General features: G+C 44.0%; 1 protein-coding gene, 1 long non-coding RNA gene and 1 pseudogene across 2 annotated transcripts; all 3 read right to left on the reverse strand.

Annotated features, from left to right (window-relative positions):
* Nucleotides 1-117,637: 117,637 nt before the first annotated feature.
* LOC126252148 (ataxin-1) lies at nucleotides 117,638-154,258 on the reverse strand. Its single transcript, XM_049953016.1, has 6 exons — nucleotides 154,250-154,258; nucleotides 153,915-154,202; nucleotides 153,651-153,830; nucleotides 148,553-148,648; nucleotides 148,166-148,402; nucleotides 117,638-122,466 (listed from the first exon to the last, which is right to left on the reverse strand). The coding sequence occupies exons 1-6, from the start codon at nucleotides 154,256-154,258 to the stop codon at nucleotides 122,002-122,004; spliced, it is 1,275 nt and encodes a 424-aa protein (XP_049808973.1). The 3' UTR covers nucleotides 117,638-122,001.
* A 48-nt stretch (nucleotides 154,259-154,306) lies between these two features.
* On the reverse strand, nucleotides 154,307-935,852 carry LOC126251809 (uncharacterized). Its single transcript, XR_007545788.1, has 6 exons — nucleotides 935,278-935,852; nucleotides 772,458-772,492; nucleotides 646,750-646,839; nucleotides 575,470-575,546; nucleotides 280,705-280,806; nucleotides 154,307-154,371 (listed from the first exon to the last, which is right to left on the reverse strand). It is a non-coding gene; the product is annotated as an uncharacterized LOC126251809 (long non-coding RNA).
* On the reverse strand, nucleotides 581,961-582,078 carry LOC126254296 (5S ribosomal RNA; annotated as a pseudogene).
* Nucleotides 935,853-1,153,433: the final 217,581 nt, after the last annotated feature.

Here is a 1,153,433-nt window from a genome sequence, read left to right on the forward strand (position 1 = left end):
TGGAGCAACTGAATCACGTTCTCTCTATGGTTTCAGCTACCTCTTGTCGTACCCCGAGAGAGAAATATTCTCCTGCCTATCCTCCCTATCTTTCCCTCTGTAGTATTCCATTGCCCACCCAATCTTTGTAGTATCCTTGTCTAGCCCTGCTCCCAGTCACTTGCCCCATGACTCATTCTCCTGTAATATACTTAACCTACAGAACATTTTTGTACTTTGTAAGTTATCCTCTTGTCTGTTACTTAAAAGTAAACACCATTTATAGCAAAATTGAAATTGTTAATATTTAATTCAGATTTTATTAAAAAATTGTTGATGTGTAATGTTAAGCAGAGGTAAACATTGCTTCCCTATGGTACTTTGTCAAACTTATACAAAACATTTCTGTTATTCATAAACAACTTTCACATTTATCAATAACAACAGGAAACTCTTTCCTTTGATCATGATGAAGAAGATTTTATTGAGTAAAAAATAACAACAGTAATTATACATACTTTTTAAGTTTGTGTATTTAAACTGTATTTACATCAAAAATAATTGCTTTGGTTACACAATTACTTGTAAAATGCAATTTATATTCCGTAAGGCTATAAGGTCACAATGGACAAACACAGAATGATGTGCAGTTCTAATTATCTTTGGCTCCCAGTATCTCACTTAAACATTCATTTATGTTTTTTTGTATCCTTATCAATACTACTAGTAATCCTACAATTTACTATGTCATTCATGTAATTTACCAAAACTACAGAAAAGTAGTTTTGGTAGAGCTCAGCTCTAGTCCTGTCACAGCCATTTCCTGCCACATCAATGGCTGGGCCACCTGTGAAAACAGCCAAGTTGTCTACCATCAAAGCTGCAAGTACTGTAGAGCACTTTATGGTGTGACCACCAACCAGCTGTCAGGTGAATGACCACTGCCAGATTATGGTCAAGTGACAGCTGGTTCATCCAGTTGCCGAGCATGCTGTGCAACATGGTGTGCTTGCCTACAATGCCTGCTTTGTGCACATATGCACACAAGTGTGTGCACATGCATGGGACAAAGAAAATATTTCAAGTCCATAAATGCGCTCCAACATCAGCATGCATGGTGGTTGGAAATCAATGTACACATGTTAGATCTACAATGGAACTACAAAGAGAAACATGAGTAGAGCTATGACGACGATGGAGGCAGTCATCAAAAGCTTGGAATGTTGTCCATATTTGATGTGGCAAGTAAACTGAGAACTTTTTATGCAGAAACATGAATAAATATCTGCTGAAAGAAAACAAAGGACTTTGTTGAAGGGGGGGGGGTCTTTTGCAGAGCATGCTCTTCAGTCAGGAAATTATGAATTGAAGGTGTCCTAAACAAAATTTCATATACAGTGACAAAGTATTAGTCACAGCTACATTAAAAAACCGTTGTAATATATAAACATAGGGACTGTTTTAAAAGAAAAGAAGTAGTCATGAAACTTACTAATATATGGACAGTAGCTGTACAGAGTTGATAGATAAGTTTTATCTTTGACTGATGACAATTCGGTAGTTAGATTTCATCTTTGAGAAGAATTATCTGTGCTGATCATGTGTAAACTTTCACCACACCCCCTTTTTCTCAGTACTTACGTCATTTTTTGATATCTGATCTGTCAGTTGGCAAGACTCAGTGGATTCAGCAGGACCTGTTAATACGTCCAACATAGCTCTGGATGAAACATCAGGAAAAAATGATTCATGGACCCAGCCTAGAAGATTCACCAGCAGCTAAGACAACCAGTTATGAAAGCCTCCATTCTACTAATACTATACTGTGATCTTCTTGTTTTTCAGCATCAGCTACAGGAATATTTCTGAAACTCTATTGTTCCTTGAAATGCAAGCAGCAAGTCGATTCCAAACAGAAAAACAACATTTAGTCCAACCCTCTACCTCTTAATGCTGTGTGCTGTAGTTGTAGATAATGAGGCCTCCTCCTCTTTAGGTATAGTTAGCTTGCCTGGCTCATACCACAGACAAGTCCGAAACTGCAATCTGTCGTGCTGCTTTCCAATTTGGGAAAGAACCCAAATTGACTTTTAACACAGCACTGTCCTCATTTACACTGCCTAACAGAGAATGCACTTCAGTACATGATATTAAACACACACCCAACTCTCCTTCAGGTTAGTTGAGAACTTTAGTATTGAGGGGAGGGGGTTCAAAAATGGTTCAAATGGCTCTGAGCACTATGGGACTTAACATCTGAGGTCATCAGTCCCCTAGAACTTAGAACTACTTAAACCTAACAAACCTAAGGACATCACACACATCCATGCCCGAGGCAGTATTCGAACCTGCAACCATAGCAGTCACATGGCTCTGGACTGAAGGGGAGGGGGTTGGCGTCGTTAAGAACTTGAGTATTTTGTGTGTGCGTGTGTGTGTGTGTGGGGGGGGGGGTGCATACTCTAAAACTGCCATTTGTTATAAGTGAATTGGTTAGTTTTGATACATGTCATTGAGACAGAACTAAATCTTATAGGTGGCACAAAAAAAATTATTCTATCCTGGATAACTGATGGTTATCCACTCATTTCTAGAAGTGTATAAGAATAGAGATGCTCGGGGGAACAGACTGGTAAGCACCAAAATGATAGTTTGCAGATAAAGAGGATTCACAAATCTAAATAATCTTATTCTAACATCCATTATGTTCTGTATGGCCTTTAACATTTACATTCTTCTGTACATATATAAAGAAAACAAGAAACACAAAGCAACATATGAAATATGCAAAAATAAGCACATTTCTGTTGTGAAGGTGCCATTATGTTAATACACGCTAACAGCAGATCATAATTACAAATATTCATATGAGAACATTTACAAAGAGTTACTGGAAGACTTAACTCTATAACTCACTGTTTGAAAGTACTTAATCAAGTCACCACTCTCACCCCAGATGTGTCCATTGTCCAAATGAATTGGTTTTAATGACAAGAAAAATTCATAATTAACAGGAGTGATGCAATCTATGAAGGACAGAATGTCAGCAGCTTTCATATTTTCGATGAGTCTAGGTTCATCACATTTTATTTGAAGAATAGAAAGTGGATTTTGCCTCCCATTTTTCATGAAAATAACTTCTTGCCATATGTCAAGACATAATGTCTCGCTGATGAAAATAGATGATGGATATTCAGAGGTCACCTTCCACCTGGATATATTTGTTAGGTTAACAGAGAGATGCATTTGGAACATCAAAGTCACCAATTTCCCATAATGTTTTGAGCATTTACCTCACATTGGTTTCACTAAATTTGCCACAACATTTAAGAGTACAGTGGCAATTATGCCCTGTGTCCTTTTTATCTGCAGTTTTTCCAGAACAAGATACATATTCTTCACCTGTATCACACATCTGCCTAAACTTCTCTTGTAAAGTGAATCTCATCCTTTTCCGAGAAGACCTCTTCATCCGTTCTTCCTCCCATTGATGACAAGTATCTGAGACAGGGAAAGATTGCTTGGTATCAAGGCCAGACAGAAATCTTCCGCAGATTACCCGAATAGCAACAAAGATTATTACTATTACTGTTGTTATATTACATATTATTATTATTATTATTATTATTATTATTATTACAAATACATACCATCAAGTATTCAACATCAATCATTCGATAATAACCTCATATTTCAAGGAACATAATGTATGTACATGCATTACCATAATGTTTATGAAACATATTATGTCTACAACAGATTTGCAAATTCACATACCTCTGAGGCACTGGGAATGAACACTGGATCCTGGTCAGAGATATCAGCATCACTAAGGACATCTTCATTTTCTTGTAACTCTTCAAATGTTGCTATAATCTCAGAAATTGTACATGGGTCCCTCTTAACACCAGCCATTTTACCTGTCACTTGCTGTTGCGTTTCTGTGGCAGGCAGCCATTGTTGTTTACCATGAAGCATCACCCTGACATTTGTTGAGTGAAATTAGAACTTTTTGTTGGGGTATTACATGCTGCTCCTCATAGGAATCGCTGATTGCCCTATGACTCAAAGTGTATGGCATTGCACTTATCACTGTGTTCACCTGAGCTGCATAATTGTTCTATAATAAATAAAAACACTGTAATCTAGATTCTGGAGGGGTGGGAGATGGGATGCAGCAGGAGGTGTGGACCACATACAAAGTGCTTGTTGGTTTTTACATTGCAGAGATCTTGCAATTGTCAAGCACTTGCCTGATATAGCATTCAATCTTTCTTGTTATTTAACTCTAGTGTCTATCAACTCCCTGTAATTTTTCCTTAAAAGGAAATCACTTGCTTTCTCCTCAGTGTAAAGCTTATCATCCTGTCTATGAAACTGAACTGAACTGTAGGAATTTTTCTAAATGTCAAAATTTTGTTTTACAATTTACATGAGATCCTTCAAAAGTTCCTATGCCTAGTGTTATAGGCCTGAAAGACTTCAAACTCAGTACAGCTTCCTCATCTGAACTGATTGTGTAAATCACATTTATGATTTTGACCCTCAACCAAAATTGATACTAGATTATCTACAATGGCAACAATCAGAAATGGAAATAAATACAGATAACTCAAAAATGACAATTCTGGGCTATAGGACAGCTTCAAAATGGCATCTGTAGATTATGTATGTTACAAGCAACATGCTGTCATTGAATTTCTCGCTACAGAGAAAGAAACTGTGGGGAAGGACAGATAGTCGTTGGACATGGAGGGTGAGGTCATAAGAAGGCAGTTCCGCAGAGCTCCCATTCATGGGAGACTTTGAGGACGATGAGGAGGTGATTCACACAGTGAAGCACAGGCTCCGCCACCAGGACAAGGATTGGTACCAGCAGGGCATACACACCCTTGTTTCATGCCAGAGGAATACCATAGAACAGGATGGAGATTACATGGAAAAATAGGGTGTGTGGATAAAACACCATTCTTTCGTGTGTAATTCTCATCAAGTTCAATAAAGAATTGTTGAAGAAAAAAATGTGGTGCATTACTTTCTGGGCAACCCTTGTAGTTTTAATCCAGAGGTGATGTCAGTTACAATCAAGTTTTGATAAATTACTAATTACTGCTCACAAGAACATGAGATGCTGGTTCCTTGTATGTTAGACAACCTGAACACAACCTCATAATCAAAATGATACATCATCCCAAAATGCAATTTCAATAATCAAAAAATATTTTAACAGAAGGCTTTTAAGGAATGGCTCGCTGCCTTGATGTGGTGGCCATGAAAGCTCAGTACGGAGAGACAAAAAGACATTATATCCCCACATTATCTCATACTGTCTCTCAGTGAGTAGATGCTCTCACCTTTGCGTAATAATTTATTATGCCACAATCACTTAGATATGTAAATGACTCCCATGAGTCAAACAAACCTGTGACAATTTGTGCTGCTCTTCTTTGAATGCATTCAGTGTCCACTGTTGGTCCTATGTGGTATGGGTAGCACACACTTGAGTAGTATTCTAAGACTGCTCGCGTAATAGTTTTGTAAGTTGTCTTCTTTGTAATCTGGCTGTATTTCCCTGGTATTCTGCCAATGAACTGACATCTGCCACCTCCTTCGCCTATGACTGAAACTATGCAGTCATTCCATTTCAGACCCATACATATTGTTTCTCTGAGGGAGAACAGTAGTCAAACTCCATTTAAAATCAAACATGAGCCATCATACCATCATAGTCATATGCAGTAGCAAGAGACAAGACTCATTACATCCTCTTTTCCCGGATGTTGGTGTGAAGCCACTGTCATATCCATACATAAGCCCAGTAAGGACAAAAACCTTCCTTCTAGCTACCGCCACATTTCTGTCACCAGCTGCATCTTGCAAGGTGATGGAACGTATGATTCAGGCCCGGCCGGTATGGTGGCTTGAGTCTCACAAGTTACTAACGACTGCAGAGTGAGGATTTCGAGTGGGTCGTTCTACAGTTGACCATCTTGTTACTTTGTCCACCCATGTCATCCCACTAGCCATGTTTTTCAATTTGGAGAAGGCCTACAACACCTGCTGGAGAACCAGTATCCGCAGTGGCTGCCTGCGCTGTTTCCTTCAGGAATTTTTAAAAGACCGAGTTTTCAATGTGCTTGTGGGTTCTGCCTTGCCGGACACCTTTATCCAGGAAAACAGTGTGCCTCAGTGTTCCGTCCTGAGTGTCATCCTCTTTGCTATCGCCGTTAACCCTATAATGGCCTGTCTCCTGCCAGGCATCTCCGGCTCCCTTTTTGTTGATAATTTTGCCATCTGTTGCAGTTCTCCACAGGTCTGTCTTACTGAGCGGTGTCTTCAGTGATGTCTTGATCATCTTTACTCCTGGAGCATTGACAATAGCCTTCGTTTTTCCACTGACAAAACTATCTGTTTGAATATATGGCAGCCCAGATTGTTTTTCCCACCTTCTTTACATCTTGGGCCTGTTGCTCTTCCGTTCATTGAAACTATGAAATTCCTAGGGCTCATGCTCAATAGGATACTCTCCTCCCATGTGTCTTACCTGGCAGCCCACTGTACACAGTCCCTCAGTGTCCTACGTGTCCTCTGTGGTACTTCCTGGGGTGCCGATCGAACCACTCTCCTCCATTTGTACCAGTCCCTTGTCCATTCAAAACTTAACTATGGGTTCTTTGTTTACGCATCTGCATGTCCATCCCTCTTAAGCCATCTCAATACTATCCATCATTGTGGCATCCGTTTGGCCTCTGGTGCCTTTTACGGTAGCCCAATTGAAAGTCTGTATGCTGAAGCTGCTGAGCTATCACCGTCCTACCACAGTGACTTTCTGCTCAGCAGGTATGCCTGCTGTTTGTCTACTATGCATGGCCACCCATCCTGTGTCTCCTTCTTCAATGATTCCTTTGATCGCCAGTATGGGGCATATCTCTCTTCTCTGTTACATCCCGGAGTCTGCTTTTGGTGCTTGCTTCAGCAGCTTAACTTCACACTACCTGCAACTTTTCCAGAGGGTGTGAATCTTTCACCACCTTGGCTTTGTGAAATGGCCCGTGTTAACCTTGGCTTCTTTTGTTCCTAAGGACACTATTCCAGCCTCGTCCTACCGCCTTCAGTTTCATGATCTTCGCATGGCACTTCGCGATAGTACCTTTGTGTACACTGATGGCTCTCAGACTGACTATGGTGTCGGGTGTGCCTTCGTCATTGGCGCCTACATCTGTACATATTGACTTTCGGCACACTGTTCAGTATTTACAGCCGAGCTCTTTGCCCTGAATCAGGCCACAGAGTACATCCAGCAACACAGATTTTCAATCGTGTCCTCTGCTTAGACTTTCTCAGCGCCCTTCAAAGTCTATGTGCACTGTACACTGCCCATCCCTTAATGCAACAGGTTCAGGAAATCTGCACTTGCTCTGTGAGTTCTAGCTCGTGTCAGTCAGCCAGGAAATGAAGCTGCTGCCAAGGCTGCAGTCCTCGTACCTCAGCCCACTAGTTCCTATATTTCCTCCAATGATCTCTGTGTTGCTGTCTGTCAGGAGGTGGTGTCCCTTTGGCATTGCCATTGGTCTTCCCTTGGTGGGAATAAGCTCAGGATTATTAAGCCTCTCCCAGCAGCTTGGACGACCTCCTCTCGGCCCTCCCGCCGGGAGGAGGTCATTTTAACTAGGTTGTGTATTGGGCTCTGCCTTTTTAGCCTTCATCATTTGATAAGTGGTGCTCCCCCACCACTTTGTACATTTTGTACCCAAGTTTCAACTATCTGCCACTTCCTGAAGGAATGTCCATTTTTCAGCCGTTTATGTTGCCGCTTGGGTTTGCTGTCTGAGTTAACAGCTGATTTAGCAAAAGATGTGCAGGCTGTCGACCGCATTTTACTTTTTATTCATCAAAGAAATGTGGCAAAGGCCATTTAATTTTTAGTTTTGGACCTCCATTTCTGTATGGTGTCTTTTGTAGCCCTTTCTCCATGTCTTTGTTTTAGGTGTCTTCTCTTACGTCAATTGGGATTGACATTTAGTCATTTTTAACTCCTCTCTGTCTTCATGTTCTATAGTTTTGATGTGGGCGTTGATGACTCCAGTTGTTTTTGCGCCCTAAGACAAAACAAAACAATAATTATCTATCATTCCACTCTCGAGCAGCACAAGGAAAAAGTGAACACCTATATCTTTCCATGCGAGCTCTGATTTCCCTTATTTTATTATGATGTTTGTTTCTCCCTTTGTAGGTTGGTGTCAACAAAATATTCTCGCATTCGGAGGAGAAAATTGGTGATTGAAATTTTGTGAGAAGATTCTGCCGCATCAAAAAATGCCTTTGTTTTAATGATGTCCACTCCAAATCCTGTATCATTTCAATGACACACTCTCCCTCATTTCACGATAATACAAAATGTGCTGCCCTACTTTGAACTTTCTCAATGTACTCTGTCAATCCCATCTCATAAGGATCCCACACTGCATAGCAGTATTCAAAAAGAGGACTGACAAGTGTAGCGTAGGCAGTCTCTTTAGTAAATCTGTTACATTTTGTAGGTGTCCTGCCGATAAAATGCAGTTTTTGGTTAGACTTCCACACAACATTTTCTATGTGTTCCTTCCAGTTTTAAGTTTTTCATAATTGTAATTCCTAGGTATTTAGTTGAATTTACAGCCTTTAGATTTGACTGATTTATCGTGTCACCAAAGTTTAATGTATTCCTTTTAGCACTCACATGGATGACCTCACACTTTTCATTATTTAGGGTCAATTGCCAATTTTTGCACCACACAGATATCTTTTCTAAATCATTTTACAATTTGTTTTGATCTTCTTATGACTTTACTAGTCAGTAAATAACAGCATCATCTGCAAACAACCTAAGACAGCTGCTCAGATACTTTCCTAAATCGTTTATATAACTAAGGAAGAGCAGAGGGCCTATAACACTACCGTGGGTAACACCAGAAATCACACCTGTTTTATCTAGTGGCTAGCATTACTGCCTCTGGATCAGACAGTCCCGGGTTCGATTCCCAGCCAGGTTGGAGATTTTCTCTGCCCGAGGGCTGGGTGTTTGTGTTTTCCTCATCATTTCATCATCATCATCATGTGTGAGAGTGGCTTGATTAAACTGTGTAAAAAATTGGACTGTGAAAAATAAAATTGGGACTTTGTACAGGCCCTGATGACCGTGCAGTTGAGTGCCCAACAAACCAAACATCATCATCATCAAACATCTGCTTTACTCAATGACTTTCTGTCAATTACTGCAAACTGTGACCTCTCTAACATGAAAATATGAATCCAGTCATGTAACTGAGACAGTATTCCATAAGCACACAATTTCACTACAAGCCACTTGTGTGGTACAGTGTCAAAAGCCTGCTGGAAATCTAGAAATATGGAATCCATTTGAAATCCCTTGTCAATAGTACTCAACACTTCATGTGAGTAAATAGCTAGCTGTGTTTCACAAGAACTATGTATTCTAATCTGTGGTGACTGTGTGTCAATAGACCGTTCTCTTTAAGGTAATTCGTGATGTTTGAACACAATATTTGTTCCAAAATCCTGCTGCATATCGGTATTAATGCGATGGGCCTGTAATTTAGTGGATTACTCCTACTACCTTTTTTGAATGTTGGTGTGGCGTGTGCAACTTTCCAGTCTTTGGGAATGAATCTGTCATCAAGTGAATGGTTGTACATGATTGTTAAATATGGAGCTATTGTGTCAGCATACTCTGAAAGGAACCTAACTGGTATACTGTCTGGACCAGAAGACTTGCGTTTGTTAAGTGATTTAAGTTGCTACACTACTCCGAACATATCTATTCTACATTACTCATGTTGGAAGCTGTTCTTGATTTGAATTCTGGAATATTTACTTCGTCTTCTTTGGTGGAGGAATTTCGGAATGCTGTATTTAGTAACTCTCATTTGGCAGCACTGTCGTCAATAATATTTCCATTGCTATTGCACAGAGAAGGCATTGATTGTGTCTTGCTGCTAGCATTCTTTACGTACAACCAGAATCTCTTTGGATTTTCTGCCAGGTTTTGAGACAAAGCTTTGTTGTGGAAATTATTATAAGCATCTCACATTGAAGTCCACGCTGAACTTTGAGCTTCTGGAAAATATTGCCAGTCTTGTTGGAGATTTTGTGTCCATTTAAATTTGGCATGTTTTTTTGTTGTTTATGCAACAGTGTTCTGACCCATTTTGTGTACTAAGGAGAATCAGCTCAGTCGTTTGTTGATTTATTTAGCACAAATCTCTCAGTTGCTGCTGATACTATTTCTTTGAATTCAAGCCACATCTGGTCTACACTTACATTGTTAACTTGGAGGAGTGGAAGGCGTCAAGTGAGTATTTATCTGCTTTTTTGAATAGGTTATTTTTAGTTTATTTTTGGAGGATTTGGGGGTTACAATATTCAATCTCGCTACAACAACCTGGTGTCCACTACTCCCTGTATCTATTTTGATGCTTGTTATTAGCTCAGTATTATTTGTTGCTAAGAGGTCAAGTGTGTTTTGACAACAGTTTACTATTCATGTGGGCTCATGAACTAACTGCTCAAAATAATTTTCAGAGAATGCATTTAGCACAATTATGGATGATGTTTTATGGTCCTCCAGCTTTAAACATGTATTTTCATCAACATACTGAGTGTAAATTGAAGTCGCCCCAACTATAATTGTATGAGTCGTATACATGTTAGAAATTAAACTCAAGTTTTCTTTGAACCTTTCAGCAATTGTGTCATCCAAATTGGGAGGTTGGTAAAGGAATCCAATTATTATTTTATTCCAGTTGCTGAAAATGGCCTCTACCCATACGAACTCACAGGAACTACCGACTTCAATTTCATTACAAGATAAACTACTTCTGACAGCAACAAACATGCCACTGCCAACTGTGTTTAGTCCATCCTTTTGGAACACTGGTAGAGTTTTCGCAAACATTTTGGCTGAACTTTTCTCCGGCTTTATTCAGCTTTAAGTGCCTATAACGATTTGAGCATCAGTGCTTTCTATTAGAGCTTGGAGCTCTGGTACTTTCCCAACACCGCTACCACAGTTTACAACTGTTATACAGTTTACAACTGTTATACCAGTGGTCCTTGTATCTACATTCTTCCTATGTCCGGCCTGCACCATTTGAGACTGAAGCTCTTTCTGTGTTTTCACGAGACCCTCTAACCTAAACAACTGCCCAGTCCATGCCACACAGCTCCTGCTACCTGTGTAGCTGACTTCTGCATGTAGTGGACTCCTGACATATTCAGCGAAACACAAAACCTAGCCACTCTATGGCACAAGTCGAGGAACGTGCAGCCTACACAGTCGCAGAACCGTCTGAGCCTTTGATTCAGACCCTCCACTCGGCTCTGTACCAGAGGTCCACAATCAGTCCTGTAGACTATGCTGCAAATATGAGCTCTGCTTCATCTCACAAACAAGACTGGCAGCCTTTACCATGTCTGTTAGCCGCTCGAAACCAGAGAGAATCTCTTCCGATCCAAAGCAACATACATCATTGGTACCGACATGAGTTACCACCAGCAGTTGGCTGCGCCCTGTGCTCTTCATGGCACCCGGAAGGACCAGTTCCATGTCTGGAATGACTCCACCCAGTTTGCGCACAGAGTGCACATTGGCTTTCTTCCTCTTCCTGACAGCCATGTCCCTAAGGGGCCCCATAACATGCCTACCATTGGAGCTTCCAAAATTCTCTCACCCAATATGCTGAATGTCTCACAAAACCTTTCACACACACACACTATCCCCCAAACCCAGTCTGCAAACAGATTTCCCAAGCCATATCTTCACATAACCCTAATCTTCCCACTATCTCCCAAGAACCAGCAGCATAGGAGCACCTCCCCCCCTTTTCATCATGCAATGCCAACATGAGAGCAACTCAACTGTGTCCTTCGCCAGGGCTTCAACTACATATCATAATAAGCAGAAATGAGGGACATACTACCCAAGATCCTTTTCACCCCTCCTAAAGCGGTATTCTTCCATCCACCCAATCTAAACAACATCACTTTGACACTTCCACTCCCAACCTCTTGCCACAGATGTCATATCCCTGAGGAAGGGCAAGGTGCAAGACCTGCCTAATTCACCCACCCGGCACAACCCACTCAAGCCCTGCAGCAGGCTTAACTTATCATTTTTTATGGACTATAATATGCACCTTAATTTGTAAGCAATTTTTTAAATAACATTTGTACCATTTTTAATATTAGACTGCAAAACCAGACTAAAATAATTTTAGTTTATAAAACTGAACTGACCTTTAAAATCTCTGAAAATTGTTATCTGAACTGTCTTCATCATCATTATCATCATTGTCCTTGTCATATATCAGATGGTCTAAACTGCCACCAAGAGCATTGCTTATGCCGCAGTTCTTGAAAGGTTTAACAATAATGTCTTTGCTCATTCTTGACCATGACCGTTTTATCCACTGACACATTTGTTTGATTGAAGATCATTTTAAACCTCCCTTTGGCATGAATTCATGTTGGGTTTCATCCATCATCCATTTGTTCCATTCCTCTCTCATACACACTGTAAATGGTTTATTTATCGAGACATCAAGAGGTTGCTGTTGTGAAGTAAGTCCTTCTGCAATAACAGCAAGCTCTGTATTTCCCTGTCTCATATTCTCTTTCACAAAAATTTTCAAATAAATATGAAACTGATCTAGCACAAGAAGAGAATTCTTCTTCAATAAATCACCTTTCCCGCTCTCCCACATTCTGTTAATCTAGAATTTCATACCAGCCTTATCCACCAAACCCTTGTCATGTATGTGAACACCACCACTTGGCAGTATTTCAGAAGGTTTTGGCATGGTTTTGAACTTGAAAATGATCATTGAAATAAGTTTAGTACTGAAACTTCCTGGCAGATTAAAACTGTGTGCCCGACCGAGACTCGAACTCGGGACCTTTGCCTTTCGCGGGCAAGTGCTCTACCAACTGAGCTACCGAAGCACGACTTACGCCCGGTCTCACAGCTTTACTTCTGCCAGTATCTCGTCTCCTACCTTCCAAACTTTACACAAGCTCTCCTGCGAACCATGCAGAACTAGTACTCCTGAAAGAAAGGATACTGCGGAGACATGGCTTAGCCACAGCCTGGGGGATGTTTCCAGAATGAGATTTTCACTCTGCAGCGGAGTGTGCGCTGATATGAAACTTCCTGGCAGATTAAAACTGTGTGCCCGACCGAGACTCGAACTCGGGACCTTTGCCTTTCGCGGGCAAGTGCTCTACCATCTGAGCTACCGAAGCACGACTTACGCCCGGTCTCACAGCTTTACTTCTGCCAGTATCTCGTCTCCTACCTTCCAAACTTTACACAAGCTCTCCTGCGAACCATGCAGAACTAGTACTCCTGAAAGAAAGGATACTGCGGAGACATGGCTTAGCCACAGCCTGGGGGATGTTTCCAGAATGAGATTTTCACTCTGCAGCGGAGTGTGCGCTGATATGAAACTTTCTGGCAGATTAAAACTGTGTGCCCGACCGAGACTCGAAGGTCCCGAGTTCGAGTCTCGGTCGGGCACACAGTTTATCACAGCGAGTCAATTTGCAAGCTCAGGTACCGATAAGGATTAATTCTACTTCTTTCATGTGTGTATTTCTAGTAGTTAAGAATTTGTCAGTGTCATGCTTATTAGGAATGGAGTTCCTGAGGAAGAATAAGGCAGTGATTGATATAGAAAAGGGTATCTGTACAATCCGAGTAGGTGAACAGGAGGTAACGCTGCAATTGTTGCGCGGCAAGGTCAAAAGAGTCAACACTGAGCACAAAGTTAAGGTACGCAGACTGGTACAGCGAATGTTTTTGAACCAAGCACACATGACAAGACAGGGTAACAGTTGGACGGATTTTGATACTGATGACGGACTTCCGACTAGAGAAGAGATTTTGAATAAAGTAAGCGAATCAAGTGAACTTGATTACATACAAAGGCAAGATTTACTGCACTTACTTATGAGGTATCTTCATGTCTTTTCTTCGAAACCTGGAGTAATACGTGACTACGAATATGACATGAAGGTCACTCCCCATTTTACTTTTTGCAAGACAACGTACTCTGTCCCGTATGCAAGGCGCGAGGCTGTGAAAAATGAAATACGTAAAATGCTTAAGTGGGAGATCATTGAACCGTCAGACTCACCTTACAGTAGTCCTTTATTGCCAGTTTTGAAGCAGGATGGTAGTGTACGTATAGTTTTGGATGCAAGAAACATAAATAAAATAATTATTCCAGTAAGAACTCGACCTGAGGCTATGGATGAACAATTACAAAGGTTTCATGGAGTAATATTCCTCACATCGGTAGACTTGAGATCGAGCTACTGGCAGGTAAAGATGACATCACAGTCTCGAAAATATACAGCCTTTATATTTGCAGGTAGATCATACCAATTCAAAGTAGTTCCATTTGGTTTGAATGTGAGTTCAGGCGTATTCATAGCTGCACTCGATCATGTATTAGGACCTGAACTGTTGGATCGAGTAACAGTGTATGTTGATGACTTACTGATTGCTACGAAATCTTGGGAAGAACATTTAGACATAATAAGCAAAGTTTTCCAGAGGTTTGTTGACTATGGAGTCACAGCTAATCTACATAAGTCTAAATTTGGTAAAAGCGAGATTAAATTTTTAGGACATCTTGTATCATCACAGGGAATTACCCCAGATCCAGACAAACTAGCAGCTATTAAAAACTTTCCTGTGCCCTCTTCTAAACGCCAGTTGAAAGGCTTCCTCGGAATGACTTCCTTTTTCAGAAAGTTTATTTCGGACCAGTCGATGAACAGTCAAGCATTGCATGATCTTCTAAAGAAGAATACTCACTGGCATTGGACGCCAGAGTGTCAGGCAGATTTTGATCGCATTAAACAAGCACTTCTTAACAGCAATATTTTGTTCCATCCAGACATGGATAAAGAATTCTGTATTTCGTCAGATGCTTCATTTCAGGGGCTTGGTTCTTGTTTGTTTCAAATAGAAGTAATTGATGGAAAAGAAGAGATAAGAGTTATCAGCTTTGCAAGTAGGGTTCTCACAGAATGTGAGAGGTCATACTCGGTGACAGAGTTGGAGGCTCTGGCCATTGTATGGTCCTTTAAAAGGTTCAATTACTACATCCATGGTCGGAAAATTAAGGACTTTTCTGATCACCAAGCTCTTAGTTTCTTGCTCTCGTGTAAACTTCTTCATCCTCGTCTTACACGATGGAGTCTCTTCTTGCAAGAGTTTGATTTCGAAATAATATACATCAAGGGTAAAAACAACATTATCGCGGATGCTTTATCACGCATGCCGCAAGGACTTCCCGAGTCCAGTGAACTTATCAAGCAGATGTCTAACTACCGAATTCTTCTAATGAAAGACCCACTACATAGAAAGTATTTCCTTCAGCTCTGTAAGCAGATGCGTATACTCCAAGAAACAGATCCCAAATGGCGTAAGGTCAAACAACTTCTTCTAACAAAACCCGATCACCACTTGTCCAAATTTTATAAACTACACAACGATGTTTTATTCCATCGAACTTCTCTCCTCTCTGGTAGATGGTGTGTGTGTATACCACACGCATACGTTGAACACCTTATCTGGTACACACATCTTTCCTGGGGTCATTATGGACCTGAAAAATGCAAACGAAAGATTTCTGCGTATTGCTATGTACCAAACTTGCACCATCGAATCCACAAGTTGTTAAGTACATGTCTTATCTGCCAGAAGGCAAAACCCTTGAACCATTCGAACCTAATTCCTCTGAATCCAATTATTACTGAGAGACCAAATCAAGTTCTGGCCCTTGATCTCGCCGGCCCCCTGCCGCAAGGGAGGGGAGGGGTGAAATACCTAGTCGCATTGATGGATCTTTTCACAAAACATGTGAGACTTTATGCAGTGAAATCATCCAGTGCACTTCCGATCATCCGTCGAATCGAACAAGACTATTTTCCTCGATTTGGCAAGCCGGAGGCCATTCTATCAGATAATGCATCGAATTTCACTGGCAGACAATGATTAACAACGACATTCTAAAAGAATCTAATGAAACGGATAAAAAACATTACGAGACCAAACAGGTCACAGACAATTTTAGAGGACTGTTTAAGTAATTATTTCAATGTATCTGTGTATGTTTGTCTACTGACATGTTTTGTTTTCTATATAGAGTATTATTCATTTATCTTTGTGTGTGTTAGACTTAAGATTGTTTTTTGTCATATTTTGTTTCACAGTAACAGCAATTAAGATAACAGTGCAAGGACACCTTACAATGAACTGAGAGAAGTGCCAAAGTGCACAAAAGACACTGAAAGACTATTTGTTTTCATAACTGTACTGGAAGCATAAAATAACTAGATGACAAACTCATTCCAATTTTATGTTAGAACGAAAGTAAACAGATGATAAAACACAGTAATGTCTGGAAACTACATGTGAGTCCTGATGATCCTTCCGGAATCATCATGCCTCACATGGGAGGCATTGTGACATTACAGCCTTTATCACTGCGATTTTTAACATGTAAAAGTTTTTTTTTCTGTATTCGCGTCAGTATGTGCGAGCTTTTAACATATACCAATGAATGTTGTAACCAGATATCTTTGCCGCGCTCCTGAAAAGCGCAGAATATCACGATAGCTATAAACTGTTATAAAAAAAAAAAAAAAAAAAATGATGCACATATGTTTCAAAATAACAATTGCCAATTTTTACTTCTGCAGGGAGCCGCATCGCTCTCTAGCTGTTCTGTGTAGAGATGGGCGATCCGCTCCTGAACTGATTCATAGAGTTGAATCTTTCAAAGGAGTGAACAATCAGTGATTCAGAAAAAAAGAACGGTAGCTCCAAACGTTTCCCACAGCAGAGAGAGAGAGAGAGAGACGGAGCATATCAGCGGGGCCTCTGCTGGTCAGAGCACACTGCACGCCACACAACACAGTCAGCGCCGGCCTCTGCCCTGCTTCTGCCTTGGCTGCCTGCATTGTGCAGTGCCCCATTGGATTTTGTGTTTCACATATGCCGTGCCGTCTCTGTGCTTCCTCTGCCGCGTGCAGTGTCTGGAGCAGCTTAACTTAGCATCGCACTCCGTCGGCGATCGTTTCAGTCGCACGTCCTGCCCTCTGGGCGGTTGATGCGAGCAACAGGACAGCCACCTAGCGGAGAACATAAGAACTACTTGCAAAAAACTGCTCGCAAGAGAACGGACGATTTGTCTCGGAGCGGGTGACCGCTGGCCGTTCACCGCTCCCCCCACCCTCGGAACTCGCCCGCTCAACGCTCACCCCACCGTTCTCGACTCTAGCCAGAGCGTTGAGCAAAGCAACTCAGGTGTCACTCTGGTCTCTGCAGTCTTAGCTCACGCAGTAATATAGCTCGCCGCTCGACCTGCTTGACTCAGCGCCTCTGCATCGGAGTTCGTCTCTACTGGATATTGTTCTTCGTAGTAATACCACTATGTATATTACATTATTATGTTATGTATACATCATTTGTTTTTATTTTATTTTTATTTGTTTAAACTGATCAGATTAGGTTCCTGACGACTCCTCTTACTATAGGATTTTTATTACGGACACTCGAATTTACGCTTTAATTACGAGCGAACCGATAAATGTGTCACAAAATGTGATACACCAATATTTTCCTTGTTTTATTCTGCGTAAGGCTATATGCAGCACTTTAGTCTTACAGTCAAATTTATATATATTTTTTTCTTATTCTGGTACGGATTTTGCGATTTTAGGCATCTTCAGAAGGAAACGTTCACTTTAAAAATATATGGCTTGCGATGTATTTGAATGAGGTTAATGAAATTTTAATACATTATAGCCAAATATATTGTTAATTTAAATCTCAAGTTACAACATTTTCAGATAACCCAAAAAACCACGATAGTGCAAAATAAATCAATAATCAAAAACTTTGTCATATCATGGAAATGTCAATAAACAATATAAAATTCGTACTCATTATCTGTGTTACTTCAAAATAGGATCAAATAAGATCAAAATACAGGTATAGTACTGGAATAAACGAAGTTTAAAGGGCAATGTGCCTTCCATTTATTTTCTATTGTGAATGAGTGGTGAGTCATGAAAAAGAGCTAGTTCATTTCAGGGAGTGAACAGTTCTGATCCGATCTCTGAAAAGAACAGTTTTGCCCAACTCTAGTTCTGTGAATGTGTTGCGAGTCGGACGCAAAAGTATTGTACTCCATACTGATATAATCATTTTATTGTAACTTTAAGAGTTTAAGTGATTAAAAAATATATGTAGCCACAAACAAGCGAGAATGTATATCATGAAAATTCACTCCACCGCCACAATGGGTGGCCATGTTAATGTAAGTTTTCATTTCATAATATAATACTTGAAGCCTTGAAGTTTATTTAATTTCAAAGAAAATCTCTCAACCTTATTTTCATTAATTATACTTGTGATAATCTTTCCTGTTTAAAAGATTTATGCAGCTTATGATCCAGAGTGTGTTCTGTCGGAACAGGAGGCTGTCGTGACGACATCGTTATAGTATTTATTCCAAGTTCTTTCAGTTCCGTTTACATGTTCGTACAAATCCAATTAGTTGGTCCCTTAGGTTTCTTTCATGTAACTTCCGTCTGTTTTCTCCGCGCGATCTTCCTCCGAAAAAAATTTCTGTTCATTTTTTTTTTTTTTTTAGTAATTTTTGATATCGCGAATGAGAAAAGACAGCCGCCTCCTGCTCCGAACGGAACACCACGACTTTTCTAACGTCGGAGAGTACCGCACGAATTTTCCGCTAAAAGGTAATAGAATTTCTTAAAGCTGGATCAGTTACACATGTTGCTGCTGTTCTCCGACAAATCTGGTGTGATTAATAGTAATTTATTCTGTCACGACAAAAAGAACCAATTTTATTTTTACCGGAGCAACAAAGCTTTCAATTAAATTACTAAAAAAAAATCATACCAGAAAGCAGACATGTCATATACCAGCTGTGGTGCAATTTCTGTGCAGCATTTTATAGGGATGTGACCACCAACCAGCTGTCCACCAGAATGAATGATTACTGCTAAACTGTGGCCAACAGCAGGGTTGACTGCCCAGTGGCACAACACACTGCTGAGCCCATCATGCTAGGGTTCAGTGGCTGCTTCACACCCTTTGCCGTTTGGGATGCTTCCTCCCAGCACCAGCTTTTCTGAACCATTCAGGTGGGAGTTATCCTTGCAACACATCCTTCACTTCTCATACTCTGTCAAACCACTGGACCCACACCCTCTACCCGACAACCTCATCTTCACCTGTCCTGTCAACCCCTCCCAATCCATGCCTCCATATCATAGTCATGGGGTGCTCCCCAGACTAGTGCCCATGTGTCACCACAGTCCCACCCCGTGCACCTCTCCTCTCCCTCCCACATTCCTATCCCACACAACTGCTGTCTCTCTATGAGCTACCAGTTACCCCTCTCCTTCTCGACCCCTCATGATGGCCTAATGCTTCCTGCATCTTTCTCCCTATACCCACCCCATTTCTACCTGCTGAACTACAGTTCTGGCATTGTATGTTCAGTGGCATGAGAGAGGGAGCAGTGCTGAGAAAAGGTGTAGTATTATACGGATAAAATTATGTTATATTGACAAAAGATAAGGTTTCTCATGATTGTAAAAAGTGATAGAGTAAAGCTGGGAGGAAAACGTATGAAGTATGGGTTTATCACAGTTATTTTGTGGTAACTCTAGAGGATCTGTAATTAAGGAAAACATACAACTGTAAATGAATATAAATATATATAAATCTAGTGCTTAGAGGTCATGAAAACATGAAGTAAGTTCCACTCTATTTAGGAAGTAACAAGGGGTGGTCTTCCACTAATAAGCAGTATAATATTAAATAGGAAAAATGATTAATATAAGTAAGTCGTAAAGCAGGTTGTGACAGATAGGAAGTTTCAAAAGTAATAGAAAAATTTCAAGTCCACATAAGATATTGTGCAAAGTGACCTCCATGATATATGTACCATCTAAATTTTACTTTCATAGTGTGTAAAAATCTATTAACCAGAGGCTTATGTAGCAATTACTGTACAGTTACGTCAGATGCTGTGTGAACTGAATTCATAAAGGATTAATCCCTGTACAACGTATGTTAGGACTTCCATGTCCATGAGTATGTGATTGGAAAGCCAGTATCTACATTAGTAACTGACTATCCTTGAACCTGGTAGTAGTTGGTAGTCTAATAGCTCCTAGGGACAACAGACATTTGATTTTCAGTATTTCGTGTGGTTGTTGACCAAAATAAAAATTTTAAGTGCTGTCCATAATTTGCTCGTTACAAGTTTTAACACAGTAAGACAAGGTTTGGTATGTAGGATATCTGCAACTGAGAGGCTTGATAATTAATTTAAAGAGATCCACTTCAGATGTAGTAATTATTTATTCAAACCTTGACCGGTTTCAAGATTTTAAAATCCCGTCTTGAAGTGTATGAAACTGTAACATACAAAGGGAATGAGGGATGAAATATAATGCAACATATGTGTAAAAGCCAAAAGAGTGGACCGCTGAAACAAGGTGACTCACTTATTGCATTTGATAACACACTACATGCGGTCGAACCAGTCAGTGCAAGAGCTCCAGTCACTGCACGTTGGCGGAACTAGAAAATAGGGGCGGGCGGGGGTGGGCAGGCCCAATAACCAAATTGACCCAAGAATGTAATCTCCAGGCGGGGGACAAAGTAAACAGAAGCCAAGAACAAACAAGATACACTGTCTGCCACTGAACAGATGCGCGGTAGGAACACTAACCATGACTGAGTGGAGGGCCATGCCGGATACCTATAGGCATGATGTGGTGCAACTGAGAGTATCAGCGATGGTATAGATAATCTGGATTGACTGAGCCAAACACTTGCATTACTTCATTTAAGGAGATAACAGAATATGAACGTGCTGTGGTGTGCTGATAGGCTAAATAACTCTCAAGCATGAGTCAATATGTGACAGTTTTAGGAAACAAGGTGATGGTACATAGGTAAAATGAATGAACAAAGGATAAAAACAGTGACTGTAGTGATAAAAATTAATGATTATATAGACCATGGTATGTAAATCGTCAGATGTATGATCCATTGTGGGCTCGAGTGGCAAAAATAAAGTATGTAAAAACCATCATAAATCTGAAATGTTGTAGTAATGTAAGGATCAAAATAACACACAAAAATGATCAGGCTGGGCTGGGCATTATACAAAGCAATAATGGCATGAAAAGATGGCAAAGACGGGAAGCGAATGAACACATTGGAGAAAATAAGCCTGAACCTCACATACTAGTAAAAATGTTAAACTTTCATAACCTGAAGATGGGATTTTACAGTTCTGAAACTAGTCATGGTTTGAATAAATAATTAGTACAACTGAGAAGAATCTCTAAATTAATTAACAGTGAGACAAGTATTATAATCAGAAACGGTGTGTTTACCATGAGGCAACAAGATCGATGGTGTGCAAATACTCAGATTTTAGTCACCCAGTATTTGAGAATGAGAGTATTTAGTGACTTTCAACAGACCTTAATTTCCAACCTTTACAAAACTTTTTCTCACTGGCACCCCACAAAAAGATGAAAGGAAAAATGTGTATTTATTATTTCATTAGAACTAACATTATTTGCAAGATACTTTGCACACAGTATAAACACTTGCCACTGAATGTACCGGCAAAATTATATCATTTTATGACAGTTCAGGATATATGACATCATAAACACTGAGATGTGTGAAAAACTTGATTTTGCTTAAAATGGTGTGCATGTTACCCAGACTTCACTTATCCATTGTTTCATAATGAAAGCACTTGGTAACTTCCAATGAACTTTAAGCATAATTTTAAACCCTTCCTGAGCTTTTTCTCTCTTACACACTTAACATAAAATATTTAATACATTAACTCATTTAGAAAGTAATCAGACATTTGAAGCTATTTTATTCATGGGAGTTTATTTCTGTAAAGGATCAGGGGTTTGTTAGTTGACATTAATAGCAGATGTATTCTGTTGTAGGTCACTTGAAAAACAGCAAAATGGAAAAAAAGGGAGGAGAGAGATGGATCAACAGAGAAAGAAAAAAAAAGAAGAAATCATAAACACCTGATTTCATTATCTTTTATTTTTGTATAATGTTTGATAAAGTTACTTTCTAACACAGACAGATATTCTGTACATGGGTTTCTGTAACACATGAAAACTCATGATGATTCTGTTTGATCAGTGCTTTCACTAACACTTCAAGAATGTTACATATTGACTGTGTTGCACTGACATCTAGTTGCCAGCATAATCCTATGCATAATTGTTTATGGGGGGGGGGGGGGGGGAGGAGGAGTAAGGGTACAGAGATGTAACTGACATGATAGGGAATTCTTGAATTGCACGATTAAGACCTATTATCACCTGTGTCATACCCCTTGCATATATGATGTTTTTCAGACTTCTGTTGTAATAATATAATCTTAATTTTATATTTGTATGTAGTAAACTTGAAGATCAATTAATGATGGACTGTTGTTAGTTAAAATTAACATAAAATATGAATCAAAATGATACTAACGACATTCAAATAAAAATAGGTTGTATTTAAAATTGGAATGCTTTTCATTCTGTGTGGTACAGGCTTAAATTATGAAATTCAAATGTAATCGTTGACAAAATCAAACAAATGTCGTATACAGGGTGTCCAGAAAAGGACTCCCTGATTTCAAATTTAAATATCTCGAAAACAAAGATCGATAGAGGAATGTAGTAAACGGTACGTTTATTGTGAAAGCTGTAAGAAGTTTATACAGCAGTTTGAAATAATAGTTACAAAAGCTGCTAACAGATGGCACTGTAATTGCCATACGTAATGCCTAGTATAAATAGTGATACGAAGCCCAGAGCGATCAGTTCCACTACTGAAACGTGAAAGGAGGTTAGCGTACCGATGGAAGAGATTAAAACCATGTACTCCATTGAACAACGTGTTTTTCTGGTGCTAGAGTACCACAGGTTAGAAGAGAGTCCTACAGCAACAAGGCGAAGTTTTCAAGCACGATTTAATGTTCCAAAAGGACCCAATGCGAAAACCATTCCTGCGCTTTTCGCAAAATTTCAACGAACGGGCAGCGTAACTGATGATCTAGTGGGGCACGTTGGCTGCAAGAAAACTACAGTTACGCCTGAAAATATCGCCACAGTTTCTGGAATTATTCAGCGAAATCCAATGTCATCCGTCCGTAGAATTGCATCTGAGACTGGTTTGAAGCGTTCCAGCATGCAGAAAATACTGAGAAAGAGCCTACACGTGTATCCATTCAAAATTCAAATGCACCAGGCCATACCCGTACCAGCTGTGCAACAAAGGGTTGCCTTTGCTAATCAGATGCTCACTATGATTGATAGTGAAGGATTTGATGTTGGCCGCATCTGGTTTACAGATGAAGCACACTTCCACCTGAATGGATACGTGAATAAGCAGAACTGGCGATTTTGGGGTTCCGAAAAGCCATATTGGTGTGAAGCGAAACCCCTGTATTCTCCTAAAGTTACTGTGTGGGCTGCAGTATGCAGCAGAGGCATTATTGGCCCTTTTTTCATTCGAGAAACGGTCACTGGTGCATGTTACGTTGCAATTTTGGAACAATTTGTTGCCACACAGCAAGCGTTATAGGATCAACCAGGTACTGAATGGTTTATGCAAGATGGAGCCCGACCACATCGGACCGAACAAGTGTTTCGCTTTCTTGAGGAATACTTCGGGAATAGAGTCATTGCTTTGGAACATCCCAAATTTACTAGTGCAGGCATGGATTGGCCTCCATATTCGCCAGATTTGATTCCCTGTGACTTTTTTTTTGTGGGGCACAGTGAAAGACATGGTCTACCCGAAGCATCCTGCCACGCTGGACGAGCTTGAATCGGCGATCTCTGTGGCATGTGAATCCATTTCGGTTGAGACACTACGAAATGTGATGGCGAATTTCATTCTTCGTTTGCGCCACCTCTGTAGTGCCAATGGTGAACATTTTGAAAACATTGTGATGTGATTGTTTGCAAAGATTGTTTTCATACGATTATTTCACTTATGTATGTTGATATGAGCTGTACAGCGTACAGCGCCATCTGTTAGCAGCTTTTGTAACTATTATTTCAAACTGCTGTATAAACTTCTTAGAGCTTTTACAATAAACATACCGTTTACCGCATTCCTCTATCGATCTTTGTTTTCGAGATATTTAATTTTGAAATCAGGGAGCCCTTTTCTAGACGCCCTGTAAATATGGACAAATACCGGGCTTCAATAGCAATGAAGAAACCCTTTTATGAAAACATTGTTTGTAGATAATATCAATTTATCACAACAAATTTGTAATTCTAGAAAATTTTATGTTGCTGTCAAATGTAAAAAATAAACTGAAAATTGTCAAAACATGAAATTGTTTATAAAGGCAATGGACAGCATTAAATCTGATTGTGAAATGAATTTGTAACAATATTCATTTATTTATTTAATCCCTTGCAGGATTGGCAGGCTTCAGGGCCTCTCTTAGATCTACGCATTCATCCTGCATATTTTACATTCCATTAAGTATGACAAGCATGTTATACATTACACCTAACATAGAATCCTGCATTGTGGCAGAAATAGTATGGAGAAAAAAAGCCTAAGTAGGTATATGGAATGGTTACATTTTGAAAATTAAAAGAAATGTAACAAGAAAAAAAATGCATTACACGTTTAAGTGTAAAAAAATGATGCTGTAAAAGAAAAAGCTGCTAATAAGAAACAGATTAAGTAGCTAACTATAATATCACTGAATTGGTCTTCAAAATACTTCTGAAGTTTCTGATTACTCAGTGCAACAAGTACTGAATCTTTTTAAAGAACAGTGTTTCTTAGCAGGAACTAGCCAAAAAATAGGGACAAAACTGAAACATAAAGTAAGGATACAGTAATGATCTGCACCATTCATCATAATATAGTTTTAATAGAGTGAGTTTTTCCCTCTTCAGTGAGCATGCACTGATATGAAACTTCCTGACATTGAGTGTGCTAGATTGAGATGTGAACTCAGGACCTCTGCCTTTTGCGGGCAAGTATTCTACTAACTGAATTTATCCAAGCACAACTCATGACCTGCCCTCACAGCTTTACTTCTGCCAGTACCTCATCTCCTAACTTCTAAACTTAACAGAAGTTCTCCTCTGAAATGTGCAGGACTATCACTCGTGGAAGAAAGTATATTGTAGAGACGTGGGTTAGCCACAGCCTGGGTCAAGTTTCCAGAATGAATTTGCCACTCTGTAATGGAATGTCTGCTGTTATGAAACTTCCTGGCAGATTAAAACTGTGTGTAGGATTGAGACCCGAACTTGGGACTTTTGCCTTACAGGGGCAAGTGTTCCACTAACTGAGCTACCCAAGAATGACTCATAAGCTATCCCACAGCTTTACTTCCAGCAGTATCTCATCTCTTACCTTTCACACTTCACAGAAGTTCTCCTGTACTTGCCCACAAAAGGCAAGAGTCCCAAGTTTGAGTCTCTGTTCAGCATACAGTTTTAATCTCCTGGGAAGTTCATATCAGTGCACACTCCACTGTAAAGTGAAAAATTCATTCTGAAATATTCCCTGGACTGTGGCTAATCCATGGTTCCACAATATTCTTTCTTCCAGGGGTACTAGTCTTACAAGTTTCACAGAAGAACTTCTCTGAAGTCTGCAAAGTATGAGATGAGGTGCTGGTGGAAGTAAAGCTGTGAGGATAGGTCGTGAGTCATGCATGGGTAGCCCACTCAGTAGAGCTCTTGCCCACAAAAGGCAAAAATCCTTAATTCGAGTCTTGATTTGGTACACAGTTTTAATCTGGGAGAAAGTTATATAACTTTAGTAATTAAGACAGTACTATGTGATGAAAACTGTAATGATCTTTAAAATGCTGCTATTTGAAAACTGAGCTGTGTTTATGTGCTGTGGCTTTGTAATGAATGCCCTCCAAAAAATTACAAATAAGTTAACTATAAATAAATATTGAAAACTGTGATGAAAATGAAAGCTTTGAGTTTAATCAGATGTTCTGCAAAAATTGCCAATTTTATAAAGGACCTTTCGTCTAAATTTGAAAAACTTGCTCATAACACTTACATTTCAAGTCTCAACCAAATTGTTCTATTATACTTAAAGGTGCGCCTAATGTAAATATTAACACAGAATTTAGAGTTAACGTAGATCTTAGAGAAAATTACTGTCTTACTGCCCAGAACAAGGCCCAAGGCCATCTGACACTTACATGTACAAGCTGTTCCAGTTAACTTAAAAAAATACTGAGGGCAGAAATTTATTTAAGTGTCTTTGTGTCATATCTGCAATGTAAAATATGATACTTGTGTGGTCTACAATAAACAAAAACTGTATCAGTTTTCTTCAAAGAAAAATATGTAAATGTTACAAAATTCCACTATTTTACAATGGGTGTGCAAGATAATACAAAAATAAATCAAATTTTATAAATCAGTGTCCAAACCAAAATGATTTTAAGAGCAGTGCTGGTTGAGTAATTGTTCTTTGCTATTAACCATGAAAAAACTGAGCATGGTGTGACAACTTGAAAGTAAAGTTGACAAAGATCTCTGAAAGTCAAATGTTATCTGCATCAAACTTGTTTTGTTTCGGAATGTTAACGTCACCAAAGTTAATTTTTATCTTATTATGGGCCGTCAAATAAAACCAAACACCCTCCACAATGATTCCATGGAATGATTCCATTCAAAAGTAATCTTCACACACATTAAGATATTTATCCCACTGGTAGACAAGACAAGACAATTCCTGTTTCATATAATACTGTTGGCCACTGACAGATACACAAACACACCCACTCTTCCACTTCCTTGTCCAGCTGAAACTGAGGTCCTCGTATTTCTTTCTTCAGATTACCAAAGATGTAACAATCATACAGCGAAAGGTCTGGGCTGTATAGAAAATGTTGCAGTATTTACCAACCAAATAGCTGAACCTTAGCCTTGGCAGGGTGGGGGCCTGCATTATCGTGCAGTAGGCTGTTTTCTCTGCTCATTGAGTTCCTCGAGCATGGACCCACAACCAACACTATGAAGACACTTTACAGAAAGTGTGACACACAATAAAGTCAAAATGACCAGGAATGCTGTCATATGGAATCATCCTGTTGCACAATAATGCCCACCACCAGTGCCATTCAGGCTAAGGCTACACTTCTGCAATTTTGTTGGAAAGGGCTGTGACGTCATCTGTACAGTCTGGATCTTTCACTGTGTTATTTTCATATATTTGGTGACCTGAAGAAAGAAATTCATGGATGTCAGTTTCAGTCAAACAAGGAAGTACAAGTGCGAATGCAGTTGTGGAGCCTGGAGAAGCTGACTACCTTCTGCGAAACAGAAATTGATCATCTCATCTCTCAGTGGGATAAATGTCTTAATGCTTGTGGTGACAACTTTTGAATGGAACTATCCCATGGCCCCATTGTGGCAGGTGTATGGTTTTGATTTGACTCTCCCTCGCATTTCAGAAGAGTCTGTATATTAGATCTTGTGAAATAACACACAGTGCTTCAAACATTTTGAGGAACCAGAAGTTTCCATAACTTTACACCATTGGATGGCTTAGGAAAGTAGGAAACAATTAGATTAGTAATGATATTTAACTTGATGGGAAATATAATTCAAGAACTAAACTGAAATCCTTTTTGAGCTAAGAAAATTTGATCCAGTCTAGATTTGTAGCAAGTGAAGATTACAATCTGTAATACTTTTGGATCATCACAGAAGTAGACAGTGCTGAAATTATAAGTCCTTCAGGATCATCAATGTCATTCCATTGACCCAAATGACTCTTGTGCTAAACCGTCATGTGCTTCTTATTGTTGAACCTCCTAAAACATTAACCATCTGGTCCACAATCTATAACATTGCCTGTTGTCATTTGCTCAGTTATGATGCATGCATGTCGCAATTTGTTCTATCTGGTCCACAATCTATGACATTGCCTGTTGTCATTTGCTCAGTTATGATGCATGCATGTCGCAATTTGTTCTATCTGGTCCACAATCTATGACATTACCTGTTGTTATTTGCTCGGTGATGATCCCTGCATGTCGCAATTTGTTCCTTGGTTTTTAAACAAAGTTTTATTTATTAAAAAGATAATAACACTGCAAATATAAAAAAAATATTTGAACAATAACAGGTTTTGTAAGATGATCAAATGAAAAGTGACATGAAATTTTCACTATAGCAATAAGAATGCTGTAAATGAAAAAAAAAAAAAACTAATTTTGCTTTATCACGTGATAACTCATCCTTTTGAAGACAATTATGGAAAAAAGATTTTGAGCTCATTCCTTTGTATTTGTGTGATAGAGCAATAATTAACCATGGTTTTTTTTTTACAAAATGAAGCACTAAAATGGAAGTATACTCTTTTTGCTGCGTTGGTGAGTTTGGTTAAAGTTACTAGGTAATTTTTTTTGTAATCAGTATACTTTACATTATACAATGACCAAATTTTACATTTCTTGGATAAAACAAATGTTAAATTATTTTCAAAATATTAGCAGCTGTCATTTTGTGCCATCACAAGGTTAAAAATGTGAAAGCTTCCAAACCCTGAAGTGCAAAGAAATGAAAACAGAAAAGATAAAGTGCTAAAATTTGAAATGATTTCTTACCTCTGTATCGAAAACAAACAAGTTTCATTGAAATCTGAGATGGTTTTGTTGGTTTGGCATGCTATTGCTTCAGAAGAGATTCTCAATGTTGCTTATTCGTGCTGTCTTTATTACACTGTGCGGTGTATTTTTCCCTATTCTCCTGCTGATGTATATTTTGTACGGTTTGTGGTGGGTCTTATATCAGCACTAGCGGGAAGTTGTGTCCCTGGCCAATATAACTGGGCAGTATTTTGCCAACCCTAATACAACACCAGATGATAGTAGTATTACCTTTATCCTCTTCTCATAGTTGTTTGGTGGTCTGGATCCTTCCATGCCACCTCCCTGATGATCCAACTGCGGTGAAGATTCCTGGAATGCTTCCACAACTTCTCTCTACTGCACTACTAAATAAATAGCCACACTTCTCACAAACAGGGGTATATTTTGCCCAACATTTTCACTATTTCTTTTAACAACACAACAAGCAATTGCTACGGTAATACCACTCTCTTGAGTACATTGAAAAACGTCGATACATGCATTCTTTAGGACCTGAGAGAGCAAACAAACCACAGATAAAAAAACTACTGCTGTTCCAATGTTCATTATGCCCTTGCTGGTGCATTGTTTACTCCATTGCTCTCATATACAGGCACTTGCTGCACCATGGCCCAAATCACTCCCGGACGACCAGTGGCTGCAATACCATTTTCACTGGTTCCCTTCTCACCGGCTGCACCACTGCTCCACTTCACTGCATACAAGAAAGGAAAACACAAAGTTTCCATTTCCCACTACATTTATCCTTATTCAACTTACTCACAACTATCTCTTATCAAGAGCTTCCCAATAGTGCCTTTTAGATAGAAAGTGTCAGTGTTAGTCCGGGGGATCAAAAAATAACTAAGATCTGAAAACAGTTTCTGATTTTGCTTTTTGATAGCCAAGCTACTGATATTCTTCTGTAGAGTCATGGGTACTGGTAGCATATTGAAGCACACAACATAATGAATGTGCCCAGTTTAATTTTGCAGCTTTTTGTATTCTTTGTAGCATTCTGATTTCAGATTTTATTAGAAATGTCTGTGACAAGCATCCTTTTTTCCTTTGTTTCATATAAACCATTCATCAGTCAAGGAGCACTAGTTTTTTCTTAGACAGATTTTACATGTAGAAGCATATTTGATGTAGATAACCAAGAGCTTATCAATATGTTCATGAATTTTTACATCAGTTGTTGTTTGTTAGATACCATTGGGTTTCTGAGCAGTCTGCTCTTGGAGCTTCTTGCTGTACATGTTTAATGTTCCTCCAAGTTATGTGATGCAGTTTGATCTTTGACGGCTGTGCAAAGTTGTTACTGTTGTGGTCTTCTGCCTGAAACCTGGTTCCACACTACTCTATCCTGTGCAAGCCTCTTCATCTCCTAATAACCATTGCAACCTACATCCATTTAAATCTGCTTCCTGTATTCATCATTTTGTTTTCCTAAACAGTCCCCCCCGCCCCCCTCCTCTACCAAAATTATTTTACCAAACTGACAATTCCTTGAAACTTGAAGGCATATCCTATCAGTCAATCAAGACCTTCTTTTATTCAAGTTGTGCCATAAATTTCTTTTCTCCTCAATTCAGTGGAAATAGCCTGTGAGAGGAAGGACACAAAAGTCATATCCCAATAGACACAATTGTACCCGAGAATCAAGAAAACCAAGAGACGGAAGCAAGTACATTACTGGCCATTAGAATTGCTACAACAAGAAGAAATGCAGATGATAAATGGGTATTAATTGGACAAATATATTATACTAGAACTGACATGTGATTACATTTTCACGCAATTTGTGTGCACAGATCCTGAGAAATCAGTACCCACAACAACCACCTCTGGCAGTAATAACAGCCTTGATACGCCTGGACATTGAGTCAAACAGAGCTTGGATGGTGTGTATAGGTACAGCTGCCCATGCAGCTTCAACATGATGCCACAGTTCATCAACAGTAGTGACTGGGATATTGTGACGAGCCAGTTGCTGGCCAGGGCAGGAGTCAAACATTTTCTGTATCCAGAAAGGCCCATACAGGACCTACAACATACGGTCGTGCATTATCTTGCTGAAATGTAGGGTTCCGCAGGGATCGAATGAAGGGTAGAGCCATGGGTCGTAACACATCTGAAATGTAATGTATACTGTTCAAAGTGCCTTCAATGCGAACAAGAGGTGAGCGAGACGTGTAACCAATGGCACCCCATACCATCAAGCCGGGTGATACGCCAGTATGGCGATGATGAATACACGCTTCCAATGTGCGTTCACCCCGATGTCGCCAAACATGGATGTGACCATCACGATGATATAAACAGAACCTGGATCCATCTGAAAAAATAACATTTTGCCATTCGTGCACCCAGGTTCATCATTGAGTACACCATCACAGGCGCTCCTGTCTGTGATGCAGCGTCAAGGGTAACCGCAGCCATGGTCTCCTAGCTGATAGTCCCTGCTGCTGCATATGTCGTCGAACTGTTTGTGCAGATGGTTGTTGCCTTGCAAACGTCCCCATCTGTTGACTCAGGGATCGAGACATGGCTGCACAGTCTGTTGCAGCCATGTGGATAAGATGCCTGTCATCTCGACTGCTAGTGATACGAGGCCGTTGGGATCCAGCATGGCATTCCGTATTACCCTCCTGAACCCACCGATTCCTTATTCTGCTAACAGTCATTGGATCTCGACCAATGCGAGCAGCAATGTCGCCATACGTTAAACCACAATCACGATAGGCTACAATCTGACCTTTATCAAAGTCGAAAACATGATGTTACGTTTCTATCCTCCTTACACGGGGCATCACAACAACGTTTCACCAGGCAACGCCGATCAACTGCTGTTTGTGTATGAGAAATCGGTTGGAAACTTTCCTCATGTCAGCACGTTGTAGGTGTCGCCACCAGTGCCAACCTTGTGTGAATGCTCTGAAAAGCTAATCATTTGCATATCACAGCATCTTCTTCCTGTCAGTTACATTTCGCATCTGTAGCACGTCATCTTTGTGGTGTAGCAATTTTAATAGCCAGTAGTGTAGAAGTACGAGAGGGGTGAAAGAGTAAAGGTGGGAGAGTTGCCCTGCCCTGAAAGCATCTGGAGGCCTCCAGAACATGTTATCCAATCAGACACACACCCTCTACATCCAACCAGTGCTTCCACACCCTCTGTTACCACAAGAAAACTAGCTACACAGACAAGATAAAATCTCAGAAAAGAGAACAGTGATGAATCTGTCAACCAATGACAGGTGTAAAAAAAATAAGAAGAATAAAAAGGTGGGAAAGGCAGGAGCCAGGCCAGACCACCAAGCAAGGGCAGCCACATGCCCTTTGGGTTGGAGCAGGTAACTTTCCCCAATTTGTGTCTCATCATCAGTTATTTCATCTAACCATCTAATCTTCACTCTTCTGTAGGACTACATTCTTCTGCACACCATAGTCTTCTATTCTCTTCTTGTCATCCAGATTTCAAACAATGGAAAATCCAGGATGGAATGTAACAATACCAGAGAAGGAAAGTTGCCACTCACCATATGGCGGAGATGCTGAGTCGCATTAGGCACAACAAAAAGATTCACACAATTAAAGCTTTCGGCCATTAAGGCCTTTGTCAGCAGTCCACCCACCCACCCACACACACACACACACACACACACACACACACACACACACACACACACACACACACACACACGTGCAACTTGCACACTTGTCTGCAGTCTCAGAGAGCTGAAACCACAGCTCTCTGAGGCTGAAGATGTGTGTGCAAGTTGCATTTGCATGAGTGTGTGTGTGCGTGCGTGGGTGTATGTGTGTTGACTGCTGACAAAGGCCTTAATGGCCGAAAGCTTTAATTGTGTGAATATTTTCGTTGTGCCTATTGTGACTCAGCATCTCCTCTATATGGTGAGTGGCAACTTTCCTTCTGTGATATTGTTACATATCATCCAGATTTCACATCCATACAAGCAACACTCCAGACAAATACCTTCAGAAGACACTTCTTACCACCTACATTTATATTAGATGTTAACTTGTTCCTCTTTTTAGAAATTCTTTCCTTTCTGCTGTCATTCTGCAGTTTATGACCTCTCTAGTTTGACTATCATCAGTTATTTTCATCTACACATACATGACTACTCTGCAATTCATACTTACTGCTTGGCAGAGTGTTCGTCAAACCAGTTTCAGACTATTTTTTTACCATTCCACTCTCAAATACCATGTAGGAAAACAAACACCGATATCTTTCTATGTGAGCTCTGATTACTCTTATTTTATTACAATGGTTGTTTCTCCATATATTATAAGTTTTTGCAAATAGCAAACCTCGTGTACTATTTTTAGTGTCTCGTTTCCTAATCTAATTACCTCGGCATCACCAGATTTAATTCAATTGCATTCCATTACCTTTGTTTCACTTTTGTTTATGGTCATTTTATAACCTCCTTTTCAAGACACCATTCATTACATTCAAGTGCTCATCAAAGTTCTTTCTGGCTCTGACAGAATTGAATTACATCATCACTGGAAAAACTCAAAGCTTTTATTTCTCTTCTTGAATTTTGGTTCTCTCTCCAAATTTCTCCTTGGTTTCCTTTACTAATTGCTCAATGTGTGGATTGAATAACATCAGGGACAGGGTACTACCATGTCTCTCTCACTTATTAAACAGAGCTTCCCTTTCATGTGCTTCGACTCCTATAACTGTAGTCTGGTTTCTGTATGAGTTGTAAGTAACCTTTTGCTTTCTGTATTTTATCCTTGCTAGATCAACATCAAGTTGTAAAACTGGAATGTTACAGCTCAGATGTATGTTTGACCGTTACCAAGGAGAACCATTGTGATGCAGATGTGCATTCATGTTTTAAGTCAGGAGATCTGCTTCAGATAGGTATTGCTGCCAGCTTTGACGCCCCTTTAACTCCACCCAGCTGCCTGTGCTACAGTGCTTGCAAGTGCTATACCATGCCAAACCAAAATTAGGCTTATAAACAAGATGTTTTGTGAAAAATACTTCCAAGTGGTCCTCAGCAATTGATTAAGCAGGCAAAAGGTTCATTTTTGGCACCAATCCTGTTCAACTTATACATCTATCTATCTGTAACAGTTGAGGAAGTTTGTTTATGAGGACAATCAGGCTTTGGCCACTCAGCGGAGAAATCTTGAATTTGGTGAAGAGAGACTCTCCACAGATTTAAGTACAATGCATGAATATTTCAAAAAAAGGAAGTGAATACCAAATCCAATGAAGACCAAAGTTAGTTGTTTTCATCTTAACAATAGAATGGCCAATGAAAAGCTCAGTGTCACCTTTAATGTTTGAGTCCTTCACCACCAAATTAAAGAAACAAGTAGGAAACACCACAGCAAAACTGAGATCACACAGAACATCATACAAAGCTGAGTAGTACCTCATGAGTAGGCTTACTATACACCCAGGATTGGCTCAGTTAGTCCCAGTTTTAAATGATGTCCAGGATGTAAAAATGTTCAGGACTTGAGAATTTTATGACTGGTGAGGAATTTTTTTAAATTTTAGGACTGTATGTTCCACAACACATTTTGAAGCATTCTCTTACAGTGATGCCTCTCTCTGCCTACCTTAGAGCAAGCACTGACATCAGTGGGGAGGTTTGGATATCAGGTTCCCCACAGTTTTTCATTTAGTCATTTGGCAACACAACAGGGGCAGTGTATTTATGCTGTTTTTGCATTTGAAATAATTCATCTACACTTTTTTGTCTTTTTTCTCTATTCATTTTTTGTCTCATCATTTAACAATGGGCAAAAGAAAGTGCATGTTTAATATTAACCTGCAACAGAAATACATATAATTGAAATTGTATAATGATGATAATAATGAAGATGTTCACTGCACAATATGTGCTGGAAAATTTTCTGTTGCATGCAAAGGAAAGGGTGATATTAAAGACCACAAGGAAACAGTTTAACATAAGAATGCTCTTAATACTACTACTACTTCATCAAACAGAAGATTTTCTTTAAATCCAAAGACTGGAATAACTGTAATCTGGAGTGTACTGCTTAACTGCTTAAAGAGGCTAGATTTTTCATATCACACTACTAAACATGATCTCAGTTTCGAAACATCAGACTGAAAATCAAAATGGTGAAAAAGATATCACCCAAAATTTGCAACTGCTACATCCAAAAGTGAGACAGTTATTACTGCTAACATTATTATAAAAGATTCCATGAACACTGGTGACATCTTCAATGGACATACATTGTTGAACCAGGTAATATGAAACCAAAGGGTAGGTTGTGGTTAAAGTTCTGAAAAGTACCAAATACTATCACAGAGAAGTGAAGCAGTTTTAAGGTGTTCCCAAAGACTGATATTTCTTGTTACTACGTTTCTAAAATGGTTGAGTTTGTGTTGTCTTCACTTGGAATATCTGCACCATTTGAGAAGGTTTTTGTTAGTAATGTTGAAGATTTGGTTTGCAGAAAGAAGCAGACTTTCAGTTCTAATGTTAAACATTTGCTAAATGTTAAAATTAATTCAAAACTTCCTTATTGTGAATTTTTATGATGTAATTAAAACAAACAAAACATTTGTGAAAAAAGTTATGTCTAGTGAAAACTACTACTGAAGAAATTGTTAAGATTTTTTTAAGTAAAAATATGTTCTGTGTTGCACCCAAAGAAATATGTTAATATATCCAGGGTTGGACCCCAAACAATACGGTAAGTGTACTGATGATTCCAAAGAGCTACAAAACCACCATTTTCTTCCTTACGGCTCATATACTCCGCTACCGAATACTGCGCTAGCTTTGTAGTCCTTGTGTAAGAAAAATCAATGTTTAGCTAAATGCACCAATGAGGACAATAACAGGATGCATGAGGTCTACTCCTCTTCACTGGTAACAATATCTAAGCAGCACTGCATCAACAGATCTGCAAAGACAGAATACTTTTCTCAAGCAATATGAAACATTAATTCAAATTCTCCAGATCCCAATTCACTCTGATGTGTCTGCACTTAGACTAAATTAGTTCAAATTGAAGCATCATATTCACAAAATTACTGCAAGCAACAGATTTCAACATCAACAGGAAGTGGTCAGAAATGGGAAATAGCATTGTCAATGACAAATACCAGACCGCCATAGAACTATCGTGACATGCTTGAAAGACAGCTAATGGGATTCATACAGGCCACGGCATCTGTACAGAAAGCCTCCACCGTTGAGAAAAGGCATCATCTTCTCAATGCGACTGTGGCAATGAACATCAAATATAGTGTAACAAGCACTAGCAGATCAGCTTATCTCAGAAGTCTAGAAGATTTCTTTGTAGTGACAGAGGCAGCCCTTGAAAGGGCTGAAAATTTAGATGTAAATTTGTAGATTTAGTGTTTTAGTTCTGTTTATTTGTAAAATTGTGTAATTCATGTATGTTAGTTGCATTTAATATGCTGAATAAACAAATAATCACTGCTAGCTCTATAATGTCAAAGTGTTGATTCGAGCTGACATTCTCAAAAACTTTCTCCAATTGCTAAAACTGTAGGTTTGCCTTTCTTTAAACTATATTCTATGAAATCTAATAGGATCAGCATTGCTTTGTTTGTTCCTAAATTTCTCCAAAACCCAAACTAGTTTTACCAAAAGTCTGTTTCTGCTGTTTTTCCTTTCTTCTGTAAATAATTCATGTATGTATTTTTAATCAAGACTTATTAAATTGATAGTTCGTCAGCATCTTCCTTCTTTGAAATAGGAATTATTACTATCTTCTTGGAGTTTGAGGATATTTTATAAATCTTGCATACCAAGTGGAATTATTTTGCATGTCTTGTATCTTGTGTACCAGGTGGAATAGTTTTATCGCAGCTGTCTCTCATGATAATCTAGTTAATTCTGTCAAAATGTCATCTACTCCATGAGTTTGGTTGGGACTTTCAGAGCTCTGTCAAATTCTTCTTGCAGTATTATATCTCCCATCTCATCTTCACCTACTTCTTCTTCGCTTTCTATAATATTGCTTTCAAGTTCATTTCTATTTATTCCTTCCACATTTCACCTATTCCTTCATTGCTTAGTACTGGCTTGTCATCTGAGTTCTTGGTATTGAAACAGCTGTTTCCTTTTCCCCAAAGATCTGTTTAATTCTTCTGTATGTGGCATATATCTTTCCCTTGTTATGCATTCTTCTGCATTGTGTATTTGTCCTGTTGTCATTCATTTGTATTTTCTGTTGATCTCATTTTTTAGTCTAATGTATTCAATTTCAGTGGCAAGGTGGCTTAGTGGCACATTGCCATACTTCAAATCCAAATGTCATGGGTTGAATCCCTGGTCAATTCTAGCATTTTTATCTGTCACTACTTCTTTCACCTCGGGCAATGTTTGTCAACGACAAAAATGTTGAGCTGCACCACGGTTCAGAATCCACATAAACTGTAGGTTCCCTGTAGCTGGCTTGGTAAGTCAGTTCAAAGGTCAGAAGAAGGCAAGGACATAACATCCCCTACAAAACCATGGCTGGTAAAGCACTGTGGTGTTCAGAACATAACATCCCCTACAAGACCATGGCTGGTAAAGCACTGTGGTTTTCAAAACAATCTCTCGATTGATGACTGCTTTACTTTACTTTTTTATTCCCTTTCACATGTTTCATTTGCTGCATTTTTATATTTTCCCCTTCTGTCATTTAAATTCAGAATCTCCTATGTTACCCATGGATTTCTACCCGGCCTTGTCTATTTTAGCTATTTGATCCTCTGCTACTATCACTATTTCATATCTCAAAGCTACCCATTTCTCTTCTATAGAATTCCTTTCTCCTGTTTCAATTAATCATATGTTCCCTCTCAGAATCCTGACAACCTCTGTTTATTTCACTTTATCCATGTTCTGGTATCCGGCTTGTAATACCACAACCCTTTTTGGGATCCTGTACCCTATTCCAATCTCATCTCCACTCTCCCAAAGAGGGCACATATGCAACATTAGAAATTTACACCAATTTAAACCGTTGCTTTGATATTGTCTACATTGTGTCCTACCAGTATATAGAATGAACATATTTCTGGTTATCTGGATTCGAATACTGTGATACATCAAAGATTCTTCATGCAGAAACTTAGTAATTTACACTAATTTAAACTGTTATTTTGACATGGTTTACATTGGGCCTCATTAGTATATACAAACATCAAAAAAAGTTTTACATCACCTCGGTTCCGAGAGTTCCGGAACCTGTACAGAAAATTGGAATAAACATCATTTCCATCCTTATTATTGCTCATGAGAACCACACATTGTATGTTGTACCACCATACAGCGAGACCTTCAGAGATGGTGGCCCAGACTGCTGTACACACCTGCACCCCTAATACCCAGTAGCACATCCTCTTGCACCGATGCATGCCTGTATTCATCGTGGCATACCATCCACGAGTACATCAAGGCACTGTTGATCCAGATTGTCCCCCCCTTCAATGGCGATTCAGCGTAGATCCCTTACAGTGGTTGGTGGGACACGTCATCCATAAACAGCCCTTTTCAATCTATCCCAGGCATGTTCAATAGGGTTCATGTCTGGAGAACATGCTGGGCACTCTAGTTGAGCAATGTCGTTATCCTGAAGGAAGTCATTCACAAGATGTACATGATGGGGACACGAATTGTCATCCATGAAGACGAATGCATCACCATTATGTGGCTCATATGGTTGCACTATCGGTTTGAGGATGGCATTCATGTATTGTACAGCCTTTACAGCACCTTCCATGACCACCAGCAGCATACGTCGGCCCCACATAATGCCACCCCAAATCATCACGGAACTTACACCTTGCTGTACTTGCTGGACAGTGTGTCTAAGGTGTTCAGCCTGACCGGGTTGGCTCCAAACATGTCTCTGTCTGGTTGAAGGCATATGTGACACTTATCAGTGAAGAGAACGTGATGCCAGTCCTGAGCGATCCATTTGCCATGTTGTTGGGCCCATCTGTACCATGCTGCATGGTGATGTGGTTGCAAAGAAGGATCTCATCATGGACGTCAGGAGTGAAGTTGCGCATCATGCAGCCTATTGTGCACAGTTTGAGTCGTAACATGACATCCTGTGGCTGCACGAAAAGCATTTTTCAACATAGTGGCATTGCTGTCAGGGTTCCTCTGAGCCAAAATCCGTAGGTAGCAGTCATCCACTGCAGTAGTAGCCCTTGGGCGGCCTGAGCGAGGCATATCATCGACAGTTCCTCTCTCTTTGTATCTCCTCCATGTCCGAACAACATTGCTTTGGTTCACTCCGAGACGCCTGGACACTTCCCTTGTTAGGAAACCTTTCTGGCACAAAGTAACAATGCAGACGCATAACCACATGGGAATCATGTAAAGAAGTGTTTTAGCAGGTGATAAGAGATGTTGGGGTCTGGGTTTGAAGACAGACCAAATGACTTTCAATGAATTAATCAGCAGTTTCTTAATAATAACTGTTCAGAACAAAAACAGGATTGGTTATTGTGAGAAATTATTATGACCAAAATTTACAACAGAGGCAAAAGCTCCATGAAAGATTTGATTCAGGAGATGAGTGCATATTAGGAGTAGGTGCTAAGGATCTGAAATTGTCTGAAAACTTCAGAAGAAACTCCCAAAAGATTCTAAAAGATAGCTATGTAGCAATCATTACAATTTGGTACATTTCTACAATACTTGGAGGAAAGGGATACCAGGATTCCACCAGTTTAATACAAGGAATGATCAGAGCAATAATGGAAGAAATGGTAATGAAGGATACTGGAGCAATATGATGCACAGAGAATGCAGACACTGAAGATTAACCTCAGCAAGAGGTGACAGAGAATTCCAACCACATGACAGCAAGGAAAACAGTGAGGACACTAAAGGCCATGTCTGTTATGGGTTGAACATATGCAGAGTGTCTTTGGTAGCCCAGAAGTAGTAGATGTGAGTGTAAGTGAAGTAAGAAATACTGCATATGAAATAATAACAGAGAAGTGTCAAGTATTACGAGAGAGTAGACGATAAAAAGAGTGTTGGCACTGAGACTGAGCTCTCGCAGATCACATATGTAGTGGGCCAATCAGCTATTTGTGTTAACACAGTAACTACAGCAGCAAGATAGAGAGATGACATCATTTCAGAGAGTGTTGAACATGCTCTGCAGAATACAACTACTGTAGCAGTTGAGAATGAAAATACCTTTGCGAATAAAGAAAGAAATCATACCAACAGTCTGTCTAAAATCAAAACCAAAGAGCTTTGCAAAAATAAGTCATCAGGACTAACTAACTAATTGGTTAACACAGATTTATAATATACACAAGGGTTTGAAGCATTGCAATCAAGACAATACTTCAAACAGACATAAAGGAAAAGGAGAGGGCATCCATAATACAATGTCAGTTGAGAAGTAGGTGGAAAGGTGAGCAGTAATAAAAAGCAGCACACATAGTTCACATGGTGCTAATTGCAAACATGTGATGTTTAGGGATATAATAAGCATCGTGCAAGGTATAGAAGCTTCTGATAAAAGATGAAATTGTTAATAATGAAGCAAGGAACATTTCAAATATAGGGGAAGGGGAGGAGGATGGTGAAACTATTAGCATTGCAGACTAAGCATTCCTGCTTAATGAGGAAAATGTAAAAGAAGCTATCACAGAGAAGAGAAATAATGTACATCTGGGCAACCATATACAGGGTGTTTCAAAAATGACCGGTATATTTGAAACGGCAATAAAAACTAAACGAGCAGCGATAGAAATACACCGTTTGTTGCAATATGCTTGGGACAACAGTACATTTTCAGGCAGACAAACTTTCGAAATTACAGTAGTTACAATTTTCAACAACAGATGGCGCTGCAGTCTGGGAAACTCTATAGTACAAAATAACAAAGTGTACCACTGCACAAAAGTTAGAATTACACAATATTTTAGAAAGTAACTGTGAAGTATTTTCCAATAAGCGTGGACTCATAAAGAGTTTCAAGTATCTTATGGAAGTAATACTGATAAAGCATTTTTATACATTGTTTGTCAGTTTCATTGACTCAGAAAGATGCAATTTAACAGGAAATTGATAAAATGTAGAATCATGAGGACTGAAAGAGCAACAGTGAGTATAAAAAGATGGAGAGGCCAGAGTCATAATTAATTCTTGGATGTTAAACCAAATAGTAAAGAGAGAAACTGATTGAACTGAATTTCAAAAAAAGAGAACATTTGCCACTGTAGGTTTGTAAAATTTATCGTTTGTTTGTAGCATTAATATTTTTGAGTGTGAAGCCATTTTCAAGCATATACATAGTGTTACTGAGCAGTATGCCACATGAGGCATGACATGTCAAGCAATTTATCAGTTGACATATGGAACCACATATTAATGTTGGTAAGTTCTGCATCACATATGAACAGAGAGGCTGTGAAATATGTTGAAGTACCATTTACAGTACAACTTGATGACAACCTTAACAAATATTTTGTGAGAAGTCCCATCTTCTACTCTCATTACACCACCATATCTGAAACATCACAATTGGAAATGTCATGACGCTAAAAAAATTAACAGCACCTCCTACAAACAATAAACAATGCAAAGCATATTTTAGTCATCACAGAATTTATGACAAATTCCCAAAGGGGCATGATTTCAGTAATGTGCATTTAAACAACTTATGAAGAAAAAATAATGTTTTTTATGTCAGCCGAAGAATGTCAGTCAGGTTTTGAATATTTTAAAAAGCAGTTAAGAAGGAACAATGTGTTACTTCATGCAGTCTTGTCTCAATCTTTCCACATGAGCACTGACATCAGCTATTATGGAATAGGCATAGAAATATTTCAAGAAATAGATGACCCAAAAAGAAAATTTCATAAAATTGTTGCATTCACAAGATGATCATTGACCAAATATGAGACTATCATATCAGAGTATTATGGAAAGATCTCTCACAAAACCAAAAGAAATCATCATCATATATAAAGTTAATGTCTAGACACTAATGGATGGCATGTGACCTCAAATTGCAGATAGCAAAACTAAAGCACAAGTGCTAACCTCCAGTTTCAAGTGCTCCTTTACTAACTTCATGTTACATAAATGAGGGGAGTTCAATAAGTAATGCAACACTTTTTTTTTCTCGGCCAGTTTCCATTGAAAAAATGCGGAATTTGTTGCGGGACATCATGGAATATTCCTACTTCAGCCCCTATAGTTCCACGAAGTTCTAATAGCTGGTGACACTGTACATAGCCTTCATAATGGCACCTGTAAAGGAGGTGCATTTCAAGCAGAGAGCTGTCATTGAGTCTCTTTGGATGGAAAACATTATCATCACAAATATTTGTAGTTACTTGCTGAATGTCTATGGAGAGTTGGTAGTGAACAAAAGCCCCAAGAGCCATTGGGTGAGACGTCTGTCATCAGCGCAAAAAGTTCGTGAAAACATGTCCAATCACTCACGTTCCTGCCGGGCACACAGCTTTGACTCTTGCAATGTTGGAACATCCAGACATTCCCATCTGAGGTGATCACACTCAGACACCTTGCTGCTTTACTGGATGTCTCTGTCTGTAGTGCTGACACACTCATCCAGCAGCTGGGGTACTCAGAGGTGAGTGCCCACTGGCTTCCTCATCACCTAACAGAAGACCACAAAGTGCAAGAAAGGTCTATATGCGAGGAATTGCTTGCATGTTGCGATAGACATTATTGATGTAGCAAGACACTGGCTCCAATGTCAGCCAGTAAAGTGGTACCAAGCCCTCCCAGGTAGGTAGCATAAGGCCATCACATTGAATGAAGATTACGTTCAAATATAGGATTTTGGAGATAAAAGAGTGGGGTGTTATGTGATATACTGGAATCCTGAATAAAACAAACCTGCTTTCAGAAGAAAAGTGTTGCATTACTTATTGAACACCCCTTGTAAGTAAAAGTAGTATGGTAAGGAGAGAATAGCCATGATTTTCTGGCCTACTGACATCACCATGGCCTACTGACATCACCAATGACGCCATCTACAAGCCACCCTCCATCCCTCTCCCTCTGACAAAGGCCAGTTGCCCTATGTATAAAATGGTGGGAACTTCAAATTGACAAGAAATTCAAAATATTGGTGGGAAATTCAAAAAATAGCCCAAGTGTGCTATCGTGTTTCCTATGGGAGTAGGACTGTTATCCTAAATATAAATTGGTAGGTAATTCAGAATGGAGCATTGTCATGTTGGCTGACGTGGAATACCGGTCCTGTTTCTATGCTGTCGCAATCTGAGATTTGGACCACGAGCACCAGCCAAACTACGATGTCAGAATCCAAGATGACAGACCTGGAATACTAGATGGCCATAGAACTTGGCGAGTGGGGCATGATTTTGCAGCTCGATGACGTCGTAATCCAATTCAGACACGTCGGGCACTGTGCTGTACTGCACTGCCACTCTACACATACACTCGCTGGACTCCTACTGGCAGGCTGGAGCCGCTTCATGCTGCCCAGGCTGCAGCCGCACACTGCCCCCTCAACAGTGTTGCCAACTCGAAAAAACCTGAGTCGCTAGATTCAATATAGAAAGTCGCTAAAGCTGATTTTACTAGGGGTGTACTGAAAATTTCGTGCTGTGAATGGTGCAAGTGTGGGTTGGGGGGTGGGCGTAATAAAATGTTAATAAAAATTGTCTCATACGTAATTGCTATATTGTCTTAATTAAATGACGTATCGCTTGCAACAACATACATATAAAATACGCTAACGTTTAATTAAACATGTTATTATAATTGACGCAACTCATAAATTGCTGTTTCAATCACAGTAGTCAAATATACTAGAAATATACAACTATATTTGTAACAAAAGAAAGCAAGTACTCAAATCAGGTTACAAAATATATACATACCGGTATGTGAGCTATTCATCGTCGTCACTCAGAAGATCGAATAACTCTTGTGTTTCATGCTGTGACAGAACTGTAGATGATGTAGAGGGTTGAACGTCGCTCAAAAGATGATGTTTCAGTTCGACTGGTTTTGTCGTTCCAATAAGCTCCAATACGTCTGACGGTATGTCAAAAGATGCACAATCTTTATTTTGTTTCTTCAGCTGGTCTCTCAATATGATCAAAGCATTAATTGTCTTTAACGATAATCTGTTACGTTGTTTAGTTTTTATAATGTTCATAGAACTGAATATTCTTTCCACTTCTGCATTTGAATGCGGTAGGCATAGAACAGTCATTGCTAGCTGTGAAATCAAAGAAAAAGGATTCTCCCCTGTCGCATTTTTATACTGCAAAACCTCTCTCCAAAATCGAACAGTGTTAGTAGTGTTATTCCACCTAATGAAGTTGATATTATGCCATTCTTGCAGCATACCGTCTATGAAATCGCCACTAAAACCCAATTCTTTGGCTACATCCGCTACAGCATTATTTTTATTTACTTTTAGTGTTTCTTCAACATTCAGCATTGACATTTTTTTTTTAGGATCGTAACGTTACTTGGCAGTCTTTGTTGAATTTCTTTTATGAGTTTCAGACTAAACTGAATGCATCTCTTCTACAAATAAACTTTATTTTCTTCAGACAAACTTGACTCAGACAATTTCTGTTCGAACATAAAACCAAGGTTAGGATTTGCGTACGTACATTCGCTTGGGACTGGTGTTGTCAACAAATCAACAGTTGGAAAAACTGTGTTTTGTCCTAGTGGCTGCACGAGAAATGCAAGTGTATCTAGTAATTTAGTGGGGTCATTGTCTTCTCCTTCAAAAGCTTTTATTGCTATTTGTACGTCTTTTAAAGCGTGTTTAGGGTAAAACATGTAAAGATGATTTGAGTCGTCACAATACATATTGTACAAAAGATCGGCAGTGTAACAATTGTCTTGAACCATGGCAAGTGACAAATGTAGCTTTAGTGCTCAGAGCCATTTTGTGCAACACGTTGGCTTTCAATTGAACACTGAAAGCCAACGTGTTGCACAAAATGGCTCTGAGCACTATGGGACTTAACATCTGTGGTCATCAGTCCCCTAGAACTTAGAACTACTTAAACCTAACTAACCTAAGAACATCACACACATCCATGCCCGAGGCAGGATTCGAACCTGCGACCGTAGCGGTCACGCTGTTCCAGACTGAAGCGCCTAGAACCTCACGGCCACACCGGCCGGCAACGTGTTGCACAGACCTTCAAAAATTTTAGTAGCTGTTTTCCACAATTTATTGTCTCATAAACCTTTTTATATTCCTCTTGTCTTTTGGGTGAAATGGAGAACCAATTGTAAGTTTCCCGTACAAGAAACTCCATGTTTCTAGGTATGGTATTCACTGAGGCGTGCGAAACTGCAAGCTGAAGAGATTGACAAATGCAACGGATCAATACCAAATGCTTCAAACCATATTCTCTCTTGAGTTGTTCGAAAAGCCCATTGTTTATTCCAACAATTGCAGAAGCATTATCTGTGCCAATTCCTACCATATTAGCGATCGGAAGTTTGAGATCTTTCAAGGAATTCACAAGAACAGCAGCCAGATTTCTTGCATCTGCTGTTTCTACTACAGCGAGTTTGAGAAATGCTGATCAAGGTGACGACACTACAGCGCGACACGCACGTGCCGCACGGGTCACGCGGGTCCAGCGCATATTGCGACGCGTACACCATACTTCGCACGCGCCGACTGGCGACGCTCTGTGCTGACTGAACCGAAGCGCGCGCAGCCTCTTATCTTTCTCGAACGATTATACAGAAACTATTCTCTGAAAATATATGATTTTTGCCTTACTTGTAGCGTTATATGGCAGCTTCGTGACGAAGTGCCCATCACCTCGCTAATGACCATTCTTATTGTGATGTACACATTTTAGTAAGACAATACGCCAAACTCAAAAAGTTTGCAACGAAAATTAGGGGTCGCTATGATTTTGCGTTTGGTGCGTATTACACCATATGTTGCTGCGTATGAAATTTAGCTAACATGCTGAATTTTTGTTCAGACTTGGGAGGAGATCTCTATCTGTCTCCGATCTCGAGAAAATGGATCCCATGTAGCGCGCTAACTTCCGATCTCACGCCCGTGAGAATGAAATACTCGCAACATCTCTCGTATCTCCTAAACCGCTCGAGACATCTAAACGAAAGTTTGGCGAATGATAGCACACAAGGAGTAGAGTGTTTTGCCAATTATTAAACACACGGAACTTTCTTATCTATGGCGATATATCACTACTTATACTTCTTTTTTTTATTTATTTCACTCCAGTGATTGTAATTTTTTAAGAGTTATCGACAGCAAGCGAAACACGAGCTTCCTAGTATGAAAATAAACATGAAATTTCTTCTGTGTTACTGCAAACCGATACTATGAGGTTTTTCGTACGCTATTGAGCTCTGTGATTGTCAATTACTTGTTTAATGAGGCCATACGTTTCGGAATTCTGTCTCAACAGCTGCTGTGAGATGAGTTTGGCAAATTACATTGTGACAAAGGAAGTACAATTAAACCAGTCACCAAGAGAAATGTGGCCTTTACTCATAAATGGTGATGCTTCTTCGAATGATAAAAGGTTAACAACTCACACAAAAACAGATTGGCAATTCTGTTGGAATTTTGGTGGAATCCCCGTAACCCATCGTATTTTCAACACTGAGCGACGGGAATGGAAACATACCAACGGATTTTATTCCTTCTCTTGATCTGAGCAGTATTAAAATAATGACGAGCGTTCCTTCAGGCGGAATGATAGGCACATGCCAGATACTCTTTACTCACCTAGGGCTTGGCAAACTGACAATGCGTGATCGCGAATAAAATAGTTGTTATTGAGAAAAATAAACAATTGATCTGTCGCACAACGCTATGGTCAGTGTGTTGTCAGCAGCGAAGGATAATGCGCGCGACAGGAATGCACAAGTTAGCCATGTGTGCCTTGTGAGCTGGAATTCGAAAGATATTGTCATGAAAGTAGATCTCCCTTTGTCATCTGTACATTTCAACAAATGAAATATATCTAATCATAACACTCTTTTAGGATATTCCTACTTTCGTAATAATACCGATCATTTTCTTCATTTGTGTATCCTATTGTATAATTAGTTTATTAATGCTGATAATGTGCATGCAAGAATTGAAATGCTTTTTCTCATCACGGCGAACCAATCAAAACATTCTTATTTGTGACTGCTTTTCGACTGTTTCTAGCTTGCAGTGGAAATATGTTGTTCACATGCATGTAGTACAGTGTGTCGTATTACATTATTACATACATATCAGAGTAATCCCAGTGAAACTTCTATACTTTAGATCTTGGACACTTTTTACCACAAGAACAAAGGGATCACACCTGTGGAGATTATCCCTTTCTAAATTTTTGTAACAGATCGTACAGATACGCTAGCTTACTAGGCAGCGAGAATATAACCTTGCTTTCCTTTCCTGCCTTGATTCTTAATCACATGATTTTATACTATTCCTTGCTTCCTTATTCACTACCCTCTGTCCCTTCTTGCGATCTGAAAACATCACGGAGGCATATGGTGCAATTCCAGCGGCCAATGGCTCATCAGTTACTGAAGTATACATTTTTCTTGACAGAAGAAAAACAAAACAAAACTATGCAGATATAAATAACAGAAAAGTATAACGTGCTAACGAAGAGAGCTGGAGCGTTTAAATGGCGAAAAATGAAACACTACCCAAAGGCAATAAAATTCAGTACACAGTAAAGCAAAATTTATCTTATTGACAATACTACCACTGCTGATATGCGCCGTTCCGATGTGATCATATGGCCGGGCTACTTTTCGACTCCCCGCCTCAAATTTCCCACGGTGCTAGCGAGGCAAGCGCGACGCGCGGCGCGAGAAAATGTGCCTCAACCACAACGCCGCGCGACCTGGCGCAGGCGTGTGTCGCGTCCCAGCCGCGTCGCGTCGCAATTTGCGCGGTCCCATTTGAACCTGTGATGTTACAAAAACGCGCGCTGCGCTGCGTCGCGCCACACGCGCAATACGCGTCTCAATTTGCGCGTAGCCTAGGCTAGGCGCAAACTGAGAAGCGTATAGCACGTGTGACGTGACACGACACTACAGCGGGACACGCACGGGTCGCGCGGGTCCAGCGCATATTGGAACGGGTACACCATACTTCGCACGCGCCGATTGGCGACGCTCTGCGCTGACAGAACCGAAGCGCGCGCAACCTCTTATCTTTCTCAAACTATTTTACAGAAACTATTCTCTGAAAATATATGATTTTTGCCTTCCTTGTACCGTTAGATATCAGCTTCGTGCCCATCACCTCGCTAATGACCATTCTTATTGTAATGTACATATTTTAGTAAGACACTACGCAAAAGTCAAAAAGTTTGCAACGAAAATTAGGGGTCGCTATGATTTTGCGTTTGGTTCATATTACACCATATGTTGCTGCCAATGAAATTTAGCTAACATGCTGAATTTTTGTTTAGACTTGGGAGGAGGTCTATATCTGCCTCCGATCTCGAGAAAATGGATCCCATGTAGCGCGCTCACTTCCGATCTCACGCCCGCGAGAATGAAATACTCGCAACATCTCTCGTATCTCCTAAACCTCTTGAGACATCGAAACGAAAGTTTGGCGAATGATAGCACACAAGGAGGAGAGTGTTCTGCCAATTATTAAACACACGGAACTTTCTTATCTATGGCGATATATCACTACTTCTTTTTTTATTTATTTCACTCCAGTGACTGTAATTTTTTAACAGTTATCGACAGCAAGCGAAACAAGAGCTTCCTAGTATGAAAATAAACATGAAATTTCTTCTTTTATAATACTGCAAAACCGATACTATGAGGTTTTTCGTAACTATTGAGCTCTGTAATTGCCAATTACTTGTTTAATGAGGCCATACGTTTCGGAATTCTGTCTCAACAGCTGCTGTGAGATGAGTTTGGCAAATTACATTGTGACAAAGGAAGTACAATTAAACCAGTCACCAAGAGAAATGTGGCCTTTACTCATAAATGGTGATGCTTCTTCGAATGATAAAAGGTTAACAACTCACACAAAAACAGATTGGCAATTCTGTTGGAATTTTGGTGGCATCCCCGTAACCCATCGTATTTTCAACACTGAGCGACGGGAATGGAAACATACCAACGGATTTTATTCCTTCTCTTGATCTGAGCAGTATTAAAATAATGACGAGCGTTCCTTCAGGCGGAATGATAGGCACATGCCAGATACTCTTTACTCACCTAGGGCTTGGCAAACTGACAATGCGTGATCGCGAATAAAATAGTTGTTATTGAGAAAAATAAACAATTGATCTGTCGCACAACGCTATGGTCAGTGTGTTGTCAGCAGCGAAGGATAATGCGCGCGACAGGAATGCACAAGTTAGCCATGTGTGCCTTGTGAGCTGGAATTCGAAAGATATTGTCATGAAAGTAGATCTCCCTTTGTCATCTGTACATTTCAACAAATGAAATATATCTAATCATAACACTCTTTTAGGATATTCCTACTTTCGTAATAATACCGATCATTTTCTTCATTTGTGTATCCTATTGTATAATTAGTTTATTAATGCTGATAATGTGCATGCAAGAATTGAAATGCTTTTTCTCATCACGGCGAACCAATCAAAACATTCTTATTTGTGACTGCTTTTCGACTGTTTCTAGCTTGCAGTGGAAATATGTTGTTCACATGCATGTAGTACAGTGTGTCGTATTACATTATTACATACATATCAGAGTAATCCCAGTGAAACTTCTATACTTTAGATCTTGGACACTTTTTACCACAAGAACAAAGGGATCACACCTGTGGAGATTATCCCTTTCTAAATTTTTGTAACAGATCGTACAGATACGCTAGCTTACTAGGCAGCGAGAATATAACCTTGCTTTCCTTTCCTGCCTTGATTCTTAATCACATGATTTTATACTATTCCTTGCTTCCTTATTCACTACCCTCTGTCCCTTCTTGCGATCTGAAAACATCACGGAGGCATATGGTGCAATTCCAGCGGCCAATGGCTCATCAGTTACTGAAGTATACATTTTTCTTGACAGAAGAAAAACAAAACAAAACTATGCAGATATAAATAACAGAAAAGTATAACGTGCTAACGAAGAGAGCTGGAGCGTTTAAATGGCGAAAAATGAAACACTACCCAAAGGCAATAAAATTCAGTACACAGTAAAGCAAAATTTATCTTATTGACAATACTACCACTGCTGATATGCGCCGTTCCGATGTGATCATATGGCCGGGCTACTTTTCGACTCCCCGCCTCAAATTTCCCACGGTGCTAGCGAGGCAAGCGCGACGCGCGGCGCGAGAAAATGTGCCTCAACCACAACGCCGCGCGACCTGGCGCAGGCGTGTGTCGCGTCCCAGCCGCGTCGCGTCGCAATTTGCGCGGTCCCATTTGAACCTGTGATGTTACAAAAACGCGCGCTGCGCTGCGTCGCGCCACACGCGCAATACGCGTCTCAATTTGCGCGTAGCCTAGGCTAGGCGCAAACTGAGAAGCGTATAGCACGTGTGACGTGACACGACACTACAGCGGGACACGCACGGGTCGCGCGGGTCCAGCGCATATTGGAACGGGTACACCATACTTCGCACGCGCCGATTGGCGACGCTCTGCGCTGACAGAACCGAAGCGCGCGCAACCTCTTATCTTTCTCAAACTATTTTACAGAAACTATTCTCTGAAAATATATGATTTTTGCCTTCCTTGTACCGTTAGATATCAGCTTCGTGCCCATCACCTCGCTAATGACCATTCTTATTGTAATGTACATATTTTAGTAAGACACTACGCAAAAGTCAAAAAGTTTGCAACGAAAATTAGGGGTCGCTATGATTTTGCGTTTGGTTCATATTACACCATATGTTGCTGCCAATGAAATTTAGCTAACATGCTGAATTTTTGTTTAGACTTGGGAGGAGGTCTATATCTGCCTCCGATCTCGAGAAAATGGATCCCATGTAGCGCGCTCACTTCCGATCTCACGCCCGCGAGAATGAAATACTCGCAACATCTCTCGTATCTCCTAAACCTCTTGAGACATCGAAACGAAAGTTTGGCGAATGATAGCACACAAGGAGGAGAGTGTTCTGCCAATTATTAAACACACGGAACTTTCTTATCTATGGCGATATATCACTACTTCTTTTTTTATTTATTTCACTCCAGTGACTGTAATTTTTTAACAGTTATCGACAGCAAGCGAAACAAGAGCTTCCTAGTATGAAAATAAACATGAAATTTCTTCTTTTATAATACTGCAAAACCGATACTATGAGGTTTTTCGTAACTATTGAGCTCTGTAATTGCCAATTACTTGTTTAATGAGGCCCTACGTTTCGGAATTCTGTCTCAACAGCTGCTGTGAGATGAGTTTGGCAAATTACATTGTGACAAAGGAAGTACAATTAAACCAGTCACCAAGAGAAATGTGGCCTTTACTCATAAATGGTGATGCTTCTTCGAATGATAAAAGGTTAACAACTCACACAAAAACAGATTGGCAATTCTGTTGGAATTTTGGTGGCATCCCCGTAACCCATCGTATTTTTAACACGAGCGACGGGAATGGAAAATTACCAAAGGATTTTATTCCTTCCCTTGATCTGAGCAGTATTAAAATAATGACGAGCGTTCCTTCAGGCGGAATGATAGGTACATGCCAGATACTGTTTACTCACCTAGGGCTTGCCAAACTGACAATGCGTGATCGCGAATAAAATAGTTGTTATTGAGAAAAATAAACAATTGATCTGTCGCACAACGCAATGGTCAGTGTATTGTCAGCAGCGAAGGATAATGCGCGCGACAGGAATACACAAGTTAGCCATGTGTGCCTTCTGAGATGAGTTCGAAAAACATTGTCATGAAAGTAGATCTGCCTTTGTCATCTGCACATTTCAACAAATTAAATATATCTAATCATAACACTCTTTTAGGATATTCCTACTTTCGTAATAATACCGATCATTTTCTTCATTGGTGTAGCCTGTTGTTGTATAATTAGTTTATTAATGCTAATAATGTCCATGCAACAATTGAAATGCTTTTTCTCATCACGTCGAACCAATTAAAGCATTGTTATTTGTGACTGCTTTTCGACTGTTTCTAGCTTGCAGTGGAAATATGTTGTTCACATGCATGTAGTACAGTGTGTGGTATTACATTAATGCATACATATCAGAGTAATCACAGTGAAACTTCTATACTTCAGATCTTGGACGCTTTTTACCACAAGAACAAAGGGATCACACCTGTGGAGATTATCCCTTTCTAAATTTTTGTAACAGATCGTACAGATACGCTAGCTTACTAGGCAGCGAGAAGATAACCTTGCTTTACTTTCCTGCCTTGATTCTTAATCACATGATTTTATAATATTCCTTGCTTCCTTATTCACTACCCTCTGTCCCTTCTTGCGATCTGAAAACATCACGAAGGCATATGGTGCAATTCCAGCGGCCAATGGCTCATCAGTTACTGAAGTATACATTTTTTTTGACAGAAGAAAAACAGAACTATGCAGATATAAATAACAGAAAAGTATAACGTGCTAACAAAGAAAGCTGGAGCGTTTAAATGGCGAAAAACGAAACACTACTCTAGTTTTCGGAACAATTTTCACAGGTATGGTGGTTTGTGTTTTTTTTAATCAGTTTTTTGTTTATGCTGAATAGTTTTCGAATGCTTTCTAATATCACACAATTTAGCATAAAACTCTGTTGCACATACTTGACATCTTGCCTTGGATAAGTCTCCAATGACTGGTTACAGCCACCCATTGAATTCAGGTTCTTATTCCCACGCATCCCGATATTTAGAGCGTACTGCTTCTTCTGCAGTAAATCCATTATGTAAGCCACCACAACATACGTTTCACTAGTTTATAATCACTGAAAATACATTAAAACTCAGGCGAACTAGAGGTCATTAAACAATCTACTCACTCGGTAACTCCATATCAGTCCTATTGTTCATTGATTAAAACGTAATAATGTCTGAGATACCCCCACCGAATTGTTCTTGCGTTACCACTGTGCATGTGGCAATAATTTGACTGCGAGTTAATATTTCGAAAAATTAGAGGTTGCTGGAGAGCAATGTATTTTATTATACTTAATATTATGTATGTTTTTTGTCAATTCGAAAAATAAAGGGAGTTCAAAAGTTGAAGAATTATAGATTGATACGCAATCGACGATAACAGGCTAGTGGGTAATGAATAATGAATTGTTCTATAGTCAAGGTTTTCTTACTCTGTAGGCAATTCCCACATTCAGGTTTACTAAATGCTGAACAGTACTACATGATCTGCTAAGAACTTAATTTAACTTAGTAAATATAGAACAAAGTCAGTGTAGTACCCATTTTATAGTTAAAATATTACTTTTGTTAATGAAAATACTGGCCCAAAATAGTTTTGATTTGTACTTCAAAAGTCGTCAGTACTCCAAAAGTCGCCAGGTAAGTCGCTAAATAATTTTTGTCGCTAAAAAGTTTTTTTTGTCGCTAAGACGAAGGTAAAAGTCGCCATTTCTAGCGACAAAGTCGCTAAATTGGCAACACTGCCCCTCAACTTGCCGTGTCGAGTGCTTCACGTGTTTTACAGATGCAACTGCATAGTACCGACCATGCCTATTGTCCACTAAGTAGATCAGACTTTTCAGGCTATTTAAGACAAGGGGCAATTCTGACATACTGGACCAGAGCTGAAGTATTGGCCCTGGCTCTGTGACTTCAGAATCTACCAAAGACCTGTTGAGCTATTTACGTGTGGAATTATGGCGTACTGGCTCAGATATGAGACGCTGATGCAGCTTTACAACGAAGTCAAAATCCAAGATGGATGACCTGGAATCCAAGACTGCAATTGAGCCTGGTGACCAGGGAATACTGGGATAGACTATATGTCATCAGAATCTGAGTTCTGGAATATGTGCCCTGGCTCTATGGCATTAGAAACAGAGGTTTATGCAGGTCCAAGCCTGTCTACTAGACAATGGATGTCCTACTTAATATATTTTCCCTAACAATTATTCACTGAGAGGTATATGGTCACTGCATACTGCTTATCCTAATTCTAAGTTTAGATATCTCTGCTCTATATCTTAAACAAACAGTGGGGATGGGAAAGGTCCCTCCCTATATTGCCGGCTCACTTGTGCTATACTGCAACAACCCTCAATTCCCCCTCTGTGACATTACAGTTTAAACAATTTACCCCTCCACACCAGCTACCAGAAGTCCACATAGTGAGAAAACCGACTTACCCTGAGTTTGAAAATAGTGGGAAGTCTGTTAGCTATCAAACTACAGAGCACTCGTAAAACTTGTAGCTGTCATATGTAGTTGGGCGAAAGGAACAGGAGAGATATTCACCCGCATCTTTATTTAAACACCGCTACATCCGTACCGCGCCGAACACCAACTGCGTCATGGCGCCAACCGTGTCTCATACGCCACACGCCGATGCATGTGCCACGTTGGGTGCCAGCAGTTTGATATGTCTTTATGCAAAGCGTAGTGACATGAAGATGTTAGACACTCACTGTACTAGGAGGATGCGTGACACCATCGGTCAGTGTGTTGTAGGACAGAATAGGGCAGGAATGTTTATTTATCTAAACAAACTTTGCGTGTTGAAATCATCCCACAGCACGTCTTGTATTTAACACCAACCAGAAGTCAGGAACGCTAACATTATGCTCCAACAAATACTGGACAACATAATCGAAGAGTAGTCTAAGATATGTCGACCTTAAATTGTCTCTTACCATACTGCGTAGACCTTAGATTGTCTCTTAGCATATTGCAGAGTACAAGTTACACAGATTCGCCACTCTTGAATGCTTAAGGTTACTTGACAGGGACACATATTCGTTCTCCCATAGCTCCATAAGCAAGTGGAATAGCAAAAGACACCGACTAGCAGTGATATTAGATATGTTGTACAATGTGTTGTATTCAGGCTGAGGCCTACTACACATCAAGAATATACCGGAGCAAGGCAACATCAAAACACACAATCACAGATGAAACTCCGTGTCATGCCTCTCATTTCTGATGAATTGGAATGGTACTTGTACAGAAAAATGTGAATATAATAGGTGAACAACAGCAGAAAACTGCTTCTAGATGCACAAAGTACTACAACCGTATGCACACATCGGTGAATACTGTTACACAGTCTATGTCACACAAAAGTATATGGCATAATGTGAAAAAATACCTAACAGTGCAGTGGGGCTGCAAGTAACAGCTTAATAACACACATCTTCAGTCATGGAACATTACGAATTCATCTACAAACTGCAACCACCTTTGCTGAAGTCAGGTCACAATACAGCTGCAGAAATAGATAGCAATCCTCTATGCTGGCAGGAATATGATGGAATTGTTGTGAGACTCGTTTCCAGCAATACACCTCTTACTATCGCTGTTTATAGTGCACAAATCCGCCAGTGCCTTAACCGTCTAACCTACTTCACGTTTGGTGTTTGATGACAATGATGTTATGTGGAGGGTGTCACAATATTAGGAATATTCTAAGGAACAGCAGAAAACCAAGGATAAAATGTGTGATAAAGATTAATGCACGACTGCGCAGGAAAGGATGAGAGACATCCTCCAGGAACTTAAATGCAATTCCATGGAGGAATTCTCGCAAAACAATTTTGGATAAGGGATGTGAGTATCAGGAGAAAGGTAGAAAGACACTACCAGGAGGAGTGACTTAAACAATCCAAAATTAAATGCTCATATGCAGTATAGTACAGACAGTGAATTTTGCTACAAATTTGCGCAATTTTACTGCGTTTCCTCTGTAGTTATGGTATTACTGTACAGCATTACGTAGAGAATTCGCTAAACTATTATGCATGGTCATGAAATGAAATGTGTACGAGAGAAATATTTAACTGATAGAATACAATGTGATATAACAACCGACTGTAGTCAAAATCTTCAATGGAGTGTAATTTCAGATCGACAGTTAGGGACACTCCTGATCCTGGAGCTGTCAGTGTGTCTGCTGCCGTTAATAATCTGTGTTATCAGAACAAACAAACCTGCACAAGAGCAAAATGGAAACTAAACGTCACAATCTACCAGAAGCGCATAGAGGTACCGTATCTAGTGTTAAGGGACCATACATAGCTCCACGATACATTGGAGCAGGACACACAGAATTGTCTCCAGACTTTGCTTTGATGAAGCAGGGTACCAGTACTCCTATGATTAGATTAGATTAGTTTTTCGTTCCATAGATCCTGAGGAGATCCTCGTGGATGTGGAACGTGGCAATTTTTTTTTTAAGCTGAAATAACAATACTAATGCTATGAATATGTACAATACATCATTTGCTTCTATTAAAAAATTCGTTAATGGAGTAGAAGGAGTTGGCCACTAGTAAGTCTTTCAGTCTCCTTTTAAACAGATCTTTATTTGTAACTAAATTTTTTATGTTTGCTGGCAAATGATTGAAGATGAGTGTTCCTGAGTAGTGGACCCCTTTTTGAACTAAAGTAAGTGCTTTTAAGTCCTTGTGCAGATCATTTTTGTTCCTGGTATTGTATGTATGAACTGAGCTGTTTGTTGGAAAAAGATATATATTATTTAGGACAAATTTCATTAAGGAGTAAATATGCTGAGAGGCAGTAGTTAGTATACCCAGTTCTTTGAAGAGGTTTCTACAGAACGTCCGTGAATTTACTCTACAAATAATACGTATTACACACTTTTGGACTCTGAAAACTTTTGTTTGACGTGAAGAGTTACCCCAAAATATTGTACCATATGACATTATGGAATGAAAGTAGGCAAAGTATGCAAGCTTTTTCATTTTTATGTCGCCTATGTCTGCTAACACTCGAATTGCAAATACAGATTTGTTAAGGCGTTTCTGCAGTTCTGTGGTGTGCTCCTCCCAACTGAATTTATTATCAGGTTGTAATCCCAGGAATTTAAGACTGTCAACCTCTTCTATCTGCTCTTCTTCATACTTTATGCATATGCTGGGTGGAAACCTCTTACAGGTTCTGAATTCCATATAGTGAGTCTTTTCGAAGTTTAATGTCAGTGAGTTGGCTTTAAACCATTTATTAATATCCATGAAAATATCATTAGCAGAGCTTTCTAGAACTACACTCGACATACTATTTATTGCAATACTTGTGTCATCTGCAAACAAAACGAACTCTGCTTTTGGCAGTGTAACTGATGAGAGATCATTAATGTACACAAGAAAAAGCAATGGCCCTAAGATGGATCCTTGTGGGACACCACATGTAATTTCTTCCCATTCTGATGACTTAATTCACTAGTCCCTTGCACTGACATCCTTTGTTTCCTCTTAGGAGGTGTGACTTGAACCATTTTGCAGCACTGTCCGTGACACCATAGAATTCTAATTTATTTAAAAGGATGTTGTGGTTCACACAATCGAATGCCTTTGACAAATCACAGAAGATACCTGCTGCTTGTAACTTGTTATTTAATGAATTAAGTACATTTTCACTGTAGGTGTAAATAGCTTTCTCGATATCAGAACCCTTCAGAAATCCAAACTGTGTTCTTGATAATATGTTATTTGTGGTCAGATGGTTGAGAAGCTGCTTGTACGTTACTTTTTCTAACATTTTTGAGAATTCTGGAAAAAGTGAAATCGGTCTGTAGTTTGATGGTATCTCTTTATCCCCTTTCTTGAATAGAGGCTTAACATCTGAATATTTTAGCCAGTCAGGAAATGTCCCAGTTATAATTGACTGGTTACACAAGTAACTTAGAATTGTACTAAACTTTGTTGATATTTCATCATAACCACTAGAATGCTTTGTTTTTAAAGATTTTATTTTGGTGAAGTGAGAGACATATTCATGTACCTGAAGCTATTTGTAAAGGCTAGTTTCAGATATTCAAGGGCATTATTTACTGATCCTGACAATCCCATTCTATCCGTAACGGATATAAAGTACTTGTTAAATAGATTTGCCACACTATGCCCCACGGTTACTAATGTGTCATCTACCCTTAGTGCTATTTGCTCCTGTTCCTTTCTGGTTCTACCAGTCTCCTCTTTCACTATATCCCATATTGTTTTTATTTTGTTCCCTGACATTGCTATCTTCTTCTCGTAGTGCATTTGTTTAGATGTCTGAATTACTTTTTTTAAATATTTTACAGTATTCCTTGTATTTAGCTAAATCATCAGCATTGGAGCTATTCTTGGTCGACAGGTACATTTTCCTTTTTGTCTTACAGGAAATCTTTATTCCTTTTGTAATCCATTGTTTTATTATAGACTTCTGTTTAATTTGAGTAACTTTTAGAGGAAAACAGTTTTCAAACATGGTACTGACATTGTTCATGAATGTGTTATATTTTTCATTCATGTCATGAGCACTATAAACATCTTTCCAATTCATATCTTTGAGCAGTTTTCTAAAACACTCAATTTTTGATTAATTGACTACTCTCAGTTGCAACAATTATGCATATAATAAGTTGTTGAAAGTCGTTTGTCGTTGTCGTTGAAAAACTGGCGACTTCGAACATCATTATGTTTTCCGTAAACAAAGTTGTATTTCACGAATGTTCTTAATTGTCTTCATAATGTTAACCACGTATAGTTAACGGAAGACATAGAAACGATATTCCGAAACGAATACGTATAGCGTAAGTCAAACGTTCGAATTAGAATAGAGACCCCACGAACGCAAATTTGCTGTGGCAGGTATGAAATATAAACTCCGTTACTCGCTTGTTACACTTGAAGAACAGATGTTGAATGGGCCGAAACGAGCCGCCGCATAACTAGCGTAGTTGCCTGCTAACTTCGAAAGAAGGTAGATGCGGTCCCTAGCGCAACTTATAATATCGTCGAAAATCAGTGCGGACGGGAGAGCTTTGGTACACCCTGTTAAACAAACGGAAAATGGAGGCGGTAAAATTGGAGAGCGATCCGCCTTCACCAACATGCATAAGCAATTCATTAATAGTATACGGATCGAATCTCGCGCCATGCAACTTTTTTTTAATTATTAGTTTTTTGTAATTCATATATCCGGCGACCTTAGGATTACGAACCCGAGCGCTTTCCGCTGCGCCACGACGCTGTAGAAAATTGTTAATCGTAGAGAGCATTTCACCGCAATGGTTTCTTTTAACTGTCGATTTTCTCGACAGCGGCTGAGAAGTGCATCTTGGTGCTTTGCCACATTACAACTCTGGCCATGAGCTTTTATTATGCGCAGTATGAATCGAATCTGAATTTCACAATTGGCGGCCTCCCCTTGTAAGTATTCCGACCAGTCCTCATGCTGTCTGTTGAAACTGTAGAATGGTGGAATGGCCGAAGGACGCTGCGGCTGAACTTGTGTTAGGTGCGCCACGTGTTGCAGCAACTGCTGCTTCGCTCGCCCACTAACTGAATTCCACGCATTAGAGAATCGTATTGTGATACAAAAGCAATGCCTGTAAGGAATCTGGATCAGACGCCGCACACAAAACAACACATTCTTCTCAGTACTAGTGTCAGTACCGAGTCAAAAATCCACACAATAATGTACTACACATATAAGAAGAAATGGCAAGAAATAAATAACATGTAACAAGGGTGGCTGGGTGGGCAAAAACAAAAATTAATCATGTAACTTGCACAGACCCTTTCCCTCCTCGGCGCCGGCTACAACTACAGAAGAAGATTTTACCCATCACCACACTCAACTATTTGCAATGCACTGAGGGAAACACTATTTGAGGAGAACGAGAAGAATAATGAAAGACTGACGCAGAACAGGGAATCAGCGATCATAAAGCGGTTACTGCATCGATGATTTCACCGTAAATAGAAATATTAAAAAAAGTAGGAAGATTTTTCTGTTTAGCAAAAGTGACAAAAAGCAGATTTCAGAGTACTTGACAGTTCAACACAAAAGTTTTATCTCAAGTACATATGGTGTTGAGGACCAGTGGACAAAGTTCAAAACCATCGTACAATATGCATTAGATGAGTACGTGCCAAGCAAGGTCGTAAGAGATGGAAAAGAGCCACCGTGGTACAACAACCGAGTTAGAAGACTGCTACGCAAGCAAAGGGAATTCCACAGCAAACATAAACATAGCCAAAGCGTTGCAGACAAACAAAAATTACACGAAGCGAAATGTAGTGTGGCGAGGGCTATGCGAGAGGCGTTCAATGAATTCGAAAGTAAAATTCTATGTACTGACTTGGCAGAAAGTGCTAAGAAATTTTGGTCTTATGCCAAAGCGGTAGGTGGATCAAAACAAAATGTCCAGACACTCTGTGACCAAAATGGTACTGAAACAGAGGATGACAGACTAAAGGCCGAAATACTAAATGTCTTTTTCCAAAGCTATTTCACAGAGGAAGACCGCACTGTAACTCCTTCTCTAGATTGTCGCACAGATGACAAAATGGTAGATATCGAAATATAAGACAGAGGGATAGAAAAACAATTAAAATCGCTCAAAAGAGGAAAGGCCGCTGGACCTGATGGGATACCAGTTTGATTTTACACAGAGTACACGAAGGAACTTGCCCCACTTCTTACAGCGGTGTACCGTAGGTCTCTAGAAGAGCGTAGCGTTCCAAAAGATTGGAAGAGGGCACAGGTCATCCCCGTTTTCAAGAAGGGACGTCGAACAGATGTGCAGAACTATAGACCTATATTTCTAACGTCGATCAATTGTAGAATTTTGGAACACGTATTATGTCCGAATATAATGACTTTTCTGGAGACTAGAAATCTACTCTGTAGGAATCAGCATGGGTTTCGAAAAAGACGATCGTGTGAAACCCAGTTCGCGATACTCGTCCACGAGACTTAGAGGGCCATAGACATGGATTCCCAGGTAGATGCCGTGTTTCTTGACTTCCGCAAGGCGTTCGATACAGTTCCCCACAGTTGTTTAATGAACAAAGTAAGTGCATATGTACTATCAGACCAATTGTGTGATTAGATTGAAGAGTTCCTAGTAACAGAACGCAGCATGTCATTCTCAATCGAGAGAGGTCTTCCGAAGTAAGAGTGATTTCAGGTGTGCCGCAGGGGAGTGTCGTAGAACCGTTGCTATTCACAATATATATAAATGACCTTGTGGATAACATCGGAAGTTCACTGAGGTTTTTTGCGGATGATGCTGTAGTATATCGAGAGGTTGTAACAATGGAAAATTGTACTGAAATGCAGGAGGATCTGCAACGAATTGACGCATGGTGCAGGGATTGGCAATTGAATCTCAATGTAGAGAAGTGTAATGTGCTGCGAATACATAGAAAGAAAGATCCTTTATCATTCAGCTACAATATAGCAGGTCAGCAACTGGACGCTGTTAATACCATAAATTATCTGGGAGTAGGCATTAGGAGTGATTTAAAATGGAATTACCATATAAAATTAATCGTCGGTAAAGCAGATACCAGACCGAGATTCATTGGAAGAATTCTAAGGAAATGCAGTCCGAAAACAAAGGAAGTAAGTTACAGTACACTTGTTCGCCCACTGCTTGAATACTGCTCACCGGTGTGGGATCCGTACCAGATAGGGTTGATAGAAGAGATAGAGAAGATCCAACAGAGAGCAGCGCGCTTCGTCACAGGATCATTTAGTAATCGCGAAAGCGTTACGGAGATGATAGTTAAACTCCAGTGGAAGACTCTGCAAGAGAGACGCTCAGTAGCTCGGTACGGGCTTTTGTTGAAGTTTCGAGAATATATCCTCACCGAGGAGTCAAGCAGCATATTGCTCCCTCCTATGTATATCACGCGAAAAGACCATGAGGATAAAATCAGAGAGATTAGAGCCCACACAGAGGCATACCGACAATCTTTCTTTCGACGAACAATACGAGACTAGAATAGAAGGGAGAACCGATAGAGGTACTCAAGGTACCCTCCGCCATACACCGTCAGGTGGCTTGCGGGGTATGGATGTAGATAGTAATTAGTGACGAAAACACACACATTTGTTGATGAATGCTTAACTTCCTACAAATCGGCTCAGGCAGCAGACTGAAGTTTAGCTGCTATTCCAGAAGCTAAGGCTGGATAGTACACAGTTCATGTCCCGCTAGAATGCTCACTGAAGACTTGATGGTGTGGACTCGCTAGAAGCACGTGATGCGGTGCGTAGTACACAAGTAGAAGGCGGTCTTCTGGGTAGTCGTGGCTGCCTTGGAACTGTCCGGTCTGCTGTGGCGCCAGCGAGTATCACTTCTGTGACGGCGCCACCCCTGCGACTTCTTGGTGCGACAATCGCTGGTTATACGCCGTCTCTAGAGTGTGTTCTTGACCCTGTGGTGTTGCCTGCTGGTGTTTGCTGTGCTTATGACACCACAGGCGAAATCTAAGAAAGTGGACTGTTGGATATAGAAACACTCAGAGGACGACAACTTGACCATGGATTTCGAAGTCTGCTGGATCGTTGAGTACTCTCAGTTCACCCCCTTCTAAAGTTGGTTCTCCTACAAGCAGAAGAACACGAGGAAAGCATAAACCTTCCAAGTAAATGGGTCCAGTACTTCAATTAAACACGAACGTGTACAGAACACATGTGGGGGAGCTGAAACTGCTGGCACAGGCCCCTGTGTCTGTGTCTACAGGAAACGCGTTTTAAACTTAGGGACACACCTGTGCTAATAGGATGCAGCCTCCATGGAAAAGATGAAAAGATTACCTCCGTGGTAACAAGGCTAAAGGTTGAGTGGCTGTCGCTGTGAATGACATCTGCCACTCCACTTACGTCCCTCTCTGAACAGCAATTCAAGCACCTGCTGTTGCAGTGCACATTCCATTAACCATTACAATTTCTAATGTGTACCTGTCACCCAACGATATTTTGGATAGAGTGGCTCTTTCTAACCAGATTTCACAAGTTCCCCACTATTCTCTACTCGTAGGAGATTTTAATGCACTTAAAGTGCTATGAGGATCTACAGTACCCTGCCCAAGAGGTCAAGTTGTCAAAAGGCTCATTGTGTCACAAGATTTAGGCCTTCATGATTCTCATTTTAGCACACAATACAGCAGAGCCATGGGGTCATCCTTGGTCACAGACTTTGCCTTCAGTTGTCCTGCCTTCATACACGCTACTCAGAGGGAAGTGGTCAATGACCTGCATTCAAATGACCACTTCTCTATGTGGATCCACCTCTCAGACAGAGGTGTCTCTGAAAGGAAGCCACCACGGCAGATCCTTAACAGAGCTGTAAAGCCATTTAACTATTTTTGGACATTGAGACAGTACCCAGAACTGAGTGGACGACATTGCTAGCGTGGTCTACCGTGTTGCTGGTGCCACTGTCTCAAAGTCCTCAGGCCGACTTCAGAGGCGATAGGTCCCATGGTGGGACGTCGAACTTCACTCCGCAGTTGAGGTTAGATGCATGGCCTTGCAACGGTTAAAATGCGCACTATCAGATATGTACCTCGCAAAGTATCTGGTCTGAGAGCAAAGGCACGAACAACAACCAACAAGAGCAAGAAAAGGTCTTGGCATATCTTTCTGGACTCGATAAGTCTTGAGAGTCCCAACGACACTACTTGGAAGCATCACATCGTGGGACAGCTGCAAAGTGGGGCTTCTAAGGTTCAAATGGTTCAAATGCTCTGAGCACTATGGGACTTAACATCTGAAGTCATCAGTCCCCTAGAACCTAGAACTACTTAAACCTAACTAACCTAAGGACATCACACACATCCATGCCCGAGGCAGGATTCGAACCTGCGACCGTAGCGGTCGCGCGATTCCAAACTGAAGCGCCTAGAACACCTCGGCCACACCGGCTGGCGGCTACTAAGGATAACTACCAATATTCATGCAGTTCTTCCTTTTTAGGCGATTGTTTTCAATAAGGGGTCAGTGGTGCTCTTTCCAAGCAATTCAAGTAAGAGGTACCTGTTTTAAGTGTGACTCTGTTTGCTATTACCATCAATGGTGTTACATCAATGATCATCAATGATTAAGTCTTGTGTTCGATGTTCATAGCTTGTGGACGTCTTTGTCATATTTTGCTCCTCCTCCAACTTTTCTAAGACCGTTCATTAGTTGCAGTTAATGAAACGACAGTTAGAGAAATGGGCTGATCGCACTAGTTTTAAATTTTCCTCAGAGAAACGTGTTTGTATTAATTTTAATCGTTCTTGACGCCCTATCCTTAAAATGTGGGAGATTGTTCTCAATTTTAAAAATTCCGTTACGTTATTGGGTCCCACATTTTATGAGCGGCTCACATCTTAAAAATATTAACGCAAATATTTAAAAACAATAAGAAATATTTTAAAATGCCTCAGACACAGGTCATGAGGAGCAGACTGATCATGTCTGCTCCAGTTTACAAGGCGTTTGAGTGATTCTGCCTTGACTATGGATACATGGTTTATGGATCAGTTAGGCCATCGCATCTTAAGGTTATCGATGCTGTTCACAATGAGGAGATTTGCTTAGCAACAGGGGCATATAGGACAAGTCCAATCCTCAGCCTCTGTTTTGAGGCTGGTGAACCACCGCTCATCATCCGGTGGCAAATTCTTGTGACGATCATGTATACAGCCTGCTGTCCGCCCCATGATCCCTGCCATTCCGTACTGTTGCTTGACCTCCAACGAAATGACTATTTAGAAATAGGCCAAAAGCAACAAATCTATTCGGGCTTCGGATGGAGGAAGACATAATAGCTCTTAATGTGGACCATTTTCCTGTACTTCATCAAAGGTGGAGTCGTTCAGTGTACAAAAAGAATTTTACTCCAGGCTACGTTTTTAAATCAATATTTAACAGAATTTTATCCAAGCACTGTGACTGTGAATGCGTTTAAACTGATGGATCTGAGCAGGGTATATCCATCAGCTGCGCTGTGTGATTTCCAGAGTGTGTTCTCAAGACTCGCTTACCTGGTTTGTTCACAGTTCCTTTACAACAGACAAAAAGATTGGACAGAAGTTACCCCACAACATCGGCACACGAAACCCATTTCATCACACAGGTGTGTACAAAATTGAATGTTTGGACTGTGACTGCTTCTACATAGGCCAGACAGGCAGATCGTTTGAGATTAGATTCAAGGAACACATGGCAGAACTAAAAAACAAATAATACCACACATCAGCAATAGCCACCCACCTGCATGAAACAAAACACCATGTTAACAACACAAGTATCACCATCCTACACATCCAATCAAAAGGCAGAAAACTGGACATCCTTGAAACATTCCAAATATACAAACACCAAACAAAACAATCTGAATCCATCTTATATGACAAAAATGACAATATTTACAATAGTTTCATCTCTGTTTTCAGCAACTGCCTACATCATTAAAAATGCACACACACACACACACACACACACACACACACACACATACGCGCACACACCTTAAAATTTACCATAAATATTGACAGCCGCCAAGAATACAAGAGATTGACCTCATTTACATATAATTCATCACACCATCAGCTTGTACCCCTTGTCAGCTTGAAACTACATGTACATCAACTACTGGCAGAAATTGTATATCTATCTGCATATTTTAAAGCATTAACCAATGAATTACCCCAAACTGACCGCCCCCGGTAACTGAGTGGTCAGCGCAACAAACTGTCAAAACACAAGGGCCAGTCCGCCTTTAACCAACGCCACCTAGAGAGAAGGCCTGAGTTCTCCCTTCGAATAGAATGACGGGTAGCCAAGAGTAGTCATAACAAAAGGAAGCGAGAAGTGTGTTATAACGTTGTGCTGTGCATGGGAGTATGTGAATGCAGCACGACGTAACTGTTTTAGAACGTTTTTAACGTTATTTATGTGATGCACAGTCCGATTCTGTGTTAGTGACAGACAAAATGCCGTACAGATGTTGTGTGACCGGGTGTAAAGGCAATTACCCGACGGGACCGAAAGTGCAAGTTTTTTCATTTCCAAAGGAAGAAAAATTATTAGAAAAGTGGAAACGGGCTATCCCAAGGGAAAATTTAACAATCAGCAAAACAACAAAGGTAACTAATTTAAGTTCATTTACGATTATACTGTAATATAAAGTAAACAATGTGAGCCATAACCTTAAATTTACACATCCATTGGCACTTACTGTGTTAATCTTTTGAGAGTATTGTATTATTATTGTTATTACCGCCACTAATGTACCTTAAATTCTGTAAGGGGAAATTAAAGCTAAAAGCGTGTCCATTGCAATTTTGATTTTCTACGTTCTCGCTGAATTCTCAGAAGTTAAAGGACACTAAACGCCAATTTCTGTTGAGTTATGAGCGTATCACTAATATTTACTTACTTGTTTTTATTTCCTGTCCGATTTTAGTTGTTTGCTTTCCATGAAAGTGAAGCCTAATATATAATAAGAGCGAATCATTATGTGGTTCGGCGTTCTCCACGTAATGTGTTTAAAGAGATTGTTTTGTTATTGATTTAGAGAACTACATTTGAGGAGTTACATTACTATGTCAGCAGACCTGCTCTTCTAAATCTAACAAGGCGTTGTGTTTAGCAGGTTTAGATGTTTAGGCCTGTTAGCTTTTCACCATGTTTATCATAGCTTCATCAATTGAAGTTATACATGTATGCAGCTCTCTGTGATTTTAAATAGGCTATTATAGGGAGAACTGATATTGGTCTATAGTTACCTTGTATGTCTCTGTCACCATTTTTGTGTATTGAAAGTGTAACTATAATTTTAAGGCATTCAGGGAAAGGATTATTATCAATAATTTTATTTACAAAATGGGGCATTGGCTTTCTAATTTCCATAAGTATTCATTTTAGAACCGAGTTGCTGTGCCCATGGTAGTCCTCTGTTCTGGAGCTGTTCAGCTTGTTTTCTGAGTTGGGAAGATCTGTAGCAGTAGTTTTTCTCCAAGTGATTCTTTTATTTGTTTTACTCTGTAATTGCAAAAGGAAGGCCCCCACATAAGATGCACCATCACTTTGTGATACAAGGAAACTTTCAGAATTCACAAAATATTCATTCAAGTTAATTGGGACAGTGATTTCTTCCCTTCCTATGTTTGTTTCACTTTTTATCACATTCCAGGATGGTTTACATTTCTTTTTAGAATTTAAAATGTACTCATTAGCTTTGATTTTTGCTGCTTTAATTTCAAATATGTACATTCTCTCAAGCTTATAGAGTTGTTCTTGTTCTTACAACTGTCAGCAGTTATGTTCTTCACCAGCAGTACAATATCCTCATTTTACTGAGTTGTGGGTAAATTTTTTAGTGTGTGGTTAGTGATTATGGTATTGCCAGTGTGTCATCTTTAGATACAAGAGAGCTGTTACTGCCTAGTGTGTGCTTCATGATGGAAATGAATATGTAGAAGCTGGTCAGTATAATGGACCATTCAATTAGTTTGAAGTCATTTCTCATTCTTTCAGTGTTCTCTTCGTTGAGAATTCTGTATTTAGTTAACATCTTGAAATTATCAGTAGACAGTTTTCCATCTTCGAGCCATATGCCATCATGTCATATATTCCTAATTTGATGGTATCACATTCTGCTTATTTCTGCTCATTGCCATGCCATGCTTCCATCCTGATTGGTTTTTTATTTAAGCAACATAAATACACTAAGCTTACCACATTCAGCAAATACCATTTTTTCTCTTTACTTTTTATTTCTGGGTTAATATCCCCAGCGACAAAAATTTTGTAATGATGATATTTTGGAGTCATTAGACTTATTAAAGTGGAGAACCTTCTTGTGACTGTTTCTTCATCAGTAGCTGCCATTTGGTAAATAGATGCAATAAGAAGTTTGTGAGTGTGAAATGCCACAGCAGATGCTTCAAAAACATAACTTGTTGTCACTGAATAAGCAAATTGTACAAACAAGTTTTTGTCTGTATTTTTAATCCAATGTTCAGTCAAATAGAGATTGCTTCACTTATATTCATCCAGCCAGTACTGGAATTAAGTAACTATACTACTTAAGGATTGAACATTTACATGTAACAAAATTAACTCATTTTTGGTACAACAAGGAAGTGGGCCTATTTTTTTTATTATTATTAAATTTTAGTGTGTCTTTTGTACTATGTTCTGATGTTCTTTGTCATTGCCAAGACCAATATATCTCTGGCTTTGTCAGGCTTATACATTTCTCTGATCAAGTTCTGATGGTTGAGACATGTGGTACTACTTGCTAGGGCAGGCCAATTTATTATTTCCCATGTTAAATACTTTTTGGTTTAGTTTTAATGAATGAACTGCTCTAGAAAGAGAATGTAGCACTCACAGTGCTCAAGATATTTGCAAAAAGTAATTATCTCAACCAGCTTTTTTAATAACGTGACTCGGGAAAGAACAGGTAGCCTTATATGCATGGTCAGACAGTGAGGTCAAAGATAACTCAACTAATAGTTCCTAAATATCTGCCAGAAATAGTTAAAAAAATGTAATATTCAGTATTTACATATGTGAAAGTTTCTTTTTAATTTAGTCCCTCAGTAATATTAGTTCATTTACTAAGATCATTGTGATTGGTCCTGCATTGTCGTGTGGATTATTGGTTGTAGGTGTGTGAACAGCATTTTCACCCTCATGAAATTATAACAACATCTCAAGATATCAGAAGAAATGGAGACGTTCCTCGCAAAATTGCAAGACCAAGTTTGCTTTCAACAGCAGTTCCTTCTGTTTTTCCAAACTGCCCTCACTATTTGAGCAAACCTTCAAGCTACAGAATTGGCCCTGAGGTAAAGAGACAGAAACTTGCAAAATATTCAGGTAGCTGTTCAGGATAGTCTGGAGGAAAGCTCAGTCCATTGCATCACTGTGTGAGTTAAAGGCAAAACTGTCAATGTTAAAGCTATCTGATTTCTGGAATATCATTACAAAACCTACATCTGTATTGTTTGCAAACAAAATAGGACTAAATGGGGACAAGGTTTTAACAAGGGTTTCAAGCATTGTTGAATTACGTAATCTGTTAGACTGTGTGGAAAAAGCTGACAAGCAGATTAATGTTCCAAATAATATTGAACAAATTTTGAGTTATGTATGTGACATTCTGCAGACACTTAATTTATCTGAGTATGAAAAGAGCAAAAACATACACTTTATCATTGAACAGTTGAAATTACTATCATCAAAGAAAATTTCATACACTCCATCATTCATGATATTTTCTTCTTTATCTTACAGTATTTCCCCATGTGCTTATAGGAATAATAGAGATTATGGTTTCTTTTGTAGGCCCTCATCCATCAACAATTCAGAGAGTATGTTCTAGTATTAACATAGGCCCCCAGAAAGAGCAACGTGAAAATAATTTTTTATCATATACAAGAGGTAAATTTAAATTTATTGAACCACATGAATATCATATCAACCTTTTAATAGATGAGATACATCTAATAGAATATTTTGACTATAAAGGAGGAAGTGTTGTTGGTATGGTTAATGGTGAATGTTTGACAGCAAATTCCGCATATGTTTTCATGATCAGCAGTATACTGAGTAACTTTAGAGATGTTGTCCATATTTTACCAGTCAAGAAATTAACAGGTGATATTTTGCATCAGTGGATCAAAAGAATAATATTGGGTCTTGAAGGTACAGGATTCAAAGTACTGTCTGTAATTTCAGATAATAATTCCATTAATAGAAGGGCAATGTCATCATTCTCAAATCCATCTTCAGTCTCTTATGTATATAACCTCCTAAAGATTCAATGAGACCATTGTTTTTTGTAATTGACTCTGTACACATTATGAAGTGCATTTGGCATAATTGGTTAAAGCAAAAAAATAATTCCTGTATGATTTATCCAACATTTCAAAAAAATGATTCTTGCATACATTATGCCTGTTTTGATACCTTACTGAGGCTATATGACCTTGAACATGAAAAACTGGCAAAATATTGTTATGGTCTGACTTTGAAAGCTATGAGACCAAATAACTTTGAAAAACAAAATGCTAAACTAGCTCTGCAAATTTTCTGTGATGTCACAGCTAATGCACTTCAAACACTGGGTCCAAAACACTCCTTAGTTCACTGTATGGAAACAGCAAATTACATTAGTTTGTTTACCAAATGGTGGAAAATAGCGAATGTGAAAACACCATTTAAGGGTAATAGGTTAAACGATGAATTCATGATCCCTTTAAAACAATGTACAATAGATGACCCCAAGTATGCATATCTTACAGGAATGTTAGAATGGCTAAGCAGATGGGAAAAAATAAACATCCGATATCCCGAGGGCTCACTAACAAAAGAAACATGTTCAGCATTAATTCAAACAACACAGGCCTTTATAAAATTGTCTGAATATTGTATTAATGAGTTGCAGTTTTCCTACTTTTTACCTGGAAAGTTTCAAACTGATTTGCTCGAAGAGAGATTTGGAAAGTATAGGCAGTTATGTGGAGGCCAGTACAACGTTAGTATCAGGCAGGTGTATGAGGTAGAAAAGAAGCTTCGCTTGCAGTCTGTAATTAGGCTAAATTTAAAATCAACTGCTTTTGGCGAAATAAGTATACAGTCCATACAGGATGTTTTCTCAGATGACCCAAATACTGACATTGAGATTCCTTCCATATATGATGAAATAGTAGTCAATCCATCAGAACTTACTGAAAATTCCAGTGAATATTTGCCTGTTCTTACATATATAGCAGGGTATTGTTGCTACTCTGTTTTGAAAAATACTAAATGTGAGTTTTGTAAAGATATTCTGGTGTTAGATAACATTTTAGATGATCAAGAAATGTATTCCCTAATACAGAATGTAAGTAGAGGAAAACTACTCATTCCTTGCTCTCAGATTATCAGTGTGGTTGTCACTACTTACCTGACTGTTATGAAATTGTGTCATAAATTTGAAGCTGAGTTCCTTAAAGTACCAAACCAAAGAGAACTGGTTTTTCACCTGGCTTGGAATTCAGTTTTAATGAATGAACTGCTCTGGGAAAGAGAATGTGGTAGTCACAGTGCTCAAGATACTTGCAAAAAAGTAATATGGATATCAACCAATGTATTTCTTAATAATTTTACCAAAAAGAAAAATCAAAGCATTGTGAAAGATGCTGTCCCTAGAAAGAAAAACGTATTCAACAGAAGTAAGTGAAGCCTGAATTGAACATTAATTGTAAACAGCATGCTGAATTTATGCAGTTTGAATACATACTGTACACACACACTGTAAGAATATTTTTATTCATTACTACCCTGTATTTCTCTGAAATATTGTGATTAATAAAGCTATTACTTAAAAAAGAATACTGATTAATTGGTCAGTAAATGTGAAATCAACCATTGGTCTGGTTCTTGAAACCTCAGATTTTCATACGTTTTTTGTAAATTTTATTCAAATTTGCTCCAGCTATCATTAATTTCCATTTTGATGATTTGAAACAAATGCAAACAGTAAGTATCCCACTAGCTGCAGCTATAATACAATTTTTTGGTCTTAATACAGCATTTTTTGAGAATGCAATTTTATCTGAAAAGTTTGTACACTTCTCTTACATGTCCTAAAATTAATTTGTTTTCAACATACATTGGCTTCCTATCACCATCTTTTCCCATAGAAATGTAACCATGGTAGTCAGGTGTTCACCTGCTAGTATTATCATTACAGTGAAATTTTTCACTAACAGAACAGTTTTAGCAGACAAAGACTGTCAAGGTCTAGGGTCAGAAGTAAAGAGCAGGCCCCGTTTTTCCACTACTTTTGTTTCACACCCTGCAGTTGCTTACTCCAGACTCTTTTTCTATATGAGTTGGGTAGGTAAGTCAACACTGAAAATTTTTCATTTTTACTAATTGTGTTTAAACTTAGCAATCATTTCTGTTTCTGTATCATCACAGCCAAGTATTTCCTGATTTTCACCAGTTTCTTGCTGAAAGAAGGTTTCACTTAATTTCAATGTTATTTTGTCAGCTTTATCTTTACAATATTTTTTGAGACGAAACATTTCTTTATTACTGAGGATTTCTGTAATGAAGGCAGATGCTTTCAACAAATACAAGCCTTTTTCAGAATCCACAAACTCAGGGCCATTAGACATACTTCAACTCAGTTGTACCTTTCCATAAGATTTTTTGCTTTTAATTATCAGTAGTTCAGGTTTTCTTTCATTAGATGATTTCACTCTACATGAAATCTTTCTTAAATACGCAAGCTCAGATTGATCGTCCATGAGTTGCATTTCCACAACATTTACTCATGCAGTGTAAGTTTCTTTTGAATGGATTACAACAAAATTTTGACCACTTTTTATCCACAGTTTGTCTTCTTAAGAAATCATAGAAGGATAAATCACAATTATCAAAAAGATGAAACAGACAAGAGATATAAAAATTGAAAATTCATTAGTTTAAAGCAACACATTTTTGAGATACCATTATTCAAACACAGTAATGCCTGACAGTGAAGTTTAGTGCTAGAGTTTTCAGAATGTACTCAATCTTATTGCATTCTGTTTAAAATGCCACTACTACTATTTTAAAAGGCTGCTGTATGTATACTTGACTCGTGCAGTAGAAGTGTTGCATTGCTGCAACCTGCTCCCCTTTCTCCCTCTAGTGCTTTGCTAGTTTTCTTTCAACAATTGATATCTCTTGAAGCTCATTATTGTGTCAATAAAACTGAATGGTTTTGTTTTATTATTATTTATTCCATAGTATTTATTTTCTGTTGTGTTAGTTACAATTCTTAAGCCAAACAGCTTTAAGACGCTGATCTGACACCCACTGAAGACACCTTGTAAATAAGGCAAAATGGGTCTGTGTGCACAAGTTAAATAAAAAACACTTAATGTGCAGGTTGCAAAAGGCCTTTTTCTTTTAAACTACTGTAATTTATATACATCATCTGCAAAAACTGCTACCACAAGTAACTTGTTTATTTCATTTTAACTTAACTGTCATGAACCAGTCTGCAAAAGTTGTGATACAGTTGGCAAAGGAAATTGCAGTTAAATAAAATTTATTTCAAGAAACTCTAATTTCGAAATTTTAAGGATTAAAAAATTGGGTTTGGAAGAATTCAGCGTTTTTGTGAATCTAGTAAAGTAGCACACATCTTTAAACCGTAGAAGAAACTGAATAATGTGGTACAAATTTCAGGTCTGTAAGTTAAATGGTTTTGGGGTTGTGACCTTTTTCAGGTTACAAAGCATGTCAAAAGTGGCAGAATTTTGGTCATTTTAAAAATTAAGAACTCTAAAATAAAAAGCACAACAAAATATTCAATTTTGGATTTTTCATCATTTTGATAGAATAAAATCATCAATGTTAAATTAAATTTTGTATTGATGGATTTCACATGGAGAGATCTTGATGTTTTCATTATTAAAAATGCTAATTTGTGTGTAGTTAAGAACATGTGTATAGGCCTAATGAAGCCATCAATCCCGTTACAAGTTTTGGATTTGCAGTGTAAAAACAGGTAAGTTTTAATGTATTAGTATATCAGATAATTGATATAAGAGAAATTTGTTGAAATAGCGATGTACGACACTAGAAACAAAACATGCAGCCAGAGAAAAGCGTTTCTAGAAGCTCCTGCCAGTAGAAGCCGCTCTTGGACGGACAGAACTTGTATGACTACTCTTGGCAGGCGAGCTGCTCAGCGCACAGGCCTTCTCTCTAGGTGGCGTTGCTTTAACGCGGAGCAGCTCGGACTTGTTTACGTCCCGGCTGCGAACGTTCGCGGAAGAAGCGGTGTTTACACCGTCGTCACTCGCGTGTGTTACTGTTTGAATCGAACGCAATGGCACACAATTTCCGAAAAACCACGATACAGTTCACGTTCTGTAACGAGTATGCAGGACCGAAGGCTTTCGAAATCGAACGTTTCTTGAGTGACGAAGTGCATCTTAATTACGCGGAGATTATTGGAATTCATTTATCAATCGTGAGCAGCACTCTTTACGTAAAGATGATTGACGACGCAGCATGCGATAGGATCATTGAAGCCGCCAAACGGGGATTCCAGTTCCGACACTCCGATGGTCATATTGGCGAAGTTTTAGTCGCTCATTCTGGCCTAGGAGTGCGTACGATTCGTGTCTTCGAGCTGCCTTTCGAGGTACCCTGTAATATCCCCACGGAAAATTACCCTCTACCACGCACTAATTAATAATGATTAATCAAATCATCCATATTTATTTACGTTTGAAAAGTATCTGATCAGATTTTCTAGTAAGATATACGCCGACAGCTCGTCGACGCCAAGGTATTTTTCTAGTACGTTTATTCTCTGGAACAACAGAGGTAGAGATATGTATGCTCCATGATTATTATAGTTGGGATAGAGAGAGAGAGAGAACGGAACTTTTTCCAAAATCGGATTGTTAAAGAAGTTTTTGGGTACTCTTCTTCGCATTAAAGCGAACAAGGGAAATTTGTGCCGCTAGTGGGAGACATAAAGAAATAATAAACCTGTGAAAATAAATCTCTTGAGATTTAAAATACCCGGAAACGGAATCTGTACAACAAAAGGATTTAATATAAACCGTTCATCTGAAATCAGGTTTGTGATCATTTTATTACAGAGTGAATGAAGAATGAGTTCTCTGTATGAATCATTGATGATTGTCTGGGCCTGTAATTAATTGGGAAGTTTCAGCTGTGACGAAGAGAACCTGCAATCTATGAGTTTTACAAATCGTCCAAAAAGGCTTCGTCCACATCTGAAATATTAGATCTGTCGTAAATTGAACGGATTGTTCAAACGATCGATTTTCCCAACTGAATGCAGCGCTTAATAATAATAACAAACGTAAAGATCTTTTCTAGCAAAACTGCCGCTGAATATTAAGACGAGGGGCTCTACCAGATATTCGACGAGGCTGATCTCAAGTAATATATTTTCATTGTACACAGATAAATTATAGAGAGAGAGAGAGAGAGAGAGTGAATGTAATTCTAGAGATTACTTACAATCCTCCAGTAGTATAATTGTTTGTCTGTCCTTTTACGGATCAGCCAATCATAATACACGAAGCCCTGACTTTACTGTACTGATTCAAGTGTGAGAGTGAAGGAACGATAAAGACGACAGATACACTTCTGTACAGACAAACATTACACCAAGTTAGCGGCAAGCTGCATTCAACACACAAAGACTTTCATCACGATTCAAAACATCACAAAACAATAATAAGAAAGAGTTTTAATTAGAATGGCCAATCCGTGACAGGACACGTTTTTGGACGTTGTTAAAATAATTTTGTTCTTTGTTTCATGTGAACGACGACGAGACAACCTAACTTGGAAAAAAGAGAAGAAATACTCGCAGCTGAATTAGTGGGGTCTACGAATAAACAGCATGCAGGGCGCAGAAAATTAAGGCCAGATCTATAATTTTTTTTTACTAAAGCTTGCTTGTATGCTGGAAGTAGACGTAGATTTGAACATTGACTAATTGTGTTCATACCAGACGTAGTTTGACCTGCCCTAGTTGCATAATTTTTTTTTACTAAAGCTTGCTTGTATGCTGGAAGTAGACGTAGATTTGAACATTGACTAATTGTGTTCATACCAGACGTAGTTTGACCTGCCCTAGTTGCATTTAATTATATAAGTAATATATGAAACTGTTATTGTGTGGAGGGAGATATATATAAATCTTGACTGTAGAACATTTATATGGTTTTAACTAGGGCAATGTTTAAGATGAGTCAAGCAGAGCAGAGCAACACGCAACAGCCTTCAGCTGTGAGCACCGACGATAATGAGGTAGTAAGAAGTGTTGTAGAACCGATCGCTACAGATAGCGCAATAGAACGCCCGGTAGACACGGCTTCAGCTGTGAGCACCGACGATAATGAGGTAGTAAGAAGTGTTGTAGAACCGATCGCTACAGATAGCGCAATAGAACGCCCGGTAGACACGGCTGGAGATGTAACAGCAGGGATCCAACATGGATTAGATCCATTAGTAATTATAATGAGACACATGCAAATGATAACCGAGAGTATGAATAATATGAAAACCGATATTAACGCAAAATTAGCCTCAGTTACTGAAGGGCAGGAAAATTTGCAAACCGACATTAATGCGAGATTAGCCTCAGTTACTGAAGGGCAAAACCAATTGAATACAAAATTAGCCTCAGTTACTGAAGGGCAGGGAAATTTGCAAACCGACATTAATGCGAAGTTAGCCTCAGTTACTGAAGGGCAAAACCATTTGAATACAAAATTAGCTTCAGTCACTGAAGGGCAGGAAAATTTGAAAGCTGAGATTAAGCAGCACTTACAGGCCAGTTTTTCCGAATTAGAGCAGCGGATAGAGGAAAAGACAAAGGAACTAAAAGATCAGGCCGAAGAGACGGAACGAAAATTAACTGCACAAATAGAATTGGTTAAAGCTCAATGTGAGGAATCTACTCAACGTGTACGTGTAGAAATGAAGGAGTATGTGGCCATTAAGATAGATACCGTACGCGAACAGGTGGAAATGGTTCCGCAGTTAGTACAAAAGCAAGATGCCATGTCATGTGCAATTGCGCAACTTCCTGAATTGGCACGTACGCAGACGAACCTAAAGGAAAGTGTGGAACATCTGACAGAACGTCAAGACGTTATTGACCACCAGATTAATGTATTAACGGGTAAATTATCCGAAATCACATTAGAAAACAAAAGGCTAATGTGTGAAAACGTTGAGCAAAATGCTAAAGCAGCATTCCAGAGTCTACGCGCCAAACACGAAGAGAATTTGTTTGCGAAAGGACTTGAGGAAGTGCGACAGCAATTAGGTGATGATCTCGAGCATTGGAAACAAACGATCGAAGAATCGATACGCGTTTCACAACAAGGCTCAGAACAAATGAATACAGGTCGACAGCAGAAGTTGTCAGCGACTATAGACCCAGTTACTGCACATTCGCACACAATACCGACATGTGTAAGTAACTCGAATATCAAATTGCCACGAGCTAGTTGTTCGCGTGATGTCCTAGCGGATGGAGATTACGAAAGCCTTTGTCATGCCGAAGAAAAAATGATAAAGCATCGGCAATTTCAGATTTTTAACACTGACAAAAGGGGGGTCCATCCGATTGTTTTTATTCGAAGTTTTAGAGGAGTGCTACCCAGAAATTGGTCGGAGTGGCAGAAGATCAGTTTCGTTACTGGGTATATACAAGGTTCGGGGGCGATCTGGGCCTCGGACATGACTTCTGTTTGCTCGACGTATGAAGATTTTGAAAAAGCGTTTTTAGCGAAAGGAGTACAGGAACGCCTAAGGCAGGAGGTGCTCTACCCCGAGCCTTTCTCTTTTTCGAAGGGAAGCCTTAGGAAATATTTTGAAAAATATATAAATAAAACAAGATATTGGGACAGACCTATGCCTTTGCCAGACATAATAAACATACTTAAGGCAAGATTACCAACTAGCATCCGGAATCAATTAATTTACGGCAACGATAAAGACCTGGAGTCGTTCCTCACGACGTTAGATCATATAGACATTATAGAAGAGAACAGCCAGAAAGCACGTAATAGCAGATTCCAATATAGGGAGATAGAACCTCCGGCTAATGGTAGGCAAGGGAACGCACAGAGATCGATAAATAATGGAGAAACTCATCAAAATCTCAACAATAATACCGGTAATTGTCTTGCGAGGGGCTATCCAAGGAATAACAGGAATGGGAAAAGATACAATCCCGTATGGGGAAACGAAAGGAATTTTAGACCGCAAGCTTGGAACAATAACGGTAATAGAAAGTGGAATCAACCGGGGGGAATAAACTCAAACAACCAACATCAGTGGGGACAGACATCTACGAATCAACCGGTAATTACCGAAGTAACGGACGATGTCAACCACCAGGCGAATCAAAATCCAACAAACTTGTAAGGACCCACTCGTGCCCCGGAGGAGCGGTCAACAATAGGTTGAGGGGCAACAGGATATGTGTACCCATGCTGACGTATAATGATGGAAGATTACTGGCAGATGAATTGACCGAAGACTTAGAACCCCAAGATGAGGATAAGGAACAGGTGGCAGTAGCCGAAGTGCAAGTGATTTTGGAGACTGTACCTATAGTGGCGGTTTTAGACACAGCTGCAACCACAAATGTTATTTCAGAGGCTCTATTCAACAAGATCAGAAATATAAGGAGAGTACCAATTTTTCCAGTTCAAAATTGCAAAATAATAGGCGCCGTTGGGGCTCGATCGGCGAATGTAAAAGTGCAGTCACTACTTAGTGTAGAAGTAGGAAATGTAGCAATATTAAGCACATTCCTTATTGTGAAAAATTTGGTGGTAGACTGCATTATCGGAGTCGACAGCCTACGTCAATACGGATGCAGAATAGATTTTAAAACAGGAAAAATTTGGTTAAATATAAATAAACAAGAAATTGAGTTGGACTTGTTGAAAAAGGAAAGCCTTACCAGAAAATATAATAGTGGGATCAGTGTGCAAGTAATCAGGACTGCACAGAATTCTAAACGGCACGTAAATAATGAGTTCCAAGCCAAAGGAGATTTCGGTCAATTAGTGTATGAGAAGTTAAATGAATCTGACTGCATCACTGAAGATCAGAAGAAGCAGCTCAAAGAATTATTATTAGTGTATGAAAACGTGTTTGATGAGAGGCCAGGAGTGATTAAAGGATACATATGCTATCTCTACGTTAAGCCGCACGAAACATATTGTCGAACATTCTATCCAGTTCCCTGGAGGTTAAAGGCTCAAGTTCAAAAAGAAATAGATCGCATGTTGAAATGGGGTTTGATCGAACCCTCCACAACCCCTACTGCTCACTATTGTTGGTCGTGCCAAAAGCATACACGGGATCGAACAAAATAAAAGGGTTATTTCCTCATAACGACTTAAAAAGATATAATGAGGATTAGAAGATAGGGAGGAATAGTGTTCCGAGTGCCAGAGATGAACACTCGTAAAAAATATAACCATAAACTGTGTGTGTGTAGTGTTAAAAACATTTAAAATGAAATAGTTAATCAATGACATAGAATATAGAAATAGTGACTAATTATTATTATTGGATGTTGTAAAAAGGATAGTGGAGATAGGCTTCACCTGTGGTTTGAGTGAACATAGGACTTTAGCTTTGCTAATGTGATCAAGATGTATAAAGTATCTGACTGACCTGCGAGAAAAATGAAATGTTTCCCGCAAAAGGACGCTGAATAATCAAAAAAAGGTTCAAAGTGAATATTCAGATATAATCTCATGTGAACGCTTAGATGTATAAACGTGAGAAGGGATGTGTTGTGGTAGTGAATCGTGAGTGACAGTTAACGCCGCAAAGACAATTTCCCGCGCAAAACAGTTGACGTCGGCGCGAGAATTAAAATCGATAGAGACGACACAGATATGCTTTATAAGAGACTCGCACCAAGCGCGAGAATAAACTCATTCAGGTTGAACTTTAAAAGGAATAAGTGTCACAATTAGGAGTTAAGAGTTTTTAAAATTACGAATATTTATAGAATTAATAGTTGTTAAATGGTTTGTGTTCGTTTGGGAATTCTGTTTGAAAAATCCAGTTCCATAGATGCGCATGGATGAACGCAGTATGAATCAGAGAGAAAATGAAAGAAGCGAATCCGCATTCCTCAATGATAATAAATTTTACAATTCAGCACTAAACCGAAGAAATATATGTGTTTAGAATAAAAAGTTTTGAGGATAGCTAAATTATATGACTTATTAAGGGAATATGGATGATGTCTGGTATAAAATGAACTACACTTTCCATTATTCGATGATTTGAATCCAAAATCTATAGTAAGTTACATGAATCCTTTAAATTACGAAGGACAAATCAGTCATAGAAAATCTGTTAAAGCGTTTGGACTTATAAGTACCAGTGGGGAGGCAAAGTCAAAAGGAGAATTCAAACGAAAGTAAATCGTATGATGCTTTTGGCAACATCATTAATTAAGAGTTAAATTCATTGAAGTACGTCGTAACAAAAAGGATCCATGAAGCCATAAGGATTTTGCTTTCAAAAAGGAGAATCTTGGACGGTGCAACCTAATCAGTTCTCTTACAGGAAGAGTTTCCTTTTTGTTCACTGCTAATTCTTTTGGGAATGAATGTTGCATGTCAATTCGAGTATCCCGGTTCCTTCTACTCTTCCCATTGTGGGCCGCGTAGAAGATCTACTACAAAGGGGGCCGCGTAGAAGACCGACTACAAATGTGGACGTCGGGGACATGCAAGACCCGGGGGAGTTTAGCACCGCAAGATATTGTACTAGGAGCAAGATTGTAAAACGCAAATTCACGTTATTTATTGTAAAAAGTTTTTTGCTAGAGGCACAAACTACCTTTTTCCAAATCGTGATACAAATTGATCCCTATCTTTTCTTTAGAGATAAATTCCAAAATTATTTTTGTTCTTCTATAGGCTTTCCTATCTCCTATGTATCGTAGGCTGGGGGTCTAAGCTTAAGAGGTTTTCCAAGGTTTCCCTGCTTAAGAAAGTTCCCGAATGGGTAGACCCTGACAACAGTCTATGAAAGATCATCTTCCTTGGTTGTGCACAGCAAACATAACACCGAGATGCACGTAAAAGCAATACAGCCGCGATACCTGTCTCTTCATTTCTTATGTTTTCCACATTTCTTTTCTTCGTCTGTCTCAAACATAATATTCTTTTTCAGTCGGAGGACTGACAATCATCACTTCCGGGTTATCCACATTAATAGATAGCTCGCGAAGTGTGTTCGGTGAATCAAAATTGAGCTCACAAACTTCGCTCGCTGCGAGGGGCATTGTAATATCCCCACGGAAAATTACCCTCTACCACGCACTAATTAATAATGATTAATCAAATCATCCATATTTATTTACGTTTGAAAAGTATCTGATCAGATTTTCTAGTAAGATATGCGCCGACAGCTCGTCGACGCCAAGGTATTTTTCTAGTACGTTTATTCTCTGGAACAACAGAGGTAGAGATATGTATGCTCCATGATTATTATAGTTGGGATAGAGAGAGAGAGAGAACGGAACTTTTTCCAAAATCGGATTGTTAAAGAAGTTTTTGGGTACTCTTCTTCGCATTAAAGCGAACAAGGGAAATTTGTGCCGCTAGTGGGAGACATAAAGAAATAATAAACCTGTGAAAATAAATCTCTTGAGATTTAAAATACCCGGAAACGGAATCTGTACAACAAAAGGATTTAATATAAACCGTTCATCTGAAATCAGGTTTGTGATCATTTTATTACAGAGTGAATGAAGAATGAGTTCTCTGTATGAATCATTGATGATTGTCTGGGCCTGTAATTAATTGGGAAGTTTCAGCTGTGACGAAGAGAACCTGCAATCTATGAGTTTTACAAATCGTCCAAAAAGGCTTCGTCCACATCTGAAATATTAGATCTGTCGTAAATTGAACGGATTGTTCAAACGATCGATTTTCCCAACTGAATGCAGCGCTTAATAATAATAACAAACGTAAAGATCTTTTCTAGCAAAACTGCCGCTGAATATTAAGACGAGGGGCTCTACCAGAGATTCGACGAGGCTGATCTCAAGTAATATATTTTCATTGTACACAGATAAATTATAGAGAGAGAGAGAGAGAGAGTGAATGTAATTCTAGAGATTACTTACAATCCTCCAGTAGTATAATTGTTTGTCTGTCCTTTTACGGATCAGCCAATCATAATACACGAAGCCCTGACTTTACTGTACTGATTCAAGTGTGAGAGTGAAGGAACGATAAAGACGACAGATACACTTCTGTACAGACAAACATTACACCAAGTTAGCGGCAAGCTGCATTCAACACACAAAGACTTTCATCACGATTCAAAACATCACAAAACAATAATAAGAAAGAGTTTTAATTAGAACCCGAATCATTGGTCACTGAATCACTCCAGCCAAATGGCAGAGTTATTAGTCATACGGCCGAACGTTGGGCAAGTTTTACCACGTATCCAGTGCTCAATGGTGTCCGACAGGTGCGAATTGCCCTTGCGAAACATGTGCCATCGTACATAAACATCGGCGGCTGTAGAGCTATTGTCATCTATGATGGACAGCCCCGGACATGCTCCGGGTGTGGTGGTGAAGGACATCTGCGATCTGCGTGTTGCAGAGGAGACTCGTGCAACTCCCCAGCGGAGACTTCCAGAATCCGACTACACCAACGTCACTGCCGATGACTTACGTGACGGCGCTTTGCAGGGAGGTGACGCCGAGGTCGGAACGCCCTATCGAACCGACGCTGCAGTTGATTGAGGCGCCTTCGGACCCCACTGAAGAAGGAATGGCTCCGACCAACCTCCAATCTCAGACACTATAGGTAGTGCAGAAAGAGAATGACAGCATCACAGTAGGCATGGAAGCTGAAGTGGAACGGCCCCAGGGCGCTGTGGCAGTGGCGAGACAGCAGGAGATACAAGATTCGCCAACACCAGAGGCCGAGGTTAGGGCCCGCAAACAACGCTCGCCAAAGCGCCGCAAAAAGCGCTGACTAAACTCTGCGGAGACGCTCCCTTCTGTTCTTTGGAGCCCAGATGAGTCTAACTCTATGGACCTGTCTGACTTGGAACCACAAGCTTCGGATGTCGCAGACCATATGACTTCGGACGGTGAAAAGATGTCATGTCGTTCAGACGACGCATCCGCTCAGGGGCCTGATACCCCTTCTGCGGCGGAGTCTCATGCTGCGAAAGAACAACAGATGTCACACATCAATGCCGCACTGGAAAATTTGGAGCACCCCAATAATATCAGCTGATATGAGCAGGACGACGAAATCACCGATGCGGACCATTCTATTGGTGGGGACTTGCATCCGTCCGCATCTCAAGACACCTAATGCCGAAGGGACACGTCCGTCGGGCGACCCTCTGCGGATGTGCAAAGGGACTATCGATACGGTGAAACTATGCCATTTTAACATCATGTGGAGATGACAGCTACACGACCCCAGGCATACAGAATAGGGACAGTGAATGTAAATACCTTTAGATCGCCTGTGAAACAGCAGTTGTTTAGGGACATGATATACGCGTCGGATGTGGATATACTGATGGTGCAGGAAATTTACATTCCTGAGTTCCAGGAAGTACATGGATACATCTCCTACACCTCGCCGCACTCGAACAACGACAGTGGAACGGCGATATTGGTCCGGGACGGGATTCCGGTTCACGACCTGGCTTATCTACTTTCGGCACGAGGACTGGCGATAACTGTTAATGGAATTCGCATTCTCAATGTTTCTGCCCCTTCCGGCACAGACAACAGACGGGCGCGTGCGAGATATTATTCGGAACAGATTGTGCCCTTATTTACCGGCAGATTCGATGATTTCATTATAGGTGGTGACTTCAATTGTTTTAGCCCAAAAAGACCAGACTCCACATTACAATACCTGTCGTGAATTGCATGTGCTATGCCGGGATCTGGAGTTAAGCGACACCTGGGACTTGATGCATAGGAACCGTGAGGGATATACTTTTTTTACCAGTCACTCGGCGAGCAGACTCGATCGAATATATGTTTCGGTTGGCCTACAGGATAAGGTGGTAGACGCGGAACGATGGCCTGCGGCATTTACTGATCATCTGGCTTACATTTGTACCATATCACTCCCTAGGCAAAGTGTGTGGAGAAGCCGCGGGACATGGAAGCTCAATTCGTCACTTTTGGCGGACCCTGAATGTCGTCAGAGAGTCGATTCGGTATGGACCACATGTCAACGCCATCTACCAACATATACCTCCGTGCTTCAATGGTGGCTCGAGTGTACTAAGCCGGCAATAAGAAGAGCTCTAATACGGTGTGGTCGGAATAGACGAGATGGCAAAGAGACACTCTTGATTATTATTACACCATACTTCTTGAGCTGTCATTCCAGGTGCCATCTGCAGAACATCATGCGGAAGTTCATCGTGTCAAGGGACAAATCCTATCGATCACGCGATGACGACTGGGTGGCGTCCCAATACGGGCAAGACACCATCACTGGGGAACGTACCTCGATGCATTATGTGTCGCGGGAACGTAAACGTTACCGCCGGGCATTGGTAACAGTGCTCCACAGTTTAGATGGCCGTCAACTGACAACGCAACAGGACATTGCAAAAGAATTTGTAGAGCATTTCCGCCACCTCTATGCCGGTACACCGACGGACCGTCGGGTGGGGGAAGAGATACTGCACATCTGCAAACGACTGACAGAGACGGATAAAGCAGCGCTTATGGAGCCACTCACAGAAGACGATATAAAGGTGGCACTCACAAAAGGAGCGGCCCATAAATCACCAGGGCCAGATGGGATTACGCTAGAGTTTTATCGAGAATTGGTGGACATGATGATGCCACAGTTGGTGTCGATGTACAATGAGGCGATGCGTCCGGACTTGCACCTACCGTCGGATTTTGTGACGAGCTTTCTTCTTCCCATCCCGAAGATGGCGGGGAGTCGCAATGTTAATCAATATCGGCCTCTCACTATGCTTAACACCGACTATAAAATCTTTGCACGACTACTAGCGTCTCAAGCTGGCGATATCCAGGACAATATCCCCTGATCAGGCTTGCCTAGGGGTGCGAAGCAACATCTCCTCGGCGTTAAGTGCGGAAACGTGTAAAATGCGAGCAGCGATGATATCTGTGGACTTCGATTGTGCATTCAACAGGATAAACCATGACTTCTTGCCGTCAGTCATGAGCCGAACGGCGATTCCACCTGTTTTCATCCCATCGTTATGAGGCTAATACGAGGGGCTACATCGAAGGTGATTGTAAATGGTCGGGAAGTGGGCTCGATTCCTATTAACAGCTCAGTCCGACAAGGGTGCCCACTCTCCATGAAGCTGTTTGCGATAGCACTTGAGCCGCTGATGTGTGTTATGAGGCGCTCACTTACTGGGATAGTGCTTAATGAGAACTCTTTCGTTCGTCGCGCATATGCGGACGACCTGATCCTTCTCGTCAGATCAGGACATGAAGTGCGTCAGGCTGTTGAACATCTACACTCTTACGGGATGGCGGCAGGCAGTGTCGTTAACATGACGAAATCCAAAATTATGAACATTGGACGGGGTCTGGAAGACATACCGGGACCATTTCAGACGGTGGAATCGCTGAGATGTCTGGGGATCACATTTACCCGTTCACTACGGCGGTCAGCGGCGGCTAGTTATCGGCGGCTTCTGCAGAATGTTTGTCTGACGATACGCAACAACTCACTCAGAGCCTTTGACATGATCCAACGTGTGGCATACACTAACGTGCACATAGCGTCACGACTGCCCCATTTAGCGCAGATCCTACCAATACCGAAGGGTATTGTAGACAGCCTCATGGCTGCCTTTGGTTACGAGGTGCATTCAAGTTCTAAGGCCTCCGATTTTTTTTCTAATTAACTACTCATCCGAAATCGATGAAACTGGCGTTACTTCTCGACGTAATCGCCCTGCGCTGTCGCCATGATTCCATGGCAGCGGCGAAGGCTTCCTCAGGAGTCTGTTTTGACCACTGGAAAATCGCTGAGGCAATAGCAGCATGGCTGGTGAATGTGCGGCCACGGAGAGTGTTTTTCATTGTTGGAAAAAGCCAAAAGTCACTAGGAGACAGGTCAGGTGAGTAGGGAGCATGAGGAATCACTTCAAAGTTGTTATCACGAAGAAACTGTTGCGTAACGTTAGCTCGATGTGCGGGTGCGTTGTCTTGGTGAAACAGCACACGCGCAGCCCTTCCCGGACGTTTTTGTTGCAGTACAGGAAGGAATTTGTTCTTCAAAACATTTTCGTAGGATTCACCTGTTACTGTAGTGCCCTTTGGAACGCAATGGGTAAGGATTACGCCCTCGCTGTCCCAGAACATGGACACCATCATTTTTTCAACACTGGCGGTTACCCGAAATTTTTTTGGTGGCGGTGAATCTGTGTGCTTCCACTGAGCTGACTGGCGCTTTGTTTCTGGATTGAAAAATGGCGTCCACGTCTCATCCATTGTCACAACCGACGAAAAGAAAGTCCCATTCATGCTGTCGTTGCGCGTCAACATTTCTTGGCAACATGCCACACGGGCAGCCATGTGGTCATCAGTCAGCATTCGTGGCACCCACCTAGATGACACTTTTCGCATTTTCAGGCCGTCATGCAGGACTGTGTGCACGGAACCCACAGAAATGCCAACTCTGGAGGCGATCTGTTCAACAGTCATTCGGCGATCCCCCAAAACAATTCTCTCCTCTTTCTCGATCATGTCGTCAGACCGGCTTGTGTGAGCCCGAGGTTGTTTCGGTTTGTTGTCACACGATGTTCTGCCTTCATTAAACTGTCACACCCATGAACGCACTTTCGACACATCCATAATTCCATCACCACATGTCTTCTTCAACTGTCGATGAATTTCAATTGGTTTCACACCACGCAAATTCAGAAAACGAATTATTGCACGCTCTTCAAGTAAGGAAAACGTCGCCATTTTAAGTATTTAAAACAGTTCTCATTCTCGCCGCTGGTGGTAAAATTCCATCTGCCGTACGGTGCTGCCATCTCTGGGTCGTATTGACAATGAACGCGGCCTAATTTTAAAACAATGCGCATGTTTCTATCTCTTTCCAGTCTGGAGAAAAAAAATCAGAGGCCTTACAACCTGAATGCACCTACTATGTTAGTACTGGGATGTTATTTAAGATCAAATATGACACGTTAACGCTCCAGTTCCGGAACGGTGGCCTCAACCTCACAAATGTGCGAAACAAAGCACTGGCGCTTTACATGCGAGCGATGATACGAAATTGGCAACAACGTAAGCATACCATAACGTCAGCTCTGATAGAAGTACTTGTTCCGCCTTCGTTTTTTTTTGGTCATCAGTCTACTGACTGGTTTGATGCGGCCCGCCACGAATTCCTTTCCTGTGCTAACCTCTTCATCTCAGAGTAGCACTTCCAACCTACATCCTCAATTATTTGCTTGACATATTCCAATCTCTGTCTTCCTCTACAGTTTTTGCCCTCTACAGCTCCCTCTAGTACCATGGAAGTCATTCCCTCATGTCTTAGCAGATGTCCTATCATCCTGTCCCTTCTCCTTATCAGTGTTTTCCACATATTCCTTTCCTCTCCGATTCTGCGTAGAACCTCCTCATTCCTTACCTTATCAGTCCACCTAATTTTCAACATTCGTCTATAGCACCACATCTCAAATGCTTCGATTCTCTTCTGTTCTGGTTTTCCCACAGTCCATGTTTCACTACCATACAATGCTGTACTCCAGACGTACATCATCAGAAATTTCTTCCTCAAATTAAAGCCGGTATTTGATATTAGTAGACTTCTCTTGGCCAGAAATGCCTTTTTTGCCATAGCGAGTCTGCTTTTGATGTCCTCCTTGCTCCGTCCGTCATTGGTTATTTTACTGCCTAGGTAGCAGAATTCCTTAACTTCATTGACTTCGTGACCATCAATCCTGATGTTAAGTTTTTCGCTCTTCTCATTTCTACTACTTCTCATTACCTTCGTATTTCTCCGATTTACTCTCAAACCATACTGTTTACTCATTAGACTGTTCATTCCATTCAGCAGATCATTTAATTCTTCTTCACTTTCACTCAGGATAGCAATGTCATCAGCGAATCGTATCATTGATATCCTTTCACCTTGTATTTTAATTCCACTCCTGAACCTTTCTTTTATTTCCATCATTGCTTCCTTGATGTACAGATTGAAGAGTAGGGGCGAAAGGCTACACAGCCTTGTCTTACACCCTTCTTAATACGAGCACTTCGTTCTTGATCGTCCACTCTTATAATTCCCTCTTGGTTGTTGTACATATTGTATATGACCCGTCTCTCCCTATAGCTTCCCCTACTTTTTTCAGAATCTCGAACAGCTTCCACCATTTTATATTGTTGAACGCTTTTTCCAGGTCGACAGATCCTATGAAAGTGTTTTGATTTTTCTTTAGCCTTGCTTCCATTATTAGCCGTAACGTCAGAATTGCCTCTCTCGTCCCTTTACTTTTTCTAAAGCCAAACTGATCGTCACCTAGCGCATTCTCAATTTTCTTTTCCATTCTTCTGTATATTATTCTTGTAAGCAGCTTCGATGCATGAGCTGTTAAGCTGATTGTGCGATAATTCTCGCACTTGTCAGCTCTTGCCGTCTTCGGAATTGTGTGAATGATGCTTTTCCGAAAGTCAGATGGTATCCCCTATTGCGGTAGGCAATATTTCGCCTTCTCTTCCACACATTGCCTCATTTCTTGTTGATTACAGTTATGTTCGTCTGAAAGTACCTTCGACGAGAATACCCACGACTCGGGAGATCTATAGGTGCTTGATGGATCAACATGGCCGCAACATAATGGAATTCAAATATCCGTAGATAACGTGGAACCACATTGGGTGTGCAGTGCATACTCCATTACTGTCAACAGCAGCGAGATCGGTGTGGTATATTCTTATAAACCGTAAACATGTGACCAGGAGTCGATTACATACAATTCATATGGTCGATTCTCCTCTTTGCACAAACTGTGGACTGTTAGCAACGGAAGAACATGGTTTAGTGAGTGGCGCAGCGAGGGACGTCTGGACGCCGACGCGTCGAATACTGGCCTTCCTTCTGCGCACTACCTACATAGACAAGACCGGACAAGACCTTTTTTCCCAAAGAAAAGACGTATGCGGTCAATTGGATCGCTGGACATGCGACGAAATATTTGTATTCGTACGATATTCAGTCCGTGATGGATTATTGGATATATTTACAAGAACAACACGAGCTCATACGGAGTCATACGAAATACAGGACTTACTTTTCCAATTTTTTAGGAAGTTTTTTTAACAATCCGCCCGACAGCTGGGGTGTCCCAGAAGTGAGAAGACTCCTGCAGCAGAACGACTAGAGACAGTACTGTGCGGTTCAATTAAATTGGCACATGGCACACTGAGAAGAAAACTAGCCCTTACCTGTTGGCGCCAGTTATGACTAGATTATGTTCACTTTGAAAAAAAAAAAAAAAGAAAAAGAAAAAAAACACACACAACGATGGTAAACACCGAAACCGCCTCAGATAATGGACCTTCGAATGGTCGACGCAGGAGAACTACATGCGGCCCACATTGGCAGAAGTGGTCAAGATTATATGGCTTTCTGCCAGATTTATGATGCGACACCGCGTGCTGCAGGGATTGTGATGCAGATGATAACTTCATTTTCACTCCCGCCCATGACTAGGATTATCATTTACTTTATTCATGTTACAAAAAAAAAAAAAAAAAAAGGCCAGCCTTTACTTTGATTTTATATTTTATGGTTTCCAAATCGTTTTTGCTGTCTCGATACTTTGCCCTAGGACAGCACAATTGTACGAATAAAGATTGTTTACCCTGACACCCTGTTACAAAAAAAAAAAAGTGGTCGCGTTGTTGGACCATAAAGCGGAGGAGAAAATTTAAAAGAAAGAAAAAATTAAAAAAATAAAGAAAGAAAAAAAGGGGCCCGGGTTCGATTCCCGGCTGGATCGGAGATTTTCTCCGCTCAGGGACTGGGTGTTCTGTTGTCCTAATCATCATCATTTCATCCCCACCGACGCGCAAGTCGCTGAAGTGACGTCAAATCGAAAGACTTGCACCCGGCGAACGGTCTACTCGACGGGAGGCCCTATTCACACGACATTACATTACCCCAACCTTTAGGCAGCTAATATATGTAACATGTAATCTTAAGACCCCTTGCCATGTAAAGTTTGCTCTCATACAATCACTCTTTCCACCCTCTCTCTCTCTCTCTCTCTCTCTCTCTCACACACACACACACACACACACACACACACACACTTTCTCTCTCATCCTCTCCTTCTGCCTCCAGCCTCTCATATCTGTCTATTAATCCCAATCAAATAATGTCATTTATGTATAATTTTACTGCTGTAGCCAACATGATTATGCTACTTAAAGTCTGTAACATTTCACCTGATTGTTATTAACAAGTATGAAGTTTAAGCCATTTTAACATTTCGCCTGATTGTATATCGGATTTATATGCCACCTGAAGTACACACACTTGTATTCGACACCTCGAAACAAACACCTACAAATCCTTTAAATAATTATTCTGTAATAATGTTGTTACGATGTATATTCTTTGTACTTTGAGATTATGTCTCCTCTTCTGCTATACGAACCTTGCACCTAGCAGATTCCAGGCTCCATATTTGTTTACAAATATGACTGTATACATGTGATGTGTTACGACAGCGAAAAGAACCTAAGGAACCTGTGACCACTGGAGGTTCTCTATTTTACGTGTTTTATGTTTACCGTTGGATATCAGTTTAATTAATTTTTTGTCAGAAGAAACCCAAAACCATGTTCTGAAATAGTGTCTTGTTTCTCCACTAGACAGTGCCACAAGTTCCTCCAAAAAATCGTAACACAACACACACACAAATGTCATACCTTTGAAGGCCGTCGTGGAAATAAATAAAACGGTGACTGGTAACAGTAAACTTGTTGTTTCATTTAATGTCAATAACAGTCACGATAAAGCATAACCTAAAACATTCGCATTTAAAGTTGTTCACAGTGTATGACGCTGAACTGTATGCGATCTTTAGGGCACTACAGGAGATGCGGTCTCGTCTGCTACCAAATGCCTCATCTGCATCGACTACCTAAGTGCCCTTAAGGCTATTCTTCACATGCAACCAGATGAAAAATATCTTCAGATGATCCGCACCGCCCTTTTCCATTTACGGAGGCAGAGCAAGCAGGTGCCATTCTGATGGGTACCAGTGCGTGCGAGCATTCAGGATAATGAAGCAGCAGCTAAGAAAACCTGCTTCATAAATACGATTTCTGAATGTTCTGCCCCTGCACACGTACACTGAGATGACAAAATTCGTAGTATAGCGGTATGCACATATACAGATAGAGGTAGTATCTCGTACACAAGATATTAAAGGACAGTGCATTAGCGGAGCTGTCATTTGTACAACGGTGATTCATGTGAAAAGGTGTCCTACGTGATTGTGGTCGCACGATGGGGATTACCAGACTCTGAACGCCGAATGGTAGTTGGAGCTAGGCGCATGGGGCATTCCATTTCGTAAATCGTTAAGGAATTCAACATTCCGAGATCCACAGTGTCAAGAGTGTGCCGAGAATACCAGATTTCAAGCATTACCTCTCACCACGGACAGGGCAGTGGCTGATGGCCTTCACTTAACGACCGAGAGCAACGGCGTTTGCATAGAGTTGTCAGTGCTAAAAGACAAGTACACTATGTGATTAAAATATATCCACACACCCCCAGAAACATATGTTTTTCATATTACGTGCATTGTGCTGCCACCTGCTGCCAGGTACTCCATATCAGCGACCTCAGTAGTCATTAGACACTGTGAGAGAACAGAAAGGGACGCTTCGCGGAACTCACGGACTTCGAACGTGGTCAGATGATTGGGTGTCACTTGTGTCACACGTCTGTACGTGAGATTTCGACACTCCTAAACATCCCTAGGTCCACTGTTTCCGATGTGATAGTGAAGTGGAAACGTGAAGGGACACGTACAGCATAAAAGTGTACAGGCCGACGTCGTCTGTTGAATGACAGAGACCGCTGACAGTTTAAGAGGGTCGTAATGTGTAATAGGCAGACATCTATTCGCATCATTACACAGGAATCCCAAACTGCATCAGGGTCCACTGCAAGTACTATGACAGTTAGGCGGGAGGTGAGAAAACGTGAATTTCATGGTCGAGCGGCTGCTCGTAAGCCACACATCACGCCGGTAAATGCCAAACGACGCCTCGCTTGGTGTAAGGAGCCTAAACGTTGGACGACTGAACAGTGGAAAAACGTTGTGTGGAGTGACGAATCACAGTATACAATGTGGCGATCCGATGGCAGGGTGTGGGTATGGCGAGTGCCTGGTGAACCTCATCTGCCAGCGTGTGTAGTGCCAACAGTAAAATTCGGAGGTGGTGGTGTTATGGTGTGGTCGTGTTTTTCATGGAGGGGGCTTGCACCCCTTGTTGTTTTGTGTGGCACTATCACAGCACAGGCCTATATTGATGTTTTAAGCACCCACTGTTGAAGAACAATTCGGGGATGGCGACTGCATCTTTCAACACGATCGAGCATCGGTTCATAATGCACAGCCTGTGGTGAAGTGGTTACACGACAATAACATCCCTGTAATGAACTGGCCTTCACAGAGCCCTGACCTGAATCCTATAGAACACCTCTGGGATGTTTTGGAACGCCGACTTCGTGCCAGGCCTCATCGACCGACATCGATAGCTCTCCTCAGTGCAGCCCACCATGAAGAATAATGGGTTGCCATTGCCCAAGAAACCTTCCAGCACCTGATGTCTGTGAGAGTGGAAGCTGTCATCAAGGCTAAGAGTGGGCCAACACCATACTGAATTCCAGCATTACCGATGGAGGGCGCCACGAACTTGTAAGTCATTTTCAGCCAGGTGTCCGGATACTTTTGATCACATAGTGTAACACTGCGTGAAATAACGCTGAAATCAATGTGGGACGTACGACGAACGAAACCATTACGACAGTGCGGCGAAATTTGGCGTTGATGGACTATGACAGCAGTCGACTGTTATCGCCTGCAGCGCTTCTGCTGGGCTCATAACCATATCGGTTGCACCCTCGACGACTAAAAAAACTGTGACCTGCTCAGATGAGTACCGATTTCAGCCGGTAAGAGCTGCTGATAGGGTTCCAATGTGATGGAGTCCACGAAACCTTTGTCATCAACGAGGCACTGCGCAAGTTGGTGGTGGCTGCATAATGGTGTGGGCTGTCTTTACATGGAATGGACTGGGTCCTATGGTCCAACTGAACAGATCATTGACTGGCTATGGTTATATTCAGCTACTTGGAGACCACTTGCAGCTATTCGTGGACTTCATGTACCCAAACAACGATGGAACTTTTGTAGATGGCAATGCATCATGTCAATGGTTCACAATTGTTCGCCACTGGTTTGAAGAACGTTCCGAACATTTCGGGCGAATAATTAAGCCACCCATCGAACGTTTATGGGACGCAATCTCGAGGTCAGTTCGTGCACAAAATTCTGCCCCGGCGATACTTTCGCAATTATGCGCGCCTATGGAGGCAACATGGCTGAATATTTCTGCAGGGGACTTCCAACAAATTTTCGAGTCCACGTCACGTCGAGTTTTTGCCATTCGCCGGACAAATGGAGGTCCGACACGATATTAAGAGATTTCCCGTGACTACTGTCACCTCGGTGTTGAGGCAGAGGGTCATGCGTCTGTGGGGGGAGGAGTGATTATGATTGAGGAACAACAAGCTGCATCTGGTGAAACCATCGGGAGAAAGTACTGTTAACGGTCCTCTGGATAGGCCACTGTCCTCTGACTTATGGATTCCTTCTCCAGCAAGAGGATCCACCAGTATGCAGTGTTTGTCGCGTACAGTTATCTGTGTACCACATGTTAACGGAATGTGTCTTATATCAAGCCATGAAGGCTGCAACCAACTTAGCATCTGATATGCTCTCTATTTTAGGAGGTCTGGTCTTCTCAACACTATCTCAGATAGAAGATTTTCAGGCGTTTCCCAAGTGGCTGCTTCATCTTTTATTCTATTCTCCAATCGTTCAACCAGGCACAGCTACCTGTTACACTATTTTAGATATTGCGTAATTCCAGTTTGTGAATTTTAATCACAATCTGCCTTGAGGCCTATTTTTTTGTGTTCTGTGTGAAAGTGTGGGTGTGAGTGAGGGAGAGCGTTCCAGAGTGGCTGAGGATTGCATTTTATATTTTACCATCTGTTGCACACTTTTCGACAAATAAAACCACGTTCGTCTCCCATCAGTTGAGTACGGGCGCTGATGACCTCAGTGTTGAGTCACCACCACCAGCATCGTCACCATGCTTTTCACACACCCTTGAAGCCGTGCATCAAGGCAGTCTGGCAGATTTAGTACCTATTCGTCTTCTTCTTCTTCCTTTCTTCCTAGGCTAAAGTCTCTTTCCTTCAGTACCCCTCACTCCATCCCAGATGGCAATATTTCTTATACTAGCTGGTGATCTATTTCTTAGGATTTTCACAATCTTCCATTCATTAAACCTATCCATGTTTTCGTTCCATTCATGCTTTTTCTTATGTACCCACTCATTTATGGAGTCCACTTTCAATCCTTTTCTAATGCTTTCACTTCTCTCTCTATCTCGCAGCATCTTCACTGTAATCCTTCGTAGAATTTTCATTTCCTTGTTTTCCAAAATTCTTTGCGTTTTTATGTTTCTGGTCTTGTCTCAGCTGTGTATGTTATAATTCAAATGGTTCAAACGGCACTGAGCACTGTGGGACTTAACTTCTGAGGTCATCAGTCCCCTAGAACTTAGAACTACTTAAACCTAACTGACCTAAGGACATCACAGACATCTATGCCCGAGGCAGGATTCGAACCTGCGACCGTAGCGAACGCGCGGTACCAGACTGAGGCGCCTAGAACCGCTCGGTCACAGCGGCCGGCCTATGTCATAATTGGTCTCACTATTTTTTGTACATTCTCGCCTTTGCGTCTTTATCTATATGCTTGTTTTTGCAAAAAATTATCATTTAAACACCCTGCCACTTTATTTGCTTTTGCTACTTGTTCTCTAACTTTCCTCGCTTTCCAAAAAGTACTTGACTCTGTATCTCACCTGCACTTATTGTCTAAGTATCACTGTATGAAATATCAAGCGAAATTTGTCACTGGATTCAGAATTTTTTTTGTAGGGAGGACACAGCATGTTTTCTTGGATAGGGAGTCATAGACAGATATACAAATGTAACTTTATGTTACTAACATTGGAGACAAAATTAATACTACCCTCAGAAAGCTTTTCGCAAATGATGCACTTATCTGTAATGAAGTACAGGGAGAGGGCTGCGCTTCAGAACACTTTTCAGACTTTAGCCTCTAGCCAGCCCTGTAATACAAGTTCAACATATTTACTTATTCCATTTCGAAATGACGGCATTCATTTTAGATGTGCTGGTGAGATGTAGTCTTTTTTCTGAATCTACGAATATTACTCTGGAAATGAAAGGTTTTATGCCAATGAGAAAGACTGTTCCAAGTTACAGCACGGTCTCAGTCTGGAACCGCGCGACCGCTACGGTCGCAGGTTCGAATCCTGCCTCGGGCATGGATGTATGTGATGTCCTTAGGTTAGTTAGGTTTAAGTAGTTCTAAGTTCTAGGGGACTGATGACCTCAGATATTAAGTCCCATAGTGCTCAGAGCCATTTGAACCATTTGAACAGCACGATCATGTACCTACGAAGAAATATTGTATTCAAATTTATAAGTGTTACTACATTTAATAGTTTATGTGTTACATTATTACTCTACTACATATCAGTAAGTCAAATCAAATGTAAGAAGTATTATAAAACAGTGACAAGTTAAACACATTTTAACATATAAACTATCAGAAATTAACACAGATGTCAATTTTCAAGACAGAGAAAATTGTTAAGAATTAAAGAAACTCATTTCATTTGCAAATATCACATGTTCCGTGGTAAAAGGACTTTCCGTTTCAAGGTGCAAGATGGTGCACGGCTGACGAAGTATGACTTCACCATCCACATGTTATGCAACGACTTTTAAAGATAAAGTGGTTGTCCCAGAAGTCTTTCCCTGCTTACAAACATTCATAAGGCGTGGAGTATGGCACATAGACAAATGCTATTTATCTTGTATTGTATGTGACGTACTCAAGTACTTACCGTTACTTTGTTTGTTACAAGGCCCAGTGATGTAACAACAGCGGAATAGGACACCATTTGCAAACAACGCGTACACAAACCTGGAGAAAGCCCAGGTGTCCTCTGCCATCACGAGACACGGTGACCAAAAAAAAAAAGTCCACATAAAACGTAGCCTCATCTGAGAAAAAGACATGTTTGAGATAATCATGTTCCTCGCTCGCAGCCAATATGGCAACAGGAGATTCATAACGAGCACTGTAATTGGTTGGTTTGGGGGGTGGGGGACTGGACGATCTGTACGCACGGAGAAAGAAATTCTGTATGTAGGACGCGATGCACTGATGTCTTCAGAATCTGCAGCTCACGTGAGGCTCTGCAGGATGACTACTTGGGACTTCTCACGAAGGCATCTTTCACTGTCTGAACTTTCTGCATACTTGGTGCAGGCCCGCCTATTCTAGGGACATCATAGACGCTCCCTGTTTCCTTAAACTTCGCATACCTCATCTTGATGCTTTTAACATCAGGGGACTGTCTATGCTATGGCCTCTGGAAGATTCTCTGGACTGTTTTAGGTGACTGCGTCTCGTTAAACCACAGGACATGTGGGCTTTCTCCTGGTTTGAGTACACGCTGTTTGCAAATGGTATCTGATTCTGCTGTTGTTACCCTGTAACATTAAGTGTGTTTGTACACAAAAACTTGAATATGCCACATGCAGTTCAAGATAAAATGTATTTGTCTATGTATCATACACTCCTGGAAATGGAAAAAAGAACACATTGACACCGGTGTGTCAGACCCACCATACTTGCTCCGGACACTGCGAGAGGGCTGTACAAGCAATGATCACACGCACGGCACAGCGGACACACCAGGAACCGCGGTGTTGGCCGTCGAATGGCGCTAGCTGCGCAGCATTTGTGCACCGCCGCCGTCAGTGTCAGCCAGTTTGCCGTGGCATACGGAGCTCCATCGCAGTCTTTAACACTGGTAGCATGCCGCGACAGCGTGGACGTGAACCGTATGTGCAGTTGACGGACTTTGAGCGAGGGCGTATAGTGGGCATGCGGGAGGCCGGGTGGACGTACCGCCGAATTGCTCAACACGTGGGGCGTGAGGTCTCCACAGTACATCGATGTTGTCGCCAGTGGTCGGCGGAAGGTGCACGTGCCCGTCGACCTGGGACCGGACCGCAGCGACGCACGGATGCACGCCAAGACCGTAGGATCCTACGCAGTGCCGTAGGGGACCGCACCGCCACTTCCCAGCAAATTAGGGACACTGTTGCTCCTGGGGTATCGGCGAGGACCATTCGCAACCGTCTCCATGAAGCTGGGCTACGGTCCCGCACACCGTTAGGCCGTCTTCCGCTCACGCCCCAACATCGTGCAGCCCGCCTCCAGTGGTGTCGCGACAGGCGTGACTGGAGGAACGAATGGAGACGTGTCGTCTTCAGCGATGAGAGTCGCGTCTGCCTTGGTGCCAATGATGGTCGTATGCGTGTTTGGCGCCGTGCAGGTGAGCGCCACAATCAGGACTGCATACGACCGAGGCACACAGGGCCAACACCCGGCATCATGGTGTGGGGAGCGATCTCCTACACTGGCCGTACACCACTGGTGATCGTCGAGGGGACACTGAATAGTGCACGGTACATCCAAACCGCCATCGAACCCATCGTTCTACCATTCCTAGACCGGCAAGGGAACTTGCTGTTCCAACAGGACAATGCACGTCCGCATGTATCCCGTGCCACCCAACGTGCTCTAGAAGGTGTAAGTCAACTACCCTGGCCAGCAAGATCTCCGGATCTGTCCCCCATTGAGCATGTTTGGGACTGGATGAAGCGTCGTCTCACGCGGTCTGCACGTCCAGCACGAACGCTGGTCCAACTGAGGCGCCAGGTGGAAATGGCATGGCAAGCCGTTCCACAGGACTACATCCAGCATCTCTACGATCGTCTCCATGGGAGAATAGCAGCCTGCATTGCTGCGAAAGGTGGATATACACTGTACTAGTGCCGACATTGTGCATGCTCTGTTGCCTGTGTCTATGTGCCTGTGGTTCTGTCAGTGTGATCATGTGATGTATCTGACCCCAGGAATGTGTCAATAAAGTTTCCCCTTCCTGGGACAATGAATTCACGGTGTTCTTATTTCAATTTCCAGGAGTGTATTTCATTTCTTATGAATGTTTGTAATCAAGAAGAGACTTCTGGAACACCCGGTACAGAAGTTTACTCATCATAAAACTTAGTAACTGAAAAATTAACAATATCTTTAGTATACGACACAGCTCTTAAATATGTAGGACCCACCATATTTATAGACCCTACACAAAAAGCAACCTAATCTCTGACAACAACAAAAACAGTCGAAAATGACGGAAACTGCTTATAGCAGCCTCTGGTGCGCCCTCCTTCCTTCACTAGATAGAAATAGCGACCAGGAAATATCATTTGTTCCCAGGCACACTATTCGCCATCTACACCACTCTTCCCTACTGTCTGAGAAAAAGATTCACAATATTCACTCGGACCTTGATGAGATTTCAGAGACATGGAAAGTTGGCAAGTTTCTTTAAATCTCCATTAATGTCAAAATGTGCACTTCAAGAAACGAAAACTCATAGTATCCTATAGTCACAAAAGAAGCTGAGTAGCACCATGGTGTAGTGGTTATGATACTTACCTCTTGCATGCGAGGTTGTGGGTCCAAAACTAACCTGAAGTGTAAAATTTTAATTTTTATATTCGGTTCGAGTACATTCTAGAAGTATCCACAAATGTCAAGAATCATTGTACTTTAATGTCTGTAGCCGTATATAGACTGTATGTGTTCTGAGCGGAGGCAATTTGGCTCAGCGCTCTTGTATGTGCAAGTGCTGAATAAACCTCCGTTAAGAGAAGTTAGTGTTCGTCGTTCATCAAATTACACCTTCTTCTACGTGATATTATTCTGGTGTAGACGCTGGGTATTGGAACTTGTGATAACGCACATTATCGACGACACAGTGGCTCCCATCAGGCCACGACAGAGCCGCCGTTTACGTGGCCAGAAACCCGAGTTCGAGCCGTATTCAACAGATCGCAATGTATCGGAGATAGAAGAAGAAGAGGACGTGTCGATGACAGCAACTGAACAGATCGCAATCTATCGGAGACAGAAGAAGAAGAGGACGTTACGATGACAGAAGTGCGAGGCTGAAGATAAATTAAAGTGCAGGGCACAGCGTCCAGGACAAACTACAGCCTCCTACATTCAAGAGGAGCTGTGTAAAATAGTGGATGCTAGAATGAAGGAGGGAGATAAGGCTGTACATCTCATGAAGGGTGTTGCTGAGGACATGTATCAAGCCCTACTCCTGAAGGAGGTTTAGACAGCAGACGACTTCATAAAATGGTGCCAGTATATCGAAGCAATGCATCAAAAAAGAATTACACGCTAGAAGTTTGAACGGCTTCCAAATGTCGTATCGATGTCTGTGATGGAGGAAGTAACTGATTTTACAAGTGTTCTTCGTCAGATAGTGAGAGAGGAAGTTCAGAAGGCACTTTGATTGCACGACGAGCAAAAAACCGAGACGCTTCAAGAGGTCATAAGGGAGGAAGTGGAGCAGACATTGAACCCAATCTCTCGTCATTCATTTCCCTTTAAAACGGTGAAAAAGTCGAGACTCAGGCGGAGTTACGTTCCTACAATGCCGCATGAGGAACCTGTTTGGGCAACAAGGAAGACTGAAATCTGGATGACCAAATATAACCAACCAGTATGTTTCCACCGCGAACGATCGGGACATGTGGTGCGCTATTGTCGAGAAAGGTGGCGGATATTTTATGACGCCCGCGCCAGAAGAGAGCAGACCGATCTTAGCCGACGCCAACTCCAGGACGACGAAGATGGAGGTGAGGCCGCCGAAGAGAAAAATCCTCCACCGTCGATCACTATAGGAAACTACGTCGATATCCTCATGGATGGCCGACCAACCCAAGCTCTTGTGGACTCCGGAGCATCATATTCAATCATTTCAAAGAAATACCGTCGCCAGTTGCAGAAAATCGTATTCGTCGACAGCAAAACATCTCTGGTGAAGGTGGCTAATGAGAAATATGTAAAACCTACAGGAAGATGTACCATTCGTGTGGCTGTAAGTGGCCATACACAGCCCTTAGAATTCATCGTCTTACAAGAGTGTAGCCATGACGTCATTCTCGGATGGGACTTTTTGAAAGCTTCTCAGGCAATTATAGACTGTGGTCGCTCGAAGATTATGCTAGACGAGATGAGATATTGTGGACAGGAAGATGCGCATCCGAGTGTGTGGAGACTATGTGTGCTGGATGAAGTGATCATTCCTGCATTCAGCACTAGAAAGGAAACTGTCACGTGTCATGCCATGCATCAGCCCATGGATCTTGTAGTGGAATGTAAGAGAAGCATACCACTGAAAAATAACTTGGTCTTCCCAGCCTCTGTCGTCTCATTTTAAGAACGGATTCGGTGAATTTTGGACAGTTAACTGTCGCCGAGGACCGCAGATCCTTCCAAGGCGCATGTGCGTAGCACACGCTGAGCCGTTAATTCAAGAACAGCTGAGCGTCCTAGACATGTCCCATGCCGAATCTGTGGTCGAAATTAGCGCTACCACTACAAGATCCTCCAGCTCGACTATCACCAAATCTCACTAAGGAACAACAGAAGAAGCTACTTGCCATTCTTGAAGAGTTCTCTGAATGCTTCAATCCACAGGTGAAGAACTAATTAAACAAATCGACGGTGAAGCACCGGATTAGCACTGGAGACCATCAACCAATAAGCCAGAGAGTATACCGTGGTCAGCAACGGAATGTCGAATAATTCGCGACGAGACGAAGAATGACATCATTTAGCCTTCGCAGAGCCCATGGTCGTCACCAGTGGTCCTCGTCAGGAAGAAGGATGGCAGTTGACGCTTTTGTGTTGATTACAGGAAGCTTAATAAGATAACTAAAAAGGACGTTTACCCTCTTCCACGAATTAGTGATACACTAGATTGTCTGAAGGGAGCTAAGTTTTTCTCAACCATGGACATGTACTCGGGATACTGGCAAATCTAAGTAGATGAGGCTGATCGTCAGAAAACTGCATTCATCATCCCTGTATGAGTTTAAAGTAATGTCGTTTGGTTTGTGTAATGCACCAGCAAGTTTTGAACGGATGATGGGTAATCTTCTAAGGCACTTGAAGTGGACGATGTGTCTTTGTTATTTGGATGACATTATAGTGTTCTCAGAGACATTTGATGTACATATAAAAAGACTGAAGGCCGTCCTTAAGTGTCCCCAACAAGGCAGACTGAAACTTAATCCAAGAAAGTGTCTCTTCGGAGCAAAAGAAATAAAAATACTTGGACATCTTGTGTCAAACGAAGGTGTGCAGCCAGACCCAGAAAAGGTGAGATCTATAATGGAATTTCCTATTCCTAAAAGTACTAGAGATATGAGAAGCTTCATCGGATTATGTTCTTATTACCGTCGTTTTATCAAAGACTTTTGTATCAAAGCCAGGCCACTCCAAGAGTTGTTAAAAGCTGAAGCTAAATTTATCTGGTGTGGTGCTCAGCAAGGTTCTTTCGATGTGTTGCGAAAAGCTCTGACGAATGACCCTGTACTTGGTCCGTATGATGAGAGAGCACCTACAGAACTACACACAGATGCCAGTGGGTATGGGATCGGTGCTGTTCTCGTGCAAATTTCGGATGGAAAAGAGAAGGTTACAGCCTACGCTTCTAGGACACTTACAAAAGCCGAGAGGAACTATTCAACTACAGAAAGAGAATGGCTTGCTGTGATCTGGGCTATGCGCAAATTACGACAGTATCTCTATGGAAGACCATTCACAGTTGTTACAGATCATCATTCACTTTGTTGGCGGACAGGTCATAAGGATCCAACAGGACGACTCGTCAGGTGGGCACTACGTCTTCAAGAGTGTGACATTACCATAGTGCACAAAAGTGGAAGAAAACACCAAGACGCCAACTGTCTCTCAAGAACCCCTGTGCAAGACCATCAAGACTTTGATGAAGATAGTGTCTGTCTCGCTGCACTCCAGGATCTCTCTGCTGAGCAAAAGAAGGACTCCAAGATATCTCAAATTATGCTTGCCTTAAATCGGTCAGTTGATGTGAAAGGACAATTTAAGGTAGTTAATGATTACTTTGCAAGAAAAGCTTTGATCCGTTTGGAAAGAGGTGGCTACCAGTGATTCCTAAACACATGCCCTTAGATGTTCTACAGAAATTCGATGACACACCTGAGGCCGGACATTTAGGATTTATTAATACATACGATAGAATCCGCAAAAGATTTTTCTGGCCAGGTTTATTTAGGAGTGTCTGTCACTATGTGTCGCACTGTCGAGAACGCCAGAGGAGAAACGCAGTTCCTCAGAAGCCACCTGGCCAACTCATACCTATTCCACCAGCCAAAACGCCTTTCCAGAGTGTTGGGATTGGCCTCCTCGGACGATTTCCAACGTCTGCTAGTGGCAATAGATGGATTATTGTTTGCACTGATTATCTGACACGCTGTGCCATTACAAAAGCCGTGAAAACAGCCGAAGCATCCGAGATAGCCAAATTCATCGTGGAAGACATTGTACTAAAACATGGTGCCCAAAGGTCGTTAATTACGAATCTAGGGAAAGTTTTTCAATCGAATCTTGTGACAGAGATAAACCGTCGGTGCAACATTACTCATCACATGACGACTGCCTACCATCCGCAAACTAACGGGTTTACTGAACGCCTTAATAAGCCCTTGGCCGACGTGTTATCAATGTTCGTCGATGTTGAGCAGAGCAACAGGGATGAGGAGCTACCTTTCATGACGTTTGCCTACAACACCACCAAACAATACACCACAGGATTTATGTCATTTTTCCTGGTGCATGGGCGTAAGGCGACTACGACGATGGACACTGTGTTTCCGTACATCCTGATGACGTGGACGACGACGACGTCGGCCACGTGTTAACCAGAGCCGAGGAAGCTCGGCACTTAGCTCGACTCCGCACGCTGCAGGCTCAAGAAAACGATCGCCGAAGGTATGACGCGAGCCACCGCCCTATTGTCTACCAGCCTGGTGACCTCGTCTGGATCCACTCCTGTTCGAAAGGTTGGTCTCTCTGAGAAGCTTCTCAGGCGCTACTTTGGACCTTATAAGGTCGTAAGACAGTTGTCTGATGTTACTTATGAAGTTGAAGATTTCGACCCCGACACAAGACGACGAAAGATCAGAGATACGGTCCATGTCCTTCGAATGAAGCCCTATAAGGATCCTGGAACCCAGGATAAATTCGAAACTCCAGCGACAGGCAACAAGCGGAAAGGTGACGAAGAGCGTAGCGACAAAAGAAGTCCTAAGAAGATCACCGCCAGGACGAGAATCAGTCATCAGGAGTCGGAGAATACAGGACCGATGACTCGTTTGCCGACTAGGACGACGTAACACCGAGACGCTGTTCGTTTAAAGAGGGAGCAATGTCGCAGAAGAAGCTGAGTAGCACCGTAGTGTAGTGGTTATGAGACTAAGCTATTGGACGGAGGGTCGTCAGTTCAAAACGCACGTGGATTGTACAATTTTAATTTTTATATTCGATTCGAGTATATTCTAGAAGTGTCCACAAATGTCAAGAATCATTGTACTGGAATGTTCTGTAGCCATATATACACTCCTGGAAATTGAAATAAGAACACCGTGAATTCATTGTCCCAGGAAGGGGAAACTTTATTGACATATTCCTGGGGTCAGATACATCACATGATCACACTGACAGAACCACAGGCACATAGACACAGGCAACAGAGCATGCACAATGTCGGCACTAGTACAGTGTATATCCACCTTTCGCAGCAATGCAGGCTGCTATTCTCCCATGGAGACGATCGTAGAGATGCTGGATGTAGTCCTGTGGAACGGCTTGCCATGCCATTTCCACCTGGCGCCTCAGTTGGACCAGCGTTCGTGCTGGACGTGCAGACCGCGCGAGACGACACTTCATCCAGTCCCAAACATGCTCAATGGGGGACAGATCCGGAGATCTTGCTGGCCAGGGTAGTTGACTTACACCTTCTAGAGCACGTTGGGTGGCACGGGATACATGCGGACGTGCATTGTCCTGTTGGAACAGCAAGTTCCCTTGCCGGTCTAGGAATGGTAGAACGATGGGTTCGATGACGGTTTGGATGTACCGTGCACTATTCAGTGTCCCCTCGACGATCACCAGTGGTGTACGGCCAGTGTAGGAGATCGCTCCCCACACCATGATGCCGGGTGTTGGCCCTGTGTGCCTCGGTCGTATGCAGTCCTGATTGTGGCGCTCACCTGCACGGCGCCAAACACGCATACGACCATCATTGGCACCAAGGCAGAAGCGACTCTCATCGCTGAAGACGACACGTCTCCATTCGTCCCTCCATTCACGCCTGTCGCGACACCACTGGAGGCGGGCTGCACGATGTTGGGGCGTGAGCGGAAGACGGCCTAACGGTGTGCGGGACCGTAGCCCAGCTTCATGGAGACGGTTGCGAATGGTCCTCGCCGATACCCCAGGAGCAACAGTGTCCCTAATTTGCTGGGAAGTGGCGGTGCGGTCCCCTACGGCACTGCGTAGGATCCTACGGTCTTGGCGTGCATCCGTGCGTCGCTGCGGTCCGGTCCCAGGTCGACGGGCACGTGCACCTTCCGCCGACCACTGGCGACAACATCGATGTACTATGGAGACCTCACGCCCCACGTGTTGAGCAATTCGGCGGTACGTCCACCCGGCCTCCCGCATGCCCACTATACGCCCTCGCTCAAAGTCCGTCAACTGCACATACGGTTCACGTCCACGCTGTCGCGGCATGCTACCAGTGTTAAAGACTGCGATGGAGCTCCGTATGCCACGGCAAACTGGCTGACACTGACGGCGGTGGTGCACAAATGCTGCGCAGCTAGCGCCATTCGACGGCCAACACCGCGGTTCCTGGTGTGTCCGCTGTGCCGTGCGTGTGATCATTGCTTGTACAGCCCTCTCGCAGTGTCCGGAGCAAGTATGGTGGGTCTGACACACCGGTGTCAATGTGTTCTTTTTTCCATTTCCAGGAGTGTATACTGCATGCGTTCTGGCCGGAGGCAGTTCGCTCCGCACTCTTGTATGTGCAAGTGCTGAATAAACCTTCGTTAAGCGAAGTTAGTGTTCGTCATTCATCTAATTACACCTTCTTCTACGTGACACTATGACTACAGTATCAACGAGTCACAACCGCAATCGGTCATCTGAAGAAAGTACCTGAATGTAACAATTAGTAGGGATATAAATTTAGCGATCACATAGGCTCTGTCGTAGATAAAGTAGGTGATAGACTTCAGTTCGTTGGTAGGATTCTAGTAAAATGTAATCTGTCTACAGAGGAGATTCCTTAAAAAACACTCATGTGACCCATCCCTGAATACTGCTCATATGTGTGGGACCCATACCATATAGCACTGACAGGGGGTATTGAATGCTAACAGGTTTGTTGCATCCGTTGTAAAATGTCATCGAGATGCTGAAAAAACAGAACTGGCAGTCTTTGGACTGAAGACCACAACAACAAGAAGAATTTTATCTCTTCATCTAACTAGGCCTATAGAATTCGTCATAAGCCTTCCAGAGTCACAACAACCCACTAAAAATCGGTATGAAACGTTATCCTTCTTAATCTTCGACGGGAATTCAGTGGACGAATGCTTTAAATTGAATTTCCTCGAAGTTCGACACGTAATCCAACCTTAAACTGCGTCAGTACAATATGCACAGAAAGATCTTGTTACGCTCTCTAAAAGCACGCTCACCCGGGGACTTATCTGGAAATTAGTGCCTGGCGGACTGAGAAACCTTTTCGTTTCACTCTTGTTAATGAGTTAAACACATTAGAAGCCTGAAAGCTTTTTGAGAATGAATAGCATCAAATGTACTCGAAATATTTGTTTGTTTTTAAGCTATGTCAAAATAAATTTACAGCAGGCGTTCAGACACTATGCCCTGAACCCGTTCACGATTCAATCTTTCGCAACAATGACCTCCCAACACGGCCGAGCATGGCAGCATTCTGTTTCGTGTCCTGAAATGAATCATCGATTCGGCAATCAGTTTAACTCTTATGAAGTTGAGTTATGTACACAAAGCCTTCGACATGACCCAAAGACGAAGTCAAGGAGCAATTAAATCAGGCACTCGCACTAGACAAACAAAATCACTTCCGACCAATGCAACGTTCCACAAAGTCGACAATTAGTTGATTTCACACAACAACAATGAAATGTGATGGTGTTCCATAATGAGAGGAACAGAGGTTGTTCCACACAGCAGGCAGTACTGGTGTGATGGCAGAAGTAAAATTTGTGGACCATAATTACTGACTATGACATGTACACTAATACTCTACAAACCACTGCGAAATGCGTGGCACAGGGTACTTACAATTGCACAATATACGAGGGCATTTCGAAAAGTAAAGATACAATGGCTCGCAATCCTTAAATAGAACATTTATTGAGAAAACGTCAGTTACATCTTATTAACTGGATTATTTGTTATTTTTCGACATAATAACCCCCGGTATCCAAACATTTGTTAAGTCGGAGCACAAGCTTTTGTATCCCACAGTCATAGAAGGTTGCCGCCTATTGTCGGAACCACATTTCAACTTCATCCCTGATCTCTTCATCGTCGTCGAATGATTTTCCACGAAGATGTGACTTCAGGTAACAGAAGACATGGAAGTCGGTGGGTGCAAGGTCCAGGCTGTATGGCGGATGGTCCAATACGTCCCATTTGAATTGTTTGAGTAGTGCTTTGGTTACGAGCGCTGTGTGAGGCCGAGTGTTGTCGTGAAGCAAGCGGACTCCACTTGTCAGCATTCCCCTGTGTTTGTTTTGAATTGCCCTTCGAAGACATTTCAAAGTCTGGCAATATGCAGCAGCATTAATTGTCGTCCCACGAGGCATAAATTCCAACAGAAGAATGCCTTGTCTGTCCCAAAAAACAGAAGCCATGATTTTCTTCGCTGAAATCGAAGTTTTGCATTTCTTGGCTTTTGATGAATTCAAATGGCGCCATTGCATTGATTGTTGCTGGGATTTAGGTGTATGGTGATAAACCCACGTCTGGTCACCTGTCACAATGTGATCAAGGAGCTCATCACCTGCTTCAGCATAGTGTGTGAGGAAGTCGAGTGCAAAGCCCATCCTTTTCTTTTTGTGTTCTTCCGTTAACAGTTTTGGACCCCAGCATGCACACAATTTCCTGTACCCTAACTTGACAGTCACAACCTCATAAAGAGTTGTCATTGACACGTCCGATATGATCTGATGCAATTCTTTCAATGTGAGACGTCTATTAGGACGAATTGCTTCCTCCGTTCTCCGAAGAAGGACATCAGAGATCACAGATGGCCGACCTGTTCTTTGTTCGTCATGAATATCGGTCCTACCTTCAGAGAAATGACTACACCATTTCATTACATTTTGTGTATTCATAATGGTCCCATAAACAGAAACAATTTCTTTGTGAATATCCGCTGGTCGCTGACCTTTTGCATGAAGAAAACGTATGACGGAGCGCACTTCGCATTTGGCGGGATTCTGAATCGGCACAGCCATTTTAAACACGACCTGCTCCAACCAGAAGCAACGTTCAACTGCCGAACGAACGCGAGGAGAAAGCTAATCGTTTAAGGTTAACCCCAGTGCTGCCAACTTGCTCGCCAAGACTCTTCTGTTCCTCTGGCTTACGGTGTATCTTTTACTTTCCGAAACACCTTCGTATTAGGATTTCCTCCCGTACCATTCGCTTATGCAGCGCAGCAAGAATGACTGCTTACACGTCACAGTGGGCGCTTGATTAGGACAGTTAATGCCTACTTTCCAAGGTTTGCCCATCCATGTTTTTCAGAATGTTCATGTTGCTGTCCCGTGAGTCAAACAAAACTTTCACATTTAGCGCTGCCCTTCTCTGCACACGTACTGCATCCCCTGATAGCGCTGTTTACTTCAGCATTATTCTAGGAGTAGTAAAACAAGCGTCTTGTAAACAATCTTCTTTGTATACTGATTGCATTTCCTCAGTATTCAACCAATGCCCGAACTCTGAGCCTTGCTTTACCTGCAAGTGGGCTAGTGTTTTCAGTTCATATCGCAACCAATTTTTACAACCAGCTATTTGTGTGAGTTGACTGGTTCTAATGGTAGCTTATTAATATTTTTTTTCAGGTGTACAATTTAAATTTTTGATCATTTAAAGCAGGATGCTAATCTTCAGCAGTTTGAATCTTATTGAGGTCTTGAATGAATGTTTTGTGCAGCTTTTTTTCAGGTAGTTCAGTACAGTTATCTGCATCATCAGGAAAACGACTGAGTCTACGTCAATATTTTCCGCCAGCTTATATTACACAATACGAACAGCTAGAATCCCCCAAAGCACTTGGCTGGGGCACGCCTGAAGTTACTGAAAAAATCATGGAGTAAATAAGGAGTAGGAATTCAAATTCCGTCTGTACCACTTAATTCGTGTCTGGGAGTTCCCCTGTGTTTTGTAGTTCGTTGGTGGAATTATCGTGCACAGATTTTCTGTACTGGACACACATAATATTTCGCTGCGTCACGGTTTATGGTCTCTAGGGCGTGCGTCATATGCAACATGAACAGATAAGATACAGATAAGAGTAGGTACAATGGCCAGCTTATGGACCTGGAGCAATGAACTTACGGCAGCTGTACTTTTAGAAGAGTTTTGTTATGTCGTTAGCGTGATTTACATCGCCCTGGTGAAATATGGTGTCCATACATAAAGCCATTCCACGTCCGTTTCCATGACAGACACACTACGGCGTTACTGCTTTCGTTAACTGTAGAAATGTAGTCTTTGTAGGCGAACATAAATCGTGAGCAGTTCACTTAATTTGGTGTGTCTCGACACGAACACACGTCAATTCATGGTTAGATGGAGTTTTAATGATTAAGCAGAAAAGTATGATACGCACGGAAGTCATTTGAAGACTTACAATGAGACACTGAATCAAAAATAGCTACTTTATTTCGGTCACATGTTGTCCTGCCTTCTTATTCTGAAAATTCATGTAATTTACATGGAATTTGACTGTCATCGGTCAAAAGCAGTGTTGAAGAATTATTGAACGCCTTCGATATGTTAAGTTCTTAGTTATTGTCGTGATGTCCAACGCTGGTATTATTTGTTATTATTTGTGTCTGGTGACCCTATAAGCTAACTGCGAACTTATCACTTACGAAAAATAACTTCTAATGACTTAAAAATGTAAATCAACCAACTAATTGGCAGTTAGTATTATATGTTGTTGTGTTTGTCTGGTGAATAGTAAGAGCTAACTGAGAGGTCATCAGTTATGAAAAGCAATTGTTGCTGACATGAGAGTGTAAATCAACCAGCTAATGAGCAGCCTGAACGCGGCTGAACTCATTCATGTATGTCAGCATTCCATTGTCGTCGCACGACTTATATCATTTTAGCGCGAAACAATGAAAGCGCCTAGAGTAGATTCTGCATCAGTCCTGAAAGACTTTCTTGTCACCAGCTGTCGTGCATTAAGAGTTCATTCATTCAGATGAAGTACTGTATTTCATAACTTGGATTTATTTAATCTTCCTTTTATGCATCAATACTTCATACGTGGCTGGCTTACCTAGCGGCGAATGCGTATCGCACTGAGGTTCTGTAAGAATAGTATACTGACTTTTTAAACTTCAGCGACGATCCCTGTAAATGCTTCTGCTCAAAGGTAAATGTTTTGACTTATGACACGACTGTGACAGAGCATGTAAATCTTTCTATTTGTTTTAGTTTGCATTTTATTAATCCTCAGAGAGGTCAGGTGCATTTACTGCCTTTAGATTTAATACATTCCCATCCCGGGTAGGCTGCCGAGCTATTTGTTGCAAGTAATTTTCAGAGAAGGCATGTAGTATTCTTTCGCAGGATATCGTGTCTCGCTCACCACTTACAAAACTGTAATTTTCCCAATCCATTGTTGTATGCTTACAGCCTCTTCCAGTAACGACAGTTTGATTGTGGAATGTTTGTATTAGCGAATTAACGGTTTCTCTACAGTTTTCACTTACGTCCACACACTCAATGCTGACTCTTGTGCAAACATAAATGTGAGAGCTGATCGCTGGTTTGCCGTTTCTCTGAAGGACATGTTATCTACAAATGGCTTAAGATTAAACTTACTAGAATAACAGCATCTTCTGCAATATGTATAGATAATATAGTGAGCAGTATCAACTGTGGTGCTACAGGAAAGTTCATCTTCGTATTAGGGATATCTGACCATCCAGCTTTTTTATCTCATTGCCACATCTGGATAAAACTGTAACAGTGAAAAGAGTAAGGAACTTAAGCCAACAAAATGTGAATACATTTGTCTCAAGAGTAAATGAAACTTCCCGGTCGTTCAATAAGCGGTAATCAGTAAACACAAGCTACAATGTTTTCGTATCAGAATTCATGATTTTTTTTCAATGAATGTTTCCCCTTCATAACAGCACGTGACAAAAACTGTAAAAAAAACTCGTGGATAACTGAAAGCATCTAAGATCTCTAGTATTAGAAACAGGAAACTGCATATGGAAGCAAAGAACAACCATGGTGCAGCGTTTGTCGGCTACGTAAACAAATAAAAAATAATATTTGACAGAATAGTTGAACATGCAAAGCAAATGGCAAACAGTAAATACCGTACATATCAGTTGCCACAAATAAATCAATAGCTATATGACAGATTGCCAAGAGTGAAATAGGCGCTGAAAAAACAAAAAGTTTTAACCGTGAATTAGAAGTAGATTCCAAACTCCAGACACATACGCAAAGAATTCAACAGGTATTTTGTAAATTCTAACCAAATCGATGATCTCCTACCTCCACACCTAAGTCCCAATATAATACGACAGAGATCAGGAGATTTCAATTTTACTCATGTACCCTATGAAGTGTCTAACATAAATAAAATCATTCTGAATAAATAAAATCCATAAAAAATCTCAAATCTGTGGACTGGGATGAAATTCCGACAAAAATAATAAAGGCAGAATCTGATAATATTGCACCCCAACTCTGTCACATAAACCAATCGTTCGATGAGGTCTACTTTCCGGACAGGCTGAAGTATGCGGAAATTCGACCCATCTACAAAAAGGGCAGATAGGAGAAAATAGGATATTTTCGCCCAGTATCAATAAACTAAATTCCGCTTGAACAGGGCATGAAGGCCGAACTGTACTGACCGGCCGTCATGTCATCCTTTGCCCACAGGCGTCACTGGATGCAGTTATGGAGGGGCATGTAGTCAGCACACCGCTCTCCCGGCCATATGTCAGTTTACGAGACCGGAGCCGCTACCTCTCAGTCATGTAACTCTTCACTTTGCCTCACAATGTCCCAAACTCTGACCCTTGCTTTACCTGCACGTGAGCCTATATGATCTTTCCAGTTCATACCGCAACCAATTTTTACACCCAGCTGTTTGTGTGATTTAACTACTTCTGGTGCACCCTGCTTGCCAACAACGATCGGCGGATCGGATGGTCACCCATACAAGTACTTGTTCAACCCTTCATTTCAGTGATCTGATGGTGTTTCCACTGTGGCGCTCCCAGTTTCAATACTACCAATTATTTCTAAATTATTTGAGCGGCTAGTATGTAACCAATTAGATAAATACAACAAGAAAGTAATATTATTAACAATCAGTATGGATATAGGAAGGGCTGAAGCACAGTGCACGCTGTTAATGAACTAATCTCTAAAATAAGTGACCTCAGCAAGGCATTTGATAACCATAAGTACCTGCTCTTCAGATTAGCTTCTTATGTCTTCCATCGAAAATCTTTAAGATGATTCACACCTTACCTCAAAGATAGGAAACAGAGGGTAGTTATACAACATAAGGGCGAAACAGCTTACTCTATTTGGAAGGAAATACAAGCAGACATACCCCAGTGGTTCATACTAGGCCCATTACTGTTTCTATATAATATAAATGACATACCAGGTAAAGTAACTTCAGATATGATTCTGTATGCAGATGATTCAACAGCAGTAGTCTGCTGTAAAAACACTGAAGAATTAGCACAGAAAACGAAGCATACTCTTCAAGAACTAGAAAAATGGATAAACAATAATACTATGAAACTAAGCCTAACAAAAACACAAACTATATGAAGTAGTATCTTTTCTTTCGTACATGTCCAAAAGAACAGATACCATCGGTGACCATGCAGCTCTCTTAGAATGAAATGATAATTAAATCAAGAACCTAAGCTGTCGACAGGCATTGATATACATCAACGGGGACAGTTGGAAATGTATGCCCCGACCGGGACTCGAACCCGGGATCTCCTCCTTACATGGCAGACACTCTATTCATCTGAGCCACTGAGGGCACAGAGGATAGTGCGACTGCAGGGATTTATCCCTTGCACTCTCCCCGTGGGACCCACATTCCCAACTTAATGTCCACACACTACATTCATAGTGTCCCTGCCCATTACACTCATTACTCACAGTAGACAATCTTACGGAGTCCTGTAAGAGTTCAGGCAATGCGTGTGCATTCAGCACAGAAGAATAAGGTCAACAGCCAGTTAGCCTTAACAATATGAAGATGGTTTCTGTTCTTTCAGACATGTCCGGCCATTGACCTTCTTCTTCTGTACTCGATGCACACGCGTTGCACGAACTCTTGCGGGACTCAGGAAGATTGTCTGCTGTGAGTAATGAGTGTATTGGGCAGGGGCACTACAAATGTAGTGTGTGGACATTAAGTTGGGAATGTGGGTCTCACAGGGAATGTGCAAGAGATAAATCCCTGCAGTTGTACTATCCTCTGTGCCCTCAGTGGCTCAGATGAATAGAGTGCCTGCGATGTAAGCAGGAGATCTCGGGTTCGAGTCCTGGTCGGGGCACACATTTTCAACTGTTCCCATTGATGTATATCAACACCTGTCGATACCTTATGAGCTTGATTTAATTATCATTTCAAATCACAAACTGTACACTTCATGACCAAACAAACTGTTGAATATATTACACAGTTAAGTTATGAAAGCAGAGAAGTGATAACGGCAGAAAGTGTTAAATTTCTTGGAGTGACCATAAACTGATCATCTGGATTGCTTACTGAAGCGGTTAAGTAGTTTTGGTTACACAATGAGGGTTCTAAATGAAGTAGGTGACTCACCTGTTAGGAAAATTGTGTATCATGCATATTTTATATCAACTGTAGGATATGGCATAATTTTTTGGGCTGTTGAAAAGAAGCCTCATCAGTGTGTTCAAGCTATAGAAAAAAATTATCAGAGCTATGACTGGAACAAATAATAGACAATCATACAAACCTTCATTTGCAAGCCTTGCCTTATTGATAATTCCTTCTGTGTTTACATACCAAACACTTCTCTTTGAGTTAAAAAACCCACTTCTTTTTTCAGCAAGTCACAAAGAAGATTACATGTTAGCTTGCCACAGGCTAACTTTATTTGAAAATACTCCATATTATATGCTTTGAAACTTAGCAATAAAATGCGTTCAAACTTCAAGGAGTGTTAGCTGGAACCCACAGGTGCAAACGTTGAAAAATATTTCAAAAGCAAATGGTACTACAGTGTGGATGATTTTATAAATGAGGAAGACAAGTAGCAGATATTTCATTTGTTTTGTTTTTCAGTTTTTTCTACATTATGTTCTATGTGTATGCTTATGTTCTCTTTTAATGGAGGTATATGTTCTTTTTACATGTGTCCATACTTATAAACCATATATTGTCTTAACTGTGTATCTAAATATGAAGATGTATATATTTATATACTCCTTTTATGCAAGTATTTGATCTTATTATGTCCATATTTATAAATTAGAGAAACAAACATGAAAAATACTTGAAAAGAAAGATTTTGAATCACTATGGAAAATTGGGAACATCCATATGCTTTCTTTTAATGTATCTTGTTTCAAGGTATGCTTAGGTAGGCATAGAATTGATATGTGTTTACAAAATATGACAGTATACATGTGATGTGTTATGAAAGAACCTGTGACCACTGGAGACAGTGCCACAAGTTCCTCCGAAAAATTATAACACAACACACACACAAATGTCATACTAACAAATGTAAATGCACCTGATGATAGAGGTTTAAACCTTTGAAACGCATCGTGGAGATAAATAAACAGTGAATGGTAACAGTAAACTTGTTGTTTCATTTAACAGAATTTTTCATTGAGCAGCCACCAATGTTTCAGTCAAATGATTGTATATAACATGTTATGTGACAATAAAGATTCTATACTATAACAATTTCATATGCAACTTCTGTTTCTACTTCGGTGGATTTGAGTGACTTGTCACTGTGACAAATACACATCTGCCTTTCCTGTTAGCCCATCCATTCAATATACACTTAGATTTGACCCTGATAATGTCACTGCCAGCAATTTTGGGGTTTATCCAGCTTTACATGTAGTATTATATGAGCTTCAAAGCTTTTTAGGACTACTTCAAACTGTGAGACTCATTTGTGAATGCTTCAGAAGTTGATTACAAAGCTTTGAATTGATTCATATGTCATGGCATTTCTTCTTTTACTAATACTTCAGGGTCTCCTCTTCACTGATTATAAAAATTATGGGCATTAAGCACCAGTACCTTATAGACTGCTGTCACTCCAGAAGTGTCAGACAGGATTTTCATCTATTGTGCCAGTATTCCCTGAAAGAAGTATAATGCAAGGTAATGAATAGAATATGCATTTAAAAAATACAATCACTCAAGAAACTTATGTGCACTTTGAATTTCGGAATGACCATCACAAGGAAATGTCCCAATTACAGTTTCGTATTCGACAGCAACTTTTCTTTGTCATGCACTGTTGAAACAGTAAAATAAGATTTAATGTCAGAATCATATGTCTTTGAAACAAGTACAGTCTGGTGCAGGACCACCTAACCTTCAAAACTTCAGAGAGACTAATAAAACTTCTGCAGTGACAGTTTATTAGCATCTTGGTGTGGCTTTTGAGACGGAGTCTAGTAGTTTTCAACAGCAAACACAATTTTCATGGGGGCATATCTGACAATTGAGTCAGCTTGGAGACACTGGGAAGCATGCAAACCAAAATGTCAGATTGAGGCATTGTGCTGTCAGAGCAGATGACATCATAACAAGGGTTACTTCTACATAATTTCCAATCCTCTTCCATTTTTTATCCAGAAAACACTGGTTGCTCAGCTGTGCAGCAAATAGTTATGTTACTTTCCAAAGTACCTCCGAAACTAATTATTATTTTGGGGTAACATCAGCACTCATACATCAGAGTTGCCTACCTTTGAGATCTTAACATGCTACCATGATTTTTTACCTCTCCTGGTCTTTCAAAGATGTTTAAGATCAGATAAACTAAGCCTCATCTCCTTGGAGATGTATCAAGTTCGACCTACTTTTCCTATTTTCATTCACTAATATAGTATGGCATTGCATTTTGGGGTACCTTGTCATTGGGGAACAGTGTTCATTGCACAGACGTGTATAGTGGAGATATTATGGGGTATTTACTACATAAATATTTATACACTTATAACATCTATTCCCTTATGAAGTCTGTTGTCAATAATCAGTCACAATTCAAAGACAACAGTAACATTCATTATTATAATACTAGGAGGTATGACTTATGTTACCCATTCTACACCCTCAGTGGGGCACATGGAAGGAGTAAGGTTTCAGCCATAAAATCTTTGATCCCTATCCCAGAGAGGTGAGGAGTTCAACAGACAATAAAATTAACTTCAAACACTAACTTAAATATTATCTGCTTGAAAACTACTTCTACTCGTTGTATCATAAATGCAAAAATGACTTGTTCCATAGCAGAACAACATGATCCATGGAACATGCAAATAGTTTAAGTTTCTCTATGCTTGCAGAGTGATCTACATATCACAGCTGGCACCGTAACACTGTCATAACCACAAAGTTTTAATTTTCAAGTTCTCTGCAATAAATTATTAAAGGTCTGGTGTAACAAGTTCTGTCTCAAACCACACAAATGCTTTATAAATGACAGAAAGATTAAAATTTTTTCCATTGACACTGTTTATTTGTTGTTATCATAGCCAAAAATGTATTATGTTGGTGCATACGTTCATAGCATTTTTGTTTGGTATGTTTGTATTCCAGTCGTTTATTTATTTATTGTCATTTTTATTTCACAATTGCTGTTTGAGTTTATATATTATATTTGGAGATAGTGAGTGGAGCTGCAAACACTAGAAAATGGACTACCAAATCAAGAAATCAGAACATTTCTGATTTAGTCTTCTGTCTGAGTACAATAATGGGGTGATACTAGAGGCGGCACCCAGAAAGATTTGCGCCGTGTATGAGATAAGCACTGCAGGAAAACAGTTTTCTTGTTTTAAGGAAGATAGTTTTGACATTAGTGGCTCTGCATGTTCAGGAAGACCTTCAAAGTTAGATGAAGATTGTTCAAATACATTAATCCACAATGATCCACATCAATGTACTCGAGAACTGGCAAATGTGATGAACTGTGATCATTCCGCCATCGTCCAACACTTGCACGCAATGGAGAAGGTTCAAGAATAGGGTGTATGGGTACTGTATGCTCTAAGTCAAAATCACAAAAATCAGCAGGTTGTCATATGTCAACCTCTGCTTGCTCAACATCAACTGGCTTGTGAACAACACCAACCATTCCCACCCTGTATCATTACTGGTGAAGAGAAATGGTGTTTTTATGATAATATAAGGAAAAGAAAGGAATGGTTGAGCACAAAAAAAGACCTACACACATCCACAAAAGATAATGTTATGCATTGGATGGAACATCGGCAGTGTGGTGTACTACAAATTGATTCCCCGAGGTGCAATCATCACTTTTGACATTTATTGCCAACAACTGAGACATCTTACAGACACAATATAAGAACAATGACCAGGAGGACTGCATGAAGTGAAGCTACTCCATGATAATGCCCTCCTGCATTCTACTGGACAACACAGTAGAGGAGCTTGGAAGTCAATGTGCACCCACGTTATTCATCTCATCTTGGCCTATCAGATTTTCATCTTTCCGTTCTATATTGAACAGCCTCCAAGGAACTTCCTTTCTGGGTGAAAATGCACTCTGAAAGTGGCTCAATGTGTTCTTTGCATCAAAATCACATGATTTCCAGAGTCACAGAAGTGGGAAGTTACTCCACAGTTGGCAGACTACTATGAACAATGAAGGAGAATGGACTATTGATGACTAAAGCCTCTGTTGTGTGTATCTGTTATATTTATTATTTATGGGAAAACTCGACAGACTTAAGCAACAACCCAATAGTAATGAAAAACAATTGCTGAGCAACTGTGGCTCTTGAAATGCAGTTTTGATTAATAAATATGTTTCATAGCAACTGCTAACAGACACAATTTGTTCATATTGTGCTTAGATTGTTATTGATGCAACTTGTTTAAAGATGAAATAATATGGCAGTAAAATTGCCTAAACAGTTTGTTCTTCTATAATCTAACAATGAGGATGGCTTGCAATGGTTAAGACATGTATTCAGAACATGCGGCTTTTAATCACTGTCAGCTACACTGATACAGATTTTCCATTGCGTACCTACTTCCTTCTCCCCTTGTACTCTAACTGATGTAGTGGTATGTCTAAAATCTATTCAACACTGGTTTTCTTTTCTCATATCTATTTTCCCTTAGCTAATAACATGCTAGAACTTCAAAGTGGGAAATGTGGACTTGTTTCAGAAGTTTGTCATTCCAACCTCATATGCATGTAATTTCTTTGACTATAATTTAATATTTTACAAGTACTAAGGTAGTATTTTGATAGGTTGGTGTGGTTGTGGACAGAAGATATATACACAGGTTTAACATTTAGGTCTTATTTTATTAACAGCAGCTTGATGGAAAATAAAATTAACATATAACTGACAAGGTATAGAAAAGAAAAACATGGCACTATAAAATTTAAATGTTGCTGCTATATTCTCAGTATACAGACATTTGTGTATACAAATAAGTATATTCATGCATGTCCAGTAACACATTCAAGCAACTAACACAGATATTCATATAAAAGCATGAAAGCAAAAATATCTATAACCGCATCTCACCACACACATTCACACACACACACACACACACACATACACACACAGGGTAAGAGAGGAACACAAAATAAAGAGGGTCCAGGGCCATATACCCTCCTCTCGATTCACACTCACACAAGAATATACAAACCCATGCTGGCTTGAACATACACACATGAATATTTACATGTCTAAATCCATTCAACAATACATAATTACACTGGAAACACTGGGCATGAAGTATATACAAGGCACTTTCATTCTCTGTATAAAAATTCAACTTTCACACATAACACATTATCAAACTATAAAGATTAACAGATTCCACGATTGTCAGCTTTAACATATTTGACAACAGAGATCTTTGCTTAAAGTATAATTAACATCTCTTTTAACATTAACATTTTCATTAAACAATACCATGATTACAGAATGAATATTTTAATTATGGTACGATACTCTAGTTATTCACTTCATTTAACAAAATACAGGTTTTAAAATATGCATTATACTTTTATTTGTAACATGGTTTAGATCTGGATTCATATATTTTTGCAAGTTTTTATATAGGTAAAACTATGCACTCTTAGCAACAAAATCCAATGGCCTCTTTCTGTTACAGAAGTCTGTACTTAGGAACACGAATGTGCAATTGTGAGGTAATCTGAAATTTTTGTATGTGAACCATGTCTCGACAGAAAGAACTAAATCGGGAAATAGGCATCTGGCACACAAGCTATAAATTCAATCTTTCAGAAACATATTTACCTGGCACAAAGTATGGCACAATTCAGGTTACTTGATTTGATAATAAGGTGGACAAGTTTACAATATCATATCTGATGCTTTGTTGTCATAGGTGTCAGAATAATGAAGCAAATGGAGACATATTTTTACAGATTCTTGATGTTATTCTTTCATAATCATGCATATGATTATTAATATTTAAGAAGAGTGTGTATTTGATGCAATTCATAGTCCTTAGTTCTTTAATTCGTATGTAAATCAAATATTTACTTTTGCATATTACACCACTTTCAATGTTGGTCAAACTATGTGATTATGGATGGTGAAAGAAAACGAAAAAACAAGGAAGAAAAGAAAATGAACACCGTATTGTAAGTACGGAATATAAAATAATAACAGGAGGCTCATTTTGATTGAAATACTTATTTTTATACAATAAACTACAACATACAAGAGAGGACCAGTTGTATAGAATTTCTACACATTTCTTTGGACTACATTTACTAACAGTGGCAGGTACCAGATTCTAATATTCTTACACCAGATAAATTTTGCATACAAGTTTTTAAATCAAACTGCATCTCCTCAATATTACCACATTAATGTAAAAATACCTTCCTTCTCACAGACTTCACACAGCTTCTGTAAATCCATTATAAACGGTAATGGCCATTACCAGCTCCATGTGAGGTCATAATATACTACAATAAAGCTCTTCCTTGAATATTGGAAGTCAAAAATTTCTTCAAACATTACGACCACATAATGGGACAAAATTACATCATGTTTGTTTTTAGGAACATTTTGACAATGCTAACGGACTGTATCTCATCTCTCATCTCTCTTGACTAGTAAATATGAAAGTTATGCAGTTTTTTTCAGAAAAACTATGGAAATAGAGCAATGCAAAATTATTGACAATTCAATTAGACAATGCCAATTTCCAACACGCTTCACATATTTCAAAATACTATTTTATGGCAACTTTCTGACCAGTTGACGATGACGAAACAACTTTTCTAGATATAATGTACATTTACTTGTTTTCCATAGCATGTAACATTATTTTCACTGTGCTGTCAGCCCTGCCTGTATTTAGATTATCACTGAGTAAAATAATATAGTTGTTCACATTAAGAGACAGTTCCACATTAACAGACAGTTCAGGTGAATGGTGCAGGATGGCACAAAACATTCTGAACCAAAAGGTTTCAATTTTCTGGTCTCTATAATGGAAACAGTTTGTTTACATTACTCTGATACTACAATTCGTGTCTGGAAAGTCATCCTAAATGGTGGCACAGAACTTTTCATACAGGTGGCTGTAAATGATATCTTGTAGTTGAAATGTAGTAAAAGTAAGTACCTCAGTTTCTAGCTAATTCACTTTCACTGTAAACATGGCACACTTTTCAACAGAAATGAGGAAAAAGTGTTAAAGTGGAAGTATGTTTCTCATTTATTGAAATGGAAACAGTGATATTATACAACAAGACAGGTCTGACAAGTTTACTTGAAGGGTCTGCATTGAAATTTGAATGTTCCATCACTTTACTCATCAAACATTTTGTACTACTGTTAATTTATGCAAATATACAAGAGTATGGCAAAATCTCTCACATATTGACAGAAATTGATATTTTGTTCCCGAATTACACCATAAAGAAAATATTGTTGATAAAGTTTCCTGACAAGGTCTGTTTCCACCATAATAATGAGGAGAATGACAGGTGGAAAATGCAGAAAAAACAACTTAACAAATGGTTATGATTGCAAGATAAAAAGCATAGTTTTTGGATTATTTTTATCCAAACTGGACAAAATTGGGACAAAACAATGTCCAAAATGAATGTGGTCTTCGTAAACACCAAAACTGCCATGTTTCTGTGTGTAAAAGTTTGTGGAATTTGTACGTTTATGCAATATGTAACTTGATACTCATGACAACAGTTAAAGCTAAACACACAGAAATGGTTCATCATTTCATGTGTCACCCTGTGAGGTACAACGGGACATCTCAGTTGCATACATTGTCTTTGTTATGTGGCAGCCACATGATTGTCGTTGTACAAATGAAGGTAAATGAGCAATTCCCACATAATAAGGCCATAAATGGAGTTATGTGCATGTACTTGTATGAATAACATTCAGCGACTTTCTGTCCTACTTTGTGGTAGACATTGGAATTATGATTTGTATTTATCCTTTTCATTAGAAATTAACCATGGAGCATAATGACAAACTGTTGACAAATACGTCCACATCCAGCATAAAATTGCAAATCTGTCTAGTGACTGCACACAATTCCTTTTTTAAAATAAATAATATGTTTTAGACAATGCAGAAGATTTGCTGCTACTGAAATGAGAAGATCTTAAGAGCTGCAAGACTCCACTCAGAAAATTTCCACTTAAATAAGTGAGAAAGACAAAGTCACTACAAATATCGTCAGATACACCAGCTGGACCCATATCTCATAAAATTTATAGCTGAAAACGTGTCACAGGAAAAATATAATCTTTCTTTCAGCACTGTAGATGTCTGTGGTAAAATTCACGGAATGGTTTAAAACTCATGTCTGAATCAATCTGGTACATTTCCTAACAAATTCCCTGTGTGTTTACTGAGGCACTTCCACAACAGATAACTTCACATCATTCCACAATTAACTAATGATGTAAGGAAATTTAGTTAATCAGTTAATTTGTATGTTCTCATATAAAAATCTGTAGCACCATTCTCACCCCCAGAATATATGAAGTATGAAGAATGAGACAAAAGAATACGCTTTGTTTTCAAATGAGATAATGAGCACATCCCTCTGTCAAAATTTGAGACATTATCACAGCAGTCTTAAAGGACAGGCAAGCTACAGCTAATTGAAAAATACACATATGGAGAAGCACATTCTCAAAACGTGAAATGGCTACAAGACACACACTGCACAACACCTTTTCTGGTGTCCTCAATGGATTGTCAATCACTTTTAGTGACTTCTTCTACAAATGTAAACAAACAAGTCAACACTTTCAAATTATTTTAGTTCAGTTGTGCAGTGTTCTATTATCAGTTTGTTTTATCTCTTAAATGTACAATATTTCTTAATATAGAGTAATCTTGTATCACAGCACCTGGTACACACATGCAGTTCAGAAGCTCTGCAGTAAACTTTGTGCACAAATGCCAGTTGAAAACACTATGCTGACACAGCCAACACATAAAAGCTGTCATTTTCTGGTTCAGCAACATGTCTTTTACAAATGTGAACCACAACGTAAAATATCTCATTTGAAATCTTCATTTCCTTCAATCCTTCTTGTTTTAACACAAGTATTGCAAATCAGTGATACCACGACACCACTACAATATGGTAAAGTACGTTTCACGTCAAGCACCATGAATGCTGTTTGGCTTTTATTATCACTTCAAGTCTGCATATCCACTTCAAAGTAGTGTGACAGATACAAACAGACAGTTATGCTGGATAAATCATTCCTTTGTCCGTAGTTGAAACTTTGGAGGATTGTCTTCATGAAACTGATCTGGTGCTGACCACCGTCTTTTCCTAGGATGTGATTGTTGTTGATGCAGTTGCTGAATGTGTTGTTGCTGATGTTGCTGGTGCTGGTGCTGCTGCTGTTGTTGTTGTTGTTGTTGTTGCTGCTGCTGCTGCTGCTGCTGCTGCTGCTGTTGCTGTTGCTGTCTCTGCTGCAACTGCTGCTGTTGCAGTTGCATTTGTTGTTGATGGTGTTGCTGTTGCTGCTGCTGTTGCTGCTTCTTATGTTGCTGGGAATGGTGTGGCGGGCTTCGTGGTGTTAGAGATATGCAAACATCTCCAACTTGAAGGCGATGACATTTGAGCCCGTAACGCTGCATGGTTCTCTCTGGAGAACACGATGCCCAACCTTGTCCATATACAAAGAACGGTTGCTCCGCTGGGCATTCGTACTCGACCTGCAGATAAAAGATGCAATACGTCAGCATACACATACAGTGGAAGTTGTAGGTGGTATGTTACCTACACAAACTCTGAAATCAACATGGTGGCTGCTTGGTTTACTTCTGTCAACCAGTCACAGCACAGGATGCATAGCATAGTCAGCTAATCACAGTACATGACACACGACTCAGGTTGTGATTAGATTTGGACCTAATATCACAACTTAAATTGGTGAGAATTAAATTAATATGCTCAGTCATGTGTCCTGCACTCTGATTGCCAACAGGAGCAAACCGAGCAGCCGCCATGCCAGTATCAGTGTTGGTAAAGGTAATACACCATATCTGCTGGTTTACATATTAATTCTTGTGTATTACAAAATATGCTGTTTCAGTGATATATGGCACTACAGATCTCGTCAAAATGCATCCTTTTTTTGTATGCTTTGTTGTGCTAAAGTGGAAGGAACTGCTATGCTGGCATTTAAAACTGGTAACTTCAATTAACATATCGTATAAGAAAACTTTTGTTAGACAGATGCAACATAATAAAAAGAAATACAACAACCAAGTAAATTTATTTATATTTAATTCAAATACAATACTTTCCCAAACAATTGGAATTAAAATGGATGTTTCAAATAATCTTAGTGTCTAATTGGTTTTCATCTGCACTTCGTACTAATGACGCAACTTTTAATGCAGTTTCGAACCAGCAGAATCCCACTGACTATTCTTCTAAATGTTTTAATGATCTCACCAACCAAAGTGCCACACTGGGGATTTGATGTGAGGGGGGGGGGGGGGGGTTGAGAGATGAATGTCGATTCAATTCATATCAGCTGTTCACCGAAAAATTCATCTCAATAAGCCCATACAAAATAATTACATCTACGTTCTCTACTACTGTATGAAACACTGTATCACAATTTTCCTATTTTACATTTTTCTGGTACAGGCTCCTGGGCAGTGTGTAAAGATCTTACAGAATCAGCCTTCTGATCGAAATCGACTACTCACTGTGGGTGCATGTCACGTGCTTGAATGTAAACCAGCCACGAACCACTTCATACGTGGGACTGTGATGTCGGTGATCAGCCGACCAAGCCAAGAGTGGACGCACACACAGAAACAGTACAGTGTGGCATCCACTGCTAACATTGTAAGTTAACCTTTTCTCACCTACCACAGTAATGGGCTTCATGTAATTTTAATATTTATTTTGTTGGTCACTTCGTTTTCGTGACTGCAAAGACTGTGTGAGGACCTGGTATTTTTCCTACTAGCGGTCTCCCACATAAAAGACGAAATATCTGAAAGCAAAATTGTATTTACGTTTTACAACTTCTGGACAAAAAAAAGCTTCACTGTGCATAAATACGAGCGTAAATAAATAAACGTTTCTAATACAAATTGTTTCAACTGTGAAAATTCACATCTGTCTAACGAGAAAAATAATTTTCACGTACGAGGTGCGGCTAGAAAAAAACCGGACTGATGCTGGAAAAAACATTTATTTACAATTATTTACAATTTCATGTTATCTCCTTCAATGTACTCTCCTCCTCGGTCTCTACACCGCTCCATACGAATTTTCCACTGTTCATAGCAATGCTGCAGATCATTTTCGGTAAGTCCATACATTACTTCCGTCGCTTTTTCTTTTACTGCTTCAACAGTCTCAAATCTAGTTCCTTTCAAAGCTGACTTGACTTTAGGGAAAAGAAAAAAGTCACAGGGGGCCAAATCAGGTGAGTAGGGTGGATGATCTAAGATGGGAATGTTGTGTTTTGCCAATAACGTCTTCACTGACAACGCACTGTGAGCTGGGGCATTGTCTTGGTGAAGTATCCATGACTTTTTTCTCCACAAATCGTTCCGTTTTCTCCGTACTCGCACACGTAGGGTAGCCAGGACGCTAATGTAGTAATGCTGATTCACTGTTTGTCCCTCTGGTACCCAATCAATGTGCACAATCCCTTTGATGTCAAAAAAACAATCATCATTTCCTTGAATTTCGATTTTGACATTCGTGCTTTTTTTTGTCGTGGAGAACCAGGAGTTTTCAATGCATCGATTGGCGTTTAGTTTCGGGATCGTAAGTAAAAAACCACGATTCATCGCAAGTAATAACATTTTGTAAGAAGGTGGGATCACTTTCAATGTTTTCCAGGATGTCAGAACAAATCATTCTTCGGCGTTCCTTCTGTTCAATTGTGAGACACTTCGTTCATGTTGAAACTTACATGAAGAATCTGTCTAAGACTTTCCTTGTCAACTCCTGTTAACTCAGACACTGCTCTGATCGTTAAACGGCGATCATGTCGAACAAGTTTACCGATTTTTTCAATGTTTGCATCAGTTTTTGCTGACAATGGTCTGCCAGTGCGAGTGTCATCACTGGTGTCTTCGCGGCCATCTTTAAATCGTTTAAACCACTCAAACACTTGTGTTCGCGATAAACAATCATCGCCGTACACTTGTTGTAACATTACAAACGTTTCACTTGCAGATTTTCCTAGTTTGAAACAAAATTTGATGTTAACACGCTGTTCTTTCTGTACACTCAACATTTTCCGACGCACAGACAAAACGTCAACTACTTAAAACAGACGCCACGGGCAGACTGAGTGCAGGAGGCAGATGAAACTCGAGCAGTAGGCGGAGCGAGAGTCACGTGACAGGCCACGCGACTTTCAGCCTTATTGCATTCGTTTTATTGTTTCACCAGTACTAGTCCGGTTTTTTTCTAGCCACACCTCGTATTTGTTAGACGTGTTTGAAAGTATGTGTCTTCTCAAGCGGATAATAGTGTTGATGTTTCCTATTCTTTCAGTTCTCAGGATTGTGAAGAGTTTACCACATGACCTTCGTCAAGACCATCCACTATGAACTTTGCTCCGGTCATTAATAAACTCTACTGCCATTGCTCGTTCCTACATTCTGTTACTGTATTTCGATTATCTCGTAAAAGGGATGGTTCCTCGTAACCTAATTTGCACCGTTCGGGTGGCGAACTGTACAACAGTCAACACTCACAGTACACGCAACTATGACACCGATGCGACGTGCAGGTCGAGACTCACTCCAGGAGTAAAATGGCAGGGGTGCTACGGTAAACTCGCTTGTCACGAGTGGTTGACTGAGAGAAGAAAATCGCTACTGTAAAAGGGTCTTAAATGCAGCCCTGGTACCTATTCGAAGAAAAAGAATATAGTTGCGTGCTCCATTGATCAATAGCACGGAAAAACCGTTATGATGTGGAATGTGTCAAATGCACAAGAACAGCGCACAGGAAACAAGTTTTCTTTTTTTTTTGTTTTTTTTTTGTTTACATTATAGTGTTATACCTAAATATTTCTATTATCTATCCCATTCCCTTAAATGGCACAAAATGCATATATTATATCTCCAGATTTATTTACTCATATTCAAGAATTCATCTATGGTATAGAAGGAGATGTCAAGGAGGTATGATTTCAATTTGTTTTTGAAACTATTACTGCTGTCTGTCAGACATTTTATTTCGTCTAGTAATTCATCAAAAAGTTTTATAGCAGCATATTTTGCCCCTTTCTGTGCCACAGGTAAGTTAAGTAAAGGATAGTTAGATCTTTCTTTTTTCTGGTATAGTAATCATGAATGTCGCTGTTGATTTTGAACTGGTCCATGTTGTTGAGAAAAAATTTCATTACTGAGTAAATGTACTGTGAAGTAGTTGTCAGAATTCCTAACCTTTTAGTCAGATGCCAACAAGGTGTGCGTCTATGAACCCCACACATTATTCTAACTACTTTCTTTTGAGCAGTGAATATCTTTTGCCTAAGTGTTGAGTTGCCCCAAAATATTTCCCTGTATGACATCTGAGAGTAGAAGTTTGCAAAGTATGTTAGCTTACTAATTTCTACATCCTCAAAATTGGCAATTATTCTGAGAGCAAAAGTTGCTGAACCTAGTCGCTTTAGGAGATCCAAAATATGATTTTTCCAACTAAGATTCTCATCTATATGTACACCCAAGCCGGCCGGAGTGGCCGTGCGGATCTAGGCGCTACAGTCTGGAACCGCGCGGCGGCTACGGTCGCAGGTTCGAATCCTGCCTCCGGCAGGGATGTGTGTGCTGTCCTTAGGTTAGTTAGGTTTAATTAGTTCTAAGTTCTAGGCGAGTGATGACCTCAGAAGTTAAGTCGCATAGTGCTCAGAGCCATTTTTTTGGTACACCCAAAAACTTAGTATGCTCTACCCTGGCTACTGACTTCTTTTGATGTGTTATGTTTTTTGAAGGAATTATACTTTTTGCAGCAGAAAATTGGATGTAACGTGTTTTTTCAAAGTTCAGAGCACGCCCATTCGGAGAAAACCAATTAATAACTTTTCCAAAGACCTTATTTGTATCATTTTCTATCGGACTTTCTTTTACTGGATTAATAATTATGCTTGTATCATCAGCAAACAGTGTCAGTTCAGCATCTTGTATCACATAAGTAGGGAGGTCATTCACATATATCAAGACCAGGAGGGGACCCATGATCGAACCTTGTGGAATACCTAATGTAATTTCACCCCAGTTAGATGAAGTGGCAAACTCCTCTAAATGGCTCAAATGGCTCTGAGCACTATGGGACTTAACATCTGTGGTCATCAGTCCCCTAGAACTTAAACCTAACTAACCTAAGGACATCACACACATCCATGCCCGAGGCAGGATTCGAACCTGCGACCGTAGCAGTCGCGCGGTTCCGGACTGTGCGCCTAGACAGGGCCTGCACCTCAACAGGTATGGGAAGGGGAGGTTAGCAAAGCTTATAGGTGACAGCATAGGTGGGGTTGGTGGGATCACTCATGGGAAAATTTCTGCAGTAGTGTGTGTTAGAGCTGCACCTTTTTTAGATTGAAGTCAGCTGATAGGTATTCCTGCTTAAGGGAAGTCTCTCTAACAAAGGAACTACTTTTGACAAAGCTTAGGTATCCGAGTAATGAGGGAATTAGTATATTTCATCAAAATATACAAGGTATTAGAGATAAAGTTAGTGAATTGCTTATAGATGTTGACTCTGAAATTATTGGTATATCTGAACACTTCTTAAATAAGGAGATAATTCAGAGGCTTCCTTTACCAGGATACAGGTTGGCCGGCAGCTTGTCGAGGAGCTCTTTGCGGTGTGGGGGAGTAGCCATGTACGTGAAAAACGGTATCCCATTTGAGTCAATTGATGTTTCAAAGTACTGCACTGAAAAGATGTTTGAATGTTGTGCAGGTGTGGTTAAATTTAGTGGAGCTAAACTTCTTACTGTTGTTATTTATAGATCCCCAGACTCCGATTTCACAACATTTTTGCTAAAGCTACAGGAGGTTCTTGGTTCACTTTATAGGAAATACAAAAAGTTAGTTATATGTGGTGACTTCAATATTAATTGTATAAGTGATTGTGCAAGGAAGAGGATGCTGGTAGACCTCCTTAATTCATATAATCTTATGCAAACCGTATTCTTTCCGACGAATGTGCAAGGGAACAGTAGAACAACCATAGACAACATTTTTGTTCATTCCTCATTACTAGAAGGGCATTCTGTTAGCAAAAAGATGAATGGCCTTTCAGATCATGATGCACAAATTTTAACTCTAAAAGATTTTTGTGCTGTAATACGTGTTAAATATAGTCATCAGCTATTTAGGAAAGCTGATCCAGTTGCTGTAGAGACCTTTGTAAACCTTATCAAGGAACAAGAGTGGCAAGATGTTTATAGCGCTGATACAGTAGACGATAAATATAATGCTTTTCTCAAGACTTTTCTCGTGCTCTTTGAAAGTTGCTTTCCGTTAGAACGTTCAAAACAGCGTACTAGCACAAACAGGCAGCCTGGGTGGCTGACAAGAGGGATAAGAATATCTTGTAGAACAAAGTGGCAATTATATCAAAACGTTAGAAACAGTCAGAATCTAAATGCAGCAGCCCATTACAAACAGTATTGTAAGGTGCTTAAAAAAGTTATTAGGAAGGCAAAAAGTATGTGGTATGCAGATAGAATAGCTAAGTCTCAGGATAAAATTAAAACCATATGGTCAGTCGTAAAGGAAGTGGCTGGTCTGCAGAGACAGGTCGAGGATATAGAATCAGTGCGTAGTGGGAATGTCCGTGTTACTGATAAGTCGCATATATGTACAATATTTAATAATCACTTTCTGAATATAGCAGGTGAACTAAATAGAAACCTAGTCCCAACAGGGAATCATATAGCGCTCTTAGAAAAAAGTGTTTCGAGACTGTTACCTGAAATGTTCCTCCATGATACTGACAAGAGGGAGATTGAGTTAATAATTAAATCACTAAAGACCAAGAACTCTCATGGATATGACGGGGTATCTAGCAGAATGCTGAAGTATTGTTCTGTGTATGTAAGCCTAGTACTTAGCCACATCTGTAACTTTTCCTTTAGGAGTGGTCGGTTTCCTGACCGATTAAAGTACTCGGTAGTGAAGCCACTTTATAAAAAGGGAGACAGGGATAATATTGACAATTATAGACCTATTTCTATGCCATCGGTGTTTGCTAAAGTTATCGAGAAGGTTGTATCTACAAGGTTACTGGAGCACTTAAATTCACACAATTTGCTGTCAAATGTTCAGTTTGGTTTTAGAAATGGTTTAACAACTGAAAATGCTATGTTCTCTTTTCTCAGTGAGGTTTTCGACGGATTAAATAAAAGATTGCGAACGCTAGGTGTTTTCTTTGATTTAACGAAGGCTTTTGACTGCGTTGACCACAAAATATTACTGCAGAAGTTGGACCATTATGGAGTAAGGGGAATAGCTTACAATTGGTTCGCCTCTTACTTTAACAACAGAAAGCAGAAGGTAATTATCCGCAATATTGAGAGTGGTAGTGATGTTCAGTCCCAATGGGGCACCGTTAAGTGGGGCGTTCCCCAAGGGTCGGTGCTGGGGCCACTGCTGTTTCTTATTTATATAAATGATATGCCTTCTAGTATTACAGGTGACTCAAAAATATTTCTGTTTGCTGATGACACCAGCCTGGTAGTGAAGGATCTTGTGTGTAATATTGAAACAGTATCAAATAATGTAGTTCATGAAATAAGTTCGTGGCTTGTGGAAAAAAATTTGATGCTAAATCACAGTAAGACTCAGTTTTTACAGTTTCTAACTCACAATTCAACAAGAACCGATATTTTGATCAGACAGAATGGGCATATTATGAGCGAGACGGAACAGTTCAAGTTCCTAGGCGTTCGGATAGATAGTAAGCTGTTGTGGAAAGCCCATGTCCAGGATCTTGTTCAGAAACTAAATGCTGCTTTATTTACCATTAGAACAGTATCTGAAATAAGTGACACTTCAACACGAAAAGTAGTGTATTTCGCATATTTTCATACGCTTATGTCGTATGGTATTATTTTTTGGGGTAATTCTTCTGATTCAAAAAGGGTATTTTTGGCTCGAGCTATATTAGGTGTAAGTTCGAGAACCTCTTGTCGACCCCTATTCAATAGTCTGGGAATTCTGACATTGCCCTCACAGTATATATTTTCTTTAATGTCGTTTGTTGTTTGCAATATTAGCCTATTCCCAAGAGTTAGCAGCTTTCACTCAGTTAATACTAGGCAGAAATCCAATCTGCATGTGGAATGCACTTCCTTGACTCTTGTGCAGAAAGGAGTGCAGTATTCTGCTGCATCCATTTTCAATAAGCTACCACAAGAACTCAAAAATCTTAGCAGTAGCCCAAACTCTTTTAAGTCTAAACTGAAGAGTTTCCTCATGGCTCACTCCTTCAATTCTGTCGAGGAGCTCCTGGAAGAGCTAAAAAATTAAGCAAATTCCAGTGTTACATTGTTGATTTTCTTTATTTAAACTTACGACTTGTCACCTGAATATGTTTTTTTTATATTTCATTTTATCTGTTTCTAATATCGTGTTATAATTTCATGTATTGACTCGTTCCATGTCCATGGAGACTTCTCCTTAATTTGGTCCCACGGAACAATATATAAATCAAAAAATGGTTCAAATGGCTCTGAGCAGTATGGGACTTAAAATCTGTGGTCATCAGTCCCCTAGAACTTAGAAAAATGGCTCAAATGGCTCTGAGCACTATGGGACTTAACTTCTAAGGTCATCAGTCCCCTAGAACTTAAAACTACTTAAATCTAACTAACCTAAGGACATCACACACATCCATGCCCGAGGCAGGATTCGAACCTGCGACCGTAGCGGCCGCGCGGTTCCAGACTATAGCGCCTTTAACCGCTTGGCCACCACGGCGGCATAGAACTTAGAACTACTTAAACCTAACTAACCTAAGGACATCACACACATCCATGCCAGAGGCAAGATTCGAACCTGCGACCGTAGCAGCCGCGCGGTTCCGGACTGCGCGCCTAGAACCGGTAGACCACCGCGGCCGGCAATGAAAAAGAACCGCTAGACCACTGCGGCCGGCAAACTCCTCTAAATCACTTGAAGCATATAGATAGACTTTTTACTTCCTGTTCAGTAGATAACTCGAGGGAAACTAGCTGGCTTCATGAGTACATGCGATGGAAGTAGGAGTGAGGTCAGCTGAATTCTCTGGCGCTAGTTTTTACGCTGCCGGCGCGGCGTATTGGCTGCACGCGAAATAGCGATGACGCGGCGAGCGGTGGGCCAGGAAACCCACGGGTCAGCTTGCGCCGCGTGACCTTGAGAGGCGCGCCGCAGCCAGCGGAGGTCGGCGCAAGGCCGCCTTACCTTACTGGCGTGCACCCGCGCCAACGTGGCTATTGGCGTAACGGGGAAAAAAAGGTGTCGCTTTCCTGTCTTCGCTTCCACTATTTCGAATATACACGTCGTCATATTCTCCCCTTCTTACACTTTGAGGCACGGGAGCGCAGTAAGCGGTGCGCAGAAACAAAAACATCTCTGCTGATGTGCTCCCAACGTATCTGTGTTCTGAGTGTTAGCGGCACCAAGTTGCGCCGTTGTTGACTATAAAGCCTATTCTACACCACGACAGTGGGTTGCGCCACTCGTTGCGTGGATTGAGTTGCACGCGAATGGTTTCATATTTGACTGTAGACACGGCGAAACCAGTGTATACTTCAGTTTCGTCGTTTTCTGGGTTCCTGAGTCGTGTCTGAAATGAAAGTTTTGGCAGCTGCACGTCGCACGAGATGTGATGGAGTTAAATTTGTTGCGTGGAATCGCTGCATAAGCAAAAAATGACAAACGTGTTTCGATTCGTGACTGGATGAAGTAAAGACGTCAGTTCGGTTGTTCAGCATCCTCGATGAAATACTTTATAACGGAAGATCCCAGAAGTTCTTTTAATTATCTGGGGATGTCACCAGAACTGTTCACGTTTCTTCTAAATAGGGTTAATTATGCGATAAGGAATAAAGGTACTGTAATGCATAAAGCACTGTCGCCAGAACTGAAATTATACATCATATTGTGTGCAATACAATCGAGAACACTCGGCATGCCATAAGATACGGTTTCAGTTGGTGATGACGCTATTTGATTAACACCAATAATTACTAACATTAACAGTAATAATTATTAACATTAGCAACAATAATTATTCAGCCGGCCGCGGTGGTCTTGCGGTTCTAGGCGCTGCAGTCCGGAACCGTGGGACTGCTACGGTCGCAGGTTCGAATCCTGCCTCGGGCATGGATGTGTGTGATGTCCTTAGGTTAGTTAGGTTTAAGTAGTTCTAAGTTCTGGGGGACTGATGACCTAAGATGTTAAGTCCCATAGTGCTCAGAGCCATTTGAACCATTTTTGAACAATAATTATTCGAAGCAGGCCGCATTAAGAAGAGAATGGTTTGCAAACTACTCTCTTGAAGACAGATCTGTACAGTGGCAATATTTCAAAATTCTAACGTATGTGAATGGGGAGCACTGCAGAGACGTTTTAAATAGATGAATGCTGAATAAAGAATGCAGCTTCTAGAATTTGTATAGCCTTCCCTCCTGTCGACAATATTCCTTAACAAAGAGTTGGCCAACTCGAACGATGGGTTTTTAATCTTGTAGATGAGAGCAGCATTGCCACAGCTAGAATTACACTTGTTTGTATTTTTTTTAATTCTGTTGTATATGTGCTCCCAACTCAATAAATTTTGCCCTGCAGCTCAGATATTGTCAAACAATCTATATTGTGATCGCACATGACGGTCTCAGCGGCAGCAATATGTTGCTGATTTTTGTAATCAGCATCACTGAAATCCCACAAACACCTACGCAAAGCATACATATCCAAAAAGCGAACATGATTCTCCGTTCCCCACTTCATATTTCAGTTTGTCTACACTTCACAAACACACATAGCCTCAAAACTCATGCAACTAGTGGCGCCAAAGTTGGACACGCTGAAAGTTTTTATAGTTTCACTAACGAGTTGCGCAAACATGCGGCGCGCATGCGCAGTGGTCGGTAGCGCAGTTGCGTGTAACCTAGTGTCGTCGTGTAAACTAGGCTTTAAAGCTCACAATCGTGACACAAAATGAGACTGAAGTAGAGCTTCATGCTTTCACCCACGATGCAAATTTGCAAAGCACCTGTCGAAATGCTGTAGGAAAGACGCTGTGCATGCCGCAAACGCTAGAATATGTACTCGTCATTTCGAAGAAACAGACTAGATAAAGGCACTTGCATCCAGAACTAGTAACAGTCATCAAATTCGAATTACTTTCCGCTCAGTCCTCGTATACAATAATTTTCCCAACGCACCGAACGCATCCCGACTGCTGATCTAAGAATAATTGCAATTTACGTCACTAGGCGAACATGTCTACGTCGGCGGTCATCAAAGGATAGGTAAATACAGCCGATGCAGTTCACCACCACGAAACAAGAAAACGGCTTTTATCATTATATCAGGTTACCTTCCATTCAGAAGGCTGTTGCACGCAACGACTGTTATATTGACTTGCAAATAATAGATTTCAGCTATCAGCCGCCCTATTTTAAATTTTATTGGCAGATCTAGATTTCAGCTATAAACTGGCCATTCTCATTGCACTATCATTTTTGATCAATGCATGTAATGCCTGTTGGTCGGGCTTCATCCACAGTTCACCGCAATGAACAAGGACGACTGGTAGCTCAAATCTATTATTTACAAGTCATTATACTATATTAACCGCAGAAGTGAAGCTCTTCTAAGAGCGTTTGTTCGACAACACAAACTCCCTACCAAGATTCATGGTGCTAAGGTATGGCTTTTGCCACGCCACATCTCAGCTTTGCTGAGCTGAAATCACGATAAATGAACTCGCTCACGTTTCCTGTAAATCGTATTTTGTAGCACTTTTCTCATGCTTATGTCCTTTTACATACGGTATGAATTTTACGAAGCCTGGTCGAAAATCCAAATGGTAGTGCTGTGACTAAAAGAACAGAATGGTACGTGGCAGCCACATTAGCTCATTTCAGTGCTATCTAGATTTAAGGGTTTAAGGTAATCACTTTACCGAAAACGTTGGTGTCCAACGATCCCTCGAATTTTTTAAAAACTGTTGATACGTTATCTACATCTTGTTTTCTCATTGTAACTTTTTTGAGAGCCAACTTAGAAAAAGTGGACTGATTTCCAAGATCCACTTTGGCAGAAACAGCAAAAACAGATTATATTTGCGCTTATCCACCTCTGAGGATGACACGGCGGTCGGACGGTCCCGGTAGGCCACTCGTGGCCTGAAGACGGAGTGCTGTCTGGGCTGGGTACGTGTTTCGATGTTAAAGTTGCTTGAATTTTATTGAAGTCGCCAGTGTCTGTTTAAACGATGGGCAAGCCGCAGTACGTATCAGTAATGTACTAGCATTGGGAGAATAGCGATTTACATTTCATTATTTCAGTACAAATTCACGAACGCATCGCCTAGGCGCCCGGCTGACGTATCACTGCGCTGTGTGTGAACTTCAGGCTGCTCTTCAGTGAAGACTCATCGTCCGCCAGTAGCAATGCAAATGCTTACTGACCAATAGCATTTCTTCTACCGACGGTTCTAATCGCTTGTCGGAACTGGCGAGGTAGCACGCAAGCACGTTTTTCACAGCAAAAAGCTGACCTCTTTAACACTACTGGCCATTAAAATTGCTACACCACGAAGATGACGTGCTACAGACGCGAAATTTAACCGACAGGAAGAAGATGCTGTGATATGCAAATGATTAGCTTTTCAGAGCATTCACACAAGGCTAGCGGCGGTGGCGACACCTACAACGTGCTGTCATGTGGAAAGTTTCCAACGATTTCTCATACAAACAGCAGTTGACCGGCGTTGCCTGGTGAAACGTTGTTGTGACGCCTCCTGTAAGGAGGACAAATGCGTACCATCACGTTTCCGACTTTGATAAAGGTCGGATTGTAGCCTATCGCGATTGCTGTTTATCGTATCACGACATTGCTGCTCGCGTTGGTCGAGATCCAATGACTTTTAGCAGAATATGGAATCGGTGGGTTCAGGAGGGTAATATGGAACGCCGTGCTGGATCCCAACGGCCTTGTATAACTAGCAGTCGAGATGACAGGCATCTTAGCCGAATGGATGTAACGGATCGTGCAGCCACGTCTCGATCCCTGAGTCAACAGATTGGGACGTTTGCAAGACAACAGCCGTCTGCACTAACAGTTCGACGACGTTTGCAGTAACATGGACTATCAGCTCGGAAACCACGGATGCGGTTACCCTTGACGCTGCATCACAGACAGGAGCGCCTGCGATGGTGTACTCAACGACGAACCTGGATGCACGAATGGCAGAACGTTATTTTTTCGGATGAATCCAGGTTCTGTTTACAACATCAGGATGGTCGCATCCGTGTTTGGCGACATCGCGGTGAACGCACATTGGAAACGTGTATTCGTCATCGTCATACTGGCGTATCACCCGGCGTGATGGTGAAGGGTGCCATTGGTTACACATCTCGGTCACCTCTTGTTCGCATTGACGGCACTTTGAACAGTGGACGTTACATTTCAGATGTGTTACGACCCGTGGTTCTACCCTTCATTCGATCCCTACATTTCAGCAAGATAATGCCCGACCGCATGTTGCAGGCCCTGTACGGGCCTTTTTGGATACAGAAAATGTTCGACCGCTACCCTGGCCAGCACATTCTCCAGATCTCTCTCCAATTGAAAACGTCTGGTCAATGGTGGCCGAGCAACTGGCTCGTCACAATACGCCAGTCACTACTGTTGATGAACTGTGGTATCGTGTTGAAGCTGCATGGGCAGCTGTACCTGTACACGCCATCCAAGCTCTGTTTGACTCAATGCCCGGGCATATCAAGGCCATTTTAACGGCCAGAGGTGGTTGTTCTGGGTACTGATTTCTCAGGATCTATGCATCCAAATTGCGTGAAAATGTAATCACATGTCAGTTATAGTATAATATATTTGTCGAATGAATACCCGTTTATCATCTGCATTTCTTGTTGGTGTGGCTATTTTAATGGCCAGTAGTGTATTTGCAGCACTAGAAAAGTGATATTTCAGCTGTAAATAGTATCTGATTCATAAGATGTGTGACACAAATTGTAAGTGTACGTTTCATTTTCTTTGTCGTTTATTTGCTTTTTCTGTGTTAAACGCTGTAATATTACCAAAATCCTAATGTCTTTTATATGACCCATTTGTAGTCAACTCTAAGATTCTTCCGTAAATAACTCGTCAGTATTCTCCAACGGTGACTCACTAAACTGACTATAATATTCTTTGTGTACTGCAATTTGCTCTGTGTGTTGTACATTGCTTGTTTTCTTTTTCTTATTTAGAAATGAGACTAATCCTGGCACTAAGGCATTCGAATGCGACTCTCAACACAACAAAAGGAATGAATGATCCCTGTGGCCGTTATCTCAGCTCTGCTTTCCTGGAAGCACAGAATGCGGGCGTAGGATGGCAGCCGTTCGGCATAGAGGCACAGGGCTTATTCCCTCGCACCGCTCCTCACACTACATTCTCGTTGTTTACAATTGCGGTCAACTGCCGCGAAACACTGTCCGCACAGTATCAGTGAATGCAAAGATAATTTAATTATCATGGAAAATAAACAGTTAAGCCAACTTGTTGGCTCTGACAAGGGAACCTCCCCATCGCACCCCCCTCAGATTTAGTTATAATTTGGCACAGTGGTTAGGCCTTGAAAAACTGAACACAGGTCAATCGAGAAAACAGGAAGAAGTTATGTGGAACTATGAAAAAAATTAGTAAAATATACAAACTGAGTAGTCAATGCAAAGACAGGCAACATCAAGGACACTGGGAGTCAAGGAGCGCGGTGGTCCCGTGGTTAGCGAGAGCAGCTGAGGAAGGGGAGGTCCTAGGTTCAAGTCTAACCCTTACTGAAAATTTTAATTTTTTATTTTCAGTTTATGTGACAAACTCTTATGTTTTCATCACTTTTTTGGGAGTGTTTATCACATCCACAAGAAAACCTAAATCGGGCAAAGTAGAAGAATCTTTTCACCCGTTCGCGAAGTGTACAAGTTAGGTGGGTCGACAACATATTCCTGTCATGTGACGCACATGCCGTGACCAGTGTCGTATAGAATATATCAGATGTGTTTTCCTGTGGAGGAATCGGTTGACCAATGACCATGCGATCAAATGTTTTCGGTTCCCATTGGAGAGGCACGTCCTTTCGTCTACTAATCGCACGGTTTTGCGGTGCGGTCGCAAAACACAGACACTAAACTTGTTACAGTGAACAGAGACGTCAATGAAAGAACGGACATATCATATCTTTGCGAAAATAAAGAAAGTAAAATTTTCAGTCGAGCGAAGACTTGAACCAAGGTCCTCTTGTCCCGCAGTCACTTATTCTAACCACGGGCCCACGGCGCTTCTGCGCTCACAGTCTCCTTGATGTTGCTTATGTTACGCATGGAACACTCAGTTTGTATATTTTACTATTTTTTTTCATAGTTCCACACAACTTCTTCCTGTTTTCTCGATTGATCTGTATTCAGTTTTTCAAGGCCTATCCACTGTGCCAACGTATAACTAAATCTGAGGGGGGTGCGATGGGGAGGTTCCCTTGTGAGCACTATGGGACTCAACTGCTGTGGTCATCAGTCCCCCAGAACTTAGAACAACTTAACCCTAACTAACCTAAGGACATCACACACATTCATGCCCGAGGCAGGATTCGAACCTGCGACCGTAGCAGTCGCACGGTTCCGGACTGCGCGCCTAGAACCGCGAGACCACCGCGGCCGGCAAGCCAACTTGTTCCCTAACACAGCACATACTGGATTGTCCAGACTGTGATATCTCTCAGGCGATCTTCTGAAGATCGTTTCATCTATGTCCATGTCAGGTGTTCACACACAGTAGTATGCCGCATATCTGTTTATTGATTAACAGTTTCATGTAACAGCTGTGCTATACGGTCCGGAAATTGTTTTGTGATTTATACTACTATTGTTTATTCCGGTTTCTGTACTTGAAAATGGCCTAAGACCAGAATCTGGACCGTACAACAATAAAATAAAAATTATTAAAGCCAAATGAAGGCAGTATACAAAAAAGGGAGGTCTTGCTGCTGCTTCGCTGCGGTTTTGCAGATTTTCAGATGTCGGAGAGCGTGTGCGGAATTAAATATCTACTTGGCCGAAAACTTCCATTTTTGCGACGGCAAAGGAAGCGGGCAAAAAACGTGGAGGGATGTGTAGCTTACCTGCCCTCGAGCCAGTGATTTTCGTGCCAATAAGTTTCGGCTGCCTGTAACTGCAGCGCTTCGAAAACGCAGTTCCAGTCAATTAAAGACTGATAAAAAACTACTTAAGGTCGAGTGTGGGTGAAACCAGCCTCTCTATCTTGTCGATTACGATACAGCAGCTAAACTTTATTTCAATGACTTAATTGATAAGTTTGCTTCGCTAAAAGAAGGGAATCCAAAGAAAAATTGTAAAAAAACACCCCAATTCCTGGAAAAGCACATTTACCCAGCTCTCAATCATAGCCCGTTTTATTTCTAATTAACAATCCATGCACTACTAAAAATTTATCAGGAGCAAACAAAAGCTGTTGTTTATTATACTCCATACCAAAACAAAAGCACAGTAGGTACCATAACCAATAAGATATCGATTTTTCGATTTTGTTTTACTTACACACTTAATTTATTGTGTGTAGTATTTTTCATCAACATGGTTTTGCTAGATTTACTAAATCTCTGTAGAAAAATTGCAGAAACATCGTTTTATTGGGGGGTGGAGGGGGGTGGCAGAAGCGATGGAGCTTTGGCAGTCCAGCCGGGGGAGCACGGTTTTCAGTGTTTTCTCAGTATACCTTCGGATGAATATCTAACCGAGATGGTAAGACGGCAGACGCATTTGAAAAATGTAACAGGCCAAGGATATGATAACGGTTCGAACGTGAAAAGGAAAAATATAGTTCAAGACGAATTAAAGACCTTAACTCTTGAGGAATTTTTGTGCCACGTGGAGCTAATTCGTTAGACTATGTGAACGATGGAGCACTACCATGTCCTGGAGCCTAGACACTAGACTGAACACGTGTATGATGCTGTTTATGAGACCTGAAAATTCTAAAGTAAAACGGAACAAATGGTATAGCAAGAAAGCTATAAGAATTACAGAAATTACCATCAATATACTGAATGTTGTAGATGTAGCTAAAAATGATGGCAGTTTTTTGAAAGTATGAGATCAGACTAGAGATTTAACAGTGTGGCAATGGACGCAAAAGTGCTTGCTGACAAACTTGCATCTCATTCAGACTTTGAAAAAGAAAGTAAAACTCGTCCCAAAGGGTGAAGAAACAATTTACCTATGAGTCTAACAATGAACCTACTGACGAAAGCGGAACGTTCCTTCCGTAAGGAGCTTCCCGGCCAATGACGCCAAACGCTCACTTCCATTTACCTTACCGCCGGTACTGCTATAGGGTCAGTAAAAGATACATTTTAACTTACAGATAATCATACTAAAAGCATCACCTTTCTAAATGACATTCATGATCTGAATATGAAGTTTTGATCTTAGTGCCTATTCTTTCTGCCAGAAATTCTGACTAAATCATATACTGCAAAAAACAATCTTATTTACATTTTTCCAATACCTTCATACGCTTATGACTCCCCCTGACTGTACCTGTAAATGCAGTTAGTGGTGAAAGCCGGTTTTCAATCCTAAGCTGATGAAGACATGCATTATGTCGACACTTTTTGAAAGCTTTTGCTACGTTGAAGGCTAGAAATATTTCGATATTATGTTTTTGTCGAAGGGAAAAATTGCCAGTACAAATACTGAACAACTGTAGAAATTATATACGACGTGATTAATACAGGATTTTGTCTTTCCTATCACACACCAATTTGTGTTTTCCTATTTAGTTGTATACATAAAAATGTTGATCATTTTTAACAATTTTCAGCTACTCTCATGACAAATTTAACTACTTAATGTTGAGTTTTCTTCATATTTAACACAGAACTTACGGAGTAAAGCGTGATATTTTTTGTATTTTCTCCCACTTTTTCCGATGGGAAATGAAATAATTTTTGAATTATAGAATTTAAATGTTCCACTGTTAAACTACAAAAATAACAGATATTTTATTATTATTCTTCCTGTTGTTCTTGTTGTTGTTGTGGTCTTCAGTCCAGAGACTGGTTTGATGCAGCTCTCCATGCTACTCTATCCTGTGCAAGCTTCTTCATCTCCCAGTACCTACTGCAACCTACATCCTTCTGAATCTGCTTAGTGTATTCATCTCTTGGTCTCCCTCTACCATTGTTACCCTCCACGCTGCCCTCCAATACTAAATTGGTGATCCCTCGGTGCCTCAGAACATGTCCTACCAACTGATCCCTTCTTCTAGTCAAGTTGTGCCACAACCGTCTCTTCTCCCGAATCCTATTCAATACCTCCTCATTAGTTATATGATCTACCCATCTAATCTTCATCATTCTTCTGTAGCACCACATTTCGAAAGCTTCTATTCTCTTCTTGTCCAAACTATTTATCGTCCATGTTTCACTTCCATACATGGCTACACTCCATACAAATACTTTCAGAAACGACTTTCTGATACTTAAATCTATACTCGATGTTAACAAATTTCTCTTCTTCAGAAACGCTTTCCTTGCCATTGCCAGTCCACATTTTATATCCTCTCTACTTCGACCATCATCAGTTATTTTGCTCCCCAAATAGCGAAACTCCTTTACTACTTTGTGTCACATTTCCTAATTCCCTCAGTATCACCCGACTTAGTTCGACTACATTCTAGTATCCTCGTTTTGCTTTTGTTAATGTCCATCTTATATCCTCCTTTCAAACACTGTCTGTTCCGTTCAACTGCTCTTCCAAGTCCTTTGCTGTCTCTGACAGAATTACAATGTCATCGGCGAACCTCAAAGTTTTTATTTCTTCCCTATGGATTTTAATACCTACTCGGAATTTTTCTTTTGTTTCCTTTACTCCGTTTTAATTTTAGCTAGAACAATATATCTTTCTGCTTTCAGTAAAAGCTTTTAAAGACCTCAGGAATTACCTTAAACAGTTTCTTATTTTAATATTTTTACCGTAAGGAAATTCAGAAATGTATTTCCGCTACAGAGGAATGTCTGTGTCATACAACTTTAAAAGAAAAAAAAAAAAACATTTCGACGTTCATAAAATTAGGAAGTATTTTTAAAAGGTTTGCCAACAGCAGGAAAGGCAAGTATTGGCTGTGGGAATGGGGACGAAGCAAAAAAAAGGTAGCTTGTGTTAAAAAGTGTTCTCGGAGCGGCTCTGATTTTATGTATGTGTACGGAATTTAGCCGCATCATAACACTTCTTGTAGGTGCTTCACTTTTTCGTCAGTCAGTGTAGTTACTGTAGCGTATCTTCCAGATACTCCTGTTTTGTAACAAGGCTTTAATGGAAGTTCAGAGCGCGACAATGCAAGTGTAGCCTCTGGCGACGGTTTCTGAGTTTTTTTTTCTTTTTTCCTTTATTGTATTTCAATTCCCCATCGGGGCGGGCTGGCAGCAGCATAGGCGCTGCTCTTCAGCCGAAAGACATAGAACAAAACAATAGAAGACATTTAAAAACAGCAAAGGAGAGAATAAGGTGAACATAGATATAAAAAAGGGGAACATCATGGAAGACAATAGACAAAAAACGGGGTGACTGTAAAATGGAGATAAAAAAAAAACTGTTTAAAAGTAGCACACACAAAAAGCCACACACTGCGACGGTTAAAAGAACACAAGGCACAGTATGACTGAAGCATAAAGGTAGCGACGGATGGCATAGCACATCGGTTTCTGAATATCGTGAAGAGAAGAGGTAGAGAGAGAGAGAGAGAGAGAGAGAGAGAGAGAGAGAGCAGTGTTGGCGGCAGCAGCTGGCCGCAGTGGCGGGACTATTTCAGTGGGCAGATCCGCTATTATGTTTATTTTATGCACGGCGCGTGATTTCTTTTGTTTTCAGCCCGGCCGCGGACGGAATTAGACGCAGCCGTCTGTGGCGGCGGAGGCGGCGGCGCACCCGCCATGACACAAACGCTGGCCTGCCTGCCTGCCTACCCAGGGCCACCAGGTGGCGCGCGAGAGCTCGTCTTTGATCACACGGAACTCGAACGCGAACTTGCAGCTGCTCGGGCTCTAAGACGTCACGTTGAATTTCACGTTGCGCATCATTCCCAACCGAGAACGGCAATATCAGACGCAACAAAGAGGAATGTCATCAATGAGATGCCAGATTGCCTTCTACGCCACAAATACACTACTCGCCATTAAAATTGCTACACCGAGAAGAAATGCAGACGATAAACGGGTATTCATTGGACAAATATATTATACTATAACTGACATGTGATTACACTTTCGCGCAATTTCGGTGCATAGATCCTGAGAAATCAGTACCAAGAACCACCAACAACCTCTGGCCATAATAACGGCCTTGATACGCCTGGGCATTGAGTCAAAGAAGCTTGGATGGCGTGTACACGTACAGCTGCCAATGCAGCTTCAACACGATACCACAGTTCATCAACAGTAGTGATTGGCGTATTGTGACGAGCCAGTTGATCGGCCACCATTGACCAGACGTTTTCAATTGGTGAGAGATGTGGAGAATATGCTGGCCAGGGCAGCAAAATGGTTCAAATGGCTCTGAGCACTATGGGACTCAACTGCTGTGGTCATTAGTCCCCTAGAACTTAGAACTACTTAAACCTAACTATCCTAAGGACATCACACACAACCATGCCCGAGGCAGGATTCGAACCTGCGCCCGTAGCAGTCGCGCGGTTCCGGACTGTGCGCCTAGAACCGCGAGACCACCGCGGCCGGCGTCAGGGCAGCAGTCGAACATTTTCTGTATCCAGAAAGGCCCGTACAGGACCTGCAACATTCGGTCGTGCATTATCCTGCTGAAATGCAGGGTTTCGCAGGGATCGAATGAAGGATAGAGCCACGGGTCGTAACACATCTGAAATGTAACGTCCACTGTTCAAAGTGCCGTCAATGCGAACAAGAGGTGACCGAGGCTTGTAACCAATGGCACCCTTTACCATCACGCCGGGTGATACGCCAGTATGGCGATGACGAATACACGCTTCCAATGTGCGTTCAACGCGATGTCGCCAAACACGGATGCGACCATCATGATGTTGTAAACAGAACCTGGATTCATCCGAAAAAATGACGTTTTGCCAATCGTGCACCCAGGTTCGTCGTTGAGTACACCATCACAGGCGCTCCTGTCTGTGATGCAGCGCCAAGGGTAACCGCAGCCACGGTCTCCGAGCTGATAGTCCATGCTGCTGCAAACGTCGTCGAACTGTTCGTGCAGTTGGTTGTTGTCTTGCAAACGTCCCCATCTGTTGACTCAGGGATCGAGACGTGGCTGCACGGTCCGTTACAGCCATGCGGATAAGATACCTGTCATCTCGACTGCTAGTGATACAAGGCCGATGGGATCCAGCACGGCGTTCCGTATTACCCTCCTAAACCCACCGATTCCATATTCTGTTAACAGTCATTGGATCTCGACCAACGCGAGCAGCAATGTCGCGATACGATAAACCGCATTTGCGATAGGCTACAATCCGACCTTTATCAAAGTCGGAAACGTGATGGTACGCATTTCTCTTCCTTACACGAGGCATCACGACAACGTTTCACCTGGAAACGCCGGTCAACTGGTGTTTGTGTATGAGAAATCGGTTGGATACTTTCCTCATGTCAGCACGTTGTAGGTGTCGCCACCGGCGCCAACCTTGTGTGAATGCTCTGAAAAGCTAATCATTTACATATCACAGCATCTTCTTCCTGTCGGTTAAATTTCGCGTTTGTAGCACGTCATATTCGTGGTTTAGCAATTTTAATGGCCAGTAGTGTAGAACTTCGGAGACGCCTTATGTGATTACGCCGTTCGCAGCCAACCAACCGCTCTGGTCCTGAAAGACAGTCCTGACTATCTCCTTTGTGCACGTTAAGTTTTCGGAAAACTGTTCCTGCTTTTCCTTAAACTGTGGTCGTTTATCCCTAAAGCCTGCCTCACACGGGATAATGATCTCCGCAAGTTTGCTAGATGATGCGCATGCCTGCTGGCTAGCAAGCGAGGGTGACGGCTACCTCGTATCGTGAAACGGTGTATGAATCAGCGCAGAAGCTAGCTGGCTGGCTTGACTTCGTAAACGGCAGGAAGCAGGAGGCGGCATAACTGCAATTTTTCTCAACCGACTGTAAAGAAACTATTTGGTAAAAAAATGTTATTCCTGGACATCTTCTAGCTTCACGATGAACAGCCTACCATTTCGTTAATGATCGTATTTATTGTGATATTTTAGGATTAAGTAAACTACTGCAAGAATTTCGGAAAGTTCGCAGTGAAAAATAGAGGTCCCTATGAATTCGTGTTTGGTGCACGCTGGATCATAAACGATGACAATCACGGAACTACACTCCTGGAAATGGAAAAAAGAACACATTGACACCGGTGTGTCAGACCCACCATACTTGCTCCGGACACTGCGAGAGGGCTGTACAAGCAATGATCACACGCACGGCACAGCGGACACACCAGGAACCGCGGTGTTGGCCGTCGAATGGCGCTAGCTGCGCAGCATTTGTGCACCGCCGCCGTCAGTGTCAGCCAGTTTGCCGTGGCATACGGAGCTCCATCGCAGTCTTTAACACTGGTAGCATGCCGCGACAGCGTGGACGTGAACCGTATGTGCAGTTGACGGACTTTGAGCGAGGGCGTATAGTGGGCATGCGGGAGGCCGGGTGGACGTACCGCCGAATTGCTCAACACGTGGGGCGTGAGGTCTCCACAGTACATCGATGATGTCGCCAGTGGTCGGCGGAAATGCACGTGCCCGTCGACCTGGGACCGGACCGCAGCGACGCACGGATGCACGCCAAGACCGTAGGATCCTACGCAGTGCCGTAGGGGACCGCACCGCCACTTCCCAGCAAATTAGGGACACTGTTGCTCCTGGGGTATCGGCGAGGACCATTCGCAACCGTCTCCATGAAGCTGGGCTACGGTCCCGCACACCGTTAGGCCGTCTTCCGCTCACGCCCCAACATCGTGCAGCCCGCCTCCAGTGGTGTCGCGACAGGCGTGAATGGAGGGACGAATGGAGACGTGTCGTCTTCAGCGATGAGGGTCGCTTCTGCCTTGGTGCCAATGATGGTCGTATGCGTGTTTGGCGCCGTGCAGGTGAGCGCCACAATCAGGACTGCATACGACCGAGGCACACAGGGCCAACACCCGGAATCATGGTGTGGGGAGCGATCTCCTACACTGGCCGTACACCACTGGTGATCGTCGAGGGGACACTGAATAGGGCACGGTACATCCAAACCGTCATCGAACCCATCGTTCTACCATTCCTAGACCGGCAAGGGAACTTGCTGTTCCAACAGGACAATGCACGTCCGCATGTATCCCGTGCCACCCAACGTGCTCTAGAAGGTGTAAGTCAACTACCCTGGCCAGCAAGATCTCCGGATCTGTCCCCCATTGAGCATGTTTGGGACTGGATGAAGCGTCGTCTCACGCGGTCTGCACGTCCAGCACGAACGCTGGTCCAACTGAGGCGCCAGGTGGAAATGGCATGGCAAGCCGTTCCACAGGACTACATCCAGCATCTCTACGATCGTCTCCATGGGAGAATAGCAGCCTGCATTGCTGCGAAAGGTGGATATACACTGTACTAGTGCCGACATTGTGCATGCTCTGTTGCCTGTGTCTATGTGCCTGTGGTTCTGTCAGTGTGATCATGTGATGTATCTGACCCCAGGAATGTGTCAATAAAGTTTCCCCTTCCTGGAACAATGAATTCACGGTGTTCTTATTTCAATTTCCAGGAGTGTATATGAAATAAAATCGTCATAACTCCTGAACGGGTTGCATTAGAACGTTCAAAGTGCACGGTTGTCCGCGAGGCACGATGGGAATTAGTATGCACATGCGCGCATGCTTTAGCGAAGAAGTCCACTTTCATTTGGATGAGTTCGTCAGCGAGCAAAACTGGCGCATTTTGGGGATTGAGAATCCACATTTCGTGATCGAGAAGTCTCTTCGCCTTCAATGGGTGACTGTGTGGTGTGCAGTGTCCATTCACGGAATAATCGGTGCGATGTTCCTTGACGGCACGGTAACTACCGGTCGGTACGTGAAAGTTTTGGAAGATGATTTCACCCCCATTATTCAAAGTGAGCCTGATTTCGACAAGAAGTGGTTCGTGCAAGACGGAGCTCGACCCCATCGATGCAGGAGACTGTTCATTGTCCTGGAGGAGCACTTTGGGGACCGCATTCTGGCTCTGGGGTACCTAGAGGCCAGTGGTATGGGCCTCGAGTGGCCGCCATATTCTCAAGATGTGAACATATGCGACTCGTTTTTGCTGGGCATGTTCACAAGCTTTCAATGTCCTGCTGATCTCTTCATCTGTCAAAGATGAATGTAATAATTCCGCTTCAGAATAAGGAAATGCACGAAGATGAGCTATTTTATAGATGAATGGAAGAACAGGTAGATAGTCCGCAGCTCGTGGTCGTGCGGTAGCGTTCTCGCTTCCCACACCCGGGTTCCCGGGTTCGATTCCCGGCGGGGTCAGGGATTTTCTCTGCCTCGTGATGACTGGGTGTTGTGTGATGTCCTTAGGTTAGTTAGGTTTAATTAGTTCTAAGTTCTAGGGGACTGATGACCATAGATGTTAAGTCCCATAGTGCTCAGAGCCATCCGAACCATTTTTTGAACAGGTAGATAACAGATAACAAATTGGGTACATGATGGCCAGACAAAAAGAAAAGAAAAGAAAAGGGAAAAAATGAAGGAATACTGAAAAATAGGAAACAACAAGGAAGGGAGAAGAATTCAAGTTATTATGCGATGATCTGACTTGGTCAGTAGTGTGTAAAGCGGAGTGTATGTATGTATGTATGTATCCCTGGAATCTCACCCCAAATCCCCGGATCCATTCCACCAAATCTAGCATACAAAGAGCAAACTTCACGAGTATCAGGACAGTGGTGTTTATGACCTCCTAGCTCCAGGAGTGGAGACACAGATAAGAAAGGTGTCTTTTGAGCTCCTGAAGTATAAGTGTTTCCTGCAAAACAAGCATGTTGTGGGAGTAATATTGGCCAGCTTTATTGTTCTGTTTTGCAGGGTCTAAAAATGTGGGTGGGTACAGTTGGGCGAGGGTTGCGATGGACAGAGGAGAGGATGGACAGAAAGAAAGGGTTGGAGGGAAAGTTCAGAAAGGGTAGGGTAGGAGGGAATGAACAGAGAGAGGGAGAAATGAGGGGAAGGAGGGAAAGAGAGAGGGGAGAGTGAGAGAGAGAGATAAAGAAGGGGAGGAGGGAGTAAACAGAGAGATAGGAGGAGGGAATGAACGGGCAGAGAGAGGGGAGGAGGCGTGTTTTGCAGGTGGTATTTGCATGCCTTGTTGGAGCAACAAGTGTGGATGGGCAGGGCTGAGCAGATAGACGGGGGAGGGGGGGGGGAGCAGATCGATAGTGGCAGAGAGTGGAGGATGAGGTGGACAGAAATGGGAGGAGATGATGGAGAGTGAGGCTGGAGGCGACTGACAGAGGGGACAGACAGATGGCGGAGGGGGGGGGGGATGTGCAAGTAGAGGGAGAAGCTAGACACGGCGAGGTGATGGCCAGAGAGGGGGAAGGAGGCAGGTGTGGGGCGAAGGAGATTGGCAGAGAGAAAGACAGGGAGAGGCAAGGGGAGGAGGTGAAAAGACAGAGAAAGTAGCAAAAAGAGAAATAGGCAGATAATGGTGAGAGGCTGCGGTAGACAGAGATTGAGGTAGACAGAGAGAGGTGGACACAGAGAGGGGTGAGGTGGAGGGGGAAGTGATGGACAGAGAGGGGGGAAGAGGCAGGTGTAAGTCTTAGAGAAGCAGTGGGCAGGCTGGAAACGGATGTGAGGAGGGAGAGATGGACTAGGAGAGGGAGAGTGGGGAGGAAATGTTCGGAGAGAGGGGGCGAATGAGATGGGCTGACAGAGAGACACAAGACGAGGAGGTGAAAAGACAGAGAAAGTGGGGACGAGGGAAAAGGACAGACAGTGGTGAGAGATTGAGGTAGACAGAGAGACAGGTGAACACTGAGAGGGGCGAGGAGAAGATCTGTGCAATAAGTGTCGAGCGAAAGCGCGGGGAAAAGACTAGTCGCCCCCCCCCCCCATGCAGCCAGCAGTGAGAGACGCACCTGTGTGCGGACCTCGCCGTAGCTGAGTGTGAGCGTGGCGCGGCCCGGCGCGGCGGGCGGCGCGTCTGCGATCCGCACCACGGTGCTGGGGTCGAGCCGCAGCTCGGCGTGCCGGTCGGCGCACGCCACGAAGTCCTCGGTGCGCATGTCCTCGACGCGCCGCAGCTCGCCCGTCGCCAGCTGGATCAGCGAGCCGCGCGTGAAGTTGCAGCGCGCCGACGGCGGCGACGCCGCGGGCCGGGGGGCGGCGGGGGCGGCGCCGGCCGGCGAGCGCGGCGGCGCGGGGGCGGCGGCGGCCGCCGAGGGGGCGGGCGCCAGCTGCGGCTTGTGCGCCGGCGGCGGGGGCGGCAGCGGGGGCGCCGGCGCGGGGGCCGGGGGCGAGGCGGCCGACGCGGAGGCGGAGGCGCTCGTCACCGTCGACGACGGAGGGCTGGGCCGCGTCAGGATGCGGTGCTTCAGCGAGCCCTCCTTGCCGCTAGGAACCTGCCGCACACGCCGGCGCTCGCTTACGTGCTGCTCACAGTTATACCCTCTTGTACAGCAAGCGGATTGGAGTTGTAAGGGTAAGAGACCAAGATAGGGAAGTGATGATTGAGGAGGAGGAAGCGAGAGTCAAGTACAAACCGTTTGGACAACTTGTACAGTTAGTAATTACAACAGAAAAAGAAAATACACCACACACGCACAATTCGACGAAAAACGTAATTAAAAGACATACACAACGACCAATCACAAAAATAAGCAAATAGGCAAATTCTTAACTGCTGCTTTGCCGATGACATGCTGTCAACCGATAAAACACATAAAAACAAGGCGACCTCTAGAAAACGATTTTCACAGTAATTTTGTTTCAGGACATAAGATACAAAAGCAACCATGCATATCTTATCATATTTGACAAAAATAAATCAATACCCTCAGAAGAGAGCACTAGTTGTCTTTAGGGCTTTTTTTCTAGAAAAGAGTTTGAGGGTACTCTGACATTGGATATAATGCAGCGAAAATTAATTATAACTGAAGCATGGGATACCACCCGTCTGCTTTTAGCCATGACGTCATCAACATGTCGAACTCTTCAGCTGACTTACAGCTCAAATGCAGCAGGCGATACCAAGAAACACCCAAGCACACAAGAGAATGTGGCATCGAACACTTCAGTTTACATCACCTCAAATAAAGCATACGATTCCCATGAACCCCTGAATAATAAAAGAAAATGGTATCGTACACTTCAATTGACCTATAGTATACCTCATATGAAATAGGTGAGTCCAATCAACCCTCCGGCATACAAAACAATACATGGAAATATTACCGAATACATATTTTAACCTTTTCCCACCAAAAACTGCACTGGTATCGTTCGTATTGCAATTACCAACACGAAAAAATGAAATAAAAAATTTACGTCCGTGAAATAAATCTTCGGAACTCTTTCAAGCTCTCAACATCGTAAAAAAATTTACTTTGTCGACGAAAAAGTTTAGGGGTACGCATCCCCCAGCGTTCCCCCAGAAAAACAGCACTGGTTGTCGAAACAGGTTTGCTGATGTTTGGTTTGTTGGGCGATCAACTGCGCGGTCATCAGCGGCCGTACAATTTTTTTCACCCAATCCAATCTATCCACTGCCACGAATGATGATAGTGAAATGATCAGGACAACACAAACACCCAGTCGTGGGGCAGAGATAATCCCCAACCCGCTCGGCAATCGAACCCGGGACCCCGTGATCCAGAGGCAGCGACGCTAGCCACTAAACCACGAGCTCCGGGCCAACATGTTTGGGTAAAACTAAAAAGAAATAAATTTTGTTTTGTAGAAGGCGCAGTTTAAAAACCCAAAATCTGCTCCCATGTTTTAAATCTGCAGATTGAGAGAGGTAAGAAATGAGGAGGTTCGCCATAGAATCTGCAAAGAAAGGAACATATGGCAAGCGGTCACAAGAAGGAGGGAGAGGACGGTAGGACAAGTGTTAAGACATCTGGGAATAACTTCTGTGGTACTAGAGGGAGCTGTAGAGGGTATAAACTGAAGGGGAAGCCAAGAGTTTGGAATACATGGACTATCCGGAGAGAAAGGCCCGACACGTAAAATGTAAACGACAGTGTAAATCCGATGAAGTTTTGCACAGACATTTTGGGCAGTGTCTCCAGTATGTCTGCTGCTCGCGTCATGTTGCACTTTGCGCATAGTGAGCATGTAAAGATGCCTGGAACAATAATGTCTCTCGCAAAGTATGGGCGCCTGTTGCGAAGTTCTACCTAACCTCACATGACGTACCAGTCACGCGTGTTCTTCTTCATGAAAATTCTCGGCCGCACGCTGCAGCGGCAATGGGGACGTCCTTGCATTGTTTTCGATTGGAAGTGCTTCATCGCCCTCTGATGTTCATCTCTGCTACATGAACCGCTGTCTACGAAGACAACATTTTGGCATAAACAGCGTATAGAAGTGGCGGAAAACACAGGTGCTTGCCTTCTATGACGAGGGTACTGAAATGAAATGACGTGTGACTAGGGCCTCCCGTCGGGTAGACCGTGCGCCTGGTGCAAGTCTTTCGAGTTGACACCACTTCTGCGACTTGCGTGTCGATGCTGATGAAATGATGATGATAATGTCAACACAACAGAAAATTTCCGGCCCAGCCGAGAATCGAACCCGGGCCTTTAGGTATGACATTCCGTCGCGCTGACCACTCAGCTGCCAGGGGCGGACACGAGGGTATTGCAAAGTAGGTACAACGCTACAGCAAATATCAGAGTCGCAGGGCAACACAAACACCCAGGCCCCGGGCAGAGAAAATCCCAAACCCGCCGGGGAATCGAAATAGAGAAGTAGCTGCAAGGTGGAGTAAGGTGTTGCAAATAAAACATGTATGATTTTCACTGTGGTTTCCATTACGGGACCGGTTGGGCCTTACTTTCCGAACAGCCGTCTTACATCCAACGACGTAGGATGTAAGTGCTACTCTGTGATGAAGAGGTTGGCACAGGAGAGGAAGCATCAAACCAGTCAGAGGACTGATGATCCTAAAGAAAGCAAGTGCATATAACCGCACTTATGTGATTGGAGATTACTGTGTAGTTTTTACAAAAAGTTTCTTCATACTTTTTTATTTTTGAACGACTTTTGTAATATTTTAGTGATAAGAATAGAGCAATTAATTGACCAAAAATGACATTATTCAAAGCAACCGAATATGGAGTATAATACTCTTTGGAGGACTATGTTAGCGTACTGTTCGTTACTAACGTCATTACATTGTTGTTACGACTACTGTTCTATTATGATTACTGGTACGATTACTGGTACTGCTCCTTGTCAAATATACGTACTCGTGTGAGCCATTTTTGTCAAGCGAAATGAATTTTGTGGAAATATATTGCACAAAAGTATTTCATGGTGTTTTCAGGAGCAGTGGCAAGGGGGCGGCTATAGCCCCCACCCCCAATGGAGTGTCGTATTACGCTGGATAAAATGACTTCAGAAATCAGCGAATATATTACTTCAACAGATTCAATCATTTTTTAATATTTATATAGAAATGTAGGTTGCAATGTATTTCAAACACATTTTACCAAAAGAATAAGAGCGGCAAATAGCTTCTTATCTAAACCAATAAATATTATTTAACTTAATATGAGCGTCTTATTATTTATTAATATACACTGGATGTATATTAATGTACAAGTACCACTTACAATAATCAAGAAAGCTAAATATGCCTACCAACACTTAAATTGCTGACCCCAGATAAAAACTTCGAAATCGCCGGACATCTGGGTCAAATCGTATTATTTTCCTGGGCACACACATTCTGTATACACGTTTTTACCCTGAACTCCACCGAGCGAGGTGGCGCAGTGGTTAGCACACTGGACTCGCATTCGGAAGGACGACGGTTCAATCCCGCGTCCGGCCATCCTGATTTAGGTTTTCCGCGATTTCCCTAAATCTCTCCAGGCAAATGCCGGGATGGTTCCTTTGAAAAGGGCAGGGCCGACTTCCTTTCCTAATCCGATGAGACCGATGACCTCGTAGTTTGGTCTCCTCCCCCGACACAACCCAACCCAACCCTGAACTCCAAAACAGTTACCAAAAACTACTTTAAGCAACACCAAATTTTACCAATTTGTCGGTGGAGGACCCCAACTCTCCTTTTTTAAAGCGATATACTATCCCCCCCCCCACCCTCGACCGACTTCTAGAACCGTCCCTGGGTGTTTTCGTGTCTGAATAATTGGAAAACTTAATCTCTGAAGACAGCACATCTGCCAAATCAAGCGCTTAATTACAAAAAAGTTATTAACTCCATACAACCCCAAGCTAAAGAACTAAAGCAAACGATAAAGACAGTTTAAAAAAAAGGAATGTTTTTCTCTGAATAATAATTCTGAACAAAAAGTCAGACATGTAGTAAGCATTCTTGAGAGATGACTCACAGCGACTGCAAGGGAATAATATCTCTGACGTTGCCCTAAACATTTCTAAATAATTACGAAACAAGCCCATTCAAGTTATCTAGTGAGAAATGTAGGAACTTTCCTAGACTATACTTTAAATAGAATGTGACTTACTGCAGAATTGTGTCTTTAACTAACTAGTTAGCGAAACAACACTTGCTCTACCAGTGCCAGCTTTACTGGCATATGTAAAATTGTGCAGTAAACAGGAAGGCAAACGACATAGTTTCCTCACTCAGATTATAAACTGAGATGCAATTTTGTCATATGATGACATGATGGAGACCGTGGCTGTTGTTTAAAGACAAATGTTGATGGTGTTGATGGTGTTTTATGTATCAAAACATGTGGTGTGTGGTAGAAATCTTCTCAGTGACAAATCTAAAGTGTTCAGTGAGAAAAATTTACGTTTACTACAGTAAGAATCCAGTGGAAATGTATTCACATCTGTTGGACGAATGTTATGAAAACAAACACTCCAAACGGACATTTCACGACAATTAATCTGTAAAAAACAGACCACATGTCATAAAGAAAGCGTGTAAACCGTCTCAGGATGAATCACAGCAATTCGAAACCGGTAACTGTACCCTTTGAATAAAGGATCTGAAAGTACATTTGTGGCTAGTTGCTGTCCCAACACCATCAACATTTGTCTGTAGACTGAGATACTGAAGAAGGCTTTAAGAAAGTGAGCCCCTTCCTCCTATAATAATTGATCTAAATTGCATCCCTGAGACCCCACTGAAGTCAGGTGGAAGGAACAAACATTAAGTTAATTCAGCCAAGAAGGGAGCGGTTTTAGCAGGAAGCAGGTGCAGGAGAGGTTAGCGTCAAATGGGGCAGAACGCCGGGGCAGCGGGGTGCTCTGGTCGCGCTACTAGCTGACGGCTGTCAGAAGGGCAAGGGAGGCGGCAAGTGGAAAGTGGCATGCGGGCTTACACTGCACGAGCAGCGAAGTTCTCATAGCAAGTACCACACGTGTCACTGTTAAGTTGGCAGATCCTCTGACAAGGCCTACCAGCTGCTGCGTCGGCTTCGCTCGGCGCGCGGACAGTACCTTGAAGGGGGGCCTCCTCTGCTGGTGGTGGGGCGGCTGCAGCAGAAGCGACTGGCCGGGCTTGACCGGCGGGCTGTAGGACGCAAGGTAGGTGGGCGGCACGTGGTAGGCCTCCGGCTGCGGCGGCGGGGGCGGCTGGTACTGCGCCAGCACCACCGGCTGCTCGCGGTCCCTCTCCCTGTCGCGCTCCCTGTCCCGCTCCCTCTCCCTCTCCCGCTCCCTGGCGTCCCTCTCGCGCTCGCGGTCTCGCTGCGCCAGCTGCGGGGCGGCGCTGGGCGGCGGCTGCGCGTGCCGGCTCAGCAGGTAGTGGGCCGCGGGGCCCGCCGAGTAGAGCGCGCCGTACGGGTAGTGGTGGTAGGCGGCGGCGGCCGGAGCGGGGGCGGCGAAGGCGCGCGCGTACTCCTCCTCGGACACGACGACGCCGGAGGCCGCGCTGGCGGACACCTTCACGGAGCGCGGCGGCGGCGGGGGCGGCGGAGCGCCGGAGGCGGCCGACGAGGGCGGCGGGTGCGGCTGCGCGCCGGAGGTGGGCGGCGGGGGCGGCGCCAGCACGCGGTGACAGCCCGCATTGTAGCGCGCCAGCAGCGGCGCCGGCCGCGGCAGCGGGCGCACGAACTCGCCGCCCAGCCCGTGCGCGCCGCCGTCCACCACCAGGTGGCTCGCCGAGATCATCGGGCGCTACCTGCCGAAACAGACGACGTCACTGCCACCACTCTCATTCTGTCGCCTACTGAGCCTACTATGTTACGGTGCTAGCTGCACCTGGCCACGCTTAGCTGTGGCTCAGTCTGTTTAAACAGAAAAGAAGAAAAAGAGAAAGCACAAGTTTCTAATATGTATGTGAATTTGATATACGTCCTAATCTCCTCCTCTTCCCTGTTTCTGTCCACCTACCCCTCCCCCTTCCCTTGTGCACCTGCTTTTCGTTCCCCCTATCTCTGTCCATCTTCTCCTCCCCCTCTCCATCTCCTCCTGCCTCCCCTCTCTCCCCCTTTTCTCTGTCCATCTCCCCCCTCTCCATCTCCTCAAATGGTTCAAATGGCTCTGAGCACTATGGGACTTAACATCTGAGGTCATCAGTCCTCTAGAACTTAGAACTACTTAAACCTAACTAACCTAAGGACATCACACACACCGAACCTGCGACCGTAGAACCGCTCGGCCACACTGGCCGGCTCCATCTCCTCCTGCCGCCCCTCTCTCCCCCTCTCTCTCTGTCCATGTTCTCCTCCCCCCTCTCCATCTCCTCCTGCCCCTCTGTCCGTCCATCTCCTCTTTCCCTTTTTCTATGCCCACTTCCTCCCATTCCTCTCTCCATTTCGTCTTCCTTCCTCTCGCTGTCCTCGAGCCTAGTTACAGATTATAGCGTCCCCAGCGAAATAATAATACTAAAAGACTTAAAAAAACGGTATTTATAAAGAAGAGACATTTAAAACTTGAATAATATAGATTTTTTATCATGTACACGTATTACAATAATTTCTCTGTGTAAGTTTCGAGTGCAAAGAAATATAACAAAATGATCTAGAGAGACGACAAGATACGCTCTTTTGTTAATTTTTTAGTCGTCTTCACTTCTCAGTTGCGTGTAGACGGACATCTTGCGAGTGCTGGCAAATATTGCATATTTGCACTAAGTAAGCAGATAATATATTGATTTAATATTATTGTGCACTTTTAATTTGTAAGATGTGATCCCGATTTCATGTCCGCCTTCCTTGAATTAACCTGCATTCGAGTAATTTACAGTTCAACAATCGCAGCAGCCGATGCAGCCAACGACGCCATTACGTGTCGATATTAACTTATAAAATTTAGCGTAAGCGAAATACTCGCCCGCTATCAACATAATATACATTTTTCTCCACAGCCTCCCGACGTTGCAGAAAATACGTAGCTTTTAAGATTCTTTTTTTCAGTACCACAGCCGAGAGCCAGAGCCAGGACTCCGACTACAATGCAATGGTTAACGGAGGTAAGAAGAAATACTCTCGCGCGTGTGTGGGCCGCAATTGTAATTTATAACTAAAGATTTTTTGCTTTAAAATGAACTGACTAGCCGAGGAAATTAATATGAAAAGTTTATGCCATTGTTCAACTTATATGCTCAAATCTTAAGATTCAGCGAGTCTAACATTCATTAACGTAACAAATAATTTAAGATTAATAATGTTAAAAGGGAGAACTTCACAAAAGCATTTAATCGTAAATCAAAATTGAATGAAATATCATTTTTATTAAGGCCCACCACGTAAGTCGGCAACAATCAAAAATAAAAATAATAATATATTAAATTACGACGGCCGACGGACGCGAGAAGCTCTCCTACCAACTTTTCACTATTCACTTCCTTGTTCTTCACAAGTTGACGACAGTAACCCGCGCACCGTCAGGCTTCACTCGCTAGAGCTGCACATGAAACCGAAATACCCTCTGTAGGGCATAACTTCAAACTATATTGTCATGTAGTTTCAACATACCGATTGCAATACGAGAGGAGAAAAAATTATCCTCTCTCGCAATTATTACTAGCTGTGCTTATAAAGTTTTAAAGCATAATGACTTTTCGTTGACTTACGGCCACTCGACTCGGAACATAAGCTCGTATTGGTCACTGACAGAGGAGGAAAGCAGCACTGTCCTTTCCAAAGGAACTGTCGCGGCATTCGGACTGTTTGGTTAGCATGAAAAATCTAAATCTCAATGTGTGGACAGGTATCTAAATCAGTTTCCTCGAAATAGCGACACATGACAACTGGTGGTTGCAGAGAGTGAAGAGATTCGCTCCACATCGCACCTAACGCGGCCCGTCCCACTAGAGACGCACAGCTTCTGTCTGGCTCGCTGCAGGGCATTCCCGCTTCTCGTTTTACACAGAGCCGCGTGGCAGGCGCCGTACCGTCTGCTATGTAAGCAGGAGATCCCGGGTTCGAGTCCCAGTCGGAGCACACATTTTCAGCTGTCCCCATCTAGGATATCAACAACACCTGTTGGCAGCTGAGGGTTTCAATTAATATCATTTATTCTGGGAAATAGAAGATGGCTGAAGAGAATCCTTGACATATAAAGAAAAAGTAGTAATGTTTTAAAGTTGGGAGGAAGATACGATTTCAGGATGGTTATCGTGGTCAGTTAGCATGAGGTGGTTGAAATATCGTTGGGACTGGATGTATGTGTAAAGTTTAAAAGCGCGCCAGAGTACGAGGCTTGCTAATTAGCTATGAAACGACTGCATGGTTGGCAAACAAATCTGGGACAACTGTAAGAAACCCGAATGGGTTCAACGTGAGTGAGGATAGGGGAGGAATCAATTACATGCGGGCATCGAGTGGGAAGAACATACGGATGCGGGGAGCGAGGGAGACTGCATGGGATTCGAAGAAAAGGAACAATCCAGCCATTGGCGTTAACCGATTAAGGGATGGGAAACTGGATTCCAGTCCTCTCAAATGTGAGTCTAGTGTCTTAAGCAAGTGAAACCCCATGTCATTTATTAGAGCGCTATAATCCAGTATTCAATGTCTTGAAGCGTTCCAGCCGTCACCACATGGACGGAAGTGTTTTGCTGGCTATTCAAACAACTATAACGAAAATTTGTCATTTTGGATAAGAGCTTATGCCATCCGCATTTATTTCTGAGCTGTATATTAGTCGTAACTAGTGACGATAAAGGTGACCCGAATACAGGCGCATGTTCGCTTCGTAAATGAATAACATCTGCCGCCATATTTGTGATGTTTGCTCTGAAGCTCCGTAGCAAAGTAAGTGCCTTCTGTTCGAGACATGAGAATACTGACAATGAAGAACTAGGCAAACAACAAATTCTATGAAAACGTATTAATTTTTCGTCGTGTTTCCATGACGCAACGGCCTTGCCGCGGGGTATACACCGCTTCCCCGTCAGATCACCGAAGTTAAGCGCTATCGGGCGTGGCCGGCACGTGGATGGGTAACCATCAGGGCCGCCATGTGCTGTTGCCATTTTTCGGGGTGCTCTCAGCCTCGTAATGGCAATTGAGGAGCTACTCGACCGAACAGTAGCGGCTCCCGTTAAAGAAAACCATCATAACGAGCGGGACAGCCGTGTGCTGACCACACGACCCTCCTATCCGCATCCTCAGTGAGGACGACACGGCGGTCGGATGGTCCCAATGGACCACTTGTGGCCTGAAGACAGAGTGCTTGCCTTTGTTTCCACTATTTAATACAACCTCATAACCGTCCCTCTGGTGCCTATTACCTTCCCTAAGGTCAAACTGACCTTCAGTTAACGAAACTCGTTTCTTCCATTCTTTGTTATATTGGACACATGAACTAAGGTGATTATACGATAGTTCTCAAAATTACTTACCCTGGCTATCTTTAAAATTGTGTGGAAAGCACCCATTTGCTTCTATAATCGTCACCATTATAGCTGAAACTTGTGGAAGGCCTCCTTTGACTTATCTGTATTACCGACGTAAATCACAACTTGTATTCCACTTCGCAATACTCACGTTTGCCACTGGACACTCTTTGTTTGCAGATCCACCAGTTAACAAATCATGGAAGCTGAGCTTAATTTACGATGCGTTATCACTGTCTCTGCATCGAGTGGCTACTACCGCTTCGATCGATGAAATATGCCTACGCTAAGGTGAAAGCGAATAATCATCTAAAATAATATTTAGAAAAGCTGTCTAACTTGAATATGATAGACTCGAATCACGTTTTCGGCCTGGCATTACGTAAGGCTTCAGGCTTCTGCTTAACTTGCGCTCTCAAGTGCCTTTCTCATATCTTCTCACACTAACAAGTTATATTTATTTCAAGAAAATTCCACTTCTCGAAGAGTGGTATTCCATAAAACAGATGCTATACTGTGCCTTATACGATGAAACGATTCTGTCTGGATTTTCCGCCGTTCTACAGTTCACGTACTGTTAAGACGGAGTCAGAGATAAACGTTTGTGCCACACACTCATTCACATGCTTATCACCCTAGTGTCTGAAGTGTTTTCTATCAGCACACACAGCAGCAAAGTCGTACGGCACATCAAATCGGATTACGGCCAGCGATAAGTAAGATTAAAGATAACAGTCGTCACGCATGAAGAAACAACAATGTCTCATTACGCGTTTTCTCGATGTCCATGTCTTGATGCCTCGACAAATAAAGAAGATATAGATAAGTGTTTTGAAAGAAAAAAAAGGAAGTTTAAAGTTTAAGCTTCCATCGTAATCAAGATCGTTAGCGTGAGTTGGTAGGCTGGACAAAAAAAAATCAGTCTGGAAGTTGCTGGAGCCATCCTCACACACCGTGAAGCGCGGCAAACCTTGTATGCATTGTGGCTGACGCACGCCCAGAAACAAGCTAGTACATCACACTGAATGTAGTTTGTGACCGTGGCACCCTCCGGTGGCAGGTGCTGGCTATAATCTGTCTCACCGGCCACAAAGTTTGTTTACAAACCTGCGCGTAAAATATCTTCCAAGATATTGAGGGTTGGGGGCGTCCACTTAGATGAACATCTCGCCACCGCTGAGAAAGAAGGTGTCTTGGTAGGACGGATGCGTGGGTTCTAGGGCAGGACACACACAATCAGAGTAACACAGAATAGTGAATAGTAAAATATATTACTCAACTTTGATAACACTGGTTACAGCAGTTGTAGAATGCAGGTTTACCCTATCTGTCCTGCGTTGATTACAGTTCCATAAACAGTAACTAGTTCGTCCCCACCCACGTGTCGTGAAATCTCCAATCCATTTCGCCGTTCGACTTTATTCTCCTTACTTGCAACTGGTTTTACAAGCTCAAGTACCGGTACCATATCTTTAATTGCGATGTTGCTTTTTTCTCCTCGTGTTACCAGTGAATAACTACAAAAAATTTGAATGTGGAAGGAAATCACATGTACCTGAACATTAACAAGCTGACACCAAAGTAATAGGTACAAATTACACTCTCAGTTTAGTATATTGTACGTAATAGATACCTGTTAGAAAGACGTAACATTAGAATGTTCGACTATTAAAAAAAATAACTATAGTTTTGAGTCTTACTTTGCAACAAATTGTTCTTCGATTCCTTCATTCCTTAACCTTACACGAAACTAATATCTATGAGTTGCCTCCCCCTCTCCTTCCCCAACCCAGGTTCTGAGTACGCTCTCGAATGAAGGGTAGTATATTGAAGAGAATACAGTAAGCAGGTTCAACTGGATGTGCGAGGGTTGCCTAAAAGTAATGCACGGCATTTTTTTTTCTCGGCCGAAAACAACGCTACGAATGCGAAACGTTACGTATGTATTATCTGAAGTCTCCCGAGTGAGCGCACCAAGTTTCCTGCACTTGCAACAGACAACGTAGCTGCAGGACAGTTTCAAAAAAGCGTCTGTAGGTGGTGTACGTTACAAGCAACATGCCGTCAATGAATTTCTGTATAGAATATTCACAAACGCTTGTCCAAAGTCTATGGAGCATCTGCTGTCCACAGAAGTACAGTTAATCGCTGGGCACGGAGGGTGACGTCATCAAAAGGCAGCTCGGCGGAGCTCCACCATTTGCAGCGGTCGGGGAGACCAACCACGGCTGTCGCACCTGACGTGTTGCAGAGAGCTGATGATAGTCATTCGCGCTGCATCTGTCAGTCAGCAAAGGAAGTTCACACAGTGAAGCACTGCCTCCGCCACCAGGACAAGGATTGGTACCGACAGGGCATGCACAGCCCTTGTTTCGCGCTGGACGAAGGCCATAGAACGGGATGGAGATTACGTGGAAAAATAGGGTGTGTAGATAAAACACCATTCTTTCGTGTGTGTAATTCTCGTTATGTTCAATGAAGAATTGTTGAAGAACAAAATGCGGTGCGTTACTTTCTGGACAACCCTCGTAGTTTGCAGTAGTGATACGGAGATAAAAGACTTGCACAGGAAAGGCTCGAGGGCAGATGCGTCCAATAAATCTTCGTCCTGCAAGACTACAACAACGAATTTAATGAGGAAATACTGCAAAACTATTCTACCGAGCTAAGTTTACGAGGGGCGTTCAATAAGTATCGCAAAACTTTGTTATCATCGTCCAGTTTCGGTTGAAAAAACGCGGAATTTGTTGTGGGTCATCGTAGAATATTCCCGCTATTCACTGCTCAAAAGAAAGTGGTTAGGATAAAGTGTGGCGTTCATAGTCGCACATCTTGTAGGCAATATTTTAAAAGATTGGGAATTCTTACAACAGCCTCACAGTACATTTACTCACTAATGAAATTTGTTCTCAACAACATGGACCAGTTTAAAAACAACAGTGACATTCATGATTATAATGCCAGAAAAAAGAAAGACTTACACTATCCTTTACTCAACCTATCTTTGGCACAGAAAGGGGTAAAATATGCTGCTATAAAAATTTTAGACAAATTACCGGATGAAATAAAATGTCTGACAGGCAGCAGTAATAGCTTCAAAAATAAACTGAAATCATATCTCCTTGACAACTCCTTCTACACCATGGATGATCTCTTGAAAAGGTATTTTTTTTCTTTATTGTTATTTTTAAACCTGTTTACAGGCAAGCCTGCAGCAGCATACTACGCCGCTCTTTGGCCTCAGAGAAACACAAAAGACACAAATGAAGACAATTAGAGAAAGAAAGATGGTGGACATATAAACGGAGACAAACACTTTTTAAAATACATGGTGCCGTTCACGGGCGTAGAGTCCAAAATAAAATTGTTCAGACACTTGGACACATACAGAGACGAAAATTGTCACACGTGAACGTAGGTGCACAGAACGAATAACACTGAACCACTTAAGCACAAAACGACGGCACACACAGAAACACGAGGCGTTCATCTCCAGCGCGTGAATGTTCACTAACCGTGTACGAGTCCGGGGACCTGCCAAGAGAGGAGGAGGGGAGGTGGGAGAGGGAGAGGGGAGAGCAGATGCCATGGGCCAGGGAGATAGGGGGAGGGGGGAAGGGGGAGGGGAAGCCCGGGGGAAGAGGGGCGGAGGAAGGGGGATGGGGGAAAAGGAAAGAGAAGGGGGGTAGGGTGCCTAAAGGAAAGAACACAGGAAGTGGGGAGGGGAGGATCAAAGTTGATAGGAGGGGTAGATGGAGGGGAGGAGTACATCATCAGGGAGGGGGAGCTGGCGGAAGCCACCTTGGGAGAGGGTAAGGAGGGTGGAGAGATGGAGACCGGGTGGAGTGTGGGAATACAGGCGCGGCAGCGGGCGGGCGTGGGAGAGGAGAGGTGAGACAAGCGAATGAGGAGGATCGAGTTTGCGGGAGGTGTACAGGATCCGTATCCTTTCAAGGAAAAGGAGGAGGTGGGGGAAGGGGATGAGATCATACAGGATCCGCGTGGGGGAGGGGAGACGGATGTGATACGCGAGGCGGAGAGCATGGCATTCAAGGATTTGGAGGATTTATAAAAGGTAGGGGGGGGGGGGCGGAGATCCAGGCCGGATGGGCGTAACAAAGGATAGGGCGGATGAGGGATTTATAGGTGTGGAGGATGGTGGAGGGGTCCAGACCCCATGTACGGCCGGAAAGGAGCTTGAGGAGATGGAGTCGGGAGCGTGCCTTGGCTTGGATTGTCCGGAGATGGGGAGTCCAGGAGAGGCGACGGTCGAGGGTGACGCCAAGGTAAGGGTGGGAGTGAGGGCGATATGACGGCCATAGATGGTGAGATAGAAATCAAGGAGGCGGAAGGAAGGGGTGGTTTTGCCTACAATGATCGCCTGTTGAAAAGGTATAAATAAACCTATAAATATAGTAGTGCATTTTGTGCCATTTAAGGGAATGAGGTAAATAATACAAATATTAATCCTTAACTCTGTATTGTAATATATATATATATATATATATATATATATATATATATTAAAAAATCGTGTTTCATATGCGCATTTCTTGTGCACGTTCCACATCATAACGGTTACCGTATCGTGCGATTGATCAGTGGAACACGCAACCAACTAACTACTGACCCGCTTCATCCCGTATAGTTTTATGAAGTTCCGACAGATAGCTGGGCTATACACAGCCTTCAAAATGGCGCCTTTAACGGAGGTGGGCTCTAAGCAGAGAACTGTCACCGAGTTTCTTTTGGCAGATAAACAGAGCATCACAAATATTTATAGACGCTTGCAGAATGTCTACGGAGGCCTGGCACAGAACAAAAGCACGGCGAGTCGTTGGGCGAGGCTTCTGTCATCACCGTAACAAGATCACAACCTGTCCGAAATCGCCGACCGGTCTCAGGCGCTGCAGTCACGGACTGTGCGGCTGGTCCCGGCGGAGGTTCGAGTCCTCCCTCGGGCATGGGTGTGTGTGTTTGTCCTTAGGATAATTTAGATTAAGTAGTGTGTAAGCTTAGGGACTGATGACATAAGAAGTTAAATCCCATAAGATTTCACACACATTTGAACTTTTTTTTTGTCCGAACTCTCATGAAACAGCCCGCCGTACATAGCTGTATCTTCTTTAACGTTGGAACGTGCGGACACTCTCATTCGAGCTGATTGACGGATCACAGTCACACACCTCTCTGCAAAATTTAACGTCTCTGTTGACAGTGCAGACACACTCGTCCACCAGTTGGGGTACTCAAGAGGCGTGTATCCGTTGGGTTCCTTGCTGCCTAACAGAAGATCGTAAAGAGCAAAGATGGACCGTTTGTGCGGAGTTGCTTGCACGTTAAGAGGCTGATCGTGACAACCTTTTATCGAATGTCGTAACGGGCCATGAAATATGGGTTCATCACTTCGAACAGGAAACAAAACGGTATACCTCTCCGAAGAAAAAATGTTCAAATCCGCTCCCTCAACCGGTAAAGTCGTGGCAACGTTCTCCTGGGAATCTGAAGGGGTTATTCCGTTCGATGTCCTCCCTCATAGTGGAACGATCAATTCTGTGCTACCCTCAGGAAATTGGAGGCTCGACTTCAGTGTGTTCGTCGCCACAAAAATGCAAACCAAGTACTCCTTCTCCGTGACAACTCAAGGCCTCACACACGTCTGTGCACCCGAGAAGCGCTCACAAAACAGCCCGGATCTCGCACCTTCCGACTTTCATCTGTTTGGCCCAATGAAGGATGCAGTGCGTGGATGATTCGGAGATTTTTGATGTCGCGAGGCGCTGACTCCAACATCGGCCAGTAGAGAGGTACCATGAGGACATACAGGTCCTCAGGTGGCGTAAGTATGCCGCTCTAAACGGAGATTATGTCGAAAAAATAGGGTTTTCTAGTCCAAAGAGTAGGGAATAAACTACTGGCCATTAAAATTGCTACGCCAAGAAGAAATGCAGATCATAAACGGGTATTCAGTGGACAAATATATTATACTAGAACTGACATGTGATGACATTTTCACGCAGTTTGGGTGCATTGATCCTGATAAATCAGTACCCAGAACAACCACCTCTGGCCGTAATAACGGCCTTGATACGCCTGGGCATTGTCAAAGAGAGCTTGCATGGCGTGTACAGGTACAGCTGCCCATGCAGCTACAACACGATACCACAGTTCATCAAGAGTAGTGACTGGCGTATTGTGACGAGCCAGTAGCTCGGCCACCATTGACCAGACGTTTTCAATTGGTGAGAGATCTGGAGAATGTGCTGGCCAGGGCAGCAGTCGAACATTTTCTGTATCCAGAAAGGCCAGTAAAGGACCTGCAACATGCGGGCGTGCATTATCCTGCTGAAATGTAGGGTTTCGCAGGGATCGAATGAAGGGTAGAGCCACGGGTCGTAACACATCTGAAATGTAACGTCCACTGTTCAGAGTGCCGTCAATGCGAACGAGAGGTGACCGAAACGTGTAACCAATGGCACCCCATACCATCACGCCGGGTGATACGCCAGTATGGCGATGACGAATACACGCTTCCAATGCGCGTTCACCGCGATGTCGCCAAACACGGATGCGACCATCACAATGCTGTAAACAGAACCTGGATTCATCCGAAAAAAAATTACGATTTGCCATTCGTGCACCCAGGTTCGTCGTTGAGAACACCATCGCAGGCGCTCCTGTCTGTGATGCAGCGTCAAGGGTAACCGCAGCCATGGTCTCCGAGCTGATAGTCCATGCTGCTGCAAACGTCGTCGAGCTGTTCGTGCAGATGGTTGTTGTCTTGCAAACGTCCCCATCTGTTGACTCAGGGATCGAGACGTGGCTGCACGGTCCGTTACAGCCATGCGGATAAGATGCCTGTCATCTCGACTGCTAGTGATACGAGGCCGTTGGAATCCAGCACGGCGTTCCATATTACCCTCCTGAACCCACCGATTCCATATTCTGCTAACAGTCATTGGATCTCGACCAACGCGAGCAGCAATGTCGCGATACGATAAACCGAAATCGCGATAGGCGACAATCCGACCTTTATCAAAGTCGGAAACGTGATGGTACGCATTTATCCTCCGTACACGAGGCATCACAACAACGTTTCACCAGGCAACGCCGGTCAACTGCTGTTTGTGTATGAGAAATCTGTTGGAAACTTTCCTCATGTCAGCACGTTGTAGGTGTCGCCACCGGCTCCAATCTCGTGTGCATGCTCTGAAAAGCTAATCATTTGCATGTCACAGCATCTTCTTCCTGTCGATTAAATTTCGCGTCTGTAGCACATCTTCGTGGTGTAGCAATTTTAATGGCCAGTAGTGTAACATGGTGTATTGGAATCTTGAATAAATCCAACCTGCTTTCAGAAAAAATGTGTTACATTACTTAATGCACGTCTCTTACGTATCAGGGACGTGGATGGAGAAAATTTGGAAAAACACGATTTTCTGCACCCATCGATCCATTCATGAGCACGTCGACACGGTTATAGCTGAGTGCGTCTCTCCACAATTCTCTCGCAACTGCGGAGTAATCTATCTGTGTTGTAGCTCGGCGATGACATTTTTATCTACGAGTGTTTACAATGAAATGTACTGCGACATGCTCTCACTTAACCGAGAAGGTCGACCATCGCTCGGCTTATCGCGTGCTCATTCACCGCCCTTATCAGCAGCGATAATAAAAGTTTCCGATAAGACAGACAGGCACCAAATGAGAGTTTCGTAACTGCCAGCTGCAAAAAAACCATGAAGGCAACACCGCCGGACGTGACGGGAGAGAGATAACCCATTATCAGCGACAATCCTGTAGTTACCTTCCATTTAATCAATGTATCGGTGACTTTACTCGTAGAAATTTTTTAAGCACACGCTACAGTTTTCTTATTACTATTCCGCGAAATGTAGTTTGCGAGAATCCGCGCCTGATATAGCTGAGAGTACCCGCCCAGCTTTTGACAGCGTTACGGTGATCATTGGCATCGCAAGAATCTGTGATACCGGTACGGTAGTTCAATTTCCTTGCTTCTGAAATCTTGTGTAATTTTGCTTCCTACCTTAAACAATATTTGGACTTCCTCCACTACTGTGACGTTTCCATCTTTGATTTTAAGTATATACTTATTCACTTTTCTACTACTCTTCCATCGCTTTCGTCTTTGGTTTGTTTACCCTTAAGCCATATTGTGTTTTAGGTAGAGTGCCTATTCCTTCCAACGTTGGTTCCAAGTCTTCCTTAAATCCGGCTACTTGCTATGCCGCTGTGAGTCTCAGCATTGGTATCTTTACCCTTGCATTCTTGCAATTCTTTTCTGCTTCTTTGACGTACAAGTTAAATAGCGCGAGATGTTAACCAGTGGTGACTATTGTTATTTTAATTTAAGACAGATGAACACAATGACTGGGTGAAGACAAAGAAATAAACAGATGAGTAAAAATGCACTTTAGCGCTTTTAGTAAACTAAACAGGATTTCGAAAGTACAACGAAAAACTAGCAAAAGTAGCTAATTTCATTTTTTTATTTATTCTATGACTACTTTCGGACCGGGACCCTTTTTCAGAATCATCGCAACAGATAATCAAAATGGTATTTCCGAAAATTCAAAAACTGAAATTTGAAAATGGGTCCCGGCCCGAAACTAATCATGGAATAAATAAAAAAAAGTGGAATTTAGAACATTGGCTAATTTTTCGTTGTACTGATTAACAGAAGTTGCTGACCTGCAATTATTCCAGCATGCTGTAAGTTCGTAAAAAGGATATCCAAAGCTAAGCTTTCGAAAGTATGAGGCAGATTCTCAGATGACGGCAGACGCTGCAAGAAAGGTGTTGAACATCACGGTGGGCTTTACTGTTAATTTCAGAGAGCGTACGTGCGTAGAGCAGTCAACCAAATTATTGCCCCCTCCAACGTAATCTCGAGAAAAGACCATGGAGGTAAATGAAATTAGAGAGATTGGAGCCCAAACGAAGGCTTGCCAACAATCGTACTTTTCGCGAACCATTCGCGACTGGAACAGGAAAGGGCCGAAGTGACAGTGTTACGTAAAGTACCTTCCGCTGTACAACATAAGGTGGCTTGCGAAGTGCAGATGTACATGTAGACCCTTAGTGAAACGCATAATTATCGATATGCGACAGTATCATCTGCGACGAATCGCGTCTCAAAAAGGTTTTACAAATATTCAGTCGGATCTTGACAATACTCGTACTTCACAGTGATACAAAGATTGGCAACTTGTTTCAAATGTTCAAAAATGGAAAAAGAGTATTGTAAAATGCCTAAAGTATCAATGAGTGACAACTGAAACTGGTTAACTCATACAAATACCCGTGTGTAACAATTTCTAGGAATATGAAATGTAACGATCACATAGATTCAGTGTTACGTAAAACAAGTGGGGCCCACCCACATGTTACGCACCCTCCATACAGTTCCGGTCTCCCCTCGTGCGATTTCCATATTTTGGGAGATCTGAAGAAAGACATTCCTGGCCGACGATTTGCTTCGGACGAAGAGGTGATTCCGTGGGCAACCGCAACCTTTGTTCCTGAAGGCACCGACTGTCTTGTCTCACAGTGAGCTAAATATATTAATAGTCATGGCGATTACGTTTGAAATTATAAACAATTTACTTACTTTTTCCCATCTCTCTCGCTTTCATTTCACTTCCCCTCAAATGAGATGCTGCCTTTTGGTCCCAATAATATACAAAAATTAATTTTAAAGTTTTCCAAAAAATTGACCATCATCATTGTAAGCAACGAATGGCAAAAAGTAAACAATCAACTGTTTTAAGGAACTGGTTTCCCTTTGGAAGGAATGGGACATGCAGTTTTCAGTGAAACCTTCATTTCCCCTGAGACCTTCATTTCCCACGAGATATATCTGAAAGCAATTCCGCATTTATCTAAGACAAAGTCCCACATCTAGGATCTTCAATGAACTCATAACGCCTAAAACAAATTACAGTCTTAAATAAAAAGCAAAAATGGGCCTAAAATAGAACACATTTATATGAACAGTACATGCTGCCCCAGTGCTTTCACTTGGAAACCACTCATAAAGGCAGTAGTACAACCTCAAATTCACTTTACAATAAGTTTAGATATAATTACTTTCAACGTCAATGATCTCCTCAATATAACCACTATAAAAAAAGATACACGCCACAATCTTCCACATCACGTAGCACAACGTCCTACAATCACGTAGCACTATCTCCGCACCGACTGTTGCTTTTAATGCTGCTGCAATGTACTACATTTGTAGAAGTACCTCTTTGTCTATGTTTTGCAAGGGCATCTGTTGTTTTAAGCGAAAGACAATGGTACTTCAAAAATAATAATAAAAATAGTGGTTTCAGGCAGAAACGACTGGTACTCAAAAGAATTATGAACTTTTTCTGCAACGGATGTTGGAAACGACTGCAGTCAAGAAGAAATTGCTCGCCCCGTAAGTCAATCACGTAAACTCCGACTCAAGACATTTAGGAAAATTAGGAAAAGACGAGCCCCTCAGCTCCAGGTTTAAGAAAGCCTCCTTCTCCGAGAACCCGACCCAACCGTAGACAATAGCTACAGGAAGAGCACACAGACACGGCCAAGAAATGAGATGTTACACTGTTAAGAATAACGCACTGTGTTCTATGCCGGGTAAGTCCCAAAGTGCGTCACAGCTCTGACCACGAAGACGCCTTAATGGAAAGGAAATCAGAAAACGCCAAAGTTGCCGTGTATATGTGAAAGTTTGGAGACTGTAATGCATAGAATAGTCCACTAGTGTGCACGTCAAATGGCTCTCGATTACGATGTTAAGAACTGGGGGTGAATGAACTACTGAAAAGGCTAACGCAAGAAAGGTTTCGTCTGTAAAGAAAATTCACGTATTTCATCTTTCATGATGATTTCTAAGGCCTCCTGAACCTCGGTACGATTTTCCACTCACTCTGTAAGTCTCATGTTGTCATTAGTCACATTAAAACTTGAAATAAGCAGTTGTAGAACGTACCTTGCACTGAATACTTACCCGTCGCAATTGGGTAATTAACTGGAAGAACCGCGAGATAATTATCGTCATATCCCGGTAAGTTACAGCTGAAACTAAATGCCGCTGCACTCTTAAGAAACACAGCACGCTTGGGAAAGCCGTACAAAGGAAGTTACGGTTCTAGAGAGAAAAACGATTGCTCATGCAAAAGGACGATTTCATAGCGCCGAGCTAATTGAGCAAGCTCGCGGCTGACAGTGAGTGAAACTACATTCCTCTGTCGAGATTCCACATTATTACGGAGTTATTGTACTTACTGCTGTCTTCAACCTGACTCTTACTTCTCGGCCGACGAGTGCGCTCAGCTGACACGTCGCAGCGCTAAGTACGGGCAGGTGAAGGTGAAAGCCAACAGCTGAGGCCCAGGTGCGCTCTAGATAGGCTCCTGGCCACGCCAATTGCGCCCCATTGTCCCCTGTTGACGGGCCACGCCCAGCTCCCAGCCGGACGTGACCTTCGTGTCAGACGCTGGCAGTCAGAAAAGTCTGTCGTGGCTGCAGCCTCCGAATAACTGACCACACACGGCTGCTTTATAGTCGCACTGCTGAGCTGGACGAAAATGTCACAGTGCCACATGAAAACCAGTGGGAACAAAGATGTGATATATGGATTCTCCAAACACTTCCATTCTTTATTGTTCCTACATACTACATGTTTCGATATCTATGTTTCATCTCCTGTGATTCTTACAATTGCTCAAATCAGTTTTCTGAACTGAGAGTCGCGTGAGAAAGGAAGCGGCGGAGATTGGATTAGCTACAACCTTTTTCAAGAGAAAGCTTCTACCACAAGGAAACGTCCACAGATCCAACCCTGGCATGGCGTACAAACTCTTCTTTACTTTCTTGTATCCATCAAGGAGTTTCATTCCACCACACAGTCTCTGCAAGGGAAGTTTCATTCTGACGCTCTATCGTGCACAACTACAATACTGGCCATTAAAATTGTTACCCCAAGAAGATATCCAGATGATAAACAGGTATTCATTGGACAAATATATTATACTAGAACTGACATGTGATTACATTTACACGCAATTTGGGTGCACAGATCCTGAGAAATCAGTACCCAGAACAACCACCTCTGGCCGTAATAACGGCCTTGATACGCCTGGGCGTTGAGTCGAACAGAGCTTGGATGGCGTGTACAGGTACAGCTGCCCATGCAGCTTCAACACGATACCACAGTTCATTAAGAGTAGTGACTGGCGTATTGTGACGAGCCAGTTGCTAGACCACCATTGACCAGACGTTTTCAGTTGGTGAGAGATCTGGAGAATGTGCTGGCCAGGGCAGCAGTCGAACATTTTCTGTATCCAGAAAGGCCCGTACAGGACCTGCAACATGCGGTCGTGCATTATCCTGCTCAAATGTAGGGTTTCGCAGGGATCGAAAGAAGGGTAAACCACGGGCCGTACTGGGTGTTGTGTGATGTCCTTAGGTTAGTTAGGTTTAAATAGTTCTAAGTTCTAGGGGACTGATGACCATCGATGTTAAGTCCCATAGTGCTCAGAGCCATTCAACCACGGGTCGTAACACATCTGAAATGTAACGTGCACAGTTCAAAGTGCCGTCAGAACGAACAAGAGGTGACCGAGACGTGTAACCAATGGCACCCCATACCATCACGCCGGGTGATACGCCAGTATGGCGATGACGAATACACGCTACCAATGTGCGTTCATCGCGATGTCGCCAAACACGGATGCGACCATCACAATGCTGTAAACAGAACCTGGATTCATCCGTAAAAATTACGATTTGCCATTCGTGCACCCAGGTTTGTGGTTGAGTACACCATCGCAGGCGCTCCTCTCTGTGATGCAGTGTCAAGGGTAACCGCAGCCGTGGTCCATGCTGCTGCAAACGTTGTCGAACTGTTCGTGCAGATGGTTGTTGTCTTGCAAACGTCCCCATCTGTTGGCTCAGGGATCGAGACGTGGCTGCACGGTCCGTTACAGCCATGCGGATAAGATGCCTGTCATCTCGACTGCTAGTGATACGAGGCCGTTGGGATCCAGCACGGCGTTCCGTATTACCCTCCTGAAACCACCGATTCCATATTCTGTTAACAGTGATTGGATCTCGACCAATGCGAGCAGCAATGTCACGATAAACCGCAATCGCGATAGGCGACAATCCGACCTTTATCAAAGTCGGAAACGTGATGGTACGCATTTCTCCTCCTTACACGAGGCGTCACAACAACGTTTCACCAGGCAACGCCGGTCAACTGCTGTTTGTGTATGAGAAATCGGTCCGAAACTTTCTTCATGTCAGCACGTTGTAGGTGTCGCCACCGGCGCCAACCTTGTGTGAATGCTCTAAAAAGCTAATCATTTGCATATCACAGCATCTTCTTCCTGTCGGTTAAATTTCACGTCTGTAGCACGTCATCTTCGTGGTGTAGCAATTTTAATAGCCAGTAGTGTATGTTTCATCTCGTGTGGGTCTTACGCCACAATGGCTCAAGTCAGTTTTCTGAACTGACAGTCTCTTGAGAAAGGATATGGCGGAAATTGGATTAGCTACAACCTTTTTCAAGAAAAAGCTTCTGGCACAAGGAAACGTCCACAGAACCAATCCTGGTATGGCGTACAGTGTCTCTTCTCTCCCTCCTTTTGTCCATCAAGGAGTTTCATTCCACCACACTGTCTCTGCAAGGGAAGTTTCATTCTGACGCTCTATCGTCCACAACTATAATCAGACCTCCTACTCACCTCTAACTGAACGGATAGGATTTTTCCACAGGCAGATGAAGACGGAATCATGCCATATCTCCCACAGGACAACGTCACACCTGCTTATAAAACACACGTAATCATAAACGATCTGTCGAATAGTGCGAGCAGCAGTATGCGACTGTCTGCTGATGACGATGCAGTGTACGGGAAATGTCGTTGAGTGACTATAGGAGTATACACGATCACAGACGGAATTTCTATTTGTTGTGATGAATGGCAGTTTGCTTTAAATGTGGATATGTGTAACACAATACAGATGAGTTGCGAAAAGGATCCTGTAGTGTTCGAATACAGTAGTAGTGGTGTACACACTGACACAGTCTCACCGATTAAACAGCAAGACGAAAGGTTGGATGCGGGCCGCGCGGGAGTAGCCGAGCGGTCAGTCTGCGTTCGCCAGGGCAGCAGTGCGCACCGCGCTCGGCCGTCCACGCCGCTGCGCGCGCGGAGTGTTTTGTTTACTTCCTCGTCAAAGCGCTTCTCAGTCGAACAAGCTCTAATGGCCAACTCTTACAGGAAGAACACTCTTAAGTTCACCTTCTCAAATGAATACGCACGACCCAAAGCACTGGCCGTCGAACGCTTCCTACGCGAAGACGTGAAGATCCCCCGTGACGAACTCATCGGCATACACCTATCGATCATTAGCAGCGTCGTTTATGTTAAGATGACTTTCGACGCTGCCTGCAACGAGATTATTCAAAGGACGCGACATGGACCAAAATTTCGGCACTCCGACGGAAACGTCGGGCCTGTGGATGTCGACCATGCAAGACTTGGCCTTCGGACGATCCGTGTATTCGAACTGCCTTTCGACGTCATCGCGGCGCTAAGCCCGTTCGGAAAAGTCCAGAGCCACGTAGCCGAGACATGGGCACAGTTTACGACGTATCCGGTGCTTAATCGATCTCAAACGGCACGTTCCATCGTACGTTTCTATCGGCGGCTGCCGTGCCGTGGTCATTTACGACGGACAACCTCGAACATGTTCCGGTTGTGGCAAAGAAGGCCACGTCCGTAATGAATGCCTGCAACGCCGCATCACACAACTAAGGCCCGACGATACGAACACCGACAGAACCACGACCACCCTTCCAGTCACCTATGCGGCGACACTGCACGTCCAGCCCACACAAGACGCCGTTCATGAGCGTCTCTCTGGTCCGATACACCCGGAGGCGTCCCAGCACCTTGACACCGGCGATGCCGCCCGTGAACATGTCTAACAGCCGGACACACCCACGCTAGAAGATCACAAGGATACCAATGAGAGTGTTCTGGAGAATGACGACCGCATCATAGCACCGGCGGCTTTTGTACCGGAACGACGTGAATCTCTTCCTTCCTCAGACACCGAAGCTCATTGCCGAAAGCAGAAGTCGCCCAAACGACGAAAAAAACGCCGCAAGACATCAGAATCGACCATTGAGCCCCCTCCGCAGGACGAAGAGATGGCAAATCACACGATAACACTTTCTCCTCTGCCACGGAGACGCGTCATCCACAAGACGGTGAACCGTCCAACAGAGATCGTGCGCAAGCCCCGCGCCCAGAAGCCATGGAACACAGCACGCCTGTTGTCACCGACGCCAATTGAGCCGACTCGCCCAGCGCTGCCACCTCTCGCCGATGTCGAACCTGTCGAACACTTTTCATGGGCGGATGACACGGATTTCCCACATCCATCTGATGCGGACATGAGATCTGTTTCTCCGTTAGACCAACACTAAAATGGGGGAAGTTTCTACGGCGACTCCTGCGACTTCTATGGACTTCCAACATCCACCACAACAATCTTCACCAGCTACGAACCTATCGGCAGCACGGATCTCCCATCAGGCGTACCGAATAGCTACTATCAATACTAATAATATCGGCTCCCACGCTAAACTTCAACTGCTCCGTGACACGCTAAGAGCAGCGGACATCGACATCGCCCTGTTACAAGAACTGAGGACAGCGACTTGGACTGGGTGTTATGGATATGAGACGTACGCCGCCCCTGCAGCTATGGAACACACAGGCGCAGCCATCCTCCTCCGAGAAGGGATTGCAGTTTCCGATGTCACATACCTCCCAACAGCGCGAGGGGTGGCCATAACAGTTGAAGGACTCAAAATCATAAATCTCTACGCCCCATCGGGCACTGATAAACGGAGGGATCGCTCCCAGTTCTACGCAGAAGATATCACGCCTTTATTCCTCGGCCGATACGATCATCTCATCGTAGGTGGAGATTTCAACTGTGTTCTCGAGCGCACAGACCAATAACCCCATTTCACCACATGTCCGGAACTTCGCTTCCTCGTCCGCCGCCATCGTCTCCTCGACACTTGGCGAGTGTTACACGGCGACCGCCCGGGGTATACACACATCACGAGCCACTCCGCCAGCCGACTTGATAGAGTATACATCTCTGACGCTCTAAAATCAGTTCTCCTCGACGCGGAACGTTGGCCGCCTGCCTTTTCGGATCATGACATCTACATCTGTACCGTGAACCTATGTCGACAATCTATATGGCGCAGAGCAGGACCTTGGAAACTCAATGTCGCGCTACTGCGGGACCCTGAATGTCGACAACAGGTCACCGACACGTGGCACACCTGTGTTCAACGCATTATGCGTTACGAGACCACACTGCAGTGGTGGTTGCTGTGCGCCAAACCGGCCATCCGACGCACGTTGACACACTATGGCAGAGCCAAAGCCAGGTGGAATCACCATACAACTGATTTCTACTATAGCGCTCTACGTGAACTCATGGATCAACCTCCATCCCCGGATCGTCTAAAAGAAGCTCAACGCATCGAGGCAAAGATTTTAACCTTGACCAGATGCCGTCTAGAGGGAGCCACCGTACGAGCACGCAGCCAAGATAGGATTAACGTTGAAGAACCTTCTATGCATCATATTATTCAAAATGTTCGTCGACGCCGACAGGCTTTAATGACAACTTTAGACTTACCTGATGGCCGACGGCTGCCTTCGCAAGCTACCATTGCGGATGCATTCACAACGCACTATAGACTTTTCTATCAAGAAGTACCTGCCGGTGCAGAGGCCGTTGCTGAGGTTGCCCTGGAGACACTTGGTACTCTAAACTCAGCAGCTGCAACCCTCCTGACTTCTGAAGTGACCACCGACGACGTCCAAGGCGCTATGGCCAAAGGGTCTCTGAATCGATCTCCCGGCCCGGATGGTTTACCTCTCGAAGTTTACAGAACCTTCCAAGATTTGATGATGCCACGATGGAGGGACATGTACTGGGAACTTTTGTCCGGCGCGGCGAACCCGCCACCAATGTTCATGGAAGGCTTAGTTGTACCAGTCCCGAAACCCGCAGGAGGAACACGACTCGACAGTTATCGGCCGATCACGTTACTCAATTGCGACTCAAACATGTCTTACGAGACATTGTTTCCCACGAACAAACATCTTCAGGCGGCGATCGTAATATACAGACAGCCCTCAGTGAATATCGAGATGTGATCGCTGTGGCAACACACTCGCGACTGCCAGGCGCTTTAATCTCCATCGACTTCAAACAAGCGTTTGACCGCGTCAATCATGCATTCCTCAACGCAGTGATGGACCGAATGGCAATTCCCCCGACGTTCACGCAAGTGATTATGCGGCTCCTTCGTGGAGCAGAGCAACGTCCAGACTTCTCGTCAACGGCAGACTTACAGAACCTATACGGATTGAACGCTCAGTACGGCAGGGTTGCCCTTTGTCGACGGTGCTTTATGCCATTGCGATGGAACCACTAATTTGCGGATTACGGCGACCTTTGACAGGTATTCCACTCCGGGATCATATGTTCCGCTGCCGAGCTTACGCGGACGACTTGGCCCTCGTCGTACGTTCAGCGGCTGACGTACGAGCTGCGATGCAGTGGATTACCCGTTACAGTGCAGGGGCAGGGAGCGCTATGAACGTGGCAAAATCATGCGCCATGAAGATCGGCCGCGGCCTTCCCGCAGACAGCGTAGTCCCATTTCAACTGGTGGACACACTTCGCTGTCTCGGGTTGGTGTACACGCGAGACATTCGCCGCACCTCGGCGATCAATTTTCGGGCGCTGCTGCAACGCATCCGGGCCAACATACAAAATCACATACTACGCCCGCTGAATATGTGCCAGAGAGTCACCTTCGTCAATACCCATCTGGCAGCCCGGTTCCCCATATAGCGCAGATTCTGCCCATCACTGCGACAATGGCGGCCAGATTACAGACGGCTTTCGGCTATTTCATTTGTTCTGGACACATCTTCAAAGTCCAGTATGAAGCTCTCAACTTACCGAAGAGGGATGGTGGCCTCGATCTGGTTAATGTGAGAGCCAGGACTACGGCACTTTATACCAATACTATGCTCCGGTTATGGAAAAGCCAAAATGCTAGTTTTACTGGAATGTTGACCACCGAGCTCGCACCTGTTTCGAGACGCCCACCGACGTCTTTGGCACACATCCCACCTCCGATGTCACATATCGGCCGTTTCTTTTTGGAGTACAGCTACATATGCACCGAGCTTCCCAGGACCAGGAAGACGACCACCCGCGACATCTACCGCCTTCTCCGAAAGTCTCCACCCCGCAACCCCGTCGAAACACATCACCCCCAGGTTTCATGGCCTACAGTTTGGAAAACGATCCACCAACCATATCACACAACTGACACCACCTCTATGTGGTACCTTCCCGTCAAAGGCAAGTATACTACAAGACAGAAACTGCATCGCATCGCACTGGTGGACTCACCCCTGTGCCTCAAGTGCAATGTCGAAGATACAGATTTACATCGTTTTGAGTATGGGCCAGCAGCAGCTGTCTGGACCCTCGTACAGAAGATTGTGTTTTCTACCTCCGAGTACCACCACATCACATTTCTCCTTCCATGATGATATATCCCGACACGACCTACTTTTCATCGGCTAAGTAGCACGCCATCACATGGATCTGTGGCATGGCTGTCAACTACCTCTTCCGGGACGACATCGTCGATCCGGCGGACTTTTGGACACGCCTCCAAGTACATCACCACACCCTTCGCCGACACCGACACTATCGGGCCACTTTCGCGAACTATTTACGGAGTAATTTCACCAACCCGCCTCAAAGCTGGAAGCTCAACGAACCGTGCCAGCCAAGACTGGACGATCCCACGTTCCCCTTCAATAGTCAATGATAGAATGCATTTTGTTCTGATGGCGCGCCAAAGTGGAGCATGGCGCATAAAGTATTCCTATTTTATTTCACTTCTCTTTTCTCCTCCTCTTCTAAGTTTTTTTTTCTCCTTACACATGTTTATTCTCTCTATCTGCAGCCTATTTGTTTTCTTTCTCCTGTGCTCCCAAACAAAAAAACAAAAAAAAAAGGCTGCTGCTGATGGTGAAATTGTATACTCATTTATGTTAACAAAAAAAAAAAAAAAAAGCGGTCTAGGGCGCTGTAGTCATGGACTGTGCAGCTGGTCCCGGCAGAGTCCTCTCTCGGGCATGGGTGTGTGTGTGTGTCGGTCCTTAGGATAATTTAGGTTAAATAGTGTGTAAGCTTAGGGACTGATGACCTTAGCAGTTAAGTCCCATAAAATTTCACACACGTGTGTGTGTGTCGGTCCTTAGGATAATTTAGGTTAAGTAGTGTGTAAGCTTAGGGACTGATGACCTTAGCAGGTCATTTCACACACATCTGAACAATTTTTTGCATGCGGCTTGAAACGGAGGAAGGTCGGTGGCAGGAAAGGCGAGTGCTCGACTTCGGTTTATTGGGAGAATTCTGGGCAATTGTAGGACTTCTATAAAAGAGAGCTCGTACAGAAAACTTGCGAGATCCATTCTTGATTACTGCTCGAGTCTTTGGGATTCCCAGTAGTTCGAATTAAAGGAAGACATCGAAGCAATTCAAAGGCGTGCTCTTAGATTTGTTACCGGTACGTTCGATCAACACGCGAGTATTATGGAGATGAGAATCCTTGGAGGAAAGAGGGCGTTGTTTTTGCGAACGTCCTTACAAAATCGGCATTTGCGACAGACTTCAGAACGATTCTATAGCCACCAACGTACATCTCGCGTAAGAACCGCGAAGTCAAGATAAATCAGGGCTCGTACGGAAGCCTGTAGAAAGTCGTTTTTCCTCGCTTTATTTGCGAAAGGCCACTCACCATGGCTTGCACAGTATGTTTTGTAGTTGTCGGATAGGGAGAGAGAGAGAGAGAGAGAGAGAGAGAGAGAGAGAGAGCATTTACGCGAAAGCTATCAAATTCACTCAAAGATGGAGAGTACAACCTACAAACAAATTTACTCAAGGACAGAGTGAACAACTCCGACGAGATAAAAAATCCTTATCGCTGTGACAGCTCATAAAGAAAGAGCGGATGTCATTTTACGATTACACGAGATTGCAACACACACTTGCGAAATTACTTTATCCCGCTGATTTTAAGGTTCGAAATTACATGCGTGGGAAACGCTAACCCACTTGTAACGGTACAGAATGCCGGCATAATTGCGACACCTGTTCTAGGAATACCGCTAACAGTGAGCGCCAGGAAATTGTTCACTTTATGCTGTTTACTACCTGCTTCCGGAGAAGGGCGCTCGTCAAAAGGCTCTCGTGCGTTCCAAAAGTTTTTTGTAGTTTTGTTTGTATGCCGGCATGTTGAATGTTAATACCCACTCAGATGTATTCCCAGGGGAGAATGTACATACTGCTTCAAAATGTTTACGTATTATTGCCAAGGCGTGGCTTTTATTGATAAAACTGCACAACTGAAAGAAAAACAGCCCTCGGTCACTATTTTTAACGAATTAACCGGGTTGCAACACTGCTAGGAGTGTCTTCCTCGGGATTTAAATCAAAGAATGGTCTATATTCTACAACATGGTCACAGAATTATGACTAAAAACGTATGATAGAGTATAAGTACGGAATCATCGTGAAAGACGGGCAGTACTTATATGTCATGTACTGCCAATCTTTCACGATGATTCCGTACTTATACTCTATCATACGTTTTTAGTCATAATTCTGTGAGCATGTTATAGATATATAGACCATTCTTTTATTTAAATTCTGAGGAAGACACTCCTAGTAGTGTTGAAACCCAGTTAATCCGTTAAAATTAGTGACCGAGGGATGTTTTTCTTTCAATTGTAACTATTCACGCTCTCTGAACGTGCAGCCATGTACAACATTTTGTAAAATTACACAAGTAAAGTTTCGGTCAAATACAGTTCTATTATTGTTTAAGAACAAGGTACGTTGCGAGAACACTCAGGAGTTACAGCACCACAGTCTTTGACTTGATATGTTACCTGTCCGTACTCCATTAGCTCCAGCAGCCGCCAGACCACTCATTTGTTAGGTTCTTTTTCAATACATCCCAACTCGCCTCTGCATTTTCAGACTGTTATTCTTCAAACCTTTTTTATTCATCTGTTTAATATGTGAAGGTCCATGTTTCCTCTAAACAACCATCACATAAAATGGTATTGTGCGCTTTCTTCGCAGTTACATCTTGTGCTTGGCACGCAACCTCGCTGTCTCTCCGGCGTACATACCACGGTGATGTCTGGGACGTCAATTGGTTTTGTCAGACACCATGGCTCCGCCATGCTAAAACCTCTCGCCTTGAGTCACACACAGGCAGTGGGGGGCTCGTCATTTACCCTTATGTTTTTCTCCTACTTTATTGTTGTTTAATCACCCACGCACCGTAACAGCGAAAGGGAGGAAGGGGAAATTATGTCAGCGGTCCATACATTTCATTTCTGAACGAAATCGTTTTAAAGTTCATAAATCGATATAATATAATGAAAAGCATTTTTGTTGACGGTATTTAAAAATATCTCAGCTGACTTTATTTTGAATTTTAAAAAAATATAAATATAGCTCAGAAATGGGAAAAGATCTTAAAAGAAGCACTACACATTATCTGAAACTGGAAATACCTGCTCTTTGGGACGGATAAACAGAAGGAAAGGACAGTATGAGTGAGGGGGCCATTTGGGTTGTAATTTGCAGATAAAAGCGAATAGAGGACGGGTAAATGGTAAGAAACAGAAACGGATTATAGGACAGGGGTGTGCACCAGCCTCGATGTAAAGAAGAAAGGAATAGACTGGGAGACAGGGAGTACTACTGTGGGGCAGTGTACGGAAGGAAGACTTAAAGCTGACAGGACAGACAAACATCTTGTAAGGTGTCAGGCAAATCCAACACCTTCCATGAAAACCCTGACATGATAACAATTCAGGCAGTATTTCACATAGCTCCGAATAAATCCTGACATTAAATTAACCAAAGTAGTACGATCAATGAGTGAGCAAATGGAATACCACAGACTAACACAAGAATGCCTATATGCATGTCATACCTTCCCACCGTGAAACAGGCGCAATTCCGAGGGGAGAAACGAGAACAGAAGCCGAGAGCAGAACCGAGTACGCTAGAAGGCCCTACGATAAGGGATGGACACCCACATCTCCGTCTGACCGCCAGGACCACCCCCCAGCCAATGTTAAAAGATAGAGCCCTCCAGAAGAATAGTATAGATCTTACGATAACACTAAAAGGGCCACACCAGCTGCAAGTTTTAGCGTGAGACTATACGCATCTCTGTTACGTAGCAAACATTAAAAACATTGCCCCACCACGAAAAGTATAACGTTTCTCATTGGATGGACAGAATTTTTGTAGGCGGAGCTTAAGGTGAACATTGAGAGCCTGATTGGTCAGTTGAAAACACAGCCAGATACCTTTTTCTTAAACGCACTTCAGTAAATTGTAGTAAAGAAAAGTTAGAGAGCTGCTTCCGAGACAGTGAGGTGTGTGGAGCTGCACCGCCTGCCGCCCCCTGACGCTTCCTAACCACCGACAAGGTAATGAACGCACGTGATGCCGCATAAGAGCGCATAAGGCTTCACTCAGACCTGCAGAAGTCTCATCTCTTACATCCCCTTTTGCGTAATACTAGTGTCGATCGTCAATTAAACTTTGTGGTATTCACTTTTGCTATTTGTAGTTAAAATCTGAAAAGCGATGATTTTTCTGTTACATAATTATTGAGAAGCCACATCAGCCACTGTAAGTTACGACAAGTTAAATAAATAATTATAGATAATTGAGGGTCACTGTAGACCATTTTTGATAGTTTTCTCTTTAATGAAACTTAATTTAAACCTATATTATAGATGTGATATGGCATAGGTCATCCTCCGATCCAGTATAGAACTTGGAAAACCCATTCAGGGAATATTCGTTCACATTTTTGTTGAACGCAGTTGGTTTTTATCATCCTGTATTAAAATATTTCCTTTTATCAATAGTGCAATTTATAAACAATGTTTTGTGAGTAGAATAAAAATTCCAATGGTAAACTTAACTGCTTTGTCGACTTTATTTTACCAGCTAACTAAAAATAGTAAAGCCTTGAACCCCTTCCACTAAATTTAGTTATTATTAAGATTCTTTTACAGGGAGTGCAGTGGAGCTGACGCTGAAATCATTAAGTATTTGATTATATCAGCGCTAGTCTCACTGAACTCTTCTGAACTCTACATGTCATGTCTGGTCTGGCATCTCCTTACCAGCAGCAGGTCCCACGTTCAAACTAGTCAATTCCCTAAAAAACACGCTCAGAGCGTCGTTGCGCGAAAGTGGTAGGGAGACACGACTTAGAACAAACAGACACCACGCAGAATGTTAGAATCTGGACGCATTTCACTGTGTGCGTGATGGATTCGGTTGAGGCTTCGTTCGAAAACTATATGGAGAGTGTTCACATAATCAGGACCACACATCATTCAGTGTTAGTCCATTCTGTATTTTATTTTTATATCTTTGCAGAATATAAACTGCATTTTATAACTAATACGAATTATTTGACCGCATAACTTCCGTGCTTTTATGTAACCAAAGCAGTTACTTTTGATCCGATACAGTATATGTACAAACATAAAAATTATGTAATTATTGTTGTTATTTTCTATTCAATATAACATCCCTCATGATGATCAAAGGCAAGAGTACTCTGTTCTTAATGATAAGTGAGAAACTAGTTTATGAATGACAGAGGGGTGAGGGGGTGGGGGGGGGGAGTCCAACAATCGTGTTGAGTTTGTCCATCCCGATAAGATTCAGAATCTCACTGACTAAAATGTCTACCTGTCTGGTGTGAGCAGATGCACTCCTCACACGTGAGGCGTACTCAGCACACACACACAGTCAGGGCAAGAGGGAACGTTCTCAGGATGTCAGGACTAGCTCCCCAGGTATTGGCTGTGAGTTTCCTTAAAATATTAATCCTTTCCCTAAACTTCAGCCTGGTTTTGTCGGAGGACAGTGTACAGTGAAGAGTGACACCCAGAGATACAGCTGTTGTATAATGTTCAAGTCAACCAACTTTGATTCCATACGGAATCGTTGTGCACAGCGGCCGTACATTAAGGAAGGACGGGAACACACCAATCAGTCTCAATCCCATTGTTTTTTATTATTCTTGCGTATCCATATTTGAGCTACACTACTGGCCATTAAAAATTGCTACACCACGAAGATGACGTGCTACAGACGCGAAATTTAACCGACAGGAAGAACATGCTGTGATATGCAAATGATAGCTTTTCAGAGCATCCACACAAGGTTGGCGCCGGTGGCGACACCTACAACGTGCTGACATAAAGGAAAGTTTCCAACCGATTTCTCATACACAAACAACAGTTGACCGGCGTTGCCTGGTGAAACGTTGTTGTGCTGCCTCGTGTAAGGAGGAGAAATGCGTACCATCACCTATCCGGCTTTCATAAAGGTCGGATTGTAGCCTACCGCGATTGCGGTTTATCGTATCGCGACATTCCTGCTCGCGTTGGTCGAGATCCAATCACTGTTAGCAGAATATGGAATCGGTGGGTTCAGGAGGGTAATACGGAACGCCGCGCTGGATCCCAACGGCCTCGTATCACTACTAGTCGAGATGACAGGCATCTTATCCGCATGGCTGTAACGGATCGTGCAGCCACGTCTCGATCCCTGAGTCAACAGATGGGGACGTCTGTAAGACAACAACCATCTGCACGAACAGTTCGACGACGTTTGCATCAGCATGGACTAGCAGCTCGGAGACCATGGCTGCGGTTACCCTGGGCGCTGCATCACAGACAGGAGCACCTGCGACGGTGTACTCAACGACGAACCTGGGTGCACGAAAGACAAAACGTCATTTTTTCAGATGAATCCAGGTTCTGTTTACAGCTTCAAGATGGTCGCATCCGTGTTTGGCGACATCGCAGTGAACGCACATTGGAAGAGTGTATTCGTCATCGCCGTACTGGCGTATCACCCGGCATGATGGTTTGGGGTGCCATTGGTTACACGTCTCAGTCACCTCTTGTTCGCGTTGACGGCACTTTGAACAGTGGACGTTACATTTCATATCCCTGCGAAACCCTGTATTTCAGCAGGATAATGCACGACCGCATGTTGCAGGTGCTGTACGGGCCTTTCTGGACACAGAAAATGTTCGACTGATGCCCTGGCCAGCACATTGTCCAGATCTCTCACCAATCGAAAATGTCTGGTCAATTTGGCCGAACAACTGGCTCGTCACAGTACACCAGTCACTACTCTTGAAGAACCGTGGTATCGTGTTGAAGCTGCATGGGCAGCTGTATCTGTACACGCCATCCAAGCTCTGTTTGACTCAATGCCCCGGCTATCAAGTCCGTTATTACGGCCAGAGGTGGTTGTTCTGGGTACTGATTTCTCAGGATCTATGCACCCAAACTGCGTGAAAATGTAATCACATGTCAGTTCTAGTATAATATATTTGTCCAATGAATATCCGTTTATCATCTGCATTTCTTCTTGGTGTAGCAATTTTAACGGCCAGCAGTGTACAAATACACATCACAAGTGCTAAAACAGAAGGAAATTACAGAATCAGAAGTGGCTGGCATAAAAAATAAGTAAAAGACCCCGTTAGCCAACAGCAACGATCCATTCTAGTCAACATAGCTTTTGGGTGAGTTACCATCTAACAAACTCGCAACAGTATATGTCACCATATGACTTTACCGGCGAATTGGCAGAAGGAATCTGAGGTTATTGTTTACAAAAAGCAAGAATTTTTCCATATGACCTTTAAAATACGCCAAGAAATGTCGATTTATCATGTGTTTTTTCATATACGGGGACTGTTCGGAAAGTAGCATCCGATCGGCCGCGAAATGAAAACCACAGTGAAAATAAAATTTTTTATTCATGACCGTTAGCGACATCTTCCAGCTACCTCTCTAAATATTCGCCGCTCCGACTTACGACATCTGTCGTGGCGTTGTGCAAACTTTCCAGTACCCTCGTCACAGAAAGGAGCCGCCCGTGCTTTCCGCCAATTATCTACGTTGGTCTGCTCAAAAATGGTTCAAATGGCTCTGAGCACTATGGAACTTAACATCTGAGGTCATCAGTCCCCTAGACTTAGAACTACTTAAACCTAACTAACCTAAGGACATCACACACATCCGTGCCCGAGGCAAGATTGGAACCTGTGACCGTAGCGGTCGCGCGGCTCCAGACTGAAGTGCCTAGAACCGCTCGGCCATCTCGGCCGGCCGTTGGTCTGCCTCTCGTTGTTTGCGCCAAAATGTTGTCTTCCTAGCCAGCGTTCATGTAAGCAGAAACGAGCAACGGAGAGAGCCAATTAAGGGCTGTATTGTGGGTGATCAAATACTTCCATCGAAAACGCTGCAGGAGCGTCTTCATTGCCTCTGTAGAATGCGGCTGAGAATTGTCTCGAAGACACAAACGCATGGCATTTATGTTTTATGGGCTGCTTAGCTTCAGGCGAAATCTCACCAGATCCACATTCTTGGCGGGAGACACTGTTGTTTTAGGTGTTTCTACGTGATCACTTTGCGCTCTGAACTGAAAAAAAAGAGAAAAAAGCGACGGGAAGCGATCAGCAGGCTCACTAAGGTCACTGCCCAACACATCTGTGCAAAGTTTCTTAGGATTTTCGTAGTAGTTTCCATTTTGCGCCTAACTGGGCCTTACTTTCCAAATAGGCCTCGTGTTAGTGGCAATGCGATCCCCCAAATCTTCCAGAATTGTTACATCACATTATAAATAAAAAACTACAATTTTTTAACGCCAGCTTAATAAGATATTAGCAAGGGTTTTATACTACCATATTGGAATGAAACTGGGTTAGTTACTTTCGTAATATACGGGGCGTTACATGTGCTGCATGACTTGCGTCCTATGACAACCGCAGTTTCCTTCTGGCTACTCACGAATAATATGCAGCGACTTTTTTAGATGGTAACTCACTCAAATGCTATAAAACTAAAAACTAAACTCCTCCCGAACACGCCATGAAAGCCCAACGGTACCGACCGGCCGCCGTGTCATCCTCAGCTCATAGGCGTCACTGGATGCGGATAAGGAGGGGCATGTGGTCAGCACACCGCTCTCCCGGCCGTATGTCAGTTTCCGAGACCGGAGCCGCTACTTCTCAGTCAAGTAGCTCCTCAGTTTTCCTCACAAGGGCTGAGTGCACCCCGCTTGCCAACAGCGCTCGGCAGACCGGATGGTCATGCATCCAAGTTTTAGCCCAACCCTACAGCGCGTAACTTCGGTGATCTGACGGGAACCGGTGTTACCACTGCGGCAAGTCCGCTGGCAACTCAAATGCCATGTTGACAACAATAGATCACTGATACTGGGTAACATGGTGTTTCACTTATTTTTTAAGTCAGTCAATTCTGAGTCTGTAATTTCCTTGTATTTTAGCACTGAAAATGGCTATTTATAGCTGACGTCTGGATAGGCAAGAATAATAAAACACGAATGGGGCTGCGACTGACTGCTGAGCTCCTATCATTCCTTGAAATTTTGAAGTCATTTGCTTGCTATGCGACGTCCAATTCGCGCCGAGCTTCTCTATTCTGCAAATGAAATGCGCACACCTGGGTCTTGTCGAGGTTTGGCCTTATATGACTGACCTCACAGTAAAGCCAAGCGCACCCAGTGAGGTTACCTTTTGTTCCACCTCTTCTTCATGGTTAGTAGAGCACTGTGATGTACAGATCAACATTTACACTTGTAATGGTTCTTTATTTACGAGACCATTACGGCAGTCCAACCCCAGTTCTCGATACCAGTAATATTGTATTACTTTTCTGCGAAGCAACAGAAATATTTTTGTGACAATACTCACATTGGTTTTATTAATGTATAGGTACTCCGATGTATCGATACATTACAATGATGTGGTTCTTGTGTGTATTCATTTCTGTGAGACTGTCATAATCTTTGATTTACTTGTAACCGTCTTGGCGCGAATGCGCACAGAGCAGTCTTTGTTTCACTTTGCAGAAGTTGTTATTTCGCTTTGTAAAAGAACAGTCACGTCTTGTGTTTGGTTCAAGTGGAAATTAAATGTATGAAGACATACAAAACTGTTTTCTTGATGATGTGACAATTAAGAAGATGTGTATGTGAATTTACAATAAGTTTAATAAAAATGTGGATCGTGAACACCAAGTCAAAAATTATTTCTACCACACCATTGTTCTGATCTGGGATTGTTTGATCATTATGAATTTCCTGAAAAACCCATTTGTTAGGTCTTCAAATATTGCTAAAATACAGATCTCGTCCTTCTAGCAGTCAAAGTGGAATCACCCTAGAGTCAACAAGATGAGCCATAACAACTTCGACGAAATCTACGTGGGAATCTACACTCCTGGAAATGGAAAAAAGAACACATTGACACCGGTGTGTCAGACCCACCATACTTGCTCCGGACACTGCGAGAGGGCTGTACAAGCAATGATCACACGCACGGCACAGCGGACACACCAGGAACCGCGGTGTTGGCCGTCGAATGGCGCTAGCTGCGCAGCATTTGTGCACCGCCGCCGTCAGTGTCAGCCAGTTTGCCGTGGCATACGGAGCTCCATCGCAGTCTTTAACACTGGTAGCATGCCGCGACAGCGTGGACGGGAACCGTATGTGCAGTTGACGGACTTTGAGCGAGGGCGTATAGTGGGCATGCGGGAGGCCGGGTGGACGTACCGCCGAATTGCTCAACACGTGGGGCGTGAGGTCTCCACAGTACATCGATGTTGTCGCCAGTGGTCGGCGGAAGGTGCACGTGCCCGTCGACCTGGGACCGGACCGCAGCGACGCACGGATGCACGCCAAGACCGTAGGATCCTACGCAGTGCCGTAGGGGACCGCACCGCCACTTCCCAGCAAATTAGGGACACTGTTGCTCTTGGGGTATCGGCGAGGACCATTCGCAACCGTCTCCATGAAGCTGGGCTACGGTCCCGCACACCGTTAGGCCGTCTTCCGCTCACGCCCCAACATCGTGCAGCCCGCCTCCAGTGGTGTCGCGACAGGCGTGAATGGAGGGACGAATGGAGACGTGTCGTCTTCAGCGATGAGAGTCGCTTCTGCCTTGGTGCCAATGATGGTCGTATGCGTGTTTGGCGCCGTGCAGGTGAGCGCCACAATCAGGACTGCATACGACCGAGGCACACAGGGCCAACACCCGGCATCATGGTGTGGGGAGCGATCTCCTACACTGGCCGTACACCACTGGTGATCGTCGAGGGGACACTCAATAGTGCACGGTACATCCAAACCGTCATCGAACCCATCGTTCTACCATTCCTAGACCGGCAAGGGCACCTGTTGTTCCAACAGGACAATGCACGTCCGCATGTATCCCGTGCCACCCAACGTGCTCTAGAAGGTGTAAGTCAACTACCCTGGCCAGCAAGATCTCCGGATCTGTCCCCCATTGAGCATGTTTGGGACTGGATGAAGCGTCGTCTCACGCGGTCTGCACGTCCAGCACGAACGCTGGTCCAACTGAGGCGCCAGGTGGAAATGGCATGGCAAGCCGTTCCACAGGACTACATCCAGCATCTCTACGATCGTCTCCATGGGAGAATAGCAGCCTGCATTGCTGCGAAAGGTGGATATACACTGTACTAGTGCCGACATTGTGCATGCTCTGTTGTCTGTGTCTATGTGCCTGTGGTTCTGTCAGTGTGATCATGTGATGTATCTGACCCCAGGAATGTGTCAATAAAGTTTCCCCTTCCTGGGACAATGAATTCACGGTGTTCTTATTTCAATTTCCAGGAGTGTATTCAAGATAAGTGCCAAAATTAACGACTTTTCTACAGTGACTTCATTATTTCCATTCTGACGATACCATCCACTGTCAATAACTTTGTTGTTGTCCGATAAAGCGAACATATGCTGCGTGAGCAACATTATTAATCTGATTTCTTACCTAACTTGCAAGTGGTGGTATTGTTAGACACTGATGACCTTTAATCAGAAACAGGAGCACTGTGCTGCCCCGTTGCGCCCTGCCTTGCCGTAGAGTTCACGTTCTGGCTACTTGTGCCAGCAATTTGACTCTCCCTGAGCGCACTTCGCCGTCACGGCCAGTCAAGGAGTCTTTTTCCGCATTAACCATTACAGCGCCCAGTGCAGAGGAGAGGGCTGTATGTGTCGCAGCCGAACGGCGGCGTTTTACTGCCGCCAGTTTACGAGCCGGCATAAATTATTTACGCCGCAGCCTGTAGCAACATTTCTGAATTATTCAATTTACCGCCCGGCGCGGCGGTGATCGCTCCGGTGCACGGCGGCGACTACGCGCTGCACGGACCCACATTTCCAGAGTGCCGTCGCGAGGTGCCGCAGCGCGTAACACAGCGGAATCCCCGCTAATCAGCGGTAACCGCCGACGACGAGGCGTGCTGAGGGGTCGACGGGAGTCACTCGTCACTTACGGGCGGGCAGCGACCTACGGCGTGCATCGCAAGCCAAGTGTGCAGGAGCAATCTAGAGCTTCGAATGTACACGAATGAAGGCAGCGCGGCGCAGAGGATGGACAAAGTAGCATAATTATCCAGTACGATAAATACAGTATGAGAACAGCCCTCAACCTCATCGCCTGCTACTGGCAACGACGTCGGTACATTCGAAATGTCGAGCGACTCATCTACTTTGCTCTGTTATATACGAGGGTCGTTCAACAAGTGATGTCCCACATATTTCTTTCTCAGAACATATTTTCTGTTAACAGAATTTGGTGACAATATACATCAACATGTCTTGCCCATGAAACTTCCTGGCAGATTAAAATTGTGTGCCCGACCGAGACTCGAACTCGGGACCTTTGCCTTTCGCGGGCAAGTGCTCTACCATCTGAGCTACCGAAGCACGACTCACGCCCGGTTCTCACAGCTTAACTTCTGCCAGTATCTCGTCTCCTACCTTCCAAACTTTACAGAAGCTCTCCTGCGAAACTTGCAGAACTAGCACTCCTGACAGAAAGGATACTGCGGAGACATGGCTTAGCCACAGCCTGGGGGATGTTTCCAGAATGAGATTTTCACTCTGCAGCGGAGTGTGCGCTGATATGAAACTTCCTGGCAGATTAAAACTGTGTGCCCGACCGAGACTCTCATTCTGGAAACATCCCCCAGGCTGTGGCTAAGCCATGTCTCCGCAGTATCCTTTCTTTCAGGAGTGCTAGTTCTGCAAGTTTCGCAGGAGACCTTCTGTAAAGTTTGGAAGGTAGGACACGAGATACTGGCAGAAGTAAAGCTGTGAGAACCGGGCGTGAGTCGTGCTTCGGTAGCTCAGATGGTAGAGCACTTGCCCGCGAAAGGCAAAGGTCCCGAGTTCGAGTCTCGGTCGGGCACACAGTTTTAATCTGCCAGGAAGTTTCATATCAGCGCACACTCCGCTGCAGAGTGAAAATCTCATTCTAGAACATCCCCCAGGCTGTGGCTAAGCCATGTCTCCGCAGTATCCTTTCTTTCAGGAGTGCTAGTTCTGCAAGTTTCGCAGGAGAGCTTCTGTAAAGTTTGGAAGGTAGGAGACGAGATACTGGCAGAAGTAAAGCTGTGAGAACCGGGCGTGAGTCGTGCTTCGGTAGCTCAGATGGTAGAGCACTTGCCCGCGAAAGGCAAAGGTCCCGAGTTCGAGTCTCGGTCGGGCACACAGTTTTAATCTGCCAGGAAGTTTCATATCAGCGCACACTCCGCTGCAGAGTGAAAATCTCATTCTGTCTTGCCCATGTCCTACCTTTCTACGCAGCAGTGTATTAACTCGACTTTAATTACTTTTTGGTGCTGCTGTTTTCTCTTCCGTCAGTGTTTAATAGAGAATCTTGTATGTTTGACATTATTTGTTTTACGGCGTAATATATTTTAAAATCTGGTAGTGATACCATGTCTTCCAGAACAATATTGTATTTATAAATTTAAAAAAAAATAGCCCATTTGGACAGCCGTTGCGTCATTATCTCCCTACTCAAATCTGAAATTCGTTGTGTGAACCCTCTGCCAAACACGTGCGTGTGGATCGCAGAGTAATGGTGCTGGAGCAATTACTTCACGGTCTGAAAGTCACTCCGCACTCGGCGCTGGTCGCGTAAGCGCGGCGGTGCGCCTGCGCCGCTCGCTTTCACCGGCCTGGGCTCTCGCTACTGGCTACGGGGCGCCTCAGGTAGTAATTGTTGTGGACGCTGCAAGTCGGCGGACGGGCGGAATGTGGGCCGCGCCGGTCACGGATCGCCGCCCACCACCCCTCCCGTGGCGAAACAGCCGCCCCGCCTCCCTGCACCGGTCGGCGGTGCGCGCTATCGGGCAGAATTCATCGCTCATATTTGCTTACACACGCCGCCGAGCGCGTCCAGCCTGGAATTATTCCACGCGGTGTTCTAGAACAGGTACGAAGTGAAATAGCGGTACACGGTCAAATGAAGCTTGGCCGTCGAATCGTCGTGAAAGATCGAAACTACCGGGTGATCAAAAAGTCAGTATAAATTTGAAAACTGAATAAATCGCGGAATAATGTAGATAGAGAGGTACAAATTGACACACATGCTTGGAATGACATGGTATTTTATTAGAGAAAAAAAAATACTAAAGTTCAAAAAATGTCCGACAGATGGCGCTTCATCTGATCAGAATAGCAATAATTAGCATAACAAAGTAAGACAAAGCAAAGATGATGCTCTTTACAGGAAATGCTCAATATGTCCACCATCAATCCTCAACAATAGCTGTAGTCGAGGAATAATGTTGTGAACAGCACTGTTCAAATGGTTCAAATGGCTCTGAGCACTATGGGACTCAACTGCTGAGGTCATTAGTCCCCTAGAACTTAGAACTAGTTAAACCTAACTAACCTAAGGACATCACAAACAACCATGCCCGAGGCAGGATTCGAACCTGCGACCGTAGCGGTCTTGCGGTTCCAGACTGCAGCGCCTTTAACCGCACGGCCACTTCGGCCGGCGAACAGCACTGTAAAGCATGTCCGGAGTTCTGGTGAGGCATTGGCGTCGGATGTTGTCTTTCAGCATCCCTAGAGATGTCGGTCGAACACGATACACTTGCGACTTCAGGTAACCCCAAAGCCAACAATCGCACGGACTGAGGTCTGGGGACCTGGGGGGGCCAAGCATGACGAAAGTGGCGGCTGAGCACACGATCATAATCAAACGACGCGCGCAAGAGATCTTTCACGCGCCATCTGTCGGACATTTTGTGAACTTTTTTTTTCTAATAAAACTCCATGTCATTCCAAGCATTTGTGTCAAATTTTTACCTCTCTATCTACATTATTCAGTGGTTTATTAAGTTTTCAAATTTATACTGACTTTTTGACCACCCTGTATATTTTGACGTAACAGCACACAAGCAAATCTCTCAGTATGCTGTACAGAGTAGGCCGATAAACGTCCGCCGGCCAGTGTGGCCGAGCGGTTCTAGGCGCTTCAGTTTGGAACTACACGACTGCTACGGTGGCAGGTTCGAATCCTGCCTCGGGCATGGATGTGTGTGATGTCCTTAGGTTAGTTAGGTTTAACTAGTTCTAAGTTCCAGGGCACTGATGACCTTAGATGTTAAGTCCCATAGTGCTCAGAGCCATTTGAACCATTTTTGATAAACTTCCAAACGTTGCTCTGGAATGTTTACCATTGTGCAGAGTTGAAATTATCAGGTGGTACTGGATCCTATACGGACTGTTTTGAGATCAGATGATAGGAAATGATTATTTCAGGTGGTAGAAAGGCTTGCGTTTCATAACAACCATCTCTCGGCCACACCCGCCTTCTTAGTCGGGATCGCTAGCTTCCGCCTGTCGGGTGGAGCTCGACTCGGAGGTGGTCTTTTCGATTCGTGGCCGTGGAAGAATTTTTCACAACCAGTATTATGCAGGCATTGGGAGGATAGGTGCTGGCTTAGGGTTCCTGATCACCAGTCTTTGCTCCCATGTCTGGATTAAATTCTAAATACCTCCGCAGTGTGTCATGAAGTGAAAGCATGCGACACTGTTGTGGTGATCTCCGTCGGATGGGGATGTTGATCTCGGCAGCTACCACGGGGCTATTCGAGAGGAGCAGGCTATGTCCCGGCACCGGGTTTCGCCTTGTCCCATCTCTAATTATTGTACAACGCAATCATGACGCCACACTTCACACAGACACACATACACACACGTACACACACAAAATGTCAAAACACTCTGTTTCTTTGCTGTCGAAGATGGAATATTACTTGTTGCAAAAACTTGCTGATATAGATAACAGATTTAACGCATGCTGCAGCAAGATTTAGTACCTAGAAAATTGAACTAAGTTTTGCAAAATGTGTTATTCCAATGGGAACATACATCATCATCATCAGTGTTCTGCCAAAAGGCAGGTTTTCACATGGTAGTTCTCCAGGCTGTCCAGTCTTCTGCCATCCTCTTCAGGCCTGCATAATTTCCTCTTCCCTTTATGTCGTCTATCATATTGTATCTCCTTCTTCCTCTCAGTCTTCTCCCACAAACCAATCCTTCCAAAGCATCTGCTGGCAAGCACTCCCTTCTCAATGAATGTCCCAATCAGTTCTTTTTCCTTTCTCTTACAACCTTCAGCAGACATCTTCTCTCACCAACCCTTTCCAATACTCTTTCATTACTCACTCTTTCCATCCAGCTTATTCTCTCCATTCTCTTCCACATCCACATCACAAATGCTTCTAGCCTTTTTTCACCCTCTTGTCTCAGTGTCCATGTTTCTGCCCCATATAGTGCCACACACCAGACAAAACATTTGTCAAGCCTTTTCCTTAGACCTTTATCTAATTTGCCACATAAGAGTCTCCTTCCCTATGGCAATTCGAGTTTTCACCTCCTGGTGACATCTCAAGTCTTCAGTTATTGTGCTTCCAAGATATTTAAATGCACTTACTTGGCTAATGGTAGATTGCCCTATTTTAATACTGGACAGTCTGCATCTTGTAATGATGCCCATACTCTTTGTTATTGCTGTATGTATTTGCATCCCATATTCCACACAAGCTTCATTCAGATCTTTCAGCATGTTATTCACTGTCCGCTCACTTTCTGCCACTAATACCATGTCATCAGCAAATCTTATACATTCTATTCTCTTTCCACCAATACATATTCCTCTTTTCCCATCTAAGCCTTTCGCAGTAATCTCTTCAAGATATGCGTTTAACAACAGCGGGGAAAGGCAACAACCTCGTCTAACATCTCGTCCAATGCTGCTTCCTTCTGACAATTCATTTCCAATCCTTATCCTTACTTTCTGGTGTAAATATAGATTCTGTATCAGTCGTCTCTCTTTCCAATCTCCTCTTCAAAATATCCATCAGCTTGTACCACTGAACTCTGTCAAAAGCCTTTTCTAAATCTATAGAAGCAGCAAAGATTTCTCTACCTTCTATACAGGGTTCTTCTAAATGATGGACCCATTTTCCAAACTTGGTATGTATTCAACTACAAATCCAAAATAAACAAGCTTTATATCAATGAAAAGAGGAAGTTTCAAAGTTTTTGGCGGGCGTTGACGGTTTCAGAAGCGGCCGGTAGAGTTCCCGCGGCGATAGGGCCGTCATTCCGTTTCACTGACAGTTGTGAGTGAGATGGCGACTGCAGAGTACGAGGTTTTCTGCGTTCCTGAGTTCGCGAAACGTGAGTCAAAATTGCAGTGCAGCGGGCATTTCGTACCAAATTCGGTATTCAACCACCAACTAGCAAAAGCATTAGCCATTAGTTTAAGCAATTTAAACAGACTGGGAGTGTGTGCAGAAGAAAAAGCCCACAGGCCAACCGCACAGGTTGATGTTGTAATATTTCTGTATTAGTCAGCCAACATATGAGGCTCCAGGAAGCTATTCCCAGGGCAGTGCAGATGCAAGAAGCATAGAGATGACGCAATGTGGGATGAGGTACCGGTGACAGATGTTAGATTCGGTACCATTCCCGTGAGAAAGACCGCCTGCATGATGCTGCTGCTCTGTGATTGGCTGCTGTGTTCGGCGGTAGGGCGCCAAAACGTTAAACTTTAGTTGCTATTATTAATTGAACCTGTCATCCAAATTACTTCATTTTTTTTAAATAAACATCTCTCAACAGCCAGCTATCAATCAGTCATTTCAAAATTATTAATATCAAATTATTACTAAAACACAAAGACTGACGATATTACTGGCGATGCACTTCGGTGGCGTTCGGGTCACGCCTTGCGGCTTGGCGCGCGAAGTGTCTCGGGCAGTCCGGCTCTCCAGTTCTGACCGTTCCAGTAGACAGACGTGTTGTCTGTTATAGCAGTATTTGTTTCATGCAATTTTATTTACTACAGTTCTGACGGTTCCAGTAGACAGACATGTTGTCTGTGGCAGGATATATTTCATGTTATTTTAGCCAGATATAGTGACTGTGGAGAGATATGTTCAATACGTTGTGATCAAGAATAGTTTCTCGTGCCTATATCAATAAAAACGCGAGTGGCATCCCACATGAGTTATAGTTTATTCGTAGCAGCAGCTCCTTGCGAAGTTAATTTCAGCCTCAAGCAAAAGAATCCACGACCTGCGTGCGGTTTTCTGCGCTGGGGACATCATCATCACGAAGACAGCAGGTCAGTGAAGTGTACAAGAACTTATGTATTCCACACAGGGCAGTGGAAACAACTAGGCACCTCACGAGTACTGCATGGACAGTACAAATGTGCTCAGTGACACGTCATCTGCAGTAATGCAGAGGAGGTAAAGAAGGATGAAAGTATTAACACTATCTCACTTTTATTCCTTTTTTCTTGCCGTAATGTCTGACGGATTCAAGGGATTCAAGAAACTTTCGTGCGCACTCCCAGTAAGTCTACCAATAGACCCAGTCGAGAACTTGGAATACTCCAACCAACTGTATGGAAAGTTCTGAGACGGCGTTTGCTGTACAAGCCCTACCGATTGCAACTTGTGGATGCTCTCAACCCCATTGACAAAGAGAAGCGTCCCGCATTTTGTGTTTATGTGCTAGCAGTGATAGAGAATGACACATTTCGCCGGCCGAAGTGGCCGAGCGGTTCTAGGCGCTACGGTCTGGAACCCCGCGACCGCTACGGTCGCAGATTCGAATCCTGCCTCGGGCATGGATGTGTGTGATGTCCTTAGGTTACGTAGTTCTAAGTTCTAGGGGACTGATGACAGCAGATGTCCCATAGTGCTCAGAGCCATTTGAACCATTTGATTCATTTCTACAGCGTGTAATTTTTAGCGATGAAGCGACGTTCAAACTTGGTGGAAATGTCAAGAAACAATCTTCGTATATGAGGTTTGAAAAATCCCCATCCAGTGTTGCAACACAAAAGAGACTCACAGAAGATCAAAAATGTTCAAATGTCTGTGAATTCCTAAGGGACCAAACTGCTGAGGTCATTGGTCCCTAGACTTCACACACCCCTGTCCGAGGGAGGACTCGAACCTCCGGCGGGAGGGTCCGCACAGTCCGTGACATAGCGCCTCAAACCGCACGGCCCACCGTCGGGCACACCGAAGATCAACACGTTGTGTGCCGTGTCCCGTACAAAGGCTTATGGACCATTTTTCTTTGCAGAAAGAATTGTAACGGGAATCACGTACCTGGACATGCTGGAACAATGGCCGTTCCTTCAAGTTATGAAAATTCCCTGGATTTCATTTTCCAACAGGATGCACCGAGATGTACAGGGCTTTTTGAAAGACTCCCTTCCTTTCCTCAGCGGTGGATCGGTCGCAGGGGACTTGACGGCCTAGCTCTGGACTTCTGGCCACCGAGATCTCCTGACCTCACACCCTGCGACTATTTCTTACGGGGTTACGTGCAGGAAGCTATTTACGTCCTGCCTCTACTACCCACTCTGAACGATCTGCGAAACCGGATCACAACTGCCGTGCACTCAGTAACACCAGATAGGCTATCGCGTGTGTGGGAAGAGGTTGGCTACGGCGTCGATGTTTGACGAGCAGCCAACGGTGGCCATATTAAACATTCATAACATTTATCACATTTCTAACTATTGAATAATAGTTCAAAACGGATTAGTTACTAATTATTAAATTTATTAAACTCATATCAAACATTATGAAAAAAAACTTTGAAACTTCCTCTTCTCATTGGTATAAAGCTTGTTCACTTTGGATTTGTACAGGGTTATTACAAATGATTGAAGCGATTTTACAGCTCTACAATAACTTTATTATTTGAGATATTTTCACAATGCTTTGCAATCACATACAAAAACTAAAAAAGTTTTTTTAGGCATTCACAAATGTTCGATATGTGCCCCTTTAGTGATTCGGCAGACATCAAGCCGATAATCAAGTTCCTCCCACACTCGGCGCAGCAAGTCCCCATCGTTGATGCGAGCTCGCAGTTCTGGTACGTTTCTTGGTAGAGGAGGTTTAAACACTGAATCTTTCACATAACCCCACAGAAAGAAATCGCATGGGGTTAAGTCGGGAGAGCGTGGAGGCCATGACATGAATTGCTGATCATGATCTCCACCACGACCGATCCATCGGTTTTCCAATCTCCTGTTTAAGAAATGCCGAACATCATGATGGAAGTGCGGTGGAGCACCATCCTGTTGAAAGATGAAGTTGGCGCTGTCGGTCTCCAGTTGTGGCATGAGCCAATTTTCCAGCATGTCCAGATACACGTGTCCTGTAATGTTTTTTTCGCAGAAGAAAAGGGGGCCGTAAACTTTAAACCGTGAGATTGCACAAAACACGTTAACTTTTGGTGAATTGCGAATTTGCTGCACGAATGCGTGAGGATTCTCTACCGCCCAGATTCGCACATTGTGTCTGTTCACTTCACCATTAAGAAAAAATGTTGCTTCATCACTGAAAACAAGTTTCGCACTGAACGCATCCTCTTCCATGAGCTGTTGCGACCGCGCCGAAAATTCAAAGCGTTTGATTTTGTCATTGGGTGTCAGGGCTTGTAGCAATTGTAAACGGTAAGGCTTCTGCTTTAGCCTTTTCCGTAAGATTTTCCAAACCGTCGGCTGTGGTACGTTTAGCTCCCTGCTTGCTTTATTCGTCGACTTCCGCGGGCTACGCGTGAAACTTGCCCGCACGCGTTCAACCGTTTCTTCGCTCAGTACAGGCCGATCCGTTGATTTCCCCTTACAGAGGCATCCAGAAGCTTTAAACTGCGCATACCATCGCCGAATGGAGTTAGCAGTTAGTGGATCTTTGTTGAACTTCGTCCTGAAGTGTCGTTGCACTGTTATGACTGACTGATGTGAGTGCATTTCAAGCACGACATACGCTTTCTCGGCTCCTGTCGCCATTTTGTCTCACTGCGCTCTCGAGCGCTCTGGCGGCAGAAACCTGAAGTGCGGCTTCAGCCGAACAAAACTTTATGAGTTTTTCTACGTATCTGTAGTGTGTCGTGACCATATGTCAATGAATGGAGCTACAGTGAATTTATGAAATCGCTTCAATCATTTGTAACAGCCCTGTACTTGAATAAATACAAAGTTTTGAAAATGGGTCCATCATTTAGAATAACCCTGTATTTACCAAATTGCGTAGAAACACACGAGAAACTGAGTTGTTAAACCCACAGATCGCTGCACAAGGTTCTCAACAAGGAAATGGTCACACCTTAGAATTATAAGAGTCTGTTTTGTATCGTGTGCGGAATGTGCACTTCGAATAACACAGAGTGGACATTATTGCTGAAGCAGCAATTACATTTCTGTTATTAACGACATGTGTAAGCAATGGGGGCAGATGGTTTTCGACCACTGTCAGACGATCATCCAGCCGATTACTTCTTGGAGTTTGTATAGTTCATAGGTGACGCCTCAACTGTGATGGAGTTTTCAAATACTGCAACAGCATTGTCTGAAAAACCATACGTCACGCGCTATTAAAGATCTTGTGGGCTGGAATTCTGCAAGATCCACTAGATCTTACGTGATGCTACCCTTTTTGAGCGATGCTTGTTACCCGATGTGCATTCCACATGTACTGTCTCGCTTGTTGGAGACTGCATCTCTTGTTGCTGGCGATGCTGTGTGGCTTCTACAGAACGATACACCACCCTTTTCTGGTACAGCGTTAATGAGCAGCTGAACAATCGAACCCCTTATTGCATTCGGTGTCCTGTTCCATGGCTACAACAATAGCCAGATCATACTCCCTATCTATGCCTTTTGCTGTGCGGTTATCTCAGGTCTTTGGTGTTTGAAGAGAACCCAGTAGAAACTGATGAGGAAATGGTTACTATTCTATTCCAATAATTGCATGACCAACCTATCTCAAGAGAGACAATTTTTTTGCAACGAAACGGAAAAGTAGCAAACACTATTTTCAAAAATTGTCGCTGGTGATCGACCATGGTTATGCATTTACGGGAATTCATCATACCACGCCTGATTATGGAATATATGGCGAATAGCTTAACTAAGAGGCAGAATTTCCAGCAGAGCTTGGCAAACGATACTCGCGTTCGAAAGGGCTCGAGATTTCCCGATAAGCTGTAGAGCTCGATAACGGTATCATGCGGTCCTGTGACATTTTACTCTCTGCGGCGCGGGTGCACGCCACGCGAGAAACTACGAAGTAGAGCAACTTCACTATACAGTTCTTTTTTCTTTCCTTCAGCGTGAGTGCGCCATCTGGCCAGCAACAAACACACTAGGTAGCTTCAACATTTCTCCTACTTAGCCATCAACAATTCCAAAAGATCTGAATTTTTTTTCACACAGAAGTGAACACAGGGCTTTAAAATAATATCTCTTAACTCAAAAAAAAAAAGAAACCCTTTCTAATTTATAAAGGCACATAATCACTTTTTTTCTTTATACAAGATGTTGACGAACATGTCTGTACAATTACTACTCTTTAAGTCAGAAACAATTACAAAACAATTAAAATAATTAACCACTAAAAATAATGTTTGCGCCTTCTCTATAGATATTAAATATTGGCAACTAAAATAAATCTCGATGTGTGTCTTTATGTTTTCGCAGCGTAATATCTCATTTATTAAATTTCCGAAATGCAGAAGCTTAAACTTCATTTCTTATTTTCGTAATATTTCGGCCGCATATCTTCCGGCCATCTTCAGAGCGAACCAATTGAAGCTGCAGTTTGGTACAATACTTCTTCTGTCGTTTGAAACCACGGAAAACAAAAGTGCCAGATATGTTGATCGGCCGCAAAGAGTATGCATAAATTGAATCTGTGACTACGCGGTGGATCTAAGCTGGGATGTTGATGTGTCATTATTAGCTGCACTTAGCGACGTCTTTGTCAGTTTATTAAAGAAAGCGTTGGATTACATGATTTGTCTATGTTGAATGCGCTATGTTTGTTAATTAAGTTCTTCGCCAAACGGATTTCAACTGCTTCTTTCACCCCCGAATCCCTAAACGACGAACACGTACTGCAGCGTATTGTCGCTTCAAATGGTTTACTCTGAAGATGCCCGGAAGGTATAGGGCCGACATGTTAGAAAAATAAGGAATAAAGCTTATGCAGCTGCATTACCGAAATTTAATGGATGAAAATCAGACATCTAAGGACTTCCTTTCCAATCTTTATCATGAAGATCAGTGATGCTTGTAGGGAATAGTACCGTAAGCTTTCGCATTTCTACGAGGAAATATTCTCTATCTCATTCTTCTATAGCTCTTCTACAAATCTGACAATTTCGTGAAGCACAGAAGGAAATAAAATTAAACCACACCATCATGGAAACTCATGTTGCATTTTAACAAGTCGTACTTCTTATCCAGTATGTATGGATACATAAACATTTATAATGACTTTTAAGTAAAACTAACAGTCAACGACGCAAATGCTGTCCTTCAAAAACTGTTACTTGGCGCCGGCCGCGGTGACCGAGCGGTTCTAGGCGCTTCAGTCCGGAACCGCGCGACTGTTACGCTCGCAGGTTCGAATCCTGCCTCGGGCATGGATGTGTGTGATGTCCTTAGGTTAGTTGGTTTAAGTAGTTCTAAGTTCTAGGGGACTGATGACGTTAGATGTTTAAGTCCCACAGTGCTCAGAGCCATTTGAGCCATTTTTTTGTTGCTTGGCTTTGCACCCAACACAGTATTTTATTAGTGGAGACTCCAATGTTTTACCAAGTAGGCTCCGTATGATCATTCCAACCCACATACGAGAATAACACGTAAAAAGTTTAGCTGATTTTAATCCGCTTGAAAACAGTATGGTAACGTTGGGAGGAAAACAGGAAGAAAAGTAATCAGAAATTAAATACATAATAAACAAAATGAATGAAATTAAACAGATACTGAGTGTAACTGTGAACGAGAGAATTACCACGGCAAGACGTGTTGCAGCAATAGTACCACAACACACGTCATTAACGGCGGGATGAGGGAAAGTTCGAGAACTGGACTTACTCGTCGAGTGCGATCTCTTATTTATACTGTTTTCACATATGAATCTCTCGACGCCCCCCCCCCCCCTACCCTGCCCCCAAAAGAAGACAGTGAAGTTGGTGTCTCACTTATTTTACACCGAAGAGCCAAAGAACCTGGTATACCTGTCTAATATCGTGTACGGACCTCGCGAGCACGCAGAAGTGCAACACGACCTGGCATAGATTCGACTAATGTCTGAAGTAGTGCTGGAGGGAATGGACACCATGAATCCTGCAGGGCAAGAGTAAGAGAGGGTGGAGATCTCTTCTGAACTGCACGTTGCAAGGCATCCCAGATACGCTCAGTAATGTCCACGTCTGAGGAGTTTGGTGGCCAGCGGAAATGCTTAAACTCAGAAGAGTGTTCCTGGAGCCACTCTGTAGCAATTCTGGACCTGTGGGGTGTCGCACTGTCCTGCCAGAATTGCCCGATTCCATCGGAATGCAGAATGGACATGAATGGATGCAGGTGATCAGACAGGGTGCTTACGTAGGTATCACCTGTCAGAGTCGTATCTAGCCGTATCAGGGGTCCCATGTTACTCCTACTGCACATGCCCCACACCACTACAGAACCTCCACCAACTTGAACAGTCCCCTGCTGACATGCAGGGTCCACGGATTCACGAGGTTGTATCCACAGCCGTACACGTCCATCCGCTGGATACAATTGAAAACGAGACTCGTCCGACCAGGCAACATGCTTCCAGTCATCAACAGTCCAACGTCGGCGTTGAGGAGCCCAGCAGGGCGCAAAGCTTTGTGTCGTGCAGTCATCAAGCGTACTCAAGTGGGCCTTCGGCTCCGATAGCCCGTACCGATGATGTTTCATTGAACGGTTCACACGGTGACACTTGCTGATGGCCCAGCAACGAAATCTGCAGCAATTTCCGGAAGGGCTGCACTTCTATCACGCTGAACGGTTCCCTTCAGTAGTCGTTGGTGTCGTTCTTGTAATATCTTTTTCTGGCCGCAGCGATGACGGACATTTGATGTTTTACCGGATTCCTGATATTCACGGTACACTCGTGAAATGTTCGTACGGGAAAATCCCCACTTCATCGCTACCTCGGAGATGCTGTGTCCCATCGCTCGTTCGCCGACTATAACACCACGTTCAAAGTCACTTAAATCTTGATAACCTGCCATTGTAGCAGCAGTAACCGATATGACAATTGCGTCAGACTCTTGTCTTACATAGGCGTTACCGACCGAAGCGCCGTATTCGGCTTGTTTAGATACCTCTGTATTTAAATACGCATGCCTATACCAGTTTCTTCGGCGCTTCAGTGTAGTTACCGGTATTAAAATCCGCTGTATAGAACGTACCAACAGAAGACCCTAGATTGTGGGACTGAAGTGAACTCGTCGGGCTGTCCGCGTCTTGCTCAAGCAGAGCAGCAGGTTGGACTAGAGAGCCATAGGTGGACTAGAGAGCCATAGGTGAAGTTGCCCGTGATTGGTTGATTAGCTTTGGCGCCATTTTTCTGCCAAACGTCTCTCGCGCTTCCTATGTTCGCCGTGCTTTTGAGTTGAAGTTCAGAGGACTTTTGGAAACGATTAAAAGGTATTTGAATTATTGAGAGATTTGTTATGCGTTGTGCATGCATGTTCGATTTAGTTCTATATCGTTTATAGTACGTAATTAGCGTTTGCGATCTTAAGTACGAGTTGGAATAATGAAGCGTTTCGTGATGAAGTCGGTGGGCCTACATGTTTGAAGTAAACACGTTAGTAATTGAACAGTATTGTTTTTCACATGTGTAATTCGTTCTTCGTATTCAGTATATATGAAGGAAAGTCGTAAGAAAGTCGTAAGCAGTTCGTTACTTGTGACATGCAAAAAGTTTGAAGACGTGACAAGAAGTACTAATACGTCTCACACTTTTTGCATGTCACAAGTAAACAACTGCTTACGACTTTCATTCATCTGACGTAATACATATACATTAAATCTTTAGCGTTATGCGCCCAATACAAAACAAATGCTATACACTATTTTTTTTTATTTACGTTACTTTCATTGCAATATGTCTAGTAAACGAACTTTAAAGGAGATAAATGCTAGTAACGAAGAATTTTTACAGCCACTGTATCAAATTTTCCTGTGCTGTACGTAGTAGTATATTATAGATTTAAAGAAAGGCATTTAACGAATGATTTCGCCATATTGCCTTGTGCTTTTGATTCGGTGAGTGTGTACTGCACTACGCCATTCAAAAGTCCCGCCCGCAGTTTGGCAGAAAAATGGCCGCCGTATCGTCCGGTTGGCCACTCTCTCCCTATACAGGCTCTCTAGGTTGGACGTTCCGTTCTGTCCACTTGTGGCAGTCCGCGAGGCCAGGAAGGAGCAGCCGTGCTCCAGGATTAACTGCGGCGCGCGGCGGAGCTGCAGGGCGCGGAATGCCGGCAGAGTGCGTGCAAATTGCTTCCGGCGTGTTGCGTGCGGCGCTGAACAATGCCAGACGTCCTCAGCACGAACGCCTCGCCGGGACAAAAGGCGCTCGCATGCGCGCCGGCTGACGTCACCGCGCGTTTCCCCGCCAGGCGGGCCGGCGTGTTCTCATCTCCACAGACCGGAACAGCCCCACACGTGTGGCGCCGGCATTGCGTAACGCACACCGGCCAGGCGCATGCGTAGCTTACGCGTTTCTCCAGATGCTTCTGTTACCACAATAGCGATCATCCAGAAAAGGGCTATCGAGGAGGCATCACGTTCCCACATCTGTAAGCCTTGTGCGGTAGTTGGATTGGCTTTGCACTGCTGTGAGGGAAAATTCTGATTTATGAAAGCTAATCTTGCGCCCAATAAGCTTGGAAACTATATGCTGGCCGGCCGATGTGGCCGAGCGGTTCTAGGCGCTACAGTCTGGAACCGCGCGACCACTGCGGTCGCAGGTTCGAATGCTGCCTCGGGCATGGGTGTGTGTGATGTCCTTAGGTTAGTTAGGTTTAAGTAGTTCTAAGTTCTAGGGGACTGATGACCTCAGATGTTAAGTGCCATAGTGCTCAGAGCCATTTGAACCATTTTTGAAACTGTATGGTCATTACGTCACTGCCTATCTGCAACCCGAGAGTCTTCGTGAACTGGAAATGCTGCCTACGAATGTGCCTCGCACACCGGAAGACATCGTCCACTCCAGTCGAGGACCGCTTGAACAATCATCCGGAGAACCGCTTGAACAATCACCAGTAGTACGACTGTTAACTTTGTTAGTGCTCAGTGCCTACGTCTTGTGGTTTGTGTGCTTATAGGTTCTACAAAGGAGGATCAAAGATCATCGGCGGGTAGCCAAGTGAGGTTCAAATGGTTCTGAGCACTATGGGACTTCACATCTGAGGTCATCAGTCCCCTAGACTTAGAACTACTAGAACCTAACTAACCTAAAGACAGCACACACATCCATGACCGAGGCAGGATTCGAACCTGCCACCGTAGCAGCAGCGCGGTTCCGGACTGAAGCGCCTAGAACCGCTCGGCCACAACGGCCGGCTGCCAAGTGAGCATTAAGAATGTCACTCCTAAATCGTAAAGACACCCAAAGTGGATCGAACTGTGCTGTACAAAAGGGAAATGTTGTGAAATGGTCAAGACCAAAGGCCGGTAATACACTATCATATTTCTGTGTCAAAGTTGATATGTCAAATATTCATATCAAAGAAATTTGATAGTGCAATAGGAAACTTTGTCAAATCGCGCCTTTCGTCAAACAAATACGAGGGTAATCCCAAAAGTAAGGTCTCCTATTTTTGTATAAGTACATAGACCTGTTTATTTCCAGAATGGTTTACATCACTTTACAGCTTGAACAGTTAGCTGCTTTTCGACATAATCACCATTTCTGCCGATGCTTTTTTGTAGACGCTGTGGCAATTTTTGTATGCCCATCTCATACCAGCTCGCCGCCATGCTGCTCAGAAAGTTATGAACCTCTTCTTTCACCTCGTCGTCGGAGCTGAACTGCTGGGACAACAATTAACGCTGACAGGTACTGTGATACTCCGAAAACACTCAAATGCGCAATTCAGAACCGGAGAAGAGGAATGTTGAGCAAGGGCGTACACATTCTCCATGACGACGCTCGCCCACACATCGCTCGGCAAACCGTTGTTCTCCTGCAACAGTTTCAGTGGAACATAATTACCCACCACCCCATAGTCCTGAATTGGCGCCCAATGACTATCACCTGTTCCCTAGGTTAAAAGAACATTTGGCCGGAAAGCGATTCAGCTCCGACGAGGTGACAGAAAACTTCCTGAACAGCATGGAGGGGAGCTGGTATTACATGGGCATACAAAAACTGCCACAGCGTCTACAAAAATGCATCGACAGAAATGGTGATTATGTCGAAAAATAGTTAAATGTTCAAGCTGTAAACTGATGTAAACCATTGTAGAAATAAACAGGTCTATGCACTTTTATCATGAAAGCAACGGCGAGGCCCTAGATTTGATCATACGAGTGTAATCCCAAAAGGAAGGTCTCCTATTTTTTTTTATATAAGTCGTTCGTCTTCTGTACCGTGCAGTGTGAAATGTAATCACTTGGAGCTATCTGACGTCTGTAACGTGGCTGTAAACATGTCTGCAAAGTTTGTTTAGGGTGTTCCTTCGACTGTTTATAATAACCTTGCTTCGACAGGGGAGGGGGAGTGAGCAAGAGGCTCAGTGGGTTATGCTTCAGCTGACTTCAAATCCACAGTCAAAGCTACAGCCATTAACTTCTACATCGGGAAACACCAAGACAGCTTTTCAGCAAGTCAGAGTATATGAAGGGACACTCTAAAATAAAACAAAGTAAGTTCTTAGCTCTCCATTTTAGTTTGTCTATTTTTTAACTCTGGATGTCACAAGTTAAAAATTGCTTATCGCCTTCGTACTTTTCATTAATTTTGTAGCAGTTGGAACACTAATTCCCTTAATTAAATTATTCAAAAATAGAAATAGTTCTTAATGTCCATATAGCGCACTAAACATTATTTATCTTCAGATGTTCCTCCTTCAGTGCTTTATTAATCACTTCACACCTTCACACGTTTCTAAAATTATTTTGGTTAATGTGCAATGTGGTATTCAAGTGTTGTAAAGTTATAGTTGCTCTCTCCTGAAGCAAGAAATCGCAGTGTTATGGTAAACCTGTCTTCTGCACATATAGCATACTCAAGTGATTATTCTGCTTTGTAATATTAGAAGCCATTTTACTGAGGTAATACTGAAATGCACTTTCATCCATTCTCGCCCACTTGCAGCTCTCCTAACGAATTTTGATGAAAACTTTTACTATTTCGACGTAAGACCTACGGCTTCACCTAAGTATGTTTCCTTTTCTTCCGCTGCTTCTCTTCCAAATGCATACACAATGGGATTGTGGCATACGCAACTGCAGCGCATTATAACCAGTTATTGCTGTCCGCCATCTTGAACTTTGATGAAAAATATGACGACAGTCTGATACCTCTTCTTATCGCCATGTCAAAGCTCTTCGTCATAGAAATTTGGGGAATATTTGATCATATTTCTTTGTCAAAGAAATTTAATACCGGCCTTACTTGAGATCAGAAACGGAGTCCGATTCTAGTGTTGCGGGTTGCATACTTCACAAATCTAGGCACCTCTGTTATACCAGTGCTGATGTGCTTGCTTCGTTTCCGCTGTGGTTCCGCGAATATGACAAGGGAACCTCCGCATCGCACCCCCCTCAGATTTAGTTATAAGCTGGCACAGTGGATAGGCCTTGAAAAACTGAACACAGATTAAACGAGAAAACAGGAAGAAATTGTGTGGAACTATGAAAAAAATAAGCAAAATATACAAACTGAGTAGTCCATGTGCAACATAAATGTGAATATTGACTCAGGAACGCCGTGGTCCCGTGGTTAGCGTGAGCAGCTGCAGACCGAGAGGTCCTTGGTTCAAGTCTTCCCGGCAGCGAAAATTTTAATTTTTTATTTTCAGACAATTATCAATGTTCAAGCACTTACACAAAATCAACTTCGCTCTCCAAAATTCCAGGACATGTTCAGATTTGCTTGGACATATGCAGGATTTGACGGTCTACACGCGGAAAATATAGCAAACGTTAAAAACATATGTTTTGACAGAGCACACGGAAAACTGTGCGACTGCGAAACTGTTGCATTCATTTGTTGCAGTTTATGTGACAAACTCTTATGTTTTCATCACGTTTTTGGGAGTGATTATCACATCCACAAGAAAACCTAAATCGGGCAAGGTAGAAGAATTTTTTTCCCATTCGCCAAGTGTACAAGTTAGGTGGGTCGACAACATTTTCCTGTCATGTGACGCACATGCCGTCACCAGTCTCGTATAGAATATATCAGACGTGTTTTCCTGTCGAGGAATCGGTTGACCTATGACCTTGCGATCAAAAGTTCTCGGTTCCCATTGGAGAGCCACGTCCTTTCGTCTACTCATCGCACGGTTTTGCGGTGCGGTCGCAAAACACAGACATTAAACTTATTACAGTGAACAGAGACGTCAATGAACGAACGGACAGATCACAACTTTGCGAAAATAAAGAATAAAATTATTTCACCCGAGGGAAGACTTGAACCAAGAACCTCTTACTCCGCAGCTGCTCACGCTACCTACGGGACCACGGCGCTCCTGAGCTCACCATATCCTTGATGTTGCCTATCATGCACATGGACTACTAAGTATGTATATTTTGCTTATTTTTTTCATAGTTCCGCACAACTTCTTCCTGTTTTCTCGATTGATCAGTTTTTCAAGGCCTATCCACTGTGCCAGCTTATAACTAAATCTGAGGGGGGTGCGATGGGGAGGTTGCCTTGTGAAAACTGTGGCGTTGCGGTCGCTTCGTAGTCTTCGACTCGCCTCTTACTGAAGCGTGCAGGAGTGATGATGATGACGAGTCCCATACTCCTTTACAGAGCGTAGGGGAGCGACGCGGGAGACCCGCGCCGCCTTACTAGGCAAGGTCATAGTGCAGGTGGTTTGCCATTGCCTTCCTCCGACCGTAGTCGGGATGAATGATGATGATGAAGATGACACAACAACACCCAGTCATCTCGAGGCAGGAAAAATCCCTGACCCCGCCGGGAATCGAACCCGGGAGCCCGTGCGCGGGAAGCGAGAACGCTACCGCGAGACCACGAGCTGTGAAAGGCTAGCGGTGAGTTGTCTTAGTACGGAAGATGAGTACACAATCTTGCTGCTGTAAAGTAGCACTGACAAGGCGAAATGATCAATTGTCGGGATCGGATGAGCTTCAACGACGCTGTTTTATTACACTGTGGAAAATAACTAATGAACATACGAGGTGTGGCTAGAAAAAAACCGGACTAGTACTGGTGAAACATTAAAACGAATGCAATAAGGCTGAAAGTCGCGTGGCCTGTCACGTGACTCTCGCTCCGCCTACTGCTCGAGTTTCATCTGCCTCCTGCACTCAGTCTGCCCGTGGCGTCTGTTTTAAGTAGTTGACGTTTTGTCTGTGCGTCGGAAAATGTTGAGTGTACAGAAAGAACAGCGTGTTAACATCAAATTTTGTTTCAAACTAGGAAAATCTGCAAGTGAAACGTTTGTAACGTTACAACAAGTGTACGGCGATGATTGTTTATCGCGAACACAAGTGTTTGAGTGGTTTAAACGATTTAAAGATGGCCGAGAAGACACCAGTGATGACACTCGCACTGGCAGACCATTGTCAGCAAAAACTGATGCAAACATTGAAAAAATCGGTAAACTTGTTCGACACTTTCCTTGTCAACTACTGTTAACTCAGACACTGCTCTGATTGTTAAACGGCGATCTTGTCGAACAAGTTTACCGATTTTTGCAATGTTTGCATCAGTTTTTGCTGACAATGGTCTGCCAGTGCGAGTGTCATCACTGGTGTCTTCGCGGCCATCTTTAAATCGTTTAAACCACTCAAACACTTGTGTTCGCGATAAACAATCATCGCCGTACACTTGTTGTAACATTACAAACGTTTCACTTGCAGATTTTCCTAGTCTGAAACAAAATTTGATGTTAACACGCTGTTCTTTCTGTACACTCAACATTTTCCGACGCACAGACAAAACGTCAACTACTTAAAACAGACGCCACGGGCAGACTGAGTGCAGGAGGCAGATGAAAGTCGAGCAGTAGGCGGAGCGAGAGTCACGTGACAGGCCACGCGACTTTCAGCCTTATTGCATTCGTTTTATTGTTTCACCTGTACTAGTCCGGTTTTTTTCTAGCCACACCTCGTACATCAAACTGCAACCGGTCACTTTTTTTTAAGAGTTATTCATTCCATGAACCGGTTTTCGAACCTTTTCAGATGATTTTCCAGAAGTAGTATAGCTATTTCAAGCATAATGCTGGGTGCTCGCTCTGGATACGCGTTAGTGCGTCGCCATGAGCATTGTTTATCTTTTAGCTACACCACGCAATTTTGACAGTACGACTGGTAGGTTGCTGGCGTTTGCAGAAATAAAAAATCACGGAAGTTTACATGAAGTGTTCCGGACAAATCTGATACGTGACGAGACTGAACGACGGACGCATCGGATATCTTTTATTGTGCCACTAACATGCAGTTACCATTGTTAGGAAAGTGGTTATTGCCAAGCGTGAACGTCCATCGTCATCTTTTCAGTTCTTGCTCTAAGGGGGATAAGCAGGCTGCTAGCTTGTTCGTGTACAGAATATCTAACAATAAATCAGTGCCGGCCGGAGTGGCCGAGCGGTTCTACGCGCTACAGTCTGGAACCGCGCTATCGCTACGGTCGCAGGTTCGAATCCTGCCTCGGGCATGGATGTGTGTGTTGTCCTTAGGTTAGTTATGTTTAAGTAGTTCTAAGTTCTAGGGGACTGATGACATCAGATGTTAAGTCTCATAGTGCTCAGAGCCATTTGAACCATTTGAATAAATCAGTACTTAAATATACAGCTCTGAAATAGACAGTATATTTACAGTGTGCAGCTTATATGTTTATAGGCCAGTCAGTCGACGTTTCTTTCGTCGCTACATCGCTACATTTTCCTGATATATTGAGTGCCTATAGTGATATTCATTTAAATATCGATGTCTCGGACTCCCGACGTTATTCCATTTCGCGATCGATCGTACCTTACTTTCTGGTTAGCCCTCGTAAGGAAAATAATAAAGACAATTTTTTACATGTTTTGAAGTCAGGTACAGAGGAGATGCACGTCTAGACCCAGGAATAATTGTGTACTTACGGGTGTTCTACGAATTGTTTCCATTTCCTGCACAATATTTCGACGACCCCACAGCAGGAGTGATAATCAATCGCTCTGAGAAAACCTGAGAGATCACAGCGCTAGGACTGGTTGGCGCAGGTATGTGGAGTTTTAAGTCGCATATCATACGTCCATATTCCTAGTCATTTGCCGGCCGCGGTGGTCTCGCGGTTCTAGGCGCGCAGTCCGGAACCGCGCGACTGCTACGGTCGCAGGTTCGAATCCTGCCTCGGGCATGGGTGTGTGTGATGTCCTTAGGTTAGTTAGGTTTAAGTAGTTCTAAGTTCTAGGGGACTTATGACCTAAGATGTTGAGTCCCATAGTGCTCAGAGCCATTTGAACCAACCTAGTCATTTAGTTAGTACGACAACGCATTTCACGTACATTATATATACCATTGCCCGACCCATGGGCATGCACCATATTTTATTTTTATTTTAAAGCATACTTTGACAAATGGAAGATGTAAGATTTTCTAATTTCGTATTTCTAAGTTGGCTTTTACGTTTTTTGCTGTAGTTTCTCAAGATATGGTGATGAATGAAAATTTTGTGATTGTCTGAGACAGAAATTTAAATTATGACCACTTTCCACAATAAGTCCGCAGCTCGTGGTCTCGCGGTAGCGTTCTCGCTTCCAGAGCACGGGATCCCGGGTTCGATTCCAGGCTGGGTCAGGGATTTTCCCTGCCTCGAGATGAGTGTTGTTGTGTCGTGTTCATCATCATCATTCAACCGCATTACGGTCGGAGGAAGGCAACGGCAAACCACCTCCACTAGTACGGCGGTGCGGGTCTCCCGCATCGTTCCCCTACGCTCTGTGACGGAGTATGGGACTTCATCATCGTCATCATCATCATTTCCACTGTAACAATTTTACCATTCTAGGTCTTGTTCGAGCATCTCCAGTGCTCTTCATTAAGAGTTACAGCAAAGTAGAACGTCAGGTAAGAGCTCTCGGCATCTCTACCTGCAAGACAAGTTGCGGATCTCGAGCAAGGAGCAATTTAGCAGTCCTGTCCTCGACCTTTTACGGGTCCAAATTTCGCTGGGCGCAAACTAGAACTTTGGTGAAACCAGCACAAAGCGGTAGCACGATATTCGTTTAGGCTGCTAGCGCTTGCTGCTTACCCGAGGTCCTGCATACCGCACGGCACTTACCCGCGCGTAGGCTACAGATTATCACACAGGTAACGGGCCTTCGACCATAGACACTAGTAGACTGGCCTTGCTGTGCGGAAGCTACAGGGCTGGTGTCGCTCCAACATAAACCACGTGACTGTTGGCAAAAAGTGGCGGGATTTCAAATCAGCAGTCTGCCATCCTATGTTTATATCGTATTTTCCCCACATTTCTCAATTGACTGCCAAACGCTTCCAACAAAAATTACTTTTTTATTTGCGAAAAATTATGTCAGAACTACACTTGACCTGGATTTGTTCACAGTACCATTTGTATAACCTAACAAATACATCGAACGCCACTCTGATGGGCAGCGGGACGAAATTACTATAAACTATCAATTAAAGTAAAATGTCGTTAAAATTCTTTTAAACAGTAAGAGTGGGCTTGTGTCAAAACTTTAAACACTGGATTCGCCGCGTTTTGAGCTCTAGTCACTCGTAAAAGAATGGGATATGGGAATTATGTCAACTATAGGTGCCAAAATTGTCGACTTTAGGATCAGGTCAAATTTAGAGTATCAATTTTAGGTGCACTTCAAAGATTCAGTTCCCACTATTTTTACAAAAGCTTGAACTATCAGTTTAAAATAAAACGTAACGTGCTACAGTTCTATTCTAATACAATATTTTACTAACTCGCAGTTATCACACACATTCTAACAACATTAAGACTTACAGGCATTGGAAGCACAGATTTCAGAAGACGAGGCGTCATCTAACGAACGCCTTCTAGTGTGTGATTTATGGAGCTTAGGCCTCTTCGATTTCATATGCCCCGGAAAATCAAAGTGTCGGGATAGCATCACTACTTAGCCAATTCCCTCCAGTCTTAGTCCTATAAAAACATCAGGATTAAAATTGACAGACACTGTAAATATAAATTATAAATATACAGGGTGATTCAAAAAGAATACCACAACTTTAAAAATGTGTATTTAATGAAAGAAACATAATATAACCTTCTGTTATACATCATTACAAAGAGTATTTAAAAAGGTTTTTTTTTTTTTTTTACTCAAAAACAAGTTCAGAGATGTTCAATATGGCCCCCTCCAGACACTCGAGCAATAACCCGATACTCCAACTCGTTCCACACTCTCTGTAGCATATCAGGCGTAACAGTTTGGATAGCTGCTGTTATTTCTCGTTTCAAATCATCAGTGGTGGCTGGGAGAGGTGGCCGAAACACCATATCCTTAACATACCCCCATAAGAAAAAATCGCAGGGGGTAAGATCAGGGCTTCTTGGAGGCCAGTGATGAAGTGCTCTGTCACGGGCTGCCTAGCGGCCGATCCATCGCCTCGGGTAGTTGACGCTCAGGTAGTTACGGACAGATAAGTGCCAATGTGGTGGCGCTCCATCCTGCTGAAATATGAATTGTTGTGCTTCTTGTTCGAGCTGAGGGAACAGCCAATTCTCTAACATCTCCAGATACTGTAGTCCAGTTACAGTAGCACCTTCGAAGAAAAAGGGACCAAAAACTTTATTGGCTGAAATGGCACAGAAAACTGTAAACTGTTTATACCAACATTTAATACACCACCTATCGGGAGGTTTAACACCATACTTCGTTCGAAATGCACGCTGAACAACTGTCGTCGATTCACTTCTGCCGTACTCAATAACACAAAAAGTTTTCTGTTGAGCGGTCGCCATCTTAGCATCAACTGACGTTGACGCCTAGTCAACAGCGCCTCAAGCGAACAAATGTACAACTAAATGAAACTTTATAACTCCCTTAATTCGCCGACAGATAGTGCTTAGCTCTGCCTTTTGTCGTTGCAGAGTTTTAAATTCCTAAAGTTGTGGTATTCTTTTTGAATCACTCTGTACATTGTAAATAATAACTAACATATCAAAACACTTCCCCTCGAAGTGCTTCGAGCAAAGGCGCGTATGTGCAGATGGCTTAAAGTTGTTCCGTTTCAGAGCCTGTATCCAAAGCTGCCTCCGGTTTTCATCCTTAGGGAAACTATGAGTAGGAATGAGAAACAGTTATACTTACTTCTGTAACCGAATTATCACAGATACTTTTCAAAATGTAATATGAGTCTGACTTTACAGGCATCACTTTCAACACTTTAATGTCGGCCGCGGTGGTCTAGCGGTTCGAGGCGCGCAGTCCGGAACCGCGCGTCTGCTACGGTCGCAGGTTCGAATCCTGCCTCGGGCATGGATGTTTGTGATGTCCTTAGGTTAGTTAGGTTTAAGTAGTTCTAAGTTCTAGGGGACTGATGACCACAGATGTTAAGTCCCATAGTGCTCAGAGCCATTTTTGAACCAACACTTTAATTTACGTGATACTCTATTTCAAGTGTAAAAAACATATAAAGGCACTTCAGCAGATTTCAATAAACGCATATGCACTATCATAGGAACACTTACACGTGAAATGTAATGCCATTTCTCCAGACAAAACGCTGAGTACAGCCATAAGCGCAACACGAAACAACCATGTTTTGCCAACATTCACGTGACTTCAGCCCAGAGATGTTGCAGCCACGAAAATGACGTCAGGGCCAGTCTGTTATATTTATGGTCGAAGTAACGGGCGCACAAACGCAGCAGAAATGGTCGTTGGAGATAACACGTGCTTCTGCGGTGACTCCTCAAAAGCAGGACAAGAAATTTCGCCAACACGAGCAGCGAACATTTCCGTAGAATTAAACCGTGAACAAAGGCTATATTGGACTCGACACAGAACTGGCCTGACTCACTTGGAATTTAGCATGAACAGAAATTTACTGAGGAGCAGGTACACGAGGAAACAACAAATAACCCACAAATTGAGAGAAGTTGGTAAGCAGAAGTAGGACAAATTACACTGGAAGAAACAGAAATAGCTGTGAAGAAGATGAATGGGGGGAAAGCCCCAGGACCGGATGAAGTATCAGTGGACATGATATGAGCAGCAGGTCCAGTGGGAATGCAGTGGCTGTGTAGGGTACTTTCAAGTGTGTGGAGAAACAGTACAATACCCGACGATTGGAGAAGAGGAGACATTGTTCCCATCATCAAAAAAGGCATTAAAAGACTTTGTAAAACCTACAGAGGAATAACCCTTATGAGTCATACAGCCAAGATTTTTGAGAAAATTTTACTAAATCGAATAAGTGAAAAGACAGGAAAACAGCTGAGTGAAGAACAGCATGGGTTTAGGAAAGGAAGAAGCACGATCGACCTGTTATTTTCTATCCGTCAACTGATGGAAAAAAGTTGGGAGTATAACAAATGGGTGATAATGTTTTTTATAGACATAGAAAAGGCAAATGACTCAGTTAACAGGGAAAGGCTCTGGGAAGAAATGAAGAAGATAGATATAGAAGATGGATACATTAATGTAATAAAGACAATGTACAGAGGACACAATTGTAGAATTAGAACACCATTGGGAAACTCTTAATACTTCGAAATAAAACAAGGACTTAAGCAAGGAACTATTCTATCTCCTGCACGTTTTAATGTTGTGATGGAGGGAATGAACAGAGCAGTTAAAGATATAGTAAAATAAAAAGACAAAAAGATGATTTTTGCAGATGATATGGTAATATGGGGTGATAAAGAGGTAGATGTACATTTACAACTTGATGCGTGGAAGGAAATAATGAAAAGGTATGGATTAAAATAAGTAGAGATAAGAGTGAAGTAATGGTATTTGGAAGAGAGAAAGGGACCAATGGAAATATTACCTTGAATGGAGAACCCCTCAAAGTGGTAGGAAGTTTCACTTATTTAGGGAGTGAAATATCAAGGGATGGAAGAATAACTAACGAAATTAATAGGAGGTTACAGAAGGGAGGCAATTTCTACCAAACAATAAAACACCTGATTTGGAATAAGGAAGTTTCAGAAAAACTCCTTATGTATAAGAATTATTACTTGCCTATTGTCACCTATGGTGGAAGAACATGGATGACAGAAAGGGACTGGAGCAGACTGCAAGCAGCGGAAATGAAATTTCTCAGAGCAGTTAAGGGAAAAACAAGAATGGACAGAGTAAGGAATGTAGAGATTAGAAAGGACTTTAACAAGAAAGTAAGAGAGAAGAAATTGAAAAAAAAGAGATTAAGATGGTATGGGCATGTTAAGAGGATGCATGGGCAGACTCCCCAAGATTATGGAAGAACTAAAGATGGATGGGAAAAGACCCAGAGGGCGCCCAAGAACACGGTGGAAAATGGGAACGAGAATATGTGTGGAAAGGAGAGGTGTGACCTGGCAGCAAGTGGAGGAAGAAAAGTGGTGGGAGGACCGAGCCAAATGGAGAGGACTCGTCAGCACCCAGACCCGGCTGTAGATGGAGCGGGATCCGGGTATAGATAGATAGAACTTTACTTTGACATACCACGACTGTTCATCATCAGGTATTTGAAAATAATTACCAGTTTTTTATTTAATTTTTTAAAACTGTGGTATAACATCGTAAGTAACGGAAGTACACGTTAATCTAGTACGAACTCTATGGTAGCTACAATCGTTTTGCAGTATTTACGAAATCGAGAGGAGCTTGCAAAAAAACTGACTAATTTTCACACCTTTAACATGTGAATCGATCGCCGGTATTGCCCCTTCGTCCTGAACGATGACTTTCTACGTCGAATGATAGACGGCACCGTTGGATACAGTGATGTAACATGTATGTTACAGTATGGCGACGCTCGAAATCAGAGCCTTCAGCTACCGTAAAGTTGGTACGCGTGCAGTGAGCGTAGTACGGTGTGGTACGAGGAAGGAATCCGTGACTATATACGCACTTCCGCACCGACTCAGTGCGGCTTATCTCGGAGCGGCTGGGGCTACCCGTGGGATTACCGCGGCTTTGCACACGGAAGAACCGCCTCAGCCATAAGCCAGCTGGGAGTGAATCAAACAAAGGCGAAAGTGCTGAGGAACCGCAGAAGAGAGACCGAAGGAATCTCGGAATCGAAATATCACATGAAGGAGGGCGTGAGAAGCGGACCACCAAAAGCAAAGCGTGTTCTTCGCCAAAAGAAAGTCTGCGGAATCTCGGAAGCGAAATAATACATGAGGGAGGGCGTAACAAGCAGACCATCAAAAGCCAAGAGTATTTTCGACAAGAGAAAGTCTGGCTGTGTCACACATAGGCTGAACTTCTGAAAGAAATTTCTGAGAATGTGCGTTCGGAGGACATCATTGTACGTAAGTAAATCAGAAATTTCTTAGAATGTGCTTTCGGAGTACACCATTGCACGTAAGTATATCGTGGATTGCGGGAAAACCGAAAATGAAGTGTCCGACGTGTGGTGTTACATCAGATACTGAATATTAAAAAAGATTAAGAACATAACAGAAGAAGTAGTTTTCCGCGGGGTGGGTGAGGAAAGAAATACTTGGAAAGCACTGATTTTCAGGGTACTGGATGGAGCCGTGGAGGGCAAAAACTACAGAGTAAGGCAGAAACTGGAATATGTAGGGTGGACCGGGGCGGAATGGACTGCCGGGGCAGAACGCTCTCTGTCGCCTACAGGCGGTAGAGTGCGCTCAGGCTGACAAGTGTTTAGGAAACCAATGTCTGCAACTCTGTCATATATAGAAGTGGTTGGAGACCGTGGCTGCTGCATGAAATAAATAGTTTATGATGTACAGGAAATCCCACGTGCACATGCTTATCGTTTCAGTCTGCAATTAATGCCCTAGATTTAATGTAAAACACTATTTCAGTCTAACGTAGCTATTATATACGTTTCTTCCCCCCGCGGCAGAACGCCGTATCTTTGTATCATTGCATTGAAGCATCTTTGACACTCATGTACTTTGCAAACTGCGCATTTGTTTTCGTAACCTATAAATCAAGAAAGTGTTGCACATTGAAAATTCTTTTTCTGACCGAACAAATGCAGGGCAACGTTAGTGACTGTAAAAATACAAACATCCTTGACGATGTATTTCATCGCAAGAAAACTAAAACTGCTAATACAAATGTACCAGATGCACGTTTCACGGCAACTCACAGGAAACCAATGCATAATTTGTATTGATGAAAGCATGAAAAAACCGTCTGATGATGAATCGTAAAAAGATTCGAAACTCGTAACGTTTGAATAAGGTAACCTAAAACCATTTTGTGGCTGGTTGCTGTACACCATCAACAATTTAAACCAATGTCTATTGTGGTTTAGTAACGTTAAAAGTGTTGTCGCGCGCGAGTTATTTGGTCTATCTATAAAGGTGTGCCAATTCGCTAGTCTACTAGAACATTCCCGACCACTTCCAACTAAGGTAAGTCTGTCAAATTTCTTTTCTTCACAATCAGCTTTTAGTTCACCTAAATCAGCATGGCATTTGTATACAGCGTAATTCACGAAGATAGGCAAATACACTATTGGCCATTAAAATTGCTACACCATGAAGAAATGCAGATGATAAACCGGTATTCATTGAACAAATATATTATACTAGAACTGACATGTGATTACATTTTCACGCAGTTTGGGTGCATAGATCCTGAGAAATCAGTACCCAGAACAACCACCTTTGCCCGTAATAAAGGCCTTGAGTCAAACAGAGCTTGGATGGCGTGTACAGGTACAGCTGCCCATGCAGCTTCAACACGATACCACAGTTCATCACGAGTAGTGACTGCCGTATTGTGACGAGTCAGTTGCTAGGACACCATCGAGCAGACGTTTTCAATTGGTGGCCAGGGCAGCAGTCGAACATTTTCTGTATCCGGAAATGCCCGTACAGGACCTGCAACTTGCGGTCGTGCATTATCCTCCTGAAATGTAGGGTTTCGCAGGGATCGAATGAAGGGTAGAGCCACGTGTCGTAACACATCTGAAATGTAACGTCCACTGTTCAAAGTGCCGTCAATGCGAACAAGTTACAGAGACTGCCGTTTACCACACTCTGCACCATGCTACCACACTTACAGTATATGTTGAAAATGGTTTTCATGTGTCTCAACTTATGTGTGCCCGCGCCGGTGAACGAGTGGGCCATTTAACTGGACCAGTGAAGACGCTATCGAGATGCGTACGGACGCTAACGGCGAAGTGGGCTGGGGCACCATGTAACACTTCGAATCGTGACTGTCACTTCTTCCAGCAGGGGAGGCAAAGTCACCCGCAAGAAACGCCCATAGTTGCGGCCTGTTAGGCGACGTGGGAGGAAGATTGGTCCCAAAATACGGTTCCAATCATCCCGGCCCACACAATCCGGCTGTACCGATGTGGGTGTTCTGAACACTATCCCACGGATGACACTCCACGTAAAGGTGGCCTGCCTCAACTGTGAATACGATGGATGACACATATCCCGAAATCGTGGTTGCCAGGCGAAGAAACCAGGGACAAGACTGCTCCCGATGCGGAAAGTCTGTCGCTAGTAAGCCCTGCACACGCTGTAAGTTATAAGGGTCGTAACAATTGTAATGGAGAATGTTCCACACGGTCGTTTGGCTTACCCTGTACTTGCGGGCCAGCTGCACGGCACAGACACGGCGGTCGCCTTTACAGTAACACATTTTCCTCCAAGTCCGCAGTCCGAACATTTCGGGTACGTCCTACGTCATTTCCTGCTTCCTGAAAAGACCCTGTCTCAGAATAAACGGGGAAACACTGTTGCAAATACAGGGTGATTCAAAAAGAATACCACAACTTTAGGAATTTAAAACTCTGCAACGACAAAAGGCAGAGCTAAGCACTATCTGTCGGCGAATTAAGGGAGCTATAAAGTTTCATTTAGTTGTACATTTGTTCGCTAGAGGCGCTGTTGACTAGGCGTCAGCGTCAGTTGATGCTAAAATGGCGACCGCTCAACAGAAAGCTTTTTGTGTTATTGAGTACGGCAGAAGTGAATCGACGACAGTTGTTCAGCGTGCATGCGTCACAATGTCTGTATATGGGGCACTGAGAATCCGCGGGAAACAACTCAGTATGAACGTGACTCGCCTAAGGCGAACGTTTTCTGTGCCATTTCAGCCAATAAAGTTTTTGGTCCCTTTTTCTTCGAAGGTGCTACTGTAACTGGACTACAGTATCTGGAGATGTTAGAGAATTGGCTGTTCCCTCAGCTCGAACAAGAAGCACAACAATTCATATTTCAGCAGGATGGAGCGCCACCACATTGGCACTTATCTGTCCGTAACTACCTGAACGTCAACTACCCGAGGCGATGGATCGGCCGCCAGGCAGCCCGTGACAGAGCACTTCATCACTGGCCTCCAAGAAGCCCTGATATTACCCCCTGCGATTTTTTCTTATGGGGGTATGTTATGGTGTTTCGGCCACCTCTCCCAGCCACCATTGATGATTTGAAACGAGAAATAACAGCAGCTATCCAAACTGTTACGCCTGATATGCTACAGAGAGTGTGGAACGAGTTGGAGTATCGGGTTGATATTGCTCGAGTGTCTGGAGGGAGCCATATTGAACATCTCTGAACTTGTTTTTGAGTGAAAAAAAAACCTTTTTAAATACTCTTTGTAATGATGTGTAACAGAAGGTTATATTATGTTTCTTTCATTAAATACACATTTTTAAAGTTGTGGTATTCTTTTTGAATCACCCTGTATAGAATGCTGTGGTTGTTGTCGGCGGGGATAGGTCTCACGATACAACCTTGCTGCCCGCCGCCCGACGCCATTTGCCTTTCCGTAAGTAAACACCACGCCGGCAAGCTCTCGATTCGAATACGAAACCATGGTGTACAACGCTGCATGAAATCCACTACAAGGTGAGTCAGCAAGGGAAGTGAATTGGACACAACATTACCAATTACTATGGCAGCAGAGGGCGCTAGGGCACGAACTTTCAGGAACAGTACCACCCTCTAGCAGGAAACCACGCACACTGTACCTGTGGCTGCATGGTACAGCGCGTATCAGACCGTAGTCTCTGCGGCAAAGTATAATTGAATAAGTGGTCTCTAGCATCGAAACTACGCATTTCCGGACGTAAGTTCATTAAACCTTTTTTGTTCCGCATCTTGTCATCCGCATCCTGTCATCAATCAACTGCTAGAGTTTGTACACGATGGAAAAAATCACCCTCTATAATCTGGAAGCCACTGTACGGTTCTTGACGGAGGGTAACACGTACCACTGCTAGTTAATTCCATTCCTGTTCCATTTGCAGACTGAGCGAGGAAAAAACAGCTGTCTATAAGTCTCCGTACGAACCCTAATTTCATTTTTCTTCGTAGTCGTTACGCGAAGGCCGGTATTACACTATCAAATTTCTTTGTCAAAGTTGATATGTCAAATATTTGTGCAATTTTGTCATATGATGACATGTTGGAGACCGTGGCTGTTGTTTGAAGACAAATGTTGATGGTGTTAGGACAGCAACCAGCCACAAATTTACTTTGAGTTCCTTTATTCACAGGAAACCGTTACCGGTTTCGAATCGTTGTGATTCATCATCAGACGGTTTACACGCTTCCTTTCTGACATTTGGTGTGTTTTTATAGATTAATTGTCGTGAAACATCGGTTTCGAGTGTTTGTTTTCATAACGTTCGTCCAATCGATGCAAATGCATTCCCATTGCATCCTCGTTGTTGCACACGTAATAGTTCTCACTGTACACTTTAGATCTGTCGCTGAGATCATTTCAACCACGCAACATTTGTCTTCAAATATTTGTGTCAAAGAAATTTGATAGTGTAATAGGGCACTTTGTCAAATCTCGTCTGTCGTCAAATAAATATGATCAAATTTAGGGCCTCGCTGTAGATTTGATCAAAAAAAGTCGTTTGTCTTCTGTTCACTGCAATGTGACATGTTACCACATGGAGCGCTAGCATCGCTGCAGCGTTCTGTCATCAGTAGTGTGTTCATAAACACTGCCGGTAAATACAATTGGTGTGTACCGACAATTACAAAATTAATACAGATGTATGAAGCTGATGAGGAGCTCTACAACGTGAGGCACCTGAATACAAAGACAGATTAAGAAGATTGGAGACCTAACCTAACCTGACCAAACCTAACCCAACTCTCTCCTGTAACAAGGACTCTTGAGTGTTATACACTGAGCCTGTCTTCTGTAGATACAGCAGTTCTTAAACGGGTATTGTGCTTTACGATATGAGGATACACTTCACTGAGCAAATACTGAAATGTATGCTCATCCATTATTAAGTAATTTATGTACGACGTGACGTCCTCCGGGCAACGGCCTTGCCGCAGTGGATACACCGGTTCCCGTCAGATAATCGAAGTTAAGCGTTGTCGGGCGTGGTCGCCACTTGGATGGGTGACCATCCAGGCCGCCATGCTCTGTTGCCATTTTTCGGGGTGCACTCAGCGTCGTGATGCCAATTGAGGGGCTAGTCGACCGAATAGTAGCGGCTTCGGTCAAGAATACCATCATAACGACACGGCGGTCGGATGGATCGGGGAGTCCACTCGTGGCCTGAAGGCGGAGTGCTTTTTTGACATCCTCCACTACAAGCTCACGTAAAAAGTTTTGTTGAATGCTTTTATCGTCTCGTCGTAAAACCCACGGTTTCGCCCAGGTACGTTTCCTTTTTTTTCCCCGCTTCTCTTCCACATGCGCACACAGTGCAATTGTGGTACATGCAAGTGCTGCAGTTAATAACAAGTTGTTCTTGTCACCCTTCTTGGACGAAAATTATGATGCCATTGTAATACCCCTTTTTAGCGCCACATCAAAGATCTTTGTCAAATAAATTTGACGAATGTGTCATAATATCTTTGATCAAAACATTGACAAAGCAATTTGATGGTGTAATACCAGCCGAAGCAGAATCGTCCTGCAGTCGGTCTCAAACGCCGATTCTCCAAATTTCCGCAATAGTTCCTCGCGAAAAGAGCGTCGTCTTGCCTACAGGGATACCCATTTGAGTTCACTTTCGCGGGGCGTCGGTGGTACGGTTTTCTAACAGCTACCCGCCCCCGTGACAGCGCAGTCATGCGAGCGGTGAGCGGTTGCAGAGCCGCCCGCCCAAGGCCCATCAACAAGCCCCCAGGTAGAGGTAGCGACATGGCGTCACCCGCTCAGCCGTAGCGGCAGTTATTATTAGAACCGTCACACCTGTGGCGGGCCGCGCAAGGAGAGCTGTGGCTGCAGCTACGGCGGCGGGCGGGGTGGTGAGGGAATAATCCGCGTGTCGCAAGGCGGGCGCAGGTGTGGGCTTCCAGCGCAGCCGCTGGCCGGGCGTTGGGAAACTGCAGCCGCCTGCCGCTGCCCAAGATGGAGCGCGCGCCGCGCCGCGGCCTAACGTAAATGCACGCCGCGCTGCGGCCATCTCGACAAGTTCGCGGCCGCCGTACTTCAAACGAGCGCCTTCAGAAATAGCGCCGTGTGTGTCCGTTGTCTGCCACGCGGCGCCGCCGGTTTCCCGTTTTAGAAACTGCGCTATCGGCCACCTCGACAGTAGAGACAGGCTGCAAGTGTTCCGGCGTTGTACACTCTAATGGCCTCATAGGTCATACGTCCCTTAAAGGAGCACGCTGCCGTAGGAAAGTTGATCTGCCGAGGAATAGGAGTCTGCGATTGGAAATGCGGACCTTACTGAAGCTGGAACACGTATTCCTGGCTTCAGACCGCACGTTTCTACCAATTACGGATGCCTCGGCTTGTCCACTGGCCGCAACGGACGTTCGCAGCCTCTCTACGCTCTTAATCCTACCCGCACGGAGCTACCAATGAAAACTTTTTTCAGCTTCATTCGAGGTTACTAACCCCGGAAATGTATGCAGTTAACACGGAGGTCAAATCCGCACAACGCAACCCAGAACTGGCACCAAACGCCGCTGGGATCTGACTACAATACGACACTAAAGAAAAGAAAATTACTTCTCAATTAAAACATAAGGTAACAAAGAAGCTCGAATGTTCTCGATGCCCCGTATGAGGACACAAAAAAGCGCACATTTCCAGAAAGCATAATGCTAGCTAGCAATACAACAATTCCCAAAATGAAATTTTCGCTCTGTAGCGGAGTGTGCGCTGTTATGAAACTTCCTGGCAGATTAAAACAGTGTGCCGGACCGAGACTCGAACTCGGGACCTTTGCCTTTCGCGGGCAAGTGGTCTACTAACTGAGCTACCCAAGCACGACTCACGGCCCGTCCTCACAGCCTTAATTCCGCCAGTACCTCGTCTCCTACCTCCCAAACTTCACAGAAGCTGTTCTACGTACCTGCATACCATCCATGTTTGGCAACATCGCGGTGAACGCACATTGGAAGCGTGTATTCGTCATCGCCATACTGGCGTATCACCCGGCGTGATGGTATGGGATGCCATTGGTTACACGTCTCGGTCACCTCTTGTTCGTACTGACGGCACTTTGAACAGTGGACGTTACATTTCAGATGTGTTACGACCCGTGGCTCTACCCTTCATTCGATCCCTGCGAAACCCTACATTTCAGCAGGATAATGCACGACCGCATGTTGCAGGTCCTGTACGGGCCTTACTGGATACAGAAAATGTTCGACTGCTGCCCTGGCCAGCACATTCTCCAGATCTCTCACCAATTGAAAACGTCTGGCCAATGGTGGCCGAGCAACTGGCTCGTCACAATACGCCAGTCACTACTCTTGATGAACTGTGGTATCGTGTTGAAGCTGCATGGCAGCTGTACCTGTACACGCCATCCAAGCTCTGTTTGACTCAATGCCCAGGCGTATCAAGGCCGTTATTACGGCCGGAGGTGTTTGTTCTGGGTACTGATTTCTCAGGGTCTATGCACCCAAATTGCGTGAAAATGTAATCACAGGTCAGTTCATTATATATTTGTCCAATGAATACCCATTTATCATCTGCATTTCTTCTTGATGTAGAAATTTTAATGGCCAGTAGTGTTATGTCACGGTCGCCGTAATCATTGGGGCACCGTAATCATTTGGCGCTCAGAGGTTTCCCTGTACACGCTCTGGTTCGACACTGCAGGCAGTAGCTGTGTTGAGTTTCGAGGTGAACAGTGTGTGCAACATTCATTTTAGTAGAGTAAAATATCCCGACGAGCACGAGTACGTACTCCTGTCGAACAGCTTCAGCCGTTTGAACGGGTTCGCTCAGGGGGCCTACGGGAAGCTGGATGAACGTATCGACAGACTGCTGCACATGTTGGCCACTATCGGTGGTGTGTTGTTGCTTTCGACTGTGGTCTGAGGAAAATTCCCACACCTGTAGACCCGGTTCTGTATGTGCGTGAAGTGCAGACGCATGTCAAGGTTGTCGCTTTATGCGAGCAGCAGTGATCGATAGAACACCACCGAGGGACGAGTTTCGGCAACATGTTGTATTTGCCCTGTTATCAGGTACCATTGGGAACCACCTGGTTCCAGCAGGATTAAGCCTAGCAAACAAATGATGTACAAACAGCAAGCCTAAGTGTAGTGCACACATTTTACTTTCGTTTATTTTAAATGAGAGCGCAGAGAAACTGTCTAGCAGGTGTCGCCAAAAAGAGGAGTGGTGCAGGGGAAGCATGAGATGTAACACTCGTGATGCACTAAACATTGTTACATCATTCTTCAAAAAATGTTCTTAGAAATATACAGCAACAATTGTCTCACTGAATCATTAACTCTTGGTTTAATGAAGCACCAATAAAAAGTAAGTATAATTTATTTGTATAGTAAATAGTAGATTTCCGCTATTGGTCGTCCTTTTTAAATTTTATTGGCATATCTAGATTTCAACTAGAAACTAGCCATTCTCAATGCACTATTATTTTTGATCAATGCACGTAATGCCTGTTGGTCGGCAATGAATGAATTCTGGATGAAGCCCGACCAACAGGCATTACATGCATTGATCAAAAATGATAGTGCATTGAGAATGACTAGTTTCTAGCTGAAATCTAGATCTGCCAGTAAAATATAAAAAGGACGACCGATAGGTGAAATCTATTATTTACAAATCAATATAAAAGTGGCTGCGTGCAACAGCCTTCTTAATGAAAGGCAACCTGATGAAATATATCTTCTATCATTTTAAAAATGAAAGTGTTCCAAGGAAATGCTTTTTCATTCTAAAGTTAGGCGGTAATGTCGATAATGGTGGGAGGAGTAGGGGGAGGGGGCTACTGGCTAATTCTGCTTGCACTCAGGGGTAATGGTCTGAAAAGGGTTCGGACCACTGCTTTACTGCGACATGTGTGTTTCATTCGGCCTGAATTGGTTACCATATAGTCCTACAATGATGAACTACATGTCACTTCAATTATCAAAAAAGACCTTGTCCTTGATGGTGTGCCTTTTTTCCCGGCAGTGTACATAATTACAACAGTTTAGTTTGTTTACGAGTTGTAGACAACCTTTCGCTTACTGTATTTTGTTCCTGATGACTCCAGGATTTCAAAAAGTGCACTGTATTAAATGTCGAAGGTCTTTTCTAAATCCACAAAAACTATAAACGTGAGCTTGTCTTTCATCAAGCAGCCTCAGAAGGTAAGTCGTTTGGTTAGTACTGCTTCACTTGTTGCTACAGACGAAAACTGGAGAGACTTCTATATATTAGCGCGCCTCCTGGGAGTGTGCGTGCATCCATGATGACGTGAGATACTCGCGTTACGTCGGACTTGCTGTCCCCACAGCCGGTGTTCCGCTAAGGCCGAGCGCTCCCCGCGCAACACAGAGCTGGTGAAGCTGTGCGTGGGTGCACGTGCGCCAGCAGCGCCTTCCTGTGTTCCGGGAAGTGCAATCAGACGACCGACTGAGTACGGCTGGGGACACCGTCCCCCCCCCTCCCTCCCCCGCCTCCTTCTGTGATTATTTTGGCTGAGGCACAGCTTAACGAGCGAGGCGGGCCGTGCCAGTGGCCAGCGGCCGAGAGCAAAGAAACGCGTGGGAGAGCCTGCCCACCCTCTCTCCTTCACTGTCTCCTCTCTGGGGCCTTCTCCCCCCCCCCCCTCTCTCTCTCGCATTCCTGCTTGCTGGTTTGATGAGTTATCCGATCTTCTGTTGCGTGTCGCCATCTCTATACATACCAGGCACATCTGCATTTATTTCCTCAGAATCACTGTAAACTGTGACCTAGAACTTTTTGGAAACATTTCTTTGATAAGCTAGACTGTACCAAAACTACAAGACACACAGACAAGTAACACACCGTCGATGGATAGAACGTCTCCCAAAGTTTAGATAGCTGCAGAGCGCACAACCAGAGTGCAGGAGTGTCGTAATATGTAAACGAAGAGTCCGCTCCGCACTGCCGCATCCAATTAGCTCGCCCCTCCAGGTAGGCAACCCAGTGAACAGATATCCAAAGCAAGCTGCGTCGCGCCATATCGCAACGAGCTACACATACGTGCTGCAGCGTCACAAACGGTACAAATGTTGAGCACCTGTAACGCGAATTAAAAATTTGAAGAGACGCTCTGTGCACTGATTTTTGGTGTATTTTCTGTATCTCTTGTAGTTTTTGTGCAGACGTCTTGTGAAACCCCAGAGGTACTTACGAATAACGCTCTATATCGTCCTCGCTCACCAATGTCCTTTGTGTTAGGTTTCGCGTTCCATGGGACAATTAACCGTAATGATGTGGAACGAGTCATTTTTACATTCATATTATACAGCCATACGTACACATGACTACAATTCAACCCTTTGCAAACAATTTTCGACATGTAAATTAGTGATTCCGACCCACTTCTTTTTACATATTACATTTTTGGAGTAAAATCGACTTTAACGTCGAATAATGAATGTAACTTTTTTCTTCTGGTATTGCAATCATGTACATCATTATTACTTTTGAAGTGTTATTTTCAACATACTTCGTGCGGGAACATGTTTACTGTGACGAAGTAGTGAAAATTCTTAACTTCTTAAACAGGTGTCTACAAGACGATCTAGGGTGAGTAACCTATTATTACTCTCACAGAATGTTTTCGATCACTTAATACTTCCCTTCTTAAAAATGAGTTACCCCCAGAACATTACTCTTACGAAAATCACTGAATGAAAATAGGCATTAAATCACTGATTTACCTATCCTCAAGATTTGCAATGCTTCGAAGAGCAAATATGGATGACTCAGTTCTTCAGCAGTTCAACAATGTGTTTTTTCCATTTTAAATTCTCATCAATACGGACACGTAAATATTTTGAAGTTTCCACCCTAGTTATTACTTCCTCGGCACATGTTACATCTATTACTGACATAGTGCCTCTCCTAGATGTGCAAGAAATCAGTTTGGGAACAGAAAATAACTCATTTCCCTCGGCATACTTTATTAACAGCAAAGTATTCCAACAGTGCTAAAAAAGTTATGCAGATAACTATACATTTGTAACTTACATGTTTCTTCTGTCGAATTAAATGATATCCTAGTTCGGACCGTCTTCTTACTCTTGTTACAGATTCTAGAAAGACTAATAATTCGATACCAGTGATTCAGAATTTCAGATATTTAATCTTCTTCATTAAGGATCAATCCCGGCCACGGCAAAAAATAATGGCGTCCCATGGGAAAGAGATGTCCAGTCAAAAATATTCAGGTTTCCAAGCAGTATGTATAGAACGTACGTTATACTCGTATTAAAATTTTTATTCTTACCAGTGCTTCTATCGGAAAATAACATTAAATATATTGTAAATGTTATTTGTTTTCAAGTAGTGGCTCAAAATGGCTCTGAGTACTATGGGACTTAACGTCTGAGGTCATCAGGTCCCTAGACTTAGAACTACTTAAACCTAACTAACCTAAGGACATCACACACATCCATGCCTGAGGCAGGATTCGAACCTGCGACCGTAGCAGCAGCGCGGTTCCGGACTGAAGCACCTAGAACCGCTCGGCCACAGTGGCCGGCTTCAAGTAGTGGAACTATAAATAAGTCACTGGGTCATGGTAGGAGAACATGATGGTTTCATCAGTGAAAATATCGCTAAGTTTCTCACAACAATAACCCCTATCAAATGACAGAGCCTGTTTTTGTGAGGCACTATTCGGACATGCCTCTTTTGCAGACTTACTTTATTTTGAAGCTACAAAAGATCAAGGGAAGTGTTATATTGCCTGTATTTGATTAATGGTAGTAGTGGGTTTCGGCCAGAGCTATCAGGAAGAGCCGGCCGGTGTGGCCGAGCGGTTCTAGGCGCTTCAGTCTGGAACCGCACGACCGCTACGGTCGCAGGTTCGAATCCTGCCTCGGGCATGGATGTGTGTGATGTCTTTAGGTTATTTCGGTTTAAGTAGTTCTAAGTGTAGCGGACTGATGACCTCAGATGTTAAGTCCCATAGCGCTCAGAGCTATTTGAACCAATTTATCAGGAAGATTCAAAATCACGAAAACAAAAAATGTTACAATTTTTTAAAATAAGTACTTCAACTGTTTCTATAGAGTAAACGACGAGTACTACAAAGAAAAAACACTTTGTTCCACATTATAGAACCTTTATTCTTACTACCGAATAAAGCAGGAAGGTAGTAATCCAGTTGGGTAGTGTTACAGAGTGATACCGTCTTCTCGTGACAAACAACAGGACTCACGTGGTTACGGGGCTTAGAAATGACCCTCCTACGCCAAGATGCCCAAGCAGCTGCTGTCATCAGCTGCGGACGGCGATAAGGAACGCGGGCTGCACAGGTGCAGCTAGCTGGCTGCCCACCTGCCCGCGTACGGAAAGAGCAGACCGTCTGGCACGTTGCAAGGAAAACAAGTGTGTGATGTAATGGAATAAATGTATGGAGGAAGACCAACTCCTGTCTGCTGGAACTTCAAAGACACTCGTCGTACTTACGTATCGAGGAAAAGTCGAAACTTCTCGAGAAAGAGAAGTTGAAGTCTCATGAAGAGGGAAAGTGAGCAGATAAGTCTACATGAGTAGAGAGACAGGTAAGCCGCGCGGGATTAGCCGAGCGGTCTTGGGCGCTGCAGTCAAGGACTGTGCGGCTGATCCTGGCGGAGGTCCGAGTCCTCCCTCGGGCTTGGGTGTGTGTGTTTGTCCTTAGGATAATTTAGGTTAAGTAGTGTGTAAGCTTAGAGACTGATGACCTTAGCAGTTAAGTCCCATAAGATTTCACACACATTTGAACATTTTGAACAGAGCCAGGTAATTAAGACGCGTTAAAACATACGATTTTATTAAATGATGTGCCAGAGAATCTTCAATAATTTAGCTATTTAAGATGCGTGGTAGTATATTGTGGGTAGGAGTAAGAGAAAAGTGTAAGTAGAAATCAGCAAGCGCGAAGGTATTCAACGATTAGAGGAAACTATTTTACATAATACGAGCTGAAAGTCTTCTGAAGACATTTTTGTGGAGTAAGAGATGAACAATGCGAATACCGAAAGGGAGAACTGAACCATTCTCAATGTTGTGCTGCCGCCGGATCTTGCGACGAAAGGGTAATAAATGGAGAAGTACTGTAACGAACTGAAATGAAACAACATGTGTAAGATGTAATAGAAAGTCGATAAAAAGTTTCTATAGGCCACACCTTAAGGCGTCGGAATGTGATGAAAGTAATAGTGGAAAGTACAGCAGAAGGAAAGAAAATACGAGATCGAGGCACAAACGTATGGACAACTGACAAACAGCTCCATCATCTGAAAATACTGATTACAAACAGAAAATAATGTAAAAGGGTTACTGAATGTCAGTCCATCGATTGAAAACATGACAAGAAGGAAAGAACATAAAAAGTAACCAAACCGTTAGTAGATGAAGCTGACTTATTTTCTTTATATTCAAATGAAACGTTCAATAAATGGATAATTCTGAACGCAATGGAACCAATATTCTTCGCCAAACAGCAAGCCGTTATCGCCCAATAAACTCGTCGTAACGTAGCAAAGTGGTGTCACTGTGAAATTTCAAAACATAGAATTACGACTTACTCAAAGTACCCTCCGCCACACACCGTCAGGTGGCTTGCGGAGTATGGATGTAGATGTAGGTACAGTCACTAAAACTCTCCGGACAGCAGTAGCTCCGTCACTCTGCGATGGCCACAGTCGAGTCTACCAAACATGAGTACAAGTGTTCCAGACTTACAAGGGGAGGCCGCCAATTGTAAAATTCAGACTCGATTCATATTGCGCATAATAAAAGCTCATAACCAGAGGTGTAATGTGGCAAAGCACCAAGATGCACTTTTCAGCCGTTGTCGAGAAAATCGACAGTTAAAAGAAACCGTTCAGGTGAAATACTCTCTACGATTTGTAACTTCCTACAGCGTCGTGGCGCAGCGGTAAGCGCTCGGGTTCGTAATCCGAAGGTCGCCGGATCGAATCTCGCGCCATGCAACATTTTTTTTAGTATTTGTTATTATATATATATATATATATATATATATATATATATATATATATATATATAATTCCCGGCAATCAGTTGCAACAATTATGCATATAATAAGTTGTTGAAAGTCGTTTGTCGTGGAAAAACTGGCGACTTCGAACATGATTATGTTTTCTGCAAACAAAGTTGTATTTCACAAATGTTATTAATTGTCTTCATAATGTTTACACGTGCAGTTAACGGAAGACGTAGAAACGATATTCCGAAACGAATACGTATAGTGTAAGTCAAACGTTCGAATTAGAGACCCCATGATATATATATATATATATATATATATATATATATATATATATATATATATATATATATATATTTGAATTACAAAAAACAAATACTAAAAAAAATTGCATGGCGCGAAATTCGATCCGGCGACCTTTGACTTGCGAACCCAAGCACTTACCGCTGCGCCACGACGCTATAGGAAGTTATACCTCGTAGAGAGTATTTCACCGCAACGGTTTCTATTAACTGTCGATTTTCTCGACAACGGCTGAGAAGTGCATCTTGGTGCTTTGCCACATTACACCTCTGGCCATGAGCTTTTATTATGCGCAGTATGAATCGAATCTGAATTTCACAATTGGCGGCCTCCCCTTGTTAGTGACGACTCCGTCGAGCTACTACGCAATGTCTGAAGGCAAGTACCCAACGTTGGGGCAGAGCACGGTGAATAGCGCGGATGCCACAGCGGAGCTGCCTCACCACTTACAGAAAACCGCGGACCGCCAAACGACTTTCGCAAGTTAACGAGTCGACCAACGTCTGCGTAAAGAGAGTTCGCTTCGCAATATGACGACAGCCGCCAGCACCTGGTGAAACACTAAACGCATCCAGCTTGCAGGTACTGCTGCGCGCCGGTGAAAAGCAAGTCATCCGTAACACTAGAGCCTCACCTATAAAGCTGACGATTGAAGTCAGCAGGATTGGATCTCGCGGAACGGCGTAAACTGTTCCTCGGCGTCACAGTGACGGCAGAAAAGTTGTGTCGGTGACAGGGGGCAACCTTAGCTGACTGCTTGGTTTTTGGTAACTGTCGGCCGCTGTGGCCGAGCGGTTCTGGGCGCTTCAGTCCTGAACCGGGCTGCTGCTACGGTCGCAGGTAAGAATCCTGCCTCGGCCATGGATGTGTGTGATGTCCTCAGGTTAGTTAGGTTTAAGTAGTTCTAAGTTCTAGGGGACTGATGACCTCATATGTTGAGTCCCATAGTGCTCAGAGCCATTTGAACCATTTATGGGAAAATAGTGACAGGTGCGCAGACATTTGGTGCCGTACTCCTCCGGAAACCTACCAACGACTTGTAGAATCCGTGACGCGCCGAATCACTATTATATTCGTTGTAGAGCTGCACCAACACGATGTTCAAGAGGTGGGCCTGTTTCGGTTCACCAGCGTATTGAGCGTCTACTGTACCGCCGGAGACGCCGCTGTGGGGGAGAAGACTAGCTTACGGTGCAGCTTAGCGCAACGTGCCGTATAGAGCATCGTGAGGCGTTAATTACGACGGACTGTTGCCCTAGTAGTACATGGAGCGCCCCGCTGCTCTGAGAAACAGCCGGTGTGTGTGTGTGTGTGTGTGTGTGTGTGTGCGTGGGCAGGCAGCCAAGTGCCAGGTGCGCGGGTCGGGCAGAGCCGCAACTTCCATCTACGGAATCCGGCCTGGCAGAGAGCTGGTTGCCGTAGGCCGTGTTTACCTCACCTGCTGGCTGGGTTGACCTGGGAAATCCCCGACCAGCTGGTCTGGGCTGCCGCGCAGGCGGCGGTGGTCGACGCCATTGTTCCCATAGTAGGAGAGGCTGATGTGCATGCAACCCTCCAACTGAGCAATCTCCTACTTGAGTAATTTCTTCTAGTTGTTACGATACTAGGCACGAAGGTTTGTGACGTTATCCTCCTGAGGAGTGCCCGCCTTCAGATTCGCATGGGGAGCTACTTTACCTCCACAGATTTCTACCGAAGACGCCGCTACATTATTTCACACAAAACCGCTGCATGTCGTCGGGAAATAAAAAACTGCTACTGTTTCCCTTTGCTTACAGTCGCTCGTAGTACCAACAAGTCCCTGCTGGCTAATGTAATAAGGCCAGGTCAGTCAGTAATACACTACTGGCCATTAAAATTGCTACACCACCAAGATGACATGCTACAGACGCGAAATTTAACCGACAGAAAGAAGATGCTGTCATATGCAAATGATTAGCTTTTCAGATCATTCACACAAGGTTGGCGACGGTGGCGACACCTACAACGTGCTGACATGAGGAAAGTTTCCAACCGATTTCTCATACACAAACAGCAGTTCACCGGCGTTGCCTGGTGAAACTTTGTTGTGGTGCCTCTTGTAAGGCTGGCCGGAGTGGCCGTGCGCTTCTAGGCGCTACAGTCTGGAGCCGAGCGACCGCTACGGTCACAGGTTCGAATCCTGCCTCGGGCATGGATGCGTGTGATGTCCTCAGGTTAGTTATGTTAAATTAGTTCTAAGTTCTAGGCGACTGATGACCTCAGAAGTTAAGCCGCATAGTGCTCAGAGCCATTTGAACCATTTCTGAACCTCGTGTAAGGAGGAGAAATGCGACTGTAGCCTATCGCGATTGCGGTTTACCGTATCGCGACATTGCTGCTCGCGTTCGTCGAGGTCCAATAACTGTTACCAGAATATGGAATCGGTGGGTTCAGGAGGGTAATAAGGAACGCCGTGCTGGATTCCAAAGACCTCGTATCACTAGCAGCCGAGATGACAAGCATCTTATGCGCATGGCTGTAACGGATCGTGTAGCCACGTCTCGATCCCTGAGTCAACAGATGGGGACGTTCGGAAGACAACAATCATGTGCACGAACAGTACGACGACGTTTGCAGCAGCACGGACTATCAGCTCGGAGACCAGTGCTGCGGTTACCCTTGACGCTTCATCACAGACAGGAGCGCCTGCGATGGTGTACTCAACCACGAACCTGGGTGCGCGAATGGCAAAACGTCACTTTTTCGGATGAATCCAGATTCTGTTTACAGCATCATAATGTCGCATCCGTGTTTGGAGACATCGCGGTGAACGCACATTGGAAGCATGTATTCGTTATCGCCATACTGGAGTATCACCCGGCGTGATGGTTATGGGGTGCCATTGGTTACACGTCTCGGTTACCTCTTGTTCACAATGACGGCACTTTGAAGAGTGGACGTTACATTTCGGATGTGTTACGACCCGTGGCTCTACCCTTCATTCGATCCCTGCGAAGATAAGATAATGCACGACAGCATGTTGCAGGTCCTGTGCAGGCCTTTCTGGATACAGAAAATGTTCGACTGCTGCCTGGCCAGCACATTCTCCAGATCTCTCACCAATTGAAAGTTTGGTCAAAGGTGGCCGAGCAACTGGCTCGTCACAATACGCCAGTCACTACTCTTGATGAACTGTGGTATCGTGTTGAAGATGCATGGGCAGCTGTACCTGTACGCCATGGAAGCTCTGTTTGACTCAATGCCCAGGCGTATCAAGGCCGTTATTACGGCCACAGGTGGTTGTTCTGGGTACTGATTTCTCAGGATCTATGCACCGAAATTGAGCGAAAATGTAATCACATGTCAGTTCTAGTATAATACATTTGTCCAATGAATACCCGTTTATCATCTGCATTTCTTCTTGATGTAGCACTTTTAATGGCCAGTAGGGTATACACTGTTGCCCCTGCAATTACTGAAGAGGCAGCTTCGTCTTTTCAACAACAACGTGTTCGTTTGCTCTTCGAAGATACACGCCTTCTACGTGTTTCCAGCAATGGTGTAGCTATCATTATTGTTCGAGGAACGCAATCCAGCCCAACACTGCGTTACTTCACCGAATCTTTTGGTGCCACCTCCTCTAACTCTGGAGCTCACTCCAGTGATTGGTGGATCCGGATTACACTTTTATTTGCTTTTTATCCTGATCGCTTCAGAATCTTCAGGCCTTCTCTTATGTCTGTCCACGGGTTCGGGCATACAATACTTTTTGCATCACCGTTACTTGAATAATGATAATGATTGTTGTTGTTGTGGTCTTCAGTCCTGAGACTGGTTTGATGCAGCTCGCCATGCTACTCTATCCTGTGCAAGCTTCTTCATCTCCCAGTACCTACTGCAACCTACATCCTTCTGAATCTGCTTAGTGTATTCATCTCTTGGTCTCCCTCTACGATTTTTACCCTCCACGCTGCCCTCCAATGCTAAATTTGTGATCCCTCGATGCCTCAAAACATGTCCTACCAACCGATCCCTTCTTCTAGTCAAGTTGTGCCACAAACTTCTCTTCTTCCCAATCCTATTCAATACCTCCTCATTAGTTACGTGATCTACCCATCTAATCTTCAGCATTCTTCTGTAGCAACACATTTCGAAAGCTTCTATTCTCTTCTTGGCCAAACTAGTTATCGTCCATGTTTCACTTCCATACATGGCTACACTCCATACAAATACTTTCAGAAACGACTTCCTGACACTTAAATCTATACTCGATGTTAACAACTTCCTCTTCTTCAGAAACGATTTCCTTGCCATTGCCAGTCTACATTTTATATCCTCTCTACTTCGACCATCATCAGTTATTTTACTCCCTAAATAGCAAAACTCCTTTACTGCTTTAAGTTTCTCATTTCCTAATCCAATTCCCTCAGCATCACCAGACTTAATTCGACTACATTCCATTATCCTCGTTTTGCTTTTATTGATGTTCATCTTATATCCTCCTTTCAAGACACTGTCCATTCCGTTCAACTGCTCTTCCAAGTCCTTTACTGTCTCTGACAGAATTACAATGTCATTGGCGAACCACAAAGTTTTTACTTCCTCTCCATGAATTTTAATACCCACTCCGAATTTTTCTTTTGTTTCCTTTACTGCTAGCTCAATATACAGATTGAATAACATCGGGGAGAGGCTACAACCCTGCCTCACTCCTTTCCCAACCACTGGTTCCCTTTCATGGCACTCGACTCTTATAACTGCCATCTGGTTTCTATACAGATTGTAAATAGCCTTTCGCTCCCTGTATTTTACCCCTGCAACCTTCAGAATTTGAAAGAAAGTATTCCATTTAACATTGTCAAAAGTATTCTCTAAGTCTACAAATGCTAGAAACGTAGGTTTGCCTTTTCTTAATCTTTCTTCTAAGATAAGTCGTAAGGTTAGTATTGCCTCACGTGTTCCAACATTTCTACGGAATCCAAACTGATCTTCCCCGAGGTCGGCTTCTACCAGTTTTTCCATTCGTCTGTAAAGAATTCGTGTTAGTATTTTGCAGCTGTGACTTATTAAACTGATAGTTCGGTAATTTTCACATCTGTCAACACCTGCTTTCTTTGGGATTGGAATTATTATATTCTTCTTGAAGTCTGAGGGTATTTCGCCTTCTCATACATCTTGCTCACCAGATGGTAGAGTTTTGTCATGACTGGCTCTCCCAAGGCCATCAGTAGTTCTAATGGAATGTTGTCTACTCCCGGGGCCTTGTTTCGACTCAGGTCTTTCAGTGCTCTGTCAAACTCTTCACGCAGTATCTTATCTCCCATTTCGTCTTCATCTACATCCTCTTCCATTTCCATAATACTGTCCTCAAGTACATCGCCCTTGTATAAACCCTCTATAAACTCCTTCCACCTTTCTGCCTTCCCTTCTTTGCTTAGAACTGGGTTTCCATCTGAGCTCTTGATATTCATACAAGTCGTTCTCTTATCTCCAAAGGTCTCTTTAATTTTCCTGTAGGCAGTATCTATCTTACCCCTAGTGAGAGAAGCCTCTACATCCTTACATTTGTCCTCTAGCCATCCCTGCTTAGCCATTTTGCACATCCTGTCGATCTCATTTTTGAGACGTTTGTATTCCTTTTTGCCTGCTTCATTTACTGCATTTTATATTTTCTCCTTTCATCAATTAAATTCAATATTTCTTCTGTTACCCAAGAATTTCTACTAGCCCTCGTCTTTTTACCTACTTGATCCTCTGCTGCCTTCACTACATCATCCCTCAGAGCTACCCATTCTTCTTCTACTGTATTTCTTTCCCCCATTCCTGTCAACTGTTCCCTTATGCTCTCCCTGAAACTCTCTACAACCTCTGGTTCTTTCAGTTTATCGAGGTCCCATCTCCTTAAATTCCCACCTTTTTGCAGTTTCTTCAGTTTCAATCTGTAGTTCATAACCAATAGATTGTGGTCAGAATCCACATCTGCCCATGGAAATGTCTTACAATTTAAACCCTGGTTCCTAAATCTCTGTCTTACCATTATATAATCTATCTGATACCTTTTAGTATCTCCAGGATTCTTCAAGGTATACAATCTTCTTTTATGATTCTTGAACCAAGTGTTAGCTATGATTAAGTTATGCTCTGTGCAAAATTCTACAAGGCGGCTTCCTCTTTCATTTCTTTCCCCCAATCCATATTCACCTACTATGTTTCCTTCTCTCCCTTTTCCTACTGACGAATTCCAGTCACCCATGACTATTAAATTTTCGTCTCCCTTCACTACCTGAATAATTTTTTTTATCTCGTCATACATTTCATCAATTTCTTCATCATCTGCAGAGCTAGTTGGCATATAAACTTGTACTACTGTAGTAGGCATGGGCTTTGTGTCTATCTTGGCCACAATAATGCGTTCACTATGCTGTTTGTAGTAGCTAACCCGCACTCCTATTTTTTTATTCATTATTAAACCTACTCCTGCATTACCCCTATTTGATTTTGTATTTATAACCCTGTAATCACCTGACCAAAAGTCTTATCCCTCCTGCCACCGAACTTCACTAATTCCCACTATATCTAAATTTAACCTATCCATTTCCCCTTTTAAATTTTCTAACCTACCTGTCCGATTAAGGGATCTGACATTCCACGCTCCGATCCGAAGAACGCCAGTTTTCTTTCTCCTGATAACGACGTCCTCTTGAGTAGTCCCCGCCCGGAGATCCGAATGGGGGACTATTTTATCTCCGGAATATTTTACCCAAGAGGACGCCATCATCATTTAATCATACAGTAAAGCTGCATGCCCTCGGGAAAAATTACGGCTGTAGTTTCCCCTTGCTTTCAGCCGTTCGTAGTACCAGCACAGCACGGCCGTTTTGGTTAATGTTACAAGGCCAGATCAGTCAATCATCCACACTGTTACCCCTGCAACTACTGAAAAGGCTGCTGCCCCTCTTCAGGAACCACATGTTTGTCTGGCCTCTCAACTAATACCCCTCCGTTGTGGTTGCACCTACGGTACGGCCATCTGTATCGCTGAGGCACGCAAGCCTCCCCACCAACGGCAAGGTCCATGTTTCATGGGGGGTGATAATGATTATAATGTTGTAAATAGTAATAAAGTGTTACTGCCGGCCGTGGTGGCCGAGCGGTTCTAGGCGCTACAGTATGGAATCGCGCGACCGCTACGGTCGCAGGTTCGAATCCTGCCTCGGGCATGGATGTGTTTGATGTCCTTAGGTTAGTTAGGTTTAAGTAGTTCTACGTTCTAGGGGACTGATGACCTTAGAAATTAAGTCCCATAGTGCTCAGAGCCATTTTTAAAGGGATACTATCAGGAGTGCAAGGAAGATTTTTAAACAACATCTGGATGTATCTAAGGCTATTTGAAGTAACAGTAATAAGAACTAATATCAATAACACTCGAATGCTATTAATACTGATAATAATAAGAATAGTGGCTGCAGCAGATACAAAATGTGACTAAGGAAGTAGAAAATTCACATTTTATAACAGCGATTTATTTAAGAGAGAAATTCAGATAGAATGCGCCAGTTACGGGTTTAAAGGAAAAGAAGGATAGTGGACGGTGATAGATAAACGGGTAATGAGATAAGAGTTGCATAAAGAAAGAAAAGTAGACACTATTCTTTCTTTGGTAGGTAGGCCATTAGCTGTCTTTTGAAGCTGGACATGTTATACAGTTCTCTGATACAACAATGGATAATATTCTAATATTCCTGCTACTGGAAAGGATTGCGGTTTCATTGGGAGAGTGATAAAAAGATTACACTTCGTACCTAAATGTGTACCTGGAAAACCACTTACGGTGTGTGGTTGAGGTTACTCTGGATACCGCTACCGCATCGCCCCTTTCTGTGCCACATGCGAATCGTGCGCTTGCAGAATCTAGAATCTGGGTAACCGCCTTCAGAGCTGACTGTGGAACTTAAAGGGCATCCGTATCCTCGTGTCCAACCGTAAATCACGGTCTTCCGAGTGAGTTTCGTATCAGTGTACTACTGGCACCGTACGTATTCCAACCACTGTCTTTTCCTGCTATTTTTCCCCTCTAACAATGATGAGTGACAAAAAGAGTATAGAAAATGTAAATTACTGCCTGATATCTTCGCACATGTTCTTTGATCCTGTCTCTTCTTTTAGTGTGTCTTCTTGCATATTAATCTACCCACAGACACTGCGGAGAGCTTTCTCATTTCTCATTATCAGTCCACTCCGGTGGTACCGCTTCCAGAAGATGTTCATCAAAGTTCCGTACTTCTACACTTCAATCACCTTCTGCATTCCGTTCATAAGATGAACTTAGCTGTCCTTCTGTATTGCGGGTAAAGGGGGAGGGAGTCTTTAGATCTGATAGTACACTTAACCTCTAACGTCATTCTCCTCGAGGAGAAATCCAGAATTTAAACCACTTCTAATGCGCGCTGTATCGCGGCGATATGAATTCTTCCTGAGTGTCGTGCCACGTCAAGTGGTAAAATTCCCACAATCATTCGGCCGATCACTCCTCGCCGATCGTCAGGTGGTAATCCTTATGTCTTCTTAATTGTTATATGATTCCCGTTTGAGACAGTGGGTCTTTTTGCACTTCTGTCACCCGTATACATTTGGATACCGAGATAAACAGTTCGGACAATAAGAGAACAGGAAGAAGCCTATTGAAATGTGGTGCTTCAGGGGAATGCTGAAGATTACATGAGTAGATCAGTTAACTAACGAGTAGGTATGGAATCGAACTGGAGAGAAAATAAATGGCACGACTTGACAAAAAGAAGTGCTCGGTTGTAAGCACAGAATGATTAATCAGTTTGGTAATGGAGGGTAGTGTTGAAAGGGTGACCATGGCTTGACTAAATTAAACAGGTTAACGTAGCTGTAGGTTGCAGTAGCTATGGACAGACGATAACGTGGAGAGTTACTTTCTACTGAGGGCCACAACACCATAAATACACTGAAGAGCCAAAGAAACTGGTACACCTGGATAATATCGTGTAGGGCCTCCGCGAACACGCTGAAGTGCCGCAACACGATGTGGCGTGGACTCGGCTAATGTCTGAAGTAGTGCTGGAGGGAATCGACACCATGAATCCTGCATGGCAAGAGTACGAGGGGATGGTTGGTTGGTTGGTTGTTTGGGGAAGGAGACCAGACAGCGTGGTCATCGGTCTCATCGGATTAGGGAAGGATGGGGAAGGAAGTCGGCCGTGCCCTTTCAGAGGAACCATCCCGGCATTTGCCTGGAGTGATTTAGGGAAATCACGGAAAACCTAAATCAAGATGGCCGGACGCGGGATTGAACCGTCGTCCTCCCGAATGCGAGTCCAGTGTCTAACCACTGCGCCACCTCGCTCGGTACGAGGGGATGGATGTCCCTTCTGAACAGCAGATATGTTCAATAATGTTCATGTCTGTGGAGTCGGGTAGCCAGCGGAAGTGTTCAAACTCGGAAGAGTGTTCATGGAGCCACTCTGTAGCAATTCTGGGCGTGTGGGGTGTCGCATTCTCCTGCTAGTATTGCCCAAGTCCGACGGAATACACAATGGATAAAAATGGATGCAGGTGATCAGACAGTACGCTTGCATACGTGTCACCTGTCAGAGTCGTATCTAGATGTATCAGGGATCCTATATCACTCCAACTGCACACGCCCCACACCATTACAGAGCCTCCAACGGCTTGAACAGTCCCCTGCTGACATGCAGGATTCATGGATTCATGAGGTTGTCTCGTACCTGTACACATCCATCCGCTCGACACACTTTGAAACGAGACTTGTCCGACCAGGCAACATGTTTCCAGTAATCAACTGTTCAGTGTAGGTGTTGACGGGCTCAGGCGAGACGTAAAGCTTTGTGTCGTCCAGTCATCAAGGGGACACGAGTGGGCCTTCAGCTCGGAGAGTCCGTATCGATGATGTTTAGTTCAATGATTCACACGCTGACACTTGTTGATGGCCCAGAATTGAAATCTGCAGCAAATTGTGAATGGGTTGCGCTCGTGTCACGTTGAATGATTCTCTTCTATCGTCGTTGATCCCGCTCTTGCAGGATCTTTTTCTGGCCGCAGCGATGTCGGAGATTTGATGTTTTACCGGATTGCAGATATTCACGGTATGGTCGTACGGGAAAATCACAACTTCATCGCCATCTCGGAGACACTATGTCTCATCTCTCGTGCGCCAACACCAAGTTCAAACTCACTTAAATCTTGATAGCCTGTCATTGTAGCAGTAGTAACCGATCTAAGAACTGCGCCAGACACTTGTTGTCTTATATAGGCGTTGCTGACCGCAGCACCGTATTCTGCCTGTTTACATATCTCTGCATTTGTATCTGCACGCCTACATCAGTTTCTTTGGCGTTTCAGTGTGTTTCTGATATGCTGTACCCAATGATCCACAAGCAAAATAAGAAGTCCGGTTAGATGTTTCGTCCACAAGGCGACCCAAGGCTCGACAAGACCTCACTCAAGCAGCTAATTAGTGCACAATCTCCTCCTCGTCCACCATCGGGATTCGATCCTATTACAAGCGAACCAAGGGCCACCACACAGTCGGGATTTAGGAACCCGCTGTACTCAGACTGGTAGTTTCTCCAGTCACGCGCTGAATTGTCGTCGCGTGGTACCGGTACTTACTGCACGCTACCCATGGGGCACAATACGCCGCGATTACCAACTCACTTGCGTGCACTTCAAACAGAACGATTTCTCCGAGCCTGCAACAGCCGCAGCAGTCAACAGCAAATCTCTGCTGCACTACGCCAAGCTCATGAACTGCAGTCGAACCACCAACATGCAAAATAGCAGTCACGAAGGCTTACTCCTGGTCTGAATTGTTTGGAATTATTTAATTATGTAATTTTTAAAATAAAGGCCCTGAAGTACGTACGTTTTTAAACTTAGTATACACAGGGTAACAGTTATTGAATTGAACTATATGAAATAAAATCGTCGTAACTTCCGAAGAGTTTGCGTTAGGAGATTCAAACTGCACGGTCGGCCGTAGGGCATGATGGGAATCAGTATGCGCATGCATGATTTGGTTTAGCGACGAAGCCCACTTTCAATTTGGATGGGTTCGTCAATAAGGAAAATTGGCACATTTGGGGGGGACTGAGAATCCGCATTTCGCCATCGAAAAGTCTCTTAATCGTCAACGAGTGACTGCGGGGTGTGCAATGTCCAGTCACGGAATAATCGGCGCGATATTCCTCGATGGCACGGTGACTACCGAACGGTACGTGAAGGTTTTGGAAGACGATTTCATCCCCATTATCCAAACTGACGCTGATTTCGACAACATGTGGTTCATGCAAGACTGAGCTCGACCCCATTGAAGCAGGAGAGAGTTTGATGTCCTGGAGGAGCATTTTGTGGACCGCATTCTGGCTCTGGGGTACCCAGAGGCCACTAGGATTGGCCGAGAGAAGGTGTACAGCACGAACCCCAAAGTCATTGCTCAGCTGAAAACAAACATTCAGGAGGTCATTGACAGCATCGATGTTCCGACACTTGAGAGGGTCATGCAAAATTTCGCTATTCATCAGGTTACCTCTCATTCAGAAGGATGTTGCACGCAGCGACTTGTAAATAATAGATTTCAGCTAGAAATTAGCCATTCTCAATGGACTATCATTTTTGATAAATGCATGTAATGCCTGCTTGTCGGGCTTCATCCACAGTTCATTGAATACTACTCAATAGTCGTTGAAAAATAAAAAACTAAAATTGCAACCAAGATTGTTTTTAACCAATACTGTTAAGCACTGGTTTGCTGTATGCCACATATGGATATGTATTGGAAGAACTGAAAGCAAGCGCTCTGCAACAAGTGGAAGGCGGAGGAGGGACCGTCACGGTCTGGGGAATGTTTGCCACTACAAGAGTTTTTTCCCCCACTCGATCATTTTTGGTCCTCGTTGATGTGCTTAGTAGCTCCTTAGTAATGTGTGCAAATTTATTTGGACCACTACTCGTGTTACGGAATATCCATCACACACTGAATGAAGTTCTCTAATCGGGACACAGATACGAAACTTCATCATCTGTTTTATTAAAAGCCGGCCGCGGTGGCCGTGCGGTTCTAGCGCTGCAGTCCGGAACCGCGGGGCTGCTACGGTCGCAGGTTCGAATCCTGCCTCGGGCATGGATGTGTGTGGTGTCCTTAGGTTAGTTAGGTTTAAGTAGTTCTAAGTTCTAGGGGACTGATGACCTAAGATGTTAAGTCCCATAGTGCTCAGAGCCATTTGAACCATTTTTATTAAAATGTATGAAATAATGCAAATATTCTCATCGAACTAGGTAATTTATTATCAGTATTTTAATCAAGACGTGTTTCATCTCTGGCCGGCCGGTGTGGTCGAGCGATTCTAGGCGCTTCAGTTTGGAACCGCGCGACCGCTACGATCGCAGGTTCGAATCCTGCCTCGGGCATGGATGTGTGTGATGTCCTTAGGTTAGTTAGGTTTAAGTAGTTCTAAGTTCTAGGGGACTTATGACCTCAGATGTTAAGTCCCATAGTGCTCAGAGCCAATTCTTTCATCTCTATCGATGTACTGAAAGTCAACGAAAGCGCATTTCTCATTACATAAATATACGTTTCTTTCCGAATTAAATAAAATCTGAAATGAACAAAGTGAAAATAGTATATGATTAAAATGTTACACATGCTAGTAACACTACAACCGATATACCTGGCAACGGTTAATTTCCATCTCGTATCTTTTATTTTTAATAGCAATAAAAACTCAAATGAATACGGAAATAACGAAACATTTTACAGCTGGTTCTGATTCCCCAGTTCGCGTCTGACTCGCGACATTAAATGCATAACAGTTCTTGTTTATAATACTACGCTCTGTGTTATTATTATTTTATTTAATAAAATTGCAGTCAAATAGCCATATACAGTTACTTTGCTTAACATTTGCATTTACATTTTACATTTTTGCATATTCATTTATCTATTTCACTCTTTTACTGCACAGTTCTATGTGATATCGTTCACTTGCTTCGTTACACTGTTCACATACACATGTTGTGGTTGGGTCGTGGTAAGTTTTGTTTTTTGCAAATTATATGATGAAAGCCCTGAATAGAAAATCTAGTTATGACATGTCGCAGTTCGAAGTTTGGTGCTGTCCATGAGCAGTTCGTCACTGCTTCGGTGCCATAGAACTCAGGCCATACTTTTTCTCGTTTGTCCTCCATGATCATCAGTTGATTTCTGGAAGCCCTGGTGTGTGGCATCATATATCGAAGTTTGATGTCTTCGATTAGGAGTGTCTCTCTCGCTAGCAGGTACACTAGTCTAGATCTTGTCTTTGAGAGTCCTAGTGCTCTTTTTAGATAAGTCGATTTTACCTTTTCTAGTGTTTCTAGATTTTTCTCTGTCAGGTGGTCCTTTATAACCTCCATCCCATAGGCCAAGATTGGCAAGATTTTTGCGTTGAATAATTTCATGGACGTTTCTAGACTGAGTAGGCGGATGTTTTGATGTCCTGTATTGCTATTATTGCTTGGGCTGCACGTTCTGTTGTATGTTTTGTGAAGCATTTGGCTGTTGGTTGCAATGTCACCTCTAGGTATTTAAAGTCTGATGAGATTTTTATTTTTTGTACTCTGATGTTGATTTCCGAATTCTTGGGTGTTTTGCCTCCTTTCCTGAAAATCACCATTTCTGTCATTGTTATGTTTATGTGTAGTTTGATTTCACTGCACCATTTGTCTATTTTCTCAATGATTTTCTGCAGCTTCTGTATATCTGTTGAACCTACGGCTATGTCGTCAGCGTATGCATATACGTGTACATCTTCTTCATTTTCTCCAATTCGCAGTACTTCTTCAGTGGCAAGAATGTACAGCAAATGGTTCATTGGGTCACCCTGTAAGACTCCATTCGATTGCAGAATGAGGTTCGAAAAAGAGAGGTTGTCTGATATTGTGATTAAGTTGTATTCGAGGACTGACTTGTACGCAAGACACTACTATTTTACGTTATAAACTGATAATGTCGTTCTTAAGAAGAGAGAAAAAAACGGATTCATGTTTCGCGTTGATTTCATCACGATAGGTTCTGCATCGTTTTCGTGTGAAAACTTGTGGATTAGAATTAAAAGAACTTGTATATTAGGCAAGCAAGAGATGATACACCCGGCTTCATTATGTCCTATATGAGTCGAAGCCGCTGAAGCCATGGCGACGTCCTGGCTCAACTACTTCGCTAAATTTATAATCTCGTTCAAGTCTCCTGGCATCTCAAGTAGACCCGACAGCCTTGGGTAGGCTTCGCGCAAAGTCTCCTAACTCGCCAAAAACGAGGGAAACTTGCGAACGTCCTTGCGTAGTTTTTGTTCCTCATAAACACTAAAACGACGAAGATCCACATGACGTTAGGAAATGTACACACATATGTGAACTACTACAGTTTGACCGCAGTACGGGAAAACAGGTATAACGGAACAGGGGGTGGTGCGTAAAAAACAGGATAAAAATTGGTAGAAACCAAAGTGTGCCAATTTGCGTGAGCATCCTGATCGTCCCATTGTGCATTTCCATAACTGTTGTGGCCGCACGCGACAAGACCCGACTTCCGGAGCTGACACAGTGCTAACAGCTAATGCTTCAATAACAGCTGCCCCAAAACGGTCACGCAAGCGCCGCTACTATCGATCACATATAAATACTTAACACGCACTCTCATTCCCCTTTCGTGACGCGTACTAAAGATCGCATGATGCTCCATTACACATGTTTTTTTCTCGAAGGACAGCACCACACACAGTAACAATCATTGGAATTCAAATACCCTAGTATTCCATAATGACACTAAATCGCCTGAGACGAATTCCGAATTTGCTCAGTGGACATTAGCACGAATGAATCTTTCACTGGGCACATGAACTGATGACCTATCCTCTATGTGTTTATTAGATACCATCACGGTCTCTCTAAGACCCACGTCACCTTTTTTTTTTTTTTTTTTTTTCCACCAGTCTTCTGATTGGTCTGATGCGGCCCGCCATGAATGACTCGCCTGTGCCAACCACTTCATGTAGTACTTGCATCCAGTTATTTGTTGGATATTTTCCAATCTCTGCCCCCCTCTGTCCCTTCTTGTTGTAAATGTTTCCATATTTTCCTCTCCTCGCCTCCTTTGTGTAGAATAATATTTAATTTAATATTTTGATTCCATGTTTCTTGAAACTGAATCAAAATTTTTCAGACACAGGAAATAATAGGAATACAAAACCGAAAATCGGTCACATCTCAACGTACTGATTCTAAAATCTAAGCCATACCTCTCCACCTGAACCCAGAAGGTAGGAGGCATTGTTACACGAGTCTAACAAGATACTGGAGAAACCCGAGCTTCTTACTCTTGGTTATAATGCAAGTCCTATATCTGACAGGCTAAAATACAGACAACCACCAATAAAAACGGATGTAGAACTTCTGGATGAAGGATTTGATACACGCCATACGCTTACGTGGATCCAGCATGGGCCACCAGGAGAATAGACTCACCGTCTAGGCGTACGTGTAATACGGCTAACAGAATCCACACAAACCACACAGTAGTTTCTTTTCAAATGGAATCTTCAGATCATCCAACACATCGTAAAGGAGTGCAAAGGACATCCTGATACGAACCCTGGATGCTACTGACTGGACAGAGAAAATAAATTTAATATTACAAACTATTGTAACATACATGTAAGATATTTACGCTCTGTGTTTTACCATGTCTTCATTAGTGCCATTTTTAATATCTGTAATATAATATGGGCTACAGGGTGAACCAAAATTCACGCAGAATGGACACCACAATTCGATTCTTTGCATACTAACACTACAGACTTTTGTTCCGAGCATATTTTCAGTGGACAATGGAGGTAGAAGAAAGGCATTCCAGAGGTGGTGGTTCTATGCTTGTAATTTTTGATTGGCAGTAGCAAGGTCGTCGAGGAATTTCCGGTCGCATTATTACGCGTTCCACTGTCTAATCTCTTACTTTTTGCAAAAAATATACACCTGTAAGTTGTAGCTATCGTCTTCTAACTTGCAGAATTCGATGTTCCTGCAGTTCTTCGTGTGTTTCACTGTAAGGAACAAGCAGACTGACCTAATTAAACTAGAAATGTGTAAAAAACAGATCGTGGCTATTACAAAGTAATAGATACAGACTTCTCGTACACTGGTTTTCATTGTAGAAAGTTAATGCAGTGGATTCCACATTACTTATCTTCGGAAAAACGGATGTAAACATTTAACTCGTCGAAATCCACAGTTGTCCCTAACATACATTAAACCTCTTGCAGGTTAGAAAGAAATCAGCGTTGCAGGTTGTTTTAGTGGTGTTCTTGCATACGGAGTTATGGAGATCAACTTTAGTTTTTTAAACTAAACTTTAAAATAGGAGGGCGTTCCTTCATAAAGTCAAGGGTCAACTGTCTACCTCCTGTTAATTTGTCCGTTTCAGGGGGTATAAGCAGATTTTTTTGAAGTATTTATCAACTTACCACTTCTCCAGAAAAGCAGTGAACGGTGGATGAACTAAGTTTTCTTTCATTTGCGTATTTAATTTAATATTTTGATTCCATGTTTCTTGAAACTGAATCAAAATTTTTCAGACACAGGAAATAATAGGAATACAAAACCGAAAATCGGTCATTTCATAAACCAGTTATTTTGAGCGGCTATAACGATCAGGTTAAATTGGCGTGGAAAAAAAACTATATAAGCGAAAACCCGTTGTTTCAACGATAACTACCATCCCTACTTTCGACATGCGTACAAATTTGCAGACTCAATAATTCTCGAAATAGCTGTACAGCAAGGTGTGTGAAACTCGCAGGACTAGTTCTTTTTCCCATCCAGTATCTAGCAGCTAGCAATTATTATTACCTTAGTGGTGACTGCTGAGTTGTCTAGTGTTGTATTGACACGTAATCGCTTCACTTGCTCACAATCCTCGAGCGAAATCAATTGACAGCTTTCCGACAGCAACAGTGCAGGTAATCCGCCGTATCGCTGGCTGTTCCCGCTAGAAGAAATGCCATTCAGGCTGCAAACGCTTGCCAGAAAGCGGCGACTAACCGGTTAGTCTTGCTGAGTCAGCTGCAGATGTATATCTCTAATATCGCAACCTTGCACTGCTGCCGTAATTCATTCTCTAATGACGGCTGCAGACTTTCTTTTTTGCCAGATGAAGTATAATAAGATTACAGATTGTATCATAAATTGTATCTACAGACAAGGCGCTCACTATGTAAGCGCTAAACTGCGCATTTCTTCCTTGATTTCAGAGGGAAAAGTGTATGAAGTGGAAACGTGGGGTGACTATCAGTGTGTCGCCAAAAGAGTTGGCCGGCCGCGGTGGTCTCGCGGTTCTAGGCGCGCAGTCCGGAACCGTGGGACTGCTACGGTCGCAGGTTCGAATCCTGCCTCGGGCATGGATGTGTGTGATGTCCTTAGGTTAGTTAGGTTTAAGTAGTTCTAAGTTCTAGGGGACTGATGACCACAGCAGTTGAGTCCCATAGTGCTCAGAGCCATTTGAACCATTTGAAACAAAAGAGTTGGCACAGTTCTTGCGAAACTGGAGCCGTATTCGGCTGAGGCGGTGTGGAAACCCGTACCACTGTCGTGATTTTGGCTTTCTGTGGGTTCGTTTGTACTGAACGCAGAGACAGTTCCTTTGGAAGGGATACACCGTACTTCCCTCCCCATTCTTGTTCATTGTCAGTATATGTGCAGTTCCTATTGACCTCGTCGTTGACCACACATTGAACCATCATTTTTGTTCTGTACAGTGTCCGCCTACTGTAACTGAGTGGTCAGCGTGACAGACTGTCAATCCTAAGGGCCCGGGTTCGATTCCCGGCTGGGTCGGAGATTTTCTCCGCTCAGGGACTGCGTGTTGTGTTGTCCTAATCATCATCATTTCATCCCCACCGACGCGCAGGTCGCCGAAGTGGCGTCAACTCGAAAGACCTGCACCAGGCGAGCGGTCTACCCGACGGGAGGCCGTAGCCACACGACATTATTTCTGTACAGTCACTTCATCGGTCTCCAAACAACATTCGGCAAATTCTTCAGTGAAAAAGGAGCCCTCACTAACGTACCGATAACACCTCTGTACCAAGCCCTTTCCTCCTCTGTCTTCTTTGCTCCCCTGCCTGTCTCTGCATCTGTGTTTCTCCATCCCGTATGCTTTTTATCTCAGTAATCAGTGCATACTGTATTGTGTTATTCTATTTTTGACAACTACAAGGGTGGTTCGATAAGCCTGGTAAAAAAGCAACAAAATACAGGGCTATTACAAATGATTGAAGCGATTTCATAAATTCTCTGTAGCTCCAATCATTGACATATGGTCACGACACACTACAGATACGTAGAGAAACTCATAAAGTTTTGTGTGGCTGAAGCCGCACTTCAGGTTTCTGCCGCCAGAGCGCTCGAGAGCGCAGTGAGACAAAATGGCGACAGGAGCCGAGAAAGCGTATGTCGTGCTTGAAATGCACTCACATCAGTCAGTCATAACAGTGCAACGACACTTCAGGACGACGTTCAACGAAGATCCACCGTATGTCGTGCTTGAAATGCACTCACATCAGTCAGTCATAACAGTGCAACGACACTTCAGGACGAAGTTCAACAAAGATCCACCAACTGCTAACTCCATTCGGCGATGCTATGCGCAGTTTAAAGCTTCTGGATGCCTCTGTAAGGGGAAATCAACGGGTCGGCCTGCAGTGAGCGAAGAAACAGTTGAACGCGTGCGGGAAAGTTTCACGCGTAGCCCGCGGAAGTCGACGAATAAAGCAAGCAGGGAGCTAAACGTACCACAGCCGACGGTTTGGAAAATCTTACGGAAAAGGCTAAAGCAGAAGCCTTACCGTTTACAATTGCTACAAGCCCTGACACCCGATGACAAAGTCAAATGCTTTGAATTTTCGGCGCGGTTGCAACAGCTCATGGAAGAGGATGTGTTCAGTGCGAAACTTGTTTTCAGTGATGAAGCAACATTTTTTCTTAATGGTGAAGTGAACAGACACAATGTGCGAATCTGGGCGGTAGAGAATCCTCACGCATTCGTGCAACAAATTCGCAATTCACCAAAAGTTAACGTGTTTTGTGCAATCTCGCGGTTTAAAGTTTACGGCCCCTTTTTCTTCTGCGCAAAAAACTTTACAGGACACGTGTATCTGGACATGCTGGAAAATTGGCTCATGCCACAACTGGAGACCGACAGCGCCGACTTCATGTTTCAACAGGATGGTGCTCCACCGCACTTCCATCATGATGTTCGGCATTTCTTAAACAGGAGATTGGAAAACCGATGGATCGGTCGTGGTGGAGATGATGATCAGCAATTCATGTCATGGCCTCCACGCTCTCCCGACTTAAGCCCATGCGATTTCTTTCTGTGGGGTTATGTGAAAGATTCAGTGTTTAAACCTCCTCTACCAAGAAACGTGCCAGAACTGCGAGCTCGCATCAACGATGCTTTCGAACTCATTGATGGGGACATGCTGCGCCGAGTGTGGGAGGAACTTGATTATCGGCTTGATGTCTGCCGAATCACTAAAGGGGCACATATCGAACATTTGTGAATGCCTAAAAAAACTTTTTGAGTTTTTGTATGTGTGTGCAAATCATTGTGAAAATATCTCAAATAATAAAGTTATTGTAGAGCTGTGAAATCGCTTCAATCATTTGTAATAACCCTGTATTGTGTTGTCAGAAGAGCCAACATCGTGTTACTAGTGGAGGCCGAAAAGCACGCGTTAGCTGACGCAGGCTGGCGTGAGGAGGGAAGAACTATATTGACGTGAGGTCTGGAACATGACAAGTGTGGTGTCACCGCCAGAGACCACACTTGCTAGGTGGTAGCTTAAATCGGCCGCGGTCCATTAGTACATGTCGGACCCGCGTGTCGCCACTGTGTGATCGTAGACCGAGCGCCACCACACGGCAGGTCTCGAGAGACTTACGAGCACTCGCCCCAGTTGTACGACGACATTGCTAGCGACTACACTGATCGAAGCCTTTCTCTCATTTGCCGAGAGACAGAAAAGCCTTCAGCTAAGTTAATGGCTACGACCTAGCAAGGCGCCATTTGTACCATTGCATGTATCTCAAGATAGTCTCACTTGTATCATCAAGAATGCTGTATACCAAAGGACGATATAAAAGTTAAGTGTTCTAGTAGCTACGTTCTTTTCTTTATCATATTCATTACGAATCCTGTTCCAGACTTCGCGCCAGTCGGCGTGTGTGTACGTGTGCCCTCTCGGCTACCCGTCACTGTGGACTGGCTGCCTTAACAGTCCACTACAACAAGGAATTAGAATTCAGAAAGCGGACGTAATTAGTTTGATACTTAACTTTAATCCATTAATGATGAACGTCGCTCTTGACGGTACATGATTCACAATATTATCAGTTCAGAATACATTCTTGAAGAATATGGCGCCTTGCTAGGTCGTAGCAAATGACGTAGCTGAAGGCTATGCTAAACTGTCGTCTGCAAATGAGAGCGTATGTAGACAGTGAACCATCGCTAGCAAAGTCGGCTGTACAACTGGGGCGAGTGCTAGAGAGTAGACTTGGCCACTGTTTCTATGTTTCGATACAGTGTATCGATACGTGGAACGTAGTGTTTCGGAACGGCTGTGGTTCACTGTTTCGAAACAGTCGTGTTTCATTCCGCCCCTGTCTCGAATAACCGCACCAGATTCGATCTCGAGTCAGACACAGAAATTGTATCGTTGTTTCAAAATAAGGCTGTTTCAGTCCACCTGTGCTTGGAACGGACTAATTGTATCGAAACAGTGATGTTTCATTCCGCTCTCTGTCGTACGAGATTCGGGCTCGGCACAGGTACTGAAACACAACATAACACTTCATGAAACACTTTCAAGAATGTCGAAATCTTTTTGACAAGCAATAGCGTGAAGCTTAAGATATCCGAAAATAAAGCTCCGTTTCTAGCTGACTGTCCTATTACGAAATGGCGTAACATCTGTTTTATAAACACCAACCAAACAACAAAACAACGCATACTATTCACATTCAAAATAATAAATATGTGAAAATCATTCGATTAAATTACACTTTTTTTATAACATACGCTTCTCTTTTCATGTACAGTAATCATATTAAGAAACGCAAGTAAGCCTACAACATTTTGAATATAAAAAGGCGCAGAATGACAGTTATTAGACATATATATAAATTTGATGTAGGTATAATTACAAGTAATCTATTTGACATATCACTGATAGTGTAATGGTGAACGGGAAGGGCTGGGAAGCATGGTGAATTTATAGTAACGGTTCGAAACACCTTGAAAGACAAAATTTTTTCTGTTATATTTTGTGCTCCGGTCGCAGGTTCGAATCCTGCCTCGGGCATGGATGTGTGTGATGTCCTTGGGTTAGTTAGGTTTAAGTAGTTCTAAGTTCTAGGGGACTGATGACCACAGCAGTTGAGTCCCATAGTGCTCAGAGCCATTTGAACCATTTTTTGTTATATTTTGTTATTTATTCGAATTATTTGGCGTTATTTGTGAGTCTATAGTCACTGTGCCTATTATCCACAATGATTCCCTTTGTGTGCATGTAAATTAGCAGGATGGGTATATTACCCATACTAACGGAATGTGGGAATCCCAGTAGCATATCCGTTGTTTATGCAGTTTGCTCCCACCTTCAGTTCCGTTCGTGGTGGTTGTTCTGTCTTCAGCTATGGCTGTCCTCAGCCAATTGAAAAGTATGAAAGTCACACAACACGGAAGCAGCGCATTTGCTGCAGGAAATACGAAACTGCCAAGACGCCCAAGTGTAGCGCTCTCGCACCTCGTTTGTGTTTATATGGACATACTTATACAGTAGAAGTTCAAGATGATAAACCCCCTTCTCCATAACGACCGCCCCCTTTCCTGACAACCTCAGGAAGGCCAACCACTTCGCTTCCCACCTTTCCGAGGTCTTCTCCATCCCCGATGATCCCCACTTTGATTATTCTCTTTTCCCCACCGTCATGGAACGTGCCGATACCTCGGTCGCTCCACTTGCTCCTAGTCTCCAGTACTTGGGGCAGTTGCCCCCCTCCGACGTCAACACTCCCATCACAGCACAAGACATTAAACTTATCCTCCAGTCCAAACGCAACACGGCCCCTGGTCACGACTGTGTCACCTACCGTCACTTTCGAGAAAGCCCCTATTCCTTCCTGACTGTCCTCGCCCATCTCTATAATGTCGTCCTCTCTACTGGCTTCTACCCTGACCTGTGGAAGACCTCCCGCGTCCTCTTATTCCTCAAACGCAACAAACCCCCTTCTGCCGCCTCTTCCTATCGTCCCATCTGCCTCACCTCCATCTTCAGTAAAGTCTTTGAATCCATCCTCTCCCACCGTATCCATCAGCACCTTGCTCAACACCACCTCCTCCCCCTTACCCAGTGTGGCTTCCGACCCTCCGTCTCTGCTGAAGACCAACTCCTCAACCTTGTTCACCTTCTGTCCCTCCAGCTCAACTCCCGTCGCTCCGCCATTTTTGTTTCCCTTGACCTCCAAAATGCCTATGACCGTGTATGGCATCCCGGTCTCCTCTTTAAACTCCAAACCTACGCCCTGCCTATCAATTTTGTCCGTCTGGTCGCTTCCTTCCTCTCGCACCGTCCTTCCTATGTCACCCTCCACAACACCAACTCCCGTATCTTTTATCCCACGGCTGGTGTCCCCCAGGGTTCTGTCCTCTCCCCTCTCCTTTATCTCTTGTATACAGCTGATATGCCCAAGCCACCCCCACCAGTCCACCTTCTCCAGTATGCTGATGACGCCGCCTTCCTGGCTCTCTATCCTACCCTTCAACGGTCTCAACGTACCCTCCAAACCCACCTTAACCAGTTCACCACTTGGTGTAACCAGTAGTTCCTCTGTCTCAACCCCTCCAAAACCCAGGCAATCATCATAGGCCGCACCACTCGCTCCTTTCGCCTCCATGATTTCTACCTCACCCTTTATGGTCGTCCTATCCAGCTCACCCCCACCCTGAAATACCTTGGCCTCAGCCTCGACCGACACCTCACCTGGACCCCTCATCACCAGACCGTCCAGCAGAAAGCCCATTCCCGCCTCCGCCTTCTGAAACTCCTGTCTGGCCGGACATGGGGATTGCATCCTTCTACCATCCTCCACACCTACAAATCCCTCATCCGTCCTATCCTCTGTTATGCCAGCGTTGCCTGGATCTCCGCCCCCACCCGCTTTTACAAGGCCCTCCAAATCCTTGAATGCCATGCGCTTTGCCTTGCCTTCCGTATCCGCCTTCCTTCCCCCACACGGCTCCTGTATGAACTGATCCCCTTCCCCCGCCTCCTCCTGTTCCTCCAACATTTCCGCATCCTTTACATTGTTCGCAGGCTTGATCCCCCCCACCCTCTGGTTTCCTCCTTCCTCTCCACCCCCCGCCCGTTGCCGCGACTCTATCGCTGTATCCCTCCAATGCCTCCCCCTCCCGGATGACGAACTTCGCCGTGACATCTACCCTTCCTTCCAACTGTAACCTGGCCTTGTTCCCCCCCCCCCCCCCCAGGCCCCCTTTTTCCTCTTCCCTCCTTCTCCCAGAGCGGATTTTCCTCCATCCCCCCCTCCCCTGAGACCCTGCACCCCATACTTGCCTCTTTCCTTCCCACATCCCTCCGTACCTGGCCCTCTTCAGCGCGCCCCCCGCTCATCTCCCCCATCTCTTCCCCTCCCTCCCTTCTTCAGGTCTCCCTCATCTCCTAGCGCCTGGCAGATCCTCTGTATTGATCATCATCAGTGTGCCACATCAGTGTTGTGCTTAGTGCTGTTTCTCCTGTGCGTCAAGAGGTGTGATTTTAATTGTGTACTGCCTTGAGGTTCGCCGTCAGTGTTACGTTATGTGCTACGCCATCCGTCGATACCTTTATACTCCAGTCATACTGTGCCTTGTGTTCTTTTAATCGTCGCAGTGTGTGGCTTTTTGTGTGTGCTACTTTTAAACAGTTTTTTATCTCCATTTTACAGTCACCCTGTTTTTTGTCTATTGCCTTCCATGATGTTCCCCTTTTTTATATCTATGTTCACCGTATTCTCTCCTTTGATGTTTTTAAATGTCTTCTATTGTTTTGTTCTGTCTTTCGGCTGAAGAGCAGCGCATATGCTGCTGACAGCCCGCCCCGATGGGGAATTGAAATACAATAAAGAAAGAAAAAAAAAAGATGATAAAATGTGTAGGTTTATTAGATTACAAAACACAAACTGTTTCACTGTTTCGAAACAGCGTATCGAAACATTACATCGTACTGTTTCATTTGTTTCGAAACAGTTATGTGCTTCAGTTTGCACATCCCTACTAGGGAGTCTCTCTAGACTAGACCTGCCGTGTGGCGGCGCTCGGTCTACAATCACTGATAGTGGCGACACGCGGGTCAGACGTATACTAACGGACCGCGACCGATTTAAAGGCTACCATCTAGCAAGTGTGGTGTCTGGCGGTGACACCACAGAAAACATGTTTGTTTCGTGAACAATCTGCCTTACTTCTCCACATATTCGTCTTTAAGGGATATACATTTTGTCCAGGGATCCTCCAGCTTTTGCATTCCATCGGAAAAATAGGTTCCGACAAACTCTACTAAATACTCACTGACTACGACTATCACTCCATTTGATGAAAATATTTTCCGTGCAAGACAAGTCGGGGAAGAAATCACTTGCGGCTAAGTCTGGTGAATAGGATCGATGAGGAACCAAGTCAAAGCCCAACGCATGCACTTCCGCCTTTGTTATCGCTGATGTGTGGGATGTGCATTATCCTGGTGAAAGAACACTTTTTTGCGTGCCAGCATGATACGATGCAGTTATGGTTCTGCCTTTTATCAAGAATTATTACTCGGGAATTCCAAAAAACTGGTCATAACCTAGCAGCTGACAAAATGGTCTTTGCCTCCTTCGGTGCACTGTCACCAGCCTTTGCCCATTGTTTTGAACGTCGTTTTGGCTCTGGTGTGTAATGGCGAATCGAGGATTCATCAGCAGTCACAAATCGGCGCAAAAATTTTGCAGACTGCGATTAAACTCGCTAGACGTTGTCTTGAAATGTAGTACCGGATCCACTTTTGGTCGACTGTAAGCAAGCGCGGCACCAATCTCCAACATAGCTTCTTTGTGGCCAATTCTTCGTGCACGATATTATGCACCCGCTCAGTTGAGATGCTTACAGGCTCAGCAATCTCACGAATTTTTATTCGACGTTCTTGCACTGCCATATCATGGATTTTGTCGACAGTTTCCTTTGTGGTGACCTCAATTGGACAGCCGGAGTGCACTTCGTTTAAATTCGTTTACTGAAGAGTAAATGGTTTTCCATAACGGCGCAGAGTTCGCGTGACCTTTATCCAGTTCTGTTTTGATACGTGCGGCAGTCCAACCATTCAAATGAAAATGTTTAAACAGCACGAAACTTGCCGTGTTAATGCACGGTACGGTCACTGAAAATTTGCTAACAGCAGGTGCTCTGCACACACGGGCAAAAATGTTAATTTCGTGACAGTGAACGTATCGGTTGGTGTAAGTCATCAGGGAAAACAATTCGTACCCATCGCTAATGAATGTAAAGGCTCAGAGCGGCAATTTTCTGTTCGCGCGTTTTTGATGCGGAATAACATTAAATGTCTCTTTCGCCAACAAACTCAAAAATTGCCGGCCGGTGTGGCCGTGCGGTTCTAGGCGCGTCAGTCTGGAACCGCGTGACCGCTACGGTCGCAGGTTCGAATCCTGCCTCGGGCATGGATGTGTGTGATGTCCTTAGGTTAGTTAGGTTTGTGGTTCTAAGTTCTAGGGGACTGATGACCACAGATGTTAAGTCCCATAGTGCTCAGAGCCATTTTTTGAACTCAAAAATTCATCGTCTTCAGAACGGTACACGCGCCCGAGACCGCTGTTGTGCTGGAGACATGTAGACGGTTCAAATCCCGGAATTTTAATGGTTATTATTTGGACGACAGGGGGAAGAGAGGTAGTTAGCTTAAAGTTCCTGACCGCCAGACTATGTGGTCGTTTCCGATGTCGATCTGTTCGTGGAATGGGAGGCGCGAAGCGGTGTGGCCCCCTTTGACGCTCTTGGCGAGTAATAGCCCTACGTGTCCCATCACGTTTTTTCCACCTCTTAGTCATCACTTATCAAGAACGCGAGGGCAACCGTTCAATGTACGGGGCGTTAAGGGCAGAGGGCCATGTAGTTACAAGAGACAGTACCGGACAAAACCACGAAAAAAAGTTTTCTGCTTACGTCGTTCGACGGTACATGACGGTTACCGCTGCTGAGTTGCTCTTCTGAACAGCATCCCAAACGATCAAACCAGATGCATCTGTATCTCTGGTTTCTCGTACTTCAGGTACTTGGTCTATGCACGGCTCTGTTTATCGCTCACAAACAGTTCTGTAGTGATCGTTTTTCCAAGTTACTGCTATGTTAGTGACAATTTGTGAACAGTGACCAGGAGAGGCACGGAAAGGAAGGCACCCCAGCGCATCACTATGAGACTGCCACGCCAGAAGAAAAAGATGACCACAACATTTACGAAAAGTCTATGTAACATCAGTATGGCCTTATTTTAAAATTGATTTTGTAATGCCATTTAGCCGGATGATGAGGTGTACCTCTAAAAAAATGTCGCTAAATAAATAAGTAATACAATAGTTTCCAATTGTGTGACTGGTAGCGGTAATTAAAAAAAACCTTTACACATTACTTGAGACAGTCACGGTCGAAATATAGTCAAAATGGCTTTAAATTCGTTTCACGATTGTACCGTGAATATCAGGAATCCGGTAAAACATCAAATCTCCGACATCGCTGCGACCGGAAAAAGGTCCTGCAAGAACGGGATCAACGACGACTGAAGAGAATCGTTCAACGTGACAGAAGAGCAACCCTTCCTCAAATTGATGTAGATTTCAATGCTGGGCCATCAAGTGTCAGCCTCCGTACCATTCAACGAAACATCATCGATATGGGCTTTCGGAGCCGAAGGCCCACTCGTGTACCCTTGATGACTGCACAACACAAAGCTTTAGGCGTCGCTTCGGCCCGTCAACACCGACATTGGACTGTTGATGACTGGAAACATGTTGCCTGGTCGGACGAGTCTCATTTGAAATTGTATTGAGCGGATAGATGTGAATCCATGGATCCAGCATGTCAGCTGGGGTCTGTTGAAGCTGTTGGAGGCTCTTTAATGGTGCGGGGCGTGTGCAGTTGGAATGATATGGGATCCCTGATACGTCTAGATATGGCTCTCTCTGATCACCTGCATCTATTCTTGTCCATTCTGCATTTTGACGGACTTAGGCAATTCCAGCAGTACTATGCGACAAGCCACGCGTGCACGATTGCTACAGAGTGACTCCAGGAACACTCTTCTGAGTTAGCATTTCCGCTGATCACCAAACTCCCCAGACATGAACATTATTGAGCATATCTGGGATGCCCTGCGACGTGCTGTTCAGAAGGGGTCTCCAGCCCCTCGTACTCTTACGGATTTACGGACAGCCCTGCAAGATTCATGCTGTCAGTTCCCTCCAGCACTACTTCAAACATTAGGCGAGTGCATGCTACGTCGTGTTGCAGTTTCTTTGTCTCTTCAGTGTATAGTGATGTAGGTACAAACCCGCACGCATGTACGTACACAAACACACACACACACACACACACACACACACACACACAAAGAGGGAGAGAGAGAGAGAGAGAGAGAGAGAGAGAGAGAGAGAGAGAATTTAACAGTAATATTGCAGTAAACAGATGAGAATTTTTTTGCTTCACCCATAAAAGAGGCTGTACGGTTTTACACTTCTCTGATTAAAGTCTTGTTTTCTATACGTTTGAAAAATTCTGTTGCTGAACAGAAGCGTTGATGTAGTAACAATAATCTTAGGTTTCCACTAAAAACTGAGAATGATGGAACAATATTTATCTTATGTGGAACACTACTGTAAATTTGTATCACACTGTTTGTAGTGGAAGTTTTAAAAGCTTATGTTCTAAGTGATTTTAAATCGAACTTTCCTTCTGCCTCATACCATGACATAGACATTGAAATTTTTATTTGCGTATCCTACAGGCAGAACAACTTGGCTAGCATATTGAGAAGGGAGCAAATGTACGTTTTAATAGCACTAACGCAGTAATTTTACACGTGTCCATTTACGCAAACAAAGAGTGTGATTTACGAGACAGATACAGCCGACAACTGCCGTTGGGGGATGCTGCGGTCGCAAATCACGATGAGAGGAGCACGTTCCGTGTGATGCAGCGGCTCATTTGCTAGCGTGCTCCAAACATAATGGAAACCACGTCTGGCGTGTTTACCGATGAAAAACACGTCCCGTGTGAGCGTGGATTTGGGGAATCATGGAAAACGTGAGTTCGGATCGGTCGCTGGGGAACTGAACTTCCGTCCTCCCGAATGCGAGCCTGTTATACCACTGCCTAAGCCACATTGCTCGGTAATGTGGATGTCGGTGAGACATTAATCTAAATTTCTTGAACTTCTAGACTGGTTAAGGACAAGAAGAAGAGCAGAACAGCCTCAGACCAGACGGAAGAATGATGAGACTATAAGAGAGGAAACAATACCGTTCTTTATGGCCACTCAGTGGGTAATCACTAATGTAGAACTCAGCAGTGGAAATTGCAAGCCAGTACATCTATGCCAACGCAACTTCCAGTCTGCTTTCGAGAGAAAGGTAACACCTACACTTAGGAATAGGTTTCTTTATCTAGCGGCTAATTATGTACTAGTTGCTATTCCATTCGCGTCGGTACGACTACGCTGGGAAAAGACAGTAACGCCAACCCTAGAGCACAATAATCTCGCAGCTGCCGCTGGCGCAATCACAGAGCGTGGGTTAATAATACAGTATCGCAAGTTGTTTTTATAGTCGGGAAACGTGAGAGCGAACACGATCTCGATCGAGATTGCTTACGTGTAGCGCGCACACTCCAGTACCGTGATAGCAACAGCTACGTAATTCGCTACTGCATTTGAGGGCATTACCTCACAGAGTCCCCTGTCCACCTCATCGTAGGCCTATATCTATGATAATTAACTTTTTAACAGAAGTTACTGGGTGAAACTGTTTGTTTTACCGGACTAGTTTCGGGAGTTGTCCATCCCCAATGGTACCTTCGGTCTTTCTTGTTATCTCTGATGGTGTATTTTGGTATGAGAGAACATTTTATCCCGTCTGAGAGTAATAAGAAGTTGGTTAGATGCCGCTGATGATGAGCAACACCCAAAACTAATCCGCTAAAAACTACTGTCAACAAGCCGTCCGTATCAAACAATTACTTATTAATACACTCCTGGAAATTGAAATAAGAACACCGTGAATTCATTGTCCCAGGAAGGGGAAACTTTATTGACACATTCCTGGGGTCAGATACATCACATGATCACACTGACAGAACCACAGGCACATAGACACAGGCAACAGAGCATGCACAATGTCGGCACTAGTACAGTGTATATCCACCTTTCGCAGCAATGCAGGCTGCTATTCTCCCATGGAGACGATCGTAGAGATGCTGGATGTAGTCCTGTGGAACGGCTTGCCATGCCATTTCCACCTGGCGCCTCAGTTGGACCAGCGTTCGTGCTGGACGTGCAGACCGCGTGAGACGACGCTTCATCCAGTCCCAAACATGCTCAATGGGGGACAGATCCGGAGATCTTGCTGGCCAGGGTAGTTGACTTACACCTTCTAGAGCACGTTGGGTGGCACGGGATACATGCGGACGTGCATTGTCCTGTTGGAACAGCAAGTTCCCTTGCCGGTCCAGGAATGGTAGAACGATGGGTTCGATGACGGTTTGGATGTACCGTGCACTATTCAGTGTCCCCTCGACGATCACCAGTGGTGTACGGCCAGTGTAGGAGATCGCTCCCCACACCATGATGCCGGGTGTTGGCCCTGCGTGCCTCGGTCGTATGCAGTCCTGATTGTGGCGCTCACCTGCACGGCGCCAAACACGCATACGACCATCATTGGCACCAAGGCAGAAGCGACTCTCATCGCTCAAGACGACACGTCTCCATTCGTCCCTCCATTCACGCCTGTCGCGACACCACTGGAGGCGGGCTGCACGATGTTGGGGCGTGAGCGGAAGACGGCCTAACGGTGTGCGGGACCGTAGCCCAGCTTCATGGAGACGGTTGCGAATGGTCCTCGCCGATACCCCAGGAGCAACAGTGTCCCTAATTTTCTGGGAAGTGGCGGTGCGGTCCCCTACGGCACTGCGTAGGATCCTACGGTCTTGGCGTGCATCCGTGCGTCGCTGCGGTCCGGTCCCAGGTCGACGGGCACGTGCACCTTCCGCCGACCACTGGCGACAACATCGATGTACTGTGGAGACCTCACGCCCCACGTGTTGAGCAATTCGGCGGTACGTCCACCCGGCCTCCCGCATGCCCACTATACGCCCTCGCTCAAAGTCCGTCAACTGCACATACGGTTCACGTCCACGCTGTCGCGGCATGCTACCAGTGTTAAAGACTGCGATGGAGCTCCGTATGCCACGGCAAACTGGCTGACACTGACGGCGGCGGTGCACAAATGCTGCGCAGCTAGCGCCATTCGACGGCCAACACCGCGGTTCCTGGTGTGTCCGCTGTGCCGTGCGTGTGATCATTGCTTGTACAGCCCTCTCGCAGTGTCCGGAGCAAGTATGGTGGGTCTGACACACTGGTGTCAATGTGTTCTTTTTTCCATTTCCGGGAGTGTATTTACAATTTCTACAAGCTGCAGAAGACATCATATATAGGGTGTTTCCGTACGAGCGTCCAACAATGTAACAGGACATAGAGAATGCTCCATTAAACAATTTGATTGGGGAACATTGGATCAGAGAAGCCAGCTTAAGCAGATATGGAAGTAAACTTGTCTGCCGCTTTGTCTGAGATTACTGTTTTCCAGCTTATTTACAGGTAACAAATGAACACGTTTATAAAAAAAATGGTTCAAATGGATCGGAGCACTATGGGACTAAACATCTGTGGTCGTCCGTAGCTCGTGGTCGTGCGGTAGCGTTCTCGCTTCCCGCGCCCGAGTTCCCGGGTTCGATTCCCGGCGGGGTAGGGGATTTTCTCTGCCTCGTGATGACTGGGTGTTGTGTGATGTCCTTAGGTTAGTTAGGTTTAAGTAGTTCTAAGTTCTAGGGGACTGATGACCATAGATGTTAAGTCCCATAGTGCTCAGAGCCATCTGTGGTCATCAGTCCCCTAGAACGTAGAACTAATTAAACCTAACTAACCTAAGGACATCACACACATCCATGCCCGAGGCAGGATTCGAACCTGCGACCGTAGCAGTCGCGCGGTTCCAGACTGAGCGCCTAGAACCGCTAGACCACCGCGGCCGGCACAGGTTTATACGTACTGTGCTGTTTATACAGGGTGTTACAAAAAGGTACGGCCAAACTTTCAGGAAACATTCCTCACACACAAATAAAGAAAAGATGTTAAGTGTACATGTGTCCGGAAACGCTTAATTTCGATGTTAGAGCTCATTTTAGTTTCGTCAGTATGTACTGTACATCCTGGATTCACCGCCAGTTGGCCCAATTGAAGGAAGGTAATGTTGACTTCGGTGCTTGTGTTGACATGCGACTCATTGCTCTACAGTACTAGCATCAAGCACATCAGTACGTAGCATCAACAGGTTTTGTAGTCAGTGCAATGTTTACAAATGCGGAGTTGGCAGATGCCCATTTGATGTATGGATTAGCACGGGGCAATAGCCGTGGCGCGGTACGTTTGTATCGAGAAAGATTTCTAGAACGAAGGTGTCCCGACAGGAAGACGTTCGAAGCAATTGATCGGCGTCGTAGGGAGCACGGAACATTCCAGCCTATGACTCGCCACTGGGGAAGACCTACAATGACGAGGACACCTGCAATGGACGAGGCAATTCTTCGTGCAGTTGACGATAGCCTTAATGTCAGCGTCAGAGAAGTTGCTGCTGCACAAGGTAACGTTGACCACGTCACTGTATGGACAGTGTTACGGGAGAACCAGTTGTTTCCGTACCATTTACAGCGTGTGCAGGCACTATCAGCAGCTGATTGGCCTCCACGGGTACACTTCTGCGAATGGTTCATCCAACAATGTGTCAATCCTCATTTCAGTGCAAATGTTCTCTTTACGGATGCGACTTCATTCCAACGTGATCAAATTGTAAATTTTCACAATCAACATGCGTGGGCTGACGAGAATCCGCACGCAATTGTGCAATCACGTCATCGACACAGATTTTCTGTGAACGTTTGGGCAGGCATTGTTGGTGGTGTCTTGATTGGGCCCCATGTTCTTCCACCTACGTTCAATGGAGCACGTTATCATGATTTCATACGGGATACTCTACCTGAGCTGCTAGAACATGTGCCTTTACAAGTACGACACAACATGTGGTTCATGCACGATGGAGCTCCTGCACATTTCAGTCGAAGTGTTCGTACGCTTCTCAACAACAGATTCGGTGACCGATGGATTGGTAGAGGCGGACCAATTCCATGGCCTCCACGCTCTCCTGACCTCAACCCTCTTGACTTTCAGTTAAGGGGGCATTTTAAAGCTCTTTTTTACGCAACCCCGGTACCAAATGTAGAGACTCTTCGTGCTTGTATTGTGGAAGGCTGTGATACAATACGCCATTCTCGAGGGCTGCATCAGCGCATCAGGGATTTCATGCGACGGAGGGTGGATGCATGTATCCTCGCTAACGAAGGACATTTTGAACATTTCCTGTAACAAAGTGTTTGATGTCACGCTGGTACGTTCTGTTGCTGTGGGTTTCCATTCCATGATTAATGTGATTTGAAGAGAAGTAGTAAAATGAGCTCTAACATGGAAAGTAAGCGTTTCCGGACACATGTCCACATAACATATTTTCTTTCTTTGTGTCTGAGGAATGTTTCCTGAAAGTTTGGCCGTACCTTTTTGTAACACCCTGTATAGGGTATTTCCGTAAGAGCGTCCAAAAATGTAACAAGACAAAGAGAATGCTCCATTGAACAATTTGAGTGGGGAACATTGGATCGGAGAAGCCAGCATAAGGAGATAGGGAAGTAAACTTGTCTGCCGCTTTGTCTGACATTACTGTTTTCCAGCTTATTTACAGCTAACATGTGTACAGGTTTATACGTACTATGCTGTTTATATACATGTAGACACTATTTCCTGCAAGGGAACAAAGAGGACGTGCCTGATTACTAGGAAGTCATGGTTATTAGGAAGTCATTTACTTATCCATACGCCCGCATCTCGTGGTCGTGCGGTAGCGTTCTCGCTTCCCACGCCCGGGTTCCCGGGTTCGATTCCCGGCGGGTAATGTAACAGGACATAGAGAATGCTCCATTAAACAATTTGATTGGGGAACATTGGATCAGAGAAGCCAGCTTAAGCAGATATGGAAGTAAACTTGTCTGCCGCTTTGTCTGAGATTACTGTTTTCCAGCTTATTTACAGGTAACAAATGAACACGTTTATAAAAAAAATGGTTCAAATGGATCTGAGCACTATGGGACTAAACATCTGTGGTCGTCCGCAGCTCGTGGTCGTGCGGTAGCGTTCTCGCTTCCCGCGCCCGAGTTCCCGGGTTCGATTCCCGGCGGGGTAGGGGATTTTCTCTGCCTCGTGATGACTGGGTGTTGTGTGATGTCCTTAGGTTAGTTAGGTTTAAGTAGTTCTAAGTTCTAGGGGACTGATGACCATAGATGTTAAGTCCCATAGTGCTCAGAGCCATTTGAACCATTTGAACTTATCCATACGGCGGCTCTGTCGTATCGTATTTACATCGCCCCATGACAGAACGTGCTATGGTTCAGTACAGTACAATGATGGAGCAGTACCGGTACAGTTTCTCAGAATTCACTCATATGCACCTTGTGTATGCGGAAGAACGTTCCAGTGTTCTCGCTGCTGAAAGGTGTAGTGGACTGTTAAGGCAGCCAGTCCACAGTGAAGTAGCCGAAAGGGCACGCGTCAACTCACGCCGTCTGGCGTTAAGTCTGGAACAGGATTCGTAATGAATGTGATAAAGAAAAGAACGTAGCTACTAGAACACTTAACTTTTATATTGTCCTTTGGTATACAGCATTCTGGATGATACAAGTGAGACACTATCTTGAGGTACATGCAACGTTACAAATGGTTAATGGCGCCTTGCTAGGTCGTAGCCATTAACTTAGCTGAAAGCTATTCTAACTGTCTCTCGGCAAATGAGAGAAAGGCTTCGTCAGTGTAGTCGCTAGCAACGTCGTCGTACAACTGGGGCGAGTGCTCGTACGTCTCTCGAGACCTGCCGTGTGGTGGCGCTCGGTCTGCGATCCTGACTGTGGCGACACGCGGGTCCGACATGTACTAATGGACCGCGGCCGATTTAAGCTACCACCTAGAAAGTGTGGTGTCCGGCGGTGACACCACAAAAGGCTGTACAGGAAACGATTTCCTATCAGGCATTATCGGTCATGACGAGTGTTTATTTCTCTCGATCGGGGAATGCGAGAGCCTGTGTAATGTCCCCACAGCAAATACCCTCTACCACGCACCAATTAATCATTTTCAATCAAATCATCCACATTCATTCACTTTGGTAAAGATTATCTGATCCGATTTTCTTGTAATATATGCGGCGACAGCTCGTCGACGCCAAAGTATTTTCTAGTGCATTTATTCTTTGAAATAACAGAGATGCATATATGCATTCCCCATGGTTGTTGGAGTGGTAACTAGGACAGCTTCTGGAGTAGCTGTTGAAGGATTGACGTGTTTCTGAGAGATACCTATTCTGCTTATCTTCTCGCTAAAGCGAGCTAATTAACATTTGTGCCGCTAGCGGTTTGTTTTGAAAAGAAAGAGATTGTAAAAGGAAAATAATTAAGGCGTGGAATCACCGGAGATCTGGACATGTAATGGATTTAATACACGATTTCCTCCATACATAAGGTTTGTGACTTTTTTGTTTTGGAGTGAATGAACGAATGAGTTTTTTTTTCTGAATCATTTGTTGATCACGTTGGCCCTGTAATTAGTGCGGAAGTTTCAGCTGTGTCGAAGAGAGCCTGCAATCACTGAGTCTGTGTTAAATCGTCCAAAAAGGCTTCGTACACATCTGGAATTCGCAATCTTTCGTAAAAGGAACAAATTGTCCAAACGATTGATTCTCACGACTGACTGCAGTGTTTAACAGTAATAATAAATGTAAAGATCTCTTACAGCAAGCCAGCCGCTGATTACCAAGACGAAGGACTCCACCAAAGATTCTATTTGGCTGATTCTTTTTATCACTATATCACGTAATGAAATCTTATATTAAAAACTATATATAGATAAAGGAGAGAGAGAGAGAGAGAGCGAATGAAAATAGAGATAATACTAATAATCCTCCATTAGTCTAATTTTTCGCCTGTCTCATCACGGATCAGCCAAGATCTGGGAGGGCTTACTTTACTGTATAGACTTATGTGTGAAGGTGAAGGGATATTAAAGACAACAGATACACGTCTATACAGACAAGACATTACACAGAGATAGCGGCTAGCAGCATTGATCATCTATTCTTAGATTAAAGAGACGGAAACTTATTATCCGAACATTAAAATGTTAAACCTGGCTCACTGGAAATAATGAGGGACCTGACAACATCACTCGCACACCAGATTTTGGGAGGTGGTGCTGTAACGCGTTGCAGCGGTGCCCACTACTACTACTCGTCGTGTTGCACTAGAAATAGGCGCTGCACGTACTAGCGTGTGGCGAGTTCTCCACGAACAACTATTACGCCCGTATCATCCACAACGACCCCATGCAATGCTTGTGAATGACTTTGCGCCAAGGATCGCATTGTGTCAGCGCTTGCTCCAACAATTGAAACGTCCCCTTAGAAAAATTATACAAGACTATGCTTAAACTGACACACAATATTTTTAGCGCAACGCAATCTGACTTTCAAAAATCCCTACAAAAGAATGGCCCTGACTAACATTAACCTATACATTTCACAAATCACTTACCTCACCAAAAATCTTCGTTACTCGAACTACTGCAATACAGCGAGCGCCACTACTGCCAGTTAAATAAAAGATTCGAACTACTGAAGGCACTAACTACTGATAGGCATAGTTAGCAAACGAAAGATTTTAATAGAGAACAAACAATGTATTTACCTTAATAGTGTTCAAAAGTCATAATGTATATAGCAGTTCATGATATCCAGTATTACAAATTTCAAAACTCCGCCATCTCTCTCCTCACATCCACCACTGCTGGCGGCTCACCTCCAACTGCCCAATGCTACGCGCTGTTAACAGCCAACAGCCCAACACTACAATGGCGAGTATTACAACAATGCAAAGCAGCCACACACTGCACACAGCACAGCCAGTGATTTTCATACAGAGCGCTACGTGGCGTTACCAATAAAAAAAACCTAAACAGCCTACTTACACAATGAATTGATCGACCAGATTTCCTCCAAATCGTGTTGTTTACTGACGAGGCCTCATTTGATCGTGAAGGTCTTTCGAACAGCAGGAATGTGTGGGATTAGAAAAACCCTCTCGCCCTAGTAGAGTGACACCATCAAGTGCGTTTTGCTGTGAATATCTGGGCCGGCATTGTAGGGGAGCCGGCCAGGGTGGCCGAGCGGTTCTAGGCGCTACAGTCTGGAACCGCGCGACCGCTACGGTCGCAGGTTCGAATCCTGCCTCGGGCATGGGTGTTGTGTGATGTCCTTAGGTTAGTTAGGTTTAAGTAGTTCTAAGTTCTAGGGGACTGATGACCTCAGAAGTTAAGTCCCATCGTGCTCAGAGCCATTATTGGAGACAATTACATTGGGCCATATCGATTACACGGCGGTCTGAACGGCCACATGTACTTGAGGTTCGTGCAAAGAGTTCTACCTGAGTTCATCAATAAACACTTCCTCCGTAGTTGAGAACGAAACGTTAGGTAGAAGAAGTTTTACAGATCGACCACGGCAACTTAGCCCGGAAGTGTTTATTGATGAAGACGCCGGCCGTGAAAGCCTACATGGAATGATTCTACCTGAGTTGTTGGAGAACTTACCCTTGACTGTTCGTGGGAGAATGTGGATATAACATGACGGTGCACCGCCTCACTTCAGTGTGAATGTCCGCAACCATCTCAGTGCTGTATTCTCTGGTCTCTGGATTGGAAGGGGAGGTCTTATTCGATGACCTGCGAGGTCACCTGACCTGAATCCCCTCCATTATTTCCTATAGGGATATACAAAGCCACTTAAAATGACACCCCTGTGGTTACAGAGATGGAATTAGTTGCCAGAATTGTGGCTGCCTGTTATTTATTTCGAAACACACCAGGGATATTTGTCAGGGTGCGTCAGAATCTTGTTCGCTGATGACATGCTTGGATTGAGGCTGATTTTGTTAAGATACAGTACAGACGGTACGTTCATGTTTTAATTATAGTATTTGCAGTTAACTGTGACTAATGTAAATAAAATGTATACAGTAATGTGATCTCCATAAGCTGGCTTCTCCGACCCCAAATTGTTCAGTGAAGCATCCTCTACATCCTGTTAAATTTTTGCACGCTCTTACGGAAACACTGTGGGCAGTAACGGCCCTAAGGCACACCCTTGTGCTACTCCTGAAATTACTTGTCTATCTGACGACATGCTACAGTCTGGAGCCGAGCGATCGCTACGGTCGCAGGTTCGAATCCTGCCTCGGGCATGGATGTGTGTGATGTCCTTAGGTTAGTTGGGTTTAATTAGTTCTAAGTTCTAGGCGACTGATGACCTCAGCAGTTAAGTCGCATAGTGCTCAGAGCCATTTGAACCAAGCCATTTTACTAACGATAAGTGATAAACACGCGAGGGAATACTGACCCCACGATAATCTTACATTGACGAAAGGCAACCGGTGTTTATAGCGTCGTAGAATTAGATAAAAGCGTTTGGTAATGTTGACAGCAACAACACTTTTGAAATCCTGAAGTTATGAGGGATAAAATACCGAGAGCGAAAGTTCATCTGTTAGTCGTTCATAAGCCAGACTGTATTTATTAAAAGTCAAAGGAAAAGAATGGGAGGCACTGACAGGGCAGGATGTGGGACGAGTTTGTGACTTATCCTACGCCTTAATCAATCGTTAGAGACAGCAAACATTAATGGAGGCTAAAGAGAAATCTGGAAAGGAAATTAAAATTCAGGGAATATAAATTAAAAGGAGTTTAAAGTCAGCCGATGTAATTCTAATTCTCACAGAAATGGCAGAGGACTATCAATTTCAACTGAACGCAATTGACAGAGTCTTGAAAACAAGTTATAAGATGAATATTAACAAAACTAAAGCAAAAGTAATGGAGAGTAGTCGAATTCAGGTATCCAAGGGAAAAAAACGCACTACAAGTAATACAAGAGTTTTTCTATTTGAATAGCAACGTGACAACGTCAGAAGTATTCAGGATATAACTGCAAATTAGCAACAGAAAGGATAATGTTTTATAAAAACACATATTTGTAACATCGCACGTAAATTTCTTAGACATTCTGTTATCAAAATGCCTGGAGTGAACGCTATATGGAAGATACACAGTACAGACGAGATGAGAATAGAAGCTTTTCAAATGTAGTGCCACATAAGAACCCCGAAGTTTAGATGGGTAGGTTAGGCAACTAATGGAGAGGTGCTGAGTAGATGGTTCAAATGGCTCTGAGCACTATGGGACTTTTTTCCCTCTAGTGTTGTGGGTAGGTATATTAATGTTCTTCTCAAATTGTGATGGTCTGTTTATGATGAAGATATGTTGCGACGGGGCAGTTAAAATGCCTACCACCTTGAAGAGGTACCTACATGACGTCCGTGGGTGAACACCACATATTATTCTTACTGCTCGCTTTTGTGCAATCAATACTTTCTATGTGAAGAATTATCTTAGACAATTATTCCATACATTATTCAGTGGAAATGTGCGAAATATGTCAGGACGTTGATACGTTTGTTTCCAAGAATAGCAATTATTCAATGAACAAAAGCAGCTGCTGACTCCTGCTCATGTGCTACGTCAGTTGTTGGAATGACTACTTATTGTAAAGAACTGAAGGTAGTGTGATTTTTCAATATTTAGGGACGGTCCATTTTCAAAGAAGCACGTAATTATTCTTTGGAAAATATCGTACACTAACTCTCCTGTTGCTTTCTCTCTAGTGGGATTTATAATAACACTAGTATCGGCAGCAAAAAGTATGAGTTTTGCTTGTTGAATGCTAAGTGGATGGTCATTTACCTGTAAAAGGAATAGGAGTGGACCCAAAATTGAACCCTGTGGGGCTCCCTTTGCGATTTTAACGTAGTCATTAAAAATTTCTACCTTTCCGACAGTATCTGAATTCTTGAGCACAACCTTTGTTGTCATTTTTCGTGATCGGAGTCGCAACATTTCAGTGAACTACCTCCTCAATTTGCCTCACAAGGACTGAGTACTCCTAGCTTGCCAACAACGCTCGGCATACCCGGGCGGTCACTTATCCAAGTGCTAGCCAAGCACGGCAGCGATTAACTTTGGTGACCTGATGGGTACCGGCGTTACCACTTTGGCATTAAAGCTTCAACAAACAATTTTTAATGGGGGAGGGAGGGGAGGGGGAGTGTGAGCGAGTAACGCTCGAATACGGTTGATGCAGTCTGCAGTAATACAAGAGAGACTTATACAGGATAGGTTTGCGTGGAGAGCTGCATCAAACCAGACTGTACACTACAACAACACAGCCGGTGGTAAACAGTCCTGTAACTGCGCAGTTGAAGTCGTTTACGTTTTAATGCACAAGCGACCGGTTTTAGAGTGCGGCACCGCTGCCCGATAACGGGCGTACAAATCCCGAAGAATGCAGATACACTTGAGAGCGGTCCAAAGCACAGCCGGATTAAGAGGTCAGCTCGCCGCCGGCCGGCCCTGCGTGCCGATAATCTCCCATTTGGCGCAGTCACGGCAGAGCGCCGCCCAAGTCAGTATTGTAAATGTAAACGCGCGGCTCAGCAGCACATGTTTCGCACTTTGTCTCTTCCTCGCTTAATAGGAGGAGCAAATGTTTGTCGCAAACGATCTGTTACGCCCGACCAAGTACGCCAAGATACTAAACGACACATAACGAATTATTGGAGACGCTGGGTGTTTGGGCTGTTCTGAGATGTAGACACAGAGGAGAAAATCATGGCGGGTGGCGTCGAACCAGCAACAACAAAGTAATAAACTGAGCACTTCGTGGCAGACTGAACTGTATTCTCGGCCACGACTCGAAACCAGAACCTTAGCTTCCAAGGACAATGCTCTTACTGAGTGTGCTACATTTTGTTTTTACTGAAAGTCTTTCATTCTGATGAAATAAAAAGAAACTACAATGTTATACTAATTCTGATGGATAAACGTAAACGAAAACTTAGTCCAAGCGTCCTGGCGGAGCTACCAGTACCGACCGACCGCCATGTCATCCTCCGACAAAGGCGTTATGGGACGCGACATGGGACTGCCACTGGCAGTTGTGATCTGGAACAGCTATTATTCGCTCAAGCATCATCAGTTCATATCACGAGGCTAAGTGCATCCTGTTCCACTCTTCCCAGCAATAAAAAATCCCTGGTAACACCGGGAATCGAACCGGGGTCCTCCGAATAGCAGTCAGCTGTGCTATGGGCATGGACATGGACACGGACGACGTCGATGGACAGCTTAACCATTATCATCATACCTTTCAAAAAATGGTTCAAATGGCTCTAAGCACTATGGGACTTAACATCTGAGGTCATCAGTCCCGTACTTAAACCTAACTAACCTAAGGACATCACACACATCCATGCCCGAGGCAGGATTCGAACCTGCGACCGTAGCGGTCGCGCGGTTCCAGACTGTAGCGCCTAGAACCGCTCGGCCACCCTGGCCGGCCTGAGCTAACAGACGACCAAAACTGTGAGAAATAACCGTAGAAATCAATGTGAGACGTACGGCGAACGTATCCATTAGGAGAAGTGTGCGGTGACATTTGGCATTAACGGGCCATAGCAACACACGACCGACGCCAGTGCCTTTGCTATCATCACGTTGTCGCGTGCAGCGCCTCTCCTGGGCTAGTGACCATATGGGTTGGACCAGCCGGAAAACCGTGGCCTGGTCAGACGAGTCTCGAGTTCAGACGGGAGGGCAAGAGATGATGGTAGGGTTCGAGTGTAGCGCAGACCCGACGAAGCCAAGGACCTACGTTGTCAACAGAGTACTGTGCAAGCTGCTGGTGGCTCCATATTAGAGTGAGCTGTGATTACATGGAATTGACTGGTTCCTCCGGTTCAAATGAACCGATCACTGACTGGAAGTACGAGGTGCATTCTGCTGTGCTGGCAGAAGAGCCAACACCGTGTTGCTAGAGGAGGCCGAAATGCACGCGTTTTAACTCACGCAGGCTGGCGTGAGGTCTGGAAAATGACAAGGAAATTAGAACTTAGAAAAACGGACGCAGATGGTGTAATACTTAACTTCATAATTGGAGAACATCGCTCTTGATGATACATAATTACAATCTCAATATAAACTGGTAATGGCGCCTTGCTAGGTCGTAGCAAATGACGTAGCTGAAGGCTATGCTAACTATCGTCTCGGCAAATGAGAGCCTATTTGTCATTGATCGATCTCTGGCAAAGTCTGCTGTACAACTGGGGCGAGTGCTAGGACGTCTCTCTAGACCTGCCGTGTGGCAGCGCTCGGTCTGCAATCACTGACAGTGGCGACACGCGGGTCCGACGTATACTAACGGATCGCGGCCGATTTAAAGGCTACCACCTAGCAAGTGTGGTGTCTGGCGGTGACACCACACATTCAAGTTCTAAGGCCTCCGATTTTTTTTTCTCCGGACTGGACAATAAATAGAAACATGCGCATTGTTTTAAAATGAGGCCGCGTTCATTGTCAATATGTCCCAGAGATGGCAGCACCATACGGCAGATGGAATTTTACCGCCAGCGGCGAGAATGAGAACTGTTTTAAATACTTAAAATGGCGACGTTTTCCTTACTTGAACAGCGTGCAATCATTCGTTTTCTGAATTTGCATGGTGAGAAACCAATTGAAATTCATCGAGAGTTGAAGGAGACATGTGGTGGTGGAATTATGGATGTGTCAAAAGTGCGTTCGTGGGTGCGACAGTTTAATGAAGGCAGAACATCGTGTGACAACAAACTGAAACAACCTCGGGCTCGCACAAGCCGGTCTGACGACATGATCGAGAAAGTGGAGAGAATTGTTTTGGGGGATCGCCGAATGACTGTTGAACAGATCGCCTCCAGAGTTGGCGTTTCTCTGGGTTCTGTGCACACAATCCTGCATGACGACCTGAAAATGCGAAAAGTGTCATCCAGGTGGGTGCACGAATGCTGACGAACGACCACACGGCTGCCCGTGTGGCATGTTGCCAAGAAATGTTGACGCGCAACGACAGCATGAATGGAACTTTCTTTTCGTCGGTTGTGACAATGGATGAGACGTGGATGCCACTTTTCAATCCAGAAACAGAGCGCCAGTCAGCTCAATGGAAGCACACAGATTCACCGCCACGAAAAAAATTTCGGGTAACCGCCAGTGCTGGAAAAATGATGGTGTCCATGTTCTGGGACAGCGAGGGCGTAATCCTTACCCATTCCGTTCCAAAGGGCACTACGGTAACAGGTGCATCCTAAGAAAATGTTTTGAAGAACAAATTCCTTCCGGGAAGGGCTGCGCGTGCGCTGTTTCACCAAGACAACGCACCCGCACATCGAGCTAACGTTACGCAACAGTTTCTTCGTGATAACAACTTTGAAGTGATTCCTCATGCTCCCTACTCACCTGACCTGGCTCCTAGTGACTTTTGGCTTTTTCCAACAATGAAAGACACTCACCGTGGCCGCACATTCACCAGCTGTGCTGCTATTGCCTCAGCGATTTTCCAGTGGTCAAAACAGACTCCTAAAGAAGCCTTCGCCGCTGCCATGGAATCATGGTGTCAGCGTTGTGAAAAATGTGTACGTCTGCAGGGCGATTACGTCGAGAAGTAACGCCAGTTTCATCGATTTCGGGTGAGTAGTTAATTAGAAAAAAATCGGAGGCCTTAGAACTTGAATGCACCTCGTAGTTACGTTCGGCTACTTGGACACAATTTCCAGCCATTCATACACTTCAAGTTCCCAAAAAACACTGTAATTTTTGTGGATGACAACTCGCCGTGTCATGGAGCCACAGTTGTCCTTGATTGCCTTGAAGAACATTGTGGCTATTCAAGCGGATGATTTGGCCACGTGGATCACCCGATATGAATCCCATCGAACATTTCTGGGACATAATCGAGAGATTCAGGCTGTGCACCATTTCCTGCATGGGCAACACATTAGCATTTATGGTCCGCTATAGAGGGAGCATCGGTCAATATTTTTGCAGGAGACTTGCAACAACTTGATGAGTCCATGCCACGACGAGTTGCTGAACGACGCTGGGCAGGAAATTAGGGAGTATTTCATGACTTTTGACATCTCAGTGTGTATTACACTCTCATACGTAACTTTCAATTTTCTTTGTACCTATATAAGATTTTATCATCCTTCGTGTTTCAGCGAGAGAGCGTGCTGGTGGTCATCATTATTTTAGTCCGTATCCTGTCAAAGCAGTAGCTGAGAAGGGAGCGAAACCGGGCTGTAACCTATACCCGATGTTACTCAATCTGCACAGTGAACAAGCAGCGAAAAAAACCAAGGACACATTTGGAGAGAGGATTAAACTTCAACGAGAAGAAATAAAAACTCTAAGGTTTGCCAATGACATTGTAATTCCGTCAGGGAAAGCAAAGAACGCTGAAGAACCGTCGAACGGAATGGATAGCGTCTTGGTTCAAAAATGGTTCAAATGGCTCTGAGCACTATGGGACTCAACTGCTGTGGTCATCAGTCCCCTAGAACTTAGAACTACTTAAACCTAACTAACCTAAGGACATCACACACATCCATGCCCGAGGCAGGATTCGAACCTGCGACCGCAGCAGTCGCACGGTTCCGGACTGCGCGCCTCGAACCGCGAGACCACCGCGGCCGGCGATAGCGTCTTGAAAAGATGTTATGAGCACCAATAAAAGTGAAACAACTGTAATGAAATGTAATTCAATTAACTCATGCGACGGTGCTGTATTTAGATTTGGAAACTAGACACTAAAGGTACTAATGAGTTCTGCTGTTTTGGCAGCACAGTAACTGACAACGGCGTAAGTAGATACGATATAAAATTTAAATTATCTGTAACGCGAACAGCATTTTTGGAAAAGAGGAGTGTGCTAACACCGAATGTAAATTTAGGCGCTAGGAAGTCTTTTTCTGAAGGCGCCTGGAGTGTAGGCTTGTATGAAAGTGAAATATGGACGATAGAAAAATGGTCAAACTTAGATGGGTAGACTGAATAACTAATAAAGAGGTACTGAATTGGGTAAAAAATAATTTTATGACACAATTCGTCACCCTGAGTCGCATCCTGGAACATCATGGAATAGCGAGTTTGGTAACCGAGGGAAGCCTGGGGAGTAAGAACTGTAGAGGGAGACCAAGGCTTGAATACGGTAATCAGGTTCAGAAAGATGTAGCCTGCTGGAGTTAAGAAGCCGGCACAGTCTGGAAAGGTTCATCGAACTGTCTTCCGACTGAAGAACACAACAACAAACTCCCGAAAGCCATAAGCACACAATTGTGTACTGGCAGTTCATAGTTAGCTCCTAGATAAGATTTTTGACTTTAGTGTTGCAATGCCATTAATTCGATAAATTCCTATAAGTACGCTTGGTTTTGGCGAGAAAAATGTGAAATGACCGAGAAGCCAGACATAGTCATTGTAGTTCCAAACAGCCCCAAAACACTGTCGAAGTTTATCGTCTTTACGGCGGTTCCCACGGAGAAAGAGTTTTACAAATGCTTACAACTTACTTCCTGAGGTAGGTGTGTGCCATATACGCTTCAACACCTGAGGGGGTCAGTTTACTTTAAATTTCTTAGCTATCCAAGCACGACTAACGGCTCGTCCTCACGGCTTTCGTTCTGCCAGTACGTCTTATCTGTCCCCCACTTTCCAAACTTCACAGCTGCTGTTCCCCTTGCAAGAGAACTAGCGCCGCAAGGGATACAGGAGAACTTATGTGAAGTTTCGAAAACAGGAGAAATATGAGCGAGGTATTAGCAAAGGTGAAGGTGTGAGGGCGGGCAGTGAGTCGTGCATGGACAGCTCACTGGGTAAGAGCACTGCTTGGGAGAGGTTCCAGGTTCGAGCAGCACTCCGGTCCCCAGTTTTACTGTCAGGAAGTTTCACAGAGCGCGCACTCCACTGCCGTGTGAAACAATTATTCTGGATGAACAGAGCACTTTTAGCTAAGGAGCCAACGCACAAGTGTTAATGAATGGCAGCTCTCTTTAAATGTAGTGAAATGAAAAATAATGTCTAAAATAAAGAAAAGATCGCAATAGTATATGATAAAAAGAAAAGTAGTTGTAATATTTCTGGCTTAGTCAGATATCATATTAGGCTCCAAGAAGCTGTTCCCAGAGCATTGGAGATGCAAGAAGTATATAGATGACGAAATGTGATGTGAGGTACCTGTGACAGATGTTAGATTCGGTACCATTCCCGTGAGAAAGACCGCCTGCATAATGCTACTGCTCTGTGATTGGCTGCTGTGTTCGGAGCAAGGGCGCCAAAACGTTAAAGTACAGCTATTATTATAAATTCAACTATTCATTGGAATGACTTCACTTTTTAATATAAATCTCTCTCAACAGCTGACTACCAATCAGTCATTTTAGAATTATTAAAAACAATTTAAATCAAAAACAAAAGACTGACGAAATTGCAGACGAAGCACTTCGGAAGCGTTCGGGTCACGCCTTTTCTGGCTATTCGTCACTGTGGATTAGGCAGTCGAGAAGAAGAGACATGTTGACTGTCGTAGGATGTGTTTCCAGTTTTTATTTAAGTTCCTGTTCGTCACTCTGGAGTAGGCAGTCGAGATGTACAGTCATGTTGTCTGTGGCAGGGTGTGTTTGCCAGTATTCAGTATTAAAAGATTCACTCCGGTAGTCATGAGGCACAGACACGTGCCACAAATAGTGTAAAGATACATTTTCGTAAACATTGTGTTTGATCATGTACTTTGCTGTATCAGAAGGTGTTGCATTAAGATCATGTAGTCTTCTCGTGTGGCTACATTAAAATACGCGAGTGGCATCCCAAAGAAGTGATACATTATTTCAGAACAGAACCTCGCTAAAAGTCAGTTCAGCCTCAAGATACAGAACCTACGACCTGCGTGCTGTTTTCTGCGCTGGGGACGTCAACTTGGAGACAGCAGGTTAGTGAACTATAAGAGAACGTTCGTATTCCGCACAGTGCAGTGGAAACAACTAGGCGCCTCACGTGTACTGCATGCACAGAACAAATGTGCTCAGTGAGACGTCATTTGCAGTAATGCGGAGGAGGTAACGGAGGATGAGCGTTATTAACACCAACAATCAAGTCATTCTTCCTTTCTTGTCGTACAGTGCATATCTTGAACGCTTCACATCGTGTACGTATTTAGGAGCACTACTAAGTAAACATTAATAATTCAATCAATTATCAAGAAATAACAATATCTTTACAAAAACTAAATGATCCAACATTTATTGTTCAAATGTGTGTGAAATCTTATGGGGCTTAACTGTTAAGGTCATCAGTCCCTAAGCTTACACACTACTTAACCTAAATTATCCTAAGGACAAACACACATACCCATGCCCGAGGGCGGACTCGAACATCCGCCGGGACCAGCCGCACAGTCCATGACTGCAGCGCCTAAGACAGCTCGGCTAATCCCGCGCGGCCCAACATTTATTATTAGAATAATAATAATAATAATAATTTATCTATTTCTAGCATGTGGTTCAATTAAGAGTTATTAGTAGGAAACTGCAGCTGATATTATCTACGAATGAGTACTAATGCCATTGGCTGACAACATACTACCGATTTAACGTTATCAGTTTGCTGGTTGTGATGCTTGTTTGCCTAAGGTCCGAATATGATTCGATTTACGAGGAATTATTTATTAGAAAAGTTTCGCTGTTTCCGAGTATAATATGAGCTACGGTTATTCGGGAAGTAAATATTATTTTCGAGACTCATGGGAGCCATTATCAACAGTAGCAGAGTCTGGAAAAGTAGATGAGACTGTAAGTGTATTTCTAGTTTACTTTTTGTGTGATAGTTCTGAGTCTTTCATTTAGTAGCATGTTTTTTTCCAGTATTTTGAGATAATTATTTTGTATTTTTTATTTTGGTGGTTTCTGGCGTTTCTAGCAGATACCTGTAGCTACAATACTAGGTTATGATTCGATTTAGTGTCCAACAGTTCATCTATAGTGTTTGTAAATTCGTAATGAAATGATGGAATCTACGGGTACTAGGCACTATCAAAGACTCCTCTTTATCCGGCGCGGTGACTACGTTTAGCGGTTATGAAATGAGACGATCAACGTACGGTCCGCGACAGTGAGTCAGAAGCTGGTGGTCTAGCCTGCACGGTAGATCAGCGTGTTCTGTCAGGTCAACCCTCGGTTGTCAGTCTGAAAGATGTTATGCGACATTCGCAAATAACTATTGACGAGACAACGGCGAAGAAATAGATCGGGGAAAAAAAAACGGTTAGCGTCGCTGTCTCAGGATCGTGGGGTCTCTCGTTCGATTCCCGGCAGGGTCGGAGACTCCCTTCGCTCGGGTACAGCGTGTTCGTGTTCTCCTAGTGATTTCTTCTCATGTTCATCACAAATACGAGGAAGTTGCCGAAATGGCGTCACGCACAAACATTCGCATTATGCAGCCGAAATATCCTAAACGGTGTCACCGCGCCAATACTACCACACTATCATTTAAGCATTAGCGAAGGGGAAAGATAGACCTAGATTTATTGGGTTCTGGGAAAGTCCATTTAATATATAACGGAAAGTGCAAACAAGAAGCTCGTGCAACCAATTCCAGCGTTCGGGTCCTTCTCAAGTAAACATATCATTCGACTTCGAACAAATTGAGAAACGCGCTGCTACGATCGTAACAGCTGGATAAGACCACACGAAAGTAATAAAGAATGTTTAGGGATCTTAAATGGGAATTCTTGAAAGAAAGGTGAGATTTGAACAACCTGCTTACGACGGAGTGTGTCGAACCTCTGCTGTCTATGAGTACCCACGTCTGCCGATAAATGTTTGTGTAATTTGGAGTGCACACAAAACAGAGAAGCCGGCCGGTGTGGCCGTGCGGTTCTAACCGCTTCAGTTTGGAACCGCGTGACCGCTACGGTCGCAGGTTCGAATCCTGCCTCGGGCATGGATGTGTGTGATGTCCTTAGGTTAGTTAGGTTTAAGTAGTTCTAAGTTCTAGGGGACTGATGACCTCAGTAGTTAAGTCCCATAGTGCTCAGAGCCATTTGAACCATTTGAGCCAAAACAGAGAACTGACTGTTGTGTGTATCGGATTCACGCACAGGTATCCATACAAGCAAATGTATTACGGACATCACGATGTCGTCAGAACTATATGTTGTGTGCAGCTGAAAATTAACTAACATTGTGTAAACAGAGGTTAGGAGTCAAAGACATTCCAGTCTGCAGTTATCGACCTTGTACAAGAAATCGATCTTTTATGCACGAAAGTCAACAGGTTACAGAAACTGTATCACAGCTACAACGATAAATACATCGTTTACAAGGATTATAAAAATGGCTCTGAGCACTATGGGACTCAACTTCTGAGGTCATTAGTCCCCTAGAACTTAGAACTAGTTAAACCTAACTAACCTAAGGACATCACAAACATCCATGCCCGAGGCAGGATTCGAACCTGCGACCGTAGCGGTCTTGCGGTTCCAGACTGCAGCGCCTTTAACCGCACGGCCACTTCGGCCGGCACAAGGATTATACATAGACTTAAGTGAAAAAAAATGCCTCTTCAAATATTTTATTTCCCGCTTATGTTTCATAAAGTTCGATGTGGGTATGAAACAGAAATCCAATTTTTGCCGTTCCTGACCTAGCGAAACCTCTTGATTTGTATTCTCCAGTTCTGCAGCGTAACGCGGAATATTTTATAGGGACTCCGGGAATTTTGTGTTTCTTCAAGCAAAGGGAATTAAGCAGCGTGACAGGTTACATTGAAAAGGCCACTTCGTGAAACAGCATTCACTCTTTCGCAGCATGTCTGTCTTCGATTTACTTCCATGTTCTGAGAATCACAAGTTCATTATACAACGGTGTGACATTCTGTAAGAACAATTTGTCGGAATTCTCTTTGAGGGATGAGATTTTGTCGCATCACTTGAGAGTGGAGCTACCCAGTCCAAGTGACCGCGCAGAGAAACAGTGGCGCGTGAAGTTTCCAACATCACAACGAGTAGGGGAGTTTCGCGTTTGTGGAAAGGACATCATATTATACGAGTTTCTGCGACTTCCCGCTGCTTCACTGCTTGCTTTCCATAGTATGTAGCTAATGAATCATAAAATAATTTAATTTCTTACTAGCTCGCGCTCTCTCTCTCTCTCTCTCTCTCTCTTTTCCCCTTTGTTTCCAATTGCATATTCTTCACTCATAGCGTCCTGTCCTACCTCGACACTTTCTATCCCGAACACTAGTTCGCCTATCAGTCACACATTCTAGTCCGTTTGATCCATGTGACAATACTGAATACCTTTATCTAGGCGATATTACTTCTTTCATGGAAATACGCGTGCAAAATCATATCGTAATGTTATAAGGGAAAGAACTTCCCATACAGTTTCCACTCAGGGTTCACATATAGTCCGAAAGCAAATGTTTCACTTGTTTTTTCGCATTTGAACGCAGTCGTCAACTTGATACACTTCAAGTTTCCCCACGGAAATGCGCTCCCTCCCAAAAGGCGATGCAACACACGGAAAAAATATAGTCGTAAAGAGGCTTTGATTGTAGCTGAAGAAAACTAAAGCAGAAATGTCTTGATACAGCATATTTTAAGGACTCGAAGAGAGTATCTGTGCTTACCGTATTATTTCTTATCTTGCTGAAGGCGCATTACGTGGCACGGCAATGTCAGCTGTGTGATCTACGTTACGACTGATAACTGCTTCTCGCGACGATCTGCAACTGGAAAACAAAAAACAGCTGTCTAAATAACAAGAAAAGATGAGGTTTTCTACCATGTAACCTGCAAACATCCCAACTCCAATTCTTATAAGTATCGAACTCAACGCATGAAACACCTTCAAATATCTTATTGCTTTACAAATGAGTTAATCTGTTAAATATACGGCGTTAAGCACGTAAAAGCTTTATGGTCGAATACGCAAAACTCTATTATGTCGGCTTTTTCAGTTTCAGACTATTCAACCATAGCCTAATGAAAAAGTCAAAACCACAATTGGTAAACCAAAAAACTGATACTTCTTTATTTATTTATGTAATATCAAAAAAAAAAAAAAGGTTCAAATGGCTCTAAGCACTATGGGACTTAATATCTGAAGTCATCAGTCCCCTAGAACTTAGAACTACTTAAACCTAACTAACCTAAGGACATCACACACATCCATGCCCGAGGCAGGATTCGAACCTGCGACCGAGCAGTCGCGCGGTTCCGGACTGAAGCGCCTAGAACCGCTCGTCCACCGCGGCCGGCTATGTAATATCTTTTCGCCAAATAGTGTATAGCGTCAAACTGTCTATTTTTAGGTTTGATCACAGCAAAAGTCAGTAATAAGGGCAATTTATAATTTCTTGCAAATACTATGGTATCAACTGCGTAATTTACAAGACGGGCAAGTTACGAAATACAGTTGGGTTTTATTGTACTTTTAATACAAATAATTAAACTAGCAATGGTTAAAAAAAGAACAAAGTGTACTTTACAAAACTAAACACGTCTTTAATATATTTCACGTAAAGTTTTTGTGCGACTCTAAGTAAGAAAAAATTGAGAAAGGTAGTACATTACATTTCTAGTTTGTTGGAACTCGTAAAATCCTCTCATCACTAAGCACTGGACGAATATAGCCTGGGTAATTTGAGCTCCGTTTTAAGAAAAGCTCATTTTTCACGCGTCTCATTGTTTATGACATCATATCTGCTGAACTATATCGCGTACAATGACATAGTTTTGCAGGTACATTCAGCACTGTATGTGGATGCTGTCTGCAAATTGTGTTGCGAATGGAGTTAATTGTAAAGTAGAAATAAATTAAAACGTCACGCTGGATGCTAAAGCCCTACTGCATAAACAGCGAAAATGTAATAAGCCATATAAGGTTTTCCTTTCATTATTTTCTGGGGTGTGTCAGAGGGAAAAAGTTTCGAAATGTCTCTCTGTGTGTCCATCTTCTCAGAGATGGTTGTGGGACTCAGCTGTTCGCCGCAGTATGTCAAATCAAAGACCTTTCAGTCGTCTAATTTCAAAACTTATTTTATTGTGCCACCTCTTTCGGCGATCATGCCCCTGACCGACGTGTAGGAAGATTCTAACCTCGGTTCCGGTCAAAACAGGGGCCAGTATTCAAATACTGAGATCTGTAGATTACTGCTTGCTACAGCGATCACTTCCACAATCATCTGCCGACTGGTTGAATACTGGCCCCTATTTTGAACGGAAACGATGTTGGAATCTTCCTACACGTCGGCCAGGAGCCTGAAGATAGCGTAGTAAATCGCTGAAATTGGTGGTCAAATAAAATAAGTTTGGAAATTAGACGGCTAAAGGTTCTTTGATTTGAGATCCAGTCTCGAAAAGGGTTGAAATTTTGTCTAAGGTGTTATACCGAATAGACCAGTAAGCTGGTATCAATCGATATCGCAGGACCTTTACCCACTGCTTGCAGAGGTATAGAGTATACCTTGGCGATATATGACTTGTTCACAAAGTATGTGAAATTATATGCTATAAAACGTGCCATATCTATCCCTATTATTGAGGCAATCTGTCGTAAACCTGATATCTTTATTAAGTAGATATGGGCCTTAACAAAGAATTTTCTTTGTTAGGCGCCGTCTTAGAAAAATCTTTAACATTTTTCTTTTAGCTCATCTACGAGACGTGCCGTCGGTTAGGACAATTAACTTTATTTCAGATCCCACGAGACCGGAGGCAGCTGCCAATAATTTATCAATTTTACTTACAGATTTTCTTTATATCACGAGATAACATCCCAGGCAGAAAAGGTCTGGTCACAGGATTTCAGTTCAAAATGGTTCAAATGGCTCTGAGCACTATGGGACTCAACTGCTGAGGTCATTAGTCCCCTAGAACTTAGAACTAGTTAAACCTAACTAACCTAAGGACATCACAAACATCCATGCCCGAGGCAGGATTCGAACCTGCGACCGTAGCGGTCCTGCGGTTCCAGACTGCAGCGCCTTTAACCGCACGGCCACTTCGGCCGGCTGATTCCAGTTCCATTACAGGATTTCATTTGTAGATGCTACTCTTGTTATCTTATATTGGGGAATCGAGACGAAACCACGATATTAAGTTACGTACTACAGTAGTGTACACCGAACAGACTTGGCAAATATTCTCTGGTGCAATAAGCACACGACTTCTCACGAGCCTAGTGTTGGATAAATGAGAAAAGGACAATTAATTATCGACGATTACGTAACTACCCTGAGAACTGAGCTAGTTTACTTAGTGCTTATACACGTCGGGCTAAATTAAACAACATATTAGACTGTTAATAATATTCCTACATTAGTTATTTCTCTTTTATGCTGAACCATTGCATTAATGTGTGTTTCTTTTTTATACAAGTTGCGGCTCCTATTTTATTTTATTGCATTACAGTGTATTGGAAGTTGCTACGTGCTGACTCAAGAGACACATACAGTCTCTAACGATAATAGTTGACGTATTATGTTAAACCTTGAACGTAAGATTATACTTCTTAATGAGTAAATTATGACAGCACTTTAAACTCGGTTAGCAACTGTATGAAATACTGAAAATCAGATTTCCGTTGCTCCTGGGAGCCGTTTAACAGAAATCATGCCCACTGTGATCGGGTGACCTGTTTAGTAATATACGAGTAGAAGAGCGGTGGACGTTGTCTTGAACAAGATACCTCCTCTGAAGCGAATCCTATCAGACTACGCTGCAAGTGCTGTCATAAACGTTAGCAGCAAAGAGTGACTGGTTTTATCGAAGATGGACTCTTCCCGAGCCACTAACGCAACTAGCGAGCGCGAGGCTTTGTCAGCGGAAGCGCGGCGACGTGGCAGCCTCTATTAATGGCACCACTTCCACGACCTCGAGCGTCAGAAAGATAGCTCTACAGATCGAGGAGGAAGGAAACGACACACTGCTCAAGTTGCGACATAAAGGAGAAAAAATGGTTCAAATGGCTCTGAGCACTATGGGACTCAACTGCTGTGGTCATAAGTCCCCTAGAACTTAGAACTACTTAAACCTAACTAACCTAAGGACAGCACACAACACCCAGCCATCACGAGGCAGAGAAAATCCCTGACCCCGCCGGGAATCGAACCCGGGAACCCGGGCGTGGGAAGCGAGAACGCTACCGCACGACCACGAGATGCGGGCCATAAAGGAGACTGCGACCGATATGTTAACTCTGAGAGCGTCTTATATAACTGCTTTTATACTGTCCTATGAGAGACAGACTTCTCACACTGCTAATGGACTATTTGTCGTAGCGATGAATTACAGCGCGACTGTCGTTCGACCTAGAACTATGTCCTTACGCTATGACAAGTTTCATCTAAATCGATCAACACAGTGGCCGTGGCAGAGCAATTTACGAAAGACCTGTCCTTGGACTCCATCGGAATGACTGATAAAGAAGACCAATTTAACATCATGGTATGCGGAGTGCAGCGACCTAGTGCTATATTTAGGTTAAAATCAACGTTGTTTTACTTTTCGAATATCTTATATTTTGGAAGTACGTGAATCTGAAGCATTCTTTTGTATCATAGGTTAATATCAACAGTCCAGATCGCAATAATATTATTTACCGGTTTCGGCTTATGTTAAAGCCATCTTCAGAATTTTTGGCACTCTATTGCTCGTGCTGGCGTCTTCTCTTTTTTCTCGTGATACCACGATCGTACACTGTGGTATCACGAGAAAACCACAAATTCTGAAGATGGCTTTAACATAAGCCGAAACCGGTAAATAAACTAATATTATTGCGGTCTCGATACAAAAGAAACGAGACTGATGCTTTACATTCGTGAACTTCCAAAATACAGGGTGTTCGAAAAGTAAAGCAACCGTCTGGGAAAATCGGTAAGTTACAAGCTCTGCTCAACCTGGCCTCGAATATGACCAACGCTAATTGATAATGATACTTCACGTTTTTCAGACACATACTGTAATTTCTGTTGAGGAGTTTCTTCAACACATTGTTCAGTTTCATTGCACATTTCGGTAACAGTGAGAAGTTTGTAAGCAGCATCCTTATGATATTCCCACAAGAAAACAGTGAGGTCAGGATAAATCAGGAGAGTGGGTCACAGTGCCTTTGAAATCACTTATCCATGTAAACAGTGATCCAAGCAAGTGACGCCGTTGTTGGTTGTACCGCAGCACTGTCCTCCTGAAACCATGCGTACAGTTGCTGGTCCTCAGGTATAGCGCTTGCAAATTGTACAGCTTCTGTGTGTTCACTGTGCCGAAAAAAAAATACGATGGACATTCACCCATGCACAACAAATATGCGCTTTCAGTGTTCGTGGCGAGGACTCGTGCAGCTGATGTGGAATCTTGCATCACTTTTTGAATAGCCTGTAAGTTCAGTTAGTGACGGTCACTCTCAAAATAGCGTCATCTGAGTTCACACGCCTGCGTTCGCTCCTTTAACTGCTATCAACACATTATTTTCACGGCATTTTCCACGAGGCTTCGCAATAGCTCCGCCGTTTTTGCCTTCCGCAGGCACAGACAGAGTCGTCCGCAGAAAACTGGTCATTCATTGGCAATGATTTGATCTATTTGATGATACAGTTCAAGATCGAAACAACTTGCGACATAGGCGCAGCAAAATCCACAGTGATCCAGGAGGGTATTTATTATTTACTCCAGGTACAGATAACAAAACGTACTTCGACTGTATCAATTTTTTACCTATGTTGCCTCGGCACAACTAGAAAATCGTGTGTACTCGCTGAAGTGAATGTGTTCTTTGTACGTAAATTGGTTTCTGATGCCCAGATTCGCATATCTGGTTACTTTGTACGACAAAATACCTCTTTGTTTTATAGGTATGAAGACGGATATTACTGGCTGAAATTAACAACGTGGTATAAAAAAATTGTGATCTGGGACTGGAATAAATACATGAATCAAGTTCGAAAATTCTTGCGCACTAACACGCCACAATGCGAGCAGTATCATTCCTTTCGCGTCACATCGACTCCAGACGATGTTCCATGCCTCACGTACATCTGCCTCGAAATCGACAGCGGCAACATTCCATTCGTACTACTCACGGATGCGTCCGTCGGCAAGATGCAGGCAGCTCGTCGGGAGAAGGCCAAAGCGCAACCTGTGTGCCCCACCACATGACCAGGAATGCTGACGTCATCAGGTACGTCACGGAACCGCAACAGCCACGTCATGCCCGAGACACCTGTGTGGCAGTGGCTGTCCCCCACCCCTCACCAGCGTCCCAATCGCTTTTGGGATAGCTTTATTAACAACAACCTTCTGTAATAACACATCAGTGTTTTTTATGGACTACAGTAGGACAGGTGAACAGAAAAGCTATACCTATCGGACATCGCTGTAGGCGTACATTCAACTCCGAATGTTCTTTCCATACCACTAAGAGACTGAGACTAGTCAATACTGCATCCCGCACCTGGAAGACCACGTTATCTAATCACGAAAATATTGTTTGCGCTGTTACCAGGATGTCACGAAGATAAGAACGTTAACCTCCAGCGTGACGCAGTCGTTTGACGTACACAGGCGCCCATCTAGCATCCATCACGTCATACACACGTTCAGAAGGCAATCTCCACGCTCTCCTCTATAACTGTACTGGCAGATGACTATGTACAACTGGAATCGCAGATAACTAACATTTTCTTGGTTCCTCACACACGTTCAGAACAAACGTCATTCTCGTGAGCTATTGTAATATTACTGTCCACTTTGAACTGTTATGATCTCACTATGCTAAGTCTGCCGTGATGGTTTTCTGCCCGATTCGTTCCTGGAAACAACGAATAGCTCTCTTTTTTGCTGTTTGCATTTTTATGGGAAAAAACTGCTTAGCAGACGGGACTGCTGAGCTTGTGAGAAGCAAACAAGAACATATTATTGTCGTATTAGCCAAATTTGTGTTTACTTCTTCACACAATCGGATGGGACTACATATCACCTACAACTGAAGCATTACATTAGAGTAAAACTGACCTCAAACTGAAGGTTGGTTTGCACGCCGTATTGCTGGAGGTGTTATGCTTTCGCCTTCCTCCGACTTTTGTAGTTACTTATCCGCCAAATTATAGGGGAACCGACAATTTCATGTTAACTCCGAAGCACGATGTGATGCAGTGTTTTTCACTTAACAAACATAGCCATAAGTGGAAGGCGCGGTAAGCGACAGAATAAAATCGCAGCACTGGCTGCGGATCAAATCTTCGACTTTAGGATCAGTAGTCTGGTAGAGGACATTGAAGTTCTGTTAGATAACGACGAGTTTGACTTTCGGAAAGGTAACGACGCCAGAATAGCTCCTCCGACGTTTTGTTCGAAAACAGAAGAAAGATTTAAGCAAAATCAAGGCATGTTCATGGAATTTGTCGACCAGGAAGAAGCGTTCGACATTGTAAAATGGTGCAAGAGGTTTCAAATTCTGGGAAAAATATGAGTAAGCTGTAAGGAGTGACGGATAATACATAATATGTACAAGATGAGATTGCTATTATCACTGAATAAGGATTACGGGACATGATGAATAGAATGAATAGTGAAATGAGTTCAGGGTATGGATTCAGGGTAAACAGTAAATGACGAAGGTAATGAGGATTAGCAATAAACTATACATCACAGCTCGGGGAACACGAAATAGACGAAGTTAAGGAATCTGCTACATTGGTAGGAAAATACATGACGCAAGAAGCAAGGAGGACATAAAAAACAGGTTATCACAGGCAGACAGGGCATTCCCGGCTAAGAGAAACCGGCTAGTATGAAACATCGGCCTTAACCAAGGAAGAAATACCTGAGAATATACTTTTGGAGCACAGCACTGCATGGTAGTGAAACATAGACTGTGGGAATAGCGGAACAAAAGATAATCGAAGCATTTGAGAGGTGGTGCTGAAGAAACATTTTGCAAATTACGTGGGCTGATCAGATGAGGAATGGAGAGGTTTTTCGGAGAATCGGCAAATAAAGGAACATACAGAAAAGACTGACAAGAAGAAGGATAGAATGATAGGGCATGTGTTAACACTTCAGGGAACAACTTCTATGGTACTAGGGGGAGCTATAGCGGGGAAAAACTGAGCAGAAGACAGAGATTGAATTTCATCCAACAGCCGGCCAGGGTGGCCGAGCGGTTCTAGGCGCTACAGTGTGGAACCGCGCGACCGCTACGGTCGCAGGTTCGAATCCTGCCTCGGGCATGGATGTGTGTGATGTCCTTAGGTTAGTTAGGTTTAAGTAGTTCTAAGTTCTAGGGGACTGGTGACCACAGAAGTTAAGTCCCGTAGTGCTCAGAGCCATTTGAACCATCATCCAACAAGTAATTGAGGACGTAGGACGCAATTGCTACTTTGAGATAAACAGGCTGCTATCAAATTCGTTGAGAGTCGCATCGAGCCGGTCAGAAGACGATGACTCGTAAACAAAGTCTGTCAGGTAATCGTTAAGCCACCAGCCTTACCTCACGACAAAAATGTTATGAGCATTCCAACCTTTAAGCTTTTAAGCTAGTAGGACAGTGTCATTTCGTTTCACCAAAGTAACGAACTTTTAAAAATCGCTAGATCCAGTACTAGTTTAGTACCATCTTTCACTGATTCTCGCTGAATGACGGATGCAATTGCAACCGGCGTAGTGACTGCCTAGCTGGAAGAAGGTGCGCTGCGGAGCAATATAACCCAATATACTATTCTTAACAGCAGCCTTTGTAATCGCATACGATACGTCATATTTTGAAATTTATGAATGCTTCTTTGGTTTACGTGACTTATGCGGATTCGATTAATCTAAATACGGGAATCTGATGACCGGATTGTATAATCCAGAAAACGATCATGTGATGTGAATATGTAGCATAAAAGGCAACTGAGCGCAAAATTAGCAAATGTACGATTAAAAATCACAATGTTCTCGGCAAGAGGCAGCAACGTCGGAGTCAGGCGTTTAATAAGCTCGCCATTTCGGTCCCGTCATCAAAAACGGCTCTGAGCACTATGGTACTTAACATATATGGTCATCAGTCCCCTAACTTAAGGACATCACACAACACCCAGTCATCACGAGGCAGAGAAAATCCCTGACCCCGCCGGGAATCGAACCCGGGAACCCGAGCGTGGGAAGCGAGAACGCTACCGCACGACCACGAGCTGCGGACCCCCGTCATCACACGACTGTTTTTTAAGCATATTCATTAACAGTCGTGAAGTAGAAAACCGAGTTACGCGCTGCTGGTCATTAGATAATAGGTATACCACTCCCACGGCGTGGGACCATCTCTTGACACAAGGAGTATGGAGAAGTGAGTAACAACGCTTGCGCTGCAAACAGGTTTACTAGGAGCGATCACTTGGGTGAGGCGGCACCTCCGTGCGCCGGGCGACTCACTCACCAGCGTGCACCTTCTGTGACGTTGCTCCGAGTGGTTGAGTCAGCTGCTCCCTGTTCAGCGGACAGTCGCGACTGAAGCCGGCACGGCTGATGGCACGCCGCACTGATGAATACTATCGCGCGACCAGATAGTGGGCCGTGTCTAAAAGTCAGCCGGCGATAGCGCTCTCCCTCTCTGTCTCTCTCTCGCACACACACGCACACTCACACACACACGACACAGAGCAGATTGGCGAGATAGCACTCCGTGCTGGACGTGCGGTAGTACGCGCCGATCACGTTCCCGCCACGCGCCACAAATCGCCCTCCCCCTCCTCCGCCGCCCCTCCCCGCCATCTACCGGTGCAACCTCCCCTCCCCCTCCTCCACCCGACATCCCACACCCCACCCACGACAGCCGAGCGGCGCCGTAATCAGATCCGCGCTTGCTTATCGACTCCCCCGGCCAGCCAACAGACGCTAATGCCTCCGCCATTTTTAAGCGGGTCTGCCAGTTAGCGGTGTCATAAATTTCATCGCCGCAGCTGATAGGGATTAAACGCAGCTCTGAAAGACCGGGCCAGTGGTCGCTAGTTTCACGTACACTGACGAGCGAGTATCGGCTCACGCTTCATTTGCCTTTCGGCTCCCTGGTCCTGTAAGACCGAAAGCACTTGTAACATCAGCTCCGAAAGACTTATCACATTCATACCGAATGTTCCAAAATCACCTACACGGTAAATAATCCACAAAACTAAGCATTATGGTGTAAGAAACCAATGATCGGGATGTTGTGGGCTGTTCACACTGTGTTTATTTTTGATCACGCTTCGTATCAATATTGTCCTGACCAGTGCCTCTTTTACCATGATTCCAGAATGGTCCCGAGTTCGAGTCTCGGTCCGGCACACATTTTTAATCTCCCGCGAAGTTTCATGTCAGCGCAACTCTCCGCTGCAGAGTGAATATCTCATTCTGGAAACATGCACCAGGCTGTGGCTACGCCATGTCTCCGCAATATCCTTTCTTCCGGGAGTGCTCGATCTGCAAGTTTCGTAGGAGAGCTTCTGTGAAGTTTGAGAAGTACGAGACGAGATACTGGCGGAAGTAAAGCTTTGAGGAGGGGTCGTGAGTCTGCTTGGATAGCTGTGATGGTGGAGCATTTGTCCGCGAAAGGCAACGGTCCCGAGTTCGAGTCTCGCTCCGCCGCAAAGTTTTAATCTGCAAGTAAGTTTCAGGCGTATGCTAATTGCGAGATGAGATTACCAACCTAATGTAGTCTTGACGCTTATTCACGTAGTGCTAGCTGATTGCGCGGCGTTGATAGTTCCGTAATTAACTTTTTAGAGGAACAAAATCCACATTTTGACCATAGCAATTTAGATTCTGTTATCAGCCCAGCTATGGCTTACTTTCCTACAGCTGGACCTATTCTGCACTATTGCATCATACGGATGTTTTCCGCTTACTCCAATCCCCCATGACGTCTATCATCCAGCTCTTCCCTATTAAGCATGTAGCGTTCCATATCTTCTTGATCAAAGTGTTGTTCTCCATCCTCATGATATGGCCGACAAATGTCGGTATTCTCTACCGTACCACTTGGCTCAAAGCTCTCATACGGCCTGTAATGTTATGTGTGCCTCACTGCTTTTTTTTTTAACTACTTTGGGCCTGATTTTATTGTGACAAGCTCAGTAATGTGTGTAAATACCGTAAATGTAAATGTGATTCAAAAAGTACTTGAAGTGAAGTGAAGCGCAGCTGGACAGCAAGAAACTCTTTAGCGCGCAATCCCCGCGCGTGAATCTTTGAGTATGGACTCTAAAAAAAAAAAAAAAAAAAAAAAAAAAAAAAAAAAAAAAAAAAAGAAGAAGAAGAAGAAGAAGAAGAAGAAGAAGAGAGAGAGAGAGAGAGAGAGGAGACTGTTAATCTGTATCTTGTGGAAAGAGGGTGTGTTGCTAGGCCGTCGCTCAGAACGTATTGTTACATTTAATGAAAATTAATATTTTAGTGATAAAAACCGAGTAAAGTATGTGTAAGAGTTGCCAAACATTTATGTATACAAATTTTCAGGAAGTGAAGAATAGAAATATCTTCTTTCTGGAAAAGGAGGTGAACTTCATTGTCGTCGCCGTCTATCACTCGACAGAATTGTAAGCGTACAAAGTTCACTAAAATACAGGAAAAGAAATGCATTCTCTATAGTTTTCATTCAATAGGAACAACCTATCATAATTTCTTAATTACAGGATTGGATTATGTTCTTGAACAATAGTATGGTGCTGAACTCCACTAACCAATTTTGATGCAGCAGGACGTGTAGTTTGAAGGAAGTTTGTGTGACAAGCGATCTCCTTTTCTCATGAAAAGCAGATTGCTGTTTGATCTTATTTACTTACAACAGTGGTCCCTTAGGTACGAAAAGCTATGAAAACTTGGACTCAAAGCTATCCGCAATACGGCCAAGTAACTAACAGAGTCGTATTTTAAACCTTACAGAACAATAACCTCCTCCAAATTATAATACACGTCACCAACTGGTGCAGAAGCTGGTCATTCAAGGAGGCAGCAACCAAAATTCAGGTAGCAGTTAGGACTTAAAGTAAAAATCTCAATCAAAAATCAGTCTCTCTCTCTCTGTCCTAACATATATATAAATATTCATATTATTAAGATAAAAGTCATTTTATAAGGTCCTGCTTTGATCTATGCATCTACACTGCACCTTACCTTTTTTTGAGTCCTAGATGTCTCTCAAGGTCTTTCGTTCCTCCTCCTCCACTAGATACAGGCTCTCTTGCCTAAGGTGGTCGTCTCTGTTGGGTAAAATGCGATATTTCTGATTGCTAAAAATAATGCCTCGGTCTGGCGTTGTTGGACAGGCTTTTCTTTCCATAGACTGTGTTTCCAACATATCGTAGTTTCTCCAGCATTTTAGAACTGTCTAGTACGCTCTTCTTGGTCTGAAACTAGCCTACTATGTTTTTCCAGTTGAACTTGAGCCTTCGAATTGGCCTCTTAATTCAGGAACTTGTTCTTATTGTATGCTGTCTTCAGGTTAGTTTTGCCGCTACTAGAGCAAGATTTTCCATTGCCGTTTTTGCATCCTCTTGGTTCTCATTTAGCAGTGCCATCTCATCTTCAAAGTCCATGCAGACTACTGTGCTGTTATGTCTTTTTTTCCCCTCCTCAATTTGTAGACCTTCAACAGCTATGGTTTTGTTCACCTGTCTCCACTGTTGAACCACTTCAACCAGCAAAACGTCGAACAGAATTGTTGACAACACATTTCCTTGAGGATTCCTGTTTATATTTCAAAGTTTTACAACACTGACTTGCGGTATCTGACCTTAGACAGCTTCTTTTACCTTTGAAAGTATCTCTTACTACGTGTGTTACTGTGTCCAGTATTCTATCACGACGGACATTCAACATCACGTTTCTGTCTACAGAATAACACGCGTTGGTAAACTCCACGGAGGACACCGCAGTGTTTTTACTTTCCCGCGACGGTGTTCTAATATCCTTTTGAGTCCAAAAATGTGCTTGGTTTCGGAAACCAGTCTGATAAGTCTCCAGTACTTGACTCGAACTGCACATCCACCTACATATATATGGTGTTTGGAAATTCCCGTTATGAACTTCTAGCGCTTAAAGGGGACTGAGTATATAATATTCTGAATTGGATGTCCGGAAAAGTATCGTTTCCGCGTTACAACCATTTGAAAACATGTTGGCAACGCGACCACTTCTGCAAGTAACTTATTAGACGCGACGCAGTACATCACTTGTTTTACAATTCTACTCATTAACAACCAAAGGAACAAAAAGGAAACGTGATGCAGTACGGACTCTTCCAATCCGGGTGTGTGGCGTGTGCTGGGAGCACCAAAGTCACGTCTGCTGTCAGTGAAGGCACCTCTTCCTTGAAGCCACTGCATAACTGTGTGCGATGCAGTCGTACGTTGTGGATAATGATCTTAATAAAGGCGACGAACTTCTCTTCCATTACCTTGAGCTTCGCCACATAGAAGGATCATGTCTGTGTACTCCGCAAACGTGAAGTCAACTGTGTTGCTGTAAGGCACTCAAGAGACACGTGAATGAAGCTCGAACCACGTCACAGAGGAAGGATAGCCGGCCGAAGTGGCCGTGCGGTTAAAGGCGCTGCAGTCTGGAACCGCAAGACCGCTACGGTCGCAGGTTCGAATCCTGCCTCGGGCATGGATGTTTGTGATGTCCTTAGGTTAGTTAGGTTTAACTAGTTCTAAGTTCTAGGGGACTAATGACCTCAGCAGTTGAGTCCCATAGTGCTCAGAGCCATTTGAACCATAGAGGAAGGATACACGTCAAATGACATCAGTCGATTCGACGTAAGCAACCCCCCCCCCCCTCGCCAAGACTACCCTGCTGCATACCTACGTAACAAACACGTTGTTAAGCTGTAGCACGGAAACGGTATTTTTCTGGACAAGGGTTCCTATTCAAAATATTATATTCCCTTACAGGTATTATCCTGGACCATAAAACAAATGTGTTGCATGCAGCCAATGTTAGAATAACCGATTAGACCATCGTGTAGCATGCTGTAGGAAAAATAAGAAAAAAACGTTACAAAATAATCGCGTCATTTGTTCGAACATAGGCTACTATGACAGAGAGCAAATTTCGTTTACGTTTTGCAGAGTTATTACTAGAGATTTTTACATATGTGTGAAGAGAACTTTAACACCTTGTATAGACCACTGTTAATGGAGCTACAAAGATTTGAAACTGGAAATTTCATGAAAATTGCTGGTCTTGGTCCATTTCTATCCTCTGCAAAACTTATTGCGCGTCTCATACTTGTATTGTACCACGACAATTGTTGACACTGGGCTTTTGTCGAAACATTTGCAGCGTGGGAAACAAAAGTTTACAACGGAGTTATAGGTGTGTGAAGGTGGTGTCCTTTAAAAAAATTTCGTTCTTCATCACGTTCCCTGCAGGTAAGCTAAATTTTCTCATTCTTACGGTAGAGATGATATTCCAAATATCTGACTCAGTACTGAACGCTTAAAATTTTGTTATCGGTTCCACAAACTTTTCGTACAGACCTATAAGACAAAAACTTTCAGTAAACGAGTGCATGAAGGGCGATTGGGTACTATCGGAAACGAATGATTCGGAGTGACAGCTAGGCTGGATGGATATCACTGCAGCGATAAGAGACGACGAATACTTTGCAAAGCAGATTCTGAGTCTGGGAGCTAGAGAGAAGAAGTAGCCAAAGGCTCAGGAACAGAAGAAACAGACGGATTCTGGCAAAAGTAGCAGAAATATATGGATCGCTGGAGCATGAAAGATCAAGTGGGTGATGGAAAAGACTGGCGGTCGAACGAGTTCAGAAAAATGTTTACTGTTAATTATCCTGTTGTCAGCTTCGTCTTGGGGAAGTGACTTGAAGCTGAGGCACTGCATACCAGCTGGTTCGGCGCTTGTTGAGAGCCACCAGCTAATCGAAGGCAGAGCAAACCAGCTCCATTAGTGTCTCATTCAGCGCCACAGTGCGGACATTCCAGCCGCGGTCGGTAGCAACTAGCGCCTGTCTGGTTATCCACCCGAGTTATCTGCAGACGAGCCATTTAGCTTCCTACTGCTGCGCTCTGGTGAATTTACTACGAGCAGCATATTTTTAAACGTGTGCTGGCATTCGCGTAAATTTGCTGCTTAACTAGGTAGACGTGCAAGCTGCGGTGTTGTGGTGCTGGCGATACGTAGTATCGAATCGAAGCAGTAACCGAGAGAGACGGCTATTTGGTCACAACAGTGGGTTCCTTTTCTCGAGAAGTGCGATTCAAATCCCTGTCCGCCCGTCCAGTTTACGCCCTCCGTGATTAATTTAAATCGATTAAAGTACAGTCCGGGGTGGTTACTTTGAAAAGGACACGGCCGATTTGATTCCCTCATCCTTGTGAAATCTGTGTACACAGCATATAACGACACCGCCATCGGTGGGAGGCTAAAACCGCGTAAGTGCAAAATTTCCTAAAAGATGATGCTGTCGTCTATTGTCTTGTAAACTCGTGAGAAGATCGATACTAATTTAAAAACGTTTTACACACGGTATCTGCATGGTGAGAAAAATGGCAGTTGACCTTAAAGTGTGAAGTCGTCTACGTAAGCACTAAAAACATTTCGAACGTGTTTAAAGGTTGTCGATTCAATTAAATATCTGGGGATTACAGTTACGAAGACGTTAAATTGGAATCTCATTGAAAATGTTGTGGGGAAGGTCAACCAAAAACTGCAATTTTTTGGCAAGACGAATAGATGATGCCTACACTACGCTTTTCCGTCCTCTTCCGAAATACTGCTGCGCAGTTTGGGATCCTTACGATATGGGACGGACAGTGGACACTTAAAAAATTCAAAGAAGGGAAGCTCGTTTTCCATTATAGCAAAATAAAGGAGAGAGTTTCACTGACATGTAAGGTAAGTGGGACGGCAATAATTATGACAAAGGCATTTTTCATTGCGGCGAAATCTTATCAAATTTCCACCATTTTTCTCCTCCGAATGTGAAAATATTTTGTTGAATCCTATCTACATAGGAAGAAACGAGCATCTAATAAATAAGAGAAATCAGAGCTCGTACAGAAAGATTTACGTTACGGCGTAAAGTCAAGCGCCGGCACGCCAGTCGGGAATGACAGAGAAGAGATGACTGTGAGAAGACGTCAGCCAATCACACACTGACCGACCCCTCTGCAGGACGACAACGCGACAGTAGCGGCCTCTATGCGAAGAGGACACAAAGCGTCTCCCCCGTCTGGCCATGACCCAGTTGCACAGATATTTCACGACTAGCGACCTGAATAGACGCGTCAACTGTATGTTGTGTACATAGTTCCGCGTAGTCACCGCGTACACAACTTTCCCACTAGAGCGCGCCCCGCTAAGCACAACAGCGCAGGCGCAGCGCTCGTCCGTCTCCGCACTACGAGGTGGCGCTGCCATAGAGACGGACCAAATTCTGCTTCCGCCGATCCACGTATTAATAGGTCTCGCAGCCAATGAGATTGCTGCTAACGTAGAACCTTTTCTCCTCGTGGATCACAGTCGCGCAGTGATACCTGAACGCTCGAGGTATTATAACGAGTGTACAGACCGCCGATTAGTTAGTCTGCATTAGTCTGCATTTGTCTGTACCAGTCTATAGTCAAGTTTCAGTCTGCGCCTAATAAGATTATAATATTCCTGTACATAGCCATGAAGATAAATGTACAGACACTTTTGTCAAGCATCAGAGATATGTGAGAATAAGATTAACGTACCAAGACCAAAGGAACTTCAGATTGTCAATTGTAAATAGCATCCAGAACCAAGTTAAGTAATTTTATGCTTGTTACTATTTCAATAAATGTGTGTGAAAATTAGTCAAGTTCTGTTTAAAGTTGGTCACTGTCAATCTGTTACTCTAAGCGTGCAAGTGGCATTTCTATCGTCTGACCTAACGGCAGAAGATAAACACGCCACGATAAGACCACGAGACATATTGCTGACACTCGCCTACTTCGTTAGAGCGACAAGTCAAATAATGTGATCGTGTGTGTACCAAAGGTCTTACAGTACGCACACCACACTGTATTACTCCACTTGTATTAGGAATTGTATATACTGAAGAGATCTCTTATTTGCATGTCGCCCTTTGCTTGCAACACTTCTGTGTTATTGCCAAAGTTAAGTATTGTCATTATTCATTTCGTAATAAAACTCATTAATACGATTTGTTTTGTTGTTGTCTAGCGATCCGAGAAGGCAGGCTTCCTAGACCCCACATGTTTGACGTCAATGGAGAATTCAACAATTTAGGAGTTAATTTTTCCCACGTGCTGTTGTATCAAAATCTGTGCCGGACCAGTACTGGAACCTGCTTTTTGCGACCATACGCTTTTATCATTACGGTGCGCCAAGCCCCTCTACCGAAATGATTCCTCCAGTGGCGCCACACCAGGACGTTTGGTCGAAATATTTTCAAAAACTAGAACTAAATTTATGTGATAATGAGAGAAGGGCCTCGAGGCGTCCTGAGACAGTCTAGCAATTAAAGCAGCTTTCGCGAAACACAGAAGACCTGAGATGGAATCTACGTCAGGTACAACCTTTCATTTGTTACAACAGGTCGGTAGGCGTGCGGCAGCGTGCGCTGTCTAGTATGTTCCTGGATAGCTCGCTCTTGGGCTAGGGACCATTTGTGTACCCAACAGAAGGACCGTTTTAGTGTCACTGCCCTACAAGACAGGATCGAAGTATGAGTATTACACACTTCCTCGAGCTTAGGCAATCGATCGGTTCTTTTCTGTTTGATGTGGGCTTCGGTTGCCCTCAAGGGGCATACGGAGGCACCATTAGTTCACGGGCGCTTCTACAGAAAACATAAAAAAAGGTTTTCAACTATTTTTCGTACCATAACGGAGCCGCGAATTCCAAGGCGGCTATGTACAGCAAATGGCTTAAATTTTTACGTTATATCCCTAAGATCCCGATATCGAACAACCTTCAAAATTTTATTAATATCTTTATGCGTTTCTGGGGTACAGAGGTTCAAACTTATCTTACATATACACGCAAAATACGCAAGTAAATTCCGGTGTCAGGCGAAATCGAAATAATAAACAACCGCACCAATGTGCTCAAATTTTCACGGGGTAGTCTCTATCTGTACGCATTCATCTAGATGCGCCAATCTTCCCGTTTTCAAAAACATTTATCCATTATCGAGATAAACACTCCAAAAGCCTGGTTTCTTTGGTACCAAAATCGAACCGCAAATTCCACGACGACTATACAGAGTATATTCCTAAGATCCTGATGTCGAACAACCTTGAAAATTTTCTTGATATCTTCATCCATTTCCGAGATACAGAGGTTAATATTGACCCCAATTGTACATGCAAAATACGCACGTAAAATCCAGTGTGAGGCGAAAACAGTTTATTAAGCGACGTAGCACGGAGAAATATGATGTAAAGTGTCTTCGTTATCATCAGAAGGGTTCGGGGGAACCCCATGTTGCAGCACTAGAGCACACGCAAATTTTCTTCGCCCGTAAAATTCGGTATGGAGTGTAAAATTAGTTATGCGTTATTTCGATTTCACATCAGTAAACTATCGAAATTTTACTGACCCGTAGAGTTATTTTTATATGAGTAACATCCCATGCTGAGGCAGGGAAAAGAAGGGAACCAGCGAACAAACACTCCTGTCGGAGCACAAAAAAGGACAATGTGCTATTGTCCGAAAGACTGACTGAAAAGAGTGTACCAGCTTGCTCATTTTACCTTCCTCAGTACCTTTGAAAGCTGTCCCAAAAATTTTGGCATCCAAACATATTCGCGTCTTTTTATGCTTTGAGAGAAGGAGACAGTGGTAGTAGGCAAGAAACAGAAAAGAGTAAACACTGGTAGATGGTAGACAGTAATTATGGTATAAAAAGAGCGAAGGAGACAATGGATGTGGAATATACACGGAAAAGTTGAAAATACTGGAAGATAGTAGACACTGGTTGTGGTACAGAAAGACCGAAGGCGACAGTGTTATATAAAGAGAGGGACACTGTGGCAGCGGAACATAGTTGAATGACATAGTGGCAGTACAGAGAGAACTAGATGTAGACAGTGACAGTGAGAAGAGAAAGTTGTAGTAGGACAGGACAAAGGCTGAGGTAGGAGACATACAGAGATAATGACAATGAGATAGGCTGAATGAGTGAGTGACAATGGGCAAATGGGAGTGGCTGGGTATGAGCAACTCGCGGAGATAGGCGTACAGTGAGATACAGTTAGAGGAGCTTGGGGAAGTGGAAGGCGAGATGCATGTTAAAAGGTTCCCGGATATGTTCACATGCAAAAGTTATGAGAACTTTTCTGAAGGCGCTGAGCTAGCCAGAATGAGGCATCTGGTACCCGCCTTTTCTGTCAGAGTTTTTTAAACAGGAGCATATTCGACTTTTTTGTGCTGTGATAGGAGCATTTTTATCCGCTGGTGTACTAATGTTACTATGCCAGGCGAAAAAAATGGATGTACAAGAGGCAAGTCTTACGCTTCGCTCACGAAGTCGGCTGTACAAATGAAGTTCTTCGACGAGCAATTGATTCTTATTTGTGTTCCAGAACAGAAGGTTAATCTCCATGTAGATCACAAGTAAAGTACTGTATCGTAAGACAGTCGATGGAATTTATCATTTAATATTCCATTCATTTTACTGCGTCGGTTATCCGTGGAAAGGCGCCACGGTTATGACAAAACTCCGAACTGTCTAAAATCATGTATTCTTTTCCAGTGGAATTTTCTTTAAATACCTGTCGTTCAAGTACGGAACCAAAAGACAACGTTGTTCACACAAACACGCAAACACCTCCCCTAGTCACGCGCGGTCTGTGAATGGACGATAAAGAAGCCAGCGCTGTGCCCTGTCATTTGCTCGGCGCTGACGCAGCTGCAGTTAGGAACTGGCCGAGAATCAGAGGGATAACACGGCCCACGTCACAGAAGCCAATGTCAATATTTTGAGTGCAACGCCTGACCGCCTATTTATGTACAAGCGGACTCAGTAATACTACATCACGCGTTGTCACACCGCTGCTAAATACTGTAGCCATTTAGTGAAGCATTACAACGAGAGTCGTAAAACTAGATTATCACAAGAGTAGATTACGGTAGTTTTCCTAGTAGCTTTGGTCAATTAAGATCGTAGCCGCTTTACCAATACGCTGCAAAATACTAACGCGAATTCTTTACAGACGAATGGAAAAACTAGTAGAAGCCGACCTCGGGGAAGATCAGTTTGGATTCCGTAGAAATATTGGAACACGTGAGGCACTACTGACCCTACGATTTATCTTAGAAGCTAGATTAAGGAAAGGCAATCCTCCGTTTCTAGCATTTGTAGACTTAGAGAAAGCTTTTGACAACGTTGACTGGAATACTCTCTTTCAAATTCTGAAGGTGTCAGGGGTGAAATACAGCGCGCGAAAGGCTATTTACAATTTGTACAGAAACCAGATGGCAGTTATAAGAGTCGAGGGATATGAAAGGGAAGCAGTGGTTGGGAAGGGAGTGAGACAGGGTTGTAGCCTCTCCCCGATGCTATTCAATCTTTATATTGAGCAAGCAGTACAGGAAACAAAAGAAAAATTCGGAGTGGGAATTAAAATCCATGGAGAACAAATAAAACTTTGAGGTTAGCCGATGACATTGTAATTCTGTCACAGACAGCAAAGGACTTGGAAGAGCAGTTGAACGGAATGGACAGTGTCTTGAAAGGAGGATGTAAGATGAAATCAACAAAAGCAAACGAGAATAATGGAATGTAGTCGAATTAAGTCCGGTGATGCTGCGGGAATTAGACTAGGAAATGAGACACTTAAAGTAGTAAAGGAGTTTTGCTATTTGGGGGGCAAAATAACTGATGATGGTCGAAGTAGGGAGGATACAAAATGTAGACTGGCAATGGCAAGGAAAGCGTTTCTGAAGAAGAGAAATTTGTTAACATCGAGTATAGATTTAAGTGTGACAAAGTCCTTTCTGAAAGTATTTGTATGGAGTGTAGCCATGTATAGAAGTGAAACATTGACGATAAATAGTTTGGACAAGAAGAGAATAGAAGCTTTCGAAATGTGGTGCTACATAAGAATGCTGAAGATTAGATGGGTAGATCTTATAACTAATGAGGAGGTATTGAATATGATTGGGGAGAAGAGAAGTTTGTTGCACAACTTGACTAGAAGAAGGGATCGGTTGGTAGGACATGTTCTGAGGCATCAAGAGCTCACCAATTTAGTATTGGGGAGGCAGCGTGGAGGGTAAAAATCGTAGAGGGAGACCAAGAGAAGAATACACTAAGCAGATTCAGGAGGATGTAGGTTGCAGTAGGTACTGGGAGATGCAGAAGCTTGCACAGGATAGAGTAGCATGGAGAGCTGCATCAAACCAGTCTCAGGTCTGAAGACCACAACAACAATACCAGTACGTTAGGTGTGATGCATACCTATCGGGCGCTATATCATTTCGATCGCTTTCTTCGTGTATGCGATCAGTGTCTTACAGGGTCTCCTAGAAACCGGAAGCGGCGTGCCGGCTACAAAGTGAATGAGGATATATAAAGAACTTCCGAAACTTCGGATCATTTCTTTCTACTTAGTTATACCTACCGTCTATTACTTAAAAATAAACAGTACTTATGTCAGAACTGAAATTGTCAATTACGGTTTTAGTCGAAAACTGTTGATTTGTAACATGAAACAGTGGGATGTTGTAAAAATTATTAAAAAAAATACAGATGTGTCATCTAATAAAACCATATCAAACATCACTTCAACACTTCCTCGACCTTATCTAACACATGTTTCTGTTATTGATAAACAACTTTCACATTTATCAATAGTAAGAGGAAGCTCTTGCAATTGAGTATGATAAAAAACGTTCTATTGAGTAGAAAAAACAACAGCAATAAAACAGATGTTTTCATGTTTGTGCATGTGAACTGTACTTGCCACAAAAGTAGTGGCTTTGGTTACATAAAAGCGCAAAAGTTACGCGACCAACAAACTTTTATTACTTATAAAACGCAATTAATAGCAATGGTTATTTGCTTTCTTTACAGTTGGGGGTAGAGTGCATAAACAATTTGTTCCTCTAGGACAAGCCGTCAACCAAGTGTTTCACAAAGATGTCTTGGAAAGGATCGGGAAAAGGGAGAATAGCGTGAGACTGGACATTGCAGACAAGTGGGTGCTGCACCATGAGAGCGCCCCGTGTCAAGCGGCCACTCCCAACAAGGCATTTTTGACCTCAAAAGGCATTCTTGTTGTTCCACAGTCCTCCCCCTCTCTCCCCCCCCCCCCTATTCACGTGATCTGAGTCCTTGTGACTTTTTTCTTTACCCGAAATTGAAATCAATTTTAAAAGGACGTCATTTTGGGACTCTGGAGAACATGTAAAAGAATGTTGATGATGATGTTTGGTTTATGGGGCGCTCAACTGCGCGGTCATCAGCGCCCGTATAAAGTCCTAATTTTTACACACTCCATTTTTTTTCATAGACCAATCTAGTCACTGTCACGAACGATGATGATAATGAAATGGTGAGGACAACATAAACACCCAGTCTCCGAGCAAAGAAAATCCCCAATCTGGCCGGAAATCGAATACGAGACCCCGTGATCCAGATAAAATAACGCTAGCCGCTAGACCACGCGCTGCGTACTCAACAGGATGTGGCCAACATGTTAAAGGTCCCACCACTTGTAAGCCTTCAGCGCTGCTACCAACACTGGGAACAACGACTCCGCCGGTGTTTAGCTCCCTAACGGAACTGCTCTGAAGAGGACAGTGTTGTTGTTTGAAAAAAATAAAACTTTGGTAGATGCAATATCGTTAAGTTTCTCACACACCTATTGTAACAATCATTACTTACCAAATACTTCATGGTAAAACATCATGGAAACCTAACGAAAATGTGGGAGACGCCTGGAGACACTGCACGGTTTCAGGTAGACTATATAATGGTAAGACAGAGACTTAGGATCCAGGTTTTAATTGTAATACATTTCCAGGGGCAGATGTAGTCTCTAACGACAATCTATTGGTTATGAACTGTAGATTAAAACTGAAGAAACTGTGAAAAGGCGGGAATTTGAGGTGATGGGATCTGGAACTGAAACAACCAGACGTTGTAAAGAGATTTCAAAGAGAGCATTAGGGAACGATTGACAAAAACGGGGGAAAGAAATACAGTACAAAAAGAATGGGCAGCTTTAAAAAAAAAGAATGTGTGTGAAATCTTATGGGACTTAACTGCTAAGGTCAACAGTCCCTAAGATTAGACACTACTTAAACTAATTTATCCTAAGGACAAACACAGACACCCATGCCCGAGGGAGGACTCTAACCTCCGCCGGGACCAGCCGTACAGTCTATGACTGCAGCGGCCTAGACCGCTCGGCTAACCCCGCGCGGCGTAGCTTTAAGAGATGAAATAGGAAAGGCAGCAGAGTATCAAGCAGGTAAAAAGACGAGGGCTTGTGGAAATCCTTGGGTAACAGAAGAGATATTGAACTTAATTGATGAAAGGAGAAAATATAAAAATGCAGTAAATGAAGTGGCAAAAAGGAATACAAAAGTCTCAAAAATGAGACCGACAGGAGGTGCAAAATGGCTAACAGGGATGGCTAGAGGACAAATGTAAGGATGTAGAGGCACATATCACCAGGGGTAAGATATATTCTGCCTACAGAAAAATCAAAGAGGCCTATGGAGAAAAAGAGACCCACTTGCAGGAATATCAAGATGGAGAACCAGTTCTAAGCAAAGAAGGGAAAGCAGGAAAGTGGATCGTCTATACAATGGCCATGTACTTGAGGGTGATATTACAGAAATGGAAGAGGACGTAAATGTAGATGAAATGGAAGATATGATACCGCGTGAAGAATTTGACAGAGTACTGAAAGACCTAAGTCGAAACAAGACCCCGAGAGTAGACAACATTCCATTACAACTACCGATAACCTTGGGAGAGGCAGCCATGACAAAACTCTACAGTCTGGTGAGCAATACGTATGAGACAGGGGAAAAACCTCAGACTTCAAGAAGAATATAATAATTACAATCCCAAAGAAAGCAGGTGTTGACAGTTGTGCAGATTACCGAACTATCAGTTTAATTAGTCAGGGCTGCTAAATACTAACGCGAATTCTATACAAACGAATGGAAAAACTGGTAGAAGCCGACTTCAGGGAAGGTCAGTTTGGATTTCGTAGAAATGGTGGAACACGTGAGCCAATACTGACCCTACAACCTATCTTACAAGATCAATTAAGGAAAGGCAAACCTACGTTTCTAGCATTTGAGGACTTAGAGAAGGCTTCTGACAATGTTGACTGGAATACACTCTTTCAAATTCTGAAGGTCGCAGGGGTAAAATACAGGGAGCGAACGGCTATTTACAATTTGCACAAAAACCAGAGGGCAGTTATAAGAGTCGAGTGGCATGAAAGGGAAGCAGTGGTTGGGAAGGGAGTAAGACAGGGTTGTAGCCTATCCCCGATGTTATTCAATCTGTATATTGAACAAGCAGCAAAGGAAACAAAAGACAAATTTGGAGTAGGAATTAAAATCCATGGACAAGAAATAAAAACTTTGAGGTTCGCCGATGACATTGTAATTTGTCAGAGACAGCAAAGGACCTGGAAGAGCAGTTGAACGGAATGGACAGTGTCTTGAAAGGAGGATATAAAATGAACATCAACAAAAGCAAAACGAGGATAATGGAATATAATCTAATTAAATCAGGTGATGCTGAGGGAATTAAATTAGGAAATGAAACGCTTAAAGTAGTAGATGACTTTTGCTATTTGGGGAGCAAAATAACTGACGATTGTCGAAGTAGAGAGGATATAAAATGTAGAATGGCAATGGCAAGGAAAGCGTTTCTGAAGAAGAGAAATTTGTTAACATTAAGTATAGAGTTAAGTGTCAGGAAGTCCTTTCTGAAAGTATTTCTATGGAGCGTAGCCATGTATGGAAGTGAAACATGGACGATAACTACTTTAGACAAGAAGAGAATAAGCTTTCGAAATGTGGTGATACAGAGAAGGCTGAAGATTAGATGGATAAATCACGTAACTAATGAGGAGGTACTGAACAGAATTAGCGAGAAGAGGAATTTGTGGCACAACTTGACTAGAAGAAGGGATCGGTTGGTAGGACATGTTATGATTCATCAAGGGATCACCAGTTAATATTGGAGGGAAGTGTGGGGGGTTAAAATTGTAGAGGGAGACCAAGAGATGAATACACTAAGCAGACTCAGAAGGATGTAGGTTGCTGTAAGTACTGGGAGACGAAGATGCTTGCTCAGGATATAGTAGCACGGAGGGCTGCATCAAACCAGTCTCTGGATTGAAGACCACAATAACAACAGTGACAATGTTTTTAATCACCCAACCGGTTACCGCCCTCCGTGAAAGCAGCGCTAGCCGCCGGGGGGGGGGGGGGGAGGGAGGAGGGGGGGGGGACCAGTTTGACACTACCGCTTCAAATGGTTCTGCGTCTGTCGTAATTAGTCTGATACTGTCCACGCGATCCTTACAGGATCGACACATGGGTGTTTTAAGTACACATTTAGATACCTCCCTCAATATATCATTCATGTAAGACGTAACTTGCTCAGTCCGCCATACACAAAGAGGGCGGCACACAACAGGGCCAGCCTCCACACTGGCGCAACATAGTTACGGTCATACGTCATAGAGGGAGACGTCGCACAAATAGTTCCCAAGTGAACATCCATTCACTAAACGCGGATATAAGCAAACATCCGGCATTCAGACGACTAACAATTAATGCCCACCACATCCGTTCGCAACTCTTCTACAGTTGTAGTTATGACTGGAGAAATGGCAAGACGGGCTTGGCCACCGCCCACACCTCCAGGTTCAGTAATTCCAATAATGTTAGTCGGCAGCACTCAGAGTTTATCAATAGTCAGTCGAGAGTGGCAACACCGTGCTTCAGGTAACATCACGACTATTCTACACTTGCCCGGAAGACGCAAATGGTCATTGTATTAGTTACATTAGAAATCGTTCACTGGAACAAGACTAGACTAGTGTTCAAATAACAGTAACAGTGAACTCTGAACTACACTCCTGGAAATGGAAAAAAGAACACATTGACACCGGTGTGTCAGACCCACCATACTTGCTCCGGACACTGCGAGAGGGCTGTACAAGCAATGATCACACGCACGGCACAGCGGACACACCAGGAACCGCAGTGTTGGCCGTCGAATGGCGCTAGCTGCGCAGCATTTGTGCACCGCCGCCGTCAGTGTCAGCTAGTTTGCCGTGGCATACGGAGCTCCATCGCAGTCTTTAACACTGGTAGCATGCCGCGACAGCGTGGACGTGAACCGTATGTGCAGTTGACGGACTTTGAGCGAGGGCATATAGTGGGCATGCGGGAGGCCGGGTGGACGTACCGCCGAATTGCTCAACACGTGGGGCGTGAGGTCTCCACAGTACATCGATGTTGTCGCCAGTGGTCGGCGGAAGGTGCACGTGCCCGTCGACCTGGGACCGGACCGCAGCGACGCACGGATGCACGCCAAGACCGTAGGATCCTACGCAGTGCCGTAGGGGACCGCACCGCCACTTCCCAGCAAATTAGGGACACTGTTGCTCCTGGGGTATCGGCGAGGACCATTCGCAACCGTCTCCATGAAGCTGGGCTACGGTCCCGCACACCGTTAGGCCGTCTTCCGCTCACGCCCCAACATCGTGCAGCCCGCCTCCAGTGGTGTCGCGACAGGCGTGAATGGAGGGACGAATGGAGACGTGTCGTCTTCAGCGATGAGAGTCGCTTCTGCCTTGGTGCTAATGATGGTCGTATGCGTGTTTGGCGCCGTGCAGGTGAGCGCCACAATCAGGACTGCATACGACCGAGGCACACAGGGCCAACACCCGGCATCATGGTGTGGGGAGCGATCTCCTACACTGGCCGTACACCACTGGTGATCGTCGAGGGGACACTGAATAGTGCACGGTACATCCAAACCGTCATCGAACCCATCGTTCTACCATTCCTAGACCGGCAAGGGAACTTGCTGTTCCAACAGGACAATGCACGTCCGCATGTATCCCGTGCCACCCAACGTGCTCTAGAAGGTGTAAGTCAACTACCCTGGCCAGCAAGATCTCCGGATCTGTCCCCCATTGAGCATGTTTGGGACTGGATGAAGCGTCGTCTCACGCGGTCTGCACGTCCAGCACGAACGCTGGTCCAACTGAGGCGCCAGGTGGAAATGGCATGGCAAGCCGTTCCACAGGACTACATCCAGCATCTCTACGATCGTCTCCATGGGAGAATAGCAGCCTGCATTGCTGCGAAAGGTGGATATACACTGTACTAGTGCCGACATTGTGCATGCTCTGTTGCCTATGTGCCTGTGGTTCTGTCAGTGTGATCATGTATCTGACCCCAGGAATGTGTCAATAAAGTTTCCCCTTCCTGGGACAATGAATTCACGGTGTTCTTATTTCAATTTCCAGGAGTGTATATTGCCATGCACCATCTTCATACTTCAGTTAACTTTTACGAACCTTCAATTAACATATTATTCTTAATTGCCACCAATCAGTGTTGCGATAATTCCTGCCATAGTTTGCCTAACCCTATTAGGCCCTGCGATACGGCTGAATAGTTTCTACATGCAAGCAAGCCACCAAACTAACAGAAACTACTTTCAGTGGTAAGGGGTTCTCTTCCTGCCGCATTTATAATGGGTGCCAAGAGTATTTGCTGAAAGCAACATAATAGTGCCAAGAGCTCACCTCTCATTATCACTTGTCATTTGTTGAGAAACCACTGAGAAACAAATGTGAAGAGCTCTTGTCGTACAGAAACATATCCTCTACATAGATCTTTATGTACAGTAATTGGTTTTAATGCATTTTTTCTTAATAGTTTCACAAAAAGTGATCGACCCGACTCGAGAGCGAAGACGACACTGCTTTCTTGCTTTAGTGAGTATTTTTTCTACGTAAGGCGTGCCATGAAAAAAGCGACCGTTGTGAATAATATACAGCTGGAACAATCTCAAGTCCCACACGAAGTGAGAGAACATAATTTTACTCGACGTTACACAGAGTGTTTCAGTTGCCCCTTGCAGATGGGAAGAGCCAAAAACCTACATAATGTTCCAGAGATCGCTTTAATAAACGGTTATCAAGCACGTGATACAAGCAAATTATATAGAAGTGTCAAGAAAAATGTTAAATGAACAAAACACAGTCACACAAGACATCGCACCGTAAGCGAACAGTGAGTTACGCTTGCGTATAAAGGTTCCAAGTGATCACATGCCGTGGTGGAAGGTTAAAGTTATATTTCGGACAAAATCAGTTACCAAGATTGCGAAAGGGCAAATATCGGCCGGAGAAGGAAGACGTTTCATGTGCCCCACAGAAAACATTGTGTAACTCGAGTTCTAACCGTACGGCATTATGTGAGAATTTGAAGAAAAAAAAAAAAAGCCAAGCATGCCAGAGGAGAAACTTAGGACAGTATTAGCGCAATATGCACATCGAGTAACGCTCGTTGTTAAAGGTGCTAGAATTTGAGACATTTACGGAAAAGAAAAGAATCCTGCAAAAGTTTTGAAATGAACAGAGTGAGTTAAGGTTGAAGAGATTTTTAGGCTTATTTAATGGGGCGTTGTAGAATATTATGCTACAACGTGGTTTGTACGACTCTTAAATACCAATCAAATGTGATAGCTTCCACAGTTGTACTCTGATCATACACGCGATCAGTGAGCATACAGTAGATAACGCACACCACTTGGTGTTTCATTGTCGTATCGAGCGGTGCTTTTAACCCACTAACGCATTGTCACCACAACAACGGTTGTTAAGTTACAGCGGCGTAAGCTGACTTCTACTCAGTGATGTTATCTAATGTTGTTGCTAAATACTGTAATTATTACAAGTGTTACGATGCCAGCGTTCCGCAGACGACGCCGGTGCTAAAATCCAACTGTGGGAGACTTATCGTTTTTTTATCTGTACATTACTTTTTCTAAGACTGACACGATGAATGTATTATTTAACAAGAACACAAATGGAAACATAACCTTTCGTTACTGGAAGGAAAGTTTTTCCAGTTTTTGTGTTATGAGTTGTTGTTGAATCAGTAACGTTGACATTCATTACTTTTCACGCAGATAGTAAGCCTAACTGTCGAACCTTTTGTCTGCAACATTTCATAACCCTGAAAAGTGAACTGTTACTGCAGCAGTTACCGCGAAACAGCGACTTGCATGCAGCTGTCTTCTAATTTATCTCTCTCAGTCTCCAGGTTTCGAAGTTCTACAGCACTCTACACTGGCCATAAAAGACGTGTTAACCTGGTACAACTAGATGATGCGTGGCTGTACACGTAACTGCGACGTAAATCATACCTTTTATTTTCTCAATCTCAGTAATGGAAACCCACGAAAGCCGTCACGAAACACGTGGTAGGAAATTTCCCTCCCCCCTCTCTCTTTTTTTTTCAGCTGCTGACTCTAATCTAGAATCGTCTAAAGAGACTCGACTAACAGTCTTTCAGCATTTGCCAACCGCCACCACCAAACAAACAGCAGCCGATATGGTGTTACTATACTGTGTACTAGCAGACAAACCTGGCGTTGCCCGAGTATTCATTTTGCCAATTTTCTATATGAAACGAAACCTTACACGTAGTCCTGCAGTTGGCTCGGTGTGAGATGATCCTGAACACTTTCTGTAGGGGGGCAGCTGCTTCGCGTGTCTACAACGCGGTTTTGTAAACGTCTCAACGGTAACGCCTCTTCGTATCTCTACAGAGGCTGACGGTTTCGCCTACAGCCGACTACGCTTCTCAACTGAAAGCTGTCAAAAGTGCTGCCAGGTGCCAGCAGTTTCCTTAACTTGAATCGACTATAGGAGTCTCTTACTAGAAAAGAATAAATGTATTAAAACGATGTGACATTTTTTCATGCATCTCAGCGTTTATGATGTGGTATCTCATGGCCGTGTCATACAATGATATAATTTTGCAGGCACATTCAGCGGCATATGCAGGTACTGTCTGCAAAATTCGTTGCGAACAGATTTAGCAGCAAAGTAGTAATAAATTTAAACGTCATGCACAGTGTTGTAGTTTTCCATGAACTTCAGTGCTAATGACACAACAGCACGATATAATTTTGTATGTGGATTTAGCCACATAGGTGGACACAGCCTGCGAAATTTATTGCGAACAGAGTTAGCACCAAAGACATAATACACTACTGGCCATTAAAACTGCTACACAACGAAGATGACGTGCTACAGACGCGAAATTTAACCGACAGGAAGAAGATGTTGTGATATGAAAATGATTAGCTTTTCAGAGCATTCACACAAGGTTGGCGCCCGGAGGCGACACCTAACGTGCTGACATGAGGAAAGTTTCCAACCGATTTCTCATACACAAACAGCAGTTGACCGGCGTTGCCTGGCGAAACATTGTTGTGATGCCTCGTGTAAGGAGGAGAAATGCGTACCATCACGTTTCCGACTTTGATAAAGGTCGGATTATAGCCTATCACGATTGCGGTTTATCGTATCGCGACATTGCTGCTCGCGGTGGTCGAGATCCAATGACTGTTAGCACAATATGGAATCGATGAGTTCAGGAGGGTAATACGGAACACCGTGCTGTATCCCAACGACCTCGTATCACTAGCAGTCGAGATGATAGGCATCTTATCCGCATGGCTGTAACGGATCGTGAAGCCACATCCCTGATTCAACAAATGGGGACGTTTGCAAGACAACAACCATCTGCACGAACAGTTCGACGACGTTTGCAGCAGCACGGACTATCAGCTCGGAGACCACGGCTGCGGTTACCCTTGACGCTGCACCACAGACAGGAATGCCTGTGATGGTGTACTCAACGACGAACCTGGGTGCACGAAAGGCAAAACGACATTTTTTCGGATGAATCCAGGTTCTGTTTACAGCATCATGATGGTCGCATCCGTGTTTGGCGACATCACGGTGAACGCACATTGGAAGCGTGTATTCGTCATCGCCATACTGGCGTATCACCCGGCGTGATGGAATGGGGTGCCATTGGTTACACGTCTCGGTCACCTCTTGTTCGCATTGACGGCACTTTGAACAGTGGACGTTACATTTCAGATGTGTTACGACCCGTGGCTCTACCCTTCATTCGAGCCCTAAGAAAACCTACATTTCAGCAGGATAATGCACGACCATGTTGCAGGTCCTATACGGGCCTTACTGGATACAGAAAATGTTCGACTGCTGCCCTGGCCAGCACATTCTCTCACCAATTGAAAACGTCTGGTCAATGGTGGCCGAGCACATGGCTCGTCACAGTACGCCAGTCACTTCTCTTGATGAACTGTGGTATCGTTTTCAAGCTGCATGGGCAGCTGTACCTGTACACGCCATCCAAGCTCTGTTTGACTCAGTGCCCAGGAGTATCAAGGTCGTTATTACGGCCAGAGGTGGTTGTTCTGGGTACTGATTTCTCAGGATCTATGCACCCAAATTGCGTGAATATGTAACCACATGTCAGTTCTAGTATAATATATTTGTCCAATGAATACCCGTTTATCACCTGCATTTCTTTTTGGTGTAGCAATTTCAGTGGCCAGTAGTGTAAATGTAAACGTGATGCATGGCGCGGCAGCTCATTGCTTATGATGTCATATCTCCTAAACTAGGTGGTTCTCAGCCCCACAGCGATTGTTGTATGACATTAAGTAATCCGTATACCAAGTTGGTTGAAATCGTTCCAATGTTTTAGGACGAAACCTGGAAAACACACACAGTCACGGATTCCGTTCTGTGTCAGCGTTTCGTAGTTCGCTGCGATGTCAAGATCTATATGCAGCGTGGCGAATGACTGCTCAACATTCACATAAGTGCTTAGCAGTCGATTGCAATCCAGTATTTTTCATGCGCTGCTGGAAGCCCATATATACGCAACTTGCAACGGGAACTGTGCACCGTTCCCGTTGTAGCCGATAAGAAATATACAGGGTGTGAGAGAGGCATTTTAAAACTCTGGGGACAGCTTCCTTGCACCAAAACAAGAAGAAAAAGTCCAGTAAACGTGAGCTTTAAAACGTATACCTTGATAGCTACGACCACTTGTTCATCCTCGATAATGTGAACCATACCTCTTCTACGGCAAGCTCTTTGCTTTCCACATTTTGACAGGAGGTAGTAAGGACCAAAAAGGAAAAAATGTCCAGTAAACATGAACTCTAATATGCATACCTCAAGAGTTATGAAGTTTTGTTCATCTTCGCTACAGTAAAACACATTTGTTCTACTGAACAGGCGAAATAACAGGTGTGACTTTCATCGACCTCGCGGCGGCTTATAATACTGTTAGCCACAAAAAGCTGCTTAGAAAAGTATACTTAGCTACATAGGATTACCGACTAACTCAGATCCTTCAGTATATGCTGAAAACAGGAGATGCTTCGCAAAACAGTACTTCGTCTCTCTCTCCAAGACAAAAAGAGTCGATGGAGAATGCAGAAAAATGGTCTCCCTCAGGGAAGTGTGCTGTCTCCGCTGTTATATAATATCTACACAAATGACCAGCCAGTTAACTCTTCAACTAAGGCATTCATATACGCTGATGATAGAGCACTCGTTGCCAAAAGTGAGACCTCTGAGGAAGTAGAGGTGAAACTGACAACAGCTCTTGAAAATTTGGCCAAGTATTAAGAAGAAAACCAACTGAAACCGAATCCTGGAAAGACCCAAGTCTGTGCATTCCATCTTAGAAATAGGGAAGCCAAAAGCAAACTGAACATCACTTGGAGAGGAGAACAACTACTCCACTGCGAAACTCCTAAATACCTTGGGGTGAAGATGGACCGTTACCTCACATTCAAAGCTCACTGTGAAGAAACGAGCCTTAAAGTAAAAGCGCACAACAACATCATCCGCAAACTTACAGGAACCACCTGGGGTGCCCAGCAAAAAGTGCTTAAAACATCTGCCTTGGCACTACGTTTCTCCGCCGCAGAATACGCAGCATCCGTCTGACAAAACTCTGCACATGCTAAACATGTAGATACAGCCCTGAACGAGACAGTACGCATTGTTACAGGCTGCTTACGACCTACTCCTGTTAATAAGCTGTTCCAAATCATGGATATAGCACTACCACGCATTCGAAGGCTAGCTGCAACAGAAGTGGAGAAGAAAAAACAAGAAATCGACCCTAGACATCCTTTGTTCGGACATGACCCTCAACAGCCGAGACTGAGGTCAAGAAAAAGCTTCCAACCCCACGACATGTGGGCGTGGTTTCACCTTGGTTTCTCCACGTGTTCAAAACACCCCAAATAGCACACCCCGAACAGCCGTGCAGTTTGCTAAATTCTCGTACCGAGCCTCCGGGCCATCAGAGTCACAGCACACTCACTGATACAACATGGACCGCGCGTGTGTCTGACTAGCAGTCATTCCTCGCCAGGTGACGCTGCTGTCGCTTAGGCTTGTTTATATTGATAGTAGGTCGGAGGCCATACTTTCCTGGTTAATCAGTGTATGCAAAGCAAAGAGCTTGCAGTAGAAGAGATGTGGTTCGCAGTACCGAGAATGAACAAGTGCTAACAGTTCTTAAGGTATGCATTTTAGAATCCATCGTTATTGCACTTTTTTTCTTATTTTGGTGTAAGGAACATGTCCCCAAATTTTTTAAAGGTCATTTTGAAACACTCTGTAGATTGTTCCTGCGCACAATTAGTAAAATTCCCTCGAAGGCATGACGTCGGCAACTGGATATAGTTCAAATGGCTATGAGCACTATGGGACTTAACTTCTGAGGTCATCAATCCCCTAGAACTTAGAACTACTTAAACCTAACTAACCTAAGGACAGCACACACACCATGCTCGAGGCAGGATTCGAACCTGCGACCGCAGCGGTCGCGCGGTTCCAGACTGTAGTGCCTAGAACCGCTCAGCCACCCTGGCCGGCGGCAACTGGATAGTTTACCAAATTATGAAATAGCTTGCAGAGAGCCATCCAAGTTGCAATATTAAGTTTCTTTATTAGTTGATGACTCGTTTCGAGCCTAATGTCATTATAAAATTATCCACTAAGCTGTTTAATAACATTCATTACGGCCCCCACATGACTATTCAGTCCAGTTAAACACATCTTGTAAATTAGTGCAGAGCTTACGTAGGTGAATGAAGTTCAGCCCTGCACTAATTTACAAGATGTGTTTAACTGAATTTAATAGTCATGTGGGTGTGGTGATGGGTTTTACTGCATAGCTTAGTGGATGATTTTAGATTTGTTAGATTCAGTTTTCGTTGCTTAGACCTAAAAAGTGCAGATGATTCTCGTGGGAGTGGAACAAGTCAGAAAGCACGAGGGATATACGGAAAGTAAATTCCGATCGGTCAAGAAATGGAAACCACTGTGAAAATCTAATAAAGCTTTGCACATATGTTTTCGACAGTGTCTCTAGTATCCCTGTCGGTTGCATCACTTCGCTCTTTTCAGTTCCAAGTGCATGGTCAGCACATACGGATGTGTAGAAAATGAAAATGCTCCTGCAGCGTTTTCGATGGGAAGTGTCTGATCATCCGCACTACAGCCGGTAATTGGCTCCCTCTGTGTTTCGTCTCTGCTCACATTAACTACTGGCTATGAAGACAGCATTTTCGCACAGACAACGAGCTATAGATGAGCCTAGAGAATTGGTGGGAGGCACAGGCGGCTACCTTCCATGACGAGGGTATTGGAAAGTTGGTATAACGGTCCGACAGATGTCCTAGCTGGAGCGGCGAATACGTAGAGAAGTAGCTGGAAGGTGGAGCCAACTGTCGCAAATAAAACATGTCTGATTTTCAATGTAGTTTCCATTTCGCGACTGATCGGAACTTACTTTCTAGACAAGCCTTGTATAACATAAAAAACATAAAACTACCCTGATCATTTGTCAGGAGATTGTCAAAATAGGTGTGTAAATTACAGTAATCTGGAACTGCTAATATTTACAGAATTAATACAATGTCAGAAGGAAACACAGTTATGTACTTTTAATAAATTTATCATACACAAAACAGCTGATCTTAACTGTTGTGACCTAGCGCTGTCAAAATTGAAATCTAACAGACATATTCATTATTGAAAAAATATTGAGCAGCCAAAACAAAAAATCTGTTATCATACGAAATATATTTAAAATAATTTTTATTCTAATAGCATGTTGCGGACCCCTCTGGCATAGCTCGCGGACTCCTGGGGGTCCGCGGACCACCTCTTGGGAACCACTGGTATACAATATGATGCCTTATAATAGAATAAAAGTAAGCAAAGAAGGCAAGTTTCCTTATATTTACATCTCCTGCTTCTGACATCATTCTCACTGCAAATACAGACTTGTTTAGGCGCTTCAGCAATTCTATGGTACGCCCTCATTTGACACTGAGCTTAGACTCGAAACCAGTCATCACGTAATAATGAAAATTAATGCTGCAACTTGGACTGCTCTCTGCAGTTTAGTGCTTAATTTGGTAGTGTAAAACTTCGTTATGGGATACGTTCTTGACGTTGCAATTTTTATGGCCAGCAGTGCAGATCTGCTTTTCTCGTTTCTCTCAAGACCTGCCAGATACAGTGGTGGAAATATTTATTGCATCACCTCTTACAATTAACAATTTTTGTTACAATCTTTGACTAACTGAGCTAAATTTTCCTGATTTCTCTTGATTTCTATCAGAAAGGAATATACACAATAATTTTTATCAATGTTTTTATTCTTAATTTTTGTTTCTATAAAACTGTTTGTTTTTAATAATTTAACACTTACTAGAAAAATGAGTGTATGTCAGCTATTCTGAAATATGAATACTAATGTTGAAAGAAACACTGCACATTAATGTTGTAACATAACACTGATGGATTTTAGTGTTATTCCTTCATATGAACACACTGTTGCATTTAATACTTTGTTGCTCCACCACGCGCCTTATCACCGCTTGGCACCGTGAACGCATTGAAAGAAATAACTTTTTAATGTACTCCTCACTCAGTTCATGAAACCACACACACACACAAGGGTCTCCAACAGCTCCCCTTTATTTCGTGGCTTCTTTTTGGTGATAGCATTTCCCATAACCTTCCAACAGTTCTCAATAGGATTGAGATCAGGGCTGTTTCCAGGCCACTCTAATACTCGAACTCCATTTCATCGAAAGAAAGATTTTACCTGACTTGTAGAAGTTGGTTCAAATGGCTCTGAGCACTATGGGACTTAACATCTATCGTCATCAGTCCCCTAGAACTCAGAACTACTTAAACCTAACTAACCTAAGGACATTACATAACACCCAGTCACCACGAGGCAGAGAAAATCCCTGACCCCGCCGGGAATCGAACCCGGGAACCCGCGCGCTACTTGTAGAAGTACGTGATAATTAACCAAGAAAGTAATCTGCTTCGCGTTTGGCACAAATATTAGTCATAGGACTCACCTTCAAAGCTCTATGGCAAGGAGCGGAGTCATCCTGAAAAATGCAATTGGAAACATCTCCAAGCTGGTCTCTAATGATTGGCATAAGCTTCCTTACAATAATGCTTATGTAGGTATCTGCGTTGACAGTGAAATTGATGAAGTCCAGACGACCTACTCCGTGACTGGGAATGCACCCCAGACCAACTGTCCTTGTGGGTGTTTGACTGTATGTGTTATGCATGATGGCAAAAATTCTTCACTTTTTCTTCGACGCACTAACCCTTTTCCATGTGAGGCATGCAGATTAAATTAGGACTCGTCTGAAAAGATTACTTTGTTCCACATCTCTGGTGTCAATGTGGCATGTGCCTTTGCCCATTTCAGTCACTGTTGTCACATTATCTTGCTCAATAAAGGCTTCCTTCTAGGACGACGGGCTGAGAGTCCAGCCTCCAGCAGTCTATTTCTTACAAAATGGCTCTGAGCACTATGCGACTTAACTTCTGAGGTCATCAGTCGCCTAGAACTTAGAACTAATTAAACCTAACTAACCTAAGGACATCACACACATCCATGCCCGAGGCAGGATTCGAACCTGCGACCGTAGCGGTCGCTCGGCTCCAGACTGTAGCGCCTAGAACCGCTCGGCCATATTTCTTACAGTTCTACTGGTTACTGAGATGCCGCACATTTCTTCCCAGTCTCGCTTTAGTTCAGCTGATGACAGGCGACGATCACTGAGCGAAATCCTTTTCAATACCCTGTCCTGTTTGGCAGTAGACGCCCTTTTCCCCGACATCTTCCTTTCTCAAGATCAACATTTCATTTTTCCCTGCATTTTTTCAGTAACCTCGAAATCGTACAGTGATTAAATCCTGTCTTAGAGGCTATCTCTCTGGTGCTGAGACGACGAATAAGCAAGTATAGCAGCTTTCTTTTCTGGCGTTAATTCAACTGACCTGCCCATCTTCTCACTGCAAAGCCTCAAAATGGCAGTATAAACACTGCTTTCATTGTAAAACCAAACGACAACAACAAAGAGTTGTGTATTGTTGGAAAACATGCGTGAAGAAGACAGATTATTAAGGCAAGAATATGTCAAAGTTTAGCAACAATGGAACTGGTATACCCTGAAGCAAACTGCTGCATAAGACAAAAAGACGAAGTAATGCATGGTGATGCAATAAATATTTCCACCGCTGTACATATTCTGCCGACCATTTTACCTCCCACACTAAACCCAGGCGACGCCCCCTTTCCCTAATCTGGTAGAATGAAGAGAGTCTTCCCCGGTGCTGCCGCCTTGTCGCGAGAACGCAGCCGCCAGAGCGCGCATGCAACTGGTCGGGCTGGAGCCGCGTGTCGTGTCAAGGCCGTTGGCGGCGCCCGCCCCCACAGTTGCGGAAACCCGCCCTGTGACCGGCAGCGATCGATAACAGCTGGCAGCCCTACAGCGGCAACCCGTAAATTATGCACTCTCCGCTCCTCCCCCGCTCTCGCATTCACACCGCGCGTTTATTACGCCATTCAGCCCCTGACGTCGAGGTTTCAACAAAAAAAAAAAGCGGCCTCTGAAACTCGTCCGTACCCGTATCATCAGACTCTTCATTTGTATGACTATATTTTCTGCATTTGCTTAACATGTAGTATTGAAAATGAACATCATACGAATCAGTGGAGACAGATACCTCCTTGCTTTCCGAGAAAATTTCCACATACACAAAGCATTAATACAAAATAAACAGTTCCTCTATGACCAATTTAGTATTGGGAACCAGACATTATACAGGGTGTTACAAAAAGGTACGGCCAAACTTTCAGGAAACATTCCTCACACACAAAGAAAGAAAATATGTTACGTGGACATGTGTCCGGAAAAGCTTATTTTCCATGTTAGAGCTCATTTTACTACTTCTCTTCAAATCACATTAATCATGGAATGGAGACACACAGCAACAGAACGTACCAGCGTGACTTCAAACACTTTGTTACAGGAAATGTTCAAAATGTCCTCCGTTAGCGAGGATACGTGCATCCACCCTCCGTCGCATGAAATCCCTGATGCGCTGATGCAGCCCTCGAGAATGGCGTATTGTATCACAGCCGTCCACAATACGAGCACGAAGAGTCTCTACATTTGGTACCGGGGTTGCGTAGACAACAGCTTTCAAATGCCCCCATAAATGAAAGTCAAGAGGGTTGAGGTCAGGAGAGCGTGGAGGCCATGGAATTGGTCCACCTCTACCAATCCATCGGTCACTGAATCTGTTGTTGAGAAGCGTACGAACACTTCGACTCAAACGTGCAGGAGCTCCATCGTGCATGAACCACATGTTGTGTCGTACTTGTAAAGGCACATGTTCTAGCAGCACAGGTACAGTATCCCGTACGAAATCGTGGTAACGTGCTCCATTGAGCTTAGGTGGAAGAACATGGGGCCTAATCAAGACATCACCAACAATGCCTGCCCAAACGTTCACAGAAAATCTGTGTTGATGACGTGATTGCACAATTGCGTGCGGATTCTCGTCAGCCCACACATGTTGATTGTGAAAATTTACAATTTAATCACGTTGGAATGAAGCCTCATCCGTAAAGAGAACATTTGCACTGAAATGAGGATTGACACATTGTTGGATGAACAATTCGCAGAAGTGTACCCGTGGAGGCCAATCAGCTGCTGATACTGCCTGCACACGCTGTACATGGTACGGAAACAACTGGTTCTCCCGTAGCGCTCTCCATACAGTGACGTGGTCAACGTTACCTTGTACAGCAGCAACTTCTCTGACGCTGACATTAGGGTTATCGTCAACTGCACGAAGAACTGCCTCGTCCATTGCAGGTGTCCTCGTCGTTGTAGGTCTTCCCCAGTGGCGAGTCATAGGCTGGAATGTTCCGTCCTCCCTACGACGCCCATCAATTGCTTCGAACGTCTTCCTGTCGGGACACCTTCGTTCTGGAAATCTGTCTCGATACAAACGTACCGCGCCACGGCTATTGCCCCGTGCTAATCCATACATCAAATGGGCATCTGCCAACTCCGCATTTGTAAACATTGCACTGACTAGAAAACCTGTTGATGCTACGTACTGATGTGCTTGATGCTAGTACTGTAGAGCAATGAGTCGCATGTCAACACAAGCACCGAAGTCAACATTACCTTCCTTTAATTGGGCCAACTGGCGGTGAATCGAGGAAGTTACAGTACATACTGACGAAAGTAAAATGAGCTCTAACATGGAAATTAAGCGTTTCCGGACACATGTCCACAGAACATCTTTTCTTTATTTGTGTGTGAGGAATGTTTCCTGAACTTTTGGCCGTACCTTTTTGTAACACCCTGTATAAAATAACTCAAGAAATTACATGAAAAAGAAAAGAGTCTTTTCCATCCTTCACCCTCTCCACCCAACCGTCCACCCACCCCTCCCAATTTCATTTCACTTGTTGCTCCTCACCAACTCTCCTGCAACCAACACTCCATCACACTACCTTACACTTACGTGCACTCAACATGGCGTCTCCTTCCGCCCCCCCCCCCCCAAAAAAAAAAATTACTACTCCTTCACAGTATATACAATGAACCGCCAAAGAAATTGGTATACACATGCGTATTCACATACAAAGATATGTAAACAGGCAGAATACGCCGCTGCGGTCGGCAGAGCCTATATAAGACAACAATTGTCTGGCGCAGTTGTTAGATCGATTATTGCCGCTACAATGCCAGGTTGTCAAGATTTAAGTGAGTTTGAACGAGGTGTTATAGTCGGCGCAGGAACGATGGGACACGGCATCTCCGGGATAGCGATGAAGAGAAGTTTTCCTGTACGACCATTTCACGAGTGTCCCATGAATACTAGGAATCCGGTAAAACATCAAATCTCCGACATTGCCGCGGCCGGAAAAAGACCCTGAAAAAACGGGACCAACGACGACTGAAGAGAATCGTTCAACGTGACAGAAGTCCAACCCTTCCGTAAATTGCTGTAGATTTCAGTGCCGGGCCATCAACAAGTGTCAGTATGCGAAACATTCAACGAAACATCACCGATATGGGCTTTCGCAGCCGAAGGCCAACTGGTCTATCCTTGGTGACTGCAAGACACAAAGCCTTATGCCTCGCCTGGGCGCGTCAACACCGACATTGGACTGTTCGTGGCTGGAAACATCGGACGAGTCTCGTTTCAAATTGTATTGAGCGGATGGACGTGTACGGATATGACGACAATCTCATGAATCCACGGACCCTGCATGTCAGCAGGGGACTGTTCAAGCTCTGTAATGGTGATGGTGTGTGCAGTTGGTGTGATATGGGATTCCTGACACTTCTAGGTGACACGTACGTCAGCATCCTTTCTGGTCACCTATATCCATTCATGCCCATTGTGTATTCCGAAGGACTTGGGCAATTCCAGCAGAACAATGCGACATCCCACACCTCCAGAATTGCTACAGAGTGACTCCAGGAACCGTCTTCTGGATTTAAACACTTCCGCTGTCCACCAAACTCCCCAGACATTAACATTATTGAGCATATCTGGGATGTTTTGCAACGTGCCGTTCAGAAGAAATCTCCACCCCTTCGCACTCTTACGGATTTATGGGCGGCCCTGAAGAATTAATGATGTCAGTCCCTCCAGCACTACTTCAGACATTAGTTGACTCCATGCCACGTCGCCGTGCAGGGTAGCCGTGCGGTCTCAAGCGCCTTGTCACTGTTCGCGTGGCTCCCCCAGTTGGAGGTTCGAGTCCTCCCTCGGGAAGGGGTGTGTATGTTGTCCTTAGCATAGGTTAGTTTAAGTAAGATTAAGTAGTGCGTAAGCCTAGGGACCGATGACCTCAGCAGTTTGAATCCACAGTCCTAACCACAAATTTCCATGGCACTTCTGCGTGCTCGCGGGTGCCCTATACGATATTAGGCTATCAGTTTCTTTGGCTCTTCAGTGTAAACACACAGGAATATAAATAGAATTACGCACATACAATTACATAAAATACAAGAAAAGAGTATAGGTCAACGACAAACTAGTAGCTATGTTATGTTGGCAACACTACAAAACACAAACCGCAATAAATGCATTGAAGTATCAAAATAAACAAAAAGAAAAACAGTGATGTGCGAAAAAGGATGCTCTGTAAAACGTGAGAGATGCATAGTTCTGCAGAGCAACTAAAAATTATACCACAAGATGAGCTAGCAGACGGCATTTCCCAATGAAGGCGAGAAACCAAACAGAAATAACCGTAAGTCAAAAGTAACATACTGTTAACGATCTGTTTTTCGATCTTAAAGGCAATTCAAATTATATCTTAAATTACAGACCACTGACGATGCTTTACCTCAATAAAGCGAAACGTGTATGGTGAAAAAAAACGCATTTTCTTGCAGTTGCAACGACAGAACGAAAATACAATTTCTTCAGACTCACCAAAGTAAATCATCGCATGTGAGATTTTTTTTCCTTTATCACCTAGATGGCGAAACAGATGGCCGAGCCCACGTTAAACAAAGAACCATAAATGAACATGCACTGCGGTGTTCCGTTTGACCACTGAGCAGTAGCTATGCTCCTAACACGATCTGTCAGAGAGGTATTCAGAGAGATTTTCTGCCCCAGAGCTTGACCAGTATACGATGCTGAGGCTGCAGAAACAGGCCTGTTATCGTACAGTGCAATATGGTTTTTTATGCTTAACTGTCGACAAACAAAGGCCGCAAATCAGAAAATACGTATCGAAACTTTAGTCTCGGGATTTATACCAACGGAAACGCGTAATTTTCACTTTTGTACTGTTGAACATTTTGAAAGAAAGAAGTTCTCTTATGCATGGCAGTTAAACCATGTTTGTAACCACAGCCTAACTGCACTACAGACAGAAAATAATAGTAGAAAACTAGAGCTGTGAGAGCAATTATAGATGGTACCATCACACAGAGAAAAATTTTCTGAAAACTCGATAAGTGAGCAAACTGACTTTTTTCAACAATTTTAAAACTTTATCGTTTCCTAAAGAAATAAAAATTCAATGGTTGTTAGTCATATAAGGCCACGTCTTATATCTGTAGAAATAACTGGTTTTCAAATGGCACCTGCGTATAAGCAATCATGTAACATCTTTGAATCGTCTGGGCAATAGCAACAGCTGTGTAGATGAGAAAATGTAACATCATTACAGTTGCATATTTCATCACTTGTTTGAATTTTGTTTAAAAATGTACTGTGAGGCGAAAAGTATGTATATGTACGTAAACATGTCTACACATACAGAGACTAACATCCGTGTAACAACTGTATGAAACAGTAAGTAGTTTTTCGTTTTCTGTCTTACGTTGCTTTTTTAAAAAGAGTAGTCACAATATGCCACCTTTTAATATAGCTATGTACTCTTCACAGGACCTGTTTTCAAAAACTGCTGTAGACTGATCAAACACCAGAATATGAGCCTCTAGGGTTCTTAATGTATCATCTACTGAAACAAAAATCATACTGTTAAAGGGAGCCGGCCGCGGTGGTCTAGCGGTTCTAGGCGCTCAGTCCGGAACCGCGCGACTGCTACGGTCGCAGGTTCGAATCCTGCCTCGGGCATGGATGTGTGTGATGTCCTTAGGTTAGTTAGGTTTAAGTAGTTCTAAGTTCTAGGGGACTGATGACCAGAGAAGTTAAGTCCCATAGTGCTCAGAGCCATTTTTTTTGTTAAAGGGAACAAGAAACAATGTCACTCAAAAAAATGGTTCAAATGGCTCTGAGCACTATGGGACTTAACATCTGTGGTCATCAGTCCCCTAGAACTTAGAACCACTTAAACCTAGCTAACCTAAGGACATCACAAACATCCATGCCCGAGGCAGGATTCGAACCTGCGACCGTAGCAGTCGCGCGTTTCCGGACTGAGCGCCTAGAACCGCTAGACCACCGCGGCCGGCAATGTCACTCAAAGAATGTCGCGTTGCACAGATAGACGGACTCATTGGAAACGGATGCACTGGATTAACGAGATAAGAGATAAAATGCAGCGCTCATTAACAGCGGCGAATAAATTCAAATAACACGCGTCGTCAAGATTGTGAACGACAGACTCGGGAAATACATCAATTCAAGAAACAGGTCGTCCCTGTGTCTACAGCAGAAACAAAACTATACCAAATTATGCCTTGTGCGTAATGTCAGGTTAACCTTTGCAGACAGGGAAAATTGTTTTAGCAAGTACCAGAGAAGTGCTTTCCCAACATCATGCTACGCTGCAGAATTTTATTCCAGTTTTTAACAAATCTTAACTAAGACTAAACCTTAAATTCTGCGGCGAACCTTTAGTGATGTCGCACTTTCTTGGCCTTTTGCCGATGTCTTCGTTGGATGAACTGTCGAGACTGCACCCACATCGCCGAGCGGGATTAGCCGAGCGGTCAAAGGCGCTGCAGTCATGGACTGTGCGGCTGGTCCCGGCGGAGGTTCGAGGCCTCCCTCGGGCATGGGTATGTGTGTTTGTCCTTAGGATAGTTTAGGTTAATTAGTGTGTAAGCTTAGGGACTGGTGACCTTAGCAGTTAAGTCCCATAAGATTTCACACACATTTGAACATTTTTTTGCACCCATATCGTGAGGATGGTTGCCTGAGACGACCGTAACGTTAAGTAATGCAAGTACTCAGCCACGCGGGAACGCCAGAAGAACCCTGAACAAGCTTCCAGCGGGGAGGTCGAAGCTTCGAGTGCTCCAAAGAAGTTTGGGGAAGGACATGAGGCGGTCTAAAGACTGGAGATTTTAGCTTCAGTCTCAAATTTACTTTGTTGTGGTTCATATTCTGGCGATTAGGAACGGAATGCCACCACCTGTCATCACTCTGTTGAATGCGGGAAGGCTTACAAGTTACAACAAATTCAACAGCGCAAGGGTAAAGGGACAGCGAAAGACAGAGAGGGAAGAAGTGAACGGAGAAAGAAGGTTTGGACAAAGCTTGAAGACTGTTTAACTGGTTAAGCTGATCATTTGTTTGCCTGTGCCCGAAGGAAAGGACCACATTATAATAATGCGTTGGGAGTCATGAAAGGGTGTAAGTCACGCACTAGTGTAAACAGTTGTAAGAAAATAACGGTGCGCTAGAGATTCACGCTATGGGAGGCTAGCGAAATGAAAGCATGGACGGTTAGGGTTTCAGAAGCAGAGCTGAAAAAGTAATGACTAAAATGTGCGACCCATGTATTTGCTACGGCCGAGACACAAACTCATCACTCGTTAATTTCGTTATTTAATGTCATTACGTATAAATGTTTCTTTTTACATTTGTTCTGCATGTGCATATGTATAAATACACTCTAAGACAAGAAAAAACGACGCAGCAAGTAAGAATTATCTCAATGGTACAGAAGTCGGTACATATGATGCAGATGTACAAAGAAACAAATGTTTAAAATTTCAGAAAAATTCGATGATTTATTGACGAGAAAGGGATTCACAAATTGAGCAAATGAATAACGCGTTGCTCCACCTCTGGCCCTAATGCAAGCAGTTATTCGGATGGGCATCGATTGATTGAGTTGTTGGATGTCCACCTAAGCTATAACATGTAGTACTGTCGAGCACACGCGTCTGAAATCTCAAGGACTGGAGTAGAACTGTCTTCAGTGGTGAGTTCCAATAGAGCCCTGATGACCACCGAAGACATATCGGGAGACATTGCGGAAAGTGGTGGGATACACCAACCCGACTGTCGCCCGTCATATCGTAAGTGATGGTCTGGGGTACCACTTCATTTCCCAGCAGGACGCCTCTGGTTGTCATCTGCTCCATCCTCACTGCACTGCGGTGCGTCGACGATATTCTACGTCAAGTTTTGTTGACCTTCACGGCAAGCCATCCTGGGCTTACATTTCAGCAAGATAATGTCCGTCCGCACACGGGAGAGTTTCTGCTGATCGTCTACGTGCTTGCCAAACCCTACTTTGGCCAGCAAGGTCGGCCATTTCTCCTCAATTGAGAAGATTAGCTGGAGCATTATGCGCAGGGTCCTCCCGCCAGCTCGGGATTTTGACGATGTAACGCGCCAATTGGGACAAATTCGGCACTATATCCCTCAGGATACTGGAACACGTGAGGCAAAATTGACTCTATGACTTATCTTAGAACAAAGATTAAGAAAAGGCAAACCTACTTTCCTAGCATTTGTAGAATTCGAGAAAGCTTTTGACAATGTTGACTGGAATACTCTTTTTCAATTTCTCAAGGTGGCAGGGGTCAAATACAGGGAGCGAAAGGCTATTTACAATTTGTACAGAAACCAGACTGCAGTTATAAGAGTCGAGGGGCATGAAACGGAAGCAGTGGTTGGGAAGGGAGTGAGACAGGGTTGTAGCCTATCCCCGATGTTATTCAATCTGTATATTGAGCAAGAAGTAAAGGAAACAAAAGACAAATTTGGAGTAGGAATTAAAATCCATGGAGAACAAATAAAAACTTTGAGGTTTGCCGACGGCATTGTAATTCTGTCAGAGACAGCAAACGACTTGGAAGAGCAGTTGAACGGAATGGACAGTGTCTTGACAGGAGGGTATAAGATGAAATCAACAAAAGCAAAACGAGGATAATGGAATGTAGTCGAATTAAGTCGGGTTATGCCGAGGGGATTAGATTAGAAAATGAGACACTTAAAGTAGTAAAGAAACTTTGCTATTTGGGAAGTAAAATAACTGATCATGGTCGAAGTAGAGGGGATATAAAATGTAGACTGGCAATGGCAACGAAAACGTTTCTGAACAAGAGAAATTTGTTAACATCGAGTATAGATTTAAGTGTCAGGAAGTCGTTTCTGAAAGTATTTGTATGGAGTGTAGGCATGTATGGAAGTGAAACGTGGACGATAAAAAGTTTAGACAAGAAGAGAATAGAAGCTTTCGAAATGTGGTGCTACAGAAGAATGCTGAAGATTAGATGGGTAGATCACATAACTAATGAGGTGGTATTGAACAGAATTGGGGAGAAGAGGAGTTTGTGGCACAACTTGACTAGAAGAAAGGATCGGTTGGCAGGACACATTCTGAGGCATCAAGGGATCACCAATTTAGTATTGGAGGGCAGTGTGGAGGGTAAAAATCGTAGAGGGAGACCAAGAGATGAATACAGTAAGCAGATTCAGAAGGGTGTAGGTTGCAGTAGGTACTGGGAGATGCAGAAGCTTGCACAGGATAGAGTAGCATGGAGAGCTGCATCAAACCAGTCTCAGGACTGAAGACCGCAACAACAACATCCCTCAGGAGGACAGGCAACAATTGTATCAATGCCAAGCCGAATAACTGCTTACGTAACGGGCACAGGTCGATCAGCGCGTCACTGAGGAAGGCAAACGTTTTTCAGTTCCTTAAAACATTTTTTAATTTCTTTCTCAGCTTCAGTGTACAGAGCTTTCAACTCAGCACAGCACGATGGTGAGTTCCGTACAAGGCTCAGCGGAGGAGCGCCTCTGAAGATGTCCAGCGCAGTCCTGGACGAAACGTCAGGAACAGAAGAGTTTTTTGGACCACGACCTCGCATCCAGAAAGGTTTACCAGAAGTTCCGTAAAAAGTTTATTAAACCTTTCATTATTCCAATAAACTTGCTTCCAAGTGAAAAATTTTTCAGTTTCATCATGTTCGACGAGATTATGAGCATCACAATCCACAACGCTAGAGGTTATTGCGCAAATGAGACTGAATCTTTACCTTTCCAGAAATTCGGTGACTGGAAGTAGTAGATAGACAAACGCGTTGACACTTTACAACGATTATCAATGTCGCCACAAATCACACATTTCGCTATATTTCCTCACTTTTCTCTGAAAGATAAATATAGACCGTTTGCTTCTTTTCTACTGGATGAAGACTGCACTACACAATAAGACAAGCTACTAATCTGCAGTTTATGCGAACTCACACGAGCAGCAGGAATTAAAGAGTCGTTGTAAAATAGAATTAATCTCATCACTCACCTCAGATCACAATTTAATTTTCAATCGAACTTGACACGACATAAAAAAACGCAGGCAAATTGAACTCACTGATGTCTCCGATGTACAGTCTGAGCTGTGCTCTCTCCCAGCTATGCGTTTTCGTGAACTTCGCTGTCTATCTGTGTTTGGTTTCCCGCCCTTGTCACGGTTACGTCATGGTTCTTCTTCCTCCTACGTGTGGCAGCAGTGATGTGTATCGATATTTGCGCCGCGTACCATCTTTGGTTTGATGCTTATAGTTTCCGCCAAGGGGGTCTGGAGTCAGTCGGTCGGTTGTTGCGGACGAGGGAAGTTATCTCCGCGCGGTCCAGTCGGCTGGGGCCGCTGGCAGCCCCTGCGCAGTGTCGGAGCGTGTGTGGAGCTGTCCGATCGCTACGAGCTTCGTGGTTCACCGACCCAGGACGTCAAAGTTGGGTTGTGGTTTCAACTACCCAAGCCGCGTCTATTCATGTTGTGGTAGTTCGCTTCGGTGGTTTGCTGTAGGGGAGGTTTTCCGGTGAGCAACACCAAGTGGTTCTGCTGCTGAGAATTAGCCGCTATGCGGTGCAATTAACTATTTTGGTCGACTACGATTTGAGTGCACCACTGGAATTTTCTGTCTTGTGGCCGCTAGTGTTCTTGTTACCTGCCATCGGCACTGACGTAAGTCAGGCAGTGTTCTTTTGAGCGAAGTTAACTATTACCGTGTTTCAAATTCAAGTGTACCAGCGGAATTTTCTGCCTAGTCGCCATTATAATGTTCCGGTTACCTGCCCTGGCCACTAACGTAATTTCAGGCAGCGTCCTTTGCTCACCTGTTGTCGCTGTCCAACATGGTGTGTAATTTTGTCAGCTAATACGCACTCCATTGTGGATTATCACCTTTGTAACATTTCCGGTTTGAGTTCTCATGTACTGATTGACGGGAAGCAAGTAGTTGTGTCGGCCGGTCCGTGGCGTTGGGCTCACCAGCTGTCTCACCTGAGTGAACGAGGGCACACCGACCTCCCTGGAGGCCTTCTGATTGCCACCGGTGCTTAATTATCTGTTGTCAGCTATTTTAAATTTTAGGCTTATGGTTATTTGTTTGTTTTCTTAAAATTTTGCAAAATTAATTCTTAAATTTATCTTTCAAGCTTAAACACCGAGGCTGTCTACCTTTAAAGATTATGGTAATATATTTTAAATTCTGAAGTTTAGTTGTGGCCCTCAGCCATTGGTATTGCACCTTGCATATGTTGCTTCTTTAAATTATTTTATTGCTGTCTTAATTTGATTTTTATCTTGTTGATTTTTAAGATTTCTTGTTGTTAAACATGCTGGCCTTCTGCCTTTAAAGGTCTATGGTAATATATTCTAAAATTTTGGAATTTAATTGTGGCCTTCAGCCATTTGCATTGCACTTTGCGTATGTTGTTTTCGAATTATTTTATTACTATCTTAATTGGAATTTTATCTTGTTAAGATTTCTTGTTGGAGGCCTTCAGCCGTGAAAGAGCTGCATTCGGTAAAGATCCGGCTATGTGCCGCTTTAGTTGTAAAGGTTATTAAATTTCAATAAATGACAATTAGAATAAGAAACTGACCTCAAGCCTTGGCCCTTTCTACAATATTACCTGTTCTGCCCAGTGGGTTTAGCGGGCGTCTCACAGTCCTAGAACAAGTCACTCACGCTACGTATTGCTCGTACACGGGGTTTGAATTTACAGGAGTAAGGCACACGGCCCGAGCCGAATACGAATTGCGTGCAGGTAAGAAAACATGGGGTGTGACAAAATGTGTTCGGCACTTCGAGTCACTGTCGACTAATATGGTAATGAATTGGTGGAATACGGAACTGTCTACTAGGCCCGAGTTCAACACGAAATTCGAACGAAAAAAAAAAAAGGTTGTGTTTGTTGTAATTCTAACGAATCATCGCGGTATTCGCTTTAATCGATTTGAGAAAACCACGGAGTACGTTACACTGGATTGCCCCTCAGGTACCTGAATCTCGCACATCGCGAAAGCGAGTCCTGTGTCTTAACCACTGAGCCACTTCGCTCACTGGGCTATCTGTGAGGACGTACTTCAGACCTGAATTGTTTACACGAGACGGTAACGTTTGCCTGACCTGAACGGTGACGTCGTAAGCACCCGACGAGATACTTAACAGGATTAGCTTTTCTAGACCTGCCACGCTAAATCTCGTGTTCTTGATTTGTAGGTTTAAGTTACGGATATAACCTCCAGTGGTGCTATAACCAGGGCGCCTGCTGGTTCCTCTCGGACGAAATCATAAAACTGTCCTCGGGCTGGTATTTCTGTAGGGCATTAAAATCGCCCGCGCACGGCTGCATGGCCAGAGTTTGTTCACGCTGGTAGCTCGCTGCACGCTGACAAGTAACACTCGCAGGTCGGTGTTAACGCATCTCATTTCGTGTGGTATTCAACAAGACACACGTGAACTGTCGGGCGAAAGAATGGCGTATTATACAAACGGTTCCGGCCACGTAGTGCGCTTTCTCATAAGTGATTTACTTTCGCTGTTTGCTCTCGAAAAGCACGTACCTACGCAGAAATTCTGGGAAAGACAGGGGTACAGAATGTACGGGAAAACTTACCACACATTCGTAGGCCTTTCCTCCGGAATAATTTTCACCAGAGCTTGTTAAGATGTGTGCGCACCCTTGTCAATATTCGCAGAAGAGCGCTGAGAACAGACCTCGCTTCCTGTGTTCGCGGAAGGTTGCGTCAACAGGCCGCGGCGCCGTCCAGCGGCGAGCAGTCGTGTTCTTCCCCTGATCTGCTGCCGCCTTACTGGTGGCCGTTGGGTAGGCCCTTGACAGGAATACACGACAGAGGGCACGTGGTTTTAACCTTTCAAGTCCCAGATGCGGTCTCACAGACCGCTTGCGTTTACTGTTGCTCCGTTGCGAATGTATAGGAGTGGGTAGGAGGTTACAGCATTATCTATTGTTCTTTTCCCAAGGGGCAATGTTTTCGTTCGTCGCTAACCACTTGAATATGACGTGAACCCATACTACAATGAAGAGCCAAAGAAACTGATACACCTCTCAAATATCGCGTAGGGCCCCAGCGAGCACGCAGAAGTGCTTAAACACGACGTGGCATGGACCCATAGTTGTAGTCTTGGATGCTACATTTACAGTTCACGTCGTAACCCTTAGCTTTCCAGGGAATTTTTTTTTTTTCACGTTCTGTCCCAGGTGCGGTATAACAGACCGCTTGAAATAAATTTCGGTTCTTACGAAAAGGACCCATTTAAACATAAAGCTGCACAAAATGAACAAAATATTACATGATAATGTTAATGCTGTGAAAACTCAAATATCATGCACTCTTATTTTACTTTTTGCCATATTTTTGTTGTTTATTATGTGTGTAGTAATAAAAACTATAACGAAACTCCCATAAAACAATCAAAAAATTGCACTAGTAATTTTCAGGTTTTTAGTTTCCTTCTCAAAGTTTTTCGTTGCATTCAATGGAGAAATCAAGCTAGGATTGCTTCTTGCAGGAATGACACATTTAAGACTTTTTTCTCTCCTTTTTTTCGGTCACAGGTGGAGCATTTCTGCGTTTTTCCAATCGTTCTACAACGACTTCTGCTCTTGGCTCTACTACACCCGAAACACGGTGTATGGATACACGGAAGTTCAGGGGCTATGTGACAGTTGTTGACTCGTTTTTTATCTGTGGTGTCACCAGCGAGATTGCATTTTTCTTCAAAAAATTAAAGTGACTCTCCTGAGTATCGTGTTTGTAAGAATTGTGAAGAATAAACGCGTTCACCCCAGGTATGTACAAAAAGCGAAAAAATAATGCTATTGGCCATCCCTGGAAGAGGCGCCGACGACCAGCGATATTTGTTTCAACTGAATATACTTCTAGCAGAAACTTTAGCTAAAGAATCAGTCTCAACAGTTCTGTCTTTATCAATTTGATCACTTGTTGCATTCAATGATTTTACAGATGGCAAAACAAAACCGTCTTTACTTTCGCATTGTTACTATTCTGAATTATGTTCACTTTGGGAATTCACAGTTTGAGTCCTGCAGGACTGTCCATAAATCCGTAAGAGTACGAGGGGGTGGAGATCTTTTCTAACATCACGTTGCAAGGCATCCCAGATATGCTCAATAATGTTCATGTCTGGCGAGTTTGGTGGCCAGCGGAAGTGTTTAAACTCAGAAGACGGTTCCTGGATCCACACTGTAGCAATTCTGGACGTGCGGGGTGTCGCATTGTGCTGATGGAATTAGCCGCGTGGTCTAGAGCGCCTTGTCACGGTCCGGGCGGCTCCCCCCGACGGAGGTTCGAGTCCTACCTCGGGCATGGGTGTGTGTGTGTTGTCCATAGCATGTTAGTTTAAGTAATGTGTTGGCTTAGGGACCGATGGCCTCCGCAGTCTGGTTCCATAAGATCGTACCACCAATTTCCAATTTCCTGATGGAGTTTCCCGAGGCCGTCGGAATGTAAATGGACTTTCATGGATGCAGAAAATCAGACAGCATGCTTACGTAGGTATCACCTGTCAGAGTCATAATGGGGTTCTATGTCCGCCCCCGGTAGCTGAACCTTTGTTTTATTACTTTTAAATGTCAATTGAAAAATATGTACTACTGTGGAATGTTATGACTAATAAATCCAGCTGAAAAAAAAAAAGTTGTCAGCGCGACAGAATGTTAGTCCTAAGGGCCCGGGTTCGATTCCCGGCTGGGTCGGCGATTTTTTTCCGCTCTACGACTGGGAGTCGTGTTGTCCTAATCATCATCATTTCATCCCCATCGACGCGCAAGTCGCCGAAGTGACGTCAAATCGAAAGACTTGCACCCGGCGAACTGTCTACCCGACGGGAGGCCCTAGTCACACGACATTTGCAATGGGGTTCCATATCACTCCAACTGCACACGCCCCACACCAGTACAAAGCCTCCACCAACTTAAACAGTCTCCTAGCGACATGCAGGATCCATGCATTCATGAGGTTGTCTCCATACCCGTTCACGTCCATCAGCTCAATACAATTTGAAACGAGACTCGTCCGATAAAGCAACATGTTTCCAGTCACCAACAGTCCAATGTCGGTGTTGACGCGACCAGGCGAGGCGTAAGGCTTTGTGTCGTGCAGTCATCAAGGGTACACGAGTGGGCCTTCGGCTCCGACAGCCCATATCGGTGATGTTTCGTTGAATGGTTGGCACGCTGACACTTGTTGATGGCCCAGCCCTGAAGTCTGCAGCAATTTGAGGACGGGTTGGACTTCTGTCACGTTGAACGATTCTCTTCAGTCGTCGCTGGTCCCGTTCTTGGAGGATCTTTTTCCGGCCGCAGTGATGTCGGAGATCTGATGTTTTACCGGATTCGTGATATTCACGATACACTCGTGAAATGGTCGAACGGGAAAATCTCTACTTCATCGCTACCTCGGAGACGCTGTGTCCCATCGCTCGTGCGTCGACTACAACACCACGTTCAAACTCACTGACATTGTAGCAGCAGTAATCGATCTAACAACTGCGCCACACACTTGTCTTATACAGGCGTTGTCGACCGCAGCGCCGTATTCTGCCTGTTTACATATCTCTGTATGTGAATACGCATGCCCATACCAGTTTCTTTGGCGCTTCCGTGTATTACAGCTTCTTTCTTGCTAGCGGTCTCTGAGACCGCACCAGGCACTTTGCGTTATGGATTCAGTAGCCAGGTCTCCATCCGTTGATCATGTTACGGATCCTGACTTTGAGGATACTGCTTTAAAATGGTTTGAGGACAGTTTAGGAAGTACTCTTGGATTAGATGGTGACAACGAAATTGAAAGTGAACATTGTGGTGTCACCGCCAGACACCACATTTGCTAGATGGTAGCTTTTAAATCGGCCGCGGTCCGGTAGTGTACGTCGGACCCGCGTGTCGCCACTGTCAGTGATAACAGACCGAGCGCCACCACACGGCAGGTCTAGAGAGACGTCCTGGCACTCGCCCCAGTTGTACAGCCGACGTTCATAGCAATGGTTCACTGACAAATACGCTCTCATTTGCCGAGACGATAGTTAGCATAGCCTTCAGCTACATTTGCTACGACCTAGCAAGGCGCCGTATTCAATTGATATTGAGGTTCTATTAATGTATCAAGAGCGATGTTCTACAAATGTGGATTAAAGTTAAGTATTCCAGAAGCTACGTACTTTTCTTTATAGCATTCATTACGTATCCTGTTTCAGACCTCACGCCAGCCTGCGTGAGTTTAGGCGCGTGCCTTTCGGCTTCCTCTCATTGTGTCTAGGCTGTCTTGTCTAGACACAACAAACATAATTCAGAATAGTAACAGCGTGAAAGTGAAGACTATTTTGTTTTGCCACCTGTGAAATTATTGAATGAAACAAGTGATCAAAGTGATAAAGACAGAACTGTTGAGACTGATTCTTTAGCTAAAGTTTCTGCTAGAAATATGTTCAGTTGAAACAAATATCACTGGTCGTCGACGACTCTTCCAACGGTGGCCAATGGCATTATTTTTCCGCTCGTTGTACATACCTGGGGTGAACGCGTTTATTCTTCGCAATTCTTACAAACACGATACTCAGGCGAGCCGCTTTAATTTTTTGAAGAAAAATGCAATCTCGCTGGTGACACCACAGATAAAAAACGAGTCAACAACTGTCACATAGCCCCTGAACTTCCGTGTATCCATACACCGTGTTTCGGGTGTAGTAGAACCAAGAGCAGAAGTCGTTTTAGAACGATTGGAAAAACTCAGAAATTCTCCACCTGTGACCCAAAAAAGGAGAGAAAAAAGTCTTAAATGTGTCATTGCTACAAGAAGCAATCCTAGCTTGATTTCTCCATCGAGTGCAACGAAAACCTTTGAGAAGATAACTAAAAACCTGAAAATTACTAGCGCAATTTTTCGAATGTTTTATGGGAGTTTCTTTAAAGTTTTTATTACTACACACATAATAAACAACAAAAATATGGCAAAAAGTAAAATAAGAGTGCATGATATTTGAGTTTTCACAGCGTTAACATTATCATGTCATATTTTGTTCATTTTGTGCAGCTTTTTGTTTAAATGCATTCTTTTCGTAAGAAACAAAATTTATTTCAATATATTTTTCTGTGGATTAATGTAACCTTTTGCGTAAAAAACTAAACAGTTTCACTGAAACTGTTGAACGCAATTTTTATGGCTATTCAAACATAGCGGTCTGTTAGACCGCACCTGGGACAGTGTGGGAAAAAAATAAAAAATAAAAAAAAAATAAACCTGGAAAGCTAAGGGTTACGACGTGAACTGTAAATGTAGGATCCAAGACTACAACTACGGGTACATCTACATGGATACTTTGCAAATCACACTTAAGTGCCTGGCAGAGATTGCAGTAGCTGCACTACTTAACGGTTCATAATTTTTCTTGTCCTTACTACTTACTGGATTGGTACCGGAGTTCGTAGTGTTTCTCCGTAAGTTTAATAAACACAACAGATGCACATAAAAGAGATCTTTACCATTAATGACATATTCTCTTTCATTATTCACAGGAGTCTGCCAACGCTGGCGTAACTTTTCGATTCCGCTACTGTAGAAATCACATGGTTTTGAGGCGAATAACTCGTCGAGCCTTGTTCGGAGCGAATTTTCATCTGGAAAGGAAGTTCCTTGCAGGTTGTCGGACAGAGAGAGGAAAAGCTGACGGCGCAAGAACAGGTGAATAAGGTGGGCGCAGAATGACTTCCCAACTCAATTCCTGTATAATAATAATTATTATTATCATTTTAAAATCACATTCACCCTGTAATGGCCCTTGTTACATACGTATAATATCGGGAATTTTTTACATTATTTCCACAATAAATTAATATTTACCGCGAATGCTTGATTTACATTTATGTAACAACATTAGGAATACATTTGATTTCGCTACAATGGAAACTTAATCTGCTGGCCTCTTTGAGTTCTAAAAGTTCTAACAACAAGGGAAGATTACAGCGTGGTCAAGCCTTTGGCTTTTCAATAATAGCCTACTTCTTCTTTCCTTGTGGCAAATGCAGTAAGCTGTCAGATGTGAATCAGAATCGTTTCTGTTCGCATTAAAATAGATAACTTGTTGAAAAGTGGAAGTCGGAAAGGGAAACAGGGTTTAACAAAATCGCAAGTTGCGTCAACAGGCCACTCAGCTTCTAGCCATAACTCATTGGAATTGTTTCTCCAAGACCAGTTCTGGAGGAATGGTTCTACATTCGCACCAATCTTCCTTTAAGTACTAACTCTACAATATTTTGTTGTGAACTGCACTGTTGTCTTCTTTGTCGTTTACACGTTGATGTTGTGGTCTCCTAGATGTACGTTTTCTCTTCTGTATAGTGCAAGATGTGCTCGCAGGAACCTGTGAGTTTTAACGATCAAAAGTTTGATGAAATTGTCTGTCAGTGGATGGAGGAAGATGTCAGTGATGAAGACCAAGAATGAGCCGGGTTTTACAGGAGCCAGTGATCGCGGTTCTGCTAACAGAGGGTCATTCAGGGGAAGAACTTCAGGACAACAGTGGTGTGGTCCTCTGTTTCTTCAATAAAATCCTTAATCTGTTAGTTAAAATCAAATATGTTCTCTGTGGTGATAAAGAAAACTGTGAATCCCAACACTTAATGTCACTTTCTCAGACTTTCGTTTGTACCTACGGATGGCAATTTTTATGTGCAAGTTGAAATCCTAGCATTTAGTTTATGTGAAAATTTACTTGCTACAGAGGTACTGTAATTTTTGAGAATCTGAAAGTCAGTTCTCTCACAGTTGGTTTATGTGTACTATTTACAAATCCGCACAAAATGTGTGATAAAAAGTTAACTCCTGCACGCTTACTTTATCACAGTAAGGTCAATAAGGATTATTTAAACAACACTTGAGTAATTCTAAAATAAAATGCATTTAACTTAAATTAAAAATTTAAAGTTATTTGCGCCTTAAATCTCAGATTAAACGCAGGGGTCCCTCGTAGTATACCATATGTTACAAAAAAGTCACCTCGCGATTTAAGGGCTAGTAACGTGTGTCAATCCGACAAAAGTGAACCGTGTGTAAAGAAAAGGAACTAAGATTATAATTACGTTTGGATTTTCACATACAGGTAACAAGGACTGTCGAAGACCACAGTGTGTTGTCTGTGGCGACATTCTTGGTAACAGTAGCCTGAAACTTCTCTACTTAAATGCGATTTAGAAACTAAGCATCTCATCCGCGTATACAAATCCGCTGCAACAGTGAATTACAAAAAAATACTGATAATCGATAAATAAACCCATAGCAACCGGAATACCAACATGTAAAACAAAACCGCTACGAATTTATGCACCAACCTAATACTATTTAAACTTATTGCTCACCCAACAGTGTGTCTGATTTCAAGGCACTACCACACAAAATAAATCAATGTGCTCCCTTCTGTCAATCGCAAAGTGCAACTGTGTTGAATTAAAATGCTGCATTAGAAAAAAAGGAAAAAAATGTATGGCCGAAGCAGAATTGCATAACATCGCTCCAGACAAAAGTTCTCAAGTGGCAATGATTTCACTAAAATGCTAAATACGCATTCTTAAGGTGTTGATGGAGGCACCATTTAGTTCATGGGCGGTTCCTGAGAAAAACCGAAAAAATAGTTTTTCACCATTTTTCCCTGTCAGCAGTGGATATCTAAATACCTAACCGCACTATATTGCTCAAATTTTAACAGTATATTCTCTACGCAATCATTTAGAAGTGCCATCTTCCCATTTTCAAAAAAAAAAAAAAATATCCGTTATCGAGAAACACATCAAAAGCAAGGTTTTTGGGTACCAAAACCGAGCCACAGATTCCATGACAGCTATTCACAGCAAACTATCTGATATTATATGTTCCTAACACCCCGATGTCGAACAACTTGGAAAACTTTCCTGATATCTTTATCCGTTTCCGAGATAATGGGGTTCAAAGATACCCTACTTGTACACGTGAAATCCGGAGTGAGGCGAAGACGTAGTTTATAAAGTGAAGTAGTTCACAGAACTAAGCTGTAAAGTATCTCCGTTATCATCAGAATGGTTCTGGGAACGCCAAGTTGTAGTACTGATGCACACGGAAAACGTCTTTTACACGTAAAATCCGGTCTGAGGTGTAAAATTAGTTTTGCGTTATTTCAATCACACGTAAGCGAACTTTCAAAAATTTACTGAACCATGACTTTCTTACCATAAGTGACTGCCCTGTTGGAGCGGAATAATGCTCCTATAGGGAAACAAAAAAGGCGAAATGTTCATCTTTATTAAAAGACTCTGACTGAAATGTAGGGTACCACCTACTTCACCCTATCTTCCTTAGCACGAAGGAGACTGTGGCTGTAAGATAGGAGACATTGACAGTCAGAGAGAAACAGAGAGACAATGAGTTTGTATGAATGAGTGAGTGAGAATGGGCAAGTGGGAGTGAACGGTTATGAGCGACTTACAGCGAGGGACTAATGGGTATGAGCGAGTTACAGTTATGGGAGCTTGTGGCAGTCAGAGGTGAGTTGCATTTAAAAAGAGCGCGGGTACATTCACATGCCAAAATATCGGGAAAATTTTTTTAAGCTGCTGAGGCTGGTAGAATAAGGCACCTGGTATTCCACTTTTCAGTGAGAGTCTTTTAAACAGGAGCGTATTCGTGTTTTCTGTGCTCCGATACTAGCATTTGTTCCGCTGGAATGTGATTATATGTATAGTAGTAAAGAATATACGTTATGTACTTTCTGTATTTGTTTTTTGTATCTAGGGAAAAAAATTAAATGTAAGGTTGTCGCGAAATTTTGAAAAGAACGAGGGCTCTCCAGAGAGTAACAGACGTTTTGGTCCATCGTGGTTAGTGCGCTACAGCCGCCATCTTAATGCCTCAACATCCCTACACTCAGTTCGTATCTAGCGTTGGTAACGTGTGGTCTGTCTCTGGTGTTGAAACGTGCGCTACAATAGCAGTTGTAAGGTGCGTTCGTTCTGTGATTAGCCTTTTGTTGGCAAAACGCTGCTACCAATTGAAATTTATCGTTACTTTTGTGATGTGTACGGGACATGGATAAAGAGTGAAAGCCGAGTGAGGCAATGGTGCATTGATTTTAAAAATAGTCGGGCTAGTGTTCACGATGAGATGAGGTAGGCCTAGCGTGTGACTCATGAACTGGTAACGAAAATCAACGACAAAATTAGTGAAAATCGCTGTTTTACGATTACGGATCTTTAGCAACATTTTGCCCAAATTTCACGGAGTTTGGTGCTTGAAATTTTAGTGGAGAAGGTCGGTTACCACAAATATTGTGCTTGGTGGATTCCAAAAATCCTAACGGGAGGCCACAGAAAACAGAGACTGGTTGTAGCACTGACCTTTCTCGTACATACCGAGCGAAGTGGCGCAGTGGTTAGCACACTGGACTCGCTTTCGGGATGACGACGGTTCAAACCCACGCCCGGCCATCCTGATTTAGGTTTTCCATGATTTCCCTAAATCGCTTCAGGCAAATGACGGGATGGTTCCTTTGAAAGGGCGCGGCCGGCTCTCTTCCCCATCCTCCCCTAATCTGATGGGACCGATGACCTTGCTGTTAGGTCCCTTCCCCTAAGTAAGCCAATCTACCTTCCTCGAAGATTACGAGAAAAACACTAATAGTGTTATCGATAGCATCGTAAATGTCAACGAGACTTGCTTGAAGCATATTGACTGAAAACAAAAAGTCAGTCGACGGAATGGGGGCACACAAATTCACCCAAGAAACCTAGAAAGTGTATGCACACGCTGACAGCACGAAAGGTCATGGTGTGCTGGTGTAAGCTGTCACCAGCACATCGGTCGGCAAATAGGTTGCAACAAGATCGATAACAGGCGTTGAATCGAGTGTGCCTATCAAGAGGGGCCAAAGACAGACTTGCAATCAACGTGCTGCCAACGCCCTCTTGACCACCAGTATTAACATCGCTATGACAGACTGGAGGACCGCAGATCCTATACGACTTGATTCCCTTTTCCCTTCCCGCACCTTCTCCTTTTCCTCAAACGGATACAGATCCTTTACACCTCCCGCAAGCTCGATCGCCCACACCCGCTTGTCTCTCCCATCCTTGCCCATCGCAGCCCGCTGCCGCGCCTGTATTCTTGCATCCCACCTGCTCTCCATCTTCACACCCTCCATACCTTTTCCCAAGGGGGCTTCTGCCAACTCCATCGCTGTCCATCTACCCCTCCTTCCAGCTCTGACTCTCCCCTCCCACTCCCCCCTTTTCCCCAAGGGCTCCCTCTCTCCCTCCTCACCTTCCTTTTTCCCCCTCCTCTCTCCCACTTCCAACCCCCTCCCCGGGCTTCGAACTCCTCCCCTCTCTACTCCCCTCTTCTCTCCCTTCTCTCTCCCACTGGCTCCACCACCATCCTTCCTGCCCTCCTACCTCTCCCTTTGACTTGGAGGCAGCCCCCCCCCCCCCCTCGTCAGTGTGAGTGCTTCGCCGATGATCATCATCAGTGTTTCCCTGAGTCAGTGTCTCTCTGTTTGTGTACAGAATTTTCATCAGTGTTCCACTACGATCGCGTCTCCACCTGGATGTCTTCGTCTGTTCAACTAGTGCCGCCCTTCATGTACAGCGCCTTCCGTCGAACGACTTCTAATTTATTGTGCAGTGTCAATCATGTTTAACATGCTTTTTATGTTTTCTCTGTCTTCCGTGTCTATATGTTGTGCCTCTTGGCCGAAGAGTGGCGTATGTAGGCCGCTGCCGGCCCGCCTCAGCTGAGGCATGAAGTCACAATAAAGGGAAAAAAAAAAAACTGGAGGGCCCAGTCAGTCACTGACAGCCCTGTCGGCGAGTCAGTCGCAGTGACAGCCAGCTCAGTTACTACTCTAGCTGGTGTCTGTCAGTTCACGTCATCGGTTATAAGAGAGTAGTGTACATAGTGGGACTTGTACTCCACCAGCAGTGGACTATTACCGAAGAGCTTGCACCACAACTTGCTGAGAGATACGTAGTTTTCTTGTTCTTACGAATAAAGAACCTTGTTAATACATGTGTGCAGTTGTGTTGCAGAGATAGGATACCGTCCGCTTCCCATGGTACAAGAATCTGCAGTGGCAACGACGACACAAAACATGGCTATGTGTTTTTGGACAGTAAGGGAGTGAGTGATTCTCGTTGGTTTCCATGAACATGGGCGATTAACTCGGACAGGTAATGTAAAACGCTGAGAAAGTTACGGTGGGCGATACGAAATAAGCGTCAGGGAAAAGCGTAGCGCGAAAGTTTCGTTTTTTCACGACAACGCACGTCGACACACAGCCAATCGTACCCGAGAGCTCCTGCGGGGTCTGGGACGGCAGGTGTTTGGTCAGCCATCATACACCATGGATTTGACTTCGAGGGACGTCCCACCACGGATCGCTACACAACGCTTTCATACTGACGCCGAACTTCACGCCCTTATGAACCAGTGGTTGCAATCGGAGAGGCGGTGTTGAAAAACTTGTGAAATGTGTACAGGGTGAAAAGTCTTTAAACCGACTAACTCTGGGAGGCTGTAGGGGACATCAAAACAAATATTTTTCCCTAAAGTCATTTTTTCCTATGAGGAGTATTTAAACTGGTAGAGGAAGATTTCTCTGGCGGCAAATTAATTAAACCAACAAACACATTTCCATTTTTTTACGACCAAGAGACAACAACTAGGTAGCATACACGGCCCAATTAGTCGCCAACAACACCGACCCACACATTAACGTAGAACCGCACTTGATGAGCGCTAGTAACTGTGGCATGTGGGTTATCCTCACTCCAAACACGCGAATTGTGCATGTTGAAGACTCCATCACGCCCGAAAGTTGCTCCATCGGTAAACAACACGGAGGATGGAAATGTAGGATGCATTTCACACTGTTCCAGGTACCACTGCGAAAACTATGCTCTGGGTGGATAATCAACTGGTTCCAGGTTGAGGACATGCTGTAAGTGAAATGAGCGTAACAATTGCTCTCGAAGGACTGTTCTTACATTCGTCCCCTATTTACGTGCAATTGCACGAGTGCTGATTGAAGGATCCCGCTCCACATGCTGCAAGACAGCTTCCTCAACTTGCAGTGTTCTTACCGTGCGACGGCGTCCCTGTCCAGTAATCTGCTAAATGACCCGGTCTCACGCAGACGTTGGTACACAGCAGCAAAGGTCGTATGATGCGGGATACGGCGATTAGGATATTGTTTCCAGAATGAGATTTTCACTCTGCAGGGGAGTGTGCGCTGATATGAAACTTCCTGGCAGATTAAAACTGTGTGCCCGACCGAGACTCGAACTCGGGACCTTTGCCTTTCGCGGGCAAATGCTCTACCATCTGAGCTACGAAGCACGACTCACACCCGGTCCTAACAGCTTTACTTCTGCCAGTATCTCGTCTCCTACCTTACAAACTTTACAGGATATTGTTGTTGTTAAACCCGCTGTGCAGCTCGTCCGTTGTGGTCCGCTACGTAGTACGCACTAACCAGATCAGTGTACTCACTCCAGGTGTATCGCTCCATTACTAAACAGAGACAATGCACTACTGCACTGGTGGACAGCAGTTGCCTAAAACTGAAGAGCGTAATACGGCCTCCACCGGTTTAAATAAACGTCAGAGGAAAAAATGACATTAGGGAAAAATATTTGTTTTGATGTCCCCTACAACCTCCCAGAGTTTGTCGGTTAAAATGCTTTTCACCCTGTACACATTTCACAAGTTTTTCAACACCGTCTCTGTAGAAATCTGCCCTCTGCGATTGCAACCACTGGTTCATAAGGGCGTGCAGTTTGGCGTCAGTATGAAAGAGATGTATAATAATATTCAGATTTTCGATATTGTTAATTTTTTATTTCAAAACATGTTACCTTCTGGATAGCCTTCGTACTCTGACGGTGTCCAAAAGAAAAACAAGTAGGTTGAGATGTGGGTTTAGGGTGGTGGGAAACATTGTTCGCCAGGTGTTCTCCCGAGTTTAGGCGGTGCGTGTGGGCGCCGGCAGGCAGTGCGGGGGCGGCCGCCCGGCAACACGTGACGCCGGCCTCCGGCGTTGGCGGGGTCAGCGCGCTCCCGCTGCCTCTGTCGCTGTCTGCCTATCGATTGGCCAGAGTGGAGTGCTGGGCTGGTCGCTGCCTGCATATTGCAGCGCGCGCCTCGTCCGCCGCTTATCCGTCCGTGTCCGCCTCTGTCTCCGCGGCTGTGTAGCCGGGGGTCAGCCCGGCCGCGTGTGTCCGGAAAATAGCCACGCCCTCCGGGACCGGCTCCCCTGCGGTCAGTTCGCGCTGCATCTGGAAGGCACGTCATCCACTGAGATGGAAACCAGCTGACATAGGCTGCAGGTGAAGCCGCCCTCACATGCGGCATAAACGTGCACGTGAGCGTGGTTGCCACCGTGACTGGTGAGCACTGAGAAACGATCACTCGGGTCGTAATAATAAGCTCCACAAAGACATTTGAGGGCTGCGTCTCACGTACCAACCACACAGGTTCCGAGACCGGTTACGAGATAAATACATTACCGGCCACTAAATTGCTACACCAAGAAGAAATGCAGATGATAAACGGGTATTGATTGGACAAATACATTATACTAGAACTGACATGTGATTACATTATCACGCAATTTGGGTGCATTGATCCTGAGAAATCAGTACCCACAATAACCACCTCTGGCCGTAATAACGGCCTTGATACGCCTGGGCATTGAGTCAAACAGCGCTTTGATGGCGTGTACAGGTACAGCTGCCCATGCAGCTTCAACACAATACCACAGTTCATCAAGAGTGGTGACTGGCGCATTGTGACGAGCCAGTTGCTCGGCCACCATTGACCAGACGTTTTCAATTGGTGAGAGATCTGGAGAATGTGCTGACGAGGGCAGCAGTCGGACATTTTCTATATCCAGAAAGGCCCGTACACGACCTGAAACATACGGTCGTGCATTATCCTGCTGAAACGTAGGCTTTCGCAGGGATCGAATGAAGGGTAGAGCCACGGGTCGTAACACATCTGAAATGTAACGTCCACTGTTCAAAGTGCCGTCAATGCGAACAAGAGGTGACCGAGACGTGTAACCAATGGCACCCCATACCATCACGCCGGGTGATACGCCAGTATGGCGATGACGAATACAAGCTTCCAGTGTGCGTTCACCGCGTTGTCGCCAAACACGGATGCGACAATCATGATGCTGTAAACAGAACCTGGATTCATCCGAAAAAATGACGTTTTTCCATTACTGGCCGGCTGAAGTGGCCGAGCGGTTCTAGGCGCTACAGTCTGGAGCCACGCGACCGCTACGGTCGCAGGTTCGAATCCTGCCTCGGCCATGGATGTTAGTGATGTCCATAGGTTAATTAGGTTTAAGTAGTTCTAATTTCTAGGGGACTCATGACCTCAGAAGTTAAGTCCCATAGTGCTCAGAGCCATTTGAGCCATCCATTCGTGCATCCAGGTTCGTCGTCGAGTACACCATCGCAGGCGCTCCTGTCTGTGATGCAGCGTCAAGGGCAACCGCAGCCACGGTCTCCAAGCTGATAGTCCGTGCTGCTGCAAACGTCGTCGAACTGTTCGTGCAGATGGTTGTTGTCTTGCAAACGTCTCCGTCTGTTGGCTCGGGGATCGAGACGTGGCTGCACGATCCGTTACAGCCATGCGGATAAGATGCCTGTCATCTCGACTGCTAGTGATACGAGGCCGTTGGGATCCAGCACGGCGTTCCTTTATTACCCTCCTGAACCCACCGATTCCATATTCTGCTAACAGTCATGGATCTCGACCAACTCGACCATTTTGCAATAGGCAGTGATCACCGTTCTGATCATTCATATCAACATGGTCACAACTCCGATGGGGCCCTTTCCGTTTGTCCAAAAAAATACTTAAAGTGATAGTCAACATTAAACGTGTTCTGAGTCAATTTTGTAAACTTCCTTTTTGTACGTACTGGATAGAGTAATTGTTGTGTGTAAGTCTGAACACAGGAATTTAATTTTATATGAACATTTAGTTGCTATAGAGATAGAATTTTTCAGACAGTAATTCAGTTCTTTAACAGTTCATATGTGAGTACTACTTAAAAAAATAACACAAACTTATGTGATTTTGTTTGATAAAAATTAAAATACTGCAAGTTTATTTAGTGCAACAAAATCAACAACGAGTATCTACAGAATACTTAAATTGTTATATGAATACACATGCGCCTTAAACCTCTGTTTATACATAACGGTCCCACACGCCCCACCTCCTGATATACATTACAGAAGAGCTAACACGCTAGTTTAGGGTTAACATGTTGAAAGCAGAGCTTTGAAAATATTATATTTCCCGCTTGAGAAAATTCACTGATACTGGAACAGATCTGAATAACCAAAGTTTCATACACTTTAAAATATTACATCGACGGGAAATGGAATGGAGATTCCCAAATTACGAAAGCAGTAACTCCCGATCTACAGTTCGTTCTTTATTTATTACTGTTTACAATTTCGACATCCACCACCTGGAATCAAATGAGGGTAGTATTTTCACACAGCCACAGAAAGCAGTATACAGCGTAATTAACATTCGCTTCGAGATTGTAATTTACTTTAAGCATTCTCAAGTAATTGCTGACATTAAGTGTAATGGAAGTAGGAAGTATAACAAATATTAAATAATACGGAAAAACATCCAAAGCCCTTATACCATGATTTTACACTGTACACTGAGTACAAGCAAATAACGCAGTCAGGACCCGCCTCCATAGCCCAGGTCGCTAACACAAGCGTCTGCCCAATTCGGAGTACGCCGGTTCGATTCCTCAGGATGGATACAACTTTCACTGGCAGGATATGGCCAACAAGGGTAGGAGAGCTGGAGAAGTAAAGTACCTGATCACCAGACTTCGCGCCAATGTCCTCATGAAGTGATGGCATGTGAGTCGGATGGAAAAGTTACTCTGCGGCCCACTCGCTGCTATTCGAGAGGAGAAGGCTATATGATAGAACCGGGTTTCACCCTCCCCCTTCTCTCAATACCATCAATGTCATCGCGTCACACAACACAAACATGCCAGTATACTATACGCACATCAGCCGGCCGAAGTGGCCGTGCGGTTAAAGGCGCTGCAGTCTGGAACCGCAAGACCGCTACGGTCGCAGGTTCGAATCCTGCCTCGGGCATGGATGTTTGTGATGTCCTTAGGTTAGTTAGGTTTAACTAGTTCTAAGTTCTAGGGGACTGATGACCACAGCAGTTGAGTCCCATAGTGCTCAGAGCCATTTGAACTATACGGACATCCATTACCCCTACCTACACTCCACAAATACACAGACGACACAACTCTGATACCCGCAAGGGAAGGGGCCAATGTGCACGGTGGAAGAACATCTTTTCCAACAGGCGGCTGATCCCACCCCGTGGAATATCTCAAAATCTGTATTTTTATTTGCCTCCATAGCTCACAAATTTATCTCAAACCGAGTCTCCACTTTTAGATAATATTACACACACTTGCCGTACAGAACGTCCAGAGAGCTATAGTTCCCACGTACATACATGTCCTTGAAGGTGCGGTAGCATAGTTAACCACCAACATAGCGCTCACAGACATTTTATTGTAGCAAATCGCAATCAAAATGACGGTTTCTGCTATAGCTTTAGAGCTCTGATGCCTTCAAACAGAACATTTTCACAGTATGTGAGTTATCACTCTAGCAATAGAAAGCTGTATTTCAATATGACGTGTGCTACGTCCAACGTGTGACGTAGAATGCGATCCTTCATCGCATTTGTTCACGATATGATATTGAATCGCCGTTTTTCATGGCTTTCGTGGAACATACTGACAGAAAATAACCACTCTACCAGAATAACACAATAGTGGGGCCGGGCTTAACGTCCCCATCTATCGCAAGGACCACTATCGACATTTCATGATATACGACAGTATGACTATAGTGCCTTCGGAAAGCGGTGGGCGAAGATATACGTATGGCTCCGAAAGTGGATGTGCTTTTTAAACGTATTGTGCTCTATCCTTGCCAGATACGAACTTTAGTATGACGATTGTAAACGTAATAACAAAGAAAATACTCTGGAAGAACTAAGTTTGTTGTGTGTGAGGTTCCTTCTTCTACAGTTATATTTTTCTTTCCTTAGGTAGTTAATCCTCGGTATTGTAATCTAGGAAAGTAAGCCATCACGTATCATCCACTTTATGGCCAAATACTTCATAATCAAAAATATGCACTGTTCTCTGTAGTCCCTCTTGACGTGTGTCAGAGTATCTCAAGGGACATCTTTCATTGCTTTGTACAAAATTCGTGGGTCTTTCTGTAGCAGCATACGGAAATTAAGTGATAATATGCATGCGTGTATTCAAACTTCACAGAAGTTAGTCCTGATTCCAAAATACTTCACCACTGATTGACTGATTTTCTTTCCGGAAGAGTCGTTGTCTTACAGAGTTTTCATTTACTTTCCCCAATTCTTTCCCCAGTTCTAATCCCATTCCAGCCGTCCACGTAATATCACAGCTTTCCGGACCGTTTTAAAGACCGCTACGCTTTCAGTAACCATCTGCCCAGATTCACACGCATCCTCTCCAGTCGTGAAAAATGTCCCCCTCCTTTCAAATACCTTCACGACTAAAACACATTCCTAAACCCTGAGCAAATTCTTTCCTCTCCAATGCCGGACTGCTGCCGTGACTATACCAATACATTCCCTCCCCCTCCGCATACTCTCACATGCTTCACATCGTGTAACAAGAAGATTTCACCTGGTTCCCACTTCTTAACTCTACCTGACATCTAGTCATCCTCCCGGCCATTATTTCCAGCCCCTACACCAGGGCCGGCCAAACGCTGCATAGTGTGCAGACGTGCGGATGTGCTGCACATGTGCGCACGTGTGCGACAGCGAGCGACAGCGACATCTGTTATTAGACATGTGTCCTAAATGAACTGCGCTGTATCCTCCACTTCCCTTTTTATGTGGTACAAGCAAGAGCGCAACATACCCACTCTCGTTTACCTCTGGTCACCGTAACCTTAACAGAGAAGTACTGAGAAATGGCAGGTACTGTGAAAAAGCAAAGGACGGGAGATCTATGTTCTCAGTCGTTTAAAAATGACTGGGAACTGCAATTCTTTATTGTATCCGTTGGTGAAAACTCAGTGTTTGCTGTGCCGCCGAATAATAGGGGGCCAGCGTAAGTTTTCAACTGAAAGACACTACAATACATATCACAAAGACGAGTGTAGTGTACTCTCCAGTGAAGAACGACAAGCAAAATTAAATGTCCTTAAGAAAATGGATGAGACACATCAACTACATTTTACTGTACGTCAAAGTAGCTGATACTTTCTGAACTCTTAGTTTCTTGTGTTACATATATGTCTATTTTACTGTACGCTGTACAATGTACTGCTTTCAGTTTTCCAGAATGACAGCCACACTAAATCTTCACTGCGAGCAAGTTTTAAATTCGCATTAAGAATTGCACAATCTGGGAAACCTTTTTCCGAGGGAGTTTGTGAAAGGGTGTCTGATTGAAGCTGCAGAACTTGTGTGTCCCACGAACGTTAGCAGGTTTCAAGGAATCAGTATATCCAAACAAACAATGACAAGTATCAGTGCTATGGCCGGCGATGTGCACAGGCAGCTAATAAAATAAGGCTAAAGACTTTGTTGCCTTTTTCTGTTGAGCTCGATGAAGCAACAGATCTTGCAGATACAGCCCAGGTTGTGATATATATACGAGGTGTCGATAACGCACTTTGTGTAACACAGGACGTTTGGATTTAGTACCTTTGAAAGGGACTACTACAGGTGCGGACTTACTCCAAGCTGTCGAGCAAGCGATTGATGGTGTCGGTATGGGCTGTAATCGGTTAGTCTCAGTGACCACAGATGGAGCACCATCAATGCAAGGCCATCAGAGAGGACTCATAGCAAGAATGCGCAAAAAGCTGGGGCGCACAGACACGTTGTATGGAATTCACTACATTCTGCATCGAGAGGCGCTTTGTGCAAAATCAGTAACGTTAGCAAACGTCATGCAAATTGTTGTGCGTACTGTAAACTATCTGAAGACACATGGGCTTTCTATTGCTAGAGTGATAACTCACATACAGTTTCGGCGGTTCTTGGAGGAATTAGGAACGGAGTACGGCGACATACCTTACTATACCGAAGTACGCTGGCTCAGTCGAGGTAAAATGCTGAAAATAATTTTTTTATTTACGTTTGGTCATAGTAACATTCTTACATGAGAAGGTAAAAAGTGAACCTATGTTGGAAGACCCTTGTTGGACATCAGACCTTGCATTTCTCGTGGACATTACATCTTACATAAACAACCTGAACGTCAGATTGCAAGGTGAAAATAATTTAATTTCTGAAATGTTGGAAAAATTAAATGCCTTTGAAAGGAAGCTTGAGCTTTGGGAGAGCCAGCTGTTGACAGAAAACACTGCACATTTCCCGAATCTTGGACTGGTCCATGAAAGTGCTAGGTTTCAAGAATACGTGTCAATAATTGTAAAAATTAAGGAACAATTTCGAACATGATTTGCCGATGTTACGAGTTTGTCTCCTTTCATTCGCCTCTTTGCTCGACAGTTGAAGATGCTCCGAATGATCTACAGATGGAACTGACCGACCTACAGTGCAATACAAGACTGAAGGACAAGTTCTTTGCAGTGCGAAGTGCAAAAGCATTCTACTAATTTTTTCACAACAAGAATTTGCACGCCTGCACCGAGAAGCAGCGAGAGTTTTGTCCATGTTCGGGTCGACAGATGTCTGTGAAAGATTTTTCTCGGTGATGAAAATGAATAAATGAATAAATCAAGGTTTCGATCAAGCATAAGTGATGAAAATCTTCGCAACTTCTTGCGTTTGTCTATGAGCCGTGCTTTTGTGCCCCATATTAACTATATCATTTCTCATGTCCAGTGATAAACGTGTTTGGATTCATTCCTTTCATAACTAAAAATTATTGTTTACTAACTGTGCATTATTGCCTCATTCTACTCCATGTTACACTATTATCACGAAAATTGGTCATTAAACAGATTGTTCCAATGTATACTTACATTTAGGGTATTTTTTTTAATGTGTGTAGGGCTACGCTCAGTCGATAAAACATAACATTCATCTAATTGTCGGTTATTATGCAGATTTCAGACGGAACTGATGAAAGATATAGCAATAATGGTATTGAAATAACAGGTGATCATCGAGAGGTCTGCTGTTTCATTCTGTTCAGTGAGACAGAAGTTATGTGGGTGTAACTGAGGGCACCGAGAATTAGTTATAGGAAACCTTGCATTAGTTTAATGTTATTTGAAATCATGAATAAGGTTCGTTGGAAGTCGCTAAGTGCTCTCTTTCTTAAATACTAGATCAAAAACATTACGCGTATTTACGTGCCGTCAGTCAAGCTGCCTTAATAAAAACCCACGGTTGTTAACTGTATTACTTGTCTGGGCTACTGGGTTAACTTACTGGGTTAAACTGTTAACATAAAAGTAGACGTCTCAATGAGTAGACTGTGACAGTATTTTAAATGTTTACCACGCGAAATACCTTCCCATGGTTGAGTTGCAAGCTGCGGAAAGAGCACTAGAATGCGCCGGCACAGAGTATCCCAGCAGGTGGATAAAGCGACATCTGTGCGTAGAAACATGCACTACATGAACGCCGACGGCTGCGACGTGCACGCTGTGACGCGGAAGTTGCACATGTGCAGGAGCACCGCACGCGTGCAGAATTTCTGGCAGGCCCTGCCCTACACCCTCTCCTTACATCAAGGCGCCAATACCTGTCCCGGCGCCTTGATCACCCCACTCTCGTTAATTTGTTCCAGCTCGCCCCCCCCCCCCGCCCCTCCCCTTCCGTAGCGACCACATTTTCCAACGCACCATCATCACCCGTAACCGCGACATAGCGATCATCCATCCTTGCTCCACGTCATCTACCTACATCTACATTATAATTCCGCAAGCCACCTAATGCTATATGGTGGAGGGTACTTCTGGTACTACTAATTGTTCCCCCCCCCCCCCCCCCCCCTACACGGTTCCATTCGCGAATGGCTCGTGGGAAGAATGACAGTCGATAAGCCTCTGTACTGGCTCCTACAGGGTGTTTCGAAAATGACCGGTATATTTGAAACGGCAATAAAAACTAAACGAGCAGCGATAGAAATACACCGTTTGTTGCAATATGCTTGGGACAACAGTACATGTTCAGGCGGACAAACTTTCGAAATTACAGTAGTTACAATTTTCAACAACCGATGGCGCTGCAAGTGATGTGAAAGATATAGAAGACAACGCAGTCTGTGGGTGCGCCATTCTGTACGTCGTCTTTCTGCTGTAAGCGTGTGCTGTTCACAACGTGCAAGTGTGCTGTAGACAACATGGTTTATTCCTTAGAACAGAGGATTTTTCTGGTGTTGGAATTCCACCGCCTAGAACACAGTGTTGTTGCAACAAGACGAAGTTTTCAACGGAGGTTTAATGTAACCAAAGGACCGAAAAGCGATACAATAAAGGATCTGTTTGAAACATTTCAACGGACCGGGAACGTGACGGATGAACGTGCTGGAAAGGTAGGGCGACCGCGTACGGCAACCACAGAGGGCAACGCGCAACTAGTGCAGCAGGTGATCCAACAGCGGCCTCGGGTTTCCGTTCGCCGTGTTGCAGCTGCGGTCCAAATGACGCCAACGTCCACGTATCGTCTCATGCGCCACAGTTTACACCTCTATCCATACAAACTTCAAACGCGGTAACCCCTCAGCGCCGCTACCATTGCTGCACGAGAGACATTCGCTAACTATATAGTGCACAGGATTGATGACGGCGATATGCATGTGGGCAGCATTTGGTTTACTGACGAAGCTTATTTTTACCTGGACGGCTTCGTCAATAAACAGAACTGGCGCATATGGGGAACCGAAAAGCCCCATGTTGCAGTCCCATCGTCCCTGCATCCTCAAAAAGTACTGGTCTGGGCCGCCATTTCTTCCAAAGGAATCATTGGCCCATTTTTCAGATCCGAAACGATTACTGCATCACGCTATCTGGACATTCTTCGTGAATTTGTGGCGGTACAAACTGCCTTAGACGACACTGCGAACACCTCGTGGTTTATGCAAGATGGTGCCCGGCCACATCGCACGGCCGACGTCTTTAATTTCCTGAATGAATATTTCGATGATCGTGTGATTGCTTTGGGCTATCCGAAACATACAGGAGGCGGCGTGGATTGGCCTCCCTATTCGCCAGATATGAACCCCTGTGACTTCTTTCTGTGGGGACACTTGAAAGACCAGGTGTACCGCCAGAATCCAGAAACAATTGAACAGCTGAAGCAGTACATCTCATCTGCATGTGAAGCCATTCCGCCAGACACGTTGTCAAAGGTTTCGGGTAATTTCATTCAGAGACTACGCCATATTATTGCTACGCATGGTGGATATGTGGAAAATATCGTACTATAGAGTTTCCCAGACCGCAGCGCCATCTGTTGTTGACAATTGTAACTACTGTAATTTCGAAAGTTTGTCTGCCTGAAAATGTACTGTTGTCCCAAGCATATTGCAACAAACGGTGTATTTCTATCGCTGCTCGTTTAGTTTTTATTGCCGTTTCAAATATACCGGTCATTTTTGAAACACCCTGTATTTTCCCACCTGGTAAGGATCCCATTTCAGGCCACTTTCTCACTTCGTATATTCTCGGGCAGAAGCCTGGCTTCCAAAGTGGGCAAACCTGCATACAAGTAGCCCTTTCCGTATTACTGGGAAACAGAACCATCTAATTATAATACAACCCAAACATAATAAATAATACCAAAGGAGTCCAAACGAATTACCTTGGCCAAAGCGCTACGGCGAAGGCGTGCGGTAGTGGTCTCATCTGCAGGCGTGGGTTCGGTCAGCGCAACGTCACCCGTTAAATCGACCAGTGCCGCTGCCCACCTGAGCGACGTCAGCGCTGGGGAAATGACAAACGTACGGCCACTTTCATTACGCAATTACCTTAATGGCCGCCCATCAAAAAGGCATCCGCGCAAATTCTGAGTTCGTTAGCCGTGACGTACCTCCTGCGTGTCGCCATCAACCTACCAGAGATTCCGGCACCACGTGTGGTGGTTATCTGCAAACCACTGTCGCTGAACGACGAGGTTAGCTTACCTTTACATCCCACGTGGTGTAATATAACTGCCAAATAATAAGAAAATACTTCGATTCGCATACCGAGCAAAGTGCCACAGTGGTTGCAGCACTCGATTCGCATCTGCGACGACTGCGGTTCAAATCCCCGTCGTACATAGCAGTTTTGGATTTACTGTAGTTTTACGAAATCGATTGCGGCAACGGCCGGGATCTTTTGTACAGAAATGACTCACACCATTTTTTCCACCTATCCTTGTACCAGCTGACGTCTTTAATGGCTTCATCGCCTTCGGGAAGTAAAACTCTACTTTTCCTTCTTCTACATCTACATCTACGTGATTACTCTGCTATTCACAATAAAGTGCCTGTCAAAGGGTTGCATGAACCACCTTCATGCTGTTTCTCTACTGTTCCACTCTTGAACGGCACGCGGGAAAAACGAGTACTTAAATTTTTCCGTGCGAGCCCTGATTTCTCTTATTTTATCGTGATGATCATTTCTCCCTATGTAGGTGGGTGCCAACAGAATGTTTTCGCAATCGGAGGAGAAAACTGGTGACTGAAATTTCATGAGAAGATCCCGTCGCAACGAAAAACGCCTTTGTTTTAATGATTGCCACTTCAATTCATGTATCATGTCTGTGACACTCTCTCCCCTATTTCACGATAATACAAAACGAGCTGCCCTTCTTTGTACTTTTTCGATGTCATCCGTCAGTCCCACCTGATGCGGATACCACACCGCACAGCAGTACTCCTGAATAGGGCGGACAAGCGTAGTGTAAGCAGTCTCTTTGGTAGACCTGTTGCACCTTCTAAATGTTCAGCCAATGAATCGCAGTCTTTGGTTTGCTCTACCCACAATATTATCTATGTGATCGTTCCGATTTAGGTTATTTGTAATTGTAATCCCTAAATATTTAGTTGAATTTACAGCCCTCAGATTTGTGTGTCTTATAGCGTAATCGAAATTAAGCTGATTTCTTTTAGTACTCATGTGAATAACTTCTCACTTTTCTTTATTCAGGGTCAATTGCCACTTTTCGCACCATACAGATATCTTATCTAAATCATTTTGCAAGTCGTTTTGATCATCTCATGACTTTACAAGACGGTAAATGACAGGATCATCTGCAAACAATCTAAGACGGCTACTCAGATTGTCTCCTATGTCGTTAATATACATCAGGAACAATAGAGGGCCTATAACACTTCCTTGCGGAACGCCGGATATTACTTCTGTTTTACTCGATGACTTTCCGTCTATTACTACGAACTGTGACTTTTCTGACAGGAAATCACGAATCCAGTAGCACAACTGAGGCGATACTCCGTAGGCACGCAGTTTGATTGGAATACGCTTGTGAGGAACGGTGTCGAAAGCCTTCTGGAAATCTAAAAATATGGAATCAATTTGACATCCCCTGTCGATAGCACTTATTACTTCATGAGTATAAAGAGCTCGTTGTGTTTCGCAAGAACGATATTTTCTGAATCTGTGCTGACTATACGTCAATAAGTCGTTTCCTTCAAGGTACTTCATAATGTTCGAATACAGTATATGTTCTAAAACCCTACTGCAAATCGCCGTTAGTGATATAGGCCTGCAATTCAGCGGATTACTCCTACTTCCCTTTTTGGGTATTGGTGTGACGAGCAATTTCCCTTCCGTTTCCCGGTCTGACCTAACAATGCCGCATTAATTTCTGCGGTGGATGTTTTTCGGTGGAGGTGTTTTTTTATTACTTCCTTTCAGTGAGTGTGTGGTAATTTGGAGCAGGCTAAGAACAGACTACCAATCCAAACATCCAGGTCAACTTCAAATCGACAGAGCACCTTTTTCTGTGACTTACTACTTCTTTCCACTCTGGCAACGATGTGACATAGTGAAGATGAAACTGTGGTTTAGTTCGCAATAGACACTAAGCTGTGGGCTGCACTGTAACTGGTCAAGCAAGGGAGAAACACCAATTCCAATACGACAAAACCTGTAACCAAACTTCAGGTCGGTGACAGAGTTACCTTGTAACAATTGTATGAAAATATACTTCATACCATACCTTATAGCACGAAAGGCAGCACTGAAATGAATTAGGCATGTACAAACTAAAGTACAAATATACCGTAACTAGCTGAGTACTTGGTGCAGCCCGAGTACTCACCTAATTCCATGAGCACATCTCCACCTTCCCCCACCTCTGTCTGACCATCTGTTTCACCTCCACTGTTTATCTCCTCCTCCCACTATCCTCCATCTGCTCCTCCCCACCCTCTCTGTCCACCTGCTCCTGCCCCCTATCCCCTCCATCCCCCCCTCCCCTGCCACTGGGTCCATCTCCTTGTGCTCGTCTCCTCCCCGCTCCCTTTATCTCCTTCCCTTTCTTCGTCTACCTCCTCCTCCTCTCTGTCTTGTCTTCCAACCTCTCTCTATCCACCTCCTCCCCACCTCCATATCCTATTCCCTTTCTCAGTTTATTTTCTCCTTCACCCTCTCTCCATCCATCTCCTCCTCCATCCTTTCTCGCTCCATCCTCCTCCACCTCCTTCCTCTGTCCATCTGCTCCTCCCCCTCTCTGTCTGTCTCCTCCTCTTCCCTTTATCTGTACGTTTTCCCCCTTCCCCTCGCTGTGACCATTTGCTCCTCCCTCATATGCGTGTCCATGTCCTGCTTCCCCCTGCCCATCTGTTCATCCCTTCCTCCTCCCTTTCCTCGCCATAAAATGGTTCAAATGGCTCTGAGCACTATGTGACTTAACTTCTGAGGTCATCAGTCGCCTAGAACGTAGAACTAATTAAACCTAACTAACCTAAGGACATCACACACATCCACGCCCGAGGCAGGATTCGAACCTGGGACACTCCGGTCTTCTCACCATATCATGACGCCCACCCCCCATAGGAGGTTGCTCGTTCTTACCAGGTGGGAAAAAAGGAGAAATTAAGAGTGTGAGTGTGGGCAGATGGTTACTGAAAGCGTTGCGAAGTCTTTAAAACGGTCCGGAAAGCTGTGATATTAAGTGGAAGGCTGGAATGGGATAAGAATTGGGGAAAGTAAATGAAAACTCTGTAAGACAACGACTCTTCCGGAAAGAAAATCAGCACAATCAGTGGTGGAGTATTTTGGAATCAGGACTAACTTCTGTGAAATTTGAATACACGCATGCATATTATCACTTAATTTCCGTATGCTGCTACAGAAAGACCCACGAATTTAGTACAAAGCAATGAAAGATGTCCCTTGAGATACTCTGACACACGTCAAGAGGGAGTATAGAGAACATTGCATATTTTTGATTATGAAGTATTTGGCCATAAAGTGGATGATACGTGATGGCTTACTTTCCTAGATTGCAATACCGAGGATTAACTACCTAAGGAAAGAAAAATATAACTGTAGAAGAAGGAACCTCACACACAACAAACTTAGTTCTTCCAGAGTATTTTCTTTGTTATTACGTTTACAATCGTCATACTAAAGTTCGTATCTGGCAAGGATAGAGCACAATACGTTTAAAAAGCACATCCACTTTCGGAGCCATACATATATCTTCTCCCACCGCTTTCCGAAGGCACTATAGCCAGGAAATAAAATGTATACTACGTTTGGCAGAAATTGATCCAGGTCTTTAGGAGGAGCTTTTTAGCCGCATTTCTGGCAGAGAATGCACGTGTCACATATATTCCACATTCCACATATATTTTTACATATTTCACACATTTTTTGTACACATTTCACGCAACTCAATCTCTATGACGTCGTATCTCCTAAAGAACGTGTCGTACAATGACATAATTTTCCAGGTACAATCAATAACATATACGAATATTGTCTGAAAAATGTATCGTGAATGCAGTTGCTAGTAAAGAAATAATAAATACAGACGTCAAGCCCCATCCGGCAGTTTATAGCAAGAACAGCTAAAGTGTAATAAGTGACAAAGTTTTCTTTATGCTTCATGATTTTGTGGGGGTCGTCGTCGAAAAAAATCTCTTAAAGGTTTGAAATTTCGTGTAAAGTTTGTTGCATGTCACTATGTGCTCTCATTCTCAAATACTCAATGAATAAAATATGCGAATTCGCGCGGAGTGACCTACACTACTTTTTCATCCCCATCCTCGCTCTTTTCATAGGTATGTGGTTCTTACGCCGCCCCCCCCCCCCCCCCCACACACACGAGTCTCTCGAGTCTCTCTGGACGGTAGGTGATATGTGTACCCGAGTTTGCTTGAAACTGGTCCAGTGGCTTAGGGACAGGTACGGTTACATACATACATAAATATATACAAACATAGACATGTACACCGAAGAGCCAAAGAAACTGGTACACCTGCCTAATATCGTCTAAGAGCCACGGGAGCATGCAGAAGTACCGCACGGTGGACAGCGGAAGCGTTTAAACTTAGAAGAGCCTTCCTGGGACCACTCTGTAGCAATTCTGGACGTGTGGGGTGTCGCATTGTCCTGCTGAAATTGTCCAAGTCCGTCGGAATGCACAATGGACACGAATGGATGCAGGTGATCAGACAGGATACTTACGTACGTGTCACCTGTCAAGAGTGGTACCTAGACGTATCAGGGGTCTCACATCACTCCAACTGCGCACGCCCCACACCAGTACAGGGCTTGCACAGACCCCTACTGATATACAGGGTCAACGGATTCGGGGGGTTGCTCCATACTCGTACACGTCCATCCGCTCGATGCAATTTGAAACGAGACTCGTCCGACCAGGCAACATGTTTACAGTCATCAACAGTCCATCGTCGGTGTTGATGCGCCCAGGCGAGGCGTAAAGGTTCGTGTCACGCAGTCATCAAGGGTGCACGAGTAGGCCTTCGGTTCTGAAAGCCCATATCGATTATGTTTCGTTGAATGGTTCGCCTGTTGTCATTTGTCGTGACCCAGCATTGAAATCTGCAGCAATTTGTGGAAGGATTGCACTTCTGTCACGTTGAACGATTCTCTACAGCCGTCGTTGGTCCCGTTCTTGCAGGATCTTCTTTCCGGCCAGAGCGATGTCGGATATTTGATGTTTTACCGGATTCCTGATAGTCACGGTACACTCGTGAAACGGTCGTACTGGAAAATCCCCACTTGATCGCTACCTCGGAGATGCTGTGTCCCGTCGCTCGTGCGCCGACTGTAACACCACGTTCAGACTCATTTAAATATTGATAACCTGCCATTGTAGCAGCAGTAACCAATCTAACAACTACGCCATACATTTGTCTTATGCAGGCGTTGTTGAACGCAGCGCCGTATTCTGCCTGTTTACATTCGCTGAATGTAGCAGCACGAATATATCATTGTACGACACATAGTTCAAGAGATATGACGTCATAAATACCGAGATAATCAACAAATGACGCATGACGCATTAAGTTTTACTAAATTTATTCTTTACTACTAATTCATTCCTACAGTCGAGGCAACCTAACGAAATCCCTTACACCAGGAAGCGCTTTTGACAGCTTTCAATTGCCTATTTTGACCCCTCTTCCGACGAGCAAAGTTTCTGGAAAAACGATTATGGCACTTGCCGTGTTCGCCCTGTAAGCTCGGAGTATCTACAGAAGTTTTCAAATTCAGAAAAGGAATCTTCATTAATCTTAGACATCTTGTTATTTCTTACAGAATGTAGTCAGGACATTAATTCCGACAGCGTGAACTTCCTGACGTTCATATCACGAAAAACTGTCTCAAATGCAGCAAAGTATCGCAGTTTCCTATTGGGTTTTCATTAACGTCAGATGAGCACGTCTAGATGTTGAAGTTTCAAAAAAAAAAAAAATCTACTATTTTATCAGTTCCCCCCACTCCACGTGGCATTTACTGAAACGTCACCTAACCTCAAAACACACGCAACTGATGGTTTCGCGGCGTGAAAGTTGGAATCCACCAAGCTGAATACTCTGCTGGCCATTAAAACTGCTACACCAAGAAGAAATGCAAATGATAAATGGGTATTCAAAAAAATTGTTTAAATGGCTCTGAGCACTATAGGACTTAACATCTCTGTTAATCACTCCCCTAGAACAGAACTACTTAAACCTAACTAACTAAGGACATCACACAACACCCAGTCATCACGACGCACAGAAAATCCCTGACCCCGCCGGGAATCGAACCCGGGAACCCGGGCGCGTGAAGCGAGAACGCTACCGCACGACTACCAGCGCAGGATTGTCGGCGAGTACACCATCGCAGGCGCTCCTGTCTGTGATGCAGCGTCAAGGGTAACCGCAGCCACGGTCTCAGAGCTGATAGTCCACGCTGATGCAAACGTCGTCGAACTGTTCGTGCAGATGGTTATCGTCTTGCAAACGTCCCCATCTGTTGACTCAAGGACTGAGACGTGGCTGCACGATCGTTTACAGCCATGCCGATAAGATGCCTGTCATCTCGACTGGTAGTGATACGAGGCCGTTGCGATCCAGCACGGCGTTCCGTATTACCCTCCTGAACCCACCGATTCCATATTCTAACAGCCATTGAATCTCGACCAACGGGAGCAGCAATGTCGCGATACGATAAACCGCAAACGCGATAGGCGACAATCCAACCTTTATCAAAGTCGGAAACGTGATGGTACGCATTTCTCCTCCTTACACAACAACGTCTCACCAGGCAACGCCGGTCAACTGCTGTTTGTGTATGAGAAATCGTTTGGAAACTTTCCTCATGTCAGCACGTTGTAGGTGTCGCCACCGGCGCCTTGTGTGAATGCTCTGGAAAGCTAATCATTTGCATATCACAGCATCTTCCTACTGTCAGCTAAATTTCGCGTCTGTAACACGTCATCTTCGTGGTGTAGCAATTTTAATGGCCAGTAGAGTAGTTCCGCCAACAACTTTCGCGACTGCAGTCCGCGCACGGGTAGCGACTGGTACTACAGTTTTGAAACTCGGTTACGAAACGGAGTGTCTCGGTGTGAACTAGGAGACATTAGAGGGGCCTCCCCGGCAGCCGGCACGTTATCAATGGCGGCGTCGTATGAATGGCGGCGTGGCGCGGCGCGGCGCGGCCCGGCGCGCAGCGGCACGCACGCACCCCGCCTGCTCCCTAGCCGGCGGGCCCGGCCCGCAGCTAGCAGCTGGCGGCTGCGCCCGCAGCGGTGCGGCCGGCCGGGGGCCGCGCGGCAGCTGCCGGCGTTCATTGAGGCCGCCCTGCCCGGCGCCATTGAGCGCCGCCGCCGGCAGATCGATGCCCAAGTGGGTCAGTGGCCCGGCGGCGTATCGACCCGCGGGAGGCCCGGCCGGCCGCGCTGGCGCCGGCAGCCTGCTCAGCGCGTACGCCGCCCAGTGTAAACACGGCCAGCCGCGGTCGGCGGCAGACAACACGCCGCACCACACCTATCTCTACATTCCTTACCTCGATGGCTGCGTCAGGTTCGAGAATTGCCCAGTAGCCCGGATCGGTTCTTTTACATCACAGGCATACCGCACACATTATCATCGCCCTTATAGCAATATGGCGGCGAGCACAAAGGACGTGTAAAAATCTGTTTATTTACTGATAAAACAGTCGTAAGAAATAGGAATAAACTGATATAACTACGTTACCTTTAGAGTTTTGACAAAATGATTATTACGTACGTCGTGTTTGGTTGTAATTTCTCGTATAGCAGACGAAAGATACGAGAAAACGAAAATTTCACAATGCAAGAATAACTAGGAACATCTTAAGTACACTACTGGCCATTAAAATTGCTCCACCAAGAAGAAATGCAGGTGATAAACGGCTATTCATTGGACAAATATATTATACTAGAGCTGACATGGGATTACATTTTCACGCAATTTGGGTGCATAGATCCTGAGAAACCAGTACCCATAACAACCACCTCTGGCCGTAATAACGGCCTTGATACGCCTGGGCATTGAGTCAAACACAGTTTGGATGGAGTGTACAGGTACAACTGCCTTCAGTAAAAGATGCATTTTTGCCAGTCTACTAACCTATGTCTGCGTTTTACACGTACCCAAGCAACGTCGCCAAAATCCGGACACATCGAACCGTTCTTAAAATAAAATCTTACTAGTGAAATCATTACAACGCAAAAGTTCTTGGTGCTCAGTTTCTATTTGATTGAGGAACATGGGATGAGAAGTTTTCGGTTTACCGCACACCAGCGGCCATTTGTATAATTATTCGAACATCTGTCTTACTGTACCTATGGATTTGTTTATAAGTAAGTTTCTGCTACCCGTTAAGATTTTCTTTTACTTATGCTCTGCACGATGCGTTTCCGGGATTGATTCCCATTTTCAAATGACTGTTTCTTTGTATTATGTCATTTCTTCGTAATGTTTTCAATGTGCGAGGGTCTGCTCTTTTTGTTGACCTTCCTGCAATATATAAAGAACGCTCAATTTTAGTTAGTTATCGATTTTTACACTGAAGCGCCAAAGAAACTGTTACAGGCATGCGTATTCAAATACGGAGATACACTATGTGATCAAAAGTATACGTACAGGAATTCAGTATAGTGTTGGCCCACCCTTAGCCCCGATGACAGATTCCACTCTCGCAGGCATACGTTCAAACGGGTGGTGGAAGGTTTCTTGGGGAATGGTAGCGCATTATCCTCAGGGAGAGGTATCGATGTCGGTCGGTGAGGCATGGCACGACACAAAGCTTTACGCCTCGCCTGGACCCGTCAACACCGACGTTGGACTGTTGATGACTGGAAACATGTTGCCTGGTCGGACGAGTCTCGTTTCAAAATGTATCCTGTGGATGGACGTGTACGGATATGGAGGCAACCTCATGAATCCATGGACACTGCATTTCAGCAGGATACTGTTCAAGCTGTTGGAGGCTCTGTAATGGTGTGGGGCGTGTGCAGTTGGAGTGATATAGGACCCCTTATACATTTAAATACGTCTCTGACAGGTAACACGTAAGTAAGCATCCTGTCTGATCACCTGCATCCATTCATGTCCATTGTGCATTACGGCGGACTTGGGCAATTCCATCCGGACAATGCGACACTCCACACGTCCAGAATTGCTACAGAGTAGCTCCAGGAACCGTCTTCTGAATTTAAACACTTCTCTGCCCACCAGTCTGCTGCAAGGTGCTGTTCAGAAGAGATCTGCATCCCCTCGTAAGGTATTTATGGACAGTCCTGAAGGATTCATGATGTCAGTTCCCCGCAGCACTACTTCAAACATTAGTCGAGTCCATGCAACGTCGTGTTGCGGCACTTCTGCGTGCTTGCGAGGGCCGTACGCGATATTAGGCAGGTGTGCCAGTTTCTTTGGTTCTGCAGTGTATAATATAAATGTCCACAAAAGCAACAGTTACGATATGTTTTTCCCGTGATCGGATTTTGATGAAATAAAGCCTATAAGGTGCCCCACGATATGCTCAAGATGTAACACAACAACGGTGTGGATTACTAATTTTTCCTTTCAGATCTGTTGTTACGAAGTGCTTTTTCTGTGAAACAAAGGTTGTAAATAAATTACTAACATTTTTCTTATGAAATGTTGAATTGTTATACTGTGTTTCTATTGTAAAACTGAATGAATATTAAATATAAGGTAGTTGAATGTAGTCAGGCTGGCTTAGCCAGGGTTATATATGTTGTTGTCAAAGACTATAGCGAAGTTACAATAGCACTGTCGCTTTTCGGGCGAGTGCGCCGGCAGTGTAGTGTAGCACGGTGTTGATGTGTGGACCGTCCAGTGTGGTCGCGTTCGGGGAAAGATAGAGACAGCAGCGACGCAGTGTGTGTGTGTGTGTGTGTGTGTGTGTGTGTGCGCGTGTGTGTGTGTGTGTGTGTGTGTGTGTGTGTCGAGACAAGGTTGTTAGGGCAAAACAAAGACCGTCCCAACAAGCCTTGAAGGTCCAGCAGCACTGACCGGCCGCTGTCATCATCAACTCTTAGGCACCACCGGATGCGGGTACTGAGAGGCATGTGGTCAGCACACCGCTGCTAAAATGTGCAATGGCTCGGGGGAAGCTTGGAGTGGCCAGTCACTGTATAAACCATAATGCGGGCTCAGTACAGTCGCTACTCTCAGTATACCAATTAACACGAAGAGTACTGTAGATCCAATTTCATTTCTTGTGAAGCTGCAAGAAGAAGAGCCTGTGCGTATACTGTCAATTAACAATGCCTTACATACACTATCGACGACTCGACATGGAGAAACATCTAACCACTTATTTGATTAGATTTGTATACGTAGCATCGTAGTTAATTTTGTGACGGAATAACAGCAAGATATTTCAAAATGGTTCAAATGGCTCTGAGCACTATGGGACTTAACTTCTGAGGTCATCAGTACCCTAGAACTTCGAAGGACTTAAACCTAACTAACCTAAGGACATCACACACATCCATGCCCGAAGCAGGATTCGAACCTGCGACCGTAGCGGTCGCGCGGTTCCAGACTGTAGCGCCTAGAACCGCTCGGTCACTATGGCCGGCGAAATTTCAAAGGATTGATTATCGGTTCCACCTACGACAATTTACCGAGGTATATTCCAACCTATCCATTATTACTAATGCGAAAAAAATTCTAATGAATGAGAAGCAACTCCAATGATTTCTATAAAAAAAAACCTTAAGTCAAGGTATCTAAGTAGTAAATAACTTTTTGGTATGATGAAAGGAGTAACAGTTATTAAAGTTTCAATTGTTTGCAGAATAGTGATTAACCATAGTGCTTACACTTAGCAATTTCATCAGTAATTTCAAAAGCAGTGCTATGTTGCTGTTGTGGTCTTCAGTCCTGAGACTGGTTTGATGCAGCTCTCCATGCTACTCTATCCTGTGCAAGCTTCTTCATCTCCCAGTACCTACTGCAGCCTACGTCCTTCTGAATCTGCTTAATGTATTCATCTCTTGGTCTCCCTCGACGATTTTTACCCTCCACGCTGCCCTCCAATACTAAATTGGTGATCCCTCCATGTCTCAGAATATGTCCTACTAACCGATCCCTTCTTCTGGTCAAGTTGTGCCACAAACTCCTCTTCGCCCCAATTCTATTCAATACCTCCTCGTTAGTTATGTGATCTACCCATCTAATCTTCAGCATTCTTCTGTAGCACCACATTTCGAAAGCTTCTGTTCTCTTCTAGTCCAAACTATTTATCTTCCATGTTTCACTTCCATACATGGCTACACTCCATACAAATACTTTCAGAAACGACTTCCCGACACTTAAATCTATACTCGATGTTAACAAATTTATCTTCTTCAGAAACGCTTTCCTTGCCATTGCCAGTCTACATTTTATATCTTCTCTACTTCGACCATCATCAGTTATTTTGCTCCCCAAGTAGCAAAACTCTTTTACTACTTTGTGTCACATTTCCTAATCTAATTCCCTCAGTATCACCCGACTTAATTCGACTACATTCCATTATCCTCGTTTTGCTTTTGTTGATGTTCATCTTATATCCTCCTTTCAAGACACTGTCCATTCTGTTCACCTGCTCTTCCAGGTCCTTTGCTCTCTCTGACAGAATTACAATGTCATCGGCGAACCTCAAAGTTTTTATTTCTTCTTCATGGATTTTAATACCTCCTCCGAACTTTTCTTTTGTTTCCTTCATTGCCTGCTCAATATACAGATTGAATAACATCGGGGATAGGCTACAACCCTGTATCACTCCCTTCCCAACCACTGCTTCCCTTTCGTGTCCCTCGACTCTTGTAACCGCCATCTGCTTTCTGTACAAATTGTAAATAGCCTTTCGCTCTCTGTATTTTACCCCTGCCACCTTCAGAATTTGAAAGAGAGTATTCCAATCACCATTGTCAAAAGCTTTCTCTAAGTCTAAAAATGCTAGAAACGTAGGTTTGCCTTTCCTTAATCTTTCTTCTAAGATAAGGCGTAGGGTCAGTATTGCCTCAAGTGTTCCAACATTTCTACGGAATCCAAACTGATCTTCCCCGAGGTCGGCTTCTATCAGTTTTTCCATTCGTCTGTAAAGAATTCGTGTTAGTATTTTGCAGCTGTGACTTATTAAACTGATAGTTCGGTAATTTTCACATCTGTCAACACCGGCTTTCTTTGGGATTGGGATTATTATAATCTTCTTGAAGTCTGAGGGTATTTCGCCTGTCTCGTACATCTTGCTCACCAGATGGTAGAATTTTGTCAGGACTGGCTCTCCCAAGGCTGTCAGTAGTTCTAATGGAATGTTGTCTACTCCCGGGGCCTTGTTTCGACTCAGGTCTTTCAGTGCTGTGTCAAACTCTTCACGCAATATCATATCTCCCATTTCATCTTCATCTACATCCTCTTCCATTTCCATAATATTGTACTCAAGTACAGACCCTCTATATACTCCTTCCACCTTTCTGCTTTCCCTTCTTTGCTTAGAACTGGGTTTCCATCTGAGCTCTTGATATTCATACAAGTGGTTCTCTTTTCTCCAAAGATCTCTTTAATTTTCCTGTAGGCAGTATCTATCTTGCGCCTGGTGAGATAAGCCTCTACATCCTTACATTTGCCCTCTAGCCATCCCCGCTTCGCCATTTTGCACTTCCTGTCGATTTCATTTTTGAGACGTTTGTATTCCTTTTTGCCTGCTTCATTTACTGCACTTTTATATTTTCTCCTTTCATCAATTAAATGCAATATTTCTTCTGTTACCCAAGGGTTTCTACTAGCCCTCGTCTTTTTACCTATTTGATCCTCTGCTGCCTTCACTATTTCATCCCTCAAAGCTACCCATTCTTCTTCTACTGTATTTCTTTACCCCATTCCTGTCAGATTCCTGATCTCCCTGAAACTCTGTACAACCTCTGGTTCTTTCAGTTTATCCAGATCCCATCTCCTTAAATTCCCACCTTTTTGCAGTTTCTTCAGTTTTAATCTACAGTTCATAACCAACAGATTATGGTCAGAGTCCACATCTGCCCCTGGAAATGCCTTACAATTTAAATCCTGGTTCCTAAATCTCTCTTACCATTATATAATCTATCTGATACCTACTAGCATCTACAGAGTTCTTCCATGTATACAACCTTCTTTCATGATTCTTAAACCAAGTGTTAGCTATGATTAAGTTATGCTTTGCGCAGAATTCTACCAGGCGGCTTCCTCTTTCATTTCTTAGCCCCAAGCCATACTCACCTACTATGTTTCCTTCTCTCCCTTTTCCTACTCTCGAATTCCAGTCACCCATGACTATTAAATTTTCGTCTCCCTTCACTACCTGAATAATTGCTTCTATCTGATCATACATTTCTTCAATTTTTTCGTCATCTGCAGAGCTAGTTGGCATATAAACTTGTACTACTGCAGTAGGCGAGGGCTTCGTGTCTATCTTGGCCACAATAATGCGTTCACTATGCTGTTTGTAGTAGCTAACCCGCACTCCTATTTTTTTTATTCATTATTAAACCTACTCCTGCATTACCCCTATTTGATTTTGTATTTATAACCCTGTATTCACCTGAGCAAAAGTCTTGTTCCTCCTGCCACCGAACTTCACTAATTCCCACTACATCTAACTTTAACCTATCCATTTCCCTTTTTAAATTTTCTAACCAACCTGCCTGATTAAGGGATCTGACATTCCACGCTCCGATCCGTAGAACGCCAGTTTTCTTTCTCCTGATAACAACGTCCTCTTAAGTAGTCCCCGCCCGGATTTCCGAATGAAGGACTATTTTACCTCCGGAATATTTTACCCAAGAGGACGCCATCATCATTTGATCATACAGTAAAGCTGCATGCCCTCGGGAAAAATTACGGCTGTAGTTTCCCTTGCTTTCAGCCGTTCGCAGTACCAGAACAGCAAGGCCATTTTGGTTAGTGTCACAAGGCCAGATCAGTCAGTCATCCAGACTGTTGCCCCTGCAACTACTGAAAAGGCTGCTGCCCCTCTTCAGGAACCACACGTTTGTCTGGCCTCTCAACAGATACCCCTCCGTTGTGGTTGCACCTACGGTACGGCCATCTGTATCGTTGAGGCACGCAAGCCTCCCCACCACCGGCAAGGTCCATGGTTCATGGGGGGAAGCAGTACTAACAAAGTAAAATTCCATAAAAATATTTTTTGCTTTTTTTTTTTCAACGAAATGTTATCGTTTTAAGCTACTGGTATCAGTCATAAATGTTTAAGTCTTGAGCAAATAACGGTAGTAACTGTACAAAGTGGTTTTCAGTAACTGCTAACGAATAATAATGAAAGTTGAAGTTGTTTGCGATCAGCAAGTCAGTAAAATCGTTTCTCGAATTTTGACACGCTTTCGCATTTGGAACTTAACTTTGCTGATTACGTAATTGTGAATTCCATACGTGAAAGTGATTACTGAACAAAGCTCTTAGCATTCTGATATTTTGCGTTTTAAATGATAGTATTTGGTAAGCAATAAGTATTACTGCATTCTGCACAAAACTGTGAGTGACGTCATGATTTTTGCATTTTACGTAACCAAACACAGCTAATGAATTTTTTTGCTATCTGTTCATTACTAAATTGTTTCCACACTTCACGATTTAATTGAGAAATATTTGATTACGGTGACATATCCATTTGCAGCTGGCTAACATAATATTTCGCAAATACTTAATATTTTCGCCTAATAGAAAACAAAGTATTCTTACGTAAATGTAACCGAGTGAGGTGGCGCAGTGGTTAGCACACTGGACTCGCATTCGGGAGGACGACGGTTCAATCCCGCGTACGGCCATCCTGAATCGCTCCAGGCAAATGCAGGGACGGTCCTTTTGAAAGGGCTCGGCCGACTTCCTTCCCTAATCCGATGAGACCGATGACCTCGCTGTCTGGTCTCCTCCCTCAAACAACCCAATCTTACGTACATGCACCAGTAATGCAAATCAGTAATTTTGCTCGCGTAGTAAGCTGGCGACCGGTAATTTTCTTTATTGATTAACTAAATTTATAATATTTTTCAAAATTTTGGTAACTACTGCGATTCCACTTCATTCTTTCTTTTTAATCGAAATTCTTTTTCTTATCGCCATTGCTAAAAGCGCTGAGCACTGACAATTCAGTTATAGCAGCACATATTTCACGGATTTCATTTATTCTTCAGTGTAGATGCCTTTCCTGCACGACAAGGAACTTCAGCTTAAATCCTACTTAACTGGAAACGCAAAGAGTTGTTATAAAGGTGCCTGTTAAAACTCCACGAAAATTCGTGTTGTAGTTTTGCATTTTGGAGAATCTTGTTCAAACAGACAGCTTCATAGACTGGTTCACAGTCGGAAGGCTGACACAGCTCCACACTAGTGCGTCCTGTGCCATTGGCAGCGCTGTGGCGCGTCCTTCCTAGAACACAGGATCTCTAAATTTACCCAGCAGGATCTCGTCACAACGGCGTAGCCTTTCTTTCAAAGATTTCCACCAAGTTCCCCGAGCATCTACGTTACACTTTCATGTGGGATTACGAACCTAGCAGTTAGGGCTGTTGACAGTATATCGATATTTCTTCCTACAAATATCGATATGTTACCAATACTTGTCCCCGATATATCGATAGAAAAACGGTAATATCGAGTGCCGATATTTTTATTTTATACTTTTCTCTCAATTTTCGTAAAATATTTGAAGTTGTTCTTCTGAAATTGTTGTAGGACATAATTTTAGTTTAATGAAGAAGTCTTACTGCTTTTTGAACTTTCTTCACGTCCAGTCTTTGTCTTTGACTGTGTGAAGTAATTATATGTGGCACAAAAGAACTCTGACTGCACTGGACGGGGGTAGGGGAAGGGGGGGGGGGAGCGAGGTAGCGGTGGGAATGGAGTGACAAAATTTCCGCTGTGAAGAAACGCACCTAGAGTGCTATTTCTTCACATCGACGTTATTCAGAAACAGTTGCTGAAAATAATAATCAAAAATCTAAATGGCAAGATTGGTCGCTGCGATGGGCGGAGATATGTAAGAGAAAATGGTGACGAAATCTAAGCTAGGTGCTACCAACAGGAACCGTAACGTTTAGCTTCACTACTCAATTTTGACACTACAACTGCTGGGTGGCTGACGATTGCAGCAACGAAAATACAGGTATGTCAACATGAAGTGTTCCGGACAAAAACGATATGTGACGAAACCGAATGATGGACCCATCCCGATATTTTTAAAACTAACAACATTCCTACTAGCACCGCGCTTGCTGTGATGCCTGCTCGATAACATCGATTCCAGTTTTCTCGAAGTGGCCACACGATGCAGTTTCCTTTACAGCTGTACTGCGTTCTCGCAGAACCCTTTCAACGAATGGAAGTCTTCCATTTGCATTCCGTATTACTTATTATGTGCGTTTCCCGCGTCATATATCTACCCAGTACTACTCAAACATTTGCACAACGTGAAGACTCCAGATACAGTAACTAGACACTATCGTGTCCTTTCTCTTCGTAACGGGCATTCATTTGCATTATTGGAGAGAAGGAGAGATTTCATTAATTTAGTGACTTTTTAAAGAGAATTTCATAGACTGTTGGGCGAATTCATTTGTGATCAGAGACTGGAATAAAACAGCATTTTACAGTATTGGATCACTGTTTCTACACGCGATTATGTCGCAGTTGGTAAAAATAGTTTAGGTATATTGAGAACGACAGAGGTTTTATTACACATTCTTGTACCTCGCCTGATGTTACTTTCGTTTCTGTTGAGCGTTTTGCCGGCCGCAGTGGTCTCGCGGTTCTAGGCGCGACTGCTACGGTCGCAGGTTCGAATCCTGCCTCGGGCATGGATGTGTGTGATGTCCTTAGGTTAGTTAGGTTTAAGTAGTTCTAAGTTCTAGGGGACTGATGACCACAGATGTTAAGTCCCATAGTGCTCAGAGCCATTTGAACCATTTGTTGAGCGTTTTCCGTCCAGTCTACGAAATTCTCTTTGTACCAGCAAACGCTGATTTTTTAAAAAAATACTTTATTCCGCAGAAACTAATTTGAGACAGCGCCATCATCTGGCAGATTTTACAGTTCAGAGGGGTATACGCTACAGAGCATCTCAGTGTTACGACAGCAATGTGGATGTAAGTGCGCCTGGAATATGGCACCAATCCTCCTGCTGCCAAGTTTGCTGACAACGCTAAATTTAAAATTACATTATTCATTCACATTTCATTACTAGTCATTGATTTCACTAAACATACAATCTCCCCCCCCCTCCCTGCCCCCCCCCTCTCTCTCTCTCTCTCTCTCTCACACACACACACACACACACACACACACACACACACACACACGACTGTGTGACACACCTGCCTTTCCATTAATCACTCGTCTACTCTCAGCTACCTCTCCAAAAAAATTACAGTGTACATAACCATTTGAAAGGGTTGTACCTGTTTTTGTACTCTGTGTGCCGATAGGGATATATTTGCACTATATTGGCAACGTTACTTCGGAGCACTGCTGTACTGACACACACAGCAAAATTCTTTTGCACTTCACAGGAATGTGTACTGTTACAACTGATGCATATATAACAGTTAAGCACCTGATATTGGAGGCTGCTGCTGAATAGCGTCTTGCCAATAAATATCCTTACACTGAATATATAAAATAAGGTGTTGTATGTATGTTCAGCATTTCCTCCTAAACCAAATTTGGTACACATTCTGTTTGCTATATGAGAATCAGCACTGTAAGAGTCAGAACCTCCTGGCTCCGCCAGGAGCGAAAATACGGTTCAAAAGAATTTTCTGTCCCCTGACATGTTGGCTACCCTGCAGGACAGATGTGGTGTGAGAGTAGTAACAGCATGCCTTGCAGGGGATACACGTGTGGCTATGCACAGTTCAGCAGGGAGAGGGAGGAGGAGATGGATAGTGAAATAGGGGAAAGGATAAAGTGAACAGAGAAAGGGAGACAGATGGGCGAGGAGTTGATGGACAGGGAGAGAGATGGAGGAGGGGATGCAAAAGGAGACAGGGGAAGGATGAGATGGACAGAGAGAGCAGAGAGGAGGAGATGGACATGTATGTTCTGCGAGTAGTATTACAGGGACTACATGTGCAGATAGGCACGACTGAGCAATGGAATGGGTGAGGAGATGGAGAGTGGGAGACTGGGGTAGATGAGGAGGGTAGAGAAAGTGGGGAGGATGAGATGGACTAACAGAGAGGGGGAGGAGGGGATGCATGCTCACTCTCGCTACCAGGTTGACACACAGATTAGCACGAGTAAGGGACAAGCACTTTATACTTTTAAAACTTTTTCAAGTCAACGAAATATGTAAAATAACTATCAGAATTTCGTTTTCGAACATTTTTACGTAACCCCTTTTCATCCATACCTCCAGCCCTAGTGTTAGTGGAAACGCTTACTCCCGCAGTTTTTTTATACAGATAATAAGTCACGTACCTAACAAATTTGGCTGAAACTGCACCACGTGTTCCACAGTTGTGGGTCACTGTCATTCCCATTTCGTTCCCATCCCTATGGAACATAGGTGGTTCTTAATCCCCTGTATAAAACAGCATCAAAACGTCTGATTATTTTGGGAATGAGGTGTTTAATATTTGATGTTAAACATTCAAGCGAGAAAAAGTTCCGAAAGGGGTTGAAATCATGTTTAAAATTTGTTGGAAGTCGCTAAGTGGTCTCATTGTCAAACACAAGCCAATTTGCATTCAGTTTTAAGAAAATCTATTTTTTTTCGAATTTGTGTTTATGACGTCACATTTCATGTTGTACAATAACATAAAATTGGAGGTACATTCAGTTGTATATGTGGAACTGTCCACGAAATGTGTTGCGAATGCATGGACAAGAAAAGTATAGTAAATTTGTCATATCGGCCGCCGCACAGCAGCCGTCAACTCGGCGCGGCGTGCTACAACACGCGCGGCACACAGCGAGTACCGCTGGCGCCACACACGATGTCAGCAACTGGCGCCAGTGAACGCGTCGTCGCGGGTTAGCGGCAGCCTACACACCACTATCGATACGGATTACCCTGGCGGCCCTGCCCTTGCCACCAGAGTGAGCAACCGTATAAGGGCGCCATCTACCGACACTCTGATTGGCCGGACATGCGGATTTAAGCGAGCTCCCTGAGCCCATTTAACCAGTTCTATCTTCGCCGATGACTGTGTTACTACACGGCTGTTGGATTCACGACGACCGAACCGTACTGTGGCCTCCCTGGCTGAAACTTGCGTCGCGTCGCTATCGACTGGTTGGCAGTGGTTTGGACTTGTATTCTCTACTAGTGACTGATTTCTCCTTGGCGCTACAGCCAGCGAAGTGTTGTGTAGTTGAACTTAAGTTTTGTTTTGAGTGACAGAAGGTCAAATAAATTTGGTTATCACGGATATTTGTTGTGTTATAGTGCGATAACAAAATTTTTTCCAATTATCATTTTGTGGGGGGTGTCAGCTAGAAAATGTTTCGTAAAGATTTCAAATTATGTGTAAATTTTGTTTCAAGTCCCTAAGCGCTCGCATTCTTAAATACTGTGTGAATGCAGTCTGAGTATTTGGGCGCCATTTGTTATGCTTCTTTTGCACTCTGCCCACCACCCCTTTCATAGGTAATTGACTCCTACTCCCACAGTGCTTCTTTCAGGATGACAAGTAATGCGTGTTCCAAGTTTGGTTGAAATGGGTTCAGTGGTTTAGGAGACATACATATATACATTTTTATCAGACACTATTTTCCGCCGTTTTGCTCGCATACGTTCCGACACTTACGTCGCGTACATCTTCTCCCTCGTACCTCTGTCCGCATCCTCCTGCATAGCAGCGAGCCAATAATTTCGTCAACGTGTTGAAAGGTGGCTACACAGAGCCACAGCGCCAGAGATCGCGCTAGAGAGCATTGTTCCGCCGCCTCCACTGGCAGTGATTATTGAGATGTCGTAGTGGTCAGTGCTTGTTAAGAACTCGTAGCAGAGAGTGTTTGTTGAGATGTGCTAGTAGAGAGTGCTTGCTGAGATGTGATACTGAAAAGTTCTTGTTGAGATGTGGTAATAGCGAGTCGGTGTGGAGATAAATTGTAATGATTAGAGTGATTTTGGTCAATATATGAAGGTAACGAAACTTGATTTATTTTTCATTATTTAATGTCGTAAATAATGCTTCATTACAGGTTCAGTCAACAAAGCATCTGGCTTGTGTTCTTGGATTAGAGTGTAATTATGGTTTTCTTGAGTAATTATCGTATTTCTATTTCCTTTAATTAATTCAGTATAAATGATATTTAAAATTTCTTGTGTTGTTGAAGAAGAACCGTGCCAGATGCGTACGTTGAGTCATACTTCCACACACAGAACAGATACACTTGTGCTTTGGTTTCGTAGGTTTTATAGTTGCTGGGGACTTAATTAATTAATTGTGTTAATGAAAATTTCCATTTCATTCTTTGTTGTTGTTCTATGCAGTCAGATAGCGTAATAATACTAGTCAGGGCCAACCGTTTACGAGACTTCGTAATCGGACAGACAGCTGCTGAAGCAAAAAATTAAAATTATTTGCATTCTATTTTAATTAAGCCCCCATGCAGTGTTTCGGAACCTAAGATCAAGCCTCACGGTTGAATACCACAGATAAATTTAACATCCTCTCTGGAGTCGTATGATTTCAAACAGAAAAGAATCAGACAGATACGTACGCAATATATTTCACATACGAAAATGTTCAACAGCTACTCCTAAGCCCCCTACATAGTTTTCAGCCAAATTTGGTACACATATTACTTACTAGCTGGAAAAAATTGTTGTTGGCATAAAAAACCTCAACCCATTGCGGTGGAGGGGTGGTGGTGAGCAGAGAACGGAGAGAGGGAGGTGATGGACAGAGACAGGGGGTGGATAGAAAGAGGGGGAAGAAGGAAGTGGGTAGAGAGAGGGGAGAGGAGGAGATGCATAGAGATGGAGGAGAAAGAGGCGAAGAGGAAGAGTGGGGGAGGCGCTGATGGTCTAACAGAAGGCTGCAATAAATAAATACCCGGACAACGCAGTGTTTCTCAGTAGCATTGTAATAAAATCCTGATTTCAGTTGAAAGGGTCTTATTTGGTAACACACCGGAGACTTTAACTACACTACTGGCCATTAAAATTGCTACACCAAGAAGAAATGCAGATGATACACGGGTATTCATTGGACAAATATATTATACTAGAAATGACATGTGATTACATTTTCACGCAATTTGGGTGCATAGATCCTGAGAAATAAGTAACCAGAACAACCACCTCTGCCCGTAATAACGGCCTTGATACGCCTGGGCATTGAGTCAAACAGAGCTTGGATGGCTTGTACAGGTACAGCTGCCAATGCAGCTTCAACACGGTACCACAGTTCATCAAGAGTAGTGACTGGCGTATTCTGACGAGCCAGTTGCTCGGCCACCATTGACCAGACTTTTCAATTGGTAAGACATCTGGAGAATGCGCTGACCAGGGCAGCAGTCGAACATTTTCTGTATCCAGAAAGGCCCGCACAGGACATGCAACATACGGTCGTGCATTATCCTGCTGAAATGTAGGGTTTCGCTGGGATCGAATGAAGGGTAGAGCCACGGGTCGTAACACATCTGAAATGTAACGTCCACTGTTCAAACTGCCGTCCATGCTAACAAGAGGTGACCGAGACGTGTAACCAGTGGCACCCTATACCGTCACAGCGGGTGATACGCCAGTATGGCGTTGACGAACACACGCTTCCAATGTGCGTTCACAGCGATGTCGCCAAACACGGATGGGACCATCATGATGCGTTAAACAGAACGTGGATTCATCCGAAAAAGTGCCATTCGTGCACCCAAGTTCGTCGTTGAGTACACCATCGCAGGTGCTCCTATCTGTTCAAAATGGCTCTGAGCACTATGGGACTTCTGAGGTCATCAGTCCCCTAGAACTTAGAACTACTCAAACCTAACGACATCACACACTTACATGCCCGAGGTAGGATTCGAACCTGCGACCGTAGCGGTCGCGCGGTTCCAGACTATAGCGCCCCGAAGCGTTCGGTCACTCCCGCCGGCGCTCCTACCTTTGATGCCGCGTCAAGGGTAACCGCAGACATGGTCTCCCAGCTGATAGTCCATGTTGCTGCAAACGTCGTCGAACTGTTCGTGCAGTTGGTTGTTGTGTTGCAAACGTCCCTATCTGTTGACTCAGAGATCGAGACGTGGCTGCACGATCCGTTACAGCCATGCGGATAAGATGCCTGTCATCTCGACTGCTAGTGATACGAGGCCGTTGGATCTAGCACGACGTTCGTGTTACCCTCTTGAACCCACCTATTCCATATTCTGCTAACAGTTATTGGATCTCGACCAACGCGAGCAGCAATGTGGCGATACGATAATCCGCAACCTCGATAGTCAACAATCCGACATTATCAAAGTCGGAAACGTGATGGTACGCATTTCTCCTCCTTACACGAGGCATCACAACAACGTTTCACCAGGCAACGCCGGTCAACTGCTGTTTGTGTATGAGAAATCGGTTGTAAACTTTCCTCGTTTCAGCATGTTGTAGGTGTCGCCAGCGGCGCCAACCTCGTGTATGCTCTGAAAAGGTAATCATTTGGATATCACAGCATCTTCTTCCTGTGGATTAAATTTCGCGTCTGTAGCAAGTCATCTTCGTGGTGTAGCAATTTTAATGGCCAGTAGTGTAATTCCGTCCAACTTGGACAAATTTAAGTAAAGCGTTACGTACGGGCAGTAATTACAAACCAGTTCAACAGTCTTCATCGACAATGTGTCGCGGTTATTTTCTGTTCAAGATGAACCAGTCGCTTTATATAACACGCTACGCAGAGTTCCTATGTGAATACTGTTATCAGAGTCCAATACACGCTGGAAAGGGATACCGATTGGTAGTACTGCAATAACGCGACCGATAAATTTTACTCCAGATACCGAGTAAGCTGCAGTGGGAAGAAACGCTAGCGTTCCACAAACTGGGAATTACTCTGAAATGCCAGAAGTCGTGAGATAGCAGAACGCAAATACTGGAGTGGCGTTATCGTCGCGTGAAAGGCGTATTATTAGGCAAAGCGTTATCAGCTCTTTCTCTTGGGCTCTTGTGTGCCTTTCGAAACAATCTCTAACGTGACTACGTGTGAGTAGGCAAGCGACGGACTCGGACGCTTGTTGGCTATTCTGCTCCGGACGTTGTCTGGACATTCATCCCCAGGTCTGCATCGGAGGTATCTGTAGAAATGAGTCGGGTAAACGCCCCAAGTGAACGAATGTTCATCTGCATAATACGTGAAAGTACTCATATTTGTTGATTTGTTTAGTGCATGGTTGGAATTCCATAGCTTCACAGTTCGACACCTAGCGGTTTGTTGGATGCTAACTTATTCATTTGATGGAACTCAGTTATCAATATGTTATTACATGTGTATTTTTTTTATAGAAACAAACATCGCTCTTGTTTACAAGCCAACAGTGCTAACTTGCTGCCAACCTAAAATTACTAAGAAAAATAATGTAGCAGGATGTGGCAGCAGATATATGTAAGGCTTCCACTTCCGTTCAATGCAGTAATTATCTACGTCATTATCAGTCAAAAGGAATTTTGACTACATTTGTCGCTGGTCAGAGGGCCTTGCTTCAAACATACGAGGGTCACCCCAAAAGAAATGCACACAAGTTTTTTTAAAAATCCATCTTTTATTCTACATGTTTGAAAGTTTTACAGTGTGTAGATACATCCTTTAGGAACAATATTTTCATTTCTCCACATAATTTCCATCCCTCTCAATTGCCTTACTCCACTTGGAACTAGGGCCTGTATACCTGCACGGTAAATTTCTGGACCAACCTGTTGGAGCCACTGTTTGGCAGCGTGCACAAGGGAGTCATCATCTTCAAACCTTGTTCCACGAAGAGAGCCTTTCAGTTTCCCAAAGAGATGATAGTAACAGGGAGCCAGGTCAGGACTGTAAGGCGGGTGTTTCAGTGTTGCCCATCCGAGTTTTGTGATCGCTTCCATGGTTTTTTGACTGACATGTGGCCGTGCATTGTCGTGCAACAGCAAAACATCCTGCTTTTGCCGATGTGGTCGAACACGACTCAGTCGAGCTTGAAGTTTCTTCAGTGTCGTCACATATGCATCAGAATTTATGGTGGCTCCACTTGGCATGATGTCCACAAGCAAGAGTCCTTCGGAATCGAAAAACACCGTAGCCATAACTTTTCCGGCAGAAGATGTAGACGGTGTCTGTCCCAGAATATCAATTATTTTGGTTTGGAATCACTACTTACAATAATTTGATTGAACTGAATTGTAAACTGTAAAAATAATTAGCTGACGCATGACATTCACTTGCATTTTGTGTACAAGGATTGTTTCTGACCTCAAAATCTGTAATGAATGTTCGCGAAATAATTAGTGTTTTAATGTGGCTGCATTAATTAACACAGAATTAATTGAAACGAAGCATTTTGCTGACATTCGGCTGCCTGTACCAAAGTAGACATCCTCCGTCGCTTGCAATACCACAATCACTCTAATCACAGTGATGTTGTACGACCTGGGCAGATCACCACACACCAGGAATGATACGGCAACTGAATGAATCACTGCCCTACAAAGCGTGTCATGTCGCTACGTAGTACGCCTGCTTCTATCTTCAAATAGTATATCGAACACAGCGTAAGACGCTGGACTCGAATTCGAGTGGGCGGTCGTTCAAATTCCGTCAGGCCATCCAGATTCAGCGTTTCCATGTTTCCTCCAAATCATTTAACACGAATGCCTGGACGGTTCCTCAGAAAGGGCATAGCCGCATTCCTTTTACAATCTGGGTTCTTGCTCCATCTTTAATGGACACCTTGTCGACAGGGCTTTGAACCCTGCTATCCTCCTTTCTCTTGCAATAAATACAAGTATGATTCGACGTGTATACAGAACTGAAAAATGGGTATGTAGCTTATATCACATTCACTTATAGATATCCACACGATTAACTGTGTTTAGTGCATCTTGTTTCAAACAAAGCAAAAGTAAAGTAATGTTTTATTGCATTCCTTAGTCTCAGGACACAGAATTTGTGACCCGAGGCTAAAATATACAGAGCGATCGAAGTAAAACTGGCCCGAAAAATACGGGATGTTTCAAAAGGAATGACCTGATTTTGGACAGTAATAATTGCAAAACATGGAACGTGCCGCAAGGAAATGCGTGTTGTTTGAATGGACGTGGCCTATAGATTCGCAAAATCGACGTTAGATGTCATTCAGTGCGTCTTCTCAGTTTGAAGCCAGTCAGAAGTAAGATGGCGTCCATTCATCAGACGGCGTTTTGTGTCCTGCAGTTTGCGAGGACTGAGTCAGCAATTTTGGTCCAACGTGCTTCTCGTCGGCGTTTTGGCATTGATCCAAAAACATATGTCGTTGGTATCGATAATTTTAAGAAACAGGATACTTGTGCAAAGTTAAGAGGCCACGTCGACCTCGCACTTCTGATGACGTGGTGGAAAGAATTCGGCAAACGTTCGAGCGCAGTCCGCGAAAGACTACTCACTGCGCAGGCAGAGACGTGGCAATGCCTCATTCGACTGTCTAGCTAATGTTAAGGCGTCGTTTGGTCTACAAACCATACGGACTGCAATTAGTGCAAGTTCTTCAGGTTGGTGTTAATAAGAAACGGGTTGACTTCAGCAGTGTTCTGCTAAAGGACATGGAAGACGATACATTTTTACCACGGTTAATTTTCAGTGATGAAGCAGCATTTCTTGTTAGCTGTAAAGTAAGTCAACACAATGTGCATGTATGGGGAATTAAGGACCCTCATGACATTATTGAGCACAAAAGGGACTCACCTAAAGTGAACGTTTTTTGTGCCATTTCTCGTGAAAAATTGTACGGTCCCTTCGTTTTTGAGGCAAACACAGTGACTGAACTATTTTCAAATGCTGCAGAACTGGCTTTTTTTCACAACTCCAGGACTCCGATGATTTCATTTTCCAACAGCATGGAGCTCTACTACACTGGCACAACGCCAGTTTCTCAGTGTCACTGCCAGGCGCTTGATAGGGCGTACCGGACCCCGAGACACTGCCCTGCATTCTCAACCTCCAAGGTCGCCAGACATGACCCCATGCAATTTTTCTTCTTGGGGATATGTGAAGAAAAGTGTGTTCGTATCCCCTTTACCTCGTGACACAGAAATGAAGAACAGAATAACTCCACCATAACTTCCGTAAAGCCGGCCGGAGTGGCCGAGCGGTTCTAGGCGCTTCAGTCTGGAACCGCGCGACCGCTACGGTCGCAGGTTCGAATCCTGCCTCGGGCATGGATGTGTGTGATGTCCTTAGGTTAGTTAGGTTTAAGTAGTTCTAAGTTCTAGGGGACTGATGACCTCATATGTTAAGTCCCATAGTGCTCACAAGGGAACCTCCCCATCGCACCCCCCTCAGATTTAGTTATAAGTTGGCACAGTGGATAGGCCTTGAAAAACTGAACACACATCAATTGAGAAAACAGGAAGAAGTTGTGTGGGACTGTGAAAAAATAAGCAAAATATACAAACTGAGTAGTTCATGGGAAGATAAGCAACGTCAAGGAGACTGCGGACGCAGGAGCACCGTGGTCTCGTAGTAACGTGAGCAGCTGCGGAACGAAAGGTCCTTGGTTCAAATCTTCCATCGAGTGAAAAGTTTAATTTTTTATTTTCAGTTTATGTGACAAACTCTTATGTTTTCATCACTTTTTTGGGAGTGATTATCACATCCACAAGAGAACCTAAATCAGGCAAGGTAGAAGAATCTTTTTACCCATTCGCCAAGTGTACAAGTTAGGTGGGTCGACAACATATTCCTGTCATGTGACGCACATGCCGTCACCAGTGTCGTATAGAATATATCAGATGTGTTTTCCTGTGGAGGAATCGGTTGACCTATGACCTTGCGATCAAATGTTTTCGGTTCCCATTGGAGAGGCACGTCCTTTCGTCTACTAATCGCACGGTTTTGCGATGCGGTCGCAAAACACAGACACTAAACTTATTACAGTGAACAGAGACGTCAATGAACGTACGGACAGATAATAACTATGCAAAAATAAAGAAAGTAAAATTTTCACTTGAGGGAAGACTTGAACCAAGCACCTCTCCTTCTGCAGCTGCTCACGCTACCACGGGACCACGGCGCTCTTGAGCTCGTGATGTCCATGATGTTGCCTATGTAGCCCATGGACTACTCAGTTTGTATATTTTTGCTTATTTTTTCACAGTTCCACACAACTTCTTCCTGTTTTCTCAATTGATCTGTGTTCAGTTTATCAAGGCCTATCCACTGTGCCAACTTATAACTAAATCTGAGGGGGGTGCGATGGGGAGGTTCCCTTGTCAGAGCCATTTGAACCGTAACTTCCGTAAAAGAACATACAATGTGTAAAGTTTCACGAATTTAGTTAGCGTCTGGGTGTTATGCGTGCTGCTGGTGGTGGACACGCAGAGCATTTGTAATAGCACAGCTAAGGCTTTAACATTTTGTGAGCATTTTGCAATCCATCCCATGTTTGTAGTATGTTTTTATCAATAAATGAGTTTTGAAATCAGGCCATTCTTAAAAAAAAATCTGTATTTGATACACCTTACGACAGGTAATCCAACTTATATCATCCGCCTCAAGTTGCAATGTAATCCTGATATACATTCTGAAACATTCGATACCAATGTATATCGGTCATTATTTCTTTGAGAACGATGTAAATCATCTATATATCTTCGTGTGAAAGTAATCTTTGTCGTCTTGCATGTCCACACTTGACGGGAAGTTGTTATGTAATGACACCAAAAGTCATATTTGGTGTTGCTGTAGAAAGGAGGCATGTTTAGTTCGTATTGGTGACACGAGGGAGTAAATGGATATTAAATGTTTAATGTTGCTAATTCGATATCTGAACAGTTGAAAATACAAAAACTAAAACTTTAGACTTTTTTCATTTCCTAGTTAGTTTTCATTCGAACATTCACAACTCTGGAACGCGTATGTGTTCTTCAAAGACAATCAGTTAAGTAAAACGTTATATTTTAGTAAAGTGAACATTCTCTTCAGTGACGTTTTCTTCAGAATAATGGTGGAAGTTTGTTCAGATGACACGTGAATATATACGCGCTACTGACAAGGTGTAGATGACGAAGTTGTGTTGCCTGTCTTAAGGTGCATGAAATATTTTCCGGGCCAGTTTTAAAATCGCCCACCCTTGCCTAGTCTGTGCTAAATTGTCGTCACAATTACTATCAGCGTGCAATCGAAATTTAATTGACATATTTCGCAATTTCAGCTTATTAGTCAAATAAACTGCAGTCAGCATAAGTTGGTTATCGACTTTATCCATGCAGTCTATATTTCATTAATGAAACTCGGCAGATAATTGGAATTATATCACACCGTTCAATATCTTGGTCCAGAAAACACGTTCTCATTTCTTGACCATGCTTAACGTTACCAGCGAACTTCGTTGGTAGTATTTTACACGTGGCGAAGACGCCAGGGTGTTACGCGGCCTGGTCGATCTAATGAAACTGAACCAAGAAATTGAAAATTGCTGTGTTCAGTCGCTGGTTTATACACGCTGACCTCGTTCCCCGTAGGCCTGTCTTTGAGATGATCTCGCTATCGGGGACAAGCCAGATCACCGAGCGAGGTGCCTTACAGACAAGAAGCGGGACTCGTGCTACCGAGGACGGTGGTTCGAATCCCCGTTCAGTCAGCCGGTTTTAAGTTTTACCTGATTTCCCTAAATCGTCCAAGACGAATCCCCGAATGGTCCGTTTGTAATAGAGCCGCCGCAGGAATTTAAACCTTTACATTCTTCCCCTCCTCTTTTTTCAAAGTTAAATCGAGACAAAAAAAAAACTCGATTTACGATGGGCTCAGACTTCCTAAACCTACACGCTTTTAAGGATTATGGATGAATTGTTGTTTACGATGCATCTCCCAAACAAACGACGTACAGTTTCTACGAACCGCACAGCAAGTGTATTAGACTACGCGGCTTTTCTTTGAGGCGTCTGCAGAAGCAAACACTAAATATTCTGCTGACATACAAATTACGAACAACGCTGAGGTCAGTCGCCAGATACAATCTGACAGCCATTATCTCGCCCGGCCAGTATGCGTTAATGATCACCCTGAAACCTTAATTACTGAGCACTGTCTCAGACTGCTGCATCAAGAGGCTCTCTCAGAACGTAACTGGACAAAGGTCGCCGCTATCTCAAATTTGCGGAGACCTTGGCGTTAATTACTTTATCACGACTAGTAATATATTTTAAAAACATTCGCCTGTTGTTAATTTGAGTTTCCTACTGAGGGCCCGTGCACTCAGAGATCTTGGTGCGGATGTGGAGTAATTACGAGGCGGTTTGTGGCAGTTAGCCGCTGTTCCTCTTGTCTTACATATATGAGAATCACAACAACAAGACTTAAACGGTTCCGTCATACATACTAGCATGGATAACACTCTTCTTATCAGTTCCCCCAAAGCAGTTTGTAGGAACCTACCTTCATAAATACAACCTTCCCGCGTCGTTATTTATTTTGCCTCGAATAAAGTTCTCAGATCGGTGAAGATATCGCAGGAGAACTTCTGTAACGTTTGGAAGGCAGGAGACGAGGTACTGGCAGAAATAAAGCTGTGAGGACGGGGCGTGAGTCGTGCTTGGGGTAGCTATGATGGTAGAGCACTTACCCGCGAAAGGCAAAGGTCCCGAGTTCGAGGATTGGATTGTTTAAGGGAAGAGACCAAACAGCGAGGTCATCGGTCCCATCGGATTAGGGAAGGAAGTCGGCCGTGCCCTTTCAAAGGAACCATCCCGGCATTTGCCTGGAGCGATTTAGGGAAATCACGGAAAACCTAAATCAGGATGGCCGGACGCGGGATTGAACCGTCGTCCTCCCGAATGCGAGTCCAGTGTGCTACCCACTGCGCCACCTCGCTCGGTCCGAGTTCGAGTCTCGGTCCGGCACACAGTTTTAATCTGCCAGGAAAGTTTCATATCAGCGCACACTCCGCTGCGGAGTGAAAATCTCATTCATTCTCGACATAATCCAACCGCGAACAACTGCGGTCACGAAATAGGGTTATTTGACTGCTTCCAAAATACTGAAATGCGTCCTAATAAAATGTCACAATCTGTAAAGTTACACCGAACTATCAACAAAAGACGAATACGACACTACGCATAACCATATGGATACACAGTGGGATCCGTCTCGGTTGGACGCCCTGTCCATTCTTATGATGAACTGGTAAATAATCTTATTTATGATACTCTTTTTAAGTGCTCGATATTACTCTTATTTAATATGCGTGTTTTATTTGCAGTGTATCGAACCGGGGTATCTTCATATATTAACAAAACAACACTTAATAAAAGAATAACGGAATTAACCATGAATGAGAAAGGAAAACAATGCTGAAATTGTGCCAGGCAAAGTTACTGACAATCCAAAGCAACGCTCATGGCTACAATTTTCAGTAAATGTTGTTTCTAAAAAGAAATTTTTTTTTCGAAGAACTTGCCAGTTGACAACGTTTTGATGTAAACATCCGTCTTTATTTGACGGATGACTGCAAACAGGATGATTGTTAGTGTCTCGTCAGGACTCGCACCTTTAATGATATGACGAAGTTACTTACTAAAAAAACAAAAAAAATCCGCACAACATTTAGATACAGATGATGTCACCTTTTCTTACTCTTCTGTAATGCTTTACATTTCGTCTACAAGTAGCTCTACTTCACGGCGTATCGCAGATATCATTAATGAGGCATATTTTTATCTACTATCTCATATGCATGCTATCTTACGAGGCGATAATAAAAGCAGTGATAATGATTTCACAAATAATAAAGTATTTTCTATAAAGAGATTTTGGTGAAGCTTTATTCCTTTTTTTATTTCTTTGTCGCTGTTTGGACTGCAATAATACATGCGCATTTGGAACTCGTTATTTTTCAAGAAACGACTGCGTGCTGCGTGCTGTGAATAATCAGAATTAATGAGCCACCTTCTTACGCTGATGTTCGTGAATTTTGTGGACCAGTTTAATACTCTAGTTTTCGGTCTTTAACTTTCTGTACAACCGTACAGGTAAAGGAAACAACACAATATTTGGCGAATAGTTCTCGTGCTTTGTGCAGCAGTAGTGTTGTTAATGAAGCACCACATTCTGAAGAGTGTCCACCGGAGAAACAGTCCCGGTACAACTACTTGGATGTCCTGTGCCAACCTAACCCATCCCCACACATGTAGTCTGGGCGCTAATGACCTTTGACGTTGTGCGCCCTAAAACCACAAAAAAAAAAAAAAAAAACCATCCCCACACGAGACGTGGACGTGAACGAGGGCGTAGTTTCCAACGTGACGTCTGACAGCAGTGCGTTCCGACATCTGTAGTCGGCTACATGTAACACACCGAACACACGTACTTTTTTACGAAGACTTGTGTTCATTTTCAAACTATTACCTGCGTCTCTAACGTTTAAGTGTAACATAATTCCAATGGAACATTCGAAATACTTGTTCATACATCGGTTTCTATTAACTGCATTTTATATGTGACATAATGTATGAACATGCCTTTCGAATGTGTTACTGGAATTAAGTTATTATCAAAACCACATTTACGCTGACTTGGTCTATGAACAAGTCTGTTGAATGTTCCACATTAGAGATCCAGGAAATCGTTTCTAATCAAAGCAAGTATTCGAAACTAGTTACCATTAAAATTTATATGTCACTGTGACGGAAACCTGAAGAAATGACAGAGAGACTGGTTCTTCATACCAACGTAATGTTGAAATTGCGTACACACAAGCACACACATACGCAGTAAATACTCTGAATGTCAATAACGCTGAAATTTGCGCGGAAACTACGGGAAACGATGTTATAGAATCAATCAATGTAAACACGCTAAATGACAAGAATTTCGGTCTAAAATGGATAAATAACAGAGCAAAAAAATAAAAAAAGTAAAGAAAGAAAGAGAGAACAGTTTTGTTGTTCACAAATGACAAGTGACAAACTGTAAAAATGTGAGGTGGCCAGAAAACTACAAGCACAAAATTGTTTGTCAGCTAAGGCATGTACAAAACTATATCAATATTTGTTTTCGAAACTGCTGTTCTACGCCTAATTTTCGCCGTAACATAACAGACAATTTCGTATCTCATGTATGTAACATGTGCCATTGATTACATACATGTAAACCAACGCAAAAAATCCGGCACCTAAAAATGGTTCAAACGGCTCTGAGCACTATGGGACTTAACTTCTGAGGTCATCAGTCCCCTAGACTTAGAACTACTTAAACCTAACCAACATATGGACATCACAAACATCCATGCCCGAGGCAGGATTCGAACCTGCGACCGTAGCAGCAGCGCGGTTCCAGACTGAAGCGCCTAGAGCCGCTCGACCACAACGGCCGGCCTGGCACCTACTTCTCACTCCTTTACACAGTGACGGAAAAATATCGCAACACCAAGAAGGAGTTGCGCGACATAAACGAAAGCTGGTAGGCGTGTTTCGACATCTGAAAGATGATTATTAAAATTTCGCGCCAGTCGCATAAGGCTGGCACTAGTAGCGCCACTATCAGGACGCAAAACCAGGTTTTCTTTAAATACAGGCAGTAATGGTCGTGAGGGTTAGTTACCTTCGATATTGTACTTGGTGACTTGGCAAAGACACAATTACCAGTACCTCACTGAATTGAACCATCGTGTTTGGCGTATGGTTCAAATGGCTCTGAGCACTACGGGACTTAACTTCTGAGGTTATCAGTCCCCTAGACTTAGAACTACTTAAACCTAACTAACCTATGAACATCACAAACATCCACGCCCGAGGCAGGATTCGAACCTGCGACCGTAGCAGCAGCGCGGTTCCAGACTGAAACGCCTAGAACCGCGCGGCCACCCCGGCCGGCTTGACTTATGGCTCTGGTGCATCGTACTGCATCTGCAGCAACAATCTGAGCAGTAGTTGGCACCACAGTGACACAGCAAACAGTTAAAATCTGGTTACTTCACAGAAAGCTCCAAGCCAGACGTCCTATAGCCTGCATTCCACTGACCCCAAACCATCGCCATTTGCGACACTACTGGTGTCAAGCGAGAGCTCATTGGAGGGCAGGGCTGTTGTGTTTTCAGATGAAAGTTGGTTCTGGCTCGGTGCCAGTGTTGCCGTGTGTTGTTTGGGAGGCGAGCCGAGGAGCTGCAACCGAAATGACTGCGAGCTGACAAACTGGTCCCATACCTGGAGTTACGGTCTGAGGTGGTATTTCGTATGATAGCAGGAGCACTCTCGTGGTTACGGCAAATTTCTATATTAGTCTAGTGACTGGACCTGTTGTGCTGCCACTCATTAACAGCATTCCGGGGGGTATTTTCCAACAGGATAACGCTCGTCCATATACTGCTGTAGTAATGCAACATGCTGTCCAGAGTGTCGACGTATTGCCCTGCCCTACTCGATCACCAGTTCCGTCTCCAGTCGAGCACAAATGGGGCATCATCAGACATCTCCAGCATCACACTCAAGCAACAGTAACCGTTCCTGTATTGACCAACCACGTGCAACAGGCATGGAACACCATCCCACAAACTGACAATCGGCACCTGTACACCAAAATGCATGCACGTTTGCATGCTTGCATTCAATATTCTGGCGATTACAACTGTTATTAATGTACCAACATTTCACATTTCCAACAGCTTATTACGCGGTTACATAAACCTGAGATCTTGCAACGTTAATCACTTAAATATGTTACCTGGGCAAATGTATTGCTGTTGTTGTTGTTGTTGTTGCTGTGGGCTTCAGTCCTGAGACTGGTTTGATGCAGCTCTCCATGCCATTCTATCCTGTGCAAGCTGCTTCATCTCCCAGTACGTACTGCAAGCGACATCCTTCTGAATCTGCTTCGTGTATTCATCTCTGGGTTTCCCTCTACGATTTTTATCCTCCACGCTGCCCTCCAATAGTAAACTGGTGATCCCTTGATGCCTCAGAACATGTCCTACTAACCGATCCCTTCTTCTAGTCAAGTTGTGCCACAAACTCCTCCCCAATTCTATTCAATACCTCCTCAGTAGTTACGTGATCTATCCATCTCATCTTCAGCATTCTTCTGTAGCATCACATTTCGAAAGCTTCTATTCTCTTCTTGTCCAAACTATTTATTGTCCATGTTTCACTTCCATACATGGCAACACTCCATACAAATACTTTCAGAAACGACTTCCTGACACTTAAATCTATACTCGATGTTAACAAATTTCTCTTCATCAGAAACGCTTTCCTTGCCATTGTCAGTCTACATTTTATATCCTCCCTACTTCGACCATCATCAGTTATTTTGCTCCCCAAATAGCAAAACTCATTTACTACTTTAAGTGTCTCATTTCCTAATCTAATTCCCTCAGCATCACCCGACTTAATTCGACTACATTCCATTATCATCGTTTTGCTTTTGTTGATGTTCATCTTATATCCTCCTTTCAAGACACTGTCCATTCCGTTCAACTGCTCTTCCATGTCCTTTGCTGTCTCAGATAGAATTACAATGTCATCAGTGAACCTTAAAAGTTTTTATTTCTTCTCCATGGATTTTAATACCTACACCGAATGTATCTTTTGTTTCCTTTGCTGCTTGCTCAATATACAGATTGAATAACATCGGGGACAGGCTATAACCCTGTCTCACTCCCTTCCCAACCACTGCTTCCCTTTCATGATGTCCCTCGCCTCTTATAACTGCCATCTGGTTTCTGTACAAATTGTAAATAGCCTTTCGCTCCCTGTATTTTACCCCTGCCACCTTCAGAATTTGAAAGAGAAATGTATTACCAAAATTTTATTGCTCTATATGAATTATTTTTTGGTGTCGCGAGCTTTTTTCCGTCAGTGTATAAATTTCAGCTGACATTAAAGTGTTTCCATATCACAATAATTTTCAGGCTAAAAAATAAAAAACTCTCGGCGAAATTAGCAGCACAATAGGTGTTGCACATGTTTGTAAAGAAAGCCATTGTCTTGCATAATGTGGACTATGTCTCCAAGTTTAGGCAACATGTTACGAAAATCAGACAGGATTTATTGTGCAGTTTTCAGTCTTAATTGGTCCTGAAAGTGAAATCCCACGTCATCACGTCACAGATATAGTCACGCTCCATGTCTGAATTTTCGTCCACGTCCCGTGTGATGGCGGCTTAACGCTGGAAAGATGTAAGATTCGCACGAGACGTTTTCTTCTTGGTGACTGAATGTGGGGTGATTATTTGGAACTGGCAGCGTAGTAAATTCGTCCGCTTACCTGTAGACTGGAGACGCGGCTGCCCGCTGATGCTGGATAGCAGTGCCGCAGGAATGCGGGTGGGCAGGCGCTGATGGCTGCGTGTGGTGGTGTGGCCTTGACGCAGCGATCGGCCGACCGAGCATTGCGAGTACTCACTGGCTGGCTCCCCACGCCGCAGCGGCCGCGCTATTACTGCTGGCGCTGTGCGCCCGCCAACCGTTACCTTAACGTTACGTTACGTCCAGCGGCGTTCCGGCTGCCGCTAGCACTTCAGACATATAATTTTCGGGCTGTGCCTGTCGGCTACTTCTGGTCCGGTTTCCGCGGGATACACAGCCTGGGCCAACTGACAGGTAGTCCGCGTGACGTCACGAAGCCAGTGCCGCGCCACGGTGAGTCCTACGTGGAAGCTCGGTGGTTACACGCTTGTCCCGATCTTACAGGAGAAATGTATTCGCAATTATAAGACGTGTGTATTTCTATTGTCTATTGTCAAACCACAATTTATAAAAGATGTTTATATTTTATTAATAGGATTAAGTAGGAATAATTGCATGGGGGCTTAATTAAAATAGAATGCAAATAATTTTAATTTTTTTTTTTTTTGCTTTAGTAGCTGTTTGTTCGATTACGAAGTCTCGTACCGGTTGGCCCTGACTAGTATTATTACGCTATCTGACTGCATAGAACAATAACAAAGAATGAATTGGAAATTTTCATTAACACAATTAATTAATTAAGTCCCCAGCAACTATAAAACCTACGGAACCAAAGCACAAGTATAACTGTTCTGTGTGTGGAAGTATGACTCAACGTACGCATCTGGCACGGTTCTTCTTCAACAACACAAGAAATTTTAAATATCATTTATACTGAATTAATTAAAGAAAATAAAAATACCATAATCACTCAAGAGAACCAGAATTACACTCTAATCCAAGAACACAAGCCAGATGCTTTGTTGACTGAACCTGTAATGACACATTATTTAAAACATGGAAACAATGAAAAAAAAACTCGGAATATTTTACCTTCATATATATTGACGAAAAGCACTCTGATCATTACAGTATTTCCATTCGAACCATCTGCTGTCTTTCCCATCAAACAACTGCATAAAACATGGAACAAGCACTCCTTACTACAACATCTCGACAAGCACACTCCACCACGACCTCTCGACAGGAACTGACTACTACGAGTCCTCGACAAGCACTGCCCACTACGACATCTCAATAATCACTGACTACTACGAGTTCTAAACAAGCACTGCCTACCACGACATCTCAAGAATCACTGCCAGTGGAGGCGGAGGAACAATACTCTCTAGCGCGATCTCTGGCGCTGTGGCTCAGTGTGGCCACCTTTCATAATTAATATTTGTCATTTTGGAAATAATTGTGGTAGCAGCGAATGTCTACACCAAAGTATTGTTGGCGTGAGAGACCGCACATTGATATAATTTTAAAAAGGGCGGGAGAGACCGCGTATGGATACATTTTAAGAAAAGAGCCGGAAAGACCGCGCACTGATACATTTTGTAATGGTAGCAGGGATTCTCTGCACCAGAAAGCATTATTGGCGGGAGAGACCGCACTTTAGCGTTCGTAGGAAGTCAGTAGTAAGCGAGATGTGAAGCGAGTCGGTAGCAGGTCTGAAGCGAGAGGCTGAGAGGAGCGGTGTGCCTGCCAGCCACCAGCTATGATTTACAACAGATTATAAACGGATGTACAGAGATGTCAGCTAACTATTATCATAAGAGGAACTAATATTATTGATTTTTTTTATTTTTTTATTTTTTTTACTTTTAGAAACTCAAGACTGCTGAAGTTATGTTTGCGCAATGCTAGTTGTAAGATTATTGTAAAAAGTAGGTCCCATTTCAACGTTTGCAATGTCATTCCATTACCAACAGTAAATATTTGAAGAATTGTTTTCAGAATATAATTAATTTTTGCCAGCAAATTGCATTACTGATTATAACCCATCCCAAAAACCATCAACGTAAAACTTTGCAAAATTTTATTGTTGTCCAAAAAAAGTTTAACTATGAATTACTTAACTTCAGTGAAATTAATTGAAGAATAACGTCAGCTTCGGTAATAAATGCAGCCACTTATTATGACAGCCCAACAGCAGCTAATAGAGTATAGTAAAACAGAGCAAGTACATTCATGTCGCAGTTCGATGTAGCAGTCAGATGGCGATCCAGTAACAGTAAAAAAAAAGGTAAGGAATAGTTTTGGGTTATAGCAGGTAACGACTGAGGGCCACGACGACGACACATTCTATGTTTCGTCGAAATAATCAGCAAATCACTTTTAATAAGCAGCATTTAAATTTGTATGCGAAGATTGCACTTATTATTATTGAGGAAGAGAATTAATTTCAAAGGGAAGATTTCATTTGTATTATTAAGAAAGAGATAGAAATCCTAAGGGGAGGTTTCATAGGTTATTGTAGAAGGGAAGGTTGCGTAACAAAATAGATATAGAAGAGACGGGAAGGTTTCAAAGTGATACACCTCTCCCAACGCCTTTTCCACTTCCGGAAGCAGTCGTGCTGGATCCGGCGAAGCGCCGTCCGCGAATTTTCCTTTATTTAGTCTATCTTTGCAAGTCTTCGCCCCTTCAACGGGGCCCTTCAACTTTGGAAAAAAAAGAAAGAAGTGTGCAGGAGCCAAGTTTGGAGAGTACGGAGTATAAGGCAGCATAGTGATTTCTTTTTTGTGCGACAGCCACGCACCAACAGAGATGAAAGTGCGGATGCGTTATAGTGATGCAGGAGCCATGAATTGTCTCGCCACAGTTCAGGCACTTTCCTTCTCATATTTTATCGCAGGGTTCGCAACACGCCCCGATAGTACTATCTATTAACAGTTTGTTCCTGTGCCACGAATTCACGATGAATTAACCCTTCAAAGTCAAAGAAATCGATCGGCATAGTTTTGACATTTCACCTGACGTGACGAGCTTTTTTGGTCTTGGAGAACCTATCCCGACACATAGTGACGACTGAACCTCGGTCTCTACATTATAACCGAAGACCCACGCCTCTTCACCTGTTGCGATTCTCTTAAGGAACATCTCGTTCTCATTTGCGCGATCCAAAAGTTCTTCACAGACTGCAACGCAAGGTCTTCCTGGTCTTCACTCATGGGCCGTGGACGAATTTGGCGGCAACACGATCCACTCCAAGATGCTGTGTCAGGATTTCAAGACATGATCCAACTGAAATGTTACACTCTTCTACAATCTCTCTTTGACTGACGTTCCTGACATCGGTAGACGTCGAAGGGCGTTCTGAACCAGGGTCATCTTTAACTTCCGTCTGCCCCTTTTTAAACAGTGTGAACCATTCGTAACACCGAATACGGCTTAAGCACTCATCACCGTGGGCTTCCTGCGTGATTTGGTGTGTCTCTGTAAAGGTTTTCTTGTGTTTCACGTAAAATTCAGTGCAGATGCGTTGCTTCTCTAACTCTGCCATCTCGACATTCGCAAACTGTGCGACACAACGTTCCACTCATCCAACAATTACTAAGAGACATACAAGAATGAAACTTCCGGCAGATACACTTTAAACACAGGCGTCTGCAGGGATGCCAACCACATTTGGTTCCAACACACCATTGGCGCGAAATTACGAATGTTCCGGAATACCCGCCCGGAGTGGCCGAGCGGTTCTAGGCGCTACAGTTTCGAGCCGCGCGACCACTACGGTCGCAGGTTCGAATCCTGCCTCGGGCATGGATGTGTGTGATGTCCTTAGGTTAGTTAGGTTTAAGTAGTTCTAAGTTCTAGGGGACTGATGACTACAGAAGTTAAGTCCCACAGTGCTCAGAGCCATTTGATCCAATTGATCCGGAATACTGTGAACAGACCTCGTATCAGACACCAGCGGCACAATGTGTCGGCGGCAATGAAAATATGTGCCGGACCGGAACTCGTATACTTGTTGCAGACCACATACACCCCCTTTTCCCGACGACAGTGACATTTTTCAGAAAGATAATGCGCCATGTCACAATGCCAAGAGTGTGGTGGACTGGTTCAGGAGCACAGAGGCGACTTCCAAGCGATGTGCTAGCCCCCCCCTCGCCGGATCTGAAGCCGTTCGAACACACCTGGGATATGATTGAAGGTGGCGTCAGAGCTCATCGGCGCTCTTCCCGGAATTTACGGGAATCAGGAGACTTGTGTGGCGCCAAGTCCATCCAGTGACCTACCAAGCTCTCATTGGTTCCATGCCACGACGCGTCGCTTCTGTTATCCGTGCCAAAGGTGGACCTGCCGGATATTAGGTAGACGGTCACATTGTTCCGGCTGATCAGTGCTGACAACAGCTCTTGAAAATTTGGCCAAGTATTACGATGAAAACCAACTGAAAGCGAACCCTGAAAAGACCCAAGTCTGTGCATTCCATCTTAGAAATAGGGAAGCCAAAAGGAAACTGAACATCACTTGGAGAGGAGAACAACTACTGCACTGCGAAACTCCTGAATACCTTGGGGTGAAGATGGACCGTTACCTCACATTCAAAGCTCACTGTGAAGAAACGAGCCTTAAAGTAAAAGCGCACAACAACAACATCCGCAAACTTACAGGAATCACCTGGGGTGCCCAGCCAAAAGTGCTTAAAACATCTGCCTTGGCACTATGTTTCTCCGCCGCAGAATACGCAGCATCCGTCTGGCAAAACTCTGCACATGCTAAACATGTAGATGCAGCCCTGAACGAGACAGTACGCATTGTTACAGGCTGCTTACGACCTACTCCTGTTAATAAGCTGTTCCAAATTATGGATACAGCACTGCCACACATTCGAAGACTAGCTGCAACAGAAATGGAGAAGAAAAAACAAGAAATCGACCCTAGACATCCTTTGTTCGGACATGACCCTCAACAGCCGAGACTGAGGTCAAGAAAAAGCTTCCAACCCCACGACCTGTGGGCGTGGTTTCACCTTGGTTTCTCCACGTGCTGAAAACACCCCAAATAGCACACCTGTCATACGTGACCTGGAAGACTTTGAACAGACTGCGAGTTGGGGTGTCGAGGTGCAAAGCTAACCTCAGGAGGGGGGGCTTCAGTAATGAGGAGGAAACTTGTCAGTGTGGCGACGTACAGGACGAGCAACATCTGCTAGTCTGCAGAAACCTACCGGCCGCATGCACTCTCTTTGATCTTGCTGCAGCCAGCGAAACTGCTGTGATAACCGCCGAATACTGGGCCCGTCAAAAAATATGATCATCTTGCTGCTTGTTTGTATATGTTATTGGTTCAAATGGCTCTGAGCACTATGGGACTCAACATCTGAGGTCATCAGTACCCTAGAACTTAGAACTACTTAAACCAAACTAACCTAAGGACATCACACACATCTATGTATATATTATTGAATCTGTGTCATAAATACTACTGTACATATTTAATTTTGCAAATTTGTTATGTGAATCAATACTTGTTAGTTTTTGTAATTATTTTATGTCCTGGACTCGAAAAATGAAATAAAAAAAGGGTACGTTAGACATTTCCTCCTAAACCTATGGACCGATTTGAACCAAACTTCTTTCTGTATGGAGCGACCCACTGTACGAGTATCAAGCATTCAGGTATGACAGGGGCAGGGGTGGGGGTGAGAAAGTAATGTAGCTCATGACACGCGAATTCGAGACTTTATTCACCTAGTACTTGAGAATGAGAGCATTTAGTAACTTGTAACACACTTCACACACACAATTCCAAATTTCTCACTGGCAACCCCTACAAGATGATGAAAGGAAAAAACGTTTATCGCTTACTTCATTTTCGCATCGCTTACTACATTTTCGCTGTTCATGCAGCAAAACGGTCGCACCGGGCATGACGTAATTTATTACCTCTTCACTATTAACCACATTCGCTACGCAATGTGCAGTCAATATTCACATACACAACTGAATGTAGCTCCAAATTTATACCAGTGTATGACACACTGTTCAGGAGATATGACGTCACAGAGATTGAGCTGTGTAAAAACAAAACTGCAAGACGAAATTCGCTGGAGATACCGGTGGAATAGGTGTACAAACGTGTGTGAAATGTGTTAAATATACATATGTAGGTGGCATATTCGTACTCTTGCGAAGCCAGATCCCCGGAAACCTCTGGATCGTTTGCAACCAAACTTGGAACACACATTACAACTTGTAAAGAAATACTGTGGGGGTAAGAACTAAGAACCTGCTATTGCGGTCGGGATGAGACAGAAGGGCGGTAGGAAGAGCCGGACAGAAAGAGAGGGGTACAGAGGACATGGACAAAGATATGGAGGAGAAGGAAATTGACAAAGTGTACATAGCACACGCCCGTTGGGCATTTTCATCACAATAGCCATACATCAACACGATATCGACCTTTTCCGCAATTGGCAAACGGTCCATTTTAACACAGGTAATGTCCGTCCGCACTGGCGGAATGTTACGTGATACCATGTACTTACACGTTTAGGACTATTACAGCGCCATCTATTTCAAAGCGAAAAAAGTGGTCCAAATAAAACATTCATATTTCTTTACGCAGTTGATATCCGTTTGACCTATGGCAGCGCCATCTAGCGGGCCAACCACAGCGCCATCTCGTTTCCCCCTTCAAGCTAGACAAGTTTCGTTCTCTGTGGTTTTTTCGTTTGATACTTATTTCGTGACATATTTGGCCCGGTCACGATCAATGGACCACCCTGTATAGCCAAGCGAATGGGTACTGTGTCAGCAAAACATGTTCTTTGGTGAAGTGATGTCTATGAGCATCACGAGAGTAAGTCCCGTAATATGGCAACAGTAGTACCTATAGCAGCCTTGTGAAGTGGCGATCGCAGCATGGTAATGTGGGTGACACGTGTACCACCCCCTCCAACACGACCCCAGACCAAGCTGTCCTACTGACGGCGCACAGGCGGACACCAGGCTCCTCTGCGCATGCGTCTTCCCCGGCAGGGCATTCCCCAGAGAGCTGGCTCCCCTCCACACAACCAGCACGGGGGAAAGGGGGGGGGGGAGTCCAGAAGGCGGCGGGGAGCAAGGTCGCGCCATCGATCCCCGGGCGCAGCGCACACCCCCTCCCCTCCAGCCTCCAGCACACGTGCACACACGTGTCCGCCCTGCTTGGCCCAGCTCCGCGTATCCCCCACAACAGGTGGGGCGAGCAGCTGCGGCTGGTGTAGGCCCCAGATTCCTTAAACTTCGGGCTCACAACACAAGAGCGACGCAGCGCAGATCTCCGTCCGCAGGTCGCCAGTGTGTGGGCAAACTGCGGACGGCAGCGGTCGTTCGGTAATAGCTCGCAATTCACAAGCAACCTGATGAATCGTCTGTGACAGGTCAGCCCCAGGTGGTAACATGGCTGCCTTGCAGCGACGTTAGTTATTAAGCGTCGCTGTGTGTTAGTTGTTCTTCTAAGAGTGAACAGTTAATAGTTCCTGTTTCGCTCGCTATGCGCTAGCAAAGCAAGGACTTGACATTAGTATTTATAGCTATTCAGGAGACGGCCGCTGTGACCGAGCGGTTTTAGGCGCTTCAGTCCGGAACCGCGCGACTGCTACGGTCGCAGGTTCGAATCTTGCCTCGGGCATGGATGTGTGTGATGTCCTTAGGTTAGTTAGGTTTAAGTAGTTCTAAGTTCTAGGGGACTGATGACCTCAGATGTTAATTCCCATAGTGCTCAGAGCCATTTTAACCATTTGAAGTTATTCAGGATGCATGAACGTCTCTGTTAATTGACGTTCGAAGCGAAGTTGCCACTAATATTAAGAAGGAATACGAATGTAAAATTACTGATACTCCTAGATTTTAGGCTTGTGTTGTAGAAGTATCATGGGAAGTAACAATACACTGGGCTCCAGCTGGTGATGAAGTGTTACTTACAAACCTCTGATGTCTTTAGGATTGGTCACGAGTGGTATGTCTCAAGTTTCATAAGTTCTACATCACTAACTTGAATAAACGGTTGCTTGCCACTTGCAGCCAGTTCTTCTAGATACACCGCTGGAATGTTATCAGTCCCCTTCCCCTTTTTCATCGCAAGTCATCCTAAGCTCTGACACTGCATTTCCTACGTCACCCGAATCGACAACAGTTTCCTCAGACTGCTCTTTCCTTTCGTTGAAATATTCAATGTACTCTGCTCTTTCGTGTGGACTTGTAGTTTTATTTCCTTCGTTGCTTCTTTGAAATACTGCTTGATAAGTATAGGAAGAAAGCTATATGCCTGTCTTACGCCCTTTTCAGTACATGCTGTGCTTCAGCCGGTATTGTATCATTCCTAGTAACGCCCCTGTGGCACCTGCTCTCAGCTACTGTGCGTGCTAGGGCCGGTTTCCAGCATCCGCTGGAAGAGTGCTTTGTCAGCCTGGAGGTGATGATCGGATTTTCTGTGATTCGTCAAAGTGGTTGATGATCTAAGCCCAGTATGATGCCTTAAAGCAGTGGTTACTAACCTTTCTTAGACCATTACACCTGAGTGCAATGAAACATTAGTTAGTATTCCCCCCCCCCCCCCACATTATCAACAACCCTAGCACCTAACTAAACTATAGAATGAACGATTTTTATTGGGACATTTTATTTTTAAGAGGATGAAAGATGAATAATGTATTGTGTGTTACAGTGAATGACGAAGCAATTCGTGGTGCATCGCCAGTGCTACCCATAATTCCTTCTCACGTAAGAAAGCTAACTGTCCACAGCGAGGGTACACATTTGTTACAAAACAAACTTACCCTTTATTAATCATCTGTATTGCGGCACTTGCTTGACCTGTACACTGCAAACCGATTTAAAATCAACCAAGTTCAATTGTGTGCACTACACCCATTGTTTGTAAATCACTTGATTGCTACACTCCTTACTTCGGAACTGGCTGAAATTGGAGACTTCAGGGTGCTAATGCTTTGTGTCTAACCACTCTGATAATGAAAATAACAATAATAATTACACTGTGCACAGCACTATAGTAGACCTTACGTAGTTACTGCTGTGATGCGCTGTTAATGAATTCATTTATCTGTTTCGAAACGAGTAATGAAGCAACTTCTGGACTACTATCTAAAACTTGGAGAAGACGTTTTCTCGAGATATTTACAAAAAAATGGTTCAAATGGCTCTAAGCACTATGGGACTTAACATTTGAGGTCATCAGTCCCCTAGACAGCACTACTTAAACCTAACTAACCTAAGGATATCACACACATCCATGCCCGAGGCAGGTTTGAACCTGCGAACGTAGCAGGAACGCGGTTCCGGACTGAAGCGCCTACAACCGCGTAGCCACAACGGCCGGCGAGGTATTTACCATTTGTTACGTATATGTCTCACTTTTATCATCAGCGATGTACGGGACAAAGCACAAGATACGTATGTTTTGGGTGGACTATGAGCGGGACCTGTAACCTCCACTGCATTAATGCTGGTAATTGAGAAAAAGTAATTATTGATAACTTGTATAATCAGTATTAGAGTATTACAAACTTGTGATGATAGTAATGATCTTTTGAAAATAATTGACAGAAATATAATCGAATCGCTTAGTTTTTAAGCCACAGAAAATTTCATTTTACCCCTCAGGGGGTAATTATCCCAAGGTTGGGAACGATTGGCTTAAAGACTAGTAACTTCCATGCGAAGGCATGTGTTTTCCAGTACCGTTGGGAAGTAACCTGAGAGAACTGACGCGCTAATAGCTAAAACTACTCTACGATCTGCTTAGCAGCTCATGCGTCGTTGCCGAGAATAATACATGGAATAATGGAAAAGAAAACTGAGCATCCGTTGGATGCCGATCAGTTTGGTTTTCGCAAGCGCAAAGCCGCCAGAGAGGCAATTCTAACGTTACGCTTGATAATACACTCCTGGAAATTGAAATAAGAACACCGTGAATTCATTGTCCCAGGAAGGCGAAACTTTATTGACACATTCCTGGGGTCAGATACATCACATGATCACACTGACAGAACCACAGGCACATAGACACAGGCAACAGAGCATGCACAATGTCGGCACTAGTACAGTGTATATCCACCTTTCGCAGCAATGCAGGCTGCTATTCTCCCATGGAGACGATCGTAGAGATGCTGGATGTAGTCCTGTGGAACGGCTTGCCATGCCATTTCCACCTGGCGCCTCAGTTGGACCAGCGTTCGTGCTGGACGTGCAGACCGCGTGAGACGACGCTTCATCCAGTCCCAAACATGCTCAATGGGGGACAGATCCGGAGATCTTGCTGGCCAGGGTAGTTGACTTACACCTTCTAGAGCACGTTGGGTGGCACGGGATACATGCGGACGTGCATTGTCCTGTTGGAACAGCAAGTTCCCTTGCCGGTCTAGGAATGGTAGAACGATGGGTTCGATGACGGTTTGGATGTACCGTGCACTATTCAGTGTCCCCTCGACGATCACCAGTGGTGTACGGCCAGTGTAGGAGATCGCTCCCCACACCATGATGCCGGGTGTTGGCCCTGTGTGCCTCGGTCGTATGCAGTCCTGATTGTGGCGCTCACCTGCACGGCGCCAAACACGCATACGACCATCACCAAGGGAGAAGCGACTCTCATCGCTGAAGACGACACGTCTCCATTCGTCCCTCCATTCACGCCTGTCGCGACACCACTGGAGGCGGGCTGCACGATGTTGGGGCGTGAGCGGAAGACGGCCTAACGGTGTGCGGGACCGTAGCCCAGCTTCATGGAGACGGTTGCGAATGGTCCTCGCCGATACCCCAGGAGCAACAGTGTCCCTAATTTGCTGGGAAGTGGCGGTGCGGTCCCCTACGGCACTGCGTAGGATCCTACGGTCTTGGCGTGCATCCGTGCGTCGCTGCGGTCCGGTCCCAGGTCGACGGGCACGTGCACCTTCCGCCGACCACTGGCGACAACATCGATGTACTGTGGAGACCTCACGCCCCACGTGTTGAGCAATTCGGCGGTACGTCCACCCGGCCTCCCGCATGCCCACTACACGCCCTCGCTCAAAGTCCGTCAACTGCACATACGGTTCACGTCCACGCTGTCGCGGCATGCTACCAGTGTTAAAGACTGCGATGGAGCTCCGTATGCCACGGCAAACTGGCTGACACTGACGGCGGCGGTGCACAAATGCTGCGCAGCTAGCGCCATTCGACGGCCAACACCGCGGGTCCTGGTGTGTCCGCTGTGCCGTGCGTGTGATCATTGCTTGTACAGCCCTCTCGCAGTGTCCGGAGCAAGTATGGTGGGTCTGACACACCGGTGTCAATGTGTTCTTTTTTCCATTTCCAGGAGTGTACATGGAATAATGGAAAAGAAAATTGAGGATCCGTTGGCTGCCGATCAGCTTGGTTTTCGCAAGCGCAAAGCCGCCAGAGAGGCAATTCTAACGTTACGCTTGATAATGGAAGAAAGATTTACACTCTTTCAGCTAAGGGCGTGATCGGCATTACACGCAGATAATAAAAGATATCGCTTTATTTCTTTCACTGCTCACTACAGGGAAGATTTGTCCTTCATGCAATGTTCATAAAGCATTAGTTTACTTTGAATTCTTGACTGAGATACACAAGAAGAGACATGAGGGGCAGCTTACGCGTCGCGTTTTTGAGCCTGTGTTTCTCTGCAACCACCCCAAAAGTCTGAAAATAAAAAATCTCAGTTCTAAACAGCTGTCAACGCAAATTCGACGCATTTGGAGGTCACTTCCGAGTGAATACGGGCTCAATTTGCCTTCAAGCACACCTCGGAGATGCCAAGCTATAATCGACGCTGCGGGTAACAGGTCGTACTATTAATTGTAATTGCATTTTTCTTTTGTTCGTATATGATGTATGTATATGCTTTAGTTTGCTTTCAGATACACTTATCTGCCGATTACCCCGACCGCGATCTCACTTGACAGACAGTAAGAAGAAGAAAGACACATCATAGGATTTGTCATCCGAGAAAATGTGGTCGACAATGAAAAATGGTGCAATATGTCCGAAATTTTGAGAAAAATTGGTGCAAGCTATAAGGAACGAAGCGTAATAGGTAATATATAAAAGAACCAAGGAGGGGCAATACGGATGGAGGACCAAGAACGAAGTGTTTGGATTAAAAATGGCGTAAAACGATGATGCAACATTTCTTCCCTATTCTTCATTCTGTAAGTCGATGTCACAATGACAGGATTAAAAGAAAGGTTCGCGAGTGGGATTAAAGTTCAGGGTAAGACGATATCAATGATGATATTCGTTGAGGGCAATGCTATTCTCGGTGGAAGCGAGTAGGAATTGCAAGACATAGTGAACGAAACGATTAGTCGACTGAGCGCAGTAACTGAAGAAAACGAAAAGTAATGAGGAGTAGCAGAAATGATATTTGGGATAACCTTCATATCGAAACTGAGGACGAAGACGTAGACACAGTGAATGAATTCTGCTATCGTGGAAGCAAATGATGTGTGATGGACGAAGCGAAGGCACAGTGAAAGAGGGCATTCCTGGCCAAAAGAAAGCTGCTAGTATCAATTGTTGACCTTAATTTGAGGTAGAGATTTCTGTGTTGCACCTTTGGATCATAGCATTGTATGCCGGACGGGGTGGCCGAGCGGTTCTAGGCGCTACAGTCTGGAACCGCGCGACCGCTACGGTCGCAGGTTCGAATACTGCCTCGGGCATGGATGTGTGTGATGTCCTTAGGTTAGTTAGGTTTAAGTAGTTCTAAGTTCTAAGGGACTGATAACCTTAGAAGTTAAGTCTCATAGTGCTCAAAGCCATTTGAACCATAGCATTGTATGGAAGTGAATCACGGACTGTGGCAGAAGTTGAGAAAAGATAATTGAAGCGTTTGACGTATGGTGTTGTACAAGGATGGTGAAAATTAGGTGGTCTGATAGGACAAGAAAGAGGATCTACGCAGATTCAGCGAGGACAAGATTATATAGAAAACACTGACAAGAAAGGAGAAGATGATACAGAGGGTGGGCATAATAGGAAAACACCTAAAACACAACACAATACCACGCCTATACGGTGTAGAAACACCACTGGGATTCAAAACAGCTTCCAGTTTCCAGTCACCTCGGGATGAATAAATACACGTCCTGTATGCTTTTCATGGAATCTTATACCATTATGCCTGCAAATTAGTGGTAAGTTCAGCTAACGACGGTAGGGATGGATAGCGATGACGCAAAAGCAGACCACAAAGGCTCAATAATACTAACAACGGAACCTCCCCATCGCACCCCCCTCAGATTTAGTTATAAGTTGGCACAGTGGATAGGCCTTGAAAAACTGAACATAGATCAATCGAGAAAACAGGAAGAAGTTGTGTGGAACTATGAAAAAAATAACCAAAATATACAAACTGAGTAGTCCATGTGCCAGATAAGCAACATCAAGGAGACGGGAAGCTACGGAACGCCGTGGTCCCGTGGTTAGCGTGTGCAACTGTGGAACGATAGGTCCTTGGTTGAAGTTTACCCTCGAGTGAAAATTTTAATTTTTTATTTTCGCAAAGTTATGATCTGTCCGTTCGTTCATTGACGTCTCTGTTCACTGTAAGAAGTTTAGTGTCTGTGTTTTGCGACAGCACCGCAAAACCGTGCGATTAGTAGACGAAAGGACGTGCCTCCCCAATGGGAACCGAAAACATTTGATCGCAAGGTCATAGGTAAACCGATTCCTCCACAGGAAAACACGTCTGATATATTCCATACGACACTGGTAACGGCATGTGCGTCACATGACAGAAATATGTTGTCGACCCACCTAACTTGTACACTTGGCGAGTGGGTAAAAAGATTCTTCTACCTTGCCCGATTTAGGTTTTCTTGTGGATGTGATAATCACTCCCAAAAAAGTGATGAAAACATAAGAGTTTGTCACATAAACTGCAACAAATGAATGCAACAGTTTCACAGTCGCACAGTTTTCCCTGTGCTCTGTCAAAACATATGTTTTTAACGTTTTCAAATTTTTCCGTTTAGGTGTACCGTCCCCATACTACGGCGCAGTTACCTATCATCGGACGGACGGACGGACAGATAATAATTGTCTGAAAATAAAAAATTAAACTTTTCACTCGAGGGAAAGCTTGAACCAAGGACCTCTCGTTTCGCAGCTGCTCACGCTAACCACGAGACCACGGCGCTCATGGGCTTAGACTATCCTTGGTGTTCCCTATCTTGCACATGGTCTACTCAGTTTGAACATTTTGCTTATTTTTTTCATAGTTCCACAAAACTTCTTCCTGTTTTCTCGATTGATCTGTGTTCAGTTTTTCAAGGCCTATGCACTGTGTCAACTTATAACTAAATCTGAGGGGGGTGCGATGGGGAGGTTCCCTTGTAAGATCTGGTGAGCGCGTTGGCCATGGGAGATGCGACGATTCATCCTCATGGTAACAAAACCAGTTCTGGATGATGACAGCTGTGTGAACAGGGGCCATTTCGCATTGCAACACAACGTCGCCATTTGGGAGCAAACACTGTACCATGGACCGAATCTGAATGGCCAAAAGGGCCGCAGAATCCTTGCCAGTATTGCCACCTTGCAGAGTGATCGCTGGGCACGTGGAATACCACGATATGGCTGCACAAATCATCATCGAACTCCCGCCAGGTTTAGGTCCTGGGACGTAAACTTAACCATAAGTTGGAAACAATGTGAAAGGAGAGTCATCCGATCAAATGACTTTCTTTAACTGCTCCACCAACTGTTACCACCATTTAGCATCACTATGAGTGGTTTTGGAATTCAAGCTCACTCTGCAATCCCCTGCTTCTGGAGCTGCCTTCGTGTTGTTTTGGTGCTGATAGGGCTAGCGAGTGTGACATTCAGCTCTGTAGTGACTTACGGCTGTCGTCGTCTCATTTCCGCCACAGTGCACTTCAGTAACCGTCTCGTCACTATCACACGGCTTATACCTTCTTGCCGGTTGTAACACAGTACATGATATGAAACTTCCTGGCAGATTAAAACTGTGTACCGGACCGAGACTCGAACTCGGGGCCTTTGCCTTTCGCGGGCAAGAGCTCTACCAACTGAGCTACTCAAGCACGACTCACGACCCGTCCTCACAGCTTCAATTCTGCCAGTACCTCGTCTCCTACCTTCCAAACTTCACAGAAGCTCTTCTGCGAACCTTGCAGAAGTAGCACTCCTGGAAGAAAGGATACTGTGGAGACATGGCTTAGCCACAGCCTGGGGGATGTTTCCAGAATGAGATTTCACTCTGCAGCGGAGTGTGCGCTGATATGAAACTTCCAGGAGAAATAGTTCTGCAAGGTTCGCAGAAGAGCTTCTGTGAAGTCTGGAAAGTAGGAGACGAGATACTGGCAGAACTGAAGCTGTGAGGACGGTCATGAGTTGTGCTTGGGTAGCTCAGATGGTAGAGCTCTTGCCCGCGAAAGGCAAAGGTACCGAGTTCGAGTCTCGGTCCGGCACACAGTTTTAATCTGCCAGGACGTTTCTTATCAGCGCACACTCCGCTGCAGAGTGAAAATCTCATTCTGGAAACAGTAGATGATGTTTCTCCGCTTTCCCTGAATGCGGTATAAATCTTCAATACTGTGGCTCTTGAAACGCCAAACCCTTCGGCTACCTTCGAAACGGAGCCACTAAAGACACCAGCAGCAGTAATTGGTCCACGTTGGAACTCAGGCCAGCCGTGGTGGCCGAGCGGTTCTAGGCGCTTCAGTCTGGAACCGCGCGACTGCTACGGTCGCAGGTTCGAATCCTGCCTCGGGCATGGATGTGTGTGATGTCCTTAGGTTAGTTATGTTTAAGTAGTTCTAAGTTCTAGAGGACTGATGACCTCAGTTGTTAAGTCCCATAGTGCTCAGAGCCATTTGAGCCAACTCACTTAGCTCCGACACAGCGCTCTCACAACTACACAGAACACATTTGCAGAGGTGCCGTTCATGGCCAAATACAACAGTGGAACCGCCAGACTTGGCTAGCATCTACATTTACACGGTGACAATTATTGAACTATATATAAAAAAACGTAAATTAGTTAAAAACTAGACGTGCACACTCTTTATTCGACATGTAAACTTCACAGCAGAGATTCGGATTTAGGTTATGACGCGTTCGAAATGCCTGCCGTCATTGGCGATGATGTGGCGCAGATTAATAGCGAAATTCCGCATGATCCGCTGAAGTGTCGGAACATCGATGACGTCAATGACCTTCTGAATGGCTGTTTACAGCTCAGCAGTCGTCTGGGAGTTATTACTGTAAACTTTGTCTTTAAATATAGCCTCACAAGAAGGAGTTGCGTGTTTCCAGATCCGGAGAATATGGCGGCCTATCGAGGCCCATACCAGTGATCTGTCGGTACCCCAGAGCCAGTCCCCAAAGTGCTCCTCCGGGACATGAAACACTCTCCTGCTGCGATGGGGTCGAGCTCCATCTTGCGTGAACCGCATGCTGTCGAAATCAGGGTCACTTTGGATAATGGGGATGAAATCGTCTTCCAAAACCTTCACGTACCGTTCGGTAGTCACCGTGCCATCGAGGAATATCGCACCGATTATTCCGTAACTGGAAATTGCACACCACACAGTCACCCGTTGAGGGTGAAGAGACTTCACTATAGCGCAAGATGGAGTCTCAGTTCTCCAAGTACGCCAGTTGTGCTTATGGATGAACCCGTGGAAATGAAAGTGGGGTTGGTCACCCAACAGAATCATACAGCGTACTAATTCCTATGGTGCCTACCGTGCAGTTAAGGGGCCCCGGAACGCCCTATACTTGCAATGTTAAAATAACGCTTATAAATTACATCTTTCCTCACAAAGTATTTGAGGTAGGAAGTTGAACTTTTTACAGATTATTTATTGGAATATGGGCTACAACTTAACACAGGGATTTTACAAAATTTTAGTTCAGTTATTAAAGATGATCTTTTTTTTCAATTGTAATGAAAATTCACAACATTTTTTTGCAATTTTTTATTTATATATTCAAAAATATACAGTTTTTTGGAAAAAGGCTGTGTTAAATTATGCAGAAGGTACTGTGTAACATTTACTGAAAGTTTGAAACAAATATGTTTGGAAGATCCTTAGAAAACATGTAATTCGTATGAGAAAATAAAAGTTTTGGAAATCGAGCGACAAAGATTGGATTAACTTTTTAGTGCATTCCAGGTCCATAGGATGGATTATCTTCATCCTCTGCAAACTCCTCCTCGAGCTTCCTCTTGTTCCTCCTCCTGTTTACTCTTGCTTGTATTTCTAGACTCTTTACAGCCCTGTCTGCAGCCCGAAGGCGTTCCTTGTCTAAAGCAAGCATCGCTCGTACCATGTTAGCACCTATCTTCATTCCCATATTTCTAAATACCTTTGGCTTTCCAACATTTCTCCTTTTCTTAAAAGCCTTCAGAGGATTTCTAATAACTTTACTTTTACTCATTATTATACTTCAACAAAACAGAGACTCAAGAAACAGAATTAATTACGAATATTTTCGAGATAACGACAGAGTAAATAAACATGAAACAATCGACAATCACACCAGCGATATATATTGAACCATCACAGGTTAGCCACAACACATACTTTATCTCACATCACTAAAATGTACCTGATGAACACGGACGTTAATAATAACACCATTTGACAGCAGTTTAACAGCGCCACAGTGGGTCACGCCCATGTAGAACACATTTCAAAAAAAATTTAAAAATAGTTGTAGTCTTCGGAATTGAATAAATTATATATCTATTAAAAGGTAATAGTCTGCAGATTCAGAAAACGGAAAAAAGTAAAAATTGAACTTTTCGTGATTTTGAACCTTTCCGGAGCCCCTTAACGCGAAATGGGTCATATTTTCTGTATGTCTTGCAGTTTTTGCGCAGTCGGTTTCTGGGACCCTAGAGATGTTTAGGGAATACCCCTGCACTTAGCGCAATTTGTCTCGCGCGCCCTACATCAGTTGCAGTACGCGGGCACGACTGAGATTTCGTGGGGCGACACGACCTCTCCAGTGAAGAATCGAGGGACCTCTTGGACCGGTCTGTCCCTGTAGTATGCTACAAGCAGGGATGCCTAGCAAGACGGTGGCGGTGAGGGGCCGACACGTGGGCGCTCTGCAGAGGAAGGGCTCTGCACGTGCCGAGTTGCACGTGGGCGCGCCTGCAGCCGCAGGGCAGTCTAGACTCCAGACTCCTGAGAGCTGCCGGCGCGCACTCGAGGGCTTGCGTCTGCAATCTCAGACACTCGTCTCCGCTCTCCCGCTGTTGCTACGGCGACAGCGCCTTTCCCCACCGTCGCTAGGGCGGCACCAGTCTTCCTCCCACTGTTGCTAGGGGCTGGCGCAAACAACTGCTTGCTAACAAAATAGAGCGCCAAGCGTATGTTTTTAACTCGTCCATTCCGTCGGCTAGTCTGATGCCATCTCCCAGCTATTCCTGCCTCGTGTTAGTGCTTTTGTCTTCGCCTACCACCCCCACTCAACACATTTTTGTAATAGTTTCTCTTATCTGCATCTACATCCTTAATCTGCAAGTAGTGTAAAGTGCACTGCAGACGATACTTCCCACGGTACCACCTATTAGGTTTTCTTCCCGTTCCATTTACTTATAGACTACGAGCAAAATTACTCCTGAAATGCCACTATGGGCGCTTTAATTAACGTTGTCGTCGCAGCGATAAGTAGGTGGTTGTAGTAACCCCTAGATTCGTCTCTTAAAACAGACGAAATTGGCCGGCCAGGGTCGCAGGTTCGACTCCTGCCTCGGGCATGGATGTGTGTGATGTCCTCAGGTTAGTTAGGTTTAAGTAGTTCTAAGTTCTAGGGGACCGATGACCTCAGAAGTTAAGTCCCATAGTGCTCAGAGCCATTTTTGAACTGTTGAAATTCGGTAAGAAAACCTTCTCGGGATAGTTGACGCCCGTCTTCAATCTTCTGCAGCTTCAGGCTTTTCAGCATTTCCGTGACGCTCTCCCGTGATTCAACAAGCCTGTGATTACTTTTGCAATTTTTAATTTCTTTTACGGTGAGCAAAATTCCCCCCTCCTCACCCGCCCCCCCCCACCCCCACCCCACCGGTCGACAGTACACGTTATTTGCTATTTAAAGTGTATTGTTATTGCTAAGAGTATGCTAAAAGTCATTTTCATGATCTGGATCCTACCTTTTTTTTTTTTAGGAAAACGAGTGTTAATGCAGACGAATAAATAACATTTTTTCAAAAAAAATGGTTCAAATGGCTCTAAACACTATGGGACTTAACATCTAAGGTCATCAGCCCTCTAGACTTAGAACTCCTTAAACCTAACTAACCTAAGGACATCACACACATCCATGCCCGAGGCAAGATTCGAACCTGCGACCGTAGCAGTCGCGCGGTTCCGGACTGAGCGCCTAGAACCGCTAGACCACCGCGGCCGGCTTGCATATATCAATCTGTATTGCTAGACATGGGTTGTAACAGTGGAAGCATATTCAAAAAGTGAGGAAATGTCGAAGTACACGTGTAAAGGGTACAGGAGAACCATTTTCATGCCGTACCCTGTCCAGTGCCACGCACGGCGCAAATGTTTCTGATTGCCTCGACTGCTGTCACCCCTTTATTGAACTCAAAAGAAGAAAATGTCCTAAATGTTTTAACTCACATGTGCGTAGCTATTCTTGAACTGCTGAAAAACTGTGTACATGGGAAAACACAGATACAGTTGAGAGCTACAATAACCTTACAGGGTTATTACAAATGATTGAAGTGATTTCACAGCTCTACAATAACTTTATTATTTGAGATACTTTCAAAATGCTTTGCACACGCATACAAAAGCTCAAAAAGTTTTTTTAGGCGTTCACAAATGTTCGATATGTGCCCCTTCAGTGATTCGGCAGACATCAAGCCGATAATCAAGTTCCTCCCACACTCGGCGCAGCATGTCCCCATCAATGAGTTCGAAAGCATCGTTGATGCGAGCTCGCATTTCTGGCACGTTTCTTGGTGGAGGAGGTTTAAACACTGAATCTTTCACATAACCCCACAGAAAGAAATCGCATGGGGTTAAGTGGGGAGAGCGTGGAGGCCATGACATGAATTGCTGATCATGATCTCCACCACGACCGATCCATCGGTTTTCCAATCTCCTGTTTAAGAAATGCCGAACATCATGATGGAAGTGCAGTGGAGCACCATCTTGTTGAAAGATGAAGTCGGGGCTGTCGGTCTCCAGTTGTGGCATGAGCCAATTTTCCGCGGGCTACGCGTGAAACTTGCCCGCACGCGTTCAGCCGTTTCTTCGCTCACTGCAGGCCGACCTGTCGATTTCCCCTTACAGAGGAATCCAGAAGCTTTAAACTGCGCATACCATCGGCGAATGGAGTTAGCAGTTGGTGGATCTTTGTTGAACTTCGTCCTGAAGTGTCGTTGCACTGTTATGACTGACTGATGTGAGTGCATTTCAAGCACGACATACGCTTTCTCGGCTCCTGTCGCCATTTTGTCTCACTGCGCTCTCGAGCGCTCTGGCGGCAGAAACCTGAAGTGCGGCTTCAGCCGAACAAAACTTCATGAGTTTTTCTACGTATCTGTAGTGTGTCGTGACCATATGTCAATGAATGGAGCTACAGTGAATTTATGAAATCGCTTCAATCATTTGTAATAGCCCTGTATATGGATGCGTCGTGCAAAACAGTATTTGTGTCCTCAGCTGTTGTGAAAACAGCTGCATGTGATGAGGGTCTAGTGTTCAAAAGTGAAAATGTAGGTAGGATTAAGAGCCTGCAGAGATTAGGCTTCCATCTAGGTGCATTAACACCTAAGATACTCGTGAGCATCCATGAAGCGCAACTGGACAAAGCTCAGGCAGCAGAAGAATAATATGCAAAAGTTAGCTAGGCAAAGGAGGCAGGAAGAGAGATTACTCCAGGAAGACGACGGAGGGAAGGGGTAAGGACAGCATTAGTCACTGCAGGTATAGCAACGTTGTCAAAAATTGAAATAAAAATTTTGAATATGAATTGCGGTAAACTGGGTTTTTTGAGCTATAATGCATCTTTTCTCAGGAACTATAAAAGCTAACATACTGAAATTTGGCATAGTTCTTAACAATTACTTATCCGTTATCTTTTCTCTGAGAAAAGTTCTCCTTTAAGATTTGAGAAAAACAGAGCAGTCCTGGGTAACGCAAAACTGAAAAATTAATTTCAAAGCAACCATGGCTTTAAACAGATCCAATGTAAACTGTGAAATTCCAATTTTATTGATTGATTAGTTTACGAAAAAAGCTACATTATAGAAACAATGGTAATTAATAATACAAATCCTCATAAAAGGTATGTCGATGCTCATTTACAAACCAAAATTGCACAGAATATCAAACATTATGGTGCACACAGTAGTCCCAAGTTTTACTATTTAGTTGTAATATTTTTGGAGATTATACAGGGTGCGTCAAAAAAATGTATACACACTTTGAACTGTCATAGCCAATTTATTTCCCGTTCTACAAGGTTAAATATCTGTGAGAAAGTAATGTTATGTTTCTTCAACAGGTGGCAGCAGTGGCAAGGAAGTAACTGCAGCATGACGGACGTGCGTTTGAGCTTTGAAGGGCGGAAGCAGATTATTAAGTGGTACTGGAAGTTTGAGAATGTAGCTGCGGTTCGAAGACAGTGGAGAAGTGAGTATGGTACAGAACCACCATCACGGTTAACAATTACACGTCCACGAGACAAATTCGAAATTTATGGAACAGTGTGTGATGTGCATAAAGGTCGATCAGGGCGACCTCGTACAGCTACAAGTGATGATTCCACAACTGCGGTCTTGGAACTGTTTCAGCGTTCGCTTCAAAAATCATAAAGGCAAGCGGCACGTGAGAGTAATGTAAGTGTTAGTAGTGTGCTACGCATTCTGAAGAAAGGCAAGTTTCGTGTGTACATTCCAAGGCTGGTGCAACAGCTAAGTGACGACGCTCCAGATCGAAGGTTAGAATTTTTTGAATGGGTTCAGGAGACGGCGAGACGTGAAATGGGATTTATGGGTAGCATTAATTTCGTCGGATGTAGCCCAATTCAAACTCGATGGAACTGTCAATAGACACAATTGTGTGTACTGGGCTGAGGATAATTCTCACATTACAGTTGCTGTGGATTTGCCTGGTGTAAATGTGTGGTGTGGTTTGTCTGCCTTTCCGCTTTGAAAGTACTGTTACTGGAGTAACGTACCTAACAATGCTTGCTGGCTCCATATTCCCTGCCATTGGTGCATTATACGGTTGTTGTTGTTGTTGTGGTGGTCTTCAGTCCTGAGACTGGTTTGATGCAGCTCTCCATGCTACTCTATCCTGTGCAAGCTTCTTCATCTCCCAGTACCTACTGCAACCTACATCCTTTTGAATCTGCTTACTGTATTCATCTCTTGGTCTCCTTCTACGATTTTTACCCTCCACGCTGCCCTCCAATACTAAATTGGTGATACCTTGATGCCTTAGAACATGTCCTACCAACCGATTCCTCCTTCGAGTCAAGTTGTGCTACAAACTTCTCTTCTCCCCAATCCTATTCAATACCTCCTCATTAGTTATGTGATCTACCCATCTAATCTTCAGCATTCCTCTGTAGCACCACACTTTGAAAGCTTCTATTCTCTTCTTGTCCAAACTATTTATCGTCCATGTTTCACTTCCATACATGGCTACTCCATACAAATACTTTAAGAAAGGACTTCTTCAGAAACGCTTTCCTTGCCATTGCCAGTCTAAATTTTATATCATCCCTACTTTGACCATCATCAGTTATTTTGTTGATGTTCTTCTTATATCCTCCTTTCAAGACACTATCCATTCCACCATCCACTGCTCTTCCAAGTCCTTTGCTGTCTCTGACAGAATTACAATGTCATCGGCGAACCTTAAAGTTTTTATTCCTTCTCCATGGATTTTCATACCTACTCCGAATTTTTCTTTTGTTTCCTTCACTGCTTGCTCAATATACAGATTGAATAACATCGGTGATATGAGTATTATTTCCAACAAGATGGCGCCCCGCTGCACTATCACAATGTGCCACGCCAGTGGATAGGGCGCAGGGGACCAATCGAGTTTCAAAAATGGTTCAAATGGCTCTCAGCACTATGGGACTTAACTTCTGAGGTCATCAGTCCCCTAGAACTTAGAACTACTTAAACCTAACTAACCTAAGGACATCACATACATCCATGCCCGGGGCAGGATTCGAACCTGCGACCGTAGCGGTCGCGCGGTTCCAGACTGTAGCGCCTAGAACCGCTCGGCCACAACGGCCGGGAATCGAGTTTCCTGCACGCTCTCCAGTGTGGGGCACAGTAAAAGATGAGGTGTACAAACGTAAACCACGTAACCGGGACACACTTTGGAATGAGATTCAGGCGATGTGCGCAGAAATCTCATTGGACACTTTGGTACGATGTACGGAATCAGTGGTGACTCGAACTCAGCAATTTATTGATGCTGAAGGCCACCAGCTTGACCATTGATCACATTTGCAAAGTACATTTATTTTTCCCACTGGACTTAAAGCTTTCCATTTCCAGTAATTTAACATTGTAGAACGGGAAATAAATTTTCTATGGCGCTTCAAAGTGTGTATACATTTTTTTGACGCACCCTGTATATGTTTAAGTAGAAGAATGCATTTTGCCCCACATCTGTGCTTAGTTGAACTTCACCCTAAGTTCCTATTGTAAGTAGCGTGAATAAAAGGACGCTATGTGCAAGAAGCGTGAAGCGCCCTTTGAATGTATCCTGATAGCTAAAAGAGCCACGCGCACTTTGAATAATAAAATGCTATTTGACACTGAAATCAATATAAAAGATAGGGTCGCCACCAACTCTAGCCACACGACAAAGAAGAGGTAGCACTGAGTCGGAAAATTACTTAATTTATTAATAAGAAAAACTCACAAAAGAACATTCATTGTAAAGTCATTGATAAAGAATGGGATGTAGTTATTAATATGATCCAGGCATTCTTCCCGTGAATCAAATATTGAGTAAAGTAAAGAGGGCGTGAACACCATGCGTAAGTGCAGCCTGCAGCAAGATTCGTGAAAACACGATCTATTCCAGAGCATTTGTTTCAGATAAAAAAAAAGGACACTAATCACTACACCTGTGCACATGGAAACGCTATAGGTGGGCCAACAAGGAAAACTACGAGGTAAATGGCGAAGGTAACGGCGACGTAACATCGGTACACACGATAAGATTGAAGGCAAAATTATTTATTCCTTAAAACATTGATGTAGTGCATCTATAGACTGCTGTTGCATGCTAACTATGTACAATTGCTTGTGAAATACTACACGTTTCATAACAGACTCGCGCGCCCACTCGGTCCGCGGAGACAATTTCTATGGACCGTGGCCAAATTTTAATCACATGAGACAAAGAAAATTCACAAATACACAAAAATTACCAAGATCCGGAAAAGATTAGAAGCATACACACACAGTTGTAGGCACATAAACATTCACACTGAAGCGAGGGCACTTCAACATATGCAACTCCTTTGTGCTGCGTTCCTCTCACGGATCAAAGTCAAGACTGCATTGGGAATCAAACTGAAAGTCTACAAAAGCCTTGCATTCCCTGCTGCAACCCAGCAAATAAATCTTTATAAGACGAAATTCGAGACCAAAAGCTAAAAGCTCCCCTCTCTGTGACAACGCGCCACGCGGTCAGTCCAACTCACCCTTCTTCGACTGGAGCACAGCTGTGTACGCGTCCCGTACCGGCGGCAGACTGCCTCCCGCTTCTCCAGCCTCTTCCACGCTCCGCGTGGACCGGAAAAGCCCAGGATGCCATTTCCGCCACCAACCTAACGCAGGTGAATTTCTCACAAGTAGCGGAAACCTCTTTGCCGACTTGACCACTACGAGAGTTGGCAATGAAAGGTGGCTACAAGACCCTTTCACTATCCTCGTTGCGACATCGGGTGTAGCTCTTTCTGAAACGCGCCGTATTCCTAGAGACTGAGGCTACAGCGATAAACAACATGGAAGATGCAGCACGGACCTCGCTGCACGCCCAGAGGGCTGCCACCGGTGAGCCGTGGAGAGCTACCGACCGTGCCGTGCTATGCGAGCCGTGACGTCAGCTGTCCCGGCTGGCTGCATGTCTCTGTCTGTCCGTCTGGCGACACGCGTGGGCGTGCGGGGGCAGGCCGTGCAGCGAGGCTGCTGCGACACACACAGCACGTGCGTGGCCTCGGCTGGACCCGCGCGCCGGCCCGCATTCCGCCAATACTGGCCTCACCACTCGCTCCCTCCCTTCCTACGCTCTCCACCGCCGTCGGCGAACCGCGAAGCAACAGCTTACCGTCCACGTATCTCGTCCTGACAAGCAATGTCTAACTGAAATCAGTTGACACCAGCCGTCACAAAAATGTCCACAGGCTGTTCGTTAATTCCCGCTACCAAAATGGTTCAAATGGCTCTAAGTGCTATGGGACTTAACGTCTGAGGTCATCAGTACCCTAGACTTAGAACTACTTAAACCTAACTAACCTAAGGACATCACACACATCCATGCCCGAGGCAGGATTCGAACCTACGACCGTAGCGGTCGCGCGGTTCCAGACTGTAGAGCCTAGAACCGCTCGGCCACAACGGCCGGCTCCTTGTTTTTGCTGTAAAGCTTTGGCATCACGCATGACATTAAACCCATAAACGTTTAACATTCTTAACGTCAAATATTTAACACATTAGCTCATTTTTAATCAGACGCTAGAAGCTGTATTATACAACGGGGTTAGGTTCTTTAAAAGAAGTGGGCGCTGGGGTTACTGGTTGACCCAGGTTGCAGTCCAGGAGTCCCTTTGCCCATTCACTCCTCGCACCATCTCGCTGTTTGGTTTCCTAATGGACGACTAAAGACCAAATTGTAAGATGCACTCTCGCAGACGTAACACTGAAAAAAAAGTTCTCTGGTTTCCAGCAGCGTGAACTGATTAAAACTGCATGAGCTGGCCAAGCACTCCTTGACTGCCAGTGGGCTGCCGGTATGCCCCTTACGCACACTAGTTGCCGGCTGTGACGTCACTGGTGCCCGCGGCATCACCGTATACGGGCATACGTTGACTCGGCTTTCGATGCGCACGCTTCAACCGCTCGATCGCTCGATCCCTGGCCGTGTTGAGCTGCTGGCCAGCGTCTCCGTTCAGAGAGTTATCAGTGATTTTTATTTCAATGTCTTCTTTAATTACACAGTCCCAGAAGCGTTAGTGCGAGCCACGACAGATGTTTCGTCAAATTTTATCCGGTGTCAATTTTCTAAAGCATACTCAGCTAAAGATATCTCAGGGAAGTGTAGGCGATGAAACCCTCATGCTCCTTCCTGCGGACAAACAGTACGCACACCGGAAGAAGGCAGGAAGCAGAATGAGAGGTTTTATTGCCTACGCTACCCAGAGATATCTTTAGCTGAGAATGCTTTAGAAAACTGACACCGGCTAAAATGCAACTTCCTGCGTTCTTCCACAGCGCGTACTGTTTGTCCGCAGGAAGGAGCATGAGGGTTTCATCGCCTACACTACCCCGAGATATTTTTAGCTGAGTATGCTTTAGAAAAGTGACACCGGATAAAATTCGACGAAGCATCCGTCGTGGTTTGCACAAACGGTTTTTGGGATTGTGTAATTAGAGAAGTAATCGAAATAAATATCACCGATAACGGCCTAAACGGAGACGCTGGCCTGCAGATCAGCACTGCGAGGCATCCAGCGATGGCGCGGTTGAAGCGTGCGCATCGAACGCCGAATCAACGTATGACCCTACATGGCGATGCCGCAGGCACCAGTGACGTCACAGCCGGCAACTGTTGTATGTAAGGGGCATACCAGCAGTCACACCAACTGACAATGGGCAAGGAGTGCATTGCCGCAAGCTTGTGTAATTTTAATCACTCGACGCTGCTGGAAACGCGAGAACTTTTCATTCAAAGACCGAGGTGATCATAGGAAGACATTTGCCCTCCCGGTTCCACTGCAGCCTCCACAGGGCACCTAGAGTACGAGCAATACGAGGCGCATTTGAAAAGTCAATGCAAAAATAAAAACTAATTACGAGTTGGGGGGAAAAGTTTTTTTAAAAATGGTTCAAATGGCTCTGAGCACTATGGGACTTAACATCTGAGGTCATCAGTCCCCTAGAACTTAGAACTACTTAAACCTAACTAACCTAAGGACATCACACACATCCATGCCCGAGTCAGGATTCGAACCTGCGATCGTAGCGGACGCGCAGTTCCAGACTGAAGCGCCTAGAACCGTACGGCCACAACGGCAGGCAAAACCTTTTTTTTTATTTTTCGACATAGTCTCCTTTTAGACTTATTCACAATGCTGTTCTAATTTGTTGATCCCTTCCGAATAATAGGAATTGTCCAAGTCTGCAAAATAGCTATCAGTTGCTGCAATCACCTCCTCGTTTGAATAAAATCTTTGTCCCGCCAGCCATTACTTCAAATTGGGGAACAAATAGTAGTCCGAGGGAGCCAATTCTGGAGAATATGAGGGATGTGAAACGAATTGGAATCTTATTTCCATTAATTTTGCGACCACAACTGCTGAGGTGTGTGCTGGTGCATTGTCGTGATGGAAAAGGACATGTTTGCGGTTCAATCGCCAGCGTTTTTCTTGCAGCTCGTTTTTCAAACGGTCCAATAGCGATGAATAATATGCACCTGTAATTGTTTTACCCTTTTCCAGATAGTCGATGAGGATTGTCCCTTGCGAATCCCAAAAGACAGTCACCATAACCTTTCCGACCGACGGACTGGTCTTCGCCTTTTTTTTGTGCAGATTGTCCCTCGGTAACCCATTGTTTAGATTGTTCTTTGGTCTCAGGAGTAGAGTAATGTATCCATGTTTCATTCACAGTAACGAAACGACGATTAAAGTTCTGCGGATTCTTCCTGAACACCTGCAAACCATCCTTGCAACACTTCACACGATTCCGCTTTTGGTCAAACGCGAGCAATCGCGGAACCCATCTTGCGGATAGCTTTTTCATGCCCAAATGTTTATGCATAATATTATGTACCCGTTCATTCGAGATGCCCCCAGCACTAGCAATCTCACGCACCTTAACTCTTCTGTCATTCATCACCATAAGATGGATTTTATCACCGAGTCTTGAAGTCGTAACCTCCACAGGGCGTCCAGAACGTTCAGCATCACTTGTGCCCATATGACCTCTTCGAAAATTTTGAAGCCACTTATAAACTGTTCTAATCGAAGGTGCAGTCACCGTAATGTTTACCAATCTTCTGTTTAGTGTCCTGAGGCGTTTTGTCTTTCATAAAGTAATGTTTAATCACCACACGAAATTCTTCTTCGCCCATTTTTTGACAATCACTCGAGTTCCTTGATTCACACGAACGCCAAACACAAAGAAATAGACCAACATGGCTGAAACTTGGTGTACGTTCTTTCCCAAGATGCTACTAACTAAACATGACTTCGATACTCGCCGGTGGTGCCATCTCTCGGACTTTGCACGGACTTTTCAAACGCCCCTCGTAATTTGTACCTAGTGGTCCCCAGCACATCTTCAGTGCCCTACAATGGGTTTGAGTGTCAGAACTGCGCCGCTGTGGTGTAGTCCACTTCAGCGGGTAACATCCCAAGCTGACTCCCCTTCTTGCGTAAAGCGACAGCGTGCGCAGGGCCTAAGCAAATAACCGTGAGACTGACAGTCTACCGACCGGCCGGCCCAGGACACGACTGAGCAGATGGCACGCTCTACTAAACTGTACTGAGAATGCAAGTGGTCAATAGACTGTATGGAAAGAGGTTTCCTATGAAAGGAACGTAAACTACTGCAGGTGACTGCAAAACTTTCTCTAATATATTTACTTTACACAGGAATCAGCGTAAAGGAGAGCACAAGTGACCAGTGTCAAACTGATCTCCACCGACAAAATTTCGGAGGTAGTTCGTGGACGTTTTCGAAGTATCTTGTTAAAAGGATCCCGTGGCCTCAGGCGCTCGATTACGGAGCAATTATGTAATCACGGTCTATTGTGCTTGTTATCCCAATTACCTCTGCTTCCCTGAAACTACCATCACAGCAGAGAAAAAGCCTGTGATACGCAATCACCAAAACGCACAACACAAAACACAGAGTAATGCAACCTCCCTGCGGAATAGCTCAACGTAGCGCCCTTCTGCCACAATTCCATTGCCTTCAGTGAACCCATGCGCGAGGTGCATATCTGCAAACTCTCCATCAGTAAGCCTGTCCATAACGCAGTACATCACCGACTCAAACAAAAACAGACCTGAGGCACAGCCAAGCATCAATGAATGCAAGCTTGCGGTAAACAGGAAAGTGGGCAAGTATTATTGTCAACAGTCTCAAGAGTGAATAGAACAGGTTCGTTTCCAAACCGTAGACACATCACATACCGTTGACACTGGTACCGTTATGCAGGTAGTTTCAGAACAATACAAGCACAAAGATAAATGGGGGTAAGAAATTAAGCAGCATGAAATTACTCTAAAAACGAACCACCGAAGTCCACGGGTGCCTTGCGCCAGGCTAGCCGCGCGGTCTAGGTTCCGGACTCTGCCGCAGCGTGTCTCCCGCCCGGGTGGCCAGCGCCCAGCCTGAAAAACACGCAGGACGAACGCACCCGAGAGCGTTCGCTGAGCGTGAACGCCGAAGTTTGTGGGCCCGCGACGTGCGAAAACGCCTCGTGTGGCCAGCCCCATTCAACACGCAGTGGTCTATAATGTCGGCGTGAACGCCGTCAGAAACGCGCGTGAAAAAAACGCTCGTGTGGCCGTAGCCAACGCGCTGCTTCTCGAGCGGGAAGGCGTGCCGGTCCCCGGCAAGAATCCGCCTGGCGGATTAGTGTCGAGGTCCGGTGTGCCGACCAGCCTGCGGATGGTTTTTAAGGGGCTCCGGAACGCCCTATACTTGCAATGTTAAAATAACGCTTATAAATTACATCTTTCCTCACAAAGTATTTGAGGTAGGAAGTTGAACTTTTTACAGATTATTTATTGGAATATGGGCTACAACTTAACACAGGGATTTTACAAAATTTTAGTTCAGTTATTAAAGATGATTTTTTTTTCAATTGTAATGAAAAATCACAACATTTTTTTGCAATTTTTTATTTATATATTCAAAAATATACAGTTTTTTGGAAAAAGGCTGTGTTAAATTATGCAGAAGGTACTGTGTAACATTTACTGAAAGTTTGAAACAAATATGTTTGGAAGATCCTTAGAAAACATGTAATTAGTATGAGTAAATAAAAGTTTTGGTAATCGAGCGACAAAGATTGCATTAACTTTTTAGTGCATTCCAGGTCCATAGGATGGATTATGTTCATCCTCTGCAAACTCCTCCTCCAGCTTCCTCTTGTTCCTCCTCCTGTTTACTCTTGCTTGTATTTCTAGACTCTTTACAGCCCTGTCTCGTACCATGTTAGAACCTATCTTCATTCCCATATTTCTAAATACCTTTGGCTTTCCAACATTTCTCCTTTTCTTAAAAGCCTTCAGAGGATTTCTAATAACTTTACTTTTACTCATTATTATACTTCAACAAAACAGAGACTCACGATTACGAATATTTTCGAGATAACGACAGAGTAAATAAACATGAAACAATCGACAATCACACCAGCGATATATATTGAACCATCACAGGTTAGCCACAACACATACTTTATCTCACATCACTAAAATGTACCTGATGAACACGGACGTTAATAATAACACCATTTGACAGCAGTTTAACAGCGCCACAGTGGGTCACGCCCATGTAGAACACATTTAAAAAAAAATTAAAAATAGTTGTAGTCTTCGGAATTGAATAAATTATATATCTATTAAAAGGTAATAGTCTGCAGATTCAGAAAACGCAAAAAAGTAAAAATTGAACTTTTCATGATTTTGAGCCTTTCCGGAGCCCCTTAAGGCGATTTTCCATCTACCTCGGCGAATGCGGGCTGGTTCCCCTTATTCTATCTCAGCTACACTGTCATTGCTGCGCAAATACCGTTTACACCTACGCGTACAACACTTCTACCAAGCAAACGTTTCTCGTTACACTCGTCTGATATTGGATGTTCACGGTGTGTCCACTGGAGACCAAACCGCACATAAACCCTGGTATCGGTGGGGAAGGGGGGGGGGGGGCGGCGGTGGAGGGGGAGGGGGGGTGGACTGCTGTGGCCTGTTGTGGGGTTGTGAACCACTGAGGGTTACGGCGGGACGAAGCATCTCCGTCGTTTCTAGGTCCCCAGTTTAATACAATACTATACGGGTCCCTTTTTATCAAAATATTCAAAAATGTAATTTTTTAACAATATTTCTCGTGCACAAACAGCTTAAAAGTACTTTAAAATGGATTACAAACGGTCCCAACCATTATAAAATATTTATTTACAACGATTCTCAGTTTCGGTCAGAATGTAACCATCTTCAGACCATTCATACCATATGGTAGGCGGTGGCTGTATTTATGCCATGATGGTACGCGGTGGCGGTCATCAGTACAGACGCCACGCGAAGTGGCCGGCGGTTTGAGGCGCCATGTCACGGATTGCGCTGCCGATCCCGGCGGAGGTTCGAGTCCTCCCTCGGCCATGGGTGTGTGTGTTGTTCTTAGCGTAAGTTAGTTTAAGTATTGTATAAGTCTAGGGTCCGATGCCGGCTGGAGTGGGCGTGCGGTTCTAGGCGCTACAGTCTGGAGCCGAGCGACCGCTACGGTCGTAGGTTCGAATCCTGCCTCGGGCATGGATGTGTGTGATGTCCTTAGGTTAGTTACGTTTAATTAGTTCTAAGTTCTAGGCGACTGATGACCTAAGAAGTTAAGTCGCATAGTGCTCAGAGCCATTTGAACCATTTTTTATGGTCCGATGACCTCAGCAGTTTGGTCCCTTAGGATTTCACACACATTTGAACATTTTTTCAACAGTACAGATGTTATTTATCCACGAACGTAAAACTGCAGTTGACGTTTGTGGAGTCCTAACACCTGCTGCGTGCACCACCACCGCCCCAGTTGATTTTCGTGGAGTCATAACACTCCGCGTACCATAATGTTATACACTACTGGCCATTAAAATTGCTACACCACGAAGATGACGTGCTACAGACGCGAAATGTAACCGATAGGAAGAAGATGCTGTGATATGCAAATGATTAGCTTTTTAGAGCATTCACACAAGGTTGGCGCCGGTGGCGTAGGGGCCTTTCTGGATACAGAAGATCTTCGACTGCTGCCCTGGCCAGCACATTCTCCAGATCTCTCACCAATTGAAAACGTCTGGTCTATGGTGGCCGAGCAACTGGCTCGTCACAATACGCCAGTCACTACTCTTGATGAACTGTGCTATCGTGTTGAAGCTGCATGGGCAGCTGTACCTGTACACGCCATCCAAGCTCTGTTTGACTCAATGCCCAGGCGTATCAAGGCCGTTATTACGGCCAGAGGTGGTTGTTCTGGGTACTGATTTCTCGCACCCAAAATGCGTGAAAATGTAATCATATGTCAGTTCTAGTATAATATACTTGTCCAATGAATACCCGTTTATCATCTGCATTTCTTTTTGGTGTAGCAGTTTTAATGGCCAGTAGTGTATTTCCCGGAGCAGTTTTATTTTCCCCACGATTTATATGAGAAAGTCGCCACGCCATAAAATCGTAGCGAAATCCAGAAAGATCTGCAAAGAATGACGCTTGACGCACGGATTGGTAGTTTTCCCTCAACATGAGGAAATGTAACGTATTGCGAATAAACAGGGCGATTACTTAGGAACAGACTTTCAGAGAAATTTAAAATGAAGCAACCATATCGATCTAGTTATAGAAAACGCACAGCAGGAAAAGAAGCAAAATGATGTTACGTTTCAACGCTCCGTCGACGGCGAGGTTATTAGCGTCGTATTAACACCAGTTCCATCCTCTTTGTTGCGCCTCGGATGCGTACGAGTTCCAGCGCCATACGTGTGGGAGGTCGTGCTTCTTCGCTTAACGAAGCCGTGCTCATTTAACTACAAGCGCTAACCAGCCAAGTCACGAACGGCGAGAACGTTACATCACAACTCTTGCTGCAGTAGGAAGCTGCTTCAAAATATTGTGAGGACATTGTACGAATATAGGTTCATAAGCAGCGAGGGAAACAACTCAAGTGGGATTGTTAAAACTAGAAGGTCAAGTAACAAACTTGTATTCAGAAGGCTTTAAGTTAGGGCGTGCAACTTTCACCACTGCTGTTCAACTTGTACGTCAAAGAAGAGCAATAAAGAATGTTGAATACAATTTTGGAGAGGAATAACAGCTCGGGTGGAACACATCAGTGCTAAGATTCGACTGACGAAATAACACATCTGGCCACACACAGGGAGAAATAGGTGACTGTTGGAAAGGTATGGACAGCATACTTCGCATAGAAAATAATTTACAGATAAAGCAAAGACGAAGACGATGACTGTTAGCAGAATAGCGACTTGGCAACGACAGGTAGTGAAAGAAAAACTCATAAAGGTTTTATTTAATCTCGCTGAACTTTAATTCCCTCACCAAATTTTTGTTTGGTTTCCTGTGCTGCTTGCTCAGTGTACAGATGAATAAGATTGGGGATAAGCTACAATCCTGCCCCACTTCCTTCTCAACCATGCTTCCCTTTCATGCCCCTCGACTCCTCTAACTGCCATCTGGTTTCTGCATAAGTTTTATATAACCTTTCGCTGCCTGTATTTTACCCCGCTCCCTTCAGAATTTCAAAGAGTGTATGCCAGTCGCCAGTGTCAAAAGCTTTCTCTAAGCATACAAAAGCTAGCAACGTATGTCTGCCTGTCTTCTAGGCAACTCGTCAGGCAGTATTGCCTTACTGTTCCAACGTTTCTTTGTAACCCAAACTTCTCTTCCTCGAGATCATCTTCTACCAGTTTTTCCATTCTTCTCTAAATACCTCCTGTCAGTATCTTGCAAGCATGGGTTATCAAACTGAGTGTCCGGTAATACCCACAGCTGTCAGCACCTATTTGCTTTGAAACTGAAATAGTTACGTTCTTGTTGAAGCCTGAGTACATTTAGTCTGCCTCATATACCGATGGTTGTAATTGCAGTACTCACGGAGGTCCAGTGTGGGCTGTAATTATCGTTTGGGAGCGAAACTTGGTAGATATGCTAATGCGTTAATTTGGAACCGATTTTCACTGAATAATTACGCTACTGGCCATTAAAATTGCTACACCAAGAAGAAATGCAGATGATAAACAGATATTCATTGGACAAATATATTATACTAGAACTGAGATGTGATAACATTTTCATGTAACTTTGGGTGCATAGATCCTGAGAAATCAGTACCCAGAACAACCACCTCCCTTGATACGCCTGGTCAATGAGTCAAACATAGCTTGGATGGCGTGCAGAGGTACAGTTGCCCATGCAGATTCAACACGATACCACAGTTCATCAAGAGTAGTGACTGGCGTATTGTGACGAGCCAGTTGCTCGGCCACCATTGAGCAGACGTTTTCAATTGGAGAGAGATCTGGAGAATGTGCTGACCAGGACAACAGTCGAACATTTTCTGTATCCAGAAAGGCCCGTACAGAACCTGCAACATGCGGTCGTGCATTATCCTGCTGAAATGCAGGGTTGCGCAGGGATCGAATGAAGGGTAGACCCACGGTGCGTAACACATATGAAATGTAACGTCCACTGTTCAAAGTGCCGTCAATGCGAACAAGAGGTGACCGAGACGTGTAACCAATGGCACCCCATACCATCACGCCGGGTGATACGCCAATATGGCGATGACGAATACACGCTTCCAATGTGCGTTCACCGCGATGTCGCCAAACACGGATGAGACCATCATGATGCTGTAAACAGAACCTGGATTTATCCGAAAAAAGTTTTGCCATTCTTGCACCCAGGTTCGTCGTTGAGTACACCATCGCAGGCGCTCCTGCCTGTGATGCAGCGTCATATGTAACCGCAGCCATGGTCTGCGAGCTGATAGTCCATGCTGCTGCAAACGTCGTCGAACTGTTCGTGCAGATGGTTGTTGTCTTGCAAACGTCCCCATCTGTTGACTCAGGGATCGAGACGTGGCTACACGATCCGTTACAGCCATGCGGATAAGATGCCTGTCATCTCGACTGCTAGTGATACGAGGCCTTTGGGATCGAGCACGGCGTTCTGTATTAGCATCCTGAACCCACCGATTCCATATTGTGCTAACAGTCATTGGATCTCGACCAACACAAGCAGCAATGTGGCGATACGATAATCCGCAACCGCGATAGTCAACAATCCGACATTATCAAAGTCGGAAACGTGATGGTACGCATTTCTCTTCCTTACACGAGGCATCACAACAACGTTTCACCGGGCAACGCCGGTCAACTGCTGTTTGTGTATGAGAAATCGGTTGGAAACTTTCCTCATGTCAGCACGTTGTAGGTGTCGCCACCGGCGCCAACCTTGTGTGAATGATCTGAAAAGGTAATCGTTTCTATATGACAGCATCTTCTTCCTGTCAGTTAAATTTCGCGTCTGTAGCACGTCATCTTCATGGTGTAGAAATTTTAATGGCCAGTACTGTAGTTCCAGTTTTGGGCCCCAGGTGCAAATGTAGCGCTGTGCACCATCTAGTCAACGCCTCCCGCGCTCTTACTGAACAAACTGTGTACCCTTCGATCGTTAGTAACAAAATCAATATTATGCCGTTTACACTTCTTTTATCTTTTCTGCCCATGTCCCGTTCCTAAGTCATTACATGTTTAAACATTTCTATACGTCTTTCTTACATACGGAAATATTTCAATACGTCTTTCTTGTATTCACAGCGCCAGATTTGCACCTGATGATCATAATTGGAGCCAATTTTTTTCCAGTGTAAATCTGTTCCGCATTAACGAATTAAAATATCTACCTAGTTTTAGTGTCATGTGGTAATTACAGCACACACTTGACCTCTTGAGTAACTTCACTTTTGTGATAACCACCCGGTATCTTGTACACATGGTGGAATAAATCTGTCATGGCTGGCTCTCCCAAAGATATCAACAGATGTGAGGGGATGTCGTTTGCTTTAGTGGCCTTGTTTCGGCTTAGATCTTTCAGTGGTCTGTCAAATTTTGATCGCATTGTTATAACTATTACAATCTTGAGGCATCATTCCAACATTAAAAGTGACGGACGGCAAGTGATATTTCGGAGGAGGGGGGGGGGGCGAGAGGGGGGACAGACACAGCAACATACTGTGCCCCCCCTTGCCCCGGACCACAGAATCCAGCCCTGGCCGTGGAGTAAATACGCGTGAGCACTCTGCAGTTAGCGATGTTTGACGTCAGTCTTACCCCTCGGCAGTCGGTCCCTCGAGATGGGCCTGCTTTCTCCCGCGGCGCCGTAATGACCCGGGGCTAGGCTGGCTGGCTATGTGGCCGGTGGCATTGTGTGCGGGAGGCCAGGCCAGAGCGGGTGATTTATAAGGCGCGCCGAGCGAGAGCCATTTGTTTAAATCGTCGCGCCGAAGCGACGCCCCGCTGCCGCACGGCGGGTATTTTTCTTATTCCCCGCGCGCTGTCCACAGGACGTGCTCTGCGAAGCATCCGCCGAGGCTTCAGCTCTTCTCACACTGTACTTTCACCGCGTTTACCCGCGAGAGAGGCGGGAACAGAATTTCTTAAACAGGATTTCCTTGCTGTATTCAAATGTTAGGTCTGAACCGAATTTGCTAGCGCCGTTAAATACGAAGGGCAGTACAGCGTATTAATAGCACAGCGATTCCCACTAGAGATTGAATGTGCGGCTGATAAACAGTTCGAGATTGCACAAGTAGTGTGGTATTCCCTTCTCTGTGTTACCATGACAGACACCACCTTACTGTCTCCATTTGTACTAGACTAGCAGAAGCTGTTAGGTGCCTATCTACATCTTGCATATCAGAACAAAATACTGAAATTCTTAGAAGCCCTGCAAACCTGGCGCTTCACACGATGTTATTCAAATGGCTCTGAGCACTATGGGACTCAACATCTTAGGTCATAAGTCAACACGATGTTATTCTCCCAGTACACAACCAGCACGCAGGTCCTGAGTACCGTTCTTTTTAATTGTGGGCTCTATGTACAACAATAAAACAAACTATGGTTGTTATCTAATCTCATTAACGAAATCTTTAGTTCGAAGGGATGCCAGATACTTTGATTATACATATACTAGAGACCCGCTCCGCCTTCGCGCGGTTAGTATTAAGTATCTACTGTTGGACGACTTGCCTAGCGCACCGGAAATCGGTCCATGCACGACAGTACACAGTACCAATACGTTCCAGAAAGCCGCGCGCGGTAAGGCGTTTTTTGAGTGGGTCAAACCCCTGGTTCTATTGATCAGAGACAAGGGTTCAAATGGTTCAAATGGCTCTGAGCACTATGGGACTCAACTGCTGAGGTCATTAGTCCCCTAGAACTTAGAACTAGTTAAACCTAACTAACCTAAGGACATCACAAACATCCATGCCCGAGGCAGGATTCGAACCTGCGACCGTAGCGGTCTTGCGGTTCCAGACTGCAGCGCCTTTAACCGCACTGCCACTTCGGCCGGCTCAGCAGAGACAAGGGATCAAATGTTTAGAATAACTCTTCACCTTTATCTGCATACCTATAGGAAGAATGGGCATACTATAGTACAGGGTCGAAGTATAAAAATTACACACTTCCTCTAGCGCAGGCAAATCGAGTAAATCGGTTGGTTCCCTTGCATTAGGTGTGGTCTAGGGTGGGCCATAGGCGGCTTATTAAAAGCACCATTTGTCCATGCGCGATTCCTGAGAAAACTACGAAAAATCATGATTTTTTGCTGCAAAAGGTATCAATTCTGGGGATCACCACTTCCATAATTTCTATCCATGTCAAATCGTTGATATTTTTACCAAACGTTCTTGATATTCTCGGGGATCTTCGAAACCTTTCTCGATATCATTATCCGTTGCCTGAGTCCAGAGGTTCAAAGTTGTCGAACTTAATGCAGAAACCAGCAAAACCATGTTTTTAGCCGTCTTTGCACTGTGGGTGCCGTCTTTGCACTGTGGGTCGCAATTACCTAACAAACTAACCATATCAAATGACTCGAATTGTAACTGCACAATTCTTCAGACATTCGTCTAGAAACAGCATTTTCCAGTTTTCGAAAATCTGTATCTGTTATCAAGATACACCCAAACAATAACATCATTTTTGGGTATCAAAAGTACCAATTCTCGGGATGGCGGCTTCTAAAATTTATATTCATCGCAAATCGTCGAAATTTTTACCATACCTTCTTAAGATACTGCTCTCAGGAAACCTTGAAAAATTGGTCGATATCATTATCCGTTATCGTTACCGTACTTATGCATGTCAATACACACGTAATATCGGTCCTGAGGTGTAATTAAAGTTTTACCTGACGCAGTGAACACTTGGGAAGAGTTGTGGGGAAATCACAATGGTTCTGAGGTCACCAAGCTATGATTTTAGTCCGCATTTTTCCAAAAATACAACTCTGTGTAAGGGGCTCTTGAGAGGCCTGTGCCCAAAGTGCTGCCTCATAAAGAAATGGACTAAAAAGGGCCTTAACATGCCCAAAAGAAGTTAAATGACTCCCAAAAATGATGCAAAACTTGAAAGCCTATAAATTTAAAACATTTCTAATAACATGTTTACTCTTTTAAGATAGAAACCTTAAGCTGGGCGTTTTCAATTAATTGCACTCGATCAGCAAAGTACCAAGAAAAAATTTTAATACAAACATCTTTTAACACGTAGGTATAGGGGAGGGCGCGTTTTGGACCGAAATTTTAAACACGTGGGGCCTTCTACCCAGAATTTTCGAGCTGTCGAAGTGTGGTGGAGACAGGCGATCAGGATGGCCAAATCATTCGCTCGAACTGTCCAGAAAGTTCTAGCTAATTGCGCACAATTATTGCCCGGTGACAAGACATCGTTGTTTGCGAACAGGAAGTCCATGAATGGATGCCAGTGATCTGCAAGCAGTCGAACATAATCATTTCCAGTCAATGACCGGTTTGGTTGGACCACAGAACACGGCCCATTCCATGTAAATACAGACCGTACCAGTATGGAGCCACCACCAGCTTGGACAGCGCCTTGTTCACAACTTGGGTCCATAACTTGGTGCAGTCTGTGCCTCTCTCGAACCCTAGTATCAGCCCTTACCAAATGAAATCTGACCAGGACACGGTTTTCCAGTCTTCTAAGGTCCAACCGATATGTTCACAAGCCAAGACGAGGCGCTGCAGGCGATGTCGTGTTGTTGACAACGGCACTCACGTCGGTCGTCTGGTGCGATAGCCCATTAACGCCAGATTTCTTCGTACATCCCACATTGATTTCTGCCGTTATTTCACGCAGTGTTGCTTGTCTGTTAGCACAGCCAAATCTACGCACACGCCGCTTCTCTCTGTCGTTTACTGATGGCCGTCGGCCACTGCGTTGGGCATGGTTAGCGATAATGCCTGAAGTTGGTATTCAAGGCACCCTCTTGAAACTGTGGATCTCGTAGTATTGAATTCCCTAAAGACTTCCGGAATGGAATGTCCCATGCGTTTAGCTCCAACTGCTATTCCACGTTCAAAGCCTGTTAGCTCCCGTCGTGCGGCTATAACCACGTCGGAGACTTTTCCACGTGAATCACCTGAGTAGAAATGACAGTATACCTTATCTACGAGATACTACCGACATCTTTATATGTGGATACTGCTATCCCATGACTTTTTCCACCACGGTATTGCTACACCACAAAGATGACGTGCTGCAGACGCGAAATTTAACCGACAGGAAGAAGATGCTGTGTTATGCAAATGATTAGCTTTTCAGAGCATTCACACAAGGTTGGTGCCGGTGGCGACACCTACAACGTGCGACATTGCGGCTCGCGTTGGTCGAGATACAATGACTGTTAGCACAATATGGAATCGGTGGGTTCAGGACGGTAATATGGAATGCCGTGCTGGATCCCAACGGCCTCGTATCACTAGCAGTCGAGGTGACAGGCATCTTATCCCCATGGCTGTAACGGATCGTGCAGCCACGTCTCGATCCATGAGTCAACATATGGGGACGTTTGTAAGACAACAACCATCTGCACGAACAGTTCGACGACGTTTGCAGCAGCATGGAGTGTCAGCTCGGAGACCATGGCTGCGGTTACCCTTGACGCTGCATATCAGACAGGAGCGCCTGCGATGGTGTACTCAACGACGAACCTGCGTGACGAATGGCAAAACGTCATTTTTTCGGATGAATCCAGGTTCTGTTTACACCATCATGATGGTCGCATCCGTGTTTGGCGACATCGCGGTGAACGCACATTGGAAGCGTGTATTCGTCATCGCCATACTGGCGTGTCACCCGGCGTGATGGTATGGGATGCCATTGGTTACACGTCTCGGTCACCTCTTGTTCGCATTGACAACACTTTGAACAGTGGACGTTACATTTCAGATGTGTTACGACCCGTGGCTCTACCCTTCATTCGATGCCTGCGAAACCCTACATTTCAGCAGGATAATGCACGACCGCATGTTGTAGGTCCTGAACGGGTCTTTCTAGATGCAGAAAATATTCGACTGCTGCCCTGGCCAGCACATTCTCCAGATCTCTCACCAATTGGAAACGCCGAGTAACTGGCTGGTCACAATACACCAGTCACTACTCTTGATGAACTGTGGTATCGTGTTGAAGCTGCATGGGCAGCTGTACCTGTACACGCCATCCAAGCTCTGTTTGACTCAATGCCCCGGCTATCAAGTCCGTTATTACGGCCAGAGGTGGTTGTTGTGGGTACTGATTTCTCAGGATCTACGCACCCAAATTGCGTGAAAATGGAACCACATGTCAGTTCTAGTACAATATATTTGTCCAATGAATACCCTCTTATCATCTGCATTTCATCTTGGTGTAGCAATTTTAATGGCCAGTAGTGTATATATATAATTAACTTTATTACATTCACAATTTTATCACAGTCATCATTGTATATGATGCAATCAAAGTTTCCTCTTGTGTTTCCTGCAGAAGGAATCTATCATTTCCTCAGGTTCCATCGTTGATGCAATATCTTGATCGATATGCAAGTGCCTATCCATTAAACGATCTTCTGTAATCGTGCTGCGGAGATATGTCTTCTGATAGCGTAAGGCTGAGACAGATCTCTCCGCAAGTGCTGGATGTTAACAGGATATGTGTACAACTGACACGAGACTTTACTTTTGGCAGCGCCGTTGCTCTTTTATAGGGCTCTACTGGAGTCTCCTTTATATTCTCGTCCATTTGTTGCCAAATTTGTAGCTCTCGTATTTTATGGTTCAGTACTTCACAAAACATGTTCGATATCTTTATCACTGAAGTTCTGTGACAGCAGTTTTTGTAGATGTCCGATTCTTTGTAGCTGAGCTGTTGAGAGTATTAATGACATTTCGCTTCACGAATGATCGGGAAAAGGTATGAACATTGACAAATGCTAATTCTCTTCTACACACTGTGTAAGAAAATTGGGTCCGTTGGTCTGTTGAAAGTATAACTGTACATTGCGACGTAAACGTAGACACACCCGTAAGCATTTCCGAAAGTTCTCCATCTACTAGTAACAGTATATTTTTATTTATATATTCAATTAGCTTTTACTTGCGGCTTCGTTCGCTTGTCGGTCGTATTGTTACTATGAGTAAGCATCGGAGACTCTCACCTGCGATGTGGCCCGTCCTCTACGTTGACCCACAGCACGAAAGCAGGTGTTTAATGTCTTTGTATGTCTATGACATCACAGTTCCGACACGAGGAATCGATTTCAATGAAGAATCTTTATTTATTTGAAGGCTAGTTTAATCAGAGTTGTGACATTTGTTTGATGAAAATTTGTTCAGCCGTTCAAAGGTAATCTACTACATAAAGTATACAGTTTGCCGGCAGTACATGCTGCCTAATCTATATGTGGTACATAATTTAATGCCATACTAAAATATAGATCTGAAAAACATCTACAAAAATATCGCAACAACATATGTTTATCTTTACGGTTCACCTACAACCACTATTTTTGTGATGTCTTTTGGATTCACAGCGCCAGATACAATGAAAATACAAAGATTGTGATTATGGGTGAACCGTAAGAGATAAGCATTTGCTGTTGTTTTTGTGCAGATCCTTCTCAGAGCAACAGTTTTGTACTTTCCAATTTGACGTAGCTCTTATCGCCCGCCCAACGTGCTGTAAAAAAGTGCTTTGTCAACAAACATTTTGCTGCCTTGATTCACAATTATCTACTATTGTCACCTTTTCCTACTGTTTTAATTTTTTAACAGCCTATGTTCTTCCTCTGGGTTCAAGCTATCTCCTTAATAAACTTCATCAAATTCCATTCAGTGCGTTAGTCATGAAAAGGCGATAGTCACTTTCACATTTATAGTATTGGTACCTTATGGATTACTCAGTGCGCCTTTCAACAAGAAGTGAAGTTCTGTGTCATGGCTGAAATACGCTGGTCCCTGATAAAGGACACAAGCTACTATTAGTCAACAAGAGGACTTTGGCGAAATGTCAAGGCGCATAACAAATGTACTGACTGTAAGAAGCCTGACGATGACGGAAAATCGAAGCCGGCCGAAGTGGCCGTGCGGTTAAAGGCGCTGCAGTCTGGAACCGCTACGGTCGCAGGTTCGAATCCCGCCTCGGGCATGGATGTTTGTGATGTCCTTAGGTTAGTTAGGTTTAACTAGTTCTAAGTTCTAGGGGACTAATGACCTCAGCAGTTGAGTCCCATAGTGCTCAGAGCCATTTGAACCATTTTTGGAAAATCGAAAATAATGCTGTTTATAGTAACTGGTGGCTGTACTATTTCTTACTAACTAGGAAAAGAATCCAGAGAAATCAAATTGTTACCGAAAATTTCTGAATGTGAGAGACTGAACGCAGCCCTAGATATTTACAATTTTTTCACGAAGTAAACCATTTGACATTCCTGCCATAGCGAGTAAAACCTACACAATAGCCCATTTATCCGCTCTGCGCAATCACGAAACGATAAAAGAGGTTATGTTTTATTGTACTTTTATCGTAAATTATGACAAAAAAAGGAACAAGAAGCAATGAAATGAAGGCATAACACAAGATGTCACCCTTACGTTCGGTTTTTTGCATTTTTAAACTCAGAATTACATGATATCCGTATGTAAATATTGTGATTATGCTGAGATTCCCTCTCTGCCTCTCTCTCTCTCTCTCTGACTGTCTGGGGGTGAGAGAATGGGGGGGGGGGCGTGCCCCCGTGCCCTCTCCTCCCCTGAATCCGGCCTTAGGCAGCACCAGTAATTATTCATACCCCCAGCTACATGGCGAAAATCAGGAACAATAGTCAACCACAGTAACAATGGTCAAGCTGCAGCTGCGAAATCAAGTAAACAATGATGCTGCACAGTTGAAACATAAGTTCACTTAGTGCTGGCATGAATTCCACGGTTCCTATCTGTCGATTGTGTACTATCTTGTTGACTGTGTTAGTGTTTCACCAGAAGATGTGATTCACAGTTTGGAAGAAGGTATGGAGGAGCGAGGGGAGGGATAAAAGGCAATGGAAGAAGTTGACGAGTATTAGGGACGTCCTTGATCGATTTGCTAACAAGGGGAGGCCGCCAATTGTGAAATTCAGATTCGATTCATACTGCGCATAATAAAAGCTCATGGCCAGAGGTGTAATGTGGCAAAGCACCAAGATGCACTTCTCAGCCGTGGTCGAGAAAATCGACAGTTAAAAGAAACCGTTGCTGTGAAATACTCTCTACGATTAATAATTTTCCACAGCGTCGTGGCGCAGCGGTAAGCGCTTGGGTTCGTAATCCGAAGGTCACCGGATCGAATCTCGCGCCATGTAATTTCTTTTTATTAGTTTTTTGTAATTCAAATATATATATATATATATATATATATATATATATATATATATTATTAATGAATTGCTTATGCATGTTGGTGACGGCGAATCGCTCTCCAATTGTACCGCCTCCATTTTTCCGTTTTTTTAACAGGGTGTACCAAAACTCTCCCGTCCGCACTGATTTTCGACGATGTTATAAGTTGCGCTAGGGACCGCATCTACCTTCTTTCGAAGTTAGCAGGCAACTACGCTGTTAAGCGGCGGCTCGTTTCGGCCCATTCAACATCTGTCCTTCAAGTGTAACGAGCGAGTAACGGAGTTTATGTTTCATACCTGCCACAGCGAATTTGTGTTCGTGGGGTCTCTATTCTAATTCGAACGTTTGACTTACGCTATACGTATTCGTTTCGGAATATCGTTTCTACGTCTTCCGTTAACTATACGTGGTTAACATTATGACAATTAATAACATTTGTGAAATACAACTTTGTTTGCGGAAAACATAATGATGTTCGAAGTCGCCAGTTTTTCCACGACAAACGACTTTCAACAACTTATTATATGCATAATTGATGCAACTGATTGCCGGGAATTATATATATATTTGAATTACAAAAACCAAAAAATAAAAAAAAAAGTTGAATGGTGCGAGATTCGATCCTGCGACCTTCGGATTACAAACCCGAGCGCTTACCGCTGCGCCACGACGTTGAGGAAAATTATTAATCGTAGAGAGTATTTCACAGCAACGGTTTCTTTTAACTGTAGATTTTCTCGACAACGGCTGAGAAGTGCATCTTGGTGCTTTGCCACATTACACCTCTGGCCATGAGCTTTTATTATGCGCAGTATGAATCGAATCTGAATTTCACAATTGGCGGCCTCCCCTTGTAAGACAAATTCGAATTAAATTTGAAGAACAATCCAGATGTGGAAAACTTTGCAACTTTGGCTGACAAGATATGCTCCATTGGCTTCTGTATATGTGAAACGAAGTTGCTCCATAAATAAGGAGCTCTTGAGCTCAAAGCACCAGTGATTTAGTGTAAAAAGCATTGAAATGATGTGTGTAATCCAAAAAACTCCTGTAAATGGGCAAAGGAAGTTAATGTAGCTGATGTAAACCCAAATTAAGTGCCTTCATCATCACCTTTTTTTCCCACCTTTTGGTATGTACAGGGTTATTACAAATGATTGAAGCGATTTCACAGCTCTACAATAACTTTATTATTTGAGATATTTTCACAATGCTTTGCACACACATACAAAAACTCAAAAAGTTTTTTTAGGCATTCACAAATGTTCGATATGTGCCCCTTTAGTGATTCGGCAGACATCAAGCCGATAATCAAGTTCCTCCCACACTCGGCGCAGCATGTCCCCGTCAATGAGTTCGAAAGCATTGTTGATGCGAGCTCGCAGTTCTGGCACGTTTCTTGGTAGAGGAGGTTTAAACACTGAATCTTTCACATCACTATGCGTGAAACTTGCCCGCACGCGTTCAACCGTTTCTTCGCTCACTGCAGGCCGACCCGTTGATTTCCCCTCACAGAGGCATCCAGAAGCTTTAAACTGCGCATACCATCGCCGAATGGAGTTAGCAGTTGGTGGATCTTTGTTGAACTTCGTCCTGAAGTGTCGTTGGACTGTTATGACTGACTGATGTGAGTGCATTTCAAGCACGACATACGCTTTCTCGGCTCCTGTCGCCATTTTGTCTCACTGCGCTCTCGAGCGCTCTGGCGGCAGAAACCTGAAGTGCGGCTTCAGCCGAACAAAACTTCATGAGTTTTTCTACGTATCTGTAGTGTGTCGTGACCATATGTCAATGAATGGAGCTACAGTGAATTTATGAAATCGCTTCAATCATTTGTAATAGCCCTGTATTTTAAAAACCTTTTTCCCCATTTTCTGACCATAATTTTGCAGCTGAAAACCCTTTCACGTGTTATGATTGCCTCTGAGATATTGTTGCAATGTGCAGAGTCACACGTATCAGGATGACAATGCACCAAGCCACAAGGCAATAATGGGTTCCGGTGGCGTGTACTGTTCTGAATAGTTCTAACATAAGATTTGAAAACTTTCATCGCAAAGCGCCAACCATATGGAACTTCCTTCCGGTGGACTATAACGATCATGTGTTCCAGAAACCACGTGATTATTGACAGCTACCAGGACGGTAATGTTGGTTAAGTGCGACAGGAGCGGACGTGTGACACGATATTACGCACAGACATTTTGTGGCCTCGGTGTAAGAATACCTATTACACAGTGGCTCGGAAATGTATGACTCCTGGATTGCGGCCGCTGAATGGAGCGCTATTAGCAGGAAATGTTGAAGCGTAAGGAGCAGAATTGTGACGGCGAGACTGGTTGCCACTCGTAGCTGCTGCCGCAGTCACAGCACGGCGCCCGTGCGGATCCCGGATCCATTAATTTGCCTCCGGACGCTGCGAGCAATTACGTGAATCGGCACTAGAAATCCAGCCGCCCCCTCCTCCGGTGTGCACTCCAGTCCGCAGATAGAAAGCAACTTTTTGCTCCACAGTATTACCTTGTACTGTCCCCTTGCTCTCGCATTAGCAAGCACCACGACGCAAGAAGACAATGCGGCTTTCTAAGTGTCCTGAATAATTAACTTTTTCAGAGTTTGGTTTCCATTAGCTCTGTTTGCCTCTTTTGTGTTTACAAAGAATGCAGGTTGAAGATACTGCCCTTCTATTGGGAACAACCGCAACTGAGTCTTTTTATATGGCGCATTACCTAAACATTCGCCTGTACCAGAACGAAGCAGCAGTCACGAAGTAGGTTAAGGAACGACAATCAGTGGGCCAATGATTACTGCGGTACTTTAGTTACAAGATAAATAAAAGAAAAAACTTCTTCAAATGCTGGTGCGTTTCATCAAAGATACTGCTACAGCCGCTCAAGGCTTCTCCTCATTTGCAATCTTCCAACAATTACGTAGTGTACATTATTTCCAACAACAAATCATCACAACTGTTGTGATCAGACGAACCTACTTTCGTCCGGTAATAACAATGTGTCATTTGACTGCACAGGGAGAAAGGCTCCTCAAACTAAACACATGAAATATTACTTCACTTTATTACGTAAATGAATAAAAGATTTTCTTTGCCACAGTTCTTTGCCACAAGATTGGTTGATAATTTATAATTGTCACAGACTACGAAAGCATCACTCGACGCACAGATCAACAAACTGTTCTCTTGTAGTACAAAATGGAACATTTACGAAAGTACAGTTCATCTGAAACTTTGTCGCTGTCCTACACGATGATGTCGACTGCCGTAACTGAGATTACGAAATGGTCTGAGCTCTTGTGCACTCGACACTATGTTGACCTCAGCGTGAGGGCACTGCTATGGTGAGATGGAGAGCATCTCTTTCGGACTCCGATTCGCGTTCCCAACTTTGGTGTGGCACTGCTATCTCTCGACGGGATCATGATCATGATCATCATCATCACGTAGATTTTGAAGTCCCCGCCTGTCTCTGTTCAGAACATAAGCCTGTCCATCTTTTCTTGCCTCCCATCACGTTCCCCTCTCCATTCTTTCCTAGACTTCTCTCTTCATCACATATTCCTTCACTCCAACGATTCATCTGTCCCTCGTTCTACGTCTCTTGCCCCATATTATCATTTCATCCGCCTGTCTAGGTACCCTGTCAATTCCCATTCTTGTAACATGCCCATAGCACCATCTTTTCTATGGTCTCCTGCATTGACTTCTTCTTTACCATTTCTCTCACTCTGTCATTCTTTACTCTATCCACTCTACTAAGCCCTTATTTAATCTCCCATGCCTCTATCCAGCTCACCTTTCTGTTCTTCGTTATGTTTCTGATGCATACGCGAGTATTGGAGCTCAGTATAACATTTGCTTGCTTTTTCGCGGTACATCCTAGCTCCAGACGATGCTTGTTATCCTGTGCAGGAAACCATGGGCTTACCTTCCCCTACCACTTGCCTTCTTATCATTCTTCCTTATGTCTTCTATTATGCTCCCTAGGTATGCAAGTTGTCGTGTGCGTACTGTAAGACCTTCGGTACACACACCATCAGATTATTTGACTTGTCGCTCTAACGAATTAGGCGAGTGTCAGCAATATGCCTCGTGGTCTTATCGTGGCGTGTTTATCTTCTGCCGTTAGGTCAGACGATACAAATGCCACTTGCACGCTTAGAGTAGCAGATTGACGGTGACCAACTTTAAACAGAACTTGATTAATTTTCACACACATTTATTAAAATAAAAACAAGCATATAAATAATTTAACTTGATTCTGGATGCTATTGACAATTGACAATCTGAAGTTGCTTTGGTCTTGGTACGTTAATCTTATTCTCACATATCTCTGATACTTGACAAAGTGTCTATTCATTTATCTTCATGGCTATGTACAGGAATATGATAATCTTATTAGGTGCAGACTGACACTTGACTATAGACTGGTACAGACTAATGCAGACTGGTACAGACTGACTAATCGGAGGTCTGTACACTCGTTATAATACCTCGAGCGTTCAGGTATCACTGCGCGAGTGTGATCCGCGAGGAGAAAAGGTTCTACGTTAGCAGCAATCTCATTGGCTGCGTGACATAATAATACGCGGATCGGCGGAAGCAGAATTTGGTCCGTCTCTTAAGACAGCGCCATCTCGTAGTGCGGAGACGGACGAGCGCTGCGCCTGCGCTGTTGTCCTTAGCGGGGCGCGCTCTAGTGAGAAAGTTGTGTACGCGCTGACTACGCGGAACTATGTACACAACACAAGTACTTTAAATTTCGCCCTCTAATAATTATATCCCTTCCTAGTCTCCTCTTATCCTTCGTTATCATCATAACGGAACAAACACTGGTAGCAGTTACTTCTGCAAAATATCTGGGAGTATGCGTGCGGAACGATTTGAAGTGGAATGATCATATAAAATTAATTGTTGGTAAGGCGGGTACCAGGTTGAGATTCATTGGGAGAGTGCTTAGAAAATGTAGTCCATCAACAAAGGAGGTGGCTTACAAAACACTCGTTCGACCTATACTTGAGTATTGCTCATCAGTGTGGGATCCGTACCAGATCGGGTTGACGGAGGAGATAGAGAAGATCGAAAGAAGAGCGGCGCGTTTCCTCACAGGGTTATTTGGTAACCGTGATAGGGTTACGGAGATGTTTAATAAACTCAAGTGGCAGACTCTGCAAGAGAGGCGCTCTGCATCGCGGTGTAGCTTGCTGTCCAGGTTTCGAGAGGGTGCGTTTCTGGATGAGGTATCGAATATATTGCTTCCCCCTACTTATACCTCCCGAGGAGATCACGAATGTAAAATTAGAGAGATTAGAGCGCGCACGGAGGCCTTCAGACAGTCGTTCTTCCCGCGAACCATACGCGACTGGAACAGGAAAGGGAGGTAATGACAGTGGCACGTAAAGTGCCCTCTGCCACACACCGTTGGGTGGCTTGCGGAGTGTAGATGTAGAACTTCACAATTCTTTGCACTAAATTTCAATGAATACTGACCCAGCAAATCCTTCCACACATTTAGCGTTCCTTCTACCCGTCCTCCTTCACTTCTCCACACCATTAACGAGGCGTGTGAGGAAAGTAAAGAAACTAACAACACTGCGTGCAGTCTGGCAACACCCTGTTGTTCGATTTATGTAAACCGGTGTATTCAACCCTTCCAAATGTTCAGCCATCAAGTGATCTTTGACAGCGCCATCAGTTGTGTCTGTGCTTTTGTTGTGCGTTACGAGAATAGAACAGCGGAATTTAGAGCAACGTTATGTCATCAAGTTTTGTGTTATACTTAGCGAATCTGCGAGTTTTGCCTTTGAAAAGTTAAAATAGGCCAACGGGGAACATTCCTTACCAAGAGCAGATGTTTTTCCCTGGCACAAATCATTTTCGGAAGCCGAGAACAACTTGAAGCTGAATCTCGCTCAGGAGACCTCGAACTTCAAAAACCGACTAAAATGTCGAACGTGCCCGTACTCTTTTGAGATCACACCGGCGTTTAACAGTAAGGACAAACTGTCAAACAAGTGTTTTAAGAAGGCGTCCTTGAAAGGCTCAGGAAAAGGGTGAAGCCAGTGGGACCGGACATTGCAGACAACTGGGTGGTGCAGCACGACAGCGGCCCCTGCCGCACGGCCACTGCCATCACGGAATTTTTTAGCTCAAAAAGCGTCCCTGTTGTACCCCCCCCCCCCCTATTAAAGTGATCTGACTCCTTGTGATTTTTTCTTTTCCCGAAATTGAAAAATGGCGTAAAACGACGTCATTTTGGGATTCTGGAGAATATTCAAAATAATGTGAAAGAAATGTTAATACGACCTAACAGTTGAAGACTTTAAGCACTGCTACCAACACTCAGAACAACGGCTCCGCCAGTGTACAACTGCCTAAAGGTACTACTTTGAAGAGGACAATATTGTTGTTTGGGAAAAAAATAAAAACTTTGGTACACTGTAAATCAGTCTCATTACTTTTCTCAAAGCCCTCGTAAATCAGCAAACAACGAATGTAAGGCTTCCACATCAATTACAACATGACTAGCTGCGCGGGGTGGTCGCGTGGTTTAGGGCGCCATGTCACGGATTGCGCGGCCCCTCCCGCCGGAGGTTCGAGTCCTCCCTCGGGCGTGTGTGTGTGTGTGTGTGTGTGTGTGTGTGTGTGTGTGTGTGTGTGTGTGTGTGTGTGTTGTTCTTAGTATAAGTTAGTTTAAGTAGTGTGTAGGGACCGATGATGTCAGCAGTTTCGTCCGTTAGGAATTAACACGCATTTGAACACATTTGAAAAATGGTTCAAATGGCTCTGAGCACTATGGGACTTAACATCTGAGGTCATCAGTCCTCTAGAACTTACAACTACTTAAACCTAACTAACCTAACGACATCGCACACATCCAGACCCGAGGCAGGATTCGAACCTGCCACCGTAGCGGTTCCAGACTGAAGCGCCTAGAACCGCTCGGCCACGAACACATTTGAACAACAACTGCGACATAATCGCATATACAAACAGGATCCAATACTGTAAAATGCTTTTTTATTCCAGTCTCTGATCACACTATGATTTTTTTTAAAGACGATGACCGGTTTTAATCTGTAATGACCATCCTCAGATCTTTTTTACACCGTGTCCTAAAGTAATGCCATTATGGGCGTATTTCTTTAGAACATGGTGTAAAAAATATCTGAGGATGGTCATTACAGAGTGAAACCGGTCATCGTCTAAAAAATTCATATTGCGATCAGAGACTGGAATAAAAAAGCATTTTACTTTTGAACAATGTGACTAAACAATATATGACAATACAGAGAGACACTGACTTTCGACGCGAAAGGCATTCGAGAAATAACGGTTTCTTAGAGAGTAAAGAAGAGATGCTTGTTTATTACCAGAGAGACAGGAAAAGAAACAAATGGGATAGCGAACACACTGGAGCGTGCGACGTGATGAAAGTAAAATGGAGATCGGCAGGACCTGCAGCCAGGTGGATGGAAGACGGACCAAGGAAGCTGTTTGTTGGATTACAAGAGCTGAGAAAGGGCCGAGGCGATGTTTTAGAGGATGATAGGCGGACCGCATTGGCAAACATGTAGAAGCGGTACGTATGAGTATCACAGAAAGCTGTAATACAGGGAAAAGTCTAGATGACGACTTTATCCAGCAGCGGCTAATGATAATGAAGATGACGACAATATTGCTTCTGGGTAGTACCTCCCAGTAAATGCTGTAGGAAGAATGGTGGGATGAGAAACAGGACATTAGAGATAAATGGGTTGCTGCATCTGGAAGTGGGGAAGCTAATGTTGGCCTGGGAAGTGCGATGTATTGGCTTTGTAAATAACTTCATAGTGTTTTTCTGTAAGGTTAATAAACACAACAGATACACACAACAGAGACTTTAGTGAGCAATAATATATTCTCCTTCACTACACAGTCTGCCAGCGCTGGGGTAATTGTTTGATTCCGCTACTGTAGTAATTACGTGGCTTTGAGGCGGAGAACTCGTCATGTTCGAAGCGCATTTGCATCAGGAAAGGAAATTCCTCGAAGGTTGTTCGATAGAAAGCGGAAAAGGTGAAACTCAGAAGGCCGAATATCACGTGAATAAGGTGGTTGCGAAATGGCTTCCCAAAACCAACTCATGTATAGTGGTTTTCGTCAGCCTAGCAGGATTCGGGGTGGCGCTATCGTGGAGTAGCATCACTTCACGCAGTCTTCCTCGTCGTTGTTCTTGGATTGCGTCTGCAAGACGTCTCACTTGTTGACAATAAAATGTCATTAGTGATGCTTTGCAGTGATGTTTACACCTCGACGAAGCAATTCGTAGTATAGCACAGCAATTTCTTACGGATGCGCGCAGGCCTTTGGTGGGGAGGTTGTTGTTTTGTTTGGGCTCAACCTTTCCCTTCTTTTCTATATGTTATCGCTTAGATACCATTTCTTGTCACCAGTAATGATACAGGATAGGAACTGTCTGTGTTGTTCACGAGCCAGCTGATGACGAGCAGGCAATATGCTGTTATGGCCAGCCACTGATTTTCGTGATTTTGGCTTGGAGCATGCGGTACCCACACACCGAATTTTTGAACGTTCCCCATTCCATCAAACGTCGCACAACAGTGATATGACCACAGTTCAAATCACATTTGTTAGTTCTCGAGTACACTGATGTGGACCACTGTGGATTAGTGCGTTTAACTTTATCAAACGCCGAAGGTCACCCTGACCGTGTAGACTCACTAATGTCAAAACGATCCTCTTTCAGTTGAGAAACCCATTTTCTTGCCGCGCTCTGTCCAATGGCATTATAGGCAAATACGGCGCAAATGTTTCTGACTGCCTCCTCTGCTGTATGTCGGAAATCTTCCCATTTCTCCACTTGGCACTCTATTTTCTAGTGTCCAAAATGACAATATGTGAACACAAATAGCAACATTGAACAAAAATAAAAAAGGTGAATCAACAAATATGCCCATAGCAACAGGAATAACAACTTTCAAAACAAAAACACTACGATGTTATGTACCAACCTACTGAACGTAGAGGCTGGAACAGTAATGCACGTAGGTGAGCCAGGTTGCGCAGAGTGGTTCAAAAATGGTTCAAATGGCTCTGAGCACTATGGGACTTAACTTCTGAGGTCGTCCACTAGAACTTAGAACTACTTAAACCTAACTAACCTAAGGACATCATACACATCCATGCCCGAGGCAGGATTCGAACCTGCGACCGCAGCGGTCGCGCGGTTCCAGACTGTAGCGCCTAGAACCGCTCGGCCACGCCGGCCGGCGCTCAGAGTGGTATCAGAGTCTTGACCTAAGGAAAGCAAATGTTCAAATGTCTGTGGATTCCTAAGGGAACAAACTGCTGAGGTCATCGGTCCTTAGACTTACACACACCCATGCCCCAGGGAGGTCTCGAACCTCCGGCGGGAGGGACCGCGCGGCCACTCCGAGCTGCTTAAGGAAACCACATGGGGACCTTGTCTCTAGCTGGTATAATGGGCACATGTCGGCACAATTTCTGGATTAGGAAGAGGCTATTTGCGCCCCAGAGGAGACGACATTAAACCTCTTCCGGCGAAGATCCAGGGGACCGAGGAGTCTGCTAGCGCTACCACAGGTCTAATTTTAAGCGGCCATTTACTACACACGCCTTAAAAGCCACAAGAAAGCGCATGCTAAAGCGAACCGAAAAGTCTCGTGTGTTTCAATGGCCACAAAACGCACGTAAGTACTGCACATGCAAACAGTCTGTCATGGCGTCGAGAGAAAAAAAAAAGGAAATCAGCAATTCTTGCTTTCTGGAAAGCCACTGCATTTTCCGCCATGGCAGTGAACAACACGAAAAGATGAAAAACAGTTATTAAGAGTGAAAAAAACCTTGAGCAGAGGGGCCGGGGGGGTAAACTCGACATTTCTTCGAAAATAACTTCTCTTAGAGGACGGATACTAGTTTCGAAATTAAAAACCCATACTTTCGGTACGTAAATATCCTCTGCGTCAGCGCCAATTTTCTCCAAGGTCTGAATGACTTGTCTTTCTCGGCAGTACTGCGAACGCAGAGCTCATATTTTCTTCTTAATTTCCTCTACGGTTGTCTCCGCTCTACACTCTTTTAACGTACAGCACAGTTTAATGGTGCATCACGTTTGTGCCTGCTGTGATAATCTTTACTTCTGGTGTCAAAAAGATACGGCTTCAGTTCGTACTGTTCAAACAAAACACACTCGCGGTCTTTACACAAAGCTGCCTTCTTTCTTTCTTCTAGAAACCCCTTTGTCAGCGCGCCGCTGGAGCTGACGTGCACAGCCGCAGACGCCGTCACTGCTTGGAAGCTCACACGTGATTGAACGCTCCGGTTTTTTTTTCGGTAGCATTCGAGTAACAATACATGCTCTTTCACGCAACGATAGCGACTTGCCTTCGGTACCGGGCTATTGTTATGCGCTAAAAGAAAGAAGTAAATGGCCACTAATGTTCCGGACCGTGCAGGCGATGTGCGAACATCTAAAAGGCAGCCCGAATCTGCAGCCTTCTTTGGTAAACCCGCCTTACGACAGGTATGGAACTGCACGTTCTCCACTTTGTTTCTTGTGTCTCTTCCTTAATCTACATCTACATTCAGGCCACACGCCGAATGGCAGAGGGTAGTTCCTATCGTGGCATGTACAGCATTAGGTTTCCTAAAGTTTCATTCCCGTATGGAGGACTTAAATGCCTCTGTGCGTTCAGTAATTAGTCTAAAACTGTTATTAACGTCGTGCATTTTATTTCACGCGGTCTATTTGTTCACTCTTCCTCTCTTTGCTGTAATCGTTCCTACTACGGCTCTTTGTTCCAGACAATTCCTTCGCAATATACTTCCCAGCCAATCCGAGCTCATCGTTCTTATAATTTGCATCACTTTTCTTTCCTCCTTTTCTAACAGTTATAAAAGGGACAGGAAGGCTCCTACCTGGCTCAGAATAACGAAGTGACTGACAACTAGTTGTTTACAGGGAACCGTAATATACCCACAAGCAGTCACCCAATGTAAAATTTTTTTGTTTATTTATAGACGCCATCACATTCTTATGACACAGTCATAACCGGTTTCGGCCATACAATGACCATCTTCATATTCTAAAGGCGGCATACAGTGAACACAGGTTCATGACAACGCATGAGCCTGTGTTCAGTGTGTGCCGCCTTTAGAATCTGAAGATCGTCATTGTATGGCCGAAACCGGTTATGACTGTGTCATAATAATGTGATTGCGTCTATAAATAAACAAAAAATTTTTACAAAATAATCACTCACTCAATTGAGAAAATGTCGTTTTTTTCCAAAATCACCGAATGACCACCGTTCTGATCTCTCTCAGCGTGCTAATGAAGACTACTACACATGGATGCCGCTGACTACTGCGGCCCTTATCGTAATAGTTGCGATTCGTTTTCTCTGTCTACTTTTTGTTGTTGTCCAGTGAGCTAATTTTACACAACAGAATGAAGTTGCGAAAAGTAAGACGGCTGTCACGAAACTGCAGAATCAAACACATCGGAGTAGATTATCTGGGAGCCTGTGAATGGGTACAGAATGAAATCTCACAGCTGTAGCTGACATAACCTTACTGCGTGCGCAGGGTAGAGCATAAATGACGTCGCCCCCTTCCGTGCTTAACGTCACTGTCTTGTTTTATCGAAGTATACACAGCACACTTACATTTAAACCGTATAAGGGAATGTTACAGGCAATTCACTTCGATTTTGGTGATATATATAGTAGAAATGAACACCAATTTCATAAAGGGGTATAATGCACCTCTTGGAAACACTTGAAAAAAATTGCTTTTGGAGATTTTCCGGGCGCTGTTACATGCAGAACATTTCGAGCACTTTAATGGAGCCGCCAGCAGCAGACTTCATAGCACCACTCCGGCTGCGGTATGACGTCCGCCCACGCTGCTAACCAAGCATACCGCGAAACGTCGAACGTCTGGACCGGCGCTGCAAGTGGACTCAAGTTGCGCCAGCCCCAAACAATACTCATCATCGTCATTAGTCATCATAATTCATTGCACATACACTGGACATTTGGGGGCCACGGCAGAAGACAACAATAGACATATACAAGACAGACATAGAAATCATTAACACATCAAGTCCACGGATCAGAGGCAAATTTGTTAATGTAGTCTGAGTTAAAAACACAGTAGTTTTCATCATACAACGCAGGTATTTACGTCCTCTGCGCCCTCGGTCAATTTTCTTTTGTGGGCATTAGGCCGTCGTCCAAGGCCTAACGGTCTGTCTGCCAGTGCCGGAAATATCGCCAGGGGCTGCGATTCAGAAAAGTGTTAGCAATCTCAAACAAGCTCAGTACGTCTAAAGAAACGGATGCCACGACGTTGAGACCACTGATTTACTTCAAACTTTGTACACCTTTAGTAGGCCATTAGAACAACATACTGTGCGAGGAGTAAGGTGAACTACTGCAAGAGAGTTTTACGCGTCTGTTATGTACCTGATGTATTTGTGCGAAGGTGCCGGCCATAACAAGTCAGTATTGTCACGTGGTTAGCGTTCGCGCTCGGCAAGAGGGTCGTGAACGAGGCGACGGTTCGAACCCCGGTAACACTTACTTTTAAATCTATGTTTTTTCATCGCTGGTCACGTTTTTTAAATTTATATGACATCTCAGACGAAATATAATGAAAAAAATAAAGACACGTGGATTTTCGCGAAGTTGTACTGAATTCAACCGCGCTGCTGCTACGGTCGCAGGTTCGAATCCTGCGTCGGGCATGGATGTGTGGTCCTTAGAAGTAGTTTTAAGTCTAGGCGACTGATGACCTCAAATGTTAAGTCTCATAGAGCTTAGAGCCATTTTTTGTAGTGAATTTCGTATGTTGACTACTTACTATTATTTATTACATTTTCAATGATGACGAACAAGCTTGGAAAGCCCAAGTCAAACCTCCATAGATAATGATACGAATGACGATATTCACAATGAGTAATACATTGAGTCACAATGTGCCAGACCATAATAGTAATGTACAATTCCTTGCTAGATGTGCTCTCGATTTCACACGTTGCACGATGGTACTTGTGATATAGACATGGAAAACATAAACTGAAACATAACTACATCGAATGAATGCAGTTTTCCCACATTTACAGGGAATGTTCAGAGTTTCTCAAGGGGAAAAGCCACCTCGTTGAGATTTTCAAAAATTTCTCTTTTTTCGGATGATTTGGATGCAAACAAGTGATGAAAAAACTATTGATTAAAGGCGCAAAACAGAGGCGTGAAACTCCTCTTGCCAGTTTATCGGAACTGCCTGAGTAGCGCACCTTACTACTTTCACATTGTGTCGCCTACTAAAGACGTAGCCGGCCGCGGTGGCCGTGCGGTTCTAGGCACTTCAGTCCGGAACCGCGTGACTGCTACGGTCGCAGGTTCGAATCCTGCCTCGGGCATGGAGGTGTGTGGTGTCCTTAGGTTAGTTAGGTTTAAGTAGTTCTAAGTTCAAGGGGACTGATGACCTCAGATGTTGCTCAGAGCCATTTGAGCCATTTGAACCATTTGAACTAAATACGTACAAAGTCTGAAGTAAATCTGCTATCCCTAGGCCGTGGCCTGCCCTTGTAAGTGTTTATACGTATCCCCGCAACATCCGGTTCATGACGTCCTAAAACCGGCGCCCGAGGCCCACGGGAAAGACAGACCGTGGCGCGAGTCACATTGCAGGTCTTACGAGAGCCAGCAGCCGTTTCCGGCGGGCAACGAGTAACCAATTCAGATCAGATTAAAAGTCCTTAATTGCGCGTTTAAATGCACGCAAGGCCCCGATAGCGCACGACAAAACTAAGACGTTCAGCTCGCGCCTTATCAACTACACTACTGGCCATTAAAATTGCTACACCAAGAAGAAATGCAGATGATAAACGGGTATTCATTGGACAAATGTATTGTACTAGAACTGACATGTGATTACATTTTCACGCAATTTGGATGCATACATCCTGAGAAATCAGTACGCAAAACAACCACCTCTGGCCGTAATAAGGGCCTTGATACGCCTCAAACAGAGCTTGGATGGCGTGTACAGGTACAGCTGCCCATGCAGCTTCAACACGATACCACAGTTCATCAAGAGTAGTGACTGGTGTATTGTGACCAGCCAGTTACTCGGCGTTTCCAATTGGTGAGAGATCTGGAGAATGTGCTGGCCAGGGCAGCAGTCGAATATTTTCTGCATCTAGAAAGACACGTACAGGACCTACAACATGCGGTCGTGCATTATCCTGCTGAAATGTAGGGTTTCGCAGGGATCGAATGAAGGGTAGACCCACGGGTCGTAACATATCTGAAATGTAACGTCCACTGTTCAAAGTGCCATCAGTGCGAACAAGAGGTGACCGAGACGTGTAACCAATGACACCCCATACCATCACGCAGGGCGATGCGCCAGTATGGCGATGACGAAAACAGCTTCCAATGTGCGTTCGCCGCGATGTCGCCAACACGAATGCGAACATCATGATTCTGTAAACAAAACCCGGATTCATCCGAAAAAATGACGTTGTGCCATTCGTGCATCCAGGTTCGTCGTTGAGTACACCATCGCAGGCGCTCCTGTCTGTGATGCAGCGTCAAGGGTAACCATAGCCATGGTCTCCATGCTGCTGCAAACGTCGTCGAACTGTTCGTGCAGATGGTTGTTGTCTTGCAAACGTCCCCATCTGTTGACTCAGGGATCGAGACGTGGCTGCACGATCCGTTACAACCATGCGGATAAGATGCCTGTCATCTCGACTGCTAGTGATACGAGGCCGTTGGGATCCAGTACGGCGTTCCGTATTACCCTCCTGAAGCCACCGATTCCATATTGTGCCAACAGTCATTGGATCTCGACCAACGCGAGCAGAAATGTCGCGATACGATAAACCGTAATCGCGATAAGCTACAATCCGACCTTTATCAAATTCGGACACGTGAAGGTACGCATTTCTCCACCTTACACGAGGCATCACAACAACGTTTCACCAGGTAACGCCGGTCAACAGCTGCTTGTGTATGAGAAATCGGTCAGAAACGTTCCTCATATCAACACGTCGTAGGTGTCGCCGCCGGCGCCAACCTTGTGTGAATGCTGTGAAAAGCTAATCATTTGCATATCACAGCATCTTCTTCCTGTCGGTTACATTTCGCGTCTGTAGCACGTCATCTTCGTGGTGTAGCAATTTGAATGGCCAGTAGTGTACATGCCGATTTCCCGTGGGCCCTCCACGGAGCCCTGCGAACGCGATGTTTGGTGGACATGCAAAGTAGTGTGACGTCACATGTTCGGTGCGGGGCACGTATTTATCGCGAGCCCCGACTGCTGCGTAATATCGTTTTGCCGAAACGTGCTATAGAGAAGGAGATTCGTGTTTCACGTACCGTCGACAACGAGTTCATTAGAGACGGAGCAGAAGCTCAGCTTAGGGTTAGGATGGGGAAGGAAATGGGCTGTGCCGTTTCAAAGGAACCATCCCGGCATTTGCCTGAAGTGATCTAGGGAAATCACGGAAAACGTAAATTAATATGCCCGACGCGGCATTGAACCGTCGTCCTCCTGAATGCATGTCCAGTGTGCTAGCCACTGCGGCACCTCGCTCGGTAAACGTGCTATGGATTTTGTAGTGGAAAAGAGCTAGCGCTGCTTGCTTTATTTTGCACTAAGGCCCACAACTTTTTTAGTTTCAGTCCTCCTCCTTTTCTGTTACTTGATTTTGTGCTTTCCAGGTACTATGACCTCTCTGTAAGGCCTACTAGCACAGTTATGATTGGATCTTGATACAACTATAGAATCGGAGAAAAGACTCTGATGGTTCCCTGGTCCCAGTGCACGTTCTCCAACTGCCGATTTATCCGGATTGTTCAAAATGTTCAAATGTGTGTGAAATCTTAAGGGACTTAACTGCCAAGGTCATCAGTCCCTACTTAACCTAAATTATCCTAAGGACAAACACACACACCCATGCCCGAGGGAGGACTCGAACCTCCGCAGGGACCAGCCGCACAGTCCATGGCTGCAGCGCCCCAGACCGCTCGGCTAATCCCGCGCGGCTATCCGGATTGCCCAGACGACAATTCCTCTTGTGGTCCGTAAGTCGGCCGTTAACGATTTTGTAGATCCCACGAACAGTTCACCTTATCTGTAAGGGATTTTATATAAGCACGTAGACGCAAGCAGCAGGCTTAGATAATCTGCCTTTAGAGGAAACGGCTACTCTTACAAAGACGTGAATAGCGCACTAAACCCTAAGAGATCTGGTGCTTGAAGTGAAAAAGTACCAACTAAACGGAAGGTTTTCCTCTCATTCGAAGAAACAGTCACAGATCGCATCAGCAGAGTCTTCAGAGGAAACAATGTTCCCACAGTTTTTAAACCAGCAAAAAGGTACGCGAATGTTTGAACACTGCTCTCAGTGGTATTCGAGTCCACAACCTCCAGCATAACAGCCAAATAACTTAACCACTAAGCTACGTTGCCGTGTAGGGAACAGTGCTATTTGCAGGACTACCTTATCACAAGAGATTCTGAAATTCTTTTTCCTGATTTCTCGTGACGATAGCCCACCAGCACGAATGGCTGTAGGGTGTGTACCTGTGGCCCCAACCTCAGATGGTTTCAAACAGTTGATCCGATCCCTAGGTTTCTGCTTGTCAGTACAGACTATTAAACTTCCTGGCAGATTAAAACTGTGTGCCCGACCGAGATTCGAACTCGGGACCTTTGCCTTTCGCGGGCAAGTGCTCTACCAACTGAGCTACCGAAGCACGACTCACGCCCGGTACTCACAGCTTTACTTCAGCCAGTAACTCGTCTCCTACCTTCCAAACTTTACAGAAGCTCTCCTACTGGCAGAAGTAAAGCTGTGAGTACCGGGCGTGAGTCGTGCTTCGGTAGCTCAGTTGGTGGAGCACTTGCCCGCGAAAGGCAAAGGTCCCGAGTTCGAGTCTCGGTCGGGCACACAGTTTTAATCTGCCAGGAAGTTTCATATCAGCGCACACTCCGCTGCAGAGTGAAAATCTCATTCTGGAAACATCCCCAAGGCTGTGGCTAAGCCATGTCTCCGCTATATCCTTTCTTTCAGGAGTGCTAGTTCTGCAAGTTTCGCAGGAGAGCTTCTGTAAAGTTTGGAAGGTAGGAGACGAGATACTGGCAGAAGTAAAGCTGTGAGTACCGGGCGTGAGTCGTGCTTCGGTAGCTCAGTTGGTAGAGCACTTGCCCGCGAAAGGCAAAGGTCCCGAGTTCGAGTCTCGGTCGGGCACACAGTTTTAATCTGCCAGGAAGTTTCATATCAGCGCACACTCCGCTGCAGAGTGAAAATCTCATTCCAGTACAGACTATTCCCCTTTAATTGCAGTAAACGAACTACTGGACGTTACTCAGCTTTACTAATGTGCTGCGCTACTTTGTATTGGCTACCACGGTGGCATGCTACGCTGCTGCTGCCGGGATTTCAATGTGCAACACGACTGCAGGCACATACCTGTAAATAAACAAACAAAAAATAGATACATTCATTTTTTCCAGGAGGTAACTACAACGTTATGAGTTTCCCTCGTGTGTGGCGCTCACTGTTCAACGTTTCGTGAAAGAATGTGATGAAGTTTCGCTTGCGTGACACTGCATACGACACGCCCACCTTTCGCGCCTGTACTGCGTGCGTGTATGGTTTACACCGGAACGAAAGGAAGCGAACGTCTATTTGCAGACAATTCGTCAGTGTTCACTGCCATTCACCTGTGTCTGCGAACAGGTGTTTACACGACACGTAACAAAAGACAGCATCAACTATACGTTACTGTTTTAGGCGTAATAATTGGTACATAGGGTCCAACACTACTACGTTAGCGCAACGACACTAAACTCCGAGGATTATTTAGCATGGCGAGCGCACTGGTCTTGACAAAGTAAGCAAAATGACACAGGGAAGGAAGACTATAGGTATCTGGATTTGTACGTAAACGTCAAAATCGTGGAGGTAGTGCGTTGTAACACTGAACTACAGCCCCGGGTAGTCCAAAACTTTGCACATATGACGGCTGACAGTTTTTGCTGGACTCTCTCAACAACCTGTGGAGAAAATGTAAAAGCAGAGCACTAATTACCGGTGACCATCATAACCTGCAGAAGGCTAGTATTCACAGTTTAGTTATTACCAACATGAGGCATTTACTTTAGTGGTTGTTTCAACTTTGAATACCTACTACAGCTCGATTTCTGATGTCTATAATGACACATGGGAAACACTTCTTGCATATTATTAACGTATGTACACGGAAGATAATGTCAATAAAATATGATTAACGAAATGTGAAATATAGTACATATGACCTGTCACATAGTCTAATTGATAAAATCTGTTATATAGTTTGTTACAGGGCAGATAGCAGAATCCCGGGTAAACGATTTTCGCTTATAATCAGAAACTCTACCACGGCAGTGATAGATCAGCCACGTAAATACAAATACCGTGAATATAAGCAGAGAGAATGATCAGGTCTTTCGTGTATTTTTAATTTTAATAATCACAGTAAGATACACATTCGCACTTGTTTACTTCTGAGGAAATGTATTGCTTTTCTTCTTCAAAGAAAAAAATAGATACTTAGCTATCCAGCTGATGCAACCATCTGATGAATTTATCGTCCTTCTCACGTCCCCAGTTGCACTTTACAGTGCTTCGACAATTTTCTACCTATCACATTTCTTTCCCTTTGCCATTTGTCCTGTCGATCTCCTGGCACCCAGAACAAACTGCGACATCTACATTCTTCTGTCACCAACATTACAATCTGTTCAGACAGCTCCAATGCTCACGCAGTGCATGTCAACAACAACAAAAGTAGACGTGATAGCAGACGAAAGATTTGTGTACTTGGCAAGAGCAGGCAGTGCCTGGAGGGAAGCGACTGTTAAAACTAAGCCAGAAGACACGCTTAGTACTTTTTATTGGCCGGTTTCGATAGTCAAATAAACCAAAAAATTTTATTGATGATTCGTAAATTAGAGTTTTTGATAAATTCCCCGATATAAAGCAGAAAATACTATATTACTGCCGATTTGTTGACAATAGTATAGTTCTATTTACGGGAACCAAGCAAGATTTAAGTGAAGTAAGAAACTAAATCAAACGCAAACAAAAATTAAGTCCAACGTTGAACATTTAATAGCATCAATTTTCTCGATTTAGCAATTGGTGGATCGAACGGAAATCATATTTTTAAAGTGTACAGGAAGCCTACAATGTGGTATAATTATCGAGAATAGGTGAAATCATCCGATCCAGCAGAAGAAAGCATATTTCTACCCAGTTTACACAGAATGTTACAGTTACCACTCACAGACGAAGACAGAGCTACACAATTACAAACAAAAGAAAAGATAGCATTAAAAAACAGTTACCAAGAACGCGATATGATGAAATTGTGCGACAATATACAGAAAAATGTTAAACGAAAGAAAAATAATTATAGGCTCGTCATCAGAAAATAAAAGATATATTACAGTCGCACACAAAAATCCTATAACAGACCGTATTGCGAGATGTTTCCCAAGACATAAAGTTAAAGTTACATTTCGAACTAGCAATGCCCGTAGATATGCACTAATACACAAAAAGAATGACACGAGAACAGTAACAGTATTTCAGGAGTACATAAAATGAATTGCCAAAATTGTTACAACACGTACATTGCCCAAACTGTAACAGCGTTTAAAATGCGTTACAAGGAACATTCCAATTTAAATTCAAATCGTACAGCATTGCGTGAACATCTGAGAACTAAACATACGTTAGGTGAGATTCAAGATAGTATCAAAATTACCAGACCGCACACAAAGACCCTCTGTAAAATTTTTAGAAGAATTGAAAATTTTTGTAGAAAAGAAGAAACAATCCGCAAAATTTACTAAACGAACAAAATGAATTTATTTTATATGTTTTTTTTTCAGTTATTTGATGAATTGCTGTAGATAAGCGCCGGCCGCGGTGGTCATGCGGTTCTAGGCGCTCAGTCCGGAACCGCGCGACTGCTACGGTCGCAGGTTCGAATCCTACCTCGGGCATGGATGTGTGTGATGTCCTTAGGTTAGTTAGGTTTAAATAGTTCTAAGTTCTAGGGGACTGATGACCACAGATGTTAAGTCCCATAGTGCTCAGAGCCATTTGAACCATTTTTTTTTTTTTTTTTTTGGTAAGCGACCAAAAGAAAACGCGTGCCGTATTATCCTAACAGAAATATTTTTAAAACCGGTAATTTTGAATGCATATTTGTAAAGATATTTTAAAGTATGTATTTGTATAAAGCATTTTTAAAGTTATTGTAATCTTACTGACGTATTTTGAAAGATAAGCAGATATGTACAGATATAACATGTCTATACATACGCCCGTAAAAGGAGACGATGTAAATTATCTTTGGCTACAATATCCCATAGACGTTACAAGTACTGCAGTACAGTCGATGAAATCTTTGGTGCTGTCAGCGTCATCATTTACTACTGCACTTTAAACGTAAGTTTAAGTATTATAGTACAGCCAGTTTAATCTTTAGTGCTGTCAGCCAACTTTAGACTGACTGCAAGTAATGTAGAGAGGATATAAAAAGTAGACTGGCAATGGCAAGGAAAGCGTTTCTGAAGATGAGAAATTTGTTAACATCGAGTATTGATTTAAGTGTCAGGAAGTCGTTTCCAAAAAAATGGTTCAAATGGCTCTGAGCACTATGGGACTTAACATCTATGGTCATCAGACCCCTAGAACTTAGAACTACTTAAACCTAACTAACCTAAGGACATCACACAACACCCAGCCATCACGAGGCAAAGAAAATCCCTGACTCCGCCGGGAATCGAACCCGGGAACACGGGCGTGGGAAGCGAGAACGCTACCGCACGACCACGAGATGCGGGCAAGTCGTTCCCGAAAGTAGTCGTATGGAGTGTAGCCATGTATGGAAGCGAAACATGGACGATAAATAGTTTAGGCAAGAAGAGAATAGAAGCTTTAGAAATGTGGTACTACAGAAGAATGCTGAAGATTAAATGGGTAGATCACATACGTAAAGAGGACGTATTGAATAGGATTGGAGAGAAGTTTGTGGCACAACTTGACTAGAAGAAGGGATCGGCTGGTAGGACATATTCTGAGGCATCAAGGGATCACCAATCTAGTATTGGAGGGCAGCGTGGAGGGTAAATGGCTCAAATGGCTCTGAGCACTATGGGACTCAACTTCTGAGGTCATTAGTCCCCTATAACTTAGAACTAGTTAAACCTAACTAACCTAAGGACATCACAAACACCCATGCCCGAGGCAAGATTCTAACCTGCGACCGTAGCGGTCTTGCGGTTCCAGACTGCAGCGCCTTTAACCGCACGGCCACTTCGGCCGGCGGAGGGTAAAAATCGTAGAGGGAGACCAAGAGATGAATACACTAAACAGATTCAGAAGGATGTAGGCTGCAGTAGGTACTGGGAGATGAAGAAGCTTGCACAGGATAGAGTAGCGTGGAGAGCTACATCAAATCAGTCTCAGGACTGAAGAACATAACAACAACGCAACGTCAATGTAAGTTTCCCGTTTCATCTCAATTTGTAGCTTTCACGGTGTATATTCTGATGATGCTCTTGTTCATTTGAAGAGCGAAACCGGTAATTCAAAAATACTTGTGGCTGTTTTCAAAAATTTTGATTTCTGTACTGATGGTTCGCTCAGAGACAGACAACCAGCAGAACACGAGCGAAGGCTAGCGTAAGCGAACTCATCGCGACTGAATGCAGTTCGCTCGCGTTCGCTTACCGTTTATATCAGAGAGAATTCTCGTTCGCTAGAGCTCGACTGGCGTAAACCGGGCTTGCGAAGCGAACCTTTGGTCGAATAGTAGACTGCAGCAGCAGCAACGGCGCGCTCGCAGAGAAACCTGACTTCAGAGCCGTTGCCACCTTGCGGTCTGGTGGCGCGCGCATTATTACACGGCTGACAAAAAGCTGTTTGCCGAGGCGAGCGGAGCTGCATTCTGCGCATGCGCTGGCTGGAGGCGCCGCATCCTCAGGCTTGTGGGCCGCGCTAATCCCAGACCGGCGCGGCGCAGCGCAGCGCAGGGCGCAACCCGAGAGAACCCGCGACTCGGGTTGCGCTCATTAAAATTCGCGACCCGCCGCCGGGGTGGGGAGCTGCCGCGCCGCGACGCCTGCGAATAAGCCCGCAGCCGTCTTGCGGTTCCACTCGTCATTATAAACGCGGCTCGCGGACGAATTTCGCTCTCCTCGCGGCTCGCACCTGAAATTAAATCCAGTACTGAAACAGCCACCAACCCCGTGGCTTTGAATACCACGGTGCTTCACTTGGCGCGGTGCGCTCTACACTGTCGTTAATTGAACATCAGCTATTGGATTAACATCGACTCTTGGACTCACCTCTTTGGTGCCCACTGATTTGGTTACAATCCCGCACAGAAAGCTCAAACCTAAACGTGTGAGTCAGTGCTGTTTCCAGTTACTGCCTGTACCACGTGTACAGCTACTACTACAATATCAGGGCTATAAGTGCTAATATGCACTTCGAATAAATAAACTTGCATAATTGTTAGAGTTCTGTACCGCACTGTCGCTTGCTACAAAAAGTGCGCGCTTACGGTCTATCCGACGACACATGGGGTTGGATAGAAAGTTTTCTAACAGACAGGGGGCAGTAAGTCACGTGAACGGGGTGACTTCAACAGAAACAAGCGTACCTTCAGGTGTGCCCCAAGGCAGCGTAATAGGTCCTCTGCTTTTTACGATTTACATGAACGAACTGGTTGATGGTACTAGACTGTTTGCCGATGATGCTGTAGTCTACCGGAAAGTAGTATCACACGAAAGTTGTGAACAAATCAATGAGGATTTGCAGTGTAACCTACTGCGTATAACAAGGCGAAAATCCCCATTAACGTACGAACAAAATAAATACCCAGTCTTTGGAAGCGGTAACGTCCGTCAAGTATCTGGGTGTGACTATTCGAAATGATCTCAAATGGAACGATCAGATTACACAAGTAACGGGTAAGGCGAACTCTAGATTGCGGTTTATTGGTAGAATCCTGAAGCGATGCAGTCCTTCAACTTACAATACGTTAGTTCGTCCAGTCTTGGAGTATTGTTCGTCTGTATGGAACCCTTACCAGTTGGGTCTGATTCAAGAGATTGAGAAGGTCCAAAGAAGAGCGGCAAGATTCGTGACTGGTACATTTAGCCATCGCGAGTGCGTTACAAATCTCATAGAAAGTTTGAAGTGGGACACACTTGCAGATAGACGGCGCGCTAAACGGAAGGGGCTGCTCACTAAATTCCGAAATCCGATCTTCACTGAGGATGTAGAGCATATATTATTACCACCAACTTTCAAATCACGAAATGATCACCATTCAAAGATAAGGGAAATTAGAGCTCGCACTGAGCGTTCAGAAAGTCGTTTTTCCTGTGCGCGATCCGCGAATGGAACAGAGGGCGGGAAATATGACTTTGGCGCGAATTGTGCCCTCCACCACACACCGCTTGGTGGCTAGCGGAGTATATATGTAGATGTAGTTGTAGATGATAGAAAGGGAACCCTTACACGATCACTTTGTTGTCTGTCTGACTGTTGGTTCAAATGGCTCTGAGCACTATAAGACTTAACATCTGAGGTCATCAGTACCCTAGAACTGACAGGGGAACCTCCCCATCGCAACCCCCTCAGATTTAGTTATAAGTTGGCACAGTGGATAGGCCTTGAAAAACTGAACACAGATCAATTGAGAAAACAGGAAGAAGTTGTGTGGAACTGTGAAAAAATAAGCAAAATATACAAACTGAGTAGGTCATGGGAAGATAGGCAACATCAAGGACACTGGGAATGCAGGAGCGCCGTGGTCTCGTGGTAACGTGAGCAGCTGCGGAACGAAAGGTCCTTGGTTCAAACCTTCCATCGAGTGACAAATTTAATTTTTTATTTTCAGTTTATGTGACCAACTCTTATGTTTTCATCACTTTTTTGGGAGTGATTATCACATCCATAAGAAAACCTAAATCGGGTATGGTAGAAGAATCTTTTTACCCATTCGCCAAGTGTACAAGTTAGGTGGGTCGACAAAATATTCCTGTCATGTGACGCACATGCCGTCACCAGTGTCGTATAGAATATATCAGTTGTGTTTTCCTGTGGAGGAATCGGTTGACCTGTGACCTTGCGATCAAATGTTTTCGGTTCCCACTGGAGAGGCACGTCCTTTCGTCTACTAATCGCACGGTTTTGCGATGCGGTCGCAAAACACAGACAGTAAACTTATTACAGTGAACAGAGACGTCAATGAACGGACGGACAGATAATAACTATGCAAAAATAAAGAAAGTAAAATTTTCATTCGAGGGAAGACTTGAACCAAGGACCTCTCGTTCTACAGCTGCTCACGCTACCACGGCGCTCCTGAGCTCACACTGTCCATGATGTTGCCTATGTGGCCCATGGACTACTCAGTTTGTATATTTTGCTTATTTTTTCATAGTTCCACACAACTTCTTCCTGTTTTCTCAATTGATCTGTGTTCAGTTTATCAAGGCCTATCCACTGTGCCAACTTGTAACTAAATTTGAGGGGGGTGCGATGGGGAGGTTCCCTTGTGAGAACTACTTAAACCTAACACACACACATCCATGCCCGAGGCAGGATTCGAACCTGCGACCGTTGCGGTCGCGCGGTTCCAGACTGAAGCGCCTAGAACCGCTCGGCCACAGCGGCCGGCTGTCACTGTTAAAAACTCTTTCTTCTCAAGAACGAAACGTATCAAGTTGAAATTTATGGCACATACAGAGATCTACGGTGCTTTGGCCGTGTAAAAACGTGAAGCTTCTTGGTCACTGAAGTGAAAAAGATATGGCCATTTATGTTACGTATTTTGATATTCGCAGACTCATTTGTCAAAACCTATACGGTACTTCCCTTGCCCTAGAAACATGACATTTGGCAAGAACAAAGGTTTCAAAGTTCAAGTAAAGAATAAATACGAAAAATTGTTTATTTGTATTCCTACCACACGAAAAAATTATTTTTGACATTTCTTATCCGACTGTCTGTTAATCTCTCCATCTGTTAAGAATGTTTTCCTCAGGAACGTGTAGACGTATCAACATAAAATTTATATTATACACTAAGGTCTTCAGTCAGCTGGTAGTCTGAAATAAGTTAAGCGTCTGACACAATGCAATCAGAAGACACGGCGATTTATGCCACACAAACTCGCAAACTCGGTCACTAAAATCCATAGGATACTTCCCGTTGATCTAGAATCACGAACTGCGGTAAGAAGAGAGGTTTCTCAGTACAAGTAAAGGACAAAATCAGAAAATTATTACTTTGTAACTGTGTCACAAAAATATATTTATTTTGTTATTTGTTATGCAACTCGAAATCTAAAACATTCTCGAAAGTCTTGGAATTCCCGGATCCGATATCTTCAGAGTATCAACGTCGATAACAGGGAAGGAAAAAAAAGTTCAGGTTCTCGATTCCCAGGATGGATGAACTGTCTGTATACACAATTATGTACGGAAACCACAGAACGCGATTCCTACTGGCACCTGGCCAACAGATACTTAAACCAGCCAAAAATATGGTATTAAAAATATTTTTCTTATTTTTTCAACATGTTGAACAACATGGTACAACGCATCTGCAACTGGGTAATTATTTGGTAACGAATTACAGCATCAGAAACACTTATTTTTTGACGACGTAACCATCTGAAACAGACCTCAATGGCTGAGGTGTCAAAAAAATTGCAACACAATTTGATTCACTATTACCGTTTTCGCTGATCAAAGGCGAACATCACCCCATAATCATTTCCCTGGCAGAAAAGTTTACCGACCGGTGCTTTGCAACCACTAACGTCTTGTCACCAGGGCAATGATTACCTTTTTTTAAAGGAGGTGGTACCACAGAGCTCATAAATAATTAAAAAAGGTCGTGGTTAACTGCCATGAACTGCTGATGAAATTTTTTTTAGTATGAAATAAGTTTCGGTCAACAGAACCGTCATCAGCTATCACAAATTGATTACGACAGCTTACAAGCAATATGAAATCACAATGGCATCAAGTAATATAAAACCTGTGTTCGTGGCTGTTGACAACTACTACTACCACTATTACTACTACTACTACTACTACTACTGTTTGACTATATTTTGATCGGCAGCTCTTGACAGTGATCATCGTGTTTGCTTGCGTCTGATGAGTGAATCAAGTTACGTGAGCGCCACTTGCAGTTGTTTCATTTCATTACTGGTTTTTAACGTACGAGGTCTATTAAAAAAAAATCCGGAACATTCGTAATTTTGCGTCAGCGGTGTGTTGGGGCGAAATCCGGCTGACATCTCTGCACACGCTTCTGTTAAATGTGTAACTGCCGGAAGTTTCATTATTGAGCAGAACGTTGCGTCGCTATGTCGCACAGTTTGCGAATTTAGAGACGGCAGATTTAGCGGAGCAACGCTTCTGCAATAATTTTGTGTGAAACTGAAGGAAATCTCTACAGAGACGCACCAAATGAGGGTAGATTGGTTGATTCCAAGGAGGGAGGGGCGGACCAAACAGCAAGGTCATCGATCCCATCGGATTAGGGAAGGAAGTCGATCGTGCCCTTCCAAAATCAGGATGGCCACACGCGGCTTTGAACCGACGTCCTCCCGAATGCGAGTCCAGTGTGCTAACCACTGCGCCACCTCGCTCGGGCCAGCCGCTGTGGACGAGCGGTTCTAGGCACTTCAGTCCGGAACCGCGCTGCTGTTATGGTCGCAGGTTCGGATCCTGCCTCGGGCATGGATGTTTGTGATGTCCTTAGGTTTAAGTAGTTCTAAGTTTAGGGAACTTAAGACCACAGATGTGCTTAGAGCCATTTGGACCATTTTGAACCTCGCTCGGTTCCAAGTGAATGGTTCAAATGGCTGTGAGCACTATGGGACTTAACATTTGAGGTCATCAGTCCCCTAGAACTTATAACTACTTAAACCTAACTAACCTAAGGACATCACACACATCCATGCCTGAGGCAGGATTGGAACCTGCGACCGTAGCAGTCACGCGGTTCCGCACGCACGCCTAGAACCGCTCGGCCACCAGCGGCCGGCAGGTTCCAAGTGATGCAGGAAGTCTACGGCGATGAAGGTTTAAGCCGTACTCGGTGTTAGAAACGGTTCACACAGTTTAAAAATGGCCGGACGGAAATTAAAGATGACCCTCGATTAGGACGCCCTTCGACATCTACCAACGACGCTCAGGTCAGGAACGTCAACGAAATTGTGCGTACCAATCGAAGACTGCCAGAGAGATTGCACAAAAATGTAACATTTCAGCTGAATCATGTCATGAAATCGTGACGCAGCATCTTAAAACGCATCGTGTTGCCGCCGAGTTCGTCCCACGGTTCATGGGTCAAGACCAGAAATATCTTCCGTCTCGCAATCTGTGAAGAGCTTTTGAACCTCGCAAAAGAGATGTTCCTTAAGAGAATCCTATGCCCCCGGGCGGACCTTTTTATTTCCAAAGTAGAAAACCCCGTTGAAAGGGCGAAGATTTGCAACGATAGACAAGATAAAAAAATAATTCGATGAGGGCGCTTCGCGCGATCCAGCAAGAGGCGTAGCAAGACTGCTTCAGGAAGTGGAAACGGCATTGGGAGCGGTGTGTCAATTGTGGAGGAAAGTATTTCGAAGGAGACCATACAAAATAAGTAAAAGGTAAGCGTAGAAAAATTTTATGGTCAAAGTTCCGGAATTTTTTGAACAGACCTCGTACATCGACGCAGTGTGGGACACAAGAATTGTAGAACTGGGCGTCTTTCACCCTTGACGACTAGAAACTCTCGATGAAAACCCTTTTTCGCTTTCATAATGCGAATCGTCTACCTTCAGCTCAATTCAGCGACGTTATCAGAAGTAGCCGTACCAGTTCTCATTAGCAGCGGGCAAATCTACCTCAGGATTATGTTGATAATCGCTACAAGGGTTCTACACAAAAGAAACTAGTATAGGCATGCGTATTCAAATACAGACATATGTAAACAGGCAGAAGACGGCGCTGCGGTCAGCAATGCCTACATAAGACAACACATGTCTGACGCAGTTGTTAGACCGGTTACTGTTCCTGCAATTCCAGGTTATCGAGATTTAAGTGAGTTTGAACGTGGTGTTATAGTCGGCGCATAAGCGATGGGGCACAGCATCTCCGAGGTAGTGGTGAAGTGAGGATTTTTCCGTGCGACCATTTCACGCGTGCACCGCGAATACTAGCAATCTGGTAAAACATCAGATCTCCGACATCGCTGCGGCCGGAAAAAGACCGTGCAAGAACGGGACCAACGACGACTGAAGAGAATCGTTCAAGTGACACGAGTGCAACCCTTCCGCAAATTGCTGCAGATTTCAGTGCTGGATCATCATCAAATATCAGCCTACGAACAGTGCAATGAAACATCATCGATGTGGGCTTTCGAAGCCGAAGGCCCACTTATGTACCCTTGATGACTGCACGACACAAAGCTTTACGCCTCGCCTGGGCCCGTCAACAGCGACACTGGACTGCTGATGATTGGAAACATGTTCGCTGGTCGGACGCGTTTCGTTTCAAATTGTTTTGAGCGGATGAATGTGTTCAAAAATGTTCAAATGTGTGTGAAATCTTATGGGACTTGACTGCTACGGTTATCAGTCCCTAAGTCTACACACTACTTAACCTAAATTATCATAAGGACAAACACACACACCCATGCCCGAAGGAGGACTCGAACCTCCGCCGGCACCAGCCGATGAATGTGTACGGGTATGGAAACAACCTCATGAATCCATCGACCCCGCATGTGAGCAGGAGACTGTTGAAGGTAGCGGAGGCTCTGTACGAGGTGCATTCGAGCTCTAAGGCCTCCGATTTTTTTTTCTAATTAACTACTCACCCGAAATCGATGAAACTGGCGTTACTTCTCGACGTAATCGCCCTGCAGACGTACACATTTTTCACAACGCTGACGCCATGATTCCGTGGCAGCGGCGAAGGCTTCTTTAGGAGTCTGTTTTGACCACTGGAAAATCGCTGAGGCAATAGCAGCACGGCTGGTGAATGTGCGGCCACGGAGAGTGTCTTTCATTGTTGGAAAAAGCCAAAAGTCACTAGGAGCCAGGTCAGGTGAGTAGGGAGCATGAGGAATCACTTCAAAGTTCTTATCACGAAGGAACTGTTGCGTAACGTTAGCTCGATGTGCGGGTGCGCAGCCCTTCCCGGACATTTTTGTTGCAGTGCAGGAAGGAATTTGTTCTTCAAAACATTTTCGTAGGATGCACCTGTTACCGTAGTGCCCTTTGGAACACAATGGGTAAGGATTACGCCCTCGCTGTCCCAGAACATGGACACCATCATTTTTTCAGCACTGGCGGTTACCCGAAATTTTTTTGGTGGCGGTGAATCTGCGTGCTTCCATTGAGCTGACTGGTGCTTTGTTTCTGGATTGAAAAATGGCATCCACGTCTCATCCATTGTCACAACCGACGAAAAGAAAGTCCCATTCATGCTGTCATTGCGAGTCAACATTGCTTGGCAACATGCCACACGGGCAGCCATGTGGTCGTCCGTCAGCATTCGTGGCACCCACCTGGATGACACTTTTCGCACTTTCAGGTCGTCATGCAGGATTGTGTGCACAGAACCCACAGAAATGCCAACTCTGGAGGCAATCTGTTCAACAGTCATTCGGCGATCCCCCAAAACAATTCTCTCCACTTTCTCGATCATGTCGTCAGACCGGCTTGTGCGAGCCCGAGGTTGTTTCGGTTTGTTGTCACACGATGTTCTGCCTTCATTAAACTGTCGCACCCACGAACACACTTTCGACACATCCATAACTCCATCACCACATGTCTCCTTCAACTGTCGATGAATTTGAATTGGTTTCACACCATGCAAATTCAGAAAACGAATGATTGCACGCTGTTCAAGTAAGGAAAACGTCGCCATTTTAAGTATTTAAAACAGTTCTCATTCTCGCCGCTGGCGGTACAATTCCATCTGCCGTACGGTGCTGCCATCTCTGCGACGTATTGACAATGAACGCGGCCTCATTTTAAAACAATGCGCATGTTTCTATCTCTTTCCAGTCCGGAGAAAAAAAATCGGAGGCCTTAGAACTTGAATGCACCTCGTAATGGTGTGGTGCGTGTCCAGTTGGAGTGATGTGGGACCCCTGACACGTCTAGATGTGACTCTGACACGTGACAGGCACATAAGCATCCTGTCTGATCACCTGCATCCATTCATGTCCATTGTGCATTCCGACGGACTTGGACAATTCCAGGAGGGCAATGCGACACTACATAAGTCCAGAATTGCTACAGAGTGGGTCCAGGAACACTCTTCTGAGTTTAAACACTTCCGGTGGCCACCAAACTCCCCCGACATGAACATTATCGAGCATGGCTTGCAACGTGCTGCTCAGAAGAGATCTCCACCCCCCCTCCCCCCCCCATACTCCTACGGATTTATGGACAGGCCTGCAGGATTCATGGTTCAGTTGCCTCCAGCACTACTTCAGACATTAGTCGAGTCCATGCCACGTCGTGTTGCGACACTTCTGCGTGCTCGCGGGAGCCCTACTCAGATTCTTTGGCTCTTCAGCGTACATCAGGGCAAGTCTCTCGTCTCCTTACAAAATGTAATTTGCACGGAGACACGAAGTTTCGTTGCGGATACGGAGGGAACGGCGCACAGTAAAACGTTTCTCCTGAGGAAGCCTGGTAGAAGTATGTCGGTGGAAGCGGGTGATATCCGTACGGCGTGACAGACGCGTCATTGAGCCAGAGCTCCAGAGGTGGAGAGACTCACGTATCGCAGCTCACAATTGCCGAGCCGGCCACAATGAGCAGCGTTCGACACGGCCTGCGTCCCTCTCATTCACAAGCGGATGCACTAACAGCACCGTCATCGCCTTTGCCGCAAGAAGAAAGACAGAAAAAAACGTAGTAAAGTTGAAAGAGTTGTACCCAGATCGTCGAGTCACGCTCGGCGCTAGCAACAAAAAGCTGCGATTCGCAGCCGCAGCATTGCTGCTTAAACGGTGCGGCGCTGCATCTCCCCTCGTTTTACAATGAGCCCGCTACCTCGTTCTAGACTTCGGTTAGCACTTTACGACAGTGAACATCGCGGACAGCCGCAAAACTCACAGTGAATCACACAGCAGGCGAGCTTCTCTAAGCTTTCCTGCGAGGTACGGCCCCATCACCCGGAGCCGCAGTGAAGCGCTTCTCGGTGGCACTTTCCGCTAGCGAAGTACTGTTATGAACATGGAGGTAAAAATAAGAGGAGTTGTCATGACGTCACAAACTTGAAGCCGACCCAAGTGAAGATCCGCCATGTTAGCTGCCCCAAAATATTCGCTTCTCGTGGTCTGACTCCTTGTAGCCGTGAAGTGTTTTCATAAAAAAATGCCGTCTTGCGTCGCTTACGGGTGTACTAATCATTCTGATTGTAGTCTAAAGTTTAAACAAATCACATTTCATTCGTAAGTGGACTTATTTAAGCGCTAATGTCTTATATATACTTGAAATTCTGATGCACTGTAAAGTTTTACAGTATGGTTTTAACTCTTTGATCTGACTTTAGATTTCCTCTCAATCCAACGCGAAGAGCTCTCTGGAGGTAAGCAGTACACTTGGTTTTCATTGTTTGGTTATTCCCAAGGAAGTCCGCAGCTCGTGGTCGTGCGGTAGCGTTCTCGCTTCCCGCGCCCGGGTTCGAATCCCGGCGGGGTCAGGGATTTTCTCTGCCTCGTGATGACTGGGTGTTGTGTGATGTCCTTAGGTTAGTTAGGTTTAAGTAGTTCTAAGTTCTAGGGGACTGATGACCATAGTGCTCAGAGCCATTCCCAAGTAACTGAAGAGTCCTGGCAAGTCCCTGGAAATGGGGACTAATGTTTTAAAATGCAATAATTTAATATAAAAGTAATGTAACTACATGTAGCCGGCCACGGTGGCCGAGTGGTTCTAGGCGCTTCAGTCGGGAACTGCGAGGCTGCTGCGGTCGCAGGTTCGAATCCTGCCTCGGGCATGGATGTGTGTGATGTCCTTAGGTTAAGCCCGTCTCACACGGAACAAGATTCGCTGTAAGTTTCCTTGCTGGCTCGCGCGACGGCTACCTTGCGGGCTCCGTCGTCTGCTAGCGGGCTACCTTGCTCGGAACCTTGTAACATTTCCAGGATAGGTCCGGTGCTATTTTTCTTGTAAGGTTCCTTGCGTGCTACCTTCGTTGGTCAATCATGAGGCGTTCAGTTTGCGACGTCAGACGCGGAAATCTTGGGCAGTAAGCCTTTGTTGATAGTCGCTTTTCTGCTGTTGTGAGGTGCGGTAGGAAGTTCTTATAATTATTAAATAATGGCGCCGCAGTGGTCCAAGGAAGCGATTGAAGCATTGATATGTACTTATAGGGAAGAACAGTGTCTGTACGTCGTGAAAAGCGCACACTATTATAATAAACACTTGCGTGCAGAAGCACTCGAAAGAGTTGCAAATGCCGTGTGTCTTGTTCGACCATATACGACGAGCAAGGAGTGCTATAGCAAAATGCACAATTTACGTAATCAATTTAAAGTGGAGTATGCCAATGTAAAATTATCGAAAAGCAGTGGCGCTGGATGAAATGCCTGACACATCACCGTGTCTTTCTTCTGAATCAGAGGCGAAACCATACAAAGCAGTTCTTCAAATACCAATACATCCATTCGTATAAAATTTGCAAAGGATGTACGATCTTCTATCCTATACAATAAAGTCGTATATAACAGTCATTATTGATATATTTATAAAGCTAAATAGTAATGAAATGGTGATACTTTTCAAACAAAAGTAGGTGTTATGCGAACTAACCTCAACTCTTTATGAAGCATGGAAAGCACACCTTTTCCAGCGTTTCTCCTCTTAATCCAGTTTTTCGTCCATTCTTTCTTTCTTCTTATCTCATTAGCATGCATTTCTGCATGGTTTAGCACCGAAACAGCTAATAACGCCAGTTTGCTCTGAACATCTGTACCTGAAGCAGCCATCTTCGTTCGATACAACATGCAGCCGATCACCACACAACTAGCTGCCGATCTTGCACCGTGGGAGAGCTTCGGCATGGAAGACAGCCGGCTCCTTTCCCTGCAAGCCGGCAGGCATGCACGCCATCTCGCAAACTTGCGGCGAACCTTGCTCCGTGTGAGACGGGCTTTAGTTAGGTTTAAGTAGTTCTAAGTTCTAGGGGACTAATGACTTCAGATGTTAAGTCCCACAGTGCTCAGAGCCATTTGAACCATTTTTAACTACATGTAGTTAATTAAATCTTCAGTAAAATGTGCGGAACACCTGTTACAGTGGTTAAATTATAAGTACTTAAAGGGTTACATTTTTGCTAAAGCAGAGTTCCCTACCTAAGTCCAGGCTATTTAGATCATTGCAGTAATCACTGTTTTGTCGTGTTACCCTGTAAACTGCTGTTATTTGCCACCCTGAATGTCGCTTGGTAGGTACAATTTAAAAACAAAGCACATGTGTAAACTATAATGGGCCTGAAAATCTTAAATTCAGTTCTTTTCCTTCGTAATTTAACGAATCTTTCACTTTGTTGACATGATAACTGGCTTGTTTATATCATCCCTGCATACATCTATGGGACACCAAAGGAAATAAGGTAAGTTTCTTGCAAACATGAACGTTTTAAATTTGCATTTGACTTGGAAATGCACCGAATACAAATCGGTACCTCTAAACTATCAATCATTGCTTTTGGAGTTCTGGCTTTATCAATTATCGACACAAACACTACGAAAGTGAATAGAAACGGATTACGAAAGCACGCTTTTCATAGCACATACTTCTCTCAGTTATTCGAAGTGTATAAGTAAAACGGAATTACAATACTGAGGCCAGAAGCGTCATATTTTCGTCTCGTATTACTGTATCGAATATGCATTTAAGACCAGAAAAACGTTTGCTGTTGCGTTCCTTATGCTGTGTTGTTCACTAAAAAATGCAACATTTATTATATAAAACAAATATCGCGTGCACACGACAGAAATAACGAACAAGAAGCAATTGTAAACACTCGTCTGCTAATGTTTTGGGGGATCCAAGATGGCGGCAGGCCCCGCCCACTGGCTTCAAAACAACGTACAGCGTAAGCCTGTAGCGCCATCTCCCCTTACTCTACCTCCATGCTTATGAACGAGCGCCTTCACGCGTGCAGCTCTATCGCGCATTCGCGACGACTGACGAAAATTTTGAAGTGCCGCGGCGTGTAGAAGGCGTTCGGCTGAAATCGGAAATCGGTCACGCGACGTTCGTCGCTCGCTGCCATTGAGACGCCATATTGGATTCATCGTTCTTTGGTTGTCTCCGTATTATCAGTTGCGTATTATGACAGTGGACCGTTTCAAGGCAATGGCACAATAATGATCTGTCACAAAGACGTCACACCGGGTACGATTTGTCTTATTGTCAGTTATATTTGGAGCCACGAACGTTGACGGTCGACTTTAGACTTGTGCGCAACTACGTCACTTCCGCTCCGACAACCAATGAGCGTTCAGTATGTTCTGAGCGCTCTGCTTTGAATGCCGCAGTTAATGCGAGCACTGACCGTGATCGTAGCGAGTTGTTGAGTGAAATTCGATTCCATCAGTTGCGAGTTGTCATTGGTGATTGTAGAGGTATGTGATAAATTCTGCATAGGTAAGCGAGAGATATAATTTGCAGGATATACGCTTTCTTCAGGGGGAAAGCAAGCGCATGCGCGCATCGCAACTGTCGCTTGGAATCGTCAACAATGTAATCGCCGTCCATGCTTCGATAGGTACAAACCGCCATCCTTTGTGGATCTGACTATAATAACATATCGTTTATTGGAGTCCTTAGGACTTTTAAGATGAACAGTAATAATGCTCAGAATTGTGTGCGATCACTGCGGTCATGTGACCGAGCGAGGTGGCGCAGTGGTTAGCACACTGGACTCGCATTCGGGAGGACGACGGTTCAATCCCGCGTCCGGCCATCCTGATTTAGGTTTTCCGTGATTTCCCTAAATCGTTTCAGGCAATTGCCGGGATGGTTCCTTTGAAAGGGCACGGCCGATTTCCTTCCCAATCCTTCCCCAACCCGAGCTTGCGCTCCGTCTCTAATGACCTCGTTGTCGACGGGACGTTAAACACAAACCACCACCACCACTGTGGTCATGTGGTTAGATATGTGCAGTTACCGAGAAGTTCATGTCCTGGTACATGCTGATACTTTATTTTTACATCTTCGCGTTTGTAACACATTCTGGGAGTTTCTTATTGATGTAACAGAAATAGGATATGTGCTCTCTCAGTAAAGAGTTTCTTAGATTTCAGTACTTCAGTCTGATTAAAAAACAATGAAATTGCTGCAACTGAAACAACCAGCAATGACATTTATATTCTTTCTTGCCATAATGTTTGGCCTTCTTTCCCGGATACGTCACCACTTCCGAGTGTGCGGTCAGGCACGAATCTAAATAGCACAGCTTAAAATTGCTACGAGTGAAATGAGTGAAGCCAGTCTAAATTTCTGTCAAATAGTATCACTGCATACATTGTGTTGGGTTTCTTGCAGTTTATTAGACTTTTCCATGACAAGATAGAGCAAAACATTTGTAATCTACATACCACTGTAATTCCGATCCCATCACCAGACCATATTAGCGTAGTCTGAGGAATTTACCTGAAAAAGAAGACAAAACGAGATTATTTATTTAACTGCGCATTGAACGAGAAATACACTGTTTTACAAGGCTTTGAAATGAGAACACAGCTGAGAAACAAAATAATAATAATACTCCTGATAACCCCCGCTGGTTAACAACCACCAGAATACTTCACCACCCGTAAGAACTTCAGCCAAACACACGCACGTCGCACCTGCATGTTTTCTAATGTCATCCATCCACCTTACGTAAGGCGTCTTCTCGTTTCTCTTCCCTTCTTTTTTGTTTCTTTTCTGTTGGAACCCGGCAGAGGTTTTCCTGATCCATCTGCCACACACTCAGTTGGCTAGATACCCCGACACCTCTAAATTTCACGACAATCATTATTACATTATCCGTTCCAATATGCCTCCTGTCTCTCGCAGTAAGCCTAAATGCCAAACAGCATCTCTCCACGGAGAACTGACATTGTGTTTCGTTAAGTCAAAGAACATACGAAAGACATTAAAAGAGGGATGCAGTTCAGTGGTTTGCAGTTGTAACAGACATGTTTTTTTATGTTTTTTCATGCAGAGTAGGTACTTTATAATCTGCAGTGGAATCTCGGATGCGAATTCATGCCCAGGTGAGGAAGAATTAATCGTAAGTGAAGTGTACCGTTTGTATTCAACTGAAACAGAGAGCTCTCTGAAAGCACGAAAGATGACGATTCAACGTCCCATCGATGACGAGGAGGTTAGCGCCGGAGCACAAACTCGCAGGGGAGACAGGGGCGGAGCTCGCCTTGTGTTCGCTTCACAAAAACCCTCTCAACATTCGTATAAATTATAGATCATATCTTGCAAACTGCAGACGCAGGTGGACTGCTACATTGCGTCCTTCCAGATTTCCGTAAGGCTTTCCACAATGAACCACATTGCCGGCTAATAAGCAAGACACAATCACATACGCGGTTCGCTCGATGGATAATCGACTAATAGAGGCCAGTTCGTTATAGTGGACGGAGAACGTTTAACAGAAACGAAAGCAACATGGATGTCTTCCAAGGAAGGACCTGTAATGTACTCAGTATACATCAACAGTTTATCAACAGTGTCAGGTTGTTGCTGATGATGGGATAATCGACTAATAGAGGCCAGTTCGTTATACTGGACGGAGAACGTTTAACAGAAACGAAAGCAACATGGGTGTCTTCCAAGGAAGGACCTGTAATGTACTCAGTATACATCAACAGTTTATCAACAGTGTCAGGTTGTTGATGATGGGATAATCGACTAATAGAGGCCAGTTCGTTGTACTGGACGGAGAACGTTTAACAGAAACGAAAGCAACATGGGTGTCTTCCAAGGAAGGACCTGTAATGTACTCAGTATACATCAACAGTTTATCAACAGTGTCAGGTTGTTGCTGATGATGGGATAATCGACTAATAGAGGCCAGTTCGTTATACTGGACGGAGAACGTTTAACAGAAAGGAAAGCAACATGGGTGTCTTCCAAGGAAGGACCTGTAATGTACTCAGCATACATCAACAGTTTATCAACAGTGTCAGGTTGTTGCTGATGATGGGATAATCGACTAATAGAGGCTAGTTCGTTATACTGGACGGAGAACGTTTAACAGAAACGAAAGCAACATGGGTGTCTTCCAAGGAAGGACCTGTAATGTACTCAGTATACATCAACAGTTTATCAACAGTGTCAGGTTGTTGCTGATGATGGGATAATCGACTAATAGAGGCCAGTTCGTTATACTGGACGGAGAACGTTTAACAGAAAGGAAAGCAACATGGGTGTCTTCCAAGGAAGGACCTGTAATGTACTCAGCATACATCAACAGTTTATCAACAGTGTCAGATTGTTGCTGATGATGCCGCTGCCTACAGGAAGAAGTCGTCGCTGGGCGATCGCAACGAAATGCAGAAAGACTTGCGTAGAATTTGCACTTGGCGTAATGAATGACAACTCTCTTTAAATATGCAAATATTCCACATGATGCCCATTACAAAGAGACGAAAGCCGATTCTAACCGCTTAGAAAATTACTGGCCACCGTGTTGAGGCCGTCACATGGGCTGAATGATGACGAATAACGCTAAGAATAGATAGGTAGCTGGACAAACACGGAAACGTGCGCTAGGAAAGGCGCACGGAGGGCTACGAGTTGTTAGAAGGGTCCTGGGAAGAAAATCACTTAAGGCGCTGGTGTCACCAATTCTGCAGTGCCAGTAACTCCCACTAATCCCCCCCCTCCCCCCCCCCCCCCCCCCCAGATCCGACCAATCTTTGAAGTATCCAACTCCCGCGTATAAAACAGCTTCAAACGTCTGATTACTTTACATATGAGTTAGTGTGTCAAACATTTACTGAGAACTATTAACATTTCTCTGAAAAGCTAGTTTTTCTTCTAACCTATGTGTCGTGCAATCATATAATTTGTAGGTATCTTCAGTGGTGTGGATACTGTTTGCAAAATGAGTAGAGAACAGACGTAGTAATAAATAGGTAATAAAATTAAAACATCATGCCTGATTCTGAAGTTTCACTGCATGAACAACATTATTTTGTACGGGTGTCAGCGGCAAAAAGTTGCCAAAAGGTCGGAAAGAATGCATTATAAGTATTAAGGATCGTTACTCGCCGCGGGGAATAGCTTCAAAGTATGCAGCACAGCAGTATGTGTAATCATGCGAACGATAATGTGAAGTAAAGTTTGTTGGAAGTCGCTAAATGCTCTCGCTCTCAAATATTGTATTAATATACTCTTCATAATTTGCACACTGTGAGTTACGATCCCTCAACATAAATAAATGGTTCAAATGGTTCTGAGCACTATGGGACTTAACTACTGAGGTCATCAGTCCCATAGAACTTAGAACTACTTAAACCTAACTAACCTAAGGACATCACGCACATCCATGCCCGAGGCAGGATTCGAACCTGCGACCGTAGCGGTCGCGCGGTTCCGGACTGTAGCGCCTAGAACCGCACAGCCACTCCGGCCGGCCAACATACACTCCTGGAAATTGAAATAAGAACACCGTGAATTCATTGTCCCAGGAAGGGGAAACTTTATTGACACATTCCTGGGGTCAGATACATCACATGATCACACTGACAGAACCACAGGCACATAGACACAGGCAACAGAGCATGCACAATGTCGGCACTAGTACAGTGTATATCCACCTTTCGCAGCAATGCAGGCTGCTATTCTCCCATGGAGACGATCGTAGAGATGCTGGATGTAGTCCTGTGGAACGGCTTGCCATGCCATTTCCACCTGGCGCCTCAGTTGGACCAGCGTTCGTGCTGGACGTGCAGACCGCGTGAGACGACGCTTCATCCAGTCCCAAACATGCTCAATGGGGGACAGATCCGGAGATCTTGCTGGCCAGGGTAGTTGACTTACACATTCTAGAGCACGTTGGGTGGCACGGGATACATGCGGACGTGCATTGTCCTGTTGGAACAGCAAGTTCCCTTGCCGGTCTAGGAATGGTAGAACGATGGGTTCGATGACGGTTTGGATGTACCGTGCACTATTCAGTGTCCCCTCGACGATCACCAGTGGTGTACGGCCAGTGTAGGAGATCGCTCCCCACACCATGATGCCGGGTGTTGGCCCTGTGTGCCTCGGTCGTATGCAGTCCTGATTGTGGCGCTCACCTGCACGGCGCCAAACACGCATACGACCATCATTGGCACCAAGGCAGAAGCGACTCTCATCGCTGAAGACGACACGTCTCCATTCGTCCCTCCATTCACGCCTGTCGCGACACCACTGGAGGCGGGCTGCACGATGTTGGGGCGTGAGCGGAAGACGGCCTAACGGTGTGCGGGACCGTAGCCCAGCTTCATGGAGACGGTTGCGAATGGTCCTCGCCGATACCCCAGGAGCAACAGTGTCCCTAATTTGCTGGGAAGTGGCGGTGCGGTCCCCTACGGCACTGCGTAGGATCCTACGGTCTTGGCGTGCATCCGTGCGTCGCTGCGGTCCGGTCCCAGGTCGACGGGCACGTGCACCTTCCGCCGACCACTGGCGACAACATCGATGTACTGTGGAGACCTCACGCCCCACGTGTTGAGCAATTCGGCGGTACGTCCACCCGGCCTCCCGCATGCCCACTATACGCCCTCGCTCAAAGTCCGTCAACTGCACATACGGTTCACGTCCACGCTGTCGCGGCATGCTACCAGTGTTAAAGACTGCGATGGAGCTCCGTATGCCACGGCAAACTGGCTGACACTGACGGCGGCGGTGCACAAATGCTGCGCAGCTAGCGCCATTCGACGGCCAACACCGCGGTTCCTGGTGTGTCCGCTGTGCCGTGTGTGTGATCATTGCTTGTACAGCCCTCTCGCAGTGTCCGGAGCAAGTATGGTGGGTCTGACACACCGGTGTCAATGTGTTCTTTTTTCCATTTCCAGGAGTGTATATACACAGTTTCTAAATGTAATTCTTGACTTACATAGGGTGTATTCTATAACGTAAGATTATACACCTTAATAACTAGATTATGGCAGTATTTTAAATTTTTAATTCAGTTCAATAATTGTATGAAATACTGAGAATCATATTTTCATTGCTCCTGGAAGCTGATAGATAGGCAACTTGCAGATAGGACCGGGCGACTGTTCTAGTTCGATGGCAGCCTGCCCTGGCGAGCGTTCGCAGTCCGTATCAGTTAGCCATGACAACATATATTTTCGTGACGCTCTGCATGGCAGATGCGTATAGCAGATACGAGAGTATCAGATAAAGAGACGCTCATGGAACGCAAATCGAAATCTCTGAAAGAGGGGCGAAGTTGTTCTCAGGAAAACTAGCTCGGTAAATGTACAGAACCTAAATTTTGAGTGATTCTTGAGTTTCTCCCGGCGTATTTGATAATCAAAATATCCACGGGTGTACTGCCGGTCTACAGTGTCCAATGGGCACAATATTTCGGCGATCATACATGTCGCCATCATCAGGTGAACTGACGGACTGAGCTCCTGTGAGCGTGACGGCACGGAGATCCGTACACTATGGCTGCTCAGGGGGAACTGGGTTCGGTCGCGGCGGCGGCCGATTTAAATACCCTCCGCCCGCGGCGCGCTCACTCCGCCGTCCGCGCCCCGCGCCACGGTCGCGCGGTGGAACAGATTGCGACGGCGTCTGAGATGACGTCGGTGTGATGGCTCTGTCCGCCGTGGTCGTCACAACTATACGTTTGCTCGATTTACTCTGATTAACCCAGTCGCTGGTTCCCAAGCCTTGCTAAGATTATAGCCACAGTCACGGTTTATGAGGTCGTCATTGGTGCGAATTTCGATGGCCTCTCTAACAACGCTGTCCCAGTATCTCGACGTCTGTACCAGAATCCTCGTGCGGTCATGCTCCATAGCGTGATTTTCCGACAAACAATGTTCAACGACCGCCGACTTGCTCGGATACATCAGTCGAGTGTGCCTCTGGTGTTCACGGCATCGATTCTCGACGGTACGCATCGTCTGACCAATATACGACTTGCCACATTGACACGGAATCTTGGGAACCAGCGATTGGTTTAACCAAGAGTAAATCGAGCAAACGTATAGTTGTGACGACCACGGCGGACAGAGCCATCACACCGACGTCATCTCAGACGCCGTCGCAATCTGTTCCACCGCGCGACCGTGGCGCGGGGCACGGCCGGCGGAGTGAGCGCGCCGCGGGCGGAGGGTATTTAAATCGGCCGCCGCCGCGACCGAACCCAGTTCCCTCTGAGCAGCCATAGCGTACGGATCTCCGTGACGGCACGTTCACAGGAGCTCAGTCCGTCAGTTCACCTGATGATGGCGACATGTTCAAATGGCTCTGAGCACTATGCGACTTAACTTCTCAGGTCATCAGTCGCCTAGAACTTAGAACTAATTAAATCTAAGTACATCACACACATCCATGCCCGAGGCAGGATTCGAACCTGCGACCGTAGCGGTCGCTCGGTTCCAGACTGAAGCGCCTAGAACCGCACGGCCACTACGACCGGCGCGACATGTATGATCGCCGAAATATTGTGCCCGTTGGACACTATAGACCGGCAGCACACCCGTGGGTATTTTGATAACCTAAATTTTAGTTGGACCAACGGCGGTGCGCAGTGGTAACACCGGTTCCCGTCGAATCACTGAAGTTAAGCACTGACAGGCTTGGCCAGCATTTGGATAGGCTACAGTCAGGGTCTGTCGTGTGCTGTTGGCAAGTGGGTTGGACTTAGCTCTTGTGAGGAAAATTCAGCAGCTACTTGACTGAGAAGTAGCGGCTCCGGTCTCATAAGCTGACATCGGCCGGGAGAGCGGTGTGCTGACCACACAGCCCTTCCATATCCGCATGTAGTGACGCTTATGGGCCGAGGGTGACACGGATGTCAAATGTTCAAATGTGTGTGGATTCCTAAGGGTCCAAACTGCTGAGGTGATCGGTCCCTAGACTTACACACTACTTAAACTAACTTAACACTAGGACAACACTCACACCCATGCCCGAGGCGATTACACGGATGTCGGTCGGTATCGTGGGGTCTTCAGATAGAGTGGAGTTAAGTGTCCGCATCTCGTGGTCGTGCGGTAGCGTTCTCGCTTCCCACGCCCGGGTTCCCGGGTTCGATTCCCGGCCGGGTCAGGGATTTTCTCTGCCTCGTGATGACTGGGTGTTGTGTGATGTTATTAGGTTAGTTAGGTTTAAGTAGTTCTAAGTTCTAGGGGACTGATGACCATAGATGTTAAGTCCGATAGTGCTCAGAGCCATTTTTTGGAGTTAAGTTTCTAATATTCTAGTAGGAACGTGAGACTATTCTGGTGCGGCCGTCGTATGACAAGCGCTGATACCACGATAACAAGATATGATAGATCAGGTGGTGTGCAGGGTCAATTACACATTTCACTTTTCCCTCAGTCAGTAAGCCAACTGAATACAAAAGATACGAAATAATAATTTCCTCACAAGAGCTGAGTCCAACTAAGTTAACAACGCATCGAAGTGGACAGAAGAGCGAGGTTGCTCACACGGAAGATTTTTCGCTTACACGGAATTACCACTCCCTTATGTCTCAATCATGCTCGGAACTTCGACGATTGCAAAGTCAGATATGTGCTGGTTCGAAAAACTACAAGTGGCAAGTCTGACGTGAAATTTCCGCAGTACTGGCGTTCACCTAACTGATGAGAGCCACAGAAGTTCAGTTTGGCGATGACGAATACACGCTTCCAATGTGTGTTCACTGCGATGTCGCCAAACATGGATGCGACCACCATGATGCTGTAAACAGAACCTGGATTCATCCGAAAAAATGACGTGTAGCCATTCTTGGTTCAAATGGCTCTGAGCACTATGGAACTTAACATCTAAGGTCATCAGTCCCCTAGAACTTAGAACTACTTAAAGCTAACTAACCTAAGAACATCACACACATCCATGCCCGAGGCAGGATTCGAACCTGCGACCGTAGCGGCTGCATCACAGACAGGAGTGCCTGCGATGGTGTACTCAACGACGAACCTGGCTGCACGAATGGCAAAACGTGATTTTTTCGGATGAATCCGGGTTCTGTTTACAGCATCATGATGGTCGCATCCGTGTTTGGCGACATTGCGGTGAACGCACATTGGAAGCCTGTATTCGTCATCGCCATGCTGGCGTATCACCCGGCGTGATGGTATGGGATGCCATTGGTTACACGTCTCGGTGACCTCTTGTTAGCATTGACGGCACTTTGAACAGTGGACGCTACATTTCACATGTGTTACGACCCGTGGCTCTACCCTTCATTCGATCTCTGCGAAACCCTACATTTCAGCAGGATAATGCACGACCGCATGTTGCAGGTTCTGTACGGGCTTTTCTGGTTACAGTAAATGTTCGACTGCTGTCCTGGCTAGCACATTCTCCAGATCTCTCACCAACTGAAAACGCCTGGTCAATGGTGGCCGAGCAACTGGCTCGCCACAATACGGGAGTCACTACTCTTGACGAACTGTGGTATCGTGTTGAAGCTGCATGGGCAGCTGTACCAGTACACGCCATCCAAGCTCTGTGTGACTCAATGCCCAGGCGTATCGAGGCCGTTACTACGGCCAGAGGTGGTTGTTCTGGGTGCTGATTTCTCAGGATCTATGCACCCAAATCGCGTGAAAATGTAATCACATGTCAGTTCTAGTATAATATATTTGTCCATTGAATACCTGTTTATCATCTACATTTCTTCTTGGTGTAACAATTTTAATGGCCAGTAGTGTATTTAAACAGTGCCATTCATATCGGCGCGTTGCCCTATAAACATCAACATTACGAACGTTCCAGTTTTGACTTTATGCGCTAGGAGCGCTGCCGTCGCGCCACGTAACGAAGCGGCCCGCCAGCTTCAGTAAGTGTGTGACTCAGGCCCCGGGTCACTAAAGATTGCCCACGCCTGCGCTAGCTAGTTGCAGCCACTTATAAGCGCTGCGTTCACTTCGCACTGGCCTGTGTACGTGGCTGGCAGTGGGGCGGGCGGGGCGCGCTCTGCTGCAGAGAAACCGGCGCGGCGGCAGCACTGACTCACTTCCGGAGCGCTCGCTGCGGAATGCAAACACAGCGGCGCCGCGCCTTCCTAGGTGCCGTCTATCTCTCTGCTGTCTGCTACCTCCTGCACAGTGGCCACCCAGCACAGGGCCGCGTTCCTGCGCTAGCTGCGAGAGCACGGCCAAGGATCCAGTAGCAAGAGATGCACACTCACTCCGCTGTCTGGAGACAGAAATCAAGGGAGGCTACAGGCGTAGGTGAGGGAAAAGCCACGCGCGGGGTAAAAACCCGCACAGTTTTTGAACTGACCGCTATCGGTTCAGGGGTTGACCACCAGGTGTCAGCTTCCTTTTACTGTAAGGTAACGAAGTTGTAACGCAACGTTCCATAAAAGTTCGTCCCGGCAGGTCGCTACAGAGGTGAGAAAATGATGTAAGTCTTGTTTCCTACTACTCACGTGTAACTTTTTTAATGTTTTACTTGAACACTGTATAACGGAGGGTTTCACAAAAAGAATCACACAATTACGCCATGGCCGGCCGCTGTGATCGAGCGGTTCTAGGCACTTCAGTCCGGAACCACGCGGCTGCTACGGTCGCAGATTCGAATCCTGCCTAGGGCATGAATGTGTGTGATGTCCTTAGGTTAGTTAGGTTTACGTAGTTCTAAGTTCTAGGGGACAGATTGTAGTGGACTGTTAAGGCAGCCAGTCCACAGTGAAGTAGCCGAAAGGGCACGCGTCAACTCACGCCGTCTGGCGTTAAGTCTGGAACAGGATTCGTAATGAATGTGATAAAGAAAAGAACGTAGCTACTAGAACACTTAACTTTTATATTGTCCTTTGGTAGACAGCATTCTGGATGATACAAGTGAGACTCTATCTTGAGATACATGCAACGTTACAAATGGTTAATGGCACCTTGCTAGGTCGTAGCCATTAACTTAGCTGAAGGCTATTCTGTCTCTCGGCAAATGAGAGAAAGGCTTCGTCAGTGTAGTCGCTAGCAACGTCGTCGTACAACTGGGGCGAGTGCTAGTCAGTCTCTCGAGACCTGCCATGTGGTGGCGCTCGGTCTGCGATCTTGACAGTGGCGACACGCGGGTCCGACATGTACTAACGGACCGCGGCCGATTTAAGCTACCACCTAGCAAGTGTGGTGTCTGGCGGTGACACCACACAGATAACCTCAGATGTTAAGTCCCATAGTGCTTAGAGCCATTTGAACCATTTGAATTACGCCATGACACTACTGCATATAAGATACATTTTCGCGAGGAACTAATTGTTCCAGTTGGTCCCCAAAAACCAACAGTGGTAGATTTGTCAGAAAATGGTGAAATGGAGGAAATGCCCGCACGTGTTTTGACTATTCGTCGATGATAATACCCGCAAAAGACGGCATTCAACACACACTGCGTAATAGCATCTCACCTGAAGATGTAATTCCACTGTCTAAAATAAAGATTTAGGGGAAATGTTCTGGTAAAGCATTGAAATCTTTGGTTGTAACGTCGACATCCAATAAAGAACGAATGGGAGAAGAACGTATGTGACAAGGAAAGCTCGCTACTTTGAAGGAAACGCGTGCCACTGAAAGAAAAACACGTGCTATAGAAACAAAACGACGTAAGCTAGATTTCATACACCAATGGCAAAAAACGAGGAAAACATGTCAAACAGCCACATGATTATTCTTCAAAGTTAGATTAAAAGACTTTCGACTCCGATATAGACATGGACTTCGTATTTGGTGAGCAAGAATCCGAAGAAAAAGAGCTTGCGACTTCAACCAAGTATGAGATCTCTGTATCTCTCAACCACTCTGTTATGGTAAAAGTACAGCGACGAAAAGAAACCTTATTCCGTTTGAAGTGTTTTTTAGTATGCAGTCTTCCATTTTTTATAAATGTTTATTTCTAAGTGGGGCAAAGACTCGCACGAGGGAGCTTTACCCCATTTTGTAGGGTAAAACACGGAATTTTTTTGTGCTTAATTGTAAATTTCTCTGTAATTAATAACCAGACAGAGCTGGAATTTGGATGGGAAATAGGTACCAACTCACTGAATGACTTCAATTTGAAATTGCGAGAAAATCTCACACTGACCAGAATGTTAGAAGCCCATCCACCCTACTTTTATAATCTATCATATCTAAATCGACATTCGCAGAATGATGTGGTAGAATGGCGACAAACTGCAGAAAACGATGGCTGAGAGGATAAAGAGCAAAACAGGCTGTATACACATACAGCCGGAAATGCATGTCATTAATTCACAGGGGACCCGTGCGAAACTTTCGCACCTTCATGGTTTTAAATGCCGGTAGTTTTTGAAACGGTTTCAGTAGATGAGATAAGCGAAGTTCGGCGAATGGCGAGAAAACATCTTTAAAAATAGACTGAACCAGAAGATTTAATAATCATGAATTTATGATACATCATTTATATACAATTGCATGCAGATAATTTTGAGGAAACTTCTCTACAGAGCATTATAATACTTCGGTGCAAACGATATTTGACATAAGAATGTAATCATCGTGTATTTTTTGTTTTCCGTTTTCTTTAAGAGATACAGAATGTTATTTGATTCAGTTACCCGTGAAGAGGCTACATACAATTATTGTCCGTGAGTAAAGACGGGGTTTGGTAACGGGATTTGACAAACACAATCCTGGTCTTTGGGGCGTTTGTTCTGCTACTTGTTTATAGCATCGCAAATGCAATTTTAATAGGCAACTGTCTCCCTGTCAATTGGAAAGGCATGCTTAGATCAGATGGTGCTAAGTTTATCCGTGGCATTACAACAGTTTTCCCGGTGCCAATCAGCTGAGCATTAATTGTGAACAGGGGACCCGTGCGAAATTTTCGCACTTTTATAGTTGTAAATAATGTCAGTGTTTGGAATAAGAGCAATCATTGGGATAAGGCTAGTTGGTGGCAATTAACAAATATGTTGGTCGTTTCGGAAATTATATAGTACAACAGTCAGAGATAACACAGTGGTCACGGTTATTATCTATCACAATACTACACAAATTATCCAGTTAATAAGTACTTTAACAAAATAGAACGGTTTTTGTAGTAAGATAATAAGACAAGAGTCTCTTATTCGTGGCCGGTCGGAGTGGCCGTGCGGTTCTGGGCGCTACAGTCTGGAGCCGAGCGACCGCTACGGTCGCGGGTTCGAATCCTGCCTCGGGCATGGATGTGTGTGATGTCCTGAGGTTAGTTAGGTTTAATTAGTTCTAAGTTCTAGGCGACTGATGACCTTCGAAGTTAAGTCGCATAGTGCTCAGGGCCATTTGAACCATTTTTCTTATTCGTGATTATTAAGTTAGCTTCGTAAAATATAGGTTGGAAGATGGACATCCACGATGCCCTTTAGCCTCTGAAAAGTAATGCTGGCTTAAGAAATAATAAAATAAATCGTAAACGTACAGTACAATGCACTTCACGACATGCTTGTTGTGAGACAACCTTTGGACAAGGTGTTCGAATAAATGGCCCCGCCGGCCGGTGTGGCCGTGCGGTTCTAGGCACTTCAGTCTGGAACCGCGTGACTGCTACGGTCGCAGGTTCTAATCCTGCCTCGGGCATGGATGTGTGTGATGTCGCGACTGATGACCTCAGATGTTAAGTCCCATAGTGCTCAGAGCCATTTGAAACTTTAAATGACCCCCATGGGTCTGTAGGCATGCGCGAAGACGACGCAGTGGCGACTGACACACACGTTAGTAAGTGCCATCCTGTAACCGAATGGTGTCCTAGCCAGCGTGAATGCGTTGCTTCAGAATCCGCACGTCCGGTAAGGGCTTCACGTACACGACTCCTTTCACGTGCCCTCACACCCACAGGGAGATATCTAAAGGGTCGTGGTCAGGCGAGAAGGTGGGCCATGCGAGTGAGAAGAAAAAAAAATTGTTCAAAATTACTTGAGTATTAGCAGCAGCTACGACAGAAACCGTGGGAAGCCCGTAGCCGTAGCAAACATTTGTGGTTGCCAGACCTTCACCCTATCACTTCCCGCTTACACAGTACCGAGCGGGGTGGCGTAGTGGTTAGCACACTGGACTCCCATTCGGTTCATCCCGCGTCCGACCATACTGATTTAGGTTTTCCGTGATTTCCTTAAATCGCTCCACGCAAATGCCGCGATGGTTCCTTTGAAAGGGCACGGCCGACTTCCCTCCCAGACCTTCCCTAATCCGATGAGACCGATGGCCTCGTTGTTTGATCTCTTCCCCCAACCAACCCAACCCAACGCTTACACTGTGCTGGAGTTCGGGTAACTTGCTGTTCTGGGTGTTCGTTGCATCCTGTGATTTTGTTTGTTATCGCTTTTACTGTTGCAGGAGTTATTATTTTATTGGTTACGCCGGCCGCGGTGGTCTCGCGGTTCTAGGCGCGCAGTCCGGAACCGTGGGACTGCTACGGTCGCAGGTTCGAATCCTGCCTCGGGCATGGATGTGTGTGATGTCCTTAGGTTAGTTAGGTTTAAGTAGTTCTAAGTTCTAGAGGACTGATAACCACAGCAGTTGAGTCCCATAGTGCTCAGAGCCATTTGAACCCATTTTATTGGTTACGTGTCACCAAACAATGTCAGAAGGAAGTTCGTAGGAAGTTATTCGTCGTCATTCTCTTCGACAGTGGATTGTCATTCGAGGTCAGAGGAGAGAAATGGTTGCGCGTTACGTGTCTACTTAGAACTGCAGCAGTTTTGAATTAAAAAGAATGCTATTCTGAAGGATGGCAAGGAATGTTAGAAAAAGAAAAGGAAGCTAGATAATATCTAAGCTTGAAACTGGTGGGAAAAAACATTATGTCGATAAGCGGATTAACTGTGCAGAATCACTTGCCGAGATTCGTCGTCGTTTTCAAGGTTATTATCGCAGAAAGAAACATCTGACACTCAGTAAGGTATTGGTCACCCTTAAGGAATCAGGCCTCTTTCAACGGAGTCACACATTGTTATTCTCAGTTTTCCACGACCTAGTGTTTCATATTGAGATTTCTGTGGCTGTAAGGTGTTGATCGAAAGGGAGGATATAGCCCCAAACCAGTCCATATTTTTAAGGTAGATCCGTGGGACGGATACCGACGAAATGATGTGGCTTTAAGAAATGTGGCTCAATTATGGTCACGTTGTCAAGTAGGGCTCGACAGACGAGACAAGTAAAAGAACTGCGGCAATGCCTTACGGTAGCTGGGGTAAACTTATTCTCCGATGTGCAGGCACTTCTCAAGGCTTTCTATCAAACGATATCCCGCCTCTTAAATCAAAGAAGGCAGGAGGTGGTTATGATTAAATGAACCACGTTACGTTTAGAAAGTGGTTCGTAGAATCACTAATTCAAAATCTGGGAAAACGGTCAACAATTGTTCTAGATAAGGCATCGTACAGTTCAGCTGTTGTTGACAAAGCACCCACCGTCGCAAAGCGAGAGGGGGAAATGATTGATTGGCTTCAGCACTGTAATATCGATGTCAGTGATAACCTTAGAAAGGTGCTGATTATGGAACTAATATCTCTCTACCTACCGCAGTTCCAAAAATACGAAATCTACGAACTGGCAATTTTCTCACCGCATTAAATATGCATAAATCTTATATTTTGATCAAATAAGTAGTCGGATCAGAAAACTTAATAAGGGGTTATTAATAAACCTAGCGATCCGTAACCATACAAGCGACCAATTGCGCACCGTATTTAACTGGCATTATCTCCTGTTAGAAAACACATATTTGAAAATATTATGTATTCTTATGTTTCATTCGCTGAATGTGTTCACCTAACTTCAGTAACAAAAAAGTTTCCCGCATATCGAAAGTTCGGTAACGTGGCCAGAAAATGCGTTTTCGTGAACTGTAGGACATCCTCTTAATAATTTATTGCCCCAAATAAAACTGAAATGGAAAGATGGTGCAGCTCCTCCGGGACACATTGCTGTCAACTCCATATTTATACAGTAAATGTTTTGCGAGTGTGAGCGACTTGAATTAAATTAAAGATTACGCCTGGGTTATGTGGGCGAACCGGCCGCTGTGGCCGAGCGGTTCTAGGCGCTTCAGTCCGGAACCGCGCTGCTGCTACGGTCGCAGGTTCGAATCCTGCCTCGGGCATGGATGTGTGCGATGCCCTTAGGTTAGTTGGGTTTAAGTAGTTCTTAGTCTAGGTGACTGATGACCTCAGATGTTAAGTACCATAGTGTTCAGAGCCATTTGAACCATTTTTTGTGCACCGCACCTCCACATGTTGCTGCCCAAATGTCAACCTTAAAGCAATTTCGAACAGACTACAGTACAGATGGGTGAGCGCGTTGGCGTCACGGACAACGTTACTGTCCTCGTAAGTGTGGACCAAACACATTATAGTCCGATATAAATTACTTGATAGTTGACATTTCACTCGTTGCAATTGGTTTCCTCCAATCAGACCGCTCTACTTCACGCACGAACCGTACACCGTTCCCAACCTACAACGACAATTACTTCCAATTCCTTGTCCGGCATTCTTTCTTGATGTGTGTGGATCCTGATTCGTGAATGTGGCACTTGTACTTCCTAGTTCATCACACATGATAAGAACACCGCACACGCACGCACGCACGCACGCACGCACACACACACACACACACACACACACACACACACACACACACCAAACACTACTTGATACTCCTGCACAAGACGCGATTCAGCGTCGCGTCTACAGTTATCACAATCATAGGGACTGAGTTACATTAAATAAGCTTCGCACGACATTACGTGAAGCCGAATTTTTGAAGCCTGCAATTTCAACGTGCGACTGGAACACAACAGTCATAAATATCACTGCTTATCCCACAGTTGTGGCGTAGTGTAATGGTTACTATTTCGTGTGTAAAAGGTCATGGGTTCGAATCTCGTCAAACGTAGCCGATATCATTTTAATTTTTTTTGTATTTCCAAATCAAAAGTCTGATTATTATTTTTATTCAATTAAGTGATTTAAATGTAATAGTTTGTTTCTAATTCTTTGGACGTGTCATTTTTAATTGCTCTTATTCTTCTTCTTGCGATACTTTTTTTGTTTGGAATCTGTCTGTGTCGCCTATAAGCTGCAGCAAGTGCCAACGAGGACTGCGCATCGGTTGCAAACGCGCCAGCTCGTGTAGCCAGTATGACGATAGTTTCATGTAACTCATGACAGTGAGAAATTACAGTTTGCTTTCAGAGCTGAAACTGACGTTTTTCTGTTCTCACTTTGCTCGTCTACGTCAGCTTTAATCGCCGTGAAGAAAGCGATCGTGATTTTGCTTCTGACGCAGATTGTTGACCGCCGTTTTCTCTGATAAAAACTGCACATCGCGATGTTGTCGTTAGCTCACGATATCAGCTTAAATTCAGGCCTACAAAACGCGTCGTCTGCCGTAGTTCAGTCATTGTTCTCTTAAAATCAGCCGTCCATAGAACATCTCGCATTTCCAACATACCTCGCGCCGGCTACTTCCAACATTGCTCCGTGTTATACAGGGTGATCAAAAAGTCAATAGGCCGGCCGGAGTGGCCGTGCGGTTCTGGGCGCTACAGTCTGGAGCCGAGCGACCGCTACGGTCGCAGGTTCGAATCCTGCCTCGGGCATGGATGTGTGTGATGTCATTAGGTTAGTTAGATTTAATTAGTTCTAAGTTCTAGGCGACTGATGACCTCAGAAGTTAAGTCCCATAGTGCTCAGAGCCATTTGAACCATTTATTTGAACTGCTACCGTGACGGGTGAGAGGTACGCCGATATGTTACAGAATCACATCATCCCCAGCCTGGCTGATAAACACCTGCTGGAACGTACGATGTTTATGCAGGATGGCGCTCCACCCCATATTGCTAGACACGTGATGATCGTGTGCTCAGCCACCACTTTCGTCATGCTTGGCCTCCCAGGCCCCCAGACCTCAGTCCGTGCGATTATTGGCTTTGGGGTTACCTGAAGTCGCAAGTGTATCGTGATCGACCGACATCTCTAGGGATGCTGAAAGACAACATCCGACGCCAATGCCTCACCATAACTCCGGACATGCTTTACAGTGCTGTTCACAACATTATTCATCGACTACAGCTATTGTTGAGGAATGATGGTGGACATATTGAGCATTTCCTGTAAAGAACATCATCCTTGCTTTGTCTTACTTTGTTATGCTAATTATTGCTATTCTGATCAGATGAAGCGCCATCTGTCGGACAGTTTTGAACTTTTTTTTTTAATAAAACCCCATGTCATTCCAAGCATGTGTGTCAATTGGTACCTCTCTATCTACATTATTCCGTGATTTATTCAGTTTTCAAATTTATACTGACTTTTTCATCACCCGGTACATTAACAGTACCTGTCAAGTGACCTGCCGTCACCTATAACCAAGCGGTACCCAGCAACCGATGTGGCAACAATGTAGCGGCAAGTGACAGACGTGAACTACCAAGTTATTTTAATCGGACAACAGTACATACAGAACATTCCCGCTTGCCTGAAGTGTTCTTACATGTGCTTTCAGTCATTGAAGTGTACACTGTCAAAGCTCTTTTAATCTTCGTAGTAATGCATTTCCCGCCATGTTTCCGTATGACCTTTTTTTGCTCCGTATCCTCTCAAGGGCAGTTTCCTACTGTTTCTCCCCATTCACCAAAAACACCCCACATAAGTCGCAGTGCATGGGGAAGATTCTTCGTACAAATATTAGTGAGGTTCTGTCCTACTGAAAGGGATGCACTCATCACTTAGGCGAAGTACTTTGATGGAAGTGCAATACACATTATTCTCATAGGTTTATATGAAGTCTTCCAATCGTCTGATGTATTGCTAAGAAACCAAAACGGTAATTATATCACTTGTGTTGTCCAAATCTGTAAAGATACAATGACCTACTTTTATTTTTGTATTGTCTTTCAGCTACATTTCTTTTAGAACCAAGGCAAGAATAGAACACGAAGACAGAAGTGCGCAGGAAAAGAGGCGCAAGGTGAGGACGGAGTCGTTCCCCTCTATTGTTCAAACTGTATGCTGACGAGGTGGTGAAATACTCGTATATGAAAGCAATGTTCATAAATAGACATTACTGTCCTCCTTCAGTGAGGAAGAGATTTACAAGACCTATAGAATGGAACGAACAGCCTACTTAGCACATACAGAGTGAGTCAGTTGCCCCTACTGCCGTCGTTTTATGCAACCCGCAATGTTATTCCTGGCCTTCATAAACCACGCGCGAGATTTTCATATTCCCTCCCTCGCTATGCGCAAGCTGTTAGTCGTACAGAAAAATTGAACAGGACCTTCCTCTAGCAAATATTATTTAGTTAAATCTTTTAATTTAATTTCTTTAAATTTTTCGCTAGAGGCAATTTTCGAGTTATTTGAGAAAAACGTACAAAACTTACCTTCACGTGAATCCCCACACCCACACTCGGCCCCACTGGTGAGAATTTCTACTACATTGTTAACGGCACGCCCTCGTACCATCGTACAATTATTTCCTACTGCACGAATTATTTCCCACATTCGACCTTTCTTGGTAGATAAACGGTTGTCAAAACGAAATTTTTTAATATAGTAATCTCAACCCGTTGTCAGGATACGATAGTTTAACGTGGAGCTAAATATAGCACGTAAAATTCGTTCTTAATGAACTGAATGCGTCGAAACGATTTAAAGTGAATCAAATGAATAAGAAGTACGTTCTTAGGAGAAAAGTGAAAGGTCGACTACAAAAACCTGGAGGGTCGTTTAGATTGTCTCCCAAATAGTTTACATAGATCAGTAACAGCACAGGACCAGATATTATTGACTTCATTCGGATTTTACGTGCAAAAACACGTTTTTGTGATTTTTTCCACGCCCCACTTCTATGTTTCGTAACTTCTGAGAATCGGTTCAAATTTTGCAAGAAGGTAGCCAAATACATGTAATTAGTGGTCGTCCTGTCGTTTTGTGAGAGCTTTATACATTTTCTGTATCCAGAAAGGCCCGTACAGGACCTGCAACATGCGGTCGTGCATTATCCTGCTGAAATATAGGGTTTCGCGGGGATCGAATGAACGGTAGAGCCACGGGTCGTAACACATCTGGATGTAACGTCCACTGTTCAAAGTGCCGTCAATGCCAACAAGAGGTGACCGACCAATGGCACCCCATACCATCACGCCGGGTGATACGCCAGTATGGCGATGACGAATACACGCTTCCAATGTGCGTTCACCGCGAGGTAGCCAAACAGGATGCGACCATCACGATGCTGTAAACAGAACCTGGATTCATCCGAAAAAATGACGTGTTACCGTTCGTGCACCCAGGTTGGTCGTTGAGTACACCATCCCAGGCGGTCCTGTCTGTGATGCAGCGTCAAGGGTAACCGCATCCACGGTCTCCGAGCTGATAGTGCATGCTGCTGCAAACGTCGTCGAACTGTTCGTGCAGATGGTTGTTGTCTTGCAAACGTCCCCATCTGTCGACTCAGGAATCGAGACATGGCTGCACGTTCCGTTACAGCCATGCGGATAAGATGCCTGTCATCTCGACTGCTAGTGATACGAGGCCGTTGGGATCCAGCACGGCGTTCCGTATTACACTCCTGAACCGGCCGATTCCATATTCTGCTAACAGTCATTGGATCTCGACCAACGCGAGCAGCAATGTCGCGATACGATAAACCGCAATCGCGATAGGCTACAATCCGACCTTTATCAAAGTCGGAAACGTGATGGTACGCATTTCTCCTCCTTACACGAGGCATCACAACAACTTTTCACCAGGCAACGCCGGTCAACTGCTGTTTGTTTATGAGAAATCGGTTGGAAACTTTCCTCATGTCAGCACGTTGTAGGTGTCGCCACCGGCGCCAACCTTATGTGAATGCTCTGAAAAGCTGATCATTTGCATATCACAGCATCTTCTTCCTGTCGGTTAAATTTCGCGTCTGTATGACGTCATCTTCGTGGTGTAGCAATTTTAATGGCCAGCAGTGTATCATATGGCTGAAGAGCCTACATCTAATAGCTAAAAATAGCTTTTCTCGAAGCATAAAGGTTCTGGGGATGGATTAAGATCGTGATGTCAAGATGTTTTGAGTTGAATGTCTTTCAAGCTGCTACATAACACTTAAAGTGTAAAATGATCAGGCGCTGTAAGCTGTTTTATACGTGGCATTTCGGTCGGTGGTGGGGTTTATGGCAGGATAGAGGCGGTACTGGCCCGTCACTCTTCGGCCAGCAGCCAGGGCGCAGGTCTGATGGGGCGCTGGTGCCCTGCGCCCTAAGCTGCGCCACGCCGCCATTAGCGAGGCCGGCGTGATGTAAGGCGCCGGGAATCGCGCGATCGCCAGGGAATGCCGGCGCCATCTGTCACGCGCACGCTCACATCACACACGCCCGTCTGGCACGTGTCGCGGCTGCTGAGGGGCAGATACATCGGCACACATCTTTGTTATTCCTCAGCGCCGCCCAGCACTTGGACGCCATCTCCTCCCATCCGCTCGAGCGAGCTTTACGCGGACTGCTTAAGAAATGGACTACACGCGATATTCACTGTGCACAAAATCGTGCACCGGCAACACTTTCGCAATTATGGACGGCTATAGAGGGAGCATACCTCAGTATTTCTATAGGGGACTTCCAATGACTTGGAGTCAAAATGGGTAATATGGCTCTGAGCACTATGGGACTTAACATCTGAGGTCATCAGTCCTCTAGAACTTAGAACTACTTAAACCCAACTAACCTAAGGACATCACACACATCGCCGGCCGCGGGGCTGCTACGGTCGCAGGTTCGAATCCTGCCTCGGGCATGGGTGTGTGTGATGTCCTTAGGTTAGTTAGGTTTAAGTAGTTCTAAGTTCTAGGGGACTTATGACCTAAGATGTTGAGTCCCATAGTGCTCAGAGCCATTTGAACCATCTGAACATCACACACATCCATGCCCGAGGCAGGATTCGAACCTCCGACCGTAGCGGTCGCGTGGTTCCAGACTGAAGCGCCTAGAACCGCTCGGCCACAGCGGCCGGCGGACTTGCAGTCCATGCCACGTCGAACTGCTGTACTACTCCGGGCAAAAGGTCCGACACGATATCAGGAGGTACGTCATGACTTTCGTCATATGAGTGTATAATAGCTCTCCATGTTCATCCAATTGTTAGACATTGCGCCAAACATGTGGCTGCATCTCGCATGATGTTGACGTCCACTACAGGATTCGGGATGAAGTAACATACGAGGCATGAATTAAACTTTTGTCGATTTTCAAGCCGCGTAATTTTAAATAAAATTCTCGAGCTTTCGGCATCTATCTCTGCCATCAGTAGTACTGACTGCCGGGCTCGAGTGGTAAATGTGCCTGACATCATACCCAAATGGGCACTGATTCCTCTGCCTTCTGTCTGCATTAAACGATGCTGAAGTGACTGGCGGTAAGGAGGGACTTGATTTTATGTGCCGGGTTTTATTTGTGATTGTGTGAGAAATCTGTGTTATGTGCTTTATATGGCTTTATTAGAATGTGTTAGCAGGGAAAATATCTTGTTAGCGTATGTTTCGGACGTATGTAGTTGGTCCTTTAACCTGTTTCACCTAAAACTGAGAAGACATAGGCCAGAGGATGAATGGGCTTTTACGTAGAGTTTATTGACGCTGTTTTAATGACTGAAGTATGTTTTTTCTGTGTTGAAGTAACAGTGGATATGTGTATTTGGCAAATATATCGGAGCGTCCTTTATTGTAAGCAAAAAGCGTGTTGCAGGGTTTTCATTCTCTTTAGGTGCACGTCCGATGCCACGATCCAAAGTCCCGGCCCAATGAAGAGTGTTGGGAGGATTATTGTCTATTACAGTAACAGTTTACCGTTGGTTGTTAGACCGTGACCTGAATTGGGGATAGAAATACACTATTCAGGCTACACCTTTATTATGTGAATTTTTATTGTTTTTATGCCAGGATAAAATGGTTCAAATGGCTCTGAGTACTTGGGACTTAACATCTGAGGTCATCAGTCCCCTAGAACTTAGAACTACTTAAACCCAACTAACCTAAGGACATCACACGCATCCATACCCGAGACAGGATTTGAACCTGCGACCTTAGACGTCGCACGGTTCCAGACTGAAGCGCCAAGAACCACGCGGCCACCCCGGCCGGCTGCCACGATGTTCCGCTTATACAGGGAGCTCAGAAACTCAATGCCCAAATTCACTAATATGATACACGGAGACAACAAATATATTACGTCAGGCACGCAAGTGTCGGAAATGTATATTGAATATGGAATATCAAAGAGGTCATTGGCGATGACACGAGCAGCAATGACCTCAGAAAGCCGGGGTCGTCGAGGCAAGACGTTTCGTGTTTGATGGAAAATGTATGTTCTGTACTTACCTGGGAGGCCGTTGCAATTATTCTTGGAAGTAATTCCTCCTGTGAATCCATAAGCCATAATATACTTCTGTTTTCACACAGCCCTCAGTCCAGAGAAGGAAGTCTGAGAGGGTGAAGCGAGGGAAGGTTGCAGGCCAATGTACAGCTCCTCCCCAGCCGGGTCACCTATTGCCGAAAGTACGGTTTAATGCTTCACGTACTGGTTCTGAAAACTGTGCTGGGTTACATCGCGCTGGAACCACATCGTCCCTGTGATAAAGTACGTTTACCTCCTCCAAAAATGTCGCCAGGTGCTCTTGCAGCAACAGTCTGTTTATCGACCACGGAAGTCGGCGAGGTAACATTTAGGTCCCAAGCAAGTAGTAGCCGCAATATCGGCTTCGACCTGATGACCTCGCATACCTATTGTACGTCAGTTTTCAACAGTTCACACATAAAAATTTCTAAGAGAATCGACTGAGAACAAAAATTAATGCAAAGTTTTTATTAATTACAAGTGTGAAAATGTTAATATTGGTTTTATGTTTTATGGACATTATGAACTACCTTGAAGACAATGATTTACTGACAAACAGCCAAAACGGATTCAGAAAATATCATTCTTCCGAAACACAACTAGCTCTTTATTCCCACGAAGTAATGAGTGCTATCGGTAGGGTATGTCAAACTAATTCCATACTTTTAGATTTGCAGAAGGCTTTTGACACCGTTTTTCAAAAGCGACTTGTAATCAGATTGCGGCCCTATGGACTATCGTCTCAGTTGTACGACTGGATTCGTGATTTCTTGTCAGAAAGGTAACAGTTCGTAGTAACTCACGGAAACTCACCGAGTAAAAACTCTTTAAGTGCAGAACAGGGAATCAGTGATCATAAGGCCGTTGCAGCTTCCCTGAATATGGAAGTTAATAGGAATATAAAAAAAGGGAGGAAGGTTTATCTGTTTAGCAAGAGTAATAGAAGGCAGATTTCAGACTACCTAACAGATCAAAACGAAATTTTCTGTTCCGACACTGACAATGTTGAGTGTTTATGGAAAAAGTTCAAGGCAATCGTAAAATGCGTTTTAGACAGGTACGTGCCGAGTAAAACTGTGAAGGACGGGAAAAACCCACCGTGGTACGACAACAAAGTTAGGAAACTACTGCGAAAGCAAAGAGAGCTTCACTCCAAGTTTAAACGCAGCCAAAACCTCTCAGACAAACAGAAGCTAAACGATGTCAAAGTTAGCGTAAGGAGGGCTATGCGTGAAGCGTTCAGTGAATTCGAATGTAAAATTCTATGTACCGATTTGACAGAAAATCCTAGGAAGTTCTGGTCTTACGTTAAATCAGTAAGTGGCTCGAAACAGCATATCCAGACACTCCGGGATGATGATGGCATTGAAACTGAGGATGACACGCGTAAAGCTGAAATACTAAACACCTTTTTCCAAAGTTGTTTCACAGAGGAAGACCGCACTGCAGTTCCTTCTCTAAATCCTCGCACAAACGAAAAAATGGCTGACATCGAAATAAGTGTCCAAGGAATAGAAAAGCAACTGGAATCACTCAACAGAGGAAAGTCCACTGGACCTGACGGGATACCAATTCGATTCTACACAGAGTACGCGAAAGAACTTGCCCCCCTACTAACAGCCGTGTACCGCAAGTCTCTAGAGGAACGGAGGGTTCCAAATGATTGGAAAAGAGCACAGGTAGTCCCAGTCTTCAAGAAGGGTCGTCGAGCAGATGCGCAAAACTATAGACCTATATCTCTGACGTCGATCTGTTGTAGAATTTTAGAACATGTTTTTTGCTCGAGTATCATGTCGTTTATGGAAACCCAGAATCTACTATGTAGGAATCAACATGGATTCCGGAAACAGCGATCGTGTGAGACCCAACTCGCTTTATTTGTTCATGAGACCCAGAAAATATTAGATACAGGCTCCCAGGTAGATGCTATTTTTCTTGACTTCCGGAAGGCGTTCGATACAGTTCCGCACTGTCGCCTGATAAACAAAGTAAAAGCCTACGGAATATCAGACCAGCTGTGTGGCTAGATTGAAGAGTTTTTAGCAAACAGAACACAGCATGTTGTTATCAATGGAGAGACGTCTACAGACGTTAAAGTAACCTCTGGCGTGCCACAGGGGAGTGTTATGGGACCATTGCTTTTCACAATATATATAAATGACCTAGTAGATAGTGTCGGAAGTTCCATGCGGCTTTTCGCGGATAATGCTGTAGTATACAGAGAAGTTGCAGCATTTGAAAATTGTAGCGAAATGCAGGAAGATCTGCAGCGGATAGGCACTTGGTGCTGGGAGTGGTAACTGTCCCTTAACATAGACAAATGTAATGTATTGCGAATACATAGAAAGAAGGATCCTTTATTGTATGATTATATGATAGCGGAACAAACACTGGTAGCAGTTACTTCTGTGAAATATCTGGGAGTATGCGTGCGGAACGATTTGAAGTGGAATGATCATATAAAATTAATTGTTGGTAAGGCGGGTACCAGGTTGAGATTCATTGGGAGAGTGCTTAGAAAATGTAGTCCATCAACAAAGGAGGTGGCTTACAAAACACTCGTTCGACCTATACTTGAGTATTGCTCATCAGTTTGGGATCCGTACCAGATCGGGTTGACGGAGGAGATAGAGAAGATCCAAAGAAGAGCGGCGCGTTTCGTCAAAGGGTTATTTGGTAACTGTGATAGCATTACAGAGATGTTTAATAAACTCAAGTGGCAGACTCTGCAAGAGAGGCGCTCTGCATCGCGGTGTAGCTTGCTCGCCAGGTTTCGAGAGGGTGCGTTTCTGGATGAGGTATCGAATATATTGCTTCCCCCTACTTATACCTCCCGAGGAGATCACGAATGTAAAATTAGAGAGATTAGAGCGCGCACGGAGGCTTTCAGACAGTCGTTCTTCCCGCGAACCATACGCGACTGGAACAGGACAGGGAGGTAATGACAGTGGCACGTAAAGTGCCCTCCGCCACACACCGTTGGGTGGCTTGAGGAGTATAAATGTAGATGTAGATGAAGTAATGTCTGGCGTTCCCAAGGAAGTATTATAGGCCCACTGTTGTTCCTGATCTACATAAACGAACTACGACATATCTGTGTAGGCTTCTTAGACTGTTTGCAAATGAAGCTGTCATTTACCGTCTTATAAAGTCATCAGATGATCAAAACAAATTCAAAAAAGATTTAGACAAGATATCTGTACGATGCGAAAAGGGGCAGTTGATTCTAAATAAAGAAAAATGTGAAGTCATCTACATGAGTACTTCAAATGGCTTTGAGCACTATGGGACTCAACTGCTGTGGCCATCAGTCCCCTAGAACTTAGAACTAATTAAACCTAACTAACCTATGGACATCACACACACCCATGCCCGAGGCAGGATTCGAACCTGCGACCGTAGCAGCAGCGCGGCTCCGGACTGGAGCGCCTAGAACCGCACGGCCACCGCGGCCGGCTACATGAGTACTAAACGGCATCCTCTACATTTCAGTTACAGAAACACAAAACTAAAGGCAGTAAATTCAACTAAATACTTAGGGGTAAAAAAATGGAAATGAGCGTTTGGCATCATTGTCCGCGAGGCCCCTTGTGGGGCATGTCCGGCCGCCTTGGTGCAGGTCTTATTACATCCAACGCCACATTGGGCGACCTGCGCGCCAGATGGGATGAAATGATGATGAAGACAACGCAAAATTTCCGATCCAGTCGGGAATCGAACCCGGGCCCGTAGGACGGCAACCCGTCACGCTGACCATTTTTTCGTTTTTGTTATCGTTGTGTCTGGTCGTTGCGGACGTCACATGACATCCGTTAAAGTTCTCTGTTGATCCTTTCACTCAGTTTTTTTTATTACAGAGGCTAACCGGCTCTCTGACCGAACACGCTGAGCTACCGCGCCGGCACCATTCAGCTATCGGGGCGGACTACTTTGGAGTTACAGTTCCTAATAACTTAAATTGAAACGATCACACAGATAATGTTGTCGGGAAAGCAAACCAAACTCTATCGGCGGAACACTTAGAAAATGTAGCAGGTCTACTAAAGAGACTGCTTACTCTACGCTTGTCCGCCCTCTTCTGGAGTGTTGCTGTGCGGTGTGGGATCCTCATCAGATAGAACTGTCGGAGGACATCCAAAGAAGGAGAGAAATAAGGGAGAGAGTACCACGGATATGGTACGCGAATTTGGGGTGGCAATCACTGAAACAAAGGCGTTCTTCGTTGGGGCAAGATCTTCTCATGAAAGGCCGCGCGGAGTGGCTGCGCGGTTAGAGGCGCCCTGTCACGGCCCGCATCTCGTGGTCGTGCGGTAGCGTTCTCGCTTCCCACGCCCGGGTTCCCGGGTTCGATTCCCGGCGGGGTCAGGGATTTTCTCTGCCTCGTGATGGCTGGGTGTTGTGTGATGTCCTTAGGTTAGTTAGGTTTAAGTAGTTCTAAGTTCTAGGGGACTGATGACCATAGATGTTAAGTCCCATAGTGCTCAGAGCCATTTTGAGCCCTGTCACGGATTGCGCGGTCCCTCCTGACGGAGGTTCGAGTCCTCCCACGGCCGTGGGTGTGCGTTTGTTGTTCTTAGCATAAGTTAGTTTACGTAGCGTGTAAGTCTAGGGACCACAGCAGTTTGGTCCCTTAGGAATTCACACACATTTCAACATTCTCATGAAGTTTCGATCACCAATTTTCTCCTCAGAATGTGAAAATATTCTGTAGCCGTCCACCTACATACGGAGAAATAATATTCATAATACAGTAAGAGGAATCAGAGCTCGCACAGAAAGATTTAAGTGTTCCTCTTTTCCCGCGCGCTATTACAGAGTGGAACGGTATAGTAATAGCTGGAAGGTGGTTCGATGAACCCTCTACCACGCACTTAATTATGAAATGCAGAGTAATCATTTAGATGTAGATTTTTCGAGGGCGAATAAGACATGATATTACTATAACGATGTTCCACAGGTATAGGTGCACTTTTTCCTGATTTTTGAGATTCGACAATAACGACATTAATAAGTTACAAATTATGGCTCTGAGCACTATGGGACTCAACTGCTGACGTCATTAGTCCCCTAGAACTCTGAACTACGTAAACCTAACTAACCTAACGATATCACGCACATTCATGCCCGAGGCAGGATTCGAACCTGCGACCGTAGCAGTCGCGCGGTTCCAGACTGTAGCGCCCAGAACCGCTCGGCCACCCTGGCCGGCAGTTACAAATTAAAACCAAGTCTTTGTGGGGCCGGCAGTTACAAATTAAAACCAAGTCTTTGTGGTTAAATGTCAGCCTTCATGCGCAAAGTGAAGTTGTCGATAAAAAGCCGCCATAACCTGGCGACACGGCAGTCGATCCAGTCAGATTGGTCATCAGAGGTGCTGCCACTCTGGTCAGTCGACCATCTATCTCAGAGCCAGATGCCGGCCGCGGTGGTTGAGCGGTTCTAGGCGCTTCAGTCTGGAACCGCGCGACTGCTACGGTCGCAGGTTCGAATCCTGCCTCGGGCATGGATGTGTGTGATGTCCTTAGGTTAGTTAGGTTTAAGTAGTTCTAAGTTCTACGGGACTGATGACCTCAGATGTTATGTCCCATAGTGCTCAGAGCCATTTGAACCATTTTTTTAGAGTTAATGAAGTCGACTGTCAATGAGCAACAACTACGCTTGCCACAGAGAACAAAAGATGATGCCTTGGGGGGGGGGGGGTCAGGATCAGAATAGCATAGCTACCAATTCCCCCCCCCCCCCCCCCCCCCGGTGGACGACCAGAGGGAGCTCCGTGTTTCTGCAGTATCTGGTGTTTGCATGTATCCTTTCTTGATTGAGACACTTTCGGGTTGTCACAGTACCTCAGCACTAAGGTCCTTGTCTCTAGGGATGTTGATAAAACATCGATATATCGATATTTTTGGTCTAAGGCGCTGCAGTCATGGACTGTGCGGCTGGTCCCGTCGGAGGTTCGAGTCCTCCCTCGGGCATGAGTGTGTGTGTATGGTCTTAGGATAATTTAGGTTAAGTAGTGTGTAAGCTTAGGGACTGATGACCTTAGCAGTTAAGTCCCATAAGATTTCACATACATTTGAACACTTTTTTTCGATATTTTACAGAAAAATATCGATTAACATCGGCCGTATTTCTTCCCCTTATACATCGATTCCAAGTTGCCGGTATTTTTTGACAATTTTTGGTAATATTTGGTTGTTCATTTGAATTTGCAGTAGAACATAAATTTACTTTCACTGACTAAAGGCCGGCCGCGGTGGTCTAGCGGTTCTGGCGCTGCAGTCCGGAACCGCGGGACTGCTACGGTCGCAGGTTCTAATCCTGCCTCGGGCATGGGTGTGTGTGATGTCCTTAGGTTAGTTAGGTTTAAGTAGTTCTAAGTTCTAGGGGACTTATGACCTAAGATGTTGAGTCCCATAGTGCTCAGAGCCATTTTGAACTGACTAAAGGAGTCTTACTACTTTTTGAGCTTTCATCACGTCCAGCTTTTCTCTTTGGCTATGTGAAGCAAGTACAGGTGGCACAAAAGAAGTAGTGTGATTGAGCTAGGGGGGGGGGGGGTGAGGTGTGAATTGAACAACAAGATTTCCTATGTGAAGAAACAGCACACCAGTTGCATTAAAAATTAATTTTATGGCAGCTACTGTGCTATTTATTCACATCGGTATTCTCCAAAAACAATTGCTGAAAATGATGAACAAAAATCTATATGGCTAGACTTGTCTTTGCGGTGGGCGGAGACGTGTGAGGGGGAATGCTGACGTGATCGGCCGCTCGGCGCTACCAACACAAACTGAAACGTTTAGCTCTACCATGCAGTTTTGACACCACAAATGCTAGGTCGCTGGCTGGTAGAAGTCGACATGAAGCGTTCCAGGCAAATCCGATATGTGACGAAACCGAACGACGGACCCATCGGAGACCTACCACTGTGCCACTTACATGCAGGTACTATTGATAGCAAAGTGGCTATCGCCAAGCACGTGAACGTGAATCGTTTTGCTTTCAGTTCTTGCTCTGAGGGGGATACGCAAGCTGCTAGTTGCTTCGTGTACAGAATTACTAACAATAAATCAATACTTAAATATACAGCTCTAAAAGCGGCATTATATTTACAATGTGCACCCGATATTTTTATAAGCTGGAACATCGATATTTTTCCATCGATATATGGACATGAAACTTCCTGGCAGATTAAAACTGTGTGCCGGACCGAGACTCGAACTCGGGACCTTTGCCTTTCGCGGGCAAGTGCTCTACCAACTGAGCTACCCAAGCACTACTCACGCCCCGTCCTCACAGCTTTACATCTGCCAGTACCTCGTCTCCTACCTTCCAAACTTTACAGAAGCTCTCCTGGGCCAGGAGTCTCGGTCCGGCACACAGGTTTAATCTGCCGGGAAGTTTCATATCAGCGCACACTCCGCTGCAGAGTGAAAATCTCCTTCTGGATATATAGACATGTCGTTACTTTTCTTCCATATACCCGAGTCGATATTTTTTAAATATCGATATACCGGGTAACCGATATTTTTAAAAATCTCGCAGTTCTATTTCTGCTACTGAAGGTCGAATAAATAATGGGGTACGCCATGTCAAAGCGTACAGTGTCCACATGCCGGAGGACATTAAGCGGCGCACGGCTGAGTGTGTGTATGTGCATGTGCGGCGTGCGCGCTCTGTTTAACGAGCTAACACGCCTAGAGGGACCTCCGGCACATTTCCTGGTACGCGCATCGTTACTTTGCGGCAGGAAGGTTTGTCCGAGCAGGAAGCGGCCTGCGTCGTCGGCATCACAACACGGTAACGTTATCGCGTTGCACAAAGTGTTGATGACCTGCCTCAAAGTGATAGCGGCGGTCTACAACACCCGCTGACGACGCCCGCTAACCTCAACTCACGACTCGCAGAAACACGATGAGAGCATCACGCAAAAGAGCGATACAGCCCTACATCGCGGGCGTCAACCTGTTGTAGAACTGCAGAACATGTTTTACGTTGGCGTGCTGAGATCTTTCCGGAGGACAGAAGTCTCTGTCAATAGAGTTACCGAGCGAGGTGGCGCAATGCTCAGCACGCTGGACTCGCATTCGGGAGGACGACGGTTCAAACCCGCGTTCGGTCATAAAAATGGCTCTGACAAGGGAACCTCCCCATCGCACCCCCCTCAGATTTAGTTATAAGTTGGCACAGGGATAGGCCATGAAAAACTGAACACAGATCAATCGAGAAAACAGGAAGAAGTTGTATGGAACTATGAAAAAATAAGCAAAATATACAAACTGAGTAGTCCGTGTACAAGATAAGCCACATCAAGGTAAATGTACATTGATGAGCACCGTGGTCCCGTGGTTACCGCGAGCAGCTACGGAACGGAAGGTCCCTGCTTCAATCCTCCCTCGAGTGAAAAGTTTTAATTTTTTATTTTCAGACAATTATCAAAGTTCATGCACTCAGACATGATCAACTTCGCTCTCCAAAATTCCAGGACATGTTCAGATTTGCTTGGACACATGCAGGATTTGACGGTCTACACACGGAAAAACTTGAAAACGTTAAAAACGTATGTTTTGACAGAGCACAGGGAAAACTGTGCGACTATGAAACTTGCATTCATTTGTTGCCGTTTATGTGACAAACTCTTATGTTTTCATCACTTTTTTGCGAGTGATTATCACATCCACAAGAAAACCTAAATCGGGCAAGGTAGAAGAAACTTTTTACCCATTCGCCAAGTGTGCAAGTTAGGTGGGTCGACAACATATTCCTGTAATGTGAAGCACATGCCGTCACCAGTGTCGTATAGAATATTTCAGACGTGTTTTCCTGTGGAGGAATCGGTTGACCTATGAATTTGCGATCAAATGTTTTCGGTTCCCATTGGAGAGGCACGTCCTATCGTCTACTAATCGCACGGTTTTGCGGTGCGGTCGCAAAACACGGACACTAAACGTATTACAGTGAACAGAGACGTCAATGAATGAACGGTCAGATCGTAACTTTGCGAAAATAAAGTAAGTAAAATTTTTACTCGAGGGAGGACTCGAACCAAGGACCTCTCGTTACGCAGTTACTCACTCTAACCACGGGACCACGGCGCTCCTCAGCTTACACGGTCCTTGATGTTGCATATCTTACACTTGGACTACTCAGTTTGTATAATTTGCTTATTTTTTCATAGTTCCACACAACTTCTTCCTGTTTTCTCGATTGATCTGTGTTCAGTTTTTCAAGGCCTATCCACTGTGTCAATTTATAACTAAATCTGAGGGGGGTGCGATGGGGAGGTTCCCTTGTGAGCACTATGCGACTTAACCTCTGAGGTCATCAGTCGCCTAGAACTTAGAACTCCTTCAGCCTAACTAACCTAAGGACATCACACACATCCATGCCCGAGGCAGGATTCGAACCTGCGACCGTAGCGGTCGCTCGGTTCCAGACTGCAGCGCCTAGAACCGCAGACAACTCTGGCCGGCCGCCCGGTCATCCTGATTCAGGTTCACCGCGATTTCCCCAAATCGCTTAAGGCAAATACCGCGATGGTTCCTTTGAAAGGAACACCAAGTTCCGCCTTCTTTGTGACTGCGCACCTCGTAGAAGTTGTGAAGAAATCCTGTGTTTCAGTGAAACAGGTAAGAATCGCTTTTCACCTTACTTGATATAGTTCTGGTACTCTGTTGCTTAGCTTATTCACAGAATACACGAACAATAGCCATTATTTATGGATTGAATTTTTAAAGGCTGGCTTGCAGTATACCATATTGCATTAAGATATTTTGCAAATCTGACGTGTGCTGCCATCTGTTGACTTCGCTTGGAATCATTGTTTCTGTACGAAAGAGCGCGCATATTACCCCCCCCCCCCCCCAAAGGAGCACAGTTGCAAATTTGTATCTTTTGTGTGTGTTGTGGAGTCCGTAGGATAGGTTTTGTTCATGAATCACTTCAAATTAGGTCTCCACTGCTCGGTACGAAGGAGTCTGCGTTAAGGAAAAGGCTGAAAGTTGTGAGCAGAGAACACAGATTTTGGCGTTTCCAGACGACTAGATGAAGCGCATTAAGTGTGGGAGATGGTGGCGCGAACAGTGCTCCTCATTTGACGGCGATAGTGCGTTTATTTGAGACATTTGCTAAATGCGTACTTTTTGGGGATATTTTGCGTACTCTTAAGCGCAGATGGACAAAAGAGTGCGCATTTCCCGTTTTTTTGTATTTTTTAAGAGTTGAGTAAAAGTATTACCTGTCTGCTGCTGTAGTTTTCTTCACATATAGGTTTTGTGTTAATAAATATAAACCTAAAATGATTTTATGTAAGTGCAGGCTTTCGTGGCCGTTGTCACTGAAGTTGAAATCTTCTGGGTTATTAGGCCCGTCATGTTTCTTCTAAAATGTTCGACGTTTCGACGCCTCTGCTGGGATCTCCCTCAGGGTCTTTTGGTGTCCACTATTGCTAGAACACTGTCACAGACGAGTGTCGCGTCCACTTACAAAGGGGGAGTTTTCTGACGTTCGTGCTGGAGAGGTGATAGTATTGGTTAAAATTGATATGGCTACCATTGGTGGGCCATCGTCATAGGCTAATAATGCCTCTCTGGTGCAGAAGAAGGCACGTTGGTAGCTCATCTCCTGTGAATACCATTGGCGGTCCATCGTTATTGGATAGAAAGGCACTATTCCACACTTATGCTGCAGAATGTTTATTGGTTGAAATGCCTGCTACTGCTATTGGTTGGTCGTCATCAGTGGCTAGATTGGAAACGGAGAGGGGGAATGTTTACCCAAAATATTATTGTCCGCCGAGGTGAGTTGCAGCGCGTTGTTTATGCCGCTCACACACCGCGGCCGCGTATTTACTCCCTTGATGGCGGGGAGCCACGATGCCGGAATCGTATAGCCGTGCTCTCTACTGAAATTAGATGCACTCTTAGAAATTTCAACCGCTTCTCGGTCCTTTCTCCTATAAATGTTTGTTTCTTTAGCCAGTACTCGTACGTTATTAAAATCGATGTCAGAGCCACAGTGCTCGTAATGTACCGCTACTGCCGATTGTGCACTTTGTTTTAAACCGCATGGGCCGTTCGAGTTGCTTAATGCGTTCTTTAACAGTTCGTCCCGTTTCGCCTATATACACTTCGCCGCAGCTACATGACACTTGATAGACGCCTGCATTGTGGAGTTAATCAGGTGCATCCGTTTTCCGTCGGAAAAAGTCTTTTATTTTGTTTTGACTAAAGAAAGATGTCTGAATACCATTGTTCTTTAAAATTCTGCTTATGCGGTCAGTGACCCCAGAAACGAGCGGTAACCTTATTAGCGGAGTAAATATTCCGCCTAAAAGCTCTGTCGATTGAATAACTATCATACCCATTTGCTTTCAATGTCCTCTTTAAAAACTTCAACTCCGATTCCGAGTTGTCGTCATCGCTGATACGGAAGGCACGTGAAGGCAGAGTGTTGAGTACTGATTGTTTCTGGGGGCTGCTGGTGCGAAGTGGCATCTAAGTACCTGTTTGCGTTATTCGGCTTTCTGTACACTCTGTGACCTAGAGTGTCGGTTCCCCTACTGCTCCGTAACAGGACGCGTGCCAATGTAGAAACAACGGAAACGCCAAGCAGCTGCCGCTGTCGTAGCCATACTGTAAGCGCAGACAAACTTGAACCGACAACGCGGTCCCCTCCCACGCTCCATTGTCAATCCGTTTATTATTTTGATCGAGGTACAGTGCATCCCCTGAGAGGAGCTGCGGCCCGCCGCTCTTGCAGTGCGCGAGCGTGGGGTAGCACAAGCAAACACGGCGGTCCTGCGGCTGCGAGTCGTCTTCATCGGCGCCGCGCCGCGAGCCGTCGGCAGGAAATTTCGCTAAAAAGCCGGCGGCGACAGGCGAGGCCCGCGCAGGCTGCCCGCCTGGCTTTGTTTACGTCCCGCGGGAGAGCCGAGCCGGGCCGCCCCGCGCTAACACAAAAATATTTTCGCTCGCCGTCCGGGCGGGCGAGCAAGCAAGCAGCGCCGACGACGAACGACGCCGCGCAGACCCGCCGCCGCCAGCTGCCTAAACACCGCCGTTTTAGATGCACCACGGCCGGTCAACGAGGAGTGCACGCTCTCAGAAGCTCCAAAAACAGAACAACCAATCAGAGACTGTGCTCGACATCTATTGAAGATCCCAGAGTGCCCCAGAAAGCATCCCAGAGTGCCCCAGAGAGCTAAAACACTAGGAAGAATCGCTTCTCGGCTTTTGGCAAGATCAATGTGTAGTATTTGTGGCCCTTAAAAGGGCCGTTTATTGAGAACTGCTTTCAATGATTATATAAAGTACAATCACCCACAATGCGACAATCTTCCAAAGAAGAAGGACCGCTAGCCTTCACCCATAAGTGAATACTACAATCAGAATTTATCTTACAACGTCTACGACAAGACAAAGACTCCCGTGCGGAAACAGGTAGGAACCCTCACTAGCAATAATAATCTCAGAAACAGGAATAGTACGGTAAGCTAAGATTTCCCGAGTTTCAAAGGATTCCATACCGGCTCTAACTGAATTGTTACAAGCAACGAAAGCTACAGTTAGCCATCCCTTACCCAAACTGGAGGAAGAAGAAACTTTCATTAAAGAAAAATTAAACCTCGCACCACAAAATAAAGTAGGTCCATGAATAAGAACAAATTGAGCAGTTTTAGAAACTCCTCTGGTTTCGTTCTTTTTACCCTTAGCAGAAGATGTCGAAGCACCAAGAGTGCCGTCCACATTGACAAGTGATTTGTAAACCAACATTCGCCAGAGGAGTTTCTAAAACTGCTCAATTTCTTCTTATTCATGGACCTACTTTATTTTGTGGTGCGAGATTAACTTTTTCTTTAATGAAAGTTTCTTCTTCCTCCAGTTTGGGTAACGGATGGCTAACTGCAGCTTTCGTTGCCTGTAACAATGCAGTTAGAGCCGGTTTGGAATCCTTTGAAAGTCGGGAAATATTAGCTTACGAGGAGTGCACGCTCTGCAGAAGCGACTTTCTTATCGGAAAATGGAGGAAACAGGTCCTATGAAAATGTGTCTAGAAATGCATATTTGACCTGGGAGATGGTACTGAGGAATGATAGTTCGTCTTGCAACGTGCCGTGTTTTCCTTACGTGCTGCAGGCAGTGTGACTGACTCAACTTATTGTAACCAGCAGAATGTTCCGGTATTATGTAGGGAACTGTGGTGTCACCGCCAGACACCACACTTGCTAGGTGGTAGCCTTTAAACCGGCCGCGGTCCGTTAGTAAACGTCGGACCCGCGTGTCGCCACTATCAGAGATTGCAGACCGAGCGCCGCCACACGGCAGGTCTTGAGAGACTTCCTAGCACTCGCCCCAGTTGTACAGCCGACTTTGCTAGCGATGGTTCACTGACAAAAGACGCTCTCATTTGCCGAGACGATAGTTAGCATAGCCTTCAGCTACGTCATTTGGTACGACCTAGCAAGGCGCCATGTTCAGTTACTACTGATATTGTAAATAATGTACAGACAAGAGCTACGTTCAACATTAATGGATTAAAGTTAAGTATTCCACCAGCTACATCCTTTTTTTTCTAGTCTAAATTCCTTGTCCTGTTCCAGACCTCACGCCAGCCTGCGTGAGCTAAAACGCGTGCCTTTCGGCTTCCTCTATAATCCTGGGTTGGCTCTCCTGCCAATCCACAACAGGAACAAGCCGATAGAGTCTTCGTGTTCGGCCAAGCGGATGGTAACAGCCGGTAAGCAGCCCGGCTATACCAAAACAACTACAATTTATCGATATCCACGTCACTGCATGGACTAGGGACTTCGGCTGATGATATACACTGAAGAGCCAAAGAAACTAGTTAGTACGCCTGCTTAATATCGCGTAGGGCCCCAGCGAGCACGCACAAGTGCCGCAACACGATGTGGCATGGACTCAACTAATGTCTGCAAATGTGTGTGAAATCTTATGGGACTCAACTGCTAAGGTCATCAGCCGCTAAGCTTACACACTACTTAACCTAAATTATCCTAAGGGCAAACACACACAGCCATGCCCGAGGGAGGACTCGAACCTCCGCCGGGACCAGCCGCACAGTCCGTGACTGCAGCGCCTCAGACCGCTCGGCTAATCCCGCGCGGCCTAATGTCTGCAGTAGTGCTGGAGGGAGCTGACGCCATGAATCCTGCAGGGCTGTCCATAAATCCGTACGAGTACGAGGGTGAACAGTACGTTGCAAGGCATCCCAGATATGCTCAAAAATGTTCATGTCTGGGGAGTTTGGTGTTCCTGGAGCCACTCTGTAGCAATTCTGGACGTGTGGAATGTCACATTTTCCTGCTGGAACTGCCCAAGTCCGTCGGAATGCACAATGGACATGAATTAATGCAGGTGATCAGACAGGATGCTTACGTACGTGTCACCTGTCACAGCAGTATCTAGACGTATAAGGGGTCCCATATCACTCAAAAAAATGGTTAAAATGGCTCTGAGCACTATGGGACTTAACATCTATGGTCATCAGTCCCCTAGAACTTAGAACTACTTAAACCTAACTAGCCTAAGGACATCACACAACACCCAGCCATCACGAGGCAGAGAAAATCCCTGACCCCGCCGGGAATCGAACCCGGGAACCCGGGCGTGGGAAGCGAGAACGCTACCGCACGACCACGAGATGCGGGCCATATCACTCAAACCGCACACGCCCAACACCACTTCAGAGTCTCCACCAGCTTGAACAGTCCCCTGCTGACATTGAGGGCCCATGGCTTCATGAGGTTCTCTCCATACCCCTACACGACCATCCGCGCTCGATACAATTCTAACGAGATTCGTGCGACCAGGCAACATGCTTCCAGTGATCAACAGTCAAATGTCGGTGTTGACAGCTCCAGCTGACGGGTAAAGCTTTGTGTCGTGTAGTCGTCAACGGTACACGAGTGGGCCTTCGGCTCCGAAAGCCCATATCGATGATGTTTCATTGAATGGTTCGCTCTCTGAGACTTGTTCATGGCCCAGCACTGAAAGCTGCAACAATTTGCGAAAGAGTTGCACTTCTATCACGTCGAACGTTTCTCTTCAGCCGTCGTTGGTCCCGTTCTTGCAGGACTTTTTCCGGTCGCAGCGATACCGGAGATTTGATGTTTTACCGGGTTCCTGATATTGACGGTACAATCATTTCACGGAAAAATCCTCACTTGATCGTTACCTCGAAGATATGTCCCATCGCTCCTGCGCCGACTAACACCACGTTCAGACTCCCTTAAATCTTGATAACCTGCCATTGTAGCAGCGGTAACCGATCTAGAAACTGCACCAGGCACTTGTATTATAAAGGCGTTGCCGGCCGTAGCGCCGTATTTTGCCTGGTTACAAAAAAATGTTCAAATGTGTGTGAAATCTTATGGGACTTAACTGCTAAGGTCATCAGTCCCTATGATTACACACCTTTTTTTTTGGTCATCAGTCTACTGACTGGTTTGATGCGGCCCGCCACGAATTCCTTTCCTGTGCTAACCTCTTCATCTCAGAGTAGCACTTGCAACCTACGTCCTCAATTATTTGCTTGACGTATTCCAATCTCTGTCTTCCTCTACAGTTTTTGCCCTCTACAGCTCCCTCTAGTACTATGGAAGTCATTCCCTCATGTCTTAGCAGATGTCCTATCATCCTGTCCCTTCTCCTTATCAGTGTTTTCCACATATTCCTTTCCTCTCCGATTCTGCGTAGAACCTCCTCATTCCTCACCTTATCAGTCCACCTAATTTTCAACATTCGTCTATAGCACCACATCTCAAATGCTTCGATTCTCTTCTCTTCCGGTTTTCCCACAGTCCATGTTTCACTACCATACAATGCTGTACTCCAGACGTACATCCTCAGAAATTTCTTCCTCAAATTAAGGCCGGTATTTAATATTAGTAGACGTCTCTTGGCCAGAAATGCCTTTTTTGCCATATCGAGTCTGCTTTTGATGTCCTCCTTGCTCCGTCCGTCATTGGTTATTTTACTGCCTAGGTAGCAGAATTCCTTAACTTCATTGACTTCGTAACCATCAATCCTGATGTTAAGTTTCTCGCTGTTCTCATTTCTACTACTTCTCATTACCTTCGTCTTTCTCCGATTTACACTCAAACCATACTGTGTACTCATTAGACTGTTCATTCCGATCAGCAGATCATTTAATTCTTCTTCACTTTCACTCAGGATAGCAATGTCATCAGCGAATCGTATCATTGATATCCTTTCACGTTGTATTTTAATTCCACTCCTGAACCTTTCTTTTATTTCCATCACTACACACAACCTAAATTATCCTAAGGACAAACACACACACCCATGCCCGAGGGAGGACTCGAACCTCCACCGGGATCAGCTGCACAGTCCATGACTGCAGCGCCTTAGACCGTTCGGCTGCCTGTCTCTGTATTTGAATACGCATTCCTATAGCAGTTTCTTTGGCGCTTCCGTTCATATGAGAAAAAGTTGCACCACAGCTGCATCACGAGAACGTCTTGAGAATGTCCAAATGAGTACCTGATTTCCTTGGCGCATTTACTGTGCGATCTTTGTTACTAGCACATGTGGGCTGCCTTTCCTCAGACGTCTATACTCGACACGGTGTCAATATAGATTCCTGGTGAAAGCTAGCTCACGTGTGCTAGTAACAAGTATCCCATTGTAAATAGGGGAAATTAGATACTCTCTTGGAAGTGGCGAGGTCTGAGGATGGCGGTAATGTGCTGCAAGAACTAGTCGTGTGATAGAATGCGGACGTTCTCTAGATACAGCGGTGGTGGAACATTTTCTTATACAGAACAAGCACCCTCACAGACACCAACCACACCATGCAACATCTCAAGCCCTTTTCATGTGTCTGCGTGATCATGGGTCCTTTCAGACAGATGATGAGCAGGGAGGCGGCGCACTGTGCATATACCAGAATTGAGGACAGGTTTCTTCACAATATTGAGAACAACCATAGTACAAACTCCAAATCTGGTTTACGTACAGTCCACCAACTCCCTGCACATTAGTCTGTTTGGAAAGACCCATGATCGCACAAAGGGCCAAAAAGGGTTTGAAATGTTGTGTGAGGTGGTTGGTGCCTGTGAGAGTAGTCGCTTTGGTGTACCCGTGCTGCCTCTCGACCGCTTCCATCTGCTTGGCCGTACACGGACACCATCTCAGCTTTTTCCCCGGCACGAATTCCGGACCATTCTGCTGGTTACAGTGCGCTGCGTCAATCAGACAGCATGTAACACACAAGGAACACACGGCAAGTGGTCAGAGGAACTGCCATTTGTCAGCGCCATCCACCGTGGCAACGATGCACTTCTATAACATACTGAAATGACATTTCGTCTTCCATTTCCAGGCAGCAATCCGTCCCTGCAGTGTGTCGGTTTTATCAGTATTCACCCTGTACATACACTAGTGGCCTTTAAAATTGTCACACCAAGAAGAAATGCAGATGATAAACGGGTATTCATTGGACAAATACATTATACTAGAACTGACATATGATTACATTTTCACGCAATTTGGGTGCATAGATCCTAAGAAATCAGTACCTAGAACAACCACCTCTGGCCGTAATAACGACCTTGATACGCCTGGGCATTGAGTCAAACAGAGCTAGGATGGCTTGTACAGGTACAGCTGCCCATGCAGCTTCAACACAATACCACAGTTCATCAAGAGTAGTGACTGGCGGTATTGTGACGAGCCAGTTGCTTGGCCACCGTTGACCAGACGTTTTCAATTGGTGAGAGATCTCGAGAATGTGCTGGCCAGGCAGCAGTCGAACATTATCTATATCCAGAAAAGCCCGTACAGCACCTGAAACATGCGGTCGGGCATTATCTTGCTGAAATGTAGGGTTTCGCAGGGATCGAATGAAGGGGAGAGCCACGCGTCGTAACACATCTGAAATGTAACGTTCACTGTTCAAAGTGGCGTCAATTGCGAACAAGAGGTGACCGAGACGTGTAACCAATAGCACCCCATACCATCACGTCAGGTGATACGCCAGTATGGCGATGACGAATACACGCTTCCAATGTGCGTTCACCTCGATGTCGCCAAACACGGATGCGACCATCATGATACTGTAAACAGAACCTGGATTCATCCGAAAAAATGACGTTTTGCCAGTCGTGCACCTAGGTTCGTTGTTGAGTACACCATAGCAGGCGCTCCTGTCTGTGATGCAGCATCAAGGGTAACCGCAGCCATGGTCTCCGAGCTGATAGTCCATGCTGCTGTAAACGTCGTCGAACTGTTCGTGCAGATGGTTGTTGTCTTGCAAACGTCCCTATCTGTTGACTCTCAGAAGACATCTCAAGAGATACAAACTTAAATTAGGAAGAAAATATCCTTTCGATAATGTCGACTGGATTACAATCTCCGAAATTCTGGAGTTACTGAGGATAAAATACAGGGAGCGAAAGATATCTACATATTATACACAAACTAAACCTAGCTAACAGGTGTAGGAGAAAATGAAAGAGAGGCAGTAGTTGAGAAGGAAGTGAGACAAGGTTGCAGCCTATCCCTCCTGTTATTTAATTTGTACATTGAGCCATCAGTAAAGGAAACCAGGGAGAAATTTGGAAAAGTGCGGGGAGAAGGAATAAAAACTATAAGGATTGCCAACGCCTTTCTACTCTAAAGAGCAATGATGTTTGACTAGCTTCTCAAACGAGTCATGAACAGTACACATTAAATGTCAACGCCACTTGTATTCGTTTTTCTTTTCATTTCTTTCTTAATGTTTCATGAAAGGATATGTTTTCTTTTCGTCTAGTGACGCAGCACGATTATCTACAAACTTCGAATAAAGCACTGCTTGCACGTCCTAAGTATGCCAAAAATAGCGTGGCACAGATCTTTTCAAAATCGCTTAGCAAGTGACACCTACAAAACAGTGCTTCTTAGAGTACACTAATTAACGAGGAATGCCCTACGGCAGGTGTTTTTGGCGCTCCCGACAATCTGAATGTCACGTATTGTGTGCCAACGAAAGGAACAAAAGGGACGCGCAATTAACCTTGTGCGACCTTCTCGCAGCAGGCCGGACAAAGAGTTTTACACAGTACGCGCCACGGGGCAAAGTGGCACGGCACTGTCGCAGTGGATTCGCTTGCTTGTTGCGCAGACAAAAGCTACGTTCCTTTACAGCTACTCAACCGTTTATTTTTCTCTTCTCGGAAGTCATCGACTTTGCCGTAAAAAGACATGCAGTGAATTACCAGTCAGTATCTAACTGAAGCATTTCCTGAACATACAACACGAAAACGACTGTTGAGATGCAGTCGTAAAACATTTGCTGTAGGCTGGCAAGATAAGAATTCCATCAGTACGCTTCCACAGTGTGTTCAGGGATGATCCGCTAATACACTTCAGCCATTCGGGAGGAGTGAGGATCAAACCCTCGACCGGTCAGCCACATTTAGGTTTTTGTCTATTCTCTAAACCGCCTAAGGTTAATTCTGGGATTCAAAATATTTGATAACATATATTTGGGGAACAGCTATCTTGTAAGATACATAAAATCAGCTAAAAAAACAGTCGCGATGATTCTTGTATTAAAATGACCAGTTCCGGCCCAGTCTTAGGCCATCTTCAGAATAGCACCATCAGCTGAAGTTGATGTCTAGAACGGTCAGTTGACTTCAGTCGCTGAAACTGACAAGGGAACCTCCCCATCGCACCCCCCTCAGATTTAGTTATAAGTTGGCACAGTGGAGAGGCCTTGAAAAACTGAACACAGATCAATCGAGAAAACAGGAAGAAGTTGTGTGGAACTATGAAAAAAATAAGCAAAATATACAAACTGAGTAGTCGATGAGCAACATTAGCAATATAAAGGACAATGTGAGCCCAGGAGCACCGTGGTCCCGTGGTTAGCGTGAGCAGCTGCGGAACGTGAGGTCCTTGGTTCAAGTCTTCCCTCTACTGAAAATTTTACATTCTTTATTTTCGCAAAGTTATGATCTGTCCGTTCGTTGATTGACGTCTCTGTTCACTGTAATAAGTTTACTGTCTGTGTTTTAAGACCGCACCGCAAAACCGTGCGATTAGTAGACGAAAGGACGTGCCTGTCCAATGGGAACCGAAAACATTTGATCGCAAGGTCATACATCAACCGATTCTTCCAAAGGAAAACACATCTGATTTATTCTATACCACACTGGTGGCGGCATGTGCGTTACATGATAGGAATATGTTGTCGACCCACCTAACTTGTACACTTGGCGAATGGGTAAAAAGATTTTTCTACCTTGCCCGATTTAGGTTTTCTTGTGCATGTGATAATCACTCCCAAAAAAGTGATGAAAACATAAGAGTTTGTCACATAAACTGAAAATAAAAAATTAAACTTTTCAATCGAGGTAAGTCTTGAACCACGGACCTCTCGTTCCGCAGATGCTCACGCTAACCACGGGACCACGCCGCTCCTGAGCTAACATTATCCTTGATATTGTATATTTTACGCATGGGCTACTCAGTTTGTACATTTTGCTTAAAGAAAATAACTTCTTCCTGTTTTCTCGATTGATCTGTGTTCAGTTTTTCAAGGCCTGTCCACTGTGCCAACTTATAACTAAATCTGAGGGGGGTGCGATGGGGAGGTTCCCTTGTGAGCAGTTTCAGTGACTGAGGTCTACTGGCTGTTCTAAACATCTCCAGGTGAGGGTACTGTTACGAGGACTGCCTAAGACTGGGTCGAAACCGGTCATTTTAATACAATTTTCTTCACTGATTCTACAATTCTCGGATGGTTCCTCTTAAAAAGAAAAAAAGGTCGATTTCCTGCCCTATTCCTCCCTGTGCTTCTTTTCTTATGAGTTGTCGCCGTTGGGAAGTTGACCACCAACCTTGACATTTTTATTCTGATGTAGCAATTATTTACAATGAAAAACTGTCTGGAAAAAAAGCTGTAAAAGTCAGATATTAATAAGATTTGGAGTTATGTAAAGATTAGCAACTTCTGAACTCAAAAAAGGTAAAACGTAGTGTCCTATAATCATCTTGTGGTGCAGTTCTTCTCATCCCATTTTCGTAGTATCCTATGTCTACGATATCAGTGACTCACAATTAGAACAATCAACTGATACAAATGCGTTGGTGTAGCAAATTAAACTCTAAGACAAAAAGCACGACGCACCACGAATGAATTATTCGAATGCAGCGGAAATCGGTAGTTGTGACGCACATGATCACAATTTAAAAAAAAAACTAGAGAAAGAGCTTCAATAATCGGGCAAGTCAATAACGCGCTGGGCCACACCTGGCCCCTTTGCAAGCAGTTACTCGGCTTGGAATTGATTGATAAGATTTGCTGAGTTCTCCTCAAGGGATATCGAGCCAAATTCTGCCCAACTGGCGCATTGGATTAATCAAGATACCGAGCTGGTTGGCGGGCTCGGACCATAATACTCCGAACGTTCTCAATTAGGAAAAGATCCGGCGACCATTCTGGCCAATGTGGGGTTTGGCAAACACGAAGAAAAGTCGTAGTTACTCTCGACGTGTGCGGGCGGGTATTATCTTGCTGAAATATAAGACCAGGACGGCTTGCCATGAAGGGCAACACAACGGAGCGTAGAATATCGTCCACGTAACCCTGAGCTGTAAGCGTGCCGCGGATGACAACCAAATAGTTGCTGCTATGAAACGAAATGGCGGCCGCGTGGCGGGTGACAGTCAGTTTGGCATCCCATTACTGTCCGGGGCGTCTCGAAACACGTCTATGCTTGTCATCGGCTGAGTTCGAAGCGGCACCCACCACTCAAGACAATTCTACTTCAGTCAATGAGATTTCAGGCCGAAGACGTGTCTATAGACGCTCGTGTCAGCAGGGGGATACCACCCTGAGTGTCGCCCGACAACCAGGAGTGATGGTGTGGGGTGCGGTTGTTTTCTTAGCAGGACCAATTTGCCTGTCACTTGCGGCACCCTTAAAGCATAGCGTTATGTCGACGATATTCTACGCCCAGTTTTGTTGTCCGTGTCAAGCAGCCGAGCGGAGGGGCCGCGTGGTTTGAGGCGCCATGCACGGATTGCGCGGCCCCTCCCGCCGGAGGTTCGAGTCCTCTCTCGGGTATGGGTGTACGTGTGTTGTTCTTAGCACAAGTTAGTTTAAGTAGTGTGTAAGTCTAGGGACCGATGACCTCAGCAGTTCGGTCCCTTAGAAATTCACACATGTCAAGCAATCCTGGACTTGCATTCCAGCAAGGTAATGCCCGTCTAGACACGGCGAGAGATTCTACAGCTTGTCTTCGTGCTTGCCAAACTCTACCTTGGCCAGCAAGGTCGCCGGATGTCTCCCCAACTGAGAACGTTTCGAGCAGTATGGGTAGGGCCATTCAATCAGCTCGGTTGGATAATTCGTCGTGGCGTGTCTTTTTTGGTCTTAAATCAACTGGCAGCCAAGAATGAAGATCCAATAGTGAGTGAGGAATGTAGGAACATTCTGCTGCCGGCCTGTGTGGCCGAGAGGTTCTAAGCGCTTCAGTCCGGAACCGCGCGACCGCTACGATCGCAGGTTCGAATCCTGCCTCGGGCATGGATGTGTGTGATGTCCTTAGGTTAGTTAGGTTTAAGTAGTTCTAAGTTCTAGGGGACTGATGACCTCAGATGTTAAGTCCCATAGTGCTCAGAGCCATTTGAACCATTTCTTACGGGAACACCCTCTATAATCACTCTCGAAGTCTTTACACTACAGTGAAAGATTCTTATTAATTGAGCTATGTTAAACTGACTTTAAATGATGCATGTGAGCGCTCCTGCGGCTATGTGTGCATATTTACGGACCAATAAATGACCGCAGTCATTACCGATAGGAGCGACGCATCAATTACGACCCTTAGCACATTATGACGCAGACATACCGAAGACTGGTTCTATGGTATCTTTCTTGAATTTCATGAAGTTTAGTCGGGTTTGCATCGTAAATTGAGACTATGCGTGAGACAACTCAACCTGACAACGAGAAGTTGCTGTTAAATGTTAAAAAAATGGTTCAAATGGCTCTGAGCACTATGGGACTTAACTGCTGTGGTCATCAGTCCCCTAGAACTTAGAACTACTTAAACCTAACTAATCTAAGGACATCACAAACATCCATGCCCGAGGCAGGATTCGAACCTGCGATCGTAGCGGTCGCGCGGTTCCGGACTGTAGCGCCTAGAACCTCTCGGCCACTCCGGCCGGCCTGTTAAAAGCTACCCTGCTCCTTGTACACAACCGATTCCGATCATGTACGGAAAATTTCTGCTGCTTCATTAATTGTTGAGAGCATTCCCAGGCAAAAAGGAACCTGTACTCCGCAGTCGGTGCCCTTTAAAAGAGCCCTCCCTACAGTGGTTGCAGTCCCCGGCTGGTGTCGCATCGCCGCCGCAGCAGCCTACTGAACCCCGTGCGGTGCGGTGGGGTGCTGTCCCCCCCTGGGCCGGGCTGACACCTGCTGCTCCTCCCGACAGCCGGCAGGCGCGACGCCGCGTCAGCTGCGTCGCTGTCGCCCGCGCATTCCTTCCCTGCCGCCGCTGCTGCTGCTTATAATTACAGCTTCCATTGTGCCCGTTCCTCGGCTGACCCTCTCAAGGTTTGCACCAGCCACTATAGCCTCGACACACTCATATTTAACTTACCCGGCAGTTATCCTCCAACACGTACAACATAATAACATACACAACGCACGAGAATTTACTTCCTTTCTTATTTAATATGACGATGGCTTTCATCTAGGACTGTAGATATTTTTAAAACTATTAGAAATCCGATGTGTGGATATTTAGAACTCTATATTTAAGTATTGGTTTATTATTTGGTTCAAAATGGTTCATATGGCTCTAAGCACTATGGGACTTAACATCTGAGGTCATCAGTCCGCTAGACATAGAATCACATAAACCTAACTAACAGAAAGACATCAGACACATCCATGGCCGGCCGCGGTGGTCTCGCGGTTCTAGGCGCGCAGTCCGGAACCGTGCGACTGCTACGGTCGCAGGTTCGAATCCTGCCTCGGGCATGGATGTGTGTGATGTCCTTAGGTTAGTTAGGTTTAAGTAGTTCTAAGTTCTAGGGGACTGATAACCACAGCAGTTGAGTCCCATAGTGCTCAGAGCCATTTGAACCATTTGAACACATCCATGCCCGAGGCAGGATTCGAACCTGCGACCGTAGCTGCAGCGCCTAGAACAGCTCGGCTATTATTAGGCAGTCTGTACATCAACAAGCTAGCAGCCTGCTTATCCATCTTGGAGCAACATAAGTGTGATTTGCAGTGTATCTATGTGAATGTAGATGCAACACACAGGGAAAACCCGTCACATGGTAGGAGTAACTTTCATTCGTTAGTGGCATCTATTGGTATATCAATGTTATACCGAAAGAGCCTAACGCACAACGGCACATCCCCGGTACGGTTAGAGCGAATGAGCCAAAGCAGACGCCTGTCCATCCTTTCTCTGCACAGTCGCGCGTCTCCCCTAGAAGTGTTCAGACAAGCAAGTACGAACTTGAGTTGCCTTCTTTAGTGAAGAACTTTTAGTTTATTCTGACGTAAGACGGTCTTAGAAAGAAGGCTGCACAATTAAAAACACTGTGCACATAGCTGCTACCGTAACTGCCAAGTAATAATAAAGCTGTTCACTGTGATTCTTGAGTTTCTCCCGGCGTATTTGATAATCAAAATATCCACGGGTGTACTGCCGGTCTACAGTGTCCAATGGGCACAATATTTCGGCGATCATAGATGTCGCCATCATCAGGTGAACTGACGGACTGAGCTCCTGTGAACGTGCCGGCACGGAGATCCGTACACTATGGCTGCTCAGGTGGAACTGGGTTCGGTCGCGGCGGATTTAAATACCCTCCGCCCGCGGCGCGCTCACTCCGCCGTCCGCGCCCCGCGCCACGGTCGCGCGGTGGAACAGATTGCGACGGCGTCTGAGATGACGTCGGTGTGATGGCTCCGTCCGCCGTGGTCGTCACAACTATACATTTGCTCGATTTACTCTTGATTAACCCAATCGCTGGTTCCCAAGCCTTGCTAAGATTATAGCCACAGTCACGATTTATGAGGTCGTCATTGGTGCGAATTTCGATGGCCTCTCTAACAACGCTGTCCCAGTATCTCGACGTCTGTACCAGAATCCTCGTGCGTTCATACTCCATAGCGTGATTTTCCGACAAACAATGTTCAGCGACCGCCGACTTGCTCGGATACATCAGTCGAGTGTGCCTCTGGTGTTCACGGCATCGATCCTCGACGGTACGCATCGTCTGACCAATATACGACTTGCCACATTGACACGGAATCTGGTACACGCCGGCCTTCCTCAAACCAAGGTCATCTTTGGCGCTCTCCACCAGTGCACGAGTTTTATTCGGAGGACAAAACACCGTTCCGACCAGGTGTTTCTTCAAAATGCGGGCGATCTTTCACGAGAGTGCGCCTGTATATGGGATAAACGCAGTGCCTACCTCCTCCCTCGTGATTTCATCCATATCCACAGGTTGTGCTGTAGTGGTAGGGCGGAGAGCACGTTGAATCTGCCACTCTGAGTACCCATTTTTTTCGAAATACAGTTCTCAGATGTTCCAATTCCTGGGGTAGACTCTCTGCGTCAGAGATAGTGCGCGCCCTATGTACTAGAGTTTTAAGTACCCCATTCCTCTGTGAAGGGTGGTGGCAGCTGTCTGCGTGCAAATACAGATCAGTGTGCGTTGTCTTCCGATACACCCCATGACCTAGGGTGCCGTCAGGCCTTCTCTTGACCAAGACGTCAAGGAAAGGTAGTTTACCCTCCGTTTCAGTCTCCATAGTGAATTTGATGTTGGAGTGTATGGAGTTTAGATGTGTAAGGAAGTCAAGGAGTTTATCCATACCATGTGGCCAGATGACGAAAGTGTCGTCCACGTAACGGAAAAAGCAAGTAGGTTTCCATTCGGATGACGACAGGGCTTCCTCCTCGAAGTTCTCCATGTACAAATTCGCTACCACCGGTGAGAGTGGGCTACCCATGGCGACTCCCTCCGTCTGTTCGTAGTATTCTCCATTAAAAAGAAAATACGTGGAAGTCAAGACATGCCTAAAAAGTTCAGTGGTCTTCTCGTCAAACTTCTGACTAATCAATTCTAGTGACTCTCGCAGGGGTACCCTCGTGAACAAGGAAACGACGTCAAAACTCACCATGATATCTGACTCACCCAACGTGAAGCTATCAAGGCGTTTAACAAAATCCACGGAATTACGGATGTGATGAGGGCATTTACCCACGTAAGGACTTAATATTCCCGTCACGTATTTGGCCAACAAATATGTAGGTGCCCTGATGTTGCTGACAATGGGGCGTAATGGTACCCCCTCTTTGTGAACCTTCGGGAGTCCATATAGTCTAGGCGGTACCGGACCTTGGGGTAACAATTTCTTAGCGTCACCCTCCGGTAATTCTGCGTCCTTGAGAAGCGACCTCGTCTTGTTGTCCACCTTCTTTGTAGGGTCAACGCTGATCTTCCGGTAGGACTCGTCATTTAGCAGGCTCTGCATCTTATCAGTGTAGTCCTTATGGGAGACAACAACTGTAGCATTGCCTTTGTCAGCCGGTAAGACAACAATTTCAGAGCGCTCCCTCAGATCCTTGACAAACCATCTCTGCAGGTTCCGGGCAAGACTGTCATCAATTTGAGTGGCATGGTGTTGAGTGATGATGCGGTCTCGGTTTTGCAGAAAGGTCTCAACTTCGCTCCCACCCCCAAGTTCACTCCGGTCGCAGAAATTGTTAGTGCTGTTGAACAGGTTGCAGCTCGACTTCCGCCTGAATCAGCTGAGGAAATACGTCGTGAAACTTGTCGTGCGGTGACGAAATCCAAGCCGATGAAGTCAAATATCACTAGTAAAGAGAGGGCGGCCATTCGTGATCTGAGGGAGCGCTCTGAAATTGTTGTCTTACCGGCTGACAAAGGCAATGCTACAGTTGTTGTCTCCCATAAGGACTACACTGATAAGATGCAGAGCCTGCTAAATGACGAGTCCTACCGGAAGATCAGCGTTGACCCTACAAAGAAGGTGGACAACAAGACGAGGTCGCTTCTCAAGGACGCAGAATTACCAGAGGGTGACGCTAAGAAATTGTTACCCCAAGGTCCGGTACCGCCTAGACTATATGGATTCCCGAAGGTTCACAAAGAGGGGGTGCCATTACGCTCCATTGTCAGCAACATCAGGGCACCTACATATTTGTTGGCCAAATACGTGACGGGAATATTAAGTCCTTACGTGGGTAAATGCCCTCATCACATCCGTAATTCCGTGGATTTTGTTAAACGCCTTGATAGCTTCACGTTGGGTGAGTCAGATATCATGGTGAGTTTTGACGTCGTTTCCTTGTTCACGAGGGTACCCCTGCGAGAGTCACTAGAATTGATTAGTCAGAAGTTTGACGAGAAGACCACTGAACTTTTTAGGCATGTCTTGACTTCCACGTATTTTCTTTTTAATGGAGAATACTACGAACAGACGGAGGGAGTCGCCATGGGTAGCCCACTCTCACCGGTGGTAGCGAATTTGTACATGGAGAACTTCGAGGAGGAAGCCCTGTCGTCATCCGAATGGAAACCTACTTGCTTTTTCCGTTACGTGGACGACACTTTCGTCATCTGGCCACATGGTATGGATAAACTCCTTGACTTCCTTACACATCTAAACTCCATACACTCCAACATCGCCGGCCGAAGTGGCCGCGCGGTTCTGGCGCTGCAGTCTGGAACCGCGAGACCGCTACGGTCGCAGGTTCGAATCCTGCCTCGGGCATGGATGTGTGTGATGTCCTTAGGTTAGTTAGGTTTAACTAGTTCTAAGTTCTAGGGGACTAATGACCTCAGCAGTTGAGTCCCATAGTGCTCAGAGCCATTTGAACTCCAACATAAAATTCACTATGGAGACTGAAACGGAGGGTAAACTACCTTTCCTTGACGTCTTGGTCAAGAGAAGGCCTGACGGCACCCTAGGTCATGGGGTGTATCGGAAGACAACGCACACTGATCTGTATTTGCACGCAGACAGCTGCCACCACCCTTCACAGAGGAATGGGGTACTTAAAACTCTAGTACATAGGGCGCGCACTATCTCTGACGCAGAGAGTCTACCCCAGGAATTGGAACATCTGAGAACTGTATTTCGAAAAAATGGGTACTCAGAGTGGCAGATTCAACGTGCTCTCCGCCCTACCACTACAGCACAACCTGTGGATATGGATGAAATCACGAGGGAGGAGGTAGGCACTGCGTTTATCCCATATACAGGCGCACTCTCGGGAAAGATCGCCCGCATTTTGAAGAAACACCTGGTCGGAACGGTGTTTTGTCCTCCGAATAAAACTCGTGCACTGGTGGGGAGCGCCAAAGATGACCTCGGTTTGAGGAAGGCCGGCGTGTACCAGATTCCGTGTCAATGTGGCAAGTCGTATATTGGTCAGACGATGCGTACCGTCGAGGATCGATGCCGTGAACACCAGAGGCACACTCGACTGATGTATCCGAGCAAGTCGGCGGTCGCTGAACATTGTTTGTCGGAAAATCACGCTATGGAGTATGAACGCACGAGGATTCTGGTACAGACGTCGAGATACTGGGACAGCGTTGTTAGAGAGGCCATCGAAATTCGCACCAATGACGACCTCATAAATCGTGACTGTGGCTATAATCTTAGCAAGGCTTGGGAACCAGCGATTGGGTTAATCAAGAGTAAATCGAGCAAATGTATAGTTGTGACGACCACGGCGGACGGAGCCATCACACCGACGTCATCTCAGACGCCGTCGCAATCTGTTCCACCGCGCGACCGTGGCGCGGGGCGCGGACGGCGGAGTGAGCGCGCCGCGGGCGGAGGGTATTTAAATCCGCCGCCGCCGCGACCGAACCCAGTTCCACCTGAGCAGCCATAGTGTACGGATCTCCATGCAGGCACGTTCACAGGAGCTCAGTCCGTCAGTTCACCTGATGATGGCGACATGTATGATCGCCGAAATATTGTGCCCGTTGGACACTGTAGAGCGGCAGTACACCCGTGGATATTTTGATTGTTCACTGATTGTTTTTCTACTGTAAGCACGTTTAAGGTTGATCTTTCTAAACAGTGATTGTACTTATTATTAATAAACGAATGACAACAGCTTAATAAGTCTATTACTACACAAAACAGTCAGTTTGACTTTTAGGGCAAAATGTCCGCCTAAATATAGCGTCGAGTCAGGTTTTTCTAGTTTTTGGATTAGGCAAACATGTATGCGGAGGTGACTTCAGGTCACAGCTAATAGTGACTGGTGGAATTCTAACCGCACCATGTGTCCTCATTGTTTGCCTTAAGTGTGACAGTATGGTGGTGCCATTTTTCGACAGGGCAGTGCCATCCACACGTAGCACATCTCTCTATGAACTGTCTGCGTAATGTTGACGTGTTCCTGCAGCCAGCAAGATACCCAGATCCGTCTCCGATAGAACACTGGAGGGATCAGTTCGGATATCAACTCTGCCCCAGTACCAGTATCCAGCATTTCCAGACCAGTTACAACAGTTGTGGTCCAGGTTGCCTCAGGAGAGGATACAACCCCACTGACAGCCTGGCCAACCGCATCCAGGACAGAGGGGCTGTAATGTCATAGGCGTAAGTAGCCACATACTGCTAAGTTCTTTATGAATCTGCCTAGACGTTGTAATCACTGAAATGGCATCACATATCCTCTCAACCCGTGAAGATTCAATTCCTTTCCTCCTTCACTTCTGGGTGCTTCACTTTTTTCCAGGCAGTGTATAGTTCTTGAGAAAAACGCTCTTTACAGCTCCGATTTATTTATCGTCTTTGCAACAGAGATAAACGTAAACGCAAATTACAATAAATTTATGTTTTTAAATAGATGAAATGTCGCTATATCGTTTTTACCCAAAAAAATCAAAGTATATCGGCTATAACCTTTTCACCGATATATCGATCTGTCGATATCGAAGTGCATGCAGTTACCACTGTTAGCAAAGTGGATATCTCTATTACTCCACTCTCCAACAGTGCGAAGAAGAAACGAACAATTGTATCTTCCTGTGCAATCTCTGATTCCCCTTATTTTATTACAGTGATCGTTTTTCCCTATGCAAGTCGGCGTCAACAAAATATTTTCGCACTCGGAGGAGGTAGTTCGTGATTGAAATCTTTGTTTCAATTATGTACACCCGAAATCCTGTATCATGTCTGTGACACTCTCTCCCCTGTTTCGCGATAGTAAAAAACGTGCTGCTTTTCTCTGAACTTTCTCGCTGTACTCCGTTAATCCTATCAGGTAACGATGCCACACCTCGCAGCAGTATTCCAAAAGAGGACGCACAAGCATAGTGTAGGCAATCTCTTTATTACATTTGTTATATTTTCTAAGTGTTCTGACAATGAAACGCAATTTTTGGTTTCCCCACAACATTTTCTAAGTATTCTTTCCAATTTAAACTGTCCGCAACTGTAATTCCTAGGTATTAAGTTGCATTTATGGCCTTTCGATTTGACAGATTTATCGTGTAACCGAAGTTTAACGGATTCCTTTTACTACCCATGTGGATGATCTCATACTTTCTGTTAATTTAGGGTCACTTGCCAATTTTTGCGCCATGCAGATACCTTTTCTAAATGGATTTGCAATTTGTTTTTACCTTCTGATGAGTTTATTAGACTATAAACAACAACACCGGCTGCTCAGTTTGTCTCCTAAATCGTTTATACACATAAGGAAGACCAGAGGGCCTATAACACTACCTTGGGGAAAGCCAGAAATCACTTCCGTTTTACTCGATGACTTTCCATCAGTTACTACGAACTGGACCTCTCTGACATGAAATCACGAATCGAGTCACATAACTGAGACGATATTCCATAAACAAGCAATTTCACTTCAAGTCGTTTGTGTGGTACAGCGTCAAAAGCCTACTGGAAATCTAGAAATACGGACTCAATCTGAAATTGCAGGCTGTGTTATTCAAACAGCGTACTGTAAGCTCCAGAATTGTCCGGTATTCATCTCGGGAATAAGCCGAGATGGTGTTTGTGTACAGCCAAGTACATGGATACAGTCGAAAGTCAGATTGGCTAAACCAAATCAAGTAGCCTCATAGACACCAACCACATCGCACAACATTTAAAGTTCTTTCCGGGCGTTTGTGTGATCGTGAGTCCTTTCAGACAGACGAACGTGCAGGGACCGGATTTGGAGGACTGCGTACGATTATGTGTACCTTGTACGACAATGCATTCGAAGAAGGCCACTCTGAACATCTGTTGTGTCATGGACGCGATGCAGCTTCGCACTGTGTTCCGCGCCGATTTGTTGTCGTTGCTCGCACATTTCCGGACACATGTTTATTGGACCTTTTTCCCTCCGTTTCCAGCCAGGAACCTGTCCCTGCAGTTTGTCGGTTTTACTAATGTTTACCCTGTATGTCTTTTCCTGTCTCTTCGTATCCTCCGCACTTACATCATTAGCTTGGAACGGGCCTTCACTGTGTCGTCTACTTCATGGCTAAAATTCCCGATTTGTACATTTTTAGCAGGACACGACTGTAAAAAACCAGACATGTCTGGCTAAGGCCGAACATTCATTTATTTATTTCTCAAATTAAGACCTGCTGCCTATTGTTATATAGCAGGTCGTACACTGTGTGATTTTACATGTTATATCACACAAATTCAGTTTTATTACTAGTACATTTTTTGAGAACTTTACAAAAGGATAAAATAAAAATATAATACAAATAAAAATATATAAACAAGTACATATGTATATAAACAATTTTGTTTAAAGTTGTTGGTAACTTACATAAATATAATAAGTAAGATACATAAAAGGCTGAGTCCGCAGCTCGTGGTCGTGCGGTAGCGTTCTCGCTTCCCACGCCCGGGTTCCCGGGTTCGATTCCCGGCGGGGACAGGGATTTTCTCTGCCTCGTGATGACTGGGTGTTGTGTGATGTCATAAGGTTAGTTAGGTGTAAGTAGTTCTAAGTTCTAGGGGACTGATGACCATAGATGTTAAGTCCCATAGTGCTCAGAGCCACATAAAAGGCTGTGGACGTATTTTAAATTAAAATTAAAAGACTATTTAATGGAAGAAACAAGATATGTGAGTTTGACTTGTATATAATGTGCCAGAAATTATTATTATTATTATTATTATTATTATTATTGTAGTGGGGGGGGGGCGTTTTAATAGAGCTAAAGCAGAATTCATGCGCGACCATTTTCGTAAACAACGAGTGTGATTTTCGAGCCAGATACAGCTGACAACCTGTCACTGGGGAGCGCTGATGTTGCAAATAACGAGGAGGATGCACCAGATCGTTTCGAAGCGTGCACACACCACGATGGAATTCACGTCTGTCGCGCTTCATAATGAGAAACACGTCCCGTGTGAGGATGACTTTACGAGGTTATGCAGGCGTGGATTAAAGTATAATGAATGATTGGCTTCACTGCACGGTTGCCATGGAATTGGCTCAGAGGAGACAGTGATATATTTCGCCGAGAAAATGCTTCCAGTTGAACTATTAAGGCATGAACCAACGAAGTTATTGGGCTATTACATTAAGCAAAAGCGAATGTCATTTACATGCAGTTACTATACGCCTTTTTAGCTGATGCCGCACCTGACGCAAAACTGAATCGATATTGCGTCACGAAAATGTTCCATGTGCCAAAGCTTTGAAACTGCATGCTTTCAACGCAAGCAATTTCTGTCAATACAGCACATCGGAAAAATGTATTCCAATACGTTGCCTGCTCGGTACAATTTGTCACGTGGAAAGCGAGCTTGGACGGCGTTCCGCAGCCCGGTGAGGAAATCACATGGCTGATTCTGTTGTTCACACTTGGGAATATTTCGCAACGTGAAATCCTGCATTATGACGTCACGTTCGCGTTCACGTCAATTGCGTAGACAGCTGCGCAGGAAAGGACGCTGTCCACTGAGAGGAGGCTGTAACACAATCGAAGGTAGGTGTGTGTGTGTGTGTGTGTGTGTGAGAGAGAGAGAGAGAGAGAGAGACAGAGAGAGAGAGAGAGAGAGAGAGAGAGAGAGAGGTCTATTCACCGGCACATGAATGCGTCTGGGACACCTGAACCATTACACTTTTAACCTCTGATCTACTGCTGGCAAGCATTCAACGCTGCGGAGAATGCAGTGAATGGGTGCATGCGAGCATCAGAAAGGTTACATTCGATGTGCTTTGTTGGCCATCGTACTAGAGACAAATTATGCGACCTACTGCTTTGCGGATATAATCGGAAGCGTTTACTGGCGGACCCGGATTAACTCTCTCTACCGTTACACATATAAAATCAATCTCAATAATGGTTTCCAGCCCCTATTTGACCAGTGAGACAGGGTAAAACCGCTCACCATTCCACCGCGCCCTAGTCCATCGACCAGCAGAAAAATATCAAGATCCGAACGCTGGGCTGGAGAATTACATTTCAACTGGCTCCTAACAGCTTCTACGGATAATATCCACGACGACCAAAATAGGAACGCAATTTAATGTCAATACGTGGAAAGTCACAAATAAACACCACACTAAAACTGTGTGGTCCTGTCTACTCGTCTCGTATAGGGTGCCTAAATTGGCAATTGGATCTCAATGTAGACCAGTGTAATGTTCTGCGAATACACAATACACAATATAGCAGGTCAGCAACTGGAAGCAATTCATTCCATAAATTATCTGGGAGTAGGCATTAGGAGCGATTTAAAATGGAAAGACCATATAAAATTAATCGTCGGTAAAGCAGATGCCAGACTGAGATTCATTGGAAGAATCCTAAGGAAATGCAGTCCGAAAACAAAGGAAGTACGTTACAGTACACTTGTTCGCCCACTGCTTGAATACTGCACACCGGTGTGGGATGCGTACCAGATAGGGTTGATAGAAGAGATAGAGAAGATCCAACGGAGAGCAGCGCGCTTCGTTACAGGATCATTTAGTAATCGCGAAAGCGTTACGGGATGATAGATAGACTCCAGTAGAAGACTGCAAGAGAGACGCTCTGTTGCTCGGTACGGGCTTTTGTCGAAGTTTCGAGAACATACCTTCACCGCCGGCCGGTGTGGCCAAGCGGTTAAAGGCGCTACAGTCTGGAACCGCGTGACCGCTACGGTCGCAGGTTCGAATCCTGCCTCGGGCATGGATGTGTGTGATGTCCTTAGGTTAGTTCGGTTTAAGTAGTTCTAAGTTCTAGGGGACTGATGACCTTAGAAGTTAAGTCCCATAGTGCTCAGAGCCATTTGAACAATACCTTCACCGAGGAGTCAAGCAGTATATTGCTGCCTCCTACGTATATGTCGCGAAGAGACCATGAGGATAAAATCAGAGAGATTAGAGCCCACACAGAGGCATACCGACAATCTTTCTTTCCAAGAACAATACCAGACTGGAATAGGAGAACCGATAGAGGTACTCAAGGTACCCTCCGCCACACACCGTCAGGTGGCTTGCGGAGTATGGTTGTAGATGTAGAAAGGATGCTGCGTTCTCGGAATGCAATACAACAATTCAAGCAAAATCACGTTAATAGCTTTTATTACAAATAAGAAGAATGACAATACTTCTATTTAGAACAAGTGGTCGCAAGCGAAGGGAGACTTGCAAATAAGTGTCCTTTTCTATATGCAATGTTCATGGAAGCAATTGATACGAATCACACGTCACTGCTATCGTAGCACTCTCTGCTACACCACGCTAATATTGTCCGAATACTGAGCGGCCGTAGCCGTCAGGAGCGGCGCTTTTATTCCCCTCTTGTAGAGACCGCTCCTGTCGTGGTGCGGTCCTGCTTAGAGCACCACTGGCCGACGTCGTTGCACTGCTTCTCTTCTCTTGCGTTCTTCATCTTCGTTCGGCCGGCCGAAGTGGCCGTGCGGTTAAAGGCGCTGCAGTCTGGAACCGCAAGACCGCTACGGTCGCAGGTTCGAATCCTGCCTCGGGCATGGATGTTTGTGATGTCCTTAGGTTAGTTAGGTTTAACTAGTTCTACGTTCTAGGGGACTAATGACCTCAGCAGTTGAGTCCCATAGTGCTCAGAGCCATTCATCTTCGTTCCGGTGCTTGTGGTTACGCCAGATCAAAATATCTACAGAAACGAATATAGGTTACTTGCTTACCGCCCGCTTCTTCGCCGGCGGAGACTGTGAGGTCAGCATTCCAAAACGACGATAGCCGTATTCAGAGGTCTGCACGCTTACGTCGCTGATTTCACGAACAGTAAGGCAGAGTGTCGCACCTCGCCAGACTCGCTACACCACCCGATCTTAATTCCAAAGAACATGTGTTGGACCATTTGGAATATCGGATGAGACGTAGAAGTCAGCACCCCCCAAGCTGGTCCACAGAACGTAATCTCCAAGAGTGGCTTCATCTGAATATGACATAGCCCTGTCTAGCAAGGTTAGAAGTGGTGTCATACGGTGTTCACGTAACGTCTCCTGCGAGGGAGGAGGAGGGGGAGGGGGGGGGGGGGAGGTGAAGGGGAAATATTTTTCGTACAGCGCGCTTTCTGTTGGAAGAACAGGGATACTGAAGTTCATAACACACGGTGAAATATGCAGGAGACTTCATCCAGCAGTGAGTGTCAATTGGTTGATGGTGATCTCATAAATTTTAGAATCTAATGAAAGAATGATAGTGCAGCTCATGTTTTTAGAGTCACACTCGTGGGCAGGATTAAACAATCCGCTTTTATATCTATTTCTTTAAGTATTTGCTTCACCTGGCAAGATATTCGTCTAATCAGACACTCTCAATGAGTCAGAGTCACAATTTGTATACTAAATGAGCAATACAACAATAATAAAAATGATAATGTACAACCGAAGGTGCCTGTTAAATCTAATGTATAAACGACTAAACACGGCTATGGAATCATAATACGGTCAAGTAACATCAGTTATATTGATCTGATATACAAACGTATTATTTACAGTGGAACATTACTAACGCAGATTTATTGCACTTCGGTAATCTGTGCACACAGAATGTTTGAAAACGTTCTATTTCATGTTTTGTTAAGGGCACTGTAGCGTCTAATATAGGTAATAGGTCCAGAACAAACGAAAATGAACGAAACAAGTCACTAATAAAAATATTATTTGCAACTGTGGCGGAAACCAGAATTACTGAATTACAAATTTATTGAGTTGGTGATCCTGATACCAACGCACTGTTGGAATTACATACAAAATAATGATAGTAATGGTAATACGTATAGAACGATAATGGAAATATGGAATTTCAGATATTTCAGTCTGATTAATATTAAGTAATTTTTCTTATTATGTTCTTGTCGAATGTGAGTAATGACATCTGACAGAAACGTGTCACAAACAGGAAGAAATCATTGTGGAGAAGAAATTCATTTAGCCAGACAAAGAGCGAGAAATAACAGAGTAAGATTAGTAATTGAGATGGAAGGAGTAAAATAGAAACGCAACGGGAATTGAGAAGCATAGACAGTTTACTGAGTTACTGGTTGCCCTCAGATAGAAGGTGAACAGCTGGGATATTGCGACAGGCAAGCTACTCCGATGATAGCATATAAAGCTTTAATCTTCTCTCGAATGTCGAATTGTTTTGGATAAGGCGCAGATTGCACAGTCGTATCGCTGAGAGGGAGAAGGAGATGGCGAAACGTTTAACGTTGTAGACAGGTACAGGGGAAGTACCAGACCTGGTACTACAATTCTAGAATGGTGAGAGGTTTTTGATCTGTGAGGGTTGGTATTGCAGACAGCAGTGACTTAGAAAATGATGAAGGGAACGGATCATGTGAAAATCACTCCACCTATCCGGTCGCAAACAAGCTGACAGACTGATGTCATCAGATAATCGAATGTTACACGCACACGTAGTATGCAAGCGTTTATCGCTAGCTCGAATCGTCTGGATTTGTCGCTGTAACTATCGCGCTGAACTAAATCACAGTAGGAAACTTTTGGTACGACTAAAGACAGGACTAGTTACTGTTTAATTTGAGGTAGAAATGATTTTTTCTGCATTTTTGGATTGCGCGAAGGTAGTACAGGAATTTCCTACACGCTGCAATAGTTTGAAACTGTTATTGGACACGATGAGAAGTACTGGAGGAAACGTTTTACGGAAATGTACACTCCCGCGGGAGGTAATAACCTCCACTGCTGCAGAGAGTCCCGTGGAGGAGTGACCAGCAGATATAAATCGCGGGTAGCTATTTGCGAGCGCGGCCTCGCAACGGCCGCCAGATTCCTGTGGACAGAACACAATGGGGGCGGCGGCGGCAGCGGCAGCAGCAGCCGGCACTTTCTGAGGACGTGGCAGGCCCAGACAGGCAGCTGACCTCTCCCCACCCGGCTTGCCAATACCAGCCACTGGCTGAGTCGACACTTCTGGGAGTGCCCTACCAGGCCAGTCACCTGTAGTAGAGCATGTGATGCATTACAGGCCATTAAAATTGCCACACCAAGAAGAAATGCAGATGATAAACGGGTATTCATTGGACAAATATATTATACTAGAACTGACATGTGATTACATTTTCACGCAATTTGGGTGCATAGATCCTGAGAAATCAGTACCCAGAACAACCACCTCTGGCTGTAATAACGGCCTTGATACGCCTGGGCATTGAGTCAAACAGAGCTTGGATGGCGTGTACAGGTACAGAACACGATACTACAGTTCATCAAGAGTAGTGACTGGCGAATTGTGACGAGCCAGTTGCTCGGCCACCATTGACCAGACGTTTTCAATTGTTGATAGATCTGGAGGATGTACTGGCCAGGGCAGCAGTCGAACATTTTCTGTATCCAGAAAGGCCCGTACAGGACCTGCAACATGCGGTCGTGCATTATCCTGCTGAAATGTAGGGTTTCGCAGGGATCGAAGGAAGGGTAGAGCCAAGGGTCGTAACGTCTGAATGTAACGTCCATTGTTCAAAGTGCCGTCAATGCGAAGAAGAGGTGACCGAGACGCGTAACCAATGCCACCCCATACCGCGACGCCAGTATGGCGATGACGAATACACGCTTCCAATGTGCGTTCACCCCGATGTCGCCAAACACGGATGCGACCATCATGATGCTGTAAACAGAACCTGGATTCATCCGAAAAAAATGACGTTTTGCCATTCGCGCACCCAGGTTCGTCGTTCAGTACACCATCGCAGGCGCTCCTGTCTGTGATGCAGCGTCAAGGGTAACCGCAGCCATGGTCTCCGAGCTGATAGTCCATGCTGCTGCAAATGTCGAACTGCTCGTGCAAATGGTTGTTGTCTTGTAAACGTCCTCATTTGTTGACTCAGGGATCGAGATGTGGCTGCACGATCCGTTACAGCCATGCGGATAAGATGTCTGTCATCTCGACTGCTAGTGGTACGATGCCGTTGGGATCCAGCACGGCGTTCCGTATTACCCTCCTGGACCCACCCACCGATCCCATATTCTGCTAACAGTCAATGGATCTCGACCAACGCGAGTAGGAATGTCGCGATACGATAAACCACAATCGCGATAGGCTACAATCCGACCTTTATCAAAGTCGGATACGTGATGGTACGCATTTCTCCTCCTTACACGAGGCATCACAACAACGTTTCACCAGGCAACACCGGTCAACTGCTGTTTGTGTATGAGAAATCGGTTGGAAACTTTCCTCATGTCAGCACGTTGTAGGTGTCGCCACCGGCGCCAACCTTGTGTGAATGCTCTGAAAAGCTAATCATTTGCATCTCACAGCATCTTCTTCCTGTCGGTTAAATTTCGCGTCTGTAGCACGTCCGTGGTGTAGCAATTTTAATGGCCAGTAGTGTAATTTTTCCGAATAACGCTGTAATTCGTCACGTGTTCGTTGCGGGAGGGCGGTAGGAGGAAGACGCTCCCTGCAGACAGAAAAGCTCTTCGCCGTCGGATCAGCCGCCTGGGAGGGCGCGCGGCGAGAACAAAGGGTGTCGGGTGTCTGGCGGGTTATCGCGGCCAGCGCCCATTAACCGCCGTCTTGCCGAGTCCGGTCTGCCCTCTCGCCTCCTGGCATGTCCTTTCGTGCCGGCGTTGTTTTTGTCACCGCTCGCGGCTGCCCTGGAGATACGCGAAGCGCGGCTATTTTCGTCCTCGGGAGCAAGTTCTCGCGCCGTGGCGACCTCCGGGGACTTCGTGTAGATCCGCACACACGGCATTATGAACGACCTGGATCGGTCTGACCGATTACCGAGCTGAAGAACGACTTGGATTCAGCTCTGCCCAATCTATGTCCGTAAATTTATTTGTGATAACGAGGGCAGCCTATGGCCTTTCGATCTTTTGTAAAAGTTCGGTGCAAAATATTGTCATATAGACTATTCGTTTCACGTGCGCTAAGGTCGCAGATGTCACGCGATTCCTCTATAACACCACGCACGTCGTAGGGGACAGCATGCTCACGCAGAAATTCGACACAGCGTACATTTACCCGAAATTGGTTGTTACAGATAAGGAATAGGTCATTGCATCCATGTCGCACAGTTCATGCCTGTGTAACAAGTCCTCCACAAGATTATTCAGAACACTCTTCTGACCAGTCAAGCGTAATCTTTGGCTAGTTAACAAAGAAAATTGGGGGGGGGGCGGGAGGAGGGGAGGTGGGACTGCCCTCCGAAACGTCGATGACGCACGGCGAATAGACGCGGCAAGACACATGATAATACTTATGAATCCGGCGCACCGCGTAAATCTTAGTTTGTGTTGTTAACCAACAATCATATTCGCGTCATCGTGGGCAGAGTACATGAACTCTATGAAGAGATGTTCATGTTCATCAAAGCGCTAAACTTGACAATTTCGATGGTTGCATAGATTAACTATTTATTCTCTTTATTTCACTTCAAACAGCTGTATTTGACGACTTATTATGATCGATTCCAAGATATGAGGGCTTCATCGTCAGGCACAGCCAATGACAGTCACAGTACGAAGCTGCATCGTCATGGTACGTATCACGTATAGCTCCAGCTTAACTGGCAGCTTCAACCAAAATACCACGTCAAAAAATGGTTCAAACGGTTTTGAGCACTATCTGTGGTCATCAGTCCCCTAGAACTTAAAACTACTTAAACCTAACTAACCTAAGGACATCACACACATCCATGCCCGAGGCAGGATTCGAACCTGCGACCGTAGGGGTCACGCGGTTCCAGACTGAAGCGCCTAGAACCGCACGGCCACACCGGCCGGCTAATACCACGTCCAAAACTGGTTATCACTGACAGTAGTAGACAAAATATAAACACATACATATTTAAGTTAGCTACACATCTATAGGTGTATATTTTTGCGACAAACAAGATAGCAAATTCCCTGACTCTTCACCAGAAACGGAGTTTACAAGAGCCGTTCAAAATTAACTTATTTTACAGTGTTAGTCAACTTTTTTAATGTTGACAAGTAACAGCAATGAGCCAGCATCAACCAATGTGGTGCACACATTATAGTGTGAAAGGAAGTTTCTTCTTCTTAATGTTAATCCTGTCAAGTACCATGTCCGCTATACTAAAGATTTAGCTGTTTTATCTCATTTAACTTCGCGGGCATAAACCCATCCAAAGGCAGGGATGTCGTGTGCGCTACCAGTCTGTGAATCGTGTAGATTTTGTTCTCTTTGTGATCATATTGTAACTGTTTGCTCTTTGTGACCATATTTTAACTGTTTGCGTATCGTATTTTCTGAGGCGGAAACTGCGGGCCAGCCAAGCATTCGCCTAAGCGTCGTGGGAAACCGCCTAAAAACCATACTCAAGCCGGCTGGTGCACCGGCTACGGTCGTTTACCCGCCGCGCGGGTTTCGATGCGTGTCTGGCTCACCTCCCAGTCTCGCGAGCTAGCGCGCTGTGCGTTACGCTTTACGAGCAGCTCTGCGAAAAGTAAGTTTCTCACCTAAAGTGATGTAACATTTATTCTCACTCCCGTATAATTTTGCGTTGTTCGCAACCTGATGCTTCTTATAACTGAGGTGACAAAAGTCACGGGATAGGGATATCTACGAGGCGTGTTTTTTTAAGTAAGTACCGTTTTGAAATTAAAAAAAGATGTGCAAAGATATCTCAATAATTTTATTTTTACATGAAAGCCTGTACCTTAATCTACGCACTGACGCCATTAAAGTCTGATTCTTCCTTATTTACGTTGTATACTGAGTGTTTAAGATGCCTCCGATAATCGTGTCCCGCCGACTGTGAACTACAGGCTGTTATAAGATTTCTTACTGCTAAAGGGCTAAAAGCGATCGATATTCATCGTGAGATCTGTGCAGTTTATGGAGAAAACATTATGAGTGATGGAATGGTAAGAAAGTGGGTGAGAGCATTTAAAGATGGCCGCACAAGTGTGCATGATGAACGACGGAGTGGGCGTCCTTTGGTCGTTAATGAAAGTTTGGTGCGGGAAGTGAGGTTAGAGAAAACAGACGTTTTACGATTTCCTCCTTGCGGGATGACTTTCCTAATGTTTCTAGTAGTGTTTTGTATGGCAATGTGACCGAGCACTTGAATTAACGAAAACTGGGCGCACGTTGGGTACCGAAAATGTTGATGCATGTGCACAAAACCAACATTTAGACAGTGCATTGACTTTCCTTCAGCGGTACCGCAACCACGGTGATGATTTCTTAAGCCAAATTGTTACGGACGATGCAAGATGGGTGGCCTACGTCACACCAGAATCAAAGGAACAGTCCATGTAAGTTGGTCAAGGGAATCGTTTTGCTGCAAGTCAATGCACGACCGCATGTGGCGAATCAGACCAAAGATCTCATCACATCTTTTCGATGGAAAACTCTAGATCATCCTCCGTACAGTCCCGATCTTGCGCCCAGTAACTACCATCTGTTGCTGCACTTGAAGAAACACCTGGGCGGTCAGCGTCTTCAAGACGATGACGAAGTCAAAACAGTGGTGATGCAGTTGTTAACAAGTCAGGTGGCAGACTTGTATGAGGAGGGTATTCAAAAACTGGTACAACATTATGACAAGTGACTCAATATTGACGGAAATAATGTAGAAAAGTAGATTAAGAGACAGGCTTTCATGTAACAATAAAATTATTGAGTTATCTTGGCACGTCTTTTTTTTAATTTCAAAACGGTACTTACTTAAAAAAACACGCCTCGTATATATACAGATGGCGGCAGTAAACCGTACAAAAGGAATAAAAGGGCAGTGTATTGACCGAGCTGTCATTTATACACAGGTGAGTCCAGTGAAAAGGTTTCTGACGCATTTATGGCCGCACGACGGGTAGTAACATAGTTCCAACGCAGAATGGAGCTGGAGCTAGACGCATGCCGACAACGTAGCAGTCGATGGCTTTCACTTAACGACCGAGAGCTGCGGCGCTTGCATAGTGTTGTCAGTGCTAACAGACAAGCTACAGCGTGTGAAATAAATAACCGCAGAAATCAATGTGGGACGTACGACGAACGTGTCCGTTAGGGCAGTGCAGTGAAATTTAGCATTAATGGGCTACGGCAGCAAGACGACCGAAGCGAGTGCCTTTGCTCACCCAACAACAGGACATCTTTAGCAATCTCTTCGTCATCTGCAGAGCTAGTTGGCATATAAACTTGTACTACTGTAGTAGGCATGGGCTTCGTGTCTATCTTGGCCAGAATAATGCGTTCACTATGCTGTTTGTAGTATTTCCTCTATTTCATTTTGTATTTATAACCCTGTATTCACCTGACCAGAAGTCTTGTTCCTCCTGCCACCGAAATTCACTAGTTCCCACTATATCTAACTTTAAACTATCCATTTCCCTTTTTAAATTTTCTAACCTACCTGCCCCATTAAGGGATCTGACATTCCTCGCTCCGATCCGTAGAACGCCAGTTTTCTTTCTCCTGATAACGACCTCCTCTTGAGTAGTCCTCGACTGGAGGTCCGAATGGGGGACTATTTCACCTCCGGAATATTTTACACAAGAGGACGCCATCATCATTTGATCATACAGTAAAGCTGCATGCCCTCGGGAAAAATTACGGCTGTAGTTTCCCCTCGTTTTCAGCCGTTCGCAGTACCAGCACAGCAAGGCCGTTTTGGTTAGTGTTCCAAGGCCGGATAAGTCAGTCATCCAAACTGTTGCCCCTGCAACTACTGAAAAGGCTGCTTCCCCTCTTCAGGAACCACACGTTTGTCTGGCGTCTGAACATATACCCCTCCGTTGTGGTTGCACCTACGGTACGGCTATCTGTATCGCTGAGGCACGCAAGCCTCCCCACCAACGGCAAGGTCCATGGTTCTTTGGGAGGGGGGAGGGGGGGGGGACAAAACACCAATTACCAAAATGGTAGAGGTATAGCGTCTTTCTCAGCCATATGTTACGCATGAAGAGGCTATGAAGAAAATCAGTACTTACGCAAAGTCACACACAAGCAGAAGTGGAATGAAATAAAAGAAATCGAAGTTCTGCGGTTCCTCCGCGGGCGATGTGAGCTATATGTTCCTGCGTTGTGCTGTTTTAACGAACCGTCTTAGAGGAATAAGTATTACAGAATAAATTTTCGAATACTTGTGCCTTCCTTTTCGTGAGGGCGAAGTAACGCTCCACAAGTTATTGAATGCTTCACTGTCCATCCGCAGGAAGTTAATGTTATCATCACGTTCTGAATGTAACATTTCCATTAAAATGTTTTCAGTTTTATATTTCTCTAACATTTTGAACCATTACCTGGACCAGCGGCTTGTTTTCTTCTTCTTTAAACACTGTGCCAGACAGAGCCAGAGTTGTTGTTTTCGTGCTCTTCAGTCCGAAGAGTGGTTTGATGCGGCTCCCCGTGTTACTGAAAATGCTTTATCTGCACTCCGTCTAGTGCCAAAATAAAGCATACATGAAAAGTTTCTGCTTCAAAAGTAGGGTTAAACTGACAAGCTTTCTCGGTACGTGTACGTGTGCACGCTTGTTTGAGAGATCCGCGGCCAGGTAACTATCCATTCGAAGAAAGTTGATGTGATCATCGCGTTTTGATGGTAATACACTACTGGTCATTAAAATTGCTACACCACGAAGATGACGTGCTACAGACGCGAAATTTAACCGACAGGAAGAAGATGCTGTGATATGCAAATGATTAGCTTTTCAGAGCATTCACACAAGGTTTGCGCCGGTGGCGACACCTACAACGTGCTCACATGAAGGAAGTTTCCAACCGATTTCTCATACACAAACAGCAGTTGACCGGCCTTACAGCATCATATTGGTCGCAAACATCCCCCGGCGTGATGGTATGAGGTGCCATTGGTTACACGTCTCGGTCACCTCTTGTTCGCATTGACGGCACTTTGAACGGTGGACGTTTCATTTGAAATGTGTTACCACCCGTGGCTGTACCCTTCATTCGAGCCCTGAAAAACCCTACATTTCAGCAGGATAATGCGTATCAAGGCCAGAGGTGGTTGTTCTGGGTACTGATTTTTCACGATCTATGCACCAAAATTGCGTGAAAATGTAGTCACATGTCAGTTCTAGTATAATATATTTGTCCAATGAATACCCGTTTATCATCTGCATTTCTTCTTGGTGTAGTAATTTTAATAGCCAGTAGTTTATTTCCTTTAGCAGGTATTCATGGGCTAATTTCTCAATTTAGGCCATTCCATGGCCCAGAGTTTTGTTTTCTTCTTCTTCAAACGCAGTGCCAAGGGCAATGCTCGGACTGGTTTTATCTGCAATTGTGGCCGTTCTCCCTACTGTCAGAACACTTACGAAGAATGGAGTCTGCTTCGAAGTGAGGTTTAACTGACGAACGTTGTTTGGACGTGTACGGGCTTGCTTGGCAAATACGTGGCTAGGTAAGAGCAGAAACTTCCTGGCAAACTAAAACTGTGTGCCGGAGCGAGACTCGAACTCGGGACCTTTATCGTTCGCGGGCAAGTGCTCTACCACTGAGCTACCCAAGCACGACTCAGGACCCGTCCCCACAGTTTTAATTCCGCCAGTACCTCACCTCCTACCTTCCAAACGTCGCAGAAGCTCTCCTGCATACTGGCGGAATTAAAGCTGTGGGGAGGGGTCTTGAGTCGTGCTTGGGTAGCTCAGTGGTAGAGCACTTGCCCGCGAAAGGCAAAGGTCCCGAGTTGGAGTCTCGATCCGGCACACAGTTTTAGTCTTCCAGGAAGTTTCATATCAGCGCACACTCCGCTGCAGAGTGAAAATTTCACTCTGGAAATATCCCCCAGGCTGTGGCTAAGCCATGTCTCCGCAGTATCCTTTCTTCCAGGAGTGCTAGTTCTGCAAGGTATGCAGAAGTGCTTCTGCGAAGTTTGGAAGGTAGGAGACGAGGTACTGGCGGAATTAAAGCTGTGGGGACGGGTCGTGAGTCGTGCTTGGGTAGCTAAGTGGTAGAGCACATGTCCGCGAAAGGCAAAGGTCCCGAGTTCGAGTCTCGGTCCGGCACAGTTTTAATCTGCCAGGAAGTTTCGTATCAGCGCACACTCCGCTGCAGAGTGAATATTTCATTCAGGTAAGAAGCAGTTTTGACAGACACGTTTGATCGTTCACGGTAGCCTGTACAGCTGTTAACTCGGTCCACCTGGTACGGAGCGGCGTAATTAGAGCGAGCTTATCTGTATGGGGTCGCAGGCGCGGAATTGGGCCGGCCCCCATTCTTGCGAAAGCGGCCGCGGAGGAGCTATTTCCAGCGTCAGGTGTTGCGAGCGGCTCCCTCCATTGAGAGCGCGCTGCCGCGGTTGCGCAACCGGCGCCGTCGCAGCCGCCACACGGGCGCGCGGCTCAATTGGCCGGGCTCGTTGACAGCGAGGTTCGCAATGAGGTAGTTGCTGCGGTCGCCCACACGTAGCGTTACGCAATAGCGCGCTAGTCGGGAGCTCCGGTAGGTCCGGCCATTGTCTGCGAACAGCTTCCGTAGCCTCGGAATAGAAATAAGCTCGCCGCACAAAGGACTGGTCAGCCAGTCAAAAGGGCACAATGAACGGTTTGAAGCAGGGTTGAATTGTTGCAGAGCTCCTACCAGGCGGTCATGTACCCCGCACTGCAGTCTATACAAGTTATACACACAAGGGTTCCCCGGGAGCATAGTCAGGTTAATCGAAAGCTATGTCAAGGTAGAAACAGCCACCTCCACCAAAAGGCGTATTCGTGCTGCTGTGCCACAGGGATCGGTCCTGGGGCCCGTTTTGTACAGTCTGTACACTGCGGACACTCCAACGGTCCCCCTAGCGCATACTGCACAATACGCTGACGACACCGCCTTTTACACTCGCAATGCGAATAAGGACCCGGTCATTCGTAGGTTACAAAGGGTTTTAGATAACACAGAAACCTGGGCCCGTCGCTGGCGCATCACCATCAATCCTGAAAAGACACAGGCTATGCTGATCACCCGGAGACTCGGGAGACGCGGACCCCCTCAACGCCCCCCACCCCCTGCACTTACATGGATCGCACTCCGCTGGCGCAGATCCGCCAAGTGTCCCGGCGTAACCTTGGACTCGAGACTAACGTGGAAACCCAAATAGACGAGATCCGCAGGAAGGTCTGCCCCAGAATGTCCATCCTATCCCAGTCCTCAACAGAACCAGCTCCCTTCCCTGCTCTGTAGGACTAAACGTCTATCAGGCCCTCATAGGGCCAGTAATGGACTATGCGTGCCCTGTCTGGGGATACGCGGCAATGCAGCACCTGGACTCCAGAGGCTACAGAACCGCGCACTCAGGAGGACACTGCACCTGCCCATGGGATTCCCCACCGACGATCTGCACGCCGTTGCCGAAATCCCACTCCTCAAAGAGAGATTCCAGGATCTGGCAAGGGCTTTCTATGAGAGCTCTTCCAGATCTGGAAATAACCTTATCCACTCCCTAGGTCGGTATGACATGTCCCGCGACAAGCACAAACGCCCCATGACGATCTTCGACGACTAAGAGAAGAATCCCAAAAATCTCCAAATCCTAACACCAATCTTTAATCCTTAAAAATACCCAACATCTCTCCAACCTCAGGCAAGTACTAGACGCCATCAGAACACCAACACAACACACAGACAGCCAAAACAGTCAAAGACAATCACACAACACGCATTGTGGAGTAAAAGCCAACAGGCTACAAACTCCTCTATACCCGTCCCCAAGGAGGAGAAAGTAAAAGGTGAGAGAGGCTGCAGACGTAGGTCATGGCAGTCGAGTGGTGCGTATGCACGAGTCTGGTGTCGAGAATCAGCGTAGTATTAGGTTGCTGCCTAAGTTCATAGCGCTTTTGTTTTCAATGTTGTAGTGTTCCTCTTGTCATTTGGAGATAATGACTGGAGCTGTGGACGCTAGAAAATGGAGTCCGAAGTGGAGAAACCGGAACATTCCTGGCACATTCCTCCGTTTGAGTTCAATACAGGCGTGACAGCAGCGAAGCAGCACGCAACATTTGCGCCGTGTACGGGAATAATGCCGTTGGACAGAGCACGGCAAGAAAATGGTTTTCTCGTTTTAAGGAGCATCGTTTTCACATTACTGACTCTCCACGTTCAGGAAGGCCTTCAGGGTTTGATGAAGACCGTTTAAACGCATTAATCCATGATGATCCACGTCAGTGTACTCATCATCATTATCATCATCATCATCATCATCAGTGTTCTGCCAAAAGGCAGGTTTTCACATGTTAGTTCTCCAGGCTGTCCGGTCTTCTGCCATCCTCTTCAGGTCTGCATAATTTCATCTTCCCTTTATGTCGTCTATCATCTTGTATCTCCTTCTTCCTCTCAGTCTTCTCCCACAAACCAATCCTTCCAAAGCATCTGCTAGCAAGCACTCCCTTCTCAGCGAATGTCCCAACCAGTTCTTTTTCCTTTCTCTTACAACCTTCAGCAGACATCTTCTCTCACCAACCCTTTCCAATACTCTTTCATTGCTCACTCTTTCCATCCAGCTTATTCTCTCCGTTCTCCTCCACATCCATGCCAACGTGATGAACTATGGTCATTCATTCCACCACCGTGCAACATTGGCATGCAATGGGGAAGGTTCAACAATCGGATGTATGGGTCAGCAAATTCTAAGCCAAAATTACAGAAATCATCGGTTGGTCATATGTGCATCCCTGCTTGCTCGTCACCAACTGACTCGTGAACGACACCGACCATTCCTAACCTGGTGACGAGAAATGGTCTCTTTATGCTAACACAAGGAAAAGAAAGGAATGGTTGAGCACACATAAATCAGCAACTCCCTGCACAAAGAGCTGTGTGCATCCACAAAAGATAATGTTACGCAACTGGTGAAACAGACACGGTATGATGTACTACGATTTGCTTCCCCAAGGTGTAACCTTCACCGCTGACACAATCCAAGAAAAATTATTAGGAAGACTGCATGAAGTGCTGCTGCTCCACGATAACGGACTCCTGCACTCTGCTAGACTGACAAAAAACACTACACAGTACTTGGGTTGGGAAGTTATTCCACACCCACCTTATTCACATTATATTGCGCCCACAGATTTTCACATTTTCTGTTCTCTCTCCAACGACTTTCAAGGATCTTGATTTCCGAATGAAAATAGGCTCCGAACACGGGTGGACGAGTTCTCCGCCTCAAAACCACGAGGTACCTACAGTCGCGGAATCGAAAACTTACCCCAGCGCCCGCATCTCGTGGTCGTGCGGTAGCGTTCTCGCTTCCCACGCCCGGGTTCCCGGGTTCGATTCCCGGCGGGGTCAGGGATTTTCTCTGCCTCGTGATGGCTGGGTGTTGTGTGCTGTCCTTAGGTTAGTTAGGTTTAAGTAGTTCTAAGTTCTAGGGGACTTATGACCACAGCAGTTGAGTCCGATAGTGCTCAGAGCCATTTGAACCATTTGAACTTACCCCAGCGTTGACAGACTGTTCTAAATAGTAAAGGAGAACGTATTTTAGATGAGGCAGCGGAATGGTCCGGTATTCATGTCGGGAAGGCAGGCAGAATCTGGTCTTCCAAATCTGGTATACGCAGAGTCCGCCACCTCCCTGCAGAACCATGATCACACAAACACCCAAAAAATGATTGAAAGGTTGTGTGACGTGGTTGGTATCTGTGAGGGTATTTGCTTTGCTATAGCCGTGCTGCCTCTCGACCGTTTCCATTTGCTTGGCCGTACACAAACATCTTCTCGGCTTATTGCCGACAAAACTACCGGACTATTCTGCTGCTTACCGTGCGCTCCGCCAACCACACAGCCTGCAACACACAAGGAACACATGGCAGGTGAACTGTCACTCATCAGAGCCACCTACCGTGGCAACGATGCATTTCCGGACACGTGTTCACAGGACCCTTTCTCTCTCCATTTCCAATCAGGAATCCGTCCCTGTGGTATGTTGGTTTTAAGTTCGCTCTGTACAATATATCTATTTATGTGTGTTCATATTTTTTACTTTTATACTTAGTTACGGGACCTACAAGCTATTTTTTTCATTCGGTGTTCATGTTACAAGTTAATCGTTTTCAACATTTCTTGATTGTCGACGACGTCCATTTTGTGAATTGTAATACGAGGGTGAGTCAAATAAAAACCTTAAATATTATTTTAAGTATTATTTATTACGTCTCTGAGTGGTCCAAACATATGGAAATCACTTGGGGCGAGGTCTGGTGAGTGTGGTGGATGAGGAAGACACTCAAAATGCAGGTCTGTGATTGCTGCAACAGTTGTACGGGCAGTGTGGGGCCTTGCATTGTCATGTTGCTAAAGGACACCTGCTGACAGCAATCCACGTCGCTTTGATTTCATTGCAGGCCGCAGATGATTTTTAGATCTGTGTATGATGCACTGGGGACAGTGGTCCCTCTAGGCGTGTAATGTTCCAAAATGACGCCTTTTTCATCCCAAAAGAGAGTCAGCATAACCTTCCCTGTTGATGGTTCTGTTCGAAACTTCTTTGGTTTTGGTGATGATGAATGGTGCCGTTCCTTGCTCGCTCTCTTTTTCGTTCCCGGTTGGTGGAAGTGAACCCAGATTTCGTCCCCAGTAACGATTCTTGCAAGGGAGCCATCACCCTCTCGTTCATAGCGCCGAAGAAGATCTTCACAAGCATCAACACGTCGTTCTCTCATTTCAGGAGTCAACTCCCGTGGCACCCATCTTTCAGACACTTACGTGAAACTGGAGCACATCATGCACAGTGTGGTGTGCTGACTCATGATCAAACATGCTGCAATGTCGTTCAGTGTCACTCGGCGGTTTTCCTTCACTATGGCTTCAACTGCTGCAATGTTCTGTGGAGTCACAACTCGTTGTGCCTGACCTGGACGAGGAGCATCTTCCACTGAAGTCACACCGTTTGCGAACTTCCTACTCCATTCGTAGACTTGTTGCTGTGACAAACATGCATCACCGCACTGAACCTTCATTCGTCGATGAATTTCAATAGGTTTCACGCCTTCACTACGCAAAAACCGAATAAAAGAACGCTGTTCTTCCCTGGTGCAAGTCGCAAGTGGGGCGGCCATCTTTATATTGATACTGCGAAGGTATGTGTGCATCTGATGCCACCTGCAGGCCATTCTGCACGCTGTCTGTAGCACGGTTGCCAACTTACATGATAACGGCGCGAAATTTCGATTTGTTATTACAAATTTAAGGTTTTCATTTGACTCACCCTCCTACGTACATGCCATAGAAGGGCGATTTCTGCACCTGCCGGTCACTCATTTTCTGTGGCCCTCCTGATGCGCATGGCGAGTCATTAGCAGCTAATATTTCTTGTGTCATAAAAATTAACAGTACGTTTTCAAATGAGCCTTACTAACTTCAGACCTAGCACTCGAGTGGTTTCTCGTCAGAAACATTTCGTCTACAAAACAACTATAGCTCGGTAGGTGCTTCCGCGGGTAACTACCGGCGCCGCGGCCAGTGGGGTAGGCGGGAGACGGAGGCGGCAGAGGCCTCGCCGTGATAATCGCGCCGGATGCCGGCTTCCGGGCGTCGGCGAGTCTGCCCAGCTGCCAGGCGCAAGGAGCGCAGCCAGAGATAAAGTTGGTACGAGTGCGAGGAGAATATCGTGGCCGGTGATGCAGAATTGGCAGGGCACGTTCGGAGAGAACAGTAGTGGTGGGGGTCGCGCAGGCCCCGTAGGGGAATACCGAGCGCTGGAAGGAAAGTGCTGTTCTAAACTGAAGCCTAAGTTCATAGTTTCTGTGAATATTGAGTGGGCCCCTCCACACCCACACTTGCATGGTGATCGTTCAACAACATGTACTGTCACCTCTGGTTTCATTAGTATCTAAAAAGAATTTCCATGAAAATGCAACAAAAGCAGCGATTTATTTCCACCTGGCTTGTAACTTTTCGGAGAAGCGTCGTGAGTGGCGCACTTTGAATAAAACCTACGTTTTTCCTGTTGTCGTCTTATAATACGTTTTGCTGAAACACAGCGAAGTTTACACAGTGTCACCTCACGAAAATGTTGTGCAGGCGCAACTGCATCCACATTGAGCCGTGGTAAAATTCGCTGTTTTGAAGAACGCGCCGCAGCGCGTAGTGTAAAGCAGTCGCCGCTGTGGCAATCGCAGCTTTGGTTTTGAAAAGAGATGGGGCCCCTCCACGCCCGCACCAACGTGGTGACCAAACCAAAAGTTCTACTGTCACCTCCGTAAACATGTTAGTTATCTAGTAAGTGGATCACAGGATGCTGGGCTGTGATGTTGTCCTTACGTCTGGGTAAGGCTACGCATTAACACGGTCCATCAGGTGATAGATAGTGGACGAAACGCGAGTGAGGGTAGCGATTTGAAGAGCAGAGGGAAAAAAGTGCCATGGCTCGAGCCGTGGGAAAAAAACCTCTGCGACAGTGGGATGGGTAGTAAGAGCAGTAGTGGCTTACTAGCTGCCATAGCTCATGCAAGGTTGGATTTGTTAGTATAGGTATCATGCATCATTACCGTGACTAGCGATGGCGATGTGTCCCAGTTGCTGCAGCTGCTACATTCCTGGAACAATCAAGATCGTTATACAGTAGTGGGAGATCGACCATAGATCATCTCACTGTGTGGGGGATGTGTGGAGCTTGTCTGCATGCAGTGTACGGTACGGCTTCCCTGTGTGGTGCCAGTTATTCGGCGGTGTACGAGGTGTGGCTAGAAAAAAACCGGACTAGTACTGGTGAAACAATAAAACGAATGCAATAAGGCTGAAAGTCGCGTGGCCTGTCACGTGACTCTCGCTCCGCCTACTGCTCGAGTTTCATCTGCCTCCTGCACTCAGTCTGCCCGTGGCGTCTGTTTTAAGTAGTTGACGTTTTGTCTGTGCGTCGGAAAATGTTGAGTGTACGGAAAGAACAGCGTGTTAACATCAAATTTTGTTTCAAACTAGGAAAATCTGCAAGTGAAACGTTTGTAATGTTACAACAAGTGTACGGCGATGATTGTTTATCGCGAACACAAGTGTTTGAGTGGTTTAAACGATTTAAAGATGGCCGCGAAGACACCAGTGATGACACTCGCACTGCCAGACCATTGTCAGCAAAAACTGATGCAAAATTGAAAAAATCGGTAAACTTGTTCGACAAGATCGCCGTTTAACAATCAGAGCAGTGTCTGAGTTAACAGGAGTTGACAAGGAAAGTGTTAGGCAGATTCTTCATGAAAGTTTCAACATGAACAAAGTGTGTTCAAAAATGGTTCCAAAGTGTCTCACAATTGAACAGAAGGAACGCCGAAGAATGATTTGTTCTGACATCCTGGAAAACATTCAAAGTGATCCCACCTTCTTACAAAATGTTATTACTTGCGATGAATCGTGGTTTTTTACTTACGATCCCGAAACTAAACGCCAATCGATGCATTGGAAAACTCCTGGTTCTCCACGACAAAAAAAAGCACGAATGTCAAAATCGAAATTCAAGGCAATGATGATTGTTTTTTTTGACATCAAAGGGATTGTGCACATTGATTGGGTACCAGAGGGACAAACAGTGAATCAGCATTACTACATTAGCGTCCTGGCTACCCTACGTGAGCGAGTACGGAGAAAACGGAACGATTTGTGGAGAAAAAAGTCATGGATCCTTCACCAAGACAATGCCCCAGCTCACAGTGCGTTGTCAGTAAAGACGTTTTTGGCAAAACACAACATTCCCATCTTAGATCATCCACCCTACTCACCTGATTTGGCCCCCTGTGACTTTTTTCTTTTCCCTAAAGTCAAGTCAGCTTTGAAAGGAACTAGATTTGAGACTGTTGAAGCAGTAAAAGAAAAAGCGACGGAAGTAATGTATGGACTTACCGAAAATGATCTGCAGCATTGCTATGAACAGTGGAAAATTCGTATGGAGCGGTGTAGAGACCGAGGAGGAGAGTACATTGAAGGAGATAACATGAAATTGTAAATAATTGTAAATAAATGTTTTTTCCAGCATCAGTCCGGTTTTTTTCTAGCCGCACCTCGTATTTCAGCTGGATATCCAGTAAATGCGTCTGATTAACAGGGGCTCGCCTGTGCCGTTATGTTTGCGTATGCTTGGCCATAGATGTTATGTCCTTACAAGTATGTCTTTTGGTCTTTTATGTTTCCATCTATGGTTGTGGTCGTAGTTCCCCAGATTCAGAATAAACGGGTTCTGCGAATGTCTGGAGTTTCTGTATAGTCTTGTGGTGAGTTTGTGGATTACCTCCGTGAGAGTCTCAAGTCGGTATTCCCGGTGAAGGTCCGCGATGCGTGTGTATCGTGGAGCATTGCTTATGATTTTGAGTACTTTGTTTTGTATGAGCTGCAGACGGCGCAGGCGTGTAGGCGTAGCGTATCCCCAGACGGGAGCTGCGTACGTCATCAGGGGTCGGATAAGTGTCATGTACATGGACCTCGACACCCTTCTGTTCAGTGTGCTACGCCTGTTGAGCATAGGATAGAGCTGTTTGAGCCTCGCGCTAGCTCGGTTGGTCATGTGTTGTATGTGGTCCCCCCAGAGTAATTTCCGGTCCAGCCACACACCGAGGTATTTGACTTTCTCGCGGAAACGTATTGGACGTGCATGTAGAGTTATTGGTCTGCAGTAGCGGTGTTTGCGCAGTTGCTTCGGTCTTTTAGTGAACAGAACGGCTTCGCACTTGTCGACGTTTACTCTAACACGCCATTTCTCCAACCAAGGCTCGGCCACTCTGAGTGCAGTCTGTAGGCGTGACGTAATGTTTGATGGTTTCCAATCTTGCGCAAGGATGGCTGTGTCATCCGCGTAGATTGCCATCATTGTGTTGTGTGTGGTTGGGAGATCGTTTATGTAGAGGTTAAACAGTAGGGGCCCTAGGATGCTTCCCTGGGGTACTCCCGCGTGTATACCGTGTCGTGTTGATTGTTTTCCCTGCACGTCAGTGTTGAAGCTCCTGTCTGTGAGATATGAGTGTATTAGACGCAGCAGCCCGTCGGGGAATCCCGCGTCGCTGAGTTTGCGGATGAGGCCGTTGTGCCATAGACGGTCGAAAGCCTTTTCGATGTCCAGGAACACTACCCCTGTAGCTTTGTTTATGTTGAAGCCATGTGTTATATGTTCAACGACCCGTAGGAGTTGTTGTGTTGTGGAGTGGTGATTCCTGAAGCCGAATTGCTCCGGTCTCAGGATGTCATTTGTTATGCAGTGCCTAGTGATGCGTTTGAGAATCACCTTCTCAACAACCTTACTGAGCGAGCTCAGAAGGCTGATGGGTCGGTAATTTTGTGGGAGGCTGTGGTCTTTCCCCGGCTTCCTGAACATCAGGACCTTGGCCGTCTTCCAAAAGGCGGGGAAGTGTTGGTGTTATAGTATGGCATTCGTTATGTGTGTTAGGTACTCAGTTGCTTTATCCGTGAACTCCTGGAGGACACGGTTTTGAATGCCATCATGACCAGGGGCTTTCCTAGCAGCGGAATGCATTATAGCCCAGGAGACTTCGGCTGTGCTAGCATGTCGAATGTCGTCGCGCGATGGTTGGGCTAGAATGCGTGTAACCTCTTGGTCAGTAGCAAGTGTGAACGCTGGATCTGATGGTATCAGGTTCGGTGTGAATGACGCTGCGAGTGTACGAGCCATTAGTTCTGCTTTCTCTTCCGCTGAGTATGCAGGTCCGTCAGGCCCTTGAAGCGTTGGGGTGTATATTTTCTCCCTGGTGAAGTGTCGGGCTAGTTGCCACACGCCAGGTCGTGTGGTGTCCAGCCCTTCGAGTTTTTGGTTCCACTGTTGTGTTCTGTGTGTTTGTATTTTATCGTGTATGATGCCCTGTAGTCTGTTAATGTGCCATTTGAAGTACGGGCGCCTGGTGCGCTGCCATTGTCTCCTGAGGCGATTCCTCATTGAGATTAGGCCCAGGATTTCCTGGGGCAGGGCCGCACTGCGTTGTTGTGAGGTGCGATCTGGTATGGTGCCTGCCATTGCGTCCTGGACGGCGTTGGTGAGGGTTTCTACTGCCTCGTCAATTTGTGCTGTTCCGTTAATTTCGTGTATAGGTGGGATGTGGCTATCAAGCGTTTGCTTGAACAATGTCCAATTCGCACGCCCGTAGTCCAACATCTTGCGTTGTTCCGTGTGCTGCAGTGTTTCCTCAAGGTATAGTATTACAGGTTGGTGGTTTGAGGGCAGATCGTTTTCAACGGCGACGTTGAGTGTCGCTGTAATGCCCTTGATGAGGGCCATGTCTATCACGTCTGGCCTGTGTCCCCTCTGATAGGGAATGTGCGTCGGTTCAGTCGGCGCTAGTATAATGTAGTTTCTGCCTAGTGAATGTTCGTACAGTTTTTTGCCGTTGGGATTTCGTATGCGTGAATTTCATTTTGGGTGTTTTGCGTTCAGATCTCCAGCGACTATTACTCGCGGTGAAATGTTGAGTAATGTGCTGATATCGCGTGTTGAGATGCCTACAGGGCTGTTGTATACCGATATCAGTGCGGTGTAGGCTCCGTTGAACTTGACTCTGACGGCCGTAGCCTCGATTTTTTCCAGTTTAGGGAGCTCTATGTTTGTGTGCTCAATGTCTTTGTGTATGACGATTGCAGTTCCACCTGCCACGGCGTCGCCCGGTCGGTCGGTACGATAGACACAATAGCCAGGAAAGTTTAATTGTTTGTGCGGTTTAAGTTTAGTCTCGCTCAGTAGCGCGACAAGGGTTCCCTTGCGCTCCATGAACGCGGCAAATTCTGCCCTTTTGTTGTGGATCGAGTCTGCATTCCAGAACAGGATCTGTGATAGTGTGTGCGGGTCTGCGTTATGGGCCGGGTGTGGCATATTATTCATGTAAGAGTGTGAAAGAGTGTTGTGATGGCAGTGTGTATGACAGCCCAGTATTGCCCGGGTTCGGCGCTCATGAGCTGGGTGATGAGTGTAGTGACGGCCGTCAGCACTTTGGTAAGGATTTGAACGGTCGTGTGTCGGGGGAACAGTGTTTCCAGTATTCCCCCAGGTGGTGTGTTGGTGTTGGGTGTGGCAGCCTGAGGTGCTGTTGTGGAGTTAGCGGCCGCTTGTGCGGGTATTGGTGTGTTGTTAGGAGCGGCATTTGTGCTTTGTGACAGAGGTTGTGGCGCCTGTGTTACTTCTGTGGTGAGGGGGATGGTAGTGTGAGTTTTGGTGTCTCCCTCTGGTGGGAGAGGGGAAAAGTTGCCTGTTCACGTGAATTTAAGGGGCGCTATGAGATCGGTAGTCGGTCAGTCTGAGTCGCCGAGTCTGGTTAGTTGGTCAGCCAAGTTAGTTTGGGTCTGTCTCTCGTCCTCATTGGTGAGGCGGTTAGTGTCTGTCTGTCGTCCGGAGAGCTAGTATGTGTTAGGCCGCCAGTCTGCATGTGAGGTCGCCACGTCAGTCCAGTGGGCCGCGCCGTATAGCGAGGGGTAGTGGCTTCGCGGCCGACACGAGAGCAACAGGAGTCAACCCACGACATCGGTCTGGCCGGTGCGAGCTGCGACGCCGTGAGACAGGAGATTGGCGCGCCTTCCTGCGTCAGTTTAAGCGGCTGGCAGCGGACGGTTCTGGAGAGCGTTTTCGGGATGCTGCGCCAGGTCTTCGCCAGACATCGCCGTTTACTAGAAGTTAAGTGATTGCTCATATGTTGTGTCATTTACTTTTTAAATTCGAGTAGTTTTCTTGGCCAGTCTCTCGTTCCCAGCTTGCTCGCCTGCCTTTCGTCCGCATTTGTTAGTCAGTTAGTGTCTGTCTGTCTGTCTGTCGGTCTGCCGTACGTTAATAGCTGCCTCTGTCATGTTTGTAGGATTCGGTGTTGACGAATTTATTGCTTAAAGGCCGAATTCTTGAAATATGTTTCTATCTTGCTTATCATCTTGCGAGGTGGTATATGTCTAATGTAGAGCATGTTGTACATTTTATGTAAGTCTGCACTGTATGGGTTTTATTTAAATAGCCATTTTAGGTTATAAGCTTGCCACCCTTCCACCGTAAGAGTCCTTAAAAAAATGCACTTTCGGTGGCAGATAATTTGAGGGTTGTACCATTTCCATTCCTCTTACGGCGTGCATAGTTTACATGTCTGTGTGAGTTGTTAAAATTTTTTTGTTTAAAGTAATCTGGTGTGCTGCAGATTTGCACTAGTGTACTCTTTCAAAAATGGTTCAAATGGCTCTGAGCACTGAGGTCATGACTCCCCTAGAACTTAGAACTACTTAAACCTAACTAACCTAAGGACAACACACACATCCATGCCCGAGGCAGGATTCGAACCTGCGAACGTAGCAGTCTCGCGGTTCCGGACTGAAGCGCCTAGAACCGCACGGCCACCGCGGCCGGCTGTAACTTCATATTTCGAGGGTGCTTTTCTGCTTATAATTTTAAAACTGTTTTGAAAAGGCTTTTATGTATAAAATTCACATTTGTTAAACTGTGACTTGATATTTCGAGTGTGCTTTTCTGCTTATAATTTTAAATTTGTTTTGAAAAAGCTTTATGAATAAATTCACATTTGTTAAAAGTAATTTTTCATCAGTTACTTCCTGGCAACTACTTCCACGCTCACCTAGTGTGATTAAATGTGTCAATGTTCTTGATGAATCGCCAGTAAATAAAGTAAACCCTTAAGAAAAAAAATTGAAAGTCTAAAACCACGGTTCATACATTTACGTGATTACTCTGCTACTCACAATAAAGTACCTAACCACCTTCAAGCTGTCTCTCTACCGTTCCACTCTCGAACGGCACGCGGGAAAAACGAGCACTCAAATTTTTCCGTGCGAGCCCTGATTTCTCTTATTTTATCGTGATGATCATTTCTCCCTATGTAGGTGGGTGCCAACAGAATGTTTTCGCAATCGGAGGAGAAGACCTGGTGATTGAAATTTCATGAGAAGATCCCTGTGACACTATCTCCTCTATTTCACGATAATACAAAACGAGCTGCCCTTCTTCGTACTTTTTCGATGTCATCCGTCAGTCCCACCTGATGCGGATGCCACACCGCACAGCAGTACTCCAGAATAGGGCGGACAAGCGTAGTGTAAGCAGTCTCTTTGCTAGTGTGTTCTGCCAATGAATCGCAGTCTTTGGTTTGTTCTACCCTCAGTATTATCTATGTGATCGTTCCAGTTTAGGTTATTTGTAATTGTAATCCCTAACTCTGTAGTTGAAATTACATCCTTCAGAACGATGAGAGGATTCTGAAACAGGGGTTTATCAATAGTGAGAAACTGAGGAAAAGTAAGACCCAACAGCTTGTGAAAGATCGCGTCCGCCGTACAAATACAGTGAAGAGCCAAAGAAACTGGTACACCTGCCTAATATCGTGTAGGGCCCGCACGAGCACGCAGAAGTGCCGCAACACGACGTGACATCGAATCGACTAATGTAATGCTTTGTGTCGTGCTGTCATCAAGGGTACACGGATCGGCCTTCGGCTCCGAAAGCCCATACCGATCATGTTTCATTGAACGGTTCGCACGCCCAGCACTGCAATCTTCAACAATTTGCGGAAGGGTTGCACACATACGGGGATGTGCGTTATCATCAAGCAGCAGCACGGAACTTGGTTCGTGATCCAACGAAATTGATCTTCGACAAACAAATTCTTCTCCCTCCAGAGTATGTTATAGAATTTTTCAATCTTCGCTCGTTCACTACGTTTATTGTTGGAAACAACAGCAATAAAAAAAACCAAAAGTCGGTTATTTCAGAAACCAGTTACTTGGAGCAGTTTTAAACGTCAGGTTCAAGTGGAGAAGTGGAGTTGTATAAAACCGGTATAACCAAAAAACCGGTTGTCTCAGCGATAACCGCTATCCCTGCCGCCGCCTGGTAGCTTCACTTTCATTGTCTACTACTTATTTTACCACTTTCCGTCACACAATTTGAGAGTCCTGAAAAATAATGCCTCCGAATATTTTATCTGAAGACTCCTAAAGCTTTTCAATAAAACTAACTTTATTAACATTCTACATATTTATTCTTCATGCCTACATATTTATTTCTTAAGTCACCTTGCCGACGGGCACATTTCCAGCAATGGGAAACCCGTTTATTGTTACCGTCACTGTAGATTGTTTGACTTGGTGACGAAACCATAATCTCATCTCTGCTTGCACAGCTTCATCGCTATCAAAGGGAAGTCCTGGAAGGTGAAGTTTTGGAAACAGATGAAAATCGGATGGTGCAAAATCGGGATCCTATGGAAGGTGATCGATGACACTGATCCAGAGGCGCCGGATTGTTGCACGAGTCGCACCGCTGGTGTGTGGTCTGGCGTTGTTGTGTTGAAGCAGAGCGAACTCTTCGGATTCGAGGCTCGATTGCAGCACGCCCTCTCTCACGCACCGACATAGTTCCGTTATACAGCGCCATGTTATACGCTACAATTACGAGTCCTCAAGCAACGGAGGGCAGAAAATACACAGGTATGTAGAATAGATATGTAGGAAAAAAAAGTTTGAAGAGTTTTCATATAATAAATTCACAGGCATTACTTTTCAGCACGTCCTCATTTTTCGTTCAACACGTAAATGGTTCGCAAAATGCAAATACGTACAAAATGTGAAACTTAAAACATTATTTTAAAGAGACTTATAATTACTGGTTTTAAATATTTTTGAAACATCATGATTTAGTACAGTACCTTTACGTCGCTTTATTAAATCTACCAGTTTTGCTCAATTAACGGAGTACCTGCAAGGAAAAAAGGCATAATTAGCACATGCTGAGAAAGAAAAAAACGCTGATAATACATCCACAAAACTATTTTCACAAAGTCTTGATTTACAAAAAGAAACAACATGAATTACACGACATGATCGTTTGTATCTACATCTCCAGCATCAAAATCACAGAATGCAGAAAGGTTGTCGGTTCGTACATTAGGTAATATGTTAACATGGCGAAGTACAAGGCCACACTGGTGTGTCTTATTCTTTCGTGTCGTAAAAACAATATCAAAACATTGTAACAGTCATTCCAGAAATGATCTTTATGGATAAATTAATAATCAGGCAAGACGTATTCCTAGTGTCACCGAGAAATTTGCCAAGTAGAATACAGTAACTTATATAGTGTTGTCTCTGAAGAAACTTTCAGACGCCAAGATCGTGGTAAAGTATTTATTTAGATTTAGGTAACCGACAACGCTATGTTCCCATCTTCGGATCTTACGCTTTAAAACATTGCTTTACTTTTTTCATCATTGCTGATCCGAAGACGACAACACAGCCTTGCCGAAAGCGGTTATTTCATCTAATAAATGCTGTACTACAGATCTTCGCGTTTGATAGTTTCTTCAGAATCAACACTGTTCGCAAATCGCCCCGACGTCCATACGATGTTAGGAATATATACAGGGTGGTCGATTGATCGTGACCGGGCCAAATATCTCGCGAAATAAGCGTCAAACGAAAAAACTACAAAGAACGAACCTTGTCAAGCTCGAAGGGGGAAACCAGATGGCGCTATGGTTGGCCCTCTAGATGGCGCTGCCATGGGTAAAATGGATATCAAATTTTTATTTTAAACAGGAACCCCCATTTTTATTACATATTTGTGTAGTACGTAAAGAAATATGAATGTTTTAGTTGCAAATACTTTTTTCGCTTTGTCATAGATGGCGCTGTAATAGTCACAAACATATGGCTCACAATTTTAGACAAACAGTTGGTAATAGTTAGGTTTTTTAAATTAAAATACAGAACATAGGTACGTTTGAACATTTTATTTCGGTTGTTCCAATGTGATACATGTACCTTTGTGAACTTCTGAGACCGCATGCTGTTAGAGCGTGATTACCTGTAGATACCACATTAATGCAAAAAATGCTCAAATTGATGTCCGTCATCCTCATTGCATTTGGCAATACGTGGAGCGACATTCTTCTCAACAGCGAGTAGTTCGCCTTCCGTAATGTTCGGACATGCATTGACAATGCGCTGACGCATGTTGTCAGCGTTGTCGGTGGATCACGATAGCAAATATCCTTCAACTTTCCCCACAGAAAGAAATCCGGGGACTTCAGATCCGGTGAACGTGCGGGCCATGGTGTGGTGCTTCGACGACCAATCCACCTGTCATGAAATATGCTATTCAGTACCGCTTCAACCGTACGCGAGCTATGTGCCGGACATCATCATGTTGGAAGTGCATCGCCATTTTGTCATGCAGTGAAACAGCTTGTAGTAACATCGGCAGAACATTACGTAGGAAATCAGTATACATTGCACCATTTAGATTGCCATCGATAAAATGGGGGCCAATTATCCTTCCTCCCATAATGCCGCACCATACATAAACCCGCCAAGGTCGCTGATGTTACATTTGTCGCAGCCATCGTGGATTTACGTTACCGCAGATGGTGACTGATCGTCGCTAAATAGAACGCGTGCAAAAAATCTGTCGTCGTCCCGTAATTTCTCTTGTGCCCTGTGGCAGAACTGTACACGACGTTCAAAGTCGTCCCCATGCAATTCCTGGTGCATAGAAACATGATACGGGTGCAATCGTTGTTTATGTAGCATTCTCAACACCGACGTTTTTGAGATTCCCGATTTTCACGCAATTTGTCTGCTACTGATGTGCGGATTAGCCGCGACAGCAGCTAAAACACCTATTTGTGCATCATCATTTGTTGCAGGTCGTGGTTGACGTTTCACATGTGGCTGAACACTTCCTGTTTCCTTAAATAACGTAACTGTCCGGACACTTGGATCATGTCGTCCAGGATACCGAGCAGCATATATAGCACACGGCCGTTGGGCATTTTGATCACAATAGCCATACATCAACACGATATCGACCTTTTCCGCAATTGGTAAACGGTCCATTTTAACACGGGTAATGTATCACGAAGCAAATACCGTCCGCACTGGCGGAATGTTTCGTGATACCACGTACTTATAAGTTTGTGACTATTACAGCGCCATCTATCACAAAGCGAAAAAAGTGGTCCAACTAAAACATTCATATTTCTTTAGATACTACACGAATATGTAATAAAAATGGGGGTTCCTACTTTAAAAACCGCTATCCGTTTGACCAATGGCAGCGCCATCTAGCGGGCGAACGATAGCGCCATCTGGTTTCCCCCTTCAAGATAGATGAGTTTCGTTCTTTGTAGTGTTTTCGTTGATGCTTATTTCGTGAATTTGGCCCGGTCACTATCAATGGACCACCCTGTACACGTAAACAGTGGTACCCGCCCGAATAGTCGAGCCCGTTAACACTTTGCGGGGGAAGGGGAGGAGGGGACAGGATGAAAAGGAGGAGGAGGAGGAGGAAAAGTACAATATATGACAATGCATAGAGAGACATGGGCATAGCTCGTTACCATTTGTAAATACTGTGTGCGCTACACTGTGTTATGTACTGAAGCACAAATACTCTTACAGACATTCGAGATAGTACTGAATGCCGATTTCTCTTCATCTACTCTTATTTAAAAAATAAATATATGAGGGGCGATTAGAGGACGTTACTGCACGGTAGCGCTACTCCGCTGCGAGCGTATAAGCATCGACATGTAGGCAAGGGATTAGTGTAGCATTCATGTCTTTCCAACGTGAGTGAAGTAAACGCAGAAACGTGAACTAAGGCGACTGTTACCAAATGCGTTCAAACTGGACCAACGTGCTCTTATTCTTTTCTCGGTTGGCGAAAGACAAACTCCGGTAAACATTCATCGGAGAACGAAAAATGCGTGTGGGGCAGCAAGTCCGTCAAAAACCACCGCTGTGAAATGCTGCACGAAGTTACGCCCGTCGATCCGGGACGTCAGCCTCATGCATTACGGGAAACAATAAAGCGAGCGGTTGACGGTATGATTAGGACGGGCCGGCACATGACCATTCGTGCGCTAGCAACGATCTCGATATCATCTCCACATCAGGTTCGGTAGCGTTCAACACATTATTCGGCATGAGGTAGGCTACCGAAATGTTTGCAGCCAGTGGGTACCCCGGGCGCAGATGCCGAACAAAAAGCACACCGGATGGCTGTTTCCCTGAAGCGCCTGATGCGTTGTCCGCCCCGGAAAAAAATTTAAAAAAATAAAAAAAAGATAGCTGAGTGGTCAGCGTGACGGATTTCCGTCCTAAGGGCCCGGGTTCGATTCCCGGCAGGGTCGGGGATTTTCTCCGCTCAGGGACTGGGTGTTGCGCTGTCTTAATCACCATTTCATCCCCATCCGGTGCGCAGGTCGCCCAATGTGGCGTCGAATGTAATAAGAGCTGCACCAAGGCGGCCAGACCTGCCCCGCAAGGGGCCTCCCGGCCAGTGACACCAGAGGCTCATTACCTGATGCGTTTCAGTGTTGAGGCGACACGTACCTTGGGTGCATTGTTGCCGGCGACGAGGGGTGCTGCTATACGATAAACACGCCTGCAGTCCGTCAAGAAAAGTTCTTGAAGGTCGACGATTATTGTCGGACGAGGATGTGCAGTGGTTGGTACGGACTTCTTCAAGCAACAGGACAGGGTGTTTTAACAAATAGGTATCTTCAAATGGTATGTCGGTGAGATGTTGTCTGATTGGCATACCGATTTTGGACTGTACGGCCTTCGAACTTGATTAAAAGAAGGAATATATCGATAAGACATTCTGAGGCATCAAGGAATAGTTGGTTCCGTACTGGAGGGAAGAGTCGGAGTAAAAATTGTAGAGGGAGACCTAGGCTTGAATACATAAAGTTCGGCCAAGTGGTTGTACAAGTATCACATGATAGATGCATCGAAACAGATGACTACACCAACAGCTGGAGATTAGGTACAGTATGCGACGCAAGTAATGAGAACTACAGAACTGACTTGCAGGCGGCAGTGTGGTTTGGAGCGACCTCGCGCCACTGTCGGAACCTCCGAACGCCTCCTCATGGATTCACAGTGTGTATGGTAATGCTCCTGATGCGTTGTCCGCCCCGGAAAAAAATTTAAAAAAATAAAAAAAAGACAGCTGAGTGTGTGCCAATCCACAAAGCATCCATGTGTGGTTAACGCAGGGACGTAATGAACAAGCTGTCACCGCCACATACGAGGTATGCTCGATGGCGAATAAACAAATACAAGACGCAACTGCGATGGTTCTTCGAAAAATGCTTGTAGGTTATTCACCACGAAACCTCGCAGTGCAGACTGACATATTCCTTGTGGGGCAGAATCAAGAATTCTTGAAGCTGCCCCGACATCGGACGATTAATCCGACCACCGAAACAGGTCAAAGACGTAACAACCAGTGTAGCAAATTTGCTGACTGAATGCAACTGACTCAAACGATGGATATTTTCGACGTCGAACGGTAGAAGTCTGCGAAATTCAAATCTGTTTGTTTTCTTCGACCGATCTGGGCAAAGATCCACTGCAACAGCATATGGATTGCTTAGAACATGTTGTTGTAAAATATTTTTTAGCGATCAGGTATACGCTGATGTGCCCCTACGTGCTTCTGCAACTCCATCTATACTTGGCGAGGCACTGAATGATGTGTGGCGGAAGGCACATCGAGTTCCACTCTCACTGTTCCAGTCGAGAATGTTACACTCACTTTCAATACCTTTCCGCGAGATACACAAACGAGGTAGCAATATATTGATTGACACATTGAAAACCAATGCTCTAGGAACGCTGACGGTAAACCATACCATGATGCACGGCGCCTCTCTTGTAAAGTCTGCAACAGCAGCTGGATGAGCAAGTTCGTGAAGCTTTCATGGTCACTAAGCGAGCCTGTGATAAAACATGCTGCTCTTTTTTGGATCTTCTCTATTTCCTCTTTATATCCTACCCGGCAAATGGTTCAAATGACTCTGAGCACTATGCGACTTAACTTTTGAGGTTATCAGTCGCCTAGAACTTAAAACTAATTAAACCTAACTAACCTAAGGACATCACACACATCCATGCCCGAGGCAGGATTCGAACCTGCAACCGTAGCGGTCGCTCGGCTCCAGACTGCAGCGCCTAGAACTGCACGGCCACTCCGGCCGGCTACCTGGCAAGAGTCCAGATTGGTGAGCAATATTCACCTGATGGTGGAACGAGAGTTTTGTAAGTTGTGTCCTTTGTACGTGGACCACACTTCCAATAAACAATAGATTGGCATCTGCCTTCCCTACGATTAGTTTTATGTGACCGCTACACTGCAAATTGTTCCAAATATTTTAGGGCTGCGACTGCCTCCAGTGATTGTTCGGCAATCATATACTCAGAAACAACGTTCGTTTCCGCCTTTTTATGCACAACACGTTACTGCTGAGGACCAACTGCCAATTTCTGCATAAAGTGTGGATCACCTGCAGGTCTCTCTTCATTTCGCAACAGTTTTCTCGGATTGAAACTTCGGCTTGTACAAAATGGTTCAAATGGCTCTGAGCACTATGGGACTCAACTTCAGAGGTCATTAGTCCCCTAGAACTTAGAACTAGTTAAACCTAACTAACCTAAAGACATCACAAACATCCATGCCCGAGGCAGGATTCGAACCTGCGACCGTAGCGGTCCTACGGTTCCAGACTGCAGCGCCTTTAACCGCACGGCCACTTCGGCCGGCTCGGCTTGTACACCTGCATCGTCTGTGAACAGCTCCATGGAGCTTAAATGGTTCAGATGGCTCTGAGCACTATGGGACTTAACATCTGAGGTCATCAGTCCCCTAGAACTTAGAACTACTTAAACCTAACTAACCTAAGGACATCACAAACATCCACGCCCGAGGCAGGATTCGAACATGCGACCGTAGCGGTCGCGCGGTTCCAGACTGAAGCGCCTAGCTCCATGGAGCTTCCGACGTCATGAGTTAAGTCCCATTTAAAGAAAAAAGAAACCTATTTTTCTTTTAGCTGCCGTGTCGTTCCTTACTCGAAATTGCGGAAACAGTATTCATTCAGAAAACCCGAACACACACTGTAGGCAGGGGCGCCCTACTTCCGTAAATAACTGCCTGGGTGTCAGTGACGCCTCACGTTGCTCACCTGACGCCGTACACTGTGTTATGGATGCAGTTGTGGCAGCCCTACCCTCGGCTGCTGCCGCTGCCGGGGAAGCCCCTACCCGCTAATGCCGTTAGGGTGGCCAGCCTGAGCCTGAAGCCTGCCACAGCCACGGCCGCCACTTCCGACACCACCCTCATCTCCTGGGTCTGTCCCAGTACACAGTGTTGGAGGTCAGTATTCAGAGCTCCACCACTTATTCTAGATCAGTTCAGACTGAACAATTGCGGACAAAAAAAGGCTGTCACCGCCAGAATCGATCACGCAAATACCACGTAACCGCCTCTACGCTTGATAATGGCCTTAATTCGAAAAGGAGTCGACACGTTTCTTTAGATACGCCATATCCACCTGAAGCAGCTCATTGATGATCACGTCCCCTAGAGTTATCAAACTACAGAGACTTTCACTACTTCTATCCATCTGGTGTTCCAAACAGTCCCACACATTAGAATGAAAGCTTCCACAACTGGATGACATTACAGCTGGTAAAACTTTCGGCGTATAAAGTGGTGGTCCACGAAACTCTGATGTTCCTAACGTTTCGTCCAGAACTGCGCTGGACGTCTTCAGAGGCGTTGCTCCTCCGAGGAGTCTTTTAAACATAAAATCTTTAGTTTTACATTTTTTCTGAATACTTTGCTCCTCCATCGCAGTTCTTTCGAAAACGTCCGGCTTATTATTTGTATCTTGACAGAGTAAAAATGTTATTAGAAATATTTTACTGAGTTTGCAGTCTATTCAGTTTTACATAACTTCTGGCAGTATGTTAAGTTCTTTCCATGCACGTTGAGACCATGTTTAGCTTATTTTTTGTCACTGCAATATCATTTGTTTAGGCGCGAAGTGTCCTTTACAAAGAGGCAGCGGGTCAGAAAGTTTTATTGGTGGGTAAGTGCTGATTAAAAACAGTTTGGGACCTCAGAACTCTTGCGATAGCGCTGTTAACTCTTGTCATGTGTTCACTATTTCAGCATTTACTCCTCATTACGAGCTAATTTTACATGCTTAAGAACGATACCTTTAAACCTCTGGATCTCGGTAACGGGTAGTGATACTGAAGAAGTTAAAGTCTTACGAATTGATGGTGAAAATTCCGACAATTTGCCATGAATTGAAATTATAGAGGTGGCCATCTCCACAACTGGTACTTTTCGTAGCCAAAAATAATGTTTTTACAGGCGGTTCTCAGTAACTGTCTATGAATAAACTGTTCTTTCATAAGCCGTCTCAGATCCGCCGTAGCCTGGGCTGTGTAACGTTTAAATTTTGCTAGGTTTGTTACCGTTGGGTTCGAACAGCACTTAAAGTGTTACGGAGATGCTTCGGGAACTCAAATGGGAATCCCCGCAGGGAAGGCGACATTTTTTTTTTGTTTTTTTTTCGAGAAACGCTATTGAGAAAATTTAGAGAACCGTCGTCTGTAGCTGACTGCCGAACGATTCTACTGCCACTGCGAGTATAGGTCCACGGATATAAGATACGAGGAATTAGAGCTCATACGGAAGCATATAGACAGTCGTTTTCTCCTCGCTCTATTGGCGAGTGGAACAGGAAAGGAAATGGCTAGTTGTGGTAAAGGGTACCCTTCGCCACGCACCGTACGGTGTCCTGCGGAGTATATACAATAAATTAGCGATAACGCAAACAAGTCCATCGGATATCCTGTAACAAACGTCCATAAAAGCAGAAGAAACGTTTTACCTTGGCTCTAAAGTACTGCAATTAATCGGCTAAAAGGAAATACGGTACAGTTAATAAGCAGAAAAGACAAAGAATCAGTCATAACAAACTTCCCGCCGTACGTCAAACAGGGAACTCAAAAGATTACGATGATGGTAAAAATACAAAATGAAATTGAAGAACAATCCAGACAGAACTTGTTTTGAACAGTCAAAGAAGGTATACAATGAGAAGAAGAAAGAAGTGACATGCACAGAGTCCGGATTTCAAATGTCAGTTCCCGCAAAAATAATTCTGAATACATCGCCTTCTACGAGGGTCACTCCAAAAGAAATGCACAATAATTTTTTTTTAAAATCCATCTTTTATTCTACATGTTTGAAAGTTTTACAGTGTGTAGATACATCCTCTAGGAACAAAATTTTCATTTCTCCACATAATTTCCATCCCTCTCAACTGCTTTACGCCATCTTGAAACCAGCGCCTGTATACCCGCACGGTAAAATTCTGGACCAACCTGTTCGAGCCACTGTTTGGCAGCGTGCACAACATAGTCATCATCTTCAAAGCTTGTTCCACGAAGAGACTCTTTCAGTTTCCCACAAGATGATAGTCACATGGAGCCAGGTCAGGACTGTAAGGCGGGTGTTTCAGTGTTGTCCATCCGAGTTTTGTGACCGCTTCCATGGTTTTTTGACTGACATGTGGCCGTGCATTGGCGTGCAACAGCAAAACACCTGCTTTTGCCGATGTGGTCGAACACGACTCAGTCGAGCTTGAAGTTTCTTCAGTGTCGTCACATATGCATCAAAATGTATGGTGGTTCCACTTGGCATGATGTCCACAAGCAAGAGTCCTTCGGAATCGAAAAACACCGTAGCCATAACTTTTCCAGCAGAAGTTGTGGTTTTGAAGTTTTTTTTCTTCTTGGGTGAATTTGCATGATGCCACTCCATTGATTGCCTCTTCGTCTCTGGTGAAAAATGATGGAGCCATGTTTCATCACCTGTCACAATTCTTCCAAGAAATTCATCTTCACCATTCTCGTACTGTTCCACAAGTTCGCTGCATACCGTTTTTCTTGATTCTTTGTGAGACACTGTCAACAACCTGGGAACCTACCTGGCACAAACCTTTTTTAACGGGAACACTTTCAGTATTCTGCAAACACTTCCTTCCCCCATCCCAACGTAGTGAGACAATTCGTTCACTGTGTTGCGTCTGTCAGCAGTCACCAATTCGTTAACTCTCTGCACATTGTCTGGAGTGTGTGCAGTACGAGGCCTGCCGCTGCGAGGACAACCCTCAATATTGCCGTGCCCGCTTTCATCAAGTAACCTGCTTGCCTACCGACTAACTGTATTGCGATCGACAGCAGCATCTCCATACACCTTTTTCAACCTCTTGTGGATGTTTCCCACTGTCTCGTTTTCACAGCACAGGAATTCTATGACAGCACGTTGCTTCTGACGAACGTCAAGTGTAGCAGCCATCTTAAAGACGCGCTATGAAGGCGCCACTCACGGCAACAGGTTCAACTAAGTTTGAAAACAAACGGGAAGGATGTACCTAGACACTGTTAAACTTTCACACATGCAGAACGAGAACTGTATTTTTTCAAAAATAGTGTGCATTTCTTTTGGAGTGACCGTCGTAACTTATATTAAACTGTGTTTATCGCATCCTTATTCAGATTCGTATACAAAGATCAACCTCATGCAACAAAAATAAAAATTTTGAAAAAAAAAAAATGCCTTCGACGAGACACCGTAAGGAGTGTGGATACAGTATGTGTCTGAGTACTACCAGGTATACCGGTATGAAATGAGCGTTAAGATACAAATGTGTCGATAGGGAACATTTGTTGTGAACGAGCCTTAATTTTTTTTTGTTTAGTTGGTATGAAATCTGTCAAAGATATTTAGTATACATCAAGTCATGGAACAAACAACATCATATGTTTTCATCGTGTTGACAATGTCGAATTTTGTACCAGAAGTGATGATTTGCGGAAAGCATAAATTTTTTGTTTCCATTTGAAAAAAAAGTGCTGCAGAGTCGCATCGAGTGCTTGTCGAGGCATATGGTGATCATGCTCTATCAGAAGCAACGTGCAAAAGATGGTTTCAACGGTTCAGAAATAATGATTTTGATGTAAGAAATGAAGAACGTGGAAGACCACCAAAAAAAGTTCGAAGACGCCGAATTGCAAGCAATATCGGATAAAGATGATACTTTGAGTCAGAAGTAAATGGCAGCAATGCTAAATGTTGCACAACAATCAATTTCTGACTGTTTGAAAGCTATGGGAAAGACCCAAAAGTGTGGAAAATGGGTGCCACATGACTTGATGAAAGACAGATGGAGAACCGAAAAACCATTTGTCAAATTTTGCCTTAAAGACAGAAAAGAAAATCAATTTTGCATCGAATTGTTACTGGCGATGAAAAATGGATTTATTTTAAGAATCCTAAACTGGAAAAATCATGGGTTAATCCGGGACAACCATCAACATCGACTGAAAAACCAGATCGATTCGGCAAGAAGACAATGCTCTGTGTTTGGTGGGATCAGAAAGGTGTGGTGTATCACGAGCTTCTAAAACCCGGCGAAACTGTGAATACTAATCGCTACATACAACAAATGATCAATTTGAACTATGCATTGATCGAAAAAAGACCAGAATGGGCCAAAAGACATTGTAAAGTAATTTTTTTTACAAGACAATGCACCTGCACACAAAGCAAAACTGGTTCAGGATACAATCAAAACACTTGGCTGGGAGTTGCTACCCCACCCGCCGTATTCACCAGACTTGGCCCCTTCCGACTACCACTTGATTTCATCAATGGGACACGCATTGGCTGAGGAACACTTCGATTCCTACAAAGAAGTCGAAAATTGGGTGTCAGATTGGTTTGCTTCAAAAGACGAACATTTCTATTGGCGTGGTGTCCACAAATTGCCAGAAAGGTGGTCAAAATGTATAGAAAGCAATGGTCAGTACTTTGAATAAAATGTTTTTACTTTTCAATTCAAAATTAGTCTTTCATTTTCACAAAAAAACGCTCATTTCATACCGGCACACCTGGTAGTTTGCGCTAACGTAGCTGAAGACACACTTTAGCTGCTGGCGGGATGTTCCTAAGTCTCTGTTGGCGGACCGGCAGCGGCGGCGGCTACCGGTGGTCGGACGGCTGTGGAGCAGACATCAGTATTTCAATGAACCTCTCAAAGCGGTCACGCATCCGGTCTGATTAATACGCTAATATCTGACTAACAAATACGCGACGGCCCGGATGAGCGCATAACGCGCCATGCATTTGCAAGCGGAAAACCCTGGGGGGGAGACTTCCGACTGCGTTATCTGCCCGACCGCATCTGCATCGCGACCATCTCACCTGAGGTCGACGCGCTTTGCTGACCGACAAAAATCACCGGCAGTCTCACAACAGGACGAGCAGTGGAGCGTATTTATGACGGTTCCGCGCCGCTCCAACTTCTATGGAGGAACATACGGTGTAAGGAGACGAAATAGGTGAACCGGTGAACGAAATACAGCCCAGCTAACATAAGACGTATACCCGGATGACAGTAACTGCACTTTCTTCCACAACGCAGACCACGACCAGATAGAGACACTCACTTTAGTGACACGGCGATGTTTCAGAACAGTGATTCCCAACCTAGGGGCAATTATCCCCTGGGGGTAAAAAAAAAATTTGTAAGGGGTAAAAAAAAATAGGTTCATTGAACTATTTTCAAAAGATCATTATTACTGACATCAGTATTTCGTAGCACAGCAATACTGATTACATAGGTTACCAATAACCACATTTTTTTATTTCAAATACTAGCATTAACGCTCGAGACAATACGGTGGAGATTACAGTTTGTGAAATGACTGCATTAACAAAATAACATCTTCCTTGTTCCTCAAATAGTCCTGCTACTGCACATATACAGGGTTATTAAAAATGATTGAAGCGATTTCACAGCTCTACAATAACTTTATTATTTGAGATATTTTCAAATGGCTCTGAGCACTATGGGACTCAACTGCTGTGGTCATAAGTCCCCTAGATCTTAGAACTACTTAAACCTAACTAACCTAAGGACAGCACACAACACCCAGCCATCACGAGGCAGAGAAAATCCCTGACCCCGCCGGGAATCGAACCCGGGAACCCGGGCGTGGGAAGCGAGAACGCTACCGCACGACCACGAGATGCGGGCTGAGATATTTTCACAATGCTTTGCACACACATACAAAAACTCAAAGTTTTTTTAGGCATTCACAAATGTTCGATATGTGCCCCTTTAGTGATTCGGCAGACATCAAGCCGATAATCAAGTTCCTCCCACACTCGGCGCAGCATGTCCCCATCAATGAGTTCGAAAGCATCGTTGATGCGAGCTCGCAGTTCTGGCACGTTTCTTGGTAGAGGAGGTTTAAACACTGAATCTTTCACATAACCCCACAGAAAGAAATCGCATGGGGTTAAGTCGGGAGAACGTGGAGGCCATGACATGAATTGCTGATCATGATCTCCACCACGACCGATCCATCGGTTTTCCAATCTCCTGTTTAAGAAATGCCAAACATCATGATGGAAGTGCGGTGGAGCACCATCCTGTTGAAAGATGAAGTCGGCGCTGTCGGTCTCCAGTTATGAGCCAATTTTCCAGCATGTCCAGATACACGTGTCCTGTAACGTTTTTTTCGCAGAAGAAAAAGGGGCCGTAAACTTTAAACAGTGAGATTGCACAAAACACGTTAACTTTTGGTGAATTGCGAATTTGCTGCACGAATGCGTGAGGATTCTCTACCGCCCAGATTCGCACATTGTGTCTGTTCACTTCACCATTAAGAAAAAATGTTGCTTCATCACTGAAAACAAGTTTCGCACTGAACGCATCCTCTTCCATGAGCTGTTGCCACCGCGCCCAAAATTCAAAGCGTTTGACTTTGTCATCGGGTGTCAGGGCTTGTAGCAATTGTAAACGGTAAGGCTTCTGCTTTAGCCTTTTCCGTAAGATTTTCCAAACCGTCGGCTGTGGTACGTTTAGCTCCCTGATTGCTTTATTCGTCGACTTCCGCGGGCTACGCGTGAAACTTGCCCGCACGCGTTCAACCGTTTCTTCGCTCACTGCAGGCCGACCCGTTGATTTCCCCTTACAGAGGCATCCAGAAGCTTTAAACTGCGCATACCATCGCCGAATGGAGTTAGCAGTTGTTGGATCTTTGTTGAACTTCGTCCTGAAGTGTCGTTGCACTGTTATGACTGACTGATGTGAGTGCATTTCAAGCACGACATACGCTTTCTCGGCTCCTGTCGCCATTTTGTCTCACTGCGCTCTCGAGCGCTCTGGTGGCAGAAACCTGAAGTGCGGCTTCAGCTGAACAAAACTTTTATGAGTTTTTCTACGTATCTGTAGTGTGTCGTGACCATATGTCAATGAATGGAGCTACAGTGAATTTATGAAATCGCTTCAATCATTTGTAATAGCCCTGTACTTTGTATCGTCCATCAGTGGCAGTAAAATCGATACATACGAGGGTTGGAACTTTAATAGTGGCAACTATTTATTTACAGCTCGTACAAAACAGATACGTGTTACAGCTCGTACAAAATAAATACGTGTTTCAAAGTTTTACTGACCTTCAAAGTAGTCATCAGCATTGTGTATATCCCGTTGCCAGCGATGTGGAAGTCGTAGGATACTCTTAGCAGTGCCATTTGTGTTGTCAGTTCGAGCTGCGCGTTCTATCGCCCGACGAATTTGTAGCAGTTCTGAAGCGAATGCCGTGAAGTGTTTCCTTCAGTTTAGAAATAGGTTATTGTTAGCGCCATTCTTTTGTAGGGATTATTGAAAGTCAGATTGCGTTGCGCTAAAAATATTGTGTGTCAGTTTAGTGATGATCAGAATAAGGAAAGAGAGAAATGTCTGAGTAAGTTCAGTTTTGCTCAGCTGTTTGAAAATCAAATAACGTAAGAGGTTTACCAGCATTGTCATTCATAATTCTTCTAAGGGGATGTTTCACATTGACTAATCCTGAGGTAGCAAGAAATCGTAAATTGGAGACAGATATAGAGTGATAGAGAGAGAGAGAGAGAGAGAGAGAGAGAGAGAGAGAGAGAGACAGAGAGAGAGAGAGAGAGAAAAGTTTCACTCTAGTATGCAAGTTCAAGTGAACGTAGACTGTAGTATAATTATTCACGGTTGAAGAGTCTTGCACAGGATAGATCGGGGGGAGGTCTGCATCAAACCAGCCTTGGGCTGACGATGACAACAGCAGCAGACATCAGCAAGCATGTTCCACACTTCTCGCGGAACGTGTGTGTACAGTACACATACCGCAAATCGCTGATTTCCATACGTCTGACGATAGTACTAACATATTTATTAATTCTTATTTTTATTTGTATGGAAGTATATTTCTAGTTTTATTTGCATAACAATTAGATTTCTCATTACATTTGTATTAAATTGTACTAAACGCAAGGAAAAAAAACTTTTCAAAGAACGCCGAAACAATAAACCATGTGTGAGTATTTACAAGAACCATCTAATCTTCAAACTGTCTCGGTTTCATTCAACATCACTTACAGGGTGTTTCAAAAATGACCGGTATATTTGAAACGGCAATAAAAACTAAACGAGCAGCGATAGAAATACATCGTTTGTTGCAATATGCTTGGGACAACAGTACATTTTCAGGCGGACAAACTTTCGAAATTACAGTAGTTACAATTTTCAACAACAGATGGCGCTGCAAGTGATGTGAAAGATATAGACGACAACGCAGTCTGTGGGTGCGCCATTCTGTACGTCGTCTTTCTGCTGTAAGCGTGTGCTGTTCACAACGTGCAAGTGTGCTGTGGACAACATGGTTTATTCCTTAGAACAGAGGAATTTTCTGGTGTTGGAATTCCACCGCCTAGAACACAGTGTTGTTGCAACAAGACGAAGTTTTCAACGGAGGGTTAATGTAACCAAAGGACCGAAAAGCGATACAATAAAGGATCTGTTTGAAAAATTTCAACGGACTGGGAACGTGACGGATGAACGTGCTGGAAAGGTAGGGCGACCGCGTACGGCAACCACAGAGGGCAACGCGCAGCTAGTGCAGCAGGTGATCCAACAGCGGCCTCGGGTTTCCGTTCGCCGTGTTGCAGCTGCGGTCCAAATGACGCCAACGTCCACGTATCGTCTCGTGCGCCAGAGTTTACACCTCTACCCATACAAAATTCAAACGCGGCAACCCCTCAGCGCCGCTACCATTGCTGCACGAGAGACATTCGCTAACGATATAGTGCGCAGGATTGATGACGGCGATATGCATGTGGGCAGCATTTGGTTTATTGACGAAGCTTATTTTTACCTGGACAGCTTCGTCAATAAACAGAACTGGCGCATATGGGGAACCGAAAAGCCCCATGTTGCAGTCCCATCGTCCCTGCATCCTCAAAAAGTACTGGTCTGGGCCGCCATGTCTTCCAAAGGAATCATTGGCCCATTTTTCAGATCCGAAACGATTACTGCATCACGCTATCTGGACATTCTTCGTGAATTTGTGGCGGTACAAAGTGCCTTAGACGACACTGCGAACACCTCGTGGTTTATGCAAGATGGTGCCCGGCCACATCGCACGGCCGACGTCTTTAATTTCCTGAATGAATATTTCGATGATCGTGTGATTGCTTTGGGCTATCCGAAACATACAGGAGGCGGCGTGGATTGGCCTCCCTATTCGCCAGACATGAACCCCTGTGACTTCTTTCTGTGGGTACACTTGAAAGACCAGGTGTACCGCCAGAATCCAGAAACAATTGAACAGCTGAACCAGTACATCTCATCTGCATGTGAAGCCATTCCGCCAGGCACGTTGTCAAAGGTTTCGGGTAATTTCATTCAGAGACTACGCCATATTATTGCTACGCATGGTGGATATGTGGAAAATATCGTACTATAGAGTTTCCCAGACCGCAGCGCCATCTGTTGTTGACAATTGTAACTACTGTAATTTCGAAAGTTTGTCTGCCTGAAAATGTACTGTTGTCCCAAGCATATTGCAACAAACGGTGTATTTCTATCGCTGCTCGTTTAGTTTTTATTGCCGTTTCAAATATACCGGTCATTTTTTGAAACACCCTGTACATGTGTCGTTGGAAACACAAGAGCACTGTTACAAAGACAAGGCTGATAACAACCTAACACGGTATAGAATAGGGCACGAATTACGGGAAGGCTTCATTTCAACTGAGACCGTTGACCACAAAACAATTAACGTTTTTCCCTGTGCCTCCATCTTTTTCCTTTCTAACGCTATTCCTGTAAGTTAATAACATTTAACTAAGCAACCACGTTCACCGACGAAGTGAAGTCGACAAATTCTTCCTTCAATATTTTTCCGACACTGATGCAAGCACGTTTAACTGTGAAATGTTGGCAGTCCGAAACGCTCGCGTTCGAATTAACAGCGCAGACAGTGTTACCGGTGACAGCGTCCGAGAGCAGCTTTTATCTGCATTACGGTGGGAACTTCTAGCAGAATTACAGACCCGGAGCTCTGAAACTGTTCTGAACTTTAATGAAGAGGGACACACTGGAGGGTGTCCGTAATCGCTTAGGCTTAAATACAGAGGAATATTTACAAAATACCAGCTTAGAGTTCGCTGTGGCGAACGCATAGCCTCTATGGTCTGCACAGTTTTTTTTTGTTTTGTTTTCCTTCAATCGAATTTTTATTTTGCTCACAAACAGCAACAAATGGTTCAAATGGCTCTGAGAACTATGGGACTTAACTTCTGAGGTCATCAATCCCCTAGAACTTAGAACTGCTAACTAACCTAAGGACGTCACACACATCCATGCCCGAGGCAGGATTCCAACCTGCGACCGTAGCGGTCGCGCGGTTACAGACTGTAGCGCCTAGAACCGCTCGGCCACCCCGGCCGGCAAACTGCAACAACTTCTAAACTTTATACGCTAATTAAGGCCATAGAAGCATGGTTTTTTTCCAGACGTACTTATGATCAAAAAGCGATTCTCGTAGCTGGAGTCCAAGGATTTCGTTGATCATGCCTTCTAAGTACTTATTGTGATATTTCCACAGGAAACTTTCATCACCTAAGTAACACATTTTTATAAATGAGAAGTGAAATACCAATTTGCAAAGCTGTGGCTTTAAAAATTTAATACAACAAAATATTTTCTTAAAAATTTTCACCTCATTAGGGTTTGAATTCGAAAAACAGTGAAAAGCGTATTTTTTTATTATTATTTTCTAACAGAGAAGTCGAATACAATTATTCATAGGTTTAGCTTTGAAAATGATTTCACAATGAAATGATTTAATAAAACTTTTCGTCTCCTATTTCACTTCCTTAACTTGTATTTTTTCATTTCTAACCGAGAAACCAAACATTAATTGTGAATGATTTACCTTTAAAAATGCCTTGACAATGAACTATTCCCATAAAACACTTCAGCCCTTTAGTGGTTCAGTTTCCGAAAACAGTAAAATCCAGACTTTTTATTTTTAACAACGAGGCGAAATACAAATTTTCATACATTTTGCTTACGTAGTGAAATATGTCCATAAAAACTTCCATTTCGTATTTCATCCCCATAGTGGCTGAATTTACCAAAACAGTGAAACACGTATATTTCATTTCTAACACTAAAAAATGTATTTTTCTTTATTTTTAACCGCGAAGTCAAATACCAGTTTTCATAGATGTAGCTTTACAAATACAGTAGTTCTTCAATAATTATTTCCAAGAAAACGCCCACCCACTATTTCACCCCCATACGGTTTAAATTTCCAAAACTGCTGAAACACGTATTTCTTTATTTCTGACCAAGAAACCAAATACCAGTTTTCGTAGGTCTGATTTCGTAACTCCCTTAATAGTGACCACCTTTCATCCCGTATTTCACCCCGTTAGGGGTCTTCACATTTCAAGTTTCTGTCTTTAACGGCTTGGGCTGGGCGATCATGAGTCATTCAGTCAGGGCACTGCTTTTTTGGATACACAGATTGAGCACCGCTGCTTTACTTTTTCTAGCAAAAGTATTTGGCTGAGTGGACAATGTTATCAGTGAAAGCCAAGGTTGTCTCGTAGTCAGGTAATGAGTGTAGGAGAACAAATGAAGGAATCTTGAATCGGCGCTCATGACAATGTCCTAGTGGAGATGGTTTGCCATTACAATTCATGAAGTGGTAAATGTATATCAATGTCGTGTGGACGACTGCAAAGAGTGCTTATACGGTATAGTGTCAATTGTGTGTTGTTATGGCTGAAAGCAAGGGAGAGGTCGAAATCCCATGCCAGTACACATCTATTGCTCTCGCATTGCACCAATGGAGCCACCTAACTTGTCTGTCCCCATCCAAAAGGGGGACCACCGTCAACAGCATTACATGCCCTCATTTCATGAAACACTGCAGAGAAGTCTGGAATTTATCCACGACTCCATTGGCGCAACGACTCGTGATCAGGAACTTTGCGTCACATCTCGTCCGCTTACCGACCAAACAATGACACTGGAAATTTTCCACCACCAGGATTCGAACCGCACAAGCGTGCGTTAGTGATTTCGGCTACGGAGGTGGGTGCGTCCAGCTTCACCGTTCCGAAGACCGGGCTTTTAACGGAAACGTTGAAGAATGGTTCGTCTCATATCTCGGAATTGGAAGGCTGCCCTACAGTGTTAAGGAACACATTCGAATATGACTGGGGTCTTGAAACTGAGTGTGCTGTAAAATTCTGTTTCCGGACGTTGCATTATCTGCGTCTAAATAAGGCAAATAATTCCATAATTCAGAATAAATAGATAGAACGCCTAAATGAATGAAACTTCTATCATATTTTTAACTTTACTCTTTGTTCTGCACAAATCGTGAAATATTTTTAAAGTGACTCGATTTTACTTATAAACAATCCCCTATCTTCCGTTATTTGTCGGTAGAATAATTCCATATTTAAGGTTGAATAACACATACTCTATTTTCGTTCTATTGATTTTTGTTTATTTGAAACAAGTTTGCGGCTTATTAGGCCATCTTCAAGAAACAACTGGGTAGCTTCTGAAAAGGACACTGGTTCTTAGGCAACCAAATACTATGGCCAAAGATAAAATCACTTGCAACACTGATGTACATCAAACTTGTTTCTTAACGTTCAAATTACATTTTACACAATGGGTAATGTCAAGCACAATAAATAATTTAGCTATATATAGAGGGTGTCCCATTTATCTTCACCACACCCTGAATAACTGTTTGTTCAGTTGCAACTTAGAAAATGTTTCAAGCAAATGTTCTTTAGCCGACAGAGGGACATCAATCAGCATCATTGCCTTCGTTGTAGCTTTGTTTTTTACAAAGATATGAACAGCGGTATGACTTTTTTAAATGGCATCCTGCATTTTTTGTTCCTCTCCTAAAGACGTATTCAAAAATGTATGCATTTTTTATTCATTTCCTCTCCTAAAGACCTATTCAAAAATGTATCACAGTGTACCATTCACAGAAACACACAACGTTATTAATTACATAACACGACACTGACGTTGACGCTCCCAGTGCTTAGTGCAGGTAGTCGGGTAATGGAACTCATCCACGTGCTGACGTTGACAGAGGACAAATGTAAACATAAGTACAATGCACACCCGTCATTCCGTCAACCATCGTCAGTTGAAGAGTTTTCTGAGCAGAATGTACACCAACGAAGAGAAGGTAGAAATGCCACTCATGCATGGGCAATGCAAGTTAAATGGCTCTGAGCACTATGGGACTCAACTGCTGAGGTCATTAGTCCCCTAGAACTTAGAACTAGTTAAACCTAACTAACCTAAGGACATCACAAACATCCATGCCCGAGGCAGGATTCGAACCTGCGACCGTAGCGGTCTTGCGGTTCCAGACTGCAGCGCCTTTAACCGCACGGCAATGCAAGTTAGCAGAATAGTAATTGCAATACTGTTTTCTTATGTACGGGTACATTTAGTACAGTAGTTTAGTCCTTTTAAATACTGTTGTGCAGAGTAGGTAAACAGTAAAGGCTGGCCTTCCTACAAACTGCATCGACATAACGTTTCTTTTATTGTTGTTGTTGAAGGTAGGCGAAATGCTATGCAGGTAGCGGAACTGTACAGAGAGCGATATCCTGACAAGAACCCACCTTCACTACGGATGTTTTTTGTCGTTGCGACTCTTCAGGAAACGGGGAGTTTCAACCCACGACTCACACAGACGAAGCTGCCGAAGTTACTGTTCTCGCTTCCGTTGCTATGAAACCACATGTGAGCACACGACAGCTTGAACACGAGACTGGCATTCCTTAAACCAGTGTGCATCGTACTCTTACACGTCACCGGTCCCATCCTTACCATGTACACCTACATCAAGAATTGCATGTGAATGATTTCCCCAGTGGGCACAGCAGCAAATCTTCGCCAACCCGAACCTCTTCTCCAATGTTCTGTTTACCGAAGAATATTCCTTCGCAAACAGAGGACAGGTAAATACAAGGAACATCCATTATTGCTCCAGCGACAACCCATGATGGCTTAGACAGGTGGAACAGCAGCGTCAATGGAGAGTTAACGTCTGGTGTGGGTTCGTCCTCTTCTGGATGAAGTGCCGCTAAGAACCAGAACGCTTATGTGGTATAAACACGTTGGATGTCCAGCACATAATGCCTTGAGTGCACGTCGTCTTCTGAACCGAAGGTATACTAACAGATGGATTGGTCGAGGAGGCACAGTTACTTGATCTGCTAGGTCTCCTGATTTAAATCCTCTGGGCTTTTTCCTAGGGGATGCATTAAAGACGTCTAACGCGATATTCCAAGAACTGCAGAGGATATGCAGGAACGTATCGTGCCTGGTTGTAATTCTCTTCAGCAGGCAACACTGGAAGCAGTAAATAATTCTTTCATTCAACGAGTGCACCAGTGTATCGGTGTCCAGGGTCACCAATTTGAGCACCTTTGAATGTTCTACTCCTGGGCAATGGTACACGAGAGTCAAAGTCGATTTTGTGTTATGTGTTTACTAGGTTTTCGTTTATTTTCTGGCAACTCCAGCAAGTGGACGAATTTGTGATCCCGGGCTCAACGTCAATGTTGTGTTATGTAATTAATAACGTTGTGTTACAGTTAATGGTACACTGTGATACATTTTTGAATAGTTCTTTATGAGAGGAAATGAATTAGCGAATAAAAAATACAGGGTGTCATTTAAGAAAGTCATGCCGCTGTTCATATCTTTGTAAAAAAACAAAGCTAGACCGAAGGCAATCATGCTGATTGATGTCCCCCTGATGGCTAAAGAACATTTGCTTGAAACATTTTGTAATTTTCATCTGGACAAACAGTTATTTAGCGTGGTCAACGTTACCGCTGGATATATTTCGTAAACCACATCAAATACTGACAAATCTATTCCACAGACCGAACGTGAGGAGAGGGGCTAGTGTAATTGTTTAATACAAACCATACAAAAATGCACGGAATTATGTTTTTTAACACAAACCTGCGTATTTTTAAATGGAACCCCGTTAGTTTTGTTAGCACATCTGAACATATAAACAAATACGTAATCAGTGCCGTTTGTTGCATTGTAAAATGTTAATTACATCCGGAGATACTGTAACCTAAAGTTGACGCTTGAAACCTCCGACGTTCAGTTGCGTGTTGTAACAAACACGGGCCACGGTCGGCGAGCAGCATCTGCAGGGACATGTTTACTAAGACGACCGTGTTTACGAGTGTGGCTGTAGTGCACTGTTGTGGTTTGGTCTAGCTGTCGCAGTGTCCGCATGTAGGGCTTGCTGCTATTGTTCTGCATTCGTCTCCGCACGCAGACCAACTGTAGTACACCGTGTTACCAGACGTCTGTGATGGTGTAGTGTTGTAGGAACTGTGACCATGGTGTATTCGAACTCTGAAAAGCGGAGATGATACTCATCTATGGCGAGTGTCGACGAAATGCAGCTGAAGCCTGCAGGGTGTATGCAGAACGGTACCCGGACAGAGAGCATCCAACGTGCCGCACATTGCAAAACATCTACCGCCAACTGTATGCAACAGGTATGGTCGTAGCACGCAAACGGGTCCGTAACAGGCCCGTCACAGGAGAAGCGGGTGCAGTTCGTGTGTTAGCTGCTGTTGCCATGAACCCACACATGAGTACACGGGACATTGCGAGAGCCGGTGGACTGAGCCAAAGTAGTGTCATGCGCATACTGCATCGTCACCGCTTTCACCCGTTTCATGTGTCGCTACATCAGCAATTACAAGGTGATGACTTTAATCATCGAGTGCAATTCTGTCAATGGGCATTAACAGAGAATGCGTTGCAGTTCTACCTGTTTACCGATGAAGCGGGTTTCACAAACCACGGGGCAGTGAATCTACGGAACATGCATTACTGGTCCGTGGACAATCCTCGCTGGCTCAGACAGGTAGAGCGACAGCGACCGTGGACTCTAAATGTATGGTGCGGAATCAACGGCGACCACCTCATTGGTCCTCACTTCATTGCAGGGGCCCAAACAGCTGCAACATACATCGCGTTTCTACAGAATGATCTGCCAACGTTGCTCGAAAATGTCCCACTGGAAACGCGTCGACGTATGTGGTATCAGCATGATGGTGCACCTGCACACAGCCGGCCGACGTGGCCGTGCGGTTAAAGGCGCTGTAGTCTGGAACCGCAAGACCGCTACGGTCGCAGGTTCGAATCCTGCCTCGGGCATGGATGTTTGTGATGTCCGTAGGTTAGTTAGGTTTAACTAGTTCTAAGTTCTAGGGGACTAATGACCTCAGAAGTTGAGTCCCATAGTGCTCAGAGCCATTTGAACCATTTTGCACCTGCACATTCCGCAATTAACACTAGGCTGACCCTTGACAGGATGTTTGACGGGCGTTTCATAGGACGTGGAGGACGCATAAATTGGCCAGCCCGTTCTCCTGATTTTACACCTCTGGACTTCTTTCTGTGGGGTACGTTAAAGGAGAATGTGTACCGTGATGTGCCTACAACCCCAGAGGATATGAAACAACGTATTGTGGCAGCCTGCGGCGACATTACACCAGATGTACTGCGGGGTGTACGACATTCATTACGCCAGAGATTGCAATTGTGTGCAGCAAATGATGGCCACCACATTGAACATCTATTGGCCTGACATGTCGGGACACACTCTATTCCACTCCGTAATTGAAAACGGAAACCACGTGTGTACGTGTACCTCACCCCTCATGGTAATGTACATGTGCGTCAGTGAAAAAGACCAATAAAAAGGTGTTAACATGTGGACGTAATGTGCTGTTCCAGTCTCTTCTGTACCTAAGGTCCATCACCGTTCCCTTTGGATCCCTACGTAATTCGGTGCTCTCCGATACACACGATGGAACAGCGGAGGAGTGGTACTCAAGCGTCAACTTTAGGTTACAATATCTCCGGATGTAATCAACATTTTACAATGCAACAAACGGCACTGATTACGTATTTGTTTATATGTTCAGATGTGCTAACAAAACTAACAGGGTTCCATTTAAAACAACGTAGGTTTGTGTTAAAAAACATACTTCCGTGCATTTTTTTATGGTTTGTATTAACCAATTACACTAGCCCCTCTCCTCAGGTTCGGTCTGTGGAATCGATTCGTCAGTATTTGATGTGGTTTACGAAATATATCCAACGGTAATGTTAGGTGACTCACCCTGTATATATGTGTGTGTGTGTTTTGACATTGTCTGAGAAACAGGTAAATTGAGCACTCTTCATTTATGTTGCGCAACAAAAGTAAACTAAACTTTAGGCAATGGACAGTATTACACACACTAATTAACATACAGAATCCTACAGTATCACAGATTGTATGGTTATGATGCAGTCGACCAGCCACGTACGCACAAATTGCCACAATCACACGTACTACTACACAACATTAAACCACAATACAATTTTTGAATGATTTCCTGATGCCTCCTCAACTGCTATTCTCTTTATTTCATGTACGATTGACCAGTTTCAGCCTTAAGCCATTTTCAAGTATTTTAGGAATGATTTTTTAGCAGTAAATTATGCGATGTATGTCGTTACTCCTATGGCTCGATGTTATGCTTGAAAATGGTCTAAGGCCCGAAATTGTACAATCGCACATGAAATAAAGAGAATGGCAGTTGAAGGCATCACGAAATCGTTTAAAAAATTAATCGCATCTGCAGACCACATCGCACTGAAAATTAAATAGAATTTCTAATTCCTTACCTTGCTTACCCTACAAGCTTCAACGGTATAACTTCCAATACTTTAATATTGTATATTTCAACTACATACTGTATTTAATAGTGCCCATTGTACAAAGATGTTATTTACAATATGAAACATGTGTGTTCCTCAACTTAAGTTACTAGCGCTCCGTCAGATACCTCTCAACCACTGTCACGACCAAACAAACTATGGCATGAAGAGTATCGGTTTAACAGTTTTCAGACAATGCAAAAACCTCACAATATATTGGATTAGAACCATTTAATCTGTAATACGGTGTACTTTAATTATTTATTGTGCTTAACATTGCCGGCCGGGGTGGCCGGGCGGTTCTAGGCGCTACAGCCTGGAACCGCGCGACCGCTACGGGCTCAGGTTCGAATCCTTGCTTAACATTGTCCGTTGTGTAAAATGCAATTTGAACGTTAAGAAATAAGTTTCATAGGCAATATTCTACGTAAGTGAATGGATCTTTGCTTGTAATGTTTGGTTACCTAAGAACCAGTATTCATTTGAGACGCTAGTCAGTTGTTTCCAGAAGATGGCCTAATAAGCCCAAAAGTAGTTCAAATAGTTCAAATGGCTCTGAGCACTATGGGACTTAACTTCTGAGGTTAACAGTCGCCTTGAACTTAGAACTACTTAAACCCAACTAACCTAAGGAAAAAAAATGGCTCTGAGCACTATGGGACTCAACTTCTGAGGACATCAGTCCCCTAGAACTTAGAATTACTTAAACCTAACCTAAGGACATCACACACATCCATGCCCGAGGCAGGATTCAAACCTGCGACTGTAGCGGTCGCGCGGTTCCAGACTGTAGCGCCTTAACCTTAGGACAGCACACACATCCATGTCCGAGGTAGGATTCGAACCCGCGACCATAGCGGTCGCGCGGTCCCAGACTGTCGCGCTAGAACCGATCGGCCACCCACACCGGCCCCAAAAGTAGTCTCATATAAACAAAAATCAGTACAACAGAAAAAGTGTGGTTGTTATTCAACCTTAAATACAGTGGTCACACAGCAAAGTTTTTCCCCGAGGGCACAGTTACGTCAGCGCCTGCAAACGGTTGCTCGTACGAAAAAAATAGAGGTGGAGCCCCTCCACGCCCACACCGGCATGATGGCCAACACAAAAGGTCTACTGCCATCTCTGCATAAGGGTTAGTATTCACTAAAGTGAGGTGTCGCAGGATGTGGGTGCTGCGATGTTTGCGTACGTCTGGTTAGGATTAACCATTAATACGCGCTCATCTGGAGATAGATTGGTCGAAATCTGACGAAGGGTAGCGGTTTGAAGGGCAGAGGAAAAAAAGTGCCAAGGCAAGAGCCAAGGGAAAAAAAACTCTGCGAAAGTTAGGTCGGGCGGCAAGAGCAGTAGCGGTTGTCTTGCTGCCTGCGATAGGTTGTACAAGGATAGGCTTTGTTAGTAGTGGGTATCATGCATGTCGATACCTTGATGTTGTGCGTTTGTGCTGCTCGGCGGCTGGCGCTGGGTGCTGGTACAGAGTCCTCGTTCAGCGTCCTGCGACCTGCAACAGTTAGTTTTGTTATCGGTCTTGTGTCCGATGGTCATATACCGGAGGCACAGTGTGAGGGAGTGTTGGCAGATTGTTCGTGCGTCTGTGGGCGAGCTCGTCGGTGTCCCTGCTGTGGCCTGTTGGTCGGCTCTAATAGCAGCTGGTGGTTGCCAGTCAGTGTTGCTGATATGCAGGGGCTTACCGACGTTTGTCGCTGTTTGCGTATGTTAGTTTACCATAGGTGGTTATGCCCTAGCTAGCAGTGTCTTTTGCGCTCGTACGAGTAAATACCTGTATTTAGCGGTGTAAAATACGTTTTTACAGTTCAGTGTTTTTTACGGGCTTGTTGCACCAGGCAGCCAATTTTCTTTGTTTGTCAATAACACGTGTAATCGAAATGTCATACCACGCCACTGCCTTCGCTGGCATTTCCAACGAGGTCAGAATACGGGGCGCAGCCGCAGGTGTTCGGCGTGGTTCGCCAGGTGTGAAACACGGCACAGCGACCGGAGTAACACGTAGCGGCCGGCGCATTACGGTCACGTGCCGCCTTACTACTTGCGCTCACGCCAGCCGGGCTGGAGATGGAGGCGCAGCACGGGACTGCCGGGTCACGGGAAATTCTGTAACACCGCCTTCTCACACCTCTTCATCCTTGCACCACCCAAACATGAGCGTCCTCAAATGTTTGTGTAGTTCAAAATACACTACTCGCCATTAAAATTGCTACACCACGAGGATGACAAGCTACAGACGCGAATTTAACCGCTTCTCAGAGCATTCACACAAGGTTGGCGCAGGTGGCGGCAACTACGACGTGCTGACATGAGGAAAGTTTCCAACCGATTTCTCATACACAGCCAGCAGTTGACCGGCGTTGCCTGGTGAAACGTTGTTGTGATGCCTCGTATAAGGAGGAGAAATGCGTACCATCACGTTTCCGACTTTCATAAAGTTCGGATTATAGTCTATCGCGATTGCGGTCTATCGTATCGCGACATTGCAGCTCGCGTTGGTCGAGATCCAATGACTGTTAACAGAATATGGAATCGGTGCGTTCAGGAGGGTAATACGGAACGCTGTGCTGCATCCCAACGGCCTCGTATCACTAGCAGTCGAGATGACAGGCATCTTATCCGCATGGCTGTAACGGATCGTGCAGCCACGTCTCGATCTCTGAGTCAACAGATGGGGACATTTGCAAGACAACCATCTGCACGAACAGTTCGACGACGTTTGCAGCAGCATGGACAATCAGCTCGGAGAACGTGGCTGTGGTTACCCTTGACGCTGCATCACACACAGGAGCGCCTGCGATGATGCACTCAATGACGAACCTGGGTGCACGAATGGCAAAACGTCATTTCTTCGGATGAATCCAGGTTCTGTTTACAGCATCATGATGGTCGCATCCGTGTTTGGCGACATCGCGGTGAACGCACATTGGAAGCGTGTATTCGTCATCGCCATACTGGCGTATCACCCGGCGTGATGGTTTGGTGTGCCATTGGTTACACGTCTCGGTCAACTCTTGTTCGCATTGACGGCAGTTTGAACAGTGGACGTTACATTTCGGATGTGTTACCACCCGTGGCTCTACCCTTCATTCGATCCCTGGATTTCAGCAGGATAGTGCACGACCGCATGTTGCAGATCCTGTACGGGCCTTTCAGGATACAGAAAATGTTCGACTGCTACCCTGTCCAGCACATTCTCCAGATCTCTGACCAACTGAAAACGTCTGGTCAATGGTGGCCGAGCAACTGGCTCTTCACAATACGCCAATCACTACTTTTGATGAACTGTGGTATCGTGTTGAAGCTGCATGGGCAGCTGTACCTGTAAACGCCATCCAAGCTCTGTTTGACTCAATGCCCAAGCGTATCAAGGCCGTTATTACGCCCAGAGGTGGTTGTTCTGGGTACTGAGTTCTCAGGATCTATGCACCCAAATTGCGTGAAAATATAATCACATCTCAGTTCTAGTATAATATATTTGTCCAATGAATACATATTTATCATCTGCATTTCTTCTTGGTGTGGCAATTTTAATGACTAGTAGTGTATAAAAAAAGTTGCAGATAAACTGAGGAGAGGCAATATAATGACTACTACCCACTAAGAGACTGATTATCGCAGGTGGCGCCGGTCAACACGTGACGTGATAAGGAAAATACACTGAAGAGCCAAAGAAACTGGTACACCTGCCTAATATTGTTTGGGGCCCCCGCGAGCACGCAGAACTGCCGCAATACGCCGTGGCATGGACTCGACTAATGTTGAAGTAGTGCTGGAGCGAACTGACACCATTAATCCTGCAGGGCTATCCATAAATCTGTAAGAGAACTCCGGGGTGGAGATATCTTCTGAATAACACGTTGCAAGGCATCCCAGATACGCTACATAAAGTTCACGTGTGGGGATTTGGTAGACAGCGGAAGTGATTAAACCGTGCAGTGTGTTCCTGAAGCCACTCTGTAGCAATTTTGGACGTGTGGGGTGTCGCATTGTCCTGCTGGAATTGCCGAAGTCCGTCGTAATGCGCAATGGACATGAATGGACGCAGGTGATCAGACAGGATGCTTGCGTACGTGTCACCTGTCGGTGTCGTATCTAGACTTATCAGGGTTCCATATCACTCCAACTGCAGACGGCACACACCAGCTTGAACTGTACCCTGCTGACATGGAGGGTCCATAGATTCATAACATTGTCTCCATACGAGTACACATCCATCCGCTCGATGCAATTTGAAACGAGACTCGTCCGACCAGACAACTTGTTTCCAGTCATCAATAGTCCAATGTCGGTGTTGACGGGTCCAGGCGAGGCGTAAAACTTTGTGTCGTGCAGTCATCAAGGGTACACGAGTGGCCCTTCGGCTCCGATAGCCCATATCGATGATGTTTCGTTGAATGGTTCGGACGCTTACACTTGCTTAAGGCGCAGCATTGAAATCTACAGCAATTTGCGGAAGGGTTGCACTTCTTTCACGTTGAACGATTCTCTTCAGTTGTCGTTGGCTCCGTTTTTGCACGATGTTTTTCCGGGCGCAGCGATGTCGGAGATTTGACGTTTTACCGGATTCCTGATATTCACGTTACACTTATGAAATGGCCGTACGGGAAAAATCCCCACTTGATTTTGGTAAATGAAACATGCAAAGAGGAGAGTATTTTGCCGCCGGCCGTTGTGGCCGAGCGGTTCTAGTAGAGTATTTTCCCATATGGTTATTATGCAATATTTTGTTATTTACAGTTTTATTCCACTAATACCGACTTTTTTGATGCAAGAATCTAGTTTTTAAGGGCCTTCGACAGCTGGTGAACAGAGAAATGCTGGCAGGAATATTGAACCGTGCTGCCTTTAGAGACGTCCACAACTGCAAACCTGTTGCTGGTGCAGGATTTTGCGCACGAACTAACATCTCGATTACGTCCCATAAATGTTCGATGGGATTCGTGTCGGCCGTTCTGCGCGGAACTATCATTAGCTCGAACTGTCCAGAATGTTCTTCAAACCAATTGCGGACAGTTGTGGCCCGGTGACATGGCCCCCTGCCGTCCATAAAAATTCCATCCTAGTTCGGGAACAAAAAGCCCATGAATGGCTGCAAATGGTTTCCAAGTAACCGAACACAGTTATTTCCAGTCAATGATCGGCTCAGTTGGACCAGAGAACCCACCCCATTCAGGGTAAGGACATCCCACACCACAATGGATCCACCACCAGCTTTCACAATGCCTTGTTGACAACTCGCGTCCACGGCTGCGTGTGGTCTGCGCCATACTCTGACTCTACCGTCAGCTCTAACCAACTAAAATCGCGACTCATCTGAGCAGGCCACGGTTTTCCAGTCGCTTAGGGCCCAGCCAATATGGTCACGAGCCCAGGAGAGGTGCCGCTACACTGTCCAAACGTATACGTTCGTTGTACGTACCATATGCACTTCTCCGGTAATTTTACGCAGTGTTGCTTGTCTGTTAGCACTGACAACACGCAAAAGCTGCTGCTCTGGGTCGTTATGTGAAGGCCGTCGGCCACTGCGTTCTCCATGGTGAGATGTTATACCCGAAATTTGGTATTCTCGGGATACCTGACACTATGCATCTCGTTCCCTAACGACTTCCGGAATGGGATGTCCCGTGGGTCTAGCTCCAACTACCACTCTGTGTTCAGTCTATTAATTCTCGTTGTACGGCCATAATCACGTCGCAAACCTTTTCACAAGAATCACCTAAGTACAAATGACAGCTGCGCTAATGCACTGCCCTTTTATACCTTGAACACGCGATACTGCCGCCAGCTGTGAATGTGCATCCTGCTGTCCCATGACTTTTGTCACCTCAGATTCCCTATCATGTCACGTACCCGCAACGCCACCAGGCAAGCATTCGACAAAAAATAAAAACACGTACAACCGTCCTTAGGAGTTTATTATTTTCTCGCTACCAGTTTCGACACTTCATCGCGTCATCTTCAGGCAATGAAGCGTCGAAACTGGTAGCGAAAAAATACACCACTGGCCATTAAAATTGCTACACCTAGAAGAAATGCAGATGATAAACGGGTATTCATTGGACAAATATATTATACCAGAACTGACATGTGATTACATTTTCACGCAATTTGCGTGCATAGATCCTGAGAAATCAGTACCCAGAACAACCACCTCTGGCCATAATAACGGCCATAATACGCCTGGGCATTGAGTCAAACAAAGCTTGGATGGCGTTTACAGGTACAGCTGCCCATGCAGCTTCAACACGATACCACAGTTCATCAAGAATAGTGACGGGCGTATAGTGACGAGCCAGTTGCTCGGCCACCATTGACCAGACATTTTCAATTGGTGAGAGATCTGGAGAATGTGCTGGCCAGGGCAGCAGTCGAACATTTTCTGTATGCTGAAAGCCCCGTACAGGACCTGCAACATGCGGTCGTGCATTATCCTGCTGAATTGTAGAGTTGCGCAGGGATCGAATGAAGGGTAGAGCCACGGGTCGTAACACATCTGAAATGTAACGTCCACTGTTCAAAGTGCCGTCAATGCGAACACGAGGTGACCGAGGCGTGTAACCAATGGCACCCCATACCATCTCGCCGGGTGATACGCCAATATGGCGATGACGAATACACGCTTCCAATGTGCGTTCACCGCGATGTCGCCAAACACGGATGCGACCATCATGATGCTGTAAACATAACCTGGATTCATCTGAAAAAATGTCGTTTTGCCATCCGTGCACCCATGTTCGTCGTTGAGTACACCATCGCACGCGCTCCTGTCTGTGATGCAGCGTCAAGGGTAACCGCAGCCATGGTCTCCGAGAAGATAGTCCATGCTGCTGCAAACGTCGTCGAACTGTTCGTCCAGATGGTTGTCTTGCAAACGTCCCCATCTGTTGACTCAGAGATCGAGACGTGGCTGCACGATCCGTTACAGCCATGCAGATACCATGCCTGTCATCTCGAATGCTAGTGACACGAGGCCGTTGGGATCCAGCACGGTGTTCCGTATTACCCTCCTGAACCCACCGATTCCATATTCTGTTAACAGTCATTGGATCTCGACCAACGCGAGCAGCAATGTCGCGATACGATAAACTGCAATCGCGATAGGCTACAATCCGACCTTTATCAAAGTTGGAAACCTGATGGTACGCGTTTCTCCTCCTTACAAGAAGCATCACAACAACGTTTCACCAGGCAACGCCGGTCAACTGCTGTTTGTGTATAAGAAATCGGTTGGAAACTTTCCTCGTGTCATCTCGTTGTAGGTGTCGCCACCGGCGCCAACCTTGTGTGAATGCTCTGGAATGCCAATTATTTGCATATCACAGCATCTTCCTTCTGTCGGTTAAATTTCGCGTCTGTAGCACGTCACCTTCGTGGTGTAGCAATTTTAATGGCCAGTAGTGTAATTAAATCGTAAGGACGACTGTAGGTGTTTTTATTTCTTGGCGATAGTAAACGGCGTCGTCCCAGAGACATCTTGCTAAAAGGTTGGACATAAAAAAGGCAAGCATTCAGTCGCGCGACGGGCAGTGGTCATAATGTTTTGTTTCATTTGTGTAGATGAAGGGGTGGATGTTAAGTGGCTGGTGATGTTGCAGAGCAGGTGTCGCCGGCATTTCGGCAAAATTACGCACAGGAGCACAAACCAACCCTGTCCGCACTCTCCACGGTCCAAAAGTGGACCACCGATAGTACACACGATACTGCCCGGAGTGACAGAAGTTAAACGACAGAAATAGTGATAGTAATAAAAAAAATAAACTCCTGGAGGCCCAACGGTACTGACCGGCCGCCGCGTCATCCTCAGCTCATAGGTGTCACTGGATGCGGATATGGAGGGGCGTATGGTCAGCACACCGCTCTCCCGGCCGTATGTCAGTTTGCCTCACAAGGGCTGAGTGACCCCGCTTGCCAACAGCGCTCGGTAGACCGCATGCTCACCCATCCCAGTGCTAGCCCAGCCCGACAGCGCTTAACTTCCGTGATCTGACGGGAACCGGTGTTACCACTGCGGCAAGGCCGTTGGCTAGTAATATTAATAGTAACAATAATAATAATAAAGCGTCTTCGCACCTTCGGGTTTCTGAAGTGACAATGAAGCACTTATACAGCTTATACGTAGTCAAACCAGAAACACAACTTTGACGCTGAATGGGTTGAGAAGCTTGAATCCCTCTTCCTGTGATATGACTCCGTCAGAAAATTGCCAGCGTGGGCCACGAACACTGACCGACTTAACTTCACGCACAGAGGCGCATGGTTCAAATGGCTCTGAGCACTATGGGACTCAACTGCTGAGGTCATTAGTCCCCTAGAACTTAGAACTAGTTAAACCTAACTAACCTAAAGACATCACAAACATCCATGCCCGAGGCAGGATGCGAACCTGCGACCGTAGCGGTCTTGCGGTTCCAGACTGCAGCGCCTTTAACCGCACGGCCACTTCGGCAGACAGAGCCGCATGTGTCACGTTTTGGGCGTGTCATAAAGACACGCACGAGGGCTCCACATTTTCTGAATTGCGTTGCGTCATTAATTGTTTCGTTAATGAACCCACAGTGGCGTTCGTCCTTCCAGAACGCTAAGCTAGTGAACATCATGTTTTCGACAGTGCCCCACAATTTAAAAGGCTATCAGCTCGAGCTGATACGTGAACTTGTAACGGTGAGCACTGCGTACCTGGTAACTAGATTTGAACGTAAGGCCTTCCAAGTAGCGGCACTGGTGACATGTTCATTTTGCTCATTCGTAATAATAGGGCAGTATTTGAGTAGGCGCTGGCTTCTCTCATATTAAGCTGCTTGGCGACGTACATTTCACATATCTTTCGCAATTCTCCGGAGGTACTGACTTCGCCTGACCTTTCGCCGCCGTCTGTTTTCTCCAGGTCTCAAGTGGCTCTGAGCACTATGGGACTTAACTGCTGAGGTCATCAGTCCCCTAGAACTTAGAACTACTTAAACCTAACTAACCTAAGGACGTTACACACATCCATGCCCAAGGCAGGATTCGAACCTGCGACCGTAGCGTTCGCTCAGTTCCAGACTGTAGCGCCTAGAACCGCTCGGCCACTCAGGCCGGCTCTCCAGGTCTCATCCGTCACCTACTCATCCATTTCGTCCTCTTCCTACAGCACCGTCGAAGATAGTCATAAAACGGAAACACAAACCCATTAGTCTCTTGTCTGCAGTACACTAGTAAACCTTTACACTTAAGTCCTTTCTTCTATCCGCCTCCGTGCCTCTTTATCCACCATCTCCCCCCGAAACTTCAACCAATTTCCTATAGCCAAGCATGACTTTAATCCCGATGTTTAAACCAAAACATTATGGCCACTGCCCCCCGCAACATTGGATGCCGCCTGCTGGCGTTGCGGGCACGTGACGCGGCAACTGAAGCAAGCAAGCAGAGCAAACACGAACTGCCGATTACCCTAGCGAAGATACGGGCTGAAAATGGTTCAAATGGCTCTGAGCACTATGGGACCTAACATCTGAGGTCATCAGTCCCCTAGAACTTAGAACTTCTTGTTGTTGTTGTTGTGGTCTTCAGTCCTGAGACTGGTTTGATGCAGCTCTCCATGCTACTCTATCCTGTGCAAGCTTCTTCATCTCCCAGTACCTACTGCAACCTACATCCTTCTGAATCTGCTTAGTGTGTTCATCTCTTGGTCTCCCTCCACGATTTTTACCCTCCACGCTGCCCTCCAATACTAAATTGGTGATCCCTTGATGCCTCAGAACATGTCCTACCAATCGATCCCTTCTTCTGGTCAAGTTGTGCCACAAACTTCTCTTCTCCCCAATCCTATTCAATACTTCCTCATTAGTTATGTGATCTACCCATCTAATCTTCAGCATTCTTCTGTAGCACCACATTTCAAAAGCTTCTCTTCTTGTCCAAACTATTTATCGTCCATGCTTCACTTCCATACATGGCTACTTCTTAAACCTAAATAAATAGACCCGGGGCAGGATTCGAACCTGCGATCGTAGCGGTCGCGCGGTTCCAGACTGAAGCGCCTAGAACCGCTCGGCCACACCGGTCGGCTGATATGGGCTGCAAATGCGAAATAAATTGATATACGATTATTACGCAGAGCCTGCGAACGGGTTTAAATGCTTCAGAAGGCTCTGAGCAGTATGGGACTTAACTGCTGAGGTCATCAGTCCCCTAGAACTTAGAACTACTTAATCTTAACTAACACAAGGACATCACAAATATCCAAGCCCAAGGCAGGATTCGAACCTCCGACCGTAGGCAGTCGCGCTGTTCCAGACTGTAGCGCCTAGAACCGCTCGGCCAACTGGAACCGCACGACCGCTACGGTCGCAGGTTCGAATCCTGCCTCGGGCATGGATGTGTGTGATGTCCTTAGGTTAGTTAGGTTTAAGTAGTTCTAAGTTCTAGGGGACTTATGACCACAGCAGTTGAGTCCCATAGTGCTGTGCTCGGCCACTCCGACCGGCCCTGTGAACGAGTATCTCGAAAACGGCGAAGCTGGTCGAATGTTGACGTGCTGCTGTCGTGATCGTCTACGGAAACAGCTACGACAGTGAAACTACCACTAGGCGCTCAATGGTTGGACATCCAAGACTCTTCACAGAACGTTGGCTTCAGATGTCTACTTTGTGAAGAAGGATAGATGGTGATCAGTGGCACTTCTGCCTAAAGAGCAGGTGGCGTATGCACAGATGTTTCGCAGTACACCGTTCATCGTACATTGCTGAACATGGAGCTCAGCGGCAGACCAGCCCTACGTGTTCACGTGCTGACCCAACGACAGCGTCCATTACGATTGCAGTGTGCACGGGACCATCGGGGTTCGACTGTCGATGAAGAAACGTGTCAGCTCTCCGGGGGAATCACACAGGTCGATGGTCGTCTCCGCAAACGCCGTCATTGAGGTGAACGGCGGTTACTAGGGGCAGTGTTATGCTATGAGAGACATTCTCCTGAACTTGCACGGGGCCTGTGGTTGTAGTCGAAAGACACGCTGACAGCTGCGAACCACCTGCATCCTTTCATGCTTGATGCCTTCCCCGCCGGCGATGTCATCTTTCAGCAGGATAATTCTCTCTGTCCCGGGGGCAGAATCGCGCACAGTGGTCTGAGGAGCATTGTGGTGAACATCGGATACCTGATGTGCGTCTGTGTTAATTCCTATGGGACCAAACTACTGAGGTCATCGGTCCCTAGACGTACACACTACTTAACTTATACAGGGTGGGGTCCACTGATCGTGCCCGGGCCAATAAGCGTCAAACGAAAAAACTACAAGGAACGAACCTTGTCAAGCTTGAAGGCGCTATCGTTGGCCCGCTAGATGGCGCTGCCATAGGTCAAACGCATATCAACTACGTTTTTTTAAAAATAGGAACCCCCATTTTTTATTATATATTCGTGTAGTACGTAAAGAAATATGCATGTTTTAGTTGGACCACTTTTTTCGCTTTGTCATAGATGGCGCTGTAATAGTCACAAACATATGGCTCACAATTTTAGACGAACACTTGGTTAGAGGTAGGTTTTTAAAATGAAAATACAGAACGGAGGTAAGTTTGAACATTTTATTTCGGTTGTTCCAATGTGATACATGTTCCTTTGTAAACTTATCATTTCTGAGAACGCATGCTGTTACAGCGTGAGCCGGCCGAAGTGGCCGTGCGGTTAAAGGCGCTGCAGTCTGGAACCGCAAGACCGCTACGGTCGCAGGTTCGAATCCTGCCTCGGGCTTGGATGTTTGTGATGTCCTTAGGTTAGTTAGGTTTAACTAGTTCTAAGTTCTAGGGGACTAATGACCTCAGCAGTTGAGTCCCATAGTGCTCACAGCCATTTGAACCATTTGTTACAGCGTGATTACCTGTAAATACCACATTAATGCAATAAACGCTCAAAATGATGTCCATCAACCTCAATGGATTTCGCAATACGTGTAACGACATTCCTCTCAACAGCGAGTAGTTCGCCTTCCGTAATGTTCGGACATGCATTGACAATGCGCTGACGCATGTTGTCAGGCGTTGTCGTGTCACGATAGCAAATATCCTTCAACTTTCCCCACAGAAAGAAGTCCGGGGACGTCAGATCCGGTCAACGTGCGGGCCATGGTATGGTGCTTCGACATCCATTCCACTTGTCATGAAATATGCTATTCAATACCGCTACAACCGCACGCCAGCTATGTGCCGGACATCCATCATGTTGGAAGTACGTCGCCATTCTGTCATGCAGTGAAACATCTTGTAGTAACATCGGTAGAACATTACGTAGGAAATCAGCATACATTGCACCATTTAGAGTGCCATCGATAAAACGGGGGCCAATTATCCTTCCTCCCATAATGCCCCACCATACATTAACCCGCCAAGGTCGCTGATGTTCCACTTGTCGCAGCCATCGTGGATTTTCCGTTGCCCAATAGTGCATATTATGCCGGTTTACGTTACCGCTGTTGGTGAATGACGCTTCGTCGCTAAATAGCACGCGTGCAAAAAATCTGTCATCGTCCCGTAATTTTTCTTCCGCCCAGTGGCAGAACTGTACACGACGTTCAAAGTCGTCGCCATGCAATTTCTGGTGCATAGAAATACGGTACGAGTGCAATCGATGTTGATGTAGCATTCTCAACACCGAAGTTTTTGAGATTCCCGATTCTCGCGCAATTTGTCTGCTACTGATGTGCGGATTAGCCGCGACAGCAGCTGAAACACCTACTAGGGCATCATCATTTGTTACAGGTCGTGGTTGACGTTTCACATGTGGCTGAACGCTTCCTGCAAATACCGTCAAAAAAAAATGGTTCAAATGGTTCTGACCACTATGGGACTTAACATCTGTGGTCATCAGTCCCCTAGAACTTAGAACTACTTAAACCTAACTAACCCAAGGACATCACACACATCCATGCCCGAGGCAGGATTCGAACCTGCGACCGTAGCAGTCGCGCGGTTCCGGATTGCGCGCCTAGAACCGCTAGACCACCGCGGCCGGCCAAATACCGTCCGCACTGGCGGAATGTTACGTGATACCACGTTTGTGACTATTACAGCGCCATCTATCACAAAGCGAAAAAAGTGGTCCAACTAACACATTCTTATTTCTTTACGTACTACACGAATATGTAATAAAAATGGGGATTCCTATTTTAAAAGAAACGCAGTTGATATCCGTTTGACCTATGGCAGCGGCATCTAGCGGGCCAACCATAGCGCCATCTGATTTCCCCCTTCAAGCTAGACGAGTTTCGTTCTTTGTAGTTTATTCGTTTGCTGCTTATTTCGTGAGATATTTGACCCGGTCACTATCAATGGACCACCCTGTGTACCTGATATCTCGGCGACCAAATGCGCCTGGCGTAAATCATACGGAACCCATCTGCGTCGCTATCGGGCAGCATGACCGCACGCAAATCAGCGGCCCATTATTTATGCAGATCACATGACCTATGCGTCAACCTACCAACAAACTACCGGATCCCTCATACGCTGAATCAGTGATGTGCTTCGTTCCGAAGACACACAAACATGCTGTTAAACAGGTCATCATCATGTTTTGGCTCATCGGTGTATTACCTTCTTACCAGCTATAGCCAACAATACCTCTCTCGTTTCTGTCGCTCTTTCCCCTTTCACTCACCCCCAGGTGTCTCTTTAAACTTTCTAAAGCTCCACATTCGATATAATATAATCATCCTTTTATCTCCATCGCGAATATTATACACTCCTGGAAATGGAAAAAAGAACACATTGACACCGGTGTGTCAGACCCACCATACTTGCTCCGGACACTGCGAAAGGGCTGTACAAGCAATGACCACACGCACGGCACAGCGGACACACCAGGGACCGCGGTGTTGGCCGTCGAATGGCGCTAGCTGCGCAGCATTTGTGCACCGCCGCCGTCAGTGTCAGCCAGTTTGCCGTGGCATACGGAGCTCCATCGCAGTCTTTAACACTGGTAGCATGCCGCGACAGCGTGGACGTGAACCGTATGTGCAGTTGACGGACTTTGAGCGAGGGCGTATAGTGGGCATGCGGGAGGCCGGGTGGACGTACCGCCGGATTGCTCAACACGTGGGGCGTGAGGTCTCCACAGTACATCGATGTTGTCGCCAGTGGTCGGCGGAAGGTGCACGTGCCCGTCGACCTGGGACCGGACCGCAGCGACGCACGGATGCACGCCAAGACCGTAGGATCCTACGCAGTGCCGTAGGGGACCGCACCGCCACTTCCCAGCAAATTAGGGACACTGTTGCTCCTGGGGTATCGGCGAGGACCATTCGCAACCGTCTCCATGAAGCTGGGCTACGGTCCCGCACACCGTTAGGCCGTCTTCCGCTCACGCCCCAACATCGTGCAGCCCGCCTCCAGTGGTGTCGCGACAGGCGTGAATGGAGGGACGAATGGAGACGTGTCGTCTTCAGCGATGAGAGTCGCTTCTGCCTTGGTGCCAATGATGGTCGTATGCGTGTTTTGCGCCGTGCAGGTGAGCGCCACAATCAGGACTGCATACGACCGAGGCACACAGGGCCAACACCCGGCATCATGGTGTGGGGAGCGATCTCCTACACTGGCCGTACACCACTGGTGATCGTCGAGGGGACACTGAATAGTGCACGGTACATCCAAACCGTCATCGAACCCATCGTTCTACCATTCCTAGACCGGCAAGGGAACTTGCTGTTCCAACAGGACAATGCACGTCCGCATGTATCCCGTGCCACCCAACGTGCTCTAGAAGGTGTAAGTCAACTACCCTGGCCAGCAAGATCTCCGGATCTGTCCCCCATTGAGCATGTTTGGGACTGGATGAAGCGTCGTCTCACGCGGTCTGTACGTCCAGCACGAACGCTGGTCCAACTGAGGCGCCAGGTGGAAATGGCATGGCAAGCCGTTCCACAGGACTACATCCAGCATCTCTACGATCGTCTCCATGGGAGAATAGCAGCCTGCATTGCTGCGAAAGGTGGATATACACTGTACTAGTGCCGACATTGTGCATGCTCTGTTGCCTGTGTCTATGTGCCTGTGGTTCTGTCAGTGTGATCATGTGATGTATCTGACCCCAGGAATGTGTCAATAAAGTTTCCCCTTCCTGGGACAATGAATTCACGGTGTTCTTATTTCAATTTCCAGGAGTGTAGTTGCTGCTATGAATTTCCAGCAGTGTACTTTTCACAAACCCTCACCTTTATCACATCGTAACAGACACTCGGTATAGTATACGTCTCCGATCCATCTTTCAGAAAGTTTTCACCTGAGTATTTTTTGATTACGAGGAATCTAATACAGCCCATCTCCCATCGTTTCGTCACTCTCTCTGTTTTTTTTTTTCCCCAAACATCTTCTGTGGGACCATGCAAGCCAAAGCTACTTGACCATAGAACGTGTGAGTGCATAGTTTACAGAACGCCGAATAGATGGAACTAAGGAAATGATAAAACACGAAAAAATTTCATGCGGGATTATGCAAATAAGTAACACATCGCAGAAAAAGTTATTAACTACTGCGAGGTCCTGCCTTAGATAGCAGACTGTGTTTGCGACAAGCAAACCCTTGAACCTGAATTTGAAGGGTTGCGATTTATTAGTATTTGTCGATCCTGCTGGAAGCCTACTGAAAACTAAACCTAGTGCACACAACTTCCTGTACTATGCTTAATAAGGAAGTGCAATTCTTTCTTGCGTCTAGTGTTCTCGGTATGAATGGTACAGTTTTTCTCACTGAGTCAATACTGTTAATAACAAAATGCACGGTAGGATTTATTTACAGTTTCGTAAGTCACTAGCACGTCATCGGTGCCTGCCTTTTCCACCTATTTTTCTGTTCGTTCTTGGTATGCCCTGCATGCATCATTTCATTACTCATTGGGCAAACCTCAATTTTTTAACTGTCTGCGCATTTAACGCCTATGTTTTCCTTAAGTTATACTGAGGACAAAATACACTGGTTATTGACTTTCATGTTTGAGCTACACAGGGAACCACCTCCTCAGTAAAGCAATCAGTTTTTCAAATTAACTCCAATCCATTTTTATTCTCCTGCACATTTCTTTAAAGTGTGTTTCTCCAGTTATCGTAAGTATACAAGTACATTACTTTGGCTTTACTCGAGTTAATCTTGAGGCCTACAGTTATACTTCCTATGTTCAATACGCCTGTCCTTTGCTGAAGGTCTTCCGATCGGAAACAAATTCCATAGTGTAATCTGCAAATCAAAGGTGATTCAAGATAAGCTCAATTTATGCGTATTCCTTCTACATTCTATTTCGATGATTTGAAGACCCCACCCATGGTTGTAGATACTAGTTTCGGTGAAATGGACTCATCTTACCTGAATCATTATCGAACACCTCACTTTCCTGATTTAATCGAACGGAAGCTACAGGTTCTTGAATATATCGCGACGTCCGTTTCACGAACAACGCACACTGCGAATTACTTTTTCAATATCTGCCACCAAAATGTAATTAAAACTAGAAAAAATAAAATGTAACAAAACGAAAATGCGACATCATTTAGGTACCATAAAAACGTAATATTCGCGGTTCTCAGAATAAAATAGAATCGTCCGTGAATATGAGTGTGTTGATTAGTTTCCGATTATCGAATACGGTTGTGAATCGTTGAAATGTATCAAGGCAGTGGAGCGCGAATTTCATTAATTACGAAGTGTGATTCAGTATTTAATCTCTAAATACAGCGAATAATGTTGTCACGTTACCATTTTTCATTTGTGTAACTCACATGTGATCATTTACTATCTAATAACAACCTTCATTTTTTTCTTTTATCAAGGTACATAATAGAGACAATTGACCGAATTTTGAATTAAAGTACTTTAATCTCTTCAATTATAATTTTAATTTCAAGTATGCATTTTATTAATGTAGTACATTGAATCTAAAGTTCTCTTGTCCTGATAAATTCACGAAAAGAAACTTTGCTTCTAGCTTTATGTTCCTTAGTTGTTAGTGACTTAATTACCATGTTATTAAAATGTTGTGTTTCGGAAGGTAAAGTTGGAATTTAAAGAGAGAAAATATAAACAATCCGCTATTAAAGATGTGATAAAACCTGCTGGTCGTACATATATCACCACAGCATTACCTACAAATGTTATCTTTGGCTTCTTTTACTGCAATGTAAGTCCTTCGTCGTTAGGTATCAAATAGAAGTGACCGATGATTACGAACCCACTTACACCAGCCCAACGAAAGCAACGATAACGTAATATATACTAACGGGGCGATCGTAATATTTAACAATTAGTGTTAGTTACGTTGGTTTCAGCATCTTCTAACGAGCGTGATTACATCTACTATACAAATATTTTTTTCGGCATTTCCCATAAACAAGCAACCAGCATAGAACAACCTGGCACTTTAGAAAACGAAACCCAGCATTAAAAAAATAATAAAAATAAAAAAGCTTTGGAAATATCTTAGATGTGAAACAACATGTACGGTGCATATTTCGGTATTACGGAAGTATAAATTCGAATTCCACCAAACACAGCACGTTAGTTTTCGAGGCGTTGAAATCGAGATTGCGATGCCCTCTTGTAAGCCAGACATAGATTATGCCACGTGATCTCGCCAGGCGATGACAACAGATATTCAGAACATAAGACACGTGACGTAGCCAGCCAATAGCAACATCACTGTTAAGTAGCACGAACACAAAAATAGGAAAAGTTCATGGTTTAAATTAATACGCATAGTGTAGGTACAAGAAAAGCTAAGCATTCACACATAATATCGGATTCGAAGATTAATAAGCTACAAGAGAAACCAGTCTTTCACATGTAATATTCGTCTTTTTTGTGAGTGTTACGTTTCAAGATACATCACCTAAATGTGCCAGGAAGATTTAAAATAATGGAAAAAGTCTGGTCTTCTTGGCTCGAAATTATTCTATGTGGCTGGTACTCAAAGTGTTACGTTTCAAAAGAGAGTCAGACGTCCTGTGATTTAAGGAATTCATCGCGCGTTCTCACACGTGACATAATTTCATTTTACGTAAAAGGAAATTTACTTTTAAAATAACGCTTTTCGAACCACCATTTGCAATATTTTCTCGAGACCTGTTAGAAGTAGGTTCGTTTCAGCAGTTGCCAGAGGACGCCAGAAAACAGGCGTTAATGCGCGTGCGCAGCTACGATGACGTAGGAACCCTGTGTGTTCGCACGTATAAAGCATTAACGGATCTTACATTAAGTCATAAAAGAAATAGGACATCAGAGCGTACTCCAAGAGCATCGAAATTTCGTAAACCATACTGAAATGCATAATTCGGCATAAAGTGCTTATTCGTATGTCCAGATTCACAATGAAGTAGGTCCCCTTTTCAGTGTTGTTTCCGGGATGTAAATTTTCTTTGAGTACCAGTACTGTACTATCTAATGTTTGGTTCTTTACTGTGGCACAATACCAAATACGCCAGAAGATGACTCAACTGCGCATGCGCATGAGCCCACTGGCAACTGGACAAACGAACCTAATGTAAACAGCTGTGACGTCACGTTCATCGATAGCAGTTTGTTGTTACGAAGTAGTGCATAGTCTTGCTGTTGGCAGACGCTTGCGTGTGCACTGTGTTTTGTTGTTGCAAATGCCGCATTTCCTTTTCAACTGAAGTTTAATTTTGCTTTTTTTTCTCTCGTTGATGTTTTATTGCTGCAGTATTACTCTGCAGTAGCGGGATGCAGTAATATTCTTTGATAGAGTATCAGTTCTTGTCAGTCAAAATTACGAAAATTTAACTGAAAATGAAAAAAAAAAAATGAAAAATTCCCGGAATTCCAAAAAATTATCTGGTTTTTGGCGGTTGTCCCGGGGCATATACACCATTTTAATGTAATGATGATGGCCACGACGACGACGACAATGCATTCTCAAATTGTCGTTAACTAGCAAGTAAGAGAAGTTTTTAAAAACTTGTTGCACTATCTCTCAATTGAAATCAGGTCATTGTCGGAAGGTTTCCAGCCTCCATAGTGAGTGACCGAAAAGCCGTTTTTTTAATGTCTTGTGTCACGTGAGAGCGTTGTCCCCCGATCTACATCTACATTTATACTCCGCAAGCCACCCAACGGTATGTGGCGGAGGGCACTTTACGTGCCACTGTCTGCCACTGCTTCCGTGCGCCCTCGAATCTCTCTTAATTTTACAATCGTGATCTCCTCGGGAGGTATAAGTAGGAGGAAGCAATATATTCGACACCTCATCCAGAAACGCACCCTCTCGAAACCTGGATAGCAAGCTACACCGCGATGCAGAGCGCCTCTCTTGCAGAGTCTGCCACGTGAGTTTGCTACACATTTCCGCCACGCTATCACGCTTACCAAATAACCCTGTGACGAAACGCGCCGCTCTTCTTAAGATCTTCTCTATCTCCTCTGTCAACCCGATCTGGTACGGATCCCACACTGATGAGCAATACTTACGTATAGGTCGAACGAGTGTTTTGTAAGCTACCTCCTTTGTTGATGGACTACATTTTCTAAGGACTCTCCCAATGAATCTCAACCTGGCAGCCGCCTTACCAACAATTAATTTTATATGATCATTCCACTTCAAATCGTTCCGTACGCATACTCCCAGATATTTTACAGATGTAACTGCTACCAGTGTTTGTTCCGCATCATGTAATCATACAATAAATGATCCTTCTTTCTATGTATTCGCAATACATTACATTTGTCTATGTTAAGGGTCAGTTGCCACTCCCTGCACCAAGTGCCAATACGCTGCAGATCTTCCTGCATTTCGCTGCAATTTTCTAATGCTGCAACTTCTCTGTATACTACAGCATCATCCGCGAAAAGCCGCATGGAACTTCCGACACTATCTACTAGGCCATTTATATATATTGTGAAAAGCAACGGTCCCATAACACTCCCCTGTGGCACGCCAGAGGTTACTTTAACGTCTGTAGACGTCTCTCCATTGAGAACAACATGCTGTGTTCTGTTTCCTAAAAACTCTTCAGTCCAGCCACACAGCTGGTCTGATATTCCGTAGGCTCTTTGTTTATCAGGCGACAGTGCGGAACTGTATCGAACGCCTTCCGGAAGTCAAGGAAAATGGCATCTACCTGGGAGCGTGTATCTAATATTTTCTGGGTCTCATGAACAAATAAAGCGAGTTGGGTCTCTCACGAACGCTGTTTCCGGAATCCATGATGATTCCTACAGAGTAGATTCTGGGTTTCTAGAAATGACATGAAACGCGAGCAAAAAACATGTTCTAAAATTCTACTACAAATCTATGTCAGAGATGTTGTTGTTGTGGTCTTCAGTCCTGAGACTGGTTTGATGCAGCTCTCCATGCTACTCTATCCTGTGCAAGCTTCTTCATCTCCCAGTACCTACTGCAACCTACATCCTTCTGAATCTGTTTAGTATATTAATCTCTTGGTCTCCCTCTACAATTTTTACCCTCCATGCTGCCCTCCAATACTAAATTGGTGATCCCTTGATGCCTCAGAACATGTACTACCAACCGATCCCTTCTTCCAGTCAAGTTGTGCCACAAACTTCTCTTCTCCCGAATCCTATTCAATACCTCCTCATTAGTTATATGATCTACCCATCTAATCTTCATCATTCTTCTGTAGCACCACATTTCGAAAGCTTCTATTCTCTTCTTGTCCAAACTAGTTTTCGTCCATGTTTCACTTCCATACATGGCTACGCTCCATACAAATACTTTCAGAAACGAATTCCTGACACTTAAATCTATACTTGATGGTAAGAAATTTCTCTTCTTCAGAAACGCTTTCCTTCCCATTACCAGTCTACATTTTATATCCTCTCTACTCCGACCATCATCAGTTATTTTGCTCCCCAAATAGCAAACCTCCTTTACTACTTTAAGCGTCTCATTTCCCAATGTAATTCCCTCAGCATCACCGACTTAATTCGACTACATTCTATTATCCTCGTTTTGCTTTTGTTGATGTTCATCTTATATCCTCCTTTCAAGACACTGCCCATTCCGTTCAACTGCTCTTCCAAGTCCTTTGTTGTCTCTGACAGAATTACAATGTCATCGGCGAACCTCAAATTTTTATTTATTCTCCATGGATTTTAATTCCTACTCCAAAGTTTTCTTTTGTTTCCTTTATGGCTTGCTCAATATACAGATTGAATAACATCGGGGATAGACTACAACCGTGTCTCACTCCCTTACCAACCACTGCTTCCCTTTCTTACCCCTCGACTCTTATAACTGCTATCTGTTTTCTGTACAAATTGTAAACAGCCTTTCGCTCCCTGTATTTTACCCCTGCCACCTTTAGAATTTGAAAGAGAGTATTCCAGTCAACATTGTCAAAAGCTTTCTCTAAGTCTACAAATGCTAGAAACGTAGGTTTGCCTTTCCTTAATCTTTCTTCTAAGATAAGTCGTAGGGTCAGTATTGCCTCACGTGTTCCAAAATTTCTACGGAATCCATGACACGCGAGCAAAAATCATGTTCTAAAATTCTACAACAGATCGATGTCAGAGAATTAGGCCTATAGTTATGCGCATCTTCTCGACGACCCTTCTTGAAAACTAGAACTACCTGTGCTCTTTTCCAAACTGTAGACGCCACCGAAAGATACGCGATGTGCGTGACTGGGGGTCGGCAGTCGCTCAGACACGCAGCGACGCAGGCGGCCGGCAGGTCAACGCCCCCGCGGGTCTCTTCGGTTTACAGTGTGCGGCGGTCTCCACTTAGCCGCTCCGGCGAAGCCATCCAGGATTGCACAAAAATGGAATGCAGTGCCGCGTTCTGCTGCACAGCGCATAAAGGGCGGACGAAAAAGCCCGCCTTCGACGGCGCGCGGGAGCAAGCGGGACCGCGCTAAGGAAGAGGCGGGGAGGGAGACAGCGAGAAGGGGGAACGGGCGAGGCGGTGGGCGGGCGAGGAAGAAAATTACTCTTCCTGGAGGGGCCGAGTGGCGCGGTCCGCTTTCACAGGGCGTCGTCGTCTGCAAACACAGCCAGCGCTCTGTGTAAGGCCGGGCGGTGGCGGCGGCGGCTGCCATTACGACCCGACCTGGACCCGACGTCGCGGCGCGGGTTTTATTTCGAGAATGGGACGGGCGCGGGGGAGGGGAGGGGGCGGAGTATAAGTGTTGCGGCGTTGAGGGGGGGGGGAGGGGAGCGCTGCGGGTACAGAGGTGAGTAGTCGCGGGCTAAGCTGCGCTGTGCAGTACTGTAGCATACGGCTGCTCCGGCAATTAACGCCGATGGGCGACCAATTAACGAACGAGTCGTCCATCTTCAGCTCGCATCGGCTCCGGTCTTGCTTTAATGCCGCCACATAAAAACAAGTACGTGGTCCTTTTAGAGGTCGTTGGCGCACGACGCATCCGGCCTCAGACGCTTTTTGAAAATATTTTAGCTCATGCTTGCGAGATTTCGGAAAGCAGTTTCATATTCACGGAGAAGAAGTTTAAAAAACTTTGAGATCTTCAGATAATACTGTAATTCTGGCGGAAAGGGTAAACTGTTTCAGACATCAGTTGAAGGCAGTGAACACTTTCTGAAAAAGATACTCTAACATGAGAAATTAATGGAAAACGACGGTAATGGTGTGTACCGCGTAACAAAGCAAGACGGACATATCCTCCTTCCTTTTATGCTACTGTTGCTACAAATTTTTCCCCTTTTCCGACCTGTGTATATTCGTGATAAATATACCGAGTACATCTGGAATCTCCATATCCTTATCTGTGATTATCATGAATAGCCAGCTACACTGCTCTCTTAATTATTTTTATTTTATATCATTCACGATTAACCCATTTCGGCATGTTGCCAGTCATCAAGAGGTCTGTAAATACGTAAGTAAAAAGCACTCCATTTTCAGGCCAGAAGTGGCCCATCGGGACCATCCAACCGCCGTGTCATCCTCAGTTGAGAATGCGGATAGGAGGGGCGTGTGGTCAGCACACCGCTCTCCCGGTCGTTATGATGGTTTTCTTTGACCGGAGCCGCTACTGTTCGGTCGAGTAGCTCCTCAATTGGCATCACGAGCCTGAGTGCACCAAGAAAAATGATAACAGCGCATGGCGGCTGGATGGTCACCCATCCAAGTGCCAGCCACGCCCGACAGCGCTTATTTTTTTTTTTCTCCCCCCCTACCATCCTGGGAATGTGAAGTGGTACAAAGGATGCAGTTGGTGTATTATTGTGATGTTTTTTTTTAATTTTATTTATTCATTTATTTATTTTGAATTTTTTTAATTTTTTTTTTAATTTTTTTTAACAGTAAGGAACTGAAAACTAATAAGTGCACTCTTTGCGTCGAGTTGGGGACGCACATAACTAAAACCATGCTAATAGTTGTAGATAAAGGCATAAAGAAAGAGAGCAAAGTGCGGGGCGAAGGAAACCATGAAACAAAACTGATGGGTGGAATCCATACCACCATTAACCAGTGCTACATCTTGCACCGGATGGGAAAACTAAAACTGCGAAGACCTTTTCGCACCGGGGACAAAAAGAGGAAATGGGGCAAATACTGCTACAGAGTGTGAGGGTTCACAACGAAACTCTCCATCTGCTGTATCATCCAGGTATGACTTCTCATAATGATGAAAGTAGATCCCACGTTGTACCGTGTAGTGTTCTATCATCGTATTGTAATTTTAGCTTCTCTTACCCGTGATGTTCCAGCTACGTGGAGGGTCGTGGAACGCACTCCACAAAAAATTGGAAAAATATTGTCGATACTTAGGGTTACGGAGGATCTTGCAATGCCGTTCCTGCAAATAGTTCCAAAAGTCTAAAGTGTCCTTAGTGCCGTCTTGAAACAAATAATGCACTGCATGTCCACGAAGCCACGTCATTGCATTAGTTTTAGTGCGTGGGTAATACGTTTCATCCGGGAATAAGATAGTTTTGGGGTCGATATGATTCGGCGTTACCCGAAGGAAGTATGCTGACATTTGTCTCACTAGGTGCCACACTGCCGTAGACTCGCCACAGCTAAGACGGTGTTCATCGTCGTCTTGAACGCCACAGTTCGTGCACGTGGGTGAGTCTACCATGTGGATCGCATGTAGCCTTGATCTGGTCACCTGCTTACCGTTGACAGTGATATACCACATCGCCGTGACGTCAGTGTCCAGTGTTACGTGGTGAATTGTCCTCCACACTACTCGCCAGTTGACGTTCGGGTGCTTCCTCTCCACGACGTTATCGGGTCGTCCACGTTGTAGGACCCTATAAACCGTCTTTGCCGTCGCCAGTTGAGTCGCTGGTAAGGCAAGTCGAACGTAACTGAGTTCGAGGTAAAAGACACCGATGTAGAAGAGCGAGGAGGGGACATGGTGTATCGGCACAGGCGGCAACAGGGAGGGCGGTGCTAGTTCTTCTATTAACAAACTGGTCAGACTGTCCGGACGGCGGTGCCATAGTTTGACTAATGTGCTCACAAATAGGGCGACCGCTCTGTCATAAACGTGATAAAGGCCAAGCCCTCCCCGATCCGGGGGAAGGGTGAGAGTCTCATATTTGATCTTGAAAAGCATTCCTGAACTCACGAACGACCCAAAAGCCGCAAGTATACGGCGAGCTAACATCACCGGTATAGGTAATATCTGGGCGATGTGCGGAATGCGTGACGCGAAATGTGTGTTAACATACTGGGTCCGTTGGACGATGTCCAGGGCTCGTAGGCGGTTGTTGGCAATTCCAGTCCGAACATTCCGTAAAAGCCGTCGAAAGTTGTGAGCAGCGGTCCGTCGTATATCGTCTGTAAAGGCAATGCCGAGACATGTCAAACTATCTCTGAGCTGTAAGGGGGCGACACTGTTCTCAGACAATCCGACCCCGATGTTCATCGCCACCGATTTTGCGACGTTGATACGACTACCAGTGGCCATGCCATATTTCGTTATCCAATTTAGTGCGCTAGCGGTGTCTTCACCGTGGCGGATGACAATCACCAGGTCGTCAGCGTACGCTTTGCACCGGAAAGTGTGGCCTCGTAACGTCATACCCGTTAGTCGTTGGCGCAGGCCGCAGAGGAGAGGTTCCATGGCCACAGCGTAAAGTAAAGTGGACAGAGGGCAGCCTTGGCGTATCGATCGAGAAATGGTGAGGGGCTGCGAAGGTCGGCCGTTGACGATCACCTTGGACGTCGCGCCACGGAGTAGTCGCATGACGACAGTGACGAATGGCTGTGGGTACCGCATATGTTGGAGGACCGCTTCCAAATAGTTGTGGTCCACTCGGTCGAAAGCTTGACTAAAATCGATTGCCGCCAGTGCACCCTTCAGACGACACGCCCTCGCCAGTGAGATCAAGTCACGATATTCACTGAGTGCTGTTTGAATATTATTGTCGCCTCCTAATGACGTTTGATCGGGTGAGATAACATTTCGTAGGGTCTGGCGTATCCGCGCCGCCAACAGTCGAGAAAAGATCTTAAAGTCGCAGTTCAATAGCGTCAACGGGCGGTAGTCCTGCAGTCGTGAGCCACCGGACGGTTTGTGAATAGGAATAATCATCCCTTCCACAAGGGCCACAGGGAGCGGTACGTCCGGGGATAGGAGTTCGCGACAGATGTCCGTCCATCGGGAGGCTAATAAATATTGAAAAGTCCGGTAAAATTCCAAGGGGAGGCCATCAGGACCCGGAGACTTGTTGACAGCACCTTTTCTAATGGCGTCGATCACTTCTTCTTCTGTAATTTCTTCCATCAAGGCCGCTTCCATTGCCGGGGTGACGGTGCCGTAAATCGTCTGAGAGACGTCCTCCAGTGCTGTCGGATCAGGGGTCTGAGCGGAATAGAGTTGGGAATAATGATTGTAGAACGTTGTGTTTATGTCTTGTTGCGTGGTGAGGCGATGACCGTCCTCCGTGTCGATGAAGCGTATCAGCGCTCGTTGGCGTCGTTTACGTTCACGAAGGACGTGGAACATTGACGGGCGTTCGCTCGGTATCCGATCCTGCGTCCTCGAGCGGATGACTACCCCCTCTAGGTGGCGTCGCATATGAGCGAGGATCTGAGCCTTAGCACGGTGGACCGCCGTTTGTCGTTCCGGAGACGGCGCCATAGCATCGCAGTCGCGCAGGACCCGGAAGTAAAAGTCGAGTGTATGTCTTCGCCAAGTAGCGTGGTCACGACCGTAGGTTATCAGCGTTCGCCTCAGTGCCGGTTTGGCGCAGTCCAACCACCAGCGGATTGTTGTGGGATATGCACGGAGGCGATTTTCACACGAATGCCACGTATCCTCAACGGCTTGGCGGCAATCCGGGTACGACAGGTGAGCGATGTTTAATTTCCACGGGCTGCGGCTTCTCCACACTTGTTGCCGCCGCAGGGTGACGGCACAAATGTAAGCTGAGTGGTCCGAGAATGCTGCAGGCCACAGTTCCGCATCCTGCGTTCCAGCGGCGAGAGAGCGTGAGACATAAATCCGATCGATACGACTGGAAGAGTGACTTGTGAAGTGCGTGAATCCCGGTCGGTGGCCGTGAAGATGTTCCCAAGTGTCCACCATCTGCAGGTCTCGAATTAGCGTCCCGAGTTCCGGGCACGGATTATGTCGTGGGAGTTGATCTCTGGGCGCCAGTACGCAATTGTAGTCACCTCCAAACACCAGATGGTCGTGGCGGCCTTGGAAGAGCGGGGCGACGTCTTCCGCAAAGAATCGTGAACGTTCGCGACGTTTGTCCGTCCCGGAAGGTGCGTAGATATTGATAAGGCGGACCCCCAGTACTGTGAGTGCCATTCCTCTTGCCCCAGGCAGAAACAGGATATCGTCCGCCACTATCCCTTCCCGAAGAAGTACAGCGACACCGCTGCCTGTTGGGGAAGCTGGAGAGACGCAAGCATCGTAACCGTACATGCCTGGGAAGTCGTCGACGTACACTTCCTGGAGAAGGGCTATGTCGATGGAAGCAGAGTTCAACATATCCTGAAGCAAGGATAACTTAGCGCGCGTCCGTATAGTGTTGATGTTTATAGTTGCAACGCGATAAGTTTGAGGCCTATCCACAGCATCCGTGTTGGCCATCAATACCCTGGTAAGGCTGTCTCGTCACTGTAACTGACGGCGGGAAAGGATCAACACTGGTGGGGTAAATTTCCCCCCGTGTCGTCCGACACGAGGGGCAAGGAGCGTTCCTCACAGTCGTCCGCCCAGTCGCCGTGAAACACCATCGGCTGCTGGTGGCTGTCAGTGGCTGCTGCGGCACTCGGCGCTGACTCCATCGGCTCTGCTGGCTGGCAATCGGCAGCGGGTGTCTGCTTGTGATCCTGCTGTGCTGTGGGGTCTGAGGAGCTGAAGCCGTCACCACGGCGATCTGTTGAGTTTGAAGCTACAGCGGCCTCTGTACCGCCGGTACCGTCGTCGGAATTGCCACAGTCCATGTCAGACGATCGCTGCAAACACTCGTCCGATGGAGCACGCCGCCGTCTCTTGTGTTTTCGCGGGGAACGCTGTTTACGGACGTGTGTTTCAGTATCTGAATGTGGGTGGATTTCGTCAGCTGCTCCGGTGTCTGGAAGAAAAGCCGCTGTCGGCACAACCCGTGGGTCAATGTCCATCCTGGTATCCACGCCTTCTTGCAAGGTCGGTCGGTGATTATCTTCAGGTGGGGGCGCCGTTGTAGAGGCCGGATCCTGTACTGCAGAAGCCATTTTGGTCTCTCCATCGGGGGCGGCTATCGGACTACTGTCGTCAGCAACGGAAAGAGTTGCTGCCCGTGTAACTTCGGCGTAATTGAGAGGAAGGGTCGTCACCGTAGAAGGAGTCATAGATTCACCTGTCGGGATTTGAGTAAGCCGTCGTCGGAGACAATCCGACCGGACGTGCCCTACTTGGCCACAACCAGAGCAAGTGCGTGGCTGACCGTCATACATAATGATCGCCCTACATCCGCCGATGACAAGATATGACGGAACATGTTTGGTCAGTTCAATTTTAATCTGTCGTACCCCGTTAAGAACGGGGTACGTTGTAAAGGTGGTCCATTTTTCGGCCATATGGCTGATCACTTTGCCGTAGGGCTGGAAAGCCGCGGTGACTACGTCCGGTGGTACTTCGAAAGGGAGTTCGAAGACGCGTATCGTACGGAGGCCAAGCCCCGCGTGATCGATAGAGACCGCCCCAATATGGCCATCAGAATGTTTGAATTTAAGATCGTTCGCATGTGCGCTCACGATTGTGTTGCACACCTCGTCATTTACTAGCTTGACGTAGACAACACTGCTCGTGATAGAGAGATGGATACCAATTATGTCTCGCGGGTCAATTTTAACGTCGTCACGTAGAAAACGTTCCACTTCAAAAGCTCGCGGTCGTGCATGATCGGTTTGAAAACTGATCTTGATGGTGGTTTGTCTGTATGAATGTGCCATGTTGCGTCGGTAGTGATGGACTCTAAACTAGCGGCGACGAAGTAGTAAACAACTACGGGCACTCGCGACCGCGCGGACGGGACGTAAACAAGACGTCCTCCCCGCAGCGCTGCGGAAAGCAGACTGTTCGGTGATCTCACGGGAACCGTTGTAGCCACACAGCAAGGCCGTTGCCCAAATAACGAGCATTTTAATATAATGGTCTGAAAAGCTATAATACACCGTTAGGTGATTTTACCTTACATGTAACATGGTTGCTGTCACATTCTGTCTTTTTTAGAACAATTACCTTTCTCCTATGTATACACTGGAGATGTATACCTCATTTTAGTTGGTTCCCATGTATGCTACTTTTCTGACAGCTTGGATGAGAGTGCATCAGAGATATTACAATTTACGTAGTTGCCATCATAAATAAGTGATGTGTAAAATTCAGTTGTTTTTTATTTTTATGGGTTTCGTTTCTAATTATGTTTTTGTCTGGAATTTGTTTTAGTTTTATTGGATATTTTTATTTTACATTGTTAATTTTTTCGTAATAATTTTGTTATTGTCCATGATTTATTTTGGTGTTATGTCTTTTATACTCTTCATGTTGTTATCGCTGTTACTATGGATGTGTTATTTACCGTCTCTGACGTATTACTTTAAATAGAAAGAGCACACCAAAGAAAGTGAAAACAACTCATCCACAATTTTTCAACATCTACAAACAGAGCACGACGTAGAACCTATTAACGAAGCACTAGAACTCGTCAGTATTACGCAGAAGGGAACATTCGTGAACATCCTTGAGGAAATAGAGATGTTTCCACATACAGCAACCCTAAAAATTTACTGAACGAACAAACCGACCTAAACGCAGTTTTCCGAAATTCCTTCACCAGGGAAGATGAATGGAATATTCCAGAATTTGAAACACGAACAGCTGCTAGCATGAGTTTCTTAGAAGCAGATACCTTAGGGGTTGCGAAGTAACTCAAATCGCTTGATACGGGCAAGTCTTCAGGTCCAGATTGTATACCGATTAGGTTCCTTTCAGATTATGCTGATACAATAGCTCCCTACTTAGCACTCATATACAACCGCTCGCTCACCGATAGATCTGTACCTACAGATTGGAAAATTGCGCAGGTCGCACCAGTGTTTTAGTAGGAGTAATCCATCTAACTACAGACCTATATCATTGACGTCGGTTTGCAGTAGGGTTTTGCAGCATATACTGTATTCAAACATTATGAATCACCTCGAAGGGAACGATCTATTGATACGTAATCAGCATGGTTTCAGAAAACATCGTTCTTGTGCAACGCAGCTAGCTCTTTATTCGCACGAAGTAATGGCCGCTATCGACAGGGGATCTCAAGTTGATTCCGTATTTCTAGATTTCCGGAAAGCTTTTGACACCGTTCCTCACAAGCGACTTCTAATCAAGCTGCGGGCCTATGGGGTATCGTCTCAGTTGTGCGACTGGATTCGTGATTTCCTGTCAGGAAGGTCGCAGTTCGTAGTAATAGACGGCAAATCATCGAGTAAAAGTTCCCGAGGGAAGCGTCCTGGAACCTCTGCTGTTCCTGATCCATGTAAATGACCTGGGTGACAATCTGAGCAGTTCTCTTAGGTTTTTCGCAGATGATGCTGTAATTTACCGTCTAGTAAGGTCATCCGAAGACCAGTAATCAGTTGCAAAGCGATTTAGAAAAGATTGCTGTATGGTGTGGCAGGTGGCAGTTGACGCTAAATAACGAAAAGTGTGAGGTGATCCACATGAGTTCCAAAAGAAATCCGTTGGAATTCGATTACTCGATAAACAGTACAAGTCTCAAGGCTGTCAATTCAAGTAAGTACCTGGGTGTTAAAATTACGAACAACTTCAGTTGGAAAGACCACATAGATAATATTGTGGGGAAGGCGAGCCAAAGGTTGCGTTTCATTGGCAGGACACTTAGAAGATGCAACAAGTCCACTAAAGAGACACCTTACACTACACTCGTTCGTCCTCTGTTAGAATATTGCTGCGCGGTGAGGGATCCTTACCAGGTGGGATTGACGGAGGACATCGAAAGGGTGCAAAAATGGGCAGCTCGTTTTGTATTATCACGTAGTAGGGGAGAGAGTGTGGCAGATATGATACGCCAATTGGGATGGAAGTCATTACAGCAAAGACGTTTTTCGTCGCGGCGAGATCTATTTACGAAATTTCAGTCACCAACTTTCTCTTCCGAATGCGAAAATATTTTGTTGAGCCCAACCTACATAGGTAGGAATGATCATCTAAATAAAATAAGAGAAATCAGAGCGCGAACAGCAAGGTTTAGGTGTTCGTTTTTCCCGCGCGCTGTTCGGGAGTGGAATGGTAGAGAGATAGTATCATTGTGGTTCGACGAACCCTCTGCCAAGCACTTAAATGTGAATTGCAGAGTAGTCATGTAGATGTAGATGTAGATGTAGCACAAAAAGTACATAGAAGACTTTACTTACATTATAAATCAAGAAAACGGGTAAATAACACCTATCCATAGTAACAGGGATAACAACATGAAGAGTATAAAAAAAGACCTAACACCAACATAAATCATGGAAAATAACAATATTATTACGAAAAAATTAAAAATGTACAAATAAAACTAAACCAAACTCCAGGCAAAAACATAATTACAACCAGACCTGTAAAAATAATAAAAAACAATTAATTTCACACATCACTTACTTGTTCAAATGTTTCAAATGGCTCTGAGCACTATGGGACTTAACTTCTAAGGTCGTCAGTCCCCCCACTTACTTGTAATTGTAAGTATGTGAACATGTAATATCGCTGATCAACTGTCATCCAAACTGTTAGAAAAGTAGCGTACATGGAAACCAACTAAAATCACATATACATCTCGGAAACCAACTAAAGTCAGATATACATCTCCAATGTACTGCTAAGAGAACGTAATAAATCTGAAAATGACAGAACATGACAGCAACGATGTTATACGTAAGGTAAAAACACCTAAAGATGTACTATAGCTTTTACGATAATAGTTACAAAACTTACGTATTTACAGGGCACATGATGATGGCAATATACCAAAATGGGTTCATCGCGAATGATATAAAATAAAAACAATTTACAGAACAGTGTAGCTAGCTAATATTCCTAATGTAATAATCATGTAATTAAAAGACATATTTTGCACTGTGGCCCCAAAGAACAAAACTTATCTGTGATAAAATTTCTAACACGCATTATTCACTAAACAGTTTACATGCCACTGGTGCCAAAGTGGTGATTACTGTGGACAAATACGTTTCCTGTAAAGATATTTTCAACATTTACGACATTCAAAATTACATGTACTGCGCAAAATTCGATCCCGCTGAGAATTGTTTGCTTTTGGATTGACATACCTTGTTCCAAAGCTGTCATTCTCCTCGTTCTCAAAAACACTTAACATTTCGAAAAACGTAATGTTTCAAAAGTTATTTTTATTTGAAGTGAACGTGTTCTACGGTTTTCGAATCTATAAATGCTTTTCTTTCTAATCAGCGTCAGAGTTTCCTAGCACCGATTTCTGGGTCCTAAAATATTTCATTTCCAAAATATCATTTTATGAAATATTCAAATTATAAATTTCAAGTTTGCAGAAAATTCGAATGCCAAATTGCACATTCAAAATTACGCATCATAAAATATTATTAGTAACTTTCTCGCTAAAGCACCACCAAAACAAAACAAACGAATCTAATAACTTTTGCTATTTTTACATTACACAGTTTTCAGTTAAACAGAATATCTACCTTCTGTAATGCATATATGTGCTACATATTTTCCGCATAGTACCCATTATCGTTGAACGTATAGTCAAGATGTAATCTGAATTACCCCAAAAGCGTCTCTCTACACGCATCTATGTGTACCAGATGGGCACAAAGCTATGAGGCCGGAGGTTTGGCAATCAGTGAGTACACTTACTGTATTTATTCATTTATTTGTTTATTTAAACTGATCTGATTACGGTCATCAGGCCCGCTCTTACATCTGACCATGGTCTCAGATAATCAATATATTTTTTACATCATAGTTTCTTAAGAAGTAACAATTTTAAAATGAGAAATAATTTTAAAATGATTTGAGTGCCTCAGGTGGCAATGTGAATAAATAATACTGACTATGAATTAGTTAAGTTAAAGCTGACATTACTCGTACTACTGCAGCTGTTACCACTAATAGTGATAATAGTAATAATGACAGTAATAACCATAATGATAGTGGCAAATAAAAAAGGAATTTATAGATGTACAAGATAGATGTTTTCTGATACAGCGAGTTCTGGGGAAAGGAAATTTAAGGAGACTGCACCAACTAAGAATACTGAGAAAAAAAGAAAATCTGGTTCGGAAGAAGGATGTGCAAGGGTAACGAGTGCATACAGGGATAATGGTAATCCTTATTGTTGCTTTAGTAGATATGTCATTAACTGTCTTGGAGCTGGAGATGTTATTCCGTTCTCTAATATAGAGCAGGAGGTTATTCCAGAATCGGTTTCCTGCTGCTGAGGAGGACTTCAAGAAAGTGGCTGAACGATGGAGTGGGACAGAAAGGATTTTGCTCTGATGGGGACGGCTCTTTCTGCCCTGCTACTCAGACACGGGCGTTAACGTCGAGGAGAAATATGAGGGACAGTGTACGGTGGTAGGACAATAGAAAAGACAGAGGGTGTGAGAATCTTGTCTGCAGGCAGCGACCACAATAGCTGTGCACATGATGATGAAATATGATCAAAGAGTCGAACATCACACACATAACGAACACAGGCATTCATAACCAGTTCCAGGCGCCTTGAGCCTTCCTGAGAAAGGCCTTGTAGGATTACATCGCTGTAATAAATGACTGGAAGTATAAGTGTCTGTATAAGTATCTTTTTTTTCAGGTCAAGAGAGAATATCTTTTTATATTTTTGAAGGGCGTGGAGAGATGCTGTTGCCTCTTGCACACTACAGTTACGTGCTTACTCCAATTTATATTTTCATGTATTATTTATTATTCCTGCCCTCTTTACTGAAGGAGAAAAGTTTATAGGGTTAAAGATGGTAGAAAAAAATGGTGCAAATGGCTCTGCGCACTATGGGACCTAACGTCTGAGGTCATCAGTCCCTTAGAACTACTTAAACCTAACTAACCTACGGACATCACACATATTCATGCCCGAGGCAGGATTCGAACCTGCAACCGTAGTGGTCGCACAGTTCCAGACTGAAGCGCCTAGAACCGCTCGGCCACTCCGGCCGGCAAAGATGGTAGAGATTTCCGCTGTTTCGGGACAATGAGCCTAGAATGACCAAGCAGTACAACTTGGGTTTTGGATGGGTTGACCTTTAACCCTACATCTTGAGCCCATTTTGATACTGCACACAAGTCGGTACTGAGATTCTACTCTCTCTTCTCTGTGTCTCTCTGTCTTCAGGTTTATTGGTTTTGCACTTAGATACAACTGGAGATCATCAATTTACATGTATTACCTGTATCAGGGCAAAACTGATGGCTCATCATTTACGTACAGTGAAAAGAGAATAGAACCTAACATCGAACCTTGGGGGACACCGGACAGTATCTGTCTCCATTGGGTCCGAGATTTGCATCCAGTGAGGATAGTCACAATTTCTGCCACGAACTGCAGCTTGCAAACTTACTTTAGGCAAAATAGATCCTTTATAACGCGCAGTCCTGGTGTTAGCAGAGCTGATCATCTTAAATGTCAATGAGATGCAATAAATTCAAATTAAGGAAAACTTCAATTCATCTGTCTTATTTCAAATCTATTTGATAATCCTGGATGCGTTCATCTGGAGTGCACCCTTGTATGAAAAATGTGGTCGAGTGACAACAGTACAGACAAGGTAATCAAAGCTTTTGAAATGCGTGCTCCTCATTAGACGGGCAGGTTTGGTAACTAATAAAAAAGTACCGAACAGAACTGGACAGAAAGCAATTCTCTAGCCTAACTTGACTGAAAGAGTGATAGGTCTACATGGTGCATCCTGAGAGATCATGGAATAGTAAATTTGCTAATAGAGGAAAATTTGAAAGATAAAAATCGCAGAGGGAAACGGAGGCCTGCCTATAATAAGCATGTGCAAATGGGTGTAGGTTGCAGTAGATATGCAAATATGAACAGAACTCCAAACCGGGGACTAGCATGGAGAGCTGCATTAAACCAGTCTTCGGTCTGAATACCACAACAAAAACGTGTCCTTCTTCAGATATCGACATTTGTATCTGTTTCAAAGTGCACAGCGTCAGCAGTACGGCGTCTGCTGCTGCCGCAATATCCTCACTTTTTTACTCTGCAAGTCACCTTGCGATGTGTGGCGGAGCGTGCTTTGTGCTTCCCCTCTTCGCGAACGGTTCGTGGGAAGAACGGGTGTGGGCAACCGAGCGTATGATATCTAACTTGTCTGATTTTCCGCTCGTAGTCATTTCTTGCATCGTCTGCAGTTGGATATTTACGAGCATCTACGTGGCGCATCTCTCGGTTATTGAGCGAACCCAGACTGATGAGCAAAGGGATGTTTCTTATACTCTTCCAATAAATCTCAGCCCAACAACAGCTTTTCCATAACAAGTTTTATGTGGTCCTTCCACTTCAATTAGTTCCGGATGCTGACTTCTTGAAATATTACTGTTCTTAGTGTTTCCAGTTATTTTACACTGTATTACTTTTACATCTCAGGATTTCACACAGCTAAAAAAGAAGTGCTCTATTCTGTATGTCAGCAAGTCCTGAATCCATACGTCAACCTCTGCCAACAATCGATAAGCTGGTATTGCGATCAGTAAGCGAAATTCCTGAAGTGTCTTAAATGCCTTTCAGAAGTCAAGGAACACGGCATCAAACTAGGCGTCGTCATCTACGATCTTCTAGCTCTGTTGGGCGCACAGCACAAGCTGGGTTTGATGAAATCTCCGAGACGCTAAATCCGAAACCAGAGAATGCACTCGCCTACTACTTGCAGAAACACTGCACTCATGTACCGCATCTGATCACTTCATAATTTTCTTCACTCACGCTATTGATAGTGGCATATATGTGCTTCGTAACATGTGTTCTAGTCTATGCATTGATGAGGGGTTGAACTGAAAAAAACACACTGAGGATCTGCTGAAACGTTTGAGTTCAGCTACTTATGCTATTAGGGTCATTGCAAATTTTGGCGATATACATCAGAGTAAATTAGCTTACCATGCCTATTTTCATTCTCTGCTTTCGTATGGCATCATATTCTGGGGTAACTCATCATTGAGTAAAAGAGTGTTCATTGCACAAAAGCGTGTAATCAGAATAATTGCTGGAGCTCATCCAAGACCATCCTGCAGACACTTATTTAAAGAGCTAGAGATCTTCACTGTAGCCTCACAATATATATATATATTCACTTATGAAAATTGTTATTAACAATCCAAACGAATTCAAAAGTAACAGCAGTGTACATGGCTACAACACTAGGAGAAAGGATGATCTTCACTACTCAAGGTTAAACCTAACTTTGGCTCAGAAGGGGGTAAATTATGCTGCCACAAAAGTCTTTGGTCACTTACCTAATAGCATCAAAAAGTCTGACAGATAGCCATATAGCATTTAAAAGGAAATTAAATGAATTTCTTAATGGCAACTCCTTCTATTCATTAGATGAATTTTTGGATGTAGTAAGTGGGTAATTTCTCCAACCCCCACAAAAAATTTAAAAATATTAAGTGTTCAAATGGTTCAAATGGCTCTGAGCACTATGGGACTTAACATCTATGGTCATCAGTCCCCTAGAACTTAGAACTACTTAAACCTAACTAACCTAAGGACAGCACACAACACCCAGCCATCACGAGGCAGAGAAAATCCCTGACCCCGCCGGGAATCGAACCCGGGAAAATATTAAGTGTCATGTAATATTTTGTGTAATGTAATATCTTGTATGTACACCTTTTATTAACCTGACACGTTCTACATCATTACGAAGTGTCGTATTCATGATCTATGGAACAAGTACTAATCTAATCTACAAACGAAGGATTCTCAGAAAGTCTTTCGTCGTGGACGTCTGAACTTTTCGGAAAACTGCCTGTGAACCAAAATAAACAGTGAGTCTGTGAAATGTGTGGCTGCAAAGACTATGGGGTATTCACGTACGATAACCGATTTTGTCTACAGGCGTGACTAGCGTTTTCTCCTATTCGAAACCGTTTGCGGAAGCACAATAAAAGTTTTGTAGTGTATGTGTTGTTGGATGCGACCCTCTCCACTAATCTTTAACTTCTGAACAGCTACCGTAGTTCAAGCATACAGATATACCACGAACAAAATAAAAAACATTGACCTATAATAGTATCCCATTTCTATTCGTTACTAAGAGAAACATTATAAAACACAGAAACAACAAAAATTCCAAACCCTACGAAAACTGAAATTGAGAGACACAAATCAACGGTGTGCCAGCTGGTGCTCGAACTAGGCAATGTTCTTATCACTGAGCTATACAGGCGTCCTATTCGGATAACTGCTCTTCCGAATACTCGCCACTTCCGGCTCGCCAATGATATATTAGAAGCGCATAGGGGAAACTGCTTCCTAAACGCTTGTAGAGTATGTTTTTATGCTCTGTCCAGCGTATGATTACGAATTAGTCATTGATCTTATGGAAGAATGCTGAGTTAATTCGAGTGTATGCTATACCGTTCGTGGTAGATTTATCTATCCATTTGGACGTTCAAGGAAAATATTCACTGGACTTAAACGTGAAGTTCGTCAAATTTCCGGTATTCGTAACGAGTGGTGATCGTGAAAGCACTAAACCACGTCCAACCAGCCGGATTCGTTTCGTTGGATAACCGCAAGACCGCAGCACGAGGAACTAGTAAACACTCCTGAGGCATATCCTCCTTTCCTTGAACTATCGATCTTGAGATAGTACACACCAAGATCCTACAATGCGAATTTACAGGTATCTGATTCTCTCTCAAGGAGAATAAAGAATCGCTATTGTAAAAATGTAAATCGATATTGTAAAAATGTAAAAGACGTGTGACTAGTGCCTCCCGTCGGGTAGACCGTTCGCCGGGTGCAAGTCTTTCGATTTGACGCCACCTCGGCGTCTTGCGTGTCGATGGGGATGAAATGATGATGCTTAGGACAACTCAACACCCTGTCTCTCAACACCCAACCGGGAATCGAACTCGGGCCCTTAGGATTGACATTCGGTCGCGCTGGCCACATTTTTTTAATCTCATATTTGCTCGTTGCATCTGCTCGGGGCGGGCGTCGTAAGACATCAGTTTAAGTTCGTGTTGATCGATTAACTCAGTTTTTTTTTTTTTATTACAGAGGGCAGCTAACCCTCTGACCGAACACGCTGAGCTACCGTGCCGGCATCCACTCAGCTGCCGGGGGCGGACATGGATATTGTTTAATGCGATCAGAGACGTCCATAAAAAAGCAGCTGTGGTCTGTCCTATGGATACACTCAGAACTCATCGACTTAGTTTATTCATCCATATGTCATTTACAAAATGATAGCAGCCTTGTCATATTATCTCAAAACGGAAGCAATTCGTGCTTACAGTAATATTACAAGTATCTCATGTAGATCTCGATTAAAGAGTCGAGTTGTTAATTCTGATATGCAGTATAGTGTTTTAATACAAATTTGCACACAAGTGACAATATAAAAAACAGAAAAAGGAATTTGTCTACCAGCCACCTCCTGTAGTGTTTTCTCTGATCATCAGCGTCTATTGATTCCACAGGCTATTAGCGTACACGTTTCCTAAGAGAACGAAATATCACAAAAATAAAATTATAATGGAATTCTTCAAAAAAGAATCAACTGAATCGAGTGGCAGAAGCAGTCTCACGGAGAGACACTTAATCGCAGGAAGTACGTTTAGGAATGACCCTAGAGAAGAATGAAGATTAACTGAACAAATGTGGATCAAATAACATGTACGTATGCCTATTTTTTGTGTAGACTTAGAGAAAGCTTTTGAAAATGTTAACTGGAAAATCTGAAGGTGGCAGGGGTCAAATACAGGGAGCGAAAGGCTATCTACAATTTGTACAGAAACTAGGTGGCAGTTATAAGAGTCGAAGGGCATGAAAGGGAAGCAGTGGTTGGGAAGGGAGTGAGACAGAGTTGTAGCCTCTCCCCGATGTTATTCAATCTTTATATTGAGCAAGCAGTAAAGGAAAGGAGTAGGTATTAAAATCCATGGAGAAGAAATAAAAACTTTGAGGTTCGCCGATTGTAATTCTGTCAGAGACAGCAAATGACCTGGAAGAGCAGCTGAACGGAATGGACAGTGTCTTGAAAGGAGGATATAAGATGAACATCAACAAAAGCAAAACGAGGATAATGGAATGTAGTCGAATTAAATCGGGTGATGCTGAGGGTATTAGATTACAAAATGAGACGCTTAAAGTAGTAAAGGAGTTATACTATTTGGGGAGCAAAATAACTGCTGATGGTCGAAGTAGAGAGGATATAAAATGTAGACTGGCAATGGCAAGGAAAGCCTTTCTGAAGAAGATAAATTTGTTAACATCGAGTATAGATTTAAATGTCGGGAAGTCGTTTCTGAAAGTATTTGTATGGAGTGTAGCCATGTACGGAAGCGAAACATGGAGGACAAATAGTTTGGACAAGAAGAGAATAGAAGCTTTTGAAATGTGGTGCTACAGAAGAATGATGAAAATTAGATGGGTACATCACATAACTAATGAGGAGGTATTGAATAGGATTGGGGAGAAGAGAAGTTTGTGGCACAACTTGACTACAAGAAGGGATCTGATGGTAGGACATGTTCTGAGGCATCAAGGGATCACCAATATAGTATTGGTGGGCAGCGTGCAGGGTAAAAATCGTAGAGGGAGACCAAGAGATGAATACACTAAGCAGATTCAGAAGGATGTAGGTTGCAGTAGGTACTGGGAGATGAAGAAGCTTGCACAGGATAGAGTAGCATGGAGAGCTGCATCAAACCAGTCTCAGGACTGAAGACCACAACAACATCAACACACTGTGATATAGCCCCGTCAGTCTAAAAAGTTTCGAGACTGGATTAATAAAAAAGAGAAAAAGTTAAAACTGGGGTTTAAATGTTTCAGGTGCTCTACATAGTTTCCTCCGAATTTATTACAGCGCACATAACGTCCATACAACCATGTTAAATTGTCAGAAAACTTCTTTGGGAAGTTGGTCAACTCTCGTGTCAAATACCTTAAATGTCGGTTATGTTACCAAAGCGTTAACTCATCGTGTGAGTTTCTGCACTTTGTCATTTTGTTTTACGTTCGTATAGGTAACACACAGTCTTATCAACCGTGATGACATTTTCCGGAAAAGAATTGTCCGCGACTTTGGTTTCAATCAAGTCACGTCCGACGTTGTACATTTTCCTCTTCTTGAAGACATTCCGGACATCTTCAACACTGCAGTTAGACATGTTGTCCCAGTGCGATCTGTGACACAGACACAGCGTTGACACACTACGGCCGAACGGCTCCACTTGACACTACTTGCTCACAACTGACTCGGCGGGTGCGCGTATGTTGTTTATAGTTATTAGTTCAAGCTGCCACCGTAGTTACCGCGCTCATGCCGCTTATAAACCAGGAATAAAATCAGTCTTGGAACGTTTTTGGACGAACGGTCTATATAATGTACATACATAACACAATGTTTTGCATGACCCCGGTTCCCAGAACTCCTGAAGACAGACGTTGACTGTTCATATTGTATCACAGACACAGTCCCTTTGACTGTTCAGAGACGTCACTAAACCCGCCCAAAGATGTAAACAACCATGAATGAGCAGCGCCTATTAGACGGAGGGGGTCCGACAGCCGATCAGTTCCAGTCGTTCCACCAGGAAGGAGGCACACAGCTCGTGTTGTCTGTAGTTCAACCATGCCTAGACGGTCAGTACCGCGGTTCGATCGCGTCCGCATTGTTACTTTGTACCGGGAGGGGCTCTCAACAATGGAAGTGTCCAGGCGTCTCGGAGTGACCCTACAGCGATGCTGTTCGGACATGGAGGAGATACAGAGAGACAGGAACTGTCGACGACGTGCCTCGCTCAGGCCACCAAAGGGTTACTACTGCAGTGGACGACCGTTACCTACGGATTATGACTCGAAGGAACCCTGACAGCAAAGCCACCATGTTGAATAACCCACAGGACGTCGTATTACGACTCAAACTGTGCACAATAGGCTGCATGATGCGCAACTACATCCCGACGTCCATGGCGAGGTCCGTCTTTGCAACCACGACACCATGCAGCGCGCTACAGATGGGCCCAACAACATGCCGAATTGACTGCTCAAGATTGGCAACACGTTCTCTTCACCGATGAGTGTCGCATATGCCTTCAACCATACAATCGTAGGAGACGTGTTTGGTGGCAACCCGGTAAGGCTGTCAAATGGTTCAAATGGTTCTGAGCACTATGGGACTTAACATCTGTGGTCATCAGTCCCCTAGAACTTAGAACTACTTAAACCTAACTAACCTAAGGACATCACACACATCCATGCCCGAGGCAGGATTCGAACCTGCGACCGCAGCAGTCGCGCGGTTCCGGACTGCGCGCCTAGAACCGCTAGACCACCGCGGCCGGCCGGTAAGGCAGTCCAGCGAGTGAAGCAAGGTGGAGGTTTCCTACTGTTTTTGGGTGGCATTATGTGCGGCCGACGTAAGCCGCTGCTGGTCATGGAAGGCGCCGTAATGGCTGTACGATACGTGAACGCCATCCGCCGAACGATGGTGCAACCATATCGGCAGCGTAATGGCGAGGCATTCGTCTTCATGGACGACAATTCGCGTCCCCATCGTGCACATCTTGTGAATGACTTTCTTCAGGATAACGACATCGCTCGACTAGAGTGGCCAGCATGTTCTCCGGGCATGAAGCCTATCGGACATGCCCGGAATTGATTGAAAAGGGCTGTTTATGGACGACGTGACCCAACAACCACTCTGAGGGATCTACGCCGAATCAGCGTTGAGGGCAATCTGGGCCAACAGTGTCTGGATAACATGTGGATAGAGGACGTGCTACTGAGTATTAGAGGTACCGGCGTGTTCAGCAATCTGGACGACGATCAGATCACTTCGCCAACAGCCTTGCCGCAGTGGCAACACCGGTGCCGTCAGATCACCGAATTTAAGCGCTGTCGAGCTGGTGACCATCCGGTCTGCCGTGCGCTGTTGGCAAGCGGGGTGCACTCAGCCTTTGTGAGGCAAACTGAGAAGCTACTTGATTGACAAGTAGCGGTTCCGGTCTCGTGAACTGACATACGGCCGGGAGAGCGGTGTGCTGACCGCACGCCCTTCCATATCCGCATGCAGTGGCTCCTGTGGGCTGAGGATGACACGGCGGCCGGTCGGTACCGTTAGGCCTTAGTTTACTCTTAGTCACCTCACTTCACGAGAGAACACAGTGGCTTTATGAAACGATTCCCTACAAAGTCAGTTCAGTACATACATTCAAGGCAAAGGGGGGAAGGGGGGGGTGGACAGTGCAACGTCGTACTGATTAAGTGGGCCCATACTGACACGTTCTTAGTAGATTTCTCAACCAGTTAAGTTTCATTTCGGTTCCTCCTCCTCCCCCCATCTTCCCCCCCCCCCCCCTCTCTGTGAGTGTCTCACTGTTTCTGTCACGCACTGTATTTTCTGTCACACACAGAGAGAGAGAGGGAGAGAGAGAGAGAGAGAGAGAGAGAGAGAATGCTGTTGGCTACTCCAAAGCAAGTTTTCCGAAACTGTTCTGCGGAACACTGGGATTCCATGGGAAGTGAAAAAATGCTCCGCGAAAAACTATTAATAACAAGACGTTTTTTTTCGACACTTTCGCGATAATATTTATTTTTTAAAATTTGTATTATGATTTCTATGTGTTGCTTACGATTTAAAATTGAAGTGGAACAAGTTTTCTCATTTTTTAAACTTTAAAATAAACAGTGTGTTCCACAAAACACCACGATTCTCAGTGTTCCGTCGGAAGAAACGTTTGGGAAACCCTGCTGTGAAGATATAAATACTTACGTAGTATTATGTTTTAAAACGAAAAGGGTAGTTAAACACTGCTTTATCGCTGGTCAGAAAATGTGAAATTTCGTACCTGACTTTACGAGTGCTTACCTTTCTCGTTGAGAATAAACATTACGTTTTAATGTGTCTTCTGCGGTTTGGTTTCACGTCGATGGCTCCCTTCTTCAGAGAAGGGAAGCGACCGACACAGCGGGGGCCTTCGCGGAACACGGCGTCACTGAAAAACCGCAGCTCGCCTCTGCCAGGCCGGCAGTAGTACACCTCATCTCATCGCCTGCTGCCCGTGAAGCGGCGGGAACTCGCCAGCGCAACGCAGCGCACTACCTCTAACATCTGTGCGGCGCTCAGCTCGCTGCAAGCTATGCTGCCGTAATGTATTGCCCTATTTTCCTCAACAAGTTGTACTGTGCATGTGCACGGGGGAAATATTCGCAAGTCCTGTTCCCTATTTGAGCATTCGTGAAGTAATTCCATAGCCAGTGGTGTTCCTGCTGTATTTTCCAAAGCTATAGCCTGAAGTTGTCCCGCGTCGTACGTGCGAACAGTACAACTGCGGGGCCGGATTTGGTGCCGATTTATTACGCTGCCGAAAGGGATGGACATCAAACGATCCTACCTTGGGCAGCATGTATGGAGGGCCTGGTAGGTCTAGGAGATTCCGGTTTGAAACCCGATCAGAAAAAATTTTCATTTGTCATGAAATATTTATTCGTTACATTACAGCTTCAAGATTTCCGACGAGTTTGTGACGTTACAACTTATAGTCAGGTCAAAGATTGGTTAATATCAAATGGGTTGTACAAAATTCTAAACCACTGATACAATGGAACATTTCGTGGCAATTAACATCTTTATCAAATGAGGAGCGCCGGAAAAAAAACCGATAGATCCGCATTTGCTGTTAATACATAAAGTAACAAATAGTGATCTCTAAATAGCTCCACAAGCTATAAAAAGAAGACACGCCATAAAACACTTGGTGTCTCGTTGTGCTGCAAATTATTTTGTGGCAGCATGCATTATTGGCTCAAAATGGTTCAAATGGCTCTGAGCACTATGGGACTTAACATCTTTGGTCATCAGTCCCCTAGAACGTAGAACTACTTAAACCTAACTAACCTAAGGACATCACACACATCCATGCCCGAGGCAGGATTCGAACCTGCGACCGTAGCGGTCGCGCGGCTCCGGACTGAGCGCCTAGAACCGCGAGACCACCGCGGCCGGCCATGCATTATTACTCCCATATCTCAACCCTACAGTTCAAACAAGCGAATACAGCAAAAGTGGATGCATCGGGTTTTGTTCGGGCGCTCCTCAAATACAGTATCTAGCTGTACCCGGCCACGTTTTGTTGTGGGGCAGGCTGCTTGCACGGAAGAAAAGAGAAAGCAAGCGTTTCTAATACGCAAGGAAATTGGGTATACATCTTAATCTCCTCCTCTCTCCTGTCTCTCTTCATCTCCACTCCCCCCCTCTTCGTCCATCTCCCCCTCCCACTCTCACTATTCATCTTCTCCTTTACTGCTTTACATATTCAACCCCCGTCGTAACTTTTTTCTGTTATCATCCACAATAATGAAGGTCGCTCAGCAACCGAGCTGACTTTTTTTCTTTTTACAATCACGAATACAAAAAGTCTCTTTTTTCCTTTGTTAAGCAGCTATTTAATGCAGACAAGCATAGTTCCGTCAGCATTCGTGATTTCGTGCAGCTACCAAAAATTTGCCCGCATCTCGTGGTCGTGCGGTAGCGTTCTCGCTTCCCACGCCCGGGTTCCCGGGTTCGATTCCCGGCGGGGTCAGGGATTTTCTCTGCCTCGTGATGGCTGGGTGTTGTGTGCTGTCCTTGGGTTAGTTAGGTTTAAGTAGTTCTAAGTTCTAGGGGACTTATGACCACAGCAGTTGAGTCCCATAGTGCTCAGAGCCATTTGAACCAAAAATTTTATTTCAGGGACGACTACAGTATGCAAAACGACGAAACGGGAATGTACACTGGTATCGTTGTGTCTGCAATCGTACACGATATCAGTTTCGCGAAACTGGTTTCACAAAACGGATTTCGCAATCTGATGTGGTGGTGTAAACTGGCCTGTTAGAACGGCGTGTTGTGAGTACGCAGAAGGAAGGTCGCTCGCCGAGGCATGTGGTTGCGCAACGCGCCGGTACGTGTAGTGTGCTCAAGAGAACGTGCCCTTGGTCCAGCCGCAAGTTCGCACTCGCAAAGGATACGTACACTCCGCCCATCAAGATGCCGCGTGTCGCCGCACGTCCCGACACTAGAGTACGTAACTTTTTGGAAGGAACGATATTTCAGTCATACTGGGGACACCACTGATTGCTCAAATGCTTGTTTTGAAAATAACACGAAGTTACCAGTTTTGGTGGACATCGTCCTGATGCCATTAATTCACTCCGACCACTGATGAAACCACCACCAGCATTGGACGGTGAATCTTTGAGATTTATAGCCACCCGTACTGGCGAAGAGGCAGAAAAATCACTAGACAAACCTCGGCCAATGACCCGTCAACAAGTGGTCACAAAAGTCAAAGAAGTTTTCTTTTTTCCCATAATGCAGGTTTTCCGGCCGATATTCGGGTCATTGGTGTTTTTGTTTTGTGGGCGTTATTTCGTGGTCGAAGCCATATTTCTCTGCCTAACGTTTCGTCTTCCAGTGGTGCAGACATCTTCAGTCACTATAATGACTCAGAAAGCAGTTACAATCTAACAACCACAGCACACCGATCTCTTCATACATACACGGTGGTCCATTGATCGTGAACGGACCAAATATCTCACGAAATAAGTGTCAAAGAACGAAACTTGTCTAGCTTGAAGGGGAAACCAGATGGCGCTATAGTTGGCCCGCTAGATGGCGCTGCCATACGTCAAACCGATATCAACTGCGTTTTTTTAAAAAATAGGAACCCTCATTTTTATTACATATTCGTGTAGTACGTAAAGAAATATGAATGTTTTAGTTGGACCACCTTCTTCGCTTTGTGATAGATGGCGCTGTAATAGTCTCAAACGAGTAAGTACGTGGTATCACGTAACATTCCGCCAGTGCGCACGGTATTTGCTTCGTGATACATTACCCGTGTTAAACTGGACCGTTTACCACTTGCGCAAAAGATCGATATCGTGTTGATCTATGGCTATTGTGATCAAAATGCCCAACGAGCGTGTGCTATGTATGCTGCTCGGTATCCTGGACATCATCCAAGTGTCCGGACCGTTCGCCGGATAGTTACGTTATTTAAGGAAACAGGAAGAGTTCACCCACATGTGAAACTTCAACCACGACCTGCAACAAATGATGATGCCCAAGTAGATGTTTTAGCTGCTGTCGCGGCTAATCCGCACATCAGTAGCAGACAAATTGCGCGAGAATCGGGAATCTCAAAAACGTCGGTGTTGAGAATGCTACATCTACATCGATTGCACCCGTACCATATTTCTATGCACCAGGAATTGCATGCCGACGACTTTGAACGTCGTGTATAGTTCTGCCATTGGGCACAAGAGAAAGTACGGGGCGATGACAGATTTTTTGCACGCGTCCTATTTAGCGACGAAGCGTCATTCACCAACAGCGGTAACTTAAACCGGCATAATATGCACTATTGGGCAACGGAAAATACACGATGGCTGCGACAAGTGGAACATCAGCGACCTTGTCGGGTTAATGTATGGTGGGGCATTATGGGAGGAAGGATTATTGGCCCCCGTTTTATCGATGGCAATCTAAATGCTGCAATGTATGCTGATTTCCTACGTAATGTTCTACCGATGTTACTACAAGATGTTTCACTGCATGACAGAATGGCGATGTACTTCCAACATGATATATGTCCGTCACATAGTTCGCGTGCGGTTGAAGCGGTATTGAATTGCGTTTCATGACAGGTGGATTGGATTACGGAAGGCGAACTACTCGCTGTTGAGAGGAATGTCGTTACACGTATTGCCAAATGCACTGACGTTGACGGACATCATTTTGAGCATTCATTGCATTAATGTGGTATTTACACGTAATCCCGCTGTAACAGCATGCGTTCTCAGAAATGATAAGTGCACGAAGGTACATGTATCACATTGGAACAACCGAAATAAAATGTTCAAACGTACCTACGTTCTGAATTTTAATTTGAAAAACCTACCTGTTACCAACTGATCGTCTAAAATTGTGAGCCATATGTTTGTGACTATTACAGCGCCATCTATCACAAAGCGAAGAAAGTGGTCCAACTAAAACATTCATATTTCTTTACAGACTACACTAATATGAAATAAAAATGTGGGTTCCTCTTTAAAGAAACGCAGTTGATATTTGTTTGACCTATGGCAGCGCCATCTAGCGGGCCAACCATAGCGCCATCTGGTTTCCCTCTTCAAGATAGACGAGTTTCGTTCTTTGTAATTTTTTCGCTTGATGCTTATTTCGTAAGATATTTGGCCCGGTCACTGTCAATGGACCACCCTGTATACGCAACGTTTGGGTCTGGTCACCGCCAGACCACTGAGTTCGCGGTGGCACTGAAAACGGTCTCCAGAGGTCACTCCAATGCATCGGCCTACAGCTTCGCGACTGTGCGTCCAGTCTCCGTCAGTTATTGGCGGGAGCAAGAAGGTCAGAAAAGATTCGACTCTACTCTGCCGTGGCGAGTATTGTACACTTCCTCCTAAGTTGCTGGAAAAACCAGCACACTTTTACGAGAGAAACGTAATCTTATATACTCGAAATGATTCGCGGTGACATTTAAAAGCAATATAACAAACACTGAGCAGAATTTGAAATAAATTGAGAAAAACAGACATGCCTCAATTAACTTTCAATGACTCTCTTTCAGCATGTGTGTGAAAGACAAACGTAAGTTTTAGAATAAGATAGTCTGAACACCTTAAACACTAAATAGTGGAAACGCACAGACCACATTTCCAAACCACCTCATATAACAGAATCCACCATCCCACTGGCATAAAAACACCACTAAATACTAATAACCACTCGTAGACAGCTAAGGACCACCTATCACAACCCAAAAAAGATGGATCACAGTAGCATTTAACATCAAAATTGGCGTACGCCACCTTTCTCACTACAGCACACAATTTTTTGTGGTTATAATCTAGGCCTATAATTTGAGGTACAGATTTTGCCTTTGCTGCATACGGTATAGACATGAGGTTGAATACCTAGAATACGCACAATATAATATAGCTTCTAATAAAGTATCATTAAATTTTTACTTTGCTCGAAACTTGCGGTTACCAGTAAAGGAGCGATTTCAAATCATAGATTCCGAGACATCTCCCTGCTATTATCTTTCTCATCCTCATGACGCCACACCCTCGTTCTTTCTTGTACTAAACCTTAAAATTTCTCACGATCTACGTTTTGCGCTTGGGAATATCACCAGGTTCGACCGGCTGAAACAACTAATTTGAATTCCACCGACCGTCGTCTGAAGTCTGTGCGTTCAGGCGTTGCACTGACAACGCAATGGCTCAATCCGACGTGCCGAAACCTACCCTGAAATTTTACACCAAGGAAAAATAAACCGAAAGGCATGCCCTGTCAAAATTTTAGCTGCTAAGACGCACTGCAAGTATTTTTAAAAATTGTTAAAGTAGTTCATTTTTGCCACAAGAAGAATCGCTTATAACTGCGGTTTTCACGGCCTTCTGAATAGCGTGCTAGTCGGAGAATAAGCATACGTAGTCGTGGAAAGAGTACGTAGCGCCGCGTTGCGCGAAGGCCATAGCGCACACACGCGAATTTTAAGCGTCGAAACCGTACCGAGAACGTCTCGCTCGAATCATTGATGTTTTCAGTAACTTAAGGTTCGTATCAACGGACAACCGTTGCACATGTAACTGTTACACAAGTGACAAGCAGAGGAAAGAAAATCAAGGCAGTGTTCGGTGATACATTGCAGGGGACTTCATAAATCGGGACTTTGATTTGTATCACACACACACAGGATAATAGAAAAATTAATGCGTTCAGCCACTTCACAGTAAATACTAGTTTTATTTAGACAGAACCAGAATTGAGTAAGGAACGGTCGTGGCCGCTGTTCTGTATATTGTACCGCGTACCAGGCATTCTTGTGCAAATTCGTAAAATGCTGTGACGCAAAGTGGCAATGCGGAAATGACTAAAGTTTGACAGTATTGTTCTGCTGATAAATCTGAAATGACAAAGTGATATCGGAAATTATATTGTCCGACTATTTTCTGAAAAATGCTTTACACTGTTGAAAAATATTCGTCATCGAGACGCTAAATCACACTAAAAGTTCTAGGTGGTATTTGAATTATACAGGGTGATTCAAAAAGAATACCACAACTTTAGGAATTTAAAACTCTGCAACGACAAAAGGTAGAGCTAAGAACTATCTGTCGGCGAATTAAGGGAGCTATAAAGTTTCATTTAGTTGTACATTTGTTCGCTTGAGGCGCTGTTGACTAGGCGTCAGCGTCAGTTGATGCTAAGATGGCGACCGCTCAACAGAAAGCTTTTTGTGTTATTGAGTACGGCAGAAGTGAATCGACGACAGTTGTTCAGCGTGCATTTCGAACGAAGTATGGTGTTAAACCCACTGATAGGTGGTGTATTAAACGTTGGTATAAACAGTTTACAGACAATGGGTGTTTGTGCAAAGGGAAAAGTTCTGGACGGCCGAGAACGAGTGATGAAAATGTAGCACGCATCCAGCAAGCATTTGTTCGCAGCCCAGGAAAATCGACTCGCAGAGCTAGCTGAGAGCTGCAAATTCCACAATCAACTGTATGGAGAGTCCTACGAAAAAGGTTAGTTATGAAACGTTATCGTCTGAAATTGGTTCAAGCACTGTCTGCAGCTGATAACATTAAAAGAATCGATTTCTGTGATTTTATCCTTGCTCAAATGGAAACAGATGAGTCTTTCGTTTCAAAGATTGTGTTTAGTGATGAAGGATGTTAAGGATATGGTGTTTCGGCCACCTCTCCCAGCCACCATTGATGATTTGAAACGAGAAATAACAGCAGCTATCCAAACTTTTACGCCTGATATGCTACAGAGAGTGTGGAACGAGTTGGAGTATCGGGTTGATATTGCTCGTGTGTCTGGAGGGGGCCGTATTGAACATCTCTGAACTTGTTTTGAGTGAAAAAAAACCTTTTTAAATACTCTTTGTAATGATGTATAACAGAAGGTTATATTATGTTTCTTTCATTAAATACACATTTTTAAAGTTGTGGTATTCTTTTTGAATCACCCTGTATTAACAGTCTTTTTGTCGTCGTACTAAAAACAGACGTGCCCTTATGTCCACGCCAAAAGTCCAACAAAACCCTTGAATTATTTTCTGCAAATGATAAGAGGGCGTTTCGAATATAGCCATTAATACTATAGTCTCCCACTTTTTCCTATTTTGCTACATCCATTGCAAGCTTTTGCAAGTAAACAGTACTTTTTTTAATTTCTGGTACTAATTTCCCTTGATGCTCCTGAAGACAGGAAGTTGCGGAAACAGTTCAAATGACTCTGAGCACTATGCGACTTAACTTCTGAGGTCATCAGTCGCCTTGAACTTAGAACTACTTAAACCTAACTAACCTAAGGACATCACACACATCCATGCCCGAGGCAGGATTCGAACCTGCGACCGTAGCGGTCGTTCGGCTCCAGACTGTAGCGCCTAGAACCGCACGGCCACTCCGGCCGGCGCGGAAACAGTAATCCATCGACACAATCACTGGCATTGTTGGCTACGAATGTGTCATAGCATTCATCGACTGCACAAGCGACTCCGTCTTTTTTTTCCACTTGAAACGATAAAGTGCAGTTTGCAGGGAACCTAACTGATTAGCTGTATACCCTACATTTTGGGGATAACGAGAAGCTTCGTCTTCAGGTCAGCTACGAATTTCTCCACAGTATTACCTGACATATCCTCTACACGTTTGCTTGAGGTAAACTTCGTTATTTCGCGAGTCCCTTTTCCGTATAATTTCCTGAATCTGTTTCAACAAGTTGAAGAAGACTGGAAGTTGGTAATGTTCACCTCACTTGCAATTCAGAGCGCCCAGTCTCGTAGATTTCTGTTGGCATCGGTGCTTTAAGCTATCTCTGTAACGTTCCACTCTCGAACAGCGCGCGGGAAAAACGAACACTCACATCTTTCTGTGCGATTCTGATTGCTCTTACTTATTTTATTATGATGATCATTCCTCCCTATGCCAAGAAAATATTTTCGCACTCTGCGGAGAAAGTTCGTGATTGAAATCCCATGAGAAGGCCCTCCCGCAGCGAAAAACGCAATTCGTATATCATATCCGTAGCACACTCTCCCCTAATTCGCTATACCATAAAACGAGCTGTCCTTCTTTGAACTTTTTCGGTGTCCTCCGTCAATCTTATTTGATGGGGATCTCACAACGCACTGCAGTATTCCAGAAGAGGGCGGACGCGTTGTGTAAGCAATCTCTTACCTGCTACATTTTCTAATTGTTCTGGGCCCGCATCTCGTGGTCGTGCGGTAGCGTTCTCGCTTCCCACGCCCGGGTTCCCGGGTTCGATTCCCGGCGGGGTCAGGGATTTTCTCTGCCTCGTGATGGCTGGGTGTTGTGTGCTGTCCTTAGGTTAGTTAGGTTTAAGTAGTTCTAAGTTCTAGGGGACTGATGACCATAGATGTTAAGTCCCATAGTGCTCAGAGCCATTTGAACCATTTTTTTTATAATTGTTCTGGCACTAAATCGCAGCCTTTGGTTTGCTTTTCCCAAAACGTTATCTATGCGGTCGTTCAATTCAAACTTATTCGCAGTTGTAATCTCTAAGTATTTCGCTGAGTTTACACCCCTTAGATTTGTGAAATTCATCGCATGACTGAAATTTAGCGGATTCTTTATAGTCCTCATTTGGATTTTTTCATGCTTTAGAGTCAATTGCCACTTTTTGCACTATACAGATAGGCCTATCTTGTCTAAACCGTTTTTGCAATCCGTTTTGATCACTACAGGACGGTAGATGACAGCATCATCCGCAAACATTCTAAGAGGACTCCCAGATTGTCTCCTAAATCGTTTATGTACATCAGGAACGGCACAGGGCCTATAACACTTCTTTGGGGACCGCCGGATATCTCTTGTTTCACTCGATTGCTTTCCATCCATAATTTCGAACTGTGACCTTTCTGAGAGCAAATCACAAATCCCGTCAGAGTACTGAGACGATTTTCCACACGCACGCAATTTAATCACATCGGTGTCTGGCCGGCCGACACGCGGGAGGGCCAACAAATTTGCGCGACCTTGTTGCGATAATGACTGACGGCTTGCCCAACGACTCGCCGTGCTTTTGTTCTCTGCTAGGTGTCCGTAGCCATTCTGCAAGCGCCTACATTTACCTGCAATGCTCTGGTTTTACTGGATAACAGATCCCTGCTTGGAATGCACCTCCTTTACAGACGTCATTTTGAAGGCAATGTGTAGCGCAGCCACCTACCGGAACTTCATGAAACTATAGGAGCTGATGCTGTAATACTCCACAATATCCCACATCAAATTTCGCATGTTTTCAGCCGAAATTAGCCGAGAAAAAAACTAGGTTGCATTACTTATTGAACGCCCCTCGTTGTATACATCGCTTGTTCGTGCGTAAGGTGGTTATGTAATTGTGTTAGGCTCGATGGGTGTAAGAAGAAAAACATAGCACACACACACAAGAATAGTATCCGTATCTCATTACGCTGTATCTCCGTATTCCTCCTCATATTTATTCCTCGCGCTCACGTCATTAGCTTGGAATATTCTGTGTTTCGTCGCTAAAAAGCCGGACACCCGGCAACCCTAGCTGGGTCAGCCACTATCGACCAGCCTGGTCCAGACTGAGGCGTGCGCGTGCCGGCAGCGTATTTCCGCGCTGCCATTGACGCCGCCCCTGTGAATGCACGGCACGGCACGGCACACGGGCGTGCGTCCCACGCAGCCAGCCCACCCAGCCGGAAGGCGACACCTAGCCGCGCCGTAACACTGCACGCGCCGCTGGTCAAAAGCGACCCGCCGAGTCAAAAGGGCCCTGCCGAGGCTGCTTCCGAGCGCGGGCTCCCCAGACAGCGAACGCTCCCTTCAAAGGCTGTCGCAGCAAGCAGCGCACACCTCGCACGTGTCAGCACATCACCCAGCGGCGCGTGGCGTGGTCCAGTCCGAGAGAGAAGCTTTCGGGGAGTGTGGACGAACGATCGACGGAATACTGCGATACACGCAAACAATTGAAGCACTGCGCGCACAGCTCAGAGTCTAGGATGCCAACTATCCGCTGGACCAGGGTGTGGCGAGCCCTCCACGCCCCGTACCTGCCCACGTACGCTCGTTCCATGTGGTAACTGGTGGTGAACGGCAAATTAGCCACACGCCAGCACCTCCATTCCATCCATCTCACCGACGCCCCTTGTAATATTTCTGGCTTATTCAGCCATCATATTAGGCTCCAGGAAGATATTCACAGGGCAGTGGAGATGCAAGAAGCATAGAGATGACGCAATGTGGGATGAGGTACCGGTACCATTCCCGTGAGAAAGACCGCCTGCATGATGCTGCTGCTCTGTGATTGGCTGCTGTGTTCGGCGGTAGGGCGCCAAAACGTTAAACTTTAGTTGCTATCATTAATTAAACCTGTCATCCAAATTACTTCATTTTTTAAAATAAACATCTCTCAACAGCCAGCTATCAATCAGTCATTTCAAAATTATTAAAATGAAAGTATTATTAAAACAAAAGACTGGTATTACTAAAACAAAAGACACGATATTACTGCCGATGCACTTCGTTGGCGTTCGGGTCACGCCTTGCTGGCTTAGCGCGCGAAGTGTCTCGGGCAGTCCGGCTCTCCAGTTCTGACCGTTCCAGTAGACAGACATGTTGTCTGTTATAGCAGTATTTGTTTCATGCAATTTTATTTACTACAGTTCCGACCGTCACTAGGTACAGACATGTTGTCTGTAACAGTAGTATTTGATTCATGTAATTTTATTCTCCAGTTCTGAGGGTTCCAGTAGACAGACATGTTATCTGTGGCAGGATGCATTTCATGTTATTTTAGCCAGATATAATGACTGTGGAAAGATATGTTCAATACGTTGTGATCAAGAATAGTTTCTCGTGTCTATATCAATAAAAACGCGAGTGGCATCCCAAATGAGTTATAGTTTATTCGTAGCAGCAGTTCCTTGCGAAGTTAATTTCAGCCTCAAGAAAAAGAATCCACGACCTGCGTGCTGCTTTCTGCGCTGGGGACATCATCACCATGAAAACAGCAGGTTAGTGAAGTGTACAAGAACTTATGTATTCCACGCAGGGCAGTGGAAACAACTAGGCACCTCACGTGTACTGCATGGACAGTACAAATGTGCTCAGTGATACGTCATCTGCAGTAATGCAGAGGAGGTAAAGAAGGATGAAAGTATTAACACTATCTCACTTTTATTCCTTTTTTCTTGCCGTACCCTTTGTGTCCGCACTGTGCCGTCGTCCATTCGGATGCGCACCGCCTGACATGTGCTGTGACAGGCAAATGCTGAGATCTTGTACAACGTATGCTGGCGCTCCTGTTTTGACGACAGCCAGAGTCTGTCACGCCGGACGAACTACACCCAGATACCACTTACTTTCCCACTACAAGAACGAACGCTGTCAACTGGCTGAAGGGCATACTGCTGTATTATATTTTGCAAGCCGCTCTGGACTTGTGGGTACACCTGACAACGACTCATGAGGCGTTCCGCCACCATGGATTGTACCGCACACGAATATCGAAGTATTTAGGCGCATTACTCGAGGAACCTCCTGCCCATTGGAGCGTTCTACTAGAAGGCACACTTAAAAATGATTCACGGCACACGATTGATCCTCAGAGCAAACGGTTTAGAGGGAGTCCACCTTACATACATTACGCGAAGACGACTCGGAAGCTTCTGTGGCGGTATGAGGGAGGACCCAAAAGTAACCGGAATCGTAATGCTACACATCGTGTACATGTAGTAGGAGGTTGCGCCGCCAGAGGGTTGTAGTAGGAGCTCTGCTGAGTCATTCTGCCACGCGGCGTCACCCAACAGTGAGCAGTGTGTTTTCTTTGGCAGTTCTTTGAGTGTGCGTACAGTGCAGACGTGACACGAGGAAATGGCTAGTTCTTACGAACAATGTGCAGCAGTGAAGTTTTGTTTCTTGCTCGGCAAGAACGCAGCAGAAATTGTTGCGATGATTCCGACAGCCTACAAAGACCATGCTCTTAGTAAAACGCAAGTGTACGAATGGTTTTCTCGGTTTAAAAAGAGAGAAATAGTGGTTGAAGATCAGCCCCGTTCCGGTCGAACTGCTCGAAGCGAAGGCAACATCGACAAAATCCGTGATCTCATCAGTGAGACACTCGAGAACTTGTCCGGGTTGTCCTGGAGGTCAATTCAGCGCATCTTGACCATCGATTTGGGGATGCGAAGAGTGGCAGCAAAACTCGTGCCGAAGCTTCTTACCGGAGATCAAAGGGATCGTCGCGTTCAAGACTGTCTCGAAATGAAGGACGCGTTCAAAGATGATCCACATTTTTTCAATAAAATCATTACAGGTGATGAGTCATGGTGCTATATATGACTTCATACGGAACAGTTTATTTGGTCGTGTAAGGGAAGATACGACGAGGCGGGTATCATGCGAGTCTTTAGGGGCTGCTTCGGCAAGCCGAAGCCCAGCTAAGCTATTGCTTTACGCTTGGTCATGGATGAACAGTCGGTCAAGCGACTCGTTTCAGCTACCTTCACGCTCCTTTATAGAGAATAAATCAGCGCTGTTGGTTAAATGTTAAAAACTTACGGGGCAGTTATTTTTGACAGAAACAACATTGTGTCATACTGTAACACAATGAAACGCCTACAGCTGTCCTTACGATCTTATTTATTGGGTAACTACAAGTTTCGGCGCCTCAATGCGCCATCTTCAGGCCGTAGTTGATGTTGAAGAGGTTAACGCGATACATATGCGGTGTATATATGGATCGTGTTAACTCCTTCAGCATCAACTACGGCCTGAAGATGGCGCACTGAAGCGCCGAAACTGGTAGCTAAACAACAAATAAGATCGTAAGGACGGCTAGAGGTGTTTCATTTTCTTACAGTAATAAACTGCCATGGTCCCCAAGACCTCCAGTCAAAAGGATGGACACACACAAACTATTCTGTCACAAAGTCATCATATAGATCAGTAACCACTGTACGAGGGCTATTCGGAAAGTAAGGTCCGATTGGTTGCGAACTGGAAACTACAGTGAAAATTTAAAAAAAAGTTTTATTTGCAACAGTTTGCTACACCTTCCAGCTACGTCTCTACATAATCGCCGCTCCGACTTAGACATCTTCCGTAGCGTTGTACCAACTTTCCAGTACACTCGTCATAGAAGGCAGCCTGTACCTTTCGCCACTTATGTACGCTGGTCTGCAGGTCGTTGTCTGTGCTAAAACATTGCCTTCATAACCAGCGGGTCGTGTGAGCAGAGATGAGCATCGTAAGGAGCCAAGTCCGGCCTGTATGGTGGGTCATCAGATAGCAGGGGTGTCCTCAGTGCCTCTATAGCGTGCGGCCGAGAATCGTCACAAGAAGGAAAAGCATGACAGGTACGATAAGCGGGGTTGCATGAAATCAGGCGCAATCTCGCTGCGCGTACCCATACTTGGCGGGAGACGCTATTGTTCTAGGCATCTTTACGTGCTCACTGTGTGCTCAGAACTGTAAAGAGCGACGTGAGGCGATCGACAGGCATATTTAAGACACTGCCCACTACATCTGTGTGTAACGAAACTTCTTTGTTACGTTATGTGGGGAGGCAGTGAAATTTTGCTGGGGTGAAATTTTTAACATGGAAAAGAGATCATTTGATTTAACCACAAAAACCTCAAAAATTATTCTTGTGTTCCATAGACATTCAAGAAACGTGTGACCATGGGGGTGTTTCTTACTGATCACATTGGCCTCCACCACTCAAAGACTTACTTTGAGACAAATGTAAATGTTTACTGCTACAACAGTTTCCAAAACATTACACTTTAGTAATTAGTTCTGCAGTGACACATATATAGTTCAGTTGATTTCTTATACATATCTTAGTTCGGTGTAACTCGGAGTAATCTGCTTCCTGCCGCCGTTGCTGTTGTTGCTTCTTAAAGAGTCGTTGCCTCTGTCCATTTCATCTGCTAACTGGATCAAGTTGTGTGAATTCCATGAAATAGTCCAGGTACCAAATCGCTTTAAATTGGTTTATTTATGACAAACTGCACCACTTCTTCTTAGTGGGAGCCCACTCCACATAACAGGCTACACAGTCACAATACTGTATTACAATAATTAGATTATTGCACAGACGTAGAATACAGTGGTTGCGTCTCAAAACTGTGTCCAACTGACCCCTCTTGAGCCTTGTGCTCCTACTATTTATATGTTTCTTAACAATCAAGTTCTAAAAAATGGTTCAAATGGCTCTGAGCACTATGGGACTTAACATCTGTGGTCATCAGTCCCCTAGAACTTAGAACTACTTAAACCTAACTAACCTAAGGACATCACACACATCCATGCCCGAGGCAGGATTCGAACCTGCGACCATAGCAGTCGCGCGGAACAATCAAGTCAACAAAGCTACAGTGCAAATTTATTAAATTAACAATTAAAAGTTTAACAATTTTATGTGTAACTGTCCACAAAACCTTGCTTATTTTATGCTGACACTGGCGTATACAATAAAAAAAAGACTTTTACATAGAATATACACCATATTATATAAAAATTGAAAGATAACAATGCTAACCTAAATTATTAATTATTGCTGCATTTGTAAATGCAAAATATTGCGAACATATATTGGACAAGATTGACCTACCAGTACACAAATGGAATCATAAATTTTATGAGATTTAATATATTATACGAAATCACATTTTTATGAGATTTAATATATTACACGAAATCACTTATTAGATACCATTGGAATTACAGAACTTTCAAAACAGAAACGTAAAACAAAAATGGTGTTTCATTTCATGTGCAATACATCATCGGCTTTTCACTGTCGTTTCCATTACGCGATCTATCGGACCTACGTTTCCAGGCAGCCCTCGTATTACACAAATCTTTTACTTTTTATAAAATCACGTAATATCGTAACAGTCAAAGGCGGTTTTGTCCACACATTGGTCATATTCAGATTATATGTCATAATCCCCAAAGGTGAACAAAGCTCTCACAACATGCTTCATCATACCAACTAAGTATGTAGTATGGTAAGAGAAATTAGAGCTCATATAGACTAGAGGCAGTCCTTTTTCTCTAGTTCCATTCGAGAGAGGAAAAGGAACGGAAATAACTAGTGGTGTACATGGTGCCATGCGCCATGCACCGGATGGTCGCCAGCGGAGTATGTATGCAGATGAACGTATGCTGCCAACAGTTTGTTCGCCTAATGCCAGGTACTGCGCAGAAAACCCGATGACAGCCAATGTATAGCCGCTACCTGTCATGGTTCGTGTCATATGACAAGACTGTGTCTTCTTCCTCTTTTCCTGGTGCCTTTGTCCAACAGTTTCGCAGGGTCGGCATGGTTATGGTCAGATCTGGCAGGGTTAATTTAAGGGGTGGCCGGATGCCCCTCCTGTCGGCACCCCGTTACGCGAATGATAGGAGGATGACGAAATAATGAGCACAACACAAGGACAAGACAAACACCCACTTCCCGGGCAGAGAAAAATCCCCAACCCGGCCGGGAATCGAACCCGAGATCTATAGGCAGCAATGCTAGCCTCTGCACCACGAGCTGCGTACCACATTACAAGACTGTGACTGAAGTACAAATTTAGTGCACAGGTAAAGTGCGAAATGAGGAAGAGTTCAAAGTAACAGGTGAAGAAAGAAGTATACCGGGTGATCAAAAAGTCAGTATAAATTTGAAAACCAAGGAATAATGTAGATAGAGAGGTAAAAATTGACACACATGCTTGGAATGACATGGGGTTTTATAAAAAAACAAAAAAAAAAAAAGCGAACCTCATATTGCTAGACGCGTGAAAGATCTCTTGCGCGCGTCGTTTGGTGATGATCGTGTGCTCAGCCGCCACTTTCGTCATGCTTGGCCTCCCAGGCCCCCAGACCTCAGTCCGTGCGATCATTGGCTTTGGGGTTACCTGAAGTCGCAAGTGTATCGTGATCGACAGACATCTCTTGGGATGCTGAAAGACCACATCCGACGCCAGTGCCTCACCATAACTCCGGACATGCTTTACAATGTTGTTCACAACATTATTCCTCGACTACAGCTATTGTTGAGGAATGATGGTGGACATATTGAGCATTTCCTGTAAAAGAACATCATCTTTGCTTTGTCTTACTTTGTTATGCTAATTATTGCTATTCTGATCAGATGAAGCGCCATCTGTCGGACATTTTTTGAACGTTTGAATTTTTTTGGTTCTAATAAAACCCCATGTCATTCCAAGCATACATGTCAATTTGTACCTCTCTATCTACATTATTCCGTGATTTATTCAGTTTCCAAATTTATACTGACTTTTTGATCACCCGGTATGTAAAACCCTCAGCAGAAGAATTGACAAGGATTTGTTCATCTGGAGCAGCCAACGCGAAAAGGAGCAGTCCTTGGCAAAGACTAGGGCCAACATGTCGAACAGATAACAGAATATGTTAGGTGTAAACTAAAAATGTGAATCTCTCATCAACCCAAAGAGCGATTTTAGCACCAAAGTGCTTCACAAGGCATGGTCCTATAAGAGGTATTCTGTAGCAATCCTCTGATCTTTGAACTGACCTAGCCAGCCAGTTATAGAGGGATTTATAGTTAAACGTGAACACCAAACCACTGTCGAACACGGGATTTTTCACATTTACAAACATTGCCAGAGTTGAATGAACTGGGGATCAAATCAGAGTCCTTTGGATCCGCGGTTTGACACTTTACCACTGAGACAACCAGCATGTTCAGATGTAATGGTTACATCAGAAGGAAAAGATCGGCACAAGGTATGACAATATGATGGACTGCATCTAATCAGTCGTAAGACTGAGGACAAAAATGAATGGAAGTCAGATTGCCAGCCATATCAACTACCACAGCTCGGAGACGATGTTGGTACGTGGCATCAGTACCAAGTTCAGCAAACATCGCGGAAAACACGCAGTTAGTATGGACAAAAGATGACATCATTTTCTTGTGTACCTGTTTGAAATATATTAGTCACGTATTCTGGAGTAGTCTGAAACAAAGAACCTACAATCAACAAAAGTAATCTGTATTACTAAACTGCCAAAAACAGTTACAAAATCTCCGTTGTATGTTGCATAACTAACGGCTTCCAGGTGCAACTAAAATTTGATATTCAGTATTTCATATAATTACGGTCGTAATATAAAAATAAAAAACCTTGTCATTATCTACCCATTAAGAGGTATAATCTTAAGTTACAAGTTTAACGCAATACACTAGATGACAAATCATGGGATAGCGATATGCACAACTACAAGTAGCGATAGTATCACGTGCACGATGAATAAAAGGACAATACAGTGCCGGAGCTGTCATTTGGGCTTAGGTGACTCATATGGAAAGGTTTCCTACGTGATTATGGCCGCGCAACGGGAATATAACAGACTTTGAACGCGGAATAGTAGTTCGAGCTAGACGCAAGAGACACATCGTTTCAGAAATCGTCATGGAATTCAATATCCGAGATCCATAGTGTCAAGAGTTTGCCAAGAATACCAAATTTCGGGCATTTCCTGTCGTCATGGGCAACGCAGTGGCCGACGGCCTTCACTTAACGACCGAGAGCAGCGACATTTGCGTAGAGTTGCCAACAGACAAGCAACACTGCGTCAAATAACCGCACAAATCAATGTGGCATGTACGACGAACGTATCCGTTAGGTCAGTGCGGCGAAATTTGGCGATAAAGCGCTGTAGCAACAGACGACCGACGCGGGTACCTTTGCTAACATCACGACATCGCCCGAGCGCCTCTCCTGGACTCGACACCATATCAGTTGAACCCTAGACGACTGGAAAACCGTGGCCAGGTCAGATGAGTCCCGGTATTAGTTGGCAAGACCTGATGGTAGGGAAGCCATGGATCTACAATGTGCACAAGGCACTGTTCAGGTTGGTGGCGGCTCCACGGTGATGTGGGTTGTTTTTACATGGAATGGACTGTGTCCTGTGGACCAACTGAACCGATCATTGGCGGGAAACGGTAATGTTCGGCTACTTTGAGGCCATTTGTGGCCATGGACTTCATTTTCGAAACAACGATGTGATGTCACCGGCCCACAATTGTTCATGATTGGTTTGAAGAACACTCTGGACAGTTCGAACGAATGATTTGGCCTCCCAGATCCCATCGAACATTTGTGGGACATACTCGAAAGATCAGTTCCACACAACATCCTGTACAGACAACACTTTCTCCATTATGGTCGGCTGTACAGGCAGCGTGGCCCACTGTTTCTGCAGGGAACTTCCAAGTTTATTCCGTGTATCCTATGATTGTTGTCAGTGGCAGCGTAATTCACGGAGCAAAAAATGGTTCAAATGGCTCTGAGCACTATGGGACTTAACATCGGAGGTCACCAGTCCCCTAGAACTTAGAACTGCTTAAACCTAACTAACCTAAGGATATCACACACATCCATGCCCGAGGCAGGATTCGAACCTGCGACCGTAGCGGTCACACGGTTCCCGACTGAAGCGCCTAGACCCGCTCGGCCACTTCACGACGCACAAATTACCAAGATGATATTCATCCATTATTTCAGAATTACAGCATTTAGCGACTTTCAACAAACTTTACACATAATCTCAAACTTTTCCATCTTTGAATTCCCCCCACCCCACGGCACAAACACACAACAAATGCCAGCCGAATCGGCCGAGCGGTTCTAGGCGCTACAGTCTGGAACCGCGCGACCGCTGCGGTCGCAGGTACGAATCCTGCCTCGGGCAGTTAGGTTTAAGTAGTTCTAAGTTCTAGGAGACTGATGACCTCAGACGTTAAGTCCCATAGAGCCATTTGAACCATTTGAACACAACAAATTGTGAAAGCAAAGTAGTTTACCGCTTACTACGTTTTCCCTTTTCACGCACTAAAACTTCACCATCAGGCATGACCTGTAAGTCTTTTACTTCCCAACTACTAAATCCATTCGCAACAAATTTTGCAGACAGTATCCAGATATGAATGTACCAGCAAAATAATATCACTGTACGGCACATGTTGTTGTTGTTGTGGTCTTCAGTCCTGAGACTGGTTTGATGCAGCTCTCCATGCTACTCTATCCTGTGCAAGCTTCTTCATCTCCCAGTACCTACTGCAACCTACGTCCTTCTAAATCTGCTTAGTGTATGCATCTCTTGGTCTCCCCCTACGATTTTTACCCTCCACGCTGCTCTCCAATACTAAATTGGTGATCCCTTGCTGCCTCAGAACATGTCCTACCAACCGATCCCTTCTTCTGGTCAAGTTGTGCCACAAACTCCTCCACAATCCTATTCAGTACCTCCTCATTAGTTATGTGATCTACCCATCTAATCTTCAGCATTCTTCTGTAGCACCACATTTCGAAAGCTTCTATTCTCTTCTCGTCCAAACTATTTATCGTCCATGTTTCACTTCCATACATGGCTACACTCCATACAAATACTTTCAGAAAAGACTTCCTGACACTTAAATCTATACTCGATGTTAACAAATTTCTCTTCTTCAGAAACGCTTTCCTTGCCATTGCCAGTCTACATTTTACGGCACATACTTCACGGGATATGACGTCGTAAACATTAAGATGGGTGAAAAGCTAGCTATTTTATGTATGGGAGATTTATTCTTTAAATGATCAGTGTGGGTATTACTGGTTAACAACCGGCTCATGATCTTACAACATACATCAAAGAGATTAAATGACGATATGAGACACTGGTGACGCACTGTCTTACAGATTACAGATGAATGGATTTAACACGTCGTCAATATTGTGTAGTGAGAAACCCTGCAGACCTACCCAACAAGTCAGCTCCTGTTTGGAGCTTTGTTAAACTACTCGTAGTAATCATAAGGCGGAATTACAATTGAGCACGCAGCAGTGCAGATTTTGTGCTTCCAGAAATTTAACGACGCGCCGTATACGAAATAAAATGTCTTACGTGAATGAGAACACTCACGAACTTGTGGGAACGCATACGGCTGCTTCATGTTCTGGTCAAGGCCGTACGATCTGGCGCAATGCTCTGCGTGACTGGGGCAGTCGTTGCGACTGCCGTCGATAGCGGAAACCAAACTTACGACATGAACCAATAGTAATACAGTAGCCCACGCACTTACTTCCTCCTCAGGCCACAAACGTCTTTCCATCTTGCACTTAAGTACTTTTAATTCCCTCTGCATATTTAGGTTGTATCAGTATTTTCATTTCTGCAGAGCTTATACACCCAACGCCCTAAGTAAACTGTTTCACACATGCTAATAATTTTTCTACATCTGCACAGTTTGCCCCTATGCTCTTTGCAGATGAAAATACATCAGTACGTCGCATTAATTTGCCTTTCTTCGTATACGAATTTTCCACACATTTCTATTCATTATTGCACATTTTCTTTTTAAAGCCTTTCAATTTCTTATTCTCCACTTTTACAAAGCCACACGTTTGACTTTCACTCAAGCTGTGCTTCGTCCTCGGTTCTACGTCAATACTTGGTACCAGTAAACTTGTAGTCTTGAAAGAACTGTGACAGGCGCCCGAACAACAGGGAACTGACATGCATTGATACTATGAAATGAGGAGCGCCGGAACAAAACCCGATGCATCCACTTTTGCTGTATTCACGTGTTTGATCTGTAGGGGGGAGATACGGGAGTAATAATGCATGCTGCCACAAAATAATTTTCAACACAACGCGACATCAAGTGTTTTATGGTGTGTTTCTTCTTTTTATAGCTTGTCGAGCCATTTAGAAATCACTATTTGTTGCTTTCTGTATTAACAGCAAATGCGGATTTATCGGTTTTTGTTGCGGCGCTCCTCAAATAGTGCATTAATAATGGCTAAGCACTATCCGAAATCTAGATTTGCGCGAATAAAACCTGCAAAAAGGACGATTGCTTGCCGTGCTCTTTCATTTGTACACCAGTAAACTAATTTTGGACTAAAAAAAACTTTTCTTCATCTGCATCAGCATTAGTTGCTCCTAAAAAGTCATAAATATGGTTTCCAACGCAATACAATTCTTTCTCTTGTTTTCCCCCGACATGAGATAGTGACTTTAACCCTTCTCTCTCTATGGAAGCGGGTGTATCGAAACTGTACGACGCACGGTACTTTTTACTGTTTCATACACAACGGCTTGTTTTCCTGTTTCTATTCGCGAATGAACTGTGGGAAGAATGACTCCTTGCTCGAGTCTGTGCGAACTGTTATTCGCCTAATTGTATCGACGCTGCCTCTCCGGATAGAAACGTAGCGGACTCAGAATATCCGCAGTTTCTGCCCTGGAGGACGATTCTTGAAGTTTTCCAAGCAGTTTCTTGCGACATCTGCGGTGTCTTCCTTGAAGTGTCCGCCACTTACGATGTTTCAACATTTTGGCTGCGCTCTCTCGCCAGTTATACGAGCAGCTCCCTTTCTTGTTTGTGATCGATATGCCTTGTTCGTCCGACCTGATACGCAGCTCTTTCAAATACTAGCCGTACAAATGTTTCGTGTGCAATCTATTTTGTGGACAAACAACAATTTCCAATTGTCAACGAACAAATCGTAAGTCATTAATTTACCTACAACTGAGTTTATGTGCCCGTTCCATTTCACCGATACAGCAATCTGAGGATACCATGCTTTTACATCTGTGCAGTAATCAACTGTGCATTTGGCAATATGAAGAGCTAGTTAACATTCTTTGCTCCCGGCTGATGTTTTGTCGAAAACTAATTGGATATTACTGAAAATTTTACCAAATAGAATTTTCGCCTCTCCAAACCCAGCTTCCCAATTTACTTTGTTCCTTTGTTCTGCAGCGGTCATAAAACTGAAGCATTATTAAAAAAGTTAATAAATGATTTGAGATTTTATGTTTATATAGGTGCTTCATCTCAGACACATATTTAACTAAATTCTGGGATCCATTCGATTATTGCCTTGCGCGCAAACATCTACATACGTGTACATTTAGACCGCTTAACTTACATGTATATTCATAAATAAATAAATAATAAAACTTAACAAACTAACATGGAAGTGTATGTCTTCCACACTTCACATAATACACCAATGAGTCAGAACATTACGACCTCCTGTTTAATAGCGTTTTGTCCCACTTTTCAAACACAGCACAACAGAGATGGTACTTGGCTGCGATTCTACATGTTATTGATTTGAAGAGCATTCTGGAAAACTCAAGCGAATGATTTGGCCACCCAGATCAGCCGATATGAATCTAATGAACATTTATGAGACGTAATCGAGAGAGCAGTACGTGCACAAAATCCTGAACCGGCACCACGATCGCAATTATAGACGGCTGTAGAGGCAGCAGGCCTCAATTTTTTTTCGGCAGACTTGCAAAGACTTACGGTATATTGATAATTTTTATGTATGGACCGTCTGACAGCAACTGAATAAAACACAATTTTAGTGCCATACGCGTTTCGCCTTTATTTTCTGCAAGGCATCATCAGTGGCCTAGAATATGTCCATATGTTAGCTATTTTATTTACATTTTTGTAACTGTGCCTATAGGTTATAAACAGTTCTGGTGGTTGGTATTTCCTATTAAGCAGTAATGTTTTGAACTGTACTTACAGGTTGCGTAGACAGTTTATTACATATTACGCACCTGTTGCATTTTTGGTGTTGTTCTTCTTCCTGTGAACGCCAATTTGCTGTTTTTTTCCACATGGCACTAAAATTGTGTTTTATTCAGTTGCCGTCAGACGGTCCATAAATAAAAATTATCAATATACCGTAATATTACACGCAACTGAGGAAGACAGGACCACAAAAGTTGAAGATTGCAAAGACTTGTTCAGAGTTGCTCAACAGCTGGTAAAACGAGGTCTCGCACGATATTAGGAGGTATCACATGGCTTTTGTCACCTCAGTCTAAATCGCGCATCAGTGTAATTATTATCTTTGAATAAAAGCTTCATTTATGTTCGTCTGATTGCGAATTTCTTTGTTATCTTCTGTATTAAACTGTAGTAATTCTTTATATGTTTGGTTAAAGATCCAGTGAACTACGTTACTTGGCAGTGGCACATCATGCGAAAGTTACTTTCGTACTTTAAGATTTGTACACCAGTGTAGTCAAACCGCCAGAAAAATACGGCGCGCGCAGGATTCTCATTAGCTAATCAAAATACACTGAAGAGCCAAAGAAACTGGTACACCTGCCTAATATCGTGTAGGGTCCCCGCGAGCAACTGAATGGCCGCAACACGACCTGGCACGGCCTTGATTAATGTCTGAAGAAGTGCTGGAGGGAATTGATACTATGAACCCTGCAGGGCTGCCCATAAACTCGTTAAGAGTACGAGGTAGTGGAGATCTCTTCTGAACAGCACATTGCATGGCATCCCAGATATGCTCAATAATGTTCGTGTCTGGAGAGTTTGGTGGCCAGCGGAAGTGTTTAAATTCAGAAAAGTGTTCCTGGAGCCACTCTGTAGCAATTCGGGACGTGTGGGGTGTCGCACTGTCCTGCTGGAATTTCCCAAATCCGTCGCAATGGAGAATGGATGTAAGTGATCAGACAAGATGGTTACGTTCGTATCACCCGTCAGAGTCGTATCTAGACGTATCAGGGGTCTAATACCATTCCAACTGCACACTCTCCACAGAGCCTCCACCAGCTTCAACAGTCCCCTGCTGACATGCAGTGTAGATGGATTCACGAGGTTGTCTCCATCCGCTCGATTCAACTTGAAACGTGACTCGTCCAATGTAGTGTCCCTTTTGCAATATTCACCATTATCGAGGTGAATCATAAATAAAAATGACTGTATGTGACTCAAAATGAACTGCAAACATCGATTTATCTGCGAAAGGTAATAACACTAACTGTAAAAATATACAATATAGATCGATAGATGCAGAAAAGACATTATTTTTATTGTATGAGACTATAATGTGTAAGTAATTAAAAGAAGTATTATTATCTTTGTAAGAGTATAAAACACAACGCAATGCTCACTCTTCTGTGTAGTCTGTTTTGTTCTGTTCGTTCTGGTCTTAGCTGGAATAAGGTACGCAAGCTATTGTGCTGCGCTAGCATTTGTTTCTGTCGTAACGTAATTGCAAATATTTAATGGTGTAAACTGTGTCCTAGTAAGAATGTATTAGTATAAAGTGATCTCCGTGTGTTATTTCAACAACCTACGCCACATTTATCTTATGAAAAGAATATTTAATGAAATTTGTTTAGCATGTTTCCAGCTGCTGCGGAGCGAGTAACAGTGATCTCTGACCGTTAACAATTAGAAGCCATTAAGCGGTACATTTAAAAATATTTTTTCACAGCACAATGATAACCGGAGCGGAAGAAATAATGTAAAAATATTCAGTGAGATTAATTGAAGGAATCCAGTGAAATAATTTTATTAAAACTTGTCTATTTTCTGTGATAGTAATAATTTCAGTTCAGTGAACTGGAGCTGAGTAATACTACGCTATTGCAGTTACAGTAATTTGTAGGGGGCCTGGCGCTCGATAAAACCAGATATAATACGTAATTGGCAACCTACGAAATTCATTATTTTGCTTATTAAGGCGCTCGATAAATGGTTCAAATGGCTCTGAGCACTATGGGACTTAACAGCTATGGTCATCAGTCCCCTAGAACTTAGAACTACTTAAACCTAACTAACCTAAGGACATCACACAACACCCAGTCATCACGAGGCAGAGAAAATCCCTGACCCCGCCGGGAATCGAACCCGGGAACCCGGGCGCGGGAAGCGAGAACGCTACCGCACGACCACGAGCTGCGGACGCGCTCGATGAAACCAGATGTAATACGTAATTGGCAACCTACGAAATTCATTATTTTGCTTATTATATCTCTTTTGTATTTTTTTGAAAACTAAACGTAAAAACTAACTTCACTTACAATCAGTAACAGGTCACGATAAATCAAAGGACAAGCAAATTTACTAGGAAAGTGTTTCCTCTAAAATATATTAGTTACACTTTTTTTTAAAGAGATATAATACCGACCAGGCAACATGTTTCCAGTCATCAACAGTCCAATGTCGGTGTTGACGGGCCCAGGCGAGGCGTAAAGCTTTGTGTCGTACAGTCATAAAGGGTACACGAGTGGGCATTCGGCGCCGAAAGCCCATATCCGAGATGTTTCGTTGAATGGTTCGCACGCTGACACTTGTTGATGGCCCAGCATTGAAATCTGTAGCAGTTTGCGGAAGGGTTGCACTTCTGTCATTTTGAACGATCATCTTCAGTCTTCGTTTGTCCCGTTCTTGCAGGGTCTTTTTCCGGCAGCAGCGATGTCGGAGATTTGAAGCTTTACCGGATTCCTGATAGTCACGGAACACTCGTGAAATGGTCGTACGGGGAAATTCCCCACTTCATCGCTACCTAGGAGATGCACCCACTATAACGCCACGCCCAATCTCACTTAAACCTTGATGACCTGCAACTTCAGCAGCAGTAGCCGGTCTAACAACTGCATCAGACACTTGTTGTCTCATATACGCGTTGCCGACTGCAGCGCCTAATTCTGCCTCTTTACATATCTCTTGTATTTGAATACGCATGCCTACGAGGTGTGGCTAGAAAAAAACCGGACTAGTACTGGTGAAACAATAAAACGAATGCAATAAGGCTGAAAGTCGCGTGGCCTGTCACGTGACTCTCGCTCCGCCTACTGCTCGAGTTTCATCTGCCTCCTGCACTCAGTCTGCCCGTGGCGTCTGTTTTAAGTAGTTGACGTTTTGTCTGTGCGTCGGAAAATGTTGAGTGTACAGAAAGAACAGCGTGTTAACATCAAATTTTGTTTCAAACTAGGAAAATCTGCAAGTGAAACGTTTGTAATGTTACAACAAGTGTAAGGCGATGATTGTTTATCGCGAACACAAGTGTTTGAGTGGTTTAAACGATTTAAAGATGGCCGCGAAGACACCAGTGATGACACTCGCACTGGCAGATCATTGTCAGCAAAAACTGATGCAAACATTGAAAAAATCGGTAAACTTGTTCGACACTTTCCTTGTCAACTCCTGTTAACTCAGACACTGCTCTGATTGTTAAACGGTGATCTTGTCGAACAAGTTTACCGATTTTTTCAATGTTTGCATCAGTTTTTGCTGACAATGGTCTGCCAGTGCGAGTGTCATCACTGGTGTCTTCGCGGCCATCTTTAAATCGTTTAAACCACTCAAACACTTGTGCTCGCGATAAACAATCATCGCCGTACACTTGTTGTAACATTACAAACGTTTCACTTGCAGCTTTTCCTAGTTTGAAACAAAATTTGATGTTAACACGCTGTTCTTTCTGTACACTCAACATTTTCCGACGCACAGACAAAACGTCAACTACTTAAAACAGACGCCACGGGCAGACTGAGTGCAGGAGGCAGATGAAACTCGAGCAGCAGGCGGAGCGAGAGTCACGTGACAGGCCACGCGACTTTCAGCCTTATTGCATTCGTTTTATTGTTTCACCAGTACTAGTCCGGTTTTTTTCTAGCCACACCTCGTATACCAGTTTCTTTGGCGCTTCAGTGTAGGTAAATAAAACATGAAATGTATTCGCAGCTGCGAAGACGGAAAACATGAGTTGCATAATGGAATGACGACAATGAAAATTTGTGCCGCACTGTAACTCGAACCGGGATTTTTCGCTTTGCGAGAAACGTCGCTTGAACCCTTTGAGATTCTAAATATTAAAAATTAATTTTTTTGAATCTTCTTCTTTTTATTAGATTATTAAACATAACTGAGGCACAAAAATCTCAGAAACTAGAGTTTTATACATTAATTCAACATATAAGGAGTGGTTTCAAAAGGAGCCACTGTGTATGGTTCTGATGATGCACTTGGGCATCTGATTAGTCTGGGAAACTATTTGTTATAGTATACCATCCCCAAATCGTGATCACTGTCTTCAGCTAACACATCATCCCCACTTTCACTCCTCCTATCAATCTGAGTCGGATCAATAGTAAACCCTTTCCAAAGGAAAGCCGGAATTTCCTATTCCTTTAGTCTGCGAGAGTACATCGCGTCAAACTGGAAATACAACTTGTCGTAACTACTTATGTTGGTGGTAGAGCCGCAGTTGTTTCAAAAGAAACCACCACATTACCGCAATACACAGAATATGCATTTGAACAGGACAATTTTCTATTTCTAATCCATGCTCGAAACATGCTTCATAGAGACAAATACAATTTGAAAGCAAAGACAATCATGCAAGGCTCCTGCGTTTGCTAGCCTAGCTGCTAAGAGTCTAAACGTTTGACATTCTTCAGCTGCAGCCGCTACAGGGCAGCATCTACTGGAGACTTAAAGACTGTTTGTAGTTTCAGCTACTGTGCATACGAGCGAAAAAAAAAACAACAAACAAGGAATAACACTGCAGTGGGCGGAGTTTGTGTAGTACGCATTTCTGCCGCCAGGCGTGTACAGCGCAACTCACTGCCAGTTCAGTGCCGGCTGTGTTGCCGACCTCGCTTGTTCTATTCAACTGCAGTGATTGTTTTTCCTAGCGCTGGTGATTGTTTTTGCTAGCACTGGTTTGTTATTGTTTTGTTTTTTATAATGGCAAGTTTAAGTGAACAGCGTGCAGCTATGAAATTTTGTTTTCTACTCAGTAAAAATGTTGCTGAACCTGTTTTAATGTTGAAAACAGTTTATCAAGATGACGCTATGGTTCAAATGGCTCTGAGCACTATGGGACTTAAAATCTGAGGTCATCAATCCCCTAGAACTTAGAACTACTTAAACCTAACTAACCTAAGGACATCACAAACATCCATGCCCGAGGCAGGATTCGAACCTGCGACCGTAGCGGTCGCTCGGTTCCAGACTGAAGCGCCTAGAACCGCTCGGCCACACCAGCCGGCGATGACGCTATGGGAAAAACTCCTGTACGAATGGTTGCTCCGTTTAAAAATGGCGGTATGTCGTTCTGGACGTCCATCAGCTGCCCGAATCGACGAAAATATTGCAAAAATTCGAGAGCTTGTGCTCACAGACTGTCGACAGACAACTGATCAACTGCCAGGGATTATTGGGTTATCTTGGAGCTCGGTTCAGCCCGATTTGTGGCAGACAGGAGAGTGTTTCTTCCACCACGATAACGCACCTGCACACACAGCCATCTCTGTTAAGACAGTTTTTGCCTAAAAATGGCATGGTTCCACTGCCCCACAAACCTAACTCGTCAGACCTGGTTCCGTGCGACTTTCTCTTATTTGCAAGCATGAAGAGGGACATGAAAGGACACCGACTTGACGGCACTGCAGTAGTCAAGAAATAAAAAGAGGGAGGAGCTGTCAGCAATTTCTAAAGATGACTACAAAACATGTTTCGAACCGGTGGGACAAATCTATTGTCATGGAAAGTATTTTGAAGAAGATAAAGTTGCTTTGTAAACAGTTTGAAAATATACAGCTTTTAAAAAGTAATTCCTGTTTGTTTGGTACCTCCTCGCATGCGACGAAATGAGAATATCCTAGGCGGCTTCAAACGCAACCAGATCGTCTGAAAGGGTTAAACTCTTTGGCTATCCCTGCACGATTCACAACCAGACCCAAACTTCTACGAGTCACTCCAAAAGAAATGCACTTTTTTTTAAAAAAAATCCATCTTTTATTCTACATGTTTGAAAGTTTTACAGTGTGTAGATACATCCTCTAGGAACAATATTTTCATTTCTCCACATAATTTCCATCCCTCTCAACTGCCTTACGCTATCTTGGAACCAGCGCCTGTATACCCTCACGGTAAAATTCTGGACGAACCTATTGGAGCCACTGTTTGGCAGCGTTCACAAGCGAGTCATCATCTTCGAACCTTGATCCACGATGAGTGTCTTTCAGTTTCCCAAAGAGATGATAGTCAGGACTGTAAGGCGGATGTTTCAGTGTTGTCCATCCGAGTTTTGCGATCGCTGCCATGGTTTTTTGGCTGAGATGTGGCCGTGCATTGACGTGCAACAGCAAAACATCCTGCTTTTGCCGATGTGGTCGAACACGACTCAGTGGAGCTTGATGTTTCTTAAGTGTCGTCACATACGCATCACAATTTATGGTGGTTCCACTTGGCATGATCCACCATTCTCGTACCGTTCCAAAAGTTCGCTGCATACCGTTTTTCTTGTTTCTTTGTGAGTCACTGTCAACATCCTAGGAACCTACCTGGCACAAACCTTTTTTAACGCCAACACTTCAGTAGTCTGCAAACACTTCCTTCCCCTATCCCAACGTAGCATGACAATTCGTTCACTGTGATGCGTCTGTCAACAGTCACCAATTCGTTAACTCTCTGCACATTGTCTGGAGTGTGTGCAGTACGGGGCCTGCCGCTGCGAGGACAATCCTCAATATTGCCGTGCCCGCTTTCATCACGTAACCTGCTTGCCCACCGACTAACTGCACTGCGATCGACAGCAGCATCTCCATACACCTTTTTCAGCCTCTTGTGGATGTTTCTAACTGTCTCGTTTTCACAGCACAGGAATTCTATGACAGCACGTTGCTTCTGACGAACGTCAAGTGTAGCAGCCATCATGAAGACATGCTGTGACGGCGCCACTCACGGGAAGAGGTTGAACTAAGTTTGAAAACAAGCGGGAAAGATGTATCTACACACTGTAAAACTTTCACACATGCAGAATGAAAACTGTATTTTTACAAAAATAGTGTGCATTTCTTTTGGAGCGACCCTCGTAATATGTCGTCGTTCATGCGTCAAAACCTGCAGTCGTACACACTATGTAATTCCAGTTCAGATGCGTGACATTTTAACTGAAAGTCTCTGCCTAGAATCGGTGGATAATACGATATAGCAGTGCCTGTGTTGTTAAGACTTGTATGCACGTCCGAAGGAACACTGGATCGTACTTCTTGATCACACAGACGCTGCAGTAACGTAAATGATACACCTGTTGGCCGGGTGTAGTGTGTTGCTGGCTGCCTACCTGTTGAGTGCAGTGTCATGAAGACCGCGACGGCAAAGGTACGGCCGCCGTCGCCGGAGATCGCCAGCTGGTGCTCGTCACGGCTGCCACCTGCGGAAATAAATAAATCCTTTTGAAACAGGCGCGCCGCCCGGATGGCAAGGACAACCACTGGCGGGAAGCTCCAGATGGCGAAGCTGTGTAAAGTGAAAGGCGCGCTCTTACGCCCGTGGTGTAGGCGAGTACGTGTCGGCGGAAGGGCTGAGGGGCGATTTACGACCCCGCCAGCGAGTCCACGGCGAGGCAGCTGCGCGCTCTGCTGTAGGGAGCACCTGTGTCGTGTACTCGTTACGGATCACGATCGTAAACTGCTAGCTGCTGTGCTGCCACTGAGCACCGCTGTCGACTATTATCTCAGTTTCAGAACAGGGTGCAACAAACACCGACAAACTACGGGTGTCTTCAGGACTGGAACACTGGTCTGGAGACGTCATTCAACGATGTTCCCATTATAGGGGAGGTCTCTTGCCTCTTAGTCACTCCTCGGCAGGCCCAACGGTTCGGTTCTGGAGGAGAGTCATCGTTTATTACTGTAAGAACCTTCAACACCGCAGCGTGTCGGCAATCGTTGGTTAATATATTAAAAAACTAGAAACCCGCCTCGATTCCGAAAAAAGCACCTAGTGTTAACCTAGGTTTCGGCGTAGGTAACATCTACATCTACATCCATACTCCGCAAGCCACCTGACGGTGTGTGGCGGATAATAGAACCCACCCTACGCCGGTGTGAGGTGGAGGTTACACCATTAAGTTAAGTAGTGGTTTAGACTTTGATATATATGTACTATTGTGTTTGCCTTTTTCTCGTTTATAAATGTATAGCTATGGTGTTCTTTTAATCATTGGCAAAGGTCTTCTTAGGCACTTGTGGGTTTTATTGTGCTGAAGAAGGTGTAGTTATCTACGCCGAAACCTAGGTTAACACTAGGTGCTTTTTTCGCAATCGAGGCGGGTTTCTAGTTTTTTTAATAAGTTTATTACTGTCTCCGTATTCCCCACTCTCTCCCTAAATGTAACTTCCCATCACCCTCACTTTTAACGTGCCACAAATGCGTACAAACTTAATAACAATAACAACAATGAAATATACAACACACTGTAATGTAATCCGTGCGTGCAGCCGTAAATCTGGGACCCATCCCCACAGCCAAGATGGGGCCATATGGTATGGTATCCTCCACCCACAAAGAAAGTTTCGGTTCGAAATTGTGAGGGCTTGCATGGGTGTCAAATCGGTGAATGAACAGCGAATGAAGTGCTCTAGTGCCCCAGTCTGGCCAGTAAGTTCCTTCTAGAATGTTGGAAAGTGTTGTAGAATGTTGCAGAATGTTACAGAACATTCCAGAAGGTTCGAAAATGTTCCACAATATCATATCATCTTCCAGAATATTTCTGAATCTTCCATAATGAGGTTTCCAGAATATTTGAAAATGCTCCTAGATGTTAAACAATGTTATCGAATGTTCCATTATCTTGTTGTGGCGATATGTTCAAATGGTTCAAATGGCTCTGAGCACTATGGGACTATGGGACTTCTAGGGTCATCAGCCTCCTACAACTTAGAACTACTTAAACGTAACTAACCTAAGGACATCACACACATCCATCCCAGAGGCAGGATTCGAACCTGCGACCGGAGCGGCCGCGCGGTTCCAGACTGTAGCGCCTAGATCCGCTCGGCCACCGTGGCCGGCTTGTCTCATTTTCTTTTCGTCAAATAATGTTTTATCTGTTCACCATGTCTTGCTTCTTTTTTTTTTCAAACCACTTCATACCTGTTGCCTGACAGCTCCGGCCTTCTATAAATCTGCCGGCTGCGATATGTTCCAATTCAGCGAGATATATAAAGGCGATGGCGAGACGGATGCGTCAGTACACACTTCAAAATCGATTAGAGTGGATCAAGGAAAAGTGAAAGTGGTAGGAAAGTGAAACAAATGAAAATGAAAGAGATTTCCTTAAGGAATGAGATTTTCACTCTGCAGCGGAGTGTGCGCTGATATGAAACTCCCTGGCAGATTAAAACTGTGTGCCCGACCGAGATTCGAACTCGGGACCTTTGCCTTTCGCGGGCAAGTGCTCTACCAACTGAGCTACCGAAGCACGACTCACGCCCGGTACTCACAGCTGTACTTCTGCCAGGGAGTTTCAGATTTCCTCAAGGTTGTAAAGTGGAATTTTGGTGTATTAAGATTTAAGAGGATGCCATTATCATGGAGTATGCCAGACCAAGTATTTTTAGCCCATGCACACTGATGACCATCCTACGCATGAATTATGCATGGCATGTGACTTGTATTTTCTACCACTTACGAGGAAGACACATCCACAATATTGCAAGTAGCCACACTGTTTTTGAGAAAATGCTACATTTAGTGCAGTTGTAGAGCTTTTTATATTTTGATTTGCATGTAAACCTGGAGTATTATCGCGTTTACAGAAGGACTTGAGAAGGAGCAAAGCTCAAAACTAGTTAGCAGTGGTTAATAAATCCCTGTTTTAAAACAGCAGCCTGGCACAAGGGTCACACCAAGAGAAATGCACACTATTTTTTTTTAAATCCATCTTTTATTCTACATGTTTGAAAGTTTTGCAGTGTGTAGATACATCCTTTAGGAACAATATTTTCATTTCCCCGCATAATTTCCATTCCTCTCAACTGCCTTACGCCATCTTGGACCCAGCGCCTGTATACCTGCACGGTAAAATTCTGGACCAACCTGTTGGAGCCACTGTTTGGCAGCGTGCACAAGGGAGTCATCATCTTCAAACCTTATTCCACGAAGAGAGTCTGTCAGTTTCCCAAAGAGATGATAGTCACATGGAGCCAGGTCAGGACTACAAGGCGGTTGTTGTCCATCCGATTTTTGTGATCGATTCCATGGTATTTTGACTGACAGGTAGCCGTGCGTGCTACAGCAAAACATCCTGCTTTTGCCGATGAAGTCGAACACAACTCAGTCGAGCTTGAAGTTTCTTCAGTGTCGTCACATATGCATCAGAATTTACGGTGGTTCCACGTGGCATGATGTCCACAAGCAAGAGTCCTTCGGAATCGAATAACATTGTAGCCATAACCTTTCTAGCAGGTGTGATTTTGAATTTTTTTTTCTTGGGTGAATTTGCATGATGCCACTCCACTTCGTCTCTGGTGAAAAATGATGGAGCCATGTTTCATCACCTATCACAATTCTTCGAAGAAATTCATCTCCACCATTCTCATACTGTTCCAAAGGTCGCAGTATACCGTTTTTCTTGTTTCTTTGTGAGCCCCTGTCAACATCCTGGGAACCCACCTGGCACAAACCTTTTTTTAGCGCCAACACTTTCAGTATTCTGCAAACACTTCCTTCCCCTATCCCAACGTAGCATGACAATTCGTTCACTGTGATGCGTCTGTCAACAGTCACCAATTCGTTAACTCTCTGCACATTGTCTGGAGTGTGTGCAGTACGAGGCCTGCCGCTGCGAGGACAACCCTCAATATTGCCGTGCCCGCTTTCATCAAGTAACCTGCTTGCCCACCGACTAACTGTATTGCGATCGACAGCAGCATCTCCATACACCTTTTTCAACCTCTTGTGGATGTTTCCCACTGTCTCGTTTTCACAGCACAGGAATTCTATGACAGCACGTTGCTTCTGACGAACGTCAATTGTAGCAGCCATCTTGAAGACATGCTGTGACGGCGCCACTCACGGCAACAGGTTGAACTAAGTTTGAAAACAAGCGGGAAGGATGGATCTACACACCGTAAAACTTTCACACATGCAGAATGAAAACTGTATTTTTACAAAAACAGTGTGCATTTCTTTTGGAGTGACCCTCGTAGAAACTGTATCATTCTTCAAATTTTGCTCCATTATTATCGAGGTATCGATAGTATCGATATAAAACTAATATCGAATGCGGTTGGAACGTCGCAAATAAAATACCCCTAAAGATCACGAGTCACAGCGGCGCAGTGGGGGAAGTGGTCGTCGCCAGTCCGCGGGAGACATTCCGCGCGTCGCATGCCGACTTCCAATAGCTCACTCCGGAGCCGCCGAGGATTTGTCTCCATTGTTTCCTGCCGAGAAGCGAGCAGAGGGCGATGTCGATAGGGGCCCGCGGCGAGATAAGCGGGGCACTGTTGCCGCGGCGACGACACAGGCTCGGCCCGTTTCTATTCCGCGGCTAACAATAGTCCCTCGGCACCGGATTCCGCCGCGACTCCCACCCCCACCTCCAGCCTCTTTCCTCTTCCCCTCCCTCGTGTCACCAGCCTTTACGCTACCCCGCCCCCTACAACTCTGTCCAAGACAACACCCGCCAACCGCGCAGGTGAGTCACGTACTTGTACTGGCCGTGACGTAATACACCGTCTCTACGATGACACACGCATCTAACTTTCCGCAAGCCAGCTTTCGCACGTACATCCCGGTCAGGGCATCGTGTATTCCTACATGGCCCTCAGCCAATTTACCTACACAGGCTCATCAGGAAAGACAGTGCAATTTGTCAGTGTTGTCGTACAGGAACACACCAACTAACACACATTAATGAACTTCTACACGAGCTTTAAAGACATTACGAATGGTGGACAATAGACAATTCCGCTAACACCACTTCCCAGCATGAAGATGACGATTTTGCCAGGATACAGCAATTACAAAGTCCCTACTATCCCGCGCGGCAACGTCGTATGGACGACACAGATAAGCATACCTGGCGTACAGAAACAAGTTAAAGATTTGAAAACAAATAAATCACCACGTCCCGATGGAAACCCAGTCGATTTTTCAACGAGTACTCAACGGCGTTGACCCCTTACCTTGCTTGCATTTATCGTGAATCTCTCGCCCAGCACAAAGTCCCAAGCGACTGGAAAATGCGCAAGTGCCCGCGAGAGGCAAAGATCCCGAGTTCGAGTCTCGGTCCGGCACACAGTTTTAATCCACCAGGAAGTTTCAAATATCAAAGGTATTTTGTAAAATCAAACAAAAAAAATTATTCTGAAAAGTACGTGAATTTTAACAAGGATATTGGTATGGGCACAACTATCCGCTGTTTACTTGTATTCTTGTAAGAAATTACTTGTATTCTTGTAAGGAAAAAAAAATAAAAAAGTTTTCGTGTTGTCTATCTTAAATGACTGCCAAATCAGCAACCAAGTGTTTCACGCCATCTACTACACACTAAACAAAGTGTTAAAAAAGAAGTTTCGATGTGAGTATGTTTTCTTAAGGGTAACGGTAGTGCATCTTTTAATCTATTATTACACTAGGGGGGACCCTGATGTCAGGACAGGCAGAACATAACAAAAAAATTATTGGATTTGGCTCTCATGAAAAGGGCCACAGGCCTCTGGAAAATTAAATAGTAATACTGCTGTAACAAAACGGTGTTTAATTTATGAACGAATATTACAATAAATTTCATTCCTGTAGTTTCCCCCACCTCCCACCCTGTTAACGATACGTTAGATACGGAGCTATGTGGGCAAACAAAGAGAAATCAGTTGTAATTCTTTTTTCTTCTTTCGGGCCAGCAGCACAATACAGTATATGTCAGATACTGACACGATTATTTGCAAGACGCACCAGAACAGCTGCTTATAATAATCTTTATTAACGACAGACTGTTTGGATTTATCGCCATTGTCACGTGTCTGCGAATTCCATTTTGATGAGATCGTGTGTAAATGTGAATGTCATTTATATTACAGTGACTATATTGTGCTCTACATTTGAAAAATCGAAACCACACTGCTGATACAATCGGAAATAACACTCCAAATCCTGAACAGAAAACCAAAATGTTTTGCAAATAACGCTCTTGAGGAACAGGAAATCTATATACACTAGAGAAAATATCCATAAGAAATATTAAACGAACATACAGAATTCAGACACAAATACTACCTCAAATACTTCATTGAATTGTTAGAAGACGAAAGTGGATAAATCGTGAATAACGTATGCAACAAATAAAGATAATTGTGACAAAATTTAGTTAGTAAAATAATATCGCTGTTCACCTGTGTAATCTTTGTAAAGATATAACGCTGTCAGAGTAGACCTGTCAAACTATAATTAACGTAGTATTTTCAATACTTTTAAGTCATTTACCGTCTAACCAACACGTTTACAGTTATAAGACAGTTCACTAACGACATAATATGGCCGCCACATTATTCTAGACGTGAGCACAACATAGTCACTTTAATATACATGAAATTCACGATTATACATGTTCTAACCAAAAATATATTCATAGGCACTTAACAATGTCGATAAATGCCGAAGTTCAAAAATGTGTGTGAAATCTTATGGGAGTTAACTGCTAAGGTCATCAGTCCCTAAGCTTACACACTACTTAACCTAAATTATCCTAAGGACAAACACACACACACCCATGCCCGAGGAAGGACTCGAACCTCCGCCGGGACCAGCCGCACAGTCCAGGACTGCAGCGCCTCAGACCGCTCGGCTAATCCAGCGCGGCAATGCCGAGGTAGTCTGTCGTTAAAAAAGATAACTTATTATAAGCAACTGCTCTGGTAAATCTTTCTAACAACTGGAAATGGCCATTTTGAAGGAACCATTCGTCTTGTAAGGATGGTCCGGATACGAACGATGATCCTGCCGCACACAGGTCGTTGGGTCGTAGCCACGGCGCAGCCTCGCTTGGACTACCGCGGTAGCGCAACACAACCTCAACTATCAGATATCTGCTCCGAAGAGTACACAATGAGCAGGTGGAAGCCATCACGCGCGCTCTGTGTATTTTTAGCACGAGAATACAGAGAGGTACAAGAGTCCAGTGCTAGCGAGTCTTCGCCGGCTTTCATGATCGAAAACGGGTAAAGATAGCGCGAGCACGAAACATCACAACACACAGCAGTCTTTTCTATACACTCTGCCGGGCACCTGTTTCTCAAGTACAATGCGTAACAGAAAAAGAAAAAGTGAAGCGCTCAGAACACGTGGCTGGATGTCAGCTAACTTCGTGCACGCCACCAGCGAGTGGGTGATGACTGGAGTTGAGTGCTCTGCGACAGTCACAACGGATGTCAAAATGTTCGTGTTTGGCACTGTTAGCAGGCCTAGTAATTTACGAAGCGTGAATAGCGTCAGATGTTGAGTGATCGTGTGAACGAAACAGAGATGTCGCGTACTCGTACAGGGTAACATTATCTGCACCTGGCAGAATTTGAAAGCTGCCTTATTCAGTGTTTACGCGCGGACAAGGAAAAAAAATTCCAGGATTTCCCGGTTAAAGACACACTTTTTCTCGAGTAAAAATACACTTTTTCCGTGTTAAATGATCGTATACTTTCCCTCGGAACTGTAAAACTTATCGCCGGCCGAGGTGCTGTGCGGTTCTAGGCGCTACAGTCTGGAGCCGAGCGACCGCTACGGTCGCAGGTTCGAATCCTGCCTCGGGCATGGATGTGTGTGATGTCCTTAGGTTAGTTAGGTTTAGTTAGTTCTAAATACTAGGCGACTGATGACCGCAGAAGTTACGTCGCATAGTGCTCAGAGCCCTTTGAACCATTTCTGTAAAACTTATCAATGCTTTGAATGGTTAATGTTTTATAGACTCGCGCAGGACTTCCCGACACTTTAGGTAAGGAACTCCAGGAAAAAAGCGCGTTTCGGAAAGATCTTTGATGTGCAGCAACATGTACGCTGCATGTTTTAAAAATGGCTCTGAGCACTATGGGACTCAACATCTTAGGTCATAAGTCCCCTAGAACTTAGAACTACTTAAACCTAACTAACCTAAGGACATCACACACACCCATGCCCGAGGCAGGATTCGAACCTGCGACCGTAGCAGTCCCGCGGTTCCGGACTGCAGCGCCAGAACCGCTAGACCACCGCGGCCGGCATGCATGTTTTAGTATTACGATATGCTGCATATTTTCGTGTTATAAAAGTATATATTCGAATTCTACCGAACACAGCACGTTAGTTTCCGAAGCACTGATATCGAGATTGCGAAGCGCTTTTGTGAGCTTATCACGGCTCATGTCATGTGATCTCGCCAGCTAACAAATTACATCAAAATAGGATTGCAGCTCACACACAGGCTACAACCAGAGCTCCAAGGGACAAAAACCATACAAGAACAATAAGCCGTGAACTTAAAGCCCTTTAAGACAAACAGCACATCTTTGGATCAATATTTTTCCAAATTTATCACTACTGAAATCAGAAAAGCGCTGAAGAACATCAAGGCGGGAAAGGAAACCGGACCGGATGGAATACACCCAGAATTCGTTCTACATTATGGAAAATTTGCCAAGAAATGGCTTGCACAGTTTTATAAAATTGTAATGACAACAGGAGCATACCACAGAAAATTAAGAAGTCCGACATCATCGCACTGCTCAGTGTCATATATAAGCTGTTCGAGAGACTCCAATATAACAGACTGAGCCCAAAAATCCTGAAATCAATCCCAAACGAGCAAGTAGGATTCCGACCCAATAGAAACTGCACTGACCGAGTGTTTCCCTGACTATATAGAGGCAGGCTGTCAGAAACAGCAAAAAACAATTGCGTTCACAGATCTGAGCGCAGCCTATGGCACTGTCTGGAGACAGGGGCTGTTGTACAAACTAATTCAAATAATTCTATGCAGCTATACTATCAGTCTGATCGATAAAATGTTTGCTGGGAGACATTTTGAAGTGTTTATCGGAGAAAGAAAGAGCTCCAGCAAGGTACTCAACAGCGGGCTACCACAGGGCTCAGTCCTTGCACCACTGTTGCTCGATCTTTACATCTCTGACATTTCGAACACACAACCAAAGAAGTTTGGCTAGGCAGACTGGGCCCCAGCTGCGCAACACGGATCATTTGAGGCCACTGAACACATCCTGTGCTCCGATCTAGAGCCACGGTGTGGCTAGTCTCGCAAGAAGAGAGCTCAATGTTATCTTTGAAGCGAAATGCCTTAACCATAACAACTACCCCAAATATCGACGAGTTACACTAGACGGGACGCTCTCTTACAAGGAGCACCTGACAAAGACTGCAGCCAAAATGAGGACAAGGAACACCATCGTCCATAAATTGTGCAGCAATACTTGGGGCTCCACGGCAGATACACTCTGTGCATCAGCAGTTGGGCTTGTCTACTCAGTGGCAGAATACTGCGCTCCAGCATGCATTAATAGCCCGTACACAAACAGAACTGATGTGGTATTAACCACGCGCATCGTCAGCGGAACAATAAAATCTACACCTACCGCCTGGATGTCAACCCTGAGCCACATACCACCGTGAGAGATTCGGCGAAAAAATGCTCTCCTCAGAGGAAACAACAAGGTAATCAATAACCCTCAGCTGCCCATAGATAATGATACAGCTTGTCTGGAGCACAGAAGTGTTAAATCGAGACCCCTACCTCGTGATGACTGGGTGTTGTGTGCTGTCTTTAGGTTAGTTAGGTTTACGTAGTTCTAAGTTCTAGGGGACTGATGACCATATATGTTAAGTCCCATAGTGCTTAGAGCAATTTGAACCATTTTTTTGTTAAATCGAGACGGCCACCACAACTCACTGCTAAAGAGATGAGGACCTCTATAGTCTGGGAGACGAGTCTTTGGCATTGACAGCTCGGTAGCGTCTTTCCGTTGCCTAGCGACCGCAGGCAGGCAGCCAATGACGGCCTGACTTTGAGCGGGTAGCAAGGGTCACGTTGCCGCTCTGAAACCCGGTCGCGCGCGCTTATGAAACTTCGCAGTGTCTCGCGTGCAGGCGGTGCGGTCGTTCGTCGTTTGTCTGAAGTTGAATTCGCAGTTTATTTCGTTTTTGTTGTTTTTAGTGTTTCTTTGTTTATGTTTCGTTGTAAACAATGTCTAGTGCGGCGGGTAGTACCAGCCCAACACAAGAAGTGAAACGGAGGAAGAAAAGTGTGCTACACACCCAGGCCCGTGAATTCGTGTGCTCTGTGAGGGATTACTTTGAGAAAGAAAAGGACAAAGGTGGGCCATTAATTCCTGTTGTTCAGGTTGTGAAGAGAACTGCAGCAGCATTGAAAATAAGTAAGAACACTGTTGTAAAGATAGGGAAAGAACAGTATAGTGTAGATTGTGACGAGAGTGGCACAACAAAGCTGCACACACCAGGAAAGAAGCGACCGAGAAATAATGAGGTGACAGCTTTGGACGATTTTCAGAAAGACGCTATTCGTCGTCATATATACAGCTATTATAAGAGAAGGGAACATCCCACTCTATCTAAATTACTGGTGTCGCTTCAGAAAGACGATCGTTTTAAAAGGGAGCAAATTTTCATTGCGTACAGTGTTGAAAGACATAGGCTTCAGCTATTCACTGTTTAACAGACGCAAAATATTAATGGAAAGGACAGATGTAGTTGCATGGCGGTGCAGATTTCTGCGCAGTATCATGGGTGTGGAATTCGAAAGTATAGTGTGGTTAGATGAAACTTGGGTCAATGCCAGCCATTCTTTACGTAGAGGCTGGAATGATGGAACGCCCGAGGGGACAATGGCAGCGCCTGTTGGCAAAGGAGGGCATCGAAAGGTTTTGTGCCAAACTGCTTGAAAATGTTTCGGTCAAAAAAGACGGGAGATTACCATGAAGAAATGAACAGTGTAGTATTTCAAGAATGGTTCGAGACATCGCTTATGACGAATCTGACAAGTCCATCAGTGATTGTTATGGACAATGCGCCTTATCATTCCGTTGTTCACGATAAGGCACCAACCTTGGCAACAAAAAAAGACGATATCATTCAGTGGTTGAAACGGCGAAAAGTAGATTTCAGAGAAGATTTAAGGAAGGCGGAACTGCTCGAAATTGTGGCAGAAAAGAAACCCCAATTTCCAACATATGTAATTGACGAGATTGCTAAAAGGCACGGGCATGAAATCGTTCGGCTTCCTCCATACCACTGTCACTTCAATGCAATTGAAGGAGTGTGGGTGCAGATAAAAAATTACATTGCTGCAAACAATAAAAAATTCACGATCTCTGAAGTGGAAACTCTCCTTCCAGCAGCTATCAATAAAGTGACAAGCGAGACGTGGGCTAAAATTGTAAACAGCACCGCAAGTGCCATCAGAGAGGCGGCCAAAACCGAAGGGGTTGTGGAAGAATGCATCGAACATTTAATTATACATCTGGGAGAGAGCAGTGATAGTTCGAGTAGTGCTGAGGAAGACAATGTCAAATCAGATTCTGACAGTGATGTGAGTGGTGTTTTTCCATTACAGTAACTAGAACGTATTCAGGAATGTAAGGAGGGAGTTTGCTATCGATCTACAACCAGATCATCATATTGTGAGTACTTTCTTCAGATTATAACTCTTAATACACTGAGCAATTATTCTGTAGCTTGTAGCAGAACAAATTAATAATGCTAATACTTAACAATGGAAACCAAAACTGCTAACGTTCAACAACTTGCGAAAATAGTTTTCATTTCAGTTGTGAAGTTTAACAAATAACTTTATTATGCTTCAGCATCTTAGACACTTGTACTAAATAGCTCTTATCAGTTTTCGAGTTAATATATTTCAAGTATCAACTTTAAATAAATTCACGCGTACCAATACGACTTGTACTTTGTCTCGCTTTTATTTCTGCTGCTAGAGAATGCGTGTAGCAGACAGGGCGCCGCGTGCTGAGAGCCACGTTCGGCAACAGCGCCGTCTGCCCGCCGGAACTGTCAGTACCAATCACTCGTCTCACGGACTATAACTTTGACATCCACAATCTCCGGAAGGAAACAATACTGGCGAGGGCACTGCCCACCGAAATGCCAAAGCTTAATCATAAATGAGAAGTCGCCCCGCTTAAATCAGTAGCGCAAAGTGTGGACAACTTTAAACCGCATACGCACTGGCCACAGAAGTGCTGACGCCCTCTACAAATGGGAAAAGATACCAACTCCAAAGTGTGACTGCGGTACTCAAACAATCCAGCATATACGAGGCCTGTTCATAATATTTTTACGGTCATAATTTCTCGCGCTAAAACTTAATCTTATGATATTCTGTTAGCTTAATGTGCAACAAACACGCCGTAGTAGTTTCATTGTTGGGACTCCTGGTTGCCGCCTGTGAGAGGCCGACAAGGTCAGACATGTTCAGTATCGCCTATCGCTGCTATGGAGGTAACACGCGAGGAACAATATGCGCCTTAGAAACTCTGCTTTCCTCTCAACAAATCTTCAGCTGACGCCTACCCAATAGTACAGGAGGCCTATGGCGAGTCTGTTCTCACCCAGAGAACATCTCGAAGGTGGTTTAAAATGTCTAAAGACGGGACAATCAATTTCAAAGGAAGGTGGACCCGGTGCTCAAGTTACTGCTCATACGCAAGAAAACAACATTGTGAGAGAGGATCGACGAATTACCTTAAGACCACTTTCTAAAATACTGAATATCTAATGGGGTGCCACCCACACGTTGGTCACAGAAAAATTACACATGACACGTGTTTGTGCGCGATGTTGATTCCCGAACAAAAGGACACTCGCGTGCAGGTCTGCATGCAGTTTAAGTTGATGTTAGAGGAAGATCCGGAGATCACTGCTGAAGAAACTTGGCTACATCATTTTTATCGTGAGAGCAAACAGTAAAGCTCACTGTGGAAACCTCCTTCATCACCAACCCCCAAAAGAGCAAAAGTGGTTGCTTCTACAGAGAAAGTTATGGACATCTCATTCTTTAATATTTATGGAGTGGTTTATGAGCATCATGTACCTGTACACACGTCAGTAACTGGAAAATACTACAGGGATGTCCTGAAAACATTGCAAGTCCATATCAGGCGCAAAAGGCCACATTCCTGTGAAGCAGGCTGGATGCTGCAACACGATAATGTGCGGCCGCATACTTCCAACCTTGTTGCTGAATATCTTGCAGCGCCGGCCGGAGTGGCCGAACGGTTCTAGGCGCTTCAGTCTGGAACCGCGCAACCGCTACGGTCGGAGGTTCGAATCCTGCCTAGGGCATGGATGTGTGTGATGTCCTTAGGTTAGTTAGGTTTAATTAGTTCTAAGTTCTAGGCGACTGATGACCTCAGAAGTTAAATCGCATAGATCTCAGAGCCATTTGAACCATTTTGCAGCATGTATTTCGGGAAACGCTGGGACAAGTGCATCGCATTCATGGGAGACTACTTTGAGAAGGGCCATCAAAATTATGAGGGTGCGTAAAGGTATGTTGTCAAAAAATCATTCTTTACTGAACAGCCCTCGTAGTAGGAGAACGCCCAGTTCAAGCTTACAAGGGAACCTTCATCGACTTCCTAGCCAGAAGAGGCTATCAATTATAAACAATGCTTGGATGTCAATTGGTAATTAAATTGTATGGAAAATGCGTAAGAACAGCGCTGTATGCCATACAATAAATAAATAAATAAATCTGTGAGGCGGGGAAGTCAGGAGCAAAATAGTGTACTGTGTGTGAAAACTGTAATAAGTGTGGCTTCAGGCAGGTTGAGCAACGTGGCTGGTAGAGGCAGTTAGATGGAGAAAATACTGAAACGCCCGGTGCGTCACTTCAGTGAGCAGCTATCCTTTACAGTACCAGGCAGCGTGAGTCAGGCGTGAGTAAAGGCGTCGTTAGCCGGCAGTCGTCCCCCGTCTGCCAAAACCGCAGCGCAGCAAAGCGACGTGGGCAGCGCGTCGCAGCTTGTCCATCCAGCCAGACAGCCCACACAACTCGCCGGCCAGCCTGTCTCAAAGGGCGAGATCCGTGCGCCGCCACGCTTCGACCAATCTGCGTGCTAACCGCGAAGGCCCGTACAATAAGGCTGGCCCTCCCGTGTGAATTACACTGTGTGTCCCACTTTCGTTACGACTGTGGCTACGAAACATAAAAGACACGGATTATTCCATACCTTATCAATCCACCAACAATCATCGGTAGCACCACACCTCTCGTTCTCTTCTGATCAGGTTTTCACACAGTCCATCTTTCACTACAATACAGTGCTGGGCTTCAAATGTACTCTCTCAAAAATATCTTCCTAAAATTGAGGCCTATGATCGATTCTACACTACTGGCCATTAAAATTGCTACACCAAGAAGATATGCAGATGATAAACTGCTATTCATTGGACAAATATATTATACTAGAACTGACATGTGATTACATTTTCATGCAATTAGGGTACATAGATCCTAAGAAATCAGTACCCAGAACAACCACCTCTGGCCGTCATAACGGCCTTGATACACCTGGGCATTGAGTCAAACACAGCTTGGATGGCGTGTACGGGTACAGCTGCCCATGCAGCTTCAACACGATACCACAGTTCATCAAGAGTAGTAACTGGCGTATTGTGACGAGCCAGTTGCTCGGCCACCATTGACCAGACGTTTTCAGTTGGTGAGAGATCTGGACAATGTGCTGGCCAGGGCAGCAGTCGAACATTATCTGTATCCAGAAACGCCCATACAGGACCTGCAACATGCGGTCGTGGCTTATCCTGCTGAAATGTAGGGTTTCGCAGGGTTCGAATGAAGGGGAGAGCCACAGGTCGGAACACATCTGAAATGTAACGTCCACTGTTCAAAGTGCCGTCAATGCGAACAAGAGGTGACCGAGACGTGTAACCAATGGCACCCCATACCATCACGCCGGGCGATACGCCAATATGGCGATGACGAATACACGCTTCCAATGTGCGTTCAACGCGATGTCGCCAAACACGGATGCGACCATAATGATGCTGTAAACAGAACCCGGATTCATCCGAAAAAATGACGTTTTGCCATTCGTGCACCCAGGTACGTCGTTGAGTACACCATCGCAGGCGCTCCTGTATGTGATGCAGCATCAAGGGTAACCGCAGCCATGGTCTCCGAGATGACAGTCCATGCTGCTGCAAACATCGTCGAACTGTTCGTGGAGATGGTTGTTGTATTGTAAACGTCCCCATCTGTTGACTGAGGGATCGAGACGTGGCTGCACGATCCGTTACAGCCATGCGAATAAGATGCCTGTCATCTCGACTGCTAGTGATACGAGGCCGTTGGGATCCAGCACGGCGTTCCGTATTACCCTCCTGAATCCGCCGATTCCATATTCTGCTAACAGTCATTGGATCTCGACCAACCTGAGCAGCAATGTCGCGATACGATAAAGCGCAATCGCGATAGGCTACAATCCGACCTTTATCAGAATCGGAAACGTGATGGTACGCATTTCTCCTCCTTACACGAGGCATCACAGCAACGTTTCACCAGCAACGTCGGTCAACTGCTGTTTGCGTATGAGAAATCGGTTGGAAACTTTCCTCGTGTCAGCACGTTGTAGGTGTCGCCACCGGCGCCAACCTTGTGTGAATGCTCTGATAAGCTAATGATTTGCATATCACAGCATCTTCTTCCTGTGGGTTAAATTTCGCGTTTGTAGCACGTCACCTTCGTTGTGTAGCAATTTTAATGGCCAGTACTGTAGTACTCGTAACGTTCTCTTGGCAAGGAATGCCCTTTCTGCCAGTGCTAATCTGCTTTTGATGTCGTCCTTGCTCCGTCCGTCATGAGTTGCTTTGCCGCCTAGGTAGCAAAATTTCTGAACTTCATCCACTTCGTAACTACCCATCCTGACGTTGTTCCTCACAGTTCTCTTTTCTGCTACTTCTCATTACTTTCCTCTTTTTCTATTTTGTGCTGCACGGACTGACTTCTCGATTATGTCGCAGAAATGTTCGATAGGATTCATGTCGGCCGATCTGGGTGCCCAAATTATTCGCTCGAATTGTTCATTATGTCCTACTCTTCGCTTGAACGTCCTCTTCTGGAGTATTGCTGTGCGGTATGGGATTCGGATCAGACAGCATTGAAGGAGGGCATCGAAAAAATTTAAAGAAGCACAGCTAGTTTTATATTATCGCGAAATAAGAAATATAGCGCCACGGATAAAATACACGAACTGGGGTAGCAGTCATAAAAAAAAAAGTTTTTTACCCCTGCGATAGAACCCTGTCATGAAATTTCGTCACCAACTTTCACCTCGGAGTGTGAAAGTATTTCGTTGGCGCTCATCTACATTGAGAGAAACGATCATCATACTAACATACGAAAAATGTGAGCTCACTCTGAAAGATCTAAGTGTTCGTTTTCCCGCGTGCTGTTGCAATGTGGAACGGTAGAGAAATAATTTAAAGGTGATTTGATGAATACTCTGCCAGGCACTTACTATGATTTGCATGTAGTGTGATCATGTAGTTTAGATGTCAGTGGAGGATGCCTAGCTAGTATTAGAATTTACAGATCCGCACAGTGAAAGACAGATGAGTGGTAAGTTTCACGTCTTGTCAATTCGGCGGCGCCGGCTAACCGCGCGTTTTAACTACAAAATTTATAAAAAGTACGGAACAGATGAAGCGCTTTTTAACTTGTGACATCCAGACAAAATAGAATGGAAAGCTAAGACAGAATTTTTTGTTTTAGAGTGTGACCACACATCCTCTATCGCGGCTTGCTGAAAAGCTGCCTTAATGTTTCCAGATGTAGAGGTGGATGGCTGTAGCCGTGATTGTGGACATGAAGTCGTTTGCAGCATGTTCCATCTGCCCATCAAGTCAGTTAGTAGCATGCACTTTGCCCCTTGCTCACCCCCCATCCTAATCCCAACAAGTTATTTAAAAAAAAAAAAAAAAAGGACGAACGACTTTTATGATCAAATCTACGGCGAGGCCCTAGATTTCATCATACACTCCTGGAAATTGAAATAAGAACACCGTGAATTCATTGTCCCAGGAAGGGGAAACTTTATTGACACATTCCTGGGGTCAGATACATCACATGATCACACTGACAGAACCACAGGCACATAGACACAGGCAACAGAGCATGCACAATGTCGGCACTAGTACAGTGTATATCCACCTTTCGCAGCAATGCAGGCTGCTATTCTCCCATGAAGACGATCGTAGAGATGCTGGATGTAGTCCTGTGGAACGGCTTGCCATGCCATTTCCACCTGGCGCCTCAGTTGGACCAGCGTTCGTGCTGGACGTGCAGACCGCGTGAGACGACGCTTCATCCAGTCCCAAACATGCTCAATGGGGGACAGATCCGGAGATCTTGCTGGCCAGGGTAGTTGACTTACACCTTCTAGAGCACGTTGGGTGACACGGGATACATGCGGACGTGCATTGTCCTGTTGGAACAGCAGGTGCCCTTGCCGGTCTAGGAATGGTAGAACGATGGGTTCGATGACGGTTTGGATGTACCGTGCACTATTCAGTGTCCCCTCGACGATCACCAGTGGTGTACGGCCAGTGTAGGAGATCGCTCCCCACACCATGATGCCGGGTGTTGACCCTGTGTGCCTCGGTCGTATGCAGTCCTGATTGTGGCGCTCACCTGCACGGCGCCAAACACGCATACGACCATCATTGGCACCAAGGCAGAAGCGACTCTCATCGCTGAAGACGACACGTCTCCATTCGTCCCTCCATTCACGCCTGTCGCGACACCACTGGAGGCGGGCTGCACGATGTTGGGGCGTGAGCGGAAGACGGCCTAACGGTGTGCGGGACCGTAGCCCAGCTTCATGGAGACGGTTGCGAATGGTCCTCGCCGATACCCCAGGAGCAACAGTGTCCCTAATTTGCTGGGAAGTGGCGGTGCGGTCCCCTACGGCACTGCGTAGGATCCTACGGTCTTGGCGTGCATCCGTGCGTCGCTGCGGTCCGGTCCCAGGTCGACGGGCACGTGCACCTTCCGCCGACCACTGGCGACAACATCGATGTACTGTGGAGACCTCACGCCCCACGTGTTGAGCAATTCGGCGGTACGTCCACCCGGCCTCCCGCATGCCCACTATACGCCCTCGCTCAAAGTCCGTCAACTGCACATACGGTTCACGTCCACGCTGTCGCGGCATGCTACCAGTGTTAAAGACTGCGATGGAGCTCCGTATGCCACGGCAAACTGGCTGACACTGACGGCGGCGGTGCACAAATGCTGCGCAGCTAGCGCCATTCGACGGCCAACACCGCGGTTCCTGGTGTGTCCGCTGTGCCGTGCGTGTGATCATTGCTTGTACAGCCCTCTCGCAGTGTCCGGAGCAAGTATGGTGGGTCTGACACACCGGTGTCAATGTGTTCTTTTTTCCATTTCCAGGAGTGTATTTATTTGACGACAGGCAAGATTTGACAAAATTCCCTATTACACCACCAAATTTCTTTGACATAAATATTTGACATATGAACTTTGACAATAACAATGGGCTCAAACGGCTCTGAGCACTATGGGACTTAACATCTGAGGTCATCAGTGCCCAGGACTTAGAAATACTTAAACCTAACTAACCTAAGGACATCACGCACATCCATGCCCGAGGCAGGATTCTAACCTGCGACCGTCGCAGTCGCGCGGCTCGAGACTGAAGCGCCTAGAACCGCTCGGCCACAGCGGCCGGCCAACTCTGACAAAGAAATATTATAGCGTAATACCAGCCTACAGTTGCCCGCTGGCAGATAGCTTAGAGAACGTGCTTCTGCCTTTCACACGGGGGGGTGGGGGGGGGGCTGCGTCACTATTTCTTGTCACCCAGGGCACCACAGTGTTGAACTCGTTTGTAAGAAAAAGCACACGTCAATCTGCAGTAGTGTCCCCACGTTTCCCAACTTGTGGGGGACGTTGCACCTCGCCCGCGAAACCAATTGTAAATCAGTGTAAACCAGGCTTGTTCAGCCATCTGCTCGTGCGAGCTGGCTCGCGCTCAGGCATCAGCAGTGAGCAATCGGCCAGCTCACAGAGACCAGCCCCCCATTTACGATATTTCCGAACTGGAGCAAAAACTTGATAGTGGCGCCCCCCCCCCCTCCCCTCGAGCGTTTGTGATAGGACGTAAAATTTTTTAAATAAATCGGTTTTGCAAAAATGTGTTATTTTGTAGCGCATATGTTTCTGAAGAGTTCGATACATAAAACGTATATGTTCGGGGAAATGTAAGACATGTTATTTGGTCTTAAGTAAGCCAAAGTGCAGTGCCACGCATCTTCACGCAGCATTCTTCTATCGCGCGTCACTGTATTCCGCCCTGTGGAATTCAAACGCGTCTGTTTTATAATGGAAGCCATCAAATCTATATTCAGGACAGTGCAAACTGAAATGTCCTGTGGTGCCTCTCCTGCTTCCAGACGGTTTGGCATCCTACCCCCTTAAAAAAGCTCATAAATTAGTACTGGGTGGGATTATTTCTAACCGGGAGAATAGGAACTCTTCTGAAAATTTGCATTGTTTGTTGCCTGTTAGCTAATAACTTTCTCTTTTGTGTGGCCTAAAATTAAATATAGGAAACATAAAAGCAGTAAAGACAAGAGACAAGCAAGACAGTACGTATTTCTTCAGTCCTTAGGTCCCAGGGTTTTTTTTTTTTTTCCTCCAATCTTGCTACAGCTGTACATAGAGTGCTTTCCTTTCTGCCAAAGAATCTGTTACCTTATCAAAGTTCGCCAAAAGTTTTCCTACATGAAAAATCAAAATGTCGTTGTCCAATACTGAAAGAGTCGTTAATACGAATAGTACCAAGACTGGTGTGGTTTCTCGATTTGATTACGTCTATTTTGTCACTGTCTGTTGCATTAAAGGAAGTAGGCCATCTAATGTTGCAGCAGTTGTAACACACGCCATATAAGCGAGACTGTTTTGGCACAACTGGTCATTTCTATATACCGTATTTACTCGAATCTAAGCCGCACCTGAAAAATGAGACTCGAAATAAAGGAAAACAAAAATTCCCGAATCTAAGCCGCACCTGAAATTTGAGACTCGAAATTCAAGGGGAGAGAAAAGTTTTAGGCCGCACCTCCAAATCGAATCAAAGTTGGTCCATTGTAATATGAGAGACAATTTAGGTCGAATGAAAGACGATACAGCTACAGTAGTTTGGTTCGAGTCGTAAGCTTAGCAGTTAAGCTTTACCAGGTGGCCATTGCTATGCGTCAGGCGCTCCGTCCGTATTTATACGGGTACCCTTCCTTTTTCACGTGCTTCGTCTGGTTTGAATCGATTGCTTATTTTGCTTTGATCTGATAAGTGCCGTTTTCTTTGTTATAGGTGTTTACGTCACTCTAAGCTGAAAATGCATTACTGTACTGTGTCATGCATTGTTTGTCGTACCCTGATACTGCGTGTTTACGGCCTGTCGCCGCTCGCGGCATGACTTGCTTTTGTGCGCGCTACCGCCGCTTAAAAAAAAAGAGGAATCGTCTCATTAGCGAAACAATGGCAAGAGACTGCTATTTGTTGTTACTTACACTGCTGCTTTCTTTGATAATGATCAACAAGAACCAAATGCGTATGATAGAACATGCGTATGATAGAACATGTTCTGAACGAGAGTTTTGCGAAAATTTTCCTCCGTTTGAAAATCTTTGCGGCCGCTTCTTTAGTACATCAAATTCTGCACAGAAATTAGTCATCTTACATTTAAAATCTAGTCAGTTGCCGTGCTTCATTTCTGACTGTATCACTATTAGGCATAAGATTAATACGAATATAAACATGACACGATACGTATATTCTTCCGCGTTTGCTGTTGTCTCACTCTAGTTTCGTAGTTTATTACGCAGACAGGATTTAAATGAGATAGCAACAAACACGAAAGAATACATGGCAAAATGTTTATATTCGTATTATTCTTATGGTGAAGAGAATACTGCATGTGATTCACATTTCATCAGGTTCCTATTAGCAACCATCTCTTCTCACAAGTAGGAAAAAACTCGGAACGTAGAGTTGGCCATATTGACAAACATCCCTAACAGTCTTGCCAGTCGGATTTTCGTAGTACATTGAAATTCTGCTACATTCGAAGATGAACAATACGGAATTTGTATTTACTTCGTTGGATAATGTATGAAAATGCAGTGGTCGAAACTCGGGGCGGAGAAAAAAAAAGCTCGTCTTCTACCTTTTTTTTTAATTTATTTACTGATGCAGAGGTTTTGGCGCCAGTATTTGTCTTTGTGCCCACAAAGCATGCTTGTGTAGCGCTACATATATTCGACGGCAGAAGTTAGTTGTGGCGGCACTTATCAACATTTTTCAGAACTTCCGCTTGCTTTGCACTCGATTCTAAGCCGCAGGCGGTTTTTTGGATTACAAAAACCGGAAAAAAGTGCGGCTTAGATTCGAGTAAATACGGTACATCATTTACATAAATAACACTACAGAATATAATTCAAGAAGAACCAATACCAAATGGCTATTACGCCCATTACAAGCGAAAAGTTTTATTTTAGGAAGTAGTTTCACATTTCATTCATACGCACCATATCTCAAGCACGAGATCGAGAAGTAGTGGTAGTGGCAGTGGTATTACGAAGTTTTTATATAAATTCAGAATCGTCATATTCTTCCATATAATTTGTGTGATGTCCCCATTTCTTCTCCTTCCTTGTTCTAACAAAGAATTTTGTCATCACTAATTCTGTAATTATTCCTACCATTGCCAAAACTTATTCTCCGATTAACTTCACAAATCCTGCCAGAAATAGCGGTTTAGTTATCCCGCGTTTATTCTCCGGTTAGGCGGTAACACGTGTTCGTACAACGCGTTTTCCACGCTATTCCAAGAATTGAACTTACGCTGCAGCCAACCGGGAACTGCACAACTGGCCCTTAGTAGTGTTGCGATTTGGCAAAAATTTTCTGTCAAAATTTCAGTTTCTTGGACACACCGAGAAGATAATATGTAATCTTTCTTACCTGTTATTCCTGATAGATTTTTATTTCCAATCTAGTAGTCTGAATCTACGGATTTCGCTAGTAATTATAACAATGCTGATTATTCGCACACTCAACAAGCCACATAAACAGTGATTGCATTCATCCTTTCGGGTTTATTCGGCTCAGCTCCTACAGCCCCGTCCCCTTTTGTCTGCCGGAAAGTTTCTTACTTGTAGATGCGACAGGGATTGCCCTAGCAGAGACATCACGTACGTTATGCACGTATTCAAAAATCAATTTATGACTCGTTCAGAAATCAACTTAGAATGTGTTCAAAAACCAACAGTGATGTGTTTCAAGTAATCTATAGACTGAGGTGCGCTCGAACAACTTGTGGAACAAAGTATTTTTTCCTTCTAGAATATGAATTTGGTACCCCCGCAAATTGCCGCCCGGGGCAGATACACCGGTGTGCGCCTCCTAGATACGGGCCCAACGGAATGTAATGATGGGGAAGGGGAGCGGAGGAGGAATCGGAATAAGGCAACTCAGCACGAGAAGCTATTTTCAACGAGTCTATTCTGCGGCCGCGAGTGTTGGTTCTACGGAGGTGTATCGATTTACGTTGGCTAATTAATGCCTTTCGTGCCAAATTTATTACGTAACACTGCTGCGTTAATGGGAAACGGCAGTGAAATGAAACATTTGTTGTAATCGATGAGGCGAAGAACATGGGCACCTAAGTACGGATCATATTTATAACGACTGATGCAGCCTAATGATCAATGTCGATTTTGGACGAACTTTGAATTGAAATCAACGTTTATTATGCGACTACTTTATTCGCGCTTTAAACAGAAAATCTGGATATCAATGAATAGTGTTTTTGCAGGGTGACGATTATTGAACATATGAAATAAAATCGTCGAACCTTTTGAACGATTCGCGTTAGGACATTCAAACTGCACGGTTGGCCACAGGGCGTGATGGGAATTAGTGTGATGTGAATATGGGTTGGTTTACCGACGAAACACACCTTCACTTGGATGGGTTCGTCAGTAAGCAGAACTGGCGCATTTGGGGGACTGAGAATCCGCATTTCGCGATTGAGAAGTCTCTTCACCGACTGTGTGGTGCGCAATGTCCAGTCACGGAATAATCGGTGCGATATTCTTTGATGGCAGGGTGACCACCTAACGGTACGTGAAGGTTTTGGAAGATGATTTCATCCCCATTATCCAAACTGATCCTGATTTCGACAAGATGTGGTTCATGCAAGACGGAGCTCGACCCCGTCATAGTAGAAGAGTGTTTGATGTGCTGGAGGAGCACTTTGGGGACCGCATTCTGGCTCTGGGGTATCCAGAGGCCACTGGCGTGGGCCTCGATTGACCGCCACATTCTCCGGATCTGAACACATGCCACTCCTTTTTGATGGGATACATTAAAAACAAGGTGTACTGTAACAACACCAAAATCATTGCTAAGCTGAAAACAGCCATTCAGGGGTCATCAAAACGCTCAAATGTGTGTGAAATCTTATGGGACTTAACTGCTAAGGTCGTCAGTCCCTAAGCTTACACACTACTTAACCTAAATTATCCTAAGGACACACACACACCCACGCCCGAGGGAGGACTCGAACCATCGCCGGGACCAGCCGCACAGTCCTCGACTGCAGCGCCCCAGACCGCTCGGCTAATCCCGCGCGGCCAGGAGGTCATCGACAGCATCGATGTTCCGATACGTCAGCGGGTCATGCAAAATTTGGCTATTCGTCTGCGCCATGTCATCGTGAATGATGGCAAGCATATCGAACATGTCATAACCTAAATCAGAATATCTGTAGTGACCGTTTACATGTTGCGTGTGCACGCCGTAGCTTTTGACTAAGTACCAGTTACCAGGTACCAGTTCCCGAGCACTGCTTTCGGAGGTAAGCTTATAAGAAGTCTGTCAGTGAGCTTTTGTGGGTAGATTTGTTTCTCTTCACTGCGGAAAAAAGTTGGTCTATACACAAAGATGTAGGCCCAAATATCGACATAATCGTAGCTCCAAATTTGTGAAGTCGTGGACGTTCATGCAATGTACGAATTAACAATTTTTGGAAATTTGTGGTAATATCCTATTGCGCCGAACTGCTGAGGTCATCAGTCCCTAAGCTTACACATTACGTTATCTAACTTAAACTAACTTACGATAAGGACAAGACACACACGCATTCCCGAGGGGGGGACTCGAACCTCCAACAGGCGGGTGTGCTAAACATTTATTTACCTTCACATATACCCCCTTCCTTGTTTTATAAATCGTTTGACGCGTTTCTGGAATTATTTTGTTTAATATGCTATACGATGCTGTGTTGTGTGCTGTGTTGTAAACTAGAGTAGCTCTCTCCTGTATCAAGAAATCACAGCGTCACAGTTTGCCTGTCTTCCGCACATATAGCATTTCTCCACAGGGTATTCTGTTTTGTAGTATGAGAAGCCACTTTACTGAGCAAATACTGAAATACATTCTCATACATTCCTATGTAATTCATGTATAAGACTTGACGTCCTCCATTTGCAGCTCTCGTAACAAATTTTGCTGAATGCTTTTATACCTATGGGCCGTACCGTAGGTACAACCACTACGGAGGGGTACCTGTTGAGAGGCCAGACAAACGTGTGGTTCCTGAAGAGGGGCGGCAGCCTTTTCAGTAGTTGCAAGGGCAACAGTCTGGATGATTGACTGATCTGGCCTTGTAACAATAACCAAAACGGCCTTGCTGTGCTGGTACTGCGAACGGCTGAAAGCAAGGGGAAACGACGGCCGTAATTTTTCCCGAGGGCATGCAGCTTTACTGTAGTCACGGCTGCAAAATCCTAACGTGAATTCTTTACAGACGAATGGAAAAACTAGTAGAAGCCGACATCGGGGAAGATCAGTTTGGATTCCGTAGAAATATCGGAACACGTGAGGCAATACTGACCCTACAACTTATCTTAGAAGCTAGATTAAGGAAAGGCAAACCTACTTTTCTAGCATTTGTAGACTTAGAGAAAGCTTTTGACAATGTTGACTGGAATACTCTCTTTCAAATTCTGAAGGTGGCGGGGGTAAAATACAGGGAGCGAAAGGCTATTTACAATTTGTACAGAAACCAGACGGCAGTTATAAGAGTCGAGGGACTTGGAAGGGAAGCAGTGGTTGGGAAGGGAGTGAGACAGGGTTGTTGCCTCTCCCCGATGCTATTCAATCTGTACAATGAGCAAACAGTAAAGGAAACAAAAGAAAAGTTCGGAGTAGGTATTAAAATCCATGGAGAAGAAATAAAGAATTTGAGGTTTGCTAATGACTGTAATTCTGTCAGAGACAGCAAACGACTTGGAAGAGCAGTTGAACGGAATGGACAGTGTCTTGAAAGGAGGGTATAAGATGAACACCAACAAAAGCAAAACAAGGATAATGGAATGTAGTCGAATTAAGTCGGGTGATGCTGAGGGGATTAGATTAGGAAATGAGACACTTAAAGTAGTAAAGGAGTTTTGCTATTTTGGGAGCAAAATAACTGATTATGGTCGAAGTAGAGAGGATATAAAATGTAGACTGGCAATGGCAAGGAAAGCATTTCTGAAGAAGAGAAATTTGTTAACATAGATTATAGGTTTAGGTGTCAGGAAGTCGTTTCTGAAAGTATTTGTATGGAGTGTAGCCATGTATGGAAGTGAAACATGGACGATAAATAGTTTAGACAAGAAGAGAATAGAAGCTTTCGAAACGTGGTGCTACAGAAGAATGCTGAAGATTAGATGGGTAGATCACATAACTAATGACGAAGTATTGAATAGGATTGGGGAGAAGAGAAGTTTGTGGCACAACTTGACTAGAAGAAGGGATCAGTTGGTAGGACATTTTCTGAGGTATCAAGGGATGACCAGTTTAGTACTGGAGGGCAGTGTGGAGGGTAAAAGTCGTAGAGGGAGACCAAGAGATGAATACACTAAGCAGATTCAGACGGATGTAGGTTGCAGTAGGTACTGGGAGATGAAGAAGCTTGCACAGGATAGAGTAGCGTGGAGAGCTGCATCAAGCCAGTCTCAGGACTGAAAACCACAACAACAACAATACCTATGGCTTTATCCAAGCATGTTTCTGCACTTCTTCCAAATACATAATGCAACTGTGGTACCAGCAACTGCGGCGCGTCATAACAAGTTGTTGTCCGCCGTCTTGAAATTTGGCGAAATATGTAACGAGAGTGTTCAAATGGTTCAAATGGCTCTGAGCACTATGCGACTTTACTTCTGAGGTCATCAGTTGCCTAGAACTTAGAACTAATTAAACCTAACTAACAGCCGGCCAGTGTGGCCGTGTGGTTCTAGGCGCTTCAGTCTGGAACCGCGTGACCGCTACGGTCGCAGGTTCGAATCCTGCCTCGGGCATGGATGTGTGTGATGTCCTTAGGTTAGTTAGGTTTAAGTATTTTTAAGTTCTAGGGGACTGATGACCACAGTTGTTAAGTCCGATAGTGCTCAGAGCCATTTGAACCAAACCTAACTAACCTAAGGACAGCACACACATCCATGCCCGAGGCAGGATTCGAACCTGCGACCGTAGCGGTCGCACGGCTCCAGACTGTAGAGCCTAGAACCGCACGGCCACTCCGACCGGCAACGAGAGTGTAATACCCCTTGTAGCGCCACGTCAGACACCTTTGTCACAGTAATTTGACGAACGTTTGATCATATTTCTTCAAGGAAATATGATAGTGTAATACCAGCCTAAGCGAGTTGCCAGCGGGGCAGCCAGAGCCAGTACGTACCTCCCTAACCGCTGCCTCTGCCCGGCAAATTGCCGTCGCAGCGCGGATCGGATGCAAGGCAAGCTGCGAGCGGGACCTTTGTCCCCCTGCAGTCCCGCTGCCCTTCGTCTTCGGAGGCCACACCGCCGCTCTTCACGGCGAGCCCGTAATTGGATTAGGCGTCTCTCTCTCTCTCTCTCAAAAGGTGCCGCCCCTCTCAGACTGTTCTACCCGCTGCGCGCGGTGCCTTTGCTGCACTTGTTCCGCACACACGTCTGCCCAGCTCCAATAAAAGCGCTACCGCTGGACCCGCGCTAACCAATTACGGTTCCACATTGCACTATTTTCTCAGGTGATTTCTCTTAAGGAGATGGACGAAGATCAAGGGCAGATTAAATGCCAGAGCTGATTGGCTGGTTGTTGCGCGAACGTCAGTGCAGTCGTTAGCATCGAGGCATTAGAAAATACGAGGGTCACTCCAAAAGAAATCCACACTATTTTTTTTAAAATCCATCTTTTATTCTACATGTTTGAATGTTTTATATTATGTACATACATCCTTTAGGAACAATATTTTCATTTTTTCACATAATTTCCATCCCTGTCAACTGCCTTATGCCATCTTGGAACCAGCGCCTGTATACCCGCACGGTAAAATCTGAACCAACCTGTTGGAGCCACTGTTTGGCAGCGTGCACAAGGGAGTCATCATCTTGTTCCACGAAGAGAGTCTTTCAGTTTCCCAAAGAGATGATAGTCACATGGAGCCAGGCCAGGACTGTAAGGCGGGTGTTTCAGTGTTGTCCATCCGAGTTTTGTGATCGCTTATATGGTTTTTTGACTGACATGTGACCGTGCATTGTCGTCCAACAGCTACTTTTGCCGATGTGGTCGAACGCGACTCAGTCGAGCTAGAAGTTTCTTCAGTGTCGTCACATATGCATCAGAATTTATGGTGGTTCCACTTGGCATGATGTCCACAAGAAAGAGTCCTTCGGAATCGAAAAACACCGTAGCCATAACTTATCCAGCAGAAGGTATGGTTTTGAATTTTTTTTTTGATGCATTTGCATGATGCCACTCCATTGATTTCCTCTTCGTCTCTGGTGAAAATTGATAGAGCCATGTTACATCACCTGTCACAATTCTTCCAAGAAATTCATCTCCACCATTCTCGTACTGTTCCAAAAGTTCGCTGCATGAGCCACTGTCAACATCCTGGGAACCCACCCTGCACAAACCTTTCTTAACGCCAACACTTTCAGTATTCTGCAAACACTTCCTTCCCCTATCCCAACGTAGCGTGACAATTCGTTCACTGTAATGCGTCTGTCAGCAGTCACGTATTCGTTAACTCTCTGCACATTGTCTGGAGTGTGTGCAGTACGAGAATGCCAGTGCGAGGACAATCCTCAATATTGCAGTGTCCGCTTTCATCACGTAACCTGCTTGCCCACCGACTAACTGTACAGCGATCGACAGCAGCATCTCCATACACCTTTTTCAATCTCTTGTGGATGTTTCGCACTGTCTCGTTTTCACAGCACAGGAATTCTATGACAGCACGTTGCTTCTGACGAACGTCAAGTATAGCAGTCATCTTGAAGACATGCTGTGACGGCGCCACTCACGGGAACAGGTTGAACTAAGTTTGAAAACACACTGTAAAACTTTCACACATGCAGAATGAAAACTGTATTTTTACAAAAATAGTGTGCATTTCTTTTCGATTGACCCTCGTACTACAGGACAGCAGGGATAACGAGATGCAAAATACATCTTTAATGTATATTTGCAGAACAGTGGCCACACTTTCAGCGATTGTTCGTTGCTAAATGCAGGGTGAACATAATGTCTTCTCCAGATTACGAATATTTATTTATAAGGACTTTGCTAGATACAACAACCCAGTTTCAGCAGAACGAAAAACCAGACGAAGTTGCAAATTATTACTTTTTATTTATTCGATGACTAGCTTCGGGGCGAGACCCGTTTTCAAATTATCATAACAAAGTCGAAAATGGCATTACCGAAGATGTCAAAGCCGTGCAGTAAACATTTACAGTGCGTACAGATGCAATGTTTACTGCACAGTTTTGACATCTTCGGAAATGCCATTTTCGAATGTGTTATAACGATTTGAAAATTGGTCTTGGCGCGAAACAAGACATCGAACGAATAAAAAGTAATGATTTGCAACTTGGATTGGTTTTTCATGCTACCGATTAACAGAAGTTGCTGAGCCAAGCTACTCCAGCACGCTGGAAGTTCATAATCACCCAGTTTGTTGCAAACGGTAGCTTAACCCTCGAAGTGTACACCAGGGTCACAGGGTGGGATCCTTACCAGGTAGGAGTGACGGAGGACATCGAAAAAGTGCAAAGAAGGGCAGCCCGTTTCGCGTTACCTCGCAATATGGGTGAGAGTGTCACTGACATGATACGCGAGTTGGGGTGGCAGTCACTGAAACAAAGGCGGTTTTCTTCGCGGCGAGATCTATTTACGAAATTTTAATCACCAACTTTCTCTTCCGAATACGAAAATATTTTGTTGATACCCACCTACGTAGGGAGAAATTATTATCATAATAAAATAAGAGAAATCAGAGCTCGAGCGGAAAGATTTAGGTGTTCCTTTTTCCAACGCGCCATTCGAGAGTGAAATGGTAAAGAAGTAGTATGAAAATGGTTCGATGAACGCTCTGCCAGGCATTTAAGTGTGAACTGCAGAGTAACCGTGTAGATGTAGATGTAAGCTTGGATTTCTTTGTTTCTTACATTCGTAGTTGTGAGACATTGTTGTTTAATTACTTTTAGAGAAATACACTCGGAAAAAAAATCGCAACGCCAAAAAATAATATATGTAGAACAATGAAATTTCGAAAATACATCTGTCTAGGTAACGTATGTAAGTGATTAACATGTCAAGATCACAGGTAAGCGCGAGATAAGACATTGAAAATGTCAAACGCTGGTACATCAATAACCGGTTTAACCGCCAGAATGTTGAATGCAAACGTGCCTGCATTGTGTTGTACAGGTCTGGATGTCGGCTTGCGTGATGTGCTTCTATGCTAGTTGCACTTGGTCGGTCAATGAGGGCCGGCGAATGCTGTTCGTGAGTGACGCCGGAGCTGTCTCCCGATGATGTCCCACATATGCGAAGTTTTTCTCCTGTCTCTCAGAAGGAACATATTGTCTCCCGTAGCGCTATTACGCGATCTCGTTCAGTACAGCGAGGTGTTGATAATGGCGTCTTTCTCAACTCACCACGTCCGGTCTCAAAGGTGACTAACGTTCACGAGTGTTGCAGCGTCTATTTAAAGCAAACCTAATTTCAATCCTCACAGTGGCCCTACTAGCGCCACTCTTATGCGACTAGCTCGAAATTTTAATAATCACCTTTCAGACGTAGAAAGACGCCTAAGAAACTTAGGTTTATGTCGCACATCTCCTTCCTGGCGCAGCGATTTTTTTTCCGTCAATATATTTTTTGAAGTGTCATTGTGATCCTGGGTACACTTTGTGTAACCGTTCTGTCGCTGAGTGTGAAGCACATTTATGTGAAAATGGCACATATGAATGACATTTTACTAACGGGAGACGCTATGCGGGAAGCATTGTTGGAAGAACTCAATCGTGAAAGTGGCGTAAGTGATGAAATGATAATTAAATGGACACCCTAGCTGCAAACAGGCGTTGATACACTTCATTGGGGACATGTTGAAAATGTGTGTCCCGACCGGGACTCGAACCCGGGATCTCCTGCTTACATGGCAGACGCTCTATCCATCTGAGCCACCGAGGTCACAGAGGATACTGCGCCTGCAGGGACTTACCCTTACACGCTTCGCGTGCGCCTAATAGATGTTTGCCCATCATACTCATTACTCGCGGCTGATTAATCTACCAAGTCCCGTACGAGTTCGGGTATAGAGTGTGCGTTCGCCGGGAAGCCATATTTTAACAATATATATGACGGTAGTATCTGATCCCTATAGAACAGTTACCGTTGATGACCATGCAGCTTTGCTAAAAATGAAATGATAATTAAATGGACACCCTAGCTGCAAACAGGTGTTGAGATACTTCATTGGGGACATGTCGAAAATGTGTGCCCCGACCGGGACGTAAGTGACTTTCGTGATGAAAGTTATTCGAAAGCTGAAGCTCCTACAGCAGTTACAGGCAATGGCGAAACTGATCAATCTGCCGAATCTTCAGACAGCGATGAAGAAAACACATTCGTCCACGGCAGGAATCGCCATTGTTGGAACACAGTAGCCTAAAACATTATAGTTCATATTCCAATCGTGTGGAAGTAATCAACGAATGGACTTACGAATAATTGACAACACTTCAAAATATTTGCATGCATTTCATTAAATGGATAGCATCCTCGTCTAATTAAAATGCAATGCAAATGAAGTCTTCAGATCCACATCACTTTCGAGTTTTATCACTGAAAAGCTTCCATGCAAGACGTACCGGGATACCAGCCTGACTGTCTCCCGCCATACGGCCTCACGACCGGCACTGAAGCTCCGGGGCGCCATTTCTTTTCATAGCAGGACCCCTTCGGTTGTCATCTGGAGCCCCTTAATGCAAAGCGGTACGTCCACCATATTCTGTGCCCCATTTTGTAACCCTTCACGACAAGCCATCAAAAAAATGTTCAAACGTGTGTGAAATCTTATGGGACTTAAGGGGTTCCGGAACGCCCTATACTTGCAATGTTAAAATAACGCTTATAAATTACATCTTTCCTCACAAAGTATTTGAGGTAGGAAGTTGAACTTTTTACAGATTATTTATTGGAATATGGGCTACAACTTAACACAGGGATTTTACAGAATTTTAGTTCAGTTATTAAAGATGATTTTTTTTTCAATTGTAATGAAAATTCACAACATTTTTTTGCAATTTTTTATTTATATATTCAAAAATATACAGTTTTTTGGAAAAAGACTGTGTTAAATTATGCAGAAGGTACTGTGTAACATTTACTGAAAGTTTGAAACAAATATGATTGGAAGATTCTTAGAAAACATGTAATTAGTAGGGAAAATAAAAGTTTTGGGAATCGATCGACAAAGATTGGATTAACTTTTTAGTGCATTCCAGGTCCATAGGATGGATTATCTTCATCCTCTGCAAACTCCTCCTCCAGCTTCCTCTTGTTCCTCCTCCTGTTTACTCTTGCTTGTATTTCTAGACTCTTTACAGCCCTGTCTGCAGCCCGAAGGCGTTCCTTGTCTAAAGCAAGCATCGCTCGTACCATGTTAGAACCTATCTTCATTCCCATATTTCTAAATACCTTGCACCTTACAATGTTGCCATCATTGAAAGTCGCAACAGCATCATACACACCAAAGTGAAGTGTTTCTATTCCAACAAATACAGTCTTGGGGATTCTCGACCATATAACACTATTTACACTTTCATTGGGGTTTTGAGTTTTTCCGTGAATACACTTTTTCAACAGTTCAGGTGCTGCTAAGTCTCTGAAAATAGGTTTTATCACCTCCATTATTGCATGAGGCAGACTATGCTTATGAGTGTACACTTCACCAGTTAGCAATCCTTTGTTATATTTACACCAACTGTCTTCTTCTTTGGGACACAAGCTATGTTGGGGATTTTCATCGTCTTTATTGTTTACAGTAATAACACATACCTTTGGCTTTCCAACATTTCTCCTTTTCTTAAAAGCCTTCAGAGGATTTCTAATAACTTTACTTTTACTCATTATTATACTTCAACAAAACAGAGACTCAAGAAACAGAATTAATTACGAATATTTTCGAGATAACGACAGAGTAAATAAACATGAAACAATCGACAATCACACCAGCGATATATATTGAACCATCACAGGTTAGCTACAACACATACTTTATCTCACATCACTAAAATGTACCTGATGAACACGGACGTTAATAATAACACCATTTGACAGCAGTTTAACAGCGCCACAGTGGGTCACGCCCATGTAGAACACATTTCAAAAAAAATTTAAAAATAGTTGTAGTCTTCGGAATTGAATAAATTATATATCTATTAAAAGGTAATAGTCTGCAGATTCAGAAAACGCAAAAAAGTAAAAATTGAACTTTTCATGATTTTGAGCCTTTCCGGAGCCCCTTAACTGCTAAGGTCATCAGTCCCTAAATTATCCTAAGCACAAACACACACACCCATGCCCGAGGGAGGACTCGAACCTCCGCCGGGACCAGACGCACATTCCATGACTGCAGCGCCCTAGCCCGCTCGGCTAATCCCGCGCGACAAGCCATCCTACGCCTACATTTCAGCAAGATAATGCCTGTCTGCACACGGCGAGAGTTCCTACTGCCCAAAAGAGAACCTTCCAGCATTATGGTCGGGCCCCTCAACCACCTCAGGTTTTCGGCGATCTGACGCGCCAGTCGGACACAATCTGGCACGATGTCCCTGAGAAGCACATCCAACAACTCTGTCAAGCAATGCCAGGCCAAATAATTACTTTCATGAAACTTCCTGGCAGATTAAAACTGTGTGCCCGACCGAGACTCGAACTCGGGACCTTTGCCTTTCGTGGTCAAGTGCTCTTGCCCGCGAAAGGCAAAGGTCCCGAGTTCGAGTCTCGGTCGGGCACACAGTTTTAATCTGCCAGGAAGTTTCATATCAGCGCACACTCCGCTGCAGAGTGAAAATTTCATTCTGGAAATTACTTTCATAACGGTAAAGACAGCCCACTGGTTGCAATGGATTTTATAGCCGAATTGACCACGGTTTCGACTCCTAAACTAAGGGAGTCTTCATCAGAATTTATATTACATACGTAAAACGTTGAGCATTGCAGCTCTCGTCATACAATTTTAACACCAAAAAGGCCACGTCACATAATGAAACAGCCTACGTAAAAGTTTTACTGTCATTTCTAGTTAAAAATTAAAGATTGCCGCTTTAACTAGAAACGACACGGTTGCTGCAAACAGCTATGTTTAAAGTTGTGACATTACATTACCTATTTCCGTCCCATTCGATTACTTCTTCGTGCGCGTCTTTTCTTAAAACTGTATCTCCGTAACACCTGCGTGTTGTTTGAACTTACCGGTAACACATCCAGCCAGCCCGCATCTCGTGGTCGTGCGGTAGCGTTCTCGCTTCCCACGCCCGGGTTCCCGGGTTCGATTCCCGGCGGGGTCAGGGATTTTCTCTGCCTCGTGATGGCTGGGTGTTGTGTGCTGTCCTTAGGTTAGTTAGGTTAAAGTAGTTCTAAGTTCTAGGGGAGTGATGACCTCAGAAGTTAAGTCCCATAGTGCTCAGAGCCATTTGAACCATTTGAACATCCAGCCACCCGCCTGTGAGTTGCTCCGACGTTTTTCTTTAATCCAACCTGGTGTGTATCCCAAACACTCCCAAAGTACTTACCAGCACTCAATTAGTGTCCTATATGCGGTCTGCTTTACAGATGAACCACACTTTCCAAAAGTTCTCCCAATAAACCCAAGCCGACCATTCATCTTCCCTACTACGACGGTGAGTCAAATGGAAACCTTAATTTTTTAAAAAATATTATTTATTGTGCAGAAGTGGTACAAAGGTGTATCACTTTTCAACATAATCTCCCCCACGCTCAATGCAAGCCCTCCAGCGCTTACAAAGTGGATAAATTCCTTTAGAAAAAAAAATCTTTTGGTTGTCGGCGCATCCACTCAAGCACCGCGTGGCGTACCTCTTCGTCAGAACGGAACTTCTTTCCTCTCATTGCGTCTCTGAGTCGTCCAAACATATGGAAATCACTTGGGGCAAGGTCTGGTGAGTATGGTGGATGAGGAAGACACTCAAAATGCAGGTCTGTGATTGTTGCAACTGTTGTATGGGCAGTGTGGGGCCTTGCATTGTCATGTTGCAAAAGGACACCTGCTGACAGTAATCCATGTCGCTTTGATTTGATTGAAGGCCACAAATGATTTTTCAGGAGATCTGTGTATGATGCACTGGTGACAGTGGTCCCTCTAGGCATGTAATGCTCCAAAATGACATTTTTTTTCGTCCCAAAAGAGAGTCAGCATAACCTTCCCTGCTGATGGTTCCGTTCTAAACTTCTTTGGTTTTGGTGATGAGGAATGGCGCCATTCCTTGCTCGCTCTCTTCGTTTCTGGTTGGAGGAAGTGAACCCAGGTTTCGTCCCCAGTAACGATTCTTGCAAGGAAGCCATCACCTTCTCGTTCAAAGCGCTGAAGAAGTTCTTCACAAGCATCAACACGTCGTTCTCCCATTTCAGGAGTCAACTGCCGTGGCACCCATCTTTCAGACACTTACGTGAAACTGGAGCACATCATGCACAGTGTGGTGTGCTGACTCATGATCAAACATGCTGCAATGTTATTCAGTGTCACTCGGCGGTTTTCCTTCACTATGGCTTCAACTGCTGCAATGTTCTGTGAAGTCACAACTCGTTGTGCCTGACCTGGACGAGGAGCATCTTCCACTGAAGTCACACAATTTGCGAACTTCCTACTCCATTCGTAGACTTGCTGCTGCGACAAACATGCATCACCGTACTGAACCTTCGTCGATGAATTTCAATACGTTTCACACCTTCACTGTGCAAAAACCGAATAGCAGAACGCTGTTCTTCCCTGGTGCAAGTCGCAAGTGGAGCGGCCATCTTTATACTGATACTGCGACGGTATGTGCGCATATGCGCTATGCTCCAACCTACAGGCCTTTCTGCACGCTGTCTGTAGCACGCTTACCGACTTACAGGATAACGGTGCGATATTTCGATTTGTTATTACAAATTTAAGGTTTTCATTTGACTCACCCTCGTACAATCCATTTCATATTGCTCCAGGTATTTAATCGACGCGTCTATGTCAAGAAGCACGCTACTAACGCTGCACTCGGAACACTGAGTTTGTTTTTCCTACTCAACTGCATTAACTCACATTTTTCTACATTCAGAGCTAGTTGCGTTCCTTCCTTCCGACACGGTGGCACAGCACCTCGCTGCAAACATACGGAGAGTTCCTGTGGAGCCGGCCGCGGTGGCCGTGCGGTTCTAGGCGCTACAGTCCGGAACCGCGAGACTGCTACGGTCGCAGGTTCGAATCCTGCCTCGGGCATGGATGTGTGTGATGTCCTTAGGTTATAAGTTCTAGGGGACTGATGACCACAGATGTTAAGTCCCATAGTGCTCAGAGCCATTTGACCCATTTTTTAGTTCCTGTGGAGCAGGTAGGTCGTCAGTCAGTGAGGAGGTAGCTTCCAGGGATATTGGGTGCAAATTTATTTGTTTTTAGTTTTTAACGAGGCGTTTCGCCTTATTTAGGCATCTTAGGGTATCTACATAGAAGAGGCCGCCTATATAACACTCAATACTGCGTCATTCGGAGCTAGAACGTCTAGCAAGAAAACTTTTTAAAATAAAATACAATTAAAATTATTAGGCTTAAAAAATACACACCAATGTGGAAGACGGACGTTATGCGGGTTAACTCCCCCCCCCCCCTCTTTTTTTACAGCTACATTGAAATGTGTAAAATGCGTCATCTTTTAAAGCGACAAAAAAAAAAAGTTTTCTTGCTAGACGTTCTAGCTCCGAATGACGCAGTATTGAGTGTTATATGGGCGGCCTCTTTATCTGAAATTACGGTTCTGTGTTTTTAATGTTCTCGTTCTAGTGGTATATGTTACGAAAAATCTCTTTATGTACTGCATCTGTGTGTTCCATTATACAGCTTGTTTTCTCATTTTAAATTTACCGTCTTCACTTATATTTTACTTCGTCAAAATTTTAGGATAAGTTAAGCACAGGTATTGCCCCCAGTAATTCCATCTTATCAATGTTTTATGTCCATTACATTTATAAATTTTAGTGGGTATGTACATCCAGTTTACGATCTCTCATTTTTAGTCACTGCTGCGTCGCAGCGCCACCTCTTGAGGTGATTCTGTATTAGGCTTCAGTATTGGCAATCGACGCTGGGGCGCATTATGCTTACTACCTGAGGCCCCATCTTACTGTTACTCGCTCCTGTGAACGGGAACGCATTATGCAGATCTTGGTGCCTCTCGCGTCCATCTAGAAAAGGTAATGATTTCACTATTTTATATTTCTAGTTTTTACTGGGTTTAACGAAGGCGATGTTGGCCTGATATATTCGACGATGCCCTTTGGCCACACTGACTAAAGGATTCTTCCAACAAGGGAACCTCCCCATCGCACCCCCCTCAGATTTAGTTATAAGTTGGCACAGTGGATAGGCCTTGAAAAACTGAACACAGATCAATCGAGAAAACAGGAAGAAGTTCTGTGGAACCGTGAAAAAAAAATTAGTTAAATATACAAACTGAGTAGTCCATATGCAAGATAGGCAATATCAAGGCGAATGCGAGCTAAGCAGAACTGTGGTCCCGTGGTTAGCGTGAATAGCTGCAGAACGAGAGGTCCTGGGTTGAAGTCTTCCCTCGACTGAAAATTTTACTTTCTTTATTTTCGCAAAGTTATGATCTATCCGTTCGTTCATTGACGTTTCTGTTCACTGCAATAAGTTTAGTGTCTGTATTTTGCGACCGCACCGCAAAACCGTGCGATTAGTAGACGAAAGGACGTGCCTCTCCAATGGGAACCGAAAACATTTGATCGCCAGGTCATAGGTCAACCGATTCCTCCACAGGAACACACGTCTGATATATTCTTTACGACACTGGTGACAGCATGTGCGTCACATGACAGGAATATGTTGTCGACCCATCTAACTTGTACACTTAGCGAATGGGTAAAAAGATTCCTCTACCTTGCCCGATTTAGGTTTTCTTGTAGATGTGATAATCACTCCCAAACTAGTGATGAAAACATAAGAGTTTGTCACATAAACTGAAAATAAAAAATTAAACTTTTCACTCGAAGGAAGACTTGAACCTAGGTCCTCTCGTTCCGTAGCTGCTCTCGCTAACCTCAGGACCACGGCACACCTGGCCTCCCAGTGTCCTTGATGTTACCTATCTTCGCATGGACTACTCAGTTTGTATATTTTACTAATTTTTTTCATAGTTCCACACAACTTCTTCCTGTTTTCTCGATTGATCTGTGTTCAGTTTTTCAAGGTCTATCCACTGTGCCAACTTATAACTAAATCTGAGGGGGGTGCGATGGGGAGGTTCCCTTGTAAGAAATACCAAATTAAGGTATTTGCTCTTTGAATGGGCGATATGTTTATACTTTCAATAGGTGATCTGTTTATACATGCTTATAGGTTATCCAAGTCTGCACAATGCGATCGCGATTCTTAAATAGATGTATTTGTTCTCTGTTTTCTATGTAGATAACCTGAAGATCCATAAATAAGGCGAAACGCGTCGTTGAAAAATAAAAAAAAATTAAAATTGCAACCAAGACTGTTTTTAACCACTACTGTTAAGCACTGGTTTGCTGTATGCCACATATGGATTGGAAGAATTTTTACAGATTGTTGCATGGCCGCTGTTTTCTTACATCCGATAAGATACACACACGTCTCAACGCTCGAAACGGCGTATTACTACAATTGGTGCGTATCTGTCCCACCTGTTATTCGAATTTTTATCGCAGGGTCGCAGGTTTCTACAGGTCAGGCTAGGCTAGATCCAAAGCGTTGACATGCTGGCTGCAGGCCCATCGGGACACGGGCACTTCCATTCGGCGTGTCCCACCAGTGCGACGCGCCTGTTAAATTTATGTGGAAACGCCTCCCGTCGCGCCGTGTTCGGCCCGCGCTGCCGCGGCATGCACATGGGCGCAGGCGGCTACGCGCGGCACGTACCGACATTAAATTCAAACGGCGTTCCGTTCGACAAGCTGCGCGGGCCGTGTAGCGCGGGCAGGAATCTCCGCGGCGAGAGGTGAATCACGGCCGAGCTGTTTGTTGCGCAGGCACCGCGGGAACCTCGCAAGTGTCTGCCGAGACCGTGAACGCCGCGGCGGAATTGATTCGCTACAGAACGCAAATGGTTTCGCGGCGAACGGGAAAGCATGCGAAGTATGGACGGCGGCGTCTCGTCGTGCATAGCCGTGCTGCCTGCCAGCTAATGTTTCCTGTAACACCGCCCCGCTGCACTGACGTCTACATCTGTACTTGTACTCACCATGCCACTGTTAAGTATGTGGCGAGGGAAATCACTATTAAATCTCAGCCTCCCCGCCCCCCCCCCCCCCGGCCATTTAAGTCAATAGATTGCCCAGATTATTTTTTTCGTTCAGTCGGGTTACTGTTAAGAATTCTTTTTCTCAGGATCGGGTACACTTATCAAGCGCAAATTCATCAGAGACACTAAGGATCATAGTCCCTTGCCGGCGAAAAAAATTGACGTTTCTAAGTCAATTCAAAATGTTCAAATGTGTGTGAAATCTTATGGGACTTAACTGCTAAGGTCATCAGTCCCTAAGCTTACACACTACTTAACCCAAATTATCCTAAGGACAAACACACGAGGGAGGACTCGAACCTCCGCCGGGACCAACAGCACAGTCCATGACTGAAGCGCCTCAGACCGCTAGGCTAATCCCGCGCGGCTAAGGCAATTCAGTCGAAAGATACGGCCATTTACGTCACTTATTTTCGATACTCCAAAACTCATTTATTTAACACCTACAGGGTGCTTTCCGATGACGTAGACTCATGAAATCCGGCAAAAAGCAATGTTTCACATTAAAAGCAAAGGAAAAAAACTGGAACATTGTTAATTTGTAATTATATAACACGAAAAAATATTGTTTCTTCACCGCCTGTAAAGGCCCATTTTTTTTTATTGAACAGGCTGGTGTATCAAATTCAAATTTATGTCACTTACTGAAGTCTGCGATCCTTAGCTGTGTAAAGATTTTAAACTTCTAAGTCAATGCAATCAAAAGATACGGCCATTTATGACACATGTTGTGATACTCTCGAACTCACTACTCAAGACATACAGGTACTTCCCACTGACGTAGAATCATGAGCTGGCCACCAAAGTCCCCAGACAGGGACATTATTGAGCATTTATGGACAGTCCTACAGGATTCATGGTGTCAGATCCCTCCAAGCACTACTGCAGACATTAGCCAAGTCCATGCCACGTCGTGTTGCGGCGCTTCTGCGTGCTCGCGGGGGCCCTACACCACATTAGGCAGGTGTGCCAGTTTCTTTGGCTCTGCAGAGAATATCGAAAACTAGCAAAAACTAGGCAGTTTAAAAAAAAGCTGGTATATTTTTAGCCAAATGAACGTTTCTCATTCACCGTACGTGCAACTTTACGTTTCTGTCCATTACGCTACACTGAACTTACGTAACAGGCGACCTTGTCTTATATATTATTACCTACTGAACACTTTAATCCTAGATATGTTGTTGACTGACGTGTAATTATAACAGATCACGCCAATAAAATGTGCTTTTGATGCATCTTTAATGTGCCTTATAATTCGAAAATTATTCAAGCACTAATATGACGTTTCCTGTCTATTTATCGCAACAAATCGTGGTTTTTCCAGATCAGTTTGCTGGTGGTTTGAAACTACATAAACTCATAGGACCGTAGTTATAATACACAACTCACCAAGTATAGGCTTTAATTGAAAGCCAATATGGCGTCTCTGGACTTTGTATCGAAAAGATATGGCGTGCATGTGACATAGGTGGCACTTTTCCATCTCATTGGTCTACGTTCAAACGCACCTTCAGAACAACTATCATGCTTGATATTGCTCTACGCGTTAGGAAAGACTCCCCGATGTCCTTTTCCACGCTATAACGCCAGAAACTCGGCACGCCCATCGTTGACGTTCGAATACACGGTCCCTGCGCCGCCAGCTCAAGGCGCGTGCACGTTTGCTGGGTGCACGACGTTAGCTCAACAAGCGCTTACGGCACGCTACCAACTGGGTTGGTCTTGCCCAATCGCACTGGGAGGGTGGTGCTACTGTCGGACCACTGGATTCTCAAAACTGGTTCAAATGGCTCTGAGCACATGGGACTTAACATCTGAGGTCATCAGTCCCCTAGAACTTAGAACTACTTAAACCGAACTAACCTAAGGACATCACAAACATCCATGCCCGAGGCAGGATTCGAACCTGTGACCGTTGCGGTCGCGCGGTTCCAGACTGAAGCGCCTAGAACCGCTCGGCCACTACGGCCGGCACACTGGATTCTCCAGCGCGGCGTACGGCCTACGTGTGAAGGCAGCTCCCGTATTCTGGTCTTTTGATATTCTGAAAGAAACCGTGCTTGCAGGCAGAATATAATTACGGCAAATACAGGATGACAATTATTGAACTATCTGAAAAGAAACGTAAATTTGTTACAAACTACGGAGGGCACGCACTTTATTCAACATGTTACCGTCACTACAAACATTCAGAATTAAGTTATGACATGTTCGATATGCTTTCCATCATTGGCGATAATGTGGCGTAGACGAATGGCGAAATTCTGCATGACCCGCTCAAGTGTCGGAACATCGATGTGGTCGATGAACTCCTGAATGTCTGTTTTCAGCTCAGCGATGGTTTTGGAGCTATTGCTGTACACCTTGTCTTTAATATAGCCCCACAAAAAAGAGTAGCATGTATTCAGATCTGGAGAATATGGTGCCCAATCGAGGACCACGCCAGTGACCTCTGGGTACCCCAGAGCCAAAATGCGGTCCTTAAAGTGCTCCTCCAGGACATCAAACACTCTCCTGCTATGACGGGGTCTGGCTCCATCTTGCATGAACCACATCTTGTCGAAATCAGGGTCACTCTGGATAATGGGGATGAAATCATCTTCCAAAATCTTCACGTACCGTTCGGTAGTCACCGTGCCACCGAGGAATATCGCGCCGATTATTCCGTGACTGGACACTGCACACCACACAGTCATCCGTTGAGGGTGACGAGACTTTTCGATAGCGAAATGTGGATTTTTCAGACCCCAAAATGCGCCAATTCTGCTTACTGACGAACCCATCCTAATGACAGTGGGCTTCGTCGCTAAACCAAACCATATTTACATCAAACTAATTCGTGTCATGTCCTGTGGCTAACTGTGCAGTTTGAACGTACTAACGCAAATCGTTCAGAATTTATGACGATTTTATTTCATATAGTTCAATAATTGTAAATCTGTACCTTGCAATATTTAATAACGTCGAATCATTTGTTTTTTTTTTTTTTGCCTACAGTTCAATCTATACATACAAGAAACACTGCCGGAAATAGAAGAATGGTTCAAGAATGGAATTCGAGTTCTGGGTGAAAGGGTATCAAATGGTTCAAATGGCTCTGAGCACATGGGACTTAACATCTGAGGTCATCAGTCCCCTAGAACTTAGAACTACTTAAACCTAAATAACCTAAGGACATCACAAACATCCATGCCCGAGGCAGGATTCGAACCTGCGACCGTAGCAGTCGCGCGGTTCCAGACTGAAGCGCCTAGAACCGCTCGGCCACACCGGCCGGCGAAAAGATATCGCCAGTGACAGTGCTCAGTAAAGGTAAACAATCACAAGACGTGTTGAACGGAATGAAAAGTCGAATAAGAACACTGTAGAAAGGCGAAAGTAAGGAGGAGGAGCAGAAATGAGATTATCGATAAAGTTAACATCAAAATGGCAACCACGAAGCAGACGAAGTTAGGGAATTCTGCGATAATTAAATCGAAACCCTTAGCTGCCGACAGGTGTTGTTTATATACATCAATGGAGACAGCTAAAAATGTGGGACTCGAACCCGGGATCTCCTGCTTACATGGCAGGCGCTCTATACATCTGAGCCACCGAGGGCACAGAGGATAATGCGACTGCAGGGACTTATCCCTTGCACGCTTCCCGTGAGACCCACATTCCCAATCGTCCACAACCTACATTCGTAGTAGTCCTAATAGATAATTGCCCATTCACTCATTACTCGCGCCAAACTAAGCTGACGAGTCCCGTAAGAGTTAGGGCAAAGCGTGTGCATTCGCACAGAAGAAGGTCAATGGCTGGGTGCCCTTAAACTATATGAAGATGGTATCTGTTCCCGAAATAACAGATACCATTGACGACCATCTTCATATAGTTTAAGGGCACCCGGCCATTGACCTTCTTCTGTGCGAATGCACACGCTTTGCCCTAACTCTTACGGGACTCGTCAGCTTAGTTTGGCGCGAGTAATGAATGAATGGGCAATTATCTATTAGGAGAACCACGAATGTACTGTTGTGGACATGTTGGGAATGTGGATCTCACGGGAAGCGTGCAAGGGATAAGTCCCTGCAGTCGCACTATCCTCTGTGCCCTCGGTGGCTCAGATGTATAGAGCGTCTGCCATGTAAGCAGGAGATCGCGGGTTCGAGTCCGGGTCAGGTCACACATTTTCAGCTGTTCCCCATTGATGAATATCAACAACACCAATCGGCAGCTAAGGGTTTCGATTTAATTATCATTTCATTCTAGAGAAGCTGCTCGGTCAACAATGGTATCTATATTTTCGGGAACAGATACCATCTTCAATTAGGGAATTCTGTTACTACTGTAGCAAAATAACATACCACGGACGAAGCAAGGAGGACATTAAAAGCAGATCAGCACAAGCAAAAAGGAAATTCCTGGTCATAACTGGCCTGTTAGTATAAACCATCGGCGTTAATCTGAGGAAGAACTTTCTGAGATTTTACGTTCGGAGCGCAGCACTGCATCGCAGTGGATTATAGACTATGAGAAACCAGGAACAGAAATGAATCAGAGTATCTGAGAAGTGGTCCTGTAGAAGGGTGTTGAAAATTAGTGTTGACTAATAAAATAAGGAATCAGGAGGTTCTCTGCAGAATCGGCGAGGAAAGGAACACACGAGAAACACTGGCAATAAGAAGGCACATGTTAAGAAATCATGGAATAATTTCCATGGTGCTCAGAGGGAACTGTAAAAGGTAAAAACCGTAAGGGAACAGAGGAATTTGGTTACGTCCCGAATAAATAAACACATAAATAAAATAATAAAGTGAGCATTCAATCGATAGGAGAGTTCCTCCCAGGCTTTGATCAGAAAGTTACAGATATTTGTTCGCTGCATCATTCCTAAAACTCAGGTTGTCAGCTGATATCGGAGGCAAATAGTTCTTTATAAAGCCCCAAATAAAGAAATCACGAAGCGAAGAGTTGATCGTTCACACACTTTTCATTCCCGTCTTGACAGCCATAGACTGCACGCAGCTCGCATGTTATCTACATAATATGTAGTCCGCAAGCCACTTACATTCGTTTACTGAACGGGCGAGAAACGACAGTCTGTATGCCTATGTCCGCGCCTGTACCACCTCACAGTGCCCGATGTTGTTGTCGTGGTCTTCAGTCCTGAGACTGCTTTGATGCAGCTCTCCATGCTACTCTATCCTGTGCAAGCTTCTTCATCTCCCAGTAACTACTGCGGCCTACATCCTTCTGAATCTGTTTAGTGTATTCATCTCTTGGTCCCCCTCTACGATTTTTACCCTCCACGCTGCCCTCCAATACTAAATTGGTGATCCCTTGATGCCTCAGAATATGCCCTACCAACCGATTCCTTCTTCTAGTCAAGTTGTGCCACAAATCTCTCTTCGCCGGCCGAAGTGGCCGTGCGGTTAAAGGCGCTGCAGTCTGGAACCGCAAGACCGCTACGGTCGCAGGTTCGAATCCTGCCTCGGGCATGGATGTTTGTGATGTCCTTAGGTTAGTTAGGTTTAACTAGTTCTATGTTCTAGGGGACTAATGACCTCAGCAGTTGAGTCCCATAGTGCTCAGAGCCATTTGAACCATTTTGAACTAATCTCTCTTCTCCCCAATTCTATTCAGTACCTCCTCATTAGTTATGTGATCTACCCATCTATTCTTCAGCATTCTTCTGTACCACCACATTTCGAAAGCTTCTATTCTCTTCTTGTCCAAAGTATTTATCGTCCATGTTTCACTTCCATACATGGCTACACTCCATACAAATACTTTCAGAAAAGACTTCCTGACACTAAATCTATATTCGATGTTAACAAATTTCTCTTCTTCAGAAACGCTTTCCTTGCCATTGCCAGTCTACATTTTATATCCTCTCTACTTCGACCATCATCAGTTATTTTGCTCCCCAAATAGCAAAATTCGTTTACTACTTTAAGTGTCTCATTTCCTAGACACAGCCTATGTCTATTTCGAGCTATAAAACGGGTGACAGCACACCAGTTACACGAGCTTTGCCGAACACCGGTTTTGTAAATTTATCGAATAGGTTTTCATTAGAATGGCGTCGTCTTCCTTTCAGATACTCCCATCTAGGTTCCCCGAGCATTTATATTACATACATTTGTATATGGGCTATTACCGACCTGTTGCTATCTCAGCAGAGCGAGTGAATTCGTTAATGTCTGTCGGCATGCCTAGTTGGTATGGAATCCAAGCACAGGAAAAGTTACGCAGAAATGCTCCCATCGAAGTCTAATATGAAGTTCCGTTTAAATATGTATTGCACTTTACTACTACCTTTCCAACAAATTTAATACTTCACTCGCCTTTATAACTACAGCTTATACGTATCCGTTCCCCATTTCACTACGCTTCTTAGCATTACACCTAAGTACTAGCCGTAACTGAATACGCAGACTCCAGGCCATTATCACAAGTCGTCCGAACATCTCAACAAACATACAGTCTGCCCGCGTTCGTGGAAACTCAGTGGTATGGAGCACAACTGCGCATTATTTCGCTGTACACCCGGCTACCGTGTCACTGCGCCAGCATGCCACAGGAACTGCGGGGGAAGGCTCAGGGTCTCCTCAAGTGGCTCCACCCGCCAGAAGACAGGCTCAGCATTCCCGGAACATCTCGGCTTTATCGTATACGAGCAAGTCGCTGCAGCCCCCGGCCGCAGAGTACGCCGTAGCAGTGTCGAGGAATCGAGCGGTCGCAGGTTCGAATCCTGCCTCGGGCTTGGATGTGTGTGATGTTCTTAGGTTAGTTAGGTTTAAGTAGTTCTAAGTTCTAGGGGACTGATGACCACAGACGTTAAGTCCCATAGTGCTCAGAGCCATTTGAAACATTTTTTTTTTTAATCGAGCGGACTCTCTCTCTCTACCTGCCCACTGACGTGTTCCTTTTAGCGCTCAAGAGTCCCCTGAGGTCATCATGGCGGATTCCCGTAGCTGGATCACATCTACATGATTACTATTCACAATAAAGTGCCTGGCAGAGGCTTCAATAAACCACCTTCAAGCTGTCTCTCTACCGTTCCACTCTGGAACGACGCGCGGGAAAACCGAGCACTTAGATTTTTCTGTGCGAGCCCGGATTTCTCTTATTTTATTGTGATGATCATTTCTCTCTATGTAGGTGGTTGCCAACAGAATGTTTTCGCAATATGAGGAGAAAAGTGGTGATTGCAATTTCATGAGAAATTTCATCAAAGGCTTTGTGACGGAGTTTATAAATACAGGGAGTTTCAGGAAGAATTATAAATGTTTTAGTAGGTGGTACTATAGACGAATTGCAATAAAAAATACCACGTAACATGCGTCGAATTTGTATTGCTTACAGATATACAGCTGGAATGATATTGTCACTCTGCAGCGGAGTACGCGCAGATATGAAACATTCTGGCAGATTAAAACTATGTGCCGGACCGAGACTTGAACTCCGGACCTTTCCCTTTCGCGGGCAAGTGCTCTACCATCTGAGCTACCCAAGCACGACTCACGCCCCCTTCTCACAGCCGTACTTCTGCCAGTACCTCGTCTCCTACCTTCCAAACTTTACAGAAGCTCTCTTTCAGGAGTGTTAGTTCTGCAAGGTTCGCAGGAGAGCTTCTGTAAAGTTTGGAAGGTAGGAGACGAGATACTGGCAGAAGTAAAGCTGTGAGGACGGGGCGAGTTCGAGTCTCGGTCCGGCACACAGTTTTAATCTGCCAGGAAGTTTCATATCAGCAAACACTCCGCTGCAGAGTGAAAAATCTCATTCTGGAAACATCCCCCAGGCTGTGGCTAGGCCCTGTCTCCGCAATATCCTTTCTTTCAGGAGTGCTAGATCTGCAAGGTTCGCAGGAGAGCTTCTGTTAAGTTTGGAATGTAGGAGAAGAGGTACTGGCAGAAGTACGGCTGTGAGGACAGGGCGTGAATTGTACTTGGGTAGCTCAGACGGTAGAACACTTTTTCCCGCGAAAGGCAAAGGTCCCGAGTTCGAGTCTCGGTCCGGCAGACAGTTTTAATCTGCCAGAAAGTTTCAGATGTACAGCTGCTAGTATGTAACCCAAAGAAACTTAAAGCAAAGGCAAATGAGGACGTTCACGGTTGATTTTCAAAAATTCCCCTGCCAACTGCAATGCACTTTTGACTTCTCCTGATAACACCACGTATAGCTCTTCTGAAGTCGTCTTTGCGTTCTTTCATGAGGGCCGCACTACTCATAATCCGAAAGATGAAATCGGGTCTTGTAGTTACTTTTTCTTTGTAGACTTCGCCTTTCAACCATCGCCATAGGCAAAGATCCGGGGCACCTTGGCGGCTGCGAAACGTACCCATATCTACCGATCCACCTTCCGGGCAATGTGTCACTTAGCGATTACAATGTCCAGGAGCCCCGTCGTGCTTGATGTACATACGCATTCTTGTTGCCAAAAGTAATCCCTTCCAATAATGCTGGAATCTCATATTGAAGAAAGTGCAGATAACGTGATCCTGTAAGACGATGTGGTAACAGAACAGGCCCAATCACCTGATTGTCTATCAAACCACACCACAATGGCATGCGTGTAAAAAAAAAAAAAAAAAAAAAAAAAAAAAAAAAAAAAAAAAAAAAAAAAAAGAGGTTCAAATGGCTCTGAGCACTATGGGACTTAACATCTGTGGTCATCAGTCCCCTAGAACTTATAACCTAAGGACATCACACACATCCATGCCCGAGGCAGGATCCGAACCTGCGACCGTAGCAGTCGCGCGGTTTCGGACTGTAGCGCCTAGAACCGCTTGGCCACCGCGGCCGGCATGTAGGTTTTCTTTAGACCATAGATGTGGATTACGAGCGTTATTGATGTCGTCACGAGCTAAAGTGGCTTCATCACTGAAGAGTAAAAATACGATTACGTGGCGATTTTTAAGTATCCAGTGACAAATTCCCAATCGTCTATCTTCATCTACCGCTCGAAGCTGTTGAATAAGCTGTAAATGATACGGATGGAACCCGTGCATACGTAATATCCTCCATACTCTTATATATGGAACACCGAAACGTGCAGAAACTATACCTGTGTTTGAAACTTCCTGGCAGATTAAAACTGTGCCGGACCGAGACTCGAACTCGGGACCTTTGCCTTTCGCGGGTAAGTGCTCTACCATCTGAGCTACCCAAGCACGACTCACGCCACGTCCTCAAAGCTTTACTTCCGCCAGTTCCTCATCTCCTACTTTCCCAACTTCACAGAAGGTCTCCTCTCTTTCTGCAAACATCCCCCAGGCTCTGGCTAAGCCATGTCTCCGCAATATCCTTTCTTCCAGGAGTGCCAGTTCTGCACGGTTCACAGGTCGCAGGTTCGAATGGCATGGATGTGCGTGTCGTCCTTAGGTTGGTTAGGTTTAAGTAGTTCTAAGTTCTAGAGGACTGATGACCTAGAAGTTAAGTCCCATAGTGCTCAGAGCCATTTGAATTTTTTTTTTTTTTTAATCTCCTGTAGTTTATGTATTGCCACTTGTCCTTTGGAAATGATCATCAATTCCTCTTTTTCTGTAGAAAAGTGAAGCAAACAAAACAAAGCAACAGTGATGTAACACTTCTCCTTTTATGCACGGAACAACAAGAAACAGAACATATGACTTTGTCTGAACTGCCAAAAAAGAAGAAACAGAATCATAATATGGTATCGGCTGCCTTCCATACAGACTAATACAAACATGGCCCAGTGCTTTGCAGATCAGACGAGATGATCTGAACGAACATAAAGCTAATGGAATTAACTTGGCTAAGAAATTACAACGGATGGACCCTACAGAAGCAGTGTATGCTGAATCTACGATTATTTCAATGATGAAGGAAGGTTAGCTAAAAACTGATTTGTGTGTAAAGTCAGGCTGTCGCCAGCACCATCTCATCCTTCAACATCTTTTTCCCCCTTCGTGTTTTCTACATTTGCAATGTTTCACATTTCTGATCCAAATCAACACATTTTATGATCAACATGGTAATCATACGGGTTGCAAGTCTCTTTTCTGGTTTTTAAGTAGTGACGTCGCTACAAAGTTTATTTCGATGTCCTAGTGAGCTTTCTTCCATACAACTGTCAGCAACTTCTTAAATGATAATTTACAGCACATTTAAATAGTGTGTTAGAACACTTTGTAGTGATTTCTGTGAAGGATTTTAACATTGTGAAAATGACCCAAAGGTGAAACTGCAGTTGTGAAATGAATTATCTCTACAGTCAACGGTGAATATGATGTCCTTTAAAAAATTCTACACAACTGTGAACCCCGATCATGAGAAGTTCATCAGTACAAAAAATTAGTCACCGACAGAGGAATCATTAAAGCATCATGTAATATCGTGTATCCACTGATTCGGTTGGGAAGTGAGACCAAAAGGTTGTGCAAGTACGTCGCATCCAGTTTCGGCCACTCGCTGAGGATTTTGATCACACTATTCCACCAAATTGCGGGCATGCTGCTGTTCAGCTGCTGTTCCAACAAGTCTCACATATTTTCTATGAGGTCCAAGTCATGTGATTTTGCAGGCCAAATGAGATGTAATTCGGTCGGAAAGAGTACAAAAAACCAGCTACAAATTCTTCCAGCCCGATGGACTCTGCTGTGGTCGTCTTGAAAAACTGGAATCTCACTAGCATACTCACCATGCAGATTTTGATGGAGAAACAACACATGATCATTCAAAATGTTTAAATAAACATTTTGATTCACCTTAGTGGTCACCTCAACGAGCAGGTCCAATTCGTGGTAAGAAAAACACCCCCTAAATATAACATACCAACCTTCGGCTTCCACCTGACCTTCCATACACTCACAAAGAAATGCTTCATTCAGCCTCCGGTGAACTCGGCGACGTGTCACTTGAATGCAGGCAAAAACGTGAGTCGTTAGAGCACATTACGTTCCGCTACCGTCCCCGTTCGATGATTTCTAGCCCACTGACGACGCACTGCTTTTTGCGCCTGTGTGAGCAATAGCCTCTTGCTAGGTGACCGACTTGAATGGGCATTGCATCCAGTTTCCGTCGCAATGCTCTCTCACTAACGCATTGGGATGGACCTTTATTCACTGCCCGCAGCATTTCCAGTAGGATTTGGAAGCGATTTTGATTCACAAACCAAAAAACGCGTCTCCGGTCCCTCGCAAGTCACGATCTTTTTCAGACCAAATTCTGAGGACGTCTTTCATGACCAGGTCTGTTACACCACTGATTGTACGAGGTGCGGCTAGAAAAAAACCGGACTGACGCTGGAAAAAACATTTATTTACAATTATTTACGATTTCATGTTATCTCCTTCAATGTACTCTCCTCCTCGGTCTCTACACCGCTCCATACGAATTTTCCACCGTTCATAGCAATGCTGCAGATCATTTTCGGTAAGTCCATACATTACTTCAGTCGCTTTTTCTTTTACTGCTTCAACAGTCTCAAATCTAGTTCCTTTCAAAGCTGACTTGACTTTAGGGAAAAGAAAAAAGTCACAGGGGGCCAAATCAGGTGAGTAGGGTGGATGATCTAAGATGGGAATGTTGTGTTTTGCCAAAAACGTCTTCACTGACAACGCACTGGGAGCTGGGGCATTGTCTTGGTGAAGGATCCATGACTTTTTTCTCCACAAATCGTTCCGTTTTCTCCGTACTCGCTCACGTAGGGTAGCCAGGACGCTAATGTAGTAATGCTGGTTCACTGTTTGTCCCTCTGGTACCCAATCAATGTGCACAATCCCTTTGATGTCAAAAAAAAAAAAAAACAATCATCATTGCCTTGAATTTCGATTTTGACATTCGTGCTTTTTTTTGTCGTGGAGAACCAGGAGTTTTCCAATGCATCGATTGGCGTTTAGTTTCGGGATCGTAAGTAAAAAACCACGATTCACCGCAAGTAATAACATTTTGTAAGAAGGTGGGATCACTTTCAATGTTTTCCAGGACGTCAGAACAAATCATTCTTCGGCGTTCCTTCTGTTCAATTTTGAGACACTTTGGAACCATTTTTGAACACACTTTGTTCATGTTGAAACTTTCATGAAGAATCTGCCTAACACTTTCCTTGTCAACTCCTGTTAACTCAGACACTGCTCTGGTGTTAAACGGCGATCTTGTCGAACAAGTTTACCGATTTTTTCAATGTTTGCATCAGTTTTTGCTGACAATGGTCTGCCAGTGCGAGTGTCATCACTGGTGTCTTCGCGGCCATCTTTAAATCGTTTAAACCACTCAAACACTTGTGTTCGCGATAAACAATCATCGCCGTACACTTGTTGTAACATTACAAACGTTTCACTTGCAGATTTTCCTAGTTTGAAACAAAATTTGATGTTAACACGCTGTTCTTTCTGTACACTCAACATTTTCCGACGCACAGACAAAACGTCAACTACTTAAAACAGACGCCACGGGCAGACTGAGTGCAGGAGGCAGATGAAACTCGAGCAGTAGGCGGAGCGAGAGTCACGTGACAGGCCACGCGACTTTCAGCCTTATTGCATTCGTTTTATTGTTTCACCAGTACTAGTCCGGTTTTTTTCTAGCCACACCTCGTACAGACGTTAAACAGTCCGCCGTAAAACACCAACAAATCCAGCAATGTCACTCACCGTACGGCCGTGGGCAAGGCAAAACGCGACTTCCCATTTTTGCCACTGTGTCGCGTCCTCACATTTACACTTGTTTACATAAAATGTCCGTTCGAACACGAATCTCTCACTGATCGCTACTTCCTTATGTAGGTAGTGCGCATGCGGTTGAGCACGTGATTCGATTACTGCGTCATCTGTAAAGAACTCTTCGTCTGTGCTTGCGTTGTGGGGTGACTAATCTTTTCTCCGGCAAGCTCAGCTTGTTCTGCGTGTGCAGTACTGATGTAGACTCTGTGGCCCGCCTAAACATATGGGATTTTTCCCGTTCGCTTTAGCACGCGCTTTGTTGAGCACTTTAAGGAACGTGTAAACAGGCACTAACAGTGCGAGTCGAGAATGGTGCGTTACGACCGCCACACATCTTGCCAAGGGATATAAGCCCCTCCCACGCAATCATAATTTTGGGGAGATTGTACAAGTCTCCCACGATGTCCCAAATCGTCACGCTGAGGCGTTTGGAAACAAAATCCACAGCATGGCAATACAAGCTGGCCAAATCTGCCGACACGATAGTCAGTATCTGACGAACAAAGGACGCGATAACTATAACAAAATTCAACGTAATACAATGCATAAGGCAATATAGTTTAGCCATACAGAATAAAACAATCCAAGGATGTATTCCTTGTGACAAGGTCTTACGTAGGGCGAATGAGGAGACAACGACAAATAAGCCCTGTGCCTAATCGAGGAGATGAGAAGATGCAATTTTATCAATCTTGAAAGTTATGCCCAATGAGGAGTAGTAGTACCATCTTGCAATCAGACAAAGCTTAATGGTTCACCTCGCAGTTCATGAGAGAGCCACAAGGTAAGCAATGTCAATCTGATTTGATCCAAGGAAGAATAGCAGCCTACTAACTTACGCATACGGCATTAAAATTGAGTTCTGGTAAGTCTCTATAACATCTCCTGGGGGTTTTCTGACCACTAAATACGAACACTGCGAATGTTTACCCTTCCACCGAGTTCAAATATTGATCCAACACGGAGGATACCACGATGGAGAAATTCAAAATTCGTACTCCTATTTTTCGCTTCCTAACTTGATGTATAAACTTTAGCAAGCAGAGTGGAACACATGTAAAACACCGTGGATACAGCTGCAACCGTTTCGTTGAGTTCCTCCGTACAGACAGTAAGATATGTGTTAATTCACGGGATAACGCCACGCTCTGCAACCACGTCCAAAGGACCGCGCGATACTGACCAACCACCGTTTCATCCTCTGCCTTATGGCGTCAGTCGGATGTGATACGAGTTCAACACACCACTCTTCCGGCCGTTGTCGCCTTCCAGGCCTCGGTGGAGTCGCTATCTCTCATTTAGTTGGCCGTTGTCGCCTTCCAGGCCTCGGTGGAGTCGCTATCTCTCATTTAGCTATCTCCTCAATTGGGACCACGCGGCAGAGATGAACACGTTCAGTAATCGTCGTTCCCCCTCCCCTCCTCCAGGAAAAATTCCTGGCAGTACCGGCAACGACCCGGTCCTTCGTATGAAAGACAGATGCGCTGACCACTCAGGTACGGAGACGGAATCTAATTCAGGCAAAGTCACAATTAGAACGCAAAGTGCAGGTATAAACATCATATATTATACAGGGTGATTCAAAAAGAATACCACAACTTTAAAAATGTGTATTTAATGAAAGAAACATAATATAACCTTCTGTTATACATCATTACAAAGAGTATTTAAAAAGGTTTTTTTCACTCAAAAACAAGTTCAGAGATGTTCAATATGGCCCCCTCCAGACACTCGAGCAATATCAACCCGATACTCCAACTCGTTCCACACTCTCTGTAGCATATCAGGCGTAACAGTTTGGATAGCTGTTGTTATTTCTCGTTTCAAATCATCAATGGTGGCTGGGAGAGGTGGCCGAAACACCATATCCTTAACATACCCCCATAAGAAAAAATCGCAGGGGGTAATCAGGGCTTCTTGGAGGCCAGTGATGAAGTGCTCTGTCACTGGGCTCCCTGGCGGCCGATCCATCGCCTCGGGTAGTTGACGTTCAGGTAGTTACGGACAGATAAGTGCCAATGTGGTGGCGCTCCATCCTGCTGAAATATGAATTGTTGTGCTTCTTGTTCGAGCTGAGGGAACAGCCAATTCTCTAACATCTCCACATACTGTAGTCCAGTTACAGTAGCACCTTCGAAGAAAAAGGGACCAAAAACTTTATTGGCTGAAATGGCACAGAAAACGTTCACCTTAGGCGAGTCACGTTCATACTGAGTTGTTTCCCGCGGATTCTCAGTGCCCCATATACAGACATTGTGACGGTTGACTTTCTCATTAGTGTGGAAAGTTGCTTCATCACTAAACACAATCTTTGAAACGAAAGATTCATCTGTTTCCATTTGAGCAAGGATAAAATCACAGAAATCGATTCTTTTAATCTTATCAATTTCAGACGATAAGGTTTCATAACTAACCTTTTTCGTAGGACTCTCCATACAGTTGATTGTGGAATTTGCAGCTCTCTGCTAGCTCTGCGAGTCGATTTTCCTGGGCTGCGAACAAATGCTTGCTGGATGCGTGCTACATTTTCATCACTCGTTCTCGGCCGTCCAGAACTTTTCCCTTTGCACAAACACCCATCCTCTGTAAACTGTTTATACCAACGACTAATACACCACCTATCAGGAGGTTTAACACCATACTTCGTTCGAAATGCACGCTGAACAACTGTCGTCGATTCACTTCCGCCGTACTCAATAACACAAAAAGCTTTCTGTTGAGCGGTCGCCATCTTAGCATCAACTGACGCTGACGCCTAGTCAACAGCGCCTCAAGCGAACAAATGTACAACTAAATGAAACTTTATAGCTCCCTTAATTCGCCGACAGATAGTTCTTAGCTCTGCCTTTTGTCGTTGCAGAGTTTTAAATTCCTAAAGTTGTGGTATTCTTTTTGAATCACCCTGTATATTACATCATATATTACAACGTGTCATTCGACCATATACCTATACCTTCTCATGTACTGGCTATTACGATTTCTTTTGGAAATTGGCAAAAATGGCCAGGTCACTTCGAAATTCTGGTGCTTAAACTCCAAAACACCATCTGGAGAGTTTATGAATTTAACGCCGGAGAATGGTTCACAGTGTGAACATCATCGAAGTCAGGAAGACTAGTTATTGGCACACAAGGTCGACCTGGCGAAGGACGGAGGAAACAAATCTGCCGATCATTTTTAAAGAAACCACAGAAAGCCTGAAACTGAAGGCCGGATTGGGATTCGAACCTCTGTCTTACCAGTCCATCATCTTGCTCGGTGCTCTGGTGATCAGGAAGTCTATGATGCAACTGCAATTACTTTCGGCCCAGAAAATTTAGCACTCAATATTTTTCCTTGCAAAATGATCCGAAACAGCCACCACAACGATGCAGGTCGCCAATTAGCAGCCTTCACGCCGGAATGACAGGACCCTGCGCTTGGAGACTCGTTGTCCCTGCTGCACTCTGCTAACCGAAGCTGATTAATCCTCGCATTTTGTGCAAAATTTTCGAGTCTTGCCTGTGTAGTCGCCCCTAGAAAGCATAACGGGGAACGGATGCGCACAGTTGCACCTAACGAAAGATGCGTGGGAGAGTATAGAACAGGGAAAACTCGCGCAACAGCCCAAGCTATGATACTGAAACACACATAATGTGTGCTTCGCTTCCGCATCAATGTCGGAACGCCAGTTAGATGGATGGAGAATACTGCTGTATCTAGTAACAGACTAGATGTAATTGCAACAGAATTCAAAGACAGCAGACATACGACCATCTTCTCTCACTTAAAGTCAGACACATTCAAACAGCAGGGAAAAGTACATGTGACAAAAGGTTGGAGGACATGAAAGGGAAGTAGTGGTTGAGAAGGGAATCAAACAGGGTTCTAGTCTACCCTGAAGACATTCAATCTGTACGTTGAGTAGACTAGTACAAGAAAGTAACGAGAAATTTGAAATGGGTGTTTCAAAGTTTGGGGAGAATACATTGAAATCTTGAAGTTTGCCGGTAACATTGCAGTTCTGTCAGAAGGAACTGGATCACTTAAACGAAATAGACAGAGAATTGAAAAGCGGTTGTACAATGAATATCAATAAAAGTAAAAATGGGGAAGAGAATGTAGACGAATTAACTTGGGCGATGCTTAGTGAATTAAATCAGGAAATGAGACGCAAGGTAGACGAGATTTGCTATTTGGACTGCAAAATAATTGATGATGGCCTACGTAGAGACGATATAAAATTGGCAATGGAAGGAAAAGCGTTTCCGGAAAGGAGAAATCCTTAAACATCGAACATAGCCGGCGGATGTGGCCGAGCGGTTTTTAGACGTTTCAGTCTGGGACCGCGCGACCGCTACGGTCGCAGGTTAGAATCCTGTCTCGGCAATGGATGTGCGTGACGTCCTTAGGTTTAAGTAGTTCTAAGTTCCAGGGGACTGACGACCTCAAACGTTAAGTCCCATAGTATTCAGAGCCATTTGAACCTTTTTAAATACAGTCAGATGGATATTTCGGTAGTTTATTCATAACCAGTTACATTCGTTCTTACAAGATCAATCTTGAACGTGCTTAAAACTAAAATAAAACGGTACTCAGTCTTATGCAGCAATAGCAGCAAATAAGTGATCATTAAGTATTAGGAAGCCTGTTGTGAAGATGTGGCACTGTATGGAAGCAAAATTTGGACGCTAAGCAGTTCAGACAAGAAGAGATTACAAGCTTTTGAAATGTGCTACAGAAGACTGTTAAATGATGTGTAGATCGCGTAATTAACGAGGCACTGAATCCAATATGGAAGAAAAGAAATTTACGGCACAACTTGACTAACAGAAAGGACAGATTCAGAGGACATGTTCTAAGGCATCAATAACTAGTCAATGGTGGGAAGTGCGGTGAGTAAAAATTGTAGACGGAGATCTAAGTATGATTAAAGTATGATTAGAGTGAACAGGTTCAGATGAATATACAATTGTTCATTAGCAGAGTTGTGTTTGCAAGTTGCGAAGATGAGCACATGCTCATAGCTCTTAAGATATGCATTTCAGAGCACATGTTTGCCGGATATTTTTTTCTTGTTTTGGTCCATACTACTACTTCCCAAAATGTGGAAAGCAAAGAACTTACAGTAGAAGAGATTTCCTTCACAGTATCTAAGATGAAAAATTGTTCGTAGGTCTTAAGGTATGCATTTTCGACCCTATGTTTACTGAGACTTTTTTGCTTCTAGTATCGTGTACATTCAACTGTATGCATTTACGCCATTAATTATGATACACCCTGTATAGTATACATTACCTAAAGGTGTGTACACAATTGTCATTATCTGATATTTAACTATGACAAGTTGTATCAACATGATGCGCTTCTGATAGATCATTGTGCTGTAATACTGAAAAGGTATATTTTCACAGAATACGAGTTATACTACTAAAAACATCAAATACAGGAAGCCTTTAACCTATCGATGTATAGTTTGCCGTCATTTTATTATAAAAAACGACGCGTTTTGGAGAGATCCTAAACTGGTCGACGCTTTGAAAGAGCTTATATTCATACCACGTGCTGTATGATAAAGAATACCCACCAAATACGTACACTCCTGGCCATTAAAATGACTACACCACGAAGATGGCGTGCTACAGACGCGAAATTTAACCGACAGGAAGAAGATGCTGTGATATGCAAATGATAAGCTTTTCAGAGCATTCACACAAGGTTGGCGCCGGTGCTAACATGAGGAAAGTTTTCAACCGATCTCTCATATCCAAACAGCAGTTGCCTGGTGAAACGTTGTTGGGATGCCTCGCGTAAGTAGGAGAAAAGCGTACCATCACGTTTCCAACTTTGATAAAGGTCGGATTGTAGCCTATCGCGATTGCGGTTTATCGTATCGCGACACTGCTGCTCGCGTTGGTCGAGATCGAAAGACTTAGCAGAATATCGAATCGGTGGGTTCAGGTGAGTAACACGGAACGACGTGCTGGATCCCAACGGCCTCGTATCGCTAGCAGCCGAGATGACAGGCATCTTATCCGCATGGCTGTAACGGATCGTGCAGCCACGTCTCGATCCCTGAGTCAACAGATGCGGATGTTTGCAAGACAACAACCATCAGCACGAACAGTTCGACAACGTTTGCAGTAGCACGGACTATCAGCTCGGAGACCATGGCTGCGGTTACCCTTGACGCTGCATCACAGACAGGAGCGTCTACGATGGTGTACTCATGCCATGGTGTACTCAAAGACGAACATGGGTGCACGAATGGCAAAACGTCATTTTTTCTGACGAATCAAGGTTCTGTTTACAGCATCTTGATGGTCGCATTCGTGTTTGGCGACATCGCGGTGAACGCACATTGGAAGTGTGTATTCGTCATCGCCATACTGGCGTATTACCCAGCGTGATGGTACGGGGTGCCATTGGTTACACGTCTCGCTCACCTCTTGTTCGCACTGACGGCACTTTGAACAGCGGACGTTACATTTCAGATGTGTTACGACCCGTGGATCTACCCTTCATTCGATTCCTGCGAAACCCTACATTTCAGCAGGATAATGCACGACCGCATGTTGCAGGTCCTGTACGGGCCTTTCTGGATTCAGAAAATGTTCGACTGCTGCCCTGGCCAACACATTCTCCAGATCTCTCACCAACTGAAAACGTCTGGTCAATGGTGGACGAGCAACTGGCTCGTCACAATACGCCAGTCACTACTCTTGATGAACTGTGGTATCGTGTTGAAGCTGCATGTGCAGCTGTACCTGTACACGTCATCCAAGCTCTGTTTGACTCAATGCCTAGGCGTATCAAGGCCGTTATTACGGCCAGAGGTGGTTGTTCTGAGTACTGATTTTTCATGATCTATGCACCCAAATTGCGTGAAAATGTAATCACATGTCAGTTCTAGTATAATATATTTGTCCTATGAATTGTTATCATCTGCATTTCTTCTTGGTGTAGCTATTTTAATGGCCAGTAGTTTATATCACAGGTCATACCTGACGGCTGGGTTGCACTTTATCCGTGAAGAGCTAGCTCGCATACCGGCCCCTGTGCGTGCGAAGATAGAGTGACGCTCCGGTGATTGGAGCGTTTCCGCGTGGCTGACACGGATGCTGCCGGGGCAGCAGTTTCCGCTCGGCAGGTCTCAAAAAATAGCTCTGAGCACTATGGGACTCAACTGCTGTGGTCATAAGTCCCCTAGAACTTAGAACTACTTAAACCTAACTAACCTAAGGACAGCACACAACACCCAGCCATCACGAGGCAGAGAAAATCCCTGACCCCGCCGGGAATCGAACCCGGGAACCCGGGCGTGGGAAGCGAGAACGCTACCGCACGACCACGAGATGCGGGCGGCAGGTCTCACTAGAGCGTCCGTGCAGCGCAAAGGAAGGAAGACTGGTGTATAGAAAGCGCGACACGCCCAGGCAGGCGGTCGCGAAAGCCGCCCAGGTGAGGCGCAGCGGGGACGAGCAGACCAGCTCACCAGCTGACCGCAGCTTTCTGCGTCCCGCCCGGCCGTTCCCACGATATAAGGAAGGCCGGGCGGACGTGATTCCCTCCAGCCCGCCAGCACAGGCTAGAGTCACAGGTGGAAAAGCGCGCGTTCGTGCCGCCAACTCACTGCTCGCAGTTGGCCGGTAAGGCCCTGAGATGATGATACAAACGAGTCCACTGAGTCGAAACGCGCGTGGACGAGAAGCTGGTGACGTCACAGATGGAATTCGAGTGTTCCACTACAGTGCAGATAGTGAAATCAAGAATCTGACGTGTCAGACTTTGTGATGCGATATTGTTTGTACCTGGCAAGCAGAAATGAGAAGCCGCTATATAGCGTTGAGTTGAACTACGTATTTGGTGGGTTTTCTTTATCATACAGCACGTGGTATGAATGTAAGCTGTTTCAAAACGTCAGCAAGTTTAGGATCGATCCAAAACGCGTCGTTTGAGCTACGGTTTTTTATAATAAAATGACGGCAAACTATACATCGATAGGTTAAAGGCTTCCTGTATTTGATGTTTTTTTTTGTTTTTTTGTTTTTTTGTTTTTTTTTTTGCCCGCATCTCGTGGTCGTGCGGTAGCGTTCTCGCTTCCCACGCCCGGGTTCCCGGGTTCGATTCCCGGCGGGGTCAGGGATTTTCTCTGCCTCGTGATGGCTGGGTGTTGTGTGCTGTCCTTAGGTTAGTTAGGTTTAAGTAGTTCTAAGTTCTAGGGGACTTATGACCACAGTAGTTGAGTTCCATAGTGCTCAGAGCCATTTGATGTTTTTACTAGTATAACTCGTTTGCTGTGAAAATATACCGTTTCAGTATTACGGCACAATGATCTATCAGAAGCACATCATGTTGATACAACTTGTCATAGTTAAATATCAGATAATGACAATTGTGTACACACCTTTAGGTAATGTATACTATACAGGGTGTATCATAATTAATGGCGTAAATGCATACAGTTGAAAGTACACGATACTAGAAGCAAAAAAGTCTCAGTAAACATAGGGCTTAAGACCTACGAACAATTTTTCATCTTAGATACTGTGAAGCAAATCTCTTCTACTGCAAGCTCTTTGCTTTCCACATTTTGGGAAGTAGTAGTATGGACCAAAACAAGAAAAAAATATCCAGTAAACATGTGCTCTGAAATGCATATCTTAAGAGCTATGAGCATGTGCTCATCTCCGCTACTTGCAAACACAACTCTGTTAATGAACAACTGTAGATTCATCTGAACCTGTTCCCTCTAATCATACTTAGATCTCCGCCTACAATTTTTACTCCCCGCACTTCCTACCATTGACTAGTTATTGATGCCTTAGAACATGTCCTCTGAATCTGTCCTTTCTTTTAGTCAAGTTGTGCCGTAAATTTCTTTTCTTCCATATTGGATTCAGTGCCTCGTTAATTACGCGATCTACACATCATTTAACAGTCTTCTGTAGCACATTTCAAAAGCTTGTAATCTCTTCTTGTCTGAACTGCTTAGCGTCCAAATTTTGCTTCCATACAGTGCCACATTTTCACAACAGGCTTCCTAATACTTAATTTATGTTCGACGGTTCAAAAAAAAAATGGTTCAAAATGGTTCTCAGCACTATGAGACTTAACATCTGAGGTCATCAGTCCCCTAAAACTTAGAACTACTTAAACCTAACTAACCTAAGGACACACACGCATCCATGCCCGAGTCAGGATTCCAACCCACGACCGTAGCGGTCGTGTGGTTCGAGACTGAAGTGCCTAGAACCGTTCGGCCACACCGGCCGGCTACTGTCGCTCAGTTCGAAGACTGGTGTGATGCAACTCTCTACGCTAGATTTCCTGCTCAAGCCTCTTCACATCTGCATTACTATTACAATCTACTTAGGCCCCTCACTCCAACGCACTTATTGGTGTCCCTCCTACAAACTGATTACGGCAGTAAAATCGTGATATCTGACATTTACCAGCGAGATTGATTGACTGTATATTTGCAGACTTCCGTCGGAGTACATGATCACATTTTTGTGCACATTACAGCCAATAATTCAAAGGCGAATAGCAACCATGCACTATGAAACAGTTGTGTTCTTAACAACTATACTAGATCAAGTTACCTTCCATTAGGAATTTGGAATGCACTCAACGACTGTGATATGACTTTCAAAATGATGGAGCACAGCAATCAGACGTCCTTCCCTTTCAGGCTTTATTGAATGAACTGCGGCAGGAGCCCGACAAGCAGCGGACTGGCGTACTAGGACATGTATAGAAACTAAATTACTGCACTGGTAATAGCTAGGCACTAGACGAAAACTCGACTTGCTTCAATAAAGTCTGAAAGGAATGGACGACTGATTGCTGTGCTCCATCATTTTGAAAGAAAAACTGTAATAGAATTGCTGACAGGGTAAAAAGTTGTTTAGAACGGCGTACAAGATTAGTTAATATCCTAGACTTGCCAAAATGGCCGCGATGTACACAGTTCGTGCAATGAACAGAGTCGTACTGTTTACCCGGGGAAGGCTGAATGGTCGTTTTGAAGATCATCCAACACATCGAGAAGAGAAGTGTCGGCCGTGTATCAATGTCTGCTTTATACTTGTGTTTAAAATAGACACGCGCATGTTAACAGTTCGCGATAGCTCAAAATCTCTGTAGGTACGTTTTGAATATTAATTCGTAGCACGGCGTGATTAATTAGAGATGCACCGTTGCGTGACATTGTGTTCTTGCTCTATGAGGCACAGCGGATCGACCTGGGATATTTAATCACGGCCACCAACTTTTCTCCGATAGCCCGTCAAACGTCGGTGTTGAAAATATCTTCCACCGCAAAAACATTTCAGCGGGCGCATATGGGTCAAGCGTCACTGCATCGTTTGCGAATTCGGCTGCATAATTTTCATTAAGAAAATGAAAGTAGAGAGAGTTGTAGGTAAGACAAAACCACAGAAATTTCAAGAACTAAATCGGAGAGGGGAGCACTAAAGCGCAGGCGACTATTTTGGCACAGCGGTTCAATACCCGATTAACGTCATCCGCATGGAGGCGGCAGTATTTCTGCGGGCGGCATCAAAGAACGACTTTTATAAGAAATAAAATAAGGGGGAGGGAGAGCAGAAACGGCGCGGCTAAGAGCGGCCGTGCGTAAATTCCGACGTCAGCTATCACCGGCAAATGGCGCCGCGCGTCTGTTTACACGCGCGCAAACAGTTTACGGCGGGAACGCCGACGCGTGTTTTGATCCGCCGTGACGGACCTCCCCTGCCACGCCGTATTGACGGGCCTGTTTTCGCTACAACGCCCGTAAATAAAACCGCCGAGTCCATCTTGTTATTGCTGCCCCATCACTGATTACAACAGGCAACTGTGAGAAGAGAAGAAAAAGGATCGTGCATGGAACTAGTCACATTCCTATCTGAAACAGATAATTTTATGCAATTGTGTCATATGCTGACATGGTTGGAGACCGTGGCTGTTGTTTGAAGGCAAATGTTGATGGTGTTGGGACAGCAACCAGCCACAATTTTACTTTCAGGTCCTTTATCAAAGGGACCCGTTACCAGTTTCGAATTATTATGATTCATCTTCAGATGGTTTACATGCTTTCCTTATAATATGTTGTGCGTATTTTACAGATTAATTGTCCTAAAATATAAATAATACATAATTATAAGCACGCCACACACAGATGGTTGCGTTACAGATTTTTATTGGATGTGACTTACGTGAAATGTCGGTTTGTAGTGTTTGTTTTCATAACATTCGTCCAACAGATGTGAATACATTCCCACTGCATTCTTATTGTTGTAAACATAAATTTTTCTCACTGAACACTTTAGATTTGTCACTGAAAAGATTTCTTCAACGCACCACATGTTTTGATACATACAAGGAGCTTACAAACATATGAGTATCAAAGATGCTATTATATATCGCAACATTTGAAGATGTCCTATATTTGGAAAAAGACCATATATTCACTTATGCAACTGAAACACCTTTTACTTTAGTACAGAGACACATTGATTTTTTGAGTTTTTGAGCGGATACTGTTACATTAATTATAAAGTTGTTCCATTTGTTTTAGAACTGGATACGTAAAACAGTACATTATTTAATTACATTCAGCGTCATAAGAATTACAGTAACATATAAATTTGCTACTTGATCTGCAGATAGGCGTAGGAATATTATTTGCTTTCGAGGTTGGAAAATAAAAAAATGGTTCAAATGGCTCTGAGCACTATGGGACTCAACTGCTGAGGTCATTAGTCCCCTAGAACTTAGAACTAGTTAAACCTAACTAACCTAAGGACATCACAAACATCCATGCCCGAAGCAGGATTCGAACCTGCGACCGTAGCGGTCTTGCGGTTCCAGACTGCAGCGCCTTTAACCGCACGGCCACTTCGGCCGGCGTTGGAAAATAATTTTTGGAAATTTTTCAGGAAAGTGGTGTAAGCTAACTCTGTTTGTTCATCAAGGATACAGTGTGGGGCGCTGTTTTTGTGTGTGCGTATTTCTATTTCTTCTAATATATTCATAGTGGCTCATTTTTCTGCTAGATGTAAAATTTTTAAGTTGTCCTCAATGTTTCTCACCGAATGGTTTTCTTCGGCAATATGGGCTCCAAATGCAGATTTGTTCAAGTTTCCAAGCCTTAAAGCATCAATATGTTCTTTGTATCTAATTTCAAAACTTCTGCCTGTCTGTCCAAAGTAGAATTTTGGGCCCGCATCGCATTTGAGTCTGTAATTCCTGATTTACAGTAGGGACTCTTGGAGGTATTTACATCATGGATTACTTTTTGTTGTAATTTATTATTTGTGGAAAAGCTGAGTGTGATATTTTTCTTTTTAAATAAGTTTGCTATTTGGTATGATAGTGGGCCTGTGTGTGGGAGAGTAGCATATTTAGGTTTGGCTTTTGGGGCATACTGATTTGGCTTGAAGTGACTGCTGTGAAGTGGATCCGTGGTTTTTGTCTGCATTTTGTTGTGGAGTTTTTCTATTATTATGAGTTTATATTCATTATTACGATTAACTGTTTTAATTAAATTGATTTCGCACCACATGTTATAAGGAAAGCATGTAAGCCGTCTGAAGATGAATTATAACGATTCGAAACCGGTAACGGTGCCCTTTGAATAAAGGAACTGAAGATAATTTTATTTCGCTTTAGTTTCTACTCACAGATCGAGAAGACCAAGTGCAGAGGTGGAAACAACAATTCGAGAACGTTCTGAACGGCGAAACTACAGATGACAAAGTAAGTCAATTGAATGGGGACAGGGAAGGACTCCCACAAGATATGTTAATTAACGTAGAACCGCCATCCAAAAAAGAAATCGCTAAAGCAGTCCAACAAATAAAAAAATGGAAAAGCTCTGGGCCTGGACAATATCAGTCCAGAGCTACTTAAAGTAGACCTCTCTATAACAGCAGAAATTTTACACCCATCATTCCTCACAGCCATATGGATGAATGGAAAAGTAACGATGGCTTGCTCATCACGCTGCCCACGAAAGGAGACCTATCAGTATGTGATAATTGGAGAGGCATCACCCTGCTGTCGATCCCAAGCCTATTCTGAATTACTCTTCCTAACAAGGGAACCTCCCCATCGCACCCCCCTCAGATTTAGTTATAAGTTGGCACAGTGGATAGGCCTTGAAAAACTGAACACAGATCAGTCGAGAAAACATGAAGAAGTTGTGTGGAACTATGAAAAAAATAAGCAAAATATACAAACTGAGTAGTCCATGGGCCACATACGCAACATCAAGGATAGCGTGAGCTCAGGAGCGCCGTGGTCCCGTGGTTAGCGTGAGCAGCTGCGGAACGAGAGGTCCTTGGCTCATGTCTTCCCTGGAGTGAAAAGTTTATTTTTTTATTTTCAGACAATTATCAAAGTTCAGACACTCACACATAATCAACTTCGCTCTCTAAAATTCCAGAACATGTTCAGATTTGTTTGGACATATGCAGGATTTGACGGTCTACACACGGAAAAATTTGAAAACGTAAAAAACATATGTTTTGACAGAGCACAGGGAAAACTGAGCGACTGTGAAACTGTTGCATTTATATGTTGCAGTTTATGTGACAACCTCGTGATTTCATCACTTTTTTGGGAGTGATTATCACATCCACAAGAAAACCTAAATCGGGCAAGATAGAAGAATCTTTTTACCCATTCGCCAAGTGTACAAGTTAGGTGGATCGACAACATATTCCTGTCATGTGACGCACATGCCGTCACCAGTGTCGTATAGAATATATCAGACGTGTTTTCCTGTGGAGGAATCGGTTGACCTATGACCTTGCGATCAAATGTTTTCGGTTCCCATTGGAAAGGCATGTCCTTTCGTCTACTAATCGCACGGTTTTGCGGTGCGGCCGCAAAACACAGACACTAAACTTATTACAGTGAACAGAGACGTCAATGAACGAACGGGCAGATCATAACTTTGCGAAAATAAAGAAAGTAAACTTTTCACTCGAGGTAACACTTAAACCAAGGATCTCTCGTTCCGCAGCTGCTCACTCTAACCACGGGATCACAGCGCTCCTGAGCTCACGCTATCCTTGATGTTGCCTATCTTCCGCATGCACTACTCCGTTTGGATATTTCGCTTATTTTTTCATAGTTCCACCCAACTTCATCCTGTTTTCTCGATTGATCTGTGTTCAGTTTTTCAAGGCCTATCCACTGTGCCAACTTATAACTAAATCTAGGGGCGGTACGATGGGGAGGTTCCCTTGTAAGATGGTAGCTGCTGGAAGAAACGAAGCAATAAGTTGGTGCAACAAAGCAGCAGAGGTAGAATGGTGGACTATGGAGTCTGGGCGTGTGGTGGCTTGCTGTCTGCACAGTTTCAATCTGGTTGAGGGAACGGTGCTTGGATTCGTGGGTCCCAGGACCATGGCACTGTTTGGACGGTAGTTATTAACTACAGTGTGCATCAGCTATGAGGTTAAAGGATCACACTCGCGCAGTGATACCTGAACGCGCGAGGTATTATAACGAGTGTACAGACCTCCAATTAGTCAGTCTGCATTAGTCTGTACGAGTCTGCATTTGTCTGCACCAGTCTGTACCAGTCTGCATTAGTCTGTACCAGTCTATAGTCAAGTTTCAGTCTGCACCTAATAAGATTACCATATTCCTGTACATATCCATGAAGATAAATGAATAGACACTTTGTCAAGTATCAGAGATATGTGAGAATAAGATTAACGTACCAAGACCAAAGGAACTTCAGATTGTCAGTTGTAAACAGCATCCAGAATCAAGTTACGTAATGTCTATGCTTTTTATTATTTTAATAAATGTGTGTGAAAATTAATCAAGTTCTGTTTAAAGTTGGTCACCGTCAATCTGCTACTCTACGCGTGCAAGTGGCATTTCTATCGTCTGACCTAACGGCAGAAGATAAACACGCCACGGTAAGACCACGAGACATATTGCTGACACTCGCCTACTTTGTTAGAGCGACAAGTCAAATAATCTGATGGTGTGTGTACCGAAGGTCTTACAGTACGCACACCACAATAGTATTAGTTTAAAGTGCCGGCTTTTGGTGGGGTATGTTTTGGGTTATTATAAAATGTTCAAATGTATGTGAAATCTTATGGGACTTAACTGCTAAGGTCATCAGTCCCCTAAGCTTACACACTACTTAACCTAAATTATCCCAAGGACAAGCACATACACCAATGCCCCAGGGAGGACTCGAACCTCCGCTGGGATCAGCCGCACAGTCCATGGGGATATTATATTCTGAGCTTAGATGTGATAACTGTGTGTCTTTTGTTTCATACTTTTTCTGTTCCATTTTTATTGTGGTGTACTGCTTTATGCCCCTTATTGTAAAATTAAGATACTCTAAGGGGCAAATGATTTTACTGTGTGTTCATATTGTGTTACAAATTAAGTATCGCAATTTGGTAAATAGACTGCTGAATGCTTTACTTATGTTCTCCTTGTGCATGAACTCGGAATTGATTAATAAATACATTTAAAATTGTCATGGATTTACACCAACACAACCCCCAACTACTTTCCATTCCTACTGTTTCCTGCACCACACGAGAAATACTAAGATAATGCATTGCAACACAGTTGTGATACCAGAATGGCTGCACACAAGTGAATGCCTACCACTCAATGAACAATTTAGGCACACTAGAAATGTTAGAGAGTAATGCCACGAGGAGAATGATACCTCCAAAGGAAATTCGCCTGGAAACTGAGAACGAATGACGAAATGTACCAATATAGAAAATATGGGGAGAAAGGAAGACTGATATTTTTAGACATTAAAATAGGTTGATAACGATAGGCTGACAAAAAATATCTTCAAGTATTTCTGGGAAAATAAATTAATAACGATCAGGATCTGAGAAGTTAAAAGTAGTAGAAATACACTTCAAAAGAAATGCATACTATTTTTGTAAAAATGCAGTTTTCATTCTGCATGTGTGAAAGTTCTAGTGTGTAGATACATCCTGCACGCTTGTTTTCAAACTTAGTTCAACCTCTTCCCGTGAGTGGCGCCGTCACAGCATGTCTTCAAGATGGCTGCTACACTTGACGTTCGTCAGAAGCAACGTGCTGTCATAGAATTCCTGTGCTGTGAAAACGAGACAGTGCGAAACATCCACAAGAGGTTGAAAAAGGTGTATGGAGATGCTGCTGTCGATCGCAGTACAGTTAGTCGGTGGGCAAGCAGGTTACATGATGAAAGCGGGCACGCCAATATTGAGGATTGTCCTCGCAGCGGCAGGTCTCGTACTGCACACACTCCAGACAATGTGCAGAGAGTTAACGAATTGGTGACTGCTGACAGACGCATCACAGTGAACGAATTGTCACGCTACGTTAGGATAGGGAAAGGAAATGTTTGCAGAATACTGAAAGTGTTGGTGTTAAAAAAGGTTTGTGCCATGTCGGTCAAAAAACCATGGAAGCGATCACAAAACTCGGATGGACAACACTGAAACATCCGCCTTACAGTGCTGACCTGGCTCCATGTGGCTATCATCTCTTTGGGAAACTGAAAGACTCTTTTCGTGGAACAAGGTTTGAAGATAATGACCCCCTTGTGCACGCTGCCTAACAGTGGCTCCAACAGGTTGGTCCAGAATTTTACCGCGCTGGTTCCAAGATGGCGTAAAGCAGTTGAGAGGAACGGAAATTATGTGGAGAAATGAAAATATTGTTCCTAAAGGATGTACCTACACACTAAAACTTTCAAACATGTAGAATAAAAGATGAATTTTTAAAAAATAGTGCATTTCTTTTGGAGTGACCCTCGTAGTTTCGGTAGAAAAAGACTTAAATTTATAGAAGGCCGAAGCTGTCAGGCAACAGGTATGAAGTGGTTTGAAAAAAAAAAAGAAGCAAGACATGGTGAACAGATAAAACATTATTTGACGAAAAGAAAATGAGACAAGCCGGCCACGGTGGCCGAGCGGTTCTAGGCGCTTCAGTCTGGAACCGCGCTACCGCTACGGTCGCAGGTTCGAATCCTGCCTCGGGCATTGATGTGTGTGATGTCCTTAGGTTACCTAGGTTTAAGTAGTTCTAAGTTCTGGGGGACTGATGTCCTCAGAGCCATTTGAACTATTTTTGAAAATGAGACAGAACTGAAACTGTCACTTGGTTCCTAGTTGGCAAAAACGAAAGGAAAAGTAAAGCGTGCTATCAATAGTTTAAAAAAAATAGTTTTTAACAAGACCTACGTACAGGTGCCCATTTCAGAAATTTAGAAGAATGTGAAAATATTTTATATTTTTATCTTTTTGACACTTTAAAATTATCTTCGTATAATTTAAGCTAAAAAATCTGAAAATGTACCTTCGTCGATTCATCCAGTTCCCGACGAGTGGGGGAATGACTTCGTAATAAAGGACAAAAAGGAGAGCACACCTTAAAATCAAGATTGTTACATCTTTACCCGTCACTGATTCGCACGTGAACAGGTCGCATATCTTCGTTACGCATGGGTAGAACTGTCCCTTCCGTCCGTTCGACCGTGACTACCTGAGTAGTGGCTCGTCTTTTATCTTGAGGGTCTCGTACGGCGCGAATAAAGAAATGACAAGCGTTAACTGTCCGTTCTCCAGCCAGGCAGCGGCTTTTTGTTTCTTTCTTTTTGCGTCTGGCGGCAGGCACCTGTCGGCGCCGCTCGGGATGGTCGCACGCACCAGGTCGTAAATATAGATGAAGCGGTCGCAGGCGCAGGCGCCATAGGCTGGCCTTTGAGAGGCCGGCTGCCAACGGACACCGCGTGACGTCAGCACAGCCAGGCCGGCGGTCCACACGGACGCGTCTGCGTGTACCATCGTCGTGATGCGCACGACCCGGGAACCTTGTGACGGCATAACTTGTCTCAGGGCAGACACTGGGTTAAATCAGACGGTTTGTGATGTAAAACTCTAGTGTGCAGACTGAAATGCATCTGGGGGATAGGAAAACTTCCATTACTGTAATAGTCCATAACAATGTTTATAAAAGCTCTCAACACGAACTTATATCTGAATTACGCGGTGCATGTGATCGCATAAAAGTACACTATTAGTCATTAAAATTGCTACTCCACGAAGATGACGTGCTACAGACGCGAAATTTAACCGACAGGAAGAAGATGCTGGGATATGCAAATGATTACCTTTTCAGAGCATTCACACAAGGTTGCCGCCGGTGGCGACACCTACAACGTGCTGACATGAAGAAAGTTTCCAACCGATTTCTCATACACAAATAGCAGTTGGCCGGTGTTGCCTGGTGAAACATTGTTGTGATGCCTCGTGTAACGAGGACCAATGCGTACCATCACGTTTCCCACTTTGGTAAAAGTCGGATTGTAGCCTAACGCGATTGCGGTTTATCGTATCGCGACCTGCTCGCGTTGGTCGAGATCCAATGACTGTTAGCAGAATGTGGAATCGGTGGGTTCAGGAGGGCAATACGGAACCCCGTGCTGGATCCCAACGGCCTCGTATCACTAGCAGTAGAGATGACAGGCATCTTATCCGCATGGCTGGAACGGATCGTGCAGCCACGTCTCGATCCCCGAGTCAACAGATGGGGACGTTTGCAGGACGTCAACCATCTGCACGAACATTTCGATGACGTTTGCAGCAGCGTGGACTATCAGCTCGGAGACCGTGGCTGCGGTTACCCTTGACCGCTGCATCACAGACAGTAGCGCCTGCGATGGTGTACTCAACGACGAACACGGGGCCACGAATGTCAAAATGTCATTTTTGCGGATGAATCCAGGTTCTGTTTACAGCATCGTGATGGTCCCATCCGTGTTTGGGGCCATCGCGGTGAACGCACATTGGACGCGTGTATTCGTCATCGCCATTCTGACGTATCACCCGACGTGATGGCATGGGGTGCCATTGGTTACACGTCTCGGTCACCTCTTGTTCGCATTGACGGCACTTTGAACAGTGGACGTTACATTTCAGATGTGTTACGATCCGTGACTCTACCCTTCATTCGATCCCTGCGAAACCCTACATTTCAGCAGGATAATGCACGACCGCATGTTGCAGGTCATGTACGGGCCTTTCTGGATATAGAAAATGTTCGACTGCTGCCCTGGCCAGCACATTCTCCAGATCTCTCAGCAATTGAAAACGACTGGTCAATGGTGGCCGAGCAACTGGCTCGTCACAATACGCCAGTCACTACTCTTGATGAACTGTGGTATCGTGTTGAAGCTGCATGGGCAGCAGTACCTGTACACCCCATCCAAGCTGTGTTTGACTCAATGCCCAGGCGTATCAAGGCCGTTATTACGGCCAGAGGTGGTTGTTCTGAGTACTGATTTCTCAGGATGTATGCACCGAAATTGCGTGAAAATGTAATCACATGTCAGTTCTAGTGTAATATGTTTGTCCAATGAATAGCCGTTTATCATCTGCATTTCTTCTTGGTGTAGCAATTTTAATGACCAGTAGTGTAATGATTTCATTCAGCAATTGTAAATAATAAAGACATTTCTTTTGAGCTATAATCAAGTACAACTCTTATGTTCCGGAAGCTATCGACATTTTACTTAAGCTGTTACACATAAAACTTCATTGAGTATTTAGTTATCAGTCCGTTGATCGTAATAGTGTAGCTGATGTCATTAAAACCCTTTTATTTAATGAAATGAGATAAAATTACGATACCTATAGAGTGTATATTACCTAACATTAATAGGTGAAAGTTATTTGCCTTAGCCTTGACTTATCTCAACTGACATCTCCTTTCCTCTACTGCTGAAAGAACAATTTTCTTTTTTCAAAAATAATAGAAAGGTTATTGATCTCAAAAAATCTCGTATTTTGGTTTATCTTCCGTAAAAGTCAGTAAGATTTGAATAACTGAAACTATTTTCTTATAAGTCTATATATTAGGTTTCTAAAAATATATATTTTGTCAAACTTAATGTGCTAATTAAAAATTGTCTTAATGAAATTTACGTTTTGCCACAATTCTCAAGGGGAATAAATTTAACGTTGCGATAAGGAATGATAAATTCACAAAGGTACATGTGTCACATTGGAACAACCGAAATAAAATCTTCAAAAGTACCTACGTTCTGCATTTTAAATTAAAAAACCTACCTGTTACCAACTGTTCGTCTAAAATTGTGAGCCATATGTTTGTGACTATTACAGCGCCATCTATCACAAAGCGAAAAAAGTGGTCCAACTAAAACATTCATATTTCTTTACGTACTACACGGAAATGTAATAAAAAATGGGGGTTCCTATTTTAAAAAAAAACGCAGTTGATATCCGTTTGACCTATGGCAGCGCCATCTAGCGGGCCAACCATAGAGCAATCTGGTTTCCCCCTTCAAGCTAGAGAAGTTTCGTTCTTTGTAGTTTTTTTGTTTGATGCTTATTTCGTGACATATTTGGCCTGGTGACTACCAATGGACCACCCTGTATAGTCGTTGCCGAACACAGCGCAGTATTCTGCCCATTTACATATCTCTGTATTTGAATACGCAGCCAAGCGGGATTAGCCAAGCGGTGTAAGGCACTGCAGTCATGGACTGTGCGGCTGGTCCCGGCGGAGGTCAACACCGACTCAAAGGAAGGCCTCGGCGCTTGTTGGTGACGTCACGTCAGCTAGACACGGCGAACGCCAGCTCTGTTGCAGGCAGAAACGCCTGGGCGTGCTTATCACTATAAATCTCTTATTTGTGGACAAAATGTTTGGTATTGTTTTTGATTCTTCAGTTCTATTTAGTTGAAAGATTTTCTTACTATCGTAAAGCTACAAATGAAGATCACAGTTCTGTACTACCGAATCCTGTCGATACAAACGTAGATCAATATGAGAAGATGCTTTGCCCCATTGCAAGCTTCGGAAATTTTACATTCAAGTAACTTTATTTGCTTGATCCAGTTTGTTATCGAAACTTACCCCACCCCCTTACAATTAACTCGTTTCTTTTATTTATTTATTTATTTATTTTCGTTTGACATCGTCACTGGAAACGTGAACTAATTTACATGTGTAAATGACCAACTGTTGCCAGTCATTAGATTACAGTCGTTTTCAACGAAATGAATTCTAAACAGGAAACAAAAAACGGCTTCATACAGCGAAAATACTGCTGAGCTTAACTTTTTTAAACATGCACATTAGAAAAGATAAATATTCCCCTTTAGCAACTGAAAGGAGAAACTTTAAGATAAAAAATTTTATTTGATAAAACAAGTATCTCTCTTTTGCCTCTTCTTCTGTCCCCCCAGCCCTTCCCCCAACGTGTACAATCGCAAGATATTTCATTAACATTCAGTGCTCCTCACCCCATAGTCAACCAAGATACCTAAAGAAGAGCAGCAATATGTTTCTTGTAAAAGCAACCCAGTACAAACGTAACTTTCTCAGATTTACAAATAACGTAAAGAAGCACGAATTCTGTTGCTGCTGGACCATGAAGTTGTTTTTGTATGTCGATCCTTAAAACAGGTGGAAATTTACGTTCAAGAGTACACTACTTGTTAAGAAGTGTAATGAATTGCACAATTAATTGATTACAGAAATCTCTCAGAACAATGTGTGTTGGTCAACTACCGCCAATAGTTTTACATTTTCCTGTGTCAGAGAGGGAGACACCACCATTATGAGTACGCCTGCAACAGACCTGGCGTTCGCCGTGCCTAGCTGACGTGACGTCACCAACAAGCGCCGAGGCCTTCCTTTGAGTCGGTGTTGCGGAGGTTCGAGTCCTCCCTCGGGCATGGGTGTGTGTGTTTGCCCTCAGGACAATTTAGGTTAAGTAGTGTGTAAGCTTAGGGACTGATAACCTTAGCAGTTAAGTCCCATAAGATTTCACACACATTTGAACATTTTTTAGAAAACGCATGCTTATACCAGTTTCATGGCGCTTCAGTGTAGTTCTACTGGGCGGAGACTAAAGCCATTCCATTGGCGTCACTGCCAGACCTAAGCGCAGCCAGCAGATCGCCGTGGCATCCCAGTGCGGTAGGGCCCCGAGCGAGGCCCCGCTCTGGAGTGTAAACAACGGACGGCAAGTGCCGGCAATAAGGCTGCCTCAGAGGACGAAACAAATAAATCGGGCGAAATAAAATTCGCTCTCCGCTCGTTAAACGATCAGGGGAACGGCTGCTGCAGGAAGCTGTCGGCGTAGTGAGGGAGTGTGGCAGTAAAGGAGACGTCTGGCGGCCATAAAGCGCAGGGCACGGCTGGCTGTCCGGCGTGCCCGCTGTCTGCTGTGGCCCGGCTACTCGACACGTGTCCCACTTGACTGGACGCTCTTTTTGTCGGCGGGTGGCCGCCTCCCGAGAGGTTTTACGCCTCGTCAACAGCCCGGCCATTACGCCGGCAGAAAGGAGACGCGCTTTTACCGTCCCCTCTCTCTTTTTGCCCCGAACCGCCACTGTCTTCTGGCGGAGGCGGGCCGAGGGGTACCGGAGGGTGACGAAACGTTTAGTGTCCCGGGAGAGCTCGTGCGAGCAGCTTGCAGTCAGCTGCAGCTCTGTGACAACCTCTAGACAGGAGCGTTAAACCTCTCCGGTCCTAGACCGGCGGCATTCACTCATTCATCTTTCAGCACACACAGAGAGGGAGTAGCGACTAGGCTGGAGGAACCGGGTAGTCTGCATGAAAAATACTAGCGCCAAAACCCATACGAAACAAGGCGTAGACAATCACAAACAACACAACAAAAAATGATGGTGGAGAATGTACTGGCCAGGCAGCAGTCGAACAGTTTCTGTATCCAGAAAGGCCCGTACAGGACCTGCAACATGCAGCCGTGCATTATCCTGTCCTGCTGAAATGTACGGTTTCGCAGGGATCGAATGAAGGGTAGAGCCACGGGTCATAACACATCTGAAATGTAACGTCCACTGTTCAAAGTGCACTCAATGCGAACAAGAGGTGACCGTGACGTGTAACCAATGGCACCCCATACCATCACGCCGGGTGATACGCCAGTATGGCGATGACGAATACACGCTTCCAATGTGCGTTCACCGCGATGTCGCCAAACACGGATGCGACCATCATGATGCTGTAAACAGAACCTGGATTCATCCGAAAAAAATGACTTTTTGCCATTCGTGCGACCAGGTTCGTCGTTGAGTACACCATCGCAGGCGCTCCTGTCTGTGATGCAGCGTCAAGGGTAACCGCAGTAATAGTCTTCGAGCTGATAGTCCATGCTGCTGCAAACGTCGTCGAACTGTTCGTGCAGATGGTTGGTGTCTTGCAAACGCCGGCTAGGGTGGCCGACCGGTTCTAGGCGCTACAGTCTGGAAGCGCGCGACCGCTGCGGTCGCAGGTTCGAATCCTGCCTCGGGCATGGATGTGTGTGCTGTCCTTACGTTAGTTAGGTTTAAGTAGTTCTAAGTTCCAGGAGACTGATGACCTCAGAAGTTAAGTCCCGTAGTGCTCAGAGCCATTTGAACCATTTTGAACTTAACTGCTAAGGTCATCAGTCCCTAAGCTTACACACTACTTAACCTAAACTATCCTAAGGACAAACACACACACACACACACACACACACACACACACACATCCATGCTCGACGGAGGACTCGAACCTCCGCCGGGACCAGCCGCTAAGTCCATGACTGCAGCGCCCCAGACTGCACGGCTTTCCCGCGCTAAACAACACAACAAACCATTGGGAGGACAGAAGCACGAACACAGATGCCGAAACCGAGGAAGGAACCAACATGCTAATTGAACATGACTCAGAAGGAATCAACACGTAATGGACCCAAACCAGCGACACGTGATACTACATGCCGTAACACAGTCACAAACAACAGGCAGAAACGATCATGAAACAAACAAACACTAACAGCACGTACTAAGACTCTAGTAATAAGGTAGCGTCACTTGGGAGGAGAATGCTCGGAAAACTTTCATTCCTAGGCTCCACCTCCCCAACAACACCTTGCATATAGTTTATACTGCACACAAGCATTAATGTACTCGTATTATTCGTCTTCTTATGTGTAGACAGAAGTAAACTCTGTTCTTTATGTAAAGCTAATATCGATGAATTTTTACACTACTGGCCATTAAAACTGCTGCACCACGAAGATGACGTGCTACAGACGCGAAATTTAACCGTCAGGAAGAAGATGCTGTGATATGCAAATGGTTAGCTTTTCAGAGCATTCACACAAGATTGGCGCCGGTAGCGACACCTACAACGTGCTGACATGAGGAAACTTTCCAACCGATTTCTCATACACAAACAGCAGTTGACCGGCGTTGCCTGTGAAACGTTGTGATGCCTCGTGTAAGGAGGAGAAATGCGTACAATCACGTTTCCGACTTTGATAAAGGTCGGATTGTAGCCTATCGCGATTGCGGTTTATGGTCAGGTCCTGCAGAAAGTGTCATCACTTCGTGGTCCAAAAATTCTTTATTTCTTCTTTCTCCCCTACATCATTCCCTATTAGCAACATATCTTAAAAAGAAAATTTAATTCTAGAGCTTTGTTGCCATTTTAATAATTCGATGCAAAGTACTAAAATGAATCAGCAGAGCATCAAAGGCCTTTCAGACTGAAAGTAGCGACCTTACAACTGCATATGACCTCGTAGGTATAGTGCTGTTAGAAATAGTTAGCATCTAGAAATAGTTAGCATCGAAGTTTTGTTTCTCAAAATGCTTGTTGAAACTTTCTACATATATGAAACGTAGGGCATCGAGAGAATGAACCAGCAAAAACTGCAAGGAGGAAAAGGACGGGGAAGGGGAGGGGGGGGGGGAGGTGCGAGATGGATGTGAGAGAGGAAGTGTGGGCGACATTTTGGTGAGCTGCGAAATAGCAAATTGGCGGGCACATAAAAATCGACGAAGTCAGTTACCCAAGTGGATACATAAAGCTGCACTTTGCCACCAGAACTGTTCACTTTATGCGTTGAAAATATGGTTCGAGCACGGAGAGAAGAAATGCCTACTGGAATTTGGCTAAGTAAGCACTGTTACATACATCAAATCGGTATACTAATCTTTTTCCAGCATCCCTGCAAGTTTGTATCGTCGTCGTGGAAACATCGTGCATAATGACAATCATAAACCCGATTGCAACTCCATCTCCACTACCCGCTCTGATGTAAAATTCCTTATTTCCTTTAACATTGCTCTGGTGCAATCTGACACATCTTCAAAAATAAAACAAAACATTCCCCTTTAAAATCTGAGCTGACCAATGCCAACCACCCTCCAAATACTTTCACAATTAAAATAAAAAAAACCTACGTTCCACTCTGAGAAAATACACTATTTTCCACCCTCCGATCTCACTTATTTGCCGGCCAGTGTGGCCGAGCGGTTCTAGGCGCTCCAGTCTGGAACCGCGCGACCGCTACGGTCGCAGGTTCGAATCCTGCCTCGGGCATGGATGTGTGTGACGTCCTTACGTTAGTTAGGTTTAAGTAGTTCTAAGTTCTAGGGGACTGATGACCTCAGATGTTAAGTCCCAAAGTGCTCAGAGCCATTCGAACCATTCTTACTTATTTTACTATCACTCCTTTTCTGTTTGCTACCATCACTCCCACTATCTTCCTTTTGTTTTCCACAATATTAATAAGAAACCGACGCAACTGTATTGATACACATTTATTATGTACGACCAGTTTCGCTCAAACGAACATCAGGTTACAGTGCCAACAGTCTTCAAAAGAAATACCCACAAAGTCGTGTCAATATTATGACTTAAGAAGTACAGTATCTTACCTAACATTATGGGTAACTTCAGAAACATGACGATCATATTAAAACTTAGTCGACGCTTGCTGTCTACAATAAACGGTCGTGATACAAGAAATGTGTACCGAGACAGTTGTGGTGGTTTCTCATTAATATTAATAACAATCAGCTGGGGAGCTCAATACGGCCAAAGTTATTTCCTGTCTGCCTCACCAGGCAAAACGTGTAGTTCAATGGGCAAAACTTGTCCGGAGTTCCCAGCATGCCATGTTGCTGCAGGAGATATCCTTCTTGAGAATGAGATAATTAGCGCATTTGTCATGATTTAAACTGGCCAGTGGGTACGTGTTACAGATTTTCTGCCGATTCCGTCGAAGGGACGAATGAATCTGCCTTTGGTGCACAATCTGCCGGTAAAGAACAGCAACCCACACTTGCCCTCGGCCAGTTAATTATTTAGTTAGCATCACTTCGCCGCAATGTCAGTGCTTCAACGATGTGGGCGGCTACATAACCAGTTTCACTGTTTGGCGCCTGTGTTGGTACAGCTGGCAGCCACATGTACCGCAGACCACCGAAACAATGAAATTGTGATGTAACCGCTGGCAAACTCCTTTGGCCAACGGCGCTCGCTGAATCTAGTGACCACCTTCTTTCTGGGCTCCTGTATCATTATTTATAGGATCGCTGACGACTGGTCGACCATGTGGATGTTATAGATAGATTTTTCTTGGCAAACTCCGCGCGAGCGTAGCATCTGTCCCGGCCTTCGGAGAAAAGGCCTAAAGGAACGGCATCCGGAATGTTTTCTATGGAACTGTCAGCAAAGTGTTCGCTGACTATCCATCCACAACTCGGTGAGTTATCCCGCTAATATACTAGAGTGGAGGGAAAGCTGTAATGTAGCGCTTCGGAACCCTGACAAACTCTTCTCTAGCTTTCAAATTCCGGTTACGTTTCCCATGCAGCAAACATAGAGCAATTAAAAAAAAAAAAAAAAAGAGAGAGAGAAGGGAAAAGTCCGCTTAGCAGCACAGTGCCACTAAGTTTTGCGTAGCTCGGATGGGCAGCTAATTAGATTAATGCATACGTTGTGTAATAAAAACAGGTATGGCCAAACTTTCACAGTAAACTACGGACATGCAGCAGACGAAAATATTTTACTTGGGCTTCGGATTCAGAAAGCCGTAATTCCGTGCGTGGTGTCGATAGTTACGTTGGCACTACGATAGAAGACTAACTACGCCGACCACAGCGGCCTCTGGCCGACGCCGTGGAGTTCAGGGAGTGCCGTCTTGATTCCTGCCCATTTCATCAAGACCAGGTCCGGAAATACCGCTTCTACTAAAGAGTGGGCTAGCTTGCTATTGAAACTTTGTATTAGTTACGTTCATTTAAAGTTTGGACAGCAACGAGTATTTGTTAGTTTTAAGATTATACAGAACTCATTCTTACTTCACAGGATTAGACATTGACTACGGCTTCACACTTACGTGTTCATCTCCTTGAAAGGATACGGATCCTGTACACCTCCCGTAAACTCGATCCTCCTCACCCACTAGTCTCCCCGATCCTCTCCCGCCCCCGCCCGCTGCCGCGCCTTTATTCCCACTTCCCACCCGGTCTCCATCTCTCCACCCTCCTTACCCTCTCCCAAGGTGGCTTCCGTCAGCTCCCCCTCCCTGATGATGTCCTCCTCCCCTCCATCTACCCCTCCTATCAACTTTGACGCTGCCCCACCCCCACTTCCGGTGTCCTTTCCTTTAGGCACCCTCCCTCCCTTCTCTTCCCTTCCCTTCTCTTTCCTTTTCCCACGTCCCCTCCCTCCACCCCTCTTCCCCCCCCCGGGCTTCCCCTCCCCCTTCCTCCCTCCCCAATATCTCCCCTGCCCGTGGCATCGCCGCTCTCCCCTCTCGCTCTCCCACTCCCCTTCCTCTTCCTCTCTTGGCAGGTCCACGGACTCGCACACGCATAGTGAACATTCGCGCGCCGGAGATCATCGCCCTCAGTGTCTCGTGTGTGTGCCTTCGTTTTGTGTTTAGCGTTCTTTCGCAGTTATACCTCCACTGTTCACATGTGCCGTCGCCGTCCTCCGTGTTCTGTGCGCCGTGTCAACAAGTGTTAGTGCTTTTATCGTCCAGCGTGAACAGCTTCATGTTTATTGTTTTTTGTCTCTACCTTTTTTGCCCGCCATTTTCAAGTTATGTATGCATTTGATATTTACTTTTGTTTTTGACTATAGCAAAAGTGTTAAAGTTACATGAAGTACCGAAGTGCTTCACCTCTCCGGCTCCTACTCGCTTCCTTCACTCTCGGCCTATATTACAGAAGCAGTTCACAGGAGCAGACCCACGCGCCGCCTATCCAGACGGGATACAAAACCGTGTTTGAACTCTTTTCTAGAAAACTTTACCGTACATTAGTTGTGGAAAACACAAAGGAGCAGAACATACCAATTTTAAAAATACCCGCCGATAGAGCGTACCTGTGCGGAGTTTCAATGGCATCGGACAAAGTATTCCGGGTGCTTCAGGTTTGTGGCAGGCGGTTTAAGATGTACAGAAGATCAGGAAGATGATTTCTTTTCAGTAAGATTGTCATTTTCTGACAACAATTGATGGTGTGCTCAGTTAACGTTAAATACTTTTTTTGATACCAATTTTTTACTCGCATTTAAAATTTATACAATTTATGGATGTCATCTTATTGCATCGACGAGGGACTTCAGCTGATGATAAATTTGAGAAAAAGTAGCGCCACAGCTGTATCTTGAGAATGTATTTATTGTCTCACACGAGTTGTTTCGGCGGCACATGACCGCCATCCTCAGGCCCCACCACTGTCTGAAGAGTATTTGATTTCCTTGGCGCATTTATTGTGGAGCCAGCATTGGAGACAACACGGTGTCGAATAGAGACTCCTGATAATAGCTAGCCCACGTGGGCTGGTAACAAGGACTCCACAATAAATGCGCCAAGGAAATCAAATACCCTTTTGACAGTGGTGGGGCCTGAGGGTGGCGGTAATGTGACGCCGAATCTGCTCGTGTGAGACAATAAATACATTCTCAAGATGTACTTTTTCTCATAAAATTTATACGCCGTTGGCATGCGTGCCAGCTATGGAAACATTTTTCCACTGCAACGTTGGTGCCTAAAAAAAAGATTTTACAAGGATTCAATCACTTCTTGACGTGCGCAAAAATCTCCCCACGCAACTTTTGTTTGATGTAATGGAACAAGATTAAGTCGTCAGGAGGTGAATACGGGCGATGGACCACTAATTACAGATTTTTCTCCGACATATAACCAAGTGTTAGGCGTGCTGTATGGCAGCTGACATTGTCATCGTGAATAATACCACGTGCCCGCGTGTTTCTCAATTTCGTCGACGTCTTGTTGCAGTGTGTTATACAACACTGAGCACTAACTGTTGTTAGGTTCTGTAAAGCGATGGTCGAGGCATGTCCAGTATGACCATAGAAACAAGCTATCATTTTTTTGGTGCTTCACGCGAACGAACCGCTTTTGTCGATTTCTTTTCATCTTGAAACACTCAAACAGTGGATTTCGAATTGAAATACGTCCAAGTTTCGTCTCCTATTATTACGCTGTATACGGATTTTGAATTTCTTCGGGCGTTTTGGGCATTTGTGCACACAAAAAAATCACGTGTTTGGTTTTCAGCATTGAAACTGTGTGGAATCCACCGGGAATAGATCGTATTCACAGCCAATATTAACGTAAAATCGAACGTACTGCAGTCTCGGATCTACATGAAGGATACCTTTGTGTCACGGTATGGCACCAGCTAACACACTTCAACCAAGCCGCGCACAGTATAAACCCGAGACAATCCTAGATGATATCCACACACGTGGACTGGCTCTAGCGATCGTTTCGTCCAGCCTTTGCAAAGAATTATTCAGCTGATATAAAATCCAGTCACCGGTTCCGATAGATGGCGAAATTATAAGGAGCAGTCAAAACAGACACATGGGAAAAAAGTAGACTGTTTATTATTTCAAAAGTAATCGCCATAACTGTTAATACATTTATCCTACTGTGAGAAATGGCGGCCAATGTCTTGAAGAAAAAATTGTCTGCCGTTGACCAGGGAACTATGATTTTATGCAGGCCTGCACCTCTTCATCCGAATCAAATCGACAGCCACTAATGGGGAAAGATCTGGAATGTGTAAGCGAGGTATATGGGCTTCCGAGCGTCGTCGAAACAAAAGAGGCACGCCGGCTCCGCAAACGCCATTTAGCTTTGACCGAAAGGGCCAGCTGCTCACTGACTTTCTGCAACACCGTACCACAATTAACGGGTTGGGTTGGGTTGTTTGGGAGAAGAGACCAAACAGTGAGGTCATCAGTCTCATCGGATTAGGGAAGGATGGGGAAGGAAGTCGGCCTTGCCCTTTAAAGGAACCATCTAGGCATTTGCCTGGAGCGATTTAGAGAAATCACGGAAAACCTAAATCAGGATGCCCGGACGCAGGATTGAACCGTCCTCCTCCCGAATGCGAGTCCAGTGTGCCACAAATAACGCATGGCAGTACTTGGTTCCTATGCAAACATTGAAGCGCGCCTCCCAGGGAAGTTGACAGACTGCGTCATTCTGTTGCCAGCCCACACGTTGCCAAGGTTGTTTCGACTACACTGCATAAGTTTCACGAGATAGCCCTCCCTTTAGTCCCTATCGCTCCCCCTGCGATTTCCACATTTTTGCAGCCATGCAGAAAGACATCCGTGGCCATTGATTTGCTTAGGACGAACAGGTATACGCATGGGTACAATCATGGTTCCGTAAGCAACCGCAAACATTTTTCCATGGAGGCATTGACCGTCTTGTCTCACAGCGGGATAAATGTATTAAAATTCGTGCGTCTCCTTTTGAAATAACAAATAGTTTACTTTTTCTTTCCCTTGCGTCTCGTTTAGATTTGACTCCCCCTCATATGAATGCAACTGACGCAATCACGGGTCGATTGCATGCATATTAAATGAGCTGGAAAACTATGCGAATTTTCCCTATAAAATTAATTTTGCTCGGGACTGTGACTCCATCGAAGTCCCGAAATACAGATCATTTTACGAACTACCAGCATGCTGGAGTGGCTGTGGGTCATTACAACGAAAAGCCAGTCAAAAGCTGCACATTTTACGTAAGTTTTTTTGTTTTTGTTTTTTTTTCCCATTTGATAGTTTCGGACGTAGACCCATTCGCTGTAACTATTGCTTGCACGTTTTTGACGTGGTTTTCACATTTTCGAAAATACCGACTATGTTACGATGGCTGGAAAATGGGTCTCGCCCCGAAACTAGTCATCGTGCGGAAAAAAAAAATCCGTACAATTTTCAACATTTCTGAGGTTTTTCGTTGTGCTGTCGAATCATTTTGTCACTTGCCAAGCGTATTAAAACAAGATCCATGGTGGTACGCCCAGTTTAAAGGAAAAAGAGGCGTTCAGTTCAAATTTGATTCATGGCCACGGTGGCGAGTAGGAAGACCTATTTTTCTCGGTGTCCTCAAGCGGCGAACCTAAGAGACTAGAATTCAACCCAGCATGACTCCAAAAAAGCAGTAAGAGAGGTCAGCGCAGCCTCCTCTGGAAGATTACTAGTGGAGGCACATCACGTTGAAATAAAACTAAAAACTACTCTTATGCGGCCTCTCGTATCGTCCGTTTGGTTCTGGATTGTTCGTGAGAATGGCGCTGAAGCCTGCCGCCATCTTGGCTAGCACCTTGTTATGGGCTCCATCATCCTGGAGTCAGATGTATATAAAGTCATCGCGATAGGAATTGGTCTTGCCGGGAGAAGATGTACAGGGCTACTGTGATCGCCGAAATGACGCGCGCACGCCGGTTGCTGACTGCACGCCACACGCCGGTGCTATCTCGTAAAGAGTCGCCGGAAATTCGCCCTTTGTTTGAGTCTTGAGAGTGAACGAGATCCGATTACAATGTGTCCCCCCTTTCCTGAGAGCAGTTTCCATTGGTTTTACCAAATGGAAATTGCTGGGGCAAGACGAACTTTTCATTCATCTTTTGTTTTCTTATTTTATAAATTCGTAACGCAGTGAAGGACAGGTGACTACTACGGACAATCTGGCAATGTACACTGGAGTTTTCCGGCTCTGCCCAGGCTGCCTCGCATTTCTTTTGTGTTAATGGGCTAGTATATAGGATGTCCAGAAACTGTCGGAAACGTTTATAAGGTTGTTGTAGGGTGTGCTGTGCTGAGAAATAATAGTTAAAAGTAACATTCGATGCGTTGCACCGTTTCATAGAAAATTAGCATTGAAGTTAGCAAATCAGGCCGTTCCTCGCGCAAATTCAAGCAGCCTACCAGTGACGGTGTCACCAAACGTGTTCATTGGTTTCCTAAAACCGAACAAGAGATCGATACAAAAATTGGACATGGGACGGTGTGTAATGCCCCCTTAGAAAATGTTTGAATGACTGTGCTGGTGAACCTCGTACGTTATTTGATCTTCAAACAGCTGAGCAAAACTGAACGTACTCAGACATTTCTCTCTTTACTTATTCTGATCATCACTAAACTGACACAATATTTTTAGCGCAACGCAATCTGACTTTCAATAATCCCTACGAAAGAATGGCCTTGACTAACAATAACCTGTACCTTTCATGAATCACTTACCTCACAAAAATCTTCGTTACTCGAACTACTGCAATACAGCGAGCGCCAATACTGCCAGCTAAATAAAAGATTCTAACTACTGAAGGCACTTACTACTGGTAGGCATAGTTAGCAAATGAAAGATTTTCATAGAGAACAAACAATGTATTTACCTTAATAGCGTTCAAAATTATATAATATTGTGACAACCAATTAAACAAATTTCCTTTTTCTGACTGACACACGTCCAGATCGTCCGCTCAAAACTCTGGCATCTCTCTCCCCACATCCACCACTGCTGGCGGCTCACCTCCAACTGCGCAACGTTACGCGCTGTTCCCACACAACTGGCCAACACCTACAATAGCGAATATTCCAACAATGCCAACCAGCCACAGACTGCACACAGCACAGTCATTGATTTTCATACAGAGCGCTACGTGGGGTTACCAACATAAAAACCAAAACAGCCCACTTACAGGTGCAAGGATCGAACCCGAGCCGAAGGCTGAGCTGTCTCATGCACTGTCATCTACGCTAAGAGAACGGCTGACACTAACTTTATCTGGCGGGCCTGACTGACTAACTTCAATGCTAATTAAATCGGAAACACCGCAACATACCGATTTTTTTTGTGAACAATTATTTCTCATCAACATCCACCCTGCAGCATCCTCACAAGCTTTCCAGACTTTCCTCTTTGTGACTTGTCTCAGTGTCTGAGGCTTTCTGCAAACACTTCCCGGCTGGAACACCTGCTACAGGTTCTGTTCGCTGGCGCTGGCGCCGTCAGAGAGACAGAAAGATCTCTCAGGTAAGCTATTATTCATCTGAAGACAGCGGCAGGAAGTTACAGTCAGGGCAGCTATCTACACTCCTGGAAATGGAAAAAAGAACACATTGACACCGGTGTGTCAGACCCACCATACTTGCTCCGGACACTGCGAGAGGGCTGTACAAGCAATGATCACACGCACGGCACAGCGGACACTACAGGAACCGCGGTGTTGGCCGTCGAATGTCGCTAGCTGCGCAGCATTTGTGCACCGTCGCCGTCAGTGTCAGCCAGTTTGCCGTGGCATACGGAGCTCCATCGCAGTCTTTAACACTGGTAGCATGCCGCGACAGCGTGGACGTGAACCGTATGTGCAGTTGACGGACTTTGAGCGAGGGCGTATAGTGGGCATGCGGGAGGCCGGGTGGACGTACCGCCGAATTGCTCAACACGTGGGGCGTGAGGTCTCCACAGTACATCGATGTTGTCGCCAGTGGTCGGCGGAAGGTGCACGTGCCCGTCGACCTGGGACCGGACCGCAGCGACGCACGGATGCACGCCAAGACCGTAGGATCCTACGCAGTGCCGTAGGGGACCGCACCGCCACTTCCCAGCAAATTAGGGACACTGTTGCTCCTGGGGTATCGGCGAGGACCATTCGCAACCGTCTCCATGAAGCTGGGCTACGGTCCCGCACACCGTTAGGCCGTCTTCCGCTCACGCCCCAACATCGTGCAGCCCGCCTCCACTGGTGTCGCGACAGGCGTGAATGGAGGGACGAATGGAGACGTGTCGTCTTCAGCGATGAGAGTCGCTTCTGCCTTGGTGCCAATGATGGTCGTATGCGTGTTTGGCGCCGTGCAGGTGAGCGCCACAATCAGGACTGCATACGACCGAGGCACACAGGGCCAACACCCGGCATCATGGTGTGGGGAGCGATCTCCTACACTGGCCGTACACCACTGGTGATCGTCGAGGGGACACTGAATAGTGCACGGTACATCCAAACCGTCATCGAGCCCATCGTTCTACCATTCCTAGACCGGCAAGGGAACTTGCTGTTCCAACAGGACAATGCACGTCCGCATGTATCCTGTGCCACCCAACGTGCTCTAGAAGGTGTAAGTCAACTACCCTGGCCAGCAAGATCTCCGGATCTGTCCCCCATTGAGCATGTTTGGGACTGGATGAAGCGTCGTCTCACGCGGTCTGCACGTCCAGCACGAACGCTGGTCCAACTGAGGCGCCAGGTGGAAATGGCATGGCAAGCCGTTCCACAGGACTACATCCAGCATCTCTACGATCGTCTCCATGGGAGAATAGCAGCCTGCATTGCTGCGAAAGGTGGATATACACTGTACTAGTGCCGACATTGTGCATGCTCTGTTGCCTGTGTCTATGTGCCTGTGGTTCTGTCAGTGTGATCATGTGATGTATCTGACCCCAGGAATGTGTCAATAAAGTTTCCCCTTCCTGGGACAATGAATTCACGGTGTTCTTATTTCAATTTCCAGGAGTGTATTTAACGTGATTATATGGAGAGAAATTTAATGGTGCTTAATATGGTGAAAACTTATTAATTGCCCAAGACCGTATAAAACAGATGCCACAACACATCAATATTGTTTGCAACAACCGATTTTTGTCGTGCATTATGAAATTCATCGCTGACAGAGGCACGGTTACAAGGAAATTCTACAGTTCGATTGTGAACAGTCTTTGTAAAGGATTGTGACTGCAAAAAATGGAACGATGCGCATCGAGGCATTATTGCTGAATTAGGACTTTACGAAAATCTGCAAGTATCGTGCGGTTTGGTCGAGTATCGAGAGCGGTGCAAGAAGTGTGGGCCACCGCAGAGATACTGCAGAGAAAAGCGGTACCACGAGACGCCAATGACGGATTATGAAGATCCGTGCCTCCCCTAGATCCGGGGCGTCACCGCCAAGTCTCTGCTCTGAAACATCGTCACCAGAGGCCAGGAGGGCGGTCCTGCTGGAGGTCTCATCCTGCCCACTTCCAGGAGCTTCCTGTCGGAGGACCGAGATTGTGCTGCCTGTTCGCCGTGACACAGCCCGTGTCAACCGTCGGGGAGTGAAGAGACTTCCGTCTCCTATGAACTGTGCTTACGAACCAGCGCTATCACAACTGTGTCACAAGTGTCTACGAACCTGTGTTTTCTAGTGACTGTAGTGAAGCCACAGTACAGCCATTTTGAACTTGTATTAGTCATTCAGTAATGAAGGCTCATTTAGTGTGGTCTGAACCACAAGTGCAGTTTCATAGTTACAGCCGAGCCTGGCGAGCAAAGGTAAGTTTTATTGTAATTAGTTAAGTATTACACAACTGATCATTAAAATTGCTACACCACGAAGATGACGTGCTACAGACGGGAAATTTAACAGACAGGAAGAAGATGCTGTGATATGCAAATGAGTAGCTTTTCAGAGCATTCACACAAGATTGGCGCCGGTGGCGACACCTACAACGTGCTGACATGAGGAAAGTTTCCAACCGATTTCTCATACACAAACAGCAGTTGACCGGCGTTGACTGGTGAAACGTTGTTGTGATGCCTCGTGTAAGAAGGAGAAATGCGTACCATCACGTTTCCGACTTTGATAAGGGTCGGATTGTAGCCTATCGCGATCGCGGTTTATCGTATCGCGACATTGCTGCTCGCGTTGGTCGAGATCCAATGACTGTTAGCAGAATATGGAATCGGTGGGTTCAGGAGGGTAATACGGAACGCAGTGCTGCATCCCAACGGCTTCGTATCACTAGCAGTCGAGATGACAGGCATCTTATTCGCATGGCTGTAACGGATCGTGCAGCCACGTCTCGATCGCTGAGTCAACAGATAGGAACGATTGCAAGACAACCATCTGCACGAACAGTTTGCGGCACCATGGACTATCAGCTCGGAGACGACGGCTGCGGTTACCCTTGACGCTGCACCACAGACAGGAGCGCCTGCGATGGTGTACTCAACGACGAACCTGGGTGCACGAATGGCAAAACGTCATTTTTTCGGATGAATCCTGGTTCTGTTTACAGCATCATGATGATCGCATCCGTGTTTGGCGACATCACGGTGAACGCACATTGGAAGCGTGTATTCGTCATCGCCATACTGGCATATCACCTGGCGTGATGGTATGGGGTGCCATTGGTTACACGTCTCGGTCACCTCTTGTTCGCATCTACGGCCGTTTGAACAGTGGACGTTACATTTCAGATGTGTTACGACCCCTGGCTCTACCCTTCTCTCGATCCCTGCGAAACCCTAAATTTCAGCAGGATAATGCATGACCGCATGTTGCAGGTCATGTACGGGCCTTTCTGGATACAGAAAATGTTCGACTGCTGCCCTGGCCAGCACATTCTCCAGATCTTTCACCAATTGGAAACGTCTGGTCAATGGTGGCCGAGCACCTGGCTCGTTACAATACGCCAGTCACTACTCTTGATGAACTGTGGTATCATGTTGAACCTGCATGTGCAGCTGTACCTGTACACGCCATCCAAGCTCTGTTTGACTCAATGCCCAGGCGTATCAAGGCCGTTATTATAGCCAGAGGTGGTTGTTCCGGGTACTGATTTCTCAGGATCTATGCACCCAAATTACGTGAAAATGTAATCACATGTCACTTCTATTTGTCCAATGAATACCCGTTTATCATCTGCATTTCTTCTTGGTGTAGCAATACTAATGGCCAGTACTGTACTTATTCAGTGCTCTAATTAAGCGTATTATTACCAGCTACCTCTGTGTTCAAGAAGCATCAGCATTACAGAACTGTTTCGTCAAACGCTCACAGCAAACTAACTACTCTGACGTTTATGGGTTGCCACTGCTTCGACAATAACAAATGAGAAATTTTAAAACGATAGAAATGTGACATCGACATGGTGCCATCCTAAAGCTTAAAAAAGGCGAGCGCCGTAGCCCGAGGCAGGGGTTCGAGCGCAGTGAGGAGCGCGGCCGGATTATTGATCGGCAGGTGAGGTGAGGAAAGCCGGTGTGGCCGCAGACGCGTCGCCGGGGTGCTTACCGGGACGAAACGCGAGACGCTGAATGGCGGCGCCGCGCGCATTCCTCACGCTCCGGACTCGGGTTTCAGCGGCACGCACGCGCTTTCGCACTGTCTGCCACAGCTCACTCCACTGTGCTACCCCGACTGCGTCCGTCCGCGTCCGAGGCTGGTTGCAGAATCGGCAACGGGCAAACTCACTCACACGCCAGGCAGCTTCTGAACCCAACAACTGTCACGACATAACCGTAATGTCTGTCGCAGCGGATTAGTTGTGTGACACGTTCTCGGCGTACTTGTCACGTTAAGTCTCAGATGACAATGCGAGCTTCCGCAAATATCCACCACTGCAACCGCCAGAAAAGCAACTGACTCTCGAAGACATGAAGTATTGTGCCCACTGTGATTACACTGGAGCCAAAGATGAAACGTCACTCGCAGAGTATTTGTTTCCATAATGTATATGGCACAGGACATCTCAAGTAACAGCCCTTAACAACACACACTCTTTTCCGTGATAAATATCCAACCTGACACATAATTGTTCAGAGGTTTCATCGACGTTAGCTGCATCTGAGTACTGAAATGTATCGACGGTACAGGTGAAAATTTGGGCCGGAACGGCACTCGATACGGATTCCCCACTTTACGTGAGTGGTCACCTTAACTGCCTCGGCATCTGAGCATGCTGCCCTCTCTCCTCCCCTCCCCTCTCCTCCTCTCCTCCCCTCACATCTCCTCTCGTCCTCTCCTCTCCTCTGCTCTGCTCACCTCTCGTCCTCTCCTCTCTTCTCTTCTACTCATCTCTCCAGTCCTCGCCTCCCATCTCGTCTCATCTCGTCTCCTCTCCTATCTCCTCTCATCTCATCTCCTCTCTTCTCGTCTCCTCTCTCCTCCTCTCGACTCCCCTCATTATATCGCCTCCAGTCCTCTCCTCTTGCCTGCCCTCATCATATCTACTTTCCTCTCCAGTCCTCTTGCCTCACCTCATCATATCTCCCCTCATCTCCTTTAATCTCATCTCCTCTAATCTGCTCTCCTCTAATCTCCTCACCTCACTTCACCTATCCTCACCTCTCCTCTCCTATCCTCTCCTCACCTCAAAACTCTTCTCCTCTCATCATATCCCCTCCTCTTCTCTTCTCTCCTTCTATCCCCTCTGCCCTCTCCTCTCCTCTCGTGTCCTTTCCAATACCCTCTCCTCACATCTCCTACCCTCTAATCTCCTCTCCTCTCTTCCATCTCCTCTCTTCTCCTCTCCTCTCCTCTCCTCTCCTCTCCTCTCCTCTCCTCTCCTCTCCTCTCCTCTCCAATCCTCTCCTCACATCTACAATAATCTCCTCTCCTCTACTCTCCAGTCCTCTCCTCTCCTCTCTCCTATCTCCTCTCCTCATATCTCCTCTCCTCTATCTCCTCTCCTCTCCTCACTCCCCCCACCCTCTCCACCCAAATTCCCAGACTGTCATACACTACTCACGTAACATCACTTACCCAAGAACCCCTTATTCGTGCATATTCCTGTAAGAGATCAGTCATGGTGTGCACCTGCATTGGAAGAAAGGTAGCAGTGTGCACTCACCTGTTACCACTGACACATTTCACACCCCAGATGCTGTTAACGTCAATGAAACCACTGAACAATTAGTTATAGGCCGCTGGATCAAACAGAGCGTCCGTTCTTTCGGAAGAGCCACACAATAAGGTGAGTGTGACACACATAACACACACACACACACACACAAACTTTTAATTTTTATCTGACAACTGAAAACATTCTCCCAAAAATGAGTTAAAGTAGTCGCAACCCACGGTCAGGATGTTTCCCTCATTTATTAGGTGCGTGAATGAACTAGAAGCCTACTCCCACAGATTACCAGTTGGAATTTCCTCTGCCCCAACTTGTTGGGACATTTTACTTAAAAGAACCACGACTTCAACTAGTCGGATTCCAAGTCACTGTAATTCTTCGAGTAAAAAAAAGCCAAAAAACACAAAAATACTCCTGAAAAGCCATGGATGATACACGCAACCGGGTAGGGATTAGGTACACTACGTTTGTCGAGCTAGTCATTGAGTGTATGTTGTGAGCTCATTAACATATATGTACTATGACAGGCCCTAGCACAAGCTTTCATTTTTTTTTTTTGTCTGGACCGAGAACTAAATTAAAAACAGTTCACATCCCCCAGTTCACACGTTGGAATTGGAAACACTCTCATGAACATTCTCGATTGGGACTCCCTCTGCCGATACATCAACTCCATCTCTGACACATTGAGAATTTACAATTTCTAATATATCTATGGGACCAACATCAAAAATACCAAAATATAAAGCAATATTTATCACTACATTAGATCACTACATTAGACATAGCTTTTAAAAAACTGTGGTCAATTTCAGCCTGCCAGCAACAACAAACCAACGGACTGCTATCAACACCACGACGCACCAACCTGGCAAGAAAGCTGCACCAGATGGACGAACGAGTCATTCCTCTAAAGTCTAAGCGAAGTCTGACTCCCAAGAAACAGCGATCCACAACGAACCTCCAGCTGCAAATTACGAATCGCCAAGGATCGCGAATACGGAAAATTGAAAGAATTCTCATTATTTTTTCCCGTTCGTCTACGGGACGTGTTTTTGCAGTTGCGTATTCACTTGATGACTAATAGCTCTTCGTTCCACGCAGACGTTTTTAAAACACTTGAGGGTCAATAGCTATCTTTAATCAAGTCATTCCAGCATATCGGGAGCTTTGCACATTACTATCCCACTATTTGTGGTATAATCATGAATATGGAGTTTTTTTTTGTCCTTTGTAAAAGCGCGGTTCCTTTGTACAGTCATGTCGTCCGGCAGTGGAATTGGTACCTGTTATTCATGAGCTTTACGGCCTATGGTCAGAATAATAACTCAGTTTAAAAGCTAATCTGTCTTTAATTCTTTTCCTCACGAAACCCTTTGTCAGTCCTTCGCTCTTTAACGATTATTTCCACATGTGCTCATTTCAGCTTTGTTTATGGCTCCAAGATGTTCACGTGCATATTACTATGTTGGTGCATAAGTTCGCAACGCATTTGTTTTGCATGTTGGTATCCACTTGCTACGGGTTTCTTTATCGACTGTAATTTTTTTATTTTTAGTTCACTGTTACTGTTTCAGTTTACATATTGTCATTTTATCGTTTCGAGATTGGAAATGGGGAGGCTAGAAAGTGGAATGCGAAGGGGATAAATCGAAACATTTCCGACATATTCCTCTGTTTGAGTTCAATTGGGGGAGGAGGGTGGGGGGTGACAGCATCGGAGGCAACCAGGAATAATACAATTGGACTGAGCACGGCAAGAAAATGGTTTTCTAGTTTTAAGGAGGATCCATCTGATATTAGCGAGTTTCCCATTCGGGAAGACCTTCAGCGTATGATGAAGATCGATTAAATGCATTAATCCACCACCATGATTCAGATCAGTGTACTCGAGAACTGGCAAAGGTGGTGAACTGTCACACCATTTTGCACCATCGTGCGATATCTGCTTTCAAGCGAGCAAAGTTCGAAAATCACGAGTATGGGAACTCCATGCTCTAAGCCAACATCACAAAAATCTGCGAGTGGCCCGTGCAATTCGATTCTACACAGAGTACACGAAAGAACTTGCCCCCCTTTCTAACAGCCATGTACCGAAAGTCTCTAGAGGAACGGAAGGTTCCAAATGATTGGAAAAGAGCACAGCCAGTCCAAGTCTCCAAGAAGGGTCGTCGAACAGATGCGCAAAACTATAGACCTATATCTCTGACATCGATCTGTTGTAGAATTTTAGAACATGTTTTTTGCTCGCGTATCATGTCATTTCTGGAAACCCAGAAACTACTCTGTAGGAATCAACATGGCTTCCGCAAACAGCGATCGTGTGAGACCCAGCTCGCTTTATTTGTTCATGAGACCCAGAAAATATTGGATACAGGCTCCCAGGTAGATGCCATTTTCCTTGACTTCCGGAAGGCGTTCGATACAGTTCCGCACTGTCGCCTGATAAACAAAATAAGAGCCTACGGAATATCAGACCAGCTGTGTGGCTGGATTGAAGAGTTTTTAGCAAACAGAACACAGCATGTTGTTCTCAATGGAGAGACGTCTACAGAAGTTAAAGTAACCTCTGGAGTGCCACAGGGGAGTGTTATGGAACCATTGCTTTTCAACATGGTTCAAATGGCTCTGAGCACTATGGGACTTAACTTCTGAGGTCATCAGTCCCTTAGAGCTTAGAACTACTTAAACCAAACTAACTTAAGGACACCACACACATCCATACCCGAGGCAGGATTCGAACCTGCGACCGCAGCGGTCGCACGGTTCCACACTGTAGTGCCTAGAACCGCTCGGCCACCCCGGCCGGCGCATTGCTTTTCACAATATATATAAATGACCTAGTAGATAGTGTCGGATGATGCTGTAGTATACAGAGAAGCTGCAGCATTAGAAAATTGCAGCGAAATGCAGCAAGATCTGCAGCGGATAGGCACTTGGTGCAGGGAGTGGCAACTGACCCTTAACATAGACAAATGTAATGTATTGCGAATACATAGAAAGAAGGATCCTTTATTGTATGATTATATGATAGCGGAACAAACACTGGTAGCAGTTACTTCTGTAAAATATCTACGAGTATGTGTGCGGAACGATTTGAAGTGGAATGATCATATAAAATTAATTGTTGGTAAGGCGGGTGCCAGGTTGAGATTCATTGGGAGAGTCCTTAGAAAATGTAGTCCATCAACAAAGGAGATGGCTTACAAAACACTCGTTCGACCTATACGTGAGTATTGCTCATCAGTGTGGGATCCGTATCAGATCGGGTTGACAGAGGAGATAAAGAACATCCAAAGAAGAGCGGCGCGTTTCGTCACAGGGTTATTTGGTAAGCGTGATAGCGTTACAGATGTTTAGCAAACTCAAGTGGCAGACTTTGCAAGAGAGGCGCTCTGTATCGCGGTGTAGCTTGCTGTCCAGGTTTCGAGAGGGTGCGTTTCTGGATGAGGTATCGAATACATTGCTTCCCCCTACTTATACCTCCCGAGGAGATCACGAATGTAAAATTAGATGGATTCGAGCGCGCACGGAGGCTTTCCGGCAGTCGTTCTTCCCGCGAACCATACGCGACTGGAACAGGAAAGGAAGGTAATGACAGTGGCACGTAAAGTGCCCTCCGCCACACACCGTTGGGTGGCTTGCGGAGTGTAGATGTAGATGTTCGCCATCAAATGGCTCGTAAACAACACTGAGCGTTCCTATCCTGTACCGGTACTGGTGACGAGAAATAAGTGTCTTCATGCTAACATAAGGAAAAGAAAGGAACGGCTCAGCTCAAACATAGCAGCAATTCACGTACAAAGACCTGTGCGCATCCACAAAAGATAATGTTATGTTCTCCAAGTTATTTACATTCCTCCGACTGCTTGATTTTCTCTTGTTGTATTTCAATATGAGGAGGAAGGTGTTTGATGTTTGTGATGAATTCAGTTTTGTTAAATGCTATTTTAGGCCAGTCTTAGCAGCAATTGATTGTAGGCTGAACACTTCAACCTTAGCTTCGTCAATATTATTTGCAATGAGCGCCAGATCTTCAGCAAAAGCCAAACAGTTTCCACTGAGGCCATTTCTTTTGTGTCCAATTTGAATCCCATAACCTGGCGGTACGGTTGTTTTCCACTCTCTATCTTTTCCAGATTGTTGTAAATAGTGAAGGAGAATATATGATTGATGAATGGTTCAAATGGCTCTGAGCACTATGGGACTCAACTGCTGTGGTCATTAGTCCCCTAGAACTTAGAACTACTTAAACCTAACTAACCTAAGGACATCACAAACATCCATGCCCGAGGCAGGATTCGAACCTGCGACCGGAGCAGTCGCACGGTTCCGGACTGCGCGCCTAGAACCGCGAGACCACCGCGGCCGGCTATGATTGATGACTAAAATCTCTGTTATGTGTATCTGTTGGGTTTAACTTACGGAAAAACTCTACAAATTTATGCACCAACCCAATATATATTTGCGCCGAGATACTTCTAGCAGACATAACATTTCTAGACACCCCTTTCAGCAGCCACATTAATTTCCGATTTATATGCAATTTGCAGCTAAGATATGAGTGAGTAGCAGCGATCTTCAAGATATGTGCTGTAGCGAAGAATGCTTCGAGCCTTTGCTTTCAACTGCATTCGTATGGTATTAAAACTTACCGTTTGCAGTTATATCGGCATTGCACATATATTTCGTAAAAGGAAGGATACGCGTACACTGATAGGTTGTGTTGTTCAGTCTTGGTTGCAATTTATCTTCACTTCTGCTTGTGTTAAAGGCCCCTTTATTGTTGCGTTGAGATATGAAAATTGGTCCGCTACCTCATAATTCACGAAAAGTAGTCAGATTGCGATGTTGTTCAATTTCAGGAAATTAAAACCAGAGACATAATACGCTACATACTCGGGTTAAAGCTACGAGGGCAGTTCAATAAGTAATGCAACACATTTTTTTTCTGAAACAGGGATTGTTTTATTCAGCATTGAAATACACCAGGTTATTCCCCAATCTTTTAGCTACACAACACTATTTTTCAACGTAATCTCCATTCAATGCTACGGCCTTACGCCACCTTGAAATGAGGGCCTGTATGCCTGCACGGTACCATTCCACTGGTCGATGTCGGAGCCAACGTCGTACTGCATCAATAACTTCTTCATCATCCGCGTAGTGCCTCCCACGGATTGCGTTCTTCATTGGGCCAAACATATGGAAATCCGACGCTGCGAGATCGGGGCTGTAGGGTGCATGAGGAAGAACAGTCCACTGAAGTTTTGTGAGCTCCTCTCGGGTGCGCAGACTTGTGTGAGGTCTTGCGTTGTCATGAAGAAGGAGAAGTTCGTTCAGATTTTTGTGCCTACGAACACGCTGAAGTCGTTTCTTCAATTTCTGAAGAGTAGCACAATACACTTCAGAGTTGATCGTTTGACCATGGGGAAGGACATCGAACAGAATAACCCCTTCAGCGTCCCAGAAGACTGTAACCATGACTTTACCGGCTGAGGGTATGGCTTTAAACTTTTTCTTGGTAGGGGAGTGGGTGTGGTGCCACTCCATCGATTGCCGTTTTGTTTCAGGTTCGAAGTGATGAACCCATGTTTCATCGCCTGTAACAATCTTTGACAAGAAATTGTCACCCTCAGCCACATGACGAGCAAGCAATTCCGCACAGATGGTTCTCCTTTGCTCTTTATGGTGTTCGGTTAGACAACGAGGGACCCAGCGGGAACAAACCTTTGAATATCCCAACTGGTGAACAATTGTGACAGCACTACCAACAGAGATGTCAAGTTGAGCACTGAGTTGTTTGATGGTGATCCGTCGATCATCTCGAACGAGTGTGTTCGCACGCTCCGCCATTGCAGGAGTCACAGCTGTGCACGGCCGGCCCGCACGCGGGAAATCAGACATTCTTGCTTGACCTTGCGGCGATGATGACACACGCTTTGCCCAACGACTCACCGTGCTTTTGTCCACTGCCAGATCACCGTAGACATTCTGCAAGCGCCTATGAATATCTGAGATGCCCTGGTTTTCCGCCACAAGAAACTCCATCACTGCCCGTTGTTTGCAACGCACATCCGTTACAGACGCCATTTTAATAGCTCCGTACAGTGCTGCCACCTGTCGGAAGTCAATGAAACTATACGAGACGAAGCGGGAATGTTTGAAAATATTCCACAAGAAATTTCCGTTTTTTTCAACCAAAATTAGCCGAGAAAAAAAAATGTGTTGCATTACTTATTGAACTGCCCTCGTAGAAGGCAGTGGCAGCATTCAAGCTGACTGCTTATGCGAAGAAGGGGCGCTACTACAAAATTCGAGCACTTCACACACGGAAACAGAGATTGCATTGAATCAGATAGATTATACATTATGCTTGCGATAAGCGAGCTACAGTACACTGTGCGTTATTTTTCGACTGACATTATTAGCACACAACTGAGTAGCCGTGAGTCCGGTAAGACGACATATTTGGGACATAAAATTGACTGGCGCGAAACTGTGCACAATTATCGGGCGACATGGACCAGTAAGGACCAAGTTGTGACGTGAGTAGGAAATGGGACCGAAGAGCGACGATCTGGGGAGACCGCTGCCGCGGGAAATTGGTTTCTGACAGATCGCCGGTGGAACTGCCGAAGCAGAAAGAACGGTCCGGTCACAGTGCACAGCTTTGGAGTTTCAAAAGCTGCTCCATATGTTTACAGACAATCCACCCTCTAGTTACAAAATTCGTGCTTACTCGCAAGTGTGGAAGAGCACTGACGAAATACACTCCTGGAAATTGAAATAAGAACACCGTGAATTCATTGTCCCAGGAAGGGGAAACTTTATTGACACATTCCTGGGGTCAGATACATGCCATTTCCACCTGGCGCCTCAGTTGGACCAGCGTTCGTGCTGGACGTGCAGACCGCGTGAGACGACGCTTCATCCAGTCCCAAACATGCTCAATGGGGGACAGATCCGGAGATCTTGCTGGCCAGGGTAGTTGACTTACACCTTCTAGAGCATGTTGGGTGGCACGGGATACATGCGGACGTGCATTGTCCTGTTGGAACAGCAAGTTCCCTTGCCGGTCTAGGAATGGTAGAACGATGGGTTCGATGACGGTTTGGATGTACCGTGCACTATTCAGTGTCCCCTCGACGATCACCAGTGGTGTACGGCCAGTGTAGGAGATCGCTCCCCACACCATGATGCCGGGTGTTGGCCCTGTGTGCCTCGGTCGTATGCAGTCCTGATTGTGGCGCTCACCTGCACGGCGCCAAACACGCATACGACCATCATTGGCACCGAGGCAGAAGCGACTCTCATCGCTGAAGACGACACGTCTCCATTCGTCCCTCCATTCACGCCTGTCGCGACACCACTGGAGGCGGGCTGCACGATGTTGGGGCGTGAGCGGAAGACGGCCTAACGGTGTGCGGGACCGTAGCCCAGCTTCATGGAGACGGTTGCGAATGGTCCTCGCCGATACCCCAGGAGCAACAGTGTCCCTAATTTGCTGGGAAGTGGCGGTGCGGTCCCCTACGGCACTGCGTAGGATCCTACGGTCTTGGCGTGCATCCGTGCGTCGCTGCGGTCCGGTCCCAGGTCGACGGGCACGTGCACCTTCCGCCGACCACTGGCGACAACATCGATGTACTGTGGAGACCTCACGCCCCACGTGTTGAGCAATTCGGCGGTACGTCCACCCGGCCTCCCGCATGCCCACTATACGCCCTCGCTCAAAGTCCGTCAACTGCACATACGGTTCACGTCCACGCTGTCGCGGCATGCTACCAGTGTTAAAGATTGCGATGGAGCTCCGTATGCCACGGCAAATTGGCTGACACTGACGGCGGCGGTGCACAAATGCTGCGCAGCTAGCGCCATTCGACGGCCAACACCGCGGTTCCTGGTGTGTCCGCTGTGCCGTGCGTGTGATCATTGCTTGTACAGCCCTCTCGCAGTGTCCGGAGCAAGTATGGTGGGTCTGACACACCGGTGTCAATGTGTTCTTTTTTCCATTTCCAGGAGTGTATTACGACAGCGGGAACATATTCTTCCGTTGCAAGCATAGAAAATACACCAAATGCTGTGCATCTCACTATTTATCCCTCGTGATCGGCGAGTACAATACAGGCTCCACATAGCTTTCTTAAAAGATGTGTGTGTAATACCGTTAATTCTAAAAGCAAGCTACTCGTAAGATAGCCTGAAAGATAGCTGACAAACAGTTGTTGTTTTAGCTGCAATAAGCATTCTATGTTTTCGAGCGTCGCCGTAAAATGTATCACTTCAGATATAAATTGAATCGCTGAATAAATTTCTAGGGCCGCGCGGGATTAGCCGAGCGGTCTAGGGCGCCGTAGTCATGGACTGTGCGGCTCGTCCCGGCGGAGGTTCGAGTCCTCCCTCGGGCATGGGTGTATGTGTTTGTCCTTAGGATAATTTATGTTAAGTAGTGTGTAAGTTTAGGGACTGATGACCTTAGCAGACGTCCTATAAGACTTCACATTTGAACTTTTTTTTAAATTTCTAGGCAAGTGTTATACTCACGAAGATTTATCACTCCTCCTGCCGACATTGCTGTATTCACTAAAATAAATCTGTAACAGGGAAGCTAATTTTTATACTTCACCATCTTGCTCAAGGACTGTCACGTATTGTTAATCAGCGATTTATTTTTCTTTCTCAGCGTTTGGTGAATGTTATCTCTGACTTTACGGAAAAGTTTTCTTATTCATATTTTCCTTATGCGACTGTGAATCTATGGTTGAAAATAACATACATGCTTTCTCTTTTTATTTTTAGTCTTTCTAGTCTAACAAAGTAATCAATGTGGCCAAAGGTTTTGGGGAAAACATCATGCCACATAGAAGTCAGTTCATTCCAATAGCACAGTATGATTGCGATAAAGATATACCAGTTTCATTACTCTCTATACGATTTTTGTCATGTAAATCACAATGAGCTAATTTCGTCATAATACCATCGTCAGGTGTTCTGTAAATATATTAACAGGTGATATCATAAACTGTAACTATGATTGGAAAAGTAATATACATGATTGGACTTTTTACCTTACGTGTAATAAAGATGCTGCCATATGCTGTCTTTGTTGGAATTTGTATTTAGACGTTACTTGGATGTTCGTTGAAGGAGTAATGTTATATCTGACATTTAGACATAGTTTAGTCAGCTTTTTATGCGTTTTTCTCTCTTGACAGCTTGAATGACATTGGATCAGCGATATTACATGTTTAAAAACCACTAGAAGTAGGTAATGTGAGGAAATTCGGACATGTATTGATTATTTTCTTAGGTTTGGTTCTAATTTCTTTACCAGAAATTTCGTTTTTTTTCTTTTTATGTAATAATATTGTTACGTCTATGACTTGCGATGTTTTCTGACAGACACACTCTACTAGACTGCCATCCGCGCTTCTTTTACTGAAACCTGACGCTTGGTGTGGGAAGACGGCGGCGAACTTTGTGTATGGTACTACTACGATTTTCTGAAACGAAATGAAGTTGTTATCTTTGTGAGATGGTCTAAACAAGTTCTGCAGCTGAGCAATTATTAGCGTACTAGATGAATTAAATATGTATACTGTAGAATCGTCGTACGTGAAGAACATCAATTTACATATATACACGCTTAAAACAGACTAGTTTTAGTAAGAACACTCAAATGAATAAAGAAACTTGTTACCAACGACAAACAGCACATTCTACTTACAGGAGCACTTTCACAACGAACATTCTATTCGAAGAAAAGTAGATGTTGATCAAAACTGGTTAAAACATATCAGTAAGCTACGTCTGTTAACACTGCAGTTTGTCTGATCTGAAATACCGGCTGCGTTGAAATAGTTTATGTATATTTTAAGGGTCTTGATAATAAACTATTCAAACGCTGCCAATATTTCATAAATATAACTGTAATCTCATTATTTAGGCTTACATACAATACAAAAGCAAAAATTGTGAGATGCTTCTTGTTATTCTTGTACTGGGACATGTTCCTTTCCTTGTATCTTCCCTCTGTTGATCAAAAAAATACAGCCAAACACGACGCACGTATTGACCATTAAGTGAAAACCCTAGTGGTAACGTAAGCATATCAGTTCATTCCATTTCTTAGGGCGGCTTTATCAGTAAACGGCCTTTGCGCACGCCACCATTTACGGTATTGTCAGTCTAGTAGCATATGTCTATGTGTTTCCTTGCTGTTACAACTTTGTTGTGGGCTGTTTATGCTGTTAGTACACACAGTCTAACGTAACAGTCGTGACACACCGCCTCGTTTTAGTTACCCACAGCTATAGCAGCGCCCCAAGTGACCAGTAAGCGACACTTCTGAACAGAACATCAGATCTGTGCGAATAGTATTGTTTGTATTGATTTTTAACAAAGTTCTTACAACAGAGTGTGCATGTAGTGCCATAAAATCAATGACACTATATTTGTCATTATTTTGTTTCCTAAAGATTCTGGTAGGTACGAAACGGCATATTACAGTACAGTTTATTTACGATTCTCTTGTAATGTACAGTCATTTACTGAATATTGTCGTTTTCCTTAAATACCACCAAATGTTGTGACCTTTTCCAGAAAGACGTCGTATATTTACCCAAAAAAGTAGAGTTTTGTTCGCTAGACTTTCAGTCAAATTAGTGAATGTGGAATGTAGGAAACCTACATGGAACGTAATACCTGTATTATTTAACGTACCACATAAGCCACCACATCTGTAACTAAAGGAAAAACTACACAGATGTGATAATAAATCGTTAAACGCAATAAAACTGTTTCCAGACACAGAAGAAACTAATTCCACAATTGTTCCTAAATCTGATAAACAATTGGTTTTGAAACAAAAGTAATTACATGTACAAAATTATTCGTATATTAGAAAGTCGAGTGAAGTGTAAGAATGGGCGAAACATTAGACTCAATAAAAAAAAAATTAAGTCTCAAGGAAGGCGTCTATGATAATAACAACAGACGACGACAGAAATATATGCGTTTCACACACAAAATATGTGTTCATATTCTCTTGCTTTCAGCGAAATAAGCTGCAAACATACACTTATTCAAAGGAATTTCCTCATGAATAAATTGTAGCTTATGTCATTGGATCATTGCGATTCGTTTGTTTTTGCATAATATATTTCACGATAATTCATGTCACTTGGTAATTCAATAAGGCCTGGAACACAAAAATATAACAATCATTTCGTTTAAGTAGAAAATAATTAAAAACAAATATTATCCTTACGATGCATGTCGACTGTTTGCTTTTTCACCGTTTGGAGCGCTAGTGTCGCTCCAGCTGTCAAACGGTACCAACTTTTGCACCAGAGAGTGCTACGGGTGTTACTTAATATCTCTGGTGTGTTTATTTCAATGAAATATACAGGACCTCAGAAACTGAGCTCCAGTCGTTTAAACAAAATAATGTCTTTTAACACGAGACTCGGCTTCGCACTACTATTAAAAATCACAGGCAAATAAACGTTGTTTTCTTTCCTGTACACTGTAACACCTAATTGACATCAGTGATAGCAGGCAACTCTCGCTGGTCACTTCCCGACTTATAACACCAGAGGTCCTTGCGTGAAGCGCTACATTTGGTCCAATTCTCGCGCTTCTACCAGGTGAACCGGTATGAAATGAGCGTTTACAAATGTGTCGATAGGGAACATTTGTTGTGAACGAGCCTTAATTCTTTTTTTTTCGGTTTGGTTGGTATGACATCTGTCAAAGATATTTAGTATACATCAAGTCATGGAACAAACAACATCATATGTTTTCATCTTGTTGACAATGTCGAATTTTGTACCAGAAAGTGATGATTTGCGGAAAGCATTAATTTTTTTGTTTTCATTTGAAAAAAACTGCTGCAGAGTCGCATCGAATGCTTGTCGAGGCATTTGGTGATCATGCTCTATCAGAATCAACATGCAAAAGATGGTTTCAACGGCTCAGAAATAATGATTTTGATGTAAGAAATGAAGAACGTGGAAGACCACCAAAGAAGTTCGAAGACGCCGAATTGCAAGCAATACTGGATGAAGATGATACTTTGAGTCAAAAGCAAGTGGCAGCAATGCTAAATGTTGCACAACAAAAAATTTCTGACCGTTTGAAAGCTATGGGAAAGATCCAAAAGTGTGGAAAATGGGTGCCACATGAACTGAATGAAAGACAGATGGAAAACCGAAAAACCATTTGTCAAATTCTGCTTCAAAGGCATGAAAGAAAATCAATTTTGCATCGAATTGTTACTGGCGATGAAAAATGGATTTATTTTAAGAATCGTAAACGGGAAAAATCATGGGTTAATCCGCGACAACCAACAACATAGATTGCAAAACAAGATCGATTCGGCAAGAAGACAATGCTCTGTGTTTGGTGGGACCAGAAAGGTGTGGTGTATCATGAGCTTCTAAAACCCGGTGAAACTGTGAATACTAATCGCTACAGACAACAAATGATCAGTTTGAATTATGCATTGATCGAAAAAAGACCAGAATGGGCCAGAAGACATGGCAAAATAATTTTTTTACACGACAATGCATCTGCACACAAAGCAAAACTGGTTCAGGATACAATCAAAACACATGGCTGCTCCCCACCCGCCGTATTCAACAGACTTGGCACCTTCCGACTACCATTTGTTTTCATCAATGGGACACGCACTGGCTGAGGAACACTTCGATTCCTACGAAGAAGTCGAAAATTGGGTGTATGATTGGTTTGCTTCAAAAGACGAACATTTCTATTGGCGTGGTGTCCGCAAATTGCCAGAAAGGTTGTCAATATGTACAGAAAGCAATGGTCAGTACTTTGAATAAAATGTTTTTACTTTTCAATTCAAAATTAGTGTTTCATTATCAAAAAAAAAAAAAACGAATTTCATACCGGTACATCTGGAAAATGATCGCTTCCGCCGTGCCCTGGCACAAGGAATTGTGTCGTCACGACGTAACGTGCTAGGTGGCAATACATTAAGAATGTTTCCCGCTACAGTTGGGCGTCAAGTATTAATCGACGAATTTTATAAAAGTGCACAAAATCCATCTGTATCTTTCATTATAAACAGGCCTACAATTTCTATACCATAAAATGTCCAAATACAACTTCGGGGTGTCCCTCTTACTTAGGAACGTGACGGAGCCTGCGCATGCAGCTGATAAACCATAATTGGAAGCCTTGAGATTTACTACAGAAATTATGACTCATAATACAGATGAACAGCTTTAGTAGCAGGCGAGCAAGGCAGCGGAACTGCGATGTGAGGTAGCTCCTACATCCAGGCTGGAGTGCAGACCTACTTTGTTGCTCGGTAATTCTCGTGCGAAGCCATCCAGGTTTACAACGCCCGCGGGCGAGCACCTCTAGATCGTGCGCGGTTAATCTATTTGTAGCGAGTGTGGGTTATAGCGGAGTAATAAAAAGAGCCAACTGCAAATGGCTGTGAGGTCGTGCTCTGCCCACTGCGGACGCGAGAAAGCTGCCTGCACGGAATTCCCGCAGCAGCCTCATGATGATTCATAGGCTCCAACTGCCTGCACAACGGTACAACCTACTGAAGCTATCTTAAACCACGTTTTGTCTATTAAAATTAGCTTAGCACATAACATCGCTCTTCACTAAGAGAGTAAAAGTACTGCGACGTTGTTCCTACTGGGCCCAATTTTTTAAACAGAGGACTGACACCAAATATCATCCTTGCAGCACGTTCCTGTGAGATGAATGCTTTGTGTTCATGTGTGGAATCGACCAAATAGAAGAGAACGGGATTAGACGAGTAGATGTTGTTGTGGTCTTCAGTTCAGAGACTGGTTTGATGCAGCTCTCCACGCTACTCTATCCTGTGCAGGCCTCTTCATCTCCCAGTACCTACTGCAACCTACATCCTTCTCAATCTGCTTAGTGTATTCATCTCTTGGTCTCCCTCTACGATTTCTACCCTCCACGCTGCCCTCCAATACTAAATTGGTGATCCCTTGATGCCTCATAACATGTCCTACCCACCAGTCCCTTCTTCTAGTCAGGTTGTGCCACAAATTTCTCTTCTGCCTAATTCTATTCAATACCTCCTCAATAGTTATGTGACCTACCCACCTAATTACCTCTGCCAGAGAGTATTCCAGTCAACATTGTCAAAAGCTTTCTCTAAGTCTACAAATGCTAGAAACGTAGGTTTGCCTTCCTTAATCTATTTTCTAAGATAAGTCGTAGGGTCAATATTGCCTCACATGTTCCAACATTTCTACGGAATCCAAACTAATCTTCACCGAGGTCGACCTCTACCAGTTTTTCCATTCGTCTGTAAAGAATTCGCCTTTGTATTTTGCAGCCGTGGCTTATTAAACTGATAGTTCGGTAATTTTCACATCTGTCAACACCTGCTTTCTTTGGGATTGTAATTATTATATTCTTCTTGAAGTCGGAGGGTATTTCGCCCGTCTCATACATCTTAGCCACTAGATGGTAGAGTTTTGTCAGGGTTGGCTCTCTCAAGGCTGTCAGTAGTTCTAATGGAATGTTGCAAAATACGTGGTTGTGTGTGAATAGTGAACACGCATGGAAAAGTCAAGAGGAGATCTTTATCCAGCAGCAGGTATCCAATGGCTCCTGTTGCTCTGATGGTGCTGGTCGTAGAGGCGATGGCAAGCTTACTGCAAACTGAAACGTTCGGTACCTGCGTCAACAAGCATCTAAATATCTAACACTCCGTCGGTAAACCCGTCTTCCAGTAGTGCGCTAGTTACGGAAATTTGGTAATGACGCAGCTAACAACACGAAGACTTTCAAAAAAACAAGGAATTTAATTTAATTTCGGCGAGGCAGTAAGAGGTCGCATCGAGAGCAGCGTTTATTTCGACGTGCTACGTTTTTAAAGAGATGAATACATAGTGCATTCATTCAGTAAAGAAACATCTGCTGAGCGCGGCTACAGTTTTGTTTATTTTGTTTTCGCTTTGGCTGCAGTGACCTCCTATTTTTCCGGCGATATAATTATCTCACACAGGCTCCCGCAATCAGCAGAAGGCAAATCAAAGACTACACCGGTTCTCTAGCGGTTTATGCGGTTTCTATTAAGTCTCAGGCCCTTATACCAGATACTTGATATTAACACGCATAATGAGCTAAGCGAATATTCAATAGTCATTATACTAAAAAAGAATTACTATACCGGTACAATAAGAAACCAAATTGATCTCTTTCTAACGAACTGTTTGTCATGTCGTATTTATAGGGTGTCAGTTTTGGAAATAAAAAAAAAAAATTAGTCACAAACTACGGAGTGCACATACTTTATTCAACATGTAAAGTCAGTACAGATATTTGGATTTAGGTTATGACATATTGAATATGCCTACCATAGTTGGCGATGATGTGGCGCACACGAATAGCGATGCTGTCGATGACCTTCTGAATGGCTGTTTTCAGCTCAGCAATGTTTTTGGGGATTATTGTTGTACACCCTAGCCCCACAAAAAGAATTCGCATGTGTTCAGATCCGGAGAAAATGGCGGTCAATCGAGGCCCATGCTAGTTGTCTCTGGGTACCCCAGAGCCAGAAAGCGGCCTCCAAAGTGCTCCTCCAGGACATCAAATGCTCTCCTGCTTCGATCGGGTCGAGCCCCGTCTTGCATGAACCATGTCTTGTCGAAATCAGGGTCACTTTGGATAATGTGGATGATATCATCGTCCGAAACCTTCACCTACCGTTCGGTAATCATCGTGCCATCCAGTAATATCGCACCGATCATTCCGTGACTGGACACTGCACACCGTCACCCGTTGAGGGTGAAGAGACTTCTCGACCGCGAAATGCGGATTCTCAATCCCCCAAAGGCGACAGTTTTTCTTATTGACGAACCCATCCAAATGAAAGTGGGTGTCGTTGATAAACCAAACCGTACACCGCATACTAATTTTCATCACGTCCCGCGACCAAACGCGCAGTTTGGCCGTTCTAACGCAAACCGTTCAGAAGTTAATGACAATTTTATTTCATACAGTTCAATAATTGTAACCAGAAATCGCGCACTTACGGCACATTTACAGCCATACTCTGCAAACCATTGCGAAGTTCATGGCAGAGGATATTTCCAGTTGTGTTGATATATCACATTTTAGTACGGAAATAAGTGTGTCAAATGTGTGTAGGAACCAAAGACGTTACTATTTGCATAAGAAAAGCGAATATTATCATTGCATTATCTCTGATTTTCATTATCTCTGTTGTTAAATGTAATGTTAATGACTCTGATTTCGTTCTTGCCCTGATAAAGACGGAAGGAGCTTATAATTGTGAATATTACATATTACAGCTCGATAGAAAAAGTCCTATTCAAGGAAGAAATAAACGAGTGGTCATCTGTGATAAATAACAGGTGACAGTCGAACGTAAATATTACTCTTTCTAGTCATTCTAAATACTTTAGGAAGTTTCAGCTACACGAACTCGATGTGGAGTTGGATATTGGCGAACGAACCAGCAAATAAACACGGCGACTTTCAACGGACTCGAAAGCACGCAACAAGAAATCTGCCACAGTTGCTTATCAGCATATTACCAAACGATAAAACACACACACCGCGAGTTTAGTTTCAATGCACATTTCAATACACCATTTGAGAACCAAGAATACGTTCTAAACTTGTCTGTAAAACCATAAAATACAATAAAAATAATAATATCGCAACACGTACGAGATTCCATCCCCTTGGGGCACTGGAAGAATGAGTGCTTAAATACCTCCGTGCAGTACAAAATAAGGCTGAGGAAATTATTACTCTAATATTGCAAAACGGGGTGATTCCGCGGTGATGATACAAACTTTCAGGAATGATGGAGAAGGACAAATGTATCAATCTGAGGTAAGGAATCCTGGTGCAGAAACGGCAGAGTCGAAAGTTATACGCGAAAATCGTTCTGACACCTCTGACAGTGGGGAATACAGGCAGCGGTACCGTTATTGCTAAGATTGTAGGGTAGGCAACTTTCACAGCCGGTAGTATGGACCATGACAAAGGAAAAAGATTTTAAACATGGTCTGTAAAATCCGTACCTCAACAGCTGTGAGTACTTGTTAATCTTCGACACTGTGAAACGCATCTCTTGTTCTGCAATCTCTTTCGTTTGCATATTTTTGGCCGAGCGGTTCTAGGCGCTTCAGTCTGGAACCACGCGGCTGCTGCGGTCGCAGGTTCGAACCCTGCCTCGGGCATGGATGTGTGTGATGTCCTTAGGCTAATTAGGTTTAAGTAGTCCTATGTCTAGGGGACTGATGACCTCAGATGTTAAGTCCCACAGTGCTTAGAGCCATTTGAACCATTTGCATATTTTTGGAGATGGCAGTATGGACCAAATCAAGAACAAATGTCCAGTAAACATGGGCTCTGAAATACATTGAAACATTACATGGGTAATCGTCCGAGTACCTAACGAAATCTTTACGCAATAATCTTGTCGGATGTCCATTAAAGTCAGATATACCTTGTGTCACGTGAGGTTAGGAGAGTTAAAACAGGTAGTAGCGCGTGACGTCATTTCAAGTCAAAGGGTCACTGTATAAGAAACAATAGGTAATGAGTTTTTTTGACATAGCAGATCACAATGCTGCGTTATGCGAGCTTTTTTCTTCTGAGTTGCTCAAGTGCGCGGACAAGTTGTAATCGAGTAAGGGTCCTCTTTAATTTTAAAGAATTGACCTAAAACTGATAATCCATAATCCGGAGTTAGTTTGGAAACATTCTAGAGACCCACGACCAAACAGATGGCGCGAAGTTTGAGATACGCGGTAGGCTATCGCGCGTTATAGTCGCGTGAAGGATTAACTGATACTCCCCGTAATTTCTTGACATTAACTTGGTAATAATCATTAAAGAATTATTGGAGGTTACACTAACTGTTCTTGGTGCTTACGGTGAATGGGGTTTGATTTACTGTTTGTTTGATTTACTGTTTGAATAGGACATATATTTACTGTTTGAATACGACATATATTAATCACGGAATAGTAGATTGATTGATACGTTGGTTAGCAACGAATAAACAGATTGTAATGGAATTACCGGAACGGTCATTTCAATCATTGGTGACCACTACCACGCACACATGAGTTTTGTTTCAGCTCCTTGGGATCAATAAACTTCCATTTACTAGATCGATAAATAGTCTACACAACAATTTTCACCTTTTGAAAAAGAGAGCACTTACCGTTTTAGAGAAATGTTTCAGCTTTAGTCACTAATCTTTCCAAAACGGAGATAAGGGTGACGCTCACACATAGCACTACGTTCTCGTGATGAACTACATATGTGCCCCCTTCTCCCTCCCTTTTGCCGAAAACCCTGAGATATAGCCGCGGTACGACGAAGGAAGAGGGTTTGGACAGCCGAGGAGAAAAGAAGAAAACGAAGACGACGGAGCAAGAGAGAGAGAGAGAGAGAGAGAGAGAGAAGGAGAGGGGAGGTCACAACATACTTCAAGGGCTATGAGCACTTGTCCATCTTTACTACTGCGAAAAGCCGAGCGGGATTAGCCGAGCGGTCTCAGGCGCTGCAGTCATGGACTGAACGGCTGGTCCCGGCGGAGGTTCGAGTCCTCCCTTGGCATGGGTGTGTATGTCTGTCCTTAGGATAATTTGGGTTAAGTAGTGTGTAAGCTTAGGGACTGATGACCTTAGCAGTTAAGTCCCATAAGATTTCACACACACTACTGCGAAAAACATGTCTTCTGCTGAACAAGTGCCCTTAGTACTTAAGGTATGCGATTTAGAGCCAATGTTTACTAGCTTTTTTTCTTGTTTTGATCCATACACCCACTTCTGATAGTTTCCTACCCTACAATCGCAGCAAGAACAGTACCGGCTCATGTTAACTTGCTACTCGATCGTTTCCGCACCAGTATCCGTTACCCCAAATTGATACATTTACCCTTTTCCATCATCCCTGAAAGGGTTTAGTATCATCACAGAATCATCCTGTATTATGAAGTTTATGTTGGTGTGGGTCCCTTACAGGGTTTTACATCACCTGCACCTTGCCATTATTATCTTTTTCTCTTGTTGTTTTTTGTTCCTCTCCCGATTTTCTCACATCTTCCATAGCTTCTTCGAGCTACAAGGCAAGACGTCGTGGGTTCAGACATTACTCACTCTTTGTGCTGGAAATGGCTTTCGACGTGGGCTATAGAAGCGCGTTAGCACCGTTAAGAGAATGCTCATTCTGGATTACACGCCGTGGTGCCGCAACACGACGGGAGCGGCTCAGCAATACAGCGATTCGTGTGACGAGAGGCGGCCGCAACACGATGTCGCGTCACGGCTTTGTGGAGGGGTCGCGAGTCAGGCTGGGCGGTCTCGAGTCGCCGCGTGACCACCACTGACTGGGAGCCGCGCCTCTGTGTAGCGGACATTGCTCCGGTACAGCATTACAGCTACCCGACAACCAGTACACCGCCCCGGCGCAGGCAGGACCCAGTCACTATACGGTCGTTCCGAACGGAATCGCCAGGTACTTCGCGACAGTCTACACTACTGGCCATTAAAATTGCTACACCAAGACGAAATGCAGATGATAAACGGCTATTCATTGAACAAATATATTATACTAGAACTGACATGTGGTTACATTTTCACGCAATTTGGGTGCATAGATCCTGAGATATCAGTACCCAGAACAACCACCTCTGGCCGAAATAACGGCCTTGATACGCCTAGGCATTGAGTCAAACAGAGCCTGGATGGCGTGTACAGGTACAGCTGCCCATGCAGCTCCAACACGATACCACAGTTCGTCAAGTGTAGTGACTGGCGTATTGTGACGAGCCAGTTGCTCGGTCACCATTGACCGGACGTTTTCAATTGGTGAGAGATCTGGAGAATGTGTTGGCCAGGGCAGCAGTCGAACATTTTCTGTATCCAGAAAGGCCCGTACAGGACCTGCAACATGCGGTCGTGCACTATCCTGCTGAAATGTAGGGTTTCGCAGGGATCGAATGAAGGGTAGTGCCATGAGTCGTAACACATCTGAAATGTAACGTCCACTGTTCAAAGTGCCGTCAATGCGAACAAGAGGCGACCGTGACGCGTAACCAATGGCACCCCATACCATCACGCCGGGTATGGCGATGACGAATACACGCTTCCAATGTGCGTTCACCGCGACGTCGCCAAACACGGATCCCACCATCATGACGCTGTAAACAGAACCTGTATTCATCCGAAAAAATGACGTTTTGTCATTCGTGCACCCAGGTTCGTCGTTGAGTACAGCACCGCTGGCGCTCCTGTCTGTGACGCAGCGTCAAGGGTAACCGCAGCCATGGTAGTCCGTGCCGCTGCAAACGTCGTCGAAGTTCGTGCAGATGTTTGTTATCTTGCAAACCGCCCGATCTGTTGACTCAGGGATCGAGACGTGGCTGCTCGCCCCGTTACAGCCATGCGGATAAGATGCCTGTCATCTCGACTGCTAGTGATACGAGGCCGTTGGGATCCAGCACGGCGTTCCGTATTACCCTCCTGAACCGACCGATTCCCTATTCTGCTAAGATTCATTAGATCTCGACCAACGCGAGCAGCAATGTCGCGATACGATAAACCGTAATCGAGATAGGCTACAATCCGACCTTTATCAAAGTCGGAAACGTGATGGTACGCATTTCTCCCCTTACACGAGGCATCACAACAACGTTTCACCAGGCAAAGCCGGTCAACTGCTGTTTGTGTATGAGAAATCGGTGGGAAACTTTCCTCATGTCAGTACGCTGTAGGTGTCGCCACCGGCGCTAACCTTGTGTGAATGCTCCTAAAAGCTAATGATTTGCATATCCCAGCATCTTCTTCCTGTCGGTTAACTTTCGCGTCTGTAGCACGTCATCTTCGTGGTGAAGCAATTTTAATGGCCAGTGGTGTACAAAAAACAGCTATTACTCGGCAAGGCGAATTGTTTGCTCCACTGGTGCATAGTGATGGGAACAGCCGAATCAGAACAACCAATTCAGTCGGTTGTTGGGAAACAATCGATTTATGCGGATGTAGCTTGAAGTATCGGTTTAGTTACACACTGACCAGTCTCATTAATGTGGCCACCTGTGAAAGCCTGAAAAACCCTTTTTTGAGCGTGGATGTACAGGAAGAGAGTCACTGAGGTTCTGGAAGATGCTGACAGGGGTGTGGAGCCATGCTGAGTGCGTTGATTTTATCAGTTGAGGACCCACAGCTCGAACAGCCCGCTCGAGGTGTCGACGTGGCCCCACAGATTCTTGACTGGGTTTAAATCAGGGGAGTTTGGTGACCAGGGCAGTATGGTAAACTCATCACCGAAACACGTACGTACACTGCGAGCTATGTGACACGTTGTCCTGTAGACGCCATTGTGTCGAGGAAAAACAAATTGCATTTGGGGATGCACACGGTCCCCAAGGACAGATGCATACTTGTTTTGATCCAGTGTGCCTTCCAGAATGACCAGATCACGCACGGAATGCCACCAAAAAAAAAAAAAAAAAACATTTCCCAGACCATAACGCTCCCTACTCCTGCCTCGACCCTCGGGATCCCGCAGGCAGTTCGGTGTCAGTCGTTCCACGCCGTATAAGTCAACGGCCATCTGTCCACTGGAGCACTAAACGTGATTCGTCTGAACAGAGCATCTGCTGCCAGACAGTGGACGTCCAGTTACGGCATTAACGAGCGAATTCCAGCTTTCGTCACAGATGAACAGCAGTCTGTATGTGCGCACGAACCAGACGCCTGCTGCGGAGCCCTTACGCAGCAACGTTCGCCGAACGGTCGTTGAGGAGTTGCTGCTGGTGTGGTAGTCTCTTGGCTCATCTGTGTGCTGTCAGTTGCCCTTCTCTTCGCCCGCACACACCTCCGTGTCACCTGCGACCCGTGGTCCACCTCAGCAGCAGGTTTCGAATAGCGTTGTTTTGCCATGCACGGTATTCTTTAATCACTGCAGCACGCAACAGTTTACAAACTTAGCCGTTTCGGAAATGCTTCCATCCTTGGGCCAAAAATCAATGCTCATCCCTTCTTGGACGTCAAATCAATCGCTCCGTTTCTGCATTACAACAACTGCACTGTTTTCCGCGCCTCGCTGACACGCTTTGTAAGCCCTCCACTGCTAGTGCTGCCACCTACCGTCTGAGAGTGCTAATTGCACGCTGACGTCGAACATAGCTGGTGGTTACGTTAATGTGACTGGACGCTATATGTTAATTCTTTCGAGTCACATGACTCCGTGGTGACAACCGAATGAAAACAATCGATTCAGACGGTTATAGCTTTGCTTACCCCAGGCGAATTAGGAAAAATAGCGAAAATCAGTTATTAAGTTTTGAAAATTTGGGAAAACACTCGTAGGTTATGTGGTAGCAAGAAACAGCGAATTTACCTTCCCAAGCAGGCGAGCATCCCCCTCCCCCGCCCCTTACTTCGATTTTTTTTATCTTTCTTCAATTTTTACGAAAAACGATTCATTTTTCGAAGATATCTGCTACGACAAAAGTATTTCGACTAAAATCCTGTTCAAAGAACGTCACTTCCATATGTTAGGCAAGGTAACCAGAGTTTTCGAAACAGTCTATCTGGAAGATTAAAAGTCCAGTTAAATCTTTCTTCTCTTTTGCTACATCCAGTTCTACATCTACATCTACATTTATACTCCGCAAGCCACCCAACGGTGTGTGGCGGACGGTACTTTACGTGCCACTGTCATTACCTCCCTTTCCTGTTCCAGTCGCGTGTGGTTCGCGGGAAGAACGATTGCCGGAAAGCTTCCGTGCGCACTCGAATCTCTCTAATTTTACATTCGTGATCTCCTCGGGAGGTATAAGTAGGGGGAAGCAATATATTCGATACCTAATCCAGAAACGCACCCTCTCCAAACCTGGAGAGCAAGCTACACCGCGATGCAGAGCGCCTCTCTTGCAGAGTCTGCCACTTGAGTTTGCTAAACATCTCCCAATGAATCTCAACCTGATACCCGCCTTACCAACAATTAATTTTATATGATCATTCCACTTCAAATCGTTCCGCACGCATACTCCCAGATATTTTACAGAAGTAACTGCTACCAGTGTTTGTTCCGCTATCATATAATCATACAATAAAGGATCCTTCTTTCTATGTATTCGCAATACATTACATTTGTCTATGTTAAGAGTCAGTTGCCACTCCCTGCACCGAGTGCCTATCCGCTGCAGATCTTCCTGCAGATCTTCCTTGCCTTTCATACGCATAGAAACAGACATGAAGGACATAAATGTTAGTACGGAAATCTGAAGATAGAACAAAAAATAGTGTGTGTGTGTGTGTGTTTGAGAGAGAGAGAGAGAGAGAGAGAGAGAGAGAGAGAGAGAGAGAGGGAGAGAGGAATTAAGAAACAGTTACCGTCTATGTAACACATTTACAACCATCATACGTGCAACATCCACGCAACGAAAATACTACAATATCTGTTGAAAAAATAAGCTGTGTTATATATTTACGAAAAATTATCCTACGAATCTTGTAAAGTCTCTGGAACCATAATTTCAGCATTCTCAGTCAAGTCGGTGATATCTGAATAATCGGCAATACTGTAAGGAGTCATTCTTAGATCTTGATATATGATGGCTGCAGCTGATTCTACTATTGTCATTCGCTCCTATTTTTCATTGACATTGTACCATTTTTACAATCAGGACTCCGTTACCATAGCGTTCAGTCAGTTTGGTATTTAGAATGACTGTATCCCCTTCTGTAAGACATTCATTGACTTTCTTCAATAAATCGGGCAGTGATAGTTGAAGAATGTAAAACCGCATACTTCTTGGAAAGCGCCATGGAAGTTGGTATCGTGGAAGGGTTCGACACTAATTTAGCCTCTAACTCACATTCTCCAGCGTAACTGTTTATTATTTCAAACATTATCGCTATAACAATACATTTATCCCGTTGTGGGACAAAATGGTCAGCGCCTTTATGGAAAAACGTTTGCGGTTGCCTAATGAATCATGATTGTACACGGGCTTGCACTTCTTCTTTCGTAGCAAATCGACGGTCACGAAGGTCTTTCTTTAGGGCTTCAAGAATATAGACAGATCGGGACTGTATGGAAGATGGTTACAGCTGTCAAGGTTGTTTCGGTCACACTGCAGAAGTTTTGATGGGAAGTCCTTACACATCCTCCATACAGGCCAGATGTCTCCCCACGCAATCTCGATATTTTTGGAACCGCACAATAAACCTGGGGCGGTGGTGGGGTGGGTGGACTGCTGCAGCCTGTTTAGGGGTTGTGAACCACTGAGGGCTACGGCGGGGACGAAGCCTCTCCGTCGTTCCTAGGTCACCAGTTCCATACAATACAATGTTTCAGTACAACTATATCTCTGTATTCTCTTTTTGAGAACTCTCGAATGGCATTCACAAGTACATCGTTTGTACACAAATTCGAATGCAGTCCTTTACACTTTAAGTCACCCCACATCACAAAGGGCCTAAGGTAATGACTAACTACCTTCACCGGAACTTGTACAGGCCAGTAATGCTGGATTTTCCCCGACGCTCATTAACGATAAACCAAACGTATATGTAGTCTTATCTGCGAATACGTATTTTAAAATCCGCAATAATTAACACGTTCGTGTACGATACAATCGGTAGTTGTGTCAGATAAAATACCATTACTGGCACTCGGCTGTGAGGAATTTCGAAACGCTCTACGCGCAAAAAAAATTCTACATTTCATTATGCCTCTGACATCATCTAAAGACCGTACAAGGAGCATGCCATATCAAGCGACAATCTGCAGGAAAGGTACGATAAACCAAGACGAATCAAGTTAATAATAACAACGAGTATTCTCTCTGAAGTATTTATTACGCTTATCAGCGACCTGATCGCACCGCAGATCTTACTCTCTTCGAGCATAATTTACGGTTAGATTGCTAAGAAGGTATTATTCAGAGATAAATAGTAACGACATTGGAAGGTTATCTGAAGAAGGTAGAACGTGAGCTGAAATTTTCGCACATTGATAATAACGAACAGAAAATGTCAAGGACCAAACGATTGTCGCCCGCTATCTCGTAACAGGAAGAAAACACTCAGCCTGAAATGTGGGCTTTAAAATGCAATGCAGTGCGAATGGGAAGCTTGAAGCTTGTTGACGAACTAAAACTGTATGCAGGATTGGGATTTAAATCTCAGCCTTTGCTTCTCGCAGGCAACGAATTTGAGACACCCGGACATGCTTCGTGTTGTGACGCAGTGATACTTTCTTGAATGAAATTTTCACTCTGCGCTGGTATGAAACTTCCTGGCAGATTAAAAGTGTGTGCCAGACCGAGACTCGAACTCAGGACCTTTCCCTTTCGCGGGCAAGTGCTCTACCGTCTGAGCTACCCAAGCACGACTCACGACCCGTCCTGACAGCTTCAATTCTGCCAGTACCTCGTCTCCTACCTTCCGAACTTCAGAGAAGTTCTTCTGCGAATCTTGTAAGGTAGGAGACGAAGTACTGACAGAATTGAAGCTGTGAGGACAGGTGGTGAGTCGTTGTTGGGTAGCTCAGGCGATAGAGCACTTGCCCGCGAAAGCAAATGTCCCGAGTCTCGGTCTGGCACACAGTTTTAATCTGCCAGGAAGTTTGATAATTTCTTGTCTCACAGATGGGGAGTCATCTCCACAAACCATCATCGGCAGACGATATGAGTCTCCGCATTGATGGCTACAAATGGTTCAAATGGCTCTGAGCGCTATGGGACTCAACATCTTAGGTCGTAAGTCCCCTAGAACTTAGAACTACTTAAACCTAACTAACCTAAAGACATCACACACACCCATGCCCGAGGCAGGATTCGAACCTGCGACCGTAGCAGTCCCGCGGTTCCAGACTGCAGCGCCAGAACCGGACGGCCACCGCGGCCGGCATTGATGGCTACAACTGCAAAGTACACGTACTGGGTCTGCTTAAACAACGAAGTTCATCTTCGTGCTTTCAGTCACTGGGGATCATGGAGACCAAAAAATCAGTGTGTCGATGTACAATGACGGAAAAAAGGCAGCACCAAGGAGTTACGTAGCAGACACGAAAGTTGATAGGCGTGTTTCTACATCTGAGGCATAAGAGGGGCGACAGACGCCATTAGCAACACCTCACTGATTTTGGACGGCCTCGTGTAATAGGGCTAAGAGAAGCTGGGTGTTCCTTCTGGGATATTGCAGAAAGACTATGCGGGTTTGTGGCCATTGTACACGATTGCTGGCAGCGGTGGTTACGAGAGTGTACGATCGTAAGAAGACCGGTCTCCGGATGGTCACATGGCACTACCGAGAGCGAAGACAATCGTGTTCGGTTTATGGCTCTGGCGCATCGTACTGCATTTGCAGCAGCAATTGGCACCCAGTGACAAAACAACTGTTACAAAATCAGCTACTTCAGGGACGTCTCCGAGCCAGAGGCCCTGTAGCGTGCATTCCACTGACCCCAAACCACCTCCATTTGGTGTCAAGCGCGAGCTCATTGTAGGGCAGGGCGAATGTCTCTTCCGCCTCTGATGAAAGCTGATTCCGCCGCGGTGCCACCGATGGCTGTGTGCTGGTTAGGAGGACAACAGTTGGCGCCTGCAACCAGCCTATCTACGTGCTGAACACACTGGACTTACACCTGCAGTTGTGGTCTGGGGCGCGATTCAGTATGATAGCTGGAGCACTTTCGTGGCCACCCCACACACCCTGATTGCAAATTTGTGCTAGTGAGTGCTATGTCTGACAGTAGCGTTACAGTCAGAGAACTGCACACAGAAACTAACACCATCAGCAGGAAATAGACAATGAACGTTCATAAGAAGACGTGCAACCTCATTTAATACTGACGGTTTTCGACGCGATTGCTAACCACTCCATGGATAGCCGTTTTGTTACCAGTCTGAAGTGATGAACCGATGTTTCAACGCCTGTGACGATGTTCGAAAAAACTGTCGCGATCAGCCTCGTTACGCGCAAGCAGCTTCGCACAGATGGTCTCCGTTGCTGCTGTAAGTAGGCTGTTTAGGTTTTTATGTTGGTAACGCCTCGTAGCGCTCTATATGAAAATCACTGACTGTGCTGTGTGCAATCTGTGGTTAGTTGGCATTGTTGGAATATTCGCTATTGTAGTGTTTCGCAGTTGGAGGTGACCCGCCAGCAGTGGTGGTTGTGGGGAGAGAGATGGCAGAATTGTGAGAGCGGACGATCTGACGTGTGTCCGTCAAAAAAAAGGAACTTTGTAAGACTGAACATTCCAATCCCAAAGAAAGCAGGCGTTGACAGACGTGAAATTTACCGAACTATCAGTTTAATAAGTCACGGCTGCAAAATACTAACGCGAATTCTTTACAGACGAATGGAAAAAATGGTAGAAGCCGACCTTGGGGAAGATCAGTATGGACACCGTAGAAATATGGGAACACGGGAGGCAATACTGACCCTACGACTTATTTTAGAAGCTACATTAAGAAAAGGCAAACCTACGTTTCTAGCATTTGTAGACTTAGAGAAAGCTTTTGACAATGTTGACTGGAATACCCTCAAGTTCTGAAGGTGGCAGGGGTAAAATACAGGGAGCGAAAGGCTACTTACAATTTGTACAGAAACCAGATGGCACTTATAAGAGTCGAGGGGCATGAAAGGGAAGCAGTGGTTGGGAAGAGTGAGACAGGGCTGTAGCCTCTCCCCGATGTTGTTCAATCTGTATATTCAGCAAGCAGTAAAGGAAACAAAAGAAAAATTCGGAGTAGGTATTAAAATCCATGGAGAAGAAATAAAAACTTTGAGGTTCGCCGATGACATTCTAATTCTGTCAGAGACAGCAAAGGACTTGGAAGAGCAGTTGAACGGAATCGACAGCGTCTTGAAAGGAGGATATAAGATGAACATCAACAAAAGCAAAACGAGGGTAATGGAATGTAGTCGAATTAAGTCGGGTGATGCTGAGGGCATTAGATTAGAAAATGAGACACTTAAAGTAGTAAAGGAGTTTTGCTATTTGGGGAGCAAAATAACTGATGATGGTCGAAGTAGAGAGGATATAAAATGTAGACTGGCAATGGCTAGGAAAGCGTTTCTGAAGAAGAGAAATTTGTTAACATCGAGTATAGATTTAAGTGTCAGGAAGTCGTTTCTGAAAGTATATGTATGGAGTGTAGCCATGTATGGAAGTGAAACATGGACGATAAATAGTTTGGACAAGAAGAGAATAGTAGCTTTCGAAATGTGGTGCTACAGAAGAATGCTGAAGATTATGTGGGTAGGTCATATAACTATTGAGGAGGTATTGAATAGAATTAGGGAGAAGAGAAATTTGTGGCACAACCTGACTAGAAGAAGGGATTGGTGGGTAGGACATGTTATGAGGCATCAAGGGATCACCAATTTAGTATTGGAGGACAGCGTGGAGGGTAAAAACCGTAGAGGGAGACCAAGGGATGAATACAGTAAGCGGATTCAGAGGGATGTAGGCTGCAGTACGTACAGGGAGATGAAGAAGCTTGCACAGGATAGAGTAGCGTGGAGAGCTGCATCAAACCAGTATCAGGACTGAAGACAACAACAACGGATGTCATGAACTGATTATATATATATATATATATATATATATATATATATATATATATATATAACTTCTGAACACTATTAAGGTAAATACATTGTTTGTTCTCGACTAAAATCTTTCATTTGCTAACTATGCCTATTGCTGCGCGGGATTAGCCGATCGGTCTAAGGCGCTGCGGTCATTGACTGTGTGGCTGGTCCTGGCGGAGGTTCGAGTCCTCCCTCGGGCATGGGTGTGTGTGTTTGTCCTTAGAATAATTTAGGTACGTAGTGTGTAAGCTTAGGGACTGATAAACATAAAAACAAAACAAAAAACTGTGCCTATCAGTAGTTAGTGCCTTCAGTAGTTAGAATCTTTTATTTAGCTGGCAGTATTGGCGCTCGCTGTATTGCAGTAGTTCGAGTAACGCAGATTTTTGTGAGGTAAGTGATTCATGAAAGATATAGGTTATTGTTAGTCAACACCATTCTTCTGTAGGGATTATTGGAAAAAAAACGTGTGTGTCAGTTTAGTGATGAGCAGAATAAGAAAAGAGAAACATGTCTGAGTACGTTCAGTTTTGCTCAGCTGTTTGAAAATCAAGTAACTTAAGAGGTTTACCAGCACAGTCATTCTTAATATTTCTAAGGGGATGTTTCCTTTTTGTGGGCTTGTGTTAGGCGGCGTGGAGCCGAAAAGGCACACACATCTGAGTACCCTACTTGGTGGACGAATGGGTCCGCCACCACAGAGGTCCATTTGAGCAGCGAGGTGTTTGACTGTGATTCGTCCATCACCTCGAAGGAGAGTGTCCGCACGTTCCAACACTGCAGGAGTCTCACCTGTGTGTGGCTGGCAGGCAAGCGGGAGATCACCCAGGTTTGCGCGACCTTGACTCCTCGCCCAACTGCCAGGTCTCCGTAGATATAGCGCAAGCGCCTAAGAATATCTGCGGTGCTCTGGTTTTCCCTCAAAAGAATCTCAGTGACAGCTCCCTGCTTGGAATGCACTTCCACTACAGACGCCATTTTGAATGCTACACATAGCGCCACCACCTACCGGAACTACATGAAACTACACGGGCTGAAGCGGGGATATTTCACGATGCCCCACAACAAATTCCGCATTCTTTCAACCGAAACTGGTAAAGAAACAAAAAACTGTTGCATTACTTATTGAACGTACTTCGTATAACTGAGGTGCCGCATAGAGATGCATCTGGAATTTCAATTCGCCCTTAGACGCAAAACAGCAGCAAACCTGCAACCAAAATACACTCCTGGAAATTGAAATAAGAACACCGTGAATTCATTGTCCCAGGAAGGGGAAACTTTATTGACACATTCCTGGGGTCAGATACATCACATGATCACACTGACAGAACCACAGGCACATAGACACAGGCAACAGAGCATGCACAATGTCGGCACTAGTACAGTGTATATCCACCTTTCGCAGCAATGCAGGCTGCTATTCTCCCATGGAGACGATCGTAGACATGCTGGATGTAGTCCTGTGGAACGGCTTGCCATGCCATTTCCACCTGGCGCCTCAGTTGGACCAGCGTTCGTGCTGGACGTGCAGACCGCGTGAGACGACGCTTCATCCAGTCCCAAACATGCTCAATGGGGGACAGATCCGGAGATCTTGCTGGCCAGGGTAGTTGACTTACACCTTCTAGAGCACGTTGGGTGGCACGGGATACATGCGGACGTGCATTGTCCTGTTGGAACAGCAAGTTCCCTTGCCGGTCTAGGAATGGTAGAACGATGGGTTCGATGACGGTTTGGATGTACCGTGCACTATTCAGTGTCCCCTCGACGATCACCAGTGGTGTACGGCCAGTGTAGGAGATCGCTCCCCACACCATGATGCCGGGTGTTGGCCCTGTGTGCCTCGGTCGTATGCAGTCCTGATTGTGGCGCTCACCTGCACGGCGCCAAACACGCATACGACCATCATTGGCACCAAGGCAGAAGCGACTCTCATCGCTGAAGACGACACGTCTCCATTCGTCCCTCCATTCACGCCTGTCGCGACACCACTGGAGGCGGGCTGCACGATGTTGGGGCGTGAGCGGAAGACAGCCTAACGGTGTGCGGGACCGTAGCCCAGCTTCATGGAGACGGTTGCGAATGGTCCTCGCCGATACCCCAGGAGCAACAGTGTCCCTAATTTGCTGGGAAGTGGCGGTGCGGTCCCCTACGGCACTGCGTAGGATCCTACGGTCTTGGCGTGCATCCGTGCGTCGCTGCGGTCCGGTCCCAGGTCGACGGGCACGTGCACCTTCCGCCGACCACTGGCGACAACATCGATGTACTGTGGAGACCTCACGCCCCACGTGTTGAGCAATTCGGCGGTACGTCCACCCGGCCTCCCGCATGCCCACTATACGCCCTCGCTCAAAGTCCGTCAACTGCACATACGGTTCACGTCCACGCTGTCGCGGCATGCTACCAGTGTTAAAGACTGCGATGGAGCTCCGTATGCCACGGCAAACTGGCTGACACTGACGGCGGCGGTGCACAAATGCTGCGCAGCTAGCGCCATTCGACGGCCAACACCGCGGTTCCTGGTGTGTCCGCTGTGCCGTGCGTGTGCTCATTGCTTGTACAGCCCTCTCGCAGTGTCCGGAGCAAGTATGGTGGGTCAGACATACCCGTGTCAATGTGTTCTTTTTTCCATTTCCACGAGTGTATAACTGAATATCCATATTTTCTGTGTCACTCAATGGTTCAGTGCATATTTGTGAGAGTCCAAGTCCAGAGTTGAGTCCTCGGGCCTGGAATTTCAATTCGCCCTTAGACGCAAAACAGCAGCAAACCTGCAACCAAAATATAACTGAATATCCATATTTTCTGTGTCACTCAATGGTTCAGTGCATATTTGTGAGAGTCCAAGTCCAGAGTTGAGTCCTCTGGCCTAAAGCCGTCGGCACACGGGCCGTGCTGTCGAACTTTAACTTTGAGCGTGCCAAGTTCAACGTGCTGCTGAACGCTCAGGAACGATACGATTTGTGCATACGGTACGTGGGCCCCAACGTGGAATACGCGATCGCAATGCACTCCAGCGGCAGTTCAGGGATGTTTCTAGTTCGTAAATCACACTGATTATTCAACGGGCGCGGGTAGAATTCCCACGTTAGCTCTATTAAAACGCACATTTCCTCCCATCGTCCATGAAAAGGAAAGTATCATGTCCAATCAATAAGGACACAGGCTTATAAAAGTTCCATTACAAACAGTGCGGTACAAATTTGGAATACCTCTCCGCATAAGATAAACATTATTTCATCATTCCCACATTTTAGTAAAACCTCAAGGTCAGTCTTACTTGATCACTGTTCCTACCCAGTAGCAGAATATTTGCAACATGTGAATTACGAAGCGTAAAAGAAAAAGGAGCAAAATATCTTTATACAAGTAGCGCAAGCTGTCCTGTAGATTAAGTCAATCGAACAAAGTCACCCCTCAAAAAGAGGTGAACTCATATTTACTTAACATTAAATATTATAGTATATACTTATATTAAAGTAATAATAAAGTATCAAAACCTAATAAAAACGCTAATGTTAGGGGAAAAAAACCTTGTGTCAAGAAGCGAACCACTAGTAACTCTGTCAATGATTTGTTAACGTGAAAAATGACAAGTTTGCATCACGGTTCCACGTCCACGCTGGACTGTAGGTCCCTACATGATTAACTGACTTGGTCAGTTCAAAGGTGGGACGAAGACAAGGGCAAATCACTTTCCAACTTTCGGGCCGAGGAAAGCTTTACTTCAGTGTACATATTTTTACACAGGTCAGTGCCAAAGTTAACGACTTTGAGCTCTTAGTCAAACTATCAAGGATAGTAAATGAATATACTTGTGAAGAAATACATGCTGAGAGACTGGCCATTGACGAGAAAGAAAACAGTGCCTCGCATTTATCACTCAGCATGAAGAACAAAAAAAGTTCTTGACCTACCGCTAGCAACAGCGCAGTAAGCGAGAACGCCACAGGGCAGAAACGAGCTTACTCCACACAGTCGTTCGTGTCTATCCAGTACAAGGTCCTTACTCCCGTTATCGACGGTGCACTCGCTAGAAGAATGGCCGCCTTTTTACAGAGAAAAGAGAACAACAAGATAACGCAGGCTGAAGAACAATTCTCTACTCGCAGCTGCACGGCTCGATGCCGGCGGCCGACTTGTAGCTAGCGGAATGTTCCCACGATACAGAACTATCTTATCGACTCGGTTCGAGTGTTTACACCTCCGCCCATTGACTTGAGGGCAATGACAAGAGGCTACGCGGACGGGGAAACTGTGACGCGAGAGCAGTTCCTCCTATCTGACAACCGTTCACGTTATTTTACACGCTTCATCCAGAGCGGCAGGCGACCCGCCAAAGTGATGGCACAGTCTAATAGATACAACCACGCCATTCAGGTGCGAAAGTTGTTACCGTTTGACAGCTGCTCCAACCAGTGAGAAAGCAGTCACATGCGTCTGAAGGGTAATGTTTGTTTTTAATTATTATCTGTTTACTTGATGGAATAGTTGTTATATTTTTGCGTTCCATTCGTTTGCTAAGTTTCAAAGAGACATGAATTAACGTGAAATACATGCATAAACAGCCGAATCACATGATTCAATGACATTGGGTACAACTCATTCTTGAAGAAAATCTTTCAAATGTGTCCATATTTGCAGCTTATTCCGCTGAAAGCAACAGAATATAAACAAATTTAATGCATGAGAAGCATATATTTCTGTTGTCTGCCGTCCGTGGTGGCCGAGCGGTTCTAGGCGCTTCAGTCTGGAACCGTTGACATATGCATTGAACAGTTGAATATGCAGGAAACAATTGACATATGCAGGAAATTAGAACAGATCTTTAAAATTACTGAAATAGCTATGGCTTGCATTTCAGTAATTTTAAAGACCTGTTCTAAAGTTATTTCCTGCATGTGTCAATTGTTTCCTGCATATGTCACCTGTTTAAAAATTATATCTTTAGCATCATGAAAAATTCATCTTTAACCACGCAATGTACAGAAACATCTGTGAAATGTTTACAAACATGTGCTAACGAAAGCGCCTCTTGAATGAAGTGATGTGCTTGAAAACGATGGAGGAAAAAACTTATACTGTTACTAAAACGTTAAAAACGCTTTTCTTGGATTATTTGGTAAGTTTACAGTATTCATATTTTCCACTATTTCACATATATTTTCCGCGTCTGACTTATTTTGTAACCTAACATCAAACCTTTACGTGACAGGAATATGTATTTCATCTCATTCAAGAGAACAAATAAATCATGTATTATGACGAATTACACCTGAAGATGCACCCACAGGGTCCGAAATGCATCTTGCACTGAATAAAACACGAAAAATTGTGACTGAAGGCGTTTTTTAATTCATACCTCAAGTTTATTCAGCATAGTCACGTTTGAAGCTGCAAAATATGGGTAAAATTAAATTTCCATTTTAGTTTTATGAAACAACGACAGAGAAAGAAATATTTAAAATGTCAAATCAGATTCCTATAGCAAACAATGAAGATATTATAAAAAAGTTAAAAAGTTCAACCAGCAAACGAAACGATACGTACATGACGTGTCAGAAATTTTGCGACAGACTTCGAGTGGTTGTAGAAGGTATCTTGAGGAACAAATGCAGTATAGAAACGTGTGTTCGGAAACGACATCCAACGACACTACACAGCATCGAAGTTATAGGCGCCGGCGCCTGCCACTAGGCTACTCCTTCGGCATCAAACGTGACTGTACGCTGACGGACCGTAGGCGTAACGTCTCGCAATGTTGTTTGCTATTCAGTGATCGCAACTGACTGCCACGGTCGCCAGTGGAGAAGATGGAATTATCTGGTGGATAGAAAGGCCTTGTCTCCTACGAATGCAATGTACTGCTGCCTCTGTGGATGACGGTTTTAGACACTGGTTTCCATCAGCAGTTTATTTTTCTCATGGAACCCTTTTCGGTATACAGGAGAAAAATAAAATGCGGATGGAAACCTGCGTCCGAAACCGTCATCCACTGAGGCAACAGAGCATTGCATTCACAGGAGACGTAGTCTGTCTACGCAGCAGCTACGTCCATCTCACCCACTGGCGATTGTGGCAGTCAGTCGCGATCACAACATCGCGAGACGTTCCCCCTATGATCCGTCAGCGTACGAAGTCATGTCTGCTGCCGAAGGGGTGGCCTATTGGCAGGCGCCGGCGCCTATAACTTCGACGCTGTGTAGCATCGTTCGATTTCTGGACCTAGATTCCTGGCCTCGATTTATTCCTTAAGACACTCTCTACAACCCCGCGAAGTTTGTATCCAATTTCTGGGATACCCTGTGTCTATAGAGATAATCGGAAGCGCCATGTTGAAGGATTGAGAGACTGGCAATTACTTATATAAACCATAAAATGTGTACTACGTGAAAAACGCAGTCTCGGAAGACGCAAGAAGAGATGGCATGAATGTCTAGACTGGCTCACGAAGGCGGAACAGACGTCACACCTTCTCAATGAAAGTCATGAAGCTTGCCAGGAAAGACAGCGCGTGAACTGCAACACTTGCTACATCACGAAATATCACGTAAGCAGTTAACAAAAAATAGATGAATATTAGGCAAGCCACTGTCTCAGTACTTAACTTTCAACACTAACTGTAAAGAAGATTCAACAACGCAGGGATACTTTAGGGAATGTTACGCAACAGGGCTCTTTTACCTTAGTTAACGAAATCCAATTTACATCGCCAACATATTATTCACCGAGCACAGCTATCTACGTTTAGCTTCTGTTTCGAGCAACACGTTTTCCCCTTACTCGTTCACATTTTGAGAACCAACCGTTTCTTGGCTGCCGAAAAGTATGTATCGAAAGAAATTTCTTGCCACAGACGTTCTACCAACAGTAGTTTCTAGCATGTCACGCGTCAGATCAGGCATCACCAAAGTACAAACTCACATCCCTAATTTAGCTGACACGTACGCACTTACTTGTACAACACAACAGATGTGTAATATTTCCATTTACCTGCGGGTATGGACGGCCGAGGCGGCTGAGGCGACCTGTAACAAAAGAAACGAATCACAAATTGGAGGACAAAGAAGTGAAAAGGAGGCCTATGTCACTAGAAACGTACACTTCCTAAAAATTAATGTCGTTTTTCACTTAATAATATCTCGATACTGAGGGACATGTACTGCAGTAACAATGATTAAAATCATAACAGAACAAAAATGAGTATTCTTTTAGTCATTCAGGAAATGGGTAGCTCTTCGCTGTCCACAATAAGAAGGTCGTGTTCGGCCAAGGAGACTGGGCCATTAATAATTTTTTCCCTTAAGTAAAGCACACCATAGAGTAGAACCGTGAAGTGTCTCTACTAACACAGTCGACATAGCTGCCCACAATTTAACGAGACCCAAATAACGCTTTTTATAATTGGTTCCCGGTAAGATATTTCCAGAAATGAATGTATGTATATGACTAAGTCTGTAGAAACAGATCCAACGTCATAAAAGTGGGGCAGGGTAACATTTTGTGTTGAAAGTAATGTTTGTTTACATTTATGAATTGTGCATTCCTGCCCATTGCGTGAACCCCTGACACAGGTACACCATTCGCCAATTGCATTTTTCACGTTCTATTTTATTTCGAAAATATATGAGGTGGAAAAGTTAGGAGGGACACCCTGTATATATTAATGACCTTCCACTTAACACAAATCAGACAGAGTTGGAAGTTTCTGCAAACGACAAAAGTGTTTGCATTTAATACTGTTACACAGAAAGCAAAGAAAGTAATCTTTTTTGAAGGATTATTAAGTGTTTCTCTGCAAGTGGACTGTACCTTAATTATAGAAAGAAAGTCACAGTAGATTTGGTTCTGCACAAGAAATGGAGTAATACCAACAATTAATGTAGCACATGAACAGGAGTCAATAAACTGCGTAGAACGTCGCAGGTTTTTCGATGGATATATTGATGATAGTTTAAATTGGTAGAAACATCGACGTGAGCTCATACGAAAATACTCAGAATGTATCCCTCAACAACATCTGCAAGTTTGTCTCCGGAGTTCTGGTTCATTCTGTATAGGAGATTACATCACCTGTTCAAATGGCTCTGAGCACTATGGGACTTAACTGCTGTGGTCATCAGACCCCTAGAACTTAGAACTACTTCACACACACCCATGCCCGAGGCAGGATTCGAACCTGCTACCGGAGCAGCAGCGCGGCTCCGGACTGGAGCGCCTAGAACCGCACGTCCGCCACGGCCGGCGCATTGCATCACCTGTGTGACTAGCAACCCTATTCACGGGTAATTACCCAACTCAGTTACTATTTTTATCATCATCATCGTGTAACGACTAACTGTATCTTTCAGATTTCAGCCCTTCTTAGTTGATAACTTTTGTATTTACTTATGTCCTATCATACGTAATTAATCTGAACTGATTATTGCACTTTACAAATATTTCTGCCAAGTGTGAGTAATAATTGTTACGCTCGACTTAAAAAAACTGCAGTTGCAGGATATGTATCGTTTAAGAAACAGCATTACTGAGCAAAACTAGAAAAAAAAAATTATACCTAGATCCGGTACGGGTACTTATCGTACCTTTGCCACGCTGGCTACCTTCTGTGTCCATTTTCTACCGAAAATATGGCACGGAACGAAATTTTGTAACAGATATTTGTCCTGTTAGTACGCAAGCAACTGCGCTGTGGCCTCCGAGTGCGCGAATTTTGGTTCGCTTTGGTTCACCCTTTATATCGTTTACCCAATAAGAATCTTTCTGTCTGATAACAAAGCAAATTTTAAATCTAGCTACAGATCAGTTCCTTTAGTCTTATTTTAAGTCTGTGGGCTGTTTAGTAACCCGTAAATGACCAGCGTTTAGGAGGGGCGTTCTATAAGTAATGCAATTTTTTCTGCTCGGGTAATTTCACCTGAAAAAATGAGGAATTTGTTGTGGGACAACCTACAATATTCCCGCTTCAGTTCCTATAGTTTCATGACGTTCCGATAAGTGGCGGCGTTATAGGTAGACTTTAAAATGGCATCTGTAACAGAGATCCGTTCCAAGCAGACAGGTATGGTTGAGTTTCTTTTGGCGGAAAATCTGAGCATCGCAGTTATTCAAAGGCGCTTGTAGAATGTCTAAGGAGACCTGGCACTCAACAAAAGCACGGTGAGTGGCTGGGCGTGGCGCCTGGCATCTTCGCGACAAGGTCGCGCAAACCTGTCCGAACTCTAGCATCCCGGCAGCCGCACACCGCTGTGACTCCTGCAATGCTGCAACGTGCGGACACCCTCATTCTTGTTGTTCGACGGATCACAATAGAAGACCTCGTTGCTCAACTGGACGTCTCTATTGGTAGTGCTGTCACGCTCGTCCACCAGCTGGGGTACTCAAAAGGTGTGTCCCACTGGGTTCCACCGAGCGAGGTGGCGCAGTGGTTAGCACACTGGACTCGCATTCGGTTCAATCCCGCGTCTGGCCATCCTGATTTAGGTTATCCGTGATTTCCCTAAATCGCTCCAGGCAAATGCCAAGATGGTTCATTTGAAAGGGCGCGGCCGCATTCCTTCCCCGACCTCCCATAATCTGATGAGACTGATGACCTCGCTGTCTGGTCTCCTCCCCCAAACAATCCAATCCACTGGGTTCCTCGCCATCTAACAGAAGACCACGAGGAGCAGCGAAGGACCATCTGTGCCAGATTGGTTCGCATTACGAGGCTGATGGTGACAATTTTTTATCGAACATCGTCACAGATGATGAAACAATGGTTCATCACTTCGGACCAGAAACAAATCGGCGATCCATGGAGTGGCGCCACACCACCCCTCCTCCAAAGAAAATGTTCAAAGCCACACCCTCAGCTGGTAAAGCCATGATGACAGGGTTATGGGACTCTGAATGAGTTATTCTGATTGATGTCCTCCCTCATGGTGCAGTCACATCTCTGAAGTGTGTTGCACTACCATCAAGAAATTGAAGAAATGACTTCAGTGTGCCCATTGCAAGAAAAATGCAAACGAACTTCTCCATGACAACGCAAGGCCTCACACAAGTCTTTGAAGAAAAGCTCACAAAACTTCTGAGTTCCATCTGTTTTGCCCAATGAAGGATGCACTCCATGGGAAGCAGTACGTGGATGATGGGGAGGTCACTGGTGGAGCAAGACTTTGGCTCCGACATCGACCAGTCCTGTTCTGTATGCTCTGCCGATCGGTTCGGTAGGTGTGCGCCGAGCGGTGGGTTTACGTAACCGAGCGTCTGTGCAATTCTGTAAGCCATTCGGTAGAGAGTTGTTGTGGCTCGGGATAAACCGAGTCATGCCCGTGCCGTGCTTCCGCTTATCCTCGCGCCAGCCAACTAAAGGCAAGTGACCACAACTGTGAGCATGTTAACCTGACGACTGCGCACCAGGCATACCCCACACCCAAAGCAGCCAACCGGCATGACTACCAGACATGCCATTCCCATTATTGTTTTCGACTGTAGGGGCATGGAGAATTGTGACGCTTGGTTGACTCACGGTATCCTATCCCCGCCGGCCGAAGTGGCCGTGCGGTTAAAGGCGCTGCAGTCTGGAACCGCAAGACCGCTACGGTCGCAGGTTCGAATCCTGCCTCGGGCATGGATGTTTGTGATGTCCTTAGGTTAGTTAGGTTTAACTAGTTCTAAGTTCTAGGGGACTAATAACCTCAGCAGTTGAGTCCCATAGTGCTCAGAGCCATTTTATCCTGTCCCCTTCTGATTAGACCCATGTCCCAAGAATTTTAAACTTTTCAAAGCCTAGAAGAAAAAAAATCACCATTGCACTTGATAACTGATAAGGATTGGCCAACGGATTTACTCATTTCAGGACTTGATAAACATATGTACCTTCCAATTTAGCCATTTGACGACTTACTAAATAAATATACCTTCAAGTGCAAAGGGATGGCTGTAGCTCAACCAAATTACAGGCAGCCTCACTGCTCAGTCTGTACGTCGCCACAAATTTGCTCTTGGGTGTTTCAAAGAGGTTCGTCTCGTCCCACAGATTACGTTGCCAAACCGCACGGCGCCACATTTCCTAGATCCACTTTCGTCGCTCTTGCCTTTTTAACAGTACTGTGCGCACCATGACCACATCATCTACATCTACACGGATTTTCTGCAAATTACTCTTATGTGCCTGGCAGAGGGTTCATCGAACCATATTAACAATAATTCTCTGTCACTCCACTCTCGAACAGTGCGCGAAATAAACGAACACCTGTATCTTTCCGTGCAAGCTCTGATTCTTGTTTTTTACTGTGAAGATCGTTTCTTCCTCCGTAGGTCGGCGTTAACCAAATATTTTCGCATTCGGAGGAGAATGTTGGTGACTGAAATTTCGTGACAAGATTGCGCTGCAACGAAAACCGCCTTTGTTTTAATGGTGTCCACCTCAAATCCTGTATCATGTCCGCGACACTCTCTCCCCTACTTCATGACAATACAAAACGTGCTGCTCATCTTTGAGGTTTCTCAATGCACTCCCTTAATCCTATCTGGTAAGGATCCCAGACAGCACAGCAGTACTCCAAAAGAGGACGGTCAAGTGTAGTGTAGGCAGTCTCTTTACTATATCTGTTACATTTTCTAAGTGTTCTGCCAATAAAACGCAGTCTTTGGTTTGCTATCCGCACAACAATATCCATGTGTTCTTTCCAGTTCAAGGTGTTCGTTACTGTAATTCCTAAGTACACTCCTGGAAATGGAAAAAAGAACACATTGACACCGGTGTGTCAGACCCACCATACTTGCTCCGGACACTGCGAGAGGGCTGTACAAGCAATGATCACACGCACGGCACAGCGGACACACCAGGAACCGCGGTGTTGGCCGTCGAATGGCGCTAGCTGCGCAGCATTTGTGCACCGCCGCCGTCAGTGTCAGCCAGTTTGCCGTGGCATACGGAGCTCCATTGCAGTCTTTAACACTGGTAGCATGCCGCGACAGCGTGGACGTGAACCGTATGTGCAGTTGACGGACTTTGAGCGAGGGCGTATAGTGGGCATGCGGGAGGCCGGGTGGACGTACCGCCGAATTGCTCAACACGTGGGGCGTGAGGTCTCCACAGTACATCGATGTTGTCGCCAGTGGTCGGCGGAAGGTGCACGTGCCCGTCGACCTGGGACCGGACCGCAGCGACGCACGGACGCACGCCAAGACCGTAGGATCCTACGCAGTGCCGTAGGGGACCGCACCGCCACTTCCCAGCAAATTAGGGACACTGTTGCTCCTGGGGTATCGGCGAGGACCATTCGCAACCGTCTCCATGAAGCTGGGCTACGGTCCCGCACACCGTTAGGCCGTCTTCCGCTCACGCCCCAACATCGTGCAGCCCGCCTCCAGTGGTGTCGCGACAGGCGTGAATGGAGGGACGAATGGAGACGTGTCGTCTTCAGCGATGAGAGTCGCTTCTGCCTTGGTGCCAATGATGGTCGTATGCGTGTTTGGCGCCGTGCAGGTGAGCGCCACAATCAGGACTGCATACGACCGAGGCACACAGGGCCAACACCCGGCATCATGGTGTGGGGAGCGATCTCCTACACTGGCCGTACACCACTGGTGATCGTCGAGGGGACACTGAATAGTGCACGGTACATCCAAACCGTCATCGAACCCATCGTTCTACCATTCCTAGACCGGCAAGGGAACTTGCTGTTCCAACAGGACAATGCACGTCCGCATGTATCCCGTGCCACCCAACGTGCTCTAGAAGGTGTAAGTCAACTACCCTGGCCAGCAAGATCTCCGGATCTGTCCCCCATTGAGCATGTTTGGGACTGGATGAAGCGTCGTCTCACGCGGTCTGCACGTCCAGCACGAACGCTGGTCCAACTGAGGCGCCAGGTGGAAATGGCATGGCAAGCCGTTCCACAGGACTACATCCAGCATCTGTACGATCGTCTCCATGGGAGAATAGCAGCCTGCATTGCTGCGAAAGGTGGATATACACTGTACTAGTGCAGACATTGTGCATGCTCTGTTGCCTGTATCTATGTGCCTGTGGTTCTGTCAGTGTGATCATGTGATGTATCTGACCCCAGGAATGTGTCAATAAAGTTTCCCCTTCCTGGGACAATGAATTCACGGTGTTCTTATTTCAATTTCCAGGAATGTATTTAGTTGAATTCATGGCGTTTAGAGTTAACTGGTTTATTGTGTAATCAAAGTTTAACGGATTCCTTTTAGGACTCCTGTGGGTGACCACACACTTTTTATTATTTAGGATCAACTGCCAATTTTCGCACCAGTGGGATTTCTTTTCTAAATCGTTCAGCGATTTGTCTTGATCTTCTGACGAGTTCACTAGACGATAAACGACAACATCATCTGCAAACAACCTAAGACGGCTGCTCAGATTGTCTCCTAAATCGTTTATACAGATAACGAACAACAAAGGGCCTGCAACACTACTTTGGGGAACGCCAGAAATCATTTCTGTTTTACTCGATGACTTTCCGTCAATAACTGTGAACTGTAGTTCCATGATTCTTAGCTGAAATACAAGCACAATGATACTTATGAACCCACTTCCCACTTGGATGGATCTCAGTGATTCTTCAAGAAAATTTAAACACTAACTCCAAAACTAAATGTTTCTAAAAATAACATTTTATCTCCGCAATCAAAGAACGTCAAACTGCACGAATTGCCTTACTGACACCTCACCAGCTCTCAGTACCGTAGACGAATAATCGGTAGGTGGACCGATTGTTAACAGGTGCCAGTAGCGTATAGAATAGCAACTTCGGGTTACCGAACAGAAAATGATGTCGCTGCCGAGGTTAACCCACAGAACAAAATGGTATGGACGATATGGACGATAGTTTGGAAATTTGTGGTAAGGACTATGGGACCAAACTGCTGAGCTCACCGGTCCCTAGGCTTACATACTAATTAATCCAACTTAACGTAACTTACGCTAACACACACCCATGCCCGAGGGAGGACTCGAACCTCCGACGGGGAGGGGGCGGGGGGGGGGGGGGGGACGCGCGTACCATGACAAGACGCCCTAGACCGCGCGGTACGATACGTAATAGGACTACAGTAGAGTGAATGAAATTTTCACTCTGCAGCGGAGTGTGCGCCGATATGAAACTTCTTGGCAGATTAAAAATGCTCTAGGCGCTCAGTCCGGTGCCGCGCGACTGCTACGGTCGCAGGTTAGAATCGTACCTTGCCTCGGGCATGGATGTGTGTGATGTCCTTGGGTTAGTTAGGTTTAAGTAGTTCTAAGTTCTAGGGGACTGATGACCACAGATGTTAAGTCCCATAGCGCTCAGAGCCAGATTAAAACTGCATGCCAGACCGATACTCGAACTCGCGACCTCTGCCTTTCGCGGGCAAGTGTTCTACCATCTGAGCTACCCAAGCACGACTCACGCCCCGACATCACAGCTTTACTTCCGCTAATACAGCGTCACCTACTTTCCAAACTTCACAGAAGCTCTCCTGCGAACCTGACAGAACTAGCACTCCTGGAAGAAAGGATATTGCGGAGACATGGCTTAGCCACAGACTTGGGGATGTTTCCAGAATGAAACTTTCACTCTGCACCGGAGTGTGCGCTGATATGAAACTTCCTGGCAGATTAAAACTGTGTGCTTCTGTGAAGTTTGGAAAGTAGGAGACGAGATACTGGCGGAAGTAAAGCTGTGAGGACGGAGCGTGAGTCGTGCTTGGGTAGCTCAGATGGTAGAGCACTTGCCCGCGAAAGGCAAAGGTTCGAATTTCGGTCCGGCACACAGTTTTAATCTGCCAGGAAGTTTCATATAGTAGAGTGGTACCAAGTGGGCATACGGGCTCTGCAATTAAGGTGGCGAAAGGCAATCGCATACAACGGAGATTATGTTGAAAAATAGAGTATTGTAGGCGAAAGAGTGAGGAATAATGTGGTCTATTGAATTCTTGAATAAACCAACATGCTTTAAGAAAAAAAAATCTTGTTTTATGTACTGAACGCCCCTCGTAGCTTCACAAACAAATCACATACACGTACGCTAGAAACTGACTCGCTCCACAGCGTGGGGAAAAAAAAAAAAAATCTAGCGAATAATTTGCGGAACATGTGGCTAACTAACTGATTGTATATCTCGTCTGACAGCTAGAGCAAACACGGAGCTTGAGGCCGAAGAGATGGCGGTGCCCAAATTTACTCTCAGCGATCTCCACGTCCTCCGCCTCGGTAGAGGAGCACTCGCGCGGCCTTGGGCAGTACTCGGCTTGTTCCGCGCTGAGCAAACCACTCGCTCTCACATCATACACCTGCCGACGTCCAGGCAGCCGCGGTGTCGCTGTCAGCGGGTGTTTACTCAGGTGCCACGGCAGCAGTTGCGCACGGAGAATTACACCGCCGTACGCACATTCTTTCTCTCCGCCGGGTAATCGCCAGACTCGGCGGCATTGTGGAGAGGTGGCGGTTGCTGAGTCAAGAGTGGCCGATGTCGCTAAAGCCCAACCACACGTGGAGGGCTCTCCACTTGGAGGTACCCTGTTCCAGTCTTGGTACTAAAGGTAAGCATAAAATGTCCCGATACTGCGTAGATTTGAGCTATTCTGTTTCGAGAGGTCGCGTCCATTATAAAAAACATCGAATGATAAGCGACTTCCCTTACAATGACAACAGAAAAACACTGAGCAAGAGGAGTATAGTTTCTACAAAATGCCCGGTTTGGGGAACAACAGAAGGTGTACAACTTTGCTTCCGCCGTTTGCCGATAGGTGACGACAACGGGAAGTAGCAGTCGAAAGAAACAGATCACAGACGTCAGGCAGTTACCTTGGACCTCGGTCAACATAACCTCAGTCAAACATTAGTCCATTTGTGACTGCATCATAAACTTGTTCTTGATTGAAACTGTCAGTTTACGAGCTTAATTCACGTCATTTGCGGGAGGCATTATTGTTTTGTTTCAAAATCAAGAAAACAGCGGCTGAGTCTCATCGAATGCTCTCAAGTGCGTATGGTAAGGACGCTATTAGTGAAAGAACGTGTCGTGAGTGGTTTCAACGCTTCAAGAACGGTGATTTAAAGTCATAGACCGGCACAGTGGTGGAAACAGCAAGCGATTTCAAAACGTCTCAAGTCTATGGGCATGATTCAGAAAGAGGGAACTTGGGTTCCGTCTGAGCTGAAACCAAACGTTTGTGTGTTTGTGAACAGTTGCTTCACAGGCAAAAACGAAAGTGATTTCTGCACCGCACTGTGACCGGGGACGGAAAATGAGTTCATTACGATAACACTAAACGCAAAAAATCATGGAGATATCCCGGCCACGCTTCCACGTCGACGGCCAAACCGAATATTCACGGCTCAAAGATCATGCTCTGCATTTGGTGGGACCAGCTCGGCGTCGTGTACTATGAGGTGTTAAAACCAAATGAAACAATCACAAATGCTCGTTATCGAACGCAATTAATGCGTCGGAGCAGAGCATTGAAAGACAAACGGCCGCAATACAGCTAGAGGCACTATAAAGTGATTTTGCAGCACGACAACGCTCGACCCCACGTTGCAAAAGAGGTCAAAACGTACTTGGAAACATTAAAATGAGAAGTCCTACCCCACCCACCGTATTCTCCAGACATTGCTCCCTCTATCACCTGTTTAGGCCAATGGCACATGGCCTGGCTGACCAACACTTCCGATATGATGAAGAAGTCACAAATTGGATCGTTCGTGGATCGCTTCAAAAGATGAACAATTTTTTCGATGCGGGATTCGTACACTGCCCGAAAGATGGGGGCAAGTAGTGGCCAACGATGGAAAATACTTTGAATGAGAGATGTGTAACCAATTTGTTTCATTAAAGCTTCAAATGTTGGGGAAAAAACGGCGGAAGCAAAGTTGTACACCTTGTAGGAATCGATAGACATGTCGCGCGCGACTTCCTGATTTATATAAGCTTCGATACGTACAAGTTGTATTCAAAAAATTTCGGAACATTAGTAATTTCGCGCCAGTGGTGTGTGAGAGCGAAATGCGGATGGAATCCCTGCACAGCGTTATGTTTAATGTGTAACTGGCGGAAGTTTCATTGTTGTTTGTCTCTTAGTTATTGTTCAGTGCTGCACTGAGTACAACTTTGTGTCGCAGTTTGCGCATGGCGAGATGGCAGAGTTAGAGAAGCAATGCATTACATTTTGCGTGAAACTCAAGAAAACCTTTACACAGACACACCAAATGATGCAGGAATCCTATGGTGATGAGTGTTTAAGACGTATTCGGTGTTAGGAATGATTCACATGGCCGGACGGAAGTTGAAGATGACTCTCTTTCAGGACGCCCTTCTACATCTACCGACCACGCTCATGTCTGGAACATCAACGAACTTGTGCATGCCAACTGAAGTCTGACTGTCCGGGAGATTGCAGAAGAATGTAACGTTTCAGTTGGATCATGTCATGAAATCCTGACACAGCATGTTGGAATGCACCGTCTTGCCGCCAAGTTCGTCCCACGGCTCATGAGTCAAGACCAGAGAGAGCTTCGCCTCCCAATCTGTGAAGAGCTTTTGCAACGCGAAAATGAGAACGAGATGTTCCTTAAGAGAATCGTAACTGGCGATAAGACGCGGGTCTACGGTTACGGTGCTGAGACCGAGGTCTTATCTTCAGAATGGGTTGGGGAAGGTACCAAAAAAATCTCGTCGGTTCAGGCCAAATGTCTAACCCATGTTGATAGTTTTCTTTGAATGATTAAGTCATCATAAATTAGTGCCACGAGAAGAAACTGCGACGCCTGCGACAAAATGTGAGAAGGAAACGGTCTGAAATGTGGCGTTACAATTCATGGCTCTTGCATCACGATAACGTGTCCGCTCCTTCATCCCTATTGGTGGGTGACTGTTGCACAGAAAACGAAATCACCGTGCTGCCTCATTCTTCGTACTCTCCAGACCTGGCCCCTGCGGACTTTTTTTTTTTTTTAATTTACAAAGTTGAAAACCGCACTGAACGGAAGCAGATTTGAAACGACACACGAGATAAAAGAAAATTCTCAGGCGGCGGTTGGGGCGATCGACCAAGATCCGTACAAGAATTCCTTAAGTGAAAACGGCGTTGGGAGCGGCGTATCAGTTGTGGAGGAAAGCATTTCGAAGGATACCACGTACAGTAAACAAAAGGCAACCGTAGAAAAGTCTTGTGGACAAAGTTCCGCAGTTTTTTGAACAGACCTCGTACAGCGATTAAAAGTGACTGATGAGCAAAGGACTTCCGCCGATTGGCCAAAAAAACTGAAATGACGTGTTTTCAAAACAAATGTATTAGGTTTGATAATAACTAGTTAAAATTGGGACAAATAATGGAATAATCGAGAGACGGAAGAAAAAAATGGAAAATCGGTTGATCCCTGCCTAAATCAGCAAAGCTGACGAGTGTGCAATCATCAATTGATACCCGTATTATATTAATGGTTTTTCAGGACAGGTCTGTCTATAACCAGCTGAATAAATGCAATTTACATTCTGGCAGACAATTTTCGCTTTAACTTATTCAGATATCAGCAGTGGCCTGAAGCACATACACAACACATGGCGCCATTGAATTTATACGCCACAAACAGTTCTGCTGCTGACCGTTCTTGATCAGTACAAGTAAAGAAACATCTGAATTGATCAAGAAAGTGTCATGAAGAGAACAGAATATTCTCAAATGTGGTGGTAAAAGGAATGCTGAATATTTGATGGGTAGATCGCACAACAAATGAAGAGTTATGGAGCAGACTGAGGAGAAAATAAATTTGTGATGTAAATTGAGCAAAATAATGGAGAGCTTCGTTCTTAATTTACATACAGAGGCATCAGGGAACAGTTAATTTGATGCTGCACGAAACTGTTGGAGTTAAAAAATGTAAAGGAACCTCACGTTTTGACTATGCTAAGGAGGTTCCCGTGGATTTTAGGTAAATAGACAGAGTTGAACAAACTTCGACAGAAAGACTAGGGTGGAGAGCTGCAACAAACAGGTACTCGGACTTAAAAGTATTAAACAATAACAATTTTCATTACATTCGCCCTAGTAAAGCTTTTTCTCCTGAAAGAATTTACACAAAACTACTGGCCATTCACGACGTTAGCGTTTACTGAGTAGCATTACCCTTAATCGATGCTATTTACCTCCTTGCAACAATCACACTTCATATAAACTGTGTCCCTGTGAGAGGCAGTCCTCCTAACTGTTAACACAATTCATTGTCATCTTTCTCTCTCTCTCTCTGTCTGTCTCTCTCTCTCTCTCTCTCTCTCTCTCTCTCTCTCTCTCTCTCTGTGTGTGTGTGTGTGTCTGTCTGTGTCTGTGTGTGTGTGTGAGAGGGGGGTGGAGGGGAGGTGATAGATCCAGTTTGTTTAAATGCGTCTCTTCCTCGAGATAAGCTAACCGCGCTTATCAAGATACTGGCGGAAGTGGCAATTCCTTTGATGTTGTGGTCTGACAGCGCGGCAATTGTGACACAACGGACTTTCCATATTTCGAGACCTCCTACGTCACATTCGACTTCCATGCACAAACGCTGCAGAGCAGATGCTACAGATTTTCGCATGATCTGCACGGCCTCTGCATTTTGTAATAGTACTCTATAAACCGAACCTTCAATTTGCTACAATAATTCTGTTCCATTTCTGGCCCCCACAGACAGTTTCGATTTTGTTCAGAACACTGCACGTATGGTGGAGAGACAAGGGTGCGACGCCCCGTTAGGTATATGTCCTTCTTCATGTTGCATTATCATTATTATTTAGTGTCACACTGTTGAAGGTTACAACGTGAACATAAAAATTACAAGATTATAAAGAAGAACAAATCTTATGTCGCGCAAACATTAGACAGGCACTCTGGCTTGAGTCATGTTTTGGTATAGGTAATAGGAAATGTATTTGATTGTGTACAAGAAATAGAATAAGATCAATTAATGCTGCACGTTAATAGGAGCCAGTGAATAGGGTAGGTTTTGGGTGCACAGTCTGATGAAAACTTGAAATGGGAGAAACTTGTGAGCTGTTCAATAACAACTTTGGCTCCTCATGTTATTGCTAGTCTTGGAAGCAAATAAATCCAACATCAGATTTTCCATGTTTACACTCATTCGCGTCGTCTGGCAAAATTTTGTGGGATAGACTCGTCACATAGGAAGAAAACACTGTACAAAAGAGCGCTGCGAGAATCGTCAATGGTGTTCTCCCCACAATCGTCTCACAGATGTCTCTTCTGCGGTCTGCCGCAAATTCTGTTTCTGTAAACTTCACCAAAAGCGTTTTGCGAAAATATCGTCTTTTTCGCACTGCGACGATTCCTATCTAAGCTCAAGGAGCACTTCAGTCACGCTATCGTACTGATCGAATCTACCGGTAACAATGTAGCAGCATATCTCTGAATTGTTTCTACGTCTTCCTTTGATATGGCGTGGTCAGGATTCGAAACACCTGGGCATATTCAATAATAATATGGCGTTTTGTACGCGGTCTCCTAAAGAGCTGCGCTACAGTTCTCCAGAAATTGCCCAATAAATTTGACCATTTACCCTCCCAACAAGTAACTTAGCTGATGGTTTCACGTCATTTCCTTTCGCAACATTACACCGACATATTTCGTGAGCGTGACTGGGTCTAGTAGAGATTCATTAATACAGTTTGTGTACCTTGCTAAACCGAGATAGCCGGCAGCGGTGGCCGAGCGGTTCTGGCGCTACAGTCTGGAACCGCGCGACCGCTACGGTCGCAGGTTCGAATCCTGCCTCGGGCATGGATGTGTATGTTGTCCTTAGGTTCGTTAGATTTAAGTAGTTCTCAGTTCTAGGGGACTTATGACTTCAGCAGTTGAGTCCCATAGTGCTCAAATTAAAAAAATATATATAAATAAATAAATAAAAAAATAAAAATAAAAAAACCGAGATAAGGAACTGACTGTCGGAAATAAATATTTAGCTTTTGTTAGTGACATAAATAGTTTACACCTTATATCGGCAACTTAATTTCATAATACCTGTCGACGACCGTACGAATATGAGTACGTACCATGTACTCACATGTTTAACTTGAAGATGATTTTTTATCACAATATTTTAAGGGTCTGAAGATGGCGGTAAGCCGAAACCGGTAATAAAGTGTAAAGAAATCTGTGTGTTCAAGACGGACTTGTGAAAATAAAAGGGCCAAAAATAAAATGATTGCGAACTCATTTACAGACTTAATGGCTTCAATTGATAAAAATGTACCTGTCAGAAACATCGGCACCAATTCCGCCTCGCAGGTGCTCTACGCCTCCGAGTTAGGCAACCCCTTCGACATCCCTTAGTAGGGGTTTCCCTAGCTTCAGGCGTTCGAGCAACCTCGAGACTGAATTGCTGTCGAAGTTTTCCGACAGGTAACAGTTTTACAGTGCCAAAAAAAGGTGCGTAGTTGGCACTGAGTGTGTTGCTTAACTGGGGAGGGGGGGGGGGGGGGTCATAGGGGGCTCCTTTGCCCTTTTATTCACGCACATTCCAATGCTGCATGACGTTTTAATTTATTACTTTTTTACTACTAACAGCATTCACAACACATCTTGCACACAGTAGCCACATAGGAGGGGGTACCCCAAAAAAACGGAATTATTTTTTAAAAGCTATACATTTTCAAACTGTTTACAAAACAACCTTATCCCCTGCAAAATATTCTCCGTTGCAACTGATACATTTCTCCCACTGGTGCTTCAACAGTTCGAAACCTTCTTTGTATTCATCTTTAGAAATAGCTGATAGCTCCTCCCACGTTTTTTCTTAACTGTTTCAGTGTTGTCAAATTGGTGTCCTTTCGCGCCCAGTTTCGTGCGTGGGAATAAGAGAAAGTCGCGCGGAACCATGCCATTTCTAGCCAAAAACAGTCTAACAAAGAAGACTGTGTGAGCCGGTGCTTTGTCGTGGAGGAAGAACCAGTCTCCTGTCGGCCACAAATAGCATCTTTTTATGACGAACACTTTTCCTAAAATTTCCAAATAAAAGATTTGATTGACGGTCTGACATAACGGAACAATTTTTTCAATATTTTCGTTGATTCGGGCAGTTGATGGACGTCCAGAACAAGGCTTGTCATCAATCGATGTGTCGCCATTTTTAAATCTAGAAAACCACTCGTACACATTGAGTTTTTCCCATAGCGTCATCTTGGTAAGCCGTTTTCAACATTACAACAGTTTCAGCAGAATTTCTACAGACTATAAAACAAAATTCCACAGCTGCACGTAAATCACTTGAACTTGCCATAATAAGACACGAAACAAGAACAAAACCGCGCTAGCAAAAACATTGACTGCAGATGAACAGAACAAGCCAAGTCACAACACGGGCCACTGAACTGGTCTAGCGGCAGAAATGCGTACTACACAAGCTTTGCCCACGGCAGCGCTATTCCGGTTTTTTTTTTTTTTTTTTTTTTTTTTGGACGTCCTCGGACAGCACTGAATGCAGGTGCAAAATTATATCACTGTATGACACAAGGTTCAGGAGATATGACGTTATATACGATGACCTGCGTGAAAAACCAGCTTCTGCTCACAACGGAGTGCGATTAAAATTACCCAGACTACACTCGTCCAGCGTTTCACAATGAGAGCACTTAGCGATTTCCAACAGACTTTAAACGTAATTTCGAACCTTGTCTTAATTTTTTCTGCCTTACATGCTTAACGTCTAGTAATTAAAATATCAAAGTTATTTATGAAGTAATTAGACGATTCGCCGGCCGCGGTGGTCTCGCGGTTCTAGGCGCGCAGTCCGGAACCGTGCGACTGCTACGGTCGCAGGTTCGAATCCTGCCTCGGGCATGGATGTGTGTGATGTCCTTAGGTTACTTAGGTTTAAGTAGTTCTAAGTTCTAGGGGACTGATGACCACAGCAGTTGAGTCCCATAGTGCTCAGAGCCATTTTTTTTTTGAATTAGACGATTCATGCTATTTTCTACATGGGAGTTCGATTTTTAAAAGAATCAGGGGTTTGCTGGTCATTGAATCTGGCTGACAGACATACTGCAAAAGGCAACTTTCAATCTGCAACAAAATTTCACTTTCAATAGACTCTTCTGATGAACGAGCTTTTAATTTTAAAACGGAACACAATTGATCACTGGGAACAATCAGCTCTGTTTGAATATGTTTGTAACTTTATGAAAGACCTAGACGACAACGTGTCGTAGAAATGAAATATGTGCATCGTGAAAGCTAGTTATTGGTGAACAGTGAAAGTAATAAACAGCTCTCAGTGGCGGCAATTAAAGCTGTTACCCACGCTTGCTGCTTTGTATTGGCGCAGACAATGGGAAACATAGTATTACGCTGCATTGCAGGCTATCACTGTCGTCCGGATTTGCATCCCGTTGGCGAGAATTGGAAATGGAAAACGAGGTCAGTACCATAAAGCATTAAAGCGCCAATACCTTCTATTCGTGCTGATAGCTGATCTTTAAGTCTTTCTTACATAATGCATGCATGTATGGTGACTGCAACCGATTCTTGAAACACCATTTGTGCAGTCCATCTAATTAACAACGGCAGACAAAACATTTTTTTCATTTGTATACTACTGATGCATTTGTGTGGCATTCATAGATTTTGAGAAATTTTTACCTTCCTGTCAACAAAATCTGTACCTGTGTCAGTATACTGTGGAATAGATATGTATTTACATATTGCTACATTCAATATTGGATTTTCCATTCTTTGATATGTATGTACATATGTATGCTAAGAGCTTCCGCTGGAGTGCATGCGGACAGTGAAAAATTAAAAACTGAAAGAGGAGTCAAGCATTACCAACGTATACTCAGTGGTCTTAGAAGTTTTTGTCTTAAAAGAAGTTTTCAGATCCCTAAACCTGAGAAAAAAAAAAAAACAGGAAAGCAATATATATTGATGAAGCATCTCTGAATCATCTCCATTTTGCTGATAACTTTGTCTTTAACGAAGGAGACTTCAACAACGAGTGGGAGAAATTGGGATACCAAGTGTGAAATCGAATTAACTACGATTTCATGGTGCCAGTGGGCGAGCTTTTGTATTTTCCTGCTGAAGACAGATTCAACCTTTCTTAAACATATTTTAACAGAAAACCATCCATACGATCTCAAATACGACTCCTGCCATATTGTCAGGAAAAGCAGAAAGATGATCCCCGCAGGGAAAACTACAAATAAATAAACATCTGATAGAAGATACAGGCTTAGTCTTCAACCGGTAAACCCGGTTCTTGAAAGAATCGAGCTCTCATTGACTACTGAAACTTGGGAAAAACCTGAGATTTCCAGGTCTGAGGATGAACATGGTATTAAAAACCTCCTGATAAATTAATGGGGAGTAGGAGTCGTACCACAATAATGGCCTTTCTTTCCTCTCAGCTGAGCTATAGTAACCGCAGTTTTTAAACATGGATAATTTATACAGAATGGTATTCATACCATTGACACACTTTCCAGATAAAATGTAATTCCCTGAGAATTCCAGGTTTCCCAGAAACATCGCCACCCTGCCCATGTATAAAACAGATTCGAACGTCTGATTACTTCATAAATCAGTAAATTTGTTAAATATGTAAATTTAAGCAAGTAAGCGAGGAAACTTAAGGAAAGGTTTCAGATTATTCTTAAAGCTTGATGGAAGTCGCTAAGTGTACTCATTCTCAAATACTAGATGAATACAGTCCAGGTGACTCGCTCTCCATTTTAATCGATAGCTATGTTTCAGTGTTTATGACCTCATATCCCATGAGCTATGTGTCGCAGAATGATGTAATTTTGCAAATACATTCAGTCGTACACGTGGACACTGAGTGTCAACTGCGTTGCAAAGACAGTCGGTAGTGAAGAAGCAATAAGTTAAAAGTTCATGCCTGATGCTAAGGTTGACTGCATAAACAGCGGACATGCAGTAAGCAATAAACTATTTTTCTTCGATCATTTTGTGGGGAGTGTCAGGGAAAAAAGGCTTCGTAGAAGTTTACATGTGTAAAGCTTCGTGCGAAGCCCCTAAGAGCTCCCATTCTCAAGTACTGGATGAATATAGTCCGGTTATGTCGGCGCTGTCAATTATGCTGCCTTCTGACAGACAGACGGTTTCGAACTGTAATACCTGTCTTGTTGTGTTAAATTTTCAACAAAAGATTAAACCGCTTAATGAGCAGACTATGACAGCATTTTAAATTCGGTCAATAATTAGCCGAAATGCTGAAAAATGAAATTTTTGTTGCCCCTGAAATCCGTTTGACAGGCGATCTGCAACTGCGTTCTACGAGTAGTAACATACATGACGAAACAACTTCTTCTTCTTCTTCTTCTTTGCGGATGGATCACTTAGGACCACGCGTAATCAACATTTCTTGGCCTTCCTTTTCGCCCAGTATTCCTTCATAAACAACGAATGGGCTAGCTTTCGTTGCGTAGACCACGTATGTCGGTTAGTTTTTCTCTCTTCTTCCTCAAAACCCCGGGTGTTTGTGATTTTTCTGATTTCGTTTCTATCGTGTAGATTTGGAGACCCTAATTCTCTCAGGTCTCTTTCTGTCTGTTTGTACCAGTTCGGTCTTGTAGTTTTGTTCTTTAAAAATGTATGGATTTTGTGCGTTAACCTGTTTGAGTCCATTCTTTCTAAATGCCCCATGAATTGGATTCTTCTCATGCGCATTGCGTCTGTTATTTTGGAGATATTTTTATACATTTCTGCATTTGGCTTTGGATAATGCACACCATCTTTAGTTCTTGGTCCTAGGATTTTCCTCATTATTTTACGTTCTTTCTTATTAATCTCTTTTTTTTAAAATTAAGTTTCACTTATGCAAATGTTAGCTTACAATAATAAAATCAACTTTATCATTAATTTTATTAATACGTAAAAGATTTTCTTAACGATATAAAAACATGAAAGTAAATGTAATACTGCCCGCCCTTTGTAAATAATATAGAGCTGTGGTTACGACATTCATTTGTCATTTAGCGACGAGGGCGTTCAATAAGTAACGCAACACTTTTTTTCTGAAAGCAGGTTTTTTTTTCAGAATTCCAATACACCATATTATTCCCCACTGTTATGGTGCCACACCACTGGCTGCACCAATAACCTGCCAATCATCCACGTACTGCCTCCCGCACAGTCCAGTTGTGCAGCGCAGTGTCTGATTGTTAGAGGCTACGTCGATTATGTCGAATGAGAGTGTCCGCACGTTCCATTAAAAGAGTAGTTACAGCTGCGTGCCGCCGGCCGGCATGCGGGAGATCGCGATTTTGTTGCGATGAGGACAGACGCATCGCCAACGACTCACCGGGCTTTTGTTCACTGCCTGCCCTCCACAGACATTATGAAAGCGCCTGTGAATAGCTGCGGCACTCTGAAATTCTGCGAAAAGAAACTCAATGAGAGTTATCTGCTTGGGGCTCACGTCCGTTACAGACGCCATTTTGAAGCTAGGTACAGCGCCGCCACCGACCGGAAATTCATGAAACTACAAGGCGTGAAGCTGTAATATTCCACGACGTCCCGGGACAAATTCCCCATTTTTTAACCGAAACTGGCTGAGAAAAAAATATTTTGCATTACTTATTGAAAGCCCTTCGTAGCAGCACAATAGGGGATCTGATTGTCCAGCTTAACGAATGACGGCACGGAACCTCAGCCTGTTCGGTCAAAGGTCTGGCTGCCCTCTGGGGGAAAAAAAAGTCTGAGTGAAGTATTCAACGATCAGCTTGAACAGATGACATATGACATCCGCCCAGACCAAATGCCTAGAACAATAACAGGAAGTGGCGCCCAAGTCTTCCCTCTTTTAAAATGAAACGTTCTTATGACACTATTGCAGATCCCATCTGGGGTTGTTTGGCCGCCTTCTGCAATCGAGGAACCACTTCGGGTGGCATGGATGCCTTTGCGATGAAAGTGACACGAAATGACTAGGACAACTAAAACACGCGGTCCCCGAACAAAGAAAATCTCTGACTCTGCCGGGAACCAGACCCGGGACCCCGCAACTGAGAGACAGCTATTAAAAAAAGCTTAAGTTTTAACAGGTATGAATGAAGCTTAATATAATGGCGTTCCTCAAAGGTCAGTGCTAGCCCCCCTTTGTTTTACCTGTACATAGCAGACCTGTCTAAGACATCATCAGAGAAATTTGGATATGTTGACGACTGGGCTCTTGCTTCGACCGACAAAGACCTGGGCGTTACCGGGTCTGTCTTGACTGAAGACCTACAAACTGCTGGAAACTACTTCTGTGACTGGAGGTTACAGCCAAGTGCTACGCAAAGCACAAGTCGCCAGCTTCTACCTTGAGACAAGCTCCCAAACAAGGAAATAGGAGTATATTTTGAAGGGAGGCAATTGTGCCGTAACAAAAGCCCACATCATCTAGGGGTCACTATTGACAGGACGCTCAGCTTCAAAGGGCGTATGTTGAAAACTTCCGCTAAGGTGAAGTCAAGAAACATCTTCCAGTGGCACGATATGGGGATCATGAGCTCATGACTAAGGACAGATGCTCTTGGACTGATGTACCATGAGGCAGAATACTGCGCTGCAGGCTCGATCAACAGCCCATACACCAGACTCGTCGATACGCTGCTCAGTCAGACTACGCGCATCACCACAGGAGCAATCAGATACACTGCTGGCCACCGTAAATGCAACACCCTGAAGGAAGCATCCGAATCAAGTGAAATTTACACCATGAGTTTGCAGCGATGAGATATGCAACTGATTAGAATTTCAGCGCAGACGCACATCACGCGCACCTGTGGCGCCACCTCATAGCGCCATTTAAGGCTTGGCGATTTCGACGAGTGTACGTGTGGCACGTGTGTTTACCTTGTGGTTGTTTCACAAGACGATCAGTTATGCCTCGTAGACAACAGCGAATATCTTTTGATGAAGTTTCCGAGTTCGACAGAGGAAGGATAGTGGCTTACCGAGATTGTGGATTATCATACAGAGAAATCGCTAGTCGTGTTGGACGAAACCAAATAACTGTAATGCGGATATGTGACCGTTGGATGCAGGAGGGTACGACGGACCGACGTGGTCGATCGCATTCACCTCGGTGCACCACTGCACGTGCTGATAGGCAAATTGTGCGCATGGCAGTGACGATCGCTCAGTGACATCCCGAACCATAGCACAGCACATTGCGTCTGTAACGCATCATCCAGTGTCTGCGCGTACCATTCGACACCGTTTACAGCAGAGTGGTCTGTCCGCAAGACGTCCATTGCTTCGTCTACCATTGACGCAGAACCACAGACGTCTCCGTCGCCAATGGTGTGATGACAGACGGATGTGGACGGCAGAATGGAATGACGTTGTCTTTACTGACGAGGCACGCTTCTGTCTGCAGCACCACAATGGTCGGATTCCAGTGTGGAGACACTGTGGAGAGAGGATGCTGGACAGCTGCATTATGCACCGCCACACTGGTCTTGCACCGGGTATTATGGTATGGGGCGGTATTGGATATTACTCTCGCACGCCTCTAGTACGCATTGCCGGTACTTTAAATAGCCGGCGCTATATATCCGAGGTGCTGGAGCCAGTTGTCTTTCCTTACCTTCCACACTGGACTCGCATTCGGGAGGACGACGGTTCAATCCCGTCTCCGGCCATCCTGATTTAGGTTTTCCGTGATTTCCCTAAATCGTTTCAGGCAAATGCCGGGATGGTTCCTTTGAAAGGGCACGGCCGATTTCCTTCCCAATCCTTCCCTAACCCGAGCTTGCGCTCCGTCTCTAATGACCTCGTTGTCGACGGGACGTTAAACACTAACCACCACCACCACCTTCCTTACCTTCAGGGCTCGGCCACAGCCATATTTCAACAGGATAACGCGCGACCACACGTGGCACGCATTGTCCAAAGGTTCTTCGTCAATAACCAGATTGAATTGCTTCCCTGGCCGGCTCGCTCTCCGGATCTTTCGCCGATAGAAAACATGTGGTCCCTGGTTGCTCAACGAGTGACCCAGATTACATCCCCAGCTGCCCCACCAGATGATCTTTGGCAACGTGTGGAAGCTGCTTGGGCTGCTGTACCCCAGGAACACATCCAACGTCTCTTTGACTCAATGCCGAGACGTGTGGCAGCGGTGATCTCCAACAATGGCGGCTACTCTGGCTACTGATTCTGGCAGGAACCACATGTCACAGACGTCTGTAAACGTAATCATTTGATACTTGGTCAACATGTTATCTACAAAATAAATTTTGTTGTGCTACCTCTTGTCTTTCTTGGTGTTGCATTTACGGTGGCCAGCAGTGTATATTCCAATTTTCAGGCTGCCCATTCTCACCTCCCCTACCTCTACGCCGAGAAGTGGGAGTTTACAAATATAGGTACTGAGCGAGGTGCACAAACCAAACTCTCGATCAAGTTAAAGTTCGATGGGATTCACTTCGGGCGATCTGGGTGGCCAAATCGTTCGCTCGAACTGTCCACAATTTTCTTCAAACCAATCGCGAACAACTGTGGCCCGCTGACAATGCGCATAGAGATCGATGGAACATGAAGTCCACGAACAGCTGCAAATGGTCTCCAAGTGGCCGGACCATACCATTTCCAGTCAGCGATGGGTTCAGTTGGACCAGAGGACGCGGTCCATTCCACGTAAGCACAGCCCACGCCATAATGGAGCCACGGTATGCTTGCACAACGCCTTATTGTCAACTTGCGTCCACCGAGCGAGGTGACACACTGCTCAGAACACTGGACGACTGTCCGATCCCGCGTCCGGACATCGTGATTTAGGTTTTCCGTGATTTCCCTAAACCGCTTCAGGGAAATGGCGGTTTGGTTCCTTTGAAAGTGCATGCCGACTTCCCCATCCTGCCACAACCCGATGGCACCGATGACGTCGCTGTTTGGTTCCCTCCTCCGAATCAACCAACCAACCAACAATTACAGCTGACGAGCCTTAGCTCCCTATACATGAGGATATTCCTGTACTCAGTTCGCCACCGTCATCCACCTCTGTAAGATGCAAAATGTGGAGAATGGAGGAACAACAAGCCGGCCGGTGTGGCCGAGAGGTTCTAGGCGCTTCAGTCTGGAACCGCACGACCGCTACGGTCGCAGGTTCGACTCCTGCCTCGGGCATGGATGTGTGTGATGTCCTTATGTTAGTTAGGTTTAAGTATCTCTACGTTCTAGGGGACTGATGACCTCAGATGTTAAGTCCCATAGTGCTCAGACCCGTTAGAACAATTTTGAAGACAGACAGAAATATGGCTCAACACCACCACCCTAGAAAAGCTTAAGACGCCCTGCATCTCGACCAGGCCACCAGGATTTGAAGAGCATCGCAAGATCTGATCTGCAATCAAAAGACAGGCGAAATAGTTAAAGGTGTACTGAATCAATGTACAAATAGGGATTAACATTATCGTCTAGCTGTGACTGTTGGGCAAAACCGCCCAAATCGCCCCATCTCTCGCGATCCTGTGAGTTCTTGTTAGCAATTGAGGCATCACCTGTGTATGTACAGCAGTTGGACACAGGCCTGCGCTCTTCTGTGCTTCGTAAATACTGTAAATTTAATCAACTTCATGACTTTATTTTCTATGCGTAAAATGTTCCCTTGTGTGACGTGACGCTAGCTATACGCTAAACAAATAACTAAACGTGAATGATCATGCAATTCGAGCAAATGCTTTAGCCACCCAAAACGCCATACATGAATCCCATCGAAAATTTATGAGACGTGACCGAGAGGTCAGTTCGTGCACAAAATCCTGCACCGCTAATACTTCCTCAATTCCTGTAGAGGCATCATGGCTCAACATTTCGGCAGGGGACTTCCCGAGCACTTCAGTCCATACCACCATGTCTAGTTGCTGCTCTACGCCGGCAAAGGGAGGCCCGACGCCGGTCGGAGTGACCGAGCGGTTCTAGGGGCTTCAGTCTACGGTCGCAGGTTCGACTCCTGCCTCGGGCATGGATATGTGTGATGTCCTTAGGTTAGTTAGGTTTAAGTATCTCTACGTTCTAGGGGACTGACGACCTCAGATGTTAAGTCCTATAGTGCTCAGAGCCAATTGAACCATATTTTTTGGAGGCCCGACACGATATTTGGAGGTGTCCCATGACTTTCGCCACCTCAGTGCAGAGGGCCAGCCGTCGTCGGGGGAAAGCGGCCGCTACACCTCTTAATTCAGCTGTTCACGGGGCTAAACGTTACTCCCAGACGCCTCACACGCTGGCCGGACTGCCTGTTCTCGAGTGTAATTACAGGATAAGCGGTGGCTGTTCGATAACAATCGATACTGCGATATAAATAATCTGGAACGAGCGCATTTGACGAAAATTACCTGAGCTTAAACTCGCATTTAGCGCAAGATCAAAGCGAAGGCAAACTGGCGGCGTACGTGAGCTAAACCACATCTCCAGTAAATAAGACGAAGAAGAAACGAAAGAGTTTGTGTGGGAACCTGTTTCGTAGGCAATAACCGTGAATCAACAGCTGCAAATTTTAATCAGTTGCGGAATATTCATGACATGTGATGACATTGATACGCATCATGACTGCACTTAATGTTACTGGGGAAAAAACGGTGTTTAGTGAAAACGGGTTCCGCAACTGGCTTCGATATGCTGTTCATTCTAGTCGCTGTTTTTGTAACGAAGCAGGCTCCCTATAAGCATAAGTGACAGAATGTCGCTCATACGATCTCGACGCTGGTAGTCAAACTGCAACTCATAGCAAGTCGGTACAACTGGGCTGGTGTTAAGACACTACTGGCCACTAAAATTGCCACACCAAGAAGAAATGCAGATGATAAACGGGTATTCAATGGACAAATACATTATACTAGAACTGACATGTGATTACATTTCCACGCAATTTGGGTGCATAGATCCTGAGAAATCAGTACCCAGAACCACCACCTCTGGTCGTAATAACGTCCTTGATACGCCTGGGCATTGAGTCAAACAGAGCGTGGATGGCGTGTACAGGTACAGCTGCCCATGCAGCTTCAACACGATACCACAGTTCATTAAGAGTGGCGTATTGTGACGAGCCAGTTTCTCGGCCACCATTGACCAGACGTTTTCAGTTGGTGAGAGATGTGGAGAATGTGCTGACCAGGGCAGCAGTCGAACATTTTCTGTATCTAGAAAGGCCCGTAAAGGACTTGCAACATGCGGTCGTGCATTATCCTGCTGGAATGTGGGGTTTCGCAGGGTCGAATGAAGGGTAGAGCCACGGGTCGTAACACATCTGAAATGTAACGTCCACTGTTCAAAGTGCCGTCAATGCGAACAAGAGGTGACCGAGACGTGTAACCAATGGCACCCCATACCATCACGCTGGGTGATACGCCAGTATGGCAATTACGAATACACGCTTCCAATGTCCGTTCTCCGCGATGTCGCCAAAAACGAATGCGACCATCATGATGCTGTAAACAGAACTTGGATTCATCCGAAAAAATGATGTTTTGCCAATCGTGTACTCAGGTTCGTCGTCGAGTACACCATCGCAGGCGCTCCTGCCTGTGGGCAGCGTCAAGGGTAACCGCAGCCATGGTCTCCCAGCTGATAGTCCATGGTCCTGCAACCATCGTCGAATTGTTCGTGCAGATGGTTGTCTTGCAGACGTCCATACCTGTTGACTCAGGGATCGAGACGTGGCTGCACGATCCGTTACAGCCATGCGGATAAGATGGCTGTCATCTCGACTGCTAGTGTTACGAGGCCGTAGGGATCCAGCACGGCGTTCCGTATTACCCTCCTGAACCCACCGATTCCATTGCTAACAGTCATTGGATCTCGACCAACGCGAGCAGCAATGTCGCGATACGATAAACCGCAATCGCGATAGGCTACAATCCGACCTTTATCAAAGTCGGACACTTGATGGTACGCATTTCCCCTCCTTACACGAGGTATCACAACAAGGCCGGTCAACTGCTGTTTGTGTATCAGAAATCGGTTGGAAACTTTCCTCATGTCAGCACGTTGTAGGTGTCGCCACCGGCGCCAACCTTGTGTGAATGCTCTGAAAAGCTAATCATTTGCGTATCACATCTTCTTCTTCCTGTCGGTTAAATTCCGCGTCTGTAGCACGTCATCTTCATATGGTGTAGCAATTTTAATGGCCAGTAGTGTATGTGTTGCCACACAGTGTAATCTGGCGAGGAATGACTGGTAGTCAGACACACGCAAGGCGCACGTAGTATCAGTATTAGTGAGTGTGCTGTCCCTGTATAGAATGAGGAAGGCGCGCGTCCTATCTGAATTTCACCGAGGGCAGATTGTGATGGCTCGGAGGCTCGGCACGAACATTTCGGAAACTGCACGACTTACCGCGTGTTCGAAGAGTGCTGTGGTGACAGTCTTCGACACGTGACGAAACTAAGCTGAAACCTCGTGCATACGTCGTGGCCTTGGGGTGGTCACCCCTCTTTGCAGATGTCGGACGTCATAAGCTGGACAGACTGGTAAAACAGGACAGACGGCGAACTGTGGCAGTATGCAGGTGCAGCAAGTGTGCCTGAATACACAGTGCACCAAACACTCCTATCGATGGGTCTCCACAGCCAACGACCCGTGCATGTGCCAATGTTAACGCCACGACATCGACAACTACGACGGAAATGGGCACGTGACCATCGGCACTGGAATGTGGCGCAGTGGCTGCATGGTCTGACGAATTCCGATACCTTGTTCATCATGCCGATGGGAGGGCGCGAATGCGCCGTCTTCCAGGAGAACAGCTCCTTGACACCTGTACTGTGGGACGGAGACAAGCTGGCGGCGTCTCCATTATGTTCTGGGGACAAATCACCTGGGCATCCCCGTGTCCGTGGACCATGACGGCCCAAGAGTATCGTATGCTGGTTACAGACCACGTACACCCCTTCGTGGCGATCATGTTTCCCGACGGAAGACGCATTTTTCAACAAGGTAATTGCCATGTGACAAGGTCAATTTTTAATCTTCGTTGATCCATTATGGATCGTGGGACGATGGCTGGCATGAACTTCTTGATGCAATAATTTACCAACAGCCGTATGTATCGTAGAAATTTATTTTATTTTATGAACTTCTATGTGCTACCAGTTTCGGCATTACATTGATGCCATCTTCAGGCCCCACTCGTCAAAGTCGTAAAACCGTCTGTGTCGCCTGGCCACCAAGAACTGTTGCACGACGATTTGGTTCAAATGGCTCTGAGCACTATGGGACTTAACTGCTGAGGTCATCAGTCCCCTAGAACTTAGAACTACTCAAACCTAACTAACCTAAGGACATCACACACATGCATGCCCGGGGCAGGATTCGAACCTGCGACTGTAGCTGTCGCGCGGTTCCAGACTGTAGCGCCTAGAACCGCTCGGCCACCCCGGCCGGCAGGACGATTTGACTCATGGATCCAGTTATATGGCTCCTTCCGTGTATAGCGATTTTACGACTATGACGAGTGGAGCCTGAAGATGGCATCAATGTAATGCCGAAACTGGTAGCACATAGAAGTTCATAAAATAAAATAAATATTCTACAACACATACAGCTGTTGGTAAATTGGATCAAGAAGGTCAACTTTTGGTGGTTCACGCACAACTAAATTTATACTGAATGTTGTCCTGTCACTGGCCAGTGAAACAGTTTTTTCAAATGGAGGAAGAAATGTTTATCCAGAAAAGGGGTGTAAAGTTGGTGGTGCACCATCAATTTCTTCTCGCGCTCCACAGCACAAAATGCTTTTTGATGTACAGAACAATGAATCCCGTCTGTCTATGGTTGTAGTGTTTTGCTGTTTCACAGTCATCCACTTTTTTAGATCTGTTCTGAATGGCACTGTAATAACTCTCCGTATCAAATTTGCGGGACCCGACCATTAAGGGACTGTACCTCGCATAACAGATATTGAGAATCGTTATCCTTCTCTTCTGTCATTCCCATTCGTATGTAGAGGCTTGTGAGGACAGGTCGCTTGTTTTCGTGCAAACAGCAACTAGACCTGTGAACTTGCTTTCGTACCACGAACAAATAGCGACGAGCAAACGGCGCTGGCACCGCGAATCTGCCGAACTGAAGTAAGTCGGCAGATGCCGCACCGCAACGTGATGTTATATTACGTGTGTGAAATCTTATGGGACTTAACTGCTAAGGTCATCAGTCCCTAAGCTTACACACTACTAAACCTGAATTATCCCAAGGACACACACACACCCATGCCCGAGGGAGGACGCGAACCTCCGCCGGGATCAGCCGCACAGTCCATGACTGCAGCGCCTTAGACCCCTAGGCTAATCCCGCGCGGCCCGCAACGTTAGTTGCAATGTCGTGCAGAAGCGAGTAGTTCCGAGAAGTACCGAGAAAAGCCGAGAAAGTCCGAGCCTCGGCCTGCACGCAGTCTGCATACAGTGCTCGCATGGTAGTTTAGCTCGCCGCCCGTCGACCCTGACTTACAAGCTGCAACTAATCTAGTAAATAGACTATCTCCAATAATTGAGGGTATTTTCGTTCTGTCGTTGCAACTACAAAAAATGCGTGTTTCTTCCACCAGACGCGTTTCGATTTATTGAGGTAAATCATCAGTGGTCTGTGATTATTTACATTTTGGTTTGCTTTAAGATCGAAAAACAGTTGGATCACAATATGTTGGTTTTTACTTTCGGTGGTTTCCGCTTGATTTCTCGCCTACATCGGGAAATGCCGTCTGCTAGCACATCGTTCGTGTCTTTCTTCTTTAGACACTGATGGTTGTACTCTAATTTTTACTTGCTCTGCATAACTATTTTAAAAAATAGCACTCCGTCGTCAGACCTCTAGTGGCCTACCGGGACCATCCGACCGCTGTGTCATACTCAGTTGAGGATGCGGATAGGAGGGGCGTGGGGCCAGCACACCGCTCTTCCGGTCGCTAAGATGGTATTCTTGACCGAAGCCGCTATTTTTCGGTCTAGTAGCTCCTCAATTGGCATCACGAGGCTGAGTGCACCCCGAAAAATAGCAACAGCGCATGGCGACCTGCATGGTCACCCATCCAAGTGCCGACCACGCCCGACAGCGCTTAACTTAGGTGATCTCACGGGAACCGGTGTAGCCACTGCGGCAAGGCCGTTGCACGCGTTGAAGAACTGTGCATTTTGTTATGTTTTAAACATCACACTTTTTCATACATCAGTGCTTTCTGTTTGTTTCTATACTATTAACTATGTATTGTGGTGTTGCCAACAAGAAGATAAGATTGCGACTAGTTTGTCTATGACCAATATTCTTTCTTTTTTTAGTTTATTGTATGTGTGCAATTCTGTTTAGTTCTGCTGTTGTGTATTTATATGCTGTGTAAGAGTAAGGAATTACACACATACAATAAACTAAAAAAAAGAAAGAGTATAGGTCAAAGAGAAACTAGTGGCAATGTTATGTTGGCAACACAACGAAACACAAACCACAATACATACTTAAAAGTATAAAAACGAACAGAAAACAGTGGTGTGCGAAAGAGTGTGCTGCGTGTAACATAAAAAAATACGAAGTTCTGCAGAGCAACTAAAAATAAAACTATAGCTATCAGTGTCTGAAGAAGAATAACGTCAACTATGTGCTATCAGACGGCATTTCCCGATGCAGGAGAGAAATCAAGCGGAAATCACCGAAAGTAAAAATCAATATATTGTTAACGAACTGTTTTTGTCGGTCTTAAAGCAAATCAAAATGTAAATAACTTAATTATAGACCACTAATGATGCTTTACCTCAATAAAGCGAAACGTGTCTGGTAAAAAGAAACACGCATTTTTTGTAGCTGCAACGACAGAACGAAAATACCCTCACGAATTGTAAAGCAACTACAGACAATAGGGCCACACAAATGAAGAATTTATCACCAGTACGCTTGTCTGTTCTCTTCAAGAGTAGTTCTGCGCGGTATGGGATCCTTACCGGATACTGCATTGACGGAGGACATGGCGAATGTTCAACCAAGGGCAGCTCGTTTTGTATAATCATGAAATAGGGGAGAGAGTGCCACGATAAGTTAGTCGGGGGAGGCAGTCATTAAAATAAAGGCGTTTCTAATTGCGGTGGGATCTTTTCAGACATTTTAAACCACCAACTTTCCCCTCCCATGCGAAAATATTATCATGATGTCCAGCGACATAGCGACAAATGAACATTGCGATACAATAAGAAAAACCAGAGCTCGCGCGGAAAGTTTTAGATATTGAAATAAACGATATCGGAATTGAAAAACAACTGCTATCACTTAGTAGCGGAAAAGCATCCGGACCAGACGAGATACCCTTAAGATTCTACAGTGATTATGCTAAAGAACTTGCCCCCTTTCTATCAGCAATTTATCGTAGATCTCTGGAAGAACGTAAAGTACCTAGCGACTGGAAGAAAGCGCAGGTCGTTCCCATTTTCAAGAAGGGTCATAAATCAGATGCGAATAATTATAGGCCTATTTCGCTTACGTCAATCTGTTGTAGAATAATGGAACATGTTTTATGTTCTCGTATTATGACGTTCTTAGATAATACAAATCTCCTTCATCATAACCAACATGGATTCCGCAAACAGAGATCATGTGAAACTCAGCTCGCCCTATTTGTCCAAGAAATTCACAGTGCCGTAGACACTGGCGAGCAGATTGATGCCGTATTCCTGGACTTCAGGAAGGCATTTGATACGGTTCCGCACTTACGTTTAGTGAAAAAAATACGAGCTTACGGAATATCGGACCAGGTTTGTGATTGGATTCAGGATTTCCTAGAAGAAAGAACACAACATGTCATTCTTAACGGTTCAAAATCTGCAGATGTAGAGGTAATTTCGGGAGTACCGCAAGGAAGCGTGATAGGACCTTTATTGTTTACAATATACATAAATGACTTAGTTGACAACATCGGTAGCTCCGTGAGGCTATTTGCAGATGACACGGTTGTCTACAAGAAAGTAGCAACATCAGAAGACTCGTACGTACTCCAGGAAGACCTGCAGAGGATTAATGAATGGTGCGACAGCTGGCAGCTTTCCCTAAACGTAGATAAATGTAATATAATGCGCATACATAGGGGCAGAAATCCATTCCAGTACGATTATGCCATAGGTGGTAAATCATTGGAAGCGGTAACGACCGTAAAATACTTAGGAGTTACTATCCGGAGCGATCTGAAGTGGAATGATCACATAAAACAAATAGTGGGAAAAGCAGGCGCCAGGTTGAGATTCATAGGAAGAATTCTAAGAAAATGTGACTCATCGACGAAAGAAGTAGCTTACAAAACGCTTGTTCGTCCGATTCTTGAGTATTGCTCATCAGTATGGGACCCTTAGCAGGTTGGATTAATAGAAGAGATAGACATGATCCAGCGAAAAGCAGCGCGATTCGTCATGGGGACATTTAGTCAGCGCGAGAGCGTTACGGAGATGCTGAACAAGCTCCAGTGGCGGACACTTCAAGAATGGCGTTACGCAATACGGAGAGGTTTATTATCGAAATTACGAGAGAGCACATTCCGGGAAGAGATGGGCAACATATTACTACCGCCCACATATATCTCGCGTAATGATCACAACGAAAAGATCCGAGAAATTAGAGCAAATACGGAGACTTACAAGCAGTCGTTCTTCCCACGCACAATTCGTGAATGGAACAGGGAAGGGGGGATCAGATAGTGGTACAATAAGTACCCTCCGCCACACACCGTAAGGTGGCTCGCGGAGTATAGATGTAGATGTAGATGTAGATGTCCATTTTTCCCGTATGTTATTCGAAAATGAAATGGTCGAGAAGTGGTCCTGTGGATCCTCTGTAGTGTGGTCATGTAGCTGCAGAGTACGTTACCTGTGCGCCGCTCGTCCGGTTAGGCGCTTACACGTGGAATACAGCTGCAGCCGAGCTACGGTGGGGTAGGACACCGCCGCGGAACTAGACGGAAACGAACAAGGCAATGCACTGGAAATTGCTCCCCGGCTGCATCCCGCGGTCGTTGCTCCCGGCTCATCCGAAGCGCTGTTTCCCCGTGGCGTGGGCGTTATCTTCTGGCGTCACTGCCCCCGCCAGCACGTCGACGGAAAGAAAGGACAGTAGTCCGGCAGGACGCGATACGCTACAAATTAATTTCACTACTACCGCCCGGTTCTCGGAACGACGCTCAGCAATAACACCCTGCCGGAGACAAAGCGCAAACGGACAATGAGCGATCCGCCGGCACGGGCAATAATTAACTTTGCGACAGCAGTCACCGGGTTCTCAGAACTGCACGCTCACCAGGGTTCAACAACAAAGTACTGTGTGTACGTAAGCGAGAAGAGTGTTCGGTGAATGACCACGGGCGTAGGTTTAATTTAGAGATGGGCAAACACGTTCATTTTTGAGAACTAGTTCACTGGTGATCGCTCTTATTGCGAAACCGTTCATATTTACACGTTCGCCGTTCATTTGTGCTTGGTATATGGTTCTTATGAAATATTGAAAATTAGTAGCGTACGTGACCGAAGATGAAAGGCGCCAAAACGGGGCACTTGCCTCCCACGTGGAGTGCAGAGTTTTTATTCCTAACAGAATTCTCACAAAGTTGTAATTTTCGCGATTCTGCAAAACCTCTCGTTTAGCCAACAGTAGCGTTATGTGGCTGATCGCAGTGAAATACACTAGTGGCCATTAAAATTGCTACACCATGAAGATGACGTGCTACAGACGCGAAATTTAAACGACAGGAAGAAGATGTTGTGATATGCAAATGATTAGCTTTTCAGAGCATTCACACAAGGTTAGCCCCGGTGGCGACACCTACAACGTGCTGACATGAGGAAAGTTTCCAACTGATTTCTCATACACTAACAGCAGTTGACCGGCGTTGCCTGGTGAAGCGTGTAAGGAGGAGAAATGCGTACCATCACGTTTCCGACTTTAATAAAGTTCGGATTGTAGTCTATCGCGAGTGCAGTTTATCGTATCGCGACATTGCTGCTCGCGTTGGTCGAGATCCAATGACTGTTAGCACAATATCGAATCGGTGGGCTCTGGACGGTAATACGGAACGCCGTGCTGGATCGCAACGGCCTCGTATCACTAGCAGTCGAGATGACAGGCATCTTATCCGCATGGCTGTAACGGATCGCGCAGCCACGTCTCGATCCCTGAGTCAACAGATGGGGTCGTTTGCAAGACAACAACCATCTGCACGAAGAGTTCGACGACGTTTGCAGCAGTATGGACTATCAGCTCGGAGACCATGGCTGCGGTTACCCTTGCCACTGCATCACAGACAGGAGCGCCTGCGATGGTATACTCAACGACGAACCTGGGTGCACGAATACCAAAACGTCATTTTTTCGAATGAATCCAGGTTATGTTTACAGCATCGTGATGGTTGCATCCGTGTTTCGAGACATCGCGGTGAACGCACATTGGAAGCGTGTATTCGTCATCGCCATACTGGCGTATCACCTGGCGTGATGGTATGGGGTGCCATTGGTTACGTGTCTCGGTCACCTTATGTTCGCATTGACGGCACTTTGAACAGTGGACGTTACATTTCAGATGTGTTACGACCCGTGGCTCTACCCTTCATTCGATCCCTGCGAAACCCTACATTTCAACAGGATAATGCACGAACGCATGTTGTAGGTCCTGTACGGGCCTTTCTGGATACAGAAAATGTTCGACTGCTGCACTGGCCAGCACATTCTCCAGATCTCCCACCAATTGAAAACGTCTGGTCAATGGTGACCAAGCAACTGGCTCGCCACAGTACGCCAGACACTACTCTTGATGAACTGTGGTATCGTGTTGAAGCTGCATGGGCAGCTGTATCTGTACACGTCATACAAGCTCTGTTTGACTCAATACCCAGGCATATCAAGGCCGTTATTACGGCCAGAGGTGGTTGTTCTGGGTACTGATTTCTCAGGATGTATGCACCCAAATTGCGTGAAAATGTAATGGTTCAAATGGCTCTGAGCACTATGGGACTCAACTGCTGTGGTCATCAGTCCCCTAGAACTTAGAACTACTTAAACCTAACTAACCTAAGGACATCACACACATCCATGCCCGAGGCAGGATTCGAACCTGCGACCGTAGCAGTCGCACGGTTCCGGACTGCGCGCCTAGATGAAAATGTAATCACTTGTCAGTTCTAGTATAATATATTTGTCCAATGAATACCCGTTTATCATCTGCATTTCTTCTTGGTGTAGCAACTGTAATGGCCAGTTGTGTAATATAAGGTGGCGCACGAAAAACCGGCCCCGAGTACAGAGTGCTTGCCAGTTACGCACGATTTGTTGACCGCTACGATCAGAATAGATGAACATGTAATAATTGTGCAGTGTAGAAACAACAACTTCGAAACAACAGATGATGATTGGTAGGCGACAATTAGCAGTCTAGTACTCGTGGTCGATTTTTCGTGCGCCACCCTGTACCACTGAAATAATACTGTAGAAGCTATCATGTTCTCTTTACAAAATGTGACACCATGTACTCGATTATGCAGACCGAGCTTCATTCGGTTGTAAGTCGGTCTGCCTTCCATAACAATGAACATGTTCTTTTAACATTGATAAAAAAAAAGAAAGACGGAAAATGGCCACTCGTGTGGACCGTGCCGACTTTCCCTACAAATTGACACAACAATCAGCTCTGTAGGTACTATGACCTAATTTATATGAACTTTCAAATTAGTGAAGTCGTTTTTGAAACACGCTGTACTATCCTATTTGTGTACTATCATTTGCCAAAAAGTCATTTCGATGTCTGAACCCATTTGTGGAATATGAAGAAAGTTGTAGCTATTTCATCCTGGTTTTATCGCGATCGCATATGAGAGTGCTACGTCAGATCAATTTTCTCAAGTTTGGTGAAAGACAGAGACCTCTACCCAAGTGTAAATAAATATTCCACACGTTCGCAAGATTTCTTATCAGCAACATTTATGTAATATGCACCACATGCAATGTCATAGTAAGCGCCATTTTTCATTGCAAACTGTTTAGAATTTCGTGCAGTGTCTTACTTACAAGCAAATATCACAATAACTATGAACATTAACAAAATGATGGGCTCATCGTCATGAAGCTCGTATATAAAGCTATAAGTAACGCAAAAATGTAAAATCGTTTGAGAAATATTGCAGGTTGTGCGGCTCGATTCTGTCATGGGCGATTGGCATAAAGGGGGGCAAACGTTATCGGCCTCCCCTTCAGAACACAGGAATGATCTCGCCCAGAGCTTTGGACGAAAACTGGTCACTGGGCATCATCCACTGTATCGTGCGCGGAGTCTACCAGCAAACACCAGTGTACAGGATTTGGTGACAAAGTGGTATACTAGAGAGTCAGTTGCAAACGCAAAAAAGAATCGAGCCGCGTCGATTCGTACACCTGCTGTCATTGCGGATATTCGAACACGAATGATCCGGAATCCAAAGAGGTCGACTTGTAAATTGTCGAAATAAGTGAACGTTTCGCATAGTTCTTGTCAGCTTGTTTTACATCACGTACGGATGAATCGCTACAAAATGGTACACTACTGGCCATTAAAATTGCTACACCAATAAGAAATGCAGATGATAAACGGGTATTCATTGGACAAATATATTACACTAGAACTGACATGTGATTAGATTTTCACGCAATTTGGGTGAATAGATCCTGAGAAATCAGTACCCAGAACAACCACCTCTGCCCGTAATAACGGCCTTGATACGCCTGGGCATTGAGTCAAACAGAGCTTGGATGGCGTGTACAGGTACAGCTGCCATGCAGCTTCAACACGATACCACAGTTCATCAAGAGTAGTGACTGGCGTATTGTGACGAGCCAGTTGCTCGGCCACCATTGGCCAGACGTTTTCAATTGGTGAGAGATCTGGAGAATGTGCTGGCCAGGGCAGCAGTCGAACATTTTCTGTATCCAGAAAGGCCCGTACAGGACCTGCAACATGCGGTTGTGCATTATCCTGCTGAAATGTAGGGTTTCGCAGGGATCGAATGAAGGGTAGAGCCACGGGTCGTAACACATCTGAAATGTAACGTCCACTGTTCAAAGTGCCGTCAATGCGAACAAGAGGTGACCGAGACGTGTAACCAATGTCACCCCATACCATTACGCAGGGTGATACGTCACTATGGCGATGACGAATACACGCTTCCAATGTGCGTTCACCGCGATGTCGCCAAACACGGATGCGACCATCATGATGCTGTAAACAGAACCTGGATTCATGCGAAAAAATCACGTTTTGCCATTCGTGCACCCAAGTTCGTCGTTGAGTACACCATCGCAGGCGCTCCTGTCTGTGATGCAACGTCAAGAGTAACCGCAGCCATGGTCTCCGAGATGATAGTCCATGCTGCTGCAAACGTCGTCGAAGTGTTCGTGCAGATGGTTGTTGTCTTGATTCGATAAACCGCAATCGCGATAGGCTACAATCCGACCTTTATCAAAGTCGGAAACATGTTACGCATTTCTCCTCCTTACACGAGGCATCACAACAACATTTCACCAGGCAACGCCGGTCAACTGCCGTTTGTGTATGAGAAATCGGTTGGAAACTTTCCTCATGCCAGCACGTTGTACGTGTCGCCACCGGCGCCAACCTTGTGTGAATGCTCTGAAAAGCTAATCATTTGCATATCACAGCATCTTCTTCCTGTCGGTTAAATTTCGCGTCTGTAGCACGTCATCTTCGTGGTGTAGTAATTTTAATGGCTAATAGTGTAGGTGTCCGAGAACCGAAGGAGGAAAATAAGGCAAAACGTCTGATTTACTGTATCTGGCTACGTCACACACTTGAGAACGGAATGTTCGATCTGCATCTGTATTTCACGAGTGATGAAGCTAGGTTCCACCTGGCAGGACACGTGAACTGCCAGAACACCAGTTTCTGGTCAACAAACAATCCCTACACAATTAATGAGGAACCTCTTCAGGGTGAAAAAATGGGAGAGTGGTGTGCCGTGTCAGGAAGTCGGATTGTGGGTCCCATATTTTCTGAAACAACAGTCGACACTACTGCGTATACGCGAATCTTTCAGGAATTTCACGCACACAGTTGCCTCCCCCATGAACAACAGGATGGGGCGACCTGTCACGCTTCACGCGAGTCATTTTCACGAATTCATGAAAGATTCACAGGTGAAAGGACTGTCAGCAAAGGATTGTGGCCGCGTCGCGTTCGCCGGATCTAACCGCTTTTGACTTTTAATATGCGGGACCGCGTAAATGAAAAAAGTCTACGCAAATAACGCATTGACGTTACAAGACTTGAAGGGCAATAATGGTAGTGAAATTTTGAGATCTGACGCGGCAGAGTTGCGCAAAGTGCATATTTACATGTTGGGGCTCGCGTAAAAGTGCGTTGAAGCACAAGGAGGTCATGTAATGTAAAAGACAAGATCAGTTCAGTAAATATAGACATTTGCATTAGCTTATTTGTTATTTCTTTTTTATCAAATTATTACAATTTTATTAATTACAATTTATGCTCGTGGCCGGCAACAATTCGTGCGTAACTGGCGAACGGGGCCAGTTTTTCACGCGTCACCCTGTAGCGTCTCCTTTACATTCTGGATGAAATATACGGAATTATCGGAGGAGTGAGAGGTCTGCACCGGCATTCGCTGATCCACTCTGCAACTCAGCTTTCCGTGACGTCTGGAGCGTGGCGTGCGTCATTTCGGTGTTGTCTTCAGCCACCGTCAGCGTGAAAGATGAGAAACGTGAAAGCGAAACGCCCACTGAGAACCACGATTGTAGCTCTGAAAGTATGAAATTGTTGCAATGAAACAGACAGCAAAATAGGCCGTACAACAATCTGGAGATTAAAATGACCTTTTAATTGTCTTAACAACTTTGGCTGCGTATGACGTCACAGCTGTCAAAACAGCCGGCTATTCTTATGTTACCGCATGTCGGAAATGTCGCTGTACCCAATGAAGTAACTGACTTATCTTAACGCAGTACGGCTCGCCACAAAATGTTGTTCCTCTACGGCACGCCCCAATAGCACTGAACTTATTCCCGTATGTCTTAAAACATGCTCTACTGTCCTGTCCCCTCTTCTAGCTGCTGCTTTCCACAAATTCATTTCCTCGCCGGTTCTGTGAAAAACCTCCTCATTTCTTTACTCAATTCCCAGCATCGTGCTGTAATACCTCAGCCGGCCGGTGTGGCCGAGCGGTTCTAGGCGCTTGAGTGTGGAATCGCGCGACCGATACGGTCGCAGGTTCGAATCCTGCCTCGGCCATGGATGTTTGTGATGTCCTCAGGTTAGTTAGGTTTAAGTAGTTCTAAGTTCTAGGGGACTGATGACCTCAGAAGTTAAGTCCCATAGTGCTCAGAGCCATTTCTAACACATCTTAAACGCTTCGATTCCCTTCTTTTCCGGATTTCCCACGGTCCATGATTCAGTTTCAGACAATATTGTGCTCCCGGTGTACGTTCTCGGAGACGTCTCAGTCAAGTTGCAGTCTACCTTTGGTACTACAAGACTGCTATTGGTTCGGGATGCTAGTCTGCTGCTTACGTCCTCTTTGCTTCGTCCATCCTGTCTTTGCTTCCATGATAGCAGAATTTCGTCTAGTAGGCTCCGATCTTGATTTTGAGTTTGTCGCTAACCTCATTTATGCTGGTCCTCAGCAGTTCTGTGTTGCTTTGTTTGAGTCGCAATCTGTACTGTCTGCTCAGTATACTGCAACTGGTGTTGTAATTCTCCTTCATCAAACAATGAAAATGTCATCATCGAATGTTACCACTGATTTTCACCCTGACTTTTAATCCCGTTTCTAAACCCTTTTGCGGTAGCTATATAGCAGAGGAGAAAAATAATATCCCTCCCTCATACCCATTTCAATAAGAACTTGTACCTTGTGTACGCGATACTATCGTCATCTGTATATGTGCATATTGCTATCCCATGACTTGCGTCAACTCACTGTACATTAGCCAAATTGTCTGAGAACGTCTGGAGACAGGTGAGACGTTCGACTCATTACTGTAATGACAATGTCCCATACACTGTCCACTTCTTCTTCATATACACTCCTGGAAATTGAAATAAGAACACCGTGAATTCATTGTCCCAGGAAGGGGAAACTTTATTGACACATTCCTGGGGTCAGATACATCACATGATCACACTGACAGAACCACAGGCACATAGACACAGGCAACAGAGCATGCACAATGTCGGCACTAGTACAGTGTATATCCACCTTTCGCAGCAATGCAGGCTGCTATTCTCCCATGGAGACGATCGTAGAGATGCTGGATGTAGTCCTGTGGAACGGCTTGCCATGCCATTTCCACCTGGCGCTTCAGTTGGACCAGCGTTCGTGCTGGACGTGCAGACCGCGTGAGACGACGTTTCATCCAGTCCCAAACATGCTCAATGGGGGACAGATCCGGAGATCTTGCTGGCCAGAGTAGTTGACTTACACCTTCTAGAGCACGTTGGGTGGCACGGGATACATGCGGACGTGCATTGTCCTGTTGGAACAGCAAGTTCCCTTGCCGGTCTAGGAATGGTAGAACGATGGGTTCGATGACGGTTTGGATGTACCGTGCACTATTCAGTGTCCCCTCGACGATCACCAGTGGTGTACGGCCAGTGTAGGAGATCGCTCCCCACACCATGATGCCGGGTGTTGGCCCTGTGTGCCTCGGTCGTATGCAGTCCTGATTGTGGCGCTCACCTGCACGGCGCCAAACACGCATACGACCATCATTGGCACCAAGGCAGAAGCGACTCTCATCGCTGAAGACGACACGTCTCCATTCGTCCCTCCATTCACGCCTGTCGCGACACCACTGGAGGCGGGCTGCACGATGTTGGGGCGTGAGCGGAAGACGGCCTAACGGTGTGCGGGACCGTAGCCCAGCTTCATGGAGACGGTTTCGAATGGTCCTCGCCGATACCCCAGGAGCAACAGTGTCCCTAATTTGCTGGGAAGTGGCGGTGCGGTCCCCTACGGCACTGCGTAGGATCCTACGGTCTTGGCGTGCATCCGTGCGTCGCTGCGGTCCGGTCCCAGGTCGACGGGCACGTGCACCTTCCGCCGACCACTGGCGACAACATCGATGTACTGTGGAGACCTCACGCCCCACGTGTTGAGCAATTCGGCGGTACGTCCACCCGGCCTCCCGCATGCCCACTATACGCCCTAGCTCAAAGTCCGTCAACTGCACATACGGTTCACGTCCACCTGTCGCGGCATGCTACCAGTGTTAAAGACTGCGATGGAGCTCCGTATGCCACGGCAAACTGGCTGACACTGACGGCGGCGGTGCACAAATGCTGCGCAGCTAGCGCCATTCGACGGCCAACACCGCGGTTCCTGGTGTGTCCGCTGTGCCGTGCGTGTGATCATTGCTTGTACAGCCCTCTCGCAGTGTCCGGAGCAAGTATGGTGGGTCTGACACACCGGTGTCAATGTGTTCTTTTTTCCATTTCCAGGAGTGTAGTTATTGCTAGTACCCCGCTCCTAAACCCCACTCCCCAGCAACATACGTCAACAACTCTTTGGGCAGCGGCAAATGGGCGCTTGTGATTTGCGCAGATGGGAAGTGCGCTCAGTTGCGAGCTGTTTGGGAGCTAGACGTGAAACACCCGGCCGCTATCTGTTTATGCGCATGCGCCAGCGTGACCTTGACTTTGAGCGGCGATAACTGCTATCGGCTACTGCATACCATAAGCAGCGGGCGGGCGAGATGCGAGACTACAGTAGCAGCTGGAAACAGGCGCGTGACGCACGCGTGCTCGCTAGCTTCCCTTTGGCACGCGCGTGCGGCCTCCGAGCTACCGTGTGTTAGAGTCTCGTTCGTCCGTAATTGGCACCTGCCTGCGAAACGGCCGCGTCGCGTAATACTACACAGGGGCTGGCCGTCTTCTACAAGCTTCACTTCCCGTGTGTGGGACAAATGTGAGCAGCGCCGCTACTGGATTAAAACCGCGAGCATCGCTGTTTTCATCCGTCGGCTTTATAAGTCGCTCTCGTAGAAGAGAACCACCCACGGAAGGCGAATTGTCTGGGAACTTTCATCGAGTGCCGATTTGACAAATTCAGCTTGTAACCCAACGAACATATCGCAAATATGACTAAAATGTTTCAATTTAACAAGACTTCTGAACCTTTATGTTCTCCATACAGAAGTGTTTAGTGTTTTCATGAAGCACGAAGTTAGTCAAATGACTTCTTGTAACAGATTACGCGTTTAGCGATAGGATTTTTTGTTTGTATGTCGATTTTTAGTTGGTTCAAATGGCTCTGAGCACTATGGGACTTAACATCTTAGGTCATCAGTCCCCTAGAACTTAGAACTAGTTAAACCTAACTAACCTAAGGACATCACGCACATCCATGCCCGAGGCAGGATTCGAACCTGCGACCGTAGCAGTCTCGCGGTTCCGGACTGCGCGCCTAGAACCGCGAGATCACCGCGGCCGGCCGATTTTTAGTACCAAGCACCTCGTTCATAGGCAGAAGCGCTGCTACTATTAAGTGGCAAAATCCGCCCGAACAGGCCATGAAAGCCCAACGGTACCGACCGGCCACCGTGTCATCCTCAGCCCCCAGGCATCACTGAAGGGGCATGTGGTTAGTACACCGTTCTCCCAGCAGTGTGCCAATTTATGAGGCCGGAGTCGCTTCTTGTCAATCAAGTAGCTCCTCAGTTTGCCTCATAAGGACTATGTGCATCCCGCTTGCCAACAGCGCACGGCAGAGAGAACGGTCATCCATCCAAGTGCTAGACCAGCCCGACAGTGCTTAACTTCGGTGATCAGACTGGAACCGATGTTACCACTGCAGGGAGGCCGTTGGCTAGGGGGCAGGAAACAAATAATGTCACATCAAACCGTGTTTGACGATTCGGCATGTCTCCCATCAGTATAGCAAATTCCTAAATTCAAGAAAAAATTCATTTACACCAGGAAATAGCTCCACGCCTTTATGTCCATTTTCTTGCAATTAAATAAAAGACGTAACTGATGCCAAATTTTGTTGCACTGGTTGTGTTCTGGTTAAAAATGTCCAGCACATTCTTTCTATCTCAATTGCTTTGAGAAATTTCAAAAACTGAGGACAAAAATAATAAGTTGTGGACATTTGTCGTCGTCAATCAGTTTCAAGGGAATTGGGGACAAAGCATGAAAATTGTGGATTGTCCCCAGTAAATGGGGACGTCTGGTCATTTTAGTTTAATGATGAAATGCATAATACGAGATTTGCATCGTTGTGTTGTTGGGTTTGGTGATGCTGGGGGGGTGGGGGGGGGGGATATCGGGGAGATCGATGGTAGTAAAAAAGAGGGGGCGTAATTTTCATTTCTCGCCTAGGGCGGCAAAATACCTAGCAACGGCCCTGCTCCTAGATTAATGCTGTGAGCTGACGTACACATGAGCTTTATGTGCGTACTAGTAAGACCTTCAATCACGAAACCGGAGCGACTGCGCCTTATGGCCAACGTAGACCTGGGTAATGCCTCCTGCTATATAACAACAGGACGCTGTACGTAAGATGTGAGCTTTAAACATGCACTGTAATCCATTTCTGGATAAAACGAAAATCATTTAAACGCCTGTCTCAATGCAAGGAGCCCTGTGTAAGTAGGGGGCGAAATTTATGTAACGGCGTCCCGCCACTGGCTGGTCGGCTTTTGTCAACTAGTGTGCGTTCGAGAATGGGAAAGAATTACGACATACCACTGCGCCTGTTTTCGTACATAACAAACACACATATTTCCTTCCACGTTATATTAGCTATATCCCGTATCTCTTCGGCTTCTTTAGGTGTGACTCGTCCACGTAACTGTACACGGCTGTTCTAACTGTACACATCTAAAATTCTACAACATATCGACGTCAGAGATATAGGTCTATAGTTTTGCGTCTGCTCAACGACCCTTCTTGAAAAAACTACCTGCGCTCTTTTCCAATCATTTGGAACTTTCCGTTCCTCTAGAGACTTGCGGTACACGGCTGTTAGAAGGGGGCAAGTTGTTTCGCGTACTCCGTGTAGAGTCGAATTGGTATCCCGTCAGGTCCAGTGGACTTTCCTCTGTTGAGTGATTTCAGTTGCTTTTATATTGCCTGGACACTTATTTCGATGTCAGCCATTTTTTCGTACGTGCGGGGATTTAGAGAAGGAACTGCAGTGCGGTCTTCCTCTGTGAAACAGCTTTGGAAAAAGGTGTTTAGTATTTCAGCTTTACGCCTGTCATCCTCTGCTTCAATGCCATTATCATCTCATAGTGTCTGGATATGCTGTTTCGATCCACTTACTGATTTAACGTAAGACCTGAACTTCCTAGGATTTTCTGTCAAGTCGGTACATAGAATTTCACTTTCGAACTCACTGAACGCTTCACGCATAGCCCTCCTTACGCTACCTTTGACGTATAGCTCCTGTTTGTCTGAGATGTTTTGGCTGCGTTTAAATTTGCAGTGAAGCTCTCTTTGCTTTCGCAATAGTTTCCTAACTGTGTTGTTGAGCCACGGTGGGTTTTTCCCGTCCCTCACAGTTTTACTCGGCACGTACCTGTCTAAAACGCATTTTACGATTGCCTTGAACTTTTTCCATAAACACTCAACATCGTCAGTGTCGGAACAGAAATTTTCGTTTTGATCTGTTAGGTAGTCTGAAATGTGCCTCCTATTACTCTTGCTGAAGAGATAAACCTCCCTCCCTTTTTTAATATTCCTATTTACTTCCATATTCAGGGGTGCTGCAACGGCCTTATGATCACCGATTCCCTGTTCTGCGCTTACAGAGTCGAAAATTTCGTGTCTATTTGTTATCAGTAGGCCCAAGATTTTATCTCCATGAGTCGGTTCTCTGTCTAATTGCTCGAGGTAGTTTTCGGATCGTGCACTCAGTATAATGTCGCTTTATTTGCATTTTTTGTGCTCCAATGGGAGCATTTTTCCGTTGGTATCTGTATGCATGTATATTTTCAACGCTGTCAGGTAGAGAGAAGACAATGAGTTTTTTTTCTGCGCGTCAAGTGTAAGCGGTCGGGCCACGAACTCGCCAGTTGACCGCCCAACATTTTTGCGGATCCGCCAGCCGGTGCGCTGCGGGCGCATTCCTCAGCGTGCTGTGTTCTGCTGCCCTGTCCAGCCGCGGCGCGGTCGGTGCGTACATCAGCGCCGCTGCAGAGGACAAGACGTCCCAGACCAGACCGGACCAGGCCAGCGCAGAGCTCCTAAAATGGTCCCGGCGCAGCCCGCCGAAACTCAGACAGGCGGCCAATTAGCGCTCGACCGGTCCGCCACATGCCGGGTCCTAAAAGGCCACGACAGGCGTCATCCGGCTGCCAGGCGACGCAGCGCCCTGGGGACCTCCCCCCCCCCCCCCCCAGCAGGCGGCACCAGAGGTCTGTCTCGGAATGTGGAAGACGGACGGCACGCACTCGCAGAACAGGCGCCCGCGCTTTTGTTCGTCGCTTTTTGGAAGTCTGGGACTGCGAAACCAGAAAGGTCCGTGTGTAAGGTTACTTTACGACGGTCTCGAGCGTATGGTATGTCCTGGGCACGACCGGGGGTGGGGGAATGAGACCAACTCGCACGAGACATCGCGCAAAAAAAAAAAAAAAAAAAAAAAAAAAAAAAAAAAAAACTGCTCACTTCAAAGGTTCATCACCCGTCCCTACTGGCTAAACGCCTTTTCCAGTCTACTTCCATAAGTGATATACTGCTCATCTCCACACACCCCCCACACAATGAGATGATCTATGGCCGATCTCCCACTACTATATAACGATCTCGATTGTCCCAGGAATGTAGCGGCTGCAGCGACTGGGATACACCGCCATCGCTTGCCACGGTAATGATGCATGATACCCATACTAACAAATCCAACCTTGCATGAACTATCGCAGCTAGTAAGCCACTACTGCTCTTACTACCCATCCCACTGTCGCATTTTTTCCCACGGCACGAGCCTTGGCACTTTTTTCCCTCTGCTCATCAAATCGCTACCCTCACTCGCGTTTCGTCCACTATCTATAACCTCATGGACCGTGTTAATGCGTAGTCTTACCCAGACGCACGGATAACATCACAGCCCAGCATCCTGTGATCCACTTATTAGATAACTAACATGTTGACGGAGGTGACAGTAGGTCTGGTCACCACGTTGGTGCGGACGTGGAGGGGCCCCATCTCTTATCAAAAAGCCGAAGAATTATCGTCGCTGCACACCGCGAGACTGACTGCCGCCTACTGCCGTCACAGGAATGTAAAGCGGTAACGCACATAAACTATGTGATCAAAAGTATCCGGACACCCCCAAAAACATACGTTTTTCCTATTAGGTGCACTGTGCTGCCACTCCATTTCAGCGACCTCAGTAGTCATTAAACATCGTGTGAGAGCGCAATGGGACGCTCCGCAGAACTCGTCAGGTGATTGGCTGTCACTTGCGTCATACATCTGTACGCCAGATTTCCACACTCCTAAACATCCCTAGGTCCGCTGTTTCCGATGTGATAGTGAGGTGGAAACGTTAAGGGGACAGGTACACCACAAAAACATACAGGACGACCACATCTGTTGACTGAGAGACTGCTGACAGTTGAAGAGGGTCGTAGTGGGGAATAGGCAGACATCTATCCAGACCATCACACATGAATTCCAAACTGCATCACGATCCACTGCAAGTACTATGACTGTTAGGCGGGAGCCGGCCAGGGTGGCCGAGCGGTTCTAGGCGCTACAGTCTGGAACCGCGCGACCGCTACGGTCGCAGGTTCGAATCCTGCCTCGGGCATGGATGTGTGTGATGTCCTTAGGTTAGTTAGGTTTAAGTAGTTCTAAGTTCTAGGGGACTGATGACCACGGCAATTGAGTCCCATAGTGCTCAGAGCCATTTTTTTGTTAGGCGGGAGGTGAGAGTGGCTGGTTATAAGCCACACATCACGCCGGTAAATGCCAAACGACGCCTCGTTTGCTGTAAGGAGCGTAAACATTGGACGACTGAACAGTGGTTAAACGTTTTATGGAGTGACAATTACTGTAAACAGTGTGGCGATCCGATGGCAGGATGTGGTTACGGGGAATGCCCGGTGAACGTCATCTGCCATTGTGTGCAGTACCAACAGTCAAATTCGGATGCGGTGGTGTTATGGTGTGGTCGTGTTTTCATGGAGGGGGCTTGCACCTGTTGTTCGTATCACAGCACAGGCGTAGATTGATGTTTTAAGCACATTCTTGCTTCCCATTATTGATGAGAAATTCGGGGATGGCGATTGCATCTTTCAACAAGGATCACCTGTTCATAACGAACGGCCTGTGGCGGAGTGGTTGCACGACAATAAGATCCCTGTAATGGACTGGCCTGCACATAGTCCTGATCTGAATCCTGAAAAACAGCTTTGGGATGTTTTGGAACGCCGACTTCGTGCCAAGCCTCACCGAGAGACGTCGATACCTCTCCTCAGTGCAGCACTCCATGAGGAATGGGCTGCCATTCCCCAAGAAACCTTCCAGCACCAGATTGAACGTGTGCCTGCGAGAGCGGAAGGTGTCATCAAGACCAAGTGTAGGCCATATTCAATTCCAGCATTACCGATGGTGGACGCCACGAACTTGTAAGTCATTTTCAGTCAGGTGTTCGGATACTTCTGATCACGTACTATATATACAGGATGACAATTATTGAACTATACGAAATAAAATCGTCATACGTTCTGAACCGTTTGCATTAGGACGTTCAAATTGTACGATTGGCCGCAGGGCATGACAGCAGATAGTGGGTTGGTTTAGCGATGAAGCCGACTTTCATTTGGATGGGTTCGTCAACAAGTATAATTGTTTGGGGCACTGAGAATCCACATCTCGCGATCGAGGAGTCTCTCCACCCTCGTCGGGTGACTGTGTGGTGCGCAGTGTCCAGTGACGAAATAATCGGTGCGATACTCCTTGATGACACAGTGACTACCGAACGGTAGGTGAAGATTTTGGAAGACGGTTTCATCCGTATTATCCAAAGTGACCCTGATTTCGACCAGATGTGGTTCACGCAAGACGGAACTCGACCAAATCGAAGCAGGAGAGTGATGTCCTAGAGGAACAGTATGGAGACGGCATTCTGGCTCTGGGGTACCGAGAGACCACTGGCATGGGCCTCGATTGGCCGCCATATTCTCCAGATCTGAACACGTGCTGCTCCTTTTTGTGGGGCAATATTAAAGACAAGGTGTACAGCAATAACCCCGGAACCATAGCTGAGCTGAAAACAGCCATCCAGGAGGTCATCGACAGCATCGATGTTCCGACACTTCAGCGGGTCATGCAGAATTTCACTATACGTCTGCGCCACATCATCGCCAATGATAGCAGGCGTATCGAACAAGTAATAACCTATATCCGATTAGCTGTAGTGACGTTTAGGTGTTGAATGAAGTGTTATTAATTTACGTTTTTTTTCATGTACCAGGGTCACTTCAAAAGAAATGCACACTATTTTTTAAAAATTTATTCTACATGTATGAATGTTTTACAGTGTGTAAATACATCCTTTAGGAACAATATTTTCATTTCTCCACATAATTTCCATCCCTCTCAACTGCCTTACGCTATCTTGGAACCAGCGCCTGTATACCCTCACGGTAAAATTCTGGACGAACCTATTGGAGCCACTGTTTGGCAGCGTGCACAAGGGTGTCATAATCTTCAAACCTTGTTCCACGAAGAGAGTCTTTCAGTTTCCCAAAGAGATGATAGTCACATGGAGCCAGGTCAGGACTGTAAGGCGGCTGTTTCAGTGTTGTCCATCCGAGTTTTGTGATCGATTCCATGGTTTTTTGATTGACATGTGGCCGTGCATTGTCGTGCAACAGCAAAACATTCTGCTTTTGCCGATGTCGTCGAACACGACTCAGTCGAGCTTTAAGTTTCTTCAGTGTCGTCACATATGCATCAAAATTTATGGTGGCTCCACTTGGCATGATGTCCACAAGCAAGAGTCGTTCGGAATCGAAAAACACCGTACCCATAACTTTTCCAGCAGAAGGTGTTGTTTTGAATTTTTTTTTCTTGGGTGAATTTGCATGATGCCACTCCCTTGATTGCCTCTTCGTCTCTGTTGAAAAATGATAGAGCCATGTTTCATCACCTATCACAATTCTTCCAAGAAATTCATCTCCACCATTCTCGTACTGTTCCAAAAGTTCGCTGCATACAGTTTTTCTTGTTTCTTTGTGAGCCACTGTCAACATCCTGGGAACCCACCTGGCACAAACCTTTTTTAACGCCAACACTTTCAGTATTCTGCAAACACTTCCTTCCCCTATGCCACCGTAGCGTGACAATTCGTTCACTGTGATTCGTCTGTCAGCAGTCACCAATTCGTTAATTCTCTGCAGATTGTCTGGAGTGTGAGCAGTACGAGGCTCGCCACTGCCAGGACAATCCTCAATATTGCCGTGCCCGCTTTCATCATGTAACTTGCTTGACCACCGACTAACTGTACTGCGATCGACAGCAGCATCTCCATACACCTTTTTCAACCTCTTGTGGGTGTTTCCCACTGTCTCGTTTTCACAGCACAGGAATTCTATAACAGCACGTTGCTTCTGACGAACGTCAAATGTAGCAGCCATCTTGAAGACATGCTGTAACGGCGCCACTCACGGGAACAGGTCGAACTAAGTTTGAAAACAAGCCGAAAGGATGTATCTACACACTGTAAAACTTTCACACATGCAGTACGAAAACTGTATTTTTACAAAAATAGGGTGCATTTCTTCTGGAGTGACCCTCGTAGTTCAGTAACTATCAACCTGTAAGAGGAGGGGAGATGAATTGGGAAACATTCTATTCTCTGACTGACGTTTCAGCGAGCGGAGTGGCAGGGAGCCTCTCTGCTGCCAAGACCTTGCTGTGTTGCCTGTTTTACACTTGAGGTGAATCATGGGATAATTGCTAATATGGTGTCTGACCTCCTTTTGCCCGGCGTAATCCAGCGACCAGGCGTGGCATGGACTCAACAAATCGTTGAAAGTCCCCTGCATAAATACTGATTCATGCTGCCCTCTACAGCCCTCCATGACTGCGAAAGCGGACTTAACGACCGAGAGCAGCTGCTTTTGCGTACAGTTGTCTGACGTTGTCCTTGAGGGCAGTTTATTTGCATTCGACCGCCGTCTGTATCACAGACGATTATGTCATTGCTTAGGTGAGACTTTTGTCGCCTTATGCTTGTCAGTTCTAGTATGACCAAGTAGGATGCCACCTCGACGCGAATCCCTTGCCTCGTTCCTAGGAGCGGGCGACGGCATTCCGGCAGTGTGCTGACATGGACGCGTGACCGGGCCGGGGTGTTATATCACACCTCCCGAGTCGTCTTGCGCAACGCCCTGGCTTCCCGAAGTCGCCCGCTGCGTGCCAAACGGTGAGCTACCGACTCCATGAGCGTAGACTCCCGTATCACGCCAGTGTTTTGCTGCACCAACAAGACTGCGGAATAGCAAACACTACTCGCGCCGCATTCCCAAGTCCTCACTACTTCTGAATAGAGTTGACGCTCTACCAAAACTACAGTAGTTTTGGTACTGAACATAAGTGACGTACGAGGGCTGTCCAGAGAGTAAGTTCCGATTGATCGCGAAATGGAAACCACAGTGAAAATCAGAAATGTTTTATTTGTAACAGTTAGCTACACCTTCCAGCTACTTCTCTACGTAGTCGCCGTTCTGATTTAGACATTTGTCGTAGCACTGTACCAAATTTCCAATACCTTCATCATAGAAGACAGCCGCCAGTGCTTTCCGCAGATTCTCTACGCTGGCCTACAGCTCGTTGTCTGTACCAAAATGTTGTCTTCATAGCCAGCAGTTCATGTGAGCAGAGATAAACTCAGAGGGAGATAATTACGGGCAGTATTGTGGGCAATCAAACATTTCCAACTGAAAACGATGCTACATCTACATTTACATACATACTCCGCAATCCACCATACGGTGCGTGGCGGATGGTACCTCGTACCACAACTATAATCTTCTCTCTCTATTCCACTCCCAAACAGAACGAGGGAAAAATGACTGCCTATATGCCTCTGTACGAGCCTCTGTGGTCTTTCCGCGATATATAAGTTGGTGGCAGTAAAATTGTACTGCAGTCAGCCTCAAATGCTGATTCTCTAAATTTCCTCAGTAGCGATTCACGAAAAGAACGCCTCCTTTCCTCTAGAGCCTCCCACCCGATTTCCTGAAGCATTTCCGTAACACTCGCGTGATGATCAAACCTACCAGTAACAAATGTAGCAGCCCGCCTCTGAATTGCTTCTATGTCATCCCTCAATCCGATCTGAGAGGGATCCCAAACGCTCGAGCAGTACTCAAGAACAGGTCGTATTAGTGTTTTATAAGCGGTCTCCTTTACACATGAACCACATCTTCCCAAAATTCTACCAATGAACCGAAGACGACTATCCGCCTTCCCCACAACTGCCATTACATGCTTGTCCCACTTCATATCGCTCTGCAATGTTACGCCCAAATATTTAATCGACTACTAATGGAGTATTCAAACATTACGGGATTCTTTTTCCTATTCATCTCCATTAATTTACATTTATCTATATTTAGAGTTAGCTGCCATTCTTTACACCAATCACAAATCCTGTCCAAGTCATCTTGTATCCTCCTACAGTCACTTAACGACGACACCTTCCCGTACACCACAGCATCATCAGCAAACAGCAGAACATTGCTATCCACCCTATCCAAAAGATCATTTATGTAGATAGAAAACAACAGCGGACCTACCACACTTCCCTGGCGCACTCCAGATGATACCCTCACCTCCGATGAACACTCACCATCGAGGACAACGTACTGGGTTCTATTACTTAAGAAGTCTTCGAGCCACTCACATATTTGGGAACCAATCCCATATGCATCTTCATTGCCCCTGCAGAATGCGCCTGAGAATTGCCTTGAAGACGAAACCGCACGATAGTTATGTAATGTTGGCTGCATAGCTTCAGGTGAAATTTCTCACCAGGCCCTGGTACTTGGCGGGAGACACTATTTTCTAGACATCTTTACGTGCTCACTGTGAGCTCAGAAAGGAGAAGAGCTACGTGATGCTATCTAGGATCATACTAGAGACACTGCCCGACACATCTGTGCAAAGCTTTATCGGATTTTCATAGTCGTTTCCATTTCGCGACCGATCGGAACTTACTTTCTGGACACCCCTGGTAGTAAGTGGTCCGATTACGGCAGGGCTTCACAACATACGTGCTCGCGGAGCAAGCTGTGAGCAGCAAGGCGCGAGCACGGAGCAGCGCGAGCACGCTACCCCCACTACCGGACCAGAGCGGAGAGTCACGTGGGGCACACAACAGCTGCCGCCAGTCAATGTAAATCCGCGGCCACCTGCAGGGATATCACTCACGAATTATTACTGCGACAAATGAAACAAATAAAGGAGAATGTACACGTGACACATAATTTTATTAGCTTAGTGTATGCCTCTACATTCACATTAATTTGTGAACTGTTACACAATAAAAGGTGTCACTGAAGTGTGGGATTCTCGGTTATCTTGTACTTTTTGCCCTTTACAATTGCGACTATGTTCGGAGTAATTGTTCTTGTGCATTGTAGGCGCAGCGTGCAGTTTAAATTTCGATCAGACAACGCGTTTCTCAGGCGCGTCTTGTTACATTTCATTGCAGAGAACAGTTGTTCACAAACATACGTGGAACCGAACATTGATATTATTGTAGCCGCCAGTTTGCGCAAACGAGGAAATCTATCCTGAGGGAAGTGTCTGTAGAATTCCAAAATGTTTTTCTCGTTCTGAAATTTGTCTCTGTATTCTCTGTCCCACTGCAGGTCAATAATTTCTTGCTGCAGCTCAGGACGAATCTCTTAAATATTCGCTGAATATGGAGAGAACAGATCAAAATCACTGTCTAGTGCTGTCAGATCTTGAAAGCGTTGATCAACTAAACTATGTGAATAACGTTCACAGTCTTTGTGAACATCTTGCATGGATGATAATTTAGGAAAATGAGCTAGGTTTCCTGTTTACAGCTGACTCACCCAAAGTGTCAATTTCATTTTAAAATCTCGTATTCGATCTATGAAATGAGTAATTAGCAGATCTTTACCTCGTAGTAAAATGTTCAAAGCATTCAGATGGCTAGTTAAATCTGCTAAGAACGCGAGATCACATTCAAACGTGCGCGCGCATTTCCCCTCCCTCCCCTCCCTCCCTACTCAGCGACCATGCACCTGCTCGCGAGCACGTGCCTGAGCAGACGCGAGTACTCGCGCTCAAAACCGGCCAGTTGTTAAGCCCTGGATTACGGGCAGAACTGGTGGCACGGGAAGGAAAGGCTTCCAGAGTCCGTCAGTTCCCGTTGCGTAGCCACAACCACGTCGCACACATTTTCACAAGGATCACCTGAGCACCAATGACAACTCTACTGGTAACTCCGCCAATGCACTGCACTTTTATACCTTGAGTACGCGATACTATCGCCAGCTGTGTATGTGCGTATCACTATCCCATGACTTTGCCACCTCAGTGTACCAGAATACTGCTTGGAGGTGAAGGACCTCACCTGTCCAATGTACAGCAATGACCGAGGGTGTACAAAGAGGGCATGCACAGGTGGTCACAGGTTTGCCTGGAGAGGGACTTAACAGTATGCTGAAAAATCTCGACTGACAGACTCTCAGAGAAGAACCTACTTAGAAAATTTTGTGGAAACTACACACATTCTTCTGTGTGCTGGCGTAAGCTGTCACTAGCACACCGGGCGGCAAAGAGGTTGCGAGAAGATAGATAGTAGAAGCGAGCAGTGAGCTTATCAGAAGAGGGGCCAAAGACAAACTCGCAAGAAACGTGCCGCCAACGGCCTCTCGACCGCCAGTTTTTAGATCAGTCGCAGCCCAGTGGGAGTCACATTTGCAGTTAGCTCGGCCTCTAGCTCAGAGTCAGTCAGTACCCAGCGACCAGAGAGGTGTGCAAAGGACGTGTGCTTCACCAGCAGTGAGGCTAACGTGGACTATTGCAGAAGAGTTTGTACCACAATAACTAGCTTAAGCAGCTTTATTATTCTTATGAATAAAGAACCCTGTTAATTCATGCGTACAGTTGTGTTATAGAACGAGGATACCGGCCACCAAACAACATCCTCTCCTTTCTTCCCATGGTACAAGCCTACAGTGGCAACCAGACGACACAAAACTCCTCTGAGTATCAATCCTGCCAAGGTGATGTCTATATTAGGGTAACAATACACTACTGCCCATTAAATTCCTACACCACAAAGATGACGTGCTACAGACGCGAAATTTAACCGACAGGAAGAAGATGCTGTGATATGCCCATGATTAGCTTAACAGAGCATTCACACAAGGTTGGCGCCGGTGGCGACACCTACAACGTGCTGACATGAGGAAAGTTTCCAACCGATTTCTCAAACACAAACAGCGGTTGACCGGCGTTGCCTGGTGAAACGTAGTTGTGATGCCTCGTGTAAGGAGGAGAAATGCGTACCATCACGTTTCCAACTTTGATAAAGGTCGGATTATAGCCTATCACGATTCCGGTTTATCGTATCGCGACATTGCTGCTCACGTTGGTCGAGATGCAATAAGTGTTAGCAGAATATGGAATCGGTGGGTTCAGGAGGGTAATACGTAACGCCGTGCTGGATCCCAAAGGCCTCGTATCACTAGCAGTCGAGATGACAGGCATCTTATCCTCATGGCTGTAACGGATCGTGCTGCCACGTCTCGATCCCTGAGTCAATAAATGGGGACATTTGCAAGACAACAACCATCTGCACGAACAGTTTACGTTTGTAGCAGCGTGGACTATCAGATCGGAGAGCGTGGCTGCTGTTACCCTTGACGCTGCATCGCAGACAGGAGCGCCTGTGATGGTGTACTCAACGACGAACCTGGGTGCACGAATGACAAACGATCAGTTTTTCGGATCAATCCAAGTTCTCTTTACAGCATCATGATGGCCGCATACGTGTTTGGCGACAACGCGGTGAACGGAAGTGTGTATTCGTCGTCGCCATACTGGCGTATCACCCGGCGTCATGGTATGGGGTGGCATTGGTTACACGTGTCGGTCACCTCTTGTTCGCATTGACGGCACTTTGAATAGTGGACGTTACATTTCAGATGTGTTACGACCCGTGGCTCCACCCTTCATTCGATCCCTGCGAAACCCTACATTTCAGCAGGATAATGCACGACCGCATGTTGCAGGTCCTGTACGGGCCTTTCTGGATACAGAAAATGTTCGACCGCTGCCCTGGCCAGCACATTGTCCAGATCTCTCACCAATTGAAAACTTCTGGTCAATGGTGGTCGAGCAACTGGCTCGTCACTGTACGCCAGTCTCTATTCTTGATGAACTGTGCTATCGTGTTGTAGCTGCATGGGCAGCTGTACCTGTACACGCCATCCAAGCTCTGTTTGATTCAATGCCCAGGCGTATCAAATCCCTTATTACGGCCAGAGGTGGTTGTTCTGGGTACTGATTTCTCAGGATCTATGGACCCAAATTGCGTGAAAATCTAATCACATGTCAGTTCTAGTATAATATATTTGTCCAATGAATACCGGTTTATCATCTGCATTTCTTCTTGGTGTAGCAATTTTAAGGGCCAATAGTGCAATTCCCACATAGGAGCAATGCCCTCTGTGATACACTTTGTCGTGGCTCGCACCGTACAATTGCAGAAATGAGCGACCTGCGAACAGTTACCGTTCTGACTACACAAAGAATAAAACACAGCTTCACGAAAAGTCGAAGTAGCAGCACCTGTACCCAAGACCAGAGCTGAAAAAAGTGTAGCAGCATTTTGTTATCTTTTTTTTGTTGTTGTTGTTTCCCTGCTGGGATGAGCCTTCAGCTACTACTTACTGCAGTCATATACACTGCTGGCCACCGTAAATGCAACACCCTGAAGGAAGCATCCGAATCAAGTGAAATTTACACCATGAGTTTGCAGCGATGAGATATACAACTGATTAGAATTTCAGCGCAGACGCACATCACGCGCGCCTGTGTCGCCACCTCATAGCGCCATTTAAGGCTTGGCGATTTCGACGAGTGTACGTTCGGCACGTGTGTTTACCTTGTGGTTGTTTCACAAGACGATCAGTTATGCCTCGTAGACAACAGCGAACATCTTTTGATCAATATCCGAGTTCGACAGAGGAAGGATAGTGGCTTACCGAGATTGTGGATTATCATACAGAGAAATCGCTAGTCGTGTTGGACGAAACCAAACAACTGTAATGCGGATATGTGACCGTTGGATGCAGGAGGGTACGACGGACCGACGTGGTCGATCGCATTCACCTCGGTGCACCACTGCACGTGCTGATAGGCAAATTGTGCGCATGGCAGTGACGGATCGCTCAGTGACATCCCGAACCATAGCACAGCACATTGCGTCTGTAACGCATCACCCAGTGTCTGCGCGTACCATTCGACGCCGTTTACAGCAGAGTGGTCTGTCCGCAAGACGTCCATTGCTTCGTCTACCATTGACGCAGAACCACAGACGTCTCCGTCGCCAATGGTGTGATGGCAGATGGATGTGGACGGCAGAATGGAATGACGTTGTCTTTACTGACGAGGCATGCTTCTGTCTGCAGCACCACGATGGTCGGATTCGAGTGTGGAGACACCGTGGAGAGAGGATGCTAGACAGCTGCATTATGCACCGCCACACTGGTCTTGCACCGGGTATTATGGTATGGGGCGGTATTGGATATTACTCTCGCACGCCTCTAGTACGCGTTGCCGGTACTTTAAATAGCCGGCGCTATATATCCGAGGTGCTGGAGCCAGTTGTCCTTCCTTACCTTCAGGGCTCGGCCACAGCCATATTTCAACAGGATAACGCGCGACCACACGTGGCACGCATTGTCCAAAGGTTCTTTGTCAATAACCAGATTGAATTGCTTCCCTGGCCGATTCGCTCTCCGGATCTTTCGCCGATAGAAAACATGTGGTCCATGGTTGCTCAACGAGTGACCCAGATTACATCCCCAGCTGCCACACCAGGTGATCTTTGGCAACGTGTGGAAGCTGCTTGGGCTGCTGTACCCCAGGAACACATCCAACGTCTCTTTGACTCAATGCCGAGACGTGTGGCAGCGGTGATCTCCAACAATGGCGGCTACTCTGGCTACTGATTCTGGCAGGAACCACATGTCACAGACGTCTGTAAACGTAATCATTTGATACTTGGTCAACATATCTACAAAATAAATTTTGTTGTGCTACCTCTTGTCTTTCTGGGTGTTGCATTTACGGTGGCCAGCAGTGTAGTATTTCCATGCAAGGAAAAGGAAGATAAAAAATACATTAAAAGATAAGAAGTGCAGATTTCTTGAATACAGTTTGTAAGCAGAATGATTATTTCACTTTTTGGAGGAGTGTAGGCGAGTTTCAAGGTTGGTGATGCTGATAAAACGATGGCTACTGCAATTGTCATGATGACTGTGTTCTTATGCAGCAGAAAAGATTGCCGTTGGAGATGATACCGCTGGAGTTACCTGTTTGGGTTCGGTGATGAGTGTCGGGTGAATAGTAGGGACGGATGTGTGGCAAGGAAGGTGGAGACGGGAAACAGTGCGAAGGGCGGGTTAACGGATGAGGACCCGCAGTTGGATGCAACGGGACGGGAGTGCGATTAAACGAGGCTCGTCCGCAGCTCGTGGTCTCGCGGTCGCGTTCTCGCTTCCCGAGCACGGGGTCCCGGGTTCGATTCCCGGCGGGGTCAGGGATTTTCACCTGCCTCGAGATGACTGGGTGTTTGTGTTGTCCTCATCATTTCGTCATCCTTCATGGAAGTGGCGAGATTGGGCTGAGCAAAGGTTGGGAATTTGTACGGGCGCTGATAACCGCGCAGTTGAGCGCCCCACAAACCAACCATCATCACCATCTAGACGAGGATCCCCAGGGGGCAGAAAGTGAAATGCGAGTGGTTCCAGAAATACCTAGCATTGGCCTTCAGGTGAAATATGGAACGGACAGCCAGTATGATTTGTTGAGAAGATACAGAATCGTTCAGGAAGAAGGAGACTTTACGGCTGTAGTTACATATCAGATTATATTTTCAGTCGGGCACGACAGTAGCCGAAAGTGGAAACAGTGGATTGTAGAATATGTGTGATCAAGACAGACTTTTACAAATAAAGTGCCACAATACGATCGCGTATTCATTTACAGACTTTTATGTCTTCCATTGATAAAGCTTTTTTAAGACTAAAATACTAAGTTTAAAGGGTTTTACAAAAGAAGAGATAAGAAATCGGCAACAAAATGGGCAGAAGAAGGAAAAAGACCGGGAACAAAGTGGACAGAAGAAGGAAAAAGACATGGGGAAAACGTGGACTACAGAAAAAATAGGAAACAACAAAGAAATAAGAGAAACTGCAGTTGTTGCAATAGGAAGATAAAAAATACACGTAGTTTAAAAACGTTAAATATACCTGCGATTCAGCAACCGTACAACTCTGAAGAGACAAAAGCCTTCACCACTGGGCGAATACATTTGTGCATTTATTCTGACGTACGCTCTGTGCACTCTGGCTGCAGTCTTAAGTCACGGTATGTGATGTTTCCGGTTTTTAAATCAATTATGTGATGTTTCCGGTTTTTAAATCAATTTTTATGTATGACAAGGGCCGCTCAGCTTCACGTAACGTAATTTACCACCATGTGATGTGACAAGGCTCACTCCTTCTGAAGACCATATTTTCATAAATTTCCATACCTAGATCAAGCGCTAAATAAACCTCTGATTTGCAACTGGTTGGCTGATTTTTTCTACCTCTTCTTACGTATACAATGAGGAGGCCAAGAAATTGGTACCCCTGCGTAATATCTTGCAGGGCCCCGGAAGCGCACGGAAGTGCCGCAGCACGACGTGGCACGGACCCGATAATGACTGTAGTAGTGCTGAGCGGAACCGACACCATCAAAGCTGCAGGGCTGTCCACAAATCCGTTGCAAGGATCCCAAATATGCTCAATAATGTTCATGTCTGGAGAGTTTGGTGGTCAGCGAAAGAGTTTAAACTTACAAGGGGAAGGCCTCAGAGACGGCCAACCGATTCGGCTCAGATTTGGCAGGTCGCTTGTGTATAATCTAAAACGAAAGACTCTAAGATATTTTGGGTCAACACCCCCCACGTTTTTGAGAAAATCACCCCTAAAGGTTATGACAGCGATCGACTCAAAATTGGCGCGATCGATAAATAATTGTAAATAGAGCACTTTTCATCATCAGGTGTGGGGTCCGAAAACGCATACTTTTCTAGAAATCGAGGTAAGAAACTTTCACAACTGCTGCGTCTCTACTCACATGGTTAACGCCTATCGCCGACAGCGCCGATAGCGCAACGGCCAAGGTAACTGGCTGGGAATCTGGAAACCCGGGTTCGAATCTCGAAGAAACCTAGTGAATGTTGTCCTTCTCTTTTGTATTTTTCCATATCTCAGTTGATAGGGATAGGAGGGTTAAAAAGGTAAGTAAATCAATATGATAATAATAAGGTAAGCAAACTAATTTCCCAAACGACGTGAGTTAGTAAAGTGTAGTGTTGGCAGAAGAGCCAACACCGTGTTGCTAGAGGAGGCCGAAATGCACGCGTTTAATTACACGCAGACTGGCGTGAGGTCTGGAACAATTAAAGGAGTTGAGTCTAATAAGAAAAGAACGTAGTTCTTGGAATACTTAACTTTAATCCATATTTGGAGTACATCGCTCTTGACTGTACATGCTTCAATATAAATATCAATTGAATACGGCGCCTTGCTAGGTAGTAGCAAATGACGTAGCTGAAGGCTATGCTAACTATCGTCTCGGCAAATGAGAGCGTAATTTGTCAGTGAACCACTGCTATGAACGTCGGCTGTACAACTGGGGCGAGTACTAGTAAGTCTCTCTAGACCTGCCGTATGGCGGCGCTCGGTCTGCGATCACTGACAGTGGCGACACGCGCGTCCGACGTATACTAATGGACCGCGGCCGATTTAAAGGCTACCACCTAGCAAGTGTGGTGTCTGGCGGTGACACCACATAAAGTATTAAACTTTTAAGCCTTGTTACATGAAAACAACTCCGAGTAAAAGGGCTGCGACTTCCTCACGAGGGATCACAGATAGCCAACCGTCCGACGCTTGTTTACAGCGAGGCACGGGATAGAATGCACGCAGGGAGAGTTATGTTGTCCCGATTGACTCTTCGTCATATCATAGGGAAGGAACAGTGTAGCTGTCGAAAAAAAAAAATGGTTCAAATGGCTCTGAGCACTATGCGACTTAACTGCTGTGGTCATCAGTCGCCTAGAACTTAGAACTAATTACACCTAACTAACCTAAGGATTCGAACCTGCGACCGTAGCGGTCGCTCGGCTCCAGACTGTAGCGCCCAGAACCGCAAGCTGTCGAAAGATTGCATTCATTAGATGCTCGTGGAGCCGTGAGTATATTTGTTTCGAATGTTTATATGACAAGTACTATTCATCTAGTTGTTCGAAGAAAAGTGAGGACACGTAACAGTGATTGGAAGAGCCATTGTAAAGTGACCTGGGGTAACATTTTAGTTGTTTACTATCCCAAGAGGTTTGAGAAATTTATTTGCCTACCTTATCATTCCTTGTTGATTTACTTACCTTATTAAACTTCCTATCCCTATCAATTGAGATATGGAAAAATACAAACCAAAAGAATAACATCCACGACGTTTCTTCGAGATTCGCAGCCAGTTACCTTGGCCGTTGCGCTATCGGTGCTGTCGGCGAAAAACGTAGACCATGTGGGTACAGAGGCGGCAGTTGTAAAAGTTTCTTACCTCGATTTCTGGAAAAGTATGCGTTTTCGGATCCCATACCTGATGATGAAAAATGCTCTATTTACAATTATCCATCGGTCTCGCCAACTTTGAGTCGATCGTTCGTCATAACCTTTAGGGGTGATTTTCTCAAAAACACGGGGGTGTTGACCCTAAATATCTCACATTCCTTCGTTTTAGGTTGTACACAAGCGACCTGCCAAATATGAGCCGAATCGGTTGGCCGTGTCTGAGGCCTTCCCCTTGTTAGAAGAGTGTTTCTGGAGCCACAATGTAGCAATTCTGGACGTGTGGGATGTCGCATTGTCCTTCTGGAATTGCCGGTCGGAATACACAACGGACATGAATGGATCCAGGTGATCAGGCAAGATGCTTACGTACGTGTCACCTGTCAGAGTCGTTCTAGGTCAGGGGTCTCATATCAATCCAACTGCACACGCCCCACACCACTGCAGAGCCTCAAGCAGCTTTAACAATCTCATGCTGACATGCAGGGACCACATGGATTTTAAAACTTTGAACATAGCTGCTAAGGTTCAGTGACCGTGTCAGAATTATATTGTAACAAATAAGCCCTCGGTCACAAATATAAAGTCAAACATTGACCTGGTTTCGACACTACTATGAGTGTCGTCTTCAGAATTAATTCATAGTAGCGTCGAAACCAGGTCAATGTTTGACTTTATATTTGTGACCGAGGGCTTATTTGTTACAATATAACACATGGATTTTCACGAGTTTGTCTCCATACCCGTACTGTCCATCCGCTCGATACAATTCGATGCGAGACTCGTCCGACGAGGCAACATATTTCCAGTCATGAACAGTCCAAAGTCGGCATTGACAGGCCCAGGCGAGGCGTAAAGCTTTGCGTCGTGCAGTCATCAAGGGTACACGAGTGGATCTTCGGCTCCGAAAGCCCATATCGCTGATGTTCCGCTGAATGGTTCTCACGCTGACAGTTATTGAGGGCCCAGCATTGAAATCTGCAGCAATCTGCGGAAGGGTTGCACTTCTGTCGTCTTGAACGATTCTCTTCAGTCGTCGTTGGTCCCGTTCTTCCAGCATCTTTTTCCGGCCGCAGCGATGTTTTACGGGATTCCCGATATTCACAATACACTCGTGAAATTGCCGTACGGGAAAAATCCCCACTTCATCGCTACCGCGGAGATGCTGTGTCCCATCGCTCGTGCGTAGACTGTAACACCACGTTCAAACTCACTTGAATTTTGATAATCTGCCATTGTAGCAGCAGTAACCCATCTAACAACTGCGCCAGACACTTTGTAAGTAGGCTGTTTAGGTTTTTTTATTGGTAACGCCACCTCTGTATGAAAATCACTGGCTGTGCTGTGTGCAGTCTGTAGCTGCTTTGCATTGTTGTAATACTCGCCATTGTAGTGTTAGGCAGCTGGCTGTGAACAGCGCGTAGCGTTGCGCAGTTGGAGGTGAGCCGCCAGCAGTGGTGGATGTGGGGAGAGAGATGGCGGAGTTTTGTAATTTGTCATGAACTGCTATGTATATTATGACTATTGAGGTAAATACATTGGTTGTTCTCTATCAAAATCTTTCATTCGCTAACTATGCCCATCAGTAGTTAGTGCCTTCAGTACTTTGACTCTTTTATTTAGCTGGCAGTAGTGGCGCTCGCTGTATTGCAGTAGCTTGAGTAGCGAAGATTTTTGTGAGGTAAGTGATTTGTGAAAGGTATAGTTTAATGTTAGTCAGGGCCATTCTTTCGTAGGGATTTTTTGAAAGTCAGATTGCGTTGCGCTAAAAATATTGTGTGTCAGTTTAAGCACTGTCGTGTATAATTGTTCATAGGGGACGTTTCAACTTGTCTGATACAGGCGTTGCCGACCGCAGCGCCGTATTCTGCCTGTTTCCATATCTCTTTATTTGAATATAAATGCCTATAGCAGTTTCTTTGGCGTTTCAGCGTAATTTAAAATTGTCGCCGTCAAGAGTTACATCTCAAGCGATTTGTTTTTCATTGAGCGGTGCGCACCGGACATTTTTTAATAAAATTTGTGGCGCGACCGCAGCGTGGTGAGGTCAGCAGCGGTACAGCCTTGACCGCGCGGCTCAGCACGGCTATCAAAGCGGTCATGACTTGGATCGCTCGCTTCAGATTACGTCGTGCAAGAGGGACGGGGGGCGACTGCAAGACGATCTGCCGATTAAGGCCGGCACGGACAAAGCGTGAGCCCGACAGTCAGTTGCCTCCCTCGCCGATTTGTCACCGTCCTCTCAAATCGCCGCCTCCTTCACTCACGGATTAGAGCTCCACAATGCATTTCTTTTCGTCTCGCTTGTTTTAACCCCGCAAATAGGCGACACCGCCAACACGTGAGGGGAAATCCTTTCGACCTGTCGCGCGATCACACGATATCGATTAAGTTTTTTTACCATTTCTTGTCGCTGAGTAGCTGATTCGGGCACTACGTTCAGACTGGAAATGACACTGCCACTTTAGTGGCTCTTGCTGCTCGACGAATGACACAAAGTAACACTTGCTATGCAAAACACAGGGGACAGAGATCGGAAAGGCAGCTACAATACATTACGGAATGGTACACTATACAACCAACATTTCACATCAATTTGTTCTTTTTCATTTCGAAAGCGTCGCATTCTTGCATGTTAGCTATTGATACAGCAGCTACGAGGGTCACTCCAAAAGAAATGCACACTATTTTTTAAAAAATCCATCTTTTATTCAACATGTATGAAAGTTTTACAGTGTGTAGATACATCCTTTAGGAACAATATTTTCATTTCTCCACATAATTTCCATCCCTCTCAACTGCCTTACGCCATCTTGGAACCAGCGCCTGTATACCCGCACGGTAAAATTCTGGACGAACCTATTGGAGCCACTGTTTGGCAGCGTGCACATCTTCAAACCTTGTTCCACGAAGAGAGTCTTTCAGTTTCCCAAAGAGATGATAGTCACATGGAGCCAGGTCAGGACTGTAAGGCGGGTGTTTCAGTGCTGTCCATCCGAGTTTTGTGATAGCTTCCATGGTTTTTTGACTGACAGGTGGCCGTACATTGTCGTGCAACAGCAAAACATCCTGCTTTTGCCGATGTGGTCGAACACGACTCAGTCGAGCTTGAAGTTTCTTCAGTGTCGTGACATATGCATCAGAATGCGTCTGTCAGCAGTCACCAATTCGTTAACTCACTGCACATTGTCTGGAGTGTGTGCAGTACGAGGCCTGCCGCTGCGAGGACAATCCTCAATATTGCCGTGCCCGCTTTCATCACGTAACCTGCTTGCCCACCGACTAACTGTACTGCGACCGACAGCAGCATCTCCATACACCTTTTTCAGCCTCTTGTAGATGTTTCCCACTGTCTCGTTTTCACACAACAGGAATTCTATGACAGCACGTTGCTCCTGATGAACGTCATGTGTAGCAGCCATCTTGAAGACATGCTGTGACGGCGCCACTCGCGGGAACAGGTTGAACTAAATTTGACAACAAGCGAGAAGGATGTATCTGTTGTTGTTGTTGTGGTGGTCTTCAGTCCTGAGACTGGTTTGATGCAGCTCTCCATGCTACTCTATCCTGTGCAAGCTTCTTCATCTCCCAGTACCTACTGCAACCTACATCCTTCTGAATCTGCTTAGTGTATTCATCTCTTGGTCTCCCTCTACGATTTTTACCCTCCACGCTGCTCTCCAATGCTAAATTTGTGATCCCTTGATGCCTCAAAACATGTCCTACCAACCGATCCCTTCTTCTAGTCAAGTTCTGCCACAAACTTCTCTTCTCCCCAATCCTATTCAATACCTCCTCATTAGTTACGTGATCTACCCACCTTATCTTCAGCATTCTTCTGTAGCACCACATTTCGAAAGCTTCTATTCTCTTCTTGTCCATACTAGTTATCGTCCATGTTTCACTTCCATACATGGCTACACTCCATACAAATACTTTCAGAAACGACTTCCTGACACTTAAATCTATACTCGATGTTAACAAATTTCTCTTCTTCAGAAACGATTTCCTTGCCATTGCCAGTCTACATTTTATATCCTCTCTACATCGACCATCATCAGTTATTTTACTCCCTAAATAGCAAAACTCCTTTACTACTTTAAGTGTCTCATTTCCTAATCTAATCCCCTCAGCATCACCCGATTTAATTTGACTACATTCCATTATCCTCGTTTTGCTTTTGTTGATGTTCATCTTATATCCTCCTTTCAAGACACTGTCCATTCCGTTCAATTGCTATTCCAAGTCCTTTGCTGTCTCTGACAGAAATACAATGTCATCGGCGAACCTCAAAGTTTTTACTTCTTCTCCATGAATTTTAATACCTACTCCGAATTTTTCTTTTGTTTCCTTTACTGCTTGCTCAATATACAGATTGAATAACATCGGGGAGAGGCTACAACCCTGTCTCACTCCCTTCCCAACCACTGCTTCCCTTTCATGCCCCTCGACTCTTATAACTGCCATCTGGTTTCTGTACAAATTGTAAATAGACTTTCGCTCCCTGTATTTTACCCCTGCCACCTTCAGAATTTGAAAGAGAGTATTCCAGTTAACGTTGTCAAAAGCTTTCGGTAAGTCTACAAATGCTAGAAACGTAGGTTTGCCTTTTCTTAATCTGTCTTCTAAGATAAGTCGTAAGGTTAGTATTGCCTCACGTGTTCCAACATTTCTACGGAATCCAAACTGATCTTCCCCGAGGTCCGCTTCTACCAGTTTTTCCATTCGTCTGTAAAGAATTCGCGTTAGTATTTTGCAGCTGTGACTTATTAAACTGATAGTTCGGTAATTGTCACATCTGTCAACACCTGCTTTCTTTGGTATTGGAATTATTATATTCTTCTTGAAGTCTGTGGGTATTTCGTCTGTCTCATACATCTTGCTCACCAGATGGTAGAGTTTTGTCATGACTGGCTCTCCCAAGGCCATCAGTAGTTCTAATGGAATGTTGTCTACTCCCGGGGCCGTGTTTCGACTCAGGTCTTTCAGTGCTCTGTCCAACTCTTCACGCAGTATCTTATCTCCCATTTCATCTTCATCTACATCCTCCTCCATTTCCATAATACTGTCCTCAAGTACATCGCCCTTGTATAAACCCTCTATATACTCCTTCCACCTTTCTGCCTTCCCTTCTTTGCTTAGAACTGGGTTGCCATCTGAGCTCTTGATATTCATACAAGTGGTTCTCTTCTCTCCAAAGGTCTCTTTAATTTTCCTGTAGGCAGTATCTATCTTACCCCTAGTGAGACAAGCCTCTACATCCTTACATTTGTCCTCTAGCCATCCCTGCTTAGCCATTTTGCACTTTCTGTCGATCTCATTTTTGAGACGTTTGTATTCCCTTTTGCCTGCTTCATTTACTGCATTTTTATATTTTCTCCTTTCATCAATTAAATTCAATATTTCTTCTGTTACCCCAGGATTTCTATTAGCCCTCGTCTTTTTACCTACTTGATCCTCTGCTGCCTTCACTACTTCATCCCTCAGAGCTACCCATTCTCCTTCTACTGTATTTCTTTCCCCCATTCCTGTCAATTGTTCCCTTATGCTCTCCCTGAAACTCTCTACAACCTCTGGTTCTTTGAGTTTATCCAGGGATGTACCTACACACCGTAAAACTTTCACCCATGCAGAATGAAAACTGTGTTTTTACAAAAATAGCGGCATATCTTTTGGAGTGACGCTGGTATTTTCAAGCTGAAAATGATATTGCCAGTGTAGTGGCTATTGTTACTCGACGAACGAGTCAAAAAACATGTGCTATGTATGTGAGATATGACCGCCGATACAGTTCCCCGCTGTCGATTGGTTAAAGGGATACAAACTTACCGAGTATCGGACCAGATCTGCGGCTTCCTTGCAGACAGAAGTCGACATGTCGTAATGGACGGAGCAGAACTTACAAGTGTAAAAATAGCTTCGGGAGCTCAATAGTTGTTCGAGTGCTCCCTTGGGCATGGGTGTGCGTGTGTGTTGTCCTTAGCGTAAGTTAGTTTAGTGCGTAAGCTTAGGGACCGATGACCTCAGCAGTTTGCTCCCATAAGACCTTACCACGAATTTCCAATTTTTTCCAAAATTGTTATAGGTCCGTTTCTGTTTACGACATATACTGGGTGTTCGGGAATTTGGTTGGTTGGTTAGTTGATTCGGGGCAGGGGACGAAATAGCGAGGTCATCGGTCCCATCGGATTACGGAAGGACGGGGAAGGAAGTCGTCCGCGCTCTTTTAAAGGAGCCTTTGCCTGAAGCGATTTAGGATGGCAGGACGCGGTTTTGAACCGTCGTCCTCCCGAATGCAAGTCGAGTGTGCTATCGGAAAGTCGCTGTACAGTTACAAAACATGTTGGAAATGACGTCCATGGGAGTTCGAAACCGCTTAATTTTATTGTAAAATTGTAAAACACTTTCTGCACATCTGATGGTGATAGGCCTCGCACGTAAGCACTTATTTCAGTTTTTAAGTCACAAAGCATGCGTGTGCGACTGCGACATGATTTTGCTGTTCCTCAAAGAAGAAAGTCTGATGAAGTAAGGTCTGGCGAGAAAGGTGTCCATAGATTTTTTGAGGCATATACGTTCCCCAAAAAAACTCTCCCAGAAGATGCATAGTGTTGTTAGCTGTGAGCGTGGTAGCGCTATCTTGTTGAAACCGTGAGTAGTTGAATTCACCTTCCTTTAGCTGGCCACTGAAATCGTGGACCATTAAACGTTCACTGTCCGCGGTTTGTTCAGAAAAATAAAGGTCCAACAATGCGTCGTCTGTGTACTGATAAACCACACTCCAATTTTCTGATCAGGCAATGGCGTTTCAACCAGAGCACGAGGACTCTGCGTTGACTATAATCGCGTGTTTCGGACGTTAGCACGACCAAAGAGATACAACCAAATCTCCCAATAAAAGCTGAAAACCATTTTCAGTACCTGATTCGCTTTTCATGATTCGCATTTTTCATTCTTGCGCGGTTCCACATTTACGAATGTTTACCGAACCGCTTTACACTCCGTGCATGTCCTACGTCTATTTCTTGAACCAACTTGTGCAGTGATGTAGCTCGACTGTGTTGCAGAGAGCCAGAAGTATCGAAAGGCTGTTCGTTTTATTTAAGTGGTCTTCTACACACATCAAAAAAAGTTTTGCATCACCTCGGTTCCGAGAGTTCCGGAACTTGTACAGAAAATTGGAACAGAGATCAACATAAACATCATTTCCGCCCTTTTTATTGCTCATGAAAACCACACACTGCATGTTGTACCACCATACAGCGAGACCTTCAGGGGTGGTGGTCCAGATTGCGGTACACATCGGTACCTCGAACACCCAGTACCACGTCCTCTTCCACTGATGCATGCCTGTATTCGTCGTGGCATACTATCCACAAGTTCATCAAGGCACTGTTGGTCCAGACTGTCCCACTCCTGAATGCTGATTCCGCTTAGATCCCTCAGAGTGGTTGGTGGGTCACGTCGACCATAAACAGCACTTTTCAATCTACCCCAGGCATGTTCGATAGCGTTCATGTCTGGAGAACATGCTGGATATTCTAGTCGAGCGATGTCGTTATCCTGGAGGAAGTCATTCACATGATGAGAACGATGGGGGTGCGAATTGTCGTCCATGAAGACGAATGCCTCGTCAATATGCGGCCCATATGGTTGCACTATCGGTCGGAGGATGGCATTCACACGTATCGTACAGCTTTTACGGTGCCTTCCATGACCACCAGCGGCGTACGTCGGCCCCACACAGAGCCACCCCAAAACAACAGGGAACCTCCAACTTGCTGCACTCGCTGGACAGTGTGTCTAAGGCGATCAGCCTGACCGGGTTTTCTCCAAACATGTCTCCGACGATTGTCTGGTTGAAGGCATATGCGACACTCGTCGGTGAAGAGAACGAGATGCCAATCCTGAGCGTTCCATTCGGTATGTTGTTGGGCCCATCTGCAACGCGCTGCGTGGTGTCATGGTTGCAAAGATGGACGTTGGGAGTGAAGTTGCGCATCATTCAGCCTATTGCGCACAGTTTGTGGCTGCACGAAAAGCATTATTCAACATGGTGGCGTTGCTGTCAGGGTTCCTCCGAGCCATCATCCGCAGGTAGCGGTCATGGCGGCCCGAGCGAGGCATGTCATCGACAGTTCCTGTCTCCTTGTATCTCCTCCATGTCCGAACAACATCGCTTTTGATCTCTCCACGACGCCTGGACACTTCTCTGGTTGAGAGCCCTTCCTGGCACAAAGTAACAATGCGGTAATAGCCGTCAAGGCATGCTTGAACTGCAGGGAACACGAGACGTGTACCTCCTTCCTCGTGGACTGACTGGAACTGATCGGCTGTCGGACCCGCTTCGTCTAATAGGCGCTGCTCATGCATGGTTGTTTACATCTTTGGGCAGGTTTAGTGACATCTCTGATCAGTCAAAGGGACTGTGTCTGTGATACAATATACACAATCAGCGTGTGTCTTCAGGAGTTCTGGGAACCGTGGTGATGCAAAACTTTTTTGATGTGTGTATGTATAGATGAAGAGGCTATACCGTGCATCTGGTATCATCAGCAGAGTACATGCCCTGCTCCACCCTGATCGTGAAATTTCGCTCTGGTAATTGGTTTCGGCTTCAAAAAAATGGTTCAAATGGCTCTGAGCACTATGGGACTCAACTGCTGTGGTCATCAGTCCCCTAGAACTTAGAAATACTTAAACCTAACTAACCTAAGGACATTACACACACCCATGCCCGAGGCAGGATTTGAACCTGCGACCGTAGCAGTCGCACGGTTCTGGACTGCGCGCCTAGAACCGCGAGACCACCGCGGGCGGCTGTTTCGGCTTCTTCCAGCACACGAAACGATTTCTCGTTACGGACGTTACAGACGGTTCGTTTGGCTGGCCGTCGGCTAACCACCATTGACTCATTACCTAAGCTATCAGTTTTTAATGGGGGCTCGACGCAATATAGCTAGACCATCAAGCTGTTAGTGATGTGTCACTGCGTCGCCGTGCGGACAAAAAGTTTATCACACGTGTGCGTATACTCCGCCCACACTACCGTTTCGTCGTCGCCATCTCGTGCCTCAGAGAATGGCGTTACGGGGCAGCGCTTACATCGTCCTCGAGGGCAAGTTCACCTTTCAAATGGTTCAAATGGCTCTGAGCACTATGGGACTCAACTGCTGTGGTCATACATAAGTCCCCTATAACTTAGAACTACTTAAACCTAACTAACCTAAGGACATCACACACATCCATGCCCGAGGCAGGATTCGAACCTGCGACCGTAGCGGTCGTGCGGTTCCAGACTGTAGCGCCTTTAACCGCTCGGCCACTCCGGCCGGCTCAAGTTCACCTTTCGGCGCGGAAACTTTAAGATCCATCAACTTCTATGGCCTCCTCAGCAGCCGACGTTCTATTGGAGGTGGTATGCTATTGTTTGGCACTGCTTTTCTCCTGTCTTTTCACTAACCTACCCTGCCGGTTGTAGGGAAAGGGACTCGGAATGTACTGTGAACCCCGAACAACGGTGCCGCTTGGAGTTTTCAACAACAACAAATCGTTTACGTGAAAGAAGCGATACCTCACGGAAAAAACCTAGGACCGACTGCAGGTCGAACCTTAGAGTTTTGTATTTTTTACTGTGTAGAGGAAAAGAATCTACGAAACAGCTACAACTTCTTCCCGAGATTTATCTGTAGACCGGTTTCGGAAAACAGGCTTCGTTCGAGGGGAAGAAAAACTTTCGTTTCGTGAATGTACCAACCACGTGGAACTGCATCAAGACAGGTCTGAATTTTTGTCTGCCACTTACGACACACAAAGAAACATAAGTATCGGGCACTGTGAATAACACTTTAATCTATATTACTCGGCCTCTGTCACTTGAATGACGTGGATCTACTTCTTCAATTTATCGTGTGTCCCCGTTCCCTGGACCAGAAAAGAGAACCTGGAAAAAACATGTCGCGACTCACGATTGTCGTGTGTAATCGATTTATCTGGCGCCATTTTGGTTAATTACCTGTCAATTTCCGACCTCGCATGCGCGCCATTTCGGTAGACTAGGGGCGAACCCCTGACTACAACGCTTGCATCGCGCCGAAAATTAAGTTTCGCAATTCACGTTCTCATCAACTTTGCCACGTGGCATAACCTCACGAGGCAGGGTGAGTCGGTCACCAGCACTGCTTGTCTTACACACATGGATCTTCATGAAATGTACTCGTAGTTGCGAATACGAGCGACAATCTGCAGTAGAAGGCAACGACGACAATGAAAATTTGTGCAGGGCCGGGGCTCGAACCCGGATTTCCCGCCTGACGCGAGCGGTCGCTTTAACATCTGTGGCTATGCTTGCACGACTCACGACCATACAGAAACCTCTGTATGTTGTCGTCGCACGACCTGTACTCGCAGAGACGCTATGTAATTCTCGTACAGGGGAGGACATTTTAATTGGTATGAGAGGATAAATACGATATTGCAGAGCCTGTGTTCTTAAGAAGAACGACGAGGGACATTGCATAATTATTCTTAACAACACAGACACTGTAAAGTCGTACATACGGATCTTGTATATTGTGTATGAAACCGAGGACCCAGAAACGAAGGAGAGACTCCGTCCCGCCGTAGCCCTCAGTGGTTCACAATTCCACAACAGGCGACAGCAGTCCACCCACCCCACCGCCGCCCCACGCTGAACCCAGGGTTACTGTGCGCGGTTCGGCCCCCAGTGGACCCCCGCCCCGGGATGTCTCATACCAGACGAGTGTAACCCCAATGTTTGCGTGGTAGAATAACTATGGTGTGCATAGTTTCAACGGTTCTCGGCAGTTTGTCGCATAATTTGGTAAAAACGAGGGAAAGACTAAGCTCGATAAAAATATAACTTTAGAACAAGTCCGACACTTCAGTTAAAATTTGGAGGTTTTTTCTTAAACAAATCCAACAATACGAGGTGTGGCTAGAAAAAAACCGGACTAGTACTGGTGAAACAATAAAACGAATGCAATAAGGCTGAAAGTCGCGTGGCCTGTCACGTGACTCTCGCTCCGCCTACTGCTCGAGTTTCATCTGCCTCCTGCACTCAGTCTGCCCGTGGCGTCTGTTTTAAGTAGTTGACGTTTTGTCTGTGCGTCGGAAAATGTTGAGTGTACAGAAAGAACAGCGTGTTAACATCAAATTTTGTTTCAAACTAGGAAAATCTGCAAGTGAAACGTTTGTAATGTTACAACAAGTGTACGGCGATGATTGTTTATCGCGAACACAAGTGTTTGAGTGGTTTAAACGATTTAAAGATGGCCGCGAAGACACCAGTGATGACACTCGCACTGGCAGCCCATTGTCAGCAAAAACTGATGCAAACATTGAAAAAATCGGTAAACTTGTTCGACACTTTCCTTGTCAACTCCTGTTAACTCAGACACTGCTCTGATTGTTAAACGGCGATCTTGTCGACTACTTAAAACAGACGCCACGGGCAGACTGAGTGCAGGAGGCAGATGAAACTCGAGCAGTAGACGGAGCGAGAGTCACGTGACAGGCCACGCGACTTTCAGCCTTATTGCATTCGTTTTATTGTTTCACCAGTACTAGTCCGGTTTTTTTCTAGCCACACCTCGTATGTATGCAAGTCACAGCAGAATAGAAATACTAATAAAAATCTACATAACTGTTCGTTTGCCGAGCGGGGTAGCCGCGCGGTCTATGGTGCCTTGTCACAGTCCGCGCGGCTCCCTGCGTCGGAGGGTCCAGTCCTCCCTCGGGCATGGGTCTGTGTGTGTTGTCCTCAGCGTAAGTCACTGCGTTAGATTAAGTGGCGTGTAAGCTTAGGGACCGATGACCTCAGCAATTTGGTCCCAATTTTCTACTGTTCGTTTCAGCACTATTGTATGTGAGCAGAGATGAATCTTAGATTCAAGCAGCAGAAATGAGATTCCTAGATGAAGTCAATGGCTGCTTCAAAAGACGTCACACTGTAAATGGTAGCAGGAAAGAACCACACATGTGTTATATAAGATTCGAATTTAATACTGACCACTCCTCCCCCAGTTTTGCACAAGTAGCTCTAAGTATCTACGGCTGGATATCTCATCTGGCAAAGCGTTAATAAAATATATACACGACCCTTCCTCGTGAATAAGTCTGTCTATTAGTGAAAACCGTACAAAAATCCCTACAGTAGCTCCTGATATTAGCCTCCGCACACAGACAGAGAAAAGCGGCGGGAGAATTTTATATTATGTGATGATTCAAGGAAGTAATTCAGTCTTGAACAGAGAATGCACAACAGTCCAGAGAGAGCGTTTTTATAAACAAACAGTCCAGATGGCCTAGACTGTGATGATGATGACGACATGACACAGCGGATATTGTTCTGTGCGGAAAAAATCCGCAGACACTGTTTTTCTTATAAAAGCAAAACTTGTCTGCGTCATTTGTACTGATGCTTCAAACAAATTTCTCCAAATTCACAAGACTAGACCTTCAACAGGAGTGAAGATAGTAGAAATTTTGGGTAAATTTTTACTCACCCATCGCAACTACAAATTTACCTTGGCGCTAGCAGATTCGTGTACTAGCCGGTCGGGACCTCCTAGTTCAGCTGTTTCGTTCCCTCGCTAGTCCCTCTAGCTTTTCGTACAATTGTGGGAATACGCCATAAATATCATTTTTCAATAAGACGGAGCATACCTCATTAGCAAGTAGAAACATTTCTTGACAGTGAGCTGCCTCAACGGTGGTTCGGTCCTGAAGGCTACACGGATGTGATACTGTTTTGTAAGGGGGAAGGGGCTTGTGAAAGACTGTCTATGTTTATGACTGTCTATATTTCTTCCCCACCATCAGCTTAGAATGACGTGGAAACAGCAATAAATGCAGTCCCTCCAGACATGTTCGCGGAAGTGTGGGCCGAGTTTGCTATCGTCAGGATATTTTCGTGCGTCCAGTGGAGGACATACTGAGCATTTATGAGGGGTAAATGAAAACTGTGATACGAAAATCTGACATGTTGCAATTCAGTGAATTTCCTCGATTTGAGGATAGAGTTGTAAAACTACCGGAGACAACAGTAGATTAACACAACTAAGAATAGGCTACGGCAGTTTTACTAGTAGCCTTGGTCAGTTCAGAACGTAACCACGTTACTTGAATGTTAGGTGTGTTGCATACCGATCGGGCGTTACCTAATTTCGATCGCTTTGTTTGTGTAAGAGATCAGTGTCTCGGTAGATTCTCCTAGCAATCGAAGCGATGAACCGTCTAGAAACTGGAAACATCCCCCAGGCTGTGGCTAAGCCATGTCTCCGCAATATCCTTTCTTTCAGGAGTGCTAGTTCTGCAAGGTTCGCAGGAGAGCTTCTGTAAAGTTTGGAAGGTAGGAGACGAGGTACTGGCAGAAGTAAAGCTGTGAGGACGCGGCGTGAGTCGTGCTTGGGTAGCTCAGTCGGTAGAGCACTTGCCCGCGGAAGGCAGAGGTCCCGAGTTCGAGTATCGGTCCGGCACACAGTTTTAATCTGCCAGGAAGTTTCAGTGTACGTGTTTGTTTCACAGTTTTGCGTGTTGCGGCACTTTTCTGGCACTGGCTCCACAGTTTCGCGCCGCAGTTAGAGGAGGGGGGGGGGTGGCACGGCACGCACGTGTGCGGGTGGCGTGTTCCTCGCCTTAGCACGTGTCGTGACTCGGCGGCCACCTGCAGCGCTGGCCGATATGAACGCGGAGCGCGCACCTGTCCACTCTTCTGGTACTCGCCTGGCAGATGGCGGGACGGCGCTGGCAGCTTTCCTCGCTCCCTGCCCGCCGCGGCTCCAGCCAGCCTGTTCAGGAGGCACGGGCGCGGAACGCACAGACCTGCAGACCTGCCCGCCACCGGCCACCGGTCGCGGCTTCCGCCCTTTCACCAGCGCCGCCGGCTGCCGCGCGCTCTTTCTCTGTGCCACACCCAGCCCTCTGGCTCTGACGTCTCCCCAACCCCCACTACCACTTCCTGACTCAACGCGCTACGACCACACTGCACAGTACGCGGACGACACAGCCTTCTACACGAGAAATGCGAACAAGGACGTGGTCATTCGTAGGCTACAAAGGGTTTTAGACGACACAGAAACTTGGGCCCGTCGCTGGCGCATCACCATCAACTCTGAAAAGACGCAGGCTATGCTGATTACCCGCAGGCTCGGAAGGCGCGAACCTCCTCAACGTTCCCCCCTCCACTTTCACCTAAACGGAACCCAACTAACCTGGCGCAGAACCGCCAAGTACCTTGGCGTAACCTTGGACTCTCGTCTTACGTGGAAACCCCACATAAACGAGGTCCACAGGAAGGTCTGCGCCCGAATGTCCACCCCATACCCAATCCTGAACTCAACCAGCTCCCTTCCCTGCCCAGTAGGAGTAAATGTGTACCAGGCCCTGATCCGGCCAGTAATGGAATATGCGTGCCCTGTCTGGGGATACGCGGCAAAGCAGCACCTGGACAAACTCCAGAGGCTGCAGAACCGTGCCCTCAGGAGGGCATTGCATTTACCTCTCGGATTCCCCATAGATGACCTGCACGCCGCAGCTGAAATCCCACTCCTGAGGGAGCGTTTCCAAGATCTGGCAAGGGCCTTCTATGAGGGTTCTTCTAGATCAGGAAACGCCCTCATCCACCCCCTAGGTCGGTATGACATGTCCCGCGACAAGCACAAGCCCTGCTCCTACTCCTTCCAATATAACACCAAACATCTCGCCAACCTCAGGCAAGAATCAGACACAAACAGAACAGTCATCACATTTCACAGACACCAAAAAACTACAGATATAACCACACACACACGTACACAGGGGAGTAAAATCCGAAAGGCTACAAACTCCCCCTCACACCCCCAAAGAGCGGAAGATAACAGATGAGAGCAGCAGCAGCGCTACGAGCAGAGGCGACTTTACACGAGCCGGAGTTAATCTTGCTAACAAAGGCATAACAAGGCACTTCCTGAGGAAATTGAAATCTTCATCACCACAAATATGGCACGGAAACACTTTCTCAAAGACCAAACTGAAATTATTCCTTCAGAACTTTGAAGCCTTACTAGGACAGAACAGCTGATCAGCCGACCACCCCATCCCCACTCCCTACCTCCACATCTTATATACAGGGTGGTCCATTGATACTGATCGGGCCAAATATCTCACGAAATACGTATCAAACGAGAAAACTTCACTCAACGAAACTCGTCTAGCTTGAAGGGGGAAACCAGATGGCGCCACGCTTGGCCCGCTAGATGGCGCTGCAATAGGTCAAACGGATATCAACTGCGTTTTTTTAAATAGGAATCCCCATTTTTATTACATATTCGTGTAGTAGGTGAAGAAATATGAATGTTTTAGTTGGACCACTTTTTTTCACTTTGTGAATAGTCACAAACGTATAAGTACGTGGTATCACGTAACATTCCGCCAGTACGGACGGTATTTGCTTCGTGATACATTACCCGTGTTAAAATGGACCGTTTACCAATTGCGGAAAAGGTCGATATCGTGTTGATGTATGACTATAGTGAACAAAATGCCCAACGGGCGTGTGCTAGGTATGCTGCTCGCTATCCTAGACGACATCATCCAAGTGTCCGGACCGTTCGCCGGATAGTTACGTTATTTAAGGAAACAGGAAGTGTTCAGCCACATGTGAAACGTCAACCACGACCTGCGACAAATGATGATGCCCAAGTAGGTGTTTTACCTGCTGTGGCGGCTAATCCGCACATCAGTAGCAGACAAATTGCGCGAGAATCGGGAATCTCAAAAACGTCGGTGTTGAGAACGCTACATCAACACCGATTGCACCCGTACCATATTTCTGTGCACCAGGAATTGCGTGGCGACGACTCTGAACGTTCTGCCACTGGGCACAAGAGAAATTACGGGACGATGACAGGGTTCTATTTAGCGACGAAGCGTCATTCACCAACAGCGGTAACGTAAACCGGCATAATATGCACTATTGGGCAAAGGAAAATCCACGATGGCTGCGACAAGTGGCACATCAGCGACCTTGGCGGGTTAATGTATGGTGCGGCATTATGGGATGAACGATAATTGGCCCCCATTTTATCGATGGCAGTCTAAATGGTGCAATGTATGCTGATTTCCTACGTAATGTTCTACCGATGTTACTACAACATGTTTCACTGCATGACAGAATGGCGATGTACTTCCAACATGATGGATGTCCGGCACATAGCTCGCGTGCGGTTGAACAGCATATTTCATGACAGGTGGATTGGTCGTCGAAGCAGCATACCAACGTCCCCGGATTTATTTCTGTGGGGAAATTTGAAGGATATTTGCTATCGTGATCCAGCGACAACGCGTGACAACATACGTCAGCGCATTGTCAATGCATGTGCGAACATTACGTAAGGCGAACTACTCGCTGTTGATAGGTACGTCGTTACACGTATTGCCAAATGCACTGAGGTTGACGGACATCATTTTGAGCATTTATTGCATTAATGTGGTATTTATAGGTAATCACGCTGTAACAGCATGCGTTCTCAGAAATGATAAGTTCACAAAGGTACATGTATCACATTGGAACAACCGAAGTAAACGTTACCGCTGTTGGTGAATGACGCTTCGTCGCTAAATAGAACCCTGTCATCGTCCCGTAATTTCTCTTGTGCCCAGTGGCAGAACGTTCAGAGTCGTCGCCACGCAATTCCTGGTGCATAGAAATATGGTACGGGTGCAATCGTTGTTTATGTAGCATTCTCAACACCGACGTTTTTGAGATTCCCGATTCTCGCGCAATTTGTCTGCTACTGATGTGCGGATTAGCCGCCACAGCAGCTAAAACACCTACTTGGGCATCATCGTTTGTCGCAGGTCGTGGTTGACGTTTCACATGTGGCTGAACACTTCCTGTTTCCTTAAATAACGTAACTATCCGGCGAACGGTCCGGACACTTGGATGATGTCGTCTAGGATAGCGAGCAGCATACCTAGCACACGCCCGTTGGGCATTTTGTTCACTATAGTCGTACATCAACACGATATCGACCTTTTCCGCAATTGGTAAACGGTCCATTTTAACACGGGTAATGTATCACGAAGCAAATACCGTCCGTACTGGCGGAATGTTACGTGATACCACGTACTTATATGTTTGTGACTATTACAGGGGCATTTATCACAAAGTGAAAAAAGTGGTCCAACTAAAACATTCATATTTCTTTACGTACTACACGAATATGTAATAAAAATGGGGATTCCTATTTAAAAAAACGCAGTTGATATCCGTTTGACCTATTGCAGCGCCATCTAGCTGGCCAAGCGTGGCGCCATCTGGTTTCCCCCTTCAAGCTAGACGAGTTTCGTTGTGTGTAGTTTTCTCGTTTGATACGTATTTCGTGAGATATTTGGCCTCATCAGTATCAATGGACCACCCTGTATATAAGATGTGGAGGTAGGGAGTGGGGATGGGGTGGTTGGCTGATCAGCTGTTCTGTCGTATTTTATTTTTAAAAACCTACCTGTTACCAACTGTTCGTCTAAAACTGTGAGCCATATGTTTGTGACTATTACACCGCCATCTATCACAAAGTGAAAAAAGTGGTCCAAATAAAATATTCATATTTGTTTACGTGCTGCACGAATATGTAATAAAAAATGGGGATTCCCATTTAAAAAAAAAACACAGTTGATATCCGTTTGCCCTATGGCAGCGCCATCTAGCGGGCCAACCATAGCGCAATCTGGTTTCGCCCTTCAAGCTAGACAAGTTTCGTACTTTGTAGTTTTTTCGTTTGACGCTTATTTCGTGAGATATTTGGCCCAGTCACGATCAATGGACCACCCTGTATACATCAAAGGAAGGAAGAAAGTTCTTATAAAGATTGGTCGTCGACCTCATATCTTCGTAAATTTGGTCTGGTACCCCTACTGTCAATGAACACCACATCTCTCCACAACTCTCCACAACGTGTGCTCTATGTGAACAGGATACTAAACACTTTTACAGATGGTATAGAGCATTGTGGCTATTTGACAACATACACTGAGGTGACAAAAGTCAGTGGATACCTCCTAACATCGTGTCGGATCTCCTTCTGTCCGGCGTAGCTCAGTAACTCGACACGGCATAGACTCAACAAGTCGTTGGAAATATGCCGGCAGAACTACTGAGCCATGCTGCCTCTATAGCGAGCCATAGTTGCGAAAATGGCTGCTGGTCCGGGCTAAACCAAATATTTCCACCCCATGTTCCAGCCTAAAATGGGGACCGATCACCAAGACACCGCGAAAGCCCTAAGTCCGCGCGAGGCGCACTCAGACATATTTGCCGAAATGAAGCAAGGATATTGAACATGCAGCAACATAATCAGCCATGGAAATTAAAAGCATAATGTACAATCAAAACTGAAATAATAATTCATTACAGATCACAGTATGAGAACAAGAAGTGTCAATCATCTACATGTATTCAGTGTCATATTTTTAAACTAATGTACAAACGAAATCATTGTGGATTGGTAATAATTTAATTAGAGAAGCAATTTATTCACAACTACTAATCAACGACATACAAGAAAAACAATGATAACAGTCTGTACGTACCACAAATATACAAGAAAATGAAACGTTTACAGTAAGGAAAAACGGTGTTTCTTTTATGACTGGTCTGATTCGCCGCGCCACGAATTTGTCTACCGTCTCAACCGTTCCATCTCAGAGTAGCACTTGCAGCATATGTCCTAAATTATTTGCCGAATGTATTCCAATCTCTGTCTTCCTCTACAGTTTTTACCGCTCTACACTTCCCTCTAGTACCAAGGAAGTTACAGTCTGGTGTCTTTACATATGTCCTATCATCCTCTCCGTTCTTCTTGTCAGTCTTTCACATAAAGTCCTTTCCTCGCTGATTCTGTGGAAAACCTCTACATTCCTTATAATTCCACCGAATTTCCAACTTTCTTGTGTAACACTAAATCTCAATTTCTTCGATTCTCTTCTGTTCCTGTTGTCCCAGTTCTTGATTTCTTCACATTTTTTATGCAACCATGTCGCCTTAGCTTCCCTGTCCTTCCTGTATATATCATTCCTAAGTGGTTCACTACTATACAATGCTGCGCTCCAAACATACAGTCCCAGAAATTTCTTTCCTAAATGTAGACCTATGTTTGACACGAGCCAACTTCTGTTGGACAAGAAAGCCCTGATGACATCTCGATTACGTGCCATAAATGTTCGATGAGATTCGTGTTGGCGATCTGTCCTGAATATTCTTCAAGCCAATCACACACGCCGGGCACGGTGGCAGAGCGGTTCTAGGCGCTTCAGTCCGGAACCGCGCGACTGCTACGGTCGCAGGTTCGAATCCTGCCTCGGGCATGGATGTGTGTGATGTCCTTAGGTTAGTTAGGTTTAAGTAGTTCTAAGTTCTAGGGGACTGATGACCTCAGATGTTGAGTCCCATAGTGCTCAGAGCCATTTGAACCATTTTGAACCAGTCACAAACAACTGTGGCGCGGTGACACGCCACATTGTCATCCATAAAAAAAACCATCGTTGTTTGGGAACATGAAGTGCATGAATGGTCGCAGAAGGTCTCCAAGTAGCCAAACATCATCATTTGCAGTCAATGATCGTTCAGCTGGACCAGAGGATCCAGTCCGTTCCATGTAAACACAGCCCCTATTGTTAAGGACCCACCATCAGCTTGCACAGTACCTTGTTGATAACTTGGTTCCAGGGCTTCGTGGGGTCTACGCCACACTCATACTTTACCATCAGGTCTTACCAACTGTCATCGGGACTCATCTGATCAGGACACGGTTTCCCAGTCGTCTACGTTCCAACCGATCTGGTGAGGAGCCCAAGAGAGGCGCTGCAGGCGATGTCGTGCTGTTACCAAAGGCACTCTCGTCCCTTGACTCCTGCCATAGCCCATTAACGCCCCATTTCGCCGCACTCTCTTAACGGATACTTCCGTCGCACGTCCCACATTGATTTCTGCGGTTATGTCATGCAGTGTTGCTTGTCTGTCAGCACTGACAGCTCTACGCAAATACCACTGCTCTCGGTCGTTAAGTGAAGCCCGTCGATCGCTGCGTTGTCCGTGGTGAGATGTAGTATCTGAAATTTAGTATTCTCGGCCCACTCTTGACACTGTGGATCTCCGTGCCGAGCGGTGTGGGTCGCTGCAGTCATTGACTGTGCGGCTGGTCCCGGCGGAGGTTCGAGTCCTCCCTCGGGCATGGGTGTGTGTGTTTGTCCTTATGATAATTAAGGTTAAGTAGTGTGTAAGCTTAGGGATTGATGACCTTAGCAGTTCAGTCCCATAAGATTTCACACACATTTGAACATTTTTTAACACTGTGGATCTCGGAATATTGAAATGGCGAACGATTTCCGGTATATGTTGCAGGCGTCTCGCTCCATCTACGTTCAAAGCCAGTTAATTCCTGGCGTGCGGTCATCCGCAGACAACTGCCAGGTGGTCGGCCGGTGGAGCCTCTCGACAGGCTGCAAACCTCTCCCCAGCGTATCGTGCTCGCTGTCATGTAAGTCGAGGGAGCGGACAGGACAGTCCGCTCGCTGCTCGACTTCCGCGGTTCGATGCGACGCTTCCCGAATCTAACAACCCCACCACAACAAAGGTCAAAATTTAATGATTGTAGTGTTGCTCACGCTGCTAAATACTGCATTTTCGGGCAACAACAGTCATATTATGTGGCAGCTCTCATTAGAACACAGTTAATAAAGTCATTTCATGTAATAATCAAAAAACTAGGCACTCATCTGTTTGTGTTTCCCACGCTGGTCTCGTCGTAAAATCATGGCTCAATCGTTGAAAATCTAGGTGGTTATGATTCCAAGCTCGGATGCAAAGAGGCCTAGATTTTATCCTGCTATATTCAAAAGTTTTGTAGATGCGCTTCACAAATCATTCTTGAAGATTAAACCTTTCAATGTTAGCACAATGGTGATGTAAAATAATAATCAGCACTCCGAATTCAAGTTACACTTCCTTTTAATTGCTTTTATTGCAATATCACGTAACACACAAAACATCACTTCACAATACAAAACATACTTGAAAACATCTTCCTCACAGTCACTGTTAAAGTTCACATTTTATAAGCTGACGACAATACGCGTCTTTCCAACATGACGTCCAAGACTAGACCTTCTCAAGGTCTGACTCTCTAACAAGTTAACAACCAACTAACAATCGCTTACGCGCTCAAAAATCAGAGTTACAAGTACGTCAAAGATCATAGTGACAAAAGAAAGAATACACATAAGAATAATATCATTGCAAATATAAACAAATCGATGTATCAAAAGTGAAATCAAATCTGAATGTTGTCTCAGAAATATGTTAAGTAGTTAACAGAAATACAGTAGAATATTACTGGTATCGAGAGGTTCAGGTGAGGTACCATAATGGTCACGTAATTCAAGTACCATTACACGAACTAGCCGTGGATTACAAAAATGGCTCTGAGCACTATGGGACTCAACTTCTGAGGTCATTAGTCCCCTAGAACTTAGAACTAGTTAAACCTAACTAACCTAAGGACATCACACACATCCATGCCCGAGGCAGGATTCGAACCTGCGACCGTAGCAGTCGCGCGGTTCCGGACTGAGCGCCTAGAACCGCTAGACCACCGCGGCCGGCGTGGATTACAAGACGGCAGGAAGACGAGACGTCGAAACATCTAAGAACAGATGGGCAGATAATTTTTGAAGACGGAACAAGGTCAGTGCCTAATCCATGAGATGTAGAAGAAGAACGAGAAGAAGAACAACAAGAAGAAGATGATGATTATGTAATAATAAAATTTGGTCTGTAATAAAGTATAGGCCACAGACCATTTCTAAGCTATAACACGACACCAATATCCTTTGTAAAATATATTATTTTAATAATCACGCAGTGAGACGAGCTCTTCAGTAATCTTGTGATTATCAACGTCACAGAAAACGATATTCGTGGGAAGCAAACGACAGCATATAAAACGATGAAAATGCTGAATCAAACAGGAAATCAAGTTGCTGAAATAAATAACACACAACAAGAAAAACGGATAGAATATTTGCAAGAATTCGTAGTATAGAAAAGTGCGCCCTTTAACGGCTGAGCGTTTATTGGGCGAAGTGCAAATGGGTTATCGGAGGAACAAATTGACAACAGATGTAGTACTCATAATTAAATAAATAACAGAAAAACAGAGAGTGTAATACGGAAACCCATTTAGCAAAAAAATGGTTCAAATGGCTCTGAGCACTACTGGACTTAACTTCTGAGGTCATCAGTCCCCTAGAACTTAGAACTACTTAAACCTAAGTAACCTAAGGACATCGTACACATCCATGCCAACGGCAGGATTCGAACCTGCGACCGCAGCGGTCGCGCGGTTCCAGACTGTAGCGCCTAGAAGCGCTCGGCCACTCCGGCCGACTGGGTGTTGTGTGATGTCCTTAGGTTAGGTTTAAGTAGTTCTAAATTCTAGGGGACTGATGACCTTAGCTGTTAAGTTCAAAAAATGGTTCAAATGGCTATGAGCACTATGGGACTCAACTGCTGAGGTCATTAGTCCCCTAGAACTTAGAACTAGTTAAACCTAACTAACCTAAGGACATCACAAACATCCATGCCCGAGGCAGGATTCGAACCTGCGACCGTAGCGGTCTTGCGGTTCCAGACTGCAGCGCCTTTAACCGCACGGCCACTTCGGCCGGCTAGCTGTTAAGTCCCATAGTGCTCAGAGCCATTTGAACCATTTGAACCACTCCGGCCGGCCACCCATTTAGCGTTCACTGATTTTATTAAGGCATTGGATAATGTTGACAGAGAGAAGGGATTACAACTTTAGATATAAATGGCACACTATCTATAGCCACAAGTATAGGAGTAAGACAAGGGTGCAGCATTTCACTCACACTTTTTAATATTTATTTAGATGACGCAGTTCGGATATATAAGGAGATTGTTAACTAGGAACAATAATCCCCGTTTGAATTCCTTTAAAGTCAGTACCGCCATTAGACTGTTTTTTATTTGCAGTGTTATATTACACGATCATAATTTCGGCTTCAAAGTGCCATTATCAAGTGTTTTAAGTGTTGTACAGTGCCTAAGATGGCATACTGTCGTATTTAAAATACACTATTGGACACATTGTCTAAGGGTCGACATTTCTGGTAAAGCCTACTGCTTTGTTTTATCACTATTTATTCTTTTATATGCAGCCGAGGTCACCATGCTGGCGAAGAATGAAGATGGCCTGTAAAGGGGAATACATTTATTAAGCTAAGGTTTGTGAAGAGTGCCGTTTGACGATTTCATTAAAGAAGACAAAATCAGGTGCTTTTAAAGGTACATATACTGCACGGAAAATAACTGTGGTCAACAATAGAACAGGTGAAACAGGTCATCTATTTAGGTTATGATGTCCCATATGAGTATGACGATGACACAGAGAATAAATTAGTAAACTTCGGGAATATATGTGGGAACAATAAACAGATGTCTGAAAAATAAAACGAGCAAACAAACAAGATTGAAATTTAATAAGACAATGGGAGTTCCAGTGTTTGTTTACAGAAGTGAATCGTGGGTTGTGAGTAAACGTCAAGAAACTAGCAACCAAGCAACGGAGATGAGGTTTCTGACAGCAGCATAGGGGTGCACAAGAGCCGACAGATTTTGAAATTCAGAAATCTGGTTAGTGTACAAGAAAACAAGAGAAACTGGAATGAACGTCTCGAAGGAATGAGTGGAGAGAGATCATCTTTCCAGATAAGAAGATCTAAGCCAGTTGGGAGAGGCAGTCAAGGAAGACCAAGGAAGCAATAGATACTGGAAAAAAGGGCCAAATGCTTGAAGTGAAGATGGTGGTGATTAGGAAAGAACTGAATATACAGGGTGACACACGGGAGACGGACTGTTTTTAATGAAATAATACTCAGCCAACTTTAAAATTAATGCATGTTTATCGACACAAAATCAAAACTCATTATTTGCCATTTTGGTTAACAAAGTTATTTGTAAAAAATAATGTCGTCAAGGTGATGTCCATCATTTCGAATGCAGGACTCAAGTCTCTTCTCAAAATCCTCCATCACACGGACTAAAATCTCTGCAGGGATAGCAGCAATTTCTTGAATGATTGCATTCTTCAACTCTTCCAAATTTCGTGGTTTGTGGTTATAGACACAGTTCTTAAGGTACCCCCACAGAAAAAAGTCACATACTGACAAGTCGGGAGACCTGGGAGGCCAAGGAACATTGCCAAAACGTGAGATAATCCGGCCAGGAAACATGCGGCTAAGAACTGTCATTGAAATGTTTGCGGTGTGCGATTTTGCCCCATCCTGCTGGAACCAAACGCGTTTTAAAGGAATTCGTCGTCTTATTAGTTCTGGTTTCAAGAATGTTTCAAGCATACGAATGTAGCGAACCCCGAATTAACAGTAAATTTGCCCCGTTCTCTTCTTCTTTTTTTTTTAAAAAAAAGTCAAATAATGCCAACAGAGCCAAGAGCACACCAGACTGTTACTGAGTGTAGAGGACGCTGGTGGATAAGGTCTGGATGCTCTGGAGACCAGTAACGTAGGTTGTGCTTATTCATGGTCCCGTTTAAATGAAAATAAGCTTCATCGCTCATCAATAAAATTTCATTTTCATTCGATCCCAAAATCACTTGCATTCTGTAAGCGAAGTCTCCTCGAACAGCAAAATCAGTTTCCTTAAGTTGTTGGACAATGAGCATTTTGTAGAGATGGAATTTCAATTTTCACGAAACTGTCATAGACAAACACTCGACGTTACAAGTCCCACTGCTCCATAGTGACTGAGTAAATGAAATGGCGTCTTGCGTGGAGCAGAACTATCTCCACCACGACCACCTCCCTCCACCGCGCCCTCAGATAAGATTTAAGCCAGTTGGGTTCAAACGGCTCTGAGCCATGACTTAACTTCTGAGGTCATCAGTCCCCTAGAACTCAGAACTACTTAAACCTAACTAACCTAAGGACATCACACACATCCATGCCCGAGGCAGGTTTCGAACCTGCGACCGTAGCGGTCACGCGGTTCCAAACTGAAGCGCTTAGAACCGCACGGCCACACCGGCCGGCGAGCCAGTTGGGACAAGAAGTGAAGGAAGACCGAGAAAGCAATTGATACAGGAAAAAAAGGCCAAATGCTTGAAGTGTTGCTGCTGCTGATTGTGTTGACGTTGTAATAACAAATTCAACGTTCAAGGAGAATAGCGGCGATGGTACAATACAAGATTGCGAAGATTATAATAGTTTTTTTTTTTTTTTCTGGCGCGAGGAGGAGGTGTAGGTCAATTGCCCCCTCCTGGGGTGTCCCTTGTTTAAATCTGTTTTTCACAAAGATGTGGCACGTAAACAAAACTTTGGTTTTACCGCTGTCACAAAAGGCGGTCACAAGTTACCGTTTCCTTTCAGAGAGTTATACATAAAAAGAACGCGCGCCTCCTCACCAGACGGCGCCTCCTTGCGAGTTCTTTCCTGCTCGCTACACTCTCCTGAGCAAGTCGCAGCTAAGCTGAATTTAACGACTGAGCGCATCTGCCCGAGGACGCTCGTTACGTAACGAGTAACGGGGAAATACCGCGGCGGGGAAATTATCCGTGCTGCTCGCTAATGCCTCCTCCTCGTATCCTCCCATTGAGGGCCGCGGCTGCAGAGAGCCATGCCCTGATGCTGGCAAACCAGAAACAACGTGACGTGACGTGCGACACCTCATCTGGGCAGCGAGGCCACCATTCTGGGCGCCGTGACGTACGAGCGGCGTTTGAAAAGTCCGTGCAAAGTCCGAGAGATGGCACCGCCGGCGCGTATCGAGGTCATGTTTAGTTAGTAGCATCTTTGGAAAGAACGCACACAAAGTTGCAGCCATATTGGTCTATTACTTTGTGTTTGGCATTCGTGTGAATCAAGGAAGTCGAGTGATTGTCAAAAAATTGACGAAGAATTTCGTGTCGTAATTAAACATTACTTTATGATAGGCAAAACGCCTCAGGAGGCTAAAGAGAACCTTGATAAACATTGCGGTGACTCTGCACCTTCGATTAGAACAGTTTATAAGTGGTTTCAAAATTTTCGGAGTGGCCAAATGGGCACAAGTGATGCTGAACGTTCTGGATGCCCTGTGGAGGTTACGACTCCAAAAATCATTGATAAAATCCATGATATGGTGATGGATGACAGAAAAGTTAAGGTGCGTGAGATTGCTAGCGCTGTGGGCGTCTCGAATGAATGGGTACATGATATTTTGCATAAACATTTGGACATGAGAAAGGTATCTGCAAGATGGGTTCCGCGATTGCTCACGCTTGACCGAAAGCGAAATCGTGTGAAGTGTTGCAAGGATGGTTTGCAGCTGTTCAGGACGAATCCGCAGGACTCTACGCGTCGTTCTGTCACTGTGGATGAAACATGGATACATTACTATACTCCTGAGACCAAACAACAATCTAAACAATGGGTTACCAAGGGAGAATCTGCACCAAAAAAGGCGAAGATCATTCCTTCTGCCGTTGAGGTTATGGCGACTGTCTTTTGGGATTCGCAAGGGATAATCATCAACTATCTGGAAAAGGGTAAAATTGTTACAGGTGCATGTTATTCAACGTTATTGGACCATTTGAAAACCGAGATGCAAGAAAAACGCCGCCGATTGGACAGCTAAAAAGTTCTTTTCCATCATGACAATGCACCAGCACACACCTCAGCAGTTGTGGTCGCAAAATTAATGGACGTTGGATTCCAATTCGTTTCATATCCCCCCCCCCCCCTATTCTCCAGGCTTGGCTCCCTCGGGCTACTATTTGTTCCCCAATTTGAAGAAATGGCTGGCGGGACAAAGATTTTATTCAAAAGAGGAGGTGATTGCAGCAACTAATAGCTATTTTGCTGACTTGGACAAATCCTATTATTCGGAAGGGATCAACTAATCAGAACAGCGCTGGACGAAGTAAGTAGTATTTATTTTTGCGCGAACTTTTCAAACGCCACGTACCACCGAGACTGTGCATCTGACTTGCTGAAAGTAATCTAATTTTTCGAGCGGCGTACCAGGTTACTGAACATTACATCAGCGGCATAACGGCGCAGCCATTACCCCTTTGCTTACCAGAAAATCTGTATAGCGTACCAGGTCGGGTTGACAGAGGAGGTGGACAAGATCCAAAGAAGAGCGGCGCGTTTCGTCACAGGGTTATTTGGTAAGCATGATAGCGTTACGGAGATGTTTAGCAAACTCAAGTGGCAGACTCTTCAACAGAGGCGCTCTGCATCGCGGTGTAGCTTGCTGTCCAGGTTTCCAGAGCGTGCGTTTCTGGATGAGGTATCGAATATATTGCTTCCCCCTACTTATGCCTCCCGAGGAGATCACGAATGTAAAATTAGAGAGATTCGAGCGTGCACGGAGGCTTTCCGGCAGTCGTTCTTCCCGCGAACCATACGCGAGTGGAACAGGAAAGGGAGGTAATGACAGTGGCTCGTAAAGTGCCCTCCGCCACACACCGTTGGGTGGCTTGCGGAGTATAAATGTAGATGTTGATGTACCAGTCGGGCCTATCAGGCTGATGTCGTTTAAATTGAAATAAACTGACACTACAAAGGGCAGGCCTACTACGAAAGTTTTGCAGTACGACGCAACAATAAGTCGCAGGAGGCTGATTGTTGCTGTGTTCTGAGAATACTTCATACTTGATCTGCAGCCGCTGTGCCAACCCTGTGGGCGTGGTCACGAAGTGAGATTCGAGCAGGTTTGTGGTACAACTTCGCGAGTGGTTTAAACGTAGACCAGACCTTTGAGCAAATATGTCTTCCATTCGGTGATGCGTGTCCACATCGTACTATTACATTCAGCTAGTACAGAGAAATCCTAAGAGGAAATTTCACTCTGGAGGACAATGAGAGGCCGTGAAAGTCACGACCATCAGTTACGGAGGAAAACATTGATGCAGTGAGGAAAATGCTAGACGACGACAGGCGAGTGACTTATAAGCAGATAGAGGATACCTTAGGGCTAAACGCACCAGCAATTCGTTCCGAGCCTGCATGTTCATTTGCAAGGAAAGAAACTTTGTTGTCTCTGGCTGCAGCACAGATTTACGGAAGACCAGATGACACGACGTGTGACTTAGTGCCAGGAGACGTTAAAGAAGTTTTCTAAGCGGCAATCTGAGCATGTGAGTAACATCGTGACAGGTGACGAAACTTGACTGCACTATTACGACGTGCTGACTAACAAGGGGAGGCCACGACGTTTGGAATGCGGATTCACTTCAAACTTCGTACACTCGTAGTACTCCAATTAGGACAACAAAATGTGTAAGCAGTAGCCGCGTACTTCTCAAGCGTTATTGAGAAAATCGCAAGATAATTTCGGTCGTCAAATATACAGGGTGATTCAAAAATGCATGTAAATATTTCAAGGGTGTATTTGTGAGGTAAATATAAGACAAAAATGTTCTATACAATTTTTTCCATACTTGGCTTATTACAGAGTTATGAACAAAACAGGATAATACATTCAATACAACGTAAGGTATTTAATTCCCAGAGTTCACAGTTTAATTACAGTGCATTTGGACTAACAACGCAAACTGATAAATAAACGTGACGTAACAAACTGAAACAATTCCTCGCGAACACTGTATTAATTTAGGTCCTGTTGATTGAACTACAGCAATGCACAATAACTAAGGAAAATTGAAGCATTTTACAGACTGTACTGTACTGTACTGTATTTGCACAAATCTTAATGCAATGCATGTTCAAAATGCTGTCCCTGAACTTGCAGACAGACCCGTGCTCGTCGCATCAATGATCTCTGCACATTACACAGTCCGTTCAACTCTCCACGAATAATTTCACAACCACCTTCAATTCTTTGTTGTAGCACTTCTCTGTTCGGTACTGCAGAAGAATACACCAATGTCTTTAGTCGGCCCCATAAATAAAAGTCTAAAGGGTTCAGGTCAGGTGATCTGGCTGACCAAGCAATTGGTCCTCCGCGACCTATCCATCGATGTGGATACGCAGAATTGAGGTACGCCCTTACGTTGCGGCTGTAATGGGCGGGAGCACCATCGTGCATAAACCACATGGTGGCTCGTGTTGCAAGAGGGACATCCTGTAACAATCCAGGCAATTCTCCCTCCAAAAATTCGCAGTACGCGTGCCCATTCAGCCTTGGAGGCAGAACATGAGGTCCGAGTAAGTAATTCCCCACAATACCACACCAAATGTTTATGGAGAATTGATGTTGATATCCACGCACAATTCTCGCGCCAGGATTCTCGACAGCCCACTGGTGCATATTATGCGAACTGATTACACCCGCACGAGTAAACATGGCCTCATCTGTGAATAATATCCGCCGAATGAACATTGGATCATTCAAATGACGCTCTTGTAACCACTGGCAGAATTGCTGACGGCGAGGGTAGTCTTCAGGTGTCAATTCGTGCACTTTTTGCAGGTGAAATGGATGCAACTGTTGTCTCCGAAGCAGCCGCCATACAGTAGATTGTGGAAGTCGTACAGCTGCACTAATTTGTCTCGTACTGATAGATGGATCTTGGTCTACCAGGTCCAAAACATGTTCCTCGACGTTCACTGCATGCTCAAGTGGTCGACCTGAATGTGGCCCAGGACGAATGCCATACTCCCGCATACGTCTGTCCACAGATACAAACGTCTGATGACTTGGTAACCGTCTTCCTGGAAACAGCTCACTGTACCTTCGTCTTGCTGCAAGTGCATTTCCATCTGCTGCACCATACACAAGGTGCATATCAGCATACTCACTGTTTGAGTACATCATGTGCACGAAACCTTTAGCCTTCCGACGATGAATGAACGACAGGACGTACTTTTCCGTTACCAACAACATCAGCGCCATCTTCCGTACAGTAGGAGTAAACATCACGTGCAAACAAAAACAAACACTATTCATGCAGTTTCGAATCAACTGTTGGGAGATACGTATGTGAATTACGTACCAGAATATGGCATCCTGCTGCTTGCACTGCCGTCGTTTTGATACGGACATGACTTTCGTATTTAACGATAACTCTGGAATTAAACGTTTATGGAAAAACATTTATAGAACATTTTTGTCTTATATTTACCTCACAAATACACCCTTAAAATATTTACATGCATTTTTGAATCACCCTGTATACCTGTGCGTGGCCGTTTTAGCCAGGAAGCGGCGGCAGCCGAGTGGGTACCGTTCAAGCCGCTGGATCGCTGGATCGAGTCCCGTTCGTCAGTTCATTTTATTTTTAATATAATCATTTTCTTTACCATTTATAGTACAATTGATATAATGGGAAAAATACGTGTAATCGGATGAACTTTTATTAAATTTACAATGTTATTTGACAGTCTACAAATATTTAGTATCACAAATAATATAATATTCATAACTATCGACTAGTAAACGACCAAACGCATAAAGTGATACTGAAAATGTATGCTTGTCCGTGGTTTGAGAAATCCCTCATACCTGGAAGGAGCCCAAAACGACTTGTTACCTCCAAGTTTTGACCGGCACAGACGGCTTTCCAAAGATGCACATTAATCGACGCTTTCGACATTTGGTATTTTTCGTAAAAACATGGAAAACATTAAGTTAAACGGCACCAGCTGCATTGAATAAATGCTGTTTCCGCCTACGCAAGGTCTATTGAGGTTTTCCGTGGAAAAACAAACCTCGTTAACATTTTCAAAAACCTCTCTTTCAGCCGATAATTTGGAAGCAAACCACGCATAACGCAGCATTTCCTCAAATATCGGCCCTGATAATTGGTCATGCAGTATCGAGTGTATTTTAACAGCGTCTTCACGAGAAGGAATTTTTCGATTAAATACAAAGAATTTTGAAGACACGGACAAGTATACATTTTCAGTATCACTTTATGCGTTCGGTCGTTTACTAGTCGATAGTTATGAATATAACTATTTGTTATTTGTGATAGTAAAAATTTGTAGACTGTCAAATAACATTGTAAATGTAATAAAAGTTCATCCGATTACACGTATTTTTCCCATTATATCAATTGTACTATAAATAATAAAAAAAATAGAAATAAAAAAACTGACGAACGGGACTCGATCCAGCGATCCGGCGATTACGAGGCTTGAACGCTACCCACTCGGCTGCCGCCGCTTCCAGGTAAAAAGCGCCCACGCACAGGTATATATTTGACGTCCGAAATTATCTTGCGATTTTCTCAATAACGCTTGAGAAGTACGCGCTACTGCTTACACATTTTGTTGTCCTAATGGGGTACTACGAGTGTACGAAGTTTGAAGTAAATCCGCGTTCCAAAGGTCGTGGCCTCCCATCGTAAGACACAAAACAAAGTTTGGGTCTTTGAAGATGACGACATGCCCGTAGTTGTCAGAAAATCCCGATCAGTAAAGAAAAAGAATATAGCTGTTTTTTTTTCAGACAGAATGTAACTGCGGAGTGCGTTGTTTTGGACACACAGCTAAGTGGTACACTTAGCAGTACCTGCCCAGAGCCATCCATTCTTTGAAGAACCTGTTACCTAACTGAAGAATGGCCACTCCATGTGATTTCGCACTGTTCCCGCAAGTGAAAATGAAGCTGGAAGGAGTGCAGTTTTCAGGTGATGGGGACCTCCTAAGGGCTTGTGACAACGGGAGTGTCTTCACTCCCTACAGAAACTTGGGAAACTGGTTTATAGATTGGTTTAGGAGGACGAGGAGGTGTATTCAATGTGGCGGAAATTACTTAGAAAAAATTAAATAAATGAAGCTGTATTGCAAAACTTTCTTAGTACACTTTGAATTTAGACTGCTTATCATGTGAGCGACTATCGAGATATAACAATTTTTAAAATAATTTTATTTGTTTAAAATTTACATTTAAAAAAACTTAATTTTAAAACTTTTCCTGGTGGCTTCTATTCTTATTGCACATTGCACAGGATGTACAGACAACAGCACAATTTTCCGAGCATACAGGTTTGGTGCACTTATAACATGTAATTTGACTTGTTCTATGTTTCTTCCTTACACAATAATCACATTTCTCCTTTTCTTGTCCATTGCTCTTAATGAAATCATTGTCTTCTTTGCTCCTGCTAGTTGCTATCCCAAAATTGATCATGAAAGTCCGACGTCTCATTTTTTTTATTGGTAGCCAGCATCGTACAAATTATGTATGCATTCATTACACTTACATCGATCATGTTGAAGAAAACCACCAATGGCCAGCGCATTGCTTTTCTCTTCACACTGTAGCATCGCATCTTCTGGTCCATGGTGTCAACGCCGCCCTTTGCTGCATTGTATGTCATAACTTCACGTTTCTTTACCTGTGATGATGGTACTGTTGGTTGGTCATAAACAGAGCCATGGACGGTAATAACTTTGTTTTTCTTAGGAACATAAGAGGCTATCGTCGCACCTGATTGAAAACCAAATAATGTAGAGTATACCAAATAATGTTGAGTATACTCCGAGTCTTTTAGGTGTAATAAAATCGACAGGGACTTCATCTTTGCTTTTTTGAATAGTACCGACTAATGTCAGATCTTCTGACAACAAATAATGAGCTAAATTGAGACGTGACATTACGTACCGACCTTTCAAGTTCAATAACCACGGTTTTCACATTTCCTCTAAGTCGAACGGCTCTGGTTTCTTCCTCCTTCTCCAAATACAATTTCGTCTTCCGGCAGCAGCTTTTTGTACTGGTACAAGCTGCCCGGAACTTTATTCCGTATCTACCAGAACATATTGTCGAAATGGACAGCGACCTCGACATGTGACCAGCTGCTCATCCATGGCCACGCGCCATCCTGGAATGTAGGCATCCCTAAGAGTAACTTCCCACATCTCAAAAATTTCTCTGTCTGGTTCCAATTTGTCAGTCGATCTATGTTCACGTCGGGCTGCTGCACTGTCAAACTCAACAGCCCCACCCCCAGAATAGCATGGATGCGATTGAGACACATAATTTCATTGAACAGTGGTCGGAGATTCTCAACATTCCAAGGCTGGCTGATCACGTTTCTTGACAAAGCATAACTCCACCATCTCATCACAGTTATCATCATCATCATCAGCAGCAGCAGCATCATCATCATCCTGTTCATCACCTCACGCAAGAAAGTGTAACCTCAATTGCGGATACAAGAGTCTATCAACTATCTACCTCTCAGGTTTACTAGCACCCATTAGTTAACTGGTGGCAGTAAGATGCTTGCAGCCCAAAATGTTTAGTTCTTAGAACTCACGTCGTTATCTTTCTTTTCTTTATATTAATAAAAAATTTTGAAACCAGTAGAATCATATCGTATGGAATAGTTTTATATTTATACGTACAGTAATTTCTTTCATAACAGCAGGATTAGATAACTTGCCATCAGAGCTATATAAATATGGGGGGCCAAACATCAAGAAACCATTGTTTGCTCTGATCTTAAGGATTTGGGAGTATGAAATGATTCCACAAGACTGGAAAGATGCTTGTATTTCCAAGATCTATAAAGGCAAGGGTGACATATCAGACTGCAGCTCCCACAGGGGCATTTTTCTCTCAGCAGCGGGAAAAGTCCTTGCCCACATAATTAACACCCGGTTAACACACTTTGCAGAAAAACTGCTACCAGAGACCCAGTGTGGCTTTCGCCCAAACAGAGGTACAGTGGATGCCATATTTGTTGTCAAACAAATGCAAGAGAAAAGCTTAGAGCAACATCGGCCTTTGTTCATGTGCTTTGTAGACCTGGAAAAAGCTTTTGATCGTGTCCCACGGGAAGCTCTCTGGATCATACTAAAGAAAACTGGGTGCCCTGACAAAATTGTCAGTTTGATTCGGCAGTTTCATGAAAACATGATGGCAAAAATCCGCCATGAGGACAAGCTCTCAGAACAGTTTCCCGTGACATGTGGTGTAAAACAAGGCTGTGTTCTGGCTCCCACACTCTTCTCACTTTACTTCGCAGTTGTTATGAGAGACGCGACCAAAGCCTGTAGTAATCAAATTAGTCTCGACACAAGGACAGACAAAAGTGTCTTCAACATCTCTCGCCTCAGAACAAAAAGTCGCGTAACCAAACTATCCATCTTAGAGATTCTCTACGCGGATGATGTATGCATGATGGCTAATTCTTGCGAAACTCTTCAGACTTACATAAATCTGCTAAATGCCTCCTGCAGAAGATTTGGCTTAGCCATTAGCATCACTAAGACGCAAGTTCTCAAACAGCCACTTAGAGGTCTTAATGCAGATGACTCCAGTATTGAGATAAATAACAAACCCTTGCAAAATGTGTCAAATTTCAAGTACCTGGGAAGCCAAATTAGAAGTGACAACAGCCTGACAACGGAAATCGCAGCGCGTATAGCCAGCGCAGCCTCAGCCTTCGGTAAGCTTAATGACCGAGTATGGAAATCACATGATCTCAAACTACAAACAAAAATTGCAATCTACAAAGCAGTAGTATTATCCACCTTACTCTATGCCTCGGAAACCTGGTGCTGTTACAAAGCTGACATTAAGAAGCTAGATAAATTTCATCTCCGATGTCTGAGATCAATTCTGCGCATCAAATGGGAAGACCGTGTCCCAAACACGGAGATTTTGCGCCGCGTGAAACTGGCTGGTATTGAAGCTTTAATAACGAAACATCAACTGAGATGGAGTGGTCACATAGTACGCATGGATGACAGTAGGCTACCTAAAGCGGTGTTCTACTCGCAGCTCTCGTGCGGGAAGAGGAGGAAAGGTGGTCAACACCTGCGATATAAAGACACCATTAAACGCCACCTTGCAGCCTGTGGCATTCCAAGCAACCGTTGGGAGGAGCTAGCATTGCGCCGATCGGAGTGGCGATCAACTGTACATAAGAGCATCGAACAATTCGAGCAAAAGCGTCTAATGAACCTGGATGCTAAAAGAGAGCTCCGAAAATCTCAGCTCAAGCCTGTCTACACGTATACTTACAACTCTGCTGGTCACTGTGCTTCATGCAACAGGACATTCAAAGCGAAATTCGGATTCGCGAGCCATATCCGAGCCTACCACAACAAGGACAGAGAAGACTGACGGAGTCGCTGTCGCCGGACACGGCGAGGAGGACATCATCATCATCATCATCATCATCATCAATTTCTTTCATAAGTCTAATGGTTTCACCACTATTACGTTTATACATAGCAGTGATTAACAAAATGTAAAGCAAGCAGTAGTCTTTCTTGATATAATTTCCTCCATTTTGCGTCCTGTGTCTAATGACTGGCCGAATTTTTTCAACCGTCTCCTCCGACACTTTCTTCGACAAACTAAGAATTACCTTGAACTTTACTTTGTCTTTTTCAAGTTGTCGTGTTAATACAAAATTTAATCGCGTCTAATTATCGCGGGATGAAAGAAAGGATGAACTCAAAATTTCCGATTTCATCTGCGGGGCTAGCCGTTGTGATGTAGGCCGACAAAAATAGCACTTCTGAGTCGACCGCCAGTCGCAAAAGAGTTACATTATTGGACGGAGAACGCGCAACGCAACTCTCATCGAACTGTATCAAAAACGCCGCGTTGCGCCAGTGCACGAACAGCCTAAGATATCGTATTAGAAGTCTGAATGGTCCTACCAAAAACGTGCCCCCTTTTCACCAATATTAGTGTTATCTGTATCTGCATCAATACTCTTGGGTTCACTGGCGAAGTGCGTAGCTGAGGGTGCATTTTATTATATCATATAATGAGGTTTATTCCCGCTCAATTCACGAACAGAGAGCTTGGGAACAGTGACTGCTTCTATGCCTCCGTGCCCCCAGTAAGTCATCTAATCTTGTCGACAACAATTCAACGTTTCTTTCCTACCTTTGTGACGCACAACAGCGGACATTGCTAGCGTCCAATAAAAACCTCTCTACAAGAAAGATAGTAGGTGCTGGAGAATATTGGTAATTGTGCAATATCATCTGAGCTGAATCTCAAAAACTTTCGATAATAATCCCTTCGAGAGCGATCGTAATAGGGGAAACAAAGGAACACCTTAAACGTGAAATTAAAAAAATGAAATGTCGTCTGGCAAGGGCCTCCCGTCGGATAGACGGATCGCCTGGTGCAAGTCTTTCGAGTTGAGGCCACTTCGGCGATTTGCGCGTCGATAAGAATGAGATGATGATGATGATGATGATGAAGACAACACCTAGTCCTTGAGCGGGTAAAATCTCCGACCCAGGCGGGAATCGAACCCAGGTCTCTTGGCTTGATAAATGGCTCTGAGAACTATGCGACTCAACTTCTGAGGTCATCAGTCGCCTAGAACTTAGAACTAATTAAACCTAACTAACCAAAGGACATCGCACACATCCATGCCCGAGGCAGGATTCGAACCTCCGACCGTAGCGGTCGCTCGGCGCCAGACTGTAGCGCCTAGAACCGCACGGCCACTCCGGCCGGTTTGGCATCATAGTCCGTCGCACTGGCCAGTCAGCGATCGGGGTGAACCGTGAATTTAAAAATCGACACTTTGCGCCGTTGCTCTGTAACTTGGCAGTACTGTTTGCGATGATGTAAGAAATGCCCCGCAGCCGCCAGCATACTACGGGCAAGCGAAACGCGGTCACAATACCAGTTCAAAATGGATGGCTCTCTTGCGAGATGCGCCACGAAAGACAGCGTTCTGTCATGCGTTTCCCGAGCAGTGAAGATACGAAGCCGGCCGTTGTGACCGAGCGGTTCTAGGTGCTTCAGTCCAGAACCGCGCTGCTGCTACGGTCGCAGATTCGAATCCTGCCTGGGGCATGGATGTGTGTGATGTCCTTAGTTAGGATTATGTTGTTCTAAGTCTAGGGGACTGATGACCTCACATGTTAAGTCGAATAGCGCTTAGAGCCATTTTTTTTGAAGATACGAAACCTATTGCAGTCCATCAACGAATGGATGTCCAGTGTGGTGATGCATGTCTATCACTATAACAGCAAGTGTATGAGTGTAGAAAGTTCGGAAATGACGTACAAAGTGCAAACGGTCCAAGAACTGCAGCCAAACGATTGCCCTCTGCAGTATGTATTCGCATGTTCCATCCTGTCCTCCATAGACGCTGACAATGACTATCTGAAAAACTGCCTGTTTTAGGAAGAAGCAACGTTCCACATTTTGGACACACGGTTCGACGACGTTTGCAGCAGCACGGACTATCAGCTCGCAGACCACGGCTGCGGTTACCCTTGACGCTGCATCACAGACAGGAGCGCCTGCGAAGGTTCTGTTTACAGCATCATGATGGTCGCATCCGGGTTTGGCGTCATCGCGGTGAACGCACATTGGAAGCGTGTATTCGTCATCGCCATACTGGCGTATCACCCGGCGTGATGGTATGGGGTGCCATTGGTTACACGTCTCGGTCACCTCTTGTTCGCACTGACGGCACTCTGAACAGTGGACGTTACATTTCAGATGTGTTACGACCCCTGGCTCTACCCTTCATTCGACCCCTGCGAAACCCTACATTTCAGCAGGATAATGCACGACTGCATGTGGCAGGTGCTGTACGGGCCTTTCTGGATACAGAAAATGTTCGACTGCTGCCCTGGCTAGCACATTCTCCAGATCTCTCACCAATTGACAACGTCTGGTCAATGGTGGCCGAGCAACTGGCTCGTCACAATACGCCAGTCACTACTTTTGATGAACTGTGGTATCGTGTTGAAGCTGCATGGGCAACTGTACCTGTACACGCCATCCAAGCTCTGTTTGACTCAATGCCCAGGCGTATCAATTCCGTTATTACGGCCAGAGGTGGTTGTTCTGGGTACCGATTTCTAAGGATCTATGCACCCAAATTGCGTGAAAACGTAATCACATGTCAGTTCTATTATAATATATTTGTCCAATAAATACGCGTTTATCATCAGCATTTCTTGTTGGTGTAGCAATGTTAATGCCAGTAATGTATGAATTCCCCACTAGGGTTTCGGGTTACCAAAACCCACATAACACACATGAATACATCCGTGATACGCAGTAGGGTAATGTTGGGTACAGCCTGCTAAACTACAAGGCAATAGGCCTATTTTTCTTCGCAGAGAAAACCACGGCGGGAACGTTTACCTGGACACACTGGAACAGTTCTTGCTACCACAGCCATCCATCATCGTCAGGCGCGATGGTGCACTCCCACACTGCAGTTTGAACGTGCGGCATATGCTGCATGACACATTTGCTGAGAGCTGCATGGGCAGTGATGGTCCCATCGCATGGTTCCGCGCTCTCCTGATGTCACGCCAATAGACTTCTTTTTGTGGGGTTACATCAAGGATCGCGTGTGCGCGACACCACTCAATGGCCTCGCTACCCTCTGTGCACAAATCAATGGAGGAATCACAACTGTTGATGTACGGGGCAGAACTCGAACATCGCCTTGATGTTCTCCGAGCGAAGAATGGCGCACACGCTGCAGTTCTGGCGTAACAGAAAAAAAGCTTTGAGAGCTGCTATACGTATAACAACAAAACCAAGATGCGCGTCTCTAATAGTTTCCAAATTATCACTTCCTCAAACGATTGTGGAACTTAGTGAAACATATCAGACAAAAGTTGGCTAACACCAGCATTAGAATCGCCTAAAGCGACAAGTACAGACTTCCTGACACCTTATCCAGCCAAGAAACGCAATCAACTGCCTGAAGTGACTAACTGCATACCACATATTAACGAAAGAAGATAACGGCACGACGGACTTCTTGGTCTATCTAACAAATGAGCACCGTGTGCTGTTGCAAAACAGAAATTACAAACGAAACTACGCCAATTTTTCAATCAAGAAATTAATGTAAAAAAGTGAAACATTTCGATTTACTTCAATTATCCAGAATGTCCATCCCACTGAGAGAAAAGCTATTAGCAGCCACTCATTTTCTCGCAGGACTGTCGTATCTATCAGACGGAAAATGAGCACAGATGATGACCGCTTTAGTTAAAAAAGGAAAAAAAGTTTTTCTTATGGCGTAGGGAGAAAACGCCCACGGCGTTAACTCACGAGTTTTATTTTTGCTTTTCGTCCTTACCTCTGCTCACTAAGACGATAATTGCTTTATGATGCATGGAAATACAATGCTATAGTTTTAAATTTCTTTAAAAATATGAAGAAGAAATTTTACGTTCCACGCTGAAGATTGTATTGCTTGATCCGTTTTAAAATATACAAACGAGGACTTTTTTTGTTTTACAGCCGAGTGGAGATTTTTAACTGTGTCATGCCAACACACAAAGAAGAGACATCTGTTGACATAAAACAACCGAACCAGATAAAAAGTTTATTTATGTTCGTTTTCAAACGGGGAAGAGTATTATTGTCTATATGTCATCGCCGCATTTAGGGGAAATGTTTTTGTTCTTCGCGAGACAGCTGAAACGTACGCCGGTAAAGACAAATGTTGGTATGCGGAAAAAAGCGCTGTAGGGGTCGAAGGAGGCCTTAGAAAAAAAAAAAGGAAAGAAAAAACGGATTGACGCAACTGCTCGCAATAAACCGTTTAAGTTCGCTTTCGTGTAGCGATCTGGCAGAAATTTTCAGTTGTCAGTATAGGTTTATTTCTTTCTTTCCGTGTTTTATGATTTATTGCTCACTTTTTATGTTGCAGTAGCTTCTGTGTATTATGTAGATTATCTGCCTCCGTTTTACTGACGTAAATGTCCAATTAAATGGAACTTAAAAAACAAACATGGCGTCGGGATAAGGTTTCACCTACCTTCCCTCTGGTGACAAGCTAGCGACTCGTCATTCGCGTTATTCCCTCTGTTTCTGAGGAAATAACACTCTAGACTGGACGTCTGCGATAAATTTTCCACAGACACGTCTGAAATAAAGCCTATATATCACCGTAATGATGAAAGCGCGTCGATGATAAGACTAGCCGATGACATTGCTATCCTCAGTGAAAGCGAGGAAAACTCACAGGACTTACAGAATGCAATTAATTGACAGTAAATCGCAGAAAGGCAAAAGAAATGAGGAGCAAAAGACATGAGATAAGTGATACACTTGCCATCAAAACTGGGGCCACTAGGTAGACGAAGTTAAGGAGTTTTGCTACCTTGGAAGCAAAACAGCATATGACGGGCGGACGGACGAAGAATGGAAGGAAGATTAGAGTTTAAGGTCCCGTCGGCAGAACGGTCGTTATAGGCGGAGCACAACAGTTTACGAAAGCATGAGGAAGAAAATCAGCCGTGACTTTTTCACAAAGGAACCATTCCGGCACTTCCCTGAAGCGATTTGGGAAAATCACGGAAAACTTATATCCGGATGGCCGGACGGGGATCTGAACCGGTCCTCCCGAATGCGGGCCCAGTGTGTTAACCACAGCGCCACCTCCGTCGGTATGGCGGATGAAGAATGGTTTCCTGGCCAAAAGATGCCTACTAGTGTCAAACATCGGTTTTTATTTGGGGAAGACACTTCTGGGATGAATGTTTTCAGAACAGCATTGTGTTGAAGTAAATCATGGAACACAAGAGAAGTGAAGCGTTATAGAAGGGTGTTGAAAATTAGGTGGACCGGCAAGACAACAAATGTGAAGACCCTCCGGAGAATCGGTGAGGAGGCAAACATGTGGGAAACACTCACGATAAGAAAGGCAGGATGATAGGAAATGGGTTAAGAGATCAGTGAATAACCTCCGTGGAGCTAGAGGGAGTTGTAGAAGGTAAAAGAAAGCTGTTGAGGAAGACAGACATTTGAATACACCACTGGCCATTAAAATTGCTACGCCAAGAAGAAATGCAGATGATAAACGGGTATTCATTGGGCACATATATTATAATAGAACTGACAGGTGATTACATTTTCACGCAATTTGGGTCCATAGATCCTGAGAAATCAGTACCCAGAACAACCACCTGTGGCCGTAATAACGGCCTTGATACGCCTGGGCATTGAGTCAAACAGAACTTCGATGGCGTGTACAGCTGCCCATTCAGCTTCAACACGATACCACAGTTCATGAAGAGTAGTGACTGGCGTACTGTGACGAGCCAGTTGCTCGGCCACCATTGACCAGACGTTTTCAGTTGGTGAGAGATGTGGAGAATCTGCTGGCCAGGGCAGCAGTCGAACATTTTCTGTATACAGAAAGGCCCGTACAGGACCTGCAACATGCGATCGTGCATTATCCTGCTGAAATGTAGGGTTTCGCAGGGATGGAATGTAGAGCCACGGGTCGTAACACATCTGAAATCTAACGTCCACTCTTCAAAGTGCTGTCAATGCGAGCAAGAGGTGACCGAGATGTGTAACCAATGGCACCCCATACCATCACGCCGGGTGATACGCCAGTATGGCGATGACGAATACACGCTTCCAATGCGCGTTCACCGCGATGTCGCCGCCAAACACGGACGCGACCATCATGATGCTGTAAACAGAACCTGCATTCATCCGACAAAATGACGTTTTGCCATTCGTGCACCCAGGTTCGTCGTTGAGTACACCATCGCAAGCGCTCCTGTCTGTGATGCAGCGTAAAGGGTAACCGCAGCCATGGTCTCCGAGCTGATAGTTCATGCTGCTGCAAACGTCGTCGAACTGTTCATGCAGATGGATGTTGTCTTACAAACGTCCTCATCTGTTGACTCAGGGATCGAGACGTGGCTGCACGATCCGTTACAGCCATGCGGATAAGATGCCTGTCATCTCGACTGCTAGTGATACGAGGCCGTTGGGATCCAGCACGGTGTTCCGTATTACCCTCCTGAACGAACCGATTCCATATTCTGCTAACAGTCATTGGATCTCGATCAACGCGAGCAGCAGTGTCGCGATAGGCTGCAATCTGAACTTTATCAAAGTCGGAAGCTTGATGGTACGCATTTCTCCTCCTTACACGAGGTATCGCAACAACGTTTCACCAGGCAACGCCGGTCAACTGCTGTTTGTGTATGAGAAATCGGTTGGAAACTTTCCTCATGTCAGCACGTTGTAGGTTTTGCCACCGCCGCCAACCTTGTGTGAATGCTCTGAAAAGCTAATTATTTGTATATCACAGCGTCTTCTTCTTGTCGGTTAAATTTCGCGTCTGTAGCACGTCATCTTCGTGGTGTAGCAATTTTAATGGCCAGTAGTGTATATCCCGCAAATAATTGAGGGCTTAGCGAGTCAGTGCTACAATGAGATGAAGAGGTTGTCACAGGAGAGGAATTCGTGGCAGGCCGCATCCAAACAGTCACAAGAATGATGATCTAAAAACGAAATCGGACTAATGTACTCCACAGAGGCTGCTGATAAACGGTAACAGGTGCCTCTTCGGCCAAGCGACATCTATTCGCCTCTAGGTTGCCCAACCCTTTTGACAAATGGCAGCGTCTCCAGGTAGACACGATAGGTCATGATGCTCGGTTCGCAGTCAGCCGTATGCCTAAGTCGTGCATTAAATTTCAAATGTTTGTGCAGCGCATACGAATGGCGTCATGTTACGAGATCGTGGCAGCTGGCTGTTCTCCGGGCGCGGCCTGTTCAGGAGTGCGAGAACACTGCTGTCCCTTTGTCAGTAGGATCATGCATCCCTTTGGGTCTGAATCCATATCTACATACACACTCTGCAAGACACCACAAGACGAGTCGCAGAAGGTGAACTGTACTACTACTTGTCCTTCCCTCTCCTGTTCCACAGTTAATGGAGCGAGGGAAAAGCTACCGTCTCTATGCCTCCGTACGACCAGCAATTCTTTTAGCTTTTCCCGGTCTCTACGCGAAATGTACACTGAAGAGCCAAAGAAACTGGTATAGGCAGAATACGGCACTGCGGTCGGCAACGCCTATATAAGACGAGTGTCTGGCGCAGTTGTCAGATCGGTTACTGCTATCACAATGGCAGGTTATCAAGATTTAAGTCAGTTTGAACGTGGTGTTAAAGTCGGCGCGCGAGCGATGCGACACAGCGTCTCCGAGGTAGCGATGAAGTGCGGATTTCCCCGTACGACCGTATCACGAGTGTACCGTGAATAACAGGAATCTGGTAAAACATCAAATCTACGACATCGCTACGACAGGTAAAGGATGCTGCAAGAACGGGACCAACGACGACTGAAGAGAATCGTTCAACGTGACAGAAGTGCAACCCTTCCGTAAACTGCTGCAAATTTCAACGCTGGGCCATCAGTAAGTGTCAGCGTGCGAATCATTCAACGACACATAATCGGTATGGGCTTTCGGAGCCGAAGGCCCACTCGTGTACCCTTGATGACTGCACGACAAAAAGCATTACGCCTCGCCTGGACCCATTAACATCGTCATTGGACTGTTGATGACTGGAAACATGTTGCCTGGTCGGACGAGTCTCGTTTCAAATTGTATTGCGTGGATGGACGTGTATGGGTATCGAGACAACCTCATGAATCCATGGACCCTGCACGTGGCAGGGGACTGTTCAAACTGGTGGAGATTCTGAAATGGTGTGAGGCGTATGCAGTCGGAGTGATGTGGGACCTCTAATACGTCTAGATACGACTCTGGTAAATGACACGTACGTAAGCATTCTGCCTAATCACGTGCATCCATTCATGTCTACTGTGCATTCCCACGGACTTGGGCAGTTCCAGCAGGACAATGCGGCCGGCGCCCCACACCACCAGAATTGTTACAGAGTGGCCTCATGAACGCTCTTCTGAGTTTAAACACTTCCGCTGGCCACCAAACTCCCCAGATATGAATATTATTGAGCATATCTGGGATGATTTGCAACATGTTGTTCAGAAGAGATCTCCACCCTCCTCGTACTCTTACGGATTTATGGACAGCCCTGCACGATTCCTGGTGTCAGTCCCCTCCAGCACTACTTCAGACATTAGTCGAGTCCATGACACGTCGTGCTGCGACACGTGTGGGTGCTAAGGAGACCCCTAAACCATAGTTGCCAGGTGTACCAGTTTTTTTGGATCTTCAGTGTATAAGATGAATATCCACAAAAGCAAAACGTGGATAATGGGATGTTGTGTTGTGGTCTTCAGTCCAGACTCTGGTTTGTATTCATCTCTTCGTCTTCTACGGTTTGTATCCTCCACGCTGCCCCCCAATACTAAAATGGTGATCCCTTGATGCATCAGAAGATGTCCTACGAACCGATTCCTTCTTCTACTCAAGTTGTGCCACAAATTCCTCTTCTCCCCAATTCTATTCAGTACGTCCTCATTAGTTACGTGATCTACCCACCCAATCTTCAGCATTCTTCTGTAGCACCACATTTAGAAAGCTTCTATTCTCTTCTTGTCCAAACTATTTATCGTCCATGTTTCACTTCCATACATGGCTACACTCCATACAAATACTTTCAGAAAAGAATTCCTGACACTTTAATCTATACTCGATGTTAACAAATTTCCCTTCTTCAAAAACGCTTTCCTTGCCATTGCCTGTCTCCATTTTATATCCTCTCTACTTCGACCATCGTCAGTTATTTTGCTCCGTCAGTTACTTTGCTCCCCAAATAGCAAAAGTCATCTACTACTTTAAGTGTCTCATTTCCTAAACTAATTTCCTCAGCACCACCTGATTTAATTAGACTACATTCGATTATCCTCGTTTTGCTTTTGTTGATGTTCATCTTATATCCTCCTTTCAAGACACTGCGTATTCCGTTCAACTACGCTTCCAGAATTACAGTGTCATCAGCAAACCTCAAAGTTTTTATTTCTTCTCCATCGATTTTAATTCCTACTCCAAATTTGTCTTATGTTTCCTTTACTACTTGCTCAATACACAGTTTGAATAGCATCGGGGATAGGCTACAACCCTGTCTCATTCGCGTCCCAACCACTGCTTCCCATTCATGCCCCTCGACTCTTATAACTGCCATCTGGTTTTTGTACAAATTGTAAATAGCCTTACGCTCCCTGTATGTAATCCCTGCCACCTTCAGAATTTGAAACAGAGTATTCCAATCAACATTGTGAAAAGCAAAGCACAGAGGGAAGCTCCGCGGAACTCAAGGACTTCGAACGTGGTCAGGTGATTGTCACTTGTGTCATACGTCTGTACGCGAGATCTGCACTCTCCTAAACATCCCTAGGCCCACTGTTTCCGATGTTATAGTGAAGTGGAAACATGAAGGGTCACGTACAGCACAAAAGCGTACAGGTCGACCTCGTCTGTTGACTGATAGAGACCGCCGACGCTTGAAGAGGGTCGTAATGTATAATAGGCAGACATCTATCCAGACCATCACACAGGAATTCCAAACTGTATCAGGTTCCACTCCAAGTACTATGACAGCTAGGCGCAAGGTGAGAAAACTTGAATTTCATGGTCGAGCGGCTGCTCATAAGGCACACATGACGCCGGTAAATGCCAAACGACGCCTCGCTCGGTGTAAGAAACGTAAACAATGGACGATTGAAGAGTGGAAATAAGTTGTGTGGAGTGACGAATCACGGTACACAGTGTGGCGATCCGATGGCGGGGTGTGGGTATGGTGAATTCCCGGTGAACGTCATCTGCCAGTGTGTGTAGTGTCAACAGTAAAATTCGGAGGCGGTGATGTTATGGTGTCGTCGTGTTTTTCATGGAGGGGGCTTGCACCCGTTCTTGTTTTTTGTGGCACTATCACAGCACAGGCCTACATCGATATTTTAAGCACCTTTTTGCTTCCCACTGTTGAAGAGCAATTCGGGGATGGTGATTACATCTTTCAACACGATCGAGCACCTGTTCATAATGGGCGGCCTGTGGCGGAGTGGTTACTCGACAACAACATCCCTGTATAGGACTGGCCTGCACAGAGTCCTGTCATGAATCCTATGGGACACCTCTGGGATGTTTTGTAACGTTGACTTCGTGCCAGGCCTGACCGACCTACATCGATACCTCTCCTCACTGCAGCACTCCGTGAAAAATGGGCTGCGATTCTCCAAGAAACCTTCCAGCACCTGATTGAACGTATGCGTGCGAGAGTAGAACCTGTCATAAAGGGTAAGGGTGGGCCAACACCATACTGAATTCCAGCATTACCGATGGATGGCGCCACGAACTTGTAGGTCATTTTCAGGCAGGTGCCCTGATACTTTTGATCAGATACTGTACCTCCGTATTTAAATATGCATGCCTATACCAGATTCTTTGGCGCTTCAGTGTGTCTTCTTTTCATGTGTTATAAGCCAGATTTCTAAAAACCAGCTTAAACAGCAAACGCGGAGGAAAAAGTGTCATCAGGAGCCTCCAACCCTAGCAAGACGATATGTCAGGCACTTTATACGGGAGGTCACAGATCGAAAGCGTGGCCCTCGCAAGGAAATAGAGAAGACGTCGTACTGGGAATTGGCGCAGGTAGTTACGTTAGCACGGCGGGAGTTTCGCTGGAGCCGTGGGACTTGGAGCACGTGCGAAGGCAGCCAGCGCTGAACCGCCCTGGTGGGAGCCCTGTACTATAGCACATCCCTGCTGAGATCACGGCGCAGCGTGGCGTAGTGGAGTGCAGCGCAGCGCGAGTTTACCCGACCCGGGGTCGCGGCTCTGCCTGCCTGCCCGTGCGTGAGCGAGTGAGAACGTGTGTGTGTGTGTGCGCACACGCCGGTGCCGCGCCAGCGCAGCGGGGGAGGCGAATGGCTGAGGGGGGGCACGAGGGAGGGGGGATTACTACTGCCCCCCTTCCACTGCCACCCGCCCTACACACACGCCTTTGTCGCCGAGGCACCAGCCTTGCCGCCGCCGCCAATAGGCAGCTGCGGGCCGCACAGCCAGCCAGCGGAGTTCACTGACTCGGGAAGCGAGCGCCTTATATTCCGGCAGCGTCACTGACCACCTATGTGTCTGCCTCACAGGCCGCTGCACGCACGCACACGTCCCGACACCGCCGTTCCTCTCTCCGTAAGAAAACTCGCACCAGAGACATAGCGGTGGCCCTTTTACTGGAACGCAAGCCAGGGGTTTCGCTAAAGCAGCGTTTCCCAATCTTTCTGAGACCATTAGCCCCTATCAGTGTTTGTTAGCAGCCCCCCTCCCCCACGTACCACACCTACACCACATTTAATCTTTAAAATGAAAAACAATTTTCTTTGAACACTTTCATTTTTAAGCGACGAAATTATATTTGATTTTTGTAACTGTCTTACTAAACCACGCCGCACGGGATTAGCCGAGCGGTCCAAGGCGCTGCAGTCATGGACTGTGCGGCTGGCCCTGGCGGACGTTAGAGCCCTCCCTCGGGCATAGGTGTATGTGTCTTTGTCCTTAGGATAATTTAGGTCAAGTAGTGTGTAAGCTTAGGGACTGATGACCTTAGCAGTTAAGTCCCATAAGATTTCACAAACATTTGAACTAAACCACGAACTAATGAGTCAATGAGACAATTCGTACCACACTTGTTTTGTAAATAAAACCTCCCAGACACGTTTCGCCTTTTTCTTGCTCTAAGGCATCTTCAGTGGGATAGTATGCTATGATCTGTGTTTCCTCTTGTTTTTAACATATTCCTTTCCTCTCCGACTCTGTGCAGAACCTCTGAGTCGTGGCGGCTGGCGCTAGGGTGTTCTACACTACCGGCCATTAAAATTGCTACACCAAGAAGAAATGCAGATGATAAATGGGTATTCATTGGACAAATATATTATACTAGAACTGACATGTGATTACATGTTCACGCAATTTGGGTGCGTAGATCCTAAGAAATCAGTACCCAGAACAACCACCTCTGGCCGTAATAACGGCCTTGATACTCCTGGGCACTTAGAGCTTGGATGGCGTGTACAGTAGTATACTGCTTCTCTAAAGTGAGTAGTATCTATATGAAAGTCTGCTCTCTCTTCCGAGCTATCTGTCTTTTTACTGGTTCGGTGTGGCTAACACCGAATTCCACTCCTGTGCCCAATTCCTGTAGCACAGGTACAGCTGCCCATGCGGATTCAACACAATACCACAGTTCATCAAGAGTAGTGACTGGCGTATTGTGACGAGCCAGTTGCTCGGCCACCATTGACCAGACGTTTTCAATTGGTGAGAGATCTGGAGAATGTGCTGACCAAGTCAGCAGTCGAACATTTTCTGTATGCAGAAAGGCCCGTACAGGACCTGCAACATGTGGTCGTGCAATATCCTGCTGAAATGTAGGGTTCCGCAGGGATCGAATGAAGGGTATCTGAGCCACGGGTCGGAACACATCTGAAATGTAACGTCCGCTGTTCAGTCAATGCGAATAAGAGGTGACCGAGACGTGTAACCAATGGCACACCATACCGTCACGCCGGGTGATACGCCAGTATGGCGATGACGAATACACGTGTTTATATAATTCAATTAAAGTGAAAATTTGTATATTTCCATCAGTAAGAGGGCAAATTTCCGAATTGAAGTTAATAATAAAGTCTGTATGAGTCAAATTAAAATTGTAAAACAATCACAAGCTTACCCATCACCAGTGATCCCGGACTTCCTATGTTCCTTAAATAACTGCGGTGAGATTGTAAGTCTGATTTTCTAAAGAAATGAGTAGCACCGCGGTTCAGCCAACTCATTCCTTTCCTTATCAGTCCACCCAATTTTCAACATTCGCCTGTAGCACCACAACTCAAATGCTTCGATTCTCTTCTGTTCCGGTTTTCCCATAGTCCTAGTTTCACTACCATAGAATGCAGTGCTCCAAACGCACATTCTCAGAAATTTCTTCCTCAAATGCAAGAACAGGACCAACGACGACTGAAGAGAATCGTTCAAGCCCTTTGTTTGCTACTAGTGGACTTCTCTTGGCCAAGAATGCCCTTTTTGCCAGTGGTAGTCTGCTTTTGATGTCCGCCTTGCATAGCACATTACGTGATGGTTGGCAGTCGAACTATTACAACTTCTGCTAAACTGCGATCTCACATTGAATAAACAGGCACAGAATCTAGTGTTGCAAGAACTGTACCCTTAACCAAAGCTCGTTTACATACTGTAAATCAGTTTCTATGTTGGGAAGTGATAACAGTTCATTTAGGTAAATATTGTTTTTACGTTATAATTGTAAGAGGGTCACTCCAAAAGAAATGCACACAATTTTTGTAAAAATACAGTTTTCATTCTGTATGTGTGAAAGTTTGACAGTGTGTAGATACATCCTTCCCGCTTGTTTTCAAACTTAGTTCAACCTGTTCCCGTGAGTGGCGCCGTCACAGCATGTCTTCAAGATGGTTGTTACACTTGACGTTCGTCAGAAGCAATGTGCTGTCATAGAAATGTGCTGTCATAGAAAAAGGTGTATGGAGATGTTGCTGTCGATCGCAGTACAGTTAGTCGGTGGGCAAGCGGGTTACGTGATGAAAGCGGGCACGGCAATATTGAGGATTGTCCTCGCAGCGGCAGGCCTCGTACTGCACACACTCCAGACAATGTGCAGAGGGTCAACGAATCGGTGACTGCTGACAGACGCATCACAGTGAACGAATTGTCACGCTACGTTGGGATAGGGGAAGGAAGTGTTTGCAGAATACTGAAAGTGTTGGTGTTAAAAAACGTTTGTGCCAGGTGGGTTCCCAGGATGTTGACAGTGGCTCACAAAGAAACAAGAAAAACAGTATGCAGCGAACTTTTGGAACAGTGCGAGAATGGTGGAGATGAATTTCTTGGAAGAATTGTGACAGGTGATGAAACATGGCTCCATCATTTTTCACCACAAACGAAGAGGCAATCAATGGAGTGGCATCATGCAAATTCACCCAAGAAGAAAAAATTCAAAACCACACCTTCTGCTGGAAAAAGTACGGTGTTTTTCGATTCCGAAGGACTCTTGGTTGTGGACATCATGCCAAGTGGAACCACCATAAATTCTGATGCATATGTGACGACACTGAAGAAACTTCAAGCTCGACTGAGTCGTGTTCGACCACATCGGCGAAGGCAGGATGTTTTGCTGTTGTACGACAATGCACGGCCACATTTCAGTCAAAAAACCATGGAAGCGATCACAAAACTCGGATGGACAACAGTGAAACAGCCGCCTTACAGTCCTGACCTGGCTCCATGTGACTATCATCTCTTTGGGAAACTGAAACACTCTCTTCGTGGAACAAGGTTTGAAGATGATGACTCCCTTGCGCACGCTGCCAAACAGTGGCTCCAACATTTTGGTCCAGAATTTTACCGTGCGGGTATACAGGCGCTGGTTCCAAGATGGCGTAAGGCAGTTGACAGGGATGCAAATTATGTGGAGACATGAAAATATTGTTCCTAAAGGATGTATCTAGACACTGTAAAACTTTCAAACATGTAGAATAAAAGATGGATTTAAAAAAAATAGTGTGCATTTCTTTTGGAGTGACCATTGTATATATTGTGTAATGTTTGTCGTGTGTTGGTAATAAGACATTTTTGTGTTTGGAAACACAGCCCATATTTACATGTAATGTCTGTCTGTAGTTAGGGACTGTATTTTCGATCCTTCATTCCATCGTCTTCTTTGTCCTCCGTGTTTTGGGCACGCACAAATTCCAATCCGAGAAAGAAAGTTGATTTCGAGTTGGCTGGCACGCTGGCGGAAGCAATATACATCTGGCCGGTAATCAGTTTAGCGGGTGAGCTAAAAGCCCGCCAGCAGTCGGGTTGCATCTCGCGCGGGGGACAAAAGCGTCCAAAACTCTTGACAGAGCCCCTTGTCGGGCAGAAGCTAACCGACTAAGCGCATTGCGAGCCCGCAGCAAAACGGATTTTTCAGAGGCGGGGCAGCAGCATCTCATTTCCGGAGTGCGGGGACTAGCCAAGGCGCCTCGGCGGCGCGCGCAGGAAATTAAGCAAATAAGATCGTTCCCCAAACGGAAAGTAATTAACTGCAGCCGACGCCGCGCGGCCGAAACTCTGGCGGCGGGACGCGACGGCAAAGACAAACAAGCGGCGAGCGGCCGCCGTCGGCCATGATTCACGCTTCTGGGAAGAGCCGCGGCGCGGCGCGCTGTCACCAGTATAAATACGCAGCGCCAGTAATTGATGACAACGAGGCTAATGCGCGTTTGTGGCGCGGTCTCGTCCCTCTTTTTGTGCCCGCCTCGTGGCCTGGCGCCAGTGGCTGGCGCGGATCACTGGTCGCCCGATCCCGTCTGACGCAGACGCACGGGGCTACCCGCAGATGCCTCGCAGAGTATCGTCTTCCAAGTGATCGGCTAGTCCTCCACTCTCGCCAGGGCGCTCGGCATTGGTTCGACACTGTCCAGTACAGTTGCGCTCTACGAAAACTACGGTTTTGCCAAAGAAACTGGTATAGGCATGCGTATTCAAATACAGAGATATGTAAACAGGCAGAATACGGCGCTGCGGTCGGCAACGCCTATATAAGAGAACAAGTGACTGGTGCAGTTGTTAGATCGGTTACTGCTGCTACAATGGCACGTTATCAAGATTTAGGTGATCATACCATGTAAGGTTTCACGGCCGGTATTGTCTTCACTTAAAACTTCCGGGTTGACAGACCGTGGTCGAAGTATAAAACTCTCCCCCGACTGCGGGAGACATCCTCGGAGGTACGGCGGAGACGAAACGTCAGGGGAGAGTTTTATACTTCGACCACGGCCTATCAGCCCGGAAGTTTTAAGTGAGTTTTAACGTGATGGCGCACGAGCGATGGGATACAGCATCGCCTTGGTAGCGATGAAGTGGGGATTTTCCCGTACGACCATTTCACGAGTATATCGTGAATATCAGCAATCCGCTAGAACATCAAATCTCCGACATCGCTGCGGCCGGAAAAGGATGCTGCAAGAACGGGACCAACGACGACTGAAGAGAATCGTTCAACGTTACAGAAGTGCAACCCTTCCGGAAAATACAGCAAATTTCAATGATGGGCCATCAACAAGTGTCAACGTGCGAACCATTCAACAAAACATCATCGACATGGGTTTTTCGGAGCCGGAGGACAACTCGTGTACCCTTGATGACTGCACGACACAAAGCTTTACGCCTGGCCTGGCCCGTCAACACCGACATTGGACTGTTGATGACTGGAAACATGTTGCATGGTCGGACGAGTCTCGTTTAACATTGTATCTAGCGGATGGACGTACAAAGGTATGGAGACAACCTCATGTATCCATGGACACTGCACGTCAGTAAGGGACTGTTCAAGCTGGCCAGGGCAGCAGTCGAACATTTTCTGTATCCAGAAAGGCACGTACAGGACCTGCAACATGTGGTCGTGCATTATCCTGCTGAAATCGAATGAAGGGTAGAAATTCAAATAGCTCTGAGCACTATGGGACTTAACATCTATGGTCATCAGTCCCCTAGAACTTAGAACTACTTAAACCTAACTAACCTAAGGACATCACACAACACCCATTCATCATGCGGCAGAGAAAATCCCTGACCCCGCCGGGAATCGAACCCGGGAACCCGTGAAGGGTAGAGACATGGGTCGTAACACATCTGAATTGTAACGTCCACTGTTCAAAGGCTGTCAATGCGAACAAGAGGTGACAGAGACGTGTAACGAATGGCTTCCCATACCATCGCGCCGGGTGATACGCCATTATGGCGATAACGAATACACGCTTCCAATGTGCGTTCAACCGCTATGTCGCCAAACACGGATGCGACCATCATGAGGCTGTAAACTTAACCTGTATTCATCCGAAGAAATGCCGTTTTGCCATTCGTGCACCCAGGTTCGTCGTTGAGTACACCATCGCTGGCGCTCCTGTCTGTGATGCGGCGTCGAGAGTAACCGCAGCCATAGTCTCCGAGCTGATAGTCCGTGCTGCAAACGTCGTCGAACTGTTCGTGCAGATGGTTGTTGTTCTGTACATGTCCCCATCTGTTGACTCAGGGATCGAGACGTGGCTGCACGATCCGTTACAGCCATGCGGATAAGATGCCTGTCATCTCGACTGCTAGTGATACGAGGCCGTTGGGATCCAACACGGCGTTCCGTATTACCTTCCTGAACCCACCGATTCCATATTCTGCTAATAGTCATTGGATCTCGACCTACGCGAGCAGCAATGTTGCGATACGATAAACCGCAATCGCGATAGGCTACAATCCGACCTTTATCAAAGTCGGAAACGTGATGGTACGTATTTCTCCTCCTTACACGAGGCATCACAACAACGTTTCACCAGACAACACCGGTCAACTGCTGTTTGTGTACGAGAAATCGGTTGGAAACTTTCCTCATGTCAGCACGTTGTAGGTGTCGCCACCGGCGCTAACCTTGTGTGAATGCTCTGAAAAGCTAATCATTTGCATGTCACAGCATTTTCTTCCCGTCGGTTAAATTTCGCGTCTGTAGAACGTCATCTTCGTGGTGTAGCACTTTTAATGGCCAGTAGTGTATAAAGTAAGAATATTGACACTCGGTACTGCTATTATGGTATCGATATATCGGTGTAACAATATCGCCGATGTATGCTCAGATTTACTGGGAAAAATATCGATAAATCCTTATTTTATCGACAGCCGCAGTATACTCCTGTGCAAGCTACACAAGATTTTGCTCGAGTAAAGTCGGAACGCGCACCTTTCTTTTTCTATTCTGTCCAGCTTTTGAACCGCGATGGCCCACTGGCCGGCGTGACCGAGCCTACAGGCAGCGCCAGCTGTACGAGTCGGGCCGCTGTCGCACCACTAGGCGCTGCCAGGGGGTTCCCCGCGCGCCCACGGCTCGCAGCCGGCGCGCTCTGACGCCCCACCCTGCTTCCCTCTCGCCGCCCCCGCAAACTAGCCTAGCTCACTGTCTCCCTCTCTCTCTCGCCCTGCCACGTTTCCCGCCATCTGTTGTCGCCTTCTCAGGCGCGGGCGTGCAGCCTGGGCGGTCGCTGCCTGCCTGCGACCTCTGACTGCCGCGCAGCGCCGGTTTCGACTCACCCGGTCCAATCCACGCACGTCGGCGCCCGCCGGTACTTGGGCGGTCCCCCAGCTGCCCGCACACCACCCCACCACACCCCACCCCACGGACAAGACGCGCCGGCCGTGCACATTCTAACCGTACACAACGGTAGGCGCACTTCCAACAGTCCGATTACAATTACTTCTACATCTACATATATAGGGTGTTACAAAAAGGTACGGCCAAACTTTCAGGAAACATTCAAATGGATCTGAGCACTATGGGACTTAACATCTATGGTCATCAGTCCAGGAAACATTCCTCACACACAAATAAAGAAAAGATGTTATGTGGACATGTGTCCGGAAACGCTTAATTTCCATGTTAGGGCTCATTTTAGTTTCGTCAGTATGTACTGCACTTCCTCGATTCACCGCCAGTTGGCCCAATTGAAGGAAGGTAATGTTGACTTCGGTGCTTGTGTTGACATGCGACTCATTGCTCTACAGTACTAGCATCAAGCATATCAGTACGTAGCATCAACATGTTAGTGTTCATCACGAACGTGGTTTTGCAGTCAGTGCAATGTTTACAAATGCGGAGTTGGCAGATGCCCATTTGATGTGTGGATTAGCACGGGGCAATAGCCGTGGCGCGGTACGTTTGTATCGAGATAGATTGGGTTTGGTTAGTGTTGTTTAACGTCCCGTCGACAACGAGGTCATTAGAGACGGAGCGCAAGCTCGGGTTAGGGAAGGATGGGGAAGGAAATCGGCCGTGCCCTTTCAAAGGAACCATCCCGGCATTTGCCTGAAGCGATTTAGGGAAATCACGGAAAACCTAAATCAGGATGGCTGGAGACGGGATTGAACCGTCGTCCTCCCGAATTCGAGATAGATTTCCAGAACGAAGGTGTCCCGACAGGAAGACGTTCGAAGCAATTGATCGGCGTCTTAGGGAGCACGGAACATTCCAGCCTATGACTCGCGACTGGGGAAGGCCTAGAACAACGGGGACACCTGCAATGGACGAGGCAATTCTTCGTGCAGTTGACGATAACCGTAATGTCAGCGTCAGAGAAGTTGCTGCTGTACAAGGTAACGTTGACCACGTCACTGTATGGAGAGTGCTACAGGAGAGCCAGTTGTTTTCGTACCGTGTACAGCGTGTGCAGGCACTATCAGCAGCTGTTTGGCCTCCACGGGTACACATCTGCGAATGGTTCATCCAACAATGTGTCAATCCTCATTTCAGTGTAAATGTTCTCTTTACGGATGAGGCTTCATTCCAACGTGATCAAATAGTAAATTTTCACAATCAACATGTGTGGGCTGACGATAAACCGCACGCAATTGTGCAATCACGTCATCAACACAGATTTTCTGTGAACGTTTGGGCAGGCAGTGTTGGTGATGTCTTGATTGGGCCCCATGTTCTTCCACCTACGCTCAATGGAGCACGTTATCATGATTTCATACGGGATACTCTACCTGTGCTGCTAGAACATGTGCCTTTACAAGTACGACACAACATGTGGTTCATGCACAATGGAGTTCCTGCACATTTCAGTCTAAGTGTTCGTACGCTTCTCAACAACAGATTCGGTGACCGATGGATTGGTAGAGGCGGACCAATTCCATGGCCTCTACCCTCTCCTGACCTCAACCCTCTTGAGTTTCATTTATGGGGGCATTTGAAAGCTCTTGTCTACGCAACCCCGGTACCAAATGTAGAGACTCTTCGTGCTCGTATTGTGGACGGCTGTGATACAATACGCCATTCTCCAGGGCTGCATCAGCGCATCAGGGATTCCATGCGACGGAGGGTGGATGCATGTATCCTCGCTAACGGAGGACATTTTGAACATTTCCTGTAACATAGTGTTTGAAGTCACGCTGGTATGTTCTGTGGCTGTGTGTTTCCATTCCATGATTAATGTGATTTGGAGAGAAGTAATAAAATGAGCTCTAACATAGAAAGTAAGCTTTTCCGGACACATTCCACGTAACATATTTTCTTTCTTTGTGTGTGAGGAATGTTTCCTGAAAATTTGGCCGTACCTTTTTGTAACACTCTGTATACTCCGCTAGCCACCAAGCGGTGTGTGGCGGAGGGCACAATTCGCGCCAAGTCATATCCCCCCCCCCCCCCCTCAGTTCCACTCGCAGATCGCGCGATGGAAAAACGACTGTCTGAACGCCTCACTACGAGCTCTAATTTCCCTTATCTTTGAATGGTGATCATTGCGCGATTTGAAAGTTGGTGGTAATAATACGTGCTCTACATCCTCGGCGAAGATCAGATTTCGGAATTTAGACAACAGCCCCTTCTGTTGAGCGCGCCGTCTACTTGCGAGTGTTTCCCACTTCAAACTTTCTATGACATCTGTAACACTCTCGCGATGGCTAAATGTACCAGTCACGAATCCTGCCGCTCTTCTTTGGACCTTCTCAATCTCTTGAATCAGACCCAATAGGTAAGAGTCCCATACAGACGAACAGTACTCTAAGACTGGACGAACTAACGTATTGCAAGTTATTTCCTTTGTTGAAGGACTCCATCGCTTCAGGATTCTACGAATAAACCGCAATCTAGAGTTCGCCTTACCCGTTACTTGTGTAATCTGATCATTCCATTTGAGATCATTTCGAATAGTCACACCCAGATACTTGACGGATGTTACCGCCTCCAAAGACTGGGTGTTTATTTTCTACCCGTAGATTAATGAGGATTTTCGCCTTGTTATACGGAGTAGGTTACACTTGCTAGTATTGAGAGATAACTGCCAGTCATTACACCACGCATTAATTCTCTTCCGTGTGATACTACTTTCCTGTAAAGTACAGCATCATCGGCAAACAGTCTAATGCCGCTGTCAATACCATCAACCAGATCACTTATATAAATCGTAAAAAGCAGAGGACATATTACGCTACCCTGGGGCACACCTGAAGTTACTCTTGTTTCTGTTGAAGTTACACCGTTCAGGAAGACATACTGCTTCCTGTCTGTTAGAAAACTTTCTATCCAACCGCATACGTCATTGGATAGACCGCCCCGCGCGGTACTAGCCGAGCGGTCTCAGGCGCTGCAGTCATGGACTGTGCGGCTGGTCCCGGCGGAGGTTCGAGTCCTCCCTCGGGCATGTGTGTGTGTGTGTGTGTTTGTCTGTGTGTGTTTTTTTGTCCTTAGGATAATTTAGGTTAAGTAGTGTATATGCTTAGGGACTGATGACCTTAGCAATTAAGTCCCATAAGATTTCACACACATTTCAACATTTTTTTTTCATTGTAAGCGCGCACCTTTTGTAGCATGCGACAGTGCGGAACTGAATCGAACGCCTTTCGAAGGTCGAGAAATATGGCATCAACCTGGGAGCCAGTATCTAGAGCCTCTTGTATATCATGCATAAAGAGGGCCAGCTGTGTCTCGCATGACCGCTGTTTCCTAAAACCGTGCAGGTTTCTGCAGATGAGTTTCTCAGAGTCTAAAAAGGTCATTATATCTGAACACAAAATATGTTCCATGATTCTACAACAAATCGATGTCAGTGAAATTCATAGTGGGCAACTGCCACTTGTCACTACAACGTTGCCACATTCGCTGCCGTCTACCGTTCGGTTACAGCGAAAAGCAAACACGGCGGATCACGTCACAAATCCAGTTAATGTGTAACGCGGAGCACAACTTGACTAGAATAAGGGACCGGTTGGTAGGGCATATTTTGAGGCATCAAGGGATCACCAATTTAGTATTGGAGGGCAGCGTGGAGGGTAACAATCGTAGAGGGAGACCAAGAGATGAATACACTAAGCAGATACAGAAGGATGTAGTCCGCAGTAGGTTCTGAGAGATGAAGAAGCTTGCACAGGATAGAGTAGCATGGACAGCTGCATCAAACCAGTCTCAGGACTGAAGACCACAACAACAATATTTTGGAGGTTGTAAGTTAAACGAAACATATGTTTCAGAACAGAACCCAGACACGTGCCACCTTACATTACATAGGTTACAAATATGTCCAAATCACCTGTCCGTAAAGTAACATACAGTGTTATGAAAATAAACATAACTCTTCTGCACCCAAAAAAGTATTGGCACACGCGTTTGAATCGGACAGTGTGTTTGTTTTCTTCATTGATGTTCACCTTCTAATAGCTGGTATGCATCCCTTTAGCGTCTATAATAGCACGTAAACGCCTAGGAATGCTTTGTATTAAATTCCGGGTGATATCAGGGATAATTTTCCACCATTCCTCCAGGAGAACTTTCTCCAAGTCGTTTTTACCGGGCGAACGCCTTTCCCTGACTTGGTTATCAAGATGAGCCCGCAGCTTTTCAATGGGATTCAAATCAGGGCTCTGAGGTGGTGTTAGATTCCTTCTGGGGGCATTGTACAGCAACCACTCCCGTGTTTTCATGGCGGTATGTTTTGGGTCGTTGTCTTGCTGGAAATGAAACACCCCAGTAAGGCCCAATATCTGTGCACTAGCGTGTAAATCACCTCGCAACACGTCGATGTATCTCATCTGATCCATTGTGCCGTGGATTACAGCTAGATTTCCAACCCCCAAGACCATGATATCGCCCCTACCGTGTTTGACTGTGGGATGCATGTGTTTGATGTTGAGGCGCGTATTCGGCTTGCGTTAAACTTTCTTTCTAGCACAAAATCGACTGCTTCCCTTTCATGCCCCTCGACTCTTATAAGTGCCATCTGGTTTCTGTACAAATTGTAAATAGCCTTTCGTTCCCTGTATTTAACCCCTGCCAGCTTCAGAATTTGAAAGAGAGTATTCCAGTGAACATGAGAAACACGTAGTGGAAATAAAAATAAATCGTGACCGAATACCATAAACGTATAGTTTCAGTTGATATTCGCAATTGTGACGGTAAAGACCAACCAGCAATGTTCGCATTTAAATTATAGTAAATTCGTCACTGCATTACAGCTCTAGATAAACCACCCACAGTACTGCTTTCAGAATGACTGGGCCCCTACGGTTGCTCACGTTGATTACGGTAGGGGCGTGATTGCTACGTCTACGACTACTGCTTCACTACAGAGGTGATGCGCGGCTGTTGACGAACCTTCTCTGACGCGATCAAACACCATCTCAAATCATCTTGATGTTGAAGCTCTTCTGTCTGTGTTTGCTTTAACAATAACGTATGTTTTTGAGTGGGGTTCGCCTTTAGCAAAACAATGTTTTGTTTTTGTCCCAGACATGTTTCACTGCAGTTGCAGCATCATCGGTGGTTTTTTTATTATTATTATTGTGGCTTCTTATCGCATGGTGTGGTTTTCCTGCTGTATTACGTTTTCATAGTGTATGTTTTTCTTTTACAGCTTGTCACCTGCAAGGTTTCTTTTTCGTCATCTTCTTCCTTGTCAAGTTCATTGTTTTGAGTTGTCACTGACAGTGATAGTGATAGTGACAATTCAAAATACTGAACTTGGCAAGGAAGAAGATAACGAAAAAAGAAACCTTGCAGGTATAAAGTGTAAAAGAAAACCAGACACTATGAAAACGTAAAAGAGCAGGAAAACAACACGATGTGGTAAGAATCCATAACAATAATTAAAAAAAAAGAACACTGATGATGCTGCAACTGCAACGAAACATGTCTGGGACAAAAAACAAAATAGTGTTTTGCTAAAGGCGGACCCCACTCAAAAACATTTGTTACCGTCTCAAATAGCAATGTGCGACCAAGAAAGTGGACACTGGCTCTCTCTGTTCCTCAGACACATGACTCACTCATCCATCCCTCGTCGCATATGCCACAGGCCCCTCCATCAGCCCGTGAGTCAGGCAGGCATCAGAAACAGCGCAGGGAACAGGTTGGGGCAGTTCAGCTGTCGCGTCGCGGCCACAGCGCAGGCCGCCCGCCTCCAACCTGCATCTTACGAATGGCACAGCCGCGGCGTTGCCGAATTTCTCGCAGGGACCAGCGCACGTAGCGGCGGCCGATGCGGAGTGCAGGCATTCCTCAAAAGAGCGCCGCCGCGCTCAAAAACTCCGGCATCGCCTTAAGCCGTCGGCTCACGGACCGTGCATCCGAACGTTGAGCTTTGAGCGTGCCGAGTTTCTGACGTCATAGCGTGGAACAGCACGTTCGGGAGTCTTTCCGAACGTGCAGAGCAATACCTGGCATGTCAGATATTCTGAGCGTGCGTCTGAGCGTTGACCAATGAGATGGCACAACTCCACCTACGTCACACGCACGTCGTCTCCCTTCAGTACACAGTTGTAAGGCGCCATATTGGCATTCATTTCAAGCCTATATGTATATATGGCGTTTCTGAGCACAAGCAAATTGAGACTCACTGGAAAACCCGTTGTTAACTTTGTGATTCGTTCTAATAAAATAATGAGAATCATCACATTCGTGGCAAAAGAATTACTGTAACTTGCGTATTATGAGAGTAGGCTATTTGAAGGCAGCGAAACACTGAAGATCCACCCAAAACGCATTGTTGTTCGAGCAATTTGTTATAATTAAATTTCAATTAGTAACATATCTACGATTAAGGTTTTCAGCAAGCCGTAAAACATTATGATTTGTTATTAGTGGTGTGTTGCTCGTTTAGCGTAATTCCATCGAGTAAAAATTTTGCCCGCAGCTCGTGGTCGTGCGGTAGCGTTCTCGCTTCCCACGCCCGGGTTCGATTCCCGGCGGGGTCAGGGATTTTCTCTGCCTCGTGATGGCTGGGTGTTGTGTGATGTCCTTATGTTGCCGGCATGGTAGCTCAGCGTGTTCGGTGAGAGGGTTACGCGCCCTCTATAATAAAAAAAACTGAGTTAATCGATCATCAACGAACTTAAACGGATGTCTTACGACGTCCGCCCCGAGCAGACACAACGAACGAAAACGAACAAAATGAGATTAAAAAAAAAGCGTAATGAGTAGCGTCGCTGGTGTGTAGTGAGATGTCTGTTGGATTGGGGGTTCGCGGCTTGACACCTACAAATTTTTTTTTCCCTAACATTCGCGTTTTTATTAGGTTCTGATACTTTATTATTAGTTTAATATAAGTACATACTACAATATTTGATGTTATGTAAATATAAGTTCACCTTGTTTTGAGGGATGATTTCGTCCGATAGCCTTAATTTACAGTACACCTGCGCTACTTGTATAAAGATATTTTGCTCCTTTTTCTTTTACGCTTCGTAATTGACATGTTGCAAAGATTCTGCTACAGGGTGATCAAGTAACACTGACCTTGAGGTTTTACTGAAATGTGGGAATGATGAAATAATGTTTATCTTATGCGGAGAAGTACTCCAAATTTGTACCGCACTGATTGTAATGGAACTTTTATAAGCCTGTGTCCTTACTGTGTGGACATGATACTTTCCTTTTCGTGGACGATGGAGGAAATGTGCGTTTTAATAGAGCTAACGTGGGAATTTTACGCCCGCCCGTTGAGTAGACGGTGTGATTTACGAACTAGAAACATCCCTCAACTGCCGCTGGAGTGCGTTGCGATCGCGTATACCACGTTGGGGCCCACGTACCGTATGCACAAGTCGCATCGTTCCTGAGCGTTCAGCAGCACGTTGAACGTGGCACGCTCAGCGTTAACGTTGGACAGCACGGCCCGTGTGCCGACGGCTTTACGCTCCCCCCGGAATGACTGTCAGCGACCGCTCTCACCATGACTGCACTGAGACAAAGTATGCTCCTCTTCTCGTAAAAGACTCCACACCAGGCATGGCAGTTATCGCTGAAACACCGGGTTTTTCGTTTCATCGATTTTTTTCCACGCCAGTTTAACCTGACTTAAAACCGCTCAAAAAACCCTGTTTCTGAAATAACTGATCTTCGTTTTATTCCTAATATTTCCTGTAATCAACGTATAAATCGAACAAACACTGAAAAATATTGACTCACTCTGTTTCACTGCTTTTCTAGAAAATTTTTAAGCCGTTGAATACTAAAAATAATCAACAGCATCTCCTATTGGAAAAAAAAACTATAAAAAAATAAGGGAAATCAGGGCTCGCACGGAAAGATACAGGTGGTCGTTTCTGTGAGTGCTGTTCGACAGTAGAAAAACAGAGAATATTTCTGAACGTGGGTCAATGAAACCTCTGCCAGGCACTTAAGTGTGATTTGCAGAGTAGCCATGTGGATGTAGATGTTTTCATTCTCATCTTGTTTTTTTTTTTTTAAACTTTACTCAAAAATCATTGCGGAGACATGGCTAAGCCATGTCTCCACAATATCCTTTCTTTCAGGAGTGCTAGTTCTGCAAGGTTCGCAGGAGAGCTTCTGTAAAGTTTGGAAGGTGGGAGACGAGATACTGGCAGAAGTAAAGCTGTGAGTACCGGGCGTGAGTCGTGCTTCGGTAGCTCAGTTGGTAGAGCACTTGCCCGCGAAAGGCAAAGGTCTTGAGTTCGAGTCTCGGTCGGGTACACAGTTTTAATCTGCGAGGAAGTTTCATATCAGCGCACACTCCGCTGCAGAGTGAAAATCTCATTCTGGAAACATCCCCCAGGCTGTGGCTAAGCCATGTCTCGCAATATCCTTTCTTTCAGGAGTGCTAGTTCTGCAAGGTTCGCAGGAGAGCTTCTGTAAAGTTTGGAAGGTAGGAGACGAGGTACTGGCAGAAGTAAAGCTGTGAGAACGGTGCGTGAGTCGTGCTTGGGTAGCTCAGCTGGTAGAGCACTTGCCCGTGAAAGGCAAAGGTCCCGAGTTCGAGTCTTGGTCCGGCACACACTTTTAATCTGCCAGGAAGTTTCAAGGAATGATATGTTTCGATGTTGAACCTTAGAATGTATCTGAAATGAGAGTTTGCGTTAACTGGGCTCAGTCGACTTAATACATTTTATGTATGACAGCGGCGCTGAATACGACACAGCCCGATACCTGTAACGTGTGGCCCTTGAGTACGTAATGAAAGTTACCATGTTGTAAGCTGAATCTGTGGTTAACTTATTGTATTTCCACAATTCTTAGGATGCTCGCGTTGGTCGAGCGAAAACATGTAAACGTTACTTGCGACTTGAGGCGATTCTATGCAATTTTGATTCATAATTGTTAGCTATGTAATGCTACATTTTCCCATGTATTACGATCTTAAGTTATAAGATCCCATGCTGCTAGATTTAATTTTCAATAAGGTAAAAATTACGTCTTCCACTGTTGGTTCATCCATTTCTTTGTCTTCCTATCTTTGCTAACACGCTGAGATGACAAAAGTCATAGGATATTGAGTCGGATGTCCTATTGCCCGGTGTAGTACAGCAACTCCATGCGGCATGGACTCAACAAGTCGTTGGAGGTCCCTTCCAGAAATATTGAGCAGCTATGGTGCCATAATTGCGAAAGTGATACCGGTGCAGGATTTTGTGCACAAACCGACCTCTAGATTATGTCCCATAAATACGAGGTGCGGCTGGAAAAAAACCGGACTGATGCTGGAAAAAACATTTATTTACAATTATTTACAATTTCATGTTATCTCCTTCAATGTACTCTCCTCCTCGGTCTCTACACCGCTCCATACGAATTTTCCACTGTTCATGGCAATGCTGCAGATCATTTTCGGTAAGTCCATACATTACTTCCGTCGCTTTTTCTTTTACTGCTTCAACAGTCTCAAATCTAGTTCCTTTCAAAGCTGACTTGACTTTAGGGAAAAGAAAAAAGTCACAGGGGGCCAAATCAGGTGAGTAGGGTGGATGATCTAAGATGGGAATGTTGTGTTTTGCCAAAAACGTCTTCACTGACAACGCATTGTCTTGGTGAAGGGTCCATGACTTTTTTCTCCACAAATCGTTCCGTTTTCTCCGTACTCGCTCACGTAGGGTAGGCAGGACGCTAATGTAGTAATGCTGATTCACTGTTTGTCCCTCTGGTACCCAATCAATGTGCACAATCCCTTTGATGTCAAAAAAAAAAAAAAAAAAAAAAAAAAACAATCATCATTGCCTTGAATTTCGATTTTGACATTCGTGCTTTTTTTTGTCGTGGAGAACCAGGAGTTTTCCAATGCGTCGATTGGCGTTTAGTTTCGGGATCGTAAGTAAAAAACCACGATTCATCGCAAGTAATAACATTTTGTAAGAAGGTGGGATCACTTTCAATGTTTTCCAGAATGTCAGAACAAATCATTCTTCGGCGTTCCTTCTGTTCAATTGTGAGACACTTTGGAACCATTTTAGAACATACTTTGTTCATGTTGAAACTTTCATGAAGAATCTGCCTAACACTTTCCTTGTCAACTCCTGTTAACTCAGACACTGCTCTGATTGTTAAACGGCGATCTTGTCCAACAAGTTTACCGATTTTTTCAATGTTTGCATCAGTTTTTGCTGACAATGGTCTGCCAGTGCGAGTGTCATCACTGGTGTCTTCGCGGCCATCTTTAAATAGTTTAAACCACTCAAACACTTGTGTTCGCGATAAACAATCATCGCCGTACACTTGTAACATTACAAACGTTTCACTTGCAGATTTTCCTAGTTTGAAACAAAATTTGATGTTAACACGCTGTTCTTTCTGTACACTCAACATTTTCCGACGCACAGACAAAACGTCAACTACTTAAAACAGACGCCACGGGCAGACTGAGTGCAGGAGGCAGATGAAACTCGAGCAGTAGGCGGAGCGAGTCACGTGACAGGCCACGCGACTTTCAGCCTTATTGCATTCGTTTTATTGTTTCACCAGTACTAGTCCGGTTTTTTTCTAGCCACACCTCGTATTTGAAGGCATTCATGTCGGTCGATATAGGTGGCGATCTAATTGTCCAGAATGTTCTTAAAAAATGGCGAACAAGTGTAGCCAGGTGACATGGTGCATTGTCATCCGTAAAAATTCGATCGTTGTTTGGGAACGAGAAGTCCGTGAATGGCTACAAATTGTCTCCAGGTGATGGAACATAACCGATTCCAGTCAATGGTCGGACCAGTTGGACTGGAGGGCACAGTCCATGTGAAGACAGCCCACACCACCACAGAGCCACCACCAGCTTGCACCGTGCCTTGTTGACAACTTGGGCCCATGGCTTCGTGGGGAATGCGTCACATTCGAACCCTACCATCCATTCTTACTAGCTGAAATCGGCAATCATCTGACCGGGCTAAGCTTTCCAGTCGTCTAAGGCTCAACCAATATGGTCACGAGCCCAGGAGAGGCGCTGCAGGGGCGCCGTGCTGTTACCAAAGGCACTCGAGTCGATCGTCTGCTGCCGTAGCCCATTGACAGCAAATTTCTCCAGTTATTTCACGCAGTGTTGCTTGTCTGTTAGCACCGACAACTATACGCAAACGCCGATGCTCTCGGTCGTTAAGTGAAGGCCGTAGATCACAGTGATGTCCGCGGTGAGACGTTACGCTTGAAATCTGGTATTCTCGGCCCACTCCTTTCACTGTGGACCTCGGAATACTGAATTCCCTAACAATACCCGAAATGGAATGTCCCTTGCGTCTAGCGCCAACTACCATTACACGCACAAAGTCTGTCAATTCTCGCCGGGCAGCCATAGTCACGCCGAAAAACTTTTTCACATAAATCACCTGAGTACAAATGGCAGCTCAGCCAATGCTCTGCCCTTTTATACCTCGTGTACTCGATACTACCGCCATCTATGTACGTACATATCGCTATCCCACGACTTTTTCCTTTACCTCAGTGTGATTCTCAACATGGGCGCTTGTCTCCATTGCTCTCTCAATAGCTCTCAGTTTTCGATTGGTTTTCGCAATAAAAGTCGATATCTGACAGCCCTAAGTCAAAACTGGTAGTAAAAGTACCTGCTTCAAAAAATGTTCAAGTGTGTGTGAAATCTTATGGGACTTACCTGCTAAGGTCATCAGTCCCTAAGCTTACACACTACTTAACCTAAATCATCCTAAGGACAAACACACACACACACCCATGCTCGAGGGAGGACTCGAACCTCCGCCGGAACCAGCCGCACAGTCCACGACTTCAGCGCCTGAGACCGCTCGGCTAATCCCGCGCGGCTACGTGTTTCAGTCACGTAACAATCTTTATTTTAATACCGTATACTGTTGACCATGTCTGAGAACAGAATGGTTGCGTTTCGTCCATTCTCGCAATATTTTTCCAGCTTAATGGTACTGGGAAAATACGTCAACTGAAAACCAGTAATCCGTAAATGAGCGAATCAGGCTGCGACCACTATATTTAAAACGCATCTACAGCGTACGTTGCACGTGCTTGGGAAAACCGTCTCTCTACGTCTGCATCTATATTCGGCAAAGCGCTGTGAAGTACGTGGCACTGTACTGCGTGTCAGGGTTTCTTCCAGTTCCATTTGCGTATGGAGCGCGCCAATAATGACCTGTTGATCGCCTCAACTAAATCTTATCTTCGCGGTCCCAACGGTAGAGAAACGTACTTAGCTTAGTGCTAGTTCTTGAAACTTGTAGGCAGGCTTCACAGGGCAGTGGAGTGTCCCTTTTAAAAGTTTGGCAACTGAGGTTTCTCAGTTTCCGTGACTTTCTCTCGAGAGTCAAAATAAACATGCGACCGTTAGTGAGCTTCTGACAGTTTTGCGGAGTGGCACTTGTGCACAGATGGAACGTGTTGACATTTCTGCAGAGCCCAAGGTACTTCAAGTGTTTTTCGTTTTCACGTTCGTTGCCTTCGCCAACTTACAAAGAAACCGTCGGATTCCAACCTCACCTAGACGTCGCGCTAAGCTACATATCGGTTTGTCATCGCAAGCAGGCGTTTTGGTTTCACATTCACTGGTTTCGCCAACTCACTACCAAACCGTCTCATTCCAAACTAACTGATGTGTTGGCAGAAGAGCCAACACAGTGTTGCTAGAGGAGGCCGAAATGCACGCGTTTAAGCTCACGCAGACTGGCGCGAGGTCTGGAACAAGGTAAAGTAATTATAGCAGCCAAAAATAGTACATAGCTTCTGGAATACTTAACTTTAATCCATAATTGGAGAACATCGCTCTTGATGATACATAATTACAATCTCAATATAAACTGGTAATGGCGCCTTGCTCGGTCGTAGCAAATGACGTAGCTGAAGGCTATGCTAACTATCGTCTCGGCAAATGAGAGCGTATTTGTCAGTATATCATCGCTAGCAAAGTCTGCTGTACAACTGGGGCGAGTGCTAGGACGTCTCACTAGACCTGCCGTGTGGTGGCGCTCGGTCTGCAATCACTGACAGTGGCGACACGCGGGTCCGACGTATACTAGCGGACCGCGGCCGATTTAAAGGCTACCACCTAGCAAGTGTGGTGTCTGGCGGTGACACCACACTAACCTCAACCTCGTCTGAAGATGGGAAAACTAGTCTGAGACTGGTAAAAGCAAGATAAAATATGAAAAAGTAACTGCGTAGTTTTCTCAGTATTTCCAGATACATTAAACCTAATTTCTAATGGCATGTGCCACAGACTACGTCACTCTGCGCTATGCTCCAAGAAAAGAGAGAAATTTTTTGTGTGCCTGAATGCTACCTGTGAAAACGAGCATATCACAGCAAGAGCATCAGGCTCCGCAGACGTGTCAGTCTGCACAAGTTTTCCAATACCGCCGTTCATGCCGTGTTCCTTTCCACCAGGACTTTCACAATTCATGTTACACACTTCTAAGGGTTGTAGATGACGTTTTACACACCGAACCCATGTCCAGAAACCGGTTCCATGTTACAAGAAGTCAAGATGTACAGATTTCTCTCTTATTTACTGTGAAATTACTGCAGCTGTCCGATATGAAGACCATGAAGTTTGGTGCATACAGTGTATCTGCGCAGCAAGCTCACATGAACTCTGTGGAATCTATGTGGTATGGTCAACCACTTCTGCCGCAGCCATGATCCGTGCAACCAGGTCTTCTTCCGACTGGACAGGGGCCTCGTAAACAAGACTCTTCATGTGGCCCCACAAGGAAAAGTCCAAAGGCATTAAATCTGTGGATCTTGGTGGTCAAGCATGTGGTCCAACTCGACCGATCCACCTGTCCCCTTAGACTACGTTTAGATGGATTTGGACGCGAACTGAAAAATGTACTGCCGTGCCATCATGGTGTTATCACAATTCGTGCCGAATATCCAGTGGCACATCTTCCAAAAACACCGCTAGCACTTGTTGCAGGAATATCAAGTACCTGGCACCTGTGATGGGAAGGTAGGATGTAAGGCCCAATCACACAACCATAGCAGATACCTGCCCAGGCACTGATGCTGAAGGTGTGCTGAAATCTTCGTGTACACGTTGGTTTAGGGTTTTCTTGATTCCAAATGTAGCTATTTCCAACGTTCAAAACACCTTCCTTGCAGAAATGCACTTCGTCCGTGAGCAAACTTCGCCTTGGAAACTGTGGAAAATCCAGTCAAAGGTGTAAAAACCAAGGACAGACGTGGTACAAAATCCACGTGTATCTCGTGACGGTAGTATGGGTGGAGCTGCTGTTCATGCAGATTACACCAGACCACACGAATGAGACTCATGCAAGTAACGTGCAACGGCTAGAGCATTCGTCGATGGGTTCTTTTCAACATGATGGCGCACTTCCTCGTCCAATAGACAGCGCGCTGCCTTCTTAGAGCACCTCAGTTTGATCTGCCGCTTGTGTATTTTTCACTTTTCCGCAGCCTTTCTTCTGTTGGTTCAAAATGGTTCAAATGGCTCTGAGCACTATGGGACTTAACATCTGAGGTCATGAGTCCCCTAGAACTTAGAACTACTTAAACCTCACTAACCTAAGGACATCACACACATCCATGCCCGGGGCAGGATTCGAACCTGCGACCGTAGCGGTCGCGTGGTTCCAGACTGAAGCGCCTAGAACCGGCCGGCTTTGTTCTATTCTGTCAGACATGGGATAATATGGTGTCACACCATTTGGAAAGTACTAGTGGTACAGACGTTGAGCTTGTCTTCCATTATAGCTACCTTCACCGTAGATTAACAATATTTCAGTGTACTCCGCGAATGTGTACTCAGACATCCCGTTACTGCAGTATTATGGCGGTGCTTTATCTGCACACCTACGTCACGTATTCTCCGACAGGCAATGAGCTTTCAATAGTGTTCTGAGCGCTCCACTGTGAATGCCGCAGCCAATGCTAGCATTAAAAGTGATCGTAGCGAGTTGTTCAGTGAATTTCGATTCCATTTGTTGCGAGCTGTCATCGCTGATCGTGGTGGTATGTGATAAATTCTGCATATGCAAGCGAGAGACATAATTTGCAGAGTATACGCTTTGTTCGAGAGGAAAGTAGGCGCTTGCGCGTATCGCAGCTGTCTCTTGGAGCCGTCAACACAGCAATCTCCGTCCCGCGCTGCGACATGTGCGTACCGCCACCGTTCGTGGATCGGACTATAGTAACCGTAATGTCAACTGAAGCATCACAACAGGCATGTAGCGCGCGAGAGAGAGTAGATCATCTTTTCCGAGTAACGTGGAAACGAACCGTTTCCGGACATGGATTCCTGTGTAAAACATGTTCTACGAAGTCCCCCCTACAACCTCTAGAAAGGGGTAACATGGAATGCGAAACAGCCTGATATGGTAAACAAGGCATTTTGGTCCTTTTTGGTGCGGATCTCGCTCCTTGAGCAATATTCGAAGAAGGGACGCACAAGTGAGAATTCCAATGAATGCGAGCTCCTACTCGGCTGACAACTACACTACTGGCCATTAAAATTCCTACCACAAGAAGAAATACAGATGATAAACGGGTATTCATTCGACAAATATATTATACAAGAACTGACATGTGATTACATTTTCACGCAATTTGGGTGCATAGATCCTGAGAAATCAGTACCCAGAACAACCACCTCTGGCCGTAATAACGGCCTTGAACTCCTGGGCATTGAGTCAAACAGAGCTTGGATGGCGTGCACAGATACAGCTGCCCATGCAGCTCCAACACGATACCACAGTTCATCATGAGTAGTGACTGGCGTATTGTGACGAGCCAGTTGCTCGGCCACCATTGACCAGACGTTTTCAATTGGTAAGAGATCTGTAGAATGTGCTGGCCAGGACAGCAGTCGAACATTTTCTATGTCCAGAAAGGCCCGTACAGGACCTGCAACATGCGGTCGTGCATTATCCTGCTGAAATGTAGGGTTTCACAGGGATCGAATGAAGGATAGAGCCACGGGTCGTAACACATCTAAAATGTAACGTCCACTGTTCAAAGTGCCGTCAAATGACGTTTTGCCATTCGTGCACCCAGGTTCGTCGTTGAGTACACCATCGCAGGCGCTCCTGTCTGTGATGCAGCGTCAAGGGTAACCGCAGCCACGGTCTCCGAGCTGGTAGTCCATGCTGCTGCAAACGTCGTGGAACTGTTCGTGCAGATGGTTGTTGTCTTGCAAACGTCCCCATCTGTTGACTCAGGGATCGAGACGTGGCTGCACGCCGGCCGAAGTGGCCGTGCGGTTAAAGGCGCTGAAGTCTGGAACCGCGAGACCGCTACGGTCGCAGGTTCGAATCCTGCCTCGGGCATGGATGTTTGTGATGTCCTTAGGTTAGTTAGGTTTAACTAGTTCTAAGTTCTAGGGGACTAATGACCTCAGCAGTTGAGTCCCATAGTGCTCAGAGCCATTTTTGAACCGTGGCTGCACGATCCGTTACAGCCATGCGGTTAAGAAGCCTGTCATCTTGACTGCTAGTGATACGAGGCGTTTGGGATCCAGCACGGCGTTCCGTATTACCCTCCTGAACCCACCGATTCCATATTCTGCTAACAGTCATTGGATCTCGACCAACACGAGCAGCAATGTCGCGATACGATAAACCGCAATCGCGATAGGCTACAATCCGACCTTTATCAATGTCGGAAACGTAATGGTACGCATTTCTCCTCCTTACACAACAACGTTTCACCAGGCAGCGCCGGTCAACTGCTGTTTGTGAATGAGAAATCGGTTGGAAACTTCCCTCATGTCACCACGTTGTAGGTGTCGCCACCGGCGCCAACCTTGCGTGAATGCACTGAGGAGCTAATCATTTGCATATCACAGAATCTTCTTCCTGTCGGTTAAATTTCGCGTCTGTAGCATGTCATCTTCGTGGTGTAGCAATTTTAATGGCCAGTAGTGTAAAATCGTGTCCCAATGAACAGTTCTACATCTGCATCTGCATGGATCCTCTGCAAATCACATTTAAGTGCCTGGCAAAGGGTTCATCGAACCACCTTCACAATTCTCTATTATTCCAATCTCGTATAGCGCGCTGAAGGAACCAACACTCATATGTTTCCGTACGAGTCTAGTAACAATTCTAATAGGTCTACTGCTGCTGCGAACACTCTTCCCTTCAGGCTCTAAAAGCACATTGCGTTACAATTCCTCCGATTCGCGTTCTCGTGCCGCGCTGAGATGGTATCCGGATAGAGGTAGCTAGCTCCCCCCCCCCCACCCCTCCCCGCTAGCTGCCCGTGCCAGATCTCATCTTAATGCCCCGACCGCGGCCGGCGTAATTCCCGCCAAGAGGGGCGGTCACCACCGCAGCCTGTGTGTGTGTGTGTGTGTGTGTGTGTGTGTGTGTGTGTGTGTGTGTGCAGTCAGCGCGCGGTGAGTGCCGACTGCCCACACGCGCCTATCTTATCGGCGACACTTGCAGCGGGCCGAGATCCGCGGCAGTAAAACAAATTGTCGCGTCGGCCGTGGGTGAACGACACGGCCTGGCAGGGGGGCGGAGCTGCGAGGGCGGAAGCAACAGTGGCGGCGTGCGGTGACCTCATGTCTCAGTGGCGGCAGCGGGCACCAAGGCGTACCGCGCAGCTTGGAAGTACTCTATGGTAGACTCGTGAGCCTCCACAGAAGCCTCTATCCAGATACCATCTCAGCGCGGCACGGCGACGCTGTGGCACAACGCACGAGAACGCGAATCGGAGGAATTGTAACGCAATGTGCTTTTAGAGCCTGAAGGGTAGAGTGTTCGCAGCAGCAGTACACCTATTAGAATTGTTACTTGTGGTGTGCGTGCTGTAAGACCTTCGGTACACACACCATCAGATTATTTGACTTGTCGCTCTAACAAAGTAGGCGAGTGTCAGCAATATGTCTCGTGGTCTTACCGTGGCGTGTTTATCTTCTGCCGTTAGGTCAGAAGATAGAAATGCCACTTGCACGCTTAGAGTAGCAGATTGACGGTGACCAACTTTAAACAGAACTTGATTAATTTTCACACACATTTATCAAAATAATAAAAATCATAGATATTACGTAACTTGATTCTGGATGCTGTTTACAATTGACAATCTGAAGTTCCTTTGGTCTCGGTACGTTAATCTTATTCTCACATATCTCTGATACTTGACAAAGCGTCTATTCATTTATCTTCATGGCTATGTACAGCAATATGGTAATCTTATTAGGCGCAGACTGAAACTTGACCATAGACTGGTGCAGACTAATGCAGACTGGTACAGACAAATGCAGATTAATGCAGACTGACTAATCGCAGGTCTGTACACTCGTTATAATACCTCGCGCGTTCAGGTATCACTGCGCGAGTGTGATCCGCGAGGAGAAAAGGTTCTACGTTAGCAGCAGTCTCATTGGCTGCGTTACATATTAATACGCGGATCGGCAGAAGCAGAATTTGGTCCGTCTTTATGGCAGCGCCATCTCGTAGTGCGGAGACGGACGAGCGCTGCGCCTGCGCTGTTGTGCTTAGCGGGGCGCGCTCTAGTGGGAAAGTTGTGTGCGCGCTGACTACGCGGAACTATGTACACAACATTACTAGTCTCGTACGGAAAGATATGGTGTTGGTTCTTTCCGCGCACTATACGAGATTGGAATTATAGAGAATTGTGAAGGTGGTTCGATGACTCATCTGCCAGGCACTTAAAAATGTGATTTGCAGAGTATCCATGCAGTTGTCAGCGGACTATGGGAGCTGGCGTGTGTCCGGGGTTCGGAGAGCGCGGGCTACAATACCTTAAGCTACGTTTTCATAGCTGCGTAAAAATTTATCGCAGCATCGTGCAGAATACGCTTTCGCTCTCCGATGCGGGTCGCAGGACTCTGCGTGAAACGCTTTACTATGCGCGGGGCACTGCGCGTCACAACGTGAAAAATGAAAACAGTTTTGATGTTGCTGAGCAACTGTCATGCAGTGTTCCTTTAAAAGCAACACACCGCCATCTCACTGTTTTATTGTTTATTTAAGTAAAACGCAGGTTTTGGTCAAGACGACTTAAAGACTGTTGTTGTTGTGGTCTTCAGTCCTGAGACTGGTTTGATGCAGCTCTCCATGCTACTCTGTCCTGTGCAGGCTTCTTCATCTCCCAGTACCTACTGCAACCTATCCTTCTGAATCTGCTTAGTGTATTCATCTCTTGGTCTCCCTCTACGATTTTTACCCTCCACGCTGCCCTCCAATACTATATTGGTGATGCCTTGATGCCTCAGAACATGTCCTACCAACCGATCCCTTCTTCTAGTTAAGTTGTGCCACAAACTTCTCTTCTCCCCAATCCTATTCAATACCTCCTCATTAGTTATATGATCTACCCATCTAATCTTCAGCATTCTTCTGTAGCACCACATTTCGAAAGCTTCTATTCTCTTCTTGTCCAAACTAGTTATCGTCCATGTTTCACTTCCATACATGGCTACGCTCCATACAAATACTTTCAGAAACGACCTTCTGGCACTTAAATCAATATTCAATGTTAACAAATTTCTCTTCTTCAGAAACGCTTTCCTTGCCATTGCCAGTCAACATTTTATATCCTCTCTACTTCGACCATCATCAGTTATGTTGCTCCCCAAATAGCAAAACTCCTTTACTACTTTAAGTGTCTCATTTTCTAATCTAATTCCCTCAGCATCACCCGACTTAATTCGACTACATTCCATTATCCTCGTTTTGCTTTTGTTGGTGTTCATCTTATACCCTCCTTTCATGACACTGTCCATTCCGTTCAACTGAAGGAGAGATATTTATTTATTTAATCGTATGGCTAGGACCCCCGTCGGGCAGACCGTTCGCCGGGTGCCGGTCTTTCAATTTGACGCCAAACGGCGGCCTGCAGTCGATGAGGATGATAGGATGATGATGAGGACAGCACAACACCCATCCCAGGGCGGAGAAAATTCCCGAACCTGCCGGGAATCGAACCCCAGGTGATTGACAATCCGTCATGTTGACCATTGAGCTACCGGGGGCGGACGGACAGATATGATATTGCGAGAAGGATTTGACCGAAACCTAAATCGAAACAAGGCGCCGTGAGTATACGACATCAGACAAAACTCTGCACCAAGTGTGCAAGATCTATGAGACAGGCCAAACACCCTCAGACTTCAAAAGAATGTAATAACCCCAATTCCGAGGGATGCAGCTGCTTACAAGAGTGAATATCACCGAACTATCAATTTAATAAGTCATGTTTGCGTAAAACTAAAATTAATTCTTTACAAAAGAATAGAAAACTGGTAGAAGCCAACCTTGGGGTGGATCAATTTCGATTCCCCAGAGAAAGGTAGGAACACGCGAGGCAATATTGACCCTACAATTTACCATAGCATATAGGTTACGGAAAGGCAAATTTCCGTTTATAGCATTTGTAGAGTTGGACGAAGTTTTTGACAATGTTGACTGGAATACTCTTTGAAATTCAGAAGGGAGCAGGGGTAAAATGCAGCAACCGAAAGACTATTTACAATTTCTACAGAAACGAGACGGTAGTTGTAAAATTCGAGTGGTATAGCCAGCGTTACTCAATCGGTACAATGAGTAAACCGTACAGGAAACGGAAGAAAAGTTTGAAGTAGGGATCGAAGTTCAGGGGGAAGAAATAAAAACTTTTACGTTTGCTGATGACACTGTAATTCTGTCAGAGACAGCGAAGGGCTTGGAAGAGCAGTTGAACGGATTGGGCACTGTCTTGAAAGGACGATATAAGATGAACATCACGAAACGAAACAGGGATAATGGAAAGTAGTCGGATTAATTCAGGTGATGTTGAAAGGATTAGATTAGGAAATGAGACACTTAAAGTAATAGACGAGTTTTGTTATTTGGGGAGCAAAATAACTGATGATGGTCGAAGTAGAGAGGATATAAAATGTAGACTGGCAAGGGCAAGAGAAGTCTTCCTAGAGAAGAGAAATTTGATAGTATCGAATACAGAGTAAGTTTTAGGAAGTCTTTTCTGAAAGTATTTGTCTGGATTGTAACCATGTATGGAAATGAAACACGACCGATGAATAGTTTCGACAAGAAGCGAATAGAAGCTTTTGAAATGTTGTACACAGAGGAATGCTGAAGATTAAATGGATAGATCACATAAGTAATGAGGAGTTACGAAATAGAACTGAGGAGAAAAGAAATTCGAGGCACAACACGAGTGGAGGATGGGATTGCAGCACATTCTGAGACGGTAATGGAGGAAAGTATGGCGGGTAAAATTTGCCGAGGGAAACCAGGAGATGAAAACAGTAAGCAGATTCAGACTGCAGTAGTTATTCGGAGATGAAGAGGCTTGCACAGGATAGGGTAGCATGGAGAGCTGCATCAAACAGTTCTTCGGACTGGTGACCACAGCAACAATAAAATATATAAAATCTTTTGAAATAACAATAACAACTTTTTCGAATGAAACAACATGTTTTACTGATGCCAGTCACTATACCACTAACGCGTTTCGAAGGTTTGAACGTCCATCATCAGGTGGATTTACCTGCGTTAGCATGACAATGTGTGTTTTGTGTCACAATTTTGATGTATTTGTGGATTCTTCCGTCGCTTCATGACAGAACAATTCCATATTGAGGGTTGCATAACACTCAGGCTGTTTTTGGTTCTACTGATTTTTATTTCAGATCTGAAGATGGCCTAATAATCCGAGAACTACTTCATACAAATAAAAATGATCTTTGTCACCCCAGTGTAACACAGGCACAAAGGAAATCTGAAACAAAACTCTGAAAGTGTCCCATGTTGTACAGTAGGGCCCAACCGTGAAAAATAATAAGTAAAATGTTTTAATAGGATGATCTGTCTACATCAGCACTTTAATACACAGTTTTTGCATAAGTTCCGAGAAATTGTGATGGAAATACACTACTGGCCATTAAAACTGCTACACTACGAATGACGTGTTACAGACGCGAAATTTAACCGACAGGAAGAAGATGCTGTGATATGCAGATGATTAGCTTTTCAGAGCATTCTCACAAGGTTGGTGCCGGTGGCAACACCTACAACGTGCTGACATGATGAAACTTTCCAACCGATTTCTCATACACAAACAGCAGTGGACCGGAGTTGCCTGGTAAAACGTTATGTGATGCCTCGTGTAAGGAGGAGAAATGCGTACCATCACGTTTCCGACTTTGATAAAGGTCGGATTGTAGCCTATCGCGATTGCGGTTTATCGTATCGCGCCATTGCTGTTCGCGTTGGTCGAGATCCAATGACTGTTAGCAGAATATGGAATCGGTGCGTTCAGGAGGGTAATACGGAACGCCGTGCTGGATCCCAACGGCCTCGTATCACTAGCAGTCGACATGAGAGGCATCTTATCCGTACGGCTGTAACGAATCGTGCAGCCACGTCTCGATCCCTGAGTCAACAGATAGGGACGTTTGCAAGACAACAACCATCTGCACGAACAGTTCGACGACGTTTGCAGCAGCATGGACTATCAGCTCAGAGACCATGGCTGCGGTTACCCTTGACGCTGCATCACAGACAGGAGCGCCTGCGATGGAGTAGTCAACGACGAACCTGGGTGCACGAATGGCCAAACGTCATTTTTTCGGATGAATCCGGGTTCTGTTTACAGCGTCATGATGGTCGCATCCGTGTTTGGCGACATCGCGGTGAACGCACATTGGAAGCGTGTATTCGTCATCGCCATCGCGTGATGGTATGGTTAGACGTCTCGGTCACCTCTTGTTCGCACTGACGGCACTTTGAACAGTGGACGTTACATTTCAGATGTGTTACGACCCGTGGCTCTACCCTTCATTCGATCCCTGCGAAACCCTACCTTTCAGCAGGATCATGCACGACCGCATGTTGCAGGTCCTGTACGGGCCTTTCTGGATACAGAAAATGTTCGACTGCTGCCCTGGCCAGCACATTCTCCAGATCTCTCACCAATTGAAAACGTCTGGTCAATGGTGGCCGAGCAACTGGCTCGTCACAATACGGCCGTCACTACTCTTGAACTGTGGTATCGTGTTGAAGCTGCACGGGCAGCTGTACCTATACACGCCATCCAAGCTCTGTTTGACTCAATGCCCAGGCGTATCAAGGCCGTTATTACGGGCCGAGGTGGTTGTTCTGGGTACTGATTTCTCAGGATCTCTGCACCGAAATTGCGTGAAAATGTAATCACTTGTCAGTTCTAGTATAATATATTTGTCCAATGAATACCCGTTTATCATCTGCATTTCTTCTTGGTGTAGCAATTTTAATGGCCAGTAGTGTAAATACCTAACAGAATCTGAAAAGTGTTCGTCCGAAAATTTGTCATGTATATGTGTCGGGCAAGTTATTTAATAATTATGGTAGTAACAGATACGAAAAACTTAGAGAACGTCGTAATTTACTCATTTTAAAATCGTATTATGCGCGCACCGTTCCCAGTATTTCACGCGGCACTACGACTATTAACACTTGCCGCAGAGCGTGTTTATAATCACACTTATTTCAGTCGTTTCCCCGTACCTTTGGCAAATCAACTGCGAGTGTGCACCTTTTCCTGGTTGGAATTTTCTCTGCAACCGGTCGGGCTCCACGCCTACCCACGTGGGCTGGCACGCACGCAAGCATTGGAAAGGTGTCTTGCGTCAAGCACAGCTTGCGAGGTCTGAAATACCTCGTCATTTTCGAGACTGGTAGTTTTCATGTTAAATTACCCGACAAAGATGAGTCACGGAGAAAGGCAGCAGGAAACGAAATTGAACTCCGCTGGTTGAGTGGGTATGTGATGTTATTTCACTGAATACAAAATCGAATCAAATTGACAGGGAACTTGGCACTATTAGCCCTCTTATTGGTAAGATGTTGCATACCTTCTGGCCTAGAAGCATGCCGTGATTTGTTTGTGAAGGATGTCATATACCGGGTGATCAAAAAGTCAGTACAAATTTGAAAACTGAATAAATCACGGAATACTGTAGATAGAGAGGTACAAATTCTAGGCGCTTCAGTCTGGAACCACGTGACTGCTACGGTCGCAGGTACGAATCGTGACTCGGGCATGGATGTGTGTGATGCCCTTAGGTTAGTTAGGTTTAAGTAGTTCTAACAAGGGAACCTCCCCATCGCATCCCCCTCAGATTTAGTTATAAGTTGGCACAGTAGATAGGCCTTGAAAAACTGAACACAGATCAATCGAGAAAACAGGAAGAAGTTGTGTGGAACTATGAAAAAAAAGCAAAATATACAAATTGAGTAGTCCATGCGCAAGATAGGTAACATTAAGGAGACTCTCAGCTCAGGAGCTCCGTGGTCCCGTGGTCAGCGTTATGATCTGTCCGTCCGTTCATTGACGTCTCTGTTCACTGTAATAAGTTTAGTGTATGTGTTTTGCGACCGCACCGCAAAACCGTGTGATTAGTAGACGAAAGGACGTGCCTCTCCAATAGGAACCGAAAACATTTGATCGCAAGGTCATAGGTCAACCGATTCCTCCACAGGAAAACACGTCTGATATATTGTATACGACACTGGTGACGGCATGTGCGTCACATGACCCACCTAACTTGCACACTTGGCGAATGGGTAAAAAGATTCTTCTACCTTGCCCGATTTAGGTTTTCTTGTGGATGTGATAATCACTCCCAAAAAAGTGATGAAAACATAAGAGTTTGTCACACAAACTGCAACAAATGAATACAACAGTTTCACAGTCGTACAGTTTTCCCTGTGCTCTGTCAAAACATAAGTTTTTAACGTTTTCTAATTTTTCTTTGTGTAGACCGTCAAATCCTGCATACGTCCAAGCAAATCTGAACATGTCCTCGAATTTTGGAGAGCGAAATTGATGTGTGAGTGCCTGAACTTTGATAATTGTCTGAAAATAAAATATTAAACTTTTCACTCGAGGGTAGAGTTGAACCAAGGACCTCTCGTTCCGCAGGTGCTCACGCTAACCACGAGACCACCGTGCTCCTCAGGTCATTCCATCCTTGTTGTTGCCTATCGTGTGCATGGACTACTCAGTTTCTATATTTTGCTTATTTTTTCATAGTTCCACAGAACTTCTTCCTGTTTTCTCGATTGATCTGTGTTCAGTTTTTCAAGGCCTATCTACTGTGCCCACTTATAACTAAATCTGAGGGGGGTGCGATGGGGTGGTTCCCTTGTAAGTGCTAGGGGACTGATGACCTTTGATGTTGAGTGCCATAGTGCTCAGAGCCATTTGAAACATTTTTTTTTGTAGTCTTCCTCTGTACAAATTTTGTATAGTTTTATACCATGCTTCTTGTTGAGGATACCGCCTAAAAATCTGCCTGGTCTGCAGAAGGAAAAAAAGAAGCCACGGTTATCTACGCTAAGCCACTATGGCCGCAGCCAGTGAAGCTGATGACACCGGAGTGCTTACACGACCAGCGATATCGGCGGAGCGGAAAACCGGATTCGGGAGCCCCGTTGTAAACGTACAGCGTGGTGCGGCGTGCCTGCCGCACTGGTTTTCCCGCGCACCTTGCGGCAGCGGATTGCAGGTGCTTCGAGCAGGTAGTGGCGCGATGGGAGTGTTGCGGGGTCTGGCGCCATTAGAGGGGGCCACAGGTTGCACGCCAGTATTGTTAGCAACGCGCCGCCACCCATCCGCGTATTCACCGACGACGCCCCTCCGCCCTCTGAACCCCCCCCCCCCCCTACTCACGCCATTCCCACGTCAACAGTGACGGCACAACAAAAGCTTCGCCAGGTCGCCTCTTCGAAATGTAGTCTAACGAACCGTCCCTTCCACCTCCACAGCAAGACCCGCGCTTACAATACCGATACGGGAAAACCCAGAAAACAAGGTGCATACTCAGAATGTCACGTAAAAGACGCCCTTACATGCTCTATATTTATAGCCACACTAAAAAGGGATTTCCACATCGCAGACCCCTTAGATTTAGTGGTAACACGGCACAGTGGACATCCTGTCAAATACTGAACACAGATCAAGCATGAAAACAGGAAGAATGTGTACTGAGCTGTGGTGCAGTCTGCAACAGCAACGAGGTTGTGGGTGAGTGCTCAGGACGAACCGTGTTCAAACCTCTCTACTACCATTTTTTTTTTTTTCGCAACATTATGAACTGTCCGTCCGGTCACTGAAGTGTTTGTTCGCTTTCTGTAATCTTGGTAGTTTTCATCCATGTTGTTAATGTCGCAATTGAACTCTTGGCAGTTGTCACACTATACACTGGTTACAGAATATGAGTCATGTGCTAAGAACACGTTACCATCGCAAATTAATAGCATGAATAGTAAGAACAGGCGAGATACCATATAAACGGGTGTGAACTATGTTACAAAAAAGGATTTCAAGAGGCAAGACTTCCAAATCGGGACGCAACTTCGGAATAGATAAAAACATGTTTTGACAGAGCACAGAGAAACTCTGTGATTGTGAAACTGTTGCGTTCATTTGTTGTAGCAAGGAGGCATATGTTCAAAAACGGTTCAAATGGCTCTGAGCACTATGGGATTCAACATCTGAGGTCATCAGTCCCCTAGAACTCAGAACTACTTAAACCTAACTAACCTAAGGAAATCACACACATCCACGCCCGAGGCAGGATTCGAACCTGCGACCGTAGCGGTCGCACGGTTCCAAACTGAAGCGCCTAGAACCTCTCGGCCACAACGGCCAGCAAGGTATATGTCACTCACTAGTACAAATTAGGTGCGTCGATCAGAGATTCCTATGATATGACACACGTGCTGTCACTAATGCTGTGTATGAGAAAGTGAACAGTAGGGTATATATATATATATATATATATATATATATATATATATATATATATATATATATATACTAACAACAATGGAATATGGATCAAGAAACTTACAGAGGAACTGTACAAACATACGGAGACAATCACAGAAAATATTAGAAAACGCAGACTACAATTCTATGGACACCTATACAGAATGCCATCACACAGGCTGACCAAACAGATCTTTGACTGGGTAACCACTAGAAACAACAAATGGGTGGCAGAGGTAGAAAACGACCTGAACCAACTCAACATAACAGCAGACACAATAAACGACAGAATAAAATTCAGAAACATCATTAAGAAAAGTAAACTACATGAGATACACTGTGACAAAGAACAGGCATAAAACGGACCGAAGAACGCAAGCAAGATCACAGCCAGAAGATGAAAGAAATATGGGCAACCAAAAAGGCAATCAAGATGAAGCCAAAGACACAAAGCCGACAAAAAGCATGGACAGAGGACCGGAAACAGAAACACAGCGAGCGAATGAGGGAAGTTTGGGCAGCAAGGAAGGCAGCAAAAGGAACTGGCCATGTAGTTTAGTCCAAATGCGCTCTTTAAGGGCAAAACACCAATAATATATGGCACGCATGAGGTTTGAACATGGTTCCCCCGCTTGACTTCTGTGTCGAATTTTTGACGGGCTGTCCACTAAGCCCTCTTACAACAAACTCTGAGGGGTGTGCTGTGGGGAGTTTCACTTATGAGTTTTGAGCAATAATATTGTCCGTCTGAGTTCGCGTTTATGATTTGAGCAACACATCGAAAGAAACTGCTAAGCTTTAAAAATATTGATGCTCGCTCAACATATGAGAGTATTTTGATAAGTCTGGTAAATTTCCATGAAAGAATGGAACATTTTTGTTGCGCCTTCATGGTTGGTAAGCTTGAATAGTCCAAGGATCATATAAAGAATTTCAATAATGTACAGAGTACAGTTCATTGTTGACAGTCGTCTGAACTGGTCAGTGTTTCGACTGCGACAGTAAGTGGCGAAAACCGAGTTTCGTGCTGTTATGGAACATTTTTATTAGAAGAGTTGGACCGTCGCACAAATCTAAACAGAATTGGGTGAGGTTCACGCGGACTCTGCGCCATAACTTTTAATAAGCATGCAGAAGGGACGGTACAAACAGAATTTGCAAGTCCTTCATTACGCTAATAAAGACTTATTGTGGTGTCACCGCCGGACACCACACTTGCTAGGTGGTAGCCTTTAAATCGGCCGCGGTCCGTTAGTATACGTCGGACCCGCGTGTCGACACTATCAGTGATTGCAGACCGAGCGCCGCCACACGGCAGGTCTAGAGAGACTTCCCAGCACTCGCCCCAGTTGTACAACCGACTTCGCTAGCGATGGTTCACTGACAAAATACGCTCTCATTTGCCGAGACGATAGTTAGCATAGCCTTCAGCTACGTCATTTGCTACGACCTAGCAAGGCGCCATTATCAGTTACTATTGATCTTGTGAATCATGTACCGTCAGACCGACGTTCACCATTAATGGATTAAAGTTAAGTATTCCACCAGCTACGTCCGTTTTTCTAAATTCTAATTTCCTTGTCCTGTTCCAGACCTCACGCCAGCCTGCGTGAGCTAAAACGCGTGCCTTTCGGGCTTCCTCTAGAAAAACGGTGTTGGCTCTCCTGCCAACCACAACACTTATTATTAAATATTTTGGAGGAGATGGAGATATATGCCCATTATAGAGATGAACCGTCAGTGCTTCCCAATGAACTGTTGGATTTTCGTGAAAAACATTTTTATGATCTCTCTGACGAAATTCTATGAACACGTATGTACCTTTAGTTCAGAAAATCATAGGACCCAGTTCTATCCATGGCAGAAATGTACCTTAGAACAGTACATAAATACGAGGGCAGTTCAATAAGTAATGCAACACTTTTTTTTCTGAAACAGGGGTTGTTTTATTCAGCATTGAAATACACCAGGTTATTCCCCAATCTTTTAGCTACACAACACTGTTTTTCAACGTAATCTCCATTCAATGCTACGGCCTTACGCCACCTTGAAATGAGGGCCTGTATGCCTGCACGGTACCATTCCACTGGTCGATGTCGGAGCCAACGTCGTACTGCATCAATAACTTCTTCATCATCCGCGTAGTGCGTCCCACGGATTGCGTCCTTCATTGGGCCAAACATATGGAAATCCGACGGTGCGAGATCGGGGCTGCAGGGTGCATGAGGAAGAACAGTCCACTGAAGTTTTGTGAGCTCTCGGGTACGAAGACTTGTGTGAGGTCTTGCGTTGTCATGAAGAAGGAGAAGTTCGTTCTGATTTTTGTGCCTACGAAAACGCTGAAGTCGTTTCTTCAATTTCTGAAGAGTAGCACAATACACTTCAGAGTTGATCGTTTGACCATGGGGAAGGACATCGAACAGAATAACCCCTTCAGCGTCCCAGAAGACTGTAACCATGACTTTACCGGCTGAGGGTGTGGCTTTAAACTTTTTCTTGGTAGGGGAGTGGGTGTGGCGCCACTCCATTGATTGCCGTTTTGTTTCAGGTTCGAAGTGATGAATCCATGTTTCATCGCCTGTAACAATCTTTGACAAGAAATTGTCACCCTCAGCCACATGACGAGCAAGCAGTTCCGCACAGATGGTTCTCCTTTGCTCTTTATGGTGTTCGGTTAGACAACGAGGGACCCAGCGGGAACAAACCTTTGAATATCCCAACTGGTGAACAATTGTGACAGCAGTACCAACAGAGATGTCAAGTTGAGCACTGAGTTGTTTGATGGTGATCCGTCGATCATCTCGAACGAGTGTGTTCGCACGCTCCGCCATTGCAGGAGTCACAGCTGTGCACGGCCGGCCCGCACGCGGGAGATCAGACAGTCTTGCTTGACCTTGCGGCGATGATGACACACGCTTTGCCCAACGACTCACCGTGCTTTTGTCCACTGCCAGATCACCGTAGACATTCTGCAAGCGCCTATGAATATCTGAGATGCCCTGGTTTTCCGCCAAAAGAAACTCGATCACTGCCCGTTGTTTGCAACGCACATCCGTTACAGACGCCATTTTAATAGCTCCGTACAGCACTGCCACCTGTCGGAAGTCAATAAAACTATACGAGACGAAGCGGGAATGTTTGAAAATATTCCAAAAGAAATTTCCGGTTTTTTCAACCAAAATTGGCCGGGGAAAAAAATGTGTTGCATTACTTATTGAACTGCCCTCGTATTTATATCACAATCTTAAACTTCCAACTTGAAATATTACGAAATATAACTCCATTTTTAATAAATCAGTTTTATGACATTAAAAAAATGTATGTAATATCATATCACTCTGCAGCTGATCATTCCATTATTACATATATCTCCAGTGCCAAATAATGTTAATATAAGATCTGAACCTAGCATAGGTGTATACTTGCAGTCAAGTCACAACTCACATATCGTATCGATATGATGCCACAATGCCAAAGACCTTCTTAACATCGTTGACTTTGAAACCATTGTGGTAGTACCACCCTAGACCATAGAGGCCACACCGAGTACACATCGTCTGCACAGTTATTTTTAAAGCTTTTAATTGATATTTAATACAATATTTAAGTAGTTCCATGGTTCTAAAGAGATATTTTATACATAACTATTTTTATTGTGTTATTGTACTTTTTTTACGTTTTGACGATTATGTGAACCCGTTTTACGCTGATTGGTTGACGTGAGGTAGACGGAGAAGAGGTAAGCGGAGCATCTTCGTATTTAAGCGTATGCCCGTCACTTGCTGGCACCTGTTGTCATCACAGCAGCTGAAAGAGTGCTCCACGTACCATCTTCGAAGGTTGCCATGGGTATAACAGGTCTTATTGTATTTTATCCTTGTAAGTATTTTGTCATATTTTATTGTCAATGTAGTAAGGTTTCTATTTACTTTCTAAATTAAATTACAGGTCTGATGATGGTCATGTGATATTTTCGAAACCGGTCACCTATGTTCTTGAAGCATACGTGGTGTAATCAAGACTGAATGTTTGAAAGAAAATTTTTTAAAATACAGTGGGACTGGTGTGTTTTGCGACTACAATTTCTTAGTAAAGCTTAGTAAAGATACCGTGTGTTTAACTGTGAGTGTTTAATTTAACTAAAATTGCTTTAAAAGTAAATACAGTGCAATTCTTTACTCAGAATCCTTGCACTTGATACTATTAATTGGCAGCATTTTGATATGGAGTTACATCTCTTTAGTGTACGAAAAAGAAGCCGAAGACGGATAGTGAGAGTAGACATTTTAAAGAGCAATGGGAACAACAATATTTCGTGATTGGTTCAAGTAATAACGCAATGTTTATCATGATTTTCAATGCAACAACATCGGTTCTCAAAGATGATGATCATGACGATGATGATGATGATGATGATTCGTTGGTGGGGCACTCGACTGCGCGGTTATCAGCGCCCGTACGAATTCCCAATCTTTACTCAGTTCAATCTCGCCATTTTCATGAATGATGATGAAATGATGAGGACAACACAACCACCCATTCCCCGGGGGGAGAAAACTCCCAACCCGGTCGGGAATCGGACTCGGGACCCCGTGATCTGGTTCTCAAAGAATACAATGTAAAACCTCGGTATGAGACTAAACATTCCCACAGTTATTCCAGATTTACCGGAAGCCAACGGCTAGAAATACATGCGACTTTGAAAGGCGGTTTGAAATCTCAGCAAATGTTGTTTAAGAAAGTAAATGCTAAACAGCAAGCAGCAACTCGTGCTTGTTTTCGCGTGACTGCAGCAGTTGAAGAAATGTTTCCAGAAAAAGTGATGTTATTTCAAAATACCCGTTTATCAGCAAGTACTGTGGCTCAAAGACTAAGTGATATTGCTGAAAAGATTTTAATTCAATTGTCTGAGAATACTCTACACTTTGATTGGTTCTCTTTTGGCTCTGGATGAGTCAACAGATGTTTCAGATACTGCATGGGTGTTAATTTTCATTCGAAGCATAAAGAAAAAATAATGAAGTGCTTCTTGACGCTCATAACATTCAGGCACATCCACGGGAGGAGAAGTTTGTTGAGGAGTAGCATATGGTGTTCAGAAAAACAATCTTCAGTGGAACACCGATGAAGGCAAAAACGTGTGGAAAAAATAAAGATGTCGTTGCTCTCGTGTCAAAAGTGGTGGAAAATGACAGTGGATCAAAACCATTAATCCTACACTGTATCATTCATCAATAGCCTTTTTGCGGAAAATGCTCGAATATGCCATAAGGTTTACAGCCACTCATGTCAGTTTTAATTGTATAAGATCAGATGCTCTCAGTCATTGTCAGTTCCGCGAATTTACTGAAGAGATTGAAGAAAGTGATTCATCATATTATACAGCAGCACGCTGGCTTAGATGTGGAAAAACTACTGACACGATTTTTTGAGCTCCGGACAATAACAGTGAACTTCGTGAATGAAACGAATCGTCCTCTGGCTGAGTTACAAAACAATGAACAGTTATGGAGTTATCATTTTATTTATACAGATTTAGCTAAACATATGTACGACCTTAATTTAAAATTACAAGGAGAAAACCAGTTACAGCCTGACTGGTACACTCATATTAACCCTTTCAACAAAAAATTCTTTTGTTTCAGTCCCAATTGAACACAAAAATCTTATACGCATTTTAATATACTACTGTCCATTAAAACTGCTACACCACGAAGATGACGTGCTACAGACGCGAAATTTAACCGACAGTGTTTGGCGACATCGCGGTGAACGCACATTGAAAGCGTGCATTCGTCATCGCCATACTGGCGTATCACCCGGCGTGATTGTATGAGGTGCCATTGGTTACACGTCTCGGTCACCTCTTGGTCGCATTGGCGGCACTTTGAACAATGGACGCCATTTTCAGATGTGTTACTACCCTTCATTCGATCCCTACGAAAACCTACATTTCAGGAGGATAATGCACGACCGCATGTTGCAGGTCCTGTACGGGCCTTTCTGGATACAGAAAATGTTAGACCGCTGCCCTGGCCAGCACATTCTCCAGATCTCTCACCAATTGAAAACGTCTGGTCAATTGTGGCCGAGCAACTGGCTCGTAACAATAAGCCAGTCACTACTCTTCATGAACTGTGGTATCGTGTTGAAGCTGCATGGGAACCTGTACCTGTACACGCCATGCAAGCTCTGTTTGACTCAATGCCCAGGCGTATCAAGGCCGTTATTACGGCCAGAGGTGGTTGTTCTGGGTACTGATTTCTCGGGATCTATGCACCCAAATTGCGTGAAAATGTAATCACATGTCAGTTCTAGTATAATATAATTGTCCAATAAATACCCGTTTATCATGTACATTCCTTCTTGGTGTAGCAATTTTAATGGCCAGTAGTGTAAATGCCAAACATTTCGTCAGCAATCATCAACTCCATTTCCGGTTGATTTCGCTACTGAAATATTGAGTGGTTTGAAAATAACTGTTGGGTCTCGGTTTTGAAATTTTGATGCAACTGCAAACGATATCAAGATTTTTCAAAATCGTTTTAACGCCGAGGTAGAAACTGCTGTTCGAGAACTTCAAATAGAAACGGTTGAGATGAAGTGTAGCGATTTTTATAACGATTCCACTCACACAGTTTGATCAGTTGCCTTAAGTTTGCTCGTGACTGTTTTCCACTTTCGGCACTACTTATCACGAAAAAAAAATCCCAAAATGAAATACACAAAAAGTACGTACAGATTTAAATTAACTGATGATCTTTGAAGTAGCTGCCGATAAACTAGATCCATAACTGTAAACAATTGTAAAGAGGAAGTTATAGCTACACTATTCTCATTAATCATTATTACAACGCTTAGTTACATTGCATGAATTGGCTACGTAAATTTTCAGAAAATCTCATATAATTAACTACAGTGTAAATGTTCAATTACATTATACATGTCAGTTAATGTGTATCTCAACTGATCATAAAGGAAAAACAACTTATTATTGTTTGTATTTTGTATAATGCATTTGGACTGTACATTTTATAATGTGTAGTGTTACTTCGCTTAATGAGCACGATTCGTTCCTGAATCTTATTCGTAGTTAACACTCGTTGAGTGAAACGCTTTTTTCCGTGGGAAACTGTGCGGGTCATTGCCATTCCGAAAAAAATGGGTACTGAAACATATCTATAATACAGTGCTGTAATTTTTTATATATAGGACAGTGCATCCTATGTTAGAAGCAAGTTGTCTAAAGGTGCTTGTTTATGCCTGTGCTCAGAATTTGTCGAAAAAGAGACACAACGTTATCTTTAACTAAAATCGTTGCGTGGCTAGCAACTGCATTATGGGCGTCTTTAACGACGGCAAACCACAGTTGGATTCACAAACAGGCACTGCAGGGGAAGGGGTTACCATACGTTAGCGGAGGACAATTTTTGCAACATCGTTGCAGGGAATTTGCAACATCGTCGCGGAAGTCGAAGCAGAGCTTCCAGTTGCCAGCGCGAGATGCCCTGCGATCTGTACAGCTGACTGAATATAGCAGTGACAGAGATTCTCCTTCACAGAGCGTTGTTTACAGGAGAATGCGTGACTGTGTTTATAGTGGCCAACGAGACCGGTCCAGGCCAGAACGTGGTTACTGAAATGGATATTAAAGACCGAAAAAAATGATACTAAACAGACACATGAAGTGAAACATCGTTCGTTAAGCGCGTCAGTATCATACATTTCCTTCCACCCGTTGTGCGTATCGCGCTTTGTGGGAGGTTCTCGATGAGCAAATTCGACTGTAATTTAAAAAAAAAAGAAAGAAAAAAGGGAAAGGAAAAAAATACTGCGGGCGGATACCACGCATGTCTGAGCCGTTACTGCGGGGCCGGTGTTGATCCGTAGGCCGTAATTTGGAGACCCTAGTAATCTGTCTTAGTCTTTTCAGGTCTGGAGATCTCTTCCAGCATTGTGGAAATCTGACGAGTATTGTGAACAGTTCACCAATTCGTGAAACATTCCTCGTTCATCATTAAAAAATTCATCTGGCTCTGCTGCAAGTTCTTGTAGAATATTAGTATGGTCGTGTGTAGAATGTCTTCCAAGCCGCGTTTCTTTTCGTAACACGTATCAAATGCAGTTGCAGTACGTGCAAGATGTACAACATCGAGTGCCGACTCTTCACTACGAAGGCATCCCGGGCATAAATATTGCGCAATAACATTGTGCCGTTCTTGGCCTTGCAGTTTCGCGCTATATGTTGATACAATATTATTGCGCTACACATACTGAACGCGTGAGGGCACCTCACGCATTCCTACAATTCTCCCCCCCCCCCCCCCCCCCTTCAAAATTATACGTTCGTACATACCACACATCTACTTAACTTCCTCAGTCGTTATGCTAGATCTAAATTTTATTCATTTCTAACTTATGGAATAAACTAAACTCTCTGTGCCTGACCGTATACAACATAGACTTTATACCATGCGCTTTCTGTGCGTCATTTGTTTTTATTTTTGCACGTCCGCAATAGCTGCCAGCATGCACCTGAAGAAAGCTGTTTGTCGCCGTGTCAGTATGCATTCGATAAATAATTGTAATTTCTGTTTGTTTTTAGTAATTTTAAACTAGAAAATGTGTAGAAAATGGTGTAATATGCTAAAGTACCCTACACTCTCGTATAAGTGATTTTTATTTCATTACACCAAAACAGCGACTTTTTTTCCATGTAGCACTGGGTCTACATTGGGCAACGAACTATATTTTCACATTTGAGTGATATCGTTTTCATAATTTTCAGGTGTTTTTAGAGTATTGCATATATTTCAGTTATTGTCATAATACGACTCTGAAGATGTCCAAAATTCTTTTTGAATCAACTTTAGTATTACACTCTTATTTCGTTCCTGAACAATTTATTGACCACCAAGATAATTTCGTTCATAAACTATAAGCTCAGGACTAAGGCGTACATAAAGTCTGCGAGTCACCTTATCCTGGGTTACAAATTCAATAACTACTTTGTTTTGTTTGACAGTGTTCTACTTTAAACCACTGAACACCCCTCCCTCTCTCTCTCTATCTAGAGAGAGAGAGAGAGAGAGATCTGATATTTCATTAACTAGATAATCTTGATAATTGACGGGTACGACGTTTTATCATTCTTTCCTTGCAACGGCGTGTCGTAGGGTATGAAGGGCTCTCTGGCAATTAAGTTCCTGTGACCGCCTATGCAGCATTCTGGCAGTCATGCCAACAGAAGGCGCTGATTGCTTACCACTGTCTGTTCTTAATCTTTTGGCTTATTTCCCTGTTTTTTTATCATTTTTATATTATTCTGTGAGCTCCGAAAGCTTGTTATTATGTATGCCATATTTTTATCTAAAATTCGCCACAAGAGCGTATTAGAAATACCACCAATTAACCATTTTCTTTTTAACATTTTAACTTCGGTCGTGTTTTTAATTTATTACGTTTTATTACTGTAAGCCCACTACAGATTCTACTGATTGTATTCTTTTTATTTCATATCGTACAATTTATGATTGAAGTATATGTTATGCCTACAAAGGGACATCTAACCTTCTAACGACACAAACATTTTTGTGGCAACTGTACAGCAGTTTGTTATGAACAGTAGCGCTGTTATATATCTGCGAAGTGATTTTGTGTCTATCTTTTGACAATGCCACTATGGTTCCATTATAGTAGGACATGTTTTCAAAACAGGTATGCCTCGTAATATTTAAACCGCAAAATTTTCACCCCTATGCCAGTAATATTTTTCATTATAGCCTATTTTATTGTTTTAAGCTGTAGACAATCCACTAGTTGTATTTTTATTTTTCCCATATTTTGCTGCAGATATGAAGATGGCTATTGCTGTCCGAAACCAGTAGTCTGAGAACCTAACAAGTTTGTGATCATAGATGAAAACATCTCCAATCTAGTTTCTTTCTATATAGTTAGTCATCGTTTGTCATCTGGTTACGGTATCATTTATAACCATAGTAATAACTGAAGCATTATGTACTACAATTAACTACAGATGAGTAACGAGCACCACATCTTATATTAATGAATTTAACAAAAAGCAGCAAAGCTCCCGTAACTGAAAAACATTTTATAAATCACATGGTATAAGACTTTTCGTAAAGATAAAGCTGTCCTGTCGATCAACAACTTCGGGGATCTTAGCATGACATCACCTTCAAACCATATAAGACGTCATTTTTGACATATAGTTTTAAGTGATAACAAGTATTCCTTATTCCGTATTTGAAATCCGCTGCCGCATTTTTTTTCCTTTATTTCCCGACGGCAACTGTTTGTTGAAATTTTACCTATTTTGTGTTAGTAACTACGTTAACTGTTATCAACTACAATTTACACACTACTTGAACAGCAAGAACAAGAAGACAGACCAAAACAAAATTTGCTCGACCTCTGTCGATATTTCGATATTGGCGATAACTGTCACTGCCTTCACTACACTCGGTCGTTTAATCTTTGGTGTTAGAATGTATGTAGAGAAGACTTCAGTATACCTATTGTCTCAAACATAAGTTGTCTTCTCTCTCTCCTTACATACATGTTCCAGGCGTTTATTAGCACACGCCACACCAACGAAAAATTCAATGCGTACTATGGTACATAATTTTTGAGTTGCCACAAATGCCCAATGATGAGGATTATGTCTCGAAACAAGTTGTATACGTACAGTTTAAATTTAGTGTCAATAAGGTGTATCAGTTTTAAGTACCCATTTGTTTCGTCTATTTAACTTCGAACACAAAATGAGAGTTACAGTTACTTTCAAAATTAATGACCAATCATAAACCTGTTAAACATAAACAACAGCAACGCTTGCTTGCGCAACCAAAATGGTAAAGCACACAGAAATTTCCACGAAATTACTGTGGCATATTTGTATTCAGTCCACACTTAAATGTACATCCGCAATGGATATACATGACAAATACGAGAGGGCAACATACCGGGATGACGTATTTAATGATGTATCACTTCATTTAAATATAAACGAAAGTCAAAATATTGCAGTTATAGTCCAGTGCTGTTTTACAAATATCGGTCTTTCATCGTTCATTAACTGAGCAGAGACATTTCTTTCTGTTACTTTGACATCGTAAAGACGTGCCATGATCACAAGTAGGCCTACGCTGGAGCCCTGAAAATAAAGCTCCTGATCCAACGTACAGCGACAGTAGGTGAAAATCAAGACAATCGACAGAATTTGTCATTTATGTGACGTAACTGATTACAGATTCCAAGCCAAAGTCTCGACGAAAATGCATGACAGAACATATTTATGTAATTTATGCCATGATGGCTTGTTCAAACACCGTGACTGTAATTTGTTTTCACGGATGGAAGAATTTGAAGCAACTAGTCGGTATTCACTGTAATTTCCTCCGTCAGTTTTAGAAAACGTGTAATTCTTGAGTAGTGCACTGCACTTAGTAGTTCGACCCGTTAAGCTGTCGACTGCGGCTTTCTCGTGGCTTCTCCGTCTTTCTTGTTCGGTTTGCAATTAAAATTTATAGCAGGCTGCATCCCGCGTGTTCACGGGGTTGTTGCACGTGCAAGGGGAGCGAAGACGGGCGCTCTCTTCTCGCTAGCCACTCTGTAATTGACTTGGATCGTCTTCGAGTCAGCACCTACTTACAAGATTTACGACACATCCGCTGCTTATAGGTACGTTTTTCGTCTTCCTCAGGTTAGTTTTACATGATGCTGTATTAGTACTACTGTAGTACATGAAACCAGCAATGAGTTGTGGTGGGAAAAGAAAACAAATGCGTACAATTTATTTAAATACAAAACAGTGAAATGGCTTAACATTATTGTACTACAATGTGGCTGATAATCAAAAATAATCTAAAACATTGAGAAGTGATTCTATGAGGAGACCTTTCAACGGAGTAGAAGTTGCCCGATAAAAAGGTCTTTATTTGAGCCCTGAACTTCACCACACTATCAACCTCTTGATATGTTGTGTTAGGTTGCTGAAAACATACGTACACATGTATCTGACTCCTTTCCGTACCAAAGTTTAGTTCCTAAATTCTACATCTACATCTGCATTTACACTCCGCAAGCCACCCAACGGTGTGTGGCGGAGGGCACTTTACGTGCTACTGTCATTACCTCTCTTTCCTGTTCCAATCGCGTATGGTTCGCGGGAAGAACGACTGCCGGAAAGCCTCCGTGCGCGCTCGAATCTCTCTAATTTTACATTCGTGATCTCGGGAGGTATAAAAAGGGGGAAGCAATATATTCGATACCTCATACAGAAACGCAACCTCTCGAAACCTGGACAGCAAGCTACTCCGCAATGCAGAGCGCCTCTCTTGCAGAGTCTGCCACTTGAGTTTGCTAAACATCTCCGTAACGCTATCACGTTTACCAAATAACCCTGTGACGAAACGCGCCGCTCTTCATTGGATCTTTTCTATCTCCTCCGTCAACCCGACCTGGTACGGATCCCACACCGATGAGCAATACTCAAGTATAGGTCGAACGAGTGTTTTGTAAGCCACCTCCTTTGTTGATGGACTACATTTTCTAAGGACTCTCCCAATGAATCTCAACCTAGTACCCGCCTTACCGACAATTAATTTTGTATGTTCATTCCACTTCAAATCGTTCTGCATGCATACTCCCAGATATTTTACAGAAGTAACTGCTACCAGTGTTTGTCCCGCTATCATATAATCATCCAAAAAAGAATCCTTTCTATGTATTCGCGATACATTACATTTGTCTCCGTATTGTACCTCAGTGTATTTTTGTGGACGTTACTGAAGGTTATTCACGCTTTTCAATTTTTTTAAAGGAGATACACAAGTAGGCCTATTACTGATGACAACTGCATTAATATACAGAAGTACTGGAAACAACTGTGAATCTGGCGAGCGTTTTAATGAGGTACCTGTAGAATAACGCCAGATATACTTTGTATAAGACGCTTCTGTATTCTAAAAATATTATTCTTATAACTTCAATTTGGATAAAAACATACTCTGTAGCACATATTAGTGAATGGAGAATATGCAGCAAAAACCAGTTTCCTCAGTTTTGTACCACCTATAGCAGTAATTATGCAGAGTGAAAATACATCTGAACTACGGATCTTCATTAACTGTACGGTGTGGGTTTTCCCGTTAAAGTTGTCATCTACTTGTATTTCCAACGACTTAACGCTTACTTGGTGCTTCATCTCAGAATTCAGCCTGAAGTACTTGTAAATTCGTCTCTCACTTGTGAATCCCTGGACAATTTTCCTCATACATCGCTGAGTCTGCTTTACAGCATCTTTGGCCGGCTACCGAAATCTGCATATGTATCTGCACTGGTATTTTCCGTTAGCTGTCTCTTCTACAATTCCAGCGCACTCTTACATCTTTTCCTCCTCTTTGGAGGGCTCCACGCCTATAACCTGCTGTATTCATATGAACAGCTGTTCCGCCCTGTCCACTTTACCAATGTACAATCCGTTTCAACCATTTGCTTGATGCCTTCATTCTTCAGTCTGTCCACTTCTGTGATTTTAAAACACATCTCCCTATACATAATTTGCACTGCGCATAGTCTTCGTTTCTTTTTCCAATATCGGCGTAGTAATTGACGGAAAGCCATCGAGTAAAACAGAAGTGATTTCAGGCGTTCCCCAAGGTAGTGTTATAGGCCCTTTGCTGTTCCTTACCTATAGAAACGATTTGGGAGACAATCTGAACAGCCGTCTTCGGTTGTTTGCAGGTGACGCTGTCGTTTATCGACTAATAAAGTCATCAGAAGAAAGTAACAGACCTACTAAGGAGACTGCCTACACTACGCTTGTCCGTCCTCTTTTACAATACTGCTGCGCGGTGTGGGATCCTTACCGGACAGGACTGACGGAGTACATCGAAAAAGTTCAAAGAAAGGCGGCACGTTTTGTACTATCGAGAAATATGGGAGAGAGTGTCACAGAAATGATATAGGATTTGGGCTGTACATCATTAAAAGAAAGGCATTTTTAGTTGAGACGAAATCTTCTCACGAAATTCCAATCACCAACTTTCTCCTCCAAATGCGAAAATATTTTGTTGACACCGATCACCACGATAAAATAGGGAAAATCAGAGCTCGTACGCAAAGATATAAGTGTTCATTCTTTCCACGCGCTATAAGAGTTTGGAATAATAGAGAATTGTGAAGGTGGTTCGATGAACCCTCTGCCAGGCACTTAATGTGATTTGCAGAGTATCCATGTAGATGTAGATTCTCGTCCACCCATTTCCTTCGTATGCCACTCTGCTTTTTTTTTTTTTTTTAACAAAACAGTTATATGGTAGCTCGCTTGCAATTACGGGGTATTATTATTCCATTACACTGGATGTAGATGGTGTCAGTTCGACACACGATTCCTTATGCGAGGTTATGCTCTTTGTAAATCCCTTCTCGTTTATTATACGTCAGTGAATCAAATTTAAAGGGGATTTTCTTTTGTAAATTTATTTAAGATTCAGAAAAATTCGTACATACGCACTTACACTGAGGTGAAAAAAGTCATGGAATGGCGATGTGCACAGATACAGATGGCGGTAGTCTCGCTCATACAGTACATAAAAGGGTAGTGCATTGGCGGAGCTATCATTTGTACTGAAGTGAGGCATGTGAATGAGGATTTTGACCGCATGACGGTAATTAAGAAACTCTGAACGCTGTATGGTAGATGCCGGCCGAAGTGGCCGTGCGGTTAAAGGCGCTGCAGTCTGGAACCGCAAGACCGCTACGGTCGCAGGTTCGAATCCTGCCTCGGGCATGGATGTTTGTGATGTCCTTAGGTTAGTTAGGTTTAACTAGTTCTAAGTTGTAGGGGACTAATGACCTCAGCAGTTGAGTCCCATAGTGCTCAGAGCCATTTGAACCATTTTTTTTTTGTATGGTAGATGGAGCTCGACGCACGGGACATTGCATTTCGGAAGTCGTTAGGGAATTCAGTATTCCGAGATCCACAATGTTAAGAGTAGGCTGAAAATACCAAATTTGAGGTATTTCCACTCAGCAGGGGCGACGGCCTTTACTTAACGACCAAGGCAAAGCGTTTGCATAGATTTGTTAGCGTTAACAGATGAGCAACAGTGCCTAACCGCAGGAATCAATGTGGGACGTACGCGATCGTATCCCGATTTCAGTTCGGTTCGAGTGAGGCGAAGACCCCACAAAACCTAGGGCCTAACATGTTAACAAGGCACTGTGCAAGGTGGTAGTGGCTCCATAATAGCTCCCCACAAAACCAAGGGCCTAACATGTTAACAAGGCACTGTGCAAGGTGGTAGTGGCTCCATAATGGCTCCCCACAAAACCTAGGGCCTAACATGTTAACAAGGCACTGTGCAAGGTGGTAGTGGCTCCATAATGGCTCCCCACAAAACCTAGGGCCTAACATGTTAACAAGGCACTGTGCAAGGTGGTAGTGGCTCCATAATGGCTCCCCACAAAACCTAGGGCCTAACATGTTAACAAGGCACTGTGCAAGGTGGTAGTGGCTCCATAATGGCTCCCCACAAAACCTAGGGCCTAACATGTTAACAAGGCACTGTGCAAGGTGGTAGTGGCTCCATAATGGCTCCCCACAAAACCTAGGGCCTAACATGTTAACAAGGCACTGTGCAAGGTGGTAGTGGCTCCATAATGGCTCCCCACAAAACCTAGGGCCTAATATGTTAACAAGGCACTGTGCAAGGTGGTAGTGGCTCCATAATGGCTCCCCACAAAAACTAGGGCCTAACATGTTAACAAGGCACTGTGCAAGGTGGTAGTGGCTCCATAATGGCTCCCCACAAAACCTAGGGCCTAACATGTTAACAAGGCACTGTGCAAGGTGGTAGTGGCTCCATAATGGCTCCCCACAAAACCTAGGGCCTAACATGTTAACAAGGCACTGTGCAAGGTGGTAGTGGCTCCATAATGGCTCCCCACAAAACCTAGGGCCTAACATGTTAACAAGGCACTGTGCAAGGTGGTAGTGGCTCCATAATGGCTCCCCACAAAACCTAGGGCCTAACATGTTAACAAGGCACTGTGCAAGGTGGTAGTGGCTCCATAATGGCTCCCCACAAAACCTAGGGCCTAACATGTTAACAAGGCACTGTGCAAGGTGGTAGTGGCTCCATAATGGCTCCCCACAAAACCTAGGGCCTAACATGTTAACAAGGCACTGTGCAAGGTGGTAGTGGCTCCATAATGGCTCCCCACAAAACCTAGGGCCTAATATGTTAACAAGGCACTGTGCAAGGTGGTAGTGGCTCCATAATGGCTCCCCACAAAACCTAGGGCCTAACATGTTAACAAGGCACTGTGCAAGGTGGTAGTGGCTCCATAATGGCTCCCCACAAAACCTAGGGCCTAACATGTTAACAAGGCACTGTGCAAGGTGGTAGTGGCTCCATAATGGCTCCCCACAAAACCTAGGGCCTAACATGTTAACAAGGCACTGTGCAAGGTGGTAGTGGCTCCATAATGGCTCCCCACAAAACCTAGGGCCTAACATGTTAACAAGGCACTGTGCAAGGTGGTAGTGGCTCCATAATGGCTCCCCACAAAACCTAGGGCCTAACATGTTAACAAGGCACTGTGCAAGGTGGTAGTGGCTCCATAATGGCTCCCCACAAAACCTAGGGCCTAACATGTTAACAAGGCACTGTGCAAGGTGGTAGTGGCTCCATAATGGCTCCCCACAAAACCTAGGGCCTAACATGTTAACAAGGCACTGTGCAAGGTGGTAGTGGCTCCATAATGGCTCCCCACAAAACCTAGGGCCTAATATGTTAACAAGGCACTGTGCAAGGTGGTAGTGGCTCCATAATGGCTCCCCACAAAACCTAGGGCCTAACATGTTAACAAGGCACTGTGCAAGGTGGTAGTGGCTCCATAATGGCTCCCCACAAAACCTAGGGCCTAACATGTTAACAAGGCACTGTGCAAGGTGGTAGTAGCTCCATAATGGCTCCCCACAAAACCTAGGGCCTAACATGTTAACAAGGCACTGTGCAAGGTGGTAGTGGCTCCATAATGGCTCCCCACAAAACCTAGGGCCTAACATGTTAACAAGGCACTGTGCAAGGTGGTAGTGGCTCCATAATGGCTCCCCACAAAACCTAGGGCCTAATATGTTAACAAGGCACTGTGCAAGGTGGTAGTGGCTCCATAATGGCTCCCCACAAAACCTAGGGCCTAACATGTTAACAAGGCACTGTGCAAGGTGGTAGTGGCTCCATAATGGTGCGGGCTGTGTTTACATGGAATGGAATGGTTAAAAAATGGTTCAAATGGCTCTCAGCACTATGGGACTCAACTGCAGTGGTCATCAGTCCCCTAGAACTTTGAACTACTTAAACCTAACTAACCTAAGGACATCACACACATCCATTCCCGAGGAAGGATTCGAACCTGCGACCGTAGCGGTCGCGCGGTTCCAGGCTGTAGCGTCTAGAACCGCTTGGCCACCCTGGCCGGCTACATGCATTGGACTGCGTCCTCTGGTTCAAATGAATCGATCATTGGCTGGAAATGATTATGTTCGGCTGCTTGAAGATCGTTTTCGGCCATTCATGCACTCCATGTTCCGAAACAACGATTGAAATTTTGTGGATGACAGTGCGCCTCGTCTCCGGGCCACAATTGTTCGCGCTTGGTTTGAAGAACGTTCTGTACAAATCGAGCGAATGATTTGGCCACCCACATCACCCGACATGAAACCTCTACCACAAGCTATTGATTTTTCTATTAGCTGTTTGTGACAGCATTTCCCAAATAATATTCTACCTGTTCAACACACACTCATTCTTTTAAGATTCGTCCACACAACCTACTCAGAGAGGACATGGCATTCACGTACAGTTTTTGCAAATCTTATTTCCTTTTTGAGGTATCCAACTTACATAGAAAGCTAATTTACATTCCTATGGGATTCATTCAGACAATCGTTAAGGACTTCACCTGGAGTATGTGTATTCGTCCAGGAACCAATGCTTTGTTTTAATCACATTTTGAAGTTTTTGGCTCACCTTTTGTACTCCATACAAAACAAAACTCTCACGAATTGGTTTAAACCATCGCGCGTTGCCATTTCCTGCCTGCTAGTTGCTAGAGTACTATCCAAACATTCCCTTAAGAAGCTGCCTGTGCGTTTTTGTTCTAAACCGCGTGTTACTTTATTTCACAAGTTACTTTCAGTTTTCACGCAAAACAACAGCCAGTAGCCAGCAACAGTTGTCACTTCTATTGATCGGGGCACGCTTTGCTGATATTTTCCTTCGGAGACTAGACACAGTTCAACCGCGTTTTCATACCGACCCTCAGAATTGGACTTCCAAACATTTTCTTACTTCAGTGCTCCCATCCATTAGTGTGCTCAATGAAGCGCAGAAGTTCCGTTTAGTTCTTCGTTTCAGCGGCTTTAGGTCCGACACTTTCAGTCAATGAAGATCTCACTTTATTCATTTACTTCGTTTTACCTTAAGTTCTCTCTTTCCCAAAGACAAAATAAACGAATAAATAAAAGTTCTCTCTTACAGCCACAGTTTCCAGGCATTGATAACGTCACTGTTCCATCAGTTTCACGGACTGTGGTGATTAAGTTTTGGCACATAATGTATATAGGTTGTCTTCCGATAGAAGTATATATATTTCGGTTTCCATAACTGTAAAATCAATATCGATACCAAGTATATATCGCAAATGTCGAATGGTGCTGTAGAAAATAAGAACCTTTCATTACTAATGAAAATTAAAATTTACTCTGTATTTATGTTGTACATACACGTAACACAACTGCAGAAGTAAAAATTACACACCATGTACAGACTATAAAAACACATGATATTTCGCCAATAAATACGAGTTATATTAAACAAGAATGGAAGTGTTATTCGAGTACCGATTTTTTTCCTCATGACTTGCCTTGTATTCAAAATTACTGCTTTTGTCGTGTGATTAAGTGCTACTGTCTTAAAGAAAAACTTGTAATTTGCCTTGGAATAATGGGTGGTATGAGTAGTATATGATTTGTCGAGGTCTACGTTTTCTTCGCTACTGGTATACTTTGGCGGTACTTTTTACGATTGTATTTGATACTACAGTTCGTTCAAGAAAATATCGCACAATTCTCAAATTTTTCATTACATTCTAACTTCTCTATAGTACAGTCTTTCTTCAATATTATAATTAAGTTTGATTATCTACACGACATACGCAGTAAATAAATTTATAACTACATTTTCTACGAGCTTAGGCACCAACAATTTTATAATCAATAATTTTATATACAACTATTGCGGCGACAAGAATATTATGTGACATACCGCTGCGAGAGCTATTATTAAAATTATATTTAATTTAAATTTAAAAAGTCCGACCACATTCTGAATGAAGATGACTGATGTGAATTACGCCAAGCTACAAAATTAAAGTACATCACAATTCAGTCTTCTCATCTCTTCATTTTAGTATCTCATGTTGTCTTAAATTTAACTTCTGGGACGGATTCAAGTGCTATACATCTTTTATCGATCAAAGAAATCTCGTTTCTGATTCTTGAACGTCACTTGCCTTGTAAATACATGAGTATTTTTCAAAATGAGTATTTTACAAAATGTGAAAGTAGTTTTTTTTCGTATCTGGCTTTATTTTTATATAAAAAAACACTGTAACATTAAGCTTACTTAGTGGATCATGTGTAAGGTACAGAGAAGTCTTTAGAGAAGATACCGGTAGCTTCTCAAAACAGAAGCTGCCGCAATTAACAGTAATAATTGAAAATCTAGTCCCTCACGCAACACACATTATTGTTGCATAGTTGATTAAGACATGTTAGTGTACCGAAACACCTAATGTAAGGGATTACGTCATTCTTCTTTTATCTGATGTATCATAGTACTTTCTCGCGTCTACTCTGTGCTAAAACAATATAAAATTGTGTTTTCTCTCAATTATAGATTTATTATTCTATAGACGTATCTAAACGTCAGCGTGAAATTCATTACCGCATTTTTTTGGTCCATCCAAATGCCAATAAAAAATGTAAAAACAATACAATAAAACTGAGCACAATGCTCTATTTTTAGAAATGTTGTCGATTAAACACTAGCACGGCATGGCGTATTATGGAGTTGGTTCAAAATACAGACCTTCGGTTGATAAGGCTACATAATAGTTAGTACCTTACGCACCAATGTCTTTTTGGCAAGACATATAACTTTGCGAGGAAACAACTTGCTTGTAACACCCTATTAGAATAATGTTCAATCCATTTCTATTGGGAAGAATTTGTTTTAGAAATAAGCAATAGTAATATATTACGTCTAGAAATTATGGATTATTCGGTAGGGTTTAAACAAGTTTAAGCCTTGTTAATATTTTGAGTTTCTACCAGGTCGTAAGATTGTAATATTTTAGTTCAAATTGTAAATAAAATGGGAAGACATAACAGCTTGTTGTAAATAACAGAGGTTTCAATGGTTTCACCGCTGCATTAAGAGGAATTTCTCACACCCCGTTGATATAGCAGACACAAACGACTGTTTCATCAGAGATTCAAAATGAAATGCACTGTTCAATTTAATCGTTGAAACATTGCTGGGGGTGAGACATAAGCTTTTTCTTTTGACATAACCATCTAACTTTGGAGCAAATCGGTAGTAACCGTTTTCTTTCAACATACTGATAATTTAAGTTTTTTCATGACCTTCGTTCGAAATTTGCAGTAAACAGATATTCTATACATTGCACACAAACTGTCGATATTTACGTAGCACACAAAAAATATGCTACAGGACACCGTATCATTGTTTATGTGCAACATAAGAAATTCGTGCATAATCTACAATTAAATAAATACATATTTCACATAGTAGGCGCAGTTCTATTTATGATTAATGTTTGTGAAAATTGCGCCAATATGTCATAGTATTTACCAACATATACTTCATGAAACAGCTGCTGTAACATATTTTGATGTGAGCTCTTTGTCTAGCAATGTTACAATTTCGCACTACGTTAATCATTTGGTGTTAAAATGATTTCTGGATTATTACTGTGCACATGTGAGTTTATTTCGGAAAAGAAGTCACATGTGTTTACGTACAGAAACGAAATCGCGTAAGTGAGTACAATTAAAATTAAATTCCAGAACCTCGAAGTGATACGGATGATGAAGAAATGGCGAGTGTATGCAAATGCAGTCACGTAAGTGAAAAAGTTAATAAATTGACGCCCGAAAAGCAATACGGATCGATTAATTATTTTTATTCGAAGTTTAACAATTGAAGCCTTCGCCCCTCCGTTGAAACATACCGTGTCTACATGTACTGCTAGTGGGACAACTTCTTCGTTGAGCCTTTTGCAACATACCAGAGTTTATCCACTGAGAATGAACGTTCTAGCTCTTTCCTTCATTTTTCACGGAATTTGCAAGAGAGAAAGATGGTATCTGACAAAAAGTAACATAGTAATCAATAACGAGGCGGTACAAAGGAAACAAAATGACAGCTCTTACAATTTTGAGGAAGTAATCTTTTGCCCGAAATGGTAGAGGGTCAAATCCGAAAGCGGCATTTTCATTTCATACCACCGCAACAGGAAGCTTTTATATAATCATAGAAATTCCTTAGAAAAATTTTTTAACTTTTAAATTCCGGCTGTACTTGGAACTTGTCTGCTATTTAATTAGAAGTTTTCTAAAAATTCTCACAGCACACACACACAAGCTGCGCACGTATAGGGGAGCCACTTTCCACGAAACTTTACATCCACTTGGTACCAGCGCGGAAAGCGGTGACCCACATTCGTTTGTGAGCTCATCGTTTCATTCTGCCACCAGTTTGACACAGAGCAAGGATGATGTGGCTACAGCCAATCGCAGGCCGGCATCTGCCGGGTAGTAACAGGGAGTCTGGCGCAGCGCTTGATAAAGCCGAGACGGAGGGAGAAAAAAAAAAAAGTTCCTCTCCTCTCTGCCACACTCTCTTTGCTTCTCTCTCTCTGCGTCTCTCATTACCGTAACGTTCTGCCGTCAAGCACCGCGCCTCGCCTCCCAACTTTTAATGAAAGAACTTCTCGGCGCTCGCACTCGACAAGAACCCGCAGCTGTTTTATCTCTTTATCTTATCTCTCGCCCTGGTATTCTGTAGTCTCCTCGTATCATTGCTGCTGCTCTCTACGATTAAACAATAGAAACACGACACTGACCTTCTGTTTCGTAGGGCCGTGGACCGGAGACGTCAGTCCAATCCTGTGTTCGGCTGCTGCCGCAGTGTTTTCACTTTCACGACGGTTCACACTTCACGCCTTCTATTCTACTTCAGAAATATTACACACTGAGCACACGACACACACGGACATCCGCTCCTCGCTGTCTCCCCGTCGTCGGCGGCGACACAGAACAAAGGAGCCGAGTGGTTTTGTCGGCACTGCGCCGCGCTGTCACAGGCCACCCGGCGGCCGTAGTACTACGCGTAGTAGCAGGAGGAGAGGTAATAGTATTTCTCGGCCTCGCCGCTGCGCGCGCCCCCACCACTCTTGGCTCGCACACAAACACGCACTGTGACGTCACTCACGCACTTTCCACTCCTCCGCCGCCGCCGCGCGCAGCCTCGATCTCTGGGGCCTGTGCGACCGCAGGGTGACGTGGCGAGATGCCTTCCTGCTTCGACTTTCCCGCGAAACGGCCGCACCAACGCGCGAAACGCACTGTGTCGCTACCCTCCTCCTCCACTGCAACCGCGTTCGCAACGCCTGCCACCGACTCCTAGACTCTCTCTCGTCAGCTGTTCGCCGCTGACTGGTGGACTCGCCTCGGCCTGCACCGTGTGGCAGTCGAGCGGCAGCGGTGGCGCCTCGCGCGGCCTCCCGGAGAACTACGCTCGCTGCCCGGCGACGAGAGCCTGCCTTGCATTCCGCAGCAGCGATGCGCTGCCAACAACTGCGACAAAAAATCACCGCCCTCTCCCTCTCACACCACCCCCGTCTCACTTTCTGTCTCTCTCCCTCTTTCTCTCTCTCTCTCTCTCTTTCTTACCCCCTCCAACTCTGTCCTCCCAAGCAGCTCGTTCCAACTCTTTCCCACACGGCGGAGCCGGTTGACGGATACTTCAGGCGTGCTGTCTTTTTTTTCACTTTTTCTCCTCCGCCTCTGCCACGCCAGCCAGCTCCTTTTTGTTCTTTGTTTCCGATTCGCTTTGCTACTGAAAAATGTGGACAGAGATATGGGGAACGGGTGGGGCAGGGGGGTGGGGCAGGGGGGAGGGAGAGAGAGACGGAGTGCTTTATTGACTGGACGCAGCAGCTTTTTTTAGTCAGGAATGTACCCAAACAACCGGCGGCGAGCGACCACCGTAAAGCGCTCCGCCGGTTGGCATTCTAACGCGCGGCACGGAAACTCGTTCCGGAGACCATTATCCTCCCGCTTTAATGTCTCCATGCATCGATGTCTACAAGCAATTACTGTGAACGCCCGTCTACGGAGAAACTGAAAACGACAGTGGCGCTACGGGCGAATGCTTCTGAGTTTATGGCGGAGCGAGAAGATGAAAATAGTCAACTGCTTAATTTTTCTACATTTCGATGATGATGGGCTGCCGGTTCTGCAGCTTAGCAGTTTCGCTTATGTAGAAAGTTGTGTGTTTACAACAAGTTGTCAACCACAGATTCTCATCGCAGCTGCAGAAAGAAGCAAAGAATGTGAGTTCCCAGTGATGGGAAAAATGGAATATAAATAATCGATTCAGTCGATTGTTGGAAAACAATCGACTTCTTCGGTTGTTGTTTTACGTAATGGCTGAACAATTAATTCATTCTTTTGTGTGAAAAGAGTCTTTTTATGCAAGAGAATGAAAAATAGATTACATCACTCGTATTTTTACGAAATGGTCGGACTGTTATTCAATCATTTCTTTGGAGTGAAACCAGTCTATGGGGAAACCGAACGAAAACATTTTATTCAGTCCGTTGTAGCTTTGCATATTAACTAAATTACTCATTCTTCTTTTTTAAAGTGAAACCAGTCCGTAATTTTCCTGTCTGTTGGACAATGTATTCGTTCTTTCAGTAAATAGCACACTTTAGTGTTTCTGTCGGCTGAGCAATCCACTCATTCCTCGTCAAACCAGTCTTTTTAACAATTTTAAACTTATTAGTATATAGCTGTGGATTAAGTTCATTTAGATGCAATTAACTCGAAATTAATTAAGCTTATGTATCGTTGGCTGCACGAAGTTAAGCATGAAAGTTCCGATAGGGTATGGTGGCCAAATCATTTTTGGAGCAAACAGGAGAAACCTCATAATGAACACAGGGTTTTTTTTTTTAAATTTGTAATACTAATGTTAACCAAGTGATAGCCTATTAACTATTAGTAAAAAGTGTAAAAACAAATTTACTCTGATTTATTTCTGCAGTTTTCTTTAATAAATGACATTTAATATACACAACAAGAAACAAATTTAGTATGGTGTTTCAGAATATTATAGTCATGAAATTTTTAATGAAATAAAATTAACAGAGACTTTCAGTATTACTGTGCGCTTGTGAATGGGGTTGGTTCTTCTTTCCGATTGTTCGACCTTTGATGTCTTCACTAGTTTGAGGATTTACAAAATTATTTTGTAGAGTTTTCCTACAACCCGGTGCACTAAAATCCGTTAATGTGTTCCTCTGACATGAACTGATCAACCATGTCAGAACGCACACCATGAATGATACTGAAAAACAGTTCCATACACTGCTTCGTAATCACATCGACCTTTCATGATAAAATTCCACTGAATTTTGCAGACACGTTTGGGCATTGTATTTTGCAGTACAATGGCAACAACACGACTAATACGAGAACCCACTGGTCCCCTTGTCTGACGTAGCATCAACAATTACCCTATTCTGACAAATACAGTGGTTAAGTGGCGCGACAATAACGCTTCTCAAGTTGCAACGCCTGGAACTGTTACAACAATATAGCTACTCTTCAGCCACAGTGCTGCTGAAAATAAATTATTGATCCTGTTTATAAATTTGGCACTGTGAGACTATGGAGGTTAGAGAAATATGCTAAAACGTGTTACTTTATTGTGTTGTATTCCGTTTAATTGAGTTTAAATCTCGGAAAACTTAAAGAATTTCGTAAAATGTATTTAAAAACTAAATTTCGGGACACCATATGTTATGATGAAAAATGAGGACAACCCCTAACTTAGGTGTTCTTGAAGAGTGAAGGAATACTGCCAAATTTTTGCGATAAATTTCCTTCCAGTTTACGAGCAGTTGTGATTATGCCTCTTGCCTCTTAATCAATTATGATCTAAATGTAGGACTTAAACACCTAATTCAGCCATTTATTTGTGAGGAAGGTAAACGTATTGTGCAGAAAATTATCTTCCTGCTGCGTATGTACAAACATACCCATGCACTAAAACGTGTTTACATTGTACAAAAAATGGTTCAAATGGCACTGAGCACTATGGGACTTAACATCTGAGGTCATCAGTCCCCTAGAACTAAGAAGTACTTAAACCTAACTAACCTAAGGACATCACACACATCCATGCCCGAGACAGGATTCGAACCTGCGAACGTAGCGGTCGCACGGTTCCAGACTGAAGCGCCTAGAACCGCTCGGCCACACCGGCCTGCTTACATTATACAGACTTTGAAAAGTATGAGGTATATTAGTTCAAGGCATAACATTCACACCTTTGTACTTCAGTTTCTCAGTTACGCCTAACCTTTATCTTAACATCACTGTAAACAATCTGATACCACCTCCCCCCCCCCCCGTCCCCCCCGTCCACCCATCCCGTGGGCAGCTGGGTGAGCCAACAGGTCGTTGGAATCGTCTGATCGTAGACGCATTCGTTTCTAATCGCAAACATTTGATCGTTTGGGCATTGTTCAATTATTATTATTGGCTGCTATGTGTTGTTAAATTATTATTATTGGCTGTTCTCTGTTACCACCTGACTTCACTGTTATTGTCGTTCCAATACTTGCTTTGAACTAATGGCTAATACGCGGCTTTTAGTTCAGTTTGCAGTCCATGTTTATGCTTAAGCATTTCCTTAATAATGAATTGTGTCTGAATCAAAATACCGAAACTCTCACTGGCGTGGGAATGGAATAAATCATGTAACCGGTTAAAAAGTGGTACAAGTTCAGTGCCACGTACAGTATTTGCAAGGATGAGTGACATTCTAAAAATATATTAAGTAAAGGAATTCAAAGAAAATTCACGAACGACGATAAACGTTTCCTGCGGAAAAAAAATACGGGTGACATTATATGCTCAAAATCCAGGTTCAAAAATGGCTCTTAACACTATGGGACTTAACATCTGAGGTCATTAGTCCCCTAGAACTTAGAACTACTTAAACCTAACTAACCTAAGGACATCACACACATCCATGCCCGAGGCACAGGATTCGAACCTGCGAACGTAGCGGTCGCGCGGTTCCGGACTGAAGCGCCTAGAACCGCTCGTCCACCGTGGTCAGCAAAAACCAGGTAATTATGTCACCAAACAGTTAGACAATGTACCTCATATGCTTTCTGTTCACGTCACCTCAGAATTTACCGGAAGAGAATTATCGGTGATGGGTGAAAACCAGCGGGAAAGGATAAAATAAGCTCTAATAAATTAAAATAAAAAAGTAATTGTTTATTTACTTAAGAAATTTATAATGTAGCCCCAGTTATCAATCTTTTAAAACCAATCAAAAATCCTTAAGTACTGCCCGAAGTACGAAAAAATCTTGTTATAGTAAATACATTCATAAATTTTGCAAATGCGTCATCCACCTCACCTTGAAATAAAATACTCTCGAAAAAAAAGACGACTCACCACGTAGTATTTATTCGAATGGGACGGAAATCATCGAAGACTTGGTCTACATGTGCTCTCAAACACATGAATACAATTTTTACAAAAACTGGACCATTGCTTCAAGAGACATTGCTTCACAAGTTGAGCAAGTCAGTAACGCGTTCGTCCACCTGTGGCCCCTACGCAAGCAGTTGTTCGTCTTGGCACTGACTGACCGAGTTGGGTACGTCCTCCTGATATCGTGCCAAATTCTGCCGAACCGGCGCTTTAGATCGTTTAGAACCTGAGAGCGCTGGAAAGCACTGCCCATAATGCTTCGAACGTTCTCAACTTGGGAGAGATCCGGCGACGTTCTTGGCCATGGTAGGCTTTAACAAAGACGAAGACAAGCAGTAGAAACTCTCGCCGTGGGCGGACGGGCATTATCTTGCTGAAATGTGGCTTGCCATGAAGGGCAACAAGGTGTAGGGGTAGAATATCGTCGACGTACTGCTGTGTTGTAACGGTGTCGCGGATGACAACCACAGGGTCCTGGTTGTTGGGCCGTATGGCGGCGACAGTGAGGTTGATATCCCACCGCGGTCCGGGGCGTCCGAAGACGCTCTTCGTTGGTCTTCGGGGCCCATTTCGAAACGGAAGTCATCACTGAAGACAATTCCGCTCCAGTCAATTAGATTCCAGGCCGAAGACGTAGTTCCAGATGAATGTACACTGAGAAGGAAATTGTAACGTTCTTTCTAAATGTGTAACGTTCTTAAAAAAATTATGTGTTTGTTTGCCAATGCTTATGAAAAGCGTAATGTTTGTGTTATGCAAATATACTGTGTGATGTGTTGCTGAGCAAATGGTGTGCTTAATGGGTGAGCCGTGTGTCGGCTCTCAACATACATCGCGCTGTAAAGATTGTTCTGAGTCCTTCCATCCAATCGTTAATCGATTCTTCCATATTTATCGTTATGCTACGTACGATTCTGTTGAGATTCCCCTCTGGCGGCGTGTCTGGTCTTATCGATCTTCGAGTCGTTGCTTCCTGCTAGCCTTGTGTAAGGGAATAAGATCTTTGGGGGGGGGGGGGGGGATGGCCGGTTGGTTGCCTAGCGGTGACGAGTCGGTCGGTCGGTTTTTAAAATCGGGAATTAGAGGGTGTCGTACGATGAGACCGCGGCGTGGCGTCGCGGTGGAGAGTTGGCTGTTATTCCGAGAAGCCGCGTGGTCTATCCTGACCGTGCGAGACGAGTGGGACGAGTTGACGGGACAAGGCTGTAAGCTCTTGCTGTGAGCACCAGGGGGCCACGGCTGTGGTTCCGAGTCACTACTTGGTGGGAGCGGCAACGGTTGTCTTTAAATTTTCCGTCTGGAGGCGGGAATGATGGACTAGTAACTCGCCTAACCTGAGGAGTGGTATTTCGCCACCTTGGGTGCAGAGAAGACGAGGGCTCCGGTGACAGAGCGCGTGGCTGCGTGACTGCGCCCAGTTGGGTACGCTGGCGACGTGTACACGGTCGGCCGTGAGGAACCTTTGCATCGGAGTTCACCTGCTGTTTCTCTGATAAACTGCAAGTTAAGTTGGTTAAAGGTTTATATGTTAATTGAAGAATTTTGGTTTGTGCAACCAGCGTCTTTTCTGCCTTGTGGCCTCCTATGTTCAGGTTTCGTATCCCTGTCGCCGGTGTATAGATAGTGAGTGATCTTTTCCGCTTCTTATTAGTACTGCTCGGTAGAGAGTGTATTTTTGGGCAGTGATTATTGTTTTAGATTAAATTTTTGCTGCCTTGTGGCCTCCTGCGTTCGGATTTCCTGTCCCTGTCGCCGGTGTAATTATAGACCGTGATCTTTTGGCTTCTTATTAGTACTGCCTCGGAGGAAGTGTATTTTTGGGTAGGGATTATGGTTCCTGATTTGATTCCTCCTCCTCCCCTGGCCTCGCGTGAGGTCGATGTGATTGCTGAATGTGAGGCGTTGTGGGTCTGTTAGTCCGCTTCTAGCCTGAGCATCCTTCTGCAGACAATTGTGGCCGCCCTTACATCCGATCGGTTAATTATTTCCATCCCGGGGCATTTTGGTGGCAGGACATGGTATTAAAGTTGTTAGTTATTGTAAAATGTTAAATGGTTGTATTTTACTCTGATTGTTCTTGGCCACTGTTTAAAAAGGTTAAGTTTGCCTTTCATTGGTAGGTTTTTAAAATTACGTGGCTATAAAACTGTTAGTTATTGTAAAAGGTGAATGACTGTATCTTTCTTTACTTTGATTGTTTTAATCTACTTGGCATCCTTTGAAAATGCTAGTCCTGGCTCCCTGTTAGCGAGCCGTTGTAATTTAATATTTTGTTGTGTCAAAGTTTAAAATAAGTTGGCTCCCTACATGTTCGGTGCCGAAATTGTATGCAAATTGGTTTTTTGTTTTGTTTCATTACTTGGAAAGTTTTAATTTTGTTATTAAATGCTTTATCAACGTCTGTTTTAAGTAAAATGGCTTGGCTATTAACGGTAAAGTAAAGTTTTTAATTTCATTACTTGGAAAATTTTGATTTGTTGTCAAATGTTTTATCAAAGTCGGTTTTAAGTAAAATGGCTTGGCCGTTAACTGTAAAGTAATTTTTTTTGAAAAGGCACTCATGTCTACTAGCTTTTTCGGATCTGTTCCTGGTCAAGTGATAAAGAAATGACTTTTAATGGTTGAAGTAATCAATAAGGAAATTGTAAATTGCAACTCGACAGTAACCAACTAATTTTGGCCCCGTTTCCCAACGGGGGGTTTTCCTTGATTAATCGTAACACCCGTCTCAATGGGTTTTACTGTGATCCAAAAATATTAAACAACTTAATCTGGAAAACCTATATGCAGTGCCCATAATGAAATAAATCCCTCTGAAATTTACCCAGTCTCGTGAGCACCAGGTTGTACGGCCCTATGCAATAAACTGACAAAGTTCCCTGTGCCAATATACAAAGAAATAAATTTTCCTTAGCTCTAGAGTCGCAACGGATGTAAACTTGGTATGCTGTTCTCTCTACAGTAGGCATAGAAAATATTCAGTCTTGACACAGCGAAGTGCAATGCCGGCCGTAAAATACCTTCATACAAAAAATATCAGTAGATTGGCTAATAAATGAATAACCTTGCAAATGTTCAGAGAAAACACTGGATATTGGCTCAGCACTGTGCAATGCTGCCCGCATGGAGACTTTTACAAACATTAATACGAGGGTAATCCCAAAAGTAAGGTCTCCTATTTTTTATAAGTACATAGACCTGTTTATTTGTACAATGGTTTACATCAGTTTACAGCTTGAACATTTACCTATTTTTCGACATAATCACCATTTCTGTCGATGGATTTTTGTAGACGCTGTGGCAGTTTTTGTATGCCCATGTCATACCAGCTCACCGCCATGCTGTTCAGAAAGTTATGAACCTCTTCTTTCACCTCGTCGTCGCAGCTGAATCTCTGGAATCACAATTAACACTGACAGGTACTATGAGACTCTGAGAAAACTGAAACGGGCAATTCAGAACCGGCGAAGAGGAATGTTGAGCAAGGGCGCACACATTCTCCATGACAACGCTCGCCCACACATCGCTCGGCAAACCGTTGCTCTCCTGCAACAGTTTCAGTGGAACACAATCACCCACGCAACCTATAGTGCTGACTTGGCGCCCAGTTCCCTAGGTTGAAAGAACATTTGGCCGGAAAGCGATTCAGCTCCGACGACGAGGTGAAAGAAGAGGTTCATAACTTTCTGAACAGCATGGCGGCGAGCTGGTATGACGTGGGCATACAAGAAGTGCCACAGCGTCTACAAAAATGCATCGACGGAAATGGGGATTATGTCGAAAAGTAGCTAAATGTTCAAGCTGTAAACTGATGTAGACCATTGTAGAAATAAACAGGTCTATGTACAGTAGAACCCCTCTAATCCAACCTTGGATGGTCCGTCACTCCGGTTAGTCCGACCATGCTCAGGCTCGCGAGCCAGTGCCGACTTGTCACTGACTGGACGCCTGTCGGGCCATTGTTGCGATGTCCATCGTTGTGCATATTGTTATACTGTACGTTATTGTGCAGTTTTATCCTTTGTTTGGATTAGAAAACGTCATTGTTTGCTTTATTCCGTGTTCTCTACAGTTCTTATTACTGTAGATTCACCCGGATTTCACACAACGATGCAAAAAACGCTTATGACATCGCCCTTCCATAAATACAGCAGAATCCAACTTCAGCTCCAATGGACGTTGTGTGGATAAAAAAATGGAGGGACACTGCAGCTAAATCTAGAATAACATCTGCTAAACAAAAATGTATCACTGACTTTTTTTCCAAGTAATTTGTTTTCGTTTACTGTAAAAACAATGCATACAGTATAATCATTTCTTAGTTTATACATACAGTAGTTTATTTCTTTGTAAAAAATTTCTTTTTTATATACAGTGCTGTATATAATGGGGGCATTTATTATTTATTAATATCAATGGGGGCTACTCTGGGAGGAAGGTAGAGCTGGCAGAGGCTGCAAGTAAGATGGGGCTGGACCGTTTAGCTGTTAGTGACATTCGGGTAAGTGGTGAGAAAGAAGAGGAAGTGGGAGAATACAAGGTCTACCTGTCAGGAGTCAAAGCAGGAATAGTACAATGGGGTGTAGCGCTTTACGTCAGGAAAGAAATGTAACCCATCGTAGTTGCAATTAGGTATGTAAACGAACGACTGATGTGGATAGATTTGACAGTGTCTAGCAAGAAAATTAGGATTGTGTCAGTATTTTCGCATTGTGAACGGACAGATCAAGATAAGATGGATAGTTTTTATGAGGCACTCAGTGATGTAGTTGTTAGCGTAAAGGACAAGGACAGTGTTCAGCTCATGGTTGATTTTAACGCCAGGATTGGAAATCGAACAGAAGGGTATGAAAAGGTTATGGGTAAATTTGGAGAGGATCTGGAGGCCAACAGGAACGGGAAACAACTCTTGGATTTCTGTGTCAGTATGGGCTTAGTAATCACAAACTCCTTTTTTAAACATAAGAACATTCACCAGTATACTTGGGAAGGCAGGGGAACCACATCTGTCATTGACTATATAATAACAGATCAGGAATTCAGGAAGGCTGTGAGGGACACACGTGTATGCAGGGGATTCTTTGATGACACTGATCATTATTTAATCTGCAGTGAAATTGGGATTGTGAGGCAGAAAGTGCAGGAGGTCAGGTCCATATGTAGATAAGAGTGGAGAAACTCCAGGATAAGGAAATCAGGCACAAGTACATAACAGCGATCTCAGAAAGGTACCAGTTAGTTGAATGTAGTCGATTACAGTCATTGGAAAAGGGATGGACAAGGTACAGGGACGCAGTACTAGAAGTAGCTAAAGAATGTCTTGGGACAGTAGTGTGTAAAAGTAGGATGAAGCAAACAGCTTGGTGGAATGACACAGTCAAGGCAGCATGTAAAAGGAAAAAGAAGGCGTATCAAAAATGGCTACATACTAGAACTCAGGTAGACAGAGAAAGTTATGTTGAAGAAAGAAACAAAGCCAAACAGATAATTGCAGCATCCAAGAAGAAATCTTGGGAAGACTTTGGAAACAAGTTGGAGACTATGGGTCAAGCTTGAAAGGTCTCTGTTGGATTCCTTTCATGTTTAATCTCTCAAATTTGTTGTCTTTTAAGGAATAAATTCCTCTTCTAAATTTACTGTGGCGTTTCTGACTATCTGGGAGGAGACTGAGTAGTGGAACGTGTTACTTTTACACGTAAACAAGAACGATCTCTCACACTACTACACTTTAAAGCACAGTTTATATGTAATTCTTATATGTAATTCATGTCACACAGTCTCATACGGAACCTACATCCGCTTTCTTTTATATACTGTGTATGATAAGATACTGTCATCCCCCTTCCCTTCTGTGTGAGAGGATGAATGATCAAATGTGTTTGTAGCTGCATGCTTGAGGGTAGCAGACAAGGCTGTCTGCTAGAGAACAGTAGGACCAACGTTGAAACAGGTAGCTACGGTTCCTAAAAGCAGAGAGGTTTCCATTCTTAGTATGGTCCGGTCCGTCCCCTGTCATGTTGGTATAGGAAGCTGCCCCTCTGGCGCCTTCCGTTGGTCTTTGTGAGCGACTCTCGGGAGCACGCTGGGTAGTGCAGTGGGAGTCTGGCAGTTGGAGAGTAGCGCAGGGCAGTCCAGCAGTTGCAGTCTGGCGGTGCGAGCGTCTGAAGTGGTAAGATCTCCGGCCAAGCGCGTGTCTGTTAAGTCCATAGGACAATGGATTTGTTAAGTTCAGGTTAACTGAGAATTTAATCATTTTATTTCGGGTTAGCTTTAAAATAGCTAAGGTTATCTTTAATTGCAGCGGAGTGTAATTCTCGTGTCCAGTTCAGATTAATTGGCGGTAGTTGCTTTGTTATTACTTTGTGAGTAAAGTGGAACCACGTGTTGGTCAGTAACTCTAAGTAAGATCAGTCTTAAAGGCAAATGCTTGTGTGATTATAACGTATCGTCTTGAAAAGATTTTGAATATACCAACTTTTCTTTATGTTCAACCCACGTGGCGTGTACTTTGTGAGAGCAGTACCACGTGCTTATATAACTGTTTGACCCATCAGGTTAGTAGTAAGACGTTAGTAACCAGTTCGAGGTTTTTCTTTTGTAATTTGCTTTTCGATCGAATGTATTTTTATTATCTAAATTATTGTGGAGTTATACGCTTTCTGTAAACCAAGTTGACCACGTGAAGGGTAATTACAAGACGGACAGGATTGTGCTATGAAAGTAATCTCTGAATCTGTTTGTAGTGATTAACTTTCTCTTGCATGCGTTTCAATGTTCTTTGTGTGTTGTTTTATGAATGCAGTGTTGTATCCAGTCTCCCAATCTTGACTCCATATTTTATGTGTTCCGTAATATTCCAATCTCACAGTCTCACAATCGTAAATAAGGCACCAGCTCAGTTATAACTCACGTATAATATGCTGAAATTTCAATGAACAATCTTTAAAATAAATTTGCAAATATAAACTGATTTCTTTCTTTTTATTTAAATTCTCCTTTTATATAGATATATTACCGGTTGTTGTATGACTGTAAAAGATTATAATCAATGATAGACTGATTGGTAATATGGTAAACTTAGACTAGTTACCTGCTGAAACAGTGGCCCAGTAAACGCACGGTTAACCTCCCAAGACAGCTCACAGTTTTAAACCGCTTTCATGGTCTAATTAGCACCCGATTTCAGCATACCAAATTCAAGTCACAATCTTACGCTATTCAGAAAAGCAAATTAGAGTTACAATCTTTCACATGGCGACCCTGTTCTGTGATTCCGCTAGACTCTGGAATCTCTGATACGTTAGATTGCGAGCGTGTTATAATCTTAATTTTTTTTCCCTACAGCGCTCAAACAACTTTTGCGTTGTTTCTGAGCAGACGTTCAAAAGATTCACGGCGTTGTTGAGCGGCGTTGTGTTGTTTGTCTTGTTTTGTTTTCTATATTTGTTTGTTCGATATATGTGTGTTTTTTTTCTTCTCTCGCTTGTAAATTCCACTGTTTCGATCAAACATAAAAATTTGTTTTGCGTGTGAAAAAGTGCGTACTAGGTTGGGTATCTTTCTTGTGACTGTCGTATTTTTTTGGGGGATACATTTACTGTGATTAGTGTGTTGCGTACTGGGTGTAAATTGCACTAATGCTGACACGTAACCAAGCTAAAAGTAAGCGGTCCGACAACTTAAGCAACATGGACCAAGGGGATAATTTGATTTCCAATATTAACGCGTCGGGCGGTTCCGAAAATGCAATGGGGAATACTTCAGACGAAATGCAAAACAGCACGAATGGGCTCACATCAGAGCCACAAATTAATTTGCCTCCAACTAAACAAATCGAGTTGGCAGAACTCATGAAAGCCTTCATGCAACAAAGTAAAGAAAACGCAGATAAATTACAAAAATTGTTCCGAGAACAAAAAGAATCATTAGAAAAATTGTTCCGAGAACAAAAAGAATCATCAGAAAAATCGTTCCGAGAACAAGAAGAATCATTTGAAAAATCGATCCGAGAGCCAGGCGAACAAATGATGCAGAAATCAGAAAAATCGATCCAAGAATTAGGCCGTACATTTGAACAAATCGATGACCGTCTGCAAGCCGTAGAACAGAGCGAGCTGAGTCGCGAGGCCGAATCTAAAGAAAGCGAAGAACGGCCACTTAGGAATTTCCAACCGCTGAGAGAAGAATGCCAGGTACTCTCGAGGGTCCAGGACGCGGAAACGCATTGTCCCACGTCCGTTAGCAACACAATAGCGGACAACAGTTTAGCGATTCACGAGCTGAACCAGCCTGGCTTCGGCAGCCCTGCACGCCTATTCGATCACATGCTGCAGGAAAATCAATTTGTATACGAACCATACGGACCTGCGGAACTAATTAGGATATGCATCACCAAATTGCCAATGCACTTGCGGCACGTCATTCTTGCGGGACGATGCAAAGAGGACGTGGAAACGTTTAAAACGCTTCTCCAAGAGCTGGAATACAATACAGCAGAATGTCCGCCTAATCAGGCACAAAGTTATTACGGGGCACAGCAGCGCGATCGCAGTCGTGGCCGTATTACTAATCAACGGCGTGACTGGTCGTCGCGACGCGAACGAAACAATAATCGGGACAGGCCGTATAGAAACTGGGGTAACAGTCGCGAACACAGGTGGAGCAACAGAAATGATCGAGGACGTGGACAGAATCGTGAACGCAACAGGTACGGCAACCAGCATCGTTACTACGATGAACACGGTGGGAGTAGAATTGTAGGCGGAGCCCCACATGATGTCGAAATTCGGCCGGCCAACCCCAGACATAATCCAACAAATGGGAATGAACGAAACCGGCAATGACAAATGATCAGCCCAGAAGGCGCCAAATCGGAACAAATGAGCGACATGGCAAATGAGTACATAGGGTTTATAGAGAGGAGAATGAATTGTTTAAATTTATGGCGTAGGCATTTTGAATAATATGATGGTAAATATAGTGATAAAGATATTTTTATGTGATTGATTGAAGTGATGTTTTAATTGTTTTCTTTCCTTGTGCAATTAGGATTTAGTTTGATTCAAACGTAAAGATAAAAGGTTTCCTTGTGAACAAGTGAAATGCTTTTTTTTGTGTCAATTGAAAAGAGTCGCTCCTGAGAGAAGCAAGATCGTTGCTGAAATTGCAAGAACTCAGGGGAATATCCGATCTGTGGATATTATGGGTCTGGCAAACCCAGGTCCCCAGCTGTTAGTAGCCGTGTTTCCAATTTTCTGCTTTCAGTGCTACTATCTACCTATTACTATTCTATATCTGTCAGTATAAATGAGGATCTCTTACTATAGTATGCGTGCTGTATGAATATTTTAAGATAGGAGAACTCTGAGAAAGGAATGAGTAAGTTTGGAATCTTGAAAACAGGATGCGATAATACGATTGTTTAACCATTGGCTTCCCAATATGCGATGATATGTTAATATTGATGATATATGTCTTTTTTGTTCTTTATAGCTGAGTACGTAAAGTGCTGTCTGTGGATTTCGTAAGTAGTATATTGATTCCCTTCAAGGTGAAAGAAGAATTGTGGTTTGTGTAATTTACGTGGTCCTGAAATATTATTGTGGTAGTCAAATACGAGCAGTTTTTCAGCAAATGGAGAATGGAACGGAAATATGGATCCTTTTTGTAATCTTGATTGATGTTGAGCCAAAGCCCGAAAAATTATTCTGCGTGAATACTTGTCCTAGAAAAGCGACGTTTATGTGATTTTGCTGATGCTGTGAGCATTACAGCCTACTGTTTTCGCTGGTGCGGGATGCACTGCAGCTTATATGGTTTGTACTGAGGAAGTTTCCCTCTTGAAGGTAGAGGATGATTAAATAATTTTGATTATGGGAACGAAGGAAAGCTTGGTTTAAGGTAATAAGGATGAAGCAAAATATTTGTCATTTAAACTACAGGAGGATTCGGATCTTTTGTGTCTGTTGTAAGTTCAATATGTTAAGATGATACTGTTTTACAGAATAGAGGTGACCACAATTTTGCCATTCATGAGAAATGAATCCAGAATAACCACCACAGGCGAAATAACTGATTTGAAAGCGAAAGGTAACTTAAAGAAGGAACGAAATCGCAGCAAAATGGGTAAGAAAATGTAGTATAACCTGTATAGTGCAGACATTTTAACCTTCTCAGAGCCATCTGTGTGATTAATTCTAGTGATAACGTAATTTTAGATGAAATTGTCTTACTGTTTTATGTGTGAATATATGGGTATGATAAATGTATAATTGCGAGTCTCTTTTCAGGTGTGCGAACTGGTATAAATGTTTTTGCGTGTAAATAACCATTGTTCTTTTTAATGTGTATGTTTAAGGAAAGTCTCCATATTCATTATATGACAAGACATATGCGGCGAGCGTCAAGAAGAGGACGAAATAGAACAATGTGGTAGTGGTGTAAACACTTCGTTGAAGTAGCATTGAAGTGGCTTGTGGGATTAATTAGTAGTGGATAGAAGTAGAATTTTGAGTAATGCATGTTTATGGGTAGTTAGTTTGTAGAATAGACAACAGGTGTGCATGTGTGTGTGTAAATAACATGTGAACCCCATGCTCTCCTAACCTATACTTGCGCAAGGCATAACCCTATTCATTTTAGTGAATTAATAAGTGGCATTTGATTTATTAAAACACAAGTGAACCACATTAGTGATGTGGATTTAAATATTATGTTGTCAATTCATTTAATTTTTATTTTTACATTGTAAAGTCATTTCACTTTTATTTTTTATATTGTCAAGTCATTTAACTTTTAATTTTATATTGTCGATTCATATAACTTTGTTCTTAAAAATTGTGAAAGACAATACTAAGTGGTATTATGTATGACATTGTGTAATCACATAAGGATGATAAAAAAAAAAAAAATTTCTGTGAATGCAGTTGAGAACGTGAAAGCGAACCGGCAAAACTCTTAAGAGACAGCGGGAGCAGCCAGCTAGTTGTAAACTGGCGGGTTTCCCAGCGGGACACGCTGTCAGCCAGGCCACTTCGGGAGCGCGGCCGACAACAAAAGACCCTACGCCGCAAACACTTTCCCGTATACCTGCAGCTAATGGGCGGCCGCCCGCGCGACCCTAGCTGAAGGGAATGACCTGAGATGGGCGAGCGGTCCACCGCGCGGAAATCCATCTCCTGGCAACGCACCTCACGCACGCGACCGTGACGAGACGGCCGCGGTGAAACAAAACAAGGGGCGTGGAGCCTTTTGACAGGTACTGTCCAAAGAAACTTGCAGACGTCAACGACGCCTATCGACATTTCCTGACGGATGCCTACTGTCAAGCGACAGTAATTCATGGTTAGATGTTCTCTGGTCGCTAAGGGTGACACGAAGAAGAGCCATTGAAGTGTCATCCTTGCCCAGGAATATCAACCTGGCATGTCAATCGAGGATACTGCACGAATTTGACAATACAAACATGGAACAAAATCGAGATGTTCGTGACACAAGAGAAACTTCATGAGAGGGCAGAGACGGCGGGATCGCACGCAACAGATGGACAAAAATCCCTACTGACAGCTGCGGCGACGAACCCCCTCCCCCTCCCCTTATATTGTGCCACGGAACAGTGGAACTAGTGAGTGTATCAGTGAACAGTGATTATACGGTTCTTAGTTCAATGCATATACGTGTGTTTCTGTCACAGAAACTTTGACTCGTGTGTTTTGCAGGGACTCGATTTATTGGTCTTTATTAAACTTTGACTCTTGTATTTTGCAGGTGTTCTATATTTTTTTAAAAACTTTGACTATTGTATTTTGCAGGTGTTTTATTTATTGGTGTTTTGTTTTAGATGTTGACTATTGTACTGTTTTATTGATCAATGTTTGTTCTTGTGTTAGGTATTAGATCTGTGATATTTTGTTTCGAAAATTCATTGCTTTGGCACTGCTTCCTTTATGAGTCAGATAGCTATTCATTCTCATTGGACTGTGATCGATTAGCCTTTGCATGGGGCATATTTATTGTGAGGAACCCCTTAAGGGTAACAATCACACAATTATTGTACTTTCAGTATAATGACACAGTGCTCATTGTTTGCTAACTAACTGAAATATTGTAGAGTGATTAAATTAGTGCCACATAGTTAGGTTAATTCTACAGATTATTAGTTTTATAAGATATAGAATTTTTTTTGCGATAACCACTTTGTAAAACATGTTTTTTCTCTTATATTTTTTTTGCTTTTGCGAATTGTGCATTGTAAATTTCTGCTTTATGATACTGATGTTATTTGATGTTCTTTTTTTTAATTGCTGTGGCACCTTTGCTATTTTCATAAATTTTGCTTGTTAATAAACAGTCATAAATTTGCCTGTGATCAGTTGGCTCTTGCAAGGAGCAAATACTGGTGAACTCCATAAGGGTAACAACCAGAAATTGTTTTCATATTAATGACACAGGAACCATTGTTTTTACTTGCTGACCGATTTAGGTCTACATGATCTTTTAAATAGGTGTCACAGATTGTGTGTTTTTTTTTTCTCTCTTTGAAATTGGTAGATTGTAAAGATGTTTGAAATTATTGTGTTTTAGCAAGTAGCTGGTGACCTTTTGCCTTTTTCTTTACACTTTTGGTTTAAGTAGGGTGTGAGAAGCCTGCTTGGGAATGTCCTAGCATGGCCAGAAAATTCCCTGCACAGTCTTTTCCCGGAGCGTTGGGGTTATGAAAGGTCTCTGTTGGATTCCTTTCATGTTTAATCTCTCAAATTTGTTGTCTTTTAAGGAATAAATTCCTCTTCTAAATTTACTGTGGCGTTTCTGACTATCTGGGAGGAGACTGAGTAGTGGAACGTGTTACTTTTACACGTAAACAAGAACGATCTCTCACACTACTACACTTTAAAGCACAGTTTATATGTAATTCTTATATGTAATTCATGTCACACAGTCTCATACGGAACCTACATCCGCTTTCTTTTATATACTGTGTATGATAAGATACTGTCATCCCCCTTCCCTTCTGTGTGAGAGGATGAATGATCAAATGTGTTTGTAGCTGCATGCTTGAGGGTAGCAGACAAGGCTGTCTGCTAGAGAACAGTAGGACCAACGTTGAAACAGGTAGCTACGGTTCCTAAAAGCAGAGAGGTTTCCATTCTTAGTATGGTCCGGTCCGTCCCCTGTCATGTTGGTATAGGAAGCTGCCCCTCTGGCGCCTTCCGTTGGTCTTTGTGAGCGACTCTCGGGAGCACGCTGGGTAGTGCAGTGGGAGTCTGGCAGTTGGAGAGTAGCGCAGGGCAGTCCAGCAGTTGCAGTCTGGCGGTGCGAGCGTCTGAAGTGGTAAGATCTCCGGCCAAGCGCGTGTCTGTTAAGTCCATAGGACAATGGATTTGTTAAGTTCAGGTTAACTGAGAATTTAATCATTTTATTTCGGGTTAGCTTTAAAATAGCTAAGGTTATCTTTAATTGCAGCGGAGTGTAATTCTCGTGTCCAGTTCAGATTAATTGGCGGTAGTTGCTTTGTTATTACTTTGTGAGTAAAGTGGAACCACGTGTTGGTCAGTAACTCTAAGTAAGATCAGTCTTAAAGGCAAATGCTTGTGTGATTATAACGTATCGTCTTGAAAAGATTTTGAATATACCAACTTTTCTTTATGTTCAACCCACGTGGCGTGTACTTTGTGAGAGCAGTACCACGTGCTTATATAACTGTTTGACCCATCAGGTTAGTAGTAAGACGTTAGTAACCAGTTCGAGGTTTTTCTTTTGTAATTTGCTTTTCGATCGAATGTATTTTTATTATCTAAATTATTGTGGAGTTATACGCTTTCTGTAAACCAAGTTGACCACGTGAAGGGTAATTACAAGACGGACAGGATTGTGCTATGAAAGTAATCTCTGAATCTGTTTGTAGTGATTAACTTTCTCTTGCATGCGTTTCAATGTTCTTTGTGTGTTGTTTTATGAATGCAGTGTTGTATCCAGTCTCCCAATCTTGACTCCATATTTTATGTGTTCCGTAATATTCCAATCTCACAGTCTCACAATCGTAAATAAGGCACCAGCTCAGTTATAACTCACGTATAATATGCTGAAATTTCAATGAACAATCTTTAAAATAAATTTGCAAATATAAACTGATTTCTTTCTTTTTATTTAAATTCTCCTTTTATATAGATATATTACCGGTTGTTGTATGACTGTAAAAGATTATAATCAATGATAGACTGATTGGTAATATGGTAAACTTAGACTAGTTACCTGCTGAAACAGTGGCCCAGTAAACGCACGGTTAACTTCTCCCCAGACAGCTCAACGGCTTGTAACCAGCTTTCACTTTTATTGATTAGCAGTAACGCTTCCAGCATACCAAAATTCATGATACAATCTTTCAAGCTGCTGGAAAACCATTCTGGAGTGTAATTAGCAGTCTTCGAAAGGGAGGTAAGAAGGAAATGACAAGAATTAATCCTGTGGATTCCTTGGGCAGATGGAGGGAGTATTTTGAAGAGTTGCTCAATGTAGGTGAAAATACGATCAGTAATGTTTCAGATTTCAAGGTAGAATGGGATAGGAATGAAGATGGAAGTAGGATCACATTTGAGGAAGTGGAGAAAATGGTCAATAGATTGCAGTGCAATAAAGCAGCTGGGGTGGATGAAATTAAGTTGGAACTCATCAAATACAGTGGAATGTCAGGTCTTAAATGGCTACACAGGATAATTGAAATGGCCTGGGAGTCGGGACAGGTTCCATCAGACTGGACAAAAGCAGTAATCACACCAATCTTTAAACATGGAAACAGAAAAGATTGTAACAACTACAGAGGTATCTCTTTAATCAGCGTTGTGGGTAAAATCTTCTCAGGTATTGTTGAAAGGAAAGTGCGAGTATTAGTTGAGGACCAATTGGATGAAAATCAGTGTGGGTTTAGGCCTCTTAGAGGTTGTCAGGACCAGATATTTAGCTTGCGGCAAATAATGGAGAAGTGTTATGAGTGGAACAGGGAATTGTATCTATACTTTATAGATCTAGAAAAGGCATATGACCGGGTTCCTAGGAGGAAGTTATTGTCTGTTCTACGAGATTATGGAATAGGAGGCAAACTTTTGCAAGCAATTAAAGGTCTTTACATGGATAGTCAGGCAGCAGTTAGAGTTGACGGTAAATTGAGTTCATGGTTCAGAGTAATTTCAGGGGTAAGACAAGGCTCCAACCTGTCTCCACTGTTGTTCATATTATTTATGGATCATATGTTGAAAACAATAGACTGGCTGGGTGAGATTAAGATATGTGAACACAAAATAAGCAGTCTCGCATATGTGGATGACTTAGTTGTGATCGCAGATTCGATTGAAAGTTTGCAAAGTAATATTTCAGAGCTAGATCAGAAATGTAAGGACTATGATATGAAGATTAGCGTCTCCAAAACGAAAGCAATGTCAGTGGGAAAGAAATATAAACGCATTGAGTGCCAAATAGGAGGAACGAAGTTAGAACAGGTGGACGGTTTCAAGTACTTAGGATGCATATTCTCACAGGATGGCAACATAGTGAAAGAACTGGAAGCGAGGTGTAGCAAAGCTAATGCAGTGAGCGCTCAGCTACGATCTACCCTCTTCTGCAAGAAGGAAGTCAGTACCAAGACTAAGCTCTGTGCACTGTTCAATCTTTCGACCAACTTTGTTGTATGGGAGCGAAAGCTGGGTGGATTCAGGTCACCTTATCAACAAGGTTGAGGTTACGAATATGAAAGTAGCTAGGATGATTGCAGGTACAAGTAGATGGGAACAATGGCAGGAGGGTGTCCACAATGAGGAAATCAAAGAAAAACTGGGAATGAACTCTATAGATGTAGCAGTCAGGGCGAACAGGCTTAGATGGTGGGATCATGTTACACGCACGGGAGCAAGGTTACCCAACAGACTCATGGGTTCAGCAGTAGAGGGTAGGAGGAGTCGGGGCAGACCAAGGAGAAGGTACTTGGATCCGGTTAAGAATTATTTTGAAGTAACAGGTTTAACATCAGAAGAGGCACCAATGTTAGCACTGAATAGGGGATCATGGAGGAATTTTATAAGGGGGCTATGCTCCAGAGTGAACGCTGAAAGGCATAATCAGTCTTAAATGATGATGATGATGATATACAGTGCTGTAAACATTTTTTGGTTTACAGTATATATAATTAATACGTTATTAAGTACAGTACAGTACTGCAACTTGTTTGTTGTTTTTCTTTTGAAAACCAATACATATTATAGTGTGTGTAGACGATTTTTAGTTACTATGTTGTTTGACACTGTGTAAAAGACATCTTTTTATATTACTGTAGACGTTTTTTAGTTCATAAATCGTTTAATTTTTTGTACTAAATGTCTTTATATTTTCTGCAATAAATATTAGATTTTCGGATAATCCGACCTTTTGTTCGTTCCGGCCATGGTCCCGGTCCCGAAGGCGACGGATTAGAGGGGTTCTACTGTACTCATAAAAATGCAGGAGACCTTACTTTTGGGATTACCGTCGTACCTTTTTGATTCAATTACATTAATATTTTTCTCTTATTGAAAGACGATTTCTTCTAGAAAAATATTCATCCGATTTAAATAAACACGACATGGAAGAAGATGAGGTACTGATAAGGAGATATGATAAGACCGAATGCTTCAGTTTGAAAACTGTATTCAAAATAAAGTTTCACATTCACAAAACCTGATATGAAACGTTTTACATTAACTTCAAAATCAGTGAGCCTCTCAACTGTTCTACAACTCTCACTTATTGCCGTAATTAAAAAAACTTGGATTGTTACATGAGTAAAAGTCTGAGATCGTTTGACAAAATAGATTCAGGATTACGAAACACACGAAATATTACAAATGTAATATACCTAATCAACCTATACATTAAATCTGGTGGTAAATACTTGGGTCCTATATTCAAGGGTCAGTACTGTAAAATTCAGCCAATCCACATATTGCGTTGTTGCATACTTATACACAAAATTTCATTACCTTACAAATTTGTTCCAGTTGCTTTCCCTTTGAATTGCACTATAAATTCATTACTCTTCTGTGATTGCCATGGACAATGATCAGTATTTGTTAACGATTAGTATAGCTTCAATTCTTGATAATCATATAGCTTCACAAATTGATAATACACACTTTAGATTGTTATAGAAATAATCATGACGTAACATTTAGTGGCTCGGTGTGAGCATAAACAATATCATTCATCACTTCAACAACTAAATTCGACAGCTAGCCGCTAGCTTTAACTCTTACATCCTACGTATAACACATAGAGTAAATATCTCTGAAGTGAGCATTCACATGCGCAGAACAGATTTTGTGTTGTCAACATACATTGCCGGCCTGGTCACGTGTTCTCGGGGCGTCGTGTGTTTGTCCGTATAGCGCCCTGTATATTTAGAACGTCACTACATCCCTAATACAGACGGATTCTTTTCGTACGTGTCGTGGATTATTTATATATGTTGCGCAGACGTTTCAACAGTATACATTTGGTACCGGGAATAAACCAGGTACGTAACTTTTAAGGGCAAGTGACACTGCATTCTGCTTCTTTGCGGTAGGTGTCACAGTTCAGATGCACTCGATTTTTGGTAGTTTTCGGTATGATACGGCACTTTATTGTATTTCAGAGCCTGACGTGCGTTTTTATAGTGATAGTCTTGCAAAACGACTTGACATTAAGCTAGTGCTTTTGCAAGTTTCCGGAAAACACCGAATTTGCCACACATTAGCGATTATATCCCTGCTAATTCGTCCTTTTTTTCTGCTATTTCTGCGTATTTATTTTCTCGTTTTTGCGACCTAAGGCATAATTTTTCTTACTGGTGACATTTTGAAGTATTTATTTAACGCATTTTACGTACTTGCTCCCAGTTTATTAAGTAAATAATACACTGAGTAAGAACGGGGGAAAAAAGGCGATCGGAGAATAAATGTACTATAAAGGAAATACAGTTGGTCATGTAACAGACAACACCATTAAGGGAAGTGGAAAGTGACTCAAATGAAAGAGTTTGGTGACATGTTTACTAATATTTAACGCTTTTTAATCAAATGGTGAAGAAAATAAATTGAAGATAAAATACACCAAAGAAGATGAATGTGTACTTTGATTAGCTAGACTATTGTGTTTTTTATTTGATTTGTGCAGAAAATATATTTAAGCTGAATGCAGAAATTTCACTCAATACAACATATCGTATCTACAAATTCCATTTGGTTCACAGTCCTTCATTTCAATAAACATTAGCTTATATTTAACTTAATGTTTACTTTCAATTTTCTGAGATCTAAAAAGTACACACAGAGAGAGAGAGAGAGAGAGAGAGAGAGAGAGAGAGAGTTCTACTTCTTAATGTTGCCAGTGCTGGTGGGTGTTTCTACCAATTTTATGAACAATTTGCTTTTGATAAAAAAACACAAAACTTTGTTCATGTTACACTGCACCACATGGCAAATATATTTCAGTTTAAAATAAACAAACTGACCATAAATAATATTTACAAATTCCATTTCTTTCACAGTCCATTTCAATTTTCCATTAGCAAATGTTTAACTTCAGGTTTACTTTCAATTTTGTGTAATCTAAAAAGTACACACACACACACACACACACACACACACACACAGAGAGAGAGAGAGAGAGAGAGAGAGAGAGAGAAGAGAGAGAGAGAGAGAGAGAATTCTACTTCTCAATTTTGTGAATGCAAGTTGAGTGATTCTGACAAGGGTGCATTATTTTATGAACCTTTTTTTCAGTAAAACACAAAATTTTATCCATCTTACACTGTACCACATGGCAAATAAATTTGAGTTTCAAACTGACCATACATCATCCAGGTGTGAGCTATTAGGGAAAGGGCCCAATTTCTACCAGTCTCTTTTGAAGTTCACAACTGTCAAATGAAACAGACATTTCTTGAACAGTAGTTCTCAGTTGCCTTTCATGTGTGTGAATACCAACATGTAAGTCTCTAAAAGGAATGATTACTGGAGGTGACCAAAGGCTTTGTTCAACAACGTTAAACTTCTCATACTAATAGATTTAAAACATTTATATAAAAGGCAACCAAAACAACAAAATACATGAAAATAGTCATTAAACATTCTAAATACTGTGTGCACCATTTTAAAATAAATTTGGCCTATTCCATATCTTCAAATACATGATAAATGTATGTTCTGCACGGCAATATAGTTTAAAATAGGTCTACTGAATCAAGCCTTAATTATAATGCGTGTCGAAATTTTTAAACATATACAGTGTCTCTTACTAATATGATAACTATAATTAGAGGTACATGGTATGTACCCATGAAAAGTTACTATCCCTCTCACATATTTTTCTTTGCATCTGTAGCAACAACAGTAATTCACCATCGCTACTACACTGTCAACAAACGGTGAAAGCACAACAAAAACTCTTGATAGTATAAACTTCAAACTCTGCGGAAAGCACACACGCACAGCGAAGTCCCGAAGACACGTGACAATCCTGGTTTAATGTTAACAACATGCGCAGAACGCAATTCTCACTCCAGAGATGTTTACTCAATGGTATAACAGAGTGCAACAGCAAACTGCGCTCTGCGCGCTCCTACTTACAATCGATTCTGCCCAGAGATCACTGATTCTGCCACTCAGGTAACATCTTTGGTTCAGTGGTGTCAAAGATACAATCTCTTCTACATTTGACAACCGTTTCAGATCATTTTTCATGAATTATATTACAAAATCGGGCTTCACGTACAAGTAGGCCCCTCACAAACTTAATCCGTGTGTTGTGAGGTGGTGCTCAACAAAATACGAGTTAATGTCGCTGACTAAAATGTGTGGGTGTTTCTAGATAACCACAGATATGGTTGGGTGTTATGTTGCAAATGTTATTGGTATTCTAAAATCTGATAGGCGGGGAGAAATGCTCCTCCAGACGTGTGAAGTTCTCGAGATATTGGTGAACTCGACAACTGCCAGTTTGTTTGATAACTCTGTGTGTGTGTGTTTGTGTGTGTGTGTGTGAGAGAGAGAGAGAGAGAGAGAGAGAGAAATCTTATGAGACCTAACTGCTAAGGTCATCAGTCCCTAAGCTGACACACTACTTAACCTAAATTATCCTAAAGACAAACACACACACTCATGCCCGAGGGAGGACTCGAATCTCCGCCAGGACCAGCCGCACAGTCCATGACTGCAGCGCCCAGACCGCTCGGCTAATCCCGCGCGGATGACAACTCTGTGTAGATACTGTGCCCAGATGGTGTGAACAGAGAGAATGTTTTGCTGCTATAGTAACATATGGTGCTTGATACGGCTAAAGGAGCCAAGGGACTTCAGATTCTCTACCCAAGTATGATTTACCTCCCTTGCCTTTAAGATGATTTACACAGAGTTGCTGAAGAGATGCGATCATATTACTCTGATGTGGACCAATTAATTTCCTGCGACAAGAAAATCTATGTGAGAGCTCCAATACAGGTGCAGAAATTCAAGGAATCCTAAGTACCTTCAGTCCCCCCCCCCCCCCCCAGTATGTTCATTTGTTCATTTGCGATAGAGTTCTTGGCTTAATGCTCTCGAGTATAACTACACCAAAATGGAGGCAATCTTTTGTGAGCCCGGTAGCGATGACTGAAATGCTATCAACACTGTGAAAGCGGGTTTTAGAGATACCTTGTCTGGAAACATACATCAACACCAACTGTTCGGTGGTATCGAGAGCCATCACACGACTGGACGGTCCTGGTATTCGGTTTTGTGATGCCCTGGATATCGTGCAGCATGTGCCGAGTGAGTTGGGTCGAGCACGTTGTCATGCGACTGACAAAAAATTGCAAAGTATTCTATAGCCGAATCATGGATATTCTGCGATGCGCAAACTTTACGATAGTGTTTCTGGGAATGTTATAACATGTGAAGATGAGAGGCACCCACATGCCTTGCTCATACTGTGGCATCAAGCAGTCAGGCCTGCAAGATGAGTGGTCTGCCAAGCGAGTGGATTCATTCTTATTTATCGAGTAACATGAACTCTAGTACTCACACTTAAGTTACAAGTTATCCTCCTATATGATTAATACGCAACGGAAACACGCATCTGACTATCAGTAATTTACAGAACTCTGACTGTACACTACGCACTGGCAATACCACATTTTCTTTCTTTTTTTTTTATTTAACGGCTTTTGTCAACACGTGGCCACCGCACTGAATATGAATGGCGCACACATTATAAATTCGGGACATTATGACAACATACGATTCGTAGGAAAAGTCCACCAATCTTTTTCTTTTCACTATCTTATTTATTCCGATAAATTCTCTAACCTAAACACACAAATTCCATAACCTACAACAATAACACATGAGAAATTCCGCCCAGTGGGCATGGCTTTACAATGGTGAATCTCTATATTATGGTCTCGTAATTATTTAACGCTACAGTGCACTTTCTGGATAGGATGGTGGATCTTTTATTATTTCTCACACTTCGACTCTCACAATCATCATCACGAAACTATCCTCCAGACCGAGCAGTACAGAAGGAACAAGCATAGCCCACTAATCTTTTGAAATTACCTTGCTACTCTCCCATGCAAACCACGCATACCCGAATTACATGACATACACCACACTACGACATGAAATACTACACAGAGAATAGTCACAACATTGTCACTTTCAGCTTTCCCACTTCAATAAATATTTATCCCAGTTTCACACGACACTGCCCCACTTCGTAATTCTACTTTCCTACTATGAACTCTGGAGATATATGCACGTCTTCCTGTGCAATGCAAGCCAAGTGGCGTTGCTGGATAGACGGCTGACTCACCTTGCTTCTCTCTCAGAGTTTGAATCTAGCGTCACACGGAATCATATCACGCAAAGTAATATTAAGAACGTATTCATCACACACGCGAGTCCTCAACTGATACCATGGACGAGTACTTCTATTTATCCTTTGTCTCATACACAGATTGAGACTCACACAGTACTCACCACGTGGAAGTACTCGTCTCTAATTTCAAGTCCTGCACACGCCATTTCTTAAATATTTCAACTTATGGTACACACGCTATTTCTTAAATATTTCAACTTATTGTACACACGCTAGTAGTTCAGCTTAACTTAAGCACACGGAAGTATTTCAACTTATTGCTACACGTGGTTTCATTGCGACCGTTGGTCACTTCCGAAGATTACTACAATCCCATTAATATTACCTGCCTGACATTTAATTCTCCCCACAAAAGTTCCTGAAATAGAGAAATTATTATTTCAAACTACTCTTAAATATTCCACATGCATACCATGTCTCCACTCTTTTGTCATTACGGAGCACAACTAAAAAAGGTCTTAACAGCATAAGATCCAGCGGCAGAGTGCTGAAACATGGCCGTTCTCGAGGTCCTCTCGCACCTCTGCTGAAGTTGGGGAGCACCTTGCTACCGTATTGGTCAGCCACATTTCAGGCGCTTAAAGTTCAGGTAAATTTCATCTCTTTGGTCCCACCAAAGGTGGCCAAAGGATCGTCTCAAAGATGATCATACATTCACATTCACTATCTGCGGTTAGCAGACGACCATAAATTCATTCATTTCACAGATCTCACCAAACTGGATGTAGGGATTTACTTTGTGGGAGTGCACATGTGATCAATTAAATAAATAAATTGTCATTCTTTCCCACACTGGTATCCGGCTTCGCTGTATTAATTGAAATTGAGTTATTTTACAAAAAAAAAAGTGTTGTTCTGACTAAAATAATGAAGTATGTTGTACCTATTTTCAATGTTGGGCGGTACTGTACCCTTTCAAAGACAATGAACCGAAGCTAGCCTGCAGTGACCTCACCGCTTTCAAAGCGCTCCTACGACGTCCTGTGAAGTGGAGAGAAGGCTTTCCAGGGACAAAACTATCCTTGTCGACGACTGTAGATAGAAATAGACAAACCAAAACTGCATCTTGTGATGCAGTGTAACTCTACAGACTGAAGTCTGTCAAGAAACGTTAGCTAATTCGAAATATGAAATCGAATTCTTTCCCGACTTTTTGGTGTGTCACTTCAGGATAAAACCTCGAGCTTTCGACGATTACCTGCATCAGGAGCAACTGACTGTCTAAACTGGAGCTGTGGTGGCCTTATATAACCCATAGACGACTTGCAATTGATCGATAACTACGTAATGCTGTCGCAAATGGTGTCAGTGTTTGCGCTGGTGGTGCCACCTCCCCCATTGTAGTGTAAACGTTGCGACGAATATCTCTGGCTCTTCTCTGCATCGACGCGTCCTTCCACGCACCGCTGAGATTATATGCGCTGACCGTTGAAGTTCTCGCCGCACATTCTTATTCCTACAGCCTTTTTAATTTCATAATCCCAATATGAAGGAGCCTAGAACAAAAATTCTGTTTTGTCAAACAATATTTTGTGTTTGTTTGTAAGACTATGTTCAGCATCTGCAGATCTCTCCAGTTCTGGACAGGCGGTGTGGCATTTCTCACAAGGCGACGATGAGGAGGTAAGACTTAGGGGTGGCGCCACCAGAGCAAACGTTGACACTAGCTGCGACAGCATTACGTAATTATCGACCAATTACAAGCCGTCTAGAGACTGTATAAGGCCACTATAGCAGCAGTTTAGACAGTCAGTTGCTCCTGATGAAGTCGAGGGAGGTAATCGTCGAAAGCTCGATGTTTTACCAACTGATGTGGCAAAAAGTCCGATATGTTTTATTTGACTGTCTGTTGAAAAAAAAAAAATCCCCAATATTCGTACTGCGAAATGTGGAATCCTTGCACACTCCTGTAATATAATTTTGTGTGAAGTCTTATGGGACTTAACTGCTAAGGTCATCAGTCCCTAAGCTTACACACTACATAACCTAAATTATCCTACGGACAAACACACACAGTCCACACAGTCCATGACTGCAGCGCCCCTGACCGCTCGGCTAATCCTTCGCGGCCACACTCCTGTGTTTGTTGTATGTCCGTTATTGTTCAGTGGTGTACTGAATAGAACGTCGTGTCGCACAGTTCGCCAATTTCGAGATGGCAGAATTAAAGGAGCAACGCTCTACATTAAATTGTATGTGAAGCTCAAGAAAAGCTTTACAGAGACACACCAAATGATGCAGGAAGCCTACGGTGATGGGTACTTGAGGTGTACTCGGTGTTACGAGTGGTTCACACGGTTCAAAAATGGTCGACGAAAGTTAAATATGACCCTCGTTCAGGATGCCCTTCGACGTCTACTGACGACGTTCATGTAAGGAACCTCAATGAAACTGTGCGTTCCAATCGAAAACTGTCCCAGAGATTCCAGAAGAATGTCACATTTCAGTTGGATCATGGCATGAAATCCTGACACAGTATCTTGGAATGCATCGTGTTGCCGCCAATTTCGCCCCTCGGCTCAAGGAAAAGAAAGACCTTCGCCTCGATATCTGTGAAGAGCTTTTGGATCGAACAAAAGAGAACGCGATGTTCCTGAAGGGCATCATAACTAGTGATGAGAACACGGTTCAATCTTCACAGTGGATCGAGGAAGGTTCTCCAATACCAGAAAAAGCTCGTCAGGTCAAATGTCAATGCCATGTTGATAGTTTTATTTGACTTTGAAGGATTAATTCACCATTAATTCGTGCCACAGGGACAGACTGTTAATCGAGGGTATTATCGAGATGTGTTGAGATGTCTGCGAGAAAATGTGAGAAGGAAACGGCCTGAAATATAGCGAGACAACGCTTGGCACTTGTATCACGATAGCGCACCCGCGCATTCGTCCCTGTTGGTGTGTGAGTATTGCAAAAAAAACGAAATCGCTATTCTCCCTTGCGGACTACTTTTTTTATTTCCAAAGTTGAAAACCCCGTCGAAAGAACGAAGATCTGCAACGAGAGACGAGATAAAAGAAAATTCGCAGACGGCGCTTCGCGCGATCCAGCAAGAGATTTACCAAGACTGCTTCCGGAAGTGGAAAAGGCGTTCGGAGCGGTGTATCAATTGTGGAGGAGAGAATTCGAAGGTGAGTATGCACAATAAGTTAAACGTAAGCGCAGAAAAATTTTGTAGACAAAGTTCCGGATTTTTTTTGAAAAGATTCTGCGTCTGCACATTGCAAATATCGATTGCAAACCACTGAAGTACGTGGGAGAGAGTATTGCAGCACCTGTTTACTGTACCATTTGCGTATCAAGGTTTTTCCCGTTTCATTCACGCTTGGAGCGTGGAAAGAATGACTGCTTGTGTGCCTCTGTTATCTGATTTTATCTGCTCGATCTCTACTGGACAGATACATTTTATTTGTCACTAGCCTTGTCACTTATTCGATGCAGCCTGACACCAATAGCTCTCTTGCGTTAAGCTCTTCATTTCAGAGTACCGCCGGCCGCGGTGGCCGAGCGGTTCTAGGCGCTTCAGTCCGGAACCCTGCGACTGCTACGGTCGCAGGTTCGAATCCTGCTTCAGTCATGGATGTGTGTGATGTCCTTAAATTAGTTAGGTTTAAGTAGTTCTAAGTTCTAGGGGACTGATGACCTCAGATGTTAAGTCCCATAGTGCTCAGAGCCATTTGAACCATTCAGAGTATCACTCAATTATTTGTTGGACGCGTTTCAGTCTGTATCTTCCTCTAGAGCTCCCTCTGGTACCACGGAAGTTATTCCCTGATGTCTTAACACGCGTACTATCAACCGGTCCCTTCTTCTTGTCAGCATTTTCCATATGTTCCTTTCTTTGTCGATTCTGCAGAGAACCTCTTCATTCCACGTCTTACCAGTCTGCCTGATTTTCAACATCCTTCTGTAGCACCGCATCTCAAAGACTTCGATTTTCCTCTTTTCTCTTTTTCTCGTAAACCATCATTCACTCCCATACTATGCAAATGTATAGTCTGAGAAATTTCTTCTTCGGGTTAAGGCCGATGTTCGATACTAAGGAATGCCCTCTTCGCCTCTGCTATTCTGTTCTTATGTCCTCCATGCTTCATCTGTCTTGTGCTACTTTGCTTGGAGGGTAGCAGAATTCCTTAATTTCGTCTACTTCGTGATCTCCAATTCTGATGTTAAGGTTCTTGCAGTTCTTATTTCTGCTACTTCGCATTAACTTCATCTCTTTTCGGTATACTGTTAATCCACATTGTGCACACATTCGGCAGTTCATTCCATTAAACACTTATTTTCTGCTTCACTCTCATTGATGGTACAATGTCATCAGCGAATGTTACCACTGGTATCCTTTCACCCTGCATTTTAGTCACCCTCTTCAACTTTTCTTTTGCCACTTCAATGTATTGATTGGTCTGAAGACTAAAAGCCTTAGACTCTTTTTAAAGTGAGCACTTCATTCTTGGACTTCCATTCCAGTTGTTCCCTTCTGGTTCTTGTTCATACTGTATACTATTTGTGGACTAGTGTTCCGCCTATACAACAAATTGATCAAAATAATACAAAAAATCGAACACATCACTGCAAGAATACTGCGATATACGCAGAACAAACACAAACGAAAAATAGGAAACTCACTAACAGGAAAAAACAGAAAGAAAAGCGCAACCAAGTGCAACACACCAATCGCCACAAATTTCACCCAGAACTAATAAATCTCACAGACAGAGAATTAACAGAGAAAAGAACACTGCTATTAGAAAACGGCTCAGCACAAAATTAGTACAAAAATAGATAACTACCGAAAATCTGATTGTAGAAACTGAAAGCATCCTAACAGAGGGAGAGAAATAAGAAAATAACACTATAAATATTGGGCTAACACGAGAACTATTGAAGAAAGAAATAAACCTAATAATCACCATGTCAAAGAAAGAGCAAAACAGGAAACTTTAAACAGAAAACGATACCACTAAGTAGTTAAAAGAAAAACTACAAGCTGTCAACGTCATAGTCACAAGAGCTAACAAAGGGAACAGCGCAGTACTGATCAATAAAGAACAATATATAGAAAAAACTGAAATCTGGTCCAGCAACACATTTCCAGACATACATAAAAAACACCAAGGACATCAGACACATACGCACAGATAAACAGAAACAAACACATCACACAGAAGAACCTAAAAGCAACAACACCGAGAAGCCAACCCCGGTCCACAAACCACTTACTCCATTGAGGCATGCTGTTAATTTCATGAATGCAGCATCATACCATGTGGAAAAACACATGAACAAAATCATAATGCAACATTATGAAATGAAGAACAACAGAGAAAAACGCAAATGAACTCATAACACAAATAAAAGACTTACATATCCCACAAACAGCATCACTCATCTCTTTTGACATAGAGTATATCTACACCTCAGTACTCACTGCAGACACAATAAAACTAATTGAACAAAACTTACTGACATACAACAAAATACTAGCAGACAATATTAACGAAATAATTAAACCCTCAAAGCAATCACATCCCAAAATTACTCCCAATTTGAATAGGAAATTTACTTACAAGAAGATGGGCTTCCAATAGGATCCGCAATATCAGGAACATTGGCAAACATTATCACAATCTTTGTTACAGTCATCACAAAGAAAGGATACAAAACTGTTTACTAGTGCAGATATGTGGATGATATAATCTGTATGGTAGATGAACCAACAGAGAAAATTGATAAACTTCATACAGACATAAACAATGTACGTAAAAATATTCGGTTCACCATGGAAAAGAAACATAAAAGCAAATACATTTATTGGATACAACAATATAGAGAGATAACAATAAACACACTTGTGACATCTTCAGACAGCCAACAGCCACGGACACAATTATACATGCTTCATCTAGCCACCCGCAAAATAAATAATTAACGGTTCTACGACACATCTTACACGGACTAAATAACATACCACCCAGCTAAGAAAACTACGAAAAACAATTACAAACAATATAACTATGGTTACAACACCCATATGATACAAAAACTCAACCAAAAAATTAAAACAAAGCTAAAGAAAACTGAAAACAATCAGAGAATAGAAACACCAAAGAACCCCACAGATACTACAGCACACATGGAAACAAAAAACAGTAACACTCAGGACATGACTAACAGAAAAAAATGGTACACTTCAACATAAAAATACAAAGCAACACAGAAAGTAGCAAATATATTAAAGAAACAGGGATTACACATTGCTTACAGAACAAGAAACACACTCCAGTCACATTCACATACCGGATAAGTACCAAGTAACAGATATATACCAGTTAGAGTGTCAAGAATGTAAATCTATATCTGGGGATGACAGATAGGAACTTAAAAACTAGATATGAAGAACGTATAAGAAGTTTGAATATGAGAATAGTCATTCTGTCTGCGCTGAACACCTGATAAAACATGGACACAAACCATCCAGCATGGAACATGACAGGACAGTTATTAGAGTGACGCCCGTGACATTGCAAGAAAACTTTGACATACAAAGAGCCAGTGCAATGATGAAGAAGGTACTCAGGGGCCAAATTCATATAAACAGCAACGCTCTGATCGTGTTAGCCTCTAAAACAGTAACAAACAAAGATCCGAAAAATAACTTCAATAAATAGTTAGTCTTCCTCTCCCCCGTGTATCTCTCTCTGTCTCTCGCTCTCTCTCTCTCTCTCTCTCTCTCTCTCTCTCTCTCTCTCACACACACACACACACACACGCACACACACACACATACAAACATCAATCATTAAAAAAATCACACTCTCAAGAAAGAACGACATATTTACATACAGAAAAAGAAACACACACAACAAATGATAACATCAAAACACACACACACACACAACACAAACAAAAGACGAATAATATACACACAGAGACAGTTGGCAACAGTACACACCGATAACGCAACACAAAATGTAAAGTGCAAAGGATGTATGTGACGTGTTGAATCAAATGTGGGTGAAAGACCGCCGGAAATTGGCCAACTGGAGCATGGACACTAATGAACACATCTGCAGGACAACACAGATGGGCTAACTGCGCCGGAACTCATAGTGAGTAACACCGAACGATAATTTCATATCACGAAATTTGTGCTACAAAAGTTGATTCTAACCTAAAAAATGAGAAAAACACTAGAAAATGTAACTTAATAACATATTGTAACTACCATAAAATATGTTTATTGTATGTATGAAAATAAACATCTATGACAGACCACTTAAGATGCTTCACAAATAAAAGATGCAAAACGGGTATGGCAATAAACAAACTGCCTTCAGTTAGTTGCGTAGACGGAACACACCTCGGCGTATTTTGAAGCGACTGAGGAACGACGGAAAAACAGAAAAAATGACGGTGTATGGGCCTACTACTTGTTTTTCCCTAGAGCTAACTCCTATTTTCTCAGAATTTGAACATCCTGCGCCACTTTACGTTGTCGAACGCTTTTCACAGTTCGACAAGTCCTGTGAAAGTACCGTGTTTTTTTTTTTAGCTCTTGCTCCCACAGTCAATGCAATGTTAGAATTATCTCCATAATACCCTTAGTTAGTGGGCTGAACAATATTCACCATTCCTACCTTGAAAGGCGGTGTTTGAAGTTTCCCATCCAGGTTCTCGTGAGGTGTAAGTCGCCTCTCTTCGAATGTCTGCCGGCCTAGATTTTCTAGCATTTTTGTCATGGTCCCTTACTAGCTGAACAAGCCCATAGACTTTCGCATCGCCCTTCTTCGCTTGCGCCCCACCTCTTCTGTTAGTCCTATGTGGTAGTGGCCTACACTTTAGCACTCTTCAGGTATGAGCCGAACAAGTGTTTTCTATGCAGTCTATTTTATAGACAGACTGCGGTTTTCGAGTATCCCACTAACAAATCGTAACTCACCACTTATTTTAACTACAATAGAGCCCATGGCTCGTTTGTAATATACTGTGAAGTTGTACTTTATTTGTGGTCTATAATGCAATCGATATCAAGTACTAACGTTTGATATGAAGGCTCTGGAAAGAACACTACCATGGACATTATTTACATTACATTACATTTATCGTTTTCCATGGATCCCTTGGAGAGGAGTCTCTGGGATGTGGAAAGAGTCAAAGGTTTTTTTTTCTTTTTTACTTAGATACATGGATATTGTACACTTCTAATGCAGACAGAGTTATGAGCTATAATTCTTGTGAAGATATTCATCGACGGAGTAGAAGGAGCTGACCAACAGGAAGTTCTTTAGTTCACTCTGAAACCGATCTTTATCACTTTGATATGCTCTGGTAGGTTATTGATTATATGAGTACCCATGTATTTGACTCATTTGTACTAATATTAAGCTTTTATAGTCCTTACACAGATTGTTTTTGGTTCTGGTATTATAATCATGTTTTGTACTATTTTGTGTAAAAAGAGACATGTTGATAAAGAACATATATGTACTGAGAACTAGTAGTTAGAATACCAAGTTTCTTAAAGAGGTCTCTGCATGATTATCTAGGACTGACACCAGATATAATTCTAATGACTCGTCTCTGAATTTTGGAAATGTTCTCTTTGAGAGAGGAGTTTCAACAAAAGATGATTCCATAACTCATTAGTGAATGGAAGCGGGGAGAATAAACTAACTTCTTCATTTTTAAATCACCTATTTCTGTTATCATGCGTACAGCAAATGTAGCTGAGCTAAGGCGTTTCATTAAGTCTAGAGTGTGAGTTTTCCAATTTAGGTTCTGGTCAGTTTGTAGCCCTAAAAATTTGACACTGTCTACACCTTTAATTTCATTGTTTGAATACATTATACATATAGGATCAGGTATCCTTTGTGAGGTCCTAAACTGTATGTACTGGGCCTTGTCAAAATTCAGTGACAATCCATTTGCTGTGAACCACTCAATGATACAAATATTTCATTAACTGATTGCTCAGTGAGATCACGGGTATTGTTTTTTATACCATTACAGGTTTGCTTTAGTGACGGGGAAGTGTCACAGGCATTTCAGAAATGATATCTTCCCGAAAGAAAGACAGCAAATACGCTGTGAAAAAGCACTTTTAAAAACTAAAGAACATCTATGGCGTAGAAAAACTGACTAGGTACTTCCCTTAGGCAACTACACCGACTGAGAGGCTTCAACTGGTGAAGCCTTTAACATTTCGGCCACATTCTTTTGAATGTTCCCCAATGTCCCAAAATGACATCCTGTTAAAACATTTTTCAGTTTCGGGAAAAGAAAAAAGTCACAAGAACTCAGATGAGATGAATATGGGGACCGTGGAACAACAGGAATGCCTTTTGAGGTCAAAAATTCCTTGGCGGAAGTGGCCATGCGACATGGGGCGTCGTCATGATGCAGCGTCCACTTACCTGTAATGTGAAAAACCTTCGGTAAAAATTTGACTTAACGATGAAAGTGTTTAACAGGTCACCTGTAATACCTTATTGTTTAACGTCGGTCTGATGTCACAAGAGCACACACACTTTCCACGTTTTCGCCGGTTTTTTAAGTTGAAAGTCTCTCTGAGCGAGGTTCAAGTGCAAAGTGTTCTTGGCCTTCCAAAAAATGATTTGTGCCAGCGAAAAATTTGTGCTGTTGATAAGGAATGTTCCCCATAATCCTGTCTCAAGTTTTCAAAAGTCACACTCGCTGATTTCCCAAGATTGACACAAACTTGATTGCATAACGTTGCTCTAAATGCCGCTGATCGATTTCCGTAACACACAACATAAACACACCCTCACTAATGGTGCTCTCAAAAATCACCTGACGGCTATATCAAGCTGAAACTCGGATTGAACGTCTGGAAGCGATGAACACTCCAGTTTACTCAAGTGGAACAACACAGCATTGTCAAATCGCTCGCAGTGTTGTCATTATCATTACTTTTCTCACAAATCTTGTATAATACTGGTTAGGGATAATTACTTTCTACTCTACTTGTTGTTATTCCGATTTTCGCATTTATGGATGTAGCACAAACAAGTTTTTCACTTGTATCTTGCACAAAAACAGCGCAATATCCGCCATTTTGTCGACTGACATCTTTGTTTGGATTGGAAAATTGTGTCTATGATGAAAGTTATATTTTACTTGCAGGTTCGGAATGTACTGTTTCTACTTTAAGCTTCTGTACAACTAAAAAGAAAAGAAGTGAAATTGTTTACCATGAATGTGCTGAGATTTGTGGCTACTAAATAAGTACTGTAGTGTCTGTTTAATTATACTATATGTGCTGAGATTTGTGGCTACTAAATAAGTACTGTAGTGTCTGTTTAATTATACTATACCGAATATTATAAAAATAACATAGTACATTTTATATAAGACAATTAATACTACGCATTTCACTCACAGTTGGGGCGACAAGAGGCTTACGTGATGTTGAACTACTATTTGCTTTGGATGATGTCAATTTGCATTATTTTTTTCCTGACAATACTGAGCGTGTGGTTGTGTGAGCAAACTATGCAAATTTATTAGAAGAATTTTGTTGGGTAACTCTGTTTGGTCATTGCGTATTTGTGAGAATAAATTTCAGTTTCGTCAAGGAAACTCGTTCTTTTTCCTTTTTTGACCAGGTGGGGTATTTGTAAGTTGTGAGGTGTGTCTGTTGATGCTCGCCTTCAGCTACGTATAGGACTAATACGGATTTGATTAGTACATTTAAACAAAGAACATCCATGTGTTCCCGGAAACGTATACTGAAATTTCTTCTTGTTTGGCCAATGTATATTTTCATAAATAAATTGCAGTGAAGTATATTCCTGTTCGATTGTAGCCATTGTAGTATTTTTGGTACTATGGATAGTTTTGTCCTTCATTTTATTGTTTGTGTAAAAACTTCCTGTAAGTCTCATTTTTTAGACGTTTGTATTCCCTTCCGCCTGCTTCATTTGGGGCGGCTTCCTGTTTCATTCCTTTCCGCCATTCCATATTCCCCAACTATTTTTCCGTTTTCTGCTATCGAATTCCGATCCTCCCATCACAGCATGAAATACCTTGCATGAAATACGAGTATGAGATGCCGTGGATTTAGCTCTCCTGGGTAATAGATGTAAGACGACATTTACTGAATCGTAAGTTGCGAAATTTGGCATAAAGGGAATATTTTAACTGTAGAATAAACAGGTTTTTTTGTCAGGTAACTGGTTATATAGACTATATCACTATTTACACGTGACATCTTTCAAAAGTTATTTGATCATATATACATAATTTTCTGCAGTTTGACATTCTTTTTGATGACTGGGATGCAAAAGAGTTGTTTATTTTATTTACATGTGCCTCAGTGTGCGATTTGTGCTTTTACCAGTGGGGGGATGTCTTAGGGGGTTAGTATAATTACATATGTTAGTAGCTTGGACCGTGGCGTTACCCATGGTTAAACAGTCATTTATAAACAGATGTTAATGCCGAAACTCACTATTCACGCGTATGCACTGTCAGAAAAGCCATCCCTTGTTATATCTTTAAAAATACATTATAGGTAAAGTTTATTTACAAAATCATCTATATACAGGTATACGACGGGAATTCAAAAAGTAAAGGCACATCTGTGAAAAGCTGCACTTATTCTGATGATAGAAAACTGAAACATGCGTTATTTTTCTACGTAACCTCCCTGGACTTCAATGCAGTTTTCACGACGTTTTACGAGTTTTTTTTTATTTCATCAGAAAATACGTTTTTCGGTTGCATCTGTAACCAATTTTGCACCGCAGCAATGACGCCTTCATCACTTTCAAATCTTCTTCCCTGTAGTGCTTCCGTTAAGGATCCAAACATGTGAAAATCACTTGGAGCCAGGTCTGTACTGTATGGTGGATGCTCCAGCATCTCGAATCTCAACTCCTTTATTGCGACGGCTGTCCGTTTGGCAGAATGTGGGTGAGCGTTATCTTGCTGCAGGATGACACCTCTTCACAGTTTTCCACGACGTTTGGATCTGATTGCAGGTTTTAGTTTCGTACGCAACACATCACATCCACCATACAATACAGACCTGGCTCAAAAGCCTCGTTTACGCTGGGGCGACGTCTTGCCACATTGTGGCATGCTACGGAAATGTGGCGTGCGTCGTCTTGTAGCATGCTACAACAGGCAACATCTTGCGGCGTATGTTGCATGCGGCAGGTTAATTTATACCAAAGCAACAGAATTTTGGTCTGAAAATTACTTTCCTTTCTATTGGGCAGAACTGAAGAAACAAAGCCGGGTCAGATACTGAAATGAGGAGGAAAAAAGTTTTATGTAACGGCAGTTTTATGTAACAGGCGTTAAAATATAACCATTTTAGTGCTTTGCAAACAATATTACCCCTGGCTTAGTAAATTCTTATTTCTGAAGTCCTTCTCTACAGAATGATCGGAGCACACTATTTGACTCCTATTTAAATGCTCTGGTCCATTTTTTCTAAATATTTCATTAAAGATCTGCTCTTCTACTACGTATAATCTACTGTTTACATCTAAAAACAACAAAAACTAAGTTACAAAATATTAACTTTCTGAAGTATACGAAGTAAAACTAACACACTGAGAGACACTACCCTCCAATTTATACTCTTACTTACATTTTTTTATTCCTCGGTATTCTATAGAAAGGAACTTTGTTGCCGGTAATTATTGTATCCATATATGGCATAAATTACGCCTCTTCCAGTCATTTTCTGCTTATAAACAAACTTAAGCTGTCTTTCATCGATACTCTCGTCTGTTTACATACGCGAGGATGTTAGTAATCTATGCTACAATCGCTGTCGCACTCTTTCGGACAGTTTTCACTTTTGTCTTCATACGCTATTCGCTAGAAATTGTACCTGCTGAACCTGTGAGTAAAATATAACTTTGACCACAGATATAATTTTCCGATGTAAATAAAAAATCACGCAGGAGCTTAAACTGAAAGTAGTACTTTCAAAAGCTTTACGTAAAATATAAACTTGGACCATAGATATATTTTTTCCGTTGTGAAGAAAGAAATCATACGGAAGTTTAAATTAGAAACCGTACTTTCAGAATCTGTAAGTAAATTGTGACTTTTACCACAAATATAATTTTCGATGTCAACAAAGAAATCAGACGGAACATGGCGAATACTCAGCGTTTGTGCCACATATATAAACGCGAAAATCGGAATATTAACAAACAGAGTAGAAGGTAAGTACACGTAAACAGCAATATATCGTAAGCGTATAGCTCGAGAAGTATAGTAGTTAAATAGAATTGTTAATTTTGCACAGGCCACCTGCAGCATTCAAACTACTGTCAATGTTTTTAGAATGTACGTACTGTAGATTCACGTACGTATTTGAAGATGGATGAAAGCCTTAAACGCATGTTGGTATAAATAGAAATACATAGAAAGGTGGCTATTTGCTGTATTTATTTAACTCATATAATCCACAACGACAGAGCTCAACAACCACTACAATGGATAAATTAATGTCAATATAATTTCAACAAAATGTCGATATTTCTGATAATTCGTTACCATTTCTGTACGTTTTGCTCAACGTTTCAGGCATCAAGCAGAACTAAAGTACAATGTTGTGAAATAAAAGACTGGTTGGGAGCCGTGGCTGTTACATGAAATAAATTGTTGGTGGTGAACAGCAACCAGCCACAAAATTTTTTTAGATTACTTTATTTGAAAGGAACCGTTATCGTTTTCGAATTTTTCACAATTCATCATGAGACGGTTTTTTCATGCTTTCATCAAAACAAATTATACATTGGTTTCCCGTGAGTTGCCGTGAAATGACTATCTGGTGCATTTGTTCATGCAGTTTTCTCGCAATGAAATACATTCTCAAGGACGTTTGTGTTTTCACAGACTAAAACGTTACACTGCACTGTAAAACACTTCCGTTCACTCATGAATCGAATTTTCAATATGCACCACATGTTCTGCTTCGTTGTGAATCAGAACATGTGATGCACAATGAAAATTCGTTTCGTGACTGGACGAAACTGTTTTACAAAGCAGTGCAACGTTTGAGATTGTGAAATTACAAACGTCCTTGAGAGTGTATTTCATTGCAAGAAAACTGCAGCAACAAATGCACCAGATGGTTATTTGTTGGCAACTCGCAGAAAAACAAAATGTAATTTTGACTGGAATACTCTCCTTTAAATTCTAAAGGTGGCAGGGTAAAATACAGGGAGCGAAAGGCTATTTATAATTTGCACAGGAACCAGATGGCGGTTACAAGGGCCGAGGGGCATGAAAGGGAAGCAGTGGTTGGGAAGGGAGTGAGACAGGGTTGTAGCCTTTCCCCGATGTTATTCAATCTGTATATTGAGCAAGCAGTAAAGGAAACAAAAGTAAAATTCGGAGTAGGTATTAAAATCCATGGAGAAGAAATAAAAACTTTGAGGTTCGCCGATGACACTGTAATTCTGTCAGAGACAGCAAAGGACCTGGAAGAACAGTTGAACGGAATGGACAGTGTCTTGAAAGGAGTATAGAAGATGAACATCAACAAAAGCAAAACGGGGGTCATGGAATGTAGTAGAGTTAATTCGCGTGATGCTGAGGGAATTCGATTAGGAAATAAGACGCTTAAAATAGTAAATGAGTTTTGCTATTTGCGGAGCAAAATAACTGATGATGGTCGAAGTAGAGAGGGTATAAAATGTAGCCTGGCAATGGCAAGGAGAGCGTTTATGAAGAAGAGAAATTTGCTAACATCGAGTATAGATTTAAGTGTCAGGAAGTCGTTTCTGAAAGTATTTGTATGGAGTGTAGCCATGCATGGAAATGAGACATGGACGATAAATAGTTTGGACAGGAAGAGAATAGAAGCTTTCGAAACGTGGTGCTACAGAAGAATGCTGAAGATTAGATGGGTGGATCACGTAACTAATGAGGAGGTATTGAATAGAATAGGGGAGAAGAGGAGCTTGTGGCACAACTTGACAAGAAGGAGGGACCGGTTGATAGGACATGTTCTGAGGCATCAAGGGATAACAAATTTAGCATTGGAGGGCAGCGTGGAGGGTAAAAATCGAATAGGGAGACCAAGAGATGAATACATTAAGCAGATTCAGAAGAATGTAGGTTGCAATAAGCACTGGGAGATGAAAAAGCTTGCGCAGGATAGAGTAGCACGGAGAGCTGCATCAAACCAGTCTCAGGACTGAAGACCATAACAACAACAATTTGTTTTGATGAAAGCATAAAAAAACTGTCTGATGATGAATTGTGAAAAATTCGAAACCGGTGACGGTACTCTAGAACCAATTTGTGGCTGGTTGCATCAACAATTTAGAACTCAAGTGGACGAGCTACCCGACGGCAAGGCTGCTTCGCTGGCAGCTGCAAAGCTGCGCGCCGGCCGGGCCATTGAACGCCGGGCCGGGTGCGTTGGCGGAGCTGCGTGGAGGGCAGCGAAGGTCTCCGGTGGGGCGGGCTGGCAACCGGGACGCGCCGTACGTAGCCCCGGTGGCGAGGCGGGCAGCCGCATAGTAACGTAGAGAGAAGATTTAAATTGCGCCGCGCGAGTAGGGGAGGCGGCAGAGGTCGCGCCACGGACAGAGGGGGACGGAGAATAAGCGAGGCTGTGTTGGCAGCGCGCAAGGCCGCCCAGCCACGTCAATGAGGCGCCGTGGTGGGGGGAAGGCTACGCACGGCGCCGCGCGCAGGAGCCCCGCCGCCGCCGCCGCCGCTCTATCCCCACCCCGCCGCCGCCGCTCTACCCCCACCCCGCCGCCGCCTGGCCCGGCCGGACACCGTGTTGCCATGACGACTGCGCTCAGGAGAGTGGGCGGCTATTTTCGAGCCCAGCATTCCGCCCGCCAGCCAGCAAGTGGAATCCTACTACAGCCCGGCGAGGCCCGCTACTACGAGGCGCCCCCTTCCCCTCCCGCCCCCCCAGCCTTCCACGCCTTAGCGCATGCAGTCACCCCTTCCCTCCCACTCACCACGCTGTCCACAATGGCCTACCTGGCTGGCTCACTCCGTCCTCCTCGCCCTCTCCCTCCCTCCACCGCCCCCTCCCTCTCTCTTCGGTACTTACTCCACTTTGCGTTCTATGGTATGTCGTCTAACATATACCATCCACCTCTCTCCTGCTTTGATCATACAATGTAAGACGGCCGGTATTGTCTTCACTTAAAACTTCTGGGCTGGTAGGTCGTGGTCCAAGTATAAAACTCTCTCCTGACGTTTCGTCTCCGACTGGGGGAGACACCCTCGGAGGTAAAGCGGCGAACGGCGTAGAGAACTCGAGAAAGCGCTGATTATATAGGCAGTACAGAGGGCGCCACTGTCGATCACGTGGCGTCGGCTATGAGATTGTCTCTGGTACAGCCAACATTCTCTATTGAAAGTAATCGATCGTCGCGCTTGCGGTGCAACGATGACATCCAAATTTTGTCCAGTTTAACACCTTCATCTTTCCTGTCATAATTATTACGATGTTTATCAATCTCGATAGCCTCTCAATACAAGCGTGCATAATAATGCGAGGTTTTTGATATGACGCTCGTCTCGCTGAATTTTATTTCATGATCACCTTCCTGGTAAACATGTATTGCTACGGCCGAATTATCCGTGTGACCCAGGCGGCAATTCCTCTTACGTTCGACAAGACGGGTGTTCACACTTCTCTTTGTGGTACCGATGTAAACCTGTCCACAACTGCAAGGAATTTTATATACCCCCGGTTTAAGCAAAGGGTGTCGTGCATCTTTTGCCGACCTTAAAAATTCTTTTATTTTCCTGGTGGGTCTGAAAATAGTTTCCACCCCATACTTGCCTAAAACTTTCCCAATGCGGTTTGTGACCTTACTAATGAACGGAAGAAAAACTTTGCCCTTGGACGACTGTTGTTCGTCGTTACTCCTGATTCTCTGCCTAGAGCGAAGTGCTCGATCTATATCCTTGCTAGAATAGCCATTCTTCACGAAAGTTGACCGTAGATGTTCAATCTCATCATTTAAATAAACAGGTTCACAAAGTTTGTACGCCCTGTCTACCAAAGTTTTCATTACACCTCTTTTTTGTCTAGGGTGGTGGTTTTATTCTTTGTGTAGATAACGATCAGTATGTGTGGGCTTTCTATGCACCTTATGGCCCAACGTTCCGTCCCGTTGTTTAATCACAGAAACATCCAGGAAGTTCAATTGCCCATTCCTTTCTGTCTCCATAGTGAATTGGATATTCGGATTAATGCTGTTTAAATGTGTGAGGAAGGCATCCAACTCCTCTGCTCCGTGTGTCCATACTACGAACGTGTCATCGACATAGCGATACCATCTGAATGCCAGACTTTTGCCACACCGGACATTTGCCACACCGGGCATTTGCCACACTTGCCCCTTCGCCAGGTAGCTGGAGTAGCTATCCCTCAGGTAAGGGACGCCCTTCCCCGCACTACCTCTGTCCGCTTTCAAACCGCCGTCTCCACATCTTACTCGATACAACCAGTACGTAAGGGACCTTCTTCTTCGACATCTTGGCCAAATACAGAGCTTCTTTTCCGAAATCGAAATATTTATAACTTTTGGGAAACGAAAGCAATACCGACGATTATGTCAGTATGTAATAATAATAAAATAAATAAAATAAATAAAATAAATAAATAAAAAATAAAAATAAATAAATAAATAAAATAAATAAAATAAATATAGATTCCTCTGTCTGTACGGTAGCTTCCTTTCACGATGAAACGAGAATGCGAATGTACGCTAATCATTTCTTTTTGATCACTGCATTTGAGCCTACTTTAATTACTACAACTGCATACCCAAAAGACAATAGGGAAAGAATAAATGGGTTTGTGAATGTTTGAAAAGAAGAACGACGTACTCCATATTAATTTACTCTCTAAAAACATTAGTTAATAAAGTGTAGCGGGTCAATGTTCAAAACGTAACTGAAAACACGTTCACTAAATAGAGATAAGAACATCTATGATTGACATGTCATCTAAAGTCGACTTATAATTTTAAAATGTTAGAAATAAGGAAATGAAGTAATACAGAATGCTACGGTTGTAACGTATATTGTTGTTCTACATTGTTTAGCTCTGGTATTCACAGGGTCACAGAGAAAGCATCTTAGGTTCTGGAGGGAAAAGCCGTAATTGTAATTATCTGCACTACAACAGAAACAAGAAGGACAACTTAAGGGAAAATAATGTAAGCTCACAATCGACTTTGAAGCAGATAGTTCCTGTGACTTAGTATGGGCAGAGGTTATATTCGACAACCGGAATAAATTAATAACTGGCTCCTTTTACCGACCGCCTGTCTCAGATGAAACACTTGCTGAACAGTTCAAAGAAAGGGAAACTTGAGTCTCATCACAAATAGGTACCCTACTCATTCAATTATAGTTGGCAGTTACTTCAATCTACCTTCCGCATGTTGACAAAAATACAAAATGGCTCTGAGCACTATGGGACTTAACATCTCTGGTCATCAGTCTCCTAGAACTTAGAACTACTTAAACCTAACTAACCTAAGGACGTCACACAACACCCAGTCATCACGAGGCAGAGAAAATCCCTGGCCCCGCCGAGAATCAAACCCGGGAACCCGGGCGCGAGAAGCGAGAACGCTACCGCACGACCACGAGCTGCGGACCGACAAATATGCATTTTCATACCCTACTGTAAATAGAAAACAACTTCCGTAATTGTTCTAAATGCTTTTTTAAAAATTATTTTTAACAATTAGTTGACGAGGCCATTCAAATTGTAAACGGTTACGCCGGCCGCGGTGGTCTCGCGGTTCTAGGCGCTCAGTCCGGAACCGCGCGACTGCTACGGTCGCAGGTTCGAATCCTGCCTCGGGCATGGATGTGTGTGATGTCCTTAGTTAGGTTTAAGTAGTTCTAAGTTCTAGGGGACTGATGACCACAGATGTTAAGTCCCATAGTGCTCAGAGCCATTTGAACCATTTGTAAATGGTTACGAAAACACACTTGAACTCTTAGCCACAAATAATCCTGAGCATCACGACGGATACAGGGATTAGTGAACACGCAGTCGTAGCGAGGCTCACTTCCGTAACAAAAAAATTCACCAAAACTAAACGCGAAATATATCTATTTATAAAAGCAGCTAAAAATTCGGGTGACGTCTTTCCAAGAGGTAGTCTCCAATCCTTCCAAACTATGTAAATGAAGACCATATGTGGCTTAAGTTCAAAGAAATAGTATCAACAGCACTCGAGATATTCATACCAAATAAATTAGCCGGCCGCGGTGGTCTCGCGGTTCTAGGCGCGCAGTCCGGAACCGTGGGACTGCTACGATCGCAGGTTCGAATCCTGCCTCGGGCATGGATGTGTGTGATGTCCTTAGGTTAGTTAGGTTTTAGTAGCTCTAAGTTCTAGGGGACTGATAACCACAGCAGTTGAGTCCCATAGTGCTCAGAGCCATTTGAACCATTTGAACCAAATAAATTAATGAGACGGAACTGATCCCCCATGGTACACAACACACGACAGAAAGCTGTTGCAGGAGCACCGCAAAAGGCACGTATAATTTAGACGAACGCAAAATCTCCAAGATTGGTGAAGTTTTACTGGGGCTCGAAATTTGGTGCGGATTTCAATGCGAGATGCATTTAATAGCTTCCACAACGAAATTCGCTCTAGGAATGTGGCGGAAAATCCAAAGAGATACTGGTCCCATGTTAAGTAAACCAGCGGAAAGTCTCAGTAAGTACCTTTACTGTGCGACAGCGACTGTAATGTTACTGTAGACAGTGCCACTAAGGTGGAGTTAGTAAATGCATTTTCCGAAATTCCTTCACCAAAGAAGACGAAGTAAATATTCCAGAATTCGAAATGAGAACAGCTGCAAACATAAATTAAAAGTAAATATCCCTGGTGTTGCAAAGCAACTGAAATTACACTGTCAGTGCCAGAGGAAATGATCAAATATCTTTTCAAAAAGTCTCTAATGTATAAGAAAAGTAGGTCTAATACATTTCTTTCTGATGTTCTTTAGTAACAATTAATTTTCAGTAGTAAGCTCCTTGCTTTTACTGACCTGTTTAAAGATAATCAACAATTTAGTAAGACATTTTAATTTTTAAAGGAGTATATCTAAATGTACTTAAGTAGATTTACATCTACTATAAATGTTTGCAGCTAAACTTAAACAAAAAAATATTTGAGGTGCCAAAATTGTCAACCTTAGGATCAGATCAGTTTTGGGATGTCAATTTTAGGTGCAATTCAAAGGTTCAGTTCCCATTTTCTTTTACAAAAGCGTATACTATCAGTTTAACAAACCATGATATTTTAGGTGATAGTTGCGATTCTGAAGCTTCAGAAAATTATTTTAGAACTCACAATTATTTAATAGTATGGCCATAATACTGGAAGGTAGAAAAAAAGTTATCTTACCGTGACAACAATAAGGATACTTTTGTGAGGCTTGAAACACTTTTTAATTTTTACATTAAAGGCTGATTCGCATCACACTTTGCACAGGCTTTGGACCGTGAAAATGATAAATGACCATCTACCACTCTGGCGTGTGTAAAATCAGTCTAAACACGCTGAACTAATGTACACTTTATTTACAATTACAACTTAATATTAGCTCCGATAATGCTGCTTCAATGTTTTAAAAATTTATCTCAGTAATCTGCGCGGACTCAGTGGTCTTCATAGCTTTTAATACATTTTTAACGTATTTTAGTCCAGTTTCTGAATATGGGCAATGGCTTTCAAGCAAGGCCTAATGCTGCCAGTCTCTTCATAATTGTTTACGATTCTCTCTATCCTGTCGTCCAGCTCCAAGTACTTCTTCTTCCTCTTCTTACCTTCAAGATTCATTTCCAATTTCATGTACATGCAGTTTGTGAGCTCTGCTTCCTTTTTCAAGCACTCCACCAAATAGTTGATTCTAGGGTGAGGGTTTCCTATAATACTATTTATTTTGTTTTGCCACCCTTCAACAGCATTCGTCGTTCGGTGCCTTTTTCCGTAACAGTCCCACATTTCTATTGCGATATCCTCATTCTCTAGCCAGTTATCCACAAAGTAGTCAAGGAAATGAGAGAACCTTCCGTTATCACGAGCTTCTGCATGAATCTCAATCCAACCATTGCTTACGTTCTCCGGTTTTACAACTGCCAGCGCTGCACACACGCTGACGTGAAGTCTTAAATCCTCGTTCTAGTGGTACTCCTCAGCTAGACCGAGAACTTTAGTTCTTCTCCATAAACTCTTCTTCATATGGAAATAGAATCCATATATTTCAGTTGTGGGAAAAACTTGACGAATGGTCGATATCGCAGCTGCCTCAAAGTCCACCTCTACTTGTTTAGGACACCACTCAGACACTGCCTGTTTTATGAGACGAAACAGACGAACATATGTGTCTTTCTTCTTATTAGGGAGCAGTGCATATACAATAGGAAGAATGTTTGTTTCTTTAATCGGGCCTCCTAAGTCTACGTGTATGGTGAAGGTCTGTACAAACTGCTTGCTGCATCTCTTAAATGTTCCATCCATAAAAAAATGGGCACATGTTTTTAAAATTTCTTTTCCTTTGCTTCCACTAAAAATCATTATTCTCGCCTCTGATAGATCGTCTTCCAGAAGAAAACTACTGCCATCTCCCATTTTTAATAGATCTTCATGAAGATCAATTTCATAATAGTTCTTAGGCTGTTGTTGGTTCTCTTCACAGATTCTGAATTAGGCATCACTGTAACAAAGTCACAAACTGTATTATGTAGATCTCCCATTTCATCCACGTATATCTCCGATAACTGTGTAGTTTCTTCTCGGGACCTTCTCTTCGCCCTTTCCACTTGCTTTCCCACTTTCAGAGCTGCATCGTCAGGTGGTCCACAGAAATGTTCTAATACGCTCAACACTTCTCTGTTCCTCGAAAGCAGCTTTCCCTTGCAATGATCCGCTTTTCGGGGTAAGCACATCCATGTAACAACACCTTCTTTAGATTCCCTCTGTTTAAGATACTCGTTATCTTTGTAATGAGCAGGAGGCCTGCCCTTGTTTGTTGTAATATCTTCCATACTGATGTCACGTTCGGAACTTCCAAAGAAAACTGGGCGGCCGGGTGAGGAGGAGGAGGAGGAGGAGGAGGAGGGGGGGGGGGGACAAGGGACCCGACCCTTCGGAGCAGGTAAAAGCGTGGCAAATGTCCGGTGTGGCAAATGTCCGGACACCATACCATCTGGCTGGTCTCTTACTGGCAGTCTGCAACGCCCGTTGTTCAAAAATCTCCATAAATACGATAGCCACAGCAGGACTGAGAAGACTCCCCTGCTTTTGTCAGCAATTGCCAGTCACCATTTACTCGTTCACATACACAGAAACAAGCACTACCACGTGTATGTGTGAAGCATCTGTACCGCCGCTATGATACATCTCCCGAAAGGGTGGCTAAAGAAACAAGTGTTCTCGAGGTGTTGTCGACTCTATCTATCTGTCTACCTTTATACTCCGCAAGCCACCCAACGGTGCGTGGCGGAGGGCACTACGTGCCACTGTCATTACTTCCCTTTCCTGTTCCAGTCGCGTATGGCTCGCGGGAAGGACTGCCGGAAAGCCTCCGTGCGCGCTCGGATCTCTCTAATTTTACATTCGTGATCTCCTCGCGAGGTATAAGTAGGGGGAAGCAATATATTCGATACCTCATCCAGAAACGCACCCTCTCGAAATCTGGGCAGCAAGCTACACCGTGATGCAGAGCGCCTCTCTTGCAGAGTCTGCCACTTGAGTTTGCTAAATAACGCGCCGCTCTTCTGTGGATCTTCTCTATCTGCTCTGTCAACCCGATCTGGTACGGATCCCACACTGATGAGCAGTACTCAAGTATAGGTCGAACGAGTGTTTTGTAAGCCACCTCCTTTGTTGATGGACTACATTTTCTAAGGACTCTCCCAATGAATCTCAACCTGGCAGCCGCCTTACCAACAATTAATTTTATATGATCATTCCACTTCAAATCGTTCCGTACGCATACTCCCAGATATTTTACAGAAGTGACAGCTACCAGTGTTTGTTCCACTATCATATAATCATACAATAAGGGATCATTCTTTCTATGTATTCGCAATACATTACATTTGTCTATGTTAAGGGTCAGTTGCCACTCCCTGCACCAAGTGCCTATCCGCTGCAGATTTTCCTGCATTTCGCTGCAATTTTCTAATGCTGCAACTTCTCTGTATACTACAGCATTATCCGCGAAAAGCCACATGGAACTTCAGACACTATCTACTAGGTCATTTATACATATTGTGAAAAGCAATGGTCCCATAACACTCCCCTGTGGCACGCCAGAGGTTACTTTAACGTCTGTAGACGTCTCTCCATTGAGAACAACATGCTGTGTTCTGTTTGCTAAAAACTCTTCGATCCAGCCACACAGCTGGTCTGATATGCCGTAGGCTCTTACTTTGTTTATCAGGCGACAGTGCGGAACTGTATCAAAAGCCTTCCGGAAGTCAAGGAAAATGGCATCCACGTGGGAGCCTGTATCAAATATTTTCTGGGTCTCATGAACAAATAAAGCGAGTTGGGTCTCACACGATCGCTGTTTCCAGAATCCATGTTGATTCCTACAGAGTAGATTCTGGGTTTCCAGAAATGACATGATACGCGAGCAGAAAACATGTTCTAAAATTCTACAACAGATCGATGTCAGATATATAGGTCTATAGATTTGCGCATCTGCTCGACGACCCTTCTTGAAAACTGGGACTACCTGTGCTCTTTTCCAATCATTTGGAACCCTCCGTTCCTCTAGAGACTTGCGGTACACGGCTGTTAGAAGGGGGGCAAGTTCTTTCGCGTACTCTGTGTAGAATCGAATTGGTATGCCGTCAGGTCCAGCGGACTTGAGTGATTTCAGTTGCTTTTCTATTCCTTGGACACTTATTTCGATGTCAGCCATTTTTTCATTTGTGCAAGGATTTAGAGAAGGAACTGCAGTGCGGTCTTCCTCTGTGAAACAGCTTTGGAAAAAGATGTTTAGTATTTCAGCTTTATGCGTGTCATCCTCTGTTTCAATGCCATTATCATCCCCGAGTGTCTGGATATGCTGTTTCGATCCACTTACTAACCTAAGACCTGAACTTCCTAGGATTTTCTGTCAGGTTGGTACATAGATTTTTACTTTAGAATTCACTGAACGATTCACGCATAGCCCTCCTTACGCTACCTTTGACGTCGTTAAGCTCCTGTTTGTCTGAGATGTTTTGGCTGCGTTTAAATTTGCAGTGAAGCTCTCTTTACTTTCGCAGTAGTTTCCTAACTTTGTTGTTGAACCACTCTCCCCTTCCCTTTGTCCTCTGAGCAACAGCTCAGGCGCAGTCCGGTCAACTGGCTCATTGACCCGCAGTTCATCTCGGCCCATGTCTCTTTCTATTAACGGAACAACCACCATAGTTATGAGTTAGGGAGAAGACAAAGCATACCACTCCGCACGATGTCGAGGCTATGGAGTTTTTTGTGTGCGAACTTACAAGCATTCTATTCTTTGGTATCGCTCTTCACTCTGAAATTGAATGGCACTTGAGCATCGTATGCATTGTCGCAATCAAATCACGATCTCTCTGTGGTCATTTTTGATCACCTTTCACTAGCTCATTGGAATTTATTCTTGCCCGCCAACCCCCCCCCCCCCCCTCCCCTATTTCCGTTTGGTAGGACACTATGTTCGTTTTCTCTCCAGGTAACACACATTATTACTGGTGACTTTGCTCGTACCTTACTACCCAACGCTACCACTGGAGCTATAAGCCCCCCTTCACAGCTTCCTCACTATCTTAATATCTGCACTTGAACGGTGGCTTGTCTCCTCGCTTTCTTGGCCTCCCTTCCTGGTGTCTTCTGCTCATTTCTTTCTGCTATCATCTTGCCCTATTCCTTGGCAAACGGATCAGAAACCTTCGTTTTAACTTTATTTCGGCTGGTTCGTGTTTTTACCAGAGATACACTATCTCACAAAAGTAGCCAGAGCACATTAATATGGGTTGTGTCTATCCTTCGCCTTTATGAAAGCTTGAACTCTGCTTGAGACACTTAAAATGAGTTGCCTGAATGTCTGTATTGGGAATGGCAGCCCATTCTTCTTCAACAGCCCAAACCAGAAGAGGTAGCGACGTCGGACTCCGGGGTGTCAAGCAAAGTCCTCGTTCTTACTTATCCCGAAATTGTGTTCTATACAGCTCGGGACTCTGGGCAAGCCAGTCCATTTCAGGAATGCTATTGTCCGCAAAACAGTTGCTTCGCAGATATTGCTTTATGACAGGGTACACTGTCACGCCGATACAAACCACCTTTCACCCCGAACTGGTCCCCAGCTGTATACAACTACACAGTACTGTACTGTTCTTAACAACCTCTTTACACAGGATGGAAAGATAAGAAAACGTGAGAGGCCAACCCAGAGTAGGGATGTCATTTGTCGTTTGATTACATTTATTCAAATAACAAGAAATAATATTAAATACGGTAATGATCAGACTCCCTCTTAACAAACAACAACCAGAGGGCAAATACGTCAAAAATGTATAACAGAGATGTATACACAATGAAGAACAGTGGCATTGCACATTAAGAAAATGGTAAAAATGGAGCCTCAAGGCCTATTTCCAGTTTCAGTCTGAGCTCGACCAAGCTATGTTGCAAATTGCAGAAACTGCTACAGTTAACAGTACAATCAGTGATTTCATAAAAGGCAACAAGTTATTTCGTGGCAGCATTAACAGTTCGTTATGTCAGCCGCCAGGGAGAGCGCTGTCAGCACTGCACTACTTCGCTTCTGCCTAGTACAGGCACAAACTGAGATCTTTCCTCCAGTGCCAAAAGCTACAGAGTACAGTTCCTCGAGTTTCACCCAGAAGACAACAGTTCTGACTTAACAGGCGCTATTTACGGGGAAATAGATACATTTAACCACGAGTGTCTGCATAGTACTTTCAGTCTTAGTCATTAAATCATAGACTGCTAAGAGGCAGCAAAGTTTAGGTGCAATATCTCAAGTGACACACCTCAAACTCTTACCCAAGTTAAGTAGATACGTCCTTTAGGAACAATATTTTCATTTCTCCACATAATTTCTATCCCACTCAACTGCCTTACGCCATCTTGGAACCAGAGGCTGTATACCCGCACGGTAAAATTCTGGACCAACCTGTTGGAGCCACTGTTTGGCAGCGTGCACAAGGGAGTCATCATCTTCAAACCTTGTTCCACGAAGAGAGCCTTCCAGTTTCCCAAAGAGATGATAGTCTCATGGAGCCAGGTCAGGACTGTAAGGCGGGTGTTTCAGTGTTGTCCATCCGAGTTTTGTGATCGCTTCCATGGTTTTTTGACTGACATGTGGCAGTGCATTATCGTGCAACAGCAAAACATCCTGCTTTTGCCGATGAGGTCGAACACGACTCAGTCGAGCTTGAAGTTTCTTCAGTGTCGTCACATATGCATCAGAATTTATGGTGGTTCCACTTGGCGTGATGTCCACAAGCAACAGTCCTTCGGAATCGAAAAACACTGTAGCCATACGTTTTCCAGCAGAAGGTGTGGCCTTGAATTTTTTTTCTTGGGTGAATTTGCATCATGCCACTCCACTGATTGCCTTTTCGTCTCTGGTGAAAAGTGATGGAGCCATGTTTCATCACCTGTCACAATTCTTCCAAGAAATTCATCTCCACCATTCTCATACTGTTCCAAATGTTCGCTGCATACCGTTTTTCTTGTTTCTTTGTGAGCCAGTGTCAACATCCCAGGAGCCCACCTGGCACAAACCTTTTTTAACGCCAACACTTTCAGTATTCTGCAAACACTTCCTTCCCATATCCCAACGTAGCGTGACAATTCGTTCATTGTGATGCGTCTGTCACCAGTTACCAATTCGTTAACTCTCGGCACATTCCAGAATGAGATTTTCACTCTGCAATGCGGAATGAAAATCTCATTCTGGAAACATCCCCCAGGCTGTGGCTAAGCCATGTCTCCGCAGTATCCTTTCTTTCAGGAGTGCTAGTCCTGCAAGGTTCGTAGGAGAGCTTCTGTAAAGTTTGGAAGGTAGGAGACGAGGTACTGGCAGAAGTAAAGCTGTGAGGACCGGGCGTGAGTCGTGCTTCGGTAGCTCAGATGGTAGAGCACTTGCCCGCGAAAGGCAAAGGTCCCGAGTTCGAGTCTCGGTCGGGCACACAGTTTTAATCTGACAGGAAGTTTCATCTCTGCACATTGTCTGGAGTGTGTGCAGTACGAGGCCTGCCGCTGCGAGGACAATTCTCAATATTGCTGTGCCCGGTTTCATCACGTAACCTGCTTGCCCACCGACTAACTGTACTGCGATCGACAGCAGCATCTCCATACACCTTCTTCAACCTCTTGTGGATGTTTCCCACTGTCTTGTTTTCACAGCACAGGAATTCTATGACAGCACGTTGCTTCTAACGAACGTCAAGTGTAGCAGCCATCTTGAAGACATGCTGTGACGGCGCCACTCACGGCAACAGGTTGAACTAAGTTTGAAAACAAGCGGGAAGGATGTATCTACACACCGTAAAACTTTCACACATACAGAATGAAAACTGTATTTTTACTAAAATGGTGTGCATTTCTTTTGGAGTGACCCTCGTATTAGTAAATGTTAGGGTTATTTATTATTGCGTTGCCACATTCCTGTTCTCGTGCAACCCTGTCAGGTAAGCATATCAGTAGAAATAACTAGTGTGCTTACTGACACCTTTATTACAAGTGTAGTGAAAATACGCTTTCTGTTACTGTGTTTGTTTGAGATGAATTAGTAGTAACATTCAGTTGCAACATCCTAACAGTTTTTCCACCCATTCTTTGTAGACCGGGTGAGTACTATAAGAATCCATGAACAACTTTGTATGCTTTTTAATTTTAAACACGTGTTCGTTGGTTACTATTGGCTGAGTCTCTGGACGGTGCTGCCCCCTCTGGAGGTATTTGTACCTGAGAGACAGTGGTCAGAGGGCCACCCCTCCAAGGGCACCTAAAGGCCGGTTCCCACTAGGGCTGCCGCGCGTCAAAACCGCGCGTCAGCGGCGTGGTTGCCATGGAAACGGCGTCAGTGGCAAGGCGCGGCGGGCTCTGCGTCGCGGTTTGCCCATGTCGAACCGCTTCCGCTGCCGCGTGACGCGCCCCAGGTGCGCGCCGCCAATCACAGAACGCGCTGAGCGTGACGTCAGGTACGCAACCCCGGGCCACAAGAACTTTCGCCGAACCGCTGGCGCGGACGCGGCGGCAGCTATGAAATACTTATCATCCGATTCCAAGGAAACTATTCGGTAGAAAAATGTGATTCTTGGGCATGTTACAGCCTGATATCTTCTCTCGATAAAGGGCCGAATTTCTTTTCGATGTTCGTCGTGGTTACGTGCTGTATCGCATTTACGTAAACCTTTACACGAAATTTTAATGAGTGTGCAGAGGTAAAAACGCATTGCGTGGACTTTGCGTACAGTTCATTTTAGGTAATACATTATTGCGTATGAAATTTAGTCAACATATCGAAATTGCTTTTAAAGCTGAGAGCAGAACGATAGCTATCACCGTTCTCGAGATATTGAATGATATGTCGGCGGATGGGCTGTGCGGTGACCGTGCGCGGGTCGCTTGCGACGCGACCGATACTTCGTCCTGCTCGTCGTAAACCATGTGGTTGTATCAACTGCAAATTTCGTAAACGGTTCAAGAAATCTAAAAGCGTTTTTTTGCAAACGATAACTTGTAAAAAGTCATGTATTTCGTCGCATGATAAATATCCAAAATCTGTTTATCTACCGAGATATGAAAGAAACTACAGTTTTTCAGAAGGGATAGATGATTTTTTTTTAAACAGCATTTAATAGCGTGTGGAATGAGAAGTTAAACAGAAACTAATTTGCTGGTATGTCATAAGATGTAATTTGCTAAGTATCTACAGCTATTGATTATTTCCTTTGGTAAGTAACAAACGTTTTTTTTCTTTATCGAGTGTACTTTATTGGTTCAAGGCGCGTTTCGCCTTTTACTTTAAGGCATTTTCGGTGGAATCTAGAATGATTCAGTTTTGTTTTAAATGCATAAGTGATTACTTACAGTGAATCGAGTTTTTGGCGGACATATACGTTTCCCCTCACCTGGTCACATGCTGGAGGTTGAACTAAAACTTAGATTATGGAACATAAGCACATTTTCATGTTCGCTCTTTTTTCTTCTGTCACTAGCTGTAGACATTTTACCGAAAACACTGATTTGAAGTCGTAACTACAGTGTGTTCACCTCATGCCCCTTCCTGTTTGGTTTGTTTATGTACATGTTGCCAACCTAAAGAATTATATGCTGAAATTGTTTGTTTATTTCTGTTCTCCTTATATCTGTATATGTGTGGGGCTAGCCAGTGATAGTTATAGAAAGTTGAAAGTGAATGCAGTAGTTGTCAGACAGTGGTTGAAAGGTTTGGTGTTCAGCTGATTTCAGTTTTGGTTTAAATGTTTTGTGGAGGAGTGCATGGAAGACTAAATTCACTGCTTACATTAACAGATAAAATAGTAGAATAGCATTTGAACAAATGATTATTATCAGAATACTATCACCCAACCCCTTTGTCCTCACTCTTTGACGCCTCATAATATGTCCTGTCAACTTACCCCTCTTGTAGTCAAAGTTGTGCCGTAATTTCCTCTTCCTACTCTATTTAAATCCGTACCTCTTCTTTAGTTACACGATCCTCATGTCTAATCTTCAGCATTCTTATTGATCACCATGTTTTGAAAGCGTCCATTGTCTTCTCGACAGGACTGTTCATCGCCCACGTTTCACTTACAAGGCTGCACTCCACACAAATACCTTCGTAAAATAGTACCCAATCATTACAATTTATATTCCATGTGAACAAATTTTCTTTTTCAGAACGCTTTTCTTGCTATTCACAGTCTTCATTTTATATCCTCTCTACTTCTGCCTTCTCAATTACTGCTTCCCTTTCAAGTCATTGAAGTCTTAGAAATGCAGTTTGGTTTCTGTACAAGTTGTAGATAATCTTGTGTCCCTGTGTTTTATCGATGACATCTCCAGAGCTTCAAAGAATGTTTTAATTAAGATTGTCAAAACCTTTCTCTAAACATGCAAATGCTATAAACACAGTTTCGCTGTTCTTCAGTGTGTCTGCTTAGTTAAGTGGTAGGATCAGTATTGCCTTGCGTGTTCAGACATCTCACAGGAATCTAACATTGTACTTATGTTAGTTTGTACAACCCCTCCCCCTCTCCTGTCTACATATTCCTTCCACTATCTAGCCTTCTCTTATTTCCTTAGTTCTGGCTTGCCAAATGAGTTCTTGACAGTTGCTTCTCCTTTGAGCAAAGTTTACTTTGTTCTTTCTCATTTTCATTCCCTTATGTTTTCCAAGTGCAAAATCACGTTGCAATTTTGGACTTTCTGTCAACGTCATGTTTAGACATTTCTATTTCCAATGGCCTACTTTATTTGCTGCATTTTTGTATTTTTCCCTCTTGTCAGATTTAATATTTCACATATTATCTAACGATTTCTACTGTACCTTCTTCCCGTTCTCATACTCTGCTGCATTCACCACTTCTTTTCTCAAAGATATCCATTCGTATTCTAGCGGATTCCTTCCTCTGTTTCAGCCAGTCGTTGCATTACGCTAACTTTAAGATTATCGAAAAACTGTGGGTCTTGACTTATTCAAGTTCCATTTCCTTAATTTGCTACCGTTTACTGTCTCTTTAGTTGTAAACTGCAGCTCGTAACTAATAAAGTATTGTAGGTTTGCGTCTGCACCGGTAGATGTCTTATAATTTAAAATCTGGTTTCGAAAACTTTGTTCCAAATATGTATTATTCTTTCATGATTCTTAAGCAATGTGCTAGATAGTGAACAATGATGAACGGTAGTCATGAAATCTGTTTATGGTGAAATGAGAAAGCATGCATAATAGAATATGTGAAAGAGTACATTGTACAGAAAATGAAAAATTGGTATGCCTTCACCCAACTTCGTCTTTCCTCCATGTAGGTGTAAGATATAGTTTTTCAGACGCACCGGGAGTTTCAGTGGGTCCCGCCCCGTACCTCAGTGGCAGTCCGTCATTGGCTACCGCTAGCGTCTGCCGCTTCCAGATGGGAACGCCAATTCCGCGAGCCGCCGCGTCAAAGCGGAAAACGCTTGCCGCTGCCGTTGCCGCACGACGCGCTCTAGTGGGAACCGGCCTTAACGGTACACTCGCCGCGGCGAGGGAGAGATTTGGCAGTGGTGAATGGGCTTTCGGCCGGGCAGCAGTTCTTAGCTCGCGGCAGCGAGCGCCGTGTAAACGGCAAAGATATATATTTTGATTGCTAACTTACCTATGAATATTAAGTGATTATCGCAACTTTCGTGTTTTATTAAAATCCGAATGGATTCGAACCATTATACAGTCGTCTTCAATTCATTGCCCTTCGGTACATTTACGTTTTCGTCTGCGGACGCTAACAACATGCGAGTAAAATTCTTAAAAGTAGCCATTTTACTGAGAAAACTTATGTGTGCTCAATTCAAATGTTCTTGAGCTCTTATGGGCTCTCTTCTGGGATGTCTTGTACCTCTAAAACAGTTGCTTGTATGTTGCACAGAATTATCTTTGTGACAAGGCCGAAATCGATAGGCAGTGAGGTACAGCATCTCTGCTTGGCTCTGTCCTGTTGAAAAAAGTGTGACTTTTTCCTCTTCCTACGAGGGTGATTCAAATGAAAACTTAAATGTTTTTTTAAATATTATTTATTGTGCAGAATTGCTACAAAGTTGTATCACTTTTCAACATAATCTCCCCCACGCTCAATGCAAGTCCTCCAGCGCTTATAATGTCCATAAATTCCTTTAGAAAAAAGATTCTTTTGGTAGTCCGCGCAACCACTCATGCACCGCGTGACGTACCTCTTCATCAGAACGGAACTTCTTTCTCTCATTGCGTCTCTGAGTGGTCCAAACATATAGAAATCACTTGGGGCAAGATCTGGTGAGTATGGTGGATGAGGAAGACACTCAAAATGCAGGTCTGTGATTATTGCAACTGTTGTACAGGCAGTGTGGGGCCTTGCATTGTCATGTTGCAAAACTACACCTGCTGACAACAATCCACGTCCCTTTGATTTAATTGCAGGCCGCAGATGATTTTTTAGGAGATCTGTGTATGATGCACTGGGGACAGTGGTCCCTCTAGGCATGTAATGCTCTAAAATGACGCCTTTTTCGTCCCAAAAGAGAGTCAGCATAACCTTCCCTGCTGATGGTTCTGTTCGAAACTTCTTTGGATTTGGTGACGAGGAATGACACCATTCCTTGCTCGCTCTTTTCGTTTCCGGTTGGTGGAAGTGAACCCAGGTTTCGTCCCCAGTAACGATTCTCGCAAGGAAGCCATCACCTTCTCGTTCAAAGCGCCGAAGAAGTTCTTCACAAGCATCAACACGTCGTTCTCTCATTTCAGGAGTCAGCTGCAGTTGCACCCATCTCGCACACACTTTGTGAAACTGGAGCACATCATGCACAATGTGGTGTGCTGACCCATGACTGATCTGAAAACATGCTGCAATGTGATTCAGTGTCACTCGGCGGTTTTCCTTCACTATGGCTTCAACTGTTGCAATGTTCTGTGGAGTCACAACTCGTTGTGCCTGACCTGGACGAGGAGCATCTTCCACTGAAGTCACACCATTTGCGAAGTTCATTCGTAGGCTTGCTGCTATGACAAACATGTATCACCGTACTGAACCTTCATTCGTCGATGAATTTCAATAGCTTTCACACCTTCACTACGCAAAAACCGAATAACAGAAAACTGTTCTTCCCTGGTGCAAGTCGCAAGTGGGGCGGCCATCTTTATACTGATACTGCGACGGTATGTGTGCATCTGGACTACGCTGCCACCTACAGGCCATTCTGCACGCTGTTTGTAGCACGCTTACCAACTTACAGGATAACGGCGCGAAATTTCGATTTGTTATTACAAATTTAAGGTTTTCATTTGACTCACCCTCGTACGTATCCCACTGTGGCATACTGACCACAGACTGACTCCTGTAATCAGCTGCGGAATTATGATGACATTCGCCAAGAACGTTGCCCCTTGACACTCGAAGGAAAAAATCTCTCTTGTTTCTTTACTTCAACAGTTTCACCTTTTGTCGATTCTCTCACTCCTGTTTTCTGTAATGGGATAGCTGCCCACTGTGGCTCCCGACAATTACTATGAAAAGAGACACTGTCATTTGCGTGTCGCACATATCCGTCAGAAGATCGTATCTGGTATGTTTATATTTTAGCATGTTTACAGCATAGATTTGGCCCTTGCAATAGAGCCAACAAATAATTTGCGGTATAGGGTGCAAGTGCTACGAGTACTATGAGACCAAGAGGTTGGTACAGTAGAGGAAAAAGTGGTGGGCCATATCAAACCAGTCAGAAGACTGATGAAACAGACCTTGCAATATTGACCTTCATTGATCTTAGTACCTCCTACTTTGTTAGCATGAAATGTATCAAGAGATCACTCTCATGATTACCACGATTTGAGAAAGATGTCGCCATGAGTTTTTGTGTCGGGGTAGTTTGAATTTCCGTGGTCTTTTGGGTGATGAGGAATGGACATTCTAGTGACCGGAGCTTCGTCTGTGAGACGAGACATCAATGTCTCATCATCGGTGATAATTTGATCAAGAAAGACATTTTCATCCACGTGATCCACTGCCAAAAATGTCCGCGTTGCAGTCATTCTCTTTGTGTTGCTTTGATCATTCAGCTGCTCGGTAGCCCATAGTGCACAAACTTTGCTGTAGCCAAGAAGTACTGATACAATTTTATCAATCAAAGACCAAATAATATGTGGGAAAGACGCGTAACCATCTAAAGTTATGTGTCTACATTAAACAATTTCGTGTAGTCTTCAGTTGGTTTATTCTGAATGACAGTCATCCAGGTCAAGTTTCTTCATGCACATTCGTTCATCCACTGTCGAACGTTTCGTACCACTTTCTTGCATTTCTTTCGTTCGTTACTGTATTGCCATATAATTCCATTTGATGATGGTGAATTTCTCCAGGTTTCAACTTCGGAGCTTCCAAAACTCGAATAACACTTCTGAGACCACAGTCGACGGTGCTTTGTATCATATACACTGTCGGAAGTGGAAGGTGTTACTCCACGAGCGCCTAGACTGAACGCTAAGATACTGGTTAAAATGGTTCAAATGGCTCTAAGTACTATGGGACTTAACATCTGAGGTCATCAGTCCCCTAGAAGTACGTAAACGTAACTAACCTAAGGGCATCACATACATCCATGCCCGACCTGCGGCAGTAGCAGCCGCGTGGTTCCGGTCTGAAGCGCCTAGAACCGCTCGGTCACAACGGTGGCGAAGATACTGGCATCCCAGTGTATTACTCCACGAACGCCTAGACTGAATGCTAAGATACTGGTATCCCAGTATTCCAATGGCTGTGGAATATTTTGATTAAAATTTTATCCTTATGTGACCTTATTTACAATCCAGATAAAAGCCACTCCTACATATGAAGATTGTGATTGTGTGAGTACAAAATGTCTACTGGGTGTGTGTCGTTGCGGATACTTGCAGATGAAAATCACAACAGGCCTACTGTACACTATGCGCACAGACATTCACAGTTAATCGCCTTTTATTGGACTCTGAGAAGGCTGAATCACCGGCATGAGGACCTCGATAGCATCACACTGACAGATCACATATACAGATGGAGCAATTACTGCAGAAGAATAGGCACGAACTATTCCAGGCCCACAACACGAGAAGATCGTACGATTGTTTGACAATAGCTGAAACCCGGGGAGAGGTTGCACACTGAGTGTCGGGAACAATTACAGGAAGCAGGGTTGTGATCACGAATTGTCAGGCGAGGTTAATCACTGAAGCCATAGCATAGACGACAGACGTGTATGGTATAGCGCCAGAGTCAACTGGGATACTGACGTACTGTTGTTTTCAGAGCTGAATCTTGCTTCTGTTTGTGGCAGTCGGATCGACACTAGGTTTTCTGTAGATAACATGTTGAAATGTTACAAGAAGCAGCGACCGTTTAAATCCATCCTCTCCATCTCCTGGAACCACTGTTGGAGAGCAATTGCGTATGATAATTGGCTGATTGGGTGATTGCTTAAGAGAGGCTGAATGCTCACCAGTATGTGGTAAGAATGGTAACCTTATTGACATACCCTTCATGGCAAGCGTATGAAATGGCGTACTCCAGCTGGATCATGCAAGACCTCAAACTGCAGATCACACCACAAAAGCTTTAAGGACTGTGCAGACGTTGACTGATCTGCCCAGTCTTCAGATTTATCAGCCAGACATCATGTCTGAGATTTATACAATCTTCATGAAAATCGCATGTTTGAGACATTTTAATAAATTCCACAACATGATATTCACAGGCTGTTTGCTTCCTTGTCTGTGGGGGTCATATCTCAAACTGATGTTGATGGTGGATATCAGTTCCAAACGGAATGTAAGTTTAATCGTTCAATACCCGTTGCATGTCAAACATCTCCACAACATTTGATAGGTATAGTATTGGTACCTCAAGGTGTAACATTTTCCATTTCCGTCAATGTAATTCACTTTTAAAAATGATAGGTAGCACAATACCAACTTGTTTCGATTGGCGCTCACAAAACACTGAGACAAGGTAAGGAAACTAGTCGACCATGCACTGAAGCATGTATGGGCATTCTGGATCACTTTCCACTTAAATGACCTTGAGAAGTTTTAGTGTTAATGTGGCTCACTTGCATGCATGGACAGGGTCAATGGACCGTGACATCGTAATGTGTCCATAAGACGTCTTCAATGATCTTGAATGAACGACTTCATGAAGAGGGAGGCAAATTTAAAATTTTATAGATAGTGGGACATTTGAATACCGACAAGAAATTTAAGACATTAAAGATTTGGTGGGCAGTACATTTAAAATTCTACATACTTTTTAATCAGTCACACTGCAAGATGGTGGAAAAGTTATAGTAGAATCAAAAACCAGTTCAAGTTGCAAATTTCTACTTTTTTGCGTTCAGTGACTAGTTTCGGGTCGAAACACATTTTCAAATCATCAAAACATAGTCGAAAATGGCATTTCCGAAGATGTCAAAAAATTGCAATGAATGATTTTTTTGACATCTTCGGAAATGCTATTTTCGACTAAGTTACGATGAATTGAAAATGACCCGAAACTAGTCATCGAATGAAGGAAAGTAAAAATTTGGAGCTTGGACTGGTTTTTCGTTCTACTGATTAACAGAAGTTGTTGAGCCAAGCTACTCCACCATGCTGGAAGTTCGTAGAAAAGTTTTAGAAAGTGCAATATTTTTTTGCAATATGTTTAATTAGACTACGTTAGCCTCACCAGTAAATTCCGTTGCTTTTATACTTCACTCGTTCTCGTACTTAATGTTTTCGTCAAATACTGTACTATCGTGCCAGTAAATTTCATCTCACTACCTGTTTTCATTTTACACTAATGTTTGTGCTAAAATATTGCAGTACCTCAGCAGCAGAGTATCAAATACTGCATTGCCATAAATCGTAAGTAAATGTTTCCTTTTCCTTTGTAATATATTACAAATGGAATGGGAAAGAAAAAACCCTGGGAGACATAAATACTCCAGGTATAAAATTTATTACATTTCAAAGAAAGTTGGGTACGCACTTGGCTGACTGCACATTTACAAGGAAGATTCAGACTTTAAAGTTTTACATTGTTTCACATTACAAAAATACTATCACTTGATGTTATCTTATGAACAGGAATAGAATTAGATATTTTCATACACACAGTCTCTGATATGTACAAACTTTAGTGTGCATCACTACGTTCGAAATCAGTTGTATCCATCTTGTTCATTCATCCACAACATATCATGCACACGATGCTGCCATTGTGAAAGTCAAGTTCATATCTGTTAGTAGCTGAGAGTCTTGATAGTAGTTGTGTCCTGCAGTACTTCAGATAAACGAGGCCTACTGCTCCAAATCTCGTGTTGACTCACCTTACGCTCTTCATTGGATGAAGTCCGCCCATTCCCAATCCTACGAGTCATTCGGTGTGTATTGTGCTTCCATCATCATGCAGATGCTTCAAGGTCTGTAACAAGGAAGCAGAAGACTTCCTGCTTTCTTGCATTACAACAAGCAATTGACAAGCAAAATACAAATTTTATCAGCAGCAGTAGCGCACGTAAGACTTACATTTTCTCTTTTAAATCGATGGTACATGAACAGAGGACAGCAGCTGCTGCACCAGTAGCAACAGTGCAAGTGACTTCTTTCTACTTGTAACTGTCTCACACTTATACATAATCAGTGAACTTGGGAATGCTTCACAATTGCTAAATATGTAAGGGAATTGTATAGGCTTCCTTATCTCCTTCTTCATCTTCTCTCTGTCCATCTCCTCCACCTCCTCCTCCTCCTCTCTTTGTTCATCACCTCCTCTTCCCACTATCTTTATCCACCTCCTCCACCTCCCTCATCTCATAGTACATCTCCTCTCTCTATTTCCTCTTCACCCCTCTCTCTGTCGACCTCCTCCCTCCTGCTCACTCTGTCCATTTTCTCCCCCTCCCTTTCGCTGTCCATCTCCTCTTTTCCTTTCTCTTTCACCTTGAGCCTTGTTTATTGTTACTGCAAATGGAAAATGAAGTCACTTAGAATGAATAGGTAGATCGGTTGGGATCATTAATATAAGATGGTACAGTAGAGACCTCTCCAGCTGATGCCTTTGAGGATAGTAGCTTCAGCGACAGTATTTGTTGTAGTTTTAATCTGTGAACAAGTAAGACTGCTAAGTGTCAGCATTCTAAACATAAGCCGATAAGCTATAAATACATTCCTCTTTCCTCTTAAAACTTACTGCAATGAAGAAACCAAAACAGTACGTTGTATGTATACAGTTTCTGTTGATAGTTACATATGTATGGAGAAAGAGTATATCCTGAAAAAACAATTTGTCTAATTGTTTAAAAGCTCTGATATCTAAATTAAAGAGACTAAGTTAAAACTGACTGTGAGAAAGAAAAGGAAACTGCGCATTTTCATAGAACAGCGTTGTCTTTCTCACAGTACCGTGGTGTTTAAAAAAATATATAGCCTCTATCTGTCTGAATGTTAGTAGAGTATCCTGTAACTATCAGAAGTAAAACAGTCAAGAACTCTTCCAGATTTTTGCTATCAACTATTCCCCTTTATATATTAAACAAATATTTCAATATTACATTTACTAAAAATAGTTACAGCCAGTCTCTGTCTCAATGTTTATTATAGCATCAAGTAAAAATTTCAAATAAGTGGTCAACACCTTTTTGGAATTTGTTCCAAAAACATTTGTTCATTACATATTACAGGTATATTTATTTACCATGTATCATGTATATTATTTAGCCATTTATTAGTGTTGTGCAAAATACAAAATAAATTGCTCAACAACTTTTAGAAATTTTTGCTAATATATATATATATATATATATATATATATATATATATATATATGAACTTTTCGAGATTTTTGATAATGTTTCCTCTTTGTATACCGGTATATATACATATATTTAGGTCATATATAATATGTGGCTTATGAACCTTTGAATGTTTATTAGGGTTTTTTGTATATATATATAAATGGTCAAGGTGGATTCTCAGCCACATAGATAGTAGCTCACTGAAAGAGGGCATTTTTCCAGATAGACTGAAATTTACTATTGTTAATCTGTTGCATAAAAAAGGGGATATGTCTGATGCTAACAACTACAACCCAATCTCACATCTGACAGCTTTATTCAGAATTTTTTAAAAAGTAATGAATCCAATAGTAGCATTACATATTTGTTAAAGTGAAGTACTAACAAAATGTCAATTTGGTTTTCAGAAAGGCTTTTCAACAGATAATGCTATATATGCTTTCACTGATCAAATATTAAATGCATTGAATAACCAGACATCACCAACTGGGAAATTTTGTGAAGGCCTTTGATTGTGTGGATCATGAAATACTTTTTGATAAGCTGAAGTATTGCAGTATGAGTGGGACAGTGCACAAATGGTTTAAGTCATATTTAACTGGAAGAATCTAGAAATTAACAGTACAGATAGTCTGCAAAAATCAGCAGAGTTCTCTAACTGGGGATATATCAAGAATGGTGTCCCACAGGGTTCAGTCTTGGATCCCTTATTGTTCTTAATATAGATTAATGAAGATACAAAGCTAGTTCTTTTTGCTGATGATACAAGTATATTAATCACACCCAAAAAACAAGAATCAGCTGAGTAAATTGTAAATAATGTCTTTCAGAAAATTATTAACTGGTTCCCTGGAGTGGACTCACACTAAATTTTGAGAAAACACACTATATACAATTCTGTACAGTAAATGGCATAACACTGGTAAATATAGACTGCAAACAGAATTCTGTTACTAAAGCAAAATATTCAAATTCCTGGGAGTTTGCATTGATGAGAAATCGAATTAGAAGAAACTCATCGATTATCTGCTGAAATGGCTACTTATGCTATCAGGGTTATTGAAAATTTTGATGATAAACATGTCAGTAAATTAGCCTACAATACATATTTTCATTCACTGTTTTCATATGGCATCATTTTTTGGGGTATTTCATCACTAAGACAAGAAGTATTCATTGCACAAACGCGTGTAATCAGAATAATAGCTGGAGCCCACCCAAGATCACCTTGCAGCCATTTATTTAAGGAACTCAGGATATTCACAATACATATATTCACTTATGAAATTTGTTATTAATAACCCATTCCAATTAAGAAATAACAGCGAAGTGCATGGCTACAACACTAAAAGAAAGGATGATCTTCACTATTCTGGGTTAAATCTGAGTTTGGTGCAGAAAGGGGTGAATTATGCTACCACAAAGATATGTGGTCATTTGCTAAATAGCATTAAAAATCTGACAGATAGCCAACTAACATTACAAACAAATTAAAAGAATTTCTGAATGACAACTTCTTCTACCAAACAAATGAATTTTTAGATATGTAGTAACTGTAAAAAAAAATATTTTGTGAAAAGAAATCTTATGTTAAAGTGACACATCCCACATAATTATGAAATGTCATATTCATGATCTATGGAGGAAGTATTAATGTATGTGTGTAATGTGAATTACTGTATGGCTAATCACGTTTTAATGGCTGTATCTATCTTAATAAAGACGAACTGACACTGAAATGTATTTTGTGTTCAATCGTTATCTTCAAACACATTGTGGCTACAGGTGCTTTAACATCACCAGCTAGAGGTTCTTTGCATGCAGGAGAAATGTTACATTCTCTTCCTAAACTTGGGCCCAATGCATTTCCAATCTTTAACCTGATTCACAGTGTGCTGTGACACATGAAAAAATTTTCAGCAGCTTGCTTCACCTTTTTCAAATCTCATGTATTCCATTTTACCGGGTGATCAAAAAGTCAGTATAAATTTGAAAACTGAATAAATCACGGAATAAAGTCGATAGAGGTACAAATTGACACACATGCTTGGAATGACATGGGGTTTTATTAGAACCAAAAAAATACAAAAGTTCACAAAATGTCCGACAGATGGCGTTTCATCTGATCAGAATAACAGTAATTAGCATAACAAAGTAAGACAAAGCAAAGATGATGTTTTTTACAGGAAATGCACAATATGGCCACCATCATTCCTCAGCAATAGCTGTAGTCGAGAAATAATGTTGTGAACAGCACTGTAAAGCATGTCCGGAGTTATGGTGAGGCATTGGCGTCGGATGTTGTCTCTCAGCATCCCTAGAGATGTCGGTCGATCACGATACACTTGCGACTTCAGGTAACCCCAAAGCCAATAATCGCACGGACTGAGGTCTGGGGACCTGGGAGGCCAAGCATGACGAAAGTGGCGGCTGAGCACACGCTCATCACCAAACGACGCGCGCAAGAGATCTTTCACGGGTCTAGCAATATGGGGTGGAGCGCCATCCTCCATAAACATCGTACGTTCCAGCAGGTGTTTATCAGCCAGGCTAGGGATGATGCGATTTTGTAACATATCGGCGTACCTCTCACACGTCACGGTAGCAGTTACAAAACCAGAATCACGCATTTCCTCGAAGAAAAAAGGCCCTATAACGGTAGATGTGGTAAATCCAACCCATACCGTGACTTTCTCGTCATGCAATGGAGTTTCCACGACAGTTCTAGGATTTTCGGTAGCCCAAATTCTGCAGTTGTGGGCGTTGAAAGACCCTCGGAGCGTGAAATGAGCTTCGTCGGTCCACAACACGTTACTCAACCAATCGTCATCTTCCGCCATCTTTTGAAATGCCCACACTGCAAATGCCCTCCGCTTCAGTAAATCGCCAGGTAACAGTTCATGATGCCGATGGATTTTGTACAGATAGCATCGGAGCGTACGCCTAAGTGCCAACCAAACAGTAGTGTATAGAATGCCGGTACGACGTGCGACTGCACGAGTGCTGACTTCCCCGTGCATAGACGAACCCACGACAGCCTCCATTTCTTCCTGAACTGTTTCAGAAGCATTAATTTTTAATCGATAAACCTGCAGTAATAGCTTGTTTTGCCTTTTTCAAATCGTCTACAGTCCATTTAGCTTGCTCTGTCTTCCTTGTACATTTTCTAACAAGCTGAGACATAAAGAAAATCGATACTCTCGCGGCAATGGTGGCCAGATTTCAGGGCAATTAACAATACGACGAATACATGATTTTATTCAAAACAACTATATGATACAAAATAGGATTTACCTTGATGCTGTGCAATAAAAAATATCTTAGCAGAAGCAGTGAAACAGGCAGTTAATTGTGATCTTTACTACAGCTTCAAAAAATCCTACTCACTTGACCTACAAATGAAAACTGACAAGATAGCTCACGAAACGTCCTGGCAGATTAAAACTATGTGTCAGACCGAGACTCGAAGCTGTGAGGACTGGTGGTGATTCGTGCTTGGGTAGGTTAGTCAGTAGGGCACTTGCCCGCATTAGGTAAAGGTCCCAAGTTCGAGTCAGGAAGTTTCTTAACAGTGTGTATTCTGATGCAGAGTGAGAAGTTCATTCTGAAGATGGATTTTGCCTCTTAAATACAGAAGACCACCGCTGAGTCAACTTCAACTGATCCAGCCCTCATGAGAACTTTCTGAGCAAGTAGCAGATAAGCCTGACACTATGTTCTGTCATATTACCAACACCACACTTGGAAGTCACATCTCTGATGCCTTACAAAACTGTACTATGAATCTACGTTAACGGGTTTTGAAACATGTTAAGGAAGCTTTTACTGCTGTGCGAAAGCTGCCATGTTAAATACCAAGCAAATGGAGTGAGAAATAGCGTAGTCTGTCATAATGACACTCATACACTGTGTTGAATCTACATTAATGGGTTTTAAAACATGTTGAGGACGCTTTTACTGCTGTGCGAAAGCTGCAATGTTAAATATCAAGCAAATGGAGTGAGAAATATCCTACAAATAACTATCTACTCGTAGTCTGTCATAATGACACTCATACACTGTGTTCGATAATGTAATACATTCTGTTTACCATCTAATTGAGCAGGTTCTATATCGCTTATAATCTGTAACTGCTCCGCCGGCCGCGGTGGTCTCGCGGTTCTAGGCGCGCAGTCCGGAACCGTGGGACTGCTACGGTCGCAGGTTCGAATCCTGCCTCGGGCATGGATGTGTGTGATGTCCTTAGGTTAGTTAGGTTTAAGTAGTTCTAAGTTCTAGGGGACTGATAACCACAGCAGTTGAGTCCCATAGTGCTCAGAGCCATTTGAACCATTTTTTTGTAACTGCTCCACCATTTAAAAGCTAGGTTCAGTCACATATCGGCAGCTTTCTGTCGTCAGTGAACAAGTCTTTAATTGAAATTATTATAGCAGGAAATATTTTTAAAATCTGATGGAGCAGTAATTATGCACTGATATTTATCCACATAACGCCACCAATAATATCACATACGGTTAGCACCTTCTCACTTGAAAATTATCACAACCCAGTGTTAGCAATTCTCTCATCTCCACACAATCTAATTTTCTTATTCGATCAACAATTCTCTCAGAACGAATGCAGCATGTATTTCACATATGGACAGTTGTTTGTGTTATGAAAAATTCTGCACAGCTTCGCAGAACACATACAACAGGCAGCTCTGTGCAGAACGTGTTGTACCCGCAGCGTGCTACCTGAGATATTTGCTGATAGCAGACCTTTCAGAGCCTACTACCAGCATGTAGCGCCTACTGATGTGTGAGAATTTAAAGACACACATGTCTGGACAGCATGATTCATGGTCGCTTCTTCCATATCATGAAAATGTGAACTACCTACATTATGCAAATGACCAACTGTTTTTCACTCTACACACACCTAAAATCACCCTCCAATTGCAAGTTGAATATTGTCATAGAGAAGGAAAATGATAGTTCAGTTATATGCCAAAACTAGTTAAAACAAGGGGATGGGGGAGGAGGCCACATGATTAATTGAGGTGATACAAGATGTGAAAGACTATACACCTTACTTGATCTCTTAGCTGAAATAAAATACGTCACTTTCACATTCACACAGTTAGAAGCCATTTCACAGTGACGCTAAAGCAATATTTATTGACATTAAGATTCAAGAATAAAAAAACTAAACATGGAGTACAACACAATACACAAGTTCAGGCACTCTCTCCAGAAAAAAAAACCTCATCTCTCACTCTTCACTCAATATTCGAGATTTGGCACATACTTCGAAAGTTGAACTTTATGGAAAAGAATGGACAAAATTTTTGTTGAATGAACTTTTAGTCTTGTGTTAATGCATTAGTTTTTGATGCAGCTGCATTAAATACAGACACAGTGCGTACATTTTGACTGAAAAAGATCTCTTATGGTTATCTTTCATACATTAGGTATATGAAATAATTTTTGTGGGAAATGTGAACTGTAGAAACACAGATCCAAGTATACCAAACATAACAATTTACAAAATGCTTGATGTACAGTCGATGTTACACTACAATTCAGCACGGAACACATGCATCAAACTGTTGTGTCTTGGTATCCTCAGATAACAGCAGCAGCCCAGAGAGAGTTATTTTAAATTTTAGGAATTTAATGCTGCAGAGGCATTGTAGATATCGAAAGCTATTTAGTGCTTGAAAACGTATACATTTTGTGATGTGTCACCACATGCACATACTACAATTTGTGATACTTGTATTGCTCTCATTTTCAGAGAAAGTTTATACATTTTTGGGGTCAGTTAATACATTTCTGCGAGAAACCGATACATTTTGGCAAGTTGATACATTTTTGAGACAAGTTGATTTTCTGGGCAAGTTGATACATTTTCGGGGCAAGCTGATACATTTTTGAGGCAAGCTGATGCAGTTTGCAAGTTCGCAGAGCATCAAAAAGTTTTGTACAATTTTCCACATCCGGCTCATTATCATCATAACAGTAAATTTCATGTCTCTGATTTATACAGCACACTAAATTTCCCTTTCTCTATCTCTCAATAATGCTTGCTACAGTTTGTACTGTCATTAAAATCTGGTTTTTTCTGGCAACACAAGAAATTACTAGAAGAAGGCAAACGGAGGCACAACACCAAAAGAAAGGTATAGCAGTGAATGAAGATGTAACATCTGGTTCTTACCGAGAAATACTGCTAATAATCTGGAATTCATTTCAAGATGCCACACTGATTTTGTCCAAAAATGAAAACTAATATTGCTGGTAATAATATTTATGTAAAGTAACTGAATGATTATTTTAATGTGAATTAATTTTTGAATTTATTGCTATTATCCACAACAAACACAGTGAATCACAATGTGACAGAACACTAAATACAATATTCATATAGTCTCTTACTGTCACATTATGGAGATATTATATTATTCTCTATTTCAGACACTAATCAAGCTGTGACTTGTGTTGGATACAAAAAGATATCGCCAGCTTTTGTCAGAGGAGAAGATGTGATTGAAGAAGCATGCACTTCAACTTCCCATCAGATCTGTTTCCAAACAAGGTGCATCAATATCCAAAAAACAGTATTTGTAGTATCTTACCTTTATTTAATAGAGATATTACTGAGATATTGTTCTCAATTTCACATCCTCATCCTGTTGTGCTTAATGTTAGAATTTAAAAAAAGCTGAAGCTGTCTCAGTACTGGAAATCTATTTGGCCCAATTTCTTAAACGCTACAGAGATTGGGACAGCTACTCTGAACGAAGTAGAAAAACCAAATGAAGAAGACAATGATGTTAAAGTCTATGAAAACAATGTATTTACTAAATCAGATGACGAAGCCGTTGGAGAAGAATGTGGTTACAGTGAGAAAGATGATTACAGAAAGGAGGAGCAAGAAGAAGAGTATGATGAGATTCATAACTTAAAGACGGTCTCCAGTTAATTGGAAGTAGATATCTACCCGAATAATTGGTAGAGTGATTAGTGCTCTTGTCAGCTTTGAAAGTGACAAGCAATAATTCCTGCGATAATGAAATACTACTTATTGAAGAGTTTGCTATGTATGTCCAAAATAATAAAGAGAAAGACACAACTGCATAATCAGGTGTTGCAAATGAGAATATTCTGTCAGTTGAAAGACTTCCACAAAAAGTACATTTCGCAAATTCAGAACCAGTTTGCGTAATTATTGGGTGGGATGTCGTATATTAAACAGAATGCATTGGATCTTGGGAATAGATGGTGAATGACTGTATTCAGTTTCAGAGGAAAAATGAAAATAGATGCAAAATTATAGAACCAATGTTGCAAGCTGGTCATCACAGAAGGTGTGAGCATGAAAGTTTACAATGCCTGTTGAATATATAATGAATGTCCTTATGAAAAGTGGAACATAAAATATGTAAATACTCCACAAGAGCAGTTTCACACAGGTGATGGAGATCATTGAATTTGATACTGGACTTGGTGTAAGATTATACACATGTCCATTCCCTTGGGAAGGTAGTGGCGAGACTAAACTCACCGACTGTGGGTTTTGCAAGCCAGGACTTGTCCTGACTTCTCGAGCTGGTGAAATTTGAGATGCTTGGAGACTGTAAAATGTACTAAGAACTTTTGCTTGTTGAAACCTGCTGGCATCTGATGCCTCAGGAAGAAATTACGCACTTGTGTAAATGGGAGACAAGAACTAGTAGAAGGAAGCTGTTGCTGCTGGTTGCTGTGTATGTGTATCGGTGAATTAGAAAAAAATGTAAGTCTAATGTGCATTACTACTGCCACTACTACTAAATTTGTGTTTAACTTATCAATTAATTGTTGTAATTCTAGAAACAGCTGCTTTTTTGTAGCATGAGAGTGATGTTTGCTATGTTTCTTATTTGCCTGTGTAGTATAATGTCGATGCCACAGTCAAATAACCAATACAGAAAGACAGAAAGTACTGGAATTTGACATAAACATGTTTCCAGGAAATAATAATACAGATAGATGAAATTTACTAATGAGACACTGAAGTACTAGGCATAAACATTTTTTTTAGTGGTGTATAAAACAAATGACAGACAGAAATGTAATGATGAGGTTTAAGTTTAGATGCTTATACACTCCTGGAAATGGAAAAAAGAACACATTGACACCGGTGTGTGAGACCCACCATACTTGCTCCGGACACTGCGAGAGGGCTGTACAAGCAATGATCACACGCACGGCACAGCGGACACACCAGCAACCGCGGTGTTGGCCGTCGAATGGCGCTAGCTGCGCAGCATTTGTGCACCGCCGCCGTCAGTGTCAGCCAGTTTGCCGTGGCATACGGAGCTCCATCGCAGTCTTTAACACTGGTAGCATGCCGCGACAGCGTGGACGTGAACCGTATGTGCAGTTGACGGACTTTGAGCGAGGGCGTATAGTGGGCATGCGGGAGGCCGGGTGGACGTACCGCCGAATTGCTCAACACGTGGGGCGTGAGGTCTCCACAGTACATCGATGTTGTCGCCAGTGGTCGGCGGAAGGTGCACGTGCCCGTCGACCTGGGACCGGACCGCAGCGACGCACGGATGCACGCCAAGACCGTAGGATCCTACGCAGTGCCGTAGGGGACCGCACCGCCACTTCCCAGCAAATTAGCGACACTGTTGCTCCTGGGGTATCGGCGAGGACCATTCGCAACCGTCTCCATGAAGCTGGGCTACGGTCCCGCACACCGTTAGGCCGTCTTCCGCTCACGCCCCAACATCGTGCAGCCCGCCTCCAGTGGTGTCGCGACAGGCGTGAATGGAGGGACGAATGGAGACGTGTCGTCTTCAGCGATGAGAGTCGCTTCTGCCTTGGTGCCAATGATGGTCGTATGCGTGTTTGGCGCCGTGCAGGTGAGCGCCACAATCAGGACTGCATACGACCGAGGCACACAGGGCCAACACCCGGCATCATGGTGTGGGGAGCGATCTCCTACACTGGCCGTACACCACTGGTGATCGTCGAGGGGACACTGAATAGTGCACGGTACATCCAAACCGTCATCGAACCCATCGTTCTACCATTCCTAGACCGGCAAGGGAACTTGCTGTTCCAACAGGACAATGCACGTCCGCATGTATCCCGTGCCACCCAACGTGCTCTAGAAGGTGTAAGTCAACTACCCTGGCCAGCAAGATCTCCGGATCTGTCCCCCATTGAGCATGTTTGGGACTGGATGAAGCGTCGTCTCACGCGGTCTGCACGTCCAGCACGAACGCTGGTCCAACTGAGGCGCCAGGTGGAAATGGCATGGCAAGCCGTTCCACAGGACTACATCCAGCATCTCTACGATCGTCTCCATGGGAGAATAGCAGCCTGCATTGCTGCGAAAGGTGGATATACACTGTACTAGTGCCGACATTGTGCATGCTCTGTTGCCTGTGTCTATGTGCCTGTGGTTCTGTCAGTGTGATCATGTGATGTATCTGACCCCAGGAATGTGTCAATAAAGTTTCCCCTTCCTGGGACAATGAATTCACGGTGTTCTTATTTCAATTTCCAGGAGTGTATATATATATGTGTGTGTGTGTGTGCGCGATGCTATTTCTTAAATTTACTGCCATGGCCATTTTTAGTGTTTAAATTTCACAACGATTTTCAAATATGCAAGTGTCAGTTTCAAGGGTCGATGCCGCTGCCCCTGCATAGAGGCAAAACACACTAACACTTGCACTCTTCAAGCATATTTAAGTGTAAAGCCATCCGGGCTGCCTATATAAATACTAATTACTCACATCTCATTACTTCCTTTTTTTCTTGCTTTTTCACTTGCGTTTTCCCATTTCTACTTCGGGCTGGTATTGTCATACAGGGTATTTCAAAGTCTTTGAAGCAAACGTCTAGGAGTGATAGATCACGTCATAGCGAACAACTTTTGTTTGAGAAAAAATGTTCGATGATGCTTCCCAACAATATTAGGCATCCTTCAGTATTTCCCAGCCCGGGGACGACGAGTTCTCACGATACTAGCAGGATACACGAACCTCGTGTGCTGAATACTACCCGCCCAAGAAGTTTTTAAGAAGAAAACCCTAAGAAACATATTTTACTGACTGGACACTGTAGATGACACACATTGCACACACACACACGTCGCAGAATGCCTAAGCCCAGCCATCTCGCAGGGTCATAACCCGTGCAAAAGGGCGCTTAACGTTACAGAGGCGACAGCAAACATTCTGTGTGTAACGTAAGTTGTTTGACATGATGTATCACCACACGTCGTTTTGCGGAAAAATTCTGAAACAAGCTGGACATCGGTTTTGGCAGTGGTGGTGGGATCTGGTGGCCACCCCCGTCCCGCCCCACCATCCATCCAGGAATTTTCTCCGTCTAGTGTAAATATCATATTCCAGTGTAACAGCGTTTTCTAAGTGTTTTATAGTGTGTATCTCAGGCGGAACTGGATGCCAGGAAGGTATTTGTCTGGTCGGATGTGGAAAACCGCTGAAGGAAACAATGTAAAATTGTATATGATATAACTTACCTTTGCTCAGAATCTATATTAGCTAGAGAGATAATTTTTTTACAGTTTATGCTCATATGTATCCTGTGAATGTTTAAACACTGATATTGTAGGATTTTGTTCGAAATCTCGACTATTATTATTTTTCTCTATGAGCTACACTTTTCAAAAAATAATTTGTCATATTATTGCCTATCATTTTTTTTTATTTTACAGGTAATGGACGTAATAATCTTTCAGCACATACACATTAGTTGCCTAATCACTCACAGAAAATTGATAGTTCTATTCGCAGTTAAAGTTGAGAAAAGGTACATTAAAGGTGGAAAAATGAAACTTTCAAGAAATTGGCTTCGAAGTTAAAATAGCCCTGGTCCATAGCTACAGTCTTCATCTTCATCTTCCAATGCATCCTGAAGTCTTTTCACAGCATCTATTTTAGTCTTCCGTGCTTTCTTTGCTAAACTTTTGAGAGACTTGTCTCCATCTCGTTTCCCAGCCTGATCTAAGGCCAACGTTGCACTCATAATCTGGGAGCCAACAGGAATTCTTAATAGCTCAAGAACCTGGCATTTTGTGATGTTACCATGGTTAAATGTTGCCACAGGGTCACATAGAGCAAAATGAAGCGTGTTACTATCCACTAACACCGTCTTTGGGAGACGATGCCACATTACACTGTTCAGACTTTCGTTTTAGTTCTGTGCTCTCCCTTGAAGACATTTATCCAGGAGGTTTACATCAGACAGAGCTCTGAGGACTGGTTTAATTTCCTTCATTACAGCTGCTAGTAAACTGTGGTGATGATTCTAATCCTTCCTGTTGTTTTTCCTCTATTGTATTTACACCGACTGTTCTGATCATCAGGACATAACCCGTGACTGGAATGCTCGTTTGTAGAGGCAATGTGGAAAAACAGTGTCCATACGGCTTTCCTCATAGCTTGCACATCATTTCTATTTGGGATGATAGATAGACCATAACAGTTCTGAATATAAACTACTGCAGCATCAGTCAGCCTCCCTTTACCATCTCATATTTTTCCATAACTTAAATTTTTTTTCCTTTTATTGTCGTCTAGCTCCCATTCTTTTCTGAACTTGCCCCACATACTCGTGCTTCTGTATCTCAACATTTTTTCCGGGTGGTTTGCTTTCCATAACATGTCTGAAGGCTTTTAAATCACCATTCCCAGAATAATGTAAATAGCGTATATTATACCACTGAGAAGAGTGATTAAATATTGTCTTTAGCAATCCCCATACCACCACTGTTGCCTGAGTAATTTGCTGTACACTTATCAATATGTTCATTATTCAGTTTATTAGAACAGTGACAGTATTTTGACATGATAGCCACGCCAATCACCTTTCCAGTGTCAACACTTGCAGCTGTAACAACGCCATTGTTGGAGGTATGACCCCGTTTCTGCAATATAGGCCTACCATCGAAATCTACTGTGGCGTCACAGGAATTTTCAGTATCTTTGACTGCTTCTTCTACGGCTTCACGCATAATTGTGTGGGCTACGTCCTCAGCTGCAGAGCCTAATGCGTAGTTGTACATGTGAAATACTGAACATGGTGCGCTACGGTCGCAGGTTCGAATCCTGCCTCGGGCATGGATGTGAGTGATGTCCTTAGGTTGGTTAGGTTTAAGTAGTTCTAAGTTCTAGGGGACTGATGACCACAGATGTTAAGTCCCATAGTGCTCAGAGCCATTCGAACCATTTTTTTGAGCATGGTGGAGGAAGATTCATTACACCAGACAGCATAGCTCCTGCTGCTCTTCCTTTACCGACAGCTCGTAGCGCATACACTAGTCTAATATTCACATTATAAACTTCAATGTCATCGATTTTCATTGAATAAAAACTATAAAACTTGAAACTTTTGTTACACTCATTGCAGATTAGTAGAAACTTAGCAGTCAGGCCGATATGGACTTCAACATGTAGAGAAACATTTCTCGTATATATTTTGCAACACAAATTCTGTTGAACTTCAATTTACTGATGACGATAATGTCAAAAACTTACTTGCTCTTTTCAAACATTTTATACATATTTTCATCGTCTTTGAACTTTCTGCTGGACGCACTTGTAGCAGGAGAAGGTGCATAAGATTCTCTGGGGTTCTGTGGATCAGCTGCTTGGCACATCTTGCTTCTTCCACCGTTGAAGACATTGAAACAATGTTTCATATTGAGTGTATCCCGTTCTTCACTTCCTTCTGCCCTTTCACACGATTTTTGAACACTTTCCAAGATGCTACTCCGGGCGGTTGTAAAACGAATGTGCGCAACTGAAAATAATAAACGCTAAAATGAAGATTTGGCCTTTTCTGACTACTCCTTGAAGCAGATCTTAGGATCTCTTAATGTACCTTAACATATGAATTACAACATAAACATAAATGAATGATGAAGGCAACTAATACTACTAAATGATAAACGATGTTACTGCTTATATATTTATTGTAGATTAAAAAAAACCTTTATATTACAAAGTTTACATTTCCTTAGTAAATTTACTAATCAATTGCCCAACTCTGCCCCTTATTATGACTGCGCGATCTATTATCAATAACGCGAAATGACTGACATCATCTACGTACCGAACAGTAGAAGACACTACTTTCAAAGATGATTTACGGTGATGTGGAACCTCAGTGGAAATAAAAGTAACGTGATCACAGCTGCTTAGTTTTATAGTCCTAATAAGCCGAAGCAATTTGCGATATCACCGTATGTACTGCGTCTGATGCGTCGTCGTGCTGGTTCTCGTACTCGTCTGCGTCGATGGAAGAACTCCAGCCACAAAATAAAAATTCTTTCAAAGAGTAGGACGGCAGAAGGCGGTCCTCTGCCTAATATACTCAAATACTGTATTCTACTCTCTATGTTTTACAGACGAGAAATGCGAACTCCCAACCACAAGGACGGAGTTCAGATAACGCCTCAACGTAAGTATAGGCAGAGGAAGTGCTCTCAATTCCTGAACGCTGTGTACTCAACGACGACTTCCAACCCGGAGGTGAAGTCTGGAACCGTATAGGTTCGCAACAGTACAGTTCCTAACTGTGTCCAAGATTTTCAGCGTTAGGAAGTATTATCCGGCTAGAGTTCTGCCTGCCGTTTCATCTCCACCGGCGTTCCAACCTCTACTAGTATAGGCAATCATTCATTACGCCATTTAGATAATAAAGATACTCCGTTACCTTTCATCCAATAAGTGTTAACAATTACTTACAAGACGTACGTGACATTGTCTGTCTCCTTTATATATTCAATATCACATGATACCTAATTATGTTTGTAGATCACGGCAAAGTATGTGGATGAGTTCTTGTAAGGTACGAAATTACAGCCTCCTTACAACTTTTCCGCTAACTCGTTCCATCTTCATACAAAAATACGATCAATACGCGAGAATTTTCTTCGTATATTCAGCACACGTAAATAAACACTGAAATCAAAGATTTAAGCAGGAAACAAGGGACAAGCTGGCAAACAGTGAAGCTGCGAATATTTCACGTAACACACATCAATCACTGGAAACCAGCAGTCTTGAAATCACAAGGAAAGACGGACAATCTCCAGTCGGCTATGACAGTAAGGAAAACTGAGTGCACCACTTCGGAAAACTGGTAAATTAATATGATTAGGATTGGAGTACAACAACGTGCAACACATAATTTTAAAGAGGAAGTCCCGTAGAATAATTTAAGACAATATAAATAACTCTATTTTCATAGAAAATACAATTCCATGTGCCCTTACTAAACACATTCAGGCTGGCCGGCTCAACAGCGAGGTGGATTCGATCCGTTCCAGGCTAGCCTCCCCGTGTCCTGGAAAGAGAAGCGTTAGCGCTCTCAGTTATCGTGGTGGGTAGTTACTTACTGGATCACTCCTGCAAAATTATGAGCCAGCGTTTTGGTCGCTACTGGAAGTCGCCTTCAGCAGGGTACGTAATACTACCGAGCGAATGCGACTTCCACTCTAGCGTAGTGCTTCTGCTCCAGCACCAACAATTCGTCATCCTGACCGTCAACGTGGGAGCACTGGCAGCTCACAAAATTTCAGTAGCATATGCCAAGTACGTATTTTTACACTACTGGCCATTAAAATTGCTACACCACGAAGATGACGTGCTACAGACGCGAAATTTGACCGACAGGAAGAAGATGACGTGATATGCAAATAATTAGCTTTTCAGAGCATTCACACAAGGTTGGCGCCGGTGGCGACACCTACAACGTGCTGACATGAGGAAAGTTTCCAACCGATTTCTCATACACAAACAGCAGTTGACCGGTGTTGCCTGGTGAAACGTTGTTGTGATGCCTCGTGTAAGGAGGAGAAATGCGTCCCATCACGTTTCCGACTTTGATAAAGATCGGATTGTAGCCTATCGCGATTGCGGTTTATCATGTCGCGACATTGCGATTGGTCGAGAACCAATGACTGTTAGCAGCATGTGGAATTGGTGGCTTCAGGAGGGTAATACGGAACGCCATCCTGGATCCCAACGGCCTCGTATCACTAGCAGTCGAGATGACAGGCATTTTACCCGCATATCGTGCAGCCTAGTCTCGATCCCTGAGTCAACAGATGGGGACGTTGGCAAGACAACAACCATCTGCACGAACAGTTCGACGACGTTTGCAGCAGCACGGACTATCAGCTCGGAGACCTTAGCAGGTCTGGCAGGCTAAGGCCGAAACGAGGGTGTCCTCCTCACCTCTGCAGCTTATCAGACAGTTGTGTAGCACGCCTACTGGAATGAAGAACTCATATCTTTGTAACTGCCTGTGGTTCAATTTTGCGCCCATGTAGTTTGAGAGGGTTCTTATCCTGGAGAGCACATGTTTTCGACCTTGCAATGTCATACATTTTTCCTCCTTTCTTCTAGCTCAGAAAATTGTATTTTCTTTTCTCGATTGCTGTCTAAGTATTTAAATATAAACGTACGCACCTAGAATGTAGCATGACTGTGTCCTTCCGAGTGCAGTGGAGTAATTCTGTCTCGCAAAACTGAGTGCAGAATCAACAGGATAGTCTGTGATGGGATCAGTGCGCCAGGGCGTTACATTGCCTCATTTGTACAGCTCTGAAGGGGTTGAGCTGGAAACCAGCAGAAAAAGGTTGCAGATACAGAGTTCAAAATCAATGTTGCACATAGCTTTATTGTCAGTACTAAACATAATAGAAAACAAAACTGATGTTCTTCTGCCTGGTGCAGTCATGAAAAAACAAAAACAAAATAGATAAACACATTTCCGAAATAGAAAAACGTAAACAAAACAGTTTAGTTCAAACGGCTCTGAGCACTATGGGACTTAACATCTGAGGTCATCAGTCCCCTAGAACTTAGAACTACTTAAACCTAACTAACCTAAGGGCATCACACACATCCATACCCGAGGCAGGATTCTAATCTGCTACCGTAGCAGCAGGGCGTTTCCAGGCTGAAGTGCCTAGAACCGCTCGGCCACAAAGGCCGGCAACAGTTTTGTCTCACTGTCATCTTGCATAACACATTGTTTGTGAGCCAACTGGTTGCTTCGTAATTGGAGACACTTTTGAACGCGGCTAGGCACACTCCTTACCAAATTGTGCCCCTGTGATGTCCTGTTTGGTCTCTGTTGGGACAGGACGATTGGAAACCGCTCGTTGTGGCACAACCCATTCATTCTTAATGCAGGTGATATTGGAGAATGTGGAGGCCATTCCAGCCGATCGTACGCTCCACTAGAGAAGGTGCTCAATCACTGTAAATCCTACTCGGATACGTTAAGAAAATGAGCCACAATTCGTGTAAGGATGTCGTCCCGAAACTTCACACCAATCATCCTCTCATGTAGTGGCGCAAGGAGTGACCTGCAGCCATACGTGATTCCACCCCAAAACGTGGGTAACCGCCTCCTAAGGGCGGCAGTTTACAATACACTTGGGTGTAACGATTATCTGCTTCTCCTGCACACACGAATATCAGTATTGTTACGGCGGAGACTGATGTGGGCTTCATCAGAAAAGAGCGTTGTATTCCACTGCTGCCAAGTCCACGTAGAGTGGTTTCGTGCCCATGCGACTCGAGTCCCTCCGAACCCGATTTAGAGGAGAGCCTTGAGAGGTCTACCGACACGTGATCTTTGTTCATGGAGCCTATTTCGTATCGTTTGTGTCAACACATGTACTCCTGGAGCTGTTTGGAACCGCCACGGTATATGTGTAGCATTGTGTAGAGAATTTCTGCTTGCTATTTTTCACAGATCTGAGATACAAACGTGTTTTTTTTTCCACGGCTACTTCTGTGACGATCCTCTACTGATCCTGTAGCTAGAAACTTGTTCCAGATTCTAGAGACACCACTTTGACTCACAGCGATATTCGCTGCGATGTCCACCTGTCCCTGCTCCATTGGAGTGACTATACAGAGCCTCTGATCGTAGGTTGTTATTCTGCGAACCATCCCATAGTAACACAGCTCGGGTAATGACACGCAACTCAAGTACTGCAACGTTTGCAGGTGACACGGTTGCCATAGACTACACATATTGACTCCCCACGGTGGAAGTATGGATTGTTTCTGATAGAATTACATTGCAAAAAAAGAACCATTGTACTGATATCAGAATGCATTACTAGCTCACGATGTTCAATATAAAAGTTTTGGCAATATGCAACGTTTATTTTGACCACTACATAATTTCGTCATGGTCCTGTGAAGGTTCGTGTCCATCTTGATTAGATATTAGCACCGAAACCGCAGCCGCACCAAGGAATCTCCATAATTTCCCGTGAACAGAGTGACAACCAAGAAAATCCAAGAACTTAGTCCACAAATTTTTCCTACCCTTACCTTTTACTTATTTTATATGGTCTCGTTCGAAATACTCTCCTCCACAATTGATACACCACTCCCAATGCCGTTTCCACTTCCAGAAACATTCTTGGTATGCCCCTTGCTCGATAGCACGAAGTGCCGTCTGCGAGTTTTCTTTTATCTCGTCTATCGTTGCAAATCTTTGTCCTTTCGAAAAGGTTTTCAACTGTGGAAATAAAAGAAGGGCGTAGGGGCCAAGTCTGGAGTGTACGGATGGTTCAAATGGCTCTGAGCACTATGGGACTTAACATCTGAGGTCATCAGTCCCCTAGACTTAGAACTACTTAAACCTAACTAACCTGAGGACACCACACACATCCATGCCCGAGGCAGGATTCGAACCTGCGACCGTAGCAGCCGCGTGGTTCCGGACTGAAGTGCCTAGAACCGCTCGGCCACAGCTGACGGCAGTGTACGGATGACGAGGCGGAACAGTGATTTCGTTTTTTGTGGAATAGTGACGTACCAACAGGGATGAAAGTGCAGGTGTATTATCGTGATGCAAGAGCCATGAATTGTCTCGCCATATTTCAGGCCGTTTCCTCTCACATTTTCTCGCAGGCGTCGCAACACGTCCCGATAGTACTATCTATTAACACTTTGTCCCTGTGGCACGAATTCATGATGAACTAATCCTTCAAAATCAAAGAAAACTATCAGCATGGCTTTGACATTTGGCCTGACCTGGCGAGCTCTTTTTGATCTTGGAGAACCTGCTGCTGCCCATTGTGAAGACCATAATCGTAGACCCACGTCTCATCGCCAGTTATGATTCTCTTAAGGAACTTCACAGATTGGGAGGCGAAGGTCTTTCTGGTCTCGACTCATGAGCCGTGGAACAAACTTGGCGGCAACACAATACATGGCGAGATTGTAAAAAAAATTTGTTTACCTAGACGCAATCATATTCTTATGACACAGTCATAACCGGTTTCAGCCATACAGTGACCATCTTCAGATTGTAAAGGCGGCATACACTGAACACAGATTCATGTGTGGCAGTTTGACAACGGATGAACCTCTGTTCAGTGTATACCACCTTTAGAATCTGAAGAGGGTCACTGTATGGCCGCCGGCCGCGGTGGTCTCGCGGTTCTAGGCGCGCAGTCCGGAACCGTGCGACTGCTACGGTCGCAGGTTCGAATCCTGCCTCGGGCATGGATGTGTGTGATGTCCTTAGGTTAGTTAGGTTTAAGTAGTTCTAAGTTCTAGGGGACTTATGACCACAGCAGTTGAGTCCCATAGTGCTCAGAGCCATTTGAACCATTTTGAACTGTATGGCCGAAACCGGTTATGACTGCTTCATAAGAATGCGACTGCGTCTACAAATAAACAAAATAGTCAATCACTCACTCCATTGACAAAATGTCGTTGTTTTCCAAAAACATTGCGAGATGGTGTGTCAGGATTTCAGGACATGATCCAACTGAAATGTTACATTCTTCTGCAATTTCTCGGAGAGTCAGTTTTCGATTGACACAGTTTCATTGACGTTCCTGACGTTCGTTGGTAGATGTGGAAGGGCGTTCTGAACAAGGGTCATCTTTAACTTCCTCCCGGTTATTTTTAAACCGTGTGCACCATGTGTAACACCGAGTACGGCTTAAGCACTCGTCACCGTAGGCTTCCTGGATCATTTGGTGTGTCTGTGTGAAGATTTTCTCGAGTTTCACACGAAATTTAATGCAGACGCGTTGCTCCTCTGATTCTGTCATCTCGAAATTCGCAAACTGTGCGACACAACTTTCTACTCAATTACGATAACTAACGGACATACCACAATGAAGCTTCCGACAGTTACACAGGCGTGTGCAGGGACGCCAACCGCATTTCGCTGCAACGTACCATTGGCGCGAAATTACGAATGTTCCAGAATTTTTTGAACAGACCTCGTATATAATCGTTGCTAGAGCTGCAGCTAATCTTTGGTAGAAACTCGTGAGAATTGTGTAATGAATAAGAAGGCTGTACTCACCAGGTTCCAGAACGAGGTGACTGCCCCTGCCCCTTGCATACGCCTATACGCAGTTGTAAGTGCTTCACGATTCTTGGTAGACAAGAGAGAGGAATGAGGAAACTGACAGCTGTCAGCGCGACGTGGTCAGAAGGAATAGTTAGGATTTCACCCGGAACAAGTCCCGCCCACTCACCCCCGGTTTTCCCGGTCTTTGTTCGGCGCCTGGCCATCGTTTCAGTTGACCCACGTGGTTTGCCGCGTTCGGCTGCACTTGGAGTGAATGTTAAATTAATATCTTGCTAGGTCTTAAATTTTGCCAGGTAGTTAAAAGACACGATACAAAAAAGGGCACAATTGGCCTCAGCTGTGCCAGGTACTTCCACAGCAAACATAAGAGAAAACAATTTAGCACTGAATTCTTTAAATACGAGAACTCAGTATTCAGATGAATAGCCTATGAAGAAACATACTTCTATGTGAGGAAAAGCACCCAAAGCTAAAACAGGAAAAACCTACCCTCGAAGAATAATTTGCTTCGAGAAAGAGGAACCACAGTATACTTGACACTTGAGTTTCAGAACTCAGACAGTATACGTGAAACAAGCACCAATGTTCACTATACTTCCAGAGGGCACCAAAATTACTTTGCTCTTGCTAGATCGATCCAAGCTGTTTTTGCGTGCTATTCACTGAATAGTTTTGCTGAAAAGCTTTAGGGGTGAAAGCACAGCATGAAGGACGTTTTACAGCCGTGAAACACCGCAGCATTCATTTCCTCCATAACTGCTCTGTGACAAACATACACATCACATTATTATTTAAAAAAATGGTTTGAATGACATTTACGAAATTAATAAATCTTTTTGTTAAAAACAGACAGGACAAAGAATAACGACAAATTATTTTCCTGATGCGTTTGCAACAGCATATAGGTCACTTATCACACAGAAACAGCCACAATTCTTTGTAACCTCGTTTTAATGGAAGAATTTACAAGTTAAAATTCACCCATTACCCATGCAAATACTAACGAAATATGTCATACAAGCAAATATCTTACTGCTTTCATTAGGCATTTCTACTTTACGACATTCTTATATTCTTTAATTTTCGTGCAAATTGTGTAGTCATTGTAGTAATGCATCTACAATTTGAAATACACTTCATGAAATGCCATCAGTCTATGTTGTGTTGGCAGGAGCGCCAACACCGTGTTACTAGAGGAGGCCAAAATGCACGCGTTTTAGCTCACGCAGGCTGGCGTGAGGAGGGAAGGACTATACTGACATGAGGTCTGGAACATGACAAGGAATTAGAATTCAGAAAGCGGACATAGCTAGTTTGATACATAACTTTAATCCATTAATGATGAACGTCGCTCTTGACGGTACATGATTCACAATATTATCTGTTCAGAAGACATAGTAACTGAATATGGCGCTTTGCTAGGTCGTAGCAAATGACGTAGCTGAAGGCTGTGCTAAACTGTCGTCTCGGCCAGTGAGAGCGTAACTTGTCAGTGAACCATCGCTAGCAAAGTCGGCTGTACAACTGGGGCGAGTGCTAGGGAGTCTCTCTAGACCCGCCGTGTGGCGGCGTTCGGTCTGCAACCACTGATAGTGGCGACACGCGGGTCCGACGTATACTAACGGACCGCGGCCGATTTAAAGGCTACCACCTAGCAAGTGTGGTGTCTGGCGGTGACACCACAAAAACAACCTTCACTTATTTCTATATAACGTTGATTTTAGGAAACAGAGTTATTCGACTGCATCTGTGGCTTTACTAGCGACATGACAGATTCAAGACCATTGTTTTCGCATTGTATGTTTGCTCAGCTGCTTCCCTCAAATATGTTGTTGTTGTGGTCTTCAGTCCTGAGACTGGTTTGATGCAGCTCTCCATGCTACTCTATCCTGCGCAAGCCTCTTCATCTCCCAGTACCTACTGCAGCCTACGTCCTTCTGAATCTGCTTAGTGTATTCATCTCTTGGTCTCCCTCTACGATTTTTACCCTCCACGCTGCCCTCCAGTACTAAATTGGTGATCCCTTGATGACTCAAAACATGTCCTACCAACCGATCCCTTCTTATAGTCAAGTTGTGCCACAAACTCCTCTGCTTCCCAATTCTATTCAATACCTCCTCATTGGTTATGTGACTTACCCATCTAATCTTCAGCATTCTTCAGTAGCACCACATTTCGAAAGCTTCTATTCTCTTCTTGGCTAAACTAGTTATCGTCCATGTTTCACTTCCATACATGGCTGCACTCCATACAAATACTTTCAGAAACGACTTCCTGACACTTAAATCTATACTCGATGTTAACAAATTTCTCTTCTTCAGAAACGATTTCCTTGCCATTGCCAGTCTACATTTTATATCCTCTCTACTTCGACCATCATCAGTTATTTTGCTCCCCAAATAGCAAAACTCCTTTACTACTTTAAGTGTCTCATTTCCTAATCTAATTCCCGCAGCATCGCCCGACTTAATTCGACTACATTCCATTATCCTCGTTTTGCTTTTGTTGATGTTCATCTTATACCCTCCTTTCAAGACACTGTCCATTCCGTTCAACTGCTCTTCCAAGTTCTTTGCTGTCTCTGACAGAATTACAATGTCATCGGCGAACCTCAAAGTTTTTATTTCTTCTCCATGGATTTTAATACCTACTCCGAACTTTTCTTTCGTTTCCTTTACTGCTTGCTCAATATACAGATTGAATAGCATTGGGGAGAGGCTACAACCCTGTATCACTCCCTTCCCAACCACTGCTTCCCTTTCATGCCCCTCAACTCTAATTACTGCCATCTGCTTACTGTACAAATTGTAAATAGCCTTTCGCTCCCTGTATTTTGCCCTTGCCACCTTCAGAATTTGAAAGAGAGTATTCCAGTCAACATTGTAAAAAGCTTTCTCTAAGTCTACAAATGCTAGAAACGTAGGTTTGCCTTTCCTTAATCTTTCTTCTAAGATAAGTCGTAGGGTCAGTATTGCCTCACGTGTTCCAACATTTCTACGGAATCCAAACTGATCTTCCCTGAGGTCGGCTTCTACCAGTTTTTCCATTCGTCTGTAAAGAATTCGCGTTAGTATTTTGCAGCTGTGACTTATTAAACTGATAGTTCGGTAATTTTCACATCTGTCAACACCTGCTTTCTTTGGGGTTGGAATTATTATATTCTTCTTGAAGTCTGAGGGTCTTTCGCCTGTGTCATACATCTTGCTCTCCACATGGTAGAGTTTTGTCAGGACTGGCTCTCCCAAGGCTGTCAGTAGTTCTAATGGAATGTTGTCTACTCCTGGGGCCTTGTTTCAAATAAACGTATTATAATAAGTGAATTAGTTAAATAAAATTTGTCCTTATTGACCTTAAAGAAGATCACGTTATTTTTTGTTTTCTATTGCAGGCGATGCTTTCAATTCTCTATAAATATTTTTATTCCCATAATAATGCAGATTCATATTATATTACTATCCAGAAAGACTTAAATTTCTTATCGTTACTGAATTTCATCACAGTGTAACTTGTGTTGGACTGTGACGAAAACAACTTGGTTGTAGCTTCCAGTTTGAGGAACTGGCGGCTGTTTAGGGGAGGGCCTTACACTATGGATAGGCGTGGAGGGGGGTGAATGGGCGGGACTTGTTCCGGGTGAAATCCTAGCGCTTAGGCACGTGGAGTTGGGTGTGCTGCAGTGTTACGGTACAGGAACGCCCGCTGCGTGTGTGGTGCGACCTGTGAGGCGTACGCGTCCCACTAAAGGGGATGTGCCGCGCGCCCACGTGGCGCTGGCACGACTATCGATTGCAGCCCAGACTCGACCAGTCGCCCATTGTCTGCCCCAAGGCTGCGACGCGACCAAACGCCGAGGTCAGCCTGCCCTGCTGACGACGCCTGCGCCGCTGCACATGCACACAGTGCAGCGTTACTTAAGATAGCAAGCACTGTAGAATAAACAAAGGATGAATGTTGGGCGGCAGGTCCAACTGTGTACACGGGATAAATGTAGGGAACTCCCGGACAGTGCAGGTTTCTCTGCTGCATCGGAGAGGCCTGTACCATAAAAATTTCTCGAAGACACATACCCCGAGGCTGCAGTGAGTATTTCATCCCAGGTCTCTCTGACGAATCAAAGAACATCCTGAGGGAGTACGAAATGCTTTACGAACAGGACCCCTTTACTGGAAAAGTAGTCCAATGTGGAGAAACACTAACGGAAATGATTAGTGAATCAAGGCAAAGGAAATGGGTCGAAACTCTGGAAAGAATGGATATGACCCACAGTAACAAAGTCGCTTGGAACTTAATAAAAAAACTTAATTGTGACTCTGGGACACTAACAGTGCTCTTCAGTAACACCCAATCAAATTGCCCATCAGCTCCTACTAAATGGAAAACCCAACAAGAAATGTCAGAAAATAAAAATCAGCAGAATTCAAAGAGTCAAGCATGTTCGAAATACCATTTACCATGAAAGATCTTAATCATGGAATGAACTCAATGAAAAACCGGAAAGCAGCGGGAGTCGACGATATATGCGTGGAACAGATCAAACAGCTCGGACCTAGTGCCAAGCAATGGATCCTGCAGCTCTTTAATCATTGCTTAAAAACGTGTAAGATTCCAGAGATGTGGAGGAAATCAAAGGTAGTGGCGCTACTAAAACCTGGGAAAGACGCAGGTCAACCGAAGAACTACCGCCCAATAGCACTCCTGTGCCATCTGTACAAACTGTACGAACGAATGATCCTAAACCGCATAGCAAATATCGCAGACCAAAAGCTCATTCCCCAACAGGCAGGATTCAAACCCAGGAAATCATGCACCAGACAAATCTTAGCACTCACAGAACACATAGAGGAAGGGTTTGAAAACAAACAAATAACAGGTGTAGGATTGGTGACTTAGGTCCTGAATACGACACTGTCAGCCACAGAAATCTCATGGAAAAACTGTACTGTACATTTAAGGATCATCAGTTCACAAAAATCATTGAATCTCTGCTGCAAAACAGGCAGTTCTGTGTAATGCTGGACGGAAAAAAAAGCCGATGGCGTCGACAAAAGATCGGTCTCTCCCAGGGCAGTGTGCTGCCCCCCCCCCCCTACTATTTAACCTATACACCAATGATCAACCAACACCGGAACGTACTACCCATTTCTTGTATGCCGATGATCTGGCCATTACAGCGCAAGGAAATAGCTTCGAGGAAGTAGAAGGGAAATTAGATAGCTCGCTACACGTAATGTCTGAATACTACGTATAAAGAGAACTCCCTCAAACCAAATCCATCTAAGACATAGGTTAGCGCTTTCCACCTCCGCACAAAACAGGTAAACAGGAAGCTGATTTTCGACGAGCGCCACCCGCTGCATGGTTCTTCATGTGGAGGTAGCAGACTTAAATCCTGCAAGAGGTTCCTCCCTAGTGAATTGAACGAACCTCCGAAGGACTACCCTGCCTCACGAGAAATACCCAGCGGCAGTAAATCAAGCTGGAAGATTTGGAGAACACTGAACCGCATCAGAACAGGCGTAGCACCAGTTAAAGCAAACCTAGTCAAATGGGGCTTCAAGGACGAAGGAGACAACAGCTGGAATGGCAACAAACTGGACCATACGGACAAACCAACATACCTTGGTGTCGCGCTGGATAGATCACTGACGTACAGATATCACTGTGAAAAAAACTGCCAAAAAGTTGCTGCCAGGAACAATATTTTAAGAAAACTGACGAATAGTAAATGGGGAGCTAGTCCGACTGTATTACGAACAACTGCTCAAGCACTTTGCTTCTCTACGGCAGAATATGCATGCCCTGTATGGTCTCGATCGACACATGCCAAAAAAGTCACTAAACTCCTTAATGAAACATGCAGGCTAACAACAGGATGCATGAAACCCTCTCCACTTGGGAAAATATACAAAGCAGCTGGATTCTCATCTCCTGAATCCCGAAGAATTGCGCACGAACATACAGAAAAATTTAAACAGATTTTCGACGAGCGCCACCCGCTGCATGGTTCTTCATGTGGAGGTAGCAGACTTAAATCCTGCAAGAGGTTCCTCCCTAGTGAATTGAACGAACCTCCGAAGGACTACCCTGCCTCACGAGAAATACCCAGCGGCAGTAAATCAAGCTGGAAGATTTGGAGAACACTGAACCGCATCAGAACAGGCGTAGCACCAGTTAAAGCAAACCTAGTCAAATGGGGCTTCAAGGACGAAGGAGACAACAGCTGGAATGGCAACAAACTGGACCATACGGACAAACCAACATACCTTGGTGTCGCGCTGGATAGATCACTGACGTACAGATATCACTGTGAAAAAAACTGCCAAAAAGTTGCTGCCAGGAACAATATTTTAAGAAAACTGACGAATAGTAAATGGGGAGCTAGTCCGACTGTATTACGAACAACTGCTCAAGCACTTTGCTTCTCTACGGCAGAATATGCATGCCCTGTATGGTCTCGATCGACACATGCCAAAAAAGTCACTAAACTCCTTAATGAAACATGCAGGCTAACAACAGGATGCATGAAACCCTCTCCACTTGGGAAAATATACAAAGCAGCTGGATTCTCATCTCCTGAATCCCGAAGAATTGCGCACGAACATACAGAAAAATTTAAACAGATTTTCGACGAGCGCCACCCGCTGCATGGTTCTTCATGTGGACGTAGCAGACTTAAATCCCGCAAGAGGTTCCTCACTAGTGAATTGAACGAACCTCCGAAGGACTACCCTGCCTCACGAGAAATACCCAGCGGCAGTAAATCAAGCTGGAAGATTTGGAGAACACTGAACCGCATCAGAACAGGCGTAGCACCAGTTAAAGCAAACCTAGTCAAATGGGGCTTCAAGGACGAAGGAGACAAGAAATGCGACTGTGGCGAAGTTCAGGATATGGAACACCGTCTACAGTGTTCCACCTGCCCCAAAAGGTGTACCCCTGACGAACAATGGCTTGAGAAGAGAGAAACATTGGACTTGGCCCGACATTGGGCTGAAAGGCTTTGAAACAAATCTCCGGACACGAAAAAGTAAAGTAAAGCTAGTTCAGATAAAAACTGAGAGGCACCCACATGCCTTGCTCATACTGTGGCATCAAGCAGTCAGGCCTGCAAGATGAGTGGTCTGCCAAGCGACTGGATTTATTCTTATTTCTCGCAAAAACATCAATGACCGATTATGAGCTCTAGAACCCACAGTGAAGCTACAAATTATTCTCCTGTTTGAATAATACGCAACGGAAACGGATAACGCACATCTAACTATTAGTAATTTACACAACTCTGACTGTTCACTACGCACTGGCAATACCACATTTTCTTTCTTACCCAACAACTTTGATCAACATGTGGCCATCGCACTGAATATGAATGGCGCACACATTATAAATTCTGGATATCATGACAACATACTATTCGAAGGAAAAGGCCACCAATCTTTTTCTTTTCGCTATCTTTTGTATTCCGATAAATTCTATTATGATTCAAAGATAACCTGAACACACCATTACATTTTATACAACAATTACAAATGAGAAACTCCGCCCAGTGGGCATGGCTTTACATTGGTGATTCTTTATCTTATGGTCTCGTAATTATCTAACGCTACAGTGCACTTTCTGGATAGGATGGTGGATCTTTTGCTATATCTCACACTTCGACTCTCAATCCCATCATCACGAAAATTTCCTCCAGACCGAGCGGTACAAAAAGGAACATGCATAACCCACTGCCTCCGAACCTATCTTGCTACTCCCCCATGCAAACCACACATACTTAAATTACGTGAAATACATCACACTGACAACATAGAATACGTCACAAAGAATAGTCACAACAAAGATGGTACAGATGGCTCTGAGTACTATGGGACTTAACATCTAAGGTAAATAAGTCCCCTAGAACGTAGAACTACTTAAACTTAACTAACCTAAGGACATCACACACATCCATGCCCGAGGCAGGAATCGAACCTGCGACTGTAGCGGGCGCGTGGTTCCAGACTGTAGCGCCTAGAACCGCTCGGCCACTTTGGCCGGCAATAGTCACAACGTTAGAATCACTTCACTTTTAGCTTTCAACTAGTATTCATCCCAGTTTTACACGACACTGCCCCACTTCGTAACTTTTATTTCCTACTAAGAACTCTAGAGGATGTATGCACGTCTTCCTGTGCAATGCAAGCCAAGTGGCGTTGCTGGATAGACGGCTGACTCACCTTGCTTCTCTCTCAGAGTATTAGAGTTTGAATCAAGCGTCACACGGAAACATAACACGCAAAGTAATATTAAGAACATATTCATCACACGCGCGGGTTCTCAACTGATACCATGGACGAGTACTTCTCTTTATCCTTTGTCTCATACACAGATTGAAACTCACACAGTACTCACCACGTGGAAGTACTCGTCTCTAATTTCAAGTCCTGCACAAGCCATTTCTTAAATATTTCTAACTTATAGTACACACGCCAGTAATTCAGCTTAACTTAAGCACACGGAAGTATTTCAACTTATTGCTACACGTGATTTCATTGTGACCGTTGGTCACTTCCGAAGATTTCTACGATCCCATTAATATTACCTGCCTGACATTTAATTCTCCCCACAAAAAGTTCCTGAAATAGAGAAATTATTATTTCAAACTACTCTTAAATATTCCACATGCATACCATGTCTCCACTCTTTTGTCTTTACGGAGCACAACTAAGACAGGTCTTAACAGCACAAGATCCAGCGGCAGAGTGCTGAAACATGGCCGTTCTTCAGGTTCTCTCGCACCTCTGTCGAAGTGGGGGAGCACCTTGCTACCGTATTGGTCAGCCACATTTCAGGCGCTCAAAGCTCAGGTAAATTTCATCTCTTTGGTCCCACCAAAGGTGACCAAAGGACCGTTTCAAAGATGATCATATGTTGTACATTCACTATCTGCGGTTAGCAGACGACCATACATTCATTCATTTCACAGATCTCACCAAATTGGATGTAGGGATTTATTTTATGGAAGTGCACATGTGATCAGTTAAATAAATAAATTGTCATTCTTTCCTACACTGGTATCCGGCTTCGGTGTTTTAAGTGAAATTGAGTTATTATTACAAAACATGTGTTGTTCTGACAAGAATAACGAAGAATGTTGTACCTATTTTCAGTGTCACGCGGTACTGTACCGTTTCAAGACATACTGTGGAGAGGCGCTCTTACCATCGTAAAAGACGTAAACATAAATAGGAGGACATATACGTGGATGAAGTAAAGACTGGAGTTGGTGACGCAGTTACGATTATAGTGAAATTCAAGTGCAGGTAGGCGAGATATGTAATAAGATGAACAGATGGCAGATGGGGCAAATAAGTTCTTTTCTGGCTTCCAAGAGACAAGAAAGGTGCGGGCTTTCACATTAACTACGCACCCTCCGACTCAGAATTGCAATGTTAAAAGTTTTGGCTGGTTTCGTTGTCTAGGGGCTGGGATACGTAGTTGCCGCATTACAAGCCTTTACTGCTGAGCCTACAGTATACAATATCAATACACACATGAATCGAATGGTCCAAGGTTGCATGGGTGCTTAATTAAAAAAGAATAATGAATAAACACAATAATTTTACTAGCTGTGTGACCGGTTACGAAGTCTCGTAACCGGTTGGCCCTGACAATTATTAGCACGCAATCTGACTGCATAAAAAAATAATAAAGAATGGCAAGGAATTTCCATTAACACAATTGATTAATTAAGTTCCTTGTAACTATAAAAGCTACGAAACAACGAAGCACAAGTGTAACTGTTCTGTGTGTGGTAGTGTGACTCAACGTACATGTATCTGGCTCGGTTCTTTCTCAATACGACATAATATTTTAAACACCATTAACAATGAACTAATTGAAAAACCAGAAATATTATAATTGGACATAGAACCCAGTATTTCAAGTCTAGTAAATGAACAAGAGCCAGATGCTTTGTTGACTGTACCTGTGAGCAAGGAGGATTGTCATAAAAGAAAACTGTAATACTTTTTTACCTCATTATATATTGACGAAAATTTTCCATTACACCAGCATCATAAATCAAAAGCCCATCTCCTCAAATACACTCCGACAATTTCAACTTCTTCCATCTATACATTACACCAATCGAACAGCATCTACTTTCTCGCCCAACCGAACAACTGCCCTCGACATCCTCTTAAGTACTACTGCACCAGTGGAGGCGGCGGAATAATAATCCTTGGCGCAATCTCTGGCGCTGTGACTCGGTGTAGCCACCTTTCAAGGTTCCTATCACTCGGCAAATTGCGAATTAATATAGAAATTTATAAATGAAAGACTGCAATTAAATAAAATCTGCGGGTACTATTTTAACGACTTTAAATGACGAGTACGATAGCAGAAGTACTTTTGAAAATTCCGTATATTTCTGCATAACACTTATTGGTGTCGATGGTCCAGCAACTAAATAAAATATCAGCTGAATAACAGGGAAACAATAGATTCCTATTGGACGTAATTAGCTGTATGAACAACAATATAGCTCGCGAGATATTCACTTCTAAACGCACACTACGTCTTCACTGTAGAAACCTCGGAAATCTCACAAGTCCGCACTCCGAAGTATTTCTATCTCTCGCGACCACGCGCAAACCGCCCAAGTCTCTCGCGACCGTGTGCGACCCTCGCGCCGTACCGTCCCGGCACTTCTCCTGTCCTCTCCCATACTCTCCAGGACTGCCGCACTGCCAGAACTCCTCCAAACTCCTTTTTGCAACGATCGCTGTGATTGGCTAGAGCTCTCCCACCCTGTCTTCAAGCCAATGCACACTGTCAACAAAATGAAACATATACGAAATACTGGATTTACATTTAAATACTTGAAGTTAAATAAACATTCCTACAAATCTTTAACATAATGCAGCGCGTCAGCAACCGTAAATGTATAGAAAATAAACAATTTTTTCAGCCTTCAGTTGCAAGGTAATTTTTACTCGTTTACCTAGGTTTCGATTCCAGTAATGGAATCTTCTTCAGAACAAAAAATTAAATTATTTTGAGAGCCAAACACTGGCCATGTCACAGATTAAAAATTAAAACAATAAAGACGCATAATCATAAGATTATGTCTGTCAAAATTAAAACCATTAAGGCGAACGTAGACGAAGCTACGCCGGCCAGTGTTCGGCTCTCAAAATAATTTAATTTTTTGTTCTGAAGAAGATTCCATAACTGGAATCGAAACCTAGGTAAACGAGTAAAAATTACCTTGCAACTGAAGGCTGAAAAAATTGTTTATTTTCTAAACATTCCTACGGCTGGACCATAAACACGCTCTAACACACGTTATTAAATACATAAACAATTAAATAAGCATATATCAAAAGAAAAGAAGCAAAAGGTAGGCCAGGAGCGTAATGTCTCTCTGCTTCCTAAAACACATTAAATAATTGACCATTTTCTTCATGAATAGCGTATATCGGATATTAACAAAGACATAGACGAATCAATATATTTATAAGCATGCTGCTACTGTTTTATCGTCTAACTGTGGAGTACTTATGGCCTGACGCGATCGATAGTAATCGGCCACTTTGACCTTCAATAACTCATGTACTATTTAAGTTACATGTCCGTAATTCATACCAATTTAGGTTTACACTAATAACTTTCTGAAGACACGGCGAGCGACAAAATCGGAATAACCGTTTAGATTTTGGAAATTCGTTTCTGGGTGTTACTTGTATAATTTATCGCAAGATACTAAACTCTAAACTAATAAAGATATTGAAAAACTGGTTACACCATCAGAGTCGTCGTGCAAATAATAGTAATGTACATGTTTCTTTTTGAGGTATCATGATTCATCTGGCTACTATTAATTTCTGTACGAACTGTGAAATGTCTGCCATTAAGGTTCACAAAGTTCGCCATCTTTGGCACTCCCGGCACAGACATCTTCTTCATCGACACAGAGCACCGTCCTCGCCACAGTGTCAACATGGAATTCCCAGCCACACGCCTGGACCGGCCGTTGTGCGGCATCACGCGCTTGCTAAGCTGACGTTCGGGACCGCGTGGTTACTGCCGGGCCGCGGCTTTGACGAGCGTCCGGAGCGGGCACGCCAACTTAGAATATTTTCAGGGCGCCACGATTCGCCCGTTACCTCACAAAGGACAGAGACGAGGATTTTATGGACGATAGCTAGACGACATTGAGAAACATGCAGGAGTAACGGGTGTAAGTAGGCTGCTTAGGTTTTTATGTTGGTAAAGCCACGTAGCGCTCTGTATGAAAATCACTGACTGTGCTGTGTGCAGTCTTTGGCTGCTTTGCATGGTTGGAAATTCGCTATTGTAGTGTTGGGCAGTTGGATGTGAACAGCGCGTAGCGTTGCGCAGTTGGAGGTGAGCCGCCAGCAGTGGTGGATGTGGGGAGGGAAATGGCAGAATTTTGAGAGCGGACGATCTGGACGCGTGTCCATCAGAAAGACTAAATTTGTAATATTGGATATCATGAACTGATTTTATATATATATGAACATTATTAAGCTAAATACATTATTTGTTCTCTATCAAAATCTTTCATTTGCTGACTATGCCTATCAGTAGTTAGTGCCTTCAGTAGTTCAATCTTTTATTTAGCTGGCAGTAGTGGCGCTCGCTGTATTGCAGTAGCTCGAGTAACGAAGATTTTTGTGAGGTAAGTGATTCATGAAAGGTATAGGTTATTGTTAGTCAGGGCCATTCTTTTGTAGGGATTTTTGAAAGTCAGATGGCGTTGCGCTAAAAATATTGTTTGTCACTTTAGTGTTGATAAGAATAAGTAAAGAGAGAAATGTGTGAGTACATTCAGTTTTGCTCATCTGTTTGAAAATCAAATAATGTAAGAAGTTTATGAGCACAGTAATTCATGAATTTTTCTAAGGGGACTTTTCACGCGATTCAAATGCCTCAAGAGCATGAGGAGACAAGTAACAGCTACACGAGAAACAGAATCGTACCAGCGATTGGAGACAAATGCCTCTGGTATTAAGATCACAATTCCACATATAAAATGGCACCAATTACAAATTTCACTAGACTCTTATTCGGGAGGACGACGTGTCAAACCCATATCCTGATTTAGGTTTTCCGTGATTTTCCTACATCACTTAAGGCAAATGCTGAGATGGTTCCCTTGGAAGGACGCGGCCGACTACTTTCCCCCATCCTTCCCTAATCCTATGGGACCGATGACCTCCCTTTTGCTCCCCTCTCCCGAATCAATCAACCATCACAGATTTCAGTCCACCGTACATATAGCTGCAACGTTTACTTGTCTGGTCTGTGTCCCAGCTCTGTTTACATCTGTGGAGAGCTCACAGCTACACAAACGGCGGATGAAAGTGTTACGCCATCGATATCTTGAGAGAACGCCGCTGAACTGATTTTTTCCAGTCTTCTGACTGGTTTGGTGCGGCCCGCCACAAACTCCTCTCCTGTGACAAACTCTTCATCTCAGAGTAGCACAGTTTTTGCCCCCTACAGCTCCCTTTAGTACAGTGGAAGTCATTCCTTGATGTCTTAACAGATGTCCTATCGTCCTGTTCCGTCTCCTTGTCAGTGTTTTCCACATATTCCTTGCCTCTCCGATTTTGCTCAGAAGCTCTTCATTCCTTACCTTATCTGTCGACGAATGTTGAAAATTAGGTGGACTGAAATTTGGCCGAACTGATACTCCAGTATGTCCATGCAACGAGATATGTTGATTATACATTCAACCCTTATGCGAGTTTATTTTTGGTATACAAAAGAAACACTGTAACACTCCACCTGTTGCTTGTCTGGATTTTGCGTGTGTTCGTCCCTGTCAAAGAACTTACAGAGACATCAGGAGTGGAAATGTACGCAAGAATGGTTAACACTAGGTTTAAATGTCGTCCTGTCACCCCTGATTAATCTGCAGTGGTAGTGTTGACGATAAATCACACCTATTTTAAATTCCAAACGTGAACCATAACGAATACATAGGGGGTTCAATGATATCAGACGATTACATAGAAATAAACTAAAGCAAAGGATGAATTCAGGATCAAATTACTGAAAGTAAAAGCTCTCTTGAATCTATAAATTTATTATGAACTTCAGATCAATGCTGAATAAAAACACAAATGAACCATTTGCAAATTACCCGCCTAGCTGGGATTGGCAGTGAACTGTGAGAAAATCGGTACAAAACGCGATCTCTTATAAATTGGCTGACCGACTGACATCGACACAAAACGAAAGAAAAGAAGAATCACTACATTCAGTACTCCTAACGCAGGCCGAAGCGGGAGCGATCTCGCCGTACTACCGCTGTTGTGGCTGCGGTCTCCGGCAGGCGACGGCGCGGCTGTGGAATCCGGGTGCGGCGCCTCGGACATGACACTCCTACAACACTTGGACAACAGACTGGTGTCCGTAAACTTCTCAAATTGCGACAGTCTTCCCATCAGCAAAGAGCAGACATGGCTCGTCGTCCTCTCAGAACGAAAGCCCAAGGCGGAAGACCACGACAGAGGGTCGAGCAAGATCGCTCTTCACACGTCTCCGCCTACGGCAATGACCACCCTTGTCATTTAGATTTTCGTTGATCATTTTCAACAACTGTTTCTGAAGAATGTCGATGTGAAGAAATAGCACACTAATTGCGTTAGAAATAGTTTTTTTAACGCAAATGGTGCGCTGTTTCTTCACATTGGAAATCTTGCTATTCCATTCACACCCTCACCCCCGCAGTGCAATTGGAGCTCTTTTATGCCACATATACTTGCTTCACACAGTCAAAGAGAACGATTGGACGTGACGAAAGCTCAAAAAGTAGTAAGACTCCTTCACATAGTGAAAGTAAATGATCAAACATTCATTTCGTTCAGTGTGAGGTGTAATCTCTGTGACTACGAATTAGGGATATTGTAAAATATCATTTTACTATTATATCGGTATCCCGTTTGCGCAATGGTATTATAAAATGGGGGACACGGTTGTACGAGAAGGTGTGAGGCTGCCGAATGCTCTTGCAAGTACTCGAGAGGATTCTCGCTGATTTTAAACCAGCCTGACTGTAGGATTAATGGATGACAATGTACTAGTTCGTGCTTCTAGGTGCTGGCTCAGAGAATAGTGTTTACTCGTTCGCAAAGCACAATAGCTCCAGAAAGTCGACGCAACAGTGTGGTGCTTATCTAATCGTTGAAGAAATCATTTTGCACTCAGACGTCCGACAGACGTCCCAAGTGAGGCTCGGCATTTAGCTGCAGACTTGGCCACGCGTGAGTTTGCGCTCTCACGTTGTCATTATCAGCAGGGCGGTGCGGGCAGACGGAGGGACAAAGGGAGCGAGTGTTGCGCTCGCCCTGCAGCAGACATTAAGCGCCGTGCAAGTGTTAAGGGGATAAGAGACCCGACGTCGAGATTAAATTCGCAATTAATTCCGCGATAAGCTGTTATACAAGGCCGCGGCGCCATGCAACTGCAGCCGGCTACAAAGCATTTATCTGGCCACGAAAACAAAGCGCCGTAAACACTGCGACTGCCGCTTTCTCTCGTTCAACAAACGTAAACGAAAATGCTGTTCCTTTGTCCACGTATTTTCGTGAAATGCAGAATGAAAATTCTGCAGACAGTACCGGCAACAGTTGCGATTTCCGCTTGTTATACCGACTGAAGGGGCACTAATAGGAAAATTTTACTGCGTGTTTCCGTAAGAGCGCGCAAAAATTTAACCGGACGTAGGAAGGGAAACTGGGGTCGGAGAAGCCAGCCTAACGAGATAATAGCATTAAAATCACATTACGGTGTAATTTTGTACACTACTGGCCACTAAAATTGCTACACCATGAAGATGACGTGCTACAGACGCGGAATTTAACCTACAGGGAGAAGATGCTGTGATATGCAAATCATTAGCTTTTCAGAGCATTCACACAACGTTAGCACCGGTGGCGACACCTAAAACGTGCTGACATGAAAGTTTCCAACCGATTTCTCATACACAAACAGCAGTTGACCGAAGTTGCCTGGTGAAACGTTGTTGTGATGCCTCGTGTAAGGAGGAGAAATGCGTACCATCACGTTTCCGACTTAGATAAAGGTCGGATTATAGCCTATCGCGATTGCGGTTTATCGTATCGCGACATTGCTGCTCGCGTTGGTCGAGATCCAATGACTGTTAGCAGAATATGGAAGTGGTAGGTTCAGGAGGATAATACGGAACGCCGTGCTGGATCCCAACGGCCTCGTAATACTAGCAGTCGAGATGACAGGCATCTTATCCGCATGGCTGTAACGGATCGTGAAGCCACGTCTCGATCCCTGAGTCAACAGATGGGGACGTTTGCAAGACAACAACCATCTGCACGGACAGTTCGACGACGTTTGCAGCAGCATGGACTATCAGCTCGGAGACCTTGACGCTGCATCACAGACAGGAGCGCCTGCGATTGTGTACTCAACGACGAACCTGGGTGCACGAATGGCAAAACGTCATTTTTTCGGATGAATCCAGGTTCTGTTTACAGCATCGTGATGGTCGCATCCGTGTTTGGCGACATCGCGGTGAACGCACATTGGAAGCGTGTATTCGTCAAAGCCATACCGGCGTATCACCTGCGGTGATGGCATGGGGTGCCATTGGTTACACGTCTAGGTCACCTTTTGTTCGCATTGGCGGCACTTTGAATAGTGGACGTTACATTTCAGATGTGTTACGACCTGTGGTTCTACCCTTCATTCGATCCCTGCGAAACCCTACATTTCTGCAGGATAATGCACGACCGCATGTTGCAGGTCCTGTACGGGCCTTTCTGGATACAGAAAATATTCGACTGCTGCCCTGGCCATCACATTCTCCAGATCTCTCACCAACTGAAAACGTGTGGACAATGGTGGCCGAGCAACTGGCTCGTCACAATACGCCAGTCACTACTCTTGATGAACTGTGGTATCGTGTTAAAGCTGCATGGGCAGCTGTACCTGTACACGCCATCCAAGCTCTGTTTGACTCAATGCCCACGCGTATCAAGGTCGTTATTACTGTCAGAGGTGGTTGTTCTGGGTACTGATTTCTCAGGATCTATGCACCCAAATTGCATGAAAATGTAATCACATGTCAGTTCTAGTATAATCTATTTGTCCAATGAAAACCCGTTTATAATCTGCATTTCTTCTTGGTGTAGCAATTTTAATGGACAGTAGTGTATTTACATTTGTTAACTGCAAATACCATCATTGAAATAGTGAGCGTACCATTTGTACTATATCTTATGAAATGTGCAGAAACTGACGACCATCAACCTCAATGCAAGCGTGACATCGACGAACAAGATTCTGACGCACCCTGACAAATATCCCTGCTGTGTTTCGAATCGCATTACAGGCAGCCCCAATTCTGGCAACTAATGCAATTTCCGTATCCTCTGGCATCTCATACCTTTCCCCACTGGAAATAATCAAGGGTATTCAGGTCAGGTAATCTCGCAGCCCATGCAATAGGATCTTCGCTACCAGTCCACTGACCAGGAAATACTGTACCTTTGCTGGTCCATCTTATTGTACTGTACGTCTCTAAATAGCACTGAGTAATGAATGCGCCTATCTTTTTTTTAGACAACATAGTTGTGTGTAGATAACAGCGATTAATTTACTTATAATCAATTATTCAAAATGACGGTCGCAATCGCTTTATTTATATTGTCGCCAACCGGTTTCAACCCGCGATGGGGTCGTCATCAGGGCAATTTACACCATTTGGTCGCTCGCTGGAGTCGTCACCCTGCCTGTGCACCAACCGTGCGAGTTGAAACCGGTTGGCGGCAAAATAAATAATGCGATTGTGACTGTCATTTCGAATAATTGCTTAATGGGCCTATCGTTGATTCATAGCACGTTCTACCGTGGGACAATGTAAATACGATACAACAGAGACACTTTATGGACAAGTGAACAAAACGTGCATCGTGACTTGCTGGTAATCAGAGCCGTCCTTCTTCTTTCCTAGCAGAAAATAAATAATGTACATGTAAATAAACAGCACAGTACGTGTAAATTTGTACGCTTGTTAGTTGTAAATAATCTGGAAAACAGTAATGCTAGAAAAAGCGGTGGACAAGTTTTCTTCCGTATCCCCTTAAGTTGGCTTCTCCGACCTCAAGTTCCCTGTCGCAAATTTTTCGGTCGAGCATTCTCTGCGCCGTGCTACATTGTTGCACGCTCTTACGGAAACACCTTGTATAGATTACTATTATTATTTTTAATCCTCCAAGTATCTGTAGTTTTGGAAGCCGAGGTAATTAATTACACTGGTGTCCAAAAGTTTAAGATGAAAATAACTTTCGCAAAAATTGTCTTTTCCTAGTAACATAACTCGATGATACTTGGACCATACACATACGGACCTGCTACAGTATAGTTCAGAAGAAAGACGCAATGACACAAACAGAAATGACATTTTTATTCAAAGACAAAACACTGAAGTCACTGCGACTGATGATGGTCCCCAGGACATTACAAAGGGCAGGAGATGGTTCGCAATAGGGTGTGTGATTCAGAACTGTTAAAAAAAATCGATATATAGACATTTTTTCACGAAAAATCTATATGTGGAAGATTCCCTTTCACCAACATAACGGTACAGAAAGGGCAATATCGATGATATTTTTATTTTATATCAAATTCTTTTCTCAATTTTCAATAAATATTTGAAGTTGTTCTTTTGAAATTGTAGTTGAACATGACTTTCAGTGTGTGAAGGAGTCTTATTAGTTTTGAGCTTCATCACGTCCAGTCTTTCTCTTTGACTGTGTCAAGAAAGTATAGGTGGCATAAAGAAGAAGTCCGATTGCACTGGAGGATGGCAGTCTGAATGGAATAACTGTTATGTATGAGGTGGAACTAAGGGCCTCATGGGAAAAGGGTGACCCGGCTGAGACACGCAGTTTGACTCTTAGTCTGATCACGAGGTGTGGCCATCAATTGCACGCGTTGATCACGTATAGGCTGACGTGAGGATCAATGAACTATACTTGACGGGATGTATCTGGAACATCTTAGGTGATTAGTAAGTTAGTAGACAGGAATACAATCAAATACTCAACTTTAATTCTGCATCAGCGGTGAATGTCGGACTTTATACAATAATATTTACAAGTGCAGTTATAGACTGAGCTGCGAGTACTTCTTTACAATTCTGATTGCTTCACACTTATAGCTCAATTGTCAATGCACAAACTGTATGTGGCGCCTGGCTAGGTCGTAGCTAATGACTTAGCTGAAGGCTATGCTAACTAGTGTCTCTGCAAATGAGATCTCTGAAGCTGTAACATGTGGACCATTCCTATTGAAGTCGGCTGCAGAACTGCAGAACTGGCCAGTGCGCTTGTAAGACCAGCCGAGTGGCGGCGCTCGGTCTGCTAGCGTCGACAGTGGCGACTCGCGGGTCCGATGTGTACTGACGGACCGCGGCCGATTTGAAGCCTAAAACCTAGCCAAGTGTGGTGCCTTGCGGTGACACCACAATACAAGATTTCCGTTGTGAAGAAATAGCACGTCAGTTGCGTTAAAAAGCAATCTGTAACGCAACTAGCGTGCTATTTCTTCGCATCGGTATTGTTCGAAAACAACTGCCGAAAATGATGAATGAAAATCTAAATGACAAGACTGGTCTTTGTAGTGGGCAGAGACGTGTCGGGGTAAATGCTGACGCAATCAGCGCTCCGCACTACCAAATTGGCGCTAACAACAGAAACTGCAATGTTTAACTTCACGACCCAGTTTTGACACAATTACTACGTCACTGGCGTTTGCGGAAATGAGAAAATAGCGAAGCCAACACGAAGTGTTCCGGAGAAATCCGATATGTGACGAAGCAGAACGACAGACACATCGGACACCTTGTATTGTGCCACCTACATGCCGTTACCAATGTTAGCAAAGTGGTTATCGCCAAGCGTGAACGTGCAACGTTTTCTTTTCAATTATTGCTCTGAATGGGATAGGTAGGCTTCTAGCTTGTTGATGTTCAGAATATGTAATAATAAATCAGTTCTTAAATATACAGCTCTAAAACTGGAAGTTTATTTACAATGTGCAGCCAATATTTTTTTTAGCTGGCAAGCCGCCTCTTTCCGTCGTTACCTGGATAACAAAATCGAGAGCGGAACTTGATGTGCGTTTAAATATCGGATAACAACCCTAGTGTGATCATTGCAGACGACAACGCACGCTTTCTAACTTGCTTCCCAACTCGAGATTGGTGAGTAGTTCTCGTGGTAGGGCGTTCCACTCCTCGACCAACGCCGTTGACAAGTGCTGGACGGTCGTTGGTCAGTGTGGACGTGCTGCGATATGTCTCATCAACTCTTCTCCACATGTAATACGAGGCGTGTTTTTTAAGTAAGTACCGTTTTGCCACAGCGCGGCCGCAGCGCAGCGGTCGGCGTTCTGCGCATGCGCACTGGGTACCTACATCTGTTGTCTACGCACTGACGCCATTACAGTCTGATTCTTCCTTGTTTACGTCGTGTACTGAGTGTTTAAGATGCCTCCGATAATCGTGAGTCCCGCTGACTCTGAAGTACGGGCTGTTATAAGATTTCTTAGTGCTGAAGGCCTAAAAGCGACCGATATTCATCGTGAGATATGTGCAGTTTACAGAGAAAACATTATGAGTGATGGAATGGTAATGAGGTGGGTGATAGCATTTAAAGATGGCCGCACAAATGTACATGATGAACAACGGAGTGGGCGTCCTTCGGTCGTTAATGAAAGTTTGGTGCAGAAGTGGACAATAAGGTGAGAGAAAACAGACGCTTTACGATTTCCTCCTTGCGGGATAACTTTCCTAATGTTTCTCATAGTGTTTTGTATGGCATTGTGACCGAGCACTTGAATTACCGAAAATTGTGCGCACGTTGGGTACCGAAAATGTTGACAGACATGCACAAAACCAAATGTTTAGACAGTGCATTGACTTTCCTTGAGCAGTACCACAACCTCAGTTATGTCGCCGGATAACATGTATATATTTGCTCCTATAAGAAATTTTCCTGGGACAGCCCAGGGCAATGCTGGCCACTAGACTTTGTTATCTATAAAAAAACAACTGATTTTTCTTTACGGTAATTGGCATGACTATGTGTGATGTCACCGCCAGACACCACACTTGCTAGGTGGTAGCTTAAATCGGCCGCGGTCCATTAGTACATGTCGGACCCGCGTGTCGCCACTGTCAGGATCACAGATCGAGCGCCACCACACGGCAGGTCTCGAGAGACGTACTAGCACTCGCCCCAGTTGTACGACGACGTTGCTAGCGACTACACTGACGAAGCCTTTCTCTCATTTGCCGAGAGACAGTTAGAATAGCCTTCAGCTAAGTCCATGGCTACGACCTAGCAAGGCGCATTAACCATATCTGGAGAGAGTCTCACTTGTATTATCAAGAGAAATGTACCACAATGAATTAAAGTTAAGTATACGAGAAGCTCCGTTCTTTTCTTTATAGCTTTCATCACGTATCCTGGCCGGCCGCGGTGGTCTCGCGGTTCTAGGCGCGCAGTCCGGAACCGTGCGACTGCTACGGTCGCAGGTTCGAATCCTGCCTCGGGCATGGATGTGTGTGATGTCCTTAGGTTAGTTAGGTTTAAGTAGTTCTAAGTTCTAGGGGACTAATGACCACAGCAGTTGAGTCCCATAGTGCTCAGAGCCATTTGAACCATCACGTATCCTGTTTCAGACTTAACGCCAGTCGGCGTGTGTGTACGCGTGCCTTTCGGTTACCCGTCACTGTGGACTGGCTGCCTTGTCAGTCCACTACACTATGGATAGGAGAAATTAGAAAAAACTTTAAATTCAGATGAATAACTGTCAAAAGTTATCTTTATAAGAAAGATTATTATTGAAAAATTACTGAAAAAAATTTACATGTGACTTTGATATAACAATAGTACAAAATGAGTTATTTCAAGTTACATATGCACGCAGCAATAAATAATAATAATTTTTGCTTTTACTTTATACTGCATCGCTCAGGCACCGCCATCGTTCTCCACCACCGGCCTTGGTAATTCCACACAGGACCCAAGTGCTCTCTGTGAGCTATACAACTAGACAACTGCTCTCTGAGAGCGACCTGACCCAACCGCTCGTCTGTCAGCTACTACCCCTACTACTGCCGACACTGCTCTCTGGTCTGCGATTCTATTGTAGCTTACATATCGCAGGCAGCGCGTAAGCAGTCCATCGAAATTACATCTGCTCGAGTGCGCTAGCTATAAATTCCTTAGCCATGGACCTCTTACACAGTTACCTTCTGTACTTCACACACTGTAGCAGTTGTTTCTACGTTTGGTCGAGGATTCATCGAGCAATGTTACTTGGCAGTGACATATTATGCGAATACATCAGCGTATTTCTTGGACGATAATGTTTCTTCCCACTTATTTCACCGATTTATAGCGGGAGGACGGTCTGTGTGATTAGATTTCGCCTGATTTCATATTCAACAAATGAACAAAACCTTCTCGGTTTTCAAGCCGCGTCAATTCGAATAAAATTCTCGAGCTTTCGATGACTATCTCCGCCATCGTCGTCAGGAGTTCACTGACTGCCGAGGCTGCAACGGTTTCTCGCTTATACAGTCATGATGACATCACCAGCAGCCAATCAGATAGACCCAATGTGGCGCCCGCACGTAAGTCGACCCGGGCAGCTAGCGGAGCTATTGCCCGTGGCAGCACCGGTGACGTCAGGTGGCGCCAGGGGCAGGCGCCACGTTTGAAACTGCCGCTCACGCGTCGTGCATCTGTCTGTGCTTTCTTTCGATGTCTAACGCCCGGCCCCGTGCCCTGCTGAGTGTGTACCCCTGTTGTTTAAACGAATCTCCGCCGCTTCCTTTATAACGGAGTCCCAATACGTAGATGCATGAGCCAACACTCTTCTGCTTTCGAACTGTATTTTATGTCCGTTTTCTAGGCAATGCTCCTCTATGGCCGACTTGTCAGGCTCCCATTGTTTTATATGGCACTTGTGCTCGTACAACACTCCGCAACCGTGCGAATTGTTTGTTCGATATACATGCTCCCACATTCACAGGGTTCACCATAAACGCTGGACACTCGAAGAGCAATGTCGTCTTTAACAGGGAGCAACATATCTCGTATCTTGGGGGTGGGCCGGAACAGTGGCCTTAGCCCATTTTTCTGCAGCATACTTCCTAACTTGCTGCTAGTTGCTCCACAGTATGGCAGGAATACAGTCCATTTGGCCTCTTCTACTGATTCACCATGTGTCTTTCGTCGGCGGCCCTTGAAAGCGTATGCAATGTCTATTTTGCTGTATCCATTTTGCCCGAGAACACGTTTTAAGTTCTGCAATTCTGAATGTAGGTGGTCATTGTCAGAGATAATCTTGGCTCTATGAACCAACGTGTTCAAGACCGCTTTCTTGTGTACAGGATGCTGGAAACTATTGGCGTTCAAGTACCGATCAGTGTGTGTTGGTTTCCGGTACACTGAATAACCAAGCTGGCCCCCTGCCTTCCGCTCAACCAAAACGTCCAAGAATGGTAGCTTGCCATGCTTCTCCATCTCGACAGTAAATTTAATGTTGGGATGGACAGCATTCGTGTGATCGACGAAATGCTGTAGTGTATCTTCACCATGAGGTAGGTGTCATCAACGTATTGTAGAAAGCAAGACGACCGTAATGTCGCAGTTTGCAGAGCTTGCTACTCAAAGTGCTCCATGAAGAAATTTGCGACTGCTGGAGACAGTACTGATCCCATGGCTGTGCCATCCATCATCCCATAATATTCACCGCAGTACAAAAAGTACGTTGTCGTTAGGACGTGATGGAACAACTTAACGATTTCAGATGGAAAATGTTGGTCCAAAAGATCTAGCGTATCTTGTGTTGGCATTCTCGTAAAAAGTGACACAATGTCCAGGCTAACCATTAGGTCGTTTGGGCCTATCCTCATTCTCCTGAGTGTCCCAACAAATTTATGCAAGCTGACAACATTATGTTCACATGTCCCAATTTTGGTGCTAACTGGGACATTGTGAACATAATGTTGTCAAACAAATCAGTAACAGCTTGCACTGTATGTGCTTGAGCATTCTCCTGCAAAATGCAGGTCAGGTCCTGCAGAAAGTGTCATCACTTCTGTCTCTATGCTGTTCATTTTTGGAACACAACCTATGACCAGCTTGTACAATTAAAATTATTTGGTTCATCCCATTGAAATCCACCATATGGTAAGTATTGCTTCATATCATAACCATATAAGTTATTTGCATCTAAGTATGTTATATAATTTAATATTTCTTTATCACTAAAATCTTTTAAATGTTTATTATTTGCTTTTACATATCTTTTAAAAGATTGTGAAATACCTCCTCTTATTCCTTTTTCAACCATTAAAAGTATATCATAATCATATAATAATTAAAGTTCTTGTTCAGTAATTTTTAACATTGCATCCCAAGATAAACCTGGCACTGTAAAATACTGCGAAGGATCTATATTGTATGTTTGTATACATGTTTTTCTAAACTTTTCAAAAACATCACTTAACAATAGAACGTCAGTATTAAGATACAAATCATGATATTCACCAGGATTTTTTACATTGAATGTTTCCCAAATTAATTTTTCATGTTCATAATCCTTTAATTTATTGAAAAATTTTTCTTTTGTTGGTAATTGTGTTTCTTCCAATTTTTTCCTAGAATCCATATAATCATATGGATAAACACCTTTTCTAATTACTAAATTAAATTAAATAATTCTTGAGAAAATTACTTTTTAATATTTTTAATTGATTTTTCTTTAAATTTGTTGAAAGCTTATCTAGTGAAGAAGCCATAAATTTAAATGTATCGACAAATCTCATTTTTATTTTTTTGGTATGTTTACCAAACCTAATGTACTTATTTTCATTGTTTGGTATTAGTTCTATTTCTTTATTATCATAACCAAGTTCTTTTACAAAAGATGTGAAACATAACCTTTATAAATTATGTAAATAAATAGGTAAAAAATCAGGTTGTTTTAGTTTTAAACTAAAATTATTGCACAATGGAGCAATATATTTTTCAGTTAGATGGTGATGATGACGAACGTTTTTATTACTTTTTGTATAATTACATTAACACAATGTACAAACTTTAAAATTATTATGTATTTTATTTTCTTCAGATGTCAGTGGTTTCATTTCTTCAATCTCAGAATATATGTTACCAATTTCTTCAACTTCTTGTTTTATACATTCAAGAAATTTCTTGTGACAATTTGGTCTTTATAATTTTCCTATATGAATTTTATATAGTATCAAAATCCCTGTGGTTCTTTTGTTTGATATTTCATTGTATATGGTTTTTCAGGATTTGGTTCACAATTATCCATTTTTAAAAGTAAACTTTCAAAATCAGCATAAATAACAAATGGAACTTTTTGTGTGTATTGATAATTTTTAAAATATACACATTCTCCTTTATTTGGCATTTCAACTTTTAATGGATGTTACTTAACAAATTTGATAAAGCAGATTTACATGATTTTCCTTTTTAAATTTTGTAATTTTTAATGAATGCACTAGATAGTTTTCATCTTCATCATCAAATGAATAAACATTAATAGATACATGAATTATATTTTCTATTTTTGGAATATGATCAACTAATACAGGAAATCAATATTTTCAAGTTTTTTTTTATCAAGATCAGGACCAGCACTTTTATATTTTGTTATTCTTTCAACGTCTTTATCTACATGAAACAAAGCTGCTTTTATAGCCCATGGAAAGCATTTTTCAAAATTTTTGACATTAATACAAGCTTTTTTGTCTGTTATTATTTTAGCTAAATAAATATAAGATGATCCTTTTAGTGGAATATATTTATTAATTGCTAGCTACAAACCAATAATTCTATTTAATGACCATTCTGATCCTTGTGCTTGAAAATTAGATATTTTTTCTAAAATATCTCTTTTACCTTGTTTAAATTTTTTACTAAAATCATTTTCTGTTACAATAGTATAATTTCCTGTTTGTTGTGGAAATTCTTGAACTTTTTCATTTATTTCTTTTGTTTGTAGTTTATATTAACAATATAAATTTAAATTCATCTTTAAACTATGATGTACTTTCAAATATTCTTTAACAATTTAAAAAACATTTTTTACTGCAGTTAACAAATGATTAGGATCAAGTATATCTTTACTATTTTCAAATTTTATAGTTTGTAATCTATTTTCAAATGCTTTTTCAGCTAAGTAATCTTTAATTGTTTTTCTATCTCTTGGTTTCGGTTTTACAAATATATTTGTAAAGAATGGAAATATTCTTTTTAATGGTTTATCTCCTTTAGTTATAAAAACACCATAAATATCATAATATGATAACTTTTTCCAAAAATTATCACTTACTTCAGCTGTATCATTTGTAACAATATTTGTATGATTTTCACTTACTTCAGTGACAGCTCTAGCAGTCTTACAACTGTATCCAGGTATATAAATATTAACAATATTTGTATAATTTTTACTTCAGTTATATAATTTTTATGATTTTCACGTACTTCAGTGACAGATTTAGCAGTCTTAGAACTGCATTCAGGTGTATAATTTTTAACAATATTTGTATTATTTTAACTTAATTCAAATATATTTATTCTTAACAATATTTGTATTATTTTCACTTGCTTCACATGTATTATTTCCAAAAATATTTTGAAGATTTCGACCAATAATCGAAAAATTACTAATAATAAATGTAGTTAAATCAACTTTGTGTAAATTTGAATATCGTTTATTTTACAAAATTCACGAAGTTTAGCAACAGTAAATTGTTGTAGTAACAACTAGAACAATTTACTGTATGAAGCAATGTAACTTCCCATCTTGCTCTTTTATTTAATAAAAAAAGTTCATTACATCTGTAAAAAATATTTTTTTATAAAATGATAATTATTTAATAGATGGATAAGGATTACTATTTAATAGATTATAAATCATAAAGAGAATTATTTTATTATTTAGTTTAACAATTAGTTTTTCAAACATTGATTAATCATAGTTAAAAATATAAAGAATTAGTTTTTGAAAGAATTAGTTTACTACTAAACAATCAATAAGTTTTTAAAGATTTAGTTTTAATGATCTATTTAATTAATCAAATAAAATTATTTTTAATTAATAGATAATTCATCATAAAGTTCAAGATTCTTCTTTAGCTTTCTTATTCTTAATATATTCTAAGGTACTTTTCTTACATTTATTAATATGTTTACCTTTTTGTGAAGGATTTATATAAAAACTATTTAAATCTTTAATCTCTTGACAACTTTTACATTTCTTTGTAGATGTAGCTGTTTCTTCAGTTACAACTTCTTCATTATTCTTGGTAGATGTAGATTTTTCTTCATTACTCATTGTTAATAATATTTTTGAATGGTCTTCACTTGGATTTCTCATAAATGTTGCTTAAAGTAATATTAACAACAATTTTTCCACACTCTCAAGGAATTCGATTATTATTGTAATTTTGTACATGATATTTATTTATACATGGTCTACATATAGTTCTATAACCATCTTTTGTATATTTTTGTAAATTAAATTATCAGGTGAAATCTCTGTGTTACAATATTTACAAAATTTAATTTTTACATAAGATTCTTGTTGAACTTATTCCATTTATATATAAAAAATTTATTAGGTTTGTGAAAAAGTTAATTTTTTTAATTTTTTAATTTTTACAGTTTAAATATATAACTAATCACTATTATAGCCATGTAATGCTACTTCATTATAACCACCATAATTTGTTGCTGCATTATATTGAACACCAAATATATCATAAATATAAATTATTTGATCTTGAGCATCAAATATAGCATTAATATCAATTATTTCAATTTTTCCTGGTATGTTATTTTTAATAACAGTTCTACAAAGTGGAAAATTTTCTTTTTCCTTTAACCATTTATCAATACATTCATTATGAAAAATATGATTACAACTTGTTTTAACTTATTGATTGTTATTTTCATCACTTAAACAAATAGGCCAATCAATATCTTTTTCAGATAGCTCAATTATTTCACAAGTATTTAACTATAAATTTATTTATGTAAAACTATTAAAAATTGTTTCTATATAAATAGAAACTACTTTAATCAAGAAGCTGAATGATGTAAATATTTCTAAAGAAATTAGAAAAGTAAATGATCTAGAGATAATTGTTTTATATAATTTTACACACTGTGAATATTTAAATACTAGATTTGGAGAACAACTTTGTCTAGAACTTAGTAATGATTTAGAAGTTATTTTACCAAACAGATTTTCTAAATTAATTGATGATTTTGAATTTTTTATAATTAAAATAGGACAAATGAAACTGAAGTACAAAGGAATGAAGAAACTTAAAATAAGAAATAATGAAATTGATGATATAGAGTTCACAATATGATTTTTGAAAATAATTTGTTTTTATTAATTAATACATTTTAATTATTTACTTACTTTCCCAATGTCATTTTTTAATATAATTTTCTTTTATTAACTAATACAGTTTAGTTAATTTACTTACTTTCACAATGTGATTTTTTGAAAATAATGTACTTTTTTAACTAATACATTTTAATTAACTTACTTATCTTCACAATGTGATTTTAAAAAAAATAACACCCTTTTTTAAAACTAAAACATGTTATTGTGCTACAATCATGTTGTAAATAAAATAATGAAGTTAGAAATCAGTTGTTTATTTATTTAGTTGTATTATAGTAAAAAATAGGTATTTAGTTAACATTAATAAAATCGGTTGATTGTATTATATATACTTAAGTTTTAATTCAATTTTTAATTTAATTTTTAAAAATTAGTTGTATTCCTTATCAAATACTGAATTTATTTTAATATTGCACCAGAACCTACAATATTATTCTACTTCTGTGCTGTGAGCTATGCTGCCACAAGACAAATACACAGTTTCTAACTTTAATACATGACTTATTGTGTTAAACCTTCGACGCAAGATTGTATCTCACTATGAGTTGATGATGAGAGCATTTTAGATTTTTATATTCGGCCAATAATTACATGAAATACTGAAAATTGAATTTTTGTAGTCCCTTGACGCCATTACATATGCACCCTGTGGGATGAATGACTCATGCGAAGTCGCAGCATTTAAAGCTTCATACTGAAAAAGTGAATGTGCTTTTTTGTGGTGAAAAGGTCTTCCTAGTATTCCAACTGTTCTATAATTTTTACCTTAGTTTCTAGAAACGGCTTGTGCTTTACAGTTTTGATTGCATGGATTAGAATAGCTGTTATTTCTGAGGAATTGAACTGTATAAATAAAAAATACAAACTCGAATCCACATATAAACAAGTCAGACAAGTATCTAGAAACAGCAATGACTAAATCATGTTCCCGATAGAACAAGTCAACGAAGTTACATTGCCGGAAAAAAATGGCAAGACTAAAATGGATTTGTGCGACATACACGAAAGTTAGTAGGTGTGTTTCTACATCTGAAAGATGATATATATTCAGATTTCGAGCAAGTCGCATATATAGCTCCACTATGTGGATGAAAATCAGATTTGCTTAAATACACGCTGTAAAGGTCATGAACGTTAGTTATCTTTGGTATTGGGCGTGGTGAGTTGATGTTAGTCAAGAATGCCGTTAAGACGGCAAAGACGCCTCACCTAACTGAGTTTGAACGAGGTCGAGTAACAGGGCTGCCAGAAGGTGGCTGTTCCTTCCGCGATATTGCAGAAAGACTTGACAGGAATGTAGCCACCGAACTTGATTGCTGGCAGCGGTGGTCACGGGAATGTACGGTCGCAAGAAGACCGGGCTCTGTGTGGCCACGTGAAACTAACGAGAGGGAAGACCATCGTGTTCGCCATACTGCATCTCCAGCAGCAATTTGAGTACCACTTGGCACCACAGTGAGGCAACAAACTGTTGTAAATCGATTATTTCAAGAATAGTTACGAGACAGACAGCTTGCACTCCACTGACTCCAACACCAACGCCATTTGCGACTTCAATGGTATCAAACGAGAGCTCACTGAAAGGTACAATGGAGGTGTGTTGCGTTTTCTTATGGAAGCTGGTTCTACCTTAGTGCCAGTGAAGGCCATGTGTTGGAGGAGATTTCCAGTTGAGGGCCTGCACCCAACCTGACTGCGTGCTAGACACACTGGATCTACACCTGGATTTATGGTCAGGGGTGTGATTTCATTTGACAAGAGGAACATTCCCGTGGCTATCCCACGCATTCTGACTGCAAATTTGTACGTCAGTCTGGTGATTCGAAATGGTGTGCTGCTATTGGCGAACAGCATTCTATGGTGTGTTTTGCAAATGGATAACGCTCGACCACATACCGACGTTGTAACCCGACATGCTCTACAGAGTGTCGGCCCGTTGCCTTGGACGGTTCAATCACCTGATCTGTCTCCAATCGAACACGTACAGAAATCATCAGACGACAACAACAGCGTCATCCACAAACAGTATTAACCGTCCTTGTGTGGATCGACCGAGTGCAACAGGCATGCAACGCCATACCACAAACTGACATCCGGGACCCGTAACCACACAGTCCAAACCCGTTTGCATGCTTGCTTTCAACATTCTGGCGGTTACATCGGTTATTAATGTAGCATTATCTCCCATTTGCAGCGGCTTATCTCGCGCTTACATTAACCTGTGGTCTTCCAATGTTGATCACTTAAATAAGTTAAAATGAAAATTTAAAACCCTCTTGATGGCAATCTTGTTAAAATATTTTTTTATTGGAGTCAGTGACCGGTTTCGACTCTATGAAAGAGTCATCTTCAGACTCTGTATACATATATTGACAAAATAGTACAAACGTTATAATAAGCATGTGAAAAAACATATAAAAATAGGATAAATAGTAATAAATTATACCCAGAGTGGTGGATGGACACTGTTAGATGAGTTCTGTCGACCCTCGACTCTCGTGTTGCTGACTGCGCATGGAGGAAACGGGTATTAATAGGGCTGGTCACACCCACCGTTCTGACATCATAAGTTGCCAATCAGAAAACTCGTTCATGATTAGATAACTTTATACATAACGACGAAGGAACAGTTACAGTAGGAATACATCGTAATGTCAATGATTGATCATTATTCGTCAATGAATATAAATAATACAAATAAATTAATATTGACTAAGGCGTCAAATTCTGCCAATTATAACTTGTTACAGCACCATACACTGTCGCAGTGAGAATAAGACGCTATTTCCTTGGCAACCACCGACATATATATGAAAACACTGTTTTCGAGATCGAATTGTCATCCCTTGAGATATCTTTCGCAAGTGCACAATAATCTCTGATCATATGATACCTGCCTCTCCGGGCTAGGACGCCGTTTCCACGGCAAATATCGATGCACTTTAGTAAACTCGTTCTGTTGTTATTACAGAAATGTTGGTATGATTCCGCCATAAGACAGTTATTCTCCATGGCGCTGACAGCAGAAGAGAGCAAAATTAACCATATTTCTATGGCATCACATAACCGTGACATACGACCTATCTCGCCCTAGCACAATCTTTGACAGCACCACTAACGTCTACAGCGGAACAGGACGCCATTTCCATGGTAACCCTCGATTATCCACGTAAACGCTGGGGCAACGAAAATCTTTGGTGCAGATTTTGTAGTTCTCAATGTAGAGGGCAGCATACTCTAAGCCTTATTTCATACCAGTGAACCATTTTAATTGTATAATTTATATTCATTGACGAATAATGAATAATTGACATTATGATGTATTCCAACTGTAACTGTTCCTTCGTAGTTATGTATTAAGTTATCTAATCATGAATGTGTTTTCTGATTGGCTACTTATGATGTCATACTCAGAACGGTGGGTGTGACCAGCCCTATTAATACCCGTTTCCTCCATGTGCAGTCAGCAACACGAGAGTCAAGGGTCGACAGAACTCATCTAACAGTGTCCATCCACCGCCCTGGGTATAATTTATTACTATTTATCTTATTTTTATATGTTTTTTCATATGCTTATTATAACGTCCATACTATGTTGGCAATATATCTTTACAGAGTGTGAAGATGGCTCTTTCATAGAGTCGAAATCGGTCACTAACTCCAATAAAAAAATATTTTAACAAGATTGCCAACAAGACTGTTTTAATTTTAACCACTTTTTAAGATCACTGAATATGTTTTCAAAAATTTCAAAAAACTTAAATATGTTACCTAGACAAATGTATCCCCGAAACTTTATTACTCTACATGAATTATTTTTTGGTACTGCTATTTCTTTCCGTCAGTGTATGTACGACTTACCACGAGTTTTCACCTAAATGGCCCCCGGCACGAAGTGCATTGTGACACGCACTTACTGTATAACTCTCCAGAAAACTGACACGAGGGGGCTGTGTGATCCTGCTGGGTGTCATCTGAAGAATAAATTCCGTCAAAAAAGCTGCTTGCCGCTTTTTTCTATTGAATCTCCTAATGGATTGTCCTACAAGAAGACTGTATCTTTTGGAAGGGAGATCTGAAGAAAGTCTACAAATGTATAATGAAGACTCTACCTGGCTGGTCCTAACAGACAGTAACCCCCCCCCCCCCCTCTTCCCCCCCCCCCCAGTAGAGTTGTCCCAGCAGTCATGACGGCTCTCTTCATACAAAGGAACCTATGTATGGTCTCTCCCTACACTTCCCTTCCTTACATAAATATTCCATCAGAATCTGTTCTGTCAGTTGGTATCCTCTTTTAGTCAAGTTGTGCCATAAATTTCTATTGGGCCCGATTAGTTTCAACGCCTCTTAATTAATTATCCGTTCTACTGATCTAATCGTCAACATACTTCTGTAACATAACATGTCTGAAGCTTCGACTGTCTTCCTGCCTGCACTATTTATCGTCCACGTTTCGCTTTCGTCACCCCAGGAAAATATTAAAAAAAATACTTTCTTATGACTTAAATTTATGTTATATGTTAACATATTTATCTTTTTCAAAAACTATTTTCTTGCTATTGCAAATCTGCTTTTTAAATTCTCGTATGCTGTCGTTAGTTACTTTGCTGCCAAAAATAACAAGAATTATCCCCAATTTTTATTGTTTCATTTCCTAATATAATTCCTTCAAAATCCATTGATTTATTTGGACTGTTTTCCATTATTATTGTTGATGTCCAATTCACAACCTCTTTTGAAGCCACTATCCATTCCGTTCAACTACTGTCCAAAGTCTAGCAACAACTCAGAGAATGGACACCTACAGACGGTTTGTCGACATAGAAAAAACGTTCAGCAACTTTAAGGTAGCGCAGGGCCTTTGAAATCCTCCGAAAAATTGTTATACCCCTTTCGGAAAGATGGGTAATAAGCAATATGTACAAAAATCAAGAGGGAACAATGAGGATGGAAGTTCAAGAGAGAAATACTCGGATGGAAGATTTGTAGAGCTCCCTCAAAACTCACTCGTAAAAGTGAATTGGTCTTTCTGTAAACAAGATCATGTAGGGCGTCAGGACAAGTGAGTACTAACCACAATCACGACCGTGTTCTTTTACTGTCGAGAGCGAGTCTTCAAATAGGGCACTACTGTCGATTTCTGTAGCAGACAACACGTGACTTCCGCGCCATGTAATCAGTGTCCATCACAATGGGCGTCATGACAAGAGCCATGTCGCCGAAAACATTGCACTGAGAGCTTACACATGCAGAGTAAGAGCCTCCAATATGGATTGATACGTTTACTGCTTGAGAGGCGTTAATTACCTTGGCCAATTTGTATCATCTCCTATATATATTTATACTATTTATCCTCTTTTTTATACGTAAAAAGCATCGGCATTATTATACGGAATTTTGTGCTGTTAGAACTTTACAGTAACTTATGTTTAATTTAGTGATTTTATTTTGTTTATATGCTAAAGGAACTCTGTACTGAAAAATTATTATGAATCTGAGGTTGTCTTTTGTGACTGAGTCTTGAGAAAGCAGAACACACCATATACTACCAGTACAGATTACAAAGCTTGAATCATATGTATTGGAACTGATCCCATATAGTTAATAGTATTTAAGTAAGTTGTCAGGACATCGCACAGCTGAAGCCCCTTGTTGTTGAACTCATTCACTAAGAACAACAGAAGTTAACAACTTTAGCAGTGCACATTAAACTTCATGGTTGTGAAGCGTCACAGGTAATTTAGTATCTCACTTTACCGTGAATGAGAAAATGCCTACTGAAATTCGTTCATACACAATAGGATACAAATTATAAATTAGAAACTGTGTAGTTAGTGGCCAACTAACCACGTCGAACTTGTTTCACTGTCAAATTCTAGGAAAACCCTAATCGTCACCGTATTACACAAACAAACTGAAAGAAAAATAACAGCTGTTGCCTTTGGTGCCGAGATTTATCCTCAGCTTGTTTGTGATCGGATTGTTGCGTCATACTGGACCGCTCACGTACCATTTGCACGTTCTTCATCCTTGCATACCTCATTATGTGCAGTTATTATTCCAACAGCAGTGCTTATTACAGGACATCGACCCAAGACTGATAATCATTATCTTGAGCAGAGTGCAGGCTCACTTTGTCTGGACTAGGATTTCTTCTTGCCTCGCACGCAGCGCACAACAGCTACGTCTTCCCAGAAGCACACACCGCCTGTCACGTACTGAGCTTTTTTTGCGCGCTGGGATTCCCCAACTTCTTGCGTGCGGATACATACAAAGATTTACAAATTATCTGCCTAACCAAGTTGAGACTAAACACGCTCTTTGATAATTACAATTGGTTTTATGTAATTACTGCACATTTCTACTGATTCATTTTTAGTAGAAAGAAGCAATGAAGTTACAATAACCATATACACTGAAGAGTCAAAGAAACTGGTATACCTACCTAATATCGTGTAGGGCTCCCGCGAGCACGCAGAAGTGCCGCAACAAGACGTGGCATGGACTCGACTAATGTCTGAAGTCGTGCTGGAGGAAACTGACACCAGGAATCCTGCAGGGCTGTCCATCAATTCGTAAGAGTACGAGGGGGTGGAGATGACTTCTGAACAGCACGTTGCAAAGCATCACAGATATGTTCATGTCTGGGGAGTTTGGTAGCCAGCGGAAGGGTTTAAACAAGGAGCCACTCCGTAGCAATTCTGGACGTATGGGCTGTCGCATTATCCTGCCGGATTTGTCCAAGTCCTACGGAATGCACAATGGGTGTGAATGGATGCAGGCGAAAAGACAGGATTTTCAGAATGAAATTATCACTCTGCAGCGAAGTGTCCGCTGATATCATTCCTGCCTTATTAAAACTGTGTGCTGGACCGAGACTCAAACTCGGGACCTTTGCCTTTCGCGGGCAAGTGCTCTACCATGTGAGCTACCCTAGCACGACTCACACTGCGTCCTCACAACTTTATGTCCGTCAGTACCTCGTCTCCTACCTTCCAAACTTGCCCGCGAAAGGCGAAGGTCCCGAGTTCGAGTCTCGGCGTGGCACGCAGTTTTAATCTGGCAGGAAGTTTCATGTCAGACTGGATGCTTACGCACGTGTCACCTGTGAGAGTCGTATCTGGACGTATCAGGGGTCCCATATCACTCCAACTGCACACGCTCCACACCATTACAGAGCTTCCACCAGCTTCAACAGTTCCCTGCTGACATACAAGGACCGTGGATTTGTAAGAGTGGCTCCATATCCGTACACGTCGACGAAACTCGTCCGACTGCCGGCCGCTGTGGCCGAACGATTCTAGGCGCTTCAGTCCGGAACCGCAGTGCTGCTACGATCGCAGGTTCGAATCCTGCCTTGGGCATGGATGTGTGTGATGTCCTTAGGTTAGTTAGGTTTAAGTAGTTCTAAGTCTAAGGGACTGATGACCTCAGATGTTAAGCCCCATAGTGCTTAGAACCATTTGAACCATTTGAACTCGTCCGACCAGGCAACATCTTTCCAGTCATCAACAGTCCTACGTTGGTGCTGACGGCCCCGGCCGAGGCGTAAAGCTTTGTGTCGTGCAGTCATCAAGAGTACACGGGTAGGCCTTCGGATCCGGAAACCTATATCTATGATGCTTCGTTGAAGGTTCGCAAGCTGACACTTGTTGATGGCCCGGCATTGAAATCTGCAACAATTTGTGGAAGCGTTGCACTTCTGCCACGCTGAACGATTCTCTTCAGTCGTCGTTGGTCCCGTTCTTGCAGGATCTTTTTCCGACCGCAGTGAAGTCAGAGATTTGACGTTTTACCGGATTTATGATATTCACGGTACATTCGTGAAATGGTTGTACGGAAAATCCCCACTTCATCACTGCTTCGGAGATGCTGTGTCCCATCGTTCGTGCGCCGACTGCAACACCACTTTGAAACTGACTGAAATCTTGATAACCTGCCATTGTAGCAGCAGTAACCGATCTAACAACTGCGCAAGACGCTTGTTGCCTTATATAGGCGTTGCCGACCGCAGCGTCGTGTTCTGCCTGTTTACATATCTCTGCATTTGGATGTCTATACCAGTTTCTTTGGCGGTTGGGTGTAGAATCGATTCAACCAATAAACGATATTAAACAAACAAATAGACATTTCTGGAAAACAAATATAAAGCTACAATAGATGTGTGGAAGATAGCAGTGTAGTTACGTTACAACTTTTTTGAGTCTGAAATTTTCCCGATGGAAGAAAGGAACAACGCAAAATAGAGCATACTTCTGAAGATGGTCATCAGCCGAAATATCGTGGCAAGTCGTAGATATCATCCGGTTGCAACCCCGAAGACGTTTTAACTTAGTCTATCAGAAGATGATTTACTCGTTACTGTCAGAAGATACATGTTTGCTTTGTTTATACAGGGTATTCGTTTTAACTGAAGACATTGAAATACCTCGAAAACTACATACCGGATCAAAAGAAGTTATAATTCCTGTTTGTTTGTCTGTGAGGGAGACATCCAGCGATACCGCACTCGACCCGCCATCCCACACCGTGCGCCTGTGGTGGGGACAGCTTTGAAATCTTTAATGGGAACCCCCGTTTCTTATTGTAGATTACGATTACGATTAGATTCTACAGCGAAATCTACATAGAATCGTATGAACCATTTTCTACGTTTCGACACAGATGACACTGTAATGGGACGCACAGAAATGGGTACAAAAAATTGGTTCAAATGGCTTTAAGCACTATGTGACTTAACATCTGAGGTCATCAGTCCCCTAGATTTAGAACTATTTAAACCTAATTAACCTAAAGACATCACACACATCCAAGCCCGAGGCAGGATTCGAACCTCCGACCGTAGCAGCAGCGTGGCTCCGGACTGAAGCGCCTGGAATCGCTCGGCCACAACGGCCGGCTTGAAATGGGTACAAAATCGTAATTTAAGACATGCTACTCAATGGCCGATGAATATCCAATGGCACTTGGGACCCCACCTCCATGCTGCGAGGGTAGGTCAGCCCAATATTTCATAACTTGTATTTGGAAACCTCTCTCGCAACGTTGTATTCCTCCGACATATCGAACAAGGGATTACTCGACGCACCACCGTGGTCGTGTAGCGAATTACGACGTAGGTTGTTCACTGTGACCGGAGCTCATGTATCGTGCAGACGTAGAACGGACAGCGGCTCTAAACGTTACAATACCTGCGTTGTGTTTGTTGCCTGGAGATCTACCTATCATTTGGAGAACAGACGTGCAAGTAGACGATGAATGGTGCAACCACAGAGGAAAAAACTGAAATGATCCTAATTTACGATGAAAGTAGGAGAAATTTTGAGGGTGTCGTCGCTTGCATGCCGAACGTTTTCCAGAGAAAGTTCGTTCTCCTTCGTTCTTTTACAAGTATGTGAACGCCTTTATGTCTGATGGCAGCGTACAGACCGGCAAAAGGAAACGAAGCAAACGTGTTACAGGAGAAACTAATGAAATAACTTTACTAGCGTTATTGTACCACAACCCACGGACAAGCGCCCGGCAATTAAACCGCGATTTCGGTATGTCACAATACTGCATCGTCATAAGTATCATCCATGCCATGTGTCGCTGCATCAAGAACTTCACGGCGCCGATTTGCATAACCGGCTAGTGTTCTGTGAATCGGCATGTCAACAAATGCAAACGACAAAAAATGGTTCAAATGGCTCTAAGCACTATGGGACTTAACATCTCAGGTCATCAGTCCCCTAGATTTAGAACTATTTAAACCTAACTAACCTAAAGACATCACACACATCCATGCCCGAGGCAGGATTCGAACCTGCGACCGTGGCAGCAGTTCGGTTCCGGGCTGAAGCGCCTAGAACCGCTCGGCCACAGCGGCCGGCTGCAAACGACACCCACGTTCTTTGCCGAGGTACTGTTTTCCGATGAGTCTACATTCAAAAACCATGGTAACATGATTACTGGAGTGTAGACAATCCCCACCGGTTACGGGAAGTTAGCCATCAACGCCCCTGGTCGATTAACATATGGTGCGGCATCATGGGGAACAAAGTCGCTGGTCCGTATTTTATCTACGGCACGTTGAATGGACGCAAATATCAAACGTTTTTGGAACAGCAACTATCGGTACCACGGCAAGATGTTATGCTGGACTTTCGGCAATGTATGTGGTTGCTGAGCGCATTACGCAACTGAAGCACGGGCGGTATTTGATCGTGTTTACACTGGTCGGCGAATCGGCAGAGGTGGCCCTGTTAATTTGCCCGCTAGGTCGCCGTATTCGGGTTCCTTTCTGTGGGGATATTTAATAGGTAACGTTTACCAGCAAGTGCTAAAAGGCCATGAAGATATGATCGACCGCATCAGAAATGACTATGCTGACATTCCGGCAGATATGCTTCTGCCCTGTGTACAGTCGTTTGAAAAGCGGATCACAAAGTGTGTTGAAGTTGGCAGTACTCCGTTTGAACACTTACTCTAATTGGAAAACTAGAGCACCACGGCCACAGTGGTGCGCCAAGCAGTCTCCTCTTCGATATGTGCGAATGGGGTTTCCAATTAGAATTTATGAAATATTGGCCTGGTCTACCATTGCAGCATCGAGGCGAGGTCTCATCTGCCACTGGATATTCAGGGGCCATCGAGTAGCATCTCTTAAATTACGATTGTGTAACCATTTCTATTCCTTCAATTATAGCGCCATCTGTAACGAAAATAAGAAAACGCTTCAGACAAAACTATGTAGATTTTGCCGTAGAATCATTATCTGCAACATAAACGGGAGTTCTCTTTGACGATTTCAAAGTTGCCCCTCGTCATCCATGCACGGAGTGCGGTGGGGAGTCGAGTGTGGTATCATTGGATGTCCCCTCCAAGACAAACAAATTGGAATTATAACTTTTTTCAATTCTATGTGTAGTTCTCGAGATATTTCAATGTTTTAAGCTAAAATGAACACCCTTTATGCAGATTCTTATTTAAAGTTTTATTAATCAGAAACAGTACGTATTGTATTCCATATGTAACACCCCACCCGTTGCTTGTTAGATTTTTGCGTGTGTTCGCCCCTGACAAACAACTCACAGAAAAATTGGGTGTGGAACTGTACGCAAAAATGGATAACGCTAGATTTAAATGTGGCCCTGCCGCCCATAATTAATCTGCGGTGGTAGTGTTGACGATAAATCGCACTTATTTTTACTTCCAAACATGAACCATCACGAACACTTAGGGTGTTCAATGTCATGAAACACATACACAAAAATAAAATAAAGCAGAATGGTGAATTCAGGATCAACTACTGAAAGTAAAGGCTCTACTGAATCACAATAATTTTATTATAACCTTCAGATCAATGCTGAATAAAACACCATGAACAATTTACAAATTATCCTCTTAACTGGCAGTGGCAGTGAACTGTGTTAAAATCAGTCCAAAACGCAATCTCTTATAACTTAACTTGGCTGACCGACTGACATCGATACAAAACGTAAAATACGAACAACCACTACACGCCAAAGTACCGTGAAACCTCTGTGGAAAGAGCAATTGCACGTGATCCAACTGTTTAACGTTGCTCCTAACACAGGCCGAAGAGGGAGCGATCTCACCGTAATATTCCTGTTGTAGCGGCGGTCTCCGTCGGCGACGGGACGGCTGTGCGGTCGGCGTGTGGCGTCTCGGAAACTACAACCCTACAATAGTCGGACAACAGACCGCTGTCCGTAAACTTCTCTGTTTGCAACAATCTTCCCGGCAGCAAAGAGCTGGCGCAGCTAACGTCCTCTCAGAACGAAAGACCAAGACGGGAGACGACTTGGCTAACGTCCTCTCAGTACGAGAACCCACTACAGAGAGTCGAGTAAGATCGCTCTTCACCTCTGTTTTCTCACTTCAACTTTTACCGAGCGAATCACATCACTAGAAGCTCTCAAAATACCCAGTTTGCCAGTGCCGACAAATGTACGGCCTGGGAATAGAACTCTTTTCCACATTTCTTCCCTTTGTACAAAATTTCACAAGTAAACTCCGGCCACGCCGGCTGGGAAGAACCACAGCTGTGGGCAATAACACGTTTACTGGAATTTTTCTCCTAAGAGACCACTCGAGATTTTCCCGGCAAGATTCCCCGTCGTAGCGAACACAGACCTCTACATTGAAAGTTTTTGTTATTCGGGACTCCTGGCCTGCCCCACATGAGTTACTCGAAGGCGGAAAATTAGTGGGACACAGGCGAGAGCACCCACAGGAAAGCCCGTCCAGCTATCCACCGCTCTGTATTGGTAAACACTTGAACACCTGCAGCCACGCGGCCCTCAGAGGCTGGCGGCCGCTGTGGCCTCTCAAAACGGGTTACAGAAATCCCCCAGTTCACTATCCATACCACCAGGCTGTAGCCGGGGAGGTAGCCGAGCTCTGTCTCGCATACTGCATCCCCGAAAAATCTTATAATTACAAAATCGCGCAGTTCTCGCTATATTACCTAGCCAACGTGCCGGTGCGTTTCCATATACAGGGTGTTTCAAAAATGACCGGTATATTTGAAACGGCAATACAAACTAAACGAGCAGCGATAGAAATACACCGTTTGTTGCAATATGCTTGGGACAACAGTACATTTTCAGGCAGACAAACTTTCGGAATTACAGTAGTTACAATTTTCAACAACAGATGGCGCCGCGGTCTGGGAAACTCTATAGTACGATATTTTCCACATATCCACCATGCGTAGCAATAATATGGCGTAGTCTCTGAATGAAATTACCCGAAACCTTTGACAACGTGTCTGGCGGAATGGCTTCACATGCAGATGAGATGTACTGCTTCAGCTGTTCAATTGTTTCTGGATTCTGGCGGTACACCTGGTCTTTCAAGTGTCCCCACAGAAAGAAGTCACAGGGGTTCATGTCTGGCGAATAGGGAGGCCAATCCACGCCGCCTCCTGTATGTTTCGGATAGCCCAAAGCAATCACACGATCATCGAAATATTCATTCAGGAAATTAAAGACGTCGGCCGTGCGATGTGGCCGGGCACCGTCTTGCATAAACCACGAGGTGTTCGCAGGGTCGTCTAAGGCAGTTTGTACCGCCACAAATTCACGAAGAATGTCCAGATAGCGTGATGCAGTAATCGTTTCGGATCTGAAAAATGGGCCAATGATTCCTTTGGAAGAAATGGCGGCCCAGACCAGTACTTTTTGAGGATGCAGGGACGATGGGACGGCAACATGGGGCTTTTCGGTTCCCCATATGCGCCAGTTCTGTTTATTGACGAAGCCGTCCAGGTAAAAATAAGCTTCGTCAGTAAACCAAATGCTGCCCACATGCATATCGCCGTCATCAATCCCGTGCACTATATCGTTAGCGAATGTCTCTCGTGCAGCAATGGTAGCGGCGCTGAGGGGTTGCCGCGTTTGAATTTTGTATGGATAGAGGTGTAAACTCTGGCGCATGAGACGATACGTGGACGTTGGCGTCATTTGGACCGCAGCTGCAACACGGCGAACGGAAACCCGAGGCCGCTGTTGGATCACCTGCTGCACTAGCTGCGCGTTGCCCTCTGTGGTTGCCGTACGCGGTCGCCCTACCTTTCCAGCACGTTCATCCGTCACGTTCCCAGTCCGTTGAAATTTTTCAAACAGATCCTTTATTGTATCGCTTTTCGGTCCTTTGGTTACATTAAACCTCCGTTGAAAACTTCGTCTTGTTGCAACAACACTGTGTTCTAGGCGGTGGAATTCCAACACCAGAAAAATCCTCTGTTCTAAGGAATAAACCACGTTGTCCACATCACACTTGCACGTTGTGAACAGCACACGCTTACAGCAGAAAGACGACGTACAGAATGGCGCACCCACACACTGCGTTGTCTTCTATATCTTTCACATCACTTGCAGCGCCATCTGTAGTTGAAAATTGTAACTACTGTAATTTCGAAAGTTTGTCCGCCTGAAAATGTACTGTTGTCCCAAGCATATTGCAACAAACGGTGTATTTCTATCGCTGCTCGTTTAGTTTTTATTGCCGTTTCAAATATACCGGTCATTTTTGAAACACCCTGTAGATTTCCTACACCGTAACTTAGAGTATTACTCCAACAAACAACTACCACTTATCTACAAAGCGATTGCGCCGCTGTCAGGCGTTTTTATTGACCTAAAGTGCCCGCAAAGTGATTACAGTCACGTTAAAGGACTCATGTAGGGTGCAAGACCGTTGCCACCTTACACATACTGTAGTTATGGAAGTAGTTATAGAAAACTAGGTGACGAACCAAAAGAAAAGGATGCATTGGGGTATGTTACATTATGTCGTGGGTTAACACCGAAGACACTTTTTTACCGCAACTCGTCTTTTACAGTTGAAGAAAAATATGGGAACAGCGCGGGAAATGCGTGCTTGAACATAAATCGGTATGCTAGTCAAACCTGCATGTCGTACTGTTGTATCTGACCACGAAAGACATCTGGGCAATGTCCTGAATACGTCGCAAACGTTAGTTGTGGTCAAAACAGTGTTCTGTGTAGTCGTGAGTACATTATGTTAGAGATCAGTTAATTCAAACGTGGGCTAGTACATGTGGGTGCTTCCCCAACAAAGGCAGCTGAAGTATTCGGTGTTCCAAGAGGCACTGTAACGAAGATTAATACCGCATGCAGGGAAAACAGAAAAATCTTCTCCAGTACGTCGCAACACTGACGAAAGCGTGCTTTGACTAACCGGTCACTGAAGAGCATTGTCTCGAAAATTAAAGAGGACGACAAAAGTCACTGCAGAACCGAATGTTGCACTCGCGAACTTTGTCAGCACCAAAGTAACACAAAGGGAGCGCCGTAATCAGCGAATTGCAGGGCGGCCTGGAATTTTAAAACCAGTCATCAGTGGTGCAACTACTGCCACAAAACCTGGTCTATGGATCAGTGGAGGAAAGTAATTTGGTCAGATATGTCTTGTTTCACACCGTTTCCAACTTCTGGCCGAGTTTATGTCTCAAGAGCGAAACAAGGCGGGGGTACGGCGTGATTATGTGGACGGACCTATCTTGGTATTCCATCCACCCCACGGTCGCATAACTGTCGAGGTTCCTGTGACCATTTTGGCTAATCAGGTCGATCTCACGGTACAATATTTGTTCTGCAGTGGGAATGATGTGTTCAAGAAGACAGGGTCCCGGTTCGCATCGTCCAGGACTGGTTTTGTGAGCACGAGGACGAATTATTGATTCTCTCCTATCCGCCACAGTCAGCAGAGCTCAATATTTTTGAGCTTCTCTGGTTTACTTCGGAGAGAAGGCTGCGTAATCGCTATCCATCTCCATCACCATTGCCTGGACTCGCCATTATTTTGCGGGAAGTATGGTATAAGATTCCCTTGAATACCATACGGGGCTTGTATTTATCCATTTCGAGATAATGTTTCAAATGGCAACGTTTTCCCTATAACGTATTAATAAGTTCAGATTTCCGCGAACGGCTGCCTCCTATTCTGCTCTACGGTATTCCAATACCATATCAGCAAACAATTAAGAACTTCGGTGTAACTTTGGATGTGCATCTCAACCAGGCGGAAAATACAGTCGCAGTGTGCCGGAAGACGTCCGCTTGTCTCTATGTTCTCAAAAAGTTTCGGAACGTATTTCCACAGGACTCGAAACGCCAGTTCGTGCAAGCACTCGTTCTACCGAACCTCCACTATTGTGATCTAATTCAACAAAGCAGGAGTAGTGAAAACAAAAGACGGCTAGAACTAACCATGAATGCCGGTGTGCGTTACACCTGTAACATTCGCCGATATGATCATGTTAGTGCTTCATACTCCAAGCTAGAGTGGCTGCGGCCGGACAAATTGCGTGACTACCACACTCTATGTCTACTTCACCGACTCCTCGTCGTGCAAGCTCCCCAGTACCTTGCTTCAGAGATTAAACACCTTTCATGCAATCATAAGCGAAACACGAGGTCACTCTTATTTGATATTCTAACTGTGCCCACTCACAAAACAAAAACTTTTGCAAACTCCTTCTCAGTTGCTACTGTCCGCCTCTGGAACAAACTGCCCCTTACCTTGCGCAAAATTCAACCCCTGCTTCTTTTAAGAAGAAGTTGTAGCATTTACTACTATCATCCTCATAACGTTTTCCACAAAATTAATGTACAAGGCCAATCCTCTCCTCTGTCAAATAGCAAAGCTAGTGTGTCCTATCTTACTCCTTTCTCTTCTTCCTCTTCATCTATCGCTGTTAGCCACGCAATCTTCTTTTCCTTCATATTTCCTTAATTATATTTCATCATGTCTCTCTATTCGTCTCCTCCCTTCACCATCAGTCACCCTCATACTCCCTGCTGCTAGCACTAGTATCTAAAATCTGTCTCTTTCATAATGTCTAATTGTAACAGTACTTATCATCTACGAATATAAACTCTATATATATGTATTTTTCCAAGTGTGCCTTTGTAATTGTTTATTTCACTTTTTTTACCAGAAGTAGTTTAATATTCCTAGTAAAACATATGAAAGTAAAATAAGTAGAATGCCTGGTTAGATGTAAGAGAGGGCCTGATGGCCCTAATCTTGCCAGGTTATATAAATCAATAAATAAAAATAAAATAAATAAAATGTTAGGCATGGTAATGTGTAGTTGTTTTGGTTTTTTCATGTTTTCATGTTTCTGCCTACCCCCTGTACACAATGACTGCAAAAATGTTACAGTTCATGACATTATTTATTTGCAGTTGCCAGGATTCATCCCACCATCGGCAAAGTCGAAAGGAATTACCTGATAACGCAGTCACACTCTCTGTGGCTGTGTATCATCCTGTAACACGACGATGTCCACTACGTGGCAAAAAAATAAAAAAAAATAAAAATAAAAATAAAAAAAACTGTCTTTTCCCTAATTTACGGGAAAAACCGATGTGTTTCAACGTACACATGTGACTTGAGGCAGTCCAGGACCGACGTCGCCCTACTGTGCAGTTTAGTGTTTCAACAGCGTCCTTACCGAGTGGGGTGATAAAATATTGCATACACATTCAGCAGGACCACACGTTTTAAATGTCTGTCCGGTCATCTGGATTAAGTATTTCTTCCGATATGCTCATTGAGTTCTGTTATTCGTACAAGACATCTAGCAAGCAGTGTATGCTGATGAACAGGTAGAAACCGCGTTCTTACATTTGCGAAAGGTGTCGACTCTGTACAACCTCATCGTCTGCTAACCAAGATCTGATCATACAGGATATCTTCGCAGATGCGTGTTCGGCTCCAACAAAAGACTGAAACAGTCACCCGGTCACCCAACCCCAGTTGCAAGTTGCCTATCTAACGACTTTCAGGGGCAACACGAATTTTTCAGTATTTCATATAATTAATGACCTCATTTAAAATTTTAATATGCTGTCGTAATTTAATTAAGTGATGTTGCCTTACTTTCAGCGTTTCACACAGTAATTCAGCTGTTAAAGTTATTTGGTTGGTGCATAGGTTCGTAAAGTCTTTCCTTAAGTTTAATAAACGCAACAAATACACACAACAGAGACTGCCTTCAATAACATATTCTCCTTCACTATTTACAACAGTCTGCCAACGATGGAGTAACTTCCCGATTCCGCGACTGTAGAAATCAAGTGGTTTTTGAGGCGAACTAGTCGAGTCGTGTCCGGTACGCATTTTTATCCGGAAACGAAGTTCCTTAAAGGCTGTTCGATAAAGACCGGGAAAAGTGAAAATCTGAGGGCTGAGGATCAGGTGGACACGGTGTGTGCGGAATGACTCCCCAACCAAACTCCTCTAAAGTGTTTTTTGTCAGTCTAGCAGAATGGGGTAGGCACTATCGTGGAGTAGCATCGCTTCACGCAGTCTTCCTGCTTGTTGTTCTTGGACTGTATCGCAAGCAGGAAGCACCACATTTCGTAAGCTTCTATTCTCTTCTAGTCCAAACTATTTATCGTCCATGTTTCACTTCCATACAAGGCTACACTCCATACAAGTACTTTCAGAAACGACTTCCTGACATTTAAATCTATACTCGATGTTAACAAATTTCTCTTCTTCAGAAACGCTTTCCTTGCCATTGCCAGTCTACATTCTATATCCTCTCTACTTCGACCATCATCAGTTATTTTTCTCCCCAAATAGCAAAACTCCTTTACTACTTTGTCTCATTTCCTAATCTAATTCCCGCAGCATCACCCGACTTAATTCGACTACATTCCATTATCCTCGTTTTGCTTCTGTTGATGTTCATCTTATATCCTCCTTTCAAGACATTGTCCATTCCATTCAACTGCTCTTATAAGTCCTTCGCTCTCTCTGACAGAATTACAATGTCATCGACGAACCTCAGAGTTCTTATTTCTTCTTCATGGATTTTAATACCTACTCCGAATTTTTCTTTTGTTTCCTTTACTGCTTGCTCAATATACAGATTGAATAACATCGGGGAGAGGCTACAACCCTGTTTCACTCCCTTCCCAACTACTGCTTCCCTTTCACATCCCTCGACTCTTATAACTGCCATCTGGTTTCTGTAGAAATTGTAAATAGCCTTTTGCTCCCTGTATTTTACCCCAGCCACCATTAGAATTTGAAAGAGAGTATTCCAGTCAACATTGTCAAAAGCTTTCTCTAAGCCTACAAATGCTAGAAATTTAGGTTTGTCTTTCCTTAATCTATCTTCTAAGATAAGTCGTAGGACCAATATTGCCTCAAGTGTTCCGACATTTCTACGGAATCCAAACTGATCTTCCCCGAGGTCGGCTTCTACCAGTATTTCCCTTCGTCTGTAAAGAATTCGTGTTAGTATTTTGCTGCTGTGATTATTGATACGCCTGGGCATTGAGTCAGAGCTTGGATGGCGTGTACAGGTACACCTGCCCATGCAGCTTCAACATGATACCACAGTTCATCAAGAGTAGTGACTGGCGTATTGTGACGAGCCAGTTGCTCGGCCACCATTGACCAGACGTTTTCAATTGGTGAGAGATCTGGAGATTGTGCTGGCCAGGGTAGCAGTCGAACATTTTCTGTATCCAGAAAGGCCCGTACAGGACCTGCAACATACGGTCGTGCATTATCCTGCTGAAATGTAGGGTTTCGCAGGGATCGAATGAAAGGCAGAGCCACGGGTCGTAACACATCTGAAATGTAACGTCCACTGTTGAAAGTGCCGTCAATGCGAACAAGGGATGACCGAGAGTTGTAACCAATGGCACCCCAGACCATCACGCCGGGTGATACGCCAGTATGGCGATGACGAATACACGCTTCCAATGTGCGTTCACCGCAATGTCGCCAAACACGGATACTTCCATCATGATGCTTTAAACAGAACCTGGATATGGCTACGAAGTCTTTCGCGACGTATTTCTTGAACCTGGATACATCCGAAAAAATGACATTTTGCCATTCGTGCACCCAGGTTCGTCGTTGAGTACACCATCGCAGGCGCTCCTGTCTGTGATGAAAGGTCATGGGTAACCGCAGCCATGGTCTCCGAGCTGATAGTCCATGCTGCTGCAAACGTCGTCGAACCGTTCGTGCAGATGGTTGTTGTCTTGCAAACGTCCCCATCTGTTGACTCAGGGATCGAGACGTGGCTGCACGATCCGTTACAGCCATGCGGATAAGATGCCTGTCATCTCGACTGCTAGTGATAGGAGGGCGTTGGGATCCAATACGGCGTTCCGTATTAATCCTCCTGAACCCACCGATTCCATATTCTGCTAACATTCATTGGATCTCGACCAATACGAGCAGCAATGTCGCGATACGATAAACCACAATCGCGATAGGCTACAATCCGGCCTTTATCAAAGTCGGAAACGTGATGGTACGCATTTCTCCTCCTTACACGAGGCATCACAACAACGTTTCACCAGGCAACGCCGGTCAACTGCTGTTTGTGTATGAGAAATCGGTTGGAAACTTTCCTCATGTCAGCACGTTGTAGGTGTCGCCATAGGCGTCAACCTTGTGTGAATGCTCTGAAAAGCTAATCATTTGCATATCACATCATCTTCTTCCTGTTGGTTAAATTTCGCGTCTGTAGCACGTCATCTTCATGGTGCAGCAATTTTAATGGCCAGTAGTGTAGTTCACGAAAAACTCTGTTGGGCAAATTAAATGGACGTGTATTCGGAGATGACTGTGCGACCATAGTGCTGCAACCAACGTGCAACTTACGAGATCATGATAATAAGAGAACTTAGGATGCGAACTGAGGCATATACGAGGGACGTCAATAAGTAATGGAAAATATTTATTTTGTCGGCCGATTTCGGTTGTGAAAATGTGGACTTTGTTGTGGGGTATCGTGGAATATTCTCACTTCAGCCCCTGTAGTTTCATGAGGGCAGCGGTGCTGTAAGTAGCCTGCAGAATGGCTTCTGTAACGTAGGTGCGTTCCAAGCAGGGATCTGTCGATGAATTTCTTTGGGCGGAATATCAGAACATCTCATATATCCATGGGCGGTTGCAGTATGTCTACGGACACCTGGCAATGAACAAAACCACTGTGAGTCGTTTGGCAAGGCGTCTGGGATCATCACAACACTGTTGCAGAAACCTGTCCGGTCTCCCGCGCGCCGACCGGCCGCATACATCTGTGAATGGTGAAATTTTGGAACGTGCGGACACTCTCATTCACGGTGATAGATGAATGACAATCAAACACCTCACTGATCGACCGGACATCTCTGTTGGTGGTGCCGGCACGTTCGTCCACCAATTGTGGTACCCAGAGATGTGTCCCTGATCTCGAATTCCATCTCTTTGGCCCCGTGAAGGATGCACTCTGCGGCAAGCAGCACGTGGATGATGGGGAGGTAAGTGATGGAGCAGGACGCCGGCTCCGACGTCGACCAGTAGAGTGGACCCACGCGGGCACACGGGCCGTCCCAGTAAGGCGGCGCAAGACCGTCGCAGTGACGGGAGATCATGTTGAAAACTGATATTTTGTAGTCAAAACAGTTATCAATATTGTGGTGTTTTAGAATCCTGAATGAAATCAACTTGATTTTAGAAAAAAATTTGTTGCCTTACTTTGTACGTCCGTCGTATTTTTCAGAAAGTTATAGCAATGAGTTATAATTTTTAAACAGGATATTATTTTTAGGGTCCTGATCTTAGGCAGTGCAAGATGTATCAGACAGGCGAAAGTCCCTCAGACTTCAAGAAGAGTATAATAATTCCAATTCCAAGGAAAGCAGGTGCTGACATCAGTTTAATAAATTACGCTTGCAAAATACCAACACGAATTCTTGGCAGACGAATGGAAAAACTGGAAGAAGCCGACCTCCGGGAAGATCAGTTTGGATTCCGTAGAAATGCAGGAACACGCGAGGAAATACTTACCCTACGACTTATCTTAGGTTATGGAAAGGTATATCTACGTTTATAGAATTTGGAGACTTTTGACAATGTTTACTGGAATACCCTCTTCCAAATTTTGAAGGAGGCAGGTGTAAAATACAGGGAGCGAAAGGCTATTTACAATTAGTCCAGAAACCAGATGGCAGCTATAGGAGTCGAGGGGCACCAAATGGAAGCGTGGTTGAGAAGGGAGTGAGACAGGGTTGTAGCCTATCCCTCATGCTATCTAATCTGAACATTAACCAAGCAATAAAGGAAACAAAAGAAAAATTTGGAGTAGGATTTAAAGTCCAGGGAGAAGAAATAAAAACCTTGAGGTTTGCCGATGACATTGTAATTCTGTCAGAGACAGGAAAGGTCTAGGAAGAGCAGTTGAACGGAATGGACAACTGTCTTGAAAGGAGAATATAAGATGAACATCAACAAAAGCAAAATAACCATAATGGAATGCAGTCGACATAATCAGGTGATGCTGAGGGAATTAGATTAGGAAATGAGACACTTAAATTAGTAGATGGGTTTTGCTATTTGGGCAGGAATATAACTGATGACAGTCGAAGTAGAAAGGATATAAAATGTAGACTGGCGATGGCAAGGAAAGCGTTTCTGAAAAAGGGAAATTTGTTAACATCAAGTATAGATTTAAGTCTCAGGAAGTCGTTTCTGAAAGTATTTGTGTGGAGTGTAGCCATGTATGCAAGTTAAACACAAGAGAGACGAGAAGCTTTTGAATTGTGGTGCTACAGAAGAATGCTGAAGATTAGATGGGTACATCATATAACTAATGAGGAGGTAATGAATAGAATTGGGGAGAAGAGCAATTTGTGGCATAACTTGACTAGAAGAAGGGATCGATTGGTAGGACATGTTCTGAGGCGTCAGCGGATCACCAATTTAGTATTGGAGAGAAACGTGAAGGGTTAAAATTGCAGAGGGAGACCAAGAGATGAATACAGAAAGTAGATCCAGAAGGATGTAGGTTGCAGTAGTTATTCGGAGACGAAGAGGCTTGCACAGGTTAGAATAGCTTGGAGAGCTGCATCAAACCAGTCTGTGGACTGAAGACCACAACAACAACAACCTTAGTCGGTAACAACGGAACCCTTATGAGATCACTGTGTGATCCGCCCGCTCGTTTGGCTTTCCGGCTGTTAACACGCTATTATCTCACGAACGGAGGCATCAACTTCAAATTTATGCCAAATACTGATGTCCATTGTCGCTTGGTAGTGTAAAAAATTTTACCTTCTAATGCGATCAAAAGAAACGTCCGTCTCTTAATGCCCTTCTTTCTCAGGAACGAGTAGAGGTATAAACTTGACAGTTATGTTAAATACCAAGGTCTACGGTTGTAATGTTGTTGCTCTAATTTGCTATGAAAGCGGTGCTGATATTCAAGACCATAAAGCGGGTTAAAAGCTGTGTGCTGTCTGGGGAAGTTAACCTTGCATTACTGAGCAACTGTTTCACCAGGTATCCAGTCTAGCTTACCAAATTCCCAACCAATTATAATTTTTTAATAGTCATACGACAACCGGTGATATATATAAGAAATAAATCAGTTTATATTTGGAAATTTATTTTAACATTGATCATTGAAATTTCAGCATATTAAACTTGATTCATACTAAACTGGTGCCTCATTTAGGATTGTGAAAATGTGAGATTGTAATGTTACGGAACACATCAAATATGGAGCCAAGATTGGGAGACTGCATACAACACTGCATTCATAAAATAACACACGAAGAACGTTGAAACATATGCAAGAGGAAATTAACCACAACCAACCGATTCAATTTTCACCCAAAGACGTTACGTTCGTAGCGCAATCCTGTCCGTCATGAAATTACCACACACTGGTATACTAAATTCATACTAACTCTCTGTGAAATCTTCCCAAAAAGAATAGCTACTTTGATGATTACACCACATGCTTCACGTGGTCAACTTGGTTTACACAAAGAGTGTAACTGCACAATAATTTTGATAATTAAAATAAATTGCCGGCCGGAGTGGTCGTGCGGTTCTAGGCGCTACAGTCTGGAACCGAGCGACCGCTACGGTCGCAGGTTCGAATCCTGCCTCGGGCATGGATGTGTGTGATGTCCTTAGGTTAGTTAGGTTTAATTAGTTCTAAGTTCTAGGCGACTGATGACCTCAGAAGTTAAGTCGCATAGTGCTCAGAGCCAATTAAAATAAATTAGATCGAAATGCAATTTACGAAAGAAAAACCTCGAACTGGTTACTATCGTTTTACTATTAACCTGATGGGTCAAACAATTGTATAAGCACGTTGTACTGGTCTCACAAAGTACACCCCACGTGGGTTGAACATAAAGAAAAGTTGCTATATTGAAAAATATTGTCAAGACGAGACGTTATAATCTCACGCACATTCGCATTTAAGATTGATGATCTTAGTTAGAGTTACTGATCAACACGTGGTTCCACTTTACTCACAAAGTAGTGACAAAGCAACTACCGGAAGATATTCTGAACTTCACACGCGAATTACACTGCGTTGCAATTTAAGATAACATTAGATATTTTAGAGCTAAACCTGAAATAAAGGTGATTAAATTTTCAGTTAGGCTGAACTTAAGAAATCCATTGTCCTACGGACTTAGCAGACACGCGTGTAGCCGGAGATCTTACCACTTCAGACCCTCGTCGCGGACAGACTGCCGTGGTCCCTTCCTGAGGGTGGCTCACAAATACAAACGGAAGTGGCCAGAGGGGCAGCTTCCTATACCAACATGACAAGGGACGGACAGGACCATACTAAGAATAGAAACCTCTCTGCTTTTAGAAAGCGTAGCTACCTGTTCCGACGTTGGTCCTACTGTTCTCTAGCAGACAGGATTGTCTGCTACCTTCAAGCATGCAACTAGAAATACATTTGCTCATTCATCCTCTCACACAGAAGGGAAGGGGGATGACAGTATCTTATCATATACAGTATATAAAAGAAAGCGGATGTAGGTTCCGTATGAGACTGTGTGACATGAATTACATATAAACTGTGTTTTAAAGTGTAGTAGTGTGACCGATCGTTCTTGTTTATCTGTAAAAGTAACACGTTCCACTACTCAGTCTCCTCCCAGATAGTCAGAAACGCCACAGTAAATTTAGAAGAGGAATTTATGCCGTAAATGACAACAGATTTAAGAAATTAACATGAAAGGATTCCAACAGACCTTTCACGGTCCTTTGGCGGTGTAAATAATTTAAGCTACTTGTAAGTCAGTGGAATAAAAAGATACGACCATATATGTAAAATATTTTGACTTAATTTTCTCATGTTGAGAAATCAGAAGGTGCGATCTATTTTACTTGGTAAAAACTTTCTAAAGCCACGAAATATTTCTCCATCTACATCTACATGGGTACTCTGCATATCACAGTTAAGTGCCTGGCAAGGAGTTGATCGAACCACTTTCACAATAAATCTCTGTTATTTCAGTATTGAACAGCGCGAGGAAAAAGGGAACACCTGTACACTTCCGTGCGAGCTCTGATTTCCCTTATTTTATTGTGATGGTCGTTTCTCCCTATGTAGGTCGACGTCGACAAAATATTTTTGCACTCGGAGAAGAAAGTCGGTGACTGAAATATCGTGACAAGAAGATTCCGCAGCAACGAAAAACGCCTTTGTCTTAATTATGTATACGCCACATCCTGCATCATATCAGTGGCACTTTCTCCCCTATTTCTCGAGAATACAAAACGTGCTGCTCTTGTTTGAACTTTCTCGATGCACTTCGTTAATCCAATCTGGTAAGGATACCACACAGCGCAGCAGCACTCCAAGAACCGACAAGCGTAGTGTAGGCAGTCTCTTTAGTAGATCTGTTGCATCGTCTAAGTATTCTGCCAATAAAAGGCAGTGTTTGGTTCGCCTTTCCCACAACATTTTCTGTGTTATTTTTTCAATTTAAGTTGTTCGTAACTGTAATTCCTAGGTATTTAGTTGAATTTACGGCCTTTAGATTTGCCTGATTTTTCACGTAACCTAAGTTTAACGGATTCCTTTTAGCACTCGTGTAGATGACCTCACACTTTAGGGTCAACTGCCAATTTTCGCAGCATACAGATATCGTTTCTAAATTTTTTTAAATCGGTTTTGATCTCCTGATCACTTTACTAGACGATAAACGACAGCATCATCTGCAAACAACGAAAGACGGCTACTCAGATTGTCTCCTGAATCGTTTATGTAGATAAGGAACAGCAGAGGGTCTATAACACTACCTCGGGGAACGCCAGAAACCGTTTCTGTTTTACTCCATAACTTTCCGTCAAGTACTCCGAATTGTGACCTCTCTGACAGGAAATCACGAATCCAGTCACATAACTGAGACGATATTCCATAATCAAGTATTTCACTACAAGCTGTTTGTGGGGAACAGAATCTAGAAATACAGAATCAATTGAAATCCCTTTTCAATAGCACTCAACAGTTCGTGTGAGTAAAGAGCTAGTTGTGTTTCACAAGAAAGGTGTTTTCTAAATACGTGTTGACGGTGTGTCAATAGACCGTTGTCTTCGAGGTCATTCTTAATGTTCGAACACAATATATGTTCCAAAATCTTGCTGCAGATCGACGTTAATGATATGAGCTTGTAATTTAGTGGATTACTCCTACTGCCTTTATTGAATAATGGTGTGACGTGTGCAACTTTCCAGTCCATGGGTACGGATCTATCGTCGAGCGAGCGGCTGCATATGATTGATAAGAATAGAGCTATTGCACCAGCATGCTCTCAAAGGAACCTAATTGGTATACAGTCTGGACCGAAGACTTGCTTTTATTAAGTGATTTAAGTTGCTTCACTACTGGGAGGATGTCTACTTCTAAGTCACTCATGTTGGCAGCTGTTCTTGATTCGAATTTTGGAATATTTACTTCATCTTCTTTGGTGATTGAATTTTGGGAGGTTGTTTGTAGTAACTCTGCTTTAGTAGTACTGTCGTCGACAGTATTTATATTGCTATCGCGCAGAGAGGGGATTGTGTCTTGTTGCTAGTTTACTTTACATACGACCAGGATCTCTTTGGATTTTCTGCCAGGTTTCGAAACAGAGTTTCGTTGTGGAAACTGTTATAATCATCTCCCATTGAAGTCTGCGCTAAATTTCGAACTTCTGTAAAATATCGCCAGTTTTGGAGATTTTGTTTTCGTTTAAAATTGGCATACTTTTTTCGTTGATTCTGCACCAGTGTTCTGAACCGTTTTGTGTACCAGGGGGGACCAGTTCCGCCGTTTGTTAATTAATTTCGCATAAATCTTTCAGTTGCTGTCGATACTATTTCTTGATATTACGATTTGCTGACTATTACGTTTCATATGATACTATTTCTTTGAATTCAAGTCACAAATGGTCTACACTCACCGGTACATTGTTAATTTCGAAAGAGTACAGATTGTCTCTCAGGAAGGCGTCAAGTGAATTTTTATCTGCTTTTTCGATTAGGTATATTTTTCATTTATTTTTTGAGGATTTGGGAGTTACAAACAACCGGTTTCGACAGAATTTGCTGTCATTTTTAGGTCTTGAAAGTGTTACGTTATAGAATGTGTCAGACTCAAAATAAACACATCTTATAAGACAAAATTTTGGAGTCATGAAGATGACAGCAAAATCTGTCGGAAATCACTCATCAAATCGTAGATATCAACTATCTATGTGCAAGTCGGACCTGGTGTTTCAGCAGTAAAATGCGTGCTTGGAAATGTAGAGGTCGCAGGATTTAATTTCGGTCGTACCACGGAGTTTTCAGTCTTCATTTTAACCTAGGCCTCACCTCTGAACTATGTGAGCAGTCACCAGAAACGTCAGGCGGTTCGGATTCCACGTTAAACTGTACGTCCATTTTCGCCGGTTGGATAACTAGGATACGTCAGGAATACCCAACTCGCTGAAGTGGCGTCCGATAGAAAGACTTGCATCGGGCCATCCTTCGGACATATCTGTTTCTTCGGGCACGCATGCATGTCTGAAGGAATATTACATCGAGCTATACAGACGCTTTAAAATACAGACGTTGCACTTAAGTATTGCATGCCAAAACCAAGGTAACCCGACGAGAAAAATAAATTACCTCCCTATGCGAGAATCACATAATTGTGTGAGCACTATAATAAGCAGATGCTGGGACATACGAAGATTGGGTTCGGTCTTGGAAGCGCCCTCGGATAGCCACAACTGTTAAGGCAACTGCTCACGACATGATGGAAATCGTGGTTCGCGTCCTTCTCTGGCACTAATTTTCGTTTTTCCTGCAAATTGTGTAGTCATTGTAGTAATGCATCTACAATTTGAAATACACTTCATTAAATGCCATCAGTCTATGTTGTGTTGGCAGAAGAGCCAAAACCGTGTTACTAGAGGAGGCCGAAATGCACGCGTTTTAGCTTACGCAGGCTAGAAGAGGGAAGAACTATACTGACGTGAGGTCTGGAACATGACAAGGAATTAGAATTCAGAAAGCGGACATAATTAGTTTGATACTTAACTTTACTCCATTAATGATGAACGTCGCTCTTGACGGTACATGATTCACCATATTATCTGTTCCGAATAGTAACTGAGTATGGCGCCTGTATTCTCGAAGTAACTGAATACGCCGCCTCGCTAGGTCGTAGCAAATGACGTAGCTGAAGGCTATGCTAAACTGTCGTCTCGGCAAATGAGAGCGTACGAGGTGTGGCTAGAAAAAAACCGGACTAGTACTGGTGAAACAATAAAACGAATGCAATAAGGCTGAAAGTCGCGTGGCCTGTCACGTGACTCGCTCCGCCTACTGCTCGAGTTTCATCTGCCTCCTGCACTCAGTCTGCCCGTGGCGTCTGTTTTAAGTACTTGACGTTTTGTCTGTGCGTCGGAAAATGTTGAGTGTACAGTAAGAACAGCGTGTTAACATCAAATTTTGTTTCAAACTAGGAAAATCTGCAAGTGAAACGTTTGTAATGTTACAACAAGTGTACGGCGATGATTGTTTATCGCGAACATAAGTGTTTGAGTTGTTTAAACGATTTAAAGATGGCCGCGAAGACACCAGTGATGACACCCGCACTGGCAGACCATTGTCAGCAAAAACTGATGCAAACATTGAAAAAATCGGTAAACTTGTTCGACAAGATCGCCGTTTAACAATCAGAGCAGTGTCTGAGTTAACAGGAGTTGACAAGGAAAGTGTTAGGCAGATTCTTCATGAAAGTTTCAACATGAACAAAGTGTGTTCAAAAATGGTTCCAAAGTGTCTCACAATTGAACAGAAGGAACGCCGAAGAATGATTTGTTCTGACATCCTGGAAAACATTGAAAGTGATCCCACCTTCTTACAAAATGTTATTACTTGCGATGAATCGTGGTTTTTTACTTACGATCCCGAAACTAAACGCCAATCGATGCATTGGAAAACTCCTGGTTCTCCACGACAAAAAAAAGCACGAATGTCAAAATCGAAATTCAAGGCAATGATGATTGTTTTTTTTTTGACATCAAAGGGATTGTGCACATTGATTGGGTACCAGAGGGACAAACAGTGAATCAGCATTACATTAGCGTCGTGGCTACCCTACGTGAGCGAGTACGGAGAAAACGGAACGATTTGTGGAGAAAAAAGTCATGGATCCTTCACCAAGACAATGCCCCAGCTCACAGTGCGTTGTCAGTGAAGACGTTTTTGTCAAAACACAACATTCCCATCTTAGATCATCCACCCTACTCACCTGATTTGGCCCCCTGTGACTTTTTTCTTTTCCCTAAAGTCAAGTCAGCTTTGAAAGGAACTAGATTTGAGACTGTTGAAGCAGTAAAAGAAAAAGCGACGGAAGTAATGTATGGACTTACCGAAAATGATCTGCAGCATTGCTATGAACAGTGGAAAATTCGTATGGAGCGGTGTAGAGACCGAGGAGGAGAGTACATTGAAGGAGATAACATGAAATTGTAAATAATTGTAAATACATGTTTTTTCCAGCATCAGTCCGGTTTTTTTCTAGCCGCACCTCGTATGTAGACAGTGAACCATCACTAGCAAAGTCGGCTGTACAACTGGGCGAGTGCTAGGGAGTCTCTCTAGACTAGACCTGCCGTGTGCCGGCGCTCGGTCTGCAATCACTGATAGTGGCGACACGCGGGTCCGACGTATACTAACGGACCGCGGCCGATTTAGAGGCTACCACCTAGCAAGTGTGGTGTCTGGCGGTGACACCACAGTCTACAAAGGAGAATGCTTACAACTCACTTGTGTGACCCAGTCTAGAGTACTGATCAAGATGGCGGGACTCATACCAAATAGCACAAAGAGGGGACATTCGACGCATAGCGGGAAGGGCAGCATGAATGGTCACAGGTTTGTTTGACCTTGTTGGAGAGTGTCACAGCGATGCTGAAGAAACTGAACCGACAGACGCTTGGCGTTGAACGCAGAATATTCCGAGGAAGGTTACTTATAAAGTTTTAAAATCCAGCTTTAAATGACGACCCTAGCAATATGCTGCAACCTCCTTCGTATCGCTTCCGTAGGGATCGCTTGGAAGAGATCAGACTAATAACAACTCGCAGGGAGGCATTTAGCAGTCATTCTTCCCGCACTCCATATGTGAATGGAACAGGAAGAATCACTAATGAGTGAGGCGCTAGATAATGTTAAGCCACACACGGAATCGTATTCAGGTACGTACATCTTTCGTATCTGCTGGAGGACGGCAAGATACTGGTGCAGCAGTAGTTGAAGAAACCGAAAGATGGCAGCACACACTGTGCTGTTGTGTAATGCACGAAGACATAAAACGTAATAGTTTGTGCTGTTAAATGATAAGCCACAAGATGGTGAGTTTTTTTAGATGAAAAAATATATTGTGGAATCCTTACGGAAGTCGATTGTTTTGAGAGCGAATCTTTGTGTGATAATAGAGTTGTAGATGTGTATTATCAGCCATAGCCATGTGATATTACGTCATTATGAGAGGTAAGCAACAACAAAACGCAACTATGTGGCATGGTATGTTACAGCATGTGACTATGTCGCTTATCGTGACATTGTGGTGCATGTAGTTCTGTTAAATAATATTAATAGTCAATGGAACTATGAACTATGGGACAGCTTCGTAGATATTTATCTCAAACCCATTAACCGCAAATGATTGTTATACTTGTGAGAGGCGTCATTAGGTAACTGCTAAAGCGGTTATTGTGGTTTGCCACCATATTGTTAAACTGCTGTATTGTTCAGCGTAGTTTCGTAGATTCAAGCAGTTAATAATTCCTGCATCTTTTTCTTTCTGTAAGAAGGAAGACTTAACTGCTAAACATAACAAAATGTTTGTGAAACCTGATGGGACTTACCCACTAAGGTCATCAGTCCCTAGGTAACATAACAAAAAGAAATACAGCAACCGATGGACGTCCTATTAACTATCCGGAAGGTACAACGTTCAAATTTTGGCTTTAAATCCGGATTCAGTTTTCCAGTTTTCACAGAATACCGGGCAATTAAAGCCCAGTTCTTAGGAAGACTCTACGTTGCACGCAACTGCGCTACGAGCCAATGCGCATGCGCGGTATTGGCGAAAGTACACATTTTCGACTTGAACCAACTTTGGCGACACTAGTTGCTTGAGAATTGAGGTTAGGCATATCGGTAGAGTGTAAAGTAACTGAAATGAGAGGCGAGGAAGAGAGGATATTGTTAGCACTTTGGGTATCAATGCTACAAATACGTGTTTGTGGGATTTTACTGATGATGACTACAAACACAAGCACCGACACTTTGCTACGCTTGAGGCAATCACCTGAAAATCGACAGTACCTTATATCTGTACTGCAGAACAAAATTCATACAGTTAGGGGTACATACACAAATATGAGTTAGAAAAATGCAGGCAAACAAAACATCTGGCAGAGGAGCAGGCCACATGTACAAGGCTAAAGTCCTTTGCTTCGCGTCGGCCGATTCTTTTTTAAGCAAAATAGTTGACAGGAGAAAAGGCTGCAGAAATCTGGAAAGCGAATTCTGAGGCATGATAGTTATACGTTTTCCATAGCTTGAACGTTTCAGGGCTTGATTATCACTACTTATGGGAGTAGTCTTTGCTTTCTACCACAGCAAACGTCTTTCAATTGGTACAGCAGGAAGTATCCTGTACCATGCATTGCACATTACTTTGCAGTGTGGATGTAGATGTAGATAAAAATTTATACCCGTCTCATCTGCCTGATTACCTGCGAAGTAGTGTAGATCGATGATTTCGTATCGCACAATTCCTTATCACACATTAATGGACCACCTTCTTTAAACATCAACATCACGTACCGGCCTAAGATTTTCTGTGGCTCGGGTGGGTTTGATTGAGAAATTAACAGTTTGTAAGGCGTCCAAAGTGAAGTTGTTCATTAGCCCATTCGCAGAAAGTAACTCTCCGATTGAAGTCGTTCCCATGCAACTCCAGTGTCCCTGACAGGTGGTACGGGTGAAACTTGTGACCGCTTGCTATTCGTCGCACAGGTGTGAGGTAGATGCCAGTGATTGCAGCAACTTCTGGTAAGCTGACATGACGATCGTGGTGTACTGCAGCTACAACATACACTTTCATAAACTTCACTTGTTGGTGGTCTTCGTGTGTTACCGCTACAGCTTCTCTCACTACTCTCGTAGACGTTGTTCAGCACGTAAGAAAGTAATGACTGACGGAGCTCTTCGACCAGGCATAAACCATGTCAACGTGCTCGTTCGAAGTGTGTGCTGTGTTTACTCCACGCCAGTAGCCGTGGCAGACCGAACCTCGTTTGTTTGTGCGTTCCGACATGCCTCGTATACCGCCGTGTAAGGATACGTTGCACAAACTCACCGAGCATGACTTAAGACAGAGGGCGTCGGGAAGCTTGTCGCTCCGTGTCACCGGCAACTTTTACATTTTCGTCCGCAGATCGTTTAGAAAGCGCACTGCGTTCTGCATTCAGGAAAATGGGCTGTCTGAACGCATCTCTTAAATGAACATCCCGCCACCAGAACGTTCATCTGAACACACCTAGGCTGTATTCCCATATAAAACTTCTAAACTCTTCTACCTCGCTATCTAAAAAAATATTAGAAACTTAATTTAAATTTGTTTGCACACAGTTGCTTTAAATGTATCTGCTACATAATACAAAATTATAATGTTCCATTTCCCCCCATGAACCATGGACCTTGCCGTTGGTGGGGAGGCTTGCGTGCCTCAGCGATACAGATGGCCGTACCGTAGGTGCAACCACAACGGAGGGGTATCTGTTGAGAGGCCAGACAAACATGTGGTTCCTGAAGAGGGGCAGCAGCCTTTTCAGTAGTTGCAGGGGCAACAGTCTAGATGATTGACTGATCTGGCCTTGTAACATTAACCAAAACGGCCTTGCAGTGCTGGTACTGCGAACGGCTGAAAGCAAGGGGAAACTACAGCCGTAATTTTTCCCGAGGACATGCAGCTTTACTGTATGATTAAATGATGATGGCGCCCTCTTGGGTAAAATATTCCGGAGGTAAAATAGTCCCCCATTCGGATCTCCGAGCGGGAACTACTCAGGAGGACGTCGTTATCAGGAGAAAGAAAACTGGCGTTCTACGGATCGGAGCGTGGAACGTCAGATCCCTTAATCGGGCAGGTAGGTTAGAAAACTTAAAAAGGGAAATGGATAGGTTAAAGTTAGATATAGTGGGAATTAGTGAAGTTCGGTGGCAGGAGGAACAAGACTTTTTGTCAGGTGATTACTGGGTTATAAATACAAAATCAAATAAGGGCAATGCAGGAGTAGGTTTAATAACGAATAAAAAAATAGGAGTGCGGGTTAGCTACTACAAACAGCATAGTGAACGCATTATTGTAGCCAAGATAGACACAAAGCCCATGCCTACTACGGTAGTACAAGTTTATATGCCAACTAGCTCTGCAGATGATGAAGAAATTGATGAAATGTATGACGAGATAAAAGAAATTATTCAGGTAGTGAAGGGAGACGAAAATTTAATAGTAATGGGTGACTGGAATTCGTCAGCAGGAAAAGGGAGAGAAGGAAACATATTAGGTGAATATGGATTGGGGGGAAGAAATGAAAGAGGAAGCCGCCTTGTAGAATTTTGCACAGAGCATAACTTAATCATAGCTAACACTTGGTTCAAGAATCATAAAAGAAGGTTGTATGCCTGGAAGAATCCTGGAGATACTAAAAGGTATCAGATAGATTATATAATGGTAAGACAGAGATTTAGGAACCAGGTTTTAAATCGTAAGACATTTCCAGGGGCAGATGTAGATTCTGACCACAATCTATTGGTTATGAGCTGCAGATTGAAACTGAAGAAACTGCAAAAAGGTGGGAATTTAAGGAGATGGGACCTGGATAAACTGAAAGAACGAGAGGTTGTAGAGAGTTTCAGGGAGAGCATAAGGGAACAATTGACAGGAATGGGGGAAAGAAATACAGTAGAAGAAGAATGGGTAGCTCTGAGGGATGAAGTAGTGAAGGCAGCAGACGATCAAGTAGGTAAAAAGACGAGGGCTAGTAGAAATCCTTGGGTAACAGAAGAAATATTGAATTTAACTGATGAAAGGAGAAAATATAAAAATGCAGTAAATGAAGCAGGCAAAAAGGAATACAAACGTCTCAAAAATGAGGTCGACAGGAAGTGCAAAATGGCTAAGCAGGGATGGCTAGAGGACAAATGTAAGGATGTAGAGGCTTGTCTCACTAGGGGTAAGATAGATACTGCCTACAGGAAAATTAGAGAGACCTTTGGAGAGAAGAGAACCACTTGTAAGAATATCAAGAGCTCAGATGGCAACCCAGTTCTAAGCAAAGAAGGGAAGGCAGAAAGGTGGAAGGAGTATACAGAGGGTTTATACAAAGGCGATGTACTTATGGATAATATTATGGAAATGGAAGAGGATGTAGATGAAGACGAAATGGGAGATACGATACTGCGTGAAGAGTTTGACAAAGCACTGAAAGACCTGAGTCGAAACAAGGCCCCGGGAGTAGACAACATTCCATTAGAACTACTGATGGCCTTGGGAGAGCCAGTCATGACAAAACTCTACCATCTGGTGAGCAAGATGTATGAGACAGGCGAAATACCCTCAGACTTCAAGAAGAATATAATAATTCCAATCCCAAAGAAAGCAGGTGTTGACAGATGTGAAAATTACCGAACTATCAGTTTAATGAGTCACAGGTGCAAAATACTAACGCGAATTCTTTACAGACGAATGGAAAAACTGGTAGAAGCGGACCTCGGGGAAGATCAGTTTGGATTCCGTAGAAATGTTGGAACACGTGAGGCAATACTAACCTCACGACTTATCTTAGAAGAAAGATTAAGAAAAGGCAAACCTACGTTTCTAGCATTTGTAGACTTAGAGAAAGCTTTTGACAATGTTAACTGGAATACTCTCTTTGAAATTCTGAAGGTGGCAGGGGTAAAATACAGGGAGCGAAAGGCTATTTACAATTTGTACACAAACCAGATGGCAGTTATAAGAGTCGATGGGCATGAAAGGGAAGCAGTGGTTGGGAAAGGAGTGAGACAGGGTTGTAGCCTGTCCCCGATGTTATTCAATCTGTATATTGAGCAAGCAGTAAAGGAAACAAAAGAAAAATTCGGAGTAGGTATTAAAAATCATGGAGTAGAATTAAAAACTTTGAGGTTCGCCGATGACATTGTAATTCTGTCAGAGAGAGCAAAGGACTTGGAAGAGCAGTTGAACGGAATGGACAGTATCTTGAAAGGAGGATATAAGTTGAACATCAACAAAAGCAAAACGAGGATAATGGAAGGTAGTCAAATTAAATCGGGTGATGCTGAGGGAATTAGATTAGGAAATGAGATACTTAAAGTAGTAAAGGAGTTTTGCTATTTAGGGAGTAAAATAACTGATGATGGTGGAAGTAGGGAGGATATAAAATGGAGACTGGCAATGGGAAGGAAACCGTTTCTAAAGAAGAGAAATTTGTTAACATCGAGTATAGATTTAAGTGTCAGGAAGTCGTTTCTGAAAGTATTTGTATGGAGTGTAGCCATGTATGGAAGTGAAACATGGACGATAACTAGTTTGGACAAGAAGAGAATAGAAGCTTTCGAAATGTGGTGCTACAGAAGAATGCTGAAGATAAGGTGGGTAGATCATGTAACTAATGAGGAGGTATTGAATAGGATTGGGGAGAAGAGAAGTTTGTGGCACAACTTGACGAAGGGATCGGTTGGTAGGACATGTTTTGAGGCATCAAGGGATCACAAATTTAGCATTGGAGGGCAGCGTGGAGGGTAAAAATCGTAGAGGGAGACCAAGAGACGAATACACTAAGCAGACTCAGAAGGATGTAGGTTGCAGTAGGTACTGGGAGATGAAGAAGCTTGCACAGGATAGAGTAGCTTGGAGAGCTGCATCAAACCAGTCTCAGGACTGAAGACCACAACAACAACAACAATGTTCTATTTAAAAATTATAACAGGTTTCTATAACTTTCTGGAAAATAAATAGATCTATACTAATTCCGCGGAAAAAATAACGTGTCTTACGTTTATCTATCTAATTATTATTCCTTTGTCTTATTATTCTGTAAACTACAGAGAAATTTTTTTATCTCATCCTGTAACGTAGATTTACCTGTGGACATATTGTACAATGCTGCATTTTCTCTCCATGCACTTCGAAGTGATATGTTGAGTACGAATTATTGAAGGTGAATACGGTATGCCACGAAACTGCGCTCGTGTTCCGTCCCTTATGACCTTTTCATTTATAGGACATCAGACCATATTCTTCCTTCCTTTTTCCTTCTACCTCTACAGCTTCTACATAATTTTAGAATAAAAACTGTGCTGGCCGGGGTGGCCGAGCGGTTCTAGGCACTACAGTCGCAGGTTCGATTCCTGCCGCCGCGCGGGATTAGCCGAGCGGTCTCAGGCGCTGCAATCATGGACTGTGCGGCTGGTCCCGGGGGAGGTTCGAGTACTCCCTCGGGCATGGGTGTGTGTGTTTGTCCTTAGGATGTGTGTAAGCTTAGGGACTGATGACCTTAGCAGTTAAGTCCCATAAGATTTCACACACATTTGAACATTTGATTCCTGCCTCGGGCATGGGTGTGTGTAATGTCCTTAGTTGGTTTCTAAGTTCTAGGGGACTGATGACCTCAGAAGTTAAGTCCCATAGTGCTCAGAGCCAAATAAATACAGTCCTGCCGGCCGTGGTGGCCGTGCGGTTCTAGGCGCTCCAGTCCGGAGCCGCGCTGCTGCTACGGTCGCAGGTTCGAATCCTGCGTCGGGCATGGGTGTGTGTGATGTCGTTAGGTTAGTTACGTTTAAGTAGTTCTAAGTTCTACGAGAGTGATGACCACAGCAGTTGTCCCCCATAGTGCTCAGAGCCATTTTTGAAAAACAGTCCTGGTAGCGAAATTATTTAATGTCAATGATGCGTTTGACCCTTTTGGGCATCATCAGACTATGTAAATGTCCGAAAGAACAGATACCATCTTCATATAATTAAGGCTAACCAGCCATTGACTTTCTTCTTCTGTGTTGGATGCACACGCATTGCCCGAACTCTTACGTTACTCGGTAAGATTGTCTGCCGCGAGTAATGAGTGTAATGGGCAGCGGCAATATGAAAGTAATGTGTGGACATTAAGTTGGGACTGTGGGTCTCACGGGGGGCGTGCAAGGGATAAATCCCTGCAGTCGCACTATACTCTGCGCCCTCGGTGGCTCAGCTGGATAAAGCGTCTGCCATGCAAGCAGGTGATCCCGGGTTCGAGTTCCGGTCGGGGCACACGTTTTCAACGGTCCCCGTTGATGTATATCAACGCCTGTCGAAGGCGTAGGGTCTTGATTTAATTATCATTTCATGGGTAATAGCTTGTTTGTCCATCTTTGGAACGAAATACATAATTCATTCTGCGTGTCAGGGATCCGACTGTTTGTTGGTAGCTTTGTGGAGGTATGTGGCGTTAGAGGTCTACCCATAGGTCATGTAATTCGCGGAAATAACTGGCCGCTGGTTTGCATAGGCGGTGATGGCGCCCGATAGCGACCGATATGAGTTGCGTAGGATTTACGTCAGGCGATTTGATCGTCGAGATAAAAGTGAGTACACTACTACGCTCCTCAGACCAATTTAGCAGACGCGCGGGGTAGCAGCGCGGTCTATGGTGTCCTGTCACGGTCCGCGAGGCTCCCCACGTAGAAGGTTCGAGTCCTCTCTCGGGCATGGGTGTGTGTGTCGTCCTTATCGTAAGTTAATTTGATTAAGTAGTGCGTAAGCTTAGAAACCGATCAGCCGAGTAGTTTGGTCCCATAAGACCTTATCACAAATTTGCAACTTTCCAATTGAGCATGGTTCTGGCTCCGAGACACGGACAATTATACTATTGAAAGATAACATCGCCCTCGGGGAAGACGTGAAGCATGAAGGGATGTAGATGATTCGCGGCTGTCAGTGTGTCTTCGATTATTACAACAGGCCTCACGAAAGAGCAGGAGAATGTCTCGCACAACATAATACTATTCCCACCAGCCTGCGTCCGTGGTACGCTGCACGTTTCGAACCGCCGTTCACCTCTATGGCGACATTGGTACAGACTACCATCGACCTAGTGTAGCAAAAATTTCATTCTCCCCAAGAGCGGACACGTTTCCATTGATCGGCGGTCTATCACCGATGGTCTTGTGCCCATTGCAATAGTGACTGACGATGTCGTCGGATCAACATGTGAGCATGTATGGGTTGTCTGCTGCGGAGCTCCATGTTGAACAACGTACGATGAACGGTATCATCCGAAACACCTGTGCTTGCACCAGCATTACGCTCTTTCGGCCGCCCGTGTCTGCTCCGCTTACATAATTTAATTACCGCGTCACGTGCCCGCAATATCATGAGGCGGCATCGAACGTCGCGGTGGGCAGTGGTCATTATGTTTTGGTTTATATATATATATATATATATATATATATATATATATATATATATATATATATAGTGAGTCACCTAACATTACCGCTGGATATATTTTGTAAACCACATCAAATACTGACGAATCGATTCCACAGACCACACGTGAGGAGAGGGGCTAGTGTAATTGGTTAATACAAACCATAAAAAAATGCTCGGAAGTATGTTTTTTAACACAAACCTACGTTTTTTTAAATGGAACCCCGTTACTTTTGTTAGCACATCTGAACATATAAACAAATACGTAATCAGTGCCGTTTGTTGCATTGTAAAATGTTAATTACATCCGGAGATATTGTAACCTAGAGTTGACGCTTGAGTACCACTCCTCCGCTGTTCGATCGTGTGTATCGGAGAGCACCGAATTCCGTAGGGATCCAAAGGGAACGGTGATGGACCTTAGGTACAGAAGAGACTGGAACAGCACATTACGTCCACAAGCTAACACCTTTTTATTGGTCTTTTTCACTGACGCACATGTACATTACCATGAGGGGTGTGGTACACATACGCACGTGGTTTCCGTTTTCAATTACGGAGTGGAATAGTGTGTGTCCCGACATGTCAGGCCAATAGATGTTCAATGTGGTGGCCATCATTTGCTGCACACAACTGCAATCTCTGCCGTAATGAATGTCGTACACGCCGCAGTACATCTGGTGTAATGTCGCCGCCGGCTGCCACAATACGTTGTTTCATCCTCTGGGGTTGTAGGCACATCACGGTACACATTCTCCTGTAACGTACCCCACAGAAATAAGTCCAGAGGTGTAAGATCAGGAGAACGGTCGTCATCGTAAACATGTCCCTGCAGATGCTGCTCGCCGACCGTGGCCCGTGTTTGTTACAGCACGCAACTGAACGTCGGAGGTTTCAAGCGTCAACTTTAGGTTACAATATCTCCGGATGTAATTAACATTTTACAATGCAACAAACGGCAGTGATTACGTATTTGTTTATATGTTCAGATGTGCTAACAAAACTAACGTGGTTCCATTTTAAAAAAAACGTAGGTTTGTGTTAAAAAACATACTTCCGTGCATTTTTGTATGGTTTGTATTAAACCATTACACTAGCCCCTCTCCTCACGTTCGGTCTGTGGAATCGGTTCGTCAGTATTTGATGTGGTTTACGAAATATATCCAGCGGTAATGTTAGGTGACTCACCCTGTATATAACCCATCCGTCAGTAAACCACATAAAATGGAAAATGGACGAAACAGTAACTAGATATGTAACCACTCCGTTATAAAAACATATAAAATGCAAGGAGGACCTCGAATACACCAGCTGACTCTACCATAGTAGTACAAAATAGGGCACGCTTACAATATAAACGCGACATGAGCAGCACGCAGCACAGTGTCCGTTTGGCGTGCACACAGTTTCAGTTCTGTCACAGATGTGTTCGATAGGGTTCAGATCTGGTGAGTTGGGTGGCCAGCACATCAACTGCTAACTCGCCACTGTGTTCCTCGAACCATTCCACCACACTCCTGGCCTTGTGATATGACGCATCTTGTTTAAAAATGCTACTGCCGTCGGGAAACATGATCGTCATGAATGGATGTATGTGGTCTGCAACCAGTGCACGATACTCCTTGGCCATCATGGTGCCTTGCACCAGCTCCACTGGAGCCATGGATGCCCAGCTACGAGGTGCATTCAAGTTCTAAGGCCTCCGATTTTTTTTCTAATTAACTACTCACCCGAAATCGATGAAACTGGCGTTACTTCTCGTCGTAATCGCCCTGCAGACGTACACATTTTTCACAACGTTGACGCCATGATTCCATGGCAGCGGCGAAGGCTTCTTTAGGAGTCTGTTTTGACCACTGGAAAATCGCTGAGGCAATAGCAGCACGGCTGGTGAATGTGCGGCCACGGAGAGTGTCTTTTATTGTTGGAAAAAGCGTAAAGTCACTAGGAGCCAGGTCAGGTGAGTAGGGAGCATGAGGAATCACTTCAAAGTTGTTATCACGAAGAAACTGTTGCGTAACGTTAGCTCGATGTGCGGGTGCGTTGTCTCGGTGAAACAGCACACGCGCAGCCCTTCCCGGACGTTTTTGTTGCAGTGCAGGAAGGAATTTGTTCTTCAAAACATTTTCGTAGGATGCACCTGTTACCGTAGTGCCCTTTGGAATGCAATGGGTAAGGATTACGCCCTCGCTGTCCCAGAACATGGACACCATCATTTTTTCAGCACTGGCGGTTACCCGAAATTTTTTTGGTGGCGGTGAATCTGTGTGCTTCCATTGAACTGACTGGCGCTTTGTTTCTGGATTGAAAAATGGCATCCACGTCTCATCCATTGTCACAACCGACGAAAAGAAAGTCCCATTCGTGCTGTCGTTGCGCGTCAACATTGCTTGGCAACATGCCACACGGGCAGCCGTGTGGTCGTCCGTCAGCATTCGTGGCACCCACCTGGATGACACTTTTCGCATTTTCAGGTCGTCATGCAGGATTGTGTGCACAGAACCCACAGAAACGCCAACTCTGGAGGCGATCTGTTCAACAGTCATTCGGCGATCCCCCAAAACAATTCTCTCCACTTTCTCGATCATGCCGTCAGACCGGCTTGTGCGAGCCCGAGGTTGTTTCGGTTTGTTGTCACACGATGTTCTGCCTTCATTAAACTGTCGCACCCACGAACGCACTTTCGACACATCCATAACTCCATCACCACATGTCTCCTTCAACTGTCGATGAATTCCAATTGGTTTCACACCACGCAAATTCAGAAAACGAATGATTGCACGCTGTTCACGTAAGGAACACGTCGCCATTTTAAGTATTTAAAACAGTTCTCATTCTCGCCGCTGGCGGTAAAATTCCAACTGCCGTACGGTGCTGCCATCTCTGGGACGTATTGACAATGAACGCGGCCTCATTTTAAAACAATGCGCATGTTTCTATCTCTTTCCAGTCCGGAGAAAAAAAAAATCGGTGGCCTTAGAACTTGAATGCACGTCGTAAATTATCCCCAGAGCATAATGAAGCCGCTGCCAGCTTGTCTCCGTCCCACAGTACAGGTGTCAAGGAGCTGTTCCCCTGGAAGACGATGGATTGCTGCCATCCCATCGGCATAATGAAGAAGGTATCAGGATTCATAGACCATGTAATTGTCTACCATTGCGCCAACGCCAAGTTGCCATTTCAGTCGTAGTTTCCGATGTAGTGGTGTTAACATTGGCACATGCGTGGATGGCGTGGATGGCCCATCGTTAGGAGTGTTCGGTTCACTGTGACTTCACACACACACTTGTACTCTGCCCAGCAGTAAAGCCTGATGTTAGTTCCGCCACAGTTCCATGCCTGTACTATTTTACCAGTCTGCCCAGCCTACGACATCTGACGTCTGTCACGAGAGGTGCCCGCCCAACCCCACGACGTGTGGACGTGGTGTCACATTGGTTTCGCCACGTGGTGAAGACACTTACAACAGCGCTCCTCTAATCCCAGACAAGTTGTATGGTTTCCGCAATGCTTCTGCTGAGCCTCCAGGCCATCACAGACTACCCTTGTTCAAACTCTAACAGACCGCGCGCCTTCCCCGTTCTTCACGCGGACAGCACGCTCACTGATACTATGTGTGCCGTGCATGTGTATGAGTAGCAATCATTCCTCCCCTGGTGACGGTGCTATCGCCTGGCTGGGTTTATATCGATAGTAGGTCCGTGGTCATAATGTTCTGGATGATCAGTATATATCGAGCCACTTTCACGGAATCTGATGATGCAGAAAAGAGTGATACGTATCATCATTATTAAAAATATATCCTAATACAACTGACACACACACACGCACACACACACACACGCACACACACACACACACGCACACACACATGGAGATCTTATTGCATTAATCTTCCGTGACACAAGCAAAGAGAGATATTTTCAGAATTATTTTTTCCCTATGCAACGGAATATGCAACGATACGAAATTTTCTGGCAGTTTACAACTGCGTGCCATACCGAGAGTCGAACTCGGGACGTTTGCCTTTCGCGGACAAGCGCTGTACCGATTTTTTAAAGTTTATTTATTACTATGAGATTGCCTTGGTACTTCCATGAACATTTAGACGACCATAGTCAAAAGCATCATGTAATATCATTTACAAGTTGAGAAAACAAGAGAAAAAAATTCTGAACAACCAGGAAACTCACTCTCACCCTACTGCACCTCTCGTGAGTTTAAGGAAGAAAAGTGAAGAAAACGAGGCTTCGCGTGACTGGGCACCAGGAAAATGGTCGGATCAAAGATCACAGGGGAGCTTAACCAAAACCCCGTCGACAAAGACAAGGAAATGCGTATTTGGAAAAAGCGCTCGATAACTCTGCAGACGCATACATTTCCAATGCACGGTCTCCAGATACTAGTGAAAGACACGGCGATCAGGATCGTTCTCTCCTTCAGCAGCATAGTGAACGTTGTGACCCAGGAGCTAGATGATCGCACTCGTTTTCGTTTGAGGAAAAAGGCATACATCCGGATGAATAAGAAATTAGTCTGAAAACCGGATTCAGGCCCTCGGGAAAGTTCAAAAATGGCTCTAAGAACTATGGGACTTAACATCTGAGGTCATCAGTCCCCTAGAACTCAAAAATGGTTCAAATGGCTCTAACCACTAAGGGACTTAACTTCTGAGGTCATCAGTCCCCTAGAACTTAGAACTACTTAAACCTAACTACCCTAAGGACATCACACACATCCATGCCCGAGGCAGGATTCGAGCCTGCGACCGTAGCGGTCGCGTGGTTCCAGCCTGTAGCGCCTAGAACCTCTCGGCCACCCCGGCCGGCTAGACTTAGGACTTCTTAAACCTAACTAACCTAAGGACATCACACACCACCATGCCCAAGGCAGGATTCGAACGTGTGACTGTAGCCTCGGGTAAGAAAAACCGATTGTCGACAGATCTAAAGCCAATTAACCAGTCCAAAAGAGCAAATCTGTGAAGTAAGATACCAGTGTTAGGACATCCACGACACTGGCCTATGCGAAAAAGACGGTCATCAGTCGGTATCAAACGATGAACGACCCTACATCACGGCGAAGTGATACCCATCAACAATTGTAAGTTGGCTGTTTAGGTTTTCATGTTGGTAACGTCACGTAGCGCTCTGTGTGAAAATCACTGGCTGTGCTGTGTGCCGTCTGTGGCTGGTTGGCATCGTTGGAATATTCGCTATTGTAGCATTGGCAGTTATATGTGAACAGCGCGTAGCTCTGCGCAGTTGGACGTGAGCCGCCAGCAGTGGTGGATGAGGGGAGAGAGATAGCAGAATTTTGAGAGCAGACGATCTGGACGTGTGTCCATCAGAATGAGTAAATTTGTAATACTGTATATCATGAACTGATATATATATATATACTCCTGGAAATGGAAAAAAGAACACATTGACACCGGTGTGTCAGACCCACCATACTTGCTCCGGACACTGCGAGAGGGCTGTACAAGCAATGATCACACGCACGGCACAGCGGACACACCAGGAACCGCGGTGTTGGCCGTCGAATGGCGCTAGCTGCGCAGCATTTGTGCACCGCCGCCGTCAGTGTCAGCCAGTTTGCCGTGGCATACGGAGCTCCATCGCAGTCTTTAACGCTGGTAGCATGCCGCGACAGCGTGGACGTGAACCGTATGTGCAGTTGACGGACTTTGAGCGAGGGCGTATAGTGGGCATGCGGGAGGCCGGGTGGACGTACCGCCGAATTGCTCAACACGTGGGGCGTGAGGTCTCCACAGTACATCGATGTTGTCGCCAGTGGTCGGCGGAAGGTGCACGTGCCCGTCGACCTGGAACCGGACCGCAGCGACGCACGGATGCACGCCAAGACCGTAGGATCCTACGCAGTGCCGTAGGGGACCGCACCGCCACTTCCCAGCAAATTAGGGACACTGTTGCTCCTGGGGTATTGGCGAGGACCATTCGCAACCGTCTCCATGAAGCTGGGCTACGGTCCCGCACACCGTTAGGCCGTCTTCCGCTCACGCCCCAACATCGTGCAGCCCGCCTCCAGTGGTGTCGCGACAGGCGTGAATGGAGGGACGAATGGAGACGTGTCGTCTTCAGCGATGAGAGTCGCTTCTGCCTTGGTGCCAATGATGGTCGTATGCGTGTTTGGCGCCGTGCAGGTGAGCGCCACAATCAGGACTGCATACGACCGAGGCACACAGGGCCAACACCCGGCATCATGGTGTGGGGAGCGATCTCCTACACTGGCCGTACACCACTGGTGATCGTCGAGGGGACACTGAATAGTGCACGGTACATCCAAACCGTCATCGAACCCATCGTTCTACCATTCCTAGACCGGCAAGGGAACTTGCTGTTCCAACAGGACAATGCACGTCCGCATGTATCCCGTGCCACCCAACGTGCTCTAGAAGGTGTAAGTCAACTACCCTGGCCAGCAAGATCTCCGGATCTGTCCCCCATTGAGCATGTTTGGGACTGGATGAAGCGTCGTCTCACGCGGTCTGCACGTCCAGCACGAACGCTGGTCCAACTGAGGCGCCAGGTGGAAATGGCATGGCAAGCCGTTCCACAGGACTACATCCAGCATCTCTACGATCGTCTCCATGGGAGAATAGCAGCCTGCATTGCTGCGAAAGGTGGATATACACTGTACTAGTGCCGACATTGTGCATGCTCTGTTGCCTGTGTCTATGTGCCTGTGGTTCTGTCAGTGTGATCATGTGATGTATCTGACCCCAGGAATTTGTCAATAAAGTTTCCCCTTCCTGGGACAATGAATTCACGGTGTTCTTATTTCAATTTCCAGGAGTATATATATATATATATATATATATATATATATATATATATATATATAAGGTAAATACATTGTTTGTTCTCTATCCAAATCTTTCATTTGCTAAGTATGCCTATCAGTAGTTAGTGCCTTCAGTAGTTAGAATCCTTTATTTAGCTGGCAGTATTGGCGGTCGCTGTATTGTAGTAGTTCGAGTAAAGAAGATTTTTGTGAGGTAAGTGATTCATGAAAGGTATAGGTTATTGTTAGTCAGGGCCATTCTTTTGTAGGGATTATTGAAAATCAGATTGCGTTGCGCTTAAAATATTGTGTGTCAGTTTAGTGTCGATCAGAATAATTAAAGAGCGAAATGTCTGAGTACGTTGAGTTTTGCTCAGCTGTTTGAAAATCAGATAACGTAAGGGATTTATCAGCACAGTAATTCATAAATTTTTCCAAGGGGACGTTTCACAATATACGAAGAATGAGATGAGACCAGTCAGCTTTCCAGGAAGTTAGCGGCGAAGTTATTGCTAACTAGTTTTGAAAGTCAAGTCAACTCGTGTCAACTGACAGTCCTGTAATGCGAGTGAAGCTGTACGCTGTTTTTTTTTATTTTTATTCTGGCAGTATAACTGGACCATTAGGATAATGGCCCGAGCGATTGACCTAGATTGGGGTTACACCTTTACCCAGAATTTATTACAATGTTTCTCAAATTTAACATTGACACAAATTTCTGTATCGCTGTCAGTTTGTGGATTCAGTCCCGCTAAGGTAAAACGTGACTTTCCAAATTGAAAGAAATTCTTAACTCCGATTTACAGTAAGAGAAAATAAATTTAACTTGATTAAAAGACGCAAGATAAATCGTTATTACGCAAGAACGTCTCGCTGAACCAGAAATAAATAAATGTGCTAAAATGCAATATCTCATGCAGGTATCTTTACCAGGAAAGCTTTAGTGAGACAATTAGTTTTACAAGCTCTGTATCGGAGTACACCCACCAGTGACAATTACATTTCTCTTACGATTCTATACGTAATATGGCATCGCACAGGTGTAACTCATTTTCTAAAACAGATAAGATTATGCGAGAATCTGAGCTCAAGATTATAATCATTAGTCACAATGGCATCAATCTGGGAACTCTGAGTAATTTTCCACTAACATGGCTTCCTCAAAATGTTCATTCAGTTATACTGTTGGCGCTAACAAAGAACACAATTAAATGGCTCTGAGCACTATGGGACTCAACTTCTGAGGTCATCAGTCCCCTAGAACTTAGAACTACTTAAACCTAACTAACCTAAGGACATCACACACATCCATGCCCGAGGCAGGATTAGAAACTGCGACCGTAGCGGTCGCGCGGTTCCAGACTGTAGCGCCTAGAACCGCGAGAACACAGTTACCCTTATATTCCCAGCAAACAACTGGCCGGTAATCTTTAGTGGCAGCTTGCTAAGAAAACTAAATGCTCATAATTACACATCACTAGAACTGAAACATAATACGCAAAAGTTAAAAACCGGAGTAAGACATAGTTTAAAACCTTTTCCGATCAACAGATGAATTTCCAACATCTGAAAATATCATGATCATATGAGCTTTTAGATGCACTGTACCTGGCGGGAATTCCGAAATTTGGCGGGAATTTCTTTGTCCCAGGACTGTGCTGACATCCCACCCCACTCCCCACTCGGGAATTGACAGGAAATTAAAATTGGCGGTGCCCTTTCGAATCCTGATTCTGCTGGATGGAAAGCCTAACACATGGAAACTGTCCAGATGCGGAAGAGGAAGGTTAGGTTAGCGTACTTTATTTATTTTTGTCCGGAAACTGACGCAAAGATCGATCCTGATTACATAATTAATCACAAAGATCGGGCCTAAGTACTCAACCATATGCATACTGCTACACAAAGATGGCGCAAAATCTCAATACAACTAAAAAACTGACGACACCATACAACTGGTGTTATGCTGCCGAGAAAATATTTCGTAATACCACTCGAAACTAGCGACAGACACACTCAAAAGCAAAAGCGATAATTTAAACTCCAAAGAAAAAAATCTATATTAATTTCGTCCAGCTTGTTGAACAAATTACACGACCTGAGAGCGTCTCTTGCATTCAGCGTCTGTAAATAGTCATGCACGTGAAATAACATTAGAGAATACAGTCTTTCATGCCATTGGCTCACGTGTCGGAAAAAAAAAAATCATTTTACATTCGACAACAACAAACTATAATTCAAGAGAATGTAGCTGTTTTGTACACTAGACAGGTCCCCTGCTCCCAATGTGATGTTACATCATACTAGCGTTTGAGAGGCACCCACATGCCTTGCTCATACTGTGGCATCAAGCAGTCAGGCCTGCAATACCACATTTTTTTTTTTTTTACTTAACGGCTTTTATCAACACGTGGCCATCGCACTGAATATGAGTGGCGCACACATTATAAATTCTGGGTATCATGACAACATACTATTCGAAGGAAAAGGCCACCAATCTATTTCTTTTCACTATATTATTTATTCCGATAAATTCTATAACCTAGACACACAAATTCTATAACCTATAACAATAACACATGTGAAATTCCGCCCAGTGGGCATGGCTTTACATTGGTGATTCTCTGTCTTATGGTCTCGTAATTATTTAACGCTACAGTGCACTTTCTGGATAGGATGGTGGATCTTTTGCTATATCTCACACTTCGACTCTCACACCCGTCATCACGAAACTTTCCTCCAGACCGAGCAGTACAAAAGGAACACGCATAACCCACTACCTCTGAAACTACCTTGCTACTCTCCCATGGAAACCACACATACTTAAATTACATGACATACACCACACTACAACATGAAATACAACACAGGGAATAGTCACAACAGTATCACTTTCAGCTTACCCACTTCAATTAATATTCATCCCAGTTTCACACGACACTGCCCCACTTCGTAATTCTACTTTCCTACTATGAACTCTGGTGATATATGCACGTCTTCCTGTGCAATGCAAGCCAAGTGGCGTTGCTGAATAGACGGCTGACTCACCTTCTTTCTCTCTCAGAGTATTATAGTTAGAATCAAGCGTCACACGGAAACATATCACGCAAAGTAATATTACGAACATATTCATCACACACACGAGTCCTCAACTGATACCATGGACGAGTACTTCTCTTTATCCTTTGTCTCATACACAGATTGAGACTCACACAGTACTCACCACGTGGAAGTACTCGCCTCTAATTTGAAGTCCTGCACATGCTATTTCTTAAATATTTCAACTTATAGTACACACACTAGTAATTCAGCTTAACTTAAGCACACGGAAATATATCAACTTATTGCTACACGTGGTTTAATTGTGACCGTTGTTCACTTCCGAAGATTACTACGATCCCATTAATATTACCAGCCTGACATTTCATTCTCCCCACAAAAGTTCCTGAAATAGAGAAATTATTATTTCAAACTACTCTTAAGTATTCCACATGCATACCATGTCTCCACTCTTTTGTCTTTACAGAGCACACCTAAGACAGGTCTTAACAGCACAAGATCCAGCGGCAGAGTGCTGAAACATGGCGGTTCTTCAGGTTCTCTAAGCACCTCTGCCGAAGTGGGGGAGCACATTGCTACCGTATTGGTCATCCATATTTCAGGTGCTCAAAGCACAGGTAAATTTCATCTCTTTGGTCCCACCAAAGGTGGCCAAAGGATCGTCTCAAAGATGATCATATATTCACATTCACTATCTGCGGTTAGCAGACGACCATACATTCATTAATTTCACAGATCTCACCAAACTGGATGTAGGGATTTATTTTGTGGGAGTGCACATGTGATCAATTAAATAAATAAATTGTCAATCTTGCCTACACTGGTATCCGGCTTCACTGTATTAATTGAAATTGAGTTATTTTACAAAAAAAAAGTGTTGTTCTGACAAAAATAATGAAGTATGTTGTACCTATTTTCAATGTCTGGCGGTACTGTGACCTTTCACCACCGGCTACCCATGCAGAAAAAAATGACACGGTACTATCCTTGCAATGCGAGGGTAGTTCCGAACATTTTTTTAAGAAAGCTGTGTTAGAACAATGTAGCAATTCATCAAAATAACCAGGAGGAGACCTTAGCCCCTGGTGACCTCAAATAGACGACCAAATGCTGTTACTTTACCAAATTATTGACACAGTTGTTGCATTATTGTACTCTCCACAATCCGGAGTAACGTACACATACAAATTTACAACAATCCACATGACAAATAAAACATTACATCATACAAATAAAAAATAATGTTGAAATAATAATTTGCTTAGTTACTGGGAGCTTTGTTGGTTTTATGAGTACTCCAAACTTCACTAATTCTATTAAAAATAGAAATAAATACTAATTGTACTCATGAAATTTTAAATAGCTCACCGTCCAAACACAGAGCAAGTAATCTGACATTCATAAATTGCGGGGTAAAAACCTTTACACAGTAAAGTCTAAATACAAAACAAAATCAACAGAAGAAAAACATTGCGTATACTAGTTACATTTAGAATGTCAGGCACCATCCCATTACTCTAAAATATACATCAAACCTACAGAGAAATAAAACTGACAAGAAAAACAATGAAATATACCACAAGTTACATACTGGTTACGTAATATAGTTCATCTAAGACATCATGTCATACCTCATTAACTATCATCAATTAAGCAATTGCTGCCACTACTCGACTGTGAGTTTAACCTTATCCTTGTCCACCAGTACAAATACCTGCTGCTGAGCTAGTCAGTCCATCAACTTTGATCAATACAGGCAGTAAATAGTTTAGCAATAAGTGCTTGAATCCACCAGTAGCTCTCGTATCTTACTCTACTGCTCACTTCTCTGTTGTCAGACATTTAGACGACAAGAACTTGCATTTCGACTAGCCTTCGTTACACTTTAACGTGAAATATCACCACTGTGATAATGCAACTAAGTGGCTTCAGTCAACACACCAACAATATCATTACTGTCCACGACATCAAAATGCATCAGTTAATTCAGATATTTGTTGTGCAATGCAAACTCTTGTCCCCTGTGACAACCTTACTGACCAATGCTACAAGAGCCGCTACGTTAGTATTACGCCACTGGCTAATAATTAAAGCATCATTGTACCAAATATTCTAATAAACATGCTACGTGAACTTGATAACCCTGAAAAAACAAAAAAAACTAACTATTCTAAACACAAATGTTAATGAAATACAATTACACTTGCTGTACCTGCAGGAATGAAACATATAAAAAAATTTACACAATTACAAGTACAAATACATTATTCCCTTTCTTGCGAGTCACACGGAATCATTTCATTCTGTGATTTTCTTGGGGTCAAAAAGCTGCTGATAGTTTTCCTAGAAACACTGTCTCGGTGTCAAAGCTCTCCCATGGTTACCCAGACGAAAGTCTTCAAGTCACTCAAATCGGCATTTTGAACACATTAAACACAAATGTCATAGTCACTCTCAGAGTACCATCCACACGAATCTAATCGTCCAGAAATGGCCCTACAACTACTATTACCCACGGTCTGTCCTTTCAGTTCATGGTGTAATTAAAAGTCGTAAGTTCCAACAAACAGCACTTATTCCCGCACCAATTAAAGAAATGTCTCCTACTACAAATGCAAATGTCAATGTCCCACTTTAGTTTCTTGCGTTCAGACAATAATTAGTCACCATATGACAACTGTCCTCTTTAAGTGTAACAAGTGTCCCACATGCAATTTACAAAGCACACTCAACAAGTCACTGCGAAAAGTTTATGGATCCCACCGTTCAGTGGTCAAGACAAAACAAAACAATCGTCCTTTCTGCTAAAGACAAAATCTTTACCACCACTCACAATGTGGAAACACCAGTCCTTCACTTTCCACCTTATGGAGACATACGAGCTGTCATCTTGTTTCACGGCTCCATAGTCCAGTACTAGTTATAGTTGCTGTTAAAAAATGCCCGCCGGACTCTGCCGCGCGTCGTTCATTCTGCCATCGCTCCGCCGCCGCGCGAGCCGTTTAGCAGAAAAAAACCACCTGCTGTTGCCTCCGCGGGATACTGTCTCCAGTCGTAAGGGTGGCGCAACTTATGAATGGCCAGTGGTACGTGCGTGTCGCCCCAGGCCGTTGACCTGCTGTAGTGGGCGCGTGGGGTGTACCTCGACGGGCAGTGGAGTGGAGACCTCAGCGGCTTTGTCACTTCCCATGGCGACGTCAGCTTGACCTTCCGCTAGCGGTATGGACGCGTTCTACATAGCACCTCAACGCTACGACACCCAATCAGTCAGACCCTTCCGTGCATCTCGCAACATTACAGACAAAAGGATATTCTTACAGTATTTAAATACTCATTGATTACATGTATGATCTATTAGATACATTGGTAATAAAAGAATCTTTGTTCCAAAAAACGTAAAATTATACACCCTAGTTTTCTACACATACAACATCAACATTTATCCCTTTTCTATATACGGCCAACACTTGTGCTATTGATTGTACCTGTCGTCCCTCACAGAAAACATGAAAGTGTAAAAAAAAAGGCATAAGAAACAATCTATACAGCTCATAATTACAATATCAGATAGTAGACTACTTTAACATCCTATCACAGTGAAAATATTAGAAACTGTTGAATCTAAAACTACAATATACAATGAACCTTTGTGCTTGTGACAGACTGAAATTAATACCCCTTGAAAGTGTTCTAACAAAAAGTTAAGAAACAATCTACACAGCTCACAATTACGTACCACATGATGTTAACTAGTAAACTACTTTAACATCCTAACCCAATAAACATTTTAGAAACTGATGACTCTAAATCTACAACATACAATGCACCTTTGTGCTTGTAACAGAATGAAATTAGTATCTCTTTACATATTTTACCTTTTATTATATATAACAACATTACTAGGACATGTATGTACCATCCACATGATGTCAGATACTGACCTGCCATCGAGGTTCATCCAAATCAAACAATAAAGCACAATAATGTTTTAGTTATGGATCGGTAGCATCCCCTTTACAGGAGTGTGCGCATTGATCACACTACTCTCTCACTCACCAGACATCACATTTTCCATCTCATTCAATCCATTAATACACTAACAGAATAGGTCTAGAAGTCAGCTAACCTTAACACCACCACACTCACGACAACATACCATACCTTTGCTCCCTTATACTCATAACACCACCACACTCACAACAACATACCAACCTTTGCTCCCTTATACTCAACCACATAACACATGAAGTTGTTTCGGAGATAGCATTCCAGTTGAGAGGCACCCACATGCCTTGCTCATACTGTGGCATCAAGCAGTCAGGCCTGCAAGATGAGTGGTCTGCCAAGCGAGTGGATTCATTCTTATTTATCGAGTAACATGAACTCTCGTACTCACAATTAAGTTACAAATTATCCTCCTATATGAATAATACGCAACGGAAACGCACATCTGACTATCAGTAATTTAGAGAACTCTGACTGTTCACTACGCACTGGCAATACCACATTTTTTTATTTTTATTTAACGGCTTTTATCAACACGTGGCCATCGCACTGAATATGAGTGGCGCACACATTATAAATTCTGGGTATCATGACAACATACTGTTCGAAGGAAAAGGCCACCAATCTATTTCTTTTCACTATATTATTTATTCCGATAAATTCTATAACCTAGACACACAAATTCTATAACCTATAACAATAACACATGAGAAATTCCGCCCAGTGGGCATGGCTTTACATTGGTGATTCTCTATCTTATGGTCTCGTAATTATTTAACGCTACAGTGCACTTTCTGGATAGGATGGTGGATCTTTTGCTATATCTCACACTTCGACTCTCACACCCATCATCACGAAACTTTCCTCCAGACCGAGCAGTACAAAAGGAACACGCATAACCCACTACCTCTGAAACTACCTTGCTACTCTCCCATACACATACTTAAATTACATGACATACACCACACTACAACATGAAATACAACACAGGGAATAGTCACAACACTATCACTTTCAGCTTTCCCACTTCAATTAATATTTATCCCAGTTTCACACGACACTGCCCCACTTCGTAATTCTACTTTCCTACTATGAACTCTGGTGATATATGCACGTCTTCCTGTGCAATGCAAGCCAAGTGGCGTTGCTGGATAGACGGCTGACTCACCTTCTTTCTCTCTCAGAGTATTATAGTTAGAATCAAGCGTCACACGGAAACATATCACGCAAAGTAATATTACGAACATATTCATCACACACACGAGTCCTCAACTGATACCATGGACGAGTACTTCTCTTTATCCTTTGTCTCATACACAGATTGAGACTCACACAGTACTCACCACGTGGAAGTACTCGCCTCTAATTTGAAGTCCTGCACATGCTATTTCTTAAATATTTCAACTTATAGTACACACACTAGTAATTCAGCTTAACTTAAGCACACGGAAATATATCAACTTATTGCTACACGTGGTTTAATTGTGACCGTTGTTCACTTCCAAAGATTACTACAATCCCATTAATATTACCAGCCTGACATTCAATTCTCCCCACAAAAGTTCCTGAAATAGAGAAATTATTATTTCAAACTACTCTTAAGTATTCCACATGCATACCATGTCTCCACTCTTTTGTCTTTACAGAGCACACCTAAGATAGGTCTTAACAGCACAAGATCCAGCGGCAGAGTGCTGAAACATGGTGGTTCTTCAGGTTCTCTCGCACCTCTGCCGAAGTGGTGGAGCACATTGCTACCGTATTGGTCAGCCACATTTCAGGTGCTCAAAGCTCAGGTCAATTTCATCTCTTTGGTCCCACCAAAGGTGGCCAAAGGATCGTCTCAAAGATGATCATATATTCACATTCACTATCTGCGGTTAGCAGACGACCATACATTCATTAATTTCACAGATCTCACCAAACTGGATGTAGGGATTTATTTTGTGGGAGTGCACATGTGATCAATTAAATAAATAAATTGTCATTCTTTCCCACACTGGTATCCGGCTTCGCTGTATTAATTGAAATTGAGTTATTTTACAAAAAAAAAGTGTTGTTCTGACAAAAATAATGAAGTATGTTGTACCTATTTTCAATGTCTGGCGGTACTGTGACCTTTCACCACCGGCTACCCATGTAGAAAAAAATGACACGGCACTATCCTTGCAATGCGAGGGTAGTTCCGAACATTTTTTTAAGAAAGCTGTGTTAGAACAATGTAGCAATTCATCAAAATAACCAGGAGTAGACCTTAGCCCCTGGTGACCTCAAATAGACGACCAAATGCTGTTACTTTACCAAATTATTGACACAGTTGTTGCATTATTGTACTCTCCACAATCCGGAGTAACGTACACATACAAATTTACAACAATCCACATGACAAATAAAACATTACATCATACAAATATAAAATAATGTTGAGATACAAATTTGCTTAGTTACCGCAATCTCTGTTATTTTTAGGAGTAATCCAAATCAACAAAAGAAAAAATTGCGTACATTAGTTCCATGTATAATGTCAGGCTCCATACCATTACTCTAAAATATACATCAAACGTACCCTGAACAAACAAAAAAAAATAACACTAACTATTCTAAACACAAATGTTAATGAAATATAATTACACTTGCTGTCCCTGCAGGAATGAAACATATAAAAAAATTTACACAATTACAAATACAAATACATTATTCCCTATCTTGCGAGTCACATGGAATCATTTCATTGTGCGATTTTCTTGTGGTCAAAAAAGTTGCTGACAGGTTCCCTAGAAACACTGTCTCGGTGTCAAAGCTCTCCCATGGTTACCCGGGCGAAAGTCTGTAAGTCACTCAAATCGGCATTTTGAACTCACTAAACACAAATGTCATAGTCACTCTCAGAGTACCATCCACACGAATCTGGTCGTCCAGAAATGGCCCTACAACTACTATTACCCACGGTTCTGTCCTTTCAGTTCATGGTGTAATTAAAAGTCCTAAGTTCCAACAAACAGCACTTATTCCCGCACCAATTAAAGAAATGTCTCTAACTACAAATGCAAATGTCAATGTCCCACTTTAGTTTCTTGCGTTCAGACAATAATTAGTCACCATATGACAACTGTCCTCTTTAAGTGTAACAAGCGTCCCACATGCAATTTACAAAGCACACTTAACAAGTCACTGCCATAATTTTATGGATCCCAGCATTCAGTGGTCAAGACAAAACAAAACAATCGTCCTTTCTGCTAAAGACAAAATATTTTCCACCACTCACAATGTGGAAACACCAGTCATTCACTTTCCACCTTATGGAGACATACGAGCAGTCATCTTGTTTCACGGGTCCATAGTCCAGTACTAGTTAATAGTTGCTGTTAAAAAATGCCCGCCGGACTCTGCCGCGCGTCGTTCATTCTGCCGTCGCTCCGCCGCCACGCGAGCCGTTTAGCAGCTCATAATTACAATATCAAATAGTAGACTACTCTAACATCCTATCACAGTGAAAATATTAGAAACTGTTGATTCTAAAACTGCAATATACAGTGAACCTTAGTGCTTGTGACAGACTGAAATTAATACCCCTTGAAAGTGTTCTAACAAAAAAATAAGAAATAATCTACACAGCTGACAATTACCTACCACATGTTTTTAAATAGTAAACTACTTTAACATCTTAACACAATAAACATTTTGGAAACTGATGACTCTAAATCTACAACATACAACGCACCTTTGTGCTTGTGACAGACTGAAATTAGTATCTCTTTATATATTTTAACTTTTTATTATATATAACAACATTTCTAGGACATGCATGAACCATCCACATGATGTCAGATCCTGACCTGCCATCGAGGTTCATCCAAATCAAACAATAAAGCACAATAATGTTTTAGTTATGGATCGGTAGCATCCCCTTTACAGGAGTGCGCGCATTGATCACACTACTCTACGACTCTCACTCACCAGACATCACATTTTCCTTCTCATTCAATCCATTAACACACCAACAGAATAGGTCTAGAAGTCAGCTAACCTTAACACCACCACACTCACGACAACATACCATACCTTTGCTCCCTTATACTCAACCACATAACACATGAAGTTGTTTCAGAGATAGCATTCGAGTCTCCGAATTCGTCCTTTCACTCTGGCACCTCTCTCCATCGGCTTACCTCTGCATTCACTTTACCGATTATTCATCCTGCTAAATATCAACTTAGAATTGCGACATTTCATCTAAGAACAAGAAATACACAAATTATTCATCCTGCAAAATAGCTGTACACATTCTTGGTACCGTTTTGATTAGTTATACTGGTACCAGGCTTCAACAACAACAGCTAAAATGATTTTTTTTCATATTGCAAATGTTATGGTAAGAATTAGATTTACACTTATATCACATCTTACGTCAGTATTCCACAACGTTCACCATCTAGATCTCATACTCCCTTTATGTCCTTTCACGTTGTGCAGTTGTCCTCATCTCGTCATTCGTATTTCGGCTCTCCGTCCGTCCACTACTTCATCATTTCCTGGTCTTCCTTCGCCATTGGCATCAATCTCTATTGCAGCATACACAGGCCTCTCTGTAACACACATCTAAGACATCTCCACATTACTAATTCTACTCACCTTTATTTACCACTGTTTCATCACGTCGAATCTCTCTTTATTAATCACACTGCTTCACATCGCTTCTCTCCTTAAATATCACCTTTATCAACTACTATTTATCACGTCCCTTCTCTCCCTATCTACCATCTTTATCCTCTCATTACTCATCACGTCGTTTCTGCTTGATCCTTATTGATATGACAAAAAATACGTACATACACCACTCTGTCGACTCCAGTTCATGACTCATTCGACCAGTCTATTCCGTCATACTTCGAGACATCCCGCCTGAAAATTCTTATGTTCGATTTGACCCTGCACAACGTTACACACCACAAATAAATACACTGACTATCTACCATAAATTGCCTACTTTCGATCTATCCATAACTTTTCCATAATTTGATGTTAGAAATGTGATGAAGCCCACGAGATGGTTTTCCCATGATCGTCTCAATCAGTACAGCATTTTCATGGACAATCTGCCTCACTCTGAATGGTCCACTGTACACAGTAAAGAATTTGCTAGTTTGGAATCTGTGCTTACATGAAAATTAAATGTGTGCAGAGAATATACAAGCTGGGAGAAATGGGACAGCCCAAGTGTTAGAAACTTTGGTGCTAGTGGCCAATTTCCCTAACACCAGATTCCGAACAACGATACGCAGTACCTCATTATAACTGTCACCAAGTCAATGACATACTATAGATCAGATGGCATCTAATTTAAAAACTTCGATCACATTGCTGGTGTTATCTGTAACAGCAGTGTAAATGTACCACATGCCATACAGATCACAATGTTGACTTTTTTACATTACGTGTTAAGTACCTGCAATAGTCAAATCGCACTAATTAAACTGGACTCATTGGCATTGTTACATAACATTTTTAGCAACTGGTTTTTGAGGAAACAGTCCTTTTACTTCAGTGTTCCAAATAAAAATTTGGAAATTTTGCTCTCAGAGACCAGCCTAACAGATGCCATTACTGGTATTTTTTTTCTGTGATCAGAAATATGGTATTTGCATTCCTACATATCAGTAGAGTATGTCTGCTACATAGACAATTTTCAGTGCCAGCTGCATGTGTTTTAAGGCAAGATGCTAAGGGCTGATATGTTGGATTAGTTTCTCCTATCCTTCAATCCATTTTGACAAGAATGAAATGCCAGGATTCCATGCTCTCCTGTCATTCTGATAGTTTCTGCCGTTCCTATCCTCGACACTATCTGACCTATGAGTCGTGTCTCCGTTCACGATATTGCTCTCATTACCAAATCCTTGTAACAATTGCTGAAATGACGCAGAATCGTCTACGCCTCTGCATTCTATCGCTATATCTCTGCGCAATTTCACTGGCAACTTCGCTATACAGATCCTACTGAGCTCCCCAGGTTCGTATGTCACATCCAAATACCTACTTCGTCTCAGGATTTCCTGATAGCACGACACTGGATCTCTTATACCACCTTCGTTACAATTTGGCATCATCAATATGCTTTGCTTAACCTGGTCCTGCTTACTTTTCGACCAGAATTCATTTATAAACCTGTCACAAAATATCTTGTAGCTACTACAGTCTTTAATAACTTCCTGCATTTTCGCTCAAGCCTCGTCCCTCAAATGGTTACACTCAATCTTCATTTTGAGGAGCAGTCCCCACGATGAAGGTAATGAATCTTGAAATTGAGACAGCCTTGGACTATACCCAGTTGGGTTTGCCGCCTGTTTTATCCGACACAACCGTTCTTCTAACTCTCTGAGTTCGTCTTCCTCTTTCTGCCTATTTTCGTTTTTTGAATTTATCTCACTCTCCCTCTGCAATCTACATGGTGGTGTGTCACCTTCGCTACTGCACGCTAATTGCAACTGTGCTAGTTCTTCCCTATGTTTCCTACTTATTTCTGATTGCCTCTTTAAGCTGTAATAGTGATTGTATCTCCCCCGGTTGGCATAAACCTCTCGCTGCGTACTGTCAGAGCCTGTCTCGCCTCTTATACTGATCTTTTCTACATCTGCACTAATCGTATTCATTCTGACCACTACCTCTTTGATTCGCTCATCCGGCAACACGTCCCTACATTCTGTAGTATCACTCTCTATTGCAATTATTCGTACCTCCAAATTATTGGATTTTTCTTTCACGGCGTCACATACTTGCTTCAACGCACCCAGATTCTTCTCCCCCTCATCTAACCGATTATTAACTGCGGACAGACGCTCACCCATAACTGTGTGTAGCTTCCTCATTGCCTCTTTATTTCCCTTATCCATTGCTTCCAATCTTTCCTTATTACCTTTATCCATTGCTTCCAACCTTTCCTTATTCGCTTCCAATCTTTCCTTATTATCTCTATCCATCCTCTGTAAAAACTGCAGTAGCACATTGTCATTTGCTACTTTTGGTGCGCTCACCTCGTTCGCCTGAGAAACCGTAGCTTCGCTAAGGATAGCTACAGTTTCACTGCATGCCGGACCTGGTCCCGGCTCGCCCGCGTCGTCGGGAAAAGCCCCCGATTGTGGACAAAGCCCGATGCCTAAAGGATCACCTAGCCGCGGTCGGCTGAACAATTCAGCCCCTTCCGAGTGTTTGCCATTCTCGCTCATTAACCCAAGGTCGACACCCACTTCCTGTTCCACTGCTACGTTCACCCCAGAATCACTCTCCTCCATGGTGACTACACTTTTCGACTGCGAGCTAGTTACTACGGACATTACGCAAAAAAAAATTATACAACGATCTTCGAGCCTTGGACGATATAGCAATTAATTACATAAAAAATAAAAGATCCTCACCAATCCAGATAGAAATTGCAAACAAAAAAATTTTACTTCTTAGCGCTATTGCAATATATTCCATCAAAAAAAATCTTAACAGCAAACCCTAACAGCAAAATCCTGGCAGGGTCGAATTATGAGAGGCACCCACATGCCTTGCTCATACTGTGGCATCAAGCAGTCAGGCCTGCAAGATGAGTGGTCTGCCAAGCGAGTGGATTCATTCTTATTTATCGAGTAACATGAACTCTCGTACTCACAATTAAGTTACACATTATCCTCCTGTTTGAATATTACGCAACGGATAACGCACATCTGACTGTTAGTAATTTACACAACTCTGACTGTTCACTACGCACTGGAAAGACCGCATTTTCTTTCTCATTCAACGGCTTTGAACAACACGCGGCCATCGCACTGAATATGAATGGCGCACACATTATAAATTCTGGGTATCATGACAACATACTATTCGAAGGAAAAGACCACCAATCTATTTCTTTTCACTATCTTATTTATTCCGATAGATTCTATAACCTAGACAAACAAATTCTATAACCTATAACAATAACACATGAGAAATTCCGTCCAGTGGGCATGGCTTTACATTGGTGATTCTCAATCTTATGGTCTCGTAATTATTTAACCCTACAGTGCACTTTCTGAATAGGATGGTGGATCTTTTGCTATATCTCACACTTCGACTCTCACACCCATCATCACGAAACTTTCCTCCAGACCGAGTGGTACAAAAACGAACATGAATAACCCACTGCCTCTGAAAGTATCTTGTTACTCTCCCATGCCAACCACACATACTTAAATTTCATGAAATACATCACACTGGCAACATACAATACAAAACAAGGAATAGTCATAACGTTATAATCACATCACTTTCAGCTTTCCCACTTCAATTAAAATTCATCCCAGTTTCACACGACACTGCCCCACTTCGTAACTGGTTTTTGAGGAGCCATCTGTAGCCAACTCTGATGTCAAACAGCCATAGATAACACACTTTTAAACTCCTCTCTGTCCAACACCAGCATCTCGTCAGTTGAAAGAATAAAAGAATAAAGATATCTTACACCCCAGTCTTTTTCCTGCCAGTTTGTGGGTATAGGGTAAAGTTTGAGAGTGTGTGTCGCTAGTTTCATGTGATATTGCGGAATTTTTTCTCAACAGGATAACACCAGTTGTATGGTGTCATCAATTTTTGGGTTGTATTGCAATTTGTACCACCCTTGTGTAGCAATATGCATATGGTTAGGTAATTAATTTTGTAATTTGGATCGATCTTTGCATCAGTTTCCCGACCAAAATAAAGTACACTAACCTAACCTTCCTCTCCCGCATCTGGACAGTTTCCATGTGTTAGGGCGTGCACTTGGTATTTCCCTCTAGTAGGATCAGAGTTTGAGTCCCAGAAAGGGTACTGCCATTTTTGATTTGCCATCAGTTACTGGATGGGGGTGGGGTTGGATGTCAGCACAGTCCTAGGACAAAAAAATTCCCGCCAAAATTCGAAACTCCCACCAGATTCGAAATTACCACAAAAATTCAAAATTCCTGCCTATAGGATAGGTTTGGGGAGGGGGAGGTGGGAGGGGGAGGGGCAGGGGCAGATGTGCGGGCTAAGAAAAACTCGTGATGTCATCAGGGGTGGGGGTTGGCGTGGTTGGGGTGGTGGTAATTGATTGATAAATTTAATTAATTTTCATATCAATTGCGCTGGAAACCCCACTGCTCTACTACTACAGTGTTTCTGTAAGAGAGAACAAAAATTTAGCAGAGCATAGAGGATGCTCCACAACAGTTCGAGGTAGAGAATTTTGAATTGGAGAAGGTAAATTCAGAAGATAATGCGAATATAATCACGCTACTGTGCACGTTTTTATTTATATTAGTTAATGGCAAATACCCTCACTGACACAATGAACATTTCATTTGCACTGTATCTTACAAAATCTGCTGAAACTGACGGCCATCACTTTCAATGCAAGCATGACATTGGCGAACAAGATTCTGATGCGCCGTGACAAATATCCCTGGAGTGTTTCTAATCACATCACAGGCAGCTACAATTCTGGAACTAATTTCATTTCGGTATCCACTGAGGTCTCATACCCAACTGACTTTTCATAACACAATAGGAAATAATCAAGGGGATTTGCAATAGGACCACCCTTGCAGTCCAGCGACCAGGAAATACTGTACCGGCACTGCTCCATCGTATTGTACTGTACATCTCTTAATAGCTCTGAGTAATGAATGGGTCTGTCGTTGATTCATAGCACGTTCTGTCACTGGAGAATCTCAATATGATGGAAGTAAAGTAAACAAAACCTGCATCATGACTTCCTGGTAAAACGCTCGTCCCCCTAGTTCCTTGCAGGAAATAAAGAAAGTACAAGTAAATAAACAGTGCTGTATGTGTAAACTTGTACTCTTGTTAGTTGTAAATCAGTTGGAAAACAGTGTTGCTAGGCAAAGCGGTAGACAAGTGTGCTTCATATCTCCTTAAGCTGGCTTAAGGTTCCTTATCTCAAATTGTACAGTGAAGCATTCTCTATGTCCTGTTACATTTTTGCACACTGTTACAGAAACATCCTGTATAGTACATGGCACATTCAGACTCAAAGGCATAATTAACAGTAGCTGTAACTGACAATTATTAACACACAGAAATGACAGATGTTATCAAAGGATTTTAGTTCTTCTTTTAGTTATGATAATAACAATCAGCGTACACATTCACTCACACTGCAGAACAGTCAGGTAATGTTTATTAACTTGGCTTCCAAAACTAGTTCGGGAATAATGCTTCCTGCAAGCAATGCTGACAACTTCACACCGCCCAGTGAGAAACTCACTACTATTCCTTGCAGAATCTCACAAGTACGGAGCTTAGGATGAGCACGGCTAGTTCCACATCGTGTACATTCATGCTCTTCCTCTGTATGACCTGCTGGACTAGTGGCAACCCACAGTTCCAGTATCACCAGCTACAGATCACGCTAGTATTGGGGCAAGGGGAATTCTGGCACAAAGTACTGTTATCCAAGATGGCAGCCTTGATGTCAGCTGCTGACATCATCCAAGATGTCAGCTGTGATGTCAGTTGATGACTCAAGTACCATTATCCAAGGTGGCGGGAAAGTGTCACACCAGCCTGCTACGCCACCCCTTCCATGCCCCCTCTGGCTGGAATTTCAAATTCCACCAGGACTATGAAACCTCTACTAACCTAAGAAAATGATGGGTAAGAAAGTTCACTTGGATCACCTCCACTAACCTAAGTCACCCGATTGCCACATCTTCCTAGGGATTGGTACGAAGTTTGAATTTTGGCGGCAAAGAAAGGTCACTTGGGCTGTCTCTTCTAACCTAAGGAAATGATGGGAAAGAAAGGGCGCTTGCGCTACCTCCACTAACCTATGTTACCCGACCACCACCTCTTCGTAGGGATTGGCGCCAAGATTGAATTTTGGTGGCAAAGTAAGGTCACTTGAGGTGTCTCTACTAACCTAAGGAAATGGCGGGAGAGAACGGGCGCTTGGGCTACCTCCACTAACCTAAGTCACCCGACCGCCACCTCTTCCTAGAGATTGGAGGGAATAGGTCTGTGCTGGACATAAGTCTTTATTATTTTGCATGTACCAGTCTTTATTTAAGCAATTAGAGGCATTACCACCATCCAGTGTGTTTGTCATGAGGTCCGGAGTCCAAGTGAACTAGTACACAGTACTGCTACCATAGGGCACTATCATCTGTTCCGTGACATAATTGAAGATGGCGGTCTGAAGTGGGGTGGGACTGGCGCGAAAAAGTGTGGTAACCATGGGATCCGGAGTCCCTCTGACCAAGTACACAGTACCACCACCAGAGGGAGCTGCCATCCGTTCTGTGACGTAATCCAAAATGGCCACCTTAATGTCAGCTGATGACACAAGTACCATTATACAAGATAGCGTGAAAAGTGTGTTCACCACAACGTCTGGACCTAGTACACAGTACCACCACCAGAGCGCACTGTCGTCCGTTGAGTGAAGTAACCCAAGATGGTGGGGGGGAAATGGAGGGAAACAGTGTGGTCGCCATGAGGTATGGACCTAGTACACAGTACTGTCTGTCATCAGAGGGCGCTGTCATCCATTCCATGACATAACCCAATATGAATGTCTGGAGGGGAAAATGACTCAGCCTGTGCTGAGCTGCTGGAGGCAGGAAGGAGTGTACTTTATTTATTTTGGAACAATTTATTTAGGGATGAATTTGAGATACTATATTTATCACACTGATACAAAACACACGCTCTGAAATGCTTGGTGTCATGCCACACAACCCACAGACCTGTAAACTACAGTATTTCTAAATAACGCTCTGCAGACACGCAAACAACTCCTAAATTACCAACATAATTTCAGTGCAGACATGCAAACTCCTCCTAAATAATACAGTACACTTATGTGCAGGCAGGAATTCAACTCATAAACTGTCCAAATAACGCATAACACAGCCTGCAGACCTGCTAGCAAAATAATGCAACAGGCACACAAACAACGTTCACAGCACAGGCACCACCCGCCGCCCCCTGTCCACTGGGTCGCACAGGAGCCTACCGCACACCCTCCCAGACATCGTGATGCAGTGGCACCACCCGTAAAGAGACACACAGGTGCCTGGAAGCATGAGGCGGTGGCACGTCTTTCATACTTGACACCTGACAAATTCCTCTCAAAATCACCTAGACATCATTGCTGATGCGACCGGACGGGAGCGAAGACCTATTTGCAGAGCACATCGACGCCATGAGAGACACCTGAATTCAAGCCAGCGCAAACCAGCACTCTCACTCAGCAGACGATGGCATGTGAAATTTCATCTGTTGTTTTACAGACGTTATCTATCTCAATAAGTGCCAAGTCATCCTCTGGACCGCACGAGCATGTGTTTACCGTTGCTCACGCAATGATGCACAGCTGTGGTGCGGGTCCAATGGGAGCACTGTTTGCCATTGTTTTCTGCAGATGGGACATTCAGCAGTGAAATTATTTTGCACAGACCACTAAATTGGACTGACAGTTAAACCCATAAAAGTTGTCTACAGATCATCAAATACATAAAAGGCTCACAAGAATATAGGAAGCCACGAACATATTTACCAGTGTAACTACAATTTTATATTACAATTGCTGCTACAATCTGATACCAATAGATGTACATCTCCTGTTGATGGCTGTGGTTCTGGAATGAATCTCAGTATCTACAGCACACATAATTTTCCATGTAAAAGATCTTTCTCATATTCTCCTGGTTATCAGTACGTTGAAAATATACATCCTCACGATAGGTCACACACTCATCTTCACTGCTCATGCCACAACATAAGCTGCAGTAACTTTACACTGCAATATATACACATTTTACACAAACATTGTAGTTATCTTTTATATCTGTACAGCACCCAAAAAAATTATGGTATGCCTACACTCACACCTGCTATATGTTTCGATTCTCCTCAGTCCCAGGAAATTATCTGACAAAGTCTTACAATCAGCGCTTCTGGAAGGTGCTGCATCCTGCTAAGATTCTTTCAAACAAGTGTTATAAAGGATAGGCATCCGGCACTATGTGTATTAATGAATACCGCACCCTCAGACGTAATGTTTGGAAAGACATCACCGATGTGGGTTTTTGTACTTTAATCATCATCACTATCGATAGAACAACAAGGAAAATGCGAATTCGTTCTTCTTTGTGATCGTAATGTGGCGCCCCATCCATCACGTGTTACCCTTCCTGCTTTCAACATACACAAATGTTCTCACCGCTATGTAGAGACTCCTACATCCCAGGAAAAAGGATGTCTTGTGAATGAATAGGGGATTATGATTGGCTCTTATCGAATCTACCTGCCGAATTACTGATGCCACCTGTGTGGAAGCACCATCTACGTTTTTTTTTTATTTCTGCAGATGAGACTTTCAGTGGCAAAAAAAAAAAAAACTATTCTACACTGATCGCCATATTGCACTGACAATTAAATCTTGCAAAGTGCCCTACATATCGTCAATTATGGATAGACTCTTACTCAATCACACTACTCTCCCACTGAGGACAAGAGATTGAATATTAGAGCGTGAAACCGATCTCCAACCCAACAATATATGACCGCGTACCATGTTGATGTAGTAAACATACAATACGTAACCTGCACCATACAAAACCAGTCCTCTTACATCATTCATACATATACTGTGAAGACAGACAACACTGTATATACCCCTCGCAGCACTAGATATATCTCTATGAGGTCGGCAGTCATCCACTCCCAACGGGTGACCAGAGCACCCTCAGCAGACCAAAGTCAATATGATCGTGGTCTCAGTTGAACGACATTCGACAATGAGCGAAGTATCGGAAATACACTCTGTTGATGCCTGTGGCTCTGGAAGTAGAAATATCAGTACCATTCTTATCACTTGACATACTCTTCCCTTTGCTGTCACAGTACTCGACGTCAAATCCATACCTTCCTTTGCACGTGTTGGATCACAAACGAACCTATCACACACCCGCTACTACTAAGTATAATATTTCGTCAATAACTGATATCTGGCGATACGAAATAATATTGACCGTAAATCAACTATGGGTGGACATGTCTCATAAGTTTCTCTTGTGATTTATACCACTGTGTCTTAGAAAGATATGTGTAATCGTCTCATATGTTAAAAAACCTGATCGCAACAACTACTCTATGTTACTGTCACAAGCGCTCTTGGTTCTACAGGTGCACACAAGTATCCATGTTAAAAGCTATTCTTGCCTTATGAATCGAGGTGCGACATTACCTCTGAATGAGATCGTTTTTTGTCCAGACAAATACTGAGACGGTGATCGCTGGAGTGTATATTATCAGACCAGCAGTCCGATTACGCGTAACCTCATGATAAAATCACTGTATCTTGAAAGTGATTCAGCTAAGGACCGTGGTATGTAAGCGGTATTTGCGACTCCCTCACGCCGCCCCAGCTAGATATTTCTATAGTATTTGTAACGTATTTTGTCTCGATACCATGTCAGAGGTTCTGTGATATATCCACTGAGTTATATAGGCGATGACTGATTGAGAAGGCCCACAAACAGTAGTAGTAGATGGTGTGGTGATTGAGGTCGCAAGAAATGTACACTAGCTTTTCAGATCTGTAGTGTTTCGCTAGCTGCTAGAAATGATGTCTATGTTTTGGAAATAAGTCTTTCCATTCAACCACATACCTGCGTTGGATCCTATGGAGAAGTCCTCTAATGATTAGTCACTAGCGAGAAAGCTAACCGCCACACCTTGTGGCGGAACCCGAAACCTTTTCACTGTCTCTGGCCGCAGCACTCCAGTAATACCACCACACAATGAGCATGCGCACGAGGTAAGGGCCAACCTCCCGACCGTGCTGTAACCGCAACCCGCAGACCGCTCAGTGATAGCTGCTGCCTCGACTCCGCAGACTTAAATATCCGAAACCGCGATGAACAACTGACTCGCGGCCAGCCAAAGCAAAATCGATGGCAAAGATGACACTACAAGAAGATGAACTGGCGCCAGCTACGTATCAGGCCACAGAGAAGAACTAAAGTGAGATCGCGAAAGGACTATACTATATCCCTACCATCATTGGGAACTTTGAAACATTGGAATGGTATTCCTTCCCTATGGCTCTGAGCACTATGGGACTCAACATCTGAGGTCATAAGTCCCCTAGAACTTAGAACTACTTAAACCTAACTAACCTAAGGACATCACACACACCCATGCCCGAGGCAGGATTCGAACCTGCGACCGTAGCAGTCTATTCCTTCCCTATAAAACAAGGCAGCACCCATAGTGAGTTTGGAAGCCACATTAAAGTAGGTCGAGGACCGACGAACTGAAAACTGGTCAAATAATACTACCTCTAAAAAAATAAAAAAATAAAGATTCATATACAAACTGTCGGAAAGTGGCTAGCCGGAGTTCAGAAACAATTATGTTAATATTCAGAGTGAGAAAAGTATATACTTGTATAGACACCTGAACCAGAACAAAAACTACAAAATCACAAAGTCTTCTTCTGACAGAGGTATTGAGAGAGGACAAGTTACTCTCTCACCTATTTTTCATAAAGATTTTGTTACAACGTTACGCAACTTGAGTGAGACTCTAGAAAGTTAACAGCCTGGCAGGGCGATAAAAGCATGAGGTATTTTTATGGTTCTTAGTTCGTAGAACCGGCATGTTGGAAGTTGAAAGTAATTTTCCACGAGCCCATCCCTCAGTAAATCTTGCCTGGCAGGCCCACAGCCGCACAGGGCACACAGAGCAGCCCCTAGTCAAGGCTGGTCTCCAGCAGGACAATGTCGCTATACCTGCATTGGCGCCAGCTAAAGGCTTGGGTGGGGCTGACGGATTGAAGTGACACATCTACACAGTGGAGTCGTAAACTGGGCATTGTGTGTAGCGCCACGCCTAATAACAATTCACAAGTTTTTGTGTTCGCCAATACTGCAAATAGGCCTATGACCCACTTCCATAGGCCACCTCAGACGTATAAGAAACTCTAGCGTCTGTGAAACGTTTAGAGATAGAATCTTTATGACATCTCATAGCTAGGACTAACGTGCTCCAAGGCACAAGCGATTTGGATAAAGACCTATAAGACTGTATCTGTTCGCTTGTTGCCGTGGGAAGCGACGCGGCTTTGGAGAAAAACATCTTCTCCCACAGCGAAAACTTAAAAAAGCAGGTATTTTTTTTTCCAGAGACGCATGTTTCTTAACTCTTGAGCTGGTTCAACATGAGTTTGTGCTGTCGTGTAGGAAGGGAGATATACTACCTCTAAAGCCCTGTGATTGGCTCAAGACGGGGTGAAGGCAGTGTCGTTCGTGCGTTTTGTGGGAAAACCGAATTTTTTTAATCTGGAGATGTGCAAGGCACTGGGCTTCTGGGCTTCTGTCTGGAAGCAACTTCTGGTCGTAGTTCTGGCATGTGTGGTTGGTGCTTGGGACCTGTCCTGAGACTGACTTCACTTGCAAGTAGTTAGACTGGGGAGCCTGTGGTGAAGTTCTTACTGTACCGACAGTGTGACTTCAAACGTCCCGGACTACTCGTTTGCTGAGGGCACACTTACTCGTTTTTGGTTTACCAGTGTTGACGTTTGGTGCCCTTGTGCGCTCTGTGGTGTAAGTGAGCCAAATTGGTCCTTGGTACGACCAGCGAACCGGTGTGTCACACACTGAAATCTACCGTGATTTCAGGGCTCTGGTAGAGAGTAAATTGCGATCCGTCTGCCTGATCGCTAGACCGTGACATTTTGCATTTCTTTTGTGGTCGCGGTCGATTCACAGGTGCCGCCTTACGCCTCGCCCCTGCCGCACACTTCTCGCCAACTGCGAGTTACATCGCTGCACGAAGCAAACAGGTTACTGTACTGCTGCTCCGGCTTTGTCAGGGTGTACAGATCACAATCGCCACTTGTTCTGAGCTGCACCTACAGGGTGTTTCAAAAATGACCGGTATATTTGAAACGGCAATAAAAACTAAACGAGCAGCGATAGAAATACACCGTTTGTTGCAATATGCTTGGGACAACAGTACATTTTCAGGCGGACAAACTTTCGAAATTACAGTAGTTACAATTTTCAACAACAGATGGCGCTGCAAGTGATGTGAAAGATATAGAAGACAACGCAGTCTGTGGGTGCGCCATTCTGTATGTCGTCTTTCTGCTGTAAGCGTGTGCTGTTCACAACGTGCAAGTGTGCTGTGGACAACATGGTTTATTCCTTAGAACAGAGGATTTTTCTGGTGTTGGAATTCCACCGCCTAGAACGCAGTGTTGTTGCAACAAGACGAAGCTTTCAACGGAGGTTTAATGTAACCAAAGGACCGAAAAGCGAAACAATAAAGGATCTGTTTGAAAAATTTCAACGGACTGGGAACGTGACGGATGAACGTGCTGGAAAGGTAGGGCGACCGCGTACGGCAACCACAGAGGGCAACGCGCAGCTAGTGCAGCAGGTGATCCAACAGCGGCCTCGGGTTTCCGTTCGCCGTGTTGCAGCTGCGGTCCAAATGACGCCAACGTCCACGTATCGTCTCATGCGCCAGAGTTTACACCTCTATCCATACAAAATTCAAACGCGGCAACCCCTCAGCGCCGCTACCATTGCTGCACGAGAGACATTCGCTAACGATATAGTGCACAGGATTGATGACGGCGATATGCATGTGGGCAGCATGTGGTTTACTGACGAAGCTTATTTTTACCTGGACGGCTTCGTCAATAAACAGAACTGGCGCATATGGGGAACCGAAAAGCCCCATGTTGCAGTCCCATCGTCCCTGCATCCTCAAAAAGTACTGGTCTGGGCCGCCATTTCTTCCAAAGGAATCATTGGCCCATTTTTCAGATCCGAAACGATTACTGCATCACGCTATCTGGACATTCTTCGTGAATTTGTGGCGGTACAAACTGCCTTAGACGACACTGCGAACACCTCGTGGTTTATGCAAGATGGTGCCCGGCCACATCGCACGGCCGACCTCTTTAATTTCCTGAATGAATATTTCGATGATCGTGTGATTGCTTTGGGCTATCCGAAAGATACAGGAGGCGGCGTGGATTGGCCTCCCTATTCGCCAGACATGAACCCCTGTGACTTCTTTCTGTGGGGACACTTGAAAGACCAGGTGTACCGCCAGAATCCAGAAAGAATTGAACAGCTGAAGCAGTACATCTCATCTGCATGTGAAGCCATTCCGCCAGACACGTTGTCAAAGGTTTCGGGTAATTTCATTCAGAGACTACGCCATATTATTGCTACGCATGGTGGATATGTGGAAAATATCGTACTATAGAGTTTCCCAGACCGCAGCGCCATCTGTTGTTGACAATTGTAACTACTGTAATTTCGAAAGTTTGTCTGCCTGAAAATGTACTGTTATCCCAAGCATATTGCAACAAACGGTGTATTTCTATCGCTGCTCGTTTACTTTGTATTGCCGTTTCAAATATACCGGTCATTTTTGAAACACCCTGTATATAGACTTGTGAAGATTATCGATAAAATCTGCTCAGCGTCAGATCAATTCAGATAGCGTTATAGGGCCAGAGTACTTCACTCACTTTTGCCACCCAGAATGCTTGTCCATTGTGGTCTTAAACCACCTGTTAGTTGTTTACGATGTTCTATCACAACGTGTTTAGCATAAATTATGTGTGTTTTTGTTTTTGGAAAATAAATGTTATCAATAAACTAGACTTTGCATACATTCTCAATCATTATTTTTTTATATAGTCACACCAAGTGTTAACTTTCATGGTGGGGTCCCATAACAGGTTAACTTTCGGTATGACAGAATCAACGGACGAATCTGACGGACAAGAAATATGATCTCCCCATCTTCCAACCGTTATTTCTTCTTCCATGATGTGACTCTCTCAGGCTGGGTATGTTGGTTATTGCGGCTCCTCGGAATTGCCGCAACTACTTCATGCTGTGGTGTGGAGGGGGCATGCAGGAAATCCGTTTCAGACTGAGATACCTCCACACCACAGTCGTCGACGACAGGGGTTCACGTAACGAGATCTGTTTAGTGATGACGGGGTCTTCCTGCCCTTGGGTATCAAAAAAGTTATGCTCATCAAGAGGTTGTGACAAGGACGCCGCAACAGAAGGTGCAGAAATAGTTTGGGAGCCTGAGACGACAGGGGAAGTTTCCGATAGAGCCTGGGGAGACAAGTGGGGTCCTGAAACAGTTTACTTAACAGGTGACGCCGACGAGGCAGCCTCGATGGCGGGAGACTCGCCAGATGACTAATCAGTAACCACCTGACCTGGTGCAGACGCACCCATAACGTCCTCGCTCACAAACTCAGGCCGGAGCAGAAGGTCCGTCAATGGAGGGATATCGGAAGGGTGAGCCAAGGGAAAAGGCTCGTCAACTGCAACATCGTCTTGCGTTCTGCGACGCTTGTTTTGAATAACCGGGGTCCGGCATCGCGGGAGTGACGGTGTTGCTGTTCCTAAGCTTGGGCACCGGGGGAAAATTACGGGCATTATCTCTCAGTAACCGGAGTCAGCTCAGCTGCCAAATCCTGTAGGAGAAGATCCGCTAAAGTCCATTTTTTTGGCTGTCCGTAAGCGGCTTTTAATACCACCACACGACGCAGACAAGTGGTACAGTCGTACTGCTCTGATTACAAATGAAGCAGATTCCCTGCTGATCGTTATGTGTAACATGAACCTGATAACTACATACCTGCCAGTAAGAGAGAATATCTTTTTTTGTTACCATATCCGAACACCGATGTAGATCTGTAAGCGGTTTTGAGAAGACCAGTGTTCTCTTCAGATATGTCGTATGATGTGTTGGCAGAAGAGCCAACACCGTGTTGCTAGAGCAGGCCGAAATGCACGCGTTTAAGCTCACGCAGACAAGCGTGAGGTCTGGAACAGTTAAAGTAGTTGAATCTAATAAATAAAGTACGAAGCTCTTGGAATACTTAACTTTAATCCACAACTGGAGAACATCGCTCTTGTTGATACATGAATTATAATCTCAATATAAACTGGTAATGGCGCCTTGCTAGGTCGTAGCAAATGACATTGCTGAAGGCTATGCTAACTGTCGTCTCGGCAAATGAGAGCGTATTTGTCATTGATCCATCTCTGGCAAAGTCTGCTGTACAACTGGGGCGAGTGCTAGGACGTCTCTCTAGACCTGCCGTGTGGCGGCGCTCGGTCTGCAATCACTGACAGTGGCGACACGCGGGTCCGACGTATACTAACGGACCGCGGCCGATTTAAAGGCTACCACCTAGCAAGTGTGGTGTCTGGCGGTAACACCACATCGTATATTCCCATAGGGACTACGACCTTGCCCAGGGGTAACACCAGTTCCCTTCAGATTACCGATGTTAAGTGCAGTCGGGCTGGGCTAGAATTTGGATGGGCGACCATCCGGTCTGCCGCGCGCTGTTGGCAAGCGGGGTGCACTCAGCCCTTGTAAGGCAAACTGAGGAACTACTTGACTGAGAAGTAGCCGCTCCGGTCTCGTAAATTGACGGAGGGCCGGGAGAGCGGTCTGCTGACCACATGCCCCTCCATATCTGCATCCAGTGACACCTGTGGGCTGAGGATGACACGACAGCCGGTCGGTACCGTTGGGGCTTCATGGCCTGTTTGAGCGGTCTTTAGTTTCTGTCTGTATAAGGGAGCAGGATGGACCTCAGAACACTGTCTTCTACCTCTGGCTGAGGATGAAAAATCCGAACATTTGTATAGAACACTTCTGCATTCGCGAAAAGAGCCATACTAGTGGTACAGTCATAATGATTAAAGGGGACCTGAGAATAATGACGTAATACTATCCTATCAATCTGAAGGCTAAGAAATTTACCAAAAAAACACATATAGCTCCGAATCAAAGTACAAATTATGCACTTGATCTGTGGTAAACTTGGCCGGCCGCGGTGGTCTAGCGGTTCTAGGCGCTCAGTCCGGAACCGCGCGACTGCTACGGTTGCAGGTTCGAATCCTGCCTCGGGCATGGATGTGTGTGATGTCCTTAGGCTAGTTAGGTTTAAGTAGTTCTAAGTTCTAGGGGACTGATGACCACAGATGTTAAGTCCCATAGTGCTCAGAGCCATTTGAACCATTTTTTGTGGTAAACTTGATCTTGTCCATCGACTAGTCGTGCATCTCTAAAAAGCTGGGTTGCACATGTCACTTGAATTTATAAAAACTGAAACTGACAGTACCTGTACATGGAACAGTCGTGGGAAGTACGTTGGCTATCACAGGGAGAGACAATGCCACGTGAGGTGGGGCTGCACAACACCAGACACTAGGCGACGAACAGCAATGCGATGGGCACAAGGACTCAAGCGACAGTGAACGTAAAACAAGGAAGACACGAGGTGCTAAAGTAGAGGTAGAACTAACAGAGGAAACTCCCCATCCTACCACCTTCAGATTTAGCAGTAAGATGGCCCAGTGGATAGCCCATATATAAGTGAACACAGATCAAGCATGTAATCAGGAAGAAGGTGTACTAAACTGTGGGAAAGAAATAGAAACAGTTCATGATGTACAACATCGAGCGAATTTCAAGAACCACGGCGTCGTCATTGTGTGGTCACGAGTTCAATCCTTCCTCGTGCTCGCTTTCTTTTCCCCACAAAATTATGAATTTCCGCCCGGTCATCCACTTGTCTGTTCTTCTTCTTCAGTCTTGGCAGTTGTCATACCATGAGTTATTTATAGAATACGAGACATGTGGGACGAACATATTACTGTTGGAAATAAACGTGATGAATAGTGAGAGCAGGCGAGATGCCGCATAGACCTCTCACAGAAATGAAAGCAACAAATCAAGGGTGTGAACTACGTTACAACAAAGGAATTCAACAGTCAAAACTTGCAGTACGGAACATGGTACACATACCATATGGTATGTACATCTGTAGGTCCCTTCCTTACACCTCTGAGTTTCAAGTGGGCGTCACATAATGCCACAGACACAAATTTGCGTACAATAAGCACACACGTCAGTGACCGGAAGGACAGCTCATAATTACGTGAAAGAAAAAGAAGTTTTGGGGTTACGGAGGAATTTGAACATGGATCTCTCTCTTCGCGGTCAGACACTGTGACACCACAACCCGTGGTTCTTGAAATTCAGAACTTTACGTCCATCAGCAGCTCGTCTCCTATCTTCCAAACTACACAGAAGTTCTCCTGCAAAATTTGCAGGACTAAACCTCCTGGTAAAAAGAATATTGTGGAGACATGGCCTAGCTACAGCCCAGGGAATGTTTCTAGAAGGAATTTTTCTCTCTGCAGCGGAGTGTGCGCTGATATGAAACTACCTGGCAGATTAAAACTATGTGCCGCAGATGAAGCTTGGGGGAGGGAGGGGGGAGGGGGGAGAGGATAGGGGCAGCATCTGTGATCTGTGCTTGGGAAGGTGAAGGTCCCGAGTTCGAGTCAATAATCCGTATCCTGCAATATTTTTGCAAGCTGTGAAACACTTCGTCAACAAATGTTGCTTGCTTTTACAGATTGCCACCACAGGTCTTTCTCACACGTTCCGTGTTTTAATTTTTTCCACCGCAACCGTCCATCCAATGTAGAATACTTGCAGAACAACATATGCTTTGTTATGAGAACCGTCAAACAAAACATTCTGAAAAAAGTCTGTCAAATGTTTTGTGAAATGATTTGTAGAAGACAGAAAAAAAACAGAGAAATATTTGACACACCTCATTTCATCTAAACGATTTCGAGCATCATTTAAAGGTGCGTCATATGGTTGTGTAATATGTATTTTATTTCTTACTTGTAGGCAAATTACTTTACAAAACATTTAACAGATATTTTATGTGTATGTTTTTCATTTTTTTTACTCTTTTTATTTTCAAATTTTGTTCGTAGAGCATAATCTCAATGAAAATTCACTTGCTTTCATGAATTCAGTACTTGCTTCGAAGGAAATCACTAGAAAATCAGATATTACACCAATGCAACATTTTTTTTGCTCAAAATAGGTCCACCGTGGACAGATGAACTTTTCAGTACCTCATTTGTCTTCCTGGTGTCTTCTGTTTTCGAAATGTCCTAAATTTGGTACTTGATTCTGAGGAAGCCTTCAAATGATTCAAATGGCTCTGAGCACTATGGGACTTAACATCTGAGGTCATCAGTCCCCTAGAACTTAGAACTACTTAAACCTAAGTAACCTAAGGACATCACATACATCCGTAGCGGTCGCGTGGTTCCAGACTGAAGCGCCTAGAGCCGCTCGGCTCCACCGGCCGGCCAGAGGAAGCCCCTTTGACAGTTAAATATCACAGCAATAAAAGCTTTAATGTGCAAGATAGTTAGGCCTTCAACAGTTCATAACTTTTCAAAACTTCATGCACACAGTTAGCAGCAGATGTCAGCAGGAGTGCGTGGAATATTTAATTTTACCCACAAATCGCCAATTAAGATTTTTAATTACCCTGTTTACTTTCAAGCAATTAAATACTTCATTTTTTTTTCAAAACTAAACCTCACAACTAAACCTCACACTGGTCAATTTCACAGCCCGTCTGTTCATTTCCAACTCTTCATTTGGCCACCAAAATTCAGACAGTAATTCGTTGTGTAATTTTCCCTAAAATCACTTATTAAGTTTTTTATAATTGTCGCCAAGCGAGGTGGCGCAATGGTTAGCACATTGGACTCGCATTCGGTAGGACGACGCTTCAAACCCCCATCCGGACATCGTGATTTAGGTTTTCCGTGATTTCCCTAAATCGCTCCAGGCAAATGCCGGGATGGTTCGTTTGAAAGGGCACTGCCGACTTCCCTCCCTGACCTTCCCCAATCCGATGGAACCGACGACGTCGCTGTTTGGTCCACTCGCCCAAATCAACCAATTTTAACTGTCGTTACTGCACTAAAGCAGTTCAACTCTTTTTTGCAAAACTAGACCTCATGCTGGTGAATCTGATAGCCCATTTGTCAGTTTTCTGCTCTTAGTTTGGCTACGGAAATTGTGTCAAAAACCCATTGCGTAATTTATAGCGAGTGATGTTTTCGTTGCACTCAAACATTTGGCCAAAACGGTAAATATTTAGAGAAGTAACGACTACGCAGCTCTAGCAAAATCGACTGCAGTTTGTAATGGTTCTTTATTTACGTGACCATTACGGCACTCCAACCCCAGTTTCCGATACCAGTAATATCGTACTACTTTTCTGCGAAGTAACAGACATATTTTTGTGACAATATTCACATTTGGTTTTATTAATGTATAGGTACTCCGATGTATCGATATATTACAATGATATGGTTCTTGTGTGTATTCGTTTCTGTGAGACTGTCATAATCTTTGACTTACTTGTAACCGTTTTGGCGCGAATGCGCGCAGAGCAGTCTTTGTTTCACTTTGCAGAAGTTAAGTTGTTATTTCGCTTTGTAAAAGAACGGTCAAGTCTTGTGTTTGGTTAAAGTGGAAATTAAATATATGAAGATTGATACAAAACTGTTTTCTTGATGATGTGACAATTAAGAAGTATATGTGAATTTACAATAAGTTTAATAAAAATGTGGATCGTGAACACCAAGTCAAAAATTATTTCTACCATACCATTGTTCTGATCTGGGATTGCTTGATCATTAAGAATTTCCTGAAAAATGCATTTTGTTATGTCTTCAAATATTGCTAAAATACAGATCTGGACCTTCTAGCAGTCAAAGTGGAATCACCCTAGAATCAACAAGATGAGCCATAACAACCTCGTCGAAATCTACGTGGGAATCCATTCAAGATGTGCCAAAATTAATGACTTTTTTTTTTTACAGTGACTTTATTATTTCCATTCTGACGATACCATCCATAGTCAATAACTTTGTTGTTGCCCGATAAAGCGAACATATGCTGCGTGAGCAACATTATTAATCTGATTTCTAACCTACTTTGCAAGTGGTGGTATTGTTAGAAGTTCCATAGCTACAGGACACTGTAAGATGTAAGCAGTGTGCAGACCGGAGGTGGTTTGCTGTCAAGGGTCGTGCATTCAGAGGAAGATGCTTGCGACAGGCGAACGTCATGTTTCGCAACGCAGAGAATGCCTTCAAGGTGCTGATATGCTGAAACGCGCTGCAGTCCCTCTCGATTGCAGCTTCGAATGCTGCCGATGTCACGTTGTCAGCGCCGAGCCCGAGACTGCAGTGAATAATGGATAGTGTTTACTGTGCTCTCCGGTTTACAGTGGCGTGTGACACTCACTCTTACGGGCCCATGAATATTTACGCGAGTTCCGTAGCGCTTGTTTCATCTGCGTCGATAGCGCATGAGAATGACGCTGGAAGCCAAACTCGGGTACAGCCCACGTGTGACATAAGCTCCCAACTATTTTCACAAAAGCATTCCGAATTTCCTCTTACGAAGTGTCCCAGTGTCATAGGCTTTTAGAGTGGAGGCTTAATAAGTAATTCCATATTTCAAATTGCAAGAAATGTGAATAATAGCCTTTTTGGCACTAACCCGTGTCATTGTAAAAACAGACATAATGTCTGATGGGACAGCAGCAATCAATGATAGTATAATGTTACTTATAATCCGTCTTAATTGCAAAACTTTTTATTCATATGACCGGTTTCGGTTCATTCAGAACCATCTTCAGATCTGATATTTCAGTTACAGGAGTAACCCGTCCAAATCCAGCAACTTTCACATGCTGCGTCACATATCATATGATCGGTTTCGGTTCATTTAGAACCATCTTCAGATCTGATATTTCAGTTACAGGAGTAACCCGTCCAAATCCAGCAACTTTCACATGCTGCGTCATATACATTGTGATACACTGAAACTAAACATGAATCTGACGTCTCGATCGAAATTGCAGAGATCTCTTCAAAAAGTCCTAAAGAATTTTATTGAAATTGGCGCTGGTGGAGGTAGCATACGAAAAAATTTGTTTCACGCGCTCTTCTGTGCAGAGCAACGATGCTAATAAACTCAACAGTACTTCAGAGTTCCTCTGCACTGAAGCTCCAAAGAAACTGGTATAGGCATGCGTATTCAAATACACAGATATGTAAACAGGCAGAATACGGCGCTGCGGTCGGCCAACGCCTGTATAAGAAAAAAGTGGCTGGCGCGGTTGTTACATCACTATCAGTGTGCGATTTACAAGGGGGGGGGGATGGGGGGGGGATTTCCCCCTCTCTGCATCAGACCATCCCCTCCTCTGGTTTTAGTTTATGTATTCCAACCTGGGATGTTTATTTCTCATGCGTAATTTAAATTTGTGGAGCCGAACACTGAAAGTTTTTAATACAGTCTTACTATTAATACTATTAATGTGTTTGCTTATTAATTTTGAAAAAGTGTTATGTAGTAGTTAAGCATTTCAAAACATTTAGAACTAAATCACCATTTTCAAGTTGTCATTGTTGCTTTCGTCTGAGGTGCGTCATCCGTTTACTTCCATATTCCAGATTGCAAGAAATGTGAATATAGCCCGTGTCATTGTGATACACTGAAACTAAACGTGAATCTGAAGTTTCGATCGAAATTGCAGAGATCTCTTCAAAAAATCCTAAAGGATTTTATTGAAATTAGCGCTGGTGGAGGAAGCATACGTAAAAAATTTGTTTCACGCGATCTTTTGTGCAGAACAAGGATGAAAACAAACTCAACAGTATTTCAGAGTTCCCCTACACTGAAACTCCAAAGAAATTGGTATAGGCATGCATATTCAAATACACAGATATGTAAACAGGCAGAATACGGCCCTGCGGTCGACCCACGCCCGTGTAAGACAAGTGACTGGCGCAGTTGTTAGATCAGTTACCGCTGCTATAATGGCGGGTTATCAAGACGTAAGTGAGTTTGAACGTGGTGTTATAGTCGGCACACAAGCTATGGGACACAGCATCTCCGAGGAAGCTATGAAGTGGGGATTTTCCCGTACAACCATTTCACGAATGTATCGTGACTATTAGCAATCAGGTAAAACAACAAATCTCCTACATCGCTGTGACCGGAAGAAGATCCTGCAGGAACGGGATCAACGACGACTGAAGAGAATCGTTCAACGTGACAGAAGTGCAACCCATCCGCGAATTGCTGCCATCAACAAGTGTCAGCGTGCGAACCATTCAACGAAACATCATCGATATGAGCTTTCGAAGCCGCAGGGCCACTCGTGTACCCTTGATGACTGCACGACAGAAAGCTTTACGTCTCGTCTGGGCTCGTCAACACCAACATTGGACTGTTGTTGACTGTAAACATGTTGCCTGGTCGGACGAGTCTCGTTTCAAATTGTATCGAGCGGATGCACGTCTAAGGGTATGGAGACTACCCCATGAATCCGTCGACCCTGCATGTTAGCAGGGACTGTTCAAGCTGGTGGAGGCTCTGTAATGCTGAGGGGCGTGTGGAGTTGAAGTTGTAATGTTGTTGCTTTAATTTGCTATGAAAGCGGTACTGATAAACAATAAAAGCGGTTTAAAAGCTGTGAGCTATGTGGGGAAGTTAACCTTGCATTACTGCGCAACTGTTTCACCAGGTATCCAGTCTAGCTTACCAAATTCCCAACCAGACTACCATTAATTATAATCTTTTAATAGTCATACGACAACCGGTGATATATATATATATAAAGAGAATTTAAATAAAAAGAAATAAATCAGTTTATATTTGGAAATTTATTTTAACATTGATCATTGAAATTTCAGCATATTAAACTTGATTCATAACTAAACTGGGGCCTTATTTAGGATTGTGAAAATGTGAGATTGTAATCTTACGGAACACATCAAATATGGAGCCAAATAACACACGAAGAACGTTGAAACATATGCAAGAGGAAATTAACCACAACCAACCGAATCAATTTTCACCCAAAGAAGTTACGTTCGTAGCGCAATCCTGTCCGTCATGTAATTACCACACACTGGTATACTAAATTCATACTAACTCTCTGTGAAATCTTCCCGAAAAGAATAGCTGAGGGTTACTTTGATGATTACACCACATGCTTCACGTGGTCAACTTGGTTTACACAAAGAGTGTAATTCCACAATAATTTTGATAATTAAAATGAATTAGATCGAAAAGCAATTTACAAAAGAAAAACCTCGAACTGGTTACTATCGTTTTACTATTAACCTGATGGGTCAAACAATTGTATAAGCACGTGGTACTGGTCTCACAAAGTACACCCCACGTGGGTTGAACATAAAGAAAAGTTGCTATATTGAAAAATATTGTCAAGACGAGACGTTATAATCTCACGCACATTCGCATTGAAGATTGATGATGCTAGTTAGAGTTACTGATCAACACGTGGTTCCACTTTACTCAAAAAGTACTGACAAAGCAACTACTGGAATATATTCTGAACCTCACACTCGAATTTCACTGCGTTGCAATTTAAGATAACATTAGACATTTTAGAGCTAAACCTGAAATAAAGGTGATTAAATTTTCAGTTAGGCTGAACTTAAGAAATCCATTGTCCTACGGACTTAGCAGACACGCGCTTAGCCGGAGATCTTACCACTTCAGATGCTTGCCGCGGACAGACTGCCGTGGTCCCTTCCTGAGGGTGGCTCACAAATACAAACGGAAGTGGCCAGAGAGGCAGCTTCCTATACCAACATGACAAGGGACGGACAGGACCATACTAAGAATAGAAGCCTCTCTGCTTTCAGAAAGCGTAGCTACCTGTTCCGACGTTGGTCCTACTGTTCTCTAGCAGACAGGCTTGTCTGCTATCCTCAAGCATGCAACTAGAAATACATTTGCTCATTCATCCTCTCACACAGAAGCGAAGGGGGATGACAGTATCTTATCATATACAGTATATAAAAGAAAGCGGATGTAGGTTCCGTATGAGACTGTGACATGAATTACATATAAACTGTGTTTTAAAGTGTAGTAGTGTGACAGATCGTTCTTGTTTATGTGTAAAAGTAACACGTTCCACTACTGTCTCCTCCCAGATAGTCAGAAACGCCACAGTAAATTTAGAAGAGGAATTTATGCCGTAAATGACAACAGATTTAAGAAATCAACATGAAAGGAATCCAACAGAGACCTTTCAAAGTGACACTGGACCCCTGATACGTTTAGATACGACTCTGACAGCTGACACGTACGCAAGCATCCTATCTGATTACCTGCATCCATTCATGTCCATTGTGCATTCCGACGGGCAATTCCAGCAAGACAATGCGACATCACACACGTCCAGAATTGCTACAGAATGGCTCTAGGAACACTCTTCTGAGTTTGAGCACTTTCGCTGGCCGCCACACTCCCCAGACAGAAGCATTATTGAGCATATCTGGGATGCCTTGCAAAGTGCTGTTCAGAAGAGACCTCACCCCCTCGTACTATTCCGGATTTATGGACAGCCCTGCAGAATTCATGTTGTCAATTCCCTGTAGCGTGTTGCGGCAAACTACGTGCACGCGGGGGCACTACACGATATTCACCAAGTGTACCAGTTCCTTTGGCTCTTCAGTTTAATTATCACCGTTTCCAGAATGGCAGTTGTCCTATGGTTGACTGCTGTTTGGACACACAAGTGCGATTGGCAGTGGGAGTGTTAATATTTGAGGGAATTTCATTAATGTGAGTAAAACTAAATTTTGAAGCGTGCTTTTCTAGAGCCCACTTACTGAAATACCTAATATTGTCCTTTTTCGTAATTTTTGGCAGCTGTAACAATAATTCCCTGTTGCTGTTGCGATTTTTAGTCTGAAGACTGGTTGGTTGCATATCTCCATGCTACTCAATTCTGTGCAAGTCTCTTCGAGCATCCGACTTTTTGAACCAGTTCACTCTCTCTCGTTCTCCCTCTACAATTTTTACCTCCTTTGCTCGCCTGCCCACTTTCCTCCAGTATTAAATTAGTCATCTCCTGCTTCTCAGAACTTGTCCTATCAAGCGATCCCTTCTTTTATCCAAGTTGTGCTACATGTGTCTTTTCTCTCCACTTGTACTCTGCTTGCCAATTTCTAAGGAACAACTGACACTTGCTAAAGGACAACTGTCAGTTGCTGCGGAACCACCAACAACTGCTACAGAACACCCAACCAGCGACAATGAAAGGAAATGTAGAGGGCGGGACGTGTTAACTGCAACGAAGCCTATGCACGATGACCCTGTGTGCATTCGACAGTGCGTTGTTTGACGAAAGTTGTTGTGAAACCGAATAATGGGACATTCCGTGTGGTACGGCAAGTCATGTTTGGAGTGGTTACGATCGTGGGCGAGAGCAGCTGGACGGCTCACAAAAAATGGCTCTGAGCACTATGGGACTTAACATCTGAGGTCATCAGTCCCCTATAACTTAGAACTACTTAAACCTAACTAACCTAAGGATATCACACATATCCATGCCCGAGGCCGGATTCGAACCTGCGACCATAGCAGTCGCGCGGTTCCAGACTGTAGCGTCTAGAACCGCTCGGCCACCGCGGCCGGCGACGGCTCGCAACGGGGCGAGGTGTCAAGACTGTGGCTTCAGTAATGGGTGTGTCCAAAAGTGTCATTTCGCTATTAAAAAACGCCACTGAAGATGAAAGAATTATGCCAAAGCATGCCGGTGGTCGCAAGAAAATCGATGCGTAGCCCCAGTTTCGGAAAGAAACAAACACAGACTAATTCCTAGGCAGACCGTTGCAGACGTTGCAACTGCTACTGGTACACGTGTCCGTGCCAGAACCATTTCACGGCCGTTACATCAGGCTGGTTTGTATGCTCGGAAGCCTGTTAAATGCGCCCCCCTACGACCACTGCATCGTCGAGAAAGAGTTCGTTAGTGTAGGGAGGATGCTGGTTGGGGTCAGCAACTGTGGTCCCGACTGATATTCTCTGACGAATCTCGCTGCACTGTGGCAAGTGGTGCTTGCCACCAGTTAATGTCGAGAGAAAGGGGAAGACGTTACGCAAGACAGAATGTTCATGAAAGTCATCGGTGTGGCCGAGGCATTATGGTGTGGGTAGGCATTAAACACAATGGCTGATCACCGCTGCATCTCTTTGCGCTAGGTGCCGTTACAGCACAGTCATGTTGCTGGGAGATTATTCTGGGTCATGCACGTTTGTTGGGAGGTGCTGTACGTCCTGACTTTCTGTTTATGGATGACAATGGCCACTCACACAGAACCGCTGAGGTGTCGGACACACTGTAAACTGGAGACATTAAACGTATGCAATGGACTTCATACTCCCCGGATCTAAAACCTATACAAAATTCCTGGGATGCTGTTTGGCAGACACGTTTCTCAATGAATACTCTGTCCCTGAACTGTGCAAGAATTATGAACCCTTCTTGAGAGAGGAGTGGGACAATGTCCCCCAAAGACTCCCCAGCAGTTTGCTAGCCAGGATGAACAACAGGTGCAAAACGTGCATTAATGCCGTAGGAGGGTATATTGCTTACTGAGAGTCAGATATTGACCTTAATGCTAGGACACTGACATGTGACAATATTTACGTCTGTTATTCTATTTCCCATGTGGTGAAATCTCTACCATTTTTCGTTGTAAATATACAGGGTGTTTCAAAAATGACCGGTATATTTGAAACGGCAATAAAAACTAAACGAGCAGCGATAGAAATACACCGTTTGTTGCAATATGCTTGGGACAACAGTACATTTTCAGGCAGACAAACTTTCGAAATTACAGTAGTTACAATTTTCAACAACAGATGGCGCTGCGGTCTGGGAAACTCTTTAGTACGATATTTTCCACATATCCACCATGCGTAGCAATAATATGGCGTAGTCTCTGAATGAAATTACCCGAAACCTTTGACAACGTGTCTGGCGGAATGGCTTCACATGCAGATGAGATGTACTGTTTCAGCTGTTCAATTGTTTCTGGATTCTGGCGGTACGCCTGGTCTTTCAAGTGTCCCTACAGAAAGAAGTCACAGGGGTTCATGTCTGGCGAATAGGGAGGCCAATCCACGCCGCCTCCTGTATGTTTCGGATAGCCCAAAGCAATCACACGATCATCGAAATATTCATTCAGGAAATTAAAGACGTCGGCCGTGCGATGTGGCCGGGCACCATCTTGCATAAACCACGAGGTGTTCGCAGTGTCGTCTAAGGCAGGTCTATAGGAGAAGATCCGCTAAAGTCCATTTTTTTGGCTGGTACAAATTCACGAAGAATGTCCAGATAGCGTGATGCAGTAATCGTTTCGGATCTGAAAAATGGGCCAATGATTCCTTTGGAAGACATGGCGGCCCAGACCAGTACTTTCTGAGGATGCAGGGACGATGGGACTGCAACATGGGGCTTTTCGGTTCCCCATATGCGCCAGTTCTGTTTATTGACGAAGCCGTCCAGGTAAAAATAAGCTTCGTCAGTAAACCAAATGCTGCCCACATGCATATCGCCGTCATCAATCCTGTGCACTATATCGTTAGCGAATGTCTCTCGTGCAACAATGGTAGCGGCGCTGAGGGGTTGCCGCGTTTGAATTTTGTATGGATAGAGGTGTAAACTCTGGCGCATGAGACGATACGTGGACGTTGGCGTCATTTGGACCGCAGCTGCAACACGGCGAACGGAAACCCGAGGCCGCTGTTGGATCACCTGCTGCACTAGCTGTGCGTTGCCCTCTGTGGTTGCCGTACGCGGTCGCCCTACCTTTCCAGCACGTTCATCTGTCACGTTCCCAGTCCGTTGAAATTTTTCAAACAGATCCTTTATTGTATCGCTTTTCGGTCCTTTGGTTACATTAAACCTCCGTTGAAAACTTCGTCTTGTTGCAACAACACTGTGTTCTAGGCGGTGGAATTCCAACACCAGAAAAATCCTCTGTTCTAAGGAATAAACCATGTTGTCTACAGCACACTTGCACGTTGTGAACTGCACACGCTTACAGCAGAAAGACGACGTACCGAATGGCGCACCCACAGACTGCGTTGTCTTCTATATCTTTCACATCACTTGCAGCGCCATCTGTTATTGAAAATTGTAACTACTGTAATTTCGAAAGTTTGTCCGCCTGAAAATGTACTGTTGTCCCAAGCATATTGCAACAAACGGTGTATTTCTATCGCTGCTCGTTTAGTTTTTATTGCCGTTTCAAATATACCGGTCATTTTTGAAACACCCTGTACCATGTTATGTATGTTCTGTGTTTCATGTCGTCTATCGTTACTCGTGATTATTCCTGCCCACCAACGTCTCTGCTCTTTAGCAGTTGTCAAGCAACGTATTCAGTGCCTCCTCATTAGCTATATGATGTACCCATATGATCTTCAGCATTCTTCCGTACCACAACATTTCAAAGGCTTCTATTCTCTTGTTGTCTGAACTGTTCATCGTCCATGTTTCACTTCCATGTAAGGCAACACTCCAGACAAATATCTTCAGAGAAGACTTCCTAACCAACGTATATTCGATGTCATCAAGTTTATCTGCTTCAGAAAAGCTTTTTTTGCCATTGCCATCTTGTTTGAATTTCTAGTTGATCTGCACCAGTGGTCGGCCAACTGCGGCTCGCGAGCCACATGCTGCTCTATGGCCCCTTGAGTGTGGCTCTTCCACTGAATACGACGTGAGGGCGAGCATCTACACCGACACTGAAACTTCGTGGCCCATGGACAAAGTCGATTTTCGGTCTGGTATGGTCTATTTAATTCGTTATAACGTCACATCTCATCTAAATGAATTTAACAGTAGACTACAGGAGAAAGGAAAGACGATTTTATCGATGTTAGAAGAAGTTACTCCATTCGAAAACTAATTACCTCTTCTTTTCTCAAGATTTTACAAAAGAAACTTTCATTCATCTTCCACGCCTGTTGAAAAATCGCTAAGATAATCATTCTGATACTGATGTTTGCTATTTCAAAACAACACTTTTTAATATGACGCAAAATTTTCTCAACACCTTTCAGGAATTCAGAGCAAAGCAACATTAGAGATCGTTAAAAAAAATACGAGGGCAGTTCAATAAGTAATGCAACACATTTTTTTTCTCGGCCAATTTTGCTTGAAAAAACCGGAAATTTCTTGTGGAATATTTTAAAACATTCCCGCTTCGTCTCGTATAGTTTCATTGGTTTCCGACAGGTGGCAGCGCTGTACGGAGCTGTTAAAATGGCGTCTGTAACGGATGTGCGTTGCAAACAACGGGCAGTGATCGAGTTTCTTTTGGCGGCAAACCAGGGCATCTCAGATATTCATAGGCGCTTGCAGAATGTCTACGGTGATCTGGCAGTGGACAAAAGCACGGTGAGTCGTTGGGCAAAGCGTGTGTCATCATCGCCGCAAGGTCAAGCAAGACTGTCTGATCTCCCGCGTGCGGGCCGGCCGTGCACAGCTGTGACTCCTGCAATGGCGGAGCGTGCGAACACACTCGTTCGAGATGATCGACGGATCACCATCAAAAAACTCAGTGCTCAACTTGACATCTCTGTTGGTAGTGCTGTCACAATTGTTCACCAGTTGGGATATTCAAAGGTTTGTTCCCGCTGGTCCCTCGTTGTCTAACCGAACACCATAAAGAGCAAAGGAGAACCATCTGTGCGGAATTGCTTGCTCGTCATGTGGCTGAGGGTGACAATTTCTTGTCAAAGATTGGTACAGGCGATGAAACATGGGTTCATCACTTCGAACCTGAAACAAAACGGCAATCAATGGAGTCGCGCCACACCCACTCCCCTACCAAGAAAAAGTTTAAAGCCATACCCTCAGCCGGTAAAGTCATGGTTACAGTCTTCTGGGACGCTGAAGGGGTTATTCTGTTCGATGTCCTTCCCCATGGTCAAACGATCAACTCTGAAGTGTATTGTGCTACTCTTCAGAAATTGAAGAAACGACTTCAGCGTGTTCGTAGGCACAAAAATCTGAACGAACTTCTCCTTCTTCATGACAACGCAAGACCTCACACAAGTCTTCGCATCCGAGAGGAGCTCACAAAACTTCAGTGGACTGTTCTTCCTCATGCACCCTACAGCCCCGATCTCGCACCGTCGGATTTCCATATGTTTGGCCCAATGAAGGACGCAATCCGTGGGAGGCACCACGCGGATGATGAAGAAGTTATTGATGCAGTACGACGTTGGCTCCGACATCGACCAGTGGAATGGTACCGTGCAGGCATACAGGCCCTCATTTCAAGGTGGCGTAAGGCCGTAGCATTGAATGGAGATTACGTTGAAAAATAGTGTTGTGTAGCTAAAAGATTGGGGAATAACCTGGTGTATTTCAATGCTGAATAAAACAACCCCTGTTTCAGAAAAAAAAAAATGTGTTGCATTACTTATTGAACTGCCCTCGTATTTGTGCTACTGTAACAGAACTATTTTTTTCCCCTTTAATATTGTCATTGAAAACTTTTAAATGTAATTGCTGGATTTAAAAAGCAAAAAGTTGTGAAGCTCGAAATTTGAACGTATTTGTGCTGACATACGTAGCAGTAGAGATGAAAAAATACGAACTTGGCTCACAACACAAAGAGTCTGCCTTGAAAGACCGGGAGAAGGAACATTTGTTGATTTTTAACGCCTGGAATAGTGTTCCTAACAAAAAAATAGCGTTTGATGTTCTTCACTCATTCGGATCTACGTGTTCATGTGAACAGTCGTTTTCAGCAAGAGACCTTGTCAAGAGTAAATTGAGAAGTCGTCTTACTGATAAGAACCTGGAATCCTGCCTACAATTGAAACCAACAATACTCAGTCTGTCTTACCCAAAGTTTCCAAGGACATGCAAAACATTAAATTTTATCAACAAATAATACTGTTATTAAGTATGATATCAAGTTCTATTCAACATATCTGTAAAACTAAGATCCGAAACTGTAAGTAAATTCTAAGTTATTTTTAGGAAGCGTTGTCAAGTGAAAGAAGATATAGTGTCGAGTATTGAGAAGGGCATGTTGCCATGGTTTGGACATATAGAGAGGATGAATAAAGGAGACAGACGAAACTATACAAGAAGAACGTGGATGGGAGAGTTAGAAAGGGCCGACGTCAGTGAACGTACCTCAAACAGATTGAGGACGTTTTTAGGAAAGACCAGCTTAGGAGTACCCTGATTATGTTAATAGCGATGTACCTAGCTATACACATTTTACATTCAACAGTACTGGTTTTAAGATTAGTTTAACAAGTTTTCGGGTGAACAAGCAATTTAAGTTTTTCCGGTTTTGTAGTGATTCCAGCCGGTACGACACACACCAAAGGGGATCACACAAGTTTTAATTTTTCCAGTTGCTGAGGATAAAACGGGCCGGCGTCGACCAATACACCTTGTGACTCGCAAACTACAATAGTGTTACGTAAGTACGCAACACGTCAGTATACGTTCAAAATCATTATTTGTTTTTTAACTTACTTAATGCACAAATAATTTTTTCCGACTATGTAATTACTTTTTCACTGTACAAATGGTATGGGCAATTTTTATACAGAGACGCACTATGCTCGATTTGAATACAGTCCTTGAACTTGATGAGTACTTGTTGCTCTTATCAGTGGATAAGTAAATTTTATCTCTTGTGATAAAAACTCACTAATACAGTCCAAATGGGTGAAGTTGACGATATGTCCATAACCACACATCACCAAACACTTGTTTTGTCTCTGATTCTACCCATCCCTGTACTGCTGAATAGTATAGTGGTTGTGCGGTGGAACCTGTTGTGATTGTAGAGATGTAAGTACTTCAAGTGGTCGCCATCACATCATGGTGGTGGTTACCAGAACATCTTCTGTCTCTTCAGCATCAGTGTAAACTCAAAAAAAGAAAAACAAAAACGGGGGAAAAGCGAAGAAATTCGAAACACGTGACGCGTAATTACAGACAAGCAAATCTACATCTACATCTACATCTACATCTACATCCATACTCCGCAAGCCACCTGACGGTGTGTGGTGGAGGGTACCTTGAGTACCTCTATCGGTTCTCCCTTCTATTCCAGTCTCGTATTGTTCGTGGAAAGAAGGATTGTCGGTATGCTTCTGTGTGGGCTCTAATCTCTGATTTTATCATGGTCTCTTCGCGAGATATACGTAGGAGGGAGCAATATGCTGCTTGACTCTTCGGTGAAGGTATGTTCTCGAAACTTTAACAAAAGCCCGTACCGAGCTACTGAGCGTCTCTCCTGCAGAGTCTTCCACTGGAGTTTATCTATCTTCTCCGTAACGCTTTCGCGATTACTAAATGATCCTGTAACGAAGCGCGCTGCTCTCCGTTGGATCTTCTCTATCTCTTCTATCAACCCTATCTGGTACGGATCCCAGACTGCTGAGCAGTATTCAAGCAGTGGGCGAACAACCGTACTGTAACCTACTTCCTTTGTTTTCGGATTGCATTTCCTTAGGATTCTTCCAATGAATCTCAGTCTGGCATCTGCTTTACCGACGATCAACTTTATATGATCATTCCATTTTAAATCACTCCTAATGCGTACTCCCAGATAATTCATAGAATTAACTGCTTCCAGTTGCTGACCTATTTTGTAGCTAAATGATAAGGGATCTATCTTTCTATGTATTCGCAGCACATTGCACTTGTCTACATTGAGATTGAATTGGCATTCCCTGCACCATACGTCAATTCGCTGCAGATCCTCCTGCATTTCAGTACAATTTTCCATTGTTACAACCTCTCGATACACCACACCATCATCTGCAAAAAGCCTCAGTGAACTTCCGATGTCATCCACAAGGTCATTTATGTATATTGTGAATAGCAACGGTCTTATGACACTCCCCTGCGGCACACCTGAAGTCACTCTTTCTTCGGAAGACTTCTCTCCATTGAGAATGACATGCTGCGTTCTGTTATCTAGGAACTCTTCAACCCAATCATACAATTAGTCTGATAGTCCGTATGCTCTTACTTTGTTCATTAAACGACTGTGGGGAGCCGTATCGAACGCCTTGCGGAAGTCAAGAAACACGGCATCTACCTGTGAACCCGTGTCTATGGCCCTCTGAATCTCGTGGACGAATAGCGCGAGCTGGGTTTCACACGACCGTCTTTTTCGAAACCCATGCTGATTGCTACAGAGTAGATTTCTAGTCAGCAGAAAAGTCATTATACTCGAACATAATACGTGTTCCAAAATTCTACAGGTGATCGACGTTAGAGATAGAGGTCTATAGTTCTGCACATCTGTTCGACGTCCCTTCTTGAAGACGGTGATGACCTGTGCCCTTTTCCAATCCTTTGGAACGCTGCGCTCTTCTAGAGACCTACGGTACACCGCTGCAAGAAGGGGGGCAAGTTCCTTCGCGTACTCTGTGTAAAATCGAACTGGTATCCCATCAGGTCCAGCGGCCTTTCCTCTTTTGAGCGATTTTAATTGTTTCTCTATCCCTCTGTCGTCTATTTCGATATCTGCCATTTTGTCATCTGTGCGACAATCTAGAGAAGGAACTACATTGCAGTCTTCCTCTGTGAAACAGCTTTGGAAAAAGACATTTAGTATTTCGGCCTTTAGTCTGTCATCCTCTGTTTCAGTACCACTTTGGTCACAGAGGGTCTGGACATTTTGTTTTGATCCACCTACCGCTTTGACATAAGAGCAAAATTTCTTAGGATTTTCTGCCAAGTCAGTACATAGAATTTTACTTTCGAATTCATTGAACGCCTCTCGCATAGCCCTCCTCACACTACATTTCGCTTCGCGTAATTTTTGTTTGTCTGCACGGCTTTGGCTATCTTTATGTTTGCTGTGAAGTTCCCTTTGCTTCCGCAGCAGTTTCCTAACGCGGTTGTTGTACCACGCTGGCTCTTTTCAATCTCTCACGATCTTGCTTGGCACATACTCATCTAACGCATATTGTACGATGGTTTTGAAATTTGTCCAGTGATCCTCAACACTATCTGTACTTGAGACAAAACTTTTGTGTTGAGCCGTCAGGTACTCTGTAATCTGCTTTTTGTCACTTTTGCTAAACAGAAAAATCTTCCTACCTTTTTTAATATCTATTTACGGCCGAAATCATCGATGCAGTAACCGCTTTGTGATCGCTGATTCCCTGTTCTGCGTTAACTGTTTCAAATATTTCGGGTCTGTTTGTCACCAGAAGGTCTAATATGTTATCGCCACGAGTCGGTTCTCTGTTTAACTGCTCAAGGTAGTTTTCAGATAAAGCACTTAAAAAAATTTCACTGGATTCTTTGTCCCTGCCACCCGTTATGAACGTTTGAGTCTCCCAGTCTATATCCGGCAAATTAAAATCTCCACCCAGAACTATAACATGGTGGGGAAATCTACTCGAAATATTTTCCAAATTATCCTTTAGGTGCTCAGCCACAACAGCTGCTGAGCCAGGGGGCCTATAGAGACATCCAATTACCACGTCTGAGCCTGCTTTAACCGTGACCTTAACCCAAATTATTTCACATTCCGGATATCCGTCAATTTCCTTCGATACTATTGCACTTCTTATCGCTATAAACACGCCTCCCCCTCCACTGTCCAGCCTCTCTGCGGTATACATTCCCATCTGCGTTTAGGATTACAATCGCACCGCTTTCTGAGGCGCCTCCAGACACCTCTTCGCTAGTCATCGGGGATCAGTTTGAGGCAGGACTCATCACTGAAGACAACGTAAGTAGGCTGTTTAGGTTTTCTTATTGGTAACGCCACGTAGCGCTCTGTATGAAAATCACTGGCTGTGCTGTGCGCAGTCTGTGGCTAGTTTGCATTGTTGTCTGCCATTGTAGTGTTGGGCAGTTGGCTGTTAACAGCGCATAGCGTTGTGCAGTTGGAGGTGTGCCGCCAGCAATGGTGGATGTGGGGAAGTGAGATGGCGGATTTTTGAGAGCGGGTGATCTGGACACGTGTCCATCAGAAACAGTACATTTGTAAGAATGGATGCCATGAACTGCTAATATATTATGACTTTTGAACACTATTAACGTAAATACATTGTTTGTTCTCTAACAAAATCTTTCATTTGCTAACTATGCCTATCAGTAGTTAGTGCCTTCCGTAGTTTGAATCTTTTATTTAGCTGGCAGTAGTGGCGCTCGCTGTATTGCAGTAGTTCGAGTAACGAAGATTTTTGTGAGGTAAGTGATTTGTGAAACGTATAGGTTAATGTTAGTCAGGGCCATTCTTTTGTAGGGATTATTGAAAGTCAGATTGCGTTGCGCAAAAAAATATTGTGTGTCAGTTTAAGCACAGTCATGTATAAATTTTTCTAAGGGGACGTTTCATATGTCGACCCTTAGCCGAGGATACCTCACTGGAATCCTCTGATTTTTTCTTGGAGTTTGTGTAATTAGTGTAGCTTTTATTTATTGCTAGCGCGTAATTGTAGAGAAAATCTCCTTTGTAGTTGCAGTCTTTCATTGTTGTACAGTAAAACAGTTGTGGCATGCATGTAGATTTGCACCAAGTATTTCGCAGCTGCGCTTGCAATTAACTAGATATTATTTTCAGTGCTATGTTAATGTGTTCTCTTATTTTTGCTCTTCAATTTGTGCTTTTCTGTGTGATTGTGTGAAATATTGTGACAATAATGGCGTGTGAGAAACGTAACACTAGGCTCCAAAGTTAACTGAGAAATAACAGTGACGACGAGCGTAACTTACCAACACCACTGTGTAACGAATTAACAGACATTCAAAGTAGTAATTTGGTAATAGTGCATAGGGAAATGGAGCGGGCGGCAAATAATGGTGTAGACAGTGAAACGAGTAGTGAACAGGGAAGCATTATCGATCGATCGGTCGGCAACAGCTCGCCTCACCGTTTTCTCAAATGAGTCAAGACACATTTTCTGCTTGTCAAAATGTGACTGTTGCCGGTGAAAACGCACTGCCAAAAAGTATAGAGAAACAGATTCCAGACACTAATACATTATTATTGCAATTAATGCAGGAAATGGAACAAAATCAGAGACAAACACAGCAAAAGCTTCGAAAGTTAGACACAATGGAACAAAATCAGAGACAAACACAGCAACAGTTAGACACAATGGAACAAAATCAGAGACAAACACAGCAAACGCTTCAAAAGTTAGATATAATGGAACAAAATCTTCAAAAGTTAGACACCACACTTGAACAAACACGCGAAGATTTAACTACTGAGTTACATAACATTGAATCGAAATGTCAAAAAGTCTGTAATGACGTAAAAACACAGATTTGTGAGCATTTTCAACCTATTTTTTCGCGGCATGAAAATGCATTACAGAATCACGAAGCAGCCATAAAAGAACTGCAAACTATTGTTCATCAAAATCATGAGACCTTGCAAGCTAAAATTGACTCAGTTGCATCTACCGATTCGGTTACGCAACTTGCAAGAACTCAGGAAAACTTAAAGGACACAGTAGATACTCTGAAAATTGGTTCAGAAAGACACATGGAGCAAATTAGTTCATTATCAGAGAAAGTAGTTGAACTTTCGGATCAGCTAAATAATTTATCTACGAAGGTAGATGATAATCTGAATGACACAAAACCGGTAGTCTTTAATGACACAGAAGAGTGCGAACAAATTAGGAAATTTAAACAAAATCAGAATCAATTTAATACGCAACACCAAAGAGAAATCCGGGAAGTACAAGATCAGCTGACACAGATAATACAAGAATTACGTATTTCAGAGGGCACTCGCACTCCAATACGGGAAGAGGGACATAGAAATACGGAACAGCCACAAAATAATAACACAGGGCACTTCGGAAATTATGAAAGAAATTGGCAAGGTACACCGAATTTTGAGATGGAACCGCCGAAACGACGTAACAATGACCGATATGCGACTCGCCGACATGATGATTTTGACTATAAGCTGTTCATTATTACATTTAAGAATTCTGGCAACGACATTCATCCACAAGCATGGCTCCATCAATTCTCTCATTGTTTTCCTCCCAACTGGTCATTAGAGCACAGATTAGAATTTATGTGTGGCTATTTAGAGAATGAACCAGCTGTAAGAATGCGATCGGTCATTCACGATTGCCACAGTGAAGGAGAATTTTACCATGCCTTCCCCTCAGCGTATTGGTCTCAAGCCAGACAAGACCGAGTAAAACATAGCATCAAAATGATGAAACATTTCGAACAATCTGAATTTTCCAGTCTTGTGAAATATTTTGAAGACATGTTGCACAAGAATCAGTATCTTTCAAACCCATACAGCCCCTCAGAACCCATCCGCATTTGCTTAATCAAATTGCCTGAACATTTACGACATATTATTTTGGCAGGACGTTGCAAAGACGACATTGAAGCTTTTCAGGGACTGTTACAAGAATTGGAAATTGACACTGACAATCGCGGAAAGCGAAAACAGGAGCACAACAATTACAGGTCACATCCGTCACAATTCCTCGATGACAGAAATAATAAATGGACACGACAAGGCTATTCTTATAACGCAAATCGTGAACAAAACAGATACCACCCATATGACAACCACTGGCAGAGTAATAGTTACAGAGAAAGATCGCATTTCGTAGTAATGAATATGACAGAGACAATCATAGAAACAGACAATATGGCAACCAGAACTGTTATTATCAAGGGAGACAGAATAACTTTAGACGCAATGGTCCAGCGCACAGTTACGATTCAGGGAGAAATTCTCCACCACTTAACCGACAGGAAAGAAACTATGGAATCTACCGACATGACGACAGACGATATGATCGTAACGACAGACCTGAATTGCATCAGAACTGGCGGGATTCAAACAGAGCAGGGCCCTCTCGACAAGGTGAATTTGTAGAAGTTAGGTCTCCAAATCCCAATAACGACGCCCCAACAAAGAAATAGCAGACAATGACTCGCACCGCAGGCAGCCACGTGCGCCGGCTGGCTCAGAGAAAAATAACATAGACACTAACCTTGAGAAAAATTCCAGTATTCTTTACTGACGTATACCGCATGATAATTGTGTTTAAGTTGAAACTCTGAGTACTATGAAGAGTAATGGTTTACACCACATTTCACATGTAAAACCGTTTATTGAAAGATAATCTGCTTTTTAACTTTGACTTTGCCATAAAACTTTTCACTTCACGTTATTAGGATGCTTTGTCAGACTTACGATCTGTTAACATGCAACAATGTTTGAAGTTAAATATCCAGTCTGGAATGTAGGGATCATATTTAGACAGTAATTACGAATGCATTGTTATAGTGAACAGACAACACAGTGTTATTGTGTGTGTACATTCTTGTTTGTTAATTGCACGATTATGTAACGACTATAAGGCTTACATACTTAGAACATATACTGCTAATGAGATTTTAATGCAACATTTTGGTTTATTTGAAAAGACATTCTTTATTTGAAGTACTTTCTGTGAGATTAAAGAGGCTTAGTATTTGGTTTCTTTGACAGCTACACGATTATATCACGACGCTACTAATGTGTGACACACTTTACATTGTTGCTTTTGTGCTGTATCTGCTTTATATCTGCTCAGTTTTTCTGAATTCTTCTGGAAAGTAAAACATGTTTTAGTAGTAACATTTGTGGTATAGCTACAATGAGACAGCTTTTTTTGTAGCGCAACAATACGTTACCGTTTAGTACTTTCTTGATCACGGTAATGTACGTAATAACTACGATATCTATATGCAAAGCATTTCACTTTCGTTTATGAGGAAGTGAGTACATTGACTTCAGCAGAACTTTGCTTACAGAGGACGATAACTACGACACTTCCACAGTATTATCTTACAGCAAGACGCACATTTAGCGCTAGAGGACACGCACTTGAGTGATTAATTTTGTACTTAAAACATTTATTTTTAAAGAGTTTTGAATTACAAAGAAAGTTTTCCGTGATACATTTCATTCCATTGCTGTAATCTGTAACACCTGAGGGTATAATTACATTAATCCTCAGGGGGTACACGCCTATATTGTGTACTATGTGTCTAGCAAGCACAAGGAGCCCTAGCTAATATGGTATTTGCTTATACAACTTTACACATCGGAACCATATTTCTCCAACACAGAATTACACAGCTACCTGATTATTTAACAGAGAAACAAATATTTGTTTTACTACATTAGTGACAGATGTTTACGTAATTACACAGCTGGATAACTTCACACTTACGAAATTGTATTTTGTATGTACTTCGTGAACTCTTCATATTTTTTGGAAACATTGTGATACTATGAGAGCTTTGAATGTCGCATTTGGTATGGGGTCATGATTTTTAAAGTACGTTTGAGGTAGATGACACTATTGAAATGAGCAGAGAATTTTTTTTAGATTTTGAAATTACTGCAGAAAGTTATGACGATTTTGGGATTTGACTGAGGTGTTATGATGTTATTATTACGATGACAATGTGTATTACGCTGTTGAGGTATGTTTATGATCAATAAGTTGATGCTATATGAGGAATTTGATTATGCTATGTATTTATTATGATGAAATATTGAAGTGTCGTCGCAAGATTGACGTGTCGACGAATATGTATATGTGTAATAAGGTAAGGAGTAATGAGTAGTGGTTAGGGACTCTGACTTGTGAAAAAGGATGTTGGAAACCAAGAATTGTACTTTAAGAGTTATGAAATGTGCGTAAATGCGTGAATGTATCACAATGCCAGCGAAAATTTTTTGGACACTGTTATATTCATAGGATTTTGTTTCTACAGATTTGCAATGCAAATTCTCGACCTGTGAAATTTTTATATGAGACTGTCACTGTAGTGCAAACTGGTGTCGTAAATATTTCGGTAAGAAAGTTAAGTGACCACCTTCACGTAATGTGTTGTGGGCACCCAGCTGCACGACAGTTGCCTGGAAAAAAGCCATTAGTGTGTGCCTTTCAGAGGCACAGGTGGAGAAAAAAAAGAGGCCATTATCCTCGCTATTGACATTCCTTTGTAGAAGGCATCGCAAATACGACACACTCAAACTTGAAAACATATGATTATACTGTGGAGCTCTTAATTTACGATATTTACTGAAATGTGTAATGAAATGATGAGAAACATTTTTACATCTGTTGTCTTTCTAGTTGAGAGATTGCTCAATTTGTTTAATATCTAGTTTCTAGCTCCAATGCAGCATTGGTTAAAATAAAATTTAATAGATGTACTAATATAAATATTTTCTGTCTACAGATCCAGTAAATAATACTTTTATGATATAATTCCAAAAAAATGAGGGAGCACAAAAAGACATTTCCCTTCACAGGAACTGCATACATAATTTTCTTTTCAAGTACTTGGTAATTTCTTTTGTAGAATTAGTTGTGGTGCACCACTTTAATTACATAGACATTAAGATGTGAATATACAGTTCCCTTAGCTGCATTGTTGTCTTTAGTGTAATATTTTTTCTGCTTGAGCTTTGTTTAGGTATAAGTTATTGCATTTGCTGCTGCTGCTTACCAGGCATAGTGCTACTAAATTTGACTTCGTATTACTCTGTTAAGCCAGTTTTACTAATGATTTATTTTTATTGTTTGCTGCACACTGCCTTATATTAGTTGTAATATTGCAATTGCTCTGCTAATTTAGATTTAATGCTGCTAGCTTTGCCAATTTGCATTTTTTCATTGCTGTTTGTGTTAACTGTTTTGTGTTGCTGCATTGCCTCATCCCTTAGTTTATGCATCTGAGCTCAGTAGATTTAAGTTAGCTTAAGATGGGGTAGGCTATATAAGAGAACGAGTTATGATGAATTGGAAGAAATGCATTGAGAAGCTATAAGAAAATGGTTTGGCCAAAAAAGGATTTTGAAAGAGGATGAATAGAATACAGAAAGCAGGGTTAGATAGGACTTTTTGGGAATAATGATGAACGAAGGGAGATCTCCATGCAAAATACTGCAGTAAAACAAACCCTGTCCTTTCCTTTTGTGTTATCCCTCTATGTGTTTGTGTACCCTTGTGTATTTGTGTTCTTCCTGTATTTATGTGTTTAGTTAATAAGATTTATGTTGTAGAATTTTTCTAGTACTAAGCTACATTCACTATGATGAGGAATACTGTTACCCTCAAATATAATTTGCATTTATAATATGTCATTTTCTTTGTAAAGATGTTTACACATTATTAATTCTGTTCTGTTTCAATTCTAATGTGTGAAATTAATGTTTCGAAAACTATTCTAATTTTTTATTTGTTTACTTATGTCATAATTCCTGTAACACTGATGCATATGTCTGTTTCTATTCTTTTGTAAAGCCTGTATTACTACAAATGTTATCTGTACTATTATGTTCTTTAATGATTGTATTCTTATGTTGTAAATTTATAATTGTATAGACACCAGTTCTTCAAATTAAGTTACATTTCACTGCACACATTTCTGTTGGTCATAGTAATGCACAATATGTGAGAAGTTGGGACTGTTAGTGTTTGCACGTGTGTTAATAATTCAGCAAGGGACTGGTTAACAGCATTGCTGGTTCTAAGGACAATTCCAAAAACTTTGTGAGTGCACAAGTGGTGGTTTATGGTCTTGCTATATTCTCCGCAAGACTCTTCGGGGGGTGATAGTGCACCTACACAGTCGCAACGGATGGCTGTTGGCCGTCTCTACAAGGACTACAGTGGGTCTGCACCTTTGATGACCCACCATTATCATTATTTCTACAAGGACTGCACTGAGTCTGCACCTCTGGTGGCCCACCAATACCGTAATCTCTACCAGGACTACAGTGGGTCTACTCTTGTGATGACCTACCTACCAATATTCTTCAAAACTTCAACTGACTCTGGGGTGGGTTTGCTCTGTTGTGGCCCATTAGCTGTCTGCATGTCAAGAGTCAGCACTGTCTTTCCGTTGGAAGGACAACACCACTTCTTCAAGACTGCATGGAAATCCACTACTTCCGTGTGCATTCTCTTTTACTGCTCAGACTTTGAGAAAAAAAAACCCACTGCAATTTTACTGTGATGAATGACCAGGACTGTCTTTATGGACTGTGAGAAAATTTCAGCTTTTGACCAACATCGTATCAATAAGAGTGTGTATTTGATTTCTTTCTTATTGTAATTGTGAAAAATTTTTAACAAATATGTATTGGCCAGTGCCCAACACAATTTGTAAAATTTTTTGTGGGGAACATGGGGGCAATGTAAGTAGGCTGTTTAGGTTTTCTTATTGGTAACGCCACGTAGCGCTCTGTATGAAAATCACTGGCTGTGCTGTGTGCAGTCTGTGGCTAGTTTGCATTGTTGTCTGCCATTGTAGTGTTGGGCAGTTGGCTCTTAACAGCGCATAGGGTTGTGCAGTTGGAGGTGTGCCGCCAGCAGTGGTGGATGTGGGGAAGTGAGATGGCGGATTTTTGAGAGCGGGTGATCTGGACACGTGTCCATCAGAAACAGTACATTTGTAAGAATGGATGTCATGAACTGCTATATATATTATGACTTTTGAACACTATTAACGTAAATACATTGTTTGTTCTCTATCAAAATCTTTCATTTGCTAACTATGCCTATCAGTAGTTAGTGGCTTCAGTAGTTTGAATCTTTTATTTAGGTGGCAGTAGTGGCGCTCGCTGTATTGCAGTAGTTCGAGTAACGAAGATTTTTGTGAGGTAAGTGACTTGTGAAAGGTATAGGTTAATGTTAGTCAGGGCCATTCTCTTGTAGGGATTTTTGAAAGTCAGATTGCGTTGCGCTAAAAAATATTGTGTGTCAGTTTAAGCACAGTCATGTATAATTTTTCTAAGGGGACGTTTCAACAGTTCTGCACCAGAAAAGGAGATTCAAGGACAATGACGTCTCTGAAGACATCCCGAACAGCGGCAGGACACAGCATGATTGACACCCACCATACCGCCAGACAACCAGGATTAATGGGCTGGGGCGCCACTTCTTTTCATAGCAGTACCCCTTTGGTTGTCATCTGTGCTACCCCTACAGCACAGCCGTATGTCGATGATATTCTACACCCGATTTTGTTGCCCTCCAAGGAAAGCCACCCTGAGCTTACATTTCACCAAGATAATGCCCCTCCGCACATGGCAAGACTGTGAGAGTTTCTACTACTTGTCTTCATGCTGGCTGGACCCCACCTTGATCAGCGAAGTCGGCAGATCTCTCTCCAATCAAGAACGTTTGAAGTGTTACGGGCAGGGCCCTCCAACCAGCTTGGTATTATTTATATAACGCTCCAATTGGACATTATTTTGCTCAATATCCTTCAGGAGTTCATCCAACAACTGTCAATCAACACCATACCGAATAACTGCTTGCATAAGGGCCGGACGTAGACCAGTGAGTAACTAACATGCTCTATTCATGAAGCTCTTTCTGTGGAACAAATCACCCAACTTCTCTGAAATTATATCATTTGTTTGTCTGTACATGTACAGCGCATCTACCGATTTCTCTCCCATTCAGATAATTCCCTCATGGTTCGGAGGTCCTCTTTTTTTGTCTTAGAGTGTATTTTTCAAGGAGAAAAAGTTCTCTTAATCGTTACTTACATTGTAAAACATAGTTGATAAGGAGGAACAAGTCATCGAAATGAATATCCGTTTGTAGAGATAAACTATTCAAACAAAGAATGGTTGTGTGAGCAAAAAAATTTAGCAACAAAAAATATTCACTTTGAAGGTAGCCTGTTATATTATAGCAACTTCCATATACACTCCTGGAAATGGAAAAAAGAACACATTGACACCGGTGTGTCAGACCCACCATACTTGCTCCGGACACTGCGAGAGTGCTGTACAAGCAATGATCACACGCACGGCACAGCGGACACACCAGGAACCGCGGTGTTGGCCGTCGAATGGCGCTAGCTGCGCAGCATTTGTGCACTGCCGCCGTCAGTGTCAGCCAGTTTGCCGTGGCATACGGAGCTCCATCGCAGTCTTTAACACTGGTAGCATGCCGCGACAGCGTGGACGTGAACCGTATGTGCAGTTGACGGACTTTGAGCGAGGGCGTATAGTGGGCATGCGGGAGGCCGGGTGGACGTACCGCCGAATTGCTCAACACGTGGGGCGTGAGGTCTCCACAGTACATCGATGTTGTCGCCAGTGGTCGGCGGAAGGTGCACGTGCCCGTCGACCTGGGACCGGACCGCAGCGACGCACGGATGCACGCCAAGACCGTAGGATCCTACGCAGTGCCGTAGGGGACCGCACCGCCACTTCCCAGCAAATTAGGGACACTGTTGCTCCTGGGGTATCGGCGAGGACCATTCGCAACCGTCTCCATGAAGCTGGGCTACGGTCCCGCACACCGTTAGGCCGTCTTCCGCTCACGCCCCAACATCGTGCAGCCCGCCTCCAGTGGTGTCGCGACAGGCGTGAATGGAGGGACGAATGGAGACGTGTCGTCTTCAGCGATGAGAGTCGCTTCTGCCTTGGTGCCAATGATGGTCGTATGCGTGTTTGGCGCCGTGCAGGTGAGCGCCACAATCAGGACTGCATACGACCGAGGCACACAGGGCCAACACCCGGCATCATGGTGTGGGGAGCGATCTCCTACACTGGCCGTACACCACTGGTGATCGTCGAGGGGACACTGAATAGTGCACGGTACATCCAAACCGTCATCGAACCCATCGTTCTACCATTCCTAGACCGGCAAGGGAACTTGCTGTTCCAACAGGACAATGCACGTCCGCATGTATCCCGTGCCACCCAACGTGCTCTAGAAGGTGTAAGTCAACTACCCTGGCCAGCAAGATCTCCGGATCTGTCCCCCATTGAGCATGTTTGGGACTGGATGAAGCGTCGTCTCACGCGGTCTGCACGTCCAGCACGAACGCTGGTCCAACTGAGGCGCCAGGTGGAAATGGCATGGCAAGCCGTTCCACAGGACTACATCCAGCATCTCTACGATCGTCTCCATGGGAGAATAGCAGCCTACATTGCTGCGAAAGGTGGATATACACTGTACTAGTGCCGACATTGTGCATGCTCTGTTGCCTGTGTCTATGTGCCTGTGGTTCTGTCAGTGTGATCATGTGATGTATCTGACCCCAGGAATGTGTCAATAAAGTTTCCCCTTCCTGGGACAATGAATTCACGGTGTTCTTATTTCAATTTCCAGGAGTGTATGATGTTCTTATGTGTCTACTACGAGCTCTCATATCTGTGCTGCTGCGTCTTCTGTACTCAGTTTACCTTGCTTAAAATTGAGAGATTGCAGGGCACTCTCACTTCTGATTCGGTGTAGGGAATACGATCTACTGCGATTTGACTTCATACATTATGATGAAATGGTGGGCAGTAGTTTACGGTCTTGTTTGCGTGCTCTAGCGAAGGTAATACGGTAAGCTTTACCTGCATTCAAAGCAACAGGATGCCGAGTTAAACGACTGCAGTAAAATCACGGCGTTGGTGGGCTGTTAAAGCGCGTTTTTCTGGAGAACAGTGAGGAGACATTTCCAGATGGCCACGTGCCGCTGTCGCATTGTGCCAAAAAGACATTAGCTCTGCTCTGGACAGGGGGTAGACGTCCTGGTATACGGCCTAGCGCCGAAAAGTCGCCGACAGCGCATTGTAGGCCGAGAATAAAGCAGAGGGTGGGCCCTTGTTAACGAGCAAGCCACCAAAAGAAATGTAAACGTTCTGCAAATATCCGTGGGACAGGGAATCTGGCGTCCAGACGTCCAGACTCTGTTTCAAAAGATGTTTGTGAGAGCATGAAGCTTTTACGAGTTTGTGGCCATTCTTTTCAAACTTTGAAAAGGAAGCAACAGGGGAGATAACAAGTTGTTTATGGAGGGCTGTGCTTTCACCCTGTATTGTGTTATCAAAAGATATGGCAAACACGTGGGAAAGAGGCCACAAAGCTGAATTTTTTTCCGATTTCTACCAATTAACTTTAAAGTCTCTGATTGGCCAAATTAGTTTGCAGTGTAAAAACCATTCTCCGAGCTTAGAATGCTCGGTTCCAGCTCATGATTGACTTGTGAGAAAGTGTGGGAAGTCAAAAAAGAGAAATGTGCTTTAGGAACCGAGCTGAGGAGGAAATGGGGAGAAAGGAAGAAAGATCACTCTTGTACAAGTCTCTTGTACTGGCGCTTCACTAGTAAAGAACTGCAGGTCTCTACCTAAATGGTGAGACTTGTGTCCTTTGCTAGGGAGTGGGCCCTCTGAATCGTCAGAGGTACTGCTGATATCATCACAGTCACAATGAGTGATGCGTGCGTGTACTTATTTGTCTTGAGTCGGTCGTCTAAACATTTGATGTATTCCGACATGCACAGTCTTGGCACGGAGTCAAATTGGTTTGGCAGACCAGCAAACGGGTCCACCTGCATACTGGAATCAATCAGAGTTTCAGAGGCTCAAAAAGAAATACCTGAGTTCTGAATTAACTGACCGCGTACTTGCATTTTTCGGGAACGCGCATTTGATAACAGATTGCCGCGGTCCATGACTTCAGTCACCAAACGTATCGTGGTGGGCCGCCTTGACGAGTAGGATGGTAAAGTATTTGCTGCTCCTACGTAGCAGTATAATATATATTTCTCAGCACCCTGTACTTTCGAAAAATATTTTTCTCTCTTTTTTTCGTATGGTAGAATATAGATGCATGGTGGTGGTGTAGTTTGATGCCATAGCCTGGATTCTTGTGTATGAAGTCAGATAGAGGGAGTACTGTTCTGGTTAGTGTTGTGTGGCGATCCCCAGCAGATCACTTTGTCCACAATAGATCCCATTTTGGTAAGGTGTTTGTTAAATAAAAATGTTTGTGTGATGTTTATTTAATAATTTTGTTGTCTTGTCATGTTTAAGATCAATAAATCGATTGTCAATTAGACTACAACTTCCCCCTGAGTTCCTTCCCATGCATTTTTATGGCAGTCTAGATCTGAAACATAAGGAGTAGCTTTTTCACTTGGTGTCCACAGTGTGGATCTTTTACTTCATCTTCTTTCAAGATCTCTGATGTGAGAGCGGCCTCGACCAACGAGAATTCAGGTCGCTTTGTCTGCCATGGCATGCAATTTCATTTGAGAACAAAGCCTTCTTCTTAGTCCTGTTTCGTCTGAGCTGTTCTGTCTGAAGGTCTGCTTTTGCTCATGTGTGACATGGTGTGCTTTTGAGCCTGGCTGCATTGAATTTTACTGAGAAAAATGGAGAGTGATATTTGCGAGCTAGCTATGGTTTGTATCTGTGAAGTCATAACTGAAAATTGTACACAATACTTCTCTCTGGAATGTGTTTTCTTATTTACGTCGTAGTGACCTGTATTGGCAATGTAACATTCCACGATTACTAAAGCACAATGCTCAGCAGAGTGATATTCATTATTATGGTTAATGTGGGCAGCTTCCATTGCATTTACATGGTGTATTTTTTCGTAACTGAGTTTAGCGAGGAGGTATTTCATTTACTTAAAGAATTTTGCACTTTGTGTAGTTCACGACTACCCAGAAGTGTGTAGATCTTTGTGTGGCAGTAGTGTGTGTACCATGTGATTAATGTTAATCTTATGATTGTTTTTTAAAAAAAAACATTTGTATTCATTGGGTACTCATAATGACAAGTTAAAGAAAATCTCATGCTGTTATTTTCATTTCTTTCCTTTCATCGGTGTAATTAAGTGGAATATACTATTCATGTTGGTGGCAGTGAGTAACCATAAGGCCGCGTACCAATGCCTTGTGTAGGAGTAGCAAGAAAAGTAACCATGTGCCTTCGACTGATTAATTAGTTCAATGTTAACCACTTACCATGTGGAACGAATTGTTCAACTCGATGACATTTCTGTTGCCTAAATAATTTGTTTTTGTGTTGCAGTATAATTCCAGATCAGCCGTTGTTCATGGCACTGCGAGGTGCCGGAGCTAGCAGTGTATTTAACACTATATTCTTCTAGAATCTTCATATATAAATGATGCTCTAAGCCCCCCTATTCTAACTCCGACTTTTGCTGTTGCACATGGATTAAAAAGAAACGCGAACTGACTTTAATCGACCCTGCAAGTGGAGTTGAAAAGAGTTTGGCACCTGCAATAATTTAATTTGATAAATAAGTTA

This window comes from Schistocerca nitens, chromosome 4 (genome assembly GCF_023898315.1).
Source record: "Schistocerca nitens isolate TAMUIC-IGC-003100 chromosome 4, iqSchNite1.1, whole genome shotgun sequence".
NCBI lineage: Eukaryota > Metazoa > Arthropoda > Insecta > Orthoptera > Acrididae > Schistocerca > Schistocerca nitens.

Excerpts from the sequence above, each read along its gene's own strand:
- LOC126252148 (XM_049953016.1), bottom strand. Across the intron at positions 148,649-153,650 it reads CGAAGCCGACGCAGCAGCTG|GTTCCTAGCGGCAAGGAGGG; the intron begins GTAGGCCTTGTC and ends CGTGTGCGGCAG. Across the intron at positions 122,467-148,165 it reads ACGGCGAGGTCCGCACACAG|GTCGAGTACGAATGCCCAGC; the intron begins GTGCGTCTCTCA and ends TTTTATCTGCAG.